This window comes from Triturus cristatus, chromosome 1_1, assembly GCF_964204655.1.
Source record: "Triturus cristatus chromosome 1_1, aTriCri1.1, whole genome shotgun sequence".
NCBI classification, from domain to species: domain Eukaryota; kingdom Metazoa; phylum Chordata; class Amphibia; order Caudata; family Salamandridae; genus Triturus; species Triturus cristatus.
In genome coordinates, this window is record NC_140579.1 from 132,655,122 (window position 1) to 133,662,212 (window position 1,007,091).

At 46.8% G+C, this 1,007,091-nt stretch overlaps 2 protein-coding genes, 1 non-coding gene and 1 pseudogene across 9 annotated transcripts in view; 1 reads left to right on the forward strand and 3 right to left on the reverse strand.

Moving 5' to 3' along the window:
* ACLY (ATP citrate lyase) overlaps positions 1 to 323,043 on the reverse strand; it is a 463,802-nt gene extending 140,759 nt beyond the window's left edge. Inside the window, exons 1-19 of one of the 7 annotated variants that reach the window (XM_085616574.1) lie at positions 322,896 to 323,030; positions 245,266 to 245,449; positions 237,695 to 237,817; positions 214,655 to 214,717; positions 209,676 to 209,866; positions 202,414 to 202,493; positions 201,421 to 201,551; positions 133,425 to 133,543; positions 132,390 to 132,526; positions 131,927 to 131,988; positions 128,730 to 128,847; positions 79,895 to 80,049; positions 78,533 to 78,623; positions 74,609 to 74,656; positions 48,940 to 49,081; positions 47,894 to 48,062; positions 11,641 to 11,745; positions 10,807 to 11,003; positions 8,144 to 8,225 (exon numbers count right to left, since the gene is read on the reverse strand). In XM_085616574.1, the coding sequence (XP_085472700.1) occupies positions 8,144 to 8,225; positions 10,807 to 11,003; positions 11,641 to 11,745; positions 47,894 to 48,062; positions 48,940 to 49,081; positions 74,609 to 74,656; positions 78,533 to 78,623; positions 79,895 to 80,049; positions 128,730 to 128,847; positions 131,927 to 131,988; positions 132,390 to 132,526; positions 133,425 to 133,543; positions 201,421 to 201,551; positions 202,414 to 202,493; positions 209,676 to 209,866; positions 214,655 to 214,717; positions 237,695 to 237,817; positions 245,266 to 245,424 (2,172 nt within the window). In that variant the 5' untranslated portion in view covers positions 245,425 to 245,449; positions 322,896 to 323,030. Of the gene's footprint in view, positions 1 to 8,143; positions 8,226 to 10,806; positions 11,004 to 11,640; positions 11,746 to 47,893; positions 48,063 to 48,939; positions 49,082 to 74,608; positions 74,657 to 78,532; positions 78,624 to 79,894; positions 80,050 to 128,729; positions 128,848 to 131,926; positions 131,989 to 132,389; positions 132,527 to 133,424; positions 133,544 to 201,420; positions 201,552 to 202,413; positions 202,494 to 209,675; positions 209,867 to 214,654; positions 214,718 to 237,694; positions 237,818 to 245,265; positions 245,450 to 249,542; positions 249,596 to 250,113; positions 250,571 to 322,501 lie in introns of those variants that run through there. The other 6 variants (XM_085616652.1, XM_085616729.1, XM_085616801.1 and 3 more) reach the window with 6 other exon arrangements.
* LOC146869801 (uncharacterized) lies at positions 74,969 to 77,079 on the forward strand (annotated as a pseudogene).
* Positions 323,044 to 465,805: 142,762 nt separating the features above from the next.
* Positions 465,806 to 974,527, reverse strand: LOC146869802 (uncharacterized). Its single transcript, XM_085640499.1, has 19 exons — positions 973,783 to 974,527; positions 920,896 to 921,165; positions 917,261 to 917,533; positions 911,186 to 911,409; positions 886,653 to 887,247; positions 856,000 to 856,266; positions 838,342 to 838,452; positions 817,330 to 817,359; positions 812,098 to 812,127; positions 811,203 to 811,247; positions 759,685 to 759,811; positions 733,444 to 733,627; positions 697,987 to 698,160; positions 691,065 to 691,209; positions 643,958 to 644,242; positions 618,238 to 618,510; positions 580,729 to 580,998; positions 557,628 to 557,734; positions 465,806 to 467,908 (listed from the first exon to the last, which is right to left on the reverse strand). Exons 1-19 carry the CDS (start codon positions 973,850 to 973,852, stop codon positions 467,867 to 467,869), a joined length of 3,522 nt encoding a protein of 1,173 aa, XP_085496625.1. The 5' UTR covers positions 973,853 to 974,527; the 3' UTR covers positions 465,806 to 467,866.
* LOC146869803 (U6 spliceosomal RNA) lies at positions 656,655 to 656,761 on the reverse strand. The gene has a single exon (XR_014959977.1). It is a non-coding gene; the product is annotated as a U6 spliceosomal RNA (small nuclear RNA).
* Positions 974,528 to 1,007,091: the final 32,564 nt, after the last annotated feature.

Below are 1,007,091 nucleotides of genomic sequence, written 5' to 3' on the forward strand. Positions count from 1 at the left end.
TTGCGATGTTTTTCAGGCTCAACCATGTAAAGGAAGAAACCTAAAATTGCCCCAGCTGTTACAGTAATGCACCATGGTGTTTAATGATGTCAAGCAAAAAGGAACTGGAAATACGATCCACCAACATGTCTTTGTACTGCCTTTCAACACCAATCTTTAGGGAGGCCTTGGTTCATCATGCTCTGCAGTCTATGGCAAACAATTTTTTACTAGAGTTTAAACGAATGAGGTTCTGCCTTCAACGATTCATAATTTAGGTGCATTGAATACATATTTTTGCAGTGTAAAAAGAAAAAATGTTCCATCTCTTTTGAAATCGGCCCTTAATTCTTGTTTTGCTAGTGTAAGTTAAGAGTGGACTTATGAATTAAATTTGTATTATGAATCTTTAGTTTACATGAATCATTCCCATTATAGATGGCGACCATATGAGGTAAGGAAAATGCTACTTACCCAGTATGCATCTGTTCTTGGCATATACAGCTGTCGATTAATATGCTTTAGCATAGATCGCCATGTGGTGTTGGGTCCGGATGTTTGCACTTTGTTTTTGTTCGAAGAAGTCTTTTAGTCACGAGGTAGGTGACTCCTTTTGGTGATAGTGCGCATGGGCATCGGCTCCATCCCCAGATTGTTTAGTTGTAAGGGTGATAGAGTTAGTAAGAGTAGCATGGGAATGGGAGCACCTGTTGGAGGGTGACCATGTGGAAGTTGTCTGATTGAATGTAAAGATTTAGCTGTCTGAGGTCCAGTTTAGGCCTTAGAGAGCCGTCCTTTTTTGGAATAAAATAAGTACAGGGAGTACACTCCTGTTCCCTACTGATGGAACGGGACTGGGTCTATGGCATGTTTTTGTGAGAGAGAACTTCTTGTTTCAGGAGTGTAAGATGCTCTGGGGACTTTACACGTTGCTTTGGAAGAATATTTGGAGGAGTGCTGGTAAGTTCCAGGCAATAACCATACTGGATAATTGGTCTTACCCACTTGTCTGAGGTAATGGAATTCCAGACAAGTAGCAACTGTGAGAGACGTACCCCGACAGGAGTGGGATGATCGGGGGTAGCAGAGGGAAGTCACTGCTTATAGTCAGGGAAAGTGCAGGTGGAGTTACCTCTGCCTCTTCCTGTTAGACCTGGCACCTTGGCGTGAGTCTCCCTTCCACTTTTTGCTGTTGTGCCTCATCCGTTTTTTGGTGTTAGCTGCTCAGGGCACTGTGCCACTGCCAACCAGTGCCACAGTGCAAGTGCTCCCTATGAAAAGAGTATACATTGATTGGTGTCCATGTTTGGCTTATTCGGTTTACTATCAGCCCCTAGTAAAGTGCACCAGGAGTGCCAGGGCTTGTAAATACGAATGCTGCTGGTGGGCTCACAGCACTGGTTGTGCCACCCACAGAAGCGGCATAGCAAAATGTGTCTTGGGTCTGCCATTGCAGAACCTGCGTGCAGTCTGGTACTGTCATGCTGACTGCGCAAGTGCACCTACTTGCCAGTCCCTAAACCTTCACTTAACTACATATGAGTCACCCCTATGGTAGGCCCAAGGGAAGGGTGCATTGTAGGCATAAGGTAGGACATGCCCTGGTGTGTGTGGCATGTCCGAATAGTGAATTACAGCCATTTCGTTTTTCACTATTGAAGGCTACCTGCTCTCCATAGGCCAGAATGGGCTGCTGAAATTATTACACTCTATAATTCCAGCGGACTCAGAGAGCATGGTAGAAAGTCAAGTTTAGTATGCCTGAACTCAGAATAATAAAATACTTCTTTTAGTAAAGTTTATTTTAATATCCTGTGTTTGTAAATACTACTTTTAGAAAGATAGTATTTACTTGCTTAGCCATTTCAGTCTGCCTCTGCTGTGTGTGTGTGCTGCCTAGGTTCAGTGAGGGGCAGGGCTGGGGAATTCCAGGAGACAGGCTGGCTGCCAGGTGGTGGGTAGAGAGATTACACCAGGATGGGTGGGAGGAGTACACCTTGACTCTGAATAGGCTTGTGCTCTGCCACCACAATACTGGCTCCGCCCCCTGTGGAGTGGCTGATGTCTCTGCCCTCTGCAGTGAAAGGAAAGAGCAGAGTCACCACAACAAAGTGCTCCAAAACCGGACTGAGCCAGGCACAGGCCCCCTGGCCACAAAGAACAAAAGAAACTTGCTATAAAAGAAGGAGCCCTGCTCCTAAGAAATCAGATCCTGTTTGTGCCAGGAAGAAACTCTGCCCGAAGAGAAGGACCTGGGAAAGCTGCATGGAGGACTACTGTCTCCGACCTGTGAGACTGGCCTGTGGTGGGTGCCTTGCTGCAAGAAGGAGAGGAAAAGACTGAAAGAGACTTTTAAATCAACTTGTGCTTTACAAACAATCTCCAAGGGCTTGCGTGTGAACTTGCCCCCTGAACTGCGCCCCAGGAACAGTGGGCGCTACCTTTCCCTGGAAGAGGAGGAAGCTGCTGTGGGTGGCCCTGCATTGCTGACCCCAGAGAACCTGTGTGCCCCCCTTCTCGCTGAGCACTGCGACCTCTGGCTGCCCGGGCTGCTGTGAGCACCGTGAAGACCAGCCCGCCTGGTCTGACCAAAGCAACCAACTGCCCCCTCGAGCCGTAGCTCGCAACGTGAAGGGAGCCGACCTGCGTCCCAACGCCGAGCCTCTGCGACCCTGAGCCGCCGAGATCACTGTGAGGACCCAAGGTGCACTGTTCGCCGATCCTGGTGTCTGCTGACAGCGCAACGCTCTGAGAATCACCCCCGAGCTGCCCCTCCTGTTTCCGACCTGCGTGGTATGCTGAGACGTCCCCGAGCGCCCCCCGAAGCATCGCCGTCCACGGAAGAGCCGGGACTGCAACGTGACGCGGGACGCCCTTTGCGGGACTGCTGAGGCCGCCACGAACTCCCCAACAAGATCCCAGGTACTGTGCACTGAAAGCGCCCTCGTACGAACCGTACTTGCCTTCGTACGGTCCGTACCAGCGCTGGCGTCGCGCTGCGCTACTCACTCGTGAAGTGTGAGCTTTGGTCCGATTCACCCCCGCTGTACGGAGTGTCCCCGCTGAGGTACGGTCCGTACCGTTGCTCACGCGGGAAGCGTGAGGTTTGGCAGGAGGCGTACCGGACTTGTACGACGCGTACCTACGTGGGTACGGTCCGTACGGCTCAAGTCCTCGTACGCGTGCTCACGCGAGAAGTGTGAGAAACGGCACGACGCGTCTAAAACCTCGTACGAAGCATACTGACGGCCCTACGAAGCGCACAGACCTCAAATAAGTGTCTTTTTAACCAAGAACTGCCATTTTAAGAACTGTGGGCTCCTGAAAATTCATTGCAAGTAACTGGAACCTCAATTGAAGTAGAGAACTGTATTTTTAAAGCCTGCTTGAAGAAACCTTTTATATAAAGAGTTTATTTTTCCAAAATACAGCCTTGTGTCTCTGTGTCTCGCCCGCCCTCACCCGCCCTCGCCCACCCTCCCTCCCTCGCCCTCCCTCCCTCGTTCGCCCTCGCTCGCCCTCACTCGCCCTCACTCGCCCTCACTCGCCCTCGCTCGCCCTCCCTCCCTCACTCTCCCTCCCTCGCTCCCCCTCCCTCCCCCTCCCTCGCTCGCCCTCGCTCGCCCGCCCGCGCCCTCCCTCTCGTCCTCCCTCTCGCCCTCCCTCATTCGCCCTCCCTCGCTCGCCCTCCCTTGCCCGCCCTCGCCCTCCCCCCTTTCTCGCTCGCCCTCGCCCTCCCTCGCCCGCCCTCGCCCGCCCTCGCCCTCCCTCGCCCTCCCTTGCCCGCCCTCGCCCTCCCTTGCCCGCCCTCGCCCTCCCTCGCTCTCGCCTGCTCTCGCTCGCCCTCTCCCTCTCTCGCTCGCCCTCCCTCGCCTTCACTCGCCCTCCCTCGCCCTCCCTCGCTCGCCCTCCCTCGCTCGCCCTCGCCCGCCCTCGCTCGCCCTCCCTCGCCCTCGCTCGCCCTCCCTCGCCCGCCCTCCCCCCCCTCGTTCGCCCTCCCTCGCCCTCCCTTGCCCGCCCTCGCCCTCCCTCGCCTTCCCTTGCCCGCCCTCGCCCTCCCTCCCTTGCCCTCGCCCTCCCTTGCCCGCCCTCGCCCTCCCTTGCCCGCCCTCCCTCGCCCTCCCTTGCCCGTCCTCTCCCTCCCTTGCCCGCCCTCGCCCTCCCTCGCCCTCCCTTGCCCGCCCTCGCCCTCCCTCCCTCTCGCCTGCTCTCGCTCGCCCTCGCCGCCCTCTCTCGCTCGCCCTCTCTCGCTCGCCCTCTCTCGCTCGCCCACTCTCCCTCGCACTCTCCCTCGCACTCTCCCTCGCACTCTCCCTCGCACTCTCCCTCGCTCGCCCTCGCCAAAAGTTCTGTATTGTAAAGACAGATTGGTACTGTATGGTTACTTGTTCCCCTGGTAGCGCCTATTACACATAATTCTCAACCAAGCCTTTCGTGTCTCGATACTTACGAGCATCGCTGTGAATGTTGCCGAACTAGACGTACATAACACCGAGTCCTAGAACACGGACAATATAAGTGCTGGTACACACTAATCCAAGTCCAGTTTGTTGACACAAAGTGCTAGTACTCTCCTATTAAAAGTATTTAATCTGTACTGAGAAATTCCCATTTCTGTTGCTTATTGCTGTATTTGGGTGTCACACCGGTACAAACGTAAAAAAATAAATAAAGTTAAAACATTTGCCCTGATAGTGTTAACATATGTAGTAATAAAGTAATAGTACAAAATGTTGTGCGGCAATATGTTGCATTCTCTTGCCACATGATTTAGTAAGCCTTCCACATAATTTGGTTCTCCCCTCTTGCATAATTCCAGTTGGCCTGCTATATATTTACTTTAGTAATGTGATAGTGACCGAACAACATCAGAATACCTGTTCTCCCATGCTATGGAGACAGTTTTCCTGCGATGCCATTGTGCCGTCACCAGTCTACAGCGCTGAGAACTTCCTTGGCGCTTTATGAATAAGGAATGGTAATGAAACCAGAGCGATTAAAAGCAGCGGGGCTGCAGATGGAAAACAGTTTAGATGAAATAAAGAAAGCGGAATGGAGACGAGGACTGGGTCTGCGCTTGGCCTCCCAGGCGATAAGAGTAACTTGGCAAGGCCTGGTACCGCCGTACAATCTGCGGTGTAACAATTAGTACTTAACTCTCGCTAAACACCCGCAATGAGAGCGCTTTGGAGAGGCGGGGAGGGAAGGCCATGGGTCGATGGGATGCGGCCCCCTAATACTGCATTACTGATGGCCACAGAAGCAGTTGGAGTGAGTTTTCCACCACAAGCAATTAGCTGTCACGAGCCCAGCAGTGAAGGTACCAGCCGCCCCCACCCCACAAACCCCCAACCCTTACCAGTGTCCCCCAAGAAATACCCAGCGACAGCGTAATTTGTCAACGTCACTCGGCTGATGGGGACACTCGTGTCGGTGAGAGCGCGGGGAGGTTCGGGGGCATGGTCCGGGCATCGAAGATTGGGTGCCTAGAAGGAAGAGGTTAGAGCGTTGCGTCACCTCCCCACAGTAATACTATCCAGAAGCCAGTCTGTTGCAAGCGCGGATGAAATTGACTGCAATGGTTTTCTTCGCAGTGTGGTAAAGAAGCAGCTGATTTCTCGCCTCAGCTGTCTTCTCTAATCACACAGGAGTGGTAAGTGGAGGAGAGGGCCAGAGTACAGTGAAAGATGGGGTGGGGAGGGAAGGGCAGCGGAGGTAACTACAGGAAGAATTGCTAAACCAGCCCAGCAGACACTAGTAAACGCAACTGTACATCGCGCTAAAAACAAGCGTGGCCCCGAAAGTTAATTGTGAGACGGGGAGCAGGAGGTGGTGAGCCCACGAGTGGTGCGCGTGCTGGGGTGAGCAGCAGCACAGAATGGTCATGTGGTTTCAATTATCGCACCCGTGTCTGGGCACGATAATTGAAACCACATGGCAGCGGTGCGTGTAATAGACACCAATAAGCCATGGGCGGAGCAATGGGCCCGCCTTGGAGAAGGACAGACCTGGGCGCAACGCAAGCAGCGCCAAGACAAGTGTCAAAGAGATCGCACCTGCGATATACCGCAACACCATGGAGAGCAAGGAACCCGAAAAGGGTGACCACACCTCCCCAGCACATGACAGCTATGTAATAGCTACAAGTACCTCACATAGGGTATGCTATGTCCCAAGAAAACATGGGAACACCTCTTAGGAAAATATTCCGCAGCAGAGGACAAACGGAAAGACCTGCGGGTAGAACCGCAGACGGCTTGCCAATCACCCAATAAAAGAAGACACAGAAGGCCCAATCTCAGGACCTACACAGGCTTACCAACAGCCAAAACCACAAGTCAAAAAAGGGGGCTGGACCAGCAGCCAAAAGCGCCGAAGGGCCAACCGAAGGTCCCTGAAGGCACACCAACCACACAGAACACACAACCGGGGCTACCGCACACTAGACCCCAGAAAAACAATGGGAGAACACCTCCCAGAACACAGCAGAGGACCGACATCCATGTTTACTTAGGGGTAGGAGGACGAAGCTCTGCGAGGAACCGCTGAATGGCAGAATCCGCAGGGGCGTGAAACAAAAAAACGCCATCGAAAGGGAGGTCAACCAGACACTCCCTAACATTCTCAGGGAAAACACTATCCCTCAACCAAGCATGGCGACGGAGGGCCACCGAAGAAGCCATAGTGCGACCAAGAGCCTCAGAGACATCCAGAGCCGAGCGAAGAATAAACGTGGCCAGCTCCCGGCCATCCAACACATGGTGCCGCAGATCAGTGCAGGCACCCTCCTGAGAAGCACAAGACAGAAGAGACTCCGTGGAATCCCACAAGCTGGAAGTGGCTCTGGCCAACACACAAAGCGTGTTGAGCGCCCACAAGGCAGCACTGGAGAAAGCGAAGATGTTACGCCCCCATGAATCTAAACACCGGGCCTCCCGTGACGGAGGAGACAACACCGAAGGCAAGGAAGGAAAGGCAGTCTGCAGAAGAGGGCCCCTGGTAGAAGGGTGGAAGGAAAGGCAGACAGGATCATGCTCCCGCCTGGACTTCGGCTTCATCTGCTGACAAGCCTCGCAGTCCGTGGAGTCATGGTGCTCACCCAAACACCACATACAAATGGGGTGAGGGTCCGTCGCTGACATCTGGCGCTCGCAAGACGAGCACGTCTTGAATCACAAAGGCATTCGAACACTGTTCTCAAAAAGAAACGCAAAGCGTGAAAAGAGGGCCTGAAAATAGGCCAGGGACACGATCCGCATCTGCGTGGCACGCGGAAAACAAGGAAACTGACGTCAGTGCGCCAGGGTGGGGCTTATGTGACCTCGCTGACATCACGCCCGTGGCAGACGTCAGGGTGGAGTCATATGGTACCGCCCCCCGGCGCGCAGAGATGCTGGGGCAAGAAAGTTTTCTGGGTCCAGTCTCACGCCTCGGGATAATTCTACGTTAAGGAATCTGCAGCTAGTAGTATATCAGATGTAGACAATGCGCGCTGAATGGAAACCGCGATCGATAGACTATACCGTCGAGGGTAGAGGATTGCGCATCGAAGGGGTGCAAAACGATACCGGAGTGGAGCAATACAAATCTGAACCCGATGGCAGAAAAAAAAACAATCTGGAGATGGAGCCGATGCCCATGTGCACTATCCCAAAGGGAGGAGTCCCCTACCTCATGACTAAAAGACTTCTTCAAACAAAAACGAAGTGCAAACATCCAGACCCAACACCAGATGGCCATCTATGCTAAAGCATATGATCTACAGCTCATATGCCTCAAACATAGGTATACTTTATACTTTAACAAAAGTCACAATTTTGCAATGAAAACACATTGTTTTATTAACTTACCAAATAAATAGGTTTACAAGATTTAGGTTTAAAATAAAAGGCCATATTTGAAACATGTGTCTAAGTAAGCAGCATTGTAACAAAAGAATAGCATTGTATGCAAGGACAAAGGAGTACATGGAAAGAGGGCGAAACCTCTATTCCCACCCAGTTCCCTCCAACTCCCCGAGCACAAAAGTATTTTGGGAATTCATGACTTCACTGAATGGACTCTGGGATCATTTTAGATTCCAATATGTATGTTGGGTTGCCTTAATCTACATACAACTTTGCACAGTTATGTTGGTCTCTATTCGAAGCTGTTGGGTACTCACCTCTCCAAGCACAACAATCATTTTAACCCCTGGAGTGTCCTGATAGCGCAGAACGTGGTCCATGAACGTTGACCCAGGATACCTACAACAGGGAAATCAGAAGTATTATACTAAAGACAGGCAAAATAAACTGAAAAATAAAAACAATTAATTAAAATCTGTGTACAGATCATTGCACACTTCAATCTCTATGTTTATCACAGAAATGAGCACAATACATATTCCTTACCTTTCTGCAAACTTTGTTACTCATCGCTGTAGCCAGGGCAGACTGAGTTTTAGGTCTCGCCTAGCGCAGCGCACATGCGGTGCTCTAGGAGAGGGCCTCTTAGAATCACTTCAGACTTCCAAGAGACTTCTCCGTGTGGGTAGGACTCCTCCCACACATTCCATTGGCCTTTGTGTGGTTTTCAATAATGAAAGCACGCAAATGGCCAAAGGCGGGTGCATGTCACGCCTTTCCTCTAAACTATCACTCCCCTGGTCTAGGGGTCTCGGGAGCGAGCAGCAGCCCGCAGTGTGCCAGCGGCATTCCATACATTCCTTGCAGCTCACATGCGCACCACTCACGGGCTTGTTTTCCTTGCTTGCACCACGGCAGATGGCAGCCTTGCTGCATAACTGATTATAAACACGGGCCGGTTTGAAGTGTGGACAGGGATTACAACCAGTGTGCGTTGTAAACTGTGTGCAGTGCAGTTCGGTTTGCGAGTGCACGCAACATCCCTGACGTGCGGAACCACAACGTGGGCAACATCTACGAAGTGAAGGAGTATCCAGCGTGCACAGTGCAGTGTGTACTACATCTCAGAAAAATCAAGTCAAGTGTGCGCAGCGCTGTGTATGCAACACATAGGAAGTGAGTGTACACCCACTATGCACAGTGCAGTAGGTGCAACATCTCGGATGTGCGGGAGTATCCAGTGTGCACAGGGTCACCGGCACTTACTTGGAAGAGATTAGGATCGTGCCTGTGCAGCTGCAGTGCCAGGGGCTTCAGTTCGCTTACTCCCATCTTGTGTGACCTGCATCTCAAGTCTGCACCTCGCCTTGTCCCGGGTTCTTTACTCCCTCCTCCACTGGGGCCTTGCAGCTTTCAGCCTGCACCAGAGCTGGACTGTGATGAGCTGGCGCTGGGATGTACAGACTGCCTGTCCCGCTCTCCCAGATAGGATCAGCCTGACATATCACACAGGGCGGGGGGTCAGAAACCTCAGGCAAGGAGCTGACACCAGGACACGCACATAGCCCGCTCCCTTTTACGAGAACCTTTCCTCTCACTACCACCAACTCCAGCACCCCTCCCCAAGGCACTCTCCTCTATCCAGCAATCCTGTTCTCACCAACACTCTTTTCCAGGACCCCTCCCCCCACACCTACTGTCACTTCCGAGGAGTTCAGCAATTTTTACCAAGCACCCCTCCTCCTAGCAACACGCCTCTACCTCCAGATACCCACTCCTATCACCAGCACCCCCATCTTCTACAGCCCCTTCTACTTACCACTAACCCCTTTCCCACAGAACCCTCCCTCTTACCAGTACTCCCCTTCCCCAAGTATTGCTTTCCGCAGCACCCCCTCTGCTCATCACCCCCTCTGCTCATCACCCCCTCCTCCGCCAGCAGCACTCCCCACAGTAGCACTATTCCTCCACAAGCACCCCTACTCTCACCAGCATCCTTTGTCAATTAACACTCCTGGTCTCACTGGCACCCCACCTCTGACCAGAGTCGCTACCCATACGCCTTGGTCTTGCGCAGGAACACCCCGCTGTCTGCCACGGTCTCCTGGACTGATGGCCTGTCATAGCACTCTCATCGTGGGTCTACGATGTATTTAAACTAAATTCGACCCCTTCTTCCCTGCCCCCCGTTCGCCACTTAACATCTGTTCAGCATTTTTATCGTTTTCGCAGCAGTAAAGAGAAGGTTAGGGCGAGACGCAAGTGTATTAACAGATGGAGAGTGTCTTATTACAGAAGGTCACAAACTCCCTTAACTAACAGCAATCTCCCAGCGTGGCCTAGAAAACTACAACGAGCTCTGCCAAGCCAGCTTGAACTGGACCCAGAATCTAACAGCGGCAATTTGCTCAGCTTCTCATTCCATACAGGGAGACCTTGATAATGGAATATTCCCTCTCTACAACCCATGGCATTGTATACCCGCCCTAATAACTGTTTCCAGACCTGGCAACTTAAAACAAATTAAATAAAAATAAAAAAAATCATTTGCAATGCAATAGGTCTCACATGTACACGAGTTTAAGCTATTGGTATTGTAAATGACAATGCCTTTTATTTATGTTTTAAAAACGAAAACAAAAATAAAAGGCAATGTCATTTGCAATGTCAATAGCTCAAACTCGAGTAAATGCGAGACCTATTGCATTGCAAATGCCTGTTTATTTTGTAAATCAATATAGGAAGAAGAAAGTCCACAACACTGTAAAGATCGCAGAAACTATTTCTTCTCACATGTGGCAGCAGCTTTACCCTTCATCCAATATACCTAATACCAACAAGTCAGATCCCAGAGTCTTGGCAGTGTGTGTCTGTATGTATATATGTACGTACGTGTCATGTCTAGTTGCGTTATGTCGGTGCATCCACCTCTGAACACTGATTGATTGGGTTTCCCCACACAAAGTAACTAAGCACCCACCTGTCTCCACCAATGGCAACCCCCTCAAAGACACCATCCGTGGTCCTAGAGAGGATATTATTGAGCTCATTAGACATTCCACCGGAGCGAGAGACGTACGCCACACTGCCAGGGCGATAGAGCTTGGATGCCAGAATATTGTCCAGCATGCCACCCGTGTTGCCTATTTTGAAGTTGCCGGGTTTGATGCCGCCGACCTACAGAAAAACACGTATTAAAAGACGAAACAATATCAGTGAGAAGGTGGGAGCCAAACAGTGTAGACCTCCAGAAGCCCTTTTTCAGTTAAATTACTTCATTGTTTGTAGGCGTGGCCTGATTTTTATTAAGAGTAAAGAGCAGAGAATAACCAGAGGATACCATGGAAGAAGAATTAAACAGGGGTGAAACATTTCATCTGCGTTGAATGACAGGTCAACATGTGGGCGCATTTCCATTCAGAACAAGAGGGCCACATCTCATTTTGGCAAGGAAGGACCCTATCTTGGGGAAGGTCAGGCTCTATTTCACTGCAGGGAAGGAGGGCTAAATCTCCATTTGGAAGGTGGGGCACCCACTTTCAATCAAAGTGGGGAGCCTTTGCATGGGGGAGTTCGTGCACATGGAAGATTTGGGTGGACGAGGGAGCCTGGTCCTGATGCTAGGAGGCATTTTCTAATTTTAATCTGTGAAGGTATTCCCAGGAAAACAGAAAGAATAGTTCCTGGTCAAGCGGTGGTCCTTTTCCCAATTAGCAATGCCGGTTCCAGGCAGTGGAAATAAGGGTAGTCTTCACAGTATAGTGGTTGTGTGCTACTGTATTGACACAATGTATGACAAAAACACACTTCCTACCGTTGCAGGTCCAATGATTGTCACACCACGCTCATCTGCAGTCTTAATCAGTCGTCTAGTAAGAGCCTCTGGGATGCCTTCAGCGATGATGGCGATGGTGTGGATCTGCACGTCAAAAAAATTTTTTAAAAAGTTGTCAGTTATGTGTAACCTCTTACAGCAAGCTCAAATTCAAGGTTCTCTATCTTGGAATCAAAATGTATAACAAGCATTGGCATAGCCAACAGGTCTCGCCTTTGAGACCTTGTAAGTGTTTTGCCATGCAGTACGTTGTCCTGGGTGCTGTGCCACCTAGAACTGAAGAGCTATACAATTGCTGCACACTCTATACCTTTTATAAACAGTATCCATCTGCAAATGGTCTGAATTATAGATGAATTTCGAGGCAGGTGGTACTTATAGCACCATAAGACTATCAATGTCAGGAAGGGGCAAACATAACATCTACTGTAACGTGGTACTGGACCAACTATGTTGAGCTGCAAAGCAAGCTTTGGAAAAAGTGAAGGCACGTGCTCAGGCAGTGTAGGTCACCCACTAACAATAAGTACCCATAGTATAGCGTCAAGATATTCTATTAAGCGCCAAGTGACTCCATAAAACAGACTTGCGCATTGTTGGCAATCCGGTCTGTATGTGTTCTGTTACAAGTGAGGAGGATCCAAAGAGATCAGACCAGGATCGTACCAGAGGCACCACATGGCATAGCTAGTGTGTGCACATGGCTGGTCCCTTCTGAACAGACTCTGCTGATGTCCAGAAAAGATGTCAAACCTCTAAAGACCGTGCCCTGCATGTCCATAGGTGGGGAGAGACTGGCCTGGTGCATTTGTATAAACCTGTATGTTGCTGTACATTATAAACGCACATTTTCTTGAAGTGCCCTGATGGTTATGTGTGTGAATTTATTGATTTGCATCAGAAGCGTTTGCCTATTTAGCCTTCTCAAACTTTTTATATCACTAAATGATACCTATGAGTGCAGTTGTTTTTCTTTAATAAATTTAGCCTAAACTTGTGGTTTTATGGGTCGCTCTTGTTACTTTGTAAAATTCTCATGAGGATATCATATTTAGTGGTTAAGAGGAATGTGCATTTGAACAGTATTTTCCACTTACATACATAAAAAAGTTTCACTGCACAGTGAGAGAAAAATTGTTTCTTTGGAACTTGTTTGCACCCAAAATGAACCCAAAGCTTTTTTTCTTAAGTATGTTCATACAAATTTTGATCTATATAATTCAGAACTTTCAACCTCGTTAGTGATCCTAAAATTCGCAATGGAAACGCCCTGCTGCACTCCAGGTAATGCCCACAGTCCAACACCCTTTTTCAGTCCTACAACTACAGGAAATCAGGCCAAGTGGTGGATTTAAAACTCCGGTAAATTGCATATTCAATTTTAAAAGATGGTTGGCGCTGCCCGGGAGGTGTTGTTTTCACAGGTAGACGACACTGAGTATCAGAATACAACGTCAATGTGTAAAGTCTTTGTGAATCGGGCTTAGAGAAATTAGAGAAAGTTCTTATGTTTACAACCAAAGTATGCAGAGGCAATTGTTAGTTTAGAATTACAGCTGAGACCTGCTCTGCCTTTTCAATCTCTGCTGTAATTACAAAGGGCCGAGTAGCACTCTGCCAAGATCAACTGAGGAAACCGGTTGTGCTCTTCCACTGCAGCAGTGCATTCCTTGCCCATAACGTAATACACCAAACAGTGTGGTAAGTGCAGAGATTTCGGAGGTGCCCGCGTGTGCGTTTCCATGGGAAACAATGCATTATTTCCATTCCGTTCTCCACACAAAAAAAAAAGAATGTAAAACACCTTTATAAAATAATCACCCACTTTAACTCGTTTAAACAGCCGCAGGTTCAGGTTAAAGAAGCTTTTTTGCCAGGCAGCATGGCGCCCATACATATTTATGTGCATGGCGGCCCGTGAAGTGGGCGCCATGCTATATAAAGAAATCATACAAACGGGCGCAGTGCTAAAATATTTAGTGCAGTGCCCGTGCTGTTACTATGAAAGCGGGCGCTGTGCTGGAACTTAAAGCACAGCACCCGGAAGCAGGAGGGGGATGTGAGGCTGGAATCGGGCGCCATTGTTAAGTGGGTTTTAATTGATTTCGGCGAGCCAAGCAGATGCGCAGAGCCATTCTCGAACACGGCAAAAGAACAAAGCGCGTCTTAAAACTGCAGCGCTTTAAAATAAATAAATAAAATAAAACAAAGAGGGGCCGATCTGCTTAATCAAAACAAGAGGTTGCAGGTTTAGGAGGGTGCAATAAAAAAATGTGTGCTCGCCCACTAGATAAGAGACCGTGTAACAAGCCAAGTAAAAGGTCCAGTCCTTATGGGCGATAACAAATGGAGACAAGGCGGTACCAAGGAGGGACCAACAAGCCTCATAATGAATCGGAAGCCATCCTTTACGAAGGACAATGACACAAGCCAATTAAAAATATGGGCGAAGAGTGGGTGGGGCTTCCACAGCATATTCTATTACAGCATGCCTCGCAGAGCGAGCAGTGCAAGCGCACTGTCGCTAGGCTCGACATAAAAAGAATCCACTGAGGTGCTAGGAGCCATAAGAGGAGAGGGGTTTCCATACTCTGCACTGGGTGAAGACGGGGTGGATGGGTTATAGTTGGGAGGCTGTAGCAGGTGACATTCTGGAATACTGGATTTCTTTGGGAAAGGAATTGATTAGGCCTTGAAGAAATATTAATTACATGTAAGGTAGTTCTGCTGCATTGGTGCCCCTGACAGATTCACATGCTATTTCCATACAACAATCCCTAGCCACATCAACTTTGGAATCCTCTAGGAAAATAAATATGCATTATTATAACTTTTTGGTGTTTTCTGTTTAGAATCAGTTGTGCTCCCTCCTTGTCCTGCAGTGCCACAACCTTCTAGCACCTCCTTTTCTCAGCTTCTGCAGCACATATCCTCAAACATGCAATCACAATAAACAATACAACTCTATGGAGGATGGGAGGGATATGTACAAATCTGTAAAAGCTACCCATGAAGACAGATTGTCTGACACCACCTTCAACATAAACCTTTGAGTTTCCGGAAAGTGAACTTGTTGGGATGAAAATTGATATAGGACTCCTTGGATTAAAATGCCTGAATCCCCTTTGCCATCCTCTTAGAGAGGGCAGGAAGGCTCTGCATCAGGTGGGAACCAGAGTTCACTTCCTAGCCCTAGTTCATAAAGGAGGTAATTAAGCACCACACTGAGCAGACCTCACTGAGCTAACTGGACTCTTGACCACTGGAAATTGGAGCAATAGGCACTTGAGAAAGTCGTTTATCACAGTTAGAAAGAACACAGTGATGGATTGCGACTGCTTACTGTAGTGCATATTGCCACCAGATACACCTGTATGGAGCAGTGCTGTAAACCAGACTATGCTGAAATCATCTGAACTGTCGTTCTGGAAGCCCAGAAAGCGTTTTCCCACCAGGATGATGTTCACTTTGTCAGCCCATGTCCTGATGTCTTCTGCTTTCATTGGCAAGATCAGCTAACTGTCCTGCCTCACTTAAGTTTGTTGAATATGGTTATTGTGCTGTATGTCATCATCAAGGCCACTCTCTACACAACCTGCACCTGAAACAACTTGAGGTAGGTCCTCCCCTTGGGTAGGTCGCTCCCCCACCGCTGCTGCTCCGCCTGCCCTGAGTGCTCCTGCTGCTTCCTCCTTCATCTGATCGCCGCAGATTCTCCTCGGTCTCACCGCCTAGCCCCCTTGACTGCCTGTGCCCCTTGCCTTCTGCACCCCCGTGTGCCTGCCCTCTCCCCCTTATTTTCTGTTCCCCGTGTGCCTGCTGATTGTTTATTTCACTTTTGCGAGCTCTCCGGGCTCGTTGCTCTGATGCTGCCTCCTGTGCGGCCCCGCCCCCGGATCCCACTGGCTGCCCTCACCTCCCGCCTCTCTGCTGCCCCTCCTACCCTCCTGCCCTCATATGGCGGCCGCTGTGCGGCCGCGCAGCTGGCGTGCCAAAGGTAAGCCAGTCTGCGCCCGTCCGCGCCTGGACCGCGCCCAGCGCCAGGACCCCTGGTCCCCTGCGACACCCAGACCACCCGCCTGGTCTACGACACCACCACCCTCCATGCACTCAACACCGGCTGGAACCCCACCTGCCACCGAGCCAGCCCGAAACGCACCCACGGACCCTTCACCTGCCGAGCCTGCAAATTCACCTGCCTCCGAACCAGCACCGCACCCGCCAGGCCAGGCACCGGCAACAACCATCTCAAGTGCATCCTGCTCAACACCCGCTCCGTCCACAGGCACGCCGTCGAACTCTGGAACCTCCTCGACACAACATCGCTGGACGTCGCCTTCCTCACGGAAACCTGGATGAACGCATCCTCAGCCCCCGACATCGCCATAGCCATCCCGGAGGGCTACAAGATCACCCGGAGGGACCGCATCAACCAAACCGGAGGAGGCATCGCCATCGTCCACAGAAACACCATCCGCATCACAACCAACTCCGAGGACACCCTCACCTCCGCCGAGCACCTCCACTTCCAGATACACACAGACTCCAAGACCACCCTCAGAAGCACCCTTATCTACAGACCCCCGGGACCACGCACACAATTCAGCGAAGCCATCGCAGACTTCGTCAGCCCGCACGCCCTCACCTCCTCAGACTACATCCTCCTTGGGGACCTCAACTTCCACCTGGAGAACAACAATGACAACAACACCACCACCCTGCTGGACAACCTCGCCAACCTCGGACTCAAACAACTGGTGAACACCCCCACCCACTACGCTGGCCACACACTCGACCCCGTCTTATCCTCCAGCAAGCACGTCTCCTTCAGCCACTCCACCGGACTACACTGGACAGACCACAGCTGCATCCACTTCAGCTTCAGGAAAACGACAACCCACCACCACCTGCAACAGGCTTCCTGTAAAAGCTGGAGCAAGATCACCGCCGAGCAGCTCACCAACTCCCTCAGCCAGAACCCTCCTACCAATACGACGGACCCCAACGAAGCAGCCCGCAACCTAACACAGTGGCTCACCATCTGCGCCAATGACCTTGCTCCGCTGAAGAATTCTCCCAGCAGACCCGGCAGCAAGAAAGTCTCATGGTTCACCAGCGACCTCAAAAACTCCAAGAAAACTTGCCGTACCCTCGAAAAAACCTGGCGCCACGACCAATCAACAGAAAACATGACAGCCCTCAAAAACGCCGTCCGCGAACACCACCGGCTGATCCGAGCCACCAAAATGACAGCATTCAGAGAACGACTAGACAACAACGCCCACAACAGCAAGGAACTATTCAGCATCGTCAAAGAGCTCTCCAATCCAAGCCCCTGCAACAACGACATCCCACCCTCGCAAGACCTCTGCGACTCACTCGCCTCGTTCTTCCACCGCAAGATTGCCGATATACACAACAGCTTCAGCGCACAGACCACGCACCCAACCACCGAACCAGCGCCCCCCACCACCACCCTCTGCACCTGGACCTCGGTCAGCACCGAAGACACCACCCGCGTGATGAACACCATCCACTCAGGATCCCCAACCGACCCATGTCCACACCACATCTTCAACAAAGCTGACTCCATCATCGCACCCCAACTCCGGGACATCATTAACAGCTCCTTCGCATCCGCCACCTTCCCGGAGAGCTGGAAACATGCCGAGCTCAGCGCCCTCCTTAAGAAGCCCACTGCGGACCCCACGGACCTCAAGAACTTCCGCCCTATCTCCCTCCTCCCTTTTCCTGCCAAAGTCATCGAGAAGACCGTCAACAAACAACTCACCGCCTTCCTCGAGACAAACTGCTCCCTCTACCCCTCGCAATCCGGTTTCCGAGCAAACCACAGTACCGAGACCGCCCTCATCGCAGCCACCGACGACATCAGGTCCCTGCTCGACAACGGGGAGACAGCTGCCCTCATCCTCCTGGACCTCTCTGCAGCCTTCGACACCGTATGCCACCGCACACTGACACAGCGCCTCAGCAACACCGGAGTCCAAGGGAAGGCCCTGGACTGAATCATCTCGTTCCTCGCCGGAAGAACCCAGAGAGTCCGCCTCCCCCCCTTCCGATCCTCGGCCACCGAAATCATCTGCGGCGTTCCTCAAGGATCCTCGCTCAGCCCCACCCTCTTCAACGTCTACATGAGCCCCCTCGCAGCCATCGCACACCAACACAACCTCAACATCATCTCCTACGCCGACGACACTCAGCTTATCCTCTTCCTCACCAACGAGCCCGCCACCGCCAGAGCCAGCCTCCTGGAAGGAATGAAAGACGTAGCGGAATGGATGAAGCTCAGCCGTCTGAAACTGAACTCAGACAAGACGGAAGTCCTCATCCTAGGACCATCCCCCTGCGCCTGAGACGACTCCTGGTGGCCCCATGCACTGGACACCGCCCCCAAGCCTACTGACCACGCACGCAACCTGGGCTTCATCCTGGACTCCTCCCTCACGATGACCAAGCAAGTCAACGCCGTCTCGTCATCCTGCTTCAATACCCTACGCATGGTCCTTAAGATCTTCAGGTGGATCCCACCAAAACCAGGAAGACGGTCACCCAAGCCCTCATCACCAGCCGACTGGACTACGGGAACACCCTTTACGCTGGAACCACAGCCAGACTCCTGAAAAGACTCCAGCGCATACAGAACGCCTCTGCACGACTCATCCTAGACATCCCGCGTTATAGCCACATCGCTGCCCACCTGAGAGACCTGCACTGGCTACCCGTCAGCAAGAGGATCACGTTCAGACTCCTCACCCATGCACACAAGGCTCTCCACGACCAGGGCCCAAAATACCTCAACAGCCGCCTCACATTCTACACACCCACCCGCCAGCTCGGATCAGCCAATCTCGCCCTCGCCACCGTCCCACGTATCCGCAGAGCCACTGCCGGAGGAAGATCCTTCTCCTACCTGGCGGCCAATACATGGAACTCCCTCCCCACCCACCTACGGCTGACCCAGGACCATCTCTCCTTCAGGAAACAACTCAAGACCTGGCTGTTCAAGCAGTAGCGACTCCCCCAAGCGCCTTGAGACCCGTACGGGTGAGTAGCGCGCTCTACAAATGTGATGATTGAGGGTGTACTTGACTGCCCTGAGCTTAATGACATTGATGTACAACAGGCATCTGGAGGTGGACCACAGGCCCCTGGTCAGGAGTGACCCCAGTCAGGTTCCCCAATCCTCCAGGAAAAAGTTATTGACCACCTTTATGGAAAGACAGAATGGCATGTCTACCATCAGATGCAGAGGATGGCTTTGCCAGTCTAATGCCACCTTCGGATAGGTTTGCCCATTGCAGGTGAGCAGTCTCTTGTGGAGCGCCCTTTGGAGCTGGCCAGAATCACAATGATTGTGATAAAGTCTGACGTGGTGAAGTGCAGTCATTTCATGAGCCCCATGTCATTTTCCAGTTCGGCTGGATCCTGCAGAGCTCAAGGCAACAAGGGTTTTAAAAAGGGCGGCGGTCAGGACTTTCAAAAGTTGTCAAACAGCTCTAGAACAGCTGAGCACACTTCGAGACAGTGTCCTCTGTTGCTGTCAATGACATTGTTTTTTCTAGCCAATCATCTAAGTAGGGAAGGCGAGGACCCTCTACTTTAGATGAGCCCCCACTGGAGTCAGGCACTTTGTGAAACCCATGGGCACAGAACACAGACCAGTTCAAGACATTCTCTGCAAAGCCTAGGTGCCCTTGACGTCCAAGGACACCGTTCAGTCAGTGCTTTGCAGGTAAGACGATGACCTCTGCCAGAGAGGCATCTTTAAGGGCTGCTCTCAAATCAACTTGTTCATGAAGCCCAGGTTTAAGATGGGATGCAGACACTTGCCTTTTTCATTGGAGCTACCTAAATTAATTCCCCACCTTGGTTGCAATTAAACACGCTCGATCGCATCAGAGCTTCCAAGGGTGAGCCCTGGATTCCTCTTAGACTTTGTCTGGAACTAGAGTGGGGGGGGGGGGGGTCCTGTTAAGATTTAGTCCATTTCCTTAATGAAGAGTTAGGGCATGTCTAATACTTTGGCCCATGCAGTACTGGGAATGTTATGAGACATTTCCATCTGGCTTCTACTCCCGCTGTGCATAATTCTTGTAGGAAAGTGGGTTTCTGATGCAGTAACCCCCCCCCACACTTTTTGCCAGACTACTGATGCACTTTTTCTTGGTGTGCCCTGGGTCCCTGCCAATAAGATTCCCAGGGCCTGTGTTCTTTCCCCAAAACTAACCCAATTGGCATCTCTGGCCACAGGTCAGCCCCTGGTAAATGTCCCTCTCTCTCTTTGCAGGCTGCGTGTTTTGGTGCAAAACAAAGTAAAGAATCGACATGGCACACATCCCTGTGTGCCATGCCTACAACCCACTGTCCTGGCATAGATCAGTCACCCCTCTAGCTGGGTGCCCTATGCCAGTGGTGAGGGTACAGGTGGAGGAGCCCTCTACCCCTACAGTGTCTAAGTCCATTCTTAGGCATCGTAAGTGCAGTGCTACCATTAAGAGTATACAGTGCTGGGAGCTTGTCATTACGAACTCCACAGCACCATAATGGCTACACTGAAAACTGAGAAGTTTGGTATCAAACTTCTCAGCACATCAAACCCACACAGATGCCAGTGTGGGATTTAATGAAAAATGCAAACAGAGGGCATCTCAGAGATGCCCCCTGAAAAACGACCAGCCTCTGGTGGGTTCCCAGACTGGTACACACCAGCCTGCCACCACGAGACATGTTTCTGGACCCCTAGGGTGGGGGCCTACGCTCCCTGAGCTCAAACAAAGCCTTTCCTGGGTGGAGGTGTTCACACCTCCCCCAGGCCAGGAAGATCCATCTGTGGCAGGGGAGCTTCAAAGGCCTGGCAGCCTTTTAACTGCGACCCCCAGCCTCTCCTGCTATCAGGAGCAGACCCCCTTCCTGTCTCCCCTCCCTTTCGGCGGGAAGACAGGTGGGAAAAACTAGCCAGCCTAGAAGGTGTGCCCACCTCTGCCAACTCCACCCCTCATGTGGGGGAGGCGAGGTGAAGCCCACTCTCCAGTGCTCGCCATCTTGCAGATGGCAAGGACTCCCCAATCTGGACTAGGGATTGTGCTTACTCTCCCACGTGGGGTGAGCACACCAAGGGTGTAGTTACCCTAAGGTCAGTAGCCCATAACGCTCCTTAAATACAGTATTAAGGGGGCAGCCCTGAACCAAGAAGGCAGATCCAGCAACCACAAGAAATAGAGAAGGACAAGAAGCTGTGCAGAGCTAACGAGAGGACGACGCCCACTGACTTGAACCCAGCCCTACAGGCCTGTTTTGCCTCGAAACTGCTCCTGCAAAACCCTGGCATGTCCAGCGAAAAACAACCTCAAAAACTCCGGAGGACCTGACTGCCTTCACTTTCCAAGCTGTTTCTCCCATGAACATCGGACGTGTTTGAACTGCAGCTTCTGGTGCCAGCCAGGAACCGCGAATCCAGCTCAATCTGCACCCGCCAAACCCGGCCCAAGCTTGGGTGGAAAAACAATGAGGAGGTCCCCCCGGAGATCCTGACTAGAGATCCGGCGACCCCTGACCTGCCTCCAGACTACACCTGCAGCCTCAATCCAGAGGAACCCCCCCTACGGCGAACGGAGCGGGTAAGAAAATCCGACGTCCCAAGGCATCCCTGCACCCGACGCCCCACGGCCTTGTGTGCCCAACCCTGCGGTGCCTAACCAACCCTTAACATCGCAACTTACACCTCAAAGTGGTAGTCACTCCTGGAAGATCCTCGTCCCCGAGCCTGCAGTGTTTTTGTCCCAGAGAATCTCCGCTGAAAACAGGGAACCAGACCTCAAAACAGCACTCTACACCCGGCCGCCCTAGTGCCGCTGAGGGTGCAACAGTGCATCACTGACCCTGGGAGACACCCCCCTCCCCCCCCCCCAGAGTCTAACCCCAGAACTTTAACTCCCACAGTCGACTACTTACCTGTGAACCTTTAACCTGTTTTCCTTCCATAGGATAACATTGACACTTTCTCTAAAAAGATTCCATGTGTGGAGTTTTGAAACCTAAAAATATTCTTTAAAAATTGCACAAATAACCAAAACGTGTTTACTCACCTGTTTGCAGGAAATGTCCCAGTGCTGAATCTAGGTAACCAGGACTGAGTTAGAAAAGTAACGTGAAAAGTAACTTACCTGCAATTTACTGTCGAAGCCCATTTATTTCAATGTACTGCTCCAAGAAGTTTCTAAGTGTGGAGTTTTGAAAACTGAAAATATTCCTTTAAAAAAAACCCCCCAAAAAACGCACGAATAACCAAAATGCAGTAACGTAAAAGTAACTTACCTCTAATTTACTGAAAAAGCCTATTAATTTCAATGAACTGTATTTGCTAAGTGTTGCATACTACTGCTCCCCTGTAAATCAAACAAAGTACAATTTCTATTGCATTTTTAAAAATGTTCTATATCCAGTAACCTATTACTGAAAAGTATTTAATGCTTACCTGTACCAGGCTTGATTGTATAAAATTATACTGTTTATTTGTAGAACCAAAACACAATTGGCCTAGAGTTCAGTTCTTGAGTGAGAAAATTAATTTGCTGACTGAGTGTACATCAAATGCTTAACACTGTCCTCTGATACTGCCTTACTGCTCGACCAAGCTACCACTATTGGAGAGTAAGGTTCTATCTAAGTTTAACCTCTGCCTATCTCTGGGGACACTTGGACTCCATACACACTGTACCTCATTTTGATGTAGTATATATAGAGCCAGTTTTACAATTCTATACAGTGTAAAATTATGAAGAGGGTGAATGGAGCCTACTGTGTCAACGGACCTCTTTATTGCCCCTCTACGGGAAATAATTGTGTTACTTAACCTGTAAGCATTTGCTTGTTGCATATAGTGCTGTAGATTCAAATGCTCTGCATACTCCTGGCATCTAGTGTTGGGTTCGGACGCCTGAAAGTTGTTTTGTTACAAAGAAGCCTTTAGAGTCACAAGGTCTTTCCAACTCCTCCTCTGGTCGTAGATGTGCATGGGCAAAGATTCAGTTTGATTTTTTTTCACCCAATGTGAGAGAGCAGGGATGGAGTAGTTTGTAAGATAAGAATAGCGTCCATGCATGTTGAAACAAAGATGAAAATGAAAAATATCTGTAGCAAACACTGGCTTCCAGGGTTGGGGGGGGGCGGGGGGGGGAGACATGTGAATTTGGAGCACTACATGCAAAGAAAAAATGCTTACAGGGTAAGTAATATAATCAGTTCGTAGCATGTGTGGCTGGAGATACACATACTCTGAATTGATGGTAAAGCAGTACTCCCCTAAATGGTGGATGCGGCACTGGATTCAAGACAGCCTAGCTGACGAGGGGTGATACCCTGAAACCGGTCCAAGGATGCTTGTTTCTGGTCCAGGGAGGACCTGGCCTGGCAGTTCGGGCGGGACTGTTCCCATGGGAAGCAGGGTCAAGACTGATTTGCAAATGGCTGGGCCGAAGCTGGGTGATGTGGCGAGCAAAATAACGATGGATTAAACCCCTATCTGCGACTGGAAGTGAGTGTTTGAACATTTTTCAACACTCCGTCCATTATTTTGTGATGTAGACAGTGGATGCTGCAGAGGTTTGGAACAGTCTCATGAGGACAGTTTGACCCACCCAGGCTTGATCTCTTGCCAGGAGTGAAGTGGACCGTGTGGCAGCTCTATAGATAACTGCTATAGGTAAAAGTCATAGCAGTACCCTGTTTGCGGTGGCCTGTGGTGGGAAGGCAGGGTCCTTTTAGCTTGAGCATAATAGGTTTGGATGCATTCGACAATCCATCTGGCGATGCCTGCCTCAGAAATAGTCTGAAGTTTATGAGGCTGTGAAAAAGTCACAAACAGTTGCATTTTGCAAAAAACATTTGGATACGCTTGAGATCAAGTGTAAGTAGTGCCCTTTTAGCTACAGAGTCTGGAAGTGGAAAAAAAGACTGGGAGTTTGATGGTCTGGTTAAAATGGGAGGAGGAGACCACATTGGGTAAAAATATTAGATTGGTTCTAAGAACCATTCTGTCATAATGGACCTGGAAAAAAGGTTCCAGACTGGGGGTTGCAGGAACCCTTGATGGAATTACACATTTAAAGCCCTCTGTAAATGCTTTAAAGGAATTTTGTCGAGGGAATTGTGTACCCTATTTTGCATATATGCAGCAATAGTGGCTAAGTGTAGAAATGGCGTGGCCTTTATGAGGCTAAGAAAAAGCTACAAATTTAATACATGAGAGCACGTTTAACGTCAAATGAAAATGGAAAATGACTGAGCTCAATGGCTTGGTTACAGTGGAATGGGGACACCACCTTGGGGAAGAACTTCGAATTGGGGCCAAGAACCACTATCATTGTGGACCTGGAAAGATTGTTCCTGCGGGGTGAGGGTCTTCAATTCATTGATGTGCCTAAGAGATGCGATTGCTATGATGAAAACAACCTTCCAAGAAAGGAACTGGAAATTACATGACTCCAGTGGCCCCCATAATTCTGGAGAGGACAATATTGAGATTCCATACTGGGGAAGGAAGCACCCTTGGTGGAATCACGTTTGAGGCCTTCAAGGAATGCTTTAATTACAGGGATTTTGAAGAGGGAAGAATGTTTGTTTTACATATATGCAGCAATGGCAGCTAGGTGCAGCCTAACTGATGTGTAGTGTAACCCAGACCTTTGTAAATGTTGGAGGCAACAATTTATATCTTTCTCCACTGGGGTGAGGAGATTAATGTGCCAGAGTACAGTGGTAGACACAATGCTTCCACTTGGCAGCATAGCAAGTGCGCTTAGTGAGCCTATGGGCTTCTTGGAGTAAATCCATCCACTCTTAAGGTAAACCAAGGTACCCAAACTCTAGGACCTCATGAGCCAAACCACCAGGGTGAGCTCTTTGGGTTCTGGGTGTCTGACCTTGCTGTGATTCTGAGAGAGACGATTCAGCTGTTGGGGAGCTTCTTGTGAGAGGCAATGGACATGTAAAGAAGGGCTCAGAACCATGGTTGGCTGGCCCACGTTGGAGCCACCAGGATGAGGGTGAGGGATATTTGCCTCAGTGTCCTGACCACATACGGTATCAGTAGGAGGAGGAGAAAAGCATAGGCAAATATCCCTGATCAGTTAATCCACAGAGCATTGTCCATGGACTGGGGATGTGGAAATCTGGTGGCGAAAGTTGGGCATTTTGCATTTTCAACCGTTGCGAAAAGGTCTACGCCTGGGGTACCCCACCTGAGAAAGTAAGGGAGTAGGATTGAATTACCATTCATGGACTTATTGCCACATCCTGCTGAGCAGGTCTACAAAGTCATTGTCCACTCCCAGAAGATACTCTGCCAGAGGATTAACTTTGTGATGGATCGCCCAAACGCCAGATTTTTTGCACTAGGGCCGACAACGGAGGAGTGTGTGTGCCTCCTTGTTTCTGCAGATGAAATATGGCAGTCATAATGTGTATACGCACAAGGACTATCTTGCCTTGAATCTGCAGAAGAAAGGCTTTGAGAGCTAGCTGAATGGTTAACAGTTAAGTGGTTGATGTGGAGACCACGTAGATAAGGTGGCCACAAATCCTGGACTCCCAGGTCACTGAAATGTGCTCCCCAGCTTCCTAGAGATGCACCCGTTGTGAGGGTCACCTGCAATACTGGATCTACAAAGGGCCTGCCCAGCAACAGATTGCTGCTGTTCCACCACTGCAGAGAGAAATGGGTGCTGGTCCTTACCAACACTACATCCTTCATCTGACCCTCCGCTTGTGACCACGGACTTGAAAGTGCATATGAAGTCTGGTGTGGACAATATGGCAATACATTAAGCAATCATGCCTCGAAGGCACATAACTCTGCAAACTAGAAGTGGACGTAGTGGCTAAAAAACAGGAAGGAGTGGTTGGAATTCTTGCCACTTGCCCACGACTAAGTGGAAGCTGCCCTAAAAAATGGGTCAATTTGGAGTTGACCCAAGTGAGACTTTGTGGCATTCACTGTGAACCGTAGGTTCTATATGAGGTGAAACCGCAGCCTGGGTGTGATTTAGGCATTCCTGTCTGCTTGCACTCTTGATCAGCCAGTCCTCTAAGAAAAGAGAAACGTGAAATAATCCCTTCCTGAAGTAAGCGGCCACCAACACTAAACACTTACTGAAGTCCCTTGGATATGTGGTAACTCCAAAGAGCAGCACCTTGAACTCATGGTATTGACCTCTTACCATGAATGGAGGCATGGCAGATGACCGTAATGTGAAAGTCTTTCAGGTCCAGGATGGCCATAAAGTCGTCTTGCTTCAGTATGGGGATGACATCCTTTAGGGTGACCATATGGAAGTGTTCTGACAGAATGTATCTGTTGAGAGGGCGGGACTGCTCAGAGATTCATCACTCTTGGGAATTAAGTCTTATAGGGAGCAGATACCTTTGCCCTGGTGCCGACTGGGCACTGCCAATGCTCCCTTGGATAGGAGTGCCAGCACCTCCTCTTGTAACAACGTGAGAGTTTCTGGGACGAGAGTATCGGTGTGAGGGGGAATGTCTGGAGGGGTTGAGATGAGCTCCAGGCAGTTGCCATGCTTGATGATGGCTAAGATCCAGCTGTCTGTGGTGATCTCCTCTCACTGGGGAAGATATCCCTCAAGTTTCCCACCCAACAGGTGTCATGTGACTGAGGGGCATGTGAGGCAAATCAGTTTTTGGAGTTAGAGGCTTCCTTAGTATGGGTGCCTCTGCCTCAGCCCTCTGAGTGGTTTCCTCTAAAGGAGCCTCGTGCAAAACCCCTGATACCCTGTTGCTGCCGTTGGTAAGACTGTTTCTCTAGGGGAAGTGGCCTCTCGTTTGCTGGCTCTGAAATGAGCCCCTGCCAGAGGGCACTTGTAGGGCACCTATCATCTTGGCAGTTTGTGACATGGTTTATCTTTTCAAGCCTGGTGTCAACCTGTGGTCCGAACAGGTGCTCCCCATTTAATAGCAGGTTGACGAGGTACTGTTGTGCCTCCGGCTTGAAGCCAGACATGCGGAGCCATAAGTGGTGCTGAAGAATGACAAAGGTGATCACTAACCTAGCTGCTGTATCTGCTGCATCTAGTGCACACCTGATGGTTGCATTGAAACAGCCTTACCTATTCTCCCCTCCACCCCCCTTTTTACGATACTCGTCAGGGAGGTGCTGAAAGCAGCCCCTCAATTTCCTCCAGATGGGGTCTATCATAGCACGAAAAGAGGCCTATGGAATTGGCGATGCGCCAATACGTGGCTGCACCCATTGCTATTCTCTTATCTGCAGCAGCAATGAGTTTCATGAACAAGTTACTTACCTTCGGTAACGATGTATCTGGTAGACACACAGTCTTGCCGCAGATTCCTTAACTTAAAATATCCTCCAGGCGCCAGTCTGGACGTGGAGATTTTTCAGCAGTACCTCTGCGCACCGGGGGGGGGACGCTGGATGGCTCCGCTCTGACGTCGTCCACAGATGTGATGTAAGTGGAGTCATACAAGTCACTCCTGGCACCCTGACATCAGTTTTCCACTGTGAAACTTTTCCGCGCCACAACGCGGAGCCAGTACTAAAACTGAATGTGTGGAAACTGTGTGCCAAAAAAGGGTTAACATTGTTTAAGATGACAATGATAATAAAATGAAGAGAAACATCACCCTGCATTGTAGAGAAAAACACTACATAACGTAAATGACTGAAGGACCAGAGCAGAGTACTCGCCTCAGAAATAGTATCGCATAAACAAAGAAGGAAACCCTCCTATGAAGCAAAACAGCAATGAATGCTACGGGAAACGAAAAACAGTCTGCCACCACACGAATGTCATGGGAATCAATAACAAGACTTTAGCAACATGAAGTTACGGCAAGTGACATTTCTGCAACAGAGAATGTGCAACCACACGCACTAAACATGATCAATTGACTGTATCAGAATCAAATAGGCCCCAAACTAATGGATAAAGGGGAGAAGGACATGTCAAACTTCCACACTGGAAAAGAAACCAGGGTGCCTGAGTATGCATGGATATATGAGCTAACCACCCATCTGCGGGAATGGGTGGAGAAGCAACAGGTAAAAAAGAAGAAGATATTCTGACCTGGTGAAGGATGTGAAATAGAGAAACACACATGAAGGCAGAGATCACTGGCAGTAAAGACCAGTGGGTAAAAACCCAACCTGAAAATGTCCTCGCAGAGCGGGGAGGATGGGAGGGCGTTAAGGAATCTGCAGCTAGACTGTCTCTACCCGATACATCGTTACCGAAGGTAAGTAACTTGTTCATCTGATAGAGGCATCTAGCTGCAGATTCCTCAACTGGAGGAGGGTATGCGACTCAACCACACCAGGTTCCCAAAAGAGAACTAATCCGTCAAGAAGATGGACCAAAACAGGTGGGGACAGCAAGTGTAAGCATGGCTGACACCAGACCATTAAGCTCTGTAAAAGGAGCATCAACAGGTAGAGGTAATGGCACCACAGTCCGGCTAAGGATAGTTCGAGACCTTCACCTCCCAGGAAGGGACGTGGAAAAATCATAAAAACCAGAATGGCCAGAGGCCAATGGAAGAAATCTATAAGCTTCGCAATAAGAATAAGAAGCAGAACTGTGCACAGGATCTATGGAACTGCAAAAAATAATGTCCCGGAGAAAGGACAAAACGTTAGAGCAGATTGTACAAAATTAGCATACACAACAGTGGATGCCAAGATTGACAAGCATAGAGACAGATGTCATCGATGCAGAGACATACAAAACCATAACTACAAGGAGGTACGCGTTTGTGGATAGTATGAATATACATAGGCAGACTGTGAATCGTGGAGCCACACCACACACAAGCAAAAGCCTATAAAACGTAGCCCTGACAGCACAGAAACGGTGACAAAAAGACACAGAACTTACCAACAATACACAGAAGTATATTGGTGAACGGATACCAGCAGAAGCACATTTCTTGAAAACTCTGAATGAGCCCCCACAAGCGTCTGTCCTCAATCCAGCGCAGTTGCCCCATAATCAGACAGGCAATTACCAGTCCTCATGGCCACCCCGTGATCACTGGGGGCCATGAGGACTGGTAATTGCCTGTCAGATTATGGGCCAACTGCGCTGGATTGAGGACAGACGCTTGTGGGCGCTCATTCAGAGTTTGCAAGAAATGGGCTTCCATTTGAGGATTAATTGCGGACACTTCAACTCCCAAGAACAACCACGGTTCCATTCGGACAGCCCATTTGGGCGTGGCATAGTGTAAATTGGTGGGGGAGTGTTCATTATGTTTTTGCCTTTGAAGAAGTGAATAAACGAAACGAGTCGGCAAAAAAGTGATTTGCATTTATTTCTGCCTGCAGGCGTGTGCTGCCCGTACCAGTGATTCAAGGTAAAGAATGAGCCTTACGCAGCTGCTCGAGTGCTGTCCAAAGAGTGTGTCAACCAGGAGCTTGATAGAGATATAGATATAGCCGTCGCCAGAAGGTAGTTCTAGTTAGGACCTAGTTACTATAGGAAAATAGCAACATTCTATTCGAAATAACTTTGGCGCCGTTGATGAATCTTCGTGAAATTTTCAACACTAATTTTTTGTTGAGATCAGCTCCCATGTTGACAGTTTGGGGGTGATTCGTCAAGGGGGGGGCGAGAAAAAAAGGGGTGTCCCAAAACGTGTGTTTTCAATGTTAATATCCATAGGAAACTTTAGACAAGGCTACAGGTCGAAAGGGTGAACAGAATTACCCCAAATTTGGCAGGGAGAAGGGTCTTGGTCTAGAAAGCACCCTTTTGTTTATTTGGTGTAAATCCGTTCAGTAGTTTGAGAAATATCGAAACTTAAGGATATCGATATTTAGGAATTCTGCCATCTGATTGGCTGAGGCGTTACGGGCACGAGCTTGTTGCTGATTGGCTGCGAGCGTTTGCAACTAGGAAGTGTTAGCCGCCATTTTGTGATTCCGTTGAAGTAAGGGGGAAAAAGGGGGAAAAAATGTGGGAAAGAGGAGGGTAGGAGCACTGTAATCTTTGTGCGGTATTTAGGGTGTGCTATAGAGGGGGTGCAAAGAGAACTAATCATACCTACCGGTGCGAAAGTTCTAGGCTACGAAAATTAAGTGAGGTATTTGCTAGTTTGTGATGTTTCTAAGGTGAGCTTGTGCGCGACTCAAGGATTAAAGCGTGAGCCCACACAGTGTGTCTTATACTGTGAAGTCATGTGCCCTGGCCGCTGCAGTACAGTTGTGGAAGTAGTGTCAGCATGTGTTTATACCTACTAGGACGAACTACTGACTCCTAATGGTTTGAAAGTCCTGGGGTATGGACAATATGTGAGGTATTGTCTAGTCTCATGGAAGGAGGAAGTGTTGGCCGCCATTTTGTTATTCCGTTGAAGCGAGTAAGGGGAAAAAAGGGCGAAAAAAGTGGGAAATAGGAGGGTAGAAGCACTGTAACCTCTGTGGGGTGTTTAGGGTGTGCTATAGAGGGGGTGCGAAGCGAACTACTCATACCTACCGGTCTGAAAGCGCTGGGTACGGAAATTAAGTGAGGTATTGCGTAGTCTGATGCTGCTAAGGTGAGCTGCTGCGGGAGTCGGGGATGAAAGCGTGAGCCTAAACTGTGTGTCTTATGGTGTGAAGTCATGTGCCCTGGCCGCTGCAGCACACCTGTGGAAGTAGTGTCAGCATGTGTTTATACCTACAAGGACGAACTACTGACTCCTACTGGTTTGAAAGTCCTGGGGTATGGACAATATGTGAGGTATTGTCATGAGTCTCATGGTGCTAAGCTGAGGTGCTGCCGGAGTCGGGGATGAAAGCTTGAGTCCAAACTGTGGGTCATATGCTGTGAAGTCATGTGCTCTGGCCGCTGTGCCACATCTGTCAAGTAGTGTCAGCATGTAGTTATACATACTCAGAGGAACTTTTGTTTTGAACATTGTAACTTGTGTATGGTGCTTAAGGGGCGTTATACAGGGAGTGCGAAGGTACATTTGCGCGTATCAAATCAATACGGTATTTGTAAAGTGCAAACTACTCTATGGGTCTGAAAGTCCTCGAGGCCGGCGTGGAAATTAGGTGAGCTATTAAGTGAGCTATTGCCCAGAGTCACATGGTGCTGAGCTGAGGTGTCCAAAGGTGTCCTTCATAAGCATTTCCAAACCTACCCCAGTCAATGTCCCTAGGTCATTTCCACCACAATGCACAATCATGAGGTCAGGGTGTGGCAGATGCAAAGAGGTTTTAACCAAAGGTAGCAATTGGTGCAACTTCAATCTTCTCTGTGTAAACCATTTAATGTCCACATTTTGTAAACCTAGGTCTAAGTCAATACGTCGGTGTTCTGCATACCTCTTGCACCAGAAAATATAGCTATGTCCTACGATCCACACTAGCATTTTGATGGTATGGTTGGAAGGTATGGAAAGATGTCTGTGGCTCATGCAGCTCCTTGGTAGAATAAGAGATGTTTAAAGATGGGGAAGTACTTTTTTTTGCGATACAAAACGATACATGATTGAGAGTTGAAAAGCATTCTTTTTTAAAAAGTAGTGTGCACATTCGTTTTGTGGAAAAGCATCTTTGTGATTGGTTAAGAAAAAGCAGTTTCAACGTGGAGCACATATCATAGGATATAATTTGCTCAACTGAACCTTAGCTGCTACTTGCATTTGGAAGGCACTGTTCGAACTTAAACAATCGTGAAGTTTTAACCTGCACGTGCCGTTAAATGCTCGAGAAAATGTTGCAAAAAATTATCGTTAAGTTTAAAAAAATTGATGAACTTTTAACCTCCACGTGTTGTAGAATGTTCTAGAAAGTGTGTTGATAGAATACGTTGCACTTCTGACTTATGTGTTGTTGAATATTTAAAAAACGGTTTATATGGAAAATTATAAAGAAACCAATAGAGAAGTTTTGAAACCTAAAAGAATCAAGGAACTATTCTAATTTGTTCTTTACATGTGTATGTGTGGAGCAACAAAATTATAGACAACAGCACCAGGAATAGAAAGAATCAGGGAGTGGTGGGACGGGGGGAGATGGGCAGAATGGCACACATGCACAATTAAGTACAGCACAAATATAGACAAACAATGGCCAAAATGAAACACACCAACAAGGAGCACAAGTCACACAACCCGCCAACATCACACCACTGAACGAGTATAGAGGTGAAAACCACGCTGCATTCATACAGGACGTGTACAAAGGCCGGTCGTTGGTGTTGTGGGATGTCTGCGACCGTGGTAATCATGGATGCCCAGCACGTGGCACATGGGCGAGTTCACCGTGTGTTACATTGCCAAACAGCTGCTTCTCCCTCCCATGAGCCCCCACACTTTTCAACGGTGCGCTGTTGTATCTCGTGCACTCGTACGGCACACCATTGTAATGCCTATTCGCGCATGTCCTGCTACATTCAAACTACACCATCAAAGTGTCGTTTGGAGGTGGTGGATGGCACTTTACAACAGAGTGCTGCAGCCTTTGTGGCAGGCCACACCAGAACACAGACACACTTACCGCACTTCCTGTACACTGACATGTCCGAGACACCCTGTTCCCCTTGCCGGATAGGCACACCCCTGCACTGACCTGTGTATTCCAGACCAGCACATGCCGGTTGTGCATGCAGGAGGATGCGTGCGTAGCTACATGTCCAGGCTCACTGCCAACGCTGAGGTAACAGCACACTATGATGTTGCAGGGCTCGTGCCTATCATGCTAAGACAATGACCATAGGGACGCACTTGCTCAGATGCGGGTTTGGCGGGCGTTGGCGGTCCTGGAGTTGTTGCGATGAGTCTTGTGGCCCTCATGGGTATCCCTGCATCATGCTCATTGATTCTATGGCACCTGTGGGCGTTCTGGTGTGGCTCTTGGCTGTGTTCCGTTTCATGGTCGGCCTGCTTAACACCAGCAGAAAGCAGGTGTAAACTACCTGGTGCGAACGTGGCTTATCGCCGGAATTTGTTTCGCATTGCAGTTGGTGTGAAAGCTGTGATGTGATTTTGACGCACTATTCCCAATCAATATAAATACAATGAGAGTTCTTAATTGATTGTGTGTACACTGTAAGTGCAGCCACTACCTCAGTGCAATTCAATACAGGATTTTAGTATTTAGAATAATTCGCAAAGGTGCACCTCGTGTCTTTTTGTACGGGAACGGCTAGTCTGTATTTCATTATCAGCACTTTAATGGCAGTAAAGTTGAGGGAGAGGGAGACGCACACTGCCGCCTCTGCGCATCCATGAGCAAATAATTAACTGGTGCCACCGGAGTGTGCAGCAGTGGGCACTCCACGTGCCCTTCAAAAGTCATCCCAGATATGTCTCAGAGTCCTGAATGGCGGAGACCACATCTTCTCCACGGCCCGGCAGATCTCACATGTCGCTGAGTCCTGAGTCATCAATGGCGGAGACCACATCAGCTTTTGGGGCCGCTAAGCCTGTGGAAGTTAAGTTCGTGCCACGTGGTGGTAGGCCCCTGATGGCCATATGAGCTTCGGGTGGCCCTAACCCTGTGCATCTGAAGTCCGTGCCAAGGGGGTGGTAGGCCCCTGATGGCTATACAGATCAGGGTGCGACTAACCTTCTGCACAACTTTTCAAAGACTCTTTATGATTGAGACACGTGGAGCGTGTGCCATCTAGTCAGCACCGGCAATAAAGGATGTGACGTTGTTGATCTATTATATTTGCGTGGACACATGGCCTGTGACGCATGTGCCGGATGGGTGTGGTGTGTGTGCAAACCTGCCCTGAGGGAGTGACCGTGAGCTGTTGAGGACTAGACCACTGACCTGCACACCGTCGGAACGTAAATTGCAGTGGCGTGGCGTACGACGGAACAGGGTAGGGATAGCTACAATAACGCGGGCGGCTCGCAGTACTGCGTCTGAGTCGAGCGGACGGGCCGCAGCTGGCCCTCTGCGAGCCTGGGTGCGAGCTATTTATAACTCACACTACATAAGCATTGAAAAACCATTTTGTGATTCAGTCCGTCAGCTGGCATTTGTCCGAGGCATTTGTGAAAACATTGGAGTTCTTTCTGTGATAGATACCCCTTTGACGCTGCCTCTCCCCACATCAGCAGGTAACGCATCCTCTTCCCACATTACCATCATACCCCCAACAACCTTCTTGGGCCTGGAAGTGTCCCTGTGCGGTTGGACAAAGAAGAATCTTAGTCATGTATAGATTTACATATAAATTTTTTTTTTTTTTTAAAAGAGAACAAATAAGACTGAAGGGAGTCTGGTGCTGTGGTCGCTGCCACGAAGTTGGGGTCACTGCCGTTCAGGACACAGTTACACATGTGGGATTGGTTTGTGTTAAATAGAGTAAGTGGTACCAGAAGCATTGAGACTGTATGAGCCTGTGATGATGCTTGATGTGGACGGGTAGCATTGGGAGCAATGTGTCTTGCCTACTGGACTGCGTCATGTGGGATCGGGACTGTATCTGAATTGTGATGCCAGCTGACTGTAGTGTAGGCCAGAGGTAGCGATGAGGAAGGGCCCACAGCCATGTGCGTATACGTTGGTGGCCTCACCGGCCTGCGTAGTGCAGGTTCAATGTCACCACTTGTCGGCAGACTTCAATCTGTAAATACTCCTCACTAATCGAAGGGAGTGTGGTGCTGTGGTCGCTGTTACGAAGTTCGGGTCACTGACGTTCAGGACTCAGGACACAGTTACACATGTGGGATCGGCTTGTGTTAGAGGGTTAGTGGGACTACGTGTCGCCGGCATTGCATATGGAAATATGTCTAACTGATCAAAGAGTATGCTGCTGTGGTCACTGCCACGGACGTGGGGTCACTGCCATTCAGGACTTAGGACATAGTTACACATGTAGGATCGGCTTGTGTTGGACAGTGTTAGTTGACACCACGTGTCCAAAATTCAAATTGTGAGGTCTGCTGCCCGCAGTGTAGACTGCTGAGTGTTCATTTGTACTTGAAAATGAATTTGGTCATTGTACTAAAGCTAAAACTGATAAATAATGTTCAAGAAGAAAGGATACTAAAAGGATATTATGTAGATTTGAGGCCTGTAATAGTTAGTTACTTGCCTAGTGGACTCTGTAGTTAATGAATGAAGAAGGAATATGCTACTTACCAGTATGCATCTGTTCTTGGCATGTAGAGCTGCAGAGTCACACACTGAGGATAAGATCGCCATCTGGTGTTGGGCTCGGATGATTGCAGGTTGTTGTTGTCTTCGGAAGAAGCCTTTGGTCACGAGATAGGTGACTCCTCCCCTGGACAACAGTGCGCATGGGCATCCACTCCATCGTCAGATTGTTTTTCGCCATGATGGGAAAAGATGGAGTGTATAGGAATGAAAAGAAAGGATGTCCATGTGCGATGTCTAAGTAAGACAAATGCTGGAACAGATACAGGTCCTGGGGAGGCGGGTGGGCGTGTGTGACTCTGCAGCTCTACATGCCAAGAACAGATGCATACTGGTAAGTAGCATATTCTGTTCGAGGCATTTGAGCTGCAGATCACACACTGAGGATAGACTATATAGCAGTGTCTCCCCTTAGCGGTGGTCACCTGTATCCGTTGCAGCAGTTTGAAATAAAGTTTTTAGGACAGCCTGGCCCACTGAGGCCTGTTGTTTGGCTTGCACATCAACACAGTAGTGTTTAGTGAAGGTATCGTGGTAGACCACGTGGCTGCCTTGCAAATGTCTTCTAAGGGAATGTTACCTAAGAAGACCATAGAAGCCCCTATTTTGCGCATGGAGTGCGCCCTAGGGGGAACTGTAAGAGTACGTTTAGCCTTTTGGTAGCATATTTGGATGCACTTAACTATCCACCGGGCTATACCGGATTTGGAGATGGGATTGCCTTTATGTGGTGGTGCGAAAGCAACAAAGAGTTGTTTTGTCTTTCGAAAAGGTTTTGTCCTGTCGATGTAATAAAGCAAGGCTCTTTTAACATCTAAGGTATGTAGGGCCCTTTCAGCTACGGAGTCTGGGTTAGGGAAAAAGACCGGTAGCTCTACCGATTGGTGAAGGTGGAAAGGGGAAATCACTTTTGGAAGAAATTTAGGGTTTGTCCTAAGAACTACTTTGTTACGGTGTAGTTGTAAGAAAGGTTCCTCTAGCGTAAGGGCTTGTATTTCACTTACTCTTCGTAGGGAAGTGATTGCGATAAGGAAAGCTACCTTCCATGTTAGGAACTGTAATTCACATTTGTGCATAGGTTCAAATGGGGGACCCATAAGTCTTGTTAGAACAACATTGAGATTCCACACTGGGGAAGGTGGTAATCTTGGGGGAAGAATTCTTTTCAGACCTTCCATAAACGCTTTGATGGCTGGTACCTTAAAGAGGGACAGGTGTTGCCTATTTTGCAAGTAGGCTGCCAAGGCTGCTAGGTGTAAACGTATAGAGGAATACGCTAGATTGCATCTTTGCAAGTGTAGTAGATAGCAAATGATGTTTTGGATGGAAGCATCCAATGGATGTATGTCATTATTAGCGCAGTAGATGGCAAATCGTTTCCATTTTGCGGCATAACATGCTCTAGTAGTAGGCCGTCTGGCTTCCTTTATGATATTCATACAGTCTGGAGGCAGGTTGAGGTACCCGAACTCTAAGACTTCAGGAGCCAGATCGCTAGGTTCAGCGTTTGAGGATCTGGGTGTCTGATTTCTCCATGGTTCTGGGTTAATAGATCCGGGGAGAGGCGTAGCTTTTGATGTGGAACTAAAGATAGTTCCAGAAGTGTGGTGAACCACGGTTGACGTGCCCAAGTGGGAGCTACCAGAATTAGTGTTAGCGACTATTGTTTCAGTTTGCGTACCACAAATGGAACGAGTGGGAGAGGCGGAAAAGCGTATGCAAATCTGCCTGCAAATCTGCCTGACCAGTTCATCCATAGGGCATTGCCCTTCGATTGTGGGTGTGGAAACCTGGCGGCAAAGGTTGGGCATTTTGTGTTTTCGGGAGTGGCGAACAGGTCTATGTCTGGTTGTCCCCATTTTTGGAAGAATGGGAGTAGAACCTTGGGGTGTAATTCCCATTCGTGGATCTGCTGTGTGTGGCGACTTAGGAGGTCGGCCACTTGGTTGTGGATTCCTGGGAGATGTTCTGCTAACAGGTAGATGTTTTGGGGAATTGCCCATCTCCAGATTTGCTGTGCCAGTTGGGACAGTTGGAGAGAATGTGTCCCCCCTTGCTTCTGTATATAATACATTGTCGTCATGTTGTCTGTGCGTATGAGGACAGTTTTGTTCTTTAGGTGTACCTGAAAGGATTTTAGTGCTAGGAACACTGCTAGGAGTTCTAGGTGATTGATGTGGAGCAGTTTTTGTTGACTGGTCCATCTGCCCGGAGTGGTATGTTGAAGGAGGTGGGCTCCCCACCCCGTGAGAGATGCGTCGGTAGTCAGCACAACTTGTGGAAGAGGCTCTAAGAACGGCCGCCCTTTGGACAGGTTGATGGTGTTCCACCATCTCAGTGAGCGAAGTGAGCGACTGTTCACCAACACCAGATCGGTAAGTTGTCCGTGAGCTTGGTTCCACTGTTGTGCTAGACATTCCTGTAAGGGACGCATTTGAAGTCGTGCGTGTGGGACTATGGAGATGCACGACGCCATCATGCCTAGGAGCTGCATGAACACTCTTGCTGGAAGAGATTGATGAGTTTGAAATTGAGAGATGAGATTTTGTATACTGGTTATCCTGGCAGTGCTGGGATAAGCTATGGCTTTGGATGTATCTATGGTTGCTCCTAGATACTGGTGTAAGTGGGAGGGCTGTAGATGGGATTTGGGGTAGTTGATAGTGAATGTCAAGTTGTGGAGGGTTTGAATAGTGCGATGAGTGTGGAGAATGCATTTTTGGTGGGTATTGGCTTTTATGAGCCAATCGTCGAGATAGGGGAAGACATGGATCTGTTGTCTTCTGAGGTGCGCTGCCACGACTGCTAAGCACTTGGTGAACACTCTGGGTGCTGTTGTTACTCCGAATGGGAGAACTGTAAATAGATAGTGTTGCCCATCTACTACAAATCGTAGATATTTTCTGTGAGCGGGATGCATAGGGATGTGAAAGTACGCGTCCTTGAGGTCCAATGTGGCAAGGAAGTCTCCCTGTTGTAATAGTGGGAGGACTTGTTGGAGGGTGGTCATATGAAAATGATCTGATTGTATATACTGGTTTAGTTGTCTGAGATCCAGTATGGGCCTTAACATTTTGTCCTTTTTGGGAATGAGGAAGTATAGGGAATATACTCCTGTTCCCTGATGTTGAAGAGGGACTGGTTCTATCGCATGTTTTTGTAACAGGGATTGAACTTCCTGTTTGAGGAGAGAGAGATGATGTGAGGACATTGGGCGTTGTTTGGGCGGTATGTTTGGGGGGGATTGTATTAGTTCGAGGCAGTAGCCAGACTGGATAATTTGTCTTACCCACCTGTCTGTGATGATGGAAGTCCAGACAGGTAGGAATTGTTGGAGCCGCCCCCCGACCGGAGTGGAATGGTCTGGGGGGAGTGGTGGCAAGTCACTGTTTAGTGGCTGGGGAGGTGCGGGTGTTGTTGTTGTTGCCCCGCCCTCGACCTTTGTTATTGTTTCCCCTATAACCCCCTCGAAAATATCCTCTGTTAGGGGATGTTTGTCCAGAATTTTTAAAGGTGGACGTGGTCTCAGTTCCCAGATTTTTGGAGGCTCCTCTATAAAAGGAGCGACGAAAGGAACCCCGGTTTTGAGGAGACTGCAGTGCTCCCATAGATTTGGCAGTCTCATTATCTTTCTTAATTTTTTCTAATGCAGTGTCCACTGCAGGGCCAAATAGCTGCTCTTGGTTGAAAGGTTGAGCTAGAATTGTGGTTTGAACCTCCGGTTTAAAACCGGAAATACGAAGCCAGGCATGTCGTCTGAGTAAGACGCTGGTATTGACCGCCCTAGAAGCAATGTCTGCCGCATCTAAGGCGCATTTAATGGAGGCATTAGATATTAATTTGCCTTCTTGAATGAGGTCAGTAGCCTGGGATTTAAAGGGCTCAGGCAGATGTTGCATAAGGTCCTCAAGTTGGTCATAATGCGCCCTATCATACCGGGCTAACAGGGCTTGGGTATTGGCAATACGCCAGTGGTTTGCCGCCTGTGCGGCGACTCGTTAGCCTGAGGCCTCTAAAAGCTTAGACTCCTTGTCCGGGGGAGGCGTTTCTCCAGTTGTCTGTGAGTTAACACGCTTCCTGGCATTTGACACGACCAAGGAGTCTAAAGGGAGCTGAGCTTTAATGTATGCAGGGTCCTGCGGGGCTGGTCTGTATTTTTTTTCGATGCGGGGGTTGAGAACCCTAGCTCTAACAGGGTCTTTAAAGACTTCAGTGGCATGCTTTATAACCCCTTTAATCATGGGCAGTATGTGAACAGCTTTTTGTGACTGCTCAAAAGTATCGAGGAGAAAGTCCTCTTCAAGGGCGTCCGTGTGCATTGTGACGCCATGGAATGTTGCTGCCCTATTTATGAGTTGGCCAAACCCCAAATGGTCATCAGGAGGGGAGGGCTTGGAAGGGTAGGTAGCGGGGTCAGGCATGTCAGGTATTGGGTAAGACCAGTCATCCACTGGTGCTGTGTCTGGGAACGTGAAAGGATCGTTTGGATCAAGAGGATCATTAAATAAATCAGGGTCCGCCCCTCCCCCTAAATCCTCATTATCATCCTGTGGAGGAGGTGAATGAGAAGGAGATAGTAAAGGTAAAGGAGAAGGAGGAGGAGGAGGAGGGGGGGATGGGTTAGGAGGTAACACAGGAGAGGCTGGACGAAGTGGTGAAGTAGCACAGTCCTTCTTCCGTATGGGAGCTGGAGGTGGTGTGATGTCCAGCTTCCGTTTCTTGTATGGGACTGCAGTCACATGTCCGGTTTTGGGATTGATGTAGATCCGCTTTTGATTAGGATCTGGGCGAAAAAGTTGATCCGGCTCCGAAAGTGGTGGTGGTGATGGCCGTTTCGGATCTTTATGAACTTTTTTCGGTGTGGACGGAGTTTTCGGTGCCGATGGATTTTTCGGTGCCGACGGAGTTTTTGGCGCCGATGGAGTTTTCGGTGCCGATGGAATCTTCGGTGCCGATGGAGTTTTCGGTGCCGATGGAATCTTCGGTGCCGAGGGACTTTTAGGCATCGATGTCGAAGAACGTTTCGGTGCCGGTGGAGACTTCGGTGCCGAGGAACGTTTTGGTGCCGAAGGAGATTTCGGTCTTGAAGCCTGTTTCGGTGTCGACAGTGGAGTTTTCGGTGCCGAAGGTATTATAGGCACAATAACATGAGGTTTGCTCGAGCCCGAGCCACCTACAGGCTTAGATGTCTTCGGAGCCGGGCCCGAGGGCGGGGCTTCTGAAGAGGATTTTCGGTCGCGACTGGGCCCAGCTTGCGGAGTCTTGACCAATGTCTTTTTGGATGGGGCAGGGGCAGGGGGGGTGGTACTCACACGCTGCCCTGGAGTGATGAGGTCATCGGAATCGTCGGCCTCGGACACGATCTCGAGATCTTCGGTGTCATCTTCAGGAACATCCTGAGCAAAGATGTCCTTCGGTTCTGGAGCTGGTTTGGCCATAATGTGGCGTCGAGCTCTTCGGTCCCGGTGGGTCTTCTTGGAACGGAAAGCGGCACAAGCTGGACAGTTCGATTCGTTGTGTTCTGGCGACAGGCAGAGGTTGCAAACCTCGTGGTGGTCACTGTGGGGGAACTTCGCTCCACACTGGGGGCATTTTTTAAAGGGTGTCCTGTCCATCAGCCGCTTCCGGAACCGGTCCGAGTTGATTTAGATGTCGATGGAATGAAGATTGAGAAGTTATTTTGATTGCTGGAAGTTTTCTGCTGGAGCGGAAAAAAGTTCATCCAAACCCAATGGCGGAAAAAAACAATCTGACGATGGAGTGGATGCCCATGCGCACTGTTGTCCAGGGGAGGAGTCACCTATCTCGTGACCAAAGGCTTCTTCCGAAGACAACAACAACCTGCAATCATCCGAGCCCAACACCAGATGGCGATCTTATCCTCAGTGTGTGATCTGCAGCTCATATGCCTCGAACATAATTTATATTGTGAGCCCTACTGAGTGCAGTGTAGGCGTATGATGAAAAGATGAAACAAGTATAGAATACATTGACGAAGTGTTGTATTTTCTGAGTACAATCTTGTTAGAAATTAGCATTTAAAATTGGAATTGCGAGCTGTACTGCCTGTAGTGTAGACTGCTATTCCATGTTAGTTTGCATTGGAAGATTAATTTGGTCATTGTAGTAAAGCTATAACTGATAAAAAAAAAAAATCTTGAAGCGAGGATACTAAAAGGATAATATGTAGGGTGTAGGACTGATAGTTAGTTGCCTATTGGAGTCTGTAGTTGCATATGGAAATACCCCTCATTGATCAAAGGGAGTGTGGTGCTGTGGTCGCTGCTCCAGACTTGGTGTGACTGCTATTCAGGACTCAGGACACAGTTCCACATGTGGGATCGGCTTGTGTTAAAGAGGGTTAGTGGGACTACGTGTTGCCGGCCTTGCATATCGAAATATGCCTCACTGATCGAAGGGAGTGTGGTGCTGTGGTCGCTGCCACGGACTTGGGATGACTGCCATTTAGGACTCAGGACACAGTTCCACATGTGGGATCGGCTTGTTTTGAACAGAGTTATTGGCACCACGTGTCGCCGCCGTTGCATATGGAAATATGCCTAACTAATCAGAGGGAGTATGCTGCTGTGGTCGCTGCCATGGACTTGGTCACTGCCATTCAGGACTCAGGACAATTCCACATGTGGGATTGTTCGGCTTGTGTTGAACAGAGTTATTGGCACCACGTGTCGCCGCCGTTGCATATGGAAATATGGCTCACCGATCGAAGGGAGTCTGGTGCTGTGGTTGTCTCACGGAGTTAGGTCACTACCATTCAGACTTAGGACACAGTTCCACATGTGGGATCGGCTTGTATTGAAGACGGTTAGTGGCACCATTTGTCGCCGGTCTTCCACAGTGTAGGCCAGAGGTAGCGGTGAGCTAGGGTCCACAGCCACGTGCATACGTTGGTGACCCAAACAAACCTTGCGTAGTACAGGTTCAGTGGCACCACGTGTCGCCGGTCTTTCATGTGGAAATACCCCTTGGTGACCGAAAGGAGTCTGGTGCTGTGGTCGCTGCCACTGAGGACTCAGGACACAGTTACACATGTGGGATCAGCTTGTGTTGAACAGGGTTAGTTGACACCACATGTCACCGGTCTTCCACAGTGTAGGCCGGAGGCAGCGGTCAGCAGAGGCCCACAGGGAGGTGACGTTGACTTGAGCTGCACAGATTGGGAGCATGTGGTCTTCTTAACCCATTATAGTGTCTTACACAATTTGCGTCGCTACTAATCTTGAATTGTGAACCATGTAACCCCAGTGTAGGGTGGAGGCAGCAGTCAGGATGAGCGCACAGCTACGTGGCGATGATTTATGGTGCAGTGAGTTAGTAGCACCTGAAGCACACAGTGTGCGCGCACTGTGCGATGATGCGTGGTCTGGGCAGGCCGCACTGGAAGCAGTGTCTTGCGAACTGGACTGCGACATCTGCAATCACCACTGCATCTAAATTGTGAGCGCTGTGGTCCGCAGTGTAGATCGAAGGCAGTAGTCGGTACAGACATAAGTCGGCGGTGCTGTGCCGCTGGGTTCACAAAGGGGCCTGTGTCGAGGAGGCCCGCGGTTATGGCGGCAGCCACGTGCCAGGGTGAGGGCTGCCGCTGTGACAGACTCGTTGGTCTTCCCTCAAGTGAACCACGCCTAGGGCCTGGCCTATTTATTCATACTGCTACGCTGGAGTGGCGTACGTTGGAGCAGCCCACTCCGCTTCCATGGGGGGGGACAACACAGCTACATGACCGAGATCTTCCCCCACTGCCTGAGGTAACATGGTTGCGTCCACTGTGCACTACACTACAAGTATCAACAGTAAATCTCCACATGAAGATGTTTGTGCTTTGCATAGTGAGGTCTGTGCAGCACATCAGCGTTACACTTGGCATTGTGTGCTTTATGGTTGAAGGGTGACTTGCCTCCTTCAAATATAGTTGGTTGCCACATCTCCCACATTCAGCTATGGTGTGGCTGAGGGGCATGGTGTTTTGGGAAGGTCCGTTGTCCTGTTTTGCGCTGCCTTGGTGGTAGAAGAGGGGGTGATAGGTTCTGGTGGTGGTGGCGCTGGGTGGTCTTGTTGCGTGTCGGACCTGCATGATCAGTAGCTCTATTACGTGTTGGTCTTTAGATGTGGCTGTGAGTTGAGTCCAATTCACGGAGTAGATAGTCGACCTTAGACCAGTTAAAGGTTGATGTTAATTTGTTACTGCTAACTCGGCTTATCGCCGGCTTTTTGGATCGCATTGCAGATTTGGCTGGTCGTTGAAAATATAGGGAAGTGGTGTTTTCATGTTTTTTTTTCATGTTTTTTTTGCATGGGAATGCCTACTTTGCATTTCATTAGCGTTAATTCTGGCTCTCGTTTGTGGCAATTTTGTTGGCATAAGATATCGATGGAAGAGTGGTGAGATTTGCAGTTTTCACCAAGTTGAGAATGGGATGATAATTAAAAAAAACACAGAAAAAAAGATAGGTTAAATGAACATAATTAGAAATTAGCATATAAAAAAACCTTTGAAATTCACTGAAAAAAACCATACGTTTCAGGGATGTTATAGTTAGTTGGACATTTGACTAATAAAACCAGAGAAATTCCCCTGTTCTAGTTAGTTGAGCTAACTATAACTTGCGCCCCCGCAATGCACTGCTGATGACGTCACATATTACATCATTCATGACATGGTCAGTGAAATCATTGATGACATCACTGACGACATCTCAAATGTGCAATAACACTTTCCACACGGTCCCCCGCGGAGGGCCCCGCTCAGGTCCCTAGAACAATGTCGTACAACGACTCCCCAAAAGGTAGCAAGGGCTCGACATCCGTGTTGCCCTGGTGGAGCTGATCCACCAAGGGATCGGAGGGCAGAGAGATAGGAGGCTGTAACTGTACAATGTTAGCAGCTTTACGAACGATTGTTGCAAAAGCAGCACTAGCCTCCGTCACCATTCTAGGGGGGCGACATGAAATCATAGTTAAGGGACGGTTGCAGGCTAACACATCCACCAAAAACCAAAGGCCCTTCAGTCCGAGGATATCCAAGGACCTGCAATTGCTCCACATCAACATGTTCCCGAAGAACGCTCAAGCAACGCTGGGGAGGGGTGAACCCCCAGGGGCCTAGTCCCTTCCTACTCCTTTTCAAATGGAGGATTTCTCCGGCGTCAAACTACGTCGAGGCAGCGCCGCAGTGACAGACGAACGTGGCTCCATCAACCGGCGTCGGGACGGCTTCGACTCGATATCCACCGCGATGGGAGATTGCGGTGTGGGATGAGTAGACTCTGAGACAAGTCCCCTGCGGCAGCCACATCAGATGTCATCCCAGGAAGCTTCACTAGGCTGTCCCCTGATGCTGGAGGTGGGCTGTGGCCTGACGTTTGTATGGGAGGCCCCACCGATGCGACTCCAGAGCCGGAGTCAGGGTACTCGATTGGTGCAGAGGGCGAACCCGCCAGTGAGCTTCCAATCCGAGTCCCTACCATCTCTGTGGGACCCAAAGGCATGCCAGGGAGAGGGGTCGGCCCAAAGATGGCCTGGTAAAAGGATTCCATCTGGGCTCTAGTCGCCCCAACACCAGGAAATGGTTGGAAGGCGGAGATCGACTGCTGAGGGGCCAAGTCCGGTAAAGACCAGGAACCACGGGCCCCAGTGTCACGACTATGTGAGGCTGATGGCCTTCGTGACTTTCCTTTGTGCTTACCTAAGGAAGGCGAGCGATGTCCTCTGGAACGACCTTGTGACCTGCCCCGAACAGGAGTCCTAGGTCAAGGAGACCGACGACACTTGGACTCCGAACCCTACGTTCCCGCAGCGACTTCGGCTTCAGCTGCCGACCTTGGAGTCGTGGTGCTCGCCCAAGCACCACATACACATCACTTGTGGATCCGTCGCCGACATCTGCCATGTACAGGTGACACACGATTTTAAGCCCAAAGGCACCGGCGCACTGTTCCCGGACACGAAAAGGCGTCAGTTAGATCTAAAACCAAACAGGCCAGAGGAACCGCTTCTCATGGATCCGCGTTGCAGAACGGAAAAGAAGAAACCTGTTGTCAGCATGCCAGGAAGGACTTATTCGGCTCAACTGTCACTTCCGTGGAAGACTTCAGAGCAGAGCCATGCGATGCCGTCCCCCAGCGCACAGAGGTACTGCTGAAAAATCTCTGGATCCATACAGGCGCCTGAAGAATATTCTAAGTTAAGGAATCTGCACCTAGATCTCTCTATCAGATCTACTTGTCAGGAGAAGTGGCCCCAGTGGCCAGGACTGCTGCTCTCACTGTTCTTGTTTTAACAGTGGTAACCACTAAGGAATCTGGTGATATTGAGCGGGTCAGAGGGCACCGGTTTATATTTTTCAATAAGTGGTGCCACCCCACAAGATTTCACCGGTTGTTTGAAGATCTGCAAGGCAGATGTAATGAGGCCCTTGAGCATCGGGGGGTACTGGATGGAGTGCTCTGTCTTTGAGAGAGTCTCCACCAAAATGTCTTTCTCCTTGGAGGTGGCATACATCTCTACCTTATAGTAGATAGCCATGTCTTGAATAAGACTGTGGTACGCCGTGGTGTCATCTGGCGGGAAGGCCTGAATGGGATGTCTTCTAGAAAAGGGTCGGTCTCAGGGTCCACGTAACAACCCTCCCAAGGATCTCCTGAGGTACCAGGGTAGACTGGGGCAAAGTCCTCATTCAGTGAATAAGGGCTACGACTGCCAGTGTCGAAGTATGGCTCCAGAGACCCCTGAGGTGAGGACAAAGAAGGTGAGGTAGGAAGTGGTTGTGAAAGTGGAGATGGCGGTGGAAGTATAAACTTTGCCTTTAGGCTTCCTGGTGGGCAAGAAGAGCACAGGAGTGTCCGTTGGCAGGGTTTCCTCAAAGGCAAGCCTACATTTCTTTCCCGAGGAGAAATCTCGCCTATATGTGGGTGATTGAAGATCCTCCTCTGCTTTTCGTTCAGCTCCTGCTGTAGCCTCTCGAGAATGGGACGTTCCTCAAAGTGAAGAGCGGAGGGCCAAAGATCAGAGGGTGGTTTCAGAGCAGACGGCGCTATCTTGGCTGCCAATGATGCTTTAGACTTCTCCGATGACGGAGCTGGCTTTGAGGGTTTGGCACAGACAGGGGTCTCAGACTCTAGGATAGCCGAGGCCCTTGGAAGAGTCTTTTCTCGGCTCAAAGGTTCTTGCTTTTGCGTCAACCAGACCTCGAAAGCGGTGGTGCACCCAAAGGTGGTGGCAGGTTCAGTATAGAGCTCGATGCCTGTCCCCCAGAGGGAAAGTGCTCGGCTTCAACATGCGGCCGAGAAGGGTTTGAGCATCGACAGTACCCATGACAAGTGTGGTCTTCAAGCAAGGACGGGGCCAACCAAGGTGGATGGAGTGTCTGAACGACTCTTCTTTTTCCTCCTGGATTTCTTCCTCACCTGAATCTGAGACATCAGAGTCTATGAACTGATGACTTGGCTGGCGTGTTGGGAAATTGGGTGATTCACCCAATGCTGCCTCCTCTTACTCTGCACCGAGCAAACTAGCCTTGTCAAAGACGTATGCCTTTTCTGAAGAGGATTTTGGCCATTCTACTGTGGGCCCCCTGTCAATCTCACCGCTGACGCAATCTTCTTGCTGAGGAACGCTGAACATCAGTCGAGCGGCCCTTATAGTGCTCCAGCATGAGGCAAAGATTGCAGATGGTGTGGAGGCCGGCACAGGAGTACTTGGAATTGCACTGTGGGCATCTTTTGAAGGGGCGTACGTTCCATAACCTCAGGTGCATTTTCATTTTCCAAAGGGTAGTCTGGAGCATGTGGTGGCCGAAGGTCAAGAGTCCCGGTCGCTCGATGATTAAAGACTCAACAAATGTATTCGACTCAGTTTAAAGAAATGCGCTGAAGAGTCTTCATGCATGGGATGGAAGGCAGTGGGCTCCGAGGCTACAACTTAATAGGCAAATCACATCTGTAAGATTTACATTTGTAATTTCATCTGTTACATCAAGGTTGAGATCATGAGCACTATGTTTAGTGTACAAGTTATGGTTTGCACGGCTAAGGTGCGGGTTATGGACTGTATAAGTAACCAAAACTTTCAGTATTACAGTTAGAATTTACAACTATAACCACACTTTAAATGTTTTTTTAAGTGAAATTTTTTTTTTCTAAATCTATGCTACGTTTTTATCACTAATCCTAACCATATCTACACGTTAACCTTTGTTTTTTCAGTGTATACATACAGACACTGTATATTTTTGTACGATTTCATTGCCTATGGCTATTAATGGAGATGTCCAGAAGGAGGATGAGGGTCAAGTCAGAAAAGAAAGCCTGCCCTCTCCATCTCAATGTATTTTATAGAAGGCATTTATATATCACAAACCTAGGCCATATGGCCCACAAATGAATTCAAATACCTACAGGTTGGTAAAATACTGAAGGCGCCATTGAAATTTCGTACCAGGTTAACAAAACCCATGTTTTATATCTAAAAATGTAGATGAATAGATACTCCATGTAGGATGCATTTATGCATCTAACATACTTTGAAACATGTTAAATGTGCCTCCATGGTTTTAAGGAAAGGGTATCTTAACTCTCAACTGAATATTTCACCAAAACTGAATATTTCACCAAAAAGTGAAGGTAACTCAATATAAATCGGTCATGTCGCTAAAGAACAGAGACTGAGTGAAATGGAAAAGGAGAGAAAACAAGGAGAGAGGAGAGAAAGAAAGCACCCTTGTGGGATGAAGACCAGGAGAAATTTAACTAAAGGAGAAAAGTGAATTTATTCAGAGTACTTCTGAGCCACTCTTTTCAACCTTTAAAATGTCTAAATGAAAAGGTTTCTACTATAGTACTTGAATAATAGAATCTTGAGACACAACAGACTATCAGCCAGAATGACGGAGATGCCACTTCTGTCAGTGAGACAAACAGTAGTCAAAGGTGCCTATGCTCGCAGATACTCTGGTCAGCTGCAAGACTGGCAATGGCAGCAGCTTCCTGAGCACAAGGTGTAACATATGACCCATAAGGATCCATCACACAAGAGCTATGCCACTGTAGACTGAAAACTGACCTGGGGATAGTTCATAGTTTCCAAAGTGCTGTCGTATGCAGATCGCAGAGAGGCAAAGTTGATCAGAACATCCACCTCTGGATGCTTTCGCATGGCATCAGCCATGTTCTTGAACACAGGTATGAGGATCTCCTTGTGGCCCCAGTAGAACTTCTGCTTGTGGTCTCCTCTAAAAACACCAAGACATGTGCAATGGTTGAATTACCTGTTGTGCAAATTTAGAGATCACATGAATATAAAGGACTGCATCTAGGTCACCGGGGTCTCCATTCTTTTGTGTAATAAGAGCTACTTATGGTCAAGGAAAATAAATCGCGAGCTACTAATAGTAGTGTTGTAATAATGACCGCATCAGACAGTTACATTAGTGGCTACCATACACAAGATTACCAGCAGTGATCACCTCAGTGAATCAGGCAGGCTTGCCAGCAGTAATGTAAAACGGGCTTTCTCAATTTGGAATTCTTCTACAAAGGTAATACAAGGTGATAAATCTTAACTTTTAATTGGAAATTCAGCCATTTTTCTCCAAATATCAACTTATGAGTTCTGAAACTACACACATTTTTATCTTTAATACACAATTTTAGCATTCATATATATGTATTTAACCATGCAAAGTGTTCCAATTTAGTAGGCTGGGATGCACACAGGAGAACTTACAGGTACCTGGAGAGCTACCAGTAGCTCACGAGCTACTTGTTGGAGAAGCCTAATCTAGGACTATTAAACCAACAACCTTAAAGACCCCATATGAAATAAACCCACTATTGCTTACTGCTTTGGCCTACCAGGTTCACTTTTCAGTCTACGTTTAAGTAAAGCATTGACATATCCTCAAGAAATATTTCATGGGAAATGTTTTTTGGGTTGTGAAATTAGCCAGTGTGTGACACACTGCGCAAAATCGTCATAGACCTCCTCCCATGTCACAGTTCAGCACCATGTAAAATCCATTTGACTTAGACTTCAACTACAACTCTAAACCTGCAAGGTATTTTCCGGTGAAAGAGCATCAGGATGGGGGCTACTGGTGAGTCACTTACGTGAACGGATAAACCATGGCAGCCACTGAAGGCTCATCTCTGGAGCAGATGTAGTCGAAATCCAGCATTCCCTGCACGGCTCTGGTCTGCATTCCCCACACAATCCCTTTACTGTGGTGGCTGAACAGGGTTGTGGCCTTAGCTGGTGAATGGAACAGCAACATGCATAGGCAATGGGTATATAGATAGTTAACACAATGGCATCAGGGATAACATCACACACACTCCCTACATGTGAAAGTAAAGCAGTTCAGGTGTGAGAGGCAGACTTGGTCGATATACTAAGGGAGACAAGGAGAGTTCAAGACGAGGACACCTATTCTTGAAATAATGCTGCAGAACATAAAAGAACATTACACAAAAACAACTGTCAGGTTGACAAAACAAAAACAAGTTTATGCCCCTACCAAAATCATGTATATAGGGATCTGCTCTCTCAATGAAAACAGACAACCCAGAGACTTGACAGACTGTCTGCTATCAAGACACAATGTTCTGTAAAAATATTAACAACATTTGAAACGGGAGGGTGAAAAAGAAGAAGCAAGACAAGGGTATGAAAGCGTGTCAACATAAAGGCTATTTCTATAGCAGATGCTACATGCTAAACTGACCAAGCCATTGACTAATGGAAGTTATTACTCAAGAGCATGGTACACATTTTGTGCACCATAGAAGAATAAAACACATCAGGAGTCAAATCAGCAACTTGCAGGTCTCTGTAAACTGAGCTATCTTGCTGGCAAGTCAATCAACGAATGTTTAAACTTGTTTTGGAATTTGCTTACAGTCCCATCCCCAAAGCTACACTTTTAAGACTTTAGGAGAAAGGAAGCCATAATTTGCCAAATTTGGCCACCAAACACCTCATGTAGGTTTTCAGACACTGACTACCCTTTATAGCAAATGTTCTTGCATGAAATGGTGTAAGAAAGTGGCTCTGTATATACTTGTCCAAAGTAAGGTACTGTGTGCACAGAGTCCACAGTCCCCAGAGGTTTTGCAGAGGCTAAAGTTAGATATAACCTTACTCTCTAAAGTGGTAGCTTAGTCGAGCTATAAGGCAGTATCAGAGGGCAGTGTAAAGCATTTGTTGTACACACTCAGTCAGCAAATGGTCTCATACACTCAAGAACTGAACTCTAGGCCAATTGATTTATATCAAAAGATAATTGTTTTATTTTAGAACCAACAAGGTATCAAAATATACTTTCTCAGAATGAATTACTTTAGTTAAAAACTTTTCAAATGGCAATAGACTTTGATTACAATAGCTACAGTTGTTGCAATAGGCAACACAATGCAACATTGAGCTCAATGGGAATTTCTAGTTAAATGCAATTAATTACTTTGTAGATTACTTTTTTAACCACAGGACTGGATACTAGATTCAGTCCTGGGACATGCACTGTAAACAGTTAAGTAAAAGCGTTATGGTTACAATAGTGATTTTTAAGGAATATTATTGTATTTTAAAAGTTGACAGGTAGAAACTTTTCTAGGTAAAATTACCAATGTTATCCTATGGAAGGAAATTCAGTTTGCAGGTAAAGTAGGTTTGCGTTACTTTTGTAATCCGGTGCTGGGCTCCTAGGTTCAGCACTGGGACATCTATCTAAAACAGGCAAGTAATTATGTTTTTATCGTTGGCACGATTTTTAAAGAATATTTGTAAGTTTCAAAAATCGACACTTAGAAACTTTTTCAGCAAAAAGCAGGCAATGATATCCTATGGAAGGAAATTCAAGTTTACTGGTAAGTACGGTTAAAATTACTTTTCAGGGTCAGTACTGGGCTAAAAGATGCAGCACTGAGGTCTCTCCTGATAACAGGTGATTAAGTCGGAATTCGTTGTTCGGCTGATTTTAGATGAATATTATAAAGTTCCAAAACTCCACACTTAAAGAATTTCCAAGTGAAACCAGTCAATGTTAGCCTATGGAAGAAAAGTGAGTTATCAGCTTTTAGGTAAGTACTCGACTGGCAGAATTAAGGTTCTGGGCATAGACTCAGGGGTCTCCCAGGGTCAGGTAGGTACAGTTGGTACACCCTCAGCGGCACAGGGGCAGCCGGGTGCAGAGATAGTTAGGCCCAATGTTATCCAATGAGAGGCAGGGGGCCTTCGGTTGGTGGCTGCTGGCAAGCAGGCCACGCGGCTGTGGGAGCTGGGCTCCTGGTCACTTGCTCAGGGCAAATGGGGAAGAAGTTTAAGACAAAGGTTGCACTGCCAGAGTCACTCGGGCGGCTGGGTCCAGGGTGCTTTTGAGCTGTCGGGCGCTCAATGTTATTCAATGGAGCTCGATCTTCTGGAGCGACCAACACTTCGAGGGGTAAGTTGGGATCTTGGAGGATAGGTAGGCACCCAGGAGTTGGGCACAGGGGGCCGTGGGGCGCCGGGGTGTCTTTTGAGGTCGGGAAATCTTACCCCCTGCTGGTAGCGGTTGGAGGGGTCCCTTGTCCTGAGGCTGCAGGCATCGTCTGGATCGTCGAGGAGGGTCCTTGGGCACTGGATTCCAGGTCAGAATCGCCAGGGGGGGTGGGGGGGAACGTCCTCAGGGTCATTGTTCACTCAGGCACAGGCCGGGCTCGGCGGGTGCAGAGTGGGCTGGATTCGCGGTTCCTGGCTGGCACCAGGGGTGTTTGAGCAGAACCACTGCTCGTGGGAGTCCCAGTCTTGGTAGAGTCACAAGGCAGTCAGGTCCTCCAGTGTTTTTGAGGTTGCTGACCACAGAAGGAGCCGGGGTTTTGCAGGAGCAGGTTGAGGGTCGACAGGCTTGTAGGGCTGGGGCCAAGTGTGAGAAAGTGCCATCTTTCTTGCATGGTATGCCCCCACTTTTTGCTGAATTGCTGAATGTACTTTGACTGAGTGTGCCCTGGACTCCTGCCAATCAGGTGCCCAGGGCCTATGTTCCTTCCCCAAAACACAAATTGGCAAACCCTGGCCACATGTCAGCCCCTGGTAAATGGTACTCTTGGCACCGAGGGCCTTGTGACCAGGGAAGGCCTCTAAGGGCTGCAGCACTCTATGTGCCACCCTTAGAGGCCCTGTACCCTTACACACACTGCCCTTGCAGGCTGTGTGTCTGGGTACAAGACAAAAAGTCGACATGGCACACGTCCCTGTGTGCCATGCCCACCACCTACACTGCCATGGCATACATCAGCCACCCCTCTAGCTGGGTGCCCTAGGTCAATGGTTTGGGCACAGGAGCAGGAGCCCTGTGCCCCTACAGTACCCAGGTCCGTTCCTGGGCACTGCAAGTGCAGTGCTGCCATTTAAGAGTATATGGTGCTGGGAGCTCGTCAAACACGAACTCCACAGCACCATAATGGCAACACTGAAGACTGAGAAGTTTGGTATCAAACTTCTCAGCACATTAAACCCACACTGATGCCAGTGTGGGATTTAATGTACCAAGCACCCCAGAGGACATCTTAGAGATGCCCCCTGAAACCTAACCTACAATCCACGTCTGTTCTGAGGCTGCCACACAGCAGACATGTTGCTGGACCCCTGGGTAGGAGAGCTCCTGCTCTCCTGGGTCTGCAACAATGCACATCCTGGGTGAGGTGCTAAATCTCCTCCCCCAGGATGGGCAGGGGGAAGCTTCAAAGACATGCCGCCTCTGTGAGCTTCCCCAGGCCACTGCAACCCCCCACTCTGGCGGAAAGCTTAGCCGGAAACCCCAAATAAGCACAGGGGATGTGCCAGCCTGCCAACCCCACCCCTCAGGTGGGGGAGGCGAGGTGAAGCACATCTCAGGGCTCTCGCCATCTTGAAGATTGGAAGCCCTGCCCAATCAGGACTATGCTACTGCCCCCCTCCCACAGGAGAGAGGCAGGATAGGGGGTGTACCCACCCCAGGACAGGGACCCATTGGTCCCTGCCATTCACCTATCTGTAACACCCCTAAATCTAGTATTTAGGGGCACCCTGAACCTTCCTTCCCCAGATTCCAGATTCCGAAATCCGAAGAAGAGCTAGAAGAAAGAAGACGACCTGCCCTGCAGCTGCTAAGAAGAGGAAGACACCAACTGGTTTGGCCCCAGCCCTACCGGCCTGTCGACCCTCGAATCTGCTCCTGCTCCAACCCGGCTCTCTTGTGGCCAGCAACCTCACAAACGCCGGAGGACCTGGCTACCTTTTGACTCTAAACCCCTGGGACTCCCATGAGTGGAGGCTCCACTGAAAATCTAATCCCTGGCAGCATCCCGGAACCGCGAACCCTTCACACTCTGCACCCGCCAAGCCTGGCCTGTGCCGGAGTGAACAAAGACCATGAGGGCGACCCCACGGCGACTGTGACCCCAAGTCCGGCACCCAAGGACCTCCCTCGACACTCCTGAAGAAGACTGCAGCCTCAGAACCAGGTGCACCCCCCCAACGGCGATCAACAGAGGGTAAGATTTCCCGACACCAAAAGGCACACCTGCACCCGGCGCCCCGCGGCCCCCTATGCCAAATCCCGGGGTAACTACCTATCCTCCAACTACCCAACTTACCTCTCGAAGTGGTGGTGGCACCTGAAGAATCTTCGTCCCCGAGCTTGCAGTCTTTTTCTAAACCGGAGATTTCCCATTGAAATCAATTGAGCCCCGAAGGCTCAAAAGCACCCTGCACCCCGCCGCCCGAGTGGCCCTGACGGTGCAACCTCTACACCCATCTACTTCCCCACTTGCCCCGAGTAAGTGACCAGGAGCCCAGCTCCCACAGCCGCGTGGCCAGCTAGTCAGCAGCCACCAACCAAGGCCCCCCTACCTCTCATAGGATAACATTGGGCCTAACTCTCTGCACCCGGCCTCCCTTGTGCCGCTGAGGGTGAACCAACTGTACCTACCTGACCCTGGGAGACCCCTGAGTCTATGCCCAGAACGTTAACTCTGCCAGTCGAGTACTTACCTTTAAACCGATAACTCAATTTTCTCCATAGGGTAACATTGACTGGCTTTTCCTGAAATTTCTTCCAAGTGTGGACTTTTCAAAACTTAAAATATTCACCAAAAATCAGCAGAGTAACGAAAACGAAAATACTCACCTGCTCTTAGGTGAGCTCCCAGTGCTGGATCTTGGTGCCCAGCACTGACTCTGAAAAATACTTACTACTGTACTTACCAGTAACCCAATTTTTTCCCATAGGAAATCATTGACTGTTTTTCTGTGAAATTTCTTCTAAGTGTCAATTTCTGCAAACTTTAAATATTCTTTAAAAATCGTATAATTTCTGAAAACGTAATTACTTACCTGTTTTGGATTAAGGTCCCAGTACTGAGTCTACGCACCCAGTACTGGATTACAAAAGTAACAAGAACATACTATACCTGCAACTTGAATTTTCTGCCATAGGGAATCATTGACTGTTTTCTATGAAATATTTTCTAAGTGTCAACTTTTAAAATAGCAAAATATTGTCTAAACAATAATCACAGTAATTAAGTAGACTTATCACTGGATTCCAAGTATTGACCCAGGACTGAATCTAGGATTCAGTCCTGGAATTCCAAAAGTAATCCTGAAAGTAATCTGTGGCAAATAACTTGAAACTTCCATTGAACTCAATGCATTATTGTGTATAGAATTGTGTTGCCTATTGCAACCACTTGTAACTTTCTACAATAGTCAATTGCATATTGCAAAAGTATTTATATAAAGCATCTCATTCTGAGAAAGTATATTTTAGTACCTATTGTTGGTTCTAAAATAAAACAAGCATATATTTTGTATACATAAACCATTGGCCTAGAGTTCAGTTATTGAGTGTGTGAGACCATTTGCTGGCTGAGCGTGTGTAACAAATGCTTTACACTGTCCTCTGATACTGCCTTACTACTCGACCAAGCTACCACTTGAGTGCAAGGTTATACCCAACTTTAGCCTCTGCCAAACCTCTGGGGACTGTGGACTCTGTACACCCTGTACCTATTTGGGAACAGTATATACAGAGCCACTTTCTCACACCAAGTCAGTTGGAGTCGTCCTCTTAGCAGCTGCACAGCAGGTCTTCTTGTTTCTTGATCTACTTGCTTGTTTCGGTATCGGGAACTGAGGAAGGAAGGTTCAGGGTACCCCTAAATACTAAATTTAGGGGTGTTACAGGTCGGGGAAGGGCCGAGACCAATAGGTCCCAGTCCTGTGGTGGGTACACCCTCTATCCTGCTCCTCTCCTGTGGGAGGGGGGCAGGAGCCTATCTCTGATTGGGCAGGGCTCCCCATCCTCAAGATGGCTGGAGCCCGGAGTTGTGCTTCACCTCGCCTCTCCCACCTGAGGGGTGGAGTTGGCACAGGCTGGCACACCCCCTTTCCTCACGTAGGGTTTCCCGCCAGTCTTCCCGCCAGATTGGGGGTCAGAACCGGTGGCGGCCAGTTGCGGAGTACAGCAAGTGGCCTGGAGAAGCTCACAAAGGCGGCATGCCTTTGAAGCTTCCCCCTGCCCATCCTGGGGGAGGAGACCTAGCACCTCGATTAACATTCAAAAACCTATTGTCAACAAACGCCATGCAGCCTTGATCCAACTCACTGACCCCGAAGAAAAGTATTGTACCGCAAGCATGCAGGGGAATAGAATTTTAAAACACTGATTTTCTGAGAGCAGTCATGGGAGAGGATGACTGAGACACACACACACACCCCCTACCCCTCCCACCGCTCAGCATAGAGTAAGTCATGAACTAAGTAATAGATTCCAGTGCCAGGTGTAACTTTTAAGGCTACCCTTGCGCAGGAGCTGTTTTGTTCTAGGTATCGCCACCAGGCATGATCATGGTGTAAATGAGGTATAGACTACTCCATGGATAATCTGTGATCCTAGATTTCTGCAAACAGCTAAATAAAACGTGTGTCTGTGTATCAACTGATAAATATAAGTGTGAAGAGTTATGTATATATGTTATTACTTGGGTCATTGGTACAGCACCCCTTCACTTAATGGCTACTGCAGAGATCTACACAAGACCAAGAAACATGTACAGAACAAGGATTCCAGGAACAATGAAAGTCCATTTAGGCTGCAGGAGAAATCCTTACTGTCATTCTTCAGTCACTGCCATAGGTCCGGTCTTTATTTGAATGACCTCCAACAGCTTCATTTTGAGAGGGTTTTTGAAGCGCAGGTAGTTTTAGTTCTGCTCAATGGCAACTGAATTGCATTCCAGAGTTTGAGGAACTGGGAAGTGTCTGATCAGATTTTATTTTCAAATGCTAAAAGTCTTTGCTCCAGAAGGTCATGTTGTGAGAAAGTGCCCTCTTTCTTGCATGGTATGCCCCCACTTTTTGCTGAATTGCGGATATCCTTTAGCAGGAGCCCAGGGTCAATCAGGTACCCAGGGCCCATGTTCCTTCCCTAAAACTACATTGAAGCCTAAACCCAATTGGCATCTCTGGCCACATTAAAGCCCCTGGTAAATGGTACCACAGGTACCCAGGGCACTGTGACCAGAGAAGGTCTCCAAGGGCTGCAGCACTTATTGTGCCACCCTCAGAGGCCCTGTACCCAGACACTCACACACTGCCTTTGCAGACTGAGTGCCTTGGTGCAGAACAACGTGAAGAGTCGACAGGGCACACTTACCTGTGTGCCATGCCCACAAACCACTGCCCTGGCATACATCAGTCACATGTCTAGCTGGGTGCCCTATGCCAGTGGTGAGGGTACAGGTGCATGAGCCCTGTACCCCTACAGTGCCCAAATCCATTCCTGGGCACTGTAAGTGCAGTGCTGCCATTAAAGAGTATATTGCACTGGGAGTTTGTCATTACGAACTGCACAGCACCATAATGGCTACACTGAAGACTGGGAAGTTTGGTATCAAACTTCTCAGCATGCTAAACCCACTCTGATGCCAGTGTGGGATTTAATGTAAAATGCACAACAGTGGGCATTTTAGAGATGCCCCCTGAAATTTGACCAACTCCTAGTGACCTGACTGAGTGGCTGCTTAGCCTGCCACCACCAGACATGTTTCTGGGCTCCTGGGTCAAGAGCTTGCTGCTATCGGGGGCCTGAATCAATGCACATCCGGGGACGAAGTGCCAAGCCTCCTCCCTCAGGATGGGCAGGGTTCACGAAGGAGAAGCTTCAAAGGCATGCCGCCTTTGTGAGCCTCTCTAGACCATTTGCTGCTTTCAGCAACTGGTCCCCACTGGTTCTACCCCCCCACTTTGGGCGGGAGAACCGGCGGGAAAAACAAGTGAGGAAGAGAGGTGTGCCCACCTCTGCCAACTCCACCCCTAAGGTGGGGGAGGCGAGGAAGCACAACCTCGAGTCCCCGCCATCTTGAGGATGGGGGTACCCAGCCAACCAGGGACAGGCTCCTGCCCCCCTCCCACTGGAGAGTGGCAGAATAGGGGGTGTACCCAACCCAGGGAAGGGACCCATTGGTCAATAAACAACATTGTTAAGAGATTCTTTGTTGAGCAAACTCCAGCTGTCACACAGTGTGCACTAGCACCCACTATGGGTCATGTTTTGGAATTGAAAGGGATCATGGTCAATGCCAGTTAGACCAATACTATTCGCCAGCATGCCTCACACACACAAGGTTCACAATCTTCGTCAATAATCTATATACATATATACTAATCCATTTGTGATAAATTATATACAATGTGATCAAGTACAATCCAGAGCCTACGTTTAAAACATCACCTTTAATAATATCTAAATCCTGTCCGCTTCATCCTCGCAAAATCTGGTCATCTACAGCGAAGAAGGATTAGTTACTTACCTGTAATCCTAGTTCTCTTCCAGGGGTATCCTCATCAAAGTCATAAGCATTAGAATATTCCCGCCCATGTGCGGGATCCAGGAAACACTATATTATATGTGCCCCACATATATATATCTCTATACATATATACATATATGTATAAACAAGCAACTGCAGCCAATAAACACTAGAGCTGAAACATGCTGTAAGGAATTTCCACTATACATAAAAAATAAGCATTATAAACATGAGAAACAACATTATAGCTTGTTTAGAAACTGTTTTAATGCTCAGAAAACAGCAGAAATTCTTATAAATCACTGAAAGCATAGGAAGCTCCCAGGCTGCATTGCAAATACCCAGTCTAAAAAGACTGAAAAGCTAACTAATTGCTGCATAGCAATAAACTGACACCGTGCCTTTATGGCACACCTGACCCCCAACTTCCCATCATGCCTCAGGGGTGACAGTTAGGTCAGTTGTTCTTTGCGGAGACTGAAAAGCCATGGCACAAAGACATAACAATCTCTGAAAAAAAAATAACACACCTTTGCCCGGGGAGGCGGGAGGGTTGCTTATGACTTTGATGAGGATACCCCTGGAAGAGAACTAGGATTACAGGTAAGTAACTAATCCTTCTCTTCCAGGGGATCCTCATCAATAGTCATAAGCATTAGAATAGAATAGCGAGCCTCACCTCATCTCCATGCGGGCAAAGAAAAAAAACAGAGAAAGAACAGTATGCTTAGATAAACCAAGCTACCCAAATAGGTTCCTCAAGGAGGCTTGGCCCACTTGAGCATCCGCTCTGGAATCGGATTCTAGGCAGTAATGCCTGGTAAAGGTATGAACCGATTTCCAGGTGGCCGCCTTGCAAATCTCTGCCATTGGAACATCATGCAAGAAAGCTACTGTGGCTGCTTTCCCCCTAGTAGAATGAGCCTTAGGGGCCAAAGGTAAGGGCCTTTTCGCCAGCGGGTAAGCTAAGGTAATGCAGGAAACAATCCATCTGGAAATGGATCTCTTAGCGGCTGGGAAGCCTGTTCTCATGGCGCCATAGTTGACAAATAGCTGATCTGTCTTCCTAATGCCTTTGGTACTTTCTAGGTAGAATTTAAGTACCCTCTTGAGGTCTAAGGAATGAAGCGACCGCTCAGCCGGGGTCGCTGGGTTTGGGAAAAAAGAAGGAAGAGAAATGGACTGATTAATATGAAAATCAGACACTACCCTAGGGAGAATAGATGGATGCGCCCTTAAGACCACTTTGTGCTGGTGAAAGACCGTGTAAGGCTCTTTGGTACACAGCGCTTGGATCTCGCTTACTCTGCGTGCCGATGTAATGGCTACCAGAAAAGCGGCCTTCCAAGACAAATGTTGCAAGGAAGCTTGGTGGATTGGCTCAAAAGGTGGACCCATCAATTTTGACAATACTAAGTTCAACTCCCACGGAGGAGAAGGGTTTCGGACAGGGGGGTAGACTTTCTTCAACCCCTGTAAGAAGTCCTTGACCACCTGCATCTGGAAAAAGGAGGGTTGATTGGGAGACATCCTGTACGCCGTAATGGCAGACAAATGGACCCTGATTGATGCATACTTTAAGCCTGATCTTGCTAAGTGCAGAAGGTAAGGGAGAATGACATCATCCTGCCCCTTCGTAGGATCAAGGTGGTTCTCTCTACACCAAATGAAAAACCTCTTCCACTTAAACGCATAAGACGCTCTTGTGGAGGGTCGTTTCGCTTCTTTCAGAATATGCATGCAATCAGGAGGCAAACCTAAATGCCCGTATTGCAGGACCTCAGGAGCCATGCTGTTAAGTTCAGTGATGGAAGGTTGGGATGAAGAATCCTCCCGCCCATCTTGGACAGCAAGTCCGGCCTGCAAGGCAGTCGCCTGTGAGGTCGCACCGACAGATGGAGAAGGTCCGGGTACCACCACTGGCGTGGCCAGTCCGGAGCTATGAGGATCGTCTTCATGTTGGATCTGAGCAGCTTGGATACCACCTTCGGAATCAGAGGCAGGGGCGGAAAGGCGTAGGCAAATGTCCCTGACCAGTCCATCAAAAGAGCATTCCCCCTGGTCCCTGGACGGTGGAATCTGGACGCGAAGGCGTGGCATTTTGTATTTTCGTCGTCTGCAAACAGATCTATTTCTGGACGACCCCAACAATGGAACAGGTCCGCCACCACCTCGTCGTGTAGCACCCAGTATGGCTGATCTTCGAAGTGCCTGCTGAGTGCGTCTGCTTTGAGATTCAACTCCCCTGGAAGATGCACAGCCACTACCGAGAGGTTCCGGGCGAGCAGCCAGTGCCAGATCGCCTGGGACTCTAGGGAAAGAGGACGTGACCGAGTCCCGCCCTGCTTGTTCAAGTAGAACATGGTCGTGGTGTTGTCGGTCTGCACCAGGACTGAATTGGCTTTAGTTGCAGGGAGGAACGCCTTTAGCGCAAGGTGGACTGCCCGGAGTTCCAACATATTTATGTGGTAGCCCTGCTCTCTTGTAGACCATCGACCCTGTATCTGGAGGCACCCCATGTGTGCCCCCCAACCTTGCAGAGACGCGTCTGTCACCACCGATTGCACTGGAAGTGGCTGGTGAAAAGGGACCCCCACCATCAGATTGTTCTGACGAGTCCACCATGCAAGGGAGGATTTCGCCGCCTGGGGGAGAGAGATGTGATCTCCCCAGCGGCCTGTGGACTGATCCCATTGGTCCTCTAGAGCTTGTGTCAAAGGTCGCATTCTCAGTCTGGCGTTGGGAATGAGAAAAATGCAGGACGCCATGGATCCCAGCAGTGATGCTACCTGCCGGACTGACGGCCTCTGCATCTGTTGCATAAGCCTGCATTTCCGCTTCATTGAAGACAGTCTCTCCTCCGAAGGATACGCTCTTCCCACGCTTGTGTCCAGAATGGAGCCAAGGTAGTGGATGGTCTGAGTGGGCTGCTGCACGGACTTTGCCATGTTGACGTGAAGGCCGAGACTGTGCAACTGTCGTAGACAGGTCTGGAAGTCTTTCCTCACCTGTTGCTGGGATGGAGCTTTCAGCAACCAGTCGTCTAAGTAAGGGTAGACGAATAGACCCTGCCTGTGTAGGCAAGCCGCCACCACCGCCATACATTTGGTGAAGACTTGTGGAGCCGACTTGAGCCCGAATGGAAGGACCTTGTACTGATAATGCTTACTGCCGACCACAAACCGCAGGTATTTGCGGTGATGTCTTGCAATGGGAATGTGGAAGTACGCATCTTGTAGGTCCACCGAACACATCCAATCCCCTACTTGCAGATGTGGACATATTTGATGAAGCGCCAACATACAAAACTTCTCCTTGACGATGACTTTGTTTAGGAGACGAAGGTCCAGAATCGGCCGAAACTTGTGCTCTTGATCTTTTTTGGGCACAAGGAAGTACCGGGAGTACACTCTTCCGATTTGCGAAGGAGGAACTTTCTCTATGGCCTGCTTTTGAAGAAGGGCCCTCACCTCCTTTTGGAGCAGCTTTAAGTGGTGAGGACGGGACTTTATACGGTATGTCTTTTGGGCGCGCTCGAAAACGAAGCGCATATCCATTTTGCAGTATATTCAGCACCCAGCGATCTTTTGTGATGCTGTCCCACTCTGCCAGATGTTGTGAAGCACTTCCCCCCACTGGAGTGGGCAACGGTCGTAGAGGAAGCCACAGCTCATGACTTTCCTCCTCTTGTAGTAGCGGATGACTGTTGCTGGTGTCCACCTCTCCCTCTGTTGGTCTTTCCGCCTCTAAACTGCGATTTTCCTTGGGTCTTATTCTGAGACCACTGAGGGGTTTGAACCCTCTGTTGAGGTCCCTTGCGTTGGTTGGGTCTATAACGGCGCTTGAATTCTTTTTTCTTCTCCAACCCAACAGCTTTGAGGGTGTCCAGTTCAGTTTTCATGCGCCCCATCTCCTCATCCGTGTGAGTACCGAAGAGGGAGGAGCCAGAGAACGGGAGGTTTAAAATCCTTTGCTGTGCATCCGGCTTGAGCCCTGTCAGCCTTAACCAGGATGACCTTCTGGCACATACGCCGTGTGCGTAAGAATGGGCTGATAGCACCGCACCATCCGCCGCAGTGCTAATCGACTGATCAGCCACCAGGGACCCTTCAGTGACTATTTCTGCGAAGTCCTTTTGGTCCTCCTTTGGGAGCTTAGATTTGAACCGCTCCATAGAGTCCCAGAGAGCCCTATCGTATCGGCCCAACAGCGCCGCCGCGCTGGAGACCTTGAGGGAAGCCGCTGCAGGACGAGCAGGCCCTACGCCCCCACGAGTCCTGGGTTCTGCTCTCCTTATCCGGCGGGACGGAAGAGGACGCCGATACAGCATGAGTCTTTCTTGCTGCTGCCACAATTACTGAGTCCGCAGGAGGGTCCATTTTGACAAAGACCGGATCAGATGCAGCCGGCTCATATTTTTTGAGGATACGAGCCGGAACCGCTTTTACGGTGGGAGGGGTTAGGAAGGTGTCCATGACGGGTTCCATGATCCCCGGGACCAAAGGCAGCAGTGGACGAGACGTAGTCTTCTGGTGAAGCGTTTCGAAAATCACCGACGTGGTGACTTGCGGTACTGACATCTCAATCCCCAGCTTCTGCGCCCCTCTCTGCAGCACCTCATGGTAGGTGTTGAAGTCGTCTATGGGCGAGACCCTGGACACTGGGCTGCCCGATAGCGTGGGGGAGTAGTCCCTTCTTGCGGACCTGGTGGATGAAGAAGGTGACGTTGAGGGTGATCTCCTATCCCTGCAACGATCACGAGCCCGTGATCCGGTTGAACGCCCTTCCTGTCTGGGGGAGCGCGATCTACGTCGCCGCCTCTCAGGTGACTTCTCACGTGCTGGCCTGGGAGGACTTGCTCTGTCCACTTCCTCCACCAACCTTTGCAGCGGAGAGTCATGCACTTGGCTGACATATTCCTGCAGCCTCCTTGTAGCCCCTGAGTCCTGCCAATGGTGCGCTGGCAGCAGCCATCTGGGCGACAGCTGTACCGCAGAAATGGTCTCTTGATGCTGAAGGGAAGACCTGCGGACTTGGCTGGCAGACTCTCGTGGAATTGCTGGTCTTGGAGATGCCCCTGAGCGTGAGGAGGAATGGCGCGAAGCCGACTCCGTCACCAGGACCACCGAAGCTCCCCTCGACCTGTCCGAGGTCTGTCTCGACGTCGACCGTGGTCTTGACGTCGATCTGTGACTTTGCCTTCTTTCTCGCCGGGACTCTCCTCTTCTCGACGTCGAACGACGCCTCGATGTGGACCGGCGTCTATGTTCAGCAGGCGAAGAATGTCGTCTCGACGTCGAACGGCGGTGTGAAGCCGACGACGGAGGACCTCTCTCCCTCGACGCCGAACGTCGTCTCGACGTCGGCGGAGATGCTTCCACCCTCGACGTCGACGCCGATGGTACCCTCGACGCCGATCGCCGCCATAATGACGACGGCGGAGGACTCTTCACTCTCGACGTCGATCGCTGATGGACCCGCGACGACGGAGGTGATCCTGCCCTCGACGACGGAGGGGTGACACTCCTCGACGCCGATCGTCGCCTGGATGACGACGGCGGAGGTTCCCGGCTCCTCGACGCCGATCGTCGCCGAGTTGACGACGGCGGAGGTTCTCTACTCCTCGACGCCGATCGTCGCCGGGTTGACGACGGCGGAGGTTCTCTGCTCCTCGACGCCGATCGTCGCCGGGTTGACGACGGCGGAGGTTCTCTGCTCCTCGACGCCGATCGTCGCCTGGTTGACGACGGCGGAGGGGTGATGTCTCTCGACGCCGATCGTCGCCGGGTTGACGACGGCGGAGAGGCTATGGTTCTCGACGCCGATCGCCGCCGAGTTGACGACGGCGGTCTAGTCTTCGACGACGTACCTTCTCTCGATGGCGAGCCCGCTGTCGAAGGTCTTTTCTTGGAAACATGACCTACCGGAAGATCTTTTCTCAGCGTCGATCCCGACGCTGAGGTGGAAGGACACGAGGACTTGCTTCTAGAAGTAGTTCTAGACCTCTTGGAGCCCTTCCTCACCGGAGATCGTCCTCTCGATGTTTTTGCCAGGCCATTAAGGCGAATTTGCTCCATGTCCTTCAAAGTTCTCTTGGACAGGTTCTGGCAATAAGGACATGTCTGAGAATCATGATCCTCCGGTAGACACAGGATACAGACCCTATGAGTCAGTCTTGGCCTTCTTTTTGCCACAAGAAGGGCAAGGATCGAAAAGAGATGGCATTTTAAGGGTGAGAAAATGCCCAAACTGCCTAAAAAAGACAGCCTCTTACTTCTGTAGATGTAAAACGTCGAAGTAAGGGAAAAAATAGTTGTAAAACAGACAATATTTTCTGAGAAACTCAGAAAAGAGTGGAGCTGTGTTGCCAGGATCCTTCCAGAAGGAGCCGGAAAGAACAACTGACCTAACTGTCACCCCTGAGGCATGATGGGAAGTTGGGGGTCAGGTGTGCCTTAAAGGCACGGTGTCAGTTTATTGCTATGCAGCTATTAGTTAGCTTTTCAGTCTTTTTAGACTGGGTATTTGCAATGCAGCCTGGGAGCTTCCTATGCTTTCAGTGATTTATAAGAATTTCTGCTGTTTTCTGAGCATTAAAACAGTTTCTAAACAAGCTATAATGTTGTTTCTCATGTTTATAATGCTTATTTTTTATGTATAGAGGAAATTCCTTACAGCATGTTTCAGCTCTAGTGTTTATTGGCTGCAGTTGCTTGTTTATACATATATGTATAGAGATATATATATGTGGGGCACATATAATATAGTGTTTCCGGGATCCCGCACATGGGCGGGAATATTCTAATGCTTATGACTTTGATGAGGATCCCCTGGAAGAGAACCTATGTTCACATCACATTTAGTGAGCTGTCTGATTCATATCAGCTTTGTCCTAACATTATCAAGATGCCCCATTAGCTAGCTTTTCCAATCATAATAGGGCCCAAATCTCATCCCGATCATTCAGTCCTTCACTCGATGTATGATACTTCTCTGTCATACGGGCCTCCAACCGATTGAGATTTATTTGTAAAGTGGTTTTATGTGCTTTCACCACTATTAACACTGTCCACCTTAAATCATTTTCATCATGGCCTTGCTACTCAAAATGTTGGACCAATGGAGCCCCTTGTGTTTTACAGCGTATGCGGGACTTGTGTTGTAATACTCTCATTTTGACAGCTTGAGTGGTTTGCCCGATATACACTTTACCACAAGGGCAGTTTACAGAGTAAACTATATTTTTTGTATTGCAGTTCGAAAAACTCAATTGTGTATGTTGCTTATTATTGATCTCAATGGATTTAGAATCACTTGTATATGGACATGCTGAGCAATTACTACATCTGTAGTGACCTGTCACTGCTGGTAGACATAAAAGGCCCCTTAGATCCTTCCTCGTTTGGGCACGTGCCGCTCTCACTAGATGTTGCCCTAAGTTTTTTCCTCGTCGGAATGCAAATAAAGGCCTCGGGATATTTAGGTGTCCTATCAGCCGCAAGTTCCACAAGATGATTTGTTTTACCTTATTTGCCTTGGGATTAAAAGTGAGTACACGTCAACTGCTCTGAGTCTTGTTTAGCCTTGGGCAAGAGGAGATATTCACAAGAAGTGAACCAGGCCCTTTTCAAAGACCCCCCGGACAAGTTTCTTAGGGTAACCCCTTGCTGTTAATTTTTCTTGTAAAATTTCAGCATTCCTAAAGTAATCATTCTTATCGGTGAAGTTTCGTCGAACTCGCAAAAACTGCCCATACGGTAGATTCTAAAAGAATATTACGATCAGTTGACTTGGTGTATAAGTCCACCTCTAGTTTCCCATCTTTGTTGATCACACAAACATCTAGAAAGTTGATTTGAACATTGCTCGAAGTTTTAGTAAACCGGAGGACACCTGTGCTGGAGTTGATCCACATATGGAACTGTTCCAGTATTTCCGGAGTCCCGTTCCATATCATGAAGACATTGATGAAGCGTACCCATTCAATGATGTGCGTTTTAAATGGGGTCGCTTCATCAAAAATATATTGCCTTTGGAAATAATCCATAGCCAGATTCGCTATTTCTGGGGCGAAACACCCCATTGCCACGCCCTTGATTTGTAAAAACAGATCATTTTTGAAAGCAAAGAAATTGTTTTTTTTAAACAAATACGGGCTAATGCTGTCAGAAATTCAGTTGGTACCTGGTGGGGTCTGGGTCTTGGATCAAGTACCATGGTCATGACCACCAACGTTTCGTCTTGTGGGATGTTAGTATACAAACTTTCGATGTTGAATGTGACCAACAACCGTCGGTCTCTATCAAACATCGAATGCTCTATCTTAGAGATCAGGTCCATAGTATCTCTCACAAATGCTTTGGTTTGGGCCACAAATGGTTTTAAAAACACATCAATATACTTCGCCAAAGGTTCCAATAATGAACCACATGCCGAAATCATCGGCCTACCCGACGGGAGTGTCACATTTTTATGTATCTTTGGGAGTACGTATATATTAGGTGTTTTCTGGCTCATAAAATTTAAATATTCATGTTCCTTTTTACATAAATACCCATACTCTAAAGCCTCCGTGGTCAAATGTAGGATTTGTGCTTATAATCGTGCTGAAGTATTATCAGTAATGGGGCGATAATGCTCACGATTCCCCTATGGACGTATAATTTCTTCGTCATATTTATCACTGTCCCATAGTACAATCCCACCTCCCTTATCGGCTGGTTTAATTACCGTAAGGGGATTTTCAGCTAGATTGTTTTAATGCCTCCTGTTCATTTTTAGAAAAATTTAATTTATAAGAAATCCGCTTGGTATTCAATGTCTCTATTTCTCGTCATATCTGGCCTTCAAAAACTATTACTTCATCCGGCATGGCTGTTCGTTCTGGACAAAATATGATATTAATTCCTCCCTACCAATCCCTGTTTATTTAGGGGGTGCCCCTTTGGTCCCCAACTTTCCCTGAGCTAAACCCTAGGAGCTTTGCTCCCACAACCCCGTGGCCTGCTTGACAGCAGCCACCAACCGTAGCCCGCCTAGCCTCCATAGGATAACACTGGGCCTCAACACTCTGCACCCGGCCGCACTAGTGTCGCTGAGGGTACAACAACAGTGCATCACTGAGCCTGGGAGACCCTTGAGTCTAACCCCAGAACCCAAACTCCAAAGACTTACCTCAACACCGATAACCTGCTTTTTCTCATAGGATAACATTGACACTTTCTCCCAAAATGTTTCCAAGTGTCGACTTTTGAAAACTAAGAATATTCTTTAAAAAAAAAAAAGAATAACCAAAACGCATTTTTTCAACTGTTTTCAGGAAATGTCCCAGTGCTGAATCCAGGTATCCAGCACGGAGTAGGAAAAGTAACGTAAAAGGAACTTACCTGTGAATAGAATTTTCTTCCATAGGATAACATTGATGGTTCTCAGTGTCAACTTTTGAAATACAAGAATATTCTTTAAAAATCGTACATCTAAGTAAACCACATTTTCTCAACTGTTTTCAGGAAATGTCCCAGTGCTGAATCTAGGATCCAGCACTGTGTTAGGAAAAGTAATCCGAAAAGAAACTTACCTGCAATTTATTGAAAAAGCCTATTCATTCCAATATACTGTATTTGCTAAGTGTTTCATTCTACTGCTCCCCTGTAAATCAAACAGAGTAGCATTCCCATTGCATTTCAAACAGTTCTATATCAAGTAACTTATTACTGAAAAGTATTTAATGCTTACCTGTTCCAGGCTTGCTTGGTTCTAAAAATAAACAGTATATTTTTTATACCAAAACAATTTGCGTTGGGAGTGAGTGAATTCATTTGCTGACTGAGATTGTACATGAAATGCTTAACACTGTCCTCTGATACTGCCTTACTGCTCGACCGAGCTACCACTTTAAAGGGTAAGGTTCTATCTAACTTTAACCTCTGCCTACCCTTGGACTCTATACACACACACACTGTACCTCACTTTGGTGTAAAGTGAGAATATATATAGACAACTCCAGAGCTTCACTGAACTTTCGAATTTGGTCAGGAACTGATGCAAGTAACGCTTTCCATAGAGGGTGCTAGCAGGGAGAACAGGAACTCCACTCAGCCATATTGGATTGCCATGGCAGCAGGGTGCTCCTTTGCAGCAGCAAGTCTTCCATACAGGTTAATGTATTCTTGTGTGAACAGTTGGGTTTGACAGAGTTGGTTGTTCGTTCAGCCTAGCGGGAAGGCTACTTACAGCCTCTAGTTTTGGAACCGCTTTTAACTGACATTATAAATTCTCACATAATATATCTGACACCATTTGTTCTGTACCGGATCTACCCTGACAGACTGAACTCCTGTATGACAAGTCATGACAATGAAGATACCAAAGCACATGACCTCGGACGGTCAGGTGATACAAATCATCTGACATTGTTATTCAAGCACTAGGCACAGTGGTTGGAAGTTTAGTAGAGATTAATGTTATGGCATCCTTGGCCTAATTCTGTGATGGAAAATGAAACCTAGAATTGCAGCAGCTTTTGTAGAAGGATCTCCATTCACGGATTATAGGCAATGACCCCATCCCTAGTGAAATGGCAAGACGACGCAAGGGAATGTACTGTAGCAGAGAAATGCCATATGCTCAGAACTCACACAGACCTCAAAGACATTACTAAAATTAGTGAGACAACTGGTTAAAGAAACAAATTCCCCTTCCTCAATTATATGCTCCCACGTTGAATGACAAAACAGATGCAGAACAAGTTTGTGCTTGAGATGCTGAGTATTGGTAGTCCCCTTCTCGCTCCTGCTGTCATTGTATGGAGCACCATCTTGTGAAATTGTACTGAAACAGTCTTTGTTCTTCATTATTGAAATCATAAAAATATATTAACAAAACTAAGCTGCAAAAACGTCATGGAGTATCAAGGCAACCTGCCACCTTTATACATTGGAAAGGATCTGTTCAGGATCCATAGCCGGTGAGCATTCAGTAAACCACTGACTGAGGAATTGGAAAACATGCTTTGTGATCTCTCAGCTGACCTACATTTTAAGGTTTACATTTCTTTATTGGAATTTTGCAAGAAATCACGAAACCAAAACAGGGGGATTGCAGCATTCTGGAAGTAGTCAAGAAAACATCAGAGGCCCAATACTACTATCCCCCTCCTCCAGTCTAGCGGAACTTAAAATCATACGTTTCTGAATCGGAAGGCACTAAGCAATAGTCATGGGTTAGTCTGTATAGTTCCACCCATCTATGAAGGTTCACCAACTTGTCAAGTGCAGCAGGCATAGATATTTGAGGCATGTCTGTTCACAGAACTCCGCCGAGAGGAGTGCAATGTAGAGCCGCCAAAGGTCTCTGAAGGAGCTGCCCTGGGCAATGAGGACTAGGGTACGTTTCGCCAATGCAAACACATGCCATAACTGATGGTGCCATCCAAAATGTGTCGGAATTTTTTCTGTGCCCCAATGACCAAGGATATTCTGGAGGTCCGCTCCCAGTGCTAAGTCTATGTCATCCCTTGAGTGATTTGTGTGGGAATGTGAGCACATTAGGGAGGCCTAAGACAATGTATGCGGGGAATCGAGGTAGTGGAGTGTCAAGTTAGGTGTCGACATCATTCAGGACCCAGTCCCAGTAATGTAAGAGATTAGGGCATTCCCAAATATCAGTGTCCCAAGGGAAACACAGTGTCTCTAGCAGTCAGCGCTTCGTATAGGGCTGCCCTTATGCAATGATAACGCCGTGAGATACCAGTACGTAACTATTTTTGTAGCAGTTTGGTGCTGCCCGTGTTACGTGCTGTGTGGCATGCTCTGTAGTATACCTCTTCCCACTCCTTTACCATTAACTGCCATCCCGAATCTTGTTCCCAGCGTTTCTGCCCTGGTGTCTGAGTTGCGGGTGTAGCATGTTGCAGGACGCTGTAGAATTCAGTAATAAGGCATGTGTCTGGTTTTGGTGATTAACCGTTTCTCGAATGTAACGAGAGGCCGTTGCACTCCTGAGAGCACCGTAGGATGCATTACAAAGTGTATTACCTACAGGTATCATAACCTCTGACTCCTGGAGATCGTTGTCCGCCTGGAGTTGCGCAAAGGGGAGAGGTCCCTCTTTATCGAGAAGTGGCCAACGGATCGATAACCAGCGCTCTGCCAGCCCTAGAATGCATCTTGGTCAAGGCCGGGTGTGAAGTATATTGCCTACCACTGGTGTGAACAGGTAAAGGAATGACGCCAGACCCCTGTAGGTAGCAAAGTGGTCCCACACATTCAAGATGGCTTTAGTGGCTGGGGAAAAATAAAGCCTCCCGCACTCTCTGCGAGCGAGACAAAAAAGGAACCTTCCATAGAGAAGTTCCCACTCCAGCCCTACTCATGAACAGCCAAGTTTTCTTGGACTCCTCCCTGGACCATATAACAGCTGCGCTGCTTGATAATATTACATGAGATTGGGGATTTCCAGGCCCCCCTCCCCCTCTACTGGAGGTCGGATAAGCCAAATCTCTGCTCATGCGAGGCCACCCCTCTGCTCATACAAAGCGATGCATCTCTCTCTGCAGGAACTGAATGTCTGTAGGAGGTTCAAGGGGGAGCGCCTGGAAGAGCATGAGAATCCTCGAGAGAGAGGTAATCTTCAATGCTGCTACACAGCCAAGCTATGAAAGCCGGTATAGTTTCCACTGTGTCAGATCTCTCCTAATTTGCCGAAGGAGTGATTGGTAGTTAGGGTCACTGTCTCCTTAACAGTCAGGGCTACTTGGATTGCCAAGTAAGGGATAGTCATGGTTGCTATTGGATCGGATAGCGTCAGGCCAGGTGAGCCTCCATCTCCAGAGGGACCGAAAGGTTTAGGGCCTGCAATTTTTGGATGTTCATCTGAAATCCCACTGCCCAGCTGAAGGCCTCCATTTCAGCAATGAACATAGTCGGCATAGAGGCTGATAGTGTGCACCTTTCCACCAAAGGCAACCCCAGTTACGCGAAGATTGTCAAACACTTTTTAAGCAAAGAGAAAAGAGAAAAGAGCAGAGGTGAGAGTGGAAACCCCGTCTTGTCCCTCTGTGAATAAGAAAGGGGCTGCGTTTGGACCGTTCACTCGTACAGTCGCTTGGATTGGCCATAATTACAGAGTATCCAGGGGCGGAACCAGGGCTCAAAACCAAATAGCCCAAGTGTTGCCGCCAGCTATGGCCAGTGCATCAGGCCAAATGCCTTTTCGGTGTCTATGACCATCATGGAGGATGGGACTGTGTCGGGCCTGTTATCGCATTAAAGAGCCAGGTCAGAATCGGAGCCAATTTCGTACAGAAGGTTTTATAAAAAAAAAGTGCCAGAAATCCATCTGGCTCGTGATTTAAAGAGTTTGTCTTGCAATGACAGAAATCACCTCCTCTACCCGTATCTGGCGGTCCAGCAAGTCTGCTTGGTACGTCGTCAACCGAAAGGTGTGCCCATCTCGAAGGCAGAGGTCTGGGCCCTAAGTGGGGAGGGGTTGTTTTGAGTAGAGTTCCTCGTAAAAGTCACAGTAGATGCGATAGGAGCATCTCCCACGATCTCTGTGCCATTCAGAGTCAAAGAGGACTTCACCCCATTTGCTTGTCGTTGTGCTCTCGGTTGGCGAGCAGATGCCTGCACTTATTTCAACCTACATAAAAGGAATGTCGGAGTTGAAGCAGGGCATACTCAGCCTTATCCAGGTTGAGTCCCGCCAGTTAAGCTCTTGCAGTCACCAGCTGCCGCCATACACGTAGAGCACCAGTGCGCTTATGTATACGCTTGAGCTCCTGCACCTGTTGGCCCAGGTGCTCCCTCTTTTTACATCCTATTTTGCTATCTTCCACAGATATGGCTATGAACTCCCCCCCGAATTACTGCTTTTAGAGTCTTCCAGAGGAGAGAGATGAGGGTGTCTGCCGTGCTATTTAGGTCTACATAATTAGTGGGTGATCCTCTTGACCACTACCGGCCTCCGAAGTAGGGTTCCCTCAGTCTCTATGGTCTGAGTGTACATTGCGAGGGCTTGAGCACAAGTGTTAGCGAGACTGCTGCGTGGTCAGAAAGGGAGCGGGGGCTCTATCTCAATTGTGAGGAGGGTCTCTAGCGCCCTGGTCCCCAGGAAATGATCAAGGTCTGAGGGCGTGGGAGTAAAAGGTATAATCCAGGGTCTGGGGATGACGTTCTCTCCAGAGGTCCCTCAATCCCATCTCCCATAGCCATTGTGCTCCCTCTCAGGAAAGGGCCCCCAAACCTTGATATCTGTGTGCAGATCTATCAAAGTTGCTGTGAAACACAAGGTTCAGTTCCCCCACTATCAGCACTTTCTTACCTTGAGAGGACATAATGTCTGCCACTGCCCGCCTGAGGAAAGTTCTTGGCCATCATTCTGATCTACATTTTAGAACATTTAAAGGTGTATGGGGAATTGAAGAATGGACAACACTTTCTTAGAACTAGATTTTTTTTTTTTTTGTATAAAGAGTGGAGAGATTATTGTACAGTTCAGCTGGCCAGGAACCATCTGCTGTGCATGGAACACATTTATTAAGCTAGTTATGTTTGACACCAGCACTGGTAATAATTGTTCCGTGCAAGAGACAGGACAAGGTTCCATTGAAGGCTTAATGCTATGATCTTTGCATCAAGTTTCATAATTGTATCCTATTCCACTGGTATGAAGGTGTTTAAAGAACGGAAACAGTGAAGGTAGGATATGAGAAATGAGGTGACGTTTAGGAGTTGTTAAAAAAGGATTACCCAATTTCTGACTTTAATAACAGTGGTTTACAATCTTGTTGAGTTGAACATGGGCTGTTCTTCAGCAGTAATGGGTTTTGCACACTTCTAAGCTTTTTAATGAGAATTTTGTTCTGGATGATACTGTGCGGTGCTTCACGCAGTCCTGAAGAGTTCCGATACACAGGCTCTACATGAGTTTAACAATATGAAAAACCAAAAAAGAAAACCCCAAAAAACTGAACTAAATAAGAAGCATTTTATGATTCCAGAACGAGAATAAATGTCTGACAAAGTTAAGCATGGCAGATTTCATTAGAGGTTTGGCTGCCGGCCCTGTGACTGAGGCCCCCCCATACGCAGACTGCATTACACAATTAGATTTTTTTTTTTGTCACAGTGAGCTTTGCTGGAAGCCACAGATGCTAAGCTGAGGCTGGGGTCCAAACCTGGTTCCTTAGCTGGTCAGCAGCTGCAGCCACTAAGCTAAGCCCGGTTTCAACTGAAGGTTCAGAGGACCATGAGCTGAGCCAAAGCCAGGCATCCAGCTCGAACGTGGATCGACCTTTCAGTTGCTCACTTACTTCTAGATAGAGAACATACGTATCCGGACACGCAATCAACTCTAAAGTCTTTAGTGTGAAAATACCATCATGTACATTACCAATGTGGAGAGAAAACAAACTCCTAAGCACAGTGTAGTAATGTTGTAGTGTTAAATGTGTTTCTGCTGTATATAGTTTATTCTTTATGATGTCGCCTGTAGAATTTCTGCGTTGCCTAGGGATTGAATGCTGAGTCAGTTGGTCCTTTCTGTGGAGCTGTTCTCTACTGGCTCCACGACCATGTAGTCTCAATAAATACTTATATGTATTTATATCCATTTCCGCCTCAATTACTACAAATTGATTGGCGACGATTTTCTAACTACATGGTCACCCTGCTACCCTGCGTGCCAACACGTTCGCAGTTTTCTGGAAACAGCAAGCAAACCAGCCGATTCAAAGGTCATTAAGAATATAATTTTTCCCTTTGCTTCAATTTGAACAGCCTCCGCTTCAACTGTCTGGGAGGTTTGGATTTTGTTCCTATTGCCTTACTTCTGATAGAGACGAACTGGTAGGACGCTTGCGCTGTGTTTTTGTTTGTCTGCTGTGTTGCGCTCAAAGACATTTGCCACACCACATTTCAGGCTCAGCGCGGTCTGTCTTTGCGCATACAGTTTAACATTCAGTGTATTTTGCACATTGCCATGCACCCAGCATTTTTCAAAGACTTAACGGCCCCTTACATTTCTCTCTTCCCTTGGCAACCGAGAACGAGGACAATTGTTCTTTCTCTACACGAACATGCTTAGCCTGCAATTCTCTTTCAAGCTTTTAATTGTACTTCCTTCGTCAGCGCTCCAGCTCAGTCATGCGCTCAACACTCCTGAGAACGTCACTTTGCGTTACAGCGGCCATTTTGGAGGTGGTTTCTATGACAACGGCTTCGTGTGTCACACAGTGATACACACACTCACTCATTTATTTCAAGACGTGTACGATTTGAGTTTCCGACATCATTACCATCAGAATTTTACGGCAGCTATGATTTCCAAGTCAACCGGTTGTTTATCACGCGGTGATATGCACACCCACCTATAAATTAACATTTCGCATTTTTTTTTCCTATTACGCTGTGATACACACACCATAAGGTGCTCTACAGTCATCAATATCCAAGTGCACATCCCTTCTGCATGCGTATTACACAGTGATACACACACCAATTGGCTTTCTAATTTTCATCCTTTATCCATTTCTAATGACATTAGTCTAATACTATGGGTTTACCTGTAAGGATGAGTGTTAAACGGTGACACACACCATTGTTACAGCTTGACATTCGTCACAGTGACACTGGTTTTCCTTTTATTTTAATTGCATAAGGTGTGTTACTATTGCATGTCTAACATTCATTCCATTTTACCTTTATATACATAATAACGTCATTATCTTTTTTCTTTCAATTCTTAAAATATGTACAATGCAAGCTGTCAATCCGCCTCCTTCATTCCTGGACACTCCAGGTGGACCTCCAGTCCGATGGGAAATCTGGTTTGATGCTTTCGAAACTTACTTAGGTGATATAGAAGCATCAAGATATGCTGCTGATAGAAAAGAAATGCCTTCTTCACTCACTGGGATTTGAAGGAAGATCTATTTTCAAACACTTACCCACCCTATCTCCAGAAGAAAGTGCTGGTCTAGATGAGTTTCGAAAAACTGTTTTGAAGTTAAAAAAAAAAAAAGACTTGAGAAGCAACCCAGTCTTATGGTGTTAAGACAAATTCTTCAAGAGGAAGCAATTGGACGATGAAGATGTTGATTCGTATATCTCTGCTTTGAGGAGACTGGCTGCAGTTTGTAAGTTTGAAAATTTCACGGACCAACTCATAAGAGACCAATTTGTTTGTCAATGCAGAGACAAAAGCATTAGACAAAAACTTCTAAGCCTAAGTGATGAGCCGACCAAAATTGCTAAAAGTATTGAGATTTCAATGACGCCTCTCAAAGAACTTAGAAAGTGTTAACGCTATGAAGATTAGTAAGCCTCATACCAAATCCAAGAATGTTTCTAACAAAAGTTTTTTGAAGTCAAACCTGAGGGAATTAATACTAAGAATAGTAGATGTCCTGCTATTACCGTCACATGCAATTACTGCAAGAAAGTAGGACATTTTGCCAAGGTTTGTCTAAAGAGGAAAAACTCTTAGAAAATACTTACATGTATTTATATCAGTTTCCGCCTCAATTACTACACTCAGGCAACTCTGTGTGTGTGAAAAAAGGGTTATCCGCCTACTAAACCCCACTGGCTCCAGCAGTACAGTGCTGTCATTATCTATGGTTACATGATCTTCTCTACACCAACATCCCAAAGGAACTACCCAATGCATATAAACTGGTTAGGAAGCAACAAAAGTGCCATGATTCATTTCAAAAGACGAGCGTTATACTGGTCCCTGTGCAGAGTAACTCAGATTTATGGAGGCCCCCCTGTTATATATAGGGCTAAACTGGAAGTGCAATATAAAGGGGTTCAGGAGAATAAAAGACCCACTTTAATCAGTATGGAAACCCCTCTGTTGCAGCCTCTTCACCTAGGGGTCACCAGCTCATTTCTCCAACTTAAGCTCATTCCTCCCCATTGCAGTGCAACTTTCCGTAGGGAATCCCCGGACTGCTGAGTGCAGCTTATGGGACAAGGAGCCTGTGCAGTGTCACTTATCCAACCTGTACCCTGAATAGCCCATCCCCAGAGAAAGCCTACTACAGCAGAGGCATGAAGCACAAAAAAACGGCGCCATCCCAGTCACAAGTCCCCAGATGGCACAAGACACCCGCAGAACCTATGCTAGCCCTCAACTGCCAGCCGATATTAAGGGCAGTGAGGTTAGCCCAGTCATGAGCACTTAACAGAAATTGCCGAATGCTCAGCAGAAAAGGCATATAGATGGCTCCAAATAGAGCATACTAGAGGAGGAGACACGAGTGAGTGATGGATCCCAAGCATCTTCCATTAAGCAGCTGTTGGCACCTTCTAGAACAAGCTTAAAAGGGTGTTTCTTTGTAACTAGTCCACAGCGGAGGCCGTAACCCAGTGTAAATTACTCAACTCTTCAGGGGCCACCTCTTGTCGCCAGCACTGAAAGAGTACCTTCAATCACAAGCCCGCAGCAGACCAGAAACCAAGGCAAATGAGCAAAATGTTTTTAGCAGTTGTCCGCTGCCTGTTCAACCTGGCATTAGTGCTAACCATGCCCCAAACTACCAGCAGGTACTTGAATGCTGCAGGCAAGGATCTAAAAGCCCTTGGTGGGTATTGCCTGGTAACAGGGACATTGATGCTGTCAGCATGCAAACCTTCCCCACCCTTGAGGACTAGGAGTCGCCGCACCATGAGCCTGCAAAGGGTACCACGGATAGTGAGCGATGTTTCCAGCACCCATTTGGCTCCTAAAGCAAATTGGAAAGCCTCCTACATACACAAGGGGAGCATCAGACTGTCTTGCGCCTCCGAAGTTCTAAGGACCAGGCTAATCTCGGATGCACCAGCCCATCAATGGACTAGTTGGTGTCTCATAAGTATGCATACCCCTACAGGATTATGCTTACAGGCACCTCCTATACTCAGTCTGGCAGTGTAATACCAACTGGTAGTGACAGCTCCTATCATGTTAAGTTGAAGGCTGTGAAAAGGAACATTGTGGCCAACCTTCCCTTATATTCCCATGAACCTTTAACAAGTGGGTATCACAAACTCCCCAAGTGGGCCGGTGACCAGTCTTTCTGCAGAACCTGCCCTGGAGGACGGCGCTCTAGTGAGCCCTGTAAGACTCCCGCAGAATCTGACATCTAAGCCTCCTCTGCCAGGAATGTCAGGGCAACATGCTAGCAAAAGCGCTGGCCACTCAGGTTCTCAGTCTTCAGCTCCCTCATTCTAGCAGTGCATTGCCAGCTTGTACTCTGACCGGTGCCCAGTGCAAGAGCAGCCCAATAATAGTACAGACTTTGTCAACCATGGCACACCTGGATTTGACCTGGTGGCACAGTCTGGATCAGTTTTGGCCCACTCGCCTCTTTCTCCACACTGGAATGGTGGATCCCTTTCCAGCGTGGATCTGAGTCCCCCCATCCTATCATAGTTAGCAGGATGCAATGGACACACACCAAGCAAGGGAAATCAAGTTACTATTTAATTCATGACACCAGTAAATAGGCTAGTTTCTGCTGTCCAACAGAACAGATTGCACAGCAAATTGGCTGTAGTACGCATAATATAAGGCAAGATTCCCAACCATAGGGTCCAAACATTCAAATTTTGGCTTGTTCGCCAGAAGGACCACGAAATGGTCATTTTCATTTATTCCAGTCAAATGTACAGTGGAAAACTAGGTTAAACCCTGATCATCTATGTCAGAGAATGAACAAATCTTCAACAAATACATAATGTCTAAAGCGCTCATCTTAGATACACCTATTCTGCGTTCCTGTGAAACATGATCACTTACAAAAATCTGAAAGATGCTTTACACCCTGCTTCCTCCACCAATTACTGAAGAGCTTACCATTGCTCTCTCCAAAATAATCGCCCCTTCCCAGCCTATGCACGGATCTGAACTTCAGCATTTGTTTTCAAAGGTGCTACTTATTGTGGCCATAAAACATCAGGCAGGAGAGTGAGCACCCTTAAAGCCACATTCTCCTACACTGCATTCCATAATAAGAATCTCTAGGAGACTTCACCCTCCTTTCTCTCTAGATTTATTTTACATTGTCACATATTTTATATAGATTTCAATAACATCCTTTCTCCCCAATCCTTATTTGCTGATGGAGAGATTCCAAAGTTAGGTTCTTTCTCTAGCTTTTTAAAACCAAATCAAGCCAGTAATCCCTACAACTTTTAGTCAAATATGGGGCTAAACGTAAAGACTTCCCTTCCTCAAAACGGATCCTTCCTCTTACTGAGCAGTCATTATGAACTGGTTCTGAACAACACTTTACTGAACCCTCGGTCCGGAGGACAGCTATTTGCCTTAAAGTGACCATCTCAAAACAGTAGTTACAAAGCAGGTCCAGTTTCCTTGAAGTAGGGATTAAGAGACTGTCTTGTTCCAGTTGCCTATAAACAATATTTCATTATTCTTAAAATAACATACAATAACTTTAAAAGTTGTCTTCAGCAAGGTATTTGCTGGTTGCAAGCAATTTTTCATGATACAGAAAAGACATAAGTATACACACGTTTCATCACATAAACAGTATCATGCAGCTCTCTACAGGGTTTGTGGAGCGTTTTAAAGGGGCTATGAAACAGCACAGTTGTAGTATAATATACTGTTATGTTTTAGTTATACAGAAGATTCATGAATATGGAAAAGCAACATGTAGACAGATTCTATTGTGTGGACAAAGCATGCAAAAGCAGCTTCTATATAAACAATTGGCGAAAAATAAAAAAATAAAAATCTGTGGGTTTACACAGTTTCTATTGTATTGAAAGACCAAATATATGGTCACCTGATACAGAAAGGCAGCATATTTTAAGGGGTCATGTCATAGAAAGTCAGTCAAATGTACAAAGAGCTCATTTACCTTTGGACACAGTAGACTTTGCCCGCTTGGCAGGTGCACCAACATCAGCTTTGGAATCTGAGAAAGAAGCTGTTCTACTTGGTGCTGGGGTCTACAAGGAGAAGAAAAAAAAAAGCCATTAGCACTGAGACAGCCCATAACAATAACTATTAAAAAGCTTGTGTTTCACGTATATGAGAAAAACAATTCTGCTGTTCTCAGAGTTCTTTCAAGATTGTGAAAACTAGTATCTCAGGATTCAGACTATGCGAGTCATTCACCTACATATATTACTATCAATATCACAAAGAAAAAAAAACACTTGCTAGGATAGTGGTATGTGAAGCATTTCTTGAAAGACAACTGGGAACCCATAATGTGCCTTCTTAAAATCCACTCAAAGGCAGACAGACAGGAAATGATCCCCTCGACGCAAGATCAACGGAGTCTCCACATAATACAGCCTCCACATAGCACGTTTACATCCTAAAAAGTGATTATTCATTTGTTTTCTTGTGATGTTGATATTGATATTATGAATGGCTGTGTCCATTATTTATATACCATTGCAACCAAATTGTCATTCTACTTGGCCCAGTAATATATGTATGCATTGAGAAAGGGCCCAAAGCTGTGAAACATGTTGACTTTCAAAAGTAACAATTAATATTAGATATACCTTTTATAATATTGAATGATACATTGGTTTTTATATGTGAATGACTGCATTTAAAAGAATTAAACTTAATGACTGTAGTAATCCTTGGACAGATTGGTGCCTCCAAAATTAGTTAATCTTTTGTGTGCTGCATCAGAGAATGTAACTGGTGTTTTGAGAAAGCAACAGTCACTGCACACTATTTCCCTTGTATATCCAAACATTTCCTTTGTCAAAATATAATAATGTATGCAACCAAACTGAAAACAAATAATTAAACTTGGCCCTAACTACAGGACCTCCTACTGAAAAGTGGCACTGTACACTCAACACTGTTTAAGCACATAACCAGTCACGCAACCCAGCTGAAGACACAATTAGCGGAATAATTTGGCCAGATAAGTAAACAATGGCTAGTGCTTTACGGGGTGAGCCAATCATTTCCTTACTGGAAACCACTTTCCAAGCAGACCAGGCCTTTGTCAGTACCAGAGATGATAAACTTTTCCTGCAGCAGCGCATGGAAGGAGGAATTCTAAGTATGTGGGCTTCCTGCATGGGATGTACATGGCATCAAAGTCTGCATTAATCATCCCATCAAATAAAACGTAATGCGATGAGCTGGGCTGATCCGTTACCTCAAGTCATTTAAAAAGCACATAAAAGTCAGAAGAGTACCAAGTCAGTCGGATTTTCTGAGCAAGAAGACATTTGCCAATACTTACTGAAGGGCTGCCACTGGCATTCAGGAGGAAATTGGCTGTGTGAGCAGCTGTGGGAGGCTGGTTTGGGATCGGTCTGTGTCCTAAGGCCATGCCCACAATAGCAGTCATGTGGGTCTCTGTTCCGAACACATGGATTGGGATGCCGGTAGTTTTTCCTGAAGGAATGAACACATTTAACTGAAGATTCACGGTGCCAAAAAACATACTTTATAAATATATTTTGTTTTACTTTTCATCATCACAATACAAGAGTAATGTGGATCTAAGTAGTTCCAAATTGCAAGACACCAACATACGGTGTAATGGTATAAGGTATGTGCCCATGCTCACGTCAGTAGATACCAACAAGTTGATTGCAGGACTCAAATAAGCAACACTTTTAAATCGAATTGTAACGCAATACCAATGTGCTGCAGTTTAAGTTGCTCTCAGCTTGACACTTGTTAGAGGTCCAATACAATTAATTTGGATAATATTCTTGTTATTTGGAGCATTTACAAATGCAGGCATGTGGTGCAAAGTCGTAAATAAAATACACTATTATTAATGTTATTATTAAATCTATCAGGGACAATCGTAACCAGAAGCAGTGGCTATACTCATTACATACACAATGACATAACTAGAAATTATATGTCTAACATGAAGATCCCCTAAGTTGCTACTCTAGCAGAATGTGCCAAATGAAAGCCATGCTGTCACACGAAAAAAGTTTTATAACCCTTCAACTTTCTATGCATTGGGTTGTAGGGAGCTGAAAATAGTTCTCGTCTGTCTCATTACAAGTTCTAAAAGAAGGTGAGGTCCCAAAACGTTTTCTTTCCTTCAATGATTTAGTCATATGTTTTAAGTGTTTTCTCTGTGTTCTTTAAACTGGAATCAATTAAAGTTTTCATTGTGCTTTAAAACAGTTGCTCAGATTGCTACAGGTTCCGTTCCGATAGAATTTGTTTACAAAGAAGCTACGTTTGAAGGAAATAGTTTTATTAAGCTATATTTTGTGGGCTGTAAATTTTCACAAATTAGAAGTGCCTCAGTAAGTAAATTTAACAGCATGCAACAAAATCACGCCTGGTAGGTAACATTCAAAGCAAAACACAAATTTGATAATTAATTGTTTATATTTAAGTTGCCAACTACAAAATCAACACTATACTTGAATAGTGCAAACCAATACCACAGCCCCGTGCTGATCAAAAGGTAAAGTATTTTAGAGGAACATAGTGAATACAAATTGTGTTTTTTGGCCACATTTGGAAAATACTTTATACTTAAAGATGGAATTTTAACTTCAGTGTATTCTCAATTTCTGGGGACCAGGGGGACCCTCAATGTTGTGGGGGATTCAGCTGTATAATCAAAGTATTCTGTGGCCTAGAGCACGATTTTCTTTTTTTTTAAAATACAGTTTTAAATCACTTTCAATGCATTAATTTAAGAGGCATACAAAGAGGATTCTTAATGGAGAAGGTTTACATTTTAAATTAGTAAAAATAAGTCTCAATACATAATTATCAAAATGAAAAGGAGTTTAATGTCAGTGTACTTTCAGACATGGAGGTGCAGCAGGACATATCATAAAAGGGAACACAAACAGAAGCCTTAAATAATTCCAGACATAGAACTGATAACATTAAAGTCTAAATCTCATTGCTTATAGACCTACAAAAAGTCTGCTCCAATGGGTTTGTGTTACTGTGGGGAAATTGCCTTTTTTCAGGACACCCTCAATTGTTGCTAGATTTAGGGCTGGATTACGGACTCTAAACAGTGAGAAGCTGATGTCCAGCACCAGGTGTATGTGCTCTGACCCCTAAGGTATATGTGTAAATGATTAATCCCTGATCAGCACATATCCCTACTATAAGTTAGTCTGTGCAACCAGGGCTTGTAAATTAAACATCACTAGTGGACTGCAGCACTGATTGTGCCACCACTACAGTGATTAAGTGAAAACATGACTGCAACTTAAGAGAGGCAGTTTTTAAACTGCAAAATCGACCAGCCAAATTAAGTATTTTGCTAGGTGTAAACCTGCCTTTTTATTACTTATGTCATGCCTACATGCCTGCATGGCAGGGTGCTAAGTACTTCAAAAAGTAGGACGTGTATTTAAGCGTTACATGTCCTGACAGTGAAAAATCTCACAAGTTGTTTTTCACCACAGCAAGGCTAGCTCTCCCATATAAAAGCAAGAGGTTTTATTATAACATTTCAAAATGTCTAACTTCAGTTTGGGAATAGCTAATACCATGGCTCAAGAACTCAAATTAATAGTCAGTTGAACCCCAAACTAATGGTAATGTCAGATTTAAAATCACTATTTTGAAAATGCCACTTTTAGAAAGTTGGCATTTTTCCGCCTGCTACCTCGAGTAGCCCTTACACAGTCTGCTGGGAGGAGTGAATTGCTCTTAGGAAAGGGAACAAAGGGGCCTTGGCTAGGAGTAAGTGTGACCTCCTCCCAACAGGTTGGCCATGGGGATGTGTTCTTCATTTCCCTTAGACATACCTCAGGAGTGCGCCTAGAGCTCTGACCAAGGAAATAAAGATTCAGGAGTCTTGGATTTGGACAAAGATGCACTGTTTAGTGCCAAATGCCCAGAAAGTGATGTAAGAGTGGGTAGAGTTGCCAGTTGGAATTTTACTTCTATGTGTTAGGAGTTTCCACCACCCAGCTGCTAGTGCCAAACATAAAAGTGGCACCCTTGGCTACCGTCCTCAGAACACTGCTGACCTGTGGAAAACAGAAGAACTGCACCAATGAACCAAAGATTGGAACTCAGAAGGACTAAGCATGCTGTTTTACCAGTGGAGAGAAACAAGGGTTCGACCTGCCTCCCAGTTGAACCTAAGACGGATGAGTGGACTCTTAAGAAATAGTTTGCTAGCTTCCTCTTGCGAGAAAGTGGCTCTGTATATACTGTTCCCTAATAGGTACAGGGTGTACAGAGTCCACAGTCCCCCAGGGGCTGATAGAGGTTAAAGTTAGGTATGACCTTACTCTCTAAAGTGGTAGCTTGGTCGAGCAGTAAGGCAGTACCAGAGGACAGTGTAAAGCATTTGTTGTACACACTCAGTCAGCAAATGGTCTCACACACTCAATAACTGAACTCTAGGCCAATGGTTTATATATATAAAATATATGCTTGTTTTATTTTTAGAACCACAAAGGGAATAAAAATATACTTTCTCAGAATGAGAGGTTGAATATAAATACTTTTGCAATAAGCAATGGATTTTTGTAAATAGTCACAGTTGGTTGCAATAAACAATCCTATATCCTAAACATAACAATGCATTGAGCTCAATGGTAAATTCAGGTTATTTGTAATAAATTACTTTTCAGATTACTTTTGGAATTCCAGGTCTGGCTCCTAGATCCAGCCCTGGGACAATATTCAGAATCAAGTGGTGAAAGTCGACTTAATTACTGTACTGATTTTTAAATAATATTTAGCTATTTCAAAAGTTGACACTTAGAAAATATTTCAAAGAAAACATTCAATGGATCTCTATGGCAAGAAATTCAAGTTGCAGGTAGAGTACTTTATCGTTACTTTTGTAATCCAGGTCTGAGTACCTAGACTCAGCACTGGGGTCTTTATCAGAAACAGGTAGGTAATTACGTTTGCAGAAATTGTACGATTTTAAAAGAATATTTCAAGATTGCAGAAATCAACACTTAGAAGAAATTTCACAGAAAAGCAGTCAATGGTTTCCTATGGAAGAAAAAGCAGTTAAAGGTAAGTGTAGTTGTGGGTACTTTTCAGAGTCAGTGCTGGGCACCAATATCCAGCACTGGGAGCTCACCTAAGAGCAGGTGAGTAAATTCGTTTTTGGTACTCGGCTGATTTTTGGTGAATATTTTGAGTTTTGAAAAGTTCACACTTAGAAGAATTTCCAAGAAAAAGCCAGCCAATGTTACCCTATGAGGAAAATGACGATCGCGGTTTAAGGGTAAGTTCTCGACTGGCAGAGTTGAAGTTCTGGGCATAGACTCAGGGGTCTCCCAGTGTCAGGTAGGTACAGTCAGTTCACCCTCAGCGGTTTCAGGACGGCCGGATGCAGAGAGAGTTAGGCCCAATGTTAGCCTATGAGGAATAGGGGGGCCTGGTTTGGTGGCTGCTGACTAGCAGGCCACGCGGCTGTGGAGCTGGGCTCCTGGTCACTCACTCAGGGCAAGTGGGGAAGTAGGCTAGTGTAGAGATTGCACTGCCAGGGCCACTCGGGCGGCTGGGTGCAGGGTGCTTTTGAGCCGTCGGGCGCTCAATGGAAATCAATGGGAATGTTCCGGTTTGGAAAAAGGCTGCAAGCTCGGGGACGAGGATGCTTCAGGTGCCACCACCACTTCGAGAGGTAAGTTGGGTAGTTGTAGGTTAGGTGGGTACCCCGGGATTGGGCACAAGGGGCCACAGGGCGCCGGGTGCAGGGGTCCCTTTTGATATCGGAAATCTTACCCTCTTGTTGATCGCGGTTGGGGTGGCACTCTGTTCTGAGGCTGCAGGCTTCTTCCGGAATGTCGAGGGGGGTCCTTGGGTGCCGGACTCGGGGTCACAGTCGCCGTGGGGTCGTCCTCAGGGTCTTTGTCCACTCCGGCACTGGCCAGGCTTGGCTAGTGCAGAGCGTGCTGGGTTCGCGGTTCCGGGCTGCTGCCAGGGGTTAGAAGTAGGTTTCTGAGTAGAGCCTCTACTCATGGAAGTCCCAGGGGCTTAGAGCCAAAAGGTAGCCAGGTCCTCAGGGGTTTGGTGAGGTTGCTGGCCACGAGAGGTGCCGCGCTGGTGCAGGTCCGGGAGTCGACAGGCCGGTAGGGCTGGGGCCAAAACAGTTGGTGTCTTCTTCCCTTTTTAGCAGCTGCAGGGCAGGTCTTTGTTCTTCTTGCTCTTTTTGTAGTTTTTCGAATCTGGAATCTGGGGAAGGAAGGTTCAGGGTGCCCCTAAATACTAGATTTAGGGGCGTTATAGGTAAGTGAAGGCCAGGGACCAATGGGTCCTTGTCCTGGGGTGGGTACACCCCCTATCCTGCCTCTCTCCTGTGGGAGGGGGGCAGTAGCCTAATCCTGATAGGGTAGGGCCTCCCATCTTCAAGATGGCAAGAGCCCGGAGATGTGTTTCACCTCGCCTCCCCCACCTGAGGGGTGGGGTGGGGTGGGCAGGCTGGCACATCCCCTGTCCTTGTATGGGGTTTCCGGCCAAGCTTCCCGCCAGAGTGGGGGGTTGCAGTGGCCTGGGGAAACTCCAAATGGCGGCATGCCTTTGAAGCTTCCCTTTTGCTCATCCTGGGGTAGGAGATTTCTCACCTCACCCAGGATGTGCATTGTTGCAGGCCCGGGAGAGCAGGGGCTCTCCCACCCAGGGGTCCAGCAACGTGTCTGCTGTGTGGCAGCCTGGGCAGCCTCAGAGCAGAGGTGGATTGTAGATCAGCTGTAAGGGGGCATCTCTAAGATGCCCTCTGGGGTGCTTAGTACATTAAATCCCACACTGGCATCAGGGTGGGTTTAATGTGCTGAGAAGTTTGGTACCAAACTTCCCAGTCTTCAGTGTTGCCATTATGGTGCTGTGGAGCTCGTGTTTGACGAGCTCTCAGCACCATGTACTCTTAAATGGCAGCACTGCACTTACAGTGCCCAGGAATGGACCCGGGTACTGTAGGGGCACAGGGCTTCTGCTCCTGTGCCCACACCATAGGTGTAAGGCACCCAGCTAGAGGGGTGACTGATATATGCCTTGGCAGTGTAGGTGATGGGCATGGCACACAGAGATGTGTGCCATGTTGACTCTTTGTTTTGTCCTGCAGCCAGACACTCAGCCTGCAAAGGCAGTGTGTGTGTGTAAGGGTACAGGGCCTCTGAGGGGGGCACAACGAGTGCTGCAGCCCCTAGAGGCCTTCCCTGGCCACAAGGCCCTGGGTACCTAGGGTACCATTTACCAGGGGCTGACATGTGGCTAGGGTATGCCAATTTGGAGTTTGTGTGTTTTAAGGAAGGAACATAGGCCCTGGGCACCTGATTGGCAGGAGTCCAGGGTACACTTAATCAAAGTACATTCAGCAATTTAGCAAAAAGTGGGGGCATACCATGTAAGAAAGATGGCACTTTCTCACACCTCTTAAGCTCCAGGAACACAAATGTGGCAAGAAGCCTGCAGCAAAGAAGAGCCCAGCTGACTGAGTTCCAACATTGTTTTGCCCTGGACCCTGCTGATGGCTTATGGGAGATTGAGCCACAATTCACTGAGTGGTACCCAAAATGTCCTAGACTGTTGGCTGGTGTTAGAGTGTAGTCTCTCACCTCAAGATTGCCCAAATGGACAATTCGGACCTTTTAGGAACCGTTTCCTCACAGATCGCAGCTCAACATCGTCAGTCGGAATAAACTTGCTGCTTTGCACTGCTGATAGCAGCTCTACTTCCAGAAAAGTTTCTAAGTCTCAAGGTGAAGGATTCCACTGGGACCAACACCAAGCTGCACCCCGCTGTCGTCAAGCTCTCTGTTGGATCTAGCCGTCTGCCCACCCCGCCAACAAGAAATGTTGTCCAGGAAAACAAAATGACAGAAATCAGAAGGTAAGGAACGATACACTGGATGTTGTGTTTCCCCTTAGGGCAATAATCTCCAAACGATATTTGTATTTGCATGTGTGACGAGCAATCAAACCAGACCTTATTACACTTTGTTTTCTTTTGTAATTTCTATCGTCCTTGTACCAGGAACTTTCTATTACCTCTGTTGTGCAGGCACAAATTTACTAAGTAAGTGCAAAGCTGCTTTGCTCTTCTTACAGCAGATAAATGACCAAGATACCGGTTATTTGGTTGGCCGTTTTTTGAGGGGCATTTTAAGTGTGAGAAAGGCGACGTTATTCTAAACAATGAATGTTCAATTCTACTTATAGCTTATGTTCTGGCTTCTCTGATTTGTATTGTATTACATTATTTCACATTTTTAGAACAGGTTTTTTTATGGCTTTTGTGCCCGATCTGTATTCCATTTTTATTGCTGCATTTTAAAATTCTTAAATATTTGATTGTTTTTATATTAATCCAAGTGTGTTTTAAATCATGTACGTCTTTTATGATCTGGGGAATGATCGAATAAAGATTTGATTGATTGACTATTATAATATTTTTTAAGAAGCACACTGTTGTGAACCTTACCTGCCAGGCATTCCAAAACCAACACAGCACCATTAAGCAAAATCACACAAAAATATTGTAAATTGTAACCAGAATTTAAAGGGTCTAATTTATATCAGCAATATTATCAAAGGATAGTGAAAGGTTCTGACCACGGTGAATAAGGAACCCTGGATTTGCATCAAATCATTGGACTGAACTGTCAGAAAGTAGCTTTAAGGGTATAACCAATTTGGATAACATTGCATATAACTGTCAACCATATAGTTAGCTTTGGTATCGCTATGAACTATTTTGCCCACCTGTGTAATGGGCCCTGCATCACCATTCACATTTTGTACGGTTGATTACTTTTTATGCACTAGTAAAAAATAAATACTCAAAAAAATAAGCATAAAACCTCATTTTAAGAATACTTGTTGAAAAGAAAAATATACAGAGTGACAACATAGCTCAGTGTAGTGGGGCAAAGCCTGTTTCCTGTCCGAGATTTTGCTTTTACCATCCATATCTGATCATACCAGTCAGTCAATCTTTTATTCGGCTTAAAAAAGCCATAACAGTTTCAAACAAAATGTTAACAGTTCATTTATATTATTAAAGGATCAAAGGATAGAATATAAGATAATGCTTAAAAAGCATACATACAATTTTCTATAAATATATCTGTTAGACTCAACGTCCTAGGGGTAGCTTGGCTCAGGTCAACAGGCTCACACCTCCCTCTGGCTTCTCATGCTTGCATCCTACCCTGCTTGCAATCTGGCGCAGCCTCATCCAAAAAGGACTCTACACTGATTAACCCTTCAGCGCTGCGCGGATTCCCGCGCGGTGCTGAAGGTTCTGAGCGCGGGCGGGGCCATGACGGAACGGTTCCGTCATAAGCACAGCCCAACCGACGTGCATGACGGAACCGTTCCGTCATAAGCTTCGAAGGGGTTAAATGTAAAACTTTATTAAAAGACTTTAACACCTCTATTCTTTGTTAGGCTCAGATAAGCAATTTCCTATTAACATTTCAGTACATTTTCAAATTTAACATTCCCCTATATGTTGAGGCACACGAGGTCTTACAGTACACAATAAACTTTTCAAACTGTGTTTTCAACAACAAAGGCTTAACCCCCTGTCACATTTCAGTCTGGCATTCCTCAGTATGACTTGACCTCCCACAGGGTATGTTATTTCCAACTTGGCACCCCACTACTACTTCCCTGGGGCCTATGCACAGCAACTGAACTCTCCAGGTTGTCCCACAGCAGCTTAATTAATCATCATTCACCATTGCTTTCCCTTGCAGCCCTTGTATCAGTCCTGGCAGCTGGAGGTTATTAAACCCTTCACACAGTTCACCTCATATCACTATAGCCTAGTTCTGCGCCTGCCTCCCAGGGGTCCCGGCTTTCAGGAGGACAAAAACCACAAGTTTGATTATCCCGCACCCTGAACTTAGCTGTGACAGAAATCTCTCTCTCCCCTCCCTCCTCCACCAGGCCCGGCTTACGGTACAGTCTTGCTATCCTCCGCACCCAAATGTCCTGCCGGCACTGGAGCTGCTGTCCTCTCACTCCGTGAGAGACGGGTCTGGTCGTTAGCGTTGAGTCCTCTCCCCCGCAACTGTTGGTAGAAGGCCCCCGTCCGCTACGGCCTCCTGACAGTCAGATGCAGTGACTTAAGTCGGGCCCGGGTTGTCTCTCGAACTCCCCCTCAAGCTATGTAACACGCTGATTTCCTCATTCCCAACGGCGAAGGGCGGCGCTTCGGCCCCGCTTCACGTGATCAGAGGACGGCGGCCTCCAGGCTAGGCCCGCCTCCTCCCCTTCCTGCCTGCTTCCTGAAGTAACTCTCGCCGGAGCTCCAACGGAGTCGCAGACTCCCGGCCCCTCACCTCTTCAGCTCACTGGCGCCGCAAGTCCAATCAGGGGACCACCAGCCACTCGACCAGGGCGATGGGGTCCGCTTCAGGTAGGGACCGGACACAAATATTTTTCGGGGAAGTAAAGGGGGGAGGAAAGAGTCTGGCGCCGCACTTACGCGACCAGGAAGGCTCCGGGAGAGTTAGACATTATGGCCCAGTCTTCTTGCTACGGGCTGCGTTCCACCCTTCCACGACCAGGGTCAAAGGGCGGAAGTTAACGTGTGCTGGATCCCACACGGGGACAGTGACGGAGACCAGATAGACTCTGGGGCTTGGGCACGATCACCTCTTCTATCGGTCAAAAGGGGGTTTGGCCACAACCGGCCAGTCCTGCAATCCCAGGCAACAATGGATTCGGGGAGTAGGCGGCCCCAGGCGTTAATTCACTCCCTCGTCCATTGAATCAGGGGTTCAAACTACCTTGAGACCTTCTCTGGTACAGGGATCTCCAAGTCCCGGCTGCGTTCAGGGACCGGTCAGGTGGTTGAGGGTGGTGTCACTGCCGAAGATACCCTGGCAAATCCTGAGATCTGTCCACTCCTTGTCCAGCGCAGCCACCTCCCCACTCACGTGCCTTACTCCTGACTAGCCTGCCGCCTCACTCTCACCTAAAATGGCTGCCCCCCTGCCACCTCTATTTATCACCTTGGGCCTGACTTGCCAGAGGGGCCCAGAAGGTTCCGGAACCTCTCATGGCAGTCATGGCCCAGGTGCTGAGGTGACAGTTGGAGCCACCATTTTGTGCCTCTCACCTTCCTCATCTATTTTCCTCAGAGGAGCACCTTGCGTCTTTCCCTCAGGTGATGTGGAAAAGACACCCAGAACCTCTACATCAGCACCCAATAGTTAGGTAGACAGAAAAAATGAGGAGGGGGGAAAGGGACAAAAATAATAAAAATGAGGAGGAAACTGCCAAAGGGCTGACAGGTCTAACACGCGTCCCCCCCAGCTGAAAGTGGGGAGAGCTACCCAACCCCTTGGGAGTCCTCTTCACTAAGGCGGAAATACCTGGATAGACCGTCAGCATTGGCGTGGTCCACTCCTGGGCGATGTTCCACCCTAAAGTCCATTCCCTGTAGGGAAATGGACCACCTCAACAGCTTGGGATTCTCGCCCCTCATTTGCATCAGCCACCTGAGGGGCCGGTGGTCGGTCTGAACCAGGAAGTGCGAGCCAAACAGGTATGGCCGCAGCTTCTTCAGAGCCCACACCACCGCAAAAGCCTCCCTCTCAATTGCACTCCACCTCTGTTCCCGGGGGAGTAGTCTCCTAGACAGGAAAACCACCGGTTGATCTAGACCCTCGTCATTGAGTTGCGACAGCACTGCTCCGATACCGTGCTCCGACGCATCTGTCTGGACGATGAACTCCTTAGCGAAGTCAGGGGCCCTGAGAACAGGTGCCGCACACATGGCCTTTTTCAAAGTGTCAAAAGCTTGCTGACACCCCTCGGTCCAGATTACCCGTCGAGGGTGCTTTTTGGAAGTGAGCTCAGTCAAGGGGGCCACGATAGTACCGTATCCATTGACAAAGCGTCGGTAGTAACCAGTGAGGCCCAAGAAGGCCCGAACCTCTGTCTGAGTCTTGGGGGGTTCCCAGGCCATGATGGTTTCGATCTTGGCCTGGAGGGGTTGCACCTTGCCCCGACCCACCAAGTGACCGAGGTACACCACCGACCCCTGCCCGATCTGGCACTTACTGGCTTTGATCGTCAGACCTGCCTGCTGCAAAGCCTGAAGAACAGCCTGAAGGTGACACAAATGGTCCTCCCAGCTGCGGCTGAAGACAGCGATGTCATCCAAGTACGCAACTGAAAAGGCTTCCATTCCAGAGAGGACCTGGTTCACCAATCGCTGGAACGTAGCAGGGGCGTTCTTGAGCCCAAAGGGCATCACACAGAACTGGTAGTGACCCTCGGGTGTGGAGAAGGCTGACCTTTCCTTGGCTCCATCCGTCAGGGAAATCTGCCAGTACCCAGATGTAAGGTCAAAGGTACTGAGATATTGGGCAGCTCCCAACCGGTCAATGAGCTCATCCGCCCACGGGATAGGATGAGCATCTGTCTTTGTCACGGAATTCAGTCACCTATAATCCATACAGAACCGGAGTTCTGGAGTAGTGCCTGGTGGGGCAGCTTTGGGTACCAGTACCACCGGACTGGACCAGGGACTACTTGAAGGCTCAATCACTCCTAGCTCTAGCATCTTGATAACTTCTCCATGGATGCTAGCCTTCACTTTATCCGACAATCGGTAGGACTTGGACTTCACAGGTGGGCTGTCCCCTGTGTCCACATCATGGGTACACAGATGAGTCCTTCCCGGGATAAGTGAGAACAAGGTTGCAAACTGCTCCAGTACTTGGCGACAGTCCTCCCGTTGTTCAGGAGTTAGAGACGGTGAGAGGATCACTCCCTCCACCGACCCATCCTTCTCTTGGGACGCAAACAGATCAGGAAGAGGTTCACTTTCCTCTTCCTCCGACCCATCAGTCACCATCATCAACGTGACCTCGGGTCTCTCTTGGTGGGGCTTGAGGCGGTTGACATGAAGCACCCGATGGGGCTGCCTCGGGGTCTTAAGATCCACCACGTAGGTGACTTTGCCCTTCTTCCCAACCACTTCAAAGGGACCTAACCAGCGATCCTGGAGGGCGCTAAGCTCTCCAGGTTCCATCACCCACACCTTCTGGCCAGGCTCCAGCTCCACCGGGTGAGCGTTTCGGTCATACCATTCCTTCATGACCGTTTGGCTGGCTTCTAGGTTTTCAGAAGCTTGCTTCCACAACCTAGCCATTTGGCTACGAAAGGCCAGCATGTAGCTCACCACATCCGGGGGAAGTTTTCTGGGAGTCTTTTCCCATCCATCCTTCACCAGACTGAGGGGTCCACGCACGGGGTGCCCGTACAACAGCTCGAAGGGGCTGAAGCCCACTCCCTTCTGTGGTACCTCCCTGTACGAAAACAGCAAGCAAGGTAGGAGGACGTCCCATTTCCTCCGCAGGCTCTCGGGCAGACTCCGGATCATGCCCTTTAAGGTTTTGTTAAACCTTTCCACCAGACCATTAGTCTGGGGGTGATAAGGAGAGGAGAACCGGTAGGTAACTCCACACTCTTTCCACATGGCCCGCATGTAGGCCGACATGAAGTTGGTACCTCTGTCCGACACCACTTCCTTGGGGAATTCCATCCGGGTAAAAATTCCCATAAGGGCCCGTGCCACCGCAGGTGCAGTAATGGTCCTCAGAGGGATAGCCTCTGGGTACCGTGTGGCATGATCCACCAGAACCAGGATAAACCTGTGACCGGCAGACGTTGGTGGATCCAATGGCCCGACAATGTCGATGCCCACCCTTTCAAAGGGGTACCAACGACAGGCAGTGGTTCCAGGGGAGCCTTCAGCTTCACCCCTGTCTTCCCACTAGCTTGGCAGGTTACACACGTCCTACAAAAAGTATCGGACGTAATCCTCATCTGAGGCCAGTAAAAATGAGGGACAAGTCGAGCAAAGGTCTTGTCTTGTCCCAAGTGTCCTGCCAAGGGTATTTCGTGAGCCAGTCCTAATAGGAAGGCTCGGTAACGCTGGGGAACTACCAAGGCCCGGGATGAACCATGCACCGGAGCCTTGGGTTCGCTATACAGGAGTCCATCTTCCCAGTATATGTGGAAGTTCCCCGAATCGTTACCCGATGCCTGGGCTTCGGCCTGCCGCCGTAAACCCTCAAGGGTAGGGCACTCCTTCTGGGCCCGACAAAACTCTTCCCTAGTAGGTCCTCCCTCCACCTGCCAGTCTGCAGGGGTAGGTAAGCCCTCTAGGGACGTTACATCCCCCTCCGTAGACTCCGGGACCACTTCAGTGGCCCCATCCACCTTTGGAGGGTCAGATGCTGGGGCAGGCTTCCTCCGTCCCCGTCTACCCTTTCCGGCAGCTGGTTGGGCCTTTGTCCCAGGCTCCAACCTCTGTGAATCCCCTCTTCGGGTAGTCACGGACCGAGTGTGGGCACACGTCCACTCAGGGGTCCCCAACATTTCCATGTGGGCCCTGAACTCAACCTCCTTCCATGCCGAGTGTTCAAGGTCGTTTCCCAACAGGCAGTCGACCGGCATGGCAGGGCTGATCGCAACTCGTAGAGGACCCGCCACCCCTCCCCACTCAAAGGGAACCTGGGCCACCGGATAGTGACCCTCTCGGTTGTCAGCCATCACAACCGGGTGGACTACATTGGGGACCACCTGCTCCGGGGACACCAGCTGACTCCTTACCATAGTCATGCTGGCTCCTGTGTCCCTCAGAGCCTCCACCCTCTGGGCATTGATGGTGACCCATTGCCTGTACTTAGTAGTATTCAAGGGCATCTGGGTCTTAGGAACCATCTCACAATCCCCTAAGGACACTAAGGTTAGCCCTGCCCACTCACCTCCCTTATCTAGGGGCAACTCCTCCCCGAGCACTACACTCGCCACCCCAGGGGTCTTTCCTCCAATGGGAGGGTGTGGTCTCTTGGGACACTTGGCATCCCCCTTATAGTGCCCAACCTCACCACACTCATAACATCGGACAACCCTAGGCTGCTGACCACGGTCAGGATAAGGGGGTTTGTGGGGACCAACCTTAGGAGGGAATCCTACTCCCTTCCCTGGTGAACTCTTTTGGGGGCCTTTAGAGAACTCCCTCTTTTTGTCTCCCCCCTCTTTCTTCTGGGGGGGCGCCCTGTCCAGCCCCTTGGAAATTCCCTCCAGTCCCTTTTGAAGATACCCGGGTACTCGCCCAGATATCCGCCTCCTCTGCAAGCTTCCTGGGATTAGTTAGCTTGCTGTCTACCAGGTGCTGACGCAGCTCCGGAAAACTTTTCTCTTGGAGGTGCTCCTTTAAAATTAAACTGTACAATCCCTCATAGTCCTTGACATCACTGCCCTGTACCCAGCCCTCTAAGGCCTTCCTAGCATAGTCCAAGAAGTCCACCCAATTCTGGGTGGACAACTTCTGACTGCCCCGAAACCTCTGCCTGAATTTTTCAGGGGTCAGCCCAAATTTCCTCACTAGGGCTACCTTCATAACGGGGTACCTGGTCTGGTCTGGCTGTTCTAGCGCTAACAAGGCATCCCTCCCCACCGGAGGCATATACCTATACAGGCCACCCCACCACTGGGCTTCGGGGACCCCATGGGCTCTTAGAGAAACCTCATAGGCAGCCAGCCATTTTACAATGTCATCCCCTATACCATAGCTAGCAACTACATCTTTGGGCAGGTAGGGCCTGGACTCTCTCGGGATCTCTCTCGGTATGCTGCCACCATTAGGACTGCTGGGGGTTCCAAGTTGAAGGGCTTTGAGCTCTAACTCTTTTAAGTGAAGCTCATGGAGGAACCTCCTCTCCTCCCTCTCCTTTTCCAACCGGGCCAGATCCATTCTAAGCTGCCTCTCTTCCCTTCGGTCAACTAGGTCAGCAGAGGACAGGCTCCCCCCTGAGGCGCTACTTCCCACCCTCGATGGGGCCCTGGACCCAACGTCCATATTACCGCTCCCAGGGGGAAGAAGGACTTCCGGTTCTTCTAGGAGATCTAGTCCTGGTTCTTCCTCCCGTTTCCCGCTAGGGTGGGCCATAACCCAGGCTCTTAAGCTTGCTTGGAGCTCTGTTTTCTTCGCCCCCTGCTTAAAGAATACCTCCCGTCCCTGGCAGAACTCCTTCAATTGGGCCACTGTATACTCCTCCAGCCTACCCAATTCGAATTCCATCCTACCAGATGGGACCCCAACACAGTTAACAAGAACTTTACTCAAGAAAGGGAATATACACAGGACAATTTTAAAAACCTCCAATTAGGAAAACACTCTGGAGAAAACTCCAGCCAAAACAATCCAGTGTAGGTGGGGATGCACGCTAAACTGCCACTAAGCGGATGCAAGCACTGAATAAGTAATCCCACCGCTGAGCACCAATCTGTTAGACTCAACGTCCTAGGGGTAGCTTGGCTCAGGTCAACAGGCTCACACCTCCCTCTGGCTTCTCATGCTTGCATCCTACCCAGCTTGCAATCTGGCGCAGCCTCATCCAAAAAGGACTCTACACTGATTAAATGTAAAACTTTATTAAAAGACTTTAACACCTCTCTTCTTTGTTAGGCTCAGATAAGCAATTTCCTATTAACATTTCAGTACATTTTAAAATTTAACATTCCCCTATATGTTGAGGCACACGAGGTCTTACAGTACACAATAAACTTTTCAAACTGTGTTTTCAACAACAAAGGCTTAACCCCCGTCACATTTCAGTCTGGCATTCCTCAGTATGACTTGACCTCCCACAGGGTATGTTATTTCCAACTTGGTACCCCACTACTACTTCCCTGGGGCCTATGCACAGCAACTGAACTCTCCAGGTTGTCCCACAGCAGCTTAATTAATCATCATTCACCATTGCTTTCCCTTGCAGCCCTTGTATCAGTCCTGGCAGCTGGAGGTTATTAAACCCTTCACACAGTTCACCTCATATCACTATGGCATAGGCCTTAGCCTAGTTCTGCGCCTGCCTCCCAGGGGTCCCGGCTTTCAGGAGGACAAAAACCACAAGTTTGATTATCCCGCACCCTGAACTTAGCTGTGACAGAAATCTCTCTCTCCCCTCCCTCCTCCACCAGGCCCGGCTTATGGTACAGTCTTGCTATCCTCCGCACCCAAATGTCCTGCCAGCACTGGAGCTGCTGTCCTCTCACTCCGTGAGAGACGGGTCTGGTCTTTAGCGATGAGTCCTCTCCCCCGCAACTGTTGGTAGAAGGCCCCCGTCCGCTACGGCCTCCTGACAGTCAGATGCAGTGACTTAAGTCGGGCCCGGGTTGTCTCTCGAACTCCCCCTCAAGCGATGTAACACGCTGATTTCCTCATTCCCAACGGCGAAGGGCGGCGCTTCGGCCCCGCTTCACGTGATCAGAGGACGGCGGCCTCCAGGCTAGGCCCGCCTCCTCCCCTTCCTGCCTGCTTCCTGAAGTAACTCTCGCCGGAGCTCCAACGGAGTCGCAGACTCCCAGCCCCTCACCTCTTCAGCTCACTGGCGCCGCAAGTCCAATCAGGGGACCACCAGCCACTCGACCAGGGCGATGGGGTCCGCTTCAGGTAGGGACCGAACACAAATATTTGTCGGGGAAGTAAAGGGGGGAGGAAAGAGTCTGGCGCCGCACTTACGCGACCAGGAAGGCTCCGGGAGAGTTAGACATTATGGCCCAGTCTTCTTGCTACGGGCTGCGTTCCACCCTTCCACGACCAGGGTCAAAGGGCAGAAGTTAACGGGTGCTGGATCCCACACGGGGACAGTGACGGAGACCAGATAGACTCTGGGGCTTGGGCACGATCACCTCTTCTATCGGTCAAAAGGGGGTTTGGCCACAACCGGCCAGTCCTGCAATCCCAGGCAACAATGGATTCGGGGAGTAGGCGGCCCCAGGCGTTAATTCACTCCCTCGTCCATTGAATCAGGGGTTCAAACTACCTTGAGATCTTCTCTGGTACAGGGATCTCCAAGTCCCAGCTGCGTTCAGGGACCGGTCAGGTGGTTGAGGGTGGTGTCACTGCCGAAGATACCCTGGCAAATCCTGAGATCTGTCCACTCCTTGTCCAGCGCAGCCACCTCCCCACTCACGTGCCTTACTCCTGACTAGCCTGCCGCCTCACTCTCACCTAAAATGGCTGCCCCCCTGCCACCTCTATTTATCGCCTTGGGCCTGACTTGCCAGAGGGGCCCAGAAGGTTCCGGAACCTCTCATGGCAGTCATGGCCCAGGTGCTGAGGTGACAGTTGGAGCCACCATTTTGTGCCTCTCACCTTCCTCATCTATTTTCCTCAGAGGAGCACCTTGCGTCTTTCCCTCAGGTGATGTGGAAAAGACACCCAGAACCTCTACATCAGCACCCAATAGTTAGGTAGACAGAAAAAATGAGGAGGGGGGAAAGGGACAAAAATAATAAAAATGAGGAGGAAACTGCCAAAGGGCTGACAGGTCTAACAATATCTTATAAAGGATACACAACTCATATCTCCTAAAATTGCCTACTTATATGGTCAATTCTCAGAAAGCTTAGAATTACTTCGAAAAACACATGACCCATACATAACGTTTCCTGATCAGAAAAGCACTCCTCGTGAAATTTAAAACTGCATGACAAATACCTGGCATCTCGAATCGTTGTACAAATACCATCCAAGACTTATATTGTCTAATATTAGCTTGGAAGAGAATAGGAGCCAGACAGAATTTGTGGGGCAAAATATAAAGTGCAAAACAACAAAGTGACACTAGCTTTGGGTAAAAATATCACATGGACAAGGAAGCAGATTCCTAGAAAATATTCTCTGCAAAGTAAAAGCTACCATAAAGTGCACCATGCTCAACCTTAAACGAGTAAAGTAAAATCGATAAGTTTGGTTCATTATGAAAGTTAAATAAGGTTCCAGCTGATTAGATGTGGAGATAGCAGAATACATAATTAGTTTCCATGGATTCAACCCCTTCCTTCCATGGAGTCATTTGATAATCCAAATATAGCTGTTTAACCATGTCCTTGCAGCTATGGGTTAATTTCTGTGGATTTTTGAACAATTCAGGTATGCCCAACAGGTGGAACATTTTCTTTATATAGACAGACCTAGGGATCCGTTTTAGACCATCAAGTGATAAATAGTCCTCAAGAAAGCTCTTACAAGACTCTGGTCATGCAATGAAACTGGTTCAACCATGGTAACTTAGACATTTTGATAAATGCAGTCTAGCAATGGAAAAACAGTGCCGCATTGACACTGCATCATATGGCAACTTTACTTGATATGCAACACGCACATGGGATTATGCGTGACAAAATGTTAAACATTCAATATGTACTAGAAAAAGACATGGTTTCGTAGTTGTGTCTGAGAATGTGTTCTGAAAGATGTTTAGTTCAATGCAGCAACATCCATCAGACTGTCCCGACAAGCTAGTCCTGACTATGTAAAATTCTTAAGCTCATACAGAGTAAACTTTCTCAGACCTTCCTCTGCCACCCTCGCCTCCCCTAAAGCAGCATAGTGTTTCAGTCTTTGAACATCCAAAAATAGAGAACGAAGAAGAAAAATTAGGATTAGAATTTACTTGCTAATGAGATTCAATAGCAGTGCACTAGGTGGCTCCTTGGGGCTCTGCGTTGGCTTCGTTCTGCCCCGGAAGGTCTCTACCAGATAAGTTGTTACCAAATGAAAGAAACTTTTTCATTTGATAGGGACTTTTAGCCATAGATCCTTTAACTTAGAATAGATACCAAGCAATTTCTCCACAGAGGTGGATCTGTACTAAACTCTCCTGGCATGAGAACTAAGTTAAGATCCCATTGGGACATAAGGAAAGGCGTGGAGGGCAACGTGTCGCAAACCTTCCAGGAAGCAGGTCACAACGGGTGACTTAATCAGTGGGGGTTGATCCAGCAACCACAAGAAAGCAGAGATGGCTGAAATGTACCCTTTAACTGTGCCCAAATCAAGGCCTTGACAGGTGAGGTACAATTCAAACAAAAGAACTTCAGATAAGGGAGCAGAAAGAGAATCTATTTGTTAGCACAGTCTTTTTCAAGGGATGCCTGGCTGCCAAGATGATGTCACATACTGTGCAAGGCAGATCGAATACTCAACTGTCACCGCTCAATCTCCATACATTCAGGTGGACAGTGAGCAGATGTTGGGTGTAGAACTCTGCTCTGCTGCTGGGAGAGGAGATCTTCCTGAAGAGGCAGCCTGATCGGAGAACTGATGCTCATGCTTGCTATGGACCCAGTCAGTTCTGATCTTCTTCAGAGCTCGGGAGAGGAGTGGCATCAGCAGGGAAGACATACAAGGGCCTTGAACTCCACTTGAGATGAAATGAGGGTCCGAGGGAGAGCAACCTTGAAAACTCCATGGCGAAGAGATGCAGCCAAGATTCTCCCCAATCTCCGAACAGGCCTTGCACCACCTCTGGCTGAAGATGCTGTTCGGGATCCACGAGGCATCGCCAACTGAGTTAGTTTACCATGGCATTTAGGGTTCCTGCCAGATGCTGCACGACTAGGAAGATGTCCTGATGTTCCAGCCATGTCCAGAAGTGCAGAGCCTCCTGGCATAGGGTTCAGGACCCACTTCGCCCTGTTTGGTGCAGTACCACATGGCGGTGGTGTTGTCAGTGAACACCTGAACCAACCTCCACTTGATGGATGGAAGGCAGGCTTTTAATGCCAAGCATATTGGTTTACATGGCAGCAAATTGTTGGGGAGCTAAAATTCCACTGGAGACCAGAGTCCTCCAATCTCCATCTCTCCCGCATGGTCGCCCAACCCAGGAGTGACGCATCTGACCACTATGTTCTGGGTGTGAAAGGGGTTTGCCGCTGATCCAAGTACAGTTCATGAGCCACCACTGCAGGTTTTTTGCAGTTTCCTCCGATATCTGGAGCAGGTCAAAGAGAATGACTATTCTCCAATTATCATACACAGAGAATCTTGATTTCATTAAAGACCACGGAGGCTGACATTATGCAATAGCTTTTATTGCTGCCCAGACATGCAGCCCTTCAAAGTGTAACCATTACATCATAAGTAAAACATTCCAAGTAACACAAGCATTGGCATAGCCAATAGGTCTTGCTTTTGGGACCTTATAAGTATTTAGTTATGCAGCACGATATCCTTTGTGCAACAACATCGACTGTTGCATGGCTAAACACTTATAAGGTCCCAAAGGCCGAGACCTATTGGCTATGCTAATGCTTGTTTTCGTAATTCCTAACTAAGTGTAGAGATTGGTGAACACTATACTTCTGACGTCGTTCTTTTAATTCATAACCAAGGCCTTCTACTAATGGGAATCGAGGACAAGAAGCAGACACAGAAGCTGAGCTCCAAAATAATTAATTGTGCAGCAGTTCAATAGGCTAATGCACATGCTACACAGCCTGCACAATACCAGACACTAAAATAATGAAGTAACATAGGATACACCGAAACAATATGGAGCCTCTAAGATCATGATGATCTTGCCCAATCTACCTGGTTTGGAGACAAGATGACTTAGTCCTGAGAGTTTGTCCTTAAAACAGATGTTTCAGAGCTCTTGTTAGAAAGGAGAAGTCAAGACTCTAAGGCAATTGAGAGCATCCAGGTTGGAACATTTCTAAAGGTTTTTGGAATTCAGGATTGGTAGAAGATCCCTGGCGTTGGCAGAACCTATCATGAGCATCTTATTGCTGAAACAAGATCTCTTGGACGCAGAAAAGAACATTGCTCTTTGACTAGCCTCCCTTTTGTTGGCAAATACAATAGATTTTGCAATCAGTTTTTAATTCAGCAGGAATGTCTTTTCTTTTCTGTGTGCATCAGGAACAGACTAACAATATAGCTTCTGTGGCTGTATTGCAGACACGCTCTCAGAGCTGAGGGCCTAGTTGTATGCACTTGTAGATCAGTGATGTGATGCATATTACATCCACCCCCCCAGCAAAATGGGAGGAGTGTCCCGAGTCTCCAAGATATTCATTGGCCTCTGGCTGCATAGGAGACTCCCTGGAGGGTTAGGGGAACCAGTGCTCCGCAAGGGCTGCAGGGGTCTGAGTTATGCCCCTTGGTTACATATTAGGTTAACATACTGAAAGCGTATAAACCTTCGTGTTGGCTTAAATTATTAAAGGAGAAATGGGTGGGTGTTATTAGGGAATAAAAATGTATCAGGTCTACCACAGAGATCTGCTATGCTAAAGTAATCGGCCAGGATCCCGGTGTCCAAATCCAACGTGTTATGCTATCCCGATGAGTTGCACACGGTATGTTTCCAGTCATGACACTGTTGAATATCGAATGCGGCATTCGTGCTTCACAGAATAAAAATGTGGCATGTTTGCGTTTCAATTGTGAATTCCCTAGTTCAAAATACACTGTTCCATTCCTAGATTACACAGTTGAGGCGCGTTCAACAGTCTCCATTTCCGCTTGAGAAATTGTGCATAGGGTGCATGTCCGACGAATATTTAAAAGTTTTTAGGTTCAAGTGAAAGCAGTGAGTGCAAATTGTAATGTGGGCCGGGGAGGGGGGTGGTTTGCACTGCCACTGAAAAAATGCTCCTGCTGGGATGAGGGTTATGTGCCACATGAGGAAGCAGCAAGAAAAATATACAACAGGTAAAAACAAAAGATAAAGGGCGCGAGAGCAATACAAAGATTTTTAAAAAAAGAAGGCTAAATAAAATATTAGAACTGAGGAACGGAAATAATGAGGGATAGGTAGAGTAAGAGAGGGACAGGGGGAGACAAGGAGGCAGATAAAATGACAGGCTAGAACGTGCGGAGTAATAGTTGTGGTTGGTAGCTGTGGTAAAGCTGGAGACTAAGTAGCTTCCCCACATGCTGCAGTAGGTATGGATGAAAAGTCATTAGTTCAGCCTAGCATCTTTGCGGCCGTAAAAGCGAAACGAAAGTGATCGCGATGATGCTAGGGATGCGTGCGCAGCAGCGGGGGGAGGGGCCGAGGCAGGGAGAGGAACGACAGATGGTGCACAGGAAAGGCAGATGGCCGCGCGTGCACGTGCACTCAAGCTTGTAGACAGCCAGCAAATGCCCGGGTAGCACTATCGAGATCCCCTTTACAAAAAGGTCGAGCAACAGCGCATGCGCTGTTCTAGGCTCGACCTAATAAAGCGCCATAGCAACTAACTATCTTCCTCTAGAGCTGCGAAACCTTAGGACAACGTTTTCCATGATAAACGTCGTTCTGAATTTTACATAGAAGTGGAGTCTGAAAAAGAAAAATGAATACTGGGAAACATTTTTCACGTATGTTGAACAAATATAATAAGACAACGAAGAATATTCAAAGAACGTTAAATCATTCATCCACCAGGGAGTGGTGGGAGGGATAATGTCAGCCTCCATTGTCTTTAATGAAATCAAGATTCTCTGTAGGATAATTGGAGAATCATCATTTCATTACAAGACCGGAGGCTACATTATGCAAGTTAAAAGCTTTGCAATGCTACATTGCTTACATGTTCTATAGGCTTTAGATAAAATTTAACAAAAGTGGAAGCATTTGACCAGTCTGCTGCTTTAAGGATATCTGAAAGTGGACCTCCACCCAAGAAAACCTTGCTGGCCATAGCCCCCCGGGAAGAATGAGCGACAAATTTGGATAGGTCTATACCTGCTTCCAGCATCACCGTTCAAACCCATCTGGAGATAATAGCAGAAGAGACTGCCATGTAGGGTTTAACAAAGGAAATCAGTAACTGGTTTTCATTCATAGGTCTAAAAACTTTCATTTTGTGTTCATGCAACTTACCACACAAAGTTTGGGACAGTCAAAAAAGAAAGGGTAGAAAATATTCAGACATTTTTTTGGTTCTTTTCCATATTTCAAATAATACACTGTCAGGAGAATATATCCTATTACATATTTCTAACGCTTTAACATTTGACACTCGTCTGAAAGATTAAGCAAAAGTAAGGTAGCTAACTAAATGGAAAGTGGTTTCCTTGTAAGGGAAGAGTTATCAGGCCAAGAGGAAAAAAGGTCAAAGATCATTATGGAACGTGAATCTGAATCATATTTGGCATTAGGTGGACGTTTGAGCCTTATTCCTTCATCACTCTACGTATTAAGGGGTCAGTACTGATAGAGGAGTCATTTAACAAGGAATGCCCTGCAGAAATTGCTGATCTGTAACAATTAACTGTTCTATAGCAAAGTCCTGACTTAAAAAGATCTGCTAAGTAGTTTCCTACTTCAACTACGGGTGCGTCCACGGGATCCATATTCCGTTCCAGGCACCAACTACACCATATTTTCCATGCCCCGGTGTATCTTCTCCTTGTTCCTGGCGTCCAAGATTCGTCCAAAAGGTTTTTAGCCTCTCCTTAAAGGCCAGAGTATCTTCTTGAACCCCTGAAATCTTCCAGGCAAGAAGGTTCATTTTTATTTCTGAGAGAAGAGGGTGTACACATCTCCCTCTGGGCCCTGAAGGAGGTCTAAATTCCCTGGGATAAAGCGTGGAGTTTCTATCACCAACTGCATCACGCTTGGGAACCATATCTGAGGGCTCCAAAAGGGAGTAATTAGAACAATGCGGCAACACTAATCGAACTTTCAAGAGAACTCTCTGGATTAGTGCGAAAGGAGGGAAGGCATAACAATTTGGTATGTCCCATGGTTGAAGAAGAGAGTCAACTGCAGTTGCTAGAGGGTCTGGCCTCCAACTGAAGAAGCAATCTATCTGAAAAGTCAGACTGCTGGCAAAAAGATCTATCTCAAAAGGGCCCCAAAGATCTTGAACCCTCTGGAAGACCAAAGGGTTCAGTTTCCAGTTGCTCGATTCTTTTAGGAACCTTGAGTTCCAATCTGCTCTTGTGTTTAGATGACCTGGGATGAATTCTGCGCTCAGAATTATTTTTTGATTCCAGCAGAACTACCAAATCTTTTTGGCTAGATCTGCTAGAAGCTTCGACCTGGCTCACCCTAAGCGGTTGATGTAGGATACAGCAGAAAAGTTGTCTAATTTGAAAAGAACTACACTGTTTTTCAGGATTGACTAGAAGCTCATTAGGGCGTTCAAGCTGGCCAAAATTTCTAGGCAATTTATATGTAAGGTGAGTTCCTCTTGGGACCATTTCCCCCCGGTTTCTAACTTCCCTAGTCTGGCACCCCAGCCTAGGTTGCTCGCATCGGATTCCAGTGTGTGGTCCGGGGTGTTCCCGAATATTGCTTTCCCATTCCAACTGCCTAAGTTGTTGCGCCACCATAGGAGGTCCTCTCGAGCTTCTAGGGACAGGGTGAGAACGTCTGAATACCAAAGACCTTTCTTCAGTCCTGAAGATTTTAGTCTCTGTAAGGCCCTGTAGTGTAAGGGTCCCGGTGAAATTGTCTGAATGGATGAAGATAAGAGACCTACTACCCTTGCGAGTTCTCTCTGGCTGACTGAGTCTTTGGATAGGACATAAGAAACTTATTTTTGATAATTTCTTCGGGGAAAGTTGCAACTGAGCTAGAGGTGTTCACCTGGAAACCCAGGAACTCTAGGTTCTGAGAAGGGGTCATAATGGATTTCTCTACATTGATGATGAAACCCAGGCTCTAGGAGATCCACAGTCCATTTCATGTGAATCTGTAATTCTTCTTTGCTTTGGGACATCAGTAGGATGTCGTCTAGGTAGATAAGGCAAACTGCTCTTCTCCTCAGGGAGGAGACCACTGGTCTCAGGACCTTGGTGAAACACCAAGGGGCTAAGGATAGTCCGAAGGGAAGACAGCGAAATTGATAAGTTATATTTCTCCATACAAACCTTAGGTATTTCTGAGAGTCTGGATCCATAGGGATTGTAAAGTATGCGTCCTTGAGGACTAGTTTTATAAGCCAGTCTTTCTCCTAGAGGATCTCTCTCAGAAGGTGTATGCCCTCCATTTTGAAGTGTCTGTATACAAGGAAGGTATTCAAATCCTTTAGATTTATAACGGGGCACCATCACTGGTCTTTCTTTTTTACAAGAAAGATTGTGCTCACAAAGCCTGGACTGGTGTTCGAGACGATGAGAATCGCACCTTTAACATTTGGCTCACCTCTGCGTCTACCAAAGAGGATTGTTCCTGGTCTAGGGTAAGTTCCCTGGGATGTTTGGTCTGGTAAGTAGTAATGAAATCTATTTTGAAACCCTTTACAGTCTCTAGGACCCAGGCATCATTCGTTATGGTGGACCAATTGTGGCTGAAAAGGGAAAGTCTTCCCCCTACCTTTGGGAGGGAAGAACTAAGAGAGGGTCTTACCTTGTTGGCCTTGGCCTTTGACTCTTCCACAATTGTTTCCGCCTCGTGCTCGAGTGTTGCAGCCTCTCTGGGGGTAGAAGTTGCTGTTCCCCCGGTAGTATCTAGAGTAACCTCGTTGGTTTTGATGGTATGAGGACCTGTTGAATACGCGGCTGGCAGCCGGTCCTCCCCTGTCAGCCCTTCCAAAAACTCTGCCTCCGAACATTCGCCTCATATTGGATTGTGCTTTGTTAAAAGCGGAGAATGTGGAGACGTATTTTCCCAGTGTTTTAATAAAGGTCTCTCCAAAGAGTAGGCCGTTTGGGTCTCCTTGAACATCTTTGTTAGCTAGATCCCTCAATTTGGGATTCATGTGCATTAGGATGGCTCTACGTCTCTCGGAGGTCAGGTTGGCGTTGGCATTACCGAGGAGGCAAATTGCGTGCTGGCTCCATCCACGAAGGAGTTCGGTACCCACCTGGGTACCATTCATGGAGGATTCCTACGCTAGATCCAGGATTCTAGCAAGGGGGCCCAAGTGTGTCAAGGAGCTTATCCTGGCACTGATTAAGGCAGCGTTCCAGGCCCTTGCGTGGGTCCCTCCCAGTTTTAAATAGGAAGGTGAGCAATTCAGGGTCGAGGTTGGGGGTTAAGCCGGCTTTGTTGTCCAAAAAAGGTCTTGGAAACTTGAACCTCATTAGGTTCCAAGAATTCCAGGGGCTTTCTAATCTAAGCCTCAATAAATTTGTCTACATAATCTAGGGGCGACCAATCGGAACCTCTAGGGTGGGTAATCTTAGAAGGGTTAAACATTTCGAACCCAGATGGGTCTTTAATGATGCTGGAGTTGCTAGATTGCCCCAGATCCTCATGGGTCATCCTCAAATTTTTCCTGGGGTCAAAGATGTATTCATCGGCCTCATCAATTATATCATTTGGGGACAGGTAGTCATCGTCATCTTTCGATGAGGTCTATTGTGCCGTGAGGTGCACCTGATCTTATTGTGCCACAAGAGACACCCGTGCTTTTTGTGCCAATCAGGTCGCTCATTCTGGGTCTTTTGTAGCGCACAGGCTACCAATGGATAAAATCCTGTCATCTGTAGTAGCGCGTAAGCTACCGTGAGGCTCAATGCGTTTACATTTTTTAATGGCGTTACCGCTTTTTTTGGAACAGTGTCGTGCTCTTCATCTGAAAGATAGAGCTTGGACTTCGCCATGAGTACTCCTTTTGGCGAGTGCTGCTTCTACAGCTTCCTTTAAGGAGGTCTTCGATTACCTCTCAAAGAGGTTCATCAGTGAAGCCTCAGTGAGTGGTGACTCATTAATGGGTTGTGACTCATCTTGAGACATGATGTTTTTATAATTCCACCCTTTTTTTTTTTTTATAAAGGGAGTTAACCCTTTAAGGTCTTCTTTACTAGTTTAATAGAGGCTTAGAAATACTTGCCAAAGGAAAATACAGTTGGTAAAATCACTCGAAGGGAAAAAACCGCTGATCGGAAACAGCTGATCCGGTCCGTTGGCTTCGCGTTAAACGTCCCCATGGAAACGCAAAGCGAGAGTCAAAATAGGACCTTCAGAGCGTATATTTACGCTCTGGGGGTCACCTTTCTCCTAATTTTGGCAGTATGGGTCTCCGTGAAAGGTTGTGACCCGGAAGGGGAAAAAGGCAATGGTTTGGGGGTGAAAGACTGAGAATGACATGCTCATGCTGAGAGCAGTGTCTCGCGTTTAAAAGTAAACGTCGACCCTTTCAATCGGGTATGTCGGAGGTTTGCTCCGTTTACATTAATTACCCGGTTGGGTAAAAACAGTGAATCCAATGAGAAGAGGTTTATTAACATGTTGCTACGTGTTGAAGAGTTACATTTAGATTACAAGCAATCATTTTCACATGAAAACGTTACAAGTCAAGTTAAAAGGAATGGCCCAACCATACATTGGAAGGGGATCCTTAAAGGGGTAGAAAGACTTACCTGTTAAGGAGTGGATCGAGTTAAATGAAATCTATTAAATCAGAGTAATTTGTTTTAAAAAGCTACACATTGAAAGTTCTGAATCTAGAAAACTTTAACAATTTATTAGCATCTATATTATAATACATAATAGTTTAACAGGCCTAAATAAGGTCTAAAACAGAGTCATATGGAGTTAAGAAGAAGTTGTACTTAACTGTCCAGGAGCAGCGAATAAAAGAGGAAGATAGTTGGTTTCTATGGCGCTTTGTTATGTTACTTGGAATGTTTTACCTATGATGTAATTGTTACACATGGCGGTGGTGTTGTCAGTGAACACCTGAACCAGCCTCCACTTGATGGATGGAAGGAAGGTTTTTAATGCCAAGCATATTGGTTTAAATGGCAGCAAATTGATGGGGAGCTAAAATTCCACTGGAGACCAGAGTCCTCCAATCTCCATCTCTCCTGCATGGTCGCCCAACCCAGGAGTGACGCATCTGTACACTATGTTCTGGGTGGGGAAGGGGTTTGCCGCTGATCCAAGTACAGTTCATGAGCCACCACTGCAGGTCTTTTGCAGTTTCCTCCGATATCTGGAGAAGATCAGAGAGAATCCCCTGATGTTGAGTCCACGGAAACTTCAGGTGCCACTGCAGAGCCTGCATATGCCAACTAGCATATTTTACCAGCAGGAGCCAATGAGGATCAATAACCTCAGAAGCAATCTCACAGAAACCCAGGATAGAGGCTGAAACATCTGAAACAACCTGAATATCTTGGACTTGTCACTCTGGAGGAGAAGTATAAAATTGAATGGTGTCCAGAATAGCTCTCAAGAAAGGGAGCATCTCAGAGGGAGTCAGGTGCGACTGATTCATTGATAGAGAACCCCAGCGAATGCAGGAGGTCCACCGTAGTCTGGAGACTGACGACCACTGCGTGAGGCAAGCCCGCCTTCAACAGCAGTCGTCGAGGTAGGTGAAGAATGGACCCTCTAACCTCTGCAGATGAGCTGTGACCACCACGATCCCCTACGTGAACACCCGAGGGGCACTGTTAAGGCTGAAGGGGAGCACAGCAAATTGAAAATGCTCCTGGCACACCATAAACCACAGATAGTGACTGTGGGCTGGCAGGGAAGGGATATGACAGTATGCGTCCTGTAAGTCCAGCACTACCATCCAGCCTAAGGTATCCAGGGAAGACAGGACCTGAGCCAGAGTGAGTATTTTAAATTTTTCCTTTGTCAGGAAGTAGTTAAGAGGGTGAATGCCTAGAGTAGGATGGAGGCTTCATCTTTCTTTGGCACCAGAAATAAGTGGGAGTAGCAACCACAGCCTACATCTGATGTCAGCACCCTCTCAATGGCTCCTTTGGCCATAAAAAACTGCACCTGTCACAAGAGCGAAAGGAGGTGCTCTGTCAGCTGATCTGAGGACGTTGACCAGGGCGGTGAGGTTTCTTGAAATGGAAGGACATAACCTTGATGAACAATCTGAAGTACCAAATTGAGTAAGAGTTTGCCATTGGAGCAGGTGCTGCCGGATCCTGTCCTCAACTGACTGTCCATGGTGCTGTGGCGACATATTAAAGGGGCTTTGAGCCTGCAGTTGCCAGGTGGGTGTGGGGGAGAGGGGTTGGCAGATGGACTTGGTAGTCCTCTGGCCTTGGTTCCCATGAGGACTGATTAGTTTGTTGGCCGGGGTGACTAGGAATGAAAGAACGCTGCTGATAGCCCCTACCATATCCATGGAAGGAGCGAAAGGCAGAATGTGGCTTTTCAGGGGCCATGGTGAGTTCCAATGACCTAGTGTTAGCCCTACTATCTTTAAAACACTCAAGGGCTGAATCCACCACCCGCCTTGTTGCCCAAGAGGCGAGTGCTGTCAAAGGGCATGTCCATAAGGGATGTCTGGATATCCCCCAAAAAGTCAGTTGATATCAACGTGTGAGTGCCACTGAAGATGCAATCGCTCTGCCAAGCGATTCAGACATATTCAGTGGTGAACTTGGCTGCGTCTCTGCTATCAGCAATTGGTTTGAGTGTATGGCTCGGGCCTCCTTCGAATCCATAGGCTTGCGCAACTTTATGCCATCTAGTATGAGTGTATCGGCCCAATAAACATGGTGTTTACCGACTGCAGTACAAGGCTGGTGGAAGAGAAAATCCACTTCCCAAAGGTGTACTGCCTCTTGTACTCCCTATCCTGTGGTGTGATAGGTAAACGTGCCAAAGGTATACTTTGAAAATAGAGTTCTGGACCACCAGGCTCCCAGGAGTAGGGTGCTGGGTGATGAAGGCTGGGCCCCAGTATTAGGACAGTGGCAGTGGGTGATGGTCTTGTGCACAGGAATGCTTGTGGAGGGCTTGGCCCAGGCCCTGAGAAGGACATCAGTGAGGGCTTCATTAAAGTGAAGTAGAGGTTCTGAGGAGGATTCCCCAGGATGAAGCACCTCAGTCAAGAAGTTGGTCTCGACTTCCACGGAGGGCAAAGTTAGTTCCAATACCTCAGCTGCCCTCCAGACCACCATCACAAAGGAGGCCTTTGAAGCTACCGTGGGAGGAGAAAGGAGACCAGCTTCTGGTGAGGTAGCCAGACCCCTGGTATCAGTCAGTTCCTCATACAAGTTAACCTGGGCCATACAATCTTCTAGAGGGTTGGGATAAATATAGGGATCTTCAAATCCCATTCATTTGTGCTCCTAACAGGAACTTTTAGGGAATAAGCCTCTGGGTCCAGTCGGTGCCAGCACTGTGTGATGCTGGTCCGGCTCCGTATCAGTCATGAACCACAATGTGGTTAGCACCTCCGGGAACAATGTCACAGGGATGGACCCCGGCAGGGTTGCAAAATCGTGACCGGGACCCATCCACCAACGGGTCCTGAGAGGCCAACTGATGCAGAGGGCGACACCGCTGACAGAAATCCAGTCTGAGTCCCACTCAGACCCATGAGGCCCAAAGGCGCTCCAGAGGGGTCCAGCTACCAAAAATTGAGGTGCATGGTCTCAAATTCTCTTAGTTGGGCAGAGGTCGCTCCAGCTCTGGGAAACTTGGGGAGCAGTGGAACAGACCCGGGCTCCATGGGGACGACATGAGAATAAGGCCTAGATTTGTGACATTGTTCCAGCGCCTTGTCCGTTGACTTGGACGGATGTGGGGAAGTCGAAGAATGCTACAACTTCTTAGACTTCTTCTTGAGGGACTTACCCGACCTCTCGCTCTCTCAACTGGGATCTGAAGCGGTGCAGAGTCCTGTGTTGAGCAGCTAGGAAGCTTAATGGCTCGCTCGCGGATTGCCTCCGGATGCACGGTCTTGCAAACCCGACAGGCCTAGGAATCGTGATCTAGCACCGGGCACCAACAGCATACCAAGTGGCGGTCTGTCAAAGATATTGGTCTGCGACAGGCACTACTAGATTTAAAATGATCTGTTTTTTTGGGGGATATAGTAAAAAATACAAATAAAAAATAAAACAGCAAAAAGGCGTGGAATGAATATGCTACTTACCAGTATGCATCTGTTCTTGGCATGTAGGGCTGCTGACATTCATATCTGTGCATAGATCGCCGCCTAGTGTTGGGTCCGGATGTTTGCACGTTGTTGTCCTGGAAGAGTCTTCGAAGTATCCTGGGATAGGTGACTCCTCCCCTGGACTACAGTGCGCATGGGCATCCTCTCCAGCCTCAGATTGTTTTTCGCCATTGTGGCAGTGATGGAGTAGATACAGAAAGTGATGACCATGCTTACAGTAATTCTGAGAGCTGCAGCTGTTACAGGCGCCGGGGAGGAGGGAGGGCGATATGAATGTCAGCAGCCCTACATGCCAAGAACAGATGCATACTGGTAAGTAGCATATTCAGTTCGAGGCATGTGGGCTGCTGAATTCATATCTGTGCATAGAATACATAGCAGTACCTCCTATTAGCGGTGGCTACCAGTGCCAGCTGCAGCGGTCTGAAAAAGAGTTTTGAGAACAGCCTGTCCTACAGCTGCCTGCTGTTTTGATTGCACATCTACACAATAGTGTTTGGTAAATGTGTGTGTAGTGGACCAGGTGGCTGCTCTACATATTCATGCAAAGGGATGTTTCCTAGGAAAGCCATGGAGGCCCCTAACTAACGTGTTGAGTGGGCTCGTGGTGGAATCGTTAATGTGCGTTTAGCCTTTTGTTAGCAAATTTGAATACATTTAACGATCCATCTGGCTATACCTGCTTTGGAGATAGCGTTACCTTTGTGGTGTGGGGCAAAGGCAACGAAAAGTTGTTTTGTCTTCCTAAAAATCTTAGTCCTGTCGATATAGTACATGAGGGCTCTCTTCACATCTAGTGTATGGAGTGCTCTTTCTGCGACAGTTTGTGGGTTTTGAAAGAAAACAGGCAGTTCAATAGTTTGATTCATGTGGAACTGCGATATCACCTTGGGCATGAATTTGGGGTTGGTACGTAGTACGACCCTGTTGGCGTGAACCTGTATAAATGGCTCTTGAACGGTTAGTGCCTGGAGTTCACTAACTCTTCTTAAAGAAGTGATCGCTACTAGGAAAGCTACTTTCCAGGTAAGGAATTGAATCTCGCATGAGTGTAGAGGTTCAAAGGGTGGACCCATCAGGCGTGTGAGGACCAAGTTGAGGTTCCACATTGGAGCCGGTGGGTGGCTTGGAGGAATGACTCGTTTGAGTCCTTCCAAGAATGCTTTGATGGCAGGCACTTTGAATAAAGAGAGGTGCTGCCTGGTCTGGAGATAGGCTGATATTGCGGTCAAATGGACACGTATAGAGGTGTACGCCAGATCCATCTGTATAGGTGTAAGAGGTAACAAATTATGTTTTGGATGGATGCGTCTAGCGGGTTAATGTCATTATTATTGCAATAAATGACAAACCTTTTCCATTTGGCTGCATAGCAAGCTCTGGTAGTGGGTCTTCTAGCCTCCTTAATGATGTCCATACAGTCAGGTGGCAGGTTTAGGTAGCCAAACTCTAGGACTTCAGGAGCCAGATCGCCAGGTTCAGCTGTTGCGGATCTGGGTGCTGAATCTCTCCATGGTTCTGCGTTAAATGCGCGGGTTTGATCCGCAGCCTTTGATGCGGCACCACGGAAAGTTCGAGAAAAGTGGTGTACCATGGCTGGCGTGCCCACGTTGGAGCAACCAGGACGAGTGTCAGGGAGTGTTGTCGGAGTTTGCGAGCCACCAGCGGTATCAACGGCGCTGGGGGAAAAGCATACGCAAATCTGCCGGACCAGTTCATCCATATCGCATTGCCCTGCGATTGTGGATGTGGGAACCTGGCGGCAAAGCTTTGGCATTTTGCGTTTTCGCTTGTGGCGAATAGGTCTATCTGTGGGTGACCCCATTGCTGGAAGTACGGTTGGAGTACTGATGGGTGTAACTCCCACTCGTGCATCTGGTGGCTGTGTCTGCTGAGCAGATCCGCCATCTGGTTGTCCTTGCCGGGGAGGTGTTCCGCCATGAGGAACATGTTCCTCTGAATGGCCCACTTCCACATGCTCTGAGCCAGATGAGACAACTGTGGAGACTGTGTACCTCCCTGCTTCTGTATGTAGTACATGGCGGTCATGTTGTCCGTCCGGATCAACACGACTTTGTTGCACAAGTGTACTTTGAATGCTTTCATTGCCAGGAAGATTGCCATCAGTTCCAGAAGGTTGATGTGCATCTTCTTTTGTTGTGTTGTCCATAGTCCCTGCACTGTGTAGTTGAGTACATGAGCTCCCCATCCTTGGAGAGACGCGTCCGCTGTCAGTATTATTTGTGGAACAGGCTCTTGGAACGGTCGGCCCTTGCAAAGGTTTTGTGGATTCCACCAATGCAGAGAGTTGTATGCCCGACCGCTCACCAACACTAGGTCTTTCAACTGTCCTTGAGCCTGATTCCACTGACGTGCTAAGCACTCCTGAAGCGGGCGCATATGTAGTCTCGCGTGTGGGACTATGAAAATGCAGGAGGCCATCATGCCTATCAACTGCATGAACACTCGCGCGGGAAGGGAGTGTTGTGGTTTGAACTTGGAAATCAGCATTTGCATGCTGTTGATTCTCACTAAATTTGGCTGAGCTGTGGCCGCCAGAGTGTCTATAGTCGCACCTAGGTACTGTTGTACGTGTGCGGGTTGGAGATGGGATTTTAGGTAATTTAGTGAGAACCCCAGACTGTGAAGGAGGTGAATGGTGCGGGACATGTGGCTGGCACATTGCTGGGCTGACTTTGCTTGAACAAGCCAGTCGTCCAGGTAAGGGTAGACGTGTATGTGCTGCCTCCGTAGATGTGCAGCCACAGTAGCTAGGCACTTTGTGAAAACTCTGGGTGCTGTTGTCACGCCGAAGGGAAGGACTTTGAATTGGTAGTGCTGCCCCTGAACAGTGAACCTGAGGTATTTTTTGTGTGAGGGGTGAATGGGTATGTGGAAATACGCATCTTTGAGGTCCAGTGTGGCCAGGAAGTCTCCCTGCTTGAGCAGCGGGAGGACTTGCTGTAAAGTGAGCATGTGAAAATGCTCGGAGAGAATGTAGCGGTTCAGGGGTCTCAGGTCTAGTATACGTCTGAGTGACCCGTCCTTTTTCGGTATTAAAAAGTACAGGGAGTACACCCCTGTGCCTTGCTCGTGGACGGGTACGACCTCTATTGCGCCTTTTAGTAGCATACTTAGCACTTCCTGCTTTAAGAGCGTTAAGTGCTCTGAGGACATAGGACGGTGTTTTGGAGGTATTGTGGGTGGAGTCGAGGTTAATTCTAGGCAGTAACCGTGTTTGACAATATCTTTGACCCACCTGTCCGTGGTGATGGAGTTCCACGTGGACAGGAACCTTTGTAGCCTTCCCCCGACAGGTGTTATGTGGTCGGGAGGAAGGGAGAGGGCGTCACTGCTTGTTCTTGGGGGAGGACCAGGTGTTGCCGTATCCGCGTCCTCTGCCCTTTGTGCTTGAGCCACGATAACCACCCCGGGTGTTTTTATCGTAGGAGCTTTGTGTGTTTCCCTTGTTGTAGGTTTGCTGTGACCCCTGTCCTCTACCTGCTCCTCTATTTCCGGGGCGACGAAAGGAGCCGCTCCGAAAGGACTGCGTTTGGAGAGCCCCCATGGACTTTGCAGTGTCTGTGTCCTTTTTTATTTTCTCTAGGGTGGTGTCAACCTCTGGCCCGAATAAGTAGTCTGGGTTGACAGGTTGGTTGAGGATGTTATTTTGTACCTCAGGTTTGAATCCGGAGATTCGTAACCAGGCGTGTCGTCGCAACATGACGCTAGTGTTTATGGCTCTGGCAGCTGTATCTGCGGCATCCAGTGCACACTTAATGGATGCGTTTGTGAGGAGTTGTCCCTCCCTGATGAGGATCTCTGCACCTTCTTTGAATTTGTCAGGGAGATGTTGGAGTAATGTTTCCAATGTGTCGTAGTGTGCTCGATCGTAGTGAGCGAGGAGCGCCTGGGTATTGGCAATACGCCATATGTTAGCTGCTTGGGCCGCAACCCGTTTGCCGGAGGTCTCTAGCACCTTGGACTCTTTGTCCGGGGGAGGAGCATCACCTGTTGTTTGCGAGTGTGCCCGTTTGCGAGCATTCGCAACTACTATGGAATCCAGAGGTAACTGGCCTCTAATGTAGGTAGGGTCCCCAGGCGCCGACCTGTATTTCTTGTCGATCCTGGGGTTTATTACTCTTGCCCTGGTGGGTTCCTTGAAGATGTCCTTTGCTGGTTTGAGGACACCCTTCAACATGGGTAGAGTTTTTATATTCCTTTCTGAGGATGCGAAAGTATTCATGAGAAAGTCGTCCTCGACGGTGTCAGAGTGGAGTTGCACACCATGATTGGCCGCAGCACGTTCAATGAGGGCGTTGAATGCGGCAGTGTCCTCTGTGGGAGACGTTTTTGCTCCATAGAGCTGCGGGTCCTGTGTATCCATAGGTGCACCCGAGTCTACAGGGTCATCCCAAGCTTGGTCAGGGTCCTGTTGGCCTTCAGGGTCCATCTCTCCGGGGTAGGGGACGTGGTCACCCATGTAGTCCTCTAAAACGTCTGTTTCGGAGTGTGTGGGAGAGAAGGACTGTGGATCTTGATAAGAAGAATGGAGAGGTTCGTATAGAACTGGTTCCGAAGGCGTTGGCAGCTTTTTCTTGAGCGGGATCCGGTAGGATTCCAAAGCTGGCTCGGAAGTTATTCTCCTCTTGTGGAGCATCATCCTGCCGGTGTCGGCGTCGATGATGTGTGACGGAGACGTGTCTGCCGGAGAGCGTTTGGCAGGCGTGATCGTGGTGTGGGTGACCCGTGTTCTGATTTGGAACAGTTTTGGGGCCGTGGATGGCGGCAGGCCAAAATGATGTTGGCTGGTGCCGAAGAGGCTGTTGGAGCTGTTATCGGCTCGGAGCCCGACGTGTCCTGGAGGACTGCTTTGTGTTTGATGCATTGCGCAGCAACTGGCCGCACCTGGAGCGCCATCGATTCTTTTGCGCCGACCGGTTCTGTAGAGGTGGGCGTGGACTTCTTCGGCGCCAGTGGGTCATCGAGTCGAGGAGCGGTAGTGGCCGCCGACGTCGTTGACGAGTGTGCCTTTGGTGGTGCTGTCGAAGCGGTGTGAGCCGCAGCAGACAGTTTGACCTTTGGGGTCGGAGCCGACTGCTTCGGTGCCGGGAGCCGAGTAGGTTTGGTGGCACCGAAGGTCTTTTTCCGTGTGTCGGCGCCGACGTCGGCTGCTGCAAGTTCGGCACCGAAGTCTCGTTTGGTGCGGTCGGTGCCGACGGGTTTTGCTGGTGTCGAAGGTGTGGTGGGCCTCGATCCGACCAGCGTCACTTTTGGTTTCGGTTTCTGGTGAACCAATACAGCTTTCGGTTTCGGTTTCAAAGAAGGGAAACCAGCCGTTCTGGGTAGTAATGGCTGCCGCTGAATGTCCGAGGCCGGGCCAGAGGGCGGGGCCGAAGAACTGCGGGATAGGTCTTGGGTAAGGCCCGAAGGCGATCCCTCGACCGGAGCCATAGATTGGCGCACTGGGATATCCTCAGTCTGTACGGGTAGGCCTTGCTCGTCACCGGAGCTACTCTCTTCGGCCCCTAAGGCCTCATTGTAGTCTCCTACCTCGGTGTCGGCTTCATCTCTGTGAAAGAGTCGTTCTTCGACGTCCTCCGATCCGGAGTCGTGTTCGGAAGCGGGGCTGGAGGGTAGGTTCTCCACGTCTTCGACATCTTCGTCCTCGGCGCTGAAGATGTTGGTCGGGGCCGGTGCCGCTTGCTGCGCTTCGAGTCTCGCTGCTCGTCGATTCCGGAGAGTCTTCGTGGATCGGAATCGGGCACAGGCCATACATGTCGACTCGTCGTGATCCGGTGAAAGGCATTTGTTGCACACCGGGTGGACGTCGACATGGGGATATTTCGCATTGCATACAGGACACCGCTTGAATGGTGTCCTCGATTCCATCGTCGATGACGGGTCGATGGTCGGGTAAGATGCGAAAAAGTTGCTTCTGGAAGTTAGTAAACTAACAAAGATACTATTGATACCGATACGCGAACTAAAGGCCTTTTGGCCTGAAAAAGTTTTTCCTAACTTGAGTCAAGATAAGCACATCCGAACCCAATGGCGGAAAAAAACAATCTGAGGATGGAGAGGATGCCCATGCGCACTGTAGTCCAGGGGAGGAGTCACCTATCCCAGGATACTTCGAAGACTCTTCCAGGACAACAACGTGCAAACATCCGGACCCAACACTAGGCGGCGATCTATGCACAGATATGAATTCAGCAGCCCACATGCCTCGAACAAGAAGGAACCAAGGCCAGCTTGCTGGCATGACACCTATACAGGCACCGTGACAATTTCCAGGGTGAATGACACCACACGAAGCCAAATGACGGCAACTACTGGCATCCAATGGGATTGCTCAGAAAACGTTCCAGAGCTAGTCTTATCCGTGGAGAATATTCCAAGGTAAGCATTCTGTGGCAAGAAGTCTCTATCAGATCTAGTGTTACCAAATGTAAGTAACTTTCTCAACCACATATTCCTCGCATTTAAAGGGGATAGCAAAGTAGTACCTCCCCAAATATGGAGGGTCTGTGGAGTGAACTCAGAACAAAAATTCCTTCAGAGTGAACAGGTCAAGTATCTTCCCATCAAACCCGGTTGTCCAGGCAGTAGTACTTGGTGAATGTATTGGTATTGAATCTTTATTGTATGATTACTTAAAATCTTTTACAAAAGCGATAGCATACAAGAGACACGGAATATAAAAATTTAAAAGACAATATAAATGGTGCCATACAATTATGCCATATAGAAATTTGAGTTATCGTAGCATTTATCGCCAAGCAAGTACAGGGCGAGACGACACTATTCAAGGCCAAAGCTACGGAGTGTGCGGGTGTTCAAGATTGTGGCGTGCAAGCATGCATGGGGTTAAGTTATGCAGGGCGAATGTCAAAGTTAGTATAACAGATAGAAGGCGATACCCTGCCCGGCTCAATAAAGATCTAATATTAGAATCGCCAATTGCATGCTCTGTGAACTGTTGGTCTATTTGGTGCATGACAGTGCAGGGGGCCTCGCTAAGAGATTATGTGGGCTGCTAGATGGAGTCAGAACTGTATGTGGGACGCTAGAGTGGTACGTTCTTCATGCATGCCAGTGTGCGCCATACAAATCAAAGATGCGCAGTGAATGAAGATTGTTATCCCAAGTGCTCTTGTGCATGGATGTAGGTAATCACCTGGTACCTCGTCTTCCTGCATTCCAGTTGCCACCAGTTTGACCTAGACCTACGTGCCTTCTTGCCCCACTGCAGCCACCTTTACTCGGACTGTCCCACCGGCTTAATAAGACTCCCATCCCCCGGGACTGCTTCTCCAGTACCGTAACAGCACTAAAATACAATTAAGTAACCTTGTCCTGTGATGACCTGAACTCGAACAGGTCGAAATGCCGTCGACCACACAGCGTAAAATTAAGGCAGCAATGTGGTCCACCTAAAAAATCTAAGCCAAAGATTCAACTTGTATATAATTTTTATTGTATCGTTGACCACGTTATATTCTTTTGTAATTTTGTTTCGCGTCGTTCATGCTGCTCTACACTTCCTTGCGTCACTGCGCCGTTCATCTTCACTAGCACGTCCAGTACACAGCTGGTTGTTTTTGGTTACTTCAACGTAAAACGTTTAGTGCTGATATAACTACTTATGAATAAGAATTTTATTTACACCAAGCTGTCGTGGTCTCCCTTTCTTCCCCTTTCTGAGAGATTTATACTCTACGCATCTGTCCCCCTGAAGGATTACCAGCTGAGACATTGTATTATTGTTTGCTAACTCTACCCGGGTCTAAACTGGGTTAACTCCTGTCTTTATCAGCTCAAAGAAAGCACACATGAGAAAATTCAGGACCAAACTAAAGTTCCACTGTGGCATCACAGATGGTTTGGGAAGAAACCTGTACATTAAACCTTTAAGAAAGTACATCACAAAAGGTAATTTAAACAAGGACGTTTGGGACGGTAAATGCAGAAAGGGCTTATAAATAGACTTTTATAGTGTCCACAGCAAGTCCTTGCTTGGCCAAAGACAAAACAAATAACAAAATATCCGACAGTTTAGCTTGGAAAAGGTCTGTCCAACAGACTCCACACCAGGCCACAAATTTGACCCAGCAGCCGGCATAAATAAACTTTGTAGAAGGGCACCCAACAGCAAAGAGAACATCCCCAAGCTCACGTGGCAAACTAAACGCCATCAGCTGCTGCTGCTCAATGTCCATGCATTGAAATGCAGATTGTGCATATAGGAGTGGCACGCCCTGCCGTACTGCTGCGAAAGTAGATCCTCACGTAGTAGTAAATGACTGGAGGGCAAAGCACATGTTCAGACATTCTGTATAATCTGCGTTTTGAGAGCAGAAAAAATTGTGAGGCTTGAAGGACCATTTTAGGCTCTAAACTTTGAGGCACAGACAACAGTTAACATGCACATTTGATTTGATAGATTCGCCCTTGATCCCTTAATGAAAGCTATGAAGGGTAAAGCAATTTCACAGGCCATTTATGGGGCTGAAATGCTTTCTATGAACTTACGTTGATTTATCAAATTTGGAAGGTCAATGCTTGAAAAAGATGTGAAAGCTTACTCCAAATACAATGCCACACGCCCTCAGATTGGGACGCGGGTGACCTCTTATGACTGTTGGCCTAAACGTACAAGTTACTTACCTTCGGTAACGATATATCTGGTAGAGACGATTCTAGACGCAGATTCCTTAACGTAGAATTATCCCCAGGTGTAAGACTGGACCCGGAAAACTTTCTTGCCCAGCATCTCTGCGCGCCGGGGGGAGGCACCACGCGACTCCGCCCCGACGTCCTCCACGGGCACGACGTCAGCGAGGTCACATAAGCCCCACCCTGGCGCGCTGACGTCAGTTTGCTTCGGAGAACTTTGTCCGCGCCACAACGCGGAGCCATCACAACAAAACTGAGGAGAGCATGGGAACAGTGTGCGAAAAAACCAGAAACAAAATAGAGAGAAACAAAAAGATGAGAAACATCACCAGGTGGCACCAAGGCACCAGAAGGCGACAACAGGCCAGAGCAGGAAAAGAGCAGAGCACCACTCTGAGGAACAACTGTGCAAGCCAAGGCGAAAGCACCAGGTGGCATAACCTCTGAAAGGAGTAAGAGGTCAAAGACAGATAAAAGAACCCACAACGAAGAAGACCGGGTGGGGTTCAGAAACTCTAACAACTGAGGGAGAGAGCAAAAGTAGGCCCTCACGCTGGAGAGAAACCAGCTGGAGGAATGCCTGAACGGAAGAAAACGAAGAGGACACCTACAGAAGACAAGCCACCCAGAGGGAGGCGACTGCCGAAACCCAAGCAGAGGGTCCTTGCAGAACGGGGAGGAAGGGTGGGTCGTGAAGGAATCTGCAGCTAGAATAGTCTCTACCAGATACATTGTTACCAAAGGTAAGTAACTTGTACATCTGATAGAGACTACTAGCCGCAGATTCCTTGACGTAGAAAAGATACCCTAGCCATACCCAGAAGGGAGGAGGGCCTGCGAGAGAGCCTACCTACCAGGAGACATGGCACAAGAACAAGAAAGAAAAAGGGGGTCAGGAGATCGAGAGAGAGATCGAGAGAGAGAGAGATCGAGAGATCGAGAGAGATCGAGAGATCGAGAGAGAGATCGAGAGAGAGAGAGAGAGATCTCGAGAGAGAGAGAGATCTCGAGAGAGATCGAGAGAGATCGAGAGAGATCGAGAGATAGATCTCGAGAGAGAGAGAGAGCGATCTCGAGAGAGAGAGAGATCGAGAGAGAGAGATCGGGAGTGAGAGAGATCGAGAGAGAGAGAGATCGAGAGAGGGATCGAGAGAGAGAGAGATCGAGAGAGAGAGATCGAGAGAGAGAGATCGAGGGAGAGAGAGATCGAGGGAGAGAGAGAGAGAGATCGAGGGAGAGAGAGAGAGATCGAGAGAGAGAGAGAGAGAGAGAGATCGAGAGAGAGAGAGAGATCGAGAGAGAGAGATCGAGAGAGAGAGATCGAGAGAGAGAGATCGAGAGAGAGAGAGAGAGAGAGAGAGAGATCGAGAGAGAGAGAGAGAGAGAGATCGAGAGAGAGATCGAGAGAGCGAGAGAGAGATCGAGAGAGAGATCGAGAGAGAGATCGAGAGAGAGAGATCGAGAGAGAGAGATCGAGAGAGAGATCCAGAGAGAGAGAGATCGAGAGAGAGATCGAGAGAGAGAGATCGAGAGAGAGAGATCAAGAGAGAGAGATCGAGAGAGAGATCGAGAGAGAGAGAGATCGAGAGAGATCGAGAAAGGAGCCCAACACCCCGCAGGGGCAGAAAGCACCCAACAACCTTTAAGGAACACAAGGATCACTTTGAACCCAGTGAGAAGAGGCAGAGCCAGAGCCAGAGCCCACTGAAAGAAACATGCACAGAGATAGAACAGAGCTGAAAACACCGTGGCCGCAAGCAGCGGACAAGGCCGGAACGGCGCCACCGCCAACAGCACAGGCAGAAGAAAAGCACCGTTGCACGGAGCCCCTAAGAAGGCAGGGGCGCAAGGAAACACAGCAAGAGCACCACGGTGGAGCGGAACAAGCAGTCCTGCACGGGCACGCGTCGCCAGCAATAGGCAACACCATGGAACAGCGCACCCAGGAAAAGGCAGACGCCAACCAAAGGCAGAGGCCCAGGAGGACCAGGACACACCCAAGGGAGGGGCCGGGCCAGAACACACACTGACCACGAAGAAGTGGAGGAACCGGCAGAAAATAAGAGGGCAAGCCAGCCACGCGAACACAGAGGCCAAGGAAAGCCAAACCCTCTGGAGCAGCAGTCAGAGGACCCAGCCAAAACACAGGACAAAAGTACGGAACTGCCACAACATGATGCCGCAGACAGCAGGCCAGACTGGCGGAGTGGCATGGCAACAAGGAGAAGGAAGGACCTAGCCCAAGCCGCTCCAAGACAATTGGCAAGAAAATCACACCTGCGACATACCGTGACGCCACGGAGAGCAAGGAACTCGAGAGGGTGACCACACCTCCCCAGCACATTACAGAGATATGTAATAGCTACTAATATCCCACATAGGGTAGGTTACGTCCCAAGAACCATGGGAAAAACTCTTAGGAAAAACTTTCCGCAGCAGAGGACAAAACAAAAAGACCTGCAGAAAGTACCCGCAGACTGCATATGAAGCAGCCAATAAAGAAGAGACAGAAGGTGTAATCTCAGGGCCTACCAACAGCCCAAAACCACGGAAGAGGAAGAAAAACGCCGCCAGCTCTCGGCCATCCAACACATGGTGCCGCAGATCACTGCAGGCACCCTCCTGAGAAGCAGAAGGGACTCCGCCGAGTCCCACAAGCAAGAGGTGGCTCGGGCTAATACACAAAGAGTGTTAAGGGCCTGCAAAGCAGCACTGGAGGAGGCGAAGCTGCTGCGCCCCCAGGAATCCAACCAGCGGGCCTCCCGCGACAGGGGAGACAACACCGACGGCAAGGAGGGAAAGGCAGTCTGTAAAAGAGGGCCCCTGGTAGAAGGGTGGAGGGAAAGACAGACAGGATCATGCGGACCAGGACCGTGGCGGTGCAGAAGAGACTGGGGCACTGGGTCCCCCATGGCAGGACGCCCCCTGGTCCCCAAAAGAGAATTGGAGCGCAGCCTCGAAGGGAAGAAGCAGCTCTCGTCCACCAGAGCCCTGGTGAAGAACCTCCAGCAGATGATCCATAGGGAAATGGGCAGCTGGATCACCCATGCGCAAGATGCCCACAGCCGCGGAAACAGCCTGAGCAAAGCCAGCACTCGCCTCCGTAGGGCCCCGCGGCGGGGAAAGCAGCTCCTCCGTGGGCAACTGCTGTAAGCTAAGGCAGCCGTCCCCAAGCCCAACCGGAGGAAAGAAAGGCCAAGCCCAAAACGGGGGGGGGGGGGGGGGGAGGGTGGACCGATGAATGGGGAACCTGAGGAGCCTCCAGCAAGGACTGCGGGCGCAGCGACGACGAGCCGTCCTTAGAAGACGCTGGGGGAAAAGCCACGACGCGGCGACCAGTCTCCGGAGAAGATGAAACAAACAGCTGCCGAACCTCCGGAGAAGAGGGGGCGTCCGAAGACGAATCAACGACCCGACGTCGGACCGGCGCCGTAGAGTCCGCCACCAGCTTCAGGTCAGCGTCGACCGACGCCGGAATGACCTCTGCCACAACGTGCGGCGCGAGAGACCGGGGCTGGGCCGGAGCGGCTAAAAGGCGTTGACTCGACCTCCGACGAGACAGCCGCCTACGTGGAGGGACAAGGGGAACCCGGGGACACGCCCCGACCCCTAGCCGGCCCCTGCAGCGCCGCCAAGGCCAGCAGCAGCTGGCGCTTGAGTGGCGTCACCCCAGCCTTGGACAAGGCCGCCGCCTGCCTAGAGGACCGAGGGGGGACTCGAGGACACGCCCCAAGACCCGGCAACCTCCAGCGACACCACAGATACCCCCACGGGGGTTTGCGGTGAGGCAGAGGCGCCGTGGTCCGAAGGGCCGCACCCAGACGGCACCACATCATCCGAACCTGGATCCGAACCTGTCGGCGTGGAGGCCGGAGCCGTGGCAGGCAGCAAGGGATCCGCAGATTTCCCAGGAAGAGAAGGAGAAGGAAGAACCAACGAGGCCTGCAAGGCTGCCGCATAGGCCTCCATCTGGGCTCTGGTCGCCCCCGTGCAGGACCGCACCACCCGCGGAGAACCCACCCCTCCTAACAGGCCAGGGACCAGGCCTCGGGGACAAACTGCGACACTTACCAACAGGTGAGCGACGCCCTTGCGGCCTGGGAGAAGGACGATGTTGGTGACAGGTCTTTAAGCTGTCCGCGGGGGACGGACGCGGCGACGACGCTGACCGGGACATGCGTGCCGAAAGGAGTATCATCCAGCGCTCCCGCCGGGACTTAAGCTTAATTCGCTGACACGCCTCGCAGTCCGTTGAGTCGTGGTGCTCCCCCAAACACCACATACAGATGGGGTGAAGATCCGTCGCCGACATCTGGCGTGCGCAAGACGAGCACGTCTTGAAGCCCGAAGACATTCGCACACTGTACCCAAGAAAAACGCTAAGCGTCAAAAGAAGGGCTGAAAACAGGTCAGGAGCACGATCCGGGTCCGCGTTGAACACGGAAAAGAATAAAACTGACGTTAGCGTGCCGGGGCAGGGCTTATGTGACCTCGCTGACGTCACGCCTGAGGAGGACGTCGGGGCTGAGTCGCGTGGTGCGGCCCCCCCCCCGGCTCGCAGAGATGCTGAGCAATTAAGTTTCCCGGGCCCTGTCTCACGCCTGGGGATAATTCTACGTTAAGGAATCTGCGGCTAGTAGTCTATCAGATCTTTTCTTTTTTTTATATTTGGGGACAATTGAGTCAAAAGAAATGTATTTATGATGGAAATCCCAGTGAGCTTAAAAAAAGTCATTAAAAAGAAATTCCACTCTTCAGTGAAGATTTGAACTTTACTAAAGACCTGGAATACCATAGAAATCCGTTATTTTGTCATCTCCATTTTGACAATATGAAAACCATACTAAAGCAATGTATTCCATGGGTAAAATGGACTTGTCGATGTAGCAGGCGGGCCTGGATGATTTTTATGTGGGATTAAGAAAATATCTTCGGTGATTTAATTGTAAAGCTATATAAAACTGTATTGATAAACGTTTGTAAATGAAATCACCAGCCCAAGAACACTCCAGGAGGTAATCTGATTTTGTGTAATTATCTGATTAACGAACTTGAGATGGAAAAAGAAATCAAAACATTACATGTCTCAAAGTAAAACCCATAAAAGATAATTCAATTCCCCTTTTCATGATTGAGCACTTAAGGAAACAAATCGTAGGTACTGTAAATATGTCCTATGTACTAAGCACCAGGCATGAAACTGACCCAAAATAATAATTTGGGAGATAGAGCAGACAGCCTACAAACTGTTTGAACGTAGGCGACGCAGACAGACAAGACACTTGTTATTGTAGTGAGAATTGATCCTATTAAACAATTAACTTTACACATGTATTTGGATTGTACTACTAAAACTGCCTTAAATTATGCCAGTTTTTAGGTCGAGCCTAGCGCGGCGCGCATGTGCTACACTATGGGAGGCTTCTTGTGAGCACTCTAAACTTCTCTGTGTGGGTCTGACTCCTCCAACACATTGGATTGGCCTTTGCGTGTGTCTTTCAATAATGAAAGCACGCAAATGGCCAAAGGTGGGTGCATGTCCCACCTCCTTTCCAATGTGTCACTCCCACGGCGTTTTGCTCTCGGGAGCGAGCAGCGGCGCGCAGGGTGGCAGCTGCATTCCTTTTACAGCGGGTGCCTTTAACAAGGTTGTTTACGATTATGTGCGCTTCTGGGAGGGGTCAGGGGGCGAGGGCTTGGGCGTTGAAGGTGTCTGTTTAACCTCGTTTTTCCCAGTCATTAACTTCGTGTTTTTACAAATGTAGAGAACAGCAAAGTCACTTTCAATAATGTATCTGAAAATCAATGGTCAATCGCTCTGTCTGCTGCAGGCAGCGCTGCGAGATCCGATGAGTTTAGGGCAGGGCTCTGACACAGAGCCCTTTGCTTCGAGGAGGCCGGGAGCTGTGGCGTGAGTCTGGGCACGGCAAGGCGCGGAGACCCCCTGGGGCCTAGACACTGCACAACCCCACCACTGCACAACCTCAGCTCTGCCATCCCACAATTTCCACCCACGCGTGGCCACTGAACTTCATTTTATTTATTTAGAATATTTTGAGTTTGGTACAGTTGTCCTTGTTCACTTTGACCCCGCCCCGCCCCTCCCCCGTTGTTCGTGGGTTTTTTCCCGCCCCCTCCCGTTATCCACATTCCCTTTGCTCCCGCCCCCGTTGCCCTGGTTGTCTTTTTTCCCCCGCGTCCAGCCCCACCCCGTTGTCCCTATTCCATTTGTTCTCGTCCCCTGCCAGTGTTGGCTTTTTTCCACCACATTCACTTTGCTCCTGCCCCCATCCCCCGTTGTCTGTGTTGTCTTTCTTCTCGCACCCTCCCGTGCTCATCCGTGACGCGCACAACCGTAATTGGCTGGGGCAGAGGTGCAGCATCTGCCCTGGACAGGTAAGGAAGCTGTTTGTATTCGCCCCCACAGCCAGGGGTGGGTGTGAGGAGGAGGAGGGGTGGGGGTCATACCCGCTCTACTGCCGAAAGCAAAACCATTTGGAGATTGGCTTTACCGATCTTCCAAAGATAGAATATGGTCGCTTTATTACTGGCATTGGAGTATTAATTATTGATAAGAGTAAGAATGGCAGTGGTCATAATCTACTCGCTAGCACTCGATTCCTTTTGAAAAAGTTTAAAACTGATTGGCCTTCATCAGTCACGTGTGCCATGACAAATATACTATGTTACCCTGTTGACTTAACTATCCAGGAATCAAACCTGAGAGTGCAAGCGTTTCTCTGCTGTCTCCTTTGTGTAGTTCACATTCCCTGCTTCTTGTTTCTCACTGTCTCCATTTGCTTATCCTGCCCCCTCCATGTTGCTCACTCTTGTGTCTTCACCTGTGGTTACTCCTCCCTGTTCCTTCCACCCGCACCTTTCGCGTTGCTCCCCTACAACAAGTGCTTAAAAAAAATGTTTAAACATTTTTTTTTATTTGCTGACTCAACTTTGATCCGCAAAACCTGCTGCATTCTTTTGTAGGTGTGCATGCTTGGTGCACGTGCCTACAAAATGACACAGCCTGCCACATTTGTTTTTCTTATTTAGCCATGCGCAGCATGTGAACGCTGTACAGCAAGGCAAAAGAACAATTGACAAAGCCAGTAGGACTCAAAGGTGAGACCTATTGGCTTTGCCAATGCTAGTTTAATATGTGAATAGCCCAACTCTACTGGCTTTTCAAACACAAAGCACAATTTCGTGTTAACAATGGTGCACTAGGAGGGAGAAAATAATCCCGCTTTAACAGTCCTCAAAAGCAGTCTTAAATCCAGAGATTAGCAAATAATATTGTGAAGCTAGAGATAGTGTAGTCATATGGACTTCTACCCCACACACAGGCCATATTGTTTCAAACTATGAATGGCCAGTATAATGTTAGATTCTGGGAACATTTCATAAGATAGTCTGAATTGTTCATCTTTAAAGACTAGGTCAACAACTCTTAGCCTGTATAATTCCACCCATGTAGATGTCATCATCTCAAATAATTGTTACGCTTGCAAAATATTGTACTATTTAAACTACTTTATTCGACAGAGAAAATCCTTCTCCATTTGTTGGCCTCTGGAATCTTTTAGAAGAGACCACAGACTATTTTTGGTACTTTATAAAAGCTTTGTCAACTCTTTTTCATATGTCACTTACCTTTAATGTCGCTCATCATTGTCATAGAACAACAAGTGGATCAAAAACAAAAAACGCTACTCTGAAAAATGTGTATGTGTTTTACATTCCTGTGCACAACAAAGGAACTCAGAAGGAAACAGTTTGTTCACATCTGGAGACAATGGGCCCGATAATGACTTTGGCGGTGTGGCTGCCGGGCTGCCAAACCGCCACCACGCTCTCACACTGCCAAAACCGTGTGAGCACTGCCTGCCAGATTACATGTCTGGCGGGCGTTTGGCAGCACCACGGCGGTGCCTCTGAAAAAGGGCACAGCAATGGGAGCATCGAAGGCACTTCCTGCATGACTTGGACTCTACTGTCCATGCAGTACAGGAACTAGGGTGCATGCACACAGGGGAGGCACAACATGTGCCCCCCCTGCATTCACCTCAAGGCTCTGAGGCAACAGGGGGCCCTCCTAGTTTCCTCTCCGCCACAGTTTTCATGGCGGACTCACCGCCATGAAAACCATAGCAGAGATTAAACCCGTAATATGCTTGGCGGTGGCACGGCAGCACCGCCAAGCACATTGAGGCCTCAAGACCGCCGAGATCCTTGGCGATTGTGGCTATCCCATGGCGGTCTCACTGCCCAACTTGTAAAAAGGAGGTCAGATGGCTGGTGTGGCGGTGCCCACACTGCCACCGTGGCTATGGCTGTCCATCGGATCCATGCAATCATAATCGGGCCCTATGTGTGATAGTAGCACTCTCCAGGGAATAAGATCACAAGTGGGAGATTCCTTCATAAGATCTCTATAAATCTGACTGAGTGATGTCGAACTGTAGATGATGGCATGCTATACTCTTTTCAAGTTATTTGCCAAAGAAGTGGACAGAGGTTCCTGGGAAACATTATAATACGGAGTTTAAAATGTACATTTCAAGCATATGCTAGCATGTCCAAACCAACAAGGGGGCATGATGCTCTGAGACACCTGTAATAAGTAATATTTAACATAGCAGAGCACTAGCTCATTTTGGGTTGGAATGGGTGATGTGTGTAAGGTGGAAGGGCTTAAATCTATCTAATTCTGACAATTGTGCAACTAAGACTACAGTAGAGATTCCCAGAATGTACATGCAAAAGAAGATCACTATTTCTCAGCAGTAAACCACTGAGATTTCAAACTAAAAATGGAATTATGGAAACTGCTAGTCTAAGAGTGACTTTCAGAATTCCGCAAAGAAATTAATCTGGTAGAAAGAGCAAGTATTTATTACACTACTACTATTTTTTGCAATGGTTCAAAACAATTTCTGAGCGGGAAAATACAGGGCAATGCTTTATCAAATAAACCGACTCTTGCAAACTTTAGGCCTATGACTGATCTTTCACTTCCAGAAAACTACTTTAAATGTAATACAGCTCCAACTACAGAAACATCAAGCAAAATACTTTTCACTCCAAGTTTCAACCCCGATGCAATAAAACATTTATCTTGCATGTGTCAAGGATGCTATAAGAACGCTTGGATTTCGAATGCACACAATACAGAGGATTGGTTATTTAATCAATTTCAGAAAATAAGTACTTTTAAATCCAAATTTCTTCATATATGCCCAGCTCACAATTGTATTCCTTAGTTTCCTCGCTAGGCATCTGTCTCTACACTTGTCCTAATGGTGAAGCCCCTTCAATTTATGTCCCATGTCTGTCCTATTTTTATGAACACCACAAACAAGGATTTTACTACCATTAACTTCCGAAATAGCCAATGAGGCACTAATGTTTACCCGAGTAAATGATGGCAATGCATCGCTCACCAATTTGCCCCTTTATTGCTCCTCAGGCGTAAAGTGCACACAGATCCATGCTGTTAACACTGGTTAACAATAGGTATCACTGGTACTTGAAGAGAACAGCCAGCCAACCACGTTTTTGTAAAGGATGGACAGTGGACAACATTGGTGTCAACACACAAAATCAATCTAAGAGCAGTTATAACTCAGTCTCTCCGCCCAGCCAGATCAGAATGCTTATGTTCAAAACATTTCAGAGTGAAATGATTCTTCTAGAGAAGCAGAAGTTCCTAACAGGATATCGCAACACAACCTCTGCCAGATCCAACGCCCTAATAACCTTGAAAGGACAGTCAGTGATGCCCTAGCAAACCAGAATGACAACTAGCATAATTTTGCTTTCTTTCAGTTACTTACCGACTTCCCCCATCACCCTTAGCCCCTCCTGGTAATTGGGACCTCCTCTTCTCACGAATATTGTGACTTCATGTTCTTTCAGGGGACCCTGGTTATCCTGAATTGCTCTTACAATTCCCTATAACAAAAAATATTAGGTTACTCTCCAAGCAGATCCAAGGCCCAGCAGTTCAGAAATTGTATTAAAACGCACTAATAAGCAATTAGGTCTGTCTGCAATATAGGTTATAAACCAGACATCCTGCCATTGCTTTCTTTTGCTTGCGTTTGGACTTTCATTCTATCTTACTGGAAGACTTCGGGACTGCAAGGCTGACCTCTCACAAGAGTGATCTCGAGAAAGAGCATGCACCCTCAACTTGGACCAGTACTTAGGAGAGTCCTGAAAACGTGTCTTGTGTTTCACGACATACAACCTAGCTTCCTGGTCCTGGATCGCCACTGGGTGCATGAGAACACACTTGCTATATGACTTTGAGCCATGTTCCAAGCCGAAACACCAGAGACCCAACTCAGGTGGGTCCATGATCGACATCTGTTTTCTACAGATGTGGCATGGCATGAAACCTACAGTCTTAAATGGGAACATAGCTCTTTAGCACACCGGATTCCATTATTTTTTTAGGGGTTGTCGACAAAGCAGCAAAATTGGAAGCAGAGCTCTGGATCAAAGTCAGAAGGCACGGAAAGAATTAAATGGATGTTAGCGGTCAGAGAAGGCTGATCTAGACGGCTCTGCGCTGTCATTTCTAGGGCAGCATAGAGTCAACGCAGAACTGCACAATGACACCTAGTGGTGCGCAGGGCATTGCTGGTGAAGCCTTCCCAGACCCAGTCTGGTGCTGTGGGAGTATTAGTATGCATCAGAAATAAACTTCGCATGAAAACTTTTCTAGCAATGAAAATTAGATTTGTGGATATTTCTTACTGAGAAGTGATGGCAAAAAGAAAATAACTTACATTGGTGCAATCTACCTATAGAGAGTTAAAAACATGTGAATGTCATTATTTAAAAAAATAAGGCTGAACATTCAAGTCTGTTGAATGGTAGTGCTCCACATGAGTTAAACATTGAGCTCTGTCTACGTATTTTTCAGATTGACCAGAGTTCCTGCATTGTGTAAAGCAGTTAGCAGCATATTTCATCTGGTAAATATTTTGTTTTGTTCAGTGGCTCTGTATTCTCTTAAGCTACTATTCTGCCAGTGATAAACACACTGCAGGTCTTTGGGTAAATGTAGAGCAATGTTTCTTTAGTGACAAGTTCATGAGATATTTGATGAACTTTCATTAAAGAAAAGAAAACAAATGGCAACCGTGCACTTAATTAAAAATGCCTCAACTCTACATTTAAATTTGAAGGACAATTGCTAGGGTCTCTAATTCTATTCACCGATTTTGTAAAGCGCATGGCTACCAAAACATCAGGCTTCTCTGCGCTATTGGAGTGGGTGCATAAAAGAGCTAGAAAGATTAAGGAAAGAGATAAGTCTTTAATTTTTTTCTGAGAGTTATTAAATTACGCTTCTTTTGGAGGCTAGTAAGTAGAGTGTTCAGGAGCTTGGGTGCAAGGTAAGTTAAAGACCAGCCTCCACTTCTGGCTCTCTTGATTGTTGGGACAAGGAGCAGCTCAAGGTTGTTTGACCTCATGTCCCTGTTGTCATGGTAGGTATTGGCCAATTGTTGAAGAACAAAAGGATCTGTGTTGTGCTTTGACCGATGTATGATGCATGGTGCCTTGAATTGTACCCTGCAGCTTATGGGCAGTCAGTGAAGAGTTTTGAGCGCAGCACCTACTGAATGTATTTTCGGAATACCCAACAGTATCTGGGCAGCAGAGTTATGAATAATCTGAAGTTTTTTAAGTCACTGACTTTGGACTGCCTAAATAAAGCTAATTGCTATAATGAAGGTGAGACAGGATCAAGCCTTGAAGCTCAATTCTATGAGACTCTGTCAAGAGCCATTTCAGGATCTTTCTCAGGGCTCTCAAGAGGCCAAAACAGTTACCAGACACCTTTTCTGCTTGGGCGGCCATGGCTAGCTGATTGCCAAGGATTATCCCTAGGCTCTTTACTTCACCTTGGGGACTGGATGTTCTCCTAGAGGAGATGGCCAGATGATCTGATCCCAGAGCATTGGTTTCTTCCCCAATACCAAAACCTCTTTTCTCCATTCACCTTCAAGCAACTGGCAGTCATCCACTCAGACACCTTTTCTAGGCAGCCATCGAGTCTCACAGAAATAGAGTTCATGGCTGGTGCCAGTGTGACAATAGATACCATCTTAAAAACAAAGGAACAGATATCTAATAACAGGCAAATATAAATGTTAAAAAGCGTAGGGCTCAGAGACAAGTCCTGTGGAACTTCACAGTAAAGCTGATGGCTGGACAACATGAAGGACCACTCGCTAACCTGAAAATTGCGTCTGTCCAACGAGGCAAGCCACCTGAAGGCCTTCCCTGTAATACCAGCTTCTTCCAATCAGAGAACAATAGGGTAGGAAAGCGAATCAAAGGCAGCACTCAGGCTCAGTGCCGCTGATCCGCCCTTGTCCACGATCATTTTGAGATCCTCTGTGGGCCTCAAAAGAGCTGTTTCGGTGCTGCAACCAGCAAAGAAACCTGTCCTGGTAGGATGAAGAATATTGTTGGTTTCCAGATTATCTGTGTTGTGCCTATTGAATTTTTTTTCTAGAATTTTGCAACATTAGGCAGTAGGGAAATAAGTCTATAATAACATCTCGGGATCTAAATTGAGTTTCTTTAGTAGTGGACGGATGATAGCGTGCTTCTATTCCTCTGGAACACTACAGTTCAAGGAAAGATGACAGAGATTGGTCAGGGCGGTGACCATCTCATTTGCGCAACAAAATGTCAATTGGACCTGGGTCAATTTAGTTGAGATTTCCACACATTTATCAAACAAACAGAGACCGTTTAATTTTGCAATATGACTGCTGAAAATAAAAGGCTGTTATGCAAATCACTGGGTATCAGATCTAATCCATTGTTACGTTACAATTGAAATGTTTTGGAGAGGGAGTAACTGTGAAAGAGAAGGAAAAGTCCAAGATGGCATGGGGAAGTCTTTGATTCCACCCCAATGTCATTAAACTATTACAGCTACAACATATATTACACTATTCAACATTGAAACATACAACTGAGCATTATGTGCAAGTATATTTCTTACCTTGAATGTAGCAGCTACATTTGTGAAGTTGGCAATACTGCCTCCAATAATCAGGACCTTGCCTAAAGGGTGAAAGGACAATGTTTCAACTAGAAATGTTTGATGCAAATACTTCAAACATCAACAATCTGTACACACACAGTGAAGGATAGGGGAAAAGACAGCTGGGTGAGAATTTGATTTCACTGCTAGCCTCTAACTTGAATCTAAGAAAACATTTATCAGATGCACGAGAAGGTTATTCCAACACATCGCAGCCAAGGTTTTGTGGATATGTAATGAGTACAAGATCATTGCCTTCATTGGGTCATAGCTCACTCTCAGCCAATTAAAACTCAACATGCAGTCCCCACTGAGGGAACACTGGGCGTGCAGAGGGGTTTGGGTAAAGCTCTTGGAGCTAACATGGGCTATCAGTCCCTCTATTCAGAAGAATTTAGGTTGAATGAGGTCATTATCTTACCGTCAACGTGCTTCTCCCGAGTCATGAGGGACAAAATTGTCTTGGCGTAATCATATGTCTGTTGCTCAGTGGGGGCACCGGAATATTCCCCATAGTTTGCCAGCTCATCAACTCCACCAAGGTCACAAATAGTGTCACTGAAGAAAGAGGAAGCACATCTGATCATGCAGGCATTTACCAGGAGGTATCCATTAAGTGCTGCAGAGACTTCGCCATACATTTACCCTATACCTCACCAGACAGTAAAGAATAGGATAAAACCTATTCAATTCCAGAAAGCACACTGGAATGTTTCTATAAATAAATGCAACATTTGAATCAGAAGTTTCTAAAATTGTAACACAAAAGCATTTGGTTCAGGAAAATAAACATTGTACAGTAACACATAATATTCCTGGATGTAAAACTAAACTGCTCCAAGGGATGAATGGAGTGGAAAGAAGGTCTTGAGCCATACAGCATGCTAAACAGGTAAAAATTCTACTGATCGTGGCATCCTTGATAAAATTTCAACTTCAGTCAGCTGTGACCAATTTTGAGCTTGCATTAACCAATCACCATAGGAATGTAAACTACTGAACTCTGTATTGCTGTATCTAGATACTGCAAACTAATAGTCAAACTCTATTTTAATTATTTGTACTACAGCACTAACGATCTTCAAGAAAAAAAAAAATTTGTAGCAATTTTAAAATGTCCATATGGTTTCTTTCCATAGAACCAAAGAAGAACTGCCCCTGAGCTTGTTGTATCTTTATGTAGAGGGCAAGTGTCCTCTATTTCTCAAAAGACCATCGTTAAAGTGTCCTTAAACTTGATCGGGGTTCTTAATTTTTCTTAACCAGGTCCTAATTGAGCTTACCATATACCTACCGTAAAGCCTTAGATACAGACTACGCTTTTTCAGCTCTTCTGCCTTTCTCTAGCTCCCAGCATTCTGCCAGCTCACCATTCTTCTCATTCATGGGACTGCTAGGTATTTTCTATGAAATAAAAGTGATCGCAAGAGCTCAAGCAGCAGAGCCAGCTCTTTACCTGTAGACAACAGAAGCGCCCCCACCAGCCACCATGGTCCAGATTCGTCCACGCGGGTTCAAGATGGTCAGCTTGAGGCTGGCACCACTCTTGGCATCCAAATCGGCAATGTAAGCTTCCTGCAGGCAGAAGCAGAGAGGTTATTTTGAAGACGGTGAAAGGAGAACAGGGTTCAAGTAACAAGAAGGTCGGCCAGAAATGCAATTCATACAGATTACACTAACAAGAAAATTACAGAAATAAACAAAAGGGGAATTAGTAGTATACAAGGGATCTACAACTGTCAGATTATAGCACTTTGGCCCAAAAGCCTCCAAAGCAAGGTAAGCTACTCATAAGGCGTGCCAGTGTGGATTTTGTTTTTTATTAGCATCTAAGCTAACAGCGAACAAACCGGTTGTGTACCGGCATAGGAACAAACACGCTGGTGTTTTAAGAACGCTAAATATCACATTGCTAGAACAGATGTGCACAGTCCAAGGATTTATAATTATGTTGGCCATAGGAATTCTCCCAGTGCCACTCTGCCACAATAAACTATGAGCCAGTGCCCAGACTCCCACCTCCAGCAAGTGTGGAATAAACTCGCGTGGGGCAAACAGAGATCAAGTTTTGAACCCCAGGCTCGCTCAATGGTGGACTTTAAGAGTTTTCTGACAGAGTGCCCATTTTGAGCCAATTCGGATAAGGATGGTATGCTCGATTGTGTTGTCCAGAAGCAGTTCCAAAACTTTATTTTGCTTTCCTATTTTGGCCCATAGTTTATTTTGGAAAGGAAACTGCATCCATAACTACAGACTTACATTATCTTCACTGATCAGTTATCACATTAGTGTAGTAAAACACTGACCAATAGATTATAGACATGCTTGAGACGCCAACAGAGTTGGTACTAAAAGACTATTCCTGATGTAGTAGTATGCACCATTAAAAAGCTATTATTCATTCAGACTAAGTTGTGCATATTGCATGTTTTGCTCATCATTGCGTAAATATAAGGGATAATTCCTAGTATCAGCTGTACCGGGCTCATGAGAAATTAACTGAACACTCTGGCTCACAAATAAACCAGACTAAGTATGTGCTTTAATCGATTTGAAGAGACGGGATTTCTGAAAAACGTCCTTAGAAGAAGGAAAAAAAAAAAAAAAAAAAAAGAAAGTTTGCCGGGAATGCATCAGGAGTTTTTCGCTAAATCTCAACATACCTGCATCAGATGTTTGTGTTTCGATTTTGTAAACTTATTGTCTACTTAACCAAAGCAATTGACCGTACATTTAGGTTAGTGATTTCAAAGAGCATCCAGGGCAACTGGTGGATCTTTCTGACAGTCAGCACCTCATTTAGAGTGGCGCGTCCACCCCATCCGCACTTGTTTTATACTGTTTGCACAGAATTTGACATTTTCAGTAAATCTGCGGGTCTGATGCAAGTTTAATGCATAAAAAAACGAATAGAAAACAGATCAGCCAAAAACACCTACAGGAAAATGTTTATAGTAACTAGGCATGAAAATGTGAAAAGCAGCAAAATCTTTGGATCGGAAAAGAAAAAACGCAGAAATGTATTCTTGAGTGCTATCACTAGGTTTGGAGTTTATTTCTCATAAGAACCCCTCCTACCTCGCCCACCCTATGGAAAAATCCCTTCTACACAGTGACCTATTTCTGGGACGATGTCTTCCTTTCCCCACCCTGGATATGACCTAGGCCTGCTCTTGACTAATAACCATTTCAATGGAAGAAATCAGCTAGCCAAACCTTGGTGAACAGCCACAAAACTACTCCCCTGAGGGTGTTCCGCTACTTAGGCAGGCATCCCAGTCTGAATGACCACACCCATTTCAATGAGTAGAAGTAGGACTGTTTACTCATTACATGAGGGTAAACGGTTTGCAGGTGTAAACATTTTATGACAAACACTAGTTTACATGCACTATCAAAGTTACTATATCCAAGTTCAATTTAGGTGTGTACATACCATGAGTTGTAAAAAAAAAAAAAAGCATTGGCAATGCACTTGCGAGAGTTTGAGCTGTTGGCGTTGTAAATGACGATGTCTTTTGCCCATGTGTTTTTGTTTGGAGTGGAGTGGATGTGTGTGGAGTGGATTTATGTGGGTTGGATTGTAATTGTTAGTTGTGGAAGTGTGTGGGGTGGAACTGTGTGGGGTGGAGTGAATTAGTGTAGTGGAATTATGTGGCATGGTGGATAGGTAGGGTAAGTGCTGCACAGAAAAGATAGACAGGAAGAAAGATAGGGATAGGTAGATTGTGAACTTCAGACTGAGGACTAGAAAGTGTGTGAGAGACAGAAAGAAGGGGAGTGAAGGCGACAGAAGCTTAAAGAGAAAGTGCCTGTTTACGCAGAAGATACTCAAAGAAGAGGTGGGGATTAAGGGATGGAAACCTTGAAAAGGCATGGAAAGAAACTGTACTCCCAAGACCTGATGTCAACTACATGAGAGGCAAGAAGAGTGTGCATGAGTTAGAGCTATTGACATTGTAAATGATAATGTCTTTTACCCATGTGTTATGGCGTGGAATGGATGTATATGGTGTGGAGTAGAATTATGTGGTTTGGATAGGAATTGTTAGATGTGGAATTGTGTGGTGTGGAATAGTGTGGAGTGGATTTATGCAGTGGAATTATGTGGCATGGTGTGCAGTGGAATTATCTGGATTGTAATTATGTGGATTTTATTTTGTGGAGTGGTGTGTAGTGGAGCTTAATTATGTGGTGTGCTGTTGAATTTATTGGCATGATGTGAAATTCTGTGGCGTGGATTGGATGTATATGGTGTGGATTGGATGTATGTGGTGTGGATTGGATGTATGTGGTGTGGATTGGATGTATGTGGTGTGGATTGGATGTATGTGGTGTTGAGTTTAATTATGTGTTTTTTTGTCGAAGTATGTGGTGTGAAATGGAAATGTGTGGAGTTGAATTGTGTGGAGTTGAGTGAAATTATGCTGACTGGAATTATGTGGCTTGGTGTGGAGTGGAATTATCTGGATTGTTACTATGTGGCATAGAGTCGTTTTATGTGGTGTGTATTTATCCGGTATTGAGTAGAGTGTAATTAAGTAGAGTTGGATCATGTTGCTTTGAGTGATATTATGTGGAGCGTAATTATGTTGGGTGGTGTTGAATTGTGTGGAGGTGAATTGTGTGATGAAGAATTGTGTGATGAAGAATTGTGTGGTGTTGTATGTCACACTAAACATCCAGTTATGGCCCACGGTACCTAGTGAAGTGATAAGTGTTTATTTTGCATCTTCTGACTATTCAGATAGGATTCACATTAATGAAGATTACCAGATTTCCCCAAGGTTGCACAATGTAGTCAGTGAGAGTCAGGATTAAAACCTAAGTCTACTGGTTCCACAGTCAACAATTTAAGCTCCAGAGGTTTTCAAAGAAATCAAATGTATATATGGCTGATGATTTGTGCCTTTGTGTGCACCTATATTGTTATGCAGTTGCTGGCATTTTGACATATTTGAAAGCTTTTATTTATATTTCGAAGAAGGCTGATTGGCACTTAAGAAGGAAAAATATAAAAATAAAAATGTTGCACGTTGCTGCATAAATATGTTTGTATAACAAGTCTCAGAAAAGCTTGTGGGATTGGGGCAGAGTGCTTAGTAGAGCAGAATCAACAGATGCCAGATTTCGAGGACAGATTGCATTTATAGCAATGGGGTAAATTAGAAACTGTGTGGACAGAGTCTGAAATCAGTATGGTATAATAAATATTGAAGTACTGAGGCCAGAGATAGAGAATTAAACACCGAGGTAATAGGTTGTGTGTGGGGGAAGAAATAAACGGGAGAACGGCAGCCTGAGTTAGTATGACAGGCAAGGAACAGAATAGAAAGTATGATACCAACAGGTAGGACAAAGGGTGACAGAGAAAGAGTAAGAAATTGTGTGTGTGTATATACTTGAGAGAGATACAGGAAGTGAGAGAGAATGAGTGAAATTGAGAGAGGGGGAAAAAGATAAACCATGTCAGAATGAGAGTGATCACAGGCAGATTAAAGCAAATAGAGGATGAGTGCCTAGGTGATGGTCAGACAGAGAAAGACAAGGCAGAAGACTAGCGACGGAGAGAAAAAAGAGCAACAAAGGAAATTAAAAAGAGGAGAGGGGAAATAATAAGAGGAAGAGTGGAAAGTGAAACAGAGGAGATGAAGATGAATAAGAGAAAGGGCGACAGAAGTATTGCAAAATGAAGAGAAATGAATATACAGGAAAGGGGGAATGAGAGGAAAATACATGGAAAGCAGGGAGAAAAAGCAAATGAGTGAAGGGGAGAAAGTGAAACTGACTGAGAAACAAAATGTGAACTGATGTTTGTCAAGGAAAAAAGACAACGCTTGAGAACAAAAGCGTTAGGTAATGTTAGAATTGAAAAGTAGAAAGACAAGAGAAGAAAGTTGAAAGATATGAAAGAGGGAAAGTTAAGAGGGGGACACAGATATTAACAAAATGAGAGCAATCTATAGCAAGAGTGAGAAGGGGTGCTGTGCCACCAGGGTTTGAAGCTTTACAATTACTACACACTGGGTCATGCAGTCTGATTCAGGAATAAAAGCTTGCTTCAGGAAACATTAAACAACTCAAAAGTACTCATTTTCCCAGTGAGAATAGGTGTTTCTAGGTCAGATAAGTCTGGACTTCTGATCTCATGATTACACTGATGATGCTGTTAGGAAAGCAAGTAAAATCTTAAAAGCTGTGAGGTACTTAACATACAGAGGGACCCAAGTTAATTCCCATGGTAATTTCCCTTTGCTCTCGGTAAATAGAAAAGACGCATAGAAAGAGTAAAGTTTGTAAAAAATATGATCTCAGTGGTTCTGTATGAACACCTCACCAGAGTACGTGCTCTGAAATGGTGAGACACCGATTTATGGGGGTCGTTTAGCTGTACGTCAAGCCCAATAAAAAACATGCTGAGAACTTGATTTGATGCACTTGTTAAGCAGCTAAGTGCAACTTATTGTCCATGAGAGCACTTCCAAGAAAACAAGAGCCCAGACTGTCACTTGCTTTGCAGATAAATGGCTTGCACTACAGTAGGGCAAGAACCCTAAAGGGGGCATTGTTAAAACTCTTTTCTCCAAGAGATTTTCCTTGCAGATTTTTCACCTCTGACCTTTAAAAATGATGGACCGTTTTAGGAAGTGATATGCTGACTCCCAACTTAGATGCCTCTTGGAAAAATCACTCCCCAAGCAGCATTCCTTCGGTAAGGAAAGGGAGAGGCGCCCTCAACACTATTTACTCCACACTCACGTTTAGAAAGCAGAAGACTATCTTGGAGTAAGGTAGATGTTTTTACCTGCTTTGGAAGAGGTTTATATGCTAACATTCTGGAAATTAAATATTCTGTGCAATATTAGCAAAAAGCACATGAAGTCATCTTCTTAATTTTATTTCTAGGAGACAGACCATTCATTGGATTATGTGGACTTGTGTGAATTGGTGATTTGTCATGCAGGAAATGCCTTTTACTAATTGGTAATTTTGTTACATGTTAGCTTTACAATAACTCATACCTTCAAGTTATGTATAATTTCCACACATTTCTTTCATTCACATCATTTAAAAGGTTTACAAATCCATAAAAAAAAATCATAAGAGGTACCAGATAAAGTAAACTTAAATGTATCCAGTTCCACATATTAATTTAACTGAAAAAGCAGAACACAGATACTTTTCTCTTCAATTCGCAACTATGGTCCATTCAAAAGGTTAGAAACATTCAAAGAAAACAAATTCCACACACAGCATTTGTAAAAACAAAAAAAGTCTATCGATGTTATTCAGCACCACTATTTCTTATTTAAAACTTACAGATATTGATAGCGAGGAATGAAATGGAGTGCACTGTGCAGCGAGTGCTCGGAGGATGAATCAAATGCTGTGTATGTGCAGGAATGTTCTGGGTGTCAGCAATTGAAAGTGTAATAGCAGCTACAGAAAAGAGCATGGAAAAGGCAGATTTTCAAGCAGTGCGGAGGCATCTGTCCTGCATCTCCTGTGCTTAACCTGCGTTGTGCATAGAGGGCATACATTTGTGGAGTTGCTTTCTTTGAGAGCTGCTGCTAACCGAACAATGAAAGAATACATTAAAATGTATATCAAATATTTGAATTAAACATATGCATAACTTATGTCTCATCTCCTGAGGCAGGTAAAATGAAGGCATACGTTCCTGGCAAGATGTGGTGACAATGGATTGGAAAAAACAATACTTGGGTATCAAACATATGAGCAAAACTGTTCAAATAAGTAAAATGCAGTAAGGAGCCTGCCTACTCTTCAAACAAGCAGAGACGGTGGTGAGGGGTGTGGGGCAGGGCAGCAAGACAGAAGTGCTGGGCGAGAATGAGAAAGGAAGCGTCTGGAGCAAAATATTTAAAATGAATGAAAGAAATCCTGAATCAAAGTGCAAGCAGCAGAGAAGCGACAGCGGGCAGCAACATGGAAAAGTGGTGGTGGAATAAAGGCATACGTTACCGGCAATATGTGGTGACAATGGATTGTGAAACATAATACTTAGGTATCAAACATACAAGCAAAACATTTTAAATCAATAAAATGCTGAAAGGAGCCTACTCTTTAAACAAGCGGAGACGGTAGGGAGGGGTGTGGGTTGGGGCAGCAAGGCAAAGTGCTGTGCGGGAGCAGGAAGGAAGAGACTCGAGCAAAACGTGAAATAAATTAAAGAAATCCTGAATTTCAGCGCAAGCTGCAGAGAAGCGGCGGCGGCGGGCAGCAACACGGAGAAGTGGTAGGTGGGAGGGGAAAGAAGAAATGTGGGTACGTTTCTTTAGTAGACACTGAAAACATGAGTGCCACAAGCATAACAGTTAAAGTAAATAAAACAAGCGCTCGTGCCTCGCGCAGACAGTTTAAAACAAAAAAAGAGGTGCAGGCTGCAGCAGTAGGCGCACGCGACAGCAGGCTTCGCTTTCAAGACTGCACTCGTGCTTGTGGCGTGCCACTGCGCGCTTCCGCAAGGTGGATGCCGCCACAAGCACGAGTGCAGTGCTTGAAAAAGTGAAGAGCGACGGCTAAAGGCCTTCCTATGCAGCGCATGCGCACTGCGTAGGTGAGACCTAAAAAAGCACATCTCCAACTCAATTTCAGCCTGTTGCATTTACTTTTCCTGCCAAGGTAAAATAGGTGGCCATTCGTCTACTAACACAAAGAGAAGAGAGTGAGTGTTCCCTGGGAATAGACCGCAAGCAGTGTTTTCGGTTGAAAATACCCTGAAAACAATTACTTTACACAAAAAAAAAACCACACATTGTAGGCTCCTCCTCACCCACAGTACACCCTTCCTTTATCACGTTTTTTCATGGTTTTTGGATATGGCCATCTTTTTGACGAGGCCTGAGTTTTCCTATGAATGACTTAAGAGACAATAGAAAAGGGGTGATGGCAGACTGCAGTCCTGCACTTTTGGGGCCACGTCTATCAAGCTTTTGTCCAGTCTCAAATGGGCCGATTAGCAGAACTGACCCATTTGCGACTACAAAAAAGCATTTTGATATGCATCAAACCCAAACTGCATGTTACCGAATCGGAAATTTAGTTTGCGACCATACACAGATTCAGAATTTGGAAGAGGCATTCCTTCTAAATACCGAATCGGAATGATATGTATCAATGTGTTGCGACTGTATTCCAGTCGCAAAACAATAATTTACTAACTAACCTGGTGCCACCATCCTACTTCCAGGCAACAGAAAAGGAAGTACGCGCTACTCTGGGATGGGGGACCCACACTCATTGCCCTAAAAAAAACTGACAAGGGGATGATAAGACGGTGGCATTGCCCTCCACAACATACAAAAGTGCTACTGGACAGCGCAGCTCACTGCAATTAATCATTGGGCCTCATCTTCCAGAAGGGGAACCAGCTTATAGTGTGGACAGGCAGGTCATGCATCCAGGGGGGTACCTAAGGCCTATCGGTGGAAATGCACGCACCAAGTCCTTTCCGATCCCCACAGCAGTCACACTCACTCTTTGGTGCCCAGCGCTCTACACTTTAGCAGTTTGCAGTTTGTTTTTCATCTTGGAAAGTCTTTGGAAGTCACGAGATCGGTGACTCCTCCTTCGGATCATACTGCGCATGGGCTTCGGCTCCATCCTCCGATTGTTTTTCGCCAGCAGGGAAAGATGGAGCGTAGTGACTACAGTGAAGAAACCCATGTATGTTGTATCTAAATAAGATAGACCGAACAGATACAGGTAGCCGGGGAGGCGTGTGCCGATCTGCAGCTCTACATGCCAAGAACAGAGGCATACTGGTAAGTAGCATATTCCGTTCGAGGCATATGAGCTGCAGATTGCACACTTTTGCATAGACTAAATAGCAGTTCCCAACCTTAGCGGCGACCACCGGTATCTGTTGCAGTGGTTTGAAATAATGTTTTTAGTACAGCTTGGCCCACACTAGCTTGTTGCTTGGATTGCACATCTACACAATAGTGTTTAGTGAAAGTGTGCGGTGTTGACCATGTAGCTGCTTTGCAGATATCATCTAGTGGGATGTTGCCCAGAAATGCCATGGAAGCCCCTATCTTTCGTGTAGAATGGGCTTTAGGGGGAACGGAAAGCGTTTGTTTGGCTTTGTGGTAGCAAATCTGGATGCATTTTACAATCCACCTAGCAATCCCTGATTTTGAGATGGGGTTGCCTTGGTGTAGTGGAGAGAAAGAGACAAACAGTTGTTTGGTCTTTCTGAAAGGTTGTGTCCTTTGGATATAGTAAAGTAAGGCTCGTTTGACGTCTAGCGTGTGCAGAGCCCTTTCTGCAACTGTCTGAGGTTGCGAGAAAAAAAACTGGTAATTCTACCGATTGGTTTAGGTGAAAAGGGGAAATGACTTTAGGTAGGAATTTTGGGTTGGTACGGAGAACAACCTTGTTGTGGTGTATTTTAATAAAAGGTTCTTGTGTAGTAAATGCTTGTATCTCACTGACCCTTCTAAGGGAAGTGATGGCTACAAGGAAAGCTGTTTTCCATGTGAGAAATTGTAGTTCGCATTTATGCAAAGGTTCGAAGGGAGGCCCCATCAGCCTTGTGAGAACAATATTTAAGTTCCACACAGGTGAGGGTGGTACTCTGGGGGGGAATTATTCTTTTTAGGCCTTCCATGAAGGCTTTAATGGCAGGTACCCTGAAGAGTGAGAGGTGCTGCCTGTTTTGTAAGTAAGTTGCGATTGCTGCGAGGTGTAGCCGAATGGATGTATAGGCTAGATTACACATTTGTAGGTGGAGTAAGTAGCATATAATGTGTTGTATAGACGCGTCTAGGGGATTCATGGTGTTGTTATGGCAGTAAACCACAAATCTTTCCCACTTGACAGCGTAGCAGGCTCTAGTGGTAGGGCGTCTGGCTTCTCTGATGACATTCATACAGTCAGGGGGAAGGTTTAGGTACCCGAATTCTATGATTTCAGGAGCCAGATCGCAAGGTTGAGCTGAGCTGGGTCCGGGTGTCTGATCTCTCCATGGTTCTGGGTTATGAGGCATGGTGAGAGGTGTAGCTTTTGGTGTGGTACTACCGAGAGTTGCAGTAGCGTGGTGTACCACGGTTGTCTGGCCCACGTTGGAGCCACTAGGAGGAGTGTGAGAGAGTGCTGTTGTAGCTTTCGCACCACTAATGGAATGAGTGGGAGAGGCGGAAAAGCATACGCAAATCTGCCTGACCAGTTCATCCATATCGTATTTCCTTTGGACAATGGATGTGGGTATCTGGCGGCATTTTGAGTTTTCGTGGGTGGCGAAGAGGTCTATCTGTGGATGCCCCCACATTTGAAAGAACGGATGAAGAACCTGTGGGTGAAGTTCCCACTCGTGGATCTGTTGTGTCTGTCTGCTGAGCAGATCTGCCACTGTATTTTGGACTCCTGGGACATGTTGAGCTAGGAGAAAGATTTTGTGGGGAATTGCCCATCTCCATATGCTCTGTGCTAATTGAGAGAGCTGTGGAGAGTGTGTGCCGACTTGTTTTTGAATGTAATACATGGCCGTCATGTTGTCTGTGCGAATGAGGACTGCCTTGCCTGAAATGTGTGTTAGAAAGGATTTCAGGGCTAGAAAGATTGCTAGTAACTCCAGATGGTTGATGTGGAGTAACTTTTGTTGCGACGTCCATGTGCCCTGCACTGTGAGGTGTAATAGATGAGCTCCCCAGCCGGAGAGCGATGCGTCCGTTGTCAGTATTATTTGGTGAACCGGGTCCAGGAACGGTCGACCTTTGGAAAGGTTTGTGGTGTTCCACCACTGCAGAGAGCGATGGGTGCGACCGTCTACCAACACCAGATCTGTCAGTTTGCCCTGGGCCTGGTTCCATTGGTGTGCTAAGCACTCCTGGAGTGGACGCATCTGGAGTCTTGCGTGGGGCACTATGAAAATGCAAGAGGCCATCATTCCTATGAGTTGCATAAACACTCTTGCTGGAAGGGAGTGTTGAAGTATGAAGGTTTGACGCAAAGCCTGAATGCTTGCAATCCTGGCCGGATTGGGGTAGGCTATGGCTTTTGAGGTGTCTATAGTGGCACCAAGGTATTGCTTTATGTGTGATGGTGTTAGGTGGGACTTTTGGTAGTTGACCGTGAAGCCCAGTTGGTGAAGTAGTTTTATTGTAGTGGCGGTGTGGCGTACACATTGGTTGTAGGACGTGGCTTTTATGAGCCAGTCGTCCAAATATGGGAAGACGTGAATGTGCTGTCTTCTGAGGTGTGCCGCGACTACTGCTAGGCACTTGGTGAATACCATTGGTGCTGTTGTAACCCCGAATGGGAGCACTTTGAACTGGTAGTGGTGCCCGTCCACTACAAATCTGAGGTACTTCCTGGGAGCATGGTGTACCGGAATGTGAAAGTATGCGTCTTTCAAGTCCAGTGTGGTGAGGAAGTCGTTGTGGGAGAGGAGCGGAAGTACTTACTGAAGCGTTACCATGTGAAAATGGTCTGAATGTATGTATGTGTTTAGGGGCCTGAGATCCAGAATAGGTCGTAGAGTCTCGTCCCTTTTTGGTATTAGAAAATATAGGGAGTAAACCCCTACATTTTGTTGATTGGCGGGAACTTGTTCTATTGCCTCCTTTTGTAGGAGGGAGATTACCTCCTGTTTTAGTAATGTGGAATGTTCTTGTGACATTGGGCGTTGCCTGGGTGGAATGTTTGGGGGGGTAGATGTTAATTCTAGGCAGTACCCTGACCGAATAATTTGGATCACCCATTTGTCTGAGGTGATGTTCTCCCAGACATGAAGGAAATGTTGTAGTCTGCCCCCGACCGGAGTGGAATGGTCTGGAGGAAGCAGGGGGAAGTCATTGGGTAGGCGGTGTGGCAGAGCGGGCGGTATTTGTTTTGCCTCTGCCTTTATTGTTGTTGCCCCTATAGCCGCCTCTTTGATACCCCCTTGTAAAGGTGGACTGAGTGGGGGATTTGTAGGAAGTGGATGCACTAACTGAGGAGTAGCCTCTAGACGTGCTCCAAAAGGAAGAGCGGCGAAAGGAGCGCCTAGGAGTGTGGGATTGCAGTGCTCCCATTGATTTCGTCGTATCAGTGTCCTTCATTTTCTCGAGGGCCTCATCTACCTTTGGACCGAATAGGTGTTCTTGGTCAAAGGGATGATTTAAGATGGAGGCCTGTACCTCAGGTTTGAAACCTGATATCCTTAGCCAAGCATGGCGACGGAGGAGGACGCTAGTGTTAATGGCCCTAGAGGCTGTGTCCGCTGCATCTAAGGCACAGCGTATGGAGGTGTTAGTTATCGTCTTACCCTCGTGAATTAATTTATTGGCCCTATTTCTGTATTTTTCTGGGAGGTGGTGCATGATGGTTTCTAGTTCATCATAATGCGCCCTATCGTATCTAGCCAATAGCGCTTGGGTGTTGGCTATGCGCCATATATTAGCTGCCTGGGACGCAGTGCGCTTTCCTGAGGCGTCCAGTAGCTTTGACTCTTTGTCAGGTGGTGGTGCTTCACCTGACGCTTGGGAGTTTGACCTCTTCCGTGCAGTGGAAACCACTAGGGAATCTAGTGGCGCTGGCCCTTTGATATGGGCAGGATCTGTGGGGGCAGCTTTGTACTTTTTTTCTATGCGTGGGTTAATGACCCTGGCCCTGACTGGGTCCTTAAAAACCTCTGGCGCATGTTTTACCACCCCCATGAGCATAGGTAGTATGGAGGTAGACCTATGTGCGGTATCAAGTGTCGAGGAGGAAGTCCTCCTCTACTGGGTCGGTGTGTAACTCCACCCCGTGATAATGTGCTGCCCTCTGAAGCAAGTGGTGGAAACCTAGGGAGTCTTCCGGTGGAGATGGCCTGGAAGGATAAAGGTCGTCTTGTGGGACGTCTGGAATATCTGGGTTATTGTAGTTGTCCCATGGGTCTGGGGATCCTGTAGGGGTGGGGTCTTGGGGCACATCCCCTGGATCGTGATATGGGTCCCCCTGATCTTCGTCATCTGGAGACGGGGTCGGAGAGCGATGAGGTGGGGGACGAGAAGGCGGAGGGGGAGAAGGAGGTAGAGGAGGTGGGGAAGGTATTCTGAAAGGGGAAGTAGCAGAGTCCTTCCTCTTTGGAGGTGGAGGCGGAGCCGGATTGTCCAAATGTCTCTTTTTGAAAGAGAGTGCCAAGTGTACAGTTTTTGGATCCTTAGTAAGAGTTTTTTGTAAGGGATCCGGTGTAAACAGTTCCTGTGACAACGTTTGTTCTGTCGGCGCCGAAATGTCCGTGTTTTAGGCTTGTCCGTGCCGTGCTTAGCACTGGGCTAGGGAACCTCCGGTTTCTTGGTCGGTGCCGAGGTGGACTTCGGCGCAGAAGTGTGGGCGCCGAGGGCTTTATGGAGTTTGGTCGGTACCGAAGATGGCGTCGGTACGGAAGTGCTGGGTTTCGACCCAGAGGGCTTTGGTGCTGGGCTCGGTGTCGATGTGGAGGCCGGTTTATGTTCTAGAAAACAACGTAAACTACAAGACTTTTATTGCTAAGCCTAAAGGCAGAAAAGACCTCCGATTGGCTGACATGACTTACAGCAGGCCCTTTTGAGAAAGAAGGAGGTTGCTACTTTAATAAGGGAAACTTGACAAATTGCCTAGCAGTGTTAATTGTAAAGGAAGAGATGCTACATACCTATTAACCACTGTGTTAGACATCAGGAAATATGTGGATCAGCTAAGACTGAGGTTTCTCAAAATGAAGCAGTTGAAAATAGCTGCAAAGAAGGTGCCAATAGAGAACATCAGGGTGATTGGAACAGAATAAACTCAGGCGCTAAAACTACTGAACAATGCAACATACGATGGCATCAAGAAGACTTACTGGTGGATAGCCAAGTTTTTAAGCTTTTCCAAAATTCAAGCAGGTTTGATTTATTCTGGAGTTCTAGGAGGCATGGAGTTCCACAGCCTTGCTGTGCAGGTTACAAAACTCTTCCCACGCTGTAATGCTCTTTTGAATTTGGAGACTAAGATTACCACTAGAGGAGGATCTTGTTGGGGTCTAATGTCAGAAGTGTTGTGCTAGATAGGCTGAGCCCAAGCCATGTAGGGACTTAAGAAATATACAGAGGGCCTTGAACTGGATGTCATTTACAATAGGGAGCCAATGTTGCTGAACCAAGGCTTGAGACGCGAACTTATGTCTGGAAATGTCCAGAAGCAGTTGAGCTGCATTTTGAAGCATCTGTGGCTTGTTCAGTAAGCGTTTTGGAATGTTGGTGAACAGTGCATTACATTAGTCTAATTTGGAGGTAATAAGAACCAAGACTACTGTTTTTCACAAGGCCATTGGAATGTAGGGCAGAACCTTCCTAAGAAGTTTCAAGATGAAAAGACATGATGAAGAAGTGATATGGTTAACCCCTTCGGTGCCCGCCCCTTTCCCCGCCCTGTGCCGGCCGTTACATTAGCGGGCGGGGTTTGTGACGAGCTGGACTCGTCATGGGCACAGCGCCACCGCGGCCCATGACGAGTCCAGCTCGTCACGGGCACCGAAGAGGTTAATCTGGCCCTCTAAAGATAATTTTTTGTCAATAATTACCCCCAGGTTTCCAAGATCTTGAGGCCCCCAAATGGGACACTAGAAGGAAGGATGGTTGACAAACAATAGAACCTTGGTTTTTGAAGAGTGACTTCAGACAACTGTCCAACATCCAATTGCCTATATGAAGCATACAGTCATGAAATTTAACTGCAGTGGCATCTGGATTACTAGCTACCGATGAGACGATCTGAGTATCGTCGGAGTAGGAGACTAGAGCAAAACCATGAGATTTAAATCATACCCACCAGCGGGGTAAAATACAGAGTGAAGAGAGAGGGGCCTAAGGAAGACCCCTGTGGCACCCCGCATGAAAAAGCCAGTGACGAAAAATCTCCTACGGTCACAGTTTGAATTCAATCCATTAGAAAAAATGGTAAGAGAGCCAAGACTTGGTCTTTAATTCTGATTGAGCAAAGCTGGTCAACCAGAAAGTCATGGTGGACAGTGTAAAACGCGTCCAAGAGGTCTAATAAAATCAGGGCTGCGTTGTCCCCACATGGTCTGCCCAATTTCTTCAGTGGCAATAATGAATGCAAGCTCTGTTCTAAGAGGACTACGAAACCCAAACTGAGTTGGGTTTAAAATCGGATTGTTATTTATAAAGGTAGTAAATTCCTGATTGATGGCCTTCTCAACAACTTTGGCCGGGAAAGGTAAACAAGAGATCGACCTGTAGTTGTTAGGGTCGCTTGCATCTAAGCAAGGATTTTTTTAGGAGCGGATAGATGGAAGCTATTGTCTACTCCTTTGAAAAATATCCCGAACTGAATATTTGATTAAGGATGCAGGTAGAGTTGAGCAGCAATAACCTTGGGTGCCAGAAGCATTCGGTATGGGGGGGGGGGGGGTAGGGGGGGGGGTTCCTGATGGGTTCAAACTGGAATGGCATGGTGAGCAAATCAATGGATTTAGGCCCAGATCTCTGTAGTGGGTTGAGAGAGTTTTTTTTGTTTTCTCTTTATTTTTTTTAAACTGTTAGACATTTCCCTTGTGGAGTTTTTTATAGCTTCAATTTTGACTGTGAAATAATGAGTTCTCAACTTGGATAAGCTTTTTGTACGTTTGAATAGAGGCTTTATAAGTTACTTTGTCGTCACTCTTTTAATACAACCTCCATTTTCTTTCGAATCTACAACATTTCTGTTGTTGATGTCCAAGGGTTTTGTTGAACCAAGGCTCTGGAGAGTTGCGATGGCTTTTAACTGTTTTAAGGAATATGCCAGCCATTGATGGTAATTACAGATGGCAGAGTCTAAATCAGAAAGAATCTCGGTTATTGTCTGGGCATGAGTGGATTCTTGGCAAACGGTCTCTGTACCAGCAGAAAGAAATCATAGGACGCATGAGGAGACCCACTCTGCTGCAGGTTCTTAATTCGATCCTGCTACAAGACCAAACTCGATCAACATTGCTAAGAGGAGAATCCTGAAACCAGGGACATAAATAATCAGAAACAGATATCAGATACAGATTGATCTAACTCTGCATCTTACCTTCCCAGCTAAGAGAGGACAACCAAAGTGACTGAGATGTTGTCCTCCATCAGTGGTGAAACAGCAGAATCAAATGTTACAAACATGCACACTAAAAAGATGAAGAGGGTCATGCAGCAACAAAAACAGTGAAGCATTTAAAGTAAGCGATGTGATAATCCATATCAAAGAAAGGACCTTTTGATATTACATTTGGACAAACCGAGGCAGTACCCTTTTGATGTTATGGTTGTGCCATCGCAGTAGGAGATGGAGCCTTGAATGCAGAATGGTCGATAAACATAGGAGCAAAAAAGGCATGCTTAGCTGGATACTTTTTGAAGGTTACTGAACGATAGTGGGAATTAGAAAGAAAACAAATTCAACTACATTTACAGGGATCTGGGAAAGAAGCAGCATGGTGGGGTAAGCTTTGTTTTCAATAGACATGAAAAGCTAGAGGACTTTAGTATGGATGCATCAAGCACCTGAGCTCACTGAAGGTATTACTGAGAGTTGAGAATAAATGCAAAGTCATGTATAGGAGACTGGAAGGGGTGAGGGTGGTGGGGGGGGGGGGGAGGGGGGAGAAAAAGAAGTTTCCAACAAAAAAAACCATGTGCGAAGGAGGACCTACACTGCGAATCCAGAGCCAAACTCTAAGTAGTCTCACTAATTGTTGAAGGTTTGAATAAGCACTCCATGAATTCTTAAGAGACACTAAAGAACATATGGGTTGCAAAAAATACATCTTGCATATGAAGATGCAAAAGATGTCCAGCGAGTCCTACCTGACCCTGCACGATGTGGTAGCCCGAGCTCAAAGTAAGGCAGTAAGAATTCTCATACCTAAAAATATAGAATTCTTTAGAAAACATCCTATCGCAATATGCAGACGTACGGATAATTCACAAATTGAATCCACTATAAAATGAATACAACAAAATTATGAGTAGCAAAGCCCACCTCTGGGATATTAACATCAAGGTGAAAAGACTCCGAGCAAAACAAGGCTGGGTAATTTCTGTCAAATAACCGTAAATCAAAATCTAAAATGTTTAACGTCCGATAAAGACAGGAAAACTAAAGTGTGGGAAGTCATTATTTTGGTGACACAAAGACCCACTTAGAAACTAAAAATAACAGACTGATCCCTCTACTCAATATAAATTGTACAAAATAGACTAAGTACTAGCCACATGACTGCAGAAGTTTCACTCTCGCTTAATAGACCCCACTCAAACAGGATTTGTAAAGGGCAGATTTGCCGATGATAACAAGGCTATTTTGCCATGTGATTGACTGGGTAAAATGACTATCTTCCCCTCCCTCCCCCCATGATGGCCATGGCGCTGGACACGGGGATGTTCTTTAATGTTTTCTGAATGCTTCTCCATCAGCACTATGCAAATTTAACATGGAGCTAGATTATGAACCTATAATGTTTTAATATTTCTGTTAAGTGTCTGCTTATCCTCAGGTGGGTGAGGGGCGGGATTAGAATGCAGTCTTGTGCAGGGCACCAGACAGGGTTGCCTCCCTTTCTCCCTTACTTTTCTTATTAGCAAAAAAAACCGCTTCTAGCAACTATCAACATTAATCCAAATATAAAAGAGTATCTTTTCTCACTCGCACCCAAAAACTGTGTGTACGCAGATAACATACTAATCTTTTCAGAAGATGCATAGTTAGCCATTCCAAGCACCCTTGATACAATTAACCGTGAGAAAACTGAAGTCTTTCCCCTAAACAATCTATGCCTCCCAATGATAGTAGTGAGGACATTTCTCAGACGGCACTCAAAACAGATGGCAGGCAGTTCAAAAGATACATAGAAGATTCAAGGAACCATGTATATAAAAAGACAAACTGGCACCTGGTCCCCTAAATGGAAGTCTGGTGGGGAAGGATGGAATGATAAATGACAATTGCAACCCAGATTAACTTTATAAACTAGTATATCCCCACTACAACTACCCCCACCATCGATTGACAAACTCATATTTGACTTTGTTTGAAAAAATTAAAAAAGCCCGCATCTCTCTACCAAAACTCTGAATGAATAACACTTTGGGGTGGGAGGTAATATCAGCTAACCTAATTATAAAAACCAAACTGCCTTCCTGGCCATACAAGCCTTAAGATGACGTACAAAACAATTCTAGCCCATTGATACATAGTGAAAATGATCTGCTAAAACCTCCAACTCCTAGGTCTACTCTGAGAAGGAGGTTCCTAAAAACTCCCCACCTGCACAACATAATTTAAAGACTCAGTTTTATGGGACAAATATTTCTATAAAACAATATGTGCCTCAAGACCTAGCCTTACTCCGGTATAATCCGTACATCATAATAAAGTGGGAAACTATCTGATGGAAGAAATGGGCCAGCCAAGTAGGGGATAATATTTATCCGAGATCCCGGCTCTCATGAAAAGCAGCCATGATCTTCTGCAATGCTACAAAACTAGTACAGGTTACCCAATTTGCAGTTCCACAACTTTCTTAAAAAGGCATAAATTATAAAAAGACCCTCAACTCTGAGCATATTCACGTTTTAAAGAAAATTGATCTGTAAGGCCGCAAAGCTCCATGAATATCTAAACTCCTGGAAAGCAAGGATAAAGAATAAACTTGCACCCACTATAAAGAAATGGGAGAAATGGGAGAAGACGTCTGCTAGGCTAAACATACACTTTATCAGAACTAAATATATTCTTATATAGTTCTGATATTGTTAAGTATGCTACGAAGATTGACATTTCGCTCCTATTATCACAATGTAAATAGTGGACTATACAGAGGGCCTTCTGGACTACAGGCAAACTTTTTAAGGTGTGTCTGTTGAACAGCTGCTGGAACAACCAAGAACACAAAGCAGAGTTAGAACATGTGTTTTCCTCTTGCAAAAAAGTGATACGATTTTGGGTAGAACTGGAATGCTCCAGTAATTATACCTTTCAAACAAACATCACGTGTAACTTCCTTACTGTAACACTTGGCTCCTGGTTTCTGCCCCCTCCAAGGCATGAGTCTCCCTGATCTCCTTGACATACTAACAGTAGGACTAAAAACCATCTTATGTGAATGGAAAAACTACAATAATATTTCCCATCACACCTGGGGCCGTATTATGCATTTTCATTGTTTGCACCAGTCACACCTATTAAAAGGTGAGCCTGGTGCAAACAATGAAAGCGCGCCCCATTACGGTGAATGCGCTGCCCCCAGGGCAGCCTCAAACTTGCGCTGGCCCCAGGGCAGCGTATTCATGTGAAAACACGGAGTGGCTGCTTTCCGCTGTGTTTTCACAGTGCAGGCGGCACCAGCCTACAAACAATTCCCGGGGATCAGGGCAACAGAGGCTGCACCTATCTAATAGTTGTGATAGTCCAAACTAATCTTTGGTGCACAGGACAGGAGGTTCACAACCATTAAACCTCCTAGGTTAAGGACCCCTTCAACAATGAATCAGCTAATTTGGCCCAGCACCCATTATATCATAATCATTATTCCATTGTAGAATACAGAAAATTCATAAGGTTGAAATTATACCCGCTTAGAGGAAAGGAATTGCTATATACACAACGTGTAGTCTAGGTGAAATTACATCGAATGCCCTGAAGAAGTTCGAGAGGACGAAACTCGTTGGCTATGTTTTAACCAACTATGAAGAAGTCAATAATAAAGGATCTGAAAACAGAAATGTTGGATTGGTGTAATATATAATGATAACAATTGACTTATGTTATATCATCTGAATTTGTGTTTTGCTGAACTCAATTGACATTAGAATAATGATTATGATAGGTGCTGGGCCAAATTATCTGATTCAGGTGGCACCAGCCTGCACTTATACAGGGGATTAGAGATCTCCTTGCAGGCGGTTGCAGTCTGACTGCACCTGTCTGCAAGGGGATGTCTAAGGGAGGTCCGTAGGACCACCTTTCCCACCCTCCAGAGGGCTGCTCTCAGGGGGCACACTCAGTTTGTCCCAAAAGCTTCTTTGCCTCTGCACGTGGGTAATACCGCATGGGCAAAAAGGAATGCCCTAATTTGCATAGGGCACGCCACCATGCAAATGAGGGAACGCCTCCAGAAGGTAGCGCTGGCGCTTTAAGTGCACTAGCATTATCAGCATTACTGAAGGGGAAGCACAAGCGTCTGCGCCCCCTTCTGTAATACCAAAGTGCCCCGGGGCGCACAAAGTGGGCGCTAACGACCGTTGCACCCCGGTGCACTTACTGTAATACGGCCCGTGTGGACATGGATTTTTTTTACAAGAGCAGATAATATTTACAATACCAAGTTAACCGCTCTTCGGTGCTAGAAATTAACTAGACTCTTCTCTTCAGAAATCTAAACCCTTCTTATACAAAATTTGGTCATATCACAACTTACTAGGTCTTCTTATACAGCCCATACAACCACTTAATCACCCCAAGATACATTCCAATAACAATAGCTATATCTTTTAGACATATTTCTTATTTCACTCTCAATAAGAGGCTGCCAGGCACCACTCTTTACTTTCTCACATTCTTCCTTACACTCCCACCTATACCACTTTCCTACTATTTTCATGTTCTTCCTCTTAACGTGATGGTATAGTCTTACATATGCTTTACATGAGATGGGGTGAGAGAATGTGGCCTAACGGCTAGGGCGGTTGACCTCTGAGCTGGGGAACTGGGTTTGAGTCTCGGCAGGGATGCTCAACATTCTGTGAGTCTGGGCAAATCACTTAATCTCCCAATGCCTAACAAAAATGAATGTGTCCATCTGTAACACAACTGGTGCTCTTGTAAAGCGCTCAAATACCTTTGGATCTAGTTCGCCCTATATAAAACACCCCAAAACACTAAACAAAAACAAGATGTTCACATGGGCACATGCTGCAACATGAAGATTCTAATACTCATACACATGTGCATATCATTCTCATACCTCTCTGTACACCAAATTAAATATATATACTGAAAGATTTTCTATCCTAAGATATGCATGTAATAGGTATGTTTCAATAATGATAGTCATCCTCGCCAGTGTCAAATGTATAATGTAGTCCACTACTTAATGTGAACATTGATTTTTTTCTACTGTTTGTAAAAAGTACCTTTTAAATTCCTTACAAAATTCCTCAAAAATTAAAAGCTACAGGATGCAAGCTCAATGAAAGGTTTATGGAGAAGCACAGGAGATGCATTCTTCTGAATGGCACAAAAGTACAGAGAAATTAAGAATAGGTTCAATATACACACAGATCCATGGACAGGAGCTGTTTGATGAATAATAAAAACAGCATGTTTCAGTTCTTTAGGGCAGGTGGAGATGGCTCCAGTTACAGATCTAATTTTAGACGAATCAAAAAGGACTTGGGGAAGATCGAAATTGTACCAGGAGAGGTAAGGCGAGGGCCTGGTACAGTGAGGCTGCTGTACATTAGCGATAGCCTCTTTTGCCATGTTCATAAGTCACAGTGAATACCTGGGTCTGTACTAGAGATTGTTTGACCATATGGCGGAATTAGAATAGAGTCAATGACCGTGTCAGATCATGCACTATTCCTGGTAGAGCTGCCACTCCTAACAACTGGGAGGTAAAGAAAAATGCAGTGAATACACGGAGATCACCTGACCATGAACAACATACGGGAACGCCTGTAAGATATTTGGAGCTGAACTTCAATGAGAAAGTAGATCACTATGTGTGAAGTTCTAAAAGCAGTAAATAAAGTGAAAATGTAGGATTTTACTGCATACAGGTGCCTACTACAACAGACGTGGGAGGGAACTTTGAGGCGCAAGATGGCGGCTGCTTGACCGCTGTGAGAGGTGCTCCAGGGCCCTGGCCCCAGGAAAACAGAAATTATGTATTAGTATGCTTGAAGATACATACATCGCTGACCCTTCGTAGCTCTGGAGTGGTTCTCAATCTCGAGGAACACGTAGCTTGATTGGAGCAGCTCTGTGGGTGATCAAGTCGGCTGTCAGCACCCTACGGAGGAAGCTCGGGCATCTCCTAACGGAAATGGCTCCGAAAAGCAACAAGGCTGTGAAGGACAGGCAGGAGCAGTAGCAGGACAGACCTGGAGCCAACCCCACCGAGGTGTCTCAGCTAAGAAGCAGGAGGAAGGCGCTGCTCCAGCAGAGAATGAAGTGGAAACATTGGAAAACCAGCGCGGATCCTGGCAGCTCTAAGCAGCCACTAAAAGTGGACACTTTCTCATCAGTTGCTGTGGGAATGAAGGCTGCCTCTGGCGAGTCCAAGTTGGAGAATTCTTACTCAGCACCTGCGCAGAAGGGAGTGACGGACGGGGCTCATACAAACACTGGAAAGCACATGTACAGCAAGCTCATCGCTTTACAATGACTAAAGAAAAATTATGCTGCAGGGCAACCAGAACAACCTTAGGCAGAGTCCTAGACTTCGGTAACTTCCTTCTACGACAAGCCATATCTGACAAGTTGAGACCAGAAGCCAAACAAAACTATGAGGTGCATACGTTCTTTGTCTGTCCAGACTTCTGCAATACTACTGTAGAAAGACTGGCGATTACGCCAGTTGATCTCGCCTTTTCAGTGACTGGGTGGCAAGGCATACTTGTTAAATCTGGCTCGACTTAAAGTTCTAACCAGGGGAAAGGTACGGATGTTCACGTCTGAAATCAAGGCTCAGGAGTACCTGAAGGAGACTGAGGGAGACCGGCCGCTGCCAGGACCAGAATGAGAAGCTTTCTGTTAGAAATGGGATTTCTGGTTGGCTAGGGCTTGCGCCAAAACCAGGCAGAAACCACCACTCTAGTCAGGGCTGGGGAGTTACACGCCAAAGATATCCCCTGCTCACCCCCTTGGTAGCTTGGCACGAGCAGTCAGGCTTATCCCGGAGGCAATGTGTAAAGCGTTTGCGCGCGCACCCAGCAACACCACCCTAGGCCCACCACAAAAGAAACTCCACACAAGGTTATATATAATAATAGCCTTTGTATTTTACCAAAGCACATTAGATAATATTCACACAATTTACACTGTGCCAACTGGCACTGGGCGGAATTTACAGGGGACTATTTACACAAGACAGGGCCACATGGACCACTGCCAGAATCATCACAAATCACCAAATTGTAAATGTAGAAATGTAGAACAAATAATAAATGTAGCGCACAACCAGTAACCACTGGTAAAAGGTAAGTACACCCTACACAACCCTAAACAACTTTAGGCATATGTCACGCAGGGAACCATGAACACACTAGCATAACCTATACTAGGAAAAACCCTCTCCTACTCATAGGCACAGTTAGAAATAAACATAGCATCAAGGCACTGCACATAAAAGGTAGAACAAATCTGAACTGTAGTGCACAACCAGTAATTACTGGTCAAAGTTGGGAATAGAACATAGCATACAGGCAATGCACAGGCACAAAAGTACATATGTAAAAATAACCATGCACCCTAGGGGAGGGCACAACACAGGGAAACTGTCCCCAGGCCAACTTGGCCTCTCAGGGGGTCAAACGCCCTTTGTCCAAAGTCAGGGCTGGACTGCGCAAGCCAAAGCGCGAAGGGGCACCACCTAAACGTTGCAGCTGCCCACTAAGTGCTGGGCAGCTGTGGGGAATGAGGCCTGGGCACCTCGATGCCCTCACGTTGGAGTCCCTCTGGACTCTAAACAAACAATGCCAGACGTTGGAGCGCACTATCGCTCTAGATTAGTGATGACCCCTTCGTTGGAGTCCCTCTGGACTCCTGAACAATAATGCCCCCTTTGTTGGAGCCCACAAGCTCTAAAACAAATATGCCCCCTTCGTTGGAGCCCGCAAGCTCTAAAACAAATATTTCCCCTTCGTTGGAGCCTGTCAGGGCTCTAGACAAATATGCACCCAAGAACGCTGCCGCTGCCCACTGTCAGGCGGGGCAGCGGGAGGGAGGAATGAGCACTGCACCTGCAGTGCGCGACTTCGTCACGGGGGCGGGCACCGAAAAACATGCCCCGACGCACCCCCAACCACCCAGCAGCTGAACCCCACTCACCAGAGACAACTCGGCGGATGGCAGTCTCTGGGACCCGCAAGGCTCCAGTCTTCTCCTATGCGCCTCCTTCTCTGGGCTGCAGGCTCAACGCGGCAGGGTAGGCCAGCTTCTGCGGGGCCGTAGCGCATTAGCGGGACTCCCAGTCCTGAGGGGAGACCCGCGCCGCGGTAAGCCCTACTTCACCCGGTCCCCCTCCTCGGGACCGAGACTTCGTTTTGGAGCCCGCGAGGCTCCGGGTTTCCTCCGCCTTGTCCCGGGACTTCCTGCTTCCGCTCAGCATCGTAATGACGTGGCGGTTGGGGTACCGGTTGCCGGGCAACCCTCTGGCTTCCCTCGGGTCCGGCGTCACTTCTCTTTCCTGCGGCTCGGGCCGCGGCGGTGGTTTCTTCGCGGGGTGGGCACCCGCTAATAAATACGCAAAGGTGCAGAAAAGCAGGGTAGGCACCCGTAATTTAAATACAGAGATAAGCGGGGTGGGCACCCGCCGAGTGCCACAATGCGGGGTGGGCACCCGCTTTAAATCACGGCAACAAGCGGGGGAATCCCTATGTCGGGGTTCCCTCATAAATTATCGCAGCTCAGCGCTGCTGAGTAAGCATGCTCCTCTTTACTTTGGCAATCTGGCGCTCACAAGGATAACAGTCAAGCGCTCTGACACACAAGGAAGGCGCTCCTCTCACTAAGTTCTTCAAATTAAGTGGTTATTCAAATTAAAAGCACAGCGCTAGAGTCCAAAGGCCGGGGATGAACAAGTGGAGAGCTTCTCCCAATTAAAAGGCAAAGTTCAGGAAAAGTCTTTAGGAAGGCAGAGGGCAAGGGCTGGGCCCAGGGGCCAGCTCACAGGGCCCTCTAGGCAGGGAGGCAGTCCCCAGTGGCAGTCCTCCTGGCGCCCAGCAGCAGGCCCCCTCAGTTAGGATCAGCAGAGAACATTCTCCATGGGGTCACAGCCCCTTTTTATACATAGGTTACCTTCGTTTCAAGGTGCAGGGAAGTGGCGAACCAGTTACAACTGGTTTCTGAGCACTTTGTTTTGCTCAGCCCCTCTCCCTATTCACAGAACAGGCCAGGATCATCAGTCGCACCACAGGGGGTGGAGCCAGCATTGTGTGGGGAAAGCCCAGCCCTATTCAGGTCCCAGGTGTACTCCTCCCACTCATTAACATGCAGCTCTCCCCCCCCACCACTGGGGCAGACCCATCCTGACTCCTGGAGCCAGGCACACCAGCCAATCACACGCCAGGCAGTCACTGCACATTTATGCCAGCGTCTAGAAGTGGCACTTCTACACTAGCTACAGTAACGCCGCACACATCATCGCGCAGCATTCGCTCTCACGAGTTCGCACATTCCAAACTCGACCCTGCACTCCCCACGCATCAGGAACTACCAGGGACACACATTCCCCATTCATTCCTATGGGAGGGCAGGTCAGTCTCACTAAACCATACACAGAGCGCACGCGCTTTCCACTGGGACACAGTGTGAAAGCGCCTAGAGGCCTAAAACCACTAGTACTCCATAGGGAAAAAGCTAAGATAATCGCAAAAAGTTTAGGGGTGAACCTGCCAGAAGGGCCAAGTCCATCACTTTCCATATTGTTAAACTCTTGGCAAAGGCTGGTAGCCGCAGTCTATAGGTACTAAGGAGAGGGTCCCCCCCCCCCCCCTTGTCTTTTTTTCTCTTTTCCCTTCCCCTCTGGTTATTCAGGTATATTTACTGTTCACCTGAATGTTCTGTCTTTCTGATGTTTGTTTCTTTTTTCTTTTTAAGGTTTATAGATGTGGGCTGGAGCATGGGGGCACCTCAGGGCGGGTGGAGTGGGTGGCATCATAAGGGTCAGATCGGACCCATTTGCTTGGTTGTTGGGGGTAGGAGTAGCAGGGTGGATTAGGAGAGGGGTAGGTGAGCTTATGGGACAGCTACATACATGTGGAAGTTTGAGGGCGGGATTAAGGGTGGTAGATAAGACAATAGGCCTTTTTTTTTTTCTTCGAATGATTCATTTAAGGATTACAACTTAATATTTGTGGGTTAAATGACCTCATGGAAAGACGTAGGGTTGTTCTAGACATGCATTCTCAAAGCAGACATATGTATGCAAGAGACACATATCGAGGGCTCCAGGAAAACACTGCTAGAGACTTTGGGGTACCAAGTCATAGGTAGCACAACACAAGGAACACGTACACGGGGGTTGGCAATTTTGGCACAGAAAGGGATGAGGTTGTTCCCTAGGGCCAAGGGGGATAAATATGGATGCTGAGTCATTGCTGAAAATCAGCTCCCTAATGGGGTTTTACACTTAGTACTGTGTATGGGTCTGTTTTAGATGATCCGGAGATATTTGAATGGTTAAACTTTGAATTATTTTTGTGGCCACTCCCTCTCATCATGTGTGGGGACTTTAATATCAATATGAACACTGAATTGGCAGCCACGGGTGCCACACACTATAAAAGGTCGTAAACCTTATGTTCACAGGTCTTTGTTGGATTTAGAATCGACTCACGGTCTGAAGGAAGTTTGGAGAGATACATTTCCACTGGATCCTGGCTCTACATATTATTCTGTGCCACACAATGTTTTTGCAAGGTTAGATTAGCTTTATATTTCTCAAGGTCTCTTACAGGGCAGTAAAATAGAGAGATATCCCAAAGTTATGTCAGACCACAATCTGTCCGTATTGTCATTTGGACAAGCTGGTTCAGGCGTGGAGTTGGTCTCTTGAACGAGCTCTCTTATTAGATGATGCATACCGTAGTCATACAGGAGTGGATCCAAGTCTTTGTCAGAGAATACAGGCAGTGCTCCTGTAGGGATAACATGGGATGCCTTTAAAGCTAGGGTTCGAGGGAACACCACCCAGTATAGCTGGGTCAGTCAAAAAAGAAGCGAGATCCCACTTGGGGGATATTTATAAAAGCCTCTCCGCTGCAGAGGGTATGGTGATGGAAGCAGTAGCCCTGGGCATGGAGACTCAGACAGCACAACTGAAAGAAGGCGTGGCTAAGGCAGCGATAAAAAGCATCAACAAAGAAAACCGCAGAAAGATTGGCACAGATACATTAAAGCTTATGAATATAGGGAAAGGGTGGGTCATCACTTGGCGGTATGTTATGTTATGTTAATTAATTTATAAAGCGCAACGGTTACCCTGAGGTGTCCTGGCGCTGTTACCAAATCCTATATAGCTAAATTACCAAGGAGCGGACTGTGGAATGAGCCGGTTTAGAGGATAAATAACCATGTTTTTAATGCCCTTCTAAAGGACAGCAAATCTGGCAGATTTCTGAGCTGAGCCGGAAGATCGTTCCACGCCTTAGCTGCCCCCACGACAAATCTTCGGCCTCCCCATGAGAGCTTTTTTATCTTGGGGATAGATGCCAATTTCGCACCCAATGACCGCAGATTTCTAGTGGGTATATACCACTTTAAATGCTTTTGCAAATAGTCAGGCCCGGTCGCATGAAGGGCCTTAAAAACAGTGCTTAATGTTTTGAAAAGTATCCTTTTCCTGACTGGAAGCCAGTGTAGCTTCTGAATTTCTTTGGAGATAGGTGCAAATTTAGGGATCCCGGTCAATAGTCTGGCCGCTGCGTTTTGTAGCCTTTGTAGCTTGTTCAGAAAACGTTCCTGGATGTTTAAATAGAGACTGTTACAGTAGTCAAGTTCAGACATCACCAAGGCAGAGACCACTGTATTCTGGCTTCCTGCCGGCAGGAAAGGCAGAATTTTTTTCACAGTCCGCAGAACAAACGACGTAGAAGAAGAGACTGAATTAATTTGGGCCCCCAGATTCAGCTTGTCATCTACAATTACTCCCAAATCTTTTACTTTTTGAACTGGGACTGGGAGGTTCCCCATGCTAGCAGGCCACCATTTAGCATTCCAAAAGTTTGGGGCATTTCCAAACACTATGACCTCTGTTTTATCGGAGTTCAGCTTTAGGCAGTTTTCCGCAATCCAGTTACTCACTGCCATCATGCAGTCATGAAATCTGTTTACCAAGCTGCCCTCCTGTCCTGGCTGCAAGGATACCACAATTTGGGTATCGTCTGCGTAGGATGTTAAGTCAAAACCCAAGGTCTTAATAATGGGAGCCGATGAGGACACATAGATATTAAACAGGGTCGGGCTCAGGGACGAACCCTGAGGGACTCCGCAAGGTAAGATAAACTGTCTTGAACGTAAGTCACCCATGGAAACCACGTGGGATCTGTCAGCAAGAAAGGATTTTATGCGATTCCAGGCCTTGCCCTGAAGTCCGCATGCCCAGAGCCGATCAACAAACGTTGATGGTGGACCGTGTCAAAAGCAGAGGATAGATCTAATAATATCAAGGCTGCCCTTCCTCTCGAATCTACAGCTCTTCTGATCTCATCCGTGGTTTTCAGAAGTGCCGATTCTGTGCTGTGGCCACTTCGGAAACCATACTGCGTTTCATCTAACGTCTGAGATCTGAGAAGAAAGGCCGCCAATTGTGTATTAAGGGCCTTTTCCACCATTTTGGCTGGTAATGGGAGCCTAGAAATAGGGCGGAAGTTAGAGGGTTCCAATGGGTCTAAGTTGGGTTTTTTAAGGAGGGGTACGATTGATGCCTTTTTCCAGAGCCTGGGAAAACATCCGGTCTCAATTATATAGAGTTAAACACTGGGGTCAGAGCTTTACTCAAAGGTTCAGCTACTGACTTTGCGATGGACACCGGGCAGGGGTCATAAGGTGATCCAGATCTAGCTGTTTCCAGGAGAGCGCATACTTGGTCAAGAGGTAGAACCTCAAATTTCTCGAGGACTACATTGGGGGCATACTTCCCCCTCTGATCACCCTCGTCACTCCCCACTGTCGAAGAACCATTCAAGGCCAAAAGACCACTTCAACTTTATTCAAGAAAAAGGATGCGATCCTTTCACAGAGTTCTGCGCTTGGCTGCAATCGGACAGGACGCGGGGAGGACATGCCCAGAACAGTTTTAAAAAGAGCTTTGGCTGAGTCTTTAGCAAGCTCAATTTTATTAACAAAAAAATTTTGTTTAGTGACAAACAGTAATTGTTTGTAATTTGCTAAGCCTTTCCTATACGCCACCTTATCAGATTCCTTGTAATCTTTCCTCCATAGACGCTCCAGCCGTTTACAAGCATGTTTACCCTGTTTCAGTTCTTCTGAGAACCAGGGGGCCGACGGAGGGAGTCTCTTGGGTCTAATACTCCTAGATGGAGCAAGCTTGTTACAGGCATTATTAACCCAACTCGTATAGGTGATCGCCCCTTCCTCTGCTTCTAAACTTGCAGGCGTAAGGGAGGCAGAGAGGAGATCTTGGAGTTCCCCTGTATCCATTCTATTCCAGGGTCGGAACTCGATATGTTTCTTGCTCTTTGTCCCCCCTAGGACGTGTCCCTGACTAGCAAGGTCAAACAAGATGGCCGAGTGATCAGTCCATATCAAAGGCCTGACTTCTGTGACCTGCGGGCCGGGGTGGTTGGAAAAATGCCGTAAAGCGTGTGTCCTGTCAAATGAGTAGGATCCATAACCTGTTGTGTAAGTTGCACGCTATTCATAATATCTAGAAGAGTGGCTGTATCAGGGTTTAGGAGCACCTCCAAATGATAATTAAAGTCCCCCAAAACTGTATAAGACCTCTGACAGATACTGTCTTCCAGCAAATGACCAATAGCTGAAACAAAAGTCTGCTTATTGTTCGGGGGTCTATATATTAGGATGCCTTTGAAAGTGTGGTGACTAGATATATTAAAATTAAAGGCCAATGCTTCACACCCCGCATTGGCTATAGGGTGAAAGATTGCCTTAAAAGAGCTGGGGTATATTATAGCCAAACCTCCCCCTTTTTTTCCCCCACCCTTGTTCAGTACGTGGCACACAAAGCCTGGGGGTGTTGCTTTTAACAGATCCGGGCCCGAGGCATCATCGGTCTAGGACTCAGTTATAAACGTCAACTGGATATTGTTATCCTCGATGAAATGTGCACATTCAGTACTGTGTTTAATCAGGGATCTAGCATTTACCAGTGCACATTTACAAGCCAGGGCCTGGGCCTTTCGGTGCCAAAGCCCAATCTCGTTCTCCTTGTAAGGTGCCAAAAATAACAAGTCTGGTAGCCTGGAATTGCAGGACACACATGCCCCCGATTGGGGAAGCTTCCTTGTATTAAATGCCAACACCTCGCAATTAGGTTTCCTCCCTCTTCCCCTTAAGCTCATGAGTGCCAATTTCGAGTAGACAATCCGAACGGGAATACCTGTGTCAGGTGATACAGGGGCTGTGGCACTCGGACGGGGGGCAGACGGGCTTGCCTTTGGCGCGCCGCTGGCACACTCGCGCCATAGCCCTAATTATAGCGTGTGGGAGTCAGACGCTAGACTGCTCCCCACGCTACACCCAAGATGGCGGGCGCGCCGAAAAGGCTCCTTGGCAGGTAACCTCACCGCTTTCTAAGAGATTTCTGAGATTTAAAAGCCAAGTTAAGTGTCTTTGTTTAAAAAGCACCATAAATATCACAAATTTAAAATAGCCCCAAAGCAAAATGAAGTTAAAAGCACAAGAGTATTTTAACAGTTTAAAATAAAACTACAGTTTTAGGATTAAAAACTAAACTGTTGTCGCACACGCACTGCAGCAATCGCCCTCCGTGTCCCAGCTCAAGCCTCAGGAGTGGTAACAGAGCGCGCTCGCGCCATAGCCCTAATTATAGACTAGACACCAAACAACTCAGACCCATATTTGCAAAGTTCAACATCCTGTGTCAGGAATAGTCTCGGATCGAGAAGGGATAGGGGCTGCCTTCCAGGGATTTTATCAAAAATGATATACTGAGGATCTGGGAGGAGGAGGAGGAGGAGCAGAATATGATAAGATACTTGAACTCTGGGATTCTGAGACATTTCAGTGAGGACAACCAAGAATATCTAGGTCAATTAATTACTGTAGTGGAACTTGAAAGGGCAGTTTCCTCCCTTGTAGCCAGGTAAGCAGCTGGCTCTCATTCCCGGAGAGGTTTATTCGATTTTGCTCCCCTATTTGAAAAAACATCTGATGGAACTTTTTTTTTTTTTTTTAAACAGTGCTGGGTGGGGAAATGGCACTAGGGTCTTGGGCCTTAGCAAACATTGTAGTATTTCCAAAAAATGGGAAATCTCAGTTAGAACTCGGCTCATACTGGCCAAAAACCCTAATGAATAGTGGTCCCAAAATATATTCTATGATTCTAGCAACAAGGATGTCTGTTATAGTCAGCAAAATTGTGTCTCCATGGCAGCATGGTTTTGTTCCAGGTCGAGTAACAAATGACCATATCAGGCGGGTAATAACACTTTTTTATGCAGCTGCAGTGACGGGAGACCCTATGGCTTTAATACTCCTGGATGCCGAAAAAGCATTCGATAGGGTCTCCTGGCACTACCTTTGGTTTCTGATGGAAAAGGTCAGTCTATGGGCCACGTTTTGTATGGCCTTTAAATCACTGCACCAACAGCCTACAGCCAGGATTTTCCTGAAGGGAGGTTACTTGGATGTTATAAAAATTCAGAGAGGTACCAGACAGGGATGTCCCTGCTATCCCTTGTTATTCGCCCTGTACATTGATACTTTGATAAGGAAGATAATAACTAACAATCTAATTCAGCCTATTAAGTCACATAACTGACAGACTAAAATACTAGCTTATGCCGATGATTTGACAATAGTCACTACAGAACATGGGAAAGCATTACGAGCAATGGATGAAGAGGATAAACAGTTTGGTAAGTTTTTGGGATATCTACTAAATCAGGAGAAGACCTAAATTGATAAAAAATACTGAAGTTGAATGTGGGGACGATCGAGTAGTAGATGGTGCTACCAATCTGGGGATTAAAATCGTAGCAGATATAGATAAGATCATAAAGACAAACCTAGACCCATTAATAAAAAATACAAAGAGCGGCTTTTGCAGAATAAATAATCTACGAATGTCACTACAGTTTGAGACTTTACGGCAGAAGTTCAAGCTAGGCCATCATGAGTTTTTTAAAATATCTACAGAATCGCGTTTTTTTATTTAAAAAGAAGTAGGAGGGTCTGAAGCCTTTTCCAGGATCGAAGTGGTTGATAGAGCTCTGAGCAGGAAAATCCTCATTGGGAAATGTTATCAGAATTTGAATGGGCTCATGCCAGATGATTCTGAAAAACAGGAAAAGTGGTGGGAAGAAAATGTTCAGGCAGAAACAGTTGCACTCTGAGTGTAGAAATTTGGCACAGACTATCTTAATTCCGCCTCTCTGCAAGTACAGCATTTTAAAACTTACTATAAGCTGTACTATACCCGGAGGAAAATCGCTAAGTGGGGTGGCACAAATAATGTGCACTGTCCTAGATGCCATCTGTATGGGGCGGATTAGATACATATGTTCATAACCTGTCCAGCCTTAAGGGGTCTGATAGGGGATGTAACGGAGTTCCTGATGGGGAGATTGGGATTAAATATAGTACTGAGCACGCAACTTATACCACTCGGGGTCAGCAACAGCTCAATCTCCAACCAGGCACAGGCATTTGTGTTTGTGTTTAATGCCATGGCAGCTCTTCGGCTATGTCTGGCGACCACTTGGCGAGACAGCGTTCGTTCAACCTTCAATCCAAAAATGGCTCACTCGCCTAATAGCCGTCTATCACACGGAAGCGGCAGGTATATGCAAGAAAGGGAATAAAGGCTAGGAAGAAAGGGGCTAGGGTCTGGGCCCTTTTGATAAGCTGGGTGGCCACACTGGAAGAGGCATAGAAGAGTACTCTTCACATGTCATAAGATGCTGGGTTTTGAGGCTAGTATGGCAATCTTTTGCTGTATTCCCCCAGGTTTTCTTTTTACTCATCCTCTTTCTGTTTTGTCCCAAAAGTTTCTCTTAGGTGGTGATAAGACGGTATAAACGCTGGATCTGTATGTCCTTTGTTATAAGAATTTTATGAATGGATTGTATGGATTGCCCACTTGAGGGTTGGGGGGGGGGGGGGGGGGGGGGGGGAGGGCTAGAAAAATTGTAAAAGGTGTCAAAGAAATGTTTAAACAAAAAAGAAAAGTGGGAGGGAAGATAAAAACAGTTTAAGCACACACACTTGAAGAAAGTATGTGGATGCATATGGCCACCAAAGAATACCTGAACACCTTTCTAAAGAAAAGGGCCAATATGACTCATTGCAGCAGAAATTCTACAAAAAGAAAAAACAAGTTTGCTAGTTTCATCTTTCAGTAAACTAAGCTGAAAATAAACATAGCATATGCAAATGAACAAAAATGACATAGATTCTAGGAGAAAGGTACATAATCTGAAATACTGAACTCCTTTAATCCGCCACACACTACAGGAGGGGTATAAGTGAAGATCAAGAGAGAAAGCAAAAGAGGCCAAAATGGGAACCATGTAAATGCTGCACAAAGACACAAAAAGAGATGAGGTACTAGCAGTTATCAAGGCAAATAAAGCTGAAAAAGCAACAGATCGGCACAGGTCTCCAAAGGGCTGTTAAAAGACTGCCAACAATTATTTAAGTTCAATTCAGTCTGTGGGGCTGCGATACAGACAATGGTGGTAGCCAACATAACAGATAATTAAGCCAGTCACAGTGCATGTTGAATGCTCATCATGTTAGCCAACTGCTTTACTGAACACAGATGTGAAAATAGTTACAAAATATTACATACTCAGCAGCAAGGACTTTTAACCTTGAAGCATATGGATCAGTTGGGGTGCATATAGAAGTGTCAGTTCTTTGTCTGGTAGTGGAAATATATACCATTGCTGAAACCATGCCAAAAATAAAGCTGTGTGCATTTCTTTGTATGATGAGCAGGCTTGGTGGGCCCTTCAGCAACTTTGGCTAGGGAACCAACTTGCATGAACGATTAGGACGACTTATAAAAAAAAATCCTTCTCCTAAAAATCACATGAAAAGTTAGTTTTAATTAATCAGCCCATGGCTAGGATAACAGCTACCCCCTTAGTAATTGGTTTCGAGATGGAGATATCTGCGACTAGGATCCAAAACAAAAATAAATATAAGCAAAATTTGTACTGACAAAAGGCAAAAGCTCTTCAAGTACACAGCTGACCTAAGGGTAACAGCAAAGGACCTAGAGAGATCCAAGTCTACGCACGTGAAACGTTTGAACAATCTGGAAACACTGGTCTTCAACGTCAATATGGGTGAGGGAGAGAAGGAAGAAGTTGATGGATAGATGCACTTTCCAGCGAGGATAGCAACAACTTAAATATGGGGCTAACCAAGTAACACAATGAATCAACAATTCCAGAGCAGCAAATATGATGAACTTTACAACCCATATGTACGTAAATACTGAAGACTAGACAACCTTAGAGTACACAAAAGCAATTTGCCTTGTTTGTGTGCTATGACTTCCAGTATTAAAACTTAAGATACCCATTGCTGCATTGGAGGAAAGCCATTGTTATCAATGCATAAAGGGTGTTTGACGATTCCAGACACAGCACATTTCTATACATTTGCAACATGTGTAATTTAGGGTCTTATGGCTATAGGCTATCTTTTAGCTACCACAAAAGGGCAGACAAACCAATATTTATAATACCTAGACCATTAGCATGCTGTTTGAAATTTGGAATGATACAGCTATAATGATGGCTCTCACACTTTGCTACGTCTGCACACCATCATTGACTCGAGTCTTTAGATCACATTTGCAAAAAATAGAGCCTCCTTCAACTGGTCGCGCTGGGAGGACAGCTGGTAAAAGTCAATGTTTCTGAACAAAAAAGGTGAGATCTTTTGAGTCCCGATTCGTGAGCCACCACTGCAGCTGTTTCGCAGTGCCCTCCGAGATCAAGACATGGTCGGACAGGTTTCCTCGATGCTGGGCCCACTGAAACTTCATGTCCCACTGCAGAGCCCGCATCCGCCACCTGGCGTGAGGTACCAACAGGATGCAGGAGGCCATCAGCCCCAGAAGCCGCAGCACCAACCTGACCGAAATCCAAGACAGAGGCCGGAAGATGGAAATCAGGGCCTGAATGTCCCGGACCCGCTGTTCCGGCGGATAGACCCGGAACTGCGCCGAATCGAGAACCGCCCCTAAGAAAAGGAGCTTCTGGGAGGGACTCAGTTGCGAATTCGGCACATTGATGGAGAACCCCAGCGAGTGCAGGATGTCTGCCGTAGTCTGGAGGTGGGAGACGACTTGCTGGGGCGAGCCCGCCTTCAACAGCCAGTCGTCGAGATAGGGGAAGAAGGAACCCCAGATCTGCGCAGATGAGCTGCGACCACCGCCATCACTTTCGTGAACACCTGAGGGGCGCTGGTGAGACCGAAGGGGAGCACGGTGAACTGAAAGTGCTCCTGACCCATCGTGAACCGCAGGTAACGCCGGTGGGCCGGCAGGACGGGGATGTGGAAATAAGCGTCCTGCAAGTCCAACGCTACCATCCAGTCTCCCGGGTCTAGGGCAGCCAGAACCTGAGCCAACGTTAGCATCTTGAACCGTTCCTTCTGGAGGAAGGCGTTCGCGCTCCTGTGGTCCAAGATTGGGCGCAGGCCCCCTTTGCCTTTCTTGGGAACCAGAAAGTAGTGGGAATAACAACCACGACCTACTTCTGGACCAGGAACGCGCTCGACAGGCCTTTTGGCCAAGAGGGCCGACACTTCCTCCCGTAGAAGATGCAAATGATCCCCCGACATACGGTGGTTTTGCGGTGGTATGGCTGGAGGGGTCGTCTCGAAGGAGAGGGAGTAGCCCCTTCGGACGATTTGCAGCACCCACCTGTCCGACGTGATGGTGCGCCAGTGGAGCAGGTGATGGCGAACTCTGCCGCCCACTAGCGTTGAATGGGCCTGAAAGCTCGGACTAGGAGGGCTTTGAGGCGGATGCTGCCGGTGTGGATGTGGACTGACCGGCATGTTGTCCTCCGGTTCCGCCTCGGCGGAATCCACGCCCGCGACCGCGTGCAGGTTGGTTCTGCGGCCGGTGGCTGGGCGGACGTGAGGAGGCGCCCCTTCCATGGCCACGAAAGGGGCAAAAGTTTGCGGCCGCGGGGCCGAGAGGCCCAAAGACTTGGCCGTGGCCCGGGAGTCCTTGAACCGAGCCAGTGCACTGTCCGCCTTCTCACCAAAAAGGCGAGTGCCATCAAAGGGCATGTCCATGAGGGAACTCTGGACATCCCCTGAAAAGGACGTGGATCTCAGCCAGGTGTGACGCCGAAGCGCCACCGTGGTGCTCATCGCCCGACCTAGCGAGTCCGTGGTGTCAAGTCCACACCGGATGGCATGCCGTGCTGCAAGTGCTTGGGTGAGGCGTATCCGGGCCTCCTCCGGACACAGGGGCAGCACGTCCTCCACCGCGTCCCGCGTCCCACAGAGAGTGGGAATAACGGTCCAAAAAGCAGGCGGTATTTAAAGACCGCAGCCCCAAACTCAGGGACGAGAATGGTTTCTTGCCAAACTGTTCTAGCCTCTTGGATTCCCGATCCGACGGAGCGGACGGGAAGGAGGATTGGGAGGTTGAGGCCTGGATACCCAGGCTCTCGGGGGTGGGGTGTTGAGAGAGGAAACTGGGGTCGCCCGGAGCAGGGCGGTGGCGCCGGGCAACGTTCCGGTCCACAAGAGGAACTGTGGAGGCCTTGGACCAAGTGCCCTGTAGAACGTCAATGAGGGCCTCATTAAACTGCAGCAGAGGCTCAGTGGAGCTTGCTGTCGGTTGGAGGACCTCGGTGAGGACGTTCGTCCTCACTGCCACACCAGGCAACTCCAGCCCAAGGGCTTCGGCTGCCTGGCGCAGCACCACAGAAAAAGCTGCACCTTCCTCCGAGGCCACAGTCGGAGGAGAGATGAAACCAGCGTCTGGGGAGGTATCCAGACCGCTGGCATCCCCCAATTCCTCTGCCCAGTCCTGCGAAAGTTGGGCCTGTGCGGCCAGAGGGTCCACAGACCCCTCCCAGTTGCCCTCGTCATCCGATTCCCGATACACGGGAGGAATGATCGGAGCCGGACGGTAGATGAAACGGTCACCCATCGGCACCGGTGACGGCGTCGGACGGCGCCGCACCGACGCCGGGTCCGGACCGGGGCTAAACTGAGGAACAATGTCGTCCGGAGACGGCGTCGGAGGTGGAACCGGTGTCGGCGCCGGCAGAGGAGGCGTCGTGAGGTCGAGCGGCGCCGGCAGAGATCCAGGCCTGGATCCCTCGGGGACCTGCGGAGTCGGGGCCGGAGCCGTTGACGGCGCCGGAGCCGCCAGCACGCGAGGTCGCCCAGTCGACCCTGCGGGGCCCGAAGGCGCGCCGGCAGGCGTCGACGGCGGAGCAAGGCTCCTCATGGCCATGAGGAAGGCACTGACCTCCGCCGGAGTCACGTCAGTCCCAGGGACCGGCGGGTATGGGGGCGGACGCGACTCCTGCAGCTCCGACGGAGCCGCGGGGGTGGAACCACTCGGACCCTCAGCTGGGTCGTGCGACCGGCGAGGGGAGTCCGAAGAGCGATGTCGTCTCTTGGACTTCTTAGAATGTTTGGAGTGTTTGGACTTACCAGACGACCCCGACGAGAGATGACGATGGCTACGACTCCACGACCGGTCCTTGGACCTCCTCTTGGACCGGGACCGAGAGCAGCGCGGAGCAGAGTGCCGAAGCTCGAGAAGCTTACGGGACCGCTCCCGCCTAGCCTTCGACGTCAAGGCCTGGCAATCCAGGCACGACTCCGCGTCGTGGTCGGCCCCCAAGCAGTACAGGCACCGGCGATGGTGATCCGTCACCGACATCAAGCGATGACAGGCGTCACAGGCCTTAAAACCAGGAATGCTACCGGCACCAGAGTCGAGTCGATGACCAAAAAGGGTTCAAAAAGTTAGTCAAAAAATGACTAGGGGTAAGCTCTCCCGGATCGGCGCTTACTGGCGCGGAAAAAAGAAGAACTGACGTCAGCGCGCGAGGGTGGCGTCTAAGTATTCCGACGACATCCCGGCGCACGACGCCGACGACGGACGCGGAGCCGCAGACGACGCCTAGCGATGCGCAAGGCGTATTGCTACAAAAATCTTCCAGATCCAGCCTGACGCCTGGGGATATTCTAAGGTGAGGAAACTAACTAACGTGTTTCTTTAAGATTCCCTAATTGTGAAGTGCTCTATAAAAAAATAAAACAAATGATTTATATTAAAAACTCACTCAGGGTGGCTGCTATCAACTCTGGGCATCTTTCCACTTCTGACAACAAATTTATATCAAATTATATTCGTCCATCGTCTTACACAAATAATTTCTGGCAACTTTAGTCACAATATGGCAAATCCATATAGATGACAAATGGTTCATAGCTTTTCATCTATCAGCATATTAACCAAGCAGAAGAACTTGACTTAAATTTACCACATCCTCACGCACGTAGCACTGCATCAAACCCACACAATGGGGAAGGATGCCTCAACAAAGCAGAATCAATGGATAATCATACACTCCAGCAGAACTAAGTTCCTTCTGGTAGATAATCTAACAGCAGATTCATCACCCTGTGAATACCCCCAGGCACCATACTGGAATACATGACTTTTTATAGCATTGTTCCTGCACTCCGGCAGATGGAATTGCACAGCTCTGCATTGACTTAGTCCTGCCCCAGAAGTGGTGACATCGGAGCAGTGTATAAGTGCCACCCCAGCGAGCTGAGGTCAGTTTCTTTCTTGACTCTGTCAGCTCCCTCAGATGCACCGCTAAATTAATGATCAGATGTGACAGTCTGTAGACTGGTCTCATTCTGCAGAATACAGCTGGAGAGGGTTTCCATCAGCTGGAGCATTATTGAAGGCAAGTAACTTGTTCTACTGATGGATACTTATAGCTGCAGATTCTTCTTCTTGTGAATAGCTAACAAAGCAATACCTCCCAAGGTGGTTGGTCTGTGGAATGGCTCAGGCCAAAATGTCGAGGACAACAAGGTTAAATGGTTCTCCCACAGAACCAGGCTATCAAGGTAGTATTGACATGAGAAATGACGCACACGCCGCAGCCCGACAGATGTCCGGAGCAAGCATGTTGTGTGCCAACGCAGTGGTAGCAGTATTGGCACTGGTCAAATGAGCCCTCGGACCCTACAGGGGCCGCGACTCAAAGCCAGTGCAGTGCACATTTTAATACAAAGGACTATCCACCTTGATATTGTCATTTTCTGTACTGTCTTACCCTTCTTTGTCGCAGAGATACCCCACAAGGCGCTGATCGTCCACCCAGTGGTCTTTAGCACATTCAATGCAAAAGCGCAAAGCTCTTTTGCAGTCCAAACAATGGAGTCTCTCCTCCTCTTTCAAGGGGCAAGACAGAGAAAGGAATGTCAAAAGCATGGATTGTCAGTCATGAGAAGGAGCTGTGAATTGTTGGAAGAAAGGCAGCTCTAGGTCCACAACACCAGTTTGTCTGGGGAGAAGGTAGTGTATTGAGGCTGCATAAATAGAGATTGAAGTTCACTCACGTGATGGGTTGAAGTTATTACAGTGAAAAACTGTTGTGAGAGTTAGGAGACGCCAAGGACAGTTCTGCATAGACTCAAAGAGGTAAAACAAAAGGAATATGAGAAACAATTTAAGGTCCCACTTCATCACAGAAGTTTTTATCAGCAGCTGTGGCCAGTCCTAGTGGGCTAAGGGGCCAACCCCCCTCACTGTTTGGCCACTATAAAAAATGCCTGACAGGCTGAGCAAAGGTCAGCCTGACAACACTCTATTTTCAGGCAGCCAGGAGTAAGATGTGCGCTAAATGAAAACCCCCAGGAAACATGGGGCCAGAAGGGTGCCAAATATTTGTAGCATGGCTTTGTGAAAAGCCTCTATCTGCTGCAATGTCGCCAACAGTCTGAGGCCAGTAGGTATTCACAAGGTGAGGAATATGCAATTAGAAGAATCCATCAGAAATAAGGAAAATGCTACTTCCCCAGTATGCATCGGTTCTTGGCATATAAAGCTGTAGAGTCATATGCTGTGCATGGATCGCCATCTAGTGTTGGATCAGGATGTTGTCACTTTGTTTCTCATCTATGAAGTCTTTTCCAGTCACGAGGTAGGGGACTACTCCTTTCGCTGATAGTGCGCATGGGCATCGACTCCATTGTTAGATTGTTTTATGGTGATAATGGAGTTAGTAAGAGTAGTAAAAGGAGATGTTCATGAATGCATGCATCTAAGTAAGATGTTACTGCAACAGGTATAGGTACCCGGGGAGGCGGGTGGGCGCATACGACTCTACAGAACTATATGCCAAGAACAAATGCATACTGGGTAAGTAGCATTTTCCGTTCAAGGCATATGAGCTGTAGATCATGTGCTGTGCATAGACTACATAGCAGTCATCTCCCAAAGCGGTGGCTAACCTGTATCTGTTGCAGTGGGCTGAAATAGTGTACGTAAAACTGCCTGGCCCACTCTTGCTTGTTGTCTTGCTAACACATCTACACAATAGTGTTTTGTGAATGTGTGAGGTACAGACCATGTTGCAGCTTTGAATGTCATCTATGGGTATATTTCCTACGAATGCCATAGAAGCCCCCAGTTTGTGTGTAGAGTGCGCTCTAAGGGAAAATGTTAACGTTCGTTTTGCTTTTGCATAGCATACTTGAATGCACTGGACTATCCACCTTGCAATACCGGATTTTGATATGGGATTGCCTTTGTGTGGCAGAGCACAAGTGACAAATAGTTGATTTGTGTTACGGAAAGGTTTTGTCCTTTCTATGCAATAAATCAATGCTCCCTTCACATCTAATGTATGTAGGGCACGTTCTGCCACCGAATCTAGTTGAGGGAAGAACACAGGTAACTCAAAAGATTGATTGATAAGAAAAGCAGAAATGACTTTAGAAAGGAATTTAGGATTAGTCCGAAGAACCACTTTATTTAGGTGCATTTGTAAAAAAGGTTTTTCTATAGTTAATGCCTGAAGTTCACCCACTCTGAGTGATGTGATAGCAACGAGGAAAGCAACTTTCCATCTGAGAAATTTCAGTTCACGTTTGTGCAATGGCTCAAAGGGTGGACCCATTGAGATTCCACACTGGAGCAGGTGGACGTCTTGGGGGAATGGCTCTAGAGTCCCTCCATAAAGGCTTTGATAACAGGCACTCTAAAAAGAGATAGATGTTGTCTATTCTGGAGGTATGCAGCTAATACAGCCAGATGTAAGCGTATGGACGTGTACGCTAAATTGGAATGTTGTAGATATAAAAAATAACATATGTTTTGTACAGAAACATCAAGCGGGTTGATGTGGTTGTTATTACAGTATATCACAAACCGCTTCCAATGGGTGTGGATACCTGGACGCGAAGTTTGGGCATTTCGCGTTTAGATGCGTGGCAAACAGGTCTATGTGTGGGAATCCCCATATTTGGATGAATGGGAAGAGAACCTGAGGGTGTATTTCCCATTCGCAGATTTGCTGTGTCTGACGACTGAGCAAATATGCCCTCTGATTGTCTACTCCTGGAAGATGTTCTGCTAGGAGATAGATTTTGTTATGTATGGCCCATTTCCAGCTGGTCTGTGCTAGCTGTGACAGCTGGAGAGAGTGTGTCCCTCCCTGTTTTTGTATGTAGTACATGGCTGTCATGTTGTCTGTATGAATTAGGACAGTCTTGCGTACTAGCTGTACTTGAAATGCTTTCAGTGCCAGAAAAATCGCTAGCAGCTCTAGGTGATTTATATGAAGATGTTTCTGCTGCAAGCTCCAAATGCTCTGAATTGTGTGGGTTTGGAGATGCGCTCCCCAACCTGTCAGTGATGAGTCTGCTGTCAGTACTATCTGTGGAACCAGGTCGCTGAAGGGCCGCCCTTTTAAAAGGTTTTGTGTGTTCCACCACTGCAGAGAGTGATGGGTGCAGCCATCTACCAACACTAGATCTGATAACGGACCGTGAGCTTGGTTACACTGACGTGCTAAGCATTCCAGTAGGGGACGCATTTGAAGTCTTGTATAGGGGACTATAAAAATGCAAGACGTAAATCATTCCCAGTCACTGCATGAACACTCGAGCTGGTAAGGAGTATTGAAGCTGAAACTGAGACATCAGGGTTTGTATATTCCGGACTCTGGCTGGAGTTGGGTATGTTAGAACTTGTGTGTTTATAGTAGCTCCTAGATATGCTTGAAACGGGGATGGTTGGAGACGGGATTTGGACAGATTTACTGTGAATCCTAGCTTGTGGAGCAATTGCACAGATTTTTGTGTGTGGCATAGGCAGCTGTTGTGCGAGCTGGCCTTTATGAGCCAGTCGTCTAAGTATGGGAAGACATGAATATGTTGTCATCTTAGTTGGGCTGCGACTACTGCCAAGAATTTTGTGAAAACCCTGGGTGCGGTTGTTACTCCGAATGGGAGGACTTTGAATTGATAGTGTTGACCTGCTACCACAAACCAGAGGTATTTGCGGTGCGCAGGGTGTATTGGAATATGAAAGTAAGCGTCCTTTAAATCCAGAGTGGAGAGAAAGTCGCCTTGCTGAAGAAGGGGAAGCACTTGTTGGAGTGTTACCATATGAAAATGGTCCGACTGAACGTATAGATTTAGTTCTGAGGTCTAATACAGGCCTGAGAGAGCCGTCCTTTTTGGGAATTAGAAAGTAGAGGGAGTACACCCCTGCTCCCTGGTATGGTAAAGGGACTGGTTCTATTGTACCTTTCTGCAACAAAGAGAGAACATCTTTCTCTAGAAGAGTGAGATGTTCTAGTGACATGAGGTGTTACCTTGGAGGAATGTTCGGTGGAGTGCTTGTAAGCTCCAGGCAATAACCAGATTGGATAATTTGTAGAACCCATTTGTCTGATGTAATCGTATTCCAAATGAGTAGAAATTAGGAAAGACGTCCCCCACCAGGAGGGGAATGGTCGGGGGTATGGAAAGGAAGTCACTATTGGTGTTAGCAGGGGAAGTTACCTCAGCCTCTTCCCTTGACTGTGTTTCCTCTACATCCACCTCTAAAATAACCTCTTGAAGAGGGTGAGTGATTGTTGCCCGTTTAAGAGGAGGGATTGTCTGTAGACACATTTTTGGAGCCGCCTCTGAAAAATGAGCAACAAAAGGATCCTCTGTTGGAAGGTGATTGTAAGGCCCCCATGGACTTAGCAACCTCAGTATCCTTTTTCATCTTTTCTATTGACGTATCGACAGCTGGACCAAAGAGGTGTTCTTTGTCAAAGGGTTGATTAAGAATAGAGGCTTGTACCCCAGGATTGAATCCTGAAATTCTTAACCAAGCATGTCTACGGAGCAGTACACTAGTGTTTACTGCCCGAGCTGCTGCGTCAGCCTGATCTAGAGCACACCTGATAGAGGCATTAGTTATTCATTTACCCTCTTGAATAGGGCACTAGCTCTAGACTTCTGCTCATTAGGATGAACTTCAATGAGCTTTTCAAACTCATCATAATGAGCTCTATCATACCCTGACTATAGTGCTTGAGCATTGGCAATGCGCCAATGATTAGCTGCTTGTGACGCTACCCTTTTGCCCGAAGCGTCAATTAGTTTGGACTCTTTATCAGGAGAAGAGGCTTCCCCTGTTTGCGAATTAGCTCTTTTACGAGCGTTGGAAACTAACAGAGTCCAAGGGTAACTGGCCTTTGATAACTACAGGGTCATTAGGTGCAGATTTGTACTTTCTCTACCCTGGGAGTGAAGATTCTAGCTCTTACAGGATCTTTAAAGATGTCAGCAGTATGTTTGAGCGTACCCTTTAGCATTAGTAATGTTTGTGTAGCCCTTTGAGATTAACTTTGTGTCAAACAGAAAGTCATCCTCTAAAATCTCTTTATGAAGCTCTACTCCAGGATATTGTGCAACTCTGTTAACAAGCTCAATATATCCAATGTTATCATCTGGAGGAGGGGGTCTGAGTGGATATAGGTCTGGGTCATTATCTGGTTGAGGCTCAGCATTATAATTATCCCATGGGTCAGTATCCTGTGGTGTGTAGTCATCTATATCCCCATTCCCTGTATCCTGTGGGTCAGGTGATGGTGGTGGAGAAGAATGTCTAGGTGTAATTAGTAAATTTGGATCAATGGGTGAAGGTGGAATGTATGGTGGGGAAGGGTTAGTACTCACATTTTTCCTTTTTAGAGGAATGTGGTAGTCTTGTTGTAGGTCCATTTTCCTCTCCTCAGGAAGTTTGGCATGAAGATGTCCAGTTTCTGGATGAATCGCAATCTCCTTCTGTTTCGGATCCGAAGGTGGAATATAGGACTGAGGCTCTTTAGTTGAAGTACTTTCTTTAGCGGCCAGTTTTGGTGTCAAAAGTTTTGGCTCCGAAGATTTAGCCTTATGCACCGGTGGCACGGAAACCAAAAGGTGTTTGGATTTCGACATCGAAGGTTTCGAGTCAGCACCGGCGTGGGGACGAGTAGAGCCCGAGCCGGAAGGCTGTTTATGTTTCGGCGCTGAACTCTAAGGCGGGCGCTCAAAACCTTTTCTCGGTGCTGACCTTGGCCCGAAGGCAGGGGAGGGACTTGAGCCTTTTTATGGGGGAGATGGTAGGGCTGTGGTACTCATAGTACAGCCCGCGGGCCGCCAGGCCTTTATTGGCAGCTCGCGGACCTTGCCTTGCTGGGTCTACGTTTCTTGTGAGGTCCGCAGTAACAGAAGATGACCGCAGGAGCATACGTAGTGATTACGTATTAAATAGGTATTCACTACGTATGCTCCTGAAGCCATGTTCTGTGTTTACTGCAGGCCTCTGACCTCATAGCACCATCGGAAAGCTTCCCAAAAGGCCCTTTAAAAGTCAGCTGTAAGCTTCCTGTTTGAACAGAGACAGACAGAGGCAGGGACAGAGAGATGCAGATAGAACGGAAACAGACAGACAGACGCAGATAGAATGGAGACAGACAGACACAGATAGAACGGAGACAGACAGACGCAGATAGAACGGAGACAGACAGACGCAGATAGAACGGAGACAGACAGACGCATATAGAACGGAGACAGACAGACGCAGATAGAACGAGACAGACAGACGCAGATAGAACGAGACAGACAGACGCAGACAGACAGACGCAGATAGACAGAGGCAGAGACAGACAGAGGCAGAGACAGACAGAGGCAGAGACAGACAGAGGCAGAGACAGACAGAGGCAGAGACAGACAGAGGCACAGACAGACAGAGGCACAGACAGACAGAGGCACAGACAGACAGAGGCACAGACAGACAGAGGCACAGACAGACAGAGGCACAGGCAGACAGAGGCACAGACAGACAGAGGCACAGACAGACAGAGGCACAGACAGACAGAGGCACAGACAGACAGAGGCAGATAGAACGGAGACAGAGGCAGATAGAGCGGAGACAGAGGCAGATAGAACGGAGACAGGCAGATAGAACGGAGACAGAGGCAGATAGAACGGAGACAGAGGCAGATAGAACGGAGACAGACGCACATAGAACGGAGACAGACGCACATAGAACGGAGACAGACAGAGACAGACGCACATAGAACGGAGACAGACAGACAGACGCAGACAGAACGGAGACAGACAGACGCAGGTAGAACGAAGACAGACAGACAGACAGACGCAGATAGAACGGAGACAGACAGACAGACGCAGATAAAACGGAGACAGACAGACAGACGCACATAGAACGGAGACAGACAGACTGAAAAGTTGGCCTAGCATATGCTGGTCACTAGTTATAGTGGCCACCTTGCACCAGTCCAATTCGACTCTTATGGTAGATAGGTTTAAGACAACCTTTTAAAGAAAGCTATCCTAGTGGTAGCTGTTGAGAGCAGCCTTCAGGCTAAGTCTCAGAGGAATGTAAAGCAGCTTGTTTTACCTTATAATCTCTGGAATTACCAAATGAAGGGACACCACACAGGTATATTTATCAAATATATATGTATTTATTTCTAGACACACTCTACCAATCTCTTTATGAGATTAGAAGCCAGGAACACATTCAAATATCAACGTTTCACAATAAGTTAAGCACAAATATGGCTGGGGACCTAGGGGCGTACCAGACCATATACTAAAAAAATGGGTTAACAAACTCAACTTACAAAATGACAAGGCCTAGGGCCTGTAGAATCGCTGGGGCTTCACTGCTGCAGTGAAAGCAGGTAAGTAACAGACCCACGGGAGACGGGGGTTCCCTATGGATTACAATGGAGCAGGTCGCGGTTTGATTTTTAAAGTTTTAGGGTACTTCGAGGAAGTCTACAAGCAAGCCACTTACAAGGTAAGTAATTTGAGAGCCAACACACACTAGGGCACCGGAGTGCACGAGTTACCTCACCCAGAGAAGCTGGGTGCATAGGTGTCTTTTGGTATCGGGTCGCGTCGCTGTTTTCTATGGAGACCAAAGAATACTTGCTGCGTGCGTCGACTGAAGAAGTGTCCGGTGGAATTCAAGGGTGGATTCGAGATGCAAATGACCTGAAAATTGAAGGGACAGTGTTCAAAGTCACTTACCAGTGACCGGTGGCCAGGAAGATGGCTGACCACGGATGTCGGGTGATTTCAGGTCGATGGTGTTTTGACTCTTCGCTCACGAGGTCCAGGAAGGATCGACGATGACCAGCAGCTGGATTCGGAGTGTCCCACGACATCTGCAGCTTACTGAGGTGTCGGCAACCAGATTGGAGTCAACAAGCCTTGGCAACAGCAAGTCTCGTGGAAATCGAAAAAGAACAGCAAGGTCTGACGGACTCACCCAGCGAGGGCGAGTGAGGGCAGGCCTGGAGCAACCAGGGGAGCCCTTTGAGTCGATAAGAAAGCCTTCGGGGGACGCACAAGCCAACGGGCAAGGGATCGCGAAGACGCCTCTTGAGGAAATGCTTCACAGGAGCCCACGGTCACCGGGACGGGGTAGGCCTATGATTTTCGCTGCAAAACCTGCTGGAGGCTTGGGTCACAAATGGTCCAAAGCACAAGTTCGTAGAACGTCGTGAAGGGGTTGCACTCGACAATAGTGCACGGTACCCGGGTATTGCTGTTCCTCGTCACTCGTGGGGTCCACTCGCCTCAGCTCTGCTGGGGACTCACAATGGCCGTCGAGAAGTCAGGAAATCCACTTCCGGGGCTGCAGGGACTTCAGACTCCGGCGGGAGCGGGAAAGTTACAACCGCTGATTAAGGTTTTTGGTACCTGCCAAGCAGGGGATTCACTCCTTGACTCCAAGGGAGATTCTTCTGTCTTCCAAAGGTAGTGGAACGTCGAAGGGCCAGGATTCTTCTTTGTAGAGCGTCGTCAAGGGTTATCTGCTTTGCAATGGCAAGGTTTGCTATCTTATACTGAAGATAGGGGAGGGACTAGCTCTAGGACCACTCCTCTGGGAGGGTCAGGGTAGGGGGTGGTTACACCCACTTATCTTTGTCCAGTTTCGCGCCAGAGCAGGGACAGGTAGCCCCTGAACCGGTTTGAGCTGGCATATGCACAGAGGAGCCTACTGTTCCCCCATTGCAGGACTTCAAAGCACTCTAGAAGTGCACCCACCCAGCCCCAATACGCTAATTCCTGTCTGGAAGGTAGGGACACCTCCCTGTGACAGGATGCCTATTGTTGGGCCTCCTCCACTGCGAGTTTCTGTCAGCAGCAGGAGGAGGAGGGCAGCCCAGTGTCTGCGCTGGTGGCATCCATTTTGTGATGCCAGGGCTCTTTCAGATTTCTACTGTGTTACCACAGTAGGTACATGTCGTCCCCTCTAGAAGGGTGGGATCATACTCCCACACCAGTTACTGGTGTGGGGGTATGATTCCAAGTTGTTTGACACCAAACACGACATGTTTTGATGCAGTCATTCCAAAGTTAGATTTTACCGCAAGGTTATAATGTACTTAAGAGTATATGGTTTAACCGCATCCACAAACAGCCACAGAGAATAGACTCTGCCAGCTGCAGAGGGGTCCTGCTCAGGCAGAAGCACCCCCTCACATAGTAAACCAAGCACCCTGCCCTCAGGATTGATAGGGCCTGCCATAGGGGTGGCTGATCGTTTATATGTGTGTGTATATTGTGAGATACAGAAACCTATACCTCAGTGAGGAGTGCTAACACTACCTCACCCAGGTTGCAGTAGCAGGCCTGTGGTGTCAGATGGAGTCTGCTTCCCAGGGGTGGCATAATACATGCTGCAGCACCTGGTAGGCCTGTGAAGTGCCTATGCCTATGCCCTAGGTACCTATGGTACCATATACTAGGGGCTCATAAGGTACCACAGTATCCAATCACTAGTGCATCTAATATGCACACCAAGTCGTTTAGAGAGAACAGAGAGACTGGGGCCCTGATTAGCAGGGACCCAGCCAGACTATAGCCAGAAACCAGTGTATACATCAGAGATAGACAGACAGATGTTTGTATGCCAGGTCTGGTGGCTCAGTGGACGAATGAGTCTGCTGCAGGGGCCTGTGTTCAACCTCATGGTCACAGTTTTTTTTGCACTAGCCCCCCCCCCCACTGACCCCGCCCCCACCAGTGCAGCCCTTGGCTACAAACCACACTGTAAATTTGGCCCCCAAGCCATGTGGTAGGGGAAGGAAGTCTCTTTAGTCACGATCCGTTGTCCCGGTGTAAGATCTTCAGCTTCGGAGTCGGCTTCAAACACGGAGATGTGTTGCTCCTCCATTTCGGCTTCCTACGCTTGTGATTCTTCTTGTTCAGGCTAGTCTCCAGGATCTGGCGCGGAGCGACTTTGCTGGTACATTTCATGATGTCATGCACGACCGTCACGGAGCGTCTTCTTCGATCGAAACGACCGACGTGCGTCACAGTCCTTCTTGCCGTGTTCCGGGGAGAGGCAAAGGTTGCACACTTCGTGCAAGTCGGTGTGTGGAAACTTAGCGCGACACCCTGGACAGAACTTAAATGGAGTCCGTTCCATCAACTGCTACCGACCTCGGAACAGGTAGGCCCAGCGGCCTTCCACGAATCGATTGAAGGTTTGAGTGTAAACTAAACGCGGAGAATGGGAAACGTGATTGATAAACAATACCGTAGAGGGTAGTGGATTGTGCGAAGGGGGCCCGAAGAATGGTGCTCAACCGGAGCGCATCAGTTCACATCCGAACCCGATGGCGGAAAAAACAATCTAACAATGGAGTCGATGCCCATGCGCACTATTACCGAAAGGAGGAGTCACCTACCTCGTGACTGGAAAAGACTTCTTCGAAGAAAAACAAAGTGCAAACATCCGGATCCAACACTAGATGGCAATCTATGCACAGCATATGATCTACAGCTCATATGCCTCGAACACAATATTTGAGTCCACTCCAACCCTGCACAACCGCCCGCTATATGTGCTAAGCTGCTCTATTAGTCATGTACCCTCATATGAGGGCAGGCGCGCAACGCCCATATGGCTAAAAGGGCTTCACCCTGCACTCACAGTGAGCACTCTGCACTTGCAAGGCACTTTCACTGTTCACCCTGTGCCTCACCTTGCAGTCACACGAGCACACTACTCACCATGTACTCATGTGACACTTCACTTACCTGCCCCCCCTCACTGCTCAATCTCACTCAAACAAGCCCATCACTAACCATGCATTCATTCGTCCCACTCTCCACATTCCATCCGCATTCAAATTCATATGGTCACCTCACTCACATTGTAGTCACTCCTCTTACCCTACTCACAGTGTCGCATCACTCACAGTGCACTCACAGGGGCACTCCTGCCAACCACACAGCTCAGGGGGTTAATGTGCCTGCTACAAAGAAGGTGTACCATGCAGATCACAGACCGAGTGTGAGTAAGCTATGAGTAGCGCTATAAAAAATGAAATGTATGTCAGAAAGGTGCTATAGAGAGATGAGGTGCATTGTTGGTGAGAGGTAGTGAGGGAATTCATGGAGAAGGAGGAAATGGGCACCAAAAAACGACAGCTGCACTGTGAGTGCCAGTGCTAGAGCCAGCCCTGGCTGGGAGTGTTAGTCACCCCTGAAGTTCAGGTCTAGTTGTGCCCCTGTATGAGGGCACTAGATATGCCGAGGCTTCCTTCTTCATAAAGCAAGCGGGAGTCAGCCAGTCTAAAAAGGATGTGTTCTTATTCACACTTACAAGTTCACAAATGGTACATGGCACACCGCCAGGAGCATCAGACGTTCCTGCTCAGCCCTACACACTGCACATGCGAAGCTGCTAGTCTGCTGCATGGTGACATACACAAAATAGCCTCTGTGTTCCCGCAACTAAGACTTGAGGAGGGTCGACAGAGAATACATATGCACAAGGATAAGACACACGAATAGGACACCCAAACACCCAAACAAACAGGAGGAGCAGAAGTAGGTAAATCACACACCACCTAGCCTTGAAGTTCATAACAGTGAAGCAAACTGTGCAACCCCACGGAATGACCACGCCAACCTCCTAAACAGAGGATCGCACACTCAACGATGGAAACAACCAGACAAACATAAAACAATAAATAAGCGCTCTCATTCCACAGCCCTCGCTGTCACCACTAATGTGCTGCGCTTTACAGTTTGCTGAAGGCCATATAAGTGTTTCCAAATGCTTTCCGTAATAAAAGAAAACAAGCATTGGCATAGCCAATAGGTCTCACCTTTGGGACCTTATAAGTGTTTAGCCATGCAACACTTGATGTTGTTGCACCAAGGATATTGTACTAGGTAACTAAACACTTATAAGGTCCCAAAGGCGAGACCTATTGGCTATGCCAATGCTTGTTACACTTGTTAACACTGTCTGGACATTGGTTGCACCGCATCTTAATAAAAAGCAACAGACAGGTGACCTGTGAAGCTTTTCAAAGTGACTTCCACTGCGCAGCAACACACTTTGCTGCCTACTTTGTAATTTTCGAACCGTTGGAGCTACAAACTAAAACAAATTGGGTTAAAATCTGCAGAATATGCAGCAGATGAATGATTTGGAAATCACTGGAAATCTAAAATTATGCGAAAAACGTGGTGGCAGCACAACTGCATGATTCTAGTTGCCCTGCTCATAAGGGACCAACCCTTAAACCTGTGTGATAGAGACAGGAACATTAGTCTGTCATTGTTTAACACCGTTGACAGCTGTCGTGGTTTCGCTGCCAATGTCTCATTTATTGTGAATGTTTATAAATTGAATATACCTTTACAGAAGCTCTTATTAAAGAAATGTACAGACGGATAGACATTTAGGACTCTTGGATACTTTATTGTACGAAAAGCAGTCATGAAATCTATTAATTGTGCACAGACGTCTTTATCTTCAGGGTTTACAGAAAGGTTTGTAGTTTCCAGAAAGTTTCCCGGAAACCCCAGCTGACGTCATCTAACAAAGAATGCCTCCGGGTGATTTTTAAAGATACAGGATTGGGAGGAGATAACGGTTTCCTTCTGCACAGTGGGTGGCCACTTTAAATGCCACCTTGAAGAGGCAGCAAAGGGCTCTGTGGTACCCGGTTTGTGGCATTAAAGGATTGTGTCAGGCCTTCCTAAGGTGGTTACCATGTCAATGACGTAAGAGAAAAGGCCTGGCACTATGAGTTCACATGTGGGAACTATTGCGGTAAAACAGATTCCGCAGGTTATGTCCCATTCCACAAGGCCGTAGTGGAGATTAATTTACACTGCAGCCAGTATTATCGATAACGCTTATTGGTAATAACGGATGCAGTATTAACATGTGCGGTAATACCACAGGGGGTTGGCAACGCGACTAAATATCGAAGAAAGGACCGAAAAAATGCAGATGGGGAGCACGGCAGCAGGAAGACGCCATTTTGCCTGTAGCGCCGAACATCCGTGCACCGGTCCATGGATGTGTACTCGGGGACGGGCGCATGATGGACCCGAGCTTTCAGTGCATCAGTCCATGGATGCGTGCACGGGGACGGGCATTGGGCACATGCAGGACCCGAGCGTTCACGTGCTGACAGGGGAGGGCAGAGGTATTACGGGAACAAACCTCACAAAAACCTCCTGCCCGTGTGAGCCTTTGAGAGGGGGCAGCTCCAAGCCTCTGCGGATGGAGCCTCTGCAGAGGGAGCCTCCTGACCTTCGCGTGCCTGAGCCACTTACACTTAAATATAGCCCGAGGAAAGGCGAGTGTTTACCCAGCCAAGGGAAGGGACATCTCTTGCTAACCATGGGTGTGAGGGCCTCCCTCTGAGAGCGGCCCTGAAATCAGGCGCTGAAACCGCTATATTGTATTCCCTTTACCACAAGGGATATGGGGAGGGTTGGCTCTGCTAGTGGGGAGTAGTTGTGGAAATGGTCTGAATGACCTTTATTCTGCACTCTATTCCCCAGATTCACTGCTTTTTAACAACATTTCCTCCAGATATTAACCTGGAAATAACATGCCACGGCAACATTGATCTGCGCCACCTTCTCCCACGAGTGCTCGAAAATGAAATGCCTTGCAGATGCAAGCAAAAACGAGTGGTGCGCGCGCGCCACAGCGAGCCATGCGTTTTGAATTAATGTGCATGCGTCTGGGCACAATAATTCAAAACACATGGCGCCCGTGTGGGTAACTGCAAGCATTAGGCCAAAACACACGCACGAGCATGTGGTGAGCTTTTTAAAGCCCCCTTACAATAAGTCTCGCAGAGCAGCGCATGCGCATGCGCGCTGCTAGGCGAGACCTTAAAAAAGATTTTAACATAAATATCTTCTAGTTTTTTTGTACTTGCACTGCTGGCAACTTCTTCCTGCCTGTTCTCATGCTTGTTTGTTATACATTTTTTTGTTATGTGGGAGCGGGACATAAATAACGGGGGAGTGGAGGTTGGAAAACAGTAATTTAATTAGAACACGATCAGCGGACAGACACTAGGGGAGAATCAACAGATGCCAGATTCCGAGGGCAGACTGAGGTGATGTTTAGGTGATGCTTAGGACAGTATGACAACATGGCAAGGCAAAATATAAATTTACCAATGACACCAAAACATTCTAATACCAGCCATAAAAATGCCACACTCCTACAAAATCCTTACAACTGTACTTACCAGTAACACAATTTTCTCCCTTAGGAAATCATTGACTGTTTTTCTGTGAAATTTCTTCTGTGTCAATTTCTGCAATCTTTAAATATTCTTTAAAAATCGTATAATATCTGAAAACGTAATTACTTACCTGTTTTGGATAAAGGTCTCAGTACTGAGTCTAGGCACCCAGTACTGGATTACAAAAGTAACGAGAACATACTATACCTGCAACTTGAATTTTCTGCCATAGGGAATCATTGACTGTTTTCAATGAAATATTTTAAAATGGCTAAATCTTGTCTAAAAATCACAGTAATTAAGTCGACTTGTATCACTTGATTCCAAGTACTGACCCATGACTGAATCTAGGATCCAGTCCTGGAATTCCAAAAGTAATCCTAAAAGTAATCTGTTGCAAATAACTTGAAACTTCCATTGAACTCAATGCATTATTGTGTTTAAAATAGTGTTGCCTATTGCAACCACTTGTAACGGTTTACAAAAGTCAATTGCATATTGCAAAAGTATTTATATAAAGCATCTCATTCTGAGAAAGTATATTTTAATACCCATTGTTGGTTCTAAAATAAAAAAAGCATATATTTTTTATATATAAACCATTGGCCTAGAGTTCAGTTATTGAGTGTGTGAGACCATTTGCTGACTGAGTGTGTACAACAAATGCTTTACACTGTCCTCTGATACTGCCTTACTGCTCGACCAAGCTACCGCTTGAGAGAGTAAGGTTACATCTAACTTTAGCCTCTGCCAAACCTCTGGGGACTGTGGACTCTGTACACCCTGTACCTATTTGGGACCAGTATATACAGAGCCACTTTATCACAACAAGTAGCTATTCCGGCATTATAAGAATGCTGTTTCCTTATCCGCCACTAGACTCCTAGCCATGAAACCACATAAGATATACATTTTCAGATCGTTTAGATCTCTGTAAAGTTTGTTTTCCAGTTTTACGTTTCAGGGATGTGGAATTCCTATAGCCCGACGCCCGGGACATATTGTTTGGGGTCAAGGGCAACATGTTTCCATGTGTATTTTGTCCATGGGACAAGTAGGCCCAACCCCCTACATCACAAACCCTTTGACTGCCAGTTTACAGTACCACATTATGGATCAGGGAAAGGGTTTGCCTGCAGTTAAGGTAATATTTGTGTCCATGTGTTAATGCTGTTCAAACTTGTATTTATGGTTCATTAATGCAAAACCTTTATTATTATGGTGAGTAATCTAAGTACATGTTGTAAGTTCAGACTGTACTACTGACAGTGGGTCCAGTATAAAAATGTGTACACACGTTTTCAATATTTAGCAATATGAGGTTATGCATACTGCTCCCAGAATGCTCTGATTAGATGCAAATGTATGCAGAAACTTGAAAGCAAGATTGATTATTCTTTGCTTTCACACAAAAAAGTTCACAAAAAAAATGCTAAAACATTTCACTATACTGTAACATTTTAGGTACCATTTTCCTGCAGCATCATTTAGTCAAATGTGTTGCTGTATGCTAATGTTTCCGAAAAATATTCATAATGGAAAATTAGTGTAAACCTGTTATAATAAGATTATGGGAAACAAAAAAGAAACAACCATTGGTAAAGCCAATAGGTCTGAAATTGTTGGTCAGCCTTTTGGTTTTGTCCATGCGTGACTTGTTTTGGGATATTTTTTGTAAAAGCTTATTGGTGTGGGAGCTACCGGGCCCTCATTATAACAAACCTTGGCAAAAGCAAAAATTGTTTTGGTCTCAAAAAGCACAGAACAAAACGACTATGTGTCGAGTATGCTCCTTGTGAAAGAACAGAATGCTGTCACTCACTGTGAAGCTAGCCGACGGAGAGAGAGACAGAATTTTAATATACACAAAATGTCTTGGTTAACGCCAGACCTAATCAGGGGTCCAATTATTAAATAAAGTCTCAAAAGTGTACTTGTGTCCTTGCATTAAGTGCAGATATATGACTTTCATGAATTCACAAGACTACAGAAGTAGGCCAAGAAATAGTACTCGGGGAGGAGCCTAGCGCGCATCCAAGATGGTTGCGTGAGCACAGGGCTCCCCGGACCCTCGCTGCTCCTCGGAATTTATCCTGATAATATCCTGGTGTGGTTTATGGAATCTGGGAGATGAAGACCGGCTGAGCACGTATCTCTTTTCAGAAATTGAATCGGACCTGGGAATCCTGAGTTATCGTTGTTAGAACTTTTGGGACCCACCCGACGGAGGTGCCCGGGGCGAAGGTGAACCGTGGAGCCGTGTCGCAATTGAACAACAGCGGCTGCAGCGCGGTGCCAGGGGCCGCTCGACCACTATCGGTTTCACTTTCGGACCTCAGGGGGCTGGCCGGTGGAGCGCTTGAGGTGGCGGGGTGTATCCTTGGCCTCTGCACAAGGCTTTGTCTCCACCTGCCACTAGAGTGCCTATCGCCTTGGGTCCCCCCGCACCGCCATATTGTGGTCTTGGGTGAGGCGCTGGTCTTCGGTGCCGGTGCCTCTGCTACTTTGATCGGCGGTCCCCCTCGGTGTCCGTGACCACATGGGGGGCAAGGGGGGCCCCGAGGGGCGTAAGACTAAGGCCTCCCTCCGTGGGGGATCGGTCCAGACCAACAACATGGACCGCTACACTAAGGGCAGAGGCTCCCCTGGAGCGGCCGGTCCCCCCCCGGACGCCACCGGTGGTGGCACGTCCGTCTCTTCGGAACTTTCCCTACAGGATATCATGGGCGCCATTGATGGCATCAGGGAAACCATCGCCACGCAATACGAGGCCCTGGCCCGTAAAATCGACACGGTGGCAATTGATGTCACCTTAATACGGGCGGATCTCTCCAAAACAAACGAGAGGGTTCAGGCTCTCGATGCGCGGACCTCCACCCTTGGGGCGGATGTGTCGGGCCTGCAGGCCGCGCTTGGTGACATCAAGGTGGTCAACGATCAGATGGCCTGGCGGCTGGAGGACTTCGAGGGACGGGCCCGACGCAACAACATCCGTGTCATAGGCGTACCGGAGTCCTCCGACGACCGCCCGGTTGACCTCCTGGTCGAGGAGCTCATCCTCCAACAGTTGACCCCTGCTGGCTTGAGTAAGTTCTTTGCCGTGGAGCGGGCCCATCGAGTTCCGGGCGGTCGACCACGGCCGGGGGCCCCCCCGAGGCCTATCGTGGCCAAGCTGTTTTACTACAGAGACCGGGATGCGATTCTGCAGGCCTCACGTGTCCATGGCCCGGTTCGACATGAGAACTCATCCATTAACTTTTATCCGGACTTTACCCAACTTGTACAGAAACAGCGGATGGGATTCCAGGGAGTGAAACGTCGCCTTCGTGAACTGGGCCTAAAGTACTCTATGCTCTACCCTGCAAAACTCCGAGTGGAACATGAGGATCGGACTGCCTTTTTTGACTCTCCTGTGGCCGTGAGTGACTGGCTGGACTCGCTGCCGGACAGAGGTGGCCGTCCCGGGCCCTCTGCAGGTGCCAACGGTGACGGGTCCCCTTTGGAGTGACTTTTGGTCCTTGATTTTGCCAGTTTGCACTGTTCAGCTGGGTTGTACTTCTTTGGTTCATTGTGTCTTGCTAGGACCTGTGTGGGGGGCGGGCGGGGTCGGGTCCCTTTCCTCCTCCGGGGTCTTTTCGTAGAATGGGGTTAGTTGGGCGACAGGCACACTGCAAGTTGGGGGGGTTTTTTGGCCCGCAGGGGTGCAGGGTGGGGGGAGTTGGATGTTGGGGGGGTGGGGGGGAAGGAGGGGTGGTTTTGTTGTGTGTTTTTTGTTTGCAGGGCGAGGTATTGATTTTTGTCCACCATCGGGAACTGTGCTGCTTACTGGGGGACCTTTGATTTATTGGAGGGGATGGGGGGGGACGGGTTGAAGCTGATGTCATGGAACGTCAATGGGTTGGGGGACCGTATCAAACGGGGTGTAGTACTGCAGTATTTGCGTCGCCTGACTCCTGATGTGGTGTTTATCCAGGAGACGCATCTGGTTGGTAATGTCTGCCATGCAATGAATAGGGGGGGATACCGCCTCGTGGCTCATTCTGGTTTCACAACTGGCTCCAGGGGGGTGGGCATTCTCCTGCGATCCTCACTTCCGTTGGAGATCACCAGGGTAGTCTCAGATGACAGAGGGCGTTATGTGTGTCTGACTGGGAGGTGGGAGGGGCATCCCCTTGCCCTGGTCTCAGTTTACGTCCCCCCGGGCCTCCAGAACTCCACCTTCGCGGACTTGGGTCGAATGCTGCTTGAACTTCCGGACAGTCTTTTTCTTATGGGCGGGGACTTTAATTCGGTGGTCTCGGGTGACCTGGATCGTCACCCACCCAGGGCCCTCCCCACTGCCCAGGCATGGCTGGGTGGCCTGTTGGAGACCTTCGGCCTGGTGGACAGTTGGCGATTAATGCATCCGACCCAATGTCAGTACACCTTTCACTCTGGGGCACATGGGAGTCTTTCTAGGTTAGACTATTTCCTTATGCCCGCGGCGCAGACTGGTCGAATTCGAGAGGTCAGGCACCTGGCGAGGGGTATCTCCGATCATTCCCCGCTGTGGCTGCTCTTTGACACCGAGTCACGGTCTGCGGGGCGGATTGCTCCCATTAACCCGTGGTACCTGCGAGACCCTACGACTCGCGATAGCCTGGTTAAGGCTATGGACCAATACTTCCTTGAAAACGAGGGGTCGGTGTTGTCTGCAATGTCCCTGTGGGAAGCCTTTAAAACCGTAATCCGCGGACACGCCCTCTCCCAGATAGTGGTGGCTAAGAAGCTCAAGAGTGAGGCAGTGGTGAAGCTGGAGACTGACATCTCGGGGCTGGAGTCGGCCTTGGAGGAGGGTGTCACTCCGGACGGGCTCCATGCCCTCAGCCTGAAACAGTTTGAATACAGGTCTCTTGTCACTGACGCTGCCAAAACTATGTATAGGGAGCAGCGGGGTCGATTGTATGATGCCGGGGACAAGGCGGGTAAGTTGATTGCGTGGCTGGACAAGAAGGAGAGAGTGAATCGTGTGGTCCCGGAGCTGCGTGTCTCGGATGGAGTGTGTGTGACTGAGCCTGGTGAGATTGTGGAATGTTTCGCCGACCACCTCCGGGCCGTGTACTCCCCGGTGACTGATAGGGATGAGGAAGACTCTTGCCTTCTACTGAGGGATATTGCTTTGCCCGGCCTGTCCGTCGAGGACCGTGAGCAGCTGGACGCCCCCTTGTCGGTAGACGAGATAGCAACTGCGATTCGATCCCTTCGCTCGGGCAAGGCTATGGGTCCCAACGGTCTACCTATCGAATTATATAAGTTGCGCCCGGATAAACTAGCGCCCTTCCTCCGTCGTATGTTTCAGGAGTCCCTTGAAGCTGGTTCCCTTCCTGTCGACCAGCGACTGGCCACGATAGTCGTGATCCCCAAGGAAGGTAAGCCGCGGGACCGCTGTGCCTCCTACAGGCCTATCTCACTGCTAAACGCAGAGCCTAAAATCCTGGCTAAAGTCCTCGCCAATCGTTTGTTGAGCGTCATCTGCGATCTGATTCATCCTGATCAATGCGGCTTCATCCCGCATCGCAACACCGCCCTCAACTTGCGGCGTCTTCATGGCGCCCTCGCCAGGGCGGAGTACCTCTCCGAACCGGCTGTGCTGGTTTCTTTAGACGCCACGATGGCCTTCGACACCATCGAGTGGCCGTTCCTCTGGGCTGTCTTGACCAAATTCGGCTTTGGGGAGGGATTTCTTGGCTGGGTGAAGCTTCTCTACACGGGACCCATGGCTCAGGTGGTGGTTAATGGGCGGGTCTCTCGGCCCTTCGCGCTCGGTCGGGGTACGAGGCAGGGGTGCCCGTTGTCCCCTCTGCTCTTTGCTCTCGCCCTGGAGCCACTCGCTGCTTGGCTCCGCTGGGAGCCCTCGATCAGGGGGATCCGGTGGGCCCCGGGCTTCGAGGATCGGGTCTCGTTATATGCTGACGATATTCTCCTGTATCTTACCTCGCCGCGGCAGTCGCTTAACGTTCTCTTTGATGTTCTGACTTCCTATGGGAGAAATTCGGGTCTCACGATTAACTGGTCTAAATCCTGTGTCTATCCTATCTCCGGTGGCCCTCCTCTCTTGCCGCCTCGGCTTCCGATCCAAGTATCTCTGGCCGGCTTTAAATACCTGGGGATATACGTCTCGTTGGACCCGGTGGCTCGCTATGAGCAAAATCTCCTGCTTCCACTTCGGCGTTTGAGGGAAGACACGGCTCGGTGGTGTAGGCTGCCCTTGTCCCCGCTGGGTCGGGCAGCACTGTTTAAAATGATGTCCCTTCCCAGATTCCTCTATGCACTTCAGAACTCCTTCGATGTCATTCCAGTGGCCTACTTTCGGGAGGTGGAGAGCCTGCAGAGGAGACTGGTGTGGGACGGACGGGCGCGTATCGCCCTGGCCAAGCTTACTCTCCCCTGGTACGACGGGGGCATCGCGCTTCCCGACATTCGCAGGTATTATTGGGCCTCGCAGTTATCGGCCATTAACCATGCCACGTATGCGCCTGGCTTGAATCCGGCGTATGAGATGGATAAATTCTTGCTTCCCGGCGGGAATTATAACAGGGCGCTTTACTCCCGCTCGGCTGGACGGACCCTGACGGGCCCTACTAAGATTGCGGTGCGGATCTGGAAGGCGGCCAATGTAGCCATGGGCTGGAGTGAGCGACTAACATGTGCTACTCCTTTATTTGCCTCCGACCGACTGGGAAGCCTCTGGACGACGAAAGGGTTTGACCGTTGGGACACGATTGGTATTAGTAGAGTGGGGGACCTATGGAGGAAGGGCGCGGTTAAGACCTTCGCGGCGCTCCAGAGCGAATACGAACTCACGGACAGGGAGTTCTTCCGATATGCCCAGGTTCGGCACGCCCTGCTCTCCGTCTTTGGGGAGGGGACTAAGATCCCTGCCTCTTCGCCCCTAGAGGACCGCATACTCGATGGTCATGTCCCCGACAGTACTATCTCTTTAATCTATAAAAAACTTATTAATAATCGGGCTGACCTATTGGTGCGCCTTCGGGAGACGTGGACGGGGGATGGGGTGGAATTAGACGACGAGGACTGGCAGTCCGCACTGTCGTCCCCTAAGGAAGTAGCCATTCCAGCCCGTCTCCGCCTGGTCCAGTTAAAGATTCTCCACCGGGTGTACGTGACGGGTCCCCGTTTGGTCTCGATGGGATTCTCGGAAGATGGGCTCTGTAAGCGGGGATGTGGGCTCAGTGCCACCTTTCTCCATATCCTTTGGGAGTGCCGCGAGGTGGCGGAATACTGGCGTCGGGTTCATGGGGTCATGGGACAAGTCACCGGAGTTGCGCTGCTGCCGGAGGTGCGTCGCTGTGTCCTGAATGTGTGGGAGCCCAATGATTATAACGCGGCTCAGACTCGGTGGGCGGCCCTGGGGAACATGATTGCCAAGAGGGATATAGCGCAGCTTTGGGGCTCCCAGCGGCCTCCCACCGTGTCAGTATGGAAGGAGAACATGGACTGGTGTATGTTCAGGGAGAAGACTGTGTATGTGGCCCGTGGTAAACCCGGGGCATGGGGTAGAATTTGGGGGCAATGGAACGCGTATCGTGGGGGTATCTGTACTCCCCCCCTTGTGGACACCGATATTGCCTTGTCCCCCTGACCCTTGATAGTTCCTTGCAACTTGTTGTAATAATCGAATATAGATGTTCCTCTCCCGTTACCCCCCCCGATCTTTCAGTACTCCTTCCTCTTGATAGCTAATTGAAGGTCCGAAGTAGAGTCCCCCGGATGTAGCCTGACCCACGTTTTTTTTTTTTGCCCTTATGCCTCGCCTTTTGTTTTTTTTTTTTAGTTGTTATTTATGTTAAATTTATGTCTCCTGCCTCCTTCGAACTATCCGGAGCCATTTACGGGGCTGGGCCCCAGGAGTCGCCTACTGCCTTAACTAATGTACGATCCTTTCTGAATCTAGCGGCCGGCCCTGGTGGTTGTAGGCCCATGCTTGTAACTGACTTATTGTTTAATAAAAATTTAAAAAAAATAAAAATAAAAAAAAAGAAATAGTACTCCTAGAAAATATTTGTGAACTCTATTTTAACATGAGCTAATATGCAGGTGTAGATGTGCTCATGGGAAAATCTGAGTGTTTGCAAGTTCACTTTCCCTCCAACCATTTTCTCCCCAACCCTGAAAGAAGTTTTATGTCTGCCATTGTCAGGAGTAAATTTCCAACCTTTCTCAGTATGGGAAAAGATTAGAGAAGAGTTGGTAAAAACCCTTAATATGCAAATTAGTAGGTTTGTACAGACTCAAAAGGGCATTTCAACCCTGGAACTGATGCTTACCTTCAGCATTAGAATGCAGATCTGCTGAAACGTGGCAACATAAGGATATTGCTAGTATTCAAACGCTACTATGGAAGGAGCCCTGACATAATCAGAGAGGCTATTCCGGAGCTCTTATATGAGATTGCTGCCATAATTTGTCACCGCATTACATGGCACTAAAGGGACAAGTGGATTTTGTTACAGGACAAGTAGATTTATGAAGCAAACTGCCCCATGGACCAGTAGATATTTTATCAAATTCCGCACCCCTGCGTTTCTAGCATGTAGGATAGTGTTTTTGCCTACCCGGTCATTAAAAACCTGCATATGCAGGTGAAATCCTGGCTTTGTGGTGAGCCCACGAGGCTTACCGTAGTTCAGACGAGTCCTCCCCTTTTAGACGTCAGTGCCTCATGGTTTCCCTTCCTGTGACCCACAGAGGGCCATAGGAATTGTGCGGCTCTGCAGCTCAGGCCTTTCCTGTTTAATGAGGTCTTTACCGTACTTGCCACATAATTTACAATCATCTGCACAATGTGCAGATTTCAACAAAAATAGTTGAAATGGATCAAACGTTTGTACAGAAAAGTGCCGCCTGATGTTCAAGCTCAGTAGCAGACCTTTTTCTAAGGTAACTGGCCGTCCTTCGGTTGCTGGCTGCTGTATATAAGTATTAAAAGGCAAATTGTGAAGTGAAACTTTGGCCCAGGCGATATGAATGCATGTTAACATAAATTAGTCACATAATTCTGCCACAGAATGTCACATTAAGCCTCATTGTTTACCATTTCTTGCCACATAATCTAGAATGACCCTGCTGCATAATTGGGTCCTCCATTGCTGCATAATTCCATTGGCCCTGCTTATGAGGCACAGTGCCCGGCTTTGGAGAGCTGGTATTTCTTCGTTTTGACAAAATTATTTTCTTTCATAGGCTGGTGGGTCATGCTTTGCCATCAGTAGTAAGACACAAGGCTCTCCTTTGGCGGGCTGGCGTTTTGTTGGTTTCAGTGTGAGGTCTCGTGGGGACTACTGTGGCATATGTGGCTCTTCATTGGTGAATTGGGTTGTTGCGATTTCTGTGGAGGTTCTCCGATCCTCTGGTCCAACTCCACCCTGCCTTAGCTCTTCTCCGGCCGCATTTCTTTCTCCACCCTTCCCTTTCTTCTCCCCCTCATCTCTGCTCTCCGCTCCCCTTTAACAGGCTTCCTTTTCGTCCACCCCTTTCTTTCCCTCTTATCTTTGTTTCCCTTTTCAATACCCGTACCACTCCTCTTGCCTGCAGGGCCTTAATTAGGGCAGTTTAGGTGTTAGTGGTGTCTTTCGGGCGGTTGTGCCATGGGCGTGACCGAGGAACAAACCAGCCCGGGGAGAAGAAGCAGACGGGCGGACTTTTGGCAAATGCGAAACAATAAACTGTTGCATGGCTAATAGAATTTTGTTGCGCTAATTACAGTGAGCCTATTCTCTACATAATGGCACATTCTTGATGCTCATTTGGCTTTTCCTCCTTCACAGTGGCCCATATTTATGTGCATTGAGCTTGATATGGTGAATTTTAAATTTCTTCCTTCTTTATGGCCCATAATTTACGCCTATTGATTTCACTTCCTCAATCATTAGTGGACCTACTTATTGTGAAGCGATTTCTACATGCAGTGATTCTCACATGGCGCTTCTTTACTTGTAGAATCCACTATCCCTTAGTGGATCCTCCGAGCAACTACCTGGGTGGCTCACCCCTGGCACCCTTAATTTTTGCGTACTTCCTACCTCTGGGTGAGAGCCTACGCCATTTCCTGGACCCGTACACACACGTGCTTCCTACATCCTCCCTCCCTCCCTCCCTCTAACCCCCTCCCTCCCTCCCTCTAACCCCCTCCCTCCCTCTATACACACCTCCCTCCCTCTATACACACCTCCCTCCCTCCCTCTATACACACCGCTCTTCCTCTATACACACACACCTCTCTTCCTCTATACACACACACCTCTCTTCCTCTATACACACCCACCTCTCTTCCTCTATACACACCCACCTCTCTTCCTCTATACACACCCACCTCTCTTCCTCTATACACACACACCTCTCTTCCTCTATACACACACACCTCTCTTCCTCTATACACTCAAGTCTGTTTTACTGAAGTAAAGCTTTTATTTTTGCTATTTATTTACTTTATTAGCAAATGTAGCACACCGTGCTCTAGTTATAAACATCTGAAGCTAAAGCGTGGCGTGACGCGGTTGATACAAAAGTAAATAAATAGAAAAAATGTGATGGCTTCACACCTTTTTTCTACTTATTTACTTTTGTAGCATTTAAGCTTTAAAAATCTGAAGGTATAGCGTGGCATGCCGCAAATGCTAATAAAGCTAATCAATGCAAAAAAGGTGGGCGGCTGCCTTCACATTATTGTTGCTTTTACCTTATAACATGGCAGCCGCTCGCCTTTATTTTCTATCTATTTGCTTTTCTGGCATTGATGCCATGGTGCACTGTCTCAAAGAAAGGGTGTAGTACCACAGGCTGTTACTAGCAAACTTTCTCTTGATCATTCCATTAAGGGTGCGATACCTTGTGGCTAATAGGTCTCTTTACAACTCCACAGGGGCACCTAATAACAGCCTCCGGTGCTGCACCCTTTACTTAATTCCTTACATTTCTTTTATTATTACTTATGCTACTGTGGGGATATATAAAAAAAAGAAATTAGCATTTGCAACGCCAGTAGCTCTAAGTTTCACTAATGCGAGACCTATTTCATTGTAAATGCTCGTTTTTCTTTCCATTCTTCAGCAGACTTTGATTTGTTTTAGATTCTATTACTTGTTTAAACAATCCCTCCAGGTTACAGTAATTCAAACACAACAGCACCTTTTCTTTGTGCTAGTAAGGATGATATTTTCCTCTACTGTGCAGTGCAGTGAAGTGAATATTAACGGGTTTCTATATTTGGTCTAAAAACAACTGCATGCAAGGGAGCATCCATCGTGTGCTATTAAATTATATACATAATCTTCATTAACTATTAAATATTTATTTTTAGCATATGACCACCACATTAAGGTGGCAGGTTGTTTTTCCCTATTCTTTCCTATATTTTGTGGCATGTACTTTTGAAAAAAATAAAACCCATCTCCATCCAGCTTGCGGAGGCCAGGCCTCTTGGCTACACCAATGTTTAAGGGGAGTTTCTACGGAATCGAGAAAAAGCGAGGTTTGCAGCCTTTGTGCATTTTCTATTTTTTTACTTCAAGAATGTGAGGTGCTTGCCTAGGATAATGACGACGGGGTCTTGCAGGTGAGGTACTGTAGGGGACGTGCTTAAGGTAAGATTAAACAGATTGAACGCATGAGAAAGGGGGCGGAATGATGGAAGAAACTGTGGGAAAGTAACGATAGGTTAGGGCAAGGAAAGGAGTCTGAAAGAAAAGGAGAAAAGGAAGGAGGAAAAAGAAAGGCAGAATAAAGCCAAACAAGGAGGCAAAATATAAAGGAATACATAGGATTAGAGACAGGCATGGATAAGGGAAAGAATTAAATGTAAAGTGTAAATGAGGAGGAATGAGAGAAAGAGGTGTGAGGGGAGAGGCAAGAGAACAGAAAATGGAGAGGGAGGAAAGTGAGGTAGATGAAGTTACGAAAGAGATAAGTGAGGACAAACTGATATAACGGAATTAAAATGCAGAAAGAAAGCGAGATGAAAGAAGGAGAGGGGTGAAGGGCAGCACGGCACGTTGGCTCACGCAGTAATTGCACATCTTGTGGCCAAGAGCTGGGGCTCTTCCCATCCAGCGGTCCAGTAAGAGGCGTCTCTCCTTTCACAAAGGAAACGAGAGGGGACGGGGAGCGGACGTTAACCTCTTCGAGTACTCGAGGAAATGAGCGTGAAACCACTTACTTTCGGCCGCGCCTCTCCTCGTTAAAATGGACACGAGGAGTGTCCGGAAACTAAGACCGACCAGAATCATGACAGTGTGCGGAAACTCAGTCCCTGCTTCCAGCCGCGCTTCCCGTTAAAGCAGTGGGGCTGGGAACAGCCTTCATCCTGGGAGGCACTTGAGAGCAGGACGACGCAGCAGCCTCCGAGGAGCGGTGGGGGCTCTGGAAGGACCTTGACTGCTGGTCTCCATGGACAGGAGACACTCGAAAAGGAGTCACTGATGTGAGCAACTCGGGCTAATATTTCTATTGCGTGCGCTGCTGCTCGCTAGGACACAGAGTTAACAAGCCTCAGCAAAAGGAAATAACAAGCGCGGCCGAAAGTGAAAGCGTCTCGTTTGGAGAAAAAGTGCACCAGGGCCAGGACGATATCCATCTGTTTCCAATTAACGCGGAAACAGAAGGCGCTGATGCTCGCTCCCGAGCACCCTAGGCCAGAGGAGAAAGGCGGCGGTTCATGCACCCGCCTTGGGCCAATTGCGTGCTGTCTTTCTTAGAAAGACGCATGCAATGGCTAATAGCGGGTTAATAAAAAAAAAAAAGTTTTGAAAAGAGTTGAAAAGCCCTTACTAAATGCCTAACAGCTGCGCATGCGCGCAGGCTCAGGTGAGACCTAAAATACGAATGCTTTCAGAGAGGAAACATACAATGTCCCGCTTTCATAACTGCTCTCAACCGCAATGGCCAGCTGGATCATGCGATGCCTGATGCCTTCTGAACACCCAATCAAAAGTTCTTTCTTCAATATTCCTTATGTCTCGCTCCACAGCCCGGCACTGCCCGGTCAACGCATGCCAAAGGCGTCTCGCGCAACAGCGCCATTTACATGCAATCGTCTAGCGCGCAGCTTTACTACGCAGCCACATGACAGCAGGCCTTTGCCCAGAAGATCCTCTGCGGGTCCCAAGTGAGCGACCTTCAAGTGACCTCTAGACGATGACTCAGGAGGTCTGGCTAATTATTTATATTTAAATATTAAGGAGTTTTATATAGCGCTAGCCTGACCCGAGGGCATCTGAGCGCTTCACAACAGTTTTTGAGCTTCATACAATAAGCAGTATTCTACATATAAGTTTGGCAGACCAAGTGTGCTGAGCAGCACTGAGGTGGTCCGTGAGTCCTGAGATAACCTCATAGAGTGCACATTGTCTTGGGGTTGAACCAATTAAGGGGGGGTGGAGGAGCCGTTCGGGGTCGAATAGCAGGGAGGAGGTAAGTCTTGGAGCTACAATGGCAGGAAGAGACGACGAGCAGGGAATAGCGTTTTGATGGCGGCTATCCATTCGGGAGGGAGCGGTTGAGTTAAAGGACTATCTTGTTTTTTTTTTTATTTTGTGAAGGACGAGATAGTCCTGATACCAACTGGGATGGCGTTACAGATTTTGGGCGCGTTTCCGGCGAAGGACCGTGCAGCAGTTTTTTGTTTGCGTGTTTTCATGGGGATTAGTAGTAGGGTGCTGGAGCTCCTGAGGTTCCTTGTCTGACCAGCCCTCTTAAGTTTGGCAGCCAAATACTCAGGTTTTCATGTGTGCAGGGCTTTATGTGTGAGGTAAGCAGTTCTGTAACTTGCACGCAGTTCGATTGGGAGCCATTTTAGTTCTCCGAGTGCTGGTGAGATGTAATTGTATTTCCTGATTCCAGTGACCATTCAAGCTGCTGTGTTGAGAGTAGTTTTGAGGGGAGCTAGGAGAGATTTTGTTGTACCAGTGAGGGTGGCATTCCCATAGTCGAGTCTGGATAGCACCAGTGATTGGCTTGTTTGAGGTCGTTGGTTGAGATGAATGGTTTTATTTTGTTCAGTAACTTCAGGTTGACGAAGGCACTCTTTGCGGAGTTCTTGATGTGATTGGCCATGTCGAGTTTTGAGTATAGGGTAATTCCTAATGATTTAACGGAGTGGGTCAGAGTGTGATTGCCATTAAGAGCATCCAAAGCTTTTAGCCATTCTGAAATATGAGGGTCCTCCTCTTTGTTGGAGAAGGAGTATTTCGGTTTTGTCTTGGTTGAGTTTTAAGTGATTAAGAGACAGCCAATGTTGGATTTCTTTTAGAGTGACATTTAGTCTGTGAATATCATCAATGGAGGAGGTTTCAAGATAGATTTGGGTGTCATCTGCATAGAGGTGGAAAGGGATGTTAGCATTTTAGGGAGGTGAGGGGTTCCATGTATATGTTGAACAGTTGAGGTGAGAGCACTGAACCTTGGGGGACGCCCCCGTTGACAGGGTGTAGGTCGGAGGTAATAAAAGTTTTTATTTTTTTTAATCCTTTGTGAGCGGCTGTGTAAGAAGGAGGAGAACCAGCGTAGGACCACATCAGCTCCTACTTAAATGGATTCAGTAAACACAAATTGAGTTGGGAGTTGACGCCCAACAAGACTCTGCTGGAACGCGTAGGCTTAAAAGGATTGCTGGCCTCAGTTCAAAATCTTACAAGCTTATTATGAAATTAGAAGGGTCACTGGTCGAGAGGGAACTTTCATAATTTTTAAGCCAGAATTATGTATCTCTTAATGAAGCATAGGTAAACGTATAGGTTTATTGCACTCTATATGAAGGTAGGAGGTAGATGCTTGCGTCAGCCTTTATAATTCACATCACCAGAGCAATGGTTCTTTTTGAGAGGCACTGTCCATCTTTTCAAGGGCGGAAGGTTTTCTACAAACCGCTAACACCTGTGGTCTGGATACTTAAATGCACCTCAGATGAGCATGTGTGTGTTTTTTTATAACAACAATTTGTACTGTGTGTGAGTGTACGTGTGAGTATACGCTACCTGTGCTCTATCAGGTTGCATCTATTAACTTTGCACTCAAATAACATTTCACTACTCTGCCCGTACAATGTATTTTTTTGTTTACATTTAAGAAGCAATAGTATGTTGGGCTAAAAAAGAAAGGCACAAATAAGGAGTGGCATTAATTTTTATGACATATTAGCATTATGACAGTTACCCAGCTTAAACAAAATGCATTGTCAACAAAACAAGCTTTACTGAAAGCATAACAAACTGCTAACTCATCCCATGTTGAACCCATCGTCGATGTTCATGTCTCACTCAGTAGAATTTCAGGACTGGGCATTTGGCAGAGAACATCTGTAACTTTTCTGAATTTGATTCCCAGTAAAATGCCTCCTCGGTAGAATATTTATAGGAGCAAACAATATAAGTACCCTTAAAATCCACTCACCTCAGGGTAGGCCTCTCTCCCAAAGGGAGGGGGGAAATGCACTTCCCCCCACTTGGCTTTGCAGAGGTAATCAGCCGTGGCATCAATCTTAGCCGCCATGTCCAGGACGTAAACTCCATCTTTTGTCACCACTACATTCAAGAATCAAATGCACAACAACGGTCACCTTAAGAATGATTGCAGCCACTTGATAATGTACCACAACAGACATCTGTACAGCACATATTCACCACGAGAAGTTTCTTAGCGCTATGACGGACTGTAGATTGGTTTCATTATTTTCCTTGTCAAAGCTACTCATTTTAGTGACCTCGGAAGGTCAGAGCAGACCGGCAGAATGTGAACCAGAGATGCATGGCCATACACCGATCCCTCCCATGGCCACACACAGACCCCTTCAATGGAGGCACTGGTTTACCAAACCACTAGGCCAAGAAGTCATTCAACTACCTAACATAGCCCTGTATTTGAACACAAGCTTGGAAGAATGGTCTTGTCTCAAACCAGGTGCTAGCCGCAAAATAATAAGTAAGCAATGCCAGGGCATGAGAAGAATGTGTCCAGACTGGACATGCAGTTAATGTGATCGAAAAAGTAGGAATTAAAACCATGAAAAGGTTTGTTAATCAGCTTGAGAGTAATTGACTGAAAATTGTAGGAAATGCCAACATTTCGAACGCAAACAGAATAAAAATGTAAAGTTGCGGCATAAAATTAATGAAAATGAAATTTTTGCAGAGAATTGTAATGTTGTATAGTATGGGTTTACAATCGTGTATCTAAGACATTTGTAGAGTGTGCACTGACAACTACATGCGAATGACAACAATGGGCCAATGGATTAAGAGGGCTGACTGACAGCTCCTATTAGGAAGAATATTGCATATGTAACTCTACCAAACTCAGACGATCTTGACAAACCTAAAAACTAGTTGGCACTCCAGCCACAGTTGAAGATAAATAAGAAGGTTAATAATAATTGTAATCGCTTACCAAGGGGGTTGATTTCCAGGTATGTGAAGTACAAGTCGTCGTACAAGTTAAAGAGGCCGGTAATGAAGCTGGCAACGATGCTGTGAGGGAGTCAAAATAAAGACAGTAAGTAGCAAGGTCATGAGCAGGTCACTTCATTAGCAATGCTGATAATTTCCAAATGCTGTGGTGGGAATATAGGTTTTTCTTTGCTCGCCTTTAGTAATGTACTTTTTTTGGAATGTGTCAAAAAGGACTCTGCACACGCAATTGGGGTCAGAAAACCATTTCCTTATCTTGTCCTCGATCAAAGCACAGCAAGAAAAAAATCACCTTCGCAGAGGGAATCAACTGCATTGAAAAGGTAACATTTTCAACTCTGTGTCCTTTCCCTTCTTAAACTATCTGTACATTAGTTTAAGGCGTGCAACATTCTAACAGATTCTGCGAGATGCAGAGGCGGCAGAAGTCACTGAAGGCCCTTCAGGAGCAGCACCCGATGCTCTTCGTACCAAGTTAACACGATGGTGAATCAAGCTGTACAATAGGGCCACGTCAACCGAGTCACTCATACACACCAGCTGACCAGAGCAGAACAGAGCTCCCAGACCCCTTAAGGTAGGGTTCTACAAAATCAGTCCTGGAGGGCCAGATACATGCCAGATTTTGGGAATCTCTCCATTTAGATAAATATAGCTATTTTAAAAAATCTGGCATGGATCTAGCTATCCAGGACCAACTTTGAAGAACCCTGCCTTAAGGCATTAGGGCCAAAGACTCCTTCCAGAGTCAAATAACGATGGCCTCAAGAGTAGGTAGTACATGTGGTTCTCTTTTTCAACACTCACCCTGGATAGGAATGGGTAACTATATGGGAAGAGCTGGACTGAAAACATCGATTCCTTTAACTTTACTGACACCGCTGTCCAACGAGAAGCCACTGTCTGCATTCAGCGTTCAAATCCACTTTACAAGGAACGATATTTCAGGCAAAAAGTCCGGACTGAATTTTAATCATGAATGGCAGCTCCTTAACTTCCTGACTGAGCATGTATGTAAAAATTGGATCTTTGCTAAGGTATCTCCACATTACACATTCCGTCCATGTCCCATCGCCCAATCTCTGCGATGAGTCAGGAGGAACTGGCGCAAGCAGAGCAGCTTAATGGCTGGATCAGAGCCATTCATAACATTTAAGCAAAGAGACGAGCACTATCAGAGGAAAAAAAAAATCAGTTTAGCCTAATTGGGGGATATTCATCAATGCCAAGTCAGCTCATTTTGGAAACTGTTCATTACCGTAAGGCAGATCAGTCAGTCCAGACTGCCAAGGCTGCATCAGAAGAGAGCTCAAGCGAAGGACAGGCCATGCGTTTTTTCCACTCAGATGGGCGTTGTCCTAGCATGAAGGCGGCTTCATGAAGTCTGGGTGCCTCACATCGTCAGTAACTCACCATGGAGTCACACAATGAATGCTGGTGTATTCTTGCAAGCAAGGCAGGAATCTACATTAATGAACAGCAGCAGCGGCGGAGGGCACCAAGCTCATTCATATGGATCCATGGTGGAGCTCGATGCTGTCTAAGAGAACCAGGGCCGTATTACAGAAGGTGCCCCGGGGGCGCAACAGGCATTTGCGCCTGCTTTGTGAGCCCCCAGGGCATTTTGGCATTATAGAAGGGGGAGCAGACACTTGTGTGTCCCCTTCTATAATACCGATAGCGCTGGCACGCTTAATGCACCAGCACCATCTTCAGAGGGCATTCCCTCATTTGCATAGGGGCGTGCCCTATGCAAATAAGGAGATTCCTTTGACACTGCGCCCGCATCATATCACAGACGCAGAATCAAAGAAGCCCTCAGGAGGCGCACTGACAGTGCACCATTTAAAAGGTGGTGCGCTGTCAGTGCGCCTCCTGACAGCAGCCTTCTGCAGGAGGTAAAGGGGAGGTCCCATAGACCCCCTTTTACCCTTGCATGCGGGTGCAGTCACTGACTGAACCTGCCGGTAAGGGGATCTGATCCCCTTTGAAAGTGCAGGCGGCTGCCGCCTGCACAGTGAAAACAGAGCGGCTGCTCCGTGTTTTCACATGAATGCGCTGCCCCCAGGGCAGAGCGAGTTCGCGGCTGCCCCGGGGGTAGCGCATAGATCATAATAGGGAGCATTGGCATTGTTTGCACCCAGGGCACCTTACGTGCTGTGGGGCGAGAGTAGCAAACACGGACATCCTACGAAACGGAGGAAAGTAATTATTGCATATCCTCCATTCCGTAGTATGTCTGTTTGCTACCCCCCCTCCCTGCCCCTCCCCCACCCCACAGCACGCCCTATGGGAGCCGCCACTGGTAATACGGCCCCAGGAGTACAGTCGGTCTGACCAGGAACAACCTGAATGCATCTTCTTTGTTCACTAGTGGTACAAGGGGACTCCTTAGTGGACCAACTCAAACACCCTCAAAGGATCAATATATAATTACTCTCACAAATGAGAGGACACTGAATCACGGCAAGGGTCCACTAGGCGAATAGGAGATCACTCACAATACAAGAACCCCTAAACCATACTTTCAGGTTGCATCCAGTACATAGCGTATCAATAAACATCTGTGGTAAACAGTCCACTGAGACAGGGATAGAAAAAAACAAAGCAGCAATCTGCAGGGACAGAAGGTGAATAACAACCTGAGCATTGCCCATGACGTCACATGCCTTCCACTTGCAAGCATTCCTCATGAACGTGGGGATGCTATACATTTAGCCGCTTTTTATTTTTAAAGTAGTCTCTTGACAAAGACTTAGGGCAGACAAAAATGAGAGGGAGGTTGAATTCTATAAAAAGCCCAGGCCACCTGCACCAGCCTAGTTTCCCTTTTGTAAAGAGGAGCAGCAAGGCTACATGCCTCGCCTTTAGATGGTAGGGTAAACACAGCCCAAATGCAAGTCTACTAGACTCTGGCCCAGAATAAAATGGGTGGTAAGCTTAGCAGTACCACTAGTTAACTGTTGCCGTGCCATAAACAGGAAAACTAGATTAAAGCTCGTCACTGGCAGATGGATTCAAGATGTAGGAACATCCGCTAAGGTGGAATTAGTATCTATATGAACTTTCAAGCACAGGGTGTGCAGAGAAGCATTAAGAGAGAAGTTATTGATAAATGAACCACTATTACCACAGACACCCATCTCCCCTTGAAGGCAAGAGAAGAAGCAATGTGCAACCATCTATGTGCCAAAATAGGGGTTTTGTACCAATGATGGTGGCGGGAGGGTGGTTGGTTAGGTTAAGAATGTGGAACTGAATCACATGCTACATATTCAATTCAAAGACATCTTTAGGAATATGGAAAACGTGCGGATAGACTGCAAGATCCGATAACCCAAAGACAGGAAAAGACCTGCACTGCATTTATATTTTATTTGGAATAAATTAGAAAAACAATAAAACACAGGAGAACTAACTAAACAAGAGGAATGAGTTCAAAATCATGTTCATCCTAAAGCTTACGATACACGACTAGCAAAGGAAAGAACATTAGTCTTACCTACCCTCTAGTTACCATGATAAAGGGACATTTTAATGTCACAAATGTAAAATGACACATATGAAAAGATTAAAGAGCCATCACTGCCAATAGAAACCGTGTGGGATCAAAATAGTATGGTAGTCAATCATTCCTGATGCAAAGGAAAATGTATTAAAACCACAAATAGTAAAAATCAGCATAGGAGTTTTGCAGTTTTTACATCACACAAGTGTATGCCGTCTGCGCATGTCACATCGGCGCAGCATCGTGCCTTGGTTTAGGCCAGCTTCGATCATGAGGACCAGTTCAAGCATTACGCCATCATTATTTGAGAGTCAGATACAGAAAGGCAGAGTGCTGCGGCAAGTGTATCAAAGTAGACAAATCCAGTACATGCAAAAATTATTTATACGTAAAATTAAAAAAAGAGAACAGACTAGTGTCTGCAGTTCTGCATGCGACACTAGAAATAAAAAATAACTGCTTCACTGCACTCGTGGTCAACATTATAGACTACGATCTTGATGCAGCGCTCTAACTTGCACTCTGTTGCAAAGTAAAGTTTTCTAGGTGTCATGGTTGTTTGTACCTGTAAGATAGACTATATCACAACCAACCAACATACATCACAATGCATTTAAAGTCTGCAAACCAGCTACCTCTATCACTTGTTGATATTCTGCTGGACTTTTACCTTGTGCAGAGCTTGCGAACGCTTGGCTACGTTTATGCAATGGAAACATGCGTACATACATATCAGATTACATGTTAAGGAACAATCTACCGCCAGAACAGTGACATAGCCTTAAAGCAGCAACGGTCTCATGCCTGAACACAAGTAAAGAAAGGGCAGCCTAAGAGACCTAGATGGAAACAGAGCAATTGTAACTGCTTCTACATTTTGTCTTTGAATCTTTAAATATATGTTGTACATAGCAAAGTGCACTACCGTGGGTATATATTTTTCCTTGCTTCTCGTGTCTGTCATTTGGATTTTGAGATGGATTTAGTTTATCTTTTGCACATAAGTGATAAAAGTATATAGTAAAAAGGGGGGGAAAACAACAAGTGCACTTATACAGAGGCAGTATGCCTTCACCTTGCACACAGTTTTTGCACATGCAGTGGTTTAGTGATTTGGAGAAAGTGCTTTGATGGCTCACAACGCACTGAAAAAGAAGACACTCGAATCCCTGGTAGAACCCTGCACTATTGAAGGCGGCGTACTAGAGAGGAGGATTGAATACCTAGACAACTCTTGAAGTATAACACGAGGGACATTAAGACTACGGGACTAAGATTCGAGGAGAGCGCAATATTTTAACAAGAAATATATGCTGGATGTTTGGACCACACTAAAAACCGATTTTAAATGAACAAATGAAAGGCAAGAGGACGATTCTATTTCATCTATATGTAAAGGATAAGTAACCAAGGGGAGTGAAACCTGAATTGACTTTTGACAGAACATAATCAGTTTGTCTTGATAAAGATGGGAGTATAGGGTTAACCATCGAAACGCGTCGACGCTTCTGCAGGCACAATCTAAGGACCAACATAGACTTGTAGATACAGATGAGATCAATGGATCACTGTTTTAAAAATTACAGTTCCATATGATGTGCAATAGTAAATGACAAGGTGTTTTGTCTTCCATGTTTTGTTGTCCGTTATGCTGGTCATAACTGTTTATGTAATTTGAACTGATACATTTTCCTCTGTATTGTATGAATTGTATTTTAAGTTGTCTTGAGTCATAATTGTGACTATGTGATTTTTAAAATTATTTTTAATAAAATACAATTTAAGTGTAAGAATTGAACGTGGTATTCTATAATTAACAATTTGCTATATTATCTGGGGTGTTCAAATATGCAAAAGGCATAGGGTAATTATTGTTCATTCAGAACATATTGTCTGGTCAAGGGGATTATTTCTGTTCTTATCACATCAAAACACTCAAGGAAAGAAAATATTTTAATAGTCACTCATTTGTAAGTGATACATGTATTTAAATGGGGTGTGAAATTCTATAAACGTTTGCTGGCGAGTCAGGAAGGTTTGAAGATTATTAAAATGACACCCAAGGCCTGCCAGGTATGCTGCAAGCAAGGCCACAGAAGCCAGCTTGTGAAAGTTGAACAGAAGCGGCTTCCACCAGCACGAGGAACGCGACGGAAGGTCTTTAAGCATCTCCACTCTAAAGGTCGAAATATTAACCATCTTTTAGCATAAACATGCTGAAGTTTGCACTGGTTTCCAATCATGTAGGGACGCAGAGATACTACATTAGCCTTCATTCCAGTTTTTATAAGACAAAAAATGATCAAAAATTGCACACAAAAAATAACTTCTGAAATAGGACTGCTGTACCTAAACTCTGAAAATAAAGTGTTATATCTAGCACCGGATACAGCATGTTATGTTGTTTTATAGCGCTGTACCAAACAGGTTATATATCATCCGGTTGACAGTACTCAATTTAATTCCCCTTGGGAAGGATGAAGGGTCAAGTCAAGGTCGCACCAATCAAACTGTCACACACACAGCCCAAGAGCCAATGCTAACTTTGAGCGTTCTGGAAGGGCCACTTCGAAATGAACAGTTTATTTCAAAAGGTAATCTGAACGAAGAGTATATGTATTGTACTTACTGGAGATACTGAATGGGGTACAAAATCATTTTAAGGCTGGAAAATTGTTTATGGTTACGTTTGCAGAAGAGATACAGCACCTCAAAGTCTCTGACGAGAAATTGCAAGTAAGACCGTCGTTGGTTCTTAGATTTGCGGCCTGAGCTGTTTTAGGACCTCCCGTCATTCAGGCCTCAGCGGTTCTCAGCGCTTTGACACCATCTGTCAATATACTGCTGGTTATGGGAATGCCTTGGCAATTGTCTTGTTGAAGTCAGGGGAGGAAAGCAAGTGAAGACAGCAAATGGAATGGATACTTGTTAGCGTGCACAGTCTATAGGGAGTAACGTCACAAGAGTAGAACAAGATTTTTAGGTCCCGCCTGAGCCAGCGCATGTTAAGTTATCCAGCACAATATCCTTGGTGCAACAACATTAACTGTTGCATGGCTAAACACTTATAAGGTCCCAAAGGTGAGACCTATTGGCTATGCCAATGCTTGTTTTAATAGAATGTACATTTTAACGCAGAGCTTTCAAGGCCATGAAGACGTGGTAGCTGAAATAAAATTAAAATATTTTTTTACAAAGTCTCAATAAGAAATTCACAGTTTTGCCCCAAAAAAGAAAAAAATACAGCCTTAACTGCAGCATAGAGAGAACTGGATTACCTCGAGAATTGTCGAATTGTCGAAACTGCCTTTCAGATGCACCTTTCTGGACTTCCCAGAAATCACCCAATTTCCACAGAAACCAGTTTGCTTACACCCCAATTGTATACCCGATCCAAGTTCTCAGCAGTCCTTTGCATAGCATTATTCTCCCGCTTGACTGGTTTCATGAACAACTTTAATATGTACTACCCTCCTCTTTTTTCAAAGTCTAACAGACACATTCTTGTCCTTTTTTGTAAGGGTCTCAAGTAGCTCTAGGTAAGCATGATGGTGCAGAAACATTCTATTAAGCCAGTCATGCCACTGAAGACCTGATTCAATGGCTGTTGGATCAATCTATAAAAAAAACAACAACAAAAAAAACACACACACACACACACACACCTTTCCTTTCATAGTACAAAGCCCTTGCCTAACAATTTAGAACAAACGCATCCTGCGGTGTACACTTACTCTTTCTGGTCTCCTGGCGTGTGCACTAGTAGGTGTGTTTTTACATCTGCGATGCTCAGCTTTTCACCCACGCCAACCAGAAACTTCTGGGCTTTGCAGTCCACTTCTCCCACATCTACGCCACCTTCATGGTGGAAGAGTACGTAATCCCCTTCACGAGCAGCATAGATGCAGACGTAGAACTCCTCCGCCTAGAAAATCAATCAGCAGCTTTAACGTTTAGTGCCACCCGTGGCCTGTTTCTAGCGTGGACCCCGCAGTGCAAACATGGCAACAGCCTAAGACCTACTTCAGCTCACAACATGCACAGCTCTAAGCAACAATCATCTTCCCATACACAAACCACTAATACTAAAACCTTAATTGGTAAAATAGGTCGAAGGGACCTGTTAAAGCATCAGTGTGCCACGTGCAAATCACAGGTTTGAACACTCTCAGGTAAAAGTAAAAGGCAGTACCAAAAAGTTAAGTGCCAACATCATCGCTATTAAACTGCAAAATTCGCATCAGCAATTATATCCCTGAGGTGATGTGATCCAGCTTTATACAGCGCTTCGTAAGATGTTTAGCTTGTCGGTACACGCATTTAAACTTTGAAAAATCTACATCTGGGGCAATATCTGAGGTACAAGGAGGAAAAAAAATGTGCCAAAGACAGACTGCTTGACCAGAGTTAGACTTCAAGTGTCCTGCAATCCAATAGCAGGGTTAGAATATAGAATTTTTGGCGGGAGGGGGGGGGGGGGGGGGGCCTTAATGGCAAGGTTACACCATCGTTTTTTTTATAGCACAGTCAACATATTTAATTAGCAATTAACACCATTTCAAGTAGATGGTGCGAACAATAAGTGGGTTACAGAAAAAGGGATAAAAGTGTAAACTCAAAAGCATGGCAAGGAATGGACCCAAACGTTTCAGGGAAAAATAGTTATTTTCAAAAATGATCAGATTGCACCAAACGGATGGAAAAAGTAACATCGTATTTTTGTAAACTTTCACATAATTTTTTTTCCCCCTCAAATGCAAAATGTTCTTGACTGTATAAAAAGTACAAAAATAAATAAGGCAAACGCAACACACTATTTTATCACCAGCATTTATCGCTCACTTTTTTGGGGGAGGGGGTGGGGGGGGCGATTGGTCGGTGCAGCACGGTATGACATGGTTATAGAGAATTCACTTTATTGTATGTTTATAAAACGCTTACAATACAGGAGCTACTCCTGAGAAAGACCCTTTCTCGAGCAGCCCTTTGAATTTCCGATTTGGAGGAGGTCTTCGCAGGTTTTCGGGCAGTCTCTACGCAGGTTAGAAAAACAGCCTGAAGTTCTCACATAGCCATAGTCAGTCTGATCCCCTTAAGAGCTGCTTATTCAGAAACATGTACTTTAAAAGTAACTAGAATGTTTTGGTCCCTAAGCAGGCTTGTTACATGGCTGTACATGGGACTGCAGCGAAATGAGGTTAACAAACTGCAGTTTCAATAAATATGTCAATTCTGCTCGTACAAACGGGTGGAGGGAATCTCTAATGTATGCAGGCTAAGGTGAGGCAATCTTTACTTTACCGTGCTATACAAAGAGGAGGTCGGACCAATAGAGAGTAAATATTAAAACATTTCTGATAGTAATAAAATAAATGTTACAGAAATTATGCGTCGGCAAGTAGGTTTTCTAAAATGAAATAAGTGACATGACTTAACATGAAATACTCGATTTTCCCCACATAATCACAAATCCAGAAAGTAAACGGAACCCTGCAACGTCATTGGCAGTGGCTTTTACCCCCGCATGGACTGAGACGAAGGGCAAAGCTGCAGCGGCTGTTCAGCACACTAGCTTAGCTACTTTCACTGACAAAGTCTCCTTCATAATTATTCACGCACAACCATACCAATCCTGCCAACAGACAACACATTACAACCACAGGCAGCACCTCAGTCAATGCACACCTAGTGGGGGGTGTACTGCCCTACTAGAGCCATCAGATCATTTTGACAGCCTGGATTCACAACCTGTGCCTGTCTTGGATCTGTGCGGAATTCTCAAAAACAAGTTTGGAAGATATCCAGATTCGGTTATGGCTGCAAGGCCATATTTATGGCAGGCTAAATACTTCACTTAACTGTTTCCGATACCTGATCCATGATGTTCTGAAACTTCCCCTCCCTATTCTGGGAGACCAGAACCTGAGAAGGCATCAACATTAAAAAAATCCTGCAAAAACTCCTCTTGCAGAGCTCTAGCACTTACTGCTCCCACTAGTGAGTGAAGTAATTCACTTGATCTAGAATTGGTTTCCATTATTCTAAACGAATCTCCTCCTTCCATTACCATTCTGAAATTAACCACCTGCTCCTCGTCACCATCACCAACTGATTGAACAAAGCTCGAGTTTTCCTGCTCAATTGACATTTAAAAAAAAAAACAGACTACTCCAAATATATCCTTGTTTGACCTAGCAAATGCCACCTTTCAATCAGTACTTCACTCATGCTATCCCCACTACCTACCCAGTCAGTGCCGTCCCAATACAGCACTGTATCACTACCACCAACCACAAATTGATATCCTACTCTCCAAACAGTCAGAATCCTGAACCCTACAAACTTAAAACCTAATCTTCTCCCGGAGGTCATACGTTCAACAACTAGTCTGATTTGTCAACTTTCTACTCTCCCCATCAGGTACTAACTCCTTGGGCATCTCAACAGCTGACTTCACATCCTGCTTTACAACAAAATCTGCCCTATTTCCCTTCATCTAACTGCTGTCTTTTTAGCTCCTTCGTCATCCTATCCCTGCTCTCCTCATTTTTTTCTGTCTTTTCGTCAACCTCCTCTTTTTTCCACATGACTCACTTCGATCACCCAATAGGTCTGTGTGCACAACTAAAACAGGGCTCATCACACTAACATGCGTCACCTAGGATCATTTAATTTCAAAATGCTTCACTCCCCTTATTCTTATTTCTCAAGTTTTATCCTGCCTGTTCTCATTCTTCAACCGGTCTCTTTGCACAAACATCACAGAATTTTAGGCTTAATATATCATATCAGCTATCTTATTGATGTTACCCAAAAATAGCCTATTCGGCATCTAAGGAAATGTACCCCTAACTGACAAGACAGTCGCTCAAGCACTTGGTTGCCAGTTTCCTATCTCCATTTACAACAATATTAACTAAGTTTCCAATCTCCTTTTAGACCAATATTAACTAGGAACATTTGAAAGTTAGGGATCCAGTCCAATTGGTGAATAAATAATAAAAGGTCAAAACCGGGATTAAAAAAATTAATATTCGAGGGGGGGGGGGGGGGGGGGGTGTAGATGTGTGTGTAAAGAAAAAAGTGTGTGTGAACGAATGCATGCATTTAAGGTTGTGCGTGTGTTTGCATTTGTGTACGCTAGACAGTAGGAGCAAGTATGTGCAAGAGAGAAAGTCGGTGTGACTGAGTAAACTGCTGTGCAGTTCATTGCATGTGTAGGTGGGTAGGTGTCCATGTGGGTGGCTGTTTAGACAGAGTTTTGTAGTTCATCAAGGTGAGACCTCTGCACTCCTATGGGTACGCGTAGTATTTTATCTAAAAAAAATTAGGAGCGCTGTATGGTAATAGCAATCCCCCCCGTAGAGCTCTTCCAATCTGGCACACGCCATGTAAGCTTTAGCTGCGGCTACAAATCAAGCTTCCACGTCCCAGCGCTTCAGAGTCCTGGCAGGCTGCAATCAATCACAAGTCCTCATTTAAGGAGGGATCCGAGTCACAGTATAAACCACATGCCGTTTCCAAAACCAAAAATAAATCACAGAGTCCTGGCAGGCTGCAATCAATCACAAGTCCTCATTTAAGGAGGGATCCGAGTCACAGTATAAACCAAATGCCGTTTCCAAAAACAAAAATAAATCACTTCATGGGGACAACTAGGCAAAGGCTCAAGGCAACATCCAAAAATGCATTAGAATCTAAATAAATGGCGCCTCGGGGCTAACCATTTGCCCCCACCTCAGTGGAAAAATAAATCATGGAAGGTTAAGCAAATTTCGAATAGATTTCTGAAACAATTTCTACAAGGCGCGTGCAGCGCCTGCATTTTCAAGCGTGAGACAGTCACTCGGCAGACAACAGCAACTGCAGTTTAATCGTTAGGCGGCCGCTTGCTGCATGGATGAAGGAAGAAGCCGGAGGTACTTCAGCACAAGATCCGGGTTTGTTCCCTAGTGTCCCATCACCCTGGAAGCCCATCACTGAAAATGTAACCCAACCAGTCCATGCTGCCATATTCATGGAGATCAATGCACCAAAATGCCTGGGGTAGCGAAAGTGACGTCACATGCCCCTTGACCTTCACTTCCCCACACACACACGCATACATACACATGCTTATACATGCACACACACACGCACACTGTCTTACATAAACACACAAAACTGCAAGCACGAAGACAACATACATGAATTTAAAATAATTTGTTTTTACTTACCTCAGCTGCCAGGGAAAGTCATATTCCAGCTATCCGTACCCCATTTTTATTAAACTAGTAACGAATGATGTAATATTAGTCACCATTAGTAGAATAAAAAATTGACAAAAATCGAGGTCGAGTGAAGCCCCCACAGACATCCATAAGGAAGAGATGCTTCTGTGTTCTTACCACTGATTTTGCCACTGATGATGCCACGGGTCGCAATAGCGACCTCTAAATAACGTCCATGGCCATATTCATACGCTTCTCCTCTTCCTAAACTGTTTCAGGACTTTCCCTGCATAACATATCAAAAAGTAAAACAAATTCTGCGAGATACTACTGCTCTCGAAGCACCGTTATCCAGGAGGATCCAGCTCCAGTTTTTTTAGTTAAAAAAAAAAAACAAAATACAAGAATTTTCAGCTGTGAACTCGAAAGATTTGTATAGTGGCCCATACTTCAAATACAGAATATCTCTGAACAGTGGCTTTGAATCAAGGGACTCTACCCACCTGTGTGTGCGCAACAAACGGCTCAATCAAAAAATTCTTCAAAACGCCTTTGGCTTTAGCAATCTGTCAACAAAAAAAACAAGATGCAATTAATGAATCAGCATTTCTGGGCAGTCTAGACAAATTATATGCTTAACAATCGCTGTCGTGAAGGCTGCTGCCCCCCAAGCTAATGATGGAGCAGGTAGAAATTTTTTTTGTATACCTCCTCTATTTTGCATGAAAATACTAACTATATAACCTACTGATTATAATTTTACTAACGGTTGGTTTAGTTTCACACTGTACTCCATTTGCATACACCAATTACACGTGGGAAATTGTTATTTGCATGGCAAAATAACTAATAACTAAAATATGTATGCATATTAACAGTAGTACATGTGGTAATTAGATATCGCATGATTTATGTTGCTTATGTGATGTTTGCGTTCCTGTTTGGATCCTAAAGGTGAGTATTATCGCTTTAAATGTTCCTATATACTAGGAAAATACTAATACATAAAGGGATTAGTGAAGGTTTAACCTTAGAATCATAATTTCTTTGTATTAATTAATCTTTTGTGTTTGTTTCGCTTAAGTTGACATTTTGGCCTACCTAAAAAATAAATGGCGTCTGAAATAGAGTTCAGAAGTGGCCACAGTCTCGTGAGCGCGATGCCTACTGCGCAGACTCGGATGGCTCCGTGAACTTCCTGACGACCTCAGCTCACCATGTTCCCGGTCATGGATAGGATCTTGGTGGACTGCCAAAATTCAGTCAGTAAAAACTGGTCTAAATGAACAATTGGGACATACAAGCAAACCTTAAACATTGTTGCATAAGGGCAACATGACCTACGGAAGTGAACCGGCAAAATCCATGAGAACCTCATAGAATAAAAATCGGACGTTTTTCGATCAGCCAATCACAGACTTTCATCGCCTAAAAAATGTTTCATGTTATCCCGAAATGTATTATAAAAAGAGTAGTAGAATAGGGAGGGTCTCTGGCATTTTCCATTTTTCCGAGAACGCATTTGGCGGTTTCGATGACTGCACACCCTCTTTGACCCCACAGGCGATGACAGATGCTTGCACGATTTCTGGTCCTCTGGAGATCTTTGGGACTGTAACGTGCTGAGCAAAAGAACTTTCGGACTTTGAGCTTTGGCCTGCTTAATTTGGACAATTTAACGGCTAATTCGGTTATGCAGAGGCAAATGAATTAAAGAAATCCAGATAGCAAGAATAGGCAAATATAATGTCCTGCGATTTGTATTAATTAAACCAGTAATTCTAAACTTTTGATGAGACAAATGCTAATATTAATTGCAAACAATATTTAGATAAACAAATATTTGATTAACAGAAAAAACGAGTTTGTGGTTTTTCAATGAAAAAAGTAAAGGATTCGGAGTCTTAAAATGTGTTTTAGCTGGTTCTAAATCACCATCAACCAATCCAACTAATTGGTCCGTCGACCAAGTGTGTGGAGTGCCTTGATGTTTGGGATTAAGAATCTATAGGTGGTGTATGCTAAGTGTATATTTGTAAGATAACTTTTCTTCCCTATAGGTTATATGGTACCCCCCCCCCCCACATGTCCAGCGCTTGAATTATTCATCCCTCCTGTGTGCAGACTCATGAGTGGAGATGTGCGAGTGTTGGTGTTATGGGCCCCACCAATGACTGCGTGTGTGAATGAGTTAGTGTGACGTCGGGTCTGCGACGCAGGAAGGATAGCTGTGTATATATAAATATTTTCCCCTTTTTTTCCGGTCTCGCGCTGGATCACTAGCACAACTCTTACCTAGGATACTGGTAAAGATAACAAGCATTGAGAATGCAATAGGTCTCGCCCTCGTTTAAGTTAAAGCAGTTCCGTTTGGAATTAGGTGGCTTTTTATTAGTGTTTTTCAAACTTTCATGTACATAACATGCATATGTATGCATTTATATAGATATGCAGCTCGAGTATATATCCATCCTACTGGCGGTTGCCAGTAGGTAGTCATAGTTAAGACCTATTATCCATAGGAAATCTGCAACATTCTATTTGGAATAACTTTGGCGCCGGTTGACGAATCTTAGCAAAATTTTCAAAACTGGTGGGGCGCTCTGGTCCGCTCCTATCCTGAAAGTCTCGGGTGATTCGTCAAGCGGGGGCCGAGAAAAAAGGAGGGTCCCAAAACGTGTTTTCCCCATGCAATTTTCCATAGGAACCTTCAATCGCAGCTACAGCCCGAACTGCTGAACGGAATTACACCAAATTTGGCAAAGAGGTAGCCCTTGGTTCAGAGTCATGTCTTTTGGTTAAATGGTGTAAATCCGTTAAGTAGTTGCTGAGAAAATCAAAAGTAAAATCACATATCTGGGCGGAGCCTAACCACACATCTCATCGTGAGATCTGATTGGCTGTCAGCACTTCATCCAAGAAGTGATGGCAGCCATCTTGGGACCAATATACAGGATAGCACCTCATTAAAAAGAATTGCAGGTAATAGAAGGTTTTAAGACTTTAGTTACATTATAAATAATTTGTTGATGGCACCATACTCATTTTAGGAATTGTGGTGGGTTCTAAGGTGATCTTTTTCCATGTGAAAAAGCCTTCTGCTGGGATATCATGAATCATATTTGAGAGAAAACTACTTTCTCATGCTTAACCCACAGAGGTTTGGAAGGTGATCTATAAGCTAAACTGAGAGCATATTTTCTGTAAATTCACATTATCTTTCTCAGTCATGTGAGAATGAAGTCTGACATTCTCAGTAAAACATGTACATCCAACAAGGGCAGAGACGGTCAGTTGATTCCTTTGTGTTCTACTGCAGCTTCCCAGAGTGTTCTAAAGAACAACTAGAGCGCTAACAGTCCTACTTATGACAAAAGTAAGGCACACCTGAAGCCATCTTGATTGGAATAAACTGGTAACACTTAAAACATTTAATTTAAAAAGGAACACAATGAGGGGGTTCATTTTGCCATAGAAATTATGATTTGTGCTGAAGAAAGAAAAATTAGGGCACATTTTGAGTGACTTCTCAAATCCTCTTCTATTTCATTAAAAAATCCTGACTTGCAGACTGAAACATGCACTTTTAATACCAGCAGCAGACTTCCGTGGTGAGCAATAGCTTTACTACAGTGATCTAATGAGCAACTAGAGTGCTAACATTCAGAATTTATGGCAAATGTGTGATATATCAGAATACCTTCTTGATGGAATCAAAACAAAAAACTGAAAGCATTTCCTACTGAGGAGACTGCAGCAAATGGGGAAATTAGGAAACTTCATAACAAATAAATCTCCCAAGATGGCCACCAGAGACAAAAGAGCCCAAATGGTGCACAAATATCACCCAGATGTAACCCACATGTAGCCCAATGACAGAAGTGTGCAAAATACTTATTTTTTGTGTTTTTGCAGTTTTATATAGTGCAGACTTGTCAGGTATTGGAGTGCTTTACAGGAGCATTGGTTACATCACACAAGAACAAATTCATTGTGGTTGTAGACATGGGGAGATTAAGTGATTTGACCAGAATCACAGAATGTCGAGCTGAAGCAGAAACTCCAACCTGGTTCCCCAGTTGCAAAGTCTGCAGCTCTGGAAGTAACACCACATCCTCTCCCCTAAGTTCAACATTTAGCCAAGTGGTCAACTGGATAAAAAAAAAAATAAAGATAACAAATAATTTAAAAGTGCTTTGTCGCTATTTGAAAACTCAGAAAATATGTCTTCATTTTAGTTTAGAGCACTAACCATAATTTTGATGCAAATAAGACCCTCTCATATATGTCATTTCTAAAGGAAATGCTCTAGGTATTACAGTTTTGATTACATCAAGATGACATCAGGTGTTCCACACATTGGTAATAAATATAGAATGTTAGCAATCTAGTTGTTCATTAGGATATTGTCGAGAGGCAGAGGCCCGGGGCACAGACTCGGAAAATTGAAGGCATGTAGGAGGGTGCAGAGGCAACAATTTGACCACACTGGGCAGGCAGGAAGGGCAGTGGCAGCACAACAGACTATGGAGGGCAGTGGAAAGGGGGGCAGGGGCAACAAACCAACAATACAGGACTGGCAAGAGGCTGTGGCAATATAATAGACCATTGTGGGCAGAAGGACGAGGCAGTGGTAGTACAACCATACATGCCAACAGACCCGATTCAGCCAGGAAACGTCCAATGTTTTTAAGCTCAAATGGGCTTAATTTGATCTGTCTCCTGTCTACAATCTCGTCTTTTTCAATGTATCTCAAAGGGGAAAATCAATACCCCAGTTTTTTTTCAAAATCTCCCTCTTACCAAGTTAAAAATGTTCGCAAGTATGGTACATTGGATCATGAAAGGCAGGAGGAATTGGGGTAGGGACATGGACTCTGATAACAGAGGACAGGCGGGACATGGAGAGGTGCACCAAACTGACCCTACAGGGCAGGCATCAGGTTTTGCAGCAGCACAATACACCACACAGGGCATGCGGGACGGGAGTGCAGCACAACAATCCTTAGAAAGCGATAGGAAGGGGACAGAACCATGCACAGACAACAGAGAACAGAGGGGAAGAGGCAAATGGTAGCTAGCTGACCATAATGGACAGACAGGAGAGAAAGCTGCAGCATAACAGACCATAAAGGGCAGGAGGGACGGATCAGGGGCATTACAATGGAACAGACAAGCCAGGAGGGAGGGAATAGAGGTCTGCACATGGAAACAGAGGGCTGCGGGCAAGGGGGCAGGGCAGGAGCAGCAAGATGACCATGGAGGTCAGGCAGGATGGGCACTAGAAGCAAGACACACCATGGAGAGCAACTGTGAGACTATGATGGCATACACACAGACCATGGAGGGAAGGTGGGAGGGGGTCTGGGGCAGCTAGCTGACCACACAGGGAAGGTGGGAGGGGCTGTGGCAGCAGAGAAGACCATGCATGGCAAGCGGGAGGGTTAGTGGCAGCACAATGGCTATGATGGGCAAGAAGGAGGGTGCAGGGGCATGCACAAAGGACCATGGAGGATAGAAAGGAGGGTCAGGACCTGGACACAGACGAGAGTTCAGGGGAAGGGGCCTCACAACAGACCACGCGGGGCAAGCAGGAGAAGCAGTTGCAGCACAACAGACCAGGGAGGGCAGAAGGGTGTGGCAGTAAAATGGACCATGGAGGACAGGAGGAAGGGGATAGGGGCATGGAATGTGGACAGGTAGGGTGGAGGTGGCAGGGACAGGTTACAGTCATCTGACAATGCTAGGCAGGTGGGAGGTGAGTGGCAGCTCAACAGAACACTGAGTAGATAGGAGTGGCAGGTCCATGGAACATGGTGGGCAAAAAGGATGGAGCAGGGGCATGCACAAAGACATCGGAGGGCAGGGGGAAGGAGAACAGGGGCAGCAAGCTAAGCACAGAGGCTAAGCAGGAGGTCAATGATGGGGCATAGAATTGGGCAATGGAGGGCAGGAGGAGTGGACTGGTACATCATGCTAAATGGAGGGCAGTGGCAGCCCATCAGACCATGCATGGCAGGAGGGAGGAGGCTAGTCCATGGATTCAGACAGAGGATAGGGAAGAGGGGGATGGGGCAGCAGGCTAACTGTTCAGAGAAGCGGGAAGACCAGTGGCAGAACAACAGCCACACAGGGCTGTAATAAGGGAGCAGGGACATGGACAATGGATGGCTAGGAGGAGGGAAGGCAGGAGCAGGAAGCTTGGGTGGGGCAGCACAATGCCACAATGCCAGGCCCTGCTTCCAACCCCCCCCAACATCCATTGTGATATCCAGATATGCATCTTACTTAACGTTAAAAAAAAAAAAAAAAACCTAGAAATTTGCAGGAAAAAAAAACAAAGATTACAGGGACGGTATAGTTAGACTCAGATTTCACTCATACACAACCAGTGAAATTTAGCAGTTATAGTTACCTAAGCTAACTATAACTTACGCCCCCGCAATGTACTGCTGATGACCTCAGACATTACATCTCATGACATCTCAAATGAGCTGTGAATGGAATGGAACTATAATAGCTAGAACTTTATTTAGGGATAGTGTGTGTATATTAACACCCCTTTTTTTCCTTTTCTTTCGTGTAAGAACCATTATAATATGCAACGTGCCCAGATTAATATGGCCGATAGCCTTTCACTTTAAAGTAATGTGTAGTCCATTGTTTATGTTGAGGTTTGCAATTCTAAGTATGTTTATTATGAATAAGTCAAGTTGACGAACATACAGGTATGGCGGTCACGGGGCAAGATATGCTAAATGAAATATTAACACTTGTTTTCTTTTCTTTATTGTATCAATTCCTGAATTTTCACATCGTGACCAGGCCAATATGGCCGCCAGCTTTTTGGATTAAAGTAATGCACTGCTGATGACGTCACATAATACATCACTCATGACATGGTCAGTGACATCACTGATGAAATCATCTACGTGATCATCTGATGCACCTCCTCACACCCTAAAATACAGACTACCATTCTCGAAATCATACACACCAATTCTAGTACAGCTACAATATTCTGTGCACTATGCATGCAGACCTCCAATCAGCTACATAGCTTTGATACAGTCTTTTAAATACTCAGTTAGTACCTATGCAGTCTAGGAATCCTTCTGTCTGTCTCATGCACTTCTCCATTCACCCATCCAGAACTATCTACGTATCCCATCACTCCACCAATACCTAAGCACTAATAAGTTTAGCACGCACCTTCTTTGCAACACTGAAATTACTCCAGTTATTAGTCATATACTTAAGGAATGGCATAGTCAAAAACACAAGAGCAGGTACAATATTTTGTACACTATGCATGCCCACCTCTAACCAGCTACAAACTTGATACGCTCTTCTAAATACCCAGTTAGTACCTATGCAGTGTAGGAATCCTCCTGTCTGTCCCATGCATTTCTCCAATCACCCATCAAGCACTATCTACTTATCCTATTACTCCACCAATACCCAAGCAGTTATAAATTCACTATTCACTCTGTTTGTAATACTGTAATTATTCTAGTTACTAGTCATGAACTTATGGAATGGCCTACCTACTAACAAAAGTACATCTATAATATTTTGTGCACTATCCAAGCAGACCTCTAACTAGCTACATACTATTGATACACTCTTCTAAATACCCAGTTAGTACTCATGCAGTGTAGGAATCGTCCAGTCTGTCCCATGCACTTCTTTAATCACTTATCTACCACTATCTACTTATCTTATCACTCCACCAATACGCAAGTACTTCTAAATAAGGTGTTCGCTCTGTTTGCAGCACTGTCATCATTCCAGTTACTAGTGGTGTTATTATAAAATGACCTAGGCACCAACACAAGTACACACAAAATATTCTGTGCATAATCCCTACAAATCTAAGCAGATACATACTATTGGTCCACTCCATTAAATACTGAAGTAGTACCTATGCAGCGTAGGATACCTCCTGTCAGTCTCATGTAATGCTTCAATCACCCATCCAGCACTATGTTCTTATTGTATCAGTCTGCCAATACCTAAGCACTTATGGGGCAAGCACCCTGCGCCACTAGTACGTCACTTTTTGTAACGTAGTGATGGCGCCAGGCACTCCTTCATATTTACAAGGAGAGGAAAAGCCACCCAGCGTGGTTTTTTCCTCTCCTTGTAAATACGACCCCTTCATACACAGAACTTTGCATTGAAGGGGCGTCCCATAGGTGTTGCTGTGGGTGTTACCACGCAACACCCATAGAACAAGACATCTCCAGATTTATGAGTAATCGTAAATCTGGAGATGTGTGTGAATGCTACGCCATCCTAGAGTTGGTGTAGCAAGGTGCAACGAGGAGAATTGTTTTCATTTCTCCTCATTTTTCCCTCTTTCAATGCATGCTGCATTCCACAGCACACATTGAAAGTGGAAAATGCCTTTACTGATTGTTTTTGTGCAGGAAGGGACATCTTCCTGCACAAAAACAATCTCCACACGACACAGACATCCTTGCACCATGGTGCAAGGGTGCCTGTGTCACCGCATGGCTGCAGTTTGTGCAGCAGTGCAGAGGGAAGCACAGAGTTGCAACATATTCATGTACATATGTCACATCCCTTTGCTTCGGAAGTGCCACAGTGCAGTGCAGCTAAAGAGCTTGCAGTGTCACGCTGCAGTACTTCCTCATAAATCTTCACCTATAAATTCACCATACACTACTAATGCATTCTTTCAGTCAATCATGCTGTATACATGTATTCAACCAAACTTTCACACATTACCTTGTAATTATAGTTCTTTCTTTAACCAGATAAGGTAGTTCTGATAAAAAAAAAAAAAATACAAAAGAAAAAAGTTAATATTTTATTTTTTTGGGTGTTTTTTCAAAAAATGAACCAAAAAAAAACAAATAAAACTGGAAACATTTGGAATTATTTATCATTTGAAAAAAAAAAAAAAAAAATTAACAACGATGGTTGCGTTGCTAGATTTCACAGAAGCTTTTAAAAACCCTACTATAAAAAAGATGCAGTCCTCTTTCAACAGTTGAAGATACACAAGGGCAGGTCAAACCGGTCTAAAATTCATTCTTTTTAAAATGGGAACCAGAAAATGCCTGGTGGGGGCGGGGAGGGGGTCATACAATTTGCATAAAAACAAGAAGTGCAGCAAGTCCTGCGGAGACTGTCCGTCGCAGCCGCAGGGAGTAGCACTTGACCTCTACTATAACTCTTAGGTCTGGCTAGCAAGAGGTGGAAGAGATTCATCCGAAACCTGGTTAATAAAAACTTCTCATGTGTTGACAGAAACCCCATAAGATAAGGTTCCGTCATCGGAGTTGTTTTGAGCATCAAATACATCCGAACACTAGGTTTCAGCACCTCCTTGGCTTCCCTGTCCACTTTCCTTAAAGTCAGGAAGGCTATCTTAGTTAATTCCACATCCTTCTTGACAATAGCATTAGGCTAAAAAATAGATCACCCCGCCCTATCCCTTCAAAACTATCTTCAATATACCCAAGCCAGGGAATACGGGCTGAGTTATCAAGGGACATGCACCCTCTCTTAAAATCAAATGGTTGAGAGTTAAATCTTTATTCAGCCAGCACTTTAGCCAGAAAATCAGGGGTCGCAGAGCAAGACCATCGCTTAGGTAGGGGACCCCCCCCCCGCAGTTCCTCGTGGACCACTAAATTAGAAGTTCCACGCGGAACACATAGTAAACGTTTAAAAAAAAAATCATTCTCCACTACCTGGAGGGAATCTGCGGCAGTATATCCCCAAATTTCACTACCATAGGTAGCTATGGCCAAACTTTTGGCTTGATAAACTTGCAACATAGCTCCTGTTGGTTTCTTCCCTATTTTAGAGGCAAAATTAAAAATTGCTGTGTTTACCCGAGCCAGATCCCCTTTTTTCCTCAAAATGAGGGGACCCCATTTAAGTTGGTCGTCAAAAAGAACCCCTAAGTAGGAAAATACGTTCGTGCGGGAGATCTTAGCGGGGCCAACACTAAAATGGAAACTTTTTCAAATGTTGTCCCACTTTCATGACGTAGGACTTGGCATTGTTAATTGCAAAGTCCCAATCAGTCATTAATCTGTAGAAAGTAGTTAAAAGGGATTGCAAACCTAATTCAGTCCTAGATAAGAGGACAGCGTCGTCCGCATATAACAGGACTGGGATGCCACGCCGCCCTACACAGGGGTAACCAACTTCAGTTGCTCTTAATGCACTATCCAATTCATTTATGTAAAAATTTAATAAAAAAGGCGCCAGAATGCATCCTTGCCGGACTCCCCTCTTAATCTCAAAATCCCTAGTTAACTGCAAGTCCTGTGAGAACCTAACATTAGCTTTGGTTGATATATGCAGGTCCTCGAGAAAATGAACAATGCTGTTCTCCACCCCCATTGGCCTCATGGACTGCCACAGTTTGGCCCTATTGACACAGTCAAACGCAGATGACAAGTCCATGAAGGCAAGATGGATAGTTTCGGGGCGAGCAACAGTATATTTGCTCAGTATCATACATAAATTAAGACACTGAGCAACGATAGAACATTCCGGCCGGAATCCATACTGGACGTCCGACATGATCTCATGCTGCTCTGCCCATGTTGATGGTCTCTGTAAAAGAATATGTCCTACCACTTTGACCACTGAATCAATGAGCGAGATCGGTCTATAACAGTAGGTACCATTTCTATTGCCCTTCTTGAAAACAGGGACTATAGTGGAAGAGGCCCAAGACTGGGGACAGACATTCTTTGCCGCTGCATTAAATACTGCCTCCAGAATCGGGGCCCAGAACAGGGGGGAGGGGGGGTCAGACTTAAAATCTGGGGGGATCCCATCTGGGCCTGGCGCTTTATTAATAGATAGCCCTATAATACCTGCCATGACCGTTGTCGCCCCTCCTGTTTGCGCTTGCCATGGAACCGTTAGCGGCGACACTCCGTAGCGAGCTAGCGGATGGCATCCCGCTGGGGGACGCAACTCACCAGGTGTCCCTTTATGCGGACGACCTGTTGGTCTATGTCAGGGACGTGTCTGCTGTCCCGGCGCGGCTGGACTGCATCCTACGCACCTTTGAACAGCTCTCCGGCCTGCGAGTCAACGCCGCTAAATCCTGTCTGTTCGCCTTTCGGGACGATGTCCAAGACCCAGACTACCACCTTGGCGGAGTGCGGGTCCAATGGCAACCGGACACCTTTCGCTATCTGGGTGTCCAGATATATCGCCGCTCTGCGGATTTGGTGGAGGGTAACCTGGAGCGTGCTGTGACAGCGGTCCGAGCTCAGATGGCGTTCTGGAGCACACTTGCCCTTTCGGTGACCGGCCGAATAGCGCTAGTTAAAATGGTAGTGCTGCCCCGGTTGCTGTACTATTTTGCCAACCTCCCAGTATACATACCGGTGTCTTTCTTCACGCCCTTCACGCGCTCCCTCCGTGACTTCATATGGGGAACGGCGCGCCACAGGGTCGCGCTGCCGAAACTGTGTCTTCCTGTTGGCCAGGGCGGACTAGGGATGCCGTGTCTTGAGCACTACTATCTGGCTGCGCAGCTGCAATGGGTGGCCCGCTGGCTGGCTGACAGATGCCGTGAGGACACAGCGACGGTGGTGAACCCGCCGCTGGCGTTGACGGAACTCCTTAGAATCTTCCACCCGACGACTAGCGCGCACAAGCCCGGACCGCTGTTGCTAGTGGTGGCGTATAAATGCTACCGTCGATGCCTCCGGCTGACACGAGCCAGGATCCCATACGCCCCGGCCATTCCTCTGGAGGGTTCCCCCTGCGGGCGAGGCACGCTTGGTGCTGCGGAACTTAGGGATTGGCACGCGGCGGATATACACACACTGGCGGACTTATTCCAGGAAGGGGGCCTTCTACCGTTCGCGACCCTGGCGGAGGAGACGGGGCTGGCGCAGGGCCAGTTTCTCCGACACCGGGCTCTGATAGAGACTCTGGCGGGTCATTGGGGGGACTTACGGGAAGAGCCGGAGCAGCACTTAGTGCTGCAATACCTCCATGTCATGGGCCGAGGGGGCATCTAATCAGATGGTTTGCTGCGGCCCTGCGGATACACGCGGCGTCCAGCCTAGAGGCACTACGCGAGAAGTGGGAGGGAGATCTTGTCCGCCCTATGGTAGATAAAGAGTGGGAAAGGGTGCTGCAGGGGCCGAGGAGGATACCTCGAAACATGAGATTTCGTCAAATACAGTTTTTTGTCCTACACAGGGCCTACCTTACGCCGGCTGCCATAAATAAGTTTTTTCTCGAGTAGACGCATGCTGCCCCCGCTGCGCAGTGGTTGGCGCCGATCTGCTCCACATGCTGTGGGGCTGCCCAGCACTACAAATGTACTGGCAGGCGATACATAGGGAACTCCGCAGGTGCACGGGCCGGGACATTCCGTCTGAGTGGCCCACTTATTTGCTACATCTCTTTCACCGGCCATCCCCGGCTAAGGTGGCCTCCCGATTTCTCGATCTGGGAATCATAGTGGCTAAGCGACTTATCACCAAACGCTGGAAGGCAGACGCGGCGCCGCATGTGCGAGCATGGCGTAGCTCTTTACTGGCGTGGGCAAAGGCAGAGGAGGTGGCACTTCGGCGGGAGGAGACTCTGGGCCTGAGAGTGACGCCCATCGCATCCCAATGGGGGGAGATGCTGCAGACTTTGCTGCATTCGGAGTAGGTGACCCCGGGTGATGGCAGGGAGGTGATGTCGGAGCCGCGCTAGGTAATGGGGAGCGGCCAGCCTGGTGGAGATGCTGCACTGGTGGGTGTGGCAGGCTTAGAAGTGAGGCCAGTGCATGTTGCGGACCGAATTTTAGGGCTTGAATTAGTCCTGACGGGGGGGGGGGGGGCTGGAGAGTTTGGAATCTGACGGGGATCAGAAGGGAGGGGCCGTTTAGACTAGGCCTTGCGAGCTGCTGTTGGAAGTTGTTTTGGTTGCTAGGCTGTCGGGGAGACAGCTACCCGGCCACTGAGCGGGGAGTTTAGCACTGTTTGTATAACTGTTTGGGATGCACCGGGATTTGCACGTGACTGATACAGGAGATGGTGAGCGGATGCTTTCCACCAGGTCTGCGGCCACAGCATCACGCATGGCGAGCAGGGTTGCCCAGCACCTCACGGGTGGTATATTTGGACGCAGCCGCTTACTATTCAGGTCATGTAGCGCAACCGGACTACATGGGCTGTGCACTGACACTTGCCGAGTGATGTATGTAACGATGCTCCCTGATTAAATATGATGTAATGTGTGATTCCACCTGTAAACTCAATAAACAGATTTCTAAATAATACCTGCCATGACCTCACCCCTTTCAAAAGTTATTACAGGGTCCTTTATATCCCGGCTTTCTTGGGGATTAAGCTCAAGAGGGCAATCAAACATAGATTTAAAGTGAAGCACCCACTCCTCCTCTAATGTGTGAATCCAAGGCCCCCCCCCCCCTTCCTGATCAAAAAGGGGCCGATTCACAACACTCAAGCACTCTCAGGAACAGCTCGAGGTTCTGGAGTCAATCAGCTCCCTCCAAGCCTCTTCCTTCAGGACACCTTTCCGTATGGCCAGGGCTGCCTTACATTCCTTTCGACAAGCACATACCTCAGATTGAGTTCTAGGTTTGGCTGACAGAGGTTCCCTCAACCTCCTTGCTGCTTTGGAGCAATGGGAGTCGAACCATCTGGGACCATGTGAGGCATTTCTACTAGCTGGAACACTTAAAGTTTCACCCACTTTTCGCGCTATTGACTCATATGCGCCAAGAATCTCATTAGGGAGGGAACTCACAGTTGTACATAATATAAACTTGTGGGCACAAGATACTTTTACTTCGTTGTAAAATGTATCTGGGGACACCTGGGACCATTTTAATCTACGCTTGCCATCCGGTCTCAGTACACCCTGGATGAAGCATCACCAGTCTTTACTGTTAATGGGCCCGTCATATGAACTGTTAATGGATTATGGTCACTAAATTCTCTCCACAATGTTAAAACCATGAAAAGATGATTGCAAAGAAGGAGATTAAGATAAAGTCAATAAATGACCCCCTATCGTGCCCTTTAAAAGTTGGCACAGGGAACTTAGTTTGCGGGGCAGTTAAAGGACGTAGGAGAGAGTAGGAGAGAGTAGGAGAGAGTAGAGTAGAAGAGTAGAGAGTAGAAGAGTAGAGAGTAGTAGAGTAGAGAGTAGTAGAGTAGAGAGGAGTAGAGTAGAGAGGAGTGAGTATTAGAGAGGAGTGAGTATTAGAGAGGAGTGAGTATTAGTGAGTAGTGCGTATTAGTGAGTAGCGAGTAGTAGAGTAGCGAGTAGTAGAGTAGCGAGTAGTAGAGTAGCGAGTAGTAGACATACTTTAAACATTAAAGGACTACCATTAAAAGTGCAAGTTCATTATTTTTCCTAATCCAAACGTTTGAGTGTTTTATAACCTGCAGGAGATTGGTTTAATTAGAACACGACATGCAGAGACATTTTCTAGTCAACCTGGTAGCTCCTGTGACTTTTCTTGGGAAGTTATACTCTTGCAGAGATATTTGTAGGATCACTGGAATGCATTTCACAAAATAAGTGTAATTTTGCAAACGTTATCCACATATTAAAAAAAAAAACGGATACCCATTTCTAAACAAACATGATAATCATTTATGTATTTTCATTGTGTCGCATTTTAAGCCTGGCGCGAGCATTGATGTGGCAGGAATGGGCCTTCATGCATCTATTTATACATAACTTTTGCTATTGTTAGATTTCAGTGTGAACAGAGTTCTTTCAGCTGCTCGGTGTCAAAGACAGGATGTAAATATTTGAGCAGATGACAAACAGCGGATGCATCTTTCCACAACGTGCACAATTTGCGTGTAGGAAAAGCAGTAGCTGCAAGCCCGGGCACTATACATAGCACCAGCAAACAAGACCTTTCACTTTCCTCAATTAGCATTTGTCGATTTGGAAATTTAAAAAAAGATCTAGATCTGCTCCTTGTCATCAGAAACATCCCACTCAAGTGCAGTTTTTGTTGGACAAACCAGTGTAATGTGGCACTTTCACTCAATGATGGTGAACAGGGACTACGACTTCCCGATAGGAAGTCTTTGTTCCTTGCCAATCCTTGTAAAACAAGCGCGGGCTCTTTACAGGGCGGACAGAAGACGTGCACGCGGGGACTGGCTTTACTGGCGGCGGAAAAAAAAAGTCCCCAGAGTATCACGCCGCCAGTAACGTATCCAATCCCCGCATGCACATCTTTTGTCTTGTTTGTCCCCCCGTGTGCACGCTGGAATCGTATCGATTCCAAAAGGTCCTCTGCATGGCAGAGCAGCGCATGCACTGCTTTTCGCCAGGCCGAGACCTAAAAACAGTACGCTCGCCCGCCATCTTTCCCTACCTCTGCTCCTACCCCTACCCCCTCCCCTCCGAGACATGACTAGGGCTCTTGCTCTCTTCGGGCGCAAGCGTATCCCTGAGACTCCATAATGAAATTGGTATTTAAATGGCAGCAGCCCAATAGGGTTCGCCCTCAAACTCATACACCAGTTGCCTGCATGGAGGGTGGCCAGCCGCTTATTCCATCGGGCATTTCCCCAGCGGTCTGGAGTCATCAGAGGCCGGATTGTGAAGGCCCATAGCTGCTGCAAACACCTCTCCTTCTCCGGTCTCCCCCAGTTTAATTTCACAACAGGGGCTTCAGAAAAAGAGAGAAAGAAGTGTGCATTTTTTCCACACCAACGTAGACATGTAAAGAAGGGAGCGAGGAAGACAACGAAAAGCGGGAGAGGGAAATGAGAGACAGAAAATGGGTGGATGGATGGATGGATGGAAAGCGAGCCAGAGAGAGGGTAGGAAGGGAACGGGACTGGTTTGAACATCTTCACCAGGGCTGTTTTTAGTTCCCATTTCAGCCCTGGAGGGAGGAGACCCTTTGCTATCTTAAATACCATGGGGATCGGCTACTCTGGCCAACAAAACTGAACAGTGCATTTGCAACCAAACTTAAGACCGTTAACGAATAGCTCACAGCCGGTTATAAATCTTGAAATCCTCACAGAAGTACACTGCATACGCCTTACACTCGACAGCAGGTCCCCAAAATACTACATTTAGCAGGCAAAAAGAAAAAAATACTCAATTACAGGGGTTGCTTACAGTTCTGGTGTTTTCAGAGATTGGTTCCATGGTAGGAACAGTCTGCGTTCGGGAAAGCTCATTTTCTAGACACAAACTATTCTTACAGCATTGATAAAACATCCCAGACAGCCAATAGCCAAATGAATTGCCTTAAGACAAATCCGAGCTGAGGATGTAGCAGTGTAAAGGACTCGGATTAAAAGCAAATTAACAAATCCATTCCATGTTAAAGCAGTGAATAGCGATACTTTGCACACAGTCAACGGAGACGTTTAAGTAGAGAATCTCTTGCTTCAACTAACAGCTGCACCGGTTTACATTTTCTAAAGCACAAAATAAATGTTACCCTGCTCCCATCTTCCTGCCAATGCACAGATAACCTTACGCCAACAAGCTTCTCCGTCCAGATGCTCAAATGGCACGATACGCAAGGTCAACAGGTTTCTTACAGACTTAGAATTGTTGTAAGAAATCAGAATGTTTGACCAACCCTTAACAACTGTATTTGCCACTCTATTAATCAAAGGAACAACCTAGAAATCCGAGCTTCCTTTGACTTGTAGAGTGAAGATTGCCAGAGGGCGGCACAGCAGTTTATCTCGCAGGAACCTCTATGCCAAGAAAGCGAGGTTTTTATGCACCACTGTTAACAATTCGAAAGTGAAGCTCTTGGATACTGCAAAATGAGAACCAGTCATGAAACGGCAGCCGCGTAAAAGCGGGCTCATAGTTTCAAAGTCTTCCGAGCACCGGTTAGCACTGCCTGGAGCTGCATGCTGTTATGGTTTTGCCAATGCTAGTTAAAAGGAATGTTGACCACGTTATGTTACATGTGTAATGTTCTATATTCTGGATGATGTAGTTGATGTTAGAACCTGGTTTTGGCAGTTGATGCCGGATCAAGGTTCGTGAGGGTTGCATATTGGAACTAAGGAATAAATCCTTGAGGAATCATATTGTCTGGAAGTACTACGTTATTTTAACATTGGCGACGATTTGCTGTGACAACCCTACACAAAGGAAAACGAACCTATGCGGGGAGAAGAAGAAAAGAAATAAATGGAACTTCATATCCATACTATTATGCTGTTACTCATCGGCGCTTCCTCGGCGAATCGTTAAGGCTAAGTGTCGGATTTCGCGCTACCCACGATTGTCTGCATTCCTTTGAGAAGTACGGAATTCAAAATACAACGCAAACGTTAAGGTACTGTGTTTGTGTTTTATAACATGACAAGCGGGGAGAGATCCGACATGGATTAAGTCATTTCATTCATTGCGGGCTGTGCGTGTTACTTGGTACGAGTCAAGGTCTATTTTGACGCGATTAACGCTGGAACTGACCTGTGATCCGGCGATGTGTACACTGTCGAGTGGAGGGCAGAATGATGACGTATCGGTGAGTCAACTGTCTCTGTGAACCAGTGCATCTTGGGATACAACATCTAGTCTGCTCACTCTTCATTAGTCCAACGTGATGACGTACTGACGGCGGCGGCCATTTTAACCCTTCATTATCTCGTTTTTGTCAGTTTTCACAGCGTTTGGGTGTAAATTGACGTTGGAAGTGAAGAAACATCGAGGGGTGTGAGGTAAAATTATTGGATTTTGACTTCTGTGCACACAGTAATGCACACACTATTGGAACTTGAAGATTAAGAAAATAAAAGTCGTCGTAGCATATATATATATAATAAACTGACATCATTTTTTTGGTTTTTGTTCCTTCTCGTTTTTCCTACATACTAACTATTTTGAATTCACTATGGCCACTTCATCAGAACCACCTAATTTTTTGTCCGAGAAGGGGGATCCTGTGTTGCCCTGGAAAAGATGGAAACTGATTTTTGATTCTTACCTGGTGGCCATTGGTGGCGAGAAATTCTCTGCTTTTCGTAAACAAGCCATTCTTCTGCACAACTTGGGCATTGAAGGCAGGTGTATTTATGAAAGTCTCGATTTGATTGAAATTGGTAACGATGGTGGTGAACCTAACAATGTGTATGATATGTCGGTATTAATGTTAGAGAAACACTTTGGATCGCATATTAATGTGGTCTTAGAAAGACATAAATTCTTCTCTAGGGTTCAAGGCAAGACGGAAAAAATTAGTAGTTATGTGGCGGCACTTAAAACGTTAGCTCGTACATGTGAGTTTGAACATCTTACTGATTCATTAATCAGAGACCAAATTGTGAGATGCACTAACAATGTAAAAGTGCAAGAAAAACTTTTAAGTAAAAATACGTGTTTGAAGGATGCTGTCTCTATTATAGAGGGTATGGAAAATACCAGTATGTGGGTACGTGAGATGCGGGAGGAAAAATGTAAGGATAGTGTGGACAAGGAGAGCACAACCACTGAGTCTTCTGTAAATGAAATTAATAGAGTTGATAGACAAGAAAAATGGTACACCAGTTTGTAAAGATGGTGAAAGAAAATTTGAAAAGAAAAAGGTGTACAGTGCTCCTGATAGCAAACCCAATGTTCCCAAATGTTTTAGGTGTGGGAGTGAAGGGCACTGGACAAATAGTCCAGGTTGTTTTGCTAGATTTGCGACTTGCAAGACATGTGGGAAGAAAGGTCATTATGCTCGTGTATGTCGGACGGTAAAACAACAAAATGTGAATTATACAGGTGATGAGATCAGAATAATTTCTAGTTTACGTGAGGATGGCAGTGTAGATGTTGATCCAATTGAGATGCCTGAATGTGAGATCACCATTGGAGATAAAAAAATAATAGTGTCGGCTGATTCTGGGTCACCTTACACAATGATTGGTGACAAGAACTGGTCGGACGCATTTGGTGTGGAAAATGTGGAATTACTACCGTCAGACATCAATCCGGTAGGTTATGGTGGTGTTAAAATTGATGTCCTGGGCTATTGTGTCAAAAGAATTCAATTTGAAGATCGTGAGACTGTAGGTAAAGTCTATGTGGCAAAGAGAGGGGATAATCTCCTAGGATGGAGACATCAGAGAGACATGGGAATCACACTTAATCCTAATAGTAAGCAAAAAGTTAGTTTGCTTTCTAGGGAGATGTTACCGGTTGATATTTGTGAGAGATTTCCTGCTGTCTTCAGCAATAGTCTTGGACTTTTAAAAAGAACTTTGAACATAAAATAATTTTGAAGAATGTTGCTATACCTTTTGTGGCTAAGGTAAGAAAGGTTCCAAATATGATGATGGGACCATTGGAGGGTGAGTCAAGGAAACTCAAAGAGAGAGGAGTCATTGAAGAAATTGAAAGTTCGGAGTGATTGGCTCCGGTAGTTTTGGCACCAAAAGATGGTGGTAAGGAGATTCGGTTGTGTGCAGATTTGAGAGGTTTAAATAAATTCATTTGGGTGGACAGACAACCGTTACCGAATATCATTGAAACTTTGATAAAAGATGCCAACATTTTTAGTGTAATGGACTTGTCCTCTGCTTACCACCAGGTCAAGTTACATCCTGACTCGAAGCATTTGACTTCATTTGTGACACCGTTGGGTGCTTTTCGATTTGTGAGAATGCCTTTTGGGCTTGCATCTGCGGCGGCATGTTTTCAGAGAGTGATGAGGCAGGTTTTGCTGGGTATAGACAAAGTTCTCATTTTTCAAGATGATATTTTAGTGTATGGTAAGGATTTGGAAGAGCATGATGCCATTCTTTGGAAAGTTCTTGAGAAACTACAGTCTGCTGGTTTGGTGATTAAAAAAGAGAAGTGTAAATTTAGGGTTACATCAGTAACTTATCTTGGTCATACAATTTCTGGTGAAGGGATTAGTCCAAAGATTGAACTAGCTAGGAGCATAATTGAAGCCCCTGAGCCAGTTAACAAAGATCAAATGCGTTCTTTTTTAGGATTAGCTGAGTTTTGTTCAAAGTTCATTCAGAACTTTGCTTCTATTTCTTTACCTTTGAGGTCTTTGTTTAAAAAAAGGTACTCCGTTCGGTTGGTCGAATGAGTGTGAACAGGCTTTTAAATGTGTGAAGCAATGCATTTCGAAATTACCTACTTTAGGTAACTTTGATGTGAATAAAATAACAATTTTATTCACCGATGCAAGTATTTCTGGGTTAGGTGCTGTACTTTCTCAGGTGGTTGATGGTGATTAGAAGGTGGTTGCTTTTGCTTCACGTGCACTGAGGGATGCTGAGGAGAGATATTCTGTTATTGAACGGGAGGCACTCGCAGTGTTCTGGGCTGTTCTTCACTTCAAATTTTTTTTATGGGGAATACCTTTTACGGTAAGATCGGATCATAAACCTCTGTCAAAGATTTTTTCCTCTAGAGATGTGGAATTTTTTTCGCCCAGAATTGCACGGTGGGTAGATGGCTTGTCAATTTACAACATTGTGGTTGAGTTTGTTCCAGGTTCTAAGAACTGCATGGCTGACTGTATGTCTAGGTTACCTATTCATATTGATAATGTAGATTCAGGTTTGACAAATATCAATTGGGTTTGTGAAGCCGCTCTTGAGGATAAAGAATGGAGTGAAGCTTATGCAAAGGATAAGGATATTACTGATTTAAAAAAATTCATTGTGAGTGGTTGGCCTGATAGGAAAATGTTGTCTGTCTCTATGGAGAATTATCTTAATGTGAAAGATGAGTTAAGCATTGTTGATGATAAAATTTTAAGAGGGAAACGTGTTGTTGCACCTGATGCGTTGAAGAGTAAATTGATCAATTTGGCTCATGAAGGGCATCTAGGTCGTAACAAAACCAAGAATAGGTTGTGTCAATGGTATTGGTGGCCAAGAATGGATCATGAGGTTGAGAATTTAGTTAAGGATTGTTATCAATGTGCAAATAGTGATAAATCTAAGAAGACTTTCACGGCACCAATCTCACCTGTTGAGATACCTGCTGAGCCTTGGACTAAGCTAGGTTTAGACATTGCTGGTCCGTTTGAGATGCTATCTCATGATGAGAGGTATGTAATAGTGCTGGTGGATTACACTTCCAAGTGGGTGGTAACAAAATGTGTCCCATTTGTGAATAGTAAAGTGGTAATTGAATTTCTTAAGGACGAGTTTTCTAGAGAAGGGATTCCAAAGACACTTATCACGGATAATGGGGCACAATTTGTGTCTATTGAAATGGAGCAATTTCTTGCCAGTTTGGCGATTATTCATTTTAAAACTGCTCTATATTCACCTCAAGCTAATGGGTTGGCTGAGAGCATGAATAAAATTGTCAAGAGTTGTGCTCAGAGAGCCTTATTGAATATGGAGTCTGTTAAAGTATCTTTGAGAGAAACATGGTGGGCACATAGAGTTACACCGAATACTGTAACAGGAGTAGCACCTTTTACTGTATTGAGGGGTAGAAAGCCACACTGTAAGTTGAATCCTGTTTGGATGAAATTGGATACTTCTACTCATGATCAACCTTCTGTTGTTGAAATGAGTATAAATAGAAGAAATTATCAAAACAAATATAAAACCAATTTTGACAAGAAACATTGTACCAGACAAATTGCATGGAAAGCTGGGGACACTGTTCTTGTCAGAAGGCCTGGATTTGTAACAAAGGGACATTCTAGATTTATGGGTCCATTTGTGATTTCTGAAGTCAAGAAAAATGTGGTCGTTTTGGATTCTGGGGATGTTTGGAGTATGTCAAGATTGGTGAGCATTTCAAATCAACATTCTAGACTTTCCCAACGCGTGTGTGTGGACCATCATAGACAACACTGGCAGGAATCTTGATAGGTTTAGGTCTAGGCCTATATGGCATAAGGATTATGTCATGTATGTTCCAAAATAATTGTAATATTGGAGTTGACAGATCTAGAACTGAACCTGGGGGCATTAAGGTTATGTCATGCATACTCATAGATAATTGTGACAAGGTTGAAATGTTTATTAATTTTAGGTGTTCTGGTTGTTTTTATTTTCTATTAAGGATTGTCGATATGGAAACATGTTAGTTTATTTTTGTTTAGTTTTCTTTGGGGGGAAGATGCGATATGGAAACATGTTAGTTTATTTTTTTTTTAGTTTTCTTTGGGGGGGAAGATGTGTTATGGTTTTGCCAATACTAGTTAAAAGGAATGTTGACCACGTTATGTTACATGTGTAATGTTCTATATTCAGGATGATGTAGTTGATGTTAGAACCTGGTTTTGGCAGTTGATGCCGGATCAAGGTTCGTGAGGGTTGCATATTGGAACTAAGGAATAAATCCTTGAGGAATCATATTGTCTGGAAGTACTACGTTATTTTAACACATGCTTATAAGATTAGCGACTGCTTAGTATACTAGACCAGTGACTGTCTTAACGGTCCACGACACACAGCAATGTTCCCAAAAACGGGGTCAAATCTGGGGGAAGATGGTGAGCTTTTTTTGGCCTGGGCAAGATGACAATGGATATTAAAATTCAAACCTATGTCGCCGATGTTACCCTAGATGGCTTTACTGTGAACCACTGTGTGCAGTGTTCAGATTTGATCTGTTACCAAAAAAACAAGAACATTTGATATTTTTATAAAAATATCAGCCCACGAAAATAAATGGGAATTTTAAAGCTTTTGATCCATTGCCACCTTTCCGCTCCTATCACAGAATACGAAGTAGAGTCGTTTTAACCTATCGCTCACAGCAGCTGCCAGATCCCGTTTTGTACTTCATCTGTGGACAAGTACATTAGGGCAGGCCCCTGTCTAGAGCCCAGCGGTGAGCAAGCGCGTCAGTCATATCATAACTCAAGTCCAGGGACAGAATTTCCATGCTCTCCCCCACTATCTTCTCTCAATTTATGCCAAGGTCTACCAAGGTCTACCACGTCACTTTGTTTCCAGGGTAACATCAAATCATCCGGGAACAAGTCACAATGGCAGACACTATGCCAAGACTGTGCACATCTGAACTTCTACTCTATTCTGCGAAAAAAAGGCAATGACACATCAGAATCATATCTCACAATAATATATAGTACTACTAGGACATTAGATTAGGCATATCAAAGTCTTTATTTACCAAAAGTTTTAAAAAAAGGTTTGTTTTAAATCACCAGCCACCAGTGCCCTGGACCATTCTTTCCCATCCTTTGTCACATCTGCCCTAGTCTCTCCCACATCTCAGCTATACTGCATATCATCCCATGATATAAATCTCCCTCCAGAAACCCTGCCCTGCACAAGACCCTTCCCTGGCCCAAATCTAGATCATTTCCTTACCCTGCTCTCAATCCTCTTCACCTTCCCATAATCCCCTCCTGCCCTGGACCCTTCCCTGACCTCAGTGTCCTGGACACCCCTGCCATGTTACCTACTCTAACCCATCTATTGAAATCCTTCCTATTTTATTACCCCACCTCTGGCCATGAGCGCTGCACTCTCACCTAAACCTCTCCCACCCCCCCACCCCCCTTAACGGCCAAGCCCCTTCACTCCCCGTACGTCCAATCACCGATGCCATTTACTCACTGTGGTTTCTTTTCCGAGCCGCGGTTTGAGCCAGCTCTTCACCTGATCCAAATTCAAGTTAACACAGACCAGGCCAAGCTTCCCGCGTCGCTTGATGAGCTGATCGGGCTTCACAACCAGAGGCTGAAGACAGGGCGTAGGGAAGAAAGAACAATAAAACAAAAACCACCAGAAATGTCATTAGGAACTATCACTATAAACTATAGAGATGGTCATGGCACCTACTTTTTAAATAAAAATACAAACATTAAATATTATAATGGTTGAGAAGAGGACGGCCAAGAATGCCTGCCCGATATCCTAAACATGCAAATATTAACAAGCATTGGCATAGCCAATAGGTCTCGCCTTTGGGACCTTAAGTGTTTAGCCATGCAACAGTTGCATAACTAAATACTTATAAGGTCCCAAAAGCGAGACCTATTGGCTATGCCAAGCGGACGTCAAAGTGATTGCGATCAAGCATCAAAGCGGCCGTGCGGCCGCAAAAGTAATCGCGGTAAAAGCGGGCCGCGCACCCGCGCACATGCAATGTAGCTCTAGGCTGGCCTGGTAGCACTTTTTGGAGCCTTCTCAATAAGTCTCGCCAGACCAGCGCATGCGCTGGGTCAGGCGAGACCTAAAAACGACCCACCAGCCTGCTTCCATTCCGATTATCGTTGCATACGTGGAAATCACCAATATTAAAATGTATCCATCTTCCAACTACAATCATACTGTACTGCTACATTCTCTACACCATCCCCTTTGCATAGGGGTCTTCTGCTAATCCGAGAATCACAAATGACAGCGAGAATCAATCCACCTTGCCCTCTTCCAGTTACTCTATTTTTCATGTTTACATATCTTGCATCTCAAAACGTCTAAGTAAAAGGTGCTTCATTTGTAACAGTTAGAGCATCTATACATGTTCAAGTAGATTTTGCGGATATAAACGCACTGATAGTCAACATCACCACTCTCAAACGTGTTTAACTGCATGTGACTACAAAGCTTTGTAAATAGTAGTCAAAGTTAACTATGGGGCCAAGATGTAATTTCAGAGATATCCAAATCACATAACAAACAGATACATTTTGTTTTTCTGTATGACTTTATGCCTCAAGTGTAGGATGCCAGTGTACCTGCCCAAGGTATACAATACATTTGTAGATTTAATTGACACACGGTGCTTAACTTTGCAGAAAGTATTCATGGTAAGGGTGACTTCAGCGCAGAGGGCAGGAGAGCTTTTTAATGCCTTATTTCATATTATAAAGGACTGCCATCCCTAGGAATGAATACGGTTGAAGCAAATATGATAGGAGGATCGAAGGAACAGCGTTCATAGGTTTATGTACAGCACTGACTGCATGAACTCACTGGGCGGCTGAAGGAGGCATAGGACCCGTTGCTTTGAAACTCAGACTGTAGAATGTCTGCAGGGTGTCTGTATGCACGTGTGGAAAATCAGAAAATCTCCAATTGTGAATCAAATGATCAGACGATCGAGGACTGGTCTTATGTCAAATATTTATATCACTTTCAAACAATCAACGTTTTTTGGGGTGAAGAGCTGCCAATTGGTAAATCGGTTACAGAACAGTTAACTGAGACAACACCGCCACCTAAAAAGGTCACTTGTTACCCACCTGTGTCATTTTCAAAGACCACCTATTGCTTACAATATACACAGAGTGGACTCTGGGCTTGCCCTTTTTCAAACTTTTTTTTTTTACAGGCTTGAGGCTCTCAGTCACATCATGGTTTAGCTCAGTTCAGTATTTATCTCTCCTCGAATGTTATTGGTTGTAGGATATATCTTTCCGCCTCTACTCAAGTGGTTGCATTCAAATGAATGAAGGACTACTTTAGAATTATAGCTTTCTCTGTCCACTCTTCCTGGCTTAAATTTGATTATGCAGCATGCATTTCCATATTAAATCCAGCCCACTTTGCTTGTCAAGGCTTCTTAATTTAAAGGAGGCCTTTAATCATTATCTCTGAAGCATAACTAGAAATGTATTCTTTTATTTTAAAAACGTTTTAAGGCCGATTTCCAGTACTGGATAATCACGTACTTTACAGCTAAAACTTTAATGTGAGTAAAATGAATTGATTGTACTGCACGTATCATTGTATTGTATTGAGAGGGCTGGTGTAAGGTTCAGCAGTGTGGGAACCACCCTTGTGAAATGGTAAAGAGCTGATCCCTGCAGGAGAGGCCATCATTGGTTGCCTGAGCCAGTGGGACTGTACACAAGCTTTTTTTGTGCGTGACGGCAGCTATGTGGAAGCAGCGTGAAAGCTTCCCCAGGCGTATTCCTCTCTGAAGCAAGGGGGGAAAAACATGAGTGGTTTAAACTACCTTGTTATACTTAAACTACATTTGTAATGTAAATGTTCTATAAATACCCACCAACTTTAAGTATGGTGTAAACTAATTTGCATAAACTAACACTACTTTATGGAACTGATTACACTGCTGTAGTAGGTACACATTGGGGTCTTTCTGGGTTTGGATGTATTGCTTCCGTTGCAAACAATGGGGCGATGGTGGTGTTAAATTGTAATTACAAGTTCTGAAATGAGCTTAAAGTCACACTGCTTGACGGTCCATCTTAACAGAGTCTCAACTAGCACTTTGCTTGGTTTTTCGAGTGTGGTAAGTATCTGACACCTCTGTAAAAATGATAAGTGTTGCTAGACTGTTAAAAACGGTGTTCCTTTGGAGCAGAATTTAAAACTGTTTTTCTCCAGGTTTACATCCACAGATTGCGTGCAAATCAAATCAGGTGTTTGTTAAGCACGACTCCTCACCCCGGGGGGTGGGTGTATATATATATCTCTCAGGTTCCAGTCCATCAAGGAGGGGGGTCTGTCGAAGAGCCAGGTTTTGAGGTTTCTTGCGAAGATGGGGAGAGATGTTATCCGTCTGAGGTGGAGCGGAAGATCGTTCCAGGCTCTTGCCGCGCAGAAGGAGAAGGAGCGGCCTCCCAATCTGGTTGTTCTGGTGAGGGGGAACACAGCGTAGGAGAGCTTGGCTGATCGTAGGGTCCTTTGGGGTGCGTGAAATTTGAGTCAGCTATTCAGGTATGCTGGTCCCATGTCATGGAGGGCCTTGTGAGCATGGGTTAGCATCTTGAAGGTGACTAGCTTCGATGAGGAGCCAGGGGAGTGTGCGCAGGTGCTGGGAGATGTGACAGTGTCTTGGCAGGTTGAGGACCAGTATTACGACGGCGTTTTGGTGTTCTGTAGCTTGTGGGTGAGGTTTTTGTTTATTCCGGCATAGAGTGATTTGCCGTAGTCGAACCTGCTGGTGACCAGGGCATGAGTGACAGTCTGTGTTCAAGGGGGATCCATTTGAAGGTCTTATGTAGGAGGGGGAGGGTGTGGAAGCAGGAGGATGAGACGGAGTTGATCTGGCGGTCCATTTTGAGCTCCGAGTCCAGGAAGATTCCCAGGTTGCACGCGTGGTCCGTGGGGGTGGACAGGCTTCCGAGGGCGGGGGGGCCACCACGTGTCGTTCCAGGTGTATGGGTTTGGGCCCATGATTAGTACTTCAGTTTTGTGGGTTTTTAGTTGCAGACAGCTATTTTTCATCCATTTGGCGACGGCTTCCATGCCTTCTCGAAAGTTGTCTGGCGGTGTTGGGTTCATTGGATAGGGAGAGGATGAGTTGGGTGTTGTCTGCGTGCGACACAATGTTGAGTCCGTAGGTTGACGATGGGGGCGAGCGGAGCCATGTAGACGTTGAAGAGTGAAGGGCTGAGGCGGGGGGGGGTGGGGGGGGAGTCTGATCCGCTGCATTCTGCCAGAGAGGAAGGAGCGGAACCAGTCGAGGGCCTGGTCTTCGATCCCTGCGTCGTGGAGTCTGTGTATTAGGGTGCGGTGAGAGACTGTCGAACACTGCTGAGAGGTCAAGGAGGATGAGGGCTGCTGTTTCTCCTTTATTCAGTAAGGTACGGATGTCGTCTGTTGCGGCGAGGAGGGCGGTTTCCGTACTGTGTTTTTTTCTGAAGCCGGATTGGGAGGAGTCGAGGATGTTGTGCTCTTTGATGAATGTGGCGAGTTGGCTGTTGGGACCGGGAGCAGGGAGATGCGTCTGTAGTTTTTTAGGTCAGTGGGGTCCTCGGAGGGTTTCTTCAGGAGGGGGTTGATCTCAGCGTGTTTCCAGTCGTCAGGGAACGAGGCGGTTGCCAAGGAGCGGTTGATGGTGTGGCAGAGCATGGGTGCGATGGTGTCGGCGGCTCTGTTGAAAATGTGGTGGGGGCAGGGGTCCGTGGGGGATTGACTTCATAGTCTTCAGTGTGTCTTCGGTAGCGAGGGCTGTCCAGTTGTCGATCACTGGATTCAGGGTGTCGGGGTGGTTGCTGAGGGTTCAGTGTGTTGGTTATCTTCGTCAAAGTGGTCGTAGATGCTCTTGATTTTGTGGTAGAAAAAGGTGCCTAGTTTGTCGCAGAGGTCTTGTGAGGGAGGGATGTCGGTGGACTCGCTGGTGGGTTGGGCGAACTCCTTGATGTTGAATAGTTCTTTGCTGTTCTGTGCATGAGTGGAGATTGTCTTCAATCGCTTTTTTCCTAGTTTTTCTGATGAGTTGGTGGCGGCTCTGAAGTTGTTGTGGGCTTCTGTGGATTTGATGTTCCTCCAGGCCTTTCGAGGTGGCGGCAAATGCGACTGGACTCTCGAAGTACAGTGGTGAACCATCTAGCTTTCTTGGCGTGGGTGTTTTTCTTGAGGGGGGCTATGGCATTGGCACGGTCGGAGATCCATCTGTGCATGGTTCAGGCTGCGGTGTTGGCGTCGACGTTTTCCACGATGGTTGGGGTGGAGTTGCTGAGTGAGGAGGTTTGCTGGTCGTCAGTGATGATTCTGGTCCAGTTTCTTCGAGGGAGCAGGTGCTGGTGTCTGTGGATGGTGGGTGTTCAAAGGTGAAGTGGACGCATTGATGGTCAGTCCATGGGAGTTCGGTGGTGTGGCTGAAGGTGATGGAGTTTCCTGTTGTGACGAGGGGGTTGAGGGTGTGTCCTGCTGAGTGCATGGGTTCGGTCACGATCTGGCGGAGTCCAATGTTGTGGAGGTTGTCCAGGAGGGATGTCGTGCTGGGTCCAGTTGGTTGTCGAGGTGGAAGTCGAGGTCTCCCAGTAGGGTGTAGTTGGTGGATGAGATGGCATGCGGCGAGATGATGTCTGTGATTGAGTTGCCGAAAAGTTCGTGGGGTCCAGGGGGGCGAGGCCGGGGGGGGGGGGTCAGTAGATGAGGGTTCCTCGGAGGGTGGAGGTAGGGCTAGCCAGTATCTTGAAATGAAGTTGTTCCATTAGGTCTGTGGGCTCGTCGGAGAGTGTGCTCAGGCGGAGGGTGGATTTGTGGACAATGGCGATTCCTCCTCCCGGGCGGGTGAGGCGGTCCTTCCTGGAGATCTTGTATCCTTGGGGAATGGCGATGGCGATGTCCGGTCCAGAGGTGGTGGTGGTCCAGGTTTCGGTAAAGAATGCTACGTCCGGGATAGTGCTGTCGAGGAGGTTCCAGATTTCAGTGGCGTGTTTGTGGAGGGATCGGACGATGAGCAGTATGCATTGCAGGGTCTTCGGTTCGGTTGTGTTCTTGCGGGCGGATTGCGCTGGGTCAGTGGTCTTGGCGGTGCTGCAAGTGTACCAGCAGCGGTGACAGCTGAAGGGTCTGTGGGTGTCAGCTGGTGATGCTAGCTTGCAGTTGTTGCAGCCTGGGTTGAGAGCGTGGAGTACCGCTGGTCGTAGCTTTGACGGTGCAGAGATCCAGGGTTCCTGGCGCTGGTCGCAGTCGGGTCGCGGACAGGCGCAGACGAGATTGCCTTTGGCGCCCCGGCCGCCATTAAGTAGGGGTCGGGGCGGGCTGGACAGCTGGGAGGCGGGGAGGGGAGCTGGATTGGGGAGGGGAGCTGGATTGGGCCGGTCGCACTGGTTATGCTGGGTGGGAGGGGCCGCGGGGGCAGCAGCGGCAGGGAAAAACGGGCTGAAAAAGGCAAAAGGAATGGCAAAAAGAGAAAAGTGCAAATAAGGCAGCAAAAGTGCAAGAAAGAGTAGAGGAAAGACAGAGGACACAGGAGAGAAAGGGGGAGATTGAGAGGTTTAGAAAACGAGTGAAAAATGGAGGAAAGACAAAGAAGGAGAGTGAAGGGGGAGATAGAAGTGAGGGGAAAAAATGAATGAAAAGGAGAGAAAAAGCGGAGCAAGAGAATGGAGACAGGTCCACTGGACCATCCAGGGATGCGGCGCAGGTGAAACCTGCGCGTGGAGGAGGGTCTCGAACACCTACACTCGAGAGTGCAGGGGCTTGGGGGAAGGCCTCACTTAATGGTGGAGCTGCGAGGGAGGGAGAGCAATTTCACTGAGAAGGAGTCAGTGGCAAAAAAACTCCACTGGCTCGGTTTGCTAAAAATCCTGCATGAAACACTGACTGTGCAGATTGACTACGCTAAATCTCATTCCTATCCGTCTTAATCCCTCTTCTTTTAAACTATATCCCTGCAACACAATTTGTTAATTCCAGCAAGCATATGCTTCTCAAACAGCCCCCCTCTAAAGATCACACCCAAGTCATTAATTACCACGAAGAAACTGGAGACAATGCATGGAATGGTTTCCTTTAGCATGGAAGACTAACCCTAATAACCAACGGTTGAACACTAACTTTGGGATCCCGGGTAGAGTGCTATTCGCCATACAGCGCCTCAGTGCACTGTCAGGGGTAGTAAGCGATATATAAATGCAATTTCAATACAGTAAATTTCAAAAGAAACAGGTCACATTTGTAGGAGTCTTTTCTATTGTGTTATTATCCAACCACTTACTGGACTGTTTAGGATTCTGCAGTCTGTAAGAAGTATTTTACAGGGGTGAGAGGGAAAGGGTGTCCATGAAAGATGTTACAGGACAAGGAAGCCGGTGTTAAATATTTTACAGGATTTGGGTGATGGTAGTGGTCAAAGGGAAGCAAAAGGAAGCACGAAGGGTATTACAGAATGGAGGTATCAGCATGTGCCAAGGAAGGTACAAGACTGGGCAGTAAAGCCTGGGTGGATGGTGTTGAAAGAGGACAGTGGGAGGTCCTCGGGCACTGAGAGGAGAAAGTACTCAGGCAGAAGTGTGTGGAGAACCCCGTGCAAGAGGACCGTGAAGATCCTTAATCACAAGAGCTTGGAAAAGGACAGGGAAGATTCTCTGGCATGAGATCTGCAGAGACGAATTCTAAGGACCGGGAGATTCTTGGGCACAAGGACAGAGAGAAGATCAAACTTTCAGAGTCAGCATGAAGAATGCTACAGGATATGGCAAACAGCTTGTGTGGAAGCTGTTCTAGGACTGGTGAAGGTTATGGTGAAGGATGTTACAAGACGATCTAGAAGGAAAAAAAATGTGTGAAGGTTGTTTTTGAAGGGCGGGATATGTTTCTGGGCATAAGTATTGGGAAAAAGACCTACAGAGGATCTTGGGCAAGAAGACAGATGGAGACTTGGTTGGAGAATTACACTGACGGGAGGGATTAAGAAGATAACGCATGAAGGGTTATACAGCATCACTGGAGGAATGTCTCATTTTTCATCATCTTCTCACCTCTGTCAACAGCCAGGGATGCTCCTGGACCAGCCTATCCCATTCAGTGTCATGGGTTACCCGAGCATACTTGAAGCGGTTCTGCACAGCTGCTGAGGTGCAGATGTATTTGTAAAGGAACTCCTTCCCGGTCTGCTCGGAGATGGCTTTAGCCGACATGGCTATTTACTGAAGACCAAACCTGCTGTAGAACGAAAAGAAAACAGAGGCTATCAATCCAATCCAATCCAAACAGCTTTATTCGACAAAAGTCATAAAAGCGAGACAAAACAAGTACAGGTACAAAATACACAAATAATTTAACAAGAAACAGTGTAAAAGCGAATCTACTTAAAATATTTACAAGTTTTAAAAAAGCATATGGTAAAAAGATCATTGGGTATAACATACCAGATGTCTGACTTTACTATCTGTTACTCTTAGTTCTTATAATCCATGCCCACCCCAGAAATTTGGCAACCGCCACGACAATTACCGGGTCAGTGCAGGTGCGAAGGAGCCTTCCTGCTTCAACACTCTGTCTAGTACCCAATAATTGGCAAACGGGTTTCAACCACACACGCCTCGGGGCCGAATAAGCAGGGCATACAAAAAACATATGCACTAATGTTTCCACCTGGGATTTGCAAAAGGAACATAAATTACTTTTCTGGGGTTCCCACTGGGCTACAAATGAATTTAAGGGCAACGCTCCCACCCGCATCTGGAAAAATAATTTTCTATCAAGAACTTTGGTTACAAGATCCCAAAAGTGTTCTAGCCTAGGGACAAATTTGATGTTCATGAATTAGTCCGAAAGCGAAAGGGGTTTAGTGGCAGAGAGTAACTTCCATGCTAAGTTATTTTGGATATTAACTCCAAGATAATTAAAAGCCTGCACTTGTTCTAGTGGATTGTTGAACAAAACAAATTGATTTCTAAAAGATTTGTGTGGCCTGAATGTCATAAGCTTAGTTTTTTTAATATTGACCTCCAGGCCACGATCAACACAAAAGGACTCAAAAATATTTAATGAACGCTGAAGACCGCCAGGTGTCTTGGCAATTAGAAGCGTGTCGTCAGCGAACATTAAAATTGGGACCTTAGTGTTGCCAAGAACGGGAGAGTCAACGTGAGCTTCCAAAAGTCGATCCGCTATGTCATTAATATATAGGGAAAATAAAGTGGGGGCCATTGCACAACCTTGCCTGACACCTCTCTGGACCGGAAAATCCTCAGTCAACATGCCCTGGCCACCCCATCTGATTCTAGCCAAATTATCTGCATGAAGCCTCTGGATTAGGGACAACAATCCGCCATGAAGCCCCAAATCTTTTAGAGTCTGCCACAGTTTTGAGCGAGGGACTAAATCAAAGGCGGCCCTTAGGTCCACGAACACTGCATACAAATTTCCCTTACCCAAGACCACAGTCTTCCAATAAAGAAGAATAAAACGGAAGACTTGGTCAACAGTGCTAAAGTGCTGGCGGAATCCGGCTTGAAATGGGGATAAAATATTATTTGACGCAATCCAGAGATGGACACGATTTAAAATCAGCCTGCCAGTGATCTTTTGAATCGCGTCAATCAAACTGATAGGCCGATAATTCTCAGGAAGCGAACGGTCTCCCTTTTTGTACACCGGAATTATTTCCGCGGCTTTCCAAGAGCTTGGAATTGGAGCTCCATGTGCCAACGCGTTAGCAATCAGCTGTATATACCTCCCCCATTTTAGCTTGTCGTACAGAAAGACATCCGCAGGAACACCATCCGGGCCGGGAGCCTTACCAGATGCCACTCCCACCAGTGCCAGATCCACCTCAGAAATAGAAAAGTTATCTTCTGGATTAAACAACTGGGGGGACCCATAGCTATCAAAAAGATCGGTAGGGGAAGCATACTGCGGTTTGAAATAGTCCACCCACTTCTCATGTGAAACATTATTTTGGGGACACTCAGACTGTGCACCAGAACCCCACTTTACAATGCTCCAGAATAATTTACTATCATTCCGAAGACTTGCTTCAAGGAGGTCCTCCCACTTTTTGCCATCCCATTGGCGTTTAGCTTTAGCGACACAGCTCTTGTAGACGATTCTCCTGTGCCGTACCAGGCTAACATCGCCACCCTTCAGGGCAGACCCAAGCGATAGCCTTGCCTCCCTGCATTCTTTATTATACCAAGAGGCTTGTTGGTTGGCGCCTCTTGGTCCTGGTCTCACTTTTGTGAAGAAATAAGATTTCAGTTTTGCAAATAAACTATCGTGCGCTGATGTTACATCCCTCAGGTTCCCCTCAGCGGCTAAAACTGAGTCGATAGCAATGATGGAACCATTCACCTCCTCTATGATCTTTGATAAGGTGGTAGGGTTCCCCATAAGTCCGGACCATCTCAAACGACGCATGTCGTTGGATGGCACCACCGCGGGAGGGGGCGATTCCCTGGCCTCAACAGGACCACCGTCCACCTTCCACCATTTATGTGATAAACAGAGGGGGTTATGATCACTCTCTGGAAGGGACACTATTTCCATATCAACGAGGGAGTGCCATAATTTCATATCAGCCAGGATGTAATCAATTCGACTCCTGCTCAGCCCATTATTAAATGTGCAGGCGCCCTCGCGATCGCTTGGCATCCTACCATTCAGAGCCGTCAGGCCCCTTTCCATGCAAAGGGAATTAATCTGAATGGCGACTTCTGAGCATCTTGATATAGGGGACAACTCCAGGGGGGGGATACCCCAACAAAACTCTTCACTATCCTGTAGGTCCCACTTATTATCAACAAGAGGTTTGAATGATATATTAAAGTCACCTGCAACGATGACGAAGGTGTCAGCAGAATAAAGATCAAACAGGCGAAGTAAGTCATCAATGACCGAAGATTTTGCACCTCTAGAGCCCCTTACGTACACATTATATATGTCGATTATACCCAATAATCCAAGATCTAACCTCAACAGTTGGATATCACTACTTCCCGTGTGGGGAAGCTTAGTGGTCAAACACAGTTCGCTTCTTAACCAGATAGTTAAACCCCCTGATGGACGCCCGTGGGATCCCTTGGTTGCCGGGATGTGAAAGTTTAAGTAGCCCATACAAAAGCGTGGTTCAAGAAGCCAAGTCTCCTGGAATATACAAATGTCCATTGAGTTAATAAAAACTACCCAATCAGAAATAGCTAGCTTGGAATTCAAACCAGCAATATTCCAAGAACAAAGAGAGCCACCAGCCAAAGGAGGACCGGCAATATCAGGAATAGTGAGTTGCGAATCTGCTAAAGGGCTACTAGCGGGTGGATCAAACCCCTGACAAGATTCCGGAACAGAGACAAAATGACTGCTACTCAAAGTTGTAACCACTTGGTGGGCGGGTATAGGACAGGGGTCAATGCAAGGGTCAGCCATAATGGACTCCTGGTGCTCAGTGACCCTCACCCTCTCGCCCCTGTCCCAAAAGCCAACACCCCCCTCACTGTGTAGTCAGTCATTGATATCCAGGGATGAACCATCTATGACCCTATCGCTACATAGGCCTCGCTTCGACCCCCCTAGATCATGCGAGGGATAGCTTCGCAGTTGGATGGAAGAACCTTCTGGGGGACAAGTTCTAAACTCAATAGCTAGAAGATTTTCAGCAAGGTAATTGCTTTTAAGAGTTAATTCTATGCAATCAACAGAACCCTGAATGAAGAAAATCTAGTAGCTCTGGAGATATCCTCCCTAATAACTGAACGACAGCCCCTCACATGTCTCAACCAGTGGATTGCCTTGTTGGTCAGCGACTCAGGGGACTCGGCGCCGCCGTTAGGTAGCAATTTGGGGACATTGCTCATGTAAATTATGTTGGAGCAATCTACGGCGTAGCCCTTGGGTGGGACATTACGATCACCCCGACCCACCCGGGTCCCCTGGTCAAAGGTGTCATGGTCACTTCTCGCACCCGGCCTCTTTGGACGACTTGTTCTGTCCTGCAAAGAACATTTGGTGTTATCAGGTGAACGAACCAAAATGTGGTTCGTATCGGCCTTGACTACATTACTATAAGTGGCATAACCCTTAGGGCGAGGGTTAAAAAGGCCTGTCCTATCAGCCTGAGTTCCTAAGGGATTATCTGGAGCAAGAGAGGGCTTAGGTAAAATAGTGGCAGGGGCAGGGTGTGGGACAACAGAACACAACCCTGCTTTGTTAGTCAGAGATTCTATCACTAATTTCAATGCGCTGACTTCATCTCTCAACAGGTTAACCGTTTTTATAAGGTCTAATAAGGAGTTAACAGATGAGTCGATAGAATTACCTAAGGGGATTGCAGGGGAATGCGACAAAGGTTCACATGGGACCCCACTGGCGACAACCTGTTCGTTCATCAAAGGAGAAAACCTGTTAAAGCAAGGAACAGCAGGAACACTGCTCTGTGTATCAACTGAATCACACAATAGAGTATCGTCCCCAACAATCGAACCCTCGAGCACATCCGCTTTACTAACCCCCTTAGCAACTCTTGCAGTAGGCTTACAACGGAACATTTCCGGCACAATAGGTGTTGGCATAGAGTTAACATGTCCAGAGTCAGCAGAAGATAGAACAGTGACCAGGCCATCATCCGCCGATGACTGGTCGGAACCCAGGATGGCTCGCACTCCCCCACTAGGACACCAATACGTGACAAAGTCCCCTCCGGATCGGGCTGTTTGCCAGCACGTCGAGGCTTCCTGATTTTCCGGACTTTAGGCAAAGAACCATTACCCCCTGTTCCCCCAGAGCTCTCAGCTAGCTTTCTCTTGCCCATTCAGGAAGCAGTGTCAGCCGCGTTGGAAATGTCAGAGGAGCACACCAGCAAGCGAGCACCACACAGAGTATTAAATCACCTTATGTTGGAGAGCCGCTCCTGCAGAATACAGCCAAGGGGGGTGGCCCAGCCCGGCCTACTCTGGCCCCTGACGGCCACAGACGGCCCGCCCTTTGCCCGGGCTTAGCCCGGCACACGCCCGCGCGCGTCCCGCGAAGCGGGAGGCGCGAGGTAGATGAAATAGATCCCCGGTCACAGGGGGCGGTGTCAGAGCAGTAGGGCAGGGCTCACGGGCTTGTGGGGCATGCAGTCCGTTTCAGGCTGGCTCCGCTGTTTCCCCGGTGCAACGCTGCGTCTCCCGCGAAGCGGGAGGCGCGAGGTAGATGAAATAGATCCCCGGTCACAGGGGACGGTGTCAGAGCAGTAGGGCAGGGCTCACGGGCTTGTGGGGCATGCAGTCCGTTTCAGGCTGGCTCCGCTGTTTCCCCGGTGCAACGCTATCCTCCCTTTAACATTCATGCGCACTAAATATTTTCCTGCCCAGAGACATCCACAAGAATATACAAGAAATAGAAAAGTAATATCAGAAACATACCAACAATAAGACAAACACAAATATTGTCAGACACCATAGGAATGGCTTCACTCACAAACGGAAATACTTGCAGATAAACACATTTATAGGCCTCAATTACTCATGGTCTGACGGGCTCAGTGCCTCTAGATTCATTGGTGTGTACACATGGGTCTAACAGACAAAACACACATGCAAGCACTCAAGAGTACAGAACTATAACAAAAAGCGTCAAATATAGTCATAACACGCATTTAGGCACGATGGATGAATGAATGGACAAAAGATGCGCTGCCAGAGAGTGATGAACAGAGATGCCTAAATGACTCTAGGTGTGCGCACTTAGATAACGCATCCAAAGGAACTGATGCGCACTCACATTACCACATCCGTAGACTTCATGCACACAAACCAACAGCCGAACAGGAACCAGTGCCTTAAGTAAACAAATACTGCAACATACCAAGAGAGACAGACTAACAACACACAAAGGGTAGATATTTATAATGGGCAGGGTGCTGGCTAGATCGATATTTTGTGCTGGAGAGAACAGTCAGGCTTAATCTGCAATTCCTCTACAGAGAAAATAACATTTCAGATGGAGAAAGAAAACCATTTAATTAATTTTGGAGAAATCAATGTTACCAGATGATTGACTCCATGGCCATCCACGTTCGCAGTAGTGTGAAGGATTATCTGTGGATAACAATACTTTATACTCTGCATGCCACTCCCAACCTAGTCCCCTTTGGCCTAAGCATACACATTTAAAAGCACAATTCCTTGCTGTTCTCTTTATTAAGAATATTTTCCAAGCATAATTGTCAGAGGACTCCATGAGCCCCAAATGTCCAGTCCTCACACCTTTGTTTCACAAATTATTGGCGAATTGAACTAAACACCCAAAATGCACTCATGTATCAAGGGGTAGCCCATAAAAAGAAACCTGGGATACTGTTTAGATTGCTTTAACCAATCGTATTTACTTCACAACCTGCATGCACTAAACTAACCATGTTCCAATGAAAATACATAAACCTTTAATATTGATTATTTCTTCTGTTTTTTTATTCTCCTTTCAAGGGGTTTAATTCAGCTTCCTAAATTGTTATTTTGAAACACCAGAGATAGATTTTTATTACACCACTTGTCCTTCATTAGCTGGTGTTTATATTTCCCTGCATAGAAAACGTGGTTTAACTGCTGCACAACATTCACCATGCATTACACTCGCAATCTCTTAGGTTATCCAACACAACACAAGCCAAAAGGGCAGACATTTAGTTTCCATCGTTTGATCTGACTTCCTAACGTCATTTTGACAGTCCGAACAACACAGTACGATTTTCTCACACTATTGTAATGTGGCCACTCTATTTTTCAGTACAGATTTTAACATGGACATAGTCCATAATGTGCGTTTTTGAGAGTCTCTGTAAATCACCGCGGCTCCAATAGAATTTCTCCTAAAGCTACATTTTGAAAATAGTAGTACTGCACCCGGGCGCTGCGTGCAACCACAAGGATTAAAGTGTAATCATTAAACACGCGAAAGATAGAGCGCCTCGGAACGTTGGTCGCAAGCAGCACTGCTCTGTACAATGAGGAAACGCCCCTCCTTGCCAAGGTAACCAGGCTGGAAGAAAAACCCACTACATTTCCTCGACTGGGCACCTTTACACAATGCATCCGGGCGTGGCCGCCATTTCGGCTGCACGAGAAGACCATATCATGGCCTCGTGCCACTCCACGTGGCAGACAGCTCGACAGCCAAGCACCCAGGGGCGGCGCTCTGGAAGAAGCTGCAATTAGCAATGGCACCATCAGGGGCACTTCTCCATGGACTCCAGGAAGTGACGCATTTCAAAGGAATTCATCAACCTTCGAATCAGTTTGTTTGAGCACACACACACCCCCACCCCCCACCCCCTCCCCCCCTTTGTGGGGACTATGTGTGAACACCTGTCTTGTGGGGACTAACCTTTCCCAATGTTTTAACAAGCATTTACAATGCAATGGTCTCGGCATTGGTAAAGTTAGAGCTATTGGCATTGCTCATGACATTATTTTTGTTTATGTTTTTGTTTTTAAAACATTTAAAGAAACGGCATTGTTATTTACAATGTCAATAGCTTAATCACTCTCAAATGCGAGACCTTTTGCATTTGCACTCACACACAGAGCCACACACACACAGCCACCCACACACAGAGCCACCCACACACACAGAGCCACTCACATAAAGCAACCCACACACAAATAGAGCCACCCATAGAGCCACCTACACACACAGTTACCCACACACAGACAGAGCCACCACGCATAGAGCCACACACACAGAGCCACATACACAGAGCCACACACAAACACACAGTGGCTTCCACAAACCTTCCAGCACCTGTGACGAGATTAGCAATAAATCATCATTTAACAGTGTTTAAGGCACGAGAAACGAAGGAGTTAAATGGCAACATCAGAAGGAAATAAAAAGAGAACTTCGCCACTAAAGATAAAGCGTGCAGGAACTGCTGAGGGTGCTGCGTAGGATGGACAGTGGAAATGTACAACACCAGCAGGCACTGGCTGCACGCTTCGATGGGGACTGTAATGCACAGGAAGCTCTAGATCACCACCCAACTCAGTAAAATTGGACACTACGTGAACAAGGGACTTGAGACAAGTATTTGGGTAGGAGCGGTGGGGGAAAGCGGGAAGCCCTGGCGTTGTCCCATCGAAGGCTTGAACAGTACATAATTCACAACAAAGCAGTCGTCCCTAGGGCACAAAGATCTGCTGCTTGGCGAAGAGTCTACAGTTCAACCGGAAGAGAGTCAATTTACCCATACACTTCTCTGGTAAACTTTGGAACCACAGGTTCGCACCAGGCAACTCCTTGACTCTAGCCCACCCGAAATGAAGCAGTCACTAAACATGCTTTTTTGACGTGGTGATATTTGACAGCAGACGAAAAGAGAAATGTATACATTAATGAAGAAAATAAAGTCACCGTATGATTAGCGTCCCTTTACAAACCCCTCCGTTGTCCCCACGCGCCGCCAACAACAGCTGAATAGTGTTTAAAGGGGGGAGTGTTTGCTCAAAGCCGCAGGCATGCAGGCTCTATCCTGTGCCTCGCACCGCATTGTTGTTGTGGAATCGGCACGGAGGGGCTGTGAGGAAGCGTTGGATGCCCTGGAGGAGAGCGAGGTCCTAGGGGGTGTTGTTTGGACTCCTCCTGAAGTTGTGGCGAGGGACCGGTAGCACCCTCTTGCTTACGCCGGTCAAAATGAAGGCACGCATATGCTATTTTAAAAGCGTGCCGCGCTATAAAAATAAATAAATAAATATATACATTAGGGGGAGTGGGGGGGGGAATTTACATGTTTAATGAGCGGTGCAATGCTTTTTTAACGTGGTGATATTTGACAGCAGACGGAAAGTGAAATGTATACATTAATGAAGAAAATAAAGTCACCATATGATTAGCGTCCATTTACAAACCCCTCCGTTGTCCCCACGCGCCTCCAACAACAGCTGAATAGTGTTTAAAGGGGGGAGTGTTTGCTCAAAGCCGCAGGCATGCAGGCTCTATCCTGTGCCTCGCACCGCATTGTTGTTGTGAAATCGGCACGGAGGGGCTGTGAGGAAGCGTTGGATGCCCTGGAGGAGAGCGAGGTCCTAGGGGGGGGTGTTTGGACTCCTCCTGAAGTTGTGGCGAGGGACCGGTAGCACCCTCTTGCTTACGCCGGTCAAAATGAAGGCACGCAGATGCTATTTTAAAAGCGTGCCGCGCTATAAAAATAAATAAATAAATATATACATTATGGGTGGGGGGGGGGGGAATTTACATGTTTAATGAGCGGTGCAATGCTTTTTTAACGTGGTGATATTTGACAGCAGAAGGAAAGTGAAATGTATACATTAATGAAGAAAACAGTCACCGTGTGATTAGCGTCCCTTTACAAAACCCCTCCGTTGTCCCCACGCGCCTCCAACAACAGCTGAATAGTGTTTAAAGGGGGGGGGAGTGTTTGCTCGAAGCCGCAGGCATGCAGGCTCTATCCTGTGCCTCGCACCGCATTGTTTTTGTGGAATCGGCACGGAGGGGCTGTGAGGAAGCGTTGGATGCCCTGGAGGAGAGCGAGGTCCTAGGGTGTGTTGTTTGGACTCCTCCTGAAGTTGTGGCGAGGGACCAGTAGCACCCCCTTGCTTACGCCGGTCAAAATGAAGGCACATTCCTGTATACTCCCCTTGCCTCCAGCTGCACTCCAGCTTCGGCGGTCTGCTAGGTCCCATCCCATTCATTAAGTACGTTGGAGTGGAAATGGTAACTCTAATCCCTCCTAAACCCAAAACCTGCCATACTGTTGCTTAGATCAGAGTGGGAATAGTAATTCCAACCCTTCTGAAGTCCAATACTTTCTGTACTTTTGCTTAGATTGAAGTGGAATAGTAAATGTAGCCTCTCTGAAGTCCCAAAAATGTTCTTGGGTTGCTTAAATAAGAGTGGGAATAGTAAATCTAACCTCTCCAAAATCCAAACCTTACTGTACTGTTGCTTCGATCGGAGTCCGAAGTCCAATATGTTCAATGAGTTTGTTTATGTTGAGTAGGAATAGAAAATGCAACACCTTTCAAGAGTAACACTTTTCATACTTTTCTTTTAATTAGAGTTTGCTCGTTTATTTTTGCTGTTTTTTACTTGCTGTTATATGTTTTAAATTATATATCTTTTTGTGTTGATTATTGTTTAAAAAAATCTATTTTTATTATAAAATGTATATTTTTATATTATTTGTATTTATTTACCCAATTGTGTTATATGTTTTTAATATATGCTTTCTACAATTATTTTCATTAATGTTATTATTAATTTAGATGAAAATTATTGTGTTATTTAAAAAAAAGTGCAGTTCACCCTAAACTCCTATAAAATATATAGAAATTTTGTAAAAATCTCCACCTATTGCCACTTAAATAAAGTGGTAATAGATAATGAACAACAATAAAACCGGATACTAACCTATAAGTAACATCCTAAACTAAAATGCAGTGAAACACAGACTACAGAAACCAGCAAAACTATGAAAAAAGCTACATGACTGCCTTTTACCTTTGGTAAGCAGAACAATTAGCAAATCACATATTCACTTCAAAGCCCCATGTACTGTTGTATACCATGAACATACCACGGTATAACGAGGCACAATGTATAAGTATTTTTTTTTAAAGTTATAAGTTTAGCACTACTATTTAAAGATACTACACTATTCCACTTTACATCAGTCCATTATACACCACTACACTGTACGCTAATCCACTCTACGCCACTCCACTGTACTCCACCTCACTCCACTCTAGGCCACAACCAAAAATGAACATTTACACATCATAATGTATATTCCTGCCAAATGACATTTATATTCATTCACACACTTTCACGCTACGTCTGTTTCGATTAACACACTCCACTCTGACATCTCACTTTACATCACTCCACTCTATGCTATTTCACTCTCCACCATTCCACTTTACGGCAGTCCATTATACACCACTGCACTGGATGCTAATCCACTATATTCCACTCTTCTGTACTCCACCTCACTCCACTCTAGGCCACTCTATGTTACACTGCTCTACTTTATGATATTATACTATACACCACTCTATTCTATTATACTCCACTCTATGTCACTTTACTGTATGCCCCTACACTGTACAACTCCCCACTGTACACTATTCCCCTGTATGCTACTCCACTCGGACATTACACTCTATGCTACTCTATGCCATCACACTCTGTGCTACTTCATGGTACATCACTACACTACACTATTCCACTAGATGCCACTCCACTCAACGGCACTCTACTATACTCAACAGCAGTATACCCCACTTCACTCTGCCACAATCCACTGTATGCTACTACACTTGACAACACTACATTGTACGCCACATCACTGTATATAACTACACTACGCTTCTACAGTCTAAGCTATTCCACTGCATGACCCTGTACTCTATGCTTATCCACTATAAGCCACTTCTCTGTACATCACTGGGCTAACTAAACTCAACACTACTTCACTGTACGGCACTCCACTCTATGCTACTCTACTCTACTATAGTGTATGCTATTCCGCTGCTCGCCACTCTCTGCTACTCGACTTTATGCCACTACACCATACCTCACCCCACTCTATGCAAGTTCACTCTACACTACTCCACTGTACACCTTGCCACTCTATGCCACTCTACTCTATGCTATTCCAGTCTACGCCACTGCACTGCATGCCGGTCTACTGAACCATACTTCACTGCAAGCTATTGCACTGTATGGTATTCCAGTTTACGTTATTCCAATGTATGCCACTACACTGTACAACACTCCAATCTATGGCACCCCACTGTATGCCACTACACTGTACTCAAACCCACTCTTCAGTATTCGACTGTATGCAACTCCACTGTACCATTCTCCACTGTATGATAACCCACCCTATACCACTCCACCGTACGCCACTCCACTGTATGCCACTCTACTATACGCTGTTCCTTTGTACATCACTCCACTGTATGCCACTCTGCTGTACGCCACTCTACTCTATCCCACTTCACTGTTACCACTCCGCTCTATGCCACTCCACTCTATGCCACTCTGTTCTATCCCAGTTCTGTTTGCCCCTCCGCTCTACGCCCCTCCGCTCTACGCCACTCAAGTGTACCTCATTCCACTCTACTAAACTCCAATCTATGACACTATACTGTATGACAGTATACATTACAACACTATCCTCCACTGTTTTTTACCACACTCCATTTAATGATACTCCACTTGACAACAGTAAACTGCATTTTTTTTAAACATTTTATTACAATTTTAAAACCAATTGAACTCCCATGAAAAAATCTAAGGTTAAGGATAAGATATAGTTAGGAAAACTAATATTTCTTCTTTGTACACAAACCAAACATAAAATACACAAACATTAGAAATGCTTAAGTTAGAGTTATAACTTCAATTTATAATTTGCGCACCACTTTCAAATTACTATAAGTCATAGTTATAACTCACATTTATACTTCTGCACCACCTTCAAATTTCTAGAAGTCATGCACCAACCTACTCAGTCTTGTCACCTTATTCAGACTCATTCACACAACAAGCATTTGCAATGCAATAGGTCTCGCATTATTAAAGTTTGAGTTATTGGCATTGCTAATAATAATGCAACACCAATAGCTCAAACATTCAGTAATGCGAGACCTATTGTATTGCAAATGCTTGTTTTTTTACTGTTATTTTTCCACCACCGACGTGACCCAGTGCCCCCACCCTTCCCCGTGAGCAGCCAATGATAAAAGCACACAGCGTAATAAACTAGATAGAGTAGTAGAAAGAGTGTGTGAGAAAGCAAGAATGAAGGAGAGAGAAGGTTAGAGATGCACAAAGAAGAGGAGGAGAGTGTGTGTTTGTGGTTTGGATTTAAAAAAAAGTTATGGTAAAGAAACTGTGCTGAAAGACTTGAAGTGAAGGAATATGAGAATTGCTGGATTCGTGCGTGCGAGAGAGGAGTGAGAGAGTGAGAGATAGAGATAGTATGGGGAGGGGCACTAAGGGCGGGTGAGAAGTGGACCTGTACTCAGTATGATGATGTATATGAAGGGAGCATGTGTGAGCAGGCAGTTTAGATAGGACATAGGTAGTTTGAGGGAGGGATGTGAAAGGGCAGTGGAATTGTGAGATGAGAGGTGTTAGTGGTAGTGGGAGGGAATGAGAGGGGCAGTGTGCTTGTGTGGGAAAGATAAGGTTTTTTGAAGTGCAATGTAGAGATGGGTTGTATTTAAATTGTTTGTTGTGGAGTTGTGTAGTGAAAACATGTTGCCTGGTGTGATGTGGCATTATGTGGATAGAAATTAAATGGTATGAACTGTAGTGGAATTATATAGAATGAGATAGTGTGTTATGTATTTAAATATGTGGATTAGTTTCTGGAGTTAATTTGCGGTGTGTGGGACCAAATTGCATTGCAGTATGCCATAAGTGATCCTCAAATCACCAAAGTAATAAAACAGAGTTTTACTGGGAGAAAGGCATGGACGTTTATGTTCTGGGAGTTAAAAGTATGTTAATGATTCATCTTTGATAACAGTACATTTGTTTTAAATTTTCCAATTGAAATAATAATCAACGTTATCTGCTACCACACTTAAATAGTAAACTATGACATTGTAGGATGCTTTGCTGATACCAGTACGTGAAATACTCCCCCAAAGAACAGCAGTTTGGCAGTGTTTGAGACCACTTTTTGATAACTGCAACTCACTGCCTCCGAATAATCAACTTTTACTAAACAGTGAACAAAAGAACACAGCACCATACCGTATGTGTTTATTATAGAGTGATAATTTTTTATTTGCTAGACTTTTATTGCATACATTAAATAATGTAGACAGCACTCTGAGAGCAATTGGCATTGTCAATGTCTTTAGCCATGTTTTATTAAGTAGAGTGGATGTATGTGGGGTGGTGATGAAATATGTGCAGTGTAAATATGTGGCAAGGTGTGGAGTGGAATTATATGGAGCGTAAATATTTTGCATGATGTGGATTTACGTGGAGTGGCATTGTTTGGCGTGGAGTGGTATGTAGTGAAGTTGAATTATGTGGCATGATGTTGAGTTATATTGTGTGGATTGCAATTATGTGGTGTGAAATGATGTGGGTTGGAGTGGCATTGTTTGTTTTGGAATTGTGTGGCATTGAGTGGAGTTATGTGAGGTGGATTTATGTGGTATGGTGTGCTATAGAATTATGTGGATATTAATTATGCAGTATTAAGTTTAGTGGGCTTATATCTAGTGGTATTGTGTGTCGTAAAGTGGCATGTATTGAGTGGAATTATGTAGTATGATGTAGAATTATGTGGCATGATGTGGATTCTGTGGTGTGGATTGGATGTATGTAGTATCTAGTTAAATTATGTGTTGTGGAGTAGAAATTAGTGTTGTGGAATGGAATTGTGTGGAGTTGAATTGTGTTGTGTGGAATTGTGTGGCATTGAGTGAAATTATGTTGAGCGAAATCATGTGGCATGGTGTGGAGTGTATTTATGTGGAGTGTTGCTATGTGGCATGGAGTAGATTTATGTGGAGTGCAATTGTGTGGTATGGAGTAGAGTGTTATTATTCTATGTGGTATGGAATTGTGCTGCATTGAATTGTGTGGCGTGGCATTGTGTGGAATTGTGTGGTATGGTGTGGAATTATGTGGAGTGTAAATACAGGGCATGCTGGAGTTGAATTTTGTTGAGTGTAATTATGTGTTTTGGAGCTGAGTGGATATATGTGGAGTGTAATTATGTGGTGTGAAGTGTAAGTATGTAGGCTGAAGTGTAATTATGTGGAGGGGAATTATCTGGAGTTGAATTGTGTTGCGTGGAGTGTAATGGAATTATTTTGCATGGAGTGGTGTTATGTGAAGTGGAATTATGTCGCATGGAGCAGAGTGGAAATGTGTGGAGTTGAATTTGATGGATGGTATTTATGTGGCATGTCGAATGATGTGGAGTTGAATTGTGTTGATTTGTGTTGTGTGAAATTATGCGAAGGTCAAAAGTTGAATTTTGTGGTGTGCATTTGTGTGTTGTGACATTGCGTGCCACTTAATTGTGTAGCGCTGTGTTGATTTATGTGGGGTTGAATGTTTGCTGTCTTCATAAGCCAGCGAAGAGCGAGGCGCAGTCTGCATCCAGTGATCTTTTCAGGCTTTAAATTGCTGTTGACTTGGAATGCGCTAGGGCCAAAGTTACCAACTTTGAAACTGGTGAACCATGTTTGAGTCTCAGCAGCATTGGCTTAACATTCTGTGATCCTGCACAATTCAGTGTATAAAAGAGACTAATATGACCTTGTGTAATGTAGCCGGTGCTCATGTAAAGCCCTAGAACCCCTTTGGGTCGTGTTTGCGTTATATAAAATTGCATACAAAAAATAATGATTTGACAGGGAGGGCGAATTAGGCCCATGGACTATACGAGAAACTGGGATAATCTTGGTTGACGAGATGAGGTAACAAGTTATAGGCCAGCTTTCACAATATGCACTTTTGTAAGGTCTTATCAGTCAGTGTTTTTGTGACCATGAGTGCCCTCAGTATATCACGCCTCTGAAAGCACGATGACGTGTTAAAGCACTTGTATACAGGAAAACTATATATCCCACCGGATGACGTCTGAGATGAGTTGTTGCCTAGGAGGCAGGGAGTGCATGCCCAAAGTGTTCCCTGTACAGATTCTCCTCTGCCCTGTTTACAAATCTTTGAAAAACTTGGCGTAAGCCTTCACAGTGTTTAGCGCGATTTATTCAAAATGAGATCCCTTTTGTTGATTCAGTACTACAAGGGTATGGCTCTTCGTCCACCATCTTTAAAGTGCCTATTATGACCACGTATGTTGACAATCCGCACAGCGTGAAAGAAAATACAGTAGGTTTACAGCACTATTAGCTTGCCTTTGTAGATCTGTCTTACCCGATGTGAAATCTAATTAACTTTTTTACGTGGCGAGAAGATTAAACTTTTAACTCCACGTTTCTACAGTTGTATTGTTATTTTATAATTTGAAATTTCATTTTTTCATTTTTCTGATTGTGCTGTATTGTTTACTTGCACATTCAGATATAACTGTCCATTTGATCTTCTGGCTTCATGGTAATGCACTTTTTACATCCGCCGACTTGACGTGCAGTGCAGGATAATTGAGTTATGTTTGTTAACAGACGCAACTGAAACTAGCTGGTCGCATCCTCACACTGGCCTGGGCTGCGCGGTCTCCCAGGCTCTACAGTGCAGCCAACTTTCTTCTGTCTGGGAGGATGGGGTCTAGCAGAAGCCTTTTCTAGAGTTGTTGAGAGGGCTGGTTAGGGTAATCCTCCTACCACTTCTACAGCACTTAGCAACTAACTTACATAGTCAGTGAAGCACTGCAGGCGGGTGTTAGCAAACAGCGAGGCCTGCAGAGAGCTGCGAACCAGGGAGCAGAGTAGGTATATGTTATCCGGCTGCCTTCTCTTTAGCGCACGTGCAACACTGCTGGCCTGTGGCTCAATCCCCGCCAGCATATACCATCAGGGAGGCACCACAGCATGAACGCTTGTAAGTTGATTCAGCCACCTACGCCACCACTTGTAATATAATCACGACATACCACCTTGAAATAAAATGTATAAATGTTATTAAAGTGCTCATGCTGCCGCCCGTGGTTGATGACTACGCACAGCTCACTATAGATAGTGATCACTCTTACAAATACAGGCGCCGACTCCAGTGCAGGCTATCAACTGAGGCAGCCTCCATTATGCGGTTTGAAACTGTGCTTGGTAGTGCTTCGCTCCCGTACCGCCGCTGGCCCACCTATAGGTCACACATGGAGCCAGGGCAGGTGAAGAATGCGTTACATCACAGGCCCGCCCAGACGATGGAAATCTCTACCTGGGGCCAGGGCTGGTGAGGCTCAGGCAGCAGGGGGGCACAGCAGGACTTAAAAATACCCCTGCCTGGTGCCAGTGTGAGTGTGGTTTCCTGCACAGCAGAGTAGCACTGACAAGTCGCGCATGGACTGGAGGCCCCTCTGTCAGGGCCCGAAATTATATTTAAAGTTTAGTCAGTGCTTTAAATCAGCAGTCCGCTGAATGGAGCCTAGCCCGCCGTGGCACTACAGTGAGCAGAACGTCAGGCTATAAAGTATAAAAACTATCAATACATCAGTGAGCCACACAGTAGCCTCTCCATGATGACAGTCAGTGCAACCTCTCGTCTGTGACCAGGTCCGGTCGCAGGGCAGCGGCATGATCAAATCAGCAGTGCGTGTGGTGCTGTGTGACATTAAGGTAACAGTACTGTAAAGTCAGTACTGTGGCAGACTGACCAGAAAGTACTTACTTGCTGATTGTTATTGTGAACTTTACTCCAGTCAGGCAGGAGGCACTGTCTCTCTGAGCGCCGGGAGGTCCAGCGGCCGCGGCGCACCGTGACTGAGCTGTACGGAGTAGGTGGTCGCGGGCGCACAGCTGTGCAGCACTGCGTCGTGCAGTCTCCCCGCAGCGCCCGATGCGGAGCCTCTCATGATGCCGTGCGGCCATTATGCTTTCGGACCTACTGACTGACCCTGAGAGAGTCACTGTCCGGTAGGTGAGGTCGATGCTGTGCCAGACTCCCAACGGTCCAACCATGCGCCGCGGCCGGGTTAATATTATTAAGTTGCCCCATCCTGTGCAGGCAGCAGCGTACTCTCACTATCAGACTGAGAGGGACGCCAGCTGCGCGGACCCGACCCGACGACACTCAGCACAACTCCATGAGTCCAGGGATGGCGCACAACCTTACTCATCCGTGATGCCAATTTCTGAGAGTCTCGTGTTGCCACACGCCCTGTCACCCATAAGACTCCATAAGATCTCTCAGCGCCTCCACTGATTCGGTGTTGTGTATGTGACGTGCGCCGGAGCACTCCAGTGCGGAATCCAGCACGAGGTTAAAGCCCTTCCCCCACACTGTGAACTCCACCCACCGCATTTCTCAATATAGTGAAAATTACTGGAAAAATAAATGTTATGTGACAACTGGCTTGAAAGGGAGGATGCTGGTGTAGGATTTAAGAGGAAACCGGGGAAGGGTCCAAGAAAGAAAGTGAAACCAGCCATGGCATCGTTGCTGGATGATGTTTGGGAGACAGAGAACAAGAGCGCACTGAAGCTGACGAGGAGGGAGTGGGAGGAGGGAGTGGGAGGGGGGAGTGGGGGAGGGCGCAGTGGTGCGGGCCGCAGTTGTAAAAGGCAGGGAGAGGGTGAGATTGAGGAAGGGAAAGATAGGGATCAAAGGAAAAAAAAAGGGGGTGGCAAATGGTGTGCACTTTGATGTCCTCAGTGGCCGCGCGGCTCACTGAGGACATCAAAGCAAGTGATCAGGCAGTGCTTTTAGGCTGCCAAATGGTGCGCGCGCCCGGGGCACATGCACTGTATTTGGAGGCCTGAAAAGCCACTGTTTGCACTTCCAAAACTCGCTTACTACAAGTCTCGCCAGAGCAGCGCTAAAGCGCGGTCTCAGGCGAGACCTAAAAAGTACTATTGTTGACTGAAAACCGCATGCATACTCAACCCCAGTACCATGTAATGGACTTTACAATGAAACTTTACATGATAGGGACGAGTAAACGGAGCTCTCTCTGAAACAAAAAAAGGTCTGGTTACTCTATAGTCAAAAAATATGGCATGTGCCACCACTGCTTTATATGTGATGCACCCATGACAGGGACAGTAGTCCGCTGTTTGAGACCATGCTTGGTGAGCCTCTTCAGAGGGCAGATTATGTTCCTCACATTATCAGGGACAGGCCTAAGCCTCTGCCGTGACACCAGGAACAGAAGACAAGTCAGGATACCAGTTACTTCTGGAAATTGGCACTCAGGGCAGGGGATATCACCTGTGCATGATTCAAGGGGCCTTCTCATCCCAGCACCCTTATTAAGAACCACCTCACACTGGAACACCTGTCTATCTCAGTAGAAATCCTAGAAGTGAATGAGAGACAACCTGATGTCACTGAGTCCTTTCAGAACAGGTTTTATGTGCAATGTTTGTAGTGTAACACCCCAAGTTCTCCATCTCCTCAAGCCTTAGGGCATTCATTGTGACTGCTTTGATTCCATTCAACAACTTCCAATTGATAAAAGTGGTTAGAGTCATTCACTTTCACAGTGCATATTTTACACAAAATGCCATATCTCTTGTCATGTGTTATGATGCCGGCAGTAATGTAGCCAATGTGACATGGGCCCTAATGCAAATAAGAAAATAGGTCCATAGGACGCTACTTGAATGATAAAATAGCACAAAAATCGAGGGCATCGATCTAACTGCTAGATTGCAATCCCATGGCGGTGCCTTTGAACTGGGGTGCATGCATACAACATGTGCCCCTCTGCATGCATCACCACCAGTTTCATGGAATAAGAACCGCCATGAGAGCCCGCGGCGCTGAGGAAGGTTGTAATATACTTAGCGGTGCCGCGGGGCACCACCAAGTTTATTGCTGCTCTCAGACCGCTCTGCCAACAACATGGATCTCTGTTCCCTGGTGATTGTAGGAGTACAATGGTGGTCCGACCGCCCAAGACGTAATCCAGCGGTTGGACTGCTGGTGCAGCAGCGGCCAGACTGCCACCGCTGCACCACCATGTGTTTGGCAGTCCTCGGACCAGTGCCACGCACATACCTTTGCACCTTTGTCCAAGGGTGTATGCATAATGTCTTGCATACAATTTGTACTGGAAGGGTACCCTTCCATGACAAAATACAATGCTTAGGCGACTTTTAAATAAGTTTTAATTTGTATGTGTCCTACACAATGGAGCACACATGAAAAGCTGGATAGATTGGAGCAAATAAAGCATTTATCCTTGATAATGCTGATGTCAAAACAGTGTTATTTATTTATGCAAAACCCTGTGCACTTTTTGTAGTAGGTAAGGTAAGTAAAGAACCGACAGAGCTAAGTGCAGCTCTGCGTTACTTTCTGGTGACTTTTGCACTAGAAAGTATATTTCAACTAAATGTTTTACATTGATTTGCACCACTTTTGTGACTTAAACCCAGCGCAAAATGTTAGTAAATATACCCCTAGCGGTTTGGTACCTATATTTATCCCGCAGACTGCAAGTTCCAGTAACTAACATATTACTTGTGAAAAATGTGTCTACCCTGCAGAACATAGTTTTGAATCCATAACAGGCCAGCTCGGACTTTCACATTTTTGGGCGAGCACATTTTTTATATTTGATTATGGTTATAGCTTAATAAACGTTGTTCCTTAAATAGCGGAGTAGAACTCATGTGCTTCTGTTAAATTACTAACTCTACTCCGGACCTCGCCAACGCCACTCTTTAAAAATAAAGAAATGCGTCTGTCAATGTTTAACTAAATGCATTTTTAAGAATAGAAATTGAAGTTAAAAGCACAGAAATTCAGGATGTCCTGCAAACGAGGACAATCTGAAGAACTAATATACAGATCTGAGCATATTTCATACATCTGCGGTTAAAAGGATAAAAATACAGGAGAGCTGGGTCGTACTGCTTTTAAACTCTTATTTTTGTCCTGCAACAACAGGAAGGCCTTGAAATACTATTGTAGACCCATGTTTTCCCTATCATATCAAAAACCTTTTGGCTTTGAGTGCCCTTGAGCTTCAAAGGAGTTACTAAATAAGAAAAGAAAAGCCTGCTCTCAGCGCACAGAGAAGGGGGTGCAGATTTAACATCTCAAAACGTCAGAAGCTGCAGCTTGTACCTAAGCAATCAGCATGTTAATTGTATAAATCGGTATCTTTTGTTTCCATCTTTCTCGCTAGTGACACACACCTTTGGCTAGAATGCAGCGGATATCAAGTAACCCTAACCCACCCCCAGACAGCCACAGCCAGAAAGGAGCCCAACAATCCACATTTGAGTGGGACAATCCTGAATGTCAATAGTGAAGAATGTTTTTCAGAAGCCCTGTCAATGGTGTTGCCCACAAAGTCTGATAGGTAGCCTATCTGCGTTTTAGCCTGCACATCCCTAATTATGCAGACGTGGATCAACTATATATTTTTCTACTTTTAAAAGCATACTTAACATTGTTTTCCCTTGCTTACAGCAGGCTCTTAAACTCAGCTTTATTTAATATTCTTATATTAAACACTTTATTTCCCAACTGTTCAAGTTGATGCACCTAGAAGAGTGGCATTCCCCTTAAACCTTATGCAGCACTTGTTTTTATTATCTTGCTAAATATGTCAGTACACAATAAAATATTTAGTTGTGCAATAGATGCAGAGACTGGCGAGTTCAGTAACTTGAAAAGAGTTAGTACTGCCTAATTGAGACTGGATATAGTGCTGGAAAACAGCTGTTCACGCTAGCAGAGACGGACATGAGAACCCGCGTTCATACACTTTAGGTTACACCACTTTTGAATCGTTTTAAGACGCGATAATCCAGAGACAATTTTGCACCTTGAATATATTTACGCCGCCATGAGCACCAAAAAGCTCAAAAGTTCTCAGAGCTATAAACTAATCCCCCCCACCCCCGATGAAGGGTTAATCCCGAAATGCATTGGGCAGAAGAAATTACGTTTTGTTGAAAAAATGTATTGAAGAATTGTGTATCATGAAGAAAAGAACTTAAAAGAAAAAATTCAAATAAACTGGAAGTTTGAAACACATCAAATTACATGTTCGTATGAAAATTAATGAACTTATCATTTTGAGTGCAACTTGGGGACGCACCTCTCACGAGACAGCGCTTGTTGATTTGTGATTAAAGTTACTCACAGGGTGTACTATTGCCTAGGTGTGTGGTTATTAACAAAAACACTAATTTACGGGGAATTGGCGCAGGGCAGCACCGCAAGTCTTCTTGCTGCATTTCCCTACCCCAATGTGAAAGGGCAGGAATGCACAGTATTTATGAAATATGGTGCATTCCTATGCTTTCCCCCTGTGCAGGTGCACAATTTGCTGCCCAGCGCCAAGATAGGCACCCTTGCACCATGGGGCAAGAGTGCCTCCATTGCAGGCAGGATTGTTTATGTACAGGAAGGGTCACCCAAGAGGCATTTTAAATTTTCAGAATGCTGCACACATGGAAAGAGGAAAACATATTCCTCCTTGTTACGCCTGCTCTGGGGAGGTGTAAGGTGTTGGTGCTGCCCCAGATTAACGTGATTAAGTATATCTGGGGCAGCGTCAAAAAGCATGGGTGTTCCATGGCAACACCCACTGGAACTTCCATGGATCATTTCCTTGATGAAGAGTAAGGCAATGCAGCGACTTGCTTTGTTTTACTCCATATCTATGAGGCCATGCAAAGCCACACAGGGTGGCTTTGCGTCTCCTCATAGATATGATTGAGAAGCTTGCACTGCCGCCACGTCAAAAAAGTGACGCTCTGGCAGGGCAAGCCTCTCGTAAATAAGCCGCTAAATGTTTGCTGGCAACTTCCCAACCCGAATTGAGTGTATTTTTACTTCGACGAGTAGGAGAAAATGTGAAAGTAGCGTGATCAGCAACAAATTGGTGGTGGTGTAGGGGAAATCAGAGAAAATCGTTAGGCGCTTGTCACATTATGGATGCAGATTGGTCAAAAGAGTTACAAGTTAACAGACATGTTACAATCCCATTTACATTTCCAAATAATATAGAAATCTCTTTTCTCGTTTTCTCAAAAGAACTTGAAAAAAGATGAATGAATGCTCACCAAATTATGAAGACAAAGGCCCAGATTTACAATTATTTTATTTAACAGAATACAGCAAGTCAAGTTGCTGCACTGCGTTGCGTGAAGGGGAGAGAGCTGAACTGCATCATATGTACAAAAATATAGCACTGTCTCTTTGCGCTGGTACACTTGTGGCTGCCTAGCACCAATGCAGGCAACGTTATGCCATGGTGCAAGGGTGTCTGCATTGTAGGAAGGATTGTTTTTGTGCAGAAAGGGATACCTTTGTGCATCAAAACAATTCTTAGAGGTTTATTCTTCTTTGTACGTGTGCTTCAGAGAATGTGATAGGAGACTACATGCATTAGCAATAGGTCAGGTTATGGTCCGGATGGTCAGGATATTACTTCTAATTATATTTCGGTGTTGAATTAAATCCTGATTTGAGAGTGTGGGTTGTGTGTGTTATCTCCCAGAAAGTTCCCTGTGCAGGCAAATGCATGCTTTCAGTATTTTGTTTCTGTGGCACTTGCACGATGCCTTATACTATTTAGTTTTCTAATGGATCTTTCATCCAGAGACAATTGATTTGTAGTGTGCAAACAAGAAGTGTAAAAAAAAAAACGAGTTCTCCATACCTCACCTATGTTCAGGATTCGATAAGGGGAAGCAAAGTTGCCTCAATGACGTAAAAAACACAATTCTATTTCCCCTGTCCCCATCACTCCTGCTCTTCATACCTTACAATAGCTGTCTATAAAAGAGAGGGGGACCTGCAAGATGATTGGCATTACTTACAGGGTATATTAGTCTCAGGGTGTGAAACCCATGTCTAAGCATTCTACAGTTTCAACATACATCCCTTGCAGTTTTATCTGTAGTCATAGCACTTCATTTTTATCTGAAAAGTAGGCAGTGATAGACATTTTTCGGCTGCTCTCTTGCAGGATCAGTATTGTCTACCCTTTACTTTAGCAATGCATTATAAATTGACTTGGACCACTGATTTACACTGACTACTCTGAAGTACAGCACATTACATAGGTGAGGACTATTTCCCCTTCTTACACTATTTGAACATACAGGTAGTTAATTCAAAAGGTGTCAGACCGACATTGATTCCCATTCTAAGAATTATGAATGCTTGAAAATGTGTATTTTGCTTGTAACCCACGCTCTACTCTCACCCTCCACGAATGAAAAGCATTCAAGTTTGACTTCATGAAGGGATTCCAATCTAGTGGTCGATTAAACTGTAAAATGTGGGCTCAATCACAGCTTCCCTGTTTGACCAAATTGTGCGATCTCAGACAAATACTTCATTTCACTAAAACACATTTTTGGTCATTATCACATAGGTGAGCACCTTCGAATATGAGAGTTCAAGGTGTGTGCTGTACAAAAAACCCTCAGGTGTTTCATTTAAAAGCCTATAATGTTGCTCCAGCTGTAATAAGAATCAAGTTCACAAATAAGTTATTTGACAACTGACTTACCTCTTAGTTCAAAAACAGCGTTATCACCAGGTCAGGGAAAGTATATTTCTAAGTGCATGTTTACGCTATCGGCAATTTTGAAGACACTTTATCACATTCTAACATCATGTTTGTGGCATGATTTACATGCCAGCTATTTTCAAGGTTTGGCTTGTGCATTGGCTCTAAGAGCCAGAGCCCACCCTTGGCTCAGCTCTGGCTCGGCTCTCCCTAGGTTCTCTCTGGCTCGCCCACTTCTAGTCACACCACACCACCCTTCCCAAAACGCTCTTAAATCTTTGGCGTCTTGCTCCTTTGTGTGAAAGAGATAGTAAGCAGAGTCTCTAGAGTGAAACTAAACACACAAAAAGGCATTTAGACATTTTTTGCAATTGCGATATTAGTATCAGTTTAATGTATACAAATAAAATAAAATGCAATAGCTCAGAATCTGAAGAAACATGCAGAGAGATTCTATCTTTCCCTGTAAGAGTGCAACAAATATCCATGTTGCCAGAAAAAAAATATCCTTTACATTTAAAACATGAAAAGCCAGTTTTTGTTGTTAAAACTACAAGTTTAACTATGCTCTGTGACCCTCCTTTCACCTTGATTGCCGACTCTTGTAACAGGCATAGTGACATTACAACTCAACTGTAATACTTTATTACAGTTGAAAAGCTATGTAATTTTGTTATACAGGTGACTAGAGACATCCCAACTAAACTGTATTTGATACATCTCTTGGTCAGTGCAGATTACGAAAAGCAAGGAACTCTTTCACCACAGAGCTGGCATTGTATTGAGGGCTTTAAAATCTTTGTATTATCGTCCACTATCATCTGCCTTGGAGATTTATCAAGCTAAAGTGGTTAGCGCAATACTTTGTGGCTCTGAGGTTTGGGCCCTTGGTAATTTATCCCATTTGTAAAAAGATTAAAATAGACCTATTCGATCTTGCATGAGTCTCCCACAAAATGTCCCCTTGACTTCACTACAATTAGATCTTGCGCAAAAAACATTGCAATATATTGCACATCTCAAAGCCTTTTGTACTGGATAAGGTTATGGTCCAGTAAAGAAATACATAATTCTAAGAAGGCCTCGCCGAATTAAAAGACTTTGATGCAGGTTGTATATTACCCTGGTTCAAACATATGTAAGCATGGTTTGTGGGACAATCCACTTTCAAGTAGCAAGTGGACGAATGAACAACTGAAGACCAGGTGCTGAGCGTATATCAGCGAAAAGTGTTACATGGAGTCCTGTGAGGATAGTTTGACAGTAACATTTCTTGATGTAAACTGCTTACCACTTTTTGACCAGTTTCTTGGTAAGATTGAGCCATCTGAAGCAAGAGCTTTATATTTGACATTTTTATATGGCATTCTTCCTGTCAACAAACTCTGCAGTTGCAGGTGTTCCCTCACACAAGTATTATTCATTTGTCCAGCTTATGCTTTCTCCTGGGAAACAGTAGTTCATTTCATGTTTTATTTGCCAGTTTATGTTGGCGTTAGGAGAGCTGTGCTGACACCTGTGTGTAGGAATCTGGGTGTGAGGAACTTTGAAGCAGCTCTAAGAATTTCAAAAACAGATATTAATCAATATGTGTGTGCAGCGGCCAAATATTTGCACATGATTTGGAGGGTGAGGTATACATTCTGCAGAGAGTAATTGCTGCTTATATAAGGAACCAGGCACCACACACAAATGTCCAAATTCTGAGATATTTCATCAGCTCATACACTTATTCTCTACACTAAGCTGCATCATACTAATTTTTGTGTCCTGCCTCAAGACTCTGCCAAAACTGCCCGCCATTCCTCAAACCAACTGTGAGAATCTCCTTTATAAGAAGTAAGACAACTTGGAGAAGAAGATTCATCAAGTATAAGCAGGTTTATTCACAAAGTATAATGGGACCCATCCAGTCCTACATCCAGCTCTATCACGATCACAGTTTCTCCTCCCAACCGCCCCTGCTGTTAGAACCCTGTTCAAACATCACATTCTCTAACCTAGGCAACAGATTGAGCATTCCTACAACCTAACAATGAGAGAGAGATATCTAGGTGTCAGAGAAACAGTACTATGACACCCAGGATACCACACCAACTCCATAGAGTTTTGATTTAGGGAATATGTGTGCCAGAATAACCATCCAATGGCAAGTGATGTGCATATTACTAAAGCACTGCTGGTGCAGATGGCTTCACAATGCCAGACATATCTGTGGTTACCAGCCTAAAATGATTTACCTGAGTGATGAAGTAGCAGGCTCATGCAAGTAATGCAATTACCTTAACCTTGTTTCATTTGAAAGGAATACCGGCTTCTATAGCAGTGTTTGAGTAGGTCGTCGAGTAGACAGAATTATTGCCCTAATTGGGTTGGATTTTCCTTTCAAATGAAACAAAGTTAACATAGCTATACTATACTTAGGTTACTGAGTATTGGATACCAATTGACATACTAAGATTTCAACCATTGTGTAGATTCGGATAACTTTGGTCCTGGAGAATTGCCAACTCATCTATGACTTACACATGGCAAGAAACATGTTGACCTTTTTATAAGCTTTCTTAGATCATTGCGTCTGGCGGTAGCCACCACATTATTAACCAGACAATTAGACTCACCCATTAAAACATTTAGTTTAGAAGACTACTTAGTCTACTTTAAACATGCACTACCCTACATGTATTCACTTTCATACACTAATCTACAGAAAAGGGCCCTACATCTGCATTTCACATACTCTCCATGGAGATAGTGTGTGATGATTCTCATGTTCAAAACCCAACAAAGGTGGTGTGTGATTGGTTATATTGATGTCCAGGTCCCCACAGAGATAGTGTGTGATTATAGGAATGGCCAGGTCTCCCACAGAGATAGTGTGTGATGATACTCATGTCCAATACCCACCAAAGGTAGTGTGTGACTGATTATATTGATGTCCAGGTGTGATAAGCATGCCCAGATCCCCACAGAGATAGGGTTTGATTATAGACATACTCAGGTCCCCACCGAGATAGTGTGTGATTATAGGTATGCCCAGGTCCCCACCGAGATAGTGTGTGATTATAGGTATGCCCAGGTCCCCACAGAGATAGTGTGTGATAATACTCATGTTCAATACCCGGCAAAGGTAGTGTGTAATTGATTATATTGTTGCCCAGGTCCCCACAGAGATAATGTGTGATTATAGGTATGTCCAGGTCCTCACCAAGATGGTGTGTGATTATAGTATTACCACGGTCCCCAAAGAGGTAGTGTATGCTGATAATCATGTTCAATTTCCAGCAAAGGTAGTTTGTGATTGATTATATTAATGCCCACACCCCCACAGAGATAGTGTGTGATTATAGAAATGCCTAGGAGATAGTTTGTGATTATAGGAATGTCCAGGTCCCCCCAGAGATAGTGTGTGATAATAATCATGTTTAATACCCCCCAAAGGTAGTGTGTGATTGATTATACTGATGGCCAGGTCCCACAGAGATAATACTTTATTATAGACATACCCAGATCCCCACAGAGATAGCATGTGATTATAGGCATGGCTAGGTCCCCAAGGAGATAGTGTGTGATGATACTAATGTTAAAAACCCACAAAGGTGGTGTGTGATTGGTTATATTGATGTCCAGGTCCCCACAGATAGTGTGTGATTATAGAAATGGCCAGGTCCCCACAGAGATAGTGTGTGATTATAGACATGCCCAGGGTCTGATAGAGATAGTGTGTGAATATAGACATGCCCGTGTCCCCACAGAGAAAGTGTTTAATTATAGACATGCCCAGATCCCCACAGAGATAGTGTGTGATTATAGGCATGCCCAGGTCCTCACAGAGATAATATGTGATTGACATGCCCAAGGCATGATAGAGATAGTGTGTGATTATAGGCATGCCCAGGTCCCCACAGAGTTAATGTGTGATTATAGGTATGTCCAGGTCCTCACAGAGATGGTGTGTGAATTTAAAATTACCACTGTCCCCAAAGAGGTAGTGTATGCTGAAAATCATGTTCAATTTCCTGAAAGATAGAGTGAGGTTGGTTATATTTATACCCAAGTCCTTACAGAGGTAGTGTGTGATGAAAATGATGCCCAGGTGCCCATAGAGATACTGTGTGTTTACAGTGATGTTCAAGTCCCCACAGTGATAGTGTGTGATTATAATCATATTCGATTCTACACAGTGTCTCCTCAAACAGATTGTATTAGTCTGGTGGCTTAATAAACTAAGGTATCCACTTGAGGGGTATGTGTTTGACCTCCCACTCACATTTGAATCCTGGTTCTTTCACTCAGCCTTTCATCCTTCCATGGCTGATGCAATGAGTACCATTTACTTGGATAACAATACATTTCTGTAATTCAGCATAAATATATCTCCAGGGGTGATTGAGCACTTTATATATACACATGAGATAGCCAGATGTGATGTCAAGTTATGTGATAATAGTGGTACTCAAGTCACCATAGTTGTGAGACTGGGATTATCCCATTGATCTAATGGTCCCACTTCAAATGTTGCAATAACTGATTTAAACTGTGCTCATCCAGAAAGGTCCACACTTCCTAAAAATTGAGAGTTTTTCCATGTTATTCCACCATTCTTAGTTAAACAATTTTGAAAGAACGATAGACATTTTACGTCATGTCAAACATGACATTGACATTCAGTACCTAAAAACCCACTATATTCACACACACTCTCTGTCAGACCCTGGGCATGTCTATAATGGAATTAAGACACCAAAATCACTTTAGTCGCCAAAGTGTTTTTCTAAAATATCCTTGAACTCACACACCCTTACATCTGCTTACAAAATCGAGCTTAATGCATTCAAAAAAACAAGACAAAAATAAAAGATCCAACATGTATAACTGAAGTTATGAATATTTAAAGAACATCTTGAAATACAGTGCTTAAAAGCATAAAGCCCCAACTGGGGCGATCTGGTCATGTTAGACCAGGTAAAATTCATTCAGAAGTCCAGGCTGACTGCGATGAAACATAGGTCAGATACAGGGACCAGCCTTAGCCCACTGAAACAGAACTTGCTTCACGGTTTTCTCAAAGAGGAGATCCAAGGAGCAGAGGAGGCAATGCGTCCGTCAATCTCTTCGAATCTAGGCGATGGGTCGGTTGCAAAGCAGGCAAGTTAGAGATGTGTAGCCATCAAACCCCAAGATGTAGGGGATGCGGCGTCATCGAGCACCACAAGGATGTGTCAAGGACTGGAGGCAATGTGCCGCACAGTCAGCGATGTGATGTCTTCGGTCCTTGCAAAAGTGGCGATGCGTCAGTGTTGATGGAGATATGCCAGTTCCGAGCGGTGCAAAAGTGTAGAGGCATGGATTTCTGCTGGATCAGCACTTTCTACCTGCTTCTAGGGGCCCAGGACTGGATTGGCACCACTTGGCAGGGCAGGACTCACAGGTGGCAGAGTCCAGGTGCTGTGGCAGGGTTGGTGGAAGCCTTTGATGTTCTCAAGACTTCAGAACAAGAGGGAAGTGACAAGCCCTTGGAGTCACTCTGGGTTCAAGTGGTATAGTTCCAGTCATTCGTACCCTGGTAAGGAGGGCAGCAGGCCGCAGGTCAGCAGAGCAGGAGTCCAGAAGAGTAGGAGTCCTTCAGCAGCACAGCAGTTCTTCCTCCTGGCAAAGTATCCACAGGCCCAGAAGTGTACTGAGTTGATGGGGTCTGGATTACTCTACGCCACTGCACTCTACGCCACTGCACTCTACGCCAATCTATGTTGCATCGCTGTACTTTACACCACTTCTCACTAGTCTTCTCTAAAACACTACACTCTAATATACTCAACGATATGAAGCTCAACTCCATTAATCTCTGCTCCACTCTGATACTCTGCTCCAACTCTATGCCACTCCACTGTACAACATTCTACTCCGCAACACTACTCCACAACACTCTACAAAACTCCTTCTATGCCACTCTACGCCACTCAATGCCGCTCCCATGTATACCACTCCACTCAGTCACTCTATGCTACTCCAGACCACTCAACTCCACAACACCTTTCTCCACTCTGTGCTATTCCACTCTCTACACTACTCCACTCTATGCCACTCCATGACAATGTACTCCGCTCTATACAACTATACTCTACAACGTTCTACACAACACCCTCTATGCCACTCCACTCTGTGCCACTTCACTCTAACACTCTACTCAACTCTAGGCCCTTTGACTCAGTGACACTCTACTCCCTCCACAACACCCTACAACACTACACCACGCCACTCCATGACAGTTCACTCAACTCTACAACACTCCACTTGACTTTACAACAATCCACACTACTCTCCATTACACCACTTACTTTTAGTCATCCTGAACAGCAGCCACGCTGGTGTACAAAATGGCTAAAACATATTGGCTTAGCCAATAGCTCTTGCATAGGCGAGACCAATTGGCTATGGCAATGCTTGTCAATCTCTGCATCTGTGTGGTCTCCTCTTCTACAATGTTGCCATTGTGCATGCATGGAACTTGGAAACTGTATTCCATAAAACTTCCCACTGGATGAGAATTACTGCTCCATTAATATTACAATTCTGCTAGTATTTTCAGCTAGAAGGATTGCAAATCAGTCAGCAATAAAGCTGTTGGTATAGATATACCACTGAGGTATATACTACCATGGGGTAGTTACAACAGGAGGAAGAACTGCACTAAGTATCATAATTCCATGCATTTTGTAGCTAAAAGAATGTATCTGAGAGCTAGTGGATCGACTACAAGACTGGTAAAATCCACCTATCGCAAAAACACATTGAAATTCAAGAGACTGGTATAAGGGCCTTGCAGTACAAAACACTGCTGTTTCACTGCATGAATGAGAAGTTGTCACACATAGTCAAAGCTGGGGAATATTGTTATTGAGCTAATATTTTTGGCAGCCCTGCAAGGAAGGTGCATTTTTCATTTTTTTAGGCCTGATGTGGGCAGGTGCAGGTACGCATCAGCTAAGTGCTAAGGGTACCTCACTGTTCCATAACGTCAGATTTATATAATAGCTTTAATATTCATGGATGGCATCCAAATGCCAAGGACCAGTCAGAACTTGACAACCAACTGAAGCTGATGGAAGGGCCTCAGGCTTGAATTCAAGCATTCCGAGGGCTGGGTAAGAAATTGGATACCACTAAAGTCTGAAAAAATATGGCTTTTTGAGGAGCAAGATAGGAAGCTAGGTTTAGGTTGTTCATTGTCTTTTGGCAATCTCCCCCTGTGCCTCAAGTCAGACCTTTCTACTGTTTACTCAGATCTCAGATTTGACACAAAAGTTTTTTAGGCACTGACGATGTTAATGTCATAATCTAAATGTAAATTCGGTCCAGGGTACATGCTCACCCTGCACTACAAACGTTGAGAAAATGCTTTAAAAAGTCCTGGTGGTGTGAGTGGCCTAGGAGAAATTTTTATTACACCAGCGAAATTCGCCTTAGTCATAAATTTTGCATCGTGTAAAATTAGCAAAATTACTCAAAATTTCACATTATTCTATATTGCCAAATTCTTGAGTTATGCATGAGTTACCAACATCCCATTTCCCAAAATTTCTGAAACCTCGGAGTGCGCAACTCTTTGGAAATGGGGCATGCCAGACATTCAGGCTCAATAATTTATCTCAGACCTGAAAGGCATTCTGTACCCTACATCACCCTTAAACCTGATTGGGGGCTCAGAATCCCTCATTGTGGAGAGCACAGAGTGTTTCTAGTACAGTCTATCGAAATTATTTTAAGAAGGTACCAAAGATAAGCCAGTGGGACAACCTGTAATGGGCAATTACGAAGGTTATGTTCTAGTAGCCAGGGTGATGGAGCACCAGATGGGGCCAGGAGGAAAACAACAGGGCTACTGTATGTTCTGACTCACTTTTGGCAATTCCACTGTTTGCCCACAAACTATTCCAAGTAAAAAATAGGCTCTTCAAGACTTTTCTAGCTCAAACTGTGCCAGCCCTCAAGACTTTCTTACTAGACACTGTGTCCCTGCTAAATCATTTGTAGGCCAAACTGCGTCCACCCCCAAAGATAACCTAAATTCTGAGATACCCTCTAGACCTGTGGTACTCATAGTACGGCCTGCGGACCCTTCAGGTAATGTACCCATGGCCCCCCAGAGAGAGAGAAAGGGTGATAGACAGGGGGGAGAGAGAGAGAGAGTGTAGAGAGAGAGAAGAGAGTAGAGAGCGAGAGAGAGGTAGAGAGTGGAGAGAGAGAGAGAGGTAGAGAGTGGAGAGAGAGAGAGAGGTAGAGAGTGGAGAGAGAGAGAGAGGTAGAGAGTGGAGAGAGAGAGAGAGAGGTAGAGAGTGGAGAGAGAGAGAGGTAGAGAGTGGAGAGAGAGAGAGGTAGAGAGTGGAGAGTGGAGAGAGAGAGAGGTAAAGAGTGGAGAGAGAGAGAGGTAGAGAGTGGAGAGAGAGAGAGAGGAGAGAGAGAGAGAGAGAGAGATAGAGAGAGGTAGAGAGGGAGAGAGGTAGAGAGTGGAGAGAGCGAGAGAGCGAGAGAGGTAGAGAGTGGAGAGGTAGAGAGTGGAGAGAGAGAGTGGAGAGAGTGAGAGAGAGAGAGGTAGAGAGTGGAGAGAGCGAGAGAGGTAGAGAGTGGAGAGAGCGAGAGAGCGAGAGAGGTAGAGAGTGGAGAGAGAGTGGAGAGAGACTGTTACTAACCGCACAACTCCACACCAGACTGCACCTTGTACAATAACAGAAGATGTAACTGTTGCCACTGCTGACACACCCAGTGCTTGTCTCAGCCCTCAACACATTTGTGCATAGATACATATTTAAGTAAGAGATATTGGCTTTGCTTCTGCTTCAAAAAGTTATCACGTCAAATTACAACATAAATGTGTTTTATAGGGTATTTGCCTCTTTGGGGTGCAACCTTTCAACTTAAGTTAAAGAGCGTAACTATTTTACAGCTTTCAATTTTGTTATTTTTCACTGCCGAGTATACTTTAAGCATGTGTGCTGTTGTAATGTGAGTCGACTCTTTTGAGCTGTCACTGCAGTTGAAAGAAGCCTACAGACACTGGTGCCAGGGGCTGAAGGCGACTGGGCTGCCTCGGTGGGAGTTAACAGTGTCAAGGTCTAAGCCCTTTGTTATTCAGAGGTGCCTGGGACAGCGCGCATTCGCACCTCTTCCTCCTCGGCCACTGAAATTACAAAGGCCGAGCACACCTTGCACATCAGCAGGAGGGGGAAGGGTCTGTTACAGAGGACGGAGTTGGGATCAGCTTTTCCATTTAGAGCTCTATTGTTCTCGGTGTGTAGGACAGAAAAAGAGAGCTTCAAGTCTAAGTCTGTGAGAAAGCGCATTTTAGCATATTGAAAGGTGACCTGGAAAATCGACTATAAGCCATTTTGGGGGAGAATAATTACGCAGTACATCCCAAGCAACACAAAAGATGCCTTATTTCAAATACGTTTGTTTCCTTTTTTAAAACAAAAAGCTCTGCCCCTGCCTTATTGTGAGAGGTTTTTTTTCTGAAAACACACTTTGAACTGTTCTGGATGTGGTTGCGCTTTTCCTCTGATCTGAAGTTTATGCGTAACATGTTTGCATAACCTTTAAAGCAAGGCATAAAATGATTACAAGGTCCGATGCGTCCTTATTCACCTTCTATAATTTTTGTAATTAAACGGTTTCTTTTTTGTAATGATCGTGTAAGGTGACTGCAGCTTATGCAATAATGTTTTCACCATTCTACTTGCCATTGTGCCTAGAATTCACCATTTCTCATTTCCAGGTTAAAAATGATTTCCTTTATTTAAATTAAGTAAAGTAGTTATTTAACTTATAGAACAGTGCATTGCAGGTATCCACACTGTGTTTTGTCGATAAACAATTTCTCACAAAGTGAGAAGCTCTTCCTAAATCAGCTGCGATATCATTGTCAGTTTCCTCTTCATAGTGGTTAAAATTTATAGAAACCAGGAACAATGCTGTTTTTTTAATCTATTTGTAGGATTAAAGAAATACTGCGTGACATTTGAAAATTACACCTTCTTTGTATTTATAGTTTTACAAATGTAAAATTGCACTCGCTGGAGGTTCTGATCAGATTGTCTGTGCCTCATCCTGTTTTTTTGTCAGTCACAAGCCATTTACACTTCAGGCTGCTTCTCTTTTAGCCAGCTTTACAAAGGTGTGTCCTTCTGCAGCACGGCCCATCCCCAATATGACATCAGCTTCAGGTGTTTTCAGCCCACTGGTCTCTTGTCATGCTAACTGACCTTTTACTATTCACCGACCTGCACTTGCGCATCCTCACTGGGACCTGGTCACTCCAAGCACTGGCAATGAACAACGATCAGGGTTATCTTCCAGCATGTGTTTGTGCTAGGCAGAGGAAATTATACTATGTAAAAAGGCTGAAAATTGGTGAATTGTTAAACTGTTTGCTGTGCTGGAAAATCCATATTTATGGTCATTTCTGGCTTCGCAACTTCACCAAATTACAGTCTGAGCAAATTATATAATATCTTTAGCGAGCCCCTTGGCAACCTGCATCCTTGGCATTAAGTCTACACAGCGGGACCCTAACATTTACAGTTGGTTTTCTTATTCAGCATTTTGCAGTTACTTTTCCTACCATGCTCTCTTTTTAACAATTTTTTTCATCTATTAGTCTTCGAGGTACTAGGCAGGTACAAGCATAGGTCACTTATACCTTACATTTACATTCTACACGAAAATCTGAAGTTTATATGCATGCAAACTGTGTTTCTCTTCACCTATTTCTCAACAACTAAAACAACAGCAGGAAATAAAAAAATACTAAGTGTAGTCTAAGCACGACAACTACAACATAAAATAATACTGCCTATACATTAGTACTGTTTCCGATGCTAAAAATAAACATTAATAAACAAAGCTAATAGTTTGGGCTTTTTATTGTGAAAAGGATTTTGTCTTTTCAATCTCAAAGGGACGTATGAAGGTAGAGAAGGACAAATGAAGGGAAGCACAGAGAGTGATATTGTTTTGCAGGAGTGAAACCATCCAACTGCAAAAACTATAGTGATTGTTACAGATGATCTGGCTGTTTGTGTGTACACTCTCCTAGACAGAAAAGAGAAATGATGCACATGAAGATAAAATGGATATGCAAGATGCTACACTGTTGATTGTGCTTGGCTGGTAGTTATGATGTAGCAAGTGAGTACTCACCAGTGAGATTCTTCCATAATGTTGTGGCTAACATGGAGCTGCAGAAATGTATTGATAGAAATTAAGGGAAAAGAGAAACATCTACATTTGTGCATACATACCGCCTCTGCATGTGCAGCAAATCTATTTGCTGTGCTTGATTGACAGCACGTTTGTTTATAATATGGGCAGAGTAGCATGAGCTTTGGTATTATTTCGCAGATATTGAAGTGCTCCAATCATGTGGTAATGAACTTGTAGTTTAGCTTATACGTGTAGTGAGGTGAAGAAGAGTGCCGTTATATTTTGTGCATACTTACCATATTTGTATGTGCAGCTAATCCCTCGTGTTAGACCTGACATCCATGGCGTGTTTTCACCTGACTTTTTGCCTTCCGATCTCCTGTTTTGCTGACATTATTGCTAGCTTTAGGATTCTGGCCACTTTACTACTTCTAACAAGTGCTAAAGTACATATGCTCTGTACTCTAAACATGATACCATTGGGTTATCCAAGATTGACATATTAAATTAATTAACTATTTAATTTACTTCTAAATTGTAAAAGTGCAATTTATGTGCCCAGGGCCTGTATATTAAATGCTACTAGTAAATATAAGGTTCTAGAAAGAAAATGAAGAGCAAACTATGCTAATGATGACAAATAGGTCTACAGACTAGAAGTGAAAAAATAACAGGCTGATAAAACGATCATAGGCATAATTTCCAGAGTTCACTATATCCCTAAAGAAGTTGTCACCACTTTAAATCTTTTTAGTCTAGAGCTAGCTCATCCTCCTCCAGTTTCCTTCTAGGTACCTTGTAATAACGTTGCATCCTTTTTTCTTGTTAAAATTGCTAAAATTCATTACATTTATTCTCAGATCCTTAGCCTACCACAAGACATATTTCTGGACCCCTAGTGTGGGAGCCTTTGCTCCCTGAGCCCAGAAACAAAGGCTTTCCGGGGCAGAGGTGTTCACACCTCCTCAAGCCAGGAAGAGCCATCTGTGGTAGGGGAGCTTCAAAAGCCTGGCAGCATTTGTAATGTGACTCCAGCCTTTCCTGCCATCAGGAGCAGGTCCACTTCCTGTCTCCCCTCCTTTTCGGCGGGAAGACAGACAGGAAAAATTAACCAGCCCAGAAGGTGTACCCACCTTTGCCAACTACGCCCCTCAGGTGGGGGAGGTGAGGTGAAGCCCACTCTTCAGTGCCAGCCATCTTGCAGATGGCAGGCACTCCCCAATCAGGATTAGGGATTGTACTCACTCCCCCACGTGGGGTGAGCACACCAAGGGTGTAGTCACCCTAAGGTCAGTAGCCCATTGGCTACTGACCCAGAGACCCCTAAATGCCCCCTAAATACAGTATTTAGGGGACAGCCCTGATCCAAGAAAGCAGATTCCCGCAACCTATGAAGAAAAAGGACGAAAGAAGACGCCCAGCAGAGGAGACTGCAGAGAACAACTGATTTGGCCCCAGCCCTACCAGCCCATCTGCAGTTACCGGAGATCCTGCGCCAAAAATCATCTTGTCCTGCAGCCAGTGACCTCCAGAACCCCTGGGAGGACCGACTGCCTTCAACAAAGATCAGATCTCCTGTGAACAGAAGCCCTGTTAAAAAAAAACTCAGAAAACAGACTATGAGCCTGATAAGGACAAAACAAAAACATGCCTGGAAACATCACTGCACCCGATGCGCACAGACCGATTCTGAGTGGCCCATTGGCCCCAGCGAGGTCCCCCAGCACTCCAGAGTCCAAGTCCACTTTGGGTTGACCCCTCCAGGACTTCCTGATGTCGCCTGCAGCTTCTGCACAGAGACCCCCCCCCACCGCGAGTGGCCCAGTAAGGTGAAATCCGACCTCAAAAGACACCCCTGCCTTCAGCCGCCCTGCGCCCTGGATAAAAGAACTCAAGGTGCACCTATGTCCCCGAGCCCTCCAACTTACCTGCCCAGCTGTTGGTTCCTCCGGGAAGGCTTCCTGGACTGAGCCTGCAGCTAAAAAACAAAACCGAAAATCCCAATGCCAAAACAGCACCCTTCACCCAGCCGCCCCTGCGCTGCTGCAGGTGCACTTTGTGTACTAAACCGGATCCCCCCTTTGCCCTGAGCCTAACACCAGAAGCTTGGCTCCCACAACCAAGTGGCCTGCTCGTCAGCAGCCACCATCCGGAGGCCCCATATCCCCCATTGGATAACATTGGGCCTCAACACTCTGCACCCGGCCGCCCTAGTGCCGCTGAGGGTGTAACAAGAGTTCATCACTGACCATGGGGGACCCCTGAGTCAACCCGTAGAACCTCAACTCCCACTGCCAAATACTTACCTTTAAGCCGATAACACTATTTTACTCCATAGGAGAACATTGACTGTTTTTCTTGGAAAAGTTTCAAAGTGTGGAGTTTGAAAACATAAATAAATTCTTCAACATTGTGCTATTTTACAAAAACGATTTTACTTACTTTTTTGCATGAAATGTCCCAGGGTAGTATCCAGGTATATATACTACTCTGAGAAAGAAAAGTAATCTAAAAAGTAACCTACCTGGTATGTTACTGAAAAGCCCATTCAAGTCTATGTACTGTATTTACAAAGCATTGCATTTCTCTTAAACAATACTGTAAGTCAAAACAAAGTGCATATACAATTACCAATTCAAGCTGTATTACAACTGTATATTCACTGCAAATTATTTATCCCTTACCTGTGCCAGGCTTGCTTGGTTCTAGGAAATACAATAACTAAAAAAATATTTTTATACAAAAACAATTGGTCTGAAGTTCATTTTTTGAGTGTGTGAATTCATTTGCTGACTGAGTGTGTACCACAAATGCTTTACACTGTCCTCTGATGCTGCCTTACTGCTCGACCACACTACCACAAATAGAGAGAGGTGCTATCTAACTTTATCTCTGCCTACCTTTGGGGTTCCACTGGACTCTGTGCACACTTTACCTCACTTTGGTATAGTATATACAGAGCCAGCTTCCTAAACTACCTCAGGGTTTTGGCAGGATAATCGGAAGTGTATGATTTACCTGAAGCCACAGAAGAGACGGAGGATTTATTCAGTACCTGCACATGCACATTTATCTTCTATCCTGTCCTGTAGTTCCGGACTGAAATGCAGTGGCACGTCTTTTTCACTTAAGAGAAGCAGAGTGAGTCTGCCCATTCCAATTTAAATCTGTTAACCCTTGCAACAAAGCATACCTCAGGCTATGAGGCTCAGTGACAGTATTTTGGTTTAATTGCTTTTTTATTAAACCACAATGTTTGAAAACCACACAACTATTAAATAGAAAACTGCTGCTGTGGGACTGTCCTATTCACATACCACAGTGCCCCTGGAAGGAGGAGGCCCTGGGCAGTGACTCTTTAGCCCATCCCTTAAAGGTCTCTGAAACACAGAGTGCTCCCTGTAGGCCTGCAGCCCCTTGGGCAGAGAGCAAGGAGGTTAGTTGCAGGGAATGAAGACCAGGCAAATATTCTGCCAATCCACAAAGCCATACGCAGTCATCCTTTATGAATGTCTCAACACTCACTTTTCTCTTGTGTACACAACCCAAACTATAATTACTTTGATGCAGAGGTAGGGAACACATCAGCTTCCCAGCTGAAGGGTTTTCAATAGGTCAAAAGTCATAATGTCTGTGCTAAAAAGTCTTAGGACAGTTACATTATCCCCTTGCTTAAAAGCCTGCACATAAGACCGGTACAGGAAAGAGTTAACTTAAAGATTTGTTGTTTAACATTCATGTGCTCGAATGTACTGCGGACAATGTTGTAGCTAGGTCTGGTGGCTTAGTGGACTAATGTGCCTGCTGTAGGAGCCTGTGTTTGACCTCATGGACACAGTTTCAAATCTCACTGGGTCCGCTCAGCCTTTTATCCTTCTGAGGTTGATAAAGGGAATATCATTCAGTAGGGTAACAATAAACATCTGTTATTCAGCGGCAAGACGCTCTGAGCATGCATGTGCGCTTTACAAATATACGTCTTGATATTAGTGCATTACAGATGAAAGATCCCAAAGATGGTTAATTCAGATGCATTACAATAGAGCTATCCCTTCAGGTACAGCTCTTGGATTCCAGGCTTGCAAGGCATTCCTCATTCATAACATAATAATCCAGCCTTTTCCTAGGACAGCATGGTTTAACTTCAGATAAAACAGCCATACAGGGCACATAGGCAGTGTAGCTATCCTTCTAGCTGCAATGCTCTGTAATATGATGCGGTTACAGAGAATAAAAACACTGCAGGGCGATGGATTATGTATGTAGTCCATCATTCGGAGAAATATAATAAAGAACAAAATACAGCTTACCCAAATTCAATAGTAGGTAGAAATATAACATAAGTCTTTAAGGAGAGAATTAGTGTGAAATGCTGGCTGGATCTTTAGCATAAGGGTCACTTAAGAGATATTTCCTTGATATGTATGTGTGTCACTATGCTCTTCCAACTAAAGGTTGATGGTAATGTAATGCGAAGAGCTTAAGTATGATCACAAGAAAATATTCTCAAAAATGAGAGTGGATATTTTCGGTGGTTTTGTTACGAGGTTACTGATAACTTATACTTACATGCACCATTGCTCCAGTAACCAGACACTCCGATTTTTACTATTCCACACAATAAATGCATGTCCCCTAAACCAGTGTTCCTCTGCAGTGCACCTCGGATTTGGAGCTGGTAGTACCTGTTATAAGAAGTACATCATGCTGAACAAGCATTTGCAATGCAATAGGTCTCGCAATTACGAGAGTTTCAGCTATTGGCATTGTTAATAACAATGCCTTTTATTTATGTTTTTAAAAGAAAAACAAAAATAAAAAGTATTATTATTTGCAATGTCAATAGCTCAAACTCGCGTAAATGCGAGACTATTGCATTGCAAATGCTTGTTTTTCTTTAATCCATGTTGCTGCTCTGTAACATGGCTAAAAACAGAAGAATAAAAAAATAAAAGTCAAAGCCAATAGATGTTGCAAAAGCGAAACCTATTGGCTTTGCTAATGCTTGTTTAAGTCTGCCACACTTTGCATGATGTCAATTTTTAGTCTGTGTTTACGTTGTTGAAACATCTTCCCAAAATGCAACGTGACGGTGACTAGCTGATGGAGTCCCAAATGGCATGAGGCCACTAGGGAGGTATTTATTGCTATTAAAAGTTGTATAGTGCCATATACCTTTAGTATGGTACCAATAGTGCTTCTGAAACTTGGAGCCCCTTAAGTCTGGTTCTGTGATTTTCATCCATCAGCTGTGAATGGATGGCTGAAGTCTGATGCATCAAAAATAATTATTGCCTGTAGTAGGTTTAAATGTTGTTAGCGCTGGTTAGGGTATGTGTTTAGGACAGTTGCTTCATAAACACAAACGTCTGATGTTCAGATTCAAACGGCTCACTCAAGGTAACGGGCTTTGAAGAGGGTGGACTTAACTGTATTTGTATCCAAGTCAACAGGCACCATATGCCTTTGGGAGAAAGTTTCAGGCAAAACAGGAAACGGGGTTCCCATTATATTCAGCAAACAAAATTATTCCACCACATGTCAACTTCTTGAAATCCTATGACGTCACTGTTCACAAATTAAAAGGATGTGTCGTGTTCATCGCAGGAACAATTAATGCTCTGGTGCTGGATGCATATTAACCGTGCCTGCCCTTTAACAGAACAGGCATTATTCGCTCACTGAAGCTGCAGGATACATAGTATGATTTGTTTTAAAGCTACAAAAAAACACAGATTGTTTAGGGAAAAACAATAAATGCAGAAACGTACAGCACATGATTTACCTTCCAACCATAATTTTCCATGTGCACACACACAGTCAGTTGTGAAATCCTGATTTTTTTTAAAGTGCATGCCACTCCCAATCCCATGATTAAACACACTGCTTGCTATGCGTCCGTGTACTGACTGCTACCTGGTGCAAGATCAAAACACGCAGTCACGAAAATGAGCACATTCCATAATTTACGAATTAATTTCTTTGGATTTACAACAAGAAATTTACGTGTTTAAATACGCAGTAATCAATAGTGGCTTTGATACCGTTTTATAAATACAAAACCAGACCAAAGGAAAGCCCAACTCTCTAGAAAGAAACGGAAATGCAAACTCACACTGCAGACAAATGATACTTAACACCGAGGAGACGCCTAATAACCCAAAAACATGTTTGAGAGCTCGCGCACTCCTTCTGGCACAGGCCGCCATCTTCTCTGAATCAACAAAAGAGGGCCGCGCCAGTGTTTGGCTTTGTTTGAGGATACTCTGGCCTGCTTACACAGGCGGGTAATTTTAGCTCGGTGGCAATTTACTGACAGGCACCCAAATGTAAGAGCGGATTATTTTAAACGCACCCAAAAACACGCGTGGAATGGCACGCATCAATGTTCAACAGCTGCAGAAAACACGAGGTTGTGCGCTTTTTATGTGAATTAGACAGAATAATGATTGATCCCAGTGAGTCTTATGCATGTGGTCCGTGGGTAGTAGAGCATTCGCCCCGCCCAGAGGTCTAGGCCTATTAACCTTTGGATCGCTCCAGAGTAGCTCGAGCAACACCGGGTTATGGTCACTAAAGGGGGAACTAATTACTCTATAGGTCACTGCCCTATGTAGAATGCCAGGGGTCAAAAAAATATAATCAATTACCGAGCCATGATCATGCCCCTTGTACGTGCATGTACGAGCCCCCCCCCCCTCAGTGTTCATTAATTCCACAATGTTAAAATTGGTCAACAGCTCTTCAAGAGCCTCCCCTGATTTAGTGTGCTCAAAATGGGGGGCCAATGACCCTAATGGTCCCTCAAATTCCCCAAAATGGCAGAAATTGCCACAAAGGTGAATATTGAAATCACCCATTAAAATAAAATCGAATTGAGTATGATTATTAAGACTGAAATTATACAAAAAAAATTCCAAAGAGACAATATGTTCATTACCATGTTCCCTGTCCCAAGAGTTGTAAAAGTTAATTAGTAATAAATTGTGGGAGGTAGAAACTACCCATTCCACAATTAAAAGGTTAGGTGAGTCGGTTTCAATCATTTTTAGTTGGCCTCTCAGGTGTAAGGAAAAGAGAAAAATAAGGCCACCTTTAGCTCTGCCCGCACTACTAGGAGTAGCTGGGACAACAAAACTAGTGTAACCATCCAACCAAAAAGTAGAGGAAGGGTCCCAGGACTCCTGCAAGGCAATAATATCATGGTTAGTGACAAAGTCCAACCAAGCTGGATCTGTCCTTTTTGCTCTAGTGCCAGCTATGTTCCAACTAATAAGTTTACAGACTGCTAGGGTATCAGTTTTAGGGACACCCTTGGGTTCTGGTGATATAGATACCGAACGTCAATCCAGTTCCTCTATATCTGAGAGGGGAGAAAAACGATTGCTCGTGGCTAGCCTTGGCCCCAAATGCGCTATATGCACGGGCCTCAAATGGGGACTAGTGTTGGTTGTATTTTGGCCCCCCTGTACAAAATGTGGGCGACTACTGTTTCCCAGACGTTTCTCCCCTAGCACTGAGTTACAAGCCCCACCCTCGTTATCTAGACTACAAGGACCATACTGAGATAGTGGATGGGATATGTCGGGGGGAGGATAGAAGAATCCCAACGGGACTGGTCTCATAGAGTCATGGTCTGTGATTGCTGAACCATCCCAAAACAGTCTATCGGCCGTATCAGGGGCATCGAAATTAACTATAACACAATCCCCCTGTATATATTTAGTGGAATACCCGATCCAACCCTACCGTCTTGCCATAATTATTCTGTCTGAAATATTCAGCCCACCACTGGAGAAATCCATACACCATTGTTTTGCCTTACTCATTAAATCAGTGGTGTGTTCTAGTTCTCCCAATCTAAGTGGGGAGACTCCTGTAAATATGCCAACGAGAGGCGCAGCCTCCGGTGGCAGGTTTATAGTCGACTGGCAACCCAGCGGTGGGGAACTAGCGGGGGAGCATTTGGGCATCAAAGGTCTATCCGACGGACCTGAAATAGGTTCGGTAGAATCCATACCGCTAGGTATTAAACGAGAAACCCTCGACCCAGAAAGGTTTGGGGCTATGTCTCTAATAGTTGGCAAGCGGCTGACCTGCCTTACTGGGACGTTAACTTTGTTACCCAGGGCCTCCCCAGACACTATATAGGGGTCCTTGGTCTGCGCAAGTTTGTTAGCCACAGATTCTATATGAGCACATTTCTTCAATAAACTTGCTAAACAAGTATTCAATGTGTCCACAATGTCTTTGGCAATGCCCAGCAACAAAGGTTCGATACGGTCAATAAACAGTTTTTCTAAATGATCGTCCACATCATCAACAGTAGACACAGGAACAATACTTTGCGCCCCAGCTACCTTCTTTCTCCTTTTAGTGGTCATCCTTGGCTTACTAATGGACACCTGGGCCTGCTGTGGCGAAGTTGAAACAACAGTGTCTAGAGCAAGTGGAACAATAACATCTGCCATACTGGTATTATGGTTCACAACCACAATCTCAGGGACCAAGGGTACGTGATGTGCATTAATATTGTCTCTATTAGTCAGTGGAGATGGTGGGGGGGGAGGTGCAATACCAAGCTCCTGTTCCGCGTTGGCAATTTCCTTTGACAGAGCCCCCACAGCAGAAGAAAGATACGATATGATGGAGTCAGACTTTCTAAATACTTTTGTTTTTTTTCCGCCCTCTGCATTCGACAAGAGTTTACGCTTACCCATAGTTCGTTGTTAGGGACTGGGCCCGGCCCTGCCTCCTCCTGCCCCTGACGGCCACAGACGGCCCGCCCTTTGCCCGGGCTTAGCCCAGCGCCACCCGCGCGCGTCCCGTGACGCGGAGGGAGCCGTTTGAATTTAGCGCCTCCATGCGCGGAAGTGCCACAGGGTGGGGGCGTGACCAATGCCGGGATTCCTGGGAGGCGTAGTCCTGCGCTCCCTTCGTTAGGCGCCAGCAGCAGCGGTGAGTGAAAGTGAAGCGTCCGCCCCAGCGAGCCGGCCTGAAACCGCCGGGCTCCCCAACGCGACTGCCCAGATGTAGCTGCTCCGCACTGTCTGCCTCTGCTATGTCTAACAGGAAAGTTACCCTCAGTCAGCGAACAGTTAGTAACAAAATGGTCCAGAAAAATTCCAAGGAAAGACGAGGCAAAAGTCTGTTGAGCTTGGTCCAAGCTCTACCACAATATAAATATTAGTGGAGCTTCTATGAGATATTGACTAGCGAATGTTTTATATTGAAAACAAAGTTATAGCCAGATGGATAATGTGCAATAACCAATGTGATGGTGGAAGGGGGTGATGGTGGTTTGGGTGGAGGGAACGGTTGGACATTTCGCGAATCAAGTGTCAACAAGCATTAACCCCTTCAGTGCCCATGACGAGCTGGACTCGTCATGGGCTGCGGTGGCGCTGTGCCCATGACGAGTCCAGCTCGTCATGAACTCCGCCCGCTAATAAAAAGCGCGGCACTGGGCGGGCATGCAAGGGGTTAAAAATGCGATAGGTCTAACCTTTCATTAATTTAAAGCCATTTGCTTTGCTATACAATACCATTAGCAAAGCAAATGGCTTTAACTTAATCAAAGGCAAGACCTATTGCATTTTCAATGCTTGTTTTGCTTCTAGTGTAGAGTGCTAACATACATATATATATGTGAGCGAAATTCTCCGATCAGATATTTGCCGCTAATCAAGAGTGCGAACAAGCACGTGCAGTAAGATTCCCCGTTCAGTTTTTACTGCAGGTATAGAAATAGAGCAGACACGTGCAGGCATATGGAGTCAAGAGTCCACTAGGTTATTAAAGTAAAGCCCAGGAGTGGGGCACCTTGTCGATGGTGACATGGAGTCATTTAGTAACCTTATCACTGGGACAATTAAACAGCTATGGACACAGGGCACCCTTTGAATGTTAGAGCCACACAGACAGAATAATGGACCACAGTGAGGAACCCAGAAGGTTGTAGATTGAAAGAGGCTTGTTAAAGAAGCAGGCTGGGCCTGGCACCATGTGACCTTGTGGAACACTGTCCGCGAACAGGCAACACCCTGTCCCCTGGACCGTCCTGGGGCATCACACATACCGTCTCATATACACTGTCCCAGAACAGGAGCCATGCTATTTCACAAGCTGCCGCGGAACAGGGAACATGCGGTCTCATATACTGTACCGAAATAGGACACATGCTGTGTCATATATACTGTCCCAGAAAATAAGACATGCGGTCTCATGCATGTCCAGAGCATGACATGCTATTTCATATGCTACAATTGAACAAGGGGCATGCTGTCTCATACTGTGGAGTGGCATAGAGTGTTGTAGAGTGTCAGAGTAGAGGGGAGTAGAGTGTTGTACAGTGGACTGGCATGAAGTGGAGTAGAGTGCTGTAGGTTGTCAGAGTAGAGTGAAGGGTCATGGAGTGAAGAATCATAGAGCGGGAGGTCAGAGTGGAGGGACATAGGGTGTCATGGAGTAGAGTATAATGGCATGGAGTAGAGAGAAGAGTGGCATACAGTTGAGCAGATTATGGTAGGAAGGTGCAGAGAAGGGTGGAGTAGAGTAGGGTGGAGTGGCGTAGAGTGTAGTGGCGTAGAGTGGCACAGAGTGGAGGAGTGGAAGGACCTAGAGTGTCAGAGAGTTGTGGCGCAGAGTGAAGTAGAGTGTCCTAGAGTGGAATGGAGTGGATTAGAGTGGAGTGGCATAAATTAGAGTGGCATAGAGTGATGTAGAGTGGCAGAGTGACGTGAGAGTGAACGGGCATAGAGTTTCACAGAGTGGAGCATTGTGTCGTAGAGTGGAGTGGCGTAGAGTATGCATGGTGTGGAAGCACTCTGCCATTACAGACAACACATTTTCAACTGAAATTGGCATTACACTTGCCCATACATACAATTTTACTGATAAAACTATACAGCGTTCAAAAGATAATGTGTGGAAATGGCATTCACACATTACTGTACTGATTTGTTTTGATCAGCACACTTCTGAATAACAAACAAATTTGCTTAATTTGTGCTTTCCTATTTCTTATATATTATGAAATATTTGAACCGTTTGTTTAAAGACATTTAGACTTTGTTTTGTGCTAGAAAAAAGCCTTTCCTTTTACACCCCTAGATGATCAGATAAATCCTCTCACTTTGAAATCAGAGAAAAAAAAGTCAACACCAAGCTCCCTCAGAAGACAGAGTCTGACATTTGACCCCGGTGTTTGAATGCACAGAAAATGTGACAAGATATGACCAACATTTAAAAGCCTGTTTACAGAAAGCATGCACTCATGGAAAAATACAGTAAAAAGGCTGTGCTCCACAGGAGGGACAAAGACATGCTAGACGCCCTAAAACAAATAAAGACAGCAAAAAAGAAAGCAAGCAAACTTTAGTTATGAATTCAATGGTAATTAATGGTCGGCATGCATTTTTAGGTCACCTTTCAGAATGTCCAAGAAGTTCTTATCAAACAGACAGCTTCGATCTAAAGAGTGACCCTGCACGTCTGTCTGTCATCCAAGCTTCTGATTTGTCATAGGCTTGCACTTCCTGTGATTTGGAGTGAGATTCTCAGGCAGGGTAAGCTTATGCCAAAGCAGTGCCTAGATGTTATCATTGGTGCATCTGGAGTAGTGACGCCAGAGCCCATGTAAAGGTGGTCCACTGCACGCCAGTTATAGTGTCTTTAACTTCCCGATCTGTAACACTGGAGCTCGTTTTCTTTGCTTGAATAATGGGCAATAACAAACTTGGTAAACCACAGGCAAGAAAGCACATAAGAAGCTCCACGTTTTCTTTAAAAAATGAGTAGAGTAACAACTCAATCAACAATATCAAAGATAACCTTCTAGACAAATTCCAATCCGACTTCAATCAAGGATGCAATGCTGAAACAGCACTATTTCAGGTTGTCGAGGATTCTATTTGAGTGCTAGAATTAGGGATCTCCAGCCTCTCATTCTCCTCAATTTGTTGGCAGCCTTTTAAACAGTAAATCACTGCAGGTTTCTAGACACACTAAAGAAAATTAGATGGGCATTGACAGTGTGGTCCTAAAATGGTATGAATCCTTCCTCATGGACATACAACAGCGAATCAAAATTGACGACTGTCTCTTTACCAAAGGCCGCTGATCAAGGAGTACACCAGGGTTCTATCCTTGCTCCTACCCTGTTCATCCTCTTTATCGAACTTCTGGAAGTTCATCTTTCTGACTCTTTAAATTCCGTTCACGGACGGATGACTTCTCACAACCTATAACTGAACTCTTCCAAAACTGAATTCCTCCTCGTTTCCTCTCCAAACTCACCACCATCTGTACAATCCTGGATGGATTCACTCAATAGCAAACCCATCATCGTTGACAGTGCCGAATCTCTGGGAGTCAATCTGGATAAAAGGTTTAACACCTTCAAACCCAAATAAGCACCATGGCCAGGAATGCACAATATCAACTAGGAAGCTGCTGCTATGTTCCTGAACAACATCTGAAATCTCTTGCTCAACCACTGGTTCATCCCAGAATCGTCTATTGTAATTCTCTTTTGACAGGTCTCCCCAAGACCCACTAATGGAGAAACAAATCCCTAGGCAACAGTAAGTCTATACATTATATAAGACTTTATTGTAAAACATGATATTTAAGGACTCAGTGTACAATAATTATCGATACAAAAATTTTATTCATACAAAATTGAATTTTTAAAAAGACAATTGTAGGTTCTGTGACATTTCTTAAAAGAATAATGAAACTATGACATCACAATATAATCATAAATGCTGACAATAACAGATATATACAGGTAAAACAAACATGAGTCTGATATATGTAATCCATAAAAGATAATTAATGGATCAACTGACTGTAATAAAGTACAAATTAAACATTAAAAAAATGAAATTTGCAAGAAATGCAAAAAATACAAAGGGTGGCTTTGAATTTGATGATAGATCTATGCGGGTTTCGGCGAACCAGGCGCCTTCATCAGGAAAACCACAATACATTTTAAACCTAGACCACAGTCAATGGTGGTCCAGAAAAAGATTTCATACAAATACTTGATAATGGAAATCTTAACAATGAGCTGAAAGAACTTAAGATATTAAGTAAGAAAGGGCACTAGAGCAGTTTGCGGTGCAATGCAGGATACAGTCCAACTTGCGAGAATATAAGAAGCAATGAGTCTGTGTTATCAGTTGGACACTGGCACAAACATTGCCTATAATTACTAACAGTGTGGAACCACAAGGAAGAGTTACAATGAACTCATATGTCCAAACCGTGCAAGCGTAAGTCAATCATGGGTACGAGGTTCTGCTGAAATAGTCTGCATCAATGATCAAAGCGGAAGTCGCTAGTAAAGTTTCTTCTATTTACACTATACTCCAAGACCCACCTCACCCCTCTGCAATCAGGTCTACATTCAGCAGCATGCTTCATCCATGGGGTGAAAAGAAACAAACTTCTCACCAATGTTTGTCACTCTTTGCTAGCTCCCCATAGAAGCCAGGGCGATGCATAAGACTGCCTGTATCTCCCGCAAGGCCTTGCATACATCCACTCCTTGCTACCTAGCGAACAAACTCAAGCATTCGGGAGACTCCAGACTGTTGTGAAATGCTCAAGCAATGTTAGGACCTCCGACCTTTACAAAGAAGAACTCACGTCACCATCTTTCACGGATAGTGTGACTAGAATATTGAACTCCTTGTCCCCAAAAGTATGCTCCACCTCCTCTTTGCTGATCTTCAAAACGGAGCTGAAAGCCCTTCTCCTACAAAGACATTTTGCCCAGTTGTCCCCTGAGCCAACCTCCTCGAAGATAATTTACCCTCCCCAAGACTAAGACAAACTGCACTACTCCGGTCTCACCTGATCTAATATCGCTGCTGCTACCTACAATACGTACCTCTTCTAACAATCTGTAAGTCCGTGCCTTTGTAATGATCGAAACGAGCAAATATCCGTATGGCGCGACTTGATACTTTGTGCCTCTTTTAATGATCGTAACCAGCACCTGTTTGAAACTTTTTATCTCATGTAATTGAACCTGTTTATTATAAAGCGCTCTACCACCTTTGGGTAATGTCCAAATAAATCCACTGGACCTTGTAATTACTATTAGGTCCAGAATGGAAGGTCCCATGCATTACCAGAAGAGTTACAGAAAAACGGGGAATACCTAGGGTATTCCAACTTTGGCAGAGGCCCTAAGGGGAAGAGTTCGGCAGTGTGAGAGGTGTTCTTCAATGTAAACATGCATACATAATGTGAAAAGCAAAACTACAATTGTGTCGGTATGCATTACAAAGGCCACAACGTGATTGGCGCGCGCCTGTCCTCAAGCACGACACAGATTCTTCCATCACGCACGCTGTATTACACTACACACTCTACCAACCACTCACGACAAACACCGCCCAGCCATACTCAAACTGCTGTACAATTACTAACCGATGCAAGTGAGTAACCGGACCGAAGACCACTCAAATCTAAAAACTGAAGGCGAAGGGGTTATCCATGCAGGACCACACATCCCAGAATGCACGAATCATGATTCACACCCGGAGAAGCTGCTCACATGGGACATGGTCATCTTGTGAGCTCTCTGAAAACTGCACCGAGTCATTCACGGTGCAGTTCCCGTATTCAATGTCTGTAGAGCATTTCCGTTCGAGGTGCTCAAAAAATAAGGCAGTGTACATACAGCAGGTACCTGGAAAGGCGCTTCCTGTGTCTCGTGATGAGAATGGTCGCTGCAATGCCCCCCAGTGACCGTCTCCTCTCTCAGCTCGGGGAGGAGAGAGCCTCTCAAGCGCCGGTCGCCGCCAGTGTTTGTGTTCGGAGTCTGAGGTCCAGCCTCGTTGCCTGGTTACCCGTCCCAGGCTTTGAAATGCTGCCTTTTTGTCTGACACTCACGAAGTTCAAGCTGGGCTGTTTTGTATTAGTTTGTTTGCGATTTCTGCAGGTAGAACCACCGGCGAGCACCCCTAACAGCACTGAGTGTCGGCGCCTGCTTATTTTCAGATAATTCAATGATTTTTCTGCTTAAGTACAACTCCACCAGAGGGGCACAGTGAACGTGACGAATATGAAGAAACATGCACACAGACATTAAACAAGCGGTCGCCAGGCAGCCGCAGTTTATTTTTGCATCGCGCTTTCACTTTAAAGTGAAATAGTTTGTGACGAACAGAAAGCAGGCCAGCCCGTCCAAGTAGGACGGCAGAAAAAGCCAAAGGGAGGTAACATATACAGCTCTTTTCCAATGGCTGGCCACCGTTTAGCATAAACGGTGACGCCAGCCAATGGAAAAGAGGGGTGGGCTTAAAGCCCTATCCTGAAACTCCTCCAAAACGTTAAATCTCGCAGAGCGAGCTGCGCATGTGCGCAGCCACGCTAGCCGAGACCTAAAAAAAAACCACCAGAGTGACTTACAACTAGTGTCTAAATATATAAGCAACTCTGCCAACCAGTAGGCTAATGGATGGTGTTTAAGGGTCTGGGAGCTACAGCTTCCGCAACAACCTGAGCAGAACGCTCAGAGACAGGGTTGGATTGGGATTAAAAATTGGCCCTGGCACACCCAAAAAAAAAAACATATATATATATAGCCAGCCGCCGGCAGGCAGGCACGCGCGAGCCAGCCAGCCAGCCGCAGGCAGGCACGCGCGAGCCAGCCAGCCAGCCGCAGGCAGGCACGCGCCAGCCAGCCAGCCGCAGGCAGGCACGCGCGAGCCAGCCAGCCGCAGGCAGGCACGCGCGAGCCAGCCAGCCGCAGGCAGGCACGCGCGAGCCAGCCAGCCGCAGGCAGGCACGCGCGAGCCAGCCAGCCGCAGGCAGGCACGCGCCAGCCAGCCAGCCAGCCGCAGGCAGGCACACGCGAGCCAGGCAGGCAGGCACGCGCGAGCCAGCCAGCCAGCCGCAGGCAGGCACGCGCGAGCCAGCCGCAGGCAGGCACGCGCGAGCCAGCCAGCCAGCCGCAGGCAGGCACGCGCGAGCCAGCCAGCCAGCCAGCCAGCCGCAGGCAGGCACGCGCGAGCCAGCCAGCCAGCCGCAGGCAGGCAGGCACGCGCGAGCCAGCCAGCCAGCCGCAGGCAGGCAGGCACGCGCGAGCCAGCCAGCCAGCCGCAGGCAGGCAGGCAGGCACGCGCGAGCCAGCCAGCCAGCCGCAGGCAGGCAGGCAGGCACGCGCGAGCCAGCCAGCCAGCCGCAGGCAGGCAGGCAGGCACGCGCGAGCCAGCCAGCCAGCCGCAGGCAGGCAGGCAGGCACGCGCGAGCCAGCCAGCCAGCCGCAGGCAGGCAGGCAGGCACGCGCGAGCCAGCCAGCCAGCCGCAGGCAGGCAGGCAGGCACGCGCGAGCCAGCCAGCCGCAGGCAGGCAGGCACGCGCGAGCCAGCCAGCCGCAGGCAGGCACGCGCGAGCCAGCCAGCCGCAGGCAGGCACGCGCGAGCCAGCCAGCCGCAGGCAGGCACGCGCGAGCCAGCCAGCCGCAGGCAGGCACGCGCGAGCCAGCCAGCCGCAGGCAGGCAGGCACGCGCGAGCCAGCCAGCCGCAGGCAGGCAGGCAGGCACGCGCGAGCCAGCCAGCCGCAGGCAGGCAGGCAGGCACGCGCGAGCCAGCCAGCCGCAGGCAGGCACGCGCGAGCCAGCCAGCCGCAGGCAGGCACGCGCGAGCCAGCCAGCCAGCCGCAGGCAGGCAGGCGCGAGCCAGCCAGCCAGCCGCAGGCAGGCAGGCACGAGCCAGCCAGCCAGCCAGCCGCAGGCAGGCAGGCACGCGCGAGCCAGCCAGCCAGCCGCAGGCAGGCAGGCACGCGCGAGCCAGCCAGCCAGCCGCAGGCAGGCACGCGCGAGCCAGCCAGCCTGCCTGCCGGCAGGCAGGCACGCACGCGCGAGCCAGCCTGCCTGCCGGCAGGCAGGCACGCACGCACGCGCGAGCCAGCCAGCCGCCGGCAGGCACGCGCGAGCCAGCCAGCCAGCCGCCGGCAGGCACGCGCGAGCCAGCCAGCCGCCGGCAGGCACGCGCGAGCCAGCCAGCCGCCGGCAGGCACGCGCGAGCCAGCCAGCCAGCCGCCGGCAGGCACGCGCGAGCCAGCCAGCCGCCGGCAGGCAGGCAGGCAGGCACGCGCGAGCCAGCCAGCCGCCGGCAGGCAGGCACGCGCGAGCCAGCCAGCCGCCGGCAGGCAGGCACGCGCGAGCCAGCCAGCCAGCCGCCGGCAGGCACGCGCCAGCCAGCCAGCCAGCCGCCGGCAGGCACGCGCCAGCCAGCCAGCCAGCCGCCGGCAGGCACGCGCCAGCCAGCCAGCCAGCCAGCCAGCCGCCGGCAGGCACGCGCGAGCCAGCCAGCCAGCCAGCCGCCGGCAGGCACGCGCGAGCCAGCCAGCCAGCCAGCCAGCCGCCGGCAGGCACGCGCGAGCCAGCCAGCCAGCCGCCGGCAGGCACGCGCGAGCCAGCCAGCCAGCCAGCCGCCGGCAGGCACGCGCGAGCCAGCCAGCCGCCGGCAGGCACGCGCGAGCCAGCCAGCCAGCCAGCCGCCGGCAGGCACGCGCGAGCCAGCCAGCCAGCCGCCGGCAGGCAGGCAGGCAGGCACGCGCGAGCCAGCCAGCCGCCGGCAGGCAGGCACGCGCGAGCCAGCCAGCCGCCGGCAGGCAGGCAGGCACGCGCGAGCCAGCCAGCCGCCGGCAGGCAGGCAGGCACGCGCGAGCCAGCCAGCCGCCGGCAGGCAGGCAGGCACGCGCGAGCCAGCCAGCCGCCGGCAGGCAGGCAGGCACGCGCGAGCCAGCCAGCCGCCGGCAGGCAGGCACGCGCGAGCCAGCCAGCCGCCGGCAGGCAGGCACGCGCGAGCCAGCCAGCCGCCGGCAGGCAGGCACGCGCGAGCCAGCCAGCCAGCCGCCGGCAGGCAGGCACGCGCGAGCCAGCCAGCCAGCCGCCGGCAGGCAGGCACGCGCGAGCCAGCCAGCCAGCCGCCGGCAGGCAGGCACGCGCGAGCCAGCCAGCCGCCGGCAGGCAGGCAGGCACGCGCGAGCCAGCCAGCCGCCGGCAGGCAGGCAGGCACGCGCGAGCCAGCCAGCCAGCCGCAGGCAGGCAGGCACGCGCGAGCCAGCCGCCGGCAGGCAGGCAGGCACGCGCGAGCCAGCCAGCCGCCGGCAGGCAGGCACGCGCGAGCCAGCCAGCCGCCGGCAGGCAGGCAGGCACGCGCGAGCCAGCCAGCCGCCGGCAGGCAGGCAGGCACGCGCGAGCCAGCCAGCCGCCGGCAGGCAGGCAGGCACGCGCGAGCCAGCCAGCCGCCGGCAGGCAGGCAGGCACGCGCGAGCCAGCCAGCCGCCGGCAGGCAGGCAGGCACGCGCGAGCCAGCCAGCCGCCGGCAGGCAGGCAGGCACGCGCGAGCCAGCCAGCCGCCGGCAGGCAGGCAGGCACGCGCGAGCCAGCCAGCCGCCGGCAGGCAGGCAGGCACGCGCGAGCCAGCCAGCCGCCGGCAGGCAGGCAGGCACGCGCGAGCCAGCCAGCCGCCGGCAGGCAGGCAGGCACGCGCGAGCCAGCCAGCCGCCGGCAGGCAGGCAGGCACGCGCGAGCCAGCCAGCCGCCGGCAGGCAGGCAGGCAGGCACGCGCGAGCCAGCCAGCCGCCGGCAGGCAGGCAGGCAGGCAGGCACGCGCGAGCCAGCCAGCCGCCGGCAGGCAGGCAGGCAGGCACGCGCGAGCCAGCCAGCCGCCGGCAGGCAGGCAGGCAGGCACGCGCGAGCCAGCCAGCCAGCCGCCGGCAGGCAGGCAGGCACGCGCGAGCCAGCCAGCCAGCCGCCGGCAGGCAGGCACGCGCGAGCCAGCCAGCCAGCCGCCGGCAGGCAGGCACGCGCGAGCCAGCCAGCCAGCCGCCGGCAGGCAGGCACGCGCGAGCCAGCCAGCCAGCCGCCGGCAGGCAGGCACGCGCGAGCCAGCCAGCCAGCCGCCGGCAGGCAGGCACGCGCGAGCCAGCCAGCCAGCCGCCGGCAGGCAGGCACGCGCGAGCCAGCCAGCCAGCCGCCGGCAGGCAGGCACGCGCGAGCCAGCCAGCCGCCGGCAGGCAGGCAGGCACGCGCGAGCCAGCCAGCCGCCGGCAGGCAGGCAGGCAGGCAGGCACGCGCGAGCCAGCCAGCCGCCGGCAGGCAGGCAGGCAGGCACGCGCGAGCCAGCCAGCCGCCGGCAGGCAGGCAGGCAGGCACGCGCGAGCCAGCCAGCCAGCCGCCGGCAGGCAGGCAGGCACGCGCGAGCCAGCCAGCCAGCCGCCGGCAGGCAGGCACGCGCGAGCCAGCCAGCCAGCCGCCGGCAGGCAGGCACGCGCGAGCCAGCCAGCCAGCCGCCGGCAGGCAGGCACGCGCGAGCCAGCCAGCCAGCCGCCGGCAGGCAGGCACGCGCGAGCCAGCCAGCCAGCCGCCGGCAGGCAGGCACGCGCGAGCCAGCCAGCCAGCCGCCGGCAGGCAGGCACGCGCGAGCCAGCCAGCCAGCCGCCGGCAGGCAGGCACGCGCGAGCCAGCCAGCCAGCCGCCGGCAGGCAGGCACGCGCGAGCCAGCCAGCCGCCGGCAGGCAGGCAGGCACGCGCGAGCCAGCCAGCCGCCGGCAGGCAGGCAGGCACGCGCGAGCCAGCCAGCCGCCGGCAGGCAGGCAGGCACGCGCGAGCCAGCCAGCCGCCGGCAGGCAGGCAGGCACGCGCGAGCCAGCCAGCCGCCGGCAGGCAGGCAGGCACGCGCGAGCCAGCCAGCCGCCGGCAGGCAGGCAGGCACGCGCGAGCCAGCCAGCCGCCGGCAGGCAGGCAGGCACGCGCGAGCCAGCCAGCCGCCGGCAGGCAGGCAGGCACGCGCGAGCCAGCCAGCCGCCGGCAGGCAGGCAGGCACGCGCGAGCCAGCCAGCCGCCGGCAGGCAGGCAGGCACGCGCGAGCCAGCCAGCCGCCGGCAGGCAGGCAGGCACGCGCGAGCCAGCCAGCCGCCGGCAGGCAGGCAGGCACGCGCGAGCCAGCCAGCCGCCGGCAGGCAGGCAGGCACGCGCGAGCCAGCCAGCCGCCGGCAGGCAGGCAGGCACGCGCGAGCCAGCCAGCCGCCGGCAGGCAGGCAGGCACGCGCGAGCCAGCCAGCCAGCCGCCGGCAGGCAGGCAGGCACGCGCGAGCCAGCCAGCCAGCCGCCGGCAGGCAGGCAGGCACGCGCGAGCCAGCCAGCCAGCCGCCGGCAGGCAGGCAGGCACGCGCGAGCCAGCCAGCCAGCCGCCGGCAGGCAGGCAGGCACGCGCGAGCCAGCCAGCCAGCCGCCGGCAGGCAGGCAGGCACGCGCGAGCCAGCCAGCCAGCCGCCGGCAGGCAGGCAGGCACGCGCGAGCCAGCCAGCCAGCCGCCGGCAGGCAGGCACGCGCGAGCCAGCCAGCCAGCCGCCGGCAGGCAGGCACGCGCGAGCCAGCCAGCCAGCCGCCGGCAGGCAGGCACGCGCGAGCCAGCCAGCCAGCCGCCGGCAGGCAGGCACGCGCGAGCCAGCCAGCCAGCCGCCGGCAGGCAGGCACGCGCGAGCCAGCCAGCCAGCCAGCCGCCGGCAGGCAGGCACGCGCGAGCCAGCCAGCCAGCCGCCGGCAGGCAGGCAGGCACGCGCGAGCCAGCCAGCCAGCCGCCGGCAGGCAGGCAGGCACGCGCGAGCCAGCCAGCCAGCCGCCGGCAGGCAGGCAGGCACGCGCGAGCCAGCCAGCCAGCCGCCGGCAGGCAGGCAGGCACGCGCGAGCCAGCCAGCCAGCCGCCGGCAGGCAGGCAGGCAGGCACGCGCGAGCCAGCCAGCCAGCCGCCGGCAGGCAGGCACGCGCGAGCCAGCCAGCCGCCGGCAGGCAGGCACGCGCGAGCCAGCCAGCCGCCGGCAGGCACGCGCGAGCCAGCCAGCCGCCGGCAGGCAGGCACGCGCGAGCCAGCCAGCCGCCGGCAGGCAGGCACGCGCGAGCCAGCCAGCCGCCGGCAGGCAGGCACGCGCGAGCCAGCCAGCCGCCGGCAGGCAGGCACGCGCGAGCCAGCCAGCCGCCGGCAGGCAGGCAGGCACGCGCGAGCCAGCCAGCCAGCCGCCGGCAGGCAGGCACGCGCGAGCCAGCCAGCCAGCCGCCGGCAGGCAGGCACGCGCGAGCCAGCCAGCCAGCCGCCGGCAGGCAGGCACGCGCGAGCCAGCCAGCCAGCCGCCGGCAGGCAGGCACGCGCGAGCCAGCCAGCCGCCGGCAGGCAGGCACGCGCGAGCCAGCCAGCCGCCGGCAGGCAGGCACGCGCGAGCCAGCCAGCCGCCGGCAGGCAGGCACGCGCGAGCCAGCCAGCCGCCGGCAGGCAGGCACGCGCGAGCCAGCCAGCCGCCGGCAGGCAGGCACGCGCGAGCCAGCCAGCCGCCGGCAGGCAGGCACGCGCGAGCCAGCCAGCCGCCGGCAGGCAGGCACGCGCGAGCCAGCCAGCCGCCGGCAGGCAGGCACGCGCGAGCCAGCCAGCCGCCGGCAGGCAGGCACGCGCGAGCCAGCCAGCCGCCGGCAGGCAGGCACGCGCGAGCCAGCCAGCCGCCGGCAGGCAGGCACGCGCGAGCCAGCCAGCCGCCGGCAGGCAGGCACGCGCGAGCCAGCCAGCCGCCGGCAGGCAGGCACGCGCGAGCCAGCCAGCCGCCGGCAGGCAGGCACGCGCGAGCCAGCCAGCCGCCGGCAGGCAGGCACGCGCGAGCCAGCCAGCCGCCGGCAGGCAGGCACGCGCGAGCCAGCCAGCCGCCGGCAGGCAGGCACGCGCGAGCCAGCCAGCCGCCGGCAGGCAGGCACGCGCGAGCCAGCCAGCCGCCGGCAGGCAGGCACGCGCGAGCCAGCCAGCCGCCGGCAGGCAGGCACGCGCGAGCCAGCCAGCCGCCGGCAGGCAGGCACGCGCGAGCCAGCCAGCCGCCGGCAGGCAGGCACGCGCGAGCCAGCCAGCCGCAGGCAGGCACGCGCGAGCCAGCCAGCCGCAGGCAGGCACGCGCGAGCCAGCCAGCCGCAGGCAGGCACGCGCGAGCCAGCCAGCCGCAGGCAGGCACGCGCGAGCCAGCCAGCCGCAGGCAGGCACGCGCGAGCCAGCCAGCCGCAGGCAGGCACGCGCGAGCCAGCCAGCCGCAGGCAGGCACGCGCGAGCCAGCCAGCCGCAGGCAGGCACGCGCGAGCCAGCCAGCCGCAGGCAGGCACGCGCGAGCCAGCCAGCCGCAGGCAGGCACGCGCGAGCCAGCCAGCCGCAGGCAGGCACGCGCGAGCCAGCCAGCCGCAGGCAGGCACGCGCGAGCCAGCCAGCCGCAGGCAGGCACGCGCGAGCCAGCCAGCCGCAGGCAGGCACGCGCGAGCCAGCCAGCCGCAGGCAGGCACGCGCGAGCCAGCCAGCCGCAGGCAGGCACGCGCGAGCCAGCCAGCCGCAGGCAGGCACGCGCGAGCCAGCCAGCCGCAGGCAGGCACGCGCGAGCCAGCCAGCCGCAGGCAGGCACGCGCGAGCCAGCCAGCCGCAGGCAGGCACGCGCGAGCCAGCCAGCCGCAGGCAGGCACGCGCGAGCCAGCCAGCCAGCCGCAGGCAGGCACGCGCGAGCCAGCCAGCCAGCCGCAGGCAGGCACGCGCGAGCCAGCCAGCCAGCCGCAGGCAGGCACGCGCGAGCCAGCCAGCCAGCCGCAGGCAGGCACGCGCGAGCCAGCCAGCCAGCCGCAGGCAGGCACGCGCGAGCCAGCCAGCCAGCCGCAGGCAGGCACGCGCGAGCCAGCCAGCCAGCCGCAGGCAGGCACGCGCGAGCCAGCCAGCCAGCCGCAGGCAGGCACGCGCGAGCCAGCCAGCCGCAGGCAGGCACGCGCGAGCCAGCCAGCCGCAGGCAGGCACGCACGCGCGAGCCAGCCGCAGGCAGGCACGCACGCGCGAGCCAGCCAGCCGCAGGCAGGCACGCGCGAGCCAGCCAGCCGCAGGCAGGCACGCGCGAGCCAGCCAGCCGCAGGCAGGCACGCGCGAGCCAGCCAGCCGCAGGCAGGCACGCGCGAGCCAGCCAGCCGCAGGCAGGCACGCGCGAGCCAGCCAGCCGCAGGCAGGCACGCGCGAGCCAGCCAGCCGCAGGCACGCGCGAGCCAGCCAGCCAGCCGCAGGCACGCGCCAGCCGCAGGCAGGCACGCACGAGCCAGCCAGCCGCAGGCAGGCACGCGTCAGCCAGCCAGCCAGCCAGCCGCAGGCAGGCACGCGCCAGCCAGCCAGCCAGCCGCAGGCACGCGCCAGCCAGCCAGCCAGCCGCAGGCAGGCGCGCGCGAGCCAGCCGCAGGCAGGCAGGCGCGCGCGAGCCAGCCGCAGGCAGGCGCGAGCCAGCCAGCCAGCCGCAGGCAGGCGCGCGCCAGCCAGCCAGCCGCAGGCAGGCACGCGCCAGCCAGCCAGCCGCAGGCAGGCACGCGCCAGCCAGCCAGCCGCAGGCAGGCACGCGCCAGCCAGCCAGCCGCAGGCAGGCAGGCACGCGCCAGCCAGCCAGCCGCCGGCAGGCAGGCACGCGCCAGCCAGCCAGCCGCCGGCAGGCAGGCACGCGCCAGCCAGCCAGCCGCCGGCAGGCAGGCACGCGCCAGCCAGCCAGCCGCCGGCAGGCACGCGCCAGCCAGCCAGCCGCCGGCAGGCAGGCACGCGCCAGCCAGCCAGCCGCCGGCAGGCAGGCACGCGCCAGCCAGCCAGCCGCCGGCAGGCACGCGCCGGCCAGCCAGCCGCCGGCAGGCACGCGCCGGCCAGCCAGCCGCCGGCAGGCACGCGCCAGCCAGCCAGCCGCCGGCAGGCACGCGCCAGCCAGCCAGCCGCCGGCAGGCACGCGCCAGCCAGCCAGCCGCCGGCAGGCACGCGCCAGCCAGCCAGCCAGCCGCCGGCACGCGTCAGCCAGCCAGCCGCCGGCACGCGCCAGCCAGCCAGCCAGCCAGCCAGCCAGCCGCCGGCACGCGCCAGCCAGCCAGCCAGCCGCCGGCAGGCACGCGCCAGCCAGCCAGCCAGCCAGCCAGCCAGCCAGCCGCCGGCAGGCACGCGCCAGCCAGCCAGCCAGCCAGCCAGCCAGCCAGCCAGCCAGCCGCCGGCACGCGCCAGCCAGCCAGCCAGCCGCCGGCAGGCACGCGCCAGCCAGCCAGCCAGCCAGCCGGCCGGCAGGCACGCACGCACGCACGCACGCGCCAGCCAGCCAGCAGGCAGGCACGCACGCGCCAGCCAGCAGGCAGGCACGCACGCACGCGCCAGCCAGCCGCCGGCAGGCACGCGCCAGCCAGCCAGCCGCCGGCAGGCACGCGCCAGCCAGCCAGCCGCCGGCAGGCACGCGCCAGCCAGCCAGCCGCCGGCAGGCACGCGCCAGCCAGCCAGCCGCCGGCAGGCACTCGCCAGCCAGCCAGCCGCCGGCAGGCACACGCCAGCCAGCCAGCCGCCGGCAGGCACACGCCAGCCAGCCAGCCAGCCGCCGGCAGGCACGCGCCAGCCAGCCAGCCAGCCGCCGGCAGGCACGCGCCAGCCAGCCAGCCGCCGGCAGGCACGCGCCAGCCAGCCAGCCGCCGGCAGGCACGCGCCAGCCAGCCAGCCGCCGGCAGGCACGCGCCAGCCAGCCAGCCAGCCGCCGGCAGGCACACGCCAGCCAGCCAGCCAGCCGCAGGCAGGCGCCAGCCAGCCGCCCGCCCGCCCGCAGGCACGCGCCAGCCAGCCAGCCAGCCAGCCAGCCGCCGGCAGGCACGCGCCAGCCAGCCAGCCAGCCAGCCAGCCAGCCAGCCAGCCGGCCGGCCGGCCGGCCGGCCGGCAGGCAGGCACGCGCGCGAGCCAGCCAGCCAGCCAGCCAGCCAGCCAGCCAGCCAGCCAGCCAGCCAGCCAGCCAGCCGGCACGCACGCGCCAGCCAGCCGCCGGCAGGCACGCGCCAGCCAGCCAGCCAGCCGCCAGCAGGCGCGCGCCAGCCAGCCAGCCAGGCAGGCACACGCCAGCCAGCCAGCCACAGGCAGGCAGGCACGGGCGAGCCAGCCAGCCCCCCCCAAAGCACACAGATCAGGGTGTATCTATATGGCCTTTCACGAAATGACCTCCATAAGAGAATGTTCTCTCTCTACAAGCAATCAGCACACTTGGATTTGCTGCCAACTCTAGAACCGCAGCTTTGAGAGGGACTACATAAGAAGGCTTCCGCGTCCAATCGGATTTAACTTTAATTTTTAAAACAATTCTGGATCTGCAAATCTCAAATCACATATACACAAAACAGTTAACCCCGAAGTCCGCCCAGCAACTTTTAAAAATTGTTAGATCTCTAAAAACTAATAAACAGGATTACACCAAACCAATAAGAGAAAAGTTTCACTTTCATGCCAAGTCTGGTGTAAATCCCATTCAGGAGGTTGTGCTGTAGGCACCAAGAATATTTTATATGGAAGCTGAAAACACATCTTTCCTCACCAACCTGCTTTAACTTTTCTCCCCAGCTCGAAACTGCACATAAATTGGCATGCCAGACCATAGCCGACTACACCAAGCAACTACCAATTTGGTGCAAATCTATCAAGGGATGTCAAAAGTTACAGGAAAATAAAAAAATGCCTTTTCAATGGAAAGTGCTGCTGAACCAGGCACGCGCCAGCCAGCCAGCCGCCGGCAGGCACGCGCCAGCCAGCCAGCCGCCGGCAGGCACGCGCCAGCCGCCGGCAGGCACGCGCCAGCCAGCCAGCCGCCGGCAGGCACGCGCCAGCCAGCCAGCCGCCGGCACGCGCCAGCCAGCCGCCCGCAGGCACGCGCCAGCCAGCCAGCCAGCCAGCCGCCGGCAGGCACGCGCCAGCCAGCCAGCCAGCCAGCCAGCCAGCCAGCCAGCCGGCAGGCAGGCACGCACGCGCGAGCGAGCCAGCCAGCCAGCCAGCCAGCCAGCCAGCCAGCCAGCCAGCCGGCAGGCACGCACGCGCCAGCCAGCCGCCAGCAGGCGCGCGCCAGCCAGCCAGCCAGCCAGGCACACGCCAGCCAGCCAGCCACAGGCAGGCACGGGCGAGCCAGCCAGCCAGCCCCCCCCAAAGCACACAGATCAGGGTGTATCTATATGGCCTTTCACGAAATGACCTCCATAAGAGAATGTTCTCTCTCTACAAGCAATCAGCACACTTGGATTTGCTGCCAACTCTAGAACCGCAGCTTTGAGAGGGACTACATAAGAAGGCTTCCGCGTCCAATCGGATTTAACTTTAATTTTTAAAACAATTCTGGATCTGGAAATCTCAAATCACATATACACAAAACAGTTAACCCCGAAGTCCGCCCAGCAACTTTTAAAAATTGTTAGATCTCTAAAAACTAATAAACAGGATTACACCAAACCAATAAGAGAAAAGTTTCACTTTCATGCCAAGTCTGGTGTAAATCCCATTCAGGAGGTTGTGCTGTAGGCACCAAGAATATTTTATATGGAAGCTGAAAACACATCTTTCCTCACCAACCTGCTTTAACTTTTCTCCCCAGCTCGAAACTGCACATAAATTGGCATGCCAGACCATAGCCGACTACACCAAGCAACTACCAATTTGGTGCAAATCTATCAAGGGATGTCAAAAGTTACAGGAAAATAAAAAAATGCCTTTTCAATGGAAAGTGCTGCTGAACCATAACTACACGGTGGGACCACCACTGTATCAAATTGTATAATATACATACACCAGCTGATCCAGATTGGTGTTTGAAAAATTGATTGATGAAAAATGTCACTGGTGAGCCACGTTCAAATTCCACTGAGGCTTACTATCCCATAATGATGGAAGTAGGCCGCAAACTGGCATTACAGGCTGATCAGGTTTTCAAACCAGTGTCTCTACCTTTTAAGACGAGGAATCTGAATTTGTGTCCTCTGTCAAAGAATAGCAGTGGTTGCTTTATTTCACAATGACCAGTTGTAGTTAAGCAACTAACAGCGTGGGTATCTAACATGGAAATCAAAGGACTGTAAAACCAGCATCTCAAGTTTGTAGAGGTAAATGTTACTGCATGCTTGACAAGGGATGTTCAGAATTCAATTGTGACTGGAGTTTGTTACAATAGGGACAAATCAGTATGTTTGCATACAAGAACGGTTGTACCAGTAATAGGACAGAGATTCACTAACACATCACACCATAAAATACCACGGTGCACTTTTGCCCCAGTAATTGAACACTATAAAATATTGTGACATCAGAGGAATGAGGATGAATGGACTATGTGCTACAGTGGAAAAAAAAACACTATCTGCAACATTGAGGCGCCCCATCCTTAAAGTAGCACGGTTGCAGAACAGCAATAGTTTTTTATTGTGTCGATTACACGGATCTTCAGTGGGTCTTATGGGCTCATCCTTCCATGTGCTATACGCTTAGGTTTAATTTTTTTAACGTACATAATAGGTTTATAAAACACAATGTTCCTGGTCTAGCCATGCAATTTCTGCAGCTCAGATTAGGAAAAAAGTACACTTTCAGTCAATTTCATTGACAAATAAAGACTACTCTACAGAGTCCTAAACATGGATTAAAGCATGTACAAACTGACAAGGGTGCAGACACCAGTTCTGTTATGGTGGGATAACAAAAGGTCATATAGCTGCAGGCAAGCAGAGTATTTGCATATTGTCACTGAGCTACCATAAGAGGAAGTGAACGACAAAAGCCGTCACAGGCCAGAGTTCTATTCCTCTAGTTAGACATTTGCAGAACTGCAATTTGCATAAAGGAGGTAACATATTTCCATTTTTTTTTTTTTTTTTAGAACAACGAAACCAAACTTTTCTGAAGACGAACACTAACTCTGGCTTGTAACACCACCAAATAGCCTAAAAAGGTAGGGTACTACACCATTCACAGCAGTTCTTGGAAGCTTTAGGTACAAGGTGCACTATTCTTTCACTCCAGCAGACAGTTAAGACACTGCTATCTCAGCTCCAAAGAGGTCTATAAATCCTGCTCACATTATGATGAGCAGAGGTCCGCTTCAACCACTGTTAATATTTCTAAGGACTTTAATTCGGGAATCCCTTCACGAGACCCAGAAGTTCAAGTTTCAATGCAACCACAGAACTTTAGGAAGCACCACTTCTGCCATTTCGCAGCACTGTAGTAACAGGTGTTACTATTACTCAATTTAATTACACTTAATTTACCACCTAAGAAGGATTTAAGGCTGAGCTGGCCTTGACTGGTTTGGAATTTGTGATCCGCACAGCATAAAATAGGTCATTAAGAATCACTTAACTTCAAGACTGACTGCTACTCGCAGGCTGTGGGAGACCCTTTTAACCTCTTCAGTGCCCATGACGAGATAGTCTCGTCATGGAGCACGGTTGCGCTGTGCCCATGACGAGACTATCTCGTCATGAACCCCACCCACTAGTGCAACGCCCGGCACAGGAGGGGGAAAGGGCGTGGCACTGAAGGGGTTAATCCAAGAAGAAATAACAAAGGCGTTCGGGAAGCAGCTGTGTTATCAGCGTCCCGCCTGAGGCATCAGTACCAACATGGGAGGGAACACCTTCCTTGCATTTCTCACTAGATCCGACGCATCATAGCCAGTTATCACAACAGTTTAGCACATCACCGTTTGTTAAACGTTACTGCACTTAAGGTTGTAGTCTGCAATATTGTTGAAGTAGTATCAACTGGTCACAACATCGAGACAAAAATATCGAAAACCAAAATATCAAGGAGGTAAGTGAACAGAGGGAGGAATAGATTTATTATTCTTAACTCCACATCTACGCGCCTTAAAGATATACATAATCAAGGTAAGTAGGTGTTGAGTTCGATCAAGAAAATCTATACATACTTAGCCATCGCAATTCGGATCCTCGATATTATGGTTATGGTACTGTGACCACTTGACAAACCAAGGACTTATTGCAGAGTTCAAAATAAGGAGCTCCCTCGGACCCATGCACGCATTCCATACTTCAATTTGCTCCGTAACCTATTGCCACATTTTTATACAAGGTGTTCAATTGCACGCGCCAATCTGGAATTTATCCTGGCAGGAAGCGATTGTCACGCCACTCCATAAGAAAGCCAACGCTGATCCCCAAGATCAGCAAAATCTCTGCCCCATTTCCTTATTACCAGCTCCTTCTAAAATCTTGGAAACATTTATCAATCAGGAACAGATTAAATTTACTGATACCCTGGGGATTTTTGATCTGTCTCAAAATGGGTTTCGTGCTGGTCACAGCACAGAAACTGCCCTCATTGTGGCCACGGACTGCATCCATGCAGAGGTCGATCAGGGTGGGGCGGCTATCTTGATAATGCTTGACCACTCAGCAGCATTCAATACCATCTCACCAGCACGGATGGTTTAGTGCCTGCAGCAAGTGGGGTTCAGTGAGACAGCCTGGCAGCTTTTCCACTCATTTTGGTCTAACAGGGCTCAAATTGTCAGCTTTGGAGGCTTCAAGGCTAAGGCTTTCGCTCTCCCCTGTGGTGTACCACAGGGCTCATCTCGGAGTCCTACCCTTCTCAATCTCTATGTGGGCCCTTTGGCTGACCTGGTGCGTTTATTTGGTTTTCAAGTGCTGTCGTATGCAGACTACACACAAATCTGTATTTCTAAGGACCTGCAGCTGGTGGCGGGGAAGTTCAACCAGTGCATGTCCAGCATTATCTGATGGCTGAAGGACGACAACTCCCTGAAGATTAATGCAGACAAGACTGAAGTGCTTGTGTTTGGTTCTCAAAACTCCACTTGGTCAAAGACTTTGGTGAACAGATGTTCTGCAGACCTCTCCCCACCCCTGTCCAGTCAGCTAAAAACCTCTGGGTCATCTTTGATGACTGGGCTTTGATGCTCAAGTCAGTCACACTGTCAGCACTTGTTTCTAAGGACCCTGAAAAATATCATCCCCTACATCGCATCGGAATTGCACCAGTCAGTCATCATTGCCCTGGTCACCTCACGGTTGGACTACTGCAATGATTTGTACCAGAACATTTATAGTTCCTCCCTGAAAAAAACTTCAGGTTGCACAAAATGCGACAGCTCGCCTCATTCAGAACACTCCCAAGGGGCACTCCGTTAGGGACGGGATTTGTTCCCTTCATTGGCTCCCTGTCAGAAAACGTATTGCTTTTAAGGCCTTGTGCCTAATTTAAGGCCCTTCATCATAAGGGCCCCTCTCATATGAATGCACTTTTTCAATGGTACATTCCGGGGAAGATACCAGGATCCTCTTCTTGCAAAAAACATAGGATCCCCAGATTTCTGAAGACATGATGGGGTGGACGCTCCTTTTCGGTAGCAGCCACCAACCTATAGAATGACCTCCCTAATTATATTTCAGATGTGGACTCTTTTGTGTCCTTTAAAAAAAAAATCTGAAAACCTGACTTCTCATCTTAGTAGCCCCTTCTTTGCTGCTTCGCTTCTACCGACTCCTTTGCTCCACTATAGCACCTTGACGCCTATGGGTTTTAGCACGCTCTATAAATTTTACCCGATCCTGTCCTACACAGTCTACCAACCAGCCTCCTCTACTATCCCTCGTTCACTTTATGCTCGTATGTGACCCTCAATTTCCTTTTGGATAGCTTAGTGCTGCAGAAATACAACACACATAGCTACAAGTAAACACTGATAGCAAAAAAAAAATCCCTTTGTGCATTACAAAAAAAATAGAATAATGGTACATCTCCCTGCTGCCAATCTAACAAACTTAAACTCAACAATGAAAAATCCAAAGTAATAGAGTGAGCCTCCAAGATGAAACAAAAACACCCAACACAAATTGCAGCTAGATGGCCTAAACCAGACCGAGTAATCACCTCTACTATTTGTTCATTGCTTTAGGAGTAACCCTGACCTTGCACAGCCATCCTAATTCAGCATGGCATGAAACAGACACAGCGATCATGGAAATCACCAGCTTCATTTCTTTAAATTATCACCTACATTCTGGCTGGAATGTGACTCTGAAATCGGGGAACTGGACTTTGCCGGCAATGTCCTAATATGAAACGAATGCCAAAACCTCAAACTGGAAGAAAAAAAATGAAATCAATAACTGGCTGGGCTCTTCCCAAATGTAATATTTGAGGCTAACTGTTGAACAAGGAAAGGAGATGGAGAGACCCATGTCTGTAGACGTCAAAACAAGGAGCTAAAGCAACTTCACATCTCAATGACACCAGGTAAGAGATCAAGACGAATTCCAGTTTTTTTTTATTAAATGATCCATACATTGGATTAAGCAGATCTGCAGCTTACTTGCTTTATAAGTTATACTTTACTATTCTTGCAGGCATGGAGACCATGAATGCGGAAGATTGTTCAATAAAAAGGAGGACCTTAATAATGTGTCCCCAAATTGACAATTGTTACGATTCAACCCGCCCTACAAACCTCTCTTCTGTTTGCATGCCAAGGGTTTGTCTCTCCTTCACTAGGACATGCTATCATTTTATTTTCACTGTAACCTGCACATTCGCAGATTCATTTATTGCTTCGCCACTCTTTTATGAAGAATGGTAGCTCTTGTCCATGACAAAATGAAGACCGGTTCTTTTGCTTACTGTGAAGGAAGATCCTGTAAATGTGTTTTTATTTTTTCACTTCCTTATGAACCACAAAAACGCAATAAATAAATCAGTATAATGTAACAATGATTACAAATTGCTATACAACATTAATTTGCTATGGTTTACTTTAGACAAATATTTCATAATAAAACAACCTAAATTTCTACAGGCTATGAAACGACTAAATTAGCAAATAATAAATAAACAAGATATTAGGTGATCAGTACTTGGGAGTACACGCTACAAGTTAATCATGCAAAGCTGGTGCCCCATAAGCAGTGCTTCCCCAAATCTTAAGAAACACAACTTTTGTTTTTTTGAATGACAAACTTTCACAACTCACCTAGCTTAACGGCCTTGAGGCAGGCAGTTTTTTTTTTTTTTTTTAATTTAACTAAAGCACTGTGTGGCAGTGCACTGCCATTTACAGACATATTTTCTATTGAAATGGCCACTAAATTTGCACAGACATTTTTACTGATAAACTATATTGCACACAAATTGTGTGGAAATCAGGTTTTAGTGAATATTTATCAAATGTGCATCAAGTAAAGTGCCTTGATTTGTTTTGATTCTATTAAAATCTTTGCTACCATCACGCTTCAGAATGACAAAAAAAATATGCTTTTTTGCTTGACTAACTGCTGAATGTTTACAGTGTATTTAAATATTTTCGTGTTACAAAAAATTACATCCCACAGCCTTTCCGTTCACACACACTGTGCCCCAGCAAGACTGCCACATAATTCACTTTACTCTTCATTCTTTGACTGCAAAGTGGGAGGAGTTTGTAAATACAATCCAGTGTTAAAAAATAAGCAGTAATTTGACGTAAGACATACCCTGACATTTAAAAGTTTTGGAGCACTGTAGTAACAGGAGCTACTGTTACTCAGTTTAATTGTACTTTATTGACCAACCTCAGAAGGATGGAAGGCTGAGTTGGCCTTAACTGGTATCGAATTTGTGATATGCACAGCAGGAAGAAAGTCACTGCAAAGCGATTAACTTCATGACTGCTACTCGCAGATGGGGGGGGAGGGGGGGGAGACCCTTTCATCCAAGAAGAAAATAAAGGGGTGTAGTAAGCAGTTGTTGTCACCGAAGCGCAGCAAACGTGACAAGTAAAGTACAAAGTTCAAAGGAATCTCAGTTTATTTCTTGTATTTTCATGACTCACCAAAAATCGGTCTGTGACCCACCAGGTCGCGACCCACAGTTTGGAAAACTGCCCCAACAGTTCTCTTATGAAATTTGGCTTTTGCGAAAGACTATGTATTAAGTATCAACTAATTTGTTAAGGAAGGCAGTTCTGCAATATCTATGGCCGATGGCGACCAACACAATCAAGAGATGGTGAGGCAGGTGAAGGGCACTGTGGGAGGAGGGCTAATAATACAACAACACACACACTTACCTGATCTGATCTGATGTTGCCGGCCGCCTCGCTCCTCAGCATTAACCTTCTCCCACGTCCCAGCAGACACTGGGACAGCATCAGAGACTCCCTGTGCAATCCCCGCGCTGCACTCATGTTACAAGAGCAGCACAGGGATTGGCCTGAGCAGGCTGGTTTGACACTAGCTCAGGCACAGGGAGCCTGTGCTGTTTCTCCAACCCGGCTGTTCAATACAGCTGGGTTGGAGAAACATAATGGAGTATTTCTGTTTGGCTAGCTTAAGAATGCTAGGCCAAACAGACATGCGCAATTCGAAGTACACTCCACCCCTCCCCAAGAACACTGGCTCAGCAAGCAGGTGAAAATTAAAAAAATAAAATATTGTTTTATTTTTTTTAGGTGCTGGCTCTGAGCCAGTGGGGGGATGCTCCTCCGCCATTACAATGGGCTTCAACAACGGTGTCAGGAATCTATATCCAATTGAAGCAGAAGAGCAAAAAAACAAGTGAATATAAGGTCTGTGTTAAGCGTGATTAACTAGGACAAAAAGTATGAGTAAATGTTACTGCATGTAAATAAAGCTGATCTAAACCTTTATTTGTAAATTAATATGTCCCCCCCCGTCCCCCCCAAGACTCCAAAATTCCACAGAATTTTCTATGCCTTGCTTAGAAAACTCCTTTTGTAAAATAGAAGCAAATTGTTCAAAATCCAGGTAAATCACACTCCATATTCTTACAATGTAAACTCAAGAGATGCGCGATAGAATAGCCAGTAGTCAATTATGTACAATCTAATCAAATGGAGCTGCAGCCAAGAGTCACAAGACATTCGGCACCTATGAGCCAAGAATAAATGTGGGCGTGAAGCAATTACACATCTCTGGAGGCTGCATCCTAGACTGGCAGCAGTTACTTTATATATGTACTTCGGTATGATGCGATGCTGGGCTCGACATACCAAATGTACAAGAAAGAGTCTGTGCTTCGACAGGTTACTCACACAAACAAACAATCAGGTCTATAGGACATTGTGGATTTGCCCACTAATGCCAGCTTACCGGTAAAAAAAAAATAGGTCAGGTTTAAAAGTACTGAATTCCATGAACAGCTTTGGAAGGTCGACCTAACACCACCAATAAAGGCCTTGAAAAATGACCTTGGGGAGGAGGAGCTAATGTCATCAGTAATTCGATAGATTAGACTGGATATATGTTTCAAGGCAGCACTACAAAGTTTTTGCAGAACATAATTTGCTTGTTTCCCTGTCTCCTCGAAATGCTGATGGTGCCCTAAAATGTAGTTGCGTCTAATCTAAGGCCATGAGATATCGTTACATTAATAGTGTGTTATTCCCTGTTTTTTTAAAAGACATCTTAATGAAAAAAGTTTAATCTACAGCATAAAACATGTAAAAACGCTAATTATTTAAATTTTTCTGTAGCATGTACACAATCATTGAAGAGGTCAGAGGTTTACAACGACAAACGAAAGAGACTGGTGGCATTAGATGTAGTAATTGAAGTTACCATCTTTAAATTGATAGTAAAAGTAAAACATGTCACAAAAACCACTAGCTAAGCATATTTGGACGGATAAATCAAAAGCAAGAATTCTCCACATGCTTTTGTATAGAAGAACAAATTGAGAGATCTGATCAACCTGTAATAAAGTTTAAGCAAGCATTGAAAATACAAGAGGTCTAGCCTTTGATTAAGTTAAAGCCATTTGCTTTGCTAACGGTATTGTATAGCAAAGCAAATGGCTTTAACCTAATAAAAGGCGAGACCTATTGCATTTTCAATGCGTGTTTAAAATCTCACTCCTCTTCACAATTTACGGGTTCCTGGAGACCAGGGTGACCCCTGCACGATCTCCCTTTGTCAACCCAGGTTCGGGATCCCCCAACGCTCCACCCCATCCCCCCGAGGCTTCAGACGCCCTGTGTGACCTGCGGCACATCATGGCACATTTAGCCTTCACACAGAATACGAGAAGTCAGTCTTCTGCTCTCTGCGCACACTTTCAATGACCTGACCCGAGCATTCACAACCCACATTCCTCGCTCACCCACCCTCCGTCCAGTCTTCTTAAAGAGAACCAGAATTAACATACCACCACCTGAGGTGTTTTCTGCTGCGCAGAAACACAACGAAGCTCCTGCCAGACAAAACAAGTATTGAAAATGCAATAGGTCTCGCCTTTGATTAAGTTAAAGCTATTTGCTTTGCTTATGGTATTGTATAGCAAAGCAAATGGCTTTGACTTAATGAAAGGTGAGACCTATTGCATTTTGAATGCTTGTTCTATTGGTCACAGTTACAGTGTCCAAGTCCTGAACGCAGATTCTACACAATATACGGGACACACAACTTGCTTTTCAAATGTAAGTCAGGAATGTGAGACGAGAACAAAGGGGTCAAAAAGAGAAGCAATGAATAAAAAAAAAAGTTTAAGCGCATCAACTTGGGGAGGCTAAGCTGCGCGCTGATGATCCTAAAGCTGTGGCATGAAGGTCCCAAATTGAGGCAAGTCCCATGCTGTTCATGTCTGAGAATTAGAGGGGATTCCACGGTCACGAAGAAAGTCTGGAGATGGTCTCGAAAGGAGTTAGGGGGCGGCGCCAATCGATAAAATACCTTCAGGTAGAGATTGCGCTATAGAAATCTGCATTAATAAATAAATAAAACACACCATGCCAGCCTGCCTCAAGCGCTCCTCCCGAGCAGCCCTGCCTATCAAATAATCTTCCCCGTGCCTGAATGCGCCCTTGTGTAACGTAACCGGAGCTCATGTAAAGCGCTCCAATACCTTCAGCTACAGTTAGCGCTATAGAAACCTGCATAAAAAAACACCAAGACAATCATGGGATACTGAAAGGAAGAAAAAAGAAACCCCCCCCCCCCCCCCCCCCGGTCTAGCCTCCCTGGTCATCCCGACTCTGATAGTCTGATTTTAAGTCTGATTTTAAGAGAAGAAGCTCTTTCAGCCCCTGCTGCGAGCGAAAGCAACAGGCAAATATTCCTTGCGCCATCTAAATGTAACAAGCGCTTAAAGAAAACGGCCCTGGCGAGCGTCGCAAACGGGAAGGGGAGTGGCCGCCTACAATAATAAACAAGTGGGGGGGGGGGGGGGGGGGGGGGGGGAGTGCAGGGACACATAGCGTTTACCTTGCGGGAGAGAGCGCGATAATTACAAACAGATGTCGCTAAAGCTCGCTCCCACAAGGGAAACGCCAAACGTGCACGCGTTGCAATTGAAAGCAATGCAAAGCGTGCACGTTTTTTGGGCAAAAAAGCTCATCGATTCCAAGAGGTCCCCTCCTATGCAGCGCATGCACGCTGCGTAGGAGAGACCTAAACAGCAAGTATTGTGGTTTAAAAACCACTAAAACAGTCAGCCTACAACACTGTTAACAAGCATCGATCTCTTGTCTTTATGGGGCCATGATAAACACATGGCCCCATAAAGATAAGTACATAGACTCTCCCATGTTCCCCAGACTCTCCCATGTTCCCCTCCTCAGGCTCTCCCAGTCCCCAGTCTCTTCCACTCCCGAGACTCGTCCTACAAACTCCTCACACAGACATCTACGTTCCACGCACTCTTGTTTTCCCCCAGACACCTTCTTTCAATGCTCTCCACCTCTCTCCAGAATTTAAATCCCAACCGTCCTACCGCTCTCTTAAAGAGGCGGCCCACTTGCAAGGGAAGCAGACCCAGTCTCCAGTGCCACCATATTCACATCGGAGCGCTTAGTGGCCTTGTCATGAGTATGAAGCGCTACATAAATGCCCGATACAATCTTCCATGTTTTGCGCTGTATGAGGGCAGACGCTAAAAAATTTTTTTTAAAAAAAAAGCTTATCTTCGAATAACTATCTCTCAAAAGGTAGCAGGATCTCGCCCAGCCATCACAAACACCTGAGGAGTGAGTTCCTGAACTCCCTCCTGGATCACTTAGCCCCACTGTGCACTCGGAATGAGTGGAGTCGTTGTGCTTCGAGGAGCCGATCCCCCAGCTCAGCAGCGTGTGCCTTGAAGGTGTATAGTGCTTCCTATCTAGTCTAGTCTCTTCTGGTTGTAGGAGTGATAATAAGTTTATTAAAACAAATGTCCATAAACATGAAAAGCAACATCATTAAAAACAATCTCATAAACCATCATCCTGACATATGCCATCATTAAAAAGTAACCCTTTATGTTTAATAAACATGAAAAAGCACTTCTCAGCCCTATCTGGCCCGGCCCCGTTTCTCTAGTTGGGCTTCTAGGACTGGTACCCGAGCTCCCTACAGTGCCCTGACGCCCCCAGGCCCTGGCTCAGGCTTTACAGACCCTGCAAGTCGTTCACTACTGCGAGGCACCAGCAAGTCAAACTTCACAATCACGACCCCAGGCCCGGAGCAGTTTATCAAGTGCCTAGAAGCGATAAGTTCACCCTTACACAAACAGAAGGGTACAAATAAATGAGCACTTGTCAGTGAAATGCGAGCCTAGCTTTGCGTGCCCAGCAGTGTTAGCGCACATGGCTAGAAGCAAAATAAAAGTGATTTGTGTGTCGTGGCACAGCATAGGAATACTGCTAGTACATATAATAATAAATGGCTTTATAGAGCTGGTGCCTACAGGCCGACCGATTCGAACCGCTATAAATAAGATGTGTTATTAGGCACCTGCCCGATGATGCTCAGTTTAAGTTAATCGTGAACAAGGAAAGACTGTGCTGGCGCCGGCATTTCAAGTTGCGACTGATGGCCCGGCACAGGCGCCAGCAGCTAGTGCTGAACTCACTGAGCTATCTCGACGAGTTCGGGCTGGGATGGGACGGAACAGGTTTGAAGTTATTGTAGGGCTGTTACATGATCATCAAAATCCTTGCTGAGAGAGTTCCCTTCCAATGGTGAAGAGTGAGCTCCTGAAACTGATATAAGTTTTTTTAAATCTCACTCCCTCTTCACCATTTACAGATTCCTGGAGACCAGGGTGACCCCTGCACGATCTCCCTCTGTCAACCCAGGGTCGGAATCCCCTAATGCTCCACCCCCGAGGCTTCCGACGCTCTGTGTGACCTGCGGCACATTTAGCCTTCACACAGAATACTAGTGAAGTCAGTCTTCTGCTCTCTGCGCACACTTTCAATGACCTGACCCGAGCATTCGCACCCCTCATACCTTGCTCACCCCGCCCTCCGTCCCGTCTTCGTAAAGAGACACAGAATTAATATACCACCACCTGAGGTGTTTCCTGCTGCGCAGAAACAACAAAACCGCTGCCAGACAAAAACAGCATGTGTATGAGAAACACATGGCCCCATAAAGATAAGTGCTTTGCGACAGACGCAAAGCACACAAGCCAGTTTGGATGGGCCGGACCAAAAAGCGAAAGGGCGGCAACCAAAATACCCCATTTCCAATGACAGGCCACCATTTGGCATAAACGGTGACGCCAGTCAATGGAAATGAGGGGCGGGGCGGGGCTTAAAGCCCTTGTTAGCAATAAATCTCGCCGAGCGAGCAGCACATTCGTACGCTGCAACGCTAGGCGAGACCCAAAAACATAAATAATACTAGTCATGCCAGTTGTTCAGTTGAGACTCTTTCCTTACTAGTTATGCAGCAAGCCTTCCCAGGAATGGAATATCATTTAACGACTGCAAGGCAAACCTTATTATAGGAATTGTTATAAGAGTTGCTAATGAGAACACTAGAATTAAATCCATTAATTTTGCCATTAATGTGTGTGAGAAGTTGCATTGAGAAGTGTTATTGCATTTGTATAATTATTTCTCAATACAGAGTACTGACGCCCCAATGCACAGGCAGCCGAATTGCTGAGACTACCCACTATAAATAAAATATTTATTTCATACCTTAATTCTTGCGTTGGGAGATATATATGAAGAGTGAAACCGTGGATCAGCTAATGTATATGAAGTTTGTAGTGTATAAAAGATTTGCTAAAGCAGTGATGTTTGAACATAGACTAAGTAAATAATGATAAGTTATATTACAAGCCTTATATGTACTCGCTAGGTGATGTATTAGGCTAGGGAAAGTAATACCTTATTGGTTTGGTGTGCAAAAACTAGAAAAACATGGAATATTGTTATTTTTAGATGGTCTTAACATGTTTACTGGTTAGATTTCATCCAAATAAACCTTCAATGTCTTAACAAAAATGATACCTTCCTCCCAAAAAAAATACACTACTCCACCACTACAGAACATTATGCATTGTTTTTTGCGACACAGTTTCTCATCTCCATTTACTACGTTATGAAAATTATTACTGCCACCTACCCTTCCTTTTGAAATAGTAAACAAATGAGAGATACTGATGCCTCCTGATGAGTGTTGTACATGAATCAAACCCTACTGCAGGCTCTCAGGACATAAAGCAAATCTAAAAGAAAGTGCTGCTTGGTGGTTGAATGACCCCATCTATGGGCAAAATGTTTATATGTCAAATTCATAAAATCCAACAAATGAATATCTATAGGGGTATGGTAACCCGTATCTTCTTTCTTAGTACTGAAAAGATACGGGTTACCATACCCCTATAGATATTCATTTGTGGGATTTTATGAATTTGACTAATAATCATCATTGAAATCCTTTTGCCAGCGTGGAAATCTTGGTTGCTGGCCCAATTCTCAAAAACTTTCAGTCTGCATCAGTAAAATGTCAAGAAAGCCCTGAAGAAGTCTCTTTGTAGAGACGAAACGCGTCGGCTAAGATCCTTCATGTCTATGTGATCATGACTCTTCGTATCCATGTGATCGTACAATAAAGAAAAAGATTTTTTTTCAAGAAAAACTGACTGACGTCTTGGACACTTCTTTAGATATTCATTGACTATCCTTGAACGGTGCTGAACCCTTTTGAATGCAATTTTGTGACAGGGCTTTGTCCTGGTAAGGAACATAGAGGGGAGTGTTCCTTGGTTCTCTGCACCGTAAGAATTATATGTAAAGAAAACACTTTTCATTTGTCAAGTGCGGTATCTATAGCCTCTACCCTCATTCTGTGTGTATCGGTTTCTAATATCTGTTTGCAACAAATACCTAACAGGGTTTTGATGTGTTTAATTATGCACTAGAGTTTTTTTATTCTTCTTCATGTTTGCAAACATGATCCGTCTTTCATATGAAAGAGATACACACCAAGGTTGTAAGTAGTTTGTGCGAAAGGTAAAGGTGTGATCATGTATATCGGATAAAGTACCCCCTGGCGTGCATAAGGATATTTTAAGTCATCTTGGAATTCCATGACCATATAGAGGAACGAGGCTCGTTCCTCTATATATGGTTATGAAACTCCTCAGTGACTTGCAATATCCTTATAATGTACACCATGGGGTACTTTATCCCTTATACGCAACGCAAATCCCCTATTTGTCATCCAATAGATCTACCTTTCAGCTAAGATGACCATGGAGCCAAATTGGTCTGCATGCTGCTCCATACAAAATGGTCATTCATTCATGATTTTTTCTTAAAACTTGAGGGTCATTACGATGGCGGACGGACTTCAGTCCATTCGCCATCATTTCGGGGATAGGGACTGCCTGCCTATTAGGCAGGAGTCTCACACATGGAATTACGATGCGACCGCCACCACGGCGGTCATATCTGCAATATTTAACATTGCGGGGGGTGCTGCTAGCTGCAGCACCCGCCGCTATGTTAAAAATGCACCTTGAACATTCCCCTGTAATACCTTATTGTTTTGTTAACTAAAAACTAGAAAAAAGATAGAATATTGTTCGTTTTAGATGCGTCTTAAAATCTTTACTGGTTAGATTTCATCCAAATAAACCTTCAATGTCTTAACAAAAATGATACTTCCTCAGAAAAAAAATCCACTACTCTCAGTAAACAACAGATTAGACAAAAAAAATAATAATAATAAATAATAATAATAATAATAATAATAATAACACACACGCCCTTAAACCTAAACATTATGAATCTTTTTTTGCGACATGGTTTCTAATCTCCATTTACTACCTTATGAAAATTATTACTGCCACCTAACCTACATTTTGAAATAGTAAACAAATGAGACAGATACTGATGCCTCCTTATGAGTGTTGTACATCAACCAAAACCTACTACAATCTCCGGGAACATAAAGCAAATCTAAAAGAAAGTGCTGCTTGGTGGTTGAAGGAACCGGTCTATAATAATAATAGTAATTTGCGTGCTCCTATAATATATTTCTGGTGTCAGAGTATTCAATTTTTTGAAATGCTGCTCTACGACTATCATGTCCTCCCCTGTGCTAATGCCTCATTACCGCCTTCCAGGTTTGATCCGAAAGTGTTAAGTTTATTATTTCGAACTAAAGGGAACCACCTACGCCAATTGGGCGGCAGTGCTGTTTACAGGGTATGGATGTCTGTTTGGGACATACAGAACACCAGTGCAAATTGTGTCTTAAACTGAGCACTGACTTAACAACAGGCTGCGAGCCCACCTACAGAGATTACTGAAAGGCCCATTCTGTATATCGCCGAGTATTTGGACACAACTGTCACTATTGTAAACTAACAAAGACATGTGCTTTGGAAAATATAGATTTCAATTTTAAGTTGCACTGTATACAGAAAATGCATTTTTAAATGAGCACCTATGAAGAAGAAAAATGGGAAGAGGATTATAACTTCAGAGCCAGGTCAGTAAGGCGTGATTGCACAGCCCTTATACATACATACACACACAAAACCAAGTTATAGTGTTGATCTCTGTACTTCATCACCTGATGGGATGACAGACAGATGCCCACTCTGTGCTGTAAGCCACGCTGAGAAGAAAGTACACAATACATTTATCAAACTTTACGCACAACAACGCCAAAGATCTGGGCATGTGTCCCCGTGGTCTCTAGGCACCGGCCTGCTGAGCTACGGAACTCGATCTTGTTTAGCAACCCACAGTCCGCACCCCGAGCGCGCTGTCAAAATGACAGTACCTTTACTTATTATACAGCACTTTAGACACACTAAAAACTCAAAGACGGTTCATTGTGCTTTTCTGTTCTCACCCTTTGCTGTAGTCCTTCCGTTTCCTTCCTGCAAATCAGCACGGAGGTCAGAGGCGCAACTAGGGCCAAATTTCGGGAGGGGTGGGCTAATTCTTCCAGAAATAGGCAAAGTGGAGATGCAGGGACTTTCCAGAGGGGTGGGGAAAAAAACAAAGCCTCGTTAACAAGTAAATGGTCTTCTAAAGACCTGTGAAGTATTCGGGTGCGGCTGTGTGTGTCCCCGGGAAGCTGTCTCAGCCCGGGCTGCCACACACGAAAGGGGGGGGGGGGGGACAGTTTCGCTGAAGCGCTTTGAGTCCAATGACTGACTGACGAGGTGATTGGGATCCAGTCCAGTGCTAGCCTCTTTTTTTGACTTCGTTCTGTCCCACAACCGACTAGAACTCGAACCTACCTGTGTCTCCTCCTCCAGTCTTCTGACTCTCCTCACCAAACCATCTGCTGTATAGCTACATGCTCCACCGACACCCGATTGGCTGAACACCTCGCGTGTGCCATCATTCGGTGAAAAGCCCCGCCCTCGAATGCGTCATCCACTGTTTGACCAGCTGGACAAGTCTGAAAGGAACAAGGGAAGTCTGTCATCAGGTGGCATGGAAATAGAAAGAAGACAACCTGTGGGCTCAGATATACGACCAGCCGCCATCTTTGAGCGAGATCTGGACGCGTTTGCAATAATGAAACAAGCATTTCCAATGCAATAGTCCCCGTATTTGCGAGCGTTAAAAGCTAATGACGTTGTAAATGAAAATTTAAAATATTGTGATACAGAAAAATCATGCGCAAAAATATTGTTTTAGGTAAGAAATATTGATGGTGAAAAAATATATGTTGTTAATATCAGTGTTAAAAATATCTAAGTGCCAAGATTACAAAAGGAGTGATTTTCTGCAGGAACCTCGGTTGTGCATGTGGACAAAGGCCGTGCACGCTCCCCTGTACTACTACCTGTACCTTCCATCTTCCTGCGAAAGAGCACGAGGCATATGTTCAGATGAAGGAACATGAGCTCCACACGGGATGGGGGGTGGAGGGGCCTCGGTTGGTGCACGTGTGATAATCATGAGTGGGTTGGTTGGTGGCACCACAAGTTGTAGCATCCACAGATGACAAAGACTCTGTTCTCCACCATGTGCTGCAGGCTGTACCTTCCATCTTCCTGCGAGAGAGCACCAGGCATCTGTTCAGATGAAGGAACATGAGCTCCACACGGGCTGGGGGTGGAGAGGCCTTGGTTGGTGCATGTGTGATAATCGTTAGTGTGTGGGTGGGTGGCACCACAAGTTGTAGCATCCACAGATGACAAAGACTCTGTTCTCCACCATGTGCTGCAGGCTGTAGCTTTCATCTTCAGAGAGCACAAGGCATTTGTTCAGGTGAAGGAACATGAACTCAGCACTGGCTTGGGGTTAAGGTGCCTTGGTTGGTGCATGTGTGATAATCTTGAGAGTGTGGGTTGGTTGCACCACAAGTTGTGGTGCCCACATAGGACACAGGCCGTGCGCTCTCCCCTGTACTGCTGGCCGCACCTTCCATCGTCCTGCGAGAGAGCACGAGGTGTCTGTTCAGAAGAAGGAACATGAGCTCTGCACGGCTTGCGGGTGCAGGCATCATGCTGTTACACTGTGGGCCAGTATCTGGCTTGTTATTCTGTGTGCACACCCCTTGTTTTTGAGCTGCTGGTGAGCCCCCTCTTTCACCCCCTCATTTTGTGACAGCCAATAGAAGCTCTCCAGGGTTCTCTCCATCATGCTTTGTTGTTCACAACTAAAAGGGGTTCATATATCTTTATTTCTCACAGTTTGCGCGTGCACTTTCGTGAGCTCGTTGTGAGATTCCCTCCCACACATCTTCTTGTACATTATGCATTGTGTGCAAGCTTTCGATAAGAGACAGCTTTCCGGTGACTCTTCGGTGCTTTGGGTTCTGTGTGTGAGACACGTACACTACTCTCTCCATAGTGACTATTGTGAGACACCAGCGGTCAAAGTGCATCAAAAATGTATGGGAACTTTGATGCTGTGTACAGTGGTGGTTAGGATGAGTGAGTGTGGGGGCGGGGTCAGGGAACGTGGGGGCGGGGCCAGTAAATGGGGGCGGGATCAGTGAACATGGGGGCGGGGTCAGTGAGTGTGGCAGGGCCTGCTTTAGCGCTGGTGGCACCCTGTGTGACAATGTCTGTTGGCACCCCCCAATGACCACCTCTGCCACGGATTCCCTCACTAGCACCCTTTAACAGTGCCCCTCATGTCTCCATACCCAGTGTCTCTCAGATTAATTTAGTTTTATAGCACCGCTCATACAAGTGTAATGTGTCAGAGCACTTTATACCATACACACATTGCACAGAGACAATCATATGTGTGTAAATCAGTGTATAGGAAATGTTACATCAGACAGGACTGCAAGGTGTAGTGTAGGAGTGACATGTCATCGATACTGGTAGGCAATATAGTTTAAGAGTGCTTATTCTGGAAAAATTACAAATTCAGAATTTAAAACGTACCATCATTGTTTGGGGTTCTCTTTAATAATAAGAATTGTTTTCCACCCAAACGAACCCTTGTGGCAAGATTAGGATAATGAAAGACTGGGCAAAAAAACATAAAGCTCTAACATATACCTTGCAGTTTACAAACACAGCTCTTTGATGACAGTTAATAGCTCAATGTTCTATCTTAGGGTTTTGACTTATAAACGACAAGTAACAAAAGGAGCTCTCTTACAGAAGCAGTAACCCTCTGACCTATTTACATTACATGTACTTTGTGATCTGCATGGTACATGTTCTTAGCAGCAGGCATTTTAACCCTCTGCGCTACCATAGCGTGAGTCAAAACTTCCACTAGACAAAACTATGATCTCTTTCCGGGACCCTGATAAATCGCCGAAGTTATCTTGATGTTTTATTTGATACCCACAAAAATTGTTGGAGGCCAGGAACGCGCCAGCAGGTCGTGCTTTTAAAATGATGATATTACTTGTAAAAATGACACCCCCACCCCAAATCAGCGCCCGGTGCGGTGGCACCGATCGCACCGTCCTAGAGCCGGCCCAGCGTGGGGGCGGGGTCAAAGGTGTGGCTAAAAGACAAAATACTCTGTAAATGTTTTTGTTCTTTCACCTTTAGGTAACTACATATATAATAAAGCACGACTTGGATGAGAAATAAATGCAAGTTAAGTTAATCAGTGGGAAGAGCACAATGGTACAATATGAAACCTCTATCACAGACCATTACTCAAGGTCTGTGTGTAACCAGAGAGACACAGAAGTGAATACTGGTTGGTGCAGTAGGGAATAGTGACTTGTGTATGTTTAGTGCTTCGAGGTCCCAGTCTGTGACAGGAAGCGCTGTGAATATGCAAGTCATTATTTTTTAAACTTGCATTACACACAGTATATGATAAGCTGCTACAAAATTTGCCAAAAGGTTTGAGAGTTTTAAAAAAGTGCTTTCAAATTAAAATATAGATTTTAGTAATACCCAGACTTGCACAGAAAAAAATGTTTTCTAACTGGCAACTCCCGTACACGCTTTTGTAAGAATAAATCTGTCATCAGTTGAAGCTAATGCCGGCCACTGAGCCCCTCCCCATTTCCAGATGAACCAGCTGTGCGAGTGTATATTGGCACCAAAGCCTCTCCCTGGTATGAAGAAGGCTTGTTCCTTGTTTCACTTTCTCTCCCCCCTTGCTCCGCCCCCTCTCTGTTTTGACAGCACAGGACACTCTCCCTGTTCCAGTTCTCACACAGGTTTTCTCCGCTGTGTTACTGGAGGGGCGGGCTGAGGGGCCCTCAGTGAGGGCCCAGCCCCCAGAGCATCCACCTGTCAGGGCACTGTCCGTCCTGTATTCAGAGTCTGTCCGTCCTATTCGGAGTCTGTCCGTCCTGTGGACGGCCTCTGTCAGTCTGTCCATCCTGTGTGAGGGCCCAGTCCCAGAGCGTCCACCAGTCAGGGCACTGTCTGTCTTGTGGGCGGGGTCTGTCTGTCCTGTGGGCGGCCTCTGTCAGTCTGTCCATCCGGGGTAGGGGCGCAGTTCATCCTGTTGGGCTCTGTCAGTCTGTCCATCCTATTTGAGGTCACAGTCAGTCTGTCCTGCCTGTGGGCGGGCTCTGTCCATACTGTGAGCGCCTCTGTCAGTCTGTCCGTCCTGTGTGAGGGCCAGCCCCAGAGCATCCACCGCTCATGGCACTGTCCGTCCTGTGGGCGGCCTCTGTCAGTCTGTCCGTCCAGTATAAGGGCTCTGAGCAGAGTGGACGAGAATCCCAGCGGCGAAGGTGGAGTGATGCTGCCCCGGTCCCGCCGATATGAACCTCCTGCCTCAGGCTCCTGCCGGGGGAGCCCCGGGGTCAGGCTCGGCTCCAGGAATGTTTATTTGGGTGGACCAGGGGTGCATTTGGGTGGGCCACTGCGGGCTTGATTTGTTGCATATATGTCTAGCCAGGCCTGCTTCAGGGCCCTCCTTTATCTCTTCTTAGTCTTACAAGGCCCAGTAAAACGCATTCTTTTCCAAATCTCTTTCTAAATATTATCACTCTCAAAAAGTGTTTTTTCCATGTAATGTTCCTTTGATGGGAAGAGGAGGTTTCTGAGGTGGGAGTATCAGGCAAGTGACACTTCTCGGGCTCCCTCTGTGCGAGCCTTCAGGGAGAATCCCTCTTCATTACTACCTCCACCTGACCCCGGACGCTGCAGCGCACTCCCTTACAGGCTCCCTCTGTGCGAGCCTTCAGGGAGAATCCCTCTTCATTACTACCCCCACCTGACCCCAGACTCTGCAACGCCCTCCCTTACAGGCTTCCTCTGTGCGAGCCTTCAGGGAGAATCCCTCTTCATTACTACCCCCACCTGACCCCAGACTCTGCAACGCCCTCCCTTACAGGCTCCTACTTTGCGAGCCTTCAGTGAGAATCCCTCTTCATTACTACCTCCACCTGACCCCGGACTCTGCAGCGCACTCCCTTACAGGCTCCCTCTGTGCGAGCCTTCAGGGAGAATCCCTCTTCATTACTACCCCCACCTGACCCCAGACTCTGCAGCGCACCCCTTACAGGCTCCTACTGTGCGAGCCTTCAGTGAGAATCCCTCTTCATTACTACCTCCACCTGACCCCGGACTCTGCAGCGCACTCCCTTACAGGCTCCCTCTGTGCGAGCCTTCAGGGAGAATCCCTCTTCATTAATACCTCCACCTGACGTCCCCCGAATCGGTTCGGACGAAGAATAGGAACAGCCGTTTCCTGCAAGAAGGGAATAAAACACTGTACTACTCAGTGTTATTGTCCGGCCCTGATTTGTTGGAGTCCCTTACGCATCACTATGGGGTACATATAGGTTTTTCTCCAACTTAAGTAACCACTTATTAGGGTGCTGTATCAGTGGTAAGTGCTAATAGGTGCTATCACTACCAGTAAGTGTGTGAACTCTCTTTTTGTTTTGTCCTGATGAATTGCGGTTTAATTAACCATAGCAAGAAACATGTTGACCTCTTTTAGCGCCAACCTTATTACCTTACAGTAGGGTGGCGCGTCCTTGTGTTTTTAGTCAAGAGTGGGACCCTATTTAATAAATTTTGGTATTTTGGGCCCCACCTACTTGTTTTAAAATTGCATTTTTTGAACACACTTCACCTAGGGCCCTCACCCGCACTACACCAACCGTCTTTAAAGGAATAAAGATCTCCATCAAAAGGCCCCGATAAGGTCGCTGATCGGAGATTGCAGCGCCGCCCCGATTCGGAGCAGACCTGATGATGAAGCATGACATCTAGCTGGCTGGATGTGTGAGGGTCTTTTTCCTAAAGGAGGAAGTTTCTCCTGATTTCACTGACTTCTAGATTATAGTAGGCCTCCTTCTTCCAGTCTCACCCGCTAGGAACAGCACACATCTTTATATCTATACCTCCACCTGACCCCGGACGCTGCAGCGCACTCCCTTACAGGCTTCCTCTGTGCGAGCCTTCAGGGAGAATCCCTCTTCATTACTACCTCCACCTGACCCCGGACTCTGCAGCGCACTCCCTTACAGGCTCCCTCTGTGCGAGCCTTCAGGGAGAATCCCTCTTCATTACTAGCCCCACCTGACCCCGGACTCTGCAGCGCACCCCTTACAGGCTCCCTCTGTGCGAGCCTTCAGGGAGAATCCCTCTTCATTACTACCTCCACCTGACCCCGGACTCTGCAGCGCACTCCCTTACAGGCTCCCTCTGTGCGAGCCTTCAGGGAGAATCCCTCTTCATTAATACCTCCACCTGACGTCCCCCGAATCGGTTCGGACGAAGAGTAGGAACAGCCGTTTCCTGCAAGAAGGGAATAAAACACTGTACTACTCAGTGTTATTGTCCGGCCCTGATTTGTTGGAGTCCCTTACGCATCACTATGGGGTACATATAGGTTTTTCTCCAACTTAAGTAACCACTTATTAGGGTGCTGTATCAGTGGTAAGTGCTAATAGGTGCTATCACTACCAGTAAGTGTGTGAACTCTCTTTTTGTTTTGTCCTGATGAATTGCGGTTTAATTAACCCTAGCAAGAAACATGTTGACCTCTTTTAGCGCCAACCTTATTACCTTACAGTAGGGTGGCGCGTCCTTGTGTTTTTAGTCAAGAGTGGGACCCTATTTAATAAATTTTGGTATTTTGGGCCCCACCTACTTGTTTTAAAATTGCATTTTTTGAACACACTTCACCTAGGGCCCTCACCCGCACTACACCAACCGTCTTTAAAGGAATAAAGATCTCCATCAAAAGGCCCCGATAAGGTCGCTGATCGGGGATTGCAGCACCGCCCCGATTCGGAGCAGACCTGATGATGAAGCATGACATCTAGCTGGCTGGATGTGTGAGGGTCTTTTTCCTAAAGGAGGAAGTTTCTCCTGATTTCACTGACTTCTAGATTATAGTAGGCCTCCTTCTTCCAGTCTCACCCGCTAGGAACAGCACACATCTTTATATCTATACCTCCACCTGACCCCGGACGCTGCAGCGCACTCCCTTACAGGCTTCCTCTGTGCGAGCCTTCAGGGAGAATCCCTCTTCATTACTACCTCCACCTGACCCCGGACTCTGCAGCGCACTCCCTTACAGGCTCCCTCTGTGCGAGCCTTCAGGGAGAATCCCTCTTCATTACTAGCCCCACCTGACCCCGGACTCTGCAGCGCACCCCTTACAGGCTCCCTCTGTGCGAGCCTTCAGGGAGAATCCCTCTTCATTACTACCTCCACCTGACCCCGGACTCTGCAGCGCACTCCCTTACAGGCTCCCTCTGTGCGAGCCTTCAGGGAGAATCCCTCTTCATTACTAGCCCCACCTGACCCCGGACTCTGCAGCGCACCCCTTACAGGCTCCCTCTGTGCGAGCCTTCAGGGAGAATCCCTCTTCATTACTACCTCCACCTGACCCCGGACTCTGCAGCGCACTCCCTTACAGGCTCCCTCTGTGCGAGCCTTCCGGGAGAATCCCTCTTCATTACTACCCCCACCTGACCCCAGACTCTGCAGCGCACCCCTTACAGGCTCCCTCTGTGCGAGCCTTCAGGGAGAATCCCTCTTCATTACTACCTCCACCTGACCCCTGACTCTGCAGCGCACTCCCTTACAGGCTCCCTCTGTGCGAGCCTTCAGGGAGAATCCCTCTTCATTACTACCTCCACCTGACCCCTGACTCTGCAGCGCAATCCCTTACAGGTTTGTTTATCCACTGCTCCTCTCCAGTGCACCTTGTCTCACAGCTGACCTTGGGCCCCAGCCCCAGATCAGGCACCATCGGGCTCCACTTTCATTTTTCCCGATAAAAACATTAGTAAAATCACCTTCAAACTTAAAACAATGAATATAGCAGTAAATATAATTAGCACACACTTAAAATTATGTTCCACAGTAGCCCTTATGACCCGACTGCTTATTAAATAAACAAAAGCAGAAAGGCCATGACAGGGCCGACTTTAGCGCTGATGCGAAAGTCTTTTTTTGCGCCGCACCAATAACCTCTTTCTCCATAAATACCTTTACCACCACCTTCCAACAGTGCCCCTCATCCCTCCATGTCCCCCCCTATTGACCTCCTCCTCGGATTCCCTCATGCCACCGTCCACCAGTGCCCCTCATTTCTATGTAGCCCCTCCCCCTCATGACCTCCTCCTCAGACTCCCTCACTACCACCCTCCAACAGTGCCCCTCATCTCTCCCTAGCTCCCCCCTCCACCCCATGACCTCTTCCTCGGATTCCCTCACTGCCACCCTCCAACAGTGCACCTCATCGCTCCACAGCCCCTCCCACTACCTCCTCCTTGGATTCCCTCACTGCCACCCTCCAACAGTGCCCCTCATCTTTACGTAGCCCCTCTCTCATATGTATTTCATTTATTGTGTAGCGCTACTCATATCAGTGTAGTGTGTGTCAGTACATTACACCACGCACACATTATACAGAGACAACGAATCATAAAAGTATGTAAATCAGCCTATGGGGAATGTCACATAAGCCAATGAGGATTACAAGGTGTAGGAATCACATGTCATCCATACTGGTGGGCAGTATATTTTAAAAGGGTTTGGTCTGGAGAAGCACAAACTCAGGATTTAAAGAGTACTCCAGTGATTAAGGGTTGGCTTTACTGATAAAAATGTATATCTGCCCAAAGATACTAATTTTAGCAACATTAGAATAATGAAAGACTGGGGAAGTTCTAACTATATTACAAAACAAAAAAAGCGAAGTTCTATTCTCCTCAGAGCGCTTGGGAAGCCTCTGGACAACGAAAGGCTTTGAGCACTGGGATACGATCGGCATTAGCAGAGTGGGGGACCTATGGGTTAAAGGCGCGGTTAAATCCTTCGCGGCGCTTCAGAGCGAGTACGAGCTTAGTGAAAGGGAGTTCTTCCGCTATGCCCAGGTTCGGCACGCCCTACTCTCGGTCTTTGGGGAGGGGACCACGGTCCCTGTTTCTTCGCCTCTCGAGGACCGTATACTCGACGGACACGTCCCCGACAGTACTATCTCCCTGATTTATAAAAAACTAATAAATAATCGGGCTGATCTCTTGGTGCGTCTTCGGGAGGCATGGACGGGAGATGGGGTTGAGTTGGACGACGAGGACTGGCAGTCTGCGCTGTCATCCCCTAAGGAGGTTGCCATCCCGGCCCGTCTCCGTCTGGTCCAGCTTAAGATTCTCCATCGTGTCTATGTGACGGGTCCCCGTTTGGTCTCGATGGGGTTTTCTGACGACGGGCTCTGTAAGCGTGGCTGCGGGCTCAGTGCCACCTTTCTCCACATCCTCTGGGAGTGCCGCGAGGTGGCGAAATATTGGCGCCAGGTGCATGATGTTATGAAACGAGTCACTGGGGTCGCTCTGTTGCCGGAGGTGCGCCGATGTGTTCTGAATGTGTGGGAGCCCAATGACTATAATGCGGCCCAGGATCGGTGGGCGGCCCTTGGGAACATGATCGCAAAGAGAGATATTGCGCAGCTTTGGGGTTCCCAACGGCCTCCCACCGTGTCCGTATGGAAGGAGAACATGGACTGGTGCATGTTCAGGGAGAAGACGGTGTATGTGGCTCGTGGCAAACCTGGGGCATGGGGTAGAATCTGGGGTCAGTGGAATGTGTATCGAGGGACTATCTGTTCTCCTCCCCTGGTGCATACGTCTGATGTTGCCTTGTCCCCCTGATCCTTGAGGGTTCCTTGCTTAATTTGTTCATCTGAGTATAGATTTGGTTTTCCCGTGGCCCCCCCCTCCCTCTCAGACCCCCTTTTTATTGAGCACCCTAGGGTGGTCCTATGTGGAGTTCCTCTGCTGTGGTTAGACGCCCTTTTAATGTTTTTCGCCTTGCTTTTTGTTTTTTGTTTTTTACTTTTGTTGATAGTTATGTAAAATAGGGTGTATCCTGACTTCCCTTATGTGCAGCCTGATCTCCTGTCATTTAGCGGAGCCCCTGCCGGCCAGTCATTGTTTTTGAACTGCTTGAACATTTCTGAATACTAGCGGCCGGCCCAGGTGGTTGTAGGCCCGTGCTTGTACCCTTTTTCTCTGCACAATAAAATTTTTACAAAAAAAAAAAAAAAAAAGCGAAGTTCTAACTATACCATTCATGTTTGTCTGCAGCTCTTTGATGACAGTTCATTGGTCACTGTCCTATGTTAGGATTGAAACTCCTGAACTGCAAGGAACACAAGGATCTCTGTGACAAAGGCAGTAACCCACTGAGCTTCCACATGAAAAATACAGTTCATCTGCATTTAAAAAATACTAACAGACAAATGATTGCTCTCCAGCAGGATCATTAATCACCAGCGTTATCTGGGAATTTTTTATTGTCTTATTGTTGTCCTGCATCTGCCATGAAAATGATAAAAACTGTTTAAATGAAGCGCACACGAAGTACATGTCTTGCTGGGCCTGTGCAGATTTTAAAAACAAAAACAAATAGTGACACATTCTCTTACCTACTCCATTAGTCACCCGCTAGAACCGGGCCTGCCCGGGGTCCCCCCGGATGAGGATGAGGGGACCCTTGGTGACTGTGAAGGGTCACCCGGATGACTGTGAGAGGAAAGACCTCCGTGTGACTGGTCAGGGAGCCCCTGGTGAGAGTGAGGGATCCCCATTGAGTGTGGAGAGCCCCAGCTCAGTGTGAGGGACATCGAGTGAATATGAGGGACCCACGGGTGAGTATGAGGGGAGCTCAAGGTGAATGTCAGGGACCCTCGGGAGAATGAAGGGATGCCCGTGAGTGTGAAGGGATCCCTGGTGAGTGAGAGGGGATCCCCAGTGAGTGTGAGGGAAATCCCGGGGCAGTGTGAGGGAAGCAACTGGTGAGTGTGAGGGAACCCAGACAGGACCTTGGTTGGAGGAGGGAGACCTCCAGGTAAGTGTGAGGGGGCGCTGGATGAGTGTGAGGAATCCCCATGTGAGAGACCCAGGGTGGGAAGGGCGGCCCCGGGGTGAGTGTGAGGGTCCCATGGGTGATTGGAAGGGGAACCTGGAGAAAAGCATTGAAACTCTTTCATGAAGCTTTTGCATTTGACTCGTGAGGGACATCTAGTTACGACAAGTTGAACTGCAGCTCTTTGTAGAATTATTTTGATATTGGATACTATAATATTCACTGCCCACTGCTAATCTTGTCCTATAATGCTTTGCAGGGCCTTTGGTTGGGATTGTATTTTTGCCAATAACTGTGCCTGGGGTGGTCCTAAGAGGATGGTACCACTACCGAATCATTCAACAAGATGTGCTTTTTGTTTTCAAGGCATCTGCTTGGTTCTCTCCCTAGGTTAGGGAGGATCCCAAAATCATCACCTCTCTCACTGCTTGCTGATTTATAATTTTTACTTTTGTGAATTGACTATATGTATTTTAGCATTTAAAGACAGATTTACTTATTTTATTGTAACTTGCACAGAGCAGACAAGCACACAGTGCCAACAGCTACGCCCACCCCCGTTCCCTCCCACATCAGGGCGTTCAGGGAACATCTTTCAGGGCTGTCCTTATTTGTGTCTGTATGAATTAAATGTGGCCTGTTTTGCTCAGTGTCATTAGTATAATTGCTGGGATGCGAGCTTGGGTGAACACCGTGTTAGTCTGTTCTCTGGCATGGCTACTTAGCAGACTTTTAATATCCCCTATTAATAGGTAGATTCCTTTAGTGTTCTTTTTGAAGCATGAAATCCATTTCCCTGCTCCATCCAGCAACAACGGTAACTTTTTCCTTAACCCCTCTTTACCCATCTGAGCCCATGGCAAATACATGATCCCTGCCGTGCCCCTCTGTAGTAGCGGGTACATTCTTATTTCAGGTGACTCTAACATGGTGTTTCATCTTTTTAGGAATTGCTGCATGTAGGGGAAGTTTCACTAGGGGTTTCCTCCTCCATGTTGGATGAAGTCCTCCGCTACAGCCATGTCCTCTGGCTTAAATGAGCCTTTCTTTGGCCAAGGTCTATCATATTGGTCTCTTTCATCAATCCGGTAGGCTAATAGGTGGTAGAACGGAAGTGCAAAGATCTCACCTTCCTCTCTTGCTATTATCTCCCTCTGGGTTAACTTGTCAATGTTGTGTGCTCAGGTGAAGCAGCGCATATCCTCAATGCAGCTCCCCTAGTGTGCACGCATGGGCACCATCTTATTCTTCCTGCATCTTGGATGGGTTAGTAACAGGCTGCCTTGCTCTTGTATTTCCTGGCAGACCCCTCTCCTTTGTCAACCGATTGGTGAGGCTCTGATCTCTGCTAAAAGCCTGTTTTCTTGTAGCACTTCCTGGGTGCGTGCTCTTTTTCACTCTAACCTTAGCTCACGCCTTTCTTTCTCACCCTGTCTGGTATGCCTCCTTGTCTTTGAGCTAGGGGCTGTTCTTTTTGGCTGGACTTTGCCTTCAAACAACTCAGCTGCCTTGAAAAATCCTGTAGCCTCACCCTCGTCATCGGTTTCCAGGGGAGTGGAATTCCCTTCCTCACCCCCACTCGCTGAATTGCTATCTAGAGCCTTCACAAACCTCCCTGTCATGCGTGTATGCTCGCCTGAACCAGTGGGGGTGCATGCTTGGTTTGAGATTGAGCTCCTATGTGCTGGGCATGGTAGACGGGGGAGGTAAGCTTTTGGGACCTTCCCAAGGGGCTTGGGCTGCGCTGGAAGCGTCTGGTCTTGCTGGCTTTTCTGGTTCCCCCTACTTGGGCCTAACTGTCCGTCTTTCATTGGTGAGCCCATCAGCTCCTACTATTGGCGGATTGGAATATCCTAATGCGTGTGGAGCTGGTGTGAGCACCTCCATTCCTGCCAATGGTGGGGGTGGTGCTGACGCAATACTTGCTGTTGGTATTATAGGGTTATCACTCTGGGCCTCTTCAAAGATGGCCCATAACTCTAGTAATGCCTCTCTCTTATCTCTCTCTTTTGACCTGGATATTTAGTTTTTATGTGTCATTTAGTATGTTCTATTACGTTAGTGTCAAATGTTCCCTCCTTGGCCCAGGTAAATGTATGTGCCTTGGTATGCGAGTGCCATTCTTGTCAAAACGTATTAAGTTTCTTTACCTGTGTGGGAAACCGGGTTTCCATGTGTTCTAATGGGGAATCCATGATAACTCTAGTGGTTTTATATACAAAATATTACTTAGCTCTTTTGGGGGATTTTTGTTTGTTCTAATAATAGGGAAAAACATACGTGGTGCATTCTTACAATTCTACGTACTATGAGCTCAGCGCTATTCACAGATGCATCAATCAATTCAACTTGAACAATTCACACAGAAAACAATGCACAGAAAACAAACACAGAAGAAAATGCATATGAAGGGTTGCAACATAGGTAAAAAGTGCAACTTTGGAAAAATCTGTATCTGAACGATATCAACTTTTTGCACCAAAGATAGTTTGCAAGAAATTACAGCACCCTCATGAAGTATTGAGACATAGAGACTAAAATAAAAATGTTAGGACAGTCTCTAATCAACTCTTGTACAAATGCAGTTTGCAATAAATAGTAGCACCATAACATCACATGTATATTACACCAACTTAACAAAGGTGACAGAAAAATGATTGCTTTGTCAAAAATGTCTTAGCCCTCTCCTAGCACATGCTATCTGGTAAACAACGAAAGCTCTGCGCGGTACACAGTACTACTTGAGCCTGATAGTCTGCTACGGGACAAAGGTAATAGTAATAGATGTGAAAAAAGGAATAACTCGGGAACCAAAGGTGCCTCCTGGCCACACCCAAGGTACACCTAGCTTCCCAGTTTGAAATCTTTTTCCCTGACATCTGAATCACACCCTGCATCACACCCAGGGGCCAAGCGCACCATATGTGTCACGCCCAGCAGAAAAAGCGTACTGTCTGTGTTACGCCCAGTGGTCCAAGTGTCTAAAACCCCTTACTCCTTTCAGATACCCCCAGTGTTAAGAAGCCAGTGGCACTGAGGAAACCTTTTAGACTAAAAAATGTGATTGAGGTGCCAACTACGCCCAATCTGCCTAAAAAAAATTAGCTTCCTGGGAGTTATCCAGGGATATACAAAAAATATTAACATTTCCTAGTGTGCTGACTATCGAAAAAAGATGACTTCCGCGGGATCGCCTCCGAGGCCGCCTTATGACTACTCAGCTAGGACATATAAAACACATAATATGCCAGATTCTGTCGGTGGCAGGGCGCTCAAGTTAGCTTTTTATGCTTCTCCCTAGTTTATCACATGCCAAATGCTTTACTAAGGGTCTGATGTAGTCTCTTACCCTCTGTGATGGCTGCTTCAGGAAGGACCTCCGTCCTGCGGATTCAGCTGAACTTCCAATCAATTGCGGTGTCTTCTCACCTTCCTTGATACGCAAATGTGGATCCATCCAGGTGGGGGCTCTTTCCTTTGGCTACAGTCGGGTTGGAGGTACCAATCGGCTTCAATGTTGGCTCAGCAAAAGTTTGCTTGAACATGAAATACCTTGAAAAAACAAGAGACAAGAGGCATTTGGCAAAACAGCAACAGTTTGTTTAATAAAACATAGAGCCTGGGAGAAGAGTTACAAGCACCGGGTCTGAGAACTGTCTCAATTTACAATTGATCGGTGACTTTTTTTATATACAGTTCATCATAGGCAAAAAATGTTTCCAGCAGTCCTTGTATGGTGAAAAATGCAAGCTGCTGCCTTTGGAGTCCTAAATTAATAGACTAATGGATAATACAGTTGGGCCTTGACCTTCCATGGACACAATGTGGCCAGTGGATAACGTGTCCAGATGAACATCATGGAGAGCTCATGATCACTGCATGTGCTGTGTTCTGATTGCTTGTATGTGCCTAACTCATGTGGTATTTGACTTTATGGTGTTTTAGGGGCGCGCATACCCCGCCGGTCATGTGTGCTTTATTGGGTCCAATCTCCCTTGTCCATTGTAGTGTTGCTGCGCCTCCCTGTGGGATAGATCTAAAGTTTCCTGTTCATGCATTTGTCTGTCAACTATGGGCCACCCCACCTGTGGCCTATCAATCAATAGCCTCGGGCCTAGGCATCAATGCCTGCCTGACTACGCCTTTGTGAGTGGGGGTTGAAAGGGAGTTCACAGTGGGCACACTCGTTAATAAAGACGCAATTTTGTTCACATAAATGAATTCACCGTTGTTAGAAATGGGGGTCTCTAGTTGGCAATGGTTTGCACCTTTGTCCAGATAGGGACCCTTGCTTCTAGTCAGGGAAAGGGGGATACACTCCTAAAATAACCCCTGCTCACCCCCTTGGTAGCTTGGCACAAGCAGACAGGCTTATCTCAGAGGCAGTGTGTAAAGCATATGTGAACACATACAGTAACACAGTGAAAACACTACAAATGGACACCACACCAGTTTAGAAAAATAAGTATCTTCATCTAAACAAGACCAAACAGCAAAAATCCACAATAAAGTATCAAAAATAGGCTCTTCAATGGTAGAAATAGTTCAGTTCAATGCAAGTTGTAAATGCAACACTTTTCCAACAATGTACCTTAGATGCGTCATGCAAAACAAACAAAAGGATTGCAGAAAAGGCAAAGTATCTGTTCCTTGCTTGGGGGGAGGCGGCGCACCTGCAGCGCAGGGGAGTACGATTATTCAGTTCCTTACCGGCGAGAAGGGGATGCGTCAGTTTCTTACTGCGTTCCAGTTACGATGCGACAAGATGGTGCCTCGATGCGTGGCACCTATCTGGTGTGATTAGACAAAATGGCGGCTTGATGTGATGCGACGATCTTCTCTGCGATGCGCCGGGACTCGGTGCGGTTGCGGCGTGCTTCTTCTCTGGGGCTCGGCAAAGCGTCAGGACCAGGTGCGGATGCGGCACACGTCTTCTCCGTGACTCAGCGATGCATCGGGAATCGGTGCGGATGCGACGCGCTTCTTCCTCGTTGCTTCGATCTTCCAGCTCCCAACAACAATCAGCCTCTACAGGTCCTAAACAGCTGCAGGCACCTCTTTGGAGGTTGGAATTCCCAGCAAGGAAATTCAGGGGAGCTGGTGGTGAAGTCTTTGTGTCCATGAGACTTCAGACAGGAGGCAAGCTTATTTTCAAGCCCTTGGAGATATTTTCTTCAAGCCGGTGACAAAGCAAACAGCAAAGTCTTTTTTCTCCTTTCATTGGCAGCAAGCAACCACTGCTGGCCAACCCCAAACAGCAAACAGCACAGGGGCAGTAATCCTCCTTCAGCTTCTCCGGTTCTTCTCCTTGTCAAAGGTTCCTCTTGATTTCCCAGAAGTGATCTAAAATTCTGGGATCTGGGTCCCCCTTTTTATACACACAAATCCTTTGTCTCTGAAGGCAGAGAGTGTCTGTACCCAGCCAAAACCAGTTCTGTCCTCACTGGTGCAGCTTCCTGGCAGGAGGTGGAGACAGCATTGTTGAAAGCAGACCTGGTCCAGGCAGGTGAAAGGAAATCTCCTCCCCCTACTCTAAATTCAACCCAGGTCCCATTCAGCCCAGCCCTGACTCATCAGACTGCTGGAGCCGCAGCCATCTCCCAGCTCAAGTCACTCACAACCCAGACATGCAATACACAAACCTAGCAGAGGCATACTGGATGGTTAGGCACGAAAATACCTACTTTCTAAAAGTGGTATTTTCTAACACAGAATGTTAAAATCACCCACACTAAACTATACACTTTAACATACTGAGTTCAGGCATACTAAACTTTATTTTCCTATCTTGTTCCCTGGGTCAGGTATGTTTATAAGATGTTATAATCAAACTGCCAATTCTGGCCTGTGGGAAAAGATAGCCTTGCAATAGTGAAAAACAAAATTGGCAGTATTTCACTATCAGTACATGCCACACACATTAGGGCATGTCCTACCTTTCACATACAATGCACCCTGCCCACAGAGGTAACCTGGGCCTACCTTAGGGGTGACTAACATGCAGAAAAGGGAAGGTGTAGGGACTGGCAAGTGTGTGCACTTGCCAAGTCGACATGGCAGTCTCAGACTGCACACAGACTCTGCAATGGCAGGCCTGAGCCACATTTTACAAGCTGCTTCTGTGGGTGGCACAATCAGTGCTGCAAGCCCACCAGCAGCATTTGATTTACAGGCCCTCGGCACACATGGTGCACTGTACTAGGGACTGACAAGAAAATCAAATAACCAATCATGGAATCACTAATCCATAACAACAATTTACAGTAGGGAACACTTGCACTTTGACACTGAACATCAGTGACAAAGTGCCCAAAGCATCTAGACCAGTAAAAACGATGAGGCAACAGCAAAAAGTGGAAGGGAGACTCACGCCAATGGTGCCAAGTCTAACAATCGATTTTAGGTCTCGCATAGAGCAGCGCATGCGCTGCCTCTATGAGGCATCAAGTAATCAGTATTACTACTGAAACTCCACCCATTGCATTTCTCTTTGTTTTGTCGCTTGCCACTGGTGGAATCTGGCATTGCTGTTCTTATCTTGCTCATTGTTGGCTTGTGGTCTGATACATCACTTCTTTTTTCTTCTGTTTCTGGAGGAAGCAGCATCGACCATCAACTTACGCTGCTGGCTGTTATCTTTTTATTTAGGGACTACTTTTTTTCTCTGCTGCTCGCATTTCCACATCTGGCAGCTTGCTGCCCTTACCCTACACAGTTTATTTATTTACCTTTAGTTTATTCATAATTAAAAGCTGCTTAAATGATGCAGCCCACGCCAACGTTCGAACCCTGTTTTCCTGCTCCAAAGTCGACAGCTTTATATGTTGAGCCACCTCTTCGCACTGTTCGTATTGTTTGTTTTTTAATAGCTTTGCTCCTGTCTTTGCTTCTGTCCTCCCACCACTCTCCAACTATCAATCAGCTGCTTTCCGCCAGGGGCTATTGATCTCCGCCTGTCTCTCGCTCTGTTTCCAGCTCCCTGTTCTTTTTAATCCGCCTCCCTCTGTCTGCGCTTGTTTATTTGTGTGATGGCTTGTTTAACCCCCAAGTGGCAAGCTTTTATGTTTTTCCAGTCAATGTTTTTGTTTTGCAACGGAAAATAATTCTCACAACCTCTTTCTCTCAATGTAGATGTGTCTGTAATTTTGCTACAGCGAGGGCATTTCAATCACCTCTTCTGCAAAATATTGAAGCGATCTCTAAAGAACGTATTTCAGCAAAAAACATATCGCCGATGCCAACATACAGGCTTCCTGCTGCTCTTTCACCTAATCTAGCGAATTGTAAAGCGTAGGTAGTACATAGGGTCTCGAGAAAGTGAATGTTTATTCTACTTTGTAGCCCCTCCCACCTCTTCGCCTTAGGGCTGCGTGGCCGTAGTTTGAAAGTCTGGGGCAGAGGAGATGTAATAAATAGCCTTGATTAAGAATCTCATTTCTTTTGCGTTCGGGCACCACACGGCAGGCTGACATGATTGGGCCAGGCGGACTGCAATGGGCAGCATAACCTGATCGTAAAGTTAACTAGTAGTTAACAAGTGGAGCCACGCAACACAGCACTTTCAGGGCATGCCAGCCAGACAGAAGAGTGTTTTTTTTTTGCCTGGCTGCTGTGCTGAGCTTCACCGGTGCCCTCCCGATTGCAGCCGCCATTGGCACCCAGTTGTGCATTCTAGGCACAATGCTCTAAGATCGGTGGAGAATAAAGGAGAAACAAGCGCGTTAGTGACCTTATACATTTTTTGAAAATGATCTATTTCCATTTCTGTGGGTCTGTTTTGTAAATACCATTTACACTTACATATTCATTAGCACCGACTACGTGGAATGTGGAGAGCCATCAGGACTCGTAAAAAATTAAAATGCGTCTGCCTTTTATAAATACTTTTTATAAATGCAATCATTGGTTTGGTGACAAGCAGCCAGCACTTCTGTTTTTAGATCAGATAGTGCGTTTTCTAAGCACGTGTATGAAGCAACTGTTCTCATTAAACAGGAAGAATGTTGAGGTAGTCCATGGAACTGCATCAGCGACTTTCCACACACCGCAAATCCAGCACTCTGAAACGTAGAAGGTACGCTGATAGAAATACGTCTACAAATGTACACTCCACTGCCAACAGTGTGACATAAACGTGATGTTATTGCATTGGTTTTAGAGTGTTCTACGAGTCCTTCCCTCAAATTGTATTCCTCTCAATAACACCTCAAAAGGTTATAAGCACGGCTCCTGAAATTGCGTTACAGTGGAGCAGCAAATTATGCGGTTAAAGAAAGGCAAATTATGTACCAACTTGCGAAATATGATTCAATTAGAGGCAAGTAATGTAGCATAGCATGGTATGTGTACTTCAGGTTCACCCATCGGGGATTGATGGCGTTCAAAAATCGATGTTTATTGTTGTCCAACATGTTGATTTTCATGTTATCAATCTCAGACAAATGAAAGGCTCGGCGGACCTATTTAGATTAGTACCTGTGAACATGAGGTCAATTCCAGCTCCCTGGAATGTCTGCATTGGTTCACTGACTCACCAGGCCCCACATATATATCTACCTATCTTCACATTTTAGCGCCCTTGGATAACACAGACGATCTCAATGCTAAATAAAATACCAAGGGGCATATCAGCAACAACCGGCGATAATTATTGCTAAGTGCACTTAGCGCTAGGATAATTATCGCTGGCTAGCGTGGATTTTTATCGCTGAGATAGCGTGCTATTAGCAACGCTTATCTCAAAAGCGATAAAAATTCTACCGCTAACTGCCTAACGTGAGATTATCGCTGGAAACCAAGCGATAATCTCATGCAATGTGGCGTTAGCTTGATGATAGGGACTCACAAACTTAGCCATGATATCCACCTTCCATAGGATATCAAGTCAGTCCTGAAGCAGGCGTAAGGAAAGTAGCGGTAGTGGAGTGGTGTGGCTCACTGGTTAGAGGCAGCAGACCCGGAAGCAGAGGACGGCCCGGGACCAGGGTTCAATCCCTGACGCGGCAGGGTCGTGGACCAGGGCCAGCGGACTCGATAATTCTCGCCTCGGTGCCTACTCTAACCAGGGATCTCACTCGGCAACTCTGGGCATTAGCTTGCCTCATCTCCACAACGGCCCCCCACATTCGCCGGGGATGCCTGGTTTCACCTTGGAGATACCCAGGAGGGACCATCTCACAGGGATAGCCAGGACGGGTTCCCCAGCGGTCTACAGCGCCACGACGCCTCAGGGCAGCAGTGCGCTTTACAAGACACATACATTTAACAGGGGTTATCGCTGCTTTTCCTGCCGCTATGCTTCATAGATTGGGGCTTGATGATAGAAGAAATGTCGCTTAGCGACATTTCTCCTGTCATGTCAGGTCAGGAATGCCCAAAGCTGGACGTTAGGAATTCCTACGCTAAAGCAAGTTTTCACACGTTAGCGTGAGCTTGATAATTAGGCGATAAAATTATCGCCGCTTTTCGGCCGAATACGGCCACAAAAGCGGCGATAATTCTATCGCCTTGCTGATATGCCCCCTAGATTTCTTAAGAAAGACAACTAAACTCATTTGTCATTCTCTATTCCGAGCGTTATCCCATAACAATTAATACATGCAAGCAGTCTTTTTTTCCTCATAAAAAGGCATTTCTTTCCAGTTCTCTGGACCCCACTGAAAACGTGTCCGAATTTTCTGATTTACTCTGTGCTCACTCCGTAGGGCCTCTATAAGAAGAGAAAAAGACCAACACAATGGAGTTTTTTGTAGATTACATATCAATTATATACGTGTTTCTCCAGGATGCTCTTACTGATTCAAACTATAGGACTTTAACAAGCATTTGCAATGCAATAGGTCTCGCATTTACGCGAGTTTGAGCTGTTGGCATTGTAAATAACAATGTGTTTTTTATTCATGTTTTGGTTTTTAAAACATAAATAAAACGCATTGTCATTTACAATGCTAATACCTTAAACTCTCGCAAATACGAGACCTATTGGATTGCAAATGCTTGTTTATAACAGCATCAACTTTTTCTATATTAACAGGTTTATAAGTCTTTTTAAAGTACAATACAGAGGGAACTTTAGCTCGGTCAGTTCAATACATCAATCAGGCAGAGAAAACCAAAAGCCAGGAAGGCTGTTAAAATTAGAGCAAATACAGCTATCATTAGATCAGATAAACAAACTATGTCTAAACTGTGAAATAAATCATCCGAAAATCAGCAGCAGAATCCCTCGATGTTCAGTAGCACACCCCCGACATTCAGGGGTTTATAACCAGGACCGGACTGGGAACTAAAACCAGCCCTGGCAAAGTGCTCGGCTGGCCCCCCGGGGGTGTTGAGGGTGCGGCCGAGCAGTTTGCCAGGGCTGGTTTCGGCTGATTTTGTTACAGGGGCCGATATTGCAGCTATGCTGCAAAAACAGCCCTGTAACCAAACTGCCCCCTGGGGACCGAACATCGGCCCCCCCACCCTGGTGGCCCACCGGGGAAATGCCCGGTGCCTGCTAGGTCCAGTCCAGCCCTGCTTATAGCCATTTCTTTCATGGAAAAAGATAAGCTGCAAAGTCAGCATGGAGTGAGCAAACGTATCGTGATTACAACAAATCACACTGCAACATTCTAAAATGTAGTATAACCCTACAATCTTAGCACAATCTGGAGCTGTCAGAACAAACTAGTTATATAAACAACAGAAAACAATCATGAATGAATGCCATAGAGTGTGCTAGCAGGAAGAGCCGTGGAAAGTAACTGAAGGCTTCCTTCAGCGCGCTCTCCATTAAATATGATATAAATAAATTGAACACTCGGATCCGGCAGCCATTTTATAACAATTGTATTGTATTGTAATTGCATTTATATAGCGCTTACTACCCCGGACGGGGCGTTGAAGCGCTTTTTCGGCGAGTAACACGCTACTCCGGGACTCATAGAGGACTAGTGTTGAATTAGTATAGTGAAACATGCAAGTACATTTTAAGTGGTGGATAGGTTAGACAGTTATTTGGATTCGGAAGGATAGCAGAAAGATAGAACAGGAAAAAAAAGGCTTGTAATTATATAGCGCTTTTCACCCCTGATGGGGTGCTGAAGCGCGCTACTCCAGAAACTCATAAAGGATTAGTGCTGAATTGGTATGGTGAAATATGAAAGTAATTTGAGTGGTGGATATTAGTCAGTTATTTGGAGTGAGAAGGATAGCGGAGGGATAAAAGGGAAGAAGGGTTTGCATTCATGTAGCACCTGTTACCCCTGATGGGTGTTGAAACACTTTTCTGGTGAGTAGGATGCTACTCCGGAACCCATAAAGGATTAGTGTTTTAAATTAGTATAGTGAAATATGAAGTAATTTGAGTGGTGGATGTATTATTCAGTTATTTGGATAGAATAGGGTAGGTTACATGGATAGAAGAGGGAAAGAGGTTTGTATTTATATAGCGCTTGCTACCCCTTGATTGGGATTTGAAGCGCTTTATTGGCGAGTAGCACGCTACTCTGGAACCCATAAGGATTACTGTTGAATTAGTATGGCAAGACATGAAAGTAATTTGAGTGGTGGATATGTTAGTTACTTGGATTGAGAAGGTTTGGGGAGGGGTAGAAAACGGAAAAAGGTTACATTTATATAGCGCTGGTAACCCTGATGGGGTGTTGAAACGATTTATTGGCGAGTGGCACGCTGCTCTGGAACCCATAAAGGATTAGTGGTGAATTAGTATAGTGGAATATAGAATTTGAGAAGTGAACATGTTAGTCTGTTATTTTGATTGTAAAGGATAGTGAAGCGACAAAAGAGTGAAACGTTTTATTTTTTAGTTCATAGCAGTAGGAGGAGGCGTTTGGATGAGTAAAAAGGTTTTTTGAGGGGAAGAGTCAGAGGGAAGAGTTTAGAAAGGTTTGTTATGCGGGATCGGTATAGTAAAAGAGGTGTCAGATGATGCAAAAAGGGGTAGAGTAGGAGAGAGTCTAGAAGGGGTTATTTTGGGGATCATAGTAGTGGTATGGGGTTTGGGATAAATGAGAGAGTGGATGTAGAGGATATATTGATATATGTATATGGTGAGTGATAGGGTAGTGCATTGGTAAGAGTAGTAGAAAGAAGTGTGAGATGAGTCAGAAGGTTGGGCTAGAGGATATATTGAAAGAAGTATAGGCTGAGAAATAAGGTAGTGCATTTGAAATGCTAAAGTAGAAGAAAGTGATAAATATATAGACCCATAAGTACATTGAAAGTAAATAGATACATAAAGGAGGTAAGTATATGTAGATTAAATATATTGAAAGAGGTACATGATGTGAACTAGGGTAAGGCATTGGATGTGCTTTTTCAGGAGAAAAGTAACAGATACACAGATCCAAGTTTGAAACTGTGTCTAGAAGTGCATCTGGGAATGTCACCTTGCTAGATGGAGGTCAGTAAAGGAGCAGGAAGTTACAGGATGAAGACGGTGTAGTATTGCAACTTGTTAGAAGAGCCTCACAATTCTTTATGGAGATGTCGTCAACTTTAGTGATATGTAATGTTTGCCTGAACACAACAGCTAGACCACCTCCTTTTCTGCCTATACGATTTTGGGTGATCGTTTGATAGCCTAGAGGAATGGCTTCATGCAGGACTGGAGCCATATCATCTCCCAACCATGATTCAGTTCTGAATAGTATGTCTGGTTTTGCATCTGTGAGAAGGTCGTAGATGTGATGTTTGTTTTTAGAGAGGGATCGAGCATTTATTAGTAGACAGTTTAGAGAATGGCCTTTGGTGATCGTGAGACTTTGTTTTGTAGAAGAGTGATCAGTATTGTGTGGGTTTGTAGCAGGTGTGTTTTTAGTGCTGGCATTAGCTGTATTAGCATAGCAATCGTGTAGCTGTTCTGTAATGTGTTCCTTGTCCAGCTGGCTGAGAAGGCATTTTGATGGGTCTGTGTGCGTAGGTGGTGGAGACGGTGTTTGAGAGTGAGTTAGTGAGCTGTGTGTTTATGGTGTAACTTTGTTGTGCAGTAGATATGGAGAAGCAAAGTTGTGATGTGTGGCACGTCGCTTATGTTGTTGGCGTAAGTTTAGGGCGGAAGTTGTATGAGTCAGTGATGGTGGTGCAGCTTGTGGGTCATGTAGTAAGCTTCTAAATTGTCCAATGGATGAGAGGCAGTTAGAAGAGAGTTGCTGTGTTGCTGTATCTGTGTTAGGTGTGGTGGAAGAGAGAAAGCTTGGCATTGGAGTGTGTTCCTTTGTGTGGTTTGAACGGTGGGTGTATGTTTGTATTTTGTGATGGTAAGTATTTTAAGGTGTTGCGCTTTAAAGATCTTGTTGTGCTGGTGTGTGTGATATGTTTTGTTTTTGAGGAGTAGTGAAAAGGGGTGCTGGTGTATTTGTTTCATGCAATGGATTTGGTTGTATAGTATTGTTTGTGAGAGGAGGTTGTAAGGTAGAGGGAGTTGTGATGTGTTTATGAGTAGAGTGTATGTTGTGTGTAGGAGGGAATGAAGTAGAGATAAGATTGTTTGTGTTAGACTGTTTTGTTGCAAGAGTTAAAAAGTGTGGTGGTGTGCAGTGTGTGTGTTGTGTGTTAGTGTTATTATAGTAGTAGGGAGAGGAGGGTTATGGTTGGACAAATGATGGAGTTGAGGCCTAATTGAGGCCTAACGTAGCCTAAGTCAAGAAAAAACACAAGAATGATTTTGTTTCAATTGCAATAACTTTATATTACGCACATAAATTCAAATTTTGAAATGAAATTTAATTCACATAAATGAATCAATTGTGGAATAACTTCCACAATAGTTTAATAGTTTTACTGTTATTGAATGCTTTGAATGGTTTGTTCTATTTATTGTAATACCCCCACAGCCCTGGCTTCATCAATGGTTCAGTTATGATTTTGGATTGAAAGGTATGTCCATGGCCGCTTGTCCGCCCCTACTCCCAGGGAACCATGAAGCCCCACCCCGCCTCCACCCCCACCTACCATCTCCATTTCACCATTGTAGTGCTCAGAAGTCAAACTCACTTTTTACTTAACTTTCGAAATACATACACAGCTCTTTACTTTCACTGTTCTTTATTAAATAAAGATGTTTTGTATTTTTTGTTCCCTCAAAAGGTGCTGCATTTCGGCCGGTCCACATCACTGAGGGGTCTCCCTTCTTCATTCCAACAATGGACCTGACGACTGCCACAGTGATGTGGGGAGGGACCCACTCCCCTGGCTGCAGAGGAGACCCCATCATTACTCTGGTGCAGGGGGGCCCCTGGGCGCAAACCTCTGCACTCAGTGACCGGGTCCGGAAGGGACTTTATGATGGCAGCATTGTCATTGATGACGTAACCAAGAGGGATGAAGGGTTTTACACCCTCTGCAACAGCTCGTCGGAGCCTGTACTTGTGATTGCACTAATTTTCACTGGTGAGTTCATCTCTCCGAGTCAGCATTGTGCATAGGAGAGTCCAGGCATATCTGTGTCGCAGACAGGGCATATACAGGTAGGTCAGGGTTCATGTACAAAGGGCACGTGCAGTTATGTCAGGGTCACTTCCACACAGTGCATGTACAGGTATGTCAGCGTCACTTACACGCAGGGCATGTACAGGTTTGTCATCTTCACTTACTTAGAGGCCACGTGCAGGTGTGTCATCTTCACTTACTCACAAGACTTGTACAGGTATGTCATCTTCACTTATACACAGGGCATGTACAGGTGTTTCAGCTTCACTTACTCACAGGGCACGCACAGGTATGTTATGGTCACTTACACGTGGGGCTTGTACAGGTGTGTCATCTTCACTTAGTCACAGGGCTTGTACAGGTTTGTTATCTTCACTTACATGCAGGGCATGTACAGGTATGTCATCTTCACCTACTCACAGGGCATGTGCAGGTATGTCAGGGACACTTACACATAGGCATGTACAGGTGTGTCATCTTCACTTACATGCAGGGCATGAACAGGTATGTCAGCTTCACTTACTCACAGGGTTTGTACAGGTGTGTCATCTGCACTGACTCACAGGGCATGTACAGGTATGTCAGGGTCACTTACACACAGGGCCTTCACAGATATGTCAGGGTCACTTACACACAGGGCATGTACAGGTATGTCATCTTCATTTACACACAGGAGGTGTACAGGTATGTCAGGGTCACTTACACACATGGCATGTCCAGGTGTGTCATTTTCACTTACACATAGGGCATGTACAGGTGTGTCATTTCACTTACACACAGGGCATGTACAGGTATGTCAGGGACACACACACACGGGACAGGTAATGGTATGTCAGAGTCACTTACACACAGGACATGTACAGGTAGGTCAGTTTGACTTACACACAGGGCATGTACAGGTATGTCAGCTTCACTTACACACAGGGCATGTACAGTTATGTCAGGGTCACTTACACACAGGGCTTTTACAGGTAAGGCAGCATCACTTACACACAGGACATGTACAGGTATGTCATCTTCACTAAAACACGGGGCATGAACAGGTATGTGATCTTCATTTACACACAGGGCATGTACAGGTATGTCAGGGTCACTTACACATGGGGCATGTACAGGTATGACATCTTCACTTACACACAGGGATTGTACAGGTGCGTCACCTTCACTTAAACACAGGCCATGTACATGTATGTCAGGGTCACTTACACACAGGGCATGTACAGGCATGTCGTCTTCATTTACAAAGAAGGCATGCACAGGTACACACAGGGCATGTACAGGTATGTCATCTTCACTTACACACAGGACATGTACAGGTATGTCATCTTCACTTACACACAGGGCATGTACAGGTATGTCAGGGTCACTTACACACAGGGCATGTACAGGTATGTCAGGGTCACTTACACACAGGGCAAGTACAGGTATGTCAGGGTCACTTAAACACAGGGCATGTACAAGTATGTCAGGGTCATTTACACACAGGGCATGTACAGGTGTGTCAGGGTCACTTACACACAGGGCATGTACAGGTATGTCAGGGTCACTTACACACAGGGCATGTACAGGTGTGTCATCTTCACTAACACACAGGGCATGAACAGGTATGTCAGAGTCACTTACATACAGGGCTTGTACCGGTATGCCAGGGACACTTACACACAGGACATGTACAGGTGTGTCAGGTTCAGTTACACACAGGGCATGTACAGGTGTTTCAGGGTCACTTATACACAGGGCATGTACAGGTAGGTCAGTCACATACACAGTGCATCAAAAGATTTTGGTTCACTCTGGAGAGTAAATATTGGAGGAACAGCCAAGGTAAGCCAAAGAATGTCCGTACATATAAAAGCATATTCCCTTGCTAAGTAACCAAAAGCACAACCTCGACAGATTAAAAAAATATTTAAATACACAAATTACTCATCTCATGAGAATTAGAAAATTAGAATTAAAGAGATAGACAGTAATATGCCAACTCGAGGAATTCTGGCACGATCAAAAGGACTGATATGGAATTCAAAATAATAGGCTGAAATTAAGGAACAGTACATAGCAATGTCCAATAATCAATAGAAAAAAATCAATTGTGACAGTGTTATTCAACCAAGTCAATACTGTCTATAGTATAAACTGTAATGTGACGTTTCAGCACAATGGTAAAATTGGGAAGGGCCATCTTCAGGGCAGTTTGTCAAAAGGGTATTTAGAAGAAAAAGGAACCTAAAAAAAAAAGAGAGAGAAAGAATTCAAGAATGAATCACCAAAAGTGTGCATGCAAGGGGATAAAATTTGAAAACGAATGTCACCAAAAGGCGGCTTATCTAAAGAGTTCTTCTGAAAATTGTAAAGGAATGTAAGGTGATGGCCAAAAAATTGGTGCTAGAAGAGTTATAAATTAAGAAAAATATATGTATATATGTCGAAGACGGGCACAGCTGGGCCCGAATCACCCAATATTATATCAGACGTATTAAAAAGATACCTGAAAAGAAGGCGGGACGTCTGGCACTAAGGAGCATCCACCCAATGCACTTAATAGAAATCAATCTTTATAAACCCGGATATAAAAAAGAAGGATTAGAACAAACAATGCAAGCATTAAATAAAAACTGTGTAACTTGATGAGCCAAGCACCTTACTAGAGGCGGCGAGGAGGTCTCCATAGTAGCTCCTACACCAGCTAGTGCTCAGAATCTCAGACCGATGTAACCCAACTCAATAGGCCTGTGGAGGCACGAAGGGCCAACGCTCCCGTCCTCTGTCTGACTTGGCCGGATTGGTAAGAATTCATAAGTGGAGGGGGGGTCTCACAACCCGCGAGTGAACCCCGAAGGTACAGATATTGCAGCGTGTATCCGGGAAAGGATATTAGTGCATCTGATCTGACGTCAGATGCCATAAAATAGATTGCAATTGTTGTCCAATGATGTCAGACGCCACAAGGTGCATTGGGAATTGTAGTTCGCTTCCTCACCCATGAACAAAGATAGTAACAAAGGCTCAGAGTGATTTAATATCATGTACGGCAGGGCAGCCAGACTGTAACGCTGACCAGTCCTCAGGATCGGGTTGATGAATGAGTGGTCCACCTCTTGATCTAACCAAGCCTCCAAGCCATAATGGCACAGGTCATCGGAAGGATCAAGTGGGGGAAGGAAAGGAAGGGAACAGCGGGGAGGGAGATCTGAAATGAGAAAAAGAAGAACACACACACTGTAAACACTGTCTTTACATGAAACGCATTATGTGAAAGCCTGGTGTATATAGCCAGACCCGGTAACTGTACCTCCTATACCTGCAAAGTAAAATAAGTATCCTTGTGGGGATTGTAGTAGAAACAGATGGATGGAGGGGCGCCCTCTGTGTGGGCTGACTTGTATAGGTATCACTGAAGAATGTGAGAAAGAACAATAACCATATATATATGAACCCACTCTCTTTCCTTAAGTATCGCACTTCAATAGCCTGGCACTGTACTCTTTTGCCATAAACCTACCCTTCTCTAGACTCCACCGTTCATCACAGGGATAGAGCGTAGCCCTCTACCACTCGTACCAACCCCTGTTAAAGATAGAGCCAGAGACAACACCGTTAACAAGTCTGTGGGTATGTTTCAATCACATAACACAGCAAGCCACATTCATACAGTCACAGTAGGAACATCCCCTCAAATGCTGCTGGGCTAAACAACGTATTCCTTTGTTAATCCAGACGACAATAGCTGTATGGTTCGTGTGTAATACTTCTTACACGGACTTAAGTGGGAACTGTAACAACCCAATGCGAATGGGACACACTGGGGAACGCTTTAAAGCGCACTCGGGAGAACCTGGCAAAGACCTTAAGTTGGAGCACAAGCAAGCCGCTCTTCATGCGACCCCCCCGCCAGCCGACAATGCTGGCCGAGTAAATCCTCTGCGCCCCCTCGCCGCCAGCCGAAAATGCCAGCCGAATTTACTAATGAGCCAGCCTCCGCACGAGCAGCCGCTCACCAACGGAGGTTGGCTAAAAGACAGAGGTGGTGCAAGGCACCCTTACCAGACTAGGATGCCAGGACGGGAACTTAGGCAGGAGAATCACACAGACCTGAGAATTTCCGACGGCGTCGCGGGAGTCTGTTTCCTGTTTTATGCCATCCTCTCGCGACGCCGGACGTGACGCGCGAGGGATTCTGGGTAGTGTAGTCGGAATTGAAGCGGCCGAATGCCGGAAGTATTCCACCTCGGGGGACGTGCGCTCGCTAGGAGGAGGCTCACAACAGTACATCCCTCCTCGAACAAGAGCGCACCAAAGGAACTGGTTTCAGAGGATTGGCACGGTGGAAGGCCGCCACCAATCGGGGTGCATGAATGCCTGACGCGGGCTCCCACGAGTTCTCTTCAGGGCCGTACCCTTTCCATGCCACCAGATACCACAATTTCCGGCCCCACATCCTAGAGTCCAATACCCTCTGCACCTCGTATTCCACGTCACTATCCACCAACACCGGCGGAGGCGGTTTCTTGATCAGGGCTGAGGATGGTTTCAACAAGGACACATGAAATATCGGATGGATGCGTAGGTGAGACGGGGGTTTCAACTTCATAGCCACCGGACTTATGCGCTTCACAATCCGGTGCGGCCCAATGAATCTGGGGTTGAACACGCTGTGCTTCCTAAAGCGTATATTCCTGGTGGATAACCAAACCGCATCCCCTTTACTGTACAAGGGACCCTGCCGTCGGTGTTTGTCCGCAGCTGCCTTGTACCATAACTTAACGGCCCGGAGATGCTCCTGTGCCTTGGTTAATGTCTCCCGTATATGTGCCACCCTCTTGGACACTTCCGGGAGAGTGTGATCTGCTGTTGGATGGATGAAGGGGAGAAACCTAGGATGGCGACCATAGTTGCAATAAAACGGGGAAGTGTTAGTGGAACTGTGAGTGGCATTATTATAGGCAACTTCAGCAAGCCATAGATAATCCACCTAGTTGTCCCGGCTAACCTCTACATAACAGCGGAGATATTGTTTGAGTGTTTGGTTGAGTCGCTCTGTTTGTCCGTCGGTCTGGGGGTGGAAGCTGGTGGACAGAGCAGTGCTAATATGCAGGGACGAACATCATTTCCTCCAAAACTGGGCCGTAAACTGCGAGCCCCTGTCGGACACGATCACACTTGGCAATCCTTGCAATCGCACCACATTCACCATCAGTAACCCCGCCAATTGGCCAGCGGAAGGCACCTGTTTGCAGGCAACAAAGTGCCCCATCTTAGTCAAGTAGTCGATAACCACCAGAATGGTTGTACACTCCTGATCCCTAGGTAGACCGACGATAAAATCCAAGGAGATATTTTCCCACGGTTTGGTAGGGGTCGGAAGGGGTTGAAGCAAGCCCTGAGGACGTCTATGGTCAGATTTCATCGTCGCACACTGGGCACAGGAGGACACCCACTCCTTAACGTCCATCCTCAATGAAGGCCACCAGAACTGACGGGTGATGTGTTCCACAGTTTTCTCCACCCCAAGATGGCCGGCACTAGGGGACACATGACACAATACGAACACTTGTTTCCTCAGCCGTACCGTGGGGATCAAAAGACGATTATTACGCATAGGGAACCCCCCATGTAGCCGCCACTCTGGGTGGCTCTTAAGCCAGGTCTTCCAGACGAAGGATGCCATCCCTCTCTGAATATCCTTGAGGAAGGCGTCAGGTTGTATGGCACCGATCACCTTTCCCTCATCAATAATACTGTTCACCGGAGCGCCCTCCGGGCTCTTGGCAGAGGACTGGCGCGTAAGAGCGTCAGCCTTCCTGTTCTCTGCACCGGGAAGGTAAGTGATGATAAAATGGAAACCAGAGAAAAACAACATCCAACGAAGCTGACGGGGAGTGAGGTGTCTGGCTTGCTGTCATGAACTGCAAGTTCCTATGGTCGGTATACACAGTTACCACATGTCTGGCTCCCATAAGGAAATGCATCCACTCCACAAAAGCCACCTTGATGGCCAGGAGCTCTTTTTCAGCGATAGGGTAGTTCTTTTCGGCCTCATTGAGCTTCCTGGACATATATGCCACTGGATGGAGCTGTCCTGTGGTAGTTTTTCTCTGTGATAAAACGGCTCCCACAGCCACATCTGAAGCGTCGGCCTCCACGATGTAGGGTTTCTTGGGGCCCGGGTGTGAGAGAATCGGAGCGGTAACGAAAGCTGTCTTTAAAGCCTCAAAGGCCCTTTGGGCGGTCTCGTCCCAAGCAAACTTCTGTGCCTTTCTCAGTAACTGGGTTAGTGGAGCGACTAGTGTTGAGAAGCGATTGATAAACCTCCGATAGAAGTTGGCAAAGCCGATGAAACATTGCACTTCACGGACGTTTTGGGGAGGAGGCCAATTCTTCACTGCCATGACCTTGCGTTCCGCCATTTCCTGGCCAGACGGGCTTAGCATAACCCCTAGGAATTCCACAGTGTGGACATGAAAGTCGCACTTGCTCAGCTTGCAGAATAGGTTGTGCTCTCGTAATATTCCGAGCACTGTTTCTACATGATGGACGTGTGTTTCTTCGTCCTTGGAATATACAAGAATGTCATCAATGTAAACAACTACATAGTGGTCCAGGATGTCTCGTAGAACGTTATTTAAAAAATATTGGAAGGCTGCGGGGGTGTTACACAGCCCGAACGGCATCACTAAATACTCAAACAACACATAGCGGGTCTTGAACGCGGTCTTCCATTCGTCGCCATGTCTCATGCGGACCAGATGGTAGGCTCCCTTGAGTTCAAGTTTGGTAAAGATGGTTGCCTTCTTTACCTGTTCTAGTAACACACTGATATGGGGCAAGGGGTACCGATTTTTCACACTGATGGCGTTCAATGCCCTATAATCCACACAGGCGCGCAACTCACCGTTGGCCTTAGGAATAAAGAACAGAGGGGAAGCGGCCGGGGATTTGGATGGGCGGATGAAGCCCAATCCCAGGAGTTTATCCAGATACGCCCTGAGATGCAGATTTTCAGGTTCCGTCAGGGCGTAAATCCGACCGCTCGGAACCACCGCCCCTGGAACCAGATCTATCTGACAATCATATTGTCGGTGGGGGGGCAACACCTCTGCTTGGATTTCGCTGAATACCTGTTTGTACTGTTGATAGGCCACCGGAAGCTGGACGTTCTTTTCGGCAGCAGTGGCGATAATCGAGCCCTGAGCCAAAGCCAGGGCCGGTTCACCAGGGATGTCGTGGCAGTGCTTAAGGCAGTTCATTTGCACTGTTCTTGCGACCCAGTCGATCTCCGGGTTGTGTCGTTGCAACCAGGGCAACCCTAATATAATCCCATACTGGGGAGCGTGAATGATACTAAAGGTGATCTGCTCTCTATGGGATCCCCCATAGCGTACCTCGATGCTTTCAGTGTTAAACCCAATAGGACCTGTACACAGCTTTCTGCCGTCTACCGCATATACTTCTTCTGGAGCATCCTTAGGCACTAGACGTATACCCCTACGTTGTGCTTCACCCATGTCCATGAACAAGCCGGTGGCCCCGGAGTCCACCATAGCAGACGTATGGATCCTATTGGATGCTATAACCAACAGTACCTGAATCATTAAATGGCCCGAGTTATCGTGTCTCCTCCAGCCAAGGAAGGGATGTAAGCCCGACTCCAAGAAACCCCTTCAACTTTCTTCGAGTCTGCTAGTTTTCCGATGCCTCCTCCATAGCAACTGTGGCTAGGCGGGGGTTACGAAAGCGGCTAGTCTTGGGTTTCACAGGACACTCCCTAACAAAGTGCCCCCTTTTGCCGCAATACAAACAGAGTCCTTGCTTGAAACAAGCTTCTTTTCCTGCGGTGGTCAACGCCACTCTTACGGCCCCTACTTCCATGGGTTCGGTGACTGAGGCAGGGCTCACTTGGGGAGCCTTCTGTCTTTCGTAGGGCTGCATGTGTCTCTCCTTATCTTTCCGCACCCCCTTTCTTTCGCATAGCCTATGGTCTAAACGTAACACCAAGTTAATCAAATCCTCACATGAGGTGGGCTGCGGGTCTATCTGTCCTATAATGTCCTTCAGGTCTTCCCTTAGTCCCTGATGGAAAAGGGCAGCCTGCTTGCTTTCGGGCCACTTGGTTTCTGCCACAAATCTCCGAAAGGCGTTTAAGTATGCCAATAAGTCTTTATCACCCTACCTTAGCTCCTGCAATTCTCTATCTGCCGTATAGGAGTCTGCTCGTCTATCGAATACCCTCAGGAATTCTGCTCTAAATGCTTTCCAGTCGTGTAAAAGAGGGTCATCACGATTCACTAATGACATCGCCCATTGAGCTGCGTCCCCTGCTAAGTAGGATATGAGAAAGGCAACCTTGGCCTGATTGGCAGGGAACGACCTTTGTTTGCAAGAAAAGTGAAGCATCACCTGTGTTAGGAACACCTGTACCGTGTCGGAACCCCCATGGTATCTTTCTGGCGTGGCTAATGGTATGGAAACAGGCATCTCCACCACCACAGAGGCAGTAGGGCCTGCCACAGTGCCCACATTAAACGGGTTCCTCTGTATGCTATCCAATCTTGCTCTTAAATCGGCGGCCTCCTGTCTAGAGGCAGCCAATTCCCCCTGAAGGGTAGAAAATACCGCCACCACGTCTTCAAGAGTGGCCATACCCAACACAACCCGACCGGGAGGACCAAATTTCGTGGGTCGGAAATTCTGTAACGCTGACCAGTCCTCAGGATGGGGTTGATGAATGAGTGGTCCACCTCTTGATCTAACCAAGCCTACAAGCCATAATGGCACAGGTCATCGGAAGGATCAAGTGGGGGAAGGAAAGGAAGGGAACAGCGGGGAGGGAGATCTGAAATGAGAAAAAGAAGAACACACACACTGTAAACACTGTCTTTACATAAAACACATTATGTGAAAGCCTGGTGTATATAGCCAGACCCGGTAACTGTACCTCCTATACCTGCAAAGTAAAATAAGTATCCTTGTGGGGATTGTAGTAGAAACAGATGGATGGCGGGGCGCCCTCTGTGTGGGCTGACTTGTATAGGTATCACTGCAGAATGAGAGAAAGAACAATAACCATATATATATGAACCCACTCTCTTTCCTTAAGTATCACACTTCAATAGCCTGGCACTGTACTCTTTTGCCATAAACCTACCCTTCTCTAGACTCCACCATTCATCACAGGGATAGAGCGTAGCCCTCTACCACTCGTACCAACCCCTGTTAAAGATAGAGCCAGAGACAACACCGTTAACAAGTCTGTGGGTATGTTTCAATCACATAACACAGCAAGCCACATTCATACAGTCGCAGTAGGAACATCCCCTCAAATGCTGCTGGGCTAAACAACGTATTCCTTTGTTAATCCAGACGACAATAGCTGTATGGTTCGTGTGTAATACTTCTTACACGGACTTTAGTGGGAACTGTAGCAACCCAATGCGAATGAGACACACTGGGGAACGCTTTAAAGCGCACTTGGGAGAACCTGGAAAAGACCTTAAGTTCGAGCGCAAGCAAGCCGCTCTTCATGCGACCCCCCCGCCGGCCGACAATACTGGCCGAGTAAATCCTCTGCGCCCCCTCGCCGCCAGCCGAAAATGCCAGCCGAATTTACTAATGAGCCAGCCTCCGCACGAGCAGCCGCTCACCAACGGAGGTTGGCTAAAAGACAGAGGTGGTGCAAGGCACCCTTACCAGACTAGGATGCCAGGACGGGAACTTAGGCAGGAGAATCACACAGACCTGAGAATTTCCGACGGCGTCGTGGGAGTCTGTTTCCTGTTTTATGCCGTCATCTCGCGACGCCGGACGTGACGCGCGAGGGATTCTGGGTAGTGTAGTCGGAATTGAAGCGGCGGAATGCCGGAAGTATTCCGCCTCGGGGGACGTGCGCTCGCTAGGAGGAGGCTCACGACACAGACAGTATATATTTGAAACCACTAGCCGTTCCATAATTGAATAGCCCACAGTGCGTGTAAAACAGACCACCGTGGGCGAGTTGAGGAACATGTACGCAGTGCGCCAGATGGAAGGCGTTTGAAATAAGTTGGGCCTGAACTGACCAATCAGAAAGCGAATCAAAAGAGCTAACTCCATGATAGTTAACATTATCAGCAACGAGTGCACGACGACGGACTTATTAATGATACAGTCCAATGTACAGTACATAAATCCAACATAAGTTATATTTAAGTCGTGTCTCAAACAAATCTGCAACAATGTTGACACATCTGATATCTAAAAACAGCGTAATAGCCAACCTCTGGCATTTAAAATACAAGGAACATTGCCCATTTGAAAGGAAATTACGAAAAATAAGGACTGAAAGGCCAACAGAGAGAAAAGGAATACCCAGAATAGTATGGTAAAGAAAAGGGAAAAAAACAATTTATACAATGAAGACACATATAAAGCGAATAAAATAGTATTGTAAGCAACATGTCCAAAAAACAGATTACATTGTATCAAAACATGACCCAAAGTAGGTCCTTTGAGGATGAGTCAAGTATTTTAAGTCTGTCGGTAGATATGGTCAGTAGAGTTTCTTCATTGATATTGAGACCTGTGATTGCAGAGTTCAAACAATCAATCCATCTGCATTACAACATCATTATGGTCAGAGAAACTTTGGTGACTTTATCTGTCTTCAGCCCTTGTTCGATGACTCGCTCCATGAGATGTTGTGCTGAGGGTCCCATTTGTTGGAAATGTTCGTCCGGGGTGCAGTGGTGATCCCACAACGTATTCTGCTCCTGTGTTGAAGGATTCCGCACCCAGTCCTTGGGGCCGTCATCCCAGTGTAGATTTTACCACGCGGACACCAGATGGCACAATTGACATTCTGAGAATTACACTTTGTGTGAAAAGTAAGGGAACATTACTCATTAAGATGTTGGAATACCTTAGTATTGAATGTGTAATCACAACCACTGCCTGCACCACTTATGAAATGTCCAGTTACTGGACTCAAACCCAAGATTTGGAAATTTGGATCACAGGGACAGTCTCACCAGGAGAGTCAGCCTTCACTATGTGCCGCATGGGACATTTTGAAGGCTGTCATTGGGTTTCCACCAATGGTTCAGCCTTTTGTGCCATTCATCCACTCTGCTCTCCATTTGGAGTGTCTCTGGCAACGCTGGGAAACTTCTTGGCACCAAGATCATCACCAGTGGACTTTCCTCTGGTGCTGTTGCCATCACCTAAATCTGATTGCTGCACCTACGGCACCGCTGACCCCATTAGCATCCACTGAGTCCTCATGTTTATGCTCAATTACAGTGCATCAGTATGAGAGAACCCAATTCCTACATCAAAAAGACTAGACAGATAAATGGAGTGTGTCCAGACCAAACCACCAGACAAACTTGTAACCTTCTGGTGCCACCTGCCTCTGTCAGGAGCATCAACAATGCAGTGAGCTTCCTGATCACTTTGTGGACATCTGTCACACACTCAAAAAGCATAGACAATGGTGGGGTCATTGATGGTGTGAATGTCACCTTCAGGTTAATTCCCTTCCCACAGCCTGCCAAAAGTCAAACATCTGTGGGCGATCCCATGTCAGGTGCATGGACTAACCATGGGGTGTCCCACAACAAGTGCATGGGTGTTTTTTATCAGAGGCTGTTTTATTAATTCTATCTGAAGTCATATATTCTTTATGTAGGAACTTGTAGTGTATCAATATATGTCTATGATTTGATGAAACAAGGGCTGCCTGTGCGCAACACCAAGACCATTAATCCTCCGACCACTGCTCTCCATTATCATACGCCCTCTGATGGGTTCCTTAAAATATAAAGTGTAGTTTTTACATTGTTTTTGCTGCCTCACTTGGTCTACAGGACATATATCTACCACTCTCCAGATTCAACCTTTAAAACAATTTGTGAGCACAATAACATTAGAATTAAAAAAAAATATATATATTTATTGTTTTTTATGTGGCACAACACAATGCAAAATATTACATCAAAGAGCAGCAAGAGGAATAAGAATATGGCCATACGACAAGACAAATACGTATCATCGAAGTTGTCGAAATGGATGATGGAATACTTGTTGTAGCGGGAAGACATACGACACTAGACGTGTTGGTCGGGGTCGTGACGGATCCTGAATGTGACATTGAGTCATTTCAAAAGAGGTGGGAAGGAAGGATCAGAGTGGCGGAGAGCAGTGGACCCAGAATGGCTAAGGATCCTGCGTAATGGACAAAAGAATGGTAATGCACTACCCAAGGGATGCAAATCACGTAATATAGGCGGACTTTAGTAACAAAACAGAGTATGATTGATTGATGAACTTTAGCTCGGGCTGGGGGAAGTGGAAGGTGTTGCCCTGTGGAAATATGGTGAGCGGAAAGAGGGGAGATCGATGCCAGTTTGGGTAATGGTGAAGTCCAGAAAGGGGGTGTTGAGTTCGGACTGCCTGTTGACATGAAAATCATATTGGGCAGAGGCAGCGAGGGGCACTGTGGTCAGAAAAGGGGTATACAATTCAGGGTGGTGGGCGGCATGGGATGCAGGAGGAAGCCCAAGTTATTTAAGGAGTAAGGTATTGTCTCTAAGTTCCTCTCCCAATGTGGCCAACAACGGGTCCCAGGATTCTGCCATCATCCATGTGCGAGGGGTCTAACTCGCCTCTCTGTGTACGGTTTGGCTTTCCACCTGGGACCATCGCATGAGCATTGTTCACCAGTTAGGGATAAAGAGGGTGGTGATTTCCAATTGCTCACGTTGGCTCGTTTTGCTACCAGAAGGTTAAGGTCCAGGAAGTGAAATGTCGCCCTATGGTACTTCGGTGGAGAGAACACGCGCAATAGTCCTATTTCCCATGACACACCGGTGCATGTGCAGAGAGTTCATAAGATGTGGGCCCAGTATCAGGAGAGGGATGGGCAAGTCCATGGCATGTGTTGAAGGTCTGCACTTGTGACGGTACAGTGGGGGCAAGAACACCACATTACCTCCTTGTCCGTCTCCCCTCAAGTCCTCATGGGTGATTTATCTCTATTGATGCAGAACTTAATTACGAAACTTGACTTTTCTTTCCCAATCCAAGATGGCCCCTTGCCCCTGAGTGCAAATACCACAGTTCCTGGGAAGGACTTCCTGTTCTTTTTCTGCAGCCGATTGCCATCTTGGCTTCAGATGTGTATAGTTTTCTATTTTTAAGGTCTCACAGTCACTGTTCGATTGCCCCATTCATTGAATTGTATTGGGCCCCCCACAGCGTATTTGCACCCGGCCCCCCCCCTGTGCTGCTGGTAGTGTAGTGTTGGTGCTGCTTTAGACCATGTCCAGTGCATGCTTCAACTCCTGGAGACTGGCCCCCTCTAAGCACCTGCTACTTACTTGTAAGCATCCTCTGTCTGATTGCCCCAGTACTCATTGATTTGTATTGGAGCCCGACCTCAAGCTTGCATCCTGTAGCCAGCCTCCCATGTACCGCTGGTGGTGTACTGTTGGTGCTGAACTGAACCTTGTCCAATACTGATCTTAACTCCCAAAGACTGGTTTTGTGAGTTGATGTTACCTATCCGTATGCTGAAGGTTTTCTTCCTCCCACAGGTTGACATTGCAAAGTCCTAAAATTGCAGTGTGCCCATCTTTGATATTGAAAAGTATTTCTATTGCAAAACGTATTTACCTAAGACAAAGTTCTGTGGTTCTACAATATAAATATAACCAAGTATTATTTTTTATAAATTTGTCTCCGATTTATTAATTGTGTGTGTGTCTCATTTATTGCCACAGTGTTTTCAAACAAATGCTGAACACTGCTCTCTGATAAGCCTAACTGCTCGCCCACACTGCCACATATGAGAGCATTAGTATTATCTACTTTAAGAGAAAAAGACCCTTTCTGAGAGATAAAGTGATGGGCAAAGTGAGTATTACTACACACCACAATACGGATCATATGTAATAGGCCCTATAAAATATAATACAGGTAAGTTACCATCATTTACACTTGAAGAGCACTTCTCCTTTATTAATTGCTGTACCGTGTTACAAAGAAACCCAAAAACCCAAACATATAGAAAATGTTTTCTTTTTATTAAAAATATTGTTGTATTCAGTTAAAAACAAATGATGTTAAGGTGCGAAAAGACACCAATAGTCTATTTGTCACAAAACATTAATCACATTAATACTTTTAATATAATTTTCTTTATCCACTTCAAAGAAGACAAATAGCAAATACAGATTTAAAAACCACATGAATATAAATGGATATTAAAAATACAAAGAAAAATATAAAGAAAAAATACAAAGAAAAATAAATATTTTTAATATTTATTTATTTTCATGTGGTTTTTAAATCTGTATTTGCTATTTGTCTTCTTTGAAGTGGATAAAGGACAGCCATACCCTCTTGTATAGCAGGGACTTCTAACCCTGATGGCCTGGAGGATTTCAAGGGACAGTGGCAAATCCCAGGCCTTTCAGCAGACGCTTTCAGACTGATATTTGAGTTATGGACACCTGGCACAAGGAAAGCATATAGACTGGCCAGGGAGAAATGGGTTTGATTGAGTAAATGTAGTTGATTACTTATCCAAATTATTCTCTAATAGAACAGTACACTTGTAAAGATCAGCTTTTGCAGCAGGTCAATGTCTTGTAGATGGAGTCTCTGTGGGTCAAAACATACTAACTAAAAAAATCATGCAAAGTATGCAGGTGCTAAACCCACCTTCTGCAAAATACGCTGCTCTATGGGATGTATGAGATGTTCTACAGGTCTTAGTAAATTGGGGTGAGAATTCTTGGTTGTCCCTAAAATGCATCTCCTACAAACTCACCGTCTTGCTTTGCCGGGTATCTTTTAGACGGACCTCAGACTTCAAGGTCTTAGACATCACCAGCAGGACCTACCAACCCAAAGGGGTTTGCTTTTATTGAAAAGACCAACAAAGATCATGTCAACCTTTGTTTTCTACCCTTTCTTTACACAGAATGAAAGACTTTGCGTGGTGAAATTCTTGATGGAGTATAAGAGGACTCCGAGTCTGGGAGGAAATACAGAACAAATGCTAATATCCTATAGATCACCTCATAGAACAGTTTCTTGTCCCACTTTAGCAAGATGGGTGAAGGTGGAATGAAAGAAGCCAGTATCGACACTACAGTGTTTGGTGCACATTCCCTTAGGGGTGCCTCAGCCTCCAAAGCTTTCTTCCTAGAGGGAGATCTGCAGGATATCCTTAAAGCCGTGGATTGGTCCAAAGAAAGTATGTTTAAAAGCTGTTATTTTAGACCTGTTACAAGCACAATTGACAATGTGTTAAATGCACTTTACATTTGCATAATGTTAGCCTCTGTGTCATGCCATAAAATTTAGACCTGCTGGGCAGAAAATCTGGATTTTATTAAGGACATGGAGGCTAAGATTATCCCTCCACAAAGATACCCTCCCTAGTGGAGTAAATGTTGCTGAATTTGTTTTTGATTTTATTTTTCAGAATAACAAATTTTTTGTGATGAAAACTCTCTCGTTTGGAAGTTAAAGATATTAGAAGTTAACTTGTTCGCAACGCCAAAGAAGGGAGAAGACTACTATTGGAGGATTTTCTAACCCGTTGGAATGTTATTGAAGTTCTAGATTCTTCAATTGTTGCTGCTGTGAGCTGGCTATAAAGAAGCTTTGCATAATCTTAGCCTCCGTGTCTTCAATAAAATCCTGATTTTCTGATCACCGGGCTTGTAAAAATCTAAATTGTTCATTAACATGCTCCTGTTACAATACTTTTTATAAGCCTTTTTCCTCTCTAATGCTTTTGAACACAAATTGTCAGAGAGCATGTAATCTACGTTTTCTTTGAAAGGGGGGAGAATCCAGACTTACCCCTCACCTTACCTCTCTTACTTTGGAAAGCCAAAGGGGATGATGGACGGAGTGTTGAACATTGCAATCACTCAACCCCAGTCAATTGATCTGGGTTTAATCCATCATCATTCTTTAGCTCACTCCGCCACCCCAGTTCAGACACGGCCAAATGCAAATCAGTCTGACCCTGTGCCTCATGGGAACAGTCCAGCCTGAACTGCCAAGCCATGTCTTCCCTGGACTAGAAACAAGCATCCTGGGACCGGTTTCTGGCTAATCAGCCGTCATCAGCCAGGCTAGCTTGAATCCAGTGGCAAAGTGAGCAAGGGACCCACGTCTGGGCATAACCTGCCAACTTAGGGTGAACAAAGCAAAACCAAAGGGGATGATGGACGGAGTGTTGAACCTTGCAAGCACTCACCCCCAGTCAACTGATCTGGGTTTAATCCATCATCATTCTTTAGCTCACTCCGCCACCCCAGGTCAGACATGGCCATATGCAAATCAGTCTGACCCTTTGCCTCATGGTAACAGTCCAGCCCGAACTGCCACGCCATGTCTTCCCTGGACCGGAAACAAGCATCCTGGGACTGGTTTCTGGCTAATCAGCCGTCATCAGCCAGGCTAGCTTGAATCCAGTGGCAAAGTGAGCAAGGGACCCACGTCTGGGCATACCCTGCCAAGTGAATGTTTTGATTTGTTCTGCATTCCGTCCATCAATTGTGTGTCTTTTGCTTTCTCGCCCTAAGTGCGCCAGGTATGCACAGACATGGGTCCTGGGCTCACTGTGCCACTGGAATCAAGCTATCCTGGCTGAAGAGGGGTGAAACCCCAAAACCGGTCCTAGGATGCTTGTTTCCGGTCCAGGGAGGACCTGGCTTGGCAGTTCGGGCTGGACTGTACCCATGAGGCACAGGGTCAAGACTGATGTGTATATGGCCAGGTCTAAACTGGGGTGGCATAGTGAGCAAAAGAATGATGGATTTAACCCAGATCTCTTGACTGGGGGTGAATGTTTTGATTTGTTCTTCATTCCATCCATCAATTATGTGTCTTTTGCTTTCTCGCCCTAAGTGTGCCAGGTATGCCCAGACATGGGTCCTGTGCTCACTGTGCCACTGGAATCAAGCTATCCTGGCTGAAGAGGGGTAAAACCCCAAAACTGGTCCTAGGATGCTTGTTTCCGGTCCAGGGAGGACCTGGCTTGGCAGTTCCGGCTGGACTGCACCCATGAGGCACAGTGTCAAGACTGATTTGCATATGGCCAGATCTAAACTGGGGTGGCATAGTGAGCAAAAGAATGATGGATTTAACCCTGATCTCTTGACTGGGGGTGAATGATTTGATTTGTCCTGCATTCCATCCATCAGTTGTGTGTCTTTTGCTTTCTCGCCCTAAGTGCGCCAGGTATGCCCAGACGTGGGTCCTGGGCTCACTGTGCCACTGAAATCAAGCTATCCTGGCTGAAGAGGGGTAAAACCCCAAAACTGGTCCTAGGATGCTTGTTTCTGGTCCAGGGAGGACCTGGCTTGGCAGTTCCGGCTGGACTGTACCCATGAGGCACAGGGTCAAGACTGATTTGCATATGGCCAGGTCTAAACTGGGGTGGAATAGTGAGCAAAAGAATTATGGATTTAACCCAGATCTCTTGACTGGGGTTGAATGTTTTTATTTGTTCTGCATTCCGTCCATCAATTGTGTGTCTTTTGCTTTCTCTTACTTTGGGGTCGAACTCTACAGACAAGATGTGGTTGATACCGAACTTGAGGTCTTTAATGGCCAGGTGGGCTGTGCTGATCAGCCCATGGTGTAGCGCCCCCCAGGAGAGCCGTAGCCCACCCTGGGGTGCTGCTGGTGGGCAGAGGCAACCGAGCAACGTAGGGCTCTAGAGGGGTGGGCCGCATGGGAGAGGCGGCCTGGATGTGAGTGGGGCCCGGCTGTAGGCCTTTGGTCACTTCTCTGCCTGCCTGTGACTGGTGCCAAGGATGCAGGATGTCAATGATGAAGAAAAATGGTGCCTGCTTCTTGGCAGTGTACAGTGCTGGTTACACCGTGGCGCCTGAGCAGTAGGCAGGCCAGAGGCTGAAGTAGGAAGAGTAGAAGTGGGCCAGCCTGGCCACCATGGTTTACAGCTCCCGAGCCTGGCAGTCAAGAAAAATGAAAACTTGGCAGTGGCAGGAGGACCTCAGGCATGAGGAAGAAGCAGGATACCAAGCACTACCCCCGCTGCACATTCTCCTCCGCTCAGCGCTATTTCCATTCTCTCCCCTAGCGCTATACTTCCTGTCTGCTTGGACCACTCTCTCCGAACTCTGAGTAAACTCTCAGTGCTCGACCAGCAACCCAGCTTTAGGCCAGTTGCACAACCCAGCTCCACTGATTGGCATCCAGTCCACTCCTGTCGCCTGAGTCACATGAGGTGAAATGAGCTGGGCATGGCTTAAGTAGGATGGATCTGGGTAGCACCACTGAGAGCATGCCCCCGAGCCAGACCTGTAATTGCTCTGAAGATATCAGAGAATTAGGAGTGAGTGCTGCACTTAAGGGGTGGGTGAGCAGCGAGCTGGTGAACTGAGCTCCGTTGGTGGTTGGTGGAGTTTTTTTTTGCCACAATCCATGCTCTGCTTGGAGCACAGAGTGCCAAATTCCACGAACGGAGCAGAGTTCACCACCCACCCCAACTCAGAGCCACAGCTACCCAGTGTTGAGCTGAAGGCTTAACAAATTAGGTCTACTGGTCCTAGAGGGGTTGGTAGGTGTATTACATGGTGAGGTGACACAACCACGCCATATAATACCCCCATTTCCTCACTCGAGTGATACCAGACACCATCATCATCATCACACTGCTTGCATGTGATCACAAAGTTCAGCTCTGCACTGGAGGGTGGCCTAAGCAATGTTGTGGTAGACATAGGAGGTGCGAACTTGAAAATGACATCTCCGACCTCCCTGGCTTTCTTTAAAACTAGGGGTGGGCGGAAAATACCGCTCTGGCGAAAGAGTTTGCTGAGTTTTTTCTCACTCTGTACTATGTGAGAATTTTGGAGTTCCATCAAAACTCTGCCAAGAGCCACACTGAGGAGTTTTTTCTTCTGTGCAGCTCGCCAACATGAAGTTGGCAAGCACAAGCTCAAATTTGCATCCCCTAGTGTGATTTTTGGGTTGGGTGATGAGATGCGAGATGCAGTCAACAGATGATGCCGCCCAATTCCACTCAGAAATATTTCCACCCACCACTACAACATAGCGTGTGATGGATGGCAATTAACCTAGATGGGAAACAGGAATGGGATGAAATGTAGAGCGAGATACTGCTATGCCTCAGGGCTTGGTTTATTCCTACAGTCGTGCCACCTCACGGGCTGCCTCTTGTGCTTCTTGTGCTCTTCTCTCAAGATGGTGATCTGCTGTGTGTGTTCTGTCCCATGAAAGGATGATCGACAGGTTAGTAACAAATTACTCCTTTTTGTATCTATTTACAATTCCTAGTGGATTACATCAGGCTTTACGCCCTTATGGTGTTGTGTTGCCCTGGTACGTGATCTTCCCTGTTAAAGCCTTTTTTTGAAAATGTCCTAAACATGACAACATAGATCAATGTACAATCATACACCCTCTGATGCGTTCCTTAAAATATAAAGTGTAGTTTTTACATTGGTTTTGCTGCTTCACTTGGTCTTCAGGACATAAATCTACCACCCTCCAGATTCCACCTGTAAAGCAACTTGTGAGCACAATAACATTATAATAATAAAAAAAAAGAATATATATATATATATATATATATATATATATATATATATATATATATATATATTCCAAAATCAAAACAACAGTCTCCGTTCCGAAGCCCAAGACCCTTCAAGGCGGCCTCACACACTGGGCACGGAGCAGCCCAGCAAAACACTCTCTGTAGAAACAAAAGACGTGAGGCCCATTACTGCAGCAGAGGTTTAATATCCAAGTTAAGCAGCGCCTGCTTCCATATTCCGACGTTTCGGCTTACTAGCCTTGTTCACAGATGGAAGTGACAAACACTCAGGTGCGCTCGGGCGTGCTCTTAAACAGATTATATCACGTGACTGGATTCACTTTACTTCAAATCCCACAGTGCAGTGTGCCAGTTCGTAACATAGCCAGAAGTCCTCGAATGTTATTAGGTCTGTTGGTAATTTCATAAAGCACACGCACTGATGCCAGTGTGGAATCTTATATAAAGGCAGTCAAATGAATTGTTAAAGTTACCCAATGTTCTCATTACAGTGATAACTTGAAATTAAAACTCCATCAAGCAGCACGATCATGGCAGGAAATCATCCTGCCTGAATCCTTTCCTCGCGCCATCCCTCTTTTCGCTCCATTAGCTTTTACCTTTGTAGGTAGGGTGCACGAGTGGGTCAGGCCCCTCAATTCAACTTCAAAACAACAGTCTCCGTTCCGAAGCCCAAGACCCTTCAAGGCGGCCTCACACACTGGGCACGGAGCAGCCCAGCAAAACACTCTCTGTAGAAACAAAAGACGTGAGGCCCATTACTGCAGCAGAGGTTTAATATCCAAGTTAAGCAGCGCCTGCTTCCATATTCCGACGTTTCGGCTTACTAGCCTTGTTCACAGATGGAAGTGACAAACACTCAGGTGCGCTCGGGCGTCCTCTTAAACAGATTATATCACGTGACTGGATTCACTTTACTTCAAATCCCACAGTGCAGTGTGCCAGTTCGTAACATAGCCAGAAGTCCTCGAATGTTATTAGGTCTGTTGGTAATTTCATAAAGCACACGCACTGATGCCAGTGTGGAATCTTATATAAAGGCAGTCAAATGAATTGTTAAAGTTACCCAATGTTCTCATTACAGTGATAACTTGAAATTAAAACTCCATCAAGCAGCACGATCATGGCAGGAAATCATCCTGCCTGAATCCTTTCCTCGCGCCATCCCTCTTTTCGCTCCATGAGCTTTTACCTTTGTAGGTAGGGTGCACGAGTGGGTCAGGCCCCTCAATTCAACTTCAAAACAACAGTCTCCGTTCCGAAGCCCAAGACCCTTCAAGGCGGCCTCACACACTGGGCGCGGAGCAGCCCAGCAAAACACTCTCTGTAGAAACAAAAGACGTGAGGCCCATTACTGCAGCAGAGGTTTAATATCCAAGTTAAGCAGCGCCTGCTTCCATATTCCGACGTTTCGGCTTACTAGCCTTGTTCACAGATGGAAGTGACAAACACTCAGGTGCGCTCGGGCGTGCTCTTAAACAGATTATATCACGTGACTGGATTCACTTTACTTCAAATCCCACAGTGCAGTGTGCCAGTTCGTAACATAGCCAGAAGTCCTCGAATGTTATTAGGTCTGTTGGTAATTTCATAAAGCACACGCACTGATGCCAGTGTGGAATCTTATATAAAGGCAGTCAAATGAATTGTTAAAGTTACCCAATGTTCTCATTACAGTGATAACTTGAAATTAAAACTCCATCCAGCAGCACGATCATATATATATATATATATATATTTATTGTTTTTTATTTGGCACAACACAATACAAAATATTACATCAAAGAGCAGCGAGAGGAATAAGAATATGGCCATAGAGCAAGACAAATACGTATCATCGAAGTTGTCGAAATGGATGATGGAACACTTGTTGTAGCGGGAAGACATAAGACACTAGACGTGTTGGTCGGGGTCGTGACGGATCTTTAAAATGGTCTGAGTTCCTAAATGTGATAGGGAGTCATTTCAAAAGAGGTGGGAAGGAAGGATCAGAGTGGCGGAAAGCAGGGGATCCGGAATGGCTAAGGATCCCGCACGATAAAAGAATGGTAATGCGCTATCCAGGGGATGCGAATCATGTAATTTAGGCGGACTTTAGTAACAAAACAGAGTAAGAATGATTGATGAACCTTAGCTTGGGCTGGGGGAAGTGGAAGGTGTTGCCCTGTGGCGAAGTGGTGAGCGGAAAGAGGGGGGATCGATGCCAGTTTGGGAAATGGTGAAGCCCAGAAAGGGGGTGTTGATCTCGGGCTGCCTGTTGAAATGAAAATCCTATTAGTGAGAGGCAGTGAGGGGTACTGGGGTCATAGGAAGGAGTATACAATTCAGGGTGGTGGGCGGCATGGGATGCAGGAGGAAGCCCAAGTTATTTAAGGAGTAAGGTATCGTCTCTAAGTTCCTCTTCCAAAGTGGCCCACAGCCGGTCCCACTCTCTGCCATTATCTATGTGCGAAGAGTCTTACTCTCCTCTCTGAGTAGTGTTTAGCTTTCCACCTGGGCCCAACGCATGAGCATTGTTCACCAGTTAGGGATAAAGAGGGCGTTCGGTGATTTCCAATTGCTCACGTTCGCTCGTTTGGCCACCAGAAGGTTAATGTCCAGGAAGTGAGATGTCGCCCTACGGTACTTCAGTTGAGAGAACAGACTCAATATTCCAATTTTCCATGTTTTGCATGTTTATTGACTTTGCGTTTCCCCACTCTTGCTGTTCTGTCTGCCACCAAGATACGGAGTCCTCCTGCAGTGTCGGTACATGTGGTTTTAATGGAATCAGCGAGAGCAGGGCATCCGGTTGATTCTATGATGGTACCTCAAGTTAGGATTTTGTTTTAAGTTAGGATTTTATCTTAAGACCAAAACTTAAGACAAACTTAAGTTTAACTTAAGTTTAACTTTAGACAAAATCCTAACTTAAGACAAAATCCAAATTAAGACAAAATCCTAACTTAAGACAAAATCCTAACTTTACTACTACTAAATGTCTTCTGTGAATAACAAAATTAGTAAGTTTAGGATTTTGTCTCAGATAAGTTCTGTGAATCCGCCCCAGAGTGTCTTAGTTATTTCTTCAATTGTTTTGGTGCTGTTTAAATGCTTTACTCATGTTCCTTTGTGTAAGCCTTGCTGCTCAGAGCCACAGCTACCCAGGGCCGAGCAAAGGGATTCATAAATGAAACCTACTGGTTCTAAAGGGTTGGTGAGGGTATTACACTGTTAGGTTGCGCAACCATTCCATAGAATACACCCCGTTTGCTCACATGGTGCCATAAACCTTTACAGCCAATTATAAAAACTAGTAACATGCCCAACATTTGTGAGCGATGTGCCCCTAAAGCAGAAAGAACTACTTTCGAGATCATTCTGATTCCTCTCTATCCATATGTCTGTTTTGTGTTATTCACTTTTGTCTTCCGCCCACAACATACAGCATGGATCAGTGTGTCAGCCATTGACTAGGCATTGGATAAGTTCACTGTGAGTGATGGCATGCTGCTCTTTCACAAGGAGGACACCTGTACACAAAGTAGTTCTTTCTGAGTGAAAGTCTATTGTATGGGTCTTTGCAGGCACAAAACAAATGTGCTTTTTTAATTGTTTCTTGACTCGGCTCACTCTGCTGTTGGGATTCATCTGTCCTGCGCTTTCAACGCTGTAGGTGGATTCTCATAAGGCGCAATGTGCTGACTGCAAACACCAGAACAATAACATTCATCTAGTACTCTATAGTAGCAAATCAGAACTAAAAACTCAACTCAAGTTACTAATGCAGAAAGTCCCTCAAAAGAATCACACAGCATCCTTGTAGAGTTCTGCAACCAAAATGGACTATCTCAATATGACCAGAGTCACAAGCCTTCCGTGATGCACTGAAGAAACTAGAAGAACACCTCAGCAACAAATCAATGAACATTGAACACAGGAAAGGATCAGCAGAAAACAACACGAACAGCGACACCCTCTAACCGGCTTTATGAAGCTATCCGACACAGAAGTTACTGAGCTAATCAAATTAAGGAACCAAACTGGATCTCCAAAAGATCCTGTTGTGGCGAAATAAATACAAAATAAAAAATTCAGTACAATTCTCCTGTGCATACTCAGGCTGGTTCTCACAGTTTTCCACTAAGTTAAACCCATCCTCTGACTTCTAGGAATCCCACCAGGGTCTGTTTAATCAGAGTGCTGGCTCACTCCACAGGAAGAGGCAGCAGCACTAACAACTAAAACGCCATTGTCACAGTTCACAGGCCTTACAGCCAATGAAAACATAGAAAGTGTTTACTCAATCACCTGTTGGATTGCCTTAACCTGTCCAGCCCATCATATAGTCTCATCAAACAGAAATGATCTTACTTTCATGCATGATTCAACATCACCCAGATTTCTTAATAGTAATGCAGTTCTTGAAATAATTCTGTACAAATAAATGTCTGGGGCAAACATTGTTATTAATATCATTAAAACAATGATTGCTGATTATACAATTAGTGAAAAGTAGACCGGCAACTTGCTTGCAAGGGTTCCACATGCCTTGCAGTGAAGTGAATGGGTGTTGGTTCCCTATTTAAGGAAGGGATATATTTAAAGATGGCTATTTCACTCCAGCAAGGAGGGAGGCAATATCAATTTGCATATAAGAGAATCCAGTACACCATTTCCACCTAACGCAAAGTGCATATGAATATAGGTGCAAAATGTGAGGCATGTAATAGCCGAATTCCACTCTATACCACTTCCAATACATGTTTTTTTAGTGGCGCTCCCACTAAGCTAAAGGAAGCCGATATGCCTTGGCTGTAAGAGGCTGTGGCAGCGGCAGTTCTGTTTTTAGCCCCCCCCCCACTGCTAGGCACGCTAAAAGTGACAAATGGAGTGTAAGATGGCAATGAAATGATTTCATTGCCATTTTTTTTTCACTCTGGAGCGCTGCAGCTGCCAGGCTGCCCCCAGGCCAGGAGAAATAGGGGCATGTCCGCTACTGCAGATTGCCAACAAAGGACCGGAGCAGTGGCTCGTCTGTAGGCTTTAAAGTGCGCATGCCGCTTTGGCCGACTGTCTTGCACCGGCCAAATTGACATACTCACTTTGAAGCTCTCCACCCACCTGTCTGGAGCCCAAACACAGGCCTTCAGGGTCTGAAGGAACGTTCAGCCAACCTGCTCCATCCAATCCTGATGCTTCTCTCATGCTGGCTAGCAGCATGAGAGCAGCGTCTGGATTGGTTAGGGGATCATCCTTTGTGCATTAGACTGCAGAGGAGCACCGAGGAGGACATGAAGCCCATGGCAGTGTAGTAATTAGGTTAGTGGTTATTTTTTTTTAAAGAATTTTTATTGGAGGAGCTGTTTTTATTTGGGCTTTTGGAGTGAGGGGTTGTTCGTTTTTTAGGTCAAGCATTGGAGACCTCTTGTATATACTTTAGTATATACTTATATGTGTATATACTTTGTGGGCTCTGCAGATCGGCCCTAGGACTTGTCTGCTTCCGCTTAGGGACTTTTTTTCTGTTCAACTGCCTCTATTTAACTGTCTTGATAGAAAACGACCAGCAGAGGGCAGTAAAATACAATAATTGCTTTCTGCTGAGGGACTTTTATTTTTTTATTTTTCTGGTAACTGCCTCTATTTAACTTTTTTGATAGAAAACGACCAGCAGAGGTCAGTAAAATACCAGAATCACTTTAGCATTCTCTAGATTCCAGTCAATAGAAATTTGTCTCCACGTTAAAGAACAGTAGATGTTTCAGTACCCACGCCAATGTGCTGCATAGTTAAATACATATACGGTCCCAAAGGCGAGACCGATTGCGTTGCAAATGCCTGTTTTTTATGTACAGCTGCAACATGTGCACTACAAACATTTTTTTTAGAGAGTTAGATAGTTTGTTTACATCCTTCCTATGGGCCAACAAGGTACAAAGACTAGCGCTAGCCATATTAAACTACCTGACTGAGGAGGGACGGTTGTCCCTCCCAAAAATAAGGGAATATTACCATGCAAATTTTGCACATAATACTCACAGATTTTATATCCAGCTTAACTCTCAAGATCTGGATAATTTTATTAGGGAAAAAATATTAGATGAGCACAAAATCATAGACCCAATGAGGATAGCCAATAACCCAAAGAAAGTGTGGTATAAGGTTCTCCAATGGATTTAAAACAAAAAAAACAATTGTTAAAATGTTATGGTATCCCTCGGATAAATGGCTCTACAAGATTGGCCGACCTTTATACCGGGGAGGACAGGCTGCTGCAAACCGGTGTATTAATGAAATGGGAGGTGAATGGGAATTCAGAAGAACCACGATCCACCACCACCAGCAACAGGATGCTCGAAGAAGCTGGAACAAGATCACAGCCGACCAGCTCGCCGCTTCCCTGAGCCAGCACCCTCCAGCCAGCTCAGCGAACCCTAGCCAGGCCACCGACAACATCACGAAGTGGATCAGCACCTGCGCGGACGAACTCGCCCCACTGAGGACCCCGCCCAGCAGACCCGGCAGCAAGAAGGCCCCATGGTTCACCGACGAACTCAAGAGCTCCAAGAAGAACTGCCGAGCCCTCGAGAAAGCCTGGAGAAGGGAGCCAACACCGGACAACATGACCACCCTCAAGCTCGCCACCCGGAAGCACCATCAACTAATCCACGCCACCAAGAAAACTGCATTCAAGGACCGGCTGGACAACAACGCACACAACTGCAAGGAACTCTTCAACATCGTGAAAGAGCTCTCCAACCCCAACGCCGGAAACAACGACATCACCCCATCGCAAAACCTCTGCAACTCCCTCGCCTCCTACTTCCACAACAAGATCGCTGACATACACAACAGCTTCATCCCACAAACAATGCCCCCCACGACCGCACCAACGCCCCCCACCACCATCCTCAGCGCCTGGACCCCGATCAGCACCGAAGACACCGTCCGCACGATGAACTCCATCCACTCCGGATCTCCGACCGACCCCTGCCCTCACCACGTATTCAACAAGGCCGACGCTGTCATCGCACCCCACCTGCGGGACATCATCAACACCTCCTTCGACACCGCCACCTTCCCTGAGAGCTGGAAGCACGCCGAACTCAGCGCTCTACTAAAGAAACCAACAGCGGACCCCACCGAACTCAAGAATTACCGCCCCATCTCGCTCCTCCCGTTTCCAGCCAAAGTCATCGAGAAGACCGTCAACAAGCAGCTGGCCGCCTTCCTCGAGACGAATGGATCCCTCGACCCCTCACAGTCTGGCTTCCGAGCCAACCACAGCACCGAGACCGCCCTCATCGCTGCCACCGATGACATCCGAGCCCTGCTGGACAACGGAGAAACAGCGGCCCTCATCCTCCTAGACCTCTCCGCGGCATTCGACACTGTCTGCCACCGCACCCTAGTGCAGCGCCTCAGCAACGTCGGAATCCAGGAGAAGGCACTGGAATGGATCATCTCCTTCCTCGACGGAAGGACACAGAGAGTCCGCCTACCACCGTACAAGTCAAAGGCCACCGAAGTCATCTGCGGCGTCCCCCAAGGATCCTCACTCAGCCCCACCCTCTTCAACGTCTACATGAGCCCCCTTGCGGCCATCGCACGCCAACACAACCTCAACATCATCTCCTACGCAGACGACATCCAGCTGATCCTCTCCCTGACCAACGACCCCGCCGCCGCCAGAGCCAACCTCCACGAAGGGATGAAAGACGTAGCCGAGTGGATGATGACCAGCCGCCTGAAACTGAACTCAGACAAGACGGAAGTCCTCATCCTGGGCTCCTCGCCCTCCGCCTGGGACGACTCCTGGTGGCCCCCCGCCCTGGGCACCGCACCCAAACCGACAGACCACGCACGAAACCTGGGCTTCATCCTGGACTCCTCCCTCTCCATGACCAGACAAGTCAACGCCGTCTCCTCGTCCTGTTTCAACATCCTGCGCATGCTACGGAAGATCTTCCGGTGGATCCCCACCGAGACCAGGAAGACGGTCACCCAGGCCCTTGTCACCAGCCGACTGGACTACGGCAACGCCCTCTACGCCGGAACCACCGCCAAGCTCCAGAAGAGACTCCAGCGGATACAGAACGCCTCAGCCAGACTCATCCTCGACATCCCCCGAAGCAGCCACATCTCCGGACATCTGAGAGACCTGCACTGGCTCCCCGTCAACAAGAGAATCACCTTCCACCTCCTCACCCACGCACACAAAGCCCTACACGACCAAGGCCCGAGCTACCTCAACAACCGCCTCAACTTCTACGCTCCCAAACGCCACCTCCGATCAACCAGCCACGCCCTCGCCGCCGCCCCCCGCATCCGAAGAGCGACAACAGGAGGAAGGTCCTTCTCCTACCTGGCCGCCAAGTCCTGGAACTCCCTCCCTCCCGACCTGCACCTGACCCAAGACCACCTCTCCTTCAGGAAGAAGCTCAAGACCTGGCTGTTCGAGCAGCAGCGGCACCCCCCCCCCCCCCCAAGCGCCTTGAGACCCTCCGGGTGAGTAGTGCGCTTTATAAATGGCTTTGCTTGATTGATTGATTGAATGGGTACAGACAAGTGAGAGACTTTCTTAACTCAGATTACATGGAAAAAGTGGCCAGATCCCTCACATTGAGGATAAGTGTTTTCGCTGTTCAAGGGAGGGAGGAGGCACTTGGTCTCATTGTCTGGGATTGCCCAAAGATCAAGCACCTATGGGAAGATATTGAGAAATATCTCAGAACGTTTATAGGATAAGTTTTAACTTTTGAGAACTATATTGCAGTTCTGGGATGCTCTCCAAATATAACGATGGACAAAATGCAAGAGGATTGTTTATTTGTATCAGCCCTGGTGGCAAGATCAAAATTGGCGCATTAATACTGCACCCACTTTCCAAACCTGGAGAGCTAAACTTCAAAAAGTCGAAGAGCTGGAGAGATGCTACGCTTTAACATTAGGGTCTCTACGACATTTGATAAACGCGGGAATTCCACAGGAAATTAGTCAGTGATTTGGTTAAAAAGAATTGTTAGAAAGAAATTGTGAAAACTGTGACTCTCTTTTGCTATTTCTGGTTTTATGTATTTTTAATCAATGTTTTTTCATACTGATCTGATTTAAGAATGGTCTGTGTCTGTGGCAAGATGTCAACCAAAATTTAAATTGACCACCTAAGCACTTTATTTTGTATATACATGTTAAAGTATGAATTAAACTCTCAATAAAAAAAATAAAAAGAGGATAGAAAGGGCCTGGCTCATAGGGCCACTGTCTGAAGAGGGCAGTTGAGGGGGTAGAAAGGAATGGGCTCAGAGAGCAACAGTCTTACAGAGAGTTATGTGAAAGTCCTCAGGTGGAACTTATTCCAGGATACGAACTTTGAGATTTCAATGAAACTGTTTCTATCCAGTCATTTCCACTGCTTCCTGTGAACCCTTGCACGTGTTGCTTCTGACATCACTTCCGGTGCTGGGCGCAGCTGTGTCACTGCTTGTGTCCTATTGAAGAGGTACCATCTCCACTCCCTCATTCTCTCCACCAGAGGTTTGGGCTTCGATGCTTCTCTGCTTTCTGTCCTTAGAGGTGAAAAATCTCTTTAAAGGTGTCCAGAAGATGAACACCGCCCCCAGCAACGTCGTCATCAGTGACGCCAGCAGCAGCCGACCCTGCAAGCTCCTTCCAGGTGGATCTGAAACTGAAACATAAAATATATTATTGTGTGAGATGCAGTAACGGCTCCCATGCATAAATGATGGAATATGCGGCATTAATCAGAAGCCCTGGGGATCACAGCAGACTCCTCTGGCCGCCACCGGCTCCACAACAACCCGCCCCTCCCCCCACATTCCGACCCAACCTAAAACCTCAGTGCAAAAATACCTACCAGATAACATTACATGTGACAAACCACCCTTGGACAGAGAGTGGGGGTGGAGCCGAGGAAAGTGGCTCAGACACTCATCAGAACATCCTGAGGTGGCACCAGGCCGGGCTTCTAGGCGCTTTATTACTCCTGTATCTCAGCCTTCACAAGTCATAACTTACAGCCTCAGAGGGCAGCAGGTCCGGTTATAAAGCAAGCCCTGACGTCTATTTACTTGATTTTATTCATTCACACATTAACAAAGGGCTCACTGGGGAAAGAACGAGCAGGAGTAAATCAATGAATATAAGTAGTATAATCTGATACCATCGATCATCATGCGTGTCCTTAAAAGTGACAGGTCCCCCCCCCCCCCCCCTTTTGGGGCCCCCGCCCTTCGCTGTGGCCTTAAAAGTGACAGGTCCCCCCTTTTGGTGCCCCCCCCCGCCCTTCGCAGTGGCCTTAAAAGTGACAGGTCCCCCCTTTTGGTGCCCCCCGCCCTTCGCTGTGTCCTTAAAAGTGACATGTGTGACTGCAAAAGTGACATGTGTGGCTGCAACGTGAGATGTAGGCGTTCAACCGGCCCATGGGTCCGCCTAGGGGTGTGTCTTCTTATGTAGACATCAGCGAACCAGAGACCTATGATGCTTGTATGTCCTTGTTGTGGTGTAGAGGGGCACGCCCTTTTAGGAGCTGATTAGGATACATATAAGGCCTCCTTAAGAACCTTGTACAGCAACCAGCCCCCTGAAGCCGAAAAGGTTCCCACAGCAGTATGAAGAGATACCACCCGCTCGTGAAAAGCCCCATGTGGGGTGGCTCCCAGCCCACTATCGATAGATATTACCATAGCGTAGCACCCCTGGTAATGGACGAGAATGCTCAACCAGAAACCCCTCAGGATATGGGCTGCGACGTTACTGGTTTTGGTACTGACGTTTGTCGGGGGGTGCAAAAACTCAGTCTCAAGGAGTGTTTATGCAGGATGTCGCCGATTAAGGACACCGGCAGCGAGAGTGAGGTCTCATGTAGCGGCAGCGTGTTTGCTGGCCTTAGTTTCGCGGACATGGAGGAAGCTGAAGAAGCTGTAGCACCTCCTAACACAGACGTCTATGAAGACCTGGATCTTCAGGAGGATACGAAGCCTGAGAAGGACATTGCGCATCATCCGGGTACAAGCGTCGAAGATGACGGGCCATCGATGGACATTAGCGACTCTCAAGATTTCCGAGCCGTCGCCGAGGACGGTGAAAATGCGGAGGTTAGTAAAAAAAAACAAAAAAAATAAAAAATGTTATGCACAATCCGTTACAAAATGATGTATTTTTATGTCTTCAACTGCGGGCATGTCAAGCGTCCTTCTTTTTTTTTTTGACCCCCTAGAGAACAAAACCAGCTGTATGCACATACTTTATAAAGCACTATGGTGAAGAAGTTGAACCATCTCCTAGCACGAACGTCTATGAAGACATGGGTCCTCAGGAGGATATGGCTGCTGAGGAGGTTGTTCTGCAGCAGCCTGGTACAAGCGTCGAGGATGAGGGGGCATCGCAGGACATTAGCGACTCTCAAGATTTCAGAGCCTTCGCCGAGGGTTGTGCACATGCGGAGGTTAGTAGGAAAAGCTTATGAGCAGTCAACTACATAATTGCAGTATTTTGTTTCTGCGACTAATGGACTGTCATTTCTACTTTTGAACCTTAGAGCGAAACTCCAAAAGGACCGGCGGCAGAGTGGAGGCCTGCAAAAGCGAGCAATGTAATCTTCAATTGTCTGTGGTGCTCAAAACAGGCTGAAAGCTCCACATGTCAAAACCGTGAGGGTTGCGACAAGTGTGTTTGCGGCTCTAAGAGCGATGCCTGTGATAAGGACGATGACGGTGTGTCCTACTATGAGAGGCGAGAAGTTAAGGGTTTTGCAGCGGCTGTGATACTAAACTGTGTCAAGCGTGACTATTACAGCCTTTGTCACGGACATCAAATTAATGATCCCCAGCAGGCCGCTCACGAATGTTTGTGCGAATCATACAGAACAAGAACAATACGCTATATTTGTGGTTTGCTAGACCCGTACAAGGTGTATAAACTGCTAAGGGTGGTGTACGGTATGCACCCGGAAAGGAAATATGTACACCCCGATATGTTGAGGATCCTGACAGCGGCACTCAATGATATCCGACATGGTTATGCCCCGAGCGTAAAACTGCCTGCTATGTATGAGCTGTGTCCTGCTTTTGATAGAAAGTTGATAGAAAGACTCATAGAAAGACGTATGTGTAATATTTATAAAAAAAATAGAACAATAGGGTCTTTGGCCCCCCGGAGACTGTTTAACTAAGGTCTTATGTAAGGTGAAATGATAGCGTGTATTTCGAAGAAACTAGTGGAGTGTCGCACCTTAAGATGGCTATGTTTTAATCCTTACTTATGACAATTACTGTGAAAATGTAAAGTATCTTTTGCACAGGTCTTGACAGTATTGTTTTTTAAATAAAACGATCTTACACAAAACAAGCGTCTTTCATTTCATTTGTTGTAACAGATGCTATCATGTCGAGGGCTCGGTTAAGAAAACTTTATTATGATGCAAGGGGTGTTGGTTGCTATGGAGGCGTCGAAGCTCTATACAGAAGGGCTGTAGATGAAAATGAACCGGTAAGCAGAGACCTTGTCAAGACGTGGCTATCGGGAGAAGAGGCGTATTCACTCCATAAACAGGCCCGAAGACGTTTTAAGAGACGCCCCACAATCGTTAATGCGCAAATAGATTATCAGTGGCAAGCGGACATAATCAGCCTTCAAGATGTCGCAAAACATAACAACGGCGCCTGTTATATATTAACAGTCATAGACGTGTTGTCCAAGTACGCCTATGCAGAAGCGCTACGCGATAAAAGTGGTGCTAGTGTCACGGCCGCTTTTAAAGTCATCTTCGGGAAGGGTCGAATTCCTCAAAAACTACATACAGACGCTGGTAAAGGATTCTTAAACAAGACATTTCAGAAATTATTAAGCCACCATGGTGTTCAACATTTTGTAACCCACACGGAGGTAAAAGCAGCAGTTGTAGAACGGTTTAACAGAACTTTAAAGTCTAAGATGTGGCGGTATTTTACAGCCCATAACACCTACAGATACGTGGATGTTCTACAAGCATTTTTAGATGTATATAATGCCAGTTATCACAGGACCATCAAAACATCCCCCGTAGAGGTCACCCCTAGTAATTCCTTAGCTGTTTGGAGGACCGCGTATGGCCGTAATTTTGTTACAAAGGTGAAGAAACCCATTTTTAAAAAAGGTGATCACGTGAGGATTTCAAAATTGAAAGGGATCTTCACGAAGGGCTACCAACAAACTTTTAGCGATGAAATATTTATAGTGGAACGTGTGGAGCTTAAAGAAGGGCTGTATATTTACAGGTTAAAGGACTACGCAGGGGAAGCTGTGTCGGGGATCTTTTACAAGGAAGAGTTACAATTGATACCTGAGGATCCGAACCGTGTGTATAGGGTTGAAAAGGTTCTGAAGAGGAAAGGTCGAGGTGTTAACAGCCAGGCGTATGTCAAATGGAGGGGATGGCCTGATAAATTTAACAGTTGGGTACTGTCCAGCTCCCTGAAAGGTGTGTGAGCTAAGGACCGCCTGAAAAAAACAGCTGATAAGATGGAGACAACGCCCTTTTATATTACCTTACCATCCAACGCTTCTAAGGCCATGTTCCCCGACAATCAGATCTCTAAATACACCGTGAAATTGGCTAAGCCGGTGGACCTGAAAGGGGATTGGGAGGTGGCCCTAACAGAAATCCAATACCCTAGAACCTGGAATACATTTACAGCTAGTGAAGCTAAGTTTTACATAAAGCGTGATCAGGACAATGTGAACATGCATGCTGGCATACCGTACGGTTACTACCCTACCGTTGCAAGTGTTGTCGATGCAATCAACAAATCCATAGCCGGCATCGAATCATATGCGAATATTCATCTGTCTCTAGATAACGTCAGAAGGAAGGTGTTTCTTAAAGCCCCGAGTCGAGGCACGACGTTTAACAGCACCGGTAAATTAAAAAGGGTCTTAGGCACTGTGCTGCATGCGAAAAGTCTGGCGGAACAGGATCACACGTGTCCCGATATTAACGGAGGCTTCTACACGCTCTATGTGTATAGCGATATAGTAGAGGCCCAGAGGACCGGGGATAGTTACGCGCCGCTGCTAAGATGGGTCCACGTACAGGGTGAAAATAATACGATGGTCAATATTCAATTAAATAAACCCGACTACGTCGCAGTTTCTAAAAACCATTTTGACACTATTTCAATTATGATCTACGATGATCAGTCTGAGCCGATGGCCTTTAAATACGGGAAAGTTATTGTTAAGCTTCATTTAAGACCGAGACGCGACAGCGGCTATTAATCAGGCATCATGGTGGTCGTGAAAACATACGGGGACCCGTCTATGTACAGGGACTATTACAGAAACCAAGCCGGTTATGGAGGGCCCCCGTACTTTCAAGGGTCGCCTGTTATGTACGGGGCTGGTTTAGGGGGATTCTTCAGGAGTCTGTTTAGAAGAGCTATGCCATTCTTGAGAAGAGGTTATGAAATTGCAAAACCACATGTTAAGGCAGCGGCTTCGAGCATTGCCCAGGATGTGGTTGGTTCTGTTACTACGGCTGTTGCAGAGCGCATGAACAAACAGCCGCAAGAAGGAGCGGGGTTGCTGTACACACCACGCGCGAGTGTTAAAAGGAAGCGTCGTGCTTCGAGACTACGTGGCCCCCCGGCCCCCTATAAAAAAAGACGGAGCTCTTCAAAACGCACTCAGAAAAGAAGAGCTCCAAGACGGAAGAGAGCTGCGAAGAAGAAGAGAAACGGCTCTAAAGTAAATATTTTTTTAAAGCATCGTAAACTAAACCATGGCCTTCGTACACTGTGCATCTGGTGAGTGCGCCAAATCCGAACTAGACTTGTTCACTCTAAAACCAACGCAGACGAGCATCGAAAACAGCTTCTTCATGGAGGTATCACCTTTAGCAGCATTGACACCTCTGGCCCCTATAGAGTTTTGTGTGTCGGGGTCCACGGATATGTATTTGGATCTCAACAACACACTGTTGCATCTTGTGTGTAAAATCGTAAAAGCGGATGGGTCCGACATAGCAGCAGCCGCTAGAGTGGCGACGATCGCTTATCCCCTAGCGACCATGTTTAACCAGGTGGACATCACCCTGGGCGATCGAATTATCACACAGAACGATAACATGTACGCCTACAGAGCCTACCTCGAGAGCATTCTAAATTACAGCAGCGACGCCCTTGACACGCAGCTTTCAACTGGGCTCTTCTACAGGGATACACACGCACAGTTCGAAGTCACGGCTCTGGACGGTGCCAATAGGGGTTTTGTAAAACTGGCGGGGTTTGCAGCCGGCAGTCGCCCCTTTGACCTCCTGGGGCGCATACATTCAGACCTCTTCTTCCAAGATAAACTGCTCATCAACGGAATTGATCTTAAGATCAAACTCACTCGCAACAAGGACTCATTCTGCCTCATCAGTGGTGATGCGGAACAGTACAAACTGGACATACTATCAGCGAGCCTGTTTGTAAAGAGAGTGAAAGTGTCACCTAGTGTCAGGTTAGCGCACGCCGACGCTTTACAAATATCGAACGCCAAGTACGCCGTTGAAAGAGTGGGTTTGAAGGTGTTTAGTATTCCAGCAGGGACTCGCTTAACCCAACAGCAGAATTTATTTCTGGGGCAACTTCCCAAACTCATCATCATCGGATTCGTGGACAATACAGCTTTTAGCGGCACCTATGCCTCAAACCCTTTCAATTTTAAACACTACAGCATCAACTACGCCGCGCTGGTCCATGAGGGCAATGTGATTCCTGCAAAACCCTACACACCCAATTTTATAACCTCCAACTATATCCGGGAATATCAGGGTTTGGTTTCAATAACAGGGAAACATCTAAGGGACTGCGGTGTAGCCGTGTCACGTGAAGGCTATGGGACCGGATACACTCTGTTCGCATTCGACCTGACACCCGACATGGAAGATGGTGGGCACTACAACCTGGTCAAAAATGGGAATCTAAAAGCTGAAATACGATTTACTAACCCTCTACCTGCGAATGTGAACATGATCGTATTCTCAGTGTTCGACAGCCTCATCCAGATCAACCACGCCAGACAGATTTTGTTTGACTATCTTTAAAACAGTTGTGAAATGGACACTGTGCAGATACGGGACTTCCTAAGTCGGCATAAATACGCTCGGAAATACTTTTTAGGTGTTTTCCCTAGCGATGGGCTACCGGCTGAAATAGGCTCAGAAAGACCATGCACCCTGGTCTTTAACACCGATCCGCATTACAAGAGTGGAACACATTGGGCCGCCGTGTTTATAGATAGCGACACGGTTACCGTGTTTGACAGTACAGCAGAGTTCCCTGAACACCGTATATATACACAGCCCATATTCAAGTTTGTGAAAAAAGTTGCGGAGCGAGTGGTGTTTAATAAACTGAGGGTCCAGGATTCGGTAGCCATGACATGCGGTGAACACTGTATTTATTTTATCAGTAAAATGTCAGAGGGTATTTCATTTAGAAATTTCTTAAATCTATACTCGAGGGACCTTGTTAACAACGATAGTCTAGTTACGAAATATGTAAAAGAAAACACAAGGGCCTCGGTCAGACCTGCTAGAACCGAATATGTAGCTTGTCAAAATTGGAAGGGTTTATAACTTGTATGTGCTTAATGATGAACGTCTACAATAAAAGACATTGTTTTTAAAAAGCAAGCATTCAGACTTTGTATTTCACTGCTTATTCATGCATCATATTTTATTTTTTATTTTTAAAAAAGGTTTAAAAAGACGCTTGAGACGGTTGTAAAGTTATAAAAGTGTTTATTACAAGCCTGTATGTAAGTTGTGCATTACACTGACAAACTTTGCTGAAGAAATATATGAAGAAAATCAGACACGCTTATACACATAATAGGTACATTTAAAAATTATGGATGAATCCATGAACGGAGTATGGACAAAGGCTTTTTTCGCCGTGTAGATGGTGTCATAGGGGTAGTCCAAGAGGGAGATAGCCGTAGGCCTTCAAAGGCGGGTGGCGATGGTGGGAGGGTTGTCTTTAAACTTTCAAACATACGGCGATGATCGTTATTACCAATGAGCGTAGAAGGGATGTTGAGTTCAGCAGCGGCTCGCAGAAAATGATCCCAACCACGCGGTGCATTTTGAGACGTTAGCATTTTCGGGTGCGTGAGCCCTTTAACCAGGTTGTACATGTGCGACCCTACAACCGGCTGTCCCTTGTAGAGAAATTCGCCTCGTTCATTCCAGGATGCGAGGTCTTTAGAAGTTGCCAGTTTACTCATCAGCATTTGCGCTGCACCTCTATGTCTTTGACTTATATTTTTTAAGAGTTCATCAACAAATGGATCTGGGGCTGACGCAAGGTCCGGCGGTGGTTGTAGGGGTTGAGGGGTATTCGCAGGGGTTGCAGGTTGTTCAGAGTCCGGGGTATATAGAGTCAGCTTGTTTTTCTCAGTATTCCACTGGTTGTAGTAACTTAAAAAGTTTTTAAGGGTGCTGGTGTAAAGGTTTGCCTTGTCGTAGGGGTTTAGATCAGAGCGGTTCAAAATGTCTTTAATTTCCGCATCCAGGCGCAGAGTCTCATTTCTGCGTATATCCCACGCGTTGTCTGTGGAAGAACCCAGGGGGTCCATTTGCTGTTTAGGAACCAAATACATCTTTGTGGCATGCTCCATTACTGTCCCGAGAGGAGGCTTGTAATTACCGGTATAGCAATCCCCAGCAGGTTACCTATAAAACCCCCAGATTGTTTCACCAGTTTCTTCTTTGTAATGAGTGAGGCCCTTTTATTACTGAGCTTCTTGATAAGACTCCTCTTCTTCTTCAGCACCTGTAACTGACTCCCTGATATAGGGACGTTGCCTTTTAGGGTGTTTAGGGCTATTTCTGAAATGGCAGCCACTAAGTCGTCAGAAGCAGCGCACAGGATGGCTTTTCTGTGTTGAGGACTGGCTGTAACAAGCAGTTTCAGGAGAGCTAGATTGCGGCGTAGCCGGGCAGACATGGTCACCACCTTATATTATAAAGGTCCGTGTGTAAATGTCTCTAAAACACGTCAAAGCTTCTTTTTATGGGGCCGTGGTCTGGTCTTTGGAGTGTAGGCGACTGGTAGCTCGGGGGGAAAAATATCAGCCCTCAGTCTATAGTCTTCTAGAGTTTCATTTTTTAAATCGACCAGCAGATAGCCATGGGGTTTTGCCGTAGCGTCGCTAAAGGCCTCCATGAAGAAGTGTGTGTTTCCGGGGTACATCTGTTTAGCTATGACTGCTATTTGTTGTTTGTCCCGGGGGTTTTTAAATAAAACAAGGTATGAAGCGTTGAGAGCTATAGACCGACTGTTCTTGCCCTTGTAAAACAAGTTCTGTACAATGTAGCATATGCTTAGATTGCGATGATGTGAATATTGCGTAAAAGCTCTCTCTAACTCCGGATGATCACCCCCTTCACGCATAAGGTCATCGACAATGATCATGTTTATATGGGACGGCGGCAGTAGCTCATCATCGTTGAGATTATCTGGTATACCCTCTATAAAACGGATATGTGGGAAACTACGGGACAGGGCTGTATAAAGAGGCTGCCAGCAGGAATATAGCCACACAATGTTATTAGGGGTTTGGGATAAAACAGAGGGCGCATTTTCTAAGAGCTTTTTTATAAAATAGCTCTTACCACAGTTTGAGGGGCCTGCTAACACGCAGGAGAAGGGATGTTGCAAACGGATGTCCATGGTGTGGGGGGTGTCTCTCTAATGCACAGATCTTCAATCTGTGGGGCGCGACCCTGAGGGGGGCCCTGGAGTCCTGGGAAGGGGGTCGCACTTTTCCAGGCCTCACTTCTGCCTGGAATGTAAAACATGTGCTCTTCTTTGTGGAAACTGTAACGCTTCATTCTGGTGTTTAAAATGCTTCAGTAGAAGTTAATTGAGTCTCCTCTGCTGTGAAAGGAAGAGGCTGGACAAACAGGTAAAACAATCCTTCATGCCAGGTAGCCTGAATAAAATGCAATTGTGTGTTCGTAGTTAATCTGTAAATGTAAAGGGTGCTTGGGAGAAATTCTGATAAAAAAAGATTTGTTTTTGTTTGGGGTGGTAGTAGGAAGAGTTAACAGCTGGGCTGTGAAGTGGATGCTTTAAATCCTAATTTACACAGCGCTTAGTACCCTTGAGGTGGTGTTGAAGGGACAGTTATACAAAAAAAAAAGCATCACTTATGTTGCGGTATTACTAAAATTTACATTTTGTAAGCTCTATTTTATCCTAAAACTATTTGCACAGTTTGTAGCAGTCTATCTTATAATGTGTGTAATGCAAAAATAAAATAATGGCTTACACATTCACAGTGCTTTCTGTCACAGGCTGTGACCTCGTAGCACTAAAAATACACAAGTCACTATTCTCCACTGCGCCAACATCCATGGATTTTGACACTGCCCCAGACTTATAAAACCATGTAAACCTGGAGCAGTGCCAAAACCTTACGCCTCACCACAGGAAGCGTAACGAGGAAAAATGAGAGGAAAACGCCTCTCTGGATTGTTTTTGTGCAAGAAGGTGCCCCTTCCTGTACAAAAACAATCCTGCCTACATTAGCGCTAGCCAGCAATTTGTGCGTCAATTCCGGGAGAAAGTACAGGAATGCACCATATTTCACTAATAAGGTACATTCCTGCCCTTTCACATTGGCATAGGCCAGTGCAGCAAGAAGACGTGCCGTGTTGCCCTTTGACAATTCCTCATAAATGAGGCCCTTTGTGTTTTGCCACACTTTTATAAACGCGTCTACGGTCACTGACTTTTGGTGTGATAAACACGGTTTAATATTATTTCCCACTGTAAAAATGATTTGCTATGGGTATTGGGCGTTTATAGTTGTCGATAGTTGTCAATGATGAGGAGTACGAAGTTCTAGATATTTTTGTCAGGGGGGTCCTTACGCCTAAAAATTCTTGACAGGGGGGTCTCAGCATCAAAAAGTTTGAAGACCTCTGCTCTAATGGCTCTAATAACCATAAGGGATTGTTTTATAGTCCGCGGTCAGGATCCTTTTATCAAAAACAACGCGCAGGGTTTTATGTAAGGGCTGCGTCGTAATTTCCCATTTCTTTTTGGATCTGACTATGCATGGTTGGTTCACAACTATGGTCTTAGCAGTTTCACAATCGGCTGATGCAGCGTATTCGTGCACCAGATTCTTTAGACTGTCAAAATTGATTTTTAGGGTGTTGCTGACATTTAAGGTTATACCTTTGACCTTCATACACACTTTATTCATGTTTGTGCGGTAGGTGTAGGTCTTAGGTCCTGACGATATGTATTCTATTATATGCTCACCCTTATCGAGCTCGCTGGTCAAATCACCCAGATAATCCCCAAGAGGAGGGTCTTCATCCCCTGGTTTACTCAGAAAAATCACCGAATTGGTATCATGATACAGACATCGGTCCTGGAGTTTATCCATAACCCTGTAGAGCTCTAGACGGGCGTGGGCTGTAGTGAAACAGGCTATGAAGATATTTATGTTGTTACACGTTGTGGGGTATGCTTTTGTGTATTTCCAACACACTGCCGCTGTCTCGTCATCGATAAAATTGCAGCTGGACACCTCATAACAGGGGGCAAATAGGTACTTAAACAGCTCGTCCGGATCTGTTATTAAGGTCGTATTTGATAGGTTTGTACGCTGTGCGAATTTACCCCATAAGGAGTTGAGGCAGAGTTTAGCTAACTGGCGACGGGCCGGGTTGACCTCTATCATATGGGGGCGTAAATGTATACCCTCGTGAGCATAGTAGTCATCGATGTATTTCTGCTTTGCATCCTGACTAGTACACCATTCGGGATACCCTGAGGCCTCCTGTTTGTCTCTGAGAAACAGATTAATGTACGGGGCAAAGAGCCGAGTCGTGGTCCTCTTAAAATGCCACACCTCGTGTATCCTTCCGAGCCTGTAACCTTTCTCTAGCGCCACTTCGACCTCGATACTGCACCAGGTCCCTGTGAGCATCCTTTGTTCATCGGTGTGCCTGCAACCACCGGTCTCTTTAAGCAATGCGCATGTTCGACATAGGGGGAACAGCAGCTTACCATCGACTCTGTAGGGTAACACTGGAAAGTAAAGCCGGCTTGGTGGATAGATTTCACATTTAACTAACCCAAAGTATTCCGAAAGGGGCTTAAAGTCTCTATATATGATGGTAGGATGTCCTAAGGGGTATACCTTCATTTTGTTTACAAAGGGGTACAGGCTGGTGAAATCATAGTAGTGTATTTTCTCACCCTCATCCGTGGCCCTGTACAGTTGTATGGCGTTTGTACGGCCTCCGAATAAGGCATCGCGGGGTTCCAAGGGTTCTGGTAAATCACGATTCTGAAGGTAAGAGATGAGCTCGGTGTCGGTTGTTAACATCTCTAACCACTCGTGCTCCCATAGAACCCTCATAGCAAAGCCACATTTTTCAACATACTGGGCCTTCAGCAGACTACGTCTGTGTAAGTGCTCAAATTTGGCACCCAGAAGTTTGTTAAACTCGTGGGGCTTGTAACACTGAGGGCAGCCGTGGTAAAAACAGCCGTTGTATTCAAAGGCCGTCGCCACCCCGTTAATTACAGCGTACCCGTCCAGGTAATAGGGACCCACCCGGTATTCACCACCCTGCAGGGCGTGTTGAATATGTACGTCTTCCTTCTCAGAGATGTACATGAGCCACCGGATCGAGGGGGTTGAATAACGTTTCTGTTTACCGTTATAGAGGTCTGGCGGCACTAGAGCGATACTTTGAGGTCTTAAAAACATGTGTTTGTAGATGGACATACACATGGATGCCAAAGTGATGTTTTGAAAAGGGTCTATGTATGCGACCTCTTTTATCATTGGAGCCATCTTCGGTTTCAAGACCCGACTTTTCTTTGTCATTTGAGGTTTCTTAGGCTTCAGCATTCTGACTTTCTTAGTCATCACCACCACAGCGTCTCTGAAGAGGTTACACGCTTGGCGCAGGATCATTACATCCGCCTGACAATAAGCTTTCAACTCTGTTTGAAAATGAAACTCTTTTTCACGGTATTCAGAGTACCATTGTAGAAAGCTCTCTTTCTCGTCTGGCATCATATACTGAACCCCGTAACTGTCAGGAGATGGCATGGGCCCCACATAATTCTGGTTCGCCCATGTGTTAAAAAAGTGTGGAAAATAACCCTTACACCCTGGGAAACCAAAGGCTTTTGGCAGCTGACTCAATTTCATGGGTAGGAAATTCAGAGTGTCTATAAACCTTATTTGTAAATGTCCGACTGTTAACAACATCAGCTTTGAACCCTGAGTAATGAGTTCTACTTGCACCTTTTCACGAATCATATTTTGTAAAATAAAGAATGAGTCGTAGGCTTTTGAGTTGTGGGCCAGCATAGTATACCCTTTGAATTTGGTTTGAATGAAAGTGTTAAGGAAATCACCAACGCACGTTCGGCCTTCAAACTCCCAGCTGTCGTCGGAAGTTAGATGGTGTGCGTAAATATAGTTAGGTTGGTGTACACCCGTCTCCTGTGTGCACTCTATATCAAACACTATGTAGGCTTCGGTTTTGGTCTGGGGCTGACCTTTAACCATGTAGCAACGATGGTTGATGACCGCGTCGGTGGTGTTGCGACCCAACAGTAGGCCTACGATGCTGGCCGCCAGACACGTGTTGTTTGTATCGTTGTTAAAGTCGAGCAGCCAACGTTGTTTCTTACCAATTATCTTACTGTATAGCACGCTCTTTAAAGGTCTGGAAACACCCCCCTCACGCCCCCGGACAATGAGGGCTATGACGCGGAAAGTGCCATAGGCGACTAGTTCAGTCTTACTCTGTAAAAGCCTCGAAAGATTTTCTAAAAATTCCACAGCGTCAAACACATCTCGGGACCTCTTTTTGGTGAACAAAGGACTGTCAAAACCTTGTCCCTGGAACCGTAGTTGGAAAAAATCATTAGGACCCACAGCGCGTAACAACCTTTCTATGAGCGTTTGCACCGCCTGGTGTATAGCTAAAACACCCTGATCGGAGGACCTTATCTGGTGAAGGTTAGCAAACCTAAACTCCTCGTAGTGCTCGACGGCATTAAATCTCTCTACATCACGCCTGTAGCTTCTAACGCTCTCTAAATATACCACCTCTGAATCCTCACCTTGAGGTATTTGACTTGCTGGGGAGCTTGTTGCTGTATCGTATTGGGGATTCTGGTCCAGTATGGGCTTAGGGGCCCTTTTAACCACCCTTGTAGCACATATTCTGGCTTTCTTCAGTTTACTTATTAAAAGCCGTCGCTGCTTAGCGCTATTAGCCCATTTTTGTTTTTACGGGTCCATGCTTTTCGAGGTAGCCGACCCCCTCCTATTTGAACAGTCTGGGCTGCGCCTAGGGGCTCTGGACTCAAGGCGCCCTCTGTTACAGACCCACCCCGAGGGTCATCTATGCGTTCCTTATGACGGAGTGTTGGTTGTTGTTCAGGCGTAGCTTGTGAAACGGTGTGACGGTGTTCTATGTACTTTTTACGCCTGAGTAGCCGTAAGAAGTGTAGGGACTTTGTCAGGAGTGTTTGTACTTTACCGAGGTATTTCGATGTGAGGGTTCTTTTATTAAAACCAGAGGCCCTGACATTCTTCAGGGTGTGTAGTTGACCTAGTCACGTCTGTATACGCAATATGTCCGATCCCGCTTCCTGACACGTTTGGAGGATTACCCTTTTACAGAGGTCAACCCTTTGCAGTATTTTCTGCTGAGCCTCCACCATGACCCTGGCACCACTACCACCCAACCCCAATTTTAAGGTTGCGGTGTTCGCTTGGCGTTTTAACTTCCTGAACCCCATTTGTATATCCTTTACATGCGCGTCTAGTACCGGTTTAGGGTTTATAGAGTCATATTTTGGGGGGTGAGGGCTGAATACCGTGTTTGGTTGTATAACAACCTTTAACAAACCAGGGCCTTCTCTACTGACTGCATCCCCAGCAACCATCTGTAACTGAGGTCCTGGGGGTATCATAGAAACAGGATCCCAGTGCGAGCACCCTGGAGCATTGGGTGAAGGGACCTCGCTATATGACACCTCCATACTCTGATTTGACCAATCATCCCAACCCGTACTGCAACCCGTACTGCTATGGGTGTATATAGTTGGGGGGGATACAGGGTTTACACACCCCGAGGGGCTTGTTGGGTCGTATGCACCCTCCGGGGTTGCAGGTGACATGGGGCACGGTGAGTGTAAATGCCTGTCGTAATAATCAAGGGTGCTACCGTCTAAGACAGTGGCCGTGAGGTTGTCTGGCGTATGTGTAAATGTTGGCTGCAAAACCCCGGTGTCTGTGTTAGAGAGCCCCCCGGACGCTGCTTCTGACGGTCTAACAAATGTGTCTACAGAGGATGTCATTGTCACGGGGCACCCCATGCTGCCGGTATAAGGGGCTCCTAAAGGCGGCCCCTTGGCAGACACATTGTCCCTAAACTCAGAAGGCGCTACTACAGATGGTTCCAGGGTTTGGGTTATGGGGCATTCCTCTACAGGCGCCACCCGTTTTATTTTTGAAGCTATAGAGGTCTTCAGAGGGTGGGATGGGTGCTGCGGTGTAACAGGATTGACTAAGGGCCCTTCCGATGCTTCTACTTGTAACGCCTGGACCCCTTGTTTATTCTTAAGATATTTTCTTGAGAGCCGGTTGACTTTAGGGGTTTGGGGTTGTAAAAGGGCTTCTGCAGGTGTCGTTACAAACGATGGTTCCTTAGAGAGTTCGGGTGTATCTGGCTCATTCACCTGCTTAACAACATTTTTTAATGAGAGATCTAATGGAGTCTTTAGGGGTTCGGGGGCCAGAGGTTTCTTGCTGAGGTCTAAAGGGTCTGCTAGGGACTCCATGACCAGCGACTTCTTCTTGAGGTTTAAAGGACCTGCCTGGGTTACTGAGTTCGACTGTTTCTTCTTAAGAGCCGGTTTGCTTGAGAGGGGATTCCCTTTTGAGGGCTTGAGAGGGTTCAGATACGTAACGGATGCGTCGGTTCTCTTCCGTATGTTTCTGTAGTATGTGTAGATCTTATTCTGGCGTACACGCCTACTCACACCTTTTGCCGCAGGCGGGGTGTTCAGGACAGTCTTTGTTATATCAGCCAGCGTTTTTGTTGACCTCTCAGCCTTATACGCATCTTCACCACTGTTCTTTTGAACGGCTCCTAGAATGTAACATAAAAAATATATATTAGAACAATAAGGATCCCGTATAAGATGTTTACCCTACCCAGCGTAGTACACCGGGTACTACATGCCGGTGGCCCCCATTGTTGAGAGAATACAACCCCGAGAGATCGTTTTCCACACTTTTTTTTTTTTTTTTTGTTTTTTTGTAAAAACACACCTTTTATATGGCTTTTCCCAACTCCTTTCTTTGTCACGGGTCCGTCTTTAGATACGGCAGATTTTCTTTTCACCGGCCTTTCTTTTGGGTGCTGCGACGTCTCTTGCACAAACACGACATCAGGGGACCCTGTAAAGGGAAAAAAAATAAGCATATTTGTAGTATAAACCGTCCACAGCATGCTCCGCTGTGGAGTGTTCCTATAGTTCACGTTTGTGTTTTCCCAAGTCTTAGGGCTTTGAAAGAATGAGGGCCTTTTTTTTTATTTATTTTTTCTGATTTACCTGTAAGTACAGGGTTATCCGGCACATTCAGAGACATGTCTTGAGACCACCCGCGTTGATGTGCATCCTCAAGAATCTTTTGTAGTTCGGGATCCAGACCTATAAAAACACACATACATGAGAACTACCATTGGAAAAGCAGAGCGTCTAAGACACAGGTGTAAGAAACCACTCCGAAGTAGACATCTCTAAATACATGTACCTGTCTGTAGGGCGTGCATTTCCTCGTCTGTGAGGATTAATTCTGGCAGATCCTGCATCTGGGTTGAATATAAAAACGGCTGTTTTAAAACCACACCTCATAAGCAGGATATTACAGTTACATGCAGCTTAGAAAACCCAAAATACACATCACATAGAGACACGCATCCTTACACCTGGTATATGTAAAACATCTAGGAATATGTGCCAATGTTTAGGGGTGTACAACCTATAGGCATGACAGGGCAGACCCTTAGCTAAAAGGGCTGGTTAAAGTTTGGGAAAAGCATAAAAATCAAAAATGAAAACAAAACCTGCGCATTTATGGTATTGTACACATTCTTTACACTAGATAAAATGATATAACCCTCTCTAAAATGAGTATTAATCACCGTAGTTACCCCGGACATTTATTTATTTATTTCATTTTAACCTTGAAGCAGCGGAAACAATAATCAGGGTATCTGATGCATTTATAATAAATAACCCCTAAGCTATGGGCGGCCATTCATGTTTTTATAAGGCGGGACTATTGGCTTTGTCACTGGCTACTATTTGTATAAGGTTGGACTATTGGCATTGTCACTGGCGGCTATTTGCATAAGGTTGGACTATTGGCTTTGTCACTGGCTGCTATTTGTATAAGGTTGGACTATTGGCATTGTCACTGGCGGCTATTTGCATAAGACAGGTCTGATGGCATTGTCACAGGTTGTTAGTTACATAAGATAAATAAGCAGCAGCTCCGGCTTGTATATAATGCTGAAAAAGCTTCCGTTTAAAGGCATGTTGACACCACGCTCATTCTGCAGCACTCGGGAAACCCTACAGGGAGCTACCCCCTCCGTGGATACGGCTGCAGGCTCCGCCCCTCCGACTGAAGTTTTAGGGGACCTGGTCTGCTAATTGGCCGGGTGTCATCCTTTATGGCCGAGATTGTTTAGAACGTTTTCTGACCACTGTCGTATTTTGTTAGCTGACATTTTAACCTTTGACTTCTGTTCATTAAACCGTCGGCCAGTTTAGAACCCCGTCTGATGTTTTAGGGACATGCTGCCCCTTGTTAGATGTCATTTTAACCTTTGACTTGTGTTCATTAAACCGTCTCTTGGGGAGCTTAGGTGGGGAGCTTAGGACTTGTGGATTAGTTTTTCATGTTCTGAGCGGCTCTCTGTAGGGGGAACAGACCTTTGTTCTTGTGTATTCACACTGTGACTTGTGACTTTTGTTCTTGTGCTTTCACGTTATGACTTGTGAGGCTGAACGCAATTCAAATTGCAACCTCTGATTCTAAAGAAAAGACCCTTTTAAAAAACTCTCTGCACCGTAAACACCTGTGTTAGACAGCAATGCATCCCCGGGTTGGGGGTTGCCTGCTTAGACGACAACTGCCACAGGACCACAGCCCTCCTTTTTTAAAAAAGACCCAGACATTTCTCTCTTAAAGGAACATGCTTTTTTACTCACCACCTAAACTATCTGCTAACCGTAAAAGACCCAGACATTTCTCTCTTAAAGGAACATGCTTTTTTACTCACTGCCTAAACTATCTGCTAACCGTGCACGGTCTTTAACATGTGCACCATGCTCACACTCTGACACAAACCCTGTGCCCCACCCTTGTATTTCCAGGGGCTTGAGGCCTGTCACTTTTAAGGCCAAGCATCTGGCACTTTCAAGGACTCGCAGACATCTCACGTTTGCAGCCACACATGTCACTTTTGCAGTCACACATGTCACTTTTAAGGACACAGCGAAGGGCGGGGGGCACCAAAAGGGGGGACCTGTCACTTTTAAGGCCACTGCGAAGGGCGGGGGGGGCACCAAAAGGGGGGACCTGTCACTTTTAAGGCCACAGCGAAGGGCGGGGGCCCCAAAAGGGGGGGGGGACCTGTCACTTTTAAGGACACGCATGATGATCGATGGTATCAGATTATACTACTAATATAGAGGGAAGTCTTCACGCTCGACGAATAACCAGCTAAACCCAGCCCCCCCCCCCCCCCCCACACGCCCCCGGGGTGAATCTCCAGTGCCAGAGACGTCCACGGACAGGGTACAGACACAGAGCAGCCTCTCTGGAGCAGTTAACATTATAAAGAAAATGCTTATACTGAATAAATAGCAGGTGAGGTTAATTTTGGTGTAAGATCTTGGCATCTGGGCAGTGCAGCCATATGGCGCACAGGAGCCACTAACTCTGTACTTGAATCCATGGGTGGTAGAGTCTTCTTCGTCATCTGCGATGGAGAGTGACGGGTGTCCCTCTCAATCTCTGCGGTGCAGCATGCCCCAACTTCTTTGGTTCGTAGACGTCTCTGAGGCATAAGCATGGTGGCATTCGTCTAGCACTATGCCAGCTCTTAACTCTAGAGGAATTAGCCAGTCAAAATTGGGCAATATGTTCCAAGGCCCTTTCAGCTCCAGGCCAGGATTTCTTACAATTACCCACACTAACATGACTCCTATCAAACTCAGCTGCTGCTTTTTACCAATTTAACACAGCTGCTACGCTTCCTGTAATGACGCATTTCTGTATTTTCAGTGCGAAAGGAGAGCGTGGATTGCATTGCAATTTAGGTTGTTATTTTTTTTTCTATACATTCATCATTGCAATGTAGGTTGTTATTTTTTTTTCTATACATTCATCGCCCTCTTGGCTTTCATGTTTGCCCCTTTCTTTGCTTATAGTGCTCAAAATGTGTGGGTACTTTCAGTCCAATTACTGTTTGTGCCTTCTTTCTTGAGTGCTTCTCTGAAAGTCTAGGCTTCAATTTGATCTTGTATTCATCTCTCAAATCCGTGACCTGGTTCCACCATCCTCTACGTGATTGATGTTTTTTTTGCCTACTGCTTTTTCCTCGTTCTGTGATCCCTTACTGCACACCTGCCACCAACCCATTTTAATGTTAGGTTGCTACTGAAAGGCATCAATCAGCCTTACCTCAAGCAGGGTGGGTCGAAGACGACAGAACTTTCTTTGTATTTGGCTATTACTAGCATTCGAGAATAAAAAGATGATCGACAGTATGCATCACTGAATGAGAAAATGTTCAATGCAATTTTAACAGTGTTGTGCTAATGATTCATAACTGGACAGCAGATCTTTGAGTTTACTTATGGCCAAACAAGACCTTCTTTTCTATTTGGCAGAAGTTTCTGCCACTGAACACTCCCACATGCTGACTACTTCACATACAGTGGCTTTTTCCCTGGTAAGCTGGTCACTTGTAGACTAAGTGCCCAATTTAGAGTTTAGCGGATAGGTTTACTTTTTCACGGTGATGGAGTAAAGTACTCTGTAGTATCGGGAGTACCCACCTGGCCCAGCAGATATCTCTTGCATTGCCAGGAAATGCCATTACAGTGGTTTTTAGGTCGAGCCTAGAGCAACGCATGCGTTGCTTGCTCGACTTTTTGTAAAGGGTAAAAAAAAAGTGCTACCTACCAGGGTTTTGCTGGCCTGAAGCTTGAGTGCACGTGCATGTGCACGCGCGCAGCCACCACCTGTCTCCTCCGTCACGGGTCATTAAGTTGCATTCTCCTCTGTCTCTGCCCGATCACTTTAACTTTCACTTTCGTGGCTTGGCTTGTTTAGATAGTTTGAAAAGATCCGCTTGGTTTCCAAACAAATGTTTTAATTTATATGGATGCTTAACCCCTTCAGCGCGGAGCAGATTATTGCGCTGTGCTTAAGGGTTCGTGCGCGGGCGGGGCCGTGACGGAGTGGTTCCGTCATCCGCACAGCGCAACCGACGTGCACGACGGAACCACTCCGTCACGCGCATCGAAAGGGTTAAAAAAAGTGCAACACTGCATATAGCCTTTAGCTTTCGCCCTCCTGTGCATCAGCAGGAGTGCAAGATACAACATTATTTAGTCGCTAAAAGTCTGTTGGTAGCCCTTCGTAAAGACACCTTTCAATTTTGAAATCCTTACGTGATCACCTTTTTTAAAAATAGGCTTCTTCACCTTTGTAGCAAAATTACATCCGTACACCATTCTTCAAACAGTTAAAGAATTACCTCTACGGGCGTTGTTTTGATGGTCCTGTGATAACTAGCATTATATACAGCTAAAAAAGCCTGTAGAACATCGACGTATCTGTAGGTGTTGTCGGCCGCAAAATACCTCCACATCTTAGACTTTAAAATTCTGTTAAACTGCTCTACAACCGCGGCCTTAACCTTCGCGTGTGTTACAAAATGTTGAACCCCGTGGTGCTTTAATAATTTCTGAAATGTCTTGTTTATGAATTCTTTACCAGCATCTGTTTGTAGTTTTTGAGGAATTCGACCCTTCCCAAAGATGGCTTTAAAAGCATCCGTGACGCTCGCCCCACTTTTATCGCGTAGCGCTTCTGCGTAGGCGTACTTGGACAGCACGTCTATGACGGTTATTATATAACGAGCTCCATTGTTATGTTTTGCTATATCTTGAAGGTTGATGATATCCGCCTGCCATTGATAATCTAATTGCGCATAAACGATTGTAGGGCGTCTCTTAAAGTGTCTTCTGGCGGGTTTATGGAGTGAATATGCCTCCTCTCCGGATAACCACGTCTTCACCAGGTCTCTGCTTACAGGGTTGTTTTCATCTACAGCCCTTCTATACAGAGCTTCGGCGCTTCCCAAACTGCCAACTCCCCGTGTATCATAATAACGTTTTCTTAACTGGGACCCCGGCATGTTATCATCCGCTTCACCCCAGGCAATGAATGACACTTGTTTTGCATAAGGACCTTTTATTAAGAGTAAAGAATAAAAAAAAAAAAAACATACACAGAAGGTACTTTACATTTTCACAGTAACCGTCGTAAGGATGGATTAACACACAGCCACCTTGCGGTGTAACATTCCACTACTTTGTTCTAAATACACGCTATTTTTCTATTTCTTTTATACAGATTACACATACGTCTTTCTACGAGTCTTTCTATCATCTTTCTATCAAAAGTCGTGCACATCCCCTGCATACCAGGTAGTTTTAAGCTTGGGTCATGGGCGTATCGGATCTCATTGAGTGCCGCTGACAAGATCCTCAACATATCGGGGTGGACATATTTCTTTTCAGTGTACAGCCTGTACACCACCCTTATCAGTTTATACACCTTGTATGGGTCTAACAAACCACAAATATATGGTATTGTTCTTGTTCTGTATGATTCGCATAAACATTCGTGAGGCGCCTGCTGTGGATCGTTCATTTGATGTCCGTGACAAAGGCTGTAATAGTCACGCTTGACACAGTTTAGTACCACCGCCGCCGCTGCAAAACCCTTAACAACCTGCCGGTTGTAGTAGGACAATCCTGGATCTTCCTTTTCACACGCGCCGCTCTTAGAGTCGCATACGCACTTGTCACACCCATCACTGTTTTGGCATGTGGAACTTTCAGCCCTGGGTATATAGTATACCATATACTAGGGACTTATAAGGGTACCTAAAGTACATGTAAACAATTTAGAGTAGAAAGCAGATAGACTGGGGTCCTGAGTAGCAGGGCCTCAGTCTGACTAAGTCGAAAAACAGTGAAACATCAGCAAAAAGTGGGGATAACTATAAGAAGCAGATCCTACTCTCCACACCCTCCCCCCCCCAAATGCAGGGACATTAAACTAACCTTGACCAGTTGAGTCTTCATGTTCTAAGTGGAAATATCTGGAGAGTCCATCTGCATTTGCATGGTTACGCCCAGGTCTATGTTCCACTGTATAGTCCATCCCCTGTAGGGAAATGGACCACCTCAAAAGTTTGGGGTTTTCACCCTTCATCTGTTTTAGCCATAATAGAGAGGCTTATGGTCTGTCTGAACAATGAAGTGAGTGCCAAACAAGTATGACCTCAGCTTCTTCAGCGCCTAAACCACAGCAAAGGCCTCCCTCTCAATGGCTGACCAACGTTTCTCTCTGGGGGTCAGCCTTCTGCTAATAGAAGCTACTGGCTGATCTTGACCCTCATCATTCAATTGTGATAACACAGCCCCTACCCCCAACTCAGATGCATCTATCTGGACAATGAATTTTTTGGAGTAAACAGGACTTTGCAGAATGGGAGCAGTGCACATGGCCTGCTTCAGGTCATCAAATGCCTTTTGACAGCTAACTGTCCACTGAACTTTCTTGGGCATTTTCTTAGAAGTTGAGTCATTTGAAGGGGTCACTATGGATCCATAACCTTTGACAAATCTCCTATAGTACCCAGTTAGGCCCAAAAAAGCTCTGACCCGAGTCTGGGTGGTTGGAGCAACCCAGTCCATGATGGTCTGGATTTTGCTCTGCAGTAGTTGAACCTGGCCTCCACCCACAAGGTGGCCCAGGTACACAGCCTGACTCTGCCCTATCTGGCACTTGGTGACCTTGATAGGTAGGCCTGCTTTCTGCAGGGCCTCCAAAACATTTCTCAGGTGGACCAGGTGATCCTTCCAGGTGGAGCTAAAGACAGCAATATCATCTAGATATGCTGCACTATAGGATTCCAGGCCTGTAAGGACTTTGTTCACCAACTTTTGTGGCAGGTGCATTATTAAAACCAAAGGGCATCACCAGAAATTGGTAGTGCCCACTAGGGGTAGAAAATGCTGTCTTTGGCTTTGCATCATCAGCTAGTCTGATCTGCCAGTAGCCAGCTGTCAGGTCAAATGTGCTCAGATACGTGGCTGAGGCCAAAGTGTCTATAAGCTCATCTGCCCTAGGGATTGGATGGGCATCAGTGCTAGTGACTGCATTGAGACCTCTGTTTTCCACACAAAACCTCATTTCTCTCTTGCCATCTTTGGTGTGAGGTTTAAGTACAAGGACTACTGGACTAGCCCAAGGGCTATCTGAGGGTTCAAACACTCCCAAATCCAACATCTTCTGGACTTCTGTCCTGATACAGTCCCTGACATGATCAGGTTGCCTGTAAATCTTATTTTAACATGCAGACTGTCCCCAGTGTCCACTTCATGAGTGCACCAGGTAGTCTGACTTGGAGTCAGTGAGAACATATGCCTGAACTGATTGAGAACTTTTCTGCAATCAGCTTGCTGCTGGACAGTGAGGCTGCCTACCAAGGCTACTCCATCCACTGAACCATCATCAGGGTTCTGAAAGAGCAGGTCAGGGAGTGGCTCACTCTCTTCCTCCTGTCCCTCATCAGTTGCCATGAGCAAGCCCATGTCAGCCCTGTCGACCTATGGCTTGAACCTGTTGACATGGAGCACCCTATGGTGGCTCCTGGAAGTTCCAAGGTCCACCAGGTAGGTAACCTTTCCCTTCTGCTCAAGTATTGTATAGGGGCCACTCTACTTGTCTTAGAGGGCTGCTGGGGCCACAGGCTCCAACACCCATACTTTCTGCCCTGGCTGGTAAACAGTCAGCACAGCTTTTTGGTCATGCCAGGCTGTTTGCAGTTCCTGGCTAGCCTCAAGGTTTTTAGTTGCCTTCTTCATGTACTCAGCCATCCGGGAGCGGAGACCAAGTACATAGTCCACAATTTCCTGTTTAGGGGGTTTGAGAGGTAACTCCCATCCCTCCTTCACTAGACACAATGGACCCCTCACTGGATGTCCAAACAGAAGCTCAAATGGGCTGTGACCAACCCCCTTCTAAGGAACCTCTCTGTAGGCAAAAAGAAGGCAGGGCAAAAGTATGTCCCATCTGCGCCTAAGCTTTTCTAGGAGACCTTTAATCATGCCCTTGAGGGTTTTGTTGAACCTTTCAACTAACCCATTGTATTGTGGGTGATAAGGAGTGGTACATTTGTAATTTACTCCACACTCCTTCCACATTGCTGTTAAGTAACTAGACATGAAGTTTGCATCTCTGTCTGATACTACCTCCTTAGACAAACCCACTCTGGTAAAGATTCCCAGTAGGGCCCCTGCCACCACAGACGCTGTGGTGATCCTATGGGGAATGGTTTCTGGGTACCTAGTGGCATGGTCCACCACCACCAGGATAAATCAGTGCCCAGATGCTGTCTGAGGATCCATGGGACCAACTATTTCAATCCCAACCCTCCCAAAGGGAACCCCCACCACAGGTAGTGGTATCGGGGGGCCTTTGTGGTACCACCTGCCTTCCCACTGGCTTGACAGGTGACACAGGAGCGACAAAACTCCTTGGTGTTTTCAGACATGTGGGGCCAATGAAAGCGAGGGACAATTCTTTCCCAAGTCTTGGTTTGGCCCAGGTGACCTGCTAAGGGAATATCATGTGCTAGTGTTAATGGGAAGCCCCTAAACTTCAGAGGTGTAACCAACCTCCTGGCTGCTCCAGGCTTGGAGTCTCTACTCTCTGAGTATAGGAGTCCATCATCCCAATTGATCCTATGGGTTCCACTAGCATTCCCAGCAGCCGCAGCGGCAGCTTGTTGTCTGAGGGGTTCAAGAGAGTGGCAGCTCAGCTGCTCCTGCCTGGCTCAGATCTGCCCTGGAAGGGCCCCCTGTCCCCAAGAACTCAACCTGATCAGGTTCAAGCTCATATAGGACAGTTTCTTCTTCAGGACTGAGATCAGCTCCCTCAAGAGACTGGTCTGCATTCTGAGTCGGGGGGGGGGGGAAGACCCTGCCTTACCCCTACTGCTCTTTCTCTTGGAAGGCGTCTGGTCCATTGTTTCAGGATCGAGGGCCTGTTCAGCTTTAGACATTTGTGCCTGTGACCTGGTCATAGCAAACAGTTCTGCAGGGATGCCCAACATTTCTGCATGAGTCCTGAGCTCCACTTCAGCCCAAGCTGAAGTTTCTAAATCATCGCCAAGCAAGCATTCAACAGGGAGGTCTGCACTTCCACAACCTTCTTAGGGCCAGTTAACCCTCCCCAGGTGAAATTAACAACTGCCAAGGAATGGTCTGTCCTGACATTGCTAGCATTGGTCACTTGGTACATCTCACCAATTATGATTTGCTCAGGAGCCACAAGATCTTTTGTCACCATTGTGACACTTGCTCCTGTGTCCCTGAATACCAAAGCCTCTTTTCCATTAATCAAAGGCTGCTGTCTGTATTTGCCCAGATTACTAGGACTTACAAATAAGGAGGCCATATCCATGCCTCCATCACAGATCAGTACAGCCTGAGTTGGAACTCTGACTAGGCCAGAGTCCACCTCAGAACCCAGGGTTAACCCTACCACACCCTTATTCTGAGTACCACCACTTAGAGCTGAACTAGGGGGAACAGTTGCCTTAGGGGAAATGGTGGCTGAATTTGAGTCTTTGAACTTGGTACAATCACTTGTCCAATGGGCTTTCCGTTTACAGATTTTACACCATGGTTTCTTTTGGCCTTTTCCCTTGTTGGATTGGGACTCCCCACGAGATGCAGGTTTTTGGGGCCCTTGAGAAGACTTCTGGTCTTTACCCTTCTCCCCACCCTTATCAGAGTTTTTGGAATCCTGCTTCTTGGAGTCAGCACCTTGGTTCTGAACCTTCTGCCTCATCCTGGTTTTGACCCATTTGTCTGCCTTCTTGCCCAATTCTTGGGGAGAGGTCAGATCAGAGTCCACCAGGTACTGATGCAACAGCTGATTTAGACAATTATTAAGGATCTGCTCCCCCATAAGTAAGTTGTACAGTCCTTTAAAACCACTCACTTTACTGCCAAGTAACCAGCCTTCCAGAGCCTTAGTAGCACAATCTACAAAGTCAACCCAGTCTTGAGTCTGTGTCTTCTGGGTATCTCTGAACTTCAACCCGTACTGCTCAGTGGTTAAGCCAAACCCATCAATCAGTGCACTCTTCAAGACTTTATAATTATCAGCATCCTCTTCGCTAACAGTGAGGAGATTGTCTCTACCTTTGTCTGCAAAGGAGAGCCACACGATTGCTGTCCACTGCTCCGGAGGGACCCTCTGTACTTTACAGGCCCTTTCTAGTGCAGTTATCCATTTGTGGATGTCATCCCTACTCTGGTAGGGAGTGACAATCTTGTTCAGGTTCCTATGGTCAGGAGTATGTTCTCTACCTCTAGGGACACTGTAGCTGCCACCATGGGGCTCTAGCCCCCATCTATGTGAAGCTCTCTGGAGCTCCAGGGATTCCCTATCTAAGACCAACTGCTCTCTCTTGACCCTAAGCTTAGCTTTCTCAAACTCAAGCAGTCTGCACTTTCGCTCATAAGAGGACTCCCTCTTGTGAGAAGCAGTAGTCCTATGAGAGACAGAGGTCCCTACAGATGTACCAGAATGATTAGATTCCAGAGAAGTAGATCTTGATCTTCTTGGTACACTGCCAAGAGAGGCCTACTGGGGCCTTCTCCCTCACCTTCAGGAAAGATTGTTTCTTCCAGGGCGTAATCATCTTGATCCCCCTGGTCAGCATCAGAGTCTGGGCCATTTAAGTTTTCACTCCCTGGCCTGTCCCCTTCTGCTGCCCCACCCAACTTGCCTACCTCATCAGACCCTGGCGTCTTTCTGAGATCATCTAACAGCAGAGCCTCCATGAGGCGTTGAGTGTTTTCACTCCTCCCTGTCTTCAGTTTCCTAGCTGTACACATATTTCTCAATTCCTGGAATGTGAGATGGTCATACTTGGAAGTCAAGGAGCCACTGGCTTCAGGCCTTGAAGACATACGAGAGTTTGTGTGGTGTAGTCACCTACCTAACCTAGTGGGAGCTACTAGACTCTCTTGAGTTGAGGAAAAGGGGTGTGCTAATCCCTTTGCTTACCCAACTCCAGGCTCTGTAGAACTTACTTTATTCTAGACTTGATTTATATGTACCTATAGTGGTTTTCAGTTAGGCACTCAATGAGATGATCTGGTAAGGCAATAGCAAGCTTGAATCCAACCGCTGCACACCAATGTGAGAAGTTGGCCTGGTATATGCTGTCGACTAGTTATAGTACCAGTCCAAACAACCCTATTGATGATTAGGTTTAAGATAACCTTTATTGAAAGCTATCCTAGTGGTAGTTATGGGGAGCAGCATTCAGGCTAAGTCTTGAAGGAGTGTAAAGCAACTTGGTTTACCAGATTATAACCTCCTAAATGACCAAATGAAAGGAGAACCACACAAGGTATATATACAATATATGTATTTATTTCTATAGAACCACACAAGGTATATATAAAATATATGTATTTATTTCTAAACGCTCTCTACTAACCTCTTTATGAGATTAGAGAACAAGTTACACAATATCACAGTACTGGAACGACAGTAAACAGCACAATATACAATAGGCCCCAGGGAGAGACCAAACCATATATTAAGAAAGTGGTATAAGAACCACGACTTGACTAGACACAGTGCCTAGCGCAAGTAGAATCGCTGGGACCCCAACGAACCACCCAAGGTAGTGACACAGGGGACCCACGGGGGACGTGTGCAGTGTGAGAACACAGCCGCGAGCTCCATACAATTCTATGGGGAAAGACGCGGTTGGAATTTTAAAGATTAAGGACACTTAGGAGAGGACTTTGAGCAAACCCCTTTAGACTTGGGGGGTTCTAGGACCAGCACCCACGGGAGCACCGGAGTACTCGTGTTACCTCACACAGGGAAGCTGGGTGCATAGGTGTCAAATGGTGTCGGGAATCGTCATTATTTTCAATGGTGATGTGCTGCAAAGTGCTGCTGTGGGAAGAGGAAAAGTGTCCAGTGTGATCCAAGCCTGGATTGGAGATGTGAAGAACCTGAAAGCAGAGGGGACAGAGTCTGGTCACTTGCCAGGGACCAGGGGCACGATAGTCGAATGCCCACCGATGTCGGGTGCTTCAGGAGTGAAGAAGTGAAGCTTGACTCTGCAGCCACGGGGACCAGGAGACATCGAGGATGACCAAAGTCTGGAGGTGAGCTGTCCCACGAAGGATGTCGAGTGCTAGGGGGTCAGTGTCCGGATTGAGCACCAACAAGCCTTGGCAACTGCAACCCACAGGGTCAGAGAATAGATGCTTCGGTGAGGACCAGCAAGATCCAGGGGACTCCCCAAGCAATGGAGAGTCAGGGCACGTCTGGAGCAACCAGGTAAGCCCAATTAAACTTAGAGTTGCTTTCACAGGGACCCACCAGTCGACGGACCAGGGATCGCGAAGGGACCTCGAGAGGAATCACACAACACAAGCCCACGGGACACTTGAGTGTAGGCCAGTAATCTTCGGAGGAAACGCTGCTCGGGGCGTGGACTACAAGTAGTCCAAAGCACAGCCTCAGGGATCGCCAAAAAGCATATGCTGCTGCAAATGTGTCCAGGGGTTTCGGTTCCACGGTCCCCATGAGGGCTACGGGTGCTGAGAGCTCAGGTCGGCCTCTGGGAAGCTTGGGAACCCACCTCCTGTGTTGCAAAATCTTCTGAGTCCTTCAGGAGCTGCGTCGATGCAAACCGGACAAATGCGTCTTTGGTGCCTGCCTTTCAGGGGAGTAACTCCTTTACTCCAATGGAGATTCTTCGGTCATCCAACGTCATGTAGATAGTTGAAGTTCTGTGATTCTGTATCAGAGTTTTGTCCAGGTAAATCTAAAGTCCTGTAGTCAGGGGTTCCTACTTTATACCCAAGGAAGGGGTGGGACAAACTCTGGGACCCACCTATGGGAGGGTCAGGACAGAGGGGTGGCTACACCCATATCCTTTGTCCAGTTTCACGCCAGAGCAGGGGCTGGTAGCCCCTGTAACCGGTTTGAGCTGGACTATGCACAGGGACACCAAATGTGCCCCTAGTGCAGACTTCAAAGCACTCTTGGAGTGCCCCCACCCAGCCCCAATACACTGAAGCCTGTCTGGAAGGTGGGCACACCTCCCTGTGACAGGAAACCTATTGTCCAGCCTCCCCTGCCGAAGTTTCGTCCAGCAGCAGGAGGGCAGACTCTTGTCTGTGGCTGCAGCATCCATTTTCTGATGCCAGGGTTCTGTTAAGCTGGTACCGGGTATACCGGAGTGCCATGTTTCTCCCTCTAGTAGGGTGGAATCATACCTCCCACACCAGTTAATGGTGTGGAGGTACGATTCCAAGATGTTTGACACTAAACACGACATGTTTCCATGCAGCCGTTTTAAAGTTAGCATTTACCGCGAGGTTATAATGCACTTAAGAGTATATGGTTGGCTGCATCTCAAAACAACCCCAGAATAAAGGTTCCGAAGGCTGCAGAGGGGCTCTGCTCATGCAGTTGCACCCTCTCACACAAAACCCAGCACCCTGCCTTCAGGATTGTTAAGGCCTGCCATAGGGGTGACTGATAGGGTTATATGTGCAGTGATATGGAGAGATATAGGAAACCTATACCTCAGTAAGGGGTGCATACACCACCTTACACAGGCTGCAGTAGCAGACCTGTTGTGTCATTTTAAAAGGGTTCCCAGGGGTGGCACAATATATGCTGCAGCCCCTAGTAGGCCTCTGGGTATATAGTATATCATATACTAGAGACTTATAGGGGTACCCCAGAATCCAATCTGGAGTGTACCTAAAGTACATTTAATCAATTTAGAGTAGAAAGCAGATAGACTTGCTTCTGTGTCCCTGAATACCAAAGCCTCTTTTCCATTAATCAAAGGCTGCTGTCTGTATTTGCCCAGATTACTAGGACTTACAAATAAGGAGGCCATATCCATGTCTCCATCACAGATCAGTACAGCCCGAGTTGGAACTCTGACTAGGCCAGAGTCCACCTCAGAACCCAGGGTTAACCCTACCACACCCTTTTTCTGAGTACCACCACTTAGAGCTGAACTAGGGGGAACAGTTGCCTTAGGGCAATGGTGGCTGGATTTGAGTCTTTGGACTTGGTACAATCACTTGTCCAATGGGCTTTCCATTTACAGATTTTACACCATGGTTTCTTTTGGCCTTTTCCCTAGTTGGATTGGGACTCCCCACGAGATGCAGATTTTTGGGGCCCTTGAGAAGACTTCTGGTCTTTACCCTTCTCCCCACCCTTATCAGAGTTTTTGGAATCCTGCTTGAAAGACCCATGAGGCACAGGGTCAGACTGATTTGCATATGGCCATGTCTGAACTGGGGTGGTGGAGTGAGCTAAAGAATGTTGATGGATTAAACCCAGATCAGTTGACTGGGGGTGAGTGTTTGATTTGCTCAAACGCTTCGTCCATCATCCCCTTTGGTATCGCTTTGTTTGCCCTAAGTTGGCAGGGTATGCCCAGACGTGGGTCCCTGGCTCACTTTGCCACTGGATTCAAGATAACCTGGCTGATGAGGATTATGAACCCAAAACCGGTCCCAGGATGCTTGTTTCCGGTCCATGGAAGACATGGCTTGGCAGTTCGGGCTGGACTGTTCCCATGAGGCACAGGGTCAGACTGATTTGCATATGGCCATGTCTGAACTGGGGTGGTGGAGTGAGCTAAAGAATGTTGATGGATTAAACCCAGATCAGTTGACTGGGGGTGAGTGTTTGATTTGCTCAAACGCTCCGTCCATCATCCCCTTTGGTATCGCTTTGTTCACCCTAAGTTGGCAGGGTATGCCCAGACGTGGGTCCCTTGCTCACTTTGCCACTGGATTCAAGATAGCCTGGCTGATGAGGGTTATGAACCCGAAACCGGTCCCAGGATGCTTGTTTCCGGTCCAGGGAAGACATGGCTTGGCAGTTCGGGCTGGACTGTTCCCATGAGGCACAGGGTCAGGCTGATTTGCATATGGCCATGTCTAAACTGGGGTGGTTGAGTGAGCTAAAGAATGTTGATGGATTAAACCCAGATCAGTTGACTGGGGGTGAGTGTTTGATTTGCTCAAAAGCTCCGTCCATCATCCCCTTTGGTATCGCTTTGTAGAGTCTCCTCAGCGTGCAGCATCCTCTCTGCATCTGTAGTGTCTTGTCTCCTCAGGGTCTGCCAGTAACTTCTCCTCAGCGTTTGCCTGCAGTGTCTCCTCACATGCAGCATATTTCCTGCATCTGCCTGTAGCTTTTCCTGAGTGTGCAGCATCTTCTCTGTTTCAGCATGTAGCACCTCCTTAGTGTGTGCCTGTAGCGTCTCCTCAGAGTGCAGCATCTTCTTTGCATCTGCCTGTAGCATATCCTCAGGGTCTGACTGTAGCATCTCCTCAGTGTCTGCCTGCAGCATCTCCTCAGCTTCTGCCTGTAGCGTCTCGTCTCCCCAGTGTCTGCCTGTAGCATTTCCCCAGTGTCTGCCTGTAGCATCTCATCAGTGTCTGCCTGGAACATCTCAGCGTTCAGCATCCTTCCTGCATCTGTTTATAGCCTCTTGTGTCCTCTGTGTATGCCTGTAGCGTCTCCTCAGGGTCTGCCTGTAGCGTGTCCTCAGCGTGCAGCATTTTCTCTGCGTCTGCCTGTAGCGTCATGTCTCCACTGTGTATGCCTGTGGTGACTCCTTAGGGTCTGCCTGTACTGTCTCATCAGCGTGTGCCTACAGCGTCTTCTCACGTGCAGCATCTGCCTGTAGCGTTTACTGATTGTCTGCCTGCAGCGTCTCCTCAGGGTGCAGCATCTTCTCTGCGTCTGCCTGTAGCGTCTCCTCAGCGTGCAGCATCTTCCCCGCATCGGCCTGTAGCATCTGGGCTCCTCAGGGTCTGCCTGTAGCATCTCCTCAGTGTGCATCAACTTTCTTGAGTCTGCCTGTAGCGTCTTGTCTCCTCGGGGTCTGCCTGTACCATCGCCTCAGAGTCTGCCTGTAGCGTCTCCTCAGAGTGCAGCATCTTCTCTTCATCTGCTTGTTGTATCTGGTCTCCTCTGCATCTGCCTGTAGCGTTTCCTCAGCATCCGACTGTAGCGTCTCCTCAGCGTGCACCATCCTCTCTGCATCTGCCTGTAGCGTCTCCGCAGCGTCTGCCTGTAGCATCTCCTCAGCGTGCAGCATCTTATCTGCATGTAGTGTCTCGTCTCCTCAGGGTTTGCCTGTAGCATCTCCTCAGCATCTGCATGCAGCATCTCCTCAGCGTGCAGCATCTTCTCTGCGTCTGCCTGTAGCATCTTGTCTCCTCAGAGTCTGCCTGTTGCGTCTCCTCAGAGTCTACCTGCAGCGCCTTCTCAGTGTGCAGCATCTTTTCTGCATCTGCAAGTAGTGTCTCGTCTCCTCAGGGTCTGCCTGTAGCATCTCCTCAGCGTCTGCCTGCAGCGTCTCCTCAGCATGCAGCAACTTCTCTGCATCTGCCTGTAGCGTCTTGTCTCTTCAGGGTCTGCCTGTTGCATGTCCTCAGGGACTGCCTGTAGCGTCTCCTCAACGTGCAGCATCCTCTCTGCATCTGTCTGTAGCGTCTCCTCAACGTGCAGCATCCTCTCTGCATCTGTCTGTAGCGTCTCCTCAACGTGCAGCATCCTCTCTGCATCTGTCTGTAGCGTCTCCTCAACGTGCAGCATCCTCTCTGTATCTGTCTGTAGCATCTAGTCTCCTCTGGTGAAAGATTAAGAGATTTTCCTATTGATGGCAGCAAAACCTCCAATACCTTGCAAAGTATGTGGAGAGGAGTGGAGAGCCTGAGCTAATCTTTCCCATCAGAGTTTCAACATTATCATAATTCATAAGTGGGAAGTGGGTTAATGCAGGGGTGGAGGAGGTCAGCGCCTTATCTCTTTCTGGGCTTAACGTTGCCTCAATGCTTGCATGGAGGGAACTATAGATGTCTGACTTTTTGATGAAAATAGGTGGCTAGTACATTGCATTTTTCCTTTCAGGCCTGGGATGGAGTAATCATAGGTCAAGGTGGTTAGGGATTTCACCACTTTGAAAAGTTCTTTAGAAGAGTTCTGAGCCTGGGTAATTTTTTTTTTCCAGGAACTTTGCCTGAGACACCGAAAGCTGCTGATGCAGCATGTCATGGGTGTGGTCTAAGTGAATGGATGGCGATGAGACAGCAGTGTTGGAATAAGTTGAATTCCAAAATAAAATGCGGTAGTCCGTGATTAAAATATTTTTCTTCCACTATGATGAAGTCCGAGTTAGGCAAAGTTAGCAAAGCTGTGTTTAAAGTATCAAAAAAAATAACGAACGTGAAGAAAAGTCAAGACTAGAGGACCTACCAAGGCAGCGAGTGGGAGCACCACCTTTGCAGCTGCTCTGATCGGAGTGCAACAGGTGGTCTTTTCCAGGTACCGCCGAAGGAAATTAAAGGAACATGACTTAAATGCAAGACAATTGTCAAAGAGGCAGTCTTTCCATGCATAGCAAAAGCAGTAATAAAGAGAGTGACCAAAAAACAGCAAACACGGGCAGGAAAGGAAGATAAAAAAATGTCCCATAAAACACAGATAAAGAACCAAGGTGTAAAGATACAGTCGTTAGGCTGTGCTGTGTGAGAGAAAAAGAAAGACAAAAAGGAGGGACAAGAGGAACGACTGACCACTAGCAACAAAGGATGTTTAAAGGACACTGAAACAATCAAATAAAAGGCTGTGGGTAGACTTTAACCCCAAAAGAAGATACAACAGGTCTCGAAAGGTCAATCTAAAAGAAAAAGTAAAAAACATTCTGATTTTCAACACCAAGAGCTCTAACTTTCACAAATGCAAGACTGATTCCATTGCAAATGCTAGTTATAAATTGGTATAGGATATTTTGAGTGTCTTGTCGATTTCTTTTTCAATTGTTTTTGTCCTGTTCCGATGCTTATCACTCGCTCCTTTGTGTAAGCCGTACGACTCAGAGCCACAGCTACCAGGGTTGAGCTGAAGGTTTGACAAACGAAACCTAAGGGTCCTAAAGGGGTTTGTAAGTGTATTACATGGCAAGGTCACACAACCACACCATATAATTCACCCCTTTCCTCACACCATTGAGATGCAGTCAACAGATAATGCCTCCCAATTCCACTCTGAGCTATTCCACCCACCACTCTTGCATAGCACTTGGATCAGGGGATTTTTCCTAGATTGGTGACAGGAATGGGATGAAATGTAGACAGAGATACTGCCAGGCTTCAGGGCTTGGTTGCGTCCTCCAGTGATGCCACCTCCCAGACTGCCTCTAGTGCTCTTCTCAGGATTGTGATCTGCTGTGTGTGTTCTGTCCCTTGAAAGGACAATCAACAGGTTAGTAAACAATGCACCCCCTTATGTATCTATTTACAATTCCTAGTGGACTACCTCAGAGTGTATTAAACTGTAAAACGTCTTTACGCCCTTATTGTGTAGTGTTGTCCTGGTACACAATCTTCCCTGTTAAAGCCTTTTTTGCAAATTTCCTGAATATAACATAGATCAATTTACAATCAATCTACAACCATACAGCCCCTGAAGGGTTCCCTAAACTTATAATGTAGCTTTTACATTGCTTTTGTTGCCCACTTCAGGGCACGAATATCCCGCTATCCAGAGTCGACCTGTAAAGCAGTTTGTGAGCACAGCGACATAATATATATATATATATATATATTTTTTAATATGTTTATTGAACTTTATTTGGCACAACACAATACAAAATATTACCCAAAAGAACAGCGAGAGGAATTAGAAATGGCCATAGGACAAGTCAAACGTGTAGTTGAAGTTCTCGCAATGGAAAATGGGACACTTGTAGCGGGAATACAAGGACAATAGGTGTTTTGGTCGGGGTCGTGACGGATATTTGACATGGTCGGAGTCCATAAATGTGATAGTGAGTCAATGAAAATAAGGTAGGATGGATTAGACTAGCGGAGAGCAGGGACACCAATGGGCCAGGATCTACCAGGATGGATAAAAGAAGAGTAATGCAGTACCTAAGATTTGCCAATAACGTAATATAGGTGTCTTTCAGAAGCAAAACAGAGAGCATGAATGAGCAATGAACCTTCGCTCAGGCTGGGGGAAGTGGGGGTGTCCTCCTGTGGTGAAGTGTAGAGCGGGAGCGGGAGAGATCTATGCCAGTTGGAGAAAAGTGGTGACTAGGGGGGTGTTCTACTCTACTGTTTTAGTGCTGGTGGCGCCTGGTGTGATAGTCTTTTTTAGTGCTCCCCCCATTACCTCCTCCTCAAGAGTCCCTCACTACTACCCAGCAAAAGTGCCCCTCCTCTCTCCATAGCCCCTCACTCACTCACATACATTTCATTTGTTTTAAAGTGCTGGTAAGAGCTGGTTTTGCTAATCCACTCGGCTATCCACATAAAATACAGATCTGTTCTTTGCAGCAGACACGTTAACCCTGTGCGCTACTCCATGGCGAGTCATAACTGTCACTAGACTAAACTCCACTCTCTAGCAAGAACATTAATCACAAAAGTTATTCTGACATTTTTATTGTTGTCTGAAATGTGGATGCACAAGGAACTTCGTGGCAGATTCTTTGACATCATAAGTTATAGCTAAACACAGCGCCGCCACCTGAGGTCGGTGCCCCATCTCCAGGTCACCGCCAGTGCTGCTGCACCAGTCGCACTGCCCTAAAGCCGGCCCCGGGGATTGCCCATTGATATGCATATCCTATTAGGCAGGGCCAGTGTGGGGTACTGAGGGCAGGGAAGGGATACACAATTCAGAGTGGTGGGCGGCATGGGACGCAGGGGCATTTAAGGATTAAGGTATCGTCTTTAAATTCCTCTCCTAAAGCAGCCCACAAGCGATCCCAGGACTCAGCAATCGGGTGTATGCGAGGGGTCTCCCCTCCTCTGGAGCGCCCCACACTCCAGAAAGGGGAAAACCTCAGGCCCATTCCTCTGCGCTCCCATGGACAGCCTCAGGAAGGGCCCACCCATCTGCGTACTTGTGGCAGCCCGCCTCCTGTCAGAGGCAACACACCGCATGAGGGGCGAGGTGGCGCCAGGAGGGATCCGACTCAGCACAGCACATTACGGTGCACGGCAGCATGATCAAATGCCAAACTGAGCAAGATGAAAGTGCTGCTAATGGAAAGAAAATAGAATACAGGAAAAGACATAACTGATAGAACCAAGTAGGTGCTTAGAGCCTTGGGTTAGGCAAAACTAGTTGTGAAGTAGAAGACACTGATCATTTTGCAAAAATGGCAAACACAGAAAGTAGAAAAGCTAAATGTGTATTTCTAAAAAGATGGTTTAAAATGTGTTGTTGTTGTGCAGGATTACTAATGCTTCTATGGAGTGTGTTAGCATTACTGATTTCATTTAAAGTTACAATAGACACAATAGAAGGACATAGTGAGAATAAAACTAATATTGAGAAGGTTCAGAAAGTATATCCGACTAGAATAGATAGGATTCTACACAAAGACAGGTCTATAAATGATTTCTCTAACAATGTAATATAACTACTGCATGTACAGTACAGGCTTCACGGAACATTTAGCCTAGGAAAAGCCAGGAGGGCGCTTCCCACCAAGCCTGCAAGGAAAAGATGTAACAAACAAAACACCCAGTCAGTTCAATCACAAACCACAACTGAGCCTCGCCTCCCAACCCTAACTGACTGGGAGCCCATGGATCAGTCTGGTTGCAGCACAGCGGGTGCCCCTAATCTGGACACGGGAGCTGCTGCTGTCAAGCCCTCTTTTTGTACTCATCATTCAAACATATACACCAAGTTCACCTTTCCTGAAAGATGCAGGGTCCGCCCTTTTCTCCAGCAATGTAGAACTCACGGGTCTGGCAACACCACTGCTACCGGAGGGGGCAGTTAACTCCAACAGCATGGCCCCCGGCCAGTCAACTAGCATTAACCCTGCTGAAATCTTCACTCACTCTCCGGGTATGGGTCACCTGCCTGGCTACCTGCAGCAAAAGGGGCCTCTGTCTGGGAACCGGTGCCTCCAGAGGCCAAGCAAGGTGAAGGGCTGCCTGCGTAAGAAGGCGCTCATTCTATGCATTGGAAGAAGGCGCTCATTCTATGCATTGGAAGAAGGCGCTCATTCTATGCATCGGTAGCAGGGGCTCATTCTATGCATTGGAAGAAGGCGCTCATTCTATGCATTGGTAGAAGGCGCTCATTCTATGCATCGGTAGCAGGGGCTCATTCTATGCATTGGAAGAAGGCGCTCATTCTATGCATTGGAAGAAGGCGCTCATTCTATGCATTGGTAGTAGGCGTTCATTGTATGCATCAGTAGCAGGGGCTCATTCTATGCATTGATAGAAGGCACTCATTCTATGCATTGGTAGAAGGGGTCCTTCTATGCATTGGAAGAAGGCACTCATTCTATGCATTGGTAAAAGGGGTAATTCTATGCATTGGTAGAAGGCACTCATTCTATGCATTGGTAGAAGGCGCTCATCCTATGCATTGGTAGCAGGCACTCATTCTATGTATAGGTAGAAGGATCTCATTCTATGCATTGGTAGAAGGCGCTCACTCTATGCATTGGAAGAAGGCATTCATTCTATGCATTGGGAGAAGGCGCTCATTCTATGCATTGGTAGAAGGGGTTAATTCTATACATCGGTAGCAGGGGCTCATTCTATGCATTGACAGAAGGCGCTCATTCTATGCGTCGGAAGAAGGCGCTCATTCTATGCATTGGTAGAAGGGGTCATTCTATGCATTGGTAGAAGGCACTCATTCTATGCATTGGTAAACGGGGTCATTCTATGAATTGGTAGAAGGCGCTCATTCTATGCATTGGTAGCAGGCACTCAATCTATGTATAGGTAGAAGGATCTCATTCTATGCAATGGTAGCAGGCGCTCATTCTATGCATTGGTAGAAGGGGCTCATTCTATGCATTGGTAGAAGGCGCTCATTCTATGAATTGGTAGCAGGTGGTCATTCTATGCATTGATAGAAAGGGCTCATTCAATGTATTGGTAGATGGGGCTCATTCTATAAATTGTTAGAAAGCGCTCATTCTATGCATTGGTAGCAGGTGGTCATTCTATGCATTGGTAGAAGGGGCTCATTCTATGCATTGGAAGAAGGTGCTCATTCTATACATTGGAAGAAGGCGCTCATTCAATGCATCGGTAGAAGGCATTCATTCTATGCATCGGTAGCAGGGGCTCATTCTATGCATCGGTAGAAGGCGCTCATTCTATGCATTGGAAGAAGGCGCTCATTCTATGCATTGGTAGAAGGGGTCATTCTATGCATTGGTAGAAGGCACTCATTCTATGCATTGGTAAAAGGGGTCATTCTATGCATTGGTAGAAGGCGCTCATTCTATGCATTGTAGAAGGCGCTCATTCTATGCATTGGTAGCAGGCACTCATTCTATGTATAGGTAGAAGGATCTCATTCTATGAATTGGTAGAAGGCGCTCATTCTATTAATTGGTAGAAGGTGCTCATTCTTTGCATTGGTAGAAGGCGCTCATTCTATGCATTGGTAGAAGGGGCTCATTCTATGCATTGGTAGAAGGCGCTCATTCTATGCATTGGTAGCAGACACTCATTCTATGTATAGGTAGAAGGATCTCATTCTATGCAACGGTAGAAGGCGCTCATTCTATGCATCGGTAGCAGTGGCTCATTCTATGCATCGGTAGAAGGCGCTCATTCTACGCATTGGTAGAAGGCACTCATTCTATGCATTGGTAAAAGGGGTCATTCTATGCATTTGTAAAAGGGGTCATTCTATGCATTGGTAGAAGGGGTCATTCTATGCATTGGTAGAAGGCAATCATTCTATGCATTGGTAAAAGGGGTCATTCTATGCATTGGTAAAAGGGGTCATTCTATGCATTGGTAGAAGGCGCTCATTCTATTAATTGGTAGAAGGTGCTCATTCTTTGCATTGGTAGAAGGCGCTCATTCTATGCATTGGTAGAAGATGCTCATTCTATTAATTTGTAGTAGGTGGTTATTTTATGCATTGGTAGAAGGGGCTCATTTAATGCATTGGTAGAAGGGGCTCATTCGATGCATTGGTAGAAGGGGCTCATTCTATGCATTGGTAGAAGGTGCACATTCTATGCATCGGTAGCAGGGGCTCATTCTATGCATCGGTAGAAGGCGCTCATTCTATGCATTGGAAGAAGGCACTCATTCTATGCATTGGTAGCAGGCACTCTTTCTATGAATTGGTAAAAGGGGTCATTCTATGCATTGGTAGAAGGCGCTCATTCTATGCATTGGTAGAAGGCGCTCATTCTATGCATTAGTAGAAAGTGCTCATTCTATGCATTGGTAGCAGGCACTCATTCTATGTATAGGTAGAAGGATCTCGTTCGATGCATTGGTAGAAGGCGCTCATTCTATTAATTGGTAGAAGGTGCTCATTCTTTGCATTGGTTGAAGGCGCTCATTCTATGCATTGGTAGAAAGCGCTCATTCTATGCATTTGTAGTAGGTGGTTATTCTATGCATTGGTAGAAGGGGCTCATTCTATGCATTGGTAGAAGGTGCTCATTCTATGCATTGGAAGAAGGCACTCATTCTATGCATTGGAAGAAGGCACTCATTCTATGCATTGGTAGAAGGGGTCATTCTATGCATTGGTAGCAGGCACTCATTCTATGAATTGGTAAAAGGGGTCATTCTATACATTGGTAGAAGGCGCTCATTCTATGCATTAGTAGAAGGTGCTCATTCTATGCATTAGTAGCAGGCACTCATTCTATGTATAGGTAGAAGGATCTCATTCGATGCATTGGTAGAAGGCACTCATTCTATTAATTGGTAGAAGGTGCTCATTCATTGCATTGGTAGAAGGCGCTCATTCTATGCATTGGAAGAAGGCACTCATTCTATGCATTGGTAGAAGGCGCTCATTCTATGAATTGGTAAAAGGGGTCATTCTATGCATTGGTAGAAGGCGCTCATTCTATGCATTGGTAGAAGGTGCTCATTCTATGCATTAGTAGAAGGTGCTCATTCTATGCATTGGTAGCAGGCACTCATTCTATGTATAGGTAGAAGGATCTCATTCGATGCATTGGTAGAAGGCGCTCATTCTATTAATTGGTAGAAGGTGCTCATTCTTTGCATTGGTAGAAGGCACTCATTCTATGCATTGGTGAAAGGGGTCATTCTATGCATTGGTAAAAGAGGTCATTCTATGCATTGGTAGAAGGCGCTCATTCTATTAATTGGTAGAAGGTGCTCATTCTTTGTATTGGTAGAAGGCACTCATTCTATGCATTGGTAGAAGGTGCTCATTCTATGCATTGGTAGCAGGCACTCATTCTATGTATAGGTAGAAGGATCTCATTCGATGCATTGGTAGAAGGCGCTCATTCTATTAATTGGTAGAAGGTGCTCATTCTATGCATTGGTAGAAGGCACTCATTCTATGCATTGGTGAAAGGGGTCATTCTATGCATTGGTAAAAGAGGTCATTCTATGCATTGGTAGAAGGCGCTCATTCTATTAATTGGTAGAAGGTGCTCATTCTTTGTATTGGTAGAAGGCACTCATTCTATGCATTGGTAGAAGGCGCTCATTCTATGAATTTGTAGTAGGTGGTTATTCTATGTATTGGTAGAAGGGGCTCATTCTATGCATTGGTAGAAGGTGCTCATTCTATGCATTGGTAGAAGGCGCTCATTCTATGCATCGGTAGAAGGCGCTCATTCTATGCATTGGATGAAGGCACTCATTCTATGCATTGGTAGAAGGGGTAATTCTATGCATTGGTAGTAGGCACTCATTCTATGAATTGGTAAAAGGGGTCATTCTATGCATTGGTAGAAGGCGCTCATTCTATGCATTAGTAGAAGGTGCTCATTCTATGCATTGGTAGCGGGCACTCATTCTATGTATAGGTAGAAGGATCTCATTCGATGCATTGGTAGAAGGCGCTCATTCTATTAATTTGGTAGAAGGTGCTCATTCTTTGCATTGGTAGAAGGCGCTCATTCTATGCATCGGTAGCAGGGGCTCATTCTATGATTTGGAAGAAGGCGCTCATTCTATGCATTGGTAGAAGGGGCTCATTCTATGCATTGGTAGAAGGCGCTCATTCTATGCATTGGTAGAAGTGGTCATTCTATGCATTGGTAGCAGGCGCTCATTCTATGCATTGGTAGAAGTGGTCATTCTATGCATTGGTAGCAGGGCTCATTCTATGCATTGGTAGAAGGCGCTCATTCTATGCATTGGTAGAAGTGGTAATTTTATGCATTGGTAGAAGGCGCTCATTCTATGCATTGGTAGAAGGGGTCATTCTATGCATTGGTAGCAGGTGCTCATTCTATGCATTTCTAGACGGCGCTCATTCTGTGCATTGGTAGAAGGGGTCGTTCTATGCATTGGTAGCAGAATCAACCTCAAGATAGCCTGCATTGTCAATGTGATCAGGATTTCTTACAAAACCTCTCTTTAGTTATTTGAATTTTTCTTGCTCGTACAGTTGAAATTCTAACCAGACTCCTTCTGATCCACCAGCCTTATCCTCTAACATAATGTTGGATACTTTGGAAATCCCAAAGAGAAGGGTACATTTGGATTCTCCCTTGTTTTACTCTATTTTACTTTTAATATTAACCCAATCCCCAATCCAGTAATTTATTTTATTTATTTATTTATTTTGAAGGTTTTATATAGCGCTGGCTAGACCCAGCGGTATCAGAGCGCTTTACAAGATAAGGATAGTATAAGGCACATAGGGTATAAAAGCATATGAAAGGTAGTGCAACAAAAATTTGAAATATACAAAGTACAAACAACATGAGCATTATGCAGTAATCAACATTCTTGACAGGATGTCTATTGTCAAACATGAACAGGCCAGTGCTTCCCATTCTATTGTGCTGTAATTAGTTTCAGTAGTTGCCAGAGACCGGGAAGCAAAGTCATCGGTGTGTTCCTCTGTATTAACCCACGGGGATAACACTGCCCCTAGTCCTAGCTGGCTCACATCCACCATTATAAAATACGGTTTCCCAGCTGTTAAGGCAGATAGGATCAAACCAGAAGTGATCAATGTTTTAATTTCAAAAAGGCATTGTTAGCCTCTTCTGAACAGGTACATATTTGTCCTTTTTGAAGAAGCAGTCTTAGAGGTTGAACCACTATGGCATAACCATGAATCATATTCTCAAAGGCCCAGAAATGAACGCAAAGTGTCTTTGTTGTCACATGGAGTGTTTTTCTGTATGGCCTGTACTAACGCAATGTTGGATTTAATAACCTGATAAGAAATACAATAACCTAAGCAATGTAACTGATTGACTAGGAATTTGCGTTTATCCTTCTTTAATGTGATGCCAATATCCTCAAATATGCCTAGAACCCTTTCCAGAATCAGATTGTGCTCCCTGACAGTGTGCAAAAATAAGAACATCATCCTGAAAGCCCTGAACACCAGGAATTCCAGATAAGATTGTGTCCATAAATGTTTGGAAAACAGTGGTTGCAGAGGCCATACCAAAGGGCATTTGTAAGGATGTGTAAGCTCCAAACGGAGTAATAAAGGTAGTAAGGTTTTGACTCTCTGCAGCAAGCAAAATCTGGTGGTATGTTAATTTGAGGTCCAGTAAAGAAAATACTTTTGGATTTCCCAAGTTCACCAATAGTTCCTATACTTTAGACAACGGATGGCAATCAATTAGGATATTCCGATTTAGAGTGTTGAAATCCACACATAGACGGATCTTACCATTTTTTTCCTGACTATTACCACTGGATTGACCCACTCAGGAGATTCTGTGGGTTGTGATTTCGCTTCTGAGCATAACTTGTCCAACAACACTTTCAACTCACTCCTAATACTCATAGGAAACAGTCTTGCACTGTGTACCATAGGTTTAGATTTTTCTTTGAGCTTTGTGCAGTGTTTACATTTTGTGATTTTTCCTATGTTTTCAGAAAATAATTTGTGGAAATTTGGAGAAGACATGGCCTTCTGACAACTCCTCATCCGGTAACTTGGTTATCTGCAACAACAACTGGGATGTTAAAATCTAAAAAAAAAAGCATTATGCCCAACCTGGCTAGGTCCTGCCAACCAATAATGTTTCTTCATTTGGCTGCCACATACATTTGTGATGATTTTTCTGCCCAAACAAGTGACATGTAAGGACATCAACAAAATACCCTAGCATGTCTATATCATGTTCCCCAAAAGCCTTGAAAATTTAACAATCATTAGAATGTGTTGATGTAATTAAGAAGGATAAGAACCGGTGTGGAAAAAGATCCGAAACCGAGGGTCGATAAAGTAAAACTGGAGGATGCCTAAGGTGAGAGCGTACAGAGAAAGAAATTCACAGGAAGATGTTACAGGTGTGGTGCGAGTGGTCATATGGCCAGTGATAAAAAAGTGTCCAGCCTGGGGTGTGATTTGTAGAACCTGTGGGATTAAAGGTCATTATGCGAGCAACTGTAGGACAAAGAACAAGAATAATAGAGTATAAGTGGCGGGTTTGGATAATGATCAAGATACTTGTTATGATGACTTATAATGTGCCCAAATTGTATTGCATGTTCATGACTCTGGAAAATGGGGGCCTGTGGACGAGGTATGTATAAATGGCATGAAGCTGGAAGTGCTATTTGATTCTGGTGCAAAAATTACTTTGGTTCTGAAATCTTTCTATGAAAAAAATGCTGGCATCCAGGGTGAATTTGTTCAAACCAGATAGAAGGCCATTGTCATATGTAGGCCAACCAATAAAATTGGCAGGTTTCTACTTGGGTGAGTTGGAATACAAAGATCGTTTAACTGCAGGAAAGATTTATTTTCCATGTAAAGGGGACAGTATAATTAGTTGGGGTCAACAAAGGGAACTGGAAGTCATGTTAGGTCCCAATAGTGAACCACCTATTGTATTGAGAAGGAAGGAAGGATGTGTTACAAAGTGGAGAAGGAGTTGGCAGTCTTGGGAGAGTGTCAGGATGAGGATGTGCAGGCTGTGGGAGAAAATGCACAACCACATTGTTGGGCGGAGGAGTTCCCAGACATTTTAAAAAATGTGTTGCATTGTCTCATTGGGTATGTGCATAAGATTGAATTGAAAAATAATTCTACAGGGTGGTTCCTCTTCCTATGAAACAAGCCATGAAGGAGGAAAAATACAGACTTAAGAGGGAAGGCATTATCCAGGAAGTGGAAACGGCATAATGGAATTTGCCAGTACTTTTGGCGAAAAAACCTTCAGGGGAGATCAGGTTTTGTGTGGACCTGAGGGGGCTAAATAAAGCAGTTGTTGTTGACAGGTACCCTCTGCCTAACATCACCAAAATGCTGACTCTGGAAGGTGCAAGTGTGTTTTCTATCCTTGACCTGCTCAGTGCGCATCATCAAGTAGAATTGGAGGAAGGTTCTAAATCTCTGATGCCTTTTATAGCACTCTTTGGAGTGCATATGTTTGATTGGATGCCGTTTGTCTCGATATCAGCTGCCTCGGCCTTCCAGAGAGTGATGGAGAGTGTATTGGAGGGGGTCGAGGACATCTAGATTTATCAGGATGATGTGCTTGTGTTTGGTGCGCCAAGGGAATATCATGACAGTAGGCTGCAGATGGTTTTGAAATATTTTAAGCAGCGAGGATGGACCCTGAAGTAGAGCAAATGTAGGTTTGGTTGTGAGGAGATTGTGTATTTTGTACACAGATTATGGGGTGCTGAAGTGTAACCCAATAAAGAATTGGTTGACACCATTAAAAATTTTCCTATCCCAGAATATAAAGATTTACTTAAGTTCTTGGGTATGGCAGAATATTATCATAAGTTCATTCAACACTTTGCAAGCCGAGCATATAACATGAGGGGTTTGTTGAAAAGGGGGGTAAGATTTCTGTAGTCAGAGCTATGTGGAAAATAGTACTGTGATTTGAAGGAGGCTCTGGCCAAGGCACCCTTCGTTGGCAAGTTTTAACTAGTTAAGACATATCTGATAACAGATGCAAGAGTGAACGGCTTGGGAGCGGTGTTAAAACATTAGAAGGATGGAAAGGAAAGAACAATAACGTTTATTTGAAGGAGTCAAGGGTGCAAAGCACAGATATTCGGTGACAGAGAAGGAGGCCCTTGTACTTTTTGAGCAGTCAAGAAATTGGGGACATTTTTGTGGGGCAGTAAATTTGAGGTGTTAGTAGATCATAGCAAAAACCAAAGGAAATGATGGACAGAGTGTTGAACATTGCAAGCACTCACCCCCAGTCAACTGATCTGGGTTTACTCCATCACCGTTCTTTAGCCCACTCTGCCACCCCAGTTCAGACATGGCCATATGCAAATCAGTCTGACCCTGTACCTCATGGGAACAGTCCAGCCCGAACTGCCAAGCCATGTCTTCCCTGGACCGGAAACAAGCTTCCTAGGACCGGTTTCTGGCATTTCAGCCGTCTTCAGCCAGGCTTGCTTGAATCCAGTGGCAAAGTGAGCAAGGGACTCACGTCTGAGCATACCCTGCCAACTTATGGCGGACAAAGCAAAAACCAAAGGAAATGATGGACGGAGTGTTGAACATTGCAAGCACTCACCCCCAGTCAACTGATCTGGGTTTAATCCATCACCGTTCTTTAGCCCACTCTGCCACCCCAGTTCAGACATGGCCATATGCAAATCAGTCTGACCCTGTGCCTCATGGGAACAGTCCAGCCCGAACTGCCAAGCCATGTCTTCCCTGGACCGGAAACAAGCTTCCTAGGACCGGTTTCTGGCATTTCTGAGTCCCGTGCTCTCCATGCCACTGGAATCAAGCTATCCTGGCTGAAGAGGGGTGAAACCCCGAAACCGGTCCTAGGATGCTTGTTTCCAGTCCAGGGAGGACCTGGCTTGGCAGTTCGGGCTGGACTGTTCCCATGAGGCACAGGATCAAGACTGATTTGCATATGGCTGGGTTCAAACTGGAATGGCATGGTGAGCAAAAAAACGATGGATTTAGGCCCAGATCTCTGTACTGGGGTGAATGTATGACATTGTTCTGCATTCTGTCCATCAATTGTTGTTTTTGCATTTGTCACCCCGAGTGGGACGGGTATGCTCAGACGTGAGTCCCGTGCTCTCCATGCCACTGGAATCAAGCTATCCTGGCTGAAGAGGGGTGAAACCCCGAAACCGGTCCTAGGATGCTTGTTTCCAGTCCAGGGAGGACCTGGCTTGGCAGTTCGGGCTGGACTGTTCCCATGAGGCACAGGGTCAAGACTGATTTGCATATGGCTGGGTTCAAACTGGAATGGCATGGTGAGCAAAAAAACGATGGATTTGGGCCCAGATCTCTGTACTGGGGTGAATGTATGACATTGTTCTGCATTCTGTCCATCAATTGTTGTTTTTGCATTTGTCACCCCGAGTGGGACGGGTATGCTCAGACGTGAGTCCCGTGCTCTCCATGCCACTGGAATCAAGCTATCCTGGCTGAAGAGGGGTGAAACCCCGAAACCGGTCCTAGGATGCTTGTTTCCAGTCCAGGGAGGACCTGGCTTGGCAGTTCGGGCTGGACTGTTCCCATGAGGCACAGGGTCAAGACTGATTTGCATATGGCTGGGTTCAAACTGGAATGGCATGGTGAGCAAAAAAACGATGGATTTAGGCCCAGATCTCTGTACTGGGGTGAATGTATGACATTGTTCTGCATTCTGTCCATCAATTGTTGTTTTTGCATTTGTCACCCCGAGTGGGACGGGTATGCTCAGACGTGAGTCCCGTGCTCTCCATGCCACTGGAATCAAGCTATCCTGGCTGAAGAGGGGTGAAACCCCGAAACCGGTCCTAGGATGCTTGTTTCCAGTCCAGGGAGGACCTGGCTTGGCAGTTCGGGCTGGACTGTTCCCATGAGGCACAGGGTCAAGACTGATTTGCATATGGCTGGGTTCAAACTGGAATGGCATGGTGAGCAAAAAAACGATGGATTTAGGCCCAGATCTCTGTACTGGGGTGAATGTATGACATTGTTCTGCATTCTGTCCATCAATTGTTGTTTTTGCGTTAGTAGATCATAAGCATCACAAAGTAATTTTTTTTTTTTTAAAGAAGGACTTGATGCATTGTCAAGCTGGATTAGTAAATGGGTGGTGTCACTGCAGGAGTTCGATTTCAGAGTGAGGTACATTCCAGGAGTGGAGAATTGGGTGTCAGACTGCTTGCCCAGGTTGGTGCAGGTGAAAGCTAATCAGTCTGATGTTGATGGGTTGGGGGAAGAGGATCAGTGGGATCTGGATGACTACAAAGTGTCTGACATACCAGAAGAAGTCATATCGGAGAGTGAGTAGAAAGGATATCTGGGCAGTGATGTAGAGTTGAAACTGGTTTAACAACAGATGGCACAGGGTTGGAGTCAATTAAAAAAAATGGCATCTGAATGTGCAGAATTTTAGGAGGTAAGACACAAACTATCATGGCATCATGGGCTATTGTGGAGAGGAACTAAACTTATTTCACCTGGAAGATTAAGAATGAAGTTGAAAGGTATTGCTCATCAGGGTCATCCAGGTTTTAGCAAGACCATGGAGAGGTTAAGGCTCACCATCATCATCAATAAACTTTATTCGTTACTCTTCAGTAACATATAAGTACATAAAAACAATAATCATAACATTTTGCATTAAAATAAAACTCATAACTGTGCAAAAATACAATTCGATTAAAATGAGTCCACCCGGAAATCTTTCCTCATTTTTTAAATCTGCCATAGATAAGAACAGCAGACAAGTGGGTTGTTTAGTTATTGCAGAAATAGCAGATCAGGTCTGCACTGTTTTATGTTATATATTTAAAAAAGAGGTAGGACAATCTTTTTTCTGGGAAGCTCATAATACTGACAGAAAATAAAATGTGCTAATTTGTTAGGGAGGGAAACACCATCACAGGGGCATAGAAAAAGATCTGACAAAGAATATCAATTAGCAGGGAACCCCACCATCAATGGCAACAGATTAGCCCTCAATCTGATAACAAAAAAATGATGCTGGGCATTTTGCACTAGGGTCAAGTAATCTTGTAGGCCCTTCTGAAGGGACATCAAACTATAGGCAACAATGGATGACTTTGATTTCTCCGCCTCCAATCCTTTCCTCATAGCTTTATTCTGAGCACAGTTTCAACTTGCCCTTAGTAAGCATGCTGCAAGAATCTTGTTTGTTGAAGAGATCCACGAAGCCGATCTCACAGCAAGACTTCACGCATCTCAACCACAGGATCTCCAAAGGATGATCTAAGGTCAAGCTAGCCATAAGGATTAGTTTATTCAGACCAGTTTCCTCTGACCATAAAGACTGCCACAGCAGAATCGGAGCCATCTTAATCATATCTGTTACACATAAGGCTACCACCTCCGAATGAGAAATGAAATTTGAGCAACTTGGGGGAAGAGCTAAAAGATTTAAAAAAAAAAAAGAATTTTGCACCCTTTGGATGCTCTGTGTATTAGCCATTCCTCATACCCTAGCACAATATGAAGCCAACGCCACTTTTACTCTCATATATGATGAGTTCCCTGATCGCCTTTGTGCCCAATTTATTTGGAAAAGAAAGCACCATTGATAGATTTCTCCATCGGGGCACACCTATTACCTATCACGGAGATCCAGGAATGAAGAGGATCCCCAGGTAGGAAAAGGTTGGGTCTTCACACAACTAGAGCCCTTCAGCACAGAAGACAGTTTTGTCCAGGGCTTACCCCAAAGGCAATAGTACAAGGTTTGGTGCCATTGACTTTCAGATCCAAATCGTTCACAAAAGCAATATAATCATCAATTAAGTTTTGCAACCCCATCCCTGTTCTAGCAATGAATACTGCATCATCGGTGTAAAGTAATATAGGGAGGGGGAGCAATCAAATATATGCCATATCTCTCAGTCATGACCTTGAAACTGATTCCGCCTGGTTCGTATACATGGAAAACAGGAAGGGGGATGAAACGTACCACTGCCTAACCCCTCTTCTGTTGTTAATGCTACCAGAGCATTCGCCATCTCTGCTGAATCGCACTCGGACGTTAGCATCACAATACAACTGCCTAATAAAAGTGATAATTACCGCCTCTACCACTAGATACTCCACAATTATCAACAGAGAGGTTAAGGCTCAATTTTTGATGGCCAGGATAAGACACACAAATGGAGCAAGATCCGGGACTCTTTAGAGTGCAGGAATAGCGATAAGGGGTGTGAGACGAGGACGCAACCTATGGTGAAACAACCAGAGGGTCCGTGGAAACATTCAATCCATGTTCTTGTGTAGCCAGACTTATCACCTGAGTCTCATGGTGCTGGGGATGGAGGGGTTCTACAGCTTTAGTCGAAGAGCCAGGTCTTGAGGTCCTTTCTAAATTGAAGCAGCTATGGTAATTACCTGAGATGTAGAGGTAGAGAGTTCCAGGTCTTTGCTGTGAGGTAGGAGAAGGATCTTCCTCCAGCTGAGGTCTTGCAGATCCTTGGGATAGTGGCCAGGGCCAGTTGGACAGAGCAGAGATGTCTGATGGGTCTGTAGAAGGACAGGCGGAGGTTGAGGTATGCAGGTCTGGTGTTGTGGAGGACTTTGTAGGCATGAGTGAAGAGCTTAAAGGTGATTCTTTTGTTGATTGGGAGCCAGTGAAGATGTCTCAGATGACAGGAGAGATGGCTGCAGCAGGAGATGTCCACGATAAGTCTGGTAGAGGCATTTTGGATGCTCTGCAATTTCTTTTGGAGTTTTTGGGTGGTGCCGGCGTAGAGTGCGTTGCTGTAGTCAAGCTTGCTGCTGATGTGTGCCTGAGTGACCGTTCTCTTGAACTCGGTGGGGATCCACTTTAAGATCTTCAAAAGCAGGCAGAGCACGTGGAAGCAGGAGGATGAGCCGGCGTTGATTTGGCTGTGTATTGAGAGAGGAGTCGAGGATGATGCCAAGGTTGCGTGTGTGGTCAGTGGGTTTGGGGGGATTCCAAGCACTGCGTGCCACCAGGGGTCCAGAGGGAGTGGAGCGCAGTGTGAGGAATTCATTTTTGTCAGAGTTGAGTTTGAGGCAACTGTCCTTCATCCAGATGGCTACTGCCTTCATCTCATTGTAGAAGTTGTTCTTGGCGGCTGTAGGTTCATCAGTGAGGGAGAGAATCAGCTGTGTCATCAACGTAGGAGATTATGTTGAGTCCATGGATCCTGACAATGGCTGCACGCGGAGCCATGTAGATGATGAAGATGGTGGGGCTCAGAGAGTAGCCCTGAGGGACTCCGCAGCTGTTCTCTACAGGTTCTGAGGAGAGCAGTTTGTAGCTTGAATCTCTGGGTTTTGGCCGATGAGGATCCCTCTAAGGCTTTGCTGTGGATGCCGGCATTGTGTCTTGTGCAGAGGGTGTGGTAAGAGATGGTATCGAAGGCGGCAGAGAGGTCCAGGAGGATGAGGGCTGTGGCCTCGCCTCCGTCGAGGAGAGTGCAGATGTTGTCTGTCGCGGTGAAGAGTGCAGTATTCGTGCTGTGGTCGCTTCTTAAGCCTGATTGAGAGGGGTCCTAGGTGTCATTTGTTTCGATGAATTCGGTGAGTTGGGCATTGATGGCCTTTCTCAAAGACTTTGGCTGGGTAGGGGAGCAGAGAGATGGGTCTGTCATTCTTGTGGTCCATCGACAGAGGTTTCTTTTAGCAGGGGGTTGATCTGTGTGTGTTTCCAGTCCTCAGGGAAGGTGGCTGACTCGATGGAGCAGTTGATGGTGCAGCAGAGTTCGGGGGAGATGGTGGTGCCGGCTTGGTCGAAAATGTGGTGGGGGATAGGGGTCTGAGAGGGCTCCAGAGCTTTTCTTGATCCTAAGGGAGTAGTCTGTGGTGAGGGTGGTCCAGTTGAGCAAGGTCAGCTGTGATCTGGAGCATTTGGGTGAGGTGAATTCGGGTAGGGTGGGGTGGGGTGGGTGGGTCCTGGCTTGAGATGTGGTCGTAGATATCTATGATCTTGCAGTGGAAGAAGGTGGCGAGGCTGTCATGGGTCGGGGAGGTGACCAGTTGTTAGAGTCCGATGGTGGTGGTAAAAACAAGTGGCACTGGATATACTGGGTCCTATAACTAATACGTTTTGGCAGTATTATGTACTGGTGATGGCGGATCTTTACTCTAGGTGGCTGGAGAAAGGTGTTACTCAGGGTATATAGACTAAAGAATTAGTGACATTTTTGAGTGAGGTTTTAGCTAGGGAAGGCATACTGGATTCGTTAACAATGGATAACTGGGTGCAATTAGTCTTGAATGAGATGGAGGAGTTTCCGTCACAGAGGGGAATTATATCAAAAAGAGAGAGGGACCCCTTGTGCCACACCAAGGGAATAGAGTAATACTGAAGGTAGAAGCAATGTGTCCCTTGGTAGAAGAGTATAGAACCATTTGGCTTGAAACGGAATCACAAGTTCCAAAAAGTAGAGACTAACAGCCCATGTAATAGATCTAAAAAAGTTTCACATACAACAGTTTCTGCTGTATCGCCAAAATATATTATTCTATGTAAAAAAAAAACAGTCACAGATATCACAACATTATAAAATCAATTAAAAACAATTTTAATAGCTTTCAGTCTCAAATTCTTATTCTTTTAAAATCATTAAAAAAACAAAATTCATATACTTCTATTAATACACAAAGACATTACATCAACAGAGAGAGAAAAGACAATGTATTTTGTCATTAAGGGAACATATCCGTTCTGAACAATTATGTGACTAAACCTGGATATAATCTAGTTTTCCATATCTACAGAATTAGTTACTTCCACAGATTATGTAGATGAAGCGTTGATGCGTTTCGATGGTTCTATCGATGTCCCATCTTTTTCAAGACAAATATTATAAGTCTCTCTATTGGCACTGTAAAGTTGCCTTTGGTCTGAATCCTTATTTAAATTGACCGATACATATAATCACATATTCAACCTGGTGTACTTTTGGCCCGTGCTCCTAGTTAGTTTATGCAGAAATCCAGAATATCTGATGGATTTAGGTAATGTGCCTTTGGCTCAATAAAGTACCTTTTCCAATCGTCTTATGACGTTTCGTTTTTCTACAGATCTTCACGTATATTCAAATTCAGATATTCTCTTTTCAAACAAAAGTTTCAGTTTTCTTGATGTGAAGACAGAAACACGGAAATGATAGTCTCTACCCTTGCCTTACATCTGTACGTGCTTAAATTCATCCGTTAGCAAAGCTCCGAGTTGTCCTTCTATCACGGGCATTTAGGAATGCAGAATTTAGATCTATTACATGGGCTGTTAGTCTTTACTTTTTGGAACTTGTGATTCCATTTCAAGCCAAATGGTTCTATAGTCTTCTACCAAGGGATACATTGCTTCTACCTACAGAGGGGAATTAAACATAAGAAATTTGCTCTTTGTCACCCTGAATCCAATGGTGTTGTGGAGAGGTTCAATCGTGTTCTCAAGGAAGCCAAACAGGAGGCAAAAGACTGGAGGGAGGTGATTCAAGCTAGGGTGGAGATATATCCCTCACTCCACATTCGGTTACAGGGAAGAGTACTGTTTAGGGGACAATGGCAATACTCTCTGGTGTTGTTTCCGTAGAATGGTCCGTTTGATGAGAGGGAGTTGAAGGGGAATGATGAATGGAATGAGAAACAGCAGGGAAAAATGCTCCAAAGAAAAGAGCATTACGACAAGAATCAGGCAGTGAAAAGAGTGGTGGTGACAGTGGATGATTGGGTCAGGATAAGGTTACCAGTGGGGGTGAAACAAGGAAGAAAGCCTGGACCACCAATGAGGGTGATAAAGTCATTTATTAATCCGGTCAAAGTAAGTGATGGTCGAATTGGGCATTTGAAAAGGGTGATGGTTCTGAGGTATGGTAGAGTGTCTCCTCCATCCTGAGGGTTTGAAGGAAATGGAAGGGCCATTGGTGAAAATGTGGGGTCAGGAGAAAATACTTCTGTTGGGAAAGATGGAGGGAGCGGATAAAGGTGCTCTAAGAGGGTAAAGAGAGCACCAGCTCATCTCAAGGATTTTGTGTGATCGCACTTTTGTGCCGTGCTTGCAATGTCATGTAACATTTATGCTCATGTATTCTAATAGGGTGAAGAGAACATCCACTCATTATATGGATTTTGTATTATTACGTTTTGTATATAGAGTCTTGCAAATGTGTTGTTCAAGCAGTTTATTGGAGGGGAGTTGATAAGGGGAATGTTGATGCTAAATTCTTTTTTTTTTTTTTTTTAAATAATTGAGTTGTGTAGTATCTGGCTGAAGATGGGTATCAGGGGTGGAAACATAGGAATGTCAGGGTGGTTTTGGAAAGGGGAATGCTCTGGGGATTCTGGGTTTGGCAGTTGTGGGCGGACCCAGGAGCTGGCAGGTGGATGAGTACCTTCTTACAATAAATATATTTAAAGATGATTTACGGCATTGCCTCCTCATTACAGATTCACAAACGGTCCAAGTTGCAGAAGATTTATAATCGCTGTTGTAATGGTGCACGCCATTCTGCTCATTTAAAAAATAAGCGGAAAGCATTTTTACAAACAAGCGCCTAATCTGTAGCTAAAACACAGACGAAAACCCGTTCACTTAAAATTCTATGTCAGATTAGGTATTTAACAGAAATACCTGGTCAAGGTAAATAATGACCAAATACTCTTTTCAACGATAATTAAGTTTTGGAAAAAAGATGATTGCACTAATCTCTACAGAGACAGTATGTTTCTTAAGCGAAACAAGCACTGGCAAAGCCAAAAGATCTGGCATTGGCCGCCAACCCTTTGGCACTTTTTATTTAGTTTTTTTCTTATTTTACAAAACGTTATTGTTCACGGAGCTGCTGGGCCCTCATCAATGTAAAACTAACATTGGCTGAAGGCAAAAATATTTTGGGGTCTAAAAACATCACACATTACCATAGTAGTCTTTCGCACGGAAGGGAACCACTTTGTGTGGATGTGCTTCTTGCGAAAGGGAAGCAGGCTGCAACTCAAAGTGAAGTAAGCCAATGGCTGAACTAGGCTGATGCACTGCCCCATGACAAATATGAATGATACAACTACAGACTAATGGTCTAAGAGAAGCACACAGTACCATAGTACTTCCTAAAGAAACAAAGAAAGAATAGAAAATTAATGAATGCAAGGAGGAAAGAAAGAAAAAGCTAAAAGCAAGAAAGCAGGAAAAAGTAAGCAATAAAGAAGGAAAGAAAGAAAGAAATAAAAGAAAAGAAAAAAAGGGGAATGAAGGCAGGAAAGTAAAATTAAAGAAAGAAAGAAGGAAGGAAAGAAGGAAAAAAGAAACAAAGGTTAAAAAGGGAAGGAATGAAAGCTGGAAAGAAAGACAGAACACAAGATAAAGGAAAGAAGAACAAAGGCAAATAAGAAGGTAAGATAGAAGGAAAGAAATAAAGACAGGAAGCAGGAAAGAATTCAACGAAGTAAAAAGAAAGACAGAAATCAATCAACCAATCAATCAGGGGTTTATCGAACACGGCTACTCACACGGGAGGGTCTCCATGCACTGAGGGGGCGGGGGGGGGGGGGGGGGAAGAGGGGCGGCTGATCCGTTGAGGCGCTGAGGTTCAGTCGAAGAGCCAGGTCTTGAGATCCTTCCTGAATTGGGTTAGCGACAGAGATTGCCTCCAGTGGAGAGGCAGGGTGTTCCAGTGGTGTGGTAGGAGAAGGATCTTCCTCTGGCTCTGGTCTTGTGGGTCCGTGGGACAATGCCCAGGGCCAGTTGGGCAGAGCGAAGCAGCCTGATGGGTACGTGGAATGAGAGGCAGGTTCAGATATGCTGGTCCTCCATAGTGGGGGGCTTTGTAGGCATGTGTGAGGAGCTTGAAGGTGATTTTTTTGTTGACTGGGAGCCAGTGCAGGTCTCAAAGGTGTTTGGTGATGTGGCTGCGGCAGGGGATATTTAGGACCAGTATGGCGGCAGTGTTTTGAACGTTCTGTAGTTTCCTGAGGAGTTTCTGGGTGACACTGGCATGGAGTGCATTGCCGTAGTCCAGTCTGCTGGTGATGAATGCGTGGGTGACTGTCTTGCTGAATTTGGTGGTGATACATCTGAATGTCTTTCGAAGCAGGGGGAGCGTGTGGAAGCATGATGAGGATACAGATTTTATCTGGTGGTTTATTGTGAGCGAGAAGTCCAGTATGATGCTGAGGTTATGTGTGTGGTCCATGGGGGTGGGAAGGTGCCCAATGCGGCAGGCCACCAGGAGTTGTCCCAAGCTGAGGGGGTGGGTCCCAAGATGAGTACTTCGGTCTTGTCCAAGTTAATCATTCATCCACGTGGCAATGGCCTTCATCCCGCTGTTGAAGTTGATTCTAGCGGCTGACGGTTGTTTGGTGAGGGAGAGGATCAGCTGGGTGTTGTCAGTGTAGGAGACGATGTTGAGATTATTGGTTCCTGATGATGGCAGCGCAGTACATGTTGAAGAGGGTTGGGCTAAGGGAGGAGACTTGGGGCACTGCGTAGCTGATTTCTGTGAGTTCTGAGAGGAATAGTGGTAGTCTGACTTACTGTGTTTGGCCGGTAAAGAAGTGGATACTGTCCAGGGCCTTGTTGCAGATGCCGGCATCGTGGAGTCTTGTTATTAAGTTGTGGTGGGAGATGGTATTGAAGACGGCCGAGTGGTCCAGCAGGATGAGGGCTGCGGTTTCATCCTGGTTGAGGACGGAGCGGATGTTGCTAGTTGCGACGAGGAGTGCGGTCTTGATGCTGTGGTTGCTTTGGAAGACGGATTGGGAGATGTCCAGAACGTGGTTCACTTCGATGAACTTGGAGAGTTGGGCATTGATGGTCTTCTCGATGACCTTGGCTGGGAAGGGGAGCAGGGAAATAGGTTTGAAGTTCTTGAGGTCTATCAGGTCGGCGGATGGCTTCTTCAGCAGGGGGTTGATCTCGGCGTGCTTCCAGTTATCGGGGAAGGTTGTGGTCTTGAGTGAGCAGTTGATGGTGCGGCGAAGCTCAGGGGCGATGGAGGTGGCTGCTCTATAGAAGATGTAGTGCAGGCAAGGGTATGAGGGGGTTACAGAGTGGATGCTCTTCATGGTCTTGAGTGTGTCATCTGTGGTGAGCGGGATCCAGTTGAGCAGGATCTGTTGGGGGTGGTGTGGTTGGGTGCAGTGGTGTTGGGCGTGGTGTGACGGTCTTGAGTGTTAAAACTGTCATAGATCTGCCTAATATTTTGGTGGAAGAAAGTGCAGAGTTTTTTGCAGAGGTGTTGGGAGGGTGGGATGCCTTGATGATGGTGAAGAGTTCTTTGCGGTTGTGTGCCTTGGCATTGATTGTCTTGGATGGCTGTTTTCTTTTTGGTTTTGAGGAGGAAGTGGTGTGCAGTGACAGTGGTTTTGAGGTTGCACGGGTTTCTGGGTCTTTTTTGTTCCTCCATCTCTTCTTGAGCTGTCTACGGGTGCATCTGGATTCATGGACAGCAGGAGTAAACCAGCTGGCATTCTTGGAGTGTTGCTTGTCGGTGCTTTCTTGAGGGGTGCCAGAGTGTTGGCGCAGTTTGAGATCCATCGATGGAGGTTGCATACTGAAGTGTTAGTGTCTGCTGATGTTGACGGTTTGGTGGTGCTGAGAGAGGCGGTGAGATGTTCTTCTGTGACCTTGTCCGGAAGGAAAGAAAAAAGGCAAAAAAGAAGGCAAGAAAGACAGTAGGCATGAGTCAATACATACCAGTTTCAAATCGACACAATCTGTTATGCAGTGAAATTGTAGTAGTCAGATAAACAAAAGGCATTCTAAAAGCTACAACACTGGCAGGAGACAGAATCTGATCAGGGTGGAATGCACATTGGTTACATCAGAAGTGTCCTATCATCATATCAGTGATTAAAAAGTAAAAACAGAAACCCTTCAGTACTAGTGAACGACCTTGTGTGTTGATGTGCTCATTGTGAAAGAGCAACATGCAGTCACTCAAAGTGAAGTTAACCAGTGACTTAAGTAGGTTGACCCATTGCCCCACACTGTATGCTGCAGTGGGCAGAAGTAACATGTGAATGACACCGCAGAACAATGGATGAAGACAGCTGGCTGAAGCCCTTTTAGGTTAGTATATTATACAGAACATTTCAGTAAAATCAAAAGGTCTTGGCCAACACCATACCTAAAAGAGTATAATCTCTACTAAATGTTGGCGCTTTGACATATATGCGTTATTTAATGCATGTTGCAAAATGTTCCACCCTTTAACACTACAAAGGTGATCGAAAATTGGGTCTAGGTGAATTCGCCGATACCTTCTTTTATGAAAAGGGTTAGAAATGGGGGTCTCTAGTTGGCAGAGGTAGGTACCTTTGTCCAAATAAAGACCCTTGCTTCTAGTCAGGGTAAGGGGGATACACTTCTAAAATAAGTTATACTCCTGCTCACCCCTTTGGTAGCTTGGCACGAGCAGACAGGCTTATCTCAGAGGCAGTGTGTAAAGCATTTGTGAACCCATACAGTAACACAGTGAAAACACTACAAATGAACACCACACCAGTTTAGAAAAATAAGTAATCTTTATCTAAACCAAAACAAGACCAAACGACAAAAATCCAAAATACAGTATTAAAAGTGAGGCTTTTAAAATGGTAGAAATAGTTCAGTTCAATGCAAGTTGTAAATGCAACACTTTTACAAAAAGTACCTTGGATGCGTCACTCAAAGCAAATAAAATGGCCGCAGGGAAGGTGATGCGTTGGTTCCTTACACACAGGAAAGGTGATGCGTCAATTCCGTGCTTCGGGGATGTGATGCATCGGTTCCTTACTGCAGTGCAGGGGAGGTGATGCGTCAGTTCCTTACCGGAGCGGAGGTGATGCGTCGTTTTCTTACTGCGTGTGGAGGTGATGAGTCAGGTTTCTTACTGTGTCCCCCAACGATGTGCCACTCTTGAGGGGCGCTAGAGGGCGCACAGCGGAATGGCTGCCTCTTGAGACAGCTCCGCCGGACGGGGAGACTTAATGGCACAACAGGCGTGATCAGAGAAGCGCCGCCGCTCGAAATTGATGCCTCGGTGATCGGAGGTCGGCGTCCACCCGTGGCGGGTGCGGAGATCGCCCGAGCGGCCCGGCGGCCCCGGCAAGGCGGAGCTGAACATCCCGATGCGAGTGCATCTAACGGCTGGCAAGATGGCGGCGCCCGGGAGGACGGAGGCGCGCCGAGGTCGGGAGCCGCTGTGACCGCGGACGCGGGCTGCCGCGGGGGAAGGAGCTTACTGCACTGATTGCTGCCTCCGCAGGCTGGACCAGCGCTGGTGAGCTGGGAGCTTCGTGGCTGTGCGGGACTCGAGGAATGGAGGGCGCGTGGTGACTGCTGAGGCCGGGTGAGGGCGCCCCGCGGCGGGGACAACGAAGGAGGCTGAGGAAGATGCGGGATCGGCTCTGAAGGCCGCTGCGCGCTGCCCGCCCGCCCGCCCGGGATGGGGGCGGGTGCCGACCTGGTGGCTGCTGTGACATTGTCCGCGTGTGTGGCGCTGGCACCGCGCTGAGGCGCTAATGGGACAACTGCGACCTGGCGCATCTGTTGGGGGAGATGTGCAGAGACCACCGACATATTGGCCATTACTACATGGGAGAGCCTGGAGGGTGTCGCACTGGCCTGGCGCGCGAGAGATGACAGCCACCCCTGCCTGCGCATAGTGGATTGCTCCTTGCCCCCCACTTGAGCCGCGTGCGGTGGCCGGAGAACGACTGGGCCCCCGGGTATTAAGAACCACGCTGCACACTGGCGCCCTGCCCCCCTTGCTCACTGACCAGGCGAAGGGGGCACCGCGTGGTCTGGCCGTCGTTGCGGCTGGGCGTGAACGGAAGGGTGTGGGCAGTGAAAAGTGCGGTGGTGAAGAGCACGATCGGCTGGAGACCTGAGAGGGCCTTGGGGACTGGTGCCCTGCCAGACTGGAGTCCACTGCATCTGCGGGTGCGCCGTCGCCGCTCGATAGACTTGCAAGCCGGGTCCCCGGGGGACCGACGGAGGACGGCCGCGAGATGGGGAAACCGGAGAAGACGCAAACCAAACTCCCATTTGAGGCCAAACGTCAGACCAAGGGCGCTGCGGCGCCGTCGGACACTGCCATGGATGCAGGAGAGCCGACGCCTGCAGGCATGGAGGGAATACTGAAGGCCATCCAGCAGAGCCTGCAGGACGTCCATGGCAAACTGGACACCATCACGCTGCGTGTCGACAACATGGCGGCCAAGCTGGAGGGGCACAGTGAACGGCTGACGGAGGCTGAGACCCGCATTGGAGCGGTGAAGGATATGTCGCAGACCACGGCCAAAAAATGTGGGGAGACCGAGCGACTGCTGGAGGCGCTAAAACACAAGGCGGAGGACTTGGAGGCGCGATCGCGGCGCAATAACGTGCAAATCACGGGGGTTCCGGAATCCACCAACACTGGCCGGATGGAAACGTACGTCGAGGAGCTGATTCGCAGCGTTCTCGGCGCGGAGCACCTCTCCCCGATGTTTCTGATTGAGAGAGCGCATCGGTCGCTGGCCCCGAGGCCGAAGCCTGGGGCGCCCCCGCGTCCTATAGTCGCCAGGGTCCTAAACTACAGGGACCGAGATGCCATCCTCAGACTAGCGCGAGAAAAACGGCAGATCACACACCAGGGTAATACCCTGGAATTCTATTATTATTATTATTAGGAGTTTTATATCGCGCACGGTTACCCTTGGGCATCCCAGCGCTTGCATTGGGAACCCGTCCTGGTTTTTCCCTGTGAGATAATCCATACTGGGCATCCCCAAGGTGAAAGCCAGGCATCCCGCCGCGGGGGGGCCGTTGTGGAGATTAAGCAAGCTAGTTGCCCAGAGCTGCCTAGTGTGAACTCATGCTTAGAGTAGGCACCGAAGCGAGAATTATCAAGTCCGTGGACAATTGGGCTCCAGACCCTGCCGCGTCGGGAATCGAACCCTGGTCCCGGGTCTGACCTCTGCTTCAGGGTATGCCTGCTCTAACCAGAGAGCTACACTTCTATCCGGACTTCACGGTAGCAGTCCAGCTGGCACGGAAGGAGTTCAACCCAGTTAAGAAGAAACTGCGCGACCTCGGCATAGATTACGCCATGCTCTACCCTGCCAGGCTTCGTATAACGCATGGGGGCCGTGCAACGCTGTGCCACACTCCTCAGGACCTCGTCAAAAAACTTGGAGCCAAGCGTAAAGAGAGGCAGAGAAACGATCAAACGGCTGACACCGACTAGTACCTTGAAGAGGAGAGCTGCCCGAGAGGTGGCGACTGCGCTGCCCATCATGAGGTGGTTCTGCAGCTTCGACGTGGAGGCCACTGCGCGGACGGCGATGGCCTCTCTGGACTGTCGGAGACTGCACGTGTGAGGGTCACGAACTGAGCTGCTCACGCTAACACCCGGCTGATAACTGGTAACTTTAATGAGGTTCAAGCCCTGGCGGGACTAAGGTAGCCCTTTTTCTTTTTCCTTTTTGATTACAGACTGCCGAGGAGGTAATGATATAATGTACTGGGGCCCACCTATTGGTAAACATTGATGCTTTCTGTTGTGGTCACATGTAGCCCATGGGAATGGGAGCTAACGGGCTAGATGGATAGTTGGAGAACTGGGCTCTGGTGGCCGAGGCTGGGCCCCTGGTGTAAGTGACAGCACCGGGAGGGACAGATAATAGACGATCGGGGGTTGGAATACAGCTCCTTTAATAGCGGGGAAGTGGTGCTGCAGGCTAGCGGGCATGGATAGATAATGTGGTCATTGCGGGCCATGGTAAGGGACGTGATACTGCCTGCACAGATATGGGGGCCCTGTTTTTTTTTTTGGGGGGCTCCATCTCATATTCTGTCCCCGTCCACATCCATTGAGTTGGATGGAGAAGTGTGCTCTGGGCGGTCCCCCGAAGCGGGTGATCCCCAAACTCAGTTCATTTAATGTTGGTTTTCATCTGTAGGGTGTGTCTTTGGCATGGTTGGGGTGCTGAAGTGGGTGGGGGGAGGTGGGAAGGGGTTGGGAAGTTGTTATGTTGGTCACTGTGCATGAGACGCATCGCTGAAATCTAAGTACTAATGGGGAGGAAAACTAGGGTCCTTCCAGGCCTAGATAAGCGCTGGGGCGCACTCATTGACTCCGGGGTTGAATGGTGCAATAATATCGCTACTGGGACATGGCTGAGAAGAAGCTAGGAGCTGGGTGCCTCCGACTGCTCACATGGAATGTGAGGGGGCTTGGTAATCCCAAGAAAATTAGGCAGACACTGGCATACCTAGACAGGTTACACATCGACATTGCACTCATACAGGAGACTCACTGTGCACCGACACATCAAGCCAATATAGGCCGGAGGTGGGCCGAGTCGGCGCATCACTCTTCATACTCATCCTATGCACGGGGAGTATTGATACTGGTTAGAAAGGGACTAAAATATGTGATAGATGCGGTTGAGGCGGATGACATGGGACGATTTGTAATCCTATCAGGTCTTCTACGGGGACAGAGGCTGGCTGTTGTGAATGTATATGGCAAGAATGTAGCAGCCCCACCACTGTGGGGTGTCTCCCTGGGCACTGGTTTGTAGCTAAATTAGCTTTTCACTTGGTTGTAAATGAAGTGTATTTCTCACCCATTCATTTTGTGTTCAAGATTGTTCTTTATGTTCACAATCGTCTTGATAGTTATTCAACAAACTACATTTCCCAAAATGCAATATCAAAGCATCATCTTATTCAGTGTTCCAATGCATTTCGGCATGACGCCTTCCTCAGGGAACATCTAAAATAAAAATATTTTGTGTATAATACAAGAACGTTTTTGGCAATCCCCTCTTCTAATCGCATGGTAGTATGATTACAAAAAATCCCTCTGAATGTTATGTTGTGATGTTGTTATCTGTTAGCAAATACGGTGGTTTATCAGTAGCTGTGGCTGGGATGATAACACAATATATCGTTATTCAAAGTGCATAAATGCTCTACGCGGTGTGGCTCTGAGGGTGGAATGTGAACGGCGTCTTTCTGATCGCTAACGCGGTAATGGTATGCTGGTGAGTGTTAACGTTAATTGCGTGCTTAAATAAAGATCCATGGTGCCCCCTTAAGAACGGTTGCTGAAATGTCCGCAATCTTACCGCTGCCGATGGTTGACACGTTTCTCTACGCGGGGATCTGTCTTCTGTGTGATGGTGATTGCAAGCTCCCCATTATGTGGGCAATCACGTGGATAACGTGGTTGCGTAAGTGAGCTGAACATAGAAATGGGCTGAAATGTTTCGGAATCCGTTGTGTTGCTAAATAAAGTTACTATGAAACAGTTTAACTAAAAAAAGGGAACATTAAGTGTACGGTGGTGTGTGTGGTAACCAAATGTTGGTAGTACAGGTGTAACACAAATATATAACATGTACATTAATAGAGGTGATACAACGACTTTCTGCTAGCAGTCCGATATGGTATCCACAATCACTGTGGATATATATCAAAGTGGTCAATGGTTACATGGTGGCTAAATGCTGTACATGATTTAAAGGTAACAAGAAAATTCCACCCTATCGTTCATCCCATGAGGCTGTAGTGTACTTAAATGGTATATCCAAAAGTTTTCTCTTTGTAATAGTGCGTTGTGGTTGTCTTTTCCTTCTCGTTTTTCCACTACCTCTAGGATGCAAGCTTTTAGTTGACTGTTGTGATGTTGAGCCTCTATGAAGTGGTGAGCTATCGTTGATTTAGTTTGTTTAGTTCTAATATTGCTTTTATGTTCGTTCATCCGGACTTTCAGTTTTCTCTCAGTTTGGCCAACATAGGCTTTCCCGCACGGGCATTTCAGTAGATAGATTATATTAGATGTGTCACATGTAGCCGTTACTTGGAGTTTGATTTTATGGCCTTTCATCGGATGCGTGATGTAGGTGCCCTTGATGATATTGTTGCAGTTACTGCAGTTCAGGCACGGGATAGTGCCTTTGTGTTTGGTTTGAATTTTTGCTGTGGGGTGTTTAATGAATTCACCTATGTTCTTGCCCCGGGTGTAGGCGAATATTGGTTCCTGGATGAAGATATTCTTAAAATCTTGTTCTAGTTGTAATAGCGTCCAATGTTTTCTTATGGATCTTTTAAGTTGTTGGCTCATGGTGGAGTATTTACTGACATATGTTATTCTTTCTGTTTTAGTTTTAGACTGTGACGAAAGTAGTTGTAGTCTAGTAGTCTTGTTGGCTCGGTCTTTAGCTTGTATAAGTATGTGTTCTGGGCATCCTCTTGTTCTGAATCTTTGAAGCATTTCTTCTTGTTGTTCTGTGTGTTTGATGGGGTCTGAGACGATTCTTTTGACCCTCAGTAGTTGAGAGTATGGTAAGTGAAGTTTGAGCGGTTGAGGATGGAAGCTGTTATAGGTCAAGGTGTTGTTCCTGTCCGTGGTTTTTCTGTGAAGGTTTGTTTCAAAGCCTCTCAGAGTTTTGGTGATATTTACGTCCAAGAAGTTGATGGTGTGTTCATTGATCTCATGTGTAAATTGTAATCTGTCATCAATAAGGTTGAGAGAATTGATTTGGTCCTCTAGTTGTTTCTGTGTGCCTTTCCAAATTAGAAACATGACGATCGGGGGTTGGAATACAGCTCCTTTAATAGCGGGGAAGTGGTGCTGCGGGCTAGCGGGCATGGATAGATAATGTGGTCATTGCGGGCCATGGTAAGGGACGTGATACTGCCTGCACAGATATGGGGGCCCTGTTTTTTTTTTGGGGGGGCTCCATCTCATATTCTGTCCCCGTCCACATCCATTGAGTTGGATGGAGAAGTGTGCTCTGGGTGGTCCCCCGAAGCGGGTGATCCCCAAACTCAGTTCATTTAATGTTGGTTTTCATCTGTAGGGTGTGTCTTTGGCATGGTTGGGGTGCTGAAGTGGGTGGGGGGAGGTGGGAAGGGGTTGGGAAGTTGTTATGTTGGTCACTGTGCATGAGACGCATCGCTGAAATCTAAGTACTAATGGGGAGGAAAACTGGGGTCCTTCCAGGCCTAGATAAGCGCTGGGGCGCACTCACTGACTCCGGGGTTGAATGGTGCAATAATATCGCTACTGGGACATGGCTGAGAAGAAGCTAGGAGCTGGGTGCCTCCGACTGCTCACATGGAATGTGAGGGGGCTTGGTAATCCCAAGAAAATTAGGCAGACACTGGCATACCTAGACAGGTTACACATCGACATTGCACTCATACAGGAGACTCACTGTGCACCGACACATCAAGCCAATATAGGCCGGAGGTGGGCCGAGTCGGCGCATCACTCTTCATACTCATCCTATGCACGGGGAGTATTGATACTGGTTAGAAAGGGACTAAAATATGTGATAGATGCGGTTGAGGCGGATGACATGGGACGATTTGTAATCCTATCAGGTATTCTACGGGGACAGAGGCTGGCTGTTGTGAATGTATATGGGCCAAATGTGGATGACCCGCAATTCTACCACTCACTGTGGGGCAAACTGCGAGAACTGCAAACCCCCCACGTGATTTGGGGAGGTGATTTCAATCTTGCGCTTTGCGATGACGTAGATAGATCTGGAGCTACAACAGAATCTCACAGACGCGCCCTGCATGTCCTACAGGACATAATGGTGGAAAGGGGACTTACTGATATTTGGAGAAGGAGACATCCAGAGGGAAGGGAAGCCACACATGCGTCTGTGGCGCACGGTAGCTGGTCCCGCATAGATTACTGGTTGGTGACTGGGGATATTGCCTTATGGACACGGGAGGTTCGACATCTGCCTAGAACGCTGTCGGACCACAGCCCGGTGCTCCTTTCCCTGGAACTTCCGAACTACACGCCACCTCCCTTCAGTTGGAGATTTAACGCTAAAGCGCTACTAGATCCCTTATATGTCAACGCCATCGGGCAGGCAGTGCAGGAGTATTTTGATCACAATGCACCTACTACAAAAGACCCGGGCGTGCTCTGGGAGGCTTTTAAAGCCACAATTCGCGGTGTCTGTATCAGTACTAACGCTGGCATCCTCGAAGACATACGGCAACAGCTCCAGATGAGGGAGGAAAAGCTACGCAATTTAGAACGGGAATATGAGAAAACACAAAATGTTCAAGTACTAGGGGATATTAGGAATACACTTTCCGAGTTCCAAGGCTTCGCGGAAGATGAAATTAAATACACAGCGAAGAGACAGATAGCGAGGGCCTACGGGGAGGGTGGTAGACCGGGCAGACACCTGGCGGCTAACATATGTGAAGGACGCGCCCCACAAAACATTCAGACGATCAGAAATCAACAGGGAGAGAGGAAGTATGGTGAGCAGGCAATATTGGGCGAGTTCGTGGCCACATATGGAGCGATGTACGCACCCAGGCCCACGGCCACTCCGGTTGAAATTGTGGAGTATTTGGAGGATGTGGCGCTAGCGTGGCTGTCAGATACGCACCGGGAATACCTATCACGGTGGAAGAGGTCACAGAGGTGATTAGATCGCTGCCGAATGGTAAGTCCCCCGGCTCAGATGGGTTCACATGCGAATTTTATAAGGCCTTTGTGGACCAGTTGGCTCCTCGCCTGGTGGAGATGTATGGCAATGCCCACGAGCAGCAGAGCCTGCCACCAACCCTAAGGGAAGCACTATTGTTGGCGCTGCTCAAACCGCAAAAGGATCCGGAACTTTGCGACTCGTACAGACCCCTGTCCCTTATAAACGTGGACAATAAGATCCTGGCCAAACTGCTTGCTGCCCGACTGAACCCTTTGATGCCCAATCTGATCCTGCCTGATCAATCAGGATTCATACCGATGCGCTCTACTGCGCACAACACTCGGACACTATTCGCGCTCTCGCACTATCTAACACCCGCGACAAAGGCTGCGGCGGTCTTCTTGGACGCGGCCAAGGCCTTTGATTCGTTGGAGTGGACCTATCTAAATACGGTGCTGCGGAGGATGGGCTTTCCACCCATGTTCCTCCAGTGGATACAACTATTATATGACGTGCCAGTGGCGCGGGTTCGGGTTAATAACTATATATCAGAATCCATCGACATTCGGAGGGGGACCAGGCAGGGATGTCCTCTGTCCCCTCTCCTGTTCGCACTGGCGCTGGAGCCACTAGCGTGCAAAATCCGGCAGGGGCATCATTACTCGGCTCTGCAGTTTCCGCAACGGCAGGGCCGGACTGGGAACTGAAAGCAGCCCTGGCAAATTTTTCCAGAGCAGCCCCCATCCGGCACGCAGCGAGCGAGCACGGCCACTACTAGGAGGGTTTGGGGGGTTCTCCCCCCAAGAAAATTTTGGAAAAAGACAGACCACAATGGTGCATTTTACAGCACATTTTTCATTACAAATGTAAGTGTATTAACTTTTAAAGCACAGTAAATAGTATATGATGACCTTAAAGAGCACCTGGTTATCCAGTCATTATGACTACAATTAAGGCAGGTCAGGTGCCTCAGTGCCTGCCTGGTGACGAGGGGGGTGGTGGTAGACAGTGGGTGTGGCGCCGAAAGTGTACGCGGGCCGCAGCCTGCACGCACAGTGCAGTAGCTGGGTGGACTGGTATGGTAACTTGGGTTGAATTTAGTAGTGCGTGTGTGAGGCACATGCACTACTACATTCAATCCAACTACTGCACCGCAGCACCTCTGTCTGTCTGTGTGGGTAAAAAGCACCACTGCCGTTCGTGAGTGAGAGGTCACCTCACCAATGGCAGTGGTGCTTTTTCTCCACAGAGCAGAGGCAGGAGTGTACATTGCACTGTGCATAGTTGCCAAGGTTTCAGAATGCTATGTGTGACATTTTCAGAAATTCAGTGTAATTATGTGTGATATTCAATGACTATGAGTGACACTTTCTCGTGAGCATAAATCAAGCAATGAAGACAAGGGAAACATATAAATATCTGAAATTGCACCTATTTGAGCAACCAGAAACTCCAAGATCTTAAACTGTTGAACTAGTGCTGCTGGGAAATTCCATCTGTAACTGGCTCTGCGCGAGACTGCGATTGCACAAAACAACCCACCCACTGCTCTAGTGGTCTCAAAAGGACAGAATATAAAAAAAATGGTAATGGTCTGAAAATACAGACAATTAGAGCTTGTATTATAGCGGCTATAGTTAGTGGAGCGCTGTAAAGCTATGCAGGCCAATGGTTTGTCAAGTTTCCAGGATTTCACTTCTGAAATGGACTGAAAAGCGCCCAGATGCATTTTAACTTCCAGTACAGTGCTATAAAAAGTTTGTAAATAACTACAGTCAATAAAAGTGTATCATAATCGTTAGGTGAAATATTCATTCTAAATAAACCATTAATGTGAGGCAGGGCAGTACAAGAAGTTCAGACAAAAAGCTAACAGCAACTGGTGGCGCTGTGGTTTGAGTTTACGCGCTTACGCCAGACCCCTTTCTCATAGCTGCCAAGGTTTCATATTGCTTATGTGTGAAATTTTCTTAAAATCAGTGTAATTATGAGTGACATGACTATGAGTGACACTTTATCGCGAGCGAAATCAAGCAATGAAGATGAGGGAAACATATAAATATCAGATATTACACCCATTTGAGCAACAAGAAACTCTAAGAAGATGTTAAAACTGCTGCATAGCACCAGAAATGGAAGAGCACTAACCAGAGGCAGACTGCATGACTGCGGTTCGCAATAACAGAGGGCAGACAGGCACTGCAGCAGCTCAGAAGATGATCTCATTGATCTGATCATTCATAGCCACACACTAACCTAAAAGATGAATTTATCGCATAGTAGCCACATTTTCAGATTGCTTATGTGTGAGATTTCCCTGGTTTAGTGTACTTGTGAGTGACATTCTACTGCCTAATGTGTGGCAAAATCAGTGGCACTTTCTCCCCAGTAGAAATAAGCAATGAAGTCCGTATTGAGAGTTAAATATCACAAATTACTCACCTTTTGGGCAATGAGGAGCACTTACCAGACAATATTGTCCATTTTAACACCTTTGACAGCCAATCAGAAGTAGCCTGACCCGCTCAGTGCATCCTAACTCCATTGACAGGATCAGAAACAGCCAGGGCCAGCCCAGTGTGTTGGAACCCTGAACACTTCCTGCAGAATTACCACTGCTCAATGCACTCTAACCCCCTTACCTCCATCAGAGCCATCCCAGCCAGCTGAATTTCATTCTAGCTCATTCATATCCACCAGAACTAGTGTGACCCTGCCCAGTGCATTCTAATCCGTTTAACCCTCAACACAACCATCCTGGCCCTGCCCAGTCCCATCTAGTAGCCTTTTCCCAGTATGATTTAGTCAGCCCTGCCCGGTGCATGCAAACACCAAATCTATGCAACCCAGTCAGTTTCAGCAAATCTGGCCCCAGATACAGCAACCAGAACCAGACTATAGAGTTGGTACCTGGCTGTTTTTAAATCTGGCTGATTACACTTTTAATGTCTCAGCACACAACTCACCAAAAGTTGGCATGTTTGCCCTCTTATCAGTGCACATTTAAAACAGCAAACATACGAGTAAAAGCACTTTAACCCCTTCAGTGCCCATGACGAGCTGGACTCGTCATGGGCTGCGGTGGCGCTGTGCCCATGACGAGTCCAGCTCGTCATGAACTCCGCCCGCTAATAAAAAGCGCGGCACTGGGCGGGGAAAGGGGCGGGCATGCAAGGGGTTAAAATGTGTGGAGGACCTGCTTTGATGGTCTGTGACTAATAAAGTAATAAAAGGCAGATAGTCAGTGTTACAAAGGAATACGGACTATTTGTATAGAGTCCTGTTTATCATGTCTAGGCTTTTGGAGAATCTTCCAACATTAGAAAGTGCCGTTATTATTCCCTGGGTAAGGTGGCAGCCGTACTGGTCTGTCCCTCGTTACCATATCCCATTCACAGCACAACTCACCAGTGACAAGTGCCCCTCATTGCCTAACTGCCAGGATGAGCGTCAGCGTTTCCTCATTGGGCCGGGCTAGGGGCGACCGGACGGTGTTCTTCTGTGCTGAATATTTTTTTATTTTTTTTCAGGCTTAATGCATTTTTATTTTGAAGTTATTGCTGTGTTTGTATTTTGCTCCCACTGTCTGATTCTCACCACCCTCCACCCGCTGTGTGTTTTTGCTCAGTGCACGGGAGTTTGTGAATGCAGTGATCAGAGAACAGGCTTAATGCATTTTTATTTTTGAAGTTATTTCTTTGAGACCCAATCTTACCTGCCTTCAGCTGCTTGAATGGATCCCTCAGAGCATAGCACTTATCCTCTCTCATCCCGATAACTACTGTCCTCAAGAAGAACCCTGCCCCTCGAGCCTCTGGCAGGATGTGGGACTTTGGGTTCGTGCTGCTGAAAACTAGTCAGTTGACCTGTCCGATTTTGGAAAATTCAGTGCTTTACCATGATTAACATGAGTGCCCAAGCACTAGTTAGCCTCTTCCAGCACGTTGAGATCACTGTGCGAGTGAGTCCAGGCTGCCTTACTTTAGAGCCTACAGGGATCGGTCCGTTGCTGCTAAAACAAGGCTGCCCTGCCACCCACCCCCTCAGACCTCACACTGTGTGTGAGACCTGGAAGTGACCCGAATGTCGGTAGAGAGCACGCGCAGTACTCCAACAGCGACGCTCTAATGCACCTCCTCGAATGTATTATTTCTGGCTGAGTTTTTGTCATATGGATCAGTAAAATACTAATTCCCCAGGACGCAAACACCTAAGCAGGCGGGGTATAGTGCTGCCGCCTGCAAATGTCTTTTATTTGTTTTATTGAAATGTTTTCGTCTTACATTAGGAACATTTCAGTGTGACTATTTTGAGGCGCCCCAGACATGTCAGAAGGTCGCTGCTGTCTATAACTTTTGTTTAATCCCGGCCCTGCCCGGCCCACAGTGCCAATGCCATGATGAATCTGATGATTGCAAATGCAATTTTCAAAAATACAAACAACATTAGTGACTCACCTACGGGCGGCGGGCAGCAGACAGTCGGCAGCATGGAGGGGCAGGCAGGTGCTAGAAATAATTTAAATTATGGGGTGCCTGTGCCTCCTCACTCAGTCTCTGGCTTAGTTGTTCTGGAATGCTCCTGCTCCTCTCGGCCTGGCCTCACGTCACGGGTCACGCGCACTTTTTAGTGCGTGAACTCCAATGCGTACGTCACCACCACCGGCCGCCCCTCCCTAAGGTGGGTGAACTGAGACCCTGCAGACAGACGCGGCGGCAGAGACATGTGCGCGCTGCGCGCGACTCACCCCCTATTAAATGGTGCACAGACATGATCCCAATGCATTATTATACAGATGGTAATGGTTGAGAAAGATTCAGAGATTGTGCTTTTTTTTGCCTATGCGCGGAGCGAGTGAACTTCTCAGATGTATTTTATCTGACTAACGCCTGACCAAAAATCGCCCCCAGCAACAAAACCGGCCCCCTGCCAAAAAACCGGCCCCCACCCCTGGCAGCCTACCGGGGGATTGCCCGGTGCCCGGCCTTGCCAGTCCGGGCCTGCGCAACGGCCGTTGCACATATCGTTGTATGCCGACGATATGCTGCTATATGTGAGGGACCCAAGGGATAACTTGAACCCGTTATTGAGGGAATATATTAAATTCGCGCACCACTCTGGTGTTAATATAAATTGGGACAAGTCCCTAATTTTTCCCTTGACGGATGGCACGCAGCCGCACCCCGTGGACTATCCTTTGGAGTGGACGACGGACCCGATAAAATATTTGGGTGTGTGGTATCACAGAGACCCAGAAGTCGTGATTCGGACTAACTATGGGAGGGCAATTGATGCCTTGGAGGTGAAAGTGGGGAGATGGATTCAACTGCCACTGTCTCTGGCGGATCGCATTGCCATTGTCAAAATGGTAGTGCTGCCTAAACTACTATACCTTTTCAATAACATCCCCATCCACCCTCCAGCAGAGGTCTTTCGACGTATTACCTCAATGGTCCTCCGGCTCATATGGGCGGGTAAGACGGCTAGGGTTGAGATGCGGACGCTCACACTGCCCTACAGCCAGGGAGGGTTCGGAGTTCCCGATTTCTTACTATACTACCTCTGTGTGCAAGCGCAATATGCGCATTTTTGGTACCACAAAGTCCCATGCCTCACTCATACTGCCATCGAAGAAGGGGACGCCCTGCCAATCCCACTAGAAGCGTTATAACACATCGCAGGCCTCCCCTACACAAGAAAGACATTAACACAATAGATGCCACAAATAAAGCATGGCATATTATAGGTAGGAAGGCTAATAAATTACCGCTATATGCCCCGGCGCTGCGGCTCCAATGGCATCCGGAAATCTCGGTCACTCAGGAGAAAGTGGGTCTGGAGCTGCTGCGACAGGTTGGCGTCGATACGCTGGGGGATCTGTACGAAGATGGGAACTTTAAAACGCTTGACCACTTGACATTCATTAGTAATATAACTGGACTGTTCCGATTCAACTATCACAGGCTGCAAAAAGCGGTGAAACAGCTGTACCCAACGTACCTGGCGGAACCGCCGGAACTGACCGCTCTACAGTGGCTAATCGCCACACCCGCGGCCAAGCATTTGGTTTCTACACTGTATACGAAAGTAAAGGCAGACATAGCGGCAACTACACATGCCTCTATGGAGAAGTGGAATAGCTGCTTAGATACACCACTAACAGGGGATGAATGGACTACTGCGTGTACGTTAACTGGCATGTTAACGCCCAATGGCAATCTCCGCATCCTCCATTTCAAGTACCTACACCAGACATACTACACGCCTGCCAGGCTACACAGATATGGGCTGCGGGAGGATTCTAGATGTGGCCGCTGTGGTGCAGAGGGGGCAGACTTTGTTCATCTGGCGTGGTCCTGCGGGGCAATTGGGGAATACTGGGCACAAGTGACGCAACTGCTGGGGGCTATGGTGGGCGGTGAGGTGTGCTGCGAGGCCAAAACTTGCTTGCTGGGACTGATGCCCGGGGTCAGGGCCTTAAAGCGTAGATTCTGTGTAATAGCGTTGCTCATGGCCAAAAGGAGGGTCTCGCTCTGCTGGAATAGCAAGCGGGTCCAGAAACCTAAAGAGTGGCTTGCAGATTTAACGTACTGTAGAGATACACTAAGGACCTATGAAGAAGAACTTCCTGCCAGGTCGACGACAAGAGACTACTGGACGTACCTAACCCAATATTTGCAATTGCTGCCAGGGAACTGACCGCTGTTATTAACTGCGTTAAGGGATGGTGGGCGTGGGGGGCCTCTGAATAGGACTGGAACAGCAAGAATGGATGAAGGATGCTGTTGTACTGTGACCGAAATGTTATGATTGTATTTGATTGTATACAAATAAAATGCTAATAAAATAAATAAATAAATAAAATAAACGATGTGCCACTTTTGGCACCTCGATGCGATGCGCCAATCCAGTATGATGAGTGTCTTTGTGCAGCTGGCAGGCTTGTGTTGGGATCGGTGCAGCAGCAGCGATTTCTCGAGCCGCGGCCGGCGCTGCAACGGTTTCTTCAGCGATGTGTCGGAAAACCAGTGCGGATGCGACACGCTTCTTCGGTGTTGCGTCGATGTCCCAGCTCCCAGCGACAAACAGTCTCCAGAGGTCCCAAACAGCAGCAGGCAACTCTTTGTAAGTCGGAATTCTCAGCAAGGAAATTCAGGGGAGCTGGAGGTGAAGTCTTTGTGTCCCTGAGACTTCAGAATGGGAGGCAAGCTCAGTTTTCAAGCCCTTGAAGATCATACTCAAGATAACAAAGCAAACAGAAAAGTCCTTTTCTCCTTTCCTTGGCAGCAAGCAGCCACTGCAGGCCAACGCCAGACAGCAAACAGCACAGGGACAGTATTCCTCCTCAGCTTATCCGGCTCTTCTCCTCGGCAAAGGATTCCTCTTGATTTCCCAGAAATGATCTAAAAGGCTGGAGTCTGGGCCCCTCTTTTTATACACCAAAATCCTTTGTTCTCTGAAGGCAGTGATTGTCTGTACCCAGTCAAAATTAGTTCTGTGGGGTACTTTGCAAGTGCACAACGACCTCCTTTGTCAATGGGAGCCCTGGCTTCAGACACACCACAGGGGGGCAGAGCGGTCATTAAGGAAGGCAGGCACAGCCCTATTCAGGTGAAGATGCAACTCTTCTCACCACTCCAAATGCAGACCATGCCTATTCACCAGCCCTGACCCATCAGACTTCTGGAGCCAGAGCCCTTCTCCAGCCCGTCATCCAATAGCCAGACATGCAATACACAAACTTAACAGAGGCAATCAATCAATCAATCAAGGCATTTATATAGCGTGCTACTCACCCGGAGGGTCTCAAGGCGCTGGTGGGAGGGGGGGGGGGCCTGCTACTGCTCGAACAGCCAGGTCTTGAGTTGCTTCCTGAAGGAGAGGTGATCTTGGGTCAGGCGGAGGTGTATGGGGAGGGAGTTCCAAGTCTTGGCTGCCAGGTAGGAGAAGGATCTTCCTCCCATGGTGGCTCTTCGGACGCGTGGAACGGCGGCGAGGGCGTGGCTGGTTAAACGCAGCTGGCGGGTGGGAGTGTAGAAGGTCAGGCGGTTGTTGAGGTACCTGGGGCCCAGGTCGTGGAGGGACTTGTGCGCGTGGGTGAGGAGTCGGAATGTGATTCTCTTACTGACGGGGAGCCAGTGCAGGTCTCTCAGATGTCTGGAGATGTGGTCGTGTCGGGGGATGTCCAGGATGAGGCGTGCGGAGGCGTTCTGTATGCGTTGGAGTCTTTTCTGTAGTTTGGCTGTGGTTCCGGTGTAGAGGGTGTTTCCGTAGTCCAGACGGCTGGTGACGAGAGCCTGGGTCACCGTCTTCCTGGTTTCGGTGGGGATCCATCGGAAGATCTTTCGGAGCATGCGTAGGATGTTGAAACATGAAGATGAGACGGCGTTGACTTGTCTGGTCATCGAGAGGGAGGAGTCCAGGAAGAAGCCCAGGTTGCGTGCGTGGTCCGTTGGTTTGGGTGCGCTGCCCAGGGCAGGGGGCCACCAGGAGTCGTTCCAGGCGGAGGGTGAAGATCCGAGGATGAGGACTTCCGTCTTGTCCGAATTCAATTTCAGGCGGCTGTTCATCATCCACTCTGCTACGTCTTTCATCCCGTCGTGTAGGTTTGTTCTGGCGATGGCTGGGTCGTTGGTGAGGGAGAGGATCAGTTGGGTGTCGTCGGCGTAGGAGATGATGTTGAGGTTGTGTTGGCGTGCGATGGCTGCGAGGGGGCTCATGTAGACGTTGAAGAGGGTGGGGCTGAGTGAAGATCCTTGTGGTACGCCGCAGATGACTTCGGTGGCCTCGGATCTGAACGGGGGTAGGCGGACTCTCTGGGTTCTTCCGGCGAGGAACGAGATGATCCACTCTAGTGCCTTCTCTTGGATACCGATGTTGCTGAGGCGCTGTACAAGGGTGCGGTGGCAGACAGTATCGAATGCTGCGGAGAGGTCCAGGAGGATGAGGGCCGCTGTTTCCCCGTTGTCGAGTAGGGCTCGGATGTTGTCAGTGGCTGCGATGAGGGCGGTCTCGGTACTGTGGTTGGCTCGGAAGCCGGACTGCGAGTGGTCGAGGGATCCGTTCGTCTCGAGGAAGGCGGCGAGCTGCTGGTTGACGGTCTTCTCGATGACCTTGGCAGGGAACGGGAGGAGCGAGATGGGGCGGTAGTTCTTGAGGTCGGTGGGGTCTGCTGATGGTTTCTTCAGGAGGGCGCTGAGTTCGGCATGCTTCCAGCTCTCCGGGAAGGTGGTGGTGTTGAAGGAGCAGTTGATGATATCCCGGAGTTGGGGTGCGATGACGGAGTCGGCCTTGTTGAAGACGTGGTGGGGGCATGGGTCGGCTGGTGATCCAGAGTGAATGGTGTTCATCGTGTGGATGGTGTTTTCGGTGCTGACCGGGGTCCAGGCGCGGAGGATGCTGGTGGGGGGTGTCGGCTCGGTGGTAGGGTGCGTGGTCTGTGGTCCGAAGCTGTTGTGAATGTTGGCGATCTTGCTGTGGAAGAATGAGGTGAGAGAGTCGCAGAGGTCTTGTGAGGGCGTGATGTCGTTGTTTTCTGCGCTGGGGTTGGCGAGCTCTCTGACGATGCTGAAGAGTTCCTTGCTGTTGTGTGCGTTGTGGTCTAGTCGTTCCTTGAATGCAGTCTTCTTGGTGGTGTGGATCAGCTGGTGGTGTTTACGGGAGGCGTGCTTGAGAGCGGTCATGTTGTCTGTAGTCGGGTCTTTGCGCCAGGCTTTCTCGAGGGTGCGGCAGTTCTTCTTGGATTTCTTGAGGTCGTCGTTGAACCAGGAGGCTTTCTTGCTGCCGGGCCTGCGGGGATGGTTTTTCAGGGGTGCGAAGTCATCAGCGCAGTCGGTGATCCACTGTGTGAGGTTGTTGGCTGCTTGGTTGGGGTCTGCTGTGCTGGCGGGAGGGTTCTGGTTCAGGGATGTGGTGAGCTGGTCGGTGGTGATCTTGCTCCAGTTCCTGCGGGGAACCTGTTGCTGGTGGTGGGGAGTCGTGGTTCTTCCGAAGCTGAAATGGACGCAGCTGTGGTCTGTCCAGTGGAGTCCGGAGGAGTGGCTGAAGGAGATGTACTTGCTAGAGGAGAAGATAGGGTCCAGCGTGTGTCCGGCGTAGTGGGTGGGGGTGTTCACCAGTTGCTTGAGTCCGAGGTTGGCGAGGTTGTCCAGCAGGGTGTTGGTGTTGTTGTCGTCGTTGTTCTCCAGGTGGAAGTTTAGGTCCCCTAGGAGGATGTAGTCGGGGGAGGCGAGGCCGTGCGGGCTGATGAAGTCTGCGATGTCTTCGCTGAATTGTGCGCGGGGTCCTGGGGGTCTGTAGATGAGAGTGCCTCTGAGTGTGGTCTTGGGGTTGGTGTGTATCTGGAAGTGAAGATGTTCGGCTGCTGAGAGGGTGTCGTCGGAGTTGGTCGTGATGCGGATGGTGTTCTTGTGGATGATGGCGATGCCTCCTCCTGTCTGGTTGGCGCGGTCCTTCCGGGTGATCTTGCATCCGTTCGGGATGGCGATGTTGGGCGCTGAGGAGGCGTTCATCCATGTTTCCGTGAGGAAGGCGACGTCTGGAGATGTGGTGTCGAGCAGGTTCCAGAGTTCCACGGCGTGTCTGTGGACGGAGCGGGTGTTGAGTAGGATGCACTTCAGGTGGTTGCTGCTGGTGGCGTAGTTGGAGGGGCGGAGTGGGAGGGAGGAGCAGCTGGGAGGCGGGAGCGGGGTGTCGCGTGGAGGGGATCGGGTACACGGCGAAAGGGGGGGCGGGGGCCGCAGGGGAGCAGCGGCAGGGAGCGGGGAGGGCGAGAAGACAGCGAGAAAAAGTAAAAAACTCAGGGAAAGAGGCAAGCACTGGAACGAGCAGGGACAGGCAGGTAGGGAGACCGGGCACACTCACGGGGAGGCGCGCGGCAGGTGGAGCGACCGTCAACGACAGAGTCAGGTCAGGCACACTGAATGGTTAGGCAAGAAAATACCTTCTTCCTAAAAGTGGTATTTTCAAACACAGAATGTAAAAATAACCCTCACTAAAAGATTCATCTAAACATTCTGAGTTCAGCAATACTAAACTTTATTTTGCTTTCATGTTCCTGGGGTCAGTTAGGTTTATAAGAAGTTATAAACTAACTCCCCATTCTGGCCTATGGGAACAGATAGCCTTGCAATAGTGAAAAACGAAATTGGCAGTATTTCACTATCAGGACATACCACACACATCAGGGAATGTCCTACATTTCACATAATATGCACCCTGCCCATAGGGGCACCTTGGGCCTACGTTAGGGGTGACTAACATGTAGAAAAGGGAAGGTTTAGGGACTGGCAAGTGCCTGAACTTTCCAAGTCGACATGGCAGTCCCAGACTGCACACAGGCTCTGCAATGGCAGGCCTGAGCCACATTTTACAAGCTGCCTCTGTGGGTGGCACAATCAGTGCTGCAAGCCCACCAGCAGCATTTGATTTAAAGGCCCTGGGTACACATGTTGCACTGTACTAGGGTCTGACAAGTAAATCAAATCAGCCAATCATGGAATCACTAATCCATCACATCAATTTACAAAGGGAGCACTTGCAATTTGGCACTGAACAGCAGTGGCAAAGTGCCCAAAGCATCTAGACCAGCAAAAACACAGGAGGCAAGAGCAGAAAAAATGGAAGGGAGACCCACGCCAATGGTGCCAGGTCTAACACGTGTCCCCTCCAGCTGAAATGTGGGGAGAACTACACACCCTCTTGAGAGTTCTCTTCACTAAGGCGGAAAAATCTGGACAGACCATCAGCATTGGCGTATTCTGTACCAGGGTGGTGTTCCACTGTGAAGTTCATCCCCTGTAAGGAAATGGACCACCTCAACAGCTTTGGACTCTCCCCCCTCATTTACATCAACCATCTGTGGGGCCTGTGGTCTGTCTGAACCCAGAAGTGAGTCCCAAACAAGTATGGTCTCAGCTTCTTCAGCACCCAGACCACAGCAAATGCCTCACGCTCAATCGCACTCTACCTCTTTTTCAGTGGAAGTAAGCTCCTACTAATGAAGGCTACAGGTTGGTCTAGGCCCTCCTCATTTAGCTGTGAGAGCAAAGCCCCCACACCATGCTCTGAAGCATCTGTCTGCCCAATGAATTCCCTTGAGAAGTTGGGCGCCTGAAGTACGTGCGCCGTGTACATGGCAGATTCCAGGGCATCAAAAGCTTCCTGGCAGGCATCAGCCCAGTTAATTTTCTTGGGCGGCTTCCTGGAAGTCAGCTCTGTCAAGGGTGCAAAAATGCTGCTATACCCCTTGACAGACCAGTAATACCCTGTGACTCCTAAAAAGGCTCTCACCTCTGTCTGGGTCTTGGGGGGTTCCTAACCCAGAATGGTATCAATTTTGGGATGTAGGGGCGCCACCTGGCCGCTCCCAACTTGGTGTTCCAAGTACACCACAGAACCCTGCCCGATCTGGCACTTACTCGCCTTGATCGTGAGGCCTGCCCTCCAATCCAGCCAACACCTGATTGACCAACCTCTAAAAGGTGGCAGGGGCATTCTTCATCCCAAAAGGCTTCACCCGGAATTGGTAGTGCCCATCTGGTGTGGAGAATGCTGACCTCTCTTGTGCCCCATCAGTTAAGGCGATCTGCCAGTACCCAGACTTTAAATCAAACGTACTGAGGTACCGGGCAGCCCCTAACCGATCGATGAGCTCATCAGCTCTGAGGATGGGGTGCGCATCAGGCCTGGTGACTGAATTGAGCCCTCGGTAATCCACACAGAACCGGAGTTCGGGTGTGGCACCGGGTGCGGCAGCCTTCGGAACCAAGAATGCTGGGCTGGTCCAAGGGCTATGTGAGGGCTCAATCACCTTTAGCACTAGCATCTTGGAGACCTCCTCCTTGATGCAAGCTCTGACCCCGTCAGTCACTCTGTAAATTGTACATTTTACTGGAAGACTGTCCCAAGTGTCCACATCATGGTCGCACCCTTGATTGGTCAAGAAGATCAGGTCAGGGAACTGTATTAACAGTTGGCGACAGTCACTCTGCTGCTCATCGGTCAGGGAGTTAGAGAGGTTCACACAGTCCACTGACCCATCTTGCTCCTTTGCAGACAGGAGGTCAGGAAGAGGCTCAGTCTCCTCTTCCATCCCAGCATCAGTTGCTAGGAGCATGCCCACTTCGGACCTCTCCAAGTGGGGCTTCAGGCAGTTCACATGTAGGACCCGCAAAGGGTTCCTAGGAGACTGAAAGTCCACCAAGTAGGTGACGTCCCTCTTGCGCTCCACCACCTCAAATGGCCCGGTCCACTTATCCTGGAGCGCACAAGGCTCCACTGGGGCCATGACCCAAACTTTTTGTCAAGGATAAATCTTGATCAGAGTGGCATTCTGATCATACCAACGTTTCATCTCCTCCTGGCTGGCTTGCAGATCGCCTGAGCGAGTTGTCTGAAGTGCTTAGTCTGGTTTCTGAAGGCCAGCATGTAGCTATATACATCCTGGGGAGGTTTACTGGGAGCTTTCTCCCAGCCTTCTTTCACCAGACTCAGAGGTCATCTTACAGGATGGCCGTACAGTAGTTCAAAGGGACTGAACCCTAAGGACTTCTGGGGTACCTCTCTGTAAGCAAACAGAAGGCATGGCAAGAGGACGTCCCACTTACGCCTCATAGGTTCACCAAGACCAATAATCATGCCTTTCAGGGTCCAGTTGAATCTCTCATCCAGCTCATTACCTTGGCGGTGGTAAGGAGTGGTGAACCAATAGGTTACAACGCACTCCTATATGTAAACAACGAGAGAGGAAGGGAACAACACGACTACTCCCCTCAAGGGAATGAATTCAAAAACAACAAAGTCAGTGTGATATAAACAAGGCAACTTTGCATCAAAAGGGCATAGGTCTACAGGCTCAAAACAAACATGTATGTTGTTGAGAGGAACAAGAACCTACAAAGATAATACAAGTTATGTATAAAGCCCTCACTCGCCAACCTGGTTGGTGACATGCTTCATCATCGGGCTCCACTGGGTATGGCCGAATGCCATCCCAGTGTGCTGCAACGCCAGGTTACTGCGGAGCGGTGTTCATTTTTTTTTTTTTTGTTTGAATATGTTTATTAACATTTAATAGCAGGCGAAACACATTACAGTCAGCAATCAATACAGCCTGAAAACACCCATCTGAGCCTCATACCTAGGACCATCATACCCACTGGCACCCATTGTCATATTTACTGATTAATCACTCCTCCCAAAACCCAGCGATATAGTCCCCAGTAGGTCCATCAGCAAGCCTTCATGCGAGGCCAGATTGCGGACATAAGAGTAAAAGGGCTCTCACTCAACAGGTCCAGTTCATGATCAATGTAACTCATCTTGAAGCTATCAGCTATACTCCGCAATAACTCCCTCCCCCCTCCCTCCACAACTCCACCGGCATGACTCTTTGGCCGAATATATGGCCAGGCAGTAAGTTCCTTATAACGTACTCTGTAGTCTATCTTAGTACAGTACCATGGAGAACCCAAGTGAGGCATCACCCAATCCCCCCCGGCTCCCCTCTAATCCGATATAGTAGGAGATCTCCTCTGTACCTCTCCATTCCCGGAGGCCCCATCCCCACTAGTGTCTGCGGCTTTCAGTAGGACTGCCAGCGTCCCCCAAGCATGAGCTGCCTCCAATGCCCTCTCACTATGCGCCCGGGTGGCCGTCTGCAATCTAATGACCATTTCACAGTCTGCCCACCGGGTGCGGAGCGGTGTTCATGTGAGGTGACAGTGAATTTAAAAACTTTCAATTAAGTCAAAAAAAAGTAAATTTATTGGTTTTGCTAATTGGAAATATTAAAAAAGAGTGAAGGTAAAAAAAAATAGAAGACCGGTTTCACTCAGTGGCGGTCAACATGTTTCTGCCTAAATGAATGTTCAACAGGCTTTCGTCAGGACCAGAGTGGGAGTGCAGAGTCCTGGTGGCGTGAGCGCGCTAAGGTTCACCCTACCGTGGACTGCTGTGTGAAAAATATATACAGTGAAAAATCCGCCAAGTGTTATCGTGGTGGAGAGAAACGAGTTTATTCTGGAATTAGGAAGACACACAAACAAAAGACAAAACATGAAAGAATTGTAAATGTTGATGGTCAACTCGTAATCAAACGCTGTGGAATCAAGCGGAAAACTTGGTGCTCAAATGAAGAAGTGCCATTAACGTATACCTCAGGTGCAAGAATTGTGAAAACAGTGCACCTAAAAGTATTCGGATACCGGTGTCAGGTAAGTAAATTAAGACTTGGCCTGAATAGCGTGTCTAATAATGTATATCGGAACACACGTGGAAGCTATACTCTATGTGAGATTCTAGAATCACATATGGGCTGGGGCACGACAAAACGTGCACCTGTGTAAGTCATAAACATAGACTTATACTGCAAGGAGAATGGAGAACCAATCTTACTAAGAGGCATATCCATTTGAAGCCTCAGGGATCCCGGGAGGGGGTGGGAGCAATATGGCACACCCTGCAGGAGGAAAAGAAGAAAATGACAACCTCGAGCATTCCTGCCACAGAGACTTCATATACTTCGATATGAAGTTGGTACCACGGTCAGACACCACCTCTCAGGGGAACCCCACATGGGAGAAAATCTCCATCAACGCACAAACCACCACAGGGGCCGTCACAATCTGGAGAGGGATGGCTTCCGGGTACTGGGTGGCATGGCCCACCAAGACCAGGATGAACCCGTTGTCCATGGCGGTCTTGTGATCCAGAGGCCTCACAATGTCACAATGTCAATACCCACCCTTTCAAAAGGGTGCTGACTACAGGGAAAGGTTGGAGAGGAGCCTTGTGCTTCCTCCCACTCTTACCACTTGTCTGGCAAGTCCTGCAATGAGTATTTTGATTTGATTTGATTTAATGAGTTTTATATAGCGCTGGCTAGACCCGGGGGTATTGGAGCGCTTTACATGAGGTTCCACAGAGTTACAAAATTACATCAGTTAACAGGTTACATCAGTTACTAGTCAAACATTTAAAGAGCATGGAAGATGAGATAAATCGAGTGTAGAAGGGTAAGGGGGTAGGGTGAAGGGGTAGGAGAGAGATACGATGGCGAGACAAAGGGAAATCTGCCCCAAATCCGGCTGGGAAGGTGACAGCCTAGGGGGAATTACACGGCCCATCTCCTCCTTAGCTAGGAGGTAGCTCCACCGGGCATCGGCCAAATAGCAAGGTCCTGGTAGAAAAACATTTAAAGAGCATAGGAAGACAAGATAAATGGAGCATAAAAGGGTAGGGGGTAAGGGTAAAGGGGTAAGGGGGAGATATGACGGAGGTGAGTCTGCCCAAAGTCCGGCTGGATAGGTAACGGCCGAGGCGGAAGTCCACAACCCATCTCCTCTTTAGCTAACAGGTAGCTCCACCGTGCATCGGTCAGCTAGCTGAGTCTCAATGGTCGGAGGGAGATCACATAATTTATGTCGATGGGTGAGCCGGGTGGGGTATCTGAACTCTTGCGCATTTGGGGCCAGTAAAAGTGGGTGACAAGCCTTTCAAAGGTCTTGTCATGCCCCAAATGTCCTGCTAAAGGCACATCATGAGCCAGACCCAGTAGGAAGGCTCTGAAGTACTGGGGTACCATCAGCACACAGGCTGACCCAGGCTCAGCAACCTTAGGCTCGCTATACAGGAGACCATTCTTCCAGTATATCCAATGTGATCGTGAGTGATCACCTGCTGCCGCAAACCAATGAGAGAAGGGCACATCTGCTGCTCCTGGTAGAATTCCTCCCTGGTGGGCCCTCCTTCTGCTGCCAATGGGTCAGCTCAGGCAGGTCCCCAAGTGCAGGCACTTGTTCCCCTGTAGGCTCCAGGGCATCCCCCTCAAGGTTTGCCTTCTCCTGGACCGTGAGAACTTCTGGGGCCAGTTTCCCGTGCCCCTACCTCTTCTCTTCCCCACAGGCACCTGGGCCACTCTTTCAGGCTCCAGGTCCTCTTGAATGCCCTACTGGCTGCCATTGAACGAGTGGTCACACATGCCCAGTCAGGCAGACCCAACATCTCCAAATGAGACCTCCGCTCCACCTTTTCCCAAGGGGAGCTCTCTAAACTATTGTCTAGCAGACAGTCAACAGGCATGGTTGGCCTCACAGCTACTCTCAAGGTACCTGAGAACCCCCCCCCCCACTCAAAGGGAATCTGTGCCACCTTGCAGAGGCAACTACAGGGTAGAATGTGTTGGGGACCACCTGCTCTTCAGACACAAGCAGACGACTAACAGCTGTCACACTGGCTCCGGTGTCTCTCAGAGCCTCCACACTATGGCCATTGATGTTCACCCACTGCCTGTACTTCTTAGTATTATCAGGCAGATAAGCCCTAGGGACCATCTCACTGTCTCCAAAAGAACTCCTAACCGGTTTGGGCCACTTAGGATCCCCTCGGAAGTGGCCCACCTGACCACAGCTAAAACAGGTCTTGGGACTCTTCTGCACAGGCTTACCTGGCAGTACCCATGGTCTTTTGTCAGAGGGAGGCTGGGAACACCTACCTTAGTTCCCTTGGGGATTAGTTTGGGGCAATTTTTGGAACTCCTTTTGTTTACCCTTGTCTCCCCCTCTTCTGCTGGGGACCCCGCCCACCTTTGGTGGAGTCTCCCACAAAACCCTTGTGGACCCTGGTACTGACCCAGCAGTCCGCCTCCCCAGCAAGCTTCCTGGGGTCAGTCAGCTTGCTATTAATCAGGTGCTGGCGTAGCTCTGGAAAACAACTACTGGACAAGTGCTCCCATGTAATCAAATCAAAGAGCGCCTGAAAATCATTTTCTTTGCTACCCTTCACCCAACCATCCAATGCTCTGCAAAAAAAAGACACATTCCACCCAGGTGCTTGACTGCAGCTTCTTGCAATATCTAAACTTTTGTCTATAAAGCTCTGGGGAAAATCCATACCTGTTTACTAAGGCTTCCTTCATGGGGGCATAGGACAGCTGATCCTCAATGGGCAATGCTAGTAAGGTTTCCCTTCCTTCACCCAGAAAACGGCTCCACAACCCCGCTCCCCAATCTCTCTCAGGGACCCGGTGGGACTTCATCGCTATCTCATAGGCCTTAAACCACTGCCCAATGTCCTCATGCTTTATGAAACCCTTAATGACATCCTCGGGAATATATACTTTTCCTTCTACAGGCACTGATGGTGTGCTGCCACCAGAGGGAGTAATCTCTAGGTTCTTCGCTCTCAACACTAGCTCCCTCAACACTCTCTCATGCTCTAAAAGCATCCTCTTTTCCTCCATGGACAATTTATTGCTCTCTAACTCCAAACTCTTATTCTCCAAGTCACCCTGGCTTCCCAGTTTGAGCTTGGCAAGCTCCATCTCATGCACTCTGCTTTTCTCCCTGTCCTCCAACTCTTCTGGAGCCGGGCCCTTTGAAGAAACACTGCTGCCCACCCTGGAAGGCACTTTTCGTGCAGCCAGGCCCAATGGCTGCTGCCCATCTAAATTATCTGCCTCCTCCACAGGCTCTTCAGGATGCTCACTGGCATTCCTAAATTCCAACCAGGCCCTCAGCGCCTTTTGGTATTCCTTCTTTCTGGTGAGGCCTCTCACAGAGATTTTAAGCTTCTTGCAAACAGCTTTGAGGAGTGGCACAGTGTAGGTATCAACCCTCTCTTCTTCAAACTTAATATTGACAGATGCAGAGGATACTGCTTTGCTCATGGTGAAATATTTGAAGTTCTCAAGAGGCAAAGAATTCCCCAAAACAACTCTACCAAAATGTATGTGGTTGGGTAATGGTCGGCACTCACTAGTAGTGTACTGTATGTAAATCACAAATGCAAGTCCAGGATACCACCGCTGCCCCCAATGTTAGAAATGGGGGTCTCTAGTTGGCAGAGGTAGGTACCTTCGTCCAAATAGGGACCCTTCCTTCTAGTCAGGATAAGGGCCATACACTTGTAAGATAACCCCTGCTCACCCCCTTGGTAGCTTGGCACGAGCAGACAGGCTTATCTCAGAGGCAGTGTGTAAAGCATTTGTGAATACATACAGTAACACAGTGAAAACACTACAAATGGACACTACACCAGTTTAGAAAAATAAGTAATCTTTATCTAAACTAAAACAAGACCAAATGACAAAAATCCACAATACTGTATAAAAAAATAAGGCTTTTAAAATGGTAGAAATAGTTCAGTTCAATGCAAGTTGTAAATGCGACATGTTTCTCAAAAGTACCTTGGATGTGTCACGCAAAGCAAACAAAATGGCCGCAGGGAAGGTGATGCGTCGGGTCCTTACCTGCATGGGAGGTGATGCGTCTGTTCCCTACTGCAGCGCAGGGGAGGTGATGTGCCGGTTCCTTACCGGAGAGGAGGTGATGCGTCGTTTTCTTACAGCGTGGAGAGGTGAAGCGTCGGTGAAGATGCTACTCATCCCACCCCTCCAAATGAAGACCAAGCCTATTCAGCCCAGCCAATCAGACTTCTGGAGCCACAGCCCGTCCTCCAGCCCCTGTCAGCCAAAAGCCAGATGTGCAATACACAAATCTAGCAGAGGCACAATGGATGGTTAAGGAAGAAAATACCTACTTTCTAAAAGTGCTATTTTTAAACACAGAATGTAAAACTCCCCCTCACTAAAAGATGCATCTTAACATTCTGAGTTCAGGCATACTAAACTTTATTTCCTATCTTCTTAGTGGGCTCAGTTAGGTTTATAAGATATTATAAACTAACTTCCCGTTCGGGCCAATGGGAACGGATAGACTTGCAATAGTGAAAAATAAATTGGCAGTATTTCACTATAAGGACATGCCACACACATCAGGGCATAACCTACCTTTCACATACAATGCATCCTGCCCACAGGGGCACCTTGGGACTACCTTAGGGGTGACTAACATGTAGAAAAGGGAGGGTTTAGGGACGGGCAAGTGTGTGTACTTGCCAAGTTGACACGGCAGTCCCAGACTGCACAGAAGTTCTGCAATGGCAGGCCTGAGCCACATTTTACAAGCTGCTTCTGTGGGTGGCACACTCATTGCTACAAGCCCACCCGCAGCATTTGATTTACAGGCCTTGGGCACACATGGTGCACTGTACTAGGGTCTGACAAGTAAATCAAATCAGCCAATCATGGAATCACTAATTCATCACATCAATTAACAAAGGGAGCACTTTCACTTTGGCACTGAACAGCAGTGGCAAAGTGCCCAAAGCATCTAGACCAGCAAAAACACAGGAGGCAACAGCAGAAAAAATGGAAGGGAGACCCACGCCAATGGTACCAGGTCTAACAAAAAGCATATAGCAAACAGTCACATTCATTGTAGGAGGTCATCATTGATGTCAATAATGATTTCATTTGAGATGTAATCGTTGATGTCATTTAACAGGTCATGAGTGATCATGAAGATCTTAAGCAGTGCATTGCAGGGGAGCAAATTATAGATATCTCACTGAACTATAATTGGCGAATTTCATGGAGTTTTGTTTATTAAGGATATGTTTTACCTCATTTCAAAACTTAACTATAATGTTAATTTATCTTTTATTTTTTAATATATATTTATCACATATTGGTTGCATGTTTTCTCAGCATAGACTTTGCAGATGAATATTATATTTACCCTATTGATGGGGTCTTCAAGAGATCTTCGCAGGAAGACTAAGGGAAGAACTGTGTGAACTTGTCAAAGTTGCCCACATGTATTGGCGGACAAAATGGAGTCAACTGTAAGAATGACCGATTTGGAACTCCATTTTTTAACTTGGTGCAAGCACCTCTAGAATCCACGACTAATACAATCTGCATCAGTAAAACAAACAACCGCACAGACCCTCCACTCAAAGTGGTCAGTCACAGCATATGAAAGGTGGTACACCAGATTACACTTCTGCTGCAAGAAAGTGTATATGTGGGAATAGCCAGGAACAATGGCCAACATTGCATTGTAGAATAGTCCGAAGCACTCTATTTCACAAAAGTCAAGACAGTATAGCAAATAGTTGTCTCCATGTATTACAAAATATAAAGCATAAATAAAAGTATCAAAAAATTCATGGTCAGACATCTTATAATGCCATTATACAGCATAAATCACTAATAGATACAATACACTATGATGTCAACATAGATGTTGAAGAAATCACAATATGAGGTACACAAAGAAGTTTAATCTATGTCTTCGCATCACTTGTCCGATCAAACAGCTCAGACAACACGTGTTTCATTTTACTCAACATCCTCGGGGCTTAATGTATACTACGTAAATATCCCATAAAGAGACTAAGAGTAAAATGACACAGTCAAATGTATATGGTAATAATAACGGTTTATATGTATTCTCAAATAATAGAAATGCTGCCAGATAAAGTTAATGTCGTTGTCCATGTAATTTTCCATCAGAACAACCAGAATTCCTTATGCTATAGCTTCATAAAGTGCGTTATAACATCGCTGGTGTCAGAATGCACACCTGGGCCCCACCAAAACGAAATAATAAGCAGGTAGTGCCTCTGGAATCCACTTCTGTTTAGCTAAACTCCTCCTGCTGATTACCTTGCAACAACTCCTCACAGTCCCTGCATTATTATGTTGATGAATGCCCTCTGCCCCTTTCATTCCGACGACTCTTCGAAGACCCAGTGTCACCGTCTATGGTAATAACTACAAGCCTCTTGCAGGGTCTTTGCACTTGGACACTTCAACTATCACTGAAAAATGAAAATGTGGTTTGGCAGTTACGCCTCAGCCTGGGAACGTCATGTTGTTTGGAACAGTAAGAGGGAAATAATTGCAAATGACACCAAGATACCAAAATACACAGCGTCTATATTAACTTAATTTTGCTCACATACACCCACTGGTAAGGGATAGTCGATTCATTATGACCCTTCCACTTTGATGGTATCCTGTGCTATGCTCAGTCTCCTACATGCATCTTAGATGTGCTGCAATCAACAGATTATCCCATTTTTAATGTCATCCATTCTGGAAGTGTGGATAGTGCTGGGACCATGCATGGGTCACAACACCATCCACGCTTCACATAGATGCATGGATCACAATACTATCCACACTTCACATAGATGCATGAATCACAACACTATACACACTTCACATGCATGAGTGGTTCCAAAACTATCCACACTTCACATGCTTGCGTGGTTCCATCACTATCCACACTTCACATGCATGCGTGGTTCCATCACTGTCCACACTTCACATGCATGCGTGGTTCCATTACTATCCACACTCCACATGCATGTGTGGTTCCATCACTATCCACACTTCACATGCTTGTGTAGTTCCGACACTATCCACACTTTACATGCTTGCGTGGTTCCGTCACTAGCCACACTTCACATGCATGCATGGTTCCATCACTATCCGCACTTCACATGCATGCGTGGTTCCATCAATATGCACACTTCACATGCTTGCGTAGTTCCCACACTATCCACACTTCACATGCAGGCATGGTTCCATCACTATCCACACTTCACATGCATGCGTGGTCCCAACCCCATCCACACTCCACATGCATGTGTGGTTCCATCACTATCCACACTTCACATGCATGCGTGGTTCCATCACTATCCACACTTCACATGCATGTGTGGTCCCAACACTATTCACACTTCACATGCATGCGTGGTCCCAACACTATCCACACTTCACATGCATGTGTGGTCCCAACACTATCCACACTTCACATGCATGCACGAGTCCAACACTATTCACACTTCACATGCATGCGTGGTTCCAACATTATCAACTCTGCACCCAGATGCACAGTGCCAACTGTATCCACTACACATATGGGAGAACGGACCACAAGACAATCCCCTCTGCAGGCAGGTACATGGTCCCAATAGTATCCACTCTTCACAACTATGGCTTTGACACTCTGCATTCATATGCATGTACAGCTTCCACAATATCCAGTCCACATACATATGTAAAATCCGACCTCCATCCACTCTGCACACAGTTGTACGGTTCAGGCCCTATGCACTTTGTACACAGATGTACGGCTACTACACTATACACTCTACCTATAGATGTGCAGTTCTGAAAGTATCTGTACACAGAGGTATGATTCAGGCGCCATGCATTCTGCACATATGTGTACAGTACTGCAACTAGCTACTATGCACACAGGTGTAAGACTCTTACATTATCCACTCTGCACACAGATGTACGGTTCAGACACTATCCACTTTGTACACAAATGTATGGCTTGGACAGTATACACTCTACATATAGATGTGCATCTACGAAAGTATCTGCGCACAAAGGAATGATTCAGGAGACAAGCATTCTGCACATGGGTGTTGTTGCAGGGATTCTGCTCAGGAACAGAACTATGATTGGGACCATAGAACTTCAGCATGTAGGGACTGATTCATCATATCACAAATCTATGAGCCCAAGTCCGACTAGTTATATTGCCTCACTTGCCCTCGTAACCTTTCCAGAGAAACAAGTGAGTTGGCACCCCGGAACACAACACTCTCGACCACCTCAGCGATCACGGTAACAGGAAACACCCTTTTGCTCCCTCACTCATACTTGTCCACAATAAGATAAACAAGAGACACAAAGGAAGTTTATAATATTTATTTAAACGATTGTGCTTTAAGATGCAGTTTTAGTGCCACAATTTAGACAACAAATGCATACCAAAAATATAATTAGCATGGTTAAAGCATATACCATAAAAAGCCCTGTCATGTTATATGACAGGTTACTCTTAACTACCCTCCCTTTTCAACTGAAGCTAAATTATTATATATTATAGATCTCTGGGATAAGTGTCAGACTTCGTACCTTAGCATACATATGTGCATGTTCTATATCTCAAATGATGCAGCACTCTTGCTTCAGAATCTTCGCTCCATATGTGTTGTTTCAGAACCCTTGTCCTCAGTTATATGAGAAGGCATGTGTGTTCGCAAATAGCATCTGCATTCTTTTGTTATGTCTAGAAGCTAGTGTCGGACCAGAGAGAATAATAAGGGGCACTGTTATTTGACCTTGTCTAGGGTACTCAGACTAAATCCCAGAAAATTTACAAAAACGAAAACATGATCAAGTTCTGTGTGAAAATACAATGTGGCAATAAGGCAAGCATGTAATATGGTAACATGTGCAAAATAGATGCATCCTACAACGTGCACAATTAGGCTAACATAGGGAAAAAGGCAATGAGCCCAACACAAAACCGTGTACAATACTAGAACTATCTACTCTGCACTCATGTGTATGGCTCTTTCATTATCCACCCTGCACACAGATGTACTGCTTGTAGACTATTCACTCCATCTATAGATGTGCATCTCTGAAAGTATCTGTACACAGAGGTACGATGCAGGAGACATGCATTCTGCATATAGGTGTACAATACTCCAACTATCCACTCTGCACACAGGTGTAGGATTCTTACATTATCCATCCTGCACACACACTAATCCCTTCTTTCGGGCTGCTCTGCTCAGTGTCTAACTTCTGTTTATAACTTGTTGCTGTGGATGAAGCATTGTTCCTGATTTTTTGACCCGATCTGTAAATTGAGTGCAATAACAGTGGAAGTACCTGGCTCAAATGGTGTTGATTTGTACCTGTTCACGCATTCAGAATAAATAAAAACAGAACCAGTTGGATAAGGCACGAAGGTTAGTGTGTCTGAAAATCTGCAGTTAAATATATGCACTTCAAATTAAAAAGCAGGAATGATATGTAATTTCAAGATATATTGCTCCCAATCCAAATCTATGAGAAGTTAAATGTATTTCTGCTCAAAGAATCTCAGGAGTTTCCATTGCAATCCCCCTGCACCATTATCACTAAAGACACACGTAACAAGCATTTGCGAAGCAATATGTCTCGCATTTACGCAACTTTAAGCTATTGGCATTGTAAATAACAATGCCTCTTTTTTATGTTTTAAAAATGAAAACAAAAATAAAAGGCATGGTCTATTCCATAGCAAATGCTTGTTTAAGTAAAAGGGCCCGCCTTGCACCACAACAGAACCAGCCTCGTGTGACGTGCCTGGCTCTAGCCCCGCCTGTGCCCCTCACGCAGAAGAAAACAGCAAATTAATTAAATACCCAAGCGCAACCACTAAAGTGAGAGGACTGCGCTGCAAATTAATTAAATAAACAAGCGCGGCCACAAAAGTGAAAGCGGCCCACGCTGCATGTTAATTAAATAAACAAGCGTGGCCGCTAAAGTGAAATTGGAACACGCTGCAAATAGAAATAAATAAACAAAATAGTGCTGTTAGCCATGATAAAGCAGACCTTGTAGCATGAACAGTAAAAGATCCAGGCCTTATAGGCGGTAACAAATGGAGACAAGGCGGTACAAAGGAGGGACTAAAAAGCCTATTTACCAATCAGAAGCCAGCATTTAAGAAGGACAAAGACACAAAGCCAATGGCAAATATGGGTGGAGAGTAGACGAGGCTTCCATAGCATACCCTACTACAGCATGCCTTGCAGAGCGAGCAGCGCTTGCGCGTTGCTGCTAGGCTTGACCTAAAATCATTAAACAAAAGCTCTAGCCGAAGCCAGAAAGGATGTCGGAGGGTAGAATCCTGGAACAGCAACAGACAGGCCTCTACTTCCTGCTGGAGGCCAAGAGATAGATTCCTTGTCTCTGTCAGATGATGTTCTCTAGTTCGTTCACATCCCGGTCTTGCACCTGTAACAAACAGACAGTGGCTCTGTGGGTGGCGTATTTCAAATATTAGTGAATGACAAATGCAAATATATTGATTACCCAAAAATATGTCTATTTATTCTACTCTGTGTTGAGTTCCCAGTTGAGGATGTACCAAGCCTTAACTCTTCATTCAACTCACAAATGCAGTATGAGTAAAAAAAAGATAAATAAACACATACAAATAAATCAAATATTTGCTTAAAAGTATAAGATTTTAAAAAGGACTGCTTCTGAAAATAACAGGAGTATGGCACACTCAGATAAAAGGTAAGGGCAGGATTGTAAATCATAAGCAAGGCAAGTTCAGAGGAATATAAAACATGTTATGTAAGAACTAATGCATATTGCTCTGTGAAAGAGTAAGTAAGATAAATATAAAGCACATTAATGGAGAGAATGTACAGGGTCCAATGCACAGGAAAGAGAGCACCACAGTTTTAAGGGTTGCAAAAAGCCAACTGGAAAATACAATTGTCTTCTCTCTTCTTTCTAATAGAATGTGCTTTTGGCCTTATTTTTAAAATCTTGTCAGCTAACAGATGTACAAGTTACTTACCTTCGGTAAAGATGTATCTGGTAGAGATGATTGTAGCCGCATATTCTGTAACATAGAATTATCCCCAGGCGTGAGACTGGACCCGGAAATCTTTCTTACCCAGCATCCATGCGACTCCGCCCGACGTCCTCCGCGGGCGTGATGTCAGCGAGGTCACATAAGCCCCACACCGGCGCGCTGAAGTCAGTTTGCTTCGGAGAACTTTTCCGCGCCACAACGCGGAGCCATCACAACAAAACTGAGGAGAGCATGGGAACAGTGTGCGAAAAAACCAGAGAAACAAAATGGAGAGAAACAAAAGGTGAAGCACAGCACCAGGTGGCACCAAGGTACCAGAAGGCTACAACAGCAAAGCCAGAGCAGGGAAAGAGAAACGCACCACTCTGAGGAATAACTGTGCAAGCCAAGGCAATAGCACCAGGTGGCACCAAAGTACCAGAAGGCCATAGCAGCGATGCCATAGCAGGGAAAGTGCAAAGCACCACTCCGTGGAACCACCGTGCAAGCCAAGGCGATAGTCATCCTGGGGGCACAAGCATGTGAAGCGCCGGAACAGAAAGAGAGACTGCCACCTCAAACCACACAGTGAAGGGCCACAAGCCCAGAACAGAGGAGCAACAGTAATCCAACCCCAGACTACACTGCCAAGGAGGCCCACATCCCCTGAAAGGAGCAGGAGGCCAAAGGACATGCAAAAGAATCCCCAACGTAGAAGACCGCAAGGGGATCAGAAACTCTAACCACAGAGGGAAAAGAGCAAAAGTAGGCCCCTACAGGGGAGAGAAACCAGCTGGAGGGATGCTTGATCAGAAGTAAACAAAGAGGACACCCACAGAACACAAGCCACCCAGAGGGAGGCGAGTGCAGAAAACCAAGCTGAGGGTCCTCGCAGAACGGGGAGGAAGGGCAGGTCGTGAAGGAATCTGCGGCTAGAATCGTCTCTACCAGATACATCGTTACCGAAGGTAAGTAACTTGTACATCTGATAGAGGCTACTAGCCGCAGATTACTTAACGTATAATAGATACCCTAGCCATATCCAGAAGGGAGGAGGGCCTGCGAGAGAGCCTCCCCACCAAGAGAGACACAGGGCCCCAGCAGGGGACATGCCACAGGGACAAGAGCGGAAGGCCCAGAGACCCTAAGCCCAATCAAGGGAGAACCGCCCAACACCCTGCAGGGGCAGACAGCGCCCGAAAAGCCTCCAGGAACACAAGGACCACCTGAAACCCAAAGGGGAAGAGGTAGAACCGGAGGCAGGGCCCACTGTAAGAAACACATAGACAGTGATAGAAAACAGCCGAACATACCTCGGCCACAGCAGCGGACAAGGCAGGAGCAGCACCACCACCAATAGCGCAGGCGGAAGAAGAAGAGACAGCTGTGCAAAGCCCCAGCGGAACCAGAGGCAGGGGCACAAGGGAACACATCAAAGGCCACAACGGCTGATTAGAACAAGCAGGCCTGCACGGGCATGCGCAGCCAGCAGCAGGCAACACCACGGAATAGCGCACAAAGGACAAGCCAGACGCCAGCCGAAGGCAGAGACCAGGGAGGGCCAGAACACACCCCAAAGGAGGAGCCAGTCCAGAAACACACACACACTGACCCACGAAGAAGTGGAACCAGGCAGAAAAGAAAGAGAGAGAGAGACGGAGGACGGACCGAGCCATCCACCAGAAAGCAGAAGCCAAAGAAAGCCAGTCCCTCTGGAACACCAGACAGAGGACCAAGCCGAAACAAAAGAAGTGTGGAATCGCCACAACACGATGCCGTAGACAGCAGGCCAGACTGGTCAAGCAACGTAGCGAACAGGAGTAGGACGGACCTAGGCGCAACGCAAGCTGCCTCAAGACAATTGGCAAGAAGATCGCACCTTCGACATACCGAGACGCCACGGAGAGCAAGAAGCCCGAAAAGGACAACCACACCTCTCCAGCACATGATAGAGCTATGCTACAATTACCCCAATGTGGAAATATGGATTTTTCTGGTCAGTTATGTCCCCTATCTTGGACCCCAACGGTTCTATGTGCATGTTACAAGTACATGTATGTTCCCTCCAGTTCCAGTTATGAAGACGCAAATACATGTGCGTCCACCGTTAACATGTCCTCTTTCAGATCCGCCATGAATGGGCCGGATATTCCATTCCCAAGTACGAAAGGCCACCGCCTTTATATGGTTCACTTATGCCATTTTACAGTTCAGACGAGTAGGCCCTGATTCTGTCATCAAGCTTTTCTTGCTTTCTATCTCTGAAGCTCCAGTCCGAGCCTGCATCTGTGACCATGAACTTTGTCTCATCCTCTGCGCGGCTCGCGGTGCCTGACATCAGCTTGCTGCCTGCCAAGAACTGTATTTCACCTTCGAAATTATCTGCTCCGCTCCCTGCCCAATGCATTCCTGTCTAGTAGTTTAAGTAAACATTCTGCCAGCTACCGAGCAAAGGCCCGGCTTCTCTGTCTTTATACAAGTAATTCATAGCCCTGTTACTATGGAAGATTCCTGCCCTCGCATCTAGTGTAGACACTTAGACGCTTGTACACGCACTAACAGTCAGTATAGTTAGTATAGAATAAGATTCTACTCCAAGAAGGCCTCTCTTTTGGATAACATAGTTCTTTAAACATAGGATGTTAGATATGATTTGGGATTAGGTTGACTTGACCCTCTAGACATCTGTCGCCACATGTAGAGCTAAATGTCAAGTCCCCTTCACCCCCTAGCTGCACGTCAATCACACGTCATGCTGCTGTGCGCGCATCTCTGCCAAGTATTTCTGCTGACATTGCGAAATTCTTTCATGGAACCACCCCATTATGACATCATGCCTGATGACGTTCCTTTGTTACGCCCAATCACGCCCATTTTTCATTACGCATGTACAATGTTATCTTCCTTATCAATTGTTACGCCTCTCGCATTTGCTTCACTGTAATGCCTATTGTATAAAAGTGATTAATTATCAATAATGTATGTACTTCACTTCCTGAACCTCCGTGGTGATGGAACCTGGAGGCCACGATTCCGAATCGTCCATTGAAATAAAGCCCATTCCGAACCTCTAATACCACGGATTCTGCCTCTTATTTATTGAGCTATTTTTATTATGTTCTGTATCAAATTAAGTCCCGGTAATTAAATTATTTACCACATAAATGGCGCCCGAACAGGGACACTTTCTCATCTCACGCGCCGGCGGTGCGTTGCAGGCCCGGTCTCCTGCCACAGCTGGACGGACAACAACGCGTACCAGCAGGATTTCCTGTATCTCCCTCCGGTCAAGCGGGGGCGACTGAGGCTGCGATCAAACACCCAGACGAGGCGGTGAGAAGTGCGAAGTATCCCGACCAGAGCCTAGCTGAGAGAGCAAGATCCGAGGTATACAGAGGCCCACCAGGTTTCCGATGTCCTGAAGTGTCCGAAGTTGTCGAGTCGAGTCCAGTCCGGTCCAGTTCAGTTCAGTTCCGTTCCGAGGTCTTCCGCTCCGAGCTACCCGGTGAGTACCATTACTGGGGAGGCGTTCTGGCGTGCACATAAGTTGTGCCGGTCCAGACGGGTTTGGGTACACAAATCCGGTCTGCACTGTTTTAGCAGTGTATCTGTACTGTTTAGCAGTATATCTAGTATATCAAGTATATAAATTCAGAATAATTTCCGTTAATGTCGAGAAATATGTTTTATGATTAAGTTTTCTTAGATCGTCATCATCATCGCTGCTCATTTAAATGTTAAATGTTAAATGTATTAATACGTCCTGCATATTGTGGTGTGAATGACTGTTCATTATTGTGTTTTATTGTATTAAGTTTGTTCAAGACCAAGTATCAGACCAGTTCTCAATATGCCGCTCTTTTCGAAACTAAGACAGATCACAACTAGAAAAGGGGTACTCGAAGAAGCTGTTCCCATTCCTCCTAGGGACACTCCAGGGTACTTCATGTATCATAAACACGGCCTAGACGCTATATTATTTCTTGATCTATGGGTAGACTACACTAAGGAATTACCAGAAAGTCAGAGGTGGCCCGCAGCTGGGACCTGGGATGCAGATTGCATCGTTAAAGTAGAGGAAGAGTTATGGAAAAGGAAAGCCAGACAGTCACAGAAAGACGCCATTGAATTATGGCGTAAAGAATCGTATAGACGCACAGAAAAAGCACGTAGACAGGAAGAGAAGAGTAAAGAGAATTCAAATAACGTTCGAGAAAATCTATTAATTGAAGAAGGTACACGAGTAAAATCAGAACAAGTAGACAGACAAAGAAATACCCTTATGAAGGGTATGTATCCCCTTCTGGCCGAGGGATTACCTAAGGCTACTCCGGGGATACCAAAAGACTGGCCACCCCCGTTATTTCCAATAAAGGTACATCCTAAGGGGCATCCTAGAACCGCAGAAGATGTTTTTCTTTCCTCATATTTAGATGACGCAGCTCCCGAGTATGCTAGCCCCGCCCCGCATAGACCGTCGACCGGGGAGGTTCAACGCCAAGATCCTGTATCTGTATCTCTACAACAACAAAACCTGACACAAAATCCGGCAAGCACGTCCGTTTCCACATCTGTTCCTACAGCTACTTCTATAGCTGTGTCCACACCTATAGTTGCTGTATCGCGTTCTACGAATCCTTTCACGCCCGATACTCCAGACGGGGCTACTGGGGGTGCTACCAATATTTTTTCTACGCCACCCAGAGTAAATAAACTTACCTTTCAAGAGTCAGCACATCCACGTACCCCCAAACTCATAAATTCCCGCACGCTTAAGGAACTTCTTATAGATTGTAGATATGACCCTGTGCCCGGCAAAGAGGACGAAATGATCATGGCATCATTACGTATCAGACGAGCCGCGGTGTATTTAGGGAAGTTACCAGGAATGACTATGCATTTAGACAATATATATCATTATGTCCAAACAGGGCGAGATTCTGAAAGTATTAACAGAGCTATGGAATACCAGAAAGTGGAGATACAGGGGGAACTGTTACGTTTCCTCATAAATTGTGTGATCAGAAATCAAGACCGACCGGGGGTAGACCCGGAAACAATGGAAACTCTTACCAGATGGAGCCAGAATATATCAGAAGGAAGACATGATAGGCAAAAATGTATAATAGCCATGTGCAGAAAGATCCGTAAAGAAATAGAACGCCTACACGAAGAGAGATTAGCGGTAGACCAGTTTGAACAAAACGAGGAGGAGGAAGGATCAGGACCGTCCACAGGACAGTCAGAAACTATAGCCTATGTAGGTAGAGGAAGATCTTGTAATAGTACTAGACGTTTTACTGACCCGATACGTCCGATATGTCCAGATAATAACAGGAATTTCCAAACACCTATAATAAATATGAGGTCCCCCGAGCATTCGTTCCAAACCGCTGACAAATTACTGCGAGAACGAAGGGGTTATCATTTACTCGATTCTATGGATGAACAAGAATTAGCCAGGTCAGCCGTTCATTGGGTTGACAGTCCCGAAAAATATGGTGATGATACAGTAGCACACACATTTTTGAACTTCACCCCAGATGAACAGCGTTTAGCTGGGATTTATATGATTCAACAACTTCTTATACTATATAAAAGCCAACATTCAGATCCTGGTCCCTTACCTGATATATTGACTGAATTACTCACGAATAGATGGAAAGGTTCAGGTACTAAGTTAATTAAGGAAATACTAGAATCCAGAAAGCAGTACATTCTTTTTGTATGTCCAGAACATGATTCACTGCCCATCAAGGAAAGACCGATGTATTACATGGACAGACAGAATCCCTTACGAGAAGTACACCCAATAAAGGGCGAGGACAATCAGTTTAAACGTGTATTTGTATATACGCCCATATCAAAAATAGAATTGTTAGAAATGAAGAAAGTGGTACCCAGTCATGACAAAGACCCAGCGGGTTTCCACCGAGAAATTAAAGACATGTTACTCATGGGAGAGTATACCTATCCCGACATTATGACAATATTAAAGGTATTAATGCCTGCTGGCATTTATGAAAAACTCAAGGAAAAAGAGTGGGAGGTAGGAGACCAAAAGATAGATTGGACAGCATTAGAAAATGAAGAAAAGGCCCGAGGTCCAGGTTCGGGGCTTGGGGACAAAACTAAAGCACTACCAGGTTTACTAGTACAGGTACTGCCACGTTTATTAACCACGAAAAAGGAAGACTGGGGTGCAATTTCAGCCTGTAAACAAAAGCAAGATGAAGACACTAGTGATTTCTATGCCCGATTCGAAAAATGTTTTGGTATAAATAGTGGTATAAAAGCAAGTAGCGAGTCATACCCACATCTGTTTGTGACAAAATTAGTTGAAAATTCCTTGCCCCAAGTGAAGAATAGAGTATTAAAATTCGAAAGTACCTGGCAAGGTAATACCCCATCACAAATGTTACAAATGTTACAGTACCATTACAATAGAATTAGAGAAGAACAAGAACATGAACAAAGACGCATGAAAGACACGAAAATGAAAATGCTAGTCTCTCAGACAGTTCCAGCTGAAGGACATAAAAAGGGTACGACACATTCCGGTGAATCAGCAGGACCTGTAAAAGGGACATGCAACTATTGTAAACAGCCAGGACATTACATACACGATTGCCCAGTCCTGAAGCGTAATATCGCCACAGGTATTACAAAAGAAAGACCACGGCCACCTAGACAGGATCAGAATGAACAAGGAGCACCGCAGCATGCACAGTCCATGCCAGCTCCACAACAGTCTATACAGTTTGTGCCAGCCGCACCAGCGTTGCCTGCTGCTGCCACACAAACCACGACACGACAGCTGTACCAGACCGCACAGTATGACTATCCTGATTATCAACGATATGCATGAACCAGCCTAGAGAGGGAAGTTGACTTACCCCTTATCGAGGTCCCTGTAGACCAAGAAGGACCTTATGTACATAGTGAATTATTAGGCCAAGATAGAAATTTTTTACTTGATACAGGGGCAAGTCGAACAACTATAAAACGTAGTGAAGTTCCAGGGGCACCCCTCTCAGGCTCACAGAATATTTCCCTTGGTTTTTCAGGAAAACCTATTGTTAATGAAGTATCACAGCCTCTTCCACTTACGATAGGACCCTTGACCAGAACTACAGATTTATTGCTTACTAAATCATGTCCAGAAAACTTGTTAGGTATAAAAACACTGAAAGCTCTAGGAGCTATAATATGTTGTTCTCCGGAAGGAGTAAGATTGTTTTTGCGTGATTTCAAAGGTCACTATGTGTCTCGAGACATGGATTCCCGACTGCAGACTTTACCCACACATTTATGGGCACAAGGCCCTACAGATGTTGGTTGCATGAACATTACACCATATCGAGTCACACTAAAGGCAGGAGTGGTACTACCACGAATGCGACAATACAAGTTACCCCCAGATGCTGTAATGGCTTTACTGCAAATCATTGACGAGCTTATTGGCCAAGGAGTGGTTGTGGAGACCGACTCCAATGTATGTAATTCACCGATAATTCCGATTCTTAAACGAACTGATCCAAAGGCTCCCCCAGTATATCGATTGGTTATTGATCTGCGCGAATTAAATAAATGTATTGTACCACAATACCCCGTAGTTCCAGACATCTCTTCATTACTGACAGCTATTGATTCCGAAGCAACGTTCTTTACTGTAATTGATCTCAAGAATGCCTTTTTCAGCGTCCCAATAGATCCAGAAAGTCAATACTTGTTCGGATTTAGTTTAAATGGACGTAGCTTTAAATTCACACGCGCACCTCAAGGATTTACAGAAAGCCCCAGCATCTATAGCCAAGCACTGAAACGAGAACTTGACAGTATACACATGCCAGTCAACACTGCTCTGCTCCAATATGTCGATGATCTGCTGATCACCGCCCGAAGCGAACCTGAATGTGAAAAAGCATCGCTGACGGTTTTACAATTTCTAGCCGAAAAGGGGCACAAGGTGTCCCCTTCTAAGCTGCAATTCTGTGTCCAGCGAGTTATTTACCTTGGTCACTCGCTGTCCAAGGAGGGAAGGCAGCTTACACCAGATCGTATCCAGCTAATTGCAAATATGCCAATACCCAAGACACAAAAGGAGGTGCGGGCTTTCATAGGCCTCACTTCATATTGTAGGCAGTGGATCCCTCAGTATGCATTTCTAGCAAAACCACTCATTCAATTGACAACACAGGAGGCAGCCACATCGACTGTCCTCCCGTGGACTCAGGAACACACACTAGCTTTTGAAAGCTTAAAGAAAGCTCTATGCCAAGCACCTGTTTTAGCAACACCATGTTACAGAAAACATTTTACACTCTTTGTTACAGAACGAGAAGGTACTGCCTTGTCAGTACTCACACAGGAACAAGCAGGATCACACAAACCGTGTGCTTATTTTTCTAGTACATTAGATCCCGTAGCTCAGGCTCTGCCTGCGTGCCTGAAATCAGTGGCAGCGACAGCTTTAGCAATCAGACAAAGCGATGCCATAGTGTTAGGACATCCATTGACAGTCCAAGTACCACATGCAGTAGAGGTTCTTGTGAATCGAACGCAAACACAACACTTGACCATAGCAAGACTTACAGGTTACGAATTAACATTGTTTCAGCCACATATAGAAATCAGACGTTGTAACACATTGAATCCTGCCACACTTTTACCTGTAAATGGAACAGACCCACTAGCTCATGATTGTATTGAAGTTATTACAATAACGACGAAACCCAGACAAGACTTGACAGATGTCCCATTGTCAGACCCAGACCTGACGTTGTATGTAGATGGTTCATGTATGAGAACAGGTACAGGAGAGTTAGTGGCCGCTTATGCAGTCACAACAGACACTGAAATTATTGAAACTAAGTGTATAAATACCTTGTCCGCTCAAGCAGCAGAGCTCGTCGCTCTGACACAGGCCTGTATTCAAGCCACAAATAAAAGAGTCAACATATACACTGATTCACGTTATGCATTCGGAGTTGTACATGACTTCGGCGTGCTGTGGCGAGAGAGAGGTTATTTAACTTCTCACGGTGCCCACATTCAGCACGGACCCCTCATTCATGCCTTATTAGATGCAATACATCTACCCATTGCAATATCGATTATGAAATGCAAAGCTCATACGAAAATTACTGATATCATTTCTCAAGGCAATGATCTAGCTGACAGAACAGCTAAACAGACTGCTCAAACTCAAACATCCGACATGACAAAGACAATAGTCCAGACACCAACACATTGCATGATGGTTAAGGATCCCGCTCTTGATGTAATTGACATACAGACACATGCTACTCCAGACGAAATAAGGAAATGGACTGAATTAGGAGGGATCCAAACGGATCAAGGATGGATGACGAAGGAAAAATCTGTGTGGTTCCTTCCTGATTCAATGGTCCAAGTCATTATTAACACTGTCCATAGTCCAGCGCATCTAGGAGAGAAAGCTATGCTAGACAGCATTCAACATATTTGGTTTAACAAGCATTTACGAGTAGCAGCGAAACAAAAAGTTCGTACCTGTATGATCTGTTGTCAGTTCAACACAGGAAAAAGCATTCCCGTAGAACAGGGTGGATTTCAGCCTCCTGATTACCCTTTTGAAATTCTCCAGATGGATTATATCCAGATGGAACGATGTCGAGGATTCAAATATGTTCTCGTAGTTGTCTGTGCTCTTTCCCGTTGGACAGAGGCATACCCGGTTTCAGATTACACTGCCTCGACTACTGCCAAACAGTTAGTTCGAGAATTCTTCCCACGATACGGTTTACCACGTGCTGTCTACCCAGATAACGGCCAGCCGTTCTCATCCGAACTAATGAAACACGTTTCACTTTTGTTAGGCTATCAGTGGAAATTCCACTGTGTCCGACACCCCGAGGCAGCAGGTCTCGTGGAAAGACATAATCAGACCCTGAAAATTAGATTGTCCAAAATATGCAGGGAGAAAGGTGTCGACTGGGTAGTAGCATTACCAGTTGCACTCTTTTACATGAGAATGGTAGCACATTCTCGAACAGGGCTATCCCCGTATGAGGTGATCTTTGGCAGACCACCAAATATGTGGGGGACGCCTATACCACGTAAAATAACTGATATTGACTGTAATATGCTGACAGATTATTTGGCTTCCTTGATGTCTGCACTACAATCTTGTCGTTCACAGGTAGCTGCAGCTTTTCCTGACAACACTGAGGTGAAACACCATGACGTAACTCCGGGGGATCTCGTTTTAGTGAGGAACTTTGATCGAAAGACTCAGCTGGATCCTAGGTGGAGGTCGCCGCAATTGGTCTTGCTCACCACAAGGACAGCCGTGAAGATCGAAGGCAGGAAAGGCTGGGTACATTCAAGTCATATCAAGAAATTTTATGGACTACCATCAGATGTAAAAACTACACCTCGCGTGTCTTCACCCATTGACTCAAAACTTCCTTTGGTTGAATAAAGTAGTCACGAACATTATAAACTAAAACTCAGATCTAATCAGTCGGGCAATTTGATTGTTTAAGTCCTCTCCAAGGTGAAGCGGTTGAATTTGTCTCTGACATGTATCCCTTAGATCTGAATAGAGAAAAAACTCGAAAAATGTTGAAACAACATGCATACTGTAAATCACTGCGTAGTCATTGCACAGTGACGTTATTAATCTTGTTTTTCTTAAGTCTCTTAATAATTATTGCAAGTATATTGTTGCACATATATTATCCTATTTCTAGACATGTTTATAATGTTACTGCTGAACATTCTTTTAGTGAATTACCTCCGCATGAATTGTCATACAGATTTGCGCTGCGCAATAACACTTTTATTAGTATGTTACATCATTCCCATCAGGTTAGTAATGCTACAAATTGTTGGATATGTGGCCGACTCCCTCCCTATCAGAACTATAAAGGAATTCTACCTCTTTTTCCATACCCGTTCACACACAATGGCTCCTGTGGAGCATGGTTTAGCTTAATTAACTCCTTAGATTCAAATTCTGCAGTTTATCAAGACAACTGGGTATGGGGAAATCTGAACTTAGTTTTACTTAAAGTCTGCCACCCCAACAAGGAGGGACTTCCCAAAAGAACAGGAACTGATCTAGAAAATGAAGTATATGGATTAGGTAATTTTACGCTTAATCTTATGATCCTAAATATCGAATCCGAAGCTACTCCAAGTTTGCCCGCCATGTCAGTATTTCCAGTAAAAGGTGAATTATGTGTAAGAAAGAATGGTTCCATAAATATGGGCCATAGTAGATGCACCACTGTAATAGAATTCAGTGATCAAGGCAAGTCGACATTTAGAGCTTCCCGCCATTCCTATTTTATATGTGGTCAGATGGCATATGTACGTTTGCCTCTAGATTGGGAAGGTACCTGCTACATTGGATTCCTTTTGCCACCTGTTTTTCTAGCTCCTCCTGATTATCACAGAAATACTCATTTAGTACACAATAGAGAAAGGAGAGATCTCCCAATAGTCGATTACACTGAAACAGCATGGGAAAAATACACAGATTTCAATAAAGGTCTCTTTCCCTATATAGGTACAGTTACTAATAGTAAGCTGATACGTAGATTAACTAGAACCCTTGAAGCAGTAGTGAACGAAACTATTTCCGCCTTAGGCAATTTAACAGAAGAGCAGTCTGCTATGCGGATTGTTGTGCTTCAAAATCGTCTTGTCCTTGACGTCATCCTGGCCGATAGGGGCGGAGCTTGTAGGGTCATCGGATCAAGCTGTTGCATTTTCATACCAGAAAATTCGCCATCTGTATATAAAGCTATAACCCGCCTTCATAAGATTGTAAGCCAGATACACCAGAATCCAGGCACCTGGACTTGGTCCGGTTGGTTTTGGAGCGTGTCATCAGCCTGGGGATGGAGAGTTCTATCCTTCCTAGGTATTGGCCTTCTCATACTATTCAGTTGCTGTCTATGCCTGCAATGTGGACCAGCGATTTGTGGTCTGTGTGCCACATCGTGTATTCCACATCAAGATTTTCGTTCAAGATCCCGGAAGAAGAAGGAAGAACAAATGATGCTATATGAACAGATCAATGGATTAATGAAGATTGATATCTCTTGACGGGCAAGTAGGGGACAAGGAGGGAATGTGGAAATATGGATTTTTCTGGTCAGTTATGTCCCCTATCTTGGACCCCAACGGTTCTATGTGCATGTTACAAGTACATGTATGTTCCCTCCAGTTCCAGTTATGAAGACGCAAATACATGTGCGTCCACCGTTAACATGTCCTCTTTCAGATCCGCCATGAATGGGCCGGATATTCCATTCCCAAGTACGAAAGGCCACCGCCTTTATATGGTTCACTTATGCCATTTTACAGTTCAGACGAGTAGGCCCTGATTCTGTCATCAAGCTTTTCTTGCTTTCTATCTCTGAAGCTCCAGTCCGAGCCTGCATCTGTGACCATGAACTTTGTCTCATCCTCTGCGCGGCTCGCGGTGCCTGACATCAGCTTGCTGCCTGCCAAGAACTGTATTTCACCTTCGAAATTATCTGCTCCGCTCCCTGCCCAATGCATTCCTGTCTAGTAGTTTAAGTAAACATTCTGCCAGCTACCGAGCAAAGGCCCGGCTTCTCTGTCTTTATACAAGTAATTCATAGCCCTGTTACTATGGAAGATTCCTGCCCTCGCATCTAGTGTAGACACTTAGACGCTTGTACACGCACTAACAGTCAGTATAGTCAGTATAGAATAAGATTCTACTCCAAGAAGGCCTCTCTTTTGGATAACATAGTTCTTTAAACATAGGATGTTAGATATGATTTGGGATTAGGTTGACTTGACCCTCTAGACATCTGTCGCCACATGTAGAGCTAAATGTCAAGTCCCCTTCACCCCCTAGCTGCACGTCAATCACACGTCATGCTGCTGTGCGCGCATCTCTGCCAAGTATTTCTGCTGACATTGCGAAATTCTTTCATGGAACCACCCCATTATGACATCATGCCTGATGACGTTCCTTTGTTACGCCCAATCACGCCCATTTTTCATTACGCATGTACAATGTTATCTTCCTTATCAATTGTTACGCCTCTCGCATTTGCTTCACTGTAATGCCTATTGTATAAAAGTGATTAATTATCAATAATGTATGTACTTCACTTCCTGAACCTCCGTGGTGATGGAACCTGGAGGCCACGATTCCGAATCGTCCATTGAAATAAAGCCCATTCCGAACCTCTAATACCACGGATTCTGCCTCTTATTTATTGAGCTATTTTTATTATGTTCTGTATCAAATTAAGTCCCGGTAATTAAATTATTTACCACACCACATAGGGTGTGTTACGTCCCAAGAAAACATGGGAACACCTCTAAGGAAAAATCACTGCAGCAGAGTACAAACAAAAAGACCTGCAGGTAAAATCGCAGACGGCTTGTCAATCAGCCAATAAAGAAGACACAGAAGGGCTAACCACAGGACCTACACGACTTTACCAACAGCCAAAACCACACGTCAAAAACGGGCCGGACCAGCAGCCAACAGTACCAAAGGGCCAACTGAAGGACCCTGAAGGGACACCAACCAGACAGAACACGCAACCGAGGCTACCAAACACTAGACCCCAGAAGAACAAGGGGAGAACACCTCCCAGCGCACAACAGAGGAGCGATATCCAGGTTTACTGAGGAGGAGGAGGACGACGACGACGAAGGCCCGCAAGAAATCGCTGAATAGCAGAATCTGCCGGGGCATGAAACAAAAGAGTGTCATCAAAAAGGGAGGTAAACCAGATGTTCCCGAACGTTCTTGGGAAAGACACTGTCCCTCAACGAAGCATGGCGACGGAAGGCCACTGAAGAAGCCATAGTGCGACCAAGAGCCTCAGAGACATCCAGTGCAGAGCGAAGAATAAACGCGGCCAGCTCTCGGCCATTCAACATGCCGAAGATCAGCATAGGCACCCTCCTGAGAATCACAAGACAGAAGGGACTCTGCAGAATCCCACAAGCAGGAAGTGGCACTGGCCAACACGCAAAGTGTGTTGAGCGCCCGCAAGGCAGCACTGGAGGAAGCGAAGATGTTACGCCCCCATGAATCCAACCACCGGGCCTCCCGTGACGGAGGAGACAACACCGAGGACAAAGAAGGAAAGGCAGTCTGCAGAAGAGGGCCCCTGGTAGAAGGGTGGAAGGAAAGACAGACAGGATCATGCGGAGCAGGATGGTGGCGGTGCAGAAGCGACTGGGGCACCGGGTCCCCCGTGGCAGGACGCCCCCAGGCTCTGAAGAGAGAATTATGAAGCGAAGCTTCGAAAGGAAGAAGCAGCTCCCATCCACCAGAACCCTGATGCAGAACCTCCAGCAAATGGACCGTGGAGAAATGGGCAGCATGATGGTCCATGCGCAAAATCCCAGTGGCCGTGGAGACCGCCCGCGCGAAGGCAGCACTCGCCTCCATAGGGCAACGTGAAGAGGAGAGCAATTCCTCTGTGGGAGACGGCTGTAAGCTAAGCTGGCCATACCCCAACCCAACCGGAGGAAGAAACAGCCAAGGGCGGACAGGAGAAGGCTGGTCCGACGAGTGTGGAGCCTGCGGCGCCTAAGGGGAAGACTGTGGGCGCGGGGACGGTGAAGAGCCCTCCTTGGAAGATGCCGGGGAAAAAGCCACAACGCGGCGTCCCGTCTCCGGAGAAGAAGATACAAACCTCTGGAGAAGAGGGAGCCTCCGAAGACGAATCGACGCCGGAACAGCGCTGTGGAGTCCGCCACAGACGCCAGCTCGACGGCGACCGGCGCCAAAGGGGATGGCAAGACAACCTCCACCAGCGCAGCATACATATATATATATATATACACACACATACATATATATATATATATATATTCACTGAAAAAACCATAGGTTTCACACATGTTATAGTTAGCGGAAATTTTACTGATAAAAAACCAATGAAATTCCCCCGTTATAGTTAGTGCAGGAAACTATAACTCACGCGACCGCAATCCTCTGCTGATGACATATGTGTCTTTATGAAAAAAAAATATTTGTAATATATGTATAGCTAAAAATTTATGGAAGAAGACATGGGCAAATAAGTGTCTAAATACAGTATTAGCATCAGCAGAGGATTGCGGTCGCGTGAGTTATAGTTTCCTGCACTAACTATAACGGGGGAATTTCATTGGTTTTTTATCAGTAAAATTTCCGCTAACTATAACGTGTGAAACCTATGGTTTTTTCAGTGAATTTGCAAGGTTTTTTAAATGCTAATTCCTAACTATAACGTGTGTGAAACCTATGGTTTTTTCAGTGAATTTGTACGGTTTTTTAAATGCTAAGTTACTTTACGCCATTCGTGGCGTGCGCGCCCACTTTACGCAGTTAGTGCCGTGCACGCACGGTGGGCACGCGGTGCGCTACGCGCACCGCGTGCCCACGTTACGCTAGATGGGCCACGCGCACATGGAGGACATATTATGCGCTTCCTTGTGATAGGTAATCTGTTGACATTTTTTGGGGAACTGCTGTGTGCTTATATGCCATGCACAAATGGTGGCCTTCGGCCACCATTTGCACACGGGGTGGAGAGAGTGTGGATTTTTTTTGTTTTACATTTTTTTACCGTATGCGTACGGTAAGCGTACGGTAAGCGTAATCGGCGAAATTTTCGAAAAATAAAAAATTACCGTTTTTTGCCTTGGGGGATCTTTGAAGACTCAACTAACATGGTTATGTGCATGGGCGCTGTCTAAACAGCCCCTTTATATGTTTTTGGCATTTGTTTATCAGCTCCCCCCTCAGAGTGCGAGAGAGAAAATGGCGGCCGCCGCTTCCTGGTTTCGACCGATTCGAATGTTTACTAAGATGTAAGGGCCAATCAGAATCGCGCTCGCGCACGCCACCGTACGCGTACGGTAAGCGCACCGTAAGCGCACCGTAAGCTGGCTCAGATATATATATTGATTTAAAGGCTATTTTCTCAGAATCTACTGAACAGATTTACACCAAACCTACAAAAGGCACTTCCTTGACCTGAGGACTACCTCTCTGCCAAATTTCAAGTAATTCTGTTCAGCCGTTCGGGCTGTAGCTGTGTCTAAAGGTCCTATGCAAAAATGCATGGGAAAAACGCGTTTTGGGACCCCCCTTTTATCTCAGCCCCCGCTTAACGAATCCGCCCGAGACTTTCAGGGTAGGAGCGGAGCGTAGCGCCCCACCTATTTTGAAAAATTCGCAAGGATTCGTCGACCGGCGCAAAAGTTATTCAAAATAGAATGTTGCGGATTTCCTATGGAAACGTGGTCCTAACTATAACTACCTACTGGCGACCGCCAGTAGGTAATATATATATATATATATATATATATATATATGGTATTTACAAAGTGAGAAACAGAGGAGCAGCAAAATCAGAGGAGTATATCAGAATTCTGAATAATAATCCTGAATATTAATTTTTTCAATCTCCAATTTACTGCATTGAGTTCCAATGAGATAACTTTTTTAGATATTTTACTTCAAGTGAGTGAAGGCAAAATAAACACTACAGTCTAATGGAAGGGGACAGCAGGAAATAGCACATTGCACTTAGAATACGTAGTCAGGAACATGAGTATGGCAAACAAGTGGAGAAAATGAAAAGAAGGTTTTTGAAGAGAGGTTACAGTTCCAAAACATTTAACACGGCCAAGCTGAAATCTGAGAATGTCACACGGAATCAGTTACTCTATCAAAACACCCAGCCTAAGAAGGATGACTCGGTCACTAGATTCATCATCAGTTTAAATTCAGTGTCACCTAAAGTGTATCAGGCAATTAAAAGGCACTGGCAGGTAGTGAGGGGTGATATAGTAATAGGAAAAGATGTGCCTAGATCACCGCCTAGTTCATACAGGAAAGGCAAGACCCTGGGAGACAATCTGACCATAGCAATTTTTCCAAGGGCCGGAAACCAGGAACCTGGCTATCTACTGCTAAAGGAATTTTTATTGCAATCACAGCAAAGCTTGCAGGATGGTAAAAAATACCTCAGAGTACTCGCCTTCGGACGGTCTGAAGAGAAGGGTGAATGGATTTTAGAATTGCAATACGGATCACTGTATGTAAGTGTTGGCCTGCGCCTGTCCCCTGATGTATGTTGGCAGTACTACCTTTCCACTGAAGAAACGTATTTTGGAACATCAGCAGGCAATCAGCAGTCCCGATTTTAGTTATTCAGTGGCAAGACACTTTTATGACGGACTCGAAAGTGATCCAGATCTATTAAATTACTTTGCAATAGATAGAGTTCCACAGAATGCAAGAGGAGGAAATAGGGTGATGAAACTCAGATGCTTGAAATCTAAATTTATTTTAGATCTCTACACAAAATGTCCTACAAGTCTGAATAGAGATACAGAAATAGAAGTGCATTTAGGCTAACTGTTCATAATGGGATATGGTTTTCCTTATGTCAAGAATGAATTTGCCTCTAGATAAGGTGTGATTAATTGTAGGTCCTTCACTCTAGACTCCGCGAATTAGAGACCTCTTTTACCATGTGTATACTTTCCCTCTAGATATAGGTGTTTAGGTAATTATTGAAATAGATGTAGAATTAATGTAGAATACTGCAATATTGTGTGCTCCTTTGCTGCCATCGTACTGAGGAGGTTGGGTGGCCTAATGTGATATCATGTGTATGGAGTTATATATATATATTCACTGAAAAAACCATAGGTTTCACACATGTTATAGTTAGCGGAAATTTTACTGATAAAAAACCAGTGAAATTGCCCCGTTATAGTTAGTGCTGGCAACTATAACTCACGCGACCGCAATCCTCTGCTGATGCTAATACTGTATTTAGACACTTATTTGCCCATGTCTTCTTCCATACATTTTTAGCTATACATATATTACAAATATTTTTTTTTCATAAAGACACATATGTCATCAGCAGAAGATTGCGGTCGCGTGAGTTATAGTTGCCAGCACTAACTATAACGGGGCAATTTCACTGGTTTTTTATCAGTAAAATTTCCGCTAACTATAACATGTGTGAAACCTATGGTTTTTTCAGTGAATTTGCAAGGTTTTTTAAATGCTAATTCCTAACTATAACGTGTGTGAAACCTATGGTTTTTTCAGTGAATTTGTACGGTTTTTTAAATGCTAAGTTACTTTACGCCATTCGAGGCGTGCGCGCCCACTTAACGCAGTTCGTTCCGTGCACGGTTTTTATCAACTTTAATAAGCCCTGTACATTTGGTGGCCTTCGGCCACCAAAAGCACAGGGGGTGGGGTCAATGTGGATAGTGTTTTTTTTATTTCGATTTTATAATTTCATGTTGCCAAAATTTAGTTTTTTTTACCTATTAATAAGCCCTGTACATTTGGTGGCCTACGGCCACCAAAAGCACAGGGGGTGGGGTAAGTGTGGATAGTGTTTTTTTTTTTTTTTTTTTTTTACCGTACGCTTACGGTAAGCGTACGGTAAGCGTACTCGGCGAAATTGCCGAAAAAAAAATAAAACCGTTTTTGCTCTTGGGGGATGTTTGGGGACTCCCTCAACATGACTATGTGGGAGGGAGTTGTCAAAACAGCCCCGTAACATGTTTTTGGCCATCTTGTTTGATAAACAACACTCAGTGCGAGAGACAAAATGGCGGCCGCCGCTTCCTGGTTTCGGCCGATTCGAATGTTTACTAAGATCTAAGAGCCAATCAGAATCGCGCTCGCGCACGCCACCGTACGCTTACGGTAAGCGTACGGTAAGCGTACCGTAAGCGGGCTCAGATATATATATTGATTTAAAGGCTATTTTCTCAGAATCTACTGAACAGATTTACACCAAACCTACAAAAGGCACTTCCTTGACCTAGGGACTACCTCTCTGCCAAATTTCTAGTAATTCTGTTCAGCCGTTCGGGCTGTAGCTCGTTCTAAAGGTCCTATGGAAAAATGCATGGGAAAAACGCGTTTTGGGACCCCCCTTTTATCTCAGCCCCCGCTTGACGAATCCCCCCGAGACTTTCAGGGTAGGAGCGGAGCGTAGCGCCCCACCTATTTTGAGAAATTCGCGAGGATTCATCGACCGGCGCCAAAGTTATTCAAAATAGAATGTTGAGGTTTTCCTATGGAAAAGGGGTCCTAACTATAACTACCTACTGGCGACCGCCAGTAGGTAATATATATATATATATATATATATATATATATATATATATATATATATATGGAATATGCTACTTACCAGTATGCATCTGTTTTCGGCATGTAGAGCTGCAGATCTACACACTTTTGCATAGATCGCCATCTGGTGTTGGGCCCGGATGTTTGCAGTTTGTTTTTCCTCTTGGAAAGTCTTTGGAAGTCACGAGGTCGGTGACTCCTCCCTTGGTTCGTATTGCGCATGGGCTTCGGCTCCATCCTCAGATTGTTTTTCGCCAACAGGGAAAGATGGAGCGTAGTAATAACAGTGAAGAAACCCATGTGTGTTATATCTAAATAAGATAGACTGGAACAGATACAGGTAGCCGGGGAGGCGGGTGGGCGTGTGTAGATCTGCAGCTCTACATGCCAAGAACAGATGCATGCTGGTAAGTAGCATATTCCGTTCGAGGCATGTGAGCTGCAGATTATACACTGTGCATAGACTATATAGCAGTTCCCAACCCTAGCGGCGACCACCGGTATCTGTTGCAGTGGTTTGAAATAGTGTTTTTAGTACAGCCTGGACCACACAAGCTTGTTGCTTGGTTTGCACATCTAGACAGTAATGTTTAGGGAAAGTGTGCGGTGTTGACCATGTAGCTGCTTTGTAGATATCATCTAATGGGATGTTCTCTAGATAAGCCATAGAATCCCCTATCTTTCGTGTAGAGTGGGCTTTAGGGGGAACAGATAGCGTTCATTTTGCCTTGTGGTAGCAAATCTGTATGCATTTTACAATCCACCTAGCTATCCCTGATTTAGAGATGGGGTTGCTTTTGTGTGGTGGAGAGAAAGAGACAAACAGTTGTTTGGTCTTTCTGAAATGTTGTGTTCTCAATTGGTTTAGATGGAAGGGGGAAATGACTTTGGGTAGGAATTTTGGGTTGGTACAGAGGGCAACCTTGTTCTGGTGCATTTGGAGAAAAGGTTCTTTTATAGTAAGTGCTTGTATCTCTCTGACCCTTCTAAGGGAAGTGATGGCTACAAGAAAAGCGGTTTTCCATGTGAGAAATTGCAGTTCACATTTATGCAAAGGTTCGAAAGGCGGTCCCATTAGCCTTGTGAGAACTATATTTAAGTTCCACACAGGTGAGGGTGGTACTCTGGGGGGAATGATTCATTTGAGGCCTTCCATGAAGGCTTTAATGGCAGGCACTCTGAAAAGTGATAGGTGCTGTCTGTTTCGTAGGTAAGCGGCAATTGCTGCGAGGTGTAGCCGAATGGATGTATATGCTAGGTTACACCTTTGTAGATGGAGCAAGTAGCATATGATGTGCTGTATAGATACGTCTAGAGGGTTGATTGCGTTGTTATGGCAATAAACAACAAATCTTTTCCACTTTGCAGCGTAGCAGGCTCTAGTGGTAGGGCATCTAGCTTCTCTGATGACGTTCATACAGTCAGGGAGAAGGTTAAGGTATCCGAATTCTAGGATCTCAGGAGCCAGATCGCAAGGTTGAGCTGAGCTGGGTCCGGGTGTCTGATCTCTCCATGGTTCTGGGTTAGGAGGCATGGTGAGAGGTGTAACTTTTGGTGTGGCACTACGGAGAGTTCCAGCAGCGTGGTGTACCACGGTTGTCTGGCCCATGTTGGAGCTACTAGGATCAGTGTGAGCGAGTGCTGCTGTATCTTTCGCACCACTAATGGAATTAGTGGGAGAGGTGGAAAGGCGTACGCAAATTTGCCTGACCAGTTCATCCATATCGCATTGCCTTTGGACAATGGGTGTGGGTATCTGGCGGCGAAGCTTGGGCATTTTTTGTTTTCGTGGGTGGCGAAGAGGTCTATCTGTGGATGCCCCCACATCTGAAAGAACGGGTGAAGAACCTGTGGGTGAAGTTCCCACTATTAGATCTGCTGCGTCTGTCTGCTGAGCAGATCTGCCATGGTGTTTTGGACTCCTGGGACATGTTGGGCTAGGAGAAAGATTTTGTGTGGAATTGCCCATCTCCATATGCTCTGTGCAAGTTGAGAGAGCTGTGGAGAGCGTGTGCCGCCTTGTTTTTGAATGTAGTACATGGCCGTCATGTTGTCTGTGCGAATAAGGACTGCCTTGCCTAAAATCTGTGTCTGAAAGGATTTTAGGGTTAGAGAGATTGCCAGTAACTCCAGATGGTTGAAGTGGAGTAATTTTTGTTGCTGCGTCCATGTGCCCTGCACTGTGAGGTGTAATAGATGAGCTCCCCAGCCGGAGAGAGATGCGTCTGTTGTTAGGATTATTTGGGGAACTGGGTCCAGGAACGGTCGACCTCTGGAAAGATTTGTGGTGTTCCACCACTGCAGAGAGCGATGGGTGCGACCGTCTACCAACACCAGATCTGTCAGTTGCCCCTGGGCCTGGTTCCATTGGCGCGCTAAGCACTCTTGGAGTGGACGCATCTGGAGTCTTGCATGAGGCACTATGAAAATGCAAGAGGCCATCATCCCTATTAGTTGCATAAACACTCTAGCTGGGAGAGAGTGTTGAGGTATGAATCTTTGACGCAAAGCCTGAATGCTTGCAATCCTGGCAGGATTGGGATAGGCTATGGCTTTTGAGGTGTCTATGGTGGCACCGAGGTATTGCTTTGTGTGGGATGGTATTAGCTGGGACTTTTGGTGGTTCACCGTGAAACCTAGATGGTAAAGTAGATGGATTGTATTGGCGGTGTGATGTACACATTGGTTGTAGGACGTGGCTTTTATTAGCCAGTCGTCCAAATATGGGAAGACGTGAATGTGCTGTCTTCTGAGGTGTGCCGCCACTACCGCTAGGCACTTGGTGAATACCCTCGGTGCTGTTGTGACCCCGAATGGGAGCACCTTGAACTGGTAGTGTTGCCCGTCCACTACAAATCTGAGGTACTTTCTGTGAGCATGGTGTACCGGAATGTGAAAGTATGCGTCTTTCAAGTCCAGTGTGGTGAGAAAGTCGTTCTGGGAGAGGAGCGGAAGTGCCTCCTGAAGTGTTACCATGTGAAAATGGTCCGAATGTATGTATATGTTTAGAGGCTGGAGATCTAAAATAGGTCGTAGAGTCTCGTCTCTTTTTGGTATCAGAAAATATAGGGAGTAGACCCCTAAATTTTGCTGATTGGCGGGGACTTGTTCTATCGCATGTTTTTGTAGGAGGGAGATTATCTCCTGTTTTAGTAACGTGGAATGTTCTTGTGACATTGAGCGTTGCCTGGGTGGAATGTTTGGGGGGGTAGATGTCAATTCTAGGCAGTACCCTGAACGAATAGTTTGGGTCACCCATCTGTCTGAGGTGATGGCCTCCCAGACGTGAAGGAAATTTTGTAGCCTGCCCCCGACCGGAGTGGGATGGTCTGGAGGGAGCGGGGGGGAAGTCATTGGGTAGGCGGTGTGGCAGAGCGGGCAGCATTTGTTTTGCCTCTGCCTTCATTGTTATTGCCCCTATAGCCGCCTCTTTGATAACCCCTTGTGAAGGTGGATTGAGCAGGGAATTTGTAGGAAGTGGATGCGCTATCTGAGGAGTAGCCTCTGGCCGTACCCCGAAAGGAAGAGCGTGAAAGGAGCGCCTAGGAGGGTGTGACTGCAGGGCTCCCATAGATTTCGCCGTATCTGTGTCCTTCTTCATCTTCTCTAGGGCCTCATCTACCTTTGGGCCGAATAGATGTTCTTGACCAAATGTATGATTTAATATGGAGGCCTGTACCTCAGGTTTAAAGCCTGAAACCCTCAGCCAAGCATGGCGACGGAGGAGGACGCTAGTGTTAATGGCCCTGGAGGCTGTGTCTGCTGCGTCTAAGGCACAGCGTATAGAGGTGTTAGTTATGGTCTTACCCTCTTGAATTAATTCATTGGCCCTATTTTTGTATTTTTCTGGGAGATGGTGCATGATGGTTTCTAGTTCATCATAATGCGCTCTGTCGTATCTGGCCAATAGCGCTTGAGTGTTGGCGATACGCCATATATTGGCTGCCTGTGACGCAGTGCGCTTTCCTGACGCGTCCAGTAGCTTTGACTCCTTGTCAGGTGGTGGTGCTTCGCCTGACGCCTGGGAGTTTGACCTCTTCCGTGCAGTGGACACCACTAGGGAATCTAGTGGCGCTGGCCCTTTGATATAGGCAGGATCTGTGGGGGCAGCTTTATACTTTTTCTCTATGTGTGGGTTAATGACCCTAGCCCTGACTGGGTCTTTAAAGACCTCTGGCGCATGTTTTATTACCCCCTTGAGCATAGGTAGTATGGAGGTAGACCTATGTGCGGTATCAAAGGTGTCGAGGAGGAAATCTTCCTCTACCGGGTCAGTGTGTAGCTCTACCCCGTGATAATGTGGTAGAGCTACACACTGCTCAACCTTGCGATCTGGCTCCTGAGATCCTAGAATTCGGATACCTTAACCTTCTCCCTGACTGTATGAACGTCATCAGAGAAGCTAGATGCCCTACCACTAGAGCCTGCTACGCTGCAAAGTGGAAAAGATTTGTTGTTTATTGCCATAACAACGCAATCAACCCTCTAGACGTATCTATACAGCACATCATATGCTACTTGCTCCATCTACAAAGGTGTAACCTAGCATATACATCCATTCGGCTACACTTCGCAGCAATTGCCGCTTACCTACGAAACAGACAGCACCTATCACTTTTCAGAGTGCCTGCCATTAAAACCTTCATGGAAGGCCTCAAATGAATCATTCCCGCCCTCTGAAGTAGGTGGTGAAAACCTAATGAGTCTTCTGGTGGAGATGGCCTGGACGGGTAAAGGTCATCTTGTGGGACATCTGGGATGTCTGGATTATTATAGTTGTCCCATGGGTCTGGGGATCCTGTAGGGGTAGGGTCTTGTGGCACATCCCCTGGATCGTAATATGGGTCCCCCTGATCATCATCGTCTGGAGACGGGGTCGGGGAGCGATGAGGCGGGGGTGGAGAAGGCGGAGGGGGCGGAGGTGGAGAAGGCACTCTGAAGGGGGAGGTAGCAGAGTATTTCCTCTTTGGAGGTGGAGGCGGAGCCGGTTTGTCCAAATGTCTCTTTTTTTAAGAGAGTGCCAAATATCCAGTCTTTGGATCCTTGGTAAGTGTCTTTTGCAAGGGATCCAGTGTAAACAGTTCCTGTGACAATGTTGGTTCCGTCGGCGCCGAAGGTTACGGGGCCGATGACTTTTTAGGCTTGTCCGTGCCGTGCTTTTTTGGAGCCTCCGATTTCTTGGTCGGCGCCGAGGTAGGCCTCGGCGCGGGAGTGTTGGTGCCGAGGGCCTTATGGGATTTGGTCGGTACCGAAAGGCTAGGTTTCGACACCGAGGACTTTGGTGCGGAGCTCGGTGTCGAGGTAAAGGCCGGTCTCTTTTTCGGTGCCGAAGTGTGTTTCTCGGCACCGCTGGCAGGCTGGCTCGAGCCCGAGCCTCCGGAAGGCTTATTTGGCTTCTTCACCGGGCCTGAAGGTGGGGTGTTGGAAGCAGTGTCTCTGGTCTTGCGTAGGCCCGGAGGCGAAGGCGTGATCGAAGCCTTTTTGGGTGTCGGCGCGGGTGTGGGAGGGGGTATAGTACTCACAACCCTCTGCGCCGGGGTGATGTCCTCCACATCCGAGTAGTCGGCTTCGGAAGCACTGACGAGGTCCTCTTTGGTGTGCTGCTGTCCCGGAGCTTCGACGTCGTCCCCGAAGATGTCGACTGGAACGGAGGTCGAGGAGTGCGCCATGTTTCGTCTGGCCCTTCGATCTCGAATAGTCTTTTTCGATCTGAAAGACTTGCAGGCGGGACAGTCTCGATCCTCGTGTTCAGGGGAGAGGCAGAGGTTGCACACCTCATGAAGATCGGTGTGAGGGAATTTGGACCCACATCGAGGGCACTTCTTGAATGGAGTTCTTTCCATCAGCCGGGACCGGAGCTTGGATAGGCCCGAAGGCCGCCGTCGACAACTGGAATCCAAGATGTGTTGAAGAGAAGGTGATTGAGGAGATTTGGTATCGGAACAATACCGCGATGAGCGAGGATTCCGCTTCGATCGTTGAACTGGAAATGTTCGGAACCGGAGCGCGAAGTATTACATCCGAGCCCGATGGCGGAAAAACCTCAGAAGACAGCACATTCACGTCTTCCCATATTTGGACGACTGGCTAATAAAAGCCACGTCCTACAACCAATGTGTACATCACACCGCCAATACAATCCATCTACTTTACCATCTAGGTTTCACGGTGAACCACCAAAAGTCCCAGCTAATACCATCCCACACAAAGCAATACCTCGGTGCCACCATAGACACCTCAAAAGCCATAGCCTATCCCAATCCTGCCAGGATTGCAAGCATTCAGGCTTTGCGTCAAAGATTCATACCTCAACACCCTCTCCCAGCAAGAGTGTTTATGCAACTAATAGGGATGATGGCCTCTTGCATTTTCATAGTGCCTCATGCAAGACTCCAGATGCGTCCACTCCAAGAGTGCTTAGCGCGCCAATGGAACCAGGCCCAGGGGCAACTGACAGATCTGGTGTTGGTAGACGGTCGCACCCATCGCTCTCTGCAGTGGTGGAACACCACAAATCTTTCCAGAGGTCGACCGTTCCTGGACCCAGTTCCACAAATAATCCTAACAACAGACGCATCTCTCTCCGGCTGGGGAGCTCATCTATTACACCTCACAGTGCAGGGCACATGGACGCAGCAACAAAAATTACTCCACTTCAACCATCTGGAGTTACTGGCAATCTCTCTAACCCTAAAATCCTTTCAGACACAGATTTTAGGCAAGGCAGTCCTTATTCGCACAGACAACATGACGGCCATGTACTACATTCAAAAACAAGGCAGCACACGCTCTCCACAGCTCTCTCAACTTGCACAGAGCATATGGAGATGGGCAATTCCACACAAAATCTTTCTCCTAGCCCAACATGTCCCAGGAGTCCAAAACACCATGGCAGATCTGCTCAGCAGACAGACGTAGCAGATCTAATAGTGGGAACTTCACCCACAGGTTCTTCACCCGTTCTTTCAGATGTGGGGGCATCCACAGATAGACCTCTTCGCCACCCACGAAAACAAAAAATGCCCAAGCTTCGCCGCCAGATACCCACACCCATTGTCCAAAGGCAATGCGATATGGATGAACTGGTCAGGAAAATTTGCGTACGCCTTTCCACCTCTCCCACCAATTCCATTAGTGGTGCGAAAGCTACAGCAGCACTCGCTCACACTGATCCTAGTAGCTCCAACATGGGCCAGACAACCGTGGTACACCACGCTGCTGGAACTCTCGGTAGTGCCACACCAAAAGTTACACCTCTCACCATGCCTCCTAACCCAGAACCATGGAGAGATCAGACACCCGGACCCAGCTCAGCTCAACCTTGCGATCTGGCTCCTGAGATCCTAGAATTCGGATACCTTAACCTTCTCCCTGACTGTATGAACGTCATCAGAGAAGCTAGATGCCCTACCACTAGAGCCTGCTACGCTGCAAAGTGGAAAAGATTTGTTGTTTATTGCCATAACAACGCAATCAACCCTCTAGACGTATCTATACAGCACATCATATGCTACTTGCTCCATCTACAAAGGTGTAACCTAGCATATACATCCATTCGGCTACACCTCGCAGCAATTGCCGCTTACCTACGAAACAGACAGCACCTATCACTTTTCAGAGTGCCTGCCATTAAAGCCTTCATGGAAGGCCTCAAATGAATCATTCCCCCCAGAGTACCACCCTCACCTGTGTGGAACTTAAATATAGTTTTCACAAGGCTAATGGGACCGCCTTTCGAACCTTTGCATAAATGTGAACTGCAATTTCTCACATGGAAAACCGCTTTTCTTGTAGCCATCACTTCCCTTAGAAGGGTCAGAGAGATACAAGCACTTACTATAAAAGAACCTTTTCTCCAAATGCACCAGAACAAGGTTGCCCTCTGTACCAACCCAAAATTCCTACCCAAAGTCATTTCCCCCTTCCATCTAAACCAATTGGTAGAATTACCGTTTTTTTTTTCTCGCAACCTCAAACTGTTGCAAAAAGGGCTCTACACATGCTAGATGTTAAAAGGGCCTTACTTTACTATATCCAGAGAACACAACATTTCAGAAAGACCAAACAACTGTTTGTCTTTTTCTCTCCACCACACAAAGGCAACCCCATCTCTAAATCAGGGATAGCTAGGTGGATTGTAAAATGCATACAGATTTGCTACCACAAGGCAAAACGAACGCTATCTGTTCCCCCTAAAGCCCACTCTACACGAAAGATAGGGGATTCTATGGCTTATCTAGAGAACATCCCATTAGATGATATCTACAAAGCAGCTACATGGTCAACACCGCACACTTTCCCTAAACATTACTGTCTAGATGTGCAAACCAAGCAACAAGCTTGTGTGGGCCAGGCTGTACTAAAAACACTATTTCAAACCACTGCAACAGATACCGGTGGTCGCCGCTAGGGTTGGGAACTGCTATATAGTCTATGCACAGTGTATAATCTGCAGCTCACATGCCTCGAACGGAATATGCTACTTACCAGTATGCATCTGTTCTTGGCATGTAGAGCTGCAGATCTACACACGCCCACCCGCCTCCCCGGCTACCTGTATCTGTTCCAGTCTATCTTATTTAGATATAACACACATGGGTTTCTTCACTGTTATTACTACGCTCCATCTTTCTCTGTTGGCGAAAAACAATCTGAGGATGGAGCCGAAGCCCATGCGCAATACGAACCAAGGGAGGAGTCATCGACCTCGTGACTTCCAAAGACTTTCCAAGAGGAAAAACAAACTGCAAACATCCGGACCTAACACCAGATGGCGATCTATGCAAAAGTATGTAATCTGCAGCTCATATGCCTCGAACATATATATATATATATTTATCCATATTTATTCCGATTTCTCGAAGGGGGATGCAGCTGTGACATCCCTGTGGGATATGCATTAGTTTTGTTAGAAACAAATGAATTGTGTACATACAAGCTAATAGGGGCACTGACCCTATATTGCTGTAAAAACCTCTATCCTCCCACATCTTAGCACTTCACACAATGAATCAAGTTAATATATACACATACACAGACATAAAAAAATGGTTTATAAAAATGAGCACCATTTTTTTTTTTTAAAGTCAAAAAAATATATAAATTGACCCTGAGGAATTCATGTGGTTTACACAAATCATGGACAAGAGTTGTTTGTAAAGAGGAAGAAAAACAAACCAATGTGTTAGTATGTTGTCTATATCCATGATAGGGGGTTTAAAGTTTGCACTGGTCATGGTTTTGTGTAACTTTAAGAAAGCTTGGGATTAGCCGAAATGCATCAGTACGAGCTTGCTGCAATAAAATAATATAAATGTTTGCCTTGTCTGGAGTGCCCACTTCTGCCTTCGTCTTGCGAAGAAACTGGGAATATATATGTATATATATGCACACGTGTATAAATACATGTATGTGTAGATAAACAGACAGATAGATAGATAGATAAATAGATAGATAGGTGAACATTGAAACTGATGTGCATGTGCAACAAAGAATTCTTTTGATTTACGTATCATTTTTGCATCCTGTATGCAGTATATACCTTTTGCCAGCTCAGACCACCATATATCAAAGGTAAATACCATCATTACATTCCAAATAGAACCCTGAAGTTGTTCACTGCCGAAACATTTCAGGTCCCTCACTGAAAGAGGGAAGGCTACCGCGGAATGGAATGCACCTACTCTTCATGAGGTGGGACACAAGTATTTCTCTTTTTGCAAAGCCCTAAAGATGTTGCTGTTCGTTACATGAACACCTAGCCTTGAATAGAGGTACCAGCTGTAGTTCTTGCTTATAGACTCCATCAGTGCCAGGATACTGGCCATTAATCTCTCTTCATTAAATACCGAATATCATGGTATTCGGTCATTGTGAGAATTTATTTCAGGACAGAACCATCACCTTTGAGGGGGACTGTGATTGAACCCTGCCAGTACAATTTAACAGCTGAACCACAAATTAATATAGACAGAATTATAGTAATAACATTTGGGTTCAAATACCACTCCACATAAAGACATTGATCCACTTGTTCAGTCCTGAGAAAGTGAGGGATCATTGAAAAAACGTGCTGCTGTCGCTGTAAATGTATGTGATATGACAATGGACTGCTGAAGTATTCGAAAGAAAACTAAAATATTGTTTGACCACAAAAATTGTAATTTAGATGAAAAATGTTTTGAAAATGTGTAATTTTTGGCATTGTTGAGGGCTTAGGTGGGGAGTTTTATGAACAAATATATTAATTTGTTAATGATTATATATATATATATATATATATATATATATATATATATATATATATATATATAAATTCACAGAAAAAACCATAGGTTTCAGGCACGTTATAGTTAGGAATTAGCATTTAAAAAACCTCAGAAATTCACTGAAAAAACCATAGGTTTCAGGGGTGTTATAGTTAGCTGGACTTTTCACTTGTACAAAACCATTGAAATTCCCCCGTTATAGTTAGTTCAGCTAACTATAACTCGCGCGCCCGCAATGCACTGCTGATGACGTCACATATTACATCACTCATGACATGGTCAGTGACATCACTCATGACATCACTGATGACATCTCAAATGACATCACTGATGACATCACTGATGACATCATCCAGTGAATGTGTGTTTTTCTGAAAATTAAATATGTTTTATATATGTATATCTCAAGGTCGATGGAAGAATAAATGGGTATATAAGTGTCTAAATGGATGATTTGTTTTTGAAAAATTGATTGTGTAACTGACTGATTAAGTGTATCATAGTGAATACATGGCTTAGTGAGTAATGTTTAAATATGTAAATATCTGTATCAGTCTCTCACTTTGTGTATAAGTGGCTGCATGGGTTGGTGAGTAGCTATATGGGTGTCTATATAGGTTATTAGTTGTTTTTTTGAGTATCAGTCTGAGTGTCTGCTTGGTTCGGTGGGGGGTATTACGTAGTGCATAGGTGCATGAATGAGTGACTCACTGTTTGTATGTGTTGAACACAGCATGTGTGCAGGACTGTATGGGTGGATGAGTGTGTGTATGGGTGTGTTAGTGAGTGAATGACTGTCTCAATAGTGTCTTTATGAGTAACTACATATGTTTTAAACTAGTATATGTGACTATTGGTGTATATATGTGAGTATATGTGAGAGTGAGAGATTGAAAGAGTTCCTGTATGAATAAGTATGTGTTTCTATAAGTGATTGTTTAAAAGACTAAGTATGTGTAAGTTTCCGTAGAAGTAAGTATGGTGGTGTGTGTATAACTGTATATTCAAGTAAATGTATGTTTGATTCTTTATTAGCATGAGTGACTATGTGTGTGAGTAACTCTATGGATGAGTGGCATTGTGTAACAGGATGTATAGGTGTATGAGTACATATGATGTGTGAGTACATGTATGAGTGACTGTATAGGACTGTTGGTGAATGAGTGGATGTGTATGTGGATCTTAGAATTACTGAAGAGGTTGTTGTAACTTGTATTGGTATGTCCATTGTTTTGAAAATTTTAGTCTCTATTTTTGAATGTGTGTATCAAAGGTTATATTAGGGTGAGAGGAGGTCTGCCACTCTATCACAAGGATGATGTCATCAGTGATGTCATCAGTGATGTCATTTGAGATGTCATCAGTGATGTCATGAGTGATGTCACTGACCATGTCATGAGTGATGTAATATGTGACGTCATCAGCAGTGCATTGCGGGCGCGCGAGTTATAGTTAGCTGAACTAACTATAACGGGGGAATTTCAATGGTTTTGTACAAGTGAAAAGTCCAGCTAACTATAACACCCCTGAAACCTATGGTTTTTTCAGTGAATTTCTGAGGTTTTTTAAATGCTAATTCCTAACTATAACGTGCCTGAAACCTATGGTTTTTTCTGTGAATTTCAAAGGTTTTTTAAATGCTAATTTCTAACTATGCCTACAGAGATAGGACATGTGAAGAAAGAAGAAAAAATGCACAGAAAGAAAAAAAAGAAGTGCAGAAAGAAGCAACAGAAGTCCTCAAATACGAAGATAAGTGCAGGAAGAAGGATAACGTGCAGAAAGAACAAAAAGAAGAGCAGAAAGAAGCCTTGTTGCAAAATCATCCTGTACCCTCAACTTTTTCAGACAGATACTGGTGGTAACTGAGTCTGACTAACCAGTCCTAGAGCCAGTGCTATGTTAAAAGACACTTAGAATACAGTGAAAACACCTACATACACTAGGGAACATTATGCGTTGGGGTCCCCCTGTGATTAGCATGACCTCCTCTGTAAGCCCCTAGTGTATAATAGGGCATGGGGATTAAAACTACCTCTTAAAACAGGCCACAGGGCGTTTTTGCACACGTTAACTCAGGCCCCGTCCCCTCCCTTCACCACTGTGTAAACACGCCCTGTGTCCATTTTTAGTTGGGAGATTAAGTTCATTTGAATCCTGAGGGTCCCTAGGGTCCAACTAGCCCACTAGGTACCTCCAGTAAGTGCCACAGAGCTGCGTTGCAGAGAGGTGTAAAAAGTGGCACGGCCTGGACCACCTCTCTGCAATGCAGCTCAGTGGCGCTTACTGGAAGCACTTGGTGGGCTAGTTAGCCCCCAGGGGCCCTCAGTATTGAAGGGAAATTATATCCCCAATTTAAAACGTGCCATAGTGCGTGTTTGCACACGTCACCTCAGGCCCCGTCCCCTCCCTTCACCACTGTGTAAACGCGCCCTGTGGCTGTTCTAAGTTGAGAGATTAAGTCCCCCTGAATCCTAAGGGTCCCTAGGGTCAAACTAGACCACTAGGTACCTCCAGTAAGCGCCACAGAGCTGCGTTGCAGAGAGGTGTAAAAAGGGGCTTGGCCTCAGAACACCTGGCTGCAGCGCAGCTCCCTGGCGCATACTGGAGATGCCTGTTGGGGGCGCGTTTGCAGAGTGCTGCACGGAGGGGGCATGGCCTCCGGCACGATGCCAGTCTTTTATTTATTTTAGTTTTTTAAGAAGGGGGGCTGTTTGGTTCCCCTTCTTATTCTAATTTATTGGCCCTGATGACCCCATCCCCCAGGGCCAGTCTCCTAATTATATTTTTTTGACCCCAATCCCCAGGGCCGGCCACTGTTTTTTATTATTTTGAAAAAATATATATTTATAGACACACCTAGGACATGCTGGACAAACCGTACGTACCTATCACCATGACGATTTGCGTGATATTCATTAAAAGGCAACTATGCATGCAATGAATCCACGTGTAATGTATTTACACCACTAGTGAAGCTCTGACATGTCTGATGCCCTACCGTGCCTAATCCTGGTAGACACCCTTGTCGTTTATTTATACAAACATGGGTAGCTATTGACGGGCACATTTAATACACATGCACACCAAGCCATTCAAAGGGGATTCGACAAAAATTCGACCAAAACTATGCAAGAAACCCCCCTCACGGTTAATAAAACACACATCCACTGCCGGATGTGTAATACTTTTTATTTTACTCTCTGGAAAGGGGACGAACATCACTTGAGAGTCACAGCGTGCTCCTGACAGAGCCCAATGCTGTGTTACACCCACCATTGCCTGCCGAGTGCCACACACCTCTGTGTTGTATTCCACTAGCTAGTGCATATGCTATGACACTCTCTAGCCCATGTGCACTGTAACACCACCCCGTGAATATGTCATGCCACACTTGTCTTCGCACGGGTTATATTGCCCCATCTAACGTGCCTTTCTCGATGCCTATGTTATAACGCACAGTGCTATGCCATACATATTACAATCTGGGATCCATATCTTTGTCACAGTGCATATGCAACGTTACACTCCCCAGCACATATTTTATATTACAACTTTAGAGACTAGTTAGGTTACACAACACTGCCCTGTGCATATTACACTCCAAGGCGCATATCGCATAGCACGCGCTAGTGCCTGTGCTATCTCGCGCTCTCTAATGAATCTGTCATTGCGCACAATGTATTGCATATTATATTTCACGCCCGGTTCATCTTATATCACACTTTTTGGTGCATAGTTTATACCATACACTATATCTAGTTTTCATTTTCAATCGTGCTCTCAGGACTATGTTCTATATAACACTGTGTTCACCTACCCTTTTCACGGGCATTACATTTTGCGATAGGGGGTGGAGGGTCAGGGGGTGTTTCTGCCAAGTGAGCCCAGAGTCACAGTCACAAACGTCCTCTTCTTCCTGAATAAAAGTGAGATTATGCTGCATACTTGTTCATATTTTAAGTAGTTCGCACAGACACAATGTTTTAAAAACAATAAAGTTCCTAATACCCGCCTTCTCTGAACAGTTAGCTTGCTGCCCCATCCCCTTCCTCCCTATCCTCTGTTGTGTGAATCCATGGACTAGCCTCCTCCCTCCTGCCATGCATGGTCTGATGTGCTGCCACTGCCCTCAATTTAGTATGATGTACCAGTCCACTCCTCCTGCCCTCCATTGCCCAATTCTATGCCCCATCATTGACCTCCTGCTTAAACTCTGTGCTTAGCTTGCTGCCCCTATTCTCCTTCCCCCTGCCCTCCGATGTCTTTGTGCATGCCCCTGCTCCATCCTTTTTGCCCACCATGTCCCATGGACCTGCCACTCCTATCTACTCTGAGTGTTCTGTTGAGCTGCCACTCCCCTCCCACCTGCCTAGCATTGTCAGATGACTGTAACCTGTCCCTGTCACCTCCACCCTGCCTGTCCACATGCCATGCCCCTATCCTCTTCCTCCTGTCCTACATGGTCCATTGTACTGCCACACCCTTCTGCCCTCCCTGGTCTGTTGTGCTGCAACTGCTCCTCCTGCCTGCCCCGTGTGGTCTGTTGTGAGGTCCCTTCCCCTGAACTTTCTTGTCTGTGCACAGGTCCTGACCCTCCCTTCTATCCTCCATCGTCCTTTGTGCATGCCCCTCCACCCTCCTTCTTGCCCATCATAGCCATTGTGCTGCCACTAACCCTCCCACTTGCCATGCATGGTCTTCTGTGCTGCCATGGCCCCTCCCACCTTCCCTGTGTGGTCAGTTAGCTGCCCCTGACCCCCTCCCACCTTCCCTCCATGGTCTGTGTGTATGCCATCACAGTCTCACTGTTGCTCTTCATGGTGTGTCTTGCTTCTAGTGCCCATCCTGCCTGACCTCCATGGCTATCTTGCTGCTCCTGCCCTGCCCCCTTGCCCCCAGCCCTACTCCCTCCCTCCTGGCTTGTCTGTTCCATTGTAATGCCCCTGATCCGTCCCTCCTGCCCTTTATGGTCTGTTATGCTGCAGCTTTCTCTCCTGTCTGTCCATTATGGTCAGCTAGCTACCATTGCCTCTTGCCCCTCTGTTCTCTGTTGTCCATGTGCATGGTCCTGTCCCCTCCCTCTTGCTTTCTATGGATTGTTGTGCTGCACTCCCGTCCTGCATGCCCTGTGTGGTGTATTGTGCTGCTGCAAACCCTGATGCCTGCCCTGCAGGGTCAGTTTGGTGCACCTCTCCATATCCCTCCTGTCCTCTGTTATCCAAGTCCATGTCCCTATCCCATTTCCTTCCATGATCCAATGTACCATACTTGCGAACATTTTGAACTTGGTAAGAGGGAGATTTTGAAAAAAAACTGGGGTATTGATTTTCCCCTTTGAGTTACATTGAAAAAGAGGATATTGTAGACAGGAGACAGATCAAATAAAGCCCATTTGAGCTTAAAAACATTGGACGTTTCCTGGCTGAATCGGGTCTGTTGGCATGTATGGTTGTACTACCATTGCCTCTTCCTTCTGCCCACAATGGTCTATTACATTGCCACAGCCTTGAAGGAGGGTAGATTTTGTATCACAGGGGGCCCCTGGCCCGTTCTGTCCACACCTGAAGTATGAGACCCTTGTCCTTGCCCTGCCAGCTGCATTTGTAGGCCGTATTAAATTGACCAGCGGGTCCTGTGTTGCTATATAATTATCCTGAGACATCCTTACCACTCAGCCAGCATAAAACCCCTGTGTAGGCCCTTCTGTTCAATATGTAGGCCTCTTTGTTAAATTGACCATAGCTCTGCAATTTTAGTGTATAGCAGTCTGAAGGCAGGTCTGCGAGGCCTTCTGATCCAAACTAGTAGCCCCCACCCTACCCGAGTGCTCCGTGCTCGGTATCAAAGTTCAACATCCCCCTGAAGCTGTCGACATACAGTAGGCTGCATCCTGGACTGGTACTTGCTTCCTGGGCAGGTTTCCCGCTTTTAAGGAAGTGGCAACCGCAGAGCGTCAAGTTAGGAGAACTGAGGAGATTTTATACATGAATATATTGAATTCCCGTACAATACCCATTATTTTCTGCTTGCTCTATGGAACTTACGATAAGCGATTGGCCTGAGAGACTGACCTTTTCACCCAGTCCATTGTCAGCATTAAGTGGGTAAATGACGAAATGTCTGGTAAAATCTGCAGACGAAGCTTTTGGGTAGCATACGTAGGTAGATGTAGCGTGCAAAGGAGCCCACAAAATGATATAAAAAGGGAGCACCCACAGATATCGACGGACTACCTCGCCGTCTGTATGTAGGTTAACAGGCAGTGCAGGTTTTCCCCAAGAGCTGGGAGCTCTTGTCTTCCTTTTTTTTTTTTTTTTTTTTAACTCTTTATTTTTAAAAATTATACAGCAAGAGGAAACCAACAAGCATCACACGGATTGGTAAAAAAAAGAGGCACTGCAATATCACCATGTCACATATTACATTACATTGGAGGCAAACGTTAGATCGTAGTAGTCCCTTAGGCCAGAGAAGAATACAGCTCTCGTCTTCCTTTGCTTAAAATGTCTTGCTCTGCTTTGCTTGAAGTATCTTGTTCTATTTTACCTATATGAAATGTCATGTTATGTTTAACCATTGTTCTCTTTACTTTTGCATTTAAAAGATTTTGTATTGTAATTGCAGGAATGCTTGCTCTAAGAGTAAACGTGAGTGTTCCTAGGTAACATTTTCCTTGGTGTAACTTGTTTCTCATGATGCATTTATAGATGTGTTTTCTCTCTCTCTCTGTCAGTACATTAATTGAGATACAGAGAATATTATGACAGCTGTATGATTATCTGGATTCTGTATTTTGTACTTTATGTCTCTATTCTGCGGTTTCTTTGAAGTTGCATCTTCTCATTAAACTGCCATTGTATTCTGCCTCCAATTCCATGTCTCATATGTCTGTTTTCTTCATTTTTGGAGCAAGCGTTCCTAGGCACCCCGGCTCAAATTAAGGTGCCCCTTTTGTCCCTGACTCACTCTCCTGCTCAGTTCTGTGGTGGCTCCCGGGGATCTGGGGACCGCCCCTAGCTTCCTTGACCCGTAATAGATCTTCCCTCCAACAGCCTCTCTTGCAAGTCCTGTATTGTTGGTTTGTTGCCCCTGCCCCCCTTTCCACTGCCCTCCATAGTCTGTTGTGCTTCCACGGCCCTTCCTGCCTGCTCAGTGTGGTTAAATTGTTGCCTTTGCACCCTCCTACCTGTCTTCAATTTTCAGAGTCCGTGCCCCTGGCTTCTGCCTCTCAACAGTATCCTAATGAACAACTAGATTGCTAACATTCTATATTTATTACAAAAGTGTGGAACGCCTGACATCATCTTGATGTAATCAAAACTGTAATACCTAGAGCATTTCCTTTAGAAATTACATATATGAGAGGGTCTTATTGGCATCAAAATTATGGTTAGTGCTCTAAAAGACTAAAATAAGGACATATTTTCTGAGTTTTCAAATAGCCACAAAGCACTTTTAAATTATTTGTTATCTTTATGTTTTTTTATCAGGTTGACCACTTGATTAAATGTTGCACTTAGGGGAGAGGATGTGGTGTTACTTCCAGAACTGCAGACTTTGCAACTGGGGAACCAGGTTGAAGTTTCTGCTTCAGCTCGACATTCTGTGATTCTGGTCAAATCACTTAGTCTCCCCATGTCTACAACCAAAATGAATTTGTTCTTGTGTGATGTAACCAATGCTCATGTAAAGCACTCCAATACCTGTCAAGTCTGCACTATATAACACTGCAAAAACACAAAATAATAAGTGTTTTGCACACTTCTGTCATTGGGCTATATTTGGGCTACATCTGGGTGATTTTGGGCTACATTTGGGCTCTTTTGTCTCCGGTGGCCATCTTGGGAGATTTATTTGTTATGAAGTTTCCTAATTTCCTCATGTACTGCAGTCTCCTCAGTAGGAAATGCTTTCAGTTTTTTACTTTGATTCCATCATGAAGGTATTCAGATATGTCACACATTTGCCATAAATTCAGAATGTTAGCACTCTAGTTGCTCATTAGATCACTGTAGTAAAACTACTGCACCATGGAAGTCTGCTCCTCGTATTAAAAGTGCATGTTTCAGTCTGCATGTCAGAATTTTTTAATGAAATAGAAGAGGATTTGAGAAGTCACTCAAAATGTGCCCTCATTTTCTTTCTTCAGCATTAATCATAATTTCTATGGCAAAATGAACCTCCTCATTGTTTTCCTTTTTAAATTAAATGTTTTAAGTGTTACCAGTTTATTCCAATCAAGATGGCTTCAGGTGTGCCATACTTTTGTCATAATGAAGACAGTAAGCGCTCTAGTTGTTTTTAAGAACATTCTGGGACATTCTGTCATTGGGCTATACTTGGGCTACATCTGGGTGATATTTGGGCTACATTTGGGCTCTTTTGTCTCTGGTGGCCATCTTGGGAGACTTATTTGTTATGAAGTTTCCTAATTTCCTCATTTACTGCAGTCTCCTCAGTAGGAAATACTTTCAGTTTTTTACTTTGATTCCATCAAGAAGGCATTCAGATGTGTCACACATTTGCCATAAATTCAGAATGTTAGCACTCTTTTTGCTCATTAGATCACTGTAGTAAAGCTACTGCTCACCAGGGAAAACTGCTGCTGGTATTGAAAGTGCATGTTTCAGTCTGCATGTCAGAATTTTTTAATGAAATAGAAGAGGATTTGAGAAGTCACTCAAAATGTGCCCTAATTTTTCTTTCTGCAGCACTAATCATACTTTTTATGGAAAAATGAACGCCCTCATTTTGTTCCTTTTTAAATTAAATGTTTTAAGAGTTACCACTTTAATCCAAGCAAGATGGCTTCAGGTGTGCCATACGTTTATCATAAGTAGGACTGTTAGCGCTCTAGTAGTTCTTTGGAACACTCTGGGAAGCTGCAGTAGAACACAAAGGAATCAACTGACAGTCTCTGCCCTTGTTGGATGTACATGTTTTACTGAGAATGTCAGACTTCATTCTCACATGACTGAGAAAGATAATGTGAATTTACAGAAAATAAGCTCTCAGTTTAGCCTATAGATCACCTTCCAAACCTCTGTGGTAAAAGCATGAGAAAATATTTTTCTCTCAATCATGATATCCCAGCAGAAGGCTTTTTCACATGGTGAAATCACCTTAGAACATACCACAATTCCTAAAATGAGTATGGTACCATCAACAAATGATTTATAATGTAACTAAAGTCTTAAAACCTTCTATTAACTGCAATGCTTTTTAATGAGGTGCTATCATGTATATTGGTCCCAAGATGGCTGCCAACACTTCTTGGATGAAGTGCTGACAGCCAATCAGATCTCAGGATGAGATGTGTGGTTAGGCTCCGCCCACATATATATATGCTTTTAAATGCTATTTTCTCAGGAAATACTGAACAGATTTACACCAGACCTGCAAAAGGCACTTCCTTGACCTTATGGCTACCTCTCTGCCAAATTTCAAGTAATTCTGTTCAGCCGTTCGGGCTGTAGCTGTGTCTAAAGGTCCTATGGAAAAATGCATGGGAAAAACGCGTTTGGGACCCCCCTTTTTTCTCGGCCCCTGCTTGACGAATTCCCCCGAGACTTTCAGGGTAGGAGCGGAGCGTAGCGCCCCACCTATTTTGAAAATTTCGCGAGGATTCGTCGACCGGCGCCAAAGTTATTCCAAATAGAATGTTGCGGATTTCCTATGGAAACAGGGTCCTAACTATAACTACCTACTGGCGACCGCCAGTAGGTAATATATATATATATATATATATATATATATATATATATATATTTTATTCACCAAATTTCCCCTTGGGAATAACGCCCTCCACGGACTTCGTGTTCTTCAGTCCTTTATTTAAAAGCGCTGGCAGACCGGTTTCGGCAACAAGCCTTCATCAATGCCTCAAGCGTGTGAAGTCACAATGCCCCCATTTAAACATCTTGGCGCGCTTCCTCATTATTTATGGAAGTCAGTGTAAGTGATGACGGACCATGAAAGCGACAGTTCACGTATCCAAAACGTCCGCCATGTCAGTGTGGACAAAGTCAATTAGCCTCTAAGTTAGTACCTTGTCCATATCTTGTGCTGAACTCACTCACCAACCTGGGGGCAACTGAAGAAAGATCCTCGCCCTGCCGAGCTCCACTTAATTTCGGGGTGTCATAGCAGGTTCCTGTTTAGTAACTGGAGTCCTTCGCCTTGTAGTAAGTGACGGCTAAGTGCCGGCAATGGCACCTCGTTAGAAAGTAGCGGCAGTTCTGGAAGCTCACATAAAGTTCTATCACCAATTTCCACTTGCTCCCGAACAACTTGCAAGCGGGTGTCGTTTTTCGTGATAGTGGCTAATCACGTAAAATTTTATTCACCAAATTTCCCCTCGGGAATAACGCACTCCACGGACTTCGTGTTCTTCAGTCCTTTATTTAAAAGCGCTGGCAGACCGGTTTCGGCAACAAGCCTTCATCAATGCCTCAAGTGTGTGAAGTCACAATTCCCCCATTTAAATATCTTGGCGCGCTTCCTCATTATTTATGGAAGTCAGTGTAAGTGATGACGGACCATGAAAGTGACAGTTCACGTATCCAAAAAGTCCGCCATGTCAGTGTGGACAAAGTCAATTAGCCTCTAAGTGAGTACCTTGTTCATATCTTGTGCTGAACTCACTCACCAACCTGGGGGCGACTGAAGAAAGATCCTCGCTCTGCCGAGCTCCACTTAATTTCGGGGTGTCATAGCAGGTTCCGGTTTAGTAACTGGCGTCCTTCGTCTTGTAGTAAGTGACAGCTAAGTGCCGGCAATGGCACCTCGTTAGAAAGTGGCGGCGGTTCTGGAAGCTCACATAAAGTTCTATCACCAATTTCCACTTGCTCCCGAACAACTTGCGAGCGGGTGTCGTTTTTCGTGATAGTGGCTAATCACGTATAATTTTATTCACCAAATTTCCCCTCGGGAATAAAGCACTCCACGGACTTCGTGTTCTTCAGTCCTTTATTAAAAAGCGCTGACAGACCGGTTTCGGCAACAAGCCTTCATCAATGCCTCAAGCGTGTGAAGTCACAATGCCCCCATTTATATATATATGTTAAATAATTTTTTCATTAAGAATTTCCTTCCTATTTTTATTTATGTTTTGTACGTTGAATTCAAGATGCTCAGTTTATTGGGGTTTTAGGTGGGTATTCTTTACTTATGTATTGATTATTTTTATTATTACAATCTTTATTGAAACCTACAAATTGATATTTGTCTAAAGAATTAATAGTTGGTTGAGTTATTCATCAAGACCCATTCCTTTTTGTAAGTGTGCTGCAGAATACAGCACACATGCAAACAGGAAATAATGAGGAGAAATAAAGATATTTCTCCTCATTGCCCCAGATTCTGGCAGGCATGCCATTTTGGTGCAAACCCATGTCTCCAAGTGGGTGGTTGCATGGGAGTGCCCATGCACCGCTAAAAGAACGCCTCCATGGCGCAAAGTACTGCAGGGCAGTGCAATGTATTTGTGTTACTTGTAAAAACCAACATGGATTTTTCATCAGGTCTGAGTGAAAAAGGTGATGCAATTCTGAAGCAAAATCTTTGTAAAGCTGGCCCTAAATTCTTACTTTGGTCTACAGGATTTGTTTGGGGATTGAGTGGGTGTTTTTTTTTTTTTTTTAAATACAATATTGAAATTCATGAATTATTTTATTTTATTTTAAATTGATTACTAACTATTGGTATTTTTATTTTATAATTGAAAAAATAATGATTTTGTATATTTTATATAATTTCAATGGTTTGTCTAGTATTATGTAGAGTTGTTTTTTGTAAAAACATAAAAATTTGCTATATGTTAGAGGTAAATACAGTTTTGTAAGTATTAATTTTATGCCAGTTTTTTAATTGTTTTTGTCTTTTATAACTCAGTTTGAGGTATATGTTTTTGAAGCATATTATGTATTAATGTTACTAATATTTGAATTCTAAAAACGTTCTTACAAAACATGTAATAATATGTAATAAATTTTAATATTTTTAAGGGGTAATTGTTTTAATTCGGTGTAGTAAATCCACCCCATGTGCGTTCTTTCCCCACGGTTTGTTTCACTGCAGATAAATAGTAAATCTCAACTCCCCACCAACATACACACTTTCTCCAATGTCTGTCTGGCTGAGTTATAATAGTAATTTGACTCTCTCCTTTGCGTGCACTTTTCACAATGTGTGTTAGACTGGACTGAGAATAGTAAATCTAAACCCATCATTGTTTTGACTTTCACCAGTGATTTTGGAATAGTAATTTTGCCTGCTTTTTATGTTCGCCCTTTTCCAAAAACATATTTTTTCCAATATGTGTAAGATTGTAATTATAGTAGTGTATTTCATTAGATTATCATTTGGTTATTTTTATTTTTGGTTTTTAGATTGAGTTTGGTTAATATATTTTTCAAATAAACAACAAAAGAGTATGGGAAAAATACTACAAAAAGAGGAAGGGAAAAAAAGCCAAAGCTACAAAATCAATCGAATTTGTAAAAAGAGCCCTCACGCACCAACCTAGTTGGTGACATGCTTCATCATTGGACTCCCACCAGGGGGGTCTAATACCTCCCCGGTGTGCTACAACGCCTGTTTTCAGTGGAGCTGGCGATTGAGTATAATGTGTGAGGTGCAAGGTGGTGTGCAAAGTGAAGTAAAAAATGTTGAGGTTTTAACCAAAATCCTTTATTATGGTAAACCCGGCATTAGTTAAAAAAGGGGGTTGTAATAACTAAATACCAGATCTGGTTAGTTAACCCTTAATAGTGAAAAGAATAATAAAAATTGGTCAACATGTTTCTGCCTTTTTGGGGGTGTTCACCAGGCATTCATCAGGAGCCTACTGCCCCGGTGGTATGCATACACTAAGGTGCACCCAACCGTTGGCAGCAATGCTTAAAAAACTCACGGTTCTTGTTACCGGAAGGCTTCAGGATTTCTGAAGAAAAAGTGTCTGCAAAAATAAACAGAAACACAAACGAGTATTTGTTAAGAAAGGTAACACATAGTTGCATGTAGTTATAAATGGCAAATATCTCCCTTCACCCAACAATACCACGAATTGGTATTTAATGCAAAGTATTCAAATTCCCACTTTAGAATTTATTCGAATCTTGCAAAACCATAATACTTGAAAAACCCACTTGTCAGATATTTGGCCTCAAGTAGTCTCTGCCAATGCTTTATTGATGCCCTAAATTCTTGGCGCATAAGCAATCCTAAATCTTAGCATGCGTTTTATTAGTTTGAATTTAACAACGTCGCAACTGTCTCACAACCTTCTTTTCTGGTTGCACTTTGCGGCAAAAAAGCCCAAAATAAGAGAGAACTCGACTTTAAAAAATCACGTAACTTCAGAAGTCCCCAACGATGTCAATAGGGGAAGGCAGAAATGCTAAAGTGCTCGTTATCGATAGAAAATAGTGGGGAGTGTTCAAAGAACTTACTTGAAGCTACGATCAGCCTCACATCATGGACCCAGGAGGGGGGTGCGCACTTGTAGTCACACTCTGTAAACAGAGATAATTTGTTCGTTGCCTGCCGGTTTACCAAGAAAAAGAATAAAACACAGGCTGAGAAAGCGCACAGAGCCACTTACTTCATCAAAGCGCTGCACCAGCCGGAACACCTAAAGTTCCCTCCAACTTGGATCCCGTAGGTGCCGGTATTGGTCAAAATGGGGGTTTAAATACCTGAAACACCCAATGAATGTCCGCACGGGCGAAAGTAGTTTGTTGTAAGATGCGGAAGCACCAAATGACGTGTTGCGTCACGTGGCTTCATCGTAACCAATCATAGAGAAAGAAGTGGACTGGCTTTGGAAAACTAGAACGCTAATCCCACTTTCAATATAACCATCACTACGAGCAATACAGAGAGGGGAAACAAAAACAGGATGATATCAGGATTCCTTAAAAAACAAAACAAAACCGGATTGATGGTCAGGGAGAAACTTAATATAGCGCCCATTTAGCGATAAAGTTCACTGTGTTTTAGAGGAGAAAAAAGGTAGTAGTCATAAAGGAGTACTGGAACACTACCTTCCTTTTTCGTTAAAAACTTTATTTAGTAACGCTTGTGAACATACAAGTCGAACTCAGACAAAAATGAATGAATAAAGCTATTTTCACTCTCAAAGGGTGTCCCAGCTAAGGGTTCATGTGCAAAATTATCTAACCTGCAGGAAGATATTATTTCAGTGCTGCATTACACTATTCCAGGGTATGTTATCGTTTAGACCAGATGTATGGGTGGCTAGACGATAAACCCATCGTTGTTCTTTCTCAAAGAGTCTTTGGGATATATCATTACCTCCCTGCAGGTGTTCAATAATTGTCCACATCAGATCTTCAATCGAATGATTGGGACGGAGAAAATGTTCGGTAAGCTTGGTGGTACTGCGCTTACATCTTATATTACTCCGGTGTTCACATACTCGTTGCTTAATTTTTCTAGTGGTCATTCCTATATACCGTAACCCACATGGGCAGGTAATAAGTTAGATCACGTTGTTGGTATTGCAATTCGTATGTTGTCTTTGTGTCCACACTTTTTCTTTCTCTAAAGTCAAGGTCTTACTCGCTTTTGGTAAATGACAAACACTACATGAACCGCATGGGTAATGTCCCGTTATTTTGGGGAGACCCCAAGCATTACAAAGTGTTTGTTCGCCTTGCATATTCGTCTTCTTTGGGCGTGTATGTACTAGGGCATCTTTTATGCTTCTAGCTTTTTTGAAAGAGAACAAAGGTTTTTCCCATTTCCTATTCTTGCTCTCTAAGATGCGCCAATTCTTACGTATAGAGCTGGTGACTGCATTAGAGGCCGTACTGTAGGTGGTTACACATGTCAGGGGAATACTCGTATCGGTTTTTACTGTTTCTTCTAAGAGAGCTTCCCTGGGTTGGTTACGGGCTCACTTACAACTTTTTGCAAGGATTCTTTTGGGATAACCTCGATTCTTTAATTTCTCGGTCAGATCCTCTGATTGTTTCCGAAAGTCTGCAACCTCACTACAATTACGTCTCAGGCGTAGATACTGTCCATATGGTTCGAGGGTGAAAACTCAAAAAGGACAGTAAGTTGTTCTTTGCTGTGGGTTTATAATGGGTACGTGTTGTCAAAGTCCCATTGGTTTTTGTAATGACCAAGTCAAGAAAAATCATCTCTGTATGATGATAAGTGTATGTGAACTTGAGATGTCTATCACAGGTATTGATCCAGGTAAAGAAGTCTAATAAACGACTTTCTGGACCCTGCCAAATGATAAACACATCATCAATGTATCTGCGCCACAGGGACAGATGTTGTCCATAGGGGTTATTAGCGTTAAGAATGTATTTGCTTTCAAAATAAAAAACATATAAACCCGCTACACTTGGGGCAAAAACGCTGCCCATAGATGTACCTGTGGTTTGCAAAAACAGATCGCCTTGGTATTCAAAAAAGTTCTTTTTTAATGCCAATGTGGCACATTCAATCAAGAAAGATCTGGGAGTGATGTAATCCCAATCTGCTGCATCGAGTACCTCTTTAAGGACCCTGATGGTTTCATCCTGAGGTATACTCGTATAGAGGCTCTCAATGTCCATTGAGACCAAAAAAGTAGTATCATTATCGACATTCAACGTCTGTATGAGGGCCAAAAGGTTTTTCGTATCCTTCAGGTAAGTAGAAGTCTTCTGAACCAAAGGTTTCAAAAATTCATCACAATACTGGGAAAGGGGCTCCAAAAGGGAGCCAATAACACAAACTATAGGACGTCCAGGAGGTGGGGTCCTATTTTTGTGAGTTTTTGGCAAAGTGTAGAAATAGGGTATAATTCCTGCACTGGTGGTCAAAAATTGTGCCTCTTGTTTTGAAATATGTTCATTTGATTTAGCCGTATGGACCAATGTATATATCACTTCTCTTAGGTCCATTGAGGGGTCCTTAGCCAAAGGGGTGTAACTCACAGGATCATTAAGGAGACGTCTGCATTCATTGTCATAGTCACCAACATCCCCTCTTTTTGTAGTATTTTCCCCATACTCTTTTGTTGTTTATTAGTATTATCCTAGGGGGACCAAGAGTGTGTTTTTTGACCCTCTCTCTCTTGTTGTTTGATTCTAATATATTTTTCAGTAATCAAAAAATTTATATTTTTAAACAGGTTTCATTTATAAAACGCTTCTATATATATATATATATATCACTGAAAAAGCCATAGGTTTCAGGGGCGTTCTAGTTAGCTGAACATTTCCCTCATACAAAACCATTGAAATTCCTCCTTTATAGTTAGTTCAGCTGACTATAACTCGCGCCCCCGCAATGCACTGCTGATGACGTCACATATTACATCACTCATGACATGGTCAGTGACATCACGGATGACATCCCTGATGACATCTCAAATGACATCACTGACGACGGCATTCATGTGATCATTTGATGCATCTTCTCACAATCTAATATAACCTTTGATACACCCACTCTAAATTACATACTGCCACTCTCAAAACGATAGACACTCCAACACCAATAAGTACATACCCCATCACAGAGTCTTAGGTCTAAACACCCATCCACTCACTCACCCGTACAGTCACTCATACTTATGGTCACTCAGTACAGGACTATCATATGCACTCATACACTTATATAGACACTCACACACCGCTGCTCATCTATAGAGGTACTCACACATGTACTTAGTCATGCAAATAATTAATCACACTGCCATTTACTCACCTATACAGTTACACTGTGGTAAATAAAATCTTCTTTACCGGACTGAATTTCATACGGAATCTTAAAATAAAGTAAAATAGCTCAAAATAACAAGAGGCAGAATCCGTGGTATAAGAGGTTTTCTAAATGGGCTTTATTCCACTCAAAATGGCCGACTCGAGTCGCGGCCTTCAGGTTCCGTCACCACGAGGGTTCAGGAAGTGAAGTACAATACTTTATTGACAGACATGCATTTTTATAATAAGTACATTACAATGAAACGAATGTAGAAGGCGTAACATTTGATAAGAAAAGTGACATAACAGGTACGTAATCGAAACTAGGCGTAATAAGGAATAAAAGAAACATGATTGGTTAGGATTATCAGACATAGGTGGATCTATAAGATAATACTTGGCATAGATGCGCGCGCAGCAGCATGACGTGTGAGTGACGTGCAACTAGGGGGTGAAGGGACTTGACATTTAGCTCTACATGTGGAGACGAGAAGTCTGGGGGGTCAAGTCAACCTAATCCCAAATCATATCTAACATCCTATGTTTAAAGAACTATGTTATCCACAAGGAAGGACTCTCGGACAGAATCTAGTCTATACTGACTGTGTGCGTGCACAAACGCCTAAGTGTCTATATGAGATGCGAGAGGCAGAAAACTTTCCATGGCAGCAGGGCTATGAATCCCTTGCAGGAGGACGGAAAGGCTGAGTCCTTTGCTTGTGAGCTAAAGGAAATGTTTACCTAAATCACTAGACAGGAATGCATCGGCTGAAGAGCAAGATAGATAATTCGAAGGTGAAATACAGCTTCTTGGCAGGCAGGCGAAAAACTGGCCGAGGCAGGCACCGTTAGCTGCACAGGGAGTAGGACAAAGTTCATGGATACAGATGCGAGCTCAAGCTGAAGCTGTCAGAGACAGAGAGCAGGGAAAGGCTTTGAGGACAGAATCGGGCCTACTTGCCTGAACTGTAAAAATGGAGTAACTTAGCCATATAAAGTCGGTGGCCTTTCATACTTAGGAATCGAATATCCAGCCCATTGATGGCGGATCTGACAGAGAACATGTCGACGGTAGACACACATATGTTTGCGTCTTAGAAACTGGAACTGGAGGGAACATACATGTACTTGTAACATGCATATAGAACCGTTGGGGTCCAAGATAGGGGACATAACTGATCAGGAAAATCCACATTTCCACATTCCCTCCTTGTCCCCTACTTGCCCTTCAAGAGATATCAATCTTCATCATTCCATCGATTTGCTCATGGAGCATCATTTCTTCTTCCTTCTTCTTCCGGTATTTTGAACGAGAACTGTGATATGGAATGCATGATGTGGCACACAGACCACAAATCGCTGGTCCACATTGCAGGCATAAACAACAACTGAAGAGCATAAGAAGGCCAATACCTAGGAAGGATAGAACTCTCCATCCCCAGGCTGATATCACACTCCAAAACCACCCGGACCACGTCCAAGTGCCTGGATTTTCGTGTATCTGGCTCACAATCTTATGAAGGCGTGTTATAGCTTTATATACAGATGGCGAATTTTCTGGTATAAATATGCAGCAGCTGGATCCGATGACCCTGCAAGCTCCGCCCCTATCGGCCAGGATGACGTCAAGGACAAGACGATTCTGGAGAACAACAATTCTCATCACTGATTGTTCCTCTGTCAGATTGCCTAGGGCGGCTATAGTCTCGTTTACTACAGCTTCAAGAGTCTTGGTGAGTCTGCGTATCAGCTTACTATTTGATATTGTACCTATATAGGGAAAGATACCTTTATTGAAATCTACATACTTGTCCCATGCCGTCTCAGTATAATCGACAACTGGGAGATCTCTTCGCTCTCTATTGTGTACTAAATGAACATTTCGATAATAATCAGGGGGAGCTAGAAAAACAGGTGGCAAAAGGAATGCTATGTAACAGGTACCATCCCAATCTAGAGGCAGACGCATATATGCAGTCTGACCACATATAAAGTAAGAATGGCGAGAAGCTCTAAATGAAGATTTACCTTGATCACTATATTCTACTGTAGTAACGCATTGGCTATGGCCCATGTGTATGGAACCAACTTTTCTTACACATAATTCACCCTTAACTGGAAATACTGACATAGTGGGCAGAATTAGTTCAACTTCGGATTTGACATTCAAAATCATAAGATTAGGCGTAAAATTACCTAATTTATATACTTCATTTTCTAAATCAGTTCCTGTTCTACTGGGGTGACCCTCCTTATTAGGGTGACAGACTTTGAATAAAACTAGATTCAGATTTCCCCATATCCAATGTTGTTGATAAACTGCTGTGTCTGGGTCTATGGAATTTAATAAACTAAACCATGCTCCACAGGAGCCATTGTGTGTGAACGGATGTGGAAAGAAAGGCAGAACTCCTTTGTTATTCTGATAGGGAGGGAGTCGGCCACACACCCAACAATTGGTGGCATTACTAGTCTGATGGGAATGATGTAACATACTAATGAAGGTGTTGTTGCGCAGCGCAAGTCTATAGGACAACTCATGTGGGGGTAATTCACTAAAAGAATGTTCATCAGTTATATTGAAAGCACGTTTAGAAACAGGATAATACATATGCAACAATATGCTTGCAGTAACTATTAAAAAACTCAAGGAAAACAAAATTAATAAAGTCACAATACAGTGGCTACGCAGTAATTTACAATAAGCATGTCGTTTCATTATGATTCTGGACTCTACATCATTCAGACCTAAGGGATACATGTCGGGACAGATTCAACCGCTTCACCTTGGAGAGGACTTAAACAATCAAATCGTCCGACAGTTTGGATCTGGACCTGAGTTTCTGCTTATAGAGTTCGGTGCTACTGGCTTCAGCCAAAGGTAGCTTTGAGTCAATGGGGGAAGACACACGGGGAGTACTGTTTGTGTCAGGAGGAAGTCCATGAAATTTCTTTATATGGCTGGAATGCACCCAGCCTTTTCTCCCTTCGATCTTCACAGCTGTTCTGGTTGTCAGCAGGACCAACTCAGGAAGCCTCCACCTTGGCTCCAGTTGGGTTTTCCGATCAAAATTCCTGACGAGAACATAATCGCCGGGAATTACATCATGAGGTTTCACCTCGGTGTTGTCGGGAAAAGCTGCGACTACCTGTGAACGACAAGATTGTAGTGCAGACATCAAGGAAGCCAGGTAATCTGTCAGCATATTACAGTCAACATCAGTTATTTTACGGGGTATAGGCGTCCCCCACATATTCGGTGGTCTACCAAAGATCACCTCATAAGGGGATAGCCCTGTTCGAGAGTGTGCTACCATTCTCATGTAAAATAGCGCAACTGGTAAGGCTACTATCCAGTCCACACCTTTTTCCTGACATATTTTAGACAGTCTGATTTTTAAAAGTTGATTATGTCGTTCCACGAGACCTGCTGCCTCGGGGTGTCGGACACAGTGGAATTTCCACTGATATCCCAACAAAAGCGAGACATGTTTCATTAATTCGGATGAGAAAGGCTGGCCGTTATCTGAATATACAACACGTGGTAAACCGTACCGTGGGAAGAATTCTCGAACTAGCTGCTTGGCAGTAGTCGGGGCAGTGTAATCTGATACGGGATACGCCTCTGTCCAACGGGAGAGAGCGCAGACAACTACGAGAACATATTTGAATCCTCGACAACGTTCCATCTGAATATAATCCATCTGGAGGACTTCAAAAGGATGGTCAGGAGGCTGAAATCCACCCTGCTCTACGGGAACACTCTTTCCTGGATTAAACTGACAACATATCATACAGGTACGAACTTTTTGTTTAGCTGCTGCTCGTAAATGTTTGTTGAACCAAATGTGCTGAATGCTGTCTAGCATAGCCTTCTCTCCTAAATGTGCTGGACTGTGAACTGTAGCTATAATGGCTTGAACCATGGAATCAGGGAGAAACCATACAGATTTCTCCTTCGTCATCCATCCTTGATCTGTCTGGATCCCTCCTAGTTCAGTCCACTTCTTTATTTCTTCTGCTGTGGCATGTGTCTGTATGTCAATTACGTCAAGTGCGGGATCCTTAATTGTCATACACTGTGTTGGTGTCTGAACTATTGGCTTTGTCATGTCTAATGTGCGATTCTGAGCAGTCTGTTTAGCTGTTCTGTCAGCTAAATCATTGCCTTGAGAAATGGTATCAGTAACCTTCGTGTGTGCTTTACATTTCATAATCGATATAGCAGTGGGTAGATGTATTGCGTCTAACAAGGCATGAATGAGGGGTCCGTGCTGAATGTGGGCACCATGGGAGGTTAAATAACCTCTCTCTCGCCACAGCACGCCGAAGTCGTGTACAACTCCGAATGCATAACGTGAGTCAGTGTATACATTAACTTTCTTATTTGTGGCTTGAATACAGGCTTGCGTTAGAGCAATAAGTTCTGCTGCTTGGGCTGACAAAGTATCTATACAATTTGTCTCAATAACTTCAGTGTCGGTTGTGACTGCATACGCGGCCACTAAATCTCCTGTACTTGTTCTCATGCACGATCCGTCTACATACAACGTCAGGTCTGGATCTAACAATGGAACGTCTGTCAAGTCTTGTCTAGGTTTCGTCTTTATTTCAATGATTTCAACACAATCATGAGCTAGTGGGTCTGTTCCAATTACAGGTAATAGTGTAGCAGGATTCAATGTATTACACCGTCGGATCTCTATGTGTGGTTGAAACAATGTCAGTTCATAACCGGTAAGTCTTGCTATGGTCAAGTGTTGTGTTTGTGTTCGGTTCACAAGAACCTCTACTGCATGTGGTACTTGTACTGTCAATGGGTGTCCTAATACTATGGCATCGCTTTGTCTGATTGCTAAAGCTGTCGCTGCCACTGATTTCAGGCATGCAGGCAAAGCCTGAGCTACGGGATCTAATGTACTGGAAAAATAAGCACATGGCTTGCGTGATCCTGCTTGATCCTGAGTGAGTACTGACAAGGCAGTACCTTCGCGTTCTGTAACAAAGAGTGTAAAATGTTTGCTATAACATGGTGTTGCTAAAACAGGTGCTTGACATAAAGCTTCCTTTAGGCTTTCAAAAGCTTGTGTATGTTCCTGAGTCCAAGGGAGAACAGTCGATGTGGCTGCCTCCTGTGTGGTTAACTGAATGAGTGGTTTTGCTAGAAATGCGTACTGAGGGATCCACTGCCTACAATATGAAGTGAGGCCTATGAAAGCCCGCACCTCCTTTTGTGTCTGGGGTATTGACATGTTAGCAATTAACTGGATGCGATCTGGTGTAAGCTGCCTTCCCTCCTTGGACAGCGAGTGACCAAGATAAATAACTCGCTGGACACAGAATTGCAGCTTAGAAGGAGACACCTTGTGCCCCTTGTCGGCTAGGAAATGTAAAACTGTCAGAGAAGCTTTTTCACATTCTGGCTCGCTTCTCGCTGTGATCAGCAGATCATCGACATATTGAAGCAGTGCAGTATTGACTGGCATGTGGATACTGTCAAGTTCTCGTTTCAGTGCTTGGCTGTAGATGCTGGGGCTTTCTGTGAATCCTTGGGGAGCGCGTGAGAATTTAAAGCTGCGCCCATTTAAACTGAATCCGAACAAGTATTGGCTTTCCGGATCTATTGGGACGCTGAAAAAGGCATTCTTGAGATCAATTACAGTAAAGAATGTTGCTTCGGAATCAATTGCTGTCAACAATGATGATATATCAGGGACCACAGGGAATTGTGGTACAATGCACTTGTTTAGTTCACGCAAATCAATAACCAATCGGTACACTGGTGGGGCAGTAGGATCAGTTCGTTTAAGAATCGGAATTATCGGTGAATTACATACATTGGAGTCTGTTTCTACAACTACTCCCTGGGCAATCAGCTCATCAATGATTTTCAGCAAAGCCACTACAGCATCATGCGGTAACTTGTATTGTCGCATTCGTGGTAGTACCACTCCTGCTTTCAGTGTGACTCGATAGGGTGTAATGTTCATGCAGCCAACATCCGTAGGGCCTTGTGCCCATAGATGTACTGGTAAAGTCTGTAGTCGGGGATCCATGTCTCTAGACACATAGTGACCTTTAAAATCACGTAAAAACAACCTTACTCCTTCCGGAGAACAACATATTATGGCTCCTAGTGCTTTCAGAGTTTTAATTCCTAACAGATTTTCTGGGCATGATTTAGTAAGCAATAAATCTGTAGTTCGTGTCAAAGGTCCTATCGTAAGTGGTAGAGGCTGTGATACTTCATTAACAATAGGTTTTCCTGAAAAACCAAGGGAAACATTTTGAGAGCCTGAGAGGGGTGCCCCTGGAACTTCACTACGTTTTATGGTTGTTCGACTTGCCCCTGTATCGAGTAAGAATTTTCTATCTTGACCTAATAATTCACTATGTACATAAGGTCCTTCTTGATCTACAGGAATCTCGATAAGCGGTAAGTCAACTTCCCTCTCTAGGCTGGTTCATGCGTAACGCTGATACTCAGGGTAGTCATACTGTGCAGTCTGATACATTTGTCGTGTTGTGGTTTGTGTGGCAGTAGCAGGCAACGGTGGTGCAGCTGGCACAAACTGTATGGGTTGCTGTGAGGCTGGCATGGACTGTTGTTGAACTGGCATGGACTGTCCATGCTGCATAGCTCCTTGTTCATTCTGATCTTGTCTAACTAATCGTGGTCTCTCCTTTGCAATACCTGTAGCTATATTACGTTTCAGGACTGGACAATCGTGTACATAATGGCCCAGTTGTTTACAGTAATTGCAGGTTCCCTTTACAGGAACTGCAGAATCACCAGAATGTGTCACACCCTTTTTGTGACCATCTGCTGGTACTGTCTGAGAAACTAGCATTTTCATTTTTGTATCCTTCATGCGTCTATGCTCGTGTTCTTGTTCATCCCTAATTCTATTGTGATGATACTGTAACATTTGTAGCATTTGCGACGGAGTGTTACTTTGCCAGGTACTCTCGAATTTCAATATTCTATTCTTTACTGGAGGCAATGCATTTTCCACTAATTTTGTCACAAATAAATGTGGATATGAGTCACTACTTGCTTTTATACCACTATTTATACCAAAACATTTTTCAAATCGAGCATAATAATCGCTTGTGTCTTCATCTTGCTTTTGTTTGCAGGCTGTGATTGCACCCCAATCTTCCTTTTTTGTAGTTAATAAACGTGGCAGTACCTGTACTAGTAAACCTGGTAACAGTTTAACTTTATCCCCGAGCCCTGAACCTGCAGTTCGGCCCCTTTCTTCCTCTGCTAATGCTGTCCAGTCTATCTTTTGGTCACCCACTTCCCACTCTTTTTCTTTCAGTTTTTCATAAATGCCAGCAGGCAAAAGCACCTTTAATATCGTCATAATATCAGGAAAGGTGTACTCTCCCATCAGTAACATGTCTTTAATTTCTCGGTGGAAACCCGCTGGGTCTTTGTCATGACTAGGTACTACTTTTTTCATTTCTAATAATTCCATTTTTGATATGGGTGTGTAAACAAATACACGGTGAAACTCATTGTCTTCGCCTTTTATTGGGTGCACTTCTCGTAGGGGATTTTGTCTATCCATATAGTACGGCGCTCTTTCTCTGCGGGGCAGCGAGAGAGAATCCGGACTTACAAAGAGGGCATACTGCTTACGTGACACTAATATCTCTTTAATTAGCTTGTTACTAGAACCTCTCCATCTGTTCGTGAGTAGTTCCGTTAATATATCAGGTAAAGGACCAGGGTCAGCATGTTGGCTCTTATATAATATGAGGAGTTGCTGAATCATATAGATTCCAGCTAAACGTTGTTCATCTGTACTGAGATTAAAAAACGTGTGTGCTACGGTCTCATCACCGTATTTTTCAGGACTGTCAATCCAGTGAACGGCTGATCTGGCTAATTCTTGCTCATCCATGGAATCGAGGAGGTGGTAACCCCTTCGTTCTCGTAGTATTTTATCTGCGGCTTGAAACGAATGTTCAGGAGACTTCAGATTTATTATAGGCGTCGGATACGTTCTGCTATTATTTGGGCATACTGAGTGTATGGGATCAGAAAAACATCTAGCATTATCACAGGATCCTCCTCTGCCTACATAGGCTATGGTCTCTGACTGTCTTGCGGAATTCCCTGATTCGGACACTTCATCTTGCTCAAACTCGTCTGTTCCCAATCTTTCTTCATGAATACGCTCTATTTCTTTACGGATTTTTCGGCACATGGCTATTATACAATTTTGCTTATCGTGTCTCCCTTCTGATATATTCTGACTCCATCTTGTAAGAATAAGCATTGCATTCGGGTCTACCCCCGGGCGGTGTTGATTTCTGATCACACAGTTTATGAGGAAACGTAACAGTTCCCCCTGTATTTCTACTTTCTGGAATTCCATAGCTCTGTTAATACATCCTGGATCTCGTCCTGTTTGAACAAAATGATATATGTTATCTAGATGCGTAGTCATTCCTGGTAACCTTGCTAAATACTCTGCGGCTCGCCTGATACGTAATGATGCCAGGACCATTTCGTCCTCTTTACCAACCACCGGGTCATATCTACAATTTACAAGGAGTTCCTTAAGCGTACGTTCACTTACGAATTTAGGTGTACGTGAATGTGCTGACTCTTGAAAGACAAGTTTATTTATTCTAGGTGGTGTAAAGGTAATGCTAGCACCTCCCGTGGCCCCATCTGGGGCGTCGGGTGTGAATGGGTTCGTTGAACGTGACACAGCAACTATGGGTGTCGATACCTCTGTAGAGTCGACTGCGGAGACAGATGCGGAAACAGATGTGCTTGCCGAAGCTTGTGTCGGGACTTGCTGTTGCACGGGGACAGATACCTGATCCTGACGTTGAACCCCTACACCAGACGGTCTATGTGGTGCGGCGTTAGCATACTCGGGAGCTGCGTCGTCTAGATATGAGGAAAGAAAAACATCTTCTGCGGTTCTGGGATGCCCTTTTGGATGTACCTTAATTGGAAATAATGGGGGTGGCAAGTCTTTTGGCATCTCTGGAGCAGCCTTAGGTAGTCCTTCGGCTAGAAGGGGATACATACCATTCATAAGAGCATTTCTTTGTCTATTTACTTGTTCTGATTTCACTCGGATACCTTCCTTAATTAATAGATTTTCTTGAACTTTATTTGAACTTTCTTTACTCCTCTCTTCTTGCCTACGTGCTTTTTCTGTTCGTCTATGAGATTCTTTACGCCATAACTCAACAGCGTCTTTCTGTGACTGTCTGACCTTTCTTTTCCATAACTCTTCCTCCACTTTCATGATGCATTCTGCATCCCAGGTTCCCGCTACGGGCCACCTTTGACTTTCCGGCAATCCCTTGGTATAATCTACCCATAGATCAAGAAACAATATGGCATCTAAGCCATGCTTATGGTACATAAAATGCCCTGGAGTGTCCCTAGGAGGAATAGGAACTGCTTCTTCAAGCACCCCTTTTCTGGTAGTAATCTGTCTTAACTTCGAGAAGAGCGGCATATTGACAACTGATCTGATACTTACTCTTGAACTTACTTAATACGAAAAAACCCCAATAATGAACAGTGTACAATGAACAATCATTCATACCACAATATGCAAGACATTTCTGAAAACATTAAACATTAAACATTTAACAATGACCGACAATGATGACAGTCTGCCTAACTAATCACCACGCTGAATTCTTGACAATAACTGCATACTTCGGAATACTTGATATACTGCTAAACAGTACATATACACTGCTAAACAGTGCAGACCGGATTTGTGTACCCAAATCCGTCTTGACCGGCACAACCTATGTGCGCGTCAACACGCCTCCCCGGCGATGGTACTCACCGAGTAGCTCCTTGAAACGGAAGGCCTCAGAGAATGGACAGGACTCGATGACTGCGGACAGCGGACCCTCTGGACATCGGGATTTCGAAATATCTGGTGGGCCTCTGTATACCTCGGATCTTGCTCTCTCAGCTAGGCTCTGGTCGGGATACTTCGCACTTCTCACCGCCTCGTCTGGGTTGATCGCAGCCTCAGTCGCCCCCGCTTGACCGGAGGGAGCTTACAGGAAATCCTGCTGGTACGCGTTTATGGTCCGTCCAGCTGTGGCAGGAGACCGGGCCTGCAACGCACCGCCGGCGCGTGAGATGAGAAAGTGTCCCTGTTCGGGCGCCATTATGTGGTAAATAAAATCTTCTTTACCGGACTGAATTTCATACGGAATCTTAAAATAAAGTAAAATAGCTCAAAATAACAAGAGGCAGAATCCGTGGTATAAGAGGTTTTCTAAATGGGCTTTATTCCACTCAAAATGGCCGACTCGAGTCGCGGCCTTCAGGTTCTGTCACCACGAGGGTTCAGGAAGTGAAGTACAATACTTTATTGACAGACATGCATTTTTATAATAAGTACATTACAATGAAACGAATGTAGAAGGCGTAACATTTGATAAGAAAAGTGACATAACAGGTACGTAATCGAAACTAGGCGTAATAAGGAATAAAAGAAACATGATTGGTTAGGATTATCAGACATAGGTGGATCTATAAGATAATACTTGGCATAGATGCGCGCGCAGCAGCATGACGTGTGAGTGACGTGCAACTAGGGGGTGAAGGGACTTGACATTTAGCTCTACATGTGGAGACGAGAAGTCTGGGGGGTCAAGTCAACCTAATCCCAAATCATATCTAACATCCTATGTTTAAAGAACTATGTTATCCACAAGGAAGGACTCTCGGACAGAATCTAGTCTATACTGACTGTGTGCGTGCACAAACGCCTAAGTGTCTATATGAGATGCGAGAGGCAGAAAACTTTCCATGGCAGCAGGGCTATGAATCACTTGCAGGAGGACGGAAAGGCTGAGTCCTTTGCTTGTGAGCTAAAGGAAATGTTTACCTAAATCACTAGACAGGAATGCATCGGCTGAAGAGCAAGATAGATAATTCGAAGGTGAAATACAGCTTCTTGGCAGGCAGGCGAAAAACTGGCCGAGGCAGGCACCGTTAGCTGCACAGGGAGTAGGACAAAGTTCATGGATACAGATGCGAGCTCAAGCTGAAGCTGTCAGAGACAGAGAGCAGGGAAAGGCTTTGAGGACAGAATCGGGCCTACTTGCCTGAACTGTAAAAATGGAGTAACTTAGCCATATAAAGTCGGTGGCCTTTCATACTTAGGAATCGAATATCCAGCCCATTGATGGCGGATCTGACAGAGAACATGTCGACGGTAGACACACATATGTTTGCGTCTTAGAAACTGGAACTGGAGGGAACATACATGTACTTGTAACATGCATATAGAACCGTTGGGGTCCAAGATAGGGGACATAACTGATCAGGAAAATCCACATTTCCACAACACACACAAACTCAATTACTCATACACATACTAGCACATTCTTATGGTCTTATACAATCAATGATACAAGCACACACTCATCCATACAGCCACTCACACTATCACACACTCTCAGTTAGTCATTTCTGTACTCCAACATACATATATACTGCCATTCACATATGTAGTAAATTACACATGTACTCATTAAATATATATTTACTCACTAACACAACCATACACATATTCACCCACCCATAAAGTCCATTACAGACCTAGTGTTGAAACCATGCACCCAGTGAATCACCCACTGACACATCTATGCACAGAGTCACACACATCCCACCCACACAAACACTCAGGCACCCATACAGATACTCAGACAACCAATCAATAACTTATATAGACACTCATGTACCTATTCACAAAACCATGCATCCGCTTACACATCAACAGACAGACACATACAGACATTCACACAGATTAGTCACTAACCCATGCATTCAGTAAGATACGTTTAATCACTCACTTATAGTCAGTCACGCACCTACTAAATCCTCCATACAGACACTTATACACCCACTCATTCCCCAATACAGCTTGGCATATATATGAAACAAAATTAAACTTTACAGAAACAAACAGACACTGAATGATGTCATCAGTGATGTAATTTGAGATGTCATCAGTGATGTCACTGACCATGCCATGAGTAATTTAATATGTGACGTCATCAGCAGTGCATTGCGGGGGCGCGAGTTATAGTTAGCTGAACTAACTATAACGGGGGAATTTCAATGGTTTTGTATGAGGGAAATGTCCAGCTAACTATAACGCACCTGAAACCTATGGTTTTTTCAGTGAATTTCTAAGGTTTTTTAAATGCTAATTCCTATCTATAACTTATCTCTAAACCTATGATGTTTAATGATTTTCATAGGATTTCTAAATCTTTATTTTTCAGTGCATCAATTCCTTTAATTATGTTTATTTATATTGCTTTTCACCAGTCTTAAGTTTTTTTCCCACTTATTTCTTTTAAAAATTAAAAAATATTATTTATTTTTAATGAATTTAAAAAAAAAATATTTGTACATTTAAAACAATTTTTTATATATTTTTAAAGTATTTTTTAAACTATATTTTTAATACTTTGTTATTACTCGCGTTGGGTGCGAGTCGCGCACCCAACGCGTTAGGAACCGCGCACCCTACGCTAGAGAAATTGTGCGCCCAACGCGATAGGATACGCCGTAAAAAAAAAAAATAGCCCCTATCACTAATTTTTATTATCCCCAGTGACCCCATCCCCCGGGGCTTATAAAAACACGTTGGGGACCATGGGGGGAGCCCCAACGCCCACACGGTCCCAGCCGGCTCCCCGCGTCCTTCGGGAGCCGGCATTGCTTTTCCACATGGGGAGCTGCTGACATGCAGCTCCCCGTGTGGAAAAGCAATATGGTTTGGATTTTCAAAATCCAAACGAAGTTTGCTATGGGAGGGCGGAGACTCCCGCCCTCTCATAGCAAACAGTGTCCTGGGGGTGGGCACCCCAGGACACTGTAGGAGCCGGCCCTGTGGGGTGGCGGTCCCCAGGGCCCTCGAAGGCTCCAGGAGGGGGGCCACGCAGCCCCCCTCCCTCAATAAATAAAGGCCCGGAGTGTGGTGGTCCCCGGGGCTTGGGGGGGCCATTCAGCGCCCCACCCTATTTATTTTCTAGGGGGTAGCAGTCCCCGGGGCTGGGTGGCCCCCCTGGCTCCCCTTTTAATTTTTTCCGCATTTTGCCCCTAGGATTTGGCACCCCCATATTAAGGAAGTGCGAAAGCCAACGCTTCGTTTTTTTTTTACGGCCTGATCCGCACACCCTGCGCGCATTTTGCTGTTTAAAAAAAGGGGCCCTGGGAGTCCTTCTGGTACCCCCTAAGCAACACTAGAGGGTCAGAGTATTTCTACCCTGCCCCCTTTACATCTTTCACACACTTATTTCCCTTACTTCTTCAGCCTCGCTTCTACCGAGGCACAAAATGGCTGCCAACAGTTCCTGGTTTCGAATGTTGAAAGACACTTGACAGCCAATTAGCATTCAGTGCGTGATCGGGAGGGTGCGCGCACGGTTCGCAGAGGGTGCGCATAGGGTGCGCGGATCCTCCGAGGCCATAGATATATATGTACTTTTAACTCAGGAACTACTTAACGGATTCACACCATTTAAGCAAAAGGCACAAGTCTGAACGGAGGACTACCTTTTTGCCAAATTTGGTGCAATTCCGTTCAGCAGTTCAGGCTGTAGCTGCGTCAAAAGGTCCTATGGGAAATTGCATGGGGAAAACGTGTTTTGGGACCCCCCTTTTTTCTCGGCCCCCGCTTGACGAATCACCCCGAAACTTTCAGGATAGGAGCGGACTGGAGCTGGCCAAAAGTTTGGAAAATTTCGCGAAGATTCGTCAACTGGCGCCAGACTTATTGGAAATAGAATGTTGCGGATTTCCTATGGAAAATAGGTCCTAACTATAACTACCTACTGGCGACCGGATATATATTATATTATATATATATATATATATATATATATATATATATATATATATATATATATATATATATATATATATATATATATATATATATATATATATATCTTTCGTGGTCCTTAAATCCACCTTTGATTTTGTCCCTAGGGATAAACTCAGGCCTGTACTAAGTGCTATGGGAGTTCCCATTTACCTTGGTCACATCATCAGGAGGCTGCACGAGGATAGTTTTGCACAGGTCCAATGTGAGAAATTGGGTGAGCTCTCAGATCTCTTTCTTGTAACTACGGGTGTGCAACAGAGTTGTGTGTTGGCCCCCACCCTATTCTGTTTGTATATTAATGGATTGGTGGAATCTTTGAATGGGGTAAGAGATAAAAATGCTACTAAGATCTGTTCCTCCAAAATCCCAGCCATAATGTCTGCCAACAACACTTTACTTTTGTCAAAAATTCCCTTTGGGCATGCAAGGGATCCTAGATGGGTTTAGCTCCTTTTGTACTTTGCGGGGTCTTGAGGTCAATGTTGCCAAGACCACACTTATGGTCCTTAATCCAGAGCCCTCTAAACGACCTAGCCCCTTATTGAATGGAATACCCTTGGAGAGGGTCTCTACCCTTGACTATCTGGGTTTAACTCTTAATGAGCACATGGACTGGTCCGCTCACATCTGCAAACAAGGGCTGAAACTTGCGCAGAGTACCGGTGGTCTTGCCAAAGTCTAAATGGCCTCCTTTTTTAAGCCTATTAGCCCCCTGATAGAGATTTACAAAACCCAAGCCCTGGAGGCAATCACCTATGGGGCGGAGTTATGGGGGCACAAGCCTGTGAAATAGATTTTGCTGATGGAAAATAGTTTTATTAGGCAGTTAGTGAAACTTTCCCCGAGCACTCCCCTGACTCCACTTGGTTTGGGGAACAACCATTACAACGCAACTTTTACAACGCACTGCCATTACAACGAAACTGTTACAACGCAAATGCTGTGACAACGCATGCCATTACAACGCAAGTCTTTACATCGACTTGCACTAGATGGCGTGCTAACATTAAAAATAGTGTAGTTTACTATCCAAACACCTTCCCTACTGCAACGTGGACTGGAGTTAGAATAGTAAATTACCCTTTTTTAATGTTAGCACGCCATCTACTGCAAGTCGATGTAAAGACTTGCGTTGTAAAGACTTGCGTTGTCACAGCATTTGCGTTGTAAAAAATTTGTTGTAACAGCATGCGTTGTAAAAGCATGCGTTGTAACATCATACATCCCTTGGTTTACATCTAGGCCTGAGACGTATCATGGAGGGAATTGGCCTAAGACCTCTCCTCTTTTGGAGGAGAATCTGGGACACCCTAAGCGGATGTTATATAGACTTGCCCTGGAGGAATTATTGTAAACACCTGAGGAACATAGTTTACCTCGGCTCTCCTATATCAGGGATACTCCGCTCAGAATTGGAGTAGAGCCCTTATGGAGTGATCCCACTGCAGCAGTATTGGCAATATCCAGGAGGAAACTTGTGGACAGTTTTAGGGGGTTCAAGCGTTCTCTATTGACAGGTGCAACCGTGGGATCTCTTACTGAAAGATTTCTTGAGGCCAAAGATGTTTATAGTGCAGGGGCAGTTCTGGACGAGATACAGCCTGTTTTAGCCAGGAAACTCGGTCTACAAATTAGGCATGGTTCTCTGTTGTTACGCATCTTTACTAGCACCCTGAGTTGGGAGCAAGATTGGAAATACCCTTCATGTGGAGCTTTGGAAGAAACCGATGCTCGATCTATTAAAAGCTCAGGCACAAGTGGATAGTCCAGACTTGTAGGAATCCAGGGACCCAAGTGCCAAACGGTCCTTACAATACTGAAAACCAACCAATAGTGTTTGCCATCTCCAGGTATCTGTTTTCTACATGGTGTGTAAGAAAAAGGTTCCTATGAAATTCAGTTTGACTTTTAACTGTGGATTTTAATTTGGTTAAATTTTTGGTGGGGGCATCTAATGCACTGTTCCCTGCAAATGTACGTATAGATACATTTTCACATAGAGGCTCATTACGATGTCGGACGGAATCACTTCCGCCCGACACCGCATCGGTCATACGACCGACCGACACCCGGTCAGAGGTCCCGACTGCCCCATTAGGATGAGACCGAACACGGTTCGGTCACATTCCAACATTTTACAATGGGAGCATGCACTCCAGCCATAAACCGTCCGGAATGCATGCTCCCATAGTAAAATGGGAGGTGCAGTTCATCCCTGCACCCTGATGGTTGGAGCCTTTTACAGCCACATCAAAATCGGCCTATAGTGTGTTTTAGGGGTTTTTACTCTGTACAAATTAACCAGTTCTCCATCAACACCATGACACTGGTAATTTTATAAAGCGGAAACAGAGAATGAGCTGATGATAAGAGCTGGGTAGGCAATCTTATTTGTAAGCATATTAACACTGGTAATTACTTCCTCCATTTTTAAATGACTTTTTTAACTATTGTAGAGCGCAGTTTTACACTATTTATTCACTGAGTATTCTTGAGCTGCCTTCATTATTGCATAACTTAGACACTCTGGGTGATATTGCGGACCCTTTAGGAGTCCCCTTTTATGGACTTTTCAGAGGTTTTTGTTGCTTTGGTTCCTTGCCTTACCTTCGTGGCAGCACATGGACATCTGAGTTTTTATGATTGCAATTGTTCTATACTCATATCATTATTATCTGTGATTTGTGTCTTTTATGTTTTTTAAGTATCTATATTGTTTCTGCACTGTGCACTTTTATGTTTTACCAAACCAAAATAAAGTGGAAATGATGATGATGAATATATGTATTCATGTGTTTGACAAACATTCGTTGTAGTAACTTTTAAATGCATTTTATTGGTTTAATAATTATATAGCATATTTTTTATTTAATATTTAAGGGCCTCATTATGATGCGAGTCAGATCACAAATGACAGGCCGTCGGATACGGTCCGACCAACATCTGGGCCCGCAGTCCGACCAACGCATTATGCGGCAGTCGGAAGCAGCAGGCAGAGGGACCGACCTTCGCTTCCGATGGGCTCAAGGTGCCCGTCCGACCATCGTCTGGAATGTAATCAACTACAATAGGGCGGTGCCTGCTCAGGCATCGCCGTAGGGATTATGATCTCCCTTTCATACAGCCATCGGATGGTGGTCCGACCGCCATTGAAAGGCTGTCAAACTTTGGGGGCCCTAGCACGGCCCTCATCCCTCTGCTATGAGGCACCTGCGGTGGTCCCCAAACATCCATTCCTTGTGTGCCAAAAACCACATGGATGCATGGATGTTTGCAAACATCCATTTTCCCAATTGTGTTGTGGCCCTTTTCCAGGACGCAGCACAACCCGCAATGGAAAAATGGCAGTTTCTGACCACCTCATGGGCAGTCTATAATTTATAAATGTTATACTAATTACATTAAAATATTTAATCAATGTATTTTCATTTATGATTAAATTTTTTATTTTGTATTTTAAGTTCACCTCACCCTAAAATGGCTTTGTTCAGATGTGGAATCATCGGAGTATATTAGATGCGAACTGGCTCATTGGCATCAATTCTGAATATTTTTCCCGCAGCATATCAAGGAGTGCAGAGAGGAAACAAAAGAATCACCACAGAAGAAGCACATAACAGGTATGCATACCTTAGGATCTTATTCAAAAACACTACCTCATAAGGGAGTTGGTAGGGCGGGAGGATAATGTATCCACCAGAAATATTGTTAGCAACGCTAAGTAATTTTTCTGATGGATACCACTTCCCACAGATTCCTCATCTTATGAAGGAGTCCTGAAACATTATCTCTCATGGTGGTGGCACTGAGTAGTGCAGGTTGACACAAGAAATCATGCAACAAAGCTCAGATAAAATCCCCATCACTGCATGCCTGAGACGTGACGCAGTGATGCCTGGCAAAAGTATGTAAGGATAACCACACAGAGGCGCTGGCAGAAGTAGACAACTGAGAGGCCTCTGGAAAGAGCTGATGAGGTTGTCTTAGCACAAATACTCTCTTATGTCGTGTCTTGGCTAAGGTGCAGCCGATGTTGGTGTAGAGGAGAACATAACAAGAAATGTGTGCATTCGGTCACAACTTGCCCTTTTTAGCACCAGCGAAACCCGCACAGAGCTTGTTATTGATTCTCCAGTGGCATACGGTTAATTTAGTACAACACCATATATCTGGGATTCAGCCTATGTAGCTCAGTTGGAGGCCAGAGGTGGGGGGAGAAAGATTCAAAGGTGATACACTGGTCCATATGAAATGCAGTATCTACCATGGGTTAGACGGATGGGCAGGTGCTAAGTACCAACTTACCTGGGTTGAAAACAAACGGAAAGGGAAGGAAGCCTTCTGACCTAGCAAGCAGAAGTAATTGACATAACCATTTTGAAAATAAGAAGTCAAGCCAGGCAACTGTACATCAGTGTGGGTGGCTCTGGCTTAGTATATGGTGCTCACTTATGTAAGATACCACCCTGTACTAATCCAGACAACTCTTATGGTGATTTTAGTGGTCTTAGACAACCTTAGAAAGCTCTCTAAGTGGTAGCTGTGGAGAGTAGCCTTCAGGCTTAGTCCAGAAGGAATGTAAAGCAGCTCGTTTTACCAGTGCCTAGTCTTATTGGTATAGATTAAGTGAAAAGGAACCACACAGTGTATTTATAAAAATAGGTATTTAATATAAACACTCACTACCACATACAAATATTTCCTAACCAGAGATATACGAAATGCACACAATACTTTGCAAATAGAACAGGTAAGTAGCACAAGTATACAATGGTCTCCAGGGGAATACCAAATCATATACTAAAATAGTGGGATGCGTACCCAGGAAACCCACGAAGGCCATGTGCAGAGTGGAAACACAACCGCATGCTCAATTCAAGTCAATGGGTACGTTGCAGTTGAAATTTAAAAAAAGAAGGACCCTTCCCAGTGGACCCTGAAGAAACCCCATGGAAGACGAAAGGTTGGAGAACCACCCCACCCGTGGATACCCTAGGAACCAGGATACATACACCAGGGAAGCCGGGGGTATAGGTGCGAAGTGGCGTTGGAAACTGCTGTCAAACTCAATGGAGAACTTCAAGAAGATGCCGCTGGCGAAGAAGGTGAAAGTGTTCTGTGGAACCCAAAGGTGGATTCAAGATGAGAAGTACCTGCAAGCAGAAGGGACAGAGTCCACGCCACTCAGGAGTGACCAGGAAGCACGGAAGATGAATGTTCACCGATGTTGGGTGATGCAGGAGAGTTGACGATGACATTGGAGCTGCAGCTGTGTGGACCAGGCAACGCTGTGGCAGTCCAGGAGCTGTTCACGATCTATTCCATGTCGGATGTCGAGAGTTGAGGGGGCGGTGTCTGTCGGGACCACTAACAAACCTTGGTAACCGAAAACAACGTGGCAAGCGAAAAATGTGCAGTGTCGGAACCAGCAAGGTCCAAGTGACTCACCACAAGCAAAGTAGGCCCCAAGCAATCAGGGGAGCCCACTGCAGTCAAAGAAGACCCTCGAGAGGACCCACAGGCCCGAGGCACAGGAATCGCAAGATGAGCTCGAGCAGCTCACCAAACATACAGACCCACGGTGCAAGGGATGCTGTGAGGACAATGATCTTGGCTGCAGGGGATTCTTGAGGTTCGAGCTTCTTGGAGCCGGAAGATCTCGGAGGAAGAGAGTCAACAAACCTTGACATTGGCAAGTCAAAGCGGTGCACAGGGGTTCTGTTCCAGCGGTTCCAAAAAGGAATACTTGACTCAAACTCGGTGAGAAGACAGTGCAGAGAGTTACAGATGCAGAACCACCACCTGTGTTGCTGACCGTTTTAGAGACTGTGGGAGCCTAGGATCAGCAGTATGGTCAGCTGTGTTGCGGTGCCTGCGGACACAGGGAAGTGACTCCTTCACTTCAAGGGAGATTCTTTCATGTGTCTTTGATGTCCACAGGCCTTGTGAGGATCCTGTACGGAGCAAAGGCACAGACTAGCAGGATGACGAGACCAGGTGCAGTCTTGGTGCCCAGAGCAAAGTCCAGAGTGCCCAGACAGTTGAAGATGAAGTGCTGTCTGATCTGAATCTTGTCCCACGACGAATCTAGGGACCCACCCACAGATATGCCCTTAAGTACCCTAGGGAAAGGGTTGGGACAATTCAGGGGTCCCTCCCAGAGGAGGGGCTGGACAGTGGGGAGGATACTCCCATGTCCTTTGTCCAGTTTCATGCCAGAGCGTGAGCCAACGGCTCCCTGAACAAGTTTGAACTGGAGTATGAAAGGAAGGCACCAAGTGTGCTCTTAAAGCAGTCTCAGTGGCACTGGTAAGCGCTCCCACCCTGCCCCAATACACTGAACCCTCTCTGGGAGGTAGTCACACCTCCCTGTGACAGGATACCTATTGTTCTGCCTTCCCCTGCTTGAGCTTGGCTCAGCAGCGGGAGGGCAGAAACAAGTCTCTGGTCGGCAGCAGCCCTAGCTTGCTGTCCGGTTCTGGATGACTGGTACCGGGAGCACTGAGGGCCTCCCAACAGAGATTTACAGTGCATGGAATCATACCTCTAACACCGTTTATGGTGTGTGGGTATGATTCCAACATGTTTGCTACCAAACCCAGCAGGGTTTGTCACAGCCAGTTTAGAGATGGTCCTCGTGTAATGATGCATGGCCACTCTATATATCGCATTGGCTGATGCACTTACAACCCGGGAGAATGGACTCCTAAGATTGTAGGGGTGTCCTGTTCATGCAGGGGCACCCTCACACTTAGAACCGAGGACCCTGCCTTCAGGACTGTGCTAGCACCAGCTTATACAGGCTGCAATAGCAGGCCTGTAGTCCCACTTGGAGTGGTCTCCCTTGGGTGGCACAATACATGCTTCAGCCTATGGGAGACCCATGGTATACCTATGCCCTGGGTACCTTGGTACCATATACTAGGGACTTAAAAGGGTACATCAGTGGCAAATCTGGGGTATACTTAAGTTCTCACCCTATCCAATTTAGGGGAGAAAGCACAGAGACTGGGGTCCTGATTAGCAGGATCCCAGTCAGACTAGTCAGAAACAGCATAGCACCAGGCAAAAAGTGGGGGTAACAATAAAAGCAGATACTACTTTCCTACAATCAGTGCATCAGTTCGAAAGGAGAGGTCACCAAGGTTCCTGAGCCAGAACAGGAGACAACACTTTTACTAGCCAGTCATCCAACTATGTCATTCATGGTCACACCACCACCAGTGAAGCCCCTGCACCACCAGCACCTTTATAAATGCACATGGGCTTATGATCAATTCAAACAGAAGGACCACAGTCTAAAAATATTACAACCCCACTGTGAAACTTAAGTAACGATTGTGAGGCGTCCTGGAGGTCTTTGGGTATCAACCACAGTTTGGAGTTCAAGACAAACAGCACTTGGCACTTGCAGAGTATGTTTAATTTTTCCTGCCAGATGAGCAGGTTCTGAAGGAGCTCCAAGATAAGCCTAAGGCCTCTGTCCTTCTTTGGGCCCAAGCAGTAAACGGATGTAGGAAGCTGGCTCTCAATATAGTGTACAAAAATGAAGTACACTGTTCAGAGAGCAGAGAGTCCGGTGAATCCCCAAATAGTATGCAGAGGTAAAAGTAGATAATTCTAATGCTCTTTTTGTGATAGTGTGAGCGAGCTGTTAGGCTTATCAGAGGGTAGTGCTAAGCATTTATTGTACTTCACCAAGACAATAAATGATAAATCAATCAAGGATAAATTAGAGACCAATTTAGAAAAACAATATTGATTTTTATAGAATGTGTAAGTCCAAGAACACAGTTCTAAGGTAAATACTTTCAGAGTTACGATTTTTCAAAGTTCGGAAAATATATCACTTTTGTGCGCAATTACGCACCATAGGAAACAATGGGGAGAAAGTAGAAAAATGCATAGAAAATTAGGCAATGCTTTCACGAAATTCACCTTCTTGTTTTAGGTCGATGTCGATAACAGGTTAAAATTTCCAGCAGGAACGTTTGGGAGTGTCCCAGATCGGCTGCTGAGGGTCTTGGAAGCTGGTGCGCAAAGACGAAGGGGGCCACTTGAAAACACATTGCACAGGATGACTCACAGGTAAGTCCGGTGAAGCTCCTTTGAGGGAGGAGGTCGCAAGGGTTTAGAGACCACGGGAGCACCACTGGTTAGTCGGTGTCAGGGCCGGTGCGGTTCGGTGCACAGCGAACAGGTCAGCCGGTCATTGTGTGACTTGAGGTCCTCGCGGTCAGGAGAAGTCCACTTGGAGAAGCAATCTCGGGACAGCTCAGGCATCTCGATGTCCCTTGATCGGTGCTTGCTTCTGGTGCTTTGGGAGTCCGGTGTGGACTCTTCTTTTTTGTGTTTGCCGTTGGGGGTCCTGTACCCCCGGTATTGGCCCGCTATAGCTTTGGTAGGTCTTAGTGCCTCCAAACTTCGTGGAGAGGCAGATCTGACCCTTTGGAGCTGTTGTACCTTTTCTTGCTTCAGTGCTCTGTCAAGGTCATCAGGGAGCAGCAAGCTGACAAACCAGACTTCACTGGATTGGTGCCTGTAGTGCAGGGGAGTTATACCTTCCCTCCAAGGGAGGTTCTTGGCAATTTCCTGAAGGCTGGTGGGCCCTTCGGGCTCTTAGAGTCCTTTCAGGTTCCAGGATGACACAGCACAGCAGCAGCGATTGTTGAGTCCTTGGAGCAGCAGGCAGGGTTTTGGCACCTTTTTCTTCTGCAACAGGGATTCAGATCTCGAGCAGCAGGTCTTCTTTGTCCTGGTCTTCTTTTGTCCGTCGAAACTGATGTTCGGGTCTCAGGGTTGCCAATGGGATACCTAACTTTATGGTGTCTACACCCTTTAGTGACCATTTCTTGTGGCAAGTGGTTCTACCCTAGCCCTGATAGATTGTTTTTCCATCATCCCAATATTGTTGAATTTCAGGAGAGGGGTTCACATCACTTGCCCCACCCTAGGGGTGGTGTAGGCTAAGTGTGGACCTCTCCGAATCGAACTAATTTTCTTGCCTTTCCTCCGGTCAAAAGTGGAACAGGAAAGGGGGCTTGGCTTCCCTCACTATCTAGAGGTTCTTGGGTTGGATTTCAAAGGTGGTGGGGATTCCTGGTTTGGATTCCCAAGGCAGCATTGCCTTTAAAGCTTCCCGCCCAGGAAGGCCATCATGTCCTGGAGGAGGCAGGAATCCCCTCCGCCCAGAGCAGGCTTTGTCTCTGTCCTCTGACAGCGCTGGCTCTCACCCCATGAGCTCAGAAACATGTCTGGTGGAGGTAGACTAGGAAAAACAAGTCAGACACCATGCCACTGCTTGGTAGGTTATCAGAGGACCCTCTAAAGGGTCTACTGTGTGAATTTATTAATAAATCCAGCATTGGCATAAGTGAGGATTTATTAAGACAAGATGTTTGGTACCACACACTTTAGAAATCAGTGAAGCCATCATGGAGCTATGAAATGTGTGTTTCCTTGTGAACTGCTTCCCTCCTTGCGCAGCTCCTCCCGGTAGCTGCTATCCCTGTAGGTCCACTGACGCTTGCTGATTGGTGTTCGAGGCCCTCCTCCACCCGCAGGCTCCCGCCTGCGCCTCATCCCTGGTGGGCTAGCGGGGAGAATCTTTGCTCTGCTTCTGGTCTGCCTTCTGTCCTTCTGCCTCTTTTTCCCCTCTGCCTTCTTTGTACTCTTTTTACTTTTTCCTCTTTTCCCCCTTTTTGCTTACTCTTCACTTTTTCACCCTCTTCTGTGCCATGCCCCTGCCGCTACTTGACCCCCACGGACCGCCTCTTTCCAGCACCCGTTTACCGATTCCTGATTTCCGCCACCTGGCTGTCCAGCCCTCCCCTTCACACTACCTAATGGCGGATGCTGCGGCAGGAAAGGAGCAATTTCACGGACCTTGTCAAAGAACTGCCTCCCTTCCTGCGCAGCTTCACCTGGTAGCTGCTGCCCCTTGCAGGTCCACTGACCCTTGCTGGTTGGTGTTCGAGGCCCTCCTGCACCTCATCCCTAGTGGGGAGCATCTTTGCTCTGCTTCTGATCTGTCTCCTGTCCTTGTGCTTTCCGACTTTTTTCCCCTCTGCCTTCTTTGAACTCTTTTTTACTTTGTTTTGTCTTTTTCCCCCTTTTTGCATACTCGTTTCACTTGTTCACCCTCTTCCGTGCCGTGCCCCTATCGCTGCTCGACCCTTGCGTCCCTGTCCCCTTCCAGCACCACTTTTCCTGCTTCCCGCCTCCCACCTGTCCAGCCCTCCCCCTCACACTCACAAAGGCAAGCCCGTCTGCGCCTGGACCGCGCCTAGCACCACGGACCCTGGTTCTCACCCCTTCCACCAATAGGATGCCAGCGCCCTCCTCACCCTCAACACCGGAAACCACGCAGCCAGCCACCTCGTGTCACCAAAAGACATCCAAGGACCGTTCTCTTGCTGAAACTGCAGCTGCACCCACACCCACCTCTGCACTCCAGCTCCTCTTACCGCCCGGTCAACCTACAGCTAACCTGACCGGCTCAGATGCATCTTCCTCAACATGTGCTCCCATCACAAATACGCCACGGAAATCTGGGACCTCCTTGACTGTCTCCCAGACATCGCCGTCCTCACGGAAACTTGGATGAATACCAGCTCGGGCCCAGACATTGTCACCACCATCCCTGACAACTACAAGATCACCCGCAAGGACCACACCGACCGACCAAGAGAAGGCATCGCCACCGTCCACAAGAACTCCCTCCACCTGACCACCCACTTGGACAACCCTACGACAACCAGGTACAGACCAACCTCAACACCACCCTCCGCAGCACCCTCGTCTACAGACCCCTGGCCCCCGCCTACCCTTCACAGACACCATCATCAACTTCATCGCACCCCAGGCTCTCGCATTTACCGATTACATGCTACTTGGCGACCTCAACTTCCACCTGGACAACCCCAATGACCAGAACACTGCACCCCTTCTGGAGAACCTCGCCAACATCGAACTCAAGCAGCTAGTCACCTCTCTGACCTACACAGCGGGACACATGCTCAACCAAGTCTTCTCCGCCAGTGAAAACATCACCTATAGCCACACCTTTGAAAAACTCTGGACCGACCACCACTGCGTTCACATCGCCTTCACCAAACCCACTGTACACAACCGCACACATGGAACAAAGTCACCGGAGAACACCTCAGAGCCACCCGCAGCACAACCACACCCCCAACATCCACAGGCGCCAATTCCGCAGCACACAACCTCCACCGATGGATCTCCAACTTCTCCGATGTGCTGGCGCCCCTCATGAAACCATCCGGCAAGCAATACTCCAAGAAAGCCAGTTGGTTCACTGCCACCTTCCATGAGTCCAGACATACCTGTAGAGTGCACGATAAGAGATGGAACAATCCTGGAAGCCCACGCAGACTTCAAAGCCACCGTCACCGCACACAACTTCCTCCTCAAAACTACAGAGGAAACGGCCCTCCAAGGCAGAATAAATGCCAACGCAGACAACAGCAAAGAAATCTTCGTCATTGTGAAGGAGTTTGCCAAACCCAATAGCGAGACCACAGAAGTCCCACCCTCCCAAGACCTCCACAAAAAACTCAGGCTCCTACTTCCACCACAAGATCAAGCAGATCTATGACAGTTTTGACACCCAAGAATCGCCCATCATTTCCGCACTACCACATGCGACAACACCACCCTTCAACAGAGCCTGCTCAACTGGACCCCGCTCACCACAGACGACACTCAAGACCATGAAGAGCATTTACTCCGGAACATCCTTGGAATCCTGCCCGCACAACATCTTCCACAGAGCCACAACTTCCATCTCCCCCAAATTACGCCGCTCCACCGAGACCGGCACTTTCCCCGACGACTGGAGACATGCCAAGATCAGCCCCCTGCTGAAGAAACTGTGTGCCGAACCGACAGATCTCAACAATTTCAGACCCATCTCCCTGCTCCCCTTCCCAGCCAAGGTCATCGAGAAGGCCATCAACAATCAACTCTCCGAGTTCATGGAAGCCAACCACGTCCTGGACTCCTCTCAATCTGGCATCCGAAGCAACCACAGCACTGAGACTGCACTCCTCACTGCCACAATGACATCCGCTACCTCCTCGACCGGGAAGAAACAGCAGCCCTCCTCCTCCTGGACCTCTCGGTCACCTTCGACGCTGTCTCACACTGCGCCCTAAGCATGAGACTCTGCGACAAGGCACTGGACTGGATCTGTTACTTCCGCACCGGTAGAACACAGAGTCAGACTACCCCCGTTCCTCTCAGTACTCACGGAGATCACCTGAGGAGTCCCCTGAGCCCCACCCTCTTCAACGTCTGCATGGCCCTGCTCACAGCCATAGCCAGGAACCACAGACTCAACATCGTCTCCAATGCCGGCAACACCCAGCTGATCTTTTTCCTCACCAATGAGCCCGCAATCGCCAGAAACAACTTCCACGACGGGAGGAAGGCCGCCGCTACCTGGATGATAGACAGCTGCCTCAAGCTCAACTCGGACAAGACTGAAGTTCTCATCCAGGTGCCCAACACCTCCGCTTAGGAAGGGTCCTGGTGGCCCACCTCGTTAAGTCCCCCCCCAACACCCACAGGCCCGCACAAAACCTCGGCATCATACTGGACTCCTCACTCATGGTGAACTGTCAGATCAACGCCGTCTCCTTATCAGGCTTCCATACCCTTCGCCTGCTTCGAAAAACCTTCAGATGGATCCCCACTAAGGCCAGACAGATGGTCACCCATGCACTCATCAGCAGCAGACTCGACTATGGCAATGCACTCTACGCAGGTTTCACCCAGAAACTCCTCAGGAAACTACAGAACATTCAGAACGTCTCAGCCAGACTGGCCCTCAACATCCCATGCCACAGCCACATCTCCGAACACCTGCGAGAACTTCATTGGCTCCCAGGCAACAAAAGTCATGTTCACGCCTACAAAACCTTCCACGACACCTGACCAGCATACCTGAAGCACCACCTCTCATTCCACATACCCGCCAGACACCTCTGCTCTGCCGAACTGGCCCTTGCACCGTCCCTCAGTTCCACAAGACCAGGACTGGAGGAAGATCCTTCTTCTACCTCGCCGCCAAAACCTGGAAAACCCCGCCTCTCCACCTCAGGGTATCTCCATCGCTGACCTAATTCAAGAAGGATCACAAGACCTGGCTCTTCAATCAAACCTCAATGCCCATCAGGACCTGCAGCCTCTCCCTCCCCCCCCCCCCCCGCGCTTTGAGACCCTCATGGGTGAGTAGCCGCCCTTAACAAACACTGATTGATTTTGACAAGCTTACGGTCCATGATGTCTTAAGGCTTTCCTGTGCACTTAAAACATCTCAGAATAGACTGGACACTGTAGGGGCATATCTGCTTATGCTGATATGCCCTCACATAGGAAATAGTACACCCTGCCTTAAGGCCTGCAGTAGGGGTGACTTACCTATATCTTATGGAGTGTATGGCTGGCATGGCACACAGGGCTGTGTGCTATGTCGACTCTTCCGATTTCTCTGTACATAGACACATAGCCTGCTATGGCTGAGAGCAGGGTCTTGTTGAGGGGTCCATTGGGTGGCATAATAAATGCTGAGGCCCCAGAGGACCCTCTTCAGTACTCATGCCCTAGGTACCAGGGGTACCATTTGCTAGGAACGTACAGGAGCAGCTGAAGTCTTACCAATCATGGTACAGTGTTTGAGGAAAGAGATCTGGCACCATTTCCCCCAAGGAACGGTTCACTTTCACTGCATTGTTCGCAACCTCAAATTCTGCATGTCACCGATTTATTTCCCTCTGATCCCATGCGATTTCTGGGCAGAAAGCCTTCAACTACCTACACTGCATGTCACACTGCAACCAGGCTGTATCAGGGAAGTATAACCCATGATTAATGGAGCCAGGGATGGAAAATTCTCTGTAAGAATCGCTGCATAAATGACAAAACCCATTTCTTCACTGATCTCTTGGGACGAAAAACCCAATCCCCACCTTGCCTCCCTCTCTCCGGCAGCATCCCTGCGTTGATGAAGTCAAAGAGAGGACAAAACTACCTTTTACAAACTCTTTCCTTCATTTCAGTTGGGAAGTGCCACGCTATTTACCCTGGGGCAGACTGTTGGGTTGGCACTTCTGTAAACTATTGTTTGCAAATGAGAAACCAGGGCAGGTTGGAGGACTGCAAAGCCAGCCCCCTGCCCATAGCCCAATATCTGGTGAGAGCTCTATGGCACTGGTACTAGTTTGGTGGAAGGAGTCCCAGGGAATTCCAGTTCGACCAGCAACATCTAGCCATTTCCCTACAAGCAGCCTAGGACTGCCCTGGGTGTCCTTGACTGGGCTGAACACTCCAGCGCCCCTCACCCCCATCCCCCCAAACCATTGATGTGGCATTGACCCCCTGTGGTGGCTGGGCAATCAAGTCTGTGAACTCGCCCTTCGCCATCTCTGTAGGGTTTGGACTTCCTAGCACAAGCTGCTGAGACCCAGGGGACCCAACTGACTGGGCCGGAACCAGTGGGGACACTGCCTGTTTGTCAACCCCTGACCCTGCACCACCTGGGACAGGTCAACCTGACCCCTGGCAGCTACCAGCAGAGATAGTTGCACCACCTTTCCCATGGTCACATCGGCTACTGTTTGCTGTCCTACCACTTCCAAACTTCTGTTGCTACGTCCACTACTTACCAGGGAAACGGAGGTTTGTGTACCCACACTGCATCCACACCAAAACTGGGTGTCATCAACTCACCCTGGACACTGGTTAATGCTGCGTGGGGATGTTGCTGTTCAAATGGTCTCTCTGGCGAACTAAGAGGCATCTCTAAACCTACCTGGCACCTGCCCTGCCCTCTTTGGTGGCTTCTAGGAGCTTTTGTTTTTTGAAACACCAATCATATACTTAGCTTGTAAGGAATATGCTACTTACCAGTATGCATCTGTTCTTGGTATGTAGCGCTGCAGATCTACACACTTGTGCATAGATCGCCATCTGGTGTTGGGCCCGGATGTTTGCAGTTGTTTTTCCTCTTGGAAAGTCTTTGGAAGTCACGAGGTCGGTGACTCCTCCTTTGGATCGTATTGCGCATGGCCTTCGGCTCCATCCTCAGATTGTTTTTCGCCAGCAGGGAAAGATGGAGCATAGTAGTAACAGGAAAGATGCCCATGTGTGTTGTATCTAAATAAGATAAACTGGAACAGATAAATGTAGCCGGGGAGGCTGGTGGGCGTGTGTAGATCTGCAGCTCTACATGCCAAGAACAGATGCATACTGGTAAGTAGCATATTCCGTTCGAGGCATATGAGCTGCAGATTACCCACTTGTGCATATATTATAAAGCAGTACCCATCCTTAGCGGCGACCACCCGTATCTGTTGCAGTGGTTTGAAATAATGTTTTGAGTACAGCCTGGCCCACACTAGCCTGGTGCTTAGTTTGCACATCTAGACAATAGTGTTTAGTGAAAGTGTGCGGCGTTGACCATGTAGCTGCTCTGCAGATATCATCTAATGGGATGTTCTCTAAAAATACCATTGAAGCCCCTATTTTATGTGTAGAGTGGGCTTTAGAGGGAACGGATAGCGTTTGCTTTGCTTTGTGGTAGCAAATCTGAATGCATTTGACAATCCACCTAGCTATCCCCGACTTGGAGATGGGGTTGCCCTTGTGTGGTGGAGAGAAAGAGAAACAGTTGTTTGGTCTTACGGAAAGGTTGTGTTCTCTCTATGTAGTAGAGTAAAGCTCTTTTGACATCTAGTGTGTGAAGAGCTCTTTCTGCAACGGTCTGTGGTTGCGAGAAGAATACGGGGAGTTCTACAGCTTGGTTTAGGTGAAAGGGAGAAATGACTTTAGGGAGGAATTTTGGGTTGGTACGGAGAACAACCTTGTTATGGTGCATTTGGAGAGAAGGTTCTTGAATGGTGAGTGCTTGTATCTCACTGACCCTTCTGAGGGAAGTGATGGCTACAAGAAAAGCGGTTTTCCATGTTAGGAATTGAAGTTCACATTTGTGCAGAGGTTCGAAGGGAGGCCCCATTAGCCTGGTGAGAATGATATTTAGGTTCCACACAGGTGAGGGTGGCAGTCTGGGGGGAATTATTCTTTTAAGGCCTTCCATGAAGGCTTTAATGGCAGGTACTCTAAAGAGTAATAGATGTTGCCTGTTTTGTAGATAAGCTGCTATGGCTGCGAGGTGCAGTCTAATGGACGTATAGGCTAGATTGCATCTTTGTAGGTGTAGTAAATAGCCTATGATGTGTTGAATGGACACATCTAGGGGATTGATGGTATCGTTGTGACAATAGACAACAAAACGTTTCCACTTGGCGGCGTAGCACGCTCTAGTGGTGGGTCGCCTAGCTTCTTTGATGACGTTCATACAGTCAGGGGGAAGATTTAGGTAACCAAATTCTAGGATTTCAGGAGCCAGATCGCTAGGTTGAGCTGAGCTGGGTCCGAGTGCCTGATCTCTCCATGGTTCTGGGTTAAGAGGTGTGGAGAGAGGTGTAACTTTTGGTGCGGTACTACAGAGAGTTCCAGCAGTGTGGTGTACCACGGTTGTCTGGCCCAAGTTGGAGCTACTAGGATTAGTGTGAGGGAGTGTTGTAGTTTATTCACCATCAAAGGAATGAGTGGGAGAGGCGGAAAAGCGTACGCAAATCTGCCTGACCAGTTCATCCATATCGCATTGCCTTTGGACAATGGGTGTGGATATCTGGCAGCGAAGCTTGGGCATTTGGTGTTTTCATGGGTGGCGAAGAGGTCTATCTGTGGATGCCCCCACATCTGAAAGTATGGGTGAAGAACTTGTGGGTGGAGTTCCCACTCGTGGAGTTGTTGCGTTTGTCTGCTGAGCAGATCCACTATCGTATTTTGGACTCCTGGGACATGTTGGGCTAGGAGAAACATTTTCTGGGGTATGGCCCATCTCCATATGCTCTGTGCTAGCTGAGAGAGCTGTGGAGAGTGCGTGTGCCTTGTTTTTGTTTATAGTACATGGCTGTCATGTTGTCTGTGCGGACTAGGACGGCCTTGCCTGAAATCTGTGTTTGAAACGATTTTAGGGCTAAAAAGATGGCTAGTAACTCCAGATGGTTGATGTGGAGTAACTTTTGTTGAGGTGTCCATCTGCCCTGCATGGTGTGATGTAATAGGTGAGCTCCCCAGCCGGCGAGCAATGCGTCCGTTGTCAGTACTATCTGAGGAACCGGGTCCAGAAACGGTCGACCTTTGGAAAGGTTTGTGGTGGTCCACCACTGCAGAGAGCAATGGGTACGACCGTCTACCAACACCAGATCTGTTAATTGACCTTGGGCCTGGTTCCATTGACGTGCTAAACACTCTTGGAGAGGACGCATCTGGAGTCTATCGTGAGGTACTATGAATATGCAAGAGGCCATCATCCCTATTAGTTGCATAAACACCCGAGCTGGAAGAGAGTGTTGTGCCATAAATTTTGTGCGTAGCGCCTGAATGCTTGTAATCCTGGCAGGACTGGGGTAGGCTAGCGCTTTTGAGGTGTCTATGGTGGCACTGAGGTATTGTTTTATGTAGGATGGTTGTTAGATGGGATTTTGCGTAGTTTACTGTGAAGCCCAGTTGGTGAAGTAGCTGGATAGTGGCATGCGTGTGTTGTACACACTGGTTGTATGAACTGGCTTTTATTAGCCAGTCGTCTAGGTATGGGAAGACATGGATGTGTTGTCTCCTCAGGTGTGCTGCCACTACTGCTAGGCACTTGGTGAATACTCGTGGTGCTGTTGTGACTCCGAATGGGAGTACTTTGAATTGGTAGTGTTGGCTGTCCACTACAAATCTGAGGAACTTCCTGTGAGCGTTGTGCACAGGAATGTGGAAATAAGCGTCTTTTAGGTCTAAAGTGGTCAGGAAGTCGTTTTGGGAGAGCAGTGGAAGTACCTGCTGAAGTGTTACCATGTGAAAATGGTCTGAGTGTATGTATGTGTTTAGGGGCCGGAGGTCTAGGATGGTCCGTAGAGTCCCGTCCCTTTTTGATATGAGAAAATATAGGGAGTAGACCCCCATATTTTGTTGGTTGGTAGGAACGTGTTCTATCGCCCCTTTTTGTAGGAGGGAGATTACCTCCTGCTTTAGTAATGTTAGATGTTCCTGTGACATTGGGCGTTGTCTGGGTGGAATGTTTGGGGCGGTAGATATTAGTTCTAGGCAGTAGCCTGACCAAATTATTTGTGTTACCCATTTGTCTGAGGTGATGGTAGCCCAGACAGGAAGGAAATTTCGGAGTCTGCCCCCAACCGGAGTGGGATGGTCTGGGGGGGGGATTGGAGGGAAGTCATTGGGTAGGTGCGGAGGCAGAGCGGGCGGTGTTTGTCTTGCCTCTGCGTTTGTTATTGTTGCCCCTGTAGCCGCCTCTTTGGTAACCCCTTGTGAAGGTGGATTGGGTAGGGGCCTTATATGAAGTGGAAGCAGTATCAGAGGAGTAGCCTCTGGATGTGCTCCAAAAGGAAGAACGGTGAAAGGAACGCCTGGGAGAGTGTGATTGTAAAGCTCCCATAGATTTCGCCGTGTCCGTGTCTTTTTTCATCTTTTCTATGGCCTCATCCACTTTTGTGCCGAACAGATGTTCCTGGTCAAAGGGATGGTTCAGGATGGAAGCTTGTACTTCTGGTTTAAATCCTGAGATCCTTAGCCAGGCATGGCGACGGAGGAGGACGCTAGTATTGATGGCCCTGGAGGCAGTGTCGGCTGCATCTAGGGCACAACGGATGGAGGTATTAGTGATGGTTTTGCCCTCCTGAATTAACTTGTTTGCCCTATTTTTGTATTAGTCAGGGAGGTGTTGCATTATGGCTTCTAGTTCGTCATAATGGGCCCTGTCATATCTTGCTAGTAGTGCTTGTGTATTAGCGATACGCCATATGTTGGCAGCTTGTGATGCAGTGCGCTTGCCGGATGCGTCCAAGAGCTTTGACTCTTTGTCAGGTGGTGGTGCTTCGCCTGACGCATGGGAGTTGGCCCTCTTTCGTGCTGTGGACACTACCCGGGAATCTAGTGGTGCTGGCCCTCTGATGTAGGAGGGATCTGTAGGGGCGGCTTTATATTTCTTCTCAATGCGTGGGTTAATGACACTGGCTCTGACTGGGTCTTTAAAGACCTCCGGCGCATGTTTTATAACTCCTTTGAGCATGGGCAGTATGGAGGTGGCCCTATGCGTGGTGTCGCAAGTATCGAGGAGGAAATCCTCCTCCACGGGGTCGGTATGGAGATCTACCCCATGATAGTGTGCAGCCCTTTGGAGTAAGTGGTTGAACCCCAATGAGTCTTCTGGTGGGGATGGTCTCGAAGGATAGAGATCATCTTGTGGGACGTTAGGGATGTTGGGGATGTTCTAGTCGTCCCATGGGTCTGGGGAGCCTGTGGGAGTGGGGTCCCCTGTAGGTAAGTCATGGGGCACATCCCCTATGTCATCATATGTGTCATCATGATCATCATCATCCGGAGGGGGTGTTGGGGAATGATGAGGAGGGGGTGGAGAAGGAGAAGGTGGAGGAGGGGAAGGTGGAGGGGGTGGAAGAGGTGGGGAAGGTATTCTGAAAGGTGAGAAAGCAGAGTCCTTCCTCTTTGGAGGTGGAGCTGGGGCAGGTTTTTCCAGCTGTCTCTTTTTGATGCTGAGCATCAAATGTCCGGTTTTGGGATCCTTGGTCAATGTCTTTTGCAATGGATCCGGTGTAAAGAGTTCTTCTGAAGGTGGTTTATTGGTCGGCGCCGAAGGCATCGGGCCGTTGGTTTTCTGGCTTTAGTGTCCTGTTTGGAACTATGCGGCTTGGAAAGGGCTTTCGGTTTGGTCGGTGCCGAGATGGGTTTCGGCTTCGAGATCTCGGTGCCGGTGGCCTTGTGTGCTTTTGTCGGTTCTGGGGATGGTGTCGGTACCGAGGAGCTGGAGCTGGGTTTCGGCACCGAGTGTTTCGGTATGGGGCTCGGTGCCGAAGAGGAGGCCATTTTCTTTTTCGGTGTCGGTGCGGAGGAGTGTTTGTCGGCACCGACAGTGGGCTGGCTCGAGCCCGAGACGCCGGAAGGCTTAATCGGCTTCTTTACCGGTCCCGAAGGTGCGGTGTGGGAAGCAGTGTCTTTGGTCTTACCTAGGCCCGGAGGCGAAGGCGTGACCGAAGCCTTTTTCGGTGCCGGCGAGGGTGTGGGGGGGAGGGGGGGGGGCAAATTGGTACTCACGACCCTCTGTGCCGGAGTAATGTCCTCCACATCTGAATCGTCGGCTTCGGAGGCGCTGACGAGGCCCTCGTCAGTGTGGTGTTCTTCTGGAGCGTCAACGCTCTCTCCGAAGAGGTCAGCTGGAATCGCCGTCGACGAGCGTGCCATGGTTCTTCTTGCCCTTCGGTCTCGAATAGTTTTCTTGGACCGGAAGGACTTGCACGCCGGACAGTCTCGAGCCTCGTGTTCAGGGGAGAGGCAGAGGTTACATACTTCGTGGAGATGGGTGTGGGGGAATTTAGACCCACATCGAGGTCACTTCTTGAAGGGAGTCCTTTCCATGAGCCAGGACCGGAGCTTGGGTAGGCCCAAAGGCCGTCGTCAACGACTGGAATCGAAGGTCTTTATCGATGAGAGCCGCGCCGAGTGTGGAGATCGCGATCAAAACAATACCGCAAATTGGGGTGAGGATTGCGCGTCGATTGAACTGGAAACCTGTTCGGAACCGGAGCGCGAAGATCACATCCGAGCCCGATGGAGGAAAAAAACAATCTGATGATGGAGCCGAAGCCCATGCGCAAAACGATCCAAAGGAGGAGTCACCGACCTCGTGACTTCCAAAGACTTTCCAAGAGGAAAAACAACTGCAAACATCCGGGCCCAACACCAGATGGCGATCTTTGCACAAGTGTGTAATCTGCAGCTCATATGCCTCGAACATGTAGTTTCAGTGTAAAATCATGGTTTCAACTGTATTTTTGTTGTATTTGGTGAAAAGGGTGTTAGATACAGCCTAATAAAGACTTCACTGCACTATCATCCCAAGGCGCGTGCGTACATGTCGTGAGTATATAATGCCTGGAAAATATATAATGCGCGTACCACTACACACTGCCAGAAAGGGCAGTTGAGGGCTTTGAGCCTCACCTCCAAGGCTCATGGCATCCTCTGGGGGAGTGGGGGGTGGGGGGTTTGGACGCCTGAGGCTCGAGAGTGCGGCAGTTTAATGCAGGGCAGGATGAAAGCTGGCGATGCAAAGTCCCCTGCAGAACTGGATTGCTACATCTGGGATTCCTTAACGTGTCAATTTCTTTTTCCTTTGCGGACGCGGACACTAAGCAGCAGTGAGCACTGTAAAAAGGTCATTGCTAACACTGCCTGACAAGCCAAACACATTATCGACTGTGTTGTGAGCTAATAGAAAATGTGACTGATTACCCACAAGACAGTGGCCGAAAGACCTCTATGTACAACACTCAAACAGACCAATGGTTGAAGAATGAGTTAAAGCCAGACCAGATTTAGAAATGAAGGGTCACTATAAAGAAAGGAATATGCTACTTACCAGTATGCATCTGTTCTTGGCATGTAGAGCTGCAGATCTATACACTGTGCATAGATCGCCATCTGGTGTTGGGCCCGGATGTTTGCAGTTTGTTTTTCCTCTTGGAAAGTCTTTGGAAGTCACGAGTTTGGTGACTGCTCCTTTGGTTCGTATTGCGCATGGGCTTCGGCTCCATCCTCAGATTGTTTTTCGCCAGCAGGGAAAGATGGAGCGTAGTAGTAACAGTAAAGAAACCCATGTGTATTGTATCTAAATAAGATAAGACTGGAACGGATACAGGTGGCCTGGGGAGGCGGGTGGGCGTGTATAGATCTGCAGCTCTACATGCCAAGAACAGATGCATACTGGTAAGTAGCATATTCCGTTCGAGGCATATGAGCTGCAGATTATACACTGTGCATAGATTATATAGCAGTACCCAACCCTAGCGGCGACCACCGGCATCCGTTGCAGTTGTTTGAAACAGTGTTTTTAGTACAGCTTGGCCCACACTAGCCTGTTGCTTGGTTTGCACATCTACACAGTAATGTTTTGTGAAGGTGTGCGTTGTTGACCACGTCGCTGCTTTGCAGATGTCATCTAGTGGTATGTTCCCTAGGAAAGCCATAGAAGCCCCTATCTTCCTTGTAGAGTGGGCTTTAGGGGGAACCGATAGCGTTCGTTTTGCTTTTTGGTAGCAATCCACCTGGCTATCCCTGATTTGGAAATAGGGTTGCCTTTGTGTGGTGGGGAGAAGGAAACAAATAACTGTTTGGTTTTTCTGAAAGGTTGTGTTCTCTGGATGTAATAAAGTAAAGCTCTTTTAACATCCAGTGTGTGTAAGGCTCTTTCCGCAACTGTTTGGGGTTGCGAGAAAAAGACTGGCAATTCTACCGACTGGTTTAAATGGAATGGAGAAATGACTTTGGGTAGAAATTTGGGATTGGTGCGGAGTACAACCTTGTTGTGATGCATCTGAAGGAAAGGTTCCTGTATAGTGAATGCCTGTATTTCACTAACTCTTCTGAGGGAAGTGATGGCCACTAGAAAAGCTGTTTTCCATGTGAGAAATTGCAGCTCACCCTTATGTAATGGTTCGAAAGGGGGTCCCATTAACCGTGTGAGAACTATATTCAAGTTCCAAACAGGTGAGGGTGGCACTCTGGGTGGAATTACTCTTTTGAGGCCTTCCATAAAGGCCTTGATGGCAGGCACTTTGAAAAGTGAGAGGCGCTGCCTATTTTGTAAATAGGCAGCAATTGCAGCGAGGTGTAAGCGAATGGAAGTATATGCTAGGTTACACCTTTGTAAATGGAGTAGAGAACATATAATGTGCTGTATGGATACGTTTAAAGGATTGATTGTATTGTTGTGGCAGTAAACAACAAATCGTTTCCACTTTGCTGCATAGCCCGCCCTAGCAGTAGGGCGTCTTGCTTCCCTGATAATGTTCATGCAATCAGGGGGAAGGTTAAGGTATCCAAATTCTAGGACCTCAGGAGCCAGATCGCAAGGTTGAGTTGAGCTGGGTCCGGGTGCCCGATCTCTCCATGGTTCTGGGTTAGGAGGCCTGGCGAGAGGCGTAGCTTTTGATGTGGTACTTCTGAGAGTTCCAGCAGATTGGTGTACCACGGTTGTCTGGCCCATGTTGGAGCTACCAGGATCAGAGTTAGGGAAGGCTGCTGTAGCTTTCGCACCACTAATGGAATTAGTGGGAGAGGTGGAAAAGCGTATGCAAACTTGTTTGACCAGTTCATCCATATTGCATTGCCTTCGGACAATGGGTGTGGATATCTGGCGGCGAAGCTTGGGCATTTTTTGTTTTCGTGGTTGGCGAATAGGTCTATGTGTGGATGCCCCCACTTCTGAAAGAACGGGTGAAGAACTTGTGGGTGAAGTTTCCACTCGTGGATCTGCTGTGTCTGCCTGCTCAGCAGATCTGCCACGGTGTTTTGTACTCCTGGGACGTGTTGGGCTAGGAGAAAAATCTTTTGTGGAATTGCCCATCTCCATATGCTCTGTGCTAACTGAGAGAGCTGTGTGCCCCCCTGTTTTTGAATGTAGTACATGGCAGTCATGTTGTCTGTGCGAATGAGGACTGCTTTGCCTGAAATCTGCGCTTGGAAGGATTTTAGGGCGAGGAAGATCGCCAGTAACTCCAGATGGTTGATGTGGAGTAACTTCTGTTGCAGCGTCCACGTGCCCGTGACCTGTGCTGTTAGAGGTAACAGATGAGCTCCCCAGCCGGAGAGCGATGCATCTGCTGTTAGGATTATTAGTGGGACTGGGTCCAGGAACGGTCGACCTTTAGAAAGGTTTGTGGTGTTCCACCACTGCAGAGAGCGATGAGTGCGACCGTCTACCAACACCAGAGCTGTCAGCTGTCCCTAGGTCTGGTTCCACTGGCGCGCCAAGCACTCTTGGAGTGGACGCATTTGGAGTCTTGCATGCAGCACTATAAAGATGCAAGAGGCCATCATCCCTATGAGCTGCATAAATACTCTTGCTGGGAGAGTGTTGACATAGGAATTTTTGACGCAGCGCTTGTATCTTTGCAATCCTGGCAGGATTGGGATTGGCTATGGCTTTTGAGGTGTCTATGGTGGCACCGAGATACTGTTTTGTGTGTGATGGTACCAGGTGGGATTTTTGATGGTTCACCGTGAAACCTAGCTGGTGAAGTAGCTGGACTGTAGCGGCGGTATGTCGCACACATTGTTGTTAGGACGTGGCTTTTATCAGCCAATCGTCCAGATAAGGGAAGACGTGAATGTGCCGTCTTCTGAGGTGTGCAGCCACTACTGCCAGGCACTTGGTGAAAACCCTTGGTGCTGTTGTTACCCCGAACGGGAGCACCTTGAACTGGTAGTGTCGACCGTCTACCACAAACCTGAGGTACTTTCTGTGAGACTGGTGTACTGGGATGTGAAAGTATGCGTCTTTTAAGTCCAGAGTGGTGAGAAAATCGTTCTGGGAGAGAAGTGGAAGAACCTGTTGAAGGGTTACCATGTGAAAATGGTCTGAGTGAATGTAGGTGTTGAGAGGTCTGAGATCTAAGATAGGTCGTAGGGTCTCGTCTGTCTTTGGAATTAGAAAGTACAGGGAGTAGACCCCTAAATTTTGTTGATTTATGGGGACCTGCTCTATTGCTCCTTTTTGCAGGAGGGAGATCACCTCTTGTGTTAGTAGCGCAGTATGTTCTTGAGACATAGGGCGGTGCCTGGGTGGAATGTTGGGGGGTGTTGATGTTAATTCTAGGCAATACCCTGACTGAATAATTTGTGTCACCCATCTGTCTGAGGTGATAGTCTCCCAGACATGAAGGAAAGATTGTAGTCTGCCTCCGACCGGAGTGGAATGGTCTGGAGGGAGCGGGGGAAAGTCATTGGGCAGGAGGTGTGGCAGAGCGGGCGGTATTTGTTTTGCCTCTGCCCTTATTATTTTTGCCTCTGTATCCGCCTCTTTGATAACCTTTCTTGAAGGTAGATTGAGGGGGGGATTTATAGGACGTGGACGCACTGTCCGAGGAGTAGCCTCTGCCTGTGCCCCGAAAGGAAGAACGGCGAAAGGATCGCCTGGGAGTCTGTGTCTGTAGGGCTCCCATAGATTTCGCCGTGTCTGTATCTTTCTTCATTTTTTCGAGGGCTTTGTCTACCTTAGGGCCAAAGGTCTTGGTCGAAGGGGTGATTTAATATTGAGGCTTGTACCTCCGGTTTAAACCCTGAAACCCAGAGCCAGGCATGGCGACGGAGAAGGACACTGGTGTTTATGGCCCTGGAGGCTGTATCTGCTGCATCCAGGGCACATCTTATCGAGGTGTTGGTTATTGTTTTCCCCTCTTGAATAAGTTCATTAGCCCTAGTCTTGTACTTTTCAGGGAGATGGTGCATGATGGTCTCTAGCTCATCATAATGCGCCCTGTCGTAACTGACCAACAATGCTTGCGTATTGGCAATACGCCAGATATTGGCCGCTTGTGACGCAGTGCACTTCCCTGACGCATCTAGGAGCTTGGATTCTTTGTCAGGTGGGGGCGCCTCGCCTGACGCCTGAGAATTTGAGCGCTTCCTAGCTGTATACACCACTAGGGAGTCTAATGGTGCAGGGCCTTTAATGTAAGAAGGGTCTGTGGGTGCGGCTTTGTATTTTTTCTCTATCCGAGGGTTTAGGACCCTGGCCCTGACTGGGTCTTTAAAAACCTCAGGGGCATGTTTAATTACGCCCTTTAACAAAGGTAGAACTGCAGTGGACCTATGTGTATCGTCAAAGGTGTCTAGGAGAAAATCTTCCTCCACTGGGTCTGTGTGTAACTCCACCCCGTGGTAGTGTGCCGCCCATTGTAACAAGTGGTGAAAACCCAAGGAATCTTCAGGGGGGGATGGGATAGAGGTCATCCTGTGGGACATCTGGGATGTCCGGATTGTTATAATCATCCCATGGGTCTGGAGATCCAGTAGGGGTGGGATCTTGTGGCCCATCTGCTGGATCATAGTAAGGGTCCCCCAAATCGTCTGGGACAGGAGACAAGGTGGGGGACTGATGAGGTGGAGGTGGAGAGGGTGGAGGAGGAGGAGGAGGAGGTGGGGAAGGCACCCTGAAAGGAGAGGTAGCAATGTCCTTTCTCTTTGGAGGTGGAGCTGGCTTGTCCAAGTGTCTCTTTTTTGAAGACAATGTCAAGTGTCCAGTCTTTGGATCTTTGGTGAGAGTTTTTTGCAAAGGATCCGGTGTAAAAAGCTCCTGTAACACTGGTTGTTCGGCCGGCGCCGAAGGTTTCGATGCCGACGGCTTTTTAGGTTTATCGAAGCCGTGCTTCCTTGGAACCTCCGTTTTTTTGGTCGGTGCCGAAGAAGTTCTCGGCACGGGAGTGTCGGTGCCGAGGGTCTTGTGATGTTTTGTCGGCACCGGAGTGGCAGGTTTCGACCCCAAAGGCTTCGGTGTCGGATTCGGTGTGGAGGCCGATTTTTTCTTCGGTGCCGAAGGGTGTTTCTCGGCACCGGTGGTCGGGTTGCTCGAGCCCGAGCTGCCGGAAGGCTTACTAGGCTTCTTTACCGGGCCCGAAGGTGAGGTGTGAGAAGCAGTGTCCTTGGTCTTGCCTAGGCCCAGAGGCGAAGGTGTGACCGAAGCCTTTTTCGGTATCGGCGTGGGAGGGGGAATTGTACTCACGACCCGCTGCGCCGGAGTGATGTCCTCCACATCTGAGTCGTCGGCCTCGGAAGCGCTGACTAGGTCGTCGTCCTCCTGTTCGATGTCCTGCTGTCCCGGAGCTTCGACGTCGTCCCCGAAGATGTCGACTGGAGCGGAGGTCGAGGAGTGCGCCATGTTGCATCTAGCCCGTCGATCTCGAATGGTCTTCTTTGAGCGAAAAGACTTGCAGGCGGGACAATCTCGGGCCTCGTGTTCTGGGGAGAGGCAGAGGTTGCACACCTCATGGAGATCGGTGTGGGGAAATGTGGACCCACATCGAGGGCACTTCTTGAAGGGAGTTCTTTCCATCAGTCGAGACCGGAGCCGGAATAGGCCCGAAGGCCGCCGTCGACCACCGGAATCGAAGAAGTGCCGAAGAGAAGATGAGTAAGATCATTTAGGTCTTTGAAGAAGCTCGATGAGCGAGGGTTTATGCGTCGATCGGTGAACTGGGAAGTTCGGAACCGGAGCGCGAAGTATTACATCCGAGCCCGATGGCGGAAAAAAACAATCTGAGGATGGAGCCGAAGCCCATGCGCAATACGAACCAAAGGAGGAGTCACCGAACTCGTGACTTCCAAAGACTTTCCAAGAGGAAAAACAAACTGCAAACATCCGGGCCCAACACCAGATGGCGATCTATGCACAGTGTATAATCTGCAGCTCATATGCCTGGAACAGAAGAGATTTCAAAGGCTCAAGAAAACACTGTGGATTTGAATCTGGGTTCATCAAAGAGTGCACATCCTGAAGCCCCTCATAAGAGCCACAAAGGCCCCAGGCACTTCAGGCAGTGGGGTTGAAAGAGAAGAAGCAAGATTAGCACAGGATGCGCCTCTTGAAGCCCCTCATAAGAGCCACAAAGGCCCCAGGCACTTCAGGCTCCATCAGCGGAGTTCAAAGAGAAGAACCGGGATTAGCACAGGCTGCGCCTCTTGAAACCCTCATAAGAGCCACAAAGGCCACAGGCACTTCAGGCTCTATCAGCGGAGTTTAAAGAGAAGAAGCAAGATTAGCACAGGCTGCGCCTCTTGAAGCCCCTCTTAAGAGCCACAAAGGCCCCAGGCACTTTAGGCTCTATAAGCTGAGTTTAAAGAGAACAAGCAAGATTAGCACAGGTGTGCCTCTTGAAGCCCCTCATAAGAACCACAAAGGACCCAGATGCTCCAGGTACAGACACTGCAGGTGACAGATAAAGAATTAGAATGGACTCCTCCTGCGTCCCTTGAAGCCCCTCATAAGACCGACAATGACCCCAGGCACTTCAGGCCTATTAGTGGGGGTCAGAGAGAGGAACTGAGATTAGGACAGACTGCAACTCTTGAAGGCAATCATATGAGGCACAATGGCCCCAGGTGCTCCAGGTAGAGACACTGTGGGTCACAAATAAAGAACTGGAATTGACTTCTCCTGCATCTGTTGATACCCCTCTTAAGAGACACAAACACCCCACGTGCTGCAGGCCCTATCGGCGGGGGTCAGAGAGAAGAACTGAGATTAGCATAGGCTGCCATTCTTGAAGCCCTTCATAAAAGCCACAAAGGTCCCAGGCACTGCAGGCCCTATCCGTGTGCGTTGGACAGAGGAACTGAGATTAATACAGGCTGCACCTCATTAAATCCCTCATTAGAGTCACAAAGGCCCAAGGCACTGCAGGGCCCTATCTGTGGGGGTTGGAGAGAAGAACTGAGATTAGCACAGGCTGCCAATCTTGAAACCCTTCAAGAAAAGTCACAATGGGCCCAGGACCGGCAAGGCCCTATCAGCTGGGTTCAGAGATGAAGAACTGAAAATCAGCATGACTCGCAACTCTTGAGGTGTGTCCTGCGAGGAAAAGGTGGAGGAAAGAGATGAGGCGCAGGTGACCATACCTCCTGTGAAACATCACATCCAGTCACTTGGAGAGAAGTGGTATATGTCTAGACTGAAAAAGTTGCTAATGTAAGAATCAAAAAACCTAGCCTTGCCCCTCCCTCCAGGATTCCTCTTGGGAGGACAGCATTCACTAATTATTCACATATTGCTCCAGACATCTCACTGCCCCTCCCTGTACCAACTCCTTCACTACAGGACAGAATTAAAGGACGGGGGGGGGTGGTGTTCCCACAGCCGCAGGACTTGAAGTAACCTCCAAGAATAATCTGCTAGTAGTCATTTTTAAAGCCAAAAATTTATTGATTTTAGGGGTTCTCTGCCTGAAATCTCCTCTACTTTAAAATAAGTCTATGGGATGAGTACATTCTCCTGAATATTTTTAAACTCTCCACCTACCTCTTCTAAAATGTTGGCATGTATTCATCTACACCCCACAGTCGTAACACAAGAATCAGGAAGTGATGACATTCCCCATCAACAATAACAAACTGAGCCCCCTTACCTGACGTGTTTTATTAAAGTAAATGACGCAAACAATGACGACGAGAACCACCAAGAGGACTCCAGTGACGATTACGATAATCCTAGCCCTCGGATGAGTCTTCTCTTCTGTGGGACACAGCAGGACAGGAGCAGGGTTACAGGGCGGAAATGATTTCAAACACATGATTAAGATGCAGTAACTCCAAGACGAACAAGTTACTTACCTTCGGTAACAATGTATCTGGTAGAGACATAGTCTAGCCGCAGATTCCTTAACTTAGAATATACCCAAGCGTCAAGTCTGGTCTGGAATATTTTGCGCAGCAGCACCACTGTGTGCCGAGGGGCGGAGCCGTACGGCTCTGCCCTGACGTCGTCCATGGACGTGACGTCAGCTGAGCCATATATGCCCCGCCCCGGCACGCCAACATCAGTTTTCGTCAGAAGACTTTTCGGCATCAGGACGCGAAGCCACCACCAAAAATTGTGAAAATATGGGAACAGTGTGCAGAAAAAGAAAGGAAATAACAAGGTATGGAGAAAAAACATCACCATAGAAAGAAAGTGCCAGGCACCGTATATTGTAAACTGAGGCAGGGAAAAGAACAGTGCACCACTCTGGGAGGGACCCCTTCAATCGTTAAGACCAAAACCTCCCCCGGAGGCAGAAGAAGATGCAGAGCATAGGCATGATTGAACCCTTGGCCTGTGTGAGCCTGTGCCACTAGAGGCACAAGACTCACCATTGAGCCATAGCTCTGTGGTGAACCATCACAGCAGCCGGCAGAAAGGCTGCAACCACAATATAGGACAGTGAAGGACAACCAGGCCAGACCTCAGGAGCAAAGACAAAGTAAAGCGTCACCCAAAAGGAGACGTCAGTTCCGAAAAATGGACCTGCCGAATGCAGCATGGTCAGAGACTGCAACCGCTAGATTGCAGGGGAGGCAAGAGACCTCAAGCGGTTGAAGAAGATAGAAGGGAAGAATTAAACTCACATCGGACAACCCAGGGTAGGGGATGTAAAGGACACTTGGCACATGAGCATACCGTCCAATCACAAGAATGGGCAGAGCAGATCCCCGAAACAGAATGGAGCTTCGTGAGTCGGAGTGAAGAGAAGACGTCACCCCGCAGAGGATAAAGCAACCGAACGGGAGGCGAAGGCATGAAGCCCAACCTGAAAAGGTTGATGCAGGACGGGGATGACGGGCGGGCGTTAAGGAATCTGCGGCTAGACTATGTCTCTACCAGATACATCGTTACCGAAGGTAAGTAACTTGTTCATCTGATAGAGACGTCTAGCCGCAGATTCCTTAACTTAGAATAGATACCAAAGCCATACCCCTAGAGGAGGCGGGACTGCGACTGAACCCCACGAAGGTCCAGAGAGAACCTAGACGTCAATAACATGACCAAAAGAGGGTTGTCAACCAAAGGGCGAAACACAGTGGGGACAGGAGTGACAGCGCAGCCAACCACCAGACCCCTAAACCCTGAGGAGAGCAGAGAATCAAGGGGAGGCGAGGGCACCACAGCCCATCCAGAATAACACGAAAACCCCCACATGTAGAAGGGATGAGAGAAGGAAAACACCAAGCCAGAATGCTTGTGCCAGATTGAAAAAATGCCGAACTTCGAAAGAAGACCAAGAGGCATGAAGGATCCACAGTATCCAAAGTGTCAACAAGAAGCCACAGCTAGCCCCTGCTAAATAACTTGAACAGCGTAAAACCCTGTTAAACCTGCTCCCGTAAATATATGAAGGCAGAAGGATACTGAACCCTGCCCAGCACGGGCCGACATGGAGGAAAACACACCCAGCAAGAAACTGGTGTGAAAAGATAGTTCAGCACTTCGCAGGAAGTAGAACTGAACCTCAGGGTGCGAAAGAACCGCAGGATGCGGCAGTCGACAAGCCAACCCAAAGGACTGGTTAAGTGGTATGGTGGAGAGAGCGCGCAGCGTCCTCACATGCACCACAGAGGCAGAGTACTGCGGAGACCCTTGCCAGTCAGACAGGTGGAGAGCATTGAAAGGATGCCCCTACACAGCCCGAAAGACGCTCATACGCGGCCAGGAGGAACACCAGGAAGCAAGACAGCCGGAACAGCTGAGATGCACCCAATAGCAAGAAGGCAACGGGCTGCACAAGCCATGAGGAAGTACATGGCGCAGAAATAGCCTCAAGAAGATGCCGAAACCCGGCCAAACCCAGGCACTAGGGTACGCTCAATAGTACCCGCAGTTACACAGAAAGTGGAACTAGGCCAGGCTACAAGCAACGTCAGCCGACAGTCCGGAAGAGAGAGAGAGAATAGGCCCCTCGCAGGACAATTTACAAGAAAAGACTAGCCTAACAGGGGAGTACTTAGGACCAACTCACGGGTCCTAGACGCCAGGAAGAGCGGGATTCAAGGAGAACCATCTCCACGAGTCCGCCACATTTAAGAATGCTAGTGGAACGTAGAAAGCCCTGCGCGAAAGCAGCGGGGATGTGGAGAAAACTGTTGGAGAATAAGCCAAAAGGCCATAACAACCTACAAACAGAGGTCCACGGCAACTCCCTACTTGGGAGAACAACCCAGAAGGGGCTGGCACCAAAAGACGGACGAGAGGAGAAAAGCAAGATGCCAGGCCATGCAAGGTAGATACCACAGAGCATAGACCTAGACCCGGAGTCCAAACACTACAGACAACAGAGCGATGCGACCCTGCGGGACGCAGTAAAAGGAGGTGTATGAGCTCCAGAGGGAGACCCATGATGAAAACTCCACAGGAGCATACGAAGGCAAAGGCAGACACCTGCCACCAGCCAATACCCCACATAGGGCAAGGGTCAAACCCTGGCAAGAAGGGGGTACTCTTGGCAAAACAGTCAGAGGACTTGAAACAAAAACAACCCAGTCATACAGCTATACAGACAATACAGAGGTACCAACCTGCCTCTAATGAAAACTGGTCCGTAACGGAAGACCGCAATGAAGAAGAAAAGTCAAGCAGTCAGTGGCACAGCAGAATTACGGTAGCCCTGACAGAAGCCTGGAGATCACCGAGTCAGCGTGGGACCCAAAAAGGTCTATTCCATTGAACGGCATGTCTTGGAGGCTCTCCTGAATATTATCAGGGAAGCGACTGTCACGCATCCAGGCATGACGGCGCAAAGCCACCGACCGTGCAAGAGCACGGCCCACAGAGTCTGTGGTATCCAGGGAGGAGCGTATTGTAAAATGAGCCATTTCCTTGCCGTGAAGGACAAGACGGAGTAACTCAGGGTGCAATTCCTCCGGAAGGGAAGGGAGAAGGTTAGCCACGGGGTCCCAGAGTGCAGAGGATGCACGTGCAAACACGCATGTAGTGTTTAAGGCAGCGCTAGAAGAAGCAAAAAGCTGTCTTCCACATGCATCCAGCCACCTGGATTCCCGGGTGGGAGGAAACAAGAGCAAGGTGGAGGAGTCCTGCAATCCAAAGGCCGCCTGAATTACCAGGCTCTGAGCGGCTGGGTGGAGGGACAGGCAAAGTGGATCCCCCGGGGCTGGACGGTGGCTACCAGCAATGGCCCGATCAACCGGGGCGCTAGAAGAGGGCTGTGCCCACGGCGCCACGCAGGGCTTCTAATAAAGCACCCCCAATGGGTAGCAAGGGCTCCACAGTAATGGGCTCGAGATGGAGCAAATTCATTAAGGGATTGGGGATGAGGGGTACCACAGGGAGCTAAAAGCCGAGGATAGCAGCTGTCCGGTTAATAGTCTGCGCCTAGGGGGACTACTGCGCCTAGCTCAGTAGTCACCCTAGGAGGGGACAAGAGGCCCTCTGTAGGAGAAGGTTGGAGGCTTATTCTCCCAGTTTCCATAAAGAGCAGGGCTGGGGAACGACCCGAAGGCCATGCCACACTAGGGACCTGCACCAGTGGCCCCCGACCAGGGGAAACAGCAGCAGCCTCCGAAAAGGCCGTAGCGGATACCGGAGTCGCCCGACCCCGCTGAGGGGACAGAAACGAGGAATCCGGAGGGAGGTCAACCTCAGGCATGGACGCCGGTTTCAATGAATGGATGGACACCGGCGGCGAGGGATGCGTTGACAGCGGCGTCGGCGGGCACCGTGTCGGAGTCGACTGGACATCGACGGCCTCCACGATGGACGCTACCTCGACTGATGTCCGATGATGCGTTGCCCCAGACGTGGGATCAGGCTTAGAGCTTGGTGTGGATTTGGACTTCGAATCCGTCATTGGATCCGACGTGGTGCCCGGTTCTAAGCCCGGCGTCGCCGATGCCGCTTCCGCGGTCCGTGCAGGAAGCCGCAAAGGGCTATGCGTTGAGCCTGGCATCGAGCCAGACGCCGCTTCCGCCCTCCGCGCAGGAAGCTGCTCAGGGCTATGCGCTGACTGGCGGAGTGTGCTAGAGCGACCAGGACGGTCTGGGCCCTGGCCCAATGTCGTCGCCTCGGCTCCGGAGTCTGAGTCGGTGCACACAACCCTGGTCGGGGAAGGATCCTCCGACGGGGGCCCGGCCGGAGTACCCTCCACCTCTGTGGGGCCCGAAGGCACGATAGGGAGAGAGGGGGACTCACAGTAGGTCTGAAGAGCCTGGGAGTAGGCCTCCATTTGGGTGCACGTCACTCCGACTCCTGGAAAAGGAGGGTATGGAGGAGGTGACCTCCGTGCGCCCGTAGCTGAACCCTTACGAGAGGAATGGGCGCCAGCGGCACGCCTACGAGAGGTGGACCTCAGTGGACGCTTGGGGCTCCGCTTACCTTTTTTAGGGCACTGGTCGCGGGAACAGCCTCGGGAACGAGCTCCCTCTGGAGAGGGAAAGCGGCGACAAGAAGAAGCTGGGTTGGACAGCCGTGCGGGAACAACTTCATACGGCGTTCCCGTAGGGACTTTGGCTTCATCTGTTGACATTCGCAGCATTGTTTGGAATCGTAGTGCACACCAAAGCACCACATGCAAATAAGGTGCGGGTCAGTGCCCGACATCTGACACGCACAGGCCTCACAGTATTTGAACCCGGAGGGCATTGCACACTGTTCCGGTACGACACCAACGGTGACGAGAAGGTCCAAAACAAGGCCAGGAGCTGCTGGTTTCCAGGGTTCGAGTCGTGACGCGGAAAAGAAGAAAACTGATGTCGGCGTGCCGGGGCGGGGCATATATGGCTCCGCTGACGTCACGTCCATGGACGACGACAGGTCGGAGCCGTACGATGCCGTCCCCTGGTGCGCAGAGGTGCTGCTGCGCAAACTTTTCCGGACCAGTCTGACGCCTGGGGATACTCTAAGTTGAGGAATCTGCAGCTAGACATCTCTATCAGATCTACCAGATAACAAGATTGTTGTGAGTAAAGGGGCAGAGGTCTGACCCTATTACAGCCCATGATGTACTCAGCGAGGTGTAACACTCTCCACAGCACTGCTATTCACCCTACAGCCTATGGTACACACAGCGCTTTGTGGCCTTCCTCGAGGCACTGCGATAATGCCACAGGCCATGGCTTACTCTACATTTTCCTTGCATCATTATACATGTAGCTTTCTTTTGTTCTTGTTCAGGATGATGTTGCATTAGATTATCTATTACGTCCTATTGTTGGTGGCCATATGTGAGAGGACAGACCTGGAGCTTGCAGTCCTCCATGCTGTTGCTCTCTCCATTTTCATGGCCAGTGCAGATAGTCTTTTGTTGTCCCTGTCTGGTGGAGGGCAAGTGCTGGCCTTATTACAGGCTATCTTTATTACAGGCTCTCATTATTAAGGGGTTCTCATCATTACGGGTTCTCATCATTACAGGTTCTCATCATTACATCTCTCATTATTACAGATTGCCATTATTACTAGCTCTCATTAGAACTGGCTCTCAATATTACGGGTTCTCATTACGTCTCTCGTTATTACAGGTTCTCATTATTACTAGCTCTCATTATTACTGGCTCTCATTATTACAGGTTCTCATCATGACATCTCTCATTATTACATGTTCTCATTATTACTAGCTCTCATTATTACTGGCTCTCATAATTACATCTCATTATTACAGGTTCTCATTATTACTAGCTCTCATTATTACTGGTTCTCATTATTACTAGCTCTCGTGATTACAGTCTCATTATTAAAGGCTCTCATTAATAAAGCACTCATTTTGAAAGGTTCTCATTATTACAGGTTCTCATTATTACGGGTTCTCATCATTACATCTCTCATTACAGATTCTCATTATTACGAGCTCATGAATACAGTCTCATTAATAAAGCACTAGTTATTACTGTCTCTCATTATTACAGGCTCTCATTATTCTGGGTTCTCATCATTACAGCTCTCATTATTACAGGTTCTCATTATTACTAGCTCTCATTACTACAGGTTCTCATTATTCCGGGTTCTCATGATTACATCGCTCATTATTACTGGCTCTCATTATTACAGTTTCTCATCATTACATCTCATTATTACAGGCTCTCATTATTACTGGTTCTCATTATTACAGGCTCATTATGAAAGCTCTCATTATGAAAGCTCTCACTATCACAAGTTCTCAACATTATTATTGGTTCTCATTGTTACTACCTCTCATGATTACAGTCTCATTATTAAAGGCTTTCATTAATAAAGCACTCATTATTACGGTCTCTCATTATTACTGGTTCTCATTATTGTCTCCCATTATCACAAGACCTCATTATTACTGGTTCTCATTATTAAATCGCTCATTATCACAAGTTCTCGTCATTATTACTGGTTCTCATTATTACTAGCTCTCGTGATTACAGTCTCTCATTATTAAAGGCTCTCATTAATAAAGCACTCATCTTGAAAGGCTCGCATTATTACAGGCTCTCATTATTATGGGTTCTCATCATTACATCTCTCATTATTACAGGTTCTCATTATTACGAGCTCTCATGATTACAGTCTCATTAATAAAGCACTCATTATTACTGTCTCTCATTATTACAGGCTCTCATTATTCTGGGTTCTCATCAATACAGCTCTCATTATTACAGGTTCTCATTATTACTAGCTCTCATTACTACAGGTTCTCATTATTCCGGGTTCTCATCATTACATCTCTCATTATTACTGGCTCTCATTATTACAGTTTCTCATCATTACATCTCTCATTATTACTGGTTCTCATTATTACAGGCTCTCATTATTAAATCGCTCATTATCACAAGTTCTCGTCATTATTACTGGTTCTCATTATTACTAGCTCTCGTGATTACAGTCTCTCATTATTAAAGGCTCTCATTAATTAAGCACTCATCTTGAAAGGCTCGCATTATTACAGGCTCTCATTATTATGGGTTCTCATCATTACATCTCTCATTATTACAGGTTCTCATTATTACAAGCTCTCATGATTACAGTCTCATTAATAAAGCACTCATTATTACTGTCTCTCATTATTACAGGCTCTCATTATTCTGGGTTCTCATCATTACAGCTCTCATTATTACAGGTTCTCATTATTACTAGCTCTCATTACTACAGGTTCTCATTATTCCGGGTTCTCATCATTACATCTCTCATTATTACTGGCTCTCATTATTACAGTTTCTCATCATTACATCTCTCATTATTACAGGCTCTCATTATTACTGGTTCTCATTATTACAGGCTCTCGTTATGAAAGCTCTCATTATCACAAGTTCTCGTAATTATTACTGGTTCTCATTATTACTAGCTCTCCTGATTACAGTCTCTCATTATTACAGGCTCTCATTATTACTAGCTCTCATTATCACTGACTCATTACTGGCTTTCATTAATGGTTCTCATCATTACTGTCTCTCATTATTACTGTCTCTCATTATCACAAGCTTTTACTATTACAGGCTCTCATTACTGGCCTCTCAATATTACTTGTTCTCAACATTACTGCCTCTTGTTTTTACTAGCTCTAAAACCCGGGACATGTATCGGGTCTAGAGATCATCAATTCAACAAGTACTTTCTTGCACCCACTGGGGTGAACCACTCAAGAACTCCATGTCGGAGATCATCAGTTCCACAAGTACTTACTTGCACCCAATGGGGTGAACCACTCCAGAGCTCCATGCACCAGCTTCCCCAGGGGCGACCCGGAGGAGGGGCTAGCGGAGTGCGGTCCATTGCGATTGGTCTACAAATATGGCTCCCTCGAGCTTTGAGCTGACGAGCTCCTGGACGACGCACCTGCGTGCCTGTGCGGGCAACGAGGCCTTTGACGGTTGTTTGGCGGCCCTCTTTTCCACCCCTAACTATTTTCTCTACTGAGGAGGGAAGTTATCCCGAAACCCGAGCCATGTCTCGGGTGATATTCTAAAACCCGGGACATGTATCGGGTCTAGAGATCATCAATTCAACAAGTACTTTCTTGCACCCACTGGGGTGAACCACTCAAGAACTCCATGTCGGAGATCATCAGTTCCACAAGTACTTACTTGCACCCAATGGGGTGAACCACTCCAGAGCTCCATGTACCAGCTTCCCCAGGGGCGACCCGGAGGAGGGGCTAGCGGAGTGCGGTCCATTGCGATTGGTCTACAAATATGGCTCCCTCGAGCTTTGAGCTGACGAGCTCCTGGACGACGCACCTGCGTGCCTGTGCGGGCAACGAGGCCTTTGACGGTTGTTTGGCGGCCCTCTTTTCCACCCCTAACTATTTTCTCTACTGAGGAGGGAAGTTATCCCGAAACCCGAGCCATGTCTCGGGTGATATTCTAAAACCCGGGACATGTATCGGGTCTAGAGATCATCAATTCAACAAGTACTTTCTTGCACCCACTGGGGTGAACCACTCAAGAACTCCATGTCGGAGATCATCAGTTCCACAAGTACTTACTTGCACCCAATGGGGTGAACCACTCCAGAGCTCCATGTACCAGCTTCCCCAGGGGCGACCCGGAGGAGGGGCTAGCGGAGTGCGGTCCATTGCGATTGGACTAGCTCTCATTAACACAAGCTCTCAATATCACTGGCTCTCATTACACTCATTATTACTGGCCCTCATTAGTAAAACTCATTATCACAAGCTCTCAGGGGGGCATGGCTGAACGCCGCACAAGATGGCTGCTGCTCACTATAGGTCTGTGCAGTTTCGGTGCATTCATTCAGGATAAAGAGCTTCAGGTCCATTAATATAGCCCTATTCATCACTTATGGTCATGGGAACTCTGCTTCAATGTCGACATGCCTGCATTTTCTCTTTTAGAGAAGTTTGGTCTCCTCACCACACCAACACGTCACGCTTCAGAGGCTGCCATTTCAGCTCCGACCTATGCCCGTCTGAGGTAATTCCTTTTTATTCCGTGGTAAGCTGCTACTGTTTATCTACCTCACCCTCAGACCCCTGCTGGTTCTCAAATAATGACATTTGGATTTTCTACAGGTTTGTAGGGCAACATAGATATTTATACCATAGTATGCAGACTTTTTTTCACGTCTGCTCTACATGAGTTACTCTATGAGTGAGGCCCATTAGTGTTTCAATTTATCCAACAAGAGGCAGCACTCATCCTGTGACAACTCTATGGGAAGGCCATAATGGCATTAACTCATGCTCCCTTCCCGAGTCTATATCTTCACTTTGTTTACAGCACATTCAGTGGCTAAATCCATTCTTGCCTCTTTTTTCACTATGAGGCCCACTACGGACCTTTTAAGGAAGTGTTCACCCTCCCCCCAGCCTACTGGTACCATACCATAAAAACCTACAAATGTCACCGGTCAAACAACCTAAAAATTAAATGTTTTCCCTCACCAAATCACCTACTCATCTGACTTTGGATGACGTCATGTAGGAATTAAAAGCCTTGAAACCATTTATGGTTGACACTAATGTTTCATTCCAACACATTGAATACAAATGGTCCTTGCGCGATCAATGCATTTCCACTCGCAGGCTTTACTCCTGATACTCCTCAGATGACTAAGGACATTGCTCAACTTAAATGTCTCACAGAGAATTTATAAAAACAGAAATAGGAGGAACAACCTTCTAATTTCTAAATTTTGGCATTCCAGAAGGTTCAGAAGGCTCGAATATTGCCACATTTCTGCAGACTGTGATACTTTCAATTCTGCATCTCCTTCCCCTTTCTCCTCTGTCCATTCAATGAGCGCACGTCTTGTTCCCTGATCTGCTTGTAGGAATTATCATTCTTTTTCTTCAATTCACTGAGTTACTGCACCTAATTTGTGTTGCCAGAAAGACGAAACCCCTTCAGTGGTCAGGCTATAGGCAGGATTTTTCTCCTGCCACAGCAGCTTGTCGAAAGCAATTACTAGAACTATGTCCTCCATTGAGATCTTTGACTATCTAATATGGTTTACTTAATCCGTGCCTTTTTAAAATCACTTTCAAGGACAAATCCTACTCATCTGAGGAGCCATGGATCGAGGGTCACCCTCTATTACATGAATGCTATAATACTTTATTGCTCTATTGTCCATCTATTTCAGTTTTAGCAACTGTTTATCGCAATAGCCATGGTTCTTGGATTGTTCTTTAACATTTGTTTGTTCTTTTAATCAAGATTTGGATTTAATTGGTTGTCTTTACGACATTTTCTCAGCAAAAAAAAAAGAGGCCTTTCCCTTAAATTCAGATTAGGTACTCTACCAGCGGCTTTTGCGATTAAAAATGGTTGAAATCACCAGATGATGGAATGGAGCATGCCCCTGCCCCCTTGGAGGCTGCAAAACTTTAATACACTTTCGTTTTCTGTGCCACTTACACTTACCGCATCCGTAGATATTATCTGCAGACAATTTTTCTAACATTTAATAGAACTTGCAAAGAGGCGGAGGCTCTCTGTATGAAAACTGATTACAGAGCTATAATAGTGTCCATTTCATCCTACATCTACGCAGCCTGGAAACAAAGATCACACGTACATTTAAAATTGAATATTGATAGCCAAGCTGGACAATCTGTTAATGGAGTTGCATAGATTAAGTTAGCATGCAAGCATTTATACGTACTATTTATACATGAAGTATTTATTAGCCACAGGTATTATTGTTGAAAGTATGTGTATTGACAAAATGATTGGCTAGCAAAAATGTCGCTTGTCTTTAAAACTTGTTTTATATTGTATCAAAGGAAAGAGTGGTAGATATTCTTATCCGGATGAGAAACTTTTAGTGTGCGAACTAAGATGATCTTAAATTAACTACACAGTTTTAAAGGATTAGTAATTGTACTGTAGTATTTTATCTTATGAATTGTTGATGATAAATTGAGTTGTATATTGAATTGTAATTGTTATGGCTTGTTTGACTGAAACAATAAACTTGCTTTGTTTGTTCTAATATATCATTGTTCTGTTTATTTCTTTTGTTTCAGCCAATGTTTATTGCAACTTTTTATCATTAATTGTTTCTTCTTATTGTTTTTTTAAACGTTTTTCCATATAGGTTCCTATTGTGGACTTCCCGTTTGTCTCCTCCCTCTTGTTATGCGCACATTATTCCAATTGTCAACCTTCATGTATTTAATGTAAGTGGAAGTTTCTGTGCCTCTTATCCATTTCTATAATGGTTGCCTGTTTGTATTTGATACTTTATATATACCCAATGTCTCTCTCGTCTTGTTCCTACATATCTTCCTTCTGTCCCTTTTTACTTAAGCTCCGAAGGTGCTATGCCTGTCTCAATCAGTTGCTTTGCTGTCCCTTTACCCTCTGGGGTATTTCCTTTACCTTTCTTCTCTTCTTTTTCAGCATTTTCAGACCTTTGTCCATGTGATGCCATATGTACGCATACAGTTCTTTCGGAGGTTGTATGTCTCCACCTTTTATCTCACCTTCCCCTTTTACTCTTCATTTCTTTCTTTTTCCCTTCTGCTTCAAACATTTTGATATACTTTGTATTTTCAACTGCTCAGCAACTGCATATTTATCTATTTAATGCAACTTAGAACAGTTACATGGAATGTTAAAGGGGTTAAAAACCCTGTTAACTGTCAGCATGTTTTATCTCATTTAGCGCTCGTTTGAAATGTCATACAGCTTTCTTACACAAGAAGCACCTCACGTACTTGGAGGCTGCCAAACTGAAAAACACATTGGGTAGGTGAAATGTTCTCCTCCCCTTTCATTTTTTTTTTTTTTAAATGTATTTATTAGAGATATCAAGAAAGTATAAATACAAATTCATATAGATTCATAGAAAAGGGAGACAAAGGAAATTTAAGATAAAAATTTACAAGTTCACAAGTTCAGGAGACAAATCCTATGGAAATTACATTGGGAGAATCAAATCAAATCCAGAAGGGCAGCAACAATTTCATTCCACCTTACTCAGGAATCTACTATTTACAACCTTAGAGAAGCTCGCCTCCCCTCCCTCCTCCCTCCTTTATTCTGTCCTCGCATCTCTGCTCCATTCATCCATATATGGCCAGATCTTCCTCCCTCGGGCTCTAGCCTGTCTGCCTCAGCATGAATATATGGACAGCTCTTGTTTGTAAATTCCGAGGAGCCTAGCAAGCCACATATGAAAGCTTGGTGGCTCAGCATCTTTCCATCTTGCAGCTAGTAGTATCCGAAATACTGCTGCGCCCAGAAACAGACCATATTCTTGTTCAGCATGAAGTTCCAGCGTACTATCGTATCCAAGCACCAGGAGAGTAGGAGTTATTTCAAAACAGCCCTTCTTTCAGTAATGCCAATTTCTCACATTCATACACGTGTATCAAAGTGGTGGGTCCTAACCCACATCTGGGACATTTATCGTCTGCCCTTTTCCCCCCAATGGTAAGGTTTAGCAGGGGTAAAATAAAGATTAAATAGCATTTTATAAATTTGTGCTTTTAAATTCGAGGAGAACAACATTTTTGAGGATAAGGAAAGACTCATATAAATATCCACATCTGGGTTTCCCAATTTAGTTGCCCAAGATGCCTCAGTTTTTTCCAAATCATCTGGGCTTTTGTCGAGAAGCACGTTATAAAAATCTCTAATTCTGCACGTTTCCCTGGCTACCACTTCCAGAAGTGTTATAATCTTAGGACGCCGTATGGTGAGAATATTCTTAATCTGGATAAATTTAAAGCATTGGTTATCTAAAATGCCAAACACACGCTGTAGCCTAGAAAATTGAAAATCTTGTGCTCCCCCACAAAAATCCCCAATTGTTCCTACCCCGCATTTTTCCCACTTTTTCCCCATATCGTCATTAGCCCAACAGGGCAGTAATTGCGAGCGCCATAGCGGGGTGTATCTAGAAATGCTCGGGATTGCCATAAATTTGGAGACCTGCTTCCAGATTTTCCATGAGCTAGGAATCACTTTCAACCGCACCTTCTTATAATAGCTGGGTTCCAATTGTCTAAGTAGCAGCCCAGTGGCTTCCTTTCCCATTGAAAGATCATAAATTGTGGGTATTTTTAAGCCCTGCGCTGGTTCCCTAGTATTGTTTACCGATAAAAGGGTGGTCATCTGATGTAAGAGTGCTGCCCAGTAATACAGAGTAATATTGGGAACTGCTAGCCCTCCCCTTTCATGGGGCAATGCTAAATATTTCAATGCTCTTCTGACCTTCCCATATTGCCATATGAAATTGAAAAAGGTTGATTCCAGCGCCCTCAATAGATTATCCTCTACGATCAGGGGGATTGCCCGAAACAGATATAATATTTTTGGTAGCATAGTAATTTTTAAGAAATTCCCCCTTCCAATAATTGACAAATGCAGCCCGTTGACCCTCCTTAGTTCATTCCCTATATGTTTAATTAAAGGTTCAAAATTAATTCTGCTGATTTCGTCCACTTTGGCGCTTATTCGAACCCCAAGATACACTGCCGAAGTTGTCCTCTTGGAGTCATTAAAAACTATATTGTCCGTACATAAAACTATGGTTTTCCCAGCGTTCAGGGCATATCCAGAGAGAAGACCAAAACCTTCTGAAATCCTACTAATTTCTTTAATCGCCTCAGCAGGGTTCGAAGTTAAAACCGCGATGTAATCCGCATACGCCAATACTTTTGTCTCAAACCCACTGGTAATTATTGGCTTAATTTTCGGGCTCTGTAGCAACATTGCCACAAGGGGGTTGATATATGATGCAAATAAATAGGGGAGCCCCTGCCTAGTCCCTCTTGATATGTTAATATTACCGGAATTCCCCCCCCAATAATTGTAGTCGGGCTTTTGGCTGGCAATACATTGCCTTGATAGCCTTTATTAGCTGAGGGCCAAAACCATACAGTTCCAATATCAGCCATAAGAACTCCCAGGACACTCGATCCAAGGCTTTTTCGGCATCGAGGAGGATCATAGCCATCCGGTCCCCCACCCTGGTTACAATATCAAAAAGAGAAATAACTCTTCGGGTATGATCTGTTGTTCCTTTACCAGGGATAAACCCATGTTGCCATGGGGAAACCAGACGCTCTATGACCCTCCCCAGCCGATTAGCCAGGATTTTAGAATAAATCTTGGTGTCAGAATTGATCAGGGAGATCGGCCGATAGGAGGATGGATTGTCCACCGGTTTCCCTATTTTAGGGAAGATTATAATGACGGTCTCTTTCCAAGATTCAGGGGGGGGGGGGGGTTCCATTATACTGTACACCCCTAAACCGATCTCGGAGCAGAGGTGTTATAGCTATATCTAGGATTTTATCAACTTCAAGAGGTATCTGGTCCGGACCGGCCGCTTTCCCTGTAGCCATTCCTGAGAGCGCTAGTTTAACTTCTTCAAGTGTGATTTCTGCCTCGAGCTCCTCTCTAGTGAGCTCGTCTAACCACTCTCCAACATTGATGTCAGCAACCAGCCCTGCCATACCCAGAGAAACTTCCTCCCGGGTCTTGTTGATGTCATCTTGATACAAAACCTGGTAGTAATTTTGGAACCCTCTAATTATCTCCTGTGGATCGGTATAGACCGGTCCATCAATTTTAATCTAATCATCGGTATAGCATTTGAGGATATCCTCTGCCTGGTACAGAGTGCTAACCTCCTGCCTACTTGTTCTCCGGTTTCATAAACGCTGTTTCGGTGAGATTGGTACTCCTCAGCCGATTTCTGCATTAGCCAATTAGTTAATTCTGCTCTCAATGCGATTATTCTATGCTGAGTTTGATCTCCCTCCCGCCCCTGTGCGATCAGCGAGATATGCTGTTCTTCAGCCCTAGCTAGATCCTGCATCAGTTGTTGACTCTTTTTTTCCTGCAGCTTCCTAGCCCTAATGACGAAAGAAATAGTCTCGCCTCGAAGAGCGGCCTTAAAAGAGTCCCAAACAACCCCCCGATTGGCACTAAACCTGTTTATATCAAAAAATTATTGCGCCCACTTTTTCATATACTCAATATATTCATGATTGACAAGACGTTTCTTGTCAAAGGTCTTTACTCCATAGTTTAAGATTCGCTATTTCCAATTCTAAAATCAGGGGGTTATGGTCGGAGATTATTTTGGGAAGTTTCTTAATTCCAACCTTCCCTACTAGGTCCCTTGTGCAAAAACAATAGTCAATCCTGACATATTTTTTATGGGGACAGGAACAAAATGTGTACCCGGGGTTGGCAGGGATCTTTGTAGCCCAAATATCTACCAGGCCATGACTAGTTTTTAAAGAATTAAATGCCCGGTAGACTCGTCGCTTTCTACCCACATAGCCCCCTGGGCCCTGACTCCCAAGTTTACTGCCCAAGGAGATGTTAAAATCCCCGCAGAGGATCAGTGGGGTTGGCCACGTGGCAAGTTCAACTTCCAAGACCTCTAGTATCTGGGGATCATCTTGGTTAGATCCATAAATTACACAAACGGTGCCACCCACAGGAAGCTCTAAAATTGCCCATCTACCCAGGGTAGCCACTAATTTGCGTTTGGCTATACCCAGAGAGGTCTCTGCTAAAATTGCCTCCCCACGTATATTACATGTCTGGGTAGTACATGCCAGTAGGTTATATCCAGCTATTCTCAATAATTCTCTTTTCCCCCAGGGAATATGTGTTTCCTGTAGGCATACTACATCAGTGGGGTTGAGCTTAATAAGTTCAGCAAATCTAACCCTCTTTGCCCTGTCATTCAGCCAGGCGATTTTCCATGAACATATAGTTATCTTCCCCATCTTAAATTGACCCAGATTCCTTCAAGGATCCTACTAAAGCTGGTTCCCTCATTAAGTTCTTGTCTCCTTTTCTGCCACCTATTTACCTCCTCGACATCCCACGAACCAGCCACATCTCCGGACATCTGAGAGACCTTCACTGGCTCCCCGTCAACAAAAGAATCACCTTCCGCCTCCTCACCCACGCACACAAAGCCCTACACGACCAAGGCCCGAGCTACCTCAACAGCCGAGTCAACTTCCACGCTCCCAAACGCCACCTCCGATCAGCCAACCACGCCCTCGCCGCCGTCCCCCGCATCCGAAGAGCGACTACAGGAGGAAGGTCCTTCTCCTACCTGGCCGCCAAGACCTGGAACTCCCTCCCTACCGACCTGCGCCTGACCCAAGACCACCTCTCCTTTAGGAAGAAGCTGAAGACCTGGCTGTTCGAGCAGTAGCGGCACCCCCCCCTGCCCCCCCCCCAGCGCCTTGAGACCCTACGGGTATGTAGCGCGCTTTACAAGTGTCACTGATTGATTGATTGATCCTTTGGTTGTCTCCTTATTTTTTTACATTTACTAGATATGTTCTTTTTCCCCATGCATTTAGCCCCCCCACCCCTCCAGAACCCCCACCTCACCACATGAGGCATGCAGACTCAATCTTGAGTCTGGTCGCAATGAATGTGCGACACACGCTGAGACTGAGAGCCCTATCTCTGTGGACCTTTGCTAGATGCTGCATCCTTTTAGTAGGATCCCAGATTAGATAGTGCCTCATCTATTTTACTGCTAAGAAGAAGGGAAAAAAAGAAATAGGAAAAGCATAATAATTCACCCTTAGTGTCACCCTACATAGTCCCAAGCTAAATAACACCTAATGTGAATTAATTACTGGGCTGCACCAGACTGGACAGCCCGTCCAAATATTCTTTGGCTTTTATTTCAGATATAAAAAACTTTGTTTGCCCCTCAGAAATCACTTTTAGGCGAGCAGGATTATTTAGAAAGGCTTGCGCCTTTTTATCCTGAAATGGTTTAATGAGCTGCCGCAGTCTCCACCGCCTTTCAACGGTGGAATGGCAAAAGTCTGGGCGAACAAAATAGGATATCTCGTTCCTAGACCTTTTTGCATCAGGCCTTGCTTTTTCAGAGATGGCTTGGCGTAACAGAAAATTGCCAAAGTATACCAGAATGGCTTGGGGGAGAGCCCCCGCCCTTGCAGGCTGTTTCTGGACAAAGGGGACCCGATGGGCCCGCTGGATCTCAAGTGCCCAGTTCCACCCAGTTATTTCAGGCAAGGAGTCTCGCACCAAATCGACAACAAATGAGCGTATATCGGCCCCCTCAACCCCCTCCGGTACACCAAGAACGCGCAGATTGTTCCTGCGCTGGCGGTTCTCAAACTCCTCGAGCTTCCATCTGACATCTACCAGTTGTGCCTCATGCGAATCCACCAACGCATGTTTTGAGGCGAGATCAGATTCTGTAGTGACTATCATGGCCTCTAGGTCAGTTAAACGTTTGCCAAATGTTCTGCAAGTTTTAGACAGTTTCCGCACAACCCCTTGCATTTTGCGCATGGCAAGCTGTGCCTTGAGACTGTCTTGTCGGGTTTCTTCTCGGTGCATAGCAATTGCCTGAAGGATAGCCTCCAATGTTGGAGACGGTGGAGAGGTTAGTTCTGATGGATCCGAAATGGATTGGGGGATGGGCATAGAGTTAGAAAGTTGATTTGTAGGAGTATAATCCCAGGCCAGATCTTTCCCTCCCTGACTCTTTTTCTTTTTCCTCTGCACAGTTTTGCATTTAGCACCGTCTGCCTCGTCTACAGCGCTATAGCTCGGATCTGTAACGTCTGCTGAAGAATCCTCAGACACTCATCATCGTCCCTATCTGATACAGAAAAGAAAAAGTCACTGGTTTCCTTATCCAGCTCAGTTTGGCCGTCGCTGTCCAGAACCCGGTTAGAATAGGTTGCACATTCAGGATTGAGCTTATCCTTAAGTAATTGCTCCTGAAGTAGCAGGGGAGGAGTGGATTGTTCATCCGCTTGTATTCCATCTCCCCTTCTGCCCGCGACTACAATTTCTAGGTCCGTTGGGAACCCCCCATCCAATCGCCCTGTTAAAGTATCTGTCAATGAATTCCGAATCAGCATTTGGGGAGGGGGCCCCTCGGGCCTACCTTCCATGTAGATTGTCCCGTCATTATGTCCTCTCTCTGCCTCGCACATCCCGCTCTGCTCCGGCTGGACTGGTTCCTGCAGGGGTGGATCTCGTCCGGCATGTACTGCGCTCGCCACTGCATCGGGGCGAGTCTTACTCCTGAACTTCCCCTCACAGCCCGGAACTGATCCTCCGGCAGGAGCTCTCCACAGGTCCAACACCGTAGGGCCGGCCGGACGTCCCTTCTGTATTGCTTCGCCTCTTCCCTTCTTTTCAGGAACCAGATCAGCTGCCGTCCCACGGCGCGCGCGCCGTGGAGTTTGAGCCGGAGTTTGGGCTGATGGATCCCCCAGAGATGCGGCCAGGGCCTCCACAGCCACGTCACCCGCAGCCGCCGCTCCTCCAGGTGCCCGTCTAGTCGCTCCAACCTTGGCAGCCCCCACCGCGGTCTTGTGACCCATCTCTGCGGGCCCGGCGGTCTCGAGCGTATCTCTGGGGTTGATTCCCGAGCCGGATGCCGCCGACAGGTAGGAGCCTTCTTGGCGAGCCTTGACACTTCCAGCAATGATCCTTAAGAGATGCCGGAGAACTGAAAGACCAATCACTGTTCCTAGTAATCGCAGGTAATCTCCGCCTGCCTTGGGGGGGCAATGTGGCTCTGAGTTGCAGTTACAAAGTGCAGCGTTCATCATCCCGATTTGCCTGGAGCAGCATCACTGGGATCCTTAATCCTTAGCTCTCAGTGCTCTGTGTGCACAAACGGTCTCAGGCGTCCGCCATCTTGCCTCCCATACTTGTCGTCCAAGTAATTAATTCCAAGGTCCAAAATCCTCCCCTTCCAATGGCAACAAAAATGGCATAATTCTATACCACAAGTCTCTCCACCTTACTTTACACTCTCAACACCACGATTCAGAGGGTCGTTGGATCCTAGCTACCCTTACAGTTGATGGTATTACTCTTAGTATCCTCAATCTATATGGTCCAACCCATACAGATTCTAATTATTGGCGAGCACTCTCACACACTATTTCTGAAGACGCCGCTGACAACCTCATAGTGGGAAAAGATTTCGATCAAGTCTCCTTTCTTGAAAGGCATTCCACTGCACGCTTTGCTCCCCATACCTCCCATAAGACCTTCAAAAACCTCATTTCTTAACACTGACTTTCTGATTCATGGAGAATATACCATCCGACCTATTAGAATACTAATTTTATTCCTCTACTCACCACTCTCAATTTAGAATGGGCTACATTTTCCTTAGTAAAAGTTAAATGCACCACAGTCAACTCAGAGATTGGTTCAATTTTATTATAAGATCATGGACCAGTGCTGACCAATCTAAACATACTTATCAATACCCATAACTTGCAGAAGCTACTATATGCTTAATCCCTAAAATGAATTGTGACCTGACCCATTGTAAAAACTATTGGCCCATCTCTTTGATTAACACAGACTATAAAATATTTATCAAAGCATTAGCTCTCCGATTACATCATTTAATGCCGGACCTCATATATGTTCATAAATTTGGGTTAATTCCTATTTGAAATGTTGCAGATATAGCCCAAACTTTTCCAATCATCATTAACAAAGCTCACAAATTCCAGGATCCCTTAGCAGCATTATCTCTAGAGGCAGAAAAGGCTTTTGATAGGGTCATTCGGTGTTTCTTAATGAAGGCTCTTCAATGGAACGGTCTTGGTCCAAATTCTCCCCAACTTATTTCTCTGTTTTATTCCTCCGTGCACTATTCAGTTATAACAAATTGTGTACAATCTTCCTAGTTTCCTCTCAGTAAAGAATGCGTCAGGGGTGTCCCCTATCCCCTTTATTATTTGTTCTAGCCCTGGAATCTTTTGTTCACCAACTACAAACGTCCGACGACTTTACAGGATTCAAAACTAAAAATGCCCACATAAAGTTTACAGCTTATGCAGAGGACATTCTCCTATTTATGTCTTCTCCAGATCGTGCTCTTCCTGCTTTTTTTCGGGAATATGGCCTACACTCTGATGTATCGGGCTATAAACTAAGGGGCTTATTTACAAGAGGTCTGCGCCACAAGAGCGCCACTTTTTTTGATGTTACGGTAGCGCAGGCTTCTCAATGGCTTTGCATGGCCTCATAGACATGGAGGAAGGCAAGGCAGCACCAAGGATGCATTCTATGGGTGTGCGGTGGTTGTTCCCATGCAACACCCATTGATTGTGACACTATTTACAAATTCATGTGAACCTGGGCAGCACCAAAGCGTTTTGCCTCCCCGGAGCAGGTGTATTGAGGAAAAATGTTTTTATTTCTTCTTGTTTTTTCTTCTTTCCATGTGTGCTGCATTCTGCAGTACTCATTGAATGAGGAAATCGCCTCCCTTCCTGCAAAAAAGCAATCCTGCCAACACCACAGACACCCTTGCATCATGGTGCAAGGGTGTCTGCTTTGGCACTAGGCACCAAATTGTGCACTGGCACTGGCGGAAAGGACAGGAATGCAGCATATCTCGTAAATATGGTGCATTCCTGCCCTTTGAAATTGGCACAGGGCAGTGCACCAAAAAGACTTGCGGCGCTGCCCTATGCCAATTTTTTGTAAATGAGGCCTTAAGTATGGATAAAAGAGAAGTATTACCATAGAATAAGGATTATATCACTGTAAACATCTGTTCTTGGCATGTAGTGCTATACATTCAAATGCTTTGCATACTCCTGATATCTAGTGTTGGGTCCGGATGTGTACAAGTGCTTTTCTTCTAAGAAGTCTTTCTAGTCACGAGATCGAGTGACTCCTCCTCTCGGTAGTAATGCACATGGGCATCAACTCCATTGTTAGATTGTTTTCCCACAGAAGCGTGGGAATGTAGTGTAAGTATCAGTAAAGAGATGTGCTCAAAATAAAACCATTGTGACCAAACCGACTGGTCTGTTATGACCTATGCTCATACCCCAGCACCTTGGCACACGAGAAGTATGGATTTTGTTTCCGACATGCCCCCTACTAAAGATTTTACCACAATTTGGGTAGTAGTGGATGTAGTGACTAAACAAGCAACAACAAAAAAATCCTCTGAAGAAACTACTCTCAGCCTCTTGTTTAGTGGTCATTTTGTTCACATGATAATTAGTTAACATGGAATACCTTTCGTAGTCATTTCAGATCATGGCACCCAAATTGTTGCCAATTTGTTGCAGGCAATGTGAACATCTCTGGACATTGATGTCCCTTTGTAACCTGCCTATCATCTACAGACAGATGTACAAGAGCGTCTCCGTGGTTTGTTAGACACAAAGACTAGTGCTTGGGTACAGGTGCTAGATCTGTCTGATTTTGCACACAGTAATTGACGTTACCAGGGTATCACCATGCTACTGCCATCTTGGAAACTATCCCAAAAGCTTATTTTTTGTCTGCTTTGGAAGTGTGCTCTAATATATAGTAATATATATGATATACTTATGGAGTCTTTCAATCCTGAACTGTAAGCTGCTGTTCCTGGACTCTTTTTGTATTGTGACATCCTTGTTAGTAACGAATAGCATTCCTACTAGTCCAAACATCAGGTCTGTATAGGATGGGTGTCGATACCAACCCCATGCCTCAGCTGGAGCATAAATACAAGCACTTTCTAGAGACAAGCACCACGTATACAACCATGAAGAAAAGGGAAGAAAGGACAGGAAAGTCAGAAGTACTTGAGCTGTGCTAATAATACGCAGTCTAAATGTGCAATAATCACAGTAAAATAAATATGCATGCATGTATACGATTTTTAGTACGTACCATAGGTAACGTTATAAAGATTTGTAAAGTGCATCTGTCCCCAAATTGCTGAAATGAGTCTACTACACATCTCATAAATAAGAACATTGATTCTTTTTTTTTTTTTTTTTTTTTAAACAAAAAAGGTATTACCTATAGCATTAGGGAAACTAGGGGGAAGACATCACCCACAGTGGGAGTAAGACAATACCAAGAGCAGAACCAGAGGAGATGGAACTGAAAGAGCGGGATGACTTCAGAAGCAGAAATTTGGCAGGTGGAAGTGGCATGACTTCTGGAGTTGCAGTTACAAGAATACTGACCTTCAGAAGGATAGTGGAAGATCAATTGAAGGGAGTGGCCAAAAAACAAGTGGCAAACAATGCAGGAGCGGAGTGTGAACGGGTTCGGCAACAAAGGAACCCAACAAGATGCACAGCTTTGTTTTATTGGTTGTTTATATAATGTCCGTCATGCTTGACCTAGAAGTACTACACCGTCACCATCCTGGATTTGGAAGATTTCATAGCCCACACCAGTGAAAAACACAAAGAACAAAAGACACAAACCCTCTTGCCACATAATCTTTCAGTGTCTTATCCAGCATGCTACTGGACTGCACAGTTTTGGAGTATTCCTTGTGAGTTGCATTCCTGTACATCTTCTGTATCGTGGTATGTTCTGATACCTTGTACAGCAGTGATAATGTGGAGTTACAAAGCACCACATTTACGGTCCCTATCAGGCTGCAGTACTCCCCCCCCCCCCCCCCCCCTCCTTCAACTCACTCATCCTGAGGTATAAGCGTCCTGAGATAACAGGTACTTACCATACACTAGCTTCCAAATCTCAAGCCGGCAACGGTTTCTATCACAGGTATGAATGGCCTCAGCACCCCAATCAGTGCCACAGTTACCATATCCCACTCTACAGATGGATGAATCAGCCCTATTAAAAACTAGTGCACGCCTCATCCTGGGAGTGGTATTCATTTAACATACACCACTTTTGTTACAGCAGGTGGCATGCTCCAGTGATCCCCATACTAATATGTAAGAGCCGCCCAGTCTGAAAGCTACACATCAACACTCAACAGCTACAATTTCTCTTATGTAAATGTGGCCCAGACACACCGTGGTAATTACTTACCATATATCAAAATCATGGACTCCGGCAGGCTGCTGTGATACACCTCATATTTATACATTTTGTCGTCATCTCCTTCCTGAACTTCAACTGTTGTTCTGACCTGGTAGCTTCCGTCAGGGTTTGGTAGGATTTGACTTGACTCCCAGGGTATCTCTACACCATTCCTTTTCCATTTCACCTCGATTTCTCTAGGATAGAATCCATATGCGTAGCCGGTCAGAAATGTGCGATCGCCATTCTTGGTTCGTGAAATCCTCGTTTTAGGGGCGACTGTAAGTAAACGTGATAAATCCAATTACAACGTTAATATTTACATAGTAAGTCACTAAGTCACATAGGAAGTCACTTAGGAAGCCCTTGCCTTTAAATTGCGTTGTCATCATATGCTATGAATATCCCTGCGACAATATCCAAGGTACAGGAGGAGTGAGTGGAGGGGCCAGTGAGAGCAACCTCACCACAGCTATCATGGACTCAAGTAACCTAATCCTAAGAAAAACTGAGGGTACTAGTAGGATCTGAAGGAAATGACACTTCGGAAACTACAAAAGGTAATGAGGAAGGTAACAGATTCCTGTGCTCACCTACAAAACAAAAACAACAAGCAGAGAATGACCAATTAGTTGGAATCAGTGGCTTAGTGAAGAGGACAAGAGGATGCAAAAGATGTGTTGCATGATGATGACATTTTTGGACAATAATATCTTACTGTTGGTATGCAGTTCACTGCGTATCTACGGATGAATTGATGGCCAATCATTCAAGATTCCACCACTGATACAAACTTCCCTTCCGGTCAATATGTTGACCGCTCAGCCCCCAGAGAAAAGGCTAGTTGTCGCAGTGTTTCCAAACAGAGTATTCAGGAGGTTGCTCCAGGTAAGGGCACTGGAAGCTCAAATACCCAGCCCACTGCACGGAGTGTACCTTTTACCTTGAACAACTTTCCCATCTGTGTCCCTAGAGTTCCTAGCGCATCTGAATCAAATATAGGGGGTACTTCTCATATCCCTTACAAGCAAATCTTTTTGGGAGCGTATATCTTGCACTACCATCTCAAACTCCTCGATGGTCATTCTAAAATTGCCCCCTGCTTTGACATCCTATTTCCTTGTGATGGTTAACGTTCCACCTCCTAGAGGGGAGGAGGGGGGCTTGAGGACATGATCATGGTATATAAACCTTTAAACAAGGGTCTGTTGATTGTATTGTGGTCAATTTCTGAAACCTCGAGTTGGTGGAACTGTGAGCCTAATATGTTATTGAGGACTGAGGTTTTACTCCAACCCTTGGGTTTCTTTTACCCACCACTCTTCCTGTGATGATATCCAGCTTGTCTTTCTTGAGGGGGTTCCTGACTCCCTATCATATAGGACCCAATGCCAATATCCAGCTTAGTAATAGATATGCCCCCCAGACCAGCTCGGCGAGGAAGATTGACTCGCAGACTGAATTCCATATCTGGGGCGGCCAAAGTATCCGTCTTGTAGGTCGCTTGGGATGTCGATCAGGAATGTTACTGGGACTCGAGACCTCATCTCAGATGAGCATGATATGAGTTAGTTGAAATCCAATGGGATTATTTGCCTGCAAGAGAACTGGGATGTTTAGGGGGGCATACACATGGATGGCTATGTCACTTTTTTTGTCAACACAACACCCTCGTTAGCCAACAGACCAAAGGGGTGTCTTGTGACTTTTGTGAATTTAGGCTTAGGTTGTGAAATGGAGAATGTCTCTTTCAATTTGGGAAACATTTTATGTATTCTTTTGACCTTTCCCAATAACTTAAGGTTGCTAGTGATAAATGTAAAAATTCTGTATCATCGAATAAAACTCCTGTCTCAGAGTGAAGAATTCTTCTGGAGAAATATTTTATGGAACTGTCAAAACCAACACGGAGTCTGTTATTATGAGATTTTAATCTGCACCCTTAAGCGCCTTGTGGTTTTAATGTGGAGAATGATGATCCTTCCTGTGACTCTGATCAGGCACATTTTATTTACTCCCGATAGGGGGATGTTTTAAATAATTTATTTTCTGAATTCTTTGCAATCAATTTATTGACTAAGGAAGAATTAAACTCGGCTGGTCTAGTGCCCACATTTAAGGGTAGAACTCACACCCGGGGTAGGTGGAGCTCGCTAAGCTTCACTGAGCAGAATCCTGCAGAGTTCCGCGTGCGAGCGGAATTAGATTCTCCTTGTATTTGGCTACAGCATGAATGGAGTTTGCACCCCCTTCCATATTCTTTATGACCATCCTGTTGGTATATCCCCCTCCTCCGGGCGAACAATTGATGACACCCTCAAATCACCCGGCTCAATCAGTGCCCACCCAAGCTTCCGTCACACCAGAGGACAAGTGAAACAAGAGCCATCAACAAAAACATGCAGCTGCGCAGGTAGGGTGGCCAACTGGCATGAGCGCAAATTCAGGACGGTGAGTGTAAAGATTCATGACAAAGGGTCAAAATTCAGGACAAAAATTCAGGACAGGAGGTCAAAATTCAGGACAAAAATTCAGCCCCAAGGTATGCTTTACAGACACATCAGTGTATGTCATGCAATAGTATATAAATACATAGGCAAAGAACATAAGTACAAGTCACTTCTGCCCGGTCACTTTCTCCTGCCCGGTCACCGCTCCTGCTCATGCCTAATCACAGCACCGGCCACATCAAGTCAAGTAAAAAAATATGTTTATTTAGACCAACGATCTTAAACAATACAGCAATAAAAAAGTGATAAAATACATATGTAGCAATAAAAACCATATATAAATTATGCAGATTAAAAAGAATCCTTCAATAAAATCTGTTAATAGTTTTATAAAACATATCCATACCCCTACTAGTTCTCAATAAGCATTGCACTAACAGCCCTCATAAATCTTCCAAAAGCACATGCTATATCTAAAAAACGCATCTCAGCAAAACAATTCTATGGTATGCCCTTGGGTGCTAATTTCATATTTCAAAAATATTGGGCGTAACCATTGTTTCCGCTGTTTGAGTTTTAGGCAGTCCAACAAACTATACAGCATGTCACATTTGGTGTTCAACCCACAGATACAGTTCCCTCCTATACCAATCATTTTCGTTTTTGCATTTGAGCTTATCTTACAGGGGTTGAGTCCAGTTCTTACTCTCAGTACCTCGGTTCTTAACATCTGGTTTGGCAGGGTATCCATATATGGATAACTCACTTTATTCCGCCATGCATTTAACAAAGTATACAGATGTTTTCTCAGTTAAAAATTGATAATCATTTAAATTAGACAATTCTGTGCATAGCGCCTTTAGCTCACTCCTGGAGATTTCTATTTGAAGTGTCTGCGGAAGAAACTTTACCTTCATTGCAGTGCAAACAGCGGCCAGGCTGTCCTCCCGTCAGTTTTCCCCAGAACCTTATTAGGGCTTTTGCAGTCGCATGTTCCACAAGGTCATGCCCGTTTCTAATCTTAATGCTTGAATCATGATTGAACTGGGGAGTGACAATACATACTTCAGGCATTTCCCCTCCTCTACATCCCACCTGTTTTTACCACTGATATATATAGCAATTCAGCTCCATATTGGAGTTGCGGGGATCATTCCTTCATACTCTTTTAGCCCTGGTCAACATGACATTTCTCCAAAGGCCTTAATACATTTTTTCAGCCCACTCACCGAGGCGATAGTCCTGGCCTTTAAAGCCTCTAGGTGAGATTTCAATTTCAGAGATCGCTCGAACCAAACACCAAGTTACTTATATTCATTTACTACTTCAATTCTCTCCGAGCCTAGGTGCCACTTAAATTTACTTTTAGGTTTTCCAAAGCAAAGTACTTTTGTCTTATCCATGTTTACCACTAATTTCTTCCATCTACAATAAATCTCAAATTACTCTAACTTCCTTTGCAGACCTATTTCGGTCTGGTCTAGGATCACAAGATCATCGGCATACAATAGGCATGCCACATGTTTTCTATTCTTTTTGGGGCTAATGTCGTGGGCAGGTTGGCAACAAACAAGGAGTAGAGCAGAGGGGCTAATACACAACCCTGTCTCAATCCATTGTTCACTTGTATCTTTTGTGTTAACGTCCCCGTTGGACCCCAAATAAACTGAGCGCAGTTCCTCCTCTGCAGCTCCTCAATTAGCCTTAAGAGGTAATTAGGGATATATTGTTTTCTCAGTGCCTCCCATAGACGATTTCTATCTACAAGGTCAAAAGCTGCAAGCAGCAGAAAAGGCTCCCCCTCTGCTCCACTGACTTACATGCGATGGGCCAGAGCGAGAAACAACGATCAATTGTCGAATGTCGTTCTTTGAAGCCCCCCTGTTCCGGTTGTACAATACCATTAAAGTCGGCCCAATCTTTTAGCATACCCACGATTATTTTTGAAAAATCCTTTTGGCCACATCCAGGACGTTAATCATCCTGTAGTTTTTGGGCTTTTTACATCTCCCTTTTTGTGCATCGGTCTGATAATCGCCCTTTCCAATTTTCAAGTATGATCCCTGTATCCAAAATTCTATCAAACAACCTGTGCAATAACTCCGCCCACCAATCCGGGTGATTTTTTTTTATAAATATCGGTGGCATAATATCAGGTCCGGCAGCTCGAGTCAAACGTATATTTCTAATATTTCCTAGTGCAAACATAGCTCTTACATCCTCACCCACTTTCTCCTAAGGGGTTGCTTCTTTCTTCACAATCTCCACTTCTTTACTCCAAATGGTCCACCCAAGCTTGCTCCTGCACTCCGCAGACCATCTGTCCCTGAGTTTTTCCTGACCACTCTTGAACTAATTTCCAAAAATCTTTTATGTTTTTAGTTTCTATAGCCTCTAATATGACTCGCCAGCACTTCTCTTTGAATTAGAGATCTTTCGGATCTCTAAGTTTTTATACCTTCGCCCTAACTTATCAGTATATTAAGGCTTTCTCTATCATACCTTAATTTGAGGTTTCTCTCTCCTTTCCTTATCTGTGCCTTACGGATCCTACATTCTTTAGTGAACCTTTTATTTTTATTACTATCGTTTTTTGAGGGCTTTGCATTTTTTGATCTTTTCCCTTTTAGGACTACTCCTAAGCACTGAACAACCTGCCCAATAATATTTTCATACCCTTCCGGGTGGGGCTCTAGATTTTCCCTCATTGATAAGTTTTGCTGAAAATTTGTCAACTTTTCCATATATTACTCTGTTAATCTAGTGGATAGTCATTTTGTGTATTCTATCTGAACTGGGATCAACTTTTCTCTTTGTATCACTTTCCCTCTCCTCAGTTTTAACTTCAGAAGGTGGTGATCACTTCCTTCTTCTAAACCCACTTTAAAATCCTTTATGTTGTCAAAATTCCAGGCATGCATATACATATAGTCAATTGGACATAGTTGTTGACCAATCTTAAACGTCTGATGGGGGAACAACATTTACAACGCAACTTTTACAACGCACTACACTTACAACGCATTTTTTACAACGCAACATCCATTACAACGCATTCCATTACATAGCATGACACTACAACGCATTTTTAAAAACTACCTTTACAACGCATTCCATTACATCGCATACTACCTTTACAACGCATATCATTACAACGCATAATATTACACTACACTATCCAACACTTACCTTACTGTTGCACCCCCTGGAGTTAGAATAGTAATTTTCACCCCTATACTATCCAACACTTTCCCTACTGTTGCACCCCCTGGAGTTAGAATAGTAATTTTTACCCCTATACTATCCAACACTTTCCCTACTGTTGCCCCCCCTGGAGTTAGAATAGTCATTTTTACCCCTATACTATCCAACACTTACCCTACTGTTGCACCCCCTGGAGTTAGAAAAGTAATTTTTACCCCTATACTATCTAATACTTACCTTAAATGCAATTTAATATTATGCGTTGTAATGGTATGCGTTGTAAAGGTAGTATGCGATGTAATGGAATTCGTTGTAAAGGTAGTTTTTAAAAATGCGTTGTAGTGTCATGCTATGTAATGGAATGCGTTGTAATGGATGTTGCTTTGTAAAAAATGCGTTGTAAGTGCATGCGTTGTAAAAGTGTGCGTTGTAACGACATACATCCGTCTGATGTGCTGGGCAATCCTCACCTATCCGTCCATTTAGGCGAACTACACCTTTTGAGCCCAGGTAATTTCCCAGCTCTATATCCCATGTGGAGCCTTTAGTTATTGGAAAATGTGCCGCCTTTATATTAAAAGATTTCAACATTCCTTTACACCAATTGTTCAATTTACTCGGGTTCAATCTGTGATTCAGGTCCCCCATCAATATAAAAATATCTTTCGGGTTACTTTCACAAAACCAACTGATATCCTCTTTCATCATTTTCATTTCCTGCATGTTTTCCTCAGATAGCTCCCCCCCCTGTACATAGACATTAGCGATTATCAGCTTTTCATTCATAGGGTAGGGTACCAGGGCTGCACCTTACATACTACCAACCATTTACGACTTACTGTTAGGGGTGTTACCTTTCTGACTATTCTGGTCGATACAAGGGTAGAAATTCCTCCTGTAGGAAGCCCTTGTTGCCCTTTTATAGCAGGCTTATCGATCGACACATATCCTTCTATTATTGGGGTTACATCGCACAGCCAGGTTTCTTGCATGTACGCAATGTCATGAGTTTCTATTATTTCCTTAAAGGTTTCTAATTTTGAAATGTTGCTGATGCCGTTTATGTTCCAAGAGAGAACGCCAAAGACGTGCGATGACCCAACATCCTAATCTATTTTGCTTAGCCACCCTTCATCTTTCATCTTTCTGGGTTGGTGTAGTGCAATTCAGGGGTAAATCTCCACAGATATCCTCACTCCCGCTCTTTACCATCCTCCTCCCTGGTACTATGATTTCAATACATTCTTTTCCATCCAGCTCCTGATCGATTAATCTTATTTGTCTTTGCCCCAGACCCGTATGATGGCACAGGAAGACTGAACTTTGCTCATCCATTGAGGGTAATTCTCTATCTGGGACTAACCTTCCCTCTGCAACTCCTTTTCTGCTTTTATAACTGTATGTTTTACTAAGCTAGAGAACATCAGGACTTTGGTTACCTCCTTTGCGTCCTTACTTTGTATAAACCCTACTTGTCGGAGGTCATTTGTCCCTATCTCCCTTAGCCTGTCACATTTGGAGAAGGTTGTTAATAGCTGGGATCGTTTTAGGGGGTGTAGTTTTCTTAATCTTTTGCCCCCAACCTTTGGGTTTGATACCTCAAGATGTAACCACAAACTTCTCCCCCCCTTTCCTCATTATCTTTAAATGTTCCCATGTTTTTTTTTTTTTTTTTTTTAAACCGTTTATTACAGAATCCAAAAGATATACAAAGATGGGCCTACAACCTTCAGGCCGGCCGCTAGCAAACAAAAGGAGCATATAATACAAACAGTAGAACACACGCTGCGGCAGAAGTGAGATCACAGGAGTTGAGAGAAGCGTTGGCAGCCACACCATCCGGACCCCACACAACGGTTTCATTTTTATAGAAATAACGAAAAAACAAGTCCACAAGGCAACCCACAATCGGAAACAATAGCATGTGCTCCCCTGGGGGGGACCCTACCGATACACAGGAATATCAAGGGGGGGGATAGGTCGGGACGGAGACAAAGTGGACTCAATGCCCAGAACCAGGAAGACAAGCAGGCTAAGGAGACGGCCAGGCTTACCTCTCGCAACATACACCACCTTTTCCCAAAACATACACCAGTCCATGTTGTCCTTCCACACCGAGACAGTCGGTGACCTCTGGGAACCCCACAATTGCGCAATATCACGCTTGGCCACCATATATCCCAGAGTCACCCACCACGTCTGCGGCACTGAGTAGTCGGTTGGCTCCCACACATTCAGGAGACATCTCCTCGCCTCGGGCAGCAGCGGCACATGCGTAACTGCCTGCATGTTCCCATGTTTTTGATTTTCACTTCCCTTCCCCATGTTGTTAAGTTGCCAATAATCACTCCTCGGCCGTCACATTCTCTCATCTACCTAGTGGTCTACTCAGGCCAGGGTTCTCCTGCTCTCTCCTTTAATCCTCATTTGATCTTATGTGTGTCTTTAACCATCATATTTTGTTCTGAGCGTTTGTTCTTTCTGTGTATCCCAGGGGTTCTTTTTTTGGTGCGAGCTTTCTGATTTATTTTTACTGTCACTAACCCTAATACTGTCGATGATCTTTTCCACCTGTCTTCTCCCTCCTGTTCTTGATCACCCTTCTCCCTCTCGGTATACATTGCCTATAACTGGTTGCTTCTCCAGATCTCTTTACCAGCATTGGGCACCTCGAGACATACACACTATGGCCCCCTGCCCTGTGTATCACTTGCTCTCCTGGCTCCCTACTTTCTTTTTCATTTTCGCACCTTACTGTTCTAACTATGGACGGCATGTGTTCTCAAATTTGTTTCAACTCTCCCACAATTAAATGCAACTGTACTTTTTGGGATTTCAATATATCATTATTCACCATAGCCACTTCTAACAATCCTTGTAAGGTCTTTTGTAGGATCACCATTACATCCAGCATAGTTGATGATGGGGGTCGCAGAGATCTCTAGATTGGGGATGGAGTCAAATACTGAGCTTTCAATTCCCTCACTTACGCTCATCGGGTTTTGCTCCGGGCTCAACAGCGGCTCCCCCTGCTCAATCTTATCCACCACCAATCTTGAGGCACTATAGTCTAGTTAGCCCACCATCTTCAGCTGTTGCTCGGTGCTTCCATCTATCTGGGGGGTGAATAGGCATGGTGATGAGGACAGCCTTGGATTAAATGTATGAACGCTTTGGTTAGGTAGAGGCGGATTGATTAAAATATCTTGATTAATTATGATGGGTAAATCTGGGTCTGGTGTAGTCAGACAATCCAGCCCGGCCTTGCAAAGGGCATCCATATGTTTCCCATCCAACTTTAGATCAGGGCTTGTCAGGCTCTCCTTTCGTTTGAAGTGTTTGCTCACAACGTCCTTGATGGGATTTGAAGGGGCCCTCCCCCCTCCTTTTCGTCCTGTTGCGGGCTTTCCTGAGATACCCTGCTGTTTGTCTGGCATGCTTTCATTGTTACTTTTCCTTATATATTTTTTTGACCTCTGCTACTGGGTCTATCCTCAACATGGTATCCGTTGACGAACCCTTGTCTTTCCGCAGTTTACCTCTGGCGGGTGCCATCCCCACTACGACACTACGACACAGCACTTATCCTTTACGCTCCAACTAGCCTTCCTGCAGTGTTAAAGATAGTCCTTCTGCTCTTTGGAATACTTTAAGAAAACTTAACAGCCAAGCTTCCACTTACCTCTGCTGTGCCTGTTCGCCTGGAAGTTTTTGTCCTCTTCTGTCGCCGCCTCCGCCCAAATCTCTTCCGTCTTTTCAATCTTCTCCAGACCCTTTTCTGCAGTATTTGAGTGCTGGTTTTAATATAAACACTACACAAGCTTTTACTAACTTTACTTGCTTCTGCTGGTGGTACTGGTTTTTATTAGTGTCCCGGGCTCTAATAATACTACCGCTGTTAATGCAACTCTTCCTCCTAACCTCCTCCCCTTTGGGGGAGCTGTGGACGCTGCCCTACCACGCTATGGCATTTCTTCAAGACTTCTCTTGTAAGGCTGCCGGGGGGGGGGGGGGGTTGCGCAGCAGCCCCCCCCCTAAAAGGGCGGCCGCCTTAGTGCCACAGGAAGGCACAGGGGTGGGAGGTCTAGTCCCTGGGTCCTGCCAGGGGAGACCCCAGCAGATGGCTACTTCCGGCAAAGGCGGGGAGGGGACAGGGGTATTTATACGGTCCCCGCCCCTTCCTCGCCCTCTTGTCCCTCTCGTTCGCCTTGTCGATCGCAGCAACATCGTCGCGCGCCTCGGAGCCTCGTGTTGCGGTGAGTTTGCCTGCCTCCTCTCCCCGCCCCGGCCTTGTCCCTGGGCATTACTAGGCAACGGGGCCCTGTGGTCGGAATACCACGGGCGTGGGGGGGTGCGGGCGCCGAGCCAGGCCCGGGTCGCCGGCGTGGGAGGTTGCGCGTGAGGCAGGGGGTGGGGGCGCGCGCGTGTGGCTCATTGGTCGGGCCATCGGAGTCACAGTGGCTTTGGGGCTCCTGATTTGTGCAGGTAGATTTCGGGAGAGAGACTGCTCAATGATTTGAATGGGCATTTCTTGGGTAAATGTTCACGTTGCAAGTCACGGGTTCGTGTCCTGCAAGTGCAGCCACCCATGATTAGGAAGGGAAGTTAGCGTAATTGGTTTGTCGAGGAGAGGATGTGGTCCGTCGGCTATGCTGCTGCGAGGTCGCGTACACGTCCGGTGTCCCTAGTGTGTGGAATGGGGGCCCAGTGGGCAGGACGGGCGGCTTTGATCTGGGGAGTCCAGGTTCGGGCCTCAGCGTGGGCATTGTAGGGAGAGGCGGTGTGGCCTCAGGGACGTGCGCGCTGTCGCTGGCTGGTCTCTTGTTTTCCCCGCGCCTGAATGTGTATGTAATGCGGTGCCATGTGGGGCGCTCCTTCACCGTGGGGCCGAGTTCGCGCTATATATACACATGTGCAACACCGGAGCAGAGTAACAGCCATGGGAGGTGAGGAGCATATGCCTGTGCAATGTGGATACGGTGTCATGTATGGCCCTCCGGTGCCTTTGGATCGAGTACGCGCTATGTAGGCTTGCGGCAGCAAGGGCAGAGTGCCTGCCATGGGGAGTGTGGCCATTGTGCCTGAATGTGTGGGGTGGATACGGTGCTATGCAAAGCACTCCATACCCTCGGGTATGCGCTATATATTTAGCAGGGTGCCGTGATTAGACTGGTGGATCTGGAGGCGGCGCGGAGGTGTTCGAGTCTCGCCAGGCTTGGTGGGAGAAGCGCAATGTGTGTAGAGTGGACTTGTGTTTTGATCGCCTCGTGACCTTCCGGTGATGCTTGGCACCCACAATCCTCCCGTGCCCAACAACTTAATTGGGTGTGTCCCCTTGTGGCGGAGCGGGTGCTATGTGTAGCGCTCTGATGCCAATTGGATCTGGACGGGCTAGCGCGATGTTATAATAATCTTAAGGGAGAAAAGGAAAAAGAGTGTGGGCGCTCTGATGCCTGGTTGGATCCGGCTCAGGTTTGCGCTGTATAGGCCCTGGAATGGGAAATTGCAGTGTTGGGCTGTTTCTGGGATCGCTTGTTCGGACCCCGACCGAGCCTCCATGTTGGTTTTGGGCCTCGCAGGTGGGACGTATGAATGTGTATGTAACTACGGTGCCCGTGTTCAGCGCCAGTGCCTTCGGGTCGAGCCGCGCTATTTAAAAGAAGAAAAAAAAAAAAATGCTTCTGCCTGGCCTGAGGAATGCCTGCTGTAGGTAAAAAGGCCTACCTGGAGCCAAACGCAGTTGCGCAGAGCAAAGAGGTCTTGACTTCATCAGGCATGGTCTCATACACGCCAAGTTCTCAGGGTGCCTGGGGGGAGATGGGGGGCACCTCTCTAGTTTAGGCATGGATCATTTCCTACTGGACCTAGGGGAAGCTTTGGCTGCAGCAGGTTGTAAGTAAATAGGTCTACCTTGGTGGGGGGCCCTGGTAGTGACGGTGGCCACTCGCAAGGCTGTGGAGGAGTTACAGGGCGATCCAGAGTCACCCCTCATGGGGGGGGGGGAGGCGTGTGTAAGCAAGTGGACTGGGGGTCCACGGATGGGAGGGGTGGCCCCTCCCAATATTTGGTATACACCATTTGGCATTGCCATAGTGACTTTAGGCTTATCAGACGGGCAGGCGGCATAGGGGCTGGCCTGCCCTGGGATCGCCCGTAAGATAACCCACCATGTTTGCATATTGGTTATGCTAATAAACCTGCAGCAATATTTCTCCACTTACAAGACAGTGTCGTGTGGTTTATTTATCTACTTATGTGTTTTGTGACAACTGTTGCCGATATTGGCACTATAGCCTTTACCACTGCTGGACCGGGGATCGTGGCACTAATTACAGCAAATATTTTCTTTTGTTTATGCTGATTTAGGCAAGGTTTGTTGCTTTCTCTGATAACTCTGATTGCTATTTCCAGGTATTTCAGCATCTTCCTCCGGAGTTCCTCCTGAGTCCTGTGAGCGAGCGGTTGGGCGGGCACGAGCACAACAGGACGCACACACGCTCGTACTAGTCAGGCAGGCTACGGCAACAGCAGGGGCGATTGGGTTGGGGGCGTGTCCACATCACTTCTCCTCCCCTGTCACCGCTCCTGCCCCGTGCACCGCTCCTGTCCCGTTCACCGTTCCTGCCCAGTCAGCACTCCCTCTCCTGCCCCGTCGCCTCTCCTGCCCCGTTGCTGCTCCGGTCTCGTCACTGCTCCTGCCCAGTCACTGCTCCTGCCCATCACTCTCAGTGAACAACATTGGCAAAATTACGCAAGGCCGCAAGTTCCCCACAGTACTCTTTTTGGGGAAAGCTCCTCTGTAATCACTAACTATGGTCTACTGGCTCACTGGACTCCCAAGTCACTCATTCACACATGAAATGCTAAAGGCAGACGCACGATGTCATTCGAAAGGATATACTCAGCCTCAGTCAGAATGACAATGGACCTGTCCACAGCCTCTGCGAGGCCGGGGAGGGGCTGCCGCAGCCTCTGGAGTTCAACAGAGAAGTGCGAGCTGGCCCCTGAGAACTTTTAATCTCTTGGGGCTTCTCGCAGGGGAACAGCACAGGTCGCTGTAATTAATCTCCAAAATTACGGACAAAAGGCGTCTGTAAAAGGAATCATTACGGACAATGGACATGACACCAAAATGACGGACTGTCCGTGAAATTTACGGATGGTTGGTCACCCCATGAGCGTGGCCGTATCCCTGCCAAGCATGGACAACATGGACAGTGTAGCGGAGTGCCCCTGTCCGAGAAGGAGGGGGGAGTGTCCAGGCATGGAGAAGGACGAGTGCAAAGAAGAAGTTGCGGTGTCCCGGTGAGTGGCTCGTGCCCAGTCAAAGGCCGAGCAGCTACCTGCCCAGGGTAATGCTGCAGTAAGTCCATCAACGGCAGCCCTCAGAGAACAGTTTGTTGATCCCACTTCATTCTTGGGGGATTGACAATCTGTGCTTAATGGAGATTACCCTTTAGGTATGGATCACATGTCCATTGGGCTGCCTCCTGGGGGGATTTGGCCGGTTGAGTTTAGTGGAGATTTCTCCTTTAGGCAGAGGTGGAGCCTCCCTGGTGCATATTTGAAAACAAGTGAGTGGTTCCAGCATTTTAATGTTCTCTGTTGTATTTGACTTGTCGGTTGTGAGTAGAGAAGGCAGGAAGGTGAGGGTGTGGTGCTCGTTGTAAGGGGTCTGAGGGCCGGAATTTAAATACCCATATTACTCAGCCATGCAAGAGAGGAGTTCACTCAGCCTATTGATTATCCCTCCTTGATCGGACGTCTGTGCCTTTGTAACCAGGCTGTTCAGAACCCTCAGTTTTGCATTTATTCCTGACACAAATAGCTCTGGGTTGTTTAGAAGATCGTAAAGTGAGGAAATAATGTGTGGCACACTGTGGTTTAATGTGTGTAGCTTCGTGTAGATGAATTAATCAATTCGTCCTGTTTGGGTGCTGGTGGGTGTCTCCCTCTGGCCTTCGAGAGTTGGGTACAGTATCCACAAAAGTTGGCACTATTAAATTAATAATAGTGTGCCCAGACAGCACTCCGGTGAGACGTAGTCTCCTGTGAAAGTTTTTTTTTGCTGTAGATCTGTTTCGTGTAATGAAAACAGTAAGCTTCGTTTTTGTCCCAATTCAATTATTGATTTTTATTCATTTCTTCATCATTGTTATGGAGAAGTGTGGCTCACTGGTTAGAGGAGGCAGACCTGGAAGCAGAGGTCAGCCCGGGACCAGGGTTCAATTCCCGGCTCCGCTGGGTCTTGAGTCCATAAATGTCCATGGACTCGATAATTCTCGCTCCAGTGCATACTCGATTCATGGGTTCACACTCTGCGACTCTGGGCAATAGCTTGCTTAATCTCCACATGGGCCCCTCGCGGCGGGATGCCTGGCTTTCACCTTGCGGATGCCCTGCCGGGTTATCTCACAGGGGAATACCAGGACGGGTTCCCTAAGCAAGCGCTTAGAGACCGCTTGGTGATTTGCGCTATATAAATTCCTGTACATTTACATTTACAATAATTTCATTTGATGTACATTGCATCATTTGGTCTGAAGTAATAGTTCACAGTTTATTGTTAAAAATCCCTATGCATTTCGGGACTGAGCCCTTCTTCAGGGGACAAAAAAGTGATCTGAAAAAAAATGTAAACAATCCTATGCTGTAATCCATGGACGTTTTATTCTCCCACAAGCAGGCACAAGTTTAGAGTGCGTGTGTCTTCGTCAAAGTGATACCAAAGTGTCGGCTAATTGATGCTCTTCATTAATAAAAGTGCAAAAGTAAGAAGAACAAGAGCTTGTGGTAAACATATCCAGACCGTGGAAAGTTGAGGATTATTGACGCGGAAAAGAAATGATTCTAAATGTTAGAATACAATCATAGACGATTATGTATAATTGTACGATTGGGCTGCTAAATGGGTTTGTGCACTTTCGTTGTGAACGAGTGGGAATGGGCGTGTATTTATTGGTGTGCGTATTTAAAACCGTGGAAGGTGAAGATCAACATGATGTTCCAGTTTTAGTGAGTGGTCCGTTAGAGCTGTTACAACTTCGTACCTTGTGTGAAGCGGTGCCGCCCGGCTGTCGCTTGACCCCACAGGTTGAGAGCTATTTAGATTCGCGTCCTCCTTGCTTTGGCCAGGGCGGCGCAGCTCTTTTGGGAGGCTTCCAATACTAATGTGGTTTCCAGACTGGTATGTGAGAGGGGTAACCACTGGATGTAGATATACTAATTATGTTGATTGCCTCGCGTGGAGAGGTGGTTGGCGGAGAGCCCACTGCATGACCTGGTGAAAATTGAATGTTATGGTTCTTAGCCTGTCCGCCTTAAGGACCATTTATACACTGGACAGGAGGACTGGACTGTCACTAAAAGCACTTAATAACTGGCTAACATTGGCATATTTTGTGCAGAGATCAAATACAATAGTGTTTTTGGTGCTTTACAGGAACGATTCCATCCAATTGAGGTAGTAATGCTTGCCATGGCCATGGTGTGAGGCTTGTTATGGAGTTCCTTGTCACCCACTTATGATTCTCAGGAGGCTGGAACTAAGCCGGGATGGGCTGGACGACCCCATAATGCGGATTGGGTCAGGTGACCCCCATGGAGCTGGTTCAGACCACTCATCATGGTCGTGGCCATGGGCCAGGGTCACCAATGCAGCTGGACATGGAGGTGTACATGGAAGATGGGGGGGGGGGATGTTGTAATGTTTTTTAAAACAAACCTCAGGAGAGAGTGTTGTTGTGCCTTTTTGGAGGAGTCTGGGTTTGGCTCTCTCCCGGTTTTGGTATCGGAGGTCTGAGGTCTTGTTGTGAAGCAGGGGTTGGGTTACTTGATCTTGGCTGGGATCCCTTGTTCCTGCTAGAGTTTTTTTTTACCATTTTGTATCTTTTATGCTGATCTTGTCTGTGTTTCTGGGGCAGTGAGTATGTTAGGGTTCCGTGACATCCATCCCCTTCACACTGAAGTTGGTTACTGTGTGGTAGGGTCAGACTCTCTTTGGTTTTGTATGCCGTGATTGTTTTGTATGTAGCCCGGTGTATACCCTGCTGCTAATTGGTTGGTGTACTAGTCGGAACCCGCTTTTTCCCCCAGGGTCAGGACACCTGCTGGTAGCCCTCTGTTACTATCTTAGTGCTCTTGCATCTCAAAAAACCTTCAGTTCACCACCCAAATCGAATTTTTCGGGTTTATTCAGGCGAGGACCAGGAGGGAGTAACAGGATGAATGGATGGTGGGCGGCGGGCCGAGGGGGTTGACCTTGAAATCTAGCATCCAGTATACCTGAAAAAAGTGCACATTCATGCTTTAGGTGTTATGCTTGGGCTATTACCCCACTACTTTATTTTTGTATTTTTAAACTTTTTGACATTTTTTAATATTGCATGTGTGCAATAAAAGTAAATATAAGATGGCACCTTTGCTGATGCCAGACCTGGAATGTTACCTTTCGTTTATGTGGTCCTCGTCTTTCGAGTGACCCAAGCCCTCGTTCACCTTGTGGTCCTGGACCACGTTCTCCTCAGGATCCTTTTCCTTGTGGTCCCTGGGCCCTTGGTGACCCTCCCACTCCTCTTGTACATCACTCCTCCTTTTCAGCCTCCTGGTTCCAGTTAGCCAGATGGTCCTGGTTGTAGTAATGGTACTTCACATATTTCCCCATAGACTCCTGCCTAGCCTGTAGAATGTTGACATCATGATGATGTATTAGAATGCTGCAATGCTCTTGGTTGTCAGTTGAGAGTTAGGGCTGAGCTGGTACCATCCTGCTCCTGGTGGGGTTATTATATGTTTATTATTTCCTTTACTTTAACTTAATTTATGTACACTTATCCTGTACCATCTACTTAAAATAAATATACTTGATCAATCACCTCGATTCCATGATCATCCTTCACTACACTTATTTTGGCGACGACCTGGACTTCAAACCCTGCGTGAATTCAAGTTATAAGGACTTACATTTCAAAGTAACCCTCCTTCAGCAACTAAGAAACCTACAAAGATTTTCTATTACAAGCAGCTTCAAGGTAATGAACTTCGTTTTCTTTCTCAAGCATACTGGCTAACCCCACCAGTGACCAATCCACCGGTCGCTCACTTCTTCCATATATTGCCAGTCCCTGCTGTAACCTGCTGCCTTTGTGCGGATTTCCCTGCCTTTCTACTTGTTTTGTCAAGTTAAATAACTCGGTGATTTACAATCTGGCTTTCGTTTTCAAAACAAACTGGCAGTGATTAAACTTTCCGTAGCAGTGTTTACTTTCAATCCTGCTTTCTTCAAACCTGCATTCTACATGCTCTGCTGCCCACTTGCCCTTTTGCCTGCTTGCCAGTGAGTGTTTCATTCGCATTAACGATCGAGTTTACATTCTACGGTCCTGTGCCTTCTCTGAGAAACTGGTCATAATATTGGGCATATTGGTGAGCATATGCACATAGTTCTGAGGAAAAGTTCTGTGCCATTTTTTTTTTTCAATTTTAATATTTTCAAAGCGCTCTCTGTCTATGAGGAACGGCAGCGCATTATTTAAATTCAAAGCACACACGCGCGCTCTTCACCTTACTGCTCGCGTGGAGCCTCAGTGCATCTGTTACGTCGTTTCTACTCATTCCTCCGTGGCATTTGTGCAGCTGCTTATCGACGCCTGCATGCCTCAGTGCGCCGTGAGCCACCCGGATCGGCGTCACAGTGCGTGCTTCCATTTTAAGTTTGGCACTCTTCTTCAAGTCATCCACTGTTTGCTGCGTGCCACACCTGCCAACCACGTTTTTTGTCTCCAACTCAAACTCAATAAAGTTATTTTGCCAACGTCGTTATTCACCGCAATTCTTCCAATTCCTCACTATGCCAATATCAAGAGTTTTTCAGTTGGCACATTCTTTGAAGTCTTCAATTTTCTTTCACCGTGACTTCCTGAAGACTGCGTGATGTTAACTTTTCTTGAGCTTGGGAGATATCATTTGTGGAAGAACGTGAGTACTCTGTTCCTGTACATTTCTACGGAGACGACAACGGTGACCACTTCTTTTATTTTATTTTATTGTTTTCTTATTCCTTTGCCAAAGTCTGGTTCTGTACAATTTATTCATTATATTGTGCTTCCTTAATGGGTTTTGTACGATCTGTTTTGTTTTGCCATTTATTATTTTTAAGTCCAATATAGCAATACTTTTACCTGCTAACTCTGTCAAAAGGAAATGTTGTAATGTTTCTGTTTCTTTAGCATGTTACTTTATATTGAATATGCTACTTACCAGTATGCATCTGTTCTTGGCATGTAGGGCTGCTGACATTCATATCTGTGCATAGATCGCCGCCTAGTGTTGGGTCCGGATGTTTGCACGTTGTTGTCCTGGAAGAGTCTTCGAAGTATCCTGGGATAGGTGACTCCTCCCCTGGACTACAGTGCGCATGGGCATCCTCTCCATCCTCAGATTGTTTTTCGCCATTGTGGCAGTGATGGAGTAGATACAGAAAGTGATGACCATGCTTACAGTAATTCTGAGAGCTGCAGCTGCTACAGGCGCCGGGGAGGAGGGAGGGCGATATGAATGTCAGCAGCCCTACATGCCAAGAACAGATGCATACTGGTAAGTAGCATATTCAGTTCGAGGCATGTGGGCTGCTGAATTCATATCTGTGCATAGAATGTATAGCAGTGCCCTCTATTAGCGGCGGCTACCAGTGCCAGCTGCAGCGGTCTGAAAAAGGGTTTTGAGAACAGCCTGTCCTACAGCTGCCTGCTGTTTTGATTGCACATCTACACAATAGTGTTTGGTAAATGTGTGTGTAGTGGACCAGGTGACTGCTCTACATATATCATGCAGGGGAATATTTCCTAGAAAAGCCATGGAGGCCCCTAACTTACGTGTTGAGTGGGCTCGTGGGGGAATAGTTAATGTGCGTTTTGCCTTTTGATAACAAATTTGAATACACTTAACTATCCATCTGGCTATCCCTGCTTTGAAGATGGCGTTACCTTTGTGGTGTGGGGCAAAGGCAACGAACAGTTGTTTTGTCTTCCTAAAGGGTTTAGTCCTGTCGATGTAGTACATGAGGGCCCTCCTTACATCTAGTGTATGGAGTGCTCTTTCCGCGACAGTTTGTGGGTTTTGGAAGAAAACGGGCAGTTCAATAGTTTGATTCATGTGGAACTGCGATATTACCTTGGGCATGAATTTGGGGTTGGTACGTAGTACGACCCTGTTGGCGTGAACCTGTATAAATGTCTCTTGAACTGTTAGTGCCTGGAGTTCACTGACTCTTCTTAAAGAAGTGATCGCTACCAGGAAAGCTACTTTCCAGGTGAGGAATTGAATCTCGCATGAGTGGAGAGGTTCAAAGGGTGGACCCATCAGGCGTGTGAGGACCAGGTTGAGGTTCCACATTGGAGCCGGTGGGTGGCTTGGTGGAATGACTCGTTTGAGTCCTTCCAAGAATGCTTTGATGGCAGGCACTCTGAATAGTGAGAGGTGCTGCCTGGTTTGCAGATAGGCTGATATTGCGGTCAAATGGACACGTATAGAGGTGTACGCCAGATTGCATCGGTATAGGTGTAAGAGGTAACAAATGATGTTTTGGATGGATGCGTCCAGCGGGTTAATGTCATTATTACTGCAATAAATGACGAACCTTTTCCATTTGGCTGCATAGCAAGCTCTTGTAGTGGGTCTCCTGGCCTCCTTGATGATGTCCATACAGTCAGGTGGCAGGTTGAGGTAGCCAAACTCTAGGACTTCAGGAGCCAGATTGCCAGGTTCAGCTGTTGCGGATCTGGGTGCTGAATCTCTCCATGGTTCTGCGTCAAATGCGCGGGTTTGATCCGCAGCCTTTGATGCGGCACCACGGAAAGTTCGAGGAAGGTGGTGTACCATGGCTGGCGTGCCCACGTAGGAGCAACTAGGACGAGTGTCAGGGAGTGTTGTCTGAGTTTGCGAGCCACCAGCGGTATCAACGGCGCTGGGGGAAAAGCGTACGCAAATCTGCCGGACCAGTTCATCCATATCGCATTGCCCTGCGACTGCGGATGTGGGAACCTGGCGGCAAAGCTTTGGCATTTTGCGTTTTCGCTTGTGGCGAAGAGGTCTATCTCTGGATGACCCCACTGCTGGAAGTACGGTTGGAGTACTGAAGGGTGTAGCTCCCACTCGTGCATCTGGTGGCTGTGTCTGCTGAGCAGATCCGCCATCTGGTTGTCCTTGCCCGGGAGGTGCTCTGCCATGAGGAACATGTTCCTCTGAATGGCCCACTTCCACATGCTCTGAGCCAGATGAGACAACTGTGGAGAGTGTGTTCCTCCCTGCTTCTGTATGTAGTACATGGCAGTCATGTTGTCCGTCCGGATCAACACGACTTTGTTGCACAGATGTACTTTGAATGCCTTCATGGCCAGGAAGATTGCCATCAGTTCCAGAAGGTTGATGTGCATCTTCTTCTGTTGTGTCGTCCATAGTCCCTGCACTGTGTAGTGGAGTACATGAGCTCCCCATCCCTGGAGAGACGCGTCCGCTGTCAGTACTATTTGTGGAACAGGCTCTTGGAACGGTCGGCCCTTGCAAAGGTTTTGTGGATTCCACCAATGCAGAGAGTTGTATGCCCGACCGCTCACCAACACTAGGTCTTTCAACTGTCCTTGAGCCCGATTCCATTGACGTGCTAAGCACTCCTGAAGCGGGCGCATATGTAATCTCGCGTGTGGGACTATGAAAATGCAGGAGGCCATCATGCCTATCAACTGCATGAACACTCGCGCTGGAAGTGAGTGTTGGGGTTTGAACCTGGAGATCAGCATTTGCATGCTGTTGATCCTCACTAAATTTGGCTGAGCTGTGGCCGCCAGAGTGTCTATAGTCGCACCTAGGTACTGTTGTACGTGTGCGGGCTGGAGATGGGATTTCGGGTAATTTAGTGAGAATCCCAGACTGTGAAGGAGGTGAATGGTGCGGGACATGTGGTTGGCACATTGCTGGGCTGATTGTGCTTGAACGAGCCAGTCGTCCAGGTAGGGGTAGACGTGTACGTGCTGCCTCCGTAGATGTGCCGCCACAGTAGCTAAGTACCAAGTAGAGTGCCAATGCTGCACAAGGCTTTTGCCTGCTCTTGTTTTAACTGTGTGTTGAATTAAGCAATCACAAAGTGGACTTCTTTTTCCGTCAGATTTAATCAAAGAGGTAACTCAATTACATCATATTTTTTTAGATTTAGAACAATTCATGATCTTTTCATAAAAAACCACACCATATTTTGATCAATAATAATGTGACACAGTGCAAATACAAATTCATAAGATTTCGACACCTTCAAAAATGCAATTTTGAACTGAACAACATTCATACCCATACACACCCATTCATATTCTTCAATAAATATCAAAAAAACATCAAAAAACTAGATAAACGCTGTGTCGACTGACACATGAAGGCCATCCAAAAAGATTTTCTGTACTTTCTTTGCCTGTACTCTTTCTTTTTTGAGAAAGGTTTTTTAGATGATCGATTGGCCTTTGTTCGTAAGGTCTACGCGTTTCGGAACCCGTATCTTGCTGGGAACCTCATCAGGACCAATGTACTGCAATAGATGAACAGAAAATTGTTTTTACCCAATGTCCTATCTCTTAAAAACTGGGGTGGAAGCGCTATGTTTAAAGTTCTCACCTGCAACTTCAATGCAGTCAATGCCTCACAGGGAATGTATTCCCTCGAACTGTTGAGCCCGAATTTGTTCTGTCAAACCAAAAAATACACGAGATGTAATCCAATCTGGTCTGCCTTAACATGACACAACAGATAAAACTCTCTTCTACAAGTCAGGGGTCAGTCAGACTAGTGGTATGGTGCTTACTTGAAGCGTACGTCAAGGTGCCAAATTTCGGGGGTCTTTGTTCGTTCTTTCCGACTCCTCGGTGTGACTGGTCGTCTAGATACCGGCCGTTTGTTTAAAACATGGCTCCAAAGTTTGCCGGTTGTATTCGTCTCACTAAATTAAACAAGAAAGTGTGACTCGTGAGTATGAAGTCTCCGTTATTGTTTGTATGTGCGCCCATGCTGATGGTTCAGAATCTCACCTTAATGTGACGAATTTCCCGCGTCTCGTTGGGGTTCTGTGACTTCGCTATTCTGCTCGGTTCCGATTCTTGCAGAGGAGTGTTCTTCACTGATTGACGCGTTACGTGAAAGCGTAGCGTCAGTCTGCGTGTTTCTGGGAAATGTAGTTTTCTGGAGTTAGTGGCCTCTCTTTTGAACAACAAAGCTTTATTTTGTCCAACACACGGGGATAATGATTGTTTGTATCAATCACTGTAGAATTCTTCTTTGTAAGTGGTTCAACTTGTTATGGCAGGTCAATCGTTGGTTTCGGAAGAGAATTAAGTATTTATTTTCCAAGGTGGGTGATCATAGTGCCTCTGGGCTGTTGTCAATCAGGCTTAGAACTATGGCAGGTTTGCCTCTCAGTTTTTTGGGGTCCAATGGTCATTATCTTCCTAAACTCTGATTTTATAGGTTGAAGATTTCGGAAAGTTCGTTAAGTCCGTCAACTGACGTGTTGAATTTGATGATCAACATTGCTTCCCGTCTTAGTAGTTTTGAATCCAGGTCCCCACCTCTCGCGTCCTTTTCGACTTTCGAAATGATGGTCCATCTCAACTCTCTTTCTGTGTGGTTTTTTGAGGACCAATGGTTGACGAGTGGTGCATTCACAGTATTTTTGCGAATTCTTGATTTGTGTTGTTGGATCCTCTGTCTGATTTCTTGATTGGTCTTCCCAATGTACAACTTCATGCAGGGGCATAGAATTCCATATACCACGAATTTTGATTTACAATTTGAAAACGTTTCATGTTTCCAGTTGATCCCATTGTGTGAGAAGCAGTCACCCTCGATGGTTGATTCGCAGCATGTACAGGTGCCACATTTGTGGTGCCCCTGTATGGGGGGTAAGCTAAGGAAGCTTCTGATTGTGGCATTTTTAGTTTTTGGCATGGCTGCCCGTACGATTTGGTTGGCGATACTTTTGTCCTTTTTGAAGGCAAACAGGGGAGTTTCTTTTAGTAACGGGTCCAGCTGTCTGACTAAGTGCCAATTTTGATTGATTGTTTTTTTTAACCAGTTGGATGTTGGGCCGAATGTAGTCACACAGACTATCCTGTTGATCTTCGCTGGTGTTTGCTTTTCTAGCAGTGTCTCACGTGGGGTCCACCACGCTCTTTTTATGGCTCTTTTTAGGAGTTTCTTAGGATAACCTCGTAACAAAAGGTTATTCTTCAGGGCTTCTGAGTGGAGAAAGTATTCATCTTTGAAAGTACAATTGCGGCGAATGCGCAAAAATTGCCCATACGGTAGATTTTCCTTGAGGCTTCGTGGATGATTACTAGAGAAATGTAGAGCCTTGTTCTTGTCGGTCTTTTTTTTGAAGAGTGTCGTGGCTAGATGGCCGTCCGTGACGTAGATTTCCACGTCAAGGAATGCCATTTTGCTTTTTGAATGGTTCATACTGAATTTTATGTCTTCTGTGCGGTTGTTGAGCCACAGAAAAAAGGAATGTAGTTGTTCTTCCGCCCCAGTCCAAATCATAAAGATGTCATCTATAAACCGGACCCAGCTTCCAATGAACTCTGTAAAAGGATTGTTGTGGTAAATGAAAGTTTCTTCATACATAGACATGAATAAAACCGCTAATTCCGGGGCAAAAGGACAGCCCATGGCCACGCCTTTTGTTTGGTAGAAGAACTCATCCTTGAAGCTGAAGTAGTTGTTTTTCAGTGCAAATGTTGCCAGTTCCATTAGGAATTGGGAAGGAACTTTCTCCGGTTTTGCTCGTGTGTTGAGAAAGCTATTCAGTACTGCTAGGCCCTCATCCTGCGGTATCTCTGTGTATAAGGATACGACGTCTAGAGTCACTAGGATATTGGTTCCTTCCACAAATGTCATCTGGTCCAATTTTTTAAGGAAGTCTGTGGTGTCTCGGAGGTAGGATTTAACTTCTGCCATAAACGGTTTTAGAAAATAGTCCACAAACTTTGAGATTGGTTCTAGCAGTGATTCACAGCCCGACACAATTGGTCTGCCAGGGGGGCAAGATAAATCCTTGTGGACTTTAGGTAAAACGTAGAATATTGGAATGTGTGGATGTTTGTTTTTCAAGAAATCATATTCGTGTTTTCCTAGAAAGCCTTGGTCAAAGCCTTTTTGGAGTATGTTGAACAGTTTTCCTTGTAGTTCAAAAGTTGGGTCATACGATATTTTTTTATAACAACGTTCGTTGTTAAGTTGTCTGTTCACCTCTGCCGTGTAGCGATCTGTACCCCATACCACAATTGACCCGCCCTTATCGGCTTGTTTTATTGTTATTGATGGGTCATTTTTTAATTCAATTAAGGCATCTCTTTGAGTTTTGGTGATGTTCGCTTTTGTGTATCGTTTCCTTTTTTGTTCTGCATCTGTTATGGCCGATAATATAACTTTCTCAAACAAGATGACCTCTTTAGGAATCTTTCCCGGGGGAGGGCAAAATGTAGATTTTTTCCTTAAACCTGTGGATTCGACGTTTGTGGTCGTCGGGTTATCTTTGAAAAAGGTGGTCAGACGGATTTTTCTACAGAACTCAATGAATTCAGTTTTAGTTTGGATGAAGTTGGTATCTCTAGAGGGGACAAAGGTCAGGCCCTTTTCCAGCACGCTCAATTCCGCATGTGTTAAAATTTTGTCTGATAAATTGTAGATCAGTGATTTGTCTAGTTTTTGTAGTTGTGTCTCCTCGTTGACATTTCCCATGGTTGGTTGCTGTATCGCATCCTGCCTCGTGGTTTTTGGCGGCCCCTTCCTAAAAAAGACGGTTGTTGTTGGAAATTTTGCTGGTAGTTTCCTCGTCTATTGAACTCTTGGCGATTAGTCGGAGTTTCAGCCTCACTTCCGCTGGAAGATGTTGTGTCAGAAAAGGTAATAAAATTGGTCCTCGATCACCCTTGAAATTCAGGCAGGAACCTGCGTGATTCCGGTCTCGAATAGAAATCTGATTGAAGATAGGGATAAGTTTTCTCCATTGAAAAGTTGTTTCTGTCTTTTTCGAACTTTGCTCCCTTTTGATTGATAGAAAAATCTTTAAACTCCAATATTTCTTTGTCCACTTTTTCCAGAAGTGTTTTTGAATCCGTAATCAATTGGTTTGTTTTTATTTCAGATTCCAAGATAGCTATCTCTTCTAGTTGTTGTTTCGATAGTCTTTGTGCTGTCTCTACAGTGAGGACCATTAGGTCCCTACTGCATTTGGTTTCGATAAGGCTGTAACCTTTTTTATAAGTCGGATCCTCTGTAAAGATTACAGGTACATTGCGTATTTGTAGACCTCCTGGAATTGTTCCTGCCCTTAGATGTTCCACAAGAAAGTGGCCGTGGAGGTCCGTTCTGATTTGTTTTTTCTTTAATCTGATCAACCTGTCAGATTCATTTGTGATTTTGGCTGTAGCGCTTAATGTCACCGAAGCAAAAAGAGGAGGATCATTGATCAATTTTGAGATATGTTCCTCGCTATATGCGAAGGTGTCACCGTCCATCATGGTTTATATTGGTCTGTCTCAACAACTTTTTGGTTGTCTGTCTTATACTAATGATACTCCCTACACCAAAACAACACCTCTATATGAAAAAACAAACTAAGTGAACAAATACCTATTCCCAGGGTTATCTTTTTCCCTTTGGACAACCTCGCAGGTATGCACCTGCTAATAAACTAGAAAAACAGTTCAGGGTTTGACTTGATGGCAGCAAGGCCAAGTCGTTTAATAAGTACCAAGTAGAGTGCCAATGCTGCACAAGGCTTTTGCCTGCTCTTGTTTTAACTGTGTGTTGAATTAAGCAATCACAAAGTGGACTTCTTTTTCCGTCAGATTTAATCAAAGAGGTAACTCAATTACATCATATTTTTTTAGATTTAGAACAATTCATGATCTTTTCATAAAAAACCACACCATATTTTGATCAATAATAATGTGACACAGTGCAAATACAAATTCATAAGATTTCGACACCTTCAAAAATGCAATTTTGAACTGAACAACATTCATACCCATACACACCCATTCATATTCTTCAATAAATATCAAAAAAACATCAAAAAACTAGATAAACGCTGTGTCGACTGACACATGAAGGCCATCCAAAAAGATTTTCTGTACTTTCTTTGCCTGTACTCTTTCTTTTTTGAGAAAGGTTTTTTAGATGATCGATTGGCCTTTGTTCGTAAGGTCTACGCGTTTCGGAACCCGTATCTTGCTGGGAACCTCATCAGGACCAATGTACTGCAATAGATGAACAGAAAATTGTTTTTACCCAATGTCCTATCTCTTAAAAACTGGGGTGGAAGCGCTATGTTTAAAGTTCTCACCTGCAACTTCAATGCAGTCAATGCCTCACAGGGGATGTATTCCCTCGAACTGTTGAGCCCGAATTTGTTCTGTCAAACCAAAAAATACACGAGATGTAATCCAATCTGGTCTGCCTTAACATGACACAACAGATAAAACTCTCTTCTACAAGTCAGGGGTCAGTCAGACTAGTGGTATGGTGCTTACTTGAAGCGTACGTCAAGGTGCCAAATTTCGGGGGTCTTTGTTCGTTCTTTCCGACTCCTCGGTGTGACTGGTCGTCTAGATACCGGCCGTTTGTTTAAAACATGGCTCCAAAGTTTGCCGGTTGTATTCGTCTCACTAAATTAAACAAGAAAGTGTGACTCGTGAGTATGAAGTCTCCGTTATTGTTTGTATGTGCGCCCATGCTGATGGTTCAGAATCTCACCTTAATGTGACGAATTTCCCGCGTCTCGTTGGGGTTCTGTGACTTCGCTATTCTGCTCGGTTCCGATTCTTGCAGAGGAGTGTTCTTCACTGATTGACGCGTTACGTGAAAGCGTAGCGTCAGTCTGCGTGTTTCTGGGAAATGTAGTTTTCTGGAGTTAGTGGCCTCTCTTTTGAACAACAAAGCTTTATTTTGTCCAACACACGGGGATAATGATTGTTTGTATCAATCACTGTAGAATTCTTCTTTGTAAGTGGTTCAACTTGTTATGGCAGGTCAATCGTTGGTTTCGGAAGAGAATTAAGTATTTATTTTCCAAGGTGGGTGATCATAGTGCCTCTGGGCTGTTGTCAATCAGGCTTAGAACTATGGCAGGTTTGCCTCTCAGTTTTTTGGGGTCCAATGGTCATTATCTTCCTAAACTCTGATTTTATAGGTTGAAGATTTCGGAAAGTTCGTTAAGTCCGTCAACTGACGTGTTGAATTTGATGATCAACATTGCTTCCCGTCTTAGTAGTTTTGAATCCAGGTCCCCACCTCTCGCGTCCTTTTCGACTTTCGAAATGATGGTCCATCTCAACTCTCTTTCTGTGTGGTTTTTTGAGGACCAATGGTTGACGAGTGGTGCATTCACAGTATTTTTGCGAATTCTTGATTTGTGTTGTTGGATCCTCTGTCTGATTTCTTGATTGGTCTTCCCAATGTACAACTTCATGCAGGGGCATAGAATTCCATATACCACGAATTTTGATTTACAATTTGAAAACGTTTCATGTTTCCAGTTGATCCCATTGTGTGAGAAGCAGTCACCCTCGATGGTTGATTCGCAGCATGTACAGGTGCCACATTTGTGGTGCCCCTGTATGGGGGGTAAGCTAAGGAAGCTTCTGATTGTGGCATTTTTAGTTTTTGGCATGGCTGCCCGTACGATTTGGTTGGCGATACTTTTGTCCTTTTTGAAGGCAAACAGGGGAGTTTCTTTTAGTAACGGGTCCAGCTGTCTGACTAAGTGCCAATTTTGATTGATTGTTTTTTTTAACCAGTTGGATGTTGGGCCGAATGTAGTCACACAGACTATCCTGTTGATCTTCGCTGGTGTTTGCTTTTCTAGCAGTGTCTCACGTGGGGTCCACCACGCTCTTTTTATGGCTCTTTTTAGGAGTTTCTTAGGATAACCTCGTAACAAAAGGTTATTCTTCAGGGCTTCTGAGTGGAGAAAGTATTCATCTTTGAAAGTACAATTGCGGCGAATGCGCAAAAATTGCCCATACGGTAGATTTTCCTTGAGGCTTCGTGGATGATTACTAGAGAAATGTAGAGCCTTGTTCTTGTCGGTCTTTTTTTTGAAGAGTGTCGTGGCTAGATGGCCGTCCGTGACGTAGATTTCCACGTCAAGGAATGCCATTTTGCTTTTTGAATGGTTCATACTGAATTTTATGTCTTCTGTGCGGTTGTTGAGCCACAGAAAAAAGGAATGTAGTTGTTCTTCCGCCCCAGTCCAAATCATAAAGATGTCATCTATATACCGGACCCAGCTTCCAATGAACTCTGTAAAAGGATTGTTGTGGTAAATGAAAGTTTCTTCATACATAGACATGAATAAAACCGCTAATTCCGGGGCAAAAGGACAGCCCATGGCCACGCCTTTTGTTTGGTAGAAGAACTCATCCTTGAAGCTGAAGTAGTTGTTTTTCAGTGCAAATGTTGCCAGTTCCATTAGGAATTGGGAAGGAACTTTCTCCGGTTTTGCTCGTGTGTTGAGAAAGCTATTCAGTACTGCTAGGCCCTCATCCTGCGGTATCTCTGTGTATAAGGATACGACGTCTAGAGTCACTAGGATATTGGTTCCTTCCACAAATGTCATCTGGTCCAATTTTTTAAGGAAGTCTGTGGTGTCTCGGTTGGAGTACTGAAGGGTGTAGCTCCCACTCGTGCATCTGGTGGCTGTGTCTGCTGAGCAGATCCGCCATCTGGTTGTCCTTGCCCGGGAGGTGCTCTGCCATGAGGAACATGTTCCTCTGAATGGCCCACTTCCACATGCTCTGAGCCAGATGAGACAACTGTGGAGAGTGTGTTCCTCCCTGCTTCTGTATGTAGTACATGGCAGTCATGTTGTCCGTCCGGATCAACACGACTTTGTTGCACAGATGTACTTTGAATGCCTTCATGGCCAGGAAGATTGCCATCAGTTCCAGAAGGTTGATGTGCATCTTCTTCTGTTGTGTCGTCCATAGTCCCTGCACTGTGTAGTGGAGTACATGAGCTCCCCATCCCTGGAGAGACGCGTCCGCTGTCAGTACTATTTGTGGAACAGGCTCTTGGAACGGTCGGCCCTTGCAAAGGTTTTGTGGATTCCACCAATGCAGAGAGTTGTATGCCCGACCGCTCACCAACACTAGGTCTTTCAACTGTCCTTGAGCCCGATTCCACTGACGTGCTAAGCACTCCTGAAGCGGGCGCATATGTAATCTCGCGTGTGGGACTATGAAAATGCAGGAGGCCATCATGCCTATCAACTGCATGAACACTCGCGCTGGAAGTGAGTGTTGGGGTTTGAACCTGGAGATCAGCATTTGCATGCTGTTGATCCTCACTAAATTTGGCTGAGCTGTGGCCGCCAGAGTGTCTATAGTCGCACCTAGGTACTGTTGTACGTGTGCGGGCTGGAGATGGGATTTCGGGTAATTTAGTGAGAATCCCAGACTGTGAAGGAGGTGAATGGTGCGGGACATGTGGTTGGCACATTGCTGGGCTGATTGTGCTTGAACGAGCCAGTCGTCCAGGTAGGGGTAGACGTGTACGTGCTGCCTCCGTAGATGTGCCGCCACAGTAGCTAGGCACTTCGTGAAAACCCTGGGTGCTGTTGTCACGCCGAAGGGAAGGACTTTGAATTGGTAGTGCTGCCCCTGAACAGTGAACCTGAGGTATTTTTTGTGTGAGGGGTGAATGGGTATGTGGAAATACGCATCCTTGAGGTCCAGCGTGGCTAGGAAGTCTCCCTGCTTGAGAAGCGGAAGGACTTGCTGGAGAGTGAGCATGTGAAAGTGCTCGGAAAGAATGTACTGGTTCAGGGGTCTTAGGTCTAGTATAGGTCTGAGTGACCCGTCCTTTTTCGGTATTAAAAAGTAGAGGGAGTACACTCCCGTACCCTGCTCGTGGACGGGTACGACCTCTATAGCGCCTTTTAGAAGCATACTTTGCACCTCCTGCTGTAAGAGCGTTAAGTGCTCTGAGGACATAGGACGGTTTCTTGGAGGAATTGTGGGTGGAGTGGAGGTTAGCTCTAGACAGTAACCGTATTTGACAATATCTTTGACCCACCTGTCCGTGGTGATGGAGTTCCACGTGGACAGGAACCTTTGTAGCCTTCCCCCGACAGGTGTTATGTGGTCGGGAGGAAGGGAGAGGGCGTCACTGCTTGTTCTTGGGGGAGGACCTGGTGTTGCCGTAGCCGCATCCTCTTCCCTTTGTACTGGAGCCACGATATCCACCCCGGGTGTTTTTATCGTAGGTGGTTTGTGTATTGCCCTTGTTGTATGTCTGCTGTGACCCCTGTCCTCTACCTGCTCCTCTATTTCCGGGGCGACGAAAGGAGCTGCTCCGAAAGGACTGAGTCTGGAGAGCCCCCATGGACTTTGCGGTGTCCGTGTCCTTTTTTATTTTCTCAAGGGTGGTGTCAACCTCCGGTCCGAATAAATAGTCGGGGTTGACAGGCTGGTTGAGTATATTATTTTGCACCTCAGGTTTGAATCCGGAGATTCGCAACCAGGCATGTCGTCGCAGCATGACGCTTGTGTTTATGGCCCTGGCAGCCGTGTCTGCGGCATCTAGTGCACACTTTTTTTTTTTTTTTTTTTTTTTTTTTAAAAAAAAACCTTTATTTGTGCATCTTAAAAGAACAAATACGGGCCTACAACCGTCAGGCCGGCCACGATACAATGAAGCACTGATACCCACATTACACCCCCCGTGCGTCAATGGTCAGGATTAACAACGAGTTATGAGTCACATACTGGAGATATCTCTGACACCCGGGGAAGGAGAAGTGAAGGTTAATTTTAAGTTTTAGATTATTTTATCAAAGAAAAAAGTCAATGAAGGATAAGAACAAAGGAGATTCGAGTCCGCAAGATAGCCTCACCACACGGGAGAGCAGCAACATCAGTAAGAACAACAATGGAAGTAAAAAACTCAGACAGTGAGGCGGTGCAGAAATATAACAGGATAGTCACATGAACAAGTACGCACCCCTCCGGAGCCGCCCCCACTTGATCCACCCCACACCCGGACCCCGAATCGAAGAAAGTAGAGCGCAGAGACATAGAAGAAAAAAGGCCCATAGAACTAATTAAGAACAGAGTATTATCCCCCCACCCTACACCAATGCGGAGGCTACGGCCTACCCCCCCCCCGACATAGTGCCTGTCGCCCAATGAACCCGAAATATAGAGAAGAGAGAAAGTGGGAATAGAGTAAAGAAAATAAGAAAACAGAAAAGAAGGTGGGGAGGAGCCCACGGGACACCAGAGCGCCCCGAACCATCAGCCAGTCCTGGCCCCCACACACTGAGAGCCCACTACTCCAAAAAACGGCATGCGAAGACACCATGGCACCACAGTGTAAGCGAATGGACACAAGTCGCGAGGAGTGCGCGCAAAACAGACATACAGTTCCAGTCCCAGGCCAGCCCGTCCATAAACCCTGGCAATAGAAGTCAGTCTAGCCCTGGCCCGATCGCGGGCGTGGGATTAAACCAGCCCCTGCATGAAGGCCCCGTGTCCCGAGCAGACAAAGACAAGATGGCCGCTCGTGAAAGGATGGTGAAGTAGGATCACGAAATGGCCGCCAACCATCGGTTGAGGTCCCTCTTTGCACCACATAAAATCCAAACCTGGCAATTAAGGTACAGGAGTTCCACAAAAAGTAAGCCGTGGACCACCGCGGACGGTTCCTCGACGCCGTTAGGTATCGCTCAACAGGATAGTCCAGCGGACGCGGCGAGGCAGGCAACAATGAGTCAGGCAGCCATGACCAGGGGGACAAAGTGTCCGCAGTTGAGGTGTAGAGCGGTGTACCCTGAGCGCCGGGAGCGCCAGGTGAAGGCATCAGTGTAGCACAGTCATACACCGCCGTTGCGTCCCCGCAAGTGGACAAAAGCACCGGGAGATCCACGCCCTGTAGATGACAAACAGTGCGCTCACGACCCGCAGCCGACAGTATGGGGTCAAGCCGCTCACTCAGCGCTTGCAGGCCAGCGCACATCTGTAGTTGGAAGTCCCGCAGGGCAGCCAGAACGGAGCCGCATGTCGGCAGAGGCTGGGCCCCCACAGCGGCAGCAATCCGGGACGGCACCGTGGGGCTGGTGTCCGTAAGAGGGAGGGCGAAGTGGGCAGCGGGCGAGACCAGAGTAGCACCCCCCAGCCTCGAGCAGGCACTCAGCGCCATGTTTTGCCGCTATACGTTACAATGGCCGAGGGGGGGGGGGGGAGTCGTGGCAAGGAGTCAATTCCCCTCAGGTCTACGCCGCAACGGGAACGGCCGACAATCGCTTCTCTTCTCGCAGGTTCCCCTCGCCGCTGGCTAGGCAATAGGCGAAGGGGGCAGCAGCATCCCACAGCGCGGTCATCAGAGCGGGGCCGGAGTCACGCCGCACCGGGGCCCACCCCACAGCTCCAGCCCGGCCGGCACAGGGTGCAGAAGGTGTCCGGCCGTCCCTCTCCGGGCTCATCCGGCAGCGATCCGTGGTGCGAGGGGAGATCGGGACCGCGGGGCTCAGGTTAGCGCTCGCTGGTCCGGTAACTGCGGAGCTTCCAGGGGGCCAGCAAAGGCCGTAATGGCGCAGGATTTCAGTGCCGAAGACAAAAGCACCCAGAACTCGGGCATCCGGGCGGGCTGAGACTCCGGGAAAGCGGCAGCACGGTCAGCGCGTCTTCGCACACGTTTCACCTCGAAAATCGGCGAGGATGGGCATCAGGATAGTAGTCCGAGGCCACGGACCGACGGAGCCGGGCGCTCAAGCGTCTGCTCCGGTCGCCATCTTGGCTCCTCCCCCATCTAGTGCACACTTGATGGAAGCATTTGTGAGTAGCTGTCCCTCTCTGATAAGAATTTCTGCACCTTCTTTGAACTGGTCAGGGAGATGTTGGAGTAGTTGCTCCAATGTGTCATAGTGCGCTCTATCGTAGCGAGCGAGGAGCGCTTGAGTGTTGGCTATGCGCCATATGTTGGCAGCCTGGGCGGCAACTCACTTGCCAGAGGTCTCTAACACCTTGGACTCTTTGTCCGGGGGAGGAGCATCACCTGTCGTTTGCGAGTGTGCCCTCTTGCGAGCATTCGCTACGACAATGGTGTCTAGTGGTAATTGGCCTCTGATGTAAGTAGGGTCCCCAGGCGCCGATCTGTATTTCTTATCGATCCTGGGGTTTATCACCTGCGCCCTGGTGGGTTCTTTGAAGATGTCCTTGGCAGGTTTGAGGACCCCTTTCAACATGGGCAGAGTTTTTACATGCCTTTCTGAGGATGCGAAGGTGTCCATAAGAAAGTCGTCCTCGACGGTGTCAGAGTGAAGCTGCACTCCATGATTATTCGCAGCACGTTCAATAAGAGCGTTGAACGCTGCAGTGTCCTCTGTGGGAGATGTTTTCGCCCCATAGAGTTGTGGGTCCTGTGCATCTAGAGGTGCACCTGGGTCTACAGGGTCGCCCCAAGTTTGATCAGGGTCCTGTTGGTCATCAGGGTCTATGTCTCCGTGGTAGGGGACTTGGTCACCCATGTAGTCCTCCAACGCATCCGTGTCGGAGTGTGTGGGAGAGAATGATTGTGGATCCTGGTAGGGCGAGTGGAAAGATTCGCAAAGGACAGGTTCTGAGTCCACAGGCAGCTTTCTTTTTAGTGGGATCCGGAAAGGGTCCAAAGGTGGCTCCGAAGTTATCCTCCGTTCGTGGATAACCATCCTGCCAGTGTTGGCGTCGATGAGATGTGACGGAGACGTCTCAGCAGGTGTAATCGTGGTGTGGGTGACCCGTGTCCTGAGTTGGAACATTTTCGGGACCGTGGATGGAGGCAGGCCAAAAGTAATGTTGGCTGGCGCCGAAGAGGCTGCTGGAGCTTTTATTGTGCCGGAGCCCGACGTGTCCTGGAGGACCGTTTTGGTTTTGCTGCTTTGTGCCGCAACAGGTCGCACTTGGAGCGCCTTTGAGGCTTTAGCGCCGACCAGGTCTGTAGAGGCGGCCGTGGACTTTTTCGGCGCTGGTGGGTCATCGAGTCGAGGGGCGGGAATGGCCGTCGACGTCTTCGATGTATGAGGCTTTGGTGTTGCCGTGGAAGCGATGTGAGACGCAGCAGGCAGTGTGACCTTTGGTGTCGGAGTCGATGGCGTCGGCGCCGGGAGCCGAGCAGGTCTGGTGGCACCGAAGGCCTTTTTCCGTATGCCGACTCCGACGTCGGCCGCTTCAAGTTCGGCACCGAAGTCTCGCTTGGTGCGCTCGGTGCCGACGCGTTTCGCTGGCGTCGAAGGTGTGGAAGGCCTCGATCCGACCAGCGCCACTTTTGGTTTCGGTTTCAATTGAACCAGTGCAGCTTTCGGTTTCGGTTTGGAAGAAGGGAAACCAGCCGGTTCAGGTAATAATGGCTGCCGCTGAATGTCCGAGGCCGGGCCCGAGGGCGGGGCCGAAGAACTGCGGGATAGGTCTCGGGTAAGGCCCGAAGGCGATCCCTCGACCGGAGCCATAGACTGTGGCACTGGGCTCTCTTCAGTCTGAACGGGTAGGCCTTGCTCGTCATTGGGGCTACTCTCTTCGGCCCCTAAGGCCTCATCGTAGTCTCCTACCTCGGTGTCGTCTTCATCTCTGCGAAAGAGTGATTCGTCGACGTCGTCCGATCCGGAGTCATGTTCGGAAACGGGACTGGAGGGTAGGATCTCCAATTCTTCGACATCTTCGGACTCGGCGCTGAAGATGTCTGCCGGGGCCGGTGCCGCGTGCTGTGCTTCGAGTCTCGCCGCTCGTCGATTCCGTAGAGTCTTCTTGGAACGGAACCGGGCACAGGCCATGCATGTAGATTCGGCGTGATCCGGCGAAAGGCATTTGTTGCACACCGGATGGACGTCGATGTGGGGATATTTCGCATTGCATACCGGACACCTCTTGAATGGTGTCCTCGATTCCATCGTCGATGTCGTCGATGGGCAGGTAAGATGCGAAAAGTCGGTTCTGAAAGTTAGTAAACTAACATAGGTAGTATCGAAACCGATCGAGAAAACAGTACCAACGCGAACTAAAGGCCTTTTGGCCTCGACAAAGTTTTTCCTAACTTGAGTTAAGATAGCACATCCGAACCCAATGGCGGAAAAAAACAATCTGAGGATGGAGAGGATGCCCATGCGCACTGTTGTCCAGGGGAGGAGTCACCTATCCCAGGATACTTCGAAGACTCTTCCAGGACAACAACGTGCAAACATCCGGACCCAACACTAGGCGGCGATCTATGCACAGATATGAATTCAGCAGCCCACATGCCTCGAACACATATTTAAAAGAGTTTCATGTTCTTCATTTTCTTTAATGATGAATTTTCCTTCGCAGGTTTGACTGCTCATTGATTTTCAGAATTCTGTTCCTTCGTTTAGTTGATGCATGTTGTGTTTCGGCACTTATTTCATTCAAGAATTTTCTGTAGATCTTGATTGTTATGTCTTTTATGACTTACTATATTTATTTCAAACAGCTGTTCCCATTTTATTCATATTTTATGATGCATGTAATTTTCTATACTTGTTTGAATGCTTAGTTATTTGCAGAATTTTTCGCACTTTCGCTTGAATTCTTGCACAATGCATTTTTCTCACAAGTTTTATTTTAGAAAATGTTTCATTTTATGCTGTTTTATGGAAATTTCTTCTTTTAGGTTGTCGACTCCTGAATTTTCTTATTTATTCAATATGTTCACTCATGAGTATTTACAGCGGTTCTGTGCACGGAACTCCTGTTGTTAAATGTTCTTCTTAAGTTATGCCAGGTTTTGTTTCATTTTGCGCAAAGTTTCCATTCTAACTTTTCCTGGCAACTAAGATTTTCTTTTAATTCATTCGTTATTGTTACTCCTGTTGGGTGTAGTTTTCTTTTACTCACCTTTCTTCTCATTTATGTGTTGGAGATCTTATGTTCTCTTGCGGGAGTAATTTTTCTTGCTTTTATTTGTTCTGTTTTCTTTGCATTGCTCTGCGTTCTCTGATTCATGCATCCATTCCAATATGGCCAACTGGTGTGCCTCGCTGTATCGTGAACGTTTTTTCTGTACGTGTTACCCTGCGTCTTTCAGTGTATTCTTCGTTCTGTTTTCCTCTTTCTCTTTTCTATATTGTTGTTGAAGGAGAAGATGTCCTGTCTTCCTTCTTGCATCTTTCATAATTTTTCTTCTTTCTTCCTCGCTTAGTTCATGTCTTTTTCAGTGCATTCTAGCATTGTTTCTTTCATAATCTTTCTTCTTTCTTCCTCGTTTAGTTCTTGTCCTTCTCAAGTGCACCCTAGCTTTGTTTCTTTCATCTTTTCTAGTTTTTCTTCATGGTGTTACTTACCTGTTTCACTTATGCTTTTATTGCTTTCTCCTATTCTCATTCTTAATGTTCTTTTCGTGTTGTTCCTTCTTCGAGTGTTTTCTCATTCTTCCTTACTTTGTTTTCTTCTTACTTCATTGTTTGAGCCTTGAATTTTTGTTGATATGGTAAAAGGGGAAGATGTGTAGTAATGGTACTTCACATATTTCCCCATAGACTCCTGCCTAGCCTGTAGAATGTTGACATCATGATGATGTATTAGAATGCTGCAGTGCTCTTGGTTGTCAGTTGAGAGTTAGGGCTGAGCTGGTACCATCCTGCTCCTGGTGGGGTTATTATATGTTTATTATTTCCTTTACTTTAACTTAATTTATGTACACTTATCCTGTACCATCTACTTAAAATAAATATACTTGATCAATCACCTCGATTCCATGATCATCCTTCACTACACTGGTCCTTCTGGCGCTCCTCTTTTTCCTCCTCTTGGTCTTCTTCTATATCCTCTTTGTTCTCCTCCTAGATATGGTCATCCTAGTGGTCGTGCTAGTCTGTTCTGGTATTTCTCTTCATCAGCACCTCAATTTCATTTATTCCTTCTGGTATTTCTTAGTCCTGCTCCTCTTCGTCCTCCTGGTTCCTACGTTCCATCGTCATCCTCCTCTTCCTCATCCTCTTCTAACTCTTCGTCCCGGGCCCTTCAATGGTCCACCTTCTCACGCCTACCTGCCTCACTCCCATCTGCAGTAAGCCAGGTACAAGCTCCAGGGGCTGGCAGACTAGTGCACCAGGATGTCCCTCTCACAGTTCTGCAGACCAGTTGTGTTTCAAGACTGACATAGGACGTAATGCAAACAAAGTGTTTAATGACAACGCCAAACATAAATGAAACAACTAATAGCTTCAATCAACAACAACAGGAAGAAGTAAATAAGAAAGAAAAGCCTAAAACTGATTAGAAATAAGAATAACTGCCATCTGAGAAATCATAGTAATTATAAGTGCACAATTTGTATTTTGCATGACCTCAGCCTGCCAGTGTTAGGAGAGACCTAATTAGAAACAAATTATAAAATATACATGTGTGTTTCCGCTCCATCTTTCGGTTGGCTGTGCAATCAAACCTCATTTTATAGATCTATAAGCCGCTCCAGTGTCCAGACTGCAAAGCACCTTCTGCTATTTGATAACAAAATCTGACCCATAAATAATGGCATGCTGACGTGTGCAGGAATGAGATCAGAAGTCCACTACAGCATGACAAACTGGTCTATGTGTATAAGAGTGTTACTACCATTAACAAGCAGCACTCCCAGAGCCTGCACATTGTTGTATTAATCTGCAGTGAGAATAGTTTTAGACTCCGTGGCACTGAAAGGACTCAGCATGACTAACTATTACCCTCTCCCTTGACTACCTCACTAACACTGGGCTCTACGGAGGGTAGTGCTACTTGTCCGCACTACCCTCAAGTGTTTGAGCCAGATAGTTGGCGCTATTTAAATACCCATGCCATACCTTTCTGCAAACTCTCCTTCCCGTACTCCCAGTATCTCTTCAGATACTCGATGCACCTCCCCTCCAGGTAGGCCTTCCAGCGCTGGGCGATGATCCTCTCCGAGTTCCATCGGTCCTGTGTGATCTTGGCTGCATCCATGGCCGCCGTGAATGTCAGTCTGTCCTTGTCGAAGCTGATGAAGTCGTGTCCATCGAAGGCGTATTGGTAAACCGCTGCAGTGGAGCCATCATCCCGGAACTCACAGCTGGACATCCATTGCACAATGTGAACATCTGGAGGGAGGGGTAGAGAAGAGTTAGGGCCTGAAGGGTGAGCAAAGAAAAGTTATGGTTTGCAGGGAGCAGAGAAAGGGCATGAGGGGAGCAGAGTGATGGCCTTGGGGCAAGGTGGAAGCGAGCAGAGTAAGGGCCTGATCTTGGTGCAGAACATAGTGAGTAAAATATCAGGAGAGCTGAAGCAAATCGAGGGCCCCGGCATGGCTTTCGGTGGGGCGACGGCAATTAAAAACTTAGGGACTTAATTACAAGCCCCTTGAGCCAATGGTACGTCACTTTTTCCCATATTAAACGTGGCGCACTGGTGGCGCAAGGGCCCTGTATATAAGCCTCTTACTTTCAAACAGGTCGCTATTGGGTCCTATGTTTATATACTTCAGGTTACAAACAAAAACAATAACGGAGTTCTCAGCAATTACTGTAAAAACCTGTAAGTTAATCCTTGTCAGTAATACAGTTCCTGTTTGCATTTAACAGGAATTTCTTCAACTTGCATCCCCCGACAGTATTTGTTTTTCCGGGTGTTATGTTTCTGCAGTTTTTTTTCAATCAACATAAGCTGAATTCTGTGCACTGAGTCTTGTCCAGGAACCGTATTACACATTTTGTCCCGAGGTACAATGGTATTACAGAAGGGGCGTAGACGCCTGGGAGTTACCTTCTGTAATACGGAAACTGCTGGCGCACATGTAGGGCATTCCCTCATTTGCATGAGAGTGTGGCCCCATGCAAATGAGGGAATCTCTTGTCTCTGTGCCTGCACTCAATTATGGACGTGGGTGCAAAGGCAAAGAAGCTCTCAGGAGGCCCACTAACAGTGTGCCACAAAAAGGTGAGAGGGCAGGTCTCTGGAGTGGACAGTGGGGTTCCCATGGACCTCCAGACATTACCCAGCAGGTGGGTACACCCACCTGCAAGGGGTTCTCTGTCCCCTCTGTAAAGTGTAGGCGGGTGCTGCTTACACTGTGAAACAAGGTGCAGCTGATTAAAGCAGGAGCTCTCTATCTTACTGAATCAAATGGGCTGCCCAGAGTTTATGGCTGCCCTCAGGGCAGTGCATGCTTTGTAATCGGGAATAGTGTTCATGTTTGTACCTGGCGCACCTGTTTAAATAAATATGAACAGTGTGCCTGACACATAATACGGGCCTAGGGTGAGTTTGGGCTGTCGGTGGGTGCACAGGACTAGGCATGACTGAGCGCTCCCGAATAGAGACTAAAGGCAGTGTGAGTTTTACACATTGACAGATGTGGCATAGCGGCCAGAGCTGCTGACTCATGAGCTGGGGATCCAGGTTTGAGTCTCTGCATTGGCACAACATCCTGTGATTCTGGCAAATCACTTAATCTCTCTGTGCCCACAGACAGCGCCTGGATACCCTCACGGGTGATAAGTTGCGCTATATAAATCTACCAACAACATAAAGGTGCTTCGACTATCTGCACCTCCATCACTTGGACTCTCTGCATATGTTGCAGTTGTAATTAACATTTTATGTAAAGGTGTGTGAAGGAGGTACTCTAAAACATTGACAACACCAAAGGAAGGAAAATGGATTTACATGAGAAACAGCGAGACAGATAGAGTGCGTATGCTTGGGAGGTGATGCAAGGAAGTACAAACAGAAAGACAGAGTGAAATGACAGATAAAGAGGAAGAAGATGACATGTGAGATGAAGGAGTTCTGAAAGAAGTGGGGAGAAAAATGTGCCTTGAAGATTGCAGGCGCAGAAGAGCTAATGGAAATGAGCCACACTGTGGGTTGTTTAGCCAGCTCTTACTCATCTGGAGAGAAATCATCCATGTTGGATTTTGGAAGTGCAGTGCTTTGTGGGACAAGAAGATACCACACTTTGGAGGAAGTTGTCATGCTTTTGGATGTCACCCAGCATCTCATTGGACAGAGGTACCCCCCTGCTGGTTTACCCAGAACACCGAATAAATATGTAAGAGCTTCATAGACTCTCAGATCGGCTGCCTGAAACTACAAGGAGAAGGACTGCCCTGCTGGAATCTGGATCTGCACATAAAGGCCTGCACTCTGAATGACTGAGCATGCTGTACAATCTGGTAAAACAGCCTCAGGGACGGTGCCTTGCTTCAGGGATTAAGGAGTGGACTCACTGCAAAATACAGGTTAATAGAGCCCACCTGCATCATCTCCCCCAGGAGTACCCATCCTGAAGTGCGACCAGGGGACTTTTAAGAATTTGGCCATGTGCATTGTGGGAATTGTAGTGCAGGCATTCCAGAGACCATCTAGGAGATTCCAGACCTTTGGAATGGTGTTTTGGACATGTTGACCCTACAAGGAGACCTTCAGGAAGCACCTCTTGAAGTTTGTATAACTTTGGAGAACTTTTGTGAAAAAGCTCCATGAGGTGACCGACCCGATATCGTGAGTCAAGCAGACTACCTTCAACTGCGTTCCGTCCAGGATTTCAGGTTCATCAGGCTGAAAGCTCCAGAACAGCAGACTTCCAGGATTGGACCGCGGCCTCGCAGAAAGTCAAGCCGGAGAACCTTCACCGAATCCAGCCTGCTGTGGAGGGCCGAGCGACGCTGGAAGAAAAAGCTCCAGAAAGGTCTATAAGTGTGAAGGTAATATTTTGAACTGGGGCCTACCACTTACTGTATCTGGCCAGGGTTCCATCGTGGTCAGTCTCAAACTTTGACTTTGTCCCAGTCAAGCATGACCAGATGTCCCAGAGAGGTGCTATATATGTTTTTAAGCACTATAAAGTGGTTAATCTTTAAAAATTCATTTCTACAGGTTCCCTACATTGGATTTTGGTCATTTTGGTTTCTATTTGTTCATTTAAAAAAAGCTATTTTTATAAATTGATGTGGATTTCTATTGTGTGTTATGTTGTACTTATTTGATGTATTGGTGTTTTTAAATGCTTTGCACTCCTGTCTTCTGAGACCTTTACTGGTCCTTATACTGTGTTGGTGGCCTTATTACTAGCGGTAGGGGCATACTTGGGTCTTCCTAAAGGTCTAGTTGGTAAGCTTCAATAGTTCAAAACCAGGCTGCAAGGAACTTGTATCAATTACCCTGCAGGTGTCACATTATGCGCCTGCAGCAGGAGTTGCTCTGGCTACCAATTGAACAACGCTCAGTCAGTCAGTCAGTCAAAATTACTTTATTCGGTTCATAACAAAAACCATAAAAGTGCAATACATCAAATACATACATAATAAATAACATTTAAAATGAATATTTACAAATATATTTATAAGTTAATAAAAACTGAGACTAGGTGAAATTTAATCAAAGTTCAAGAATTAATCATTTATAGCACTATGTCCACTTAATTTATTTTCCTTAATCTCATCGCAATGGCAAGGAAATTAGCAAAATTAAATATCTCCCAAGTAGTACCTAGCAGCTGGAGATACAAAAGAGCAGGTTTGACTTGTCTGAATCCTTTATTTTGATAAGGGGGATAATAAACTTTTTCCGCAGAGCGGACAAATGTTTACAAAAGAAAATAAAATGTGCAGTGTCCTTGATGGAAAATCTGTCACAAGAACAGATCCCTAACTCCCTATCCTTCATCCACCCTGGAGAATCAGTGAGCAAAAGATGGTATTTGTTCAGTCTAAACCTGGTCAATAAAAAACGATGATTCATGTTATTCACTGTGGCCAGGTAGGGTTCGATACTATTAGAAGTAATGATCAGCTGATGGGCCTTTACTGTGGGTTTGAGTAGCTCCTTTTCCTCCCTGGCTAAGGTTGTCCGCTGCTTATACATATCCTTCACCCATTTTATATCCCCCTTAAATAGATTACTTGGTTTATCAAATAGTTCTGGGCGGCCTAATTCACTAGTCAAGTTCTTAACGTGATTCAGCCAAGGGATAATTTTTCCGTGCTCGAGGGATAAACAATCTTTTATAATTTCACGATTTAACTCGAGTTCCGGATTTTGCCAGATTGATAACCATTTTAATAAAGGGGCTAAGGCTATCCGATCTTCTAAGTAATCTAACCCGCATTCTTGATGGACAATGTAACCGGGGGTTGCCTGGGGAAGTGATAGGATGGATTTAAGAAACTTGTCCTCTACCACCTGGAGAACCTTAACATTTTTAATTCCCCACAGGTCCGCACCATACATAGCTACGGAAATACATTTCGCCGCATAAATATTCATCATAGCCTGCATAGGCTTAACGCCCAGTTTACGCGCAAAGTCCAAGACACCTGAAATTGACCTGGCGAAAGCATTTCGTTTAGCTGCTAGTTGAGGGGCCCCAAGTAGATTTATCATCAAAAATGACCCCCAAATATGGGAATCTAGTGATTCTAGATAAGATATGCCCTTCACAGAGCATAGTCTTAGCTCTCTTGGGTTTGCAGCCTACAACCATAACATGGGATTTAGCGAAATTCACGCTTAGATCAAGTCTTTTCATAAAATCAGCAAATGTATCTAGAAGACTTTGCAGCCCTACTGCCGTGCGTGCCAACAAGGCAGCATCGTCTGCATATAATAATGCAGGAATGGAATACTTCCCTGCCCTTGGGATGTCCTTACATGACTTGGTTAAGGCAGTGGCTAGGTCATTAATATAAAGAGTAAAAAGCAGGGGGGCTAAAATACGGCCCTGCCTAACCCCATTAGAGATTCCGATCTTGCCTGTACAGTTGCCCAAACAGTCAAATCTAACAGTGGCAGTAAGGTCTCTGTGTAGATCTGCTAGGAAATACACAATATTTTCGTCTAAGCCACACTTGGAGTAATTCCCACAATTTTGACCGGTTTACTCAGTCAAAAGCCGAGGACAAATCCATAAAGGCAAGATATAGCGTCCCTTTCTTTGCTATGGTATATTTTCCTATTAATAGGTATAGGTTTAGGCTTTGGTCTATGGTGCCCCGACCCTTTCGAAACCCATATTGTAAGCATGAAAGGGTATTAGTATCTTCCAGCCATTCTGTTAGCTTACCCAAGACCACTCGCCCCAGAACTTTTACTGCGGAGTCAATAAGGGAGATAGGGCGGTAGCAACTGGGATCCCCCCTACTGCCTTTCTTAAAAATGGGTATGATCACAGATTCGGACCGAGTGTCCGGGATACCTGCAACACAGACCCTATTAAAAATATTCATTAGAACTGTGGACCAAGTCTCAATATCTGATTTAAAAAGGTCCGCTGGGACGCCATCGGGACCTGGAGCCTTGTTACTCATCATCTTACCGATGGCCTCAGCCACCTCACTCTTAGTTACCGATAAAATATATGAGTTCATTGTGGGAGGAGGGGGGTTCAACCCCCCATTTATTCCCACTTCATAAACTGACTTAAAATGGGAGCACCACAATTGTTCCCCGATGCCGCAATCTAATTGGTCATTGCAAGGGTCACGAAAGAATGGTTTGTTAACCACAGACCAGAACTTTGCACTATCTCGAAGGACGTCAACGGAAGAGAATTCTTCCCAGGCGTCCTCCCGGATCTTCTTTTTCCTACACTCCAGAGTTTTTGTGTATTCTTTCCTTAGCTGGGCTACGATAGACCGGTTCACTGGTTTGCAGCTCAGGGCTGCCCTCAACTTTCTGTTGGCCAATGAACAGTTTTTGTCAAACCAACCCAACTCAGCCTTATCTTTAGCCTTAGCAGGACATCGAAGGTCTGCTGAAATCTGTGAGCAGATTACAGAGTACGCCCCTAATACATCCTCATTTCCTGCTTCTAAATCAAGGCACGTATTCAGCTCTGAACCAACCTTCCTTTTTAGATTAAGGAAAAAGTCACCGGGGATTACGTTGTTCCATCTAATCCTGCGGTCCTGGTCTGTAGGGCGGATATTAGATTTATTTGTCTTATCATGAGTTATGGCAGATTTTAAAAGGAAGTCAGACAAAGTGAGTGCCACAGGATTATGGTCGCTGAAATGGGTCCAGACAGCTGAATAACCATTTATCCTGTCCCCCAAAGCTGTACTGACAAAGATGTAATCAATCACCGAGTGTTTACCATTCCCTTTAAATGTGGGTATATTCTCATCTGCCATGGGTGGAAGCATCAGACCATAATCAGCCAGGATTATTTCCAAGAACTCACCCTGTGCTGAGTGCTCAAAATGGGCCACCCCCGACTCTATTGGGCCTAAAGGGTCTATGGATAAACAATTTTCTAAACATCCATGAATATTAAAGTCACCCATGATAATGATAAAACAATTGTTTTCGTTATCCTCCTTGTATTTAACCAAAAAACGATTTAATGCGGTCAAGTGTTCAACCGTGGCATCTCTATAATAAGAATTATAAAAATTAACAATTAAAATATCACTTCCCCCATTCGGAGAAATTTGAACTGCCAAACAGTTACATGAACCCGTATCTAATTGAGTCTGTAAGCCAGAAATGCTTGCAGAGATCAATGTGGCCAGCCCGCCCTTAGCCCTCCCCATATTAGATGGTACCGCTGACATAAAAAAGCTTGTATAACCATCTATGGCCAGGGTATTATCTGTGTCCCAAGTTTCTTGAAGACAAATAACCTATGAGATCTCTCCAAGCTGGATCAACAATTTTATTTCTCAGACCAGCTATGTTCCAGGTATCCAATTTTGTTAATGGGCCCAAGGGCCCCTGATCAGACCCGTTAATTACCGGAGTCCCTACATCAGGAGCCGCAAATCGGGCATCAGAAACAATAGTGTCTTCCCTTGTCCCTAGTCACTCATTATCATCTAAATTGAAGAAGGCAGAAAACCTATTTGAGACAGGGACAGCATAATTATAAAAACCACTGCTCTTTGGATGATCATTAAACGACCTCCTAACGTGGGCTGGTGGATAAAAAAAACCCAAAGGGAGGACATTAACGTATTCCTGGTGAATTCTTGCTGAACCAGCCTTCCTCAAAATGTCATCGACCAGTCTAGGTGCTCTAAAGCTGATAACAATACAATCACCATCTAGACACTTATTAGTCTTTCCCACCCACGGGACTCTTCTTATCATCATGAAATTACTGTCAAAATATTGCCCCAAAACAGTTTTGTTCGACAGATAGTGGAGGGCCTTATTTTTTAAGGAGGTCCAATGCTCCCGTTTCCCATCCGTTAGCTTTGGCACATTAGCTAAAATAATTTTATGGGGACATGCCTCTGGTGGCAAATGTAAAGGCAAGTCCCTCCCGACGGGCTGTACTGGGAGACATGACCTCCCCCCTGTGTTCTGTATGCATGTTTCTTTACAACGCTCAGTCTTTAAGGCCTGATGCATTGTTTTTAAATCCTTACAGAGATGCAGCCCAGCCTTTATTTCAACCCGTTTCCAAAAATATGTAACTGCTCCTCATATCTGGAACACTCTACCTTCCAATATTAGGTCTGTCTTTTGTCTTTCCAAATTTAGGAAACTTTTGAAGACTCCGCTCTTCAGAGTGGCTTATGATTAATCTGTCAGAGCGCATAACTTCAATTGCTTCTCCAGCGCCAAAAGACCTTACGGTAGATGTGCGCTCTATAAGAAGTTGTTAGCATAACATAACCTACTTACCCCTACCAATAACCCACTTTCCAACAACAATGGAGTAGCTCCAGGCTTATAATGGCTGGTATATGTTCGGAGCTCCAACATTCCTATGTTTGTCTTCACATTTCTCCCTTTTTAGTTCAGAACATTTTACCCTTAGTGGGTGGAATATTCTACTAGACGTATAGCCCTTCTGCTTGGCCTATACCAGTTGTTAAAGGCTCTTTCCCTCGTTACAGGCCCTCGCCGATGGCTCTGGACTATAACTCAGGTACAGGGCCTTTAACAACCGGTATAGCCCTCGGCAGCGGGCTATAAGGCTATACTACAACCTGGTAACTATACCTATTTGAACGTGGGCTATTTTTTTTTAGCTGTGAGACTAAATGATTTCTTTTTATTAAAATAAGCCCTGGGTTGGACAATACATTGTTTCTGATGGTCGACTGTTGAATTCTGGGCTTTCGTCCTCTTAACGTTTTCTCTTTATGTAGAACACCAATCAAATATAAATAAGTACTTACATTTAGATATGAATATGCTTTCTTTATATTCCACTCAGGTTCATATTTGCAAGCTGTGTGTTTTAAATTTTTTTGCTTTTGTGATTACAGCATTAATAATCACAATAACTGATCAATTTTTTTATTTTTTTTACTTTTAACATTTTTGGATTATTTTATGTAGATTTTTTGTTAGAGAACTAGTGATGTTGCAGTTAGATCTGTGCTTGGCACATCAACTGTTTTGATATTTCTAAAGTTCTTCCCCGAGAATTCAAATTGAATATGCTGCACAACTATGCGGAGAGTAGGAACTCTCGTATCAGCCTTTTTCAGAAAGTATTTCAGTATTTCATTTGCTAATATGGACTGTCATAATAAGGAAAAAGTAATTGGGAACTGGGGAGCCCAGGACTGAGTCACAGTGAGCTGTGCTAGCAATCAGGCTACGCTCCCAACCATCGTAATTCTTTGTATGTGGATATTGTGCTAGAGTCATACTCTTGGTCAAATCGCACCACTTTCAGCTGTCGAAGTCTCTCTGTTTTATGGTTACACAAAGGAAATCGGCCTTTTGCATGGTGTAGGTCCAGTTATTATTGGAAGGATTACCCTGGCTGTTCCCACACAGATGATCATTGACATTTATGCAGCACGTCAAACAGTAATAAAGGAAAAATACAACACACGGAAAATTCCACACCAATTTAGAAAAAGTAAAGTAAATTTCAAAATAGAAAAAAAAAAAAAACAACAAAAATTTTATCAGGGAACCCGAGAGTTGTAGAAACAGGCAAGAAAGGTGCAGAAAGAGGGAACAGGGGTGCAGAAAGAGGCAACTTAGGGGTGACTCATGTATTCAAAAGGAAGGGTTAGGCCTGACAAAAGGTGCACACACAGACTCTACAAAGGGAGGCCTGAGATTTTTATTTATTTTAAAAGTTTTAGATAGCGCTAGCTAGACCCGTAGGTATCAGAGCGCTTTACATACACAATGTAAAAACCGAAGGAAATTGCATTACATAGTAGGAAGGCAGTAAGGAAGCAAAACAGAGATAAAAAATACAACATGAAAAATAGATAAACAGTGCAGCGGAGGGAGAGAAAACAAACAAAGGTGGTTAACGCAGTCCTGTCACCACTATCCTTGAATGTCCAGAGAGAGGGGAGTCAACTCAGATATTGAAGTCTAGGTTAGTTGACGTTGGTCAGGAAAGAATTTGTTAAGGAGATGGATTTTCAAGTCCCTTTTGAAATAGGAGAAGGAGGGGTTGCATCTGAGGAGTCTAGGGAGAGCATTCCACATCCTGGGGGCGTTGCCAGAAAACGATCGGAATAGGGTGGTTTTCTTTTTCAGTTTCGGAGGGATAAGAAGGAGTGAGTTGGAACTTCTCAGCGTTCTGGATTGACCTGCTCTTACCAGTTTGTTGTTCAGGTAGTTGGGGGTCGGAGAGTGAAGGGTTTTGTGTGTGATGCAGGCCAGCTTGTAAATACACCTCCCTTCCATTGGAAGCCAGTTGAGGGAGTTGAGAGCTGGAGTGATGTGTTCAAATCTTTTCACTCCAGATAGGAGTCGAGCGGACATGTTCAGCACTGCCCTTAGTGGGGCTAGGTGAGCTTTTGGAGTCCCTGTTAGGATGGCGTACCCGTAGTCTATTTTAGAGAGAACTAGGGATTGAACTACTGACTTGAGGTCATCATGGGGAAGAAAAGGTTTCAATTTCTTGAGGTGTTTTAGTGAGAAAAGTGCACCTTTTGCAGAGTTTTTGATGTGGTCCTCCATTGATAAGTTCTTGTCAAGGGTGATGCCTAGAGACTTAACTGAGTCGGATAGGACGAGGGGGCAGTTTAGGGCAACCAGATTCTTGAGCCACTCTTGGATTGGTCGATGGTTGCTTTTAGGAGAGAATAGGATTAGTTCTGTTTTATCTGGGTTGAGCTTTACGTGGTTAGCGTTGAACCAAGTTTGGATCTCGGTTAGAGCGACATTGAGGTGTCGGATGTCGCTGGGAGACTTGATTTTGAAATAGATTCGGGTGTCATCAGCGTAAAGGTGGTACTTCACTCCTGCTCTTTTAAAGAGGATTGTGAGGGGCTCCATGAAGAGACTGAAGAGGGACGGGGAGAGGATCGAGCCTTGCGGGACCCCAAATGTGACTTTTGTTGGCTTTGAGAGACAGGAGTTGATTTTAATTTGTTGCGAGCGGTGTTGAAGGAAGGAGGTGAACCATTTTAGTACTGTGCCATTAATGCCGGAGCGCTCGACAAGGTCTCTAGAAGAGCTGGATGATTTACAGTATCGAATGCCGCAGATAGGTCAATAAGGATGAGTAGGCAGGCATCACCTTCATCTAAAGCCTTATGAATATCGTCAGAGATGTTGAGCATAGCTGTTTCAGTGCTACAGTCCTTCCTGAACCGTGATTGAAAGGTGTCGAGGAGGTTGAACTCATCAATGTGTTTGTTGAGTTGGTGGAGAACGCATTTCTCCAATGTTTTTGCAAGGAACGGGAGGTTGGAGATAGGTCGGAGGTTGTTAAGATCATTAGGGTCGGCCCCTGGTTTCTTGAGATTGGGTGTGATTAGTCCTAGTTGAAGGGAGTCTGGGACACAGCTGAGGTGAGAAAGGCATTGATGATTTTTGTCCAGAAAGGGGAAATGGTGTGGTTGAGTTCTTTTATAATTGTGGATGGGAGGGATCCATAGTATGGGAGGAAGGGTTTAGGTTAGAAATTATACTGAAGACCTCGTCTTCCGACATTAACTCAAAGTCGGACCATTGCGCATTGTTTTTTAGCTGGAGGAAGGCCTGATTGTCCCTGGTAAGAACGCTTTCTGATTGGTCAAGGGTGGTTAAAGGGGGCCGGTTAAGAGGGAAGGAGGGTTTGCGGTTTGGAGGACGGATTGATCAATTTTTGAGACTTTATTAGTGAAGAAGGTGGCAATTTTTTCACATCTCTCTTCGGTGGCTTTGATTTCATGAGAGGGAGTGCAGTTTGTTTGCCTTTTGACAATGTTGAAGAGTTCTTTCGGTCTGTTTTTCGCCAGATCTAGTTGGCTGCGGAAGAAAGACGCCTTTTCACTGAAAATGTGTTTTTTGTATGCCTGCCGAGCAGATCAAAGTTGTAATAGGTGCAAGGTCGAGGGGTTTAGTCTCCAAGACCTTTACGTTTGTCTGAGTTGACGCCTTTCGTTATTCAGATGCATGCTGAACCAGGGTTTAGATTTGGTTCGCCTCATTTGTATGAGTGGAGCTACTTGGTCTAAAACCTCTATCATTTTTTTAGTTAAAGTGTGTAGTGAGGTCATCGGCCGCCATGATGCGGGTTGGAGTTGTAAATGGGCTTGAATCCTGGATTCAAGTTCGGGTAAAGGGACTTCTTTGATGTTTCTGGTCCAGTGCTTAGGTTTGACCTCACGAATAGGTTGGTGGCTGACAAGTGCGTCAATCTTGAACAGAATGAGGTGGTGGTCTAACCAGTCAATGGGAGAAATCGCTCTCAGAGAGACCAGTTCATTGTTGGTAATGATCGCATCCATTGTTGCACCTTTAATTTGAGTTTGTTCATTGCAGAGTTGTTTGAGGTTGTAAATTTCAAGTAGGTTGGATTGGTTCTGGACAGTGGAGTCTTCTGGGTGATTGCAGTGGATGTTGAGGTCACCCAGGAACACGTCTTTTGTGTCTGTCATGGAGAAACGTGTTATTAGGTCTGTTAGTTCTTCGGGGAAAAGGGTACGCTCTCCAGGAGGATGGTAGATGGTGTGGAATTTGATGGGTGAGGTGCCCTTGGCAGTGAGTTAGACACCCAGGTATTCAAACGATAGGTATTCTGCAGGTTTAAGGTTGGTAATCTGTATTCCAGCTTTGTGAATGATGGCTAGTCCACCCAGATATGTTTACAAGGCTACTTGAGAGGGTGGCACAACCAGTGTTACAGGCCCACTAGTAGCATTTAATTTACAGGCCCTGGGTACCTGCAGTAACCCTGCGCTAGGGACTTACAAGTGAATTGAATGTGCCAATTGGGTATGAGCCAATGTTAAAATGTTTTAGGGTCAGAACACAAGCACGTTAGCACTTATTAGCAGTGGTAAAGTGCACAGAGTCCCAAAAAGCCAACAAAAACGGATTGAGAACACAGGAGGGTGAAGGCAAAAAGGCTGGCTGTGGATGAACCTGCAGCTAGCGCCAAGTCTAATGCAAACATTAACCTCTACGCTACCAATTGATAGGGGTGCCTTTATTCACAGACAAAATGGAAGCAATGTCTTCTATTTATGAGATGCATTCCGCTATACCTTCCCCATAAAAATCGATGTTAGTATGTGGACATGTAAACCGAAGGCCCTGAAACCAGGCAACTCCAATATAAGCAGAGAGTGTAGTGCAGCTCTCGTTAAATTTCTGCTTTGTTGCCAGGTCCTGAGAGAGCCAGGATTGGCTTCATTAGGGTAAAGTCCAATCTAATTTGCTCTTGTGAGGTGGAGTAAATTTACCCGAGTAAGACTCGGCTCAGTGTACAGCCACTTTGCGAGTTTCCCTGGATATGCCTCTGTACCATCCATCCTGTATTTAGGACTAGCTCTGCCAACACACCTGAAAGGCGGGTAAATAGCTTCTGGAACACATATTGAGGGATCGGCTTTCAGTTTTAGCAATGCTGGCAGATGACTACCTCTTTCATTGAACCGGACCAAGGTATCTGCAGGCTGGTGATTTGCAGGTCCTTGACCCTTCATCCACCACCACCCTGGTTTCTTGACCTTTCTGCCTAAGACTAAACAATGGGTCTGTTGTGTTTATTGCCATCTGCTTGTTTTTGCTGTACCTTAGAACGACACTCAAGTGATACTGCACACAGATACTAATACCGTTCACTGTGACTGTCATCTGCCTACTGTAATATTAATGTCCAGTCCCAGCCATTTAGGGACTCTAGATCTGTGATGAGCCAAAAGAGCCCTTATGTCTTCTACATTATGGCTGAACAAGAGCAGGGTGAGTGCACAGCCTTGTTCCAGCCCCTAGTAGTATAGATCCCAGTGCATAAGGCAGAGGTGCTGCTAAGCTTCACTTCAACCCAGGTTATACAGTATAGCTGCTGGATAGCTCAGAACAGTATGCAATTCCCCAGCAGTTCAATGTAGTCCACAATAAGTTTATATCAGCTCCAACAAATGTGGGTTTGAAGTCAATGAAGCAAGCATACAATAGTTCCCCATTATTTACATATTTGTAGGTTGTCATAGATAGTGCCGGAAGTTTTTTTCTAATGTACTATTCATGGAACTCTGTTTGGGAGAATGGCATAAGATTTTGACGTGCAATCCAAGCTCCTTGTTTCAGCCGGTCCATCTTGAGTTTGCCCCTCCCATGGAGGCCTCTTCACTCTCTTTTTGATTGGCTTCCTCAGCTCACTTTCAGGAAATTACTTTTTTCTTTTTGTTTAAGCAATCCAAGGTAGTGCATGTATTTTACATCTTTCTCCTTCATGTGCTTTTCTCACTCACCCAAGTTTCTCTTTCTGGCCCATGTGCTTCTCTACACTCACCTGCTTTCATGCTGAGCTCGCCTATGTGTGCTTTTCCCCTTGCCTCCCTCGTTGCTCTATTTTCTCAGTTTCTCCCTTTGCCTCCGTGCTCTCTCTGCCATGTTGCTTCCCCCTCCTTCCAGTTAATGGTAGAAATGGGTATGAAAATAATAATAGATCCTGGAAAGCTATACATTTCAAAAAGGTAGGCTAAATTCTAAATTCAGCAACACAAGTCACCCCATCCTGGATTCCACTGGGTGTCTAGTTTTCACAAATGTATAGGTTTGCTAGGTTTCCCTAGGTGCCGGCAGAGCTAGGGTTCAAAATCTACAGCTCAGCACTATGCAAAAAAAAGGGTCAGTTTTCATTCTAAAAATGTGGTGTGTCCATGTTGCGTTTTGGGCCCTTTCCTGTCCTGTGTAGTAAGCCTGCCCAACCAAGTGAGGTACCAATTTTAATCGGGAAACTTTGGGGAATGCTGGGTGGGTGGAAGTTTGTGGATCTGCCCAGATTCCAGAACTTTCCATAACTGAAATGTGAGGAAAATGTTTTTTTTTTTTTTACAAGGTTTGAGGTTTGCAGGGATTCTGGGTAACATAACCTAGTAAGAGCCACACAAGGCACCCCATCCTGGATTCCCCTGGGTGTCTACTTTTCAAAAATGTATAGGTTTACAATGTGTTTCCCTAGATGCCGGCTACGCTAGGACCCAAAATCAACAGGAAGGAACATTAAAAAAAAAGTCAGTGCCCAGTGGGCTTTCTGCCACCCTAGGGATGGGGGAAATCGGGGGCTATTACCCCGATGGGCCCACGGGGGGGGGCAGAAAGACTGTGGCTGTTCTTTTGGGGGGGTGGGGGCATTGGGATGCCCATTCTGGGCAGCCCCCACCCCTACAAATAAAAAAGCCAGAACAATGGGCTCTCTGCTCCCCCGGGCGGGCAGATCAGGGGCTACTGCCCCCATCTGCCTCCTGTGGGGGAGGAGGGGGGGGGCACATGACTGGCATCTTTTTTGGGTGAGGGGTATTGCCCATTGTGGGCAGATCCCATGCCGAACTTTGGAGAAGAAAGAAATCCCTGGTGGCTAGTGGGCTTTCCTTGGGGAGCAGACAAGGGGCTATTGCCCCATATGCCTTCCGGGGGGGGCAGAAAGACTATAGCTTTTGTTTTGGCATGGGGGCATTGACGTGCCACTTCTGGGCAACCCCTATCTATATAAAAATAAATCCCTGGCGCTGAGTGGGCTTTCTGCCCCCCTCTCCCCCGGGTCAGATCAGGGGCTATTGCCCCATCTGCCTCCTGGGGGGGCAGAAAGTCTTTTGTTTTCTTTTGGGGTGTAGGGTGGAGGCATTCTGGGCAGTCCCCACCCCGGGCCTATAAAAAAAATCCCTGGCTGGAATTTTGTGGGGGAGAGGGCATTGACACCCACCCCTAAATTCATCTGGAAAAAATACCCTGGTGTCTAGTGGGCTTTCTGCCCCCCGGCTGTAATTTTGTGCTGCAAGTCTTTCTGCTGCGCTGCCCTATGCTAATTCAAAATGGCAGGAATGCCCTGTATTTACAAGATACAGTGCATTTCTGTCCTTTCAGCCGGCTCACATTTTGCAGCAGAGTGCCAACACAGGCTCCCTTGCACCATGGAGCAAGGGTTTCTGCGTTGTTGGCTGGATTGTTTTTGTGCAGGAAGGGACCCTTCCTGCACACAAAAAATCCACAAAGAATGTAGCACACATGGAAAAAGGAAAAAATGAGGAGAAATGAAAACATTTCTCCTCATTATGCCTACTGTGGGGAGGTGTAAGATTTTGGCGCTACCCCAGGTTTACAGGATTTTGTAAATCCGAGGCAGCGTCAAAATCCTTGAGTATTGTGTGGGAACATCTACTGCATTGTCCATAGAACGACTCCTTGATGCAGAGTTTGGCAACACAGTGCTTCTCGCTGCCTTGCCTTACTGCGCATCTATGAGGCCATGCAAAGCCATGCAGGGTGGCTTTGCCTCGCCTCATAGATATGATTGAGAGGCCTACGCCACTGGATCGTCAAATAAAGTGATGCTACAACGGATTAGGTCTCTTGTAAATAACCCCTCAGAGCCGGAGGAGGGGGGAGGAGAGCAAAGTCAGTTCCTGATGGGGCAGGGAGCATATTGAGAACCTAGAGGGGGGGGGAAAATGAAGTCCAGTACTTTAAATGGGCCGCTACTCACCGGAGTGGGTTGCAAGTGTGAAGCACTGCTGCTTTTGTTACTAGGGACCGATATTGCAGCACCGCTGCAAAACCGTCCCCCACCCTTCCAACCTCCTGAGGAAATGCCCAATGCCCGGTATGACCAGTCCGGAACTGATGGCAGCTACACACAGTTTTTCTGTTTAGCCAGTAACGTACCTGGTTTAACAATGGCCTTCCTGTATGAGGTCTCCTTCATCTTACCAACAACATCTTACAAATGTGATAGTACGTATTGATTTGGATCTTGGCTTTTATTTAATTCAGGAATTTAGTGACTCTTAAGTATTATCACTATAATGGGGTAGGACTATCTCTTCCTGGATGTTTTAGTTAGCACCGGTAGCCCCACCGAGCCCAGATATGGAATATGTGTGCATCTGAACATAGGGAGTCAGACATACTTACTGTCTGATAGAATCAATGGGAGGATTTAATCTTGTCCATTCGTACAATGCATGCAAGATTTCTTGCATTCAAAGCCTGAAAAAAGTTAGAAACCTAGCCCCACCCTTATTCCAGCCCCAAACTCCACACCTAGTCCACAGCTCCTCTTGGTGAGAACCTGCACTATTTGTTTTTCCATTTAAAGCACCGTGTATAGCAGACTAAAGAAGTGAAGGGCTGAGGGGAGCAGAGAAGAAGGAGGGCCCGAGGGAATGAGTGAGGAGTGAAGACTGGAGAGTGAGAATATTAAGATCTTGGGGGGACAGGCAGTAATTTAAATAATTAAATTACATAGATTTGTAGAGCGCAAAGTTAACCCAGCAGGGCTTCCCAGCACTAGGCATGTATAGGTAGAACATCAGACCCTTCACAAAAACTAGAGGGGTTCGAAGAGCCAAGTCTTTAATAGGTTCTGTAAAACACCAAAGAATTGTTGCACTCTCACAGAGGCAGGTAAAGTGTTCCACAATTTAGGATCCAGATAGGAGAAAGACCGGCCACCCTGTCAGGTTCTCCTAACTTTGGGCACTGTAGAGAGACTGCTGTTGCTTGATCGAAGAGATCGAATGGGACAACAAAGTGTCACCAACTATCTAAGCAGTGGCAGATCCTCTGCTAGGGTGGAGGAGCGTCGCCCCACAGCTCACAGGGCAGTGTAAAATAAAAATAACCAAAGTTATTATCATTTTATTTTTAGTATCGTCACAGGCGGGGCAGGGCTTGGCTCCCCTGACGTCGGGGAGGAGGAGTGGTTGCTGCACTCTCAATTGTGCATGTCGATTTGGCCAGCCGTCTCAGTGCGGCCAAAGCGTCATGCGTGCTTTGCATGTTCTCCACCCAGGCTTAATTACAGCCTGGGTGGAGAACATGCTCCACCCTCAGCCCCTGTCTGAGTGCCGAACCACGGTGCTTAGACCACGCAGCGTTGTGAAGGTAAGTGATTTTTTTTTTCAACACACGCCACCCCGTACCATACCAGCCGTCACTGGATCTAAGATAGAGTGAGCCTCAGTTCAACATAGCCTTATGCATATAGTGCAAAGTTTGAAATGGATACGCTTTTCAATCGTAAGCCAGTGGAGGTCTCTAAGAAGATTAGAGGTAGAGGAATGCTTAGGGATGTGTAATAAAAGTCTGCCGACTGCATTTCAGACTACCTGAAGACCCCTGAGTGAGGCCTTGGAGGCTCCTAGATAAAGAATATTGCCGTAGTCAAACCTAGAAATAATGCTTACATTACCATTCCTTGGTCGTAGACAGGCAATAGGTAAAGTATTTTCCTTAGCCACCTTAGGGCGCCGAAACCGGTGAAGGCTTCCTTAGTGATTATTCATCAAGAGCTTTTATCAAGGCAGAAACCTGAGTTCTTAACTACGGAGACAGGGACTGGAGAAGAACCAAGAGCGTCAGGCCAGAGATGTGGTACCCAGAGATGAGGGTGATTGCCCACCAGCAGAACTTCAGTCTTATCTCCATTTAGTTTAAGGGAGTTGTTACTCATCCAAGTAGCAACTTTCATAAGACAGATGGTCCAAGTGTCAGAGGTAAGATCATCCTTAGGGGAAAGGTAGAAAATATTGTGGGTGTCATCTGTGTAGGGCAGTTGCGTCAGGCTCTGAGGGTTGAGAAGGTCAGTGACTGATAGTGGTAGGATCGCCCTGAATCTCAGACGTAGGAGGAGAGAGCTTTGGGGGGAGCAGAACAGCGCAAGGTCTGAAGGGAGAGAGGAGAGGGCAGCAGAGTGAAAGACTGAGGTGGGAGCAACAGAGTCACGACCTAAGAGGGGGGGAACAACCTTTACAACGCAACTTTTACAACGCACTACCATTACAACGCATTTTTTACAACGCATAATCCATTACAACGCATGACATTACAACGCATGACACTACAACGCATTTTTAAAAACTACCTTTACAACGCATTCCATTACAACGCATACTACCATTACAACGCATACCATTACAACGCATAATATTACACTATACTATCCAACACTTACCCTACTGATGCACCCCCTGGAGTTAGAATAGTAATTTTTACCCCTATACTATCCAACACTTACCCTACTGATGCACCCCCTGGAGTTAGAATAGTAATTTTTACCCCTATACTATCCAACACTTACCCTACTGATGCACCCCCTGGAGTTAGAATAGTAATTTTTACCCCTATACTATCCAACACTTATCCTACTGATGCACCCCCTGGAGTTAGAATAGTAATGTTTACCCCAATACTATCCAACACTTACCCTACTGATGCACCCCCTGGAGTTAGAATAGTAATTTTTACCCCTATACTATCCAACACTTACCCTACTGATGCACCCCCTGGAGTTAGAATAGTAATTTTTACCCCTATACTATCCAACACTTACCCTACTGATGCACCCCGTGGAGTTAGAATAGTAATTTTTACCCCTATACTATCCAACACTTACCCTACTGATGCACCCCCTGGAGTTAGAATAGTAATTTTTACCCCTACACTATCCAACACTTACCCTACTGTTGCACCCCCTGGAGTTAGAATAGTAATTTTTACCCCTACACTATCCAACACTTAGCCTACTGTTGCACCCCCTGGAGTTAGAATAGTAATTTTTACCCCTATACTATCCAACACTTACCCTACTGTTGCACCCCCTGGAGTTAGAATAGTAATTTTTACCCCTATACTATCTAATACTTACCTTAAATGTAATTTAATATTATGCGTTGTAATGGTATGCGTTGTAAAGGTAGTATGCGTTGTAATGGTAATGCGTTGTAAAGGTATTTTTTAAAAATGCGTTGTAGTGTCATGCGTTGTAATGTCATGCGTTGTAATAGATTATGCGTTGTAAAAAATGCGTTGTAAGTGCATGCGTTGTAAAAGTGTGCGTTGTAACGTCATACATCCCCTAAGAGGAGGGAGAGGATGGAGAAAAACTTTGAGAGAGGGGCAGAGTGAAGGTTAGGGGTCAGGAGACGCCATCAGGAGGGAGCACAATAGAGTGAGGAATGAGGATATAGGAGAGTCGTATGACACCCCCAAAAGAGGGCAAAGCTGTGTGAAGGCCCATTGGGCGGCATATGACAGTCCCAGGAGGGGCAGAGGAAAAGGCCCATCTATGACTCTCCACGTTAGACTGTGTGACGGCGCCCCGTCATCCCCTGCTACAGTCACCCACACCCCCATACATTCTCTTCCTGCTGGCTCCCATCACTCCCCTTATGGTTACTCCCCCCTAGACCTGGGCCTTTCACCTCTCCTCACAGCTCCATCTGGTCAGGTTCACTCCGTGGTAACTCACCATGGTGTGGTTAATACCACACTCCACGTTACTACCCAAACCTGTCTCCTACTGCTGGAGCAGAGTTTTCTTTTAGAAAATTCTGGGCTTTTGAAGCTCTGGCATGTCTATGCGTTTTATTAATTTTATTAATAATTAACAATTAATTATTTGTCTTGTGCAAGTATGTTTCACTAATCAACTTGTTTGTCCTAATACAAGAGAAAGTTACATGAGGGTTAGCTTATTTGTGCTGTTCATGTATTTACAATAACGTGCAAGTTTTCATGTTTAAACGTTGCTGTGTGCTATTTATTTTGAGCACAAAACGCTGTCAGAATTAATGCTTTTTATGTCGCAAAGCTAGATAAATGCATACACATAAGGGTATTAGTGGGGTTAACACTGTTTAATCATTATGATGTAGTAACGTTGTTTTTATTTCTTTTAAATTGAGATGGTCTATTGTGGCCTATGGAGGCCTAATCCATGATGGCTGATTTGAGAGCCTGGCCTCGAGTGAATATTTCTGTGATGTGGCAAGAGAGACCCCTGCTGGAAAAAGGTCGAAGACAACTGACCATAGTCCTTCTATGAAATTTTCCATGAGGACGGCAGCAGCTTTGGGTGTACTCCAAGTAAAGTGAAAGTGTCCTTGGCTTTCTCAAAGGACAAAGGAGCCTTAGAGGGAAACTCTGAACTGTGGCTCGATGGCCGAGGAGGAATCGGATTAAAAGTGTTACATGTTTATTTCCTTGGTTCCTGTTCCGTAGTTTATGCCTTGTGACTTTTCCTGAGCGGAGATTTCCAGATGTAGCAAAGCTACATTTCTTCCTTCTCGTTCTGCTCGGTGATACAGTTTATTCAGCCAACTTTATGTGTGTTTCTATTGTATTTTCCATTATAAAAACTGTTAGTTTAGGGAGGGCTCTCCCCACTCCTTTGGCCACCTTCACGCGTTGCTGAGGTTCGATGCTGAGGACTCTGTCCTGAGAGAGACTTTACCGAGAGACTGGTCCTGACCCGTTCTGACACTTAGCTAGAATAGGTAACTATGAGAAATGATTTATTCTGATTGATTTTACTTTGACTAATTTTAGATAAAGCAATATAACTTTAAAACATGGTGTTGGATATTCTTTCTTGTCAATTATTGTGTACATTTTTGATTATTGTTGTATGGATTTTAGAGTATGTTTAGGGACAACCACTATAATCAGGTCATATCGCTTAGATATAGATGCAGGGTGGTTTAGGAGTTTCCTTCCCACAGGTTTATTGCTGGTAGAGTATTTGAGCGTATGTTAGTGAAATGGGCCCTAGCGTATGATGAATGTATGTGCGTGTAACTGTGAGATTACTCTATCCGTGGTAGTGGGCATATTTTTGATACCCTGATCTCTATCACTACCAGGGTTGGACTGGCCTATATGGCATTCAAGCAGTGTCCCACAGCCTGGTCTGACAGGTGAGTGAGTGGGCTGTTTTTGGCCATTTGTGGACCTGTTTTGTGGTCTGCTGTCCTGTTTCTACTGATGTTTTCCTTAATAATAAAACACACACTGCCAGAAGCAAGCTCAAATCCATGCAGTCTTCGTACCTTGAAAACCAATTACACTACATGTCTTTACAAGTTCAAAACTGCCCCAATTTGCAAACATAGGCCAGTTTTTAGCTGGGTAATTCATTAATGGGGGCCACTTTTATTTGGGTGACTGGGCCCATTTAATTTCCCAGTCCGACCATGCCCCCACACACAGGATGCACTCCCCAGCCCCAGTCAGTGCTTGAAATGGAAATATAGAAGTGCAGGTACTAATTATCCCAGAGGACCTGTTTGCTGCTGAGAAGTGCTGGTCCTCCCCTTCCAAATTAAAGAAGTGTAGGTAATGGCCCATTTACAGGACTCCCCCAGTATAGTTCCTAACAATGGCGGTCACTTCCCAGAGGTCTCAATCACTCTCCCCCTTTCTCTCCCTCCCTGGTGTCACATCCCCACCCCTGGTGTCTCTCCTATACTTCAGTGGTGCCACAATAGCCCCCGCAGCCCCTGTAGTGTGGGGGGCCTGAGCTCCAAAGGGACCCCTCCAGCACTGTACATGGGCGGTGGGCCCCTGGCCTAACAGCTCTGGGCTGTGTCCACAGTGTTGGGGGAGGAGGGTTGGTTGGGCCCTTCCCTGCACTTTGTAGGGGGCCACCTCAAGTTTTGTTACGTCACTGCTATACTTCATGTGTTACTCAGTCCCAGTGATCGAAGTGGGCGGGATCAGCAGGCCTACTTCTATAATTCAGTAGATTCCTTTCCTCTACTTTTTTATTCTAAACATGCATCCCAGGATGGCAGAAATAGCCACGGCCTACAGATAAGGCTGAGCGTTCGTGGCCGTTCGGGGACGGGCAGAGAAGGAAAAGGACCATGTCTTTTCCTTCTCGCCAGAGAAGATAAGTACAGTGTCCACTTCTGCTCTGCCCTGGGAGCTGCCCCCCCCCCCTTTCTTCCTTTTATTCCCTCTCTTTCTGTCTCGCTCATCCTAACTTACTGAAAACTGTGACTTCAAGAAACGGCTCTCACCCTCTCTTACCCCTTTCGTTAGGTCTCGCCTGACCCAGTGCATGCGCTGGTCTGGCGAGACTTATTGAGAGGGCTCCAAAAAGTGCTACCAGGCCAGCCTAGAGCTACAGTGCATGTGCGCGGGCACCGCGCTTTACCGCGACTACTTTCACTTTCACGGCTGCAGGGCCGCTTGGCATAGCCAATAGGTCTCGCTTCTGGGACCTCATAAGTATTTAGTTATGCAAGTGTTGCATGGCTAAACACTTATGAGGTCCCAAAGGCGAGACCTATTGGCTATGCCAATACTTGTTTGTTTGTTCCCCTGTAAAATTTATCCATAAACGAAACATACTTTTGCTTGAAATGTCGTTTTTTTCTAACATTTTTCTATCCAAAGTGCAGCCTCAGGAATAAAAGGTTCAAAGTATGAAAAATAAATAAATGACTAAATAAAGCAATAGTGTTCGCACAGTGGCCAGCTTGATTTTATTCACACCCAAACACATTAGTGCCACTATACAGAGTTTGCCAGTGAAGGCCTACTTTGGTTTTATCTTTTCTTTGAACAGCATTGGTCTCCTCGGGTGGGGAAGTGCACCAATCCTGGAGGTACTGATTGATGGGTGGACTGGAAAACAAAATGGGTGCCGTGGCTCTGTGTTCAGGGATGTGGTCTTTTTAAACCATACTGCTTACGTTTTGTAAGGATATAAGCACTGGACATTGGAACGGGTCCCTTCCGGGCCTTGTAGTCATGTCCCTAACTTTTCAGGCAAGAGCACTCACTGGTTTCTGAATAATGAGTGTGAAAGTGTTCAGGTAACCATGGTGTTCCTGCTTTCATTTCCACATGCTTAACTTAATCTTGCATTCCCTATGAAAGTTTACTTTTTTTCAGGATGTTATGTTTTTTTTTTAGGCAGCATATTTTTCTTGTCTAGGGCGTAATTTAAATTGAGTCGCATCCAGGTGTTTATAGTGGGGCGCAATTGGGTTGTAGCTGAAGGCAGTGTGAGTTTCTCACAGTGGGGCAGTATGTTGTTCAGTGGGGGAGAGGATGTGGCACTATGGTCAGAGCTGCCGAATTTGGAACTGGGGAACCAGGTTGAGCCTTCATGACCAGTCCCCCAGACCACTCCCCCTGAGGGAGCACATTTCCGTGCTAGACTTCAGAAGGCCCCGCAAGACCTTAGAAGCCCTGGTGCCTTAGCATCAGCAGGTGGATCCTAGCCTTTCCGCCACAATCCATACTTAAGTTCACCTCCAGTTTTGCGGGCAGGCCTATGAAGCAACACTAGAGCTACAGTGAGTCTCTCAACGAGGTCACATGACCCTTGAGAATTGCCGGCTCTATGGCGGTGCAACCTGTATGACCGCACCTGGCACTGACTTTGGGTGGCAAATATATTACGGTTTTAAAACTGCCTGCTGCCTCCTTCCTGGCCTCAAAAAAATGTCGGCAACAATAAAAATGTTATAATTCCGTTGATTAATGTTCTTCCTAGAAAGAGATAGGAGTTTTGTCTAGTAGAAGTTTTGATTCATGGAAAGGCTGCGCAGAGGGTTAATGTGCCTGCTGCAAATAACATGTACTATGCAGATCACAAAGTGCTCATAATGTAAATAGGTCAGAGGGTTACTACTTTTGTCAGAGAGATCTTTGGTTACTTGCAGTTTATAAGTTAAAATCCTAACATAGAACAGTGAGCTATTAACTGTCATCTAAGAGCCGCATGCAAACTGCAAGGTATAAATTAGAGCGATATAGTTTTTTCCCCGCAGTCTTTGATTATCCTAATGTTGCAAAAAGAGTTAATTTGGATAGAAATCAATTCAGATTATTAAAGAGAACCCCCAACCATGGTATTATGTTTTAAACTCTGAGTTTGTGTTGCTCCAGACTAACCACTAATAAACTAAACTGACCACTAGTATGGTTGTCATGTGACTTCTACACCTTGCAGTACTTTGTCTTATATAACATTTCCTATAATTTACACACATATAAATGATTGTCTCTGTGTAGTGTGTGTGATATAAAGTGCTCTGACACCCTACACTGGTATGAGTGGCACTGGAAATCAAATTAAATGCATCTGAGGTAGAGTGTGGTTAGGGAGACTTGAGGGGCACTGTTAAAGGGTGGTAGTGGGGGAACCTGTGGCGGAGGTGGTCATTGGGGGGCACCAACAAACAATGTTGCACAGGGCGCCACCAGCACTAAAGCCGGCCCTGCCCTTGAGGCCAGTTCGCCTCACCCAGTAGTACCTCCATTGGCCTTGTTTCAGCAGTAGTAGCTGCAACTCACCAGGGATCGGCAACACAGGATTTGCACGCACACCAAACTAAGTTTGCAAATTTCACATTCTCTCCGCTTCATGCACAAGCACTTTTAGCATGTGCTGCCTGCTTTGGGGCCGCTGGAATTATGCAGCAAAAGGACAAAATTATACCACAGTGTTGACTAAATTATGCAGAAAAAAAAGGCTGCAGCGTAATGCAGTATATTTTCTGACACTATTATTTTGTCATTTTTACACATGGCAACAGTCTCTGCTAAGATTTTGCCTCAGTACCAGTGTAACATACAAATGCAGCAGTGAGAAAGGTGATCAGTCAACCTTTGCGAAGGCCTGTCCACTTCGCAGCAACACAAGTCACATTTTTTGGTAACTTTTGATCCGTTTGAGCTACAAACAATTTATTAGTTAAAATTGTCAGATTATGCAGCAGATGTTGGATTATGTGGTAAATATGGCAGAGCCATAATTACATAGAAAACATTTGCAAACTAGGATATTTTGCCATCCATGTGTGAACTGCTCTTGTGGAAAAAGGGAGAAGTGCTGATGACAAACTCCATGGCTCGGAGACAAATGGCTTGTGATTCCACTTTTAAGCATAATCGGGACATTCTGTGATTGGAAACGTATCCCACTTTGTGAATGTATTTTAATGTCAATAACTCATATTAAACCTTAAATCAACGTGTATCCATTGGTTGAATTAAATAACTCTCATATGCTGTAACTGGTCAGTGAAATGCCAAACAAATACAAAAAATTAGGGTGTTTTGCGCATTCAGGCCACACCCCCGACTCCGCCCACTGATAAAAAATGCTGATTATACCCGCCCTCTGATCTCCGCCCACAGTAAGATGTTTTGCGCATTCTGGCCACACCTCCGACTCCGCCCACTGATAAAAATTTGATTATTCCCGCCCTCTGATCTCGGCCCACAGTAGGATGTTTTGCGCATTCTGGCCACACCTCCGACTCCACCCACTGATAAAAATTCTCAGATTATTTCCGCCCTCTGATCTCCGCTCACAGTTCCCCTACTATCTTTTCCCCACTTCGACTGCCAGTGCCAGTTTCCCACTCCAATGTCACTCACCCCCGGTCTGGTTGACTCGCTCCATGATGCTCCTCACATCAGCCATGTGGTCGTGTTCCCACACTCGGCCTCTGTGTGACTCGTTTTCCCAGAAGTGAGGTTCCTTAGCTGTGATGTCCTCCATCCAGGGGGTCCGGGGCCACACACTGGAGTTCCGCACGCTGGAGTTTTCACTGGTGTAACTGGTGATGAGGACGTCATCCAAGTATGCAACAGAGGAGTACTGGGGAACCCCCAGAAGGGGCCCCGAGAAGAAGGCGTGCAAATGCCTGAGGGAGTGTGAGTCTGAGGGGAGAAGAGGAGGATTAGAGACCAGACCTCACACGAGGGCAGCAGACCAAAGCAGTCCCATTAATTGTAAACTACACCCGCCTACCGCCAAGTGTAGCCCCTGCACTGCTTACTTACCGCACGGAAGGTAGCACTGTACCCACAGCACTCACCCATCACCCACACAACATGACATCCCAGCCCCTACTCCACCGCATACACAAAACAGCCTCATCCCGCCCCCACGCAACACGGCTTCCCAGCACATACGCCACCCTGTACATAACACAGCCTCTCAGTCAGTGCCCACCCCACACAACACAGCCTCCCAGCACCTACCCCATCCCTCACGACACAGGCTGCCAGCACCTACCTCACCACCACACAAAACAGCCCCCACCCCGCCCCCACACACTACAGCTTCCCAGCACCTACCCCATCCTGCACAACACAGCCTCCCAGCACCTACCCCACCACCTCACAAAACAGCACCCACCCCGCCCCCACACAACACAGATTCCAGCACATACGCCACCCCGAACACAACACAGCCTCTCAGTCAGTGCCCACCCCACACAACACAGCCTCCCAGCACCTATCCCATCCCGCACAACACAGCCTCCCAGCACCTACCCCACCACCACACAAAACAGCCCCCACCCCGCCCCCACACAATACAGCTTCCAGCACATACGCCACCCTGTACACAACACAGCCTCTCAGTCAGTGCCCACCCCACACAACACAGCCTCCCAGCACCTACCCCATCCCGCACAACACAGCCTCCCAGCTCCTACCCCACCACCACACAAAACAGCACCCACCCCGCCCCCACACAACACAGCTTCCAGCACATACGCCACCCCGAACACAACACAGCCTCTCAGTCAGTGCCCACCCCACACAACACAGCCTCCCAACACCGACTCCACCCCGTACACAACACAGCCTCCCAGCACCCACCCCATTCGCACACAATACAGCCTCCCAGCACCTACCCCATTCGCACACAACACTGCTTCCCAGCACCTACCCCATTCGCACACAACACAGCCTTCCAGGACCTACCCCATTCGCACACAACACAGCCTCCCAGCTCCTACCCCATTCTCACACAACACAGCCTTCCAGCACCTACCCCATTCGCACACAACACAGCCTCCCAGCACCTACCCCACCACCACACAACACAGCTTCCCAGCACATACGCCACCCGGAACACAACACAGCCTCTCAGTACCCACCCCCCTACACAACACAGCTTCCCACCACCTACCCCACCGCACACAACACCGCCTCCCAGCAGCTACCCCATTCGCACACAATGCAGCCTACCACACCCCGTAGACAGCACAGCCTCCCAACACCTACCCCGCCCCAGACACAAAACAGCCATACCCCACGCAACACGGCTTCCCAGCACATACGCCACCCCGTACACAACACAGCCTCCCAGCACCCACCCCACACAACACAGCCTTACAGCACCTACCCCGTTCGCACAACACAGGCTGCCAGCACCTACCTCACCACCACACAAAACAGTACCCACCCCGCCCCCACACAACACAGCTTCCCAGCACCTATCCCATCCCGCACAACACAGCCTCCCAGCACCTACCCCACCACCTCACAAAACAGCCCCCACCCCGCCCTCACACAATACAGCTTCCAGCACATAAGCCACCCCGTACACAACACAGCCTCTCAGTCAGTGCCCACCCCACACAACACAGCCTCCCAGCACCTATCCCATCCCGCACAACACAGCCTCCCAGCACCTACCCCACCACCACACAAAACAGCCCCCACCCCGCCCCCACACAATACAGCTTCCAGCACATACGCCACCCCGTACACAACACAGCCTCTCAGTCAGTGCCCACCCCACACAACACAGCCTCCCAGCACCTATCCCATCCCGCACAACACAGCCTCCCAGCACCTACCCCACCACCACACAACACAGCTTACCAGCACATACGCCACCCGGAACACAACACAGCCTCTCAGTACCCACCCCCCTACACAACACAGCCTCCCACCACCTACCCCACTGCACACAACACCGCCTCCCAGCAGCTACCCCATTCGCACACAACGCAGCCTACCACACCCCGTAGACAGCACAGCCTCCCAACACCTACCCCGCCCCAGACACAAAACAGCCCCACCTCACGCAACACGGCTTCCCAGCACATACGCCACCCCGTACACAACACAGCCTCCCAGCACCCACCCCACACAACACAGCCTTACAGCACCTACCCCGTTCGCACACAACACAGCCTCCCAGGACCTACCACGCCCCGTAGACAGCACAGGATCCCAGCACCTACCCCATCCCGCACAACACAGCCTCCAAACACCTACTGCACAACACAGCCTCCAAACACCTACCACACAAAACAGCACCCACACAACACAGCTTCCCATTACATACGACATCCGGAACACAACACAGCCTCTCAGTACCCACCCCACCCTACACAACACAGCCTCCCAGCACCTACCTCACGCCACACAATACAGCCTCCCAGCACCTACCCCTACCCCGCACAACACACCCTCTCGGCATCCACAACACTGCCAACAGCATCCACCTCCGTCCCCACAAAATATTGCTCCCCACCATGAACAATTCAGCAAGCATGCGTGTCAATGACTCGTGGCGGGGGAGCGGAGGTAATGTGCGGCCCCGCCGTCGCCAAATCTTGCATAAGCAACAGTCAGTCCCTTTATTCAGGATGGCAGAGCTGGAATTTACCTAAATAGTGCCGTGTTTGGTGTGCAACTCCATCTCCCCCAACCAGGAGGCGGAGGAGGAAGGTGAATTGGGGGAAGGGGGCAGGAAAAGCTTAACTGATAAACTGCGGATACGGTTCTAGGAGCCTTCAGAAACAGTGTTACAACACACTTTGCTTTGGACCTGAATCAGAAGTAAACTGCTGCAAGCTAGGGGGCTGGCGCCCTGGGCGTAGGCCCAGCTGCAACATGCTAACGTATGAGCAGGGGAACAAACATTTCCCTTCATGTTCAAGTCTTTTTCGTAACTTGGCAGAATGTTTGCTTCTCGATTTACATGATAAATACATAGTTCGATGGCTCGGGCCTTAGATTCATACCGCTGGCCCTGCTCTCACAGCCAGTGTCTTGTAAGGCCCTCCCCCCACGTGTGTTACATAGACCCCCCCCCCCCCCCCCATCACCCTCCCCTCAAAACAACGCCTCCCCATATCACTCACCTGCCTTGGCCGGAATCACACAGAGTACCCCCAGGAGCAGGAGGAGGGACGCACCCCAGATCATGATAGGGTGGGTGGGGGCTGCACTGAGGAGGTAATAATGTCAAACTGTTGTCCCGCTCGGCTGTTTGTCTTTCTTTTCTGTTTTCTTTCCACTTCTGAACTCCTCTTTGTGATCTGACTCAGCTCTCACAGTGCTTAGAAGCCACCTTGTCTCTGACTCGGATATACCATGGCTTAGAAGCCCCCGTCTTCGTTCTGATTCAGGTCCACTCCCTGCCTATGTCCTGACTGTACTCTGACAGTGCTTAGAAGCCTTGCCTTCTGTGCTCAGACCCAGCTCCAAGAATGCCTAGAGTCCTCACTGCCTGTCCGCTTACTGCTCTCCAACAGTGCTTAGAAGCCCTCTCTGCCTCGGCTCTGATAGTGCTTGGAAGCCTTGGCCGCCAGCGCTCTGCCTCGAATGTAGATGTTTGTTAATTTCCCGCTACTCTGGTAACACACCTCGGCTGAGACGTTGAAATCCTGCGGTGCTCTAGCGCCCTCCAGCGCACAGACGAGCCTCGACGTCAGATGAGCTGATTTCCTAGAAATAGAGGCTTTCGCATATTGGAAGCAAAGGAGAAGGCAATCATAGTTACAATGCCTACAATTTAACTCTTGGCTTCTACCAGGAAATAATGCTGCCAAACAACTCTGATGGCACCAAGGATACCATGCCAAGTTCTGGGCTTGATTCAAGGGAGTAGCCAGAAAATGTTAGTATCACCACACACACACACACTTTGATATGAAAGCTCTGATGGCACAAAGAAAGCAAGGCAAGTAAGTGATCCGACTCCTTCCTAGAAAAGCCCCACTCTCTTCCATCCGTGCATCTATCCATTCATCCTCTCACTCTTCCATAACCCTGCTGATATCCACTATTTCACTTTTACATTCATAAATTTTTCATGGATTATTCTATTTTCCTCATTCCATCAATCGACCCCGTCTGCCATTCACCACTACACCCACCCATTGACTATGCCTTCCATCCATCCATCCTTTACCCATCCACTCTGCCATCCATCCATCCACACATTCGTTCACCCGTCTTCCCACGCATTCACCCAAACATTAATTCACCTACTTATCCCTCTGTCCTTCCCCTGTGCTGTAGTGAAACCTGAGGGGGGCCCTCCAGCAAAGTACCTGGAGAGGCCCTCCCGCCCCCACACAGTTAGGAGCCCACAGGGCAGAGGTTCCCGCCCGTGCACAGTGCCAGAGGGTCCCCCTGGAGATCAGGGGAACCCCACATCGCGCCAGCTGTCACGCCTCTGCCCTTCCCTTCACGTACCTTCTATTCAATATTCCTTCTTTCCCTTTTCTATTTACCCATGTTTTGTTTTTCCTTGCTCTTCTATTAATGCTGTATTCCTCCATAGTGTCAATTAGGAGATTTTGTCTGCCGAGTTGCAGACAGAACAGGCCCGTACAGGGCCCCACCCCCACCGTAGCTGCCAAAGCGGCGGTTCACGACGCCCTGATTTGATTTAACAAGCATTGGCATAGCCACTAGGTCTCGCTTTTGGGACCTTCTAAGTATTTAGTTATGCAGCACAATATCCTTGGTGCAACCACATCAACTGTTGAGTGGCTAAACACTTATAAGGTCCCAAAGGCGAGACCTATTGGCTATGCCAATGCTTGGTGTTGTGTGTGTGGTTGCTTGTGTGTGTGTTTCTGTGGTTGTGTGTATGTGGTTGTGTGTGTGTGGTTGTGTGTGTGTGTGGTTGTGTGTGTGGTTGTGGGTGTGGTTGTGTGTGTGTGGTTTGTGTTTGTGGTTGTGTGTGGTTTGTGTGTGTGTGGTTTGTGTGTGTGTGGTTGTGTGTGGTTTGTGTGTGTGTGGTTTGTGTGTGTGTGGTTGTGTGGTTGTGGTTGTGTGGTTGTGTGGTTGTGTGGTTGTGGTTGTGTGGTTGTGGTTGTGTGGTTGTGGTTGTGTGGGTGTGGTTGTGGTTGTGTGGTTGTGGTTGTGTGGTTGTGGTTGTGTTTGTGTGTGTGGTTGTGTGTGCATGTGTGTGTGTGTGTGTGTGTGGGTGTGGGTGTGTGTGTGGGTGTGTGTGTGGGTGGGTGGGTGTGTGGTTGTGTGTGTGGGTGGGTGTGTGGTTGTGCGTGTGGTTGGGTGTGTGGTTGTGTGTGCATGGTTGTGTGTGCATGGGTGTGTGTGTGTGTGGGTGTGTGTGTGTGGTTGGGTGTGTGTGTGTGGTTGGGTGTGTGTGGTTGGGACTGGAGCATTTTGTCCTTGTGACAATTCTGTTGCGGCTCCTCGAGGGGCAGGGTGGTGGGTAGTAAACTCCGGCATACGGCCGACCGGAGTGAAGTACATAAATAAATAAAATGAATTACATTGTGCACGCTGTAACGCCATTTGCGGTGCAGCGTGCACAATGTAATTTGTTTTATTTATTTACTTTTGTACTTAACTCCGGTCAGCCGTATGCCAGAGTTTACTACCCACCACCCTGCCCCTCCACCGCCCCACCACACTCCCTTGAGGAGCCGTGTCTGGGAGTGGATGCATCGAGACCCGACCAGTGACCCATGTTCATAGCTGCCGGGTGTCCCTCTGTCAGTGCTGTGGGGTGCCCCACAGCGATGGCTGCCGGATGCCCCACAGCGAGGGCTGCCGGGTGTCCCACAGCGAGGGCTGCCCGGTGTCCCACAGCGAGGGCTGCCCGGTGTCCCACAGCGAGGGCTGCCCGGTGTCCCACCGCGAGGGCTGCCGGGTGTCCCACAGCGAGGGCTGCCGGGTGCCCCACAGCGAGGGCTGCCGGGTGTCCCACAGCGAGGGCTGCCGGGTGTCCCACAGCGAGGGCTATCGGGTGTCCCACAGCGAGGGCTATCGGGTGTCCCACAGCGAGGGCTGCCGGGTGTCCCACAGCGAGGGCTGCCGGGTGTCCCACAGCGAGGGCTGCCGGGTGTCCCACAGCGAGGGCTGCCGGGTGTCCCACAGCGAGGGCTGCCAGGTGACCCACAGCGAGGGCTGCCAGGTGACCCACAGCGAGGGCTGCCAGGTGACCCACAGCGAGGGCTGCCAGGTGACCCACAGCGAGGGCTGCCAGGTGACCCACAGCGAGGGCTGCCAGGTGACCCACAGCGAGGGCTGCCAGGTGACCCACAGCGAGGGCTGCCAGGTGTCCCACAGCGAGGGCTGCCAGGTGTCCCACAGCGAGGGCTGCCAGGTGTCCCACAGCGAGGGCTGCCAGGTGTCCCACAGCGAGGGCTGCCAGGTGTCCCACAGCGAGGGCTGCCAGGTGTCCCACAGCGAGGGCTGCCAGGTGTCCCACAGCGAGGGCTGCCAGGTGTCCCACAGCGAGGGCTGCCAGGTGTCCCACAGCGAGGGCTGCCAGGTGTCCCACAGCAAGGGCTGCCAGGTGTCCCACAGCAAGGGCTGCCAGGTGTCCCACAGCAAGGGCTGCCAGGTGTCCCACAGCAAGGGCTGCCAGGTGTCCCACAGCAAGGGCTGCCAGGTGTCCCACAGCAAGGGCTGCCAGGTGTCCCACAGCAAGGGCTGCCATGTGTCCCACAGCAAGGGCTGCCAGGTGTCCCACAGCAAGGGCTGCCAGGTGTCCCACAGCAAGGGCTGCCAGGTGTCCCACAGCAAGGGCTGCCAGGTGTCCCACAGTAAGGGCTGTTGGGTGTCCTAGAGTGAGGGCTGTCAGGTGTCCCACAGTAAAGGCTAGTCAGTGCAACAGCTGGTTCATGAAGCAATCTATTGATACACATTTTTTTATTTTTGCAATATTTTTTATGTTAACCCAAAGGGGTTCAGACAGTCCTTTGGGTTACCAAAGGTTCCTCTCTTTTTCTTTATAATCTTTTTTATGTTGCCAACAGAACGAAATTGTTATTCTTTTTAGACGCTGTGAGATTAAGTGATCTGCCTAGGTCAGCAGCTGTAGTCACTAGGCCACGTTGCCTCTCTTATATTGGAACTGCGGAGAGGGGATGTTATTTAACCTGCCACTCTCTGCCTTCTTCAATAGTGCAGGAGTTGCAGTGACACTGTGGCACAGTGGCGTGAGCGACACACCACTCCAATTATTGGTTGTTTTTAACTACAACACTATGAGATGGGGGGCTCAATTTCCTTGCTTCCTTTAGGGCCCGTGGCATCCTTGCCACGCTGCGTTTCTTAATTGCAAGTGGAGACAGAAACCCACAGCATTGCACGTCAGTGGAACCCTGCCAGGACAATATTCTGTGTAGTGGTGCACATATAGTAATAGCGCACTGAAGCATGCATGTGCGGTTCGTTTATTGCTGGGTACTGCCTCACTGCCCACTCCATGGGACTGTGACTGTGTCAGTCTATTGTTTAACGCCTTAGCAACAGACCTTCTGCAGTCTTCAGGCTCCACCACCCATGCTCCTGCCTGTCTGAGTGACCCTCCATCATTCTCCTCACTATCTGTGACTGTCGGGGTCTCCTTAGTGAGTATCTGCTAGTGTCTTCTCATCATCTGTCAGACTGCTGGTCTCTCATCAGTGATTGTCCCCTTCTGTAATTTTGTCACTGCCAGACTGCCCGTGTCGCACTGGTGAATGTCTGCTTGTGTCCTCTCACCCATCAATCATTTGCACAGGAAGTGACATCACTGATTTCCCATCAAAACCATATTTAAATAGGAAGCCAGGCAAGAAGACTTTATTCCCCATCATTTATCTGCACAGTAAATGACATCAATGGATTTAGCATTCTCCACCTGCACAGGAAGTGACCTCACTGGTTTCCTGCAAGACCATCTTTAAACAAGCATTTGCAATGCAATTGGTCTCGCCTTTGGGACCTTGTAGTGTTTAGCCAGAACTACTGGCACTGCCAATGTGTTTAAGTTATGTTATAAAAAAATACTTAATCTAAAAGCTATTAGCGATCACCATGGCAACAATCCTATGTGTGAGAATAGGCGGACTTCAGGTTAGCAACAAAGAGACATATGATGCCCGAGTTTGGTAGTTATTGTACACGTCAGGAAACCATGGTTCAGCCTCAGCATGTTTGGATGAGCTCCACAGAGGGTTGATGCTAGAAGGGGCTTCAGAGTGACGAATATTACAACCTGCAATGTGTAAGGAGAAGCAGTTGTGCACTGTTACAAGAGGGATTCAAGCCCTGAATCCAAAGTGTTCCCTGACGTAGCAAGCGCCCCTTGTGCCCTTTGTCACCCTATCCCGACCACTGGCACCTCTTGAAACATAGCATTCATGTAAATGTAAAATGTCCAGTATTTGTAAAGCGCACAGCTACCTCCGGAGAGGTGTCCCGGCGCTGGGGGCTGTCGGGAAGATTCAGCGAGCTATTGCCCAGGATCACATGATGCTGGGCTGACCTGCTGCCGGCACCGGGGATCGAACCGTGAACCCCAGGATCCGGAGGCAGTCGCCCTGGCCGCTGCGCCACACCCCTTCTGCAGTGCTCAGTAGCTGTACATCTAGGCTTGCACTTCACAAATCCAATAAAACATCCAGACATGCATACTACATTTCCCGGACACCAATTTTCAGCTCATATATGAGCAGAAAGATAATGGAATGGTATTGCCCCGATTACTTACCGGTAATCTTCATTACTCCGAGTATAGTCTTCCTCGCCACATGACTAACATAGTGAGCTTCAGCTCCACACCAGAACCCTCCAAAGCAAAAGCAAAAACAAAAGTCAGCCTCCCATGCCTCCCATCCCTTCCCAATATGGCCGACCCAGTCACCCATGACCCCTATAAGAGGCGGGCCAGCCCAACCCAACAGCCTGAAACTACCAAGCAAAACATGAAGCCGATAGCCAGACAGGGAGGGAGGGATGGGAACTCATGTGGCGAGGAAGACTATACTCGGAGTAATGAAGATTACCGGTAAGTAATCGGGGCATTACCTCCTCGTTAGTCTTCCTCGCCACATGACTAGCATAGTGAGCACATACCAAAGCCAAACGGCTTCATGGAAACTCACAAAAACCAACAGACCAGAAGGGAACGCCCACGAACGAGGGCAAAACCCAACAGGCCAGAACGAGCGGAAGGACCACCCAGGGGAGAGGCAACCACGAGCAGGAAGAACCAGCCTGGGACCGAACGACACCGGGAAGAACAAACACCCGGACCCCAGAGACACGAAGCGCCGGCAGGAACCAGCCGCAAGTAAAGGCCAAAGGGGGACAGAGAAAGGCTCCGGACCAGACCGCACGGAGCCAAAAGCCACAGAAAACAGGGCCCAGAGAGCAAGCCGGACCAAACACACTAGGACCGGCCAACGGACATCCCGAAAGAGGGTAACAAAAACCCCCCCCAAAAAAAAAAACAAGGGAAACCGAAAGAACAGAGGGCAACCCCACCACAGCGACCCGACAAAAAAGGCACAGCAGGCAGGGAGACGCAGTCTGAAAAACACAGCAACCCCTCAAGGGAGAACACCACCCGCAAGGGAGCCGAATCCACCAGAGGAATGGGGCAGCGGAACCAGACGGAAGCAAACTCGCAAGAGCCGCAAGAAAGGAAGAAGGGACGCAGAAGAGAAACAGAAGGGTAAACAAACCCCAGTCACACAAAGGACCCCCCGGAAGGGACCACGACCCCAAGGAGAGAACCCAGGCAGGAACAAGGGAACAAAAAGACCCCGGAAGGTGACAGAAACGACACCGAAGAGTTCCGGCCACCAAGTAAACTCAACCAGGCCACCGCAGAAAGCGGAGAACTCACAAGACCACAAGACCACCCACGCACAGAAGGCAGGGAAAGGCAGCGCCACGGACCGAGCCCGCCCCTCACAGGGACCAAGCGAGTCGCCGAAGCGAGCACCCACCAAAGGCGGGAAGGGCAGAAGGGCAGGGCGAAACCCGAACCTGAGCCACGACAAGATCCCCAGAGAGGCCACCAGAGCCGACAAGACCCGGCACCCCAAACCCAGGGACAAGAGACGAGGCCCCAAGCCACACCTGAAGCGCATGTGCCCGGAAGCAGAGAACCGGAGGCACCAGAACCCCCAGACAGGCAACAGCACATGCGGAAACAACAACCGCAAGTGAACCAAGACAACAGGGGCAGGCCCAATCGCAACAGGACAAAAAAAAAAAAAGCCCGGTCCACACAGAAACACCGGGAGAAGAAGGTAAAAGAAGAGTCTGAAATTTCGCCAACTTATGACACTTTGACAGCGTGTGCGGGACTCGAACCCATGTCCTGTGAGAGCCTTGAAAACCAGAGGCACAAGACATACCGGTGAGCAATAGCTCCTGGTAACGAGAAGGCCGAAGAGCCAACACCGGAGACCCAAAGGGAGCCAACAGCACCAAAGGGACCCAGAAGGACACCCTCACACAGGCAGCCACAAACAGGGGCGAACCCAGCAAACACCCGGGAGCACAAGGCAGGACCAGCAAGGAAGGGGAAAACCCCAGAGCAACCAAGGAACGGCAAATAGAAGCCAGACCGGAAAAACACCCAGAGTGAAAACCACAGACCCAGCCCAGAACAAAAAAGCTCACGACAACCAAAATGGGCATTGGAGAGCAGGACAGCATATGAGCGTCGTCAACCAACAAAACGGCCAACAAACGTACAATCACAAACAGATGAACGGCAGAGGGGACTCAACAGTAACAGAAACTGCGACCAAGAAGCCGAACACAGGCCCCTGCACGAGACGCACAAGCCCATAGAGCCACCAGCACCCAAACCTCCCAGCCGAACCAGGACAGAAGCGGGAAGAGGCCGGGGCAAACCGAGCGAGTTGCGGGACTCGAACCAAAGACGTGTGAGATCCAAAATAACCACAGGCACAAGACTTACCATTGAGCTATAGCACCTGGTTACACAAGCCGCCGAAGCGAGCACACAAAACACCATACGAGGAAGTACAGAAGAGTACGACAGTCTGCCAACCTACGACCCATTGACAGCAGATGTGGGACACGAACCCTTGACCAGCGAAAACCTATACAACCACAGGTACAAGACATACCACAGAGTGATAGCTTCAGGTCAACAGAAAAAACCAGGGGAGCAAGACAAAATCCCAACCCCCAGAGGGCAAAGAGAAGCACGGCGAACGGAAGAAGCCGACCGGAAAAGGTAGGCAAGAGCCAACCGCCGAGACAGGGCCCGAACACGACAGGGCGAGACCAAGAAGGACCCCAAAGCCCACAGCACCCGGAAGACCCAGGCGGGCCCCCAACCGGGAACTAACCAGGCCCGACCCAGCACAACCGCTGAAAGCAGACCAGGCCATGCGAATCCAGGGCGGAAAGGTACGAAAGAACCGCGGGCACAGAGCGGCGATTCACAGAATGACAAACTACGACACACTGACAGCAGTTGTGGGACTCGATCCCATGTCCAGTGAGCCCCGCGCCTCCAAACTGACAGAGGGGACCCACACGCACCCAGGCGCAAAAGTCTGAAAAACAGAGAAGCCCACAGCCTCCCCCACAGAGAGGGACAGCCAAATGCCAAAACCCAAACCCCAGAGCCCGCAATAGCAGGGCCTCAAGCACAAGGCGACGGCGGAGGGGGGAGCGCAGGGCAGGGCCGCGACGGCCAGAAGGAGGAGGAACCAGCAAGTGAACCCGACAAGGCAGGGCCACCATCCGGGATCCCAGAATCAACCGGGGCAGTGCAGAAGGAGTGGGGAGAGAAGGAAGGCAACACACCGTCAGCTCGCAGGAAGGACGACAGTGAAGCAAAAAAACAGTCGCCTACAACCACCACCGCCCGCAAACCAACCGAAGCCGCGACACACCCCACACAAGCCCGGAAAACCCACCGGGCAAAAGGATGACGCACGAGCGAACCGTGGCACAGGGAACCAAAACAGCGACCAGCAGTGCACGCCACAGGGACACAACCCGGGAAAGCGCAAAGAGCCCAGGCACCCCGAAGGGCACGCCGGCCCCGAGAACAGAAGTGCACAGGCACTCCACAGGACCATGTCAATCCACCAGGAAGAAAGAAAAACCGAATGGACCAGATGAGGAGTAAACTGCGACCACGAGCACGGAAAGCACTGCGTGGAAACACAACAGCGTAGGGCACATAGTTCAGCGAGAGCCACCAGAGGAAAATAGGAACAGCAGGGCCCCGCAGGACTCAGACCAGGAGATAGAGGAAGGCACAGCCAGAAGGAAGACGAGCGAAGCCATAGAGACCCGTATGGAACGCCTCATGAATTTGCGTGTCAACCTTGCGCAGGGGCCCTGCTAATCATCTCAGCAACGTTCCAATTATAGAATATGTGCTGCCGAAGCGAGCACCTAAAACAAGGAAGACCCCCACATAAACCCAAAAAAGCCAGGAGGGAAAACCGACCCCCCAGGAAATGGGAAGAAAACAGAAAAAAAATCAACCACGGTTGAGGAAGACATATCATGAGACGTAAAAGGAGAGGAGCGCGCACTCCATGGAGCAATACACGCAATCGGAAACGAACCCGGAATCACGAGAGAAAGAGGCACAGACCCGAACCACACGGGCACAGTAACTCCGTCGTACAAAACAACAAGGAGCCCCACAGTAGCCCGGGCAGGCAAATAGCGTACCAGAGGTAAAACATAGTAGCAGTATGAGCGCTAGGGGCTGTAGGAAGATTAAGCAAGCAAAGCATTAAATGAGAAAGTGCTCAGAGAACCTGCTGCGGGCCCCAGGAAACGAACCGTGAGCCTTGTGCGGAGCAATGAAGGTAGCTGCAGCGCTATACAGCAGGACCCACCACCAAACCTGCTCAGGAACAGCGGAACCGCCGCCCTAGGAGAAAAAACACGCCCGTGAGAAGCCCCGCCCATCGGAGCCGTGGGCGAGGCCAGAACCGGGAAACAAACGCGGGAAGAAGCCCAGCCGTAGCGTCGAGGACGGCAACCGCCCCGGACAGCAGAAGGTGAGCCGAACGCCAGCCCCAAGGGGCCGGCCCGTGGAGACAGGGACAAGGAGGAGCCGCCGCGGAAAACGGGCCGCTGGCTGCCCGAGGCAGAGCCGCCCCCCCCCCCACACGGTCGTGACGGGGCAGGGAAACGTACCAGGGGAGACACAACACACCAAGGCACAGTCCAGGCACCGGGTGGAAAGAAACACACCAAGGTACACAACCAAAGGGAACTGAAAGATCCACAGACAGCAACCAATAGGCCACAGCAACTCCCAACGCCCGGGTAAAACAGAAGGCAAATGGGAGCGCGTATCAGTGCGAGGCGAGGGGCCAGAAGGGAGCAGACACAGCACAGCCCCAGACCACCCCGCCGCCCCCCTATTGACCCCTGGCTCGCTAAAGCAGAGCCTAACCGGCCCCAAAGAGACCGAGGGAAGGAAGGGGGGAGGTCCAAAAGCCCCCAGAGTCCGCTATCGCAGGACCACCAGCCAAGGACCCACGCTCCCGCTATAGCAGGAACCACTTACCTGAAGACGCATCTGGAGAGTAACCATGCGCAGAACAAAAAAAACAGGCTGTTGGGTTGGGCCGGCCCGCCTCTTATAGGGGTCATGGGTGACTGGGTCGGCCATATTGGGAAGGGATGGGAGGCATGGGAGGCTGACTTTTGTTTTTGCTTTGGAGAGTTCTGGTGTGGAGCTGAAGCTCACTATGTTAGTCATGTGGCGAGGAAGACTAACGAGGAGGTAATTAGCATTTAAGCTCTAAGAAATGGCATGGAGAGGCTGTATTTATGCCAGACCCCTTTGTATTGGGTATGAGCTCCAGTACCCAGGGGCCACTGGCCAATCTTGTGGGGGTCACTTCCCTATCAGCATGGGTTGTGTATCAGATGCCACTGAGCACAACAGTGTTTCCATTTCAGATATAAGGTCCAAAGAGTGACTGAGTGTACCAACACCCACAACCAGTGATGTCTCAATTCCAGCCCGATGCCCAAATGCAACCCTACTTCTTCGCACTAAGCATTGCTCACGACAACACCCATAAGGTAAACATATCAACACGATGGCAGTAGTGGACTGTGTTTTGAAGTTTTGAGCTTTAGGTCAGGCTAACGTATAGTCAGTGCATAATAATTTCACGTTCTGCATATTTTAAAATTTAGCCTGTATAATTAGTCGCACAGCGAGGGCCGGAGTTTCTAAGATGCAGTGTCTCCCAAAGAAATACATTGCGCCTTGCAGTGTGCACCTCGAGCCAATAATTTTGATGTTTACAGTAAGGTTCTCTATTATTTGAGAGTTTTTTTTAGAGGTAAAAAAAAAAAGGCAAAAACGATATCCAAGCTTAGAACGCTCACCATGGGAATGAAAAGTAAGACTCAAACGTATTTAATAAGCAGAAGACATTCTAGCAGTGGTATTGCAACTCTTGGCATAAGGGGGAGAGGTAGTTATCATCAGCTAAAGAGTACCGCCTATGAACAGGTTAAAGTGAGTAGAGCGGGTGGGGGGGGGGGGGGTTGTAAAGCCCCACTCTAGCACTGGACTCACTTCACAACGCCTCCGGTCCAAGCGGAATGATATTATGTTTTAGGAGCTTATGGAACTTTTTCAAGGCCTCTTTGTAGGCACTTTTAGCTGCAGGCACATTGGATTTTCTCCATGCACGTTCCTTTCTTTTGCAGCGGCTTTTCTCCAGTTGAGTTCATCTGAGAACCAAGGGGCAGATGGGGTGGATCTGGCCGGGGGTATAAGACCTGAGTGGGGCCACCCTGTGAAGAGCAGCTGTCAACCAGGAGTTAGAACAATCGACATCGCTGTCGGGGGAGCCTACTAAATGAGGTAATGTTTCTTTGAGGGCCGGGCGCAAGGCATAGGCAGTAGCCCTGCTCCAGTTCCTTTTTACTACAGGGATTTTTGAGTATGGTGCGCTTTTAGCTTAATCCTAAGTAAGGATCACAACTTAGCAGCTAGAAGCAGGGGGTAGATTAATTATTGGGGGCTTCACAACATCCGCCTTACGAGCCTCAATCCGATTGCCCCCTCCCTTACTCCCTCTTAATAGGTGATCCCTTTGACACATACCATTTGTCCCCTTTGGGGCCCCTTAGATGGAATTTCGTTTGAACCCTTTTGTTATTATTAGCTGGGGTAGCCCTTGTGGGGTTACCGGACACAGCCTGATCCGTTTGGCATTGAACATCCGCTCTACCTTTCAACCCCACATAAGCCTTCTTGTTATTCTCCCCACACCAGGGTCCCAGTTGATCGAGACGGACGGTAAGTGGACTCAGTTCTTTAATGATAGTTTTGATTTTTCGTAAAATATCCCATATAAGACGGTCTACCCATGCTGATTGAGCAACAGTTCCACTCTTATTACGCACATTTGCTGGGATCATATCGCCCGAGGTGAAAGAAATATCTAGAAAGAGATAGAGGTGCACTCTTGGTTGTCTAAACCAAACTAAATTTATATAAAGAATTTTTGAAAAAGGGTGCTACACTATTGTAGTGTGTTGACATAACATATTTAAAAATGCCAAAGTGACAGGTAAAATAATCTGATTATAGTGTGCACTGTTCACAGGAACATAATGTTCAAAATTTAAAACATAATATACAGTTTACCACACAGTAAGATGAACCATCATTTTATCTTGTTGAAATATTGTAATTGATCAAACAGTTGCAAATAATATAATTCTTCTGAACATGTCCGTTCTATTAAAACAATGTTTCAATTCACAAGTATTGGGTTAACAGAAATAAATGTTTGATTTACAGCATGAAAAAACATATGTATGCACAATGCATGCTGTTGTATCCTCAAGAGTTCTTCATTTATATTACAGTTGCCATCACAAACAAATGTATGGCTGTCATGAAGCTCAATGCATTTCGGGACTCGCAGGTCCCTTCCTCAGGGGAAATATTTATTACATTGTTTATTAGAACAATATTTATTAGAACTTATGGTGAACTTTGGAATGCGACGTAAGGAGGTCTTTTTTTTGGAAGCCACAGTAGATTTAGAAGTGGGTTTGGCAGGCCTTTCCTCAATTTGGGGGCAGTCCATGATTGAAAGCCTCTCGGGTCTTCGACACCTTCTTGATTAGCCTGTGCTGTTCGCCCTCCGCAAACAAACGGGGTTGGGCTTTGTAGTGGAACCTGCTGTGGGCCTATCAGAGCACCTTGCAGAACCGAGGACAGTGACATCCACCCCTGGGTTAAGTCCATCTCTGTAGCCACTACACCTATGGCTCTTTGCAACATTCTAATAATAGAGATGGGCTTTGGAGCGATCAGGGGTGACTCGGACCTCCCTTGACAATTCCTTTGTCCCAGGGTATCAGTCACTAAGTTAGATGGTTAGCTGAGGGGGAAGAAACATATCCAGCAAAAAGAATATACCATCACTCTCCCTTTTGGGTACTTATTTCCATGAAGGCATAGTAGATGAAAATGAGTGATGAAGATGGAAGGGAGGTGACCCAGCCCAGCCTCGTTCGACCACAGACGGGCGCGGACGGGCCAGCACTTAGCCCAGTCTTCACCCAGGTAAGTGCCCAGGGGGCGTCCCGTACAGAGGGACCCCTAGCGAGATTCTGTAGGTGCCTCTGGGTGCAAGAAAACAGTGTTGGCGGCATCCTGCTGCAGGGAAGACCGGGGCTTGTGGTCCTGTCCGGCGTCCACCACCACCATCAGCAAACTCGCATCCCGTGCAGCAGGAACCGCAGCAAGATTTTGTAGGCGCCTCAGAGGGCAAGAAAACAGGGTTGGCAGCTTCCTGCTGCAGGGAAGACCTGGGCTTGTGGTCTTGTCCGGCTCCCACCGCCACTGTCAAAAAACTCGCATCCGGCGCAGCGGGAGCCCAAGTGAGATTTTGCAGGCACCTCCGAGCGCAAGAAAACAGTGTCAGCGGCTTCCCGACATAGGGAAGCCCAGGGCTTGTGGTCCGGTCCCCACCACCACCGTCAACAAACCCACGTCCCCATACATGCAATCCTCACACCATAATTCTCCTGAAGGGTGACCAGTACATTAACAACTGTCTTAGGTGGTAAATGTTTATATGCCAGGGGACTCCCCCTATGAGCAATTAGTAATGGAAATTTCTCTTTCATCTCTGAAATTAGGAAGCGAGAAGATTGTAAATACACATTATTGGTGGGTGATTTAATTGTCAAAATATCAAAGTATGTTTTAAGGCTATTTACAAATGAGCCTAAAGAAGGAGTGTTAAAAATTCCACCCACAATCTTCCCTCACACTTTCCAATAAAAGAGGTCTCTAGTTCATGCAAGTCTTCAGCAATAAAAAAATTGTAATAGTTGAGGGACAATTAAAAACGATACTCCAGCAAATTTTGAACATAAATCTTCAGCTAGCTGATCAATCACAGATTATGTAATAGTTCCTTTTACCACTCTTTAAGGATCTCAGATTTCAAAGTAATTGACGATTCCTTTAGCAATCATAAAGTATTTTCCTTTTTGATCGACCTGGCTCAAAAGGAAGCAGGGTCCTGGAACCTTAAGGACACCACAGTGAGCTTTGATAAATCACATGGTAGAACCCGCTGGTATTCTAAGGTAATTGCTAAACTGAAAGGACTAACCACGGAGCCACTGTCCCTTTCCCTGGTCTGATACTTAAGAACACAAGTGATAGGAAATCCCTGGTGGCTAAATCTAAATTAAATAACCAGGTTTCAGTAAAGAAACCACATTTTAATCCGATCACTACCCTAAACAGGGAGATAAATATATTATTTAGAAGACATTGTATCTCTTTTTCTGCTGAAAGAGGCAAAATAATCACTCTATTGGAAAGAAAACATTAGAGATGGAAGAAGAAAGAGGATTATAACTGGTTCAAGATCAAAGAAGCTGCCTCTCGGGAGGATACAAAAAAATAATTATATCTACCTGTTGTGGATGTAAAATAAAATCCCTCCCAACTCCTATAAAGGAAGATGAATGGAGCCCTTATATCAGTGATCTTTCCTCATCTAATTCTGGTACAGAGCGGAAATTGATCCTGTTGGCTTCTACCGATCACCCACCCGCGGCATGTGGCCCGCCTTCCATGAAAGAGATCAAAGTTATAATTTAGGGTATGGGAGTCTCTAGGGCAATAGGGCCCGATGAGAATCTATTCCCGTAATTAAGAGAGGCCTCACTGTGGGCTAGTTTTCTTACACGTCTTTATGCACATTGTTATCACTATTGAATAATCCCTCCTTCTCGGACAGGCGGTATCTCAATTCCCCTACATAAAAGGGCCCAAGGAATCACCCTCTAGTTACCGGTAAATTGCCCTACTGAATGCACCAGGAAATATATTCACTAAGAGTATTCACGATCGTCTTTCATTTTGGGTAGAAGAGGAAAAGATTCTTCCCATAGAAAAAGCAGGTTTTACAAAAGAAACACTGCGCATTGGATAACATCTTTATGCTGAAAATAATCGTGGAAATGTACGTGTCTATTCGTGGGCTTGCATTTATTGACTTTTACCACAGTTTTTTTTCAATCAATCATGCGTAGACAGGCATAAGCAGTGAACACTACCATTTTCCCACAGTATTAAATTACATCACCACGGCCAGAGGGCGGGAATCATTAGACATTATGCAGAGATATCATCTATACAGCTCGACTAGGATAGTGCCAAAAGCAGTAAAGTTAGTAAGGAATGATGGGCACATATGCAGGCACAGTAGCACAGATATGTCGATGACAGTCTCAATCCCAGTGCCTTGGACAGCTAAAGATGCAGGTGTATCTACTGTGGCCCAGTTCTAATCTCTAGCGAAGAGGTCGTGAGCTGGGGAACACGCTTGTCATATCTGCACACTGGGATCACTTTTTCAACTATGAACATGGTATCCAACATAGAAAACGAAAAATTCAAGAGAAAGGAAGAGAAGAAAGAACATGAAAGAAGAGAGAAAGAGAGAGAGGCCAAGAAGAGGTGGGGGGGTGAACAGTAGGTCCTTACTGCCGGGGGCGCAGGCCAACAGGACCAGGATGTTGTGGTATCCAAGGTCAATGGTGAGCGCTGGTTGCATACAGATGTTGGCCGGGGCTGCCTAGACCAGGGTGGGAGGGCGAGGTGTCCGGGGCCTATGGTGATGACCCCACCTGGGGAGGTGTGAGGGCAACGTCAGCAGTGTTTCTCCACAGGCTGTCAGCATCTGGAGGGTATACAGCATGCTGAAAGAGGTGCAAAGGCCGCAGCCTCGGAGGCTGGAGATGTGCATGCTCCAGTTTGCAGAAGTAGTCTACAAGCGGCTGCCAGATTTTGGTGAAGTTAGTGTCTCGTAACTACAGTTGCGCCATGAGCAACTCCATTGCCATCTTGTGCCACAGGCGGGTGAACCAAACGCTGATCGGTGGCGTTTCAGTTTTTTCCCAATAAAGAGCAATGATTTGCTTGGCAGCGCCCATCATGTGGAGGCTTAAGTGCCAGTCTCAACGGGTCATGGCACGTAGGTTCACCGGCCGGAGACCCAGGACAGTCGTGGTCGGATCATCGGCCAGCGGGTAGCCAATTACCATCTTTATGTGGCTAAGGAGCTTTTTCCGGTAGGTGGTCAAGAGCGGGCACCCCCACCAAATATGCAAAAAAATCCCCTGGGGCGGCTGCACAATGCCAGCAGGGAGGGGAGGAGGTAAGAAACAATTTATGGAGCCTGTGAGGAGTGTAATACCATTGTGCCATGAATGGTGGCCCCATTGCACGGGTGTAATGTCGGTGTCCGAAGCTGGCTGCCACTGCGACTGATAGGGATGCGGGACAACCCGCTGGGAATGTTGGAGGACTTGGTATGTACGAGAGATTAGGCCACTGGAATTAACGAAGGAGCGCACCAGTCGCTCAAAAGGAGTAAGAGGATGTGCGGCCGCCTGCGTCAAACCACATGTCTGAACCCAGTGTCTAAGTTGAATGTATTGAAATCTGGCCCCTTCAGAAAGCTGGAAGTCCTGCATGCATTGGTCAAAAGTTTTGAGGGAGTCCCCCATGAAGAGATTCCGAATCGTCCAAAAACCCCGTCAGTCCAGTCTGAGAAGTAGGACGGATGGCAGGCAGGCGGGAAATGTAAGTTGCGAGCGATAGGAGTGGGGGGGAAGGGTGGAAAGGAAGTGAGTCAGATATCAAGTACCGTTTTGGTAGGGACCGCTATGTAGGCCATCCGAGAACAGGCCACCCGCAAGAGCCAAGCAAGGTCCCAGATAGGTCGACAAGTCACCGCCCTATCCATATGAAACCAGACTTTCTCGCTCTCCCATGCCATCCACTCGGAGGTAAAGCAGAGATGGGACGCCAAGTAATATTCTAATAGGTTAGGACAGGCCAGTCCCCCCCCCTGTCGCGCCTCAGCATGAGCATCTTGTTTGAGAGGCGCAGTCTCCCCCCCCTCCAGATGAATGTGGTGAGTTCAGGCTGAAGATCCCTGAATCTGGTGCTGCGGGATGGGAGTGGGAAGTGTCTGAAAAATATAAAGAATCGTAGGGAGGATTGACATTTTGACCGTGTTCAGGCACCCTAACCAGGAGAGCAGAAGGGGTTTCCACACCTTCAGGTCCGCTAGGACCGCCCCCTTATACTCCTGCCAATTTGCTTGGGACCACGTGGCAAGGTCGGAGGTCAGATTGAGCCCCAGATACCGGATGGAGCGAGACGCCCATTGATAAGGGGCAAGAGATCACAGGGATCTCCTCAGCAGGAACTGCAAGGTTCAGAGCCCAGGACTTCTCGTAATTTAATTTAAGACCCAAGATTGGAAATGGAAATGGGGCTCGTGAGTTGGCCACTGACCTGCACCTGGGCCAGAGGGGAGAGATAAGGGGCCATAATTTGCGCGATCATCTGTGGGCCCAACCCTATTTTTTGTAGGACCGCTCGGAAGAATACCCAATCCACTCGGTCGGATGCTTTCTCAGCATCAAGCAATAACAAGCAACAGGGTATCCTCCAGTGGTGCGCCTTCCAAACTTAGTGAGCAATACGTCTTACGTTATCTGTGCCTTGCCATTGGCGAATAAAGCCCACCTGGTCCGGCTCGACGAGCCCAGGGAGGTACGGGTCTAGACGCATAGCTAAAAGTTTAGTGTAGATTTTAAGGTCCGTATTAAGGAGCGCAATGGGGCGAAAGGAGGAGCAGAGCGTGGGATCTTTTCCTGGTTTGGGAATTAAGGCGATTTCCGCCAAAGCCATTGATGTGGAAGGTCCCACTGTGTCCATGAATGAATTAAAAAGTCGGAGCAGGTAAGGCTTAAGTTGCGGGAGGAAGGCACAATAGAACGAGACATGCAGGCCGTCCGGGCCTGGAGATTTACCAAGTGGAAGGTCCTTCAGGGCGCCAGCGATTTCTTCTAGGGTGATAGGTTCTTCCAGAAGTTGAGCATGATAACAGCCAATTGAGGACCAGTCACAGGCGTCAAGGGCAGCTAGCACCCGATCAGGGCTAGACGAGTCCCCAGCATAGAGCGACGAGTAGTAGGCCTGAAAGGCTTGTAGTTTAGCCGCCTCGGTAGTGGCCCATGTACCGTCCCCTAGTTTAGGTTTAGCGATGTGTGCCTTGGCGGCCCGTGCCCGAAGGTGATGTGCCAGTACCATGTCCACCTTGTCTTCCCCCTCATAGTACCTTTGCTTCAAGGCCAGGGGAGCGTGTTCTGCTTTGTATGTTCTGTGTGCTCGTAGCTGGCCACGAAGCATAGCAAGACGTCTCTTGTGCAGCACCAGGGGGTATTCCTGGTCAAAACATTCCAGCACCTTTATGTCCCGGGAGAGTCTGTCTTCAAAGAGGCGGGCTTCCCGAGCCTGAGCTATGGCAATGGACGTTATGCAACTGCAGATCGTGGCCTTGAACTCGTCCCAGACCACAGGTCTCTGGGAGGTCATTGGACTCAAAATAGGCCGTGATAGCGTCCCTGAGTTCCGCAGCATCGATGGAGTCTCTGAGGACATGTGGAGGAAAGCACCACCTGGGAGAACGGTTGGAGCAAGAGGAGCGGTCTTGGAGAAGAAACTCCACATGAGCGTGATCCGAGACAGAGATGTCGGACATGGATGCCGAGAGGGTGTCCTTGACAAGGGAGTGGGAGACGAAGAGGTGATCAATGCACGAGTAGGAGCGATGAACATGGGAGTAATAAGAGTAATCACGGGCATCCGGGGAATGATAGCACCAGATATCTAGGAGTCCAAGATCTGTTAATTGCATCTTTAAGGCGGAAGACATAGCCCCCGTTCCATGAAACGATCCATCGCTGCGGTCAAGTCCCGCCTCCCACACCAGTTTGAAGTCACCCCCCAAGATAAGGTCAGAGTCTTCGTGCGTTATCTGCTCTCTCAGAAGATCCCAGAGAAATAAGTCTTGGGCCTGATTCGGGGCGTATATATTGCATAGAGTGAAGGTGCGTTGTCCGATTCCGACCACCACCTTGATGAACCTGCCGTCCTTGCCGTGGACCACCCTGGAGTTGCCCTGGCGAATGCCTGTCCGTCAAAGGATTGCCACCCCCGCCGATTTAGTGGATGCAGATGCCCAAAATTGAACAGGGTATCGTGGATGAGCCATGCGAGAAACATCTTCCCGCAGAAGGTGCGTTTCTTGCAGGAAAATGATGTCTGGGTTTTGCTGTAGGAGGTATCGCCAGATCTGGCAATGCTTGTTGGGGAAGTTGAGACCCTTTGACCCTTTACATTAAGGGAGAGGAACTTCTGACAGGGGATGGAGATCATGATATAAATGTGTCACGCCCTAACGCCATCTCCAGCAGTGGAATGAAAGGGAGAAGCAATGCAGCCCCACCGCTCCCAACGTGATCCCCAAGAGGGCAAGGGAAATGGGGGTTCGCTGCGGTGTCCAGAACAAAGCTGAAGGGGGAGGAAGCAACCATAATCAGTGCCACCCTCCCGCCAAAGAAGGGAAAAAGGAGAGAAGAGAAAGAAGGGAAAGGGCATAAGAGGAGGCACAGAGTACCCAAAAAGAACAATGGCCAACATGGCCAACAAGGCCTATTCCAGTCTGGGAGCAAGCCAGGCACAGGTCATCCCAGAGATGTTACTCTGCGAAGACTAGGCAAAGGGAGCGGGTCTCGGAGGAACAACATCGCCGTCCGTGGGGAGGATCTGGTGCCGCCAGGTTGCAGTCCAGGCGGAGGGCGATCAGGTCGAGAAAGCAGATGATGGGCCCGTTTCAGACTCGTGGAGGGGGACGTTTGGGGGGGGGGGTCGGCGTATGCAGTGGAGGTCCAGAAAGCATGTAGAGGCGCCTATTCATTACTTGTCAAGGGGCTGGGAGTCCGGGGGTGAGCGGTCACCATCAAGGGAGCAAAGGTGTTGTATAATGTCTTGTTTCACCTGAGACTAGGCGCAGTCACCGCAATGGTATGGGCGTCCAGAACGGTGTACCATAGCCCACTGAGGTTTCACCGGCTCGCGGTTCAGAGTGAGCAGTTTAGAGGGGCTGGGCGGTGGGGTAACTGGGATCTGAAGCAGCTGGGCAGCTTCCCGGAAAGACCGCAGGACTCGGAGTTTTGACTCCCACTGGAAGATAAGTGCAGACCGGTGCCCCCACTGATAGCATATGCCCAGTTCCTTGAGTTTGTCAGTAATGGGTCGAAAGTGCCTGCGGCGCCCGAGTGTGTTGGGGGCCAGGTCCTGGAACAGCTGGATGGGTGTGCCATTGAAGGTGAGCTCCGCCTTGTCTCGTGCTGCCTGGAGGATGGCCTCTTTCTTGTGAAGCAATGGACCCGAGTTAGGATGTCGGGGACCAAGCCAGAGCGGCCAGGCAGACCAGACACCCGATGAGCACAGTCCAGGGCCGGTGGGGAAGCGTCTTCATCGCCCCTGATCTCCTGTAGGAGGTCCGCCACAAAGGTCATAATGTCAGAACCCTCTGCTCCGATCGGGATCTCCCTCAGGCGCAGGTTCTTGCGGCTGCCCCTGTTTTCAAAGTCCTCCTGCTTTAACTGCAGCTCAATATGTTTTTCCTCCAGAGTGGCCAGGCGCTGCCATAAGTGCTCCTGGTCCTCCGTGCGGGCGTCCACCATTCGTTCGAGGTCGTCCACTCGTCCCCAAGCTCCACGACATCCCTCCTGAGCTCTTTGATGCAGGTCTGCACCTCAGACCTAAGGGAACCAATTTCAGTCTTGAGTTCCTGCATGAAGCTGGCCATGAAAGACTGGGTGATGGGGTCGGAAGGCCCCCCCCGCCGACGATGCCATGTCTGCCGCAGGGGCAGAGCCCGATCTGTTCCACAGGGCCGGGACCGGGTTGTCCTTTAGGGGTGCCGCAGAGCCCTTCCCCGCCCGTGAGCGAGTCATGTCCCCTCAGAGTCCTATGTGGCAGGCAGGAGGACTAGGCACTGAAGCACCGCGCCGGGGAATGTGCCCTTCCAGTTAGGTGGAGAAGGAGACCCCGCTCAGAGGAACAGAGGGTCGGGGATGCAGCGGAGGCAGAGCCGGTAGACGTCACCTCACGGCCCAGAGGTCCCCCAGCACCCCCCAATTGCCCAAGAGGGCTCGGTATGCAGGTCAGAGCAGCAAAAGACAAGAGGCTAAAGGCCAAGCTAGACAAGGGGGGCGTCCCCGCACCTTCCCTTACAGGCACTCAAGGGCAGGCCTCCCACGAAGACCAGCGAGCAGAGTCAGGAAGCGAGGGGTCACCAGGGGCCCGGCCCGCCGTGAGCCAGAACACGGGCCCTCCCCAGAGGGGCCTACTAGCTCTTCAGCGCAGGGTGCAGCGTCCCAACTCTCCCAAAAGGCACATCAGTCATGGGTGCCATCCAGTGGCCAGGGTATCGAGGCCCTGTGAAGCGCCAGCAGCCCCTCAACATCCAGGGGGATGTCGTGTCCTCCAGAGGAGATGGCCGTGTCCCTGGTCCGCAGCATTCCACACCTCAGGTCGCAAGTGGGGAGCAAGGCACGCAGTTATCTGGAAGGGTTGCAGCCAAGGGGCCCACCAGCGTCAGGGTCCGTCAGGGGCAAAGGAATGCCAGACCGCAAGCAGGGGCACCCTCTAGGGGTCACGAGGGCGCTCTTGACATTGGAATGAGGATTATCCACAACCCCCGGGGGAGACCGGGAGGCAAAGAACTTCGCTCACTCACTGGCAGGCTCCAGCGACATCACGACCACACAGCAGGGGAGCAGGCTTGGCCATCGGGCCCCATAGTCCACCAGCAGTGGCCCGGAACGGCGACATAGGCAGGCCGTGTGTCCCCAGGGAGTCCGCGGGTGGTGGTCTGTACCCCAGAGGCGTCACCCCGGTCCACCGAGGAGGGGGGCGGCGCCCCGGTACAGTGGCAGCAAGATGAGGTAGGCCCAGTACAGGCGAGTGACCCTTAAGGCCCGGGAGGGCCCAAGATGGCGGCCGCCGTGCCCCCGATCGAGGCCCGATTCTATAGCGCCTAGCACGGAGACCTCGGCAATCCGGGTCGTCTGACAGTGTCTCTGGTAGATCCGCGGGGCCCAGCCAGATGCGAGGAGTCTCCGCCGCCGTGCTGCCGCTATACTCTCTGGTACCCGCAGAAACCCAAGAGGGCAGGAGCCTAAAATGGTGGCCAGTTGAGTAACGGGCAGGCGATGTTTCTGCTGCAGGCCAGCACCAGGGGGGGCCTGGTCTTCACCCCCCCGCCGCGAGACTTTGCCTGCCCCACCAGGTGTCCCCGGTGCAAGGGAGCAGGCTGGAGCAGCAGATGAGCCACCTCGGAGAGCACGGAGCCAAGAGCTCTAAGATGGCAGCGGCACCTCCTCGGGCCAACGCTGATTTTCACAGCATCATCTACCTTGCTTGTTTCGCTGATGAGCACAGCATACAAAAAAAATAATAATGTATAGTACATTTTATAATAGTTACTCCTTCCACACACGCCTCACTAATGTATTATTCTACCTTATTTAGGGAAGTTGGATGCTTATAACTGTTTTATTACTATTCAATACGTACTGTCACTCTCGATTACATAACCTCCTTAGTCCATCTCTCTCTTCCTCCGTTGAGCAATGGCTTCAGGGTATTCATTAAATCTCACCCCTCCTCAAACCTTTCTAGCTGGGAATGCAAACTGCTCCTCAAATGGGAGGAATGGAGGGAGCATTTTCTTAACTTGGTTTCAACCTTCGATGAGGAGGAAGAATTCACAGCAGATAAGAATTACAAAAATCTGCTGCATTGTTTAGGTGCAGGTGGCATAAAAATCTTCAAAAGGATAAACAAAAAAATAAGAGGAGATGATGAGAGTGATATTTTCATAAACGCTATTGATTTTTTTATTTAGAAATCTGTTTATTAGAGTTTTCGTTGCAGGTAAAACCACACAATACATCATACTTCATCAAATAGCATTGTTACATAAATCTTGTAGTCAGGCATCAATGTATAACTGAGACAAATATGGTGCGTTACATTAGGTGTGCCGTAACCGGTTGTGTCCCAAGGTAGAACCTGTCAGATCATAAGTAAATCGCTATTCTCAGTGCATCCCCGAATAATTGTACAAACAGTGCTATATTCCCCATTCTGTGGCTGGGCAGCCGCCCTTCCAACAATCTAACAACTAAAACGATGTACAACAGCAGCTTGCGTCTTCTAGTCTAGTCGGCCCCCACTTCGCTGACCCCTCTCCCATCAGGCTCCACCCTCCCTGGCCCCCACCACTCAAAAAAAGGGGGGGGTTAGGCACCGATATCCTATCTGCGGCTTGCACTATCCTCGCCAGCCAGCCAGTCGCACCCACCAGCGCGGAGTCCCAGTCAAGGAACAGTGCCCCATCGCCTAACGCGGCTCCTACAGCGCAGCAGTGTCCTCCCCCGGGGCCACCTCCTCCGGTTGCGACAGGAGCTGCCTCATTTCCCCCCACTGGGCAGCGACGGGCGTCGTCCTAAGGCCCAGTGTCTCTTCCCGCCGAAGCGCCACCTCTTCTGCCTTTGCCCACACCATAAAAGAGCTACGCCACGCTCGCACATGCGGTGCGGTATCTGCCTTCCAGCGCTTGGTGATGAGCCGCTTAGCCACTATTATCCCCAGATCAAGGAAACGACAGGCCATCTTAGCCGGTGGTGGTCGGGGAAAGAGATGCAGCAGGTATGTGGGCCACTCCGGTGGAATCTCCCGGCCCGTACACCTGCGGAGTTCCCCATGTATCGCCTGCCAGTATATCTGCAGTGTGGGGCAGCCCCACAGCATGTGGATCAGGTCGCAGCACGCGTCTGTTCTGCAAAAATACTTATTGATGGCACCCGGTGTGAGGTAGGCCCTGTGTAGGACAAAAAACTGTATTTGACGGAATCTCATATTTCGGGGCACCCTCCGTGGCCCCCTCAGCGCTCCCTCCCATTCCCTGTCTACCATAGGGCGGGCAAGATCCCCCTCCCACTTCTCGCGCAGTGTCCCCAGACTCGGCGCCGCATGAATCCGCAAGGCCCCAGCGAACCACTTGATCAGGTGTCCTCCTCGGCCCATAACATGGAGATACTGCAGCACTAAATGCTGCTTCGGTTCCACCTGCAGGTCCCCCCAGTGACCCACCAGGGTCTCGATCAGGGCCTGGTGACGGAGAAACTGGCCCTGCGCCAGCCCCGTCTCTTCTGCAAGGGTCGCAAACGGCAAGAGGGCCCCGTCATGGTATAGATCCTCCATGGTGTGAATATCAACCGCATGCCAGTCCCGCAACTCCGCTGCTCCCAGCGTGTCACGCCCACAAGGGGAACCCTCCAGTGGGATGGCCGGGGCGTATGGGAGCGTGGCCCTCGTCAGCCGGAGGGTTCTGCGGTAGCTTTTACAAGCCACCACTAACAGCAACGGTTCAGGCTTCAGCGCTCCCGTCGTCGGGTGGAAAATCTTGAGGAGCTCGGTCAGTGACAGCAGCGGATTCTTCGCCGTATCCTCTCGGCACCTGTCAGCCAGCCAGCGAGCCACCCACTGCAGATGTGCGGCCAGATAGTAATGCTCCAGGCAGGGCATCCCGAGCCCGCACCCACCCACGGGAAGGCACAGTTTCGGCAGCGCAACTCTGTGGCGCGCCGTTCCCCATATGAAGTCGCGGAGGGAGCGCGTGAGGGGCGCAAAGAAGGACACCGGTAGGTATACCGGCAAGTTGGCAAAAAAGTACAGCAGACGAGGCAGTACCACCATTTTAACGAGCGCGATTCGGCCAGTCACCGAAAGGGTGAGCGTGCTCCAAAACGCCATCTGGGTCCGGAGCGCGGTCACCGCGCGTCCTAGATTACCCTCCACTAGGTCCGCCGGGCGGCGATAGATCTGGACGCCCAGATAGCGAAAGGTGTCCGGCTGCCACTGTACCCGCACTCCTCCGAGGCAGTAGCCGGGGTCCTGGACGTCGCCCCTAAAGGCGTACAGACAGGATTTGGCCGCGTTCACTCGGAGGCCAGAAAGCCACTCAAAGGTGCGTAGAATGCGATCCAGCCCCTCAGGGATGGAAGATACGTCCCTGACATATACTAGGAGGTCATCCGCATAAAGGGACACCTGATGGGTTGCGTCCCCCAGCGGGATGCCATCCGCAAGTTCTCCACAGAGCGTCGCCGCCAACGGCTCCATTGCAAGCGCGAACAGGAGGGGCGACAACGGACACCCCTGCCTAGTGCCTCCTTCAGCGACGCTGGCAATGTGCCTTCCTCTAGGGCAGCCAAGTAGAGACTATGAAGCTTAGGAATAAGGGACTCACGGTGAGTTTTGTAGTATTCCGCCGGGAGTCCGTCCGGTCCCTGCGCTTTTCCCGAGGCTAAAGAGGAAATAGCGTCCCCTATCTCCTCCATCGTGGGGGGGCATTCCAGGCTCTCATGGTATTCCTCCGGAACCACTGGTAATTCCACCGCCTCCAGGAACTCATCCAGATCACACGCATTCCTCCTGCCCGTTGACCGGTACAGAGAGGTGTAATGTTCCGTGAACGCCCGGTGGATTTCCCACTGCGTGTGGACCAGTACTCCGTCCGGCCCCGCGATCGCACCCACGGGGGTACGGGTCGCATCCTGCCGGATAAGCCAGGCCAGGAGCCTCCCCGCCCTGTCCGACGTGGCGTGTACCCGGGCCGAGTGCGCCGCATAATTAAGGCAACGGAGCCGCTCAAGGAGATCTGCATGTTGCGCCCGGAGGTCAGATAGATGGCTCGCGTCTGAGCCCCCCCCCTCCCCACGCACCTCCCATGAGAGGAGGCGAGATTCCAAGGAGGCGAGAGCCCCCGCCAACTGCTTCCGAATATTCCAGGTCGCACCTATGCAATGGCCCCTGATGTACACCTTATGCGCGTCCCATTCTATCAGCTCACTATCCGTGGAGCCCTCATTGAGTTCAAAATACTGTTCGATTGCAGTGCCCAGGGAGGCCCGAAATTCCGGGTCCTCCAGCGCCGCTGTCTGAAGACGCCACGACGGCACCGGGGGCCTATCGGGCCTCCAGCGAAGCCCCAGAATAAGTGGATTGTGGTCTGAGTGTGTCCGACCCATGTATTCCGCCCGGGTCACCCACGGAAGCACCGAATGGGTGCCCACCACCCTATCCAACCGAACATGGAGGCCGTGGACCGCGGAATAGTAGGAGTACACTCAGTCGCCCGGATGGGCATTCCGCCACAGGTCGGTGAGCGCCCAGTGAGACAGCCATGCGGCGAGGGCCCTGGCGTTCGACCCTACTTGCGTGCCCCGCAGGGGCGGAAAGGACCGGTCCATGTGCACATCCAGCACGGAATTAAAGTCCCCCCCCAAAAGCCAGGGGAGGCCAACAAACGGTTCCAGCACCGACGACAGGCAGGCCAGGTAGGCTGGCTGCTCCACATTTGGCGCATAAAGAGACCCCAGTAGCACCTGCTGGCCATCTAGTTTCCCGTGAACTAAGGTGTACCTCCCACCAGGATCCACCAGCGCCTGTAGACAGACAAACGGGGTACCTGCCCTTATCCATATCAGCGTGTCTCTAGCGTGCGCCGAACACGTGGTGCCATAGACCTGTCCCATCCAGCGCGCACGCAGCCTACCCAGTTCCCCAGCCGTCATGTGCGTCTCCTGCAGGAGAGCGATTGCCACCGTGTGTCGCTGCATGTACGCATAGACTGAGTATCGCCGCGCCGGTGTATGCATGCCCCTGACATTCCATGTAATCACATTCGTAACAGCCATGCGGAAGGAACTAAGGGTAATACTGTGGCAGGGGAGCAGGGACGCCCGTCCGGGACGAGGGGTGGCGGGCCTTCACCTGACCATGTAGAAAGCTGCAACAGAAACACCTCAACGCAACTACGCACCACCATGAAGCCGTGCGAAAAACCGGGCCAAACAGGCCAACTGAACTGACAGGGCGAACCCCTCTACGGGTACTCGTCCAAACCATGTAACAATGCTCGCTAAGTAGAGCTAAGCCCAATTGTGGCTAGGGGGCAGGCAAGTGAGATTCAGTCCGCGCGGGTGCTCATCTGCAGGGATGCCTGTGTATGTGTGACGTGAAGGGACCCCCATTATCAGAGCGCAGCGCCGGCCCGGGGAGTGTGGGATCCCCCCCCCCCCACCACGCCACCCACAAAGGCAGATGAACCCTAGCTCGGGCAGCTGCCCTATCGCAGGGGGGCGGAAGTCCAGCCATCACCGCAGCTCACCTGGCCCAGCAGTCCCCAGTATTCCAGCAGCAGGCGTGCTCCCAGCCGCAGCTCATGCCTCCGCCCGCTGCGTGGTCAGGAGCCACAAAGTGTTCGTCTGAGGGCTGCAGGACCCATACCCAAGGAGCACTCCCAGCCGCGACCCCAGATCTCTCAAAGTCTCGTTCATCTTACATCACTTGGTCCGATGTCTGCGGAGTAACCAGCGGCAACAGCTGGTCATCAGAGATCACAGTGGATGGGGAGGACGAGCCGCTGGACAACACTTCACCCCGCTCTTGGGCAGCGTCTCCACTCCCGCCGTCCGGCGACCCGAGAGTGGCCACCGCCGCCAGCGCATCCTGGCGCTCCAGTCTGCTCTTCTCCGGGCTGGGGGCCCCCCCCAGCCCCCGCCCCTGCCTTTGGCGAGATCTCCTGCCGCGCGGTGTGGCAGCCTCCTGACTCCGCGGCCGCCGGCCATCACTGCGCCCCGTGTCTTCCAGCCAATCCCAGACCTGAGATGGCGTGTCGAAGAAGCGGACACCATCCGTGGTGGCCACCCGTAGGCGGGAGGGGAACAGAAGAGCATATGACAGTCCTAGTTCTCGCAGGCGACGCTTCACCACCAGGTAGTTGCTGCGGCACCTCTGCACCAGGGCAGTGTAGTCCGGGAAGAAATGCACTTGTCCACCGCCAACAGTGATGTCGCCCATCCCCCGGGTCTCACGGAGCACCACGTCCCTGTCTCGATAATTGAGGAGTTTGAAGAGGAAGGGCCGCGTCCGGGACCCCGGGGCGGGCCTCTGTGTGGGGACCCTGTGGGCACGTTCCACTACGAAGTGTGGGGAGAGTTTCTCCGATCCGATCAGGTTGCGTAGCCACACTTCCACATATTGTTCCGGCTGTCTCCCCTCCTCGCCCTCCGGCAGGCCCACCACGCGCACGTTGTTGCGCCGAGAGCGCCCTTCTGCATCATCCGCGCGGTCCTCCAAGGCATGGACACGGTCAATGAGATCCTGGAGGGCGGCTGTATGAGTAGACACAACTGGGCGCACCTCCTGGAGAGTTTGCTCCTGCTGTTCTACCTCGTCTGCCAACTTGCGGTGGTCCGCGTGGAGCAGCGTGAAGTCGACCGTGACCTTGTCGATGCGGGCTTCCAGCGACGACCTAGTCTGGTCAAGCGAGGAGCCGATCCGCTCCACAGCCGCCAGCACCGAGTCCAGCTTGGCGGCCAGTAGTGTAGTGGGCGGGGCCGCCTCGGGGTCTCCAGGCGCCGCGGCAGGGCCCAGTCCTGTCACCGGGGCCTGGCCGTCTTTCTGGGCATTGCGCAGCCGGCCCATAACCAACTGTTGTGCAGTGGGCATCCGCCCGTAGTCCAGTCCGCCAGTAGATGGGCCCGGTCTGGCCGTAGCAGGCCCCTCCTCTTCTGAGCCAGCCGCTGTGTCAAGGCCCCACCGCACTCCAGGCGGCCTCCCGTCCCGGCCCAGTGGTCGCCGTCACAGGCCAGGTGCCACAGCGTAGGGAGCCAGATAATGCCCGCCGTCGGCGGGTGTCTCGCAGCGCGCCAAGCGTCGGGCGTCGTGACCCCTCACCTTCCACCTCCTCGAGGGCCGAGGCTCCCAATCTGCAGGTCCCACCGGGGTCGTGCCACCTCCTCCGTCCGCTGTCTCCGCTCCGGGGCAGCCACGCGATCGTCGCTGCAGGGGGGCGCGCCCCCTCCGCCTCCTTCATAAACGCTATTGATGACTTAAATAAATATTATTATTTTTGAGTTGCGGTGGACAGATACAAGTTTTTCCACAGGAAGCAAGGCAAAGAAGAATCCATCGATCACTATTTTGCTGCGTTAAAATATCTAGCCATCACTTGTCGCTTTGAAGGGCTTCATGACGAGTTTATCAGGTACCAGATTGTCATGCATGGGTCAAATACTAATATTCAGGAGAATATATGGGCGAAAGGAGAAAGTCCTTTGCAAACAGTAATTGACATTGCCAGAAGAGTAGAACCGACTGGCAGATGCACTAAAGCGGTCATTGCAGAAAATAAAGATAAAAGAGGACAGCATTTTTGCTAAGGTTGGTGACTGGAAACCCAAGCAAGGAAGAAAGGGCAACAGCAGCAAACCCATCCGTGATAGGAACGTTGATAACTCTAGCGGCGCAAAAAGACTTTGTTATAGGTGTGGCAGTTTCCACCACTAAGCCAATGATAAAAATTGCCCAGCCAGGAAACATAAATGTTCATTTTGTGGTGTCATGGGACATTTCCAGTAGGTGTGCCATAAAAAATACTCTAAATCTGTTAAATTTATTGAAGTTGAACAAGGTGAAAGCTCTAATTCTTCCGATGAGATTGACATCAACATGTTTGTACTCAATATTGAAGATGATTGCATTTTGCAGGTTGATGATACGCAGCAAGACACAGGCAAGATAAACCTGTATGTGAAATATCTATAGGCGGTGTAGATATCTCTATAGTTGCAGACTCAAGTTCGCCTTACACAATTGTAAACCATACTGTATGGAAAGAAATGTTTTCACCCCTCCTCGTGATCAGTTAGAACTACCAGATATCTCCATAAAAACCTTCACGGGGATTTCATTGAAGTTAAAGGGTACAGGAAACTCAAATTTTCATTCAAGGGCAGAGAATCCTTGTGTAAACTCTATGCATCCAGATCGGGGCCCTCAGTCCTGGGGTGGTTAGACCAAGGCAAGCTGGGTATGGTTTTAAACCCCCAGTGAAGAACCGGTCCTCATTGTTCATTCGGATAAGGAACTTTGCAATAACATTGTTCAAAGGATCCCCAAGGTCTTTGCTAATGCAATTGGCCTCCTTAAGGGGTTTAGAACATAAAATTTGTGTCAAGGAAGGAGCCATACCTAAAATCCACAAAGTCAGGAATATTCCATTATCTATCAAGGAGAGAATTAAGGCTTCATTGGATAAGCTACTCAGCGATGACATTATTGAAAAGGTGGAGTCGTCAGAATGGGTTGCTCCTTTGGTTGTGGTTAAGCGACCTTTGGTTGTGGTTACGCGACCTAACGGCCACTTGAGATTATGCATAGACTTGTGTGATCTAAATGACAACATGTTAGTTGATCAATGTCCCCTTCCACGCATCAACCAGATGTTAGCATTTACCAAGGGTGTCAAATATTTTTCCACCACAGCCCTCAAGGTTGCATACCACCAAGTCCACAAACATCCCGACAGCAAGAGTTTGACCACTTTCATCACTCCCTTCGGGTGTTTCTGTTTCAAAAGAGTTCCCTTTGGGTTGGCCTCCGCCGCCGCCATGATCCAAAGACTTATGCAAGAAACTTTTAAAGATGTTGAGGACATCCTGTTGTTCCAGGACGACATTTTAGTCATGGGAAAAACCAAAAAGGAACACGACGATAAATTAGTACAAGTACTGGAGATACTAGAATCCAAAGGGCTTATGCTGAACATAGCAAAGGCAAATTTGCTTGTTCTGAAGTAACCTACTTAGGGCATGTAATCATGGCAGAAGGCATCAAACCAAAAAAAGAGCTCTTGGATGGCATTCACAATGGTCCTGAACCCAAGAGCAAAGATGAACTGTGCTCTTTTTTGGGATTCGTCGAGTTCTACTCAAAATTCATAGCGAATTTATTAGCAAAAATGTATGACATGAGGCAACTTCTCAAAACAAAAAACAAATTTGTGTGGTCTGATGTGTGCCAAAAGACATTTTGTATGCTAAAAAACGAGTTGTGCTCTGCTCCACCCCTACAAGGTTTCGATGCATCCCTACTCAACATTGTCACCACTGATGCCAGTGGTAGAGGTTTAGGTGCAGTGCTCACGCAGAGAGACTCAAAGTGCACAGAATGTACCATCACCTTTGCCTCTTGCTTACTGACACAGGAGAAATTATTCTGTCATGGAGCGGGAGGCTTTTGCATGTGTCTGGGGGCTGGAACATTTCAGGCAGTTTGTATGGGGCAACAAGGTAATTTTGAGAAGGGACCACAAACCATTGACCAAGATTTTGACCACCAAAGGACTTTACGCTTCATCTTCCAGGGTTGTAAGAATGTCTGTAAGCCGATTTGATTTTAACTACGAAGTCCAATATGTACTTGGTACCAGTGCTTAATTTAGGTTGGTGCTTTCCAGTGCTTAGCACCTGCACTTATTTTTTAGGCCCGGGTCTACACGAGACATCAGCTTACTACGTTCACATGGTCTCCCCAGTGAAGAGCTGATCTTGCACAGTAAATCCATACCTGGGTTTCAGTGTTGCCTGATTGGGCTGGATTTTTTGCATAAAATATTTAAATATGGATGCAGCGGCTGCCCACCTTATGAGACACACAAACTAAACTGCCTGGGTGAGGTTCCTGTCTCAGCCTAACTACCAGCAATCATAGCGCTGGTGCGCAACCAATGACTGCCAGAAATGGATTAGTAGCCCTGCCCCGTCCCTCCTTGGAGAATTGTCAAGTGTTTCCTCTGGAGTCGGACCAATGCAGATTAGTGTCTCCACTTTCCACCCGCCCCGGCACACTAAGCAGCTGCAGCACTAGTCAGTCAATTTAAGAAGCAAGCAGCCTGTCACGCAGCAGCAGGCTGATAATGAAAAGTTTTAAAACCGAAAGGCAGTAAGTATTGATTTAATTTTCGCAAAACATTCGCAAATATGACGTGTTTAATGGTTGAGGTACATGCTCAGAAAAGTGTAACCTCTCATTTCTTGCGCTTGTTTTTATGTAAAAGTAGTGTAAATTAATTTGTAAATAATTCCATTGAAGATAACCAGCCCTACAATCCCGATCGTCGGGCTACCCGAGTGATCATTAATAATGTGCCTGCATGGTGTTTCTACAGCAACTAGGTTTTCTAGCTGGGCACCCTCTTTCATTTCTTGATCCGCACAGTGTTGTGTTGTTTCTAACTGTATTTTGCAGAGATCTTTAAGAAGCACGCCGAGCCAAGAGTTAAGACTTTATAAATATAAAGAGAAAGTGAAACCAATGGTAATAGGGAACAAGGAGGACAAGTTTGCTTGAAACATGAATGCTGGAGATTGGATAGGATAGGATAGGATAGGATATATGCTTCTAGAGCGCTCGAATGCCGTGGCGCCTTGGTGCTAGGGTGAGTACAAGTATTATGGCCTGCATCATTCGCCTATGTTATAGCAAACAGCCAGGTCTTCAATTCTTTCCTAAATACTAGTCTGTTTGATTGGAAACGCATGGTTGTTGGCAATGAGTTCCAAAACTTCGCTGCGCAGTGGGAGAAAGCTCTCCCACCCCATCTCACCCTCCTAATCCTGTCAGTGTGGAGCAGACCCAATGTACTGGATCTTAATGAGCGAGCGGGGGTATAGGGTCTAAACATTCTTTGAATGGCCTTAGCTCCTCCACCATAAAAGGCCTTGTGGACCAATTCAACTCGACGCTGGATAGGAAGCCAGTGTAAGGCTCGAATTCCAGTGGAGGTAGATTTACCTCTCGGTATGTTTAGGAGTAATCTAGCGGCAGCATTTTGTAATGATTGTAGCCTGCTCATTTGGGATTTATTAATTCCCAATAGCAGGCCATTACAATAGTCTAACAGCAAGAGAGCTACTACCACTGACTTCTGTAATTCCTTCCCTATAAAGGGAAAGATCTTCTTCAAGGTTTTAATTAGAAAGAAGCAGGAGGAGGTAAGGCTATTTACCTGGGCAGAAAAAGTTAATTGACGGTCGAAGATAACTCCCAGATTTCTAACCTTAGGAGCCGGACTGGGACATTCACCAGCTGTCGTTGGCCACTAAGAGGCGTCCCACCGGGGTTGCCCCGGGCCGAATTCAATAACGTCTGTCTTATCTGTATTAATTTTTAGGAAGCTATGGTTCATCCAGATCATAATCTCCTCTAAGCAGGTGTGGAACCTGACAGCTGTATTCTCAGGATGTTTAGCCATGGAGATTATGAGCTGGGAATCATCTGCATATGATATCTCCTCAGCAGCTACAATCAAGGCTGATTCAGTCGAATGGTTAGGTCGAAAGCCATGCTGAGTTGAATCCAGTACATCATTAGTATCCAAATCAGACCCTCCAGCATTTCGCGATTCACTAAAAAATCACGAAATCGCCTGACTAGCGCAATTGCCGCGATAATACCAATTTTGGCCGCGATATTTACAAAAAAGTGTCTACCGGGAGACAGAAAAACAAACAAGGTCCTATTATTGGCTGTGCGCGCCCACTTCATTACGTCTCTCCGTCCAGCCCTCCAAAATCTGCTTCCTCCTGGCCAAGCTGTGAAGAGGCGGCCAAAAAGAAACGTTTCTGCACAGCTTTAATCAGTCGTTTTTTCTCAGAACAAGTCTGCGGAGTACATTTAATTGAGGGCGGTTTAATAATGCCCAATCGTCTCTCCAGTTAAGGGAAACCAATCGATGTGAGGGTATCCTGGTGCAACTGCATGTGCTTCAGAGGATTTGCACAAGTCAGCGGGAAATGCATGCGATGTAAATAAGCCCCCTATATCACAGGACACTTAGTGGTCCTCTGACAAACTGCTGGGAATGGACAGCGTTTCCTACTACCAGAGAGCAGAGGTATGTGGAGGGTCTGCAGAAGCACACCAGGTGCGAGCCACACGAGGTCAGGGTTGTGAGGGGAGAAGCATTGTACAAGGAGAATGTCACTTTGAGGCCTAGAGTCAGATGCTGGAATGCGGAGGAGCATCATGGGAGGACATGAAAAAGACAGTCTTAACTTAACAGAGGGTAAAGCTGTAAACTGCCGAAAACCTTCACTGCCTTACCTAGTATACTATTCGTAAGAGGCTGCTGACGCACTCTCCTCTCTCGCACTGTAGGCTCCAGTACATCTACCCATGGCTGACTGACAGGAGCAAGGACCTGCTGTGCCCTGAATCGCAAGTTCAAGGACTTGCAGAGAATGTACATTGAATGTCCACACATCACACACATGCAGGGCTTTAAGTGGACCTGGTCTGGCCGGTGATCAGCACAGGTAGTTCTGAAAAGCAGGTGCCGAGACGGGTCTTATTCTTGTTTTGAATCAAACATAGGATGCTGAGTCGACATGAAGCTCCAGCGGCAGCTCTAGCCTTACGCCGCAACCTCACGAACAAGAAATGAAACATTTTCAAACTGATATACAACTAAGTCATAGTTGTTATTTATTTATCTTATGCAATTTACAATCATTGACAAAGCCAATAGTCCTTGCTTGTTGTAGGTGTAATGTTACTTGTTGTGTTATATATCTGGATGGCATGACAGAAGCAGCAAAATACCATTCGGGGCAGCACACTATACTAAGTGCAGATTTTTAGCTAAAGTGTTTTAAGGCACGTCCTTAATTACATCAGTCACACCCCTGTGAGAGACACCCCCAGTTTTTTCATCCTAGTTAAAGCCCTACATACACCCCTCTGCTGTTTCTTAATTGCGGACTTCATTCCAAACCCAAGTCACGTGCAGATAGAGACAGCCAGATTGACATAGAAGAACACTCACTCTGGCCCTCAGGCAAACACTCCTCTTGGCCCACATGTGTAGCACATTCTGGACGGGTTTAAGAGGCAGCAGTGCCCCGGCAGAGGTGCATACATAGAAAAAGGACCCCCTCTCACGTGGGGCAGATTGGACACCTTAAACATGCCTATTTAACAGTGGAATGCTCTGCTAAATCAGTTTACATTGATTTATGGCTGAAAAGGAATTATTACGAGTAAAATAAAGTGCCGCAATAAAGCCGCTAAATTTCCATTTTTGTGTCGCTAAATTTCCATTTTTGTGCCGCTAAATTTGCAAATCTATGCCGCAATATCCTGGGGGGTCTGCCCATTGACTTTTCTAAAATCTTGGCCATTATAGGCAGACCGGCAATCGGGCGGTAATTCTTAGGCTCCATAGGATCTAGAGTGGTTTTTTTTAGAATAGGTCTGATTGTAGTATTTTTCCAGCATACTGGATAGCTACCAGACTCCAGGACTTGATTAATTAGCGGCGTCAGTTCTTCGCCAATTCTACTAGCAACCGAGTGTAATACCATAGCAGGACAGGGGTCTTTAGGTGATCCGGATTTTATAGAGAGGAGCAGTTTACAGACCTCATCTTTACTAATCGCTGGGAATCTGGTTAGCTCCATATCAGGTAATTCTGCCGTCGACTGTGATAGAAGTAGTTTATCTGCGACCATTCGAGCTTCAGAAAGGTTATCATAGATAACTTGAATTTTATTCTGAAAGAATGTCGCTAGCTTATTGCACATAATTTGATTAGGATGAAAGATACTGCCAAGCTGTGATTTAGAAAGCAAATTTACTGTTTTAAAAAGCTTCCTAGAAGAATTGCCAGCTTCCTCAATTTTGGTGGTGTAAAACAGCTTTTTTGCCTCAATAATTGCCTCTTTATATTGTTTAAGGGCAAGATTATAATTTGTTTTCATGACATTATCATAGTCCTGCCGCCACTGTCGTTCAGCTGTTCGACATTTCACCTTTAGAATCTTCAATTGTGGGTTATACCAAGGGGACGAAGGCTTAAGTCTCCTAATAGTAGACCATTTTTCTGGGGCTACCTGGTCAGCCGCTGTCCGGAGCCAGTTGTTAAACTCAGAGGCTGCCTCATTGTTATTTTTAGCCAGCGACAGGGGACCTTGACCGAGAGCTACTAACAGATCGTCGGCGTTAACTTTATTCCGTCTGGACTTTACCTTAGTTGGTTTTACTTGTGTTTCCTGCGTTAGCAGCGGGTCCCTGATCATAAAGTGGACCGCATGGTGGTTTGTCCATGGAAGAGGTGCAACTCTTGACACAAGTATTTCCGGGTTATTAGAAAAAATACCATCTAAAATGTGACCAGCCTGATGGGTGGGCTCTAAAACCAGCTGGGTAAATCCAAAGGTAGCTAGGTTATCAAGTAATCTCCCTGTATCTGAATTGTCAACAAGTTCCAGGTGGAAGTTAAAATCCCCGAGTATCATAAACGGGGCAGAATCTGTTTGAGATTCTAAATGAGTCACTAAGGTCTGTGCAAATGGGGCCTTGGGTCCAGGGGGGCGATAGATGAGTAGACCCTGAAAATTCAGAGTATTGTTAATATTAATGAAAAAATGCAGGGCTTCTGCCGGGAGATCCCTGATGGTGTCTACACGCAATTTTAGATACTCCCTATGAATGATGGCTATGCCCCCCTCTTCCCCCCTCCCTATCCTGCGAAGTAACTGCATAACCTTTTGGCATGGCTATATTCCAATCTGGGCATGAGGCATTGTCAGTCCATGTCTCAGTGAGAAAGATTATGTCAGAATTCGTACTTTGGATCATGTCCTCGATCTGATATTTATGTTTCCCCAGCGATCGAATGTTTAGTAGTACACACTGCAGGTTTTTTCGTGGGCAGATTTATAATTTCTGACCTCATTTTGCCTGGACAGAGAACCGGGTTGGGTATCCATGACTCTGCCCTCCAACCCCCCTGCCCTTTCAACAGTTGGACATCCCAGACGGAAAGAGCAGTTAGGACACTCAGTATTACCAGAAAGAGTTAAATCATGTGGCTTACATGGTTCTGGGTCTAAGAGTAACAGCTGTTCCCTGCTATATTTTCCGGAGATCAATTGACCAGGGGTTCTGGCTCTGGTCGCGCTCCGGGCGCCGACGGGCTTGCCTTTTGAGCGCCTCAAGCGCGCCAGCAGTGCGCCCGCTGCGCGCGTCCGCCCCAGCGCGTTAATATAGCTTCCGGTAGTGGAGAAACTAGCGCGTCAACACCTGTGCGATGCAGACCCGCTAACATTTTGTGGCACATGGATTTAAATTACTAAACGATAAATAAACCCCCTCATAATTGCAGTTAAGGTTTGAACTATGTCCAATTAAAGAATTAAATTACATTGTATTAAACAATAGTATAATACGCACATTTGGTAGACGTAAGTGAAATCAAGAATGTCAAAAATGTGTCTTGGAATCGGTTTAATGAAATACAAGGCACATTTTATAAATTCTAATCACAATGACGTACACTTTTTGATCAGGACATAGGTTTCAGAATGAAAAAAACTCCGGCTTTAGTGTCAGGTGTAGTATAGTTACCAAGGAAGTGGTTTCCCTAGCAATAGTAACCACATTAAATGTGTACCCCAAGCTATTCTTGTGGCTTATTCACCAGTTCTGAATTTTGGAAAGGTGGGTAGCCAGTTTGATCACCAACATCTGATCAAATGACTCTGCTGTTTTTTTCACCATGCCGACCAGTGGCATGGCTAAGGCATTTATACAGTTCAATACATGGTCCATGTATAGGGGATTTGGATGAATTCTTGTAACTTGAGAGACAGGACTCTCTCCTTGGATTTTCTTTAACATCCCATTACCTTCTGGGATCTGTAATCTTGGTTTACTTTAATTATACCCATTGTACTAAAACAAGATTACACAGTTTACTAAAACAAGGCAAGTGGGCAAGGTGTGGTACTCTCTTCTGCTAGTAGACTGGCCCTGGGCAGTTTAGGACGTTATTTGAAAATCAAGCTGGGGAGACACAACACACAATAGAAGTAGGTAGGAATGCCAGCATTACTTTAGAGTCAGGCCTTTCATGATCAGAAAAAGTTCATTATCCTTGGGTCCAAAAGTTATGACATCCGGTCTCTTTTGTCTTTATCACCAGATGACCGCATGGAGACGGGCGTTACATTTGCCGATATACTTATCTAAACCATGAGCTTTTTGAACTGATATGACACCTACACTTGAACATACATAGTTTTCAAATCGTGTTTGGGTTGTACACTCTGACAACGACGTTATGAACGAGTACCTTTTACATTTCAAGCCCCGAAGAAGTCCGATTGAGGATGAAACGCGTTGGCGGTTTCGAAATTTTAAAAGAAAATGAATAAAGAATGAACTTTAACAACTCAAGACCTTTCTGACTTTTTCTCTTGGGAAAACTATTGCTGAATGTAAATTGACTTCACTATGAATATGATCTAATAATGACATATATGCATTTAACACATAGTAGTGGGTGGGGACATTTTGTTTTTATTATGTTAGAGTGTCTAGAACATTTTCTCCTCTTTCTCTATTTGGGACCCAAGGGGTTGTGTCCCAAGCCCGTTGCACCTCATCTTACTTGGTACAACTATTAGGGACGTTAGGACTGGTGCAGGTGTCAATGCTTTGATCCCCATTTTTGTGTACCATATGTCTTTTGTGGGTTTGCCTTGATATTATTAACAACATGCTTTGCTGAAATTCAGCTCAGGTATTACACCTACCTTTCAGTGCCAGTTCCAGTTGAGGATGTGGGTGGAGCCAATACAGTAACTGGGCGGAGCCAGTGGAGGAAGTGGGTGGATCCGGGGGAAGGGAGTGTGGCTTCCTACAAAAATTTGAGCACCTGTACTTAATATTTTACAAATTAAGCACTGCCTGGTACCAAGAATGTAGTAGCAGATTTCTTAAGCCGCATGCCTGTTTTGGTTCAAGAATCCAGTAACGATTTGGATGAAAAATTCTGTGTTGACAGCATACATGAGGATACTCATGGCATATCACTAGAAGAGTGGAAGAAAGAGCAAAGTAGCGATGCTGTCCTGGGGAAGGTTCTCAGTATGCTTGAGAAAGGTTGGCCAGAGAAAAGGTTTATTGATAAAGAGCTTCTGCCCTTCTGGGAAGTAAAACATGAACTTTCACAAGTAAACGGGTTTCTAATGAGAAGTGCCAAGATTACCCTACCCCCCCCCCCCGCCCCCCCCCCCAAGCTCAGACACACAATCATCGAAATCTGCCACACAAGGGACATTTAGGGATTGGCAAAACTAAGTACAGGGTTAGAAACCTTTACTGGTGGCCCGGGGCAAACCTTGCCATAGAGAGAATTGTAAGAGGCTGCCTGCAATGCTGTGACTCAGACAAGTCCCAAGTCACCTTTAGGCCCCCCTCCATCCCATCTCCAGCCCCAAAAGGCCTTGGGAAAGAATTGGCATAGATATCATGGGACCCGTTGTGGATTGGGGGAACAAGTGTTTGCCATTGTCCTGATTGACCACTTCTCTAAATGGCCGGAGATTGGGTAAGTCAACAAAACTGATGCCCACAGCATAGTGAAATTTCTTGATGAGGTCTTCATTAAGGAGGGTTTGCCCAAATGTATAGTCAGTGACAATGGCCCCCAGTTCACCTCAGATTTAATTGTAAACTACTTAAATAGGAACAAAATTGTCCACGAGGCCACATCCGTTTATCACCCTGCGGGTAACGAAGCCATAGGACGCTTCAACAGGTTTATCAAAAGCATTATCCAACTAGCCAACAATAAAAACACTTGGTGTGGAAGAATGACATTTTTAAGACATTGTGGGCATACCGCATTACACCATCCCACAGCACAGGTCACAGCCCGTTTGAACTCATGAGGGGTAGGACTCCCATGTCAAAGGACAATGTGGGTTGGTTATCTGCCACTAAAAGAGTTGATTGGTCACCTGACCAAGTAAGGCACCGTTTAGAAAAAACATAAGGAGAGTGTAAAGCTCGCTACGACGAAAGACAAAGCTGCAAACCTGTACAATCATGTGTGGGTGATGCCGTGCATGTTAAAAATAGTAGGATAACAACCAAAGGGCACAGCAGGTTTTCAAACCCCTCAGTGTATACAAGGTGTTTTGCAATTCGGCCCTATTGAGGGATGGTAGAGTGTGGCACTTCTCTAGGTTATCTGCATGCAAACCTGAGACTCCCTCAGTTCCCTGCTCTGATGACAAACAGGAAACTAATGATACACGTTATGGTCATGTTCCGTTCAAGGGGAAGATTGTGGGACTTCTGGGAGGATTAAGAAAATGTTGGTCATTCACAGGTCACCCAGCAGTCCACCCTCATGCGTTCTGCTGGGCGCCTGGGAATCAATGATGTGTCCGCACCTCAAAGAACCAGATTTGGACGACTTGTTGTTTCAACCAGAAAACTCAATGATTTTGTATGTGATTAACCATCTCCCTTTCTTCCCATCCTTTCTGTAAAGCAGAAAGCGTTCCCTTCTTTTGTCCCTCTCCCTTACCTCTCCCTCCCCCGTCATCAGCTGTAAGTTCTGGAATGTTCTTAGAGGACAGCTGATGACTGCTGAGACCGGACGCTCCTCCCGGTTCACCCCACTGACCTGATTTACAACTGTGTTAGAAGCTTCTAATAAACTTCTTTTCTAGAACACATCTGCGTGGATATCATCATTACACACCATTACTAAAGAAGTTACTGCCTCCAACTGTGTTGACAGCAAACTGGAATAATTCCAAAGATAAGTCAAATATTTGTAATTTGCGCAAAACACGGTATTCAGGATTTTAATCGTGTATTATTTGTTTGCAACATTAACACAGTAGCAGAGGCTCAGTAACTGTTCTTCTCTCCTAAGAATTAAGTCATTTGTCAAAAAGCTTTTACATTTTTTAAATGTATATTATTGTGATCATTGTTATTTGTAAAGTAATTTATATTATTTCTTACATTGTTGTGCTTTATGTGGACTAAGCCTGGGCAAAACACTACGCTCGCGTAGTTTGCACTACTTCGCACTACGCGAATTGCATGTAGCACAGTGCAAACACGCGTAGCGTAGTGCAGCGGTGATTTTTTGCTTGCTCGCGGTCCTCAACGTCAGGTTGGCGACCGCGAGCAAGCAAAATGACATCCCGGCGAGACTTTTTCCTCGTTCGCGATCAGCATCATCAAGTTGCCGACCACGAGCGTGGAAAATAAACCTCCCGGCGAGATTCTCAACGCGGGGAGGTCAGGTTTCTCATTGCGAGTGGTCGCGTATGCTAGCAACCGCTTGCGATGAGAAACTACCAGTCCGCATTGAGAAAGCTGCAGTTCGAGTAAAAATCTACTCGAGCGGCAGAAAACTACAGCGCGCACTGTGCAAGATGCCGTTTTCAATGATTGCTCAGTGCCGGATGCTTGTCCGCACTGTGCAACCATTGAAAACAGCATCTTGAATAGGGTACTACGCAGTTCGCGAAGTGCTACGCGTAGCTCGCGTAGTGAGAAGTGCACTTTGCGTAGCTACGCGTAGCGCTACTTCGCGAACTATGACGAATTGAATTGCTTAACATACTGCCTCCCTTAGGGAAGAGGTGTGGCACAGCGGCCAGGGCGACTGACGCCGGATGCTGGGGATCACGGTTCGATCCCTGGCACCGGCGGCAGGTCAACCCAGCACCATGTGACTCTGAGCAATAGCTTGCTTAATCTTCCCGACGGCCCCCAGCGCCGGGATGCCTACGGCTAGCTGTGCGCTTTACAAATACTGGATTTACATTAAGGTCCATTAATAGTGCTCCTGCCCCCAACCCCCCCTTGATGTAAGAATTAGAGGCTTTACTCCAAATCTTCCTAGCATAAGTGGGGGTGGAGGATTTACAACCCAATCCCAAGTCACAGAAAACAAGCTAGGAACCAAGGATCAATGTAAAAAAAGAACGGAGTAGGTTGGAGCGGTGCGGTCTGGAATCCACACCACTGGGCCCAAGATAGTCTTTCTGGCCCTCTTGGGGGGGGGAGGGGGTAATCGAGAATTCAGCTACAATCAGTCCACTCCAAGCGGCCAGAAAGCCAACCAGACACCTGGAAAAAATGAAAAAGGAATGTTGTGTGGCCAGCCTGTGCTGGCATCAGGCTGTGCCCTCTCACTGCCTGGTTCAAGGCAGTATTTCTGCCCCTGTGGTGGAGGGTGGGTGGGGAAATAGAGGTTTAGTCTTTCTGCCCCTAGAGGGAACTGAAAGCCTGCTAGATCACCAGGCCAAGAATATTTAGAAAGGTGTAAGAGGTGGGGGTTGAGCCCCACATGACACTGGCCTACCAAAGTACTCCTGGGCCCCAAACAGTTTTCCTGGCACCTGGGCCATAGATTGGGGGTTAGGCTCCAACCATCCACCCCAAAGGAATGGTGTCAAAAAGAAATAGGAAAGGGGCGTGGGGCAGACCTGACCCGGCATTGGGTGGTGCGCTTCCACCCCCTAATCCAAGGCAGTTTACTGCCCCCTGTGGGAGGGGAAAATAGTGGTTTACCGTTTCTGACCCCAGCGGGGAGCTTAAAGCGTGCTAGACCACCAGGCTATAAATATTGGGAAAAGTGTAAAAGGTGGGGGCTGGGCCCCACATGGCACTGGCCGACCCCAACACTATTGAGCCTCAGTTTTTCTGGCACTTGGGCCATAGATAAGGGGTTAGGATCCAACTATCCACCCTAAAGGAAGGGTGTAAACATAAAATAGGAATGGGGCGAGGGGCATGGGCATTGGGCTGCACCCGGAACCCCCAGACACCACTTCTCAAGGCAGAGCAAAGACCTCCTGAATCCCTCTCAGATTCCAAGAGCGTTGGCGGGAAAACTTGGGATCTGGGGTTGTCTGTACCTCGGGAGACCCCACAAACCCTGGGCATTTCTGAATCTAGAGGCCATGGGAAATCCAAGGAGGGGTGACTATGTGGACACCAGCATGCCTTCTTACCCAGAATGCATTGTAAATGTCCAAGTATGGGTCAAAATATACAATTTCCTCACATTTTAACAACATGCATTTCAGTAACTTTCAGCCAATGGCAACAGCCCAACCATCCTCCCCTGTCACCACTATCCTGATGATATCCCACTTCTACGGGCGGGTAAGACGCAATTGTATTTGTTTTTCTAAGAAATCATCACGCTGGTGCGGCCCTACTTATAAGAAAGTGTACACAACCCCTGACAGATAACTATTTTCTGTTTAAAGCAGTGCACAGCTTCATACATAGCAAACCATGCAAAAGTGTCCAAGATTTATTGTTCTCCGTTTTAAAGGAGAACATTAAAATGGTGGCAATGGCCGCCATAAACGGTAAGAAATTATGGTTTCGATCCTTACGCACCGCCCTCTTCCATGTGTCACATGGATGAGCAGAAGCAGCCCTCACCCACCTGTTACACTAATACACACACCACACACTCGCAGCCTCTCCTCTTACACTGATGCTCCCTCACAGCCTCTCCCAGCATCCCTGCCTCGCCCCCAGGTCACTCACCTGCCCGCGCCGACTGCAGCCAGAGCCCCCCCAGGAGCAGGAGGAGGGGGGGACCCCAGCTCATGTTGAGGGGGGCAATAATCACAGCCCGGAGATGAGGACCCGCTTTTGTGAGAACTTCACAACATCTGAGCTCAGCCACACCCTAGGGCTCAGAGGAAGAGGGGAACCCACCAATCAGAAGGCAGAACATCGTTACCAATCACCAGGTAGAGCCTCGCTGTGAGGAGCTAGATGAAGTGAAAATGAAAGTAAATTAAGACATAAGTTTCGTATCTGTCCTTTTACGTTCTCTTTCGATCCAAGCCCGTTTCCTGTCCTCGTCGCAGAAGACCTCAGTGACGAGTGTCTACAATAGTTGCACCCACCTCTCTATTTCTCTTTTATCGCCTTGTAGTTCTCCCTCCAGTTTTAATCCACTCTCTATTATATTGCAGTTTTTTATAGCGCGAACACAACTCGAAAATATTGGAGCGCTTTACATTAAGATGAGTTTCTGCTCTTTGAGTGTAGTATCTGCTGCTTAAGTGTGCACTAACCGCGCTTTGACTCACTGGGGTAGATTTACAATCCCCTTGCGCCACCATTGATTGCGTCACTTTTTTTTGGCGCAACAGCATCACAAACAATGCGGCCAATTTACGTGAGGTGACGCATCTAGGGAGATGCGCCACGTTGTAAAGCCCTGCGTCACATAATACCTTCATGCGGTATAATGCGGCAGATTTACAACATTTAACATGGGAAATGTAACGCAAAAGTGGCGCAAGGGGCTTGTAAATAAGCCCCAGAGTATGCAGGGTGGGCGTTCCCATGCAGGAAAGCCTCGTAAAAGTGGCGCAGTGAAATCTACAAGATTTCACTACATTACTTCAAAACCGTAATGCCTGCTTGAAGCAGGCGTAAGGTGTGACGCAGTAGAGTGGGAATAGACCTCAAAATGCATTGCTGGAGTTGCGTCATGCTTGCGACACGACTCCAGCAATGCATGACTTTTGCCCCAACAGATGTGTCAGAATTTCGGACGCATCTGTCAGTCCTTGTGCCATGGTGTGCCGGACTGTAAATACGGCGCATCCATGATGGCGCAAGGGTTTCTCATGGTGGCGCAGGGAAAGTGACGCATCTCTACAGATGTGTCACTTTCTTGTAAATCTGCCCCTAAGTGCTTAAAAGCCCTCGTTGTCATTGCAGGCCGCAGCGCACATCGAGGAAGGGACTCCTTTCTTCCTTCTCCAACTATGTCTTTTTCCCAGATCTCCACCCACCCCGCAGTATTGAGCAGATCTGATTATCTCTGTGGTTGTTTCAATTTGCTTTCTCTGTTTATTTTCTATTATTGTTCTACCCGAACTGGGCTCTGACACGGCCTAGAAGCCCATACTGCTAGTGCCCTGACAGCTCTAATAGTGTCTAGAATCCCTCGCTGTCCGTGCCCTGACAGCTCCGTGCCCGGACTCAGCTCCAACAGTGCCGAGAAGCAGGGCTTCAAGTGGAATGAAAAAACTAGAGGGGCTCTCAAAGGGGGGTGGTCGATGTAATCAACGACGTGGCTTAAATATACGCAAGCTAAATATTTGTGCTTAGCATGGTGTGCCCCATCAAGTGGTATTTTGCTGCTTCTGTCATTGCATCCAGATATATAATACTGATACAGCAAGTAACATTACACCTAAAACAAGCCAGGGCTTTTGGCTTTGCCAATGGTTGTTGTTTCCATAAGATAAATCAGCAACAACTACGGCTTCCATATATATAATATTGAAAATGCTTCTGTTCTGAAATGATGAGACTGAAAGAACTATAACGAGTGTCTTTGAAGTTACCACAAAAGCAGTGACGGGTGGGACCGCTGCAGAGGTAAGAATATTTTTCACACTGAGGGCAAAAATGGAGAGCCCGACAGAGACCCAGTTGGCACCTGCTTTATAGAACTGCTGGTGCTGAGCACTGGCAGGACCCGGCCCACTTAAAGCACTGCCTAGAAGCCCTCGCTTCCTGAGACCTGACTGAGCTCTTACAGTGCCTAGAAGCCCTCGCTGCCCATGTCCTGTCTCAGCTCCAACAGTGCCTAGAAGCCCCTGGTTCCTGTGCCCTGACTCAGCTCCAACAGTGCCTAGAAGCCCTCGCTTCCTGTGCTCTGACTCAGATCCAACAGTGCCTAGAAGCCCTCGCTGCCTGGGCGTAAATGCCTGGCACTTCCCCACTGCTCTGGTGACGGAGCACGGTTTTCGTGACTCCTTAAAGTGCATGAATTTTGACATCGATTTATTGAAGGGAGCAGAAAGCTTCAGCTTCTGCTTCACACTCAACGCCTCCTCCTTCACAGGAGGCTTAATCTACCGCCCACCCGGCCCTAGTGCTGTTTTTCTAGAATCACTAGGAGACACTAAGTCACTTTCTGCTCAGGTACGCTAATTTCACCCTCCTAGGAGACCTCAATCTCCATTTAGAATGCAGAAATGAGCCTGGAGTTGATACATTTTTCGAGATAATAGAATCGCTCGGAATGCACCAATTAGTCGATACCCCGTCACACGTTGGATGGAATCTGTTCCAACTCCACCTCGCTAATGGCCGAAACCCCTATTCCTCAGATATGGTCAGATCACAAATGTATCCCCCTCAGTATCAAGATGCCAGATGCTAAGCACCCTACTAAGCAAATATCCTCCCCTCACCCAAGGTGCAAGTGGGCCAAATTGGTTACTAACCCAAAGCTGCCCATTACTGCTCATGCTTCCTCTCCTGTATTAACTGGTAATATTCTTGAAGACACACAACTCTTTCATAATTGGATGACTTCAAAAAGCGATGAATTAGCCCCACTGGAACAACCTGACAAGAACCATAAAGCCAAAACCCACCAGGCTCCCTGGTATACGCCAGCCTTAGCTCAACTACACCTCCAATGTAAACAACTGGAACGCAAGTGGAGAAGAGCCTATGACCTAGCAGACCAAAACGCTTCTAAAATAGGCAGGAGACAATACCATACACACATTAAGTCAGCAAAAAAAAAGAGTACTACTCAAACAAAATCTTTCAGGCACACCAAGATCATAAAACGATTTTTTCAGTTATAAAGTCCTTCACTGACCCTAAAACATTGAGCAGTGAAATCCCCCATCACAGACTCAATGTGAGCAGATGTTGGTCTTCTTCAAGGAAAAAATCCATAACATTAAAAAAGACTTTACCACAATCCCTACGCAAAACCTGGACTTGGAGCCTGACTTAGAGCGGGATCCTGCTCACTCTAATCCCTCGCCCCAAGCCTTTGGAATAGTCTCGCTCGAGTAGACACATGGAGCAATTGCCGCCTGCAAATCAGGCTACCCTCTCGAGGCATGCCCACCCATGGTCCTGCACCAAATCATAAACATTGTTAACCCGGTGATTAACCAGACAGTCAACTCCTCATTAGCTACAGGCACAGACCCAGATGAATGGAAATTGGCTAAAGTAAAACCACTGAAAAAAAACAAAATATTGACTTATCAATTCTCTCAAACCTTCGACCAATATCGCTGCTATCTATATTGGGGAAAATCATAAAAAGACTGGTTAATAGAGAATTGGCCAACTTTCTCGAGACTCCCAAGATCCTTTATCCACGGCAATCAGGCTTCCGCCCTAAGCACTCAATGGAATCTGAGCTTTTAGAAATAGCTGACACATTAAAATCTACTGTAGACAAAGGCAGGAAGGCAGTTTTGATTTTACTCGATCTGTCAGCTGCATTTGACACCATCTCACATGGCATCCTCCTTGCACGGTTAAAGAATAGCGACATTTCAAACACAACATTGGCCTGTATTAGATCCCTCTTTACTAATCATAGACAGTCAGTGGCCCTAGGAACCTCCCTCTCCTCCGAACGTCCTATTACATCAGGAGTACCACAGGGCTCTTCTCTCAGCCCTCTGCTGTTTAACATATACATGGCCACCCTCATCTCCTTGATATCCTCTTTCGTTATCGAAGTAAAATCATATGCTGATGATTCACAACTGATCCTATCCCTGGAAAAAGATTCCACCAAGGCAGAACTCAATTTCAAACTATGCCTAACAGAGGACATCCAGTGGATGAAGCTCAACCATCTCAGGTGTAATACAGATAAAACTGAGATCCTTCTGATAGGAAAGGACAACCCCTTCCAGCCAAGCGTGTGGTGGCCGGAAGACGCAACAGCACCCCCAAATACTGTTGAAGTAGCAAAAAACTTTAAAGTTGAATTAGATACTTCACTATCCTTCCGACTACATGCCCTGACGGTGGCAGGGACTTGTTTCAACACAATCAAAACACTTAAAAAATTATTCGACTTTATTCCTCTCCCTGCGAGGAAGACAATTGCGGTGGCACTTATCCTGTCACAACTAGACTACTGCAATAGCCTACTAGCAGGAGCAAATAAACAAGTATTGAAGAGACTAAAAGTGGTACAGCACGCGGCTGCTCGCCTAGTTCTAAAACTACCACGTAGATCTTCCGCCTCAGCAGCTCTTAAAACCCTCCACTGGCTACCTTTGCATAAGAGAATCTTATTCAAGATACTTTTAATTACTTTTAGAGCATCCTTAAATCTAGGACCAACGTACCTTTCAGCCAGATTTACCCCCTACACCACTACCAGGACTCTCAGATCCTCAGCAGCAAACTTTCTCAAGCCCCCTTGCTTTAGGTGTAAAATCAAAGGAGGAAAAACCGTAGCTGCATTAGGAGCCAAAGCATGAAATCTTATGCCGACACACCTAAGGCTGATCAAAACAGAAACCCAGTTCAGGAAGGCCCTGAAGACCTGGATCTTTGAATCCTCAGATGAACTCTGCCTATCACTCATATAAGGTCCTTTCCTGTCTACTTTGAATTTCTCTCGCATAGCGCCAGGATGCTCCTTTCGGAGTGACAGTTTGCGCTTTATAAATACCTATTCAAATTCATATCCCAAGAGTGATGAAAGTTTTGAGGTTTCACTTGCGGTGCTCTAGCGCCCTCCAGCGGACGGAACAAGGACAGGAGATGGGCTGTTGTCTTTGGTACAGTGGGAGTCGAAGGAAGGAGAAGGCAATACAACAGCTATTTATTTATTTATTTACTTGCATTTGTATACAGCGTGAACATTACCCAGAGGTGCCACAGCACTTTATAGTAGAGCTATGTTATTAAATGGAGGGTTACAGATAGTTCCATAAGTGCTAGAATTTCAAAATTAGCAAAAGAAGTAGGCCACACAGTGGGAGTGTACATTAGCGAAATAATCGCTAAGTACAACAGTGAGCGAGGTAAAATAATAGAAGAAACCACTGAGGTGGAAGGGAGTGTTTCACAGAATGCCCCAGAGCAGGAAATGTGAAGGATGACTAAGTGAATAAATAACTGATAGGATTCCGGAAATGGTATACAGTGAATAGATAATTTGTTGCATCATCGGACACTAGGTAAAAGGGGAGGGGGGGAACAGTTGTGGGTAGAAAATAACATTTATATTGGTAAATATGATTGTAACAATTTACGCTCAATGATTATATGTGTCAACAGAAATTATATTGTACAGTGTTATCAATGACAATGTGTATGTGAAAATACCAATAAAAAGTGTTTAAAAAAAAAAAAGTACAACAGTGAGCTGGTGATATTTGTGAGAAAATGACGAAGAGGAGCTGGTGAATTTCAGTGCTGAGGTAAGTGAGCACCTCACTGGAGGCCATTGGCTGCAAAGGAGGAGGGTTTTCACTTCACTTTTGAAGATGTTGCTCAAAATGTGAATTTACCTTGAAAAATAAAAGACAAGAGGTGTTTCGCAAAACAGGAACAGTTGTGGTTAATTAAACGCTGCAGCCAGGAGAGCAGTAACATAGTTGGGGTCTGAGAACTGCCTTGAAGTACATTGGTTTTGGCTGCCATTATATACTTTTTCATAATGCGTCATGAAACAATTTGTACATTCTTGTTGAGGAAGAAATCTGGGCCAAGTCGTGCGGTCATAATTCTGACCACCTGATAAGGAGCACAGATGGGTCTCGACCTTACATGGACACAATGAGGGCCAGTGGATAATGTGTCCAGATGTCTGTCATAGGGAGCACATGATCACTGCGTGTACTGTGCATCCTGTGTTATGATTGGCTGAGTGTTCCTAATTTCATGTGGCATCTAATTTTATGGTGTTTTGGGAACATGTACCCCTGCGGCCAAATGCATATTTATTGTGACCAATCTCCTTAGACCATTGTGGTGTTGGTGCCTATCTGTGGGATCGATCTGGGTTTTTCCTGTTCATGCGTTTGTCGATGGGCTACATGTCACCCTACCTGTGATCTGTCAATCTGTTGCTTCAGGCCTAGGTTGCAGGGCCTACCTGAAAACATATTTTGGACTCGGGGTTGATGGGGAGTTCTTATCGGGTGGATTCGACAAGAGTGATTTGAGTTCGTTGTTATGAATACATATATCATGGCGTACATTGACACTGTATTTTGCAATATTAACATTACGGCTCTAGTTGAATTTTCACCTACATCATTTACCCACACTTCATGACTGTCCCATTTTAAAAGTTCAGTGTATTTCTGTTGTGTCCATTACTATTTCTCTAGTAACTTGCATTCTACCCAATTTGACAACTGCATTTTTACAGCAGGAAACACCCACTGGGGGAAATTCACATTTGTAGGAAGCCTCATAAAAACAGTGCAAGAATGATAATTGGTTGCAATGACATGCACAGTCTAGTCACTGACCGGGGGAGCCAGGAAAACCAATCGACTAACCCGTCCTGCTCGGGGGCACCTCCATACTTCTTCATGTCAGCTTGTAGATGATGCAGTGCTTGGATGGCAAGAACTAACATCCCGTTGTTCAGTTTATTACCGGGGATAAAAGTACAGCAGGATGCACTAATCTTGTCACACACCTCACCTTCCACGGTGGTCATCAATTCCAGCACATACTGCTGTTGCATCACCATGAGGCGGGTGGCTCTTAGTTCTTCTGTGATAGCATTTAGGCTGAGCTCAGTGTTTTGATCGTTTTCAGCATTTCTCTCCTGGTTATCTGCAACCAGCGGGCGTTCATCTTGGTCTGCAGGCTGAAGAAGAGTATGGACCCTCCCACATTTACTTGAGTTTCAGAAAACAGTCTGAAATCTTCCTGAATGTCCTTGTACTAAGCCCAGCTAAAATAATCAGCAGTTCTTTTTTCTCAAACCTGATGCAATATAGTTGTTTACTTCTGTAGCGGATGTTGGAACAACTCGGACAGGTCTTCTCCAGGGATGACCTGGGTCAGGGTGTGCATGACTACAAGGGTACATTTGCCCTACCATCCGAGGACGAGCTGAGCATAGGCAAGTTCCCCATATTGCCAGTAAAAATATCCAGCAGCACGGAAGTGCCCCATATCATGTCGGGTATGTGCAGTATGGCTCCACAATTCTCATTCATGCCAAGTGGGATGGTTCCTTTGCCTCTGAAACCCAAGGAGTAAAGTGTAAGCTTCCGTACAATTAGGGGTTGCCCCTTCCCATCTAGCCATGTGTACATATCTATCTCAGCATTGCAGATTTTCTGACATGGAGTATCTATGCTGGTATTCAACCCTCCCTTACGAGACTCATTTCCACTTGTATCATCGAGGTGGATGGCCCTGCACTGGAACTCTATGTCTAGGGTCCGTTTGTTATTGGAGAAGACTGCCCCAGATATGCTAACGGCCACAGTGGGATCGAGGACGGAGGCGGGAGTGGACATGTCTGTCCACTGGTGCAGTGGTTTTGCTACCTCCAAGAACCTCTTTACTTGAAAATCTCAGGGCCAAATAGTGTCCTCCCCTATAGTGCCTCTCCTGCGCATCCTGTCTAGCTTAGTTTGAATGTCGCTAGGCTCAGTGAAAAGGTATAGTGTTGTGGGGTTGGTCTCATACCGGGTGATGTTTACTACTACTCTATGGGGTCCTACTCTACTAGGTTGTATCTTGACCCTAATCCTACATAAGTACAGATGGATGAGACATCTTGCTTTTTTGGGCGCTATCTCTTGGGATCAATAAAGTCTGTCTGCAACTACGGCGTGTGGTATAAGCGAAAAGACGTAACATGACCTGGCTGAAGTCTGGGCGCCCATGGAAGTCGTGCTGCTACCATGTGTTGTGTAAGAGTGTGCTGCGTAATGAGTGCGAAATAGTAGAGTTAGATTCAGTGTGATTGTAAGTGATGTCGGAAAGGTCCCTACGCAAGCACTGTTGAAATGTTGAGGTAGGAGCCATATGACTAGGCAGATTTCTGGCTTCGGATGGATGCGGCCAAACCCATACTAAACAGATGGTACAAACGCTGCAAGAATATATAACTTTTAGAACATTGCAGGTTTTGGGATGGCTTCCAGATGAGACATCTGCAATCTTCTTGCTTTTGGGGGTGTCTTAGCTTTAGTGCAGTGTGAAAAGAGTTTGTTGAACAAAAATGTCCGTAAAAAACAGCCCATGGTCTTTGGCTTCCACACTTGGACCTCATTGAGGTTTAGGCAGTTGCTGCTAAAGAGGTGGCAGGCCGCTGCACAGGTGCGGCACTCGTGGCACGATTGCAGATCTGTTGGATAAGAGCTGTGGGTTGTATGTTAGCTTAGGAAAACGTATATCATCATTCAGTCTCTGGAAATTCCTGTGACTTTCTTTTTAGGGGCATATCCTGTGCATTCAAGTTTGCAAAACTTTTGAGTGGGGTACCGGAAGATTGCCCCAGCTAGGGCAGCTATTTAGGGAATGGTCAGCATTAGTCATGGATCGCCTGAGTTTTATTTTGTGGGTTACTTGGTCATCCCCCTTCCCCATGACAGAGGAGACTATTTTTATGGGGGGATCTTCATGGGCATGTGGATGATTCCCTTTACCTAACTATCATTTAATGAGCATTGTCAGCCCTCTAACACCCTACTTTTCCTCAAATATATCTGGGTATGTGTGTGTGTATGTGCTTTATCAATGCGGATGGTACCTTTTGACTTACACATGCACGTAGCAATGTGAAGGGAAGGGGGCATGTCACAATTTGAGGGTTACTGGTGATTTGCAACATGTTCCGAGGACACCTGTGTGCCCTCTCTGGTCCCTGCACGTGCCGTGTAGTGAGGTTCTCCCTAATGGAGTTAGGTGTTCTTGACTACGCTGTTTTTCTGAAAGCTTCCTTTTGGGTTATTTATGGGCTTCTATTTGTGGGTCATTTGGCGCCTTCCTAGATTTTCATGTAATGCTGTCTCTATTGTGGTGCTCTGTGGCCCCCATGTGATTCTGATGCAGAAATGACTGGGATCGGGTCTATTACTTACACTGACAATGTTTGTGTGGCCTTCTATCCTAATTGGCTGGGCATGGCTGTGAGCATATCCGTGTAGCTTGCATGAGGGCTGTGATGGGTCATCTAAAGAAACCCGTCACCCCTCTCCCTCGGATCCAAGATGTTTTGGGTCTACCACTCTCAGCTGGAACCAGGGACTTCTATCTGGCAACACGCTACTCTCGCTGTTTTGGAGGCACCTGATCCGATCAGCAGACTATGGATGTTTGGGAAGCCTTTGGGGAGAGGAGGAGGCAGGGCATCTGCTTACGATCAGAGTCAGGTGCGCAGTGAGGACACGTACGAGTAATGAACTGGGAGGGTGATTGCTCCAGTGAATTTCCCTACTGACGTGGTGCTGTGTTGTTGCTTACTTGTGCGTGGACTACAGGGTTTTTATGGGGACATCATTATACCAAGTGTATTTAAAACCTGGCTTCTGGCAGTGGAACGTCACCTTGTTTTGGAACTAAAAGAGGGCTAAAATGTTGAAGAATGGGGTTCTTTTCATGTGATACTGACAATATACAACAATTTATAAATACTAACAAAATTGGCAGTGGTTTAGAATCTTTTTATAAAAAGAACAATGATTGTATATTGTCAGTATCACATGAAAATAATAATGAATGGTGATTGTTTCTGTTGTTTAGAGAATTGTCCTGAAGAAGATGAAAGATCACTCAACCACCGAAACGCTGCGTCGACTTTTCTGTCTCTGTTTATAATATTTTTAATTTGTTTTTAAAGTATGCTACATGTACAAACACTGAATAAAATTGTCTATATGTTTTTTTAATATTTTGTGTTATCGTTTTTTTATGTGATACTGACATTGATTTTGTAGTGATTGTTTAAGATTATTCTTTTGGAATTTCTTGTTGGAGTAATTCCCACCCCAATACAGGCATTACATATACGGTTTGAATTGTTTTTGTGTTCTTGGGATGTTTTTAATTTTTTTTGATTAACTGACCCTATCCCTTAGTAAATACTGAAGGGTATCTCCCTCCTGTTTTTCATACTCTACGTACAGCTTGTGAGCTGGGGAGTTTCTGCTTTGGCGTGCTGTCACATTTATAGACACCAATTTAATAGATGGAAGGATTAAAAACGTACGTTTTTTCAGAGGACCAATTTAATACGATCATTAATGGTACCTCCAAAAACATATCCACGGTAACTTTGGATAATAGTGATGAAGATAAATGTAGAACATTATGGAATCTTAAAAAGAAAGTCATTAGAACAGAACTGCATGCAGACGTTCTTATTGAATATTGTAAAAAGGGCATCATTCCCAAGGGCTTGAGGGTTACCAGTGAGCCCGGTATTTTTATTAAACATCAAAAATTTAAAGAAAATTGGACCTTTATAGCAAACAGATGCAGTCGTGATTGGATGCTACTGATTATAGAAACTGCTCATGAGGCACTAATCATAGAGAGGGGTGAAATTGAAGAAATGGAAGTTAAAAAGAAAATACAGCGTTGGATGATGCCAAGAGAAAGTTGGAAGAAATACAGAAATATAGTCAATAAAAAATCTAATAAACTTAGAAAAGACATCTTTAATTATAAATTGGAATACGTTTATCCATATCTTCAGAAAGATTTTTACGACAGACCCAGAGACTATTTTTCTAATAGGAGACCATGGCAACAACCAACAAAAAATTTCCCCAAAAAGACTGTGTGGTTCTTTGACACATCATACACGAGCTCTGATTCGGATAATGATATCCAACAGGATAATCGAAATAATAAAGACAGAGAAACAACCTCAAGCTCTAATAGAGATACATTATCTTTTTTAGAACAACGTCAAAAGAACTATCAAATAAGGGGAAGAGGGAGGGGCCGTGGGAACTTTATTCCACAGAATCAGTTCCAAAATCGCCTCTACACAAGGAGTCAGAAACAATGGGACTAGAAGAAAAGGCCCCCATTATAAACCTGTCTAGTAGAATTCTGACGCAGGATGAGATTAATGTTTTAGAAAAAGGGTTAGGATATGCCATTGTTGCCCCCATAGATAGATATAATCTGGAGAGAGATTTACAAAGCTTTTTTAGAAAAATTAGATTGAATGCATATTTTGAGGGCAAGGAAAGATTACCAACTGACAACAAATCAGGCTTAAAACCAAAATCAGTATGGACACCCCAATTAAATCTTGGCAATAAAGACATAGAGATTTTTGAACGTACTGTAGAGAAAAGTATAGATGATCTACTTAACAAGAAAACATGGATTGAGAACAACTTAAAAATTAATGAACGTACTTATTTAGAACAATGCAATGCAATAATCTCACTATCAAACCAGCTGATAAAGGTGGTAGTATTGTCATTATGGAAACAGAAGATTACAATAGAAGAATGCACATGCTTCTCAGTATTACAGATCACTACCTTAGATCTAGCAGAGACGAGTGGAATGCCCTCACCGTTGAGGTGAAAACCCTACTAGAATTTGGTAAAGTAGACGATATCTGTAATAATGAGTTTAATATTCTATATAATGCCAATCCCATCTGTTCGTACGCAATTACTTGGGTTCCATATTCTGCGTTAACATATTTAAGGGAAGGAGTGCAACCGCACATTTCTTGTCTTGCATTGCAACTTACTGTCCCAATGCGATTGCACCCCACGGATTAATTTGGTTGAACTTGGAATAAATTGAGTCAATGAACTTTCATCACTTCGGAGACAGTGGAAAATATGGAGTGTCTAGAGTGGATTTCATGCAGTTGTGGTGACAATACCTGTTGGAACAGCACCCTTCACATCGTGGGATGGATGGATTCTGACTGCTACTGTGGTTTCTTTCATCGTCATGTATTATCAAGCAGCTGTGTTATTTACATGGACTATTTTTCATTTTATTAATGGTTTATTGGTGATATTTTTTTTAATACAGGTCTTTTTGGTCGACATACATTTCCTTAATCACTGATATAGGGTTCATTACAGGGCTGCATAAAGTGCATTGCTTTTTGTGATTTTCAGTTTTCATTTATGTATGGGCATGGGATGGGGGTGTTGGTTTTGCATCACATATTTCTTTAAGACACGGAGTTTCTACAAGGGTAGGTCACGGGGTCAATGTCAACCACTAGATTTCAAACTTGAAATCGTTCACACGTGGGTTGCATTCAGCATTAATGGTTTGGGAGGCAGAGGGAGTTAATTCTTCAGTAAGCACTGGGCGAAAGGACACGTTGAGACGAAGCTCTGCAGGTAACTGCTTAAACATGGATCAGTTAGCATTTGGGAACATTTGGTATTATGTTACAGTGTGTTGAAAAATGTTTAGGTATTATGGGGATAATTTAGGAAGGTTTAGATCGTATGATTTTAAACTTGGTATGTTATCAGTTTGGCACAATTTATGTAGCGTTTTTATGCACTGTATTATTTTGACAGTTTAAAATCTTGAGTTCCAGGGGGGTTTGGCGTTTAGGGGTGGGGGTGCAATATCCTTGTTGTGCAGCATGTGGGTTTCTTTTTAGTTTGTCGATAGCAGGGTGTGAGGGTTGATGAGGGTGGTGGCATACAGGGGGCAGTCACATCATGATTTTTATTGGACATAGACTGTTTGAACAGAGCAGTTGGTGAAGCTATTTCTTTTATTTGTTTCAGCAACCCCTGACGAAGAGCCACTTGGCTCGAAATGCATTGGGTATAATTAAATGACATGAGCCCACTCGTTTGAATGATTCTTCTCACGTGTCACTGTTAAAGGCCTGGATGAGCAAACAGTAGGCATTTGAAAATGTTAAATAAAAGTATCATGGCAATATCACGCTGTCTCCGTAGTGATTTTCAGGAAAATGAACGGATTACAAGCAAAATGAAGATTTGTTCAATCATGGTTTCACTGGTTAAACATTGGATTATTCAGAAAATAGTGGCCTATTGTGAGGAAAAGTTTCCTGCATTTCGCAGTGCGACAGAGGGGCGCGCAAGCTCCGTGCCTTTTTTGTTCAATCCCATCATTCCGGCATTATACGGCCTTCCTAAGGTACACAAAAGTATAGAAGATCCTCCCATGAGACCCATTGTTTCAAGCATCAACTCTCTAACAGAACCCTTGAGTAAGTACGTGGATGTCTTTCTACAGCCACTAGTAATACAACAAAAGGCGTATGTGAAAGATACCACTGCAATGATCCATAAAATTGAAAATCTGGAATTTAATCCAGATTTACAGTACCTTACATTAGCTATCGAGGCACTGTATACTAACATCCTTCAAGATAAGACCATACACATGATTGAAAACCTTTTGGGTAAGGAAGATGAAGATCTGTGTTCACATTCAACATTTACTGTTGAATGCATCACCATCATATTGAAGAATAACATCTTTCTTTTTGAAAAAGACTTTAATAGACAGGTTAAAGGTACCAGCATGGAAGCAACCTGTGCTCCTAGTCTGGCCTGTCTATATGTGGCAATGTTCGAGGAGAAACACATCTTCAATGTAACGGCCCCTTTTTATGAGAATATTTCTCATTGGTCCCGTTATATTGACGATGTTTTCTTCATTTGGACAGGAACAGAAGAAACTTTATCAGAATTTATTTAATGGATCAATCTTGGTGATATTGATCTAAAATTCACCTCTAATGTGAACAAAGAGGTATGTGAATTTTTAGATATAAAAATCAAACATATAAATGGACTCTTGAATGTAGAACTTTTTACTAAACCTACTGATCGTAATACCACACTTCATTATAAGGCTATCACCCTAGGTGTCAAAAGGACAACATTCCTTTTGGACAATTTTTACACCTTAGGCGTAATTGTACTAACCTAATGGATTATGATAAACATGCCATGAACATGTCTCAGAAATTTCTTAATAGAGGTTATCCTAAGAAGCTGGTCAAACATGCATACAAGAGAGATAAGTATTTTAATAGAGATTCTTTTTTTGATAACAAGCTTAAAAAGACTACTAACAAGAACTTACCTTTGATCTTTGTGACCAACTACAGTAGTGCCAGTAATAAGATCAAAAACATTATAAACAGAAACTGGCACTTAATCACTAACAAAAAGAAAGAGACGCTTCCTAAACCCATGTTTTCGTTTCGACGGAATCGCACGATTAGGAATTGTCTGGTTCATACCTAGAAGGATATTGAACCTAACAAACAAACTCATCTTTTTAATGCCCCATTACCTGTGGGTACCTTTGCCTGCAGCGGCTGTAACAATTGTAATAACATCTTGAAAGGAGAATCCATTACCCACAATAATGTAACTCATATATTCAATAAATTTATGAATTGCCATACAAAAAATTTGGTCTACTTTATCTAATGTCCTTGCCAACATGGCTATGTTGGCTAGACGTCAAGAGAGATCAGAGTGAGAATTAATGAACACAAATCAGCAATACGTACCAATAAAAAGACATCTCCTTTGGTAGCCCATTGGCAAGAAAAAAATCATAATGTTGATGATTTAAAATGCTGCGGCCTTGAAACTATTTACGTGAACATTAGAGGAGGAGACTCAACCCTAAAGAGAAACAAACGAGAACAATTTTACATGTCACGTTTCAATACCTTCAGGAAGGGATTAAATAGTAAAGAAGACTGGGAAAGACTGATCCAATAACTTATTTATATGCTCTATAGACATATTAAAAATAACTCTGTGATTGCTGATTGTGTTATCATGGACCCATCGTTACCAATCCATGACGGATACCCTCTTTACTCCCTTTTATTTATTTATTTGTAAATCTGTGAGTTAAATATTTAGTGACTTATATAATGTCCCTTAGATGTAAATTATACACCAATATATAGCTGCCCTCATTAAAAATCTTTGGAATAATAGGGCAGAGACTGATAAAATATCGCCTGGAGTCTATCACTCCAAGATGGCGACTCCATTGCTTCATCCATAGTACTGCGAATAGCTCTACTAAAACTAGATAGTTCTCTGTTATATCAAGTTTAGTCTCTCCAAAAACTTTGCGTTTTCATGTTTAGGATTTTGCTCGCATTATTAATAAAACGGTAAAATCTGAGTAGTTTTAAGTAGCGCTTTAACGCTGTTCCAAACAACACAAATACTAGTAGTTATATAACATATATTAGTAGTTTTACGATACATACGGTTAGTTTTTATTCCTAAATGTCACAAACAGAAAATACTAGAATATATAGCTGCCTTTATTACAATAGGACTGAGACTGATTAAATGTCTCCTGGAGTTTTATTGTCACCATTCCAAGATGGCGACCTCATTTTTACATCCCGATTTGATTTGGCGAAATTCCTTTCGTGACTATTTTGTAAGTCTCTTCAATAATATTAATACAATTGAAAGCCTTCTTTTTCGAAAAATAAGTCTCATGACCCTTTCTAACAATTTTTTAAAATCAAGTAAAAAGTAACAGGTTACGTGGCTGATTGGACCATACATATATAAGACGGGGATTCACAACGTACTTCCGTGTATCTATACCCGGAAGACGTTCGTGTTCGTGCAAGGAGGCCGGCTGTTTTTATCAGGTAAACTGCCAGAAAACTTGACAATTCTGTAAACCGTAGGCTTTTTCTTTAGCGCGCAGTATATCCTACGACATTACAGAATAGCCACAATGTTTAATGGTTAATTTTGCCACAGCCATTAAAATACTGATGCGTAACCTTGCACTTATATGTTTTAGTGCTGCATGAATCCTTGACAATGAGAAACACCGTTGTTTTCTCTTTCGTTCTAGTATCTTGCTCATATCAATGATCAACGTTACAATTTAAGCGGTTCCAAATAGCAACGTAACGTTTTATCAAATAACGTATATACAAGCAGACATAAGACATATATTGTCAGTTTTGATTTCAAACATGTCGTAAACAGAGAATACTGTGTGTAAGGCCAAACGTTTTATGATACATAACCGCTTTCCTCATCCTTTTAGTTAATATGCATGGCAATAGCGACGTGGGTGTGTTGTTATATACTTTCTACACATATACTTAATACAAATAGATATTAGTTCTGGCACAAATGAATAAACTGAGATTCTTTTTTAATAATGATCACAGATCGTGTAACACATATGAATTCATAATAAGATTACAATGCTCTAAAAATAAAATAAGCTTTTTTAGGGTGTAATAGTTGGTAGTACCAGCGGTAATATACTGCGTTTTTTTATTAGGTTTTAACATATCATATAAAGTTTGCATATTACGCCCAAGAATAGAAGGTATAACGTTTTTCCTTCACTTATTGCTGTTCATAAGAATGTTGTCCTGTAAGAGCTTTGGGGCAATGGAAGAAAAAATGTCTTTTATCAATCGCCTTTATTTCTCTTTATTACCTTTCGTTAGGTAACTCCCAGATTTAATACAGGGGTTATACCTTGATAATACTGAGAAAAGATCAAATCTCAGCACTTTGGATAATCTATGAATCTCAATTTAGAGTAAGGGTAAGCTAATTTCTTATTGGTGAAATACATTTTTGATAATACTCATATATGAATAAAGGAATGTTTCTTATTATTATAGAAACTCTAGTCTCCATATAAGTATGGTGGCACGAACAAACAAAATCAACTTAGTTTGGCTTTTATTTTAAGGTAATTATAAATCAACATTTATTTATACACATAAAATGTGTTTTTGGAAGGAACCATTATAGTATAAAACTCATCCTTATGTATGGTTTATTCTTCCATGTATTAAGGTTTTTATAAATGGGACATCCTCAAATCCCGTATAGCAAAAGATAGAAAATTGCTTCAAACGAAGGTCAAGTGATGGAAAAAAACTTGCTATATCCAGAAAGTGTATTAGGTATGTGTTTTTATTATGTGTTGATCAGGCACTGTTATTAAGATACTTGCATGATGAGTATATCAATGCTCATTAGTAATTAAGTGATGTATTATGTATGTGCTGGGGGCTACACTTTGTATTCTGATATGTTCTTAGACAATCATGTTTTTGATAACAATGTTCTAAATAATCATTGTTCTTTTTATAAAAAGATTCTAAACCACTGCCAATTTTGTTAGTATTTATAAATTGTTGTATATTGTCAGTATCATATGAAAATAATAATGAATGGTGATTGTTTCTGTTGTTTAGAGAATTGTCCTGAAGAACGTGAAAGATCACTCAACCACCGAAACGCTGCGTCGACTCTACTGTCTCTGTTTATAATATTTTTAATTTGTTTTTAAAGTATGCTACATGTACAAACACTGACTAAAATTGTCTATATATTTTTTTAATATTTTGTGTTATCGTTTTTTTATGTGATACTGACTTATTGATTTTGTAATGATTTTCTAAGATTATTCTTTTGGAATTTCTTGTTGGAGTAATTCACCCTCAATACTGGCACTACATATACGGTTTGAATTGTTTTTGTGAAAGAAGCCTTTTTTTTAAAATGTTGCAACTGGAAGAAAGTGGAAAGTGCCCCAGAGAGTCCAACTTCCTGTTCCTAGCATGTTTGGGCCCTCCTCCAGAACCCAGAGAGGAAGTAAAGAGCCTGGGAGTGTGGCTCGACACCGACCTCTCGTTCAATGTGCAGGCAAAGAAAGTGGCTGGGACCTGCTTTGGTCTCTTGAAGTCATTGAGGAAAGTCCTACCCATCCTACCCCCCAACTCCCAAAAGTTGCTTATTCAAGGCCTAATAATCTCGAGGCTTGATTATAGCAACGCGATATACCTGGGCGCCCCGGAGATGACTCTGAATAAACTGCAAAGAATTCAGAATACCGCGGCCCGTATCCTCACGAATACTCCTGCCAGAGTGTCGGCCAAACCGGCCTTAAAATTCCTCCACTGGCTCCCTATAAGAGAGCGGGTCAAATTTAAGGCCCTGTGTCTGGCCTACAAACTACGACGAAATCAAGGCCCCCCTGCTCTCAAGAAATTCATCGCCCCTTATAAATCCTCAAGACCTCTCCGTTCCGACACCGAAAACCTCATTGTTGCCCCCAAATTTAAGAGAGCCCGATCGGGAGGAAGGCGTTTCTCAGTCCAGACTGCACGACTTTGGAACACCCTCCCCCGAGTCCTGCGTCTCGAACCTCAATACCTCCGGTTTAGGAAACTGCTTAAAACCCACCTTTTCCCACAGTGAATCATTCCTGGCCCTTATCTCGTTCCTTTGTTCCGCCCTCCCTGTCCTCTTTCTTGCCCCTCCTTTCTTTTTCCCCTCCCTTGGTCCACTGCACTCAGGAGATAGGATTTTTTTAGCGCTGGGATACCTTCGGGTGACTACGCGCTCTACAAAAATAAATAATAATAATAATAATAATAATAATAATAATAATAATATCCAGCAGGGTCCTCTGAGTGAGTTGTCGATCTCTTGGTCACTTTTCATTTAGAAGTTACATATATAGCATTGGATTTAAGGACTTTGTATATGGGATTTCAAAAGTACAAAAACTCTTGTATAAGGGTGTTGTTTGATAGAGAGCATGCGCCAGTTTTTGTTTGTACTTTTATTCGATTTTTCAAAGTTATTGTTGTGGATGGCTTGCATTTTTTCAGTAGCGACCTAGTTATATTTTTGCATTTAATTTTTCTTCTTTTCTAAAGGAACACTGTTGTACAGTTCAGTATATTTTCTCCATGTTTGTTAAATTTGCAATGTGTATTTATTATACTATGTGACCTAGTCTGCCAAGGGGCCATCCAGTAGCTAGTCATGGGTGCATGAAACAACTGTTTCTGTGGTATATATTATTTTAAAACATTATTTAGGGCTGGAATGGCATTGGATTGAATTAGAAATATGGTGGTTTTTTTTGATTCCCTGTCTTTTTGTGTGAACAAAAAGTGTATATGTGGGGTAATATTTGATGCCTTGGAAGGATGTGTGTTGTGTGATTTTATAGCTCAGTACATTTTAATTTTTGGCATTGCTGAGTTAATGGAAGTGTTTTCTTCAGTGTTACCAAACTTCCTTTGTCTGTCCAGTGTGTGTTTGCCATAGGACATCATTGATTTTGTCTTTGTTCTCCATGCCATGTGGAGGTGGCATTTTGTGGACTCTGTCAGATAGGTGTGAATGTGTTCTCTTTGTTCTCCATGCCTCCTTGCTCAGTGCTGTCGTTTGACCATATGGCACATCTGGCAGCCATTTTGTGCATCCAGCCAGTGTGCTTTTGCAATAGACTTGCATGTATTCTTTGTTCCCCATGCCTCCTTGCTCAGTGTTGATGTTTGATCATATGGCACTGGCTGGCAGCCATTTTGTGCATCTAGTCAGTGTGCATTTGCCATCCACTTGCATGTGTTCTTTGTTCCCCATGCTGCCTTGCTCAGTGTTGTTGTTTGACAATTTGGCACTGGCTGGCATCCATTTTGTGCATCCAGCCAGTGTGCATTTGCCATAGGCTTGCATGCGTTCTTTGTTCCCCTATGCCTCCATGCTCATTGTTGTTGTTTGAACACGTGGCACTGGCTGGCATCCATTTTGTGCATCCAGCCAGTATGCCTTTGCCATAGGCTTGCATGTGTTCTTTGTTCCCCATGCCTCCTTGCTCAGTGTTGTTTGATCATGTGGCACTGGCTGGCAGCCATTTTATGCATCCAGCCAGTGTGCTTTTGCCATAGGCTTGCATGTGTTCTTTGTTCCCATGCCCCCTTGCTCGGTGTTGTTGTTTGACCATGTGGCACTGGCTGACAGCCATTTTGTGCATCCAACCAGTGTGCTTTTGCCATGTGTTCTTTGTTCCCCATGCCTCCTTCCTCAGTGTTGTTGTTCGACCATGTGGCACTAGCTGGCAGCCATTTTGTGCATCCAGCCATTGTGCTTGCCCTTTGCCATAGGCCTGCATGTGTACTTTGTTGTGGCCATACCTCCTTGCTGATTGTTGTTGTCTTACCATGTGGTATGTGGCCATTTTATATAGCCAGCCAGTGTGCTTTTGCCATAGACTTGCATGTGTTCTTTGTTGCTCATGCCTCCATTAACCAAATGGCACTGGCTGGCAGCCATTTTGTGAATCCAGCCATTGTGCCTTTGCCATAGGCTTGCATGGATGGATGTGAGATATCAGTTCAATAATATGCTTGAGGTATGTATATCGAGAATATGATTTTGAACAGTGCTTATATAATATTACATGCCACACCACACAAATCAACGCCACGCAATTCCACACCACGCAACACTGTTAAGCTCCACATAATACCACTCAGCACCACATAATTCAACTCTACATAATTTCACTCAATTCCATACCACATAAATACACTCCACATAAATTCACTCTATGCCACATTTCAACATCCACATAAACAATCTCTACACCATGCCACATAATTCCACTCATCACAATTTTACTCAAAGTCACACAGTTCCACACCACGCAATTCAACTCTACACAATTCTATTCCACACCGCATAAATCTACATCAAACCACATAATTCCACTCAACAGCACATAATTCCACTACACGCCACATACATCCAATCCACACAACAGAATTCCGCATCATGCCAATTTATCAAACACCAGGCCACATATTGCCACTCCACTACTTTCCACTCCATGACACACAATACCACCCCACATAATTACACTCCATGACATAGTCTCCCTCCGCATAATTCCACTACACTTAATACCACATAATTACTATCAATATAACTCCACTGCACACCAGTCCACATAATTCCACTACACATAACTCAACAGAACACCGCACACAATAATGCCGTACAATTCCACACCACAAAATTCCACAACAAACAATTCCACTCTAACCCACATAATTCCAGTCTACAACACATGGCTAAACGATATTGACAATTCCAATAGCTCTCTGATTGCCAAGACCTATTAGCTTTGCCAATACTAGTTCTGTGTGTATTCTTTGAGAGCATGCGGGGGAGGGGCTTTGGTGTGAGAGGCAGGGAGGTCTGCCCCTTCCCTCCTTTCTCGCCCCTTTATTGTCCAAATACCTTTAGGGCCTCATTTAGATCTAGGCGGACAGGTTACTCCATCACACCGGTGACGGATATCCCATCCTCCAAAGTCTAAATTCCATTATATTCTATAGGATTTATATTTCCTTGTCCACCAAAATCTAAATCAGGCTCATAGATTCACTTTCTCTTGACCTGTTCAGACTTTATGTCCAGGTGCTTGTGATGGGCATTGCATTTGTTTCTTTCTTCGAAGTGTCAGCAGTGAATCTTTGATCACTGACGCCTGCTGCCCGCGTAGTAGAAAGCCGTAGAATTGCACAATGAAATAGTAGGACTACAGAAGAAGCAGAAACCTACCACCTACATCCACAGGGTTGGCATGTATGCCTCATGATGCAAAACAATAGGGCATTATGTGTTAAACTTTCAGAAATGAGCGTATTCTTAAAAGTTCACAGCCCAACCTTCCAACCCAATTGTACCAAAAGAAAGCTTTTATAAGCCTTTGCCAAGGACATTCCTTTTTTCATTTGTTTTTATAGATTTTGTTCTGTCTTGAAACAACATTTTAGGTGAAATTCATTGACTCCAGTTGTTGGATACAGCCAGTAATATCCACACAACACTTGAAATTGTATCTTTAATTATAGGAAATTCATAATCACAAATTCACCCTCAGAACTCGCATTCACGCTACAACAGGGACAATCAAATCACTGCTTTCTCGATTTTCTCTGAGTAAATCCTTCTCTCTCTTCTCTTTCCGTGCCTTGTAGAAATAGGAGGGAGCAGGAACATGTAAGGTAGGGAGGGGAGGATGCAGAGGGAGGGCAGAAAGAGAATTAAAGAGAGGTGATAAATAGAGATATGGAGAGTGAGGGGTGAGGTAAAGAGAGATGAAGTGAAGTAAATGAAAGAGGGATATTGAGAGGTGAGATGGTAACAAAGCATGGAGGGACAGAAATGAGTGAGGTAAAGAGAGAAATCAGGAAGAGAAAAGAAGGTAGAGAAGTAGTGGTAGTCACAAAGAGTGCTAGAGAGCCGGGTGTGGATGTGAGAGACAGGTAGAGAGGTAGTGTAGAGAGGTGAGGTAGACAAGGTAGAAAGAGGTGCTAGGGTGGCAGAGGGTAGGTACATAGAGATGGTGAGGTTTGTAGAGTGGAGGAGAGAAGGTGAGAAGTAAGGAGAGCGATAAGAGACAGAACGATATATGAGAAAGAGAGATTGGGTAGAGAGTAATGGCACAGAAGTAATTAAAGAGAGGATTAGGATTAATTATAGAATAGGGTGTGGATTTACTAATTGGTGAGGTAGAGAAAGATGAGATACAACAGGATAAAGAGGTAGAGAGGGAGAAGTGAGGTAAACATGGCTGTGGCAGAGAGGGAGAAACAAGGTAGACTGTGGAAGTGCATGTAGGAAGGTAGTAGATAAAAGAAGAGAAGCTAAAAGAGGGTTAAGGGACACAGGAGAGGATGCTATACAGCAGGATATTGGTGGCTAAGACAACAGAATGCAGGGGGAAATGTAGAGTGGTGAGGTAGAAATATGTAGGAACAGAGAAAGGACATGCTGGAAGGAAGGATTATTATGGCAAAATTTTAACCACAAAAATATTGGAGTGAAAAAAAATATTGAAACAGTAGCATCGACATTACATACATACACTGTTCAGATATCAACATTCCTCGAGGATGAATTACTAGTAGGGGTAGGTATGCACCTACCATTAGCAATAAGGCCACCAAAGCAATATAAGGTCCAGACAAGGTCTCAGCACTGTAGCCCCCGGCTCAGCCCATGGTAGCTGGCTGTGAGCAGGCAGGCTTAACTCCGGAGACAGGTAGGTGAAGCATTTAAAAACACCAATACATTAAATAAATAAGACACAACACACAATAACAATCACACCAATTTGTAAAAATAGGAAATGTGTTTATCTTCAAAATTACACCAAAGCAGCAAAAATCCAATATAGAGAACCGGACATATGAATGTTTAAAGATTAACCACTTTCTAGTGCTTGAAAAAAAATAGCGCCAACTTGGGATATCTGGTCACGCTTGACCAGGACAAAGTTTGAGGCTGACCCTGATGGAGCTCTGGTTGGAGATACTAAGCTGGAGGCCCTGGTCAAACTTTAACCTTCAGACTTAGAAACTTCTCTGGATGATTTTCTCTCGGCGTTGTGAAGTCCACTCCAGCAGACTGATTTAGATGCATCATTGTTGAATTGATTTTCTGCGAGGCCCCGGTCAAATCCTGGAAGTCTGGAACTCCGGAGCTTTCAGCGGACTGCAAGAAGGCTATTTATCAGCCTGGTCCTCCCTTGGTCTCACAGGCTTCTCCCTTCTTTCTTAAGCTGTGGCATCGTAACCTGTCGGAATGAACCTTTCTCGTTTCAAATGCTGTCCGTTTACACAAGCGTCATTGACAACGGACAATTTGTGTAAATTTCAGACGGATGGTCACCGTAGCCCTGTCCCATAATTTAAGCAGAGGGAATAGCTTACCCAATCCTTGATTTGGTGGTGAAAATAGGAATAATGGGGTGTGGTAAGCCCCTCATATCCTTGGTCCTGGTGTCACAGCTCTTGTTGCACTATTGGTAGCTGCGGCCCGGTGAGTTGTTTGAAGAAGCCCAGAGAAGCTTCTACTGTAACTATTAAGCCACGGTCTGGAAGTAACTTGTTTTGTTTCAAACACTGCTTTCCCAATACATTGCACTGTAATAATAATAATATCCACATTTGTAAAGCACGAACAATCACCCGTAGGGGTCTCTAGGCGCTGGGGGCCGTCGGGAAGATTAAGCAAGCTATTGCCCAGAGTCACATGGTGCTGGGCTAATCTGCCGCCGGCGCCGGCGATCGAACCGAGATCCCCAGATTCCGGAGTCAGTCACCCTGGCTGCGGCGCCACACCTCTTCCCTACTGTAATTCCAAGCCAGCATTGAAATAGAAACTGCTTTGATGCCTTTTTGTGGTATCCGTTGTAACCTGCCTGTATGTACTAAACTTACTTCTAGAGCAGGACAGAAACAGTTGTCCTGGTCTAGAAATATTTTTCCAGCATTGCTCCAAAGTGTCTGAGAGATATAGGGCTCCTCTGTAAGCTTCTGAAAAAATATGTTAGGTTTAGAGCAAATGCATAAAAATGTTTCAGCCTGTAATATGCTGATGCCTGCTCTCTCCATGGACTCATACTGCAAAGGAATGAGTTGGTTAACCAGGAGTTTGGTTTGTGTTTTTTCCCTAAACATAACCTGTGTAAATATGTTGAATGTAGGTTGTGCATGTCACAGGAATTATTAGTACTGGAATGTACCAAACACTACATGTGCTCATTCAGACAGTGGTATGAAAAGAATACTTTGCAATTTAAAATCACGGGCTCTATTAGGTAAAGGGCACACTTTTCCTATTTGCGCCTGGCTCATTTTCCCTATTTGCACCCGGCGCACCTTAAAAAAGGTGCGCTGGGCACAAACAAGAAAAGTTACATGGAAAACACTGCCCTCAAGGCAGCTGCTAACTCACCCTACCCTAGGGGCAGCACATCCAGGTGAAAAATGGAGCAGCTTTGAAGCAGCCTCTCCATGCTCCTCTGTGCAGGACGCAACCCGCCTGCACTTTTTGGGGTTTTAGAGATCCCCTTGCAGGCAGGTGCAGTGAGTGACTGGGTGGTCCATGGGACCCCCTTTCCTCCCGCCAGAGGGCTGCAATCCGGGTGCGCACTGACATTGCGCCCCCTTTGAGGTAGCGCACTATCAGTGCGCCTCCTGACAGGTTCTTTGCCACTGCATCTATTATACAGCGTGGGCACAGAGGCAAAGGGATAGCCACATTTGTATGGGGCCACGCCTCCATGTAAATGAGGGAACGCCCTCTGAAGATAGCGAGCTCCAGCACTTTCAGTATTATAGAAGGTGGCGCACAAGCCTCTGCGGCCTCCTACTGTAATACCACAGTGCCCCGGGGCATGCTAGGCGGGCGCAAACGCCTGTTGCCCCCCAAGAGCACTTCCATAATACTGCCCCACATGTCTTGGCCATTCATTAGATTTTTTTTATGTACAATTGATACACATGTTAAGTTATTCATCTTAAATTGGTTAAAAATGTAAATTCCGGGGACACTGTGCCGACATAATGTGAACCCTTGCTCTTAGGCGTATTTCTTGCCCACTTTTTCTTCACCCGTGCTTCCAATGCAACCAAAATGTCAGTTCATCCCTGTGTGTTTCCTCATATGTTGCTTTACACCAGTATTCTGTGCTTTGGTTTTCAACACCTGCAGCCTAAATGCCTTAAAGTGGAGTGGGCATGTAAAGGGCTACCATTACAGTGCCTCCTGTTTTTTTCTCTCTGTTTCCCTGTGGTTAAACTTAAATCCTAAGTTCAGAGAGGCCGCAATATCTGGTGTGAACTGCTCAGGTCATGGTAACCGTTGTCAATAAGGTGGGGTGGGTTTCTTGCTTCACTACTGTTAAGGAAGTTACGCGAGTTTGAGCTATTGACATTGCAAATAAGAATGCCATTTATTTTTGGTTTCGTTTTTAAAACATAAATAAAAAGCATTGTCATTTACAATGCAATTAGCTTAAACTCACTCATTGTTTCCATACTAGAAAAGCATGTTTTGTCTATGCCAAAGTCAGCCTCAAATAACTCAGGGAACCCCTTGTCATTAAAAAACAGGCTTTACTTAACTCAACCAAGAAATTTCATTATGTCCAGACTTAAATAGTTCCTGATTATAGCAGGATTCAGCACTGCCTCCAATTTTCCCCAGACTGAGAGCAAGTGAATCAAATCTGACATATAACCATGGCCCAGTTCTTCATGGACAATAAATGATGAAACGCTCTGTGGGAGGGATAAAAAAAAAGTGATGTACCACCACTTGCAAAGAAAGATTATTATCCCACAAATAGGAGGCAACAGCAACACACTTAGCTTGATAAATCTTTAGCCATTCCTCAGCTGACTTGTTGCCCAGCCTTGTCACAAAATAACAGACTGCAAACTTTATATATAGTATGAGGAGATCTTGATCTTAGGGGGACTGGAGTCAGGTCGTGGGTGCCTGTGGAAGATTAAATGGTGTGGCACCAGAGGTTTTAAATTTAAGATTTTGTTAATAGTCTAGTTCTGAATGTACTAGTTAGGAGCGGAGATGAGGTAGATTATTGTCTGCAGACAGAACAAATAAGTTAAAGGTAATGTGTTCGTTATCCATGAGTAGGTTGTCTCTGGTTAAAAGTCTATCTTGGTGTGAGATTGGTCGTACCTCGAAGTGCTACTTCCCATGGTGAGCTTGATTTCTGCCCAAGTGCCAAAAGATGTGTTTATTGATTGTAAATTGTCAGTGAAGTGGTCAGAGGTGGAATGGACCAAGTTTTGAGCCTTCACATATAGTCGCTGAGAAATATACTGAAATTTTAAACATTTGAAAGAAATGTTTCTAGCTCAGTAGATTAATTTTTCAAAAATCATGGGAATGATACAGAATGCAGAGGAGTTAATTCATGCATTTAAAAAAAGATTCATATAGTTTTTCAGGCGATTTAGTGGAATGGGCAGCAGCTCATGTTTGGGAAGCCGAGATCCAGCGAGTCCATAGGGACCCCTTCAAGTTGAATCCCACCCGGAAAAAGCCTGGGAAATTTCTAGTATATATCCAATCCTATCCTCTTAAGGAGCAACTATTGGGGGCGGCCCTTAAACTTAAGTCTATTCAGGTGCAGGATGCCTCCTTCAGAATACGGTCTGATATCTCCCAGGTTACAGAAGATAGGAGATGGGAATTGGGTAAGTGGATGGATGCATTAAGGGACCTGGGAGCTCAAGTTCAGCTGCAGTTTCCTGCCTTTCTAAAAGTTGTATGGGCTAATAAGATGTACAATTTCAGGTTCCGGAAGGAAGTAGACAGCTTCTTGGTACCAACTAAATCTAGCTTATAGTTTAAAGTTTAAGGGAAATTCAGCACCTATTGTTATTGGTTTCTTTTCATTTAACGTTGGAGGCTGGAGGGCTCCGGCTCGAAAGGCAATGGGTTGTCAGGGAGAGTTCCCGTTGGTGGGTTGGGGGGGCTCGGAGGGTAGTGGGGTTTTTCACATTTGTTAGTGGGGAGCATTGGAAAAAAAAAAAAAGGCGTAACAACAATCTCATGTGACATAATAACCTCCAGTAGTTACAGCAGAGGGTGGAGTCAGGATAATGGTGGGGGATAGACCTGCTCGGAGAGGGAATCGGTATCTTGAATTCTTAAGCTGGAATGTTAACGGTTTAAGGGTCAAAGGGAGACAGCGCCTGATTCTTCAATACTTATAGTTCAGCTAGGATCCTTATGATCCAGGAGACCCATCTTTTACAATCAGAGTGAAAGGCACTATTTGGAAAACAAAGATTGGGGGATAAGATCATAGCCACAGACCAGCAATGCTGCTTGAAGGGGGATGCGGTTATACTTAGAGCGAATTCGGGAGTCAAGCTTATTAAGTCCCAGGTAGACGATAGAGGGCGCTGGGTTATTGCAGAAATAAAAAGTCAGGAGTCCAAATACACACTTACTAGTTACTATGGGCCTAGTGAGAACGATATTACGCCTCTGAACAATCTTTGTCTTGCCTTGGTCGACTATGAGGCTCCTCTGATATTGGGAGGAGATTTCAATGTGCTTTTAAATAACAAACTAAATAGGTCCTCCCCTAGAATGCAGGTAGCAGTTTGGCGTGTTAAAGCTCATCTTTTGACTATATTAAAATTTGTTAACCTCTGCAATGTATGGCGGAAAAAAATGGAAGAGAGTAGGGAATACTCCTTTTATAGCAAAAAAAAAATTCTTACTACTTAATTGATTATATATTTATGGAGCACTCAGATCTCGATAAAGTTAGCTCAATCGAATACCTGCCCATACAGCTATCTGTTCATGGTGCCATATCTCTTAACCTGAAAATCCTTCTAGAGCTTACTCTGAGGAGATGGACTCTAAATAGGAGATTTCTTCTGCAATCTTCAACTCCTGGCTTTCTGACGCCTTAAACAGCTAGCTTTTTTCAAGATAACTTGGGGTCTGCCCCCTTGCACGTCATCTGGGATACCTTAATGGCCTGGCTCAGAGGGATACTAAAAGGGGCAGTTGTGGGTTGGGCTAGAGCCGAGAGGAAAGAACTTGAAGACTTAGAATTATAGATAGCAGGGGCAGAAGCAGATTTAAAGGCAAGCTGTCTTCTCAGAACGGAGAACGACAACTTAATAAAGAGAGTTGAAGAGCTGCAGTTGAAGTTCAGACTAAGTCTGAAGAGATCTTACTCCAAAAATGGAAGGCAAGTAAAATGAGGGATTTTGAGCAAGGGGAGAACTGTGGCAAGCTTCTTGCTATGAAGAGTGGGGTTGATAGATCTAACAACTATATTAGTAAAAATAAAATTGGTACACACATCATAGAGGATAAAGGGAATATAGAACAAGCCTTTGCACAATTCTTTCAGGAGTTATACCGAGAAGACCTTCAGGTTGTAGAGGAACACATTGATGGGTGGCTCAAAGAGAAACAGCTTCCAAAAATAACTGAGGCTAGTCAAGAAATACTCACACTAGAAATAACAGGGAGTGAGATATTAACTGTTTTAGACACAGCTAAGAAGGGAAAGCGGCAGGCCCCAATGCGGTCCCAATTGAGGTTTATTCCGTATTGAGGGAGGAGGTTATCCCGGTCTGGCTGAAACTGTACAATGAGATCTTGGATGGTACATCTCCTCTGCCTGTCTCCTGGAGCGATGCAGTTATTAAATTGATCCTGAAGCTCAGTAAGGATCCAACTCTGTGTCAGTCATACCAGCCAATTTCATTATTAACTGTTGACTATAAGGTCTTTGCTGGGATTATGAACAACTGGCTATGTATGATCATAGGGCCAATAATTCATGAGGACCAAAAGGGTTTTCTCCCGGGAAGGCAGTTGTCGGAACTGGTACACACTTTAATCGGGGCAGTCGATCTGGCCTAGTCACAGGGTCTCCCTCTTTCAATCATCACTGTCGACACAGCCAAAGCCTTCGACCGCGTGAATTGGCATTTCCTGGATAGGACCCTGAAGGTTTTTGGCTTTGCTGATGGTTTTAGGGAGGTCCTTAAAAAAATATATAAATCCCCCCGGGCTCGTATTTTGGTCAATGGTAGTCTCTCTCCTGTTATTAAAATAGGGCGTGGCACCAGGCAGGGTTGGCCGTTGTCCCCCATTCTGTTCGATTTATATATAGAACCTTTAGCCCAGAGTTTAAGACTAAACCAGAAGCTCGCTCCTTTTGAAGTAAATGGGTTTGTGAGGAATCTAGCGCTATATGCGGATGATTTTATTTTATTATCCTCTAACGTCAACACTACACTCCCGGTGCTTCTTGTTGAAGCCCAGATGTTTGGGAAATTATCGGGTTATGAAATAGAGAACGATAAAACCGAGAGTATGGCATGGAATATCATTGATCAGGAGTGGATCTTCACCAGGGAGCTCAGATATCTTAGAGTTATAATAACTCAGGACCTTAGAGAAACTCCTAAAATTAATTTAGATAGAGTTTTGAAAGAGGTTGATGTTGTCTTAAAAAGATGGCAGAATATCCCACTTTCCCATTATGGTCGGGTTAATTTGATTAAGATGTGTGTCCTCCCGAAATACACCTATCTGTTTAATATCCCTCTAGAATTTGCCAAAGCCGATATTCTTAAAATCCACGGCAAGATATTTTCCTTTATCTGGGCAGGTAAAGGGATCAGGCTGCCCTGGAAAAAACGTAGGCGTAAATTATTGCGAGGGGGCATGGACTTACCAGACCTCCAACTGTATTGTTAGGCCTACCAATTAAAAAACTGTAGGATGTTACTGCTTACTCCAGATGACTCACTGATAGGCAGCATGTTCAAAGCTATGCTAGTAGGTGTAGTGGAGCTAGGATTCATGTACAAATTCGGCTCCCCTAATTTTTTTTTTAAAAGTCCGTCTGAAGACTTTGCGTATGGCGGCCAGGTTATGGTTAGACTGTCGAGACGGCTTGGGACTTTCTTATAGCGATTGGGCCCCAGTGTGGGATTCTCCTGGAACACCGGAGTGTCTTTTGGACGCTCTAGCTCAGCCATTAAAAGAGGTCGGAGTCTCACACTGGAAGGATCTCGCAGTGAGTAATAAATGTCATCCTTGGGACTTTTGGAGCCATATTACGAGCGGAGCTCTGTCTAGGTTCAAGTTTTATCAGCTTTCATCTTAGTGTAAGAGTCAACGCTGGTCCCTACTGGAAGACAACCCCATGGAAAATGAACTACAAGATTTGGCCCCAAGGAAGAAAGAAGTGGCTCAATGGTACAACCATCTCCTGGCTGCAGTAGATAGAAAGATGGAACAGCCATTCCGGGTCTGGGAGAACTACTTGCCGAGCAACGAGCTGAAAGATTTATGGCAAGTATCTTTTGACATTCTTTACCCACTGATTAAATCTGCCGCACTCAAAAGAAACCACTTTTTCACACTCCACAGGTTATACTGGTCCCCTTTTAAAATATCCAGAATAAAGGGCGGTGGAGAAGCTAGCTGTCAAAGATGCGGTTGTCAGAATGCAGATGATGTTCACGTATTCGCTTCCTGCCCCAAGATACAAGAGTTTTGGAGAAGCGTGGGTAAGACTATCTCCAGGGTTCTGGGTACCGCTGTGGAGGTAAGCCCATCTCTTATATTATTTGGCATTGTATTTACACCGGGAGGGGTGCTAGACCCGATAGGGTTGCAACATAAATTAGTTTTTTTGTCCGATCCTGCTGGCCAGGAGAGAGATTTGTAAATTGTGACGTCAGACAGTATTCCCTACTTGGAATGCCTGGTGGAATTCTGTAAGATACTTTAGAGCTTTAGATCAGAGGGTAAATGTTTATAGAGAAAGGTCAGATATTGGGTTGTTTTGGAACTTGTTGGATGATTCATCTTTTTGATGAGACCATATTAGACTAAGGGACAGGATAAGTTCTAATGATTAAAACCTCTGGGTCAGCTCAGGTTGTGTGCAACGGGTGCCCCCGCAAAGAACACCAGCTGAGATTGGAACCACCAAGTTATATGTACCAGAGGTGGACCAGGTCGAGAGATTGCCATAGCTATGGAATTCATATGAGGAATAAAAAATTAAAAAGATATAGTGGAATGGAGGAGCCCACAAAAGAATGTGTTATATTTTTAATGTTAGCTTTTGTGTTGGGTGCGCTGGGCTAGCCGGCAAAGTCTATCAATGAAAAATTGTCTTATGTGAAATATTCTAGTGATTATTGTTAGTCTAAAAAAACTTTTAAAAGAGAAAATAATGTTGGCACAGACTGAATGCTAGCAGCAAAGAAAGGAAATTTCCGAGAAAGTGGTAGAAGATTTAATACCAAAGTTTTCAAAGGTATGAGATCTGGAACTAATCATATTTGGGGTAAAGAAGGTAATTGGAAAAAATTATAGACTTGATATGATGCCCTATGGTAGAGAGTTTCAGATGGAGCCTCAAATGAAGTTATAGTTACTTCAGTTAATAACAGTTACATTTTATTTGTTTTAGATTAAAATGCTCTTTTATTAACTGACAATAGCTAAAATTCGGACCTAACTACAACAGCATTTTAGCCTTATTTTTCAGTGAATTTCATGTAAAGTGACATATTACCATACTTAAATATAACGTCACTTAATCTACTTATCCTTTGTTTTTTTAAGTGAATATATGCATAGTTAAGTCAGCATTTCGATAGGAAACGTGCTTTTTGTGTTGCTAATAACTTTGACACCAAGTGATGAACCTCCACAAAACTTTCCAAAAAAGTGTTCTTTTTTGTCTAGTTTGTAGGGAATGTTTTGGTGTAATGCTGTAGGCGTGGGCTTGAGGAAAAAAGGGAGGGGTGTCCCAAAATGTGAAGGGCAGAAGGGCTGCAGCAAATACTGCTGAACGGAGATACACCAAATTTGACAGGAAGCTAGATCTTCGTTCGAAGATTGCATTTTTTATGATTAGTTCTAAATCTGTTCAGTAGTTTCTGAGAAATTAAACTGAAAAATATTTGGATGGTTGGATCTGCAAGAGTCTTGTGAGAATCTCGCAGGAGCACCAATTTAAAAATAGAGCCCTCTGATTGGCCCAAGAAACTTTTTTCCCTTGAGCCATCTCACTCAGCCATACTGTCAATGGAGCGAGAAACATGAGGAAAATATTTCTGGAAGCCATTACAGGACTCAGCGACTTAGTACCTGTCCTGAATTAAAAAAGAAAAGGATATAAGGGGCTAGAGGAGGTTAACCTAATCCCCCTAGGCCCTGGGGGTGGGGTCCAAAGGAACCCACTCTTTGATCCAAAATGTAAATAAATGGGCAAATTTTGCAACTCCTCGGTGGTATTGTGGTAAAAAAAAAAAAAGGCGCCCCAGGGCCACATTCTTCAATTAAGGGGAGGGGATGCGCTGCCCTCCTCCCCGAGCTGTTCACAGGCCAGGGGTCCCCATCCCCCAGGGCCCTATTTAATCATTATGGGGAGGGTGCACATGGACCCCTCCCTGAGCCTTATTCGACCAAGGGGAGCCTGATTACAACTAAAGGTGCTATTTATCGCACCTGGTATAAAACGATACCCTGGGATTTGTTCATTATCAGGTGCGATAAATGGCTTCTGTTATGAGTTATTGGGGAATAACATGCAGATTTTGGTGTTTAACACATTCCCCTGTTAAATTTTGGCAGGTTTGACCTGAAAAATGACTAAACTTGAGGTATTTAACATATCCAATACTTATCAGATGCATTTAATGCCTTTTAACTCATAACTCCCACCCATGCATAAACAGGGGTTTAAGTATGGGTTGCGACATAACGAGCAACTCAAATTCAGGCCCAAAGTCTGCTCCCAGCTAGCAGGAGCTTTACAAATACTCCCACTAGCTGGGAGTTGGCTTGTAATGTGTTTCTCTGCCTGCACTGAACCTAAAATTACTTAAATATATTTATCATTAATATTTGTTTATAATTCTACATTATTTGTTAATATTTTTATCTGTTTTTAAAAAAATTTTAATATTTTGTAAAGTTCTTTTTTGGTTTTTCAATATTTTATATTTTGTCTGGTCATTTACTAAATGTTTTGGAATTGAACAGTTAATATTTGTTATGTTGCAGATAATATATATATATATATATTACCTACTGGCGGTCGCCAGTAGGTAGTTATAGTTAGGACCTAGTTTCCATAGGAAAAGCATTTTTTCTTTTCCCAATAACTTTGGTGCCAGTTGATGAATCTTCGCAAAATTTTCAAAAAAAAGTGGCCTGCTTCAGTCAGCTTCTGTCTTGTAAGTTTTGGGGTGATTTGTCAAGCAGGGGCTGAGAAAAAAGGGGGGTCCCAAAAAACGGTTTTCCCATGTTAATTTCCATAGGAAACTTTAGACAAAGCTACAGCCCGAACGGAATTACACCAAATTTGGCAAAAAGGTAGGCATTGGTTCAGAAAGAGCCCTTTTTTTAAATGGTGTAAATCCATTCAGTAGTTCCTGAAATATTAGAAAAAGCAAAGGTTCGATATCTGTCCTCCATAGGAAACTTTAGACAAAGCTACAGCCCGAACTGCTGAACGGAATTACACCAAATTTGGCAACAAGGTAGCGCTTGGTTTGGAAAGAGCCCTTTTTTTTAAACGGTGTAAATCCGTTCCGTAGTTCCTGAAAAATTAGAAAACGAAAGGGTCGAGCCTCCCCACATGTCCCGGGGACCACCACCTCCCCGGGGCACTAAATATGGAAATTGGGTGGTTATGTTATGTCCGTTAAGGACCCCGAAGCCCCGGGGTTTTAAACGTTGGGAGGGGGGCCGCGTGGCCCCTCTCCTGGAGCCCTTGATGGACCTGGGGATCGCCACCCCCGTGGACCAGCTCCTGCAGTGTCTCGAGGTGCCCACCCCAGGACACTGTTGTTTGCTATGGCAGGGCAGGAGCCGTGCGGCTCCCGCCCTGCCATAGCAAACTCTGCTTTGCTTCATTGAGGATGTCAGGACACAAATGGACTCCATCCTCCAAGAAGTAGTGCACCAGAAGCCGTGTTTGCAGGGTGGTGTAAAAAGGGAGCGTGGCCTCGGACCACCTCTTTGCAATCCAGCTGTGTGGTGCTTACTGGAGGTACCTGGTGTGCTAGTTGGCCCCCAGCGACCCTCAGTATTCAAGGTGACTTAGTCCCCCAACTTAGAACGTGCCAGGGGGCGCATTTGCAGAGTGGTGGAGAAAGTGGGCGTGGCCTCCCAGCAATCCTACTGTGTGGGGCTTACTGGAGGTAAGAGGTAGGCTAGTTGGCCCCTAAAGGACCCCCAGCAGTAATCCCCATCCAAGAGCACACCAGGGAGCGTGTTTGTAGAGTGGTGGGAAGAGGGGGCGTGGCCTGCTCTTCGAACTCAGCAATACTGCTGTGTGGGATTTACTGGAGGTAATTGGAGGGGTAGTTGGCCCCCAAGGATGTCCTTGGGGCCAACTACCCCTCTTGTTACCTCCAGTAAGTCCCGCACAGTGGGATTGCTAAAACGTCTTCAGTCCATGCCCCCCTTTCTCCACCATTCTGCAAACGTGCCTCCTGGCAGACGACGGGATGGGGGATGAAGTCCAATTTACTCCTGAGGGACTTTGGGGCCAAGAAGACCTACTGGTACCTCCTGTAAGCCCTACGCGCCGGAATTCCTGAGCGCTGGTCAGAGGCCCAGCACCCTTTCTCCACCACTCTACAAACGCGACTACTAGTTAAAAAAGTGTTTGCAATGTAATAGGTTTCTCATTTGTGAGAATTAGAGCTATTGGCGTTGTAAATGCAAACGTTTTTTACTAATGTTTTTTTGAGTGGAGTGGATGTACGTTGTGTGTAGTGGAATTATGTGATATGTTGTGCAATCAAATCATGTTGATAGAAAGTATGTGGTATTTAACGTATAGGAGTTATGTCGAGTGGGATTATGTGTTATGGAGAGTAATTATGTGGTATGGTAGTCTGTGTTGTGGAGTGGTAACCTCAGGTTTAGTCTTCCTCATTTCCATAGAAGCTCAACTAGGAACTCAGTGAGACAAAAAAAGATGGAATCACTGAGGAGCACTTGTGGATCTAGTCAGAGGTATGAGCAGGGCCACTGGAATTATGTGACTGTTTGGCTGTACCGACTTTCGCACAATTATACATTTTCTGCATTACCCACATAATTCATCATCTGTACCCTAATCTACAGATTTGAACAAAAAAAGCCTTGTTTCTAGCTGAAACGGGTCAAACGTTACTAAGAATGCAGCGACAAGTATTACAGCGTGTTGGAAGGCCCTTTGCAAACCTAGAATGGTCACCTGTTACTTATTGCTAAATATGGGTGTTAAATTGGTACTAATGGTGTGCAAGCCACTCTTCCTTCCTTTTGTGCCTCTCTTGCCTCTTTCTGCATTTCTGTTGCTTTTTCATGCAGGTTTCTTTCTTTTTCTGCACTTCTCTTTACCTCATTCTGCAAATCTCTTGTTCTTTCTGCACCTCTCTTCCCTCTTTCTGCACATCTGTTGCCTCTTACTGCACCTCAGTTGCTTCTTTCTGCACCTGTTGTCTCTTTCTGCACTCATCTTCCCTCTTTCTGTACCTTTCCTGCCTGTTTTTGAATCTCACTTGCCTCTTACTGCACTTTTCTTGCTTCTTTCGGCACATCTGTTGCTTCTTTCAGCAAATCTCTTACCTCTTTGTGCACTTCTCTTGCCCGTTTCTGCACCTCTCTTGCCTCTTTTTGCACCACTGTTGCTTCCTTCTGCACTTCTCTTGCCTCTTTCTGCACCCGTTGCTTCATTTTGCACTTTCCATGCTTCTTTCTGCACCTGTCTTGCTTCTTTCAGAACAACTGTTGTCTCTTTATATACCTCTTGTGTCTGTTTCTGCACTTTTCTTGCCTTTTTCTGCGCCTCTCTTCCCTCTTTCTGCAAGTCTGTTGACTCTTTCTGCACCTCAGTTGCCTCTTTCTGTACATTTCTTGCTTCTTTCTACATCTCTCTTGCTGCTTTCAGCAATTCTCTTGCCTTTTTGTGCACTTCTCTTGCCTGTTTCTGCACCTCTCTTGCCTCTTTTTTGCACCTCTGTTGGCTCTTTCTGTACCTCACTCGCTCCTTTCTACACTTCTCTTGCCTCTTTCTGCACCCCTGTTGCTTCATTCTGCACTTTCCATGCTTCTTTCTGCACTTGTCTTTCTTCTTTCTGCACCCGTGTTGTCTCTTTATGTACCTCTTTCTGCACTTTTCTTGCCTTTTTCTGCACCTTTCTTCCCTCTTTCTGCACATATATGTTGCCTCTTTCTGCACCTCATTTGCTTCTTTCTGCACACCTATTGTCTCTTTCTACACTCGTCTTCCCTCTTTCTGTACCTTTCCTGCCTGTTTTTGCATCTCACTTGCTTCTTTCAGCAAATCTCTTGCCTCTTTGTGCACTTATCGTGCCTGGTTCTGCAAGCTCTCTTGCCTCTTTTTGCACCTCTGTTGGCTCTTTCTGCACCTCACTTTCTCCTTTCTACACTTCTCTTGCCCCTTTCTGCACCCCTGTTGCTTCATTCTGCACTTTACATGTTTCTTTCTGCTCCTGTCTTGCTTATTTCTGCACCCCTGTTGTCTCTTTAGGTACCTCTTTTGCCTTTTTCTGCACTTTTCTTGCCTTTTGCTGCACTCTCTTCCCTCTTTCTGCACATCTACTGCCTTTTTCTGCACCTCATTTGCTTCTTTCTGCACCCTGTTGTCTCTTTCTGCACTCGTCTTCCCTCTTTCTATACCTTTCCTTCCTGTTTTGCATCTCACTTGCCTCTTTCTGCATTTTCTTGCTTCTTCCTACACCTCTGTTGCTTCTTTCAGCAATTCTCTTGCCTCTTTGTGCACTTCTCTTGCCTGTTTCAGCACCTCTCTTGCCTCTTTTTGCACCTCTGAAGGTTCTTTCTGCACCTCACTTCCTCTTTTGTACACTTCTCTTACCTCTTTCTGCACCCCTGTTGCTTCATTCTGCACTTTCCATGCTTCTTTCTACACCTGACTTGCTGCTTTCTGCACCCCTGTTGTCTCTTTCTGCACCTCTTTCTGTACTTTTCTTGCCTTTTTCTGCACTTCTCTTGCCTTTCTGTACTTCCTTTGCCTCTTTCTGCACCCGTTGCTTCATTCTGCACTTTCCATGTTTGTTTCTGCACCTGTCTTGCTTCTTTCTGCATCCCTCCTGCCTCTTTCTGTACCTCTCTTGCCTCTTTGTGTACCCATCCTACCTTTTTCTGCACCCCTCTTGCCTCGCTCTCTCTCCACCCCTCTTCCCTCTTTCTGCACCTCTGTTGGTTCTTTCTGCACTGCTCTTGCTTCTATCTGCAGCTCACTTGCCTCTTTCTGCACTTTTCATGCTTCTTTCTACGCCTCGGTTGCTTCTTTCAGCAATTCTCTTGCATTTTGTGCACTTCTCTTGCCTGTTTCTGCACTTCTCTTGCCTCCTTCTGCACCCTTGTTTCTTCTTTCTGCACTTTCCATGCTTCTTTTTGCACCTGTCTTGCTTCTTTCTGCACCCCCTGTTGTCTCTGTATGTACCTCTTTTGCCTCTTTCTGCACTTCACTTACTTTTTTCTGCAGCTCTCTTGCCTCTTTCAGAACCTGTGTTGCTTTTTTATGCACCCCTCCTGCCTCTTTCTGCACCTCTTAGTTAGAGGTAGTTTAATCCCCCTACACTATTATGTACTAGGGCCATATAGGGGAAGTCATGCCAGTTACAGGGGTACCCCCAACCCATAGTGTACCCTAGTGTATGTAGGTGTTTTCACTGTATTCTAAGTGTCTTTCAGCATAGCACTGGCTCTGAGCCTGGTTAGTCAGAGTCAGTTACCACCAGTAGCTGTCAGCAAAATGTTGGGGCACAGGATGACTTTGCAACAAGGCCTCTTTCTGCTCCTCTGTTGCCTCTTTCTGCATTTCTCTTGCTTCTTTCTGCACCTTTCTTCCTCTTTCTGCACATGTCCTACCTTTGTAGGCATAGTTAGAAATTAGCATTTAAAAAACATTTGAAATTCACTGAAAAAACCACAGGTTGCAGGGACGTTATAGTTAGAAATCAGCATTTAAAAAAACCTTTGAAATCCATTGAAAAAACCATAGGTTTCAGGGACGTTATAGATAGAAATTAGCATTTAAAAAACCTTAGAAATTCACTGAAAAAAAACACAGATTTCAGGGACGTTATAGTTAGTTGGATATTTCAGTCATACAAAACCAGAAAATTTTGGCTATTATAGTTAGTTGAGCTAACTATAATTCGCGCCCCCGCAATGCACTGCTAATGACGGCACATATTACATCACTCATGAAATGGTCAGTGACTTCACTGATGACATCACTGATGCCATCTCAAATGACATCACTGATTTTTAAAAGTTTAAGAATGTTAATTATAGATACGCAAAGGTGTATTGAAGAATGAGTAGGTGTATGAGTGTCTGAATGGGTTATTTAGTGGGTGCATGACTGGCTGTTGAAGTGAGAGATTAAACGTGTCTAAGTGAATGCATGGGTGAATGAGTAATCTGTGTGAATGTCTGTTTCAGTCTGTGAGTTTGTGTGTAAGTGGCTGCATGGGCTGGGGAATAGCTACATTAGTGTTTACATGGGTTAATGATTGGTTGTCTGATTACCTGTATGGGTGCCTAAGTGTCTGTGTGGGTGGGTGGGAGGGTGTGACTCCCTCCATGGATGTGTGAGTGGGTGATTCAGTGGGTATATGGGTTCATGAGTGCATCTGTGAGGGGCTGTATGGGTGAGTAAGTGTGTGTATGGCTGTGTTGGTGAGCAAATGGATGTCTCAGTGGTGTATGTGTGAGTAACTACATATGTGAAAGGCTGTATATGTGAATGTTAGAGGATATAAGTGACTATATGTGAGAGTGAGTGATTGTGAGCTTCTGTCAGTGATTGTATAAGAGTAAGTATGTGTTAGTATCTGAATGAATAAGATGTGGTGTGTGTTTAACTGTATTGGTGAGTAAATGGCAGTGTGATTGTCTTTGGGTGACTGACTAGGTGTATGAGTATCTCTGTGGATTAGTGGCAGTAGGTGAGTGTCTGTATGGGTGTAGGAGTGCATATATCATAGGCTGTATTGATGAGTGACAGTGTGTATGAGTGACTGTATCGGTGAGTGAGTGGATATGTGTAGACCTATCAATCAGTAAGTGGGTATGTACTAATTGGTATTGGTGTGTCTATGGTTTCGAGGATGGTAGTCTGTATTTTAGAGTGGGTGTATGAAAGGTTGTATTAGGGTGCGAGGAGGTGCATCAGATATTAAGTGGATGATGTCATCAGTAATGTCATTTGAGATGTCATCAGTGAGGTCACTGACCATGTCATGTGTGATGTAATATGGGATGTCATCAGCAGTGCATTGCAGGGGTTCAAGTAAAAGTTAGCTCAACTAACTATAACGGCTGAATTTCTCTGGTTTTGTATGAGCAAAATGTCTAACTAAAACATCCCTGAAACCTGAGTTTTTTTCAGTAAATTTGTAAGGTTTTTAAATGCTAATTTCTAAAAATGCCTACATAGGTAGGATATGTGCAGAAAGATGAAGAAAGGCGCATAAAGAAGCAAGAGAAGTGCAGAAAGAACCAACAGAGGTGCAGAAAGAGGCCTACTTTGACTGTACCTTACAAAAGACTCATACAAAGTAGCCTAATCACTAATCTTTCTCCCAAGATGTCTTAAACATCACTTTTCAATTGAAGGTTCACTATCAACTGCTCAGAATGTTAGGACTACCTACAAAATATAAAACAGCAATCCTAAGCATATCACTGTTATAAGTCTAACCAAGATTGTGAAGGTGTGCATGCATGTATCTGCTTTTACCGAGTAACATGTTACATAAAAATAAACAGAAATACTTGAATACCTGTGTTTCAAACAGCATACTCTAAAAATATGTGTACACAAAGGTGTATGTATTTCTTTCTGCTCATAATGCATGGCACATGGGTATTCAATAGTATATTTGAGGGGCTCTATAACACCTATATACATAAGACATGTCTGCCTGTGCAACTGAATGACAGAGAATAACTGAGCACATTTAATCACATATAGAAGAAGCTACCCACTTTTTAGGCTACCATCTTCAGATGCATAACACATGTGAGAATACATTTACAGAAAGAAGGAACAGAGTTGAGAATGAGGCAAGAGGGGTGCAGAAAGAGGGAAGAGGGGTGCAGAAAGAGGCATGAGGGGTGCAAAAAGAAGCAAGAGAAATGCAGAAAGAAGCAACAGAGGTGTAGAAAGACGGATGAGGGGTGGAGAAAGAGGCAAGCAGGAGCAACAGAGATGAAAAAAGGGGGAAGAGGGGTGGAGAAAGAGGGATATAGAAAGAAGCAAGAGAGTTGCACAAAGCAACAAAAGAAGTTCAGAAAGAAGGAACAGAGGTGCAGAAAGAGGCAAGAGGGGAGCAGAAAGAGGGAAAAGGAGTGCAGAAAGAAGCACAAGGGTTGCAGAAAGAAGGGACAGAGATACAGAAAGAAGAAAGAAGTGCAGCAAGGAGCAACAGAGATGCAGAAAAATGGATGAGGGGTAGGGAAATAGGCAAGAGAAGTGCAGAAACAAGCAACAGAGATGCAAAAACGGGGAATAGGGGTGGAGAAAGTGGTAAGAGGGATGCAGAAAGAAGCAAGAGAGGTGCAGAAAGAAACAAAAGAAGAGCAGAAAGAAGGAACAGAAGTGCAGAAAGAGGCAAGAGGGGTGCAGAAAGGGAGAAGAGGCATGCAGAAAGAAGCACAAGTGGTGTAGAATGAAGCAAGAGAGGTGCAGACAGAAGCAAGAGTAGTGCAGAAAGAAGCAACAGAGGTTCAGAAAGAGGCAAGAGGGGTGAAAAAGAGGGAAGAGGGGTGCAGAAAGAAGCACGAGGAGTGCAGAAAGAAGCAAGAGATGTGTAGCAAGAAACAAAAGACGTGCAAAGAGAGGCAAAAGGGTTGAAGAAAGAGGGGTAGAGAAAGAGGCAGGGGGTGCAGTACAAAGCAAGAGAGCTACAGAAAGAAACAAAAGAAGTACAGAAAGAAGAAACAGAGGTGCAGAAAGAGGCAAGAGGGGTGCAGGAAGAGGGATGTGAAAGAGGCATGAGGGGTACAGGAAAAAGCAAGAGAGGTGCAGGAAGAAGCAATAGAGGTGCAGAAAGAGGGAAGAGGGGTGGAAAGAGAGACAAGAGGGGTTCAGAAAGAAGCACAAGAGGTGCATAAGGAAACAAAAGAAGTGCAGAAAGAAAGAACAGGTCCAGAAAGAGGCTGGAGGGGTGCAGAAAGAAGGTGGAGGGGTACAGAAAGAGGCAAGAAAGTTGCAGAAAGAGGCAAGAGGGGTGCACAAAGAAGCAAGTGAGGTGATGCAAGAGGCAACAGAGGTGCAGAAAGAGGCAAAAGAGGTGCAGAAAGTAGAAGAGATTTGCAGAAAGAGGCAACCCAAGTGCAGAAAAATAAAGAAAGGTGCAGAAAGAAGCCACAGAAATACAGAAAGAAGCAAGAGGTGCAGAAAGAAGCAAGAGTTGCTTGCACACCATTAGTACCAATTTAACACCCACATTTAGCAATAAGTAACAGGTGACCATTCTAGGTTTGCAAAGGACCTTCCACCACGCTGTAACACTTGTTGCTGCATTTTTGGTAACCTTTGAGCCATTTGAGCTAGAAACAAGGCTTTTTTGTTCAAATCTGCAGATTAGGCAGCAGATGATAGATTATGTGGCTAATGCGTAAAATGTGTATTTGAGCGAAAGTCGGTGCAGCCAAACAGTCACATAATTCCAGAGGCCCTGCTCATACCTCTGACTAGGTCCAGAAGTTCTCCTCAGTGATTCCTTCTTTCTTTTGTCTCACTGAGTTCATAGTTTAGCTTCGGCAGAAGGGCAAGATGGCATGCGACGGTTCGGACAAGTGTGCAGCGAGCTCTCGGTCTCCCCCCCCCCCCCTTTTCCTGGTTTATGCAGCAAAATAGAAAGGCTAAACTACAGAGTTGGCGGAACGAGGATTCGGAAATATTGCAGACTTACCAGAGGTTTGAAAAGGCGTTCGCAAAGACGTGAAGGCGTCTGAATTAAGGCTTTGTTTCCATCATCGTTGGCGGCGGCAGCTCCATTGAAGGGCTCGACAGTGCTGCTCGGATTGCTCAGAGGCGGCAAGCCTGGTGGCTGTGAGAGGCGGGGCCTTTCTGGCTCAGGTGTAGCGGTATGCCTCCTAAGTCAGCAAGAGGAGGGAAGACCCGTGTAATGGTGGATGCGGCGTCTGCTAACAGAGGTGCTGCTACCGGGCGCGGTATGCAGCGGGCAACTGTGGATGGAGTACATTGCAATATGGAAACTATGTTTCAAGGTGAGCACGGAATGGACCATAAAAGAGTCCCCCAGATATTCCTAGGCAGAAAGAAAAGTACTGCCCCACATGTTTCCAAAGTGGGTGCTGGGAGAATGGTAGAAGGAGCACCAGGAAACTCGTGCAATGTACTGGATGATAATACACTTCAGGAGTTGGTGTCGCCAGAAGTCTACTCTAAAAACAATTTAGTAACTATACAGGAAAGTGGGGGTGAAGCTGGAGAGATGGGGGCAGTAGCAGAATATGACCCTGCTTTGGTAGATCCACACGAGGTGATGGAGGCAGAGAAGGATGTGGAAAATGCTGCTGTCACGAAATCTAAAGCAGATGGAGACGAAGTTTTGGACACAGTTGAGCAAGGAGGAGCTTATGGAGGGCTTGTTAAAGAGACCGACTCTGGAGAGAAATTCTTTTCAATGTCAGATCCCTCAGACACTTCAGAGGAAGAAGGCATGTTGGGCATTAAATCGAGATCCTATGACGGTAAGATACGAAGTACTGGTAGTGACCAGAAGAGCGTCAACCTGGATTATGAAAAAACTGATGTATTGACAGTGTGTAAAAAAAAGAATGCAATAAAGGAAAAAAGGCAGGAAATAGGTGAAAGGGAGAGTGTTCTGTGGGACTTCTCTTCTTCATTAGAGCTGTCATTGGAAGGAGTAAGTTTGGTTCCTCATAGCACTGGTGCGGCACTAGGGAAACATGATGAAGATATCTCATTGGGGTCAATTTATCAGAGTATCTTAGATCACAGGGTTGAGACTCGCGCACAAAATGTGAAAACGCATACTGCTTGTCGGAAATTGCAGAATACTGTTAGGACGATTGCTAAAACCTACAATGAGTTCATGGAGAGAATGAATAAAGCAGAGGCGCGGGTCTCAACGCTTGAAGATCAACAACGGAAGCCATGAGCTCACATAAGGAGGATATGCAGTTTAAACTTGTTGATTTAGAGAACCAGCTACATCGTAACAATTTGAGAATACTTGGGATTCCGGAAGGAATTGAGGGCCAGGATATTCGTAAATTTGTGGTGGGACTGTTTTCTGAGGCACTCCCTGAACTTTTAATGTGGAGCTGGGCTAGTGAAGTACTAAGGGCACATAGGTTTCCATTTAAACAACAAGTAGCCAAAGTTGGTCAGCCTGTCCCTAGGCCAAGGGCGATTTTGATTTGTCTGAATAACTTTCCAGCGTGACAAGCTCTATATGATCTGGCTAGGCCAGATCAGAAGAGGGCAGGGAAGGTCATACAATTCTTCGTCAGGCCTGATCCTTGCCATCACACGGTGGAAAGTAGGTGGCAACTACGCTAATTAATCTCTCCATTCCAAGGGAAGGGGGCGCAAGCCTTTTTGCTGAATCTGGCTATGTTGAAAGTAATAAGCAAGGGTCAAGCACGGTATTTTACATCAGTGAAGCAGGCTAAGAAATATCTCCTCTACGAAAAGGGGAACCCCTAAATAAATAAAGGTAGAGCAGCAGGGGATAAATCAAGAATAAACAAGAAAGAGTCTGCTGTACCTATGTGCTTTAGCAATATGCAATTAAGTCAATTTCTAATAAAGACCACTCTTGCTAGACCTTGCACATAAATTGTACCATGAAACAGGTTACCATATTTTTACTTTTTTATTTTCAAATTAATTGAAGAAATTTCTTAGATGCATAAATCATATATTGAAGAAAACAATTAAACTCACAGAGGATATAATAATCCTACGAACAACAATGCCCATGGAAAATCTGAGACACCAATTATTCAAACATTCTCACTCACACTTAAATCCATTCTAAAAAGCAGATCAATTTGTGTCCGATATCCACTCTCACGTTTAGACCAGTGCTTATAAACTGTTATAGACAAAAAGTTTCGCTTTACCACTTTTCTATATAGGATTTTTTGACACAATAACCAAGAAATAGTATATTTTCCAATTTTGTTTATCATTCAACAGGTCCCTTGGATATCGGACACGAATAAATTCACGCCCTGAAGAAGGTGTTACTCCGGGAAAGGGGGTACTACACCGAAAAGCGCGTCGGCGTTTTTGAATTGATCTGCTCTTTAGCTTTATTAGTTATATAGATTTATTGAGACTTTATATTTTCAGAAAGATTATCTCTTGTTCTCTTTTCTTATTCCCCATTAAATTTTCGTGACCATAAATTCTTACCAACAATATATTAATCTTAGTTTTCTCCTGAAAAAAAGATATGCCAACTACGTTGGGCCGCTGAATTGTCACTTTCCAGATTTTAGGATGTATGTATAGTATGTTTTTATGGTTTGAATGGATTTAAGTGTGAGTGAGAATGTTTGAATAATTGGTGTCTCAGATTTTCCATGGGCATTGGTATTCGTAGGATTATTATATCCTCTGTGAGTTGAATTGTTTTCTTCAATATATGATTTATGCATCTAAGAAATTTCTTCAATTAATTTGAAAATAAAAAAGTAAAAATTTGGTAACCTGTTTCATGGTACAATTTATGTGCATGGTCTAGCAAGAGTGGTCTTTATTAGAAATTGACTTAATTGCATATTGTTAAAGCACATAGGTACAGCAGACTCTTTCTTGTTTATTCATAAGAAATATCTCCTGTCCATTTAAGTTTATCTAGGCTAGATGTTAGTAGAGTATCCATAGGTGGGAACAGTTCAACTTTCTTAAGTTGAAGGGAATGATGATGGATAGGGTAGTTAAATCATGTTTTTGGCATAATATTAGAGTGACTATTCCTATCTGTCTCTCAAGGGTGATGTAAGGGGGATAAATAGGTGCAGGAATTGCTAGATTTTTAGTGTTGTATGTAATTTTCTTTTTCTGATTATTGCTGATAATTTGGATGAAGAAGGAAAGAATTTTGGTTGAGAGGGGGGGACATACCGGGTAGAGAGCCAGCTCCCTAACGCAAGGGTCATGGGCCCTAGTGCCCGTTGTTTTGGGAAAGGGGTAAGGATGGGAGGGGTGATGGGGGGTGTCACTCATTGGGAGTGGTGGGGGTTCTTTTGGGGAGGGGCAGGGAGTGGGGAGGAGTAAAAAAAAAATCAATCCACAGCAAGAGCAATGTGGTTAACATGATTATGATAAAGTTCGTTGAAGAAATTATATACACGTGGCTTCTTAGGTGTGCAAGATATGGCGGGTAAAATGATAACTAGTGGGATACGTATCTGCTCGTTCAATGTATGTGGTCTGAATAATATTACTAAAAGGCAACGGGTAGCGACAGATTTACGATTGATGAAACCTGATATCCTGTGTATACAGGAGACACACATACCATGGAGCAAATGCATGTTAATAAAAGAGCTCGGATTTATTCTGATTGCGGCAATCCGACAGCCTACTACTAACAAGGGTGTGACGATTTTGGCCAGAAAAGGAATTTATGGGACTGGGAAGAAATCGGTTGAAAACCTTGGAAGCTGGGCTATTTCTGAGTGTTTAGTAGGGGGCACCAAGGTAGTAATATGCTCAGTATATGGATCACATTTTGATGAAGCAGCAATATTAGAGGCCTTAAACATAGAGTTGGCCCTGTGGGACATCCCGCTGATATTGTGTGGGGATTTTAACATCCATGTAGAAGGGCAGATGTGGGATGTTAATAATGATAAATATATGGGTCGGAAACCCAGGGTCTCTAAAGCATTACGGCAGCTTATAAGGGATCACGGATTGGTAGACATGTGGACAACCCTAAACCATCTGTATCCTGGGTATACTTTTTATTCATATCCTCACCGCAAATTAGTCAGGCTTGACTATGTCTTTATGTCTAGGCTACTCATTGTCGGGGCAAAAATGCAGGTTTGGCCCAGGATTACAGCAGACCATGGCCCATTATTATTGGATGTCTATAGTATAAATCAAGTAAAGGTGGGTAGGACATTAACTTTCAATAGGAAACTCCTATTCGATAGTCTGTTCACTGATCATATGAAAATTTGGGCTTCACAATTTTTGGTTGACAATATAGGAACCCCCTCTAGTGCCATGGTACGGGATGCTCTGAAGACGGGGTTGCGAGGAGAAATGCTTAGCTATGGATTGGCTAAGCAGAAGCAACAACAGATTTTGAAACTGGGATTCTTGGGGGATTTAAGGAAAGTGGAGCAGGAACTTATACAGGTGATAAGGAAGGGAGAAGAAGCAAAGGAAATACAAACCAAGATTGCGTGTTGGACAGCTGAAATCAACAGGTTATGGAGTAAGGAAATTGCCAGTCAGTATGAGGTGTACAAAGAAGAAAGGTATGAATATGGTGAAGCCACAGGGCGATGCTTGGCACAAAGGCTACGAGCAAAACAATCTTCACAGAAAATAATGGCACTGGTCGATCCAGATGGGAACACAGTAGACACTATGGAGGGTATCTTGGGAGTATTTCATGCTTTCTACAAGGAACTGTATACACAGAATGAAACTGATGATCAAGACAGAGATTTTTTTGCAACGATTGGACCTAGTGCGATTAAGGCAAGAAGAGCAGGTACTACTTGATGCTCCGATAACTACCGAGGAGCTTGAGGAGGCAATAGGCTTGCTGGCTAGTGGGAAAGCAGCAGGACCAGACAAGTTGCCACTCAAGGTTTATCCAACACTCTTTCAAGTACTTAAGGAAGATATGCTGGTTACATTTCAGGAGGCACAGTCTGGGAATCCGCCACGGTCATGGGATGACGCTAATATAGTGGTTTTCAAAAAGAAAGATAAGCCCTCAAATTTCCCAGGGTCGTATAGACCAATTTCTTTGTTAAATGCTGATGGCAAAGTAAACGCAAAATTCTTAGCAACAAGGCTGGCGCGAGTGATCATGCTCTTGGTATCTATTTATCAGCATGGATTTATACCTGGCAGGAGCACAGTCAACCAAATGAAAAGAGTAGTCACTTTTATAGATTATGCTAATATACAACATAGCAGGCTAGGTTTGAGCTTTCTTGACGCTGAAAAAGCGTTTGACTGTGTATCCTGGCCATTTTTATGGGCTATCATGCGTAAGATAGGGTTTGGTCCAAGCTATATCAGGGCTATACAAATTATGTACAAATCACCGCAAGCTAGGATTTGTGTAATGGGCAGAAAATCAGAGCCTGTGTATATTAGTAGGGGGACGAGACAGGGGTGTCCCTGCTCCCCGTTGTTGTTCGCCATGTATATTAACCCGTTCCTGGTAATGTTGGAAACGAGTGATAGGATTACTTCTGTGACTGGTGGGCAATACCAGGAGCGGGTTTTAGCCTATGCGGGTGACATCGCGGTGGCAACCACATACCCAGAGCAAGCAGTTGTGGAGATAGAAAGCTTGGCTTATTCATTTGCGGAGGTTTCAAATTAAATCCAACAAAAACACAGATTGTGTGTACAAAAGTGGCCTGCCCTGGAGATGCTCGGGTAACTGATGAAGCTCTCTATTTGGGTATTAAAATTAGGATGTCATTGCAGGACTTAATAGAGGTTAACCGGGGAGGTATAGTTTCTAGGATTCAACACCAACCGGATCAGCTGGAGTGCCTGCATCTCTCGCTGGTGGGGAGGTGCAATGTGCTTAAAATGAGTATCCTTCCCAAAGTTATGTACTATTTTAGAGCGGTTCCTCTAGCGTTGACTAGAACACAACTACAGAAACTACAATCCATAGGTGATAGGTTGTTATGGGGGCAAAGGAAAGCTCGCCATGCTGCCAAGTTTATGATGTTACCACGTGATTGGGGGGGATGGGCCGTGCCCAATTTCACATTTTATTATTTTGTGTGTCTTCTTCAAAATATGAGGATATTGTTAGCTGGGGAGGAAGTGGCATTGGCGGAAACACCATCAATAAATCAGATGTTGTTGGGTTCAGCTGGTAGAAACTCTCTATTTAAGTTTTCGGAGCCAAGCTACTTTAAAAAACACATGCTTTAAGGTAGTGCTCGCAGCCTACAAGGTTTGGAAATCAGTTTGTAAGATGTTAGTCATTTCGTGGATATGTTTTTATGCTCCTATAAATTCTACGCTTGCATTACCTGCCATGTTTTGGATCTAAGGATGGAGAGATGGAGGGCTAACGGGATAAGGCAATTAGGAGATTTATTTGAGGGTGGATACTTGCTTCATTCTCAGACTCAGCTGACAGATACAGTCTGCAAAAAAATGATTTCTTTAAGTATTTGAAAATTCTGGATTTTTTATTGAAACATCAAAAGCAGGCTGGGATGGTAACCAACCCCCTAGTGGAAGCAATCAAACGAGGGGCTAGGATAGGGGTGCTGTATGGTATTTTAATGGATACACAGCAGGATGATTTTGAAGTCCAAGAGAGCAAATGGTCTGCTTGGTTAGGGCAGGAAGGTGCGTATATGCAACAATCTATTGATATCGCAGGGAAAATCTTGATGTCAGCCAACTTGAAAGCCCAACATTTCAAGACACTATTTAATTTGTATCACACACCAGTGAGGATGATTAAATAGGGGGGTTCAAATGATGGGAAGTGTTTTAGATGTGCTATGGAGAGGGCTGACATTATGCATATTTTTTATGATTGTATATATCTTGTGCAATTGAGGGGGCATATTAAGGTATTTTTGTCTGGAATTACGGGGGTTGAAGTCCACATAGGAGTTGGTGAAAGTCTCAAGCAGGGCCAACCATGCCATCCATTTAGATATTGCATATTTATCGCAGTGACGGTAGCATGGTTATGTGTTGCGTCAGCCTGGTTGCAGCAGGATGTCCCATTGTTTGAGATGTGACGGCCACATTTTACAATATTTTTAATTTGTAATATAGCCTCTATTGTTTGAAATCAATGAAAAGGAAAAAATTGGGTATTCAGATATGGGAACCAATGATATCACATATGAATTGAGAGTGTAATTCAATAATTGTTTAGTTTATTTTGTTATATTGTTATGTCTCTTTCGCTGTAAGGTATAGCCCTCCTATTGTAATTTTGTAATGCTTTGTAATATTTTTTGCCAGTGGCATTGATTAAGATTTCTACTTAAGAGTTCATAGATTAGCTTCTATGGAAACGAGGAAGAATAAACCTGAGGTTACCACTCCACAACACAGACTACCATACCACATAATTACTTTCCATAACCCATAATCCCACTCTACATAATTCCTATACACTAAATACCACATACTTTCTATCCACATAATTTCACTGCACAACATACCACATAATTCTACTATACATGACGTACATCCACTCCAAAAGACATTAATAAAAAACGTTAACATTTACAACACCAATAGCTCTAACTCTTGCAAATGCAAGACCTTTTACATTACAAATTATTCTTTAACTGGTAGTCGAGTTTGCAGAGTGGTGGAGAAATGGGGCTGGGCCTCCAACCAGTGCTCAGGAATTCTGCTTCGTAGGACTTACAGGAGGTACCAGGAGGTCTTCTTGGCCCCCAATGTCCCTCAGGAGTAAAGTGAACTGCATCCCCCAATGCATAGTGTGCCAGGAGGCACGTTTGCAGAGTGGTGGAGAAAGGGGGGCATGGCCTCCGAAGACCTCTTAGCAATTCCACTGTGTGGGACTTACTGGAGGCAACAGGAGTAGTAGTTGGCCCCCTATTACCTCCAGTAAGTTCCACACAGCATCATTGGTAAGTACTCATAGCAAGCCACGCCCCCTTTGACCACCATGCTGCAAACACGCTCCCTGGTGCACTCTACGATGGGGATTCAAGTCCCCTTTGCTGCTGGGGGTCCTTAAGGGCCAACTAGCCTACCTGATACCTCGAGTAAGCCCCAGATAGTGGGATTGCTGAGAGGTGGACACAGGCCACTCCCCCTTTCTCCACCACTCTGCAAACACGCCTCCTGGCGCGCTCTTGGTTAGGTGATGAAGTCCGCTTGCCTCCTGAGGGTCCCTGGGGCCAACTAGCCCTCCTGTTATCTCTAGTAAGCCCCACACAGCTGGATTGCTGAGAGTGGTCCGAGGCCACACCGCCTTTTTACACCATTCTGCAAACGCACCTCCTGGCGCACTGCTGCTCGGAGGATGAGGTCCCTTTGTGTCCTGAGGACCACAGGACACAAGAGGACCTCATCGCCCCAACAGTAGTGCGCCAAGAGGCCAATCAGAATCAAGCACGTGCTAGGGAGGGTTCGCGGATCCACCGTGGTCACCAGATATCAATATTTTTTTATTTTTGAATTTTTCGGAAACTACTGAATGGATTTACACCTTTTAAAAAAAGATCGCTTTCTGAACCAAGAGCTAGCTTTTTACCAAATTCGGTGTAAATCTGTTCAGCAGTTTCGGATGTAGATTTGTCTAAAGTTTCGTATGGAAATTAACATGGAGGAAACGCGTTTTGGGACCCCCCTTTTTTCTCGGCCCGACTAATCACCCCGAAACCTTCAAGATAGTGACCGTCATTGGATGATTTCATCAGTGATGTCATTTTAGATGTCATCAGTGATGTCATTAGAGATGTCATCAGTGATGTCACTGACCAGGTCATGAGTGATGTAATATGTGACGTCATCAGCAGTGCATTGCGGGCGTGTGAGTTATAGTTAGCTCAGTTAACTATAATGGCTGAATTTCTCTGTTTTTTATGAGCAAAATTTCAGCCTAACTATAATGTGCCTGACACCCGTGGTTGTTTCAGTGAATTTCTAAGGTTTTTTAAATTCCATTTCATAACTAAAATGTCCCTGTAACCTTTGTTTTTTTAGTGAATTTCTAAGGTTTTTTAAATCCTATTTGCTAAATATAACGTCCCTGTAACCCTCGTTTTTTGTGTGTTTCCCCATGTTTTTTAACTAGTAGTCATGTATCTAGAGTGGTGGAGAAAGGGGGCTGAGCATCCAGCCATCTCTCAGGAATTCCGCTGCGTAGGACTTACAGTAGGTAGCAGGAGGGATTCTTGGCCCCCAAGGTCCCTCTAGAGCCAAGGGACTTTATCCCCCAACTAATAGTGCCCCGGGAGGTGTGAACAAAAGGGTGGTGAACAAGAGGGGCGTGGAATCTGAAAACTTCTCAACGATCCTGCTGTGGGACCTACTGGAGATAACGAGGGGTAGTTGGCCCCCCAAGGACGTCCTTGAGGGCCAAATACCCCTCCTATTGCCTCCAGTAAGTCCCACCCAGCAGAATGGCTGAGTTCTGATAGCAGGCAACGCCCCCTTCCTACACCAGTCTAAAAAAGCACCTCCTGGTGCGCTCTTGGTTGGGGGATGAAGCCCCCTTCGCTGCTTTGGGTCTTTAGGGGCCAACTGTCCTACCTGTTACCTCCAGTAAGCCCCAAACAGTGGGATTGCTGAGAGGTGGTCGCAAGCCACACCCCCTTTCTCCACCAGTCTGCAAACGTGTCTCTTGGCGCGCTCTTGGTTGGGGCATGACGTCTCCTTGCCTCTTGAGGGTCCCTTGAGGCCAACTAGCCTTACTGTTACCTCTAGTAAGCCCCATACAGCTGGAATGCTGAGAGGTGGTCAGAAGCCACACCCCCTTTCTCCACCACTCTGCGAACGTGCCTCCTGGCACACTGCTGCTTGGGGGATCAAGTCCACTTTAGTCCTCTGGCTCTCAGGACGCAAAGAGACCTCATTGCCCACCAGCAATGCGCTGACAGGTACGTTTGCAGAGTGGTGGGAAAAGGGCGTGGCGTCCGACCACCTCTCAGCAATCCCACTGTGTCTAGCTTACTGGAGGTAACAGGTGAGCTAGTTGGCCCCTAAGGACCACCAGCAGCGAAAGGGACTTCATCCCCCAACCAAGAGAGAGCCAGGAGGAGCTTTTGCAGAGTAGTTGAGAAAGGCGATGGGGCCTCCGGCGAGTTGACGGCTTCCTTATTTAGGTCTCGCCTAGGCAGCTCGCAGGCGCTGTCTAGGAGGGCCTTTAGCCATCGGTCTGCTCCTTTTCCCCACACTCGTGCTTGTGCTGGTATCCACCTTGCGGGAGCGAGCAGCGGCATGCGTGGTAATAGACAACATATGGCTCTCGCGCCGCTGCTGCTCACTCCCGCAAAGCTGATGCCAGCATAAGCACGAGTGCATTTGCCTGCTCTTTCTTGGCTGCGGGGCCGCGCCACGCTCCCTCACAGCTTAATTCCCCCACCCTAGCTCACCTCCCTAGCAATGTTTAAACATGCACATATAGTGTATTACAAAGGCAGCGCCGGGAGTGCTTCTCTCATGAACCCTCGTGCTCCATGTTGTGCTCTCCTTCCTGTGTTTCTCCCCCTACCCCTGTGTCTTTCGCTCGTTTTGGTCTCCGCTCCACCATCCGTATTGCTCCCTTCCTTCTGTAATGCTTTTTTCCCTCCTTCACCACCCATCTTTATTTTTACTTTAACCTCCCCACCTGCTTCCCCGACCCACAACTCCATTATCTCCCCTAGATGGTCTTATTTTTAAAAATATTTTTTGTGGGGTGCACCAGCCGTAACTTTCTCTGCCACTCACTCTGCTTAAAAAAAAAAAAAATAGCTTACATTCTACTTTTGTTTATTTACTGATCTGTCTCAGATGGATAAAACATAAGTGTCACACATGTCATGGTGATGCATGCTATACGTTCCTCTACAAAATGACTCCACCACTAGAAGCAGGGTCATAGTTTTTTTTTTCTTATAGCCATTCTGCACAGTATGGAGAAGAAACACTTTTTGTTGCTGCTGAACAGCATCGCTAAAAGTCACTGGCAAAGATTGCCGGTCCTAAATCCGAGGCCCGTAGGCTTTTCCAGTGCTTGTGTTTTGTTGTTTGTGATCATCTGGAGAAACACAACACAATTTACACACCAAACCCATTAATACCTCTCTTCTTGACGTGTTTTTCACTTTACCTACTGTTCGTTGTAGATAAACAAGCCCCTCGGCCCATATCCCTCTCCAACCCCACCCCTCTGCCAGTTTGAAGGCGTAGATTCTGGGCATATAATGAAAACTCAGGGTGCCTAAAGGGCATGCTGATGGATCACTCAACCGCCCCCTTCTGGGCATATACGCAGTCAGGGTTCGGAAATATATGCGGCGTGCGCCCCGGGTGACACTTGGTGGGCACTTCCCGATTGCGAGCTCTTTACACCGACTGGAATGTCTCTAGGGCTTCAGAGATGCCTAGTCTATGTGGCACGTTTTGGCTATTGTTATTGGGCATTAAATGCCACGCCATGGTTTCAAAGTCCTAAATTCACTGAAAACAAGCATTGGCATAGCCAATAGGTCTCACCTTTGGGACCTTATAAATGTTTAGTTATCCAGCACAATATCCTTGGTGCAACAACATCAAGTGTTGCATGGCTAAACATTTATAAGGTCCCAAAGGCGAGACCTATTGGCTATGCCAATGCTTGTTTTAGCATTTTAGGAAGAGGGCTCTGTGGACCCCTTCCCTTGCCCCTTTTGGGCCCCCATCCCTGGGGCCAGAGCCATTTTTTATTTTAAATAATAAAATAAAAAGGAAGGGGGCGCGCGGCCCTCCAACAGAGGCCGATTCCAGCCCTGGGCTCCCCACCCCCTGGGGCTAGGTCTTTGTTTAATTGTTTTTTCAAAGGGGAGGGGGGCCACTTGGCGCCCCTCTCGGGGCCATTTCCGGCCCCAGCAATCCCATCCCCCGGGGCCAGGCCATTTAAAAAATATATATTTTATTTTAAGGGTGGGTGCTGCGCAGCCCCCTCCCCAGGCTGATTTCAGCACCAGGGACCCCATTCCCCAGGGATCAGCCATTTCTTTTACTTTTTTTAAAGAGAGGGGGTCCACTCAGCCCCCCTCTGGGGCCATTTTCAGCCCCGGGGACCCCATCCCCCGGGGAATGGCCAAATGGTCAGGGACCGCGGGGAAAGCCTGAAGGCCTCCGCAGTCCCGGCTGGCTCCCGCCTACTGCAGGAACCAGCACTGCTTTTTACCTCCAGGGAACTGCTAACATGCAGCTCTCTGGGGGTGCAAAATGCTCTCACTTGTTCACAGTGGAGCTGGAGCATTTGTTTGCTATGGGAAGGCCAGAGGAGTTTTCCCACCATCCCACAGCAAGCTGCAATGTCCTGGGGGTGGGTACCCCAGGACATTGCTTGAGCCAAGGGGGTGTTGATCCCCAGGGCCATTTACGGCTTGAGAACCCCCTCCACTTTTGAAAGTAGCCCCAGGGAGATGGCGGTCCCTGGGGCTATGTGTGGGGGCTTGAACATAGCTGGGGGCGAAGCACATGCCCATTGCAGTTCTTCATTTCTGGTGGTACAGTTGCCCTGCAAACATGAAAATATTGTTTTTCAGGCAGAATCTTATCATTACATTATGTTCTTGATATTTTAAAGCTCTCTTATTTAGGAACCGTTTCTCTGCGTCCATACCTTTTTCATGCTCTATACAAGTGAAGCGGCTAGTTATATCAAGAGTTATTAACAGCATATCAACCTCCTATTCAATGTCCTCAATCAACCTCAAAGAATCTTGAGTATCCTTGACATAAGAACTTAGGTCTTTCACCCAAGGTGATAAAAACGAGTCAATATAAACAGACTTGTTCTCCAATAAGCTGTTTGTGATGCCACTATTGGTCTTCCAAGAGAATTAGACATCTCTTTATAGTGCCTGGGTTGAGTTCGTGTAGAGGCGTGATGCGAACTCCGCAAAGCGGTAAAACACTCTGCAGCACTACAGAGAGTTCCGCAAGCGGGTGGAGTTGCTTGTTCCGCCTGTTCGCGTGATGTTTATGACATTTTGCTACATGGATTGCGTGTTCGAAGGGAAATATCGCGCAAACTTCACCACACGATCGCGCATGGGCGCGGCTATCTTGTTTTTCTTGACTGTTATGGTTCTGGGCCTGTTTCTTGAATCCTTTGTTGCTAAAAAAAAAAATCTGATCTTTTTTATTCATCTATCCCTCTCTCTTCTTAAGTGTATATTTTGAATTGTTTTCTGCTTTTTGTGTTTATTATTGCTTTTTTGTACCGTTTTTCTATTACTTGTGCGCTACTATTTTACTCCCTTTATTCTTCTCCTCACTTAATTTTTTACTTTCTGCATTTTCTTTTCCACCCAGCTCCCTCAGAATCATGGCTAAGAAGACCTAGAGAGCGATTGTGACCCGGTGTAAGAGCACCCGCCTTCCTTGTGGAAGGCAGCGCCTGGAAGGGTTGCAGCCCGGGCCTTGTTTTCGGAGGTGGAGGTGGCTGCACTTGGTTTTTTTTGTCTATCTCCATCTCCCCTCTACCCAGGCGGCAGGCAAAGGACCTGGGAGCATCACCAGCAGGGGCCTAAGCTGCGCAGGGCAGTATTTTGCTGCTCTAAGGTCTGGCGTACCCATAACCAACTGACGCACTGGTGGTCTGATATTCTGGACAAGAAGCAGAGCCTGCTGGACCAGCTAGGTGTTGAGGTCTTGGGGCTTGGTGAGTAGCTAATTATTACTATTGTGTGCGCTATTCTATGGTATTGCGAATATTATTTTTTTCCCAAATGGCAAGAACACTGCTGCTTACATGCAGGCAAGTTCCATTCAAAAATCTTATATTATGTGATTGTTATTCTTCTTGACAAGTGCTCGGCGCTACTAATCGTACTTGTTTGCAACTTTGCGCTTGCTTGGGCTGATTATGTAAGAGAGGTTAGCGAACTTAAGTTAGGTAATGCAGACTAGAGAGACTCCTTTATATTGTCCTGTCACTAAGATTGTGGTAGTTAGTTGGTTAGTTACTTAGTATTAGTTTGTAATTTAGCGGCCCGCGTAACGTGTCCTCTCACGTGACTTCAGTCCTTGACTCCTTAGTAGAATCATTTGAAGTTCGAATAGTGAGTGATTAGCAACCAACCAATTTGGTGTATGCAATATGCATGCGTCCATCTATGCATTCAAGAAGACTAAATGCAGACTTAGTGAATTGACCCGTCAAAGGGGGTTGAGATGATTGCGAATGAGATCGGAATTCAGAACTTAGAAGCATATATAATTTTTTTGCAATTTCTTCAAAGTCTTTGGAATAGGTGGGCTAGGTAGGTTTAGTATTCAGGAATCCGAATGGAACTGTGAAATAATAAAATAGGATGGTACACGATACTAGTCTACAACTAGTCGATCTGATTTAGGAAAGGTCAATGTTATTGCAATTGCAGTTTCCTGTCAAAAAATATATTTGCCTAACTATTATTTTCGTTTCCTAATTTTTTTTTTCCCAAATCCTCTTCGATCTCTCTGTTTCTAATTCTTGTTATCCCTGCATTATCTACCAACTTAGTTATTTATATTTCTAGTGTCGTTTTTTTTTTATTTACATCAAACCAAACTGCCTCTGACTCTGTATTAGTCTGTCTGTAGCTTGCTTTCTTCTGCTTTTTCAGTCAGCTTTCCCTCTCCCTTTAAATATTTTATGGACTGCCTAGTGGTGGTACTGTAAGACTCAGAGAACCCATTGGTCCTTACTACTAGTACTGTGCAGATTGCATGTCCGAATAAGGTATTCTACGCATGTTTGTTGAGCTGAGAAGGCTTTCTTTTCTTTTCTCATGCTCAATCAGTACATTATGGTCACGTTGGACACCCCAAAGTTGTGTTTTTTACTTTTTCTCATCTAGGCCTAGTACTATTTTTATTAGCAGTAGTTGATGGTGAACAACTGATTACCATGCACCATGACTGGAAGGAAGTATGAGGAGGAGGATGGCACCATTATATTTTACAACCAAGAAACCTCATGTCCAATTGTCCGCCTATTTGGCCACTCTTTTTCTTTTCAAAAATTCAGATTCACCAATGGCTCTAGCCACTCAGTCCAGTCCTTTATAGGTTGTCTTCTTGAGAGGCTTTTCAAAAATTGCCACCACCAAAATGCCCAACCGGATATTTTATTATTTTTGATAGGACATAATGTCTACACTTACCTACTCCCTGCTGACGAGAGGCAACTACCTCGAAACACGTGTCCAGGGATGGCTAATGCGACACATACTTATTTCTTACACTTCGTAGCATAGGCGTACTCGCCGTCGCTACTACATCGCCCATAGTTCCATGGGGCAACTTGCTGGTATGACGAGCAGTGTGCGGCCATTTATACCTAATACATAATGTCTACTCTACTCTAGTATCTGAATTGTAGTGATGTGTGTGGTGTATGTATTGTGTTTTCAATATTGTTAGTGAAAACAATAAATGGGGGAGGAGTATATGGCATCTACAAAATGTGAAATGTTTTTTCTAGACGTATCGACCACCAGTACCAGAGCCAGCGGCAAAGGCGACGCCAGCCAGGAGGGAGCTGATGCAGCAGTGCAGGGGGTGAGCCAGCAGCAGTAGCAGGCGGTCAAAAGTCATATTCCTTACTTATTGACAATACACTCGCTGCAAAGGTGTTCACTTTACTGTTGAGACTAAGTTGTTATGTTATGTTATGTTATCTGCATTTATAACGCGCACGGCTACTCCGAAGAGTGTCCCGGCGCGGCCCAAGAGGAGACAACATCATAACCAGACCTTACGCAAAGAGATGTGTTTTCAAAAGTTTCTTAAAAACTCCAAGGTCATCAGAACAGCGAAGCAAAAGAGGAAGCGCATTCCAGGCGCGCCCAGCGAACACAACCAAGGAGGAGCCGCCATGCCTATGACGCTGAAATCTAGGTATCTTCATCAGCCTTAATGAGGCGGAGCGTAAGGCTCTCCCCGGCACATAAAATGAAAAACGTCTCTGCAGGTAACCGGGGCCTTGACCATGTAGAGCACGATGGGCCATAGTAAGGGCTTTGAATACTACACGAGCCCCGACCGGTAGCCAATGAAGGGAACGGCGGTACTCCTTCACGCTCTGCCTGGGCGCCAAACCCCCCAACAGGCGGACCGCCGCATTCTGGGTCACCTGAAGCTTGTTAAGAGAGTAGGCAGGGATCCCAGCATAAAGAGCGTTGGCATAATCAAGTCTGGATAAAATCAGAGCCCGAACCACCGCTTCCTTGGCAGCCTGCGGAAGCAGCGGAAGAAATCTTCTCAGGATTCTGAGGAGGCCGAAACAACAGCCGGTCAGACGCTTAACCTGACTAGCGAAGGAGAGGTTACAATCAAAATAAACCCCTAAGTTCTTAACCGTCTGACTCGTAGAGGCAGGCAGAGGGAACCCTGGAGGCCAGAGCGACTCTCTGAATCCGAGGGGGAAGTCGCCGAACAATAAGACCTCGGATTTGTCCTCATTACACTTTAACTGGGCAACTGCCAGCCACTTGAAAACCGAGGAAAGACACCTCTGTACAAATTCTACCGAGACCCCCTGCTTCTCCCACGTGAACAGAAGTTGGGTGTCGTCAGCGTAAGCAATAACCTTAGCCCCCAACCTCTCTGCTAGAGCCACCAAGGGAGTGAGGTAGATGTTGAACAAAAGGGGGCTAAGGGAGGAGCCCTGAGGGACCCCCGTGCTCACTTGTAGAGGTGACGAAACACAAGGAGGTAACCAGACTTGTTGGAGCCGGCCCTCCAAGAAAGACTGAATCCAGTCCCAAGCAAGGTTGGACACCCCGATCTCAGACAGTCTTTGTAGGAGCAATATGTGGGGGACAGTGTCAAAGGCCGCCGACAGGTCAAGCAGCACAAGGGCTGCCTTCCCACCGGCGTCCAGACACTCCCGAATGGCCTCTGAGACTTCTACCCGAGCACCTTCCGTGCTAAACGAAGAACGGAAGCCAGATTGGGCTGGGTGAAGAAGACCCGCTCCCTCAACAAAATCCGATAACTGTCTGCTCACAATCTTCTCACATACCTTTGAAAGGCTAGGGAGAAGAGAGATAGGCCTGTAGTTCCCGGGCGTCGAGGGGTCAAGACTAGGCTTCTTTAGCAAGGGGAGAACTTTAGCCTGCTTCCAACCGGACGGGACCCTAGCCAGCTGAAGGGATAGGTTAATGATGTGATTAACCTCCCCATTCACCGTCTCAGCAACAGATGCCAGGAGTCTTGCTGGGCACGGGTCATCCGGCGAGCCGGACTTAAGGCCCTGCAAAATTCTTAAGGTGCAGGACAAGTCCACCGGTGTAAAATTAGAAAGGGAATGCTCAAGAGGCAGGGCGCCGGGAGCAGTGGGCGGTGAATCCAGAGGGGCCGTGGGTCCATCTAACACAACAGGGATAGAGAAGCTACTCTGTATCTTTAAAATCTTATCCCGGAAAAAAGTGGAGAGTGATTCGCACCAGTCAACTGTCACCGGAAGAACACTGCTCTGCGCCACAGGGGACATAAAACTCTGGACGATAGAAAAAATCTCCTTGGCATTATTCTGAGCCTGTTGTAAACAGTTGAAGAAGACACCCTTAGCATTAGCGGGAGTTGAGTAACTAATGGCCTCTTCTATCTTCAACTCATCAGTGAGTTTTATGAAGAAGACTAAGAGTCAGACAACCTTGATGGGTTGATGGTAAAGGGAAAGAAGGATGGAAGGAGGAAAGACAGGTGACATGTAATATATGACTGGCAGAGAAGGATGCATAGGTGAAGGAAGGGGCCCCGGGATGCATATAGGTGGCTGATAGGATGAATGGGTTGTTGAAGGATGGGTGAAAGGTGAAAGAAAGGATGCTAGTCTGGTTGGGTGAAACTGTATGGGTGAAAGGAATCCTCTGGGTGGTTTGATGGGTCAAACTCAAAGACAATCTTGGACGCACTGGTGGTTAAATGACAAATGTATGTTGTTGATGAAAGGTTTGTTGAGAATAATAGTGATGTTTTGATGGATGGTATTATAGGTGAAGACTGGATGAAGAGAATGTAAAAGAAAATTAAACCGTGCCACAGTAGCAAAGCCAAGAGTAAAGAATAAAATAAAATAATAAATAAATGAAAATAATGCTAGAAGAGCAATGCAATGATAAATGGAAAAATCCCCGGGAAGAAGAATCAATAAGGATTGTTGTTTTTTTAAGGTTTTTGATTCAAAGGTTTGAGGTTGTATTTCAGAATACTCCCTTGACTCACAGTAGTTTGCAAGCACAACATATATATTGTGTACATACCCACCAATCAATTGCCTCCCTCCGACTCCGAGGCCCACTCCCGCTCCCTACCCATGTCATTACGAATGTGTCTGCCATGGGTGGCCTATCGGCTGCATGGTTACAAGCAAACAATAGTAGTATCTCACATCACGTGACGTCATGACATATATCATCATTCATATTAGAAATCATATCATCTGCCTTGTTGTAGTAGTCAGGGTGAAAGTGAAATTGAGCATTTGCCATTGATTTAACAGAGTATGGCCATAATAGAAAAATAGATAATTGTGTAGTACAGCTGCCCCACCTACAGACAGTAGTAAAGTAACCCGAGTCTGCGACATGAGTATGTCTGTCTAGGGTGCAAGATGACTGAGCTGGCATGCCTGCAAGATTAATTTAGCTAAACAAGAGAGAAAAGAATACTTGTCTACTCCATAGTGCCAAATGCCTGAAACTCTAATCACATCCAAATCTTTGGGGCCGAGAAAGTGAGGATACCACAAATGTTATGTACTTCAGGTGCTTCTGTGCCACTATAATTTTATGTGTATAATCTTGTGCTACTGTTTTGCTAAGAGTATTGGTTACAATTGTCTTTTTTCTTTCTTGATTGATATATCTACTCCTTCCCAACCCAACAGTCAGGAGTTAGCAGCCAAAACCCAGCAATGGAAGCTGGAGGACATCAGGGATGAATATCGGCAGCTGGTGGCTCTGGCGGAGGAGCAGGAGGAGGCAGCAGCTTCAGCCTCCAATGCCCCAGGCCCCAGCCAGGCCCCCCCGTGCCTCCGGTGGTACAGTGCCCTGGTCTGACAGCCGCCTGCAGCAAGTCAACTACTGCTGGGCACCCCTGTTGTTCCTGTAAAAACCTTCAGCGCCACATGCTGCTCCAGATGGGGCCCCTAGAGGGCAGGATGGAGGAGTGCTTCTCTCTTCTTGAGTGCAAGATCTGGCTAGCCCGCCGCTAGACCTCAGTCTCTTGACTCTTGCCCCTTTTAAAATATTTTTTGGGTGGGTGGGACTTGTTGGGGAGAGGGTGGAAATGTGGGAGTTGGGGAAAACATGGATATTCTTTTTTTGTGGACATTTTCTTTTATTGACAATTCTTTTGGACTTGCTTTACTGGACATTGGTAGGGGTAAGGGAGAGGGTGGGTCAGGTGTTGAGGGTTTCTTTCCTTCTAGTTTATATTTGTTTGGGGAATAAATTATTTATAGTTTAACATATCATGTAAATCTTTTTCGGGGGGTTACTCTTTTACTTCGCACTGTTTCCTTTGCTGCATCGCCACAGCCAGTTTTTGAAATCTGCTGATAGTGTAACACACCAACAGATAAATGCGGTGTGAGGATGAGCTACTCCCGGAAGGCGGAGCCAGAAGCATAGGACCTGGGGCAGAAGGCGGAGTAAGGTGGAATCCAGAAGACTCCAGAAACTCAAGGGGTTAAAGAGGAGGAGGACGAAGACACCGGTTGGGAGGAAGAAGACGGATGTTCTGTTTCTGCAGCTGAAAATGGGAGAAAAGTGCCAGAGGACAACAAGGCTCCAGAAGGGTCGAGCAAAGAGTGGTGGTTGCCCCAGGAGATCTTAAGTCCCTGCTGCAACTCAGGGAAGAGATGCGGCTTACCCGGTATGGGGACAGTGGGAGACGGTACCTTTGGGGTGCGGGAGTACGGGGTGGAGAAGGGAAACGCGGGGAGAAAAGTAGAAAGAGGGGGACCAAAAAGAGCTCTCTGATGTAATACAAAGATTAAGAATTGATCCCAAGAAGAAATAGTCAGAATTTGGAGAGGAAAGCAAAGAAACAAACAAACATATAAACAAAGAGTACCAGACGAAAGGGTTAAAGCGGTAGCATAAGGAGAGCTATAAAAAGGATTCAAGAAGACCCTATAATCAGTTTAAAAATAAGAGAACAAAGTGACACAGAATTTGTTATATATATTCATATGTGTGTATTTGTTTTCTTTCTCTCCTTTGTGCACTAAACCTCCTCTCTTTTCCTCACCCCACCATCACAGGGCTAGAAGCTATAAAAATGTATTATCCAAAGAAAAGGGATTTTTTGTGCAATGTACACCCAGGTGTGGTGACAATCAATTTTATTACTTCACCAATTGGACAGAACCTAATACTTAACTCAATTTTCCTTGTGTTCTCTCCTGATAATCCGGGGATGAAGCACCCTTGGAGACCGAACTTGAGAATTAAGAAAAGGACAAGAAAAAGGAGTAAAAAAGCCCTGGCAAATCCAGAACAGATAACAGAACCAAAACAATAATTTTGTTATGCTGTGCCCCAGATTTATATTTTTGTTGCATTGACTTCCAAAATAAACGCCAACATTAAGAAGCACATACAGCCTCCCAGATTTATTTTCTGCCCATCCCTCACATGCAGTACCCTCAATTGTCCTGCTACTGTCAGTCTCTCCTCCTAGTCTATGCAGTCCACAACTAAAACCCCTATGGATTCGGAAGGGTGTGGGGGTGTGAATTAATTAATTAATTTCCATAGTATATACATTATTGCATCCCCAACACTTCTTCTCTTACCTGTGATTGATGATTAGTGAAGCGATGGCTGTATGGTGATGGTTTGGTTTCCCAAAGTGATGGTAGTAGTAGTAGTCAGTAGCATTAGCAAAAAAAGAAAATGAGACAATCACAAGAGGGAGACTAGGGAACACTAGTAGAATTATAGTACGCAAGAAGAAGACTGCCAAACAAGAAACCATGATGATAAGCAATGCAAAAGTCAAATAAAACAGAATGGTGGGCACGCCTAGTACAAGTTATTACAAACTGAAGTCGACTCGAGCTCTGAAGTGGACAAGCATAACCTTTAGTGCTGGAAGGATGATGATGCAGGCAATTATTTATGATGGATTATGTTCCTCTGAAAAAAAACTGAATATCGACTACTGTGTATAAGTGGCCAATCTAATCTATATATTGCCAGTGTGGGCTATACATTTATATATATATACTTAGAGCAGAAGAAGATCCTCGCCCTGCCTTGAGTTAGTGTTGCTATCACCACATCCACCCCAGCAAGTGTGTGATCAATTATTGGTGTACATTTGATTTAGTCACACCTCAATAAATCACACAGCCCAGGGGAAGAGGGTTAGGGTTTGATGAATAGTTGGGAAGGGGGATTTGAGGGAAAGGTTTGACAAAGACATCATAAATATGTTAAGGGAGAAAAGGGAAATGCTTGTATGATCATGAGACTAGTACAGGGCAGTATATTAATTATGCAATTGTCTGTCTGCCCCCAGATAGATCCAAGTTACATTCATTATGTTCTGTTGTACTTGGTTTCCTTTGAAAGACAGAAAATACAATTCAAATATATGTAGTAGTCAAATATAAGCAAACATAAACAACACACTGTCGTAATGATTGAAGAGGAAAAAAAATGATACTGTATTATTGCAAAATTGGGAGTTCCATCTCCGCATTCCTCTTGGTCCTTCCTTGGACCATCCGTCCGTCAATCTTGGGTGCCTTGCTGATGCGGTTTGGTAAGGTAAGTGTGAGTTGTTTTTCCAATATGGGGAAGAGTAAAGGGCCTTTAGATGGAAAAACAAAAAGAATATTGAAAAATCAAGGAGAAAAGTTAAACTGCATAATTAAGGAGGGGTGCAGCAAGAAGGCTTTCAGAAGCGGCATGGCTAAATCATGTCCCCCCACCCAACCTCCACTTAGCTTTGAATTTGAGCCAGACAGTACAGTGAGCATACACACAGCAACATAGCGTTTTCCAAATTCAGTAAAAAATCAATACACCGCTGTCAGTCACACCACACTCGCTGCAACTACTACACAGACATGTAGGTCTGGTGTTGCTGTTTACCTTTAGGCCACTTCATGCGGTGAGTTCTTCCATCAATCATCTCTGATCCTCCTGACTCTGACAGCGAGTAAGGTTATCCAACTCCGTACCAACAGTGTCCCGAGTTAGTCCAGACTCGTCCCGACTCAAAAATGCAATGGATCGGACTGCAGTAGTATAATTTTGTTATTGAACAACAAGAGAGAAAGATTGACTTGAGTCACTTTTTTGTATGTATAATTGTAGACATCCTTCACAACAAACAACAATCACTCAGTGTGCAATGCACGCCATCATTTACCTGTTCTTTTGGGGCAGTTCCTCTAGGCTAGGAAAGGATAGATATATAGTCAGGGCCCAGGTTTGGAGGCAGGCACACATTTCACATTTGTTGTATTCTCCATCCAATGTCTGGCTTAATGGAAATGGCATTAGGGCCAGTCAGGAGGAGTGAACTTCACTGACTGCACACAGTTGCAGCTCCAATCCGGCAATAAAAGAGTAAGACGGTGGGGATGGATTTGTAAACCAGAAAGACAATGACACACACAAAGAATAAAGTAATTAATGTTCCTTAGCTATATCTTTTTGGGTTTTTTTGGGGGGGGGAGTCAAAGGAAGATAGAAAGTAACTCAAAAGCTTAGTTGTCAGAGAAGTAGAGCTCATCCTCAAACTCTGGTGGTTCACCCAGACGTAGGTCATTGTCAGGATCCATCAGACTGCCCATCACCTTCCGCACTCCAGCAGTAGTGGGGGAACTATTCAGGGTGAACCCCAGGCTACTAGGTGCATTTCACTCACTTACATCCTACCTAGGAAGACTGCCTGTCGGGTGGGAGCTCCTAGCAGGTTCTCAACACATGCCTCTCGCCCTCAGCTCGTCCCCTCTTTTACTCCCCGTGTTCCCCGAGGAAGAAAAGCTGACTTATATTTCTTTATTTTCTTTAATTCCCTGCTCTGGTATGTGGTGGTGTTTTCCTTATCTTTGTTTCTAGGCTACACCAGAGCTTGACTCAGCAACCTCCATGACTCAGCAGCCTCCATGACTCAACAAGCCTTCATGACTCAACAAGCCTCCATGACTCAGCAGCCTTCGTGACTCAGCGAACTCCATGACTCAGTAGCCTCCGTGACTAAACAAGCCTCCATGACTCAGCAACCTCCATGACTCATGAGCCTGGCAGAAGGTATTTAACTCTCACCCAGGCTCATCTTCGGTGCTTTGCATTGAGTTTCCTGTTGAAGATCCTGCAGTGTGATGGCTTTTCTCTACAGGTGCTGGTCGGATGAGTCCTGTTCTATCCTTGCTGCTGCTACTCGCAGATAAGTATAAATCTTTTTTGGGCTACATTTAACTCTTGTGCTCAGTGGAATTCCATTGTTTTGACTCCCTGCTCATTTCTGGTTATTGGGGAGACTTTGTTTCCTATATCACAGTTCCCTCTTGTTCCCACTCAGCTTACTTTACGCTACTTGCCTGAATTTTGGTCATTTCCTCCTCATATCATTTATGTAATTCGTGCATAGTTCATGCTGATAGAAGTGTATATTATTATTGCAGTGTTCATTGCTATCCTGTTACGTCTGTTTTTTCTTGCTGAAAAAAGGTCTTGATAACGCTCTCCAGCCTTGGACATACTTTAGCTGAAAGATACAGATTATGTTTTATCTCATTGAAATAGGAATCTATGGTGTGCTTATGTGTAATCTTCGTTGGAACAATATTGTGTGAGTGTTTATTAAACTTTGGCGCAATATTGTGTGAGTGTGTATTTATCCTTGGTGCCATATGGTGTGCGTGCAGTTCTGATTTATTCTAATCATTCTAATAAACCTTTTTTATAGTGACCCAATGCAGAAGTTTATGCATGATATATGTCATTGATTATTTGTGTTCTTATTGATGTCTTTTACTACTGCTGCAGGAGCTGGTCTCCATACTCATTCCTAGATTTGGGACAGATGTCCCATATTGTTCTGTGGCCCAGAGTTTGCTTCTCCACCGGCACAAACGTGCACCAGTTGTTTCTTTCTTTATTTTGGCTTTTTGTTTTAAATATTGATTTTAGTTTTTTTTTTTTCCCCAAACCCCCTTCCCTTGAGATTATCGGATGAGCACTGGTGTCTCTGGTTCAGTGTTCGTCAGATGATTTCTGGGGATTGCTGGGGTCCAGCTGCCTCTGCGTGTTCAGCAGCGAGAAGAACGCATTCCAATGTTCATCTTCCCAGATTGGTTCCTGATAGTCACCTAACTCACTACTTACATGACCTGAGTCGCCATCATCATCTTCCTGCTGTGGTACTTCAGGTATGGTGTAATCCGGTAGTATAAAGTGCGGATTCATTTCGATCATGGTTAACCATGGGGCAAAGACTGGTGATTTTGGGGCTGATGCTCTATGGTAATAACTACAAAGCTCTTGCAGGGTCTGTGAACTTGGACACTTCCAGGACCCCAACGACTGTAACTTAAAAATAAAAATGTGGCTTCAGCAGTTAGGACTTTGCTCATGATGTTTGGAACAGATGGAGAGGAAATAATTGCAAATCACATCATGACAGAAACATATACAGGGTCTGTTTTATCTTTATTTTCTTCAAATACACCCACAGGTAAAGGACAGTTGATTCATTAGGACACTCTCACATCGATGGCATCCTGCTCTGAGCTCACCCACATGGAGCTCAGATCTGCTCCACTCAATAATGCCCCCATATTTTAATATCATCCGCTCATGCACAGATCCCAGCACTATCCACTCTTCATACAGACGAACAAGTCCTAACACTATCCACTCTTTATATGAATGCAAGACCGTAATACTATCTATTCTTCACACAGATGCGTGGTGCCTACATGTTCCACCCTGCAGCCAGATTCACGGATCCCAACAATTTCCACACTTCATATGGATGTACAGATCCAAACAATATCCCCACTTCATGTTGATGCATGCTTCCTAACACTATCCAGTCTGGAGGCATACGTACAGTCCAGGCACTATCCACTCTGCACACAGATGTACAGCTCTGGACCTACTCTGTACACAGATGTTCTGTCCCAACACTATACACTCTTCATATGCTTGTCTGGTCTTGACACTGCCTACTCAGCATATGCCTGGACAGCTGCCACATTATACAGTCTACATACAGATGTATGATCCCACCTTCATCAACTGTACAACGTCCAGTCTGCACATCGCTGTACAATCCTGTGCCTATCCACTGCATACAGATGTATGGGTTTGAAACTATCCACTCTGTACACAGAAGTACGATCCGGACAGCACCCAACCTGCATGTATCTGTACAATCCTGTGACTTTCCACTGCACACAGATATCCGACTCCGTTCAGTCTGTACATAGTTGTACAATCCTGCGACTATCCACTGCACACAGATGTACAGCTCTGATACTATCAACTCTGTACACAGAGGAAGGATCCGGCCACCATGTACTCTGCATGTAGCTGTCCAATGATGCAACTATCCATTCTACACAGATGTGCAGCTCTAATACTGTCCATTCTGTACACAGAGGTGTGATCCGGAAACTGTACACTCTGTATGTAGGTGCACAATACTGCAAGTTTCCACTGCACACAGATGTACGGGTCTAAAGTTATCCTCCTTCCAGACAACAACACTAATAACTTCTTTATCAGACTCCTCTACTCAGTGCCCAACCTCAGTTTATAAATTATTGTGGGTGATCAATGACGCATTGTTCCTCATTTTTAGACCCATCTGTAAATTGAGTGTAGAAACACTGGAATCTTCGAACACAAATGCCACCAGCGGCGATTTCTGCTAGTTATGCTAAGAGACTTCAAAAGAACAAGGGTTCAGCAGGAATACAAAAATAACTTATTGTTAGAAAGACGTTAATCTGTCTAAAAATCTGAATTTAAATATCTACACTTCAACCCAAAAAGCAAGAATATGTATTTTCAAGATAAATACAATCAAAATAAATCAAAATGAGAAATACATTTTCATCTGTTGCAAGTATGTCAGAAGTTTCCATTACAATCTTTCCCTCCACCATTTGATAATCAAGGGCATAATTAATAACAAGAAAACTGAAGCTTGCATGGAAGCTAGAAGGGGGCGACAGAGGGTAGAATTCTGGAGCTGCTACTTCCTCCCACTGCCAGGGCCAGAGGCTGCTGAAGCCTCAGAGGTGGATTCCTCATCTTGGTCAAAGGATGCTCTCTCTTTGCTGAAGGTGCTGATGGGAGCCTCCCTCCCCAGCTCTAGGACTGAACCTGTAAGAAAAAATGAGGATCAGACAATTCTGTAGTAAGAGCTCCATTCTCGGCCAGGCACAGATTAAAAGTAACACCACAGGACAAACATTAAGATACTGACTATCCCTCTAAACATTTCCTTCTAGTTCTACTCTGTGTCAAGTACATTTTGGATGCTGTAAGTAACAGCCCTTAACTGATCCATCTATTCACAAATGCAGCATCTGAGTGAACAAAGTACAAAACAAAAACAGATGTTTTTTTTTCTTGCACAGCACAACACCATGTGGGAATATTTAGTTTGTATTAAACACATTTTAGCACATTATCACAAGGGGTGGTTTAGTTTTCCAGGCCCAGTTCCCCCTGTGCTGCTGCATCACTCTTGTGACTGTCTTGCCCTTGCTTCTTGCTCCTTTTAGAAATGCTTTCTTTTACCACCATTTTCTGAGTGCTTCCTTCCTGCTTTTCCCTCGTTCTCATTGCTTTTCCTTCTGCTTTCCCTGGTTTTTGAGCACCTTCTCTGTGCTTCCCCCACATTTTTATTGCTTTCTCCTTGTTTTTCCCTCATTGCCACTGCCGCCCATTTTCCTGCCTCCCGCCTAGTCCGGCCCACCACCTCCTACCAGGATCTACTTAATGGAGGCAGCAGTGTGACACGATTGAGCAGGTCAAAGTCCAAGCTCTCCCTGTGCTGCTGTATCGCTCTTGCGCCAGTCTTGCCCTTGCTTCTACCCTGTTTTCTGAGTGCTTTCTCCTTGCTTTTCCCTCATTTTTCACTGCTTTCTTTTTCCTATTCCACAGTTTTTTTGAGTGCTTTCTCCTTGCTTTTCCCAGATTTTTCCCTGCTTTCTCAATCCCTTTCCACTGTTTTTAGAGGGCCTGCTCTTTGCTTTTCCTTCTCACTGCTATCTCCTTGGTTTTCCTCCCGTTTTTAGGTCGAGCCTAGGCAGAGCGCATGAGCTGTCTGCAAGCCCTGCTGTAATCAGTATACTGAGTGGAATCCCGCCTGCTGCTTGCCATTGGTTCACTCCCATGTTACTCTGCTTTGCTGGCTCCTTATTGGTTGTCGCTCCAGAAACGTCACTTTCATTTTATGGCAAGGAGCACCGGCCAACTACAGTTTAGTTACGCCATATGTCTGTATCTGTTTCGTTTAGGGACTACTTTGTTCATCAGGCGCATAAGTTTAATAGGCATGGGCGCCATGCTTCATGTTGTAGCACAGCACATGCTTTAATTATTACATCCACGTTAGCCGGCGATAATTATCTTAGCGCTAACTGCGCTTAGCGATAATTATCACCGGTTGTTGCTGATATACCCCTTAGGGGCATATCTACAAGGCGGCGATAGAAAATTATCGCCGCTTTTGCGGCCGTTTTAAGCCGAAAAGCGACGATAATTTTATCACCTAATTAACAAGGTCACGCTAACGCGTGAAACCTTGCATTAGCACACAAATTCTTAACGCCCAGCTTTGCATCTCTAATGAGAAAGTGGGCGTTCCTGACCTGACATGACAGGAGAAATGTCGCTAAGCGACATTTCTCCTATCATCAAGCCGCACGCTATAAAGCATAGCGGCTAGAAAAGTAGCGATAACCCTGTTATCGCTACTTTGCTTACGCCTGCTTCAGGACTGACTTAGCCATGATATCCTATGGAAGGTGGATATCATGGCTAAGTTTGTGGGGCCCTATCAACAAGCTAACGCCACATTTCGTGAGATTATCGCTGGGTTTCCAGCGATAATCTCACGTTAGGCAGTTAGCGCTAGGATTTTCATCGCGTTTGAGGTAAGCGTTGCTAATAGCACGCTATCTCAGCGATAAAAATCCACGTTAGCCGGCGATAATTATCCTAGCGCTAAGTGCGCTTAGCGATAATTATCGCCGGTTGTTGCTGATATGCCCCTTACTGCTCTGTGCTGGTCAGAGATAGAGAACCAGCCCATATATAAAAATAACTTACAACAGTGGTTCAGCAAACTCTAACCAATCTAAATCTGGCCAAAGCATGGGATTCAAACATTGGCTTTACTGCCTTCACAAAAATTTACATACAATGCGTTTAAAATACATTCTTGGACATTCAACAAAGCAGGCAGGGATGGTCAGTTCTTCACTCTTATAGCAATTGGAGCCCACAACTATATCTCACAAATCATATTTCACAGCCCATTATACACTCTCTTCTTTTAATCCATATAGATCTGGTTCCAGTCTGGATGTGAACTTGTCCGGACCACCTCTGCCACCTATGTGGTCTCTCAGAAGAAAGTGTATCACATTTTTTGTGCATTTGTTCCGCCATCAGCCACCTCAGACGGAACCTGTTATGTCCTTGCCTAAGAGCTCGTCAGATCAGATCCTGCCGTCCTGCAGTGATGGCGCTTCTAAATGGGCATAACATCCAGCTTTTCTGCAGGGCCACAAAGATTCTACTGCAAGTAAACAGGCTGTTTCCGTCGCAGTCGGTGATTCCCAGTGCAACAAAAATTTTCTCTTTTTTCTCTTTTCTGCATTTTAGAGACCACTTCTTGTTCATTGCTCCAAAACCTTCTGGAGTAACATGACTTTATGTATTACATTGCACTTATCACGCTCAGTCACTACTGTTACAACTGCATAGTGTGATACCCTGTGTAACACAATCTTTGTTTTATACTTACTCATTAGAGATTACTCCCTGCTGTTATCGTTTCAGGTAGCTAATCCAGGTACGAGACTCTAACTGTACATTTTTCGTGAACAATGATGTTTGGCAATACACGCATTTTTGCGATTTTTGGTTGGCAGCACTTGCTTCACTTAAACAGTATTCTCTTTTTTTATTATTATTTTGAACGTTAATTGTTTATTTTATTGAACTTATTGTGGCTCTTTTAACCCATGTTAACAAGCAGATTTTAATTTTTGTGTTATACATTTGCAATAATTTTTATTAATCTGTAATAAAGACTTACTTACTCTTGGGCACATTTACAAGGGTTTATCGCCACAGTAGCATCACTTTTTGTGATGTTCCTGGGGTGATAATCAATTTGCCTTATTTACCAGGCAGTATTGAGCCACTTAACGTGGTTTAACGCCGCCTTTTGAATAAGGCCCCCTTTCATGCTACACTTAGCGTGGAAGAGGTGGGCAATGGGTGTTTCGGTGGGTGTTCCGCTGCAACACCCATTGATTTTGACGCTGACCACTATTTACAAAGGTGTTGTAAATATGGAGCCGTGCCAAAATTAGGACCAGGGAAAACCTGGTCTTAACATGGCAAAATGAGGACAAATGTTTCATTTCTCCTTGTTTTTGCTATTTCTATGAGTGCTAAATTGTGCAGTACATACAGAAACAGCAAAACACCATGAATGATTGTTTATGTACAGGAAGGTGTTCCATACTACATATAAACAATCATTAAAAAAATGATGATCTACAACTGATACAAATCATCATTAGGGATTGTTTATGTGCAGGAATGACACCTTCCTGCACATAAAGAACTGTTTCCTCAATGCAGGCACCCTTGCGCTATGGTGGAAGGGTTCCTGCGCTGACGCTAGGCAGCTGAGTTTAGCACCAGCGCTAAGGAAAACACAGGGATGTGCCGTACCATTGTAAATACGGCGCATCCTTGCATATTCAGGATGGCGGAGTGTGACTTTAGCAATATATGCTTAACCCCACGCTTCGCCATTCACTTGTAAATATGCCCGTCATTGTTTTGCAAGCGAAAGTAAAGGCCCGGTGTTGGAAAGTGGGTTATTGGTAGGGGCAAATGTAGCTCTGCCACTGGCAATAAGGCCAATAACACATGATAGGACTCAGAATAGGTCTTAGAAAATTATTCCTATGCTCAACCCTTGGTAACGTGGCTGCGAGCAGACAGGCTTATCTTCAAAGACAGGTATGTAAAGCATTTAAAAACACAATTTCAGTAAATAATTAAGACACAATACATAATAAAAATCCAACACCAATTTATAAAAATAGAAAATATTTTTATCTTTAAAATGACACCACAACGATAAAAATCCAATGTAGGGAACCAGAGATATGAATTTTCAAAGATTTAATAAAATATAGCACTTAGCAGATCATAGCACCAAATTGTGATACCTGCTCGTGATAGACCGGACCAAAGTCAAAGTTTCAGGCTGGGCGCGATGGAGCGCTGAGCGACTACAGCTCCTGGCAGGTCCCGGTCTCAGTTTCTACCTTCACACTTAGAAACCTTTCTGGAGCTTTTCTTCCCGGGGGTCCTCAAAGCTCCCAGGCAGTCCAGATCCAGTGAGGGTTCGCCGGCTTGACTTGTGATGGGGTTCCAGTCAAATTCCCTGGAGCGGATTTTGAAAATATTTCAAGTTTGTTTCAGTCGGACAACCCAGGAATCCAGGCCGACACGCGATGGAAGGCAGGCGGCTCGGCTCTCGCGGTTGCTCCCGGTCACCTTTTCTACGAGCGGACGTCGAAATTTTTCTGGAGCTTTTTCTCGCGGGGTCTCTCAATGCTCCTCATGTAGCCGGATCCGGTGAGGGTTCACCGGCTTCAGATTTTCTCTAGTCCCGGCCAATCTCTGGAATTTGATGAAATTGAGCTTTTAGCGGGATGAACCAGGATGGCTTGGCCGACTCGCGGTTGAAGGCAGGCGGCCTGGCTGGCCAGGTTGAGTCGGTCCCTCTAGGGAGCTTTTTTCAAAGTTGCTCCAAACTTCTCCAAACTTCTTGAACTTCTTCCTGAAGTTCCTCATGGGGTCCCAAGTGTCTCAAACTTACCCCAAGGGTCTGGAAGCTCCAAGATGGTCCTTGAAAGTTGAGGACGTCAGTTCCCACAATCCACGGGTACAAAACCCTTACAAATCCACTGATGGCAATCCAAGGTGTAGATTTAGTTGGTGATGTTCCAGTTGAGCTCGTTGAACCTGTAGCTTTCAGGGAGTCCACTCTTTAGTTCTTTTTCGGCAAAATAATCCACAGGGCTGTTGTTTCAGATGGTGCAGTTTTCAGAGGTCAGGCCTTAGAAATCTTTGCACAGCAAAACTTCTCAGCTGGGCACTTCTTGCTTCAGTGAGTTTCAAGCAGCAGATCTGGAGGGCTCTGCCCCCATCAGATACTTATTCCAAGTTCTTTGGGTCATGCAGGAGGTCACTTCTGACCAATGGGAGCAGGGTAACTCCTCAAAGTTATGACCACATCCTGTAGAGTGTGGCATTATTTTGTCCCAGAGTGCATCAAATCTTCCAAATCCATAATGGCTGATTTTCCAGCAAGAAGGTAAGAGTTGGCTAAACACACCCTCTAGGATGGATTATTTCCATAGACTCTCCCCTTACCATCTGCACATACCTTCTGTGGTAATGCTGTTCCATTACTCTGCTACTCTGTGTTGGTGTATCTCCCTACTTAGAACTTGCTGTCTTAGAAATCTAGAATGTATGAAGAATCTACCTTAGTTGCCTGGCACAGGATGTCAGTTGCTTCTGGCTGTCTTGTGGATAGGACATTCTAATTACTTCTACTTAAAATAAAGAAGAACCGTTTATCTATCTACTGCCTCATGTACTTCTTCACACTGGCGACGATCGTGGGATGAACATCTGCTTTCAACAAACCATCATCCTCTTTATCCAACACTCAACTTCAACAACAAGAACCCGAGTCAGTAAGATCTACTTTCTTCTTGATCAGAAAGCTGAGGAGCTGTTGCATTTTTACTTTCTCAACAACGTCCTAACACGACTACGTTAAACGTAAAAAACAAAGGTACTGTGTTTTTTTTTTTTCTAATATCATACTCAGCGCTACACCGCTACTTCCACTGCTTCTGTACTCATCACGTCTCACTACTGCTTTGTGACTTGTCTGCGCTTTGTACTTTGTTCAACACTAGTTTCATTCGTACATACTCATTCCGCATGCCTTGGTGGTGCGTTATTTAACTTTGTCACTTTCGTTAATGAAACATGAGAGGCTCCCGCGCCAGTGTTTTTACCATTATTTAAACACGCGCTCGAGTCTTACCTACGACGGGTGGATAGTACGGAGTACGGGTTCCATTCTTCGTCACACAGCATGCCTCTCTCTTGGCGTTCCCGACATCACACTATCAAGAGCTTTAGCGTTTTACGTCATTGCGCATTAACTCTACGCTTGGCTGACGCTCGCAGTCTCACCAAAGCTATGCTCATGAGCTACAAGCTGTTGCTATGAGAGGCTCTGACGCTTCTACATAACCCTTTCTCATCGCGCATTGGGTTTCAACACAACGCTTCTGAGGCCTGTTGCTGAGCAACGTCACAAGCTCCAGCACGCTGACGGGCACAGCTTACTGAAGCCTGTCGCCAAACTACAACACAAGCTTCATCGCGCTGATGCGCACAGCTGACCTCGATTCAACATTTCTATATATTGAGAAATATTGCGCTGATGCGCACAGCAATTTTATCCTACATTTATGTACTTCTATAGTAGTGCCAGCAGCAACGAGAAATCAATGCTCTAGCAACTTGTGTATATCAGTCTTCATTCATTTATTTTTTGTTTAACAATTACATCGCGCTGACACACACAGCTATAATTACATCTTGTGTGTCAACATCTTGTCTACGCTGATACACACAGCATTTAATTAACATTGTAGTACAAAGTTATGTTAAAAAATTATACATTATCTTGCAACTGGTGTATCTACTATTAAACGCTGATACACACAGCTCCTAATTTATCTCAAGGACATTTTTACGATTTTAAAGTTTATGCTATCTTATTTACACAAGCTTTAATTTCATTGACCTTGGATTACAATAGTACATATTTGGGATATTTCTTGCTTGCAGACTTACCTTACATTACGCTTCATTATTTATTCACTATTTTTGCATAATGCAAAATGTTACTTCACCTCCATTTTTTTTGTCCAATCCTGGTGACCCTAATATACGCTGGTCGAAATGGAAAAGTGTTTTTAAATTATGCAAGAGTTTGTTGTGTATCTTTGAGTGCAGAAAGAAAATCAGCTTTACTCTTACACTGTTTAGGTTCAGAGGGACAGGAAGTCTTTGAGCATCTTCCCGATCTAACTGATGACGAGTCAGGTAATGAATGAATTTGAAATCTGTCTCAAAAAACTTGACAAGCATTACCTCCCAAAAGTTAGTACAATTCTTGAACGTTCTCATTTTGGGAGGAGGGTACAAAACCCTGATGAGTCTGTTGAAACATACATCACTGCTCTTCGTAAATTAGGTGCCACGTGCAAATTTATAGTGCTATTGAAGAACGCATACGTGATCAATTCATGCTAGGTTGTTCGGTTGAGAAAATCAAAGATGAACTCTGGCAGAAAGATGACCCTAAACTTGATGAAGCTGTAGAAATTGCAAAAAGAATAGAACATTCCCTTGCTTGTGTTGAGGTCCTCAAAAAGAAAGAAAATGGTTCTGTTGATGAAAAAGTTCACACTGTTACTAATAAACCAACTAAATCTACTTCAAAGAAATATGAGTCTACTCACATTGCTCACTCTTCTAAGTCTCAATCAAAAGCTGATACAAAAACGAAATGCTACCGTTGTGACAGGTTAGATCATCTTGCCAATGACATATCTTGCCCTGCCATTAAATCCAAGTGCAAAAATTGTGGAAAAATGGGTCATTTTACTAAAGCGTGTAGATCTAAAAAGTATAAATCTAACAGGTGTGTCAAAGAAGTTTTGATACAAAGCGAGAGCTACTCTGTATCTGATGATAATGAACTACACTGTGGTGAGATCCTTACACCCATTAACAACGGGGAGAGGAGTTGGCCTAACGGCTAGGGCGCTCGACCTCAGACCTGGGGGAACTAGGTTCGAGTCTCGGTAACGACGCTAAACATCCTGTGATTCTGGGCAAATCACTAAATCTCCCCGTGCCTAACAAAAATATGAATGCGTGTCCTCATGTAACGTAACTGGTGCTATGTAAAGCGCTCTGATACCTGATTGGATTCGGGTCAAGTTCGCGCTATATAAAACTCTGCAAAAAAAAAAAAAAAAAAAGTTTAAATATAAAGGTCCCATTGATGTTGTCATGATAAATGATTGCAACATCAAAGTCTCGCTGATTCCAAAACAATTTTGTGATTTAAATCTATGTGGGAAAGTCACCATCTACAAACCAGATATCAAACCCTTAGCCTATGGGGGTCAACCAATAAAATTGTTTGGGTACTTCATGGGAAGTATTGAATATAAAGGGCGTATGACTGCTGGGAAGGTATACATTTCATGCAAGGGTGACAGCATAGTCAGTTGGTTCCACCAAGCGGATCTAGGTATACCTTTAGTCCCTGGTGCTGATCCATATAGTACTCAGAGACTTCGCACCAAATTCTACTTCTCCTGAATCAGATTCTAACAAGGGTTGTATAAATACTGTTTCTAAAATTAAGGAATTGAACACTGGTACCATCCTAAATGTGAATGACTCAAGTTGTGGCCTGCGCTCAGAATTCAAGGACATTTTTGTGAAAAATTGGGTTGTCTTTCAGGGTACACTCATAATATTGTACTAAAACCTGATTCGCAGCCTGTTAATTGTAAAGTACGCAGTGTACCTTTAGCCATGAAAGAGACAATGTTCAATGGACTTGAGAAACTAAAAAAAGAAGTTATTATTACTGAAACTGAGGCCAGTGAATGGATTTCTCCTGTGGTTTTAGCACGTAAAGCCTCAGGCGAGGTTCGTTTATGTGTGGAACTTCGTGCTCTAAACCATGCTGTAGTCGCTGATAAGTACACTCTCCCTAATATAACTGAAATGCTAGCTCAGCTGAATAACGCACGCATCTTTTACTCTTTAAACTACGTGCAGCATACCACCAAGTCAAAATTGATGAGAAATCCATGGACCTGACTGCCTTTATAACTCCTTTTGGAACCTTTAAATTCACACGTCTTCCCTTTGGGTTGATCTCTGCTCCATCCGTGTTTCAGAGAGTCATGGAAGATGTGCTGAGTGGGGTAGAGGGAGTCAAAGTATATCAGGACGATGTTTTAATTTATGGCTCATCTCAAAAGGAACATGATGCAAGACTGAAATGTGTGCTTGAACGTTTCAGTGAGAGAGGTCTAACGTTACAGGAGAACAAATGCAAATTCATTCCATCAGAAATTGATTACTTAGGTCACTGCTTGACCAGCAAGGGTGTTAAGCCTAGAGAGCGTCTTGTGAAAACTATTGAAGAACTTCCTGTTCCGCAGTCCAGGGATGAATTGGTAACTTTCCTCGGCATGGCGGAGTATTACAACAAATTTGTTCCGCAGTTTGCCTCTCGTACATTTGAGCTTAGGTCTCTGTAGGAGAGTAGGATCTGCACTTATGTTGCCCCCACTTTTTTTCTGATGTTAACACTGATTTCTGGCTATAGACTGGCTGGGTCTCTGCTAATCAGGGCCCCCGTCTCTCTGTTCTCTCTAAACAACTTGGAGTGCATACTAGATGCACTAGTGATTGGATACTGTGGTACCTTATGAGCCCCTAGTATATGGTACCCTAGGTACCAAGGGCATAGGTACTTCACAGGTCTACTAGGGGCTGAAGCATGTATTATGCCACCCCTGGGAAGCAGACTAAATCTGACACCACAAGCCTGCTACAGCAGCATGGGTGAGGCAGTGTTAGCACTCCTCACTGAGGTATAGGTTCCCTATATCTCACCATAAACACACACATATAAACCGATCAGTCACCCCTAAGGCAGGCCCTATCAATCCTGAGGGCAGGGTGCTTGGTTTACAATGTGAGGGGGTGCCTCTGCATGAGCAGGACCCCTCTGCAGCTGGCAGAGTCTATTCTCTGTGGCTGTTTGTGGATGCGGTTAAACCATATACTCTTAAGTGCATTATAACCAAACGGTAAATGCTAACTTTGGAATGACTGCATCAAAACATGTCGTGTTTGGTGTCAAACAACTTGGAATCATACCCCCCCACACCAGTAACTGGTGTGGGAGTATGATCCCACCCTTCTAGAGGGGACGACATGTACCTACTGTGGTAACACGGTAGAAATCTGAAAGAGCCCTGGCATCACAAAATGGATGCCACCAGCACAGACACTGGGCTGCCCTCCTGCTGCTGACTGAAACTCGCAGTGGAGGAGGCCCAACAATAGGCATCCTGTCACAGGGAGGTGTCACCACCTTCCAGACAGGATTTAGTGTATTGGGGCTGGGTGGGTGCACTCCTAGAGTGCTTTGAAGTCCTGCACTGGGGGAGCAGTACGGTCCTCTGTGCATATGCCAGCTCAAACCGGTTCAGGGGCTACCTGCTCCTGCTCTGGCGCGAAACTGGACAAAGGGAAGTGGGTGTAACCACCCACTACCCAGACCCTCCCATAGGAGTGGTCATAGAGCTAGTCCCTCCCCTACCTTCAGTATAAGATAGGGAAACCTTGCCATTGCAAATCAGATATCCCTGGACGACGCTCTACAAGAAGAATCCTGGCCCTTCGATGTTCCACTACCTTTGGAAGACAGAAGAATCTCCCTTGGAGTCAAGGAGTGACTCCCCTGCTTGGCAGGCACCAAAAACTCTAATCAACGGTCGCAAACTTTCCCGCTCTCGCCGGAGTCTGAAGTTCCTGCAGCCCCGGAAGTGGATTTCCTGACTTCTCGACGGCCATTGTGAGTCCCCAGCAGAGCTGAGGCGAGAGGACCCCACGAGTGACGAGGAACAGCAATACCCGGGTACACTATTGTCGAGTGCAACCCCTTCACGACGTTCTACGAACTTGTGCATTGGACCATTTGTGGCCCAAGCCTCCAGCAGGTTTTGCAGTGAAAATCAGAGGCCTACTCCTGCAAAGTATTTCCTCACGAGGCGTCTTTGCAATCCCTTGCCTGTTGGCTTGTGGGTCCCCTGAAGATTTCCTGATCAAACCAAAGGGCTCCCCTGGTTGCTCTAGGCCTGCTCTCACTCACCCTCGACCGACTTCTGTGGGCATACATCTTCCTGGCCCCGAGTCACTGGCAAGGGACTGTGAACACTGTCCCTTGTGCTTTCAGGTCTTCTACATCTTGAATCCAGCCTTGGATTCCACCGGACACTTCTTCAGCCTTCGCAAGCAGCAAATCTTCTTTGCTCTCCATAGAAAACAGCGACGCGACCCGACACCAAAAGACACCTATGCACCCGGGTTCCCTGGGTGAGGTAACTCGTGCAGTCCGGTGCCCTAGTGTGTGTTGGCCCTCGAATTACTTACCTTGTAAGTAGCTTGCTTGTAGACTTCATCGAAGTACCCTAAAACTTTAAAAATCCAACCGCGACTTGCTCCATTGAAATCAATAGGGAACCCACGGTTGTGTTCTCACACTGCACGCGTCTCCCGTGGGTCTTTTACTTACCTGCCTTGGGTGGATTAGTGAAGCCCTAGCGATTCTACAGGCCCTAGGCCTTGTCCCCTTGCAAGTCGACTTTCCTAAACCTCTTTTTTAGTATATGGTCTAGTACGCCCCTAGGGCCCCAGCCATATTTGTTCTTAACTTATTGTGAAACGTTGATATTTGAATGTGTTCCTGACTTCTAATCTCATAAAGAGATTAGTAGAGTGTGTCTAGTAATAAATACATATATATTTGATATATATACCTGTGTGGTGTCCTTTCATTTGGCAATTCAAGAGATTATAAGGTAAAACAAGCTGCTTTACATTCCTCTGAGACTTAGCCTGAAGGCTGCTCTCCACAGCTACCACTAGGATAGCTTTCTTTAAAAGGTTGTCTTAAACCTATCTACCATAAGAGTCGAATTGGACTGGTGCAAGGTGGCCACTATAACTAGTGACCAGCATATGCCAGGCCAACTTCTCACAGTCTCTCTTGAAGGAAGGTGTGAAATTCTCATGGCCTTCTCAGTGTCAGTTGGAGTTTGGAGGTATTAAAAAGGCTCTTTCTTCTGCTCCATCATTGCAAAGCTTTGACACATCCTTGAGCTCTATATTGGTCACTGATGCCAGTTCACATGGGTTAGGTGCCGTACTTAAACAGATCAGAGAGGGAAAGGAAGAAACTATACCCTTTCTTTCAAGAGCTCTTGTTGGTCCTGAACTTCAATATTCAGTAATTGAAAAAGAAGGGTTGTGAAGTTTCTGGGCAATAAAGAAGCTCAAAAGGTTTCTCTGGGGTACCTCCGTAGTTGTTCATTCAGACCACAAACCCCTAAAGGATGTATTTAGCAAAAAGTCATTGGATGCTATATCCTCTCGCATATGTAAGTGGGTCATAGCACTCCAGGACTATGACTTTATTGTTAAAGACATACCGGGAGTCGACAACAAAGTTGCTGATTGCCTTTCTCGTCTAGTCCCAAAGAGAAGTGTTGTGAATCCTCTTGATGCCGAAGATACCTGGGAAATTGTTAATTTTAGAGTATGTGAGGTCGTTGAAGGTGTTGTTTCTGAGTCTGAATGGAGAGACTCCTTTAAAAGTGATCAAGATTTAATTAATGTGTGTAAGTTTGTCTCAGAAGGATGGATCAGTATTAGATCTTTGAGTGAAGGTGTTAGAAAGTTTTGGAATGCAAGACATGAACTTTCTCTGAAGGATGACTTACTTTGGAGGGGAACTCGTCTCGTTCCTCCTACTTCTCTCAGGCAAAGGATTGTTCATTTAGCTCATCTAGGTCATCAAGGCATCTCGAAAACCAAGGAAAGAATTTGTCTTCATTTCTGGTGGCCTGGAATTGATATGCAGGTTGAGCGTATGGTAAGAGACTGCATCGAGTGTAATGCATGTGATAAAATTTGTAAAACCAGAGTCCAACCTATGGTCATACGTGAGACTCCTAAATTTTGTTGGCAACATGTTACTTTGGATCTCGTGGGTCCTGTCTCATCCAAGTCTGGTCAATCCTATGTTCTTATATTGGTCGACATGTATTCTCGATGGCCTGAGATAAAAATCACTCAGAGTATAGAAACTAAAGATGTCATTAAGTTCTTGGAGAACATATTCTCTAGGGAGGGCCTTCCTGAATCACTCCTGACAGATAATGGTGTACAACTGGTATCAAGAGAAATGGAAGAGTTCCTGGCAAAAAAAGGTATAGTCCATAAATGTTGCTCTCTCTATCATCCATAATCCAATGGAATGGTAGAGAGATTCAACCGTGTTCTTAAGGAAACTATTCAACTGGCTACGGAACAAATTTGTGACTGGAAAACTGCCATTCTAGAACGTGTGATGGGTTACCGCCTAACCCCACATTCTATCACCAAGAAAGCTCCATTTGAGCTGTTTAGAGGTTGTGTTCCTAATACTCAAATGTTTCAGACCTGGATGAGAGGGAAAAATACTGATAATGATAACAATGAAGACACTAAGGGGCATATCAGCAAGGCAGCGATAGAACATTATCGCCGCTTTTGCGGCCGTTTTCGGCCGAAAAGCAGCGATCATTTTATCGCCTAATTAGCAAGGTCACGCTAACGCATGAAACTTTGCATTAGCGCACAAATTCTTAACGCCCAGCTTTGCATCTCTAATGAGATGCAAAGTGGCTGTTCCTGACCTGACAGGAGAAATGTCGCTAAACTACATTTCTCTTATCATCAAGCCCCATGCTATAAAGCATAGCTGCAAGAAAAGTAGCGATAACCCCTGTTATCGCTACTTTCCTTACCCCTGCTTCAGAACTGACTTAGCCATGATATCCTATGGAAGGTGGATATCATGGCTAAGTTTGTGGGGCCCTATCAACAAGCTAACGCCACATTTCGTGAGATTATCGCTGGGTTTCCAGCGATAATCTCACATTAGGCAGTTAGCGCTAGGATTTTTATCGCTTTTGAGATGAGTGTTGCTAATAGCATGCTTTCTCAGCGATAAAAATCCACGTTAGCCAGCGATAATTATCCTAGTGCTAAGTGCACTTAGCGATAATTATCGCCGGTTGTTGCTGATATGCCCCAGGGAGACTTACAGTCCCCTTTCCTTACTCATACAATGCATGGCCCTTCCCCCCACATGAACCCTTCCATTTCACTCTCCAGAGATGAGATCTGGCGCAGAATGCAGCTGCTAATCCAACCTCTTCATTAACCCGGCGAACAAGGAGGCGCCGGACCCCACAGATTACCCGCCTCTTGAGAGGGGCTGCAGCAGCATGCCTGCTAAACACCATCATTGTTCACCACTTCCATTTGTCTAAAAAGAGCGCTTAAGGTGAATAAACAAAAGCAATCAGTGGAGATGGGAGGTGGGAGGGGGTCTTCGGTATTTGTGTGGAGCCTTAGTGTAAGTGCCTATAACAAGATGCACTTCCCACAGTCTTTTTCATGGGTACAATGCAAGTGAGGACTAATTTAAGGCTATGTTATTATTAATTAGCACCTGTATAGCGCCCAGACTGCTATTAGTGCACAGTATAACTTCCAAGTGTTTCTGCCATAATTGCAGTGTGATTCGGCTTCGTTCTCTTGTGGCCAGCCGATCACAACTGCAGCTGAAACAGTCCTTTGGTGGTCTGACCATCCTCCATGCAGGCCTCCGGGAACTTTGCTCCCCGTCGCGTTATGAGCCTGGAACTTTGCTCCAGGCTCTACCATCTATCTGCCTCACCCAGTCCGCATCTACTCGGCTGCTGCGTACATCCCGGTGCCTGACATTCGGTACAAAATTTGGGCTTTTATAATGTTTATTTTACCTGCGAAACAACAGGCAAACGGCAAAGTTTTATTGTGTCTAGTTTACTTTTTCCAAGTTTTCATTTCACATGCAGCAGGCAGTTGGGTCCTCTCACTTTGTGCTCTGTTGGGCTTACTGAGGGGCATATTATCAAGCACGCCGTTAAAATTATTGCCGCTTTAGCGGCAGAAAACTGCCGCTAAAGCGGCGATAATGGGCTTGATAATATGCCCTGGAGAATTCCAATAGAAGCCCATGTTCTGGTGTCAACATGGGCTTCTATTGGAATTCTCTGCGGCGATAATTTTAACGCCGTGCTTGATAATATGCCCCTGAATTCCTTCTCGTATCTCCTTATCCATAATTGAAATTCCGCTGGCTTTGCGGCACACAGGATGCCAGTGGCAGCACTTGATCATATATTTTGCCACCCGCTTTCCAAACATCATTTCTAATTTAGAGCACAAAGCCCAAAGCGCCTAAACCACCAAGAACAGAAATGAGACAGCAGAAGCCAAAGCTGCAGAGCAGTCGCTGGATGGCGTGGAGATTGATCCAATGCTCCTAAACACCAACGCCATCAGTGCCAGCAAAAGCCATAATGACGTAGGGTTTCTTGTCCTTTAATAAACGGAATGTAATTGGACTTTTTATTACCTTTCCTTGATGCTTGCGAGGGGCGGGGCGGTGGACCTTGCCAGTGTCGCTTTCTTCAGTCAGTCTTTTGTTGGTGCCATGAGGTGTTTGGGGAAGGGCGGAAAATGGATGGAGCATTGTAATATTGACAAAAACATTTATATTTTTTTGTGGCACAGTGCTCTGTCTGCAAGGTGAAATAATAGAGCCTTTTGCAAATACAGCTGCCAGGTACCGTGGGGTGTCACGCACACTATTAGAATTCTCAAATCAGTATTTTTGCAAGACCAAATGTCATAGGTAGCTTACCCAAAGCTCACAGTGCCTGCTGCTCCATTTCCCCTCCAATACCCCACATGCTTTTGTGATGTCATTTCAGTGGCTACAAGGTATACACTTGGCAGTTTATGCTCAAAACCTCTGACACAACCTTTGCTTGTGTTTTTTTTCTATTATTATTTTTTTTAAATGTCATCTTACTGTTGCCATTTGCTCCTGGGCGCCTGTACCTTCTAGACAACTAGTGTTGTACCACTTTGAGAGCAGCGCAAGGAGCATACTCCCGGCTGCCCCAAGTGACTCCCTACCCGTCCGGCATTACTCTCTGCCAGCGTACCTTTCTTTTTAATGTATTATTATACCTTTTCTGTATTACACACTACTGGCTGTGCATTGCTCGCCTATTGGATGGTACCTAAAGCTGTGCCGCACTGCTGGTCTGCAGAGCTCCTCTATACTATAATGGTTCTATTGAAACACCTCAGTATGCATCAAACGCCCCCTAACACTCCCTACACACCCTTTGCACAATGCAGGTCACAGGGTGAGCACCACGTATTAGTGTCCAAATCAAGGCCACAGCAGAAGTTTGGTACCACTGTGGTTGCCCCTCGTTTTCTGTTTTCGCTAAACTCTCCAACTCATCCCTCTATCTTGAACTCTCTCTAACTCCTCTCTCCCACGTACTCTTCCCGCCTTTCTCGTATGGTTCACTTCAGGTCTTCAAGCACAATTTCTTTTCAAAACTTTCTCAAGGTTCCCGTCCCTCAAACTCACGCTTTCCTCCTCTTCTTAGGGAAACATTTGCTTACACATGTGCTTCCTCTTTATGTATTTGTAGCTTACTCTCCACTTCTTTCTTCTTTTTACAGTGTTTCTGCTCCTCTCTCTATTTGATTCACAACTCTCTTAACAAATTACCTAGTCCACTCGGTCTTCCTTTTGTATCTATTCTATGCAGCTCTCAGCACTATCTATTCACCATACCACATAATTCCACTACACAAATACACTCCAACCCCACACAATTCCACAACTAACAATTCCAATGCAACCCACATAATTCCACTCCACAACACATACATCGACTCCATTCCAAACCAAAACACAAGTAAAAGACATTGTCATTTACAACACCAATTGCTCTAACTCTCACAAATGTGTGACATACTGCATTGCAAATGCTTGTTTTCAGTGCCTTCTCCTTGCTTTTCATTCGTTTTCATTATGTTCTCCTTGTTTATTTCCGTTTTTTTAATGCTTTCTTCTTGCTTTCCCTTCGTTTTCATTTCATTCTCCTTGTTTATTGTCCATTTTTTTAGTGCCCTCTCCTTGCTTTTCCCTCGTTTTCATTGCTTTCTCCTCGTTTTTTCCCTCATTCCCACTCCTGCATGTTGCCTTTATCATGCCTTCACCTAGCCTCACCCACTGCATCCAGCAGCCCTCCCTCCTCCCAAGACCTACTTAACAGAGGCTGCAACACCACCCCAATTGAGCAGGTCTGAGGCCCAGCTCTCCCCGCGCTGCTGCATCGCTCTTGCGCCTGTCTGGCCCTTGCTTTTTCCCTGTGTGCTTTCTGCTAGCTTTTCCCTCATTTTTCCCTGCTTACTCCTTCCCTTTCCCCTGTTTTTTGAGTGTTTTCTCCTTGCTTTTTCCTCTTTCTCACAGCTTTCTTCTTGCGTTTTCCCCCATTTTTTAGGGCCTTCTCCCTGCTTTTCCCTCATTTTTACATTATTTTACTTGCTTTTTCCCCAGTTTTTGAGTGCCTTCTCCTTGCTTTCGTCTTGGTTTCATTGATTGAACAGATCACCTCGAAGCAGTTAGCAACTCCAGCGCCTTGAGACCCTCACAGGTGATTTACTGCACTTTATAAATCCTTGATTGATAGAATGATATTTGATTTTGTGATGTGGTGAGCAAGATGGCCAATAACACACACAGTATTTGGCTCGTAGAGCATCCTCCCTAATTCTGCTTCATCCTGAAACCACAGTGGATGGCATGACATAGAGCTTGTTCCGCCTCTGAGCTGTGCAGTCGAAAGGTGTGAGGTGATTTATGAGGCCTCCTTCACAATAGGCAAGACCTATGCTGTACCGTTGAGACCTGTGGGAGATTAACACAGCCTTCTCTAGAAAAAGGCAAGATGGTGCTGATGGAGGAATAGCCCACTCAGAGGACTGAGATCAACCCTCACTGCAGGGATAACTGAGGAAGTAGAACTTGAGAGGAGGCCTAAACCACTGCCAAAAGAGGACAACACTGAGCTATTGCTTGGCTTCATTGCATGTTTGTTGCAGCACCAGCTGGTCATCCGTTTCTTTAAATCTGCTTTTGCATCCTATCACCTTTGTTATGTTCTTCCTCAATTCCCTTTTCAGGTTTAGTCAATTCCCTACTTAGTCATTTTACTCCTGGTGCCTACAGTTAACTCTTTTCAGAGGTTTTTTTTTGCAGTTGGTGTCCAGACTCTAGGAGTGTATCCAGGTTCTCCAAAGGTTTCGTCAGTACCTCTCTGCAGCATCCATTGTTGACTTCGGGTTAGGCGTATTGCTCTAACCTACTTACAGATTCATATTGATGGAAATTGCTGCATTTACTATAATGACTGTCTTCCTTCAAGGGCTGACTATGGGATAGCAGTTGTGAGTGCATCTTCTATTCCTGATGATGTCAACACCACCTCTAAATCTGCCTCCATCTACTGAGATCTGAAGAGATGGGAAAATGTTACTTACCCCGTAGACATCTGTTCGTGGCATGTGGTGCTGTAGATTCACATGCGTTGCATAGTTCTACCATCTAGTGTTGGGCCCAGATGTGTTCAGGTTGTTTTTCTTCAAAGAAGCTTCTCGAGTCACATGGTTATGCGACTCCTCCACTTGCTTGTAAAGAGCATGGGCATCAACTCCATTGTTAGATTATTTACTGTCGCAAGGTGGGTGACGATGGAGTTATGTTAGGTAGAGATATATGTCCATTCGAAAGTGAAAGAAAGGTAACTGCAACGGCCACGTGTCAGGGAGGACAGTGGACGCATGTGAATCCACAGCACTACATGGCACAACAGACGTCTACTAGGTAAGTAACTTTTTCCATTCAAAGCATGTGTGGCTGTAGATACACATGCTGTGCATATAATGTAAAGCAGTCCTCCCTAAAGCAGTGCCTAACCTGTGGGTGTTGCAGTGGATTGAAAAAGTGCACGGAGTACTGCTTGGTCAACTTTAGTCTGTTGTTGAGCTAACATATCTACACAGTAGTGTTTTTTTAAGGTGTTTGGTGTGGACCAAGTAGCTGCTTTGCGTATTTCAGCTATTGGAATGTTCACTAGGAAGACCATAGAAGCCCCCTTTTTGCAAGTGGAGGGAGCTTTTTGAAGGGACTGAAAAAGTTTGCTTTGCTTTTAGCTATTCAACTGGCAATACATGGCAATACATGATTTGGAAATGGCCTTCCCTTTGTGAGGGTTTGGAAAAGCAACAAGTAATTGTTGAGTATTTCTAAATGGCTTTGTTCAATTTATATAGTACATGTCATGATCCTCGCGAGCCATGTGGCTTCCAGACAGCAGATCGGCGCCACCCGGGGGTATCTAACCGCGCGGCAAAGGAGCGCACTCCTAAGGCCGACTACAAGTTCCAGAAGACCTCGGGACATCCAACGGCGGAGCACCGGAAGCGGGGTCGGTCACATGACCGCAGCTATAAGACCATCCCCCTCTGGAGAAATGGCGCTTGACAATCCGAGGAGGTTCCCTGAAGACAGCGCTTAGCGGATGGTATTCCCCGCTGGAGGACGAGCGCTCGCTTACCATTGCAGCATCGTGACTTCCCTGTCCAGTACCCGTTGTTACGCCGCTCCTGAAGTCTCCCTGGTTCCCGTTCTTGCCTGAGGTACCTAGAGCCGGTATCAGGTAGGACACTCCGTTGGGAGGAGCAGGAGCACCCGTTTGCATAATCATCTGCTAGGCAGTGACGTAACTGCCGTAGCCCAGAGTCTTTCCCGAGGAATTCCCGATTTCCGTCTCCTTCGTCTGCGTCCTGCGCGAACAGCGCGAGGAGGCGTGGAAGCCCTGCCGCTTACTTCGACAATTGTTGACAGAGAGAGAACACCATATTGTTTAGATAGGCATTGCTGGATACTGCCACGGTAGTGAGGTTAACTACCGCGTGGGCATCAACAGAACGAACTGGTTCTGCACAAGCCATACCCTATCTACCGTTTCCAAGACCGTGATGCCAACGGTCTCCCTGACTGGGGAATCGAAGTTAGCGCCCACAGTAGCTTACTAGAGCACTACCCGTCAGACCATCCGGTTCCGAGACAAGCGGACCCGATCCTTCCCTTCATTCGTTCCTCTCTTCTTCCCCCTAAGTGCCTCTACCACGCGTTGGTTGTTTTGGTTCGCCAGCGTGGGGTTGCACCAGTGGGAAGGGAGAACTATTCTACACGCCATCGTTCCTGCCGATCGATCCGCAGGTTAGTAGGAGCCTAGAGTATACGGCTACTGCCGGCCTGACAGATTGTCAAGCCCACGTATACCTTTCGGCCTGAACGATGGACTCCAATGTCGTGTTGACCTCCCTGTTGGAAAGCATTACGGCTTTACAACAGGAAGTGCACGATTCTAGGTTAGAGAACCAGGATATGAAAAGAGAAATGAGTACCTTGCGTAGGGAGGTTGCAGGCATTACAAGACAAGGCCCTAGCAAGAGTACATATATAAAGGATTGGACCCTTCCCCCGCCTGCGACACGCACAACCCCGGTAATGGGGGGTGGTGCTACTGGTACAGGGTCCTTTACTCCTTCGGGCACGCCCCAACCTCCACAGGATTCTGCTCCGACAGTACATGTCATCCAGACTCATGGTATACCACTAGCCCCCCCCGAAAGGTTCTTTGGGGACCCAAAGAAATTTGAGACCTTTCTTAACCAATGCCGGCTACACTTCCTTTGCAAACCAGCGATCTTCCAAGAACATACCGCCAAGACTTCCTTTATGATGTTGTACATGGGGGGCAATGCAGCCAGCTGGACTATTCCGTTGATGGACAGAAACGACCCGGTGCTGCACAACTTCCACGATTTTTGTACCGCACTAAGAAGATTGTTCGACCGCAAGTCGCACATGCTATCCTTGGATCGGGAATTGCTCACTCTGAGACAAGGCACGCAGGACCTGCTATCGTATATCACGACCTTTAATCGATTGGTGGTGGAAACCGACTGGCCTACCGAGAAACGCTCCACCCTCTTTTACCAAGGTCTTCGAGGTGAGCTGAAAGACGTGTTATCGCAAGTGGTTCAGCTGCCTCCCACTTGTGAGGAGCTGATTGATCTCGCGGTGCAATTGGAACATCGCCTACAAGAACGGAAGACGGATAAAGGCCGAGGTGAGAACCGCTTCCCGTTGCCCAGAATGCGATCGCTCCCCGAAGACCGTCAGAAGACCATAGATCTCAGCGAACCTATGCAGATCGGGGGAGTGCGAGGTCCTCTTACCCCCGAAGAACGGGAAAAAAGAACACAACAGAAGCTGTGTCTTTACTGTGGGAAGAGCGGGCATTTTATCAGGGAATGTCGCGCGAGAGCCAAGGCCCCGGAAAGACCCGGTCCCCCACAGGTACCTGCAGCGACCTTCTCACAGGAGTCCGAAAACTAGAAAGCCCACAACAGGAAGGGATCACTGCCATGGGTACCGATTCGTCACGGATCCCCCTTGCACTCGCTAACACTATGCAACCCGCCGTAGCACACATCAATGTGTGTGTAACCTTATGGATCACTGAAAACAGCCTGCTAGAGGTGGCGTCCTTGTTGGATTCGGGCGCCACCGGAAATTTTATGGATCTCCAGTATGCTCGACGGTTTGGGGTGCCATACGAAAAGAAGATGATACCCGAAATAGTGAAGGCTGTAGATGGGAAGACCTTAACCTCCGGACCGGTTAGGTATCACACCGTTCCCCTCTCAATGAGGGTGGGGGAAGAACACTACGAAGTCCTGCAGTTTGACCTGATAGACGCGCCTCAATTCCGTTTGATCCTAGGCATGCCGTGGCTAACGCTACATGACCCGGTAGTACGATGGGCAGAACGTACGGTGTCACTGACCTCTGAGTATTGCAAAACGCATTGTACTCGGCACGTCTTGCAGGACAATGGTTCCAGAACACAAGCCAGTTTCCTCGCCGAAGGTCGGGAAGAAGCCGAGTATTGCTGCGCTGTATCCTTACCCAACGAATATCTGCAATACCAACCGGTGTTCGACAAACAAACAGCGGCCACATTACCTCCCCACCGAACATTTGATTGTCGGATCGATCTACACCCTGGAGCGGACATTCCCTGCAGTCGTGTATACGCTCTAACAGAACCAGAGACCCGTTACCTCAAGAAATATCTGGAAGAGAACCTGGAATCAGGATTCATCCGCCCTTCCTCGTCGCCGGCCTCGTCGCCCCTCTTTTTCATCGCCAAGAAGGACTGCGATGAGTTACGAGCCTGCATCGATTACCGCGCCATCAACAAGATAACCATCAAGAACCGGTACCCTCTCCCTTTGATTCCCGTATTGCTAGACCAGCTCAAAGGGGCCCGAATATACACCAAGCTTGACCTTCGAGGTGCATACCATTTGGTTCGCGTGAAATCTGGGGACGAATGGAAGACGGCGTTCCGAACGAAGTTCGGTCTCTACGAGTACCAAGTAATGCCATTCGGGCTATGCAACGCCCCAGCAGCATTTCAGTTCTTCATGGATGAAGTTCTCCGAGGTCTGCTGGAGGTGTGTTGTATAGTCTACATAGATGATATACTCATCTATTCGTCCACCTTACAGGAGCACATCACCCATGTGCAGGAAGTGTTGACACGTCTTCAACGACATTCGTTGTATGCCAAGTTAGAGAAATGCTTATTTCATGTACAGGAAGTTGCCTTCCTAGGGTACATCATTAATGCACAAGGGTTTCAAATGGATACCGCCAAAGTAGATGCAATCACTTCCTGGAAGGCCCCAAGCCACGTTAAGGCGGTACAACGATTCCTGGGGTTCGCCAATTACTATAGGCGTTTCATAAAGGATTTCTCGAAGGTAATCCACCCCATCTCTCGTCTACTAAGAAAAAATACTCCTTTCGTCTGGGATCAAGAGGCGGAACGGTCTTTTCAGGAACTAAAACGGCGGTTCACAACAGCTCCCATTTTGTTACACCCAAATACTGACCTGCCGTTCGTGGTGGAGACGGATGCGTCTCAATACGCCATAGGAGGAGTGCTATCACAACGGCACCAACAAACGGGGCAACTCCATCCGGTGGCGTTTTATTCCAAGAAACTCTCCCCGAGTGAGGTGAACTACTCCATTACGGACAAGGAACTACTGGCCATTAAACGGGCGTGCGAAGAGTGGAGGCACTATCTGCTAGGGGCAAGCCATACTGTTGAGATGTACACTGACCATAGAAACCTTTTATTCCTGAAATCGGCCAGAGCCCTCACACCACGTCAGTTACGCTGGTCCCTATTCTTCTCAGATTATGACTTTCTCATCAAATACAGACCTGGACCCCAGAACGGCAAGGCCGACGCCTTATCCCGTATGGAAGAAACCATACCCCCTGAAGAGAGCCTACCCTCCGATCCACCGTCGATCCTGCCCAGCAAGGCGTTTGCTCATCAAGTGCATGCTCTCACCTCGTCGGACGAATACCTTGAGGCTGTAAAGGCGTCCTTAACTGACGTCAACATTTCAGCCTGGATACAAATCGACCCAGCCCACAGAACAAAAAGAGGGGACTTCCTGTTCCAGAACGATGCCTTATTTCTCCCGCAGAAAGCACAACAACAGCAAGCGATTGCCTGGGTTCATGATTCCGCGCTAGGAGGCCATATGGGGGAATACAAAACCATAGCAGGACTTGAAAGATCCTTCTGGTGGCCCACATTACGAACAGATGCCAAAGAATATCTGAAGAATTGTGCCATCTGTGCGCAGAGTAAGGTCAGCCATTCGAAACCAGCGGGGCTGTTGCGTCCCATACCCATTCCACCAGCCCCATGGCATACTGTATCGATGGATTTCATCGTGGAGATGCCACCCTGTGAAGGTTACACCACCGTGCTAGTAATTGTAGATCACTTAACAAAGATGGGCCACTTCGTCCCTCTCAAAAGACTACCCACGGCGGGCGAACTGGCTCTGGTATTCCTACAACATGTGGTGAGAGCGCACGGACTACCAAAGGTGCTTATCACAGACCGAGGATCCCAGTTTACCTCACGCTTTTGGAGAAAACTATGTGACACGATGAACATTGATGCCCGTCTATCCACAAGTTACCATCCCCAGACGGATGGCAAAACAGAACGTCTGAACCAGACGTTAGAACAGTACCTGCGCTGCTTTACCCTCCAAAACACCATGGAGTGGTACCCCTTAATATGGTTAGCAGAGTTCGCCTACAATAACGCAGAACACACCACCCTAGGGTGTTCCCCGTTCTTTTGTCTTTATGGTTTCCACCCCGACATTCTTCCATTCGAGTGGCCTGTAGTCTCTACACACCCTACAATCCAAGAACACCATACACATCTCCGCACCATTCTCCGAGAAACCAAACTCCATTTAGAGACAGCGCAAAACACACAAAAACTATACGCTGACAAAAAGAGAACGCCAGAACCCGAGTATAGGGTAGGAGACAAAGTATGGTTATCCACCAAGAACTTACATCTAAAGGGGGTGGGTAAACTGGCACCCAAGTACGTAGGGCCATACAGAATAGACCGCGTCCTGAATCCCGTTGCGGTAAGACTAAGCCTTCCTGCCTCCTGGAAAATACATCCTGTTTTCCATGTTTCCCTTCTCCGGCCATGCCCTGCCAACATGAGACTACCTCTGACTCCCCTCCCAGTGGAGGTAGAAGGGCAAGAGGAATACGAAGTCCAGGCCTTATTAGACTCCCGACAAGTGAGGGGAAGAGTGCAATACCTGGTAGAATGGAAAGGGTTTGGGCCGGAAGAACGGACTTGGGAACCAGCAGCTAACTTACATTGTCCACAACTACTCCGACAGTTTCACGCCCAACATCCTGGTAAACCAGGACAACCGCCGAGACGGCGGTCCTTGAGAGGGGGTACTGTCATGATCCTCGCGAGCCATGTGGCTTCCAGACAGCAGATCGGCGCCACCCGGGGGTATCTAACCGCGCGGCAAAGGAGCGCACTCCTAAGGCCGACTACAAGTTCCAGAAGACCTCGGGACATCCAACGGCGGAGCACCGGAAGCGGGGTCGGTCACATGACCGCAGCTATAAGACCATCCCCCTCTGGAGAAATGGCGCTTGACAATCCGAGGAGGTTCCCTGAAGACAGCGCTTAGCGGATGGTATTCCCCGCTGGAGGACGAGCGCTCGCTTACCATTGCAGCATCGTGACTTCCCTGTCCAGTACCCGTTGTTACGCCGCTCCTGAAGTCTCCCTGGTTCCCGTTCTTGCCTGAGGTACCTAGAGCCGGTATCAGGTAGGATACTCCGTTGGGAGGAGCAGGAGCACCCGTTTGCATAATCATCTGCTAGGCAGTGACGTAACTGCCGTAGCCCAGAGTCTTTCCCGAGGAATTCCCGATTTCCGTCTCCTTCGTCTGCGTCCTGCGCGAACAGCGCGAGGAGGCGTGGAAGCCCTGCCGCTTACTTCGACAATTGTTGACAGAGAGAGAACACCATATTGTTTAGATAGGCATTGCTGGATACTGCCACGGTAGTGAGGTTAACTACCGCGTGGGCATCAACAGAACGAACTGGTTCTGCACAAGCCATACCCTATCTACCGTTTCCAAGACCGTGATGCCAACGGTCTCCCTGACTGGGGAATCGAAGTTAGCGCCCACAGTAGCTTACTAGAGCACTACCCGTCAGACCATCCGGTTCCGAGACAAGCGGACCCGATCCTTCCCTTCATTCGTTCCTCTCTTCTTCCCCCTAAGTGCCTCTACCACGCGTTGGTTGTTTTGGTTCGCCAGCGTGGGGTTGCACCAGTGGGAAGGGAGAACTATTCTACACGCCATCGTTCCTGCCGATCGATCCGCAGGTTAGTAGGAGCCTAGAGTATACGGCTACTGCCGGCCTGACAGTACATGAGAGTTCGTTTGACACCTAGTGTGTGCAGTTTATTATCAAGGAACAGTGGTCCCATTCAATTCGAGTAGATTAAGGTGCCACAATTAGTACAATGAAAAATTGGGTTTTATGTTGGAAGACAATGCAGAAATAACTTGTAAATTACAGTAAATAGTGAGAAAAGTAAAACAGTGAGTGAGTTGGTGGCAGGGTAATAGGAAATCAGCCGATTTCCGGTACCCAGGCAAGTGATTCAAGAGGTGACTTTTTGGTGCTCAAAGATAATTGTTAACAAAAAGTCAGTAAAACATTTCATACTCCGACATTTCAATTTGCAATACACTGGAGTTTAGAAATGGTTGTCGACGACGTTTCGATCCCTTAACGAGTGGTGGGATCTCTTCAGGACAAGAGAATGACAATTAATTGCCTGGGAGGTAGCAGTGCCCGGAACTGGAAGAAGATGAACCACATTTGGTAGTGTGAGATGCGCAGCCGCGTCAAAACCAACACTAGAAAATTTAGTGTTGAAGTCCGGAATCCGTGGAATGAGGTGTAGGCGGGAAATAGAGCCAGAATTGAAAAATCGGCCCGTCAGAAATTGTCTCAGACCGGGGCTCGAAGGATGTTGCAATTCCGTGTGGGCGGAGAAGTGAGCCAAGATAACAGTGGAAATGAGAGAAGTGAAAGATCCGTTAGATGCGAGCCAGGTCTATGCTGATTTACGATGGGTGTTCCGAGGCAGCCCGGCCGAGCTTGTCGAAGCGTTCGGAAAATTAAAGCCGTTGGGCGGTAGCCCGGATAATGTAAGCATAGAAGATAGTCGATAGTTCCGATGCAACCCGTATAATACCGCGATAACCTGAGGAGCTTGCGAGGATCCGGCTAAGCGTCAAGGTGCGGGCTGTGTGAACGGACCTAGTGTGTGCAGAGCTCTTTCTGCAACCGAATCAGGTTGAGGGAAAACACAGGGAGTTATATCAATTGAGACCCTCATTGGTGAGTAGCAGCACTTTATAAACCCCTGATTGATCGATTGGTTGAGGTGGAATTGCGGGACCAACTTACAAAGGAATTTTGGATTGGAGCAGAGGAGAGCCTTGTCACTATGCACCTAAAAGAAAAGTTTTCTCAATGTAATGCCTGGAACTCACTGACACATCTTAAGGCAGTAATAGCGACTGAAAAAAGCCACTTTCCAAGAAAGGAACTGGAGTGGACATGAGTGAGGAGGCTCAAACAGGAGACCGATACACCTAGTTTAAACGATATTGAGATTCCATGATGGTGCTGGGGGGGTTTGCAGATGTAGAAGGTAACAGACAATGATCTGTACCGCTGGTCTGAGTGGGTCAATTTGTTTTGAGTGACAATAGTGAACATATTGTTTCCAGTTAGCCGCATAGCATGCATGTGTAGTGGGCTTTTGTGCTTCCTTGAGAATAGACATATATTCTGGCGTTAGTTTAAGATATCCACATTCTAGGATTCAGGAACCAGATCGCATGGTTGAGTGACTTAGGGTCTGGGAGGCGTATTACTGCATTTTTTTTTTAAACTCTTTTTTATTGAAACAACAACTTTGCCACTCATGATGAGATACTTATCACTACAATACAATGACAATTCAGTACAATGGAAGGTGACGTACCATTCTCGTACAGCAGCATATTTGCCCTAGTCCATCCCCTCTCCAACCTTCCGTCTCATTCATCCGGCAATCTTACTTCTCGTTCTTGTCTTAATCTCTCAACCGGCCTACATATCATCCCTCGATATTCATTCCACTTCGCCCATATTTTGGTCCATTTCTGTGGGCAGCCTCTACTCTGGTTGATCACTCTCTCTGCAAGCATACACCAGTCTATTTCCGCCTTCCAGTTACTCAACGTTGAAACTGTTCTCCACTTTCTCGTGATATTGTGCTTTGCAACCATTAATTCCAGTGTTACCCAGAGACGTTGTCTGCTGGTGAGGTCAGAGTACTCCCCCCCTACACATTCAGCAGGCACCACCTCAGAGATTTAGCCTCCTCAACCTTATATACTTCTCTCATATTTGCCGTATTACTCCATGGTTCTGCAAGAGAAGGTCCGGCCTCTTTAGAAGTTTCTCGTGAGGAACCACCGATAGTTCAAGGAGTGTCGTGAAACGTTGTTGAGCCCAAGTGGGTGTTACCCGAATGAGGGTGAGGATCTGTGCCTTAACCACTGAACCACAAATGGAAGCAGGGGAGAGGAGCAAAAGAGAAGGCAAATATCCCTGACCAGTTAATTGATCATGCATTATCTTTAGATTGAGTGTGTGGGTATCTGAATGCGAGGTTGGGGCATTTAGCATTTTCTGCATTTGCAAATAGGTCTACTTGGAAAAAGCTCTACAGTTGAAAGTATTCATAGAGGACTTGTGGTGGACTTCCCACTTCTGGGCTTGTCAATTTACGTTCCATGGAGGTGTTCCACCAGTAGGTGTATTTTTTGTACAGAGAGCCTACTTCCAAATTAGTTGGGCGAGCCAAGAAAGTTGTGGAGACCTTGTCCCTCCTACATGGCTATGGTGTTGTCCGTGCAAACAAGGACAACTTTTCCCGCTATTTGAACTGCTCGGAGCTCTAAGTATTTGATGTGAAAGCCCTGGTGTTTGGGTTTGCAGTGGCCTTGGATGGTCAAAGTTTGCAAATGTGCCCCCATTCAATGAGGGATGCATCCGTTGTGATGGTTTCCTGTGGAAGTGGGTTGAGAAAAGGTCGCTCCGGCAATAAGTTTTGTTATTCCACCACAGGAGAGAGCGACATGCTTGGTAGCTGCCCAACACTAAATCTTCCCAATGACCCTCCGCCGGAGACCATTGATGTGCTAGACATTCCTGCAACGAACCATGTTTGGTTGTGCATGAGACACTTTTGCAATGCAGGAGGCCATTGTGCCTGGAAGGTGCACAACTGTTCTGGATGTAACCTGGCAGTTTGTTTGAAATTGTGGAAGAAGTGTCTGATAAGACTGTATTCTTGCCACATTGGGCTAAGCTAACCCATTTTTTAAGTTGAGAATTGCTTCTAAACATGGCTGAATTTGTTGTGGTTGGAGGTGGGTTTTTGGGATATTGATCGTAAATCCCAACTTGTATAAAAGATGTAAAGTGATCTGATTGTGCTGCATATCTGCCGGGAGGAACTCTTGATGAGCCAGTCGGCCAGATAAGGGAAAATGTGAATACCCTGCCTTCTTAGGTGAGCGACTTCTACTGCAAGGCACGTTGTGCACACTTGAGCTGTAGTGAATCTGGAGGGGAGTAATTTGAACTGATAGTGTTTGCCATGGACTACAAACCTGAGGTAACGTCAATGCGCTGGGTGTATAGGTATGTGAAAGTATGCATCTTTCAGTTCCAGTACTGTCACAAAGTCACCCTGCTGTAGAAGAGGTATGACTTCTTTGAGAGTGACCAAATGGAAATATTCTGAGCAAATGTATTTGTTTAGAGTCCTTAGCTCAAGAATGGGACTGAGAGGCCTCCTGTTTTTGAGGTGGTAATTCTTCAAGGACGCCTTTGATAAGGAGGGACTGTACCTCTTCCAGTTTTATGTGCTCTGGTGAGAGTTTTTGCGAGGTGGTATTGTGGGAAGTGTGGTAGTTAACTCCAGACAGTACCGTTTTTGTATAATGTCCAGCACCCACTGGTTGGAAGTAATGTTCTGCCAAATGGGTAGAAACTGCTGTAAGCAGTCCTCGACAGGTGTTTGGTGATCGAGGGCATGAGTGGTAACCATGCATGGCCTCTAAGAAGGAGGCTTAAATTGTTGCTCCGAGCAGCAGCGCTGGCGGCATCAAGGGCACATCTAATATTAGTGTTTGACTGACTAGTGTGTGAAATCAATGTCCCCTCAGACACTAACTCATGCCCTCTCTTACAGTGTTCCTCAGGAAGGTACTGAAGAAGCTCCTCTATTTTGTCCTATGTGATTCTGTCATACCTTCTTAAGAGGCCTACAGAATTGGCGATACGCTAGTGGTTAGCAGATTGTGCCGCTACCCTCTTCCCTGCTGCATCTAGTCTCTTACTCTCTTTATCGGGGGGCTTCTCCACTTGTTTGAAAGTTAGCCCTCTTTCTAGCTGTATGGATAACAAGTGAGTCTGGTTGAAGCTAACCCTGGAATGTACGGGGGTAAGAAGGGGAAGCTCTATATTTTTTGTCTACACAGGGAGTTAATACCCGTGCATGGACAGGGTCCTGAAAAATATCCCCAGTGTGTCGCTACATACCTTTTAGCACAGGGAGATATTGTGTAGTGCGTTTTGTGGAGGAGAGTGTCTCCATTAAGAAATCCTCCTCTTAAGGGTCAGAATGAAGGGGAACCTTGTAAGAAGCTGCTGCTCTGGCAAGTAGCTCTTGGTAAGTGGAGGAGTCATCTGGAAGGGATGGGCGAGCTGGATACAGTTTAGAGTCAGTGTCTGCTGGCGGCTCAGCATCGTAAGTGTCCAAGGGGTCTATTTGTGGTAATATTTGGGTTGGGTTTTCAGCCTCTAATTACTTGTGGAATGGAAGTGGCGACCCCGGTGGTGTGCATGAAAGTGAATCTTCCTGTAAGGAGTGTGGAGAAGGTGGTTCCTGCATAGGCTGGACTGGTGATAAATGTGCAGGTAATGGGCTGGTGGCATTATGTGCTTTCTTCCTCACTTTAGGAGGTGATGCTTCATCCAGTGCTTCTTGGAAAGAAAGCTGTCTTTTTGGTAGATGTGTAGACACTTTAGGTGGTTGAGCAATAATTTTTCCCATCTGGGGATGAATTGCTAAATGTCTTTGCCAGCCATTGATTTCTTGTTCTGGCTCAACTGGCAGCTGACCTTGATGCTGAAGACTTCGGTGCCGATGGTGGTTTTGGATGTATATTTTGGTGCCTGCAATTTGAGTGCCAACAATTTGCTTGAAGATGAGCTGGTCGTGGTCAGAGGTGAACCGACTGACTTGGCAGGTTTTGTCTGCACCAAGGTGTTAGATCCAAAGGTGACAGTCAGTGCCTACCATGGCCTGAAGGCAGTAGTGGCCCGCTGGAGTGTACTATTCGTATTCTTGGGCCTTTTTGTGACCTTTTCCTCAGTTTGGGAGCTGTATCAAGGAGGGGGAGGTTGTGTACTCAAGACCTTCTGTGCAGCTGGTAAGTCCTCAATTTACAGGTCAGAGCTGTTGCAGTCCTCTGGTGAAAACACCTCTTCTTCGGCTGTAGACGCCTCCGCATTGCGTTCTGGATGCTCTTCCGCACCAAAGAAGTCCATCAAATCTTTGCCATCACCTTTGGGACTTCTCCAAATGTCGAGCGAGACTGTCACAGAGGGTCTTCTTAGATCGGAATCGAACAACAAGCATCACACTCAAACTCGTTGTGCTTGGGAAAAAGAAACAGATCACAGACCAGAAAAAGGTCGTTACGTGGGTATTTGAAATGGCATTGAGGACAAAATCTAATGCATATTCATTCCATCACCCTTGCAACATTGCATGGAATGAATGGAAGGCATGAAAAACCAAAGCCCCGAAGGGCGGGGCCCACGTGGGGCGGGACTGATCTGAGAATCATCCAGAAGAGAGGGATTCTTTGACCCGAAACAGAAAATATGGGATATGCATTCGAACAACAATACAACAATGGACTGTGGGGACCGAAAGAGAGTACTGACGATGGTCTCGAACCAGAGCACAATAACACATTCCTGAACCTGGCGATGGAAAGAAAACAATCTAACAATGGAGTTGATGCCCATACACATTACAAGCAAGAGGAAGAGTCACACATCTTTGTGACTTGTAAGACTTCTTCAAAGAAAAACAACTTGCACACATCCGGACTGAACACTAGATGTCGGAAGTATGCACAGCATGTGTATCTACAGACACACATGCCTCAACCACTTCTTTCCCTCCCTTGTTTTCTCCTTTAGCTCCCCCCACCACCCTTCAACTGTGTGCTGTCACATTAAACTCACCTATAAATGTTGAGTATTTACCTGTACCCTGGTTGGGTTTCGCCAATGGTTTCTCAGGCATATCTATTTCGTCCGACTATGGATTCGGACATATCCCCCTTAAAGGCTGTATCTATTTCAATAAGTACGATGCAGCAAGATCTAGAAATGGAGAGGCATGAGACAGAGTTGTGAGAGGATCACTTGAATGAATTAGCACCAAAAGCTCCACTGGGAATTGGTGCTTCTGCAGCTCCCTCAGCCTTTAGTCCCCGTAGGATCAATCAATCTACAGGATCCCTGATGGTCCCTTTGAAAACCGTACAGTTCCAGATCACCCCCTTGACTCCAGTGTAAAGTTACAGTGCAAACATCAAGCCTTTTTAGCCCAATGCCAGTTACATTTCTTGCCTACACAAGCGGCAATTCTTTTCAGACCGGTGCAGTGTTGCTTTCATTCAATCCCACCCGACAAAAGAGGTAGTTTTCAGGCTAAGTCTTTGAATATCAATAGCGTCTGTGGCTGGACAACTGCAATGAATTTATTTTGAGACCAAGCTTCTTGGATTAAATTCATTACTGTATAAACCTACACCTGTAAATAACCCATGTGAAATTTGTGGATATTTTTCAGAAGGCATCCTTTTGGCATCATACGAAGAGAAACAAATGAAAATAAAACTTTTACATTTTGAAAGAATACTTTGACGGAAAATCTTCATTCTTACTGTACTCTATCAAATAGGATTATAAACTTTAGCAGATACACACATCCTAGTAAATGTAAAAATCTTTAAAGACTGAAATGCTCAATAGTGAGGCATGTTGTCTATTTCAGAAGTAGGCAGCTAAAGCAGCCAGATGTACCCTAATGGAGTTGTAGGCGAGGCCTGACTTCTGCAGGTGGAGTAGATAACTGAAAATGTTTTGTACCAATGCTGTTAGAGGATTGATATGTTTGGGAAAACAATAGTGTACGAATCATTCGATTTAGATGCATAGCAGGCCCAGTAGTGGGTTTGCATGCTTCTTTGAGAATAGACATACACTACTCTGGAAGGATGAGGTAACCAAACTCCAAGACCTCAGGAGCCAGATTGCAAGGTTTAGCTAATAAGAGCTGGGATGTCGGAGAGTGCCGTAGTTCTGTGTAAGAAGGTTCAACCTGTTCAGGAGCTTCTCATACAGAACTAGAGAGAGTTTTAGCAGTATGACTGTACCATGGCTGGGGTGCCCAGATTGGTGCCACTAGAATTAGGGATGTCTGTCTGAGCCTCCAGACCACAAACAGTAGAAGTTGGAGAGGTGGAAAAGCATAGGAAAAGATCTCTGACCAGTTCATCCATAGTGCATTGCCCATGGAATTTGGGCATGGTATTCTGAGGGTAAAGTTTGGGCATTTTGCATTATCGACTTTGGTGAACAGGTCTATTTGTGGAAACCCTCAACTTTGCAATTACAGGAGCAGGATCTGGGGGTGGAGTTCCCATTCGTGGACTTGTTGATGCATCCTGCTGAGCAAGTCTGCCAAATTGTTGTCCACCGTAAGAATGTTGTATGAGCATAGGTACACTGGTGTATTGCCCACTGCCAGATATTCTGGGCTACACTGGGCAGCTGTGGTGAGTGTGTGCTCCCTTGTTTTTATAAGTAAAACGTGGCAGGCGTGTTATCTGCGTATAAGTAACTGAACAGTCAGCTGCTCCAGGTGGTTGATGTTGAAGGATTGCTGGGCAGATGTCCACCTCCACTGAACAGTGAGGTGATTGAAATGTGCGCCCCAGCTGATGAGTGAGGCATCCGTGGTGATAGTCTAGTGCGGAACTGGGTCAGGAAGGGCCGCCCCTGCAACAGGTTGTTTGTATTCCACCACTGCAGAGAGCGATGTATGCGGCCCCAAACCAAAACTAGATCCTCTAGATGACCCTCCTCTTGAGACCACTGTGCAGTTAAGCGCTCCTGCAGTGGGAAAATGGAGAGTCGGGTGTGAGGAGCTATGGCTATGCAAGATGCCATCAAGCAGGGCATGTGCATCACATTTCTGACTTTACCTGACCATCTGGCTGAAAAAACAGGGCTGCATCTGAAGGGGTTGGAGGTGGGATTTGGTCAGATTGATGGTGAAACCTAGACCATGTAAGGTGTGGATAGTGGTCTGGCTGTGCGCTAGGAATAATTAGTGCTTGGCACTCTTGATGAGCCAGTCATCAAGGTAAGGAAAAACAAGATATTTGGTGAAAACGCTTGGGGCTGTGGTAACCCTGAATGGAAGCACTTTGAACCGGTAATGTTGTTCACTCACCACATATCTTCCATGCTCTGGACGGAGGGGTATGCAGAAGTAGAAGTCCTTCAGATCAATGGTGGTCATGAAGTCAGCTTTCTATAGTAGTGATATGACGTCTGGTAGAGTCACCATGTGGAAATGTCCTGACAGAATGTATTTGTTGAGGACACTGAGATCGAAGATAGGCCTTACAGAGCCTTCATTTCTAAGGTTAAGAAAGTAGAGGGAATTGACCCCTAACCAATGAATTGTTGTGGAACCGGCTCTAAGGCCCCCTTTGCAAAGAGGGCCTGTATCTGCTCTTTGAGTTGCATCAAATGTTCAGTGGACAATCTGTGTAGGCAGGGAGGAATGTTTGGTGGTGTTGGAGTGAATTCTACACAGCATCCCTCCTGTATAATATTGACAACCCAATGGTTGGAGGTGATTTCTGTCCAATGGACCTTCCCCAGACAAATGTTGTGTGGTTGGGGGGGAAGGTGGAGAGTGTTGCTGTTTTGAAGGGGCTGTGCCTTTTGTGGCTGTGCCCTTCAGTCTATCCTTGCCAATATTGCCCCTGTGTCCACCCATGTAATAGCCCCGGGAATATGATTGCTGTGGAAGAAGTTTCGGGGAAGTGTTTTTTGCTGCAGCACGGTATTGGGAGTATCAAAATGGACCACGGGGAGTAGGTCGCGCATCACTTTGGCCATATCAGAATCTTTTTTTATTTTTTCTAGCATCTCGTCAACCTGAGGGCCGAAGAGATGCTGGCCATCGAAGGGCACATTTAGGAGGTGCTGCTGGACCTCTGGTTTAAAACCAGACACATACAGGCAAGCATGGTAATAAAAAAGGGTGCTGGTGTTAATAGTGCGAATAGCTGTGTCGGCGACATCCAGTGCATAGTGGTCATTGGTGTTAGAGATAACTTTCCCCTCTGTGACCAATTCCTGTCTCTGGCTATGGCACTTCTCTGGGAGATGCTGGATGAAGTTCGCCATCTCATCACAGTTGGTGCGGTCGCACTGGGACAGTAAGCCAATAGAGTTGACGATGTGCCAATGCATAGCAGACTGTGATGCTACTCTTTTACCCTCAGCATCAATTTTCTTGCTCTCCTGTCTGGAGGGGGTGCATCACCTGTGCCATGAGAGTTAGCCCATTTCGTAGCTGTATGGACTATGAGAGCTCAGAGGGTAATTCATCTTGTATGTATGGAGGGTCGTTATGGGAGGCCTTAAATACCTGATCAACCCTAGGTGTAACAATCCTCACTTTTAATGACCCCCTTGAGCATTGGGGGGAAGATTGAGTCTCCATCAGGAAATCTTCCTCCTCATACTGCACATGCATCTCCACACTGTGGAAGGTAGCTGACCAATGAACAACCTCATGGTAAGAGGTGACGTTATCGTTGGGGCAAGGGTTTTGCAGGGTGCAGGTCTGGGTCTGTATCTGCTGAGGGTTCTGCATCATAACCTTTCCAGGGGTCTGGGCCCTTCTGCGATGAGAGGCATCATAAGAGTCATAGGGGAGTCATAGACCGTCCCCACCCCAAGTGTGAGGAACCCTGTGTTGAGTGTTGTGGCGAATCCATATGCAGTAAAGAAGAAGTAGGAGAAGGGGGAGGAGGGAGTAGAGGAGACGGCTGAGCAGGAGGCAGTTGAGAGGTAGCCTTGTCATGCCTTTTAGGCTTTTTGGGAGTGGGAGGCACAGGAGGGTTGAGGGCCTCTTTAAAAGTCAACTTTTTATTTCGGTGGCTGTGGAGGGTTTGCTAGCATCTGACCAGTGCCTGACTGGATGTGAATCTGCTGCTGCTTGGGGTTGAGATGTTCCTGGAGCCGCTGGTTGGTCGAAGTCCTCACAGGCAGTGGAGGACAGAGCAGTAGAAGGCAGTCTAGAGGGAGACCGACATCTCGATGGCGCTGAGTTCGATCTGGACTCCTAATGCCTCAGCTCCGAATGCTTTGAGGCAATGTCTTTCAGTTCCGAATGCTTCGAGACGAGGTCCTTTGGTTCTGAATGCTTAAGGGGACTTGTCTCTGAACGAATTGGGTCCACCCATTTTGAGTCAGAGGGTGATCGCGGGTGCGTCTTTGAGTCGAGTGCTAAAACGGTGATTGACAGCGAAGCCTGAAGCTTGGAAAAGGACTTTTGATCCGAGTGTGTAATGGGCATCTGGTCTGGCTCGGAATGGTGGTGTCGACCATGGCTAGAAGGCAGTGGTGCACCAGAGGACTCGGAGGCAACACGGGAGCCAGAGGGGTGCCTCCATTTGGTGAGCAGAAGGGAAGCCAGTTCTCACTGTGATCTTCAGCGACGATGGGCCAGAGGAGGCACTTTTGGTTCGATGTTCGCTTAGGAGTTGCGGTTGTCTGGCAAAAAGCCTGCTATGACTTGGAGTATCCAGTTGCTCACCATCTGGCTCCTCTTGCTCACTGAAGAAGTCTGGGGTATCTTCCTCCTCTCGTCTGTGTGCAATGGAGGCTGAGGGGATTCGACGAGCATGCCGGTTCCGAAGAGTCTTCTTGTTTCGGGATGCGATGATTGGTACACAAGCAAAGGTTGCAAACCTCGTGGAAGTCGGTTCTCGAGGACTTGGCATGGCAAATTGGGCAGAACCTCAATGGAGTCTTTTCTATTATGAGAAAATTCTTGACTCAAAACGATGAGTCAACAGGTTGGTTCCTGACACAGAGTAGAACGCATGCAACAATGGAGACTGACAAAAGAGCCTGATTATTTAACAGATCTGATGAGGAATGGATTTAAATGCCTGCCAAGAACACCACACGGATTTGAACTGGAAGTCACTTCCACAAGTCTGAACCCAATGGCGGAGAAAAAAATCTATCAGTGGAGCTGATGCCCAGCGCAATACCACTAATAGGTCGAGTCACTATGTCCCGTGACTTGAAAAGACTTACTTCAAAGAAAAACAAGATGTACACGTCCGAGCCCATCACTAGATGGCAGAAGTTGGCACAGCATGTGTATCTACAGCCACACATGCCGCAAACATAATTTTAGGGTCCATCTTATGTATATCTACTGCTGATTAAGCAGCATTACTAAAATCTCCTTATTTTTCAACCCCATTACCTGTCAATCTGCACCGCTATTGGCCTGACAGTCATGACAGACAATATTTAGAAACACTCACAAATGGCCCTCATTTTCATTTCTATCCACATTTAAAAATAAATGCAGACATGAAAATAAATGGTTTTCTGTCTGTATTTATCTGTAAAAAAATAAATAAAAACAGAAAAAAGGGAGCCTTAATTATAAACTCCAAATTAATAGATTTCCTGCACTAGCAAATCTTGAAGCAACTGATCCTTATAAAGATGCTATAGTGTTTCATAGTACTACCAATAGAAGTACTAAGCTACAGATTATATGTGAATTGAGTGAAGTTGAGCGTAATCGTATTAGGGAATATAACAGGAAGAGATCAAGAGCAGTTGTAACGAGGTTCAGATAAAAGGGAGTTTGATTTAAAAGAAGCTACAGTGATTAGTAACTTACATATACATCCTAGTCTAAGACTTCGGAAAGAACAAGAAGAAATGTGTGTATAATGCAAATGAAGTGTAATGAGGATGATAGGCCAACCATAAATGGAACTAATATGTGTGCCTTTATATAATATAAATTAGATAATTTCAAATGCCATTTAGTCTTGATATGATGTTTAAAGGTATTAATCACATTTGTAATAAAACAGTTTACTTTACTGTTCCATAAGGTTGGGGAGGTTCTTCCTTGGCAGTTTTAATTTTCACAAAGATCAGTCATATTGAAACTTAAGTGATGGAAGAGTGAAATGTTAGTGAATCATCGTGGATGAGTGTAGAGAGAAGTAGGCACCTGGGCACCTAGCCTGCCACTTGCCTGTGGTCTCCAGTTCCTGCTTGTTCCAGACTGATCCAGTTACACTGCTGGTGTCTGGGATTTCCTGACAGGTTTTTCCCGCCTGGGTTTTCCCACTCACTGTTCTTCCCATCAACAGAAGCCAGGCCTACCCCACAACCTACTTAATGTAGGCCAGAGAGTGACTGCGCCGCTGATGTACTGAAGGTGTGCCAAAGAAAAGCCCATCTACATCTGTCTGTGCCTGGACAGCGCCCGCCCATGCCTAGCGACACGACCCCTGGTTGCCACCCTCATTGCCACCCTCGCTCACAACATCATCTTCCTTGCCGACACCTGGATCCACCCCACAACTGCCCCAGACATTGCCACAGAGATCCTAGATGGATATAAAATCACTCACCAGGACAACACCAATATGCTGGGAGGAGGAACTGCCATCATCCACAAAGAGACCATACAGTGCACCACCGACTACACCACCACCCCCATGGAACATCTCAACTCCAAGTTCCACACAGACGACAATCAGAGGCACCCTTGCATGCTGACCCTCAGGCCTGCACTACAGCTTCTGCAATGCCATAACAGACTTCATTGCAATCCTAACCTAAGACAACACAGAGTACATCTTCCTCTGCAATCTAAATTTCCACATCGATGACCCAAACAACAACACAACAGACCTACTCGACACTATGAGCAGCTCAGATCATCCACAACCCTACACACAATGCAGGACACACACTGGATCCCATTTTCGGCTCCAGCAACCACGTCAAATATAGCCACATCACAGAACTCACATGGACTGATCGTTTCATCCTCCACTTCACCATCTCCAACCGCGCACTGACACCTCCAAGATGACCAGCACCCCCATTGGAGGTGGAACACAATCTCAGAGACCAGCTGGACGGATGACCTCAACACATCCAACCTCGCTTCTGCAACCAACCTCGAACAGGGAGTGAAGAACTTCAACGCCTGGATCACCAATTGCACCGACAGCATCGTCCCCATCAAGAGCAACATTCAGAGAATATCCTCCAAAAAGGCCGGCTGGTACACCCAAGAACTCAGAACAGCAAAATAAGACAGAAAACAGATGGAGAGGTGATGGAATGCCAGAAAAGATACCTTAGGCAAGGCAGCCTTCAAGACTTCCCTCCCCCTTTACCACCGCCTGCTGAGGACAACAAAGAAAACAGCCCTAGCCACACACATTGAAACCAGCATCAACAACATCAATGAACTTTTCAACATTGTTAAGGAATTCTCCAACCTGGCTGACAGCGAAAACAACATCACACCCTCACAGGAGCTGTGGGACAACCTCACCGACTTCTTCCACAACAAGATCGCAATCATATACAGAAACTTCAAACCTACGGACTTCCTCAACAGATACACCACCACCACCACTGACAAACCACAGACTGACCACCCGGAACCCCCTCTCCACTCAGGACACCACCTCTATCATGAAATCCGTCCACAAAGGAACTCTCACAGACCCATGCCTGCACCACCAATATTGAATATGCTACTTACCAGTATGCATCTGTTCTTGGCATGTAGGGCTGCTGACATTCATATCTGTGCATAGATCGCCGCCTAGTGTTGGGTCCGGATGTTTGCACGTTGTTGTCCTGGAAGAGTCTTCGAAGTATCACGAGAGAGGTGACTCCTCCCCTGGACCACAGTGCGCATGGGCATCCTCTCTATCCTTAGATTGTTTTTCGCCATTGTGGCAGTGATGGAGTAGATACAGTAAGTGATGGCCATGCTATACAGTAATTCTGAGAGCTGCAGCTGCTACAGGCGCCGGGGAGGAGGGTGGGCGATATGAATGTCAGCAGCCCTACATGCCAAGAACAGATGCATACTGGTAAGTAGCATATTCAGTTCGAGGCATGTGGGCTGCTGAATTCATATCTGTGCATAGAATACACAGCAGTACCTCCTATTAGCGGCGGCTACCAGTGCCAGCTGCAGCAGTCTGAAAAAGAGTTTTGAGAACAGCCTGTCCTACAGCTGCCTGCTGTTTTGAGTGTACATCTACACAGTAGTGTTTGGTAAATGTATGTATAGTGGACCATGTGGCTGCTCTACATATTTCCTGTAAAGGAATGTTTCCCAGGAAAGCCATGGACGCCCCTAACTTTCGTGTTGAGTGGGCTCGTGGGGGAATCGTTAATGTGCGTTTAGCTTTTTGATAGCAAATTTGAATACATTTAACGATCCATCTGGCTATACCTGCTTTGGAAATGGCGTTGCCCTTGTGTTGTGGAGAAAAGGCAACGAAAAGTTGTTTTGTCTTCCTAAAGTTTTTGTTCTGTCTATATAGTACATGAGGGCCCTCTTTACATCTAGTGTATGGAGCATTCTCTCAGCGACATTTTGTGGATTTTGAAAGAAAACAGGCAGTTCAATAGTTTGATTCAGGTGGAACTGCGATATTACTTTAGGCATGAATTTGGGGTTGGTACGTAGTACGACCCTGTTTGCGTGAACCTGTATGAATGGCTCTTGAATGGTTAGTGCCTGGAGTTCACTAACTCTTCTTAACGAAGTGATCGCTACTAGAAAAGCTACTTTCCAGGTGAGGAATTGAATCTCACATGAGTGGAGAGGTTCGAAGGGTGGACCCATCAGTCTGGTGAGGACCAAGTTGAGGTTCCACACCGGTGCCGGTGGGTGTCTTGGGGGAATTACTCGTTTAAGTCCCTCCAAGAAGGCTTTGATGGCAGGCACTCTGAATAAAGAGAGGTGCTGCCTGTTTTGGAGATAGGCTGCTATTGCTGTTAAATGGATACGTATTGAGGTGTATGCCAGATTGCATCGGTAGAGGTGTAAGAGGTAACAGATTATGTGTTGAATGGATGCGTCTAGCGGGTTAATGTCATTGTTGTTGCAGTAAATGACAAACCTCTTCCATTTAGCCGCATAGCAAGCTCTGGTAGTGGGTCTCCTGGCCTCCTTGATGATCTCCATACAGTCAGGTGGCAGGTTTAGGTAGCCAAACTCTAAGACTTCAGGAGCCAGATTGGCAGGTTCAGCTGTTGCGGATCTGGGTGCTGAATTTCGCCATGGTTCTGCGTCAAAAGTGCGGGTTTGATCCGCAGCCTATGATGCGGCACCACGGAAAGTTCTAGAAAGGTAGTGTACCATGGTTGGCGCGCCCATGTGGGAGCAACTAGGATGAGTGTCAGTGAGTGCTGTCGCAGTTTGCGTGCCACCAGCGGTATCAACGGTGCTGGGGAAAAAGCGTACGCAAATCTGCAGGACCAGTTCATCCATATCGCATTGCCCTGCGACTGTGGATGTGGGAACCTGGCGGCAAAGCTTTGGCATTTTGCGTTTTCGTTCGTGGTGAATTGGTCTATCTCTGGATGACCCCACTGTTGGAAGTACGGTTGGAGAACGGACGGATGTAGTTCCCACTCGTGCATCTGGTGGCTGTGTCTGCTGAGCAGATCCGCCATCTGGTTGTCCTTGCCGGGGAGGTGTTCAGCCATGAGGAATAGGTTCCTCTGAATGGCCCACTTCCACATGCTCTGAGCCAGATGAGACAATTGTGGAGAGTGTGTTCCTCCCTGCTTCTGTATGTAGTACATGGCAGTCATGTTGTCCGTCCAGATCAACACGACTTTGTTGCACAAGTGTACTTTGAATGCCTTCATGGCTAGGAAGATTGCCATCAGTTCTAGAAGGTTGATGTGCATCTTCTTTTGTTGTGTCGTTCATAGTCCCTGCACTGTGTAATTGAGTACATGAGCTCCCCATCCCTGGAGAGAGGCGTCCGCCGTCAGTATTATTTGTGGAACAGGCTCTTGGAACGGTCGGCCCTTGCAAAGGTTTTGTGGATTCCACCAATGCAGAGAGTTGTATGCCCGACCGCTCACCAACACTAGGTCTTTTAATTGCCTGTGAGCCTGATTCCATTGACGTGCCAAGCACTCCTGAAGCGGGCGCATATGTAGTCTCGCGTGCGGGACTATGAAAATGCAGGAAGCCATCATGCCTATCAACTGCATGAACACTCGCGCAGGAAGGGAGTGTTGAGGTTTGAACTTTGAGATCAGCAGTTGCATGCTGTTGATCCTCACTAAATTTGGCTGAGCTGTGGCTGCCAGAGTGTCTATGGACGCGCCCAGGTACTGTCGTACGTGTGCGGGTTGGAGATGTGATTTTGGGTAATTTAGTGAGAATCCCAGACTGTGAAGAAGGTGAATGGTGAGGGACATGTGGCTGGCGCATTGCTGGGCTGACTTTGCTTGAACAAGCCAGTCGTCCAGGTAAGGGTAGACGTGAATGTGTTGTCTCCGTAGATGTGCAGCCACTGTAGCGAGGCACTTGGTGAAAACCCTGGGTGCTGTTGTCACACCGAAGGGGAGGACTTTGAATTGATAGTGCTGTCCCTGAATAGTGAACCTGAGATATTTCCTGTGTGGTGGGTGTATGGGTATGTGGAAGTACGCATCTTTGAGGTCTAGTGTGGCTAGGAAGTCTCCTTGGCTGAGCAGCGGGAGAACCTGCTGTAGGGTGAGCATATGGAAATGCTCTGAGAGAATGTAGTGGTTGAGGGGTCTCAGGTCTAGTATAGGTCTGAGTGACCCGTCCTTTTTTGGTATTAAGAAGTACAGAGCGTACACCCCTGTCCCCTGCTGGTTGACGGGCACGACCTCTATTGCGCCTTTTTGCAGCATACTTAGCACTTCCTGCTGCAATAATGCTAAGTGCTCTACGGACATAGGGCGGTGCTTTGGGGGTATGTTGGGAGGAGTGGAGGTTAATTTGAGACAGAGTGGAGGTTAATTTGAGACAGTAACCGTGTTGGATAATGTCCCTGACCCACCTGTCTGTGGTGATGGTTTTCCACGTGGACAGGAACCGCTGGAGTCTCCCCCCGACAGGTGTTATGTGGTCGGGGGGAAGGGAGAGGGCGTCACTGTTTGTTTTTTGGGGAGGACCTGGTGTTGCCGTAACCACGTCCCCTGCCTTTGGTGCTGGAGCCACGATATCCACCTCTGTTGGTTTTATCGTAGGTACTCTGTGTGCCCGCTTTAGTGTATTGCTGCTGTGACCCCTGGCCTCTAGCTGCTCCTCTATTCCCGGGGCGACGAAAGGAGCCACTATGAAATTGCTGCATCTGCAGAGCCCCCATTGACTTCGCAGTGTCAGTGTCTTTTTTTATTTTTTCTAAGGTAGTGTCAACCTCGGGCCCGAATAAGTAGTCGGGGTTGACTGGCTGATTCAGGATGTTGTTTTGAATCTCCGGTTTGAATCCTGAGATTCTCAACCAAGCGTGTCGTCGTAACATGACGCTGGTGTTAATTGCCCTTGCTGCTGTGTCGGCAGCATCCAGTGCGCACTTACTGGATGCCTTGGTAAGGAGTTGTCCCTCTCTGATGAGGAGCTCCGCTGCCTCTTTGTATTCATCTTGCAGATGCTGGAGTAGCGATTCTAGCGTGTCGTAGTGTGAACGATCATAGCGGGCCAGGAGGGCCTGTGTATTGGCAATGCGCCAGATGTTTGCTGCTTGAGCTGCAATTCTTTTGCCTGAAGTCTCCAGCACCTTGGACTCCTTGTCTGGGGGAGGAGCATCACCTTTTGTTTGCGAATGGGCTCGTTTGCAACTACCATGGAGTCCAGAGGTAACTGACCTCTAATGTACATAGGATCTCCGGGCGCAGGCATGTACTTTTTTTCAATCCTGGGGTTGAGCACCCGTGCCCTGGTTGTTTCTTTGAAAATGTCCTTTGCCGGTTTGAGAACTCCTTTCAACATGGGCAGAGTTTTGACAGTTCTCTCGGAGGAGGCGAAAGTGTCCACTAAGAAGTCTTCCTCAACAGTGTCAGAGTGGAGTTGTACTCCATGATTGGCGGCAGCACGTTCTATGTGGGCATTGAAGGCAGCAGTGTCCTCTGTGGGAGATGTTTTGGCGCCGTAAAGCTGCGTGTCCTGGGTATCTGGCACGGTACCCTGGTCTGTAGGGTCATCCCATGCCTGATCTGGGTCCTGCTGCTCATCAGGATCGACATCCCCAGGGTAGGCGGTATCATCGCCCATGTAGTCCTCCACTGCGTCCGTTTCGGAGGGTGTAGGAGAAAAGGACTGGGGATCCTGATAGGAGGTTTGCAAGCGTTCATACAGAACTGGTTCCGACTCTGCTGGCAATTTGTGCTTCAGAGGTATTCTGTAGGAGTCCAAGCCCTTTTCTGGCGTGATCTTCCGCTTGCGGCGCATCAGTCTACCAGTGTCGGCGTCGATGAATTGTGGCTGTGAAGGCTCAGAATGTGTGTGTCCAGTAGACGGGGACTGTGTCTGGCGGACACGTGTTCGGATCTCGAACATCTTCGGCGCCGTGGATGGCGGCAAACCAAAAGTGATGGTGGTTGGCGCCTTGTTCGTGACGGGGCACGACGTGGATCGGAGGGCTGCCCGTTCCCTGATGCGTTGCAACGACGCTGCGACTTGTCGCACTGAGAACGCCGAAGGTTCTTTGGTGCCGGTCGGTACCGTGGTGGTAGGCGTCGACTGCTTTGGAGCCACGGGGTCATCGATCCGAAGACAGGTTTCAACGGTCGTTGGAGTCGACGACTTGGCGTGTGCCGCCGTCTTCGACGTGGACTCAGATGGAGCGGCCATTTTGACTTTGGTGGTCGGGGCCGACTGCTTCGGTGCCAGGGGCCGATGCGGTTTTGTGGGACCGAGGGCCTTCTTTTTCGGGTCGGTACCGATATCCGCTGCAGTGAGTTTGGCGCCGAAATCCCTTTTAGTGCGTTCGGAGCCGACGGCCTTGGCTGGCGTCGAAGGAGTGGAGGTCTTCGAGGGCTTCGAGCCGATCACGGCCAGTTTCACTTTTGGTTTCGGTGGAACTGGTGCGACGATTGGTTTCGGTTTCGTTGAAGGGAATCCAGTCGTCTTTGGTAATAATGGCTCGTGCGGGATGTTCGAGGCCGGGCCCGAAGGCGGGGCCGAAGAACTTTGAGATTGATCTCGGGTAAGGCCCGGAGGCGATCCCTCGACCTGAGCCGTAGAATGACGCACTTTGGCGGCCTCCGTATCGACGGGTGGGCCTGGCTCTTCGCTAGAGCTATCTTCTTCGGCCCCAAAGGCCTCATCGTAGTCTCCTACCTCGTTGACGACTTCTTCCCTGTGAAAAAGCACTTCGTCGTCGTCTTCCGATCGGGAATCGTGTTCGGAAGCGGGGCTGGAGTTTACTTCTTCCACGCTCTCTACGTCCTCGTCCTCGGTGCTGAAGATGTTGGCCGGGACAGGCGCCGATTGCTGCGCTTCTAATCTCGCTGCCCGTCGATTCCGGAGAGTCTTCTTCGATCGGAATCGGGCACAGGCCATACATTTCAATTCATCGTGATCCGGTGAGAGACATTTGTCGCATACCGGGTGGACGTCGATGTGTGGGTATTTGGCGTGGCATAAAGGACACCGTTTGAATGGGGTCCTCGATTCCATCGTCGATGTAAGTTCGATGTTCGGATCAAACGGATCCGAAAGGCTGGAAGAAGTTTCGAAACTAATCAAGAATGCAGTCGATACCGAACGGGAACAGTACTGACGAAAACTAAAGGCCTTTTGGCCTGAAACTGAAGTTTCCTAACTTGAGCTAAGATAAGCACATCCGAACCCAATGGCGGAAAAAAACAATCTAAGGATGGAGAGGATGCCCATGCGCACTGTGGTCCAGGGGAGGAGTCACCTATCTCGTGATACTTCGAAGACTCTTCCAGGACAACAACGTGCAAACATCCGGACCCAACACTAGGCGGCGATCTATGCACAGATATGAATTCAGCAGCCGACATGCCTCGAACATGATGTTACAACGCATGCAATTACAATGCATGCTTTTGAAATGCAGTCTTTACATCGCAACTACCATTACATTGCATGATTTTACAACGCATGCCATTACAACGCATTTTTTAAAACTACTATTACAACGCATACCATTACAACGCATAATACTTTTAGGGCAACAGTAGGGTAAGTGTTGGATAGTGTAGGGGTTGAAATTACTATTCCCACTCCAGTGAGTGCAACAGTAGGGAATGTGTTGGATAGTGTAGGTGTAAAAATTACCATTCCCATGTACCCCAAAGCCCAAACCCACCCTAATACCAAAAGAATCTGCATTACTTACCTTATAATGCGTTGTAATGGCATGCGTTTTAATGGTATACGTTGTAATGGCATGCGTTGTAGTGACTTGTTATATTGGCTTGCATTGTAATGGCATGCGATGTAAAGGCATTTGCGTTGTAACAGTTGCGCTGTAAAGGTAGGTTGTTGTAATGACTGCTTTGTAATGGATGTTACCCCACACCACATCTTCAACCCCGGAAACCAAAGATTTGGCCAGGAACTCACCACCCTGCTCAATACCTCTATCACCACCGCAACATTTCTTGATGCCAGGAAACACGCCACAATCAGACCACTACTCAGAAAACCATCCACCATCCTCAGGAAATTCAAAAACTACTGGCCAATCTCCCTAGCGAAATACTGGAAAAGATGATCATCAACCAGCTCGTGACACACCTGGGGCGGAACCAGGTACTCGACGCCTCACTAATCACAGCACTGAAACAGCCCTGATCCCAGCCACCGACATTTGAAATCTCTTTGACCGGGGAGAAACATTAGCTCTAATCCTCCTCGACCTCTTGGCAGCCTTCAACACTGTATCCCACCACACACTAATTGAAAGACTCTACCACATAGGCATCCAAGGCGATGTACTCAGATGCATTACATCCTTTCTCACTGGAAGAACCCAGAGAATCCACCTTTCACCTCTGAACACAAGCAGATCACCTGTGGGGTTCCCCAGTGCTTAACCCTCAGTCCCACACTCTTTAATGCATATATGACCTTGCTGGCCAACATCGTCAGATCCCACAGTCTCAACATAGTTTTCTACGCAGATGACCCCCAACTCATTCTCTCACTCACTGACGAGCCCACTACATCCAGCACCAACTTTCACAGATGCATGACAAGCATTGCTGACTGGATAAAGAACAACTGGCTGCAGCTGAACACAGACAAGAAGTACTGATCTTTGGTAACAGCAGCAGGACATGGAATGACTCCTGGTGACCATCAGACCTAGGACCCACACTCACTCCCTCTGACCATGCCAGAAACCTTGGTATCATCATTGACAACAAGCTCACCATGAAATCACAGATCAACGCTGTCTCGTTTGCCTGGTTCCTCACTCTGCGCATGCTACGTAAGATCTTAAAGAGGCTACCCCTACACAAGAGACGCACTGTGACACAAGCCCTCATCAACAGCCGACTGGACTACGGCAACGCCCTCTACATAGGAATTGCCACACAACTCTCACAGAGACCTCACACTATACAGAACGCCACAGCCAGACTCATCCCTGGCCTCCCAAAATGAACCCACATCACACCCTACCTCAGGCAACTCCACTGGCTCCCTGTAGAGAAGAGATGCCACTTCAAGCTGCTGACCCACACACACAAGGCTCCATACAACCTAGGACCAGCCTACATTAACCACTGCCTGAAATTCCACTAACCGTCGAAAGGACTATGCTCCTCTTCCCTTTGAATGAATGAATGAATGATTATTTATATAGCCAGCAGCTACTCCAAGTGTGTCCCGGTGCTCAAAAATCAGCATCGGAGGCATACCAACGAACAGAAAGTAGCCAGAGTCCCCTATACCCTAGCTACCAAAGAGCTAAGTATTCAGCGCTTATTTAAAGCTGCCTTCCTCAATCCTTAATCTTATTAATCAATTAATTTCTCTTGCCCACACTCCCTGCATCTACCAAAGCAGAAGTGAAGGATGCTACTCCTCTCATATTGGAGCAAAGACCTGGAACAGCCACCCCACGCACCTCCAGACCATCACCTCACATTCAGAATTCCACATGGCCCTTAAAACCTGGCAGTTCGAATAAGCCTCCAGGACTTGCAAGCGCCTGGATACTCTATTGGGTGATTAGCCGTGCTTTATAAATCCTGATAGATTGATTGATTGATTGAGAGAAAGTGTGGGCCAACAAGTATTAGAGGTGTTTTCATTCCTTCTACAGGAATGATGCTAAGATTAGAAAATTGCCTAATTTTGTGGAGTGTTTTTCAATTAACACAGCAGGTGCTTTGACTAAAATTAATAGAGAGGTGTTTGCAAAAAGATCTCTTGTAATCCAAAATCGCCTAGCTTTAGATATGCCTTGGATAAAGAAGAAGGAGGATTCTGTCATGTGGTGAAGGTTCAGCATTGTTGTGTGACAACATAACTAGCATTGTGAATGGGGTTCACCTAATGGGAGAACCTGGAATTTGGTAAAAGATAAATTCATGCTTTGGTGAGATTAGTAAAGGTTTATTATTAAATATAGGTGTTGTACTAATAGTAATATTCCTGATTGTAATGGAGGTTTTAGTCAGAATTACAGAGATTAGAAGAAAACAACGAGAAGGATGAATAAAGGAAAGACTACTCTTGAGATGAAGATTCAGAATGTTGAGGATATGAAAGCCTTGCAGGAGAAGAAATTGACAAAACCATAACACAAGAAATCTTGTAGTGATGAAAGTTGCTAATTAGTGATTATTAGAGGTGGGAACTATAAGCCCTGTTTTAATTTGCTAAAAAATAATTATTAATCTAGGCTTCAGATAGAATAACTGGGCCACACCAGGCAGCACTGACAATCATTCATGAAATGCAGCAGAAAAGTGCATGTAGGCGTATGAGCATCCCATGTGCATTTGTCTTTCTCTACTTCAGATAATCAACAAAAATACAGCTAAACAATAGCCTGTCCTAATACAATTGTATAATAATGTTCTCTCCGGAAGGAAGGATTTTCTTTCTGTTTCAAGTTTTAAGTTAGCTGAGCCAAACTCTACTGTAGTTGGACAAGCTATTGTTTTCTGTGTTTCATAATGTATGATTTCATCTCCTTAATTAAATGTGAACTGGTTTAACCAATAAAATGCCTTAGGATGCAAGAGTCACTAGGGTTGTTGTACCAACAAACAGGTTGATTGGTTGTCGATAATTAAAAAAAAATGTTGTTGGTGATCAATGTTCTATCCTTTCAGGTGTCATCTGCACCCCTTGAAGCGGAGGATTTGAACCAAGGAAGGTTGTAATGATTCCAACCTTGTAATAACTAATTATTTTATCAATTTATTTTCACACTTTATTCTGCCTGGTGTTAGTATAATGATGCAGTAGTGAAGTTCTGACAAACGTAGGTCCTGAAGAAAGCCTTGGGTACTGTACCCGTATGGCTGAAACATGTCAGGCTCCTGTTCCGTTCGTTGCCTCCATCCCTGACTCAGAAGACGGAGTAAGTTTGGGGTGGAGGGGGTACTAACTATAATAAGGACCCTTCTTCACCATCTGTTTTTCAGAGTGGGCCTCATATTCCCGAGAAAGGTTCCAGGCGAGGTGAGGTCTAGTCCCCGATCAAGACAGGTAAGCAGAATATACATATATGTTCTCTGGCATTACTGGTTAAATGATACTGGAAAGCGCAGATTGTTTATTAATTTAAAGAATATAGAGACCACTTGGTCCTACTTTGAAGTACATGTAATTCAGGAGTATTGGTGATCAATGTTCTATCCTTTCAGGTGGCATCTGCACCCCTTGAAGCGGAGGATTTGAACCAAGGAAGGTCGTATTGATTCCAACCTTGTAATAACTAATTATTTAATCAATTTATTTTCACACTTTATTCTGCCTGGTGTTAGTATAATGATACAGTAGCGAAGTTCTGACAAACGTAGGTCCTGAAGAAAGCCTTGGGTACTGTACCCATATGGCTGAAACATGGTCGACCTTTAGCTAGCAGTTATTTGTTAACACTGTATTTTGCACTGTTTTTAGTAAGAGTGCGAGGAGATTGTTTATTAAAAATTGTTTTTCTCCGAACAACTCTTTTTTAAGATTGCACTCACTATATAATGTTTGCACTGCACAAGCTCTTTGTGATCACTGACTGGAGAAACAACTGTCTTTCTTTGTCTTTGGGCCTGGCTCCACCTGTTCACCTGAGCAAGAGAGTTCCCCGAGAAGGTAGTCTCTATGATCAAGAGGCATACTCTTCTATTGGGTGGATGACCAAATGATAATATTGATCACGAAAAGAATTGATGGGAATCCAGCCTCTGCTTTAGGATTCCTTGTTTTGCTCATTTCATACATACTCCTGCTCTTTCATGTGCTCCTTTTCTTATCATTAGACCCCAAGTTCTTTTTGTGGTTTATACAGTAATTTTGGGGATCAGAACTAGGGCAGGTCATTAAAATATCCCTTAGACCCTATCTTTCTAAGTGCGTTGCTGAGGTGCTGATCATTGCCTGTTCTACTCAGCATGAAGGTCAAAGCCAGACCTTGAGTCTTCATCAGTGGAGCTTGGACGCCGGGCTAAGGTACCGTAGACAAGAGATGGACACTGCTGAACACGAAGAGCCTCTCAAGTCTGCCTCAATGTGAGATTCGACCTCCGCTGATAACACTTTATCTATACAAAGTAATGCAGATAACCTGAAAATGACCAGGGATCTTGGACCTGACAATGCTGAACACAGTTTCTCTGAAGGGGATACAGCTCCTGTTTTCAGAGGAGCATGAATGATAACTTGTGAGGATAAAATGAGAGACTGGGCTTCTCACCACCTCCTGCTGTTTCATCACAGCGACAAATTCATTCGTGGTTTCACCATGAAAACAAGAAGGTAGCAGCCGCTACCTGAGAAGTGCTAACTCTATCAGGCTGGAACCTCCTGGATTCCGAAAACAAAAAATGTACACACGATTTTTCTCTGGAGCAGCGCCAAGGATCTGGAATGCCTTACCACCCAAGGTACGCCTTTTTTAAAATGTTATTCTCTAGAGTTTTATATAGCGCGAACTAGACCTGAGACATCTGGTATCAGAGCACTCTACATGAGCACCAGTTTCGTTACATGAGGACACATTCATTTTTGTTAGGCACGGGGAGATTAAGTGATTTGCCCAGAATCACAGGATGTTGAGCACCGTTGCCAAGACTTGAACCCGGTTCTCCTGCTTCGAGGTCGACCGCTCTTGCCCTAACCCTAAGGCTACATCCTGTCCCAAACGCTCAAATCCATTGACCCACTTCTTCAATGAATAGATTCCTGGCATAGACTTTCGGAGAGACAGGGCACAAGGGACGTCTCAATGCCAGCAACTTCTAGATTGGTCAGAGGCACGTCGTTTACAGGAGAACCCTTGATCACTCTGATCCACTGGATAAGTGGTTCTGAATAGTTTCAGAGCAGCAGCAAATACCCACCACAAAGTCACTAGAACAATGAAGACTAAAGGAATATCAAGGGACCGATGGTTTTATAATTGTGATATCTGTTGCAACAGCTCTTTACTCTTGAGGTATCTGTGTCTATACCTTTCATCTTGTTTCATTCAACCCTATGTACAGCGCTGTGATACCCCTGGGTCATGTGCGCGCTTTATAATAAAACTCTAAATAAATAAATACAATTATTTTCAAAGAAGTCAAAACCTAGTGCTCACCTTCAGACAGAGCTCTGGCTGGACGAGGAATCTGTTGGAGCTGGGTCTCCTAAGAGAAGAACAAAGGGCAGAAAGTGAGGCTGCTGTTGCCATCCAGATGTTCTTGTTTCTTTGAAAATCATATAAAATATGGCTGTAGATTAAACAGTGCCACGAAGCGCCCATCTAAGCACACTATCAGGAACAGGTCAGACATCAGGGTGTGATACATTCAGTAAAGGATTTAAGGGCATATCATCAAGCCCCAGAGATAAAAATATCGCCGCTTTAGCATCCGTTTTCGGACGGAAAGCGGGGATAATTTTATCGCCTAATCAGCAAGGTCATGCTATCGCGTGAATCCTTGCATTATTGCCCTTTCCCCCAATGCCCATCTTTGCATCTCTAATGAGATGCAAAGTGTGCGTTTCTGCCCTGACATAACTGGAGAAATGTCGCTAAGCGACATTTCTCCAATTATCAATGGGCATGCTAACCTACAGAGCGACAAGCAAAGTAGCGATAACCTCTGTTATTGCTACTTTCCTTACGCCTGCTTCAAAACTGACTTAGCCATGATATCGTATGTAAGGTGGATATCATGGCTAAGTATGCCTTGCCCTATCAGCAAGCTTTCGCCAAACCTTGTGTGATTATTGCTGTATTTCCAGCGATAATCGCACAATTGGCAGCTTGCGCTCTGAATTTTATCGCTTTGGAGATAAGCGTTGCTGATAACACGCTATCTCCGCGATAAAATTCAGAGTTGGCCGGAGATAATTATCCTTGCGCTAAGAGCGCTGAGCGATATTTTTCGCATGGGCTTGATGATATGCCCCTTAGTAGGGAGTATTTTCATATTGTCTCACTGCTCTCAGATCACTTTTGAAACTCACCATAGACAAGTCAGAGGCACTCACCTGTATTCACTTGAGCGTAGGCGTTTCCTGCTGAAAATAAAATACATTTATTGAGTTTGTGGTCACAGGTGGCAGACGGCTCATTCACACACATGGTCAGCGCTGGGTTTCTTTACCCTAAGAAGCAGAGCAGGGAAGGAGAGGGGTGAGAACAGTCTACAACATGTTTGAAACACGCAAGGGGCGGAGGTGGGAAAGAGTCAGCTCTCCTGTAATCTTGGTTCCCCCTAAAACAAAACACCACCACACACACACACACACACACACACACACACACACACACATACACACTAAAGAGGCACTGTGGAGACCCATGCTTTCCTCATGTCACAGGGTAACTGTTTAAACCTTTCCTCCCAGAAGAGAAAGACAAGACACACCTGCAGTCTGAGTGAGGCCCAGGGGGTGGGGTTAACTTTTACAAAATCAACTGAGCCCCCTCTGTATTACTAAATTGATACAGGGGTGCAAAACCAGGCACAAACGTGTTGCCCCCATCGGGCACTTTGTAAAATGTGGCCCCAGAATGCTTGTGTCATTTATGTACCACAAACCTAGTCTGAAGCATCAAAGGACCGCTCATCACTGGGAAGGGGCAAGGAAGGGGGGGGAGCTGCTTTGAGGTTATCTGTATTAAACCAGGTTTTAACATTTTCATGATAACCTTTTTATACAACACAAATATATTACACATCTTTACAATTTCTGACGTAGGCAAGGTATTTGCCCAGAATTGCACAGGGTTAGAGCCCAGGCCAGGGTCGGAGACTCCGTCTGCTCCAGATACACCTATTCACCCTGGAGTGTTCCTGCTCTGGGGTACAGATACTTCTCTCTGGACACCTTAGGTGTTAGACCTCTGTGGATGCATCATTACATTGCATAAGATCACACCTGTGTCTGGTGTCAGGCATAACGTTGAACAAAAGTGCAGTATGTTCTCAATGATGCACGCACGAGGACACCATAAGCAGGCATCACTTGATGGGCTCCTCAGAGCCCCCATTAATGGACCAGTTGGGAGAAAGGGATCTAAATTGGCCTCTGACAGCAACACAACTGTTTGACCCCTATTCCTGATGAGTTGCTGATGCTTCATAAAATACTCTTTAAAACCTCCTGGGACCCTCCCTCACTCCAGGCAGAAAGTATACTCACTGCCTAGGAGGATTTCAAGCCACCATTCTGCTTTTCCCACAGACTTTGTATCTTGGAATGAAATCTGTGGAGGGATGTACTGCACAATGACAAAACAAGAGCCTGGTCCAAGCATGTTGATGGGTGAACCGCTGAGATTTTAAAGGCTCAGAACTAGGCGGGCCATGAAATACATGGAGGACGGTAGGGACGAGCTCAAGTATTCTAGGAAGATAAAAAGGATCCTTCGGGGTACTTCTCCTTGTGACTTGATTAACTTTCCCCGGCGTGAGAGATTACTTTAGATTTAATGATGGTACTGATGGAGATATCTCATACCTGTAATATGGGAGTGTCCTGAGGAAGGCAGACAAGAAGGATACATTTCCAACGAAACGTTGAGATTTTTTTTTATAACAGTCTCACCATGGCATTTTTACTTGTGAGGCAAAATAATTTAGTGAAGCCGTATTACGATGTTTTGTATTTGGGGGACAATTGATGTAATGGTAGTATCTGATGTGATGGGGGTGTCTGACTATGAGTCACTCTGCATTGAAGAGAAAAATCCCTTCCAAACATTATTTCACAACTTAAACGGTACTGTATAATAGGTAACGTTTAAAAAGAACAAATACTTCATAGAATTTCTGGAATTTGGTTATATTGGTGTTGGTTTTATGCCCATGTGGAAATAGATCCATTTAAAAATTAAAACTAAATGAGGGACTTTTATTATATTAACCAAGGGGGCAGGTAGACTCATGTATGGGTGCTCTACACTCGCTGCTTAGGTCACTGGTGTTTTGATAATAAAGAAGCTTCTAGTCTTGCTTCTAAATCACATTAGGCATATGTTATTAATTTGGGATTTTGTCTCTACCTATTTTTTTTAGGCCTTGCCTATAAACAGCTTTAGCTATTTGTTAGCGAACCTATTATTTCCAATACATGCCATATTTAAAGTGGGCTTTGAGTCAGCCCCTTGCTCATGATTGGACGGCTTTCTTGCTGTGTCTCAGGCGTCTGCTCTGGAGACAAACCTATTGTTTCTGATGCATAACATATACTTAGAGTTGGCTTTGGGTCAGCCCCTTGCTCATGATTGGATGGCTGACAATCAGTTTCAAGGTCAATGTCCTACGATTGTGGTTGTATGAACATCGTGTAAATACCCAAGCCCTACTACGTCTGTAGGCACACACAAACGAATAATAAACACATTGTGCACTGAGAGTGGTATAACTGGCTGCAATGAATGCATCTAGTGCTATTTGTTCACCTGACTTTTGAGAAAACAGGAAAAAGAAGCTGCTTAAGGCTGTGTCTGGTCTTCTGATCATTGGCTGCAGATCATGAGTAAGGAAGGGCTGTGCTTGTAACCAGGGAAGAGCAGGCGCATTACAAACGAAAGTGATACCAAATCACATCCCAGGAGAATGTAGAGTGATGTAATAATGAGGCAAACAGTGGCCTAGCTTTGGGAATCGCTCCAGTCAGACAGTGCTGGAACCCATGAGCTTCTGACACGAGGATTACGTTTTTGTACATGCTCTGCATGCTGTCAGTTTTGACATGTGACACCGGTTGCCTTTTCGCTGAACTTGGCAACCCAAAACAGAACAGGGTCTTTATGAATGTGCAGAAAATGCACATGCATGGATTGGTGCCCTTCCTGGATTAGCTTCTCTCAAACACAAAACCCATTTCAAGATGACAGCCCATCGCATTGTGATGTGATGCATGCATGTGCATCATACATTGTGATGTGATGCATGTCTGTGCATCATACATTGTGATGTGATACATGCATGTGCCTCATACATTGTGATGTGATGCATGCATGTGCACACATTGTGATGTGAAGCATGCATGTGGATCATACATTGCAAGGTGATGCATGCATATCATATGTTGTGAAGTGATGCATGCATCTGCACACATTTTGATGTGAAGCATGCATGTGCATCATACATTGCAATGTGATGCATGCATGTGCATCATACATTGCGATGTGATGCATGCATGGGCATACACTGATGTGATGCATGCATGTGCACAAATTCTGATGTGATGCATAAATGTGCACCATACATCGCAAAGTAATGCATGCATGTGCATCATGCATTGCGATGTAATGAATCAATGTGCACACATCGTGATGTGATGCATGCATGTGCATCATACATTGTGATGATGCTGTGCGTCATACATTGTGATTTGATGCATGTTTGTGCATCATACATTCCGATGTTATGCATGCATGAGCATACATTGTGATGTGATGCATTCATGTGCATCATACATTGTGATGTAATGAATCCATGTGCACACATTGTGATGTGATGCATGCATGCGCATCATACATTGTGATGATGCTGTGTGTCATACATTGTGATGTGATGCATGCATTTGCGTCAGTCATACATTGTGGTGTGATGCATGCATGGGCTTACATTGTGGTGTGATGCATGCATGTGCACCATAAACTGATGTGATGCATGCATGTACATCATACATTGTGATGAGATGCATGCATGTGCCCATATAGTGATGTGATGCATGCATGTGAATCGTACACTGTGGTGTGATGCATGCATGTGCATCATACATTGCGATGTAATGCATGTATGTGCATCATAAATTGCGATGTGATGAATGCATGTGCATCATACATTGTGAAGATGCTGTGCGTCATACATTGTGAGGTGATGCATGCATGTGCATCATACATTGTGATGTGATGCATGCATGTGCATCAAACATTGCGATGTGATGCATGCATGTGCACACATTGAGATGTGATGCATGCATGTGCACACATTGTGATGATGCTGTGCATCATACATTGTGATGTGATGCATATATATGCATCAAGCATTGTGATGTGATGCATGCAGGTGCACACATTGTGATGTGATTTATGCATGTGCATCAAACATTGCAAGGTAATGCATGCATGTGCATCATACATTGCGATGTGATGCATGTATGTGCATAATACATTGCGATGTGATGCATGTATGTGCATACACTGATGTATGCATGTGAACACACTGTGATGTGATGCATGCATGGTCACTCATTGTGATGTGATGCATGTGCATCATGCATTGTGAGGATGCTGTGTCATACATTGTGATGTGATGCATGCATGTGCATAATGCATTGAGATGTGATGCATGCATGTGCTTCATACATTGCAATGTGATGCATGCATGTGCATACATTGTGATGTGTTGCATGCATGTGCATCATACATTTCAATGTGATACTTGCATGTGCATCATACATTGCAATGTGATGCATGTATGTGCATCATACATTGCGATGGGATGCATGCATGTGCACACATTCTGATGTGATGCATGCATGGTCACTCATTGTGATGTGATGCATGCATGCGCATCATACATTGCAGGTAATGTATGCATTGCATCATACATTGCGATGTGATGCATGTATGTGCATCATACATTGCAATGTGATGCATGCATGCACATCATACATTGCAATGTGATGCATGCATGTGCACACATTGTGAAGTATGCCTGCATGTGCACACGTGATTCATGCATGTGCACACTTTGTGATGAGATGCATGGATGTGCACACATTGTGATGTGATGCATTCATGTGCATCATACATTGTGATGCATGCATGTGCACACATTGTGTAGTATGCATGTGTACACACTGTGATGAGATGCATGCATGTGCACACGTGATGTGATGCATTCTTTTGCACACACTGTGATGCATGAATGTGCACACATTGTGATGCAGTGGGAGGCATATTAGTATTAACTAATGTCAATGCAAACAAGCACTGGCACAGCCAATAACTCAATGTTTTACTGCTTATTGGCTCTGACAGTGTTTTGTTATAGAGTGTAAGCACTGCATTATGAAACTGCAAGGCTTCCTGGTTTCACTGAGGATGTTCATATTTCTTTGCCACTTTGCCTTCATTTCATTATTTCTCAGAGGGTTATTGGCAAATATGAAGGCTCATGAACATATTTAGTGTTGTCTTCGTTCACTGCTCTCATTCCACATAGGACATTCATCATAAACACATCAGAAGTCACTCACCTGTCTTCGGAACAGGATCGCTCCTTCTCCCTGTAAAATAAAATACTTTTTGTGACTCTGGGGTTACAGATCTCTTACAGCTCATTCTAGCATCAGGACAGCACACATGTTTAATCTGGGAGTGAAGAAGCAGCAGGAGTTGGAGGCAATAACATCCTGCTTCATGGAACAGCCTCTGCACCGTACACGAGGCTGGGGTGGGCACAACCTGTAACATTAGCACTCTGTGTGGTAAGAGACCACCGTCTATCAATACTACTGCCCTGTAGTGGAAGGATCCCTTGTGACACACTGCAAACCACAAATGTACTACTGAGCATGTTCACCCCCTTGCTTTCACTCCAAAGCATAACTCAATGCCCCACTTTATACGCAATTAACCTGGACCAGATACGTCTATACCACCTCAGGGTAGAGTAGGGTAGTTTCCAAAAGAGAACTTCTGAGGGGTAGAACTGACCCGATATTTAGCCCTTTTTCTTTCCCCAGACATTTTTATATTGATACAGTTTGTGGTTCCTCCAGTTACTGGTGACCCCCTTCTGTGGATACATGTGTGCAGTTGAACAGGTGCAGAGCCAGACTAGGAAGCCCTGCGGTGCTGCCCTATGGCACAAACTCATAAATGAGGCCCGTCATTTTCACCATTTGTCTTCCATTGACGTTCAATGCCTTGACTACTCGTCTTTGGTCAAACATATTGTTATATTCCTTTTTGCCTTTGTTTTTTTACACTTATCTGAAATTCCTTCAATATCTATCCCACCACTTGTTCTCGTTTGCTCTACAGTCAGTTCAGTTCAGTTCATAGACTTTTATTCAGGTAACTTAATACCCAAAAAAGCACAACATCTTAACAAAAAATAAATAGCAAAATGGAAGATTGACAGTACACAATGATCAAACATTTATAGTAATATAGCTATAACAATTAATAAATGTGATGACATATTAAAAAGGAGCTTCATTGGTAATAAATAGATGATTTTCTGTTAATAAAACAATATATCAGCTAACAATAACACAGAGATAGTCAGACAAGTGAGGGCTCAGGGATCGGGCATAGTCTTACGTACTCTAGTGGCAATTCTCAGGAAAGTGCTTGTGCGAAGGATCAACTCTTCATCAACAAGGCAGACAGTGGTAACCAATCGTTGGTGCTCAAGCCACAACGAATTGTGAACTTGGCTGCATCACAACATTCTTGAATGACTTGGGCAAGGACAGGTCGGAGGAAAGGTGTTGGGGTTAGATCTGCTTGTGGACTCCTGTCATACAAAACTTTCAGGGGAGGGCTAGTGTGACCGGAAAGCACGATCGTCCGGGGCAGGGCAGCTAGATTTGGCCAGCTCATAATAAGGTATCCATTAGTGACTCATTAAATGGAAGAAGAGGCTCTGAGGATGATTACCACGACTGCATGACTTTTATCAAAACATTTGATTTGACTTCCAAAGTGGGGAGCTAGAGATCAAGGACTTCAGCCGCTCTACGCATGACCATGGAGTAGGAAGCAAATTCCTCAGTGGCTGGACCAGGGAGTGAGAGAAAATCTGAGAGAAGACACATTTCAGGTGAGGTATGGAGACCACTGGTCTCCTACTAGCCATAATTCCAGTTGTCTTCATGGTAGGACTGAGCAAACTCATTACCCACATCCTAATCCTCGTCTGAGTCCATGATGAGCCCAGGATGAAGAGGGAATGGAGGGCATGTGTTCTCCTTTGTGGAGGCGGCAAATCAAGTGTAAGGAGCAGCACTTCAACTATGGTTGGGAAACAAGCTATACCTGGCTGATGGGCCTATAAGAATGACAAAACTGGTCCTGGGTTGCTTGTGTTCTGGTTCGAGGAGGACCTGGCCTGGCAGTTCGGGCTGGACTGTTCCCATGAGGAACAGGGTCAAGACTGATTTGCATATGGCTGGGTCAAAACTGGGATGGCATTACCTTTTTTTAATTTTATTATTATTTTTTTTATTTGGACATCAGATACAGAAAACAAACAAATCAGTGTAACATATAGTCACATTAAAAAAAGAAAAGACAAACCCATAGCTGAGGCAAACATTTTTCCCCCTGGTTATTTAACCCACCCACCGCCCCACCCACGGTAGATCCCTACATAAGAAAGAGAAAAGCAAAAACGTATAAAACAGCGACTAACACTGACAAAACAAACTAGGGGTACAGCCAATCATATTGACAATTAATCCTTGTTCAACCATTTAGTTAAAGAGTTCCAGATCTTTTCGCCTTTGGCTCTAGCCCTACTCCCCCTTCTAAATACAGATATCTCCCAATTATATATAAATAATAGTTTACTGAACTGAACATGTATCGAGGGAGGGTTTGGGTCAAGCCAAACCGTGTCCAGACAGAGCCGAAAAACTGCCATTGCTATGTACACCATTTTCCGATCTGCTTCCTCCATTTCTTGATTGGAAATCCCTAACATAATAACCTGTGGGGTAAGTAATACGACATAGCCCAATATAGATTCCAAGCACTGCTCCACTTTAACCACCAATTGAGAAAGACCGGAACAGGTGGCAAGCATATGAATGCTATCTGCAGCCAACAACCCGCACCGGGGGCAGTGTATCCCCGAAGTCCCACCCCATCGGTGGATACGCGCCGGAGTAATATATAAATTACACCAAGTCTTAAAGCATTGTAACTGCAGATTGGCGGAGATACATGTAGTTTGGCTGAACAGAAGGAAGTCTTCACACTCACCTTGCCCAGCCTGTAGGCTAGTTTGCCATCTCTCGAAGTGCTTGGCCAAATCATCCCCCATCTTCTCATTAATAAGTTTATATAAAGCAGATGTTATGGATTGGCCGCCAATAATTAAATCCAATAAAGGAATTCGGTCTCGATTAATGAGTCTTTTGGCGAGAAAATCCCTTATCGGTAAATATTTGAAAAAATATTTATTCTCAATCCCGAATTTTTCTTTGATAGCCTCAAAAGTAAGCATTTCAGCATTCAGTATAAGATCTCCTATGCACTGAATACCTTTCTCGACCCAATTCCTAAAATAGACATCTTGAAATATTGCCGGGAGTAGGGTATTATTAAATAAAGGAGAATATAGATGAACCCGCCCAATCCCGAACTTTTTCCTGATCGTGGTCCAAACCCTGTAGGCACCTAATAGAACCTTGAATGTAACCCTCTTGTAATAGGCAAAATCTATATAACGCAAAAGAAGTCCTCTTGCTTCTACCCCATAAATTAGGTGATAGATTGAAATCTCGGAGCATCCCAAATTCGCCCCATTTAGCAACTCCCCCATCTATTTCAGCATGGTTACCCAGTAATAGATTTGAAAATTAGGGACGGACCAACCGCCCCTGTCTCAAGGTAGAGTCATATATCTAGGAGCCCTTCTAGGGCACTGCCCAGCCCACAGGAACCATGAAACAAGCTGATCTAGCTTTATAAACCAAACTTTATGTATATCTAACAGGATTGCTCTGAAGCAGTATAACATTTTGGGCAGGAAGATCATTTTTAAAACGTTATTTCTCCCGACTAATGTTAAATGTAAATTATTCATTCTGCGGGAATCCGAGTTAATTTTCTGGAGTATTGGCCTAAGGTTAAAATACACAATATCTTCGGGTTTGGAACTTATTTCTATACCGAGGTATCTGGCACTTGAGACTATCCGATGATCAACTAATGTGACCTTGTCATTAGCAACAATTTGAGTTTTGCTATCATTCAGATGATATCCCGATATCTTGCCAAATTGTGATGTTAAAGTAATTATTTCTTCTAACGCCTGACGGGGAGCAGCTGTTGTAATAGCTAGGTCGTCTGCATAACCCAAAATGTTTACGTCTCCCCCTCTAGCACAGATAGGTTGTATTAATTGATTCTCCTGAATCTTCCTAATTAGAGAATCAATATAGATGGCAAATAATAAGGGGGAGCACGGACATCCTTGTCTCGTTCCACGCATTATATTGATCTTCCCAGACTGGTCCCCCATTAGAGCAATTTTAGCAACTGGAAGTTTATACATATTTTGAATTGCTTTTAAAAACCCATCCCCAATCCCATAATCCTTCAAGGAAGCCCATAAAAAACCTTGGTGTAGTCAAATAATGGTATGACCCGTCGTATATGATCTATAGTTTCACGACCAGGAACAAAACCGTGCTGTTGTGGAGATACCATCTTTTTTATGACTAAGGCCAATCTATTTGCAAAAATCTTAGAATAAATCTTAATATCACTGTTTATTAATGTGATAGGCCGATATGCCCCCGGATCAGTCGCCACTTTCCCTCTTTTCAAAAATACAACCATCTTAGCATTCCGCCATGACGCTGGGGGTGTATCTCCACTCTGAACTATGCGAAACATTTCCAGCATTATAGATGCCAACTGTGTCCAAAAGATCTTAAAAAATGTGCCTGGAAGAAGATCAGGGCCAACTGCTTTACCTGATGGTAATGAGTCTAGTGCCCGGGTTATTTCTCCCAGGCTGATCGGAGCATCCAGAGTATCCCGGTCTGTAGGAGATAATGGATCTACTCTGACCTCTTCCAGATATCTCTTAATTTCCCCTTGTATCCTGCAATTATCACGTATATCTTCAGAATACAGCTTCTGATAGAATTTTTGAAACACCAAAAGAATTTCCCTGGGTCAGTTACTAAACCTATGTCTGGATCTGTAATGCCTGTAATCCAATTTTGTGCTTCAATTTTTCTAATCCGCAACGCTAGCATATGGCCCACCCTTTCATTGCTCTCTTAGAGCTTGGACCGCCAAGCCAGATATCTGCCCGCAGATTTGGCAAATGAAATCTCCGTTACAGCGGATTTGGCAATTAAGATCCCAGTTTGAGCCAATTCGGCATCCCCTCCCTCTGATCGAGCCTTCACCAAGTGATTCTCAGCTTTGGCCAGTGTATCATACAGTTCCTTGGTCCTATTCCTCTCTTTTTTCTGCGACTCCCATCCAAACTGTGTGGTCTCGCCCCTAATCCCAGCTTTCAAAGTATCCCAAACATTTTGAATGTCCGTACTTCCCCTGTTTTCATTGAGAAACCTAATGATCCACATATCCATATGTTCTATATAGGAATTGTCGCTTAATAGTGCCCTGTTGAAGGTCCAACTAGTTGCTTGTTTCTGCCTTTTAATGTTCACTTCCAATACCAGAGGGTTATGGTCAGACATTACCCTGGGGAATTTTGTAATTTTGCTGCCCTGCACCAAACAGTGAGAAATAAAAAAAGAATCCAACCTCGCGTGTGACCTAAGCGGAGCCGAAAAATAGGTAAACCCTGGATCATTCCCTTGAGCTTGTGCCAAGATGTCTACCAACCCATGCAGCTCTTTCAGTTGACTAAGAGATCTAAAATCTTTCGGTTTCCGCCCTTGATACACTATTTCTGGATGAATGGATATCGCACAACCCAGATTGATATTAAAGTCCCCACAGAGTATGATCGGGGAAGGCCAACCCACCAGTTCTAAACCCAGCCAATTATACATTTCAGGGTTGTCTAGTACCGGTCCTTAAATAGAGCATAATGTAAACATACTGCTGTCAATAGTACATTGCGTGATTGCCCACCTCCTATATTTATCAGAGATGGAGTGAGTAAAGTTTGCCATACCCCGACGTGCAAATATAGCCACACCTTTTGTCTTAACCTCCTGTTTGGACCACAAAATCAGTTGAAACCTGTCCAGCTCCATGATTTTATTCCTACTGGCTTCTACGTGTGTTTCTTGGAGGCAGATGATATCTGCCCTCAAGATTCGAATGTCTTCCCTTATCCTACGTCGTTTGGCTGGATCATTAAGTCCACAAATGTAAACAGAAGCTATCCTAACACACCCCATTGTATATAGTGAACAGAACCAAGTACAATATAACTCTGAGCATCATAAGAAAAAATAGCATACCCCAGCAAATATATACCTATACCCCTAGAGATTCCATCTGTCCCTAGTAGGATCCACCTCCCCAAGCCCCCCATCCCCAACCACACCCCTTAGTTGGGCAAAAAAGGTCCTCAGACCCTTGTGATGCCTCCTGCGTTGATGTGCGCCCCATGTTACTCCCCAACCTACCATACAAAAAAAACAAACCCCAATCAGTGATATACGAGCAGCTGAACCCCGCCCGGAACCTCGAGATTCACAAAAAGAAAAAAAAACATACACCGCTAATTACACATTTCCCATCGACAGCCGATCCTTAGTTACATCTAGCACCCCCCTTGAAAAAGAAGGGAAAAGAAAAGGAAGTCCCAAAAGTCTCAGACTCAATCAGCCATCAGTTAACTCCTTTAGGCAATTCTCAGCCTGGATCTCAGATGTAAATACCCTAACCCGCCCCTGATAAATCACTTTCAACCGGGCAGGATTCATCAAATAAACTTCACATCTGAGTTTTTGGAAAGGGCTGATCAGCTGCCGCAGACGCCACTTTCTTTCCACAGTAGTGTGGCAGAAGTCAGGCCGGACAAAAAACAGTCTGCTCCGCTGCAAATTTTTTGGCGTCTGGTCTAGCCTTTTCAAATATCGCTTGCCGCAATAAAAAGTTACCAAAGAATATTAAAATTGCTCGGGGTTTTGGGTTGAGGCCAGGATTGCTTTTAACCATTAGGGGGAATCTGTGTACACGCTGAATCTCTGCTTCCCAGTTCCAATGAGATAATTCTGGAAAAGCCGATTTAAAGAGCTTTAGGACATAGCCACGCACGTCGCTCCCCTCTGCTTTTTCTTCGATGCCGAACAAGCGTAAATTGTTCCTTCACTGCCTATTTTCGGATTCCTCCAATTTCCAGAGAATATCCATCATTCTTGCATCGTTAGCAGATGTTTTTTGCTCAGTGCTTTCCAAACCAGCCTCCAATCCTACTACGCCCTCTTCCAGGGCAGTCGTTCTTGCTACCACCTCTGAGCAGGCTTTAGTTGTCTTACGGATAGCGCCCTGAATTTTCCTAGTCGCCAATTGTGCCCTTTTATGCTCCTGCTGAGCCTCAATTTGCATTGCCTTAAGAGTTGAGTATATTAAACTGATTGAGGGAACAGGCTCCATTTTTTTATCCGCGACACTGGAGTTTTCCTCCAGAAATCCTGACCCTGCCCCCTCTCCGCCTCCAGATTGGTAGTAGAATAGTCCCATTGAAGATGGTCATTGAAGTCTGAGTGAGAACTTCTATGCCAAGTGCCCACAAGGGTTTTCTTTCTAGGTTGATTAGCGGCCCTCCTTAGCAGGGTCAGTAGCATTATTTAAATCTGATTCCCGTCTGGAGTGCCTGGCACCATATCTCCTATCTCTTGGGGATCACGGTCGCCCTCGCTGAGAGTCATCATTAGATCTGCCCCCCCAGCTGTTCTTTACTGAAAAGTGCTGCATCTGAACCCGATGTTTGAATAACGGCAACAACTGGAATATTATGAACACTGTCAGTCTCTCTGGCAATGAGGGGGTCCTGTGTCACCAACTCCACTGGAGTAGCTACAATGTTGCAGTTTTTATTAATAGCAGTGGCAGAAACAGATACAATCCCGGAGCCAATGCCTGAGCTAGGGATTCTCTCCAACAGTGGGTTTGGCTGTTTGCTCTGTTTCCCGCTTACCGGTTTGCCTGCAAACATCCCAGGACCGGTGGGGGTCTTTTTCAGTGCACCCCCCTCTGGCAGATGTCAATCCAGATCAGGAGTCCCTTTCCTGCTCATAGTCTTCTCTGCGTTGTTCTGAGGTGGTGCGACAGCCGCATCAGGCTCCTTTACAGAAGGCAGTTTCTTGGGCACCACAGCCCCTTTCACGCCAGCGGCTCCCTCCTTTGGTGAAGCTCTCCGTGGAGCCATCCTGCACGGACTTGCGTTCTCCCCAGCAGCTTGTCAGCCAACCATGCCCACCAAGCACCCAGGTACGCTCGGCTGCATGCAATGCGGAAACGGAGTTCCGCCGCGCGTTGCAGAAAGTTACTTAAGCCTAAAAGGCTAATCATTCACAACAGAGGGGGGTTTCATGCTACAATCCCCCGCAATTCCCGAGGCTCAGCGGGGCACTAGCAGCTCGTTATGCCGCTCGATTTCCAGAGTGATCAGGGAGTGACCTTCGCACCACTCACGCAGCCGCCATCTTGCCCCCATTTCCTTCATTACCTTGCTGTTTTTTCTAATTTAGTGCCCTAAGTGTGCTGGATATCCCCAGACATGGATCCCGGGCTCACTGTGCCACTGGAGGCAAGCTAAACCCGGCTGAAGAGCCCATACCAAGGGGAAACCGATTCTCGGTTGCCTGTGTTCCACTTTGGGTTGGATTGTTTCCATGAGGAACAGGGTTAAGGCTGTTTTTCATATGGCTGGGTCCAAACTGAGGTGGCATGGTGGGTGAAATTCAATGAGTTGGATTGTGGCCCGAGCCATTGCCTGAGATGAATTTAAGCATTCCATCCATCACCTTGTTGTTTTTGCATTATTTTCATTACCTGCACCACTCGGCGCTCTCAAGCTTCCAGGTCCAAATGTAAATAGTTCATCCAGTTTAGGTTTTTCTTTGCATTCTGGAACTTGTAGTCGTGTTGATGCCATTATAAAATCAAGAGTCCTACAATGCTAAAACTAGGACTGGGTGGGTTGCTCATGCATGGACCTGGGTCTGTCAAGAGCTCCTGCATCTACAGTTTGACTAGTTGGTCTAAACAGTGTTTATAGTAGGCCTGGGCAGAGTTCGTTCTCATTATTTTTTTTTAATCAAGCTACTCTTTGTGAGACAAATGACAGAAGAACTGCCATAGCACACAGTTTCAATGAGCAGGTTCAGACCAAAGCAAGCACAGTAGGACGGAACCCCACACGGGTCAGCAGGCTCATCTCCCTAACTGATATGGGTTTCTGTGTGTAAACACCTTAACGGGCGCAGAAAGGCAGGGAAAAAGCAAAGAAGAGCAGATTGAGAGAGAGGGTAGAACCAAGGAAGACAGGTAGAAAGAAGGAAAAGCAAACCAAGAAGGGTAAGCGGGAAAGGAGGAGACAGTTGGGGAACCAAGGGAGAAAGCCGAGAGTTGAGAAAACTGGGGAAATTGAGAGTGAGATGAACATAGAATGGGATGGCCCCCCAATGGGAACGAGGAAAAGCAGACTGTTGAAAAATGAAAGCCGTGATAGCAGTGATTGGATGATTTAAAACCAACTTTTTCCAATGTAACCCAGAGGAAACTAGGGTCCTGCTGTTTGGTGTCGACCCCTGACCAGATTCTGTTCAATCTCCCCAAACATACCTCAATCTCCCTGTACCGTAACCAGTTACACTGCTTCCACGTGAAAAGCGAGTTAAGAAACATTCAAAAAGTGCAGCACAAGTCTTCCAGAAGAGAAGACCTTGCCCATCACATCAATATGTTTCAGCTCTGTCTAGAGGAGTAGACGTGAAGGGGTTTGTATTAAGTTTGCAAGTTGAGTCTTGCAGAAAAAGGCTCTCAGGTGTAGGGTGATATGCCAGACCGAGCCTTGAAGCCAGCCTATGACTTCTGGGAGCTAGCAGCTGGAACAGAAGAAGGGTTTTTTGTCAAACATATTTTTATTGAGTTTTGACATAGTACATCATATAACTTTACCATCATATTCTTCACAGGAATGACGTTAAAGAATTGTTACAGGACTGAGACTGAAGAGTCATACACATCATCAGAGCTAGTCCCTAACCCAATCTTAATGTAGTGCACAATTAAGGGGTACAGTCTCTAACGTAACTGGGCTTAGGGTAAGTCTCTGCGCTCTGCACAATTCAGCAAACAAAGCCAAGAATGTCCCATTGTCCTTCGTGATAGTTCGCTCTGGTTTCCTTCTAGTCCGAGGGTGTTATACAAAAAGTACTACAGTTGTATTACAACAGCTTCTAACTGTGGAGCAGTGAACACAAAATGAGTAGCCTACACCCCCTCCAGCATCTATCAGATGAATAGGGGAAAATCTGTCGTAGTTTGGCGGGATGGGGGTACCAGTCCATCATGGTCTTAAGGTGTGCCTCCCTAAGGTCTATGGAGTGGTTGAACTTCGTGATGTCAGACCATAAATGGGACCATTCCTCATCTGAGATGCCTCGTTGTAGGATACCCTCCCACATGGACACATAGCGTGGTCGTGGGGAGAGTATAGTGGTAAGGAGAAACTTATAGATAAAGGAAATTGCGCCTTTCATGGAGGTAGCCTTAGTGAGAAAAAATTCAAATTTTGTAAGGGGACGAGTGGCCGCCTCTCGGACTTGTGGTGTGAGGGCCCAGGGCAGTAATTGGTTATAGCGATATCTTTCTGTGTTCTGTAGGTTGTATTCTCTTTTGCAGCTGTCAAAAGTAAGGGGGTCAAAGTTATGGAAGAGGTGTGTTAGGGCTAAACATCCTCCCTCCCGCAAGCATCAAATGGACCCACCTGTAAACCTGGGGGGAATGCAGGGTTAAAATGTAGCGGCGTGAAAGGGGAGGGAAAAGAGGTCCATCGCTCGTCACTTGCCACCGAATCCCATACCTTGAGGGTTGTGCGTGTAGGAGTGCGAATGTAGGTGTTCTTGGGTCTGTCGTGTTTAGGGCGCCAGATCAAGTCCCATATGCTCCGTCCAGTCACACTGCGATTCATATGTAACCATTGTTTATCAGACTCATGCTTCGACCATTCGATCAGAACACGTAGTTGGGCGGCCTTTTAGTATAAATGAATATCTGGAAGTCCGACCCCACCCTCCCCTCTGAAGTGACGAAGTATCGAAAATGAGAAGCGCGTCTGCCTCCCCTGCCATATGAAGTTCAAGATCATGGTTTTAACGCGCTGAAAGAAGTCCCTCTCCAGTTCAATGGGCAGAGCTTGAAATAAATAAAAGCGCCAAATCAAGTCCCATATGGTCCGTCTAGTCACACTGCCATCCATATGTAACCAGTGTTTATCAGACTCATGCTTCGACCATTCGATCAGAACACGTAGTTGGGCGGCCTTATAGTATAAATGAATATCTGGAAGTCCGACCCCACCCTCCCCTCTGAAGTGACGAAGTATCGAAAATGAGAAGCGCGTCCACCTCCCCTGCTATACGAAGTTCAAGATCATGGTTTTAACGCGCTGAAAGAAGTCCCTCACCAGTTCAATGGGCAGAGCTTGAAATAAATAAAGGAGCTTGGGGAGAAGAGTCATCTTTATGGTGTGAATTCGGCCCAACCAGGTCAGGAAGAGGGGTTTCCATTTATTGAGCTCTGCTTGGATACGCACGAGTATGGGGGGGGAAGTTGGCAGTATAGAGTCCTTCCACTTTTGGTGTGATCTGGACGCCCAAGTATTGCATAGAGGAGGTGGTCCATTGGAGGGGCTTGAGAGGTTGGAGCCTACGTAATTCCGCTGGCGGGAGAGTGGGATTAAGGATAAACGACTTGCCTAGATTTACTTTAAAGCCTGCTACTGCTTCAAACCAAACTAGTTCCAACTGTAGGGGTGGGAGGGACGTGGCTGGGTCTGCGAGGGATAATAGGACATCGTCAGTGAAAAGGGAGATTTTGTGTTGTTCCCCCATCAAGGGGATACCCTGGATTACAGGGTTTGCTCTAATTGCTGCTGCTAGGGGTTCGATACTAAGGGCAAAAAGAAGGGGGGAGAGGGGGCATCCCTGTCTGGTACCTCTGGAGTGTAAGAAGGAGGTCGACTGCACACCGTTGACCATCACCTTAGAGTGGGGTTGAAGGTAATTAGCCTGAATCATAGTGAGGAATTTGGGTGCAGAGCCGAAGGCTGTGAGGGTGTGGTAAAGGAACGGCCAGTCTACCCTGTCGGAAGATTTCTCCGCGTCCAACCCAAATAAGATAACGGGAATCCGACGTCTATTGGCCTGCTCGATTAAGAGTACAATGCGACGGGTGTTATCGTGTGTTTGGCGACCCTTAATAAATCCCGATTAATCTGGATGTATGAAATCAGGCATAAGACCGTTCAGCCGTTTAGCTAAAATGGAGGAGTATAGTTTTGCGTCGAGATTAAGCAGCGCGATAGGCCTGTAAGAGGCGCAAGCCTCGGGACCCTTTCCCGGCTTGGGTATAACAGTTATCATTGCTTCCGATAAGGAGCCGGTGATTGCGCCTTCCTCCGCCATTTTATTAAAGAGCTGTGTAAGATGCGGAGTAATATCAGGGGCAAAAGTTTTGTAAAATAGAGCGGTATACCCATCTGGACCTGGAGCCTTATGAAGTTTGAGAGCCTTAATAGCAGAGGCAACGTCCTCGGAGGTGATAGGGGCAGAAAGTAGCTCATTCCATTCTGGGGAGACTTGTGGGAGTTGAAGGGTGTGGAGGTAAGCCCGTTGGGCGTCGGGATCTAAGTGGTCCCCAGTGTAGAGGGTTTTGTAAAAGGATCCGAAGAGCTCCGCTTTTTCCTCGCCACTATGGGTGAGGGCTCCATGTGATCCCCGGATACCGCCAATGTACTCCCTTACTCGTTTATCCTTGAGTTGCCTAGCAAGGTGTTTGCCAATCTTGTTGCCCTGAGAATAGGATAAGTGACGTAGTTTCAGTAGTGTAAACTCTGCCCTGTTGTTGTATATGGCTCTGAGTTTACCCCTAAGCGCTGTCAAATTGCGGAGGGATTGCCTAGTGGGGTTCAGTTTATGAGCTTGTTCAGTGGAGGCCAGTTCTGTCTCCAACAGTTCCCTTTCTTTGGTGCGTTGTGAATTTAATGCAGAATTAAGGGAAATGCATGTCCCCCGAAAGACCGCCTTAAAGGCGTCCCAGGTGGTAAGTTCTGATGTGTCCTCTGATTTGTTAATGTCAAAAAATTCAGTGATGGCTTCCCTTAGTTTAGTGCAGGATTCCTTATCCCACGTAAGCGCAGTCGGGAAGTACCATCTGGGAGAAGCAGAAGAGTTTACCCTCCAGGACATAGAGACTGCTAGGAGACTGTGATCTGATATTGAGAGAGGGAATATTTTAGCTTCTTGTAGGTCGCCTAGGAGTGGTTGGCTGATAAAGATGTAATCAAGGCGTGAATACGTGCGATGCACATGCGAGTAGAATGTGTAGTCTCGAGAGTTAGGATATAAAGTACACCATGAATCTAAAAGTCCCATGTCATTAAGTTGTTGTCGTATGGCCTTGGAGAAAGAACCCATTTCGGAGCATTGTGGGTGGGTGCTGTCTAAGTCCCTCTGCCAAGTTAAATTGAAGTCGCCCATGAGTACTAGCAGGCCCCTCTATAAAGTCCCAATAGTTTCCCCAGGAGAGTGTGTAGGAAGGAAGTCTGGCCAGTATTGGGGGCATATACCACTGCAAAGGTGCACAGTTTCCCCATTAAGCGACCCTTTACCATGATCCAGCGGCCATCCTTGTTGCGTTGTATATCCAATGGTTGGAATTTGGTGGAGGAACGGAATAAGAGTGCAACCCCCCTATGTTTCGTTTGTGCTGAGGATCTATAAATCAGTGGGTAGTGTTTGTGTCGAAGCCGTGTGTCCTCAGATCTAGCTAAATGTGTTTCCTGGAGGGCCACCACATCTAGGTGGTGATCAATCATATACTTCCATACCTTTTGGCATTTCTGTGGGGAGTTAAGGCCCTTAACATTCCAAGTGCCAATGGTAATTGTCATAGTGTTAGAAGGTAAAACAACATCTCAATGAGAGCCCCGCCATACCTGACTTGACCCGAACCATCAGTTGTCCCCAAGGGCTGGACCACCCCCCTCTAATGAAGTGAAAAATTACTGTGCAATCTGTAAACCTATCTATACAAGGTGTTAAAAAGCTGCCACCATCACCCACCCACCCCTTCCCTTCAAACCCCAAGAGAAGGAAACTAAATCTGAACCATTTTAAAAAGAATTCAAAAAGCTTAGTCAGTGCCCTGTTAGGGGTAGTGAAACCCCACAGGAGTACGGGAAGGTGACGGGTCCGAGGTCCCCGTCCGCACCCATCCCGGAGCAGTGCAAATAGGATCAGCGGAGAAGCGACTGCGAGGCGCTAATAAGTTATCGCTAGGGCGAGCCTCCACCTGTTGGAAGTTAGTCCTATTCCCATGTGCCCGCATCAATAAAGTAAAGACTGACTTTGAGAAAGAGGAATTAGATAGTACATACAAATGGAGCAAATAACAACGCGTACCCGACACCATCAAGGGGAGAGTCCACCGTCCCCGGTCATAATCGTGGTGCAGGGTGTAGGATATCCTGAGTGGCAGCAAACGTTAACATGTTCAAGAAGGGTAAGGCAGCCAGTAGCAGTGAGATAACGCCACATTCCCCCATCGTGTCCAGAGCAGCATCCAATGGTCATGGTGTTGCTAGGTTTAGGGCCCTCGAGCCAGAGAGATGATACAGTTCCATAAGGCACTCGTCGAGAATTCATTTGCGGCCTCTACGCGAGTCCACCGATCACGCAGATGCGTTTGGCACGGTCCTGTGAAGATCACTGGTCTTGTCCTGGGTAGAGTCGTTGTTCTCAGTGGAGAGACCAAGAAGATCCAAGCCTTCCTGCAGGTCAGAAATATGGCGCTGTTTATTATGGATTTCGAAACTGAGTCCAAACGGAAAAGTCCATCGATACCTGATCTTATCATCTCGTAGTTTGGAGGTGATTGGTCTGAACAGCTGCCTCTGTGCTAGAGTGGCTGGCGCTAGGTCCTGGTAGATCGTACAGGAATGATTTTGAAACGAGATGGCTCCCTTCGACCTAGCCGCTACGAGGACCGCCTCTTTGACTTTAAAGGAGTGGAATTTCGCTAAAATGTCTCGGGCCTCCTCTTTTCGCCAGGTTGCAAAGCCCCCACTCGGTGGACCCGTTTGAGTTTTATTTTGAGGGATTGGGGACTCAAGGTTTCTGCGAAGAGACCTTCCAGGAAGGCTCCCAGGTCGGGCCCCTCCGGGTCCTTAATACGTATGTTCTCCCTCCGAGCCCTATTCTCAAGGTCTTCTGTCTTAAGTTGCGACTGGAGTACCTGGTCACGGAGCGATCGAACCTCATCTCGGAGTTCTGATGTGAGTTTTTCTTGATCTTGAGAATGCGCCTCCAAATCTATCACTCGGGTGCCCACAGAGTCCACGTCTTGTTGGAGGGAAGTCAGCTTTTCAGTCAAATCAGCCCGCAGCTGCTCCATGGATGATTTAATGTCCTGGCCAAGATCTGTACGCAGCTCAGACTTCAAGTCTTTAAACATGACCAGGAGTTCTGCCTTTGTGAGAGCCATGGCGGCCGTTTCGCCGTGTGCGTGCAGGGCTGGAAGCCTGTCTGAGGCCGGGAAGAAGTCAGAGACCTTAGTGGATGTTCGAGTCGTCCCCTTCTTGGGCGGCATGCGGACCGGCCCTAGGGGGTCTCCCTTGGTTGCTGTGAAGGTGGTCACGGACTCTGTTTGGTAGCGTGTGGTGCCGGGGCGGCCGAGGCGTGGCATGCGTGCCGGTTATTGTAAGGCCTGGAGTGGTGGGTAGGAGGTGGAGTTTAGTTTAGTTTAGTTTAGTTTATAGTTTATAAAGCGCATGAATCACCCCCGCAGGGGTCTCTCAGCGCTGGACACCGAGTGCAAAAGGAGGTAAAGTATGGTCATTCTGAGAAGAGAGTGGTCTTAAGAGCCTTTCTAAAACCGAGATAGTCGGAACATTGTCTGAGAGGGAGAGGCAATTGATTCCATACCGCAGGAGCTTGGTAGGAAAAAGATCTTCCTCCCAAACGTATTCTCTTAATCCTCGGAACAAGAAGCAACGCTTTGGATCCAGACCTCAAATCACGGTTTGGAATATACCTATGGAGCCTATCAGTCAGGTAGAGCGGACCGGGACCCCACAGTGCTTTGTGGGTCAAGCAGCAAAGTTTGAACTTCACACGCTTCCTCACTGGCAGCCAGTGTAATTGCTGGAGTAGCGGAATAGAAGCAGATCTGCTAGGAGCTTTCATAACCAGTCGTGCAGCGGTGTTTTGTACCACTTGCAGACGGTTAAGAGCAGCATCATTGGCAGCAACCAGTAATGCATTACAATAATCCAGCCTGTTCAATACCAAGGCCTGGACCAGAGTCCTACGAAAAGGGTCTGGAAGAAATGGCAAGGCTTTCTTCAGAAGGCGCAAGGTGAAGCCCCAGAGTGGTGGGGAAGGAGGAGCGTGCAAGCCTGATCGTCGCAGGAGAAAGTGGCGCAGGGTGGCCAGGGGCTGGGAAGCTTATCTAGAAAGCCGAGGAATCCATTCAGATGAGGGCAGCCACTAACCTCAGCATTTACAGGTCCCGTCGAGGGTGGGCAGGTGCTAATACAGAACCTTCACCACGGGAGGCAGGGCGCCATTTTAAGATCACCTGTGAGCCGAGATGTGGTCCAGTATGCAGCAAAGAGGTGCGTGAGTCGCAGGATTATCTGCCTCTGGATCGGGTGGGTGCTGCCAGATCAAGGGCCCTCCACACGCTACTGGGCATCATCCGATCGCGGGTTTGCAAGCCCAGTTGGAAGTAGTTGGAGCCGATGTCCCTAAGGCGCCGCAATCTTGGGGTCAGGCATGCGGGCCGTGGAGCAGTGCAGTCGGGAGCGTGCCTCGGGGGAAAGCAGCGACGGCGCACCGCTCGTCGCAATGGGGCCAGGCTCACAGCAAGTGTAGATAATGAGATGAGAGGCCAAGGTCTTAAGGCGGCATCTTCCGCGGGCATCAACAGGGTCTGGTGCTCAAAGCCGCCCACCAGCCGCCATTTTGCCTCATGTCCTCGAGATCTTTCCAAGGTCGCACCAGGAATGATCCCGCGTCTAATGGAGCAGGTAAGCGCTCTCCAGCTACGTGCTACATCTTCCGCCGCTGAATGATGCCAAATTCAGCCCCCGGGACTCCGGGGGACCGCCGATTTCAGCTCCTGAACAGCGCGCGGACCGGGAGCCAAGACGGATTACGACCGCTTGGCCATCTTGCCCGGCCACGCCCCCCAGAAGACGGTTTTAATCAGGCAGCTGAAACTGGGTCAAGCAAATTCTGATTCAAAAGGCAAAATAGGCTCAGAAGTGGAGGGTCCATCTCTGTAAGTAGGTTAGCTCTAGTCTCCTCACTTGGAAGAAGTAGGTCCAGCACTTCTGCTGCTTTCTTAGTGACTACCACAAAGGAGGGGCTATACTCCGTAAGATGCCCACGTAGTGGATCAAGGGCAGAATAGGGACAAGTGTCACTGGCTCTAATCTAGATGAAGACCAGCATCAGAATAATGTGGACAGAGCAAATCGTCCATCTCTCCTTGAGGGAGAGGAACCACAAGGAGCGGCCCATCTTCAGCACAAGGCTGCGCTTTAGTGATTACATAACAGGCAGGAGTAAACTCTGGCTGACGACTGATCAGGAGTCTGGGGCTGGCACCGACAGGTCCGAACTGACGGAGATGGAGGTGTAACATTTTCGAGGCCTTCGACAGAGGCCTTCGACAGAGGCATAGAGGCATGCCGAGGATCCAGTGGTGAGGCAGTCTGACATCAGAAGGGGGGTTATTCAGCACCAGGAAGGGACCGCCCCACCTGGTGTCTGAGAGCTACGACAGGTTTGGGGAGCTGGAACAAAGTTGAAAATCCACAGCATGGTCTCCTCAAGGCTCTCAATCTGCAGCACGGTGGAAGATGGTCCACAGAATTTGGGGCGCAGCAGCTCCAGATTTAGAATCGATTCTGGCGATGACATTTAATAGACTTCACCCAAGAGCGTACTTTTCCACACTTGTGCTTCTTCTACATCAACTTGTCTGACATGGACAACGGGGAACAAGATCGCCTTGCTTCTTGTGTTCGGCGACAGAGTTTATCGTCTCCCTCCCTGACCACCTTTGGGTGCATCTGGGAGCATATTTCTCAAGACTAGGAATCTCGATTGGACTCTAACCATCACAGAGATCACGTGGAACTGTAGCAGTCATGTGCTTGTGGCAAACAACACTGGTTGAACCCACACATCCACCATTTAAATTTTGAAGAAACTCAGTAAAGGAACAGATCTGATTTAACGGGTGTGGAAAAAAGGAGCTGATGTCAGTGCGCTGGTGGTGCCTGAAGGCAGCTCTGTATCGTATTTCTATGTCCACAGGGGAAGGGAGTCAAGATGGAAGCCGGTCACACACCTACCTACACACAGAAGTTATTGCATGAGTTTTACGGATCCAGTCTCATGTCTGGAGAGACTCAAAGGGTGGGAAACCAACAGAAAGGAAATCGGAAGATTCCCATTCAAAAATCACAGGTAACAGGACTTTAAGAAATACTCCTTCTGGGTCTACAGGTAACTGCAAAAATAAGGTTTTACAGTGCACACCAATCTTTTTAAGCTTCACTTTACAGTATTTATACAACGTTTCTTGCTTTTATCTTCTCTAGCGTGCAACCAGGACAACAGGATCCACCCTGGCATCCCGTATTTATATGAAACATCAGAGGTAAGGAGGGGAGTTTCCACTCCAGTCCGGTGCACAACCAATAGGACTGTTTTCTGAGCATGCAATAAATACAACAAGCGTGGAGAACAGAAGTAACGTTTTTAAAACGTCGCTTTCAGTGGAGAAGATGAGCTGGGAAAGTGACCGCTTTGTTTGAAATGACTAAGGTACAAGGGAAGATTCCAGGCCTGTTTAGTTTAAACAGCGCGAGCGAAGAGGTCAGGGGCAGAAGGTTCACATACCAGGGTGGTTACCTTTGATGGGACAATGTAATCAAACAATGTCGTTGTAGAAGCATTTTCATGTTTAGAGGGAGAACGCTGAACTGAATCAACTAAATATGACATGACACATGCACAATTTGTTCCTTTTTAGGTCTCGCTGGCGTTGCAGCGCGAAGCGCTGCCGCCAACGAGTACTATTGTTGCCTAGTTGCCTCCCAAGGGAGACAGATCGGGGCACGCGCAGCGATCGGGGTCTGTGGACGCGCAGACACACACACAGACACACGCGCGCGCACACACCCCGCCGCTGCCGACCCCGGCTGCCTAACGCGCGCGCGCACACACCTCATTGCTGACTTTCTCCACGGAGACGGCTTGTTGTAGCTTCATGTCATTTCACGTGAGGTCAAAGAGCATGTGATGCAGTGGAAATCACTGAATCCCTGGCTGTGCGAGCCTTACACTGAAATAGTTTGTGGTCATAACATTTTGGCATCCTTATGAAAAACATCTGCACTGGTTCTACCTCTGAGATTTCAAATATGCACGGAATTAGTTCCAATAAAACGAAATTTCGCTCTCGTAAGAAGCACAAATAAGACACTTGGCTATGAACGCCAGAAAACCTGGCAGCTGCTGCCTAGAAGGCTTGCCTTGTTTATGCTTTCAGTTCTGCAGTAACACTAACAGTACGGACAAGACACTTTAAAGAGATAACCCTATCCCTAAAGAGGTAAATATGCCCCACCCCAGTTGTAATTTCCAAAACAGCCTTCGCTTCGCTCTTCAAACACGATTGACACAGGCAAGCTGTGTATCTTTCCGTCAAAATAACAAAAGCTATACACAACCAGAAACATCAGCATTCCTCACGTTTCGTAGCTGCCAATTGCCACAGGGCATAACTAACACCTGATTAACCACATCACACACGTGAACAAGTGTCGTTTCCTGGCAAAGGACAGCGGGCCCCAATAAGGAAACAGTTTTCCTCTTGGCTGCGACTAGAACATTTCGGTGCAGGCCTCGGAAGGGCTCTGTGGCGCAGTCTAGAAATATTTTTTTTTTAAAAACAGCATCGACATAGACACAAGGCAAAACGCGCCTCATGCAAACGGAAACATCAAGAACCATGGCACTCACCGAGCAGGCTGCGGAGTTGAGGTGACTGCGTGAGGCGGCGGGCGCCTCCCAACGCGCCGTGGAGCCCTGCCCGCAGTCCTGCTGGCGCTGCGGCGCGCGAGGAGCGAGGAGCTGGCGCCCGGCCCTGGTGACCACGCACACAAACTCTTCCGACGACAGGCGCGCGATAAACACCGCGTTTCAGGTCCTACCGGTTGTACACTCCAGCTCCGCGGACTTGAACCGATTCCAAGATCAACAAGAACAGAGAGACAACGATCTCCGGCTTAACTGTTTACTTTAACGAGCACGCACCTCCGTATACGATAAACCCTCTATCAGCGCGTTGTCCATACATAATATGTGCATGCATTTTTACAACAACGTGGACTGATTATTTTTTTTCTACACTGTCATCACGTGCAGTTTTCATTGGCAACAACATCGAATCACTTTCTGAAAGGTTCAACGTGTTACAGTCCTGATGGCACCAGGATGATGGCCTAGCTGGAACTCACTGACATGTAGGGCACAGAGCGAGGAGTATGGAGGGCCATGGCATTAAAAAAACAAGCATTTGCAATGCAATAGGTCTCGCATTTACGCGAGTTTAAGCTACTGGCATTGTAAATGACAATGCCTTTTATTTGTTTTAAAAACGAAAACAAAAATAAATGGCAATGTCATTTGCAATGTCAGTAGCTCAAACTCGCGTAAATGCGAGACCTATTGCATTGCAAATGCTTGTTTAAGATGGCACTGTAATATCATGTTCTTTTTACTTGTAGTGAACCCCTGACGAAGGGCCAACTTTGGCCCGAAATGCATTGGGTATGAGAAGCTTTGTCATCGAGGATGTTTGTTGTATTTATTGCATGCTCAGAAAAAGGCCTGGATGGGCATATCTGCAGCACAAGAAGTTGTTTAAATGCGACTGCATCTTACGTGTGATTACCAACGAGAAATAAAATCTACACAAGAAATTCATTTGGAATATTTTGGAATTATTATTTTGGAGGATTCGGATTGGTTAGCAATTAGATGATGAACAGTCCTATTGGTTGTGCACCGGACTGGAGTGGAAACTCCCCTCCTTACCTCTGATGTTTCTACAGGTAACTGGACATTGCTACTTTCACCCCAATAGCTCATAGGATGTAAATAGAGACCACTTCACACCTAACAGGTGACTGAGCGTCAGAAGACTTCACACCCACATCTCTAACACAAGAACTATGACATGAAGAGACTACCCGGTAACAGTAACAGACTCAAACTCCTTACCTGATGCTTTTGATCTAAAGTGCCGGACTGAAATGATAGCAGCGAGCAGCACAACACCCACAATGGTTCCCACGATAGCGATAATTGCAGATTTTGGAAACGACTTCTCCTCTGTGGGGCAGAGAAAAACAGAAGCAGAGTTACAGAACAGAGCCCACACAATAACGAAGGTAACATCACTAGACGCTCTCAGTAACGAGTACCCTGTATACAAAGGGTCAGAGAGGGTGATATAGAGAGACTGATCTAGAAGACGGCTGCCGTCCTAACTCAGGTGTCACATTTTGCCCTTCCGGCTCTTCCTATGAATGAATGAATGAATGAATGAAATGGGATTTGTAAAGCGCGTTGGCTACCCGGAGGCCTCCCAGCGCTGCGGACAGAGGACACACAAAGAGCACAGCAAAGGAAGAGCTAGAACAACCAGGTTTTTAACAGCTTGCGGAACGATAGAAGGTTAGATTCATTCCGCAAAAAGAGAGGGAGAGCATTCCAGCCCATGGCGCCGTTATATGCAAAAGACCGGCCCCCAGATCTGGACCTCCTTATTCTAGGTTGACAAGAGAGGAGGGATACAGACGACCGGAGGTCTCTTTTCGGGTGATAGGGAGTGATCTGAGGCTGGAGAATGGGAGGGCTACTCTTCCAAAAAAATTTATGAACCATACACATAGCTTTAAACTGGATCCTTTCCCTGATAGGCAGCCAATGCAAATGGTGACACATCAATGAAGCCGAGCTGCCTTCAAGGGCCTCATCAACAGCCCTGTGAGGAGAGTGAATTCACGTCTGTGACTCAGTGGCATCCTGGGAGTGAGATGTAATTACTGAAACCTCCTGAGAGTGAGATGGGCACACTGATACTGAACATTCCAAACCTCCTTCTGGCTGCAGCAACATTGGTGTATCATTCTTCTGATGTCAGTGAATGACCCATGCAAACGTCAGTGGCGTTAAACCTGGGCAAAGTCAATTTAAATTTCACAAATATAGCCAAAAGCAAACCATTCTTCATCAATTTCAAGTGCTGCTGTGTACCGCACCACCTAACCAAGAACAAAACTGAGAAACCTTTTTGGTATTTCTACATAGTTAAAAACTTTCATAAGAAAACTACCCAAAGGTATGGATTTTCTACTTGCTAACCTCCTTTATATTGCAGGAGCACATAAAACCAAGCGTAAAGCAGAATTAAATGATGCACCTGGTCCTCAAATCAATGCACTCCCAGGCAGTGAAAGAAGGTCCACTGAATACAGTTTCTAAAGTCCATTCTTTTATCTTTATTTATCTTTATTTATTGTCTACAAGTGCATATAAAAAACTGTTTCAGCTTCATCAATCAATCAAGCCAAGCCTTCTTCAGGACAGACAATGAAAGATGTGTAGATGGCCCGTCATATAACATACATGGGATGTCTCTAACCAGAACAGTGTTGTCCAACAAAGGTTCACAATCGCTGAATCTATGCAGATTCACAGGATATCGATATAAGATACATTAAAAATAATTATGTTCATTAATTCATCATTAGTCATTGGTGATCCTGGAATGTGGCAGGGTTGAGCCCTTGAGGGCCTACAATGTAGATCGTTGATCGACAATTAGGAATTCCAAAAGGCCCATTGTCTAGAGTAAGGAACAGAAGCAGAAGGTTGGGTGTGAGCAGCTCCTCGTGGTCCCTGCTCCCTCTAGCATATATCCAATACGAAGATGAACCAGTTACACACAGTAATCCAAGAGCCCACCTAAGGTAGTTGTTTCATTTTAGGTTAGATGTTTTCTTTGGGACACTAGCATCACACAATACAGAATTATCATATTCACCTTTTTTTAAGTGACAGAATAATATTAAAATTGTAATTAGCGACAAAGTGGCACGCAATGCACACTAACTTGCTGTACAAATTACCTCAGTAGTAGATAATTATCAATTGTCAAATTGTGCAATGACCATGATGAATTGGCTCACTGCTATAGGCAATGTGTTTGATAAAAAATGCTAATAAAAATATTTTTTCATTAAATGAGAATAAGAAATACCACAAGAGTCCATTGTCTAGGCATGCTTAAATGCCACAAATTAGGATAGGTAATAGTTAACAGGCTTTACCTTAGAACAAGGTCCACATAACAGGGACTTCATCTTCAAGAATCTCTAGGAGGTACAACAACAATCAGCTGATTAAAAACATTAGGATGAAGTTGCCCCAGTCAGTGACCAGGCTGCTCCCTGAATCCTCTTCACACCGGGGTCCTCATAGACCCCGGTCCCTCAATGACCTCGGTCAAGACCACCGTGAAAAGAAGGTCCAGGCAGTAGGACCTCGAAGGTCTCTTTCTGATCATGTAAACCAGGATCATGGTTGTTGGTAAAGACATCTAACCTCTCTGAGGCCGCTCTCCTTGAAACTGATGAACAGGGATATTTCTGTGGTGTTGTCCCCGGATGGTGAGGAGGTATTTACTAGACCGGATGACTATCATCACACAGGGGGAGGAATAGATAGCCACTGTTGAGGTAACTCTCCGAAAATGTCACCTGATGAAATTTACCAAGAAAAACTGCTGGGCGGTGTGATAATTGCTGTGATACTTGGACTGCCGATGTGTGTGGGAACAGGAGCGACTGCACACACCAAGGATCACCACCCCACTCGTAACCGGGCCATATGCAAACAAACAGGGCTGTGCTCAAAGGTTTTATCTCATAGTAGGTACAATAGTTGGAGCAATCGAGAGCTCTGTTTATATATTGAGTAAACATTTTTCACTTGCTTTGAATTTTATTTGGAAATGCCATTGGAGTTTACTAGCCTTAAAAAGCCTGCGAGGTTCATAGGGAGTCATTAAATCCTTATCTGCCGTCGTCTGTTCCTTAAGCTCATAACAACATTGCTTTCACCCAGATAGTGATGTGTCCTCCTTACACTGAGTTCTGTTGGGTGGAAACAATTGCCTAGCACACCTATTTACTGATTCACGGTATTTGTCCTGGATGACACTGAATGTCAAAGAACGATCTAGCAACTATTCTAGACAGGAATAGAGGTCAAAACACACCGGAAGCGAAAGATCAGTTTTTTCATAAGATGTGTGTACTTTTTTTAATGTTTAAGTTTGTATCTGTATGTAATTTACACAAATGGTAGAACAAACATAAAATAGAACACGACTTTGGTGAAACAAGTGACATAAAGGTCATATGTGCTTATAGAAGATATACATAAATTAGATACATATATATACACATAGATATATATATATATATATATATATATACATAATACACACACAAAATAGAACCGTCCCTCTTCAAGTACATACAGATCTATCAGTGCTCTTTGGACAACCTTCTTCTTGGTAAATGGGTGAAGAGACTAGGGACATGAACAGATAGATGAAGCATCTCCGTTTCGACCCAGAAGGTATGCGTTATTAAATAAACGTCACAGTGGGTCTTCCTCAGGGCTGGTGTATGGAATGTGGACAGCTTATGTAGAATTACGAACCCCGATGTGCAAAAGCCCTCCCCACGAGTTACAACACACCAGCCACAATCAGCTGCAGCGTCACTCTCTCAGGCAGTCAGTCCACAGTTACCATACACCAGCCACAGCCCGCTGCAGCATCGCTCCCTCAGGTACTCAGTCCACAGTTACCATACACCAGCAACTATCAACTGCAGCGTCGCTCTCTCAGGCCCTTAGTCCCATAGTTACCATACACCAGCCACAATCACCTGCAGCGTCGCTCTCTCGGGCACTCAGCTCCACCGTTACCATACACCAGCCACAATCAGCTGCAGCGTCACTCTCTCACGCCCTCAGTCCACAGTTACTATACACTGGCCACAATCAGTGGCGTAACGAAACTGGAGGGAGCCCCGCTGCAAAGTACATAGAGGGGGCCCCCTCGCATCGCTGCCAAGGTTCCAGGTTGCTTATTTGTGACATTTCAATGGCAGAAGTCTGCGTATGTGTGACTTTGTAGTGCCTTATGTGTGACACGTTGATAGACACTTTATCGCACAATCAAAGTAGCTATGTCTGTGTAATAATGTTAATTTCAAAATGTCCTGAGGAACCATGAAAGAGTGGAGTGAAGGTGTATGTAGTTAGGAATGTGCTTGTTTCCTGCAAAAGGAACATAGCCTGGTGAGTGTTGCATGCGTCCCAAGCTAAATTATAAAAATATAAGAAAATAACCAAAATAGCAGGCTGGCTACACTGGGATTTCGCCAGGATTCAACTGTCTGTAGCAAGCTCTGGTGTCACCATGTGCTGAGTTCAGCCACACGTAGCACCAGTAAAAAACAAGCATTTGCAATGCAATTGGTCTTGCATTTGGGAGAGTTAGAGGTATTGGCGTTGTAAATGACAATGTATTTTACCCATGTGTTTTGGTTTGGAGTGGATGTATGTGGTGTGGAGTGAATTTATGTGGGTTGTATTGGAATTGTTAGTTGTGGAATTGTGTGAGGTGGAATTGTGTGATGTGCAGTATATTTATGTAGTGGAAATATGTGGCATGGTGAATAGATAGGAGTGAGAGCTGCAAAGATAAGATAGAAAGGAAGATAGAAAGAGATAGGTAGTTTGTGCAAGAAGTGATGAATGAACTCGAGACAGAGGAGCAGAAAGATTGTGAGAAAGAGAGAAAGAAGGGGAAAGCAGGCCACAGAGGCATAAGGAGGGAGGGCCTGTGTATGCAGAAGACACCCTAAGCAGAGGAGGAAAGCTGGCGTTGAGGGACGGAAACCTTGAAAAGGTACTGGAAAGAATCTGTGCTTAGTATGTGTGAGCAGGCAGTAAAGAGAGGAGATAGGGAGCGTGAGGGAGGGATGCACGTACGGTTGGAAGAAGTGTAAGGGAGAGATATGTTGGTTTGGAATTGTTTGTTATGGAATTGAGTGGTGTGGTGTGAAGTTATGTAGTGGTAATATGTGGTATGTCAGTGACATACTTTTGAATGTTGCTTCCTAGAATGACTACTTATCTGTGCTAAAAATGGGGAGGGAAAAAGGAAGGCTGAGTGTATAGGAAAAGGGAAGAGAGTCAGCAAGGGAGAAAGGATGTCAGAATGCATGTGAGAAAGAAAAGCAGAGAGAAACACCATGGCTTTAGAATGAGGCTGGGCATGTTCAGAGAAGAGTGAGTCTTACAGTTAGAGGAGTGTGCAAGGAAGGCAGGGGAAAATCAAAAGTTAACAGATGCTTTCTGACTCGCACAATAGGAGAAAGGGCCCGGGCACCCCGACCTCCGTCCCTGTGGTGCCCACAAGGTGAGTCTTACAGTTAGAGGAGTGTGCAAGGAAGGCAGGGGAAAATCAAAAGCTAACAGATGCTTTCTGACTCGCACAATAGGAGAAAGGGCCCGGGCACCCCGACCTCCGTCCCTGTGGTGCCCACAGGGTGCCCTTGTGGTGACTCAAGGCACAGTTTGCGTCATCACAGGTGAGCTTGTTCAAAAAGCGATATTACACTGAATATGCATAGCCCTTGGAGACAAGAGATTCACAGGGGTGAGGGAGTAACGAGGGGATGGTGCAGGGATGACCTCCTAAAGGGCTGCTGTCACGGGGTGCTTTGGGTCGGTTGGCAGATTTCTACACACATATTTCAGTCAATATAAATTTCTTCAATGTCTACAATCTTCGATGAACTGCTGTATAAACTTGGATTTATGCCCTCAGCTGGGCATTAAGTTTGTGTAACTGCCCACCCCTCTTTGCAATAATAACCTCATTAAATTTCGCTCAAGTGTGTCCAGAGACGAAGATCAGGAATAATGCGCTTTAAAAGCACCCCGCTCATCTAAGCGCTATCAGGAACTTGTGTTTGGGGAAGACAAAGTACCGTACTCTGGCCCCTGCTGCTCGTGAAATTAAAGCAGACTGATGGGGGATGGCGGCAATGTGTAGGGGGTGATTATATTTGAGTAGAAGGGGTGAGGGGCTGCTGTGCGGGTTTTTGGTGTCTATCTGGGCCATTAATTCTCTGGGCTTGGAGTGATTTCCCAGTGGCTCAATTAAGCAGATTATTGTCTCCCCTTAGAGAGAAAGCAGCCTCCTAAGAAAAGACAGTCGCCCCCACCTTAACCACACCAGAGTTTGCCTGTGCTCAGCTGAATCTGCCATAAAGCGCTATACCCCTCCATAGGCCACGGCCTGTGGCTCCCCAGGCAAAGTTACTGCTTTATATTCAGAAATGTGGCTTGTAAAGAGTGTGTGATGCAAATGTGCGCACACAGAGACACACAAAGTGTCACATACACTAACACTAAAAAAGAATGTCAGAGGCGATCAGGCCATCTGGGAAAAGGCGGAGAGGATGGGTGAGAAACGGGCTGCGCCAGGACCCAGACATTGGCGTGCAAAGGTGAAAGACAGTGTATTGCTGGCTACAATGGTTTCTACATACTTGCTGTGGTGCCATGCATGGTGCAATAAGCCGACAGGCAGCGTCTCTGCGCTGCAGTTATGATGTACACGGATATCATCGGGGTATCATAGCAATATATACAGTGGCGCTAGCAGAGCAACAGAAAGGTCCCCATGGTTAAAGATGAAGCTTGGCGGCCGTCGCGCTGACTGTAATAATGAGTGATGTGTGCGTGTTGCCATTGTAAAACTGAAAGCGTGCAAGGCGTGCTGAAAATAACAAGGTCTTTAAAAAAACAGCGAAACGCAAGTGCGAACAGAGGCATGCTGGGATATCCAATCCACCTCATACGTCAGAGAAAGGACTTTATAAGCAAGCATTCAAAATGCAATAGGACCAGCATTTACGCAAGACCTATTGCATTAGAATAGGAAGTTCGGGTAGGAAGAAGGCACGAACAGGAGTGGGGGAGGGCTGGTGTGGTCTGAGAAGTCACGGACTGCGAGAGTGGAAGGGGAAGGCAGGGAAAAGAAAAATACTGTTGGAAGTAAAAGGGGCCGTAGCCGTGGAAGGATACAAATGATGAATGAGGAGGGACTAACAAGCCTCAAACCAATCGGAAGGCAGCATTTAAGACAAAAGCCAATGGGCAGAGAGTGGCGGAGCTTCCACGCTACAGTATATACTACATGCTTTGCAAAGTGATGGCAGCTCATTCGCGCTGCAACGCTAGACGAGCCCTAAAAAACATAGCAAGGCTGAGACTGTAACAGCTAGGGGATGGTATGACCAAGACATTACAAACACAAGGAGATGATGGACGGAGCACTATAACTTTTCCGACACTCACCCCCAGTCACAGATCTGGGTTGAATCCATCATCATTCTTTAGCTCACTTCACCACCCCAGTTCATAGCCAGCCATATGCAAATCAGTCTTGACCCTATGCCTCATGGGAACAGTCCAGACCGAATTGCCAAGCCAGGTCTTCCCTGGACCTTAATCAAGCATCCTGGGACCGGTTTCGGGGTAACACCCCTCATAAGCCCGGCTAGCTTGAATCCAGTGGCAAAGTGAGCAAAGGACCCACATCTGGGCATACTCTACCAACTTAGGGCAAACAAAGCAAACACAAGGCGATAGGTGGAGCACTGGAACTTTTTAGACACTCACGCCAGGTCACAGATCTGTGTTGAATCCATCATCGCGCTTTAGCTCACTTCGCCACCCCAGTTCTGACCCAGCCATATGCAAATCAGTCTTGACCCTGTGCCTCATGGGATCAGTCCAGACCGAACTGCCAAACCAGGTCTTCCCTGGACCAGAACCATGCATCCTGGGACTGGTTTCGGGGTAACACCCCTCATCAGCTAGGCTAGCTTGAAGCCTGTGACAAAGTGAGCAAGGGACCCACGTCTGGGCATACCCCTCTGACTGAGGGTGAACAAAGCAAACACAAGGAGAAGATGGACAGAGCACTGAAACTTTTAAGACACACACCTCCAGTCACAGATCGGGGTTGAATCCATTATCGTTCTTTAACTCACTTCGCCACCCCAGGTCAGACCCAGCCATATGCAAATCAGTCTTGACCATGTGCCACATGGGAACAATCCAGACCGAACTGCCAAGCCAGGTCTTCCCTGGACCGGTTTGGGTGTAACACCCCTCTTCAGCCAGGCTAGCTGAAACCAGTGCAAAGTGAGCAGGGGACCCACGTCTGAGCATACCCTACCAACGTAGGGCAGACAAATGCAAAAAGAACAATTGATGGACAGAATGCAGAAACAATGTCATACATGGGTCCCGTGCTCTCCATGTGACTGGAGACAAGATATCATGGCTGAAGAGGGGTGAAACCCCGAAACCGGTCCTAGGATGCTTGTTTCCAGTCCAGGGAGGATCTGGCCTAGAAGTTCAGGCTCGGCTATTCCCATTGGGCACAGGGTCAAGACTGATTTGCACATGGCTGGGTTCAAACTGGAATGGCATGGTGAGCAAAAAAACGATGGATTTAGGCCCAAATCTCTGTACTGGTGTGAATGTATGAGATTGTTTCTGCATTCTGTCCATCAATTGTTCTTTTTGCACGACCAAGACATTAGACTTTAAGCCAGTGCTTCTGTTTTTTGGAATCCGCCACTATCATCTCTCATTCACAAACACATTGGTTGTGTTAATAATTAAGACTTTTTTCAGGCATTGCAGTCAAATATATAAGGGTAGCACTATAACTGCCTTTCCACTTTCGGCCTCCTTTCCCACCACATACTGGAAGTCATCCACCCCCATCCATATCCCCATACCCTCCCGCCTCAAGTGAGTCTGTATCCTCAGGCCCAGTGTGTCTGCCGTTCAGACCTGGTGCTTTGGTGAGGAGTCGGTGCTTTTGTCGCATGAACAAAGTAAATAAACTGATGAATCTTGCCTCTTAAAATTTGATTGGGGAGACCGAGCCAAAGGGACAGAAAAAAGCAGAAGCACTCCACGGCGCACTACACAACCTACCTTGTGAGTCATTTCTATGCCTGATCCTTTTTGTATTATTTCTTGTCGCCTCAATGAACACATTAAACAAAATAGTGACCAAAATCTAGCAATAATTGGGGTACAGTGGTCCCATCACATGCTTTTGTCCCAGTGCCACAGCACATGCTGCACTTATTATCGATGGGCCCGGTCATTCCTGAAGAATCCAATGGTGCTGGCCTGGTTGTGAGCGATACAAGTGATATTTGGCAATACCAAGTGAACCCTCATCCCCTGATCTTGAAAACCTTAACCCCTCCTGCCCAGATATCGCATAATTCCTGTCCATTTCATGGGCGCTCTCTTTGACTCTCCCTCATATGCAATAAATAAATTGAACGTTTCATCAAAACAACTAGGAGTTTCCCTCAAAACTAGATAGCCCAGAATTGTTTGTTGTGTGTTTGTGCCACAGACGTAGAACTTTACAGAATGTATCTAACACACGTCACGGTTACAGAGCAGTTCCGGTGTTATCGGCCCAATGATGATGAGTGGCAGAGACAGCCCCACTGACTTTTGAGGCTGTGTATTGTGCATTTGATCAAAAATATCCACAAAAGGCAAGTGCGGCCCTACAGCCACACACTCCTCCCTACCCCACAAACACCCGTTGGAGTTTACAGATACATTTTGCTGAATCTTTGTGTTTTCAGGTACTGACTCCATTGGTTCTGCTAGCGCTGGGTGACCTGCGTTCATCTGACAGCCTTTTCCAGATTTTTAAGGCCGATAGTCTCTTTTATGGGCAGATAAAGGACCTTTAACTTTTCACCAAACACAATTCATTGGCCATCCCATGAATATTTGCCAGTAGCCTTTTCAGGAACGTTTCATATATGAAAATAAAAAATGTTCAATTAAAAAAAGCTGTGCAATATTGTAGGGGGCGGCTGTTTTGGATGGGGGTGGGAAGCTGTGAAGTGTTTCTTTTGCAAATTTCTGTTAATTCCTGAGAAAACTATTATTATTACCAATTGTATTTGTATGTTGGTTTTCAAGTTAGAATCAGACATTTTGTCCACCATTTAGTTGCTTAACAAAATATTCATCCACATGCAATGCACCTTCATTTTCAGTTCCAATTACTACTTTCAAAGAAATGTTTCCAGTTTGTGGTAAAATGACGCCACTAAACGTTGATGAAAACAAGAACCTTCTCTTGTATGCAGAGTACTGGCTATCAGCCTTCTCTGATATTATAAGCAGTCACATCAGAAGATTATTGGCATCTATGTGCGACTTTGCTCATGTAATAAAAAATGCGCTACCCCTTCTCTGATGTGCCTGATTAAAATATCAGGGAATTCTGATATCCAATACTCTGCACACAAGAGAATTTATTATCAGGAATTGGCTTACTTGACATTTTACAGTGTCTTTTCTGCTGCCTATTTTCAGCAGAGCCCACTGTGCACATGCTCAGGGGGCCGCGACGGCTGAGCCGTCTAGTTCCTGTTGCAATCTGGGTGTCCAGGCCACGCTGCCAATGTGTGCCCTCTGCGTAGAGTTCACCCCACCCTGGAGAGAGGGTGTAGCAGAGCTCTGGGCGCAGCGCTTACCTTCTCACTTAAGAGGTGGCAATGAACATGCTGCTGAGATGCGTGATAATCTTTTTTATTGCGGTGATTCGGGACATGCCTTATGATGCTTGGCAGGGCTGGGCCACGCTCCTGACCCAGTCTGGAGCTCTCGGGCCCGCCCGTGCACAGTGCCGGAGGGGGCCCCCTCGAACTCGGCCCCCCGCACTGCGGGGGTTATTGTTACGCCCCTGGCCACAATCACCTGCAGCATTGTTCTTTTGGGCCCTCAGCTCCACAGTTACCATACACCGGCCACAATCAGCTGCAGTGTCGATCCCTAAGGAACTCAGTCACATAGTTACCATACACTATCCACAATCAGTTGCAGTGCCGTTCTCTCAGGCACTCAGTCCCACAGTTACAGACACCAGCCATAATGAGCTACATCGTGGCACTCTCAAGCCCTCACTCACAAAGTTACAATGCGCCAGACACAATCAGATGCAGCTTTGCCCTCTCTGGCCCTCAGCTCCACAGTTACCAGACACCGGCCACAATCAGCTGCAGTGTCGATCTCTAAGGAACTCAGTCACATAGTTACCATACACTAGCCACAATCAGTTGCTGCACCGCTCTCCCAGGCACTCAGTCCACGGTTACCATACACCAGCCACAATCAGCTGCAGCGTCGCTCTCTGAGGCCCTTAGTCCCACAGTTACAGACACCAGCCATAATCAGCTGCATCGTGGCAAAGCCCTCACTCACAAAGTTACCATGCACCAGCCACAATCAATTGCAGTGTCGCTCTCTCAGGCCCTCAGTCCCACTGTTACTACATACCAGACCCAATCAGCTGCAGTGTTGCTCTCTCAGGACCTCAGTCCCACAGACATAAGCGAAAATCAGCTGCAGCATGGCACTCTCAGGCCCTCAGTTCTACAGTTTCCATACACCAGCCACAATCAGCTGCAGCATCGCTCTCATAGGTCATTACTACCACACACCGGCCACAACCAGCTGCAGTGTTGCTCTCTCAAGCTCTTAGTCCCACAGTTACCACACATTGGTCACAATCAGTTGCATTGTCGCTCCCTCAGGCCCTCAGTCCCACAGTTACCATACACCAGCCACAATCAGCTGCAGCGTCGCTCTCTCAGGCCCTCAGTTCCACAGTTACATACACCAGCCACAATCAGCTGCAGCATCGCTCTCTAAGGCCCTCAGTCCCACAGTTAAAGACACCAGCCATAATCAGCTGCACCGTGGCACTCTCAAACCCTCACCAGCCACAATCAGCTGCAGAGTCGCTCTCTCAGGCCCTCAGTACCACAGTCACAGACCCCAGCCATAATCAGCTGCAGTGTGGCACTTTCATACACTCACTCCGACAGTTACCATGCACCAGCCACAATAGGCTGCAGTTTTTCCCTCTCAGGCCCTCAGTCTCACAGTTACCATAAACCAGCCACAATCAGCTGCAGCACAGTTCTCTCAGGCCCTCAGTCCCACAGTTGCCATACACCGGCCACATTCAGCAGCTGCGTCACTCTCTCAGGCCCTCAGTTCCCCAGTTGCAATACACCGGGCACAATCAGCTGATACGTTGCGCTCTCAGGCCCTCAGTTACCATACACCAGACACAATCAGCTGCAGTGTGGCACTCTCAGGCCCTCAGTCCCACAGTTACCATACACCAGCCACAAACAGCTGCAATGTCGCTCTCTCAGGTCCTCAGTCCCACAGTTACCATACACCTGCCACAATCAGCTGCAGCGTCGCGCTCTCAGGTGCTCAGTTACCATACACGGGCCACAATCAGCTGCATCGTCACTCTCTCAGGCCCTCAGTTCCCAAGTTGCATACACCAGCCACAATCAGCTGCATTGTCGCTCTCAGACCCACAGTCCAACAGTTACCATATACCGTCCACAATCAGCTGCAGCGCTGCTCTCTCCGGTCCTCAGTTATCTCACAACAGCCACAATCAGCTGCAGCATCGCTCTCTCAGGCCCTCAGTCCCCCAGTTACAATACACAAGCCACAATTAGCTGCAGGACCACTCTCAGGCCGTCAGTCCCACAGTTACGATACACCGGCAACAATCTTCTGCAACTTCCCTCTCTCAGGTGCTCAGTCTCACAGTTACCATACACGGGCCACAATCAGCTGCACCGTCGCCCTCTCAGGCCCTCAGTTCCCAAGTTGCATACACCAGCCACAATCAGCTGCAGGCCACTCTCTCAGGTTCTCAGTCCCACAGTTACCATACACCAGTCACAATCAGCTGTAGGACCACTCTCTCAGGCTCTCAGTGCCACAGTTACCATACACCGGTCACAATCAGCAGCAGCACAGCTCTCTCAGGCCCTCAGACCCACAGTTACCACACACTGGCCACAATCTACAGCAATTTCACTCGCTCAGTTGCTCAGTCTCACAGTTCCCATACACCAGCCACAATCAGCTGCAGGACCACTCTCTCAGGCCCTCAGTCCTACAGTTACCATACACCGGTCACAATCAGCTACAGCACAGCTATCTCAGGCCCTCCATCCCACAGTTACCATACACCAGCCTCAATTAGCTGTAGCATCGCTCTCTCAGGCACTCAATCCCACAGTTACAACACACAAGCCACAATCAACTGCAGCGTCGCTCTCTCAGGCCCTACTTCCCACAGTTATCATTGACCACTCACAATCAGCTGCAGCGTTGCTGTCTCAGGCACTCAGTCTCACAATTACCATACACCAACCACAATCAGCTGAAGCGTCACTGTTTCAGGCCCTCAGTCCCACAGTTATCACACACCGGGCACAATCAGTTGTTACATTGCTCTCTCAGGCCCTCAGTTACCATACACCAGCCACAATCAGCTGCAGCATCGCTCTCTCAGGCCCTCAGTCCCGCAGTTACCATACACCTGCCACAATCAGCTGCAGTGTCGCTCTCTCAGGTGCTCAGTTACTATACATCAGTAACAATCAGCTACAGCGCCGTTCTCTCATGCCTTCAGTCCAATAGTTACGAATCACCGGCCACCATCTTCTGCAACATCCCTCTCTCAGGTGCTCAATCTCACAGTTACCATAAATGGGCCCACAATCAACTTCAGCATCGCGCTCTCAGGGGCTCAGTTACCATACACCAGCCACAATCAGCTTCAGCGCGCTCTCTCAGGCCCTCAGTCCCACAGTTCTGATACACCGGCCACAATCTTCTGCAACATCCCTCCCTCAGGGCCTCAGTCCCACAGTTCTCATACATCAGCCACAATCAGCTACGGCATCGCTCTCTCTGGTCCACAGTACAATAGTTAACATACACCGGTCACAATCAGCTGCAGCACAGCTCCCCCAAGCCCTCAGTCCCACAGTTAGCATAGACCAGCGAAAATCAGCTGCAGCCTCGCTATTTCAGGCCCTCCATCCCACAGTTACCATACACCAGCCTCAATTAGCTGCAGCGTCGCTTTCTCAGGCACTAAATCCCAGGGTTACAACACACCAGCCACAATCAACTGCAGCATCGCTCTCTCAGGCCCTTAGTCCAACAGTTACCATACACCACTCACAATCAGCTGCAGCGTTGCTGTTGCAGGCCCTCAGTCTCACAATTACCATACACCACCCACAATCAGCTACAGCGTCGCTCTCTGAGGCCCTCAGTCACACAGTTACCATACACCTGTCACAATCAGCTGCAGTGTCGCTCTCTCAGGTGCTCAGTTACCATACATCAGCAACAATCAGCTACAGCGCTGCTCTCTCAGGCCCTCAGTCCAACAGTTACGAATCACCGGCCACAATCTTCTGCAACATCCCTCTCTCAGGTGCTCAGTCTCACAGTTACCATAAATGGGCCCACAATCAACTTCAGCATCGCGCTCTCAGGGGCTCAGTTACCATACACCAGCCACAATCAGCTTCAGCGCGCTCGCTCAGGCTCTCAGTCGCACAGTTCTGATACACCGGCCACAATCTTCTGCAACATCCCTCTCTCAGGGCCTCAGTCCCACAGTTCTCATACATCAGCCAAAATCAGCTACGGCATCGCTCTCTCTGGCCCACAGTACAATAGTTAACATACACCGGTCACAATCAGCTGCAGCACAGCTCCCTCAAGCCCTCAGTCCCACAGTTACCATAGAACAGCGAAAATCAGCTGCAGCCTCGCTATTTCAGGCCCTCCATCCCTCAGTTACCATACACCAGCCTCAATTAGCTGCAGCGTCGCTCTCTCAGGTACTAAATCTCAGGGTTACAACACACCAGCCACAATCAACTGCAGCGTCGCTCTCTCAGGCCCTTAGTCCAACAGTTACCATACACCACTCACAATCAGCTGCAGTGTTGCTGTTGCAGGCCCTCAGTCTCACAATTACCATACACCACCCACAATCAGCTACAGCGCCGCTCTCTCAGGCCCTCAGCCCCACAGTTTCCATACACCGAACACAATCTACTGCAACGTCACTCGCTCAGTTGCACAGTCTCACAGTTACCATACAAGGGCCACAATCAGCTGCAGTATTGCTCTCTCAGGCCCACAGTTACCACACTACGGCCACAATCAGATGCTGCATCACTATCTCAGGCCCTCAGTTCCCCAGTTGCACACACCAGCCACAATCAGTTGCATTGTTGATCTCTCAGGGCCTTAGTCCCACAGTTACCATACAATGGGCACAATCAGCTGTTACACTGCTCTCTCACACCCAGTTACCATACACCATCCACAATCCGCTGCAGCATGGTTCTCGTAGGCACTCAATCCCACGGTTACAACACACCAGATATAATCAACTGCAGCGTCACTCTCTCAGACCCTCAGTCCCACAGTTACCATACACCACTCACAATCAGCTACAGCATTGCTCTCTCAGGCCCTCAGTCCCACATTTACCATACACCTGCCACAATCAGCTGCAGCGCTGCTCTCTCAGGTGCTCAGTTACCATACACCAGCCAAATCAGCTACAGCATCACTCTCTAAGGCCCTCAGTCCCACAGTTACATACACCAACAACAATAAACTGCAGCTTCTCTCTCATAGGCCCCCAGTCCCACAGTTCCCACACACTGGTAACAATCAACTGCAGTGTCGCTCCCTCAGACCCTCAGTCCCACAGTTACCATACACCAGCCACAATCAGCTGCAGCGTCACTCTCTCTGGCCCTTAGTCCCACAGTTACCTTACACCAGCCACAATCAACTGCAGCACAGCTCTCTCAGGCTCTCAGTCCCAGTTACCACAGACCAGCGAAAATCAGCTGCAGCCTCGCTCTTTCAGGCCCTCCATCCCATAGTTACCATACACCAGCCTCAATTAGCTGCAGCGTCGCTCTCTCAGGCACTCAATCCCACGATTACAACACACCAGCCACAATCAACTGCAGCGTCGCTCTCTCAGGCCCTCAGTCCCACAGTTAATACACACCACTCACAATCAGCTGCAGCACAGCTGTCTCAGGCCCTCAGTCTCACAATTACCATACACCACCCACAATCAGCTACAACGTTGCTCTCTCAGGCCCTCAGTCCCACAGTCACCATACACCTGCCACAATCAGCTGCTGCGTCGCGCTCTCAGGTGCTCAGTTACCCTTACACCAGCCACAATCAGCTATAGCACTGCACTCTCATGCCCTCAGTTCCACAGTACCATACACCAGCCACAATCTGCTGTAACGTCTCTCTCTCAGATGCTCAGTCTCACAGTTACCATACCTGGGCCACAATCAGCTGCAGTGTCACTCTCTCAGGGTCTCAGTCCCACAGTTATCATACATTAGCCACAATCGGCTACGGCATCGCGCTCTCTGGCCTACAGTCCATGAGTTACCATATACCGGCCATAATAAGCTGCAGCGTTGCTCTCTCAGGCCCTCAGTTACCTTACAACAGCCACAATCAGCTGCAGCATCGCTCTCTCAGGCCCTCAGTCCCACAGTTACCACACACTGGCAACAATCAGCTGCAGCGTCGCTCCCTCAGACCATCAGTCCCACAGTTACCATACACCAGCCCCAATAAGCTGCATTATTGCTCTCTTAGGCCCTCAGTCCCGCAGTTACGATACACCTGCCACAATCAGCCGCAGCGTCGTGCTGTCAGGTGCTCAGTTACCATACACCAGCCAGAACCAGCTACAGCGCCGCTCTCTCAGGCCATCAGTCCCACAGTTACGATACCCCAGCCACAATCTTCTGCAAGGTCCCTCTCCCAAGTGCATAGTCTCACAGTTACCATACACGGGCCACAATCAGCCGCAGTATCGCTTTCTCAGGGCCTCAGTCCCACAGTTATCATACATTAGCCACAATCAGCTACGTCGTTGCTCTCTCTGGCCCACAGTCCAACAGTTACCATAATCCAGCCACAATCAGCTGCAGCATTGCTCTCAGTCCCACAGTTACCATACACCGGTCACAATCAGCTGCAGCACAGCTCTCTCGGGCCCTCAGTCCCACAGTTACCATAGACCAGCGAACATCTGCTGCAGCCTCGCTCTTTCAGGCCCTCCATCCCATAGTTACCATACACCAGCCTCAATTAGCTGCAGGCTCACCTTCTCAGGCACTCAATCACACCGTTACAACACACCAGCCACAATCAACTGCAGCGTCGCTCTCTCAGGCCCTCAGTCCCACAGTTATCACACCACTCACATTCATCTGCAGCATTGCTGTCTCAGGCCCTCAATCTCAATGACCGTACACCACCCACAATCAGCTACAGCATCGCTCTCTCAGGCCCTCAGTCCCACAGTTACCATACAATCTGCTGCAGCATCGTGCTCTCAGTCACAATCAGCTGCAGTATCGTGCTCTCAGGTGATCAATTACCTTACACCAGCCACAATCAGCTACAGCGCCGCTCTCTCAGGCCCACAGTTACCATGCACCGGTCACAATCTGCTGCAAAGTCCCTCTCTCAGGTGCTCAGTCTCACAGTTACCATACATGGGCCACAATCAGCTGCAGCGTCGCTCTCTCAGGCCCTTAGTCCTACAGTTACCTTACCTCAGTTGTAGTCTTTGGCTGGAAGTAAGTCACTACTTTCTTCCATCCCTACATGTAGATTGACGTCACCCGTCACGGGTATACAAGTACCCCTCACCCTGACTGCATGAAGACCACCAGTTAATCTCAAGTAGGCTGCAGTGGCCTCTGTCCCATGGACAGAAGTGTACTATGCATCGGAGTGGGGGACACTTACCATACACTACCGTCACAATCTCCGGAAGGCTGCTGTGATCCACCTGAAGTATGTAGGTTTCCTCATCTCCTTCATGAACTTCCACAGTCATCCTGACCTGATAGGTTCCATCCGGGTTTGGTAGGATGTCCCTCGACTCCCAGGGCATCTCTACACCATTCTGGACCCATTTCACCTCGATGTCTCTTGGATAGAACCCATACGCGTAGCCGGCCAGAAAGATGCGATCACCGTTCTTTCTCCGGGAAATCCTCGTTTTAGGAGTGACTGGAAGGAAACATGATTAACTACAATTATACAAGAATCATAATATATCAAAAATACCTACTCATCCAGAACCTACAAGTGCTTTTAAAATCCTATCTGACACTTACCTAATCACTCTTGGAAAACCAGAAGTCCTGCATGATGACTGCAAGAGGAACATTGAAGGGTCCTGACAGGCTGCTAGGTGAGAACACCATTTGGTTAATCTCGCTATCCTGTCATGGGTCTGGGACAAAACTACATTATGTAAAGCTGGACTACTCTTTCATACTAATATGAACAGCTGTGTCCGGCTAAGGTATTCTTCTCCGTGGCTTGTTGTTGGCAATGTTGCAGGTCATTTAGCTGCCTAATTCTGGCCCAATTTATTGATCTGAACTGTTCTATTTCATTCGAACATCCAGATCTGCTTAATGTTGCCATCGGTAAATGATTTTATCAAGTGAGACCATAATGCGCTGTTAAGATCTTTTCTTGACTTGTCAGTTAATTAGATATGTGTTTTTATGATTTTAATTAACTAAAAGAATCCAGAACACCAGTTCTCTAGCACATAGTTGGATTATATTCCTTGAAATCAATTGCAGATTCACTTTTCGCAGGAGGGCTCACCTTTATCACCCACTCATGTCACTATACAAACTCAGTGACATCACAAGAGGTACACAAAGACCTGGGGATCATTTCAAAACCCTTTTTTCAAAGTACTGCAAGAAACAGTACAGCGCGGGATGGTGGTGCTTGGTGACCAGTGAAGCAGGTATGACAGGCAGCAGCACCTTTGTCAGATTGTAAATCAGACAATAAAGGAAGGCAAGGGCCTGGTGGCGGGGCTCCTGGGATCTGGAACACCGTTCCAATGCAGAGAAGCCTGACTTCATCCCGTTTCCATCTGTGCAAGGAGTTGAAATACTAGTTCTTCAAATAACACCTCCACTGAATAATTACTGGGAAGCCACACACCTGGGAATTTCTCCCTCCCTCAACCAGACTTCAGCAACCCGCCCTCATAGCAGCACCCTTCCCCCCCCACTATTGTCCACTCCCACCTTGATGTTGTTATCCCCGCTGTCCCCTCCCTTTTCATTTGCACTAACTTCTGTAGATCCCCAAGAGTGCAGGTCTCTCTTGACTTATAGCAAGGTTTACACTGTATACTTTGATTTGGTCTGTCAATCGTTTTCCGTTCCTGTGGCAGATTCCTTTTGTGGTCATTGCTCATCCAGGCCAAGCTACAATACACTCTCTCAGCATCAACTGCCAACTCCCTTTCCTTCCTCTTGCCTTGTTGGGGCCACAATCTCAGGCGATGCCTACTAGGGTATTGGAGGATCTGCATGAATGAAGGGGGAGGCTGTAGGACTAAGAGCAAATCATTTATCGAGTGAGTACCCTGTCCCTACTCTTATGTTCAGGCCACTGGACTCCACCATTTAGTTAAAATTACCAAACAATGAAAATTACAGGAGAGACTCCAATTATTGAGACCCGAGGCAACAACTATCGAGACGGCAACTATCGAGACCCGAGATGGTAACTATCGGGACCCGAGACAGCAACTATCAAGACGGCAACTATTGAGACCTGAGACAGCAACTATTGAGGCGGCAACTATCGAGACCCGAGACGACTACTATTGAGGCGGCACCTATCGAGACCCGAGAAGACAACTATCGAGAACCAAGACGGCAACTATCGAGTCCCAAGACGGCAACTATCGAGTCCCAAGACGGCAACTATTGAGATCCAAGACGGCAACTATCGAGACCCAAGACAGCAACTATCGAGACCCAAGACGGCAACTATCGAGACCCAAGACAGCAACTATCGAGACCCAAGACAGCAACTATCGAGACCCAAGACGGCAACTTACGAGACCCGAGACGGCAACTATCGAGACCCAAAACGGCAACTATCGAGACCCAAAACAGCAACTATCGAGACCCGTGATGGCAAATATCGAGACCCGAAATGGCAAATATCGAGACCTGAGACGGCAACTATCAAGACCCAAGACGGCAACTATCGAGACCTAAGACAGCAACTATCGAGACCCGAGACGACAACTATCGAGACCCAAGACGGCAACTATCGAGACCCGAGATAGCAACTATTGAGACCCGAGACGGCAACTATCGAGACCCAAGATGGCAACTATCGAGACCCAAGACGGCAACTATCGAGATTCGAGACGGCAACTATCGAGACCCAAGACAGCAACTATTGAGACCCCTAGACGGCAACCATCGAGACTCTGTAGAGTTCAAAGAAAGATGTTCTTCATCATGACTTGGTCAAACAGCACACAGGCTCTAGATCCCACCTATGGTACCCTGCACCTGCTTACCCTGCACCCACTAACTCTGCACCCACTGACCCTGCACTCACTTACTCTGCACCTACTGACCCTGGACTCACTGACCCTGCACCCACTGACCCTGCACCCACTGGCCCTGCACCCAATGACCCTGCACCCACTGACCCTGCACCCACTGACCCTGCACCCACTGACCCTGCACCCACTGACCCTGCACCCACTGACCCTGCACCAACTGACCTTCACCCACTGACCATGCACCCACTGACCATATACTCAGTGACCCTGCAAGGATCAAACAGATATTCTTCATCACGACTTGAACAAACATACTGCTTGCTGTGTCAAATTCGAGGAGAGGATGCATGTTGAGCAGAGACATGCAAGAGGGACCCTTTTCTGCCCAAACAATATTCCTCTGCCCAGTCTATAAGATGTTACAATTTCTGCTTTTTGAAGAACTTTTCAACTCCATCCAACTTGGCAATCAATGTGCAATTTTAGGGAGCATCCAATTTACCTTTCATGTGAAATAGGATTAAAAGGATTCCGGCACATAACACAACTTGGTGAATAAGTTACTTACCGTTGGTAACGCTTTTTCTGGTAGAGACTAACTGCAGGCTCTCACGTTAAAATATTTCCCAGGCATCAAAATGGAATTGGAATATCTTGAGTAGTACATCTGGTGTCAGTCAGCTCTGTGTCAGCTTCTTTGAAAGCAATGTGGCAGTGGCTATATAGGCGCATCACTGATGCTTTGATTTCATTTTCTTTTGTAACTAGTTGTGTGCCAAAAATGCAGAGGCAGGTAGAAAACAATATTACTTTTTGGACCATTGTGCAGTATCTAAAGCAATCTTTTGACCTAATAGCTTAGTCTACACAGTGGAGAGGATGGAAGGGTCGGTGAGGAATCTCCCAGAAAAATGAGCAACAGAAAGTAAATAACTTGTTCTTCCGATAGAGACTTTTAACCACAGATTCCACACCTTAGAATAAACATCCATGCAATACCTCCCTGGAGGTGAGTCGGCGATCCTGGTTAAACCAAAATGTCCTGGAGGACTGTGCAGGTGAAATGCCCATCACGATGGACTGGACTGTCCAAGCAGTAGTGCTTTGTGAACGTGTGGAGGGACGTCCATGTGGCAGCTGGGCAGATGTCTAGAACCGGTGCCCCATACACTACTTTGGCCCTGGTGGAGTGAGGTTGCAAGCCCTCCGGTGGGACTGGTTCTTTACCAGTGAATAGCAGATCTTTATGCAGAGTACTATCCATCTGGAGATGATGCGTTTCTGCACAGACTTGCCCTTCTTCGCTCCAGTGAACCAAACAAAAAACTGATTGAGTCCGAAGTTTGTCAGGGAAGTTGATTTATGGAGGCTGGACCGACAGCCTGAAACTCACTGACCCTCCTGGCTGATGTAATGGCCATCAAGAACATTGCTTTCGGAGTCTAGAGCTGCAGAGGGCAGTTATGCAGGGGATCAAAGGAAGAACACACGAGAAAGGTAAGGACCATGTAAATGTCTCACTGAGGCATCACAAAAGGAGTAGGCAGAAAGAAAGCCTCAGGAAGAGGTACAAATAGGGGGTCCACATGGTGTGAAGAACAACACGCCACAAGCATAGCCCAACAGCATGCATAGGAAGTTTTAGTGGAGGAATGCCTGGCTGCCAAGATCATATCACAAACATCGGGAGGGAGATCAAAAACTCTCCGCTGCCACAGCTAAATCACCATGCATGAAAGTGGAGCAATCGGGTGGAGGACTTTGCCTTGTTGCCGCCAATGGAGATCCTCCCAAAGGAGCAGCCTGGAGGACATTTGCTCATGAGTTCTGGACACCACACGCTCTATGCCCAATCCAGAGGCACTAGGATGAATTGGGCCCATTTGGTCCCGATCTTCTTGAGAACTTTGGGCAGGAGTGATATAGGCGGAAAGGCATACAGGAATCCAGCGTTCCACTCTAAGCGAACGCGTCTCCGCAGTGGTGAACAGAACGAGCCATGGTTCTCCCCGGTCTCTGAAGTGGCCTTGCACCACCTCCAGATATAGATGCCATCCGTGATCTGAGAAGCATTGATGGCTGAGTTTGTCTGCCCTGGTCCTCTGAGATACTGGCAGGTGTTGTACAACCACCAAAATGTCCTGATATTGCCGTCACGTTCAGAGGCACAGAGCTTCCTGGCATAGGGACCATGACCCCATTCCTCCCTCTTTGCTGCTGTAACACTTTTCCAGTGTGTTTGGAGGACTTGGGAATATTTCTACTACGAGAACAAGATCTTAATTGGTTGTTGACATTCCGGCCTGCCTGGTTTACCTGCGTGCAACCTGTGTTCCAATGCCTTCGGTATCCCTTCAAATGGGCACTGGATATTTGCCTGGCTTTGCAGTTGCCCCCTACTGTGGACATGGAACTTTTAATGAGACCCTTTTCGACCCTTATTCAGGACTGTCTGTAAGGTTTACAGCTTATCCACAATGTGAGGTTTGAGACTCCTCTTCGAAGAAATATGTGCACCGACACATGGATCACTAAATGCAGGCTCTACTAACACAGATGCAGGTTTCCTGGCTGAGACTAAGGATCATGTCTGTTCACTCAAACGTATGAACTGGACTGTCAAACAATCATTTTCTGAGTAGAAATGGAGTTCCTGGCCTTTGAAATTGCGAGTGACATCATGGATTCCTCAGACGCCCCATAATTTGATTCTTTTTCTTTTCTAAATTAACATTCCAATTTTTTATAGATTTGTAATTCACTTTATCAATATATTTAGTAGACACTTATTGAGTTTGCTTATCTTATGATCGCATTCACATTATTTAGTTATTTGTCATGCTACTGCCCTGACCAAAGGGAGGGTGTTGTGTGTTTCTCACATGGCCCATTGTCGTTTTCCCAGTTAGCCTAATTATGCATGCTTTCTGGAAAAGAGGTGAAAAGAGGTCCCAATCCCTTACTAGCCGGATATTAAGCGTAAATCCTTCTTGTACTTGTATGCCATCTAACATGGTCCGAATATATGTATATGCCTAACTAAAATTTCACTCTTTCTAATATCCAAAACCCCACCTTTTCCCGACCTCCACATCCCCTTTCAAAAAACGTGGTACTTCCACCTTTCGCCCTTTTTCCTTTCTTTCACAAACCTTTATCCGACCACTTACTCACACTCTTTCCCACCCTTAATTTCATCCCTCGCGTTTTAACTAACACACCTCTGTAAACTATACGTCTTCCTGTCCTAAACCTTTATCTTTCTTTCTTTCTCTTTCCTCTTCTCTTCCCCAATAAAACCCCGCCCCACCTGCCCTCCACACTTTCCTTTTACATGCTCACGACACTAACCGAATGTTATTATATTCGTTCTACTAAATCTTGTATGTACAGCCCTGAGGAAGCCCCAGGCCGGATGGCCATATAGGGGGCGAAACACGTGTTGGCTGTGTCATTTTCTTCTTTTTCTTTGTACCCACTCTCACAAATAGAGTGCAAATAAATGACTATACACCTTTTGATAAAACCGTACAGAATTGGAATTTCTTCCACAAAAAAATCAGACGAAACAAATCTTGCCCAGACAAACCTACGGAATCTAGCCTAATTATGCATGCTGTAGGCCACTTTTGTTTTGCGCTTTTGTGCCACACTGGATTTTCACACAGAAGCAGCACGTTTTCGCATTTTATTCTTTTCCTATTCTGAACAGACTAGGCAAGGTCAAACTACTTTGCCCTTTGTTATTCTCTCTGGTCAGACACAAGCACCTAGACATAATAGAAGAATGCAGCTGATTTTGAATACTCACATCTTGTCCTATAACTGCGGATAGGAGTTCTGAAAATAAACACACAGAGCTAAGGTTCTGATACAAGAGCGCTGCACCTATGTATGCTATGTATGCTAAGGTATGGGGTTTGCACCAAACAGAGATCTATAATCGATAGCCACTCAGCTTAAGTAATGGGGGAAGGTTTAGGCAGATCTGTCAGAGAGTATCACAGGGCTTTTCATTGTGTATGGTTTATTAACCATGCTGATGACATTATTGACATGTATTTGTTTTATATTTATGGTGCAATTATTGCCATTTACAACACTATGGGGTCTATTACGATCCGCCCGCCTCCGCAACGGCAAAAGGGACCGCGAACCATAGGTGCGGTGGTCCCGCCATACAAATTAGGAGGCGCCCGCCACAGTGGCGGGCGCATCCTGCATTTTTTACATTGCAGCGGGCGGTGCTGTAAGCAGCACCCGCAGCAATGTAAAAACTGCATGTAGTGCATTTGCATGCACAACGTGACAGGCACCGCATGGTGCCTGCCACCTTGTGCATGCAAATGTTGGGGGGGGTACCATGTGCACCCCCCACCCCCCAACACCCTGGGGGCCTGCTACGGGCCCCCAACAGCGAACATCGCATGTCTTTCCATGGCAGCAACGCCACCATGGAAAGGCTGCTCTCCGCCTGCATAATATTATGGATGGCTGTGTCTTGCAGACACCGCCACCATATTCAGGCCCTTTTCCGACCGGCGGTAAAAGCGACAGACGGTCTTCACATCCGGCGCGGACCCCGCAGCCATCCTAATGTGGCGGGGGGTCATTCTTGGAAGGAAGGCGGGCGGATCGCCGCCGCCGGGTCGGCTGGGGCAATCCGCCCACCATCCTAATAGGCTCCTTTATTTTCAATAAACATTGCAAACTTCCTTCCTGTCTCCTTTCTATCTTATTGTGAATGAGTACGAGTGAGAGAATGAGAGCGGGTCCTGTTACCGTGATCCCTAAGAGGATGGAGGGTGTTGTGTTCTGGGGTGCCAAATCACTTGTCTCTCTGGAAAGGCTAGGAGGGCAAGTGAGGCACTATAGCTAGTCGGATTGTGTATCACAGATACTGAGGTTACTCAGTCCCTACATGCCAATGTTCTGTAGTTCCAAGCATAGTTCTGTACCTAAGCAGAATCCCTGCAACACACCCTTACCAGGAGTGCGCTGCACAAGTCTTCACCTTTCATGTATTGTACTTCATGCAAGCACACATACACTAAGCACATGTGGTCCCTGTGAATGCACTGCACAGTACTACATCTCTTATGTAATGTATTCCTCTCAGGCATACATACACCCAGTACACACACTCACCATGCATACACTGCACTGCACTGCACTGCTCTATCACTGTACTGTACCCTTTCCAGGCACACATACATCCAGTGCAGAGTCACTGCTCCTGCGCTACACAGCACTCTACATTTACCTGATTTAGGCCAAGGGTGAGTTAAGTCCACAGCAGAGGAACTTTTAAAAAGTTGAGTGAGCCTGTAGGCCTCTCTCCAGTGACACAGGGTTCACTGCTACTGATCACTATGCCTATTGCTACCACAATGTTTGTGCTACTTAACTCTTGGTGAAGGCGGTAGCCTTCCACCTGTATAAGGCTAGCGCCCCTCCTGGTCCAACAAGACCGCAATCTGTGAGACAGGACTATGTCATTGTGCAGACGCATAATCGGTGTTCACCTATGACAAAAAAACATTAGCGTCATGGATCCCGACAACAGTACAGTTGGGCGCTCGTGGGGGGGTACATGTCTCTTACCATACAGAGGACTTTTCTTTCCCAACAGCATTCAGCTTCTCTCTCTACCTCTTTTTATTTGTCTATAAAGTTTTATATAGCATGAACATGACCCATGAGGGTATCAGAGCGTTTTACATGTGATTTGTTGTAGGAAACAAGTAAGAAACAGGAGAACAGACACATACACAAGAGAAGTACAAACAGTGTGATATTGGCAAATTGAGGAAAGTAACCTCCATTGGACAAGTCAATAGGACAATAAACATAATCCAACAAACGAATAATAATCATGGGTGAAGATCAAGAATCAAAGTGTGTGACATAGAGCAGAAATGTATTCATTAGTAGTGTTGTCACACATTTTTTGAAAGATGCAGTAGAATGCATCAGTCTGATGTCTGGAGGGTGGGACTTCTAAATTTTCGCTGCAATACCGAGAAGGCTCAATTGCAAGTTTTCTTTTTGTGGAATATCTTTGGTTTTAGCAACAAGGTGCTGGTGCTTCTGGGGGATCTGCATCAACCTTGGTGTGTTGTAGTGTAAAGCTTTGTGAGTCATGCAAGCAATTTTTAGTTGCATTCTTGCCTCATATGGGAGCCCGTCCAAGGATTTATATCTGGGGAGATGTGTTTGTTTCTTTTTGTTGCTGTGATGAGTCTAGCAGCAGCATTAAGAGAGGCTCCTAGAGGCACCAACTTGGATCTAGGAAGGCCACAAAGGGTTGCACTTCTATAGTCCAAAAGAGGAATAACTAGTCCTTGAACCGTTGATTTGAAGTCCTCTTGGGAAAGGAAGGGTTTACATTTCCTTAAAAGGTTCATTCAATAATTCACTCCTTTGGTGGTGGTACTGATGTACTCCTGCATGTTCAGGTTCTTGTCAAGTGTTATTCCCAGAGATCTATAATGTGTGGTGAGCAGTTGATGGCAGTAAGATGCTTCATCCATAGATCAATCTCTTTTTTTTATTTTTTATTTGAGCAGAATTTTAAAAGGCAGAACCATTTCAATCATCAACCATGATTAAAATGAATGAATGACAGTTCACAAAGTGGGGGTACATACATAGTATAAGCCAAAGGAAAACATTCCTTTCAGAAAGACAGCTTTAAGGCATTAGTAAATGCAGTAATTCTAAAAAGCACAAATTCATTACTAAGGTTCCCTAAAAATGCATATACAGCCTGAAGTTAAATAAGGATCCATTACTACTGTTCCTTACAAATGCAATAAAGTGCATAGCCAGAATTTATACCAAAAACACACAATTTCAACTAAAAAACGAAAAAAAGTTTCCCTCATCAACCAGATCAGGAAAAAACGTAAAACATATTTAAATGCATGTGATCAAGAAAGCATTAATTCTATCATCACCTAAGAAAGTAAATAACCTCGAAAAAGAACATTTAAAGCATGATAAAGGAAGGAACTCCAATAGGCAAAAAAATCATCACTAAGGTGCCTTTACTATATTTGCAATGAACCATAATTTTAAAGTGCTTAAGCAGAACAGAATAGAGACCAGATGCCACTATCCCTCATGATCATATTACATAGTAAAATGGAAATCACTTCAACAATGAAGTGCAGTAAGCCAACAATTATAGTCTAGAATACACTGAATTGGATTGACCACTCGTGCCTATGACATATTAAAGAACTACTGTAGCCTGCCCTTTAAGACTTACCACAAGATTCACCTGGAGGAGATCTCAAACTATGCTGAACCACAGAGTCCTGGTTAGCTATTAAATTGAAATACTGCCAGGAGGCATTAAATCGCTATTAACCCCGAACCTCTTTTCATATGCTTCCTCAAATTGTTTTGTTCTGATCATTTTATTCAGCCACTCTTGATATGCAGGAACCCTGCAGGTTCGCCACATTTGCAAAATCAGAGAGCTATTATAAAAACTATTCACAAAAACTTATGTCCAGATTTTGCTAAATTCGAAGATCACCCATTTTTTAGAAGGCTGAAAAGTACCAATTGTTACCCCCATTGCCAAACTTAACACTAACAACAACTGAGACAAACGGGCATTAACATAGGGCAAGAGTAAACAATGTGTAGCTACCCCCCTTCACCTAGTGCTTACAATGAAAGCAGCCATTATCAAGTGCTGGAAACATTCTGTTTAAGGCGCCTGGGGTGTAACCGGCCATCCAATGGGAGAGGAACGACATCCTTTTGAAGTTCGACGCTCTCTGCGACTTATGGCCTAAAGGTGATATGGTCTGCCAATCTCGCTCTGAGAAATGGCAATGTGTTGTTAACCGTATTTTAGCTGAAATATTCTTAATAACATTTTGTTGTATCTCTAAATTCCATATTAGCCTCTACCGATTCCCTATCCCAACCATCGTAGACCTAATAAAAGCACGAATTGTAGTGTGAATATCAAGACTGGGATCGAAATGTTGAGCCCAAAAACAAGATAAGATCTGATGATAGCCCAAGAAAAGTATCTAGAAACGGTCTCGGCATTGGTAAAGTTAGAGCTATTGGCATTGCTCATGACATTATTTTTGTTTATGTTTTTGTTTTTAAAACATTTAAAGAAACGGCATTGTTATTTACAATGTCAATAGCTTAATCACTCTCCAATGTGAGACCTATTGCATTTGCACCCACACACAGATTAAGCTATTGACATTGTAAATAACAATGCCGTTTCTTTACATGTTTTAAAAACATAATCAAAAATAATGTCATGAGCAATTCCAATAGCTCTAACTTTAACAATGCCGAGACCGTTGCATTGTAAATGCTTGTTATAATGATCCCCACAATGCAGAGAAAAAAACTTGGGTTGGAACAGTTCATCATGCATGCATGGGAAGCTTGACAGGGCAGAGGGAATTGACCCTGTTCTGTACCAGTGATTTGGGCAGTTTCTGTGTACACAATCCCTGTATTTACAAAACTGTAACATAGTTTTTATGCGTGTCATGTCCTCTGCTATGAACTGTCATTAAGGGTGCAAGGCTGTTGTCCTGGGTTTGCATTTAAAATCTTTTGAATTGCATTCTGGGAGTTGTAGTCCTAGATCAGTTCACTGGATACAAGTGACTGCACAAACTTTGAAACTGTGATTTGTAAAAGAAAAGCCCTGGACTGCAGCAGCACGCCCTTGAATATACCCAGTCGCTCGGTATCCTTAATTTCCACATCTTTCCCGCTGGCCCCATGTCCGGTGTGTGACTTTCAGCCATCCCGCGCTTTTCACTTCAGGCATTACAAAGAAGCATGCGTTGGTGCAGTTGTGTACCAGAACGGAAGTGGCTGATGGACACCATGTGAAGGGGGTGGCGGGGTGGGGACAGTGGTGCTGGAATAATCTTCAGAGTGCCTGTGCTGTCATCAATGTTATGTCAATCTGGGTAAATCATTTAATCTCCCCAAGCCCATTGACGGTGCATGGATACCCTCACGGGTGACAAGCCGCACTATATAAATCCACAAATGAATTATTTATTGAAATTACGAGAAGGGTGAGGTGGGGAGAAGTGAAGGCGTAGCAGAGAGATGGGAGGGTAATTGGGTTAATAAGGAGGAAGCAAGAGGATGGGTAGTGAGAACAAAAGGATAACTGTGATGGGGAGAGAGGAGGGCAAATCGGAAAGACAGAAAAGAGTAAGCAAGAGTGAGAGGAGGGCGAGGAACAGAGAAAAGGGTGAGGAAGAGAGAGATGGGTTAAGTGGAGAGAGAAGAGTGAGGTGGAGAGAGAAGAGTGAGGTGGAGAGAGAAGAGTGAGGTGGAGAGAGAAGGGTGAATTCTAGTCAGAGTAAATTGAGGCACAGTGAGAGGTTTGCGAGTTCAGGAAAGCGAGAAAGTAGGACAAGGTGGAAAGAGAGGAGGATGAGGTGAGAGGTAGATTAAAGGGAAGTGTAGAAAGTGAAGAGACGTACGGAAACAGGTGGCTAAGATGGAGAGTGAGTTGGATGATGTAAGGAGAGAAGATAGTAGGGTGAGAGGAAGAGCGTGCAGTGAGCAGGAGAGCAAAGTGAAATGAAGAGAAAGAAGGGTGAAGTCGGAAGAGAGGGAGTGACACGGAGAGAAAATAATGTGATCTGGAAACTGCATTAGGGATGAAACCAGTAGGTGTAAACTTCTAGCAATGCTCAATGAAAACTAGTAGTCAGAACCCGGTAATAGGTATGGTATGCAGTTCAAAACCGTACAAGACCACCCAACATGCACACACCAAGCTCAAAGACACCTGGGGGTCTCTGGACAACCCCGCTTATCTTTATGGCCTATCAATTCTTCTTCTTGGCCCACCCAGATCCCAAATCCTGGAGCCAGGCCTGATTTGCAGTTGATAGTGACATGCGGATGGCCCGACTTATCTAAATAGAGGACAAACATCTGCAGTCGGGGCAGTCAATTCTAACAGCAACTTATTTGGACAAGCTATGGGAACACCAAGTTATTTGCATCGACGCAAATAACATCACGAGCCAGTGTAGGAGTCAAAGTGCAAGTGCCGGGAGCGTGGGAACAAGTGCCAAAATTAGATTTCAGAACAGATATCTTTCAGGTAAACCGTAGGGAGCATGAAGGCAAGTGGGGGTACTACTATTACCCAATATCTCAGGATGCTTGTCTTGTGCAGTCAGCACACACACCAGTCTCAATGGAGGCTAATATTTGATGCGGTTTAAACTGTCAACGCCCTTGGGTTGGAGATTCTCACTTGTTACTGAGGAAATGTGGCCTCGAACACACAGGAACACAAATAACTGGGATAAGAGCTCCACGATGTGCCAGCCCTGGGCTGACACCCATCAACTGGGCGCTACTGGCTTCCTTTGCAGAGGAGACACACATGCCCAGCATCCCCAGGGCCGCGTCCTTCAAGTAAAAATAAATATGTCACCTACCAGACAGCAGCAAAGTAAGGAGACACGAGGAGCGGCAGGAGGTAAAGAAAAAAGAAGAAATAAAAGCACGACCCAGGGACGGAGAGGAGGGAGCGGGCCCGTTAGAGCAGGGTACAGATGACCGCCCTTCTGAATGCAGTTCTTCCTCCTCTCAAGCAGTTGCCGGCCGCTGCTAGGAAAAGCTGCCGGCGCGCCTGTCAATCGTCTCGCAGGACCCCTCCCACCATCTTTACCTTTTGTCCAATAGGAGGCGCAGTAGGGTCGCCGCGTGACTCGCGGGGTGAGTTCTGGCCCTCGAGTTGATTGGCTGAGGTCAGGTGGGATGTTCAGTGTGGAGGCGGTGGGGGTCGAAACTCGGGAAGGAAACGAAGGGAGGCTGAAAGCTTAACGAGGCGAGTTAGATTTCGAGGTGTAGGCTGCTCTTGTTACCTCGGTGGCCGTGACGTTCCTTAGGAGCTGTAGTACATGATGGAGCACAAAGATTGTTTAAGGGGAAACACTGGAAGAAACACTGAGCACAAGTGCGACGTAGCCAAGACCAGTGCGAGTCCTAATAAGGGGAAACACTGGAAGAAACACTGAGCACAAGTGCGACGTAGCCAAGACCAGTGCGAGTCCTAAAAAAACACGAGGGCACCGAAAGACACCACCGCCTTTCTCCGAGGCACAGCAGAAATGCCTCGGAGAAAGAGAGCGTCCTTTTCGGATTCGGGGGCGTGTTTTGCTGTTGTCTCCTCCCTGAGACTTTTCGCAAAAAACACGCCCCCCGATCCGAAAAGGACGGGGCATGATTGGAGTGACGGGACCTCTTCTCCAATGGCTGGCCAGCATTTACTAGGCCAGCCAATGGAGAACAGGGTAGAAGAGGGGCGGGTTCAAGCCCCTCTTCTCCCAAGTCATTATCTCTCGCGAGCGAGACTGCGCAAGCGCAGCCATCGCTAGCCGAGACCTAAAAAGGAGTCCATTATGCCTCTGCCATCTAGGACCCTTGCACACATATCCAAAAGGGCTGCCTGATAGTAGCTTTGGAAAATGGGCCAATGCCAACCCACCTTGTAAGATATCCAGCTGGAGGGTGACGTATTTAACACTAGGTGCTTTGTTGTTCCAAATGAACCGTCTAAAAAGCACATCCAAATCAGCATAGTAGCCAGTATTCACATTAATGGGGATGTTAAAAAAGAAACAGCAGCAACGGAAGAACAAGCCTCATCTATCGAGCGGGCCCTTTATTTTATAAAACAATGGGAGATAATTCAATTGAAAAAGATTGGAATATTCTTGAGTGACGTATACCCCTAAATAAACGAATCGCGTTTGATCTCGTGCTTGTGCTTGCAAAGGGTCCGGAAGAGAATCAACATGAGAATTAGAGAGCGGAACTTCTGTTTTTATTGGATTGATCTTATATCCCCCAATGTCCTTAAACTGATCAAATTCATCTAACACCAGCAGAATATTGCCCTTTGCTAGTTCCGAATTAAAAATAACATCATCGGCATGCATTTTTAGCTTGGGTATACTCAAAAGAGGCGCCTCAAAGCCTGGGAAGCCCTTATCCTAATTATGAGAGGCTCTTTAAAGTTTTTTAATAAAATAGGCAAAAGGGGGCACCCCTGACAGGACCCCCTATTTATTGCCCCAGTGCCTATAACAAAAATGTGGACATTGACAACATGGTAAACCTTTTTTTTTCTTTTCTATTTATTAAACGTAAAATAGAGCAGGAAATATTTGTTTACAAGCAGTCATGCGCATTTAGAGCATCAATACAACAAAGTATCACAGTTTCCCCTCTCATGATCTTATATCTCCGCTGTTGGACTTGGCCCTTCTGGCAGGTTCACCACTAAACGTTTTGCATTTATCCTAGCCTTTTTCCCTATGTAGAGTTAGTGGTTTTCAGCCTCTGCGCACTTTAGCACTGTGGCCCAGTGTAAAGTGCGTGCGAGCTGTGTGTGCGTGTGGTGAGATTGGCCTGCCCTCCCATAGGAATGCATGGGGGGATATGTGTGTCCATGGTAATTCCTGGTATGAGAGAGTGTAGGGGCGAGTTTGATATGTGCGAACTCGTGAGAATAAATGCTGCACAATGGAGTGCGCAGATTTATTGAGACTGGTGGAGAAGTGCCACTTTTAGAAGTTGGCATTTCTGTTTGCTGTGTGTCTGCCTGCCTGATGTGGAGTGCATGTCTGGCTTTTTGATTGACAGGCGCTGGATGGTGTGGGGAATTCCAGGAGCCAGGGGGAGTCAGCCCAGTGGTGAATAGAGAGATCTGCATGCAGATGGGAGGGAGGAGTTGCACCTGGGACCTGAATAGGACTGTGCCTTCCCTCCACAATGGTGGCTCCGCCCCCTGTGGTGCGTCTGAGCACCTAGCCCCCCACCTGACAAAGGAGAGAGGAGCTGAGCACAACAAAGTGCTCCAAAGCTCCCCCAGACCAGTTGCATCTGGTTTTCCCCCAGCCCTGTACTGTGTGATAAAGGAAAGCTGTGTATAAAAGAAGGGGCTGTGAGCCCATGAAAATGTTCTCTGCTGTACTGGTCCTGACGCTGAGGCTGCTGCCACTGGCTCCAGGAGGAACCGCCACAAGGGACTGCCTCTCTGCTGGAGGGCCCTGTGTGCTGGCCTGCCTGAGCCCAGCCTTGTGCCCCCTTGACCTTTCTTGGATTCTGGGGAAAGAGTGCTTCGTTTGGTTTCTGGACTTTGGACTTCACCTCTAGTGCCTTGGGATCATTCTGCTTTTATTTTAAAGAGCACTTTATTTGTCAGTTGGAAAAGCGCTTTATTCCTGTCCTGAGGAGCGCTTCAGTTTTTGGGCCTGCAGCGCTGACCTGCGATTGATTTCGAGAGAATCCCGACGTAGGGATTCCTCCGCATTCCCTTGCCTTTTCAAGCGGGAGCCCACCCCGCTGATTACTGTGTGAAAACCGAGTGGGAGCCCACCCCCATTGGTGCTTTCGTAGCGGGTGCCTACCCCTCATTTCCGCACTTTTAAATCTCATTATTGGCGGGTGCCCACCCCGCATCGCCGCTTTGGGTGAAGGAAGGAGAAAACGATCATCATTGTGCAGTGATCATTGTTCCCAGAGGAGGGGGGCTTCTCAGGGCAGAGTGGTGCCAGCATGCTTGGGGGCTTCACAGCGGCACCACAGTTGCGGGCCGCTGCAACATCTTGGCAGTTCTTTTGTTTATTTCTGAGTCCCGGAGGGGACTCCAACGTGTCAGTATTTTGCTGGTCTTCAGTAGCGCCGCCGTAGCGGGCAACTGCAACTTGGGGGCGCATTTTGTTTTCAAGAGTCCCAGTGGGGGACTCACGGCCAGGTGGTGCCAGCACCAATCCCTGTGGGGGCAGTATGATTTCAGAGAAGCCCCAGTGAGACCCATAGCAGGGCCCCCGAGCCCAGCGCCATTCTTACAGTGAGTGCCCACATTTCTGCCTGCACAGCTGCCCAGCAATTAGTGGGCAGCTGCTACGTTTAGGCCAGTGTTTGGCGCCCCTTTGGAGTTTGCTGCACTAGCAGCCCAGCCCTGACTATTTGGACAAAGGGCATTGGAGCCCCAGTGAAAGGCCAGGTTGGCCTGGGGTCAGTTTCTAAGGTGGGCCCTATGATAATGTGATTCATGTAATGTATAGGCCTCAAGTGAGTCTTGCCTGAATATGATTTATGCTTAGGAGGTAATTGCACACCGTGTTTATACTGGTGGGGCCTAGTGCGTAATGTGTGTTATGCCTAATGTCATGCCAGGATAATGTTAGGATGGTGGCTAATGCTTAGGTCATTCTTTTACCAGTAGTTACTGGTTGTGCTCTACATTTACTAATTGTACTACATCTACTATTTCTACTAAGTGATGATTCTGACAGTGGTCCATGTGGCCCTGTCATGTGTATATAATCCCCTGTAAATATTGCCCAGTGCCAGTTGGCACCATGTACATTATGTGATTATGATCTAAGGTGTTTATTATAATACAAAGGCTATTTTTATATATAACCTTGTGTGGTGTTCCTTTTGTGGTGTGCCTGGGGTGTTGTTGCTGTGTGCGAGCGCAAACGCTTTACACGTTGCCTCCGGGATAAGCCTTGTGCCAAGCTACCAAGGGGGTGAGCAGGGGTTATCTTTGGCGTGTAACTCCCTTGCCCTGACTAGAGTGGTGGTCTCTGCCTGGCTTTGGCGCAAGCCTTAGCCAACCAGAGATCCCATTTCTAACATCCGCGTCAGTGAACCCAACTAATCTTTATAAGTTGGTCCCCCTTAGAATCACATCCCCCAACATGGAGGATGGGGGGGATGAATATGTTTCCCCCGTAAGTGTACCGATTCCCCCATATCGGCTCCAATTTTTTAGGACATCCCCTCCATTCGTATATTACTTTCTCAGCTATCATGCACCAGTCCATGTCTTTCTTCCATTCCACCAGGGTCGGTACTGCTGAGGCCCCCCACCTTCAGGCCACATTTCGTTTATCGATCATTGCTCCCATGGTAACCCAAATTTGGTCTTTGCATGTGAGGTCTGTTTCGTCCTATATGTTAAGAGGACACCACTTAGGCGAGGGCTGTATCTCCACCCTGCACACCACTTGCAGGCACTGTATTAACATAGTAAACCTTTGATAACATTCTGACGAAGTGAAGAAGAGACCCAAATCTTTCCAGGCCAAAGAACAGCGCATCCTAGTTAACCAGATCAAAGGCTTTTTTTGCATCACCCAATCAATCAATCAATCAGTGACACTTATAAAGCGCGCTACATACCCGTAGGGTCTCAAGGCGCTGGGGGGGGGGGAGCCGCTACTGCTCGAACAGCCAGGTCTTCAGCTTCTTCCTGAAGGAGAGGTGGTCTTGGGTCAGGCGCAGGTCGGTCGGGAGGGAGTTCCAGGTCTTGGCGGCCAGGTAGGAGAAGGACCTTCCTCCTGTAGTCGCTCTTCGGATGCGGGGGACGGCGGCGAGGGCGTGGTTGGCTGATCGGAGGTGGCGTTTGGGAGCGTAGAAGTTGATCCGGCTGTTGAGGTAGCTCGGGCCTTGGTCGTGTAGGGCTTTGTGTGCGTGGGTGAGGAGGCGGAAGGTGATTCTTTTGTTGACGGGGAGCCAGTGAAGGTCTCTCAGATGTCCGGAGATGTGGCTGGTTCGTGGGATGTCGAGGATGAGTCTGGCTGAGGCGTTCTGGATCCGCTGGAGTCTCTTCTGGAGTTTGGCGGTGGTACCGGCGTAGAGGGCGTTGCCGTAGTCCAGTCGGCTGGTGACGAGGGCCTGGGTGACGGTCTTCCTAGTCTCGGTGGGGATCCACCAGAAGATCTTCCGTAGCATGCGTAGGATGTTGAAGCATGCCGAGGAGACGTTGTTGACTTGCCTGGTCATGGAGAGGGAGGAGTCCAGGATGAAGCCCAGGTTGCGTGCATGGTCTGTCGGTTTGGGTGCGGTGCCCAGGGCGGGAGGCCACCAGGAGTCGTCCCAGGCGGAGGGAGAGGAGCCCAGGATGAGGACCTCCGTCTTGTCCGAGTTCAGTTTCAGGCGGCTGGTCGTCATCCACTCGGCTACTTCTTTCATCCCTTCGTGCAGGTTGGCTCTGGCGGCGGCGGGGTCGTTGGTCAGGGAGAGGATCAGCTGGGTGTCGTCGGCGTAGGAGATTGTGCTGAGGTTGTGTTTGCGTACGATGGCCGCGAGGGGGCTCATGTAGACGTTGAAGAGGGTGGGGCTCAGAGATGATCCTTGGGGGACGCCGCAGATGACTTCCCATATGGAAACCAAGAAGCAGTGCACTGATTTAGTTGAAAAAAGTCCTGGATACATTTCCTCATATCAATGAGCCATTGTTGATCTGAAAATAACAAGCAGTGCAACTGCCATCTGGGCCTATCATTCCGAGTTGCCTCGACCTCTATAATAACGAGAGAAGAGAATGATCAGAAAAGGAGTTGGCCCAGATATCAGACCTACCCTTGTGATTAAATGACAGATCAAAAAGAAATCAATACGAGAAGCAGTGTGATGCGGACATGAAAACGAGGTGAATTGTTAAATACAGGGGTGGTCAGACCTCCAAGGATGTACTAAGTGGAAATCATTTTTAAGGGTATCAATTATCTTTTTAGTTTGAATAGATTTTTTGGTTTTATTAGAGGTATCATTGGCAAGCTCATGAATGTAATTAAAATCCCTCCAAAAATAATCGGCCTGACTGCTTCCAATGCAGTCTCATATCTGCTGCAGAGGTTCAGGCTCATCCATCACTGAGGTATAGCATTTTACTACATGGAGGGGGAGCCCATTAACCATGGCCTTTGCCCAAAGCCAGCGACCCTGCAAATCCCATAGATCAATCTCAAGCTTGTGATTTGGAGGGGGGGCGATGAGGAGAAATTCCGTTTTGATAGCATTTAATTTGAGATGGTTGAGAGTTAGCCAGCTTTGAGTATTTTGTAGAGTTGTGTTTAAGGACCTGATGTCTTCTGGGGAGGAGATTGGGTGTCATCTGCATACATTACAGTGGTAATGAATGTTAGAGCAATTCAACGTTCTGCTAGAGGCTCCATGAATAGATTGAGGAGAGTAGGTGAGAGAAAGGACCCCTGTGGGACCCCCAAGGTGACTGATGTGGCACTGGACATGGGACTGAATAACCTTGACTTTTTGGGTGCTGTAGTGAATAAACGAGGTAAACTTCAACCTCCATTCAAGTAAATCTAGTAGACTGTCATGTTTAACCGTATCGAATACAGACGATAAGTCTAGGAGGATTAGAAGGCACAATTCATTCCCATCCATCTTTTTTAGTATGACGTCCACAATGTGTGTGAGTGCTGAGTCAGTGCTGTGGCCTTGACGGAAGCCAGATTGAAATTGGTCTAGAAGTTGGAATTGTTAAATGTTATTGCAAAGTTGGACATGGGCAAATTTTTCAAGGAGCTTCGCCAAAGTGGGAATGTTGGAGATTGGGCAGAAATTGTTAAGGTCCGAGCCATCTGCAGTTGTTTTTTTTCAGGATAGGGGTTACCTGCCCTACTTTTAGGGAGTTCAGGATAGTGCCTTGGAAAAGCAAGGCATTTACTATCTTGGTCCAGAGTGGAAGAATGGAAGATTCATCTCCCTTCAAATATTCAATGGTAACGGGTCGATGAAGTGGTTTGAAGGTTTCAACACTGTAAAAATGTTGTGAATGTCAGTTTCATTGAGAGTTGTGAATGTCAGTTTCATTGAGAGTTGTGAATGTATACCTAGAAGCATTGTTTTGATGGGTGTGCCTTGGGACACCAGCAGGCTTAGCTATCTGTGAAAGGAGATCCCTTGCTGACCGCAGATCATTTTTGATGTTTTCCATTTTGCCTAGGAAGGAGGCAAAATCCTTGCAGTTTGAAAGCATTTTGGACCCATTGTAAGAAGGATTAGGTTGAATTGTTGTTTGACAAGTTCAAATGTAGTTTAGGACTGTTTCTAGCTAGATCCAGTTGGGTTCTAAAGAAATTGTCTTTTGAACTACTGATTTGTTTATTGTAGGTGTTCTTCACTGATCTGAAGCATTTTAGTTGATAATTGGATGGCGATAATCTCCAAGCTCTTTCAGATAGTCTCAGATTGCATCTTGCTGCGTTAAGGCTGTCATTATACCAAGGCTCCTCTTAAAGGTAGTCCCACTGTGTAGTTTGACATTCAATTGCACTTCTAGCCCCTGAAAGGTAGTCTCAACGTGGTTAGACATTCAACTGCTCTGTCTCCTAAATGTAGTCTCAATGTGGGTCGACATTCGACAGCTCTTTCTACCTTTAACAAGTAGTCTCAGGTTGGATTCCTATAAACCAACCCTCCTTCTTTAGACGCCAATCCTTTGCTCCAACTCTGCTTGCAGGCAGGCACAACCTTAGCTTGAAAAGTAATAAAGAGGTAAAAAATATATAAAATTGAGCATTATTCCTAACATCTCATTAATTGAGAATCCTTATATGAAATTGAACAACCAGAGTATACCAAAAGACATTAATATCAAGCGCAATCCCAAAGTGTGTTTAGCAGGTTTTCTGGCCAAACTTCAGGACCCCAGTTTTCTTGAAGCTTGGGAAGAGCTTGTTGGTAGGCAAGTAGGGACCAGGGGTTAAGTTATGTTATGTTTTATCCATTTAATAAAGCAAAGTGAATCACACCGGAGGGTGTATCTCAGCGCTCAACTTCAACATAAATCTCATGTAGTAATTAAAACAGCCAGGTTTTTAACAATCTTTTGAATTGAACAAAGTTTGAGCAGCAGCAAAGGTGGCCTGGAAGCGGATTCCAAGCCACTGGACAGTATAGGAAAACGATCTGCCCCATATCTTGAGGTACGGATGCGGGGAATGGACAGAAGCACCTTATCGATGGATCTCAATATGCGAGAGTGACTATAGTAGTGTAATTTCTCTTTAAGATAAAGAGGAGATTTTCCCAACAATGCACTTTCTGACCGGAAGACAGTGGAGGGATCTGAGAATGGGGGCAGTAGGAGAGCCTGTTGGAAGGTTGCAAACCAGGCAGCTGTATTTTGCACCTCCTGTAGTTTGGTCAAGAGGGTGTCATTTGCTGCCATAAAGCAACGCATTGCTATAGTCTAAAGGCTAATTATCAAAGCCTGGACCAAAGTTTTCCTAGCTGAGGATGGAAGCCAGTGGAAAACTTTCCTCAAGAGCTGCATGGTGGCAAAGCATGTCCCTCTTGTATTGCACCTATGAGGCTTCTTATAGACAATTCCCGGTCAATTTTAATACCTAGATTTTTTGCCGATTGGCTTGGGAATGGGGCAGACCCCAATTCGGAATGCCTCCAGTCAGGAGACTTTGCCAAACAGCAGGACCTCCGTCTTCTCGCTATTCAGCTGAAGACAGTTCTTGGATATCCAGGCTGCAATATTCCTCATGCAATCTCAAAAACGGCACATAGTACAGTCAATGGACTGTCCCAAAGAGATGATCAGCTAAGTGTTATCGGCATAGGAAATTACTTCAAAACCAGATGCTTTATCAATCTGGGCCAAAGGAGCAACATAAATATTAAACAACGTTGGGTGCAAAGAAGAGCCCTGCAGTGCTCCCTAGGTGATGGAAACCAGATGAGGGTAATTATTGGAGTCCGAACATCTAAGAAATCAGCCAACCATTGAATGACAGTACATCTGACACTGATATCATGCAGTCTGCTAATCAGTATTGCATAAGAAACGGTGTTGAAAGCCGGGGTATCCCCAGCTTGCCGGGGACGCGGGCTCCTTTCTCAAAAGGTATTTTCAGCTATAAACATAAGTTTATGCCTGAAAGTGACTCCATTTACACCTAGTAGGAAAGGAATTCATCGAAGGATCCCTGGAAGGCGTTTATGGATTTACTTACAGCAGATTTCTCCACCATGGTGCGTAGGGTGAGGACATAGGTTTCTTTTGCAGACCCTCTACCCGCCTCCCTGGCTAAGAACCTCAACCTCACCCTAACCCCACTGTGGGCAAAGATTATCAACAGTTCCCTAAATAACGGACTGATGCCCGACTGCCTTAAACAAGGCCAAGTCACCCCCCTTCTAAAATAAACAAATGCTGACCCGAATGACCTCAAACATTTTAGGAAAAACAACAATTGATGGACAGAATGTAGAACAATGTCAAACATTCACCCTAGTACAGAGATCTGGGCTAAAATCCATTGTTTTTTTGCTCACCATGCCATTCCAGTTTGGACCCAGCCATATGCAAATCAGTCTTGACCCTGCGCCCAATGGGAACTGTCCAGCCCGAACTGCCAGGCCAGGTCTTACCTGGCATCCTAGGACCAGGGTAGCTTGACTCCAGTGGCATGGAGAGCACGGGTCCCATGTCTGGGCATACCTGTCCCACTCGGGCTTGGCAGTTCGGTCTGGACTGTTCCCATAAGGAACAGGGTCAAGACTGATCTGCATATGGCTGGGTCCAAACTGGGGTGGTGTGGTGAGCAAAAGAAAGATGGATTAAACCCAGATCCTTGTGACTGGGGGTGAACGTTTGCATTGTCCAGCATGCCGTCCATCAATTGTTTCTTTTGCATATGTCGCCTTAAGTGGGAAGGGTCTGCCCAGACGTGGGTCCTGTGCTCACTACACCACTGGATTCAAGCTAGTCTGGCTGATGAAGGGTGATGCCCTGAAACCGGTCCCAGGATGCTTGTTTCCGGTCCGGGGAGGACCTGGCCGGGCAGTTTGGGCTGGACTGTTCCCATAAGGAACAGGGTGAAGACTGATTTACATATGGCTGGGTCCAAACTGGGGTGGTGTGGTGAGTAAAAGAAAGATGGATTAAACCCAGATCCTTGTGACTGGGGGTGAATGTTTGCATTGTCCAGCATTCCGTCCATCAATTGTTTCTTTCACAAAAACTTTAGGCCCATCACCAACCTTCCTTTCTTAGCTAAAATCCTGGAGAAATGAGTTCTCACCCAACTGAACCAACATCTGGAATCTAACAACCTACCTGACTCGCACCAATTCGGGTTCAGGAAGGGATGCAGCACAGAAACCGCTATACTGAGCATAACCAATGACATTCACAACTCCCTTGACTCTAACAGATGCTTCCTCAATGTCCTCCTCGACCTATCAGCTGCTTTTGACACAGTAGATCACAATCTACTCTTAGACGCCCTACATAAGTGTGTCGGAGCAGATGGCAATGTCTTAAAATGGTTCTCCTCATTTTTACATAACCGATCCTAATTCATAAAAATCAAAAACTCGATGTCCGACACCTCCCCCTCAACTCGAGGTGTCCCTCAAAGCTCAGTCCTCCCCCCCCCACTCCTCAACATTTACATGGAACCGCTCACCACCATTCTAAAACAAGCAAACATCGCCTAGCACCTCTATGCTGAACACACCCAGCTGTACCTCGAGATATCCTCCCTCAATGACATCCTCCGACTCAACTCCACACTTTCAAAAGTAGAACATTGGCTAACACTCAACCACCTCACACTCAACCAAGAAAAAAACAAAATCCTTGTCTTCTCCAATCACAAACAACCCCCTCAGATCCCAGAATGGATAAACAACCTTGACTCTCTAAACTGCAAACTCACTCCAGAAAACTCAGCTAAATTACTAGAGATCTCTCTAGACACAAGACTCCGCATGAGCTCCCACATAAACTCCACAGCAAAAGGCGCCCTCTACAACCTAAAACGCCTCAACAAAATCAAACCTTTCATACCCCCCAATGACCTAAAAATCGCAACCCAATTTCTAGTTCTGTCCAGACTGGACTATAGAAATGCCTCACTAACTGGGACAGCGAAAACTCACATTGCCCCCATGAGAACCACCCTAAATGCAGCAGTAAGAATGGTCACAGGTACCAAGAAATATGACATCACCCCTGCATTACAGGCCCTAACATGGCTACCCATCGAAGCACGCTGCTCTTTCATAACTGCCTGTCTCACACATAAAGTCTTACACACAGGCAAAACAGAATACCTCGCAGCTAAACTCACAAAAGCTGGACAATCAAGAAACCTAAGAAGCTCCATCTCGCTCCTCTTAATCCCCCCTAAAAGACATAATCAAAAAGCCCTCTCCCGCTCTTTCTTTGGGAATGACCCAAAAATCTGGAACTCTCTCCCTACCCACATCAGGACTAATCCCTCCTTCACGAACTTCAAGAGACAACTAAAAGAATTTCTCCTCAAGGGTCATCTCTATGCATCTGGTCAATGACCTCGATCTATGTGACCTCCAGTACTCTAGATACTAGTCACTGTATTCTAATGTTTATGTTTCTATACATGTATGCTGTAAAGCGCTCTGATACCCCTCGGGTCTTGTTAGCGCTATATAAAACTTCAAAAAAAAATAAATAAATAAATAAATTTTGTTGGGGATGTATAGAAAGGTCATTTTCTATGGTAAATGTTTCCCTTTTGTGGGGTGTCAAAAGTATGTAGAAGTCCATCTGTGGGTGCGGGGTAATGCGGACCATTTGTGACATGTCACATGACATTCCCAGGAGTAAGTCTGGAAACGTACTTGGCACAGCCTTCCAGGTGTACAACTGGGAATGTAGTTGGATACCAGGAAGAAGTAAGTTTGCACCCTTACATAGAACTTAGTCCCACAGGTGTAGTTTCTACATTTTTAGTTACAGGTCCGTCGAAATTCAGCGAAATTCACTGCATTACTAGAGTAAAATTATAGGAACATTTTGGGGGCCAGGGGAAACAGATTTTATATACTATAACAGAGGTAACAGTGGTATTGAATAACCACACATACTGTATTACTGTGGCTAATTTTGTAGCACAAAATGTAAATGAAAATAATGTCTTTTTGGCTCAATGCAGACTCCACCTTTACTACCAGAAGGTGTGTTGCTGGCGATGATAGGAGCATCACTGGCTTATAACTGCACTATTAATCTGGAGCAAACAAAATAAAAGTTTACAATATAACACATACTATCTCTTTGGCCATTGTGAGAAACACCAATAACTATTCAATTCTCCTCTCTGACTCTGCAGGATAACATAGGCACTTTCACATCACAATTTTACAGAATCAAATTGACTCTGCTACTAGATATTGAACGTTTAGACTCAATGATTTTTGTTTAGTTAAGGAGGGTCACCTTTATTTATTTATTTTAACTTCTTAAACCTTCCATTCAAATAGCAAATAGCAATTGATCTGATCCTTGATACTCCAATACAATTCCCCTTATGGTGGGAAATTCAATGACTACATATTCTCCGTATCTACTAAAGCCTTGGAAAAGACGAAACATGTATCGGCTGTATCAAAAGACTATAAAAGTAAAGGGGTTTATATAACCAGTCATTATATACCATGCAACAGCCATTGCCAGACATCTCCACGGATGTTACTATTAATACCATTCAAATGTATTGTTCATACCTAAGGTGGCATGTTTTGTGCAATACATGATAACATGCAGGACTTTAAGTGGGCTGGGTGCTTCCAGGTCTAAGACCCTGTAATAATTAGAAAATGACATTGAAACTGGTCCCTACTGGGGATTTCTGAAGTGATTGTAAAAAACGTTAAGAAAATCCATGTCAGTGATTTAATTCCTGTTCATATTTCACATTTTACTTAATCTTGCATTCCCTAAAAGTGTTAGCTATTCCCAGGATATTGCCTTTCTTTCAGTGAAGCATATTACTCTTGTATAGGGCATATTTTCAACCGAGTCACTTCTATGTGTTTAGAACAGGCCACGAATGAGTACTCTGCAGTGGAGGCTGAAGGCGGGGCAAGTTTCTCACAGTTCCTGTCAGTAGGTCAAAAGGTATTAAGATGACATAGACATCCAATCTCTGGTCTCTCTGCAGAGTGCATAGCGCAGTCATCACATGTTTTAGTTGCAGTAGTGAATCTGTGCAAATCTGGGGCGAAGGAGGTATACAGTTGTCAAGTTATTGACAAGGTGAAAGTAAAAGAAAATGCAGTGCTCACAGGGGAGTCGGTGCATTGTGTGGGAGGGAGAAGTGAAGAAGATGCGAGGGAGTACATTCAGGAGAGAGTGAAAAGACGGTGCTGAAGGGGAAAGAGATGAGATGCAAGAATCCAGAGGGACAAGATCTGGAGAGAAAAAGTTAGCACATTTCTAACAGAGTTAACATATGGGAGTGACTGCAACTCTCAACTCCACTACCACTTCCACAGGCTTCAGTACTGTTTAATTCAAAGTTTCTCAATTTTAGAATTGAAACATTTTCCATATTAATAACAAAATCATTGTTATTACTCATTTATCTTAAACAGCTAACGGTCATTGACAAAGCCAATAGTCCTGGCTGTTTTTAGGTGTACGTCAGTTGTTGTGTTACATATCTGGAAGCAATAACACTAAGCTGGGTGGCACGCTATGGGAATCACAGAAATTTAGTTTGCATGTTTAAATCACCCCTCGAATTACATAGGCCACACCCCTTAAAAAGTCCCCCAACTTATTTCATACCACGTAATGCCCTAAAAACACAAATAGTAATCAGTAGTGCTTACATTAAAAAAGGATAATGTTACTTACCCAGTAAGCATCTGTTCTTGGCATGTATAGCTGTAGATTCATATGCTTTGCATTCTCCTGCCATCTAGCATTGGGTCCGGATGTTTGCAGGTTTTTTTTTCTTTGCAGTAGCCTTTTCCAGTCACGAGGTAGGTGACTCCTCCTTTCGGTGATAGTGCGCATGGGCATCGACTCATTGTTAGATTGTTTTCCCACAGAATGGAGTAGTAGTAAAGAATAGAGATGTTCATGCATATGTACGTATACTAGAGACAGAACTGCAGCAGCTACAGGTACCCAGGGACGCGGGTGGGCGCATGTGAATCTACAGCTATCCATGCCAAGAACAGATGCTTACTGGGTAAGTAACATTATCCGTTCGAGGCATGTGAGCTGTAGATCACATGCTTTGCATAGACTATATAGCAGTATCCTTCCAAAGTGGTGGCTAGCCTGTAGCTGTTGGAGTGGTTTGAAATAGTTTTTTGAGTACTGCTTGGCCCACATTAGCTTGTTGTCTCGCTAACATATCTACACAATAGTGCTTGGTGAATGTGTGCGGTATAGACCATGTTGCAGCTTTGCAAATGTCAACTATGAGGCTGTTTCCTAGGAAAGCCATAGTAGCCCCTAACTTGCGAGTGAAATGCGCTCTAGGGGCTACAGTTAGAGTTCTTTTTGCTTTTGCATAACAAGTTTGAATGCTCTTAACAATCCACCTTGCAATACCAGATTTGGAGATAGGATTGCCCTTGTGTGGTGGTGCAAAAGCAACAAAGAGTTGTTTGGTTTTACGAAATAACTTTGTTCTTTCGATGTAATACAAAAGTGCTCTTCTGACATCTAAGGTGTGTAGAGCTCGTTCTGCAACAGAATCACGTTGAGGGAAGAATACAGGTAATTCTACTGACTGATTTATGTGAAATGCAGGTACTACCTTGGGTAGAAATTTGGGCTTGGTACGAAGAACCACTTTGTCTCTGTGTAGTTGGAAAAAAGGAGGCAAATATCCCAGACCAGTTCATCCATAGTGCATTGCCGTTGGAGAGCGGGTGTGGGTACCTGGAGGTGAAGCTTTGGCATTTTGCGTTTTGTGTGTGGCAAACAGATCTATCTGAGTTACTCCCCAAGTTTGTAAGTATGGGAGGAGTACCTGAGGGTGAAGTTCCCATTCATATATTTGCTGCCTCTGTCTGCTGAGGAGGTCTGCAATCTGGTTGTTCACTCCTGTGAGGTGTTCCGCTAGGAGATAGAGTTTGTGGTGAATCGCCCACCTCCAGATGTCTTGGGCTAAGTGGGACAGTTAGAGAGAGTGTCCCCCACTGTCTTTGTATGTAATACATGGCTGGCATGTTGTTGGTACGAACTAAGACAGATTTGGCAGCCAGGTGAGTTTGAAATGGTATGGGAGCTAGAAAGATTGCAAGTAGCCCTAAATTATTGATGTGGAGCAACTTTTGCTGTTGGCTCCACAGGCCTTGCACTGTATGTTGCTGAAGATGAGCTCCCCAGCCAGTGAAGGACGCGTCCGCTGTTAGTACTGTTTGTGAAACCGGGTCTATGAAGGCCCGTCCTATTGATAAATTTTGTGTGTTCCACCACTGCAGAGAGCGAGGAGTACGGCCGCTTACCAACACTAGATCGGTTAACAGACCCTATGACTGGTTCCACTGACTGGCTAAGCATTGCTGAAGTGGACGCATGTACAGCCTGGCATGGGGGACGATCATGATGCAAGATGCCACAATTCCCAGTAGTTGCATATAAACCCGAGCTGGAAGTGAGTGATTGGGTTGAAACTGGAGAACTAAAGCCTGAATTTTGCAAATACTGGCTCCGTTGGGAAACATCAGGGCCTTTTGAGTATCTAAAGTGGCTCCTAGGTCGTTCTGAGTATTGGCCGCCTGTAGATGTGATTTTAGCACATTGACCGTAAACACTAGATGAAGTAGTAACTGAATTGTTGAGTGAGTGTGTTGGAGACATTGCTGATATGTACTGGCTTTGATGAGTCAGTCATCCAAGTATGGGAAGACATTGATGCGCTGTCTTCTCAGGTGAGCAGCTACTACCGCCAGACACATTGTGAAGACTCTGAGGACAGTGGTGACTCCGAATGGAAGTACCTTGAACTGGTAATGTTGACCCACTAACACAAACCTGAGTAATTTGTGAAGAGCGGGTGGATTGGAATATGGAAATAGGCAACCTTTAAGTCTAGAGTAGGCAGAAAGTCGCCCTTTTGCAGAAGTGGTAGTACATGTTGAAGTGTTCCCATGTGGAAGTGGTCTGACTGGATGTAAAGATTTAGTTATCTGAGATCTAATATTGGTCTGAGAGAACCATCTTTTTTGGGTATTAGAAGTAAAAGGAGGTACAGGCTCTATAGCCTATTTTATAAGGAGAGACTCAACCTCGTGTTTGAGGAGGTGTAGGTGATCCGGTGACTTTGGGGGAATGTTTGGTGAAGTGTTGGAGAACTCCAGGCCGTAACCAGAGCGGATAATTTGTAGTACCCACTTGTCTGTTGTTATGGACTGCCAGATTGGTAGGAAATCTGAAAGTCTTTCCCTGACAGGTGTTAAATGGTCGGGGGAAGTGTAGGAAATTCACTGCTTTGGGAGGTATATGTGTTTGATCCTCTACCTCTGCCATTTTGGTCTCTGTAACCTCCTCTGAAGTAACCCTTAGAGGCAGAGGGTTGGTTATTGCCTTTGTACGTGGAGGTGGTTCCTGAGAAGGTATTTTAGGACCCTCCAAGGTAGAAAGATCACCAAAAGGAACCACAAGCTTGTGTTAACTGAAGGGCTTCCATGGAGTTGGCCACTTCAGTGTCTTTCTTCATCTTCCCAATGAAGAATCTACCACTGAAACAAAGAGGTGTTGTTTATCAAAGGGTGTGTTCAGTATGGAAGTCTGAACCTCAGGTTTCAACCCTGGTATGCGTATCCAGATGTGCCTTCTTAAAAGGACGCTTGTGTTTACAGCTCTAGCAGCAGTGTCTGCAGCATCTAGGGAGCACCCGATTGCATTATTTGAAATGAGCTGTCCCTCCCGCACTAGGTCTTGCGCTTTAGATTTATGTTCCTCGGGCAGAGATTGGAGCAATTGCGCCATCTCATCCCAATGCGCTCAGTCATATCTTGCTAGCAGCGCCTGCGTGTTAGAGATGCGCCAGAAGTTTGCTGCCTGAGAGGCCTCCCTTTTGCCCGAAGCATCAAGAAGCTTGGATTCTTTTTCTGGGGGTGGAGCATCTCCTGTAGTTTGGGAGATGGCCCTTTTATCTGCGTTGGACACCACCAGGGAGTCCAATGGTAATTATACCCTTATGTACACTGGTTCCGATGGTGCTGGCTTGTACTTTTTATCTACCCTAGGGGTAAGAATACGGGCCCTGACAGGGTCAATAAATAGGTCATCAACATGCCTCATCATACCTTTGAGCATAGGTAGTGTGTGCAATGACTTTTGTGTGATGCTAAGGATTTCAAAAAGGAAATCCTCTTCAAGGGATTCTTTGTGCAATTGTACCCCATGGTAGTTGGCAGCTCTACCCAGTAGTACAATGTACAATGTCGTTTGGTGGAGAGGGCTTGGTAGGGTACAAATCAGGATCATTCCCTGTGGGTGAATTGGTGTTGTAGTTGTCCCATGGGTCTGTAGGTACTGGCTGATAAGCTCCATCCCAATCCCCATCGCCAACCCCATCATCCCGATTGTCAGGTGTATGCGGTGGTGATTGTTCAGGTGAAATTGGCAAACGTTGAAAATGAGGAGAAGGAGGTGATGGAAGAGGAGGAGGGGAAGGATTAGTCCCGACACTTCTCCTTTTTAAAGGAATGTGGTAGTCGTCTTCTGTAGCAGTTTTGCATTTTAAAGTCACTTTGGTGGTAATGTGTGCAGTTTTTGGATGAATGTATAGCACCTTCTGTTTCGGCTCCGGTTTGTCAAGCGGAGAGTCGAAAAGGTGCTTTTTTGGTGATTTTGGCACATCTTGCTGTTTTGGTGCCAAAGGTTTCGGTGCCGGTGTCTTAGCCGTTGGTTGTTTCGGTGCCGAAGGGGGTGGGTTGGAGCCGGACATTGGCTTCGATCCCGAAAGTTTCGGCTCGGTGACTGATTTGGAATGAGCCTTTTCAGAGCCGAAAGGCTTTTTTGTAGGCTTCAGTGCCGAGACGGAAGGCAGGGTGTCAGAAGCATGGTCTCGGTGCCGGCCGGGGCCAGAGGGTGCGGGCTGGGCAGAGCCTTCTTATTGGGCTGAGGTGGATCTTGGGGTGAGGGAGGATCTGTACTCCCGTGGCAAGGAGCACACGGGCTGATGACGGCTGATTAGCCAGAAACCGGTCCCAGGAAGACATGGATTGGCAGTTCGGGCTAGACTGTTCCCATGAGGCACAGGGTCAGACTGATTTGCATATGGCCATGTCTGAACTAGGGTGGCGGAGTAAGCTAAGCTAAAGAATGATGATGGATTAAGTCCAGATCAGTTGACTGGGGGTGAGTGCTTGCAATGTTCAACACTCCGTCCATCATCCCCTTTGGTTTTGCTAAATTTATTGCTCTCATCTGCTTTTTAGATCATGCTCCCCAAACATCCGTATTGGTAAATGGTTTGATATCCTCATACTTTCCTCTTTATAGGGGAGTAAAGCAAGGTTGCCCCTTTCTCCTTTATAATTTGTTTTAGCTCTTGAACCCTTTCTCTCTTGTCTCTCTTGGATGCGTCTTAATTCTTCTATTTCTGGTTTTCCTTATGGTGATCGTCATCTAAAATTTGCTGCTTATACAGAGGATATGCTTCTGTTTATTTCTTCTCCTGATAGTTCCTTACCGCCTCTATTACATTAAATATCTTTGTTTTCGAATGTTTTGGGATATAAATTTAATAAGGACAAAACTGAGGTTCTTCCGCTTAATAAATATACTTTAAGTCATTCTTATTCTATTATTGGTTACCAATGGTGTACATCTGCCAAAATCAAATATTTAGGCGTTTGGTTTAGAAATTCTATTCTAGATACTGTTAAAATTAACTTTAAAGAACTTCATATCAAAATTGATAGTATTCTTTCCTCTTGGAATCCTTTATTTTTATCTTGGTGGGGTTGTTTAGATTCTATTAAAATGATGATTTCCCCTTTATTGTTACATATCCTTTCTATGTTGTCAGTTCAGATTCCCAAATATACATATATCTTTTTAATTAATTCATCACTTCTTAATTTTTTATGGAAAAATAAAAGGCCAGAATAGATTTAGTTACTTTTTCAAAGGTTGAAATTGGCGTGGGGTGTACATTTTCCACATTATTATGGCTATCATAGAGCTTGTGCTTTACGTCAGGCACCTCTTTCGACTCAGGATTTGTCCTCATCCTTTTCTCCATTATGGCTTGATATTGAAAAAGTGTCTCTTCCTTTTACTTTAAAAAAGTGTTACCTCTATCTTTTACTAAGTCGTTTCTTTACTCTCCTCTTTTACGGAGTACTGTTTCAATGATTCGATCCACATTCCTTCCACTTATACTGACTACGTCTTTGTTGTTGAAAATGCCGATATGGAATAATTCCCAAATTAAGATTAATATTAGACCTGTATAAGGCGTACTTGGAAGGATAAGGTTCTTATGTGAGTATCTCAACTTTTTCATAATGACTCTCCTATCTCTTTACCTCAATCCTGTCTTATGTATCATTGACCTCAATCTTTCAATATTAATTTTGTTAGCATTGATGAATGTGGTTCTTGATGTTTATTTTTCATATCTCCTCCAGTTTAATTCCTTTTTCTTCTGGTATTACTGAATTTCTGAAAACAGGCCCTAAAGCATCAGCTATTCATAAATGTTTTTCCCTTCCAGATCCCTTTCAAACCAAATCAAAGTCTGAACTCTTTTGGGAAAAGGATCTAGGGGTTTCCTGGACTATTCATTTTTGGAATAAAGTGTGGCATGTTTATATAAAACTTCCAGGTCTGCAAGTGTTACACAGTCTTTATTTTTTATTTATCACCAGCTTTATTTTACTCCTTTACAATGCTCCAGAATGTTCTCGGATACTTCTGCTAAATGTTGGCCTTGCCAGATTCCTCCAGCAGATTTTGTACATATATTGTCCAAATACACTTTTCTCACCGACACAAGGTATGGTCTCAAATCAAATGGATTTTTAATTTGAGTTACTCTTTTAATATTCATTGACTAATTCTCATATTCCTTTGTTTCCTAAAGATAAATTGCTGGATATTTTACAGCACTTGTTTTTCAGCATATTAGTTTTAACTGGAAAACGCCATCTAAGTTATCGTATAAGGTATGGTGGGATTTGGTAGGCTCTCATCATAAGTTGGATACTATGGGGTCAATTCCAATCCGGGTCGGACAGCTCTCCGAGAGCTGTCCGTAGCCTTACCTTGTGACCGACATGTACCTGTAGCGGGTCCGTACTGTTGATGAAGTACGATGCGCATAACTGCCAAAAACCCGACCAACACGTAGGCTGTGATTCAAGCTCCACTCTCTGTCCGAGCCGTAACCCCTAACGCAGAACCGAGTCGGCCGGAAGCAGTATCCATAGCAGTTTCCTCCCTGACAAGTACGATGCGTACTTCCTACGTGCCGAACGGCTCGCCACGTACGGCATGTCACAGCATCCGGAAAAGAAGCATATCAGCTACGATTTGCGCCACAACTCAATCCCCGGCTACGAGACGGACCAGCTTGCAACGGGTACGAGACGGAGCAACAATCAGCGTGTACGAGATGAACACATCATGAATCCCATCACGCAGGTCATACCAGTACTCTACATCTATGACCGGATCAGGAACAGACGCGGACGGCGCAGACGGTAAGTCAGACACCTACCACACAAACAAACAACATGTACCCGCAAAATGGCAAACACACACAGGGGATCCACATCCTGGCCACTAACAGCAGCCCACCATAGGGGTTGTATGGCCAGCACCACTACCACTCCCACCCCTAGGGCTCATGTTGACCATCACTAATGCCACCCCCACTCATAGGGGACCTGTTGCCCATCACCCCTGCCACCCCCACTCATAGGGCTTATGTTGCCCATCACCCCTGCCACCCCCACTCATAGGGCTTATGTTGCTCATCACCCCTGCCCCCCCCACCCATAGGGGACCTGTTGCCCATCACCCCTGCCACACCCACTCATAGGGGACCTGTTGCCCATCACCCCTGCCACCCCACTCATAGGGCTAATGTTGCCCATCACCCCTGCCACCCCCACTCATAGAGGACCTGTTGCACATCACCCCTGCCACCCCCACTCATAGGGGACATGTTGCCCATCACCCCTGCCACCCCCACTCATAGGGCTTATGTTGCCCAGCACTACTGCTACCCCCACTCATAGGGGACCTGTTGCCCATCACTCCTGCCACCCCCACTCATAGGGGACCTGTTGCCCATCACCCCTGCCACCCTCAGTCATAGGGCTTATGTTGCCCAACACTACTGCCACCCCCACTCATAGGGGACCTGTTGCCCATCACCCCTGCCACCCCCACTCATAGGGCTTATGTTGCCCATCACCCCTGCCACCCCCACTCATGGGGCTTATGTTGCCCATCACCCCTGCCACCCCCACTCATAGGGGACCTGTTGCCCATCACCCCTGCCACCCCCACTCATAGGGCTTATGTTGCCCATCACCCCTGCCACCCCCACTCATAGGGCTTATGTTGCCCATCACCCCTGCCACCCCCACTCATTGGGGACCTGTTGCCCATCACCCCTGCCACCCCCACTCATAGGGGACCTGTTGCCCATCACCCCTGCCACCTCCACTCATCGGGCTTATTTTGCCCAGCACTACTGCCACCCCCACTCATAGGGGACCTGTTGTCCATCACCCCTGCAACCCCCACTCATAGGGGACCTGTTGCCTATCACCCCTGCCACCCCCACTCATAGGGGACCTGCTGCCCATCACCCCTGCCACCCCCACTCATAGGGCTTATGTTGCCCAGCACTACTGCCACCCCCACTCATAGGGGACCTGTTGCCCATCACCCCTGTCACCCCCACTCATAGGGGACCTGTTGCCCATCACCCCTGCCACCCCCACTCATAGGGCTTATGTTGCCCATCACCCTTGCCACCCCCACTCATAGGGCTTATGTCGCCCATCATCCCTGCCACCCCCACTCATAGGGGACCTGTTGCCCATCACCCCTGCCACCCCCACTCATAGGGCTTATGTTGCCCAGCACTACTGCCACCCCCACTCATGGGGGACATGTTGCCCATCACCCCTGCCACCCACACTCATGGGGGCCTGTTGCACATCATCCCTGCCACCCCCACTCATAGGGGACCTGTTGCCCATCACCCCTGCCACCCCCACTCATAGGGGACCTGTTGCCCATCACCCCTGCCACCCCCACTCATAGGGCTTATGTTGCCCAGCACTACTGCCACCCCCACTCACCTCGAAAATAGACACACTAATCAAAACAACTTGTGTAGACGGTAGGTGCCAGGTCACAAACTCAGATTCCATGCCAGCAATGGCACCTAACAACCAGGATGAATGTGCAGAATGAAGTGATATGATTCACAGGGACAGCATGGAAAATCACAGACACAGCATCCAGACAATGGCCCACAACAGCAATACCAATGCACCGATGCAGCTGCACAAACACAAACAGGCAACCTCACACTGCACATCTGACACAACATGTGTGTGTGTGTCTCAGTATCCCCAGGCAACTACACAACACATGAGGGGGGCTGAACCACAGTGACACAGATGTGGACACAGTGCCATACAAAAGTAAACCATCATTGGGACACCCTTAGTGGGCAATCAGGCATTGTGAGATGAGAGGGAGCACAACAGACACATGTGACACAAGCTGGAATGAACACAAACACAAACTAACACAGCAAGAGACTGACACACAACAGCACTACCCCCAGAGACCAGACATTGGGGTGACACAAGCATGCATGACACCTCCACTGTGATGACAAAGGTAGATGTCTTACAAACTGTGAAAACCAGACATGTGTCCTGTGTCACAAACGTACATCACATCTACACAAACACAAATCACTCAGCATGGCCCGTCATCCATGGACAAACGGGAGCTAGGGGCCCATCCATGCAAACATTTACATCAGTCCACCCTCAACACCACACACCCTGAACTGCAACAATGGGCGTCTGTGAAGCCCACATGGACAGGTGACATTGCACATGCACCCATGACAAACACAGGAATGTTGGGAGAAACTAAGGTGCACAGACTCATCACACAAGGGCATTTCACAACCCTGTAGAATGACAGACATACTGCACAGTATGCGGTACCTGACCATGATGTCACAGCTCACGTAACCATCAGAATACCTCCCACAGTCCCAGGACAATGCAGAAGCCAAGGAGAACCACAAGGCACACATGCTGACACCTGCAAACATTGCAGCCCTGAACCCGACAAGTGGGAGCAGTCACACACACATGTCTCAATCACTGAAAAGGTACCACCTAGGGACAACTACATGATATTGCGAACTAACAAGTGCCTAGGGGACCCCTGACTGTGTCCCATCTGCGTCTGACAACAGTGTGTCATGCACCCACACATCTGGTAGCCTATGGCAAAGTTGTGGGATGAACACAGTACCACTCAGCAAGCATAAACAACAGGAACATATCAAGGGAACACTGCCTGTGTATGAAAAGGGATGTGGACACACACACACATGCTCACACAACACACATCATGGGCCCAGGCTATGTCACGGAACAACACATCCGTTATATAGCCTGAGGGGACCCAACTCCTTTGGAAGCCCAGCTGTGCCAAACATAGTCACAGCACGTCTCACTCATGTCAGCAGAACACTTGGTCAGTCAGCCATCAGTTACCACACAATGAAGGCTCTGGTCACAACAGCCTGGGTACGGGAGTGTCCCTTAAGTCATCTGCACATACTCAACACATATGTCCAGCAAGTTGCACAGAGGACCCAGTTGCTCCTATACCAATGATGCCCACACCTGTAGGTCCAGTGGAGATGTACCCAAATTCAGGGAAATAGACAAATTGGACAATGGAAAGCACATCATATGTGCATGTGTGCAAGCCACAGATGTGACCATGCAAATGAAATGTTCACAGAGATGTTCACAAATTATTGATCATGATACACCCAGTTAGCTGCAAAGGATGACGTGGATACCGACCAGAATAGGATACATATCTCATGGACCACATGGAGTACCTCACATCAACACCTCAGTATTCAACATTGGAAACCAAGCATTACAGGTGCAAGGGCATGCTAAACATCATCAACCTAATGTACAGTTAAATCAAGTTCACAAGGATAAAGAAAAAAGCTTTATTCAGCATATGAAAGTTTAAACGTCCGTTCAAACAAAAGGCTAATGGCCAGTCCATTATCAAATGATAAGGAGTGAACTTGAGTGACAACTGTCACACGTTGCTTGCCTGCACTGGTAAGGACAGGGGACATCCCCTCGGAGGGGCATACATGGGGGCAGGCTAGGCACCGCAGGGACAGGGCGCAGCAGAAGGAGGCAGTGAAGGGGTAGTGGATGCAGGAGAGTCACTTGCAACTGCAGTGGAGCTGACTGAAGTGGTGGGTGCAGTCACAACTGTGTGGCACAAGTCAGATGGGGTGGGTGCTGGCACAACTTCAGTGGGCAGGTCAGATGGAGTGGATTGGGTCCCCACTGCAGTGCCCAAGTCAGACGGGGTGGTAGTGGACTCCACTGCAGTGCCTAAATCCATGTGAGTGGAATGGGGTGCAGGTGAGGTCGGCAGGATAGAGGGGGGGGACACAGTCCCCACATCAGTGGCACTAACCGTCTGACCGGGTGTGGAGGAGCAAGTGGTAGGGGAGGAGGGCCTCAGCATTTTGGGGATGGTGTATCTGTGGGTGGGGGAACCCGGGGCAGGGTGTGGCGTGTTGACCTATACTTAAAATGGCCACTGAGACTCCATTTCGTGTTGCCATATTCTCGGCAACCTGGTGAAGGATTGCTTTCTATGTCCCTGTTAGAACTTGCTTAACCCTCCTCGCTCCTTGCGGTTGAGCCGATTCCAGAAACTGCTTGTGTATCTCGCCCCCACCCCCGCGGTTGTGCCAGAGACTTAGCCACATCCTGTCCACTGTTGGTAACTCAGCCTCTTACGCCAACAGCTGTGCTCCGTGAGCACGCCATCTGGCCGCTGAAGCAAGAGGCTGTGCACATTGTGCAATCAGAGACAGACGCTCTCTGGCCACGATTACGCCACTCGAGACTGATGAAGAACTTGTTGGATGTGTAAAGCGTGTGGCTAGTGCTATAATTATGTGTGCGCTGCGGAGTGAAGCAGCAGTCTCCAGAGAATTGTCTTTCTACCATTCTGGGACCCTGTCCTTAGCTCAAGCTAATAAAGTAATTTACTTTCCTCCACAGCTAAGTTGTCCTGGTCTCTTTTGGTAATACATGAGTAATCAAGGTGAACCCGTAGATTCTAGGTGTCCCCTACAACGCTGGCTTCAACCCTCCAGTCGGGAGGGGTCTCCAAAAGCCGGTTCTACAATTGGTGCCCAAACGTGGGGTGCCTTCGGTGGTCGTCATCGAGCCTGGTGGTCGTGAGGGGTCCGTGATCGAATTCCAAGGGAGGCGCGCCACTACATCAGCTGAAAATTGTCCTTGTGGGCCGAGGTCTCCGATTGCGTGATTCCTCCCTCCTAGGGGCTATCCGACTGCGGCCCCGACTGACGCCCCAATTCCGATTACTAATTTCTGGAGATTGAGATCTTTGTGACACTTGCAGTGCGAGGAAAGATTAACGGTCAGGTAAGAGTGGGAGTGATCCACTTCTTTGGTGAATTGTATTTGGTTTTGGGTTTTGTTCAACTTTTGAAAAAGCCGAAGGAAAGGGGTAAGTACAGTCATATGCTGTAACTGTTCGATTGTACCCTTTGATGTTTGGAACCAGGATATGTGTCTAGAGATGCCTGGATTTAGTACATTTCGGAAATGGTGTTGTTGTTGTGCACAGGACTCCGCATTGGAGGAATCTTGTTCGATTTCTCTATTGGGGACCCCTAATCATGAAGTCTATGTTAAACATGGTATTGGCCCGATTGTGTTTTCCTCACTCTGGCACAAGTATACAAAGGGTAATGCTGAGTTACAATGGCCAATGCATGGTAGTTTTGAACGTCCTGTATTAGACAATCTGGAGGAGAAATTGTTTCAAAGAAAAGTTAGACCTGCTATGTTTGATTCCTTTTGGGTTTGGCGCAAGGAGTCCAAGCAGAAGGTAATCAAACTCAAAAAGAGCAAAGCTAAAACAATGCGTATGAGTGTGATTCAGAAGGCCCAGAATCATGATGATCAGAAAATAGAAGAGGGTATAGTGATACATGGTAGATTACATCGAATGCAGACAGACGGATGTTTCATTACCAAGAAGGTCCCCGAAAAGGCCCGGGACAAGGAGGATGACCCTCTCATGTCCTCCATGTTGGTCACCCCTCCACCTTATGCTCCCACCATGTATACGGCCCTTGATCCCGCACAATTGGCCCTCGCAGCCGCTCCAGTTGTTGCCCATGCCCATGCCCTGGTTCATCCGATTCCTCAGCCACTCGTTCCCAATGCCCTGACTGTTCAGGCCACTGTACCGGTGCAGGTCCAACCTTCCCCTTCCCTTGTTGCTCCTTCCACTGGTCCCGTGCCTGTCCAACCCAATGTGCCTTTAACTCCCATCACAACTAATCCGTTTCTTGTTGACAGTCATCCGACACCTTCCCCCAGTGCAGGGCTATTAGCAAATGCTTGGTCAGTGGTCCGTGATTATATCCCTTATGTAACTCCGCGTAGACCACCCACTCCCAGATGATGTACTTTGCACAGACAGATAGGTAATACACAGGAACAACTCGCTATGAGTCAACAGGCTCGCATGTGGATGTGGAATGGCACTATGTACACCGCTCAGGATATATGGATGACCATGGATCAGTGGACGCGCATCCAACAGCTTGACACTTTTTGTGATATGTGTGACATACTGACCCAAATGTGGGAAGATTTTGTAGAATCAAGTCCACCCCTGCATCTGTCTGACCTCCGCAATAAGGTTGCGAAAGGGGACATTCAGGGACCCGCACTATACTGCGATCTGGTCACATTAGTAGCCCTTAGGGACTCTTTACCTGATGTCATGCTGAATAAGGGTTTTCCAATGAGGGAGGTACAGCCTGTCTGGAGGGACCGCGTTGCTGGCGTGGGTGACCAACCTGACATACCGGCGGGTTTTAGGCAAATGTGGGTCCATGTCCCTTGGAAAAGGTCTGATGTCCTCCAGCTTAAAAGCCAATTACCTGACCCGCGTAAAAATCCAGCGGGTTATTACAAGGAATTGACTCGGACCCTCCAGTCTTGCGTAATGACTTTAGCAGATATCAATATGTTAATGGGACAGGTAGTACCGACTGAAGTATGGTCTAAAATACGTCATAATGATCAGGCAGAATTTGGCCACACTTGGCAACAACTTGGGGAGGCCAACAGAGCTCGAACTAGCGGTGAGAAACCTGATCCCATAATCTTGGCCCTTCCGGCCCAGATACTTACCGCCATGAAAAAGATGTTGACACCTCACCGTATTAATTGGGATAAATTAGCTACTTGCAGGCAAAAGAAAGATGAAAGTGTCTCAGACTTTTTCACACGATTTGACACGTTCACCGACTATAGTGGACAGGAAATGACTTCAGAGGGGGGACAGCGACTGTTTGTGGATACATTTGTGTCCAATTTGTTACCAGAACTTGGGACTAAACTCAAAATGTCGGAAAGTGCCTGGCCCATTTCCACCCCGTCTGGCATTTTGACAATGACCCAGTATTATGAGAATAGGGAGAATGAAGAGCGAGACAAAACAGATAAGAAGACTAAAGATCTAAAAACAAAGGTATTACTCCAACAGGCATACCCGACCCAGACCCAAAACAGGGGTGCCGTGAAGTTTCAACAAGTTGCTCAGAAACCTGCCCCCCTGACTCCTCGCCCACCGCTGGGGTCCAATCAGTGCACTTATTGTCGCCAGGAGGGTCATTGGCGCGATGAGTGTCCCTTGTTGGTCCGGAACCACTCTGCTCCTGCTGACCGCTTCACAGGGCAACGGCCCCAGAGAGGACGAGGACGAGGCGGACTTAGAACACAGTCACAGGACAGGCGTCCCCTCATGCACGAGAATAGATTTGATGCAGCCAATTATGAAGATCGCAATTATTTTACTGAGGATTATGAGCCCGAAGAAGGGACGGGGTTTCTGTCCCACTAGGATTGCCAAGGACAAGGAAAGGGACCCGTGCCTATTCCTGTTGACCAGAAGGGACCGTATGTTCACGTTACAACACTGGGTTCTACCGAACCATTCTTGGTCGACACTGGTGCAACCAAAAGTTCTATTGCTAGGTCTAAAGTCCCTGGGGCCCCCTTGTCTGGTGCAAATAACGTTTCTGTGGGGTTTTCTGGTACCCCAGTGTTTAGCCCCGTCTCACAACCACTGGAACTAATGATAGGACCCTACACGGTTGATTCCCCTTTGGTTTTGACTTCCACATGTGGAGAAAATTTGTTGGGTTTAGATCTATTGAAAAGATTACATGCCACCATATACTGTTCTCCTGATGGTGTTTACATCACTATGGGCCACCCTACCACACACCCAGTATATTTAGTCTTCTTAGATCCCCTTCCCCAGGAACTTCCAAATGTCCCTCCCACCCTTTGGGCCCAAGATGTAGGCCTTTTGTCCATACCCCCCTTTTCTGTTACCCTAAAGGAAAATACTCACCTTCCCCGACATCCCCAATACAAAATACCCAAAGAAGGGGAGAGGGCATTACTCCAGATCATTTTTGAACTTGTTGACAAGGGGGTGGTTGAAGAGACAAGAGGCAATGTGTGTAACAGCCCAATTTTGCCTGTCCTCAAACGCACCGACCCTTCCAAACCCCCTGTTTATCGTTTTGTCATTGATTTACGCGAAATAAATAAAATAGTAGTTCCCCAGTTTCCTGTGGTCCCAGATATCACTGCCTTACTCATTATGATCCCCCCGTCGTCATGTTTCATTTCTGTCATTGATTTGAAGAATGCCTTCTTTAGTATACCCCTTGATGAACAGAGTAGGGATCATTTCGGATTCTCATTGGCAGGTCGTAGTTTCCGGTTCTGTAGAGCTCCACAAGGATATACAGAGAGCCCTTCCATTTATAGTCGGGCCCTCAAGGGCCAACTTGATTCCCTGTCCCTACCTCAAGGTACCGCATTACTCCAGTACGTTGATGATTTGCTCATAGCAGCAGACACCGAGGCATTATGTAAAGAAGCTACAATGAAATTGCTCCTGCATTTGGCACAGTTCAATCACAAAGTTTCCCTCTCCAAGCTCCAATATTGTCGACATGAGGTTACCTACTTAGGTCATCTCCTGTCGAAGGAGGGATGCCGCCTCACCCCTGAAGGAATACAGACTATCAGTAAAATGCCCCCACCAAAAACACAGAAAGAGGTCCGTGCTTTCATTGGTATCACCTCCTACTGCCACCAATGGATACCCAATTTTTGTCTACTCATTAAACCATTGATGGCCCTCACACTTAAAGATGTTCCCCACCCGCTTCCTTGGACAAATGAGTGCCAGACTGCATTTGAAGAACTGAAAACCGCCTTGTGTTCGGCCCCGGTGGTAGGCACCCCTAGTTATCAGAAGCCCTTCAATCTTTTCGTACATGAGCTTGATGGCTGCGCATTGTCAGTGTTAACACAGCATTTCGGTGACAGACAACGCCCCTGTGCATATATTTCTGCTGTTCTAGATCCCGTGGCACGCGCGTTGCCCAGTTGCTTGAGAGCAGCAGCCGCAGCTGACATATCCATTCGCCAATCTGCTTGTCTGCTTCTTGGTACTGCGCTTACAGTAATGGTTCCTCACGCAGTTGATACTTTGTTGAATAGGACAAAAACTCAACACCTTACTAGTGCACGTTTGTCCGGATATGAGTTGACTCTCTTAGCCAGTCATATCACCATCCGCCGCTGCACTACACTGAATCCAGCCGCATTGTTACCCTTTGTTGATGGTAACACTAGTTCTGATCCGCACGATTGTGTCCTCCGGACGGACGAAGAGACTAAAAGCTGTGTAGACTTGACTGACACACCCCTCACTGATCCTGATGGTACCCTGTATGTGGATGGTTCTTGTTTCAAACTTCCTGATGGAAGCACAACTGCCGCATATGCTATCACCACGTTACAGACAGTGGTGGAGAGTGAGAGGATACCTTACCAATCAGCACAGGCCGCTGAGTTAGTGGCGCTGATAAGAGCGTGTGAATTGAGTGTGGGGATGGCTGTCAACATCTACACCGACAGCCAGTATGCTTTCGGAGTGGCCCATAATTTTGGGCGACTGTGGGCTGAGAGGGGATTTTTAACTTCTCACGGTACTAAAATACAACATGGTCAACTGGTCAGCAGACTGTTAGAAGCATTGACCTTTCCTTCCAAGATAGCTGTGGTTAAATGTAGTGCCCACAAGAAAGTAACAGATGACATAGGAAGAGGTAATGCATTTACTGACCAGACTGCAAAGGAAACAGCAAAAAATGTCTCCACCCGTATGTATGTAGCTGGCCCCTCAAATTGGGTACCAGAGGATGGGATGCATGAGGGCACTCTTGAAAATGTGAAGGAAATACAGGTGGAGGTAACTAGAGAGGAAAAGGCTCTCTGGGAAGTGCAAACAGGCCTATTATATGAGAATGGCTGTTGGACGGATCGGTCTGAACAACAGCAGCGGTTGTTACCCGATGCCTATGTTTTGCCAGTGGTCACTATGGCTCATGGCCCAGCTCATATTAGTGCAAAAGGTATTTGCAAATTGCTAGCTCCGGTATGGCAGAATAAGCACATCCCAAAATATGCTGAGAGGCTAGTCAGGAATTGCATGATTTGTTTGATGCATAACCCAGGTAAGGGCACACCAACACCTGCTGGGAATTTTGCCCCCCCATCTTGCCCCTTCGAGGAGCTCCAAATAGATTATATTCAGATGGAAAGATGCAAAAACCTCCGATATGTCCTGGTGTTTGTGTGTGCCTTTAGTAAGTGGATTGAGGCATACCCCCTTAAGGACAACACTGCTATCAGCACTGCTAAGATCCTGTTGAAGGAATTCTTTCCCAGATTTGGAATGCCCAGAATTATCTGGAGCGACAACGGAAGTCACTTTACAGGAGAAATAATGAAGAAAGTGTGTGTAGGGATGGGGATCAAACAGTTCCATGCCGCCAATCACCCCGAGTCAGCGGGTCTGGTTGAACGCCACAATGGGACATTGAAATCGGCTAAAATACAGGCTGACACAGGACTGTCTTGGCCGGACGCCCTGCCCCTTGCCCTTTTATCCACTAGAGCCACGGCACATTCCCGAACCGGACCATCTCCTTATGAAATAGTGTTTGGTCAACCAGCGAATGTTTGGGGAGTGCCCCGCCCAAAGAAATATTCTGATCTTGAATACCCATTGTTGATTGATTACTTACATGAATTGACCACTAACCTGCGTCTTATTCATCGTCAGGTACAGGACATCCTGCCACCCAAACCCGAGGGCCCTGGCCACACCATCCAGCCAGGTTATTGGGTCTGCATCCGCAACTTCCAGAGGACCAAGAACCTGGATCCGAGGTGGAAAGCGCCCCAGCAAGTGTTGTTGACTACCAGGTCTGCAGTGAAAGTGGCAGGAAGAAAGAATTGGGTACACGCGACACACTGCAAACAAGTGCCTCTGCCACTGCCATACAACCAGTGGGTCAAGAAGGGCCTGGGAGAGGACGAATGTGAACAAGTCCCACGTTTTGTACCCTTCAGTGACGCTAACGTTGCCTAGGCATCATCTGAGCGAGAGGACGACGAGATCCTGCAAGCTGCTGTTCCTCCGAGTTTGAGGCTGCGGGACACTCAACAGCCGGAACCGTTGTTTCCTGATCAAACAATGCCCGGATCCACCAGGTACAACCTTCGACCCAGAAAAAAGGACTGAAGAGACAAAGGTCTCTGCCCTCTACCTCACCTGACGCTCGCTGCAGGGCTGTGATATTTGCCGGCAGATATATCCGACCGGTACCGGTGCAGCGGACCAGAGTGTGTCAATAGGACTGCTGGAATCACTGTCCGGTGAAGCAACCAACAATCACAGGCAGCACCTAGGGAAGACCGGGTGAGGCATGACGGTGACAAAAATGAACGCTGAAAGCTTAAAGGACAGGAAAATGAAGAAGAGAAAGTACATAAAGATAATACAAGGCCGGTACACGATCTGTCTACTTGTACTCATAATTATTTTACTTGTACTGGCCTGCCTCGGTTGGATAACACACGCTGCCCTTGCAGCACCTGAGTCTCCTACCTCTACAGAATCACCTCATCAGCATGGGTCATTGCCCCCCCACGTGCAAACAAGAAGGGCAGAATTTTATAACAATACTTTCATTCAGATGTTACACCAGCACCAGCTTGTGGTGAATACAACAAACTGTTGGGTATGTGGGATGCCCCCGATTCCCGCTCCCTTTCTCGAGCCAGTTCAGCCTACGGATGGTTTACGGTATTCTTTGATGCCTTCTATTCAGGTAAACCATCTACGCGATCTCCAGGGAAAAATAGTAGCAAGCAAGCATTCACCCACATTTTAGCTACGGAGTGGCCAAATATGAATAGGGCATAACCCGAAAAGGATGAATATGAGAACAACCACGGGTCTTTCTATCCGCTGAGCCTCACCGGCAGTGGAGGGAGACGACAGCTGCCGCCCCTCAGGGACCTCCCTGTCTACCCACATTCTGGACGATACTGCATCGAGAGCAGTGGAACAGTATGGGTGGGGGAAGAGTGACTGCACCTACACGCTCCAGCTTAATGGCTCGACTCGCACAGCTCTGGTGGCTTTACTCAATACCTATTTTGTGTGCGGGAGCAAGGCACATGGCTGCCCAAGTCATGGGCTGGCACCTGTTATATCGCTTGGTTGCTTCCCCCAACATACACAGCCGATGCAACACACCACATCCAGAAAAGAGGTGTAATTGACGCTGAAGACACAGCTGGCCAAGAATTTGGAGACTTTGCAAAAGGGTTCCTCCCCTTTTGGGGCCCTATGGTCAATAGTCGCAATATTCGACACCTTACAAGAGTGGTAGAGGCCACAATCAACGTGACAGCCGGTGCTCTCAGTAACATCACTGCTGAACTTCAAGCGGACCGCCTCATGACTTTGCACAACCGGATGGTTCTTGACATAATCCTAGCGGACCGTGGAGGAGTCTGTAAATTGATCAGAACCAGCTGCTGTGTATATATACCTGATAATGCACCAACAGTTTATCAAGCAATCCAGAAGCTCCATAAGATTGTTTCCGACATCCATCAGAATGAGGGTTCATGGTCCCTAACCGGTTGGTTTTGGGGCCTGGTCTCTCAGTGGGGATGGAAGATATTGATTTTCGTTGCCATCATTGCAGCCGCATTCTTTTCTTGCTGCCTCTGTGTTCAATGTATGCCTGCGCTATGTGGCCTCTGTGCCACCTCTTTAACACCCAAGCCAGTAAATTAACACCACCAGAATGCCATGATGATGCTTGAGAAGGAGGTCCAGAATATGATGGACATTGACCTAGGTGATGACTGAAAGTTGCCTCTTCATGGCAAAAGGAGGGACTGTTGAACTATGCTTAAAATGGCCACTGAGACTCCATTTTGTGTTGCCATGTTCTCGGCAACCTGGTGAAGGATTGCTTTCTATGTCCCTGTTAGAACTTGCTTAACCCTCCTCACTCCTTGCGGTTGAGCCGATTCCAGAAGTTGCTTGTGTACCTCGCCCTCCCCCCGGTTGTGCCAGAGACTTAGTCACATCCTGTCCACTGTCGGTAACTCAGCCTCTTACGCCAACAGCTGTGCTCCGTGACCACGCCATCTGGGCGCTGAAGAAAGAGGCTGTGTACATTGTGCAATCAGAGACAGACGCTCTCTGGCCACGATTACGCCACTTGAGACTGATGAGGAACTTGTTGGATGTGTAAAGGGTGTGGCTAGTGCTATAATTATGTGTGCGCTGCGGAGTGAAGCAGAAGTCTCCGTAGAATTGTATTTGTACCATTCTGGGACCCTGTCCTTAGCTCGAGCTAATAAGGTAATTTACTTTCCTCCACAGCTAAGTTGTCCTGGTCTCGTTTGGTAATACACGAGTAATCAAGGTGAACCCGTAGATTCTAGGTGTCCCCTGCACCGCTGGCTTTGACCCTCCAGTCGGGAGGGGTTTCCAAAAGCCGGTTCTACAGGCGGGGGAACCTCTGGAGTGGTGGCCTGGAGGACGGAGACTTTGCCTTGCGTGGCGGCGGTGGGGTCTTGCTCTTCCAGGCTCCGGGGGGACTTGCGGGTGGGGGCCTCAGTCTGACGTTGCCTGGGGGAGGGTGTCCAGGCATGAGGAGCACTCCCCTCTGTGTGTGGGGACTTCCTCTTCCCCTTGTAATCTGGATCTGCTGGGTCGGTGGGGAAGAGGCCAAGGTCACAGAGGAAGAGCTTCTGTGGAGATGGGGTTGCAGGTGAGGCAAGGGAAGGGGGCTGGGAGGGAGAGGTTTTGGAGGACTGTGGAGTGGTTGTGGATGAATGTGTGTGTGTCTGCAAACCAGTCCCTGTGAGTGTGGTATCAGTCCCCTGCGTTTGCTTGTGTGCACATCTAGCCCTTGGTTTGGATGTTTGTGTGCTGCCCGTGCCTGTGGCTATGTGAGAATGTGCAGGTGTGTGTGTGTGCTTGGGACAGGTAGGCTGCTAGGAATCGTGGGTGGTGCAGGGGTAGGAGGGGTGCGGGACTGTTGGAGGAGGGACACTGCTGCAGTCAGGGAGGAGGCCACGGACTGATTGGTCCTCTGTAGGGCAGACATGCCCAATGAAATGCCCTCCATGAACGACACCAGTTGTGTCAACAGACTGGTGTGTGCATGGAGGACACTCAGCATTGATGTCTGCCCTACATGGATCTGTCAAAGCAAGTCCACAGACTCCTCACTCAGGGCAGCAAGGGACACAGGTGCAGGGGGTGCGGTGCCTGGCACAAAGGAAACATGCTCCCGAACACGGGAGCCTCCACGGACCTCTTAGATGGGAGCCGATGGGAGGGTGGTGAGGGTGGTGATGGTGGTGGTGGGAGTGGTGGCAGGGACTGCCTCACTAGCTGGGGTTTGGTGGCTGCTGACACCTGCCTCCACAAGGGAGTCATCCTCAGAGCTGCTGTGGCCCTCAGCTGGGGTGGATGGTGCTGACGACTCCTCGGTGTGGCTCCACTCGCCCTCTGTGCCACTGGGTCCCCCCCGACTCCTCTCCTTCTGTCCCTGTCAGGCTCTGTGGCACCTCCTGGTCCGTGGAGCTGTCCCCTCCTGTGGCCGTGGATGTATCTGGATAGGAATAGGAAGAAAGAGAACAACATCAGTCACCTGCACTGACTGCACACACCACAGTGAGTACATCACATCACAGGGCAAGCCCTGGCATCATCAGCTGAACACTGCTCAAAGTGCCAACACTGTTTAGAATAAGCCAATTGTCATTCTCAACATCAACCATGGCACACATGCCCCTCCTTGACTTGCACCCATATGTCTGTTGTATGTTGGATGCTAATACCCCAATGTGCCGACATGCACCACCCACACATTAGTTGGACATGCAAGTGAACATGTAGGAGTATGTCACTATACACACAGCACATCTCTTGCCACTGACTCAGTACAGGTGTCCGGATGAAGGGATGGGCAGATACTCATTTCACATGCTTGTGATGCATGCCAGCAACACACACCATGATGTTCTCAAGTCCTGATAGTCAATGCCACACTGGGGTGCATGGTGCACACTTGAACACAATGCAGGATCACTCATAGCAAGTTAAATGCCATGGCACTGGCATGTCTGGAAAGTCAGTCAACACTGTCTCCGGTCACAGGGGCAGGGCATCCAGACAACAACAGTATGCAGTGTGTCACAATCATAGCTCGTTGGTAAAGCAAACTCTGCAAATGACAAGTGCACTTGCCCATCCCCTGCAAACAACATATCCAGGGCCCAGAAGACCCCACATCATGCAAATCAGACATATGAGTCTCTGCAAACACAACTCCCTGTACATTAGCACATCACAGTCTGCCGCGCATGTAACCTAGCTGCCTGAAGTACACAGTTGCATACACCATTGTGCGCTGTCAGATGATCACATACCTATATGTCACACAGGTCTTGTCTCTCACAGTCACATCTCAGATATCCTGCTGACCCTCAAAATCATGGACACCCCAGTTGTACGTAACAGGGAGCCACACCATAATGACACAGAGGCAGACACCTGAAGGCACATGTCACTAAGCACAACCTGTAAGTTGATACACAGGAGTGGGATTACAGAGTGTTTCTAAAGGCCCTTGAGGAGGCATGACTGCCCAGGTCTACGTGAAACAGTGTTTGGCCCTGGACAGTAGTCAGGTGGCTAAGCAAGTGTGACATACTTTATATACATACTCCTGAGGCCCACAAATTGGAGTCCCCTACTGCATGGGTTTGTTTGACATACCCCAGCCACATGTGGTGAGTCAGACCAGCAATTGGAACACATATCAAGGGCACACACAGATCACATGTCAGATCCCAGGCATTGGGTTAACAATTGAACCACCCATGAAACACACAACAGAGTCACGGGAACAGATGCTGTCTGGAAGCTGAAGCATAGCTGACTGCAGGGACACAGTGCCCTAGTGACACAAGCAACAGACTGTAGGGGCCACACCTGTGGAACAGATGAGGAGGGTGCATCACACAATTGAGGGACCTGAGTATTGGACTACAAGACCTACGTAATGTGGAAGTGTGACCAGGCCAAAAGACTGCAATTAGCATGTCAGACGTAGTACACAGATTAGGCATGGACTTACCCCCTCCTTGCTGTGGTCTGGCCTTCAGCTGCCTATCTAGGTCCGGGAAGAACACCGCCAGGATCCGTAGCATGTGGGGGATCAGGGTCTGGTGTCCGCCCCTCCTACGTGGAGGTGACAGCTTCAGCTGGACTCTAGCGATCATCCGGGTCCAGCCACGAAGGTCCTGCCACCTCTTCTGGCAGTTGCAGATGGTCAGCCATATCTCCGGCTTCTGGTGGGCATCAACCCGTTAGGATGACTAAGTTAAAAGTCCATTAACACACATACCCCATATTTGTGCTGCACAGATTTGAATATACATGTCATCATCACAAAGGAAAATGAGTTACACAGGTAGTGCACCCATGGAAATGGACAAATGCCCTGCATGTCTGACATGTTAACAATGCCTATGAAGTTGAAGCTTGCACAAATGCACTTTAGCTGCAGAACACCTGTTCATTACATGTACCTACACACTCAGTGAGAATGCTTGCCACTGGTGTACACACTGCTAGTCAGACAACATGCACAATTAGGAAGGCAGTGGACTGCACACTCACCTGCTCCCCTGGTTTCCCATATAGCTTGCTGTACTGTGGAAGGAGCCCATCCAGCAGGGCCTGGTGAAGGCTGGGGCCCTCTCCAGAGTACATGCCATAGCAGGAGCCAGAGGATGCAGAGACAGCAGCAGTGGTAGCAGGGATGTGGTCCAGTAGCATGTAGTGCAGGCAAGTGAGCTCCCTGGGGTCCAGCCAGCCTTATATCTGTGCTGCAGAGGCAGACTCTGTGCCATGTGTCCTCAGTGATAGGTCCAACACGGTTGCATTCTATGAATCTGGCCAATCCATGGAAATGTAAGACTCGTACACGTCTTCCACATCGTTCAAATCTTCACCTTCATGAAACACTAGGAATTGCAACATTGTTGTAGGCATCCAACTGAATTTCCAGCGCACAACTCGTACAAGTTTTGAATCCGCATCCGTCTCCATGACAGTCCAGAGCCAATGGGTGCGCCCGGCTCGGTCAACTGACTGTACAACACGTATTTTTGAAAATACACATGCACCCGTCTCCATACGATTCAATGGCCAAGGCGTACTCCTGTCTCGGACCATGCCTGCCCGACGCGCATGCATGATAGTCTCCCGCGTCGGACCTCATTGCAGTCAATGGCAAAGCGTACGCACGGCTCGATCAGGAACCGTGCAATGCGTACGCATTGTTACCCGCGTCGGACCTCATTGCAGTCAATGGCAAAGCGTACGCACGGCTCGGTCATGAACCGTGCAATGCGTACGTATTGTCACCCGCGTCGGACCTCATTGCAGTCAATGGCAAAGCATACGCACGGCTCGGTCATGAACCGTGCAATACGTACGCATTGTCACCCATGTCGGACCTCATTGGTGTGACTATTTGACTGATTAAACACACAATTACTTGCCAGGGACACCTGTGCACACCTACCACACCACAGCATTGTCCGCACAGTGTCCCATGGCATGTAAGGCTGCATTTCCTGTGTGGTGGGGGGGGCAACATTTGGTTTGTTGGGTGGCACTTTTGTTCAGCCACTCCCAGGCTGTGCACATGTACATGGGGGCAGAATCCTTTGTGTGTTGTGCACATTACCACTGTGATGTGCAAATGTACAGTAATGGGCAGGAGTCACGGACACAGTTGCATGCTGGATATGTTTAGGACATGTCACATACACCCTGAGTTCTGGGGGTGATGGCATGTACGTCATAGTGAGACCTGTAGCCACAATTCAGATGTGCACCCACAGTCTGTGTGCATGTTGTGTCTCAGATGTGTCTGATCAAATGTGCCCAATGGGAGACAGTCTCCACATCCATGTGGTATATGCAGCAACCTTGATGGTGCGTGTGTCTAAGAGACGTACATGTAGGGCCTGCAGGGACAACAGTGGCCACTACCTGTGGGACTCACGCTTGCCTTGTGGTGTGCACGTGATACGCCATGTCCATGCCAGTTTCGATGTGGCAATACAGGGATCCTGGGTATCTGCATGGCAAAGATCTGTCATACCTGGGAGACATCAGGCCTCACTTGTCACTGTGGTGTGTGTTTGTAACGTCACAGCAGTACATAGGTCGGGTGATACAGCCAAATGATTGGCCATTGCACTACATGGGACTTATGTGGACATGTGGAATTGAGATGTGAGATGATGATCATGTAGGTGACATATGTGTCCATGCCCAACAGCACACACCTCAGTACATTGTGTAATGCCATGATGTATAATGTGATATTGAACCTGGTCATGGCCACATGGGTGGATGAACCGACAATCTTCCTTTGTTCATCTCTGTTCTGCAGGGCACCATCTGTCCATCGACCGTTCCCAGACCTTGAAACCATGCAGGAACGCGACTGCATCCGACGGTACCGCTTCACTAGGCCACTGATTGAGGAGTTGGCGGAGCAGTTGGCGCCTAATCTGCTACCTGGCCAGACATACCCTACAGCACTGACCCCAGAGGTGAAGGTGATGGCAGCCCTGTACTTCTTTGCTACTGGTACCTTCCAGTACACTATGGCTACAGCAGGTGGTATGTCGCAAACTATGTTTAGTCGTGTGCTACGCAATGTCTTGGAGGGGATGTTGCATTTCCTTGACCTGTACATCAAGTTCCCTAGCCCAGCTGAACTCCCTGAAATAAAGGATGCCTTTTATACACTGGGGAGGATGCCGAACGTCATCGGATCTATTGATGGGACACATGTGGCCCTGATACCACCACAGGCACATGAGCAGGCATACCGGAACAGGAAACATTTCCACTCGATCAATGCTCTGGTGGTATGTCTTGCAGACATTTGTATCACACATGTGTGTGCATGATTCCCTGGTTCTGCGCACGATGCCTACATAATGAGGAGTAGTCTCATTGCAACGCTGATGTCACAGATGCCAGATCAGCGTGCCTGGCTTGTCGGTGTGTACTGACTGTTTACCATTGTGTGTGTTTGTCAATGTTGTATTTCGCACTCCTACAAAACTCATCTACTTGTTCATTTTTTTGTGTGTAGGTGACTCTGGATACCCCAACATGCTGTGGTTGCTGACACCCCTCAGGAACCCTGTGACACCAGCCGAGATGCGCTACAATGAGGCACATGGTCGGAGCAGGAGGGTGATTGGACGGACATTCGGCCTCCTGAAAAGCTGCTTTTGCTGCCAAGACCGGAGGGGCCCTCCCATAGGAGCCTGCAAAGGTGTGCAAAATAATCCTTGTATGCTGCATGCTACACAACATGGCAGTGCGGAAGAAGGTGCCTCTCATCCAGGATGACGATGACCAACCTTCAGCACCTGTGGAGGATCCCGGCCTGGGCCACGATGCCAGTGATGAGGAGGAGGGTGACGTCCGCTCACAGCTCATCAACAACTTCTTCACCTGAATGTGAGTTTCCAGGGTTGTTATGTCAATGTATGGAGTTAGCCTGGAATGTGTTGTGGCTGCTCTGTTGCTGTCTGAGTATGTCTGTGTGCCACTTGACTGGATGCGTGCAGTGATGTGTCCATTCAGGTGGTGTGTACTCCACAATAGGGTAGTACTGCTAACTTATTTCTGTGTAGGTTTCTTGTGACATGTTTTGTGCATGTGTATTGCATTTTTCTACTGTTCTGCTGTGCTTTTGACGGTGTCTTGTGTCTGTCTTTCACAGAATAATTTGCCTGTTGTTTGGTCAACACTGACCCCCAACACCCAGAACCCGACACCAGTGTGGGAGTAGTCAATTGACATCAAGTGATGTGCCACACACCCCTGGAATACAATTTCCAGACAGTCTGTGACCGTGTGTCCACCGTAACGTACAATTGCCTTGCAACTATTTTTGAATAACATGTTGCTGATATGTAATGAACCTGTGCTATGCTTTGTTAGATGCGTTGTCTGTCTTCCCACATCTGAGTGACATTTGCTTACCTCACCTGTGGACTTGTTACCAAGGACTGTGGATAGGTGTTGTGTTTGGGCATACCTATGTGTTTCAGGTCAACATCATTGTGTAGGATGAGTAACATGGCCATGGTGAGTATGTGTTGTGTTGCCATAGTGGTGTGTCTCCCTCACATGTGTCACATCACCATGACTCACCTAACGTTGGTCACATTGTTGCAGTATTTGGCATGCACTGTGTTGTGTAGCAGATTGACATCTCCATGACACATGACAAGTTGGAATCACAACAGAGGCAAGTATGGTGTGCTGGTGAGTTTATTTTCGAACATGTGTGAGGAAAGTGCACAGGATGGTGGGTGCTGTACATTGGTTTTGGAATCCAAAGTTCACATTAGAGTTGGAAGTGCTGGTAGAAGAAATGTCCAGAGTAAAGTCCACAGTCATCTGCTACATTGGACCAACATGAACCCTCCATGTAATGTGGACGAGTTGTGTGCGATTGAACAAGGTGAACGGGTTCCGCACAAAGAACATTGTCCAGAACAGGTTTAGAGGCCGTGGGGGATGTGCTGGGACATCTGCCTCTCACATGTCCTTCTTCTTGGGGGAGATCCTCAGGTGCAGGCCTCTGCAGTGCAGGGGACTCTCTGCCAGAGTCCTCCTCCCCCCCTGTGGTGCTGGCAGATGGTGTTGCAACATATGTTGTGGCCACATAGGGAGGTGTGGACAGGTGTGTGTTGATCTGGCGGAGGCATTGGAGTATGTCCCGATGCACCGCAGTAAGGGCATCCCACTTTGCATCCATGCGGGCATGGTGGGCAGCCTGCTCCTGTTGCATGTTCTTGAGGATCCCCACCACCTGGCCAAATCCTTCGGTGCTATCCTGGTACGCATCTATGATGCGTGCCAGTTGGGGGTCATCATGCAGTCCAGACCCCTCTGCAAGGCGCGCCCTCCCAGCACCCCTATCCACACGGGCAGGACCAGTGGCGGGACGCACAGGTGACACTGGGACCCCTTGGGTGGTGTTACTGGTGGTGTTTGCTGTAGCTTCCGGGGGTTCAGTGTCCCTGTGCTGTGGGTGTTCAGTGGCCTTGGTCTGACTGTGTTGGCGGGGTGCCCTGTCGGTTTCCAGATGCTGGAGGCGTGGGTACAGGGGGTGCAGATGTTGATGCTGCTGGTGCTGCATGATGACTCACACTGGAGGGGCCAGGTTGGTCGTCGTCATCCGAAGAGGACAGAGACAGAGTCAAACCAGAGAGCTCAGTGTCCACCAGAGTCTGGGACTGGGAATCCTCTTCATTTGGTGCTGGGTCCCCAGCACCACCTGTGTTTGTAAGAGACACACAATGTAAGTTATGTTTCTACAGGCATCAATGGTTCACAAACATGACATTTTCTACTGTACGAACAGATGCCTGCCTGTACACTGCTTTTTTCAAGCTTGTCATGAACAGAGTTTGATATTGTTGTTGCCCATTTCCCAGCAGGGCCTTGTGCTCCCCACAACAGAGCCCAGTGTCAGAGTGTGTGACAGCAATGGCAAGATGGCTGACTGTGAAATCCTGGTGTTTGTTTGGCTACAAGTCCAAAGAGAGCCCCTGTGCTTCACACAGCAGCACCCAGTATGGGGTATCTTTTACTGATATTTCACAGAGGTGTGGGTCAATGCATTCTACCCGGTGAGTTGTGTGGAGTTTGTGTTGGGGGGGGGGTGTGTGTCTCCACATGCTGGTAAGTATGGCCAGAGCGGTCAGTCCTCCTTCCCACCAGGCCAGACATCCCACCATGAAACGTGCTTCCATTGGAGGGCGTGCAAGTGGTCTTTCAGGATGTCAGTCAGTGGTGTCCTGCTTCTGATTTGCGCACAAGCCCTACCAGGGCCTTGTGCTCCCCACAGCAGGACCCAGTGTCAGCCATCTTGTCAGTCATTTTGCACTCCCTGTGATGTGGGCATGGGTCAGAGAGGTCATGATGGGCCAATCAGGAGGGGGGGCATTATCTGTGACTACAAAGCCCATCATGCTTTTGGATACACTCACTTCAACTGCATCCCCACTATTCCTTCCTGTCAGTCAGCTGCACTGTGAGGTAGTGTGTTTGTGGTGGCAAACTGGTTGGCAATGTTTAGCTTTGTGCCACTGCCTTGTTCTATTTGTTTGTAGGTTGGTGCATGTCATGACACCATTCGAAGTCACTATGAGATGGCAGGTATTGTGTTTGTCTGACTGGCATACACATCTTGGGATGATTATCTATTAGTTACTGTGGCTTTGCTTGCGGTGAATGGTTTCACTGTCCCCTTACCACACAATATTGGGTATGTGTTTTGTGTACTCACCAGGCTCTGGTATGTCTGTTAGACCATGGACGCTCTCTGGTGGTAGGATGTCCCACACCTTCTCCTCCCAGGTCCTGAAGTAGACTGGTTTGGCAGGAGGGCCACCGCCGGTGCACTGACTCAGGGCGTGATCTTTTTCGATGAGTTTCTTGACCCTCCTGCGCATGTCATACCACCTGTTCTGGATATCGTCCTTTGTGCGCCTTGCTGGTGCTTGAGCATTCACCTTGTCCACAATCCTCGCCCACATCTTGGTTTTCTGTGACATGGGGGTCCTTTGGACCAATGTACCAAACAAATGTGGCTCTACTCTGATGATCTCGTCTACCAGCACTTCTAACTCACTATCTGTGAACTTTGGATTCTTCTTTGGGGGCATGGTGATGGGTGGTGGTGGTGAGTGATGTGTGTGTGAGGGTGCAAGTGAGGGTGGGTTAGTGTTGGTTTAGCTAGTTGTATGTGTGAGTGCTTTTGGTGAGGTGCTGATGGTGTGTGAGTTTTGTGATGGGTGAGTTGTGAGTGTGTCTGTGGTTGCTGTGTGATGGTGTTTGCTGCTGGCTGTGTCTCCTGTTTGCAAGGGATCATGGTAGTGATTGTAGTCCTTTATATGGTTGGAGTTGTGGGGGTGTCTTTGTCTCAGGTTTTTTAAATTTTATATTTATTGGCTTGTGAGAACAACAAGAGAGCGAGGAAAAGGAAAACTTGTCCTCTTCCCCAAAACAATATGATCAAACAAAATGGACAAGTTTCATGACTCAGAGCAAACTTTTTTCGCTGTCATTGTTGAAAACAACGTGAAAGGAGGGAGAGCACAACTGCTGTGAAAGAAACCCCTCACCCACCTACCTAGTAGGTGGCATGCTTCATCATCGGGGCCCAACTGGATTGTCTAGCACAATCCAGTTGTGCTACAACGCCTGAGATACAGCGGAGCAGGGTTTTGAGCAGTAAGTGGCGTGCTATGTGTGAAGTGATTAGGAGTTAAAAAAGTCTCTGGGAGATGCCCTATGAAAAAACTTTAATTATAAGGGTCCCAGGACTAATGTAAAAAAAGGTTTTGCGGGATACGTAATTAGGAATGTTATTTTCCTTATATCCCTAGTAACTAAGGTCAACTAGTTTCAGCCTTCTCGATGGTTCTAGAGGCTTTCGTCAGGACCAGCCAAAATTAATAATAATAATAATTTGATAAATGGCCGTAAAAACAATGTACAGGCCACGTGTAAATATCAGCACACACCCTAAAGTGTGCTGTGAGTGTAGTGATAAGGTACTCACAGTAACTCCGTTTGAGATTACCTGAAAATGAAGAATTAATTTAGATATGGAGAACAGTTGTGAATCATGCATATACACTAAATGCATGCTCCTTTCGACTAAAAGGCTAGTGATCTCGAGCCAAAATGATTTTGTGAGAGTGCATGAACACTATAGAGGCTTGCGTGGCTACAATGTGCCCCACGGGATCCGTGAGTGAATAAATGTTGTAATATTGGGGCACATGGTGCGCATACTCTTTATCCATTATGTGCGTGCCTATAGCGCGGTCATACACATATTGTTCGTATTAAGTTGTGACTGTGCAAGTCTTGAAGACACTAGTAGCTGAGTGCGCGTGCAGTATTGTAATAGTCTATTGACATGGTGGTATATATAAACATTATGTCCGCTGTGTGTGGCGTTCAACAGACAGACACTCGTGATTAAAATTGAAAGACAAACAACAACTAGATGACAAACAACATAAAATACAGTCTCACTTGAGTAGAGAGGTTGTTATGCCTCTGGAATTAGAACGCCGTATGATTCTCCGCTTGCCCTTAATGGAGAAGAAATGGCGAGGAGAGTTTGTTTGTAAACGCATCGCGTTAATGCACATTACCGGAAATAGGTTAAAGCGGTGTGGCATTGAGGGTCTAGACGGGACCATGGCTGACCCGTCTTGTTCTCACAGTTTGTAAGGGAGGACAGTATTTGCACCGCCCTTAGATCTAACTACAATTCTTTTTAATTTCGTGTCACTTCTACTTAGTTCTCCGAACACGGGATACCGAGTAATATTTCTTCCATTTCCATTTGCATGTAAGACGTTCTAGTCTTCCCAGCCGCACCGCGCAACTTCCTGTTTGCCGGCCTCTTAACCACTCCCCATTTGTGTATCGGCGCTGAACAAGCGGAACCGATCGCCGCCCTAGGTATTTCGGACCTGTCCTCCCTTACAAACTGTGAGTACAAGACGGGTCAGCCATGGTCCCGTCTCGACCCTCAATGCCACACCGCTTTAACCTATTTCCGGTAATGTGCATTAACGCGATGCGTTTACAAACAAACTCTCCTCGCCATTTCTTCTCCATTAAGGGCAAGCGGAGAATCATACGGCGTTCTAATTCCAGAGGCATAACAACCTCTCTACTCAAGTGAGACTGTATTTTATGTTGTTTGTCATCTAGTTGTTGTTTGTCTTTCAATTTTAATCACGAGTGTCTGTCTGTTGAACGCCACACACAGCGGACATAATGTTTATATATACCACCATGTCAATAGACTATTACAATACTGCACGCGCACTCAGCTACTAGTGTCTTCAAGACTTGCACAGTCACAACTTAATACGAACAATATGTGTATGACCGCGCTATAGGCACGCACATAATGGATAAAGAGTATGCGCACCATGTGCCCCAATATTACAACATTTATTCACTCACGGATCCCGTGGGGCACATTGTAGCCACGCAAGCCTCTATAGTGTTCATGCACTCTCACAAAATCATTTTGGCTCGAGATCACTAGCCTTTTAGTCGAAAGGAGCATGCATTTAGTGTATATGCATGATTCACAACTGTTCTCCATATCTAAATTAATTCTTCATTTTCAGGTAATCTCAAACGGAGTTACTGTGAGTACCTTATCACTACACTCACAGCACACTTTAGGGTGTGTGCTGATATTTACACGTGGCCTGTACATTGTTTTTACGGCCATTTATCAAAATTATTATTAATTTTGGCTGGTCCTGACGAAAGCCTCTAGAACCATCGAGAAGGCTGAAACTAGTTGACCTTAGTTACTAGGGATATAAGGAAAATAACATTCCTAATTACGTATCCCGCAAAACCTTTTTTTACATTAGTCCTGGGACCCTTATAATTAAAGTTTTTTCATAGGGCATCTCCCAGAGACTTTTTTAACTCCTAATCACTTCACACATAGCACGCCACTTACTGCTCAAAACCCTGCTCCGCTGTATCTCAGGCGTTGTAGCACAACTGGATTGTGCTAGACAATCCAGTTGGGCCCCGATGATGAAGCATGCCACCTACTAGGTAGGTGGGTGAGGGGTTTCTTTCACAGCAGTTGTGCTCTCCCTCCTTTCACGTTGTTTTCAACAATGACAGCGAAAAAAGTTTGCTCTGAGTCATGAAACTTGTCCATTTTGTTTGATCATATTTATTGGCTTGGTCATTGCTTTTTTTGTCTTTTTTCCTTTGGGTTTTGTAGGCATGAAGGAGACGAGACGTTCTTCTGACGGAAACGGATGCTGATGTTGGCTCGTGCGGGCTTCTCCGCCTCTTTCACGCTGCCTATCTTCTGTGTTTCATACGCGTCGGTCGCGGAGATCTCTATTACTTGTGGGCCCGGTTTTCTGTGCGTGTCGGTCGTGCGGCTTGGTCTCCGTGCGAGTCGGTCTGGGTTTACACGCATTGCATCGTACTGCGCGGATCGGACATCGCGGGTACAGGTCGGTCGGGTTCATTCCGGGTTCGTGTCGGTCGGTGAAACTCGTGTCGGTTTTCCGGCCGGATCAATATTTTCCCTACGGCTCGGTCGTACGGCTTGTATTCCGAACGTGTCGGTTGTAATTCACACGCGTTGCATCGTACTGCATGGGACGTACGGCGCTGGTCGGTCGGTCTCCAGTCCTGGTCCGTGTCAGTTGGTACGATTTGCGGCCGGAATCGGAATCGACCCCTATGTATACTATGTAAAGTTTATCTTCTCATAAAGTGCAATTGTTATGGTTACCTCTTACTACATTTCTTAACCAAGTTGACAGTGATATTTGCAGCATTGTACCCATATTGTCTGAAAACTGTTATCCTCCTTGAATATTTTCTCTTTCTGTCCTTCTTTTATACTCAAGTGACAATTATTGCTTTCTATATAGTTACTGTTCAGTCTGAGGCTGCATTTTAGATGAAAATTGTGTTATTCTTTGCTATTATTTTTATGATATAATCTACTATGTTGCTTTTCTCCCTTTTTGTTTTTTTCCCTGTGCCCCTCCCTTTTTTCCATCCTTCCTTATAAAATTTCAAAGACTTTAATGGTTGTTCCTTAGGTTTTTTTAACACAGTTTGTTCATTGGTGATTCATTATTATTGGATTATGTTGTATTTGTTTTGCTGTATACACTGGATTAAATGAAGTCATTTAAACTTAAAAAGAAACAGTGCAAACCAGCAGGACGGGGGTTGCGGCTGGAACAGATGGAGAAAACGTACATCATATGGGAGTGCAAAGCCGCCCACTGTGTATAACACTTCACAACATCCCACATGGCAGTGACCCCCAGCAGCCGCCGCCTGTTACCCAGTTCAACACTGCTTCCACACACCCCCTTGTATAACCCCTGGTGGGGACAGAAATACAGAAGACTGCAAGCTGGGGGTTGAGGAGACCGGACTTCCCACATAAACCACAACCCCTTGATTGTAAAACTGTGTCCCCGCCCCCTGTGAGCTCTTCAGGGTACAGCGCTAACAGTATCCATCCGTGCAAGCACTTCAGTGCCTGGTGGGGGGCAGTAAGCAATCTATAAATACCTATAACCCACCTCTCTGTAAACTCTCCTCCCCGAGCTTCAGGTATTTCTTCAGGTACTCGATGCACCTCCCCTCCAGGAAGTCCTTCCTTTCCTGGAGGTAGATCCTGTTCGAATTCCAGCGGTCCTGTGTGATCTTAGCCGCATCAGTGGCAGCCGTGAAGGTCAGTCTGTCCTTGTCAAAGCTGATGAAGTCGTGTCCGTCGAAGGCGTATTGGTAGATCCCACCAATGGAGCCGTCACCCCGGATCTCACAGCCGGACATCTTCTGGATAATGTGGATACCTGAGGAGGAGGGTAGTGGAGAATTAGGGGCTAAGGTAACAGAATGAAGACCTGAGGGTAGAGCCACCATGTGGCACCTATAGACAGTGACGAGAGACAAAAACCCCACCCACCCCCTAAGGGAGCTGTTCACCCAGAGCCCACGGACGGACATAAACTGGGCAATGTCAAGACCTGAGACAGGGTAGGGGAAAGCGAGGAGCTGAGGGTGCAGAGTGAGGAAGTGAGGGTCTGACACCTCCAGGCAGACAGTGATGGGAGACAAGAACCCCCCTCACATGGAGCACTATACCCAGAGCTCACGCCGGACATAAACTGGACCATGTAGAGGGAGACTTTCAGGGAGGGGGAAAGAGTTAGGGCTTGTGGAGCAGCATGATGGGGTCGTGAGGGGGCAGGGGATGGGGTGGGACCAGAGAGTGAGATCTGCAGTAGGACAGCAGAGAGCCTGTGTGTGAGGGGGGAGTAAAAAGAGTGATGTAAATGTTCAGGGACCATAGATGAAATGAGAGCCTGGGAGAGGGAAGGCAGAGTGAAGTTCCGATATCTCCAGGCAGAGAGTGGGGGGAGCCAAGAATTCCCCCTCCACGCCGGAGCCGTTCATCCGGAATGTGCAGCCAAATACCACCTGCGCCATGTGGATACCTATAGAGGTGGGGGTGGGAGAGTGAGGGGAAGCAAAGTGAGTGCCGGAGAGGGGGGCAAAGGTGCCAGGGAGACTGACTGTAGCCAAGAATCCCCCCAAACGAGCCATCACCACAACGAGGGGGGGGGGCAAACTGAGATCTGACTGAGGGCACCACAGAGTGTGCCTGGGGGAGCGAAAAATAGTGAAGCCCCTGCGTAAGGGTGGGGTTCATTGTTACCCCTCCTTAGGGGCAGGGAGAAACACCAATGACAGCCTCCGTGCTTGAACTTTTTTTCCATGACTGCACCCATCACCCCCTTCCCCATTCACTTATACCCTAAATACTATCTCCCCTCTGACCTATCACATCCCCTCTTTCTGTGTCCTCTCCCACAAGTCAAGTTTAATTCACAGTCATACACCACATGGTACTCGAGGCCCCCTGTGTCATTCTTCCAAACCCCTACAACTCCCACATGCCACTCACCCTGATGTGGTCACCCCCCTGGTGTCACTCACCCCTGGTCTTGTTCTGTAATTACCGGCCTAACATTGACCCCGCTATACCTCAATCCCCACCTCTCAGTCCGTGTTACTCATACCCCCTTCCCAAGGTGTCACTCACCCTCGGTCTGGTCACTATTCCCCTGTTGTCACTCACCTCCGATCTCGTTGCTGCTCCCCTAAGGTCACTCACCCCTGGTCTGCTAGCACCCTTCCCCCTGTGTCACTCATCCATGATCAAGTTACACCTCCTTCCCCTGGTGTCACTCACCTCTGGAGAGGTGTGGTGCAGCGACCAGGGCAGCTGACTTCAGAGCACAGGGTTCACGGTTCGATCCCCGGCTCCGGAGGCAGCTCAGCTAAGCACCATGTGACTCTGGGCAATAGCTCACTTAATTTCCATGACGGCCCCCAGCGCCTTGAGACCCGTAAGGGTGAGTAGTTTGCGCTTTACAAATATGGATTTACATTTACATTTTACATTTACCCCTGGTCTGGTTGCCCCTCTCCCAGTGTAGCTCACCCCCAGTCCTTTTGCTTCTTCCCCAATGTCCCAGATATCCCTCACCCCTGGTCTGGTTGCTCCCTTCCTCCAGTGAAACTCACCCCCAGTTCAGTTGCCCCTCCCCCAGTATCCCCGATGTCCCTCAACCCGGGTTTGGTTGCCTTCACTGGATGTCACCCACCCCTGGTCTGATTGTCCCTCTTCCCCGGTGTAACTGACCACCAGTCTCTCTGCCCCCACACACACAGTGTCACTCAGTCTGGTTGTCCTCCTCCCCCCAGTCTCACTCACCACCAGCCTGGTCACCCCTCACTCGGTGTCTCTCACTCCGGTTTGGTTGCACCTCCCCTGGTTTCACACACCCCGGTCTGGTTGCCCCTCCTCCAACAGTGTCACTTAACCCCAGTCTGGTTGCCCTTCCTCCCCTGAGGTCACACACTCCCAGTCTGGTTGCCCCTCCTCCCCCAGTGTCATTCACCCTGGTCTGGTTCCCGCTCTCCATCAGTGTGGCTCACCCCTGGTCTAGACACCTCACCCCTGGTGTGACTCACCTCCGGTCTCCTTGAGGCTCCCCTGAGATCCCTCACCCCCAGTCTGCTAGCATCCTTCCCTGGTGTCAGTCACCCCGATCTCGTTGCCCCTCCTTCCCCTAGTGTCCTTCATCCCCGGTCTAGTTGCCCCTCCTCTGGTGTCACTTACCCCCAGTATGGCTGCCCTCCTACCCCCAGTATCACTTACCCCCAGCCTGGTTGCCCATCTTCCAGTGTAACTCACCCCCCAGTCCTTTTGCTTCTTCCCCAGTGTCCCAGATATTCCTCACCACCGGTCTGGTTGCCACCCTGCCCCAGTCTTACCCACCCCTGGTCTGAGTGCCCCATCACCCTGTGTCAATCACCCCTGGTCTGGATGCCCCCTCCCCCACTGTGACTCACCCTCAGTCTAGATCTCCCTCCCCGGTGTGACTTACTCCCGGTCTGGTTGCCCCAACCCTGATGTCAATCACCCCAGTCCAGTTGCCCCTACCCCAGTATCCCCGGTGTCCCTCACCCCGAGTTTGGTTGCCCTCACCCGATGTTACTCACCCCTGGTCTGATTGCCCCTCTTCCCTGGTGTTACTCACCACCAGGCTGGCTACCCCCACACCCTTGTCACTCACCCTCAGTCTGGTTGTCCTCCTCCCCCCAGGTGTCACTCACCCCCAGTCTGGTTGCGCCTCCCTCATTGTCACTCACCCCAGTTTGGTTGCCCCTCCCCCGGTGTCACATACCCCTGGTCTCTTTGCCCCTCATCCCACAGTGTCACTCACCCCCAGTCTGGTTGCCCCTCCTCTCCCGATGTCACTCACTCCCAGTCTGGTTGCCCCTATTTCCCCAGTGTCACTCATCCTGGTCTGGTTGCCCCTTTTCCCCCAGTGTCATTCACCCTTGGTCTGGTTGCCACCCTCCCCCAGTGTGACTAACCCCCGGTCTAGACACCTCTATCCCTGGTGTGACTCACCTCCGGTCTAGTTGCTGCTCCCCCCAGTGTGACACACCCCCGGTCTGGTTGACCCCTTCCTCCAGAGTTACTCATCCCTGACTTGGTTGCCCCCTCCCTCTGGTGTCACTCACCCACGGTCTGGTTACCCTTCCTCCCCTGGTGTCACTCACCCCTAGTCTGGTTGCCCCTACCCCCCTGTGTCACTCACCCCCGGTCTGGTTGACCCCATCCCCCGGTGGCACTCACCCTCGGTCTGGTTGACTCGCTCCATCACGGTCCTCACATCGGCCTTGTACACCTGCTCCCAACCTTGGTTGATCTCTGTCTCCACCTTCCAGTGCTGGGGGTCCTCAGCTGTGATTTTCTCCATCCAGGAGGCCCGGGGCTCCATCCTGCGGCTCTCACTGGTGTAACGGACAATGGGGACGTCATCCACATACCCCACTATGAAGACCTGGGGGATCTCAGGGAGGGGCCCCGAGAGAGAAGACTTGAAATACCTGAGGAAGTGCGAGTCTGGGGAAAGAGGGACAGAGAGTCAGAAGAGTGTGCATCCTCCTCCCCCACACGCAATACCTTCCAACCGCAGCTCCACACAACACTGACCCACCTATCCCCCCCACCAACATGCATATTACAGTTATTACTCGTCCAAGAGAACAGGGGGACCCGGGAAGAGAGGTGGGGAGGGATAAAGAATGGAAGGCAGTGGGGGGCTACATGGAGGGGGGAAATAGCAAATCTTGAGGGAGGAAAGAGTGAGTCTGGCAGGAAGGGGGCACGGAGAACCTCTCACACGAGCTGCATTAATGGCGCCCCCAACACCTTATGTAATACTATTCTCCCCCCCACTCCTCCCTTTTACTGCCCGGATGAGGGGGGGCTGTGGGAGACCTGGTTATGGAGGATTAGACAGTTCCAGATGGTGATGACACTACAGGCCTGTATTTACATAACCACACCCCTTCAGCTGTGTGACCATGCCCCTCTGATGCTGATGGTGGGGGCCCTATATGTATCTGACAAGCCCCCCACATCTGTAAACACTGACGTTTTGTAATGTAACTGGTGCTCATGTAATGCGTTCTAATGCCTTTGAGGGTTAAAGAACAGTCCTCTGAGTGCACACCCTTCCTACCATGAATATTCCTGACCTGTGGAGGGCACCAGACATGAAGAGAAATGGAACCAAGACTACGAGTCATGGGGGCATTGGACCCTGAGGTCAAGTTTGAAAACTTAGAAGTGTTCAACACACGCTGCACGCTATATAAAAAGTACACCATGTTACTTCCTGTTCCTCTACCCTTTGATGCTGAACAGTGACGTGCCCAAGAAATGCTGGGTCCCCAAAACCCACTGCTCCTGCTTCCAACACAGCTGATTTGGGTAGTGCCCCGAAGGCTCTTTGATACTGTGTCTGTGTTTTGAAAACTGATTATAACAAAACATTTTGAGAGATTGTTTCTGGAAAAACTTTCTCAAATCGATCAAGGCTTTTCCCTCTTTCATGGGTTAAGCACCTACTTTTTGACTATAATTTCTCGCTCTTCTGTTGGAAGTGGGAATTATTTTTCTCCTAAAAATAAACGGTACTGTAAGCACCTAGATTTGTAGGAGTCAGAGGCAGGAGGTGCGGAGCTTGGGAACCAGAGTAAGGTAATTTGTGGGTGCCAGAGGCCAAGGGGAGGTGCATAGCTCATGGATCAGAAGGAGGTGATTTGTGGGTGCGAGAGGGAGGGGGTTGTAGTTAATTGCATTTTTTGAATTGACATACATGTTCTTTGTCAGCACGAGATGAGTGCCCCTGTGGAAATAGAAATACCTACAGTGACTCCACTTGTGAACAGACTCTCTTTCACACAAGAGATATGTAAGACAGAATTAGACACACTAGTAAAATATGTGCTGAAACCGCAGTTTCAATACCCGGGCTCGTCACGGGGTTGGGGATCATGATCACTGGTAAAAAGAACACACTAAGTTTCTGTAGGTGAAATTTGTCTTGATTGGCGTTTGTTTTGAGCCAGCTAGGTTGCAGATTTCTAATTTGCTGTTTTATTTCTTTCAGCTCTGTATTTCTCCAAATTGCCAGTTTTCTTTTGTTCTGTTGTTTTAGTGGTATTAGGATATCAAAAGCTTCCTATAGCCAATCTTATAGTTTTTTTAACTGAATTTAATAGGTTTAGATCTGTACTGGATGTTAGTTGTGTTTCTAAGTGTTCAAAATGAAGTTTGTTCCACGGTCGATAGGTGGATGCATGTAAGGTGGTTTTAGATGTGTTGCTTTGTGTTTTATGTTGGAAAGCAAGCAAATATTGCTCTGACCATGTGACTGGAGTTACTGTTCAAAAGGTAACTAGTTCTGGATTTGGACTTGGTGGCGCGGGTAGGTCTAGAAGTACAGCGTGAGCGGGGCAGACACCTACTTTTAGAGGATCCTTGGCTCATGCTTAATCCACCAAGTACTGTTGTGGTCCGCAGTCCTACTAAATAGGGTAGCACCAGACCATGACAGGTATTTTAGTTAAATGATATTGTTTCACATTCAAACTTGTTGTGATTGAGAGACTTAAAATACCATATAGTCTTCCCTTTTTTGTAGATAGTTATCATAGGTCCTGAAGAATCGCGAGTGCATGAGCTCTGAGCGAGAAACATGTTGACCATTAACACTAATTTTAAGCACTCTAATTAGAGACATTATACTCTACTGAGTGCCACTTACACTTTTTTAATCAGGGAAGGAGACCTTTAGAATAAAATTGAATTCCTATACTGGTACTATCAACCCTGTTTTAAAATCACTTTTCCACATCTACATCAACCAGGCCCCCATACCCGCGCTTCACCAAACGGCTGTTGGATTGAAGAACTCCAATAAAGTGCCCCTTTTTAGGGAGCCCGTTAGGCATTGCACCGCCGGCCCGACGAGGAGCAGCCCAGATGATGAAGCATGACACCTGAAAGGTTGTGTGAGGGCATTAATATCCAACAAAAGGATTACCAACTTCGTACATATTGTGCATGTAGTCTAATCCAGCCTTCTTGTTGATTCACCATTTTTCTCCTTCATTTGAGGAACAGCAGGTAAAACTCTTCTTGGTAGTCTTACTGTCGGGGCACTCCACCTGACTGGACCTCCCACTCCCCTGCGAGCGGAAATAGCCCCCTCTGTTCCCCCTATTTGTAATCTTTGAAAAAATCATGCCTAGGATGTGTCCAGTGATGTGTGTGGGTTTGAGGATGATCTGATGTAGGCTCAGTGCGACTAGGCCAGTGATGATCGTTTTTGGATGGGGCATTTTGGGTGTGTCAAGCCAAATGTTTAGGTCACCAAGAATACATAGCTTGGAGTGTAACGTTATAAGGTTTGAAACTTTGCCTAAAAGAATGTTGCATTGGTAAGTGGAGGTGTGTAAAGGATTAGGAAGTTACAGGAGGAAGATGGTGCAGGGTTCCATCTGGTGAAGAGGGCCGCACAACCTTGTATGGAGATGTCATCAGTTTTAGTGATATTTCATGTTTGCTTGAATAAAACAGATAGGCCACCTCCTCTTTTGCCTATACAATTCTGTGTTTTAGTTTGATAGCCTAGATGAACGACTTCATGTAACACCGAAGCCATGTCATCTCCCAACCAGGATTCAGGTATCATGAGTAAGTCAGGTTGTGTGTCAGTGAAAAGGTCATAGATGTGATGCTTGTTTTTTGCGAGGGTTATAAGTAGGCAGTTTAGAGAATGTTCTCTGGTGATGGTGTGACTTTGTTTTGTACAGGAGTGAGCAGTATTTTGTGGGCTTGCAGCAGGTGTGTTCTTATTATTGGCATTAGCTGTATGAGGATAGCAGTAGTGTAGCTGTTCTGTATCGTGTTCCTCGTCCAGCAGGCTAAGAAGGGGTCTGTGTGTGTAGGTGGTGGAGATGGTGTTTGAGAGTGAGTTGGTGAGCTGTGTTGTTTTTGTAGAGTAGCCTTGTTGTGCAGTAGACATGGAGATGCAAAGTTGTGAAGAGTGACATGTTGTAGGAGTTAGGGGTGGTGGTGCAGCATGTGGGTCCTGAAGTAAGGTTCTAAACTGGCTAATGGATGAGAGGCGGTTAAAAGAGAGTTGCTGTGTATGTGTTAGGTGGGGGTAAGAGAAAAAGCTTGGCAGTGGAGTTGGTTTAGAGTGTGTATTATTTGGGTGGGAATATGTTTCTAGTTTGTGACGGAAAGTATTCTGAGGTCTTGTGTGTGTGTGAGATATTGTTGTGATGGTATGTGTATTATGTTCTGAGGAGTATTGAGAGGAAGTGTATTTGATTTCTGAGACATATTTGCATGTAAAGTATTGTTGGCCAGTTGAGCTGCAAGGTAAAGGGGTGGTGATGTGTTTTGGAAAAGATTGTATATGGTGTGTGAGAGGGGATCAAGAAGAGTTAAGAGTGTTTGTGTTAGATTTGATTGCTGAATGAGGTGATATGTACAGTGGAGTGTAAGGGATGTGCGATTATGTTTTTTTGGTTAAAAGAAGAGGAGGGTGTTGGTGGATGAAAAGATGGAAGGGTGAGTATAGGTTTGTTGTGGACAGAAAGGGGTATGTTAGGAGTAACTAGAACATGGAGTGTATGTCTGGATGGGGTATAGTTATGTATGGTGTGGATTTGGGTTGTGTTTGTGATGAGTGGGTTGGTTAATGGTATAGGATAGAGTGGTGTTTTGTGTGTGAGTGAAGGTACAAATGTGATAGCTGAGATAGAAGGGTGTAAAGGTATGGCTTGTGGGGTTTTGTAGTGGGTGCTAAAACACTGATTTAAGTATTTAGGGTTTGTTTGTAGTAAAAGAGTAGAGCACATTTGCAAGGAGCGTGCTACTCTGGTTGTGGATGGGGTAGGGTGGGAGCTGGTGAATGGAAAAATGGGCAGCATATCTGGCCCTAGGCGTTAGCAGTCCCGAATAGGCCCAAACAGGCAGCTGCCTTTGTCCTCTCCTCCCTCAAACTTGACACCCGGGCTGAGACTCAGGGAGAGCTGCTCCCGAAGTCAGAATCTCCTTGAATACAGACAAGCTCAATCCATACTTTTCAGGTCCTGTTTTAGCCAACAGTTAAGGACCAAATCGGAATCTAAAACCACTGAAAATACTGCTTTCCGCGCACTTAAACAAATCAATTTTATTTAAGCCCAAAAGGAGTGCTACATACACTTCCCAACAGTCTAAACCTTAAAGCAGATTAAGCAGTCTTTTAAACACATTCTGCTTATGCTTGGAGGGTGTAGTTTGCCTTTCTTTTTTAACTTTTAAAGACACAAAGCTAGGGGGGAGCAGGGGGTTGACCATGCTGGTCAAAGCACAGTGTAGGGTAAATTAGTAGAGAAATTTAGCAGTCACAGGTAGAAAAAACTGCATTTTTTAAATATCAATAATACACAGTACAGGTCTATGTTCTTACCACCTTTGCTGTTGCTTGCTCACAGGACTGTTTAGGGCACAGAGAGGCTTGACTATGTTACGAGGACAGCGGGGACGACCTTATCCAAGGGGTGGACTGGTGGGAGGCTCGAGATGTCACGGACCGTGTCTTTTCTACTCCGCAGGGAGACGAGTGGACGCCGTCACTAAGGGAGGAAGCAACACCAGACGCCTTCCCCTTTAACTTGGAAACGTTCCCAGACAACCACGCCCCCTATGATGACGACGCGGTCGACCAACCAATAAGACCACAAGAGGAAGCACTCGGGGTGTGTATGTACACCGGAGCCGGAGAAGAGGAGGCGAGAGGAGGATCGGAGCAAGACTACGGAGACCGGAGACGCGAGGAGACTCGAAGGACTTTGTCGAAGGAGGAGAAGCCGGAGACTGGAGGACTCCGCACCCACGCTTCGCCAAGCCGTGCCCACGGAGGAGCGTGGCTGACCCAGGTACGTGAACGCTTCACGGGTTGGGTCGGGAGGCGGGAGAAGGCTGAGAAGTAACATCAGTACTGCTTGCCGCCTCGTTTGTACATAGCTAACGTGATTGACCCCCTCCTCACTTGCACTGCTCCCCCTTTCACACCGGACGTATAGAGTATAGAGTGTTTTCTTTTGGCACCTGAGCACCGGAGTGTGTCCCTCAACCCCCCGGGTCCTTAAAGAGTATTTAACAAAGGATGTCATATTGACCCCAACCTCTGTCTTTGTCTCTCCCTTTCTCGCCATCCGGAGTCCCCCTGTCTTCCACGCCGGGACCAGGAATCGAACCCCAGAGACATCTGACGCCGGAACGAGAAGCTCCCCTGGGACAAGAGTAGACATAGAGGAAGATACAATCCCTAGCGATTCATAACACCCTGGCTGCTTCGAACACTTGAGACTCTTTAAAAATAAAACCCTCTCTCACTAGACGCCGAGTCTTGCGTTATACTTCGCACCCGCTCACAGACTACAAGATGGAGGTGGCTGTTTTGTGTTTCCCTACAGAAACCTTAGGAGCTTGCAGGTGTGGTAGGAGGAGGAGGGCTCATGGTTGCTTGTGAGCTAGATCGCCAATCAGGTAAGCACAGGCAGCTGGCCAGGGGGCAGGCAGAGCTGCTTCTGAAGTCAGAATCTCCTTGGATACAGACAGGCTCAATCCACATATATATGTTAGGGCAAGGGAATTATTAGGATTTTGGGTGGAAAGGAAATTTTTAGGGTGGGTATGGGTTTTTGGGTGGCAAGGGTATATTTTTAGGGTGAGTATTAGACTTGGTACCATTCGCGTGAGTCTCTCTTCCATTTTTTTGCTGATGACTCCCCTGTTTTTTATGTTTTGCTGGTGTAGATGCATTGGGCACTGTGCCACTGCTATTCAGTGCCACAGTGCAAGTGCTCCCTATGTTAAATTGATGTAATGGATTAGTGACTACATGATTGGCTTATTTGATTTACTTGTCAGATTACAGTGCACAATGTGTTCCCAGGGCCTGTAAATCAAATGCTGCTCATGGGCTTGCAGCACTGGTTGTGCCACCCACAGAAGCAGCTTGTAAAGTGTGTCTCAGGCCTGCTGTGAGAAGTTGGCCTGGTATATGTTGTTCACTAGTTAAAGTGGACACCTTGCACCAGTACAATTCGACTCTTATGGTAGTAGGTTTAAGACAACCTATTAAAGAAAGCTATCCTAGTGGTAGCTGTGGAGAACAGCCTTCAGGCTAAGTCTTTAGAGGAATGTAAAGCAGCTTGTTTTACCTTATAATCTCTTGAATTACTAAATGAAAGGACACCACACAGGTATATATATCAAATTTATATGTATTTATTACTACCAACTCTCTGCTAATCTCTTTATGAGATTAGAAGTCAGGAACATATGCACAAATCAACATTTCACAATAAGTTAAACACAAAAATGGCAGGGGCCCTAGGGGCGTACCAGACCATATACTAAAAAAGAGACTTAAGATGAACGACTTGCAAAGGGACAAGGCCTAGGGCTTTCAGAAGTGCTGGGGCCTCACAAAACCATCCAAGGCAGGTAAGTAAAGGACCCACGGGAGACGCATGCAGTTTAAGAACACAGCCGCGAATCCCTATTGACTTCAATGGAGCAAGTCACGATTGGAAATTAAGAGTTAAGGATACTTCGAGAGAGTCTACAAGCAAGTCACTTACAGAGTAAGTAGTTCTAGAGCCAACACCCACAGGAGCACCGTAGTGCTGGAGTTACCTCACCCAGGGAATCCGGGTGCATAGGTGTCTTTTGGTGTCGGGTCGCAGCGTCGTTTTCAATGGGAGCCAAAGAAAACTTGCTGCTTGTGAAGACAGGAGAAGTGTCCGGTGCAATCCAAGGCTGGATTCAGAAGAAGGAAGACCTGAAAGCAGAGGGGACAGTGTTCAAAGTCACTTGGCAGTGACCCGGGGCAAGGAAGATGGATGCCCACAGTCGTCGGGTGATTTCAAGTGATCCACGGGTGTCTTGACACTTCAACCACGAGGTCCAGGAGGCGTCGACAATGACCAGGAGCTGGATTCAGCGTGTCCCACATAGTGTGCAGCTTACTGCGGATTGGAGCCAACAAGCCTTGGTAATAGCAAGTCTTGTGGAAAGGACAAAAAGTCAGCGGTGCAGACCAGCAAGGTCGGAGGGACTCACCCAGAGAGGGTAAGTCAGGGCAGGCCTGGAGCAACCAGGGGAGCCCTTTGGAACTGTAGAAAAGTCTTCTGGGGACCCACAAGCCAACCGGCAAGGGATCGCGAAGACGCCTCTGGAGGATTCACTCAACAGGGCTCCACGGTCACTCGGGACAGGGTAGACCTCTGATCTTCGCAGGGATTCCTGCTGGAGGCTTGGACCACACGTGGTCCAATGTACAGGTTCGTAGAATGTCGTGAAGGGGTTGCACTCAAAAATAGTGCACGTACCCAGGGATTGCGGTTCCTCGTCACTCGTGGGGTTCACTTGCCTCAGCGTCGGGGACTCACGATGGCCTTGGAGAAGTCAGGAAATCCTCTTCCTGGGCTGCAGGGACTTTGGGTTCCGGTGGGAGCGATGGAGTTTGCTACCGTTGATTGTAGTTTTTGGTCACTCCTTGACTCCAAGGGAGATTATTCCGTCTTCCAGAGGTAGTGGAACATCGAAGGTCCAGGATTCGTCTACAGAGCGTCGTCCAGGGGTATCTAGTTTGCAATGGCAAGGGTTCCCTAACTTATACTAGAAGGGAGGGACTAGCTCTATGACCCCACCTATGGGAGGGTCAGGGGAGTGGGTGGCTACACCCACTTCCCAGAGCAGGGACAGGTAGCCCCTGAGCCGGTTTGAACTGGTGTATGCACAGAGGAGCCTACTGCTCCCCCAGTGCAGAACTTCAAAGCACTCTAGGAGTGTACCCACCCAGCCCCAATACACTACACCCTGTCTGGGAGGTGGTCACACCTCCCTGTGACAGGATACCTATTGTTGGGCCTCCTCCACTGCGAGTTTCGGTCATCAGCAGGAGGGCAGCCCAGTGTCTGTGACTGGTGGCATCCATTTTGTGATGCCAGGGCTCTTCAGGATTCTACCGCGTTTTGACAGTAGGTACATGTCTATCCCTCTAGAAGGGTGGGATCATACTCCCACACCAGTTACTGGTGTGGAGGTATGATTCCAAAGCGTTTGACACCAAACACGACATGTTTTGATGCAGCCATTCTAAAGTTAGCATTAACCGCAAGGTTATAATGCACTTAAGAGTATATGGTTTGATCGCATTCACAAACACCCCAGAGAATAGACTCTGAGAGCTGCAGAGGGGCTCTGCTCAGGCAGAGGCACCCCCTCACATTGAAACCAAGCACCCTGCCCTCAGGATTGATAGGGCCTGCCTTAGGGGTGACTGATCGGTTTAAATGTGTGTGCAGGGAGAGACATAGTGAACCTATATCTCAGTGAGGAGTGCTAGCACCACCTCACCCAGGCTGCAGTAGCAGGCCTGTGGTGTCAGATTTAGTCTGCTTCCCAGGGGTGGCATAATACATGCTTCAGCCCCTGGTAGGCTTGTGAAGTACCTATGCCCTTGATACCTAAGGCACCATATACTAGAGGCTCATAAGATACCATAGTATCCAATCACTAGTGCACCTAATAAGCACTCCAAGTTCTTTAGAGAGAACAGAGAGGCTGGGGCCTTGATTAGCAGGGTCCCAGCCAGACTATAGCCAGAAACCAGTGTTAACATCAGAAAGAAAGTGGGGGCAACATAAGAGGCAGATCCTACTCTCCCACACCTGCCATTGCAGAGCCTGTGTGCAGTTTAGTACTGCCATGTCGACTTGGTAAGTGCACCCACTTACCAGTCCCTAAACCTTCCCTTTTCTACATGTTAGCCACCCCTAAGGTAGGCCCAAGGGCAGGGTGCATTGTGAGTATAAGGTAGGACATCCCGGATGTGTGTGGCATGTCCTGATAGTGAATTACAGCCAATTTCACTATTGCAAGGCTACCTGTCCCAATAGGCCAGAATGGGCAGTTTGATCATAACATCTTATAATTCTAACTGACCCAGGGAACATGGTAGAAACACAAATTTAGTATGCCTGAACGAATTCTAACTGACCCAGGTAACATGGTAGAAACACAAATTTAGTATGCCTGAACTTGGTTTTAACATTCCATGTTTGAAAATACCACTTTTAGAAAGTAGGTATTTTCTTGCCTAATCATCCAACCTGACTCTGCTAGGTTGTGTATTGCATGTCTGGTTTGTGAGTGACAGGAGGGCTTTGGCTTCAGCATTCTGATGAGTCAGGGCTGGGCTGAATAGGAACTTGGCTGCATAGAGAGGGGGGGACGTAGATTTCATTTCACTTCCCTGAGCGCTCATAGAATAGAGTGGGGGAGGAGATTTCCTTTCAGCTACCTGGCCAGGTCTACTTTCAACAATGCCGTCTCCGACCCCTGCACTGAACTGGTTCTGGCTAGGTACAGGCACCCTCTGCCTCCAGAGGACAAAGGATTTACTAGTATAAATATTGGGGCCCAGACCTCAAGACTTTAGATCCCTTCTGGGAATCAAGACGGACCTTTGGCTTTGCCAAGGGGTAGAACCAGAAAACCTGAAGGAGTCTGACTGCCCCTGTGCCAGTGTGCTATTTTCTGGGGTTGGCCTGCAGTGGTTTCTTTATTGCCATGGAGAGGGGAGGGACTTTTATTGAAACTTTCATCATCTTGAGGAAGAATCTCCAAGGGCTTGAATTGTGCTTGCCTCCTGCTGAAGTCTCAGGGATACAAGACTTCACCACTAGCTCCCCCCCTGAATTCCCTTGCTGGGGATTCCGTCTGCATACGCCTGCGTGTTGTTGGGAGCTGGAAGCACGACTCAATGAGAAGAAGCATGTCGCATCTGCAGCCGCCGCATCATCGGAGAAGCCTGTCGCCACTGCAAGGGTCGACGTTGCATCACCGGAGAAGCGTGTCTCTGTCGCAGCTGTTTGTCGTCGCATCACCGGAGAAGCGTGTCGCCACCGCAAGGGTCGCCGTCGCATCACCGGAGAAGCGTGTTGCAGGGCCTGTCGCGCTTGGAAGTTACAGAGTTCGCCGTACGGCCGTCGGGCCTGCACGCATCGTCTTCATGTGGTCGCATCGCATCAAAGACGCCATCTTGTCGCATCGTACCGGATCGTCGCATCGAGGTGTCATCTGGTCACATCACAACCAAAACGCACCACAAGATCGTCTAATCACCTCCTCTCCGGTAAGGAACAGACGCATTGCCTACTTTGCGCAAGCACTGAGGAACAGACACATCGCCTCCCCCGAAGGAAGGAACTGATGCATCGTTCTCCCTGCGAACCTTTTGTTTATCTGGCGTGATGCATTCAACTGTACTTTGTGAGAAACGTGTCGCATTTATCATCATCTTTGAACTAAGCTATTTCTACCACCTAAAAGTCATTTTCTTAATACTGTATTGTGGATTTTTGTCGTTTGGGTCTTGTGTTAAGCCTATATAAAGAATACTTATTTTGATAAAACCTGTGTGGGGTCCATCTGTAGTGTTTTCACTGTATTACTGTATGTGTTTACAAATGCTTTACACCGCCTCCGAGATAAGCCTGCCTGTTCGTGCCAAGCTCCCAAAGGGGTGAGCAGGGGTATTTAGGAGTATAGCCCCCTTACCCTGACTATAAGCAAGGGTTCCTACTTGGTCAAACGTACCTAACTCTGCCAACTAGAGACCCCCAGTACTAACAGTGAGTTTAGAGGCTAATAAAACTATATAGCTATTTATCTATATATCTATATATATATCTATATATCCAAACAAATTCCGCCGCCAAACTGCCGAATGGACGAAATAGCAGACCCAGATTCAGTGCATATGTGTAATTTATTAGACAAACGCCCGCACCTCCGCCATGGCGTATGTCTGCCTCCCACGAGGCCTTGATCACATGACGCAAAACGGAGTCATTTTTTCATTTTTAAAGTGCTAGTGCCCCGTGAAAACACACGTGATTATCGTCATCATGGATATGGAAGAGACATTCTTTGTAGTTCTCCAATAACTATCACAATATAGCACGCAAATAATTCCATAATTGAAATAAATATGAGCAAAGCTTGAGGAGAATAAATAAATATATAAATATACAAGTAAATTCATAAATATTCTCAGAGCCATGTAAATATTGGTGATAAATAGCACACAGATAAAATCAGGTAAAATCCATTAAAATGAATAAAACATCCTTATTCAACATTTCAGTGTGCTACTTCTGTGGGTATTGGGTTTAAGACTTATTAATCTAAATTCCGATGTGCTAAGTCAAGATTATACACACAAGATGACTTAATGATTTTTCACATCCTCCCCAACATTTTTCCAATATCTTGGCTGCCACAGATCAAACGTAATAATGACCATACTCTTATTTATCCTATACTCAAGCATTCACATAATTACTGCTGCTCTGCCTTTTGTGTTAAAACATATATAATCATTCGAGATGTCATCAGTGATGTCATGAGTGATGTCACTGACCATGTCATGAGTGATGTAATATGTGACGTCATCAGCAGTGCATCGCAGGCGCGCAAGTTATAGTTAGCTGAACTAACTATAACGGGGGAATATCAATGGTTTTGTACGAGTGAAATGCCCAGCTAACTATAACGCCCCTGAAACCTATGGGTTTTTCAGTGAATTTCTAAGGTTTTTTAAATGCTAATTCCTTTTTTTTAATTTTTTTTTTTTTTATTAGGAAGCTTGAAACAAACAACATTATTAAAATAAGAAAAAACAGAAACATGATCTCTTTACAATACATAATACATTCCCACACAGTTAGCTCCAAAAGCAAATACAAGGGATGGTAAGGACAAACAAAGGAAAAGAAGATAAGGCATAATACAATATATGAGTTCGTATTTAGCCACCCAGATTTTGGCTATTCCTTAATCCATTTTTCCAAGGGATCCCAAATAAGTTACCCCTTTTCTCACGCCTTCTTCTACCCCATCTTAAAAAAATGTCCGATTATAAATTATATAGAGCCAGAATTATTGATCTCCAATTTAAGAAGGTGGGGGCATCCTGGATTATCCACTCCGATGTTATGGACAGCCTTACTACAGACATAGCTATAAACAAAAAAGCGATTTCATACCTAGTTCTCTGCTTCAAACAGTTACTCTCACAACCAAGTATAATAAGCTCTGCCGAGAGAACAACTGAAATATTAAGTTTGGAATTTAAAAAAACTTCTATGTCATGGAAAAATGTATACAGTTTGGGACAAGAAAAAAACATATGTAGATCATTAGCAGCTACCAGCCCACATCTCGAGCAGCGATGACCTCCTCTACCTCCCCATTTAGCAATTTTGGCCGGGGTATAGTACAAATCAAACAGTGCCATATAGCTTTGGGACCGTAAACTTCCTGATATAAGGGCACTGTTTGAAAGTTCTAAAGCCTGAGTAATATCTAGATCTGTTTTGCCTAACTTCATTTCCCATTTAACATTCTGTGAAAGTAGATCATCCGGAACACCAGAGAGCAAGTGTTGATATAGCGTACCTATTCTAGAACGTTTTAATATCAATTCCATAAGTACATTTTTCTTGAAAAATCCAACATCTTACCCCCTGGCTTTCTCTACAAAACTACGAATCTGTAAATATTTTAAAAAATCGTGTGCATTTAAACTAAATTTCTCCCTCAAAAACTCGAAAGAAGCCAGTGTTCCCTCAGTTCCAAGATCTCCCAGCGTCCTTACTCCCTGTGAAAACCACCTAAATATAATTAAATCTTGGAAAATGGGAGGTAAAAGTCCTGCCGCAGCTATGCTAATTCCTAACTATAATGTGCCTGAAACCTATGTTTTTTTCAGTGAATTTCAAAGGTTTTTTAAATGCTAATTTGTAACTATGCCTACAGAGATAGGACATGTGAAGAAAGAAGAAAAAATGCACAGAAAGAAAAAAAGAAATGCAGAAAGAAGCAACAGAAGTCCTCAAAGACGAAGAAAAGTGCAGGAAGAAGGAAAACGTGCAGAAAGAACAAGCAGAAGAGCAGAAAGAAGCCTTGGTGCAAAATCATCCTGTACCCTCAACTTTTTCAGACGGATACTGGTGGTAACTGAGTTTGACTAACCAGTCCTAGAGCCAGTGCTATGTTAAAAGACACTTAGAATACATTGAAAACTCCTACATGCACTAGGGAACACTATGCGTTGGGGTCCCCCTGTGATTAGCATGACCTCCTCTGTAAGCCCCTAGTATATAATAGGGCAGAGGGGATTAAAACTACCTCTTAAAACGTGACACAGGGCGTGTTTGCACACGTCACCTCAGGCCCCGTCCCCTCCCTTCACCACTGTGTAAACGCGCCCTGTGGCCGTTCTAAGTTGAGAGACTAAGTCCCCTTGAATCCTAAGGGTCCCTAGGGTCAAACTAGCCCACTAGGTACCTCCAGTAAGCGCCACAGAGCTGCGTTGCAGAAAGGTGTAAAAAGGGGCATGGCCTCAGAACACCTGTCTGCAACGCAGCTCCCTGGCGCATACTGGAGATACCGCTTGGGCTAGTTGGCCCTCAGGGACCCTCAGTATTGAAGGGAAATTAATTCCCCAACTTACAACTCGCCAGGGGGCGCATTTGCACAATGGTGAAGGAAGGGGAGCGTGGCGTGGCCTGAGGTGCCATGTCTGCAAACACGCCCTGTGGCACGTTTTAAGTTGGAGAATTAATTCCTCCTCAATCCTGAGGGTCCCTGGGGGCCAACTAGCCCACCAGGTACCTCCAGTATGCACCAGAGAGCTGCGTTGCAGAGAGGTGTTCAGAGTCCACGCCCGTTTTTACAACACTCTGCAATGCAGCTCCGTGGCACTTACTGGAGGTACCTGGTGGGCTAGTTGGCCCCCAGGGACCCTCAGGATTGAAAAGGAATTAATTCCTCAACTTAAAACGCGCCACAAGGTGTGTTTGCACACATGTCACTTCAGGCCCCGCCCCCTCCCTTCACCACTGTGCAAACGCGCCCCGTGGCGCGTTTTAAGTTGGGGGATTAACAATTTACAAAGCCCCGGGGTTGGTGGTCCCCGGGGTTGGGGGGATCCATCACGGACCCCCGAATTTTAATATTTAGAGCCCCGGGGAGGTGGCGGTCCCCGGGGTGTGTGGGGGGGGGGCTTGAGCCTCCCCACACAGGTTTTTTTTTAAATTAAAAAGCCCCGGGGGTGGCGGTCCCCGGGGCTGCGGGGGGCAGTGTGCCTCCCAGCAATAACAATTAAGTACAGCCCCGGGGGTGGCGGTCCCCGGGGCTTGGGGGGCCTTAAACTAAGAAGCCCTGGGGGGTGGCGGTCCCCGGGGCTGCGGGGGGCAGTGAGCCCCCCACAATTATGTTTGAAAAGCCCCGGGGGTGGCGGTCCCCGGGGCTGGGGGGGCCCCATCCCAATACAAATATTGCCCCCAGGGTTTGGCCCACCCGGGGGCTAAATATTAATGAAGTGCGGGAGTTTTCGGACGAAATTCACGCTGGGTGTGCGAATCTCGCCGATTTAAAAAAAAATGCTTTTTTTGGCCTTGGGGGACCCTCTGAGCAGGCCTACGGGGTCAGGGTGTTTCTACACTGCCCCCTTTTTGCATTTTGCGCATTACTCTTTCTGTTTTCTTGTGCCTTGGTTAGATGGCTGCCAACACTTCCTGGTTTGGAGTGTTGACAGACAATTAGCATAAAGCTCGTGATCGGGAGGGTGCGCGGATCTTGCACGGCCATAGATATATATGTGTTTTTACTTTTGATTTTCTCAGCAACTACTGAACGGATTTACACCATTTAACAAAAAGGGTTCTTTCTGAACCAAGAACTACCTCTTTGCCAAATTTGGTGTAATTCTGTCCAGCAGTGTCTAAAATTTCCTATGGAAAAGTGCATGGGGAAAAACATGTTTTGGGACCCCCCTTTTTTCTCGGCCCCCGCCTGACGAATTACCCCGAAACTTCCAAGATAGAAGCGGACCAGAGCGCCCCACGAGTTTTGAAAGTTCGCAAAGATTCGTTAATCGGCGCCAAAGTTATTGGGAATAGAATGTTGCGAATTTCCTATGGAAAATGGCGACCGCCAGTAGATTATATTATTTATCTGTGTAATGCCGAATGCCTAGTTGATCAGCACTGAGGAAGGCTTGATGCCGAAATGCATTTGCTGAATAAATCTACCTGAAACGTGTCCCGTGAGTGCTTTGCATCTTTCTTGGAGCCTGATATCTTAACGTGACTTACCCACACGTCTGAGATGAATGGCACCCGCCGTGAGTTCAGCAGTTTATGGGTGAGACTTGGAGCGTCTATTTAACATTGCATGAACCGCCGAGGATCAAAGAGAGCTATCCTGTCAGCCACTGCTGCCAATTATCGAATTGGAGGTTGCCAGTAATCCATACTGAAGCCTGTGGGGTGTGCAACATTTGAATTTTAGGCAGGCGAGGGACTGGAACAAATGACTGTGGCACCGGCAATCTGGAGGCACAATGGCTGATTCAGCTTCGGGGGACTGGATATGTCATGAGGCATGTGAGCAACATCTAACATTTCAATTGTAAATTGTCTGTGAGAGACTGAGAACCTTTACAAAAAAGTAATGAAGTGTTCACCATCAGGTGATATATCATCAAAGACATGCTGTCATGGCCGCCAGGGAGAGAGGTATCATGACCTCAACCTAATGAGTCCTTCGTTGCTGCCCATGACTTTGTGTTCCTCCAATAAAATCATGGGATTATGCATTCAAAATCTGTGTAATGCCGAATGCCTAGTTGATCAGCACTGAGGAAGGCTTGATACCGAAATGCATTTGCTGAATAAATCTACCTGAAACGTGTCCCGTGAGTGCTTTGCATCTTTCTTGGAGCCTGATATCTTAACTATATCTCGCGCGACCGCCACTCTATCACAAGGATGATGTCATCAGTGATGTCATGAGTAATGCCACTGACCATGTCATGAGTGATGTAATATGTGACGTCATGAGCAGTGGATTGCGGGCGCGCGAGTTATAGTTATCTGAACTAACTATAACGGGGGAATTTCATTTGTTTTTTACGAGTGAAATATCCACCTAACTATAACATGTGTGAAACCTATGGTTTTTTAAGTGAATATATATATATATATATATATATATACACACACACACACACACACACACACACACACACACTACCTACTGGCGGTCAGTAGGTAGTCATAGTTAGGACCATATTTCCAAATATATATATATATATATATATATATATACACATACATATATATATATATATATATTCCCAACAAAAATGCCCATGCATTCGGACACGCACTCCTCCAGCTGGTGATTTTCAACAAAATCATTTTATTCAAAAGGAACATATATATATATATATATATATATATATATATATATATATATATATATATACACACCTATATCTTTGGGGTCTTTTGACAAATCAACACAAAATTGTCCACTTCATGGAGAATTCCAGGGAGATCCATAAAGCGGGGTAAAAAGAAAATTGCTTTTCCCATGTTAATTCCCAAAGGAGCTTTGAACATGACTACAGCCCGAACTGCTGGAATGAATTCACCAAATTTGGCAGGAAGATAGATTTTGGTTCGCAGATCGCGCTTTCATTTATCTAGTGTGAATCCATTCAGTAGTTGTTGAGAAATTTAAGGAAATCCAAATGTATCTACAGCTGTGTCTAATTTGCAACGATTATGCGATTAATCACGAATGCGAGCACCAACAGGAATACCATGATTGCCTGGCCCATACTTGAGCAGAGAGTTACAGCCGTCATTTTACCTCATCGGAACAGTCCCCGGGGCTCAGACAAAATGGCAGAAAGTGGCATAAGGGGTCAGGTTGGATGTGCCCTGACCCCATGAGAGGAATCAGGGGAATGGAAATCTATAAAATATCTACTTGTCCGTGGGACAGGTTGCTTAAGAAATATACTTGTCCTGTAAACAAATCCACTTGTCCTTTTGGTGCCATATAGTCCAGCGACAAATTATGGCAGCAATCTCATTATTTAAGAGCTCTGATAATAACCTCTCTGATAATGCCAGGGCTCATATGATACTAGGGTTTGAATGCTCACAGTTCATTTATTTTACCAACTTTCTACACATCTACATACTGGGGCTAGAAGTAGCGGTAAGCAATAGTTTCATGGCTGGGATGCCCTTTTAAGTCTGTGTAAACCTACTAATTTGGATGTTTTCGGGATTTCCACCAGCTCTTCACTAATCTTTTTCCATACTAATAAAGGTTGTAAATTTGCTATTGACAAGGGGAGAAGTAAAACTTCTTCCAGGGCTGTGAAAAAAGGGGTTGGAGGAAAGGCGATCATGTGAACACTCAGCATGTTCACATGAGCAAATCTTCACATGCATATTTGCTCCTGCTAAAATGCAGTTCACAAATATTTTGTAGAGTACCATTTCCTAGCTTACTTTTGTACATTTTTTTAAATAAATTCACGACAGCCTTAAATCTACACTAATGCTAGGACATTCAACATTGTGTCAACTTGTATGATTATCTTTAAGAACTGGGCCCCAAATTATGTCTGGCATCAACCAAGACCTTTTGTTTTTATTAAAATCTTATCTCTCTCTATCGGCTGACTCCACTGTGAGTAACCGCATTCTGCTCTTTCACAAAGAGCATATCGGCACACAAAGTAGTTTTGTTCTGTGCAAGGTACTACTGTGGCAATGTGTGCTTTTTAGGACCAAAAAATAAGTTTGCGTTTTGTCAATGTTTGTTATAATGGTGAGCTACCACGATAATAAAGTTTTATAAAAATCATGTCAAAAGAAGAAACGCTCTGACAAAATCAAAAACACTGACAATGTCTAAACTATTGGCTTTGCTAATGCTTACTTTCATATTTCCCATAATCTTGTTGAAACTGGTTGCACTGATTTTCCATTATGAATATTTTTGAAACTATTTGCAAGCATCAACACATTTTACCAAATCATGCTTTAAAGAAATGCTCCATAAAATTTCACAGTAGTTTAGTAAAACATTTTTCTTTCCTAGTTGCATTTTTCTGTGAACATTTTATTTTGAAAGCAAAGAATCATCAATCCTGGTTTCAAGCTTCTGCAAATATTTGCATCTAATCTGAGAGCATTCTGGGATCATTATATGAAGCTTCACATTGTTAGACATTTCAAATGTGTGTGCACATTTTTATCCTGAAACAATTGTCAGTAGAGTAGTCCGAGCATTCAACACTTTCTTAGAGTGCTGACTCTAATAATAAAGGCTTTGCATTAATGAACCATAATTACAAGTTTGAACAACATTAACTTTTGGACACAAATATTACCTTAACTGTAGACAATGCCCTTCCCAGATCCATAATGTGGTACTGTGAGCTGCCAGCTAAAGGGTTTGTGCAGCTATGGTTAGGCCTACTTGTCCCAAGGACAAAATATACATGAAAACTTGTTGTCCTTGACCCTAAACCAAATTTCCTGGGTGTCGGCCTTTAGGAGTTCCACACCCCTGAGGAATATAGGGGTATTTGAGGAACCCCTTACTAGTATAATATGTTGAAGAACATTCACAAATTCACCGTGAACGCCAGTGTGGCCCCCTGTGATGTGACACTGTGATGAATTTGTGAATATCACTGAAAAAATAAAACAATTAATATGTTTGAACACCCACTCTCAGTCTCACTTAGACACTTGCACACCCACATACAGACACACTCTGGGACTCATGCACCCACTCACTCACCCACTCAGATTCACACACACACACTCACAGCCCACTCAGAAACTCATGCACCCATTCACAGACCCACTCATATTCTCATGCACCAACTCACAGACCCACTCAGACACTCATGCACACACTCATGCACCCACTCACAGACCCACTCACAGACTTATGCATCCACTCACAGTCTCACTCAAAGACTCATTCTTCCACTGCCACACTCATATTCTCATGCACTAATTCACAGACCCACTCAGACACTCATGCACCCACTCAGACACTCGTGTGTCCATTCATAGCACCATTGAGAAACTTATGATACCACTCACAGGCCCACTCAGAGAATCATGCACCCACTCACAGACTCACGCAGGCACTCATGCACCCACTCACTCACCCAGTCAAATGCTCAAGCACCCACTGATCGACCCATTCAGACACTCATGCAGTCACTTACAGACTCACTCAGACACTCATGCACCCACTTACAGACCCACTCAAGGACTCACAGAGCCACTCAGAGACACACATATCAACACAGAGACTCATGTCCCACTCACAGACCTACTCAGAGACTTGTGCATCCACTCACACACCCACTCAGACATTTATGCTCCCACTCACAAACCCACTCAGACTCATGCACCTACTCACAGACTCACCCATGTCAGAAACTCACACACATTCTCATAGAAATAATTCTCAGACACCCTCAGACAGAGCTTCTGAGACAGTTATGCAGCCATTGACAGAACCACTCAAACTCTGACACATGTACTCACAGACTCTCTCCGAGCTTGATACATGTTTTTATAGAGGTATGTAGATAGTGATGAACCCAGCATGATAACCAAAATTTCTTATTCATAGTTATTAATGTTGAATGTGCTGGTGGCTATTGAATGTCTGCTTTTGTTTTGCATATTCGTGATCTTCGCAACATCGTCACAAATATATTAAAAAAATTGAAAAAATATATATTTATATAGAAAATACACAACATTTTGGGCAAAATAGGGTGGCTCTGAGAAGAGCCTTTGTGTACATTGTGTGTATGTGACAGCTACACATACGACTGGATGCAAAGTTTCAGATTGCTGAGAAACACACTGTTGCCTTCGTCTCTGAAGTGAACTCCATCATGTCTATAGATTCCATGCATGTCAAAACGCAGGCTCATTTTGTAGATAGAGCCCATGTTATGGTCTCAGATTAATGCAGTAACAGTTTTATTAACATGTTTCCTGGCTTTGTCAATCTGTGGACAGAATTAATTTGACCACTTCCATTTATGCCTTTGGCATATGTTGGATATACCAAGGCAGTGCGAGGGAAAAGTGTCATTGATTGTACAAGGTAGCCTTCATTAGGATTTCCAGTCCTACCCCAGTCAGTGTGCCTAGGTCTTTGCCACCAGAGAGCACACTCATCAGGTTAGAGGGTTGGTAATACAAAATGCTTTTAAACAAAGGCAGCAATTGATGCCACTTTAACCCTCTCTGGCCAAACCAAGTAATGTCCACATTATGCAAACCCAAGTCCCTGTCAATTCCACTTTTTCTAGCAGCCTCTCTAGCCCAAAATACATAACTGTGGACCACAATCCACACTCTAACCATTTTGAAGAGAAGCAGCAGTAGCAAACAGGAGAAGGCTGGAGCTGAATGAGACAGTTTTCAAAATGAAAGGCAGTTAAAATGAAGGTGTGCTCCTGGTTTAAGAAAAACATAGTTGATTGGATGCTGTGAATATGGAGGTGAATACAATTAGGAAGTGTCTTGAAAGTATAAGTAACTAGATCTATGATTGGCTGCAAGAAAAATAAAAAAGTGTAATGCAGATTTAGATAGGCTTTTAATTCTTTACTTTAAACCGCATCTGCTGCAGCTCATTTTTTAACTAGAATGCACTGCTAACTTGTGACCTACTTGATCTAGTAGCTTTCAATGGAGACTGTGCTAAGAGTGTTTTGGAGGAAGGGTGTTAAAGAGAGACTTGTGTGCTTTAAGAAAGCCTTTGTTGTGTAAGGAATGTTAGATTTTCTAGTGAGGGCTTGCTAATAAAGTATGCTGTACTCTTAAAATCATAAAACTAACAAGCTAAATATGTGTTTAGACTCCTGTTTTTCTTCTTGAATTCGTCCCGACAATCGCGAATAAGTCACGAATATGCACAGATAGCCTTCCATGTTGGGCATTTTTATAAAAGTGCATTAGTGGGTTGACAGATGCTAACCATTCAGAAGTAGACTTACAAAACTAAAATATGAAAGGTGCGTTTTTATGTGGTGCCTACAGAACAATCGGAGAGTGCTAAGTTGTAAAGGTTATCATTAATGGTTGCTTTGTATGAGAGTGATGTGCCATTCTTAAACTTAATTTTCACATTTCCTGAGAGTATTGAATCTATCTGATAAGAGCAAAAAATGATATTTGACCAAAAAACTCAATTTTCATTATTTACATTTAATTTGGAGAAAAAAATGATTGAAAGGGTATATCTGTATGTGAGAACGTTACAAAACAGAATGAAATAATTTTGAAAAATTATTCAAACTACATGACATGTATGAGTGGTAGTGTGAGTGGTTTTATATGTTTATTAAAAGGTGAGTAAGAAACTTTATGAGTGTGAGTATGAAACAGTTTGTGTGATGTACAGACTAGGTGTGTGAGAATTTGTTTCACAATGTGTTGCCCTGGAATTGTATATAGTATATGTGCTGTTTTATTGCATGCTCGGATTGCTAGAAACAAAAACTGTATGTAAAAGGATTAAAGATGTGGAAAGTTTTACGTGTCGGAATATAATGTGCTGCTCACAAAGAATGTTTTTCTTTGAATTCTGGGACTTGTAGTCTTATTTACTGTAGTTTAAAAGAGGTGTACAACGCTCAGTATTGAAAGGATAAAACATGCACTGTTGGTGAAGATGAGGCACAAACCTGTGAAAATTGCTGGCTATGTAAGAAATACCCTTTACAGTAGGTCTTGGTAAATTATAGGGCAGGTTTGTCTGTTCTTAGCTGGCAAAACATGCTCTTTAAACTAATACTGAGTCTGATGTGTAGTATGAGAGTCGTAGGCATAGTTAAACATGCAGTATTTAAACATGGATCAGTCCTACTACTTCTGACCCCGTCTGTGTACTCTCACTTGCACATTGATTTGGCTTGTAAAAGCTGTTTTCAAGTCTTAAACCCATGTTTTAGTACACACAAGTCACATCTAAGATACACTGGAGGTATGCAATAAAGCAGTAATACTCAAAGTACGGCCCGGTTGCTGAATGCGGCCCTCCTAACCTTTACATGCGGCCCCCTGGTCAACAGCAGCACTGTGCAGCTATTCACTCAACTCAGAGTCACCACTTACATTTAAAAAATGCTAAATAAATGGGCAAGAAGTTATTTAAAGGTTAAATGTTAAGTTAAATAGTTACAGAAAGCAAATAACTAGGGTGTCCTGCACCATTGAACTTTAGGAACACTTTCATTTATGAAGACATCTGGCAGCACACTTGCACAAATATGATAAAGTCTCTTCAAAATTCAAAAAATGTACTTCATTAACATACAGAACCGTTTTACCTTAGTAACTCAGATTATATCATTGCATTGAGAAGTTTTTGTTTGTATGTGATAGTTTTCAAACATGAATTTAGAAACATCCATCGCCCCACCCTGACATCAATGCTAATAGTGATCTAAGACGCAAGTCAGTTGTCATGCGCACCCTTTGGGTAGATGGGTTGTTATTATACATAAACAACACTATTATTTATTAATTCAAACACAAGATAAGTTTTTGTACAGCACACTTCCGGAAGTCAAGTATTTTGAGGTCCTCATATGTGATCATAAAGGGAAAGGGGAATAAAAAATTGCCTAGGATCATACAATTTTGTCAAGTGGGGAAGCTGGGATTAATCCCAGATTTTCTGGTTCCACATTTTGCAGTTTAATTTAGCCACTAGATGTACATGCTACACTACAGCCACCATATGCCGAGCCCCCAACCACATTTCTGGCATCAGTGCGGCCTTCGGTCACACCACCAACAAGTTTATTGGCCCCTATGAAAAATTTTGCGAGTGACCATGCTATAAAGCATGGTGCTTTACGCTTAAAAGATGAGATGTCCTTTTGAGTTCAATATGTTACTTGTGAACTTGCACATCCCTATGCCAAGTACTACATAGAGTATGCCACCCAGAAAGCAACTGACATATGTTCAGAAAAGCATAGAGCCTCTCTCCCACCTAGTCAGATAGCCAGAGAAGCACTTATACATTGAGTCACTTACCCAGAAACTACTTGTGTAAGCAGCAGACTCCGACGTAGTTGAGTTTCCCAACTACACAGCCCTCCATTTGCTAACACAAGTACTGAGGTGTTCGTTCAGCCACTTACATACAGATTTAGAGAGGTACAGAGGTACTAAAACAGACATTCACATACCAACACACTTACTTAAACATCCCATGGCACTGATAAAGGTGTACTCCTACACTCAATCAGATATGTTGTCAACTAGTGACACAACCATATCAGCCATCCAGACAAATAGTTGTTTAAACATGGGTCGGACATACTAGTGCAGACCAGGTCTGTGCACTCTCACTGCTAGCTTCACTTGGCATGTAATATCTGTTTTTCAAGTGTCAAACCATGTTTTAGTACACATAACACACCTCTGAGATATGCTGGATGTATGCCAAAAAGCATGGTGTTTTGTGCTTAAAATAAGTGATCCATTTGAGTTTTAGTTACGCTATGCCAAGCACTACATAAATTATACCACCCATAAAGGAACTGACATACATGTTCACAAAGCATAGAGCCTCTCTCTCACCTACTTTCAGAGCGACAGACACACTTCTACATTTGCTCACATGCTCAGAACCCACTTATGTATCTAGCCGAATGAAAAGCAGTTGGACAGACACCTACATCAAACACTCACACCCAGTCAACAGATCTGGGTTTGATCCATCACCGTTCTTTAGCCCACTCTGCCACCCCAGTTCAGACATGGCAATATGCAAATCAGTCTGACCCTGTGCCTCATGGGAACAGTCCAACCTGAACTGCCAAGCCATGCCTTCCCTGGACCGGAAACAAGCTTGGCAGTTCGGGCTGGACTGTTCCCATGAGGCACAGGGTCAGACTGATTTGCATATGGCCATGTCTGAACTGGGGTGGCAGAGTGGGCTAAAGAACGGTGATGGATCAAACCCAGATCTGTTGACTGGGTATGAGTGTTTGATTTGTTCTGATGCTCCGTCCATCACCACCCCCTTTTGTACTGCTTTGAGATGCAGCCACCTGGTAGGAGAGGGACCAAATATGGGAGGCGGAGTAATGTTTCCCCCTCTGCGCTTCATTGTTGGTGGCGTCGGGATGCTGACAGTCTGCAGCTGTGGATCAGACCCTCAGGCACTGGGCAGCTATCCTTACTGATTGCAGTGCCCTGTCGTGGCGTTGACAGCCTTTAACAGAGGGGCCTGGGAGTGGCTATTGGGCCAGTACCTGTCCCTTGGACATAAGGGGGATGCCTGTGGCTTGAGACTGTTTGGGTCCCTCTTTCCTCTGGCTGCAGAGTGGTTATTGCTTGGCCTGGTGCTGCTGGGCAGTGAATTGTGTGTGTGGGAGAGGGCCAGGACCCGGAGAAGAGTTCAGCCCATTGGATGCCGGTGTGCCCTTTGGTGTCGGGGAGACCACCCAGGCCAGTAATAGCAAAACTGTTACATGGAGACCTGGACATTATTCTACAAAGGACCCGCACAAACGGCTTGTATGAAGTCACAATAGCAGAGTACTAGTGTTCCTGGATTTTACAGCTAAGGTGCAACAACTACATGCTTCCTTTTTGGGAAGCCAAGAAGGCTCTCCGGCGGGGGGGGGACTGCAATACTCTTTGATGTTTCCTGCCAGACTCCACATAATATTAGATGGCAGAACCCACTTCTCCGAAACCCCAGCTGCGATATGGGCATGGATAGATTCCTACGAAACAAGGGCGCCACCCGAGAGGTCAGGAGGCAACTTAAAAGACCTACCGGGGGTTCGTCCCTGTTGGGGCCCTCCACACCACAGGACGTAGCTGACATTGTATCTTCACAGAAGACTGTGGGGGACACAGACACCTCTTCTGATCATCGGTCAGCAGCTTCTGACTCAGGAAGCTTGGCCCAAGGAGGCAAAGGCCTGCCAGTTATTACACCACAATCTGTTGATGATATCATTTAACATTTACTTTGATTAGTACAGTTCCCAGCGATATAGTATGCTGTCTCCTGCTGTGTGTTAAATTGAGGGGCATATACTGTATAATCCATTTATAGATATCTTGGCAACAACTGGAGATGGTCTGGGAAGGGAGTGCTCGGGGGATGCCATGGGATTGATCTATTGTTTGTGCTCCTAATATAGATGGGTCAGCGCATGTTTGCGTCTTTTTGTGCTAAATTGCTTGCCCCCTCTTGGATTGACCGTACTGGGAACTAGAAGGTGGCTCTCCATTAACAATGTTTTTTCCTTTACAAGTTTGGACAGCCAGCCATTTCTGGAATGTCCTTGAGTGTGGGAGTTTGTGGTTGGGATTTTGTTTAGTAACCAAAGGGATGGGGGTTGGATGGCACTGAGCCTGCTGAGGTGACAGAGGAGGACTCCGGTAATGGTAAGAGGGGAGAACGCTATAGCTCATTGTCATGGCACACCCTCATTGTCACATAAAAATGTTCACTTGCAGTGTACTGGGAATGGGTTCAACATCGAAAAGGCATAGCATTCATCGCTACCTGTGTCGACGGGGAGCACAAATAGCCATGTTACATGAGACCCACCTCACTACAGAGGAAACCCTCCATCTACGCCATATGAGGCAGGGACATACATTTGCAACCTCCTATTCTGTCTACTCCAGAGTTGTGTTGCTGTGGATTAGGGCAGGGACCCCCTTTGAGGTTATCGATTTCATTATTGACCCAGAAGGTCGTTCTGGTTTAGTTAAGGGCAGGCTCCTGGGGAGAGAGGTCACTTTGGATAGTATATATGCCCCAAATCATGATTCAGATCCCCTTCCTCCATCCACTGTCTGTACCACTGTCTTCCCTCGTGGCTGACGACCTTGACTTAGAAGGGGATTTGAATTATGTGGCAGATGTCCACTTGGATAGATCCTCACCCTCCTGCATGAGACAGCACCATATAGGACTTTTAGGGGTCTCTGTGAAAGGACTGCCCATTGGGGCCTTTTGGACATTTGGAGGGTGTACGTGATTATTCTTACTACTCACAACTCTATAGATTACACACATGCCTAGACATGTTTGTCTGCTTGGCTAGCCTTTGCCAGAGTATAACACAAACTGAGTATTTGGGACGTACATTATCTGACCATTGCCCCTTACTGATATACTTTTTCCCCCATTACCGATCCCCCGGCAATGACAGTCTGGCGCCTCTGTCCATTCTTTCTCAAGGATGTTTGCTTTCGGGATACTCTTCAAATTACTGTTTTGGAATATTTCCAAATTACCCAGGGTACTGCCAAGGATCCCCTTATCGAATTGGACGCTTTCAAAGATGTGGTGAGGGGCCAGTGTATGGGACAGACAGTTGGGGTGAAGAGAGAGCTCTGTAAAGAACTTACTGCACTTGAACAGAGCTTGCACGATCTAGGCAACATATTAGGTACCAATGATAATATACAGACATTCCTCACAGAGGCGAAGGGCAGATATTGTGCCGTCCTGGAACGACTCCGCTGCCTTGACCCTGAGAGAATACCAAGCATGGGTCCATGAGAAGGGGGGCCGAACGATTGGCTGCTGGCATGGTTGGTGCACCCGAAATCCAGGGGAACGCCCATAACACAGATTCTAAATGATGAGGGGAGTCTGCTGCATGCCCCCAGGGCCATTAACACAGCTTTTTATACCTATTGTAAAACCTTTTACGACATCCCAGATGCAACTTCACCAGAGGACCTGGTGGAGTTCCTGGCACCTCTGCCGTTACGCACTCTGGACCCGGCCATTCGTGAAGACCTGTGGCAATACAAGAGATTCACCTAGCCATCAAAGAGATAGCAGCTGGGAAAACACCTGGCTGAGATGGATTGCCGGTGAAATTCTATTCCGTGTTTGCATCTACCCTTGCTCCTAAACTTGAAAACATATACGCAGAGTTGTTGCACTTGGGATCGCTGCTGGCATCGTCCCAAGAGGCAATGGTGGTACCCCTCCCTAAATCTAAATCATCTATCGAGGACCCGTCGGGATACCGTCCTCTTTCCATGCTGAGTGTAGATTTTAAAATTCTTAGTAAAATACTGGCACGGAGATTGCTCTCCCATATGATGGACCTCGTACACGAGGACTAGAATGGATTCATTCCAACAAGGTCCACCTCAGGGAATCTTCATAGGTTATTTCATGGACTTTATCATCAGGATGCCTCACTTTGCCTTGATCATAACCACTGACTTGGAGAAAGCCTTCGAATTGCTGAGGTGGGATTTCCTGCATGCGACAATGAAGAGGATGGGACTGGGGGAGGGCTGTACTCACTGACCATACACCAACCCTACGGCGAGGGTTAACACATGTGGGGTGGTCTCAGAGGGTGTCAATCGGGGCATCAGACAGGGGTGCCCATTGTCTCCTCTTCTGTTTGCTCAGGCCATTGAGCCTTTGGCAGTGCTCTTCTGACACAGGGTGTGAATCACGGAGTGGTCATAGAGGGCAGAGAACATATTATATCTTTATATGTGGATGACCAATGCTCTACCTAGGGGACAGCCATGCGAGTGCTGCCAATGCCATTATGTTGTTAGATGAGTCCTCCGTGTTCTAGGACTTTCAGGTTACGAGGTCCAAGACCCACCTATTCTCCGTGAGGGCGCGCAAACACCCGAGGTGCCGACATGATTGACGTGGTCACCTCGGTCCTTTCGCTACTTAGGTATCCAGGTGTTTCATACCTTGGAAGATCTGAAAGATGGCAATGTGGTTCCGGTAATTCAATCATTTAAAACCTGCATACAATTTTGGCTCTACCTGAAGCTCCCGGTGATGGCCCGCATTTCCCTGTCCAAAATGACTATGCTCACCAGACTTTTATATTATTTTGTGAATCTACCTGTTATGTTGCCGCGCTCTTGGTTTAACAGCCTGGATTCCTTACCCCAGGAACTGATATGTGATGGAGGGCACAATAAAGTTTCCCTGTCGGCCCTGCGGAGGGCCTCTCCACACTTCGAGCTGTATTACCTGGCTGCCCAGCTTCAGTTGTTGGCCCATTGGCTACATGGTAGAAACTTTGAACTGTTGGGCCCTATTGGATTGGCTTACAACCAGGGACTCTTACTGGTGAAGCTCCTTAACTCAAAGATAGTTACACCCACTCTGGGAATATTACAGAAAGTTGCACTACAATGCTGGAAGAGATGTGCATGGTGCAAATTTACGGCACCTCTTTATGCTCCAGACTTGCCATTGTTGGGACTGCCACATGGGGATCCTCCTTCTCCATTAACAAGCCAATAGGTGGCTGATTGGACAATGGCCGGTCTCCCAACAGTGAGTGAATGCTTCCAATTGGGGGAATTTTTCCCACTGAATAACCTCATAGAACAATGTGGCCTACCTCCCGGCCAGATTCTGACTTACCATGTTATGGTAAGGACATATAGGGATCTGTGGCCCGGGAGTAGAAGGGAACCAGATACCCATGCTGTACTAGACATAACATAACATGTGTATTTGTAAAGCGCATGTTCACCCCCGACGGGGCATCTTGGCGCTGAATAACAGATGTTTATTGTTACCCAACTCAATGGTACTCATTTTATCGACCTCAGATGGATGAAAGGCTGAGTGGACCTGCTCAGGTGCTGGTAACTCTAGGCTCGGCATGACAGTGGCTCTATGGAGAACAACTTGAAATGATCATGAAAGCGCCTACCAGGACTCCGGAAAAGTGGGCGCTGCTACTGGACAACCACCTGACAGGCGCAGAGTGGAATAGGTCCATGGAGAGCCTCTAGTGCATTTCCAGAAACGGCAGCTTCAAAGTACAGAGGTGCACTGCTGTTGCTGTCTCAGTACCGGGACACCAGTGTAAACAGCCCTGGTAGAGGGGTATCACAAGAACTCTGTGGATGGGTCTGCAGGGGGTTAGTGATCTGTGGAGCTACATCATGGGAGATCTGTGGATGTGTCCGAGGGGCTTAGCGATGCGATGCGTGCAGTAGTTAAGCACAGAGGTGCACCCAGTGCTTTAAATGGGCCGGTACTCACCGGTAAGGAGTACCGGCACTTTTTTATTTTTGCCCTTTGAGTACCGGAACTTCTCCTAGGACAAGGAGAGTACCGGTACTCACTGGGGCCTTGCCTAGACACAGGTGGCACTGCACGCATTTTATCATGCCTCGGCAGCACTTTAAACACGACCTGCTCTGATTCTGCAATCCTGAGGTGATCGCACAGGAGCGCCAGAACAGCAGCTTTTGTCACCTGGACACAGCAATCTTGCCGTGCTTCCCTGGAACTCTTCCAGCAGCTGTGAGGCGGTGGCAGGGTGTTTTGCTTACCCTTTGATCCTGCACAGTAGGAGTTGAGAGTCTATCCTAAAACTAATGGACGAGGGCGTGGGTGGGGCGCGTTCTTCAGGGCACTACAGCTTTTCAGCATGCCATTGTTTTAAATGACTGGAAATGTTAGTTCATCAGAAATTGAAATTAGGCATTTTTACTTGAATGTAAATCCCTGCCCTTGCTGCCAATTTTATGATTACCCTCAAACAAAAAAACACCTTAAAGGCAACACAATTTTTTGGGGTTTGGTGCATTTAAACCACTTGTTTTGTATGGGAAACCATGCATAATCCAAATGTGACAGGCAGCTCCATGGAATGCCTTAGACTTCCTGACAGTTCTAGATTTTAGCTGGTAATGCTTTTGCATGCTGGGACTCGTAGTTCCCCTTTCATATTATAAGTAAGAGTTTCTAAAAATTCCAGCATGCAAAGCTTTGATGGCAAAATTCAGAGACAGTTTTGAACATACCCTTATTCGTAAATGTAATGTAAACAGAATTTCTAAAGCACACTTCCACCTCACGGGTATCCTGCCGCTGACTGACAGTGATTCCTCTACATGCACTTATTTACCCACTGGCAGAAAAGCCTACACTACCTCCTAGGGAAAAGAAAAGTTGTAAGTTTTTTCCTGAATTGAAGGTATTCTTCTTCCTGTCTGATATAGGGTGGGAGATTATTCCAGAGGTGGGCAGCCGTCCAGCTGAAGGCTCTCCCTCCGAACCTGGAGGTTCTTATTTTGGTGGTATCAACCAGGTGAGCCGCGGAAGAGCGAAGATTACGTGATGGAGTGTGCCAGGCAAACTTTTCCTGCAATGGCAGAGGTCCCGATCCATGAAGGGACTTAAAAACAATACATAGTGATTTAAACTGGATTCTCTGAGCTGGAGGGAGCCAGTGCAGATCATTAAGGGCCGCAGATGCAGAGTCGCCTCGGGTCCTTTTTAAAGCCAGCTTGGCAGCGATAGTCTGTATTCTTTGTAACTTCGGAATAAGGAAGTTGGCTGAAGCGAGGAGCAGGGTGTTGCAGTAGTCCAACTGGCTTAAAATAACACTTCTGACAACAACAGGATTTCAACAGGGTGAGAATAGTAGACAACTGACAAAGTAAGCATGGGGAGAATTTTCTGCAGAGCTTTTATAAGTGAGAAACAAGTCCCCACTGTCTTGTTCACATGTTTTTCCAGGCTCAACTTATTGGCAAAGACTACGCCCAAATTGCATACTCCAGCTGCTGGCATTAAAATGCTTTATAAATGATTATTAGTGCCATAACTATTAGACAGATACTTCAGATTTTCTTACAATGCACTTGGCTTTCTTGCATATAAAATTTGGACAGGTTGAAAGCTGGCTCCGCCCCTAGTCTCACCCCACACTCCACCCCCAGTTCCCCGCTCCTTTTGGTGAGTACCTGCACTTATTTTTTTTCCATTTAAAGAACTGGGTGCACCTCTGCTTCTCTCTCAGTACTGGGACACTAGTGCAAACTTTCCTGGTACAGGGGTATTACAAGAGCTCTGTGGGTGTGCCCACAGGGGTTCAGTGATGCGTGCAGCAGTCAGGGACATCTTAAAGATTTTGGGATCATCTTTCAATTAATGATCCAATTTGACCTTTTTCATGCCCTCTTTGGCCAAGTCACTCTAAATTCTTAATGGGTTTACATCGAATATTCTGGGATAGTGACGTGTATTTTCAATATTGTAACACAGCAGCAGATCACTAATGTTACTGCAAATAATCTCTGTGACACCCTCCCACTTCTCATATGTGCGGTTCTGTTTTGATCTAAAAGAAGCATTTTATGGATGATGCATGAAACATAAACACAACATTTCTATGCTAAATGTCTGGGGATACTTTTGAAAGGGCTGGTGAGCCCCAAAGCTTGTTTCTACCGCATTTGGGGGCCAATATCGGCGGACACCACCATCGGCACCTCCGCGAGGCACTGCGATCGCTGGGGTGGGACTCGGTCCCCCAGCAGCCTCTTCACCTGCATACGGCGCGAGAGGTGACGACACCCTCCTGGCGCCTTTATCACTGCGCCAGCACTCCCACAGCGCGGGACGTGCGCGGGCGAAGCACGAGCCAAGGGCGGGCCGGTCCTGCGCCCATCATCGCGAGGCAGGGCAGGGCCACCCCCCATGGCTTTTCTTGGACCCTCTCCGTGATACGCAGAGTGCATAACCAGCAGGTTGTACCAGCAAACTGAAAGTAGGAAAATCATTACCTGTTTAATCATAGGATTTATCACAGAGCCCCTATACGACTTTGCCGTGCCTGTGTCCCTGAAACAAACGAAGTCACAGAGGAGAGCAAGTTTTAATCAAACATACCTGGTGACCAGCATAGGGGCTACATGTGTAAAGAGATGGGCAGGAAAAAGGTGGTGGCTAGTAAGCAACTAGTGACTGATCCATTAAACACACCCAAGCGGCCCACCACCATTGACAGCTATCTGGCACGTGCTGTAACCAAAGAAATTGATATGACAGAGCGGCCCCTGCCGATTACCTCATTGGGTCGGGATGAAGGGTCCAATGAGAGGGGGTGCGCTACTAGTATAAATACCGTAACCACTGGCGAGGGTATGGCAAATGAACCAAGTAGAGCAAGCAAGAGTCGATAGTGCCCACAACGACCAGATCCCAATAACATCCAGAGGTGAACAGGGACCGCCGCTCATTACCCCGTAAGTGACATCTATAAGGACAGAAAGAGCCCGGACTAGAGTCCAAAAACCAGCTGCTAAACGGAAGCGAAAATCCCTGATCACCTCTTGAACCCCAGACAAGCTTATATTATTGGGAGAAGGCCCTGAAGACAACAATCAAATGGACTCACAAATTTGGGCATGCTTTTGGGATAAATTATCTACTGTTGTTAATAAAATAGTAAAGCCACTTATAGAAAGGTTGTGTAGGGTGGAGGACGAGATGAAAAAAGTTAATGAGGGTGTCGGATTTCAACAGGGTGAGAATAGTAGACAACTAAGCAAGGACCTGAGTGTAATCCCTAGTGGCCAGCCCACCAGTTTAGAGCGGGCCACTGGATCCAGACCAGATGAACCTAGACTAGATGTGGCAAGGACCAGTAATGTATCTAAACCCAGCAGTAGTGCCACAAGGGGTGGGCAGAGGATAGTACACCAGCAAGGTCCGAACCAACAACCTCGTAGCACTGAGAAGAGTTCACCCCCACAAGACCTAGTTACTATTAATCTACCACCTGCATGTTGTCCATATGTGGTAATTTTGGGTAATGTCCCGCCGCTCAAAGAAGGGTCTATGGAAACCACAGAATGCAAGGAGGGTAGGGTGGATTGGCCCATTGGCAAAAGATTATAGGGGCGATTATAGGGGTGATTGTGTTACAATCAATTTTAGAAGCCCCAGTAGTGCAGAAAGAATTCTTAAAAGATCAGGGATTATACCTGTCGAGTCCGCAACCCTGAACATACTCCCATTGGGTTATTTTTATCACCACATGAGGGATATTGACCGAGGCCATAAGGGCACCTTAAACTTTCAAACTGAGAGGCCCACCTAAAGTTTGTACCCTTATTTTGCCCCAGCTGTTGTAATGCCCAACAGATTTGAAGTACTGAGTCGGTCTAGATGACAATGAATGACTCAGTACTAAGCCAAGTGGTGCGGGGGGCTTTAAGGATCAGCAAGCTCTGCATGATATGGATGTTTCTAAGGTTAGCCATCATACGAGTCAACCTATGGTAGCCAATATATATATATATATATATATATATATATATATATATATATATATACACACAAGTACCAGGTGCATTCATCCACTTCCCAACAGGCGAGGAGAAAGCATACGGACACCGGATCGTGCTTCAGTGAGGTTTATTCAGAGTCAGCATCGGCGTGACATGCCATTACGCGTTTCGGCCAGCAGGTGGCCTTGATCACATAGAGTAACAGCCATACTGGACATCCTTATATATACAACACTGAGTGGTCACATGGTGAATGGTGTGAAACGACATAAAAGAAATCTGGATTATTCGTTTTTTTCCCCATTAGAAAACAGAAGTTATCACTTATCATGATACATTGTTGCGCAATTGTACAAATACATGAATATAAGTTATAAAGTGCAGATACTTGAAGTACAAAATCTAGCAAATTTAAAATGCAGATCGCAAGAGTTTCTGTGTGCAAAATACGCAATAAAGTGCACAATACAACTGGTCATATATATATATATATATATAGTGAGTATGCAGGACTCTACTACCGAAGGGTAATGATGACAACCCTAATGATTGTTTAACCCCTTCCCCGCTCATGACGGAGCCGCTCCGTCATGAGCCACGGTTGCCGTGTGCTCATGACGGAACGGTTCCGTCATGTTACGGCCGTTGGCGGCGCTGTTTCCCCGCCTGTGCGGGGGGACAACGCAAATGGGCGGAGTCATGACGGAACCGTTCCGTCATGAGCACAGCTCAACCGTGGCTCATGACGGAGCGGCTCCGTCATGAGCACAGCGCCACCGCGCTGCCCCCCCCCGCACCCCCCAGCACCGCGGCGGAATTCCCGCCGCGGCGAAAGGGTTAATGGTACCACAAGTAAATTGTATACAGACACTAAACAATAAAGGTTATGCTTTTGCTACCTGGAACGTGCACGGGCTGACAGGCAAGGCCCAAATAGCTGACTGGGCTACTTTTATCTCTAAATATGATATCATATGCCTACAAGAGACCTGGTGTGTCAACCCGATGCACGTTGAAGTGTACTCCTCCCTTTTCTTAGCGGCTATTAGATCACAAGCTGGCCGTGCAAAGGGGGGTTTACACATTCTTGTGTCCAACAAATGATCTGTTAATATCAAAAAGGTTGCAACAGTGGGTCCCCATGCACAATTGATATGGCTTAATAAAGAGAATGGGAAGGACTTGATAATTGTAAACTTTTATAATAATGTCTTCGATTCTTCAAGAGGTAACCTGGTAGCTTCCCTTGATCAGGGCTTAGAAAAATGATTGTTCCTAGTCAATACTGAGTATGTTATATTTTGGGCTAGAGATTTTAATCTAGCTGCATGTGGAGGACCTAATTCAATGCCCTGTGGTCGCCTAAATGTCGGTGAGGAAATTGACCATTTTGGCCATAATGACTATGGGGAAGCACTTAATCAAATGATCGCAAAACATGATTTACAACTCCTCAAGTGGGCAGTGACCATAATGGGTGTACCCAACATTTATAGGAAGGAATGCACAATCCACTATTGACCATGTATTGGTATCTGTTTTTGCTGTTGGTTTGTGTGGTACTCTTAATGTAGTTTCTTCCCAATTTAGCGATCACAACTTGTTACAATTATCCTTTTTCTTTTGGGGGGGAAAAAGACTGATGCTTATGATCTAGCACATCATATAAATATAGCTGGGACAAATGGGATAAGAATAAATAGGTCCGGTGTTGACCCATGTTTAATGATGAGGAAAATAGTGGATTCTAACCAAAAGGAAATGGCATACTGTCTACAGGAAGAAATTACACCAGTGTTATTGGCCAAATATTTCTCAACCATTACACAATCAATTAAGGCAATCCTCACTAAAACCCCCGGACCATCATGTAGTAAAAGGAAGGGGTGGTTTGATGGTGACTGTACTAAAGCCCTTAGGGACTTGAAGCATGCTCTTTCCAAATCACCACGAGAACTGTCCACCATTCAAACCCTACGTCGGGAGTATAAGATAGCTGTATACGCCCGGAACAAGATATTAAAGGAAGAGGCATGGGAAAATTTGACTATAGCGGGAAAAACCAAAATTAACAAACTCTTTTGGGGTGTAGTTATTGCCCCTTTTCTGAAGAACGATAACATCCCGGACTTTTGTTCCTTTGTCTCAACGGACAAATGGGTTAATCATTTTTCCGGAATTTTCAATAGTAATATGGTGCAGAGGACAATACAGGATGGTCTGGTAAGTGAAGGTAGAAACCTCCCCATTGTGGTAAATTTAAATTACCTAGACTTAATTTATGCGGTAAAATACAATACGAATAACTCAGTAAAAATAAGAGGCAGAATCCGTGGTATTCGAGGGTATAATAGGGAATTTATTCCTTACAAAGGAATGATGATAATGATGGTTCGAACCAGGCAATCGAGTTCCGTCACCACGAAGGTTCAGGAAGGGATCAGCAATACATTATTGACAGGTTATCATATTTATATTAAAGTGCATTACAGTAAAGACATATGCAGAAGGCGTTACAGTTGAGAAGAGAGATAAGAATACACATACGTAATGAAAAGGCGTTACAATAGGCGTATACTAGAAACGTCATTATGATGATGACACAAGTGGGTGGATCCATAAAAGAATCCTGCAAAGTCAGCAGAAATACATGGCAGAGATGCGCGCGCAGCCGCATGACGTGTGATTGACGTGTAACTAGAGGGTGAAGGGAACTTGACATTTAGCCCTACATGAGGAGACAGAAGTCTGGGATGTCAGGACAACCTAGTCCTAAATCATATCTAATATCTTGTGTTTAAGGAACTATATTATCTGGAAGGAAAGGTCTTCTCGGACAGATCCTATTCTATACTGACTGCTAGTGCGTGTACAAGCGTCTAAGTGTCTACATGAGATGCGAGGGGGCATGGGCCTACCATGGTAACGAAAGTCATGAATTACTTGCATGGAGACAGTAAGACCGGGCCCTTTGCTCTGCAGCTGGAAGGATGTTTACCTAAGCTACTAGACAGGAATGCATTTCTTGAAGAGCGGAGCAGATAACTTGAAGGCTGAATACAGTTTTGGCAGGCAACAGGCCGGGTTAGGCACCGTTAGCCGCGCAGGAAGTAAGACAAAGTTCATGGATACAGATGCAGGTCCAGGCTGGAGCATTCAGGGGCAGAAGCAGAAAAAGCTCGATGGCAGAATTCAGGGCCTACCTTGCCAGAGCTGGAAAACGTGAAAAGTATACCATATAAAGACGGTGGCCAGGCATATTTAGGAACGGAATATCTGACCCATTCATGGCAGATCTGAAAGAGGACATATTAACGTTGGACACAATTGTATTTGCGTCTTCATAGCTTGAAGTGGAGGGAACATACATGTACTTGTAGCATGTACATGGAGCCGTTGAGGTCTAGATAGGGGACACAATTGACCATAAAAATTCATATTCCCTCCTTGTCCCCTACGGACCCTCATGAAATATCGATCTTCAGGAATCCATCAATCTGTTCATGTAACATCATTTGCTCTTCTTTCTTCTTCCGGGATCTTGAATGAAAACTTGAACGTGGAATACACGATGTGGCACACAGGCCGCAAATCGCTGGTCCACATTGTAGACACAGGCAACAACTGAATACTATGAGAAAGCCAATACCTAGGAAGGATAGGACTTTCCATCCCCAGGCTGACAATATGCTCCAGAACCAACCGGACCATGTCCAGGTGCCTGGATTCTGATGTATCTGGTTTGCAATCTTGTGAAGACGAGTTATGGCTTTATATACGGATGGCGCGTTTTCTGGGATGAAAACACAGCAACTTGATCCGATGACCCTACAGGCTCCGCCCCTATCTGCTAGGATGGCGTCAAGGACAAGACGATTTTGAAGAACAACAATCCGTATCGCAGACTGCTCCTCTGTTAAGTTGCCTAGGGCAGAGGTAGTTTCATTCACTACTGCTTCAAGTGTTCTAGTTAATCTACGTATCAGTTTACTGTTTGAGACAACACCTATGTAAGGAAAGAGACCTTTATTGAAGTCTGTATATTGTTCCCATGCTGTTTCGGTGTAGTCAACAATCGGGATATCTCTCTGGGGTCTATGGTGTACTAGATTGGTATTTCTATGATAATCAGGAGGGGCTAGGAAAACAGGTGGCAAAAGGAATGCAATGTAACAGGTACCATCCCAGTCTGGAGGTAGGCGTATATATGCGGTATGACCACATATGAAGTAGGAATGACGGGAAGCTCTAAATGTAGACTTGCCTTTATCACTGAATTCGATCACAGTAGTACATTTACTATGACCCAGGTGTACTGAACCATTCTTTTTTATACAGAATTCACCTTTGACTGGTAATACGGACATAGCAGGCAAGACTAGTGTAGCTTCAGATTCAACATTCAGAATCATGAGGTTAAGTGTAAAATTACCTAATCCATATACTTCATTTTCTAGGTCAGTTCCTGTTCTTTTGGGAAGTCCCTCCTTGTTAGGATAACAGGCTTTAAGCAAAACTAAGTTCAGGTTTCCCCATACCCAGTTGCTCTGGTAAACTACAGTGTTTGAATCTAAAGAGTTAATCAAACTAAACCATGCTCCACAGGAACCATTGTGTGTAAATGGGTACGGAAAGAGAGGCAGAACTCCTTTGTATTTCTGATAGGGAGGGAGTCGGCCACATATCCAACAATTTGTAGCGTTGCTGGTCTGATGGGAAAGGTGTAACATACTAATGAATGTGTTGTTGCGCAGCGCAAATCTATAGGACAACTCATGTGGAGGTAGTTCACTAAAAGAATGTTCGGCAGTAACATTGTAAGCACGCTTGAAAATAGGATAGTACATGTGCAATAGTATACTTGCAGCAATAATAAAAAGACTTAGAAAAAACATAATCAACAATGTCACTATACAGTGACTATGAAGTGATTTACAGTATGCATGTTTATTGAGCTGTTTCTGTCTATTTCTCTCTCTAATTCGGTCTAGAGGATACATGTCAAAGACTTAATTCAACCGGTTCACCTTGGAGAGGACTTAAACAATCGAATTGTCTGACTTGCTAGACCTTAGTTTCAGTTTATAGTTTTGTGATTCGGTCTTTTCAACCAAGGGGAGTTTTGAATCAGTCTCTGGAAGGGGGCAGGGTTGAGAGTTCAGATCAGACGGTAGTCCATGAAATTTCTTGATATGACTCGAGTGTAACCAACCCTTGCGACCCTCGACCTTCACTGCTGTCCTCGTCGTTAGAAGAACCAGCTTTGGTTGTTGCCAGCGAGGCTCCAGCGGGCTCCTCCTGTCGAAGTTTCTGATGAGAACAAGGTCTCCAGGAACCACTTCATGGGGTTTTACCTCGGTGTTGTCGGGAAAGGCTGCAGCTACCTGTGAACGGCAAGATTGTAGTGCAGACATCAAGGAAGCAAGGTAATCTGTCAGCATATTACAATCAACATCAGTTATTTTACGAGGTATAGGCGTCCCCCACATATTTGGTGGCCTACCGAAGACCACCTCGTACGGGGATAGCCCGGTGCGAGAATGTGCTACCATTCTCATGTAAAAGAGTGCAACTGGTAAGGCTACTATCCAGTCGACACCTTTCTCTCTACAGATTTTGGAAAGTCGTATTTTCAGGGTCTGATTATGACGTTCCACGAGACCCGCTGCCTCGGGATGTCGGACACAGTGAAATTTCCATTGATAGCCTAACAAGAGTGAAATGTGTTTCATTAGCTCGGATGAGAACGGTTGGCCATTATCTGAGTACACGATACGGGGCAAACCATACCGTGGGAAGAGTTCACGAACTAATTGTTTGGCAGTAGTCGGGGCAGTGTAATCTGAGACGGGATATGCCTCTGTCCAACGGGAAAGAGCGCATACAACTACAAGGACGTATTTGAATCCTCGACATCGTTCCATCTGGATATAATCCATCTGGAGGACTTCAAAAGGGTGATCGGGAGGTTGGAATCCACCCTGCTCTACAGGTACGCCTTTACGTGGATTGAACTGACAACATATCATACAAGTTCGGACTTTCTGTTTGGCTGCAGCTCGTAAGTGTTTGTTGAACCAAATGTGTTGAATACTGTCTAACATAGCTTTTTCTCCTAGATGTGCTGGACTATGTATTGTGTTAATGATAACTTGAACCATTGAGTCGGGGAGAAACCATATAGATTTTCCCTTCGTCATCCATCCCTGATCTGTTTGGATCCCTCCTAATTCAATCCATTTCTTTATTTCCTCCGATGTAGCATGTGTCTGTATATCAATTACATCAAGGGCGGGATCCTTAACTGTCATGCAGTGTGTCGGCGTCGGAACTATTGTCTTTGTCAAGTCAGTTGCATGAGTCCGATTCTGTGCTGTTTGCTTAGCTGTTCGGTCTGCTAGGTCGTTACCTTGGGAAATAATATCGGTGACTTTTGTATGAGCTTTACACTTCATGATAGATATTGAAATAGGCAGATGTATTGCATCTAATAGAGCTTGAATGAGGGGACCGTGTTGAATGTTGGCACCGTGAGAAGTCAAATAACCTCTCTCTCGCCAAAGGACTCCGAAGTCGTGTACAACTCCGAATGCATAACGTGAATCTGTGTATATGTTAACTTTTCTATTCTTGGCTTGAATACAGGCTTGTGTCAGAGCAATAAGCTCTGCTGCTTGAGCTGATAATGTGTCAATACAATTTGTTTCAATGACTTCGGTGTCTGTCGTGACTGCATAAGCGGCCACTAACTTTCCTGTACTTGTTCTCATACATGAACCATCTACATAAAGTGTCAGGTCTGGGTCTGGTAATGGGACGTCTGTCAAGTCTTGTCTGGGTTTCGTCGTAATAGTGATGACTTCAATACAATCATGCGCCAGTGGGTCTGTTCCACTTAATGGCAAAAGTGTGGCAGGATTTAATGTACTACAACGTCTGATTTCTATGTGTGGCTGAAACAATGTGAGTTCGTAACCTGTCAGTCGTGCTATAGTCAAGTGTTGTGTCTGTGTCCGGTTCAAGAGAACCTCTACTGCGTGTGGTACTTGTACTGTCAATTGATGTCCTAATACTATGGAATCGCTTTGTCTGATCGCTAGAGCTGACGCTGCAACTGATTTCAGACACGCAGGAAGAGCTTGAGCTACGGGATCTAATGTGCTAGAAAAGTAAGCACATGGCTTGTGTGATCCTGCTTGTTCCTGAGTGAGTACTGACAAGGCAGTACCTTCACGTTCTGTAACAAAGAGTGTAAAAGGCTTACTGTAACATGGTGTCGCTAAAACAGGTGCTTGGCATAAAGCTTTCTTTAAGTCTTCAAAAGCTTGTGTATGTTCTGGAGTCCAAGGGAGGACAGTCGATGTCGCTGCCTCCTGGGTTGTCAACTGAATGAGTGGTTTTGCTAAAAATGCATATTGGGGAATCCACTGCCTGCAGTACGAAGTGAGGCCTATGAAGGCCCGTACCTCCTTTTGGGTCTTGGGTGGTGGCATGTTTACAATTAACTGGATGCGGTCAGATGTGAGCTGTCTCCCCCATTTGGACAGCAAGTGCCCTAGGTACACAACTTGCTGGGCACAAAATTGCAGCTTTGAAGGGGACACCTTGTGCCCCTTGTCGGCCAGAAAATGTAAAACCGTCAGTGATGCTTTTTCACATTCGGGTTCGCTTCGGGCGGTGATCAGCAGATCATCGACATACTGAAGCAGTGCAGTGTTGACTGGCATGTGGATACTGTCAAGTTGTCTTTTCAGTGCTTGGCTGTAGATGCTAGGACTTTCTGTAAATCCTTGAGGTGCGCGTGCGAATTTAAAACTTCGTCCATTTAAACTAAATCCGAACAAATATTGGCTTTCCGGATCGATTGGGACGCTGAAGAAGGCGTTCTTGAGGTCAATTACAGTAAAGAACGTTGCTTCTGAATCAATGGCTGTCAGTAATGAAGAGATATCTGGGACCACGGGATATTGTGGTATAATGCATTTATTCAATTCGCGCAGATCAATAACTAATCGATATACTGGGGGTGCTTTTGGATCAGTTCGTTTAAGAATCGGAATAATCGGAGAATTACATACATTGGAGTCGGTTTCTACAACCACTCCTTGTGCAATGAGCTCGTCAATGATTTTCAGTAAAGCTACTACAGCATCTGGAGGTAATTTGTATTGTCGCATTCGTGGTAATACCACTCCTGCTTTGAGTGTGACTCGATATGGTGTAATGTGCATACAACCTACATCAGTGGGGCCTTGTGCCCATAAATGTGCAGGTAGATTCTGTAACCGGTGATCCATGTCTCTAGACACGTAGTGACCTTTAAAGTCACGCAAAAATAGTCGTACTCCGTCCGGAGAACAACATATTATAGCTCCTAGAGCTTTCAATGTTTTAATACCTAACAAGTTTTCTGGGCAGGATTTTGTAAGCAATAGATCTGTAGTCCGTGTCAATGGACCGACTGTAAATGCAAGTGGTTGCGATACTTCGTTAATAGTAGGTTTTCCTGAAAAACCAAGGGAAATATTTTGTGAGCCTGAGAGGGGTGCCCCTGGGACTTCGTCGTGGCTTATAGTTGTTCTGCTTGCCCCTGTATCAAGTAGAAACTTTCTGTCTTTCCCTAATACTTGACTCTGTACATAAGGACCCTCTTGATCTACAGGAACCTCAATAAGGGGTAAGCCAACTTTCCTCTCTAGGCTGTTTCATGTGTATCGCTGATACTCTGGATAGTTATTTTGTGCATATTGGTACATCTGTTGCGTCGTGTTTTGTGTTGCGGCAATAGGCTGTGGCTGTGGTACCACTACGGTCTGTTGTGGAACCGGCATAGGCTGTACATGTTGGGGTGCTTGTTGTTGAATCTGATCCTGTCTAGGCGGACGTAGTCTCTCCTTGGTTTTACCCGTAGAGATATTATGTTTCAGAACTGCACAATCGTTTATATAATGACCTGGCTGTTTACAATAGTTGCATGTCCCTCTAACGGGAACCGCTGAATTACTGGACTGTGTCGCACCCTTCTTATGACCGTCAGCTGGAACTGACTGAGCGACGAGCATTTTCATTTTCGTATCTTTCATACGTCTTTGTTCGTGTTCTTGTTCTTCTCTAATTCTATTCTGGTGATACTGTAACATTTGTAACATTTGTGAAGGAGTGTTAGCTTGCCAAGTGCTCTCAACTTTCAATACTCTATTTTTAACCTGTGGCAGGGAATTCTCGACTAGTTTTGTTACAAAAAGATGTGGATATGAATCACTACTTGCTTTCAGGCCGCTATTAATACCAAAACATTTTTCAAATCGGGAATAAAAATCACTAGTGTCTTCATCGGGTTTCTGTTTGCAAGCTGAGATTGCTCCCCAATCTTCCTTTTTCGTAGTTAATAAACGTGGCAATACTTGTACTAATAATCCTGGTAATGCTTTAGTTTTGTCCCCAAGCCCTACGCCTGCAGTTCTGTTATTTTCTTCGGTTTCTAATGCGGTCCAATCAATCTTTTGGTCTCCCACTTCCCATTCTTTTTCTTTGAGTTTCTCGTAAATACCGGCAGGCAATAATACTTTCAATATTTTCATAATGTCAGGATAGGTATAGTCACCCATGAGTAACATGTCCTTTAGTTCACGGTGGAAACCTGCTGGATCTTTGTCATGGCTGGGCACTAATTTTTTCATTTCCAATAGTTCTATTTTAGTTATGGGCGTGTACACGAATACGCGTCTAAACGTATTATCATCATTTCTAACTGGGTGTACTTCGCGTAAGGGATTCTGTCTGTCTATGTAATACGTTTTTCTCTCCATGGGAGGAGCTGGATCATGTTCTGGACACAAAAAGGCACTATATCTATGTCGGTATTCTAGAATTACTTTAATTAGATCGGTACCTAGACCTCTCCATTTATTCAGGAGTAGTTCTATCAGTATATCAGGTAGGGGACCAGGATCGGAGTGTTGGCCTTTATATAATATAAGGAGATATTGTATCATGTATATACTAGCTAAACGCTGCTCATCTGGGGCGAGATTCAGAAACGTGTGTGCTAGCGCATCATCACTGTATTTTTCAGAACTGTCAGCCCATTGTACTGCTGACCTGGCTAATTCTTGTTCATCCATAGAATCGAGCACATGGTACCCCCTTCGTTCTCGAAGTAATTTATCAGTAGCCTGGAATAAGTGTTCAGGGGTCCTTGGATTTGAGATAACTGTTTGAAAAATTCTGTTACATTCTGGATGTATCGGACGTATTGGATTGTTAAAAGATCTTCCTTTTCCCACATAAGCTATCGCTTGTCTAGCTGGTAATTCTAATTGTCCTGTGTTTATGGCTGACTGTTCCTCCTCCTCTTCCTCTGATTCAGTTTTATCTGCTTCTAATCTTCTTTCATGTATTCGTTCTACTTCTTTTCTGATCTTTCGGTGCATGACTTCTATACACTTCTGTTTATCATGTTTTCCGTCTGTTATATTCTGACCCCATCTGGTAAGTACTTGCATTTCCTCCGAATCTACCTCAGGCCTATCTCTGTTTCTGATCAAGCAGGTTATGAAAAAGCGTAACAATAATTTTTGCATGTCTACTTTCTGGTATTCCATGGCTTCGGCAATACTTTCAGGACCTTGCCCTGTTTGGATAAAGCGGTATATTTTGTCTAGATGTTCAACCATTCCTGGTAACGTCATTAAATAGTTTGCAGCTCGTCGCAAACGTACTGAAGACAGCAACATTCTGTCGTGTTTTCCTGGCACTGGATCATATCTACAATCGGAAAGAGGCTCATTTAATATATTGTCATTAGCTCTTTGGGGTGTGCGTTGGTATGCTAAATCCCTATAAGTCAATCTAGTTGCTGGCGGTGGCGTGGAAAAACCTCCTGTCGCACCTCCTGAGGTGCCAAGTCCAAAAGGATTTGTTGGGTGTAGGGCAGAGAGTGTGGGTGCAGGAAGGACTGTAGAAACAGATGGAATGTTTAGAACGTGAGGAGGGGTTTGTTGCTGCGGAGGTGGGTGCAGCTGATCTTGGGGTTGAGCGTCGTTAACAGGTGGTGTGCGTTGCTGCGCACCATTAGCGTATTCGGGGGCTGCATCATCTAAATAGGAAGAAAGGAAAATGTCCTTTGCGGTCTTGGGATGTACTTTAATCGGGAGTAATGGAGGTGGCAGATCTTTTGGTACCTCCAGGGTGGCTTTAGGCAAACCCTCGGCCAGAAGAGGATACATACCATTCATAAGAGTGTTTCGTTGTCTGTCTACTTGTTCTGTTTTTACTCGGATACCTTCGCCAATTAAAATGTTTTCTCGGGCTTTTTCTGACTCTTCTCTACTTTTCTCTTCCTTTCTGAGCGCTTTCTCTGTGCGTCTATGCGATTCTTTACGCCATAGTTCAATGGCATCCTTCTGTGACTGTCTGGCTTTCTTTTTCCATAGTACTTCTTCTATTCTCATGATGCAATCTGCATCCCATGTTCCGGCAGCGGGCCATCTCTGACTCTCTGCTAAATCCTTGGTGTAGTCCACCCATAGATCAAGATATAATACGGCATCTAGGCCATGTTTATGGTACATAAAGTACCCTGGAGTGTCCCTAGGTGGGATGGGAACAGCTTCCTCGAGTATCCCTTTTCTAGTTTTTATCTGTCTTAATTTTGAAAATAACGGCATCTTGAACCTTGCTACTTAATTCTTACTCGGTCTTGAACACAATAATTACAATAAACACAATAATGAAGATCGAACAATCACTCATACCACGACATTTAAAACATATCAAAATTTTTTTTTTTTTAGAAACGAACAATAATAATTAGAATAAAACTAGTTAACTGCATAATACTAAATATACTGTATGTACTGCTAAACAGTACAGATACACTGCTAAAACAGTGCAGATCAGGTCTGTGTACCCAAACCCGTCTTGACCGGCACAAACTAATGTGCACGTCTAGATGCGTCCCCAGCAACGGTACTCACCGGGAAGCACGGAACGGAAGGCCTCGGAAGTCTGGACTGGACTAGACCAAACTGGACTCGACTCGACTCGTGATTTAGATACTTCGGAACTTCGGAATCTGGTGGGCCTCTATATACCTCGGATCTTGCTCTCTCAGCTAGGCTCTGGTCGGGATTCTCCGCACTCCTCACCGCCTCGTCTGGTTGTTGATCGCAGCCTCAGTCGCCCCCGTTGGCCTGAGGGAGATACAGGAAATCCTGCGGGTACGCGTAATTGTCCGTCCGGCTGTGGCAGGAGACCGGGTCTGCAACGCACCTCCGGCGCGTGGGGTGTGAGAGGTGTCCCTATTCGGGCGCCAATTATGTGGTAAATTGAAATTACCTAGACTTAATTTATGCGGTAAAATACAATACGAATAACTCAGTAAAAATAAGAGGCAGAATCCGTGGTATTCGAGGGTATAATAGGGAATTTATTCCTTACAAAGGAATGATGATAATGATGGTTCGAACCAGGCAATCGAGTTCCGTCACCACGAAGGTTCAGGAAGGGATCAGCAATACATTATTGACAGGTTATCATATTTATATTAAAGTGCATTACAGTAAAGACATATGCAGAAGGCGTTACAGTTGAGAAGAGAGATAAGAATACACATACGTAATGAAAAGGCGTTTCAATAGGCGTATACTAGAAACGTCATTATGATGATGACACAAGTGGGTGGATCCATAAAAGAATCCTGCAAAGTCAGCAGAAATACATGGCAGAGATGCGCGCGCAGCCGCATGACGTGTGATTGACGTGTAACTAGAGGGTGAAGGGAACTTGACATTTAGCCCTACATGAGGAGACAGAAGTCTGGGATGTCAGGACAACCTAGTCCTAAATCATATCTAATATCTTGTGTTTAAGGAACTATATTATCTGGAAGGAAAGGTCTTCTCGGACAGATCCTATTCTATACTGACTGCTAGTGCGTGTACAAGCGTCTAAGTGTCTACATGAGATGCGAGGGGGCATGGGCCTACCATGGTAACGAAAGTCATGAATTACTTGCATGGAGACAGTAAGACCGGGCCCTTTGCTCTGCAGCTGGAAGGATGTTTACCTAAGCTACTAGACAGGAATGCATTTCTTGAAGAGCGGAGCAGATAACTTGAAGGCTGAATACAGTTTTGGCAGGCAACAGGCCGGGTTAGGCACCGTTAGCCGCGCAGGAAGTAAGACAAAGTTCATGGATACAGATGCAGTTCCAGGCTGGAGCATTCAGGGGCAGAAGCAGAAAAAGCTCGATGGCAGAATTCAGGGCCTACCTTGCCAGAGCTGGAAAACGTGAAAAGTATACCATATAAAGACGGTGGCCAGGCATATTTAGGAACGGAATATCTGACCCATTCATGGCAGATCTGAAAGAGGACATATTAACGTTGGACACAATTGTATTTGCGTCTTCATAGCTTGAAGTGGAGGGAACATACATGTACTTGTAGCATGTACATGGACCCGTTGGGGTCTAGATAGGGGACACAATTGACCATAAAAATTCATATTTCCTCACCATGATTATTTCCAATGAGGAAGTCATTCAGGCAAACCATGTGAGTGCCGGGCTCCTGGGCCGGATGGCTTCCCAGTAGACGTTTTTAAATCAGCACCTACCTTATGGGGACCCATCCTAACTAGGGTGTTTAATATGTCAACTATAGATAGAATACCAGAGACATGGGGAGAATCAATTTTCATACCAATATTCAAAAAGAGGAATAAAGAGGATCCCAAAAACTATCGACCGATCTCACTCCTTGATACATCTATGAAAGTGATGAGTAGGGTCTTGTTGATAAGATTAGAGGAATGGGCAACTGAATACTCACTTTTAACACCGGTACAGTATGTGTTCAGAAAGCAAATAGGGACTATCGAGCAATGTACAAATTTAGCGCTGCTTAACGGCAAATACACCAGGGCAAAGGCAGCTTTCTTATACCTTTGCTTTGCCGATTTAAGCAGTGCTTTTGACTTGGTGGATCATGATTTGCTCTGGACAACCCTAATTTCAATGGGAGCACCTAGGGCGATTGTAGGGTTTCTTTCCCGGCGGTACGAGAAGTTATTTAGTCAGGTCCATTTTGGCCCCCAATGAGAATGTACACCCAAATTTAGAGTGGGGCGGTGGATAAGACAAGGTTGTGTCCTTGCACCAATTTTATTTTCTCTATTCATTAATGGAAAAGATAAACACCTACAGACAATACAGGCAGACGCCCCTTTGGTGGCAGGTCGTCCGATACCTGTCTTACTATATGCAGACGATGCCGTATTGTTAGCAAGAATCGCAATAGGCTTACAGAGACTCATGGACGCATTCTCTACCTTTATGGTACAGAAGAAAATGGTTATAAATAAGTCCAAAACATATACTATGATCCGTGGGCCTAAACTTAAACCGCTCAAAAAGATTTTTATTGAAAAACGCGCTATCCAAACTGTCACTTCCTTTTGTTATTTAGGTATTCTTTTTACGGATAATGGCTCTTGGTCTCAACATGTTACTAATATTAGAGCCAAAATGAACAGGGCATCCCAGGGAATTTTGAAATTTTCTTCCAAACTAGGGAATCGGCCAACTTATGAGATGGTATCTTTGTATAAAGCCAAAGGTGCAAGCACAGCCCTTTATGGGGCAGGGCTGTGGGGTTATACAAATAATAATAAGGTCTTGCAAATACAAGAAAACCTCTTCCTGAAACGCTTGCTATATTTACCATCATCAGCTTCTAATACCATTGTACATTGTGAGGCGGGTCTTCAGTTTATTGAAGACCTGTTATTGGGACAACCATTAGTATTCTGGGACTCAGTATGGAAAAGGGAAGAAACTGCTTTCACAAAAGAAATTATTTTAGATTGCCTTAAATTGCATGCTGCACTTAAAATACCATGGTTGTCATATATTAATTCCGCCTTGGAAAACGTGTATAAGGTAACAAGATGGTCAGAAACTTCTAAGACACTGATATATACAAAGAAAGAGATTAAAAATACCCTCCGAGAATTTAGGCTGGACATGAGATCTAAGGCGGAAAAGGACAAATCTATTGTTGTACAGTATATTTCAAATAGCATAGAGGCAAGCACAAAAAATTATCTGTCATATGTGACCTATGCCCATCATTTATTTGTGCTAATTAGATTAAGATGTGGCATTGCTCATTATCCTATAGCCTTCCCTACTATGCGGATTCATCCGCCTGAAGATATGCTATGTCCATATGACAACAGGAGTAAGCAGAGTACAATGCATTTTCTGCTATTTTCTACATTTTATAAGAATTTTAGATGTTTTTACTTGAAGCCTCTTTTCCTTAGCCATCACATCAGGTCACACAAAGAAGCAGTGAAATTCTTGGTGACATTGGGTGATCCCCTGACTTGTTACTGTGTTGCCCTGTTTATCCTGAAAGCTATTAAAATGAGAAAAACGTTGAGTATCTAGCAGAAAGGAAATTACATGATTTAAGGAATTTTAGAATATTAGAAATAGAATTTTAAGTGTGATCACTATGGCTTGATGTTTGGTAATGTACTAAAATGAATTTGGATGTACGGTTTTAATGTAAGAAATGAAAAGATTTTACCAATTGAATTGTATTTATATGCTATATATGTTTATTGTTTGTATGATGTACTTTTATGACTATCTTTTGATAGACGAATAAAGATTAAACGAACGAACGACTCACATCACCCACGTTAAAAATAAATGAAAGGAAAAAAGTATTTAAAATAATCTGTTTAAGAATTATTCGAGATTACTAGGGCTAGACTCTCGCAGAACCGAGCTGGGTCTATCAGGGGGCCACTGAAAGGCTGAGGCCCCGGGACCGAAGCCCACTTTTCCCATGCCTTTAAATGTCTCTGGCAGCAGTTCAGTACAGAGGTGCACCGCTGGTTCTGTCTCAGCGCTGGGACACCAGTGCAATCAGAGGTACATTTTATTCGCAGGGTGGGTTATTAATTTAAAGACCAGAGCACAGTGAACATCAGACTTGAATTAATTTGCGAGGCATTAGGAATACATCAGTAATGATAGAGCCCTGTATGATGCGTCACGATAAATGTACAGGCTAAGATGTATAGACATCTCAGTGCTAGAGGCACGTTGTGCAGGTGACGATGCATATATGGCTCAGAGGCAGGCCCGGTTGTAGCGGATGGGCCGGGTGGGCCAGGCCCACCCAAACATGAGCCTGGCCCACCCAAACGGGAGCCTTGGCCCTCGCAGTGAGGGCTTTAAGGCAGGTGCACAACGGCATTAGGCTCAAAGGGCTGTCTGTGTGTGTGTGCGCCCGGGCTGAGACAGCTTCCCGGGCGCACACACACACAGACAGTTTTTGAGATTATCGCAGCCGCCCCCGAGTACTTCACAGGTCTTTAAAAGACCATTTACATGTTAACGAGGCTTTGTTTATTTTTTCACCCCTTCATCTCCACATGGTGAAAGGGACAAATCCCTTCTTTGACAAGGGTAACCTTTGCCTACTGTCCTGCTGCATGGATATTTCTTTTTCTATGCAGCGCAGGAGAAAAGAAGTTTGTTCATTCCTATTCACCTTTCCTGACCTCTGCAGCAGCCTATCACATCAGGCTGTGACACAAAGTTTGACTAATGGAGTAGTAGGTAAGAGAATGTGTTGCTATGTGTTTTTTCTTTTAAAAATCTGCACAGGCCCAGCAGGACACATACTTGGTGTGCGCTTCATTTAAACAGTTTTTATCATTATCATGGCCGATGCAGGACAACAATAAGACAATAAAAGATGCCCAGATAACACTGGTGATTAATGATCCTGCTGGAGGGCAATCATTTGTCTGTTAGTAGTTTTTAAATGCAGATGAACTGTATTTTATGTGGAAGCTCAGTGGGTTACTGCCTTTGTCACAGAGATCCTTGTGTTACTTGCAGTTCAGAAGTTACAATCCTAACATAGGACAGTGACCTATGAACTGTCATCAAAGAGCTGCATACAACCATGAATGGTATAGTTAGAACTTCGCTTTCTTTTTTTGTGATATAGTTAGAACTTCCTAAGTCTTTCATCATTCTAATGTTGCTACAATGAGTATGTTTGGGCAGAGATACATTTTTATCAGTAAAGCTGACCCCCATGGAATAGTCTTTAAATCCTAAGGTTGTGTTTCCCCAGACCAAACCCTCTCAAAATATACTGCCCACCAGTATGGATGACATGTGATTCATACACCTTGTAATCCTCATTGGTTTATGTGACATTACCTGTAGACTGATTTACATACTTGTATGATTCATTGTCTCTGTATAAAGACACACACTACACTGATATGAGTAGCGCTATACAACAAATGAAATGCATATGAGAGAGGGGCTACGGAGCGATGAGGGGCACTGTTGGAGGGTGACAGCAGGGCTCGCACGCGGGTGGACAGCGTCCCCCCACTTATTTTACAGAGAGCTCAATAACTGGAGCAAATGGAGCCACACATGCACTCTTTGGCCTCTCTGGGGCGAGATCGGAGCTCATTCAGAACACTGCTCACATGCTGGCTTCTCTGATGCAAGCGCATCTAAGGGGTGAGCGAGGGGAGGCAATGAGTCTGATGGTGCAAGCCACCTTTCGTGACGTCACTTCCTGTTGTGACTTCAGCGTCCCCCCACTTCTTTTATTAGGACTTGTGCCCTGGGTGAGTTTGGGAATCTGAGGAAGAGGTCATGGGGTGGAGGGGGAGCTACGGAGAGATGAGGGCCACTGGTGGAGGGTGGCAGTGAGGGAATCCGAGGAGGAGGTCATGAGGGGGAGGGGCTATGGGGAGATGAGGGGCACTTGTGGCATGTGGCAGTGAGGGAATCCGAGGAAGAGGTCAATAGTGGGGGTCATGGAGGGATGAGGGGCACTGTTGGAAGGTGGTAGTAAAGGTATTTACGGAGAAAGAGGTTATTGGTGTGGCGCCAAAAAAGACTTTCGCATCAGCGCAAAAGCTGGCCCTGTCATGGCCTTTCTGTTTTTGTTTATTTAATTAGCAGTCGGGTCATAAGGGCTACTGTGGAACATACTTTAAAGTGCATGCTAATTATATTTACTGCTATATTCAATGTTTGAAGGTGATTTTACTAATGTTTTTACCGGGAAAAAGGAAAGTGGAGCCCGATGGTGCCTGATATGGGGCTGGGGCCCAAGGTCAGGTGTGAGAGAAGGTGCACTGGCGAGGAGTAGTGGATAATCAAGCCTGTAAGGGAGTGCGTTGCAGAGTCCGGGGTCAGGTGGAGGTAGTAATGAAGAGGGATTCTCCCTGAAGGCTCGCACAGAGGGAGCCTGTGAGGGAGGGCGTTGCAGAGTCCGGGGTCAGGTGGAGGTAGTAATGAAGAGGGATTCTCCCTGAAGGCTGGCACAGAGGGAGCCCGAGAAGTGTCACTTGCCTGATACTCCCACCTCAGAAACCTCCTCTTCCCATCAAAGGAACATTACATGGAAAAAACTGTTTTTGAGAGTGATAAATTTAGAAAGAGATTTGGAAAAGAGTGCGTTTTACTGGGCCTTGTAAGACTAAGAAGAGATAAAGGAGGGCCCTGAAGCAGGCCTGCCCAGACATATATGCGACAAATCGAGCCCGCAGTGGCCCACCCAAATGCACCCCTGGCCCACCCAAATAAAAATTCCTGGAGCCGGGCCTGCTCAGAGGTGCCTCATAAGAGCCCCAAGTCAGAGCCATGAATGATGAAGATGACAATAAAGGTGCATTAACTGATATCCCCTCCCCCCGCCCCCCCCCCCGGTCTGCGGTGTTGAATGAATTTACCAGACCCCTCTAACATCGTGTTTCATTAATGACATCACTGAGTGAAACAAACACGCGTGACTGTGGGCCATTTAAAAGTCTGCGGACTTTCTATTCATTCTTTAGCTTTCCGTTTCATCGAAGTACATTACACACTTGTAAAGTATATGTGAAGCTGCCCCGGTACCGGTCACTGATTAGTACCCCTCCCGGGTCAGACATCCCCGGCCGTCTGTTGCCATGACAGCCTCCCCCCGCGTCAAACACAGCTCGGTACAGCTCCTCCCCCCCCCCCCTCGTCACTCACCTGCACGGACCGGCTGCAGCCAGAGTCCCCCCAGCAGGAGCAGCAGGAACGGAAGGTGGGGGGCAGCCATTGCGAGGGGTGCCGGTACTCAGGGCGAGTGGTGTGTCCCTGAAATATCAAACGTGGGGGATGTGTACTCAGCCCACCTGACGTCCCACTTCTGAGAGAGCGTGAGGCGCAGGCACCAATCAGAACACAGAGTGCGCGTCTACCTGGAGGTTGTGAGAAGGAAAGTGAAAGTGAAGCCGGGTATGGTTGTAGCAGGGAGTGGCAATGTGTATTTACGTACTTGCAGTTTTAATAAAGCGCGAGCTTGACCCAAAGTTACTGGAGCGCTTCACACGAGCACCAGTCGCATTACACGACTTACTCGTGTTTGGGGGGGGAGGTATCAAATGGTTAGAACTTTGAGCAGAGTCACAGGATGCAGCGTCAACAACGAAACCCGAACCTGGTTCCTCTGTTCCAAAGTCAGCAGCTCTGTCCGTTAGTCCACAGTTTCTCTTTGTTGCTTGTGGGTGAGGGACATGAAGTCAGATATTTAAAAGAGCGACAACTTTAAAGGGATCAGAGTATAAACCAGCCTAGGAAGGTGCAGCGGGCTCAGGAAGAGAGTGACCCTGGTGACGTCTGTGAAGGGTGAACACATGTGAAAAGGGGATTACGCGCTCCCCGAGAGCGTTGCTGCGACGTTTCCCAGTGTGACGTGCTCCTCCACTCCAGGTTTTTAGGTCTCGTATAGAGCAGCGCATGCGCTGCCTCTACGAGGCATCAAGTAATTAGTATTAAGGGTGAAACTCCACCCATTTCGTTTTTTTCGTTTTGTCCCTTGCCATTGGTTTAAATCTCGCATTGTTCTTTTTACCTCGCTCATTATTGGCTGGTGGGCCGATGCGTCACTTCCGTTTTGTTCCGTTTTCGGAGGAAGCAGCATCGACCAACTACAGTTCCCTGACGCTGCAGGGCAGTATCTTTCAGTGTAGGGACTACTTTGTTGTTGCCTGTTTTCTTTACTGAGTTATGGCTTCACTATGAAAGCTGTGGGATTCCTGACGTAATAATAGGTCACATTAAAACCCCAATAGTGCGGTTCAATTAGTTTCAGGTGTGATATTATGACACTACTCAGACATTTCACCTTCGGAATGGGGAATTATCCCTGGGTTACTGCACAGATTTCTGCAGCTTTTTCCACGTTCTGTGCCATGTTTTTTCTCCGTCGCAATTTGTTTGCCTAAAAAATTGCGAGGGTGCAGTAGAGCTCGTGTCTCGCAATCCGGAATAAGGAAAAAACTCCCATTTCCAACTAGAAGGGGGTTTTCGAGAATCTCGGAATGAAGTCCTGATAAAGCAAAATATGGTTACAAAATCCATAAACTTACTTTTCACAAAGAAAGTTGGGCGCTGACCCTCAAGCCATCAGGCGGAAGTCACCAGGACATCTTATAATGGCCAATTAGTAGTTGAAAAGGGCCTTGGAGCGGAGATCAGGGTATCACCTCGAAAGTCCACTGTCCGTCCAATGCCTATTGGGTCTCACTGCACGTCAGCTCCAGCTTCCGTTGGTATGAGGTAATATTATATATACGTTGTAAACCACGGAAGGCAAGGAACACGCACACGCCCGTGTGGGGCAGCAGGTGTCGCTAGTGTGAAGGGAACACACGACTGGATCCTCGGGCTGTGCTCGCTCTTGACTTCAGGCCTCTGCCCACAAATGATCTGTCATCACTTTAGTCTTGTTGCTTACCCGTGCTCACTGTTCAGATTATGCCTTTCAATGACAGAGACTACACCTATTATGGGGAGGCCTTTTTCAAAAAGGCTTTATTTACAGTAAATCTATTCGCTCGACAAGCCTATCCATCAAGTATTCACGGCAGAAAGAGCTTCGGTGGTGTGTTCTATTTGTACAGCCAACTGGTGTGCAGTTCTTTCTCTGTAATCGCCGAGTTCTTCCAAGTTAACCAATTAAGCGTCATTAGTCACTGACTACAGTGCCATGGTGTGTCATGGTTGCTTGAGAAACAGACATCTATTTTGGGGTTGCAAATGGTGAAGCAGTCACCCTCTGATACTCTGAAACCATTCTATATGGCCTTTTACTATAACGAACAAAGCAAAGAAAATAAAACAATGCTGATATCTACCAGCCTTTAAATATTATCTTTCTTCACTAAATAAACATGCCTCTCCTTTCCTGTCCCTGTCAAGTGAAGTCACCTGCTATCGGTAAATATTATCTGCACCACGTTCTACAATCAATGGATCGCATCACATATACAACAACGTTTTTGCTGACTAGTGTCTTAAGTTATTCAAAAACTGGAGCTGCCCTATTTTACTACCTTACACAGTGGCAAATGGTTGCTCGTCACAGGAGCTTTCAGGGTATGTGATGCTTTTGGCTGGAAATATAGTAGCACTGGTTCATATATCTAAAGTAAGTAGTAGAACATACCGGTAGTATATACAAAGCAACATAACAACACAAAACATACCAGGGCACATCAGAAAAGACTCAAAATAAAATGTAACGCAACAACTGCTGTACAAAAAAAAAAATAATCCCATTGCAATAATGCAGCACAAAACACAGCAGCACAAAAAAGCAAACACATCACCACCTCAACAAAACATCACACAACAATTGTGTACACATGTTATACTCAAACATTACGACCACATTCCATGGTGAAGGGTGTTTGGATCAAGGGCTGCCTTACTTACCACTAAGGACGTGAGGACTAAGCACAAAAAAGTTTGCGATCCAGCCCGTTGTTTCCATTGGTCTACGCCTCGACCTCATAGTCAATTCTTCAGTGAATCCTTAAATTATCCCTAAATAGCGGCATTTCTTGCAGATGCTGTTGACGCTGCTGTCCTTAGGGGTGACCGAAAGGGAAAGTGGAAGTGTTGTATCTGAAAGCAGGTCACAGAGGATGGGGATCTGTGGATTAGTCCCCTAGAAACAGAGAGGGCGTATACATTCAAGGAGGACTCGCTTCATGAACGCTTCATGGGAGATCTAATCGGATTTACAATGACATAGCATGAGTGCAGGGCTTAGTTTCAGAAAAAAAGGAAAGAAAACAATTGTAGGGGCCAAAGGTTTTTAGGTCGAGCCTGGGCAGCGCATCCGCTGCTCTGCGAGTTATGCTGTATTGAGGCAGGGACTTGACCTCTGCCCACTGTCCGCCCACATTTTTCATTGGCTTGTGTCATTGTCCACTGTAAACAGTGGCTGTTCATTGGTCAAAAGGCTTAGAAGTCCCTCGTAAGTACTGCCTTGTCTCATTTTGTAACCTACCATGGTATTGTTGCTCGATATGCTTTAATTACAGCCTCCAAGCACTGTTTTCCCAAATAGCTTTTCTCCTGCCTGTTGTTGCAGGCAGGACACACTCTCTTGTAATATTTTTTTAATAGCACACATTTGCAATGCAATAGGTCTCACATTTGCAAGAGTTTGAGCTATTGACATTGTAAATGCCAATGCCTTTTTAAACAACACATAAGTAAAAGGCATTGTCATTTACAATGCCAATAGGTCAAACTCTCATAAATGCGAGACCTATTGCATTGCAAATGCTTGTTTTCCTTTACAGTCTGGGACTTATACCCCTGTTGTACACTGGAATAAAAAAGACTACAAGTCCCAGAATTCAAAGAAAAAACTTGGACTGGAGCTGCACCTTATGCATGGACCAGGGGACTTTTCAATCAATCAATCAATCAACAGCATTTGTGGAGCACAGCACTATCACCCTGGGGGTATCTGGACGCTGTTTATCCATCGAAGAGCCAGGCCTTGAATCTCTTTCTGAAGTCTGCCAGTGAGGAGGCTGAACGAAGTCGGAGGGGAAGGTTCTTCCAAGTGTTGGCAGCAATGTAGGAAAAGGAGCGACCCCACTGCGGCTGCGAGGGAAGCGGGAGGGTGTAAGTTCAGTTGATGTTTGAGGTAGGCAGGTCATGGAGGGCTTTGTAGGCATGTGTGAGGATCTTAAACTGGCATCTCTTCTGGATGGGGACCCAGTGGAGGTCTCTCAGGTGGGGAGTGATGTGGGTTCATTTGGGGAGGTCCAGAATGCATCTGGCTGCAGTGTTCTGTATGGTCTGCAGTCTTCTGAGGAGCTGGGTAGAAATGTCGGCATAGAGGGCGTTGCCATAGTTGAGGCGGTTGGTGATGAGGGCCTGAGTGACAGTCTTCTCGTGTTGGTTGGGATCCATCTGAAGATTCTGCGATGCAAGCGAAGTGTGTGGAAGCAGGAGAAGCCACCTGCATTGTCTTGTCGTTTCATGGTCAGTTGGCTGTCGAGGATGATGCCGAGGTTGCGTGCATGGTCGGTCGGGGTGGGTCTGAGTTCTCCAGGCACCAGCTGTGGTCCCAAATTGAGGGATTCTTCCCGAAGATTAGTACTTCAGTTTTGTCGGAGTTGAGTTGGAGACATTGACTCTCATCTATTTGGCTGTATTGGTCATGGCGTTTGTTAGAAGGGCGACCTCTGGGGAGTCCGGTGGTGTCGGACTGACCACCCCGCGAGCCACCACTTCTGTAGGAAAGTAGCCGAGCGCCGCTGAGAAGCCTCCTGGGCGAGGTCCTTCTCCTATGATCGTAACAGCCAAGCAATCCCACCACCACAAAGGGACACAACAAGGGTATCAATTCTCACAAGTCTTTATCGGTATTAAAGGCAGGTCTCCGTGGCAATATTTACAGGCGGATCGAGGGATCCAAAAGAGTCTCAGGGTCTTTTAGGGATGGGGTAGCGGGACAGTCTTAGTACCAGCCCGGTACGGGGACACCCGGCGCCCAGCTCTCAATCCTCGAGCTGGGGGGGTTCCGGGAGCCGGGGCGTCGTCCGCAGGGCTCGAGGGGTTGCTTCGGTGAGGTCGAGCCGCGACGAGTCTGCAGGGCTCCGGTGGTTACTACAGCGAGGTCGAGCCGCGACGAGGTCAGCAGGGCTCCGATGGTTAGTTCAGCGAGGTCGAGACGCGACGATGTCAGCAGGGCTCCGATGTTCCGTGAGGGTCTTCTTCTCAGCAAGGGGAAGCCGCGACGCAGTCAGCAGGGCTTGAGTTTCCAAGTTCCAGGCAATGAGTCTCTCTCTCCGTAGGGTCAGCCGCGATCCGATCAGCAGGGCTCTTGACTCCAGGATACAACTGATGTCCTGGTTTTGGGCTGCCCCAGATATAGGTCTGGAGCCCTTTGATGTCCGGACCCTCGCGCCTGGGGGGTTCGGAGGGGCCGGAATGAGAGAGTCCAGACACCCAGCGGGGGCGGAGCCAGCGCCCAGGCAGGCCGGAGGGCGATCAGAACCAGGCGTCGGGGGGCGGCTGGAGGCCCCATCGAAACTCTCCTCCTCCGGGATCTGTGGAGTGGTCACTCGACCCCCCTTGGTCGGGTCTTGGCGCCTCGATGTCGGGGCTTCGCGGGGACCGAGGCCGGGGGCAGCCTGCGTCGCGAAGGCTGGCGTGGGTAGCGGGGTTCAATCCAGGGGGACCTCGAAGGGTTGGGGTTGCCCCCGTTTGGTCTGGTAGGAGGGTCCGGGACCACGCCACGAGGCCGGGTCCAACAGGCGTCCCCCCCAGCTGAAGGCAGGGAGAGTCACCAATCTTCTTGGGGGTTCTCCTCGCCGAGGTGGAAGTAGCGGGACAGGCCGTCGGCGTTGGCGTGGTCGTTGCCGGGCCGATGGTCTACGGTGAAGTCCATCCCCTGCAGAGAGATGGACCACCGCAACAACTTTGGGTTCTCGCCTCTCATCTGCATTAACCACCGCAAGGGCCGGTGGTCGGTCTGGACCCGGAAGTGGGTGCCGAAGAGGTAGGGCCGGAGCTTCTTGAGGGCCCACACCACGGCGAAGGCCTCCCGTGCAATGGTGCTCCATCTCTGCTCCCGGGGCAGCAGGCGCCGGCTGATGAAGGCCACCGGCTGGTCAACCCCCTCAGAGTTCACTTGGGAAAAGACAGCCCCGACTCCGTACTCCGAGGCGTCAGTCTGTACCACAAACTCTTTGCTGTAGTCAGGGGCTTGTAGCACGGGGGCGGTACACATCGCTGTCTTGAGGGTCTCGAAGGCCGTCTGACAGAAGGGCGTCCAGTGCACCTTCTTTGGTTGCTTCTTTGATGTGAGCTCCGTGAGGGGGCCCACAATGCTTCCATAGTTCTGAATGAACCGCCTGTAATAGCCCGTGAGACCCAGGAAGGCCCTCACAGCGGTTTGGGTGGCTGGGGGCTCCCAGGCCATGATGGCATCGATCTTTGGCTGGAGGGGAGCCACATGGCCGCTCCCCACTTGATGTCCCAGATAGGTTACGGATCCTTGGCCTATCGGACACTTGCTGGCTTTTACTGTGAGTCCGGCCCTTTGGAGGGCGGTCAGGACCTCCCAGAGGTGCCTCAGGTGCTCGGCCCAGTGGCTGCTGAACACCGCAATATCGTCCAGGTAGGTGGCGCTGAGCGCTTCTAGGCCGGCCAGTACCTTATTCACCAGTCTTTGGAAGGTCGCCGGGGCATTCTTCATGCCAAAGGGCATCACTCGGAAGTGGTAGTGACCATCGGGGGTGGAGAAAGCAGAACGCTCTTGGGCGCCTGGGGTGAGCCCGATCTGCCAGTATCCGGCGGTGAGGTCAAAGGTGCTAAGGTAGCGGGCTGCTCCTAGGCGGTTGATCAGTTCATCTGCCTGAGGAATGGGATGGGCATCAGTTTTGGTGACGGCATTCAATCCCCGATAGTCCACGCAAAAGCGGAGCTCCGGGGTGGTGCCCGGGGCGGCCGCTTTCAGCACCAGGACCACAGGGCTGGCCCAGGGACTGTCGGAGGGTTCGACGACCCCCAGGGCCAACATCTTGGAGACCTCGGCGTGGATGCAGGCCCGCACCCGGTCGGGGACTCGGTAGGCTCGGTGTCGCATGGGGGGCTGTCCCCGGTGTCGACGTCTTGGACGCATCATCGGGTGACTTCGGGAGTGAGGGAGAAGAGAGCAGCGAAGTGACGCAGCAGTCCTTGACAGTCTTGGCGCTGCTCTGAAGTCAGGGTGGCGGAGAGGATGACTCCCTCTACGGAGCCGTCCTTGTCCGAGGTTCTCAGGAGGTCGGTTAGGGTCTCGGAGTCATCTTCGGCCCCATCGTCCGTAGCCAACAGCAGGCTAAGTTCCGTTCGGGCAAAGTGGGGTTTGAGCCTGTTGGCGTGGAGAACCCGGAGGGGGTTCCTGGGGGACTCCATGTCGACCAGGTAGGTGACGGGGCTCTTCTTCTCTACCACTGTGAAGGGCCCGGTCTATTTGTCCTGGAGAGCACAGGGGTCAACGGGCGACATGACCCAGACCTGCTGGCCTGGCTCGAACTCGATGGAGGAGGCGTTCTGGTCATACCAGCGTTTCATTTCCTCCTGGCTGGCCTCGAGGTTGGCTTCGGCCAGTTCCCTGAATTTCCGGGTTTGATTCCGCAGGGTCAGGAGGTACCGGTAGACGTCGGGAGGAGCATCTTGGACGGTAGTCTCCCAGCCTTCTTTGACCAGGCTGAGGGGGCCTCGGACAGGGTGTCCGTACAAGAGTTCGAAGGGGCTGAAGCCCAGAGACTTCTGCGGGACCTCCCGATAGGCAAACAGGAGGCAGGGCAGCAGGACGTCCCATTTGCGTCGCAGGGGCTCCTCCAGGCCCTTGATCATTCCTTTCAACGTCCGGTTAAATCGTTTGACTAGTCCGTTCCCCTGGGGGTGGTACGGGGTGGTGAACTTGTAGGTGACCCCGCATTGTTGCCACAGGGACCGCATATACTTTGAGATGAAGTTCGTGCCTCGGTCGCTCACGACCTCCCGGGGGAAACCCACCCTGGAGAAGATTCCCATCAAGGCCCGGCCCACCACGGGGGCCGTCACTGTTCGGAGAGGGATGGCCTCAGGGTATCGGGTGGCATGATCGACCAGGACGAGGATGAAACGATGTCCTTGGGAGGTTCGGGGGTCCAGGGGCCCCACGATGTCGATCCCCAATCGCTCGAACGGGGTGTTTACTATTGGAAAGGGCTGGAGAGGGGCTTTGACCCTTCCCCCACTCTTCCCGCTGGCGTGGCAGGTCGGGCAGGTTCGGCAATGATTGTCCACGTCCCTCCGCATTCGGGGCCAGTAGAAGTGGGTTACCAGGCGGCTGTAGGTTTTGTCTTGCCCCAGGTGCCCGGCGAGGGGCACATCATGCGCCAGATTGAGGAGGAAGTCTCGGAATCGGAGGGGGACCACCAGCACTTGGCTGGCCCCCAGTTCTGCGGTTTTCTGCTCGCTGTAGAGGAGGTCATTGTCCCAATAGACCCAGTGGGTCCCCGTTTGATCTCCGGTGGCCTGGGCGGCTGCTTGCTGTCGGGTCCCTTCGAGGGAGGGGCAGGTCTTCTGTTCTTGGCGGAACTGCTCCCTTGTGGGGCCACCTTCTTGGCGCCATTGGGCGAGTTCGGGAAGGTCGGCGAGCGCGGTGACCTCGTCCGGGGTGAGTTCGGGCGGCCCGGACTCAGCGTCGGCTTCTTCTTCGACGGAGGGAGGTGGTGGTTCGGGCCACTCCGGCTGTCCGGGGGGAGCAGCTATGTTCGGCCGGATGGCCCGGGCGGTCGTGGACCGGGTGGTTGCGCAGACCCACTCGGGCAGTCCCAGCATTCCCAGATGCTCTCGGCGCTCGACGTGGGCCCAGGGAGAACTTTCCAGGTCGTTCCCAAGGAGGCAGTCTACGGGGGCGTCGTCGCGGACGGTCACCTTCAGCATGCCCGACACTCCCCCCCCACTCGAAGGGAATCCGGGCCATCTGGCACAAGCTCTCGGTGTTGTCTGCCGACCGGACGGGGCACAGTACATTAGGCAGGATTTGTTCGGGGGTCACCAAGTGGCAGCGGACGGCTGTCACGCTGGCTCCGGTGTCGCGAAGGGCTTCGGCCCGGCGTCCATTAATGGTGACCCACTGTTGGTACTTCTGGGTAATGCTCGGGATGGGGGCCCGGGGCACCATTTCCCGGCTGCCCAGGCATACCAAGGACATGGCGGCGGGTTCCCACTCGGTTGGCGCGGCATCGTAGTTCTCTTCCTCTTCTTCCCCTTCCCCCAGGGCAGCGGCCGCCAACTGGCGGGGGGGGTGGCCCGGTGGTCCCGGCTCGTCGGTTCACGGGGCAGGTCGGGTCACTGGCATAGTGCCCTGGCTGTTGGCAGTTGTAGCACGTCACCGTCGGTCGAGGCCCTGGTCGGGCTAGGGGGGCCCCTCTTCGGGCGAGGGACGGGGACGTGCGGTTCGGGGGCGGTCCCCGGGGAGGACTCCGGGGCGGCCCTGCTGGAAAGTCTCTGTTCCTGTTCGATCCTCCTCCTCCGCCGCGCTGGCGGGGGGGCCCGGGGGGGTTGCGTTGGTACTCCCCTATCGAGTTCCGAGGGACCCGGGTGTTCACCCATCGATCGGCCTCGGCGGCGAGCTTCCGCGGCTCGGTCAGCTTGCTGTCGAGGAGGTGCTGTCTCAGCTCGATGAAGCAGTTGTTGGAGAGGTGCTTCCATACAATAAGGTCGAACAGCTGTTCGTAGGAGGTGATTAGCTGCCCTTGATCCACCCTTCCAGGGCTCTGCTGAAAAAGTCTACGTATTCCACCCAGGTGGTACCGGGGAGCTTCTTGCAGTCCCGGAAGCGCTGGCGGTACATCTCTGAGGTGAGACCATAGCGGGTGAGCAGGGCCTCTTTCATATGGTCATAAGAGGTCATCACCTCGTCTGGGAGCTGTAGTAGGGTGTCTCTGCCTTCGCTGAGGAACCGTCCCCATAGGCCGGCACCCCAATCTTTCCGGGGTACCCGATGGGCGGTCATGGCTACCTCATAGGCCTTGAACCATTGTTGGATGTTGTCATTCTTGTAGTACTCTTTGACGACATCCTTGGGGATATCTACTTTCGCCTCGGCCGGCGGAGGGGTGTCCCTGTTTCCGGGGGTGCCGGTTTCTCCATTTTTGGACTTAAGTTCAAGTTCTTTAAAGCCCCGCTCATGCTCGAGGGTTAGCCTCCTATCTTCCAGTTCTCGGTGCCGCTTTTTCTCCTCTATTTCTTCTTGCAACCGCAGTTTCTCTAGGGCCAATTTTTTTTCGGCTAGTAGGAGTTCGCCGTCCAGGCGGAGTCGGGCGAGCTCTAACTCGTGGGTCCGGACCCTCTCCCGTTCTCGTATCTCTTCCGGGGAGAGGCCGGTCTCCATGCTGGTTCCTCTCCCATCTGCTGGGGCTGCGGTTGGTTGCTGGTGCACGTTTGGCACCGGGTTTTCTTCAGTTTGGGGGGAAGCCGCTTCGGAATCTACCCAGGCCCTTAGGGCTTTTTGCCGGTCCTCTTTTGTGTTTAATCCGGTGGTTGCGATGCTTTTGTCCTTACAAAACTGTTTTAGTCCCTTATGGGTATATTCCTCCAACCGTTCTTGTTGGAACTTCCCGGTTGGGGTGGTCTCTTGGTTGCTCATGGTTATTCTGTGTCTGGGTAGGTAGTGGGTGAGTTACTCGCTGTACGATTTGCGTCGGGCTTGGATCGCTCCGCTGGCCACCAATGTTAGAAGGGCGACCTCTGGGGAGTCCGGTGGTGTCAGACTGACCACCCCGCGAGCCACCGCTTCCGTAGGAAAGTAGCCGAGCGCCGCTGAGAAGCCTCCTGGGCGAGGTCCTTCTCCTATGATCGTAACAGCCAAGCAATCCCACCACCACAAAGGGACACAACAAGGGTATCAATTCTCACAAGTCTTTATCGGTATTAAAGGCAGGTCTCCGTGGCAATATTTACAAGAGTCTCAGGGTCTTTTAGGGATGGGGTAGCGGGACAGTCTTAGTACCAGCCCGGTACGGGGACACCCGGCGCCCAGCTCTCAATCCTCGAGCTGGGGGTGTTCCGGGAGCCGGGGCATCGTCCGCAGGGCTCGAGGGGTTGCTTCGGTGAGGTCGAGCCGCAACGAGTCAGCAGGGCTCCAGTGGTTACTTCAGCGAGGTCGAGCCACGACGAGGTCAGCAGGGCTCCGATGTTTAGTTCAGCGAGGTCGAGTCGCGACAATGTCAGCAGGGTTCCGATGTTCCGTGAGGGTCTTCTTCTCAGCAAGGGGAAGCCGCGACGCAGTCAGCAGGGCTCGAGTTTCCAAGTTCCAGGCAATGAGTCTCTCTCTCCGTAGGGTCAGCCGCGATCCGATCAGCAGGGCTCCTGACTCCAGGATACAACTGCTGTCCTGGTTTTGGGCTGCCCCAGATATAGGTCTGGAGCCCTTTGATGTCCGGACCCTCGCGCCTGGGGGGGTCGGAGGGGCCGGAATGAGAGAGTCCAGACACCCAGCGGGGGCGGAGCCAGCGCCCAGGGAGGCCGGAGGGCGATCAGAAGAACCAGGCGTCGGGGGGCGGCTGGAGGCCCCATCGAAACTCTCCTCCTCCGGGATCTGTGGAGTGGCCACTCGACCCCCCTTGGCCGAGTCTTGGCGCCTCGATGTCGGGGCTTCGCGGGGGCCTGCGTCGCGAAGGCTGGCGCGGGTAGCGGGGTTCAATCCAGGGGGACTTCGAAGGGTTGGGGTTGCCCCCGTTTGGTCTGGTAGGAGGGTCCGGGACCACGCCACGAGGCCGGGTCCAACAGCGTTGCATAAGTTGGTTTTGGCGTTGAAGGGATCCTTGGTCAGCGAGAAGATCAGTTTAGTGTTGTCTGCGTGGGAGATTATGTTGAGTCAGTGGGATCTGACGACGTCTGCGAGGGGGGTCATGTAGATATTGAACAGGGTGGGGCAGAGGGATCATCCTTGTGGTACGCCGCAGATGATGTCTTTGGGTGGGGAGTTGAAGGGAGTCAGTCGGATGCTTTCTGTGCGTCCTGTCAGGAAAAAGGCGATCACCTTAAGGGTGTCTTGCTGTATGCCTATGTTGCAGGGTCTGTTGATGAGGGTGCTGTGGGAGACGGTGTTGAATGCCACAGAGTGGCCGAGGAGCGTTCTGATGTCATCTGTGGCGTCAGTCAGTGTGGTTTCAGTGCTATGGTTGGCCCGGAATCCAGATTGTGAGGTGTCCACACACACTGTGCTGTGTTTGAGGGCAGTGGCACAGTCATGTCACACTCACAGATACAGTGTCTTGACTTTAACACTTGGAGAGTGACAGGAAGTTTTAAGGTACGAGTAAGGCCTCACGTCTATAGGATGCAGCAGCAGCTCCTATATACTAATGACCCGGGTGCACGGCTGTATAGAAGTGGCAGGAAGCGCTAGCATTCCTTTACTTGGGAGCTAGGAGCTGCAACACAGAATACATTATTCTGCTTTAGAAACATATTTATATTAATGCTAATAAGGAATCCTATTGCATGCGCATGGAGCTGTTCTAAATCGGCCTTAGCATGAGATGGTTGACAGCCACTCCGTCTATGTGAAAAGTACATTTTTAGCCGTGGAATATAGAGTGCTAAGAAGTATACATTTATGACTCCTAGGAGCTGTTGGTCACACACAAGGCACGACCAACTGACAGCTACAGGCCTCAACAAAACCAATTCTTTTACCAGACCTGCAGGTCTAGTGACTTGACTAATTTACTCGACCTAACTGTAATGCTCTTGACCCATAAACTTGTCTCCAATTGTGTGATTCTAGGCAAATATTTTTTGTCACGGTTGCCTTTTTCTTGATTATCATATATGAGAGCCCTTTCATATATCGGAGTTCAGTGTGTCAACTGTACAAAAACTCTTAAATCAGAATAACAGATTTATAAGGTACAGTACAAAGATTGGAGAGGGCTCTTACTCTATTGATCAGAAAGTACTGTGGGAGAACACTCCTAAAGTTGGTTCACAAATCTAGATTTTGGCTTGCACCAAATTAATTGCTAACGTTGAAACATGGGCCTGGAGAATATTGTTGGGGTTAAATCATTACATATCAATAGAGACAATACAACTTGAATTAAAGTGGACCACCGCAAAAGCTTGAATGATATAATTGGCATTAAGTTGGTATTTGGCCTTAGTAAATTCTCTGAGAGAAATCCTTGCAAGTTGGACCTTTAAAGAATGAATCAGCAGTAATTTGTCTATATCTAGCCGATAGATAACAACTTGTGAGCAGTGGTTAGATATTTTAATTTTGAGACCTACTCTTGTGGGAGGAAATTGACTAGGTCATTGTTAAAGTTAGGCATGGAAAGTAATTTTAAATGATGTGTCCATAAAACAGATCTGGATTGAATATCCAGAACATTATTGTATCAGAAGCATTGATCTTTATTCAAGACACTTGCTCTCAATGTACAACCAATTTAAACTCCCATTAGATAGAAAGGTGCTGACTCAGATGAGACACAGGGCCTGCTTATATCTATATGTATGTATGTGTGTGTATATATATATATATATATTCACTGAAAAAACCATAGGTTTCACACATGTTATAGTTAGCGGAAATTTTACTGATAAAAAACCAATGAAATTCCCCCGTTATAGTTAGTGCAGGCAACTATAACTCACGCGACCGCAATCCTCTGCTGATGCTAATACTGTATTTAGACACTTATTTGCCCATGTCTTCTTCCATAAATTTTTAGCTATACATATATTACAAATATTTTTTTTTCATAAAGACACATATGTCATCAGCAGAAGATTGCGGTCGCGTGAGATATAGTTGCCTGCACTAACTATAACGGGGGAATTTCATTGGTTTTTTATCAGTAAAATTTCCGCTAACTATAACATGTGTGAAACCTATGGTTTTTTCAGTGAATTTGCAAGGTTTTTTAAATGCTAATTCCTAACTATAACGTGTGTGAAACCTATGGTTTTTTCAGTGAATTTGTACGGTTTTTTAAATGCTAAGTTACTTTACGCCATTCGTGGCGTGCGCGCCCACTTAACGCAGTTCGTTCCGTGCGCGCACGGTGCGCTTCGCGCACCGTGCGCGCACAGTGAGGGCCATGTACGCACGATGCGCTTCGCGCACCGTGCGCACATGGAGGACATATGATGCACTTCGTTTTGAAAGGTAATATTTAAATTTTTCGCACCTATTATAAGCCATGCACAAATGGTGCCCTTCGGGCACCATTTGCAAACGTGGTTGGGGAGAGTGTGGATATTTTTTTTTTTTAAATATTTTTTTACCGTACGCGTACGGTAAGCGTAATTGGCAAAATTAGCGAAAAAATAAAAATTCCGTTTTTGGCCTTGGGGGATCTTTGGGGACTCCCTCAACATGGCTAGGTGTTTTGGAGCTGTCCAAACAGCCCCTTTACATGTTTTTGTGCTTTGTATTTTAATCCACACTCTCAGTGCGAGAGAGAAAATGGCGGCCGCCGCTTCCTGGTTTCGGCCGATTCGAATGTTTACTAAGATCTAAGAGCCAATCAGAATCGCGCTCGCGCACGCCACCGTACGCGTACGGTAAGCGTACCGTAAGCGCACCGTAAGCTGGCTCAGATATATATATTGATTTAAAGGCTATTTTCTCAGAATCTACTGAACAGATTTACACCAAACCTACAAAAGGCACTTCCTTGACCTGAGGACTACCTCTCTGCCAAATTTCTAGTAATTCTGTTCAGCCGTTCGGGCTGTAGCTGTGTCTAAAGGTCCTATGGAAAAATGCATGGGAAAAATGCGTTTTGGGACCCCCCTTTTATCTCAGCCCCTGCTTGACGAATCCCCCCGAGACTTTCAGGGTAGGAGCGGAGCGTAGCGCCCCACCTATTTTGAAAAATTCGCGAGGATTCGTCGACCGGCGCCAAAGTTATTCAAAATAGAATGTTGCGGATTTCCTATGGAAACGTGGTCCTAACTATAACTACCTACTGGCGACCGCCAGTATGTAATATATATATATATATCAAGGCTCAGTGGGGTGTCCAACAAAGTAAGCAGCACTCGAACGCAGCTCCGCTTTTCCCCGTAAAAGCTTTTAATGGTATGCATGTCATCCAATCTCAGTCCTTATTTAAGCATACGACCACAGCCTTACGCGTTTCGTGGCTTCACTTCATCAGAGGCTGGGAGGTCGAAAGAGGCATTGCGGGTCACGTCTCCCTTTTAAACAATATCCTACGCTGTTATGCAGCTGCTCTGAATGAGTCTGTATGTAGTGTTTCTGGGAGATGTAGTCCGCCATTTATCCTCAAATGGATGCCCCTTGAATGAATGCTGGGTACAAAGCTCACCATGAGCCCCAAGAAGCGATGTCATGCTCAATCCATGAAGTGCATTCCACTATTGAGTCCCACATTGAGACTCCGTGGCCCCCTTTAGACCTGGGGTGGTGCTTGCTTAGCGGCAGGACGGCCGCTTAATAAACGCGTAAGGCTGTGGTCGTATGCTTAAATAAGGACTGAGATTGGATGACATGCATACCATTAAAAGCTTTTACGGGGAAAAGCGGAGCTGCGTTCGAGTGCTGCTTACTTTGTTGGACACCCCACTGAGCCTTGATTATTAAGCGGCCGTCCTGCCGCTAAGCAAGCACCACCCCAGGTCTAAAGGGGGCCACGGAGTCTCAATGTGGGTCTCAATAGTAGAATGCACTTCATGGATTGAGCATGACATCGCTTCTTGGGGCTCATGGTGAGCTTTGTACCCAGCATTCATTCAAGGGGCATCCATTTGAGGATAAATGGCGGACTACATCTCCCAGAAACACTACATACAGACTCATTCAGAGCAGCTGCATAACAGCGTAGGATATTGTTTAAAAGGGAGACGTGACCCGCAATGCCTCTTTCGACCTCCCAGCCTCTGATGAAGTGAAGCCACGAAACGCGTAAGGCTGTGGTCGTATGCTTAAATAAGGACTGAGATTGGATGACATGCATACCATTAAAAGCTTTTACGGGAAAAGCGGAGCTGCGTTCGAGTGCTGCTTACTTTGTTGGACACCCCACTGAGCCTTGATATATCCTGATTTACGTGTTGCGAATCTCGGCAATCCTCCGGACATCGACAGAACAGGGTACACGGACCTTGGTAAAGTGCAAATTAAAATGTATTGCCAAAAGCAACAGCCATAACGTTTCGGCTCCTCCGAGCCTTGCTCACATGACAACGTTACAAACAATATGCAAAGCTTTTAAAGTGCGAGTGCTAGTTCAATTGACATCACGTGGGGAACAGATTTCATGGACATTGAAGAAATACTGCACCGTGGTGCGCAGTCCCAATAGAGTTGAATCATCAATTGTCCCTACATTATACATGAATAAAAGGAATAAGTATAACATAATTAGTATAACATCTTATTTTGAGTCGCCAATGGTGTGACTGATATTAATATATTTATATATGCAGTAAATTGCAGTTTATACAATCAAGGCAAAGTAAAAAACACCAATATCAAATGCTAAATACAATTTGTAGCAGCCTTTGGTAAATCGGCTGACTATGGAACAAAGTCAGAGTCTGGGTAAATCTATTACCATCATATTATAAAATGATCGTTCCCCTCATAGATGAAAAAAGTGTTATTGTGCATGGAAAAAGTGTTATTGTGCATGTAAAAAAGAAAAAAAGAAGAAAGAAATGTGAATACAAAATGTCCTTTCAATAATGCATATCGCACGAGATTGAGTATCTCAAAAATCTATTTGTGCGTTCCTGTGTTAATAAAACTCTATAATAGATACGGAGTATACCTAACCAGAGCATAGTGGTGTAATACGAATAGAGGGGGTAATCCTCCATTGTTTACCTTCGTATTATGATCCCTGACCCACATGGATCGAAAGCCCACATTGTTACAACAATGGAACATGGATTAAGTCGTAATGTGCAAAATCCTGCATACAGTACTAATATTTGAAATAAATAGCACAATAAATACTTAAATATGTCAAATACGTAACCATAAAATAGGAGAATAAATAGGTTTAAGATTAGAACCATTAAAATTATATATTTTTATGTACATAATATCCATAGATCCAAGGGGATTAATAATTCATACCACTCCTACCAAAGTTGTCATATTTCTGGTACGAATGTGGGGTCCAAATGGCTATCAAATCCACCTAACACTTCTAAATCCATAATATCGGGATTACTTAAAAATGGGACAACCACAGCTATCTATATGCAAATATGACTACCGGAGTGCGTTGGTCATGTATTTAACCTAGACATGTATGAAGGTCTTCTGTGATATTAAGGCCCGATGGGGACTTGGAGTCCAATTGAAGAATGTAACGTGTCTCAAGTCTACGTAAACTGGACTCCCTATCGCCACCCCTCCTGCTGGGCACAATGGTGTCGATGACGTAGTACTTAAGGCCACTGATGTCACTATTGTGTGCTTCTCTAAAATGTCTTGTAACAGGATAGGTATTGTCCTGATTAGAGATTGCACATAGGTGTTGTAGTATGCAATTGTGTGCAGCTAACTTTGTGCTACCTACATACCTAAGGTCACACGGGCATGTAAGGACATAAACAGCATACTCAGTTTTACATGTTAACAGTTTGTTAATCTTGTGTTCCCTGCCACCAAAGGGATCCACATAGGTCTTGGTATTGACACCATGGATACAGGCCTTACAAGTCTTGCATCTGTAGAAGCCACTATTGGTATGTAACCAAGTGGTCTTCTCAATCACCTCCGGATTGGTGTTCACCAAAGAGTCCCTCATAGTGGGGGCCCTACTATGTGTTATTGAAGCCCGTAAAGGAAGCATCGATGACAGGGTCACTAAGAACAATTGGCCAGTTCCTATTGAAGATCTTGCGGAGGCTGGTATGTTGTCGACTATAGCCCATGATGATTCTAAAAGGACTAGTAGATGCTTTAGCACCTGCCTCTAGACTGTCCTGTTGTAACAGTACCTTTGGCATATTTGTATTAGGTCCTAGTAACTCCTCTCTGCTGAAGTTCATGGATTTGGTGATGGCACTGTCTATAGTGTTCAGTGAATATCCTCTTTCTCTGAATCTCTGTTTACTTGAAGCCTGTGCTTTTCTAAGGTCATCATCATTACTGCACACCCTTCTCAAGCGCAGCATTTCTTCGTAAGGGATTCTTCTAATGAGGTGGGGGGGATGTGCGCTAGTCGCATGCAGTGTGGAGTTACCTGAAGTTGATTTCCGGTAAAGCCTGGTCTCGATGTTGCCTTTGTGTATATACACCTCTGTATCTAAAAATGTGATACTAGTTTGGCTGAAAGAGGCAGTAAAGTGGAGATTGAGATCATTGGCATTCAATCCATTAATAAAATTAACAGCCTCATCTATGGTACCATTCCATATCACAAACAGGTCATCGATATAACGCAACCAGACAATTACATTTTCTTTCAAATATTTTGCATGTTCGTTTTTAAGCACAAGCTCCTCCCAATAGCCCATATGGAGACAGGCGCAGCTAGGGGGAAAACTAGCTCCCATAGCTACGCCTCTCAACTGGCGATATAGAAGATTATTGTACATGAAACTGTTATTCACAAGGCAATGTTCCAACATCTCAACCAACATCTCATTGTGATCTTTGAACTGTGATGGTTTGAGAGAAAGGTAATATCGAGTGGCCTGGATACCATCTTCGTGTCTGATGCTTGTATATAAGGAAGTTACATCCAGTGCCAACATCCAATTGTCAGTTTTCCATTTAACATTCATGATTTTGCGCAAAAAATCCCCAGTGTCTTGGACATAGGAATCCAATGATTTGACAAAATCCTGCAGAAAAAAGTCTATATATTGTGAAGTCTTTTCATACATCCCATTACGGGCAGAAATGATCTGCCTGGCGGTTTATCGCAGTTTTTGTGTATCTTTGGGATAAAATATATAGTGGGAATGACAGGGTTGTCTTTCTTCATGAATTTGTATTCAGCTTCCGAGATTAATTTCTGTCCTCTCCAGCATGCCAATTTATTATGAAACTCATTGTTGGACACATGAATGGCTGTTGTGGTGGTCCGGACATAACAGTCTCTATCGTTAAGCTTTAAATATGCTTCATGATCATATTGTTCCCTTGTCAAAAGTACGATGTTACCACCTTTGTCACTTTGACGAATGATAATGTTTTTATTCTGCTTGAGTTTATACATGAGATGCTCATACTGCTGGGTTTGATGATTATACCGGCGTTGTTTTTTCTGAGTCTCATTATGCAGTGCTTTGACTTGCGCTATCACATTTTCATTAAAAATATCAAGGGCATCTCGGGGCATAATGGGATTAAATGTGGAGGGTGGTCTGAACGGAGTTACCGGAACTAATTGTTTGGTGCCATCAGTTCGAGTGGTATCACTAGAATTACCTGTTCCCTCCGTGTCCCATAAGTCCTGCATAGCATCCAATAGTGATACCTCAGATGAGGCCATGTTACTGCCTTGTTTGCTGTGTTTGAGTGCAAAGGATTTCTTCAATTTAAGTTTACGCACTGTTTTATAAATGTCTAATCTTGTAGCAGCATAGTCAAAGTTGACTTGGGGTGAGAAAGAAAGCCCAAGTTTAAGAATCGTTTTTTCGTCTTCCGTGAGGGTTAGGGGGGTCAGATTGATTATAGTATTTGTGCTGGTCTCATTAGAAATTACTTCTTCGTCCAATACCCTCTCCCCCTCTTTTTGTTTTGATTTGGGACCCCTCTTCCTCACCCTCCACCTCTGCCTGCGCCTGTAATTTGAATGTTTTCGTCGTAATTCATTGTTGTTGGTCTTGGGCGTAAAGTTTGTCTGAACTCTGTACATAAAAAATTGATTTCCTCTGCTGGAGATGGTTTGGAAATCTGGCCCGTTGCAAGTCTACTTCGTAACTCAGACTCTGAATCACTACCCCCAGCTGAGCTTAATTCAGAATGTGAGGTGTCAGCCACATTGGTATTTCTGCTGGGTCCCTTGTTAGACGATGTGAACTTGGCCTTGGGAACACGTAATGAATCATATTTTTGGGCAAATGTAAATATCTGGCCTAGTTGGTAGTCATTACGATCCCTCTGAAACTTGAATGCCTTCCTTTCCATGATTTTGGTTTCTTCCTTTTTAAGTCTTGAGGTCATCTCATTGATTAATTTGGTTTTCTCATCAGTGATCTCTATTTTGTCCAATTCCTCATTGATTTCATCAATCTCTTTTAGGAGAAGCGCTCTATCAATATCAGCATACTTTATTAAAATCAACACCAATTTCCGGGAAGATTCCAAATTAGTTTCTGCCCATTCGCGCATTAACTCCGGATTAGGACTCTCATAGCTTGGGGCTGTAAGTATACGCAACCCCCGAGGAATTCTATTAACATTTATGTACCGCTGGAGGGACTTTGATTCCCACCACTTACTCTGCGCACTCCGTTACTTTTTTTCTAGTATTTTGTATTTTTCTTTTAATGAACTGTCTCTTATATCTACATCCGCGTTGTTGATGTTGCGGATGTTAGCTGGTAACGGGAGGCTGTCTGAGAACATGGTCATTGCTGCAGCCTCCCGCTCTCGTACGTTGTCTGACGACATGCTTAATAATTGGCAAGGTAATGAGTTGCGTACTTGGGGGCCGATGCGGGTACTTAAAAACTTCTTCCATGGCCACCCCTACGCAGCACTGTAACTCTCCACCCCTTGGTACCTGTATTGGGTTTGCGAGGAATCTGGAACCGCAGCGTCTTGTCGTCCGACTCCGATAAAGCAGCTCCTTCTCCGACAGCAGCAATCATGGAGAGGTACCAGGGGGGTCCGGCGGCAAATTTTCCTTCCGGAAACAGATCCGTCCGGGTTGAACCTGGAAACGGTTTCACTGCAGGCGCCGACCAATTCGCAGAGAGGGTCCCGTGTTGAGGTTGTGTAAAACCAAATCCGACCAAATATATCCTGATTACCATGTTGCGAATCTCGGCAATCCTCTGGACATCGACAGAACAGGGTACACGGATCTTGGTAAAGTGCAAATTAAAATTTATTGCCAAAAGCAACAGCCATAATGTTTCAGCTCCTCCGAGCCTTGCTCACATGACATTGTTACAAACAATATGCAAAGCTTTTAAAGTGAGAGTGCCAGTTCAATTGACATCACGTGGGGAACAGATTTCATGGACATTGAAGAAATTCTGCACCGTGGTGCGCAGTCCCAATAGAGTTGAATCATCAATTGTCCCAACGTTATACATGAATAAAAGGAATAAGTATAACATAATTAGTATAACATCTTATTTTGAGTCGCCAATGGTGTGACTGCTATTAATATATTTATATATGCAGTAAATTGCAGTTTATACAATCAAGGCATATATATATATATACACAAACATATATCTCTCCGGTTTGCTCGATCTCGCTGGGGAAGTTACAGCACTCTCAAGACGGTGTGGGACCCAATTAAGGCAGAGCCTCACCGTCATATATCCAACAGAGTTTACCACTGTAAACACGGGTCGCACTCACGGGTATATGGAATTTCTTTATTTCATTTTCTGGTGAAAAAGTTGGTCACGATTGCCCCTACGCGTTTCGGTTTTTGCAGAGACCTTGATCAGGGGTATGCCATTGCTTAGTCAGGCACATTTTAAGATTGTCATGTGCTGCTTCCAATCTGTTAACTTTACTATTGCATTATTGGAAACGTAGTGTATACAAGTGAAAATAAGTGCATTAGACAGATCATTCATTGGAATTTCATAAACCACTCCTCTGAGCCAAAAAGGTGTGAGGGTGATTTGACAGATTAATAAAATTATACCAAGATGTAAAAAAAGAATATTTCTTTAGATCTTGGTATAATGTATGCCATGGTTAAACTGTTTCTTCTTTTCTCCATGTTCATAATGCTGGTTACATTGCTTTGCCTTATCTGCCTAATATTAGCAGCTCATTCTTTCTATGCAAGATTACCACTGTTTTAATAAATATATTGAAAACTTCCTTCGTATCTTTCTTATGGTTACCAAAGGCATGCATGAGCAAACAACAAAAGGGGTAAGATCTATTTCCATGATTCCCTTGGAGATCAGTGTCATGTTTGAGGATGCCAAAAATCCCCTGCCACCCCAGGAATATTACGGGTTCGGGTGAGGCACTGTGTGCTAGCTAGGAGCTGGGCCAGCAGTTTCTGAAGGTGTAGATGGACTCAATCCCTGCATTCTGAAGTAGTATTCTCCTACCTTTTCAAGAACATTCATCGCTTATGTTCATAGACAAGACGTATGTGCATATTCCGTACATACTTTTTAGTTCAATTGTTATCTATATCAAAGGCTGTGTCTCAAGTCTGATTATGGAGTAAACCTGTTTATAGAGTTGTTACATCACTGCATGTGATGTCATTGCATGTGACATCATTGCATATGTTACTGACTCTCCACTGTATTTTGTGGGCTTGTGCGTTGCACATAGCAATACAATTAGAGTTTTTTTGCCCTGGTGGCATGTGCTGCAATTATGCAAACATCACACGATGCTAAACACCAGCAAATGTGCAAGGCAACCAGTAGCCTCGCTTATGCAATCCCTTGTGCTACACTTAAACTTTAAGTCCTCGCAAAGTTCTTTCATGATCAGCAAATAAGGTATATTAAACAAAGCCAGTCAGTCTAGCCTTTAGGACCTGTTGGCTTTGTCAGTGTCTTTAGTGATGCTCTACGTCAATCTGATGTTGTGCAGCATGGATCAAGAGGAAAGCAAAAAAAAAAAAGGTGCTATGATACAGCCACCGTGCCATTTTGTGGGCAAGCACACCACACATGTGCGCACCTACAAAATGTCGAAGGTCCTTTTTAGGTCTCGCCTGAGCCAGCACTTTAGCGCTGCTCTGGCGAGAGCTTTAGTAAACGGGGGGATTTGGAAGTGCAAACTAGTGCTTTTCAGGCCTCCTAATAGAGTGCATGTGCGCCGGGCGTGCGCACCATTTGGCAGCCTGCGTGATCATTTCACGGCCGCTTTGATGTTCTCAGTGAGCCGCGCGGCCACTGAGAACATCAAAGCGGCCGCGAAAGTGCGCACCATTTGCCAGCCTGCGTGCCTCTCTCCCCTTAGAGGGCGCGACGTGCCCTACCCCCTCCCTTATCCCACTTCCTGCTTGTTTAGCCTGGCTGCCCTCTCGTAATACAGACATCACACAAGTCTCCGAGGTCTCCACTGCATTCCATTAAAAGGCACTCACTGATCGCGTCTTGACCTCATGAGCCACTATATGCCTGTAAATTGTGCCACTCTTACATTACCATCTTTATGAACTCAATTCTTCCAACATGTCCTTGATGAATGATGGCTTGTGTGTAGCTTGCGATAATGTTTCTCACATGTGTACTTGTCAAATATGATGCCTCTGTTTCGGTTTTATTTCATGTATTTAATTATGAATATAATTTCACTACTGTACTGTTTGGCACTCCGTGCTGATTGCTCTGTACTTGCTTATGTCAAAATGCCAATAAACAAATAAAAATATAAAAAGTGTAATTTCGCAAAATTTCTATGATGTTTTGTGAAAAGATCATGCAATTTTGCACACCCTAATCCCATTAATCTGTGTACCCTACCAGAGGAGAGTGGCCTCCTCTACAATCTACTGATATTCATAGAACATTTGTGCACTTGTACTACCGTTTTCTCTTCGGCTCCGCTGTTTCATCCCACACCTAAATACTGTAAACTTTGGATTTATGGAAGGGCAGAGTTTTCTTTTTACTAATTATGTGAAGGTTTTGTTTTAATATTTTGGAATTACACCATGGCACACATCGTTTTAAGCTTGCCATTTGTGGTTGTATTTGTAATGCGTCTGTCAGGTAAGGCATTGCTGCCCTTTATGAACAATAAAACAAACAAGCATTGGCATAGCCAATAGGTCTCGCATTTGGGACATTATAAGTGTTTAGCCATGCAACAGTTGATGTTACACCAAGGATATTGTGCTGCAGAATTAAATACTTATAAGGTCCCAAAGGCGAGACCTATTGGCTATGCCAATGCTTGTTTCCTTTTTATTAACTGATCCGAGTTACATTGGTAAAAAAAAGCACAGAAGAGGGTGTGGATGCAACACAGAGCCTGTGGGGTAAGCACTACAGAGGGCCGGGCAGCGAAAGCAGATGGGAGGTGGCAGAAGCAACATGGAGTGCGGGGGAAGCAACACAGAGGACAAGGTAGGAAGTACACAACAGGAGCGAAAGTAAGCATGGAGCTTAGAGGGGAAGAGGAACACAGCGCGAGAAAGAGGGACGTGGAGCTGGGGGACAGGGAAAAAAATGAGTGCAAGAAGCACACGAAGGTCACTACCACATACATGTGGCATGGGGGAAGGAAATAGGCAAGAGATAGCCACACGGAGGGAAGCACAGGACACAGGGAGACAACTGGAAAGCATATGCACTCTCATAGAGTGTTTAGCCAAAAAGAAAAAAGTAGTACCAGAGAAAGACACGAGTAATGAGGCCATGCCCCAGGTGAAGGATAAGAACAAGAAGAGAAAGAAAAGCCTACTCAAGCTCACAAATAAAAAGCAAGCAAATAAGAGTAACAATAAAGATAACAAATGGCGAGCAATGGTCGGGCTCTAAATTCGCTGTGCGCCCACAACAGGCCATTTCACAAGCAGCTGTGTTGTCTGGTATGTGAGACTTAGAAATAACAGGTACGCACTCTGGGGAGTTATGTTATGCTAATCCAGTTTATAAAGCGCACGGTTACCCGGAGGTGTCCTGGCGCTGGTAGCAAATGTTTCTAAGAGCACGGATGGGCCAGGAAGATAGGTGACTGAGGGAGACCTTATAGATTAAAGAGCCATGTTTTAAGTTGTTTCCTAAAACATGGAGTGCCATGAAGCAGAGGAAGTCTGCAAAGTTCTTATCTGGTTATAGTAGTAATAGTCCCAGCAGAGGCACACCAATGATTAAGGCAAGACAAGGGATGCTTGATAGTTCAGGGATGTTCCCAAAGGGGCCCAAGCTCGTCTAGAGGGCATTTTATAAGGCACAGATGCAGACGGTCGAGACTAGATCAAAAGTGACTATTACCAAATGTGTCACTGATTAAATAATTTTATAACGTTTCCAAATGTAATCATTCCTCTCCACATTGAGATCTATTTATGCTAAACATGAGAGACCACCAGCAGCAACTTTTTTTAAAATTTAAGTTTAAATGATGCTACATCCTAAACAGGCAAGTAGCTACATCATATTTTTCTGTGTCGGCAGAAAGCAGTCTAAGGATGGCAGTAATTATTGTACATTACAGTGTGTGCTATTTCTGTGCCCCTAGCACAAGCTCACGCTTTAGACATTGACAGAGGATAGACAGGTCCATTGTGCACCTGGATTCAGTAGACGTTTATTGCACAGTCAGGTCTGACAAGTCATTACAAGTACTTTCCATACACCTTGTGAGGTCTGAAGAACTTTTTTTTAATATTGAGCAGTTACTTTATATGTATCAGTTCTTTACAGCAGTGGCGTAACGAATCTTGCGAGGCCCCCCTGCAAAGTGCAAAGAGGGGGCCCACCCACACTCCAGACCCAGTCAGGAGCTCTTAGGCCCGCCGGTGCACCAGTGGCATAACGAAACTTGAGAGGGCCCCCCTGCAAGGTACATGGAAGGGCCCCCCCTCTGGACTCAACCAGGATCTCTCAGGCTAGGAGACTGTGCTGAGGGGGCCCCCTGGAGCTTGGGGCGGGGCTTATGTTACGCACACAGTGCCGGAGGGGGCCTTCTGGAGCTCGGCCCCCCGCACCGCGGGGGCTGCAGGGGCTATGTAACCCCACGGCTTTACAGTCTTGATGAAGTAATGCAGCAATCTGATTTTCATCTAATTCCATCCTAGACACTGTTTGGGTATTTAGCAATTTCCCCCAGGAGTTTTCCTTCTTTTGTTTAATATAAAGCAGCATTGCTTCCTTTAAGCAATACAGGCTGCTTACAAAAATAGCATTCTTTTTAGGTCTCGCCTAGCGACGCAGCGCATGCGCTGCACGCCTTGGCGAGATCTATTGTTGTGGGTTTTGCTTCCTAAGGGGGACAGGAGATGTGCACTTCCCCGGACAGTCGATGTGCACGCTCACAGCGTCTCTTCTCTGGTGAACTCAGCTTGCGCCCGGACAGCAGATGTGCTCGCTCACGGCATCTCAAGCGCTCCCACCGCGCTTTCACTTTTGCGTGCTCAAACAATGCCCCCGCTGCACTTGTGGCACAGACTGCTGCCTGTGTAACCAAGCACGCAAGGACTTCAAGGTCGCAGAAGCTCAACGAGGCTGCAGTGGGTGGCTCTGGTTGCCAGCTCTTCTCCAAGCCATCCCTGCAGGGCAAGAGCTGCTCCCTTGAAGCTTAAAGCTGCTCACAGGGTGAGAGCCGCTCGCACAATTTCTTTTTTTGCACTGTACCAACACAGATCGACTGGACGCTTCAAGCCTCCCATTAGAAGCCAGTAAATGGCAGGGTCTTCTGAACCTCCACAGCAGAAACAGGAAAGAACTCTACATAGTGTGCGTGAAAAGGGCTCTGTGACACCCGCAGCTTTCTGCAAAAAATCCTGGTCAATGCACTCCACCCTCAGCCCGGCCGCCATCTTCACTCTCCTCCCCGCGACCCTGCTTTAACCAACAGCACAATTGTGTAGCGCCCGCTGTCTTGTGAGGTTGGTGCTCATACAAAATACATATTGCAATGGAAAAAATGGACATCTTGCATCACTTCAGACTCTTATTAACTAATTAAATTTTGTATTGTTGTTGCACTCCATGTGAGTGCTTGTTTCACCAGTCGGGAGAAGTTCAAAGTTCGATGCAAAACGTATTACATCGCGGGCAATTAATGCATTATCTTAATTACCATCTTCGTATTGTCTTAATAACCATCTTCGCTCTGCCTGCGCTGTTCATCTGTGCTGTACTCAGGTAATGAAACAACATATTACAGGAAGGAAAGGGGGGGGGGTTCCCTTCGCACCTTGTCCACAGAAGTTCCCAATTATATATATCTTTCAGAGAGCCTTAACCACCTTTATGCGCGATGGCCGAACTCCCGGCTTCTATTCTTTTTAATTGGACTGAAACATGGTCTAGCGCAGCGTTCGATGGAAATCGATTCTGGGAGCTTTCATGTTTAGCCCAGCCTTTGAACAAAACACATTTGCGTGGGCATATTGTCCTTGGAAATGTCAGCCATATCGAAGGTGGTTTAACATATCTTGCATGTGACTTTTTGGTCTGGTTTCAACTTAGCTGCTACTTTTTAGCAGAATATTAATTGGCCACGCGACAGCACTTCACTCCCAGGCGTTGGTGCACTGGTCTGCTCTCTTGTGTCTTAAGTGTGCTTCGTTTCAAGCACATCTGCAAAACGATATCATGAAGAAGAGGAGGGAAGAGCAACCAGAGAGGAAAGGGGCACCTAACTAGGGATAACTGCTGTGTGGTTTGTTGAAAATAACCCAAAAACTTGAGAATCCCCCTCCTTCCCATTAAAGAACACCCTTTCCTTTAAAAAGCACAGCCACCGCAGCAAAGCAGCTATGGACAAGCTGGAAACTGCATATGCATGGCTAGGGGGACACAGGAGAAGTAAGGGCCGCAAAAACAAATCTCCGGGGCTTCCACTGAAAACAACCTGGTAAAGTATGTCAGAAAGAGAAATGACATAATTAACCATCAGAAAATAGAGACCATAATGTACTACATGGAGAGTAGTAGAAGTTTATAAAGCAACCCTTGTGTAATATTTTATGACAGTCTTTATTATATAATCATAAAACAAACAACAGCATTTAAAACACAGAGTTAACAACACTGAAACCATGTTATCTCTTTTTACAAAATACTTTTAGTGACACTGGGTTTTAATTAACCAGCTTTGAGGAAAACGTGCTTCTCCCTCTCTGCTCTCTAGCTCTTTGCTGCTGCCTCCACCCTGTCCTCCTTGTTACTTCCCCTGACCCACACTCTCTTTCTGTTGTCCGTACCTTCTCCTCCCCCACTCCCCTGTATATTGCTTTCCATCCAGCTGAACGCTGACCCCACTACCATATACTTTTACAATAGGTCTCGCATTTTAGATACTTTGACCTACTGGTATTATAAATGACAATGCCTTTTATTATTGCAGGAGTTTTTTAAACACATAAATAAATGGCATTGTCATTTACAATCCCAATAGGCCACTGCAGCTCAGACAATCTCAGTGTCAGACCCCCTCACTGAACCAATCAATCAGGCGTTTGTTAAGCGCGATTACTTACCCGTAAGGGTCTCTAGGCGTTGGGGGTGGTGGGGTGCAGGTTCCAGTCCATCAAGGAGAGGGTCTGTCGAAGAGCCAGGTTTTGAGGTTTCTTGCAAAGATGGGGAGCGATGTCTGTCTGAAGTGGAGCGGAAGAGCGTTCCAGGCTCTGGCTGCAAGGAATGAGAAGGAGCGGCCTCCCGATCTGGTCTTTCTGGTGCGGGGGACTACGGCATAGGAGAGCTGGGCTGATTGTAGGGTCCTTTGAGTCGGCTGTTCAGGTATGCTGATCCGGTGTCGTGGAGGGCATTGTGTGTGTGGGTGAGCATTTTGAAGGTGACTCTAGCCTCGATGGGGAGCCAGTGGAGTGTGTGCAGGTGCTGGGAGATGTGGCAGTGTCTTGGCAGGTTGAGGACCAGTCTTGCGGCGGAGTTCTGGATGTTCTGTAGCTTGCGGGTGAGGTTTTTGTTTAGAGTGAGTTGCCGTATTCGAGTCTGCTGGTGACCAGGGTGTGTGTGACGGTCTTTCTGTGTTCGAGGTGGATCCATTTGAAAGTCTTACGTAGGAGGCGGAGGGTGTGGAAGCAGGAGGACGAGACGGAGTTGATCTGGTGGTCCATTTTGAGCTCGGAGTCCCGGATGATTCCCAGGTTGTGTGCGTGGTCCGTGGGGGTTGGAGGGCTTCCGAGGGTGTGGGACCACCAGGTGTCGTTCCAGGCATCGGGATTTGGGCCCATGATGAGTATTTCTGTTTTGTTGGTGTTTAGTTGTAGGCAGCTGTTTTTCATCCATTTGGCGATGGCTGCCATACCTTCTCAAAAGTTGTGTCTGGCGGTGTTGGGTACGTTGGATAGGGAGAGGATGAGTTGGGTGTCGTCTGCGTATGAAACAATGTTGAGTCCGTAGGTTTTGACCATGGGGGCAAGTGGAGCCATGTAGACGTTGAAGAGCGTCGGGCTGAGGGAGGAACCCTGGGGGACGCTGCAGGTGATAGGTGTAGGGTCCGAGAGGAAAAGGGGGAGGCTGACCCACTCTGTTTGCCGGAGATGAAGGAGCGGATCCAGTCGAGGGCCTTGTCCCGGATCCCTGCATCGTGGAGTCTGCGTATTAGGGTGAGGTGAGAGACTGTGTCAAATGCCGCTAAGAGGTCGAGGAGGATGAGGGCTACTGATACTGCTACCAGGCCCAGGCGGCATTGCTGCAGATCGGAGCATATAAATTCTCCCTACTTCCACGGACAGAGTAATTCCACAGTCATACGCACATACACTCATCATACGCTAGGGCCCATCACACTAACACACTGAATAAACGAGAGAACTCCTAAATCAATCTGCATCTAATCTGAGGTCAATGTAACCTAATTGATTAGTCTTGAGTCATGATTTAAACAATAAGAACACATTTGAGCACTTAATAAATGACAAAGAATAACCACCCGACACTGTGATTCAAACAAAAGGTTATTTTTATCTAAATTAGTTCAAATGAAAGTCAATCAATAGCAATATCATTATTCTCATAGTTACCTATTCTAGCTAAATGTCGTATTTAGGTCAGGACAGGTCTCTCAGTAAAGTCTCCCGAGTTGCCGTCCTCTCAATCAGCGTCGATCCTCTCGAGCATAAGTTCGGGAAGAAGTGGCCTTAGACCCTCTCTAGTCTAACAATATTTATAGCAAAACTTACACATTAAAGTTACAAACAAGCTCCAAGCGTCCGTTGAGCAGAGCGAGCAGGAAAGGATGTTGACTCGCAACATTAAGAAAAAACCTCCGCTCTCGAATATCTCAAAAATAAAAACACGGAAGAAGGAAGCACAACTAAAAAATGCAACATTCATGAATGCTCTTCCCCGGAATCATAGTGAAGCCACCGCAAGTTTATCAAATGTTCATTGTGGCTCTTATTCTCTCCCAAGGATAACTGGCGTCGAGCCCGGAGCTGCTGTCCACACGGAAACTTTTAATACAGACAGAGGCCGAGGTCAGGTTTTCAACCATATTCAGCGAGGCCTCTCTTCGTATTTCATCTACCCAAATGCAGGCTGTAAATATCGGCCATCTTTCAGTAGGCCAGAATGGACAATCTTAATTAAAAGAAACACAAAACAACGTTACTACATCGTAATAATTATACAATGTTAATTCCCACTAAAACCCTTATGTGTATGTAATTATCTAGCCATCTGCAACATAAAGAAGCATTAAAGCGTATTATTTCAAAGCGCAAACACATAACAAATAGCACTTTAGCCACACATATTTAATTAATTTGCTCACCAACTTAGTTCACTTATTAATTAAGCCATGCAATTGTATTCCCACGTGTAATTCTTTCATTAGTAATGTTGATTAATCAGAAACTCAACAAAATTAATATCTAGTAATTAATTATTAGTAATTTTAATTATGACATACGAAATTATAAGCTGATGTTCGGGTTTAATAGCTTTAAGGACTCCAACAGTTTTCTCCTCCTCAACCACTTCCCGTAAGGTCCCCTCTGGATTTCCTTGACTTTCTGCCTCTTGTTCTTCAGACAGTGCCACATACGTCCATTCCGGTGACCTATACTTCTGGTTGGGCTTTCTGATTCTCTTGATCTCCTCTGGTTCTTTTGATTCCTTTTGTTTTTCACCCTTTGCTTGATTCTGACTGGACACCTCGTTCACCTGTTCAGCTTTCGATGAATTTGCTCGTGTCAGTCGGTACCTCAGCCTCTTTATCTTGTTAGGCCAAAGATCTCCCTTTACGCTCCTTTTCTGTTTCACCTCTCTGTTGTTTCTTTCTCCAATCCAAGTTCTCTTTCTCAGAACTCGACCCTCTGGTTTCTCATTCTCACTCTCATCCGATTCTGTCTCATTTGCCTCTGGTTCATGAACAATTTTCTCTTTTTCAACAGTCTTCTTCTCCACTGATTGAGATTTCCCTACTACTGTCCCTCCTCGGGTCTCCGACACGCAATCTTCTTGCTGTCTACTTGTCCCTTCACCTAGCTTATCAGGAATGATCCCTACACCTCCTCGGGGGTCTTCCGCAATCTGTCCCTCTCTATCTTCTTCTGACCCTACTTCTTCAGGAGTAATCTCAAGTGGATTCTCAATCTCTTCATCTGACTCAGGTGTAGTCTCTGTGGAATTGCTCTTTTCCCCTCTTTCTTTTTCACCACTCGTGAAACTTCAGGCACCTTTCCAGAATCTGAACTTTCTCCTGAGGTCCTCAATGTTCCTCTTGAAGCCTCTCTTGGTAAGAAAAAAGAATCACCTGACTCTCTTTCTCCTTCCCCCCTTTCAGGATTCTTTTTTCTTCTCACTGTTTCAGTGTCCGCATCATCACTGGAATCTGACTCTTCAAAATACTCTTTACCAGTCCCATCCTTCGGATTCGGAACTCTCAGAGTATGACTTGCATGAACCCAGTTCTTCACACCGGCACACTTTACAGCAGTCGTCGTAGTCAGAATGACTTGTCTTGGCCTTCCCCACCTTGGAACCAAGCAATTCCTTCTTCTGTGCACTTTTATTCTCACCTAGTCCCCTGGACTTAGATCATGGGCTTGCTTCTTTTCAAGTGTGGTGGCGTCTTCTCCAACCTGGTGAAACACAGAATGAACTGCGTCAGCCAGACCTTTACAGTAATCCAAAATCATGTCATCAGTTATTGTCATCAACTTGTTGACAGGCACAAATGCATGTCTCATTGCTCGTCCCATCAATATTTCATGTGGACTCAACCCTGTAGTTCTGTCTGGAGTAGACCTAATGGTCATTAGCACTAGAGGCAAGACATCAGGCCATTTCATTCCAGTGGCTAAACACATCTTACCAATTCTGTTCTTTATTGTGCCATTCATCTGTTCAACAACACCAGAAGCCTCTGGCCTGTATGCACAATGTAGCTTCTGCTGTATGCTCAACGCTTCACAAATTAAACCCATGAGCTCATTGTAGAAGTGTCCCCCTCTGTCTGACTCAATTGTCACTGGGAACCCGTACCCAGGAATCAACTCTCTCAACAGTAACTTGGCCACTGTTATTCCATCATTTCTCCTAGTCGGATAGGCTTCCACCCACCTTGAGAACAAACAGACTACCACTAGAACATACCTCAATCTATTCACTTGGGGCATTTCAATGAAATCTATCTGCATTCTGGTAAAAGGACCTCCTTCTCTGCCTATTGTTCCTAGGCTCACCACTGTTTTCTTTCCAGTATTGAATTGCTGACAAATCAAACATCTTTGACAGATGCTCTCTGCAATCAGCCTGAACTTTGCATTGTACCAGGTTTGTTTAAAGGACCTAATCATAGCGTCCTTTCCCAGGTGTCCCTGGCCATGATACATTCTTGCCATTGTTGACAGCATGGAATTTGGCATAACTGGTCTTCCATCTCTATAGATCCAAACATGATCTTTCTCTCTTGGGGCACAACCTGCCTTGATCCAATCCCTCATTTCCTCATCTCCTGCTTCATCCTGCAACTGCTTCACCTCATCCCATGTTTCCAGGACATTAGTAAACATCACAGAACAAAAAGACATTTCCCTTTCTCTTCCCCTGTTAATCGAATGATTGTTCTTTGCACAATACTGTGCTATGTCATTTGCGAAGCGATTACCAAGAGTAACAAAATCATCACCCTGTCCATGAGCAGCACATTTCACAACTGCCAGTTCTTTAGGCAGCTGTATCGCCTCAAGCAGCTTCCCAATCACTTCAGCATTCTCTATGGGAGTTCCACTCGATGTCAAGAAACCTCTCTGTAGCCAAAGTTGGCCAAAATCATGAACCACTCCAAATCCGTACTGACTATCAGTCATCACAGTCACTCTCAAATGTTTCCCAATCTTGCAAGCTTTTGTCAATGCCACCAATTCAGCTACTTGGGCAGATCTAACTCCTTTCAAAGACGAAGCTTCCATAACTTCTGAAACTTTACACACCGCATATGCTGCACTCAGCACACCTTCTTCTGTTCTCAAACATGATCCATCCACAAACAGCACATGATCACTCTCAGATAGTGGCAGATCTCTTATGTCTGGTCTGGGTTTTGTGCAGTAGTCAAGCACATCCAAACAATCATGATCAACATCATCTCCCACATTCACATTTTCAGCATCTGGCAAAAGAGTTGCTGGATTCACATTCACACATCTCTCAAGAGTCACATTTGATGCTCCCAGAATGATTTTC

What these genes read in the sequence shown, in the direction of transcription:
- LOC146869802 (XM_085640499.1), bottom strand. Translation starts at nt 973,852, where the DNA reads ATGGCTGCCCCCCACCTTCCGTTCCTGCTGCTCCTGCTGGGGGGACTC. An exon ending in GCGAGTCAACCAGACCGGGG is followed by an intron (nt 618,511 to 643,957) that starts GTGAGTGACATT and finishes CCCTCCCTCCAG; the next exon opens with ATGTTCACATTGTGCAATGG. An exon ending in GTCCATGATTTTGATATATG is followed by an intron (nt 557,735 to 580,728) that starts GTAAGTAATTAC and finishes TGTGTCCCACAG; the next exon opens with AAGAGAAGACTCATCCGAGG.